The 1,153,433-nt window shown below is 37.3% G+C and overlaps 2 protein-coding genes, 1 non-coding gene and 1 pseudogene across 6 annotated transcripts; 1 reads left to right on the top strand and 3 right to left on the bottom strand.

Moving 5' to 3' along the window:
* Positions 1-7,384: 7,384 nt before the first annotated feature.
* LOC103017648 (60S ribosomal protein L35-like) lies at positions 7,385-7,746 on the bottom strand (annotated as a pseudogene).
* Positions 7,747-217,178: 209,432 nt separating this feature from the next.
* DIAPH2 (diaphanous related formin 2) lies at positions 217,179-1,085,372 on the bottom strand. 4 transcript variants are annotated; one of them, XM_057538261.1, is made up of 29 exons: positions 1,084,966-1,085,372; positions 1,027,778-1,027,810; positions 1,025,041-1,025,217; positions 1,006,494-1,006,598; positions 1,001,450-1,001,470; positions 882,471-882,610; positions 858,851-858,925; positions 858,703-858,772; positions 854,569-854,705; positions 851,801-851,909; positions 833,938-834,048; positions 828,696-828,814; positions 826,698-826,814; positions 823,865-823,983; positions 808,018-808,082; positions 804,644-804,748; positions 800,152-800,466; positions 798,455-798,569; positions 699,740-699,841; positions 697,799-697,893; positions 657,211-657,312; positions 643,686-643,925; positions 618,761-618,890; positions 526,235-526,359; positions 438,714-438,878; positions 407,054-407,189; positions 370,962-371,057; positions 265,613-265,689; positions 217,179-218,150 (listed from the first exon to the last, which is right to left on the bottom strand). In XM_057538261.1, exons 1-28 carry the CDS (start codon positions 1,085,098-1,085,100, stop codon positions 265,652-265,654), a joined length of 3,297 nt encoding a protein of 1,098 aa, XP_057394244.1. In that variant the 5' UTR covers positions 1,085,101-1,085,372; the 3' UTR covers positions 217,179-218,150; positions 265,613-265,651. The 4 variants fall into 4 exon arrangements, with proteins under 4 accessions (XP_057394244.1, XP_057394242.1, XP_057394243.1 ...); XM_057538259.1 differs by lacking the exon at positions 265,613-265,689; XM_057538260.1 differs by lacking the exons at positions 265,613-265,689; positions 1,001,450-1,001,470.
* Positions 880,090-880,869, bottom strand: RPA4 (replication protein A4). Its single transcript, XM_007180858.2, has one exon. The coding sequence runs from the start codon at positions 880,867-880,869 to the stop codon at positions 880,090-880,092; it is 780 nt and encodes a 259-aa protein (XP_007180920.2).
* On the top strand, positions 1,030,764-1,030,898 carry LOC114237811 (small nucleolar RNA SNORA70). Its single transcript, XR_003623299.1, has one exon. It is a non-coding gene; the product is annotated as a small nucleolar RNA SNORA70 (small nucleolar RNA).
* Positions 1,085,373-1,153,433: the final 68,061 nt, after the last annotated feature.

The raw sequence follows: 1,153,433 nt of genomic DNA, 5'->3' as shown, positions 1-1,153,433 counted from the left end.
AGCCATGTGGAATTTTCTAGAAGTTGCCTTCACTTTGTGACAAAGAATTGTTCTCTGTTTTAAACGCATTTAATATTTTTGAATGAGTGGTAGCCTTAGAAATTGAACAGACTATTCCCCAAAGGTTTTTTAAAGGAGAATGATAGTTCTCTGCCATACTCCAACAACAAATACATTTTAGTCATTCAATAGAGACCCTGCAATGCTCATGAAATTGCAAGGGAAAACAACAATCCTGCCAAGAACGAACATAAAGGTAAAATGCCAAGCCTCTCTGTAATTCTTTTTTTTTTTTTTCCCAAGTGCTAGAAGTGTTGGCAGATGTGTATGTAGGGTCCCAATAATAAGCAAATGAACACGTTTAACCTCTGGGCCAGATGAGCTGTATGGATGAGTCATGTCAGATTGTGTCATGTCTAGGGGAAGCCACATAAGATGTCAGTACAAACTAGGCTGGTATCCACCAAATATTAGATTCACCAGCTTCTAGGAAATGCATTCCCATCCAATTAAGTGACTTTCTAAAAGGAAAAAGAATAAGATAATTCTCCTTCAGTGAGCTATTGCTTTTGGAAAATGTATTTCATGGAAAGCAAAATTATCAAGTTAGAAAAGATTTATAGAGATAATTTAGACAAGGTTGTTTAGACCCAGGGAAGGGAAGTGATTTCCTCTAGGAAGCTGCATAGAAAAGCCAAGAACTACCTGACCAGTGCTGGATCTACATTTGCTGTTAACAAAATGTTCCCACCAGCTTTCCTGAATACCCTTCCAGATTTTCCTCCACTGGAGACTTCCTAATTCTTATTCAAAATACAAAATACTCTCTGACATTTTCACTCGGGGCATTTCATGAGGAAAGCAGAGTGGATATTGTAGGTAATAGTGATAAATACAAAAGAAGCTAAGGTCAGATCAGAGGTGATTCAAATTTACCTCTGACTTAAAGCCAAATTGAAGCCATGTGGACCAATATGTTCTTACAATTTGAGCATAGGACTGTGATTACCCCCCTTCTGTCTTGAATAAAGCATATTTTGCTCAGTAGAAATATTCCCCTTTAATAGCCCACATGATGAATTAACAGAGTGCTAAATTAAAGGAATTTCATCTGTAACACTACTAGTTATTTCTTCATCACAGAATATGGGTATTCATCACCTGTAGCCTTATTTTAAGCTATGTATTCCATTCTGCTTTCATACTCAAATGCTACTGCACTAAAGGTTGGAAGAGAAACAGCCTTTCTATGGCAAGAAACACCCTTTCTTGCCATAGAAAGAGTACCTCATTCTGCCACTCACTAGCCATACAACTTTGGACCAGATAACTTCTCTGAGTTTTAGTTTTTTCGTGTATAAAACACAGTTCACAGAAAGAGTTAAGATCAGTATGCAAAAGTGCTTGACATGTAGTAGGTGTTGAATACATATACAATAGTTGAATATGAGTGGGCAAGTATTATCTTCTGTTACCAACCTGGAATTGGTTCATGGAGAATGAAATAGAATTAAAATAGAAAATGTTCTTTTTCAGGCTCATAAGCAACTTTTAAACAATGGAGGAGCATAGCAGTAAAAACATGAAGAAAATAAGGTAAACTTGTCTTGTTCCATAGGCCTGGGTTTACCCCTAGATAATTCCTTCTTGCTGTATAAGATTATATGTGAATTAAGTCTCCTAAGCTGGAACAGCCCTGGGTGCTGCATAAATAGCATGAGTATTAGTGGATATTAAAGGCACACATACATACACATAAGTGCAACACACATATACACACACACATAGGGGCTTGCCATAAGAACCTAGCCTAATGCTATATTTGGTTTAAACTATGAAGAGTTTCTTGTTTGTGCCTTTTGATTCTCAACTTACACCCTCTCTATCAGAGGCTATCCTGTTTCTCAGTCAGTAATTGTTGGCTTCAAAGAACAGGAAGGTATTCAGGCAGCTTAAATAGAATGGAATTTAATAAAAGACTGCAACAAACAATCTCATGGAAATCCCAGGGCATCCAACAAAGCCCAGTCAGGAACCTAGGAACCGGAAATTTACCTGTTAAATCAGAAACCATTGTTCACACTGTCTCAGAAAGCCTCTCTCATCTCTGCCCTTCTGCCTCCTCTCTCTCTCTCAGCTCGTTTCCTCTGCTTTCATATGGCACAATTTAGCTAAAGCAGCCATTCAGGTCTATTATCTGCTCATTTTCTAAGTGACTGAAACAATCATTAAAATATGTTGTATCTCAAATATTTTATATGAAAAATATTTTATTGAAGTATAATTGAAAAAAAATGTATAATTACAATAATATATTAGTTCCAGGTGTACAACATAGTGATTTGATATTTTTATACATTACAAAATGACCATTGCAAAAGTCTAGTTACCATCTGTCACCATACAAAGTTACTGACGTATTATTGACCATATTCCCTATGCTGTATATTACATCCCCATGAATTATTTATTTTATTATTGGAAGTTTGTGTCTCAAGCTCCTTCGCCTACTTCACTCATCCTCCTACCACCCTCCCTTCTGGCAAACACCTATTTCTTCTCCATATCTATGACTCTGTTTCTGTTTTGTTATGTTTGTTCATTTGTTTTGTTTTTTATTTATTTATTTTATTTTTTAATGGAAGTATAGTTGCTGTACAATATTATATGAGTTACAGGTGTACAATATAGTGATTCACAATTTTTAAAGGTTATACTCCATTTATAGTAAATATAGATATTGGCGGGCTTCCCTGGTGGCGCAGTGGTTGAGAGTCTGCCTGCTAATGCAGGGGACACGGGTTCGAGCCCTGGTCTGGGAGGATCCCACATGCCGCGGAGCGGCTGGGCCCGTGAGCCACAGTTGCTGAGCCTGCGCGTCTGGAGCCTGTGCCCCGCGACGGGAGGGGCCGCGATGGAGAGAGGCCCGCGCACCGCGATGAAGAGCGGTCCCCGCACCGCGATGAAGAGTGGCCCCCGCTTGCCGCAACTGGAGAAGGCCCTCGCAGAACCGAAGACCCAACACAGCCAAAAATAAAATAAATAAATAAATAAAATCAAGTAAAACTTTAAAAAAAAAAAAAAAAAAAAAAGATATTGGCTGTATTCCTTGTGTTGTACAGTATATCCTTGTAGCTTATTTATTTTTGCTGAAAAGACAGTTGAGAGTTCCCTTGTACATAACTAGTTGCTTTTCTCTTTTTGCTTTTAAGATTCTCTCTTTAATTTTTGCCATTTTAATTATGTGTCTTGATGTGAACCTCTTTGGGCTCGTCTAGTTTGGAGCTCTGTGTTTCCTTGAACTGGATGTCTCTTTCCTTTCCCAGGTTAGGGAATTTTTTAGCTATTATCTCTTCAAATAAGTTCTCTGCCCTTACCTCTCTCTCTTGCCTTCTGATATCACTATAATGCGAATGTTAGTACACTTGATGTTGTCCCAGAAGTCTCTTACACTGTCTTCACTTTTTAAAATCCTTTTTTCTGTTCAGCTTGGGTGATTTCCACTACTGTGTCTTTCAGTTTGCTGATCTGTTCCTCTGTATCATCTAACCCAGGGGTCCCCAACCCCCAGGCCGCGGACCAGTACTGGTCCACGGCCTGTTAGGAACCCAGCCACACAGCAGGAGCTGAGCGGCGGGTGAGCAAGTGAAGCTTCATCTGCCACTCCCCATCGCTCCCCATTGCTCGCATTACCGCCTGAACCATCACCCCTATGTCCATGGAAAAATTGTGTTCCACAAAACTGGTCCCTGGTGCCAAAAATGTTGGGGACTGCTGATCTAACCTACTGTTGATCTCTTCTAGTATACTTTTTTACTTCAGTTATTGTATTGTTCAGCTTTACTTGGTTCTTCTTTATATTTCCGAACTCTTTGTTAAACTTCTCACTGTGTTCATCCATTCTTCTCCCAAATTCATTGAGCATCTTTATGATCATTACCTTGAACTCTTTATCAGGTAGATTGTTATTCACCATTTTGCTTAGTTCTTCTTCTGGGGTTTTGACTTATTCCTTCTTCTGGGGTTTTGTCTTATTCCTTCTTTTGGAACATATTCCTCTGTCTTCTCATTTTGCCTAATTCTCTGTGTTTATTTTAAAATATTAAGTAGGTCAGTTACATTTCCTGATTTTGGAGAAACAGCCTTATGTAGGAGACATTCTGTGGGGCCCAACAGCATACCGCCCCCTGGTCACCTGAGTTATATGCTCTAGCAGTTCCCTTTTGTGGGCTGCACAGGCCCTTCTGTTGCAGCAGGGCTGACTACTATGGATGCACTGGTAGGCATGGCTGGCCCCTGGCCCAGCTGGCTGCTAGGCCCTTCTTTATGTGATGGCTACCAACCTGCTGGTGGGGGGCTGGGTCCCAGCATGGCTGGCTGCAGGGGTTGGGGTGTCCTGGGGCTGGTGCTGGCCTGCTGGTGGGCAGAGCCAGGTCCCAGGGTGGCTTCTCATCCCAGGAGGTCCCAGGCTGGCTGCCCGGCCCAGAGGGTCCCAGGGCTGGTGCCAGCCTGCTGGTGGATGAGTAGGCCTTGGACACCAATAGGCTAAAATGATACTCCAAAATGGTATTTGCCAGCACTAGTGTCCTTGTAATAGAACAAGCTCCCAAAAAATGGCTTCCACCAGCATCTATGTCCTCAAGGAGAGTCCTAATTTCCTCCTGCCTCTCCAGGAGGCTCTCCAAGATCAGCAAGTGGGTCTGACCAGGCTCCTTTCAAGTTACTGCCTCTGTGCTGGGTCTTGGAATGTGTGAGATTTTGTGTGTGCACTTTAAGAGCAGAGTCTCTGTTTCCTATAGCCCTCCACCTCTCGCATACATAAGCCTCACTGGTCTTCAAAGCTACATGTTCTGCAAGCTCATCTTCCCAGTGCACGTCCCCTGGGCTTGGAAGATTGATGTGTGGCTCGAATCCCTCACTCCTCGGGGAGAACCTCTGCAATTGTGATTATCCTCCCATTTGTGGGTTGCCTCCTCCTGGGATGTGAGTCTTGACTATTCCCCATCTCTGGCCCTCCTACTCATCTTGCTGTGGTTCCTTCTTTTTATCTTTCATTTTATCTTTTCTACTAGTCTTCTCGTAAATAGTTGCTCTGTAAATAGTTGTAATTTTGGTGTGCCCTTGGGAGGAGTCGTGCTCAGGGTCTTCCTACTCCACCACCTTGGCCATACCTTCCAAATTTTTTTTTTTTTGATAACAGGATGATAAGTGGATAGCTTCTCCCTTCTAGGGCCCAGTACATGGATTCCACAATTTTATTCTACCCTCCAGCCTTTTTCTTAAGTATGGTTTGACTTTTGTACTTTTGCACTATCTTGCTTACTCAAGCCACATCCATAATTTCCAGTTTGGATTCCTTTAAAGTGGAATGAGAACTAAAAAAGACCTATGAGAGGAAGTGATCTGATATCTGTGATTTGCTTCAAAATAATTGTAGCGAAGGAGTGGGTGGGTATAGCTAAAACAAGATTGGACATGTATGGATAATTGTTGAAGCTGGGTGATGAGAATATCCTGTTTAATTATACTAGACTCTCTAATTTTAGATATGTTTGAAATTATCCATAAAATAAAGTAAAAAACAAAATATGTGAAGCAATATGAATGTAGAATCTTCTTAATTATTATAATTTCCCCCATCTTTTACTTTTTTCTTACCCGCGCCTAATTTGACAGATTTTTTTAGCACCCTGCATTTACTGAGACTTACAAAGGCATTCAGCCTAGATTTCATTGAAGCAACAACTCACTTTGCATTCATATTTCATCAGTTTACATAATATTTAATTAAATCACATAATTGCATTATTATGTACAACTGGCATAAATAGATTTGGAACAAACTCAACTAATTTTCAGTAAGCACACAACTCAAACTGTTGAAGCAGAAGTATCTGGGCAAACTAGACTCTTCTAGTCACATTACTTCTAACCACACTACTACCTATAAGCACTTAGTGTACCATGTTTATTGGTCCTGGGTCTCACTGTCAATTAATCCAGCAAGATGATTAAGCAGAAGTTCACCAAGAGAGAATCTACTGTATTTTGTTGTTGTTGTTGTTATGTATGTGTTCTCCTACATTTTTCAAACTTTAATTCTGACTTCAGTTAATCTTCTTTCATGATCTCAAACTCAAGACAGTTGAAGATTTTATGCTTGCCTCAAATGATCTTCTGGTGTGTAATGGAGCCAGTGGGACTAATTTTTTCAGTTACTTATATTTGGCAAGGATGGGGAGGTAGGGTGTTTCATTTCTATATTCTTATTATTGTATTTTTCTGTTTTCTCACAACTCTCTGATTTGCTCGCTTAAAAAGAAATAGAAGTTAGGTTGTTTTATGGACATTGGCTTTGGCAAGAAGCCTGATTATACTTGCTAAGCCTCCTAGTAGCAATATTGAGGAATTAGTTAAAATGCTGAGATGAGAGTACAGACCCAGAGAGACAAAGAATGAGTGTGCTAGTAGTCCCCAGCTCTAAGTTTCTGCAGTCATTTGTTGAAATACCTTGAGGAAGTAAGTCAGTTTTTATTTCTCTATGCAGGGTGGCAAAAGGTGATATGACGTACCAATCTTTTTATAATGATAAAACTGTAGGGACCAAAATTCCCTCTTTCTCCTCCTCCCTCCATGATACCTCAAAGCTGCTTCCAGAATGAACTAGTCATACTGCCCATTGAGTTTCTTTTATCAAACTCACAGCCGTGGATGTTGGAAGGGACTACTTCCCCTTCGCTTAACCACTTTAGTATGACTAACTCATGAACACACAGGAGCAAGGCAATTTGCTCCGCCATTTTTCATGTCGGGTATGCAGCAACAGCATGCATTCTGAGTCACGCAGAGTCCACTCTAAATAATGTGTGCTGTGAGCTCAGAGGGGCTAATAATCAAATTAGGCTGCTAACAAATGGCAATTTATAATGCTGAAACTAATGAGAGGTCAAAGAACAAAACTCTGCAAGGAGTTTTAATTATCCTGTCCTTTGTGACTCCACAAGAACATTTTTAAAGGAACACTGTCACCAGTATTCAACTGGTACTTTAAGTTCCATTAAGATTTACATAAGCTATTACATAAATGGGAAATACACACTTTCTTTCCAAGTAGAGTAAGTATCTAAATCCTTCTCTTCAGGGATGGAAAACAAGCACTGTCTTGCTTTGATGTTCAATTTATTGAATCCTTTCCTTCCCATAGCACTGATGGAGAAACATGAAGCCCCTCTTCAAGGGAATCTCTAGATTGGATAGCATATAGAAAGAAAAGAACTGTAACAACCAAAACAACTACAACAGTTTTTCTGTCCTTGTTTCCTGTGCCATTTCATTTTCACTTTTTTTTTTCTAGTTTGTTTGTGTTTTATTGACTCTGTGATGCTCAGGCCTTGACCACGAACTTTGGCAGTGGGTACAGCTGTTTCTTCTGCTGCTGCTTCTTGGTATTCAACTTCTCCTCATGCTTGTTGAACATGCAGCATGTGTTTCCTTGGGCTGCAGATCCAGAGGCTTGTACTTCTTGCCCTTGTAGAATTTCCTGAGGTTCTCTTTCTGAGTCTGATTAACAACAGTGAGAACTCGGGCAATGGATTTACAAACATCTAGGATCTTGGAGAGCTTGGATGCCACACTGCTTGTCACTTTGGTGATTTCCAGCTAAGACAGCTCCACCTTCAAGTCATCCAGCTGTTTCAGCAGCTCCATCTTTTTGCCAGGAAGATCTCAAGCTTTAATCTTGGCCATGACTGCACAAGCTGCGCCACTGCCTGCTCTTGAGGTAAAGAGTTTTTTTCACTTCTTATTTTCACTTTCCTCTGTCATATATATATCCACACGCACCACCACAACCACCACACCCAGCATTTCTGCAGGTCAAAGTGCCCTTCCTCTCTCAGAGCCTAACTTCTTTCTAGGAGGTATTTGAGATGGGTTTGTATATTTATCTGTTTGTTTGGAGAAGAGTGGCGTAATTGATGAACTGACGAAAGTGACAATATCAACTGAACGTGGAACCTCTCAGGCAAAAATAAAACCAAAAAGCTGCTACCCTTAAAAGCTAGAGAAAAGTGGAGATGTTAGCAGCAACATACTGTGAACACGGCTGGTCTGGAAAGGCTTTTGCTACCAGGAGGGTTAATTGTCCAAAGGTAATGTCTACCCATCAAGCCGATTTAAGGCCAAAGAATGCATCTTGGCAAGGAGTTTTCTTTATCAATAATTGCGTCAATAAAACAGCAAATGGAACACAAAAAAATCGAGCACATCCATATCATCAGGGCAGCAAGACAAGTAGCCCAGAGCACTGGAGGGTCTGGGTGTTGAACTAGTTGCCCTTATTACTGAAAAAAATGTTAAAGTATAAAAGCAATTCCAACAAGGAAATTGGGAACAATGCAAATAACAAAACTTTCTTCCTGAAAAGGAAGAAAAACTCTGCAAATTCTTCCGCTAAACTTGTCATCACCACACCCTGCCATGTGACATTTACATTGTTCTTTTAAATAGGTAGCCCATTGTTTTATGAGACAATGTAGCTTAAGGGCTAAGAGTGTGGGCTCTAGAGTCAAACTAAATCCAGTTCCATCACTTCTTAGTCACATAGTCTTGGGCAGGTTACTTTTTTCTTTCTAAGCCTCAGTATCCTCATGTGTAAAACTGGGATAATAGCAAGGCAGCAAGAGTCCAGGCTTTGGAGTCAAACTGCCTGGTCCCCAGTCCTCTACTCCACCACTTACTGGCAGTGTGACCTTGAGCAAATTGCATAACTTCTCTGTGGCTCAGTTTCCCCTTCAATAAAATGGGCCCGATTGATTGTCAGGACCTCACAGGATCATTTTGAAAATTATATGTATTACAGAACACATGTAAAGCACCTAGTAAGTGCTCCACAGATGTAAGTCATTAGTACCTACCTCAGAAGGTTGTAGTAAGGATGAAATGAGACAATGAATGAAAAGCTTTTAAGCCTGGTATAGTCAGTGCTCAATAAATGCTAGCTTTTGTTAACGTGCTTGTCTTTTGACTCTCCAACTGGCTTTTAAGCTTCTAGAGGATGAGTCTTAAATTTTTTTCTTCATACTATAATATCTAGCACTCTGTTATATGCAAATAAAAGTAACTCAACTATAGCCAAAGGAAAGAAAGGAACAAATCCTCATGCAGAAAAAGTAGAAATTCAAATATCAGAACCGTGGACTCACATGCCATGAAAAGATTGGGTTTATTAAAAATTAACGGTACAGGTCAAACAACATGTCTGATTTTTGGCAAATTATAAATATTATCAAGAGGAAACAATTTGGCATTTGATTTCTTACTTGTGTAGGGGAGTATAAATATTTTTCCCTCTACCCTTCTAGGTTCTTGGCTGAGACCCCCTGTAATAAAAGACAGATTAACAGGAGAAAAACAATTTTAATTATGTACATACTATGTAGTACCGGAGCCCCACAAAGATATGAGGCTCAAAAGGAAGCCAGACTATAGAGGCTTATATACCATCCCGAGGCAAGGAAAGGAATAGGGGTCTGGGACTTTAAAGCAGGGGAGACAAGTCATGGGACGATGAGAAGAGAAAAATGTATGGTAAACAAAAGTTGCACTGCCAGGTAGATAAATTTCTCAGGTGAAAAAATGATCTCTGATAAAAGCTTTCTTCCTGCTACCAGCCCCCTTTCTAATGTAAATTTCATTTATAAATGTAGATTTCCCTTACAAAAGGGCAACTTTGTTTTCAGAGCTTCTCCTATGTCTGTAGTTTCTCAAGATGATTCTTAGGCCAAAGAGGCATATTTTGGGGTGGCACTTCATTTGAAAATATTGATGACTACAATAGATGACTCAGTTAAAAAAAAAAAAAAATGGCCAAACTAATGATGTTACATAGATACAGCTTAGGAGGAAGTTCTCACACTTGAGACTTCTGTGAATCACCTTTACAAATTTCATTACTTCAGTATACCACCAAAAAAATTCCTTCACAATTTATGCTTTATACACATACCACATTTACTAATATTTTCTTAACAACTTTTTCTTTGAACTAACTTAAATTGTGTTAAAAACAAGACAACAGGGGGCTTCCCTGGTGGCACAGTGGTTGAGAATCTGCCTGCCAATGCAGGGGACACGGGTTCGAGCCCTGGTCCGGGAAGATCCCACATGCCCCGGAGCAACTAGGCCCGTGAGCCACAATTACTGAGCCTGCGCATCTGGAGCCTGTGTTCCACAACAAGAGAGGCCGCGATAGTGAGAGGCCCGCGCACCGTGATGAAGAGTGGCCCCCACTTGCCACAACTAGAGAAAGCCCTTGCACAGAAACGAAGACCCAACACAGCCATAAATAAATAAATAAATAAATAAATAATTTTTAAAAAAAAAGAAAATCAGAAGTCTGTTACTCACCTTTCTTAAAAAAAGAAAAAAAAAAACAAGACAACAGGCCCAAAATGGAGTCACTTATGCCAAGCCCCATGTCACCAAGACTTAATTATGGTTTTGGCCTCTCCCAGAAATGGAATCGAAAACCAGTCAATCAGGAATCACCTCGTTAGCGCTAGTGAGGTCATCTGCCTGATAGACATCTGCCATCCCCTGAAGGAAAGTGACCCTGCCATAAACAATCCACTTTTTGCCCAGTTAACTTTCTTATTCCCACTCCCTTCTACCTATAAAATTCTGTCATTTTGTACAGCTCCTCAGAGCTCCTTTCTATCTGCTAGAAGGGATGCTGTCCAATTCATGAACTATTGAATAAAGCCAATAAGATCTTTAAAATTTACTCAATTGTACCTAGACTTTTAACAATTGTTTTTACTTATCGATTTGAAAAGCTGAGTTTATATCATTACATAAAATGGAAACCAGTATCATTTATCATAAATAGAAGGTGAGAGTAAAAATAAGTATAATGAAAACAAAACAGTGTTCTTAAAATCTAGATAAATATTGTTGCCTGGCAGAGGCTTCTGAGTCTGTGGCTTTGAGACCTGCTTTTTCTTTGTTAAAAAGTTTGTTTAGAACACATCAGAAATGTTTAAGACTAACTTTCACCAAAGTGAGAACTGAAAAAGAATTTAAAAGGGAAAACTTCCCCACTCTATGACTCAGTATTATTTAATGTCTATATGCTCTGTGCACCACCTGAAATCATTTTGTGATTTCATGAAACACTGGTCTAGATGATCAATGAAGAATGGTTTCTGGCTCCCCAAATGCCTGTACAATAGTGTTCTCAGGGTGTAGCCCCTGAATTACCTGCATCCGAATCACCTATGGGTGCTTGTTTAAAAAGGGGGTGATAACTAATGAATCACTACTTAATCTGGAGACTGGGACCCGACATATTACATTATTAAGAAACACCCGCAGGTGATTTTGATGCACAATAACGTCTGAAAACCAGGGCTATATTATAGCAATTATTGAAGAAGATGGAACCATCCCTATAACAGCTCTGTAGATACAGAAAAGCTGAAAGGAAAAGTGAACGGAGAATTTAGCTAAAGGAGGTAATCTGCCCCAGACCTGAACTGTGAGGCTACAGCCTGCGAGATAAGCACTGCATTTAACTGGAGTATTTTAATACCAGAATGAGGTAGAAACGGAAAAAAAAAAAAAGAAGAAGAAAGGCATCCGACAATGAGAGAACAAAAAGATTCAATGAAGAAAGGGATTGATTTACAAGAAAAGATGAAAGGAATTTAAAATGTGGCTTTGCTAAGTGATCACTAAGCAGGGGTGTGATAACAGTTTACAAATGTTTGAATCATATACTAAAAAGAGGAGGAGGAATTTGTTAAGTAAGAACAAGAAGGGATAATTAGACATTAAGAGAATGTAATTGACCAAATTCTCATTCCATATAACTCAGCTTAAGCATTCCTGCTCTGCATGTTGTGTCCAACTTCTGCCCTAAGGGATGTGCTCTGATCTTCTTCTCCCCAGAAGAGGCTTGAACATCACTCTAGTATCTGTGCCTTTGTTCAAGCATACTCCTCTGAAGGGGAGCAGAATATGCCATCCCAAAATATGCCTCTTTGGCGTGAGGATTATTTTGAGCTGATTATTTTTGAGAAGCTGCAGATAGAAGATTCTCTGAAAATAGAGTAGAACTTGCCCTTTCCTCAGGGCAAATTACATTTATGAGGGAAACCTCCATTTGTAAGGGTGTCTCCCTCTCTCTACCAGGAAGAGAAAGTTGGCTCTAAATCACAAGAGAATTCTGTCAATGGAGAAGGCACTGACTGAAATCTGCATAACAAGACTTACCCTTGTTTACTGTGCTTTTCCTGGTCACCTCTCATAACTGGCTCCCCCACCTAACTTCCAGGCCACTGCGGCTGTCATGACCTCCACATCCTTTCCAAAATTACAGCCTAGACTCTCACTCTACTAGGGCAAAGCCTACAGGTCTAGTGGCCCTAACACCTTAAAAGCATTATAGGGGAGTCTGCACTAGAGCTTGAGAGACCTCCACTTTGAGGAGCTGAGAAATTGATTGGAAGTAGGGCCAGACTCTGGCAAAACTGACCAGTTGTAAAATTTGTCTTCAGCAGCTTTTTTGTGCCACCCCCAGTTCCAGATTCCCAGACATCTCAGAATATATAAGTAAATGTCCCTCTTGTAAGAGGAGAAAGGGATCAAATAAATACCACTCATATATGGAATGTCTTAATATGTATTGGGCTCCACCCCACAGGCCTGCAAGCCCTGTACTTGCCCGACATCAAGACCAAAGAAAGAGCCCAGCGTCAACAATAGAGACATCAGTGGTTTAATGGATGGGGGATCTTACATGGCTGAAGCAACACCGTGCGCAGTGGAAGGCAGGCAGGACACAGCAGCAGTCTTGCAGTCTTCACTCCTGGGGCAGAGGTTGCTGGGAAACCAGGTGGAAATGTTCTGACCTAGGATTAGGACAATCACGAGCTGGCTCTGGGGGCACGTATGTAGGAAGGTCGGTCATGTGAGTAGGATGTAGGTGAAGCAGGCGCTGGTCGAGCAGGGGATGTACAGAGAGCAAGAGAACAGCCATCTTGAGTGGTCTGACCATATAATATGCTACCTCTGGGAGCAGGAATGGTAATTACTTTAAAAGAGCACTGTGGGGGGACTTCCCTGGTGGCGCTGTGGTTAAGACTCCGCACTCCCAATGCAGGGGTTCAATCCTTAGTCAGGGAACTAGATCCCACATGTATGCCACAACTAAGAGTTCACATGCCACAGCTAAGGAGCCAGTGAGCCACAACTAAGGAGCCCGTGAGCTGCAACTAAGGAGCCGGCAAGCCTCAAATAAGACCCAGCATAACCAAATAAATAAATTAAATAAATAATTTTTTTTTTTTTTTAAAAAAGAGCACTGTGGAGAAAGGAAGATGCTTAAATCAAATGCAAAAATTCTAAAGTTAGAATTTTAGACACTGAGCATCTGAGTGCTGAGCTCTTTGGGGGAAGAGGAACACCATAAATAGACCTCAGTTTACCACATTAGTGATTCTGTAGGGGAGGAAAAATAATTTTCCATTTACCCTTTTGGTTCTTGATTGAGACTCCCTGGTAATCAAAGACAGATTACAAGAGAAAAACAAACGGAAGTCTAATAACATGTATACCTCCTGTATACATGGGACATACTCAAGAAAACTAACCCCCTGAGATGAGCTGGGCCAAGCCATCACCTTAAATACTATTTCCATCTAAAAACAAAAGAAGTTGGGGAAGGGAGATGCCAGTTATGGGAGGTGACCAGGAGAAGCACAGTAAACAAGGGTAAGGTTGTTATACAGATTTAAGTCATTGCCTTGTCCATTGATATTGTTGCTGGTGAATTTAAGGTTCTTTCTTCATCGCGAAAGAATTCGGAAACAAAGTGATAGGTAAGAAGTGGATTTAAAGAGGCAAACACACTCCACAGACAGAGTGTGGGCCATCTTGGAAGGCAAGAGGCAAGATGCCTCGAAATATGGCATGGTTAGCTTTTATGGGCTGGATAATTTCATAGGCAAATGAGTGGGAAGATTATTCCAACTATTTTGGGGAAGGGGTGGGAATTTCCAGGAATTGGGCCACCACCCACTTTTTGACCTTTCACGGTTGGCCGCAAAACTGTCATGGCGCTGGTGGGTGTGTCACTTAGCTTATGCTAGTGTATTACAATGAGCATATAATGAGGCTCAAGGTCTACTGGAAGTCGAATCTTCCACCATCTTGGACCTAGTTGGTTCTCACTAGTTTTCATCATGTACTATGGCTATGTCTTCCTTTCAAAGGTTGTGCCTTGCACCCTTCCCTCCTGTTCCAATATGAGTTTCTAGAAATTTACAGTCATCCTTCTCTTCCTGGTAGAGAGAGGGCGACACCCTTACAAATGGAGATCTCCCTTATAAATATAAATTTGCCTCAGGCAAGGGCAACTTCTACTCTGTTTTCAGAGATTATCCTGTGTCTGCAGCCTCTCAAAAATAATTAGCCCAAAATAATCCTCATGCCAAAAAGATATATTTTGGGGTGGCATATTCTGCTCCCCTTCACCACATTAGTGACGCTAAACTGCTGTCCCCAAATTTCAAACTGATCAGTGACACCTGAAAAAACCTGGATATTGAAGCTATGCCCTGTACTGCCCTCTTCTGTCCCCTGACAGTTCAGAGACATTGACCTACTGAGTGACTTTCAGAGCCCACTTACTGAAGGTCTGACATAGCCACATAGCAGTTTGTAACTTTAGATACACTACCAAATGTAAAATAGGTAGCTAGTGGGAAGAAGCCACAGAGCACAGGGAGATCAGCTCCGTGCTTTGTGACCACCTAGAGGGGTGGGATAGGGAGGGTGGGAGGGAGACGCAAGAGGGAGGAGATATGGGGATATATGTATATGTATAGCTGATTCACTTTGTTATAAAGCAGAAACTAACACACCATTGTAAAGCAATTATACTCCAATAAAGATGTTAAAAAAAAAAGTATTTTTCAGCTTTACATACCCCTTCACATATACCACCTGTATTTCCCCTCCCAGTCCTTTTATAGTTTCTCAATAGCTCACTTTACCGTGGACTCACATGAGCTTAGAATCCTGTTCAATCAACCAACAGTTTCCTGACTGAATGATTAAGTTAAGAAATGTGGCATAAGTGGCATAATTTGAGACTCATGCTAGACTAGACTGAGAAGCAGAAATGCAGAGGAAGGGCTTTAAAATACATCACTTGATGGATAGCCTGAATCATTGCTGGGTCTCTTCCATCTATGTATTTTATATAATAAAGTAGCACTGTACTTTCCAAGGAATTTCACATTACCATAGAAGATTCTCTTTCATTGTATTTTAATTTGGGTTTAATATAGAAAATATTTGAATGTCCTATTCATCAGCTGAATAGTGTTTCTATCAGAAGTAGATAAAGGCTGTGTTGCTTTTGTCTGTTCAGCACTTTTTCCTCCTTCACTTAGGAGTAGAGCTCTCCTTTCCTCTGGGGAAACACAGTTCATGTGGTTTTACTCCTGCCCTGGCCACTGGGGTGGTCTTATGACCCAGAAGTGTTCTCATGACCCAGATTTGGTCAATCAGAATACCCCATGTCTCTTGCCCCAGTTATTGGTCCAGGGATGATCACATGATTCAGGTCAGACTAGCCAAGGTGCTTTGGCTGAAATCACTGCATGCAAGTCTGGGGCATCCTGCCATGCCTGTGCCTCTGTGGAGGGGAGCTGTACGAGAATGAAGACAAGCAGAATTGATGGATGGAGAGAGAGAGAGTTGGAACTCCTAGATGTAGCTGTGCCTGGAGCTCACTGAAAACCCCCTTCGACTTCACAAGTACATAAGCCATTACATTCTCCTTTTTTGCTTATTTGGGTTCATACTGGGCTTCTGACACTCGCAACCAAAATATTTCCACATTACACATTTCCAGGTTTTACTTAGGAAAAATGAATTAAACATAGAGGAATACTTTTATGTAATTGGTATCTTTTTCAGAAGTTGAGGTTAAATAAATTTTTGTGAATCAAATCATACGAAGAGGGACAGAACATGCCATCCAAAATGTGCCCCTTTGGCATAAGGATTATTCTGAGCTATTTTGAAAAGCTGAAGACACAGGAGAAGCTCTGTAAACAGTGGAAATGATTCTTTTGTAAGGGACATTTACATTAGAAAGGGGGCCTGTAGCAGGAAGCTCACTTTTTCCCCTGAGAGATCTGCCTGGCAGGGCAAGCTTTGTTTACCAAACATTTTCTTTTCTCACCTTCCTGTGAATTGCCTTCCCTGCTTTGAAGCCCCAGACCCCTATCCCTTTCCTTAGCTCAGGATGATATATAAGACTCTATTGCCTGGCAGCTTTTTGAGTTATATCTTTGTGGGGATCCCATACATACTTATGTGCGATGTAATTTAATTTACTTTTCTTCTGTTCATCTGTCTTTTTGTTGCTGGGGGTGTGGGTGGGGAGGTTTCAACCAGGAACATAGAAGAGTAGAGGGAAAATTGTATTTCCTCCCATATACATACTACATAAAAAACAATACATTGTTAAAAGGAGACTTGTTGGGAATCTTTCATAGTACAGGTTTTTTGGGCGGCTTTCTGTTTGTTTGTTTTTAAGGAAAAGCATTACAAACGTAGAAATGTGCAAGTACCTGTTGGCGATTCTGGGAGAGCTACTTGACCGCTTTCATGATCCCAGAAAGAGAGCAATGACTTTATTGATTTCATTATTTCTCGGGTATTAATTCTCACTCTTGTAGGCTTAGAAATTTGATTTAGTTGGTACACTAAGATAGGATCTATCCCTCAGGGAAGGATTCCCAATGAGCAAGCTCACAGAGACTAAAATAGAAAACCAAAATGCCAATTGATTAATGGACAATTACAAAGACAGTCCTCCAATGGACAAGAATCCTTGCATCAGCAGATCATTGCATTTTGTTTTTGAGAGCATAAGTTTCATCCTGATAATCTTGATTCAGTTACATATGCTTTTCATAGACCTATAGTATAGTACAGGCATACTTCGGAGATACTGGGGGTTGAGTTCACTGCAATAAAGCAAATATCCCAATAAAGTGAGCCACATGATCTTTTTGGTTTCCCAGTGCATATAAGGGTAATGTTTATTAAGTGTACAATAGCAAAAGCAATATATATACCTTAATTTAAAAATACCTGACTGCTAAAAATGCCCAATTATAATAGTTACATCAAAGATCACTGGCACAAATCATCATAACAAATATAATAATGATGAAACAGTTCTAAATATTTTGAGAATTACCGAAATGTGATACATAGACATGAAGTGAGCAAATGCTGTTGGAAAAATGGCGCTGATAGACTTCCTCCTTGCAATGTTGTCACACACCTTCAATTTGTAAAAAATGCAGTAACTGTAAAGTGCAATAAAGTGCAATAAAATGAGTTATGCCTGTATATAAAAAAGTTTGGAATCAGATATCAATGTTAACAAATCATGGAACTTCACATAAAAATCTGGATTTACAACTTCTCTTGAAAAATCAAAATACCTACCAACACTAATTTCTCTGATCATGGCAACCATTGCATGGATCTGAGTAGGGCCTGAGCCCTTTATATGAGACATGGACTCTCCTATATACTAGAGTCCCCATCAGGCCCATTGTCTTCATTTATATTCCCTTCCTGGCCTATACAGGTATTTGAATTTCATAAATTTAGAAAGGAAAGCTACATGTGAAGTCAATAAGCTCTTTCCTTCCCCCTAGCCACAGAGTTTGATTCAAGAGTGGGAATGTGAGTGAAGCCAATGTAATTAGAGTGAATCTCAGGGGTTTTGCTGGGAATGTTGGGGCAAAGATGTTCACTGTTTTTTCTGCTGCAAATGAAAAAGGAGGCATGTATGTCTGGGTGTTACTGACAGCCATCCTGGGACTATAAGGGAAGCAAGTCTTATGATGACAAATTACATCAAAGAAGACAGCAGAAACACCAAAAGAAATAGGATCCTTTGGGACTTGAGTGAGCTGCAGGATCAAGCCTTACCTAAATCTACACTGGAATTTTCAGGTACATAGGTGTCATTATTTAAACCAGTTTGAGTTGAGTGTGAGGGGAGCAGAATATGCCACCCCAAAATATGTCTTTTTAGCGTAAAGATTATTTTGGGCTGATTATTTTTGAGAGCTTGCAGACACAAGAGAATATCTGGAAACAGTAAAAGTTGCCCCTCTTAGGGAAATTTATGCTTATAAGGGAAATCTCCACTTGAAAGTGTGGTTCCCTCTCTGTACCAGACTATTTAGCCGACTAAATCTCTAGGAACTTATGAATGGAAAAGGCAACCACTCAAATCTGCATAACAACCATACCCTTGTCTACTGTGCTTTTCCTAATAGCCTTCCATAACTGGCCCCCACAACCCTCAACATCTTCTTTGTCTTTAGCTGGATATGGTATTTAAGGTGATGATTTGGGCCATTTCCAGAAGTTACTCAGTTTTTGTGGGTCTCTCCAATATATATAGGAGGTATACATGGTATTAAACTTGTTTGTTTTTCTCCTGTTAATCTGTCTTTTATTACAGGGTGTCTCAGCCAAGAACCTAGAAGGGTAAAGGGAAAATAATTTTTCTTCCTTTACAGGTGATTTGCCACAAAAAGTATTCTGATATGGGAAAGGTATATTTTTTCTCCAATAGAATGTCTAGCAAAACTATTGTTACTCATGAGAGCGTGGCAAATCCCTTAGAAATCCCAAAGCAAAAACAGATTAAGAATTACTACTCTCAACTACAAGATATAATAAAATTAGGGTTCACTTACTGAATTCCAGTTTTAGTCTCACTTTCAGGAGGTTGTACTTAATTCACCTGGATTAGACTTTTGGATCTTCCCAGACCCTTTAGTCCTCACAGGCAACTTCTTGCTTTACCCACACATGGCTAGTCACATATCTTTTTATAAAGATTTAACATTTGAGGTCAATTATATTAACCCAATCTCCAAGGTTTGTGTGAGATAATTTATAGACTTACTCATGTACTGTAAATAAGAGGAACATATATGACTGCACAGCATATAATCTACTTATACAGGATATTTTAAAATCCAGGAATATATCTCTTATCGAAAGAATCATTATTTGGCAACTCTAACAATCTGAAATATTGATAAATATCAGGAAAAAACTAAAAGATCTTTCTATGAAGCCTATTACATATAATGAAATTCTCACAAAACTGAACATTGCTTCAGTCAGAGGACTTCCCCCACCACCACCACCACCACCCCACACACACACACCCTCAGGACCTTAGAGCCATTTAGTCTTATTTTGTATAGAATTCAAACTAAACTGATTTCTCAAGTCATAAAAGTTTAGAAGTAATAAATCAGAAGTATGTGTGGAGGTGGCATTGTTGAAGTAGGCACTGGAAGGAAGGGAGGGGGATGGAAGAGAGACAGAGAGACAAAGAGAGAGACTTGAAAACCACAGCATTATTATTAAGCCAGAGAAGCTGAAATACAAGAATTGGTTCTGAAAGCAACACAGTATCATGTACAGGGTAGTGTAATTGCTGGTATTTAATTTGATGAACCTGATTAGCCTGAAAGTTAAATTATGTCCAATAACTTTTATTTAAGAAGAAATATAACTATGTTATATATTTTACAAGTATTTCGTCCCAAAGAATTAAGCTGTAGCTTTTAAAGAAATATACTTCAGTTATAACAAATAACACAGTTCTTGGCATATGGTAGGAGATATATATATATATATATATATATATATATATACATATATATATATATATATATATATATATATATATATATATCAGGTACTTGTAAATCCATTTTGCTTTCTTGTGGATACCATGTCTACTAATTGACAATTTGAGTGTGTGTGTGTGTTTGTAATTGTTGGGGGAAAAAGAAATCATTTATGTGGAATATTACTTACTTATAAAAAAAGCTGTGTTAAGCTGACCATATTTTTCAACTATAAATTAGGCCATATAGTGGGAAAATAAAATATTTTTTTCCAATTTGTGAATGTATGTGCAAGTCTTACAAAAGCATAGAAACAAAATAATTCCACTTTATTTCAAAGAATAAAATGAGATGAAATTAGGGCTGTCCACAAAAAAATTTTAAATTTGTATGGAAACACAAAAGACCCAAAATAGCCAAAATAATCTTGAGAAAGAAGAACAGAGCTGGAGGCACCGTGCTCCCTGACTTCAGACTATACTACAAAGCTACAGTAATCAAAACAGTATGTTACTGGCACAAAAATGGATACAGAAATCAATGGACCAGGATAGAAAGTCCAGACATAAACCCACACACCAATGGTCATTTAATCTATCACAAAGGAGGCAAGAATATACAGTGGAGAAAAGACAGTCTCTTCAATAACTGGTGCTTGGAAAACTGGACAGCTACATGTAAAAGAATGAAATTAGAACATTCTCTAACTCCATTACAAAAATAAACTCAAAATGGATTAAAGACCTAAATATAAGACTGGACACTATAAAACTCCTAGAGGAAAACATAGGCAGAACACGCTTTAACATAAATCGCAACAATATTTTTTGGATCCGTCTCCCAGAGTAATGGAAATAAAAACAAAAATGAAGAAATGGGACCTAATTAAACTGAAAAGCTTTTGCACAGCAAAGGAAGCCATAAACAAGACGAAAAGACAACCTACAGACTGGGAGAAAATATTTGCAAACGATGCTACCAACAAGGGGTCAATTTCCAAAATATACAAACAGCTCATACAGCTTAATATTAAAAAAACAGCCGAAACAAAAAATGGGCAGAAAACCTAAATAAACATTTCTCCAAAGGAGACATACAGACGACCAACAGGCACATGAAAAGATGCTCAATATCGCTAATTATTAGAGAAATGCAAATTAAAAGTACAATGATGTATCACCTCACACTAGTCAGAATGGCCATCATCAAAAAGTCTACAAATAATAAATGCTGGAGAGGGTGTGGATTAAAAGGAACCCTCCTACACTCTTGGTGGGAATGTAAATTGGTGCAGCCACTATGGAGAACAGTAAGGAGGTTCCTTAAAAAACTAAAAATAGAGCTACCATATGGTCTTGCAATCCCACTTCTGAGCATATATCTGGAGAAAACTCTAATTTGAAAAGATACATGCACCCCAATGTTCATAGCAGTACTGTTACAATAGCCAAGACATGGAAGCAACATAAATGTCCATAAACAGATGAATGGATAAAGATGTGGTATATATATCCAATGAAATATTACTCAGCCATAAAAAATAATGAAATAATGCTGTTTGGCAGCAACATGGATGGAACTAGAGATTATCATGTTAAGTGAAGTCAGACAGAGAAATACAAATATCATATGATATCACTTATATGTGGAATCTAAAAAAAAAATGATACAAATGAACTTATTTACAAAACAGAAGTAGACTCACAGACATAGAAAACAAATTTATAGTTACCAAAGGGGAAAGGGGAGGGGGAGGGATAAACTAGGAGTATGGGATTAACAGATACACACTACTATATATAAAATAGGTAATCAACAAAGACCTACTGTATAGCACAGGGAACTATATTCAATATCTTTTTTTTTTTTTTTTTTTTTTTTTTTTTTTTTTTTTTTTTTTTTTTATTTATTTATTTTTGGCTGTGTTGGGTCTTCGTTTCTGTGCGAGGGCTTTCTCTAGTTGCAGCGAGCGGAGGCCACTCTTCATCGCGGTGCGCGGGCCTCTCACTGTCGCGGCCTCTCTTGTTGCGGAGCACAGGCTCCAGACGCGCAGGCTCAGTTGTTGTGGCTCACGGGCCTAGTTGCTCCGTGGCATGTGGGATCTTCCCAGACCAGGGCTCGAACCCGTGTCCCCTGCATTGGCAGGCAGATTCTCAACCACTGCGCCACCAGGGAAGCCTCAATATCTTTTAATAACCTATAATGGAACAGAATCTGAAAAAGAATGTATATAAATGAATCACTTTGCTGTACACCTGAAACACAACATTGTAAATTAATTATACTTCAATTAAAAAAAAAAAAAGAAGCCTCATGTAGGTATAAAAACTCACCTTACTATTACATCAAAAAAAAAATTTGAAGAAGATGTAATATTTATAAATCAGTTTCAATTTAAAAAAACAACAGAAAGTTAAAAACTAAACACATTCTCTTTGACTACTGATCATTTTCAGTATTAAATGTCATTTCAACCTTGGGTATTCTAACTTTGGAGAACTTACCTAGATGGTTTAATGAGAACAAAAATCCCTCTCATTTCTCTTATCAAATATGTATAACATGATTTTCCAGTCAATTATTAATTTTTGAGGGGCATTTAAAAATAGACCTGGAAATATTAACTAAAATCATGTGGTTAACTGTACAACTCATTATAAAGAAACTGAGAAAGTTGTTAAATATGCCTTAAGCATCTTCATCATGAGCATAAGCAAAAAATCTTGGTAACTTCATTTGATTATGGTTTATAAAAGCAAGCCAATGTTCAAAAGATTTGAAATAAAGTTGTGATTTTGGAAAAAAAAAGAATTAGGGCTGTCCAAAAAATATATCTGGGATGTGTTCTATATGGAGTATAATCCTTACCCACCACAAAATTTCCTTAAGTGAAAGTGCATCCTTCAAGAATTTACTTTGGCATAACTTCTACAGCAACAAGGATTTGGTTCTGTTGAGGATAATTTAAAAGAAGGGAATAACCACGTGAATGAACACATTGCTATGGCCCCTTCCAGGATCTGGAAGTTGCTCCTGCAAGTGAGGGTCTTGGAGCGTAAGCTTCATTGGTTTCATGGTAAATTTACCTCTGAGGGAGGTAATCCTTCATATGTCCAGAAAGTAAGTAATGATAGATTTAAATTAACTGTACAGAATCATTTATTATTAAGTGTATATATCCAGAATTAGCCAAACTCTGAGGATTGAGCGCACAGTCCTTCAGACTGCCTAGTCTCACCAAGACTTATGACACCAACTGCAAGGAGTTAGTCTAACTACTGTTGAAAAGAAACAGACCCCAAATGGAGTCACTTGTAAGACCCACCTAAATACTTAACCTAATTGCAGTTTCAGCCTCTCCCAGGAGTGGAATTTTAAACCAATCAGTATGGAACCTCCTGATTAGCATAATAAAACCCCTGCCATTCCCTTCCCCCCAAAAGAAGATGAAATGGCCTGAAACAATTATTTTTTTTTGCTAATAGCCTTCTCATCCTGCCCAGTTTCTGCCTATAAATACCTTACATTTTGTACTTCTCAGAGTGCCCTCCTGCTTGCTAGGTGAGCTGCTGCATAAAGCCAATTAGAGTTTCAAATTTACTTGGTTGAATTTTGTTTTTTTAACACTACAAATTTGGAGAACACCGTCCCCAAGACTGCCCTCACTTTTGACACCAATTGCAAGTTCAGGGGACTTCCCAAAACCTTCCTCATGTTTGAAAATTCACTACAAAGAATCACAGTACTCCCTGAAGGCTATTATACTCACAGTTACGGTTTATTATGGAAAAGAGGCACAGATCCAAAGGAAGAGACTCATAGGGCAGGGTATGGAGGATTCCAAATGCAAGGCCTCCGTTGTCTCCAGGATGTATTACCTTCCCAGTGTACGTGAGCTTTGGGTCTGGAGATTTTATTGGGGCTTCATTGCATAGGCATGATTGACCGATTGATTGCCCATGTGGTTGAACTCAATTTCCAGCAACCTCCTCCTGTCCCCAGAGATCAGGCTGATACCACATGGTCTGAGAGGCTCATTATAAGTCACCTCATTAGCATGAACTCTCAGATGTAGTTGAGGGGCCCACCATGAATAACAAAGACACTCCTATTACTCAGGAAGTTTCAAGGGCTTAGACATTACCTCCCAGGAACCAGAGACAAAGGTCAGTCCTCTCTTTGGAGCAGGACAAATTCTTTACTACACAGTGTAAAATACCACTGATGTACTCTTTAGTATACTTCTAATTTTATTTTTATGAATCTAAAACTATTCATGTTTCTATAGGACACCATGGTTCCCCACCTTTGCTTTTTTCTTGCAGGCCTATAAATTCCTCATCTTCTTCATAGTTGCCAGGTAGTTTGAGGGGAGATTATTTTGTCAATATGATTTAGGTCATCTCTGTAAAATGTGACAATTTACAACTGTGACAAATGTCAAAACTGGTTAAATTGATTTTATTTTTGTATTAACTATTACAAATGACAGCAACACATTTAAAAATAAATTTAAGGTAAGAAATGAATTGATTGGCTAGAGTATCTAGAGTAACTAGAGTATCTTGCAAGGAGTATCTTGCCTTAAGAATAGCTGGAATCAGACTTTTAGAAAGTACTATCATGAGTTTTTGAATTTCCATTTTATGTATATATATATATATATATATATACATATATATATATATTTGCTGTTGTTGTTGGGATTCTAACTCTGATCACTCATTAATGCAATTTCTCTTTTAATTCTTTGAATACATTTGCAATGACACCTTTGAAGCCTTGTCCATTATAGTCAGTGTGTAGACCCATTCTGAAGTATTTTCTATTGACTGCATTTTTTTCCTGAATGTGAGTTACACTTTCCTGTCTCTTCGCATATCTATAATTTTTTAAATTGGACATTGCAGATAATGCATTATGATGATTCTGGATTATGTTTTATTCTGAGGATTTTATTGCTATAATAGGAAGTTAATTTGCAAGAATTGAAACTGTAAACTCTGTCTCCTCCACGGAATGTAGCCCTGATATATTTGCTCAGTTCTTAAGGTTTCCTGCTACTGCTATTTTTACCTCAGCTTTCCAGGAGTTTCACCTGCACCTGCATATCTTGGTGGTCAGTCAAAGATTTGGGCACAGATAGTGGGGTTCTGTCCTCTGATACCTCAAGCCAGTAACACTTCAGTTTTCTGCCCACCTGAGCAGATTGGGGAACACAGTCAGATTTTAACAAAAGAGAAGCAGCAAATTCACAAACCTCTTAGTGCACCTAGTGCAGCTGTTTTTCAAGAGTGGAAAAACCTCATTGTTTTCTCACCAGATGCCCTGGTATCTCTCTTACACATGTGTAGTTTAGCAGTAAACCAGCATTAGCACAGAGTTTATGTTCAGATTTTGTGTCTCACCCATTTTGCAATTCTCTTGCTTCCAGAACTTTCCCCTTAAATTTACAGTTGCTTTTCCAGTTTTGAACTCTTCCCTGCTATCATAATGCTGATTTTTTTTTTTTTTTTGGCTGTCATAGACATGGTAGTAGGGAGAAACCCCAGGAAAGAAAGCCACAAACTTGTAATTCTGCCTCCTTGAACTGCAGTTTTTCAAGAGTAAATTTTTCTCCTTCTTCTGTCTGCTTCTGGACACCTAATATTTTACACTGTTGGGAATATATATATTCTAGATTTTATAATTATGAACTGCAAAAGGTTTCGCCTAACCACTTCACTTTGCTGTCATTAATGGAAGTACTTCAATAAAACATTATTTTGAAAAGAATCTAAAAGGAATTTGTGGGCTCAATGTAGTCATTAGGAATTTTGATAGCAAATTGACAATTGGACTTTTTTCTTCATTTTCACTTGTTGGCATCACATGAACAGAATGTCAAGCCTATGTTTGTTTGTTTTTTTCCACATCCACAGAAATAGCCAATTGCTAAACCTTTGATTAGATTATCCCAGACACAATCTCGTGGATATTAAGAAGGGAGAAATCCCCCATCTCATGAAAAAGAGTTGATCGTATAAAATCAATTAAAATATGATTTGGTAAAGTGTGTATACCAAAAAGCAATTACATGATTCAGCATCTTATTAGCATTTTTGAAAAATATTAACTTGACTGAATTCTTTGGTTAAGATTATAAAGAAATTCTACCAATTTTTGATCTATACATAAAGAAGATTACATACAAATGTAATATCTTATTTTAGAAAATTGGGTTAAAAAGATAATTCTCTTAGAAGTTGAGAGTGGTATTTTATATTTTCTTTTCTTGTAAAAATTTGTATTAATTTAGAATGCTAGTTGAGAAAAGATTTTAATTTAGAAAAACAAATTCCCTGAACTGATCCAGATGTATGTATCAAAGTGAAGTTACTCTTAGAACAGACATTAATTTTAATGTTCATATTTTCCAAAACACATACACATGCACGTGCACACACCACACACAGGGCATCTCTTGATGTTCAACAACTCTGATTTTCAAAAGTCATTGATTCTGGGACTTCCCTGGTGGCGCAGTGGTTAAGAATCCACCTGCCAATGCAGGGGACAGGGGTTCGAGCCCTGGTCCGGGAAGATCCCACATGCCGTGGAGCAACAAAGCCCATGTGCCGCAACTACTGAGCCTGTGCTCTAGAGCCTGCGAGCCACAACTACTGAGCCCATGTGCCACAACTACTGAAGCCCACATGCCTAGAGCCCATGCTCCACAACAAGAGAAGCCACTGCAATGAGAACCCCACACACCACAACGAAGAGTAGCCCCTGCTCGCCTCAACTAGAGGAAGCCCGCACACAGCAATGAAGACCCAACATAGCCAAAAATAAATTAATAAATAAATAAATTTATATTTTAAAAAAAGTCATTGATTCCACTTGTGTCTAAGAGTACTATGAGCTAAATAAATAAGCAAGTGCAACCTCTCCAGGTGGGTAGCAATTCAAAGATCACTCTTTAACATTTCAGAAACATAATACTGAGCACCTCTTTACAAAGAATGTCTCCCCACTATTGAAATTTAAGTGCAAATTACAAATAGACCAACAGTGAAAAAGCACATAGTTCAATGCCTCAACTACTAATAAGAAAGGCAGCTAGTATGACAAAATCAACTTTGTGTAAGGACCAGAATTGTCATTTGTGACCAGACTCTGGGCAGTTAAAAGATCAGACCATATAACCTTCCCCCATCCTAGTGTTTCCTTGGGATTTCTACAAAAAGCACTTTCCCTTTGTGTTGCTTCCTTTTTCAGACATTTTTCTCCACACAGCCAAAGAATTTTGATAAGAAAGCGATGTAAGGAAAAGTTAGAAGGGAAAACAGTAATAGCTAATATTTTTAAATAGAAAAATAATCTAGATTCTATTTTGTTTTATTTTTCAATAAAGCTCAATTCAATAAAGTAAAATACTTTCTCAAGATTTCCTGCAGTTTATATAGAAATAACAAGACCATGTCCATGTGGAGTAATTTTTAAGTAAACACAAATCATAAGTCACAATTCCATGATATTTTACAAAGTGAACTTTTGTGCATACCACCTATATACATAAATAGAAAATGCCCAGCTTCACAGAAGCCCCTCATAGCCCCTCCCAATTCCTTCTTCCCTAAAGGTAACTACTGTTATGAGTTCTATCACTATAGGTAAGTTTTGCTTGTTTTTACTTTTATACAAATGAAGTAATAAAATATGTATTTTTGTCTGCCATCTCTTGCTCAATATTTGGTCATGCTGTTGCATGTATAAGTAATATGTTCATTGTCATTGCTGTATAGTATTCCATTTTATGACTATGTCAGAATTTATTGATTTTACTGTTGAATATTTTAGATGCACCGAGTTTTGTCTTTTATGACTGGGTGTTGCTGTCAACATTCTTATACATGTCTCCTGGTGAATATATGTACTAATCTGTAGGATACATACCTGGGAATAAAAGTGCTGAGTCATAGTGTAGTCTCATGTTTGTCTTTAGTAGATATTGCCATTTGGGGCAATTTTGAATGGTTCTTGATAGGTTTTTAGGGAATGATTTGGATCTGATAAATACCATAAAAGTCTTTCAGCAAGACAGCTACAAACATTCTCTGAGATTCAGGGAGCATGAACAGAGTAGTGAATGTGATTCACATTCATTCACTCATTCAACAAGCATTTGGTAAGCAATTTAATATGTCAAACACTGTGTTAGGCATTGGCATTACAGCATTAAGCAAATCAGTCTCTGTTCTCACCAAGTAACTTTACAATTCCGTCTATTAAAATCATTTGTATTTAGCAGAAAACATAGAAGAAAATCTTTGTGACTTTGTGTTACGAAATAAATTATCCTTCCACCCATCTCCCCCATTCATATGTCAAAGCCCTAATCCCCAGCCTCTCAGAATGTGACTATATTTGGAGATAGGGCCTTTAAAGATGTAATTAAGGTAAAATGCGGTCATACGAGTGGGTGCTAATCTAATATGACTAATGTCCTTATAAGAGTAAGAAGAGGAGATTAGGATATAGACATGTGTATGCACAGAGGAAAGACCATGTGAGGACACACTGAGAAGTTACCATTTGTAAGTCAAGCAGAGAGGCCTCAGAAGAAACCCAGACTGCTGACACTTTGATCTTGGATCTCTAGCCTCCAGAGCTGTGAGAAAATAAATTTCTGTTCTTTAAGCCACACAGTCTGTGATATTTTGTTATGGTAGGCCTAGCAAACTGACACACCTTAGGTTAGGCAAATAATTTTTAGATATGACAGTAAAAGTGTGATGCATAAAAGAAATTCATAAACTAAACTTAATAAAACTTTAAAAATTTGCTCTGCAAAACATTGTTAGAAGAATGGAAAGCAAGCCACATAATGGGAGAAAATATTTGCAAATTGTATCTCTGATGAAGGAATTATATTAAGTATATATAAAGAATTCTTATAACTTAATAATGAGAAAACTGAATCCCAATAATGAAATAGGCAAATCCTTTGAAGGGACACTTCAGCAAAGAAGGTATACAGATAACATAAAACCATATGTAAAGATGCCTGACATAATTAGTCATTATGGAAATTCAAATTAAAACCACACCTATTAGAATGGCTAACATTCAAATGCCTGAGCATACCAAATGTTGGTGAGGATGTGGAGGAACTGAAACCCTCATATGCTGCTGGTGGGAATGCAAAACAGTAGAGCCATGTTGGAAAACAGTTTGGCGGTTTTCTTATAAACATGCACTTACCGTACAACTGAGCAATTCCACTCCTGGGCTTCTGTCCAAGTGAAATGAAAACCTATGTCCACATAAAAAAATGTATTAGAATGCTCATAGCAGCTTTATTCATAATTACCCATAACTGGGAACAACCCAAATGTCCCTCACCCAGGGAGAGGATAACAGACTGTGGTATATCCATACAATGGAACACTACTCAACAATAAAAAGGAATGAACTTCTGATACCTGCAATGACATAGGTGTGTCTCAAATTCATTATGCTGAGTGATACATATATACTGTGTGATTCCATTTACATGTTATTCTAGAAAAGACAAAACTATAAGAATGTAGAACAGATCAGTGGTTGACAGGCAATAAGGGTTTGACTACAAAGATGACAAGAGATTTTCGAGGGAGCAGGGGAGAAGGCAGTGATGGAACTGTTCTGTATCTTGATTGTAGTGGTAGTGGTTACATGACTCATAGAATAGTCAACAAACAGAATGAATTTTACTGTATATAAATAAAATATAAATGACAAAAAGTTGATGGACTCAGATATCCACATACAAACACCATCCTTCCTCCTGAAAAAAATCATTTGCCAAGTTTTCTAAAAGTAGAGATAAGTTCAAGGATGGATAAGAGTGAGGCAAAAGATACCATAGTGTGTATGGAGAAATAGAAACAATGTATTATTGTAAAGGAGTGATGCTGAAGAAGTTGACAGGAATGAATTTATGGAGGGCCTTGTATGTACTGCAAAAGGATTTTGACCTTGTATGGTAGGGATTGGGAGCCATTGAATGATTTTGAGAAAGAGCATGGTATGGTCAACTTTTACATAAATCAGTCTGGCTGTGATAAAGAGATAGGATTTGACTTGTAGAAAGACTGAAAGCACGGAGATCAGTTGGAAGGTGTTTGCTGTAGTCCAAGTGAGATATGAAAAAATCATGCACTCAGGCAGCTGCAATAGGAATATAAAGTAAGGAGAGGTTTCTGAGCCTCATGGAGTGTGGATACATAAGTTCAAGAGAGCTAGAAGGGAAGTAATGACCTAAGAAAAGGATCTCTTAACTTTGGAAGGCTTCAGAGTACCTTCTTCTTACTATCTTGTTTCAGTCATAAGGGAGAGAATCACTACTGCTTGATCCTATCTAATTTCTGTGAAACGAACCCACATGAATCCCAGACAATTTTTTCAATTACATGGTCTCACATGTTTTTTAGATGTTTCAGTGAAATCCAGATGGCAACCGAATAACAGTGATTAAATGACCTACAGTTAGGATGACCATATATCCAATTTTGCTAAGAGATAGTCCCTGTTTATTCCTGATCTCCTAGAATAATTATTATAGTGTATTAATAATAGCACCTCCTTTCATTCTCAGAAGCACCCTGGTTTGGATGGCAAAATTTATGGTCACCCTAGCCGATAGTAGCTTCCCCATTTGACTATTCTTCAAGGGGAAAAAGGAGGGAACATAAAAATGCCAATACATTCATCTTTGTTTTTATTTTTGGCTGCACTGCGCGGCATGTGGGATCTTAGTTCCCCAATCAGGGATCGAACCCACGTCCTCTGCATCAGAAGAGCAGAGTCTTAACCACTGGACAGCCAGGGAAGTGCCAATACATTCATCTTTTGAATATAAACCAAGAGAGATTTTTTTCGTCTTCAAAGGCCTATAGAGCAGTAAAACAGAATGGAAAGCTATATAATCTGAACCCAAAGGTAATCATTTAACTATATATGTATATATACACCCAATTAACAGACTTGATCCTCAAATAATTATTGAGTTCTTCCCATTTACTTTTTCTTCCTGTGTACTAAATTTTGTGTAAAATTGAAAACCTTACTATCCCTTGGTACTTAAAAATTTCAACAGAGTGCCCCAAGGCCTTGAAGGGAATTAGGAGGTGAGGTCGTGACTGATTGTGATACCCCTGACTGTTCTCCTTTCAAAGATTCATCCTTCATTCTGTCTTCTATAATCCTGTGAGAAGCCAAAGCAAGCTTGCTCAGAAGGGTTCCTTGTGAAATATCAAGAATTCTACACTAAATCATCACCTCACTCGTGCTAGGTCCACATAGGGCAGACAGAAGAGAAAAGAAGCATAACAACTTTGCTTCGTGGCACACTGTTCTGTCACATCAAGACTGGTTTTTGACACACCCCAAACCCTGTTTTCACACTCTGACCATAATGGTAAAATATAATTCTGGCCTGTGTAAACCAATATGAAAGTGACAAACAAATAGAGTACTGAGGCAGAGAAGATCGGATTTCTTCCAGAGAAGATTTTAAAATACAAAAAACTGTATTTTATTATTTCTACCCATCCTACTTCCATAAAGGACTTAAAGCAATAAAAACAAATAAGTTGTAATGAATTATAATTATGTTAGCAATAATCAAACGAGGAGTAGCCATTATATTGCCTTTTTTTTTTTTTTTTACTTCTTTTGCTTGATCTTTAGTTTTAAAATAAGACTCCTGCAAAAACTCTTCACAGGTTCAACAGCTTGAATAAGATACTAACTCAAAAGATTAATACTTGGCTCTTTTATCTTTGTAACAGTCTGATGCCTTCAAGCTTTCTAAAATGAAATTGAATTTGAATAAGGATAGCACCCCTGAGGTCTGTAAATTGTCAGTTCTCAAAAGGTTCCTTGTCTGTATTCCATATTCTCTTTCTAAAGCCTATAGGACAGATAATACAGACTCAATTCTAAGTAGAAGATGTTACATGCATGTCAAATTTTTTTCTTTTTAAAGAAACTGATGTGCTCTTCAAGTCTATTAAATCTGAAAGATATCTGCATAAAATTTATCCACAGAAGATGTTTTGACATGGTCAGCATGGGCTTTTGCAAAGAGGTAAAGAAAAAGGCTCCCTTCATCTTCTTGTACCCCCAGTAGGGCCCAAAATAGGTACTAAATCAGTTACCACCACCATCTGTTCTATTATTTATTATGTTACACTGTAATTTATCTGTTTCTCTGTCTATCTCCCCCACTAGACTCCATGAACTGCTTGAGGGTAAGGGTTGTTTCCCATGCATCTTTATTTCTCTAGCACCTAGCATGAAAGGAATTCAGTAACTTGCTGAATAAATGAATAGGGTTTCATTTTAATTTTGTTAGAGGCCATATACTTAACACTGTGCCTGTTGCATAGTAAGTGTTCAATAAATGTTAACTGTTATTTGCTATAATGGGGTCAAATGGAACTGGGAGCTGTACTGGAGCAGATTCTTACTGGCTGTTAAATTTTCAGGAATTTTGCAAGCTGGTTGTTAAATTATTGGTAGAAATAGCCCATGGAGGGAGAATTCATACCCTGGAAATTAGCAAATGCCACAGTTCCACACACAGACACCCCCTCCCCCCAAGTCGGCAGTTAAACATTTACCAGCACACCACTGAAGTCAGATAACATTACTACATACTGGAGCTTGAATCCCTCTAAATGTTATTAATGTTCATATGATAAAGTGTGCATGTGATATGTGTTGAATGTAGGAGAGAGAGGAAAGTGGAACATTGGGGACAGAGAGGTAGTCTGCCAGCAACTGAGTGAAGTTCCAAATCCAACCTCCCATAACGCTTCACCTCTCTCAGACAATAGCCTCTGCAACAATTTACGATGCAGGGTCTCCTGGTGGGCTTAATTTAGGCCAACAAGAAAGAAACGGCTGATGGTCTTAATTCAATATCAATCATTATCGTGCTTCAGAAAAACTTCAAATGTTGCGACACCAACAATATAAAGGTTTACTAACCATTGAAGTTCTCCACGATGAAGTAGTTTGCTTTAAAATGTGAGTTTTTTGTGTAAATTAGGAGTGTTCACAGGGAAGCTAGATGAAAATCTGCAGAGAAACTGCAGAATGAATTCTCACTAGGTGATTCTCTCACACCGTGCTTCTCAAAGTCTGATCTGCAGACTTCTTGGGACCCACCCAAGACCTACTGAATGAGGACCTGCATTTTAATAAGCACCTCAGGTTATTCATATGGAAATTAAAGTTTGAGAAAGCTTTGCCCTAGATCACCTCTAAGGTCACAGCTAACTCTGGGATTCTATGCCTCTACCGTGACTTGATGAAGACATACAAATCACGCTTATAATATTTGGAAGGAAATAAAATGACAGAATGAAACAATTCGACACTAAACTCCAGATACAAGTTCCAAAATAAACTCGACATACTTAATGATAGGCGAAAATCAGCAAGATGAAATTCAAAAGGCAAAGTATGAAATCTACATTTAGAGAAATTCCTAAAACAAGGGAATCAGGCACATCCACAGGCCTAAGTCTTGTCAAAGCATCCGGATGAGTGACATACAGGCAAGTCCTTCTGTCCTAGATTCTGAGCTCTATTCATGTGCTCTCATGGGTTTATATTACTTTGTGAATTTTCTGAAGTCACTGCAGGAATATGCAATGACCTTCTGAACTAGACCATTTAGTAAGACCCTTAGTTACAACATCTGCTTCTTTTGGGCTCTCCCCATCTCCCACTGGACCTGGAGCAGAGCTCTTTACCAAGTGAGTGCCCAAACAATGCTGCTGACTGATAATAATTATTAGTAGCATTTTAGATAGTACCCTTGTTTCTATTCCCTTCCAGTGACTACAAAATCTTCATAACACAACAAAATATCTCCATGATAGAAATTATTTATATTGTAAGCAGTAAATACAATATAAATTTTAACAAATCAATTAACAAGTGACAGACTGCTACAATTTCTAAATAATATCCTGCAACTAATATTTTCAGTTTAAACTTTATACTCTAAACTTTAAATGTTTCCCCAAAGTGATCAAATCCATTGACCACTTCTCTGAACCACTGCATTTCTTCCTGATCTCTGTTGGGTAGAACAGAGTTGGCAAATGTGCTGAGAAGCCAGAGCTGTTGTATTGAATGAAGAATATGCAGATTGTGACCTGCTGAATGAGGAGACACAAGCCACCACGCAGGGATGGCAGGGAGCTCCCTCAGCATCTTACCTCCCACTTTGGGAACCTGAAACCCATGGGGTCGTTTTGATTGAAGGTGCAGTTTCAATCAATACACCCGCACAAAGGAAATCGAATCACAAGATTTATTATTGCTTACGGGGTTGGGGGTTGCTGGCAGCGCAGTGAGCCAGGGGAAGGGTAGTCCTTCATCCCAGGTGACAAGCCAGTAGGAGATAGAGAGCAGGGCAGCAAGTACTTATTACCTATAAGGTGGTTGGGACGAGGTCACTAACTTCGCGGGCTTAGCTTTAACTGTGGTTATTTTAAAAGGTGTCCCAGGGAAAAGCAAAGCAGGAACTTATGGCGGGCATCCTAAACTCAAGTCCTTATCTAAATGTCCAGACTCTGGATGTGAGTAGGGTTATCATACTCTAAAATGCCTAGGCAGCAACTCAGAAAAACAAAGTTGTTTTCCTCAAAAGTTGTTTTTCCCATCACAGCAAACTTTTTGTAAAGGGCCAGACAGTAAATACTTTGGCTTTGTGAGTCAGATAGTCTCTGTTGCAACTACTTAAAAGCAGCCATAAACAATAGGTAAACAAAAGAGAGAATGAGTGCTGCTGTGTTCTATTAAAACTTGACCACAGCAGGCAGGCCACAGTTGGCTGAGCCTGAGTTGGAAGATTCTGTATCACAAGAAGCCAAGGTCCCCTCTTGCACTTACTCCAGGGAAAGACTGCTCCAATTCACATGGATTTGCCCTTCTCAACCCAGGAACCCATATGGATCTTGTTTTTTCAGTAGAAACCAATGAGTATGATCCAGATTCATGTCAACCAAATATTGCACAAATGTCTTTTTTCCCCATTTCTCCTTCTTTCTTCTGTCCTTGTGTCAATACAAGGCTCTATTTTATTCTGCTTCTCTTTTGCAAAGTCGTTCTGGAGAAGAATTCACACACAGAAAATTTTTCTTTCGGTTCTAATAATAGAGATGGGCAGGCCCACGAGCCAAGGCTGAGCTAAGTTGCCTAGAGAAATCTAGGCTGAGAGGGCTGGAGACATTTTGCTCTTCCTCCCCTCTACCAGTCATGCCAGAGGAGTGACCAGTCAGAGAAAACAGCCCTGCCCTCTGGGGCGTGGGGGGTAGGGGGGTAGGGGAGGGTGTCATAACTAATTCCCCCTAAATCTGTTTAGTTCCAAGTCCATGATACTCCTTCCCATGACACTACTTCCCACACTGACTTATTTAACCAATTTGAAGAGGATTAAGGGCTCAGTTGACACTTACAAACGAGTTTCATGTGGTTGAATGAAAAACATGTTCTGGCAGCTTTGAGCTGTATGTAGCACAATGAGTTGGAATGTCAGAAAAAGGAATCTGGAAATTGGATCCCATTTTGAATTCAAGCCGATATCAGAAAGACCTTAAAGTTTCCGTTTTAATTTGCAAATTGAGATTTACCAGAAGCCAAGAAAGACAAACAGTCTTCATCAAGGCAGCATTTTTGCAAGTTTAATCCACCAGTTCACAGTTTCTTTGACCCTTGTGGTACTCAGAGATTATTTTGCTCCTCCCAGAACACTGTGCAATAAAAGGGAGCTGATCAATGGAGAGAGACCTACGCTGCCTGTGAGAAGATAGCCATGGGGGATGATAAAACTGTTTTATTTCATGCTTGAGTATATCTAATATTTTTTTCAATATTTTCAATTCAGAATTTTTACCCTGCTTAAAACAAAACAAGGAGAAAAAAAAAACCAAAACCTTATTTTAACTTTTGAAGTGCGTTAAAAACACTGACTTTGGCTTGGCTCCTGAAGAGATTTGGGGGGTTAATTTATTTCTTTGAGAAGAGAGACAGTACAGAATCAGATAATCCAGCTGTTATAATTTTGAAGAAAGCATAAATGTGATTTAGAAGCATATTCACCTTGCTATGTGCCTGCTAGTAAAAGATAGTAGTGAAATCCTCAGTAGAGGCACCAATTGCAGTAATCTTAACGAACTGGAGCTTGAAAACCATCAAGAAATAGCCACAACATCTGCAATACAGAGAACAAGCAATGGAGAAAACAATGATAAACAAGGAAAATGTTAATATTCCACTTATTCTTTGCAAGACGTGCATCAAATATCCCCCAGCATCTCTCTTTAAACATGGAAATGAATGTAGGCTACTTCCCCTTTCACCAAAATGAATGTTGAAGAGAAGCTTCAATCTCATTGACTAATCCAGCTGTTCCTTTAAATTGAATTTTTAAACATATGGGCACACAAGCCAATCTATATGCAGAACAATTCTTTGAACAGCATGCAAACGGTTTGGGATTACATGCTATGTATCACACAACTGAGTTTTCACAGGACAAAAGAATGAATTCCTTATTGTGACACTTGAGATAACAATACTAAAGAATTTCAGCTCAACTTTAAATTGCTCCACAACTGCTGTAGTTTTCTTAGTGGGAGTCTAACAGCCTCCTCAGCTTCTGGTTTCTCCTACCAAATAATAACTGCTCAACTCTACTAAAGAATGGGTCATTGATCTTCTCATTCATTCAGTCATTCAACAAACATTTCTTGAGCAACTCATGTCTGGTACTCTCTCTTTTTGTTTAATATTTTATTTATTTATTTATTTCCTGGTCACACTTAATTAATTTAAATAAATTAATTAATTTAGTTAGTTATTTTTGGCTGCGTTGGGTCTTCATTGCTGCACGCGGACTTTCTCTAGTTGCGCGAGCAGGGGCTACTCTTCATTGCGGTGTGTGGGCTTCTCGTTGTCGTGGCTTCTCTTGTTGCAGAGCACGGGCTCTAGGCGTGCGGGCTTCAGTAGTTGCGGCACGTGGGCTCAGTTGTGGTGGCTCACAGGCTCTAGAGCACAGGCTCAGTAGTTGTGGCGCACGGGCTTAGTTGCTCCGCGGCATGTGGGATCTTCCTGGACTAGGGCTTGAACCCGTGTCCCCTGCATTGGTAGGCGGATTCTTAACCACTGTGCCACCAGGGAAGTCCCTAGTACTATCTTTTTTTTAATGTGTATTTTTTTTTATTGACGTGTAGTTGATTTACAATGCGTGAATTTCTGCTATACAGCAAAGTGATTCAGTTATAACTATATATACATTCTTTTTTTATATTCTTTTCCATTATGGTTTATCTCAGAATATTGAATATGGTTCCCTGTGCTATACAGTAGGACCTTGTTGTTTATCCTGGTACTATCTTAAACATTGAGAATAGAGAGATAAATATGGAATAAAACCTCTGAAAACTACATTCCTAATAGGTAGGACAGACTTATATAGAGATGAATTATATGAAAAGGAAGAGAAAGGGAAACACATCCTTAATTTGAGATTTTTATTCCAATTCAACAAATCTCCTTTTCATCACCGGATAACATATTGACCTTATGTTTTAATTTATGTGTGTCCCTGGGAAATTCCTCTTGTCAGTCATCTTTCTTGGAAAAGAAATGATTACTTAAACCAGCACCTACTATTGTATATAGGGCACTGACAACCAGGACAGAGCAGGCTGGAATGTGGAGGGGGCCTGATGGAACCTGTTACCAACGACGTATGAGGATGGAAACAATTCAGCCCTGAGATTTCCACTGACATAGTATTGGTACACAGTGAGGATTTCAGCTGCTGATTCTGCCCCAGATCAGTTGCCCATAGTTTTGCTGATAAGGGGAGCCGATGAAGGGAAGAGGAGACAGGAAAGGAAAAAATGTCTTTAAATATTAAGGTATTTTTGTGGTCTAAGCAGGGTTGGTATACAACCTGTATGCACTGGTTAGGCATCTGTTCTTATTGCTCACTATTTTAATATCACCCTGAGTGTAGGTACCAAATTTACTGTATAAAGTGCACAGAGAATTGAAAGAAAATGTGGTGTATATATACAACGGAATACATTTAGCCTTTAAAAAGAAGGAAATCCTGCCATATGTGGCAACACAGATGAACCTGGAGGACATTATGCTAAGTGAAATAAGCCAGTCACAAAAAGACAAGTACTATATCATTCCACTTCCACGAGGTACCTAAGATAGTCAAACTCATAGAAACTGAGAGTAGAATGGTGGTTTCCAGGAGTTGGGGAGAGGGGGAAATGAGGAGATACTGTTCAACAGGTGTAAAGTTTGTTACACAAGATGAATGAGTTCTAGAGCTCTATGGTACATCATGCCTATAGTTAACAATACTGTATTGTGCACTTAAAAGTTTGTCAGAAGGGTAGATCTCATGTTAAGTGTTCATACCACAATAAAAAATGGAAATATAATCTTGAAGAACTTTACTAGAGTTCTGAGTCTTTGAAGTCTCAGAAGTCTCTGAGAGAGACTTTGAAGTCTCTCTTTGAGTCTTTGAAGCCATGTCACCTTTAAGACTAAATTTGGGAGGAGGTGCCACCTGGGATGAGTCTTTAAAGGATAAATAGGAGTTAGGCTTGCAAGGAGAGGGCTGGGGACATCCGAGGCAGAGGGAACACTCATAAATGGGAAACATCATGATGAGTGTAGGTGAAAGTATAAGGATTTTAGCATGGATGAAGAGGAGAGATAGCAGAGCAGAAATGTACACAGGGTGCAAATTATAACTAGTCTTATATGGCAGGTTATGGAGTTTGGACTTTATCCTAAGAATCATGGGGAGCCATTTGAAGGCTTAAGTAAAGCAAGTTGGGGAGGGGAGTCCACCATATGATCAAATTTGCGTTTGAAAAGGTTACTCAGGCTGCAGTGTGGAGAATAAATGGGATTGGGCAAAGGAAAGGAGTGAGAATAATTTTGAATACCTGAGGGTTGCATTTTGCTGGGCTGATACAGCAGAAGGGACAGGTTATGTGACTTTGGAGAGGCCAGTAAGGGGCAAATAGACTAGAGGAAATTGGAGTACAGTAGTCAAGGTAGTGAATGTCTCACTTATAGGAGAGAGCAGCTGTAATGGGTTTGGGGAACAAATGAGTTGGAAAACTTGGAGGTTATAACCAGAGAATGGATTCTTGGAGTGTAAGATTTCTTACGTGGTGTGGTTTAAAGTAATTGTGATATTGTGATGTATAATAAATATTTTGGTCTTTAGTTCACGATTCCTGGCTTACAGCTTCCCCAAACCCTTGGAATTTCCTGAGCAATAAGAGCGATGGGAGCATCTTCTGTCATAATATTTGGCCTCTTGTCCTCAGTTCCTGAAATCCCTTCAGAGCCATAAAGCCGAAATGGGTGTCTTTGAAGCCGAATATGGCCTCTGTACCCTGACACCGAATTAAATCTTGGAGACAGAGTTTGGGGTGAAGTAGAAAAGAATAGCTTTATTGCTTTGCCAGGTAAAAGGGGTCACAGCAGGCTAATGCCCTCAAAACTGTGTGTCCCAACCTGGAGGTGGTAGGTAGTGAGAAGTTTTATAGTCATGGTTCAAAGAGGGCGTGATCAGCTTCTGGACATTCTTCTGATTGGTTGGTGGTGAGGTAAGCGGTCGTCAGCATCATCAACCTTCCGGTTCCAACCTGTCTGGGGTCTATGTGCTTGTGGGCAGCACGCAGTTAACTTCTCCCACCTGGTGGAGGTCTCAGTGTCTGCAAAACAGCTCAAAGATATTGTTATGTGTATCCCTTGAGGGGAAACCAGGCCCCTGCCCCAAGGCTGTACTATTGTGTTTTTTTTTTTTTTTTTTTTGACTGTTCCTCCCTTGTCTCTGCATCCCCTCCCTTCCCTAATTAGCAACTGTTTGAACCCGCTTGCTGGAACTCAGGGAAGGTCATAGAGGCTGAATGAAGACTGTTTCCTGTAATCAAGAAATGGGGGACACAGGAAGGCTTTTGTGCCCAGGAACCCCACAGGGTCCTGCTCAGAATCATCGTGTTATTCATAACAAACCCCTTTGTCAACTGAGTTGATATTAATGAGCTGACTTTGGAAATCCTCTAAAGATGAGGGGCTGATTGCCAGGGGAACCAACCAGAATGTAAGGGTTGAAACTTTCAGTCCCATCCCCTGATTTCCAGGGAGGGGAGAGGGGCTGCAGGTAGAATCAATCACCAATGGTCCATGATTTAATCAATCATGTCTCTGTAATGAAGCCTCCATAAAAGCACAAAAGGATGAGGTTCAGAGAGCTTCCAGGTTGGTGAACCAGAATGCATCTACATGCTGGCCCCAAACTCCACAGGGGCAGAAGCTCCTGTATTCAGGACCTTGCCCTATGTATCTCTTCATGTGGCTGTTGATTTGTATTCTTTAATATCTTTTGTAGTAAACCAGTAATCTAGTGAGTCAACTGGTTTTGTGAGTCCTGTGAGCCACTCTAGCAAATTAATTGAACCCACGGAGGGGGTTGTGGGAACCTCAGATTGATAGCCAGTCAGTCAGTAGCACAGGTAACAACTTGGACTTTAGATGGGCATCTGAAGTGAGGGGCAGTCTTGTGGGACTGACCCCTTAATTTGTGGAATCTGATGCTATCTTTGAGTAGATAGTGTCAGAATTGAGTTGAATTGTAGGACACCCAGCTGGTGTCAGAGAATTGCTTGTGTGGGAAAAAGCCACACATTGGAACTGGGTACAGAATTGTAGTGTAATGAAAATGTCTACAGTGTAGCCATGATGTTGAACGCAGAGGTAGGAGTAGAAGCAGACAAAACCCAAGGCTGCAAGACAGCTGCAATTCTGATGGTATATCAGGATCATCTGTGGTGGTTTTACAGGTTACAGAATGTAGGGCCCCCATCCTGAGAGATTCTGATATGGTAGGTGGAACTCAGGCATATGCACTTTTAAAAAACTTTTACAGATATTTCTAATGTGCAAGCCAACTTGGGAACCCCTGAACTGAAGTTGGATGGATTGTCCATACAAATCCTAAATCTCCAAATGACAGCAAATTCGGTCAGCATAGAAAGCAAAGTCTTCACCGAGTGTGAGATAATGAGCCAGTAGTCAGTATGTAAGGAAGAGGAAGAGGAACTGATTGTGGCATAGCCAGAGGGTAAAAACTTGAAACGAGCAGGGATTTTTACTGGAGGGTGAAGGATTTAACTCAGCATCACAGAGCAAAGGATGAAGGTGTAAACCTCACCTCCCAACAGTGACTTCCTTTAAACTAGATCATACAGCACAAAACTGTTTGTTCATCCCCAGTTCACAACTGGCATTTCCAAATTTCTACTTCACTATTCTGAGAAAAGTGACTTTGGAGATGTTCTCATATTCTGAAGTTCTACTTTCTACTTTTCAAAGCTCATTGCCCTCTTTTAGATATTTCCTTCACTTTTAGATAACCACTATGCTTGGAAGGAAGAAATTTTCTTCTACCCTTCTAAGTTCCTCGGACTGCCTAAGAATTAAATTAGCATGAGACAGGTTAACAGGAGAAAATCAAACAAATTTGGATAACATGTATACATGGGAGAGACCCAGGAAAACTGAATAACTCTCCCAAGTGGCCAAAATCCTCACCTTAAATACCATCTTCAGCTAAAGACAAAAGAAGATGTTGGGGGTAGTGATTTGGGACTTCAAATGGGAGGAAGGCAATTCACATGGAGATGGAAAAGCAAATGTCTGGTAAACAAATATTGGCTGGGCCATGCAGAAAGGATGGGACACAGAGTGGATTCTGATCTCTAGGTTTTGCTGAGTTTTTCTCTCCACACCTAGCCTATATTCTTTGCAGATATCTGGTGATAGCTCTATTCCAGGAACAGGCCCTTTATCTAAATTCCTGTAGGCAGTTAAGGGGGAGGTAACAAGAAAAAATTCCTGAGTCTTTTGTTTCTTAAAAACAATCAGCCTAAATTAATCTTCATGCCAAACAGATACATCTTGGGGTGGCAAATTTTGCTCCCTGACAGTAGCCTCTTGGGGGAATGAAGTGAATCCTGTGGACTTGAATCCAGGTATTTTTAAATGAATTATTTTCTACAAGATTCAGGAGCCCACTTCACTTACTTGGTTTTCAAGATATTTGTGTGAAAGAGGATCAGGATAGAGTGTGATTAGATAATGTAAATTAGATCATTTTTAGAAAAATGGAATTCTATAGAATACATTATGGAGTATTTAGATTGAAGGAAATTCCAAATGCCTATCTCTAGTAACAGTAGTAGTAGTAAGAGTAGTAGTAGTAGTAATTCAGCATTACAAAGAAATGAAGAGCATCAAGTCTTGTTTACCTAGTATATTTTATTCTTTATCTTTTAAAATGCTTTCATTATAAAAGTAATGCAAGCTCCATATAAAAGTACTGAATAATTCACAGGTATCTAGAGTAAAAGTGAATGTCTTCTTTCCACAACACCACTCCCAACTCCCCTGTCCTAGTGCTTATCCTTTTCCAGAACCTTCCCTATGCATTTATAAAATATATACATATATATACATATATAAATGTATTATGCATTTTCTGCAACTTCTCTTTCTGTTAGCAATATATCACAAATATCCTTCTATACTAATACATATGGATGAACCTCATTCCTTTATCATCTGTATAGCATTTCATGGTATGGGTGCACAATAATGTTTTTAAACATACTCTCCTTTTTTGGGTGTTTGTTTCAAATTTCTTTCTTTTATAAAAATAATTCTCTTCAAAAAATTCTTGTACACATATTTTTGTGTGCATGTGCTAATATTTCTGTAGCATATATTCCTAAAAGGAGAATTTCTAGATCAAAAGATATGCATATTTAAATTGTTGCTAAGTTATTGTCCAAGTGTCCTTCAAAAACAACTTACATTTCCACATATATCAAGTGCCCATTTCCCCCACCCTCTTGCCAATTGTGTATATTATAAATCTTTTTCATTTTACAAGTTAGCTTATTGTTTTTATTTATATTTCTTTGATTTCAAGTAAGGTTTCTTTGATTTCAAATAAAGCTGAGAGCATCTTTTCCTATTTTATTGGCAACATCTCTTTTCCTTGAATTTCTTCATATACATTAGCCTTTTCGGCGGGGGGGGTGCCTTCTTAATGATTTGTAGGAGTTCTTTATATATTGTGGATATAAATGCTTTGTCTATTATGTACATTAAAAATATTTTCTGCCAAATCCAATGCCTGTCTTTTAATTTTGTTTAGGATGCTTTTCATAATACAGAAAGAAAATTTTAATTTTCACATACATCATATCTTTATATAAAGCCATCCTTTATGGCTTCTAGCTTTTATGTTATGTTTAAGAAAGACTTTCCCACACAAATTTATTTTCAAGATAGACTTTCCCACACAAAATTATTTTCAAGATAAATATTCTTTTACATTTTCTTAGAATGTATTGTTACAAGTTGAGTTCCACAGTATGCAGAATCTGAAACAGAGTTTAGCCTTTTGGATGTTTCTTAGGGAATGATCTTGGGACCAACACCTGTGGAAAATGGAGGGCAAGGAAGCAGAAATGGTCAGAGGAAGAAGCTGAGCCAATGACCACCTCAACCCACCTCATGGGTACCTCTGGTGCTCAAATGGTGCTTCAAAATTTTTTTGAGTTGGGCTGTGATGGCCAGGCCTATATATTCCTGCTCTTTCATCAGTCACGGGATGTGGGCTGCCCTGGGAAGGGGTGTGACCCTGTGTGAGGCAGCTCTTTACAACTGAAGCAATTACTGAAGAGGCCGGCATCTGAAGACTGTCTCCTGACAGCACTCTCAGCAAATGGAGCAGTAAGTCCTTCACTGAAGAGACGTCTGGGCAGTACTTCACGGTGTCTACCACGCATGTGTATGGTTTAGAGTCTTTAACCCATCTGGAATTTATTTTTGTGTATAATACGAGGTAGACAGAGGTTCTGATTTTCCTATTCCAGTAGACAGCCAATTCTTCCAACATTTGCTTGATAGTTCATAATTTCCCATTAATCTTTTTACTCATTTTTTTAAAAATTCAGTCAAAACATTTATTAATTTGTAATCTACTTGATTGGTATTTATGATAACTCAGATACAATGTGGGTGTTTTCTATTACGTTAGAGAAAAATAATTGTCTTAGTTCGGGCTGCTATAACAAAGTACCATAAGCGGTTTATAACAACGGAACTTTTAGTTTTTACAGCTCTGGAGGCTGGAAGTCTGAGATCAGGGTGCCAGCATAGTCAGGTTCTGGTGAGAACCCTCTTCCGTGCTTCAGACTATCCCTGACTTCTTGCTGTGCCTTCACATGGCCAAAAGTAAAAGGGCTTGCTCTCTTCCTCCTCTTATAAGGACACTAATCCCAGCCTGAGGCTTCCACCCTCATGACTTAATTACTTCCCAAAGGCCCCACCTCCTAATAACATCCTACTGGGGCTTAGGGTTTCAACATGAATTTTGGGGGGAGACACAAATATGCCGTCCATAACACTAATCAAAAAACAGAAGAATGTGTGAAACCATAGGGCTACAGAAAAGAATTTTCTATCATTGAAGATTTTTTATCATTAGAGTCATAAATCATCAAAACCAGAAGGGAACATAGTACATATTTTCCAGTCTCATTTCCCAGATGAGAAAACTGAGACCTGAAGAGTGGTAGGGGTAGATTAAAAACCAGATCATAAGACCTGATTTCCAGACCAGTGTTACTTCCTCTGTATTGGCAGCTTCTAATATATCATTTTACAATGTAGGCCTTTGAGGCTTTTTAATGCTTTCATTAAAATATTTATCTGTTTACAGTGATTTATACTTTCTAATATGTCCTCTAGTTGAAAATAAGAAAACAGCATTTCATTAAATAATCTTCTCTACTGTAGACTCTTCACAAAGCTCAACTGGCCTCTCCTCTCATCCTCTAATTATTTAGAATTAGTGTAAAAATTTTTGTGCTGGCCGCACTCTCCTAGAAACCATGGAGTAATTAGCAAGTAGAAGGCACAACAAAGGCAGATGATACTATATTGGCTTGTAAGGATAATTGTAAGTTTACTGATAAAAATCCATTTTTATTGGCTCACTTATACTTCATAATAAGGCCACCGTGGCACTTCCTGCTCAAGGCACATAAGTGAGAGCTAGTGTGTATTTGATTTTAATAAATACTGTCTGTGGGAAGCCTGGACAGGAATGAACAGATGTTGGAACCATATGATAATAATGTGACAGAGTAAAAAAACCTGTGCATTTATATGGCACACCTGGTGTTTATGATACTTTTGCAACTTTTATAACTACAGCATCTGGCCCTTTGCTGCTGTTCTTTAATTTTCAAATACCCAGGATCTTATGTCTCTTGCAGTGTAGACATGTCCATCAGAAGAAAAAGAAAGGCCATACACATGTCACGATTCATGCAGAAAGAGACTACTGCCTCCCCACAAGGAACTTATATTAAAATTGTTAGTGAAATTTAAAAATATGAGAAAACATTTGGATCGGCTTTTCCCAGTTCTTAAGGGGCAAGAAAGATTCACTCAAGGATTGCCACATCACCCATCTGCACTGCAAACTTTCCAATATTTTTAATTTGCAATATAGATAATTTAGGGGAAATATCTAAAATAAGTATAGCACTATAGGCTCTAGGTTATGCCACTTGTATTCTATTTGATCCAAGTGATGTAGGTTGAGTTGGACAAAGAGAGTATAATTTGATGTAACTCAAGTTTGATTGAATTTCATGATTTTTCCTCTGAGCTTTAGGGGGTGTTCCATGTGTTAAAGGATACCAAATGTATATACCTGAACCTAACAGAATATTGTAAATCAACTGTACTTCAATAAAACTTTTAAAAATAACTTAAAAAGGATATCATATGTAAAATAGTTCTTCTAAATTTTCAGTTGTTCTAATGAGTAAATCAGATTAATAGTATAACTCACTCAAGAGATCGTTTTTAAAAACACCACTAGACACACACACATAGCTTTATACTAAAGTTCATTTAGTAACTCTCTAACTCTTCTGGGGTTTTCTGGACTAGAACTTGGAGGAACCTTCAGAGTAGTGAATATGATCTGAGTTCTATAGCAAAACATGCTCCCTGAAGATGACCCAAATTTCGACAAGACAGATTATTCAAAAAACACATCCTACTTGGGTTTTTGTGATGATGAACCTGCTAGGGTTTGTCAGTTATCAAACTTATATTAATATTTTCATGAATTGATAGATTTCAGTGAGAAAGAAGTCCCTCAGATGGCAACCTGAAACCCCTAAATCAGGGATGGAAAACACTCAGTGGTGTAATGGATCATAGATTCTTTCTCATTAAGTACCAGAAACCTTCAACACATGGCCCCAGGAGCCCACTCCCAAGCATTCAGGGTTGGTTTATGGGATAAACCAGGAATGAAAGACAGAGGGCATGAAACAGGGAAAGAAAAGAGAACCAATTCAAGGATGCATTATCAGGTGGCCCACCACTGAGCGTTCAGTCATGTAGGACCATCTAAGTTGCCTCATGAAATGCAACCCAAGACCATCCATGTAAAAGAAAGGGAAAAATGTTTAACCATCAGCTCTGTTTCCCCTTGGCTAAAAGTTGCCCTACAGGGTATTAACTTTCCCCACCTCACTTCCAGGTTGCCCCTGCTTGAATGCCAAATGCCTTCTTGGAGCACCCCTGGGCAAGGAATCAGAGAAGCCCTGTTCCCAGAAGTGAGAGTCATTTGTGGCTGGCCAGAGACAAAGGACTGTCAGTGGCATTGAAGCTGGTCAAGGCCTACTAGGTTGTCCAGGTATGGCTGGGTGGGAAATGAAACCAGAGGATTTGAAGTGTTGCACAAGCAATGTTCAATATACCTTACACAGGGCCTGCCAGTGAGAAATTATTGGACTATTCCATACAGTAGTGACAAGCAGAAGAGCAGTTTGTTTTTTACAGCTGTTATTTTTAAACTCTCCCCCATAATTTAAGCCTAAACTGTAAAGTTTGTTCCCCTTTCTATTAGTATTAATGAAATAATGCTACTGAGATTGGTTACTATGATTAGCACCATGGAACTGATGAAAAATGGATTTTTTTATTAGTATTTTGTCCTTATTAGTAAGGAAGTTCCACAATCATGCCATTACACATAATTTTGAATAAACAGCTTCTCATAATTATGAAATATAGAGTTATGTAACCTAATTTAAATAATTCCACTTATTCTCTGAGGTTTTTAATCACATATTGTGATTTTTTTGTTTTCGAGATCAAAGATGACAGGTTTACCTTTTGTGAAAGAAGACAATTTACTTATCAACAAAATCTTATTGTATCATAGTTACTAACATGTCTATTTCTCTTTCTGGCATTGATTTAAAATATTTTGAAATAATGAAATTGCTGTAACTTAACTTTGTGGATATGCTTCACAATATTCCTACTTAGCCCGTTTACTAAAATTACCCAAGCGTATATCCACGAGTATGGAGAATGGGGTGGAGAGTTGAAGGGGGAGTGGAGGAAGTTCATTTTGGAAGGCAGTATTATTAATACCTGCCATTTATTGAACTCTTGAAATGTGCTGTTCACTGTGCTAAGCAAATGCTATTTCTATATCATGTCATTTAATACCCATCAATAGGTGTTTTTATCTGCATTTCATAGATAAGGAACATGAGGGTCAGGTGGGCTGAGTAATATGTCCATGGTCACATAGTAGTAACCGATTTAGCCAGGATTCAAACGAGTGTCTTTTATTTCAGCATTCAGGCTGTTATTCAGCACAGCTAGCTGCCTATAATTTAGATGTCTGGAATGACCAGGAGAAGACGTATAATTCTTTGTATACTGAGCCCATTAGAAATTGGGTCTCTTGCTAAATGTCTGTAGCCAAGTGTCTGGAAGTATCTGTCACTGCTCACTCCTTTTGCAGCTTAGAGCCACGGATGTCCTGTCCAGCTTGGCTGCCATGTACTGCCCTTTCTCTGTCAGCTGCAGTCAGACCATATTGCTTGGCTTTCTTTTGGTATATTCTCAAAGCAGTCCAAGCAGCACATTATTCCCAAGAAAAGTAATGCATAAAAAACAATCACATCTCTATTCATCAATTTTTCATCAAACTTACAGATGTCCATTTGAGAGTTTTTAATAAAGTCTCTAAATATTACAGCTTCAATTGCACAATTTGAAAGCTTTGATGCTGTTTGAGCCTCTCTCACAGGAAAAGTCCACATGGCCTCCCTATTTACTTTAAGTCCATATCACTCCCATTCGTATTCTCAAATGTTGAATTAAACAGTATTCATTAAATTCATTAAACTCACCCATTTTTTTTTTAACATGTCCAAATGGGGACATGGGTACTTAATGAAATTGTTATTCTTCATTTCTCATCCAGCAGAAATGACCCAGCCTAGGCAAAGTGGGTTAGAGGCAATATTTTGGGTTCTTTATTTCTAGAACATGTGTGACTCAACTTGGAGGAAACCACATTATCTCTGCCCCAGTCTCAGCAAATGTTTCTTTATAATTGGTAATGCTTGACCAAATTAGCCTGTATGTCATGAACCAAGACTACTGAAAACCATGAGCTTAATTAATTGGCAGGTAGAATGTCTTTCTACACATCCTAGTTCCTGTTGGAGCAGTGTGTGTTCAAATGGGTCATCACACCAAGACAGAGGTTAAATCTTTCATCTTGTTTTGCTACAAGTTTCCAATTGACATATACCATTTAGTGGTTATAAGAATGATTAAGGCACTACAAAAAGGGTCTATAGCAATAATTAGCTAACTGTACATCAGAAGATCAAAAGACACTTAGAAAGTTTGCTTACCTAACTACTAAGCTTTGCTTGCTCTGGGAGAGGTCAGAGTTCTTTTGCTTTGGCAGATTAATGTCACTTCCTTGATAGAGTAATGGATATATGATAAGGAGAGTTAAATTACCTACAGAGCAATTCCTGAATTGTGGGATCAAGATTCTCTGTGACAGCTCCCAAGAGGGAATAAATGCTTTTCTGAGATAGTCAACACTGTCTCAAATCCTTACATTGATCCGGGCCCATAAGGGGCTGCAATCACCCTATAAGTCAAGGCAGTCTAGCTGTTGTAACAAAGAATTCCAGTATCTCAGTGATTACAAAGAATGAAGGTTTAGTTCTCATTCTCCACATAGTCCAATTAGGTGATGAGTGGGAAGCATTCTATAAAGTCATTCAGGACCCCAGCCTCCTTCCATGGTGTGGTCTGCCATCCCTAGTGCCTCAGAGCCCTCCACTGGATCCTCTGCTTCTGGCTGGGTGACAAGGGGAGGGAGAGAATATGGAAAAGGTTCACCTGTTTTTAACAGCCTTAACCAAGCCATGACACCCATGGCCTCCCCTCACATTCCATTGGCAAGAACTAGTCACATGGCCCCACCTAGATGCAGCAGGACTGGGAGATATTGTCTGGTGATATGCCCAAGAAAAGGAAGGAAATGGGTTGCACCTGACACAACCACAACAATAAACACATTCCAAAAGGATGCACTTTCATAGCACCTTGTTTGTTTACTTTGTAACACATCATGCAATGCCATTACTTTATTTGTTGATTAATTTGAGGTTTACCCATTGTTTTATTTGTCTGTCTCCACAACAAGAATGTACTCAGGACAGTGACCATGTCTGTATTTTCCACTATTGTATTCCCAGCATCTGGCATAATGTCTGGTACTTTATAGGCACTTAAAGATTTGTTAAATGAATGAATGCCAGTGCTACGGTAACAAAGATGAGGGAATAACTGTAATAGTTCCTTAATTCTAAGATGTACTATCTAACAAGTAACAGATTTTCAGTGGAGTGGGTAAACACCACCATAATAAATATCCATGTTGATGATAAGACACATTCAGATTCCAGAAATATTAATCAGAAAAACATATGAAAATGAATCATAATTCTGCCTGATGGGCTCTGGAAAGTTTCACTGAGGACATGTTATTTGAGCTAATGGAAAGATGGCATTGTCAGGTTTTAAAAAGTTGGGAAAAGACATTCTGGACATGGAGGAGAGCATGCACAAAGGCAGTGCAGCTTCCTCCCTTTGGGAAGTCAGTAATTCGGTATAGTTAACTGGAAGAGTGCTTAAGGGGAGAACTGAAGATGAGTCTGGGAAAGCAGGCTCCAGCAATGGGGTGTCATTGACAACTCTGAAGCAAAGAACTGTCATTGTCAGGCTTGTGTTTTACCAACTTCATTCTGGCAGCAGTAGGAAGGGTATAATTAAGGGGGTCTAGAATGGAGCCAAGGAAGCCAGTTATGAGGCTATTGGAAGTGTGGAAGGTACATGGAAGGGTTAGTGTTTGTTCTATACGTCAGCTCCACAAAATGCAGTATGAAAACACACAATATAATCCCTTCTTTACAAAAGATAATTAATATAAATTTAAGGAGTAGAAACAGCATTTGTTGTATGGGATTATTTATTGCAGACAATTCTTTATTACCACAGCAAATTAGCTTGAACTGCCCAAGATAAATAGACATGATTTTGTTAATACAGAACTCTTCTTTATAATGATATTCTTTGTAATGTCCTGTATTGAAACCCAGTTTTCCCTTCTGTCTGTTTTAGCAATTAAGAACATTCCATCTCCATCATCTATTAAATTACTGTGTGTGGGGGGATGGGATATTTTGCCTTCTTTATTCCCATTTCCAGGTCTATCCTTTCTCCTATGTAAATAAGAACTTATTAGTTACATTTCAATGTTTTATTTACAGATTTGAGGCTCTCCTAAAGTACCTCTTGTTCTTAATAGCATTGTGATTGTGGAGCTGAGAAATGTAAACCTTCTGCGGACTACACGTTCTACTAAATATATTGCAAGGATGATCTTGTGCTTTCTAGATATATCCCAGTTTAATGGAAAGGACACAGGCTTTACAGTCAGAACAACCTGGACTGAGTTCCAGCCACTTACTAGCTGTGTGACCTTGGGCAGGTCACTTCATCACTGCCCCATGGGTTAGTTGTGAAAAGGAAGAGGAAGTACCTCCCTACTGTATGTAAAGGGCCTAGGACATTGCCCCAGGGCTTGGCTAACAATAATCTGATCCAGCCTCCAGGGCACTAGCCAGCCATCTCCCCACAGCCCAGATTCACCCTTTTTCTTTTCACATCAGCACTACATTTTGGCTGGCATTCAAACAGTATTTTTTTTCCTTTTGTTATATTATTTATAGAAAATGTTTTTGCATAGCATTCCTTGTCTCTTGTGTTGCATGTAAAGTTGTTTTCTTCCCTAAGTGGCATGGCAGGCAATTCTGCCCATTTCTCCCCATCGGCTTTTATAGAATTTTCTCCTACAAGATTTTGTTTCTTTAAAGTTTGTTTCCTGGGACTTTCCTGGTGGTCCAGTGGTTAAAACTCTGAGCTTCCAATGCAGGGCATGTGGGTTCAACCCCTGGTGGAGGAAATAAGATCCCACATGTCGCACAGCCATAAATAAATAAATAAATAAATAAATAAATGAGCTTAAACTATAAAAATATATATATATAATAAAGTTTGTTTCCCTATCAGCAGTAGGATTTGTTATAAAAATTAAATCAACAGCAATTATTCCTTAACTGTTCCCTTTAACATATGCTTTGCCTTGTATGTGTCTCCCAATTAAGTAGTAGGCTCGTGGAGTGTCCATATGATCCCCCTTTTATCTTAAAAAATTTTTGTTGTTGTTGTTTTCTGAAAGTTGGAAATACCACTTCTCTTCCAATCTGCAGACGGTTTCAATGAAATCTCGATTTTCTAATTTCCAGTTGAGTGCACACAACTTTATCTTTTTTAGTAGTTTATATTTTGGATCCAGTCTTCTTGCCCTGAACTTTTACTGAGGCGTCAGCACTGTAAAGTCTTTCTCCCACTCCCACACATCTAGTTATTCTTTGTCCTTAATCATTCCATTTGGGGTCTGGCTCTATTAGTTTTTACTTAACCTGTGCAAACAACCTTGCTTATTCCTCCTACTCAATTGCTTTGGCTATGTAAACTTGATTACACTAAAACAGATTTTATGCAACTTACGACTTTCTTTCTTGGTGGTGGTGATTGTAGGGAATTCCTTTAACGGTTATTTGTTTTAAGAGACTTTTATTTTGTTTATTATACAAGGTGGGCAGGAATCACTGCTTCTGTGCAGTTTTTCCTCTATACATTAAAAGCAACTTAAGACATGTCAGTCTTGAAATCACTTGGAAAGTGGAAAATGTCTCAGTATCCCTATCAGTGATCTGGAGAATCCATATTTTCTGCTGACAGAGTTGAAAGGGACATTACAAATAACACCCTCTGCTTCTAGCCTTTAGCAAAGGACCACCTCCCAAACTACTGAATATACTCAGAGCATTGTTGGGGAGGAGGACATTTTCATCTACCCTTCTAAGTTCTTTTGGCTGGTCTAAGAATTAAATTGACATGAGACAGATTTACAGGAGAAAATCAAACAAAAGTTTAATAGCATGTATACATGGGAGAGACCGAGGAGAACTGAGTAACTCTCCAAAATGGCCAAAATCCTCACCTTGAATATCATCTTCAGATAAAGACAAAAGAAGATGTTGGGGAGAGTGGTTTGGGACTTCAAAGGGGAGGAAGGCTATTCACATGGAGATGAAAAAGCAAATGTTTGGTAAAAAAATGTTTGCTGGGCCATACAGAGACAATGGGACACAAAGAGCAATTTTAACAAGCAGACTTTGCTATGTTCCTCCCACACCTAGCTCATACTATAGTTATCTATGGTGATAGCCCCCTTTCTGGAATAGGTCCTCTATCTACATTCTTTTAGAAGTGACCAGAGCAGAAAGCTTTTATACCTTTTAGACAAAGAAATAATACATTTGTGAAGAATTGACAAGACAAACGGGTTTGGGCTTGGGATAGCAAATGGGGAAGAAGTAACTATGTTTGTTTATACAGCCTTCTAGGCCCTAAATTCCCTGTCTCCAGTGGTAAGGGTGTCTATCTTCCTGGTACAGGGAGGGTATCTTTCACATGGGAGATTTTTCCTTTTTTTAAACTTATTTTTATTCTAATATTTATTTACTTATCCGGCTGCTTTGTTTCTTAGTTGTGGCATGCGGGATCTTCATTGCAGCATGTGGGATCTTTAGTTGCGGCATGCAAACTCTTAGTTGCGGCATGCATGTGGGATCTAGTTCCCTGACCAGGGATTGAACCCAGGCCCCCTGCATTGGGGGTGCGGAGTCTTACCCACTGGACCGCCAGGGAAGTCTCCTCACATGGGAGATTTATCTCTTGCTTTCAGGAGGAACAAAGAAGACCAGAGTGTCCTTCTTGTGCCAGCTGTTCCCTAAGTATGTTTAATTCAAAATAATCTGTATGCTGAAGGGGCATATTTTGGGGTGGCATATTCTGCTACCCTTCACCAAAATGCAGGGAATGGTTTCCAGTCACATATGCTGGAGCTTTTGTTTTGCAACTACATGAGGAAAGAAGAAGGTTTGCTTGGGAGAAGGTACTGAGGGAGACTAGAGTGAAGGCTCAAGGGGATGGAATGAGATCTATCTACATTGGGTCTTTGGCCTGGATTTGGCACTGTTACGAAGATAGTAGGTCAGAGGGAGAAGCTGAGGAACAAAACACAATCTTGCTACCCAGAGACAAGATCCTTGATGTATACAATGGCCTTATCTTTGTAGAGAAAGAAAAATAATTTTTTATATTTTTTCATGTTTGGGGTGTTATATTTTGCTACCCTTCATCATTACGGTCTATAATAGTGGTGAGGTCCCACCAGGATATTTTAAGGGCAGTGGATACAAACAAATGGGAGTTGGAGGGGAAGAATACAGAAGATCCTACTCATGAAAGTAGCTGACGAGCTGGTTTTTAGGCTCAGGTGAAGCATTCCTCTGGGGACTCTCAGAAATAACTGGGTAACATTTGCAGGTTGTAACGCTGAGACCCTGTTTCTACGCAGTTGGAAGTTAGCAAGTCAATGAACATCTGGGTTACAGTTGGTAATGCTTTCCCATACTAGCATACAAAGCACAAAGCAGAGAGAGCTACAACTCAACATTGTCATGTTCTGGCCTCAAAAAGAATTTAGGGTACTCACTAACCACATCTCCAGAAATGGAAAACTCTCCAGCTTCTCTGTAAGAAACCCTGATCCACCCCGACACTCACCTCAACATATATGCACACATATCTAACCTTGTTTAATTTAAAAGCAGCTCGCAAGGCTGTATAGTCAGTTTGCCACCCCTTCATACACACCCACCCCCAATCTGCTCTCCCACCTGAGCACAAAGCACAGTTGCTCTTTTGAAACATCTGGTTTCTGCTACAAAGTTCGACCTTTTCTTCATGGTCTCCTGCTGCCTGCAGGGAGAAAAATCTTTCACCATCCAATTTCTCAGTTTGTTTTTAGCATCCTCCAAAGCCCCAATTTCATCCCTTTCCATTACCACCCCCTCTTCATTTGTTGTCCTTCCATCTTCTTTCTTTTTTTTTTTAATTAAAGATTTTTTTTGAAGTATGGTTGATTTACAATGTTTCAGGTGTATGGCAAAGTGATTCAGTTATACATATATGTGTGTGTGTATATATATATATATATATATATATATATATATATATATATATATATTCTTTTTCAGATTCTTTCCCCTTATAGGTTATTACAAGATACTGAATATAGTTCCCTGTGCTGTACAGTAGGTCCTTGTTGCTTACCTGTTTTATACATAGTAGTGTATATCTGTAACCCCAAACTCCTAATTTATCCCTCCCACTTCCTTTCCCCTTTGGTAACCGTAAATTTGTTTTCTATGTCTGTGAGTCTATTTCTGTTTTGTAAATAAGTTCATTTGTATCATTTTTTTAGGTTTCACATATAAGTGATATCATATGATATTTGTCTTTCTCTGTCTGACTTACCATCTTCTTTCTACACTCCACCCATCTCCCTGCAGGGAAGTGCCTAGTAACCTACTTTCCCTAAGAACAAAAGTGTTCTTTGCGCTCAATCCCCCAGGGGATTGACATTTGAATAAGGGACAATCCTCCAACCAAATGAAATTAATTACACCTGAGGAAATTGGAGACTTCAGCAAAAGGTACTGAAAAGTTTGTATGGAAAGTGGGGACTTGCCGCAAATCCTACCACTTAACAATTGCATGCTTTAGGGTAGAGTAGGGTCCTTTATTTTGGTATAGCCTTGGGACTTTACCACACACCCCATTCTTCCCCTGCATCTTTTCTTTTTTTTTTTTTTAATTAATTGATTTACTTATTTATTTATTTTTGGCTGTATTAGGTTTTCATTGCGGTGCGCAGGCTTCTCATTGCAGTGGCTTCTCTTGTTGCAGAGCACGGGCTCTAGGCACGCAGGCTTCAGTAGCTGTGGCTCGTGGGCTCTAAAGCACAGGCTCAGTAGTTGTGGTGCACGGACTTAGTTGCTCCACGGCATGTGGGACCTTCCCAGACCAGGGATCGAACCTGTGTCCCCTGCATTGGCAGGCAGATTCTTAACCACTGAGCCACCAGGGAAACCCCCTCTGCATCTTTTCTTGAATTTCATTTCCTTACACATCTTTCTCAAGTTTTTCAGGGAGGGAAGCATTTTCTGACGACAACAATAAAATCTAGATTCTGCTGATCCTAGTTGTTTTCTAGCCAAAGGGAGTAAAAACATAGGTCATGTAAGATAGAGAGACAACTGATCTTCTTAGCTAGGGAATTTTCCTTGTCACCTTTATGTAGTTACTAATTTATATCTTCGATAGCTATATATTCTAGGGTTCCTTTCCTTTGAAGAGTTTGATATGCCCTTATTGGTCTAAAATTCAAAATAACAATAAAGGTTCTTTTGTTAATTAGTGAAAAACTGTCTTAATATGGTCCTGAAATGAGACTAAAATGGCCGCGAAAAGGCCATCAGTGGGAAAGGGATTGTTCGTGGTCTAGTTTGCAGTAATGAGGACAGGACCTTAGTGGGTGAGCCTAAATTATGCTGTTTTGTTATTCAGAAGCAGTGGGATGGAGACAGAGCCACAGGAATTGTACATTCGTAAATAGAAGTAGGTTAAAGTAATTAATCCTATGTCTTGCAGCTCCAACATTCTTTCCCTTAAGAGAAATAACCCAGGGTCCAAGGCAGCTAACAGCAAGGTGCAATGATAAAGTGGTCGAGTTCTCTCTGATTTGGGACCTGTTATTTGTTTCAATGTATGTTGTGTGCAAAGCACATGTTTTAGGCGAAAGAGCAAGTATAAATTTGGTGTAACCTCAGATCCTTCCCAGTCACAGATATGGAAAATGCTTTTAGAAACATAAAGTCACATTTTTAAAAGCAACTCACTGGAACTCTTCAAGAAGCAATTAGATGCCATCCTGAGGGGAAGAAAGCTTCAATAAAATGAGTGGGTGATTTCTCTTAGCATTTCTTATATTTCTAATTTCATGCTTAATGAAATGGAAGCATGAGAAAGAAGCTCTGCCCATTACTGTTGTTTCTTTTTTTTTTTTTTTCCTGGGGCAACTTTGAAGTCATTTTTGAAAATTTCACCATTATTTAGGCTCCCAGAAAAATAACTGCATTTAGGAGTCTTACTCCTGCCATGTTAATCCTGGAACTAAGTGTTTCATCCATTGATACAATAGAAAACACCAAAACAACCTTCAGAAATTCCTTTACAGAACCCCCGCAAAAAAGATGGATCTGCAATCTTAAAGCTTTGCCAGCACAGTAGTATGCATATTCCTTTAGAGCAAACATAGAGTGCCTATTATGTGCCAGGCATGGTTTAAGTGTCATACCTAAGTCAACTCACTAAATACACAAAATCCTCAGACAGAGGAACTGAAACATTCCCACTGTAAATATGAGGCAACTAAGGCTCAAAGAGGTTAAGTGGTTTGCCCCATTAAGTGGTGGAGCTGCTCCAAAGTGGGTCCAAAGCCCATGAATCTCCACATATTCATCCCGGTATACAGCTTCCCCTGTACACAGCATGCTTCTAAGGCACATAAGTAAAGACATATGCTAGTCTGCGGGCATTAGTGTTAAAACTCCTGGTCTGACACTGATTAGAAAGAGCCCCAGGCAGGTGTGGAAGAGCAGAGTTGAAATATACTGTGCCTGGAAAACAGAGTCTCTTGCTGGCTCAGCAACAGATCGGAAACCCAGGGGCTGTTAGTTCTCCTCAAAGCTTTGTCTGAGCACAGATGTGACCTTGATCTCACTAATGAGCCAGGCTGGCCTCAGTTTTCTCATCCGTGACTTAGAAATGGAGACTTAGAATACTTCAAAACATACCCAGGTGACAGGAAATTTCAAGAACCTAGACTCTCATACGTGAGGTACAATACATAGTTCTGTATGGAGTTAAGTATATGCTCAATGCAGAAACGTGGACAAAAGACCTATTCCCATTTAGGAAAGAAAAAAAGCCATTTACCAAGTTTTCCCTCTGCTAATAAATGTCACCTTGATAGATATGACTAAATAGAACATTGAAGGAATGGAAAGGTCTGCCATTTTCAGGAATAAACTTTTTGAATATTCTTTGTTTCTACACTTAGTCAAAGTAATATGGTTTTAATAAACATGGAGTTAATAAAATAGTATTATTTTGAGCTTATGAATTGTTAAGCCTATTTTTTATAATGATTAATGATGAATCATTTTATAAAGCTTGGGTGATTCATCAACAGAGCAGCATGCCTTTAAAACAGGTGTTCTGAGAATTTAGAACCTCTGTAACATAAAGGTTTTTTTTATTCTCTAATTTGGGAATTTCCAAATTACCTGCAAATAGGAATAGAAACCAGGAAAGTAGGAGATATATACTCTTAGCTCTTCATATTACTTCCATCTTCATGGAATCTTAATAAATTCAGCTATAACAAAATGTAAACTACAAGTAGAGTCCAATTTCAAAGGAGATCTAGCTGCATTATCTAAAAAAGACTGTGTAGCTTTTGTACGAGCATTTTTCTTTGAAATATTTTGTCCCTGCTGTAATCTTAAAGGATTTAAAAAAAAAAAAAAAGAAAAAAGGGAAGAATAGCAAAGCTATGTCTGCTCCAGAGCTCAGATGTTTTGAAAAATGTGGACAGCTTCCCTGGAATTATTTTTCAGAAGGAAGCGTATAAACTTTATTTTAGATAGAAGATATAAGGTGATGTGACAAAGATCACGGAGGAAAAAAAGAAGCTAATAACTGCCCACTGAATTCCGCTCCTCTGAACTCATAAAATCATCATTTGATGGAAAGATAATGATCATAACTATACTTTTGTCTCATGATATTTTTAACTTATCTGAAAAGAACGTCAATATAAATGATCAACAATAAAGAAATGCTTAAATTATGATATACCTATCAGATAGAATATGCTGCAGCCATTATAACAAATGTTTTAAAAGAATGTTTAATAACAGATTGTTTAGAACATAAATGAATAAAAATGCCAGAATACAAAACTATAAGAAGAGTATGAACACAATTTAAAATATATAACTAGAAAAAAAGAAACAATAATGTTAACGAGTATTTCTGGTGGTGGTTTTATTTGATCCTTTATACTTTTCTGTATTTCTCAAGTATCCTACAATTAACATATATTTGTTTTGCTACTAAAAAACAAATATGCATTTTTAGTCTTAAAGTTTAAAACTTGCACTTCTTTTCAGACGAGTAACATATGTTGACTTATTTTTATCATTTATTATTATTTTTCTAGAAACAAAACAAAAGTTACTGACATAAGGTCAAGAGTGATAGAATTTTACTTTTTAGACTCTCTCTCTCTCTGTCAAGGTATATGACCCTCATTCTTGAGATTTCTGTAAACTCAAGCTTGAGAGCTCTCATTTTACATTATGTTTCACTTTCCTCTGTAAAGAAATCCATTGTCTTTATAATTGTCAAGTGTTAATGTTTGTATAATCATTTGTCCATTCATTTATTCACTCAACATTCTCTTATTGAGGAACATAGGCATAATAATACCTCAATGTGGGGGGATAGCTTAGAGAAGGAAAACTAAAGATGGTAGACCAGTTAGACAAGGAAAGATGCATGCCTAAAACAGGCTAGTTAGTATGAGAATGTGAAGGAAGAAAGTCAAAAGATATCCTGAGACAGAGAAAGACAAATATCATGTGATATCACTTATATGTGGAATCTAAACAAAATGATACAAATGAACTTGTTTACAAAACAGAAATAGACTCACAGACATAGAAAACAAACTTATGGTTACCAAAAGGGAAAGGAAGGAGAGGGATAAAGTAAGAGTTGGAGATTAACAGATACAAACTACTATATATATAATAGATAAACAACAAGGACCTACGGTATAGCACAGGGAACTATATTCAATATTTTGTAATAACTTAAAATGGAAAAGAATCTGAAAAAGAATATACATATGTACACCTGAAACATTGTAAATCAACTATACTTCAAAAAAAAAAAAGATATCTTGAGAGTATAAAGAGAATGTGATGACTTTTTATGTGTAGTTATGCCTAACATGTACTAGATAGTGTGGTAATGTAGACTGTATGACAGTAAACAAAACACCTTCTCCTCATTCCTCAAACCTCCAACCCAACATCACTCACTCCCTTTCATTCTCAACTGATGTTCTGGGAAAACAGAGCAATCAGAAGAGAACTTAATTACATTTCCACCTCTAAATCTACAATTCTCTACACCCTATGCCATATAGTCTTCCTTTTCTCCTGCTAAAATGGAAGACTTGTTCACCCCTTGATGTATGTCCTGAGTTGCACCCCCTGTCACCTCCACAAGGACATCACTCTTATAATTGCCCAGCTATTCTACATCCTCAAAATTTCCCCCATTAGAGGGGAAATTTCCACAACACGTGGATGTCCAGTAAATCAGACTAAAAGTCTTGACTTCTCTCATTGTCTCAGACCACACAGATGGTCTATTAGTACATCCTGTTAGGTCTACCTTCAAAGTATATCCCTAATTCAGTTACATATCACAACCTCCACTGTTACCAAGCTTCCTGAAATGATAATCATGGCTCACTGAGATTTACTACAGTAGTCTTTTCTTTGGTCTTCCTGCTTCTTTGTCCTCCTCTCATCTATTGCCAACATGGAAAAGTGATTATTTAAAATAATAGCCATGTCATGTTACCACTTTTCTCAAATCCTCCAATGACTTACTATCTTACCCCAAGCAAAAGCCAACCTCCTTATATGTTCTATAAGACCTTACGTGCCCTGGACCCTGTCTACCTCTCTGGCAGCATAACCACCTCTCCCCTCCTGCTCACTGTGCTCCAACTGGCTTCCATGCTGCTCCTACCTCAAAAACTTTATATTTTCTGTTCTTCTGCCTGAATGCTCTTTCCCCAAATACACCTCTTTTTTATACTTTTTTGTATATAAACATATTACACACTTTACACTCTAAAAAGGATTTTGTACTGCCTCTTATCCTCCACTAAAATATAAGCTCTCTGAGGACCAGAGCTTTGTTTTGTACATGGTAATATTCCTAACACATAGAACAAGGCCTAACACATGATAGATATTCAATCAATATTTATTGAATGAATGAATAGATGAAGGAATCAATGAATAATTGAATATTTGGAGAGATCACATTAGAGCTAGAACTGTGCAGTGTTAATATGGTCAAGAGGAAAACGGATACAGAAAAACAATGATATGATTGTCTCTGTTAAATGCTGTAGAAAGGTAAATGAGACTGGAAATAAGAGAAGGGGGAAAAAAAGGTCAAATTTAGAAGATTAGAAGATTATTTGATAGAATAGTTGTAATGCAGTTGTGGAAGCAGAAGTCATTGCCAGAAGTTAATGAGTGAGGTAGGGAAACATAGATGCTATGAATATCCTTTTGAGAAAGAGGATAATGAAAAATGGAAAGGAGGGAGAGAAGAAAGGAAGGAGGAGGAAAGGGAGGGAGGAGAGAAGGAGGAAGGGAGGGATATAGAGAGAGGGAGAGATGGAGAGAGAAAGGGGGAATGAGAAAAAGAGTACCCAGTGCAATGGTTAAGATCTTAGGCTTTGGAGTCAGACAGTTACACTTTCAAGTCCCAGCTCCACCACTAAATACTTGCATGATTTTGGGCAAGTTGCTTAAACTCAGGAGCCTCAGTTTTCTCTGTCAATTGAGCATAATATTACCTACCTCATAAGGCAGGTGTGAGGATTAAATGAAATAACTCATGCAAAAGTTGAGCTTGATCCACTTTCTCAAACACAGTAAGAGCTTAGTAAGTGCTAGCTTAAGAATACGTACCTTTTAAAAAGTCACAGGGTTGAGAAAGGGAGTTTTGGTGTGTTTTTTTTTTTGAGATATGGGAAGATTTGATTCTGCTTAAAAGCCAAGGGGAATAAGTTAGTGGAGGGAACAGATTGAAGATGTAAGAAATGTTCCAGTGAAACGGAAGTGGACAAGTACTGATAGTCCTGAAAAGAGTGGGACTGAATGAGAAAAGCTTTCTTCTGACATTGAAGTAGGGAAGGACAATTGAGTGGGTGACATGGAGAAATTTAAGAAAAGAGGGAGAGCTGACTTGTATTTAATAAAACAGAAGAAAGCAAGCCATCTGCTGAGAGGATGAAGATATTGGGTTTAAAGCTGTACAATGGGGGCTTCCCTGGTGGCGCAGTGGCTGAGAGTCCACCAGCCAATGCAGGGGACGCGGGTTCGAGCCCTGGTCTGGGAAGATCCCACATGCCGCGGAGCAACTAGGCCCGTGAGCCGCAATTACTGAGCCTGCGCGTCTGGAGCCTGTGCTCCGCAACGAGAGAGGCCGCGATGGTGAGAGGCCCGCGCACCGTGATGAAGAGTGGCCCCCGCTTGCCACAACTAGAGAAGGCCCTCGCACAGAAATGAAGACCCAACACAGCCATAAATAAATAAATAAATAAATAAATAAAAGCTGTACAATGCACTGCCTCGTTCTTCCAAATTTGCCTTCGCTTTTTAAAGGCTCAGACATTATTTATACTCAAATATATTCACCTTTCCACTTTCTCCAGCACAATCAGATACTGTCTTATGCCTGCCTCTGTAAGAGAAAGAACATTGGAAGTTCCTTTTTAAAAGAAGATGTTCACGACCTGGTAGATAATATATATATATATCTACAATTTACACTCTGTGTGTGTATATATATATATATATATATATATATACAGGGTATAAATTGCGCAGGATGCATCTCAAAAACCATTTTAAGAGGTTTTTGTCTCTCTCCTACTAGGTTGTTGATAAATATATCAAAAACAGGTAGGTAAATCACTGGGCATTGTACTGCATCAATCAATACGGTGATTGTATGACAAACATTTTCTATTTTTCTGTTTGCTAAAGCTAGCCAATCTAGTGTGTGTTGGTGATGTTTGTCTGTTTGCTGTAAAGGAAAGGGGTTTCTTCTGGAATGAGATTGGAAGAGGATCAAGAGAAGAGGGGACCCGGTGGGCTGCTCAAATCTTCTACAGTAGGGTAGTCACACTAAAATAATCCCATTGAGTACAGCTGCTAGTCTACCACTGTGGCAGTGAAGGCTGTTATTTGAAAACAAAGCAAAACTTAACAGCACTTAGTGCTTCCTGGTGACCTCTCCCCAATGTTTACTAGCTCTGCTTGCAGCTCTGAATAAACTGAGGGAGGTAGGAGAGGATGAAGGGGAGAAATGGTGGGTCAGCCCTTAGATTTGAAAATATTTTTTGATCCGAAAATACCACCATCATCAAGAATAACAAACATTTGATGAATATTTAGTACTTGAGAGCAGTTCTAGGGTCAGATGAACGATTTCTTTTTTTTAACATCTTTACTGGAGTATAATTGCTTTACAATGGTGTGTTAGTTTCTGCTTTATAACAAAGTGGATCAGCTATACATATACATACCCCCATATCTCCTCCCTCTTGCGTTTCCCTCCCTCCCACCCTCCCTATCCCACCCCACTAGGTGGTCACAAAGCACCGAGATGATCTCCCTGTGCTATGCGGCTGCTTCCCACTAGCTACCGGTTTTACATTTGGTAGTGTATATATGTCCATGCCACTCTCTCACTTTGTCCCAGCTTACCATTCCCCTCCCTGTGTCCTCAAGTCCATTCTCTACGTCTGCATCTTTATTCCCATCCTGCCCCTAGGTTCTTCATGACCTTTTTTTTTTTTTTTTAGATTCCATATATATGTGTTAGCATATGGTATTTGTTTTTCTCTTTCTGACTTACTTCACTCTGTATGACAGTCTCTAGGTCCATCCACCTCACTACAAATAACTCAATTTCGTTTCTTTTTATGGCTGAGTAATATTGTATTGTATATATGTGCCACATCTTCTTTATCCATTCATCTGTCGATGGACACTTAGATTGCTTCCATGTCCTGGCTATTGTAAATAGAAATGCAATGAACATTTTGGTACATGACAATATTTGAATTATGGTTTTCTCAGGGTATATGCCCAGTAGTGGGATTTCTGGGCCGTATGGTAGTCCTATTTTTAGTTTTTTAAGGAACCTCCATACTGTTCTCCATAGTGGCTGTATCATTTACATTCCCATCAACAGTGCAAGAGGGTTCCCTTTTCTCCACACCCTCTCCAGCATTTTTTGTTTGTAGATTTTTTGATGATGGCCATTCTGACTGGTGTGAGATGATATCTCATTGTACTTTTGATTTGCATTTCTCTAATGATTAGTGATGTTGAGCAAACTTTCATGTGTTTGTTGGCAATCTGTATATCTTCTTTGGAGAAATGTCTATTTAGGTCTTCTGCCCATTTTTGGATTGGGTTGTTTGTTTTTTTGATATTGAGTTGCATGAGCTGCTTGTAAATTTTGGAGATTAACCCTTAGTTGCTTCATTTGCAAATATTTTCTCCCATTCTGAGGGTTGGCTTTTCGTCTCGTTTATGGTTTCCTTTGCTGTAAAAAGCTTTTAAGTTTCATTAGGTCCAATTTGTTTATTTTTGTTTTTATTTCCATTTCTCTAGGAGGTGGGGCAAAAAGGATCTTGCTGTGTTTTATGGCATGGAGTGTTTATCAATTTTTTTTATCTTCTCAAAGAACTAGCTTTTAGTTTTACTGATCTTTGTAATTGTTTCCTTCATTTCTTTTTCATTTATTTCTGATCTGATCTTCATGATTTCTTTCCTCCTGTTAACTTTGGGGTTTTTTTGTTCTTCTTTCTCTAATTGCTTTAGGTGTAAGGTTAGGTTGTTTATTTGAGATGTTTCTTGTTTCTTAAGGTAGGATTGTATTGCTATAATTTTCGCTGCTATAATTAGAACTGCTTTTGCTGCATCCCATAGGTTTTGGTTCGTCATGTTTTCATTATCATTTGTTTCTAGGTATTTCTTGATTTCCCCTTTGATTTCTTCAGTGATCTCTTGGTTATTTAGTAGTGTATTGTTTAGCCTCCATGTGTTTGTATTTTTTACAAATTTTTTCCTGTAATTGATATCTAGTCTCATAGCATTGTGGTCGGAAAAGATACTTGATATGATTTCAATTTTCTTAAATTTACCAAGGCTTGATTTGTGACCGAAGATATGATCTATCCTGGAGAATGCTCCATGAGCACTTGAGAAGAAAGTGTATTCTGTTGTTTTTGGATGGAATGTCCTATAAATATCAATTAAGTCCCTGTTGTTTAATGTGTCATTTAAAGCTTGTGTTTCCTTATTTATTTCATTTTGGATGATCTGTCCATTGGTGAAAGTGGGGTGTTAAAGTCCCCTACTATGATTGTGTTCCTGTCGATTTCCCCTTTTATGACTGTTAGCATTTGCTTTATGTATTGTGGTGCTCCTGTGTTGGGTGCATAAATATTTACAATTGTTATATCTTCTTCTTGGATTGACCCCTTGATCATTATGTAGTGTCCTTTTTTGTCTCTTGTAATAGTCTTTGTATTAAAGTCTATTTTGTGTGATATGAGAATTGCTACTCTAGCTTTCTTTTGATTTCCATTTGCATGGAATATCTTTTTCCATCCCCTCTCTTTCAGTCTGTATGTGTCCCTAGAGCTGAAGTGGTTCTCTTCTAGACAGCATATATATGGGCCTTGTTTTTGTATCCATTCAGCTAGTCTATGTCTCTTGGTTGAAGCATTTAATCTGTTTACATTTAAGGTAATTATCGATATGTATGTTCCTATTACCATTTTCTTAATTGTTTTGGGCTTATTATTGTAGGTCTTTTCCTTTTCTTGTGTTTCCTGCCTAGAGAAGTTCCTTTAGCATTTGTTGTAAAGCTGTTTTGGTGATGCTTAATTCTCTTAGCTTTTGCTTGTCTGTAAAAGTTTTAATTTCTCTGTCGAATATGAATGAGATCCTTGCTGGGTAGAGTAATCTTGGTTGTAGGTTTTTCCATTTCATCACTTTAAAAATGTCCTGCCACTCCCTTCTGGCTTGCAGAGTTTCTGCTGAAAGATCAGCTGTTAACCTTATGGGGATTCCCTTTTATGTTATTTGTTATTTTTCCTTTGCTGCTTTTAATATTTGTTCTTTGTATTTAATTTTTGATAGTTTGATTAATATGTGTCTTGGCGTTTTTCTCCTTGGATTTATCCTGTATGGGACTCCCTGTGCTTCCTGGACTTGATTAACTCTTTCCTTTCCCTTATTAGGGAAGTTTTCAACTACAATCACTTCAAATATTTGCTCAGTCCCTTTCTTTTTCTCTTCTTCTTCTGGGACCCCTATAATTCGAATGTTGGTGTGTTTAATGTTGTCCCAGAGGTCTCTGAGACTGTCTGCAATACTTTTCATTCTTTTTTCTTTATTCTGCTCTGCAGTAGTTATTTCCACTATTTTATCTTCCAGGTCACTTATCCGTTCTTCTACCTCAGTTATTCTGCTATTGATTCCTTCTAGAGAATTTTTAATTTCATTTATTGTGTTGTTCATCATTGTCTGTTTGCTCTTCAGTTCTTCTAGGTCCTTGTTACACGTTTCTTCTATTTTCTCCTTTCTATTTCCAAGATGTTGGATCATCTTTACTATCATTACTCTGAATTCTTTTCATGTAGACTGCCTATTTCCTCTTCATTTGTTTGGTCTGGTGGGTTTTTACCTTGCTCCTTCAACTACTGTGTGTTTCTCTGTCTTCTCATTTTGCTTAACATACTGTGTTTGGGGTCTCCTTTTTGCAGGCTGCTGGTTCGTATTTCCTGTTGTTTTTGGTGTCTGCCCACAGTGGCTAAGATTGGTTCAGTGGGTTGTGTAGGCTTTGTGGTGGAGAGGACTAGTGCCTGTGTTCTGGTGGATGAGGCTGGATCTTGTCTTTCTGGTGGGCATATCCACATCTGGTGATGTGTTTTGGGGTGCCTGTGACCGTGTTGTGATTTTAGGAAGCCTCTCTGCTAATGGGTGGGGTTGTGTTCCTGCCTTGCTAGTTGTTTGGCATAGGATATCTAGCACTGTAGCTTGCTTGTTGTTGAGTGGAGCTGGGTCTTGGCGTTGAGATGGAGATTTCTGGGCGATTTTCGCCATTTGATATTATGTGGAGCTCGGAGGTGTCTGGTGTACCAATGTCCTGAACTCGGCTCTCCCACCTCAGAGGCACAGGCCTGATGCCTGGCTGGAGCACCAAGGCCCTGTCAGCCACACGGCTCAGAAGAAAAGGGAGAAAAAAAGAAAGAAAGAAAGAAAAAATATATATATATAAGTAAAGTTATTAAAATAAAAAATAATTATTAAAAATTCAAAGAACTTTTAAAAAGTAATAAAAAAAAGAAAAAGAAGAAAGCAACCAAACCAATAACAAATTCACCAATTATAACAAGTGCTAAAAAGTATACTAAAAAAAAAAAAACCAACAGACAGAACCCTAGGACAAATGGTAAAAGCAAAGCTATACAGACAAAAATCACACAGAAGCATACACATACACTCTCACAAAAAGAGAAAAAGGGAAATATATATATATATATATATATATATATATATATATATATATATATATATATATATATATATATATCATTGCTCCCAAGGTCCACCGCCTCAATTTGGGATGATTTTTCATCTATTCAGGTATTCCACAGATGCAGGGTATATCAAGTTGATTGTGGAGATTTAATCTGCTGCTCCTGAGGCTGCTGGGAGAGATTTCCCTTTCTCTTCTTTGTTCACACAGCTCCTGGGGTTCAGCTTTGGATTTGGCCCTACATTTGCGTGTAGGTTGCCTGAGGGCATCTGTTCCCCACTCAGACAGGATGGGGTTAAACTAGCAGCTGATTCGGGGGCTCTGGCTCACTCAGGCCGGGGGGAGGGAGGGGTACGGAATGTGGGGCGAGCCTGCGGCGGCAGAGGCCAGCATGACGTTGCAACAGCCTGAGGAGTGCTGTGTGTTTTCCCGGGGTAGTTGTCCCTGGATCACGGGACCCTGGCAGTGGCGGGCTGCACAGGCTCCCGGGAGGGGAGGTGTGGATAGTGACCTGTGCTTGCACACAGGCTTCTTGGTGGCGGCAGCAGCAGCCTTAGCGTCTCATGCCCGTCTCTGGGGTCTGCGCTGATAGCCACGGCTCACGCCCATCTCTGGAGTTCCTTTAAGCAGCACTCTTAATCCCCTCTCCTCGCGTACCAGGAAACAAAGAGGGCAGAAAAAGTCTCTTGCCTCTTTGGCAGCTGCAGACTTTTTCCCGGACTCCCTCCCAGCTGGCTGTGGTGCACTAGCCCCTTTTAGGCTGTGTTCACGCAGCCAACCCCAGTGCTCTCCCTGGGATCCGACCTCCGAAGCCCGAGCCTCAGCTCCCAGCCCCCGCCCGCCCCGGCGGGTGAGCAGACAAGCCTCTTGGGCTGGTGAGTGCTGGTCGGCACCGAGCCTCTGTGCAGGAATCTCTCTGCTTTGCCCTCTGCACCCCTGTTGCTGCGCTCTCCTCCGTGGCTCCGATGCTTCCCCCCTCCACCACCCACAGTCTCCACCAGTGAAGGGGCTTCCTAGTTTGTGGAAACCTTTCCTTCTTCACCGCTCCCTCCCACTGGTGCAGGTCCCATCCCTATTCTTTTGTCTCTGTTTTTTCTTTTTTCTTTTGCCCTACCCAGGTATGTGGGTAGTTTCTTGTCTTTTGGGAAGTCTGAGGTCTTCTGCCAGCATTCAGTAGGTGTTCTGTAGGAGCAGTTCCACGTGTAGATGTATTTCTACTGTATCTGTGGGAAGGAAGGTGATCTCCGCGTCTTACTCTTCCGCCATCTTGAAGCTCCTCAGATGAATGATTTTTAAATGTCACAGCTTAGTGTTGGGAGATTTATCAAAAGAAAAAAACACATCAGTTGTAAATTACTTGGATGGCTTTTTAAAAGACAGATGGGTTACCTAAACCATTCCCCCCATGTGTCTTCTAAATTCTAAGAAGCCAAGAAAATATTATTAATTTAATGTGGCATATGTACTGTGTTTTTTCACACCTTGGATTTAGATAGGATTGTGATAGCTGCATTTTTTTTACATGATAGTACCTGCTTAATTCATTTTTTAATAGTTTTTAGAAACATACAGTGCAGCAAGTGATAAGGATCACATGCATTTTTTTCCATTTCAAAATTTGTCTGTCCCTTGAATCCATACCTTAATGTTGCTTACCAGTCTGAGTATCTTTTTTTTTAGATTCATTGAAATGTTATTTCTTTTAAATTTTTTTAAAAATTGAAGTATAGTTGATTTACAATGTTGTGTTAATTTCTACTGTACAGCAAAGTGATTCATTTATACATAGATATACTTTTTTTTATATTCTTTTTCCATTATAGCCTGAGTGTCTTGATTGGAATCAGCTGAAAAATCATGCCATTCCCCGCCCCCATAGGCAGAAAAGATTCAAGTGCTAGAGAAGTACCGGCTTAAAAGCTCAGGTACTTACTTAGAGATTTGCTTTTGAAACCTGTTGCAGAGAGAATCTCAGGGAGAGAAGCGTGATGCAGGAAAGAAAGAAAAAAGGCTAGAAGAGAGGTTATGTTCCAAATAAATGGCTTTTTAAAAGGAATGGCACTTCAAGATGTTCCAGGAAGAGACTGTTCTGAAACTTTGAAGAAGCTGCTGGCCCTTCTGAATTTCAACAGAGTGGTGAGAAACTAAGTACTAATATTAAACTGGAGTCGTAAGAGAACCTTGAGTGGCTTAGAAGCACCCCTGAGCATGCTCTGTATGGTGAAGTGGCCCCAAGGATGTATGTTACAAGATAACATGAAAATAGAGTATCTGCCTTGTATTTCAGTTTTGCTTCCTTTTTCTTGGCTCTGTATTTTACTGTTGTTTTATTTATTTACTTCGGATGCATGAAGTGAATGATAGAGAACTAGCATAACCAATTCACCAAAAGTTTTAGCAAAGAGAAATATTAGATAGGAGTAGAAATTGGTACAACCTTTTTAAGGGGGATTCACATTGAATTTCAAAATATTTGTAGCCTTAAAACTATTTGTAGCCTTTGACTCAGTAATACCACTTCAAGAAAGCTTAAGGAAATAATCAAATGTGCATAAGGGTTTTGTTTATTTGTTTGTTTTTTCAAATTTAAGTGTTATTTATTTGAATCAAGTTAGTCTTTTTTAATAAGGTTTTACACAAAAGATTAGAAGACTAACAATCTTCTCTCTCCTCTCCTCCCTTCCATTATAGATGATTTAGCAACTACAGAAAAACATCATAATAAAAATCACCTGTAATTCCAGTACCCAGAGACAATCACTCTAATTACACTTTTCTTGGTGTTATTTTCTTCCAAACTGTGTTGTTAGGTTTCTCTTTGAGGCCACCATAACAAATTATCAAAAACATAGTGGCTTGAAACAACACAAATTTATTATCTTACAATTCTGTTAAGTCACGAGTCAGATGCAGGTCTTACTGGGCTAAAAATCAAGGTGTCTGCAGGGCGGCATTCCTTTCTGGAAGCTCTAGGTGAAAATTCATTTTCTTTCCTTTTCAAGCTTCTGGAGGCCACCCACATTCCTTGGCTAATGGCATCCTTTGTCCATCTTCAAAGCCAGCAATGTTATCTCTCTGTGCCTTTCTTCCATAGACATAGCTCTCTCTGACCACAGCAGGGAAAGATTCTCTGCTTTGAAAGACCCATGTTATTAGATTGAGCCCGTTAAAATAATTCAGGATAATCTCCCCATTTCAAGGCCCTTAAACAGAATCACATGTGCAAAGTTCTTTTTGCCATGTAAGGGAGCATACTCACAGGTTTTGGAAATTAGGGCATGTATAGGCATCTTTGGTGAGGAGAGGGGCATTATTATGTCTACCACACAAATGTTTTCATGTATCTTCAAAAATATATATTTTCTAAAATTGGAAACATGAATAATTTTGTATCATGCTTTCCTTCTACTTACAGATGGGTAATCAGCTTCCAGATGAAGAAACAGACAATTACCAGCATTCCAGAAGCCCCCCTCATGACTCTTTCTAGTCACTACCACCAAAGTAAGCACTATTTTGACTTATAACAGCACAGATTAGTTTTGAATGTTTTTGTAGTTATACAGAATGTATGCATTTGTATCTGGTTTCTTTCATGTGACATTATATTTATAAGATTCATTTGTATTGTTTTATATAGTTGTAGGTTGTTGTTTCCCCTACTCTATAATATTCAGTTGTGTGAGCATACCACAACTCATGTACCCATTCTACACTGGGAAGTTTCTGTTTGGGGGCTGGTAAGCGTATGGACACAGTTTTTTTGTTATTAACCTAGGAGAGGAATTGCTGTGTCACAGAGTATGCATATAAGTTAGCATAAGTAGATACTGCCAAACAATTTTCTGAGGTGATTGTATCTATTTCATTCCCATTAGCAATGAGTGAGAGTTCCACTTGCTGTATACTTTGTCAACACTTGTTATTTTCTATCTTTCTCATTGTAGACATTTTGGTGGGTGGACTCATACATCTTTATATTTATTATCCTCAGTGTAGTTCTATAGTTGCAGCTATGGCTTTTCTTAGTTGATTAAATACAGATCTTCCTCAACTTACCATGGGGTTACATCTCACTAAGCCCATCATAAGTTGAAAATATCATTAAGTCAAAAATGAATTTAAGACACCTAATTTACTGAACATCATAGCTTAACCTAGCCTACCTTCAATGTGCTCAGAACACTTATGTTAGCCTACAGTTGTTCAAAATAATCTAACACAAAGCCTATTTTATAATGAAGTGTTGAATATCTCTGGTAATTTATTCAATACTGTACTGAAAGTGAAAAACAGAACGGTTGTATGGGTTGTAAGTGTATCAGTTGTTTACCCTCATGATCACATGGCTGACTGGGAACTGGGGCTGGCTGCTGCTGCCCAACATCAGGAGAACATATAATACCATATATCACTAGCCCGGGAGAAGATCAAAATATAAAATTTGAAGTACGGTTTCTACTGAATGTGTATTGCTTTTGCACCACTGTAAAGTCAAAAAATCATAAGTCCAACCATTATAAGTTAGGGATGGTCTGTAGTTATTTAGGAAAGTTTTTTTGGTTTTTTTGTTTGTTTGTTTTAAATTATAGCTAGTTGTGTCCTTTAAATTGTTGTTAAATTTTAGTTTTAGCACATTGTGATCAAATAATGTGGTCTTTACTACCTCGGCTTTTTGGAATTTGTTTTCTTTTAGAATCTAATGTGTGATCAGTTTTGTAATTGTAAAAAGGATGGTTTAAAGTAATATATATTCTCTGTAGTCTTTTAAGTTTGTTATGACAGCCTGATTAATGTTTAAATCATTTATTGTTCTTTCTACTTAATCTGTCTAAGACAGAAAGGGCGGATTAAAGATTTCCACTTCAGTTATGTTTCTCTCATTTTCTAGGAGGCAGCACATGTAGTGCAGTGGCTCTCAAATTTTAGCATGCATAAGAATCAATTGGAGTACTTGTTAAAATGCAAATTTCAGAGCTCTAGAATATATCTGAGGTGACGCCTGGAGTTTGTGTTTTTAGTAACCATTCTAATGCAGGTAATGCAAGGACTAAACTTTCAGATACAGTAAAGTAGTGTCTTAGTGCTTCTCAAGTCATAAAGACCTGAGTCCAAATCCCAGTTGTGCCCTTAACAGTGAAAACCTTGAACAAGTCTTTGAACCTCTCTGTGCTCAGTTTTTTCATCTGTAAAATGAGAATAATTACCATGTCTACCACATAGTGTTGTTCTGAACATTAAATTAGCTAATCCATGTGCAAATGGTAGTGCAGTATCTGGCCACATGGTTCATTACTGTATAAGGCCATTCATTGACCATATACTATTTTATGTAAAGTGACTCTGTCCCACTTATTAAATTCTACTTTGATTATTATTCATCACCACCTCTGCATTTTATTACATTTTTCTGTTATATCTTTGCTCATTTAAAAAATATTTTTAACTTCTAAGGCACTTTAGATATCTCTCATATGTTACAAATAGTTTTGTTTTTCTTTTGTAAGTTCAGTCTGAAACACTTTTTATTACAGGAGTTAACTCATTTACATTTGCTTTATCTTCAACAAGCTCCCTTTGCGTTCATATTCTCATATTTTTATGCTGTTTGTTTTCTTTTATATACTATATTTTTCTTTGCTTTTTTGTTTAGATATTTGGAAGAAATTAACCATCTTTTAAATTTACCTTTGTGTTTAAAACTGTACCTATATTTCTCTTGTCAATGTCAGGTATGAAATGGTATTTCTTTCTTTTTTGGGGGGGGGGATTTTTTTTTTTTATTCAAACAGAAAGTCACAAAAATTATAATCATCTTCATCAGTTCACTCAGTCCCATGTAATTAATTTTTTTTCATCTTGATCTTTTGTTAGCACTTTTATAAATTCATCAGTTTTCCATTAGAGTTCTGAAAATGCTTATTCATTCACTTCAGCAGTATAGTCAGTTACCAGAAACCTGTACTTGTCAGAGTCTTTTCCATGAATTCCTTGAAGATGAAACCCTTTTATAGGAACATTTTTGCAAACGCATCAGAGTACACCCAGAACTGTCTGTAAATGACAAAAGACTTAAAAATGACCACGGTTAAAGATTTGATGAAAGTTCATAATAATGCAATTGACAAGGAAATTTAGTTATTTCTGAGATATACATTTTAAAGATATAACTAAAATTATGACATAACATTATACCAGAACATATAAGATTTCTAGAAATTTCATGTAATGTCTGAAACATTTATATTAACAGATTTCCATACAAATAACCCAAAGAAAGTTTAGTATTGGTTGGTTTTTTTGTTTGTTTGGTTGCTTTTTATACTGCAGGTTCTAATTAGTCATCAATTTTATACACATCAGTGTATACTTGTCAATCCCAATTGCCCAATTCAGCACACCACCATCCCCACCCCACCGTGGTTTTCCCCCCTTGGTATCCATATGTTTGTTCTCTACATCTGTATCTCAACTTCTGCCCTGCAAACTGGTTCATCTGTACTATTTTTCTAGGTTCGACATACATGTGTTAATATACGATATTTGTTTTTCTCTTTCTGACATACTTCACTCTGTATGAAAGTCTCTAGATCCATCCACGTCTCAACAAATGACTCAATTTCGTTCCTTTTTATGGCTGAGTAATATTCCATTGTATATATGTACCACATCTTCTTTATCCATTTGTCTGTCGATGGGCATTTAGGTTGCTTCCATGACCTGGCTATTGTAAATAGTGCTGCAATGAACATTAGGGTGCATGTGTCTTTTTGAATTATGGTTTTCTCTGGGTATATGCCCAGTAGTGGGATTGCGAGGTCATATGGTAGTTCTATTTTTAGCTTTTTAAGGAAACTCCATACTGTTCTCCATAGTGGCTGTATCAATTTACATTCCCACCAACAGTGCAAGAGGGTTCCCTTTTCTCCACACCCTCTCCAACATTTTTTCTTTGTAGATTTTCTGATGATGCCCATTCTAACAGGAGTGAGGTGATACCTCATTGTAGTTTTGATTTGCATTTCTCTAATAATTAGCGATGTTGAGCAGCTTTTCATGTGCTTCTTGGCCATCTGTGTGTCTTCTTTGGAGAAATGTCTATTTAGGTCTTCTGCCCATTTTTGGATTGGGTTGTTTGTTTCTTTAATATTGAGCTGCATGAGCTGTTTATATATTTTGGAGATTAATCCTCTGTCCGTTGATTCGTTTGAAAATATTTTCTCCCATTCTGAGGGGTGTCTTTTCGTCTTGTTTATGGTTTCCTTTTGCTTTTCCTGTGCAAAAGCTTTGAAGTTTCATTAGGTCCCATTTGTTTATTTTTGTTTTTATTTCCATTACTCTAGGAGGTGGATCAAAAAAGATCTTGCGTGATTTATGTCAGAGTGTTCTTTCTATGTTTTCCTCTAAGAGTTTTATAGTGTCTGGTCTTACATTTAGGTCTCGAATCCATTTTGAGTTTATTTTTGTGTATGGTGTTAGGGAGGGTTCTAATTTCACTCTTTTACATGTAGCTGTCCAGTTTTCCCAACACCACTTATTGAAAAGACTGTGTTTTCTCCATTGTATATCCATGCCTCCTTTGTCATAGATTAGTTGACCATAGGTGCATGGGTTTATCTCTGGGCTTTCTATCTTGTTCCATTGATCTATGTTTCTGTTTTTATGCCAGTACCATATTGTCTTGATTACTGTAGCTTTGTAGTATAGTCTGAAGTCAGGGAGTCTGATTTTTCCAGCTCCGTTTTTTTCCCTCAAGACTGCTTTGGCTATTCGGGGTCTTTTGTGTCTCCATACAAATTTTAAGCTGATTTGTTCTAGTTCCGTAAAAAATGCCATTGGTAATTTGATAGGGATTGCATTGAATCTGTAGATTGCTTTGTGTAGTATAGTCATTTTCACATTATTGATCCTTCCAATCCAAGAACATGGTATATCTCTCCACCTGTTGGTATCATCTTTAATTCCTTTCATCAGTGTCTTATAGTTTTCTGCATACAGGTCTTGTCTCCCTAGGTAGGTTTATTCCTAGATATTTTATTCTTTTTGTTGCAGTGGTAAATGGGAGTGTTTCCATAATTTCTCTTTCAGATTTTGCATCATTAGTGTATAGGAATGCAAGATATATCTGTGCATTAATTTTGTATCCTGCAACTTTACCAAATTAATTGATTAGCTCTAGTAGTTTTCTGGTGGCATTTTTAGGATTCTCTATGTATAGTATCATGTCATCTGCAAACAGCGACAGTTTTACTTCTTTTCCAATTTGTATTCCTTTTATTTCTTTTTCTTCTCTGATTGCCGTGGCTAGAACTTCCAAAACTATGTTGAATAATAGTGGTGAGAGTGGACCTCCTTGTCTCGTTCCTGATCTTAAAGGAAATGCTTTCAGTTTTTCACCGTTGAGAATGATGTTTGCTATGGGTTTGTCGTATATGGCCTTGATTATGTTGAGGTACGTTCCCTCTATGTACACTTTCTGAAGAGTTTTTATCATAAATAGGTGTTGAATCTTGTCAAAAGCTTTTCCTGCATCTATTGAGATGATCATATGGTTTTTATTCTTCAATTTGTTAATATGGTATATCACATTTATTGATTGGCGTATATTGAAGAATCCTTGCATCCCTGGGATAAATCCCACTTGATCATGGTGTATTATCCTTTTAATGTGGTGTTGGATTCTGTTTGCTATCATTTTGTTGAGGATTTTTGCATCTATATTCGTCAGTGATATTGGACAGGAATTTTCTTTTTTTGTAGTATCTTTGTCTGGTTTTCGTATCAGGGTGATGGTGGCTTCATAGAATGAGTTTGGGAGTCTTCCTTCCTCTGCAATTTTTTGGAAGAGTTTGAGAAGGATGGGTGTTAGCTCTTCTCTAAATGTTTGATAGAATTCACCTGTGAAGCCATCTGGTCCTGGACTTTTGTTTGTTGGAAGATTTTTAATCACAGTTTCAATTCCATTACTTGTAATTGGTCTGTTCATATTTTCTGTTTCTTCCTGGTTCAGTCTTGGAAGGTTATACCTTTCTAAGAATTTGTCCATTTCTTCCAGGTTGTCCATTTTATTGGCATAGAGTTGCTTGTAGTAGTCTCTTAGGATGCTTTGTATTTCTGTGGTGTCTGTTGTAACTTCTCCTTTTTCATTTCTAATTTTATTGATTTGAGTCCTCTCCCTCTTTTTCTTGAGTCTGGCTAATGGTTTATCAATTTTGTTTATCTTCTCAAAGAACCAGCTTTTAGTTTTATTGATCTTTGCTATTGTTGTCTTTGATTTCTATTTCATTTACTTATGCTCTGATCTTTATGATTTCTTTCCTTCTGCTGACTTTGGGTTTTGTTTGTTCTTCTTTCTCTAGTTCCTTTAGGTGTAAGGTTAGATTCTTTATACGAGATATTTCTTGTTTCTTGAGGTAGGCTTGTATAGCTATATACTTCCCTCTTAGAACTGCTTTTGCTGCATCCCATAGGTTTTGGGTCGTCGTGTGTTCACTGTCATTTGTCTCTAGGTATTTTTTGATTTCTTCTTTGATTTCTTCTGTGATCTCTTGGTTATTTAGTAACGTATTGTTTAGCCTCCATGTGATTGTGTTTTTTACGTTTTTTCCCCTGTAATTGATTTCTAATCTCATAGCGTTGTGGTCAGAAAAGATGCTTGATATGATTTCGATTTTCTTAAATTTACTGAGGCTTGATTTGTGACCCAAGATTTGATCTATCCTGGAGAAAGTTCCATGCGCACTTGAGAAGAAAGTGTAATCTGCTGTTTTTGGATGGAATGTCCTATAAATATCAATTAAATCTATCTGGTCTTTTGTGTCATTTAAAGCTTGTGTTTCCTTATTTATTTTCATTTTGGATGATCTGTCCATTGGTGTAAGTGAGGTGTTAAAGTCCCCCACTATTTTTGTGTTACTGTCGATTTCCTCTTTTATAGCTGTTAGCAGTTGCCTTATGTATTGAGGTGCTCCTATGTTGGGTGCATATATATCTATAATTGTTCTATCTTCTTCTTGGATTGATCCCCTGATCATTATGTAGTGTCCTTCCTTGTGTCCTGTAACATTCTTTATTTTAAAGTCTATTTTATCTGATATGAGTATAGCTACTCCAGCTTTCTCTTGATTTCCATTTGCATGGAATATCTTTTTCCATCCCCTCACTTTCAGTCTGTATGTGTCCCTAGGTCTGAAGTGGGTCTCTTGTAGACAGCATATATATGGGTCTTGTCTTTGTATCCATTTAGCAAGCCTGTGTCTTTTGGTTGGAGCATTTAATCCATTCACGTTTAAGGTAATTATCAATATGTATGTTCCTATGACAATTTTCTTAATTGTTTTGGGTTTGTTTTTATAGGTCCTTTTCTTCTCTTGTGTTTCCCACTTAGAGAAGTTCCTTTAGCATTTGTTGTAGAGCCGGTTTGGTGGTGGTGAATTCTCTTAGCTTTTGCTTGTCTGTAAAGCTTTTGATTTCTCCATCAAATCTGAATGAGATCCTTGCCAGGTAGAGTAATCTTGGTTGTAGGTTCTTCCCTTTCATCTCTTTAAGTATATCATGCCACTCCCTTCTGGCTTGTAGAGTTTCTGCTGAGAAATCAGCTGTTAACCTTATGGGAGTTCCCTTGTATGTTATTTGTCGTTTTTCCCTTGCTGCTTCCAATAATTTTTGTTTGTCTTTAATTTTTGTCAATTTGATTACTATGTGTCTTGGCGTGTTTCTACTTGGGTTTATCCTGTATGGGACTCGCTATGCTTCCTGGACTTGGGTGGCTATTTCCTTTCCCATGTTAGGGAAGTTTTTGACTCTAATCTCTTCAAATATTTTCTCTGGTACTTTCTCTCTCTCTTCTCCTTCTGGGACCCCTATAATGGGAATGTTGTTGCATTTAACGTTGTCCCAGAGGTCTCTTAGGCTGTCTTCATTTCTTTTCATTCTTTTTCTTTAGTCTGTTCCGCAGCAGTGAATTCCACCATTCTGTCTTCCAGGTCACTTTTCCGTTCTTCTGCCTCAGTTATTCTGCTATTGATTCCTTCTAGTGTAGTTTTCATTTCAGTTATTGTATTGTTCATCTCTGTTTGTTTGTTCTTTAATTCTTCTAGGTCTGTGTTAAACATTTCTTTCATCTTCTCGATCTTTGCCTCCATTCTTTTTCCGAGGTCCTGGATCATCTTCACTAGCATTATTCTGAATTCTTTTTCTGGAAGGTTACCTATCTCCACTTCATTTAGTTGTTTTTCTGGGGTTTTATGTTGTTCCTTCATTTGGTATATAGCCCTCTGCCTTTTCATCTTGTCTATCTTTCTGTGAATGTGGTTTTTGGTCCACAGGCTGCAGGATTGTAGTTCTTCTTGCTTCTGCTGTCTGCCCTCTGGTGGATGAGGCTATCTAAGAGGCTTGATGGGAGGGACTGGTTATGGGTAGAGTTGCCTGTTGCTCTGGTGGGCAGAGCTCAGTAAAACTTTAATCCACTTGACTGTTGATGGGTGGGGCTGGGTTCCCTCCCTGTTGGTTGTTTGGCCTGAGGCAACCCAACACTGCAGCCTACCTGGGCTCTTTGGTGGGGCTAATGACAGACTCTGGGAGGGCTCATGCCAAGGAGTACTTCCCAGAACTTCTGCTGCCAGTGTCCTTGTCCCCTCAGTGAGACACAACCACCCCCTGCCTCTGCAGGAGACCCTCCAACACTAGCAGTTAGGTCTGATTCAGTCTCCCCTGGGGTCACTGCTCCTTTCCCTGGGTCCCGATGCACACACTACTTTGTGTGTGCCCTCCAAGAGTGGAGTCTCTGTTTCCCCCAGTCCTGTCGAAGTCCTGCAATCAATTCCCACTAGGCTTCAAAGTCTGATTCTCTAGGAATTCCTCCTCCCATTGCCGGACCCCCAGGTTGGGAAGCCTGACGTGAGGCTCAGAACCTGCACTCCAGTGGGTGGATTTCTGTGTTATAAGTGTTCGCCAGTCTGAGTCACCTACCCACCAGTTATGGGATTTGATTTTACCATGATTTCGCCCCCCTACCGTTTCATTGTGGCTTCTCCTTTGTCTTTGGATGTGGGGTATCTTTTTTGGTGAGTTCCAGTGTCTTGCTGTCGATGATTGTCCTGCAGCTAGTTGTGATTCTGGTGTTCTCACAAGAGGGAGTGAAATGGTATTTCTTGATTCTTTCCCTTCTCCTGACACTATCACTAGTGTAAATACAGTAATGTTTTACATAGCTATTCATAAGTCTTTTTGTTAAACTGTGAATTTATCAATAAAAAAATTCAATCAGGAAGTGTCTGATCTTGCTTGCCTCATTTATTTTGTATTATATTGACCCTTTTCAGCTCTAAGTTTTCTTCTAAACTTTGGTTTTTCATTTTATTTAATCTGTTCTTCATGTAATTGGAATGTTTGGATCTCCTAGATCAGTTCTCCCTATCTTATTACATTTTTTTTCATTCTGGACTAAGTTTTGTAAAGGTCTTTTAGGGTTTGACTCTGACCACTAAACAGCATCAACCCATCCAGTATTATTTCCATATCCCCTACTGTACTCAGAAGGCATTTGCTCAACCCTCACAAACTATATAACTTATCTCTAATGTGGAAAAAATAAAATAAAATGGAGCTAATTAAACCACAAAAAAGTGACTGAACTATGGTGTTTATAAGAATGAAGTTCTAAATGTCATAAGCCTGCTTTATCTTTCTATCCCTCATTGACTGCCTATTTGGTAGAAGAACTCTTTCTATTTGGACTCCCTGAGCTTAGTTTGTGTTGCCAGCAGAGATAAGACCCCCAAGACTTTGCCTCTGCCTACTTCTCCTGCTTTATCTTCTTCCATTCCATAGTCTTGTTATGCTGAATTTCTTTCACCCTGTCAAATACTCTCAGTCAGGATACTTTTGACTTTAGGTAGAAAACACTGACTCAAACTAGCTCAAGTAATGAGAATATTAACTCAAAACTAGAGGTCCAAAGAATGGCATGCTCTAGATATGATAAAAATCAATTGTTACTCAATTATTATTATGAAATATTTGAATTTATTTCTGTTTTGTGCTAAGCTCTCCACAGTTTGGTTTCACGTTAAGGCTGGTGTAGCAAGAGGATTGCCAATGGAAATAAGGGTTACAAGCTTTTTTTGATCACATCCAGCAGGAAAGAGAGAGGAAAATCTCTCCTTGAAGCATGGATTAGGTCTCTCCCTTTAAATTTTATTGGGCTGAACAAATAATAGTCACCAAGGAAATGCCACACACTAATTAGCTTAAACTAATCAAATTCTCCTGAGTATCCAGAGATGGATTCGGATATCTGAACAAAATTGAAATCATATTCAGAGTAAGAAAAGGCTAAATGGATGTTGATGAGGCAATAAGTAGTGTCTACAATGGATGCTACGTTCTTTCTCAAATCCTGATCTTTGCACACAGCATTTCCTCTGCCTATGATACTTATTGCCTCCCTCTTTACCTAGCTTACTTTTACTAAGTAAAAAGCTCTCATCTTTTTTCCCCATTTTTATTGAGATATAATTGAGATACAGCACTGCATAAGTTTAAGGTATACTGCATCATGATTTGACTTACATATATTGTAAAATGATTACCACAATGTTTAGTTAACATCCATCATCTCATATAGATACAAAATTTTTAAAAAGAAAAAAAAAGATTTTTTCTTCTTGTGATGAGAACTCTTAGGATTTACTGTCTTAAAAACTTTTATATATACCATATAGCAGTGTTAACTATAGTCACCATGCTGTACATTGCATTGCCAGGACTTATTTATCTTATAACTGGAAGTTTGTACCTTTTGACTGCCTTCATCCAATTCCCCTACCCTCCTACCACCCCCATTTCTGATAACCCACAAGTCTGGTCTCTTTTTCTATGAGTTTCCTTTTTTCTTCCTCTTTTTTTTTTTTTTTTTTAAAGATTCCACATATGAGATCATACAGTATTTGTCATTCTATGACTTATTTCACTTAGCATAACACCCTCAAGTTCCATCCATGTTGTCACAAATGACAAGATTTCTTCATTTTTAATGGCTGAACAATATTGCATTTACCATTCACCCATTGATGAACACTTAGGTTGTTTCTATGTCTTGGATATTGTAAATAATACTGTGAGTATGGTGGTGCAGATATCTTTCCACATAGTGTTTTTGTTTCCTTCAGACATATTCCCTGAAGTGGAATTGCTGGATCATACAATAGTTCTATTTTTAATTTTTTGAGGAACCTCCATACTGTTTTCCATAGGGGCTGAACCAATTTATTGGGTTGACCAAAAAGTTCATTCAGGTTTTTCCGTAAGATGTTATGGAAAGCCCAAACTTTTTGGCCAACCCAATACAATCACACCAACAGTGCACAAGAGTTCCTTTTTCTCTACATCTTTGCCAACACTTGTTATTTCTTGTCTTTTTGATAATAGCCATTCTGACAGATGTGAGATAATATCTCATTGTGGTTTTTATTTGCATTTCCCTGATGAGTAGTGATGTTGATCATCTTTTCATGTGCCTGTGGCCAACTGTATGTCTTACTTGAAGAAACGTTATTCAGGTCCTCTGTGCACTTTTTAATCAGGTTATTTTTTCTGGAAATTGAGTTGTGTGAGTTCTTTATATATTTTGGATATCAACCCCTTAATGGATATATCATTTGCAAATATCTCCTTCCATTCAGTTGGTTGCCTTTTCATTGTGTTGGTCATTTCTTTTGCTGTATAGAAGATTTTTAGTTTGATAGTCTCACTTGTTTATTTTCTATTTTGTTGCTTGTGCTTATAGGTATCATGTCCAAAAAATCATTGCCAAGACCTATGTCAAGGAGCTTTTTTCTTATCTTTTTTTTTAGGAGTTTTGTGTTTTTCAGTCTTATATTTCAGCTTTAATCTATTTGGAGTTAATTTTTGTGAGTGGTGTAAGGTAGGGGTTTTATTCTTTTACATGTGAATATCCAGTTTTCCCAGCACCATTTATTGAAGAGACTATTTTTTTTCCTCCATTAAGTATTCTTGACTCCCTTGTCAAATATTAGTTGACTCAGCTCTCATCTTAAACCGAATTCCGTGACCCATGCAAACTGCATTATAGAATTTGGGGCCTATGTAGATTTTTGTAGATTAAATGCAATTTTGCAGAGAGAGTGAGGATAACTTAACAGTTTCAGAAATTGTTGTTCCTACAACATTTCCCAGGGTAGAGGAGGACTGTACTGTATGTTCTCACAGGCTGTGTGCTGCAATTGAATGACACCCCCCTGACTAATTCCAGGGGGTCCTCAAACTATGGCCAATGGACTAAATCCAGCCGTCACCTCCTTTTGCAAATAAAGTTTTATTCAAGCACAACCACATTTATTGATGTGTGGCCTAAAAGATAAAAATATTTACTATGGGTCCCTTTATAGGAAAAAAATTTAAAAAGCCATCCTCTGACTTGGACAACATAGAGGCCTTGTCTTTAGGCCTTGTCTTGCTGAGAGTTGCTACACATTGGGAACTGACTTGAGATTGACTACCCTCACTCTAAACAATAGGAATGCAACAGGGTTCTTTTGCCCCTTTTACTTGCACTTGGTGAGGATGCAGACCAGTGACCACAGTTTCTATAACAATTGAGGGAAGAGAGTGTGGGTGGGACAGGAGTTCAGAGAAACACCCATGAGATTGACAAAGATGAGTGGCTCACACTTGTTAGATTCCTCATACCATGCTGGCATCAGCAGTTGTAAGTCACTGTGGAAAACTGGGATAAATGGCTAGTCTATACATCCATCCAGGTTCTTGCTGCTTTATCTTCTGTTTTATGGTGTAGTCTCTGAACAGATGGGTTTCTATATCTGTTGGCCTTAAACAGACAACATTTTTAAATTATACATGTGCATCCATCAATCACTGGACTCTAGTGTAAGAGCAGATTGTCAATCTATATTGATGGCTGAGGGACTTATGAGGATGTAAGGTATGAAAGTATTTACTGAGAAAGTTGCACCTGATTACTTTTTCCAAGTGGTGAACTTGTTGAAGACAAGGACCATGTCTTATGCTATTTTCACCTAGAAGAGGATTAAGTGCTAGGCTGCTCAATAAATGCTATGAATGTGGAATAAAAATAACACAGTCTAGCTTGGCAATCAACAAGATTGAAAGTTTTGGTTGATTCACTGTTTTAAGGAGGGAAAAATTCAGAACACTTTCTATTACCTGTATTTTTATGTATTCTCTTATATAAAAGATGTAAGTGAAATAGTAATAAACCCAAAATAAGTGCAACTAGAATGGTGTATTTGCTGTTAAAAGCACGCATAAGGACTATTATGGTAGACTATATCCCTGATCTGTAGTCATAGCCATATTCATAAAAACTCAGGGACTTAAGCATGCTTGAGCTGCCCCAGACTAACAAGGCAACTCTGCTCTATTTCTCGGAAGTGGCATGTAAAAAAAAAAACCAAAAAACAGGAGACCTTCAAGATGGCGGAAGAGTAAGGCGTGCAAATCACCTTCCTCCCCACAAATAAATAAGAAATACATCTATATGTGGAACAACTCCTACAGAACACCTAATGAATGCGAGTAGAAGACCTCAGACTACCCAAAAGGCAAGAAACTCCCCACGTACCTGGGTAGGGCAAAAGAAAAAAGAAAAAACAGAGACAAAAGAATAGGGATGGGACCTGCACCACTGGGAGGGAGCTGTGAAGGAGGAACAGTTTCCACACACTAGGAAGCCCCTTCACTGGCAGAGACAGGGGGTGGCAGGGGGGAAGCTTTGGAGCCATGGGAGAGGGCACAGCAATAGGAGTGCAGAGGGCAAAGTGGAGAGATTCCCACACAGAGGATCGGTGCTGACCAGCTCTCACCAACCTGAGAGGCTTGTCTGCTCACCCACCTGCTGGGATGGGTGGGGGCTGGGACCTGAGGCTCCCGCTTCTTCAGAGGTCAGATCCAAGGGAGAGGACTGGGGTTGGCTGCGTGAACACAGCCTGAAGGGGGTTAGTGCACCACAGCTAGCCGGGAGGGAGTCTGGGAAAAAGTCTGAACCTGCCTAAGAGGCAAGAGGCCATTGTTTTGGAGTGAGCAAGGAGAGGGGATTCAGAGCACTGCTTAAACAAGCTCCAGAGACGGGCGTGAACTGGGGCTATCAGTGTGAACACCAGAGACGGGCATGAAATGCTAAGGCTGCTGCTGCAGCCACCAAGAAGCCTGTGTGCAAGCACAGGTCACTATCCACACCTCCCCTCCCAGGAGTCTGTGCAGCCCGCCACTGCCAGGGTCCCGTGATCCAGGGACAACTTCCCTGGGAGAACACACGGCGCGCCTCAGGCTGGTGCAACGTCACGCCAGCCTCTGCTGCCACAGGCTCACCACAGATTCCGTAACCCTCCCCCTGCCCCGGCCTGAGTGAGCCAGAGCCCCCTAATCAGCTGCTACTTTAACCCCGTCATCTCTCAGCAAAGAACAGATGCCCTCAGGTGACCTACACACAGAGGCGGGGCCAAATCCAAAGCTGAACCCCAGGACATTTGTGAACAAAGAAGAGAAAGGGAAATCTCTTCCAGCAGCCTCAGGAGCAGCAGATCAAATCTCCACACTCAACTTGATGTACCCTGCATCTCTGGAATACCTGAATAGACAAGGAATCATCCCAAAATTGAGGCAGTGGACTTTGGGAGCAACAATATTTTTTTTTTTCTCCTTTTGTGAATGTGTATGTGTATGTTTCTTTGTGTAATTTTGTCTGTATAGCTTTGCTTTTACCATTTGTCCTAGGGTTCTGTCTGTCGGCTTTTTTTTTATCTCTTTGTTTGTTTTTTTAGTATAGTTTTTAGCACTTACCATTGGTGGATTTGTTTTTTGGTTTGGTTGCTCTCTTCTTCCTTTTTTTCAATTGCTTAAAAAAATTTTTTTAATAATTATTTTGTATTTTAATAACTTTATTTTATTTTATTCTTTCTTTCTTTCTTTTTCTCTCCCTTTTCCTCTGAGCCGTGCAGCTGACAGGGTCTTGGTGCTCCAGCCAGGTGTCAGGCCTGTGCCTCTGAGATAGGAGAGCCGAGTTCAGGACATCGGTCCATGAGAGACCCCCCAGCTCCACGTAATATCAAATGGCGAAAGCTCTCCTGAAGATCTCCATCTCAATGCTAAGACCCAGCTCCATTCAACAACCAGCAAACTACAGTGCTGGACACTCTATGCCAAACAACTAGCAAGACAGGAACACAACCCCACCCACTAGCAGAATCGCTGCCTAAAATCATAATAAGGTCACAGACATCCCAAAACACACCACCAGATGCATTCCTGCCCACCAGAAAGACAAGATCCAGCCTCATCCACCAGAACACAGGCACCAGTCCCCTCCACCAGGAAACCTACACAACCCACTGAACCAACCTTACCCACTGGGGGCAGACACCAAAAACAATGGGAACTACGAACCAGCAGCCTGTGAAAAGGAGACCCCAAACACAGTAATTTAAGCAAAATGAGAAGACAGAGAAACACACAGCAGATGAAGGAGCAAGGTAAAAACCTACCAGACCAAACAAATGAAGAGGAAATAGGCAGTCTACATGAAACAGAATTCAGGTAATTATGGTAAAGATGATCCAAAATCTTGGAAATAGAATGGAGAAAATACAAGAAAGGTTTAACAAGGACCTAGAAGAGCTAAAGACCAAACAAACAATGATGAACAACACAATAAATGAAATTAAAAATTCTCTAGACGGGATCAATAACAGAATAACTGAGATAGAAGAACAGATAAGTGACCTGGAAGATAAAATAGTGGAAATAACTACCGCAGAGCAGAATAAAGAAAAAGGAATGGAAAGGATTCAAGACAGTCTCAGAGATGTCTGGGACAACATTAAATGCACCAACATTCGAATTATAGGGGTCCCAGGAAAAAAGAGAAAAAGAAAGGGATTGAGAAAATATTTGAAGAGATTATAGTTGAAAACTTACCTAATATGGGAAAGGAAATAGTTAATCAAGTCCAGGAGGTTCAGGGAGTCCCATATAGGATAAATCCAAGGAGAAACAGGTCAAGACACATATTAATCAAACTATCAAAAATTAAATACAAAGAAAAAATATTAAAAGCAGCAAGGGGAAAACAACAAATAACATACAAAGGAATCCCCATAAGGTTTACAGCTGATCTTTCAGCAGAAACTCTGCAAGCCAGAAAGGAGTGGCAGGACATATTTAAAGTGATGAAAGGGAAAAACCTACAAGAATGATTACTCTACCCAGCAAGGATCTCATTTAGATTCCATGGAGAAATTAAAACCTTTACAGATAAGCAAAAGCTAAGAGAATTCAGCACCACCAAACGAGCTTTACAACAAATGCTAAAGGAACTTCTCTAGGCAGGAAACAAGAGAAGAAAAAGACCTACAATAACAAACACAAAACAATTAAGAAAATGGTAATACGAATATACAATAACAAACACAAAACAATTAAGAAAATGGTAATAGGAATATACATATCGATAATTACCTTAAATGTAAACAGATTAAATGCTCCAACCAAAAGACATAGACTAGCTGCATGGATACAAAAACAAGACCCATATATATGCTGTCTACAAGAGACCCACTTCAGACCTAGGGACACATACAGACTGAAAGTGAGGGGATGGAAAAAGATATTCCATGCAAATGGAAACCAAAAGAAGGCTGGAGTAGCAGTACTCATATCAGACATAATAGACTTTAAAATAAAGACTATTACAAGAGACAAAGAAGGACTCTACATAATGATCAAGGGATCAATCCAAGAAGAAGATATAACAATTGTAAATATTTATGCACCCAACATAGGAGCACCTCAATATATAAAGCAAATGCTAACAGCCATAAAAGGGGAAATCAATAGTAACACAATCATAGTAGGGGACTTTAACACCCCACTTTCACCAATGGACAGATCATCCAAAATGAAAATATATAAGAAAACACAAGCTTTAAATGACACATTAATCAAGATGGACTTAACTGATATTTAAAGGACATTCCATCCAAAAACAGCAGAATACACTTTCTTCTCAAGTGCTCATGGAACATTTTCCAGAATCTATCATATCTTGGGTCACAAATCAAGCCTTGGTAAATTTAAGTAAATTGAAATGGTATTGAGTATCTTTTCCGACCACAGCGCTATGAGACTAGATATCAATTACAGGAAAAAATCTGTAAAAAATACAAACACATGGAGGCTAAACAATAAACTACTAAATAGCCAAGAGATCACTGAAGAAATCAAAGAGGAAATCAAAAAATACCTAGAAACAAATAACAATGAAAACATGACGACCCAAAACCTATGGGATACAGCAAAAGCAGTTCTAAGGGGGAAGTTTATAGCAATACAGTCCTACCTCAAGAAACAAGAAACATCTCAAATAAGCAACCTAACCTTACACCTAAAGCAATTAGAGAAAGAGGAACAAAAAAACCCCAAAGTTAGCAGAAGGAAAGAAATCATAAAGATCAGATCAGAAATAAATGAAAAACAAATGAAGGAAATGACAACAAATATCAATAAAACTAAAAGCTGGTTCTTTGAGAAGATAAACAAAACTGATAAACCATTAGCCAGCCTCATCAAGAAAAAAAGGGATAAGGCTCAAATCAATAGAATTAGAAATGTAAAAGGAGAAGTAGCAACTGACACTGCAGAAATACAAAGGAGCATGAGAGAATACTAAAAGCAACTATATGCCAATAAAATGGACAACCTGGAAGAAATGGACAAATTCTTAGAAAAGCACAACCTTCTGAGACTGAACCAGGAAGAAATAGAAAATATAAACACAAGCACTGACATTGAGACTGTGATTTAAAATCTTCCAACAAACAAAAGCCGAGGACCAGATGCCTTCACAGGTGAACACTACCAAACATTTAGAGAAAAGTTAACACCTATCCTTCTCAAACTCTTTCAAAATATAGTAGAGGAAGGAACACTCCCAAACTCATTCTATGAGGCCACCATCACTCTGATACCAAAACCAGACAAAGATTTCACAAAGAAAGAAAACTACAGGCCAATATCACTGATGAACATAGATGCAAAAATCCTCAACAAAATACTAGCAAACAGAATCCAGCAACACATTAAAAGGATCATACACCATGATCAAGTGGGGTTTATCCCAGGAATGCAAGGATTCTTCAATATATGCAAATCAATCAATGTGATACACCATATTAACAAATTGAAGGACAAAAACCATATGATGATCTCAATAGATGCAGAAAAAGCTTTTGACAAAATTCAACACCCATTTATGATAAAAATCCTCCAGAAAGTAGGCATAGAGGGAACTTACCTCGACATAATAAAGGCCATATATGACAAAACCATAGCCAATATCGTCCTCAATGGTGAAAAACTGAAATCATTTCCTCTAAGATCAGGAACAAGGCAAGGTTGCCCACTCTCACCACTATTATTCAACATAGTTTTGGAAGTTTTAGCCATGGCAATCAGAGAAGGAAAAGAAATAAAATGAATCCAAATTGGAAAAGAAGAAGTAAAACTGTCACTGTTTGCAGATGACGATACTATACATAGAGAATCCTAAAGATGTTACCAGAAAACTACTAGAGCTAATCAATGAATTTGGTAAAGTAGCAGGATACAAAATTAATGCACAGAAATCTCTGGCATTCCTATACACTAATGATGAAAAATCTGAAAGAAAATTTAAGGAAACACTCCCATTTACCTTTGCAACAAACAGAATAAAATACCTCGGAATAAACCTACCTAAGGAGACAAAAGACCTGTATGCAGAAAACTATAAGACACTGATGAAAGAAATTAAAGATGATACAAACAGATGTAGAGGTACACCATGATCTTGGATTGGAAGAATCAACATTGTGAAACTGAGTATACTACCCAAAGCAATCTACAGATTCAATGCAATCCCTATCAAACTATCAATGGCATTTTTCACAGAACTAGAACAAAAAGTTTCACAATTTTTATGGAAACACAAAAGACCCCGAATAGCCAAGCAATCTTGAGAAAGAAAAACGGAGCTGCAGGAGTCAGGCTCCCTGACTTCAGACTATACTACAAAGCTACAGTAATCAAGACAGTATGGTACTGGCACTAAAACAGAAATAATGGAACAGGATAGAAAACCCAGAGATAAACCCACGCACGTATGGTCACCTTATCTTTGATAAAGGAGGCAAGCATATACAGTGGAGAAAAGACAGCCTCTTCAATAAGTGGTGCTGGGAAAACTGGACAGCTACATGTAAAGGAATGAAATTAGAACACTCCCTAACACCATACACAAAAATAACCTCAAAATGGATTAAAGACCTAAATGTAAGGCCAGACACTATCAAACTCTTAGAGGAAAACATAGGCAGAACACTCCATGACATAAATCACAGCAAGATTCTTTTTGACCTATCTCCTAGAGAAATGGAAATAAAAACAAAAATAAACAAATGGGACCTAATGAAACTTAAAAGCTTTTGCACAGCAAAGGAAACCATAAACAAGACGAAAAGGCAACCCTCAGAATGGGAGAACATATTTGCAAATGAAGCAACTGACAAAGGATTAATCTCCAATATTTACAAGCAGCTCCTACAGCTCAATATCAAGAAAACAAGCAACCCAATCGAAAAATGGGCAGAAAACCTAAGTAGACATTTCTCCAAAGAAGATATACAGATTGCCAACAAACACATGAAAGGATGCTCAACATCACTAATCATCAGAGAAATGCAAATCAAAACTACAATGAGGGGCTTCCCTGGTGGCGCAGTGGTTGAGAGTCTGCCTGCTAATGCAGGGGACACGGGTTCGAGCCCTGGCCTGGGAAGATCCCACATGCCGCGGAGCGGCTGGGCCCGTGAGCCACAACTGCTGAGCCTGCGTGTCTGGAGCCTGTGCTCCGCGGCGAGAGAGGCCGCGGCGGTGAGAGGCCCGCGCATCGCGATGAAGAGTGGCCCCCGCTTGCCACAACTGGAGAAAGCCCTCGCACAGAAACGAAGACCCAACACAGCCAAAATCAATCAATCAATCAATCAAAAAAAGAAAAAAACATACGCATCTGATTCAAGATCCTCATTAAAAAAAAAAAAAAAAAAAAAAAAAAGAATAGTAATTAATATTAAAAAAAAAAAAAAAAAAAAACTACAATGAGGTATCACCTCACAGCAGTCAGAATAGCCATCATCAAGAAATCTACAAACAATAAATGCTGGAGAGGGTGTGGAGAAAAGGGAACCCTCTTACACTGTTGGTGGGAATGTAAATTGATACAGCCACTATGGAGAACATTATGGAAGTTCCTTAAAAAACTAAAAATAGAACTACCATACGACCCAGCAATCCCACTGCTGAGCATATACCCTGAGAAAACCATAATTCAAAAAGAGTCATGTACCACAATGTTCACTGCAGTTCTATTTACAATAGCCAGGACATGGAAGCAACCTAAGTGTCTATCAACAGATGAATGGATAAAGAAGATGTGGCACATATACACAATGCAATATTACTCAGCCATAAAAAGAAACGAAATTGAGTTATTTGTAGTGAGGTGGATGGACCTAGAGTCTGTCATACAGAGTGTAGTAAGTCAGAAAGAGAAAAACAAATACTGTATGCTAACACATATATATGGAATCTAAAAAAAAAAAAGGTTCTGAAGAACCTAGGGGCAGGTCAGGAATAAAGACGCAGACGTAGAGAATGGACTTGAGGACACGCAGAGGGTGAATGGTAAGCTGGGACGAAGTGAGAGAGTGGCATGGACTTATATATACTACCAAATGTGAAATAGATAGCTAGTGGGAAGCAGCCGCATAGCACAGGGAGATAAGCTCGGTGCCTTGTGACCACCCAATGGGGTGAGATAGGGAGCATGGGAGGGAGACACAAGAGGGAGGAGTTATGGGGATGTATGTATATGTATAGCTGATTTACTTTGTTATGCAGAGAAACTAACACACCATTGTAAAGCAATTATACTACAATAAAGATGTTAAGACAAACAAACAAAAAAAGAGCCTGTCAATATCAGAAAGCTCAAAGTCCAATTACTCACAAAGATGAGGCCTTTTGACAGACTCAGAAATGCTTAGATCCAAAGAAGAATTGTGACTCCAGTCTACAAAGTTGATTCATGAAAGGTAGTAAAGCTAGCATAATGCCAACTATATACTGAAACTGAGCCCTAGCTCTGCCTTGGCTCCTGACTCATTTGCAAAAGACATAAGGCCAATAGATTAATTCAGTAATTCTTTCTACCATGTGCCAGACACTGTTCAAAGCAATATAAGTACAATGTTGGATAATACAAGCAAGGTCTATGCCCTCAGGGAGTTTGTATTCTACTGGGAAAAGACATATTAAGTAATTAGATTCATTGCAATATAATGATCATATAATAAGTGATGAAGTACTGGGTGTTATGAGTGCACAGGTGAAGAATATTGAAATGACAGTGAGGGATCAAGCAAGAGCTCTCTGAGAAATTACACTAATATCTAATAGATGGGTTGAAGTTGAGTCAGTAGGCAGGGAAGTGGGGAGTTGGTGAAAGTAGTGGTGAAGAATATCCCAAGGAAAGGGAACAACAAATGCAAAAGTATCAGGATTGAAGCAGTTGGGGGGGAAATTAAAATTTTAGACAGAATAGATGATTTTTTAGAAAATGTGTATTTACAGAAAATAAGTCAAGAAATAGCCTGACTGACATAAAATTCGGCTTAAGAGTTAGGTAGAGGTGATGCCATAAACAGTTTTGTTGATTGTGCTAAATATTTTGAACCACATTAATAATTTTAGAGCAACAAGATGTCACAAAAGAATTTTGAAAAGGATAATAGCATGATCAGATATATGTTTTCTTAAAGAATATCACCAATCCCAGGAGTAGAGATAGCATGAAGGCAGGTTGCCCAGTTGGGATACAATCCACTTTTCTTCACCATGCTTTCATTTGTAGGGAGCATTGTGCAGTGTAATAACTACTACTGATGATAAGTCAGTTAGTGATTTATTTGACCCTTTGTATCAGTCAGGCAAGGCTGTTATGCTTCAGTGACAAAAAACCCCCAAACCTCCATGACTTAAAACAACTGAAGTTTGTTTTTTGCTTATGATACACGTTCATTTGGAGTCAACTGGTACACTCTGCTCAATGTCATCCTCATTCCAGGACTCAAGCTGACAGAGAAGTCATGATCTAGAGTGTTACTCATTGCTGGGGCATTCACTTGGGGTTCCATAAGTCAGCACACTAGCTCCTAGACCTACCTGCTAGAAGTGATGCATATCACTTCTTCTCACATCAAGGAGTTATGGAGAAGTATAGTCCTATAATATTGAAAAGAGGAGAACAAAAGTATTATGATCAAAAGACAATCTATAGAGTGAGAAAAAATATTTGCAAATCACGTATCTGATGAATCTAGTATCTAGAGTATATAAACAACTCTTAAAACTCAACAATAAAAAGACAACCCAGTTCAAAAATGGGCTAAGGACTTCAATAGACATGTTTCTAAAGAAGATACCCAAATGGCTAACAAAAACATGAAAAGATACTCAATATCATTAGTCACTAATGCAAATCAAAACACAATGAGTTACTACTTCACACCCACTAAAATGGCTAAAATTTTTTTAAATAGAAAATAACTAGTGTTGGCAAAAATGTGGAGGAATTGGAACCTTCATACATTGCAGGTGGGAATGTAAAATGGTTCAAGCTACTGTTGTTCCTCAAGAAGTTAAATATAGAATTACCACATCACTGAGCAATTCCACTCTTACATTTTATACTCCAAAGAATTGAAAACAGGTATTCAAATACTGTACACATGTATTCATAGGAGCACAATTCACAGTAGCCAAAACATCCATCAACTGATGGATAAACAAATTCTGGTAAATACATATAATGAAATATTATTTAGCCATAAAAAGGAATGAAGTCCTGATACATGCTGCAATGTGGATGAATCTTGAAAACATGCTAAGTGAAATAAGCCAGACACAAAAGGTCACGTGTTGTATTATTCCATTTATATGTATTATTCCATTTATATGAAATATCCAGGACAAGTAAATCCATAAGAGATAGAAAGCAGATCGGTTGTTGTCTGGAGCTGGGGGATAGGTTGGATGGAGAATAATGACTTAATTGGTACAGGATTCCTTTTGAGGTGATTAAAATGTTTTCAAACTAGATAGAGGTCATGGTTGCACAACACCAGAATGTACTAAATGCCGCTGAATTATTCACTTTAAAATGATTAATTTTGTGTTACATGAATTTTCCCTCAATAAAAAAATGTATTTATGACAAGAACTAATGATTACCACACCTCTCTAAAAATCTGTCATGAGGGAACTTGTAGGATATTTTGAAATATTTATTTAAGGTACAAAAATACATTTTAGAATATAATGTGATTCTTTGGGAATTGTTTTTTTTTTTAACCATAATCCCCACCTTCCTTTGTAGTTCTATGACAATATAAGATATTTTCCTACACACTTACATATTTTAACTTTCTCTCCATGAAGGTCATAATCAGCAAGAAACTTTGACAAAATATCCACTCCCTGAAGATCATTAGGTTTTCCCTTGTCCCTTTGTATAGAGATCAGGCGTGGTTGCCACCTGAATATTTAAGAGTCAAAATTAGCGGAGTATTTGTTATAATTGTTCAAGAGGAACCAGCTTTTAGTAGGGGTCAAAATGATCAGAATCCTCAGATCTGGCTCAAAGCGCTTGTTCTGTGTTTTTTAATGATATATTGGCCAGCCCTGAAAAGAATCCATCAAAGTGGCTAAGAAACAAAGAAGGTTAGGTATGCTTGCTAAGGAAAGGAGAACAGGCACGATTACCATTTCAAGCTGCAGAGTTCATGCTATTCAGACCTTAATATGCTTGCCGATTAAGAGCATACTGGTAAAACTCTGATCACTCAAGGTCACTCGGGATTGCACTTTCCGCCCAGAGATGGTTTCGTGGTGTGGGCAAGTCATGAAATTCAAATGTTTTTTACTTGCAAATTAAAATGAAAGGTATTTAAATTGTTAGAGCAGGTCAAAATAATTTGTCTAATGGTTCCCCAAACAGTCACTGCCCTTTGTAATCTAAGTTGACACTGCTGACAATGGTGTTTTCTATATCAGACTTCTCTACCTCAGCAAGCAATACACAGAGAATCACTCCAGTGGTATGGCCGGTGCAACACCTGCCCTTTCATCTCTGACCAGCCTCATGCACAGCATTATGTATGTTCAAGACCAAGTGGGTCCAAAAGGGTATAGATAAAGCAATAGGTGGTGATTTCTTTTTGGTGCAGAACACTAAAGGCATGAGGATAGCTGGGAACAGGCTATGATATCAGAAAAGGAGAGGAAGTGAAAAGAGACAGAAAGGCTAGTCCCAAGAAATTTTTGAAATTTTGAAAATTTTAAAAATGGGGTTAAAAATCTTGTTTCCTTTTCTTACTGGCTGTATGACCTTGGTCACTTACTTACCCTTTAGTGCCTCAGATTCTTCATCTATAAAATAGAGATAATAATAGTATCTACCTCATTGGGTTGTCATGAGGAATAAATGAAGTCAATTCACGTGAAATGCTTAGAACAATGATTCTCAGTCTTTTGTGGGCATCTCAATCACCTGGAAGGGCTTGCTAAAACAGAGTGCTGGCTCTCACCCCCTGACTTCCTGATTCATTAGCTCTGGGATGGGGCTGGAGACGTGCCCTTCTAACAAGTTTCCAGATAATTCTGATGCCACTGGTCTGGGGAACCACACTTTGCAAATCATTGTATTAGAATGATACTTGGCATGTGGTAAGTTAGGAATTACTCTTTTATAAAATTACAACTACAATTTATTAAGCATTTACTGTTTGCCAGGCACTGTGGAGATTATTTTATGCGTATTGCCTCACTTAAGCATCACCATAGCTCTCTGGGAAGGTGCTGTTACCAGTAAGTGGTAAGAGAGGAAGAATGAACACCCAAAGCGGTTGGGGAAATTGACCAAGGCCCCATAGCTTATAAAGGCAGAGAAGCAAATTAGACTGTCTGACTCCAGAGATTATGCAGGTGACTGCTCGAATCTGGTAGTGCCTTCCAACTCAGTAGTACCTTGACCCTGCCCCAGGTACTTTTGTGTTGTTCTCTTTGGTGGCACCGAGGAACCACTCTCCTTGCCAGGCTGTACTAGACCTTTCAAAATGGGGTTTATTCTTCTCCATCACCTCCACCCTTATCTTCTGCACCTGTTAACCGCAATCAAGGAACACTTGCCCAGTGATCACAGCTTATATCTGGAATGCCCCCCATCACAAATGTTTCCTATTTTCTATTTTTCACCAATACCTAGCTCAGATGTCATCTTTAGAAACCCTTCCCTGATCACCTCTCTCCCCGCTCCCCCTCTCTCCCCTCCCCCTCTCTCTTTCTCCTCCTCCCCCTTGCTCTTTCTCTCTCTCTCTCCACCCCTCTTTCTCAACCCAAAAGAGTTGATCGCACTCTTTTCTGAGAATGTAGTATAGTGGATAAGAGCACAGGACTGGATTTGAATTCTAAACCTACCTCTGCTCCTTACTATCTGTCTGACCTTGAGCAAGTTACTTAACCTCTCTGGGCTCAGTCTCTTCATCTCTAAAATGGTCATAATAATAGTGCCTACCTTAGGATTGTTGAGGGCTGAATGAGCTTATCCGTATAAAATACTTAACGCAGTTTAGATGATATACACTGCAATATACAAAAAAAAAAAAACTCAATAGTAGCTATGATTTTTTCATGCTAACTTTATAATATAGCCCATACCTAAAGTCTATACCCAATGTTATCTCCTTATCACACTGTATTATAAACCGTCTGTTTCCATACTCATGCCCTTTGCTCGGCTAGGAGCTACTGAAGAGATTTTTGCCTCTGCAGTCTCTATACCAGTTGTTCTCAAACTGTGGTCCCTGCTTGTAATCCACTGCTTGGGTTTGTGGTCTAGGTCATGAACCTGGGTTCACTGCTCACTGAGGGCACATTCCTTTGACTCTAGGCCCTATACTTTCATCAGCTCTCTCAGAACAGTGTGATTCTCTACGTATGCTGTAAAGGGGAAGTTTTGGGTTCGGGTTTTTTTTGCTTTTTTTAACTAGTGATTCTCACAGTGTGGTCCTTGGACCGGCAGCATCAGCATCACCTGGGAACTTGCTAGATCAGAAACTCTAGGAGAGGGACTTCCCTGGTGGCGCAGTGGTTAAGAATCTGCCTGCCAAGGCAGGGGACACGGGTTCGAGCCCTGGTCCGGGAAAATCCCACATGCTGCGGAGCAACAAAGCCCATGCGCCACAACTACTGAGCCTGCGCTCTAGAGCCCGCGAGCCACAACTACTGAAGCCCGCGCACCTAGAGCCCGTGCTCCACAACAAGAGAAGCCACCGCAATGAGAAGCCCGCAACGAAGAGTAGCCCCCGCTCACCGCAACTAGAGGAAGCCCGTGCACAACAACGAAGACCCAATGCAGCCAAAAATAAAAGAAACTCTAGGAGAGGAGCCCAGCAATCTGTGTTTTCACAAGCCCTGGCCTGAAGTTTGAGAACTGTTCTCCCATGCCCGGCTTAAGAAATGTGTGATTTCCTAAAGGTCTACTCTCTATTTGCTTTCTTTTTTATTCACAAGGCATAGTGTCTTTGCGATTTTTCCAGGGACATACACTAGTAACATCCCAGCGAACTAGACTTTACTGGACTTGGAATTCGTATCAAGGTTATGAGGAGAAAAAAAATATGGATCTCAATTTTGTATGTAATATTCTTAAACTCACTGAGCATTGGGCAAGGTGAAATATTCTAAATCTATGCCATTCCTAGGAGGAAAATATCATTTTTAACCATCCTTATAGCAATTAATAAAGCATCAAAAGACTTAAGGAAAACAAGCCTCTCTCGACAACAACAAAAAACACCCTTCTTTATGCTAAGCTAAGACAATTTCCCATTGATTTCAAGATATCTCTTAATCACATATTTAACTCCTCTATTGAATTGTACTGCTTATTTATGCATACACACAATTACTGACAACTGTAGAGAATTTTAACTCCTTGAGAGGGTTCCAGAGGCAAATCCTTAGTGAAAAAACAAAAGTGGCAACTTTATCAAAATACTGTAGACTTCATTTCCACACTGCAGTGTATTCAGGACTCTCAATAGCTCCTCAAAATCATTACAACATGCTTTGTTTGCATAGATCTAAGCAAGAGTCTGGGTTGGTGAGGCAACAAAATCTCACTTTCTGGGGTACTTCAGAGAACACTGAATGGGGAGTTAGGGCACCTGGATTGTAGCCCAGGCCCTTCTGTACACTAGCTATGTGACCTTGAGCAAATCACTCCCCCTCTCAGTTGTATTTCCCCGTCTATAAAATACAGAGGTTTGGACCGCGTGATGTTTAAAACATATTGCTTCTCTGAAGTTTCCAGGTGGCCTGAAGGTCAAGATTTAAAGTGATAGTAAAAAACTGAGCTCACCTTCTTGTAAATGGAACTGTAGGAACACAACTCTAAAGGGGTCTTGCTAGGGACTGTGTAGAAGCCACTGGAGACCAGCATAGACTGATGAAGGTGGATGCTTCCCAAGCTTAGCCTACCTCCTGAGTGCAGGTTGAATAAACAGCAGACCCAGGAACTCCTAGATTCACCCTTTCTGTTAAGGACCATCCAGGCTCATGCTGTTTAATTTCTAACCCCCTTCCAATAAATTCTGATCCCCTCTAGGTGTCTAATACTCTTGGACATCTCTTTTTGGTGTTAGTGACTGTGTCACCAGAGGTTCTGAAAGTAGAATGACCCCCGGGGGGTCCATCTGGTTTTATGTAGGGCTTCCTAAGGAGGCTCTAGGCTTGGCGTACCAACTCTCTCTTCACTCTTCAGGCCATTCTGCTTTAGAGCCTGCTGCCATCTTAAAGGCTTATGCGGTGTGGGGATTCAGCTGTGTGTGACATTGAAGCAGGTGCCAGGATGATGTGCTCTTTTTGTTCATATGTTTTGGTGAACTGCAAAACATTCTTTAGAACCTCTTAGGTGTCTAAGAGTGATCCAGGAAATATCTTTGAATGTGGAAAACTTTTATATCATTGAGTATTTAAAGTGAAGCCTTATATTTTTAAATATATTTTATATATTTGTCTTCCTTGTAACATCCATTCTTAACAAGTTTTTCAGAAACAGTGACCAAAGTAAGAGAGAGCTTTTGATTCACTCCCAAGAAAGGAAGTAGTGATACATTAACCCATTCTCCACAAAACTCAGCATTTAAAATCTTTGTATTGATAGTACTGATAAAGCTATGCTAGAGACATGTCAAAATGTACCATGTGCTGCAACCTTAATTGGCTCATTATGTAGAATTTTCTATTTCTACCTTAACTTCTAAATGTTTGTTTGGGTCCACATTTATAAGTTTGATGCCTCCTGATTTTGCCTGCCTGATTTTGGATCATTACCCTTGTTTTACCATTGGTTTTCATCTTTCAATTCCAAGGATTTTTTTTAAGCGAGTAAATACTAAAACAGCTTCAAGACGAATATAAGCATCTGAGTGCCCCGGGATCTGGCAGTTAGACAAACAAATACAGTCTAAGCAGATGATTGAACAGCCAGGGGAGGCCTTAGGCAGAACAGAATACTCAGTACTCTGGGCTGACAGAGCCCAGAGACCATCATTTCCTAGCTTGTAAACAGCCTAATCCCCCAACATTACGCCTCCACCTTGGGGAGTTTTATTTCAGGCCTCAAAGTACATTCCAGTAGCTTTCCTTCACTTCTCCCAAACCTCTGCCTGAAATGCCCCATCCCCCAGAGACTTAGGCCAAGAAAACCAAATGGGGAAGCACAAACTCGAAGCAACAGAGATGAAATCCCCAAAGTTCTAAAAACACTTCCTTGAATTTTAAAATAGAGTTAACATTTGTAGAGCACTTCTGATTTACCAGCCACCACACCAAGCGCTTTACGGGGATTATCTAATTTAATCTCCCACAACAGTCGAGGAAGGGAGACACTATTATTTCCCCCTATGATAGCAACAAGGAAAAACTTGGGCTGAGGAAAGTTAAGGGAGTTGCCCAAGGTCCCAGAGGTAATAAGGGATGGAACTAGAATTTGGAGTCTACAGATCGTTTGCCAAATACACCTAGCAAAAGTCTCATTAAAAAAAAAAAAAAAATCCAGCCAACACACCAAGCAGGTGAATAAGTGGTTGCTAGCAGGTGCACAAAACCATAAAAAAAAAAAAAATCCTGCTTTTCCTGCACGTTCCCATCCCTGATGGCTGTTCTTGCTGATTCTAGCCTGGCATGCCAAGATTGCTTCAGCGCCTGCTTTTTGAAACACAATTATCCTCCTCAGAGGAGTCTAGAGACTCTGGGTCAGGGAGACTTCTGCAGGTCACCAAGCTATTCTTCTGGCCAAGGAAGTGATGCAAACAGGAGAGCCTTCCAGAGGCTTGAAGAAAATGCACCAGGAGGCAGGAGTGGGTCAAATGGGAAAAGAATGCTGCAGAGAACCCAAGGTGATAGTGGCTCCCTAAGAAGGCCCCATGTCTTTTCCTCATGTTCCATATAACACGTTGAACTTTGTCCCACGAGCATTAAAATCTAGTTTACTTTAGTCATGAGCACATGCATTAGTAGTCAGTGGCAAGATGCATATGCATTTTCATCATCCAAGTTGATCCTGTTGTGGCCTCCTGGAGTATTTCCCCGCCATCCCTCTGCCCCACACCCCTCAGTTTTTACATCTGGAGAACTTAGGTACCAAAGCTCAAGTCTCTCTCCTGGATTATCCTGGCTCCCTGCCTTGGATGCTAGCTCCATTCATTCACTCGTTGAGTGCCCACTCCAAGCCAGGCTCTGTAGGAAAGCACCACTAAGGCTTAGACACGGCCCCGGCCTCAAAGAGGAGAGAGAGCTATAAAGAAATGTTTCCCAAATTTGAATTTTCCCCAGCCTCAGGAACTACAAGTACAGATGAGGCCACTTAATGGCAATGACTTGGTTCTCTGCAGCTTACTCCCACGTGCTGATGTAGGAACTACGGGCTCTGTGCCAATAATGTTAACGTTTTCAGCAAAAAGGCGCTTGCAAGTTTTTACTTATAGCCCAGGCCCTGCTCTCCGTAGAGCTTAGACAGGAGCTAAATGGGGAGCTGAACCGGGCACTTACTCCAAGCGACACACAGTAGATGTGGGACACGAGCTCGGGTCTATTTGGTTTCAGGACCTGAAATCAGAATTACTATACTGTTACTGTCTCTATACACTTAGAGTTTTGCTTGTTTGGGAATGTGAACCTTCCAGTGGAAATTCTTCTGTCCTTCCATTTACACATTCCCAACCTGAGTTTGGAGTGTGGGCATAAGGGACACTGAGAAGGCAATAATAAAAGATGAAAGCCCCATGCCCCTATAAAGCCAAGTTTACAATCTCTCTCAGCTGTGGAAACTAAGAATTGGGCTTTTTACAAAGCATTTCCCCATTCTGAGGGTAGAGAGTTCCCAGAATTTGCCAGCAGAAACACTAGACTGACAAGCCAAGCTATAAGCTGCTGAGTACAAAGTAGTCTACAGCCTGTTCTCCACCTTTATTTTTAGATTCTTTTCTGTGTAATTGTGGTAGCTGAGGCTGTCTGCAATCCCTTCTTGGAATATGTTCTGCCCTATTTTTCTCCCCTAAGACTATGGTTTCAAATTCACCTAATTACTTCTCTGTGCAGCATTAAATCATGGTAGCTTCAAAATGGAGATGACCCAGTGAGTTTAATTATTCTCTAATGTGCCTCACTGTGGCAAAGGTGTGTTTACTACATAAATAACAATTCTAGAGGGCAGCAAGCGTTTTTGTTTGGTTTTTGTGTTTTGTTTTATAAAGACAGAGTATGAGATTTATCTGGATTTTAAACCTTGAGTGCCATCATTTTCAAGTAATGGTACACTACGACAAAACTGTTCATATTAACTCAGAATCTTTCTCCTTGTCTTTTTGAAAGAAAGAGACCAAGTCCGATTTTTAGGGAAGTTGCATCAGCTATCACCCCAATGATTCTTTTTTTCCGTGGAAATCACTGATGTAGTAATAAACATTGGTGCTACTTTTCTGGGAGTTAAACAGGAACACAGCAATGCATGTGTTAAAATGACAGCAAGACAAATGAAAGTGTAGGAAAAGAAAGTTTGTTGGCCTTTTATCCTTTGACTCATGTCTATTGGGAACTTGAAATTTTATTTCTCTTTGGGTCCTTCTCAGTTTCCCTTTAATTTTTTCCTGCTAAAGCAGAATGCAGTATGGCTTTAAAGAGAACATTCTCAATTCTCTCTAAAATTGAGAACATTCTCAATTCTCTCTATCAGTTAACACCTGATAACTAAGATGGCCATCTCTTGGTTATCAGGTGTTATTTCTACCCCACATTTGGAAATGAATCCACAGATAAAAAGATTTTTTGTTTTTGTTAACAAATAGACTTTCTGGAAGGGCTTTGTATACCTGTTTCATGAGGAAGTGGAACCAGTTGCTCTGAGATTTCTTTGAGTCATGATGTAGCACCAGACTTTAGTACCCATTTTAGTTACACCCCACTTAACTTTACACTACAAAGAGCATGACGAAGAGACTCTAGGGGTCCCCGGAAGGAGGGAGTCAACATTCAAGAAGAATTTGGCTCATTTCATTTTTCATTTATCTAACCGTTCATCCTTGGGAAAACCTATAATCTACTTATACCAAAATTGAGCAGAGCAAAGGAGTTATGTTGACTTGAGTCCATTTAAGATCATGGGCCTCCACTGAGACCAAAGAGAACTGGACTCAGGAGAAGGAAGGGCAGTATACAGTAGACCACGTTCATTTGTGCTGCCCTCTCTGATTCACACATTGCAGGGCCTGGCTACCTCTGCCATTTCATGCCTCTTTCACTAAGATGCCAGAATTTCCCATCTCTGACAAAGACAACACAGGGGACACTATGAGACTGGGGGTTCCTACATAGATTAAGAATTTTTACCAGATCAGTTAGAGCCATGGAAGAGCATTGTCCTACAAATGGAGATCTGAGTTCTAGGTCAAGATTTGTTCATCTCTAACCTGGGGATTTCTGAGCCTCAGATTCCTCATCCTTAAAATGAGAACGTTGGATAAAAGATTGTCGCTGTGGTAGCTTTCAGCTCTAGCATTCTGTGATATTTCCCTTCTCCTCCTCCTCTTCCTCTTTTGGTTTAAAGCAAACCACTGAGCCCAGAGACTGTCTGGTTCAGTGCCCTTGCCAAAGGACATCTGGGATACATGAGGCATTGGGGCTCTGCACACATGACTAGAGCATACTCATGGCCAGATCCATCTTCATTTCCTAGGCAATAAACCACTATCCTCATCAAAACTCTATGTAAATGTATCTATCCTCTGGTATCCAGGGCTATAAGTCATGTTAGGGCATTCTACCATTTTCCTTTATAATCTCTTCTACTTTTTATTTTTTTTCACTAGGTAATGGTGGTGGTTACACTTCTTTTTTTCATACACCTTCAATTCTATAAATATTAATTAAATACCTGCCTAGTTCCCACTACTGGACTGGAGGTCATGCTGGGTTAAGCATATATATATTATATATAATATGTATATGTGTTTTACATTTATATTTTTATACACACACACATACACACATTTGGGAGAGATGAGATTACATAAGAAATAGTTGTATAGGGGCCACCATTTGCAAGTGGGATGTGAAATAGTTGTATAGGGGCCACCATTTGTAAGTGGGATGTTTTGGACTACATCTAAGACAATTAAATGTCATATTATGTAATGGGGCCTGTATGAGCCATGGGCCATCAACAAGGAGAGGGGGCTATAATGATTTAAGGAAGACTTCATCAAGGAAATAGGGTTATAATTGACTCTTGAATGATGGGTAGGATCTGAATAGGTGGAAAAGTGGGAAGGCCTTACAGGATGGGGTTGCAACCTGAGAAAAGATACTATATTTTAAAAGGTTCTTTTGGTTTCAAGCAACAGAAACCATGTGGAGCTTTGCTACTCAAATGTCACCCCTAAAGTAGTAGCATCGACATCATCTGGGAAATTATTGGAAACGAAGCATCTTGGGCCCCACCATAGACCTACTGAATGAGAATGTGCAGTTTAACGGGATCTTCAGGTGAGTCATGTGCACGTTAAACCTAACCTAACATTGGAATAAGGTAACTATTCTCAGCTTTGAATGCCTACTGGTGACCAAAATCCAGAAATAGCTAAATTAAAACTACCAAATCAAAAAATAGTATTTAGTAAGAATTTATTATACATATAAGAATAGTTTATGAACTGGGAGCCTTCAAATTCAAAGGCTGGTATGAAGCTCAGGGGCATGAAGTCACGGGATGGCTCATAAAGTAAAAATGAGGAAGTTGTTTATCCTTTACAATGATTGGTTATTACACTGGAGGTTTCTAGACAGCAGGGGATTGGTTAAAAGTGATTATCTCTTACCATTTTTAAGATGACTTAAGTTTCTTTTATGATTGTCAGAGGCATTTACAATAAATAACCTAAGTTTCACTTATGTTCATGAAATAAGAGAGGTTTAGTTTTGCTTAAGTGGCTTAGATGGTTTGTCAGCTCAGGGAATTCTCAAGTCCGGTCTCCATTTTGTATTTAATTTTAATATTGGGATCACGTGGGGAACTTTAAAAACAAACAATACTGGGTCTCACTCCCATTGACCTGAAGCTAGCTTAAACAGTGGGCAGTGAAAGGGTGAGTTTATTGAAATGTCACTAGAATGTTTCTTGGAATTAGTGAAGAACAAACTCAAGGTGGCCAGGAGCTAAGGTAGCTACAGGGAAATATGAGGTGTATTTCGTGAATTTTCCTTCTGGAGCAGTGCTTCTCAATTTTAGTATCTACCACTAAACCAGTCAGCTTTGGGCAGAAGAAGACAGAATGACTACTTTGTATCCAAGGTTATTTTCAGAGAAGGGAAAATTCTGAATGAGGCATCTGCCCTACAAAGTGTCTGCTATAACCACAAGGGCAAAAATGAGCATGGAACAAGCACTCAGACAAAAACACAGAGAAGGAGTTTGTACCTCCTTTCAGTTGAAAGCTTCTTGGCTTAGATACCATGATCATATTGATATGTAATTTTATTGCTTCTTTGTTTTGAAGGTGTGGAAAAAATTTTCCTTCTCTTCTAGGTTCTTTGGCTGGTCTAATGATTAAATTGATATAAGACCAATTAACAGAAAAACAAACACATTTTGTATGTATAGGAGCCCCATAAACATGAGACCCAAAGAGCAGCCAGGCAATTGAGGCTTATATAACATCCCGAGCTAAGGACAGGGGCTGGGGTCTGGGGATACAAAGGGGACGAAAGCCATTCACAGGAAGACAGAGAAGATGTTCGGGAAACAAAGATTTCCCTGTTATGCAGATAAGTTTCTTAGGTAAAAAGAGAACTCTGGTATATGCTCTCTTCCTGGTACAGGCCCCTTTTCCAATGTAAATTTAGGCAGTTGAGGGGGAGGTAAAGAAGCTTTTCCTGAATCTGCTGCATTTTGCTTGCCTTTAGCTCCAAGTAATCCTCAAGCCAAAGAGACATATTTTGGGATAGCAAAATCTGCTCCCCTTCAGTTTCATTTGTTTCCTTTTAGATATTTTGTAAATGGTTAATTTTTAAAAAATCTCTAACAGTACAAAACAGTGTACAATGAAAAGTCTGCCTTCCACCCTAGATTACCTATCCCACAGTCTCTTCAGGTTCCGTACACAGAGACCACCACAGTTAAGCCTCTCACACTTGTACTTTGCAAAGACCGCAGTTTCTAGCTCTGAGCTTGATGAAGTAAGCCAATGCCGTTGGGAGAGTCTCCATAATCATATTATTACAGAAAGACTTTCCAGGAAATAAATTGTATGTTAGCCATTTGAAATGGAAACAAGTAGATCAAATTAACATCCTAATACCACCTTACCCTTGTATCGCAAGACTTTAAATTTTACAAAGCACTTTTGTATGCATTATCTCATTTGATCTTTATATTGATTCTGTGAACTTCTGCAGGGCAGGTATTTTCCCCTGATCTAATTAAATGGTTTCTGAGGTTCATAAAGGTTATGATTTATCCTATAATTACGTTTTTCACCAAAATAAACGGACTTCTGAGTGTGCTTTGCATATTTCACGGGTAAAATTGAAGTATAGTCAAATATTTATTTTCAACACTTCTCTTAGGAGGCCTCTTGCCCCTGCCTGCAAAATTCTACCCACTAGGGTAGGGTATCTGACCCCTTTCTCCAATTAAAACATTCTCTAGGTTTTTCCCAGGCCCAGCTATTATGGTTAACTAACCAAACTCAGGTAATGAAGACAATACCTTGCCATTAACTAGAATTTTCCAGTTTACCACACAGCTTCCTATTCAGGCAAGCATCAATCCATTCAACAAATATTCCATCCTACTCTGTGTCAGGCACTATTATAGACACTGGGGACACCAGACAGGTAAGCCCCCCTCCTGGAGATTCCATTGGGGGAAAAGAGACAAAGAAGAAAACAGATGAATACAAATTTTAGACAGTCCTGGGTGCTATAAAGAGAAGAAAACAAAATGATGGTGATAATACAGAGAATGACTCATGGAGGGTGCTCACTATTTTAGATCAGAGGAGTCAAGAAGACTGAGGAGGTAACCTTTGAGCTGAGATTTGAATTCTAGCCCTGGAGCTGTGGCATTTGCTAGCTCTGTGAACCTCAGGCATGTTAGTTAACTTCTTTAAGTATTACAGTTGACCCTTGAACAACACAGAGGGTTAATCTGCCTATAACTTAGAGTTGGCCATCCGTATCTACCCCTCCTTCACATCTGCAGATTCAACCAACCACAGATCTTGTCGTACTGTAGTGTTTACTGTTGAAAATTATCCGAGTATGAGTGGACCCATACAGTTCAAATCCACCTTGTACAAGGGTCAACTGTACTGTATTTCTTTGTAGAAAATGGGTTATATATAGTAGTATAATAATGATATCTACTTCAGGGTATCATTTTGAGGATTTAATTGAAGTAATGTATGCAGCAAATTACTCACAAAGTTCACTACATAGGTAAGTGCCCAACAAAGATTAGTGTGTGGTTATCCATGATTTCACTTTGTCCATGTTAAGAGCCCAATAAATTGTGTTAAGGAAATTGAGATTTAGAAAGGTGAAGTGATAATGGATCACTCAATGTGACGATAGCTCGCCCAGGTTGTTTACTTGCAGTTAAACAGAGAGTTCTACCAGCAATGTTATCTTTGAGATACTTTGACAGGTTGAAGACCAGGGAGATTTGGAGACAGCCAACCATTTTATGCTGTTCAAATCAGAACAGGGCTTGCTATCCCATTCTCAGACTTCTAGAGGGGTATGAAGCAATCACTTTAATGGTCTCTAGAAAGAAAGCATTAGGGGATCAGTAATACTAAATACAGTAGGTATAAAGCATCTTCACTAAATTAGTTGAATGTGTACACCATCACTTGCTCCTGAATAATAAGCAATACTCATTCATTAAAATGAATACTCACCTGTAAAACTCTAACCTATTTTTTGCTTAGCCCAGTGCATTTTTAATCTAACGGAGTTAGAAAAAAATAATTTGCATGTGCTCAAATCATTACATTTTTATATTCAACAGTGTCTGATATACAGAATCTATAAAACTTGTGTTATTACAAACTGATAGGTTGTGATGGTGCGTGATAAAGTTAAACCAACGTTCACAGGAACGATTCACAACCCTAGGATAAAAAGAGCAAACTTCTTAGTGAAATAATCTGTTCTAAAAGGGAATGCTAAACATGACTTCCTAAGCCCACCAGAGAGTCAATCACAACATTCCTATTAGGATCCCTAGAATCTTGAATCCCCTTCAGGGCAGAATCTGGGGTCTATTTTCATCCAGGTCTTTAGCAAAATGAACAGGAGGAGGACTGACTCCTGTCCCAAGTAAGGTCAGAGGCCAATGGGCAGGTGGCTTTGAATTACACTCAGCAACAAAGATAATCCCCTTTTGTTGTTCCACTTAGTAGTTAACATACAGTTGTGCTGAGAAGCCAGAGCTGTTGTATTGAATGAAGAATATGCAGATTGTGACCTGCTGAATGAGGAGACACAAGCCACCACGCGGGGATGGCAGGGAGCTCCCTCAGCATCTTACCTCCCACTTTGGGAACCTGAAACCCATGGGGTCGTTTTGATTGAAGGTGCAGTTTCAATCAATACACCCACACAAAGGAAATCGAATCACAAGATTTATTATTGCTTACGGGGTTGGGGGTTGCTGTCAGCGCAGTGAGCCAGGGGAAGGGTAGTCCTTCATCCCAGGTGACAAGCCAGTAGGAGATAGAGAGCAGGGCAGCAAGTACTTATTACCTACAAGGTGGTTGGGACAAGGTCACTAACTTCGCGGGCTTAGCTTTAACTGTGGTTATTTTAAAAAGTGTCCCAGGGAAAAGCAAAGCAGGAATTTATGGCGGGCATCCTAAACTCAAGTCCTTATCTAAATGTCCAGACTCTGGGTGTGTACAGGGTTATCATACTGTAAAACGCCTGGGCAGCAAGTCAGAAAAACAAAAGTTGGTTTTTCTCAAAAGTTCTTTTTCTCATCACAACAGTGTTAACTATGTGCCAGCCTTCATTTGGGGCATTCTACATGGATTAACTAATTTAATTCTCACAGCACTCTTACAAGGATAAGTACTACGTATTAGTTTGTTAGGGCTGCCATGACAAAATACCACAGAGTGGGTGGCTTAAACAACAGAAATTAATTTTCTTGAAGTTCTGGAGACTGGAAGTCCATGTTCAAGGTACTGGCAGTGTTGGTTTCCTCTGAGGCCTCTCTCCTAGGCTTATAGATGGCCCCCCTCTTGCTGCCTCTCCTCTGTGCATGTGCATCCCTGGTGATTGCTCTTCTTCTTACAAGGACAACAGTCCTACTGGATTAGGGCCCTACCCTAATGGCCTCATTTTAACTTAATCACCTCTTTAAATATCTTATCTCCAAATATGGTTACATTCTGATGTACTGGGGGTTAGGACCTCAGCTTATGAATTTTGAGGGAAGGGAGAGACAATTCAGCCCAAAACGTAATATTATTATCTTTGCTCTAAAAATGAGGAAACTGAGGCACTAGGAGATGCCATATCTTGTCCCAGGCAGCACACTTATAAGTGGCAACGCTGAAAATTGAAACCAAGCAATTTGGCTCCTGAGCTAACAAGTTTTTACTCACTCCCCGAGAGTACCTTGTGTGACAGGAGGGTGGAGTTCCCTGCCCCCTCCTTTAATACCCCTCAGTAGACTGGTTTCTTTGCACAATTTCTCACTATATGTAGGATGGAGGCAAACCTATGACTGTTAGTACTAACTGAATTATTGTTTTGAATTTGGGAGAAGGGGAGGGCAGGATAGCATTTGTTCACCCAAAGAACAGCCTATACTGAGTGAGCATTCCCTAAAGGAGTATCTCCCTGAAGGACAGTCCCACATTTCTTATATCATTATCCTTCCATCTGGGATGCAACACATTCTGTGAAGAATAGAACCAGGGAACCTTGGTTTCACTCCCAGGTTCCCAATGTCAGGTTTCCCAAGACCTCTCCGTGACTGGTTATGCTCTGCGTTGGTCTCACTTCCTGTTCTCAATGAGGGAGATGAAGGAAAAAGGTGAGAACCAGCCTTAACAGAGCAGACAGTAAAGGTGGCCCGAATGGCCCAAAAACTCTGCTCTCGAGACAACATCATGGAGATCTGTCTGACTTCTGAACAGGTCACATCCCGCCTTGCTTGTTTCGAGTTACTTGAGATGTTGTTGTCAACCATGTCTGCTTTCCTCCTTTCTGAAGAACTGTTTTCAATGAAATCTTTTTCTTTTCGGAAGCAGGAGTGTGAAGAGCAATATAGTTCCCAGGAAGAAATTTGCATGTGCTGTAACTGTAGAAGCCTGCTTTACGCAGGTACTATTCCAGTGCTGTCAAGGTGGTTTTGAGGAATATTTGTCAGTGACTTCTAAGAGTCATGTACTTCCAGGCTTGTGGGATAAATCCATGATCATTAAGAGCTTTGAAAAACAAAATCCCTTTAGCTTTCTAAATGTCACACCTGAAAAGATTTTAAAATGGCCAAGTTTCTAAACATTGACTTTTTTTGGACAAAGTCAAGAAATTAAGAAATTACCGTTAATAAGCTCTACCTGTTGGTTAGCTTCAAAACTGGCTCTTTCTGGATTATGCTTCTCCCTCTGCCATTGACAAGAAACGATCTTGTCAGTCTATTCTTGAATTTTCAAGCTGAAAGAATATCAGAGATTACTTAGCCCAGCTCCTTCATAAAACATGGTAGAATCATTTAATAAGCTTCAGGGGTATGGAGATGGTTTTTCTTTTTCATTGCTCTCTCCAGAGCCTAGCACGATGTTTGGCCTATGATAGGTATGCAAAAAGTAGTTTAAAGTGGGGAAATGATTAGGGACTTCTGTGCCTGAAAAAGACCTTAAGAAAGGCCATATGATTAATTTCCCTAACTTTCTAAAAGCCGTGTTAAATCCTCTATAAAATGCACATTTATCCTGTTGCTGAAGGCTAACAAAGAAAGAAATTTCACAACCTCTGTGGTAAAATATTCCATACGCTAATGACCTTCGCTGATCAGTAAATCTCTCTCTGATAGATTCTCTGTTCCTCATTTGCACTATTCCCAAGTTGATTGTTTCTTTGAAGACCAACGTTCAGTTGCCCCTCTGTCATCTCTTTCTCTAGCCTGAATAATCTTTACCATTTTGACTTTTTAGTCATTTCCTTAGTTCTCATTTAGGACCTCTAAGTTTTTCTTGTCCCTCTTAAGAACTAAAAGTACTCTGAATGTACAGAGGTCAAATACGAAAGTGATTACAAAAATGTAAATGAGATTTAGATAAAATCTATTTCAAATGCAAATACACACAAAAATGATAAGGATAAGCCTTTTCTCTTTATTTTAATGATACTTTCCAATGGGAGCTAAGTTTGGCAAGTAGGGAAGAGTCAAGAAGAGAGTTTTTTTTTTTAATGTTTTCCTCCATTGTCCCACATGAATTTTTTTCAGTCCCCCTTCCAGTCTGTGCTTGATAATTCTCTAGAGGACTGCTATTTCAAATGTATTGTCGTGCCTGTTAGCTGAGTTGCAAATTGTCACCTATCTCTCTTGGGAGTTCTACCGCCTAGTAAGACTGAAGAAAAAATCAAGAAAATCATTTCTAATTACTGCAGTACTGAAGCTGACCAGAAACAACGCAGATCCAACCTTATTTTTCACTGGAGCTGCAGAGTCTCAAAGTTCCTGGCTGCTTTCCTGTTTAGCAACAGTAGTTGATTTTTAAGAATATGCTATGGTTTCCCAGAACGGGATTGTAGATTGTGGGTACGTTAGAGGAGATTATAAAGGGAGTTTCAGACCTTAATGATAAATTGTCATGGGGTTTTGTTTATTTATACAGCTTGAATGCTTCAGAAAATTGAATTTTTATTATGTTTTTATACCTTTAGTTCCTAAGCCTCATCTCATTCCTATGGGGGAAAAAATATTGCATAAAGCACAGCTTGCTAGCTGATGCACACACTGAGAAGGCAGAGTGGACACATAGCCTGTTAGTACCGGGTAGTTTCTTGGCATCCTGCTTCTTTTGAAAACATTATTTCCGATGTTTCCCTAGCTCCAGAGAATAACATCAAGTGCAAATGAAAATAGGTGTAGTCCTGTGAAGCTGCAAAAATATTGAGAAATTGGTTTTCCACTCTTGTTTTTTTCTTTGTCAACATTATACATGCATAAAGATTAAAGAGTCAAATAATGCAACAGAGTTCTGTAATAATAAAATAATTTTATAATATAATATAATTCTATAATATATGAAAAACAGTGGTCCCTTGACCTTCCCTATATCCTATATCTTGCTCCCTGGAGATAACTTTCATTTATTTTAGTGGGTTTTTGTTTGTTTCGCTATTTAACGCCGTTAATCTAAATCAGCATTGTCCAGTAGAAATATTAGAACCACATATGTCAATTGTAAATGTTCTAGTAGAAACATTTAAAAAGTAAAAAAAAAAAAAAAAAGTTAAAAATATTTCATTTAACTTAATATGTCCAAAATATTATCTTTGAAGATGTATTCTATATAAAAAGATTAATTAGATATTTTACATTTTTTTTCCATACTAGGCTTCTGAAATCCAGTATATAGTTTACATTTACAGCACATCTCTATTTGGATGTTAAATTTTCATTAGAAATGTTTGATCTGTGTTTAGATTCCCTATACGTTGAAAAAGGAAATTCACATACCCAAGTTGTTCCAGACACACTTAAAAGCTTTCCAATAACTGAATTGAGTTTAAGATCTTTAAATTTTAATTGTTTAAAATTAAATCAGCTTAAAAATTTAGTTCCTCAATTGGTCTAGCCACACTTCAGGTGCTCCATATCCACATGTGGATGGTGCCTATTTTATTGGACATTGCAGGTCTAAATGATATGATTATATTGTTTCTTTGTTAGTTTTTAGTTTTTGATGTAATCTACTAGTATCCCACTGTTGAAAATTAGACCTAACTCTTTTATCATCCCCAACCTCACACAGACATAGAAGCATATTCTCTTCCTATCTTCCCATCCTTCCCTAATTACATCATTTGATTAAATCAAAATTTATAGTTAGTAGTTGTCTTTGTTTTTTTCCCTTAGCTTTCTATATATGTATTCTTTCCCATGTAAAAATATCCTTTAATACATTTGGATACATCAAGTATTCTACTAATTTCATCTTCTTGGCAAAAATATCTCCTATAGCCTTTAGAGTGGAGTGCACTGAGTCTGCCTGTCACCATCATTCTGGGAATTGCCTTTGCCTCTCTTCTAAGTTGGAACCCATGTGACTTTTATTACCAGCCTTCCTCTTTCTTGGTTTACTCCTCCATTTTGGTAGAAGATATGTCCTAGTTACTTTCCGGAAAAGTTTACATGGGAAAGAGGGGTATTTTTTTGAGATTTTTCAAGTTTGAAAATGTATTTATTCTACCCTCACACTTGATTAATGGTTTTGTTGTGTATAGCATTCCAGGTTGAAAATATTTTCCTCATAACGTATTGAAAGTTTGTTCTATTGCCGTCTAGTTTCTAATATTGCAACTGAGAAAATGTTTGCCATTCTGAATCCAGTACATTCTCTCTGAAAGCATGTAGGATCTTCTCTTTGTCCCAAGTATCCTGAAATTTCATAGTGATGTGCTTTGGTAATGGACCCCTACAATCTGTGGATTGATGTCTTTTAGAAATGGGAATTTTTCTTGAATTATTGCTTTGATTTTCTTCACTACATTTTCTCTGTTACTTTTCTGGAACTCCTTAATATTCTAATGTTGGACTTCTTATAATGATCCTCTAATTCCATTAACCCTTTCTCTCCCTTTCCTATCATTGTCTTTTTACTCTACATTCTAAAGATTTCCAATGATGTTGTCTTTAAAACAGTCTACTCTTTAGAGTGTTTTTATTTCTGCTATATTTTTTAATTTCTGAGATATCTTTCCTATTCCCTGAATGGGATATGTGTGTGCAAAACATGTTATTGTTTCGTGGATCTTTTTTTATATCATATATCTCAACTGCATAGTCTGTTTCTCCCCAGTTTCTTTTGTTCAACTTTTATATATGTGTTTGTTTGTTGTTTTGGTCTCTGTCATTCATATGAGACTTTCCTCATATCCCTAGTCATCCTTTGTTCTCTGTTCATGTTGAAGGATGAGAAATCGAAAAGCCAGTTATAAAGCTTGCGTGTTTCACTGTAGGGTATTCTGGTTGAGTCATTTCTTTAGAGAATCTCTCATTTCAGTATTTTTAGGTCTTTCCTGTTGTGTTGGTTAGATTCACCAAAAAACACTTCAGATTTGCTGCCTCAATAATGACATCATGAGAGATGAGTGGCAAGAGAGCACTGGGGATCTCAATATTCAACTAATGCTTCTGTTTTCAATACAGTACCCAACCCTCAACTATAACTGTTGACCCCTGCCCAGAGTCTCTATTTTACCCTCTACAGAGTATAAATTCCTAATCTTCTGTCAAGGTATGGGAAGGCTGGTTCTCCAGTGTGTGGAGAAGAAAAGGGGATTTATTAAATCTAATTGTTTCTTAATATAAAGTTTGACAATGTGAATTGAATTGTTTCTCTTTCCCCATTGTCAGTTTAGGATTAGGCTTTCTTGGGGTTTCTAGATCAGGTACTACTTACCCATATGCTTTCCAGCTTCCAAAAATTTACTGCTCTGGACACCTTTCATGTTTACTTTTGATTGTAGGTTTATGCCTTTTAAAATATCCCTTTAGTTTTTGGGAGAAATCAAAGGCTAGTATTTTTTTAAATCTGCCATCTTTAATTTGAAATCCTACTTGCCATTCTTTTGTGTTTTTTGGAACATCATTGATTTTTCTGGTACAAATAGTGTATGAAACCCCTCCTTCCCTGAATCGCTAACCCATTGTTCTCTTTTGTGAAAAACTTCTGCAAATCCCAAGCTGCCATTGTAACATCTGCCATCCCATCCCTGTAGTGGTGGTGCACAGTGAGGCAATAATTCCTGGATAAGAAAAGGTGGCCAAACCCTCTGTGCAATAAATGATACTAGACAGAATTAAGTGATTCTCATATAGCATTGAGTTTTTCTCTCTCTGAAAAAAAAAAAAACACTTTAGTTTGGGAGAGGGGAAGCAATGAAAAATGCTAATGTTACTCTAATTGCATTCTTTTGAAGTTACTTCAATTTTAATTTATTTTTATCTTAAATAATTTTCAAAATGTCACCAACAAGCTGTACCTTAACAACTCTCAAGTACTGCACCAGCACTTAGGTACTATGATGGTGTATCAGATCTTTCCTCTTTTGCTTGCCTACTTTAGACTGTGAAAGGAATAAATCTGTTAAGAGCCCTATATGTCTTTGCTTCTTCACCCATTTGTCTTCTATAATTCCAAATCTTTTTGTTTCTAAAGCAGTAGAATTTTTATTTTCTCATTCTACAGTGGTCTATTTGATGCCTTACCCATAAACTCTGCTTGCTAGATCTCCAACCTAGACTATAATACATTAAAATGAGTCCAGTGTATTATTTGCCACTATACCTTGATATTGTGGATGTTAGGCTGATTGCTTCAGTAAAGAGTGTAATGAAACACCATGCTGAGCCCCATCTTCTTACATACAACCTAAAATTCAAGGTGAAAAAGATGAACTAGTACTGTCACTATTTGCCTAAAATTATTGGAGTTGTCAAATAGTATCTAGGAGAGGGTGTGGTGCTCATCAAGAGCTCCAGAAATCAACCATATAATGTCCAACAGGTCTTACAACGAGTAGGTGAAGCTTTAACCTCAGGTAGAAGTAAACTATTTTCATGGAATGTCTAAAAATCATCTGCAGTATTGGTGGTCTATTTTGAAAGAAATCATGAATGCTATGCTAACCACAGGGGTATAATAATGTACTTGTTTCAAAAGAGTTGTTAGTCCGTGTAAGACTTGGAGAATTCACAACAATATTTCCAACACAATTCATTGTGCACTTGGTACCCATCGGCTATTCTATTTAGCTCTTTATGTCAGCGTCAACAGTAGGTGTGACTTGAGTGTCATATTCACAGATCTACTAAAGGTGTTGGTTGCCATAAGTGAGCTGATATGTAGGAAATCTTTCAAAAGTTTAGTCTTATATGCTATTTTATCCCCACCTCTAGGTAGTCATACGAAGAGTTGGAGGTTGGGAGGTTGGTAGTGCTGGGGGTTGGTGAGGGGTGCATTTGCTGGAAATAATTCCAACTAGATTCTTGAATTCTATTGCTTATCTTCTTTTCAGCAATAGCCTATGCTGACATTCAAAGATGGCAATTCATGAGATTGGGACAGGTGGGAATATGTTCTATCTATGATCATTTTTTTTAAATAGTTTTTAAAAATTGAATATAACATATCACACAATAATACTTTCTGGTAAAAAAAACAAAAGAACTAAGGTTTCCAAAGGTTGATGACTGAAAAACTGTGGTTCAGGCAGGGGGTTCTGCAGCAATTGCTCAGTTGGATTTCCCAAGGTTCACTTTGCTTTGGTCTGATCACCAGAACCCCAGAGACAGAGAACAATGCCCAGATAACACCTGTCATCCTGCTAAGTGACTTCCTCTGAAACTTATGGATATATTTTCTTTATCACCATAGTATCATATCTTGCAGAACTACCCATGAAGAACAGATAAATGTCTGGATGGCAAAAGCCATTGCTTTGGGATAAACTCTCTGTGAAAGGTCCACAGTGTTCAGATCAGTACCAAAAGAGATGCACATCACACCATCATGCTGGTCACTATGCTGTGCCACAGTGAGAAATGGTCTTTATAACAAATGCCACATCAGGAAAGAGGGACATTTTACATCAATTGCCTGTACAAGATACACAAAAAATGGCCAAAAAAAGAGGGTCAAGAAGTCAAGGCTCCAGAAACGTTCGATTCACCCCAACAGAACTTCCTATGGCCAAATCTAGTGTCCTGAATATGCTACTATATTATACAGTAAAGACTCTGATTCTTCTGACTCACCTTTGGGGAATCTTTATAATAACATCTGCTCTCTGTCATGGAAAGCTGTAGTGAAAGTACACTGCATGAGGTTTGAAACATGAAGAAGGTTGTGCCTGAGAGGGCATTGTGAACAACAGGAAACCTTTGGCTGAGTTCTGTTGTAACAAAGTAGGCAGCACCTAGCATGGAGCCTGGTGGGTACTAATTGCTCAAGAAATAATGGAGAATTGTGGATGGTGATGATGATGATAATGACATTGATGATGGTGATGGTGATGATGATGATTTTAGTTTCACATAAGCCAACCATAAGACTTGGACATATCATGATATGATCAATATAATTTTTTCTACCAATCTATTTTTTCATTCAGAATGCTCTGTTTTATGTATGAAATAGTGACCTTTTAAAAATTCAGTTTTAGAAACATCATTCTGGCCACTCTCCTAACTAAACAGCTAAAAGCAAAATCAGAGAACTGTTGTGTAAATCAAGAGACCTGTAGTTTTAATCAAAGCAGTTAAATAATCTATTAAAGAGATGGAAATACTATCTTATTTTATAAATTCTAACTAATATGTGTGTGTGTATATATATATATATATATTTCTCCGTTCTTTTCCCATCAGGAGAGAGAGAGAGAATAAATGTTACTGAGGAAATATGGCAAATAGCATTGTGGAGAACACAAGCTGTTGCTCCAAATAACAAGGTGCCTTTCTCTTCTTATTCTTTGGGTAGGTTTAGGGGAAAGAAGCAGGGTCTTTATAAGGTGGAGAGACAAAAGGAACTTATTTCAGACTAGACAGGCAAGGTGGATTGGCTGCCCACTAAAAGGCAAAGTACCTGAGAGAGAAGTACCCTGGTCATTTTGACTTCCATTTTTTGGCCTCCTGGAAGTTGGGGCCAAATGCATAGGATGGCTTTTTGACTATAATTCAGAATGATATCATAAAATTCAAGGTTAGTAAAACTGACACCAAATTGTACATAGGCATATATTTCTTTGAAAAGAAAAAACTAAAACAAAAGAAAATCTTAAAAGCCAAATTATGTCTTTATGGGTTTAAGCAAAGCTTTTTTTTTCTTTTTAACTTCTTTTTTTCAATAGGTGATGGGAATAGTGTGCTAATCTTTTCCCTAAAACACATGTTTATAGTTTGTGCCTTATCACTTGGACTATATGGTTGTGCCATACTATCACCACCTGGTGGCAGCATACCTAAATTGAGACTTTGCAAGAGTTTTTTCTTTTTCATTTTAACAATGTGAATATTCCCTTGAAGGGCAACACCACAAAACTAGAAATATGAAGGACAGAAAATATCACCCATACTCATCCAGGTACTTAGAGCCCATTTGTGGGCACTTATTAGTCCACCTCCTTATAGAAATAGACTATTGTGATCCCATTTCTGCCATTTACTTGTACATTTATTTTCTTGGTTGCTAATTTGAGATAATTTAGCCTTGGCACGGGTATTGAATCCTATTTTTTTCAAGTACTATACAAATTGCCAAGTGTTGGAGATGAGCTTCTGGGCCTTGTGCGTGTGGCTCATGAACGCTTTGATTAACTTGTTAATGAGACAGGTGGAGTCTCATTATGTGAAAGTTTGTCCTGATGAAAAAATTTTAAGTGTATGATAAAGAGGTTGCACAAACAGGATTTGTCGGGAGCAAAATGATGAGATATGTGAAACTTTTCTTCAGTACCCTGCCTTCTTCCCCCTTTGTCAGTACGTCAGATCTTTTGCAGCAGCCTTCTCTCTCCAGGGACCTGTTCTAGTTCTCTCCTCCCTGTCCAAAATACAGTTGCTCACCCGCCCCTCACCCAGAGCCTGCCCGCTTTCCTGGCCACATTTCCCTAAGCTCTGCAATCAAATGGACATTGATCTCTCCTGGATCATCTCTCAAGCTTTTCAGGATTCTTAACGCAGGGGTTTCCAACCTTCTCTCCACTGCAATGCGTGTGTCTGATGACATTCCCATACATACACTGCTCCCATCACATACCAGGATTTCTGCAATTCCTTGTGTCCAATCTGTAATTCTTGCCCACTCAAGAAAACATACCCAAATGGGAAGAAGTAGAAGTGGTGATGTTATAGGGCTATCCTTAAAAGTGCTCTATTTTTATTTTAGTTTTTAAATAAATCTTTTAGTAAACAACAAGGACCTACTGTATAGGACAGAGAGCTATACTCAATATCTTGTAATAACCTATAATGGAAAAGAATCTGAAAAAATATATGTATGTATATATATATGTATAACTGAATCACTTTGTTGTACACTTCCACACAAAACTTTAAATTAACTATACTTCGATTTTAAAAAATCTTTTAAACTTCAGAAATTTTTATTCCCCCACATTACTTATGATATCTCACAACTGACTGTGAGACACCAATATGTCAAGACACTTCAATACACTATTCTGGTCATGGTCTGATACAGTATGTCAATCATTTTTTCTGGGGATCAAATATTTACTTGAAAATGTCAAGCTGGCTTCCCTCTATACTTCAAAATAAATATGGTAACATGAGAAGGAAGAGAGTAACATTTTGATAGATTATTGGGAGAGAGATTTGCACCTGATAAGGCCTTTTACTAGCTTTTATTTATTTATTTATTTATTTTGAATTTTATTTTATTTTTATACAGAAGGTTCTTATTAGTTTTCTAATTTATACATATTAGTGTATACATGTCAATCCCAATCTCCCAATTCATCCCACCACCACCCCACCACTCCCGCGTTCCCACCTTGGTGTCCATACATGCGTTAATATACGATATTTGTTTTTCTCTTTCTGACTTACTTCACTCTGTATGACAGTCTCTAGGTCCATCCACGTCTCTACAAATGACCCAATTTCTTTCCTTTTTATGGCTAAGTAATATTCCATTGTATATATGTACCACATCTTCTTTATCCGTTTGTCTGTCGATGGGCATTTAGGTTGTTTCCATGACCTGGCTATTGTAAATAATGCTGCAATGAACATTGGGGTGCGTCTTTTTGAATTATGGTTTTCTCTGGGTATATGCCCAGTAGTGGGATTGCTGGGTCATATGGTAATTCTATTTTTAGTTTTTTAAGGAATCTCCATACTATTCTCCATAGTGGCTGTATCAATTTACATTCCCACCAGCAGTGAAAGAGGATTACCTTTTCTCCACACCCTCTGCAGCATTCGTTGTTTATACATTTTCTGATGATGCCCATTCTAACAGGTATGAGGTGATACCTCATTGTAGTTTTGATTTGCATTTCTCTAATAATTAGTGCTGTTGAGCAGTTTTTCATGTGCCTCTTGGCCATCTGTATGTCTTCTTTGGAGAAATGTCTATTTAGGTCTTCTGCCCATTTTTGGATTGGGTTGTTTGTTTTTTTTAATATTGAGCTGCATGAGCTGTTTATATATTTTGGAGATTAATCCTTTGTCTGTTGATTTGTTTGCAAATATTTTCTCCCATTCTGAGGGTTGTCTTTTCATGTTATTTATAGTTTCCTTTGCTGTGCAAAAGCTTTTAAGTTTCCTTAGGTCTCATTTTTTAATTTTTGTTTTTATTTCCATTACTCTAGGAGGTGGGTCAAAAAAGATCTTGCTGTGATTTATGTCAAAGAGTGTTCTTCCTATGTTTTCCTCTAAGAGTTTTAGAGTGTCTGGTCTTATATTTAGGTCTTTAATCTATTTTGAGTCTATTTTTGTGTATGGTGTTAGGGAGTGTTCTACTTTCATTCTTTTACATGTAGCTGTCCTGTTTTGCCAGCACCACTTATTGAAGAGACTGTCTTTTCTCCACCGTATATCCTTGCCTCCTTTTTCATAGATTAGTTGACCATAGGTGCATGGGTTTATCTCTGGGCTTTCTATCCTGTTGCATTGATCTATATTTCTACTTTTGTGCCAATACCATATTGTCTTGATTACTATAGCTTTGTGGTATAGTCTGAAGTCAGAGAGTCTGATTCCCCCAACTCCATTTTTTTCCCTGAAGATTGATTTGGCTATTCAGGGTCTTTTCTGTCTCCATACAAATTTTAAGATTTGTTTGTTCTAGCTCTGTAAAACTGCCATTGGAAATTTGATAGGGATTGCAATGAATCTGTAGATTGCTTTGGGTAGTATAGTCATTTTCACAATATTGATTCTTCCAATACAAGAACATGGTATATCTCTCCATCTGTTTGTGTTATCTTTAATTTCTTTCATCAGTGTCTTATAGTTTTCTGAGTACAGGTCTTTTACCTCCTTAGGTAGGTTTATTCCTAGGTATTTTATTCTTTTTGTCACAATGGTGAATGGGATTGTTTCCTTAATTTCTCTTTCAGATCTTTTGTTGTTAGTGTATAGGAATGCAAGGGATTTCTGTGCATTAATTTTGTATCCTGCAACCTTACCAAATTCATTGATTAGTTCTAGTAGTTTTCTGGTGGCATCTTTAGGATTCTCTATGTATAGTATCATGTCATCTGCAAACAGTGACAGCTTTACTTCTTCTTTTCGAATTTGTATTCCTTTTATTTCTTTTTCTTCTCTGATTGCTGTGGCTAGGACTTCCAAAACTATGTTGAGTTATAGTGGCGAGAGTGGACATCCTTGTCTTGTTCCTGATTTTAGAGGAAATGCTTTCAGCTTTTCACCATTGAGAATGATGTTTGCTGTGTGTTTGTCTTATATGGTCTTTATTATGTTGTGGTAGGTTCCCTCTATGCCCACTTTCTGGAGAGTTTTTATCATAAATAGGTGTTGAATTTTGTCAAAAGCTTTTTCTGCATCTATTGAGATGATAATATGGTTTTTCTTCTTCAGTTTGTTAATATGGTGTATCACATTGATTGATTTGCGTATATTGAAGAATCCTTGCATCCCTGGGACAAATCCCACTTGATCATGGTGTATGATCCTTCTAATGTGTTGTTGGATTCTGTTTGCTAGTATTTTGTTGAGGATTTTTGCATCTATATTCAGCAATGATATTGGTCTGTAATTTTCTTTTTTTGTAGTATCTTTGTCTGGTTTTGGTATCAGGGTGATGCTGGCTTCATAGAATGAGTTTGGGAGTGTTCCTTCCTCTGCAATTTTTTGGAAGAGTTTGAGAAGGATGGGTGTTAGCTCTTCTCTAAATGTTTGCTAGAATTCACCTGTGAAGCCATCTGGTCCTGGACTTTTGTTTATTGGAAGGTTTTTAATCACAGTTTCAATTCCATTACTTGTGATTGGTCTGTTCATATTTTCTGTTTCTTCCTGGTTCAGTCTTGGAAGGTTATACCTTTCTAAGAATTTGTCCATTTCTTCCAGGTTGTCCATTTTATTGGCATAGAGTTGCTTGTAGTAGTCTCTTAGGATGCTTTGTATTTCTGTGGTGTCTCTTGTAACTTTTCCTTTTTCATTTCTAATTTTATTGATTTGAGTCCTCTCCCTCTTTTTCTTGATGAGTCTAGCTAAAGGTTTATCAATTTTGTTTATCTTCTCAAGGAACCAGCCTTTAGTTTTATTGATCTTTGCTATTGTTTTCTTTGTTTCTGTTTCATTTACTTCTGTTCTGATCTTTACGATTTCTTTCCTTCTACTAACTTTGAGTTTTGTTTGTTCTTATTTCTCTAGTTCCTTTAGGTGTAAGGTTAGATTGTTTATTTGAGATTTTTCTTGTTTCTCGAGGTAAGATAGTATTGCTATAAACTTCCCTCTTACAACTGCTTTTGCTGCATCCCATAGGTTTTGGTTCGTCGTGTTTTTGTTGTCATTTATCTCTAGGTATTTTTTTATTTCTTCTTTGATTTCTTCAGTGATCTCTTGGTTATTTAGTAAGGTATTGTTTAGCCTCCATGTGTTTTTGTTTTTTATGTTTTTTTCCCTGTACTTGATATCTAGTCTCATAGCACTGTGGTCAGAAAAGGTGCTTGATATGATTTCAATTTTCTTAAATTTATCATGGCTTGATTTGTGACCCAAGATATGATCTGTCCTGGAGAATGTTCCATGAGCACTTGAGAAGAAAGTGTAATCTGCTGTTTTCGGATGGAATGTCCTATAACTATCAGTTAAATCTACCTGGTCTATTGTGTCATTTAAAGCTTGTGTTCCCTTATTAATTTTCTGTTTGGATGATCTGTCCATTGGTGTAAGTGAGGTGTTAAAGTCTCCCACTATTATTGTGTTACTGTCGATTTCCCCTTTTATGGCTGTTAGCAGTTGCCTTTTGTATTGAGGTGCTCCTATGTTGGGTGCATATATATTTATAATTGTTATATCTTCTTGGATTGATATTTTTATCATTATGTAGTGTCCTTCCTTGTCTCTTGTAACATTCTTTATTCTAAAGTCTATTTTATCTAATATGAGTATTGGTACTCCAAGTTTCTTTTGATTTCCATTTGAATGGAATATCTTTTTCCATCCCCTCACTTTCAGTCTGTATGTGTCCCTAAGTCTGAAGTGGGTCTCTTTTAGACAGCGTACATATGGGTCTTGTTTTTGTATCCATTCAGCAAGCCTGTGTCTTTTGGTTGGAGCCTTTAATCCATTCAAATTTAAGCTAATTATCGATATGTATGTTCCTATTACCATTTTCTTAATTGTTTTGGGTTTGTTTTTGTAGGTCCTTTTCTTCTCTTGTGTTTCCCACTTAGAGAAGTTCCTTAGCATTTTGCTGTAGAGCTGGTTTGGTGGTGCTGAATTCTCTTAGCTTTAGCTTGTCTGTAAAGCTTTTGATTTCTCCATCAAATCTGAATGAGATCCTTGCTGGATAGAGTAATCTTGGTGGTAGGTTTTTCCCTTTTATCACTTTAAATATATCGTGCCACTCCCTTCTGGCTTGTAGAGTTTCTGCTGAGAAATCAGCTGTTAACCTTATGAGAGTTCCCTTATATGTTATTTGTCGTTTTTTCCTTGTTGCTTTTAATAATTTTTGTTTGTCTTTAATTTTTGTCAATTTGATTACTATGTGTCTTGGCGTGTTTCTCCTTGGGTTTATCCTGCCTGGGACTCTCTGTATTTCCTGGGCTTGGGTGGCTATTTCTTTTCCCATGTTGGGGAAGTTTTTGACTATAACCTCTTCAAATATTTTCTCGGTCCTTTCTCTCTCTCTTCTCCTTCTGGGACCCCTATAATGCGAATGTTGTTGCGCTTAATGTTGTCCCAGAGGTCTCTCATGCTGTCTTCATTTCTTTTCATTCTTTTTTCTTTATTTTGTTCTGCAGCAGTGAATTCCACCATTCTGTCTTCCAGGTCACTTATCCATTCTTCTGCCTCAGTTATTCTGCTCTTGATTCCTTCTAGTGTATTTTTCATTTCAGTTATTGTATTGTTCATCTCTGTTTGTTTGTTCTTTAATTCTTCTAGGTGTTTGTTCTTTAATTCTTCTAGGTCTTTGTTAAACATTTCTTTCATCTTCTCTATCTTTGCCTCTATTCTTTTTCTGAGGTCCTAGATCCTCTTTGCTATCATTATTCTGAATTCTTTTTCTGGAAGGTGGCCTATCTCCACTTCATTTAATTGTTTTTCTGGGGTTTATCTTGTTCCTTCATCTGGTACATAGTCTTCTGCCTTTTCATTTTTGTCTATCTTTCTGTGAATGTGGTTTTCATTCCACCGGCTGCAGGATTGTAGTTCTCCTTGCTACTGCTGTCTGCCCTCTGGTGGATGAGGCTATTTAAGAGGCTTGTGCAAGCTTCCTGATGTGAGGGACTGGTGGTGGGTAGAGCTGGCTGTTGCTCTGGTGGGCAGAACTCAGTAAAATTTTAATCTGCTTGTCTGCTGAGGGTAGGCCTGAATTCTCTCCCTGTTGGTTGTTTGGCCTGAGGCAACCCAGCACTGGAGGTCACAGGCTTTTTGGTGGGGCTACTGGCAGACTCTGGGAGGGCTCATGCCAAGGAGTACTTCCCAGAACTTCTGCTGCCAGTGTCCTTGTCCCTGTGGTGAGCCACAGCCACCCCCCACCTCTGCAGGAGACCCTTAAACACTAGCAGGTAGGTCTGATTCAGTCTCCTATGGGGTCACTGCTCCTTCCCCCTGCGTCCTGATGCACACTCTACTTTGTGTGTGCCCTCCAAGAGTGGAGTCTCTGTTTCCCCCAGTCCTGTCGAAGTCCTGCAATCAAATCCCACTAGCCTTCAAAGTCTGATTCTCTAGAAATTCCTCCTCCCATTGCCAGACCCCGAGGTTGGGAAGTGTGATGTGGGGCTCAGAACCCTGCACTCCAGTGGGTGGACTTCTGTGATATAAGTGTTCTCCAGTTTGTGAGTCACCCACCCAGCCATTATGGGATTTGATTTTGTTGTGATTGCGCCCCTCCTACCATCTCATTGTGGCTTCTCCTTTGTCTTTGGATGTGGGGTATCTTTTTTGGTGAGTTCCAGTGTCTTCCTCTCAATGATTGCTCAGCAGTTAGTTGTGATTCTGGTGCTCTCGGAAGAGGGAGTGAGCGCACGTCCTTCTACTCCACCATCTTGAACCAATCTCTTACTAAATAGCTTTTAAATAGTATCAGGTAGTCAATTTCTTATGCTACCTATGCACAACATCAACCCTTTGTACTTTCCTCCATCTTGGCTTAGTAGGCATCTATTAGATTATTTCCCCAGCACAACTTTTTGAAGGATTGAAGCTGTTTGATCTACATGATTGTAGCTGAAGCTGTCAGAGTTAGACATTGCAACCTCAGCTCCTAGCCAGGCTTGTTATTTACCAAGGATGAGCTGAACCAATTTAGATATGGAGATGACAAGGAAACCAGTTTGTTTCTGGGTGGCTGGACAAGAACATGGAATCCTGATCACTGAGGTTGCATTGTTTTCTATGATGTGGATAAAAGCAGCAGCAAAGCCTGGACTGCAGAGCAAAATAGAGAAATCTCACATGACATTTAATTTCTCACTTCAGCTTCTTCTTGAAACTCGGTTACATTTCTGTCCATGCATTCTCTGAATCACTCCTTTATCCTCATTATAATCTCTCTTTTTTTTTTCTTAAGCTACATTGAGTTGGTATTCCATTACTTTCAAGCAAAGAATTCCTAAGCAAAATATCTAGTAACATAGTATTTCATTAAATAAATTTATAGTCTCTTTCTTCAAAGGGAAGGGTCTTTGGGATGTGATTTTAAGAATGTGATAAGTTCTTTTACTGCTCTTTCTCATTTCTTTTTTTTCTTTACTTGACAAAAGGGAAATTAAAAGTATATTACTTATCTGTTTATATTACATTTAAATATAATCTCTTAGAAGGGAAGGACCATGATTTTTTTTGTATCAAGCCTAAAGTGTCTGGCATGGCATCATATACATGACAGAGCCTAATAAATACTTCATCGTGATGTTGCATTTGATTACAAAAAGGAAAAACCTCAATTGACCATGGACTTAGAGAAGAAGAAGATAGAGGAAAAGTTGTGATCAAAGGAGGTATGGGAGACTGTGTTTTCCAAAGATGACTGCGATGCGAGCTCCCATCCCTCATGCTCTCTAGAACGTTGCCACTCCTCCATCAAGATGTACAGTCTAGTTCCTCTCCCTCTTAAATCTGGCTAGGTTTGTGACTTGCTTGTAACCAGTAATGAGGCAGAAATAGTGCAGTGGGATTTCTGAAGCTAGGTCTTGGAAGGTTTCTGCCTTGTTTTCTGGAACAATCACTTTTTAAGAATTTTTTATTTTATTTTTTTAATTGAATGAAAGAGTTTTTAAATTCTGTGGTGCTTTACAATTTTCAAAAGTTTCACACACAATTTCATATAATCTCATAATAATGCTTTTATTTTTCTCCTACCCCTATATTGCCCCTCCACACTTCCCTCTCCCCACTGGTAAACACTAGTTCTTTTTATCTATGAGTCTGCTTCTTTTTGTTACATTCACTACTTTGTTGTATTTTTTGGATTTCATATATAAGTGACATCATATAGCATTTGTCTTTCTCTGTCTGACTTACTTCACTTAGCGTAATGCCCTCCAAGTCCATCCATGTTGCTGCAAATGGCAAAATTTCCTTCTTATTTTATGGCTGAGTAGTATTCCATTGTATACATATACCACATCTTCTTTATCCAGTCATCTGTTGATGGACACTTGGGTTGCTTTCATATCTTGGCCATTGTGAATAGTGCTGCTATGAACATTGGGGTGCATGTATCTTTTTGAATTAACATTTCTGGGTTTTTTTGGATATATACCCAGGAGTGGAATGCTGAGTCATTAGACACCCTGTAAGCAGTCTAACAGCCCCAAGACTGCCACACTGTGAAGAAGCCCAAATTAGCCTAGGCTAGTTCTCCATATGGAGAAACACTGAAAGTGCAGGAAGAGAGAGAGATGCCTGGCCAGCCTCCTCTGCTCCAGCCCACCACTATCTGGCTCCAGCCACTGTCTGGCTACAATTACATGGGAGACTCCAAGCCAGAACCTCCCAGATGAACCCTTTCTGACTTCCTGACCCATGGAAGCCATGAGAGGTGATAACATAATTGTTGACATTTTCAGCCTTGACATTGTGAAGTGATTTGTTATGAAACAATAGTAACTAGAACAGGAAGAGTAACTTCAAAATCTGCAGAATGGGAGTTCAAATATAAACTGCACAAGTAATCCTGATGAATAGCAGACGTCTAGAGGAATTCTATTTATCCATCTCTCCAATAAGATAGCGAGTTAGGAAAGCATACTTAATAGATTATAGATGGGAAGCACAGTAGCAAATCCATTCTAACTAGTAGTGGTACTCACAGCCTTCTACAGTCATGTAAGAGTCATTAACAAACAAGGAAAGAAACCACAAAAACATTTGTGGGTCAGAACCTCAAAGCAGAGGGGATGAGAAAATGCATTATTCTTAGCTGTATTTTTTTCTCTTAAAAATAAATCTAGCCTCTCTTAAAAATAAATAAATCTGGCCTTTCTTTAGAACAACACCATTTTATTTAGTGCTTTCTATATCCATTGCTCCCATATGTGAAATGTGGTGGTAATGTGCCAGATGATGGATTTGGTGGTGAAATTGTTTTGGTTACTCCATGATTGTCAGTCTGTAGTGATGTATAGTCACAAAAAATATGCTTATAGACAATTGAAGGGAAGGAAAAGGAAGAAGAGAAAAATCAGTTTAGGTATAATGGCTTATCCTGCTAATTTACTAACTAAATTAATAGTTACTGTAAGTTCTGATACGTATATGCCCCTTACAAAATAATTGACTCAGATAGCAAATTGCCCATACAGGTCATTGCCATCCCTCATTGTAGGATACCATGTAACATGCTCTATATAACCAGGGGAAGGTGATGGGCTGGAGAAACATTGACAATGGAATCTGTGGATGAAACTGTGGCTTTGCTGTAAGTGATGTTGAGCAATACTTAAAAGAATTCCCATGCAACCTTCCAACTTTAGGATGAAAAAAAATTTCTTCCTGATACTTTAGCAATTTAAATGCAGTTACCTACCCTAACCTTAGCACTCAGAGAAAGCTATTTCATCTATGAATTTCCAGGACAACAATCTAATTTTACCTGTTTGACTCAGCATATCCAAATAGTACATATAAGTTTTACTCAGTATTTTAATTGCTTTTCCCAACTACATATGAGAAGAACTTTGACAGTCTAGGAAAGTGTATTAATTTTCTCTAGGGTCCCAGAACATGGAAGCTGTAATTTGCCAAATGGCACCCTTGTGGTCTGTAAGTTGATGCAGCTTCTCCAAGTGTCTAACTTTCCCCCGGGGAGGAGTGGAAGCCCTTGGAGAATTTGGCTTTTTAACAATGGAAAGATGTGTGGTTTACTCAACGAATGTGGAGCAGAAGTAAAATATGGCTCTTTTGGGGCAGTTCGAGATTTTGTCACTGACAATCCCTTTTCACAACTCTCTGATAGACTGTTGAATCCGGGGAGAAAACACCTTGTGAGTGAAAGTATGTATGGCAAATATTAATGAATACTAAGTTAGTCCTGCAGTGCATGGAAATTTAAAATGCAGTGGTTCTAGTTAAACTAATTTCTTCCAGAAAATAAGGATTGGTTCCATCCAAAATAGTACGTGATGGAGAAATGCCCTGATTTAACAACTATGTATTTAAGTGATAAATATACTCATCTGCAAAGCCTGATGTTTGTGACCATTTAATTATAACTGTCGTTATTTTACTGAATTAGCATAGTTTTAAGAAAAATCTGGCTAGAAAACAGATACCCTGACTCTGATAATGTAGAGTTACCATATCCTAAGCTAGCATGATTTCTTCTTGGGTTCATTTATTTCTTTAGAACATCTTTTGAAACAAGTAGCTTAGCCCTGAATGACAGAAATAGGGAAAAACACTGCGTTTGCCCTCCCTACCATCCTCTCACCTGCCAGAGAGCTCCAGGTAATTGTGTTTATTGAGGTGACATTCACATAGCATAAAACTGACCATTTTAAAGTGTAAAATTAAGTTGCATTTAGTACATGCACAATGTTGTATGACTATCACTTCTATTTAGTTCCAAAACATTTTCATCACTCTAAAAGGAGACTCCGTATCCATTAAGCAGTAATTCTCCATTCCCCTCTCCCTCTAGCCCATAGCAACCACTAACCTGTGTTCTGACTCTGTGGATTTACCTATTCTGGATATTTCATATAAATGGAATCATACAACATTTGGTCTTGTATGTCTGGCTTCTTTCACTTAGCATAATGTTTTCAAGGTTCATACACATTGTAGCATGTGTCAATACTTCATTCTTTTTTATGGCTGTATAATCCTCCATTGTATCTTTCTTTCTCCATTCATCTGTTGATGAGCATTTGGATTGTTTCCACCTTTTGACTATTGACAACAGTCATGCTATGAACATTTGTGTACAAGTTTTTGTTTTCAGTTCCTTTGGGTATATAGGAGTGTAATTGCTGGGTGATATGGTATTTCCATGTTTAACGTTTTGAGCAACCACCAAACTGTTTTCCAGCATGGCTGAACCATTTTACATTCCTACCAGCAATGTATGAGGATTCCAATTTCTCCACATCCTCACCAACACTTTTTAATTTTTTTTATTCTAGCCATCCTGCTGAGTGTGAAATGTTATCTCACTGTGGTTTGGGTTTGCAGTTTCCTAACCACTAATGATGTTGAGCATCTTTTCATGTGTTTATTAGCCACATGCATATCTTCTTTGGAGAAATATCTATTCAAGTCCTTTGTCCATTTTTTAATGAGTTGTTTGTCTTTTTGTTGCTGAGTTGTAAGAGCTCGTTATATCTTCTGGATACTAGCCCTTTATCGGATATATGAGCTCTAGGTAATTTTGAAATGTACTGCACTAGCTGTAATATTACATATTCCTAGTGACAGATAGTTGGTAGCAATCTTTCATGGAAACTCCTGACCCTTCCTCAAAAGAAGAATGGGATCTAGACCAATGGCTTGGCCTTATGTAGAGAAAGACCCAAGTGGAAAAGATAATTTAGCACTTATGTCTCAGAACGTAATAAATATCTGCAGTGGAAGGCAGATTGAATTCCTTGTTTGCCGTTTCAGTTCAAAAGCAAATGTCTAACTCTCCTTTTGCCCTGGATACAATGGAATATGTTTGGGTCATGAATTGAATCCTTCTTACCTTGGAAGATTAGTGCAGTGTAACAAGCTAGAGGGAAGGCATTTTCTCATTCATAAGAGAAATGTTTGATGGAACTAGAATTGTCTAGCCTAGAGAGCAAAAAACTCAGGGGATATGATAGCTGTCTACAAATATTCTAAGGGCTGTCATATGGAAGAGCAATTAGAATTGTTTTACACATCCCCAAAGGGTAAAACCAAGACCAATGGGTGGAAAAACTTCAGGGAGACAGATTTTCAATTCTATTAAAGGATAAAACATTCTAATAGTCAAGGCAGTCCAAGGCTGGAATGGGCTGCCATGACAGGAAGTGGGCTTCACATCCCTGGATGCAGGAATGCATAGCTCTTGAGTCAGACAGACAGGTTAGAACCTCAGCTCTGCATACACACTAGGTGTGTGACCTGGGGCGTGACTTAGTCTCTTCAAGCCTCAATTTTCTCATATATAAAATGGGGCTAATAGTGGCTACCTTATAGTAATGCTATGATGACTAACTGTTCAGTCCAAGGCATATTCCCACTGAGTGCAAAGGTAAGTAAAATCAACAGAACTGTTTTCATGGTGTTTTTCTCTCTTTCTCCCTCTCCTTCTCTCTTCTTTTCCCTCACTCTCGCTCTCCCTCCTCACCTCTTTTTTTCATCCCTCCATTCTGATCTATGTGCTTATAGTTAAATTTGCCTGTGTTAAATATGCATATAGTATAGCTCTTTTCTAATATGATAGTTATGAAGTGTTCAGGCAGTAGTTAAATAACTCCTTGTCAGAGATGCTACCTAAGGAACTCAATATTGGGTAGTAAATGAGACTAAATAGTCCCATCCCCACATTCAATGTAGGTTGTGTCGAGTCATATTTAAAAACCAGATCATCTTAACTGCTCAGTTTGTTTGCCTTGGGAAAACAAACAAACAAACCATTCCCCTTCCACTTCTCTTCCCTTTCCTTCCTGAACTATTTAGTCCTAAAGTCATTTGAAGGGTCCAAGCAAGGTAGGCATCCATACTGTGAGGGACAGGGACAGCTAATGGGCCTAGAGAAGGGTGTCAAAGGCAAAACAGGGTCAGGGAAGCATCCACACATATGGGTGACCAAGTAAGGGGTGCCAGAGCAAAACAAAGAGTGAAGAGGGTGCCCAGTGGAGGGACAGCCCAGAAAGAGGTAGCCTAGGGAGGACTGTCAGAGCCTGAACCCACATGGGGGATGGCCTGGTAAGGTCTGTGGGAGCACAAGCAGGATTAGGAGGAATCCACATTGGGGACAGTGACAGCTGTGTAGCATGGAGTTCAGAGCCTAAGTAGGACAAAAATATTTGCTCAGAGGAGGACATGGCATCAACAATGGAAAGTTAGTACATGTAAGAGGATTTATCAAATAATCAATGCATTAAGAATAATGGGAGCAAGGTTTCTCACTATCTGAGAAAAGTTAAAGTATGGGAAAGGAAAAAACTAGAATGAACCCTGTGGTGCTGGATTGGAATTAGAGTTATTGGTGTCAACTCATAGTTATCAATATACATAATTAGATAAAATTAATAGATGTTAACTTGTGTGTATGTATGTACAGTATGTAATACACCTGTCCCCTAGTTCTGTTCATGGAGAGGGCCTGGGAACAGTGACAACAATCACATCTACAATTCAGATCTTGATTCATCAATACTCTTCTCCACAAAAAGGAACAATGACTCTTTGTAGAAATGGATGATTTGGGAGCTAGGGCAGGGAAAATACAAAATGATCATAGAATAGCATGTGATAGAAAGTAAGAGGGTACTCAAAGAATAATGAGGACATATCTAAAGGATAGAGAAGCCAGTTTGAATGAGTCTCCCACTAGCCAAATCTGGGACAATGTTAAAAGTAAATACTAAATTTATGGATGACATGATCCTATATGTAAAAAATGCCAATGAACCCAATTAAAAAAACTTCTAGGGCTAATAAAAGAATTCAACAATATTGCCAAATACAAGATCAACACACCAAAGACAATTGTTTTTCTATACAATAGCAATCAATAATCCAAAAAGGAATTTCAGAAAACAATTATATTTACAATAATATCCAAAAGAATAAGCTACCTAGGAATAAATTTAACCAAATAGGAGCAAAAATTGTATATGGCAAACTATACAACATAGTTGAAAAAGATTAAAGAAGACATGAATAAATGGAAATATATTTTGTGTCCATGGATTGGAAAACTTAATATTGTTAAGAAGGCAATACTCCTCAAAGCAATCTATAGATTGAATGTGTTCCCTATCAAATTTCCAAAGGCCTTTCTTCTTCAGAAATGGAAAAGCCTATCTTAAATCTATATGGAATTGCAATAGCCAAAGACACACAAACAAAAATGTAAAAGGAGATCAAAATGAGAGGACTCATATTTCCCAATTTCAAAACTTACTACAAACCTACAGTTATGAAAATACTGTGGTGCTGGCATTGTGATAGGCATATAGACCAATAGAGTAGAATTGAGAGTCCAGCAATAAAACCATACCTTTATGGCCAATTGATTTTCAACAAGGGCACCAAGACCATTCAGTGGGGGAAAGTATAGTCTTTTCAAGAGATGATGCTGGGACAATTGGATATCCAAATGCAAAGGAATGAAGTTGAACCCCTACCTCACACCACATACAAACATTAACCCAAAATGGATCAACACTCTAAATAAAGAACTAAAACTAGAAAACTCTTTGAAGTAAACATAGGTTTAAATCTTCATGACTTTGTGTTTGATAATGGATTCTTAGATATAAAGAATCCATTAGAATTGGATTGGAATTCACCAAAATTAAAAATTCATCAAACTGAATTTTTAGGTTGGAATTCATCAAAATTAAAAATATTTTTGCATCAAAGAACATTATCAAGAAAGTGAAAAGACAACCTACAGAAAAGGGAAAAGTATTTGCAAATCATAATACCTGTTAAGGGTCTATTATCCAGAATATATAAAGAACTCACACAGAGTTATCTTATAGAAAATATAAAGAACTCAACCTCAGAAAAGACAATCCAATTTGAAAACAGGTAAAAGACGTTAATAGACATTTCTGTAAATAAGATATTCAAATAGTAAACAAGCATAGGCAAACATGCTCAATATCATTAGACACTAGGGAAACACACATCAAACTCTCAATGAGATATCACTTTATACCCACTAGGGTAGCTAGAATCAAATAACAGAAAATAATCAGTGTTGGTGAGGATGTGGAGAAATCAGAACCCTTATACATTGCTAGTGGGAGTGGAAAATGGTTCAGCTACTGTAGAAAACAGTACAGGGAGACCTTCAAGATGGCTGAGGATTAAGACGTGGAGATCACCTTCCTCCCCACAAATACATCAGAAATACATCTACATGTGGAACAACTCCTACAGAACACCTACTGAACGCTGGCAGAAGACCTCAGACTTAGCAAAAGGCAAGAAACTCCCCATGTACCTGGGTAGGGCAAAAAGAAGAAAAAAACAGAGACAAAAGAATAGCGACAGGACCTGCACCTCTGGGAGGGAGCTGTGAAGGAGGAAAAGTTTCCACACACTAGGAAACCCCTTCACTGGTGGAGACAGGGGGTGGCGGGGGGGAAGCTTTGGAGCCTTGGAGGAGAATGCAGCAACAAGGGTGCAGAGGGCAAAGCGGAGAGATTCCCACACAGAGGATCGGTGCCAACCAGCACTCACCAGCCTGAGAGGCTTGTCGGCTCACCTGCTGGAGCGGGTGGGGGCTGGGAGCTGAGGCTCGGACTTCGGAGTTAAGATCCCAGGGAGAGGACAGGGGTTGGCTGCGTGAACACAGCCTGAAGTGGGGTAGTGTGCCACAGCTAGCCAGGAGGGAGTCCGGGAAAAAGTCTAGACCTGCCTAAGAGGCAAGAGGCCATTGTTTCAGGGTGCGCGAGGAGAGGGGATTCAGAGCACTGCCTAAACAAGCTCCAGAGACAGGCATGAGCCGTGGCTATCAGCGTGGACACCAGAGACGGGCATGAAATGCTAAGGCTGCTGCTGCAGCCACCAAGAAGCCTGTGTCAAGCACAGGTCACTATCCACACCTCCCCTCCTGGGAGCCTGTGCAGCCCACCATTGCCAGGGTCCTGTGATCCAGGGACAACTACCCCAGGAGAACACACGGCGCGCCTCAGGCTGTTGCAACATCACGCCAGCCTCTGCCGCCACAGGTTCACACCGCATTCCGTACCCCTCCCTCCCCCCAGCCTGAGCGGGCCAGAGCCACCTAATCAGCTGTTACTTTAACCCCGTCCTGTCTGAGTGAAGAACAGACGCCCTCAGGCGACCTACAGGCAGAGGCAAGGCCAAATACAAAGCTGAACACCAGTAGCTGTGCAAACAAAAAAGAGAAAGGGAACTCTCTCCCAGCAGCCTCAGGAGCAGCAGATTAAATCTCCACAATCAACTTGATGTACCCTGCATCTCTGGAATACCAAAATAGGCAACGAATCATCCCAAAATTGAGGCGGTGGACTTTTGGAGCAACTGTAGAGTTGGGGTTTGCTTTCTGCATCTAATTTGTTTCTGGTTTTATGTTTATCTTAGTTTAGTATTTAGAGTTTATTATCATTGGTAGATTTGTTTATTGATTTTGTTGCTCTCTTCCATTTTTTCTTTATATATAGATATATATTTTTTTCCTTTTTCTCTTTTTGTGAGTGTTTATGTGTATGCTTCTTTGTATGATTTTGTCTGTATAGGCTTGCCTTTACCATTTGTCCTAGGGCTCTGTCTGTCCGTTGTTTTTTTTTTTTTTTAGTATACTTTTTAGCGCTTGTTATCATTGGTGGATTTGTTTTTTGGCTTGGTTGCTCTCTTCTTTCTTTCATTTTTTTTATTACTTTTCATTTTTTTAATTTTTAATAATTTTTTAATTTTAATTATTTTTTTCTTTCTTTCTTTCTTGTTTTCCTCCCTTTTCTTCTGAGCCGTGTGGGTGACAGGGTCTTGGTGCTCTGGCCGGGTGTCAGGCCTGTGCCTCTGAGGTGGGAGAGCTGAGTTCAGGACATTGGCCCACCAGAGACCTCCTGGCTCCAAGTAATATCAAATGGCAAAAGCTCTCCTAGAGATCTCCATCTCAATGCTAAGACGCAGCTCCACTAAATGACCAGCAAGCTACAGGGCTGGACACACTATGCCAAACCACTAGCAAGACAGGAACACAACCCCACCCATTAGCAGAGAGGCTGCCTAAAATCATAATAAGGTCACAGACACCCCAAAACACATCACTGGACACGGTCCTGCCCACCACAAAAAGAAGATGCAGACTTATCCACCAGAACACAGGCATGAGTCCCCTCCACCAGCAAGCCTACACAACCCACTGAACCAACCTTAGCCACTGGGGGCAGACACCAAAAACAATGGGAACTACGAACCTACAACCTGTGAAAAGGAGACCACAAACACAGTAAGTTAAGCAAAAGGAGAAGACAGAGAAACACACAGCAGATGAAGGAGCAAAGTAAAAAACCACCAGACTAAACAAATGAAGAGGAAATAGGCAGTCTACCTGAAAAAGAATTCAGAGTAATGATAGTAAAGATGATCCAAAATCTTGGAAATCGAATGGAGAAAATACAAGAAACGTTTAACAAGGACCTAGAAGAACTAAAGAGCAAACAAACAATAATGAACAACACAATAAATGGAATTAAAAATTCTCTAGAAGGAATCAATAGCAGAATAACTGAGACAGAAGAATGGAAAAGTGACGTGGAAGATAAAATAGTGGAAATAACTACCACAGAACAGAATAAAGAAAAAAGAATGAAAAGAATTGAGGACAGTCTCAGAGACCTCTGGGACAACATTAAACACACCAACATTCGAATTATAGGGGTGCCAGAAGAAGAAGAGGAAAAAAAAACGGGACTGAGAAAATACTTGAAGAGATTATAGTTGAAAACCTCCCTAATATGGGAAAGGAAATAATCAAGTCCAGGAAGCGCAGAGAGTCCCATACAGGATAAATCCAAGGAGAAACACGTCAGGACACATATTAAGCAAACTATCAAAAATTAAATACAAAGAAAAAATATTAAAAGCATCAAGGGGAAAACAAAAAATAACATAAAAGGGAAACCCCATAGGGTTAACAGCTGATCTTTCAGCAGAAACTCTGCAAGCCAGAAGGAAGTAGCAGGACATATTTAAAGTGATGAAAGGAAAAAACATACAACCAACATTACTCTACACAGCAAGGATCTCATTCAGATTTCATGGAGAAATTAAAACCTTTACAGACAAGCAAAAGCTAAGAGAATTCAGCACCACCAAACCAGATTTACAACAAATGCTAAAGGAACTTCTCCAGGCAGGAAACACAAGAGAAGGAAAAGACCTACAATAACAAACCCAAAACAATTAAGAAAATGGTAATAGGAACATACATATCGATAACAACCTTAAATGTAAATGGATTAAATGCTCCAACCAAAAAATAAACACTGGCTGAATGGATACAAAAACAAGACCCATATATATGCTGTCTACAAGAGACCCACTTCAGACCTAGGGACACATACAGACTGAAAGTGAGGGGTTGGAAAAAGATATTCCATGCAAATGGAAATCAAAAGAAAGCTGCAGTAGCAATTCTTATATCAGAGAAAATAGACTTTAAAGACTATTACAAGAGACAAAGAAAGACACTACATAATGATCAAGGAATCAACCCAAGAAGAAGAAATAACAACTGTAAATATTTATGAACCCAACATAGGAGCACCTCAATACATAAGGCAAATTCTAACAGCCATAAAAGGGGAAATAGACAGTAACACAATCATAGTAGGGGACTTTAACACCCCACTTTCACCAATGGACAGATCATCCAAAATGAAAATAAATAAGGAAACACAAGCTTTAAATGATACATTAAACATGATGGACTTAATTGATATTTCTAGGACATTCCATCCCAAAACAACAGAATACACTTTCTTCTCAAGTGCTCATGGAACATTCTCCAGGATAGATTATGTCTTGGGTCACAGATCAAGCCTTAGTAAATTTAAGAAAATTGAAATCGTATCAGGTATCTTTTCCGACCACAACACTATGAGACTAGATATGAATTGCAGGGAAAAATCTGTAAAAAATACAAACACATGGAGGCTAAACAATACATTACTCAATAACCAAGAGATCACTGAAGAAATCAAAAAGGAAATCAAAAAGTACCTAGAAACAAATGACAATGAAAACATGACAACCCAAAACCTATGGGATGCAGCAAAAGCAGTTCTAAGAGGGAAGTCTATAGCAATAAAATCCTACCTCAAGAAACAAGAAACATCTCAAATAAACAACCTAACCTTACACCTAAAACAATTAGGGAAAGAAGAACAAAAACACGCTAAGTTAGCAGAAGGGAAGAAATCATAAAGATCAGATCAGAAATACATGAAAAAGAAATGAAGGAAACAGTAGCAATAATCAATAAAACTAAAATCTGGTTCCTTGAGAATATAAAGCAATTAGAGAAAGAACAAAAACACTCCAAGTTAGCAGAAGGGAAGAAATCATAAAGATCAGGTCAGAAATAGATGAAAAAGAAATGAAGGAAACAGTAGCAATGATCAATAAAACTAAAAGGTGGTTCTTTGAGAAGATTAAAAAAATTGATAAACCATTAGCCAGACTCATCAAGAAAAAAAGGGAGAGGACTCAAATCAATAGAATTAGAAATGTAAAAGTAAAAGTAGCAACTGACACTGCAGAAATACAGAGGATCATGATAGATTACTACAAACATCTATATGCCAATAAATTGGACAACCTGGAAGAAATGGACAAATTCTTAGAAAAGCACAACCTTCTGAGACTGAACCAGGAAGAAATAGAAAATATAAACAGACCAATCCCAAGCACTAAAATTGAGACTGTGATTAAAAATCTTCCAATAAACAGAAGCAAAGGCCCAGAAGGCTTCACAGGCGAATTCTATCAAACATTTAGAGAAGAGCTAACACCTATCCTTCTCAAACTCTTCCAAAATATAGCAGAGGGACGAACACTCCCAAACTCATTCTATGAGGCTACCATCACCCTGATACCCAAACCAGACAAAGATGTCACAAAGAAAGAAAACTACAGGCCAATATCACTGATGAGCATAAATGCAAAAATCCTCAACAAAATACTAACAAACAGAATCCAACAGAACATTAAAAGGATCATACACCATGATCAAGTGGGGTTTATTCCAGGAATGTAAGGATTCTGCAATATATGCAAATCAATCAATGTGATAAACAATATTAACAAACTGAAGGATAAAAACCATATGATCATCTCGATAGATGCAGAAAAATCTTTTGACAAAATTCAACACCGATATGATAAAAACCCTCCAAAAAGTAGACATAGAGGGAACTTACCTCAACATAATAAAGGCCGTATATGAAAAACCCACAGCCAGCTTTGTCCTCAATGGTGAAATTCCTCTAAGATCAGGAACAAGACAAGGTTGTCCACTCTCACCACTAATATTCAACATAGATTTGGAAGTTTTAGCCACAACAATCAGAGAAGAAAAAGAAATAAAAGGAATCCAAATCGGAAAAGAAGAAGTAAAGCTGTTACTGTTTGCAGATGACATGATACTATACATAGAGAATCCTAAAGATGCTACCAGAAAACTACTAGAGCTAATCAATGAATTTGGTAAAGTAGTAGGATACAAAATTAATGCACAGAAATCTCTGGCATTCCCATACACTAATGATGAAAAATCTGAAAGAGAAATTAAGGAAACACTCCCATTTACCACTGCAACAAAAAGAATAAAATACCTAGGAATAAACCTACCTAAGGAGAAAAAAGACCTGTATGCACAAAACTATAAGACACTGACAAAAGAAATTAAAGATGATCCCAACAGATGGAGAGATATACCATGTTCTTGGATTGGAAGAATCAACCTTGTGAAAATGACTATACTACCCTAAGCAATCTACAGATTCAATGCAATCCCTATCAAACTACCACTGGCATTTTTCACAGAACTAGAACCAAAACTTTCACAATTTGTATGGAAACACAAAAGATCCCAAATAGCCAAAGCAATCTTGAGAACGAAAAATGGAGCTGCAGGAATCAGGCTCCCCGTCTTCAGACTATACTACAAAGCTACAGTAATCAAGACAGTATGGTACTGGCACAAAAACAAAATATAGATCAATGGAGCAGGATAGAAAGCCCAGAGATAAACCCATGCACATTTGGTCACCTTATCTTTGATAAAGGAGGCAAGCATATAGAGTGGAGAAAAGAGAGCCTCTTCAATAAGTGGTGCTGGGAAAACTGGACAGCTACATGTAAAAGTATGAAAGTAGAACACTCCCTAACACCATACACAAAAATAAACTCAAAATGGATTAAAGACCTAAATGTAAGGCCAGACACTATCAATCTCTTAGAGGAAAACATAGGCAGAACACTCCATGACATAAATCACAGCAAGATCCTTTTTGACCCAGCTCCTAGAGAAATGGAAATAAAAACAAAAATAAACAAATGGGACCTAATGAAACTTAAAAGCTTTTGCACAGCAAAGGAAACCATAAACAAGACCAAAAGACAACCCTCAGAATGGGAGAAAATATTTGCAAATGAAGCAACTGACAAAGGATTAATCTCCAAAATTTACAAGCAGCTCATGCAGCTCAATAACAAAAAAACAAACAACCCAATCCAAAAATGGGCAGAAGACCTAGATAGACATTTCTCCAAAGAAGATATACAGATTGCCAACAAACACATGAAAAAATGCTCAACATCATTAATCATTAGAGAAATGCAAATCAAAACTACAATGAGATATCACCTCACACCGGTCAGAATGGCCATCATCAAAAAATCTAGAAACAATAAATGCTGGAAAGGGTGTGGAGAAAAGGGAACACTCTTGCACTGTTGGTGGGAAGGTAAATTGATACAGCTACTATGGAGAACAGTATGGAGGTTCCTTTAAAAACTAAAACTAGAACTACCCAGCAATCCCACTACTGGGCATATACCCTGAGAAAACCATAATTCAAAAAGAGTCATGTAGCACAATGTTCATTGCAGCTCTATTTACAATAGCCAGGACATGGAAGCAACCTAAGTGTCCATCATCAGATGAATGGATAAAGAAGATGTGGCACATATATACAGTAGAATATTACTCAGCCATAAAAAGAAACGAAATTGAGTTATTTGTAGTGAGGTGGATGGAGTTATAGTCTGTCATACAGAGTGAAGTAAGTCAGAAGGAGAAAAACAAATACAGTATGCTAACACATATATACGGAATCTAAGGAAAAAAAAAAAAAGTCATGAAGAACCTAATGGTAAGACGGGAATACAGACAGACCTACTAGAGAATGGACTTGAGGATATGGGGAGGGGGAAGGGTAAGCTGTGACAAAGCGAGAGAGTGGCATGGACATATATACACTACCAAACCTAAAACAGATAGCTAGTGGGAAGCAGCCGCATAGCACAGGGAGATCAGCTCGGTGCTTTGTGACCACCTAGAGGGGTGGGAGAGGGAGGGTGGGAGGGAGGGAGATGCAAGAGGGAAGAGATATGGGAACATATGTATATGTATAACTGATTCACTTTGTTATAAAGCAGAAACTAACACACCATTGTAAAGCAATTATACTCCAATAAAGATGTTAAAAATAATTTAAAAATAAAAAAAATAATAAACTCAAAATGGATTAAAGACCTAAATATAAGGCCAGACACTATCAAACTCTTAGAGGAAAACATAGGTTGAACACTCTATGACATAAATTACAGCAAGATCCTTTTTGACCCACCTCCTAGAGAAATGGAAATAAAAACAAAAATAAACAAATGGGACCTAATGAAACTTAAAAGCTTTTGCACAACAAAGGAAAGCATAAACAAGATGAGAAGACAACCTTCAGAATGGGAGTATATATTTGCAAAGGAAGCAACAGACAAAGGAGTAATCTCCAAAATTTACAAGCAGCTCATGCAGCATAATATCAAAAAAACAAACAACCCAATCCAAAAATGGGCAGAAGACCTAAATAGACATTTCTCCAAAGAAGATATACAGATTGCCAACAAACACATGAAAGAATGCTCAACAGCACTAATCCTTAGAGAAACGCAAATCAAAACTACAATGAGATATCACCTCACACCAGTCAGAATGGCCATCATCAAAAAATCTAGAAACAATAAATGCTGGAGAGGGTGTGGAGAAAAGGGAACCCTCTTGCACTGTTGGTGGGAATGTAAATTGATATAGCCACTATGGAGGACAGTATGGAGGTTCCTTAAAAAACTAAAAATAGGAGTACCATACGACCCAGCAATCCCACTATTGGGCATATACCCTGAGAAAACCATAATTCAAAAAGAGTCATGTACCACAAGTTCATCTCAGCATTATTTACAGTAGCCAGGACATGGAAGCAACCTAAGTGTCCATCGACAGTTGAATGGATAAGGAAGATGTGGCACATATATACAATGGAATATTACTCAGCCATAAAAGAAACGAAATTGAGTTATTTGTAGTGAGGTGGATGGACCTAGAGTCTGTCATACAGAGTGAAGTAAGTCAGAAAGTGAAAAACAAATACCGTATGCTAACACATATATATGGAACCTAAAAAAAGAAAAAGAAGATGGTTCTGAAGAACTTAGGGGCAGGACAGGAATAAAGATGCAGACGTAGAGAATGGACTTGAGGACACGGGGAGGGGGAAGGGGAAGCTGGGATGAAGTGAGAGAGTGGCATGCACACATATACACTACCAAATGTAAAATAGATAGCTAGTGGGAAGCAGCTGCATAGCACAGGGAGGTCAGCTTGGTGCTTTGTGACCACCTAGAGGGGTGGGATAGGGAGGGTGGGAGGGAGACACAAGAGGGAGGGGATATGGGGATATATGTATATGTATAGCTGATTTGCTTTGTTATACAGTAGAAACTAACACAATATTGTAAAGCAATTATACTCTAATAAAGATGTTAAAAAAATAAAAAAGGAGGATCTATGCCTGATCTATGAAAATGAAAGGAACACATTTCAAGGTATTCCTTAAGAAATTAATTGATATTCAGAAGAAATCAAGGATGATCCCCAATTTTCCCTTTACATCTTCTTTATGACATTTCTTCCATTGGGAATCCCTTGCTTATCTCTAAATAAGTATTTGATAAGCACTGAATTATTATAGCAAACACAATTCTTTTTCTAGATTATTGTTTTCATTTTTGTAGCCTTAGCATTATTATATTTTATTATAATTTTAATGTAGTCTAAAATTTCCTTTTAACAATGTCCATTATCCTCTATATTTTACATCTATTTGGGGAGAAATGGTATATTAAAATCTGTTGCTATATGAATAAAAAACCAGTACAGTATTTTATCTGGGGATTATGGAAATGTTTTGGAAGTACATAAAGATAGTGATTACACAACACTGTGAATGTACTAATTGCCACTGAATAGTTGACTTTAAAATAGTCAAATTTATGTTATATGGATTTCACCTCAATAAAAATCAATAAATAGTAATTGATAGTAATAGATTATTCTCCATTCAGTAAAATAGGAAGTCCTGAGCCTGTGATGATATAAATTTTAAAATTGAATAAATTGAAAGCTTAATGAGGAATGAATACCTACATGGCTTCAATGTACCCACTCATAAAATATTAACATGGTCATTCAAGATGCTTACATTAGGGGAAAGTGGGTGATGGATACATGAGATTTGCCATAATATATATTTGCTATAAATCTAAAATAATTTAAACTAAAAAAAATTTCAAAATATGCTAAAGGAAAAAAGATAAAATTTATAGCAGAGAGACCTGGCAGACATTAAGTTAATCTAGTTATCAAAGTGAACACCACTAATAGAACAAATAGAAATTACATGGCACATGATAAGATGTAGTGAGAAGAATGCAGCATCACTTCTGTAATATTCCTGCCAAATGTCTATAACCTGATTCTCATTAGAATATAACAGAAGACAACCCAGATTGAGGGAGAAATGACAAAGTAACTTGACCTATAATCTTTGATAGTGTCAAGGTCTAGCAAGTCAAAGTCAAACTAAGGTAACTTCCCAGGATGAAGATGGAGAAAGAGTCATGAAAACTAAATGCAACTCCTTATTTTGAACTGGATCCTCTTACTCTAGAAGACATTATTGGGACAACTGGCAAAACTTGAATGGGCTTTTAGGAAGATGTCAGGGAGAAAGAAATTTTCCTCTACCCTTCTATGTTCTTCTTGCTTGTCTAAGAATTAAATGGACATGAGACAGATTAACAGGAGAAAATCAAAGTGTAATAGCATGCATACATGGGAAAGACCTAGAAAAACTGAGTAACTTCCATGTCCGCTGTTTCTTAGAAAATACGCAGCTTAAAACATTATGCCAAAAAGACATATTTTAGGGTGGGAAACTATGCTCCCCTACAAAGTGATGGTAGTAATGAATGTCCTGGTTTGGGTGGTAATATTGTGGTTATGTGGGAGAATGTACCTGCTTGTAGGAAATATGCACTAAACTAGTATTATGGGGTGATGGGGCATCAACTTACTCTTAAATGGTTCAAGGCAAAAACATTCTTTGTACTGTAATTACAACTTTTCTGTAAGTTTGAGGTTACCAGAAACAAAGAGCAAGAAATCTTAAGCCAGTTTACTAAGGGTGCTCTTCTTTGAGCATATGAAATGTCATTCTACACCATCTAACATGTGAGAATCAGATTGCAGTGACTGTTTTGGCTGTGGCTTGAAAAGACCAGTTCTACCATTTATCCTAATCTTTCTTTTCTTGGGATAAGTTACCGATGACATAGCTCATTACCAACGTGGTGGAGGGTGATTGAAAGGAGAAGCCGGGAAAGCATGACACTGCCTAAGGAATTGTTACTGAACCAAACTCGGGTCTGCTCACCCACACTTTGTAAAGCCAATCTACTGACACCGGGTTGTGGTGAAGGAAAGTGCAGTGTTTACTGTAAGGTGCCAAGCAAGGAGTCTGGGACAGCTAGTGTTCAAAAAGCCTGAATTCCCCCTGGGTTTCAACAAAGTATCAATCTATCTATCTATCATCTATCTATCTATCCATCTATCTATCTATTTATTTTTGCAAATAGCCAAAGAGCCTCTTTTATATCATCTCTGTGTGGTAGCAGGAGAGAGACAAAGAAGACCTAAACAGGTGGGAGAGGGGGTGAAAGGGGTAAAAGATACACGTGTGCTCTTGATCTCAGGTGGCCTTGGCCCACAGCGGCTTGAAGCAGGATTTCAGTTCCCCAGCCAGAGATTGAAGTCAGGCCGCAGCAATGAGAGTGCTGAATCTTAGCCACTAGACCACCAGGGACCAGTAGCCAGTGACAAGGCCCTGGCCCGTCGGCTTTGTAGAAATGAATTTCCACAAAGAGATGGAAGGTAGTGAAGCAAGTAGAGTGTTTATTAGCAGGAGAAGAGGACGTGTGAATAGACTCACATGGGCAGACTCAGAGAAAGAGTTGAACTTTTGTGGTAGTTTGAATCACTTATATGGGGCATTTCTTCTGGGTTTTGTTTGCCAATCATCTCGTTTGCCTGGCTCTGAGTCCATATTTGGTTTATCTCAGGGTCCTCCCCTGTGTGCACGTGTATCTCTTAGCCAAGATGGATTCTAGAGCAGAGGCCTATGGGTAGGTTGACATCACCTACTATGGCGCCCCCTCCCTTTTTGGCCCCTGAGGAGCCTTTCTGTGCATGTGTAGTAGGGAAGGTCTCCTTGACCTCGAGAATGAGAAATATGTGGTCTCTTTATCTCTAATCTGGACAGGGCTCAGCTCCTCCTCGCTCCTGCTATTATCTTCATCTTGGAGTATCTGTCCACAGGGGGCAAGCTCAAGCTGCTCAGCCCGAGGCCCATCTATCTCCTGCCTCGCTCTGATGAGGTATATATCACATCAGCTGGATGTCCCCACTGCCCAGTTCCATTGAAACCCAGCTGATATGTTTTCCTGCCGTCTCAGGAAAAGAATGGATTGGCTGATACGCAACAATCTACTACCACTTCTGCTTGAAGGCACTGGGCACTGAGGCAGCAAAAAATACTCTGGACCCCTTGCAGCGCTGGTGGATGCTTCACTGGCCATCACACACCCAAGAGTAGAGGAGTAGTGAGTAGGTTCTTCCTCTGAGTGTTTATGGTTCATCTTTTAGTGTGAGCAGGATCTGCTGGTGTTGGAGGGTCTCCCAGGGAGGTGGGGGGGTGGTCGCCACTGTGGTTCACCCCGGGGTCCTAAAAGCTGATGGCGGATGTATCGGGAGGTATGCCCATCCATGCGAACTCTGGCTGGAGGCAGACATCTTGCTTGGGTCCCCGGCACTGAGACCTGGCCCAGCAAAGCATTTTTAAAGGCCAGGTGAGGGAAGGGAGTCTCAGGGTATGTGATCAGCTCGTGCACAATTCTCTGATTGGTTGATGGTGAGCTAACATGGCCAGGTCACAGGGGTTAACATTATCAATCCTCAGGCTCCAGGAGGTCTGGGAGCTATGTGCTCATGGTCATCAAGTAGTTAATGACTTCCTTTTGCTGGGGGTTTTAGCATCTGTAAAACAACTCAGGAAATGTGCATCAGATTCTGTTAGCTAGGTACTTCAGAGAGGAGCTAAAGCAGAGGATATGGCGATGGGTCTGTCCCGGGAAGGCCCCATAGGGTCCTGCTTGGTTACTGAAGTAGTTATGTGGAAGAAGGTACATTAACTCTCCAATCCTGGTTTTGAAGAGGGGGATGATTAGGAACTGGTGCTTAACCACAGCTACCCTCATTGCCTTCTCCTCCCCCCGCCCCCCCCCCCGCCAGTGGCTGGATGATCGTCCCACACTTTGAGGACAGCTCTGTTTAACAGCCCTTAATTAATGTGTTGACTCGACTGGAACCTGGCTATCTTATTAGCAAATCCATCCATTTTCAGGGCCCCAAAGCCTGTTCAGAGTGGACTCATTCTCTTTTTAGTTGAGAAAGAGGGAGCTTAGCTTTATAGTTAACACTGTCAGAATCTTTTATTAGGACAGACGGTAAGAGCAGGGGACTTTAACTCAGAAATATAAGTGAGCCTCATTTCTTAGCATAATGACCAGGGAGCATAAAACAGTCCGGGAGCCACAACATAAAAGTAATGTCTATCAAGTGTGCAGTTCAGCATTACCTAAATATAATAAACTGCAGGCAACAGCATCCACCCAGCCACACACGGTCAGATTACTCCCTTATCCTTTTATATTACAGTATGACAAAACCACTTTCAGAGAGAAATTGGGGCTTCTTCACAGCACTTGTGAAGTTATTACAAGCTTAACCCAAGCCACATGGGCTGCATCGACAACCACAGACTCTTTAAAATAAAACTACATTTAAAACTCTCTGCCTTTCTACTTGACAAACAATCCGTGCAGTTGATGGTGGCACACATTGGTTCAAGTTCCCCTCATTTTTTGGACCCATATTTTCTTTCTCATACTATATTAAGAAGCTTTGGGAAAGGTATCTTGTAAAAAAGAGAGAACACAGCACCCACTAAAATCTTTCCCAGTTAAGATGCTGGTCCAGGGTTGTTTCTATGAAAATGGCCCTTTAAGCTTAGACAATTACACCATCCTAGCACAATCACTCACTGTCATTTAAGCCACTCATATGAGTATGACTTGGTACTCAAAGCACCCTTCTTGTAGTAGAGCAAAGCACTTGCTTCTTAACAGGAGGTTTTGCATCTTAACAACTAGGCCATTGCAAATCATTGATTGCTTAAAAAAAAAAAAAAATCAGTTAAAAACAAGATGTCATTGGTCCAGAGAACCAGAAGCCAGGTTGATGGGAATATGGACAATTGACATATTTCCTAGTGAGAACTTTGTCCAAGAAGAAGGGTCTTCAAGCTACAGCCCTCAGGCCAAGGCCAGCTTGCTGCTTATTTTTGTATTTTATATTATATTGGAACACCAGCACACCCGTTCTTTTAGTTACTTTCTATGGCTTCTTGTTCACTATAATCATAGAGTTAAATAGTTGCCAGAACAGGCTGTCTGGCCCTGAAAGACTAAAATATTTACCATCTGGCACTTTACAGAAAAAGTGGGCTGACCTCTGCCCTAGACACCTCTGGCATATAGCACAGCTCTTCTAATGCCACTCTGCATCTCTGGCTCCCCACCTAGTCTAGAGATGTCAGTCATATCCTCCTTGCTTATAAAACTTCTTTAGGGAATCTGATCCAGACACTGGTCGGAAGGGGTAGCTCACGTGGCTCTATCTTTTGATGACAGCTAATAGGGCCCAGGCTGGAAACCTGGCCCAACTGCCCATGAAAATTGGCAAAAGAAACTGTCTTACCTGGTATCTATGAAGTTGAATCCAGAGTTATTATTATGGTCAACCAAACTAATGTGCAAGCTTATGAGAAGAGGGAAAAGGGGCTGTAAACTTTGCAATGAAGCTTCCGTCTGCAGAAAGGAAATTGGGAGCAGACAGGCAGCACATATGAGAAACCCCCAAGGCTGCAAAGAGACAGACAGAAACAGACCATCTGTCTCAGCACTTTCTAAGACCCATGTGATCTGGCTGTATTTCCTGTCATTGGAGGCCTGTGGGACTTCCTGTATTTCTTAACCTAAATTCCTTTTGCCTAACCTAGTCTGAGTGTATCTGTGGTTCTTGTTTTAAAATAAATAATTGACCTTAGACAAAAATACAGGTAGGTATAATATTTATTGAGTGACTTATATTACAAACATTGTTCTAGGTGCTCCAAATTCAGTTGTGAAAGATACAAACTAAAATTTCTGCCCTCATAGAGTTCATATTTTAGTGGGGGGTGTATATTTGGCTCAATTTTCTTGCCTTTCTTTTGTCATTATTCCCATTTGGAAAAAGGAGATAAAATAGTACCCATCTCACTCAGGTTATCAAATGATAAAACGAAAACACTTTAGTAACTGGTTTGATGTCCTTTAATTCAAGGGTAAACAATCCATGGATTTGGGGAATATGGTGCCTCATAAGCAGAGGAGCACTCCTTCCCAAGGAATGTGGGGCAAGAGTGAGTTTTCTAGAGTATTAGAAGAGGCCTCCCAGAAACAGGGTATGATTGGCTAGGAGGTAGAAGATTTCCTTACAAGGCTGACAGGTCCTATTTTCTAGGGTAAGGTAATCCAGCTAAAGCTGAGTTGAAGGATTGTGATTGGTGTTAAGTTTCCTTGACAGTGAGGGGTTTCCTGTAAGTACAGGCTGACCTAGGTTTAGATTTGTGACATGGGCCGGGCAACTGGGGTGGCCTCCATTTTGTGGGTCCCGATACACAAATTAACTTTATCAGGGTTCGTTTTATGATTAAGTGGAATATGTACATGTAGAGTCCCTAGTTATATATGGCGGTGGTGGTCGTTGAAAAGAGAAGCTGAAAAGAAACAAAGGCCACAGCCAGAAGAAGGCTTGTGAAGGAGGGCAAATATAGACAGGTGTTGGTGCAGGGATTGCAGAAGGAGAGAATCCTTTGTATCTTTGACTTTTGTAATCCAGAAAGTAATTGTCATTCATCACTATCAGTGTCCCCAGCAACAATCTGCCTTTGGACCCTTCTGATTCATTTATAAGTTTTTGCTCTTTCTTACTCTCCCCAACAGAAAGGCATGGGGAGAGGAAGAGGGAGCTAGGGTCAATAACTTTCCTCAGTTTCTTTCTGACTATGACAGTGGGTAGTTGTTGCGTTTGGGGCCCCAAATATCCCTGGATGATTTCTACCTGCCCAATAGTACAAACGTTATTATAGCCAACCTCATAACTATTTACAGCAAGAAATGCCAAACAGATGGACCAGAACTGGTTCTAAATAAAATAAGCTTATTTTGAAAAAACCTAAAAAAAGTCTTCCTTTTAAGAATTTTCTTTAAAGTATTAATATTTTGCAGAACGGACCAAAGGTGTAGGCAACCACCTAGACCAAAGTGGTCTGTGGATCAGCTGCATTGGAATCACGTGAGTGTCCATTTAGAAAGTAGATGGCTGGGGTCTCCCCAAGTAGATCCATTGAATCAGATTCTCTGTTGATGGGACTTAGGAATCTGTAATGATAGCAAGCTTCCCTGGTGATTGTTAAGCTGGCTAAGCTTGAGAATCACCGACCTGAAATGTCACCATCAAAGATTCTTTGGTTTTATGCTTTGGCCTAAATTGTGACTGTTTCTAGAAAAGACAATACATTAAGATGTGAATGTAATGAATGTGAGTTAATTTGTATCCAGCTATCTAACATCACAGTTCACAGAAAGCATGACTGGAATGGGGAGAGAATGAGGGATCAGCGAGGTACTGGCTCCTGGTGGACGTACCACAAGGGGAAGAAGGGGTAGAGAGAGTTTTTCACAAGTCTGTTCTGCCTCCACGTAGTAGATACGCCATATGTGAAAGCTCTTGGATATAAGGTGTCCTTCCATCAGAAGTTGCTCTTGAGCTTGGGTCACACCTACCTGACAGGCAGCCCTGCTACTGAGGATGATTGTAATCTTTGTGGTGTGTATTGTCGGGGAGGAAGAAAATTTTCCTCTCCCCTTCTAGGTTCTTCTGGGTAGTTAAGAATTCAATTGACATGAGACAGATTAACAGGAGAAAATCAAATTTATTTTCATACGTACAGGAACCCCACATATATGAGACGGTCAAAGACATAAAGGGAAAATGAGGTATACAGGCCATCCTGAGCTGAGGAAGGGGATAGGGGTCTGGGGCTTCCAAGAACAGGAGGGTTATTTACAGGACGATGAGCAGAAGAGTAGATGTTTGGTAATTAGATGTTTGCCCTGCTGTATAGATGGGGCCACTTAAATGAACTTTATCTCTGGTAATAACTCTTTTTCTCCAATTTCAATTCTTCTAGAAGTTTCTCTTGAGCCCACAAGGTCTCTATTGTCTTTAGCACAAAAGAATCCATGTGCCAGAGTGGCACATCTTGGGGAGGCCTGTTGTGAACCCCTACAGCATGTAAAAGGGGACCTTTCTCGGTAGGGCTGGTCCGGCTTGCTCTTGGCTGTATGAATGGGGAGTGGGCTTGGGGACCTTCCTGCTCTCTTTTGCAGGCATTTCTTGGGAGATGGAAGCAGGGATCCACCATGCACAACTCAGAGCTATTCCTTCCCTAGACTGAATGGTGACCGTTACGGAAAAATCCCTAACCCTATTATTGTCCCTGTCTTTCCTATGGCTGAATTAAAAGAAAAAAATCATTAGGTGTGTGGGGAGCAAGCTTCCTTTCCTGTTATATGCTATAAAGCCAAGCCTTGTGGGCAGCTCTGACTGATTATCAGGATTTTCAAATTGACTCTTCTACTGTGTAGAAGGAACTTAATTCCGTATCTAATTTTAATCTGCATCCCACGGTCAGAAGTGTTGTGTTAAAGCATTTGTTAACATTTAGAGAGGGGGAGCTGATGATATTGATCCTTCTTGTGTAAATTGGCCAAGGTGATCAATTTTGGGTTGTAAACTTTTGATGTTTAAATGCATTACCTTAATACCATTTAAGCACAGTCAATTGTCAACCCCATTAACTCATACTGTACAGTCTGAACTTGGAATTCAACATTTCCAGAATGGTGACATGACGAGGGGAGTTTAGCAATTTGCACACAGAGTAGATCAGCTGTTCCCTTACAGGCCATTTCCTGTGTGTGCTGCTGAAATAGGCAATCATGGGGTCGTTGGCATAGTCAGAGTATGTTGCCGAGAATCCACTCTTCCTCCCTTATCCCATCCTGACTGCAATCATGAGAGAATGAGCAGATTTGTATTAAGTTAGCATTCAGGCAGTTAGCATATAGGTAGGGAAGGATTATTAGTGGCATCTGTTGTTGCAAACCAACAAGAGATAAACACAGAGACAAAATATTGTCAGCGTGAAGCTGCTGACTGACACCCAGAAGCTAAGGGCACAATGATTTCCACGGCCCAGGAGATGGTTCTTGGACACAGGGCTGCTTTGACCTGGTGACCAGAAAATTGCCAACAAATAATCCCCTTCCAAAGGGCTTTCTCTGCCCTTTGCCCATGCAATACATTTCCTTCTATAAGGAAAGAACTTGATTAAATGCTGTATCAGTTAGGATTAGGTACAGTTGTGAGTGACAGAAACCACAAATTAACAGTAGTTTAAACACACAAGATTTAATCCTCTCACTTGAGAAATCTAAAGTTTGACAATCCAGGGCGTGGTTGGCAGTTCCATGAAGTTACCAGGACATGGTCTTCTCCCAGCTTTTAGCTCCATCATCTCTAGGCTGTGTCTCTCATGCTTGTAACCCAAGGTGATTGCTTAAACTCTGGCTATTGTGTCACTTTTCCAGACAGCAGAAGGGAAAAAGAGGGCAAAGGACAGTGCACCATTTTCCCTTAAGGACACGCTTCAGAAGCCACACATGAAATTTTCATTTACACACCAATGGTCAGAACTTAGCCACGTGACCATACTGAGGTACAAGGGAGGCTGGGGAATATAGTATTAAGCATGTGTCCTGCTAAAACTCAAAATTCTCTTACAAATGGAGAGAATAGATATTGAAGGTCAACCAGCTGTCTCTGTCCCAAGTGTTGTGTATGTTGCAGATGGGGACAGAAAAACTAAATCAAGCTTTTTGATTTTCCCCCTGCCATCATGGATCAACAACTCTCCATTTCCCTTTATCTCGACCAATCTAAAATGTTTACAGCCTCCTAAACAAAATGGAAAAGCATCCAGAAAGATCCAAGAGAAGGGGGAGGGGCATATGTAACATCAGTATTTCTCCCCCAAGTGATTTCAAAGCATTTGGTTTCACTTGATCATTGTATATGGCACAGTCTGGCCATCAGCTCTGTCTCATTTTTACTCTGATAAACTAGGAATGTGATGGGGGTGTGGGGCAGTGTGTTTGCCACTCTCATTAAAGCACACCAGTGGAACCATTAATCTTTTTGAATAAAGGTAACTCACGTGTGATTTTGGATACTCCAGAAGGCACCTACCTACCTACCTATCTACTTATCACACCTACCACGTCAGATGTCCCGGTTGCCTGTGAGAAGTCTCATGAAAACTTAAAGCCTCAAGGTGTCCCTAAACCATATGCCCAGTGTCCAAGACCCAGTTCTGGGGTCACTAGGTTCTCCTGGGGTGAAACATAGTCCTCTTCTTAGGAATCCTTTCTTAGGAACTAAGAATTCTTATTTGTTTGGGGAGGTTTGTTGCACACATTTTCAAAAATGAAGAAATCTCTAATAAGGATGATTCTCAACTTGTGGATGAACAATGCTTAATGATTCATCCCAGACAGGCTTTGCACAACTATTACATGCTTCTCGACCGTCTCTGTGACTGCCCATTTACGTGTGCTGACACAATGCAAATTTAAGTTTAACAGAAGCCTAAGCAAAATATAATTGAGAAGGTAACTTTCCCCGAAATGATATACAAGGTAAAATAGAAATGATTTCAAAATTATCATTGTCACATTCATTGATGTGGATAATCAAGAAATGACTATACAGAAAAGTATCATTATTTTGGGCCCCAGTAGTTCAGAATTTGTGATTAAATTTCTACCCACTTCCTGTTCAAAATACCATTGCGCTATCTCTGAACGAATAGTTAGTTCAGCAACGTAACAGTGTAAAGAAGATTGCAAAAGGGCATGTTTCACCTAGGAGGGATTGATCTCTTTTTAAGGGCTTTGACACATTAATTATTTGCATGCAAATGAGTGCTATTTATTCCAAATTAGTCTTATCTTGTCATTAAAACTCTTATAACATGACCTCATTTGGAAACATTTGGTTACCAGTTAGTTTGTTATTAGGTGTTATTGCAAATAATAAAACTACATCAAATCTTTTAAATATGTAACTTAGACCCTTCACAAATTGAGATTAACCTTCTCTGTATTTGGCCTGTATCACTGAGGTTTCCCTGTATGCATGAAGATATATTTAGCTATCCATAGGCTGAACCTAACCCATTTATAGATCAGCAACTATTTCTGCAAATGGGCCAACTAGCCCTGCTGTGTGCAGAAAACATTCAGGATAATTGAAAACTACCTGAAATATTTATAAGCTTTGAACGAGTTCAATGAAGGCACTGGTCAGACATTCAGACTTTGATTCTAGTCCAATTACATCAAGTCACAGCCAATGATCTCAAATGATTAGTATGGCACTGAAAGTTTTTCTTTGTTTTTGTAGATCTAACCAGCTCAGTCACAAATCTGAGTAATTAGATATGTTTAATACAACTAAAACCAACAAAATATCATTTATCATACATTTAATATCTATGGCTTTTTGGTAAAGTAGATCATGTAATCCAGCTAGTTGCTTTATTATTAAGTCCCAAGACTTAGTCCCTTGGCTTAGCAAATATGCTCACTGGGGAAGCAGTGTTTCATTTAATTAAGAGCATAAGACAACAGAGTTCAGGCTCCAGTTTCTCTACTTCTACCTTAAGCATTCTATTAGTCAGTCTCCTCACTTATAAAATGGGGACTCCAGTCCCTACCTCAAGAATAAGGGCTTAGCATAGTGCCTGGAAAATATCATTATTATAGCTGTCATTAGGATTAGTGATAATATTTACTGAATTGACCTGGAAAGGTAACAGAACTGAAGAACTTTAAAGGGGACAGACAGTGCCATTGGTGGCTAGTTGCAACAAGCTTAACCAATGAAGTTCCCAGTCGTCAGCCATTGGCCATTGCACAGTGTTTAGACCTCAGTTAACCTTTTTATACATTGATACTACTTGAAAACCCATTATGAACTGTGTGTGAGTGTAACTGAAAAGGTCACTGTGGGATCAATAGTACCTTCCAAACTAAGCACATGTGAAGTCTGTCCTCTGATTAGTGAGCATGGCCACTATCCAAATTGCCTGCCACCTAGATTCTTCATATGCCACAACATATTGTATACATGTAAGAAATTCCCAGACTCACGGCATTTCAATGATTTTGAAGGCATGTTCATAGATCACGATTGCCCAACAGAAAACCTCCATACAGCATCCCTTGAATAGAACAAAATAACAAAATGAATGAAAGTCTGTCTAGAGTCAGTCAGCTAAGCATGTTGTTTGTGGTCTTTTACTGAATGGCACACCTTTCAAAAAGCAGTGTTTATTCCTCCTCAACATCTTAATCTAAGAACACTGTATAAACTATTCGCCAATCTCTAACCCTTGAAAAGTATTTATCAGTACATTACCCACAGGAGCACCCCTAGGTGCATGTGAGGAATTCAAAGAAAGAGATCAGTCCTTGCTCAGACTCTAGCCATACAAATTAAGAGGTGCAATTTGTCAGAGGAGAAAGAGGGGAACTGGAAGCTTCACTAGCTGGTGTGTATGTCTGTGAGTTGTTTGGTGTGTCGCAAGGGATTTGATAAAAATCGTATTTAAACTACTGATGTTTGGTATGATTTAATTATTTCAAAGAGAGTGAAATCAAAGTGATCCTTCTAATGACATCACTTTCATTTATTTACATTCCATTCATGCTGTCTTGAGTAGCAGCTAAATGGGCAGGGTTACACACAGAAAACGGTAATGCATATAACTCTGGGCATATTCAAAGGGAGGTGACTAGACAGCAACAGTCTCTATCCTGTATGTTGCAACTGGGAAAAGAAAGGTGGTTAAACCCCAGCTCAGAGTACCGTCTAAGGCACCTGCTGCCACCAGGCTTTGTCTTGCTCAGAGCTCCTCATTCCATGGTGTTTTCCACCCTCCCTCCTATCACCATCCCAACTCTTTCCTGTCTAGAAACCCGACATCTGGACATTACTCTTAGGTTTTATTTATTACTAATCAGAGCATAAAAAATATCATTTAAAAAAATTCTTCTTTTCTGTCTAAGGCCATGTGTTTTTGGAATGCTCGTGGACCCACAATGAGATGTGGAGATGAATTCACATTTGCCTGACAGCTTATATCATGTTGAGGTGAGGAAAGTTTGGGACACAAAATATAAAAGTTTATCTTAGGTAAATGGGGAAACTCAATCACAGACATATAGGGTGACATCGCCACCTATCCCCCAAGGTCACATTATCACCGTGTAATAATGGGGAAGTCTGGCTATAGGAGTCTAACTTTCTCCACTTTTGAGATGGGTTAGGTAACAGTGACCTCCTTTTTTATTGATGGATTCTGAGGGCTATTAAATTAGCACTTCTTAAAGGGGGTTAATTAAATACTAAGCAGTAGTGTAAACAAATTTCACTTAAAACTATGAATAATGGAATCTGTGCTTCATTTATCATTTCTGGCAATGCAAATATATCAGAGGAAGCCAGTCATTTTTTCAGCTTTCATGGAAAATTTGCAATTCAGAAATCATTCTTTGGGTTCTTTATGCCTTCCTGCTCAATCTGTCATTGACTGTTGAGATTAGTGCCTGCTTGGTGGTTCTGTTTCTGTTCCCCAGCAATCTGTTAGGAACTAATGGTAAATAAAAGGGTACTCTGATGAAACAGTGTGGGCCTGAGGTTGAGAATGCAAGTTAGGCTGGAAAAGGTGAAGGACGGTATGCTGTGAGTTCAGGCTGGAAATGCAATCAGTAGACAGACCCACAATGGGAACTTCTAGGTCTAAATAAATCCCACTTTAATATTATTCCATTTTTCAGAATATACACTTAATCTTCCATCTGTGTGTGCCTGTCTAAGGCTCTGATACCCATGCACTAATCACAAACCCAACTTACAGCTTTTCCCGTTGGGGGATGCTCTCTTCCTCATGCTTGAATATTATGGCTGGATGGCTGCATTGCAGGATGAGAAAGCACTCTTAAATGAAGGAGTAGACCAGCATCACAAATTCCTTTTCAAAATACTTTGGCCCACACAGTTTGGGTTGGATCATCCCACGTTATGGATGTTACATCCACGTGCCCTCTCTAGGTGGCTGGCTTGGGCTTCTTCACAGAATGACAGTCTCAGAGTAGTCAAACTTTTTACGTGTAGGCTAGCTTCCCCCAGGGCAAGTGTTCCAAGAGACAGGAAGTGGAGACTGCCATTTTTTAAAGGCCAAGCCTAGAAAGTGACACATCTTCTTTTGTTCTTTTATATCCTATTATTCAGAAAAGTCACACAGGCCACTCAATTTCAGCGGAAGGAGAAATAGACCCCACCTCTTGATGAAAGGAGTTTCCAAGAATTTGAGACTGTTTATGATTGGCCACAGGATCCAAACTTATTTCTTTCCATATGGATAACCAATTGACCCACTAAAACCTGCATGGGCTCACTACCAACAAAAGACCACTTTAAACTTAATTTTCAGGGGAGATTTTTGCCCCACCATCCAACACCAAGTTTCGAGACAGGCGATTTTCTTTAGAATCCCTTGGTGTGTGAGGAGAAGTATGTTTATTTCCAGTTTACCTTTGTACTGGGCAAATAGCTTTTTGGAATCCTAATTTTATAAGAGAGTGGGTGTCTAACAGTAGATGTCCCAGCTGGTTGACTCTGGTCTTTTTTTTTTTTTTTTTGTCTTTCAAATTATTTATGTCAAGTAGAAACTGGGAAGACAACCACATGTAAGACAGTTAAGTAAAAAAAAACCTTGACAAATACACTCATTCGGTCATCAAAATATAAAGAGCTGAAAATAACATTGCATTAGATACTTTGATTGAAAACAGTGTTATTCTATGTGTATATGTATAACTGATTCACTTCGCTGTACAGCAAAAACCAACACGTTTTAATTTATTTATTTAAGTTATTTATTTATTTATTTTTGGCTGTGTTGGGTCTTCGTTTCTGTGCGAGGGCTTTCTCTAGTTGCGGCGAGCGGGGGCCACTCTTCATCGCGGTGCGTGGGCCTCTCACTGTCGCGGCCTCTCTTGTTGCAGAGCACAGGCTCCACACGTGCAGGCTCAGTAGTTGTGGCTCACGGGCCCAGTTGCTCCACGGCATGTGGGATCTTCCCAGACCAGGGCTCGAACCCGTGTCCCCTGCATTGGCAGGCAGATTCTCAACCACTGCGCCACCAGGGAAGCCCAAAAAAACCAACACATTTTAAATCAACTGTACTGCACTAAAATTTTAAGTGTTATTCTATTCAAGTAATAAGCCCAAAGCAGTCCCAAACTAAGAGTTAAAGCTCTTCTATTCACACAGACAGACCTTAGACAAGAATCATATACATTTTTATCCAGAACGGTCCCCCCCAAATCCTTATCTTTTTATTTTTGTTACTCTTATGAAAATTATTCAGTGTTTTGTGTTTTTCATAAATAAATTTTTTCAGAATGCCACTAAACAACCACATCAACCTTGGACAATATCTAAAATCACTTTTACGAAAGTGGAAATAGCTAAAGAAGAATTCTTAGGTTAAGTGAGAGGCGTGGGTGTGGGTGGGTTATTAATCGACATGGAATAATTTGTCCTTTGATCAGCACAGTGACATTGCTGAACGAACGTGCTTTGAAAGTTGGCCCACCTGATAACAACCCATGTGGACTCAAACCTTTTCTTGGTCCTAGAATCCTTTCTCAAAGGTATAAATGAGGCTCAAAAAATCACCAGGAGAAGGACGAGTAAAAGCTGAGTCCTTGCCAAGAGTGGGGTGCTGGCCAGAGACAGTCAAGTTCTTGTACACCCAGAGGAAACGCAAAGTGTCCTGGCACGGCTGTCCCCAAGGGCTGTCCCCCAGGGCACATGTGAGGTGGGTCTGGTGAGGGAGAGACAGGCTTATTTGGATGAGGGTCACGCACCACCCCCGGAGAGTCAGGGCCGGGGAGCAGACCCTTACCAAAGAGGCCGCCATGGTCTCCGGGTTGCCGTTGTCACCTGGGTTTGTCAGCCTCTCTGCCCTTTCCTCCTGGGCCGCCTCCAGCCTTCTGGCACTGAAGGGTTTCTTCCTCTTGCTCCTCATCTGAATCTGACTCATCGCTGCAGAAGTGAATGGTGGCTTGCACAGGGAAACTAGCCAGCACCTTCTCGCACGAACTCTGCAGATACTCTTGATGCTTAGAAATGGGTAAAAAGTCTTAACAGGATGCTGAAACCCAGAGGCCCCCTTCGATCCAAACGTTTGTTGGTCACTCCCAAGCTCAAGCTCGCCTCCAGTTCTGGTGGGCTCAGCATCCTGGGGGGGTCCGGATCCAAGGTCTCCGTGGTGTTTGGCTCTTGGGCCGGAGCGGAAGCAGTGGTACCCGGGGACCATCCGGCGGCAGTGACCGACGCATCCCTGCGCCTCCCGGGCTCCGGCCGCCGGCTCGGGTCTCATAGTGCCTTTGGAGCTCGCGCCCCTCCAGCGGCGCCAGCTATCCGCCACGCCTTTAACTGCTCAGGCGAGGGAGCTCTGACTCTGGTCTTTATCTCTAATCCCCTACACCCCACAAGGTCATAAAAAGCTGAAAGCTCAAATTCACGGTTTTGTTAATGTTCTCTGAGCAAAAGCAAGCTTACTTCTCTGGGTTCCTGTTTTTGTTTTTGTTTTGCCTCCTCTGCATATTCCTTACTTTCTTGACAACTCATTTACGCATTTAATACACACGCACACACAAATAACACTGTTGAAAAAAATCAGAAATTAATGAATGCTAGCTTTATGGAAATGGAAAGGGTTGGAGGAGATGAGAGAACAGCCTTGGAAAATCTGTGCTCCAGGAGTGTAGAATTCAGTGGAAGCTGTCGTTGCTTCCTTAATCAGTGCAAGACGTTGATTTGTTTTGTTTTGTTTTGCATTGATAGTGAGATTTCTATAGCTCACCCCAGGGGGACAGGAGATAGATAGAACGTACTCGTCCCATCTGGGTAAATAGTGAACCGTAAATAAGTCACTACTCTTTTGTTGAATTTATAAATAGTATTCTCCTAACAAGGAGATACTTTGAGTAACATTTCTTAAACTACATTTGTTTTCCAATCATCATTACCAGGTAGATGTGAAGATTTGAACCTTGAGAAAGAAGGAAACTGATGAGAATTCATGGCAATTTGAAATGGTGGTATTCCATATTTTTCATTGTTGTTGTTGTTGTTCTGTGTTTGTTTTACTTGGGGACATTGTTATGTGTCCTAAAAAGAAAATCATTAAATTATGTGCTTTAAAGAAAGTTTTATTAGCAAGTAAGCTTTTAAAACAAAACTCTGGGGACTTCCCTGGTGGCGCAGTGGTTATGAATCCGCCTGCCAATGCAGGGGACACAGGTTTCATCCCTGGTCCAGGAAGATCCCACAGGCTGCGGAACAACTAAGCCTGTGCGCCACAGCTACTGAGCCTGCGCTCTAGAGCCTGCGAGCCACAACTACGTAGCCTACGCACTGCAACTACTGAAGCCCACGCACCTAGAGCCCATGCTCCGCAACAAGAGAAGCCACTGCAATGAGAAGCCTGTGCACTGCAACAAAGAGTAGCCCCTGCTCTCCATGACTAGAGAAAGCCTGCATGCAGCAATGAAGACCCAACACAGCCAAAAAATAAATTAAAAAAAAAAAAAACACTCTGGATCTTCTACCATGCCTAAACCTGGGATGAGGTGATATAGTATAGCAGGTGCTATGATCTGAATGTGTCACCTCAAAATTCATACATTGAAACCCTAACACCCGAGGGGGCATAGTATTAGGTTGTGAGGCCTTTGGGAGATGGTTGAGTCATGAGGGTCTCATGACATTTTATATGGACATGAGATTAATGCCCCAGAGGCCCCAGAGAGCTCATTTGCCTCTTCCACCATGTGAGGACACAGAGAGAAGGTACTATCTGTGAAAAGGCAGGCCCTCACCAAGCACAGATCTGCTAGCGCCTTGATCTTGGACTTCCCAGCCTCTAGAACTGTGAGAATACATTTCTGATGTTTATAAGCTACCCAGTCTCTGTTATTTTGTTATAGAAGCCCAAACAAAGTAAGTAGTCAAGAACAAGCTCTCCAATGTTACTTTCTAGCTCCGCCATTTCCTAGATAGATCATTTTTGTCAAGTCACTTCATCCCTCAACCTTAGTTACCACATCTGCAAATGTGGACAAATGAATGTTAAATGAGATAACATGTGCCAAGTATAAGATCAGTCATGACACTTATTTGCCTGGCACTTAAGCACATAAATGTTAGCTGTAGTTGTTGTTGCTCTTAAAATAATTATTAATATGAAATGAGCCCCAGGAATGATAGTATATGATCAGGGTATTTGTTATAGGTACTACTTGATGGTTAATAGGAAGACAATTAAATTTTTTTACATATTGGGATGACTATTTGACCTCAGTTAATTTGTTTTGTTTTGTTTTTTTAATTGGAGTATAGTTGCTTTACAATGTTGGGTTAGTTTCTGCTGTACAGCAAAGTGAAACAGTTATACATGTACATATATCCTCTCTTTTTTAGATTCCCTTCCCATTTAGGTCACCACAGAGCATTGAGTAGTGTTCCCTGTGCTATACAGTAGGTTCTCATTAGTTATCTAATATTTTATACATAGTATATATGTCAATCCTAATCTCCCAATTCATCCCACCCTCCCCCTTCCCCCCTTGGTAACTGTAAGTTTGTTTTCTACACCTATGACTCTGACCTAAGTTAGTTTAAAACAATTACACCATCAACTATACTCCAATAAAAATTTAAAAAAATAAAACAATTGCACCAAAATGGCTGTGGCAGATTTCCTGCATCTTTCAATAAGGACCGTAAAAAGTCCTTTACCTCTCAAGAGGAAATAGCCTAGTCTTCTATGAATAGTGTGTGTCAACAGGGAAAGTTTTAGTTAACCAAGCTCTTCTTACAACCATTACTGTATTTCACCTAAGATTGAACAGCAGTGTTCACTATTGCAGGGCAAGGCAATAGGAATTAAAGAGAATCTAATATGTTTAAGATTGTTGTATTTTTACTTGATCAAGAAAGTGTTGACTGAGCTGGTTTCTTCAGTGTGCAGTTGTACTTACAGTTTTATTTATTAATGATCACCAGTGGTCTCCATAATTTAGGTGTAATGGTTAAACAATTACCTTTTGCCTTTGAACTGAAAAAAGAAGAAAGTCATTTAATTGCTAGTAATTTTTCCTCATTATACAAAAGCCCTGCCTTACTTCTTGGTAACATAATAATAATAGCCAGGTAAAACAGTGATTCGGCAAACAATAACTTGTTTTGCTCCTTAAAAGCCAAACTATAAATCCCAAATGGCCGCATATAGCATATAAGCCATAGGGCTGAAAAGAGTATATTTTCAAAAAGGGATCTTGGTATGAGTTGAGGATAAGGGAGCTCTTTCTCCTATCCCATTGTGTCTTTGTAATAATGTGGTCAACCACAGCAACAGAATTCTATGCACTGATTTAGTCCTTTTGTTTTATCATCACCCCCCTTTCCAGACTTGTACGTTCATCCCCCCCACCTCATACAGGATCTCCTTACCGTATTCTTGGAAGTGACTTGTTGTGATGACAGATTTAGGTGAATAATTCTGTCTTTCTGCATGAAGGAGAAAAACATATATACGATATGCATTAGTCTTGTTCTGTCGTTTGACTCCCAGCTGCTCCCAAGCAGCTCACAGAGGACTAACACGGGTTTGATTAGAGAAATCTGGGGTATCGGGAAGGTCACACAATTTCTGGCAGCTTCCTTGTAAATTAAATCCAAGTAATTTATTCATGATGGTATCTATTTCAATTGTGGAGAGAGAGAGCGAAAGAAAACATAGTCTGAACAGTGACTTGGAAAACAGAAACTCTTGGGCTTTGCTCCCACCCTTAATGTCAACTACCTCTGTAGCCTGGGTGCGCCCCCCAGAAGGGTACTCCAAGGATTAATTAGCTTCTTAAATGCTTTGAATGTGGAAATGTCCTGAATAAACATATGACAGATTGAATTCACCAGAGGAAAAGAGAGACCTGAATTGGAGGGGGTGGGGGTGGGAGGAGTGGAGAACAGTTATAGAGTGAGAGATTATTGAATGTTTGTTCATTCTTACTTTGGCACAGTAAGAAGAAAATATCCTTAAGGAGTATTTTGCTTTATGTAAGCTGAAGGAGGGGGAGAAGAAGGCTAAAAAGTCATCAGAAACTAATAGAATACTGTGATCCGTAAGCAGTGACTAGAGATGGGAGGCTGAGTGAGGACGAGAGTGAACCATATAATAATGTGGAGCAAGGCTCTGTGGCTAGAAAAAAAAAAAAAAGAAAGAAAGCTAATCTTTCAAGAAAGGAAATAGGACACTGATCTTAGGAAGCAGGGAGCATTGTGGTACAGAAAGCAAGAGACAAGACTGGATAATTAGATGGACTTGTCCCAGAGGAAATAAGTCAGGAGGAAGAGGAGGTGAGTAATATTAATGTTGTAGGTAGAAGGACACTATAATATACCAAATCAAGCCTGCTGATCTAAAACACAGGAGTGGAGACATGATGTAGTCAAAACGGCAGGGAATGATTGAAAATGAGATCGAAAATTTCAGCTGTAAGATAATAAGCTCATCATAAAATGCTGCTTATCAGGTCGAAAAAGAAAACCACTGTGAAATGCTGAGGAGGTGGACAGTGAGACAACATAATGTGATCCAAGATGCAGTTTCGGTCAAGTATTAGAACATGAAAGAAGAGAGAAATGGAACGATAACACAAAGAAAGAGAGAGGTACTGAAAATTAGATGATACTGAGGGTGAGGGGCAGAACATTATAGGAAAAGATTTGTAGTGTAATAAGACTGAGTGTGGGTCTTAGACATGCGTGCTCTCTAGGATTTCAATAAAGGAGGAGTTCAGAAGCAGGAATAGAACTATTCATATATGTGATTGGCTCATTGAACCCAGTATCTCTTCCCCATAATTACTTAGATGTCCAGTTTGCATTTGCTTCTGCAGAATAAATGTGTACACCTGGCCAAATCACTCTGCTATCATATTAGCCCGTCATCCAAGAAAATAATCATACCTTGCATTCCAATTAAGACATTCAAATGCCATCATTCCCCATTATTTCCTTTCAGGGCAATAATCCCATCCAGCAAGGTTTGCTAGTACTGTTACCTGTCCAGACATTTGGGAAATCCACTTCATTGACACCCATCATTTAACTCAAGCTTTAAATTTTTGACTGGAATTTTAAAGTTAAAACCTTGTTATGAGCTTTTCTTTGCTTATCTTTATTTTATACAAAGTTGGCCCCTAAAATGCTTACAGAGCATATCTTAAAACCCAGGTTACAAAATTAGTGGTGATTTAGCTAGTTACCCCTTCTGAATTGGCTAGATAAAAGCCATAAACCTTAATTACATAATAAAGTTCCCTTCTAAATATCAAAATCCCTAAGAGAACAATCATTTGCAGTATCCAGATCAAGATTTTGTATGCAAGATCACCAAGCATCCCACACGGGTTTTGGGCACAGGCTGTTACTGCTTCATGGCTGCATTGCCAGCTCAGCTTGACTTGCTTAACCCTCTGCCTGCCCTGCTTTATGTCACCCGAGCTAATTGATCCACAAAAGATAGAGGGGCCTTGGTTTGGAATAAAGTTGCCTCTTTAAGTGTTCTTCAAGTGTTTAATCCTAAACAAGGGCCCCACCCATAGGTTACCTCAATTAGCCAGTCAAGAGTGGCCCATCTACTTATTGCAACAACTTGCTTGATACAGTTTGTTAAATTATTATTACTATTATTCCCAATAACACCTTCAATATAAAAGTTAATAAGTGCTCACTGCAAAAAAAATTAAATATATGGAAAACCACAAAGAGAAAAACAGAGGCAAAGACCTTGACTAGATAGTTCTCCAAAGAAGGTAGACAAATAGCCAACAAATACATGAAAATATGCTCAACATCACCGATCATCAGGAAAACATGAATAAAAACTGTAATGAGATATCACCTCATATCTATTAGGATAACCACTATAAAAAAAAAACAGGAAATAATAAGTGTTGGTGAGGATGTGGAGAAATTGGAACCCTTGTGCAGTATTGGTGGGAATGTGAAATGGTGCAGTGTTATGGAAAATAGTATGAAGTTTCCTCAAAAATTAAAAATGGAATTACCATATGATCTAGCAGTACTATTTCTTGGTATTTATCCAAAAGAATTGAAAGCAGGATCTCAAAGAGATTTTTACACACACATGTTCATTGCAGCATTATTCACAATAGCCAAGAGGCAGAAGCAACCCAAATGTCCATCAGTGTATGAACAAATAAAGGAAATGTGGTATATACATACAACAAACTACTATTCGGCTTTAAAAAAGGAAATCCTGTCCCGTGCTACAACATGGATGAACCTTGAGAGCATTATACTAAGTAAAATAATTCAGTGACAAAAAGACAAATACTGTATGATTTCACTTATATGAAATATCTAAAGTAGTCAAACTCATGGAAACAGAAAAGGGTGGTTACCTGGGGCTGGAAGGAGGGGAAAATGGGGAGTTGTTGTTCAATGGATATAGAGGTTTAGTTTTGTAAAATGAAAAAGTTCTAGAGGTCTCTTGCACAAAAAGTTCCAGAGATCTGTGAATGTAGTTGACACTACTGAGCTGTACACATAAAAATGGTTAAGATCATAAATTTTATGGGTTTTTTTAAATCACAATTTAAAATATTTAAAGAAAAAAAGAAGCAGCAGCAGCAATAGCTTGAAAAGCACCTGTGCATTAGTACTTATGGACTTGTCAAGCCTGGAACGTTACCAGGATGTGAATGAGCCTGGGCTAGACTACTGGAGGTTACAAGACCACATCTCAGCAGACAGTCAATCAGCCACCAGACAGCTAACCAGTCACCAGCCAACCCAGCAGCCAATCACAGACACATGCATGGGCCACAGCAAAGATCTGCTGAGCCTGACTCAGATCTGCAGAAGCCAGATGAAAACAGCCCAAATTGTTGGCCTGTATATTCTTGAGCTAAGTAAATCATTGTTATTTGGGGGAAATTTTTAAATAAAACAGAAATCACTCAAAATTCTTCCACTTAGAGGGAACCCTTGTGAACTAATACAAGTTTTGTGTATGTGTTTATGCATGTAACAGTACTCTATCAGGTGTTTACACCTTTATTACTTTAATCCCAATGCATTTAGCTTGTTTTAAAATCTTGTGATATTGAAAATAACACTGAGATGAGCACTTTGTGGATATATTTTGTGTACAACCATGATTATTTTCTTAGGATGAATTCTTAGACATTGGATATCTGGGTGAAAGTTATATAAATTACTCAGGTATCTTAAAAGTATTCACTAAATCCTTTTTAAATGGGGGAGGCAGAGTTTCTTTTCACATCTGGTCACTAAGTTACACTTTAAAAAAAAAATCTAGCATTGTTTAACTGTAAAAATAATTTGATTAACTACTTTGGGTTAGCAGACCAAGAAAGAAATCTATAGGCAATGAAAACAGATATTAGTGGGTAAATTCTTATGACAGTTAAGAGACACACAAATGCAACCCAAATAGAAAAAAAAACTTATTGCTGCTGTTCTGATGTCTGCCTGGTCTGTAAAACATAGCAGATTTTTCAGTGCCTGTGGTGAAATGCAGCACATATTTGAGTGAGAAACCAGGCACTAAGAGCTTTATATGTTAATAATGCTGTGAGATCCACTAAATTTTTTGTGTATAAATGTGCCCAAAACACTTAGTTTTATTCACACCCTGGAAGAAATAATATAAAGGTCTATTTATTGTTCATCTTCATCTATTTTAAATGCCAGCCAATGCGTGAATGGTTCATATCAGAAGGCTATTCAGCTGAAGACTATCATTAAAATGGCATAAATCAACATTCTTTTTATTAAGTAAGCCTTCAGCCTAGCTAAATGTTTTGGACCTCAAGCAAGGGAAACCCTTGTCCTTTTCAACTAGGAAGTAAATAGATGTCTAGTCCCTCTTATTCCCTGTAATGCAAGTATGACCTGGTTCTTATATACGCACGTTGTTGGGGAAAAAGAGCAGTATTTCCTTAGGCAGACAAGAGTGTTTAGCTTATACCCAACATGGTAAGTATAGACTAGGACATTCAGATAATGTTCAACAACTGGTGATTTTCTGGGTGATGTGGATGAGGAATGTCAAAAATGCCTCCTAAACATTGATCAAGTCTATGAGGCACTGTGGACAAAGAATGCCACCTGCCATATCAGTAAACAAAGGATGTTGCAGCCATCAAGCCCTCAGACACTGCAGTCACCCCTAACTGTGCACCCAGAGGGGATTCAGGATGGAGAAAAGCAGGACACTGGCCTTAGATAGTTAAAGTGCATATGAAAGGATTGATTTCAATGAGCACAGGCTCTTGCATCTTCCCATACATAGAAAAGCGCTAAATTCATTAACTTGAGATGTCTGGTTTTCTTTAATTAATAGTAATCATTTGATGTTCTGACTGCCTGGTTTTTGTTGCAAAAACTCCTATGTATCCTTTCTTCTCCCTTAGCTCTTTGGAGCAGTCCCTCAGAGCTACCTGAGGGGCTGTCTCCCAGGCTTAAATCCTTATAAAGCCCGCCAGAAAAAACATAATTCTCAACTTTCAGGTTGTGCATTTTTTTCCAGTCAACACTGACTAATATTTGGGGTGCATTCTTATAAGCATAGAAGGTTTAGTTGCCACTAATAATGCATTTAATGGAGTTTTGACGTTTCTTGTCAATTCTCTGCACATATTCCTTTGAGAATTAGCAGAACTTTGAATCAGTATGTAGGCAACTAATAATTAGCCCACTTGGTTGATCTCTGGGCCTCAAATCTTACAGGAGCTGCTCAGGAAGTAACCATTTCTATAAAGTTAGGGAAGCTTGGTAGTAAATGACACCATTCTCACACATAATCCTTCTCTTTCTAATTCCCAGAGTGTGTATGTGTGTCGGAGGAGGGTCAGTGTGTGTGACTGGTGAGAATCTCCAATATTCTAACAGTTGGGGTCAACAGTCCCACTGAACCCCAAGAAAATTGTCTTCACTGCTGCTCCATGAACTTCGTTCACAAAGCAAATGGTGAGAATGAATCGTACAAAGTTCTAGCAGTGGAGCGAAGTCAGTGTGAAACTGAGCATTGAGAACAAATTTAAGAAGATGCAGTATTTTGGTAATTGTTAAAATAATTTTATTTCTTTTGGTGGTGGCCATTGGGATGGGGAACCTACTCCCTTCCCCCACCTCCCACCTTGAAATGCAAACAAAGGCTTGTTAAAGTAGTGCTATGAGGAGTGGTTTGATTCTTGAAGAGCAGGAGTGTTTATTTGTTCTCTTTCATTTGCAAAGCATCATATGAGTTTTGCAGATGGCACTTATGAAAGAAATGGTTCAGATACCTATTTGATCTGCCCCTGACACACACACTTACATGCACATACAAGTTCAAGTCAACCTGATTTCCTCCCACTTTAGAAAAATAATTTATAAGAGACATTTATGGTTTTAGCATTTATACCTAAAATATGGTATTTAGCAAGACACATAAACCTCTCTTGCTAGCGCCTTCTCTGTCTCTCTTTCTCTCTCTCTCTCTCTCTCTCTCTCACACACACACACACACACACACACACACACACACACACACACACCTTTTGGAAAGAAGAGAAACTTAAGAAGCATAAAAGTTTACCTGGTATGTAACCTAGAAATGGTACATTTAGGGTATTTTAAATCTAAGATCTATTATTGAATTCTATCTCCCCCACCTCAAAAATATGAATTAGGTGTTTTCTTTTTAACCAAAGACTCTCTTATCTTTGAATTTCTCACTTGAGGAATATAGGGCCTGAATATCCCTGAGATATTTGTAGATACAGAAAATAGAGTGAGATTGTGGACAAGCAAAGCAAATCTTTCAAGTATATAAATGGAAAGTGGAAATAAGATAGCATGGTAATTAACACAGATAAAAATAGTTCATATGCTTCCCTATATTTCTTATGGGTGATAAACTGCCTTAGCTGGAAACTATATTTTCAAGCTGTAAATCTTCATATGACTAATAACTTCCCTATATCTTGCAATGAAATTAGAGAACAAATATTAAGATGTAGTTTTTATTTATCTGTAAAATTATAATACCAGAGCAACAGCATGAACCTGTACATGAAATTATGGCCACAAATTATTACTTGATGGCCATTTTCTCCCATTAAATTATATGGGTAGCAGTAGGTAGATAGAAATGCAAGATAAATAAAGTTCATGGCCTGCATCTTGTCAAGTGGTTAAAAGGTTTCCACTGAAAGGACCAATTCATGTTGGAAATATTTATTTTAATTTGAATCTCTTTCGTGTATTACAAACTCAGTTGGCTGAAAAGGAAGATCAGAGCTATCTTGCAAACATCTTTGAAGAGTGCATTTGCCACACCTTAATTGGTATGTCTATTGTAGAATGTCTTTATAAGTGGATATCTCTGGCTTCCCACATATCACAAGTGCTTCAGCCTATTGTTAAACCGGAGAAAGGTACATCAGAAAAATAATGCTTCTGTTGCCTTCCCTGGGCATCCAGTGTGAGTTGCTTCCTCAGTCTAAAGATTACATGGAAGGTGGTTAAGAATCCACCTTCCAGGGCTTCCCTGGTGGTGCAGTGGTTGAGAATCTGCCTGCCAATGCAGGGGACACGGGCTCAAGCCCTGGTCTGGGAAGATCCCACATGCCGCGGAGCAACTAGGCCTGTGAGCCACAACTACTGAGCCTGCGCGTCTGGAGCCTGTGCTCCGCAACAAGAGAGGCCACGATAGTGAGAGGCCCGCGCACCGCAATGAAGAGTGGCCCCCGCTTGCCGCAGCTAGAGAAAGCCCTCGCACAGGGGCGAAGACCCAACACAGCCAAAAATACATAAATAAATAAAATTAAAAAAAAAAAAAAAAAGAATCCACCTTCCAATGCAGGGGATGTGGGTCCGATCCCTGGTCAGGGAACTAACATCCTACGTGGGACAACTAAGCCCACGTGCTGCAACTACTGAGCCCACGTGACACAACTAGAGAGCCCGCACGCCACAACTACAGATCCCACATGCTCTGGAGCCCCCACGTCACAACTAGAGAGCCCGTGTGCTGCAACTACTGCGCCTGTGCACTCTGGAGCACACGCACCACAACTAGAGAGCAAGTGTGCTGCAACTACTGAGCCCGCACGCTCTGGAGCCCACGCACCACAACTAGAGAGAAGCCCACGCGCCGCAATAAAAGATCCTGATGCTGCAACTAAGACCCGATGCAGCCAAAAACATAAATAAATAAATAATTTTTTTTTAATTTAAAAAAGTAAAGGTTACCTGGAGGGATTTAGCTAGGAACTTAGAACAGCCCTCAAACATGTACCTGAATTTCTGGGCACCATTCACTTTTTCTTTAAGCTGTCTCCATAGTCCATGGGTGAGAACTAACCTAATTCCAACAGAGGTGGGAAAAGACTGGCTTTGATTCACAAGTCAGCAGTTGTTAAATCTCGAGTCTAATTACATAAGCCGCCTCGTAATGTGGAAGAAGTATTTGGAATCAAAGGGCATTAATATATTATAGAAAATATAAAAAGTGTAATGCTTTTAATTCTTGGAGTTTAATCAGAGTCTGAATGCCCACCTATCTGGGATGTTGTGAGGTAGATTTCTATATTGGGTGTATCTTCTGAGGTCCATTCCAACTTTCTGATTCTATGACTTGGAGGTAGAATTACTAAATATGAATATTTGGGGCATAGCCTTATCCTGATGATTTTAATAGTTTTAGTACATAGACACTTGTGCAAATTAGAAGATGCTCCCTTTGGTAAGGTGAGAAGGTGTAGCCCAGAATCTATAATAAAACACCTGGGTAAACAAACTGAGTGTTAAGTGTTAATGTCCATCAATTTGCCCATTTGATCATTGCTTTATTATAATTCATATGCTATTAAACATGAGTCTGGAGAGTTCTGGTGATGGAAGAGTGGCTTATATCAACTAAAACTCCCATACATAACAATTATAAACTCTGGAAAAGAAAACATAAAAATAACTGCTATTTGAAGGAACTGGAGGGTAAGCAAAGCCTTCAGAAATTGTAGGGTTTTTTGACCCTTGAAGAAAGGAAATCATACCGTTTGAGGACCACCTTCATACATCTTTTCCCCTGAGACCAATTCCCAGCCTGAGCATCATGGAGGTAGAGGGGAGTTGATAAGCAGATTTGCAAGCTCCACCCATGTATGGTTTCCTCTTTTCAAGATTGCCTCCCTCAAATTCCAATCACTATAGCAACCACAAACTCCATCCTTAACACAGGAGACAGGAATGTTTTTGTGTACAGGACCAGATAGTGCAATAAATAATTAAGACTTTACAATACAGTCTCTGTTGCACAGTCCTCTTTGTTTTCCTTTTTGCTTTTTATAAACTTTTACAAATACAAAAACCATCCTTAGTTCCCATTTTTAGCTAGAGGGCCCTATAAAAACAGGCTAGATTTGTCCAGGAGGCAATAGTTTGCCTATTCCTGATCTAATACCTCAAGCAAATAAAACTGCACCATCTAACATACATGTATTTGGATTCCCAGAAGGAGAGGAGAGAGAGAATGGAGCAAAATAAGCATTTGAAGTCAAAATCCTGAAAATTTTCCAAATCTGATGAAAAGCATCAATATACTAATCTAAGACGCTTAAGAAGCTTAGTGAACCCCCAAGAAGTATAAATACATAAAACAAAAAAACCCAAGGCTCTTCATAATCAAATTTCCCAAAAACAAAGTACATAGAACATCTTGAAAATTACTCTTTTTATATTATTAACTCTAAGTAGACTTTGAAATATTAAGGATACATATTGTAATTCCTAAAGCACACACTAAAAATAATACAAAAAGTCAAAGTTAAAAGCTATAAGAGGAACTTAAATGGAAAACTTAAAAAAATTAATTAACCCAAAAGAAGACAGGAAAGGAGAAATAGAGAAACAAAAAACTCAAATGGGAATGGTAGAAAACAAATTGAAAAGCAAAATAGTAGACTTAAACCCAACCATATCAATAAACTATTTTACATGTAAGTAGGCTAATCTCTCCAACTGAAAGGCCAAGATTTACAGACTGTTTTTTTTAAGTGACTTTATCTATGCTATTACAGGCATTGTGTTTTGATATTATGACACAGAGAGGTTGAAAATAAAAGTATAGAAAAAGTTATATGGTACAAACAATAAACATAAGAAAGCTTGTGTCTTTGTTATTATTAGACTAACAAGTATAACTTGAGATAAAGAGGGAAATTTCATACTATAAAAGTGTTACTATATAGGAAAGACATGACAACTAAATTTGTTTTTGTAGCTAAAAATATTGCTTCAGCTAAAGCTGACATAACTAAAGGGAGAAATAAACAAATCCACAAAGGGCTGTGTATATGCTCATAAAAGACCTGAGAAAGCCCTCAGCTCTCCCCTCTGTCTGACTTTCAGGCTCTGTACAAACAGGAAGTGAAAGATAAGGCAGAGTTGTAAATTGCCTGGCTGAGTGTTGAGGGCGTATTCTGAAATATACACACACACACTGCCCATCTGCAAAGACTAGGAGATTTTTTTTTACTTCCAGCCTTTAAAGAAATTTCTGTACAATCACTGGTTGACCACTAACCTGAAGGAACAGAGACTTCAGTGGCCATGTACAACAAAGAATACACACTTTACAAAATTAGTTCAGAAAAGTCTCTAACAAACAAACAAACAATTACTACTACGACAAGCAGCACCAACAATCCCTGGGGAGGGAGGAATCTAATTTCTGGAGTTGCCACATTATAATTTTCAAAATTTCCAGTTTTCAACAACAAAAAATTATGAGGCATGCAAAGAAATAAGAAAGTATAGCCAATACATAGGGGAAAGGGCAATCAATAGAAATTGTCCTTGAGGAAGCCTAGGTATAGGACTTACTACACAAAGACTTTAACTATTTTAAATATGTTTATAGAGCTAAAGGAAATCACATACAAAAAATCTGAAGGAAACTCTGAGAACAATATCTCATGAAATAGAGAATCTCAGTCAAGAGATAGAAGTTATAAAGAGAAACATATAGAAATTCTGGAGTTAAATTGTACAATAACAGAAATGAAAAATTCACTAGAGGCACTCACTAGAAAATGTAACCTGACATATGAGTTCAATTGAGGTTATCTAGTCCGAGTAACCAAAAGAAAAAAAAATGAAGAAAAATGAAATAAAAAGAGCCTAAGACAACTGTAGGACAACACCAACCATACCAACATATGAACATATGCATAATGGGAGGCCCAGAAGGAGAGAAAGAAAGGGGCAGAAAGAATATTTGAAGAAATAATGGCTGAAAACTTCCCCAATTTGATGAAAAACATCAATCTACACATCCAAAAAGGTCAATGAACTCCAAGTAGGACAAGCTTAACAATATCCACAGTAAAACACATTATAATAAAACTGTCAAAAGCCAAAACCTAAGAGAGAATTTTGAAAGCAGCAAGAAAAAAACAACTCATCATGTACAAGGGTTCCTGAATGAGATTAACAGGTAAATTCTCATCAGAAACTATTAAGGCCAGAAACAGTGGGATGACATATTCAAAGTGCTGAAAGAAAAAAACACAATTGTTAACTAAGCATTCTCATCCAGTAAAACTATCTTCGTAAAGATAAACTAGAAAACCTAAGTGAGTTTGTGACTAATAGACATACCCTCAAAGACATCCTAAAGGGACTCATTCAGTCTACAATAAAAGGACACTAGAGAGTAACTTGAATCTACATGAAGAAATAAAGAACACTGGTAAAGCTAACTACACAGGTTAATATAAAAGTCAGTATTAATAATTTTTAAAATTTTTTATTCCTCCTTTTTCTTATTTAAAAGACAACCATGTAAAACAGTCATTATAAATCTACACTGATGCACACAGAAGTTAAAAAATGTAATTTGTAATAACAATAAAGGGGAAGAGAGAGCTATATAGGAGCAAAGTTTTTGTATCCTATTGAAATCAAGTTGGTAGTAATCCTAACTAGATTATTATAAATCGTTCACTGTAATTCTCAGAGAAATCACTAAGAAAATAATATTCATAATAGTCAAATGTGGAATCAATCCAAATGGCCATCAGTGGATGAATGAATGAACAAATTGTGGAGTAATCATACAGTGGAATACTGCTCAGCAATAAAAAAGAATAATTAAAGCATGGAACAACTTAGTGAATCTCACAAACACTGTGTTGACCAAAAGAAGCCAGACACAAAAGACTAAATACTATATGACTCACTTTATGAAGTTCTAGAACTGACAAAACTAATCTATGCTGATAGAAGTCAAAACAGCTGTTTTCAAAGTGGGGTAGAAATATGACTAGAAGGAGGCACAAGAGCACTTTCTGAGATGATGGAAATGTTCTCTCTCTTGATTAGGGTGGTAGTCACCTGAGTGCATAAATTTATCAAGCATCATTGACTTGTCCGCTTAAGATTTGTTCATTTTGCTGAATACAAATTTTGTGCCAATTAAAAGTATGGTATATCTTGTGGTTCATGAAATCAGTCTTTTTAGTACAACACCCAAATCTGTAATGTAGTACTGGGGAGAATATTCTTCATCATTTTGTCAGCGAAGAAACAAAATTTTAAAATACTTTAATCTTGAATTTTTAAAAATGGTTCCGGTCGTTGATTCTAGGAGCAAATACTGTTTCTCCTTGCAAACACCACTTCCTCCAATGTGCTAAAAAGCAAAATTTGCCATGTGTATAAATTTCTTTGTAAAGATATATTGTCTTCTTGCAAAGTCCACTCTTCCCTCCCCCCCCAAATAAAACCATGTATTTTGTGTTTTGTAAAATTTTAGATAATTTTTATGTGGGCACATTCAACCAGGTCTCTGCTAGGTTCACAAAGGGTTCATGTTCTTCATGGAAGTAGTGCTACTTAGTAGATTTTTTTTTTTTAAGATAGAAATACCAGTCAAGATACCTTTGCTTCAGTAGCTGCTAAAAGTTTATTTCAGAAGCCTCTGACAGTGTGAACTTCTATCCAAGGGATAGGGGAGGAATTTTGGCTGCTGTGTGTGCTTCCTTGTCTCTAGTTTATACAGAGTTGGATTATTTGTGTGGTAAAGCATGCAATTTGCTCAGCAGGGAACACCTCTTTGCTTTCTCCAGCAGGGTTTTCATTATATTACCTAAAAGTGGTAAGTGCATATTTTGTTGACATTTTTCATAAAATCTTTTTTAAAATCTTTCCAATGAAGGGGTTCCCAAAAGGGTCAAGGGTTGTCAAACACCCTCACTCAAATTCCATTCACCAACATCTCCTTAAGTGAAAGGTCTTATTTTAATTTGAGACATCTTAATAAGTAGACATCATTCATTCTATAAATACTCACTGAGCACCAACTGTATGCAGGATCTGAGGTGGGGAGAAGAATAGCCATTCCTGACCTCAAAATCTCACACTCCAGTAATGAGATTTCTTAAAAAAATGAGAATCAGTTTGGACCATACGATATTGCCATTTTTGTAGGTCAAAAATAGTAGATTAACAGTGATTTCATAGGATCAATTTAGTGTAATCTGGGGGGAAAAGTGTTCAGTCCAATGCAGTCCAGAAGAAAGGAGTGATCACTTTCAGAAGGGTTTTAAGGGGGTGGGAAAGAAGAGAAACAAGAGAAGTCGCTGCCTTTTTGTGACTCATTTCTTTGTTCCTTTTGTGGTCATCACGAAAATTCATTGGCTGCCAATCCAGATTAGATAAATACTTCATTTGTGCTTCAAGGGGGAAGAAATGTAAAAATAAGAGGGATGATATATAAAGAGAATGTTGGTATAGAGCCACTCACAATCTGAGCCTGTGAGTAAGGCATTGTGTGACCCTGAAATGTCTCTAATTAGAGCGCTTATTACCTGGGGCAGGGTGTGGGGTGCTCTGCATCTGAAAACTGGGGAATCTTTGTGGGGGGGGGGGTGCGGGGATGCATAGAGCTCTTAGAATTGTAAACAAAAGTATTTGTGTGTTTGGATTGGGATATTACATGCATTTTTCTGGGGGGGTGGCAGGTGACATGGGAAGAGAGTTTATAATGTTCATCAGATTCTCAAAAGGTCTGTAACTCAAAATAGGTTAAGTACCGTATAGGTATGTACACACAGATTTTGAACATGAATTGGTATACTTGGAGGGAGACTGCGATCAGCTTCATGATGTCCAGAGGAGGAAAAGCTCACTTTCAGTGAGAGGGATCAGTGAGAGGTTTGGGAGGGAAGTTTGGCATCCAAGGTTAGTAGATTTTTCTACAGTGGATTTGGTGAGACATAATGAAATGTAGAACAATCGCAGTGTCAGGGAGGATGGAGAGGTGAGAGGCAGTGCAAGAGCTACAGAGATAGAATTAGCGAGATTTGGCAGCTGATTAACTGAGGGGCCAAGAGAGATGGAGGATTTGAAGTTGATGCTAAACTTTTAAGCCTGGGTGAATGGGAAGATCAATTTCCCACTCAAAGAAGTCTAGAGGTGTCAAATATTTCTTTGTAAAAATCATGCTTCTGTTTTCTTCTCTTTTAAAAAAAAAGCTGGACTGACACTTTAGCTCTTTAACTCTTTATAATGGAAAATTTCAAACATATACAAAGTAGAGATAATAGTATACTGAACTCCCTTGTCCCCATCACCCAACTTCAATAATTATGAATATCCAAAGCCAGGTTTCTGGTTTAGCAACAACATAGCCTAAAATTAAATTCTCCAATAGCTCAGTTCTCCATGGGTAGAGATCCCCTATGATCCCCTAAAAGTGTATATAAAATTGTGTGTGTCTGTGTGTGTTTGAAGATCCACACAGAGAAAGGATCCATAGCTTCTGATAGGTTCTATGACACGGCCCCATCCCATGCCTTCCCACCACCCTCCATTTCATAGGAAGTCCTGCTCATATAAAAAGAGAATTTATTTAAGACATGATCTCTGGAAGCTTGGATACAGGTTAAGCATTACTCTTGAAGAGTTACTCTGATTCTTCAAGACTAGAATATTAAGGAAATAGGACACCAAATGAGTACATTCTCATTTGAGGCCAGGGAGGTCTGGAAGATGGAATTATGCCCACAGAGGATCTGTCCAGATGGGTGTGGACTATGGACCTCCCTGCAAGCACTGGTTGCTTAGGTATGTGCTGAAGCTGTAGCAAGTTGGAGGAGAAAGATTAACAAGGAAATGGGTGTTGATTATATACAGAATCTTCATTTGTTCACTTAGCAAGTATTTATGGACTGTATATTAGGTACCAGGCACTGTGCTAGGTCCCAGAGGTACAGAAACAGTCTTGACATGTGTGAAACTTACATTCTAGTTGGGAATACAAATGTCATCCAAATTATCATAAAAATAAGCACATAACAGTACAATATGGTAACTACTAAAAATGAAAGACACAAGGAATAACACGTGCAAATGCCCAGTGTTGGGAATGATCATGAAACTGTATCTACACCCTAAATCATGGCCACAATTAGCAGGAACTAAAATCTTAAAAGTAGCTGATGCTCAGGTTGTTAGGAAAATCAGGATGCAGGAGGAAATTTGAGGGAGAGGTAGGCACAGGAACCCTTCTGGGTATTGAAGGCCATAGTAAGGAGTTTTGTCTTTGAAAACTATGGGAAGCTTTTAAAGCACAGGATCTGGAAGGAGGGAAAGTAAGTTGACATGATCAGCTCTGCATTTAGAAAAGATGACTCTGCCTGGTATATGACTATCAGATTTTGAGAGGGGACACAAGTGCATAGTGAGTGACCAGTTTAATGGTTATTGTAGTTTAGATGAGAGATGGTGAGAGATGATGGCTTATGTTAGGGTGGTGGTGATGAAGATGAAGTGAATTGGATGGTGTGAGGTATGTTAGTCCACCAAACAATTTTGACAACCCATTACCATGGAAAGTATGAGCCCTCACTCTGAATATAAGTAAAATAGAGTTTCATGGTAGTTCAGGTGTTCAACTAGAGTTAAAGCTCTGGGACATACCAAAAGACACATAGTAAGTGGTCAAGTCAGGCTTTGAGCACAGATACAGGCTCAGGTTGTGTATAGCACAAGATAATAACCACTGATTAATTCTTAAAAAACAGTTGATCAAGTGGCCCTGTGTAGTCTTAGCTTCAATCAACACAAGATACCGACTATGCGCTATGTAGAAAACAGAACTATCCCACAAAAGTAGCCTCTAGTGTACAAAGAAATAAGCACCACCTCAATATGTACGATCCATTCAATGAATACATTCTAAATATTGAATAGATACTATTGAACCTAGCACTTGGCTCTGCAAAATTGCCAAGGGCAATTCACAGTGTGGATATGCGGAGAAGTCTGTTTGATAGGGTGATTTCTAAGGATGCGGATAGGGGGAAAGTCAGTTGTCTGAGGTGTAAGTAAAAGAAGCTTAATGATTCCTTCTCCTAAACCAAAAAAGTAGCAAGTCTGTTGATTTCTCTCTTGTCTCATCTTCTGCAATGGTGTGGTTTTTTCCCCCCTCTCTTTTGGGGCCTATATATGACTGTCATTAATAAAGGGATAGAGGCCCTTTAAGACTAAGCTAGCTGAGTAAGAGAATCCAAAAATGCCATCCTCTAAAGGCCTTTAGTTTCTGGAGGAAGTTTGTGCACAATTGATCTCATGAGCCTCAGTTTGCAATAACCCTCTGATTGGTCTGGCTGATCCTGCTCTGCCAACTCTCCAGAATCGCTGGCACCTTGAATGGGCTAGCTGACAGATGGTGCTTACTTCTCAGATCACCACCCAGCTACCTGTCTTCCATCTCCATCCTTTCCTGAACCTTGCCAGCCTCCCATTCACTGTCTGCCATCTTTACCACTGTCCATTTCTGGGTTTACATCGTTTCTTAACATGGCCTATTGTCCTTCATGTGGCATCATTGGCAATCCTTAGAAGAACATTCTCAACCAGTGGTTTTCAGTCCTTAGTCGTGTGTCAGAATCACTTAGCAGATCTTTGAAATGGAGATTCCTTGGTCTGCTTTTGTGTTAGACTCTCTCGACAGTGATTCCCAGGTGTACGCATTTTTAGAAAGCTGTTTTGGAAGCAACGGACCAGTTTTTGGAATCCCTGCAAACTCTTTGACTTCTGTTCTACTTAGAGGTTTCAGATTCCCAGAGGAGGAAAGATGGGTCAGCGTGTTGCCCTTTATGAGCCTCTTAAGAAAGAATTTACAATTTCCTCAAGCATGATACTGAATTAGAATAATAGTACTAACCCCAGTTGATACAGAAAATATATTATTTTCATTCATGATAACAAATCCCATTTATTGAGTTCCTGGTGTGTGTGTGACACCATGCTAAGTGTTTTTCACAGTTTCTAAAACTTAATCTTTTCTTTAAAATCCCATGAGGATTTACATTAATCAGATGAGAAAAATGGCACTCGGAGGTAAGCAACTTGCCCAGGAGGAAGTGGCCAAGTTAGGATTTGAACCCAGGACTCTCTGACGGCAACATTCATGCTCTTAGCCACATGGCCATCAACTCATAATAAGCAGGTGGCAGAACTGAGAACCAAATGAAGGTCTCCGTCCTCTTCTGGGTGCTCTGGTGCTCACTATAATGTGTTCCACAATGTGGACCAGATATCCCCTCTGTGGTTGCTGGGGGAGTTAGGGCAGCTAAGACCCGTAAAGAAGGATTTGATCTTATTGGTGAGTCTCATGAAATGGTTGTGATAACAAACCTGAGGCAAAATCATAAGTGTTTTGTACATCCTGGCTGGTTTTAGATGATTTCAGCCGTACAATTCCAGTTAAAGTCTCAGCCACTTCCTCTATTTTGCCGCAATGCTGTTTACTCACTGTGAAACCCCCAGGTGACTCGAGATTGCCAATACTGCAGGTGAATCTCCGGGCAGCAGCAGTGGTCCCTTGATGCCACTGTCTTCCTGACCACTATAACTCCCGCGGTCTCTTCCCCCTTGGTAGGCAGGACTCTGTGTTCACTAGCACAGCCGGCTGCTTTTGTTCAGACCTAGAAAGAGTGGAAAAAACACAAAAAGGTACCCTCGCCTTCATCGCTGTTAAACTACTGTAATCAAAGCAGAGTGCTCTGTTAGTGACAAGAAGTTGATGGATCTGTGGCAGAGTTCTAAGAAGTGGACAAGAAAGCAAAAGGATTTTGTAACAGATGGGATTCCTGTTGAGTTATTAACATTTGTATCACAGGTTCTATTTCTGCTACATTCACCAGGGACAAATAACACAGTAGCTCTGATCCTGCTATTCAAAAGGAAGTTATAAGGTGATGTAGTACAAAGGCTACCCATTATAAAAGTCCCATTGAAATGCAGTATACTCTTAATTGTTCTAAAATTCCTCATAATGAAAATAAACTTATTTTTAAATGCAAAACTGTGTTTTAAAAATAACTTGTATATAACGTTGGCACCAAATACTTATAGTAAAATTTGTTTTTTTGCATTTCCTTTCCCATTGTGCATATACTATTGATACATTTCATCTTAAATTGTGTTACACAGTATTATCATCCCAATAAAGCATATAACGAACACTTACCAGTCAATAGAAAGGACTTACCCATTTCTGATTATCTATGGAAATCAGATTATAGTATGGTGCTTCCTGAACAATCATATCTTAATGTAAGGGGTAAAAGGTACAACACATACAGACAATGGAGACGGTGCAGTCGGATGGACCATTCAGCCATAGAATGGCCCCATGCAAGGATTAGAGACCTCTCCTTTGCCACCTTCTAAGATGCCTCCTTGATCCAGTTTGTACAAGTAGAGAGATACTGAAATAATTTGACACTGGCAAAGTGTCTGTCAACTGTCTGAGGTGACAAATGAGGCGTGAGTGAGTTTTCTTTGTCACATCTCGAGACACAAAAGTGGGAAGGGCAATTTCGGGTTAATCTTTCAGGAGAGTCCAGATACAGAGGCTGATACATTCCAAGCTGCTTCTGTTCACAGGGTGGCAGCTGGGAAAGATGGGACTTTATATCTAGTTGCCCCTCTCAAGAAACACAGGTTTCTGATTTCCCGCTTCCCGCCATCTGAGTACATAGATGGACGTTACTTCTCAAACCGAGTCTGACTAAAAAAAAAAAGTCCTAGAAAGGCAACACCCTGAAAGCTTGCCTTTTATTTTCTCCAACATCTGAGCAACAGTTGTCTCAAAAATTTTTCTCGTTGTCTTCGGAGTTAACCATGATTCTTCTCATGACCATATCAGGAAAGCTTCTGGAAATGCTACCTAACCTACCAGAAGTTTCTTCCCTGAGCTCAATTGTATACCCACAAGAAAATAGGCATTTGGGATTTAGGTGGAGGGATCCACTCACTAAACTTGACTGCAGGCTAAATCCAGACTTCTGACAACTTCCGTTAAGGAAGGCATGAGTTCTCAGCACATTATTCAGTTTGAAAAATCTGTATTTTGACTCCTTAGGTTTTTTGGTTTTGCTTTTGTTTTTGTTTTTTTTTTTGGACTCAGAATCATCCCAGGATACCAGGGCTTCAGAGGTAGAAATGATCTCAGTGTAATGACCACAGAGTAACTTTTCAAGGCCACTTTTTATCCTAAGTAGAAGCTATCAACAGGCATGCCAGCCTCCTGGAGAAGGGTAGATTCTCTACATGCACTTTGGTGTGTATTGAAAACAGTCCTCCTGAAGCGAGTTAGTGTTTTCTAGAAGGATTTGCCTAATTAGCTCTTTTAACTTATTCTTCACTGAAGAGAACACCGGATACTTGACAAAACTTATGTTCTGTCGAGTGTTAGCATAGGTACCATTCGCAGAATTCTATGACAATTAGTTTCTATTGTTGGTTGTCCAACTGTCTGATCAAACACCAATTCTTCCACCATCTGTTTGGAAATTTCTGACAGGAGAAATTGAACCTGGCAAGGCAAACATTTCCAGCCTGTCTTTGGACAAAAGCATGTCTCTTGTGGGGTGGTTTCCTCCTCCTTTTCTCCCCAAGTTTGCACATAGCACAGTGCTGGTTTGGAGGGTGAAATCCACCAGAAAATCAGCGACTGGGCTAAAGAAGTAGTATTTAGGACACTGCACACATTCCACAAGACAGAGCTTTAATCGAAGCTAAATGTTACATTATCAGTGGCAATGAAATTTGCTCACAAAGTTGGCCTCATCAGTGTTTCCACTCCCAACTATCTTTTTCCTCCCCGCTCCCTTATTTTTTTCCCTTCTCTTGGCTCCTTAGAGCTGCAGTAAATCCTGTTGTGAAATAAGATGAGTCTGAATAGCGAAAGCATTGAGATTTCACATTCTGCAGCATAACAATGAACTGCCTTATGTTAGAATTCAAGCTTGTTAGTAAGGCTCACAAATATTATCATCTCCTGTGGTGGCAATTTCCTATCTATCCAGGGAAGTGGTTTTGCTACCAGAGCCAACATCAGCCATGCCTTGTGAGCTGCAGATGGGATCTCTTTGCCACAGTTCCACATTCTGCACTGCACGACACGACGCCCATTCATACTGGTACGCACGGGTGTCATCATCTGTGATGGATTGTACGGTGGTGTCATATTGATCACATGACGGGAAAGGTAGTTCAAAAGTGCCTTTCTTTTTTTTTCCGAGAGGCAAAGCCTGTTCCAGAGAAGAGGGCCACAAGCCTACCAGGCCTGTGGGCTGTGTGGAAAGCAGCAATGCTATGTCCAGGTCTGAAAGCGAGGTGGGCAGACAGGCGGGAGGCCTTTCCAGCTAATCGTGACTCTTTTCAACAGCCTGCCTATTCAGTAGCCTTGGAGATGCCACTTATCTCTAGTAGCTGTGCTCCAGCTTAGCCCTGGGAGTCTGGGGAGAGTGGAGTTGGAGCGTGCATGGTCAATTTCATGGGTAGGAAACACTTGAAAGATGACAGAAAATTCATTCTGAGACTACCAAACAAAGGGATTGCTGTCTTGGAGTGCCATCAATCTCTCCCTCCCTCATCTCCCCTCCTCTCTACCTAGAGGGGCTTAGAGTCTTTGAAAAAGCCAGAGAAGAAATATATTATCCCACTTCCTAACGAATAGGGAGGAACGGGCCAGAAGAGGAATTTTTTGTGGGGTAAACTGTCCGTGCTTGGAGTGAAATGGGAAACCATTTTTGTTCCTTTTTTTATTTTTTATTTTTTTTATTTTTTTTTTTAAGTTTTTAATTATTTATTTATTTATTATTTTTGGCTGTGTTGGGTCTTCGTTTCTGTGCGAGGGCTTTCTCTAGTTGCGGCGAGCGGGGGCCACTCTTCATCGCGGTGCACGGGCCTCTCACTGTCGCGGCCTCTCTTGTTGCGGAGCACAGGCTCCAGACGTGCAGGCTCAGTAGTTGTGGCTCACGGGCCTAGTTGCTCCGTGGCATGTGGGATCTTCCCAGACCAGGGCCTGAACCCGTGTCCCCTGCATTGGCAGGCAGATTCTCAACCACTGCGCCACCAAGGAAGCCCTGTTCCTTTTTTTTAATATTAAAGTTCCTAAGACAAAAATGGGTCAGCAATTCAAATACATAGAGAAGGTTAACCCTAAGCAAGGAGATTTTTTTCAGTTGATTATCAGAATTAAACTCTAAACCTTGGAAAGCCTGGAATTTGGCACTTTTCAAATCTTTATTGAGGGCTAATTGCTATGCCTAGTTAGGATATAGATGAAGAAAGGTGTCAAAATTGACAGAGAGATCGGAGAAGAGATTAATATGCTGATGAGAAACATGTTTGCATTCTCCTAACTCAAAAATAGTTTTCTAATTGGGGTTATGAAAGGGACACTTAACCTCTGCGGGGCTCTGGAATGGAGGTAGATATTTTGCTTTCTAATCATCAAGTCTGGCCTTGAATGTAGGCTGACCATAAATTCCTGCTCTTGGAGGAATGAAACCTAAGGTAATACAGGAATGTAAGGAAAAATGTGTTTTCATCTTTCCAAAAAACTTGAATACTAACAGCAAGAACAATGCTTTTGAATAGTTTATCCTCTCAGAAGGAGAAAGGAGATGGCTAGGAATAGCTCAGTAGCAGCAAGAGTCCTGTCGGGGGGCTCATCTATTCCCTCACCACAGGACCTCTGAGAAGGCAAGGAGTATCACCAAAATTGCATCCCTTGGTCCCATGGGAGAGATGACAAAGGCATCAGTTTCAGGACTGAGTGGCTTCTGGGAAATTAAGGACAAAGACTCGTGAATTTGAAAATGGCTCCAGTCTCTTTTCTTCCTGTGTTGCCCTAGGATTCCTTTCCCCAAGAGAAAGAGTTTGCAGTCAATATAAATTCCATGCCATAGTCAATGAGTAAAGAATCCAAATATTGACTTCGACTCCAGGGGCACTCAGCTGCAGCAACAGCAAAAGCTTTCTCTGACGTCTGTCTACTCCTCTTGATCGCTATCCTACTGTTCTCCCTTCTCAGCCAAATTCCTCACAAGAGTGGTCTAGTCGAGATTTACTGTTTCCATTGGCCTGTCTCCCACTTACTTCTCAACCCACTGCATTCTGGTTTTCCTCCCAATCCCCAAAATCCCACCCCCCCCCCAACACAGCCACCCAACTACCATGACTCCCTTGAGGATGTCCTGAGCATGGTAGCCAGTGGCCTGCATGTAATAAAATCCCAAGTGCTCTTTTTAGCCTTGTTCTATCTTGTTTGACCTCCCACGTGCAGTTGACGTTTGACCTTCCTCCTTCAAATTCCCCCTTCTATTGGTTTCTGTTACACTGCCCTCTACTTGTTTTATTTCTATTTATCTGATCACTCCTTCTCAGACTTTTTCTAAGCTTCTCTTCTTCTGCCAAGTCCTTAAGACAGGTGTTCCTAAAAGCTATCTTCTAGGTCTTATGCTTTTTTACTCTACATGCTCCCCGTGGCCTAGCTCGTATATTCACAAATATAACTTCATTCCTGACCTCTCTTTTGTGCTTCAGTTCCCTATATCTATCTAATTGGCATCTCCACTTGCATGTCTTAAAGATACCTCAGGCTCCAAACTCTTAACACCGAAATCATCTTCCTCCCCAAACCAGCTACTTGTCTTGTATTTTCTACCCTGATAAGTGACACTACCACTGACCCCAGTAAGCTACCCAATCCAGAAATCAGGTGCTATCCTTGATTCTTTCTTTTCCCTGTTTTCCCATATCTAATTTGAATATATTCTCTCTCTCAAATCTACCCAGTCAGCTCTATCCCCATGCCAGGACTTCAGCTCAGGTCACCAACACCTGTAGCCTGTCCATTACAACAGTAGCCTCTTAACTCTTTTCCCCTCACCCCTCCTTGCCCTGTTCCAATTAGTTCTGCCACAATATAGTCAGAGTGGTCTTTCCGAAGTGCAACCCTGTTTCTATCCCATACATGGCTTCCTGTTACTGCATGATAAAGTCTAAAGTTTTTATTTTTTTAAAATTTTTTATATGATACATTTTTATATGTAATAAAGACTTAAGATACACACACGTGATTCTTTTTATTTTTATTTATTTTTTATAAATTTATTTATTTATTTATTGTATTTTTGGCTGCATTGGGTCTTCGTTGCTGCGTGCGGGCTTTCTCTATTTGCGGCGAGCACGGGCTACTCTTCGTTGCGGTGCGTGGGCTTCTCATCGCGGTGGCTTCTCTTTGTTGCAGAGCATGGGCTCTGGGCATGCGGGCTTCAGTAGTTGTGGCTCATGGGCTCTAGAGAGCAGGTTCAATAGTTGTGGCGCACGGGCTTAGTTGCTCCACGGCATGTGGAATCCTCCAGGACCAGGGCTCGAACCCCGGTCCCCTGCATTGGCAGGCGGATTTTTAACCGCTGCGCCACCAGGGAAGTCCCTAAAGTTTTCAGAATGTGCTACAAGGTTCCCCATCATATAGACTTTTCCTGTCTACCCAGTCCTATCTCTTACCTCACTTCCCTTTGTGTTCTACATTCCAGTTATGCTTAAGTTTTTTTCAGTTTTTTGTTTTGTTTTGTTTTGTTTTTCAAAACTGCCAGGTTCTTTCTTTCCTCTGGTCTTTCATACTTGCCATCTTCTGAGAACAGTCTCTGCCCCTACCTCACCTCTTTTCCTCCTAGCAAATGCCTTCCTGATTCATCTGAAGTGCCATTTCCCCAGAGAGGTTTGTTAGGTTCTAGTGCAAAATCTGCTTTCCCCTGCATAACACTTATTGCACTTTTATGCAATTACTTGCTTGTTCTCCTGCTAAACTGTAATCTCTGTGAGGGTAAGAACCTTATATGTCTCATTCATCACTTTATCCCTAGTGCTTAGCACAAGTGCTCAACACACATTTGTTGAATGATTGATTGGTATTGTGTGAGAGAGTTATGGGAAAGGACGTGGGGGAGGACTACTTACCTGTGCATTATCTTGGGAGAGTGGTTAATGGTCAATGAGAAATGCCAAGAGTTACTCAAGTACTTCGTGATACTTTCTGGAGGAAATTGCTCTTAATACTTCAAGAATTATAAACCTGAAGGAGTAAGTCTACTTTGGATTGGGGATACAAAAATCATTGTAATGATCATTCAGGACATTTGAAAGTGCTATGTCCACGTAGTAGAAAGACTCTCCTCCAGAATCAAGGGTAGCAGAACAAGGGTGCAGGCGGTAGAAGTAGGTCCTGAGTCGGGGAATAAGGGCCCTGGTGAGTGCCTCTGTAACAGGGGGAGGACACCAGCTGTAACAGTGGCAGAGAAATCAATGATGAGCTCAGTTACCATCTAAACAGGAATTGCAGCTGCTAGTGTCATTGCAGTAAGCCACTAGGAGCCTTTGGAAAAGGGCTGCTAATTTGGGGGACTCTTTGCATTTCCCTGGAATGAAAATTTTGTTTTTTGTGTCAGGGACATAGTAGGAGACTCTTTGCAGTTAGGATTCTTAATTCCATTCGCCAAACAGAAATAGTGACCACTTCCTCTGAGGAACATGGGCAAGCCCTCCTTGCTTGCCTATTCTCTTTTTTTCATTGAGCTATCATGTATATGCCAGCTATCACCCACTCCTTTCCCATCCTGTGTTTCCATCTAGAGCTAATACAAGCTTTTCAAAGAGAAATTGCCCAGTCCCTTTCCCCAGACACAGTGATTCCTCAACTGCTGCTTACTTTCTAAACTCCAAATGGAAAAGAAAACAGGAAAAAAAAAAAAAAAAAAACCCTCCAGGTTGCAAAATAGATGCTGAAAATGCTAAAGATTCAGAAGAGAAATCAAACTTGGCACCTACACATTTCTGACTGAGCAACATACTTTCCCTTTATCTGAAGATATTTGATTTTGGAGCAACAAAGTTCTAGAGAATTCAAAACAGCATATTGAGCATGTGTAATGCCACATTGTCTTCTGTACCTTTACAAAGACATGCTGAGATGTGTTCCTTTGAATGTTCACACATGTGGTTATTTGAATGTATGATTCAAAAGGAAGAGGAAAAAGAAACAGAAGGGAAAAGACCTTGAGGTGATATTAAGCACCATGAAGCCAAATCACCTACACTTAATGGTTGGGCTCATCAGCTGCAAAGGGTTTTGCAAAAGTTTCATAAAAAGAAGAAAATGAATTCAAATAATAAAAAAAAATTGGGAGGGGGACACATTGTAGTCCTGGAGAATTGTGGTAGCAGCCATTTGAGATTCTACTTTTAGATCCAGTTCAGGAAAAAAGGCTGCCTTACTTTTCAATACTGTATTATGATTCCACCCTTAATTATTAAATATATTAATGATGTATCTGCCTACTTTTAGAATGATAATCAATATCTTCTCTGAAAAGAGCCATTAATGCATAGCAAAGGTCATAAAGAATGAGCAAATGAGGTGGGTCATGTTCGTTTCCTACACATTCAGATCCACCATGGCCATGAACTAGGCTTCTGAGAAAGTATATATATATATATGTGTATATATATATATATATATATATATATATATATATATATATACTTAGAAGTATATATATATGTGTATATATATATACTTATATGTACGTATATATATTTTCTCAGAAGTATATATATATATGTATATATATATACATATATATACTTATATGTACGTATATATATTTTCTCAGAAGTATATATATGTATATATATACATATATATGGTATATATACCACATATATACTTATATATATGGTGTTTTCTTTCACCATGATGCCATGTCAAAACAGCACTGAAAATCCTACAGTATGGGTGATTGTAACTATTTTTGTAATCTGGATTTCCATCTCCTTCTCTGTGTCTTTTCTGCTTTCGCTGTCTTCTCAGGATCTCTCTCTGTTAGTGTAAATGTGTGTGTGTGTGTGTGTGTTTCTTTCTCCTCCTTATAGCTGTCTATTTCTGTCTTATTCTAAAAGTTTCTCTTGGACTATGTAACTGTTTGTCTTAGCCTTTCTCTGCCTCTGTTAGTCTCTCATTTGCTAGCCTTGCTAGCCTCTGTGCATTTCTACTCACCCTTTGAAGACTGAAGGATAACTCACCTTCTCTGTAAAGCTTTCCATGACCCATCTATATGTAAATACAAATGCCTAGATCCTACCCCAGAATCAAACTTGGGGCGGGGGATGCTGGGTATTTGTATTTTTAACAAGCTCCCCAGGGCATTCTGATGCTCAGTCAAGGTTGAAAATCAATCATTGAGAAGAATTTCTGTAGGTTAAACATTAACCTCTCCCTGGCCCTCATTTAAAGTAAGACTACTTCTTGCAGAGCAACACAGTAAGAAACCAATGCCTTGGTATGAATGAGTTTACTGTGAGGGTCTTCGAGGCATGAAGGAAAGCAATAACATGTGTTCCATACCATATGGCGGCCAGGAGGACCCTCCATTCCTATGGCCTTATGGGTAATGCTTCTTCTACTAGAGCAACACACTCCTAAATTTTCTTCCCACGCTTACGTACTTTCATCCCATGGGTAGGGTTGCCAGATAAAATACAGGATGCCCCATTAAATTTGAATTTCAGATAAACAAATTTGAATTTCAGACAATGTTGGAGGAGTAACTATGCCCTAAACACTGTATGGGTCATACTTATACTAAAAGTTATTCATTGTGTATCTGAAATTCAAATTTAACTCTGTGTTCTGTGTTTTCACATGCTAAATCTGACAATCCTACCCATGGGAGGAGGATTGAATTATCTGAGCAGATCCATTGGCCTATGTTTTGCAGGTGGGTAGAACTAGGAGGACATTCTGTGTAAGTCTGTCTGCTCTGCAGACCCAAATTCTCCTTTAGGTGAACCATCTCAAAGATTAGAGGTGGAGAGGAGAGAACTACTAAGACCATTTGGCTGCATGTCAAAGTAATATCCTTGAGTTCAGCATTGTCAATAATAAAGCTGATATTTTTATCTTCATTTGCCCTAAGCCTGTGTTTTATTTCTCATTTGGCTTTGAAATCAGAGATTAATTATTTGCTCCCATGACAACCACAATGGTTATATTATTTAATCTTTTTTTTTTTTTTTGATGTGAACCATTTTTAAAGTCTTTATTGAATTTGTTGCAATATTGCTCCTTTTTTTTATGTTTTGGGTTTTTTTTTTGGCCGCAAGGCATGTGGGATCTTAGCTCCCTGACCAGGGATCGAACCCGCAACCCCCTGCATTAGAAGGCAAGGTCTTAACCACTGGACCACAAGGGAAGTCCCTTATTTACTTTAATCTTAACAGTCTCTCTGTGAGGTAGGTGCTGTAATCCCCATTTTACAGTTAAAAAATGATGGGACACTGAACTAGGCAATGGAAGAAGCAAAATTCAGATTTCCCAGCACATGATTTAGCCTCAGGCATTTGACTGAGGTAGATATTTTCATCCCATTAAAGTGAAACTGACATCTGAATCTGTGTTCGATTTGGCTATTTATAATATACTAGCCTTAAACCATGAGAAAAGAAAAAACCCTTCAGTGCTAATAGTGCCTTTATCCAGTTTGACAAAAGGAAAAGTGAAGTATTGTCCTTTAACTCCCATCCTATGCTTTATGAATGCACAAAGAATTTTTTTTTTAATAAACAACAAGGCCACTGACCCCGATAAAAAGCAGCATGCCTAAGGGAAAAAATTCCCCTCCTCAAACATCAATTAGAAACGTTTATTAGTGGTATTCGATTGACAGTTCACATTTATTTCCAAGAAAAGAGAATGAATCCTCTTTAGGCCAGAATGCTTAAAAGACTGCAGGTAGGATGCAGCGCTTCAGAGTAATTGCTGAAGACAAGTGACCTTTGGAATCTAGCATCAGTCAGTTTCGGGAAGAGAAAGAGAATGTAGGCAAAAGACCTGCTCAAAACTCATCTTTAGATTTATTCAATGGCCCTTTATTTTAAGCCATGAATATATGCATGAGTATTAGCTTTCTAAATAAATTAAGGGTAGGTAGGAATAAGTAGTCACTTGAAAAATGATTGCATGTTGACTCTTGAATGTGGATCTGAATAGGAGTCTGTAGATCTACATCTGGATCTTTGAGTAAGAATACTGTTGTGTGGGTTTGGATGTTTCTACATGTACCTGCTATGCTTGACCTTGTAGCTTGTGAGCTCTCTCTCTCCCCTCAACAATTATGGTACAAATAAAACAAAGACGTCTGATGTCAGGCCTCCCCAGCTGGAGTCACTAATGCAAGGGGTCTGCAGGTTCAGCCTGGCCAAGTTATTAAGGTAGCCCTGACCAGGGCAGAACATATAGAACATTAGAAAATATTAGAAAGTGTTAGCCATACTCTTTGGTGAGGGCTAAAGTTAGTGTTGTTGCCCTAGAACCGTTATCTCTTATACCAGCCACAACTCTTAGACATCTGGGTGCTGCTTCCCTACCCCACCCTTCAGGTCAGACCACTGTGTTATCAATTCCTGCTGAACCAAGCCCAAGGTCATTATTCCTCCCTGGATATTCTACATTGGAATTTCAGTTATTGTCTTCAGATGTAAGCTCTATGCCCTCCTCTTCCATATCATTTATTTCTTTATCATCTTGTAGCTATTCTTCATTTTCTGTGTATTGAATTATATTCTAGTTCTTACCGGATGATCAATTCTCAATACCAGGCCTGTTGATGCTCATAGCAGAAAGTTCTCACCCTCTCTGCCCACAATTGTACAAACGTTAGTCCGTGAAGTATATGAGATTTTTGCCTCAGATACAGAAAGCTCACTCATCACACTTCTGTTGCACTAGCTATTATACAAATCCATGTGATGTAGACATTCTGGCTTGCATGGACACTGACATAGTCTTTGCTGCTGTAACAGGGCTTCTTTTGGTCTGCTGTGGTTTTAAGCAGAAATAAGAATATCTTCTTGGCTAGGGAAATTTTTTCTCCATTCTTCAAATAGCCTTTTGTGTGTTGCTTTTAGCCTTTCCATAAGCTTGCGGGACCCAAGCCATAGTTTTTCTTTACCACTGCGTATACAATGTATACAACATGAGTCTTGGGCAAATTGTGGAATATCTTTCTGTGGTGCCATCCACCGCTTATGCTCAAAAAACCCTGAACTCCTAGAAGGGTTTCAGCAAAGCATTTTTATTTTTTTAAATGTTTTAAAAAATATTTACTTATTTATTTGGCTGCGTTGGGTCTTAGTTGCAGCACGCGAGATCTTCGTTGCGTCATGTGGGATCTTTCATTGTGGCATGCGCGCTCTGCACTGCAGCGCGTGGGCTTCTCTAGTAGCAGTGCGCGGGTTTCTCTCTAGTTGTGGCGCACAGGCTCTCTAGTTGTGGTGTGCGGGCTCAGGGGTTGAGGTGCGTGGGCTCAGTAGTTGTGGCGTGCAGCCTCTTTAGTTGTGGTGCGCAGGCTCTAGAGTGCACCATCTCAGTAGTTGCAGCGCACAGGCTTAGTTGCCCCGCGGCATGTGGGATCTTAGTTCCCCGACCAGGGATTGAACCTGTGTCCCCTGCATTGGAAGGCAGATTCTTAGCCACTGGACCACCAGGGAAGTCCCCAGCAAAGCATTTTTAAAGGCCAGGCGAAGGAAGAGCATCACATGGTACATGGTCAGCTTGTGCACGATTCTCTGATTGGTTGATTTTGAGGTAATAGGATGGTTAACATGATCGATCCATAGGTGCTCATGATCATCAAGTAGTTAATTTCTTCCATTTGGTGGTGGGTTTTAGCATCTGAAAAACTCAGGAAATATGCATGAAATACAACTATCTATGTACTTCAGAGAGGAGCTAAAGCAGAGGATATGGGGGAGGGGTCTATCCCAGGAAGGCCCCATAGGATCCTGCTCGGCTACATCCCCAGGGCCAGCACAGAGCCTAGCATATAGAAGGTCCCGTAAATTTGTTGAATGAACGAATAAAGTAGGTTCTATTATAAACCTCCTGTTTTACAAATGAAGGAAATGAGGCGCAGGGAAGTTAAGTGGCTATTCCAATGTCACACAACCAGTAAATGGTAGAGCCAGGACTGTGATAGACCCATCTCACTCCAAAACCTGCATTCTTAGCAACTATTTCATACTGTGTCCCTTTTCAGCAAAGCTGTTCCCACCCATTGGGTCCTCAACAGCCCCACGACCTCCACTAGAGAATCCCAATTGGGCTATCCACCCGAAGCAATGCCCATGCTCCCTTTATGACACCAAAAGGATCTGCATCGTGAATGCCATCATCCCTGTCACCTCACTTATGCTAAGGAGCTCGTGGATTAACATTCCCGTTTGAACTTTAGGGTTTCGATCTAGTCATTTAAAGAGGTAAATAGGAGTGGCAATTCCAGTCAATATGGCAAGCCACTGAAGAAATATTTCTAGCCCAGGACATTTCAATAGGACATTGAATCACAACTCATGGGTGTCCTGGTATTTAGGGACATTGTGAGGCACAATCACTCTTTCACTACATTTAGCACATTAGTATAAAAATGTGGTGAATGAATCCCTTAGTGGTGTGAGTAAGGTAAGAGGTGATGCACTATAGTAAATTATCACATGTGACAGGACACCATGCAGGGTTCTGTCAGGGGGTGCGGAGTGATCATGGTACAAAGCTGGATCAGGCAAGGTCCCTACCCTTCATAAGCTTACAGTTTAGTTTTAGAGCTAAGGCAATTTAAGAGTGAAATCAATTCCGTGATACATGAGCTGTCACAAGGCTGTCTGTGATTAACTTCCAAATGAGTAGTCCAGTCAATGAAGGCTGAGCTCAAAGGCATAAGACTTCAGTGTGGACTGGGAAGGCTTAGTTGCCTCCTGGTATCAGGCCCATTATTTTCAAAGGACTTACCATTCAAGTGTTATCTTTTCCAAATGGGCTTCAGAATATTTCTCTATTAAAAAAAAAAAAAAAGACTATTTCTTTATTCAAAACATTGCTGTGTCTCTGTGACAGAGCAATGGAGTACCCTTCTGCTAATGACTTCCCCGTCTACATTCTATGTCTCTCTATATTAAAATGAGAGTCAAATGCAGCTGTTGCCATACTTGTGGATCAGTTTCACCTACTACAAATACAGATTCCTGGGCCCAGTTCCAAACCCACTGAATCAGAATCCCAGTAATTAGTATCTGAAAGAAAGATCTGTTTTCATTTTGAAATATTTATGGATGAAATGTGCTTCAAAATAATCCAGGGGTTGGTTGGATGAGATATAAATGAAATTAGATTGACTATGGGTGGTTAATTGTGGAAGCTTAGTGATGATCATCTGGGAGGTTGTTTTTTTTTATATTCTCTCTTTTTTATGTGGTTGAAGTTTTCATAATAAAAAGCTTAATAAAACTAAAAGCAAAAAAGTCTATATTTATCACGGGCCTCCTTCCATTTAGATGGAACCATCAAAGGTAGAGGCAGGGCTTCCCTGGTGGCGCAGTGGTTGAGAATCTGCCTGCTAATGCAGGGGACGCGGGTTCGAGCCCTGGTCTGGGAAGATCCCACATGCCACGGAGCAGCTGGGCCCGTGAGCCACAATTGCTGAGCCTGCGCGTCTGGAGCCTGTGCCCCGCGACGGGAGGGGCCGCGATAGAGAAAGGCCTGCGCACCGCGATGAAGAGTGGCCCCCGCTTGCCGCAACTGGAGAAAGCCCTCGCACAGAAACGAAGACCCAACACAGCCAAAAATAAATAAATAAATAAATAAATAAATAAAATCAAGTAAAACTTTAAAAAAAAAAAAAAAAAAAAAAAAAGGTAGAGGCAGACACATGAAAAAAATATACTGGCTATTATTCTGCATAGAGCTAAAGTCCAGGACAGAAAGGTTTTTGGTTTTGTTTTGTTTTGTTTTGAGGGGGGGGGGGCAGTGAAAAATAGAAGTCTTTCCAATGAAGGTAACTAATAAGTAAACAGTCAAGAGGCTCCTTTTGAACAGTTAGTAATGGCATCATTCAAATAAGAAACGAAGAGTGATGATGTTAATAGCTTGGAGCATCTTTCTAAATGCATCTACACTGGCCATTTGAAGCTCAGACTTCACTCATGAGGTAAAGGGGGAGGCTGGATGAGTTGATTTGGGGGAGGCATTTCCAACATTCACATTCTAGGATTCAGGGGGTTATGTTGGCATGGCAGGTTTTATCATTCTCGTTTTATAAATGTGGCTACAGAGGTTCAAAGAAGTTGAGTCGAACTTTCTTTTAAGCTGCTTTGTTTCTTTAGATTAGTTGAACCTACCAGTGTTTTCAAAGCCTTAGAACAGGTTTCACCAGTCTGGACACTTCACAGTATACAAAAACTTTGCTGGGATAGAGGGTTTAGAGTTTGAAAAATCAGCATCAGACTTTAGATTTCTTTGATTAATATAGGTACAGCTTCTTTGTCCTGGAGTAATAAGTGCTAGAAGGTTGAGTATTGGGTTCTATCCCAAGAAGTAAGGGAAATGTTGGCAGTGTCCCCAAGCTTTGGACAGATCTAGCAGAGAGGCAGATTCATCTAGAAAAGGTACATTTGATAAGGTATGAACATACAATTGATGGTTAAAGGCTTCTTTTGAAACATTTGAGCAGAAATGTTTCCTGTTTTGAAGGATTATGAGTTAAGTGTTATCTTGAGTGTGGGTTTTCCTCACCAGGGCTTTAGATGACAGCATGGAGCTATTCTTCAACTAATTCCTGGGAGTGTCATTTTGTCTATCAAATACTTTATACATATCAATCTGGAAATTTACCCATCATCTCACAGAATCATTACCAGCCTTTTCTACACACAAGCCAACATCATAGTGTTGATGCAGTTGATAGCAGCAAGTCTGAAGAAGTACATTATCTCAACTGTGACTTATCTTTTCAATTAATTGAGGGGTAAAGCTCTTCTGATAAGGAAGTAAAGTTGATCTTGCAAATACCATTACACAGGGAATGAGGAGACCTGTGTTCTTATTTCAGCCTCTGTTTGATCCGCATTGACAGCTGGACTTCAAAAAATTTTAAAAGTTGAGCCATGTGTTAGACACAGTCAAGTTACAAAGAATAGTGACGTCCTCAACATATCTCAGTTAATGAATGTTTACTGTAAATAAATGAGCCACACATACCTTCTAAAGAACTTGACCATCGTTCCTCATACAACAGCAAGCTCTCCTCTCACAAGGAGTATTCTATTACTCCAACTTCTACTGCTCTGCTGTGAGGTTAGCTCAGCTATTGTGTCTCTGCTGCTGCTTATCCCACTACTGACCAATGGACTGAGTTTGAGTCTCAAATTGAGACTCCCCATGAGTAAGGATCTGGTTAGGATTCTTAGGCCAGTCCACCTTGGAGGCCGCTGGTCAGCCCATAAATACTGCCTTTGGGTCTAGCATTGCTCCACAGTCCAGTTATCTACAGTAAAGTAGCTAGGTCATGCAGTAACTCATCATCTGATCTCAGTTATCACCTCATTTTTGGAAATTTTTCATGCATGCTTTCGGTGGAGACTGGGAAAAAAGAGTAGGCAGAGAATAATTATATCTAGTGGACACTTTCCAAACTTTTCACAAATGAATTTTTAGCAAACAGATTATTTTGTACAGCAGATGGTTTTATTGAAAAACTTAAAATTACATATAGAACAAAAACTTTGAGTATCACGAAGGAAGGAAATTTTCCAATAGGCTTCCTAATCATAGAGACTAATGGAAACATGTATAGAGGATGGGCTAAGATTACCTGAAAACCAAAGCACTTTGACAGAATATTTCCTTTTTAAATTTTCAAGTTAACTTTACTTTTGGTTGGCTTTTATTTCATTTACCCATTTGCCGGTTGGACTAAAAAGGAAAAGTCATAACACACACACACACACACACACACACACACACACACACACACATACACACACACACTCATTTGAAATATCATTGTATTAAAAATGGCTTTGCAAACCCTGCAGAAAGCTACCCAAATTACTCGGAATCCACAGGTCCTGCCAACAGCATCTCAGATGTTGAAGAATGTCCCTTATTGCATCAGTTGAAAGAACAGTTAAAATAGCCACAATTGCAAACAAACAAACAAACAGCAGAATATTTGAGCAGATAGAGGAATTGTGAGGCCAATCAGTTTTATGCTCTTTCTGCGGCATGCCTTTTCTCAGATGGACTACAGGGACAGCATGTGATATTAGAATGCTTGGAGAATTATGACCAATTAGAAAATCACTCAAATTGTCCAGCTGCTCTGTAGTTAAGGTTCTCACAGACAGAAGCATTAGCATGTCATGCCTCCAGCCAGAGTCATAGGATTCCATGTAAAGTTTCCCTATGCTGGGTGCTAAGGCAATCTACTAACTCAACCTGAGTTTTAAAAAATCTAGGTCTTCAATTATCCTCTAGCCCAAAGGTTCTGAATCTTTTTGTGTCTATGATTTTACTGGTTGATTCATAAGCTTACAGACAAGGAGTTAATATATTTCAACTCTTGGACCTATTTGAGCTGAAGCTTTCCAAGTTGTTAAGGTAGCTCTTCTGACCAATGCTGGCTCCACTCTTGTGTGAAATTCGGAACGGCATCTGGTGCTAAGAAATGACACATAACACACTACACTAGCCATCCATTCTCCATCACCATCATCAGCAATTTCATGTTACTGCTCCCCCTTAATTTCACTTCAAGAATTATAGTTACATGCATACCAGAAAGAGTGGGGTAGATAACTTAATTGAAGTACCATTGTTAAGTGTTTAGTGTAGAGGGCATTTGTTGGCTAAGGTGATTGATAACTAACAGGATTGAAACATGCTGAACTGCAACTGAACAACTTGAACAGGGATTCCATCATTACCTTCCAATGCCTAGGCGGCTTCTAGGACCGTGCTATTTAGTGCAGAAGCCAATAGGCAGGGATATTCAGTGCCATGCTTGTTTGGCTCCCTGGCTGAGGGAGCAGGTCTAAAGCTTAAGGATTAAGTGGGTAGGTTTGGAATCCTATTACCTTGATTGGGGTCTTTCCTCTAGGGGAAATTTGAACTCATGTCACTCACACACTCCTACACACGGAGTCGGGATAGTGTTAGATTTGGGAGGAAAGTAGAGAAGCTTGGATTGTTGTGGTCTGCTCTGGAAGAAACAGAAGGGATTCATCCTGTCCATTGACTTAAATATTTATTAAGTGCTTCCTCTATCTGCTAGTCACTATGCTAGATACTGAGGATAGAGTGATAGGCTTTGGGCCCTCAGGGAGCTTACTGTCTAAAAGATGAGTTGGGCTTTAATCAAACAATTACACAAATGGTAATGATTGTATAATCACAACGTGAGACAAGTATTCTGAGGAAAAGATACATGATCCTCTGAAAGGATCTAGCAAAGGAAACTGATGCACAGTAGGGAGCTCAGGAGGTTTTCCCTGTGGTAGAGACATTTGAGCCAAGATCCAAAAGATGAGTAGGGGTTAACTAAGCATGTGTTTGTGTGGGTGTGTGGGGCGGGGAAGGTACAACGGGAAGAGCATTCCATATCCATGGATGAGCATATGCACAGGCTCGGTAGCAGGAGGAGATGGGGTCTGGTCATAGAACTGAAAGAAAGCTAACATGTCTGAAGCACAGAGAGCCAGGGGAGAGGGCAGCAAGATGAGGCTGAAGAAGTAGGCAGGGCCAGACTATGCAGAGCCTTGTAGACTCTGATAAAGAGTTTGGTGTCTATCCTAAGAGCAACAGGAAACCATTGAAAGGTTTTATTTAGGCAGGCGATACAACCAGAATTTTATTTTTTAAAGATCATGCAGGTATCTATGTGGAGAATGGACTACTGGGCAGCAAGAGCGCAAGTAGGGAGACCAGGTAAGAGGCTAGGGCAGTAATCCAAGTGAGAGAAAATGGTAGATGAGGTCCTGAATAGCCTAATCGAGGAACTTGCAGTCAATGAATAAATCAGCAAGGAATTACTCGGCACCTATCTAAATATGCATGGCTAGCTCTACTCATCATCTTGAAGGGAGATTCATCTTCAGCCTCCCACCTCTCTTTTTGGCAGCCCGGCTTCTATCCAATGATCAAGAATTCCAATTTAATGGAGCTGAGTTAATAAGGTGTTACTTTATTAAAATTATTAGCATTTAAGGAAATCTGGAGAAAGAATTGATTCAAGTGCCATTAACTAGTGTTTTCACATAGAACACTATTTCTCAATCTGTGATCCAAGAGAAGTTAATGCCACAGAGTCTCCTGGAGGAGTGGGAAAGGGGAGGCTTTATGAAAAATCAAATTCCTGGGCCCTACCCCAGACCCACAAAATCAGAATTTCGTTGTGGGGCTCAGGAAAGGACATCCTTAATGGGCTCCCCAAGTACCTCTATGAACATTAAAGTTTGAGAACCACTGCATATGGAGGCTAATTTGGAGATTGAGTTTGAACAAGGCAAATACCTGTGACAGAAGAAAGGAGGGGGCATTCCAGGTTGAAGGTGGTCCTGAGAAAATGTCAAGAAGTAGAATCAGCCAGTTGAGCGCAAGGAAAGAAAGTAGTGAGTAGACTGACTTCGCTGGGATGTGGAAGCTTTGATGGGAGCAATGAGAAATCATCTGTAGTAGGAGAAGGGAGAAGAGGAGGGACAGCATGCCTAAGAGAGCCAAGCCTGAGAGGCACTAAATGAAGGGATTTCTGTAATCCCAGAGTCACCAGATGAGGGGCCTGTGGGACTGCAAACTTGGAATTTCCCTCTCCCATGAAATGGAGGGAATGTTAACACCACTTACTGGTCACATAGCAACAATAGCCAACCTTACTGAGCTTGTACTGTGTGCCAGGCATTTGGCAAATTATTTTAAATACATTGCATCATTTAATACTCACAGCATCCCTATGAGGTAGATACTATAATTATCCCCATTCTACAGATGAAGAGACTGAAGCACAGAGAGGGAAAATAACTTGCTTAAGGTCACACATCTGGTAAGTGGCTAAACCAGAATTCTAATCCAAGTCTATCTCTTGAGACTGCATCTTTTTTTTTTTTTAAGTTTTTATTTATTATTTATTTATTATGTTTATTTTTGGCTGTGTCGGGTCTTCGTTTCTGTGTGAGGGCTTTCTCCAGTTGCGGCGAGTGGGGGCCACTCTTCATCGCGGTGCGCGGGCCTCTCACTATCGCGGCCTCTCTTGTTGCGGAGCAGAGGCTCCAGACGCTCAGGCTCAGTAGTTGTGGCTCACGGGCCCAGTTGCTCCGCGGCATGAGGGATCCTCCCAGACCAGGGCTCGAACCCGTGTCCCCTGCATTGGCAGGCAGATTCTCAACCACTGCGCCACCAGGGAAGCCCATGAGACTGCATCTTTAGTTACAATGCTGGGTTACTCACATCACTTCTAACTTATGCCCACAAGTGTTCATAGTCCTCTAAATAAGGGTGCCTTCGTTCTTTGGGACATGATAATGATTATGCATGATGGAGGCTTGGCCCTGCAGGTCCAAAGACAATTCAGGCCATAAGCAGTCCTGGCTAAGGCCTGGATAAGCACACAGTCTCATGCAGAACTCCTTTGCAGGTTGATGATGGTCCACAATCAGGTAAGTGTAGCTGTTGAGAGTGAGCATTTGGAAACCTTACAGCAATTTTACAGAGTACTTTTATGTCTGTTTATGCTCACCAAAAAATGGGGGTTTTATTTTGCATGTCTTTTTTTTTATTATATTTTTTCTAGAAATTTTTATTATATTTTATAAAAGTATCTACAGATTGAAAATTTAAAACAAATCAAGACCAAAATCATGGTTCTTCATTCCAGATGGTTTGTGACGTATGGGTCTAGTGGATATAAGAAAACTGTAAACAACTAACAATACTAAGGTATTTTCAAGCTCAGATATGGGTGGTAAGCTGACCAGTGGAGCTGATCTGAACCTTTATTTTGACATGGCAGCCTCTTCTACTTTACAGAATCAACCCCTTGAGAATGATTATGACAGATTACAATGTGAAACCAGCCCTTTTTTTAGTAGACATATTCTTAGAGGTCATGCATTCAATTCTGGGCAATTACTGTCAGTTTAAACATTCAAGATGAAAGAAGGAAGTGTATAATTAATCAAGCAGAGGCACATAGATCCTGAGCAGTAAAGATTCGATGGGATCGTAGACAGAATAGAGGGAATAGGGAAGGGAACTCCTGTCGTTTTTCATTGACACTATCCCCAGAGTCGTATGTTAAAGAATCTTAAAGACTTCCAATTTGTACTTTTGCTAAAAACAGAGCAAGATGGGAGGGAAATGATACAGTAGCACTGAAGAAGTCCTCTTCTGGCACTGTTTATTTCTTCATTCATTCAACAAATATTTAATGTGTACCTATTACCTCCCTGTCTCTCTGCTTGGCACTTGTGGATACAAAGATACAAAGATTACATAGCTGTCCTCAAGGAGGTCACAGTCTAGTAGAACAACATGGAGACAGTTATAAAAAACTTGATAAGTAATAAAAGAAAAATGATTCTCAAGGGGCTGTATGTTTCAGAATCAAGGTGAGAGAGAAATAGTTTGAAAGGTCATATCAATACTCTATCAATCACCTTAAACATAGCAGAGAAAAAAATAAGCGTATTGGTTTCTTAAGACCGAAAATAAAGATCAGTGAAAGTCTGGCTGCTGGGAGGGATAAGATGATGGTTGTCCAAATTAGGAGTCTGGACTCTCACTTGGGTGTGAGTGTGTATACCAGTGTCTTTGCAGGGAACAGGGGAGAGGGGAGAAGTGGCAGGACATGCAAGATATTTATCCAAAAGGGGCATAGTTTTAAAAACTCAAGAAATGCTTTTGAATTTAGGTATAAAGAGAGACTATGAGAACTATGGAGGCTAATATACTACCTGGGGTTGGAGGGAAGGAGACATATAGAAACGATGCATTTTGAGTCATAAACGTTCAGTAAGGAGTCAGAGTGTAAGAAATAAGAAGTGAGTGAGGCAGGGGAAGGCCTCCTTCTGAAGCACATGGCTAGCCCCCTAACCTCCTTGGCAGTTAAAGAACAGCATATGCAACCTACAGCAACAGTGGTGCTGAAAGCTGCTGCCTTTGGGGCATCTGGGATGTAGTGCCATTGGCGCTAGAAGCTCTGGCTTTCAAATGCTACTCTTTCACAAACAGGGCATCATAACCTCCACAGACCTCACAGACCTGTTGTTAGACTCAAAGAAGATGCTAGATGTTAAAGCATTTTGTGAACTCTTAGGGAGTATGTGCTTATGTGTTGACTTCCCTGGTCCCCCCCAAGCCCCCAAGGGTAAGTGAGATCGTTGATGTAGAAGGCACTAAGCCCCTCAGAAGGAAGTTAGTATATGGAAACATGAACAATAATGATCTACATCTGCTTCTTTCTGATAATTCCTTTCTTTTAAGCCTTGACACCAAGAAAGCCCACACACCATGCCCTCTGTTGTTGAAAGTGGGCTGCATTGCCATGTGGTTAGCTGCCAAGCATTCTGTTTCCAATTCAAAAGCAGTGGTTGTTTTTTTCTTGTTTTGTTTTGTTACTTCAATGCTTCTTGCCAAAATCTGGAGACAGAGACTTACATAAATGTCATGTGCATACAATGCTCATCATCTCCTATTGTTTGAGGCCATATATCCAATATCAGATCATGATGAGCTATTGGTCACATCTGGCAGAGCCCTTTAGGAAACTTTGAGATTGGGATCGCTGGTGGAGCAGAGCTGACTGAAGGCAAAAGATGAAGAGTGTAGTTTTTCTAAAAGCGAAATAATGGGCTGATAACTCTCAGCCAAATGTCTGGGAATGTTCGTGGTCCCTTAAAATGCAATTCCATTCTTCTGACTTGAAAAGGCTGTACCTGTCACTAGGGTCTCCTCTTGATCAATGGGCACAGACCTGAACCCGATAAAAAGCAAAACCAGGCCTGACCCAGCCATTCCCATCAAGGAGAGAAGTGGGCAACCCCAAGGCAGGGAGGGGTGGACAGTGGTACCAAGGGGCAAGAAGAAGTGTTAACACATCACCTTAAATACCACTGCTCTTCCTACTCCCTGTACTTCCTGGAGTGGTGTAGGGGTGAGTCCACAGCAATTGTTAGCAATGGCAGCCAGCAGGATTGTTCTGAACCATAACCACGAAGTAAGCAAAGTTGACCTCTGTGTAACTCATCTACCCTCTCCCCATCCTGAGCCCTGTCCTGGCCTTCCCAGCTGCCCAGGCTTCAACCCATTCCCCCCTCTACTTCCTATTCCCTTGTCCTGTGTCCTGTTCCTGAGTGCCTTCCCCAATTAAGTTCTGGTCTGGTCAATTTATTAGAGCTAAAAAACGAATAGTTGCTAATGGCTTTGCTTCTGAACATGGGCTTTCTATCTTCAAGCAAAGAAGTAAGTAGAACAGCAATTAGGTGTTGGGGGTAGACACAGGATCTGCTTTTAGCTGTCCAGTTTTCCCAGCACCACTTATTGAAGAGGCTGTCTTTTCTCTGTTGTATATTCTTGCCTCCTTTATCAAAAATAAGGTGACCATCTGTGCGTGGTTTTATCTCTGGGCTTTCTATCCTGTTCCATTGATCTATATTTCTGTTTTTGTGCCAGTACCATACTGTCTTGATTACTGTAGCTTTGTAGTATAGTCTGAAGTCAGGGAGCCTGATTCCTCCAGCTCTGTTTTTCTTTCTCAAGATTGCTTTGGCTATTCAGGGTCTTTTGTGTTTCCATAGAAATTGTGAAATTTTTTGTTCTAGTTCTGTGAAAAATGCCAGTGGTAGTTTGATAGGGATTGCATTGAATCTGTAGATTGCTTTGGGTAGTAGAGACATTTTCACAATGTTGATTCTTCCAATCCAGGAACATGGTATATCTCTCCATCCATCTGTATCGTCTTTAATTTCTTTCATCAGTGTCTTATAGTTTTGTGCATACAGGTCTTTTGTCTCCTTAGGTAGGTTTATTCCGAGGTATTGCATTCTTTTTGTCTCCTTGTCTATTGATGGAAAATGTGGGTGATAGGCTGGCATATAGGGCCGAATTTCCACTCTGATTCGGAGGTACAACATAGAGCATGGTGGTATATTTTGCCTCTACCTCAGACCAAGAGAACTGAGAGAGTTAGACTCTACAATTCAATATACCAAGATTAAAGCAATTATTGTAAATTAGCTTAATCATTCCTCCATATGCCTTCAGAGGCAGGGTTTCTTTTTCTTTTTGTATCCTATTGTCACGACCACATAAATGGAGGCTTGCAAATACAGATAAACTTAACTTTTAAAGGGTTATCTGTGCTCAAATGTTCTGATGCTTTTCATTAAAAATTTCCTCATTATATATAGGAAAGTGTCTGTGTTGAGGCAGTGTGAGACACCAGGAAAGCATGAATGAAATATGGGAAGGAAATGATGGCGAACACGCAGCTGTCTTTTCATTTCACCCACATATATTTTATTCTAAAGACAGCAAGATCTACCCTTAGCATGGCCTCTGACTGACTCTGGAGCTCCTCAAGGCCAGAGAACAGGGAGCAGCTTAAATGATTCCCTCCCTTTCAAGCCATAGGTTTTAGACTTGCGTTTCTGGAACACTCTGCAAGAAATTACCAAGGGAGTACTCCAAAAGATGGAGAGCAGTGCCTTTCAAGCTTTAATGTGCACACGAATCACCTGAGAATGTGTTAAAATGCAGATTCTGATTCAGTAGTCTGGAGTGATGTCTGGGATGCTTCATTTCTAACAAGTTCCCGTGTGATGCTGATGCTGCTTGTCAATGAAGCATATTTTGAATAGCAGGAACATTCTAGATGTAGAGTCTAGATAACTGAGTCCTCTTTGGCTAGCAGCAGTGCAAGGATGAAGAGGCTTGGTGGAAAAGTAGCACAGTTCTATCTGGATCAAGTGAAGGGCAGAGGAAACAAAAGGGAGGCAGATATGAGACTGATGGCACTCATGCTCCCCAGGGGTTCAAATAGATGGGTTTCAAGAAATACATACCAGAAAGGCAGTTGCTGTCTCAAGCTAAAACAAGAAATATGCCTCGTGGTGAAGAACATATGTTCTGAAGTTATATTCTCTGGGTTTAAGTACCACCTCTGTCACTTCCTAATGGAGATCTTGATCGTGCCACCTTACCTCCCTGAGCCTGAGTTTACTCTTCTGTAAAATTTGAATAATAGAACCCATCTCAGGGTGGGTGTGAGGATTAAATGAAATGAGAGAGTGGCATGGACATATATACACTACCAAATGTAAAATAGATAGCTAGTGGGAAGCAGCCGCATAGCACAGGGAGATCAGCTCGGTGCTTTGTGACTACCTAGAGGGGTGGGATAGGGAGGGTGGGAGGGAGACGCAAGAGGGAGAGGATATGGGGATATATGTACATGTATAGCTGATTCACTTTGTTATAAAGCAGAAACTAACACACCATTGTAAAGCAATTGCACTCCAATAAAGATGTTAAAAAAAATTAAATAAAAAAAGAACATAAAGCCTGAGAATGGCACCTGCTATAGAGTGCTTAATAAGTGGTGGCTATTGTCACGCTTTCCATCTTTGAGCTGATCGCATTTAAGTACCACTGGGCTTTATTGAAATGTTAGCCAGCCATGGTAGTGCCATATCTGCTTTTGATGTGACTCTCAAAGCAGCTTTAATTGTTTGAAACTTAAGAAAAGTTGGTGATTTTGGATTTAAATAAATGGGATTCTAGACAAAAGCATGAAAACGGGAAGAAAAACTCCCTGGCAGGAACTATGCTTATTTTGTGCTTTGACCCTTGTCACTGCTTCTGCCTACAACTTCTCTGGCTTGAGAATCACTTGAATAAAGAAAGAATGATTTAAAAATAAAATGGATTAGAGAAACAAACTGTCTTCTGTTTCTGCAAAAAAGGGAATGCAGAATCTGGCTAGCTATCATCCAGCCTGGGGCAGGCCAGGCCCAAGGGAAGGGAAGGGAGGAAAGAAGGCTTGAAGAAAGAGCTTTCCAAGTCCATCAACTATACACAGAGCATCACTGAGTTGTAGGTACTGTCCTGGGGGTAAATAAGGGCATTAGACAGAACCCCTGGGTTATGGTCTAGTTGGGAAGATTTTGGAGTAAAATACACACATGCATGCATGCACACACAGATGGATAAACATACATGTCAACCTGTAGCAAAGCTCCAGTGAGGACACCTGTTGGTTAATACAAAGGATGCATCTCTGGGGAGTAAAGATTAGTCTTGGGGGAAGAGTGGGTCTGACTGTGAAGGTCCTTGAATATGAAAGGTATCCTGTGGGCAATTAGAAGTCAATGGTGTTTTGATGTGGGTGGGGTACCATATGCAAAAGAGCATTTTAGAAAGAGTAATCTGGTAACAGTTTGAGCAATTCATTTTAACAAACATTTACTGAGTATTATGTATAGCACCAGAGTCCAAAATGCAGAGCTGTGCAACGATACAGGAAAAAAAAAACTATATCTTCTGAGAATTAAAAGCCTTGTCAGGGAGACAGATATACTTTGTGTACTAGTGTGGAACGATTTCTAAGACAGAGTATTACGTACAAAGAGGTAAGGTACAGAACAGTATGTTTAAAACATGCTGCCATTTGTTAGGAAAGAATGCAGGGAAGACATGTATGTTTACATATGTATTTGTATACATATAAGATTTATACGAGATGTATACGTATACGATTTGTGCAAGGATACACAAAAGTCTAATGACGTTGCTTGCCTCCAGGGGAAGAAATCAGGGTGACGAGTTGGTGGAGGTGTCAATTGTATGCATATCCTTTGGCACCCTCTGAGTTTTGAAACAAATGAATATATTACCTACTTGCATTAAAATATATACAATAAAATAATGTGTATGGGAGTATGAGAGGGAAAAGATGAATTCCATTTGGAAAATCTGGGGAGACTTCTGAGAGCATGTGGGCTATGAAGCTGGGTCTTTGGAAGGTAGCATTTCTACAGGTGATGTTTTGAGTGGGAGGTGTTTCAAGCAGAGGATAGAGCTTGCCTTGAGCCACAGGGTAGGGGCTAGATCTGCACTGGTCAGTATGGTAGCCATTAGCCACATGTGACTATTGAACACTTGAAATATGGCTAGTGTGTGCAAATTGAGATGTGCTGTAAGTGTAAAATACTCATGGGTTTTTGAAGACGTAGTAAGAAGAAAGAATGTAAAGTTTTTCATTAATAATTTTTATGTTGATTACATATTAAAAGGATAATATTTTGGATATATTGGGTTAAGTTAAATATATTAAGATTAATGTCACTTGTTTCTATTTACTTTTTTAAGTGTATCTACTAGATCATGTAAAATTACATCTGTGACTTGCATTAGATGTCTGCTGAACAGGGCTGATGTAGGTAATGGAGATTTTCAGGGAGTGTTGAGTTAGGTTGGTATGGCTGCAGCAGGGCGTATATGGATAAAAGTGGGAGGGAAGTTTGGAAAAAGTGGGCCAGGTCAAATTGTGGAGGGCATTGGCTACTCAGCTAAAGAGTTTGGACTTTAATTTTGTATTCACTAGTGAGCCCCTGCAGGGCTTGGAGTGTAGGAATCAGATGATCAAATGGCTGCTTTGGACAGGGGTGAAAGTATGGGCAGGAAGAGCAGTTATGACAGTAACAAGGAGTGAGGTACTAGGGTCTGGGCTTGGGTGGTAGCTTTGAAATCAGAAAGAGATCAATGTAAACTATATTATGAAGGAAGAATTGATAGAACTGAGTGGAGGTATAGATGTCAGAGACAACATGAAGTTTTACATCCCTGGTGATTAGAAGCATGTCAGTGCCAGTAATAAACATAATGAAGCCTGGAGAGGGAGGTGGATGGGAGCTGCCTGGGAGAGAAGATGATTTTGATTTTTGATGTGGTGAGCTTGAGCTTGAGGTGGCTGGCTGAAGTGAGGGTATGAGAGAAACAGATTTTTGGGTCTTAGTAGAGGTAATCAAATCGGTCAGATAATTATAATAATGATTAGTACTTGTATGGCATTAAAATACACACAATGCTCTCACATGATTATTTTACACAATCCCTACAATAGTCCGAGGCTCAAAGAGTTTAAGTTTCTTGGCCAAGATCACACAGCTAGTTAGTGGTCACGGTAGCAGGCCCAAGCTTGCTTTCTATCACTGCACCTGAAATAAAATGCTATGGGAAAATGTAGGGAAAATCTTAGACTCTAGATTATACAATTTCACTTCCCCCAAGCTGCTGCCTAAATTGAGGGGTGGACCCAACCCTGAGACAACTATCTTAGCTTCCCCTCAGTTGTTTTAAACATCCTTTTCAGAGATGAGGAATCTGTGGCCCTGGAAGTTAAGTAAAATGTCAGAAATGTCTATTAATGAGAGGGGTAGGTGGAACTCAGACAAGTGCTGTGGTACATTGCATGGTTGTTTCCCGGTATTAATATTTCCTCCCTGTTAGAGAGAGTGTCTCTGCCTCCTGCCATGAGCCCTACCAAACTGATGTGGGCTTGGTCATAGAACTTGCTTTGGCCCATGGAACGTGGGATAAAATGACCTCCGCCACCTAGAATCAGAAGCTTTAACAGCCATGACATGGTTCAGCCTCTTTTGCTCCCTTCCCTCTGTGGTAAGAATGGCATGTCCCAAAGAAGGGCTCCTCCTTCAGCTGAGATCCTGGAACAAGGAAGACATACGAAGCAGAGCCACAGATGACCTGTAGCTACTGCAGGGCCTTTTGCTGTGGTGATTGAGTTTGAGGGATTGTTTGTAATTTAGTGCAACCTAGCCTAAGCTGACTGACACACTACCCCATTATATGTGCTTTGTTTCCATTACACTGACTGTTCACAAATGCTCACTTTTCACCTGGTTAACTTCTCATCCTTTCAGTCTCCAATTAAATGTCACTTTTTCAGAGAGGCTTTTCTTGACCACAGAGTCTAATTTAGGTCCGCCTCCCCACCATACACTCATACACCATTATTTTCTTTTATAGTATCTGCATTCTTTCCTTCTTAGGCACTTAATGCAGTTGTCATCATATAGACAACGTAGGCTTGTTTATCATTGGCATGTTCCACTTGACTGTAAGCTCCTGAAGACCTGGATCACATCTATTTTTGCTTGCTATTATATACCGCCTCTTACACAGTAGTTGCGCTGTGGATATGTGTGGAATAAGTGATGAACAAATGAATAGCTTATTGTTAACCTGGTTGTTGGATCATAAACTGAGAAGGTGGGGGGATGCAGCAATTAGGGGAGATGATAAAGCTCCTAAAGAAGTTCCTGAGTGCAAGGATCAACTACTTTTTTTGTTTTTTGTCCTTCTCTTTCAAGGAAACTTTGAAAGCAGTGGCACTTTTCAAAACCCTTAAAAACAGATTCACTTGCCAACAGGCCTGCGGCCTGGCAGGTTTCCTGCCTAATACCAGGGAGGCCTGCGGAAGACCACAGATAGACTAGAAGGGCTCCTTTGAAAGAAAAGAGAACCGTTGCCATAGAATGCTTATTTATATAGAGTAAAAGAGTCACCTGCCCTTCCCCTTCTGAGTGGTTGTTGCAATTTAGTGAAAAGTGGAAAGGAGGGGGAGAGAAAGAGACAACTGGGAAATAGAAATTATGGGCTGGGTGTAGTGGGTCCTTTTCCGGTCCAAACCAAACAAAAAATCAGGTCTACTCCCCCTCACTTTCACCTGCCAAGAGACCACTTAAGAGGTGGCTCTGGAGTGTATCACACCAAGCTGGCAATCAAGAATTTGAAGGCTTTGTGCAATACTGCCAGCCTCTTCATGACAGGGACATACACACATGCTCAGGTGGCAGGAGGGAGGAGGAAGCAACAGTTGTGTATTTTATATCATCATGAAATCTCTTGTATTGAGAAACCCACTAGGTCCCACAGCTTGAGTTATGGAAAGCTGCAGTGAAGCCTGAGGTCGAGGCTACGTGTCAGTGGGTGGAGTCAATGACCCTTTCCTCCAGGGGAGCTCATTAATCCTGTGACCCTCCAGAACACACAGCCAGGGCAGGTTCCTTAGGCAGGGCAGGAGAGGGGAAGCTTATGGGGATATACTGCACTTTTAAAAAGTAAAATAAACGTAATAAAAAGCAGGCAGCATAATTGCCGTGACTTATATCCCATGACATTTGATAATAACAAGGTTGGTACGTTACAAATAAGTTCCACATTTACAACTCTGCCTTGATATTTACACTTATTAAATTGTTTAGGGAGGCGGTTCCTGGATGCTGGAGGCCCATACATAAAACATATTAGCATAATTGGAGTACAGCCAAATCCCTCAGTGTACACTGCAGATACTTGTTAAAAGCTTGACCTTGGAGGAAAAAGCCTTCCTCCTTGTCTTCAATCAGTCATCAGCTCCTGAAGTGCTCCTCTGAAATCAACTTCCAGTCATCCACAGTTCGGGAGGCTTGTCCTCAACGCTGACCTTAGGCAGGCCCTCAGATCCCAGGACAATGATGAAGGCTGAGTTCTCACCTGGATGAGGAAATTAGCTATGATTTTCCATTACCTGTACCAAACATTCCTTTTCATTTGTTTAATTCACTGAGACTTGACACTACACATTAATTCATTGAGCAATTGCTTTGTGTAAAGGCCCAGAGATGAATGAGACAGTCATGGCCATCAAGAAACTTACACTTTCGTCAAGGACACAGACAACTAACTCTAGTAGAAGGCAGAATGAAATAAGGGCCATAATAGGAGTATGAACAAATTGCTACGGGAGCCTAGATTACACAATTTATTTTAATGAGGAAAGGAGAATTAAGGAAGGCTTCAGAAAGGCAGCACCGGTCCTTGAAGGATTAATAGGAGAAAAAGGGTGAAGTTGGGCAGTGAGGTCATACCAGTCAGAGTAAAGTGCATGTACATAAAATGGCATGAATGTATATACGTGTTTGGGGATGTAATCATATGTTTGTTTATCACTGGCAGGCTCCAATGATAAATCCAGCGCAGCATGGCTGGAGGGATGGCAAAGGGGCTTGGAAGTTATGTTCGAGTCTGCTCCTGGAAACTTTGACGCCTGTACTAGTTTTGTTAATTAAAGGGAACAATCAAAATTTTTGAAGTGGATCAAGAATGGCATTTTAGGAAGCAATCTCTAGCAGTGCGAAGGACGGGTTGAAGAGCTAAAACACCGAAAACAGGGAGACCAACTTCTGTGCCTGACTGGATATTAGGGAAGAAGGAATAATACAAAGATGCTTCTGGTGTTTCTAGCCTTAGAGACTGGGAGAAGTGTAGTGCCCGTAATGACACGGGCAACCTGGAGAGAAGGATCAGCTTGCTGGAGAAGAACATATTTGGTTGGGAGTATACTGAGTTTAGCGTGTGAGCTATCTTTTACAGAGGGAGGGTGGTTCTGGGGTTCTGGAAAGATCTCAGTTACCTGCTCATGGGAAATTGTCAAAGCCATGGATATGGCTACCACGACCCTGATGGTGGGGACAATACAAACGAACACTGGAGATACTGCCTGTATTTAGGAGTCATGTGACCCCTAAATATGTGAATATTTACATATTAGTAAATATGTGAAGACAACCACTAATAAATGGGAGTGAAGAATTTTCTGAGTGGTGGGAGAAAACAAGGCTAGGTGTATGTTGTGCCAAACTGGCAAAAAGTAAGCAGGATGAGGATAAAGGGGAATTCGTAGGATTTGGCAATTAGGTGATCAGTGGTAGCCTTGAAGGAGAGAAGATTCACAGGAAGGTTGCTGTTGTTTAATCAGATAGAGGAGACCTGAGGATGCTTGTGGACTGAGAGGAAATGAGCTGATGGAATAATGGATGTGAAAAGTGAAAGTCCTTTCGAAAGTACAAAGCACCACACAATACAAGGTCACAGCAAGTCAGATTTTTATCCCAGATGCTCTAGAATTGAAAGGTCATTGACAACTAACAGATGCTTTGATTTTTATCATTATACTGAGTTCTGCTAAGGAGTCCTTATTCCTGACCTCTTTCATCTCCCTTCCCTCCCTCCTCCAAGCACCACCATAAGCGTTACCAGTCGTTCAGCTGTTCAGCCGGGTAAAATACTCATTACTTGATTTTTGTAAGCAAGTCTAGGTCACTCTGCCATTATATACCACAGGTTTCCAAAAACTGTTGAAAGAGAAAGTTCTTAGGATTTGGTTATTTTCAATGTAATTCCCATTGTGATATGCAGGTTTTTGTAGGAAAACAAAGGGACAATAACACAAGGTATTTGTGGGGTGGGGGGGAGATGGAGCAGATTCAGAAACCAGGTCCCCTTCCAAAACAAAAAAAATTAGCTAAAATAAAGCCATTCAGTGTCACATGTACCCAGCAGTTGAACGTGCTGAGGAGGGAAGCCTTATGGTTGTTAGAGTAGAAAGGTATTTAGCATAAAGGGAATAGACCTGAGTAGAGTTTGAAAGTCTGAGAGATTCCTGAGAAAACAGTAAAACAGGAGAATTTGCTGTTATTTTAGAGAGTAATGGTTGTTCAAAAACCTCTTAAATGTATGACTTAAAATATTAACCAGACACTTAAGAAGTCCTAGCTATGAACTAATTAAAGCTTTTCCCATGAATTATGCTTCATCTAAATGCCTTTCTTTCCTGTCAGTATGGGACCAAAACTGAATCAGTACATTTTAAGGTCCACTCAATCTTTGTCAGTTTTTCCTTTCTTTGAACAGCCATTCAGTGTTTTGACTTTCAGTATTATTGAGAAGAAAACAAAAGAGAAGGGACTGGAAAGGGAAAGAGAAAGGGGAAAAGAAGAAAAGGAAAGAAAAAGAACACAGCCTAGAGAGGTTACCCTGGTCCTTATTACCATAATCACTACAGTATCACTAAATACGCTCTTGTGTGGAATCGTTTTTTCCTGCCTGCCCTATGTCTTCATGACTTGATGCTACTTGTACACGAGGTTTGTTTGAGCCATTCAACAACACAGACAGTAGGATCGTATCAAGTGTCAGAGCTGCAGCTGTACACATCCATGGTATCACTGCAATGATGAGCTCTTCTTCTTGTGTTCAATTTTTTCTGTTGAAAGTAGCCCATCAGTCACTCAGGCCTGAAACCTTGGTGTCAGATTTGAATCTTTCCTCTCCTCACACTCTCAACACCTAATTGATTTGTCAGTTATTTATTTATTTATTTATTTATTTATTTATTTATTTATTTTTAAACATCTTTATTGGAGTATAACTGCTTTACAATGGTGTGTTAGTTTCTGCTTTATAACAAAGTGAATCAGTTATACATATACATATGTTCCCATATGTCAGTTATTTAGATGCTACTTGGATCTGTCCCACTGATGATATCCTAGTTCGGGCCTTCATTAATTATCAAAAGTATTATAGCAAAAAAAAAAATTATTGCAATTGCCTCCAACAAAGTTGGCTTTCTGTGACCTCTCCCATCTGTCTTACACAGAGCTTCCATCACCATCTTCCTTAAGTGCTCCATGTCATTTCTTTCCTCAAAATCCCTCAGTATTCCCCAACATTTATAAAATCAAGCCCAAACCACACAACCACTGCTGCCTTTCATGGAACCTTAAGTTTTAGTCCAACCGAATTGCTCCATATTCCTTGCATATGCACATCAAAGCTTGTACTTCTGCTCATGCCTTCCCTCCCTCCTCAAAAAGCGTTAAGTTCCATGAGAATAGGGACCACATCTGTCCAGTTCACTGTTGTGGTCTCAGAGCCTAGCATTGTGGTTGGCACACAGTAGGTGCTCATTAAATTTTGACTGAATAAAAACTTGACATGTCCAAACCTACTTACCCTTTAAATTTCATTTCAAATGCCACCAGTGCCAAAAAATCTATACTGATACCTGCTTTCCACCTCAATACCCACCTCACCTCACCTCTCTAAAACTAAGTCAACTGTTTTTTCTGAACTCCCCTAGGCCTTATCTGTACCACTCTTATGACACTGATCACATGCTTTCCACTTTGAATTACAGTTCTTTTTGTACATGTGCCATCTCCCATTAGACTGTGAGATCCCTGAAGGCAGGAGCTGTGTTTAATTCATAATGGTGTCCTGAAAAGTAATGTCCACTGAACGGGCACTCGGTGATTAGAATAGCCACACTGGAACCTTTAGCGAAGTAGAGAAGTTGAAGGTTTTTTATTAATATTTCTAATAATATGATAAGAGCCCTTGTGCTTTGCTCATACACATCAAAAGGTGAAAATATTGTCTGCACCTTCTTAGCCAAAATATAGGTAAAAATACTGGCTGAACTATTAGCCAAGATATAAGGTCATCATGGCTAAAGTCTGAACGCTGGCTAATCTCCAAGAACTAGGAACAAAGTTGTGATTTGTACAATTCATGAATTTGCAAGTTGTTTTTCCCTGCAGTGGATACTAACTATAATAATATTTTATTTGTGGCTATTGGGACTCCAGACATCTAAATAAATTCAGTCTGTAAATGGGATCTTTGGCTATAGCTTTCTTTTTATTATAAATCAAAACTATACACCATGTTACATGCATTGCATATATATCAATTTCCAGATTTCCATTTTCCTTTGAGCTCTTGGCATTAAGCTCAAATTCCCCTAGTTGTGGATACTAAGGTTTTCAGACTCCCTACAAAGGAGTTTGCCTACTTGGGTCTCTGGGGGAGAAAAAGCCAATTTTTTTTGATTCCTGGAGCAAACCATTCCAAGGGAAACAATGGTCTTGCCAGGTACTTTGGACCATATCATTTATAGACCTGGTTATTACCTTGTCCAACCCTCCATCTTCAAGTCAGCCCACCTATGATGAGAGATTCTTTTGAAAGCCCTCCAGAGAATAAGTATCTAAAATCCTTTATGACTAATTCCAGATTTTTACCCCTCTGAGCATTTGAAGCCCATTTACTTTCATTCTATAATCACGGTAAAAAACCCTTTTCTGTAGAAACAGTTTCTCTGGAGGATGTAAATCACCCTTCTGACTTTTCTGGACTTTTAAGTAAGTTGTGCAAACATCTCTCCACTACTCTGGCAAGAAGTGCTGAAGACTACTTAAAGAAAATCTTATGATTCCCACAGGTGGGCGTGTCTTTGAATATATCCCATGATTTCCACCTGACCAGGTCCTTATAGAAATACTTTTGTACTTCTGTTAAGTTGAAGCTTCTCCTTCCAGAATGTTCTTACATTCCATCTTTATACTTCTTCAGTTTGTGCCTTTTCACCCATCCTTAGTATTAATTATCATAGGCAGCACAACATTTAATGTAACCTTAACTTTATTGAATAAGTAAGTATGCATTACAGATAGATTGCAAGTCATTCTTGGTCCTGCAGAGACAGGTGTTTATGCCGAGGCAAAATGAGAACATGAATCCACAGTTCTACTGCTACTGAAATACTTCTTCTGAGTGTCTTGGTATGGGCACAATCTCCCTCAATATCCATTCAAACAGGTTTTGCTGTCACCTCTCCTTTCAGCTGAGGGATTCACAATAGCTAAAATAAACTTGTAAAGAAAGCTTCTGTATCAGAGGTAGTTTTATACCTACATTATTAATCATAGAAAACATTTGGTCAAAGACTCCATAAAAGGGGCAGAGAAGATACACCAGAGCTCAAAGTTGGAACCAATTATTTTTTCAAGCTAATTGGCCACAGTAACAAAAGTATCAACTGAATTTTAGAATAGCCTGTTCAGCCATTTAACATCAAAGCATGCAGTAGCCTGTGCATACAATAGCTCTTAGTGACAACCGTGAATTTGGCTTGAGCACCAAGGATGCATTTCAAAATGTGAAAAGTACATTTATGTGCAATGACTAGTGTCGTGAGCTGAAAGGTGGCTCCCCAAAGATACGTCCATGTCCTAATTCTCAGAACCCGTGACGTTAACTTAGTTGGGAAAAGGGTCTTCACAGATGTAATTAAGTTAAGGATCTTGAAATGAGGAGATTATCACGGATAAACCGGTGGGCCTTAAATGCCTTCACAAGTGTCTTTATAAGCGGGAGGCAGAGGTAGACTAGACATACAGAGGGAAAGGTGATATGAAGACAGAGCAGACAGAGATTTGGCCACAAGCCGAGGAATGATGACAGTCACAAGAAACTGGGAGAGGCAAGGAACAGGTTTTCTCCTAGAGCCTCCAGAGGGAGTACAGCCCTGCTAATACCTCAATTTACCACTTCTGGCCTCCGAAACAGTAAGGGAATGAATGCCTGTTGTTTTAAGTGAACATGTTTGGAGTACTCTGTTACAGCAACCACAGCAACAAACTACAGATTTTGGTACCAGGAAGTCAGGGACTGCTGTAACAAATACCTAAAAATGTAGAAGTGGCTTTGGAATTAGATCATGTGTAGAGGCTGGAAGAATTTTGACGTATGTGATATAGAAAAAGCATGGACTGCCTTAAACAAACTGTCGGGAAGAATAGGAATGTTAAAGGCGCGTCTCAAGAGGGCTCAGAAGGAACTGAGGAACATTTTATTGAAAACTAGAGGAAAGGTGATCCTTGCTATATAGCGGCAAAAAGCTTATCCAAATTGTCTCCAACTGTTGTGTGGAAAGTAGATCTGTAAGTGATGAATTCGGATATTTAGCTGAGGAAATTTGAGAGCAAAGCATTGGAGGTATGGCCTAGTTTTTTCTTGAGCTTAGAGTAAAATATAAGAGGAAAGGGATAAATTGAAGAAAGAACTGTTAAGCAGAAGGGACCCAGCACTTGATGATTCAGGAAATTCTGAGCCTATTCAGATTGCAAAAGATGCTAAAATGAAGATTCACTGTTAGGATAGTGTGCGCTGGAGATAAAGCCAAGGCTGGATAACCTTTGGCTAGTGCTGTAGAGATTAGGCATTGACTCACTGATCCGCTCAATCATCTCAGTAGAAGCCAGGAACAGAGGTGGTGTTATCTGGCAAAAAGATCTGTGAGGACTCTCTTGTCTCACTAGTAAATCAATATGATATACATGGGGAGCCCACGAAGTTTTTGAGAAAGTTACACCAGCAGAAACAGTTCCAGCTTGGCCTGAAAGGGACAGAGACAGGACAAAATGAGAGAAGGTGGTCAGACTACCAAAACTTTACAGGCAGGAAGTAGGCTGATAAAGCTGCAAAGAGGTGATACCCTTCGATAGAAAAGATCAACCCTAGGGCAGAGCTGCAGGTTTAGAGGCAGAAGTACAAGCCGTGGGCACAGAGGCAGAGACTTGATCCATGGGCCAAGAGGCCAGAGCTGCAGGCCTAAAGGGTGTAGCCCTGAGACAAGGAGGATTATTGTCAAGCCTTGAAACCTAAGGGGATTCTGCCTGGCCAAATTCTGAAAATCATCAGGACAGGTGACTCCTTTCTATGTTTGTTCCATTTTCTCCCTTTTGGAATAGGAATGTCTATAACTATTATCATATGCCTGTCCCACCACTGTATTCTGGAAGCAGGGGCCCTGTTGATGTCTTGTTTCACTGATTCACAGACGCAAAGGAATTTTGTCCCAGGGTTTTCACCTATAGCTGATTTAGATGATCTAGGTGAGATTTGGGACTTTTGAACTGAAGATGTTTGGATGAGATTTTAGACTTAGGGTTGAGACTTTTGGGAATGTTGGGATAGGGTGAATATACTTTGCACATGGGACAGACATAAATTTGGGTGTCCAGAGGGCAGACTGTCATGGGCTAAAGGTCACCTCCAAAAAGATATGTCCACATCCTAATCCCCAGAACCTATGAATGTTACGTTTTTGGAAAAAGGGTCTTACAGATGTAATTAAGTTTAGGGTCTTCACATGAAATTATCCTGGATTATCTAGGTGGGCCCTAAATTCCAACAAAAGTGTCCTTGTAAGAGAGAGGCATAGGGAGATTAAATGCACAGAGGAGAAGGTGATGTGAAGACAGAGCAGAGAGAGATGTGGCCATAACCCAAAGAATGCCAATAGCTACCCGAAACTGGAAGAGGCAAGGGAAGAGTTTCTTCTAGAGCCTCTGGAGGGAGCATGGCCCTTGATTTTGGACATCTGGCCACCACAACCATGAAAGAATAAATTTCTGATATGTTAGGTCACCAAGTTTGTAGTAATTTGTTATAGCAGCCAAAGGAAACTAATACAACTAGTAAACATTTTAAAGGGTTTTGCACTTCTTATAAAAAACATTCTGAAGAAAATCTGCATAAATTGGTGCTTCTCACGTGTGGCAGTAATAAACCCAACAAAAGACTTTAGTATAATTTGGTTCTATACTAAAAATGTCACTATGTTCTTTTTTCTGGTGATAATTTTCAATCTAAGACAAAACTGCAAATGGCTAGAGCAGGACCATTATAAATCTGGGAAGCAAACCCTTTAATTGAGTTATCAGAACTTCGTGAAAGACCCTGAACGGTCTCATAATGTTTGTGAAACGCATGTGGAATTATTCTAAATACAAATATATAATTTATCAATAATAGTACTTTTTTTTCCCACAAACTAAAAAATAAGGCAAGTTCACATCTGGAAAAGGTGATGATATGCATCAGTATGTCCACCTTGACCAGCCTGATAATATGGCAAATGCCCCTAAATATTAGTCAGGGTGAATATTTCAAAATATCATTTTCCTACAGTCTGAAAAGCTATCAAAAGACTCAAAGAAACCATACCATGAAGATTTCAGAAAAGACTTTGTGAAGTTAAAAATACGTACATTAAGTATTTACATAAATTAGTAGAACCTAAATCTTTGTTGTTGTTGTTATTGTTAAAAAAACAGTGTGTGAAATTGATATGTCCCTTAAACTTGTTTGTGTGTGTGCATATGTGTGTGTCTTAAGATAGATAGATAGGATAAAATTGTAAAATCTCAGATCCTGTTACTGCTTTTGATTTCTCTATTGTAGCAGCTTCAGAGCTTTGTAAAGGATAAGACCCAAGTAAGAATGTACTGGAGGAAAAGGCAGCAGTTTGAATCACTGTACATCTATAAAAAGGAAACTGTGAGCTATTGGTCACTTGGTTATATTATCTCAGGGAGTGACTTGCCAAGCCAGTCACTTGTTCTTTCTGAATGTCTATAATGTGCTTTGGAGGAAGTAGAAATAGGATTTTCTTTATAAGAAATATACATATAAGAAATCTTTTACAATAATCACAATCATCTGCATGGATTAGTCCAGAGAAGTTGTACCACATTATTACAATGCATTTTAAAAAATAATAGACAGTTAGTTAAGTATAACTTTTTCTCCCTCATCTATTTAAGAAAAATGTAGAGCCTGTTTTTTCCTCCTAGAGTTGTTTTGGCAGCATCATTTGAATTTGTTACTATAAGGTAAATAAGTATGATGATGATTGAGAAGTTCACTTAGTCACTGGGATGTGGAATTATTGTAGCAGGAGATATAAATATATACACATATATACAGATACATACATATAATTTCTTTTTCTTCTTCAGATCACCATGGTGGAACTGGAAAGGGGAGTAGAAAGGCAGATAAAACAACTGACCTTTCGGACAGTTTTCTGCTGCCTCCTGCGGAGGGGAATCTTTTTCCCCTCAGGTCTCCTAGAACTCTATTCCCTGCCTTCAAGGGGGTTGTGGGAGAAAGAAGCAATAGAGAGAAGAAATAAACCATGGAGAATAGAGAGCAGTATTTACCTTTAAAAATCTGAATAAAGGTAACAGAATTTGCAGGTTCAGCCCTAGCATAAACATTACAATGTGAGGTTTTTCTCAAAAACAGCCATATAAAGTATATGTATAAAGTAGATATATGTGCATAATTAGAAAATACCTCTTTAAATAAAGTTTAAATCACTTTCTCTAACTGCTTCTGTTAAACTTTTTGGCTTATTTTTAGCAATGATAAGTGCCTGCAATATCATGCTGAAACTCTAGATTAATGATAAGTTTAATTTCAGCCGAAGCAGATGAATCCATCAACTTTCACTTGAGATAAGATTCTAAGTAACTTGACGGGGGGGTGAAGCAGTACTTTTTCTGAGTTTCCAAAAAAATGGCTTCTTTTATAGAGTGTGCAATATCAGTGCCTTTCCAAACCATTAACACGCACATTTTCACTGGCCTTTTCCTTTTCTATATAACAGGAATCAGAAGTAGACACTGACTACTTCTATTCTTTTTCTTCTCTTTTCTTTTTTTTTTGGGGGGGGTGACTTCAAATTTGAGTAATATTATACATTTTTGACAGACTGAATGAATGGTTTTGAAAGTCTTTGGAACTCTTCAATTTCTTACACTTTTCATCATCACGGTCAGGCCACACACAGTAACAAATAATACACATCTTTACACTAAAAGGGAACGCATGTTTTATAATTCTGGTAATTAATTGTGTTCATATTAGTATAATTGTGGGAGGAGTCTTGCAATAGCTTTACATATGCACGCTATTGCATCCAGCTTAGCTTGATCTTTGCAGAAATGTACTTATTTCCTCTCCATCCCTTGAGTGCATGTTTTGTTCTTCCCAAAATGTATGATTTTGTTTACTTAAGAAGTATTTTCATATTCTTTGGCATCAGGAATCACTTAGATGAGATAGCTCCATTGTGGCGAGAGCGTGACCTTTCCAAAGGTACTCGTCTGTTATCTGTAAGACAAAGAGAAAAAGAACCAAAAACATGGTGAGCTTTAGATCCCAGCTGTTACGTGATGTCAGGTTGAGAGAGGTTTTCAAACAGTCCTGAAAAATCACTTCAAATGAATATGTAAATAAGTAACAAGGAGCCAAGATCTGAGGAGTTCATGCTGCAGCTCCCAGGCTGAGTTCAAGAGTTTGCAATCAGCATTAAATGACTTTTCTTGGTAAGTGAAGTCAGAGTGATAAAAGAAATGGAAGAATTCGCTCAAGCACAGTCCCCTTGGAAATAGCAGGCGACAACAAAATTCCTTGGTAAAGATGTTAAATTGAAAGGCTCTATGTACAGTGCCTTTTGTTGGAAAGCACTTCAATTCCCCATGAGTTTTCAATCTGTATGTTGGCTATCTCTAGAGCACACCAGCGTGGGCAGAGCAAAAAAGAGTTTTTATTTTTTACAATGATTGCAATATATGGCAATCAAATCAACTACCAAGTCTTTGCCTGATTATGTGATGTAAACAAATTCAATACATTATATAGTCATTATGGGACTGAATAATGAATAGGTCCCATTCCCCTCACCCGTCACAGGAAAAATAATCACTGTAGAGAGAACTGTTGGCACAAAGCTTGGAAAGCAAAGTTTAAAAGCATTGAAAGTTGCTGAAAATAGTTTTAGCTTTAATAGGAAAAAGGTTTACAACTCTGCATTGTGATGATCACTACTATGTTATTATCACCTCTGTTTTATGCTCAGCTTAAATGCAACTGATGTCGGTGAAAATCCCTTTCTGACAAAAGCATAATGCACTTAGATTCTCTATTTAGAATGAGACTAGGTCCCTAGAAATAATGACAACTACCAGCACTTACTTACACTCGTTAATTTGCTAATTCACACAACATCCCCGGGAGGTAAGCGCATTTCATTCTATCCTATTATCTCTGCTTTAGTGATGAAGGTTACACAGCAAATCAATGGTATGACAGGGGATTATAATGCAAAGTTAACGCCTAAATGTCAGGCCTGCTTTGTTCAGAGGTAGATGTTGGGGCCTCCCAGGCTCCTACTCATTTCCTCCCTAAGATCATACCCAAGGAACACGTTCTGCCTGTCCCATGGGGAGGATGGACCGTGAGAAATGTTGAGGTTTTGCCATGGGATCTTTCTCATCTGTGCTAGTGTTTCTTGAGTGATTCCGGGTAGTCTATGGTCAGTACACAGAGTAAAAGCTAACTGGCCTCCATAACCTTGGCCTCATTAACACCACAGAATGAGTGCACTGAACCAACCAGCCATAAGCTCAAAGTGCCTTATAATGCAATAATATCACTGAGAGGTGAGAAAGAAAGAGATATTTTCTCTATTCAGAGATATATCTGAGTGATGGATTATTTGGGCATCCTTTTAAAGATACCATTAAAAAATCCATTATTTAGTTTGTGATATGGATCACAATTCAGCTAAAAATGTAAAGATAACATTCCTAGATAAAGGGCTTATTACTTAGATGTCACTGGTTTGCATACAGATTGGTTTGGGACTTCTTAGAAGACATTTACAAATTAGATTATAATATGATGGCTACCATTGCATCGCTAGCATTTAAGTATTCAGTGTTAAAGCTATCAGATGTGAGAATGATGGTACCATTCACAGAGGATTGTCCCAGCTCAGAAAAAAAGGCTTGTGCCTTGGTGGTCCTACACACTAAGGTCAGCTGGCATTACCACTCACTCCAGGAATGCTATTGGTACCCCATACCACCACTACTGCCCACTGGATTCAAGCGACATACCACATACAAAAACCTAGCCTTGCAGCAGTAAATGAAGTGATGACAGGATTCACATCAACCTGCAACTTTCTTGGTAGCATCTGGTGTGAGAAAATAAACTTTCAAGTCAAAAATGAACTGGGGAACGGACACTGAAACTTTTGGAAGGCAGGATAAACACTGGTTGACGGCCCAAATCCAGCTCTTGGCATACACAAAAGAGAATTATTCTATATTTCGTCCCTTCCTCTCTCCCTCTCCCTCTCTCCCTCCCTTCCTTCTCTTTGTCTCTCTCTCTTTAAATTTTTTTGGTACCTAATTGGTACCTATGTATATGAGATAATTATAAGTAGAAGCAATCCTGAAAGGCCAACACTTGTATTTTCGAAATGTCAACCTCCAACATTGTTTATGAGAAAATGACACTAGAAACAATGGCAGTGGGGGACCTTCAAGATGGCGTAGGAGTAAGACGTGGAGATCACCTTCCTCCCCACAAATACATCAAAAATACATCTACAATGTGGAACAACTCCTACAGAACACCTACTGAACGCTGGCAGAAGACCTCAGACTTCCCCAAAGGCAAGAAACTCCCCACGTACCTGGGTAGGGCAAAAGAAAAAAGAAAAAACAGAGACAAAAGAATAGGGACGGGACCTGCACATCTGGGAGGGAGCTGTGAAGGAGGAACAGTTTCCACACACTAGGAAGACCCTTCACTGGCGAGGACGGGGGGTGGGTGGGGAGGAAGCTTCGGAGCCATGGAGGAGAGCGCAGCAACAGGGGTGCAGAGGGCAAAGCGGAGAGACTCCCGCACAGAGGATCACTGCCAATGATCACTCACCGGCCTGAGAGACTTGTCTGCTCACCCACCAGGGAGGGTGGGGTCTGGGAGCTGAGGCTTGGGCTTCGGAGGTGAGACCCCCAGGGAGAGGACTGGGGCTGGCTGCGTGAACACAGCCTGAAGGAGGCTAGTGCACCACATCTAACTGGGAGGGAATCTGGGAAAAAGTATGGAACTGCCTAAGAGGCAAGAAATCATTGTTTTGCGGTACGCGAGGAGAGGAGATTCAGAACACCACCTAAATGAGCTTCAAAGACAGGCGCGAGCCATGGCCGTGCGGCTATCAGCGCGGACACCAGAGACGGGCATGAAACGCTAAGGCTCCTGCTGCTGCCACCAAGAAGCCTGTGTCAAGCACAAGTCACTATCCACACACCCCCACCCCAGGAGCCTGTGCAGCCCGCCAATGTCAGGGTTCCGTGATCCAGGGACAACTTCCCTGGAAGAACACACGGCACGCCTCAGGCTTTTACAAAGTCACGGCAGCCTCTGTCGCTGCAGGCTCGCCCCACATTCCAATTATGACTACCGTACCCCTCCCTCTCCCTGGTCTGAATGAGCAAGAGCACCCTCATCAGCTGCTGCTTTAACCCCCTCCTGTCTGGGCAGGGAACAGATGCCTGAGGGCAATGTACATGCAGAGATGGGGCCAAAACCAAAGCTGAACCCCAGGAGCTGTGTGAACAAAGAACAGAAAGGGAAATTTCTCCAGGCAGTCTCAGAGGCAGCAGATTAAATCCCCATAATCAACGTGATGTACTTGCATATGTGGAATACCTGAATAGACAATGAATTGTCCCAAAATTGAGGCAGTGGACTTCGGGAGCAACTGTAGACTTGGGGTTTGCAGTCTGTGACTGATTTGTTTCTGCTTTTTAATGTTTATCTTAGTTTAGTTTTTAGTGCTTGTTATCATTGGTGGATTTGTTTATTGGTTTGGTTGCTCTTTTCTTTTTTTATTTTAATAATTAAAAGAATTTTAAAATTATTTTTAATGTTTCTTTCTTTTTCTTTCTTTTTTTTTCCCTTTTTCTTCCAAGCTGTGTGGCTGACAGGGTCTCGGTGCTCTGGCCTGGTGTCAGGCCTGAGCCTCTGAGGTGGCAGAGCCGAGTTCAGGACATTGGACACCAGAAACCTCCTGGCCTCCCATAATATCAATCAGCGAGAGCACTCCCAGAGAACTCCGCCTCAATGCTAAGACCCACCTCCACCCAATGGCCAGCAAGCTCCAGTGCTGGATGCCCCATGCCAAAGAACTAGCAAGACAGGAACACAACCCCACCCATTAGCAGAGAGGCTGCCTAAAGTCATACTAAGTTCACAAACACCCCAAAACACACCATGGGATGCGGCCCTGCTCGCCAGAAACACAAGATCCAGCCCCACCCACCAGAACACAGGTACCAGTCCCCTCCACCAGGAAGCCTACACAACCCACTGAACCAACCTCACCCACTGAGGGCAGACACCAAAAACAATGGGAACTACAAACCTGCAGCCTGCACAAAGGAGACCCCAAACACAGTAAGCTAAACAAAATGAGAAGACAGAGAAACACACAGCAGATGAAGGAGCAAGGTAAAAACCCACCAGAGCAAACAAATGAAGATGAAATAGGCAGTCTGCCTGAAAAAGAATTCATAGCAAGGGTAGTAAAGATGATCCAAAACCTTGGAAATAGAATGGAGAAAATAAAAGAAGCGTTTAACAAGGACCTAGAAGAACTAAAGACCAAACAAACAATGATGAACAACACAATAAATGAAATTAAAAATTCTCTAGAAGGAATCAATAGCAGAATGACTGACGCAGAAGAACGGATAAGTGACCTGGAAGATAAAATAGTGGAAATACCACAGAGCATAATAAAGAAAAAAGAATGAAAAGATTGAGGACGGGTCTCAGAGACCTCTGGGACAACATTAAACGCACCAACATTCAACTTAAAGGGGTCTCAGAAGAAGAGAGAAAAAGAAAGGGACTGAGAAAATATTTGAAGAGATTATAGTTGAAAACTTCCCTAACATGGGAAAGGAAATAGTCAATCAAGTCCAGGAAGCACAGAGAGTCCCATACAGGATAAATCCAAGTAGAAACAGGTCAAGACACATATTAATCAAACTATCAAAAATTAAATACAAAGAAAAAATATTAAAAGCAGCAGGGGAAAAGCAACAAATAACATAAAAGAGAATCCCCACAAGGTTAAGAGCTGATCTTTCAGCTCAAACTCTGCAAGCCAGAAGGAAGTGGCAGGACATATTTAAAGTGAAGAAAGGGAAAAAAACTACAACCAAGATTACTCTATTCAGCAAGGATCTCATTCAGGTTTGATGGAGAAATTAAAAACCTTACAGACAAGCAAAAGTTAAGAGAATACAGCACCACCAAACCAGATTTACAACAAATGCTAAAGGAACTTTTCTAAGCAGGAAACACAAGAGGAGGAAAAGGCCTACAAAAACAAACCCAAAACAATTAAGAAAATGGTAATAGGAACATACATATCGATAATTACCTTAAATGAAAATGGATTAAATGCTCCAACCAAAAGACATAGACTGGCAGAATGGATACAAAAACAAGACCCGTATATACGCTGTCTACAAGAGACCCACTTCAGACCTAGGGACACATACAGACTGAAAGTGAGGGGACGGAAAAAGATATTCCATGCAAATGGAAATCAGAGAAAGCTGGAGTAGCAATTCTCATACCAGAGAAAATAGACTTTAAAATAAAGACTATTACAAGAGACAAAGAAGGACACTACATAATGATCAAGGGATCAATCCAAGAAGAAGATACAACAATTGTAAATATTTATGCACCCAACACAGGAGCACCACAATACATAAGGCAAATGTTAACAGTCATAAAAGGGGAAATTGACAGTAACACAATCATAGTAGGGGACTTTAACACCCCACTTTCACCAATGGACAGATCATCCAAAATGAAATAAATAAGGAAAGACAAGCTTTAAATGACACATTAAACAAGAGGGACTTCATTGATATTTATAGGACATTCCATCCAAAAACAACAGAATGCACTTTCTTCTCAAGTACTCATGGAGCATTCTTCAGGATAGATCATATCTTGGGTCACAAATCAAGCCTTGGTAAATTTAAGAAAACTGAAATCGTATCAAGTACCTTTACCAACCACAACGCTATGAGACTAGATATCAGTTACAGGAAAAAATTTGTAAAAAATACAAACACATGGAGGCTAAACAATACGCTACTAAATAACCAAGAGATCACTGAAGAAATCAAAGAGGAAATCAAAAAATACCTAGAGACAAATGCCAATGAAAACACGATGACCCAAAACCTACGGGATGCAGCAAAAGCAGTTCTAAGAGGAAAGTTTATAGCAATACAATCCTACCTCAAGAAAGAAGAAACATCTCAAATAAACAACCTAACCTTACACCTGAAGCAATTAGAGAAAGAAGAACAAAAAAACCCCCAAAGTTAGCAGATGGAAAGAAATCATAAAGATCACATCAGAAATACATGAAAAAGAAACGATAGAAACAAAGGCAAAGACCAATAAAACTAATAGCTGGTTCTGTGAGAAGATAAACAAAATTGATAAACCATTAGCCAGACTCATCAAGAAAAAAAGGGAGAAGACTCAAATCAACAGAATTTGAAATGAAAAAGGAGAAGTAACAACTGACACTGCAGAAATACAAAGGATTATGAGAGATTACTACAAGCAACTCTATGCCAATAAAATGGACAACCTGGAAGAAATGGACAAATTTTGAAAAAAGCACAACCTTCCGAGACTGAACCAGGAAGAAACAGAAAATATAAACAGACCAATCACAAGCACTGAAATTGAAACTGTGATTAAAAATCTTCCAACAAACAAAAGCCCAGGATCAGATGGCTTCACAGGCGAATTCTATCCAACATTTAGAGAAGAGCTAACACCTATCCTTCTCAAACTCTTCCAAAATATAGCAGATGGAGGAACACTCCCAAACTCATTCTACGAGGCCACCATCACCCTGATACCAAAACCAGACAAAGATGTCACAAAGAAAGAAAACTACAGGCCAATATCATTGATGAACATAGATGCAAAAATCGCCAACAAAATCCTAGCAAACAGAATCCAACAGCACATTAAAAGGATCATACACCATGATCAAGTGGGGTTTATCCCAGGAATGAAAGGATTCTTCAATATGCGAAAATCAATCAATGTGATACACCATATTAACAAACTGAAGGATGAAAACCATATGATCATCTCAGTAGATACAGAAAAAGCTTCGACAATATTCAACACCCTTTTATGATAAAAACTCTCCAGATAGTAGGCATAGAGGGAAACTTCCTCAACATAATAAAGGCCATATACGACAAACCCACAGCCAACATCATTCTCAATGGTGAAAAACTGAAACCATTTTCTCTAAGATCAGGAACAAGGCAAGGTTGCCCACTCTCACCACTATTATTCAACATAGTTTTGGAAGTTTTAGCCATGGCAATCAGAGAAGAAAAAGAAATAAAATGAATCCAAATTGGAAAAGAAGACGTAAAACTGCCACTGTTTGCAGATGACGATACTATACATAGAGAATCCTAAAGATGTTACCAGAAAACTACCAGAGCTAATCAATGAATTTGGTAAAGTAGCAGGATACAAAATTAATGCACAGAAATCTCTGGCATTCCTATACACTAACGACGAAAAATCTGAAAGAGAAATTAAGGAAACACTCCCATTTACCATTGCAACAAAAAGAATGCAATACCTCGGAATAAACCTACCTAAGGAGACAAAAGACCTGTATGCAGAAAACTATAAGACACTGATGAAAGAAATTAAAGATACAAATGGAGGAAGAGATATACCATGTTCTTGGATTGGAAGAATCAACATTGTGAAAATATACTACCGAAAGCAATGTACAGATTCAATGAAATCTCTATCAAACTACCAATGGCATTTTTCACAGAACTAGAACAAAAAATTTCACAATCTGTATGGAAACACAAAAGACCCCAAATAGTAAAAGCAGTGTTGAGAAAGAAAAATGGAGCTGGAGGAATCAGGCTCCCTGACTTCAGACTATACTACAAAGCTACAGTAATCAAGACAGTATGGTATTGGCACAAAAACAGAAATATAGATCAATGGAACAGGATAGAAAGCCCAGAGATAAAACCATGCACATATGGTCACCTTATTTTTGATAAAGGAGGCAAGAATATACAATGCAGAAAAGACAGCCTCTTCAATAAGTGGTGCTGGGAAAACTGGACAGCTACATGTAAAAGAATGAAATTAGAACACTCTTGAGCACCATACATAAAAATAAACTCAAAATGGATTAAAGACCTAAATGTAAGGCCAGACACTATCAAACTCTTAGAGGAAAACATAGGCAGAACACTGTATGACATAAATCACAGCAAGATCCTTTTTGACCCAACTCCTAGAGTAATGAAAATAAAGACAAAAATAAACAAATGGGACCTAATGAAACTTAAAAGCTTTTGCGCAGCCAAGGAGACCATAAACAAGACCAAAAGACAACCCTCAGAATGGGAGAAAATATTTGCAAATGAAGCAACTGACAAAGGATTAATCTCCAAAATATACAAGCAGCTCATGCAGCTCAATATCAAAAAAACAAACAACCCAATCCAAAAATGGGCAGAAGAGCAAATAGACATTTCTCCTAAGAAGACATACAGGTTGCCAACAAACACATGAAAGGATGCTCAACATCACTAATCATTAGAGAAATGCAAATCAAAACCACAATGAGGTATCACCTCACACCAGTCAGAATGGCCATCATCAAAAAATCTACAAACAATAAATGCTGGAGAGGATGTGGATGAGATGGAACCCTCTTGCACTGTTGGTGGGAATGTAAATGATACAGCCACTATGGAGAACAGTATGGAGGTTCCTTAAAAAACTAAAAATAGGACTACCATACGACCCAGCAATCCCACTACTGGGCATATACCCTGAGAAAACCATAGTTCAAAAAGAGTCATGTACCACAATGTTCATTGCAGCTCTACAATAGCCAGGACATGGAAGCAACCTAAGTGTCCATCAACAGATGAATGGATAAAGAATATGTGGCATATATATACAATGGAATATTACTCAGCCATAAAAAGGAATGAAATTGAGTTATTTGTAGTGAGGTGGATGGACCTAGAGTCTGTCATACAGAGTGAAGTAAGTCAGAAGCAAATACCGTATGCTAACACATATATATGGAATCTAAAAAAAAGGGTTCTAATGAACCTAGGGGCAGGACAGGAATAAAGACGCAGACGTAAAGAATGGACTTGAGGACACGGGGAGGGGGAAGGGTAAGCTGGGACGAAGTGAGAGAGTAGCACTGACATATATACACTACTAAATGTAAAATAGATAGCTAGTGGGAAGCAGCTACATCACACGGGGAGATGAGCTTGGTGCTTTGTGACCACCTAGAGGGGTGGGATAGGGAGGGTGGGGGGGAGATGCAAGAGGGAGGGGATATGGGGATATATGTATATATATAGCTGATTCACTTTGTTATACCGCAGAAATTAACACACCATTGTAAAGCAATTATACTCCAATAAAGATGTTAAAAAGAAGAGAAAAGAAACAATGCCAGCAATGAATGCTCTGGGTTTTTGTGATTTATTTACGATTCTCTGTATGTATTTTAAAAGTATTTTAGGTACAAAATATATTTATACTCTAGAGCTGTATGGATCAGGTAGAAGTGCAATTTGGATGATAATATGTTATATGTATATATAATATGGATATATATGAATATAAATATTCATCTCTTCTCACAGTCTAATAGCTCGCAATCTAATGATAGCAATTTTCATACTTGGATTCATGCCTTCTTGGAGGCAGAGATTGAGAATCATTGAATATTTAAAAATACAACTTCTATATTTATAGCATTAAATACTAATGGGTAAAAGATCAGTGGTTTGACCCTCATAAGGTCAGGACACATGGTTGGCATCAAATTTATGAGAAAAGAGCAAATGCTAGTTATTATTGCTGTTGGGGTGATGGAGTAATTTGGGTGGTTGTGAGAGTGATTGCACTTCCTATTTGGAAACATAGGTTAAGGAGGCAGGTGCCCATGTGATATGATTTGAGAGCTCCAGGAGCCCCAGACTGAACCAAATCCACTTTTCTACCCAGTCTTATTCTCCCAACACTGCTGATACTAGAGTAGCTTAGATGGAAAAACATAGGAGTCTCTCCTCCAAAAAGTCAATAGTTTAAAAAATATGTATTTACCTGAGGTGATGTGGAGTGCTTTGTTAATAAGTAGTGGCTTCCCTTTCCAATTTGCCTTGTTGTGTTTTTGGAAATGAAAGAGAGGAAGATGGGGGGAGGCATCAGGCTATGTGTGTATACTTGTTGGGGATATTGTGCAATGAGATACAGGAAAATACATTTCATCAGAGGTTGGGGGAACATGATTTGTCATAATGTTCCTCTGTTTCCATTTTCTGAATGCATGAGGTAACACAGTGAATAAGAAATCCTAGAGAGTCCAATGTATCCTCATGGTCTAAGAATTCATTAAGGGATTCTGTTGTTTGTAAACACAAGGATTAATGCAACAGTAGAGCCTGAGATGTCCATCCCAAGATGTACCCTCTAAATCCACCATAGTTGGGCATACATACCCTATCAGATTCTTTTTGGTCACCGAAGGCTTGATGCCCTATGTGAAGGTGAAAAGATTCTGACATTACAGACAGTAACCTGGTCATAGTGTGAAATTGAAGAGAGGGGAATAGTTACATGAAAATGTGCAGTCCATGGAGGAGGGGTGACCAAACCTAAAACAATATGCCAATCTGTCACAAAAAGAGAATATAAATACATGGTCCAGCTTTGACATGATTCTGCACATTGTGAATATCAGGTTAACCAGCTCAAACCACTTTCAAGCCTTTCTCCACTGTCATAAGAGCAAGAAGCTTTATGCTTTTTCTGAGCATAAATTGATTTGGCATTCATCTCAAAACCTTCCCAATGGAGTCCTGAGTGAATAGATTAAACCTGTTATTGTATTGCTCTAAAATTCATTCATGCAATCATTTATTCAACAACTATGTACAAAGCACATCATCCATAAAATACCTGAATGTCACAAAATTTCAGATCATACCTAAATCTAAACTGCTAATTTCCTTCCTACTGAAAACTTTGTCAAAGTGAGATAACTGAGGAATAAGCATATCATAGATAAAGCTTAAACAAAACGTGGTGTGAGATAGACCAAAGGACTCAAGCCTGTGGAATGTAACCTGGGAATGTTTAATTACTCCTCTAATAAAGTGAGTGTATGCCAAAGGTACAGAGCTGTGTGTTGTATATTGCATGAGTAGGTCAAGTTGAGATTGAAAACATGTGATAAAAAGACCATGTCCATTATTCATTTCCCCCCAGGCTAGGCATCCATCTGTTGTCTATGGAAGAACTGTTTCCTTCCTGGTGCTTCATAGGCACGTTAGATGTATCAACGTTGACCTAACACAATGCAACTATACCCTCCCAATAGGGTAACATAAAATAAGTGTGCCTGGCATATACTGCACATTGTGCTACAAAACATCCCGTTTTAATAATTAGTTGGCTAGAAAACAAAGGAAAAGAAAGCCTCTGCAATTTACTGTGAGCTTTCTTTTCTCCAAAACTCTTCAAAAATGATGGTGTGGCAGATTGACCATCAATGGACAGGCATTGTTTCCAGCAAAAAGAGCAAACAGAGGATGGGGTTTGCACAGCTCAGGCTAAGAAAACCAAGAAAACTTTAGGTTGCTTTGGGAAATGTCTATTGAGTAGCTATTTGTATGCCAAACACTGATGAAAGATAATTATTTTAGACTGTTATAGTGAAATCATATCATATGAACTTACATCTTTTTTCCCTTCTGTCCCATGATTCCAAAACGGTTTATGTTTTTTTCTGTGCTTTGGGGGATCCTGACTTGATACAGTTTCTCACTCACTAGAAACGACTGGAAGGAAAGTGGCAACAGAATTAGGCTTGGGCCTAACCTCTTGGTGGAGGACAGCCAGTTTGTTGGCTAGATTCGTTCTCTTCACTTACCAGAATAATGTCTTTAAAAAAAAAAAAAAAAAACAGGTGAGCTCGAACTATATATTCAAATTGGTGTTCTACTTTTTCATTTAACATTTTATTGTAGAAATTTTCCATGTCATTAAACTTCTGAAACATGATATTGAAAACATGATTTTTAATGGCCACATACTCTTCTTTTTATAAAAATATGTCACAATTTGGTTAACCATTTCTCTACTGTTGGACATGTAGGTTGCTTCCAAGTTTTTGCTATTATACAAAGCCTTGCAATGAATATCCTTGTAGTTTATATCTTATTATATACATCATGTGTAGAAGTGGCATTGTTAAGTATGCAAAATTAAGTCCCAATTGTATTCCACAATACTTGTATTAATTTAAATCCAATTGGCAGTAAGTAAATGAATTTGTCTGTCTTATTGTTGGGTATTAATTTTTTAAAAATGTGCTAATATGAAAAGTGACTAATGGCATCTGATTCTTTTGGCCCTTCTTCAAATCTTAGTAAAGTGGAAATTTTCATATGTTATTATCCATTTATATTTCTTCCTTTAAATGCTGGTCATATCCCTTGCCCAATAAATTGATCGATCTTTTACACTGTGATCCATTCCTTTATTGTTAACCTTAGGAAGTCTTTCTCTAGCCAGAGACATTTGATAAACATTCAACTATATCTCTTCTTCTTTTTTTAAAATGTATCTATTTATTTATTTATTTATTTTTGGCTGCGTTGGGTCTTCATTGCTGCGTACGCGGGCTTTCTCTAGTTGTGGTGAGCGGGGGTTACTCTTCATTGTGGTGTGCGGGCTTCTCATTGCGGTGGCTTCTCTTTGCTGCGGAGCACGGGATCTAGGCACGTGGGCTTCAGTAGTTGTGGCACGCGGGCTCAGTAGTTGTGGCTTGCAGGCTCTAGAGCGCAGGCTCAGTAGTTGTGGCGCACGGGCTTAGTTGCTCCGCGGCATGTGGGATCCTCCAGGACCAGGGCTCGAACCCGTGTCCCCTGCATTGGCAGGCAGATTCTTAACCACTGCGCCACCAGGGGAGTCCCAATATCTCTTCTCCTTTAAGGTTTGATTTTTTCTAACACTTATTTAAATGATCTAGAATTTATTTTGTTGTACAATGTCAGGTAAGTTTCCCCATTGCTTGCTTGCTTGCTTTTTTCCTTGCAAAGAGGAAATGGGTTGTTCCAGCATCATCTGTTGAATAATCGTGAATTTCTACATTGATTCATGATATTTCTTTTTTTGTTGTTTTTTTTAAAGATTTGTGTGTGTGTGTGTGTGTGTGTGTGTTAATATACATTTATTTATTTAATTTATTTATTTTTGGCTGTGCTGAGTCTTTGTTGCTGAACGCGGGCTTTCTCTAGTTGTGGCAAGTGGGGGGCTACTCCTCATTGTGGCGCACGGGCTTCTCATTGCGGTGGCTTCTCTTGTTGCGGAGCACAGGCTCTAGGCGCGTGGGCTCGGTAGTTGTGGCACACGGGCTTAGTTGCTCCACGGCATGTGGGATCTTCCCAGACCAGGGCTTGAACCTGTGTCCCCTGCGTTGGCAGGCAGATTCTTAACCACTGTGCCACCAGGGAAACACTATGATATTTCTTTTTTATATATTAAATTATCTATGCTAGGGTACATTTCTGTTCCATTGACTTAAGTATTTTTCCAACTATTTTTGTGCCAATGACTTCTGATTTCATTATTTGTCTCATAATATGTTTTAATACCTAGTGGAGATAATCCTCTATAATTTATATTTTCATTTCAAACATGTATTTTTAGGGCACATTTTAGAACTCTACATCATGCTATAATCACAAAACAACTTGAAAACAATACAGTTTGACAAACAAACCCAATAGGTACTAACTAGGCTATCCTAGTAAGGCTAGGCAGATGTCTATTTCCTGAGTGCCAATGAGTCAAGTGACTCTAAAGTCCCTAACGATGTTTTTAAGAGTTCTCCTCAGTTCTTCATTTTCTTAAAGACTTAATAAGCCTCTTTCCCTGTCTTCTGACACTTTTTTTTTTTTTTCCTGCTGGCTAACCACTTTTCTTCTGAAAATACAGCACAGGCCAGCACTAAGGAAAAGAGCATCACCAATTCTACTTAGAGATTTTATAATACACTTATTCTCATTATTTTTGCTTCGTCAAAATTTTGAATAATTGGAGTTAAATGTATAGTTTTGTTGTTGATAAAGTGTAGTGCCTCTAGCTTGTAAACCTTATTTTCTCATATATTTTATATGTTTTACAAATTTGGTTTCCACTAGATACCACAGGTGATAAAATATATTAAATTCTTTTATTCCAACAGAATTGTATACACAGGGTGCTAGTGCAAAAATGCATGCCTAGAAGCCAACCAATTACCTCTACTTAAATAGTTCTAACCCTATTCTAATCTCAGTGACATCGTAATGTTTTCAAAACTAGAAACAGGCCATGTTATGTAATCTATATCCTTCACTACATGCAAATAAATCCACGCAAAGAAAACAGAAACCCAGATTACCATGGTAGTTCAGGTCAGCAGAAGAGATGAAAGTTATTTTAACGAGGATGGTAATGGAAAGCAATAATGTTAAAGTAGTTCAGAGGCTACTGTGACTATAGACACACAACTCCCATTAACTGTAATTGGAGTTAAGCACATGTAATGATAACAAAATAGACCCCTAAATATCTTTCCAATTGGAAAATAAGCAAATGTGTTCCAGGAAACAGCATGCCTTTGTGTAGAAAATACAGTATTCTAATTGAGATGCACAAATTATTTTCACATTGATATTGCTCAGGGTATGATGGCATTTTTCCTATGCTTGGGGATGTAGATCTGCTCTAGGTAACATCTGTACAAAGAATGCCTTTCTTTTTCTTAATGCTCAGCATTCGTTATGTTATTAAAGGAAAAGTCTCAATAGTTGCAATGGATTTATTATTATTAATTCAGTAGCTTGTTATCAGCATGAAACTCTGCTGTGCTGGGGAAAAACAAATTATATTTTACAAAACCGCAGTAGTGAGATTAAATCACTTTTCTATATTTCACTTTCTTCTTATCCTCCCTGCCTGGTAGTAACTTGACTATCTCTATTATGAACCTCATATTTTGCAAACTATCAAGTCTCGTAGTAATATAAAGGTACATTATCAAACAAACTCAATTATAGCAACTTTAAGAAGACTGAAATACGTGATAAAAGTAAAACCACATAGTACAATAATATTACTTCAAGGCATTAAAAACTTAATCCATGTTAAGCTACAAATGTAGAAAATATGCAATGCTTACTTTTATCTGTCATAAACATGATATCTTCATAACATGTACAACCAACCTCTTGGGATTTTAAATGACTAGTATTTACCTAATTGATAACTTGAGTATTTCAAGGGATTTTGGAAAAGTATGGCACAGAAAAAATAAAATCAGTATATTCAGTATCTCAACTGCCACAGACCTTGCCATCGATTATCTTTGGACTCAATGTCAAAGCTAATGAACAGGATTTTTTAAAATGTCCTTGGTTTTATTTATTGGCCATGCATTATGTTCGCTTCTTCACTAGGAAATGCAATCGGGCCCTAAGACAAATTTTCTACGAGGTTGAAAGTCTGATGACAATGCCGGCCTATCTGGAAAATACGGGAAAGGGCGACAAATAAAAATGTGAATAATGTTAGAAAATAGTTGGAAAAGCTCCCAAGTATATTAGATATGTGAAACTTGCGTTAAAGAGCAAACCAGCAGAAACTACACAAACTGTAACAGAACCGCTCAGGTGTCTATCACAGTGGGTTACACACAGTGGTTTCTCAAAAACTGTCTGTTGATTAAGTAATAATCCAATCATTAGCAATGAATCAGGAACTGGTCCTGCAAATTCACCTTCCACTATACTGCTTACACACAGGGCATTAATTTGCCATTAATATAGGCAAAGGTAAGAAAATGCTCCCTTCCTCCCTTTCATCCACCCACAAATTTTTACTGAATAAAATATCTGCAGAGTACCATAATAAGCACCCTTATAAGTTATTAGGAAGGAAAGGATAAATGTACAAACAACTATAACATGAAACTAACTACATGTCTCTTATAGCACCTCTTACAGTCTACGTACAATGGAGGTTAAGAGAAGAGAAAAATCATATCCTCTGAGTGTAGAAGTTGGGGGGTCAGGGAAAACTTCATCCCAGTTAGCCCTTAACAGATAGGTGGGACTTCAACAAGAGGAAATAGAAGTGTAGCTGTTAATTTTTGATTAGAAAAAGTGAGTTCTGGTTCCTTATACTGCTGACTATTTTAATTACCAAATTTTTCCTATTTGGGGGGCATGAAAAGCAATGGATGTATAAAGGGAGAATCAGAATTTCTATACATTTCTATACATTTTTTTCTAGGACATGGAGGAAAATAATGATAGGGAATGCACCAAACTGGTCAGATTTGTAGTGTTTCCGTAAACACGTGATTTTAGTTTTAATGGTATTTAAAAAAACAATCCTGAATGATTTACAGAGAAGACAGCAGTTTTGTTTCAAAACAAACAAATAAACAAACAACCCAGAAAAAGCCCACAACAAAACCACCCAGCAGAAATGAGGTCCTCTGGCGTCATCTGGTTAGGTTCTGTTGTTGAAGCCTAGCTAGCACTATTAAGAGTGGCAGCAGAAGAGCTGATCAAGGCAAACAGATTGCAGTGACCTGGGCCAAGAGTACTTGGCAAGATGAGAGCTTGAGCAACCATTTGGGTTGATGCAGATAAACTAACTGTTAAATGACAATGCGGATACAGGGTCATTCATTCCTACCACCTGTCATCTCTGTGTCTTTCTATTCCACGTGTGACAGAGATCCCTATGACTAAGAACGTTAGGCATCAGCCATTTCTCTAACTTTGATCATATGATGGACAATCCTCTGTCATTTTCTGTGGCAGTTGTTTGTGATCTACCTGAGCTTTGTTGCTGATATGCTGACCTAGAATATATTTACCTGTCATCTGCTTCTGTTTCTAAATCATTCTAAGACTATATATCTACTCTTTTAGTTTTTAACGTGTGCAACCTATCTCTTGGGTCTGGGCTACCTGATTCTTGCTGATGATGGAAGTTTGAAAGTAATCAGCCCAACTCCCCAGCTTCAGTAGCCCTGGGTACTCTGGGGCTATGTAAGCTCGCTGGCTTCTACAGCAAGGCAGAAATGGCAGGCTTTCCCCTGCATACTTCCATTTCCCAAAGGACAGGATCACAGAACTATCCCACTAACTATGATTTTGAGGAGAGAAGATATTAAGCTACAACTTACAATCCGTGAGACTATAAACAGGTGCTTCCTATTTGTAGTGTTCCCCATGCTAGCCTGTGCTTAATTACTTAACCAGTTGTATGGACAAAGGCAACCTGTATGGGTAATATCACAGACACTTTAGCAGCTGCCAGTGCCATTGTTTTAAAATATAAACTGTCCCTTAAGGTAGAAGCCAGTCAGCAGTTGTTTTAAATATGAGCAATTAGGACAGAGTTAAAACACAGCTTCTCAATGCCATATTCATAACTGACAGAAGTGCCTTTGTAATTGTAGTTTCTAAGGCAATCTATCTATTCACAACCCAAGTGCTGGCTGAGCCTTTAGATGATAAAAAATGGTTACTGACTAGCAACTTATCCCTCACACAAGAAGTCTCAAAGAACCCTTCCTGATGTTTAAGTCTACTGGAATAAAGCCAGTCCTCACATTATCAGACAAATATATAAATATGGATGGCTGTACATCAATGTTCTTTGCAACATTGTTTATACTAGCGAAAATCATAAAAAGTCTATCTGTCCATCATGGGATTCGATAAATAAAGGATGGGACCCACATACACTAGGATACAATGCAGCCATTTCTAAATTATCATATAGATCTACATGTACTTGACAGAAAGAGGCCCACATTATAAACTGAAAAGGCAAGTTACAAAAGAGTATATCATATTCTTAGTCTGAAAAAAATATAATTTTTAGAAGTTGGAAGGCTATCTACCAATAAAAACAGTGGTTATCTCTGAATGGTGAGATCATGTTTTCTTTTTTATATTTTTCCATGTCTGAATTTTTGGCATTGAGCATGATTAACTTGGTAAATTAGGGAAGCAACCTAGGTAGGACGTAAAATTTTTAGCCTTCAGAGCAAAAGCACATACTGTTCTCAACTTAAAGGGCAGTTTAGGATTCAATAATCTGCATGAATTCTCTGTTGATAACACCATCACTAAGTACACTATAATGGGGGGGAAAAAAAAGACCAGTCAGGTACTATTTTCTGCTTTGTTTAAAAAAGGGCCACAGGATGTTCCCCAGTCAGAAAGTAATGACTTACAAGTAGGCTGGTTTTAGGGCACAAATAAATTTGTCTTCATATACTGTTGTCATTTATAAAAGGATATTATGAATCTTAGATTCTAAATTCTAAAAGTTGGAGTCTTAAGAAGTGAGTGTAGACATTGCCTATCCAAAAAGATAGGTATAAATTCAGAAGGATGAGGAGGTATGTCATGGCATCATCTGGAGAGTTTTACTCCAATGGTAAAATCAAATGAGACTTAAAAATTCCTTTCAGCAACATGTTACCAGTAAATGACAAATTAAAAATAAAGTCTGTCCTTTGATGGGGGACAATACTGACCCATTTTCAATAAGACATACATACTGGGTTATTCTTCCTGGTTAATGCAGGCGGTGTGAGGTTGGAGAGGGGAGTCTTGGCACAAAGCATCATTATACCCTTTCTTACTACATTTGTACTAGAGCAACAAATGAGGATGGGATAAAGTAAAGCTAACTGGTATATGTAGTCTTTGAACGTATTAATGTAGATTACTAGACTCAGTTTTCTAATGAAATGGGCTACCCTCATATTTATGCATCTGCAAAAATGATTCTTCCTAAACATGTCTCCTAATCTGCAAATAATAATGGTACATACATTGTAGGGTGTTAACAGAATGAGATAATCTAGTACTTGGCCCATATTAACCTTTTGATAGATGTAAAACACACACACACACACACACACACACACACACACACATCAGTCAACAATCCTCAAGCAAAAAGTGGTTTCTACCTTTAATGGTTATTTATAATTTTGTATTACAAAGTCCTCAGTGTATGACCATATGGGTTCAAATCTTTGTTCCACTGCTTAATAGCAATGTTTTCCTAAACTTATTTTCCCATTTGTGAACATGAAAATAATATTTAAATACCTACCTAAGAGGATAGTTACAAGAACAAAATGAGGCAATAACGTAAAAGGACCAGAATGGTACCTGACAGAGTAAAAGCTTAACATTTTCATATTTGATATTGTAAGAGTCACATTCTACAGATTTCAGCATCAAGATCTTATTATACTTTTGAAAGTCTAGACAGCCTCATTATGGAGACTATGACATGTTTTAGCCAGTTTGGGGACAATGGATAAGATGCAAACATATGTTTATAAAAGTCTTTTTCAGATTAGCATATAAAAACAAAGACTAATAAAGATCAGTTAGGAAATCAGAATTTATCAAGGTTCTGACTTTTTATTTATTTCACAAGTGGTCATGAGCGAGGGTATTTCTTATGCTCTTGGGAAGCAATGAAAATCTTTTATAGCAATTTATTTATTTTTCTTATTGTCATCCCATGAGTAGAGAAATGTTGCCAGGCTTTCTACTACATCTCTGCTTTAGGATTCTAGTTGTCTGGACAGATTTGTCCCCTAGGGTAGGAAGAGATTATTTCTAGAGATTCTACGCTGGCTTGAACGATGCATCTAGTAAAACCAATCACTCATTTTTTTTCCCCCCTAGGACAGCAGATTTTTTTTTTTTAACATCTTTATTGGAGTATAATTGCTTTACAATGTTGTGTTAGTTTCTGCTGTACAACAAAGTGAATCAGTTATACATATACATATATCCCCATATCTCCTCCCTCTTGCATCTCCCTCCCACCCTCCCTATCCCACCCCTCTAGGTGGTCACAAAGGACCGAGCTGATCTCCCTGTGCTATGCGGCTGCTTCCCACTAGCTATCTATTTTACGTTTGGTAGTGTATATATGTCCATGCCACTCTCTCACTTTGTCACAGCTTACCCTTCCCCCTCCCCATATCCTGAAGTCCATTCTCTAGTAGGTCTGTGTCTTTATTCCCGTCTTACCCCTAGGTTCTTCATGACGTTTTTTTTTTTTTCCCTTAGATTCCATATAATATGTGTTAGCATACGGTATTTGTTTTTCTATTTCTGACTTACTTCACTCTGTATGACAGACTCTAGGTCCATCCACCTCACTACAAATAACTCAATTTCGTTTCTTTTTATGGCTGAGTAATATTCCATTTTATATATATGCCACATATTCTTTATCCATTCATCTGTCGATGGACACTTAGGTTGCTTCCATGTCCTGGCTATTGTAAATAGAGCTGCAATGAACATTGTGGTACATGACTCTTTTTGAATTATGGTTTTCTCAGGGTATACGCCCAGTAGTGGGATTGCTGGGTCGTATGGTAGTTCTATTTTTAGTTTTTTAAGAAACCTCCATACTGTTCTCCATAGTGGCTGTATCAATTTACATTCTCACCAACAGTGCAAGAGGGTTCCCTTTTCTCCACACCCTCTCCAGCATTTATTGTTTCTAGATTTTTTGATGATGGTCATTCTGACTGGTGTGAGATGATATCTCATTGTAGTTTTGATTTGCATTTCTCTAATGATTAATGATGTTGAGCATTCTTTCATGTGTTTGTTGGCAATCTGTATATCTTCTTTGGAGAAATGTCTATTTAGGTCTTCCGCCCATTTTTGGATTGGGTTGTTTGTTTTTTTGTTATTGAGCTGCATGAGCTGCTTGTATATTTTGGAGATTCATCCTTTGTCAGTTGCTTCATTTGCAAATATTTTCTCCCATTCTGAGGGTTGTCTTTTGGTCTTGTTTATGGTCTCCTTGGCTGTGCAAAAGCTTTTAAGTTTCCTTAGGTCCCATTTGTTTATTTTTGTTTTTATTTCCATTCCTCTAGGAGCTGGGTCAAAAAGGATCTTGCTGTGATTTATGTCATAGAGTGTTCTGCCTATGTTTTCCTCTAAGAGTTTGATAGTGTCTGGCCTTACATTTAGGTCTTTAATCCATTTTGAGTTTATTTTTGTGTATGGTGCTCAGGAGTGTTCTAATTTCATTCTTTTACATGTAGCTCTCCAGTTTTCCCAGCACCACTTATTGAAGAGGCTGTCTTTTCTCCACTGTATATGCTTGTCTCCTTTATCTAAGATAAGGTGACCATATGTGCGTGAGTTTATCTCTGGGCTTTCTATCCTGTTCCATTGATCTATATTTCTGTTTTTGGGCCAGTACCATACTGCCTTGATTACTGTAGCTTTGTAGTATAGTCTGAAGTCAGGGAGCCTGATTCCTCCAGCTCCATTTTTCTTTCTCAAGATTGCTTTTACTATTCGGGGTCTTTTGTGTCTCCATACAAATTGTGAAATTTTTTGTTCTAGTTCTGTGAAAAATGCCAGTGGTAGTTTGATAGGGATTGCATTGAATCTGTAGACTGCTTTGGGTAGTAGAGTCATTTTCACAATGTTGATTCTTCCAATCCAAGAACATGGTATATCTCTCCATCTATTTGTATCATCTTTAATTGCTTTCATCAGTGTCTATAATTTTCTGCATACAGGTCTTTTGTCTCCTTAGGTAGGTTTATTCCTAGATATTTTATTCTTTTTGTTGCAGTGGTAAATGGGAGTGTTTTCTTAATTTCACTTTCAGATTTTTCATCATTAGTGTATAGGAATGCAAGAGATTTCTGTGCATTCATTTTGTATCCTGCTACTTTACCAAATTCATTGATTAGCTCTAGTAGTTTTCTGGTAGCCTCTTTAGGATTCTCTATGTATAGTATCATGTCATCTGCAGACAGTGGCAGCTTTACTTCTTCTTTTCCAATTTGTATTCATTTTATTTCTTCTTCTTCTATGATTGCTGTGGCTAAGACTTCGAAAACTATGTTGAATAATAGTGGTGAGAGTGGGCAACCTTGTCTTCTTCCTGATCTTAGAGGAAATGGTTTCAGTTTTTCACCATTGAGGACAATGTTGGCTGTGGGTTTGTCATATATGGCCTTTATTATGTTGAGGAAAGTTCCCTCTATGCCTACTTTCTGCAGGGCTTTTATCATAAATGGGTGTTGAATTTTGTCGAAAGATGATCATATGGTTTTTATCCTTCAATTTGTTAATATGGTGTATCACGTTGATTGATTTGCGTATATTGAAGAATCCTTGCATTCCTGGAATAAACCCCACTTGATCATGGTGTATGATCCTTTTAATGTGCTGTTGGATTCTGTTTGCTAGTATTTTGTTGAGGATTTTTGCATCTATGTTCATCAGTGATACTGGCCTGTAGTTTTCTTTCTTTGTGACATCTTTGTCTGGTTTGGGTATCAGGGTGATGGTGGCCTCGTAGAATGAGGTTGGGAGTGTTCCTACCTCTGCTATATTTTGGAAGAGTTTGAGAAGAATGGTGTTAGCTCTTCTCTAAATGTTGGATAGAATTCACCTGTGAAGCCATCTGGTCCTGGTTTTTTGTTTGTTGGAAGATTTTTAATCACAGCTTCAATTTCAGTGCTTGTGATTGGTCTGTTCATATTTTCTATTTCTTCCTGGCTCAGTCTCGGAAGGTTGTGCTTTTCTAAGAATTTGTCCATTTCTTCCAGGTTGTCCATTTTATTGGCATAGAGTTGCTTGTAGTAATCTCTCATGATCCTTTGTATTTCTGCAGTGTCAGTTGTTACTTCTCCTTTTTCATTTCTAATTCTATTGATTTGAGTCTTCTCCCTTTTTTTCTTGATGAGTCTGGCTAATGGTTTATCAATTTTGTTTATCCTCTTAAAGAACCAGCTTTTAGTTTTATTTATCTTTGCTATCGTTTCCTTCATTTCTTTTTCATTTATTTCTGATCTGATCTTTATGATTTCTTTCCTTCTGCTAACTTTGGGGTTTTTTTGTTCTTCTTTCTCTAATTGCTTTAGGTGCAAGGTTAGGTTGTTTATTTGAGATGTTTTCTGTTTCTTAAGGTAGGATTGTATTGCTATAAACTTCCCCCTTAGAACTGCTTTTGCTGCATCCCATAGGTTTTGGGTCGTCGTGTTTTCATTGTCATTTGTTTCTAGGTATTTTTTTTTAATTTAATTATTTACTTATTTATGGCTGTGTTGGGTCTTCATTTCTGTGCGAGGGCTTTCTCTAGTTGTGGCAAGTGGGGGCCACTCTTCATCGCGGTGTGCGGGCCTCTCATTATCGCAGCCTCTCTTGTTGTGGAGCACAGGCTCCAGATGCGCAGGCTCAGTAATTGTGGCTCACGGGCCTAGTTGCTCCACGGCATGTGGGATCTTCCCAGACCAGGGCTCGAACCCATGTCCCCTTCATTGGCAGGCAGATTCTCAACCACTGCGCCACCAGAGAAGCCCCCTGTTTCTAGGTATTTTTTGATTTCCTCTTTGATTTCTTCAGTGATCTCTTGGTTATTAAGTAGTGTATTGTTTAGCCTCCATGTGTTTGTATTTTTTACAGATCTTTTCCTGTAATTGATATCTAGTCTCATAGTGTTGTGGTCGGAAAAGATACTTGATACGATTTCAATTTTCTTAAATTTACCAAGGCTTGATTTGTGACCCAAGATATGATCGATCCTGGAGAATGTTCCATGAGCACTTGAGAAAAATATGTATTCTGTTGTTTTTGGATGGAATGTCCTATAAATATCAATTAAGTCCATCTTGTTTAATGTATCATTTAAAGCTTGTGTTTCCTTATTTATTTTCATTTTGGATGATCTGTAGGACAGCAGATTTACCAGGCAACCTGCTGACCTTTAATTTGATTTCCTGAGTAGACCCATTCACTAGAAAGAGGGAGTCTTGCCGTCATAACCAGGGTCTCTTCCCAAGTCAGGTATATTTCCTTATGGCCAAAACCTGGCCTGCGATTTATTTCAGCATTCCTTTCTTGAACACTGACCACGTGCCTGTCATAGTGTCAGAGAGAAATGAGCCAGCCTCTTCTTTCCAGGCAGGTACTAGGTAGTGATTGGGGCCTTTGGTTTAAAAATTAGTCTAATGAGATGTGTTAGGGCTTCTGTAATCTGCTACACAGTTCTCAGTGAGTAAATTTTAGAGCCTGAATTACATTATATCCCCTGATACAAAACAAAAAGTCTCAGAGCTTTCCATCAAGACATTCTCACTGAAGTGAGGGTAGAATATAAAGATAATGAGAATACAGTTACACGGAGTATTATGATTAGGGGTATACTCTTCAGGAGCACAGAAAAGGAACACTTAGCCAAGCCTTAGAGGGAAGCATCTCTGGGAAGGCTTTCTAGAGACGGCAATGTTCTAGCTGATTCTTAAAAGATGAGGATGAATTAGCTTGGAGGAAAAATATATTCCAGGTAAAGGAGACACTGTGAGAAAAGGGAGAAAAGACATGAGAAAAAAATGTGTCTGTGTGACTACAAGTAAATCTGTGTTGATTAAAAGAAGGGGGGGCTTCCCTGGTGGCACAGTGGTTGAGAATCCGCCTGCCAATGCAGGGGATATGGGTTCGAGCCCTGGTCTGGGAAGATCCCACATGCCACGGAGCAACTGGGCCCGTGAGCCACAACTACTGAGCCTGCGCGTCTGGAGCCTGTGCTCCGCAACAAGAGAGGTCGCGACAGTGAGAGGCCCGCGCACCGCGATGAAGAGTGGCCCCTGCTCGCTGCAACTGGAGAAAGCCCTCGCACAGAAACGAAGACCCAACACAGCCAAAAATAAATAAATAAAAATTAAAAAAAACAAAAACAAAAAAGAAGGGGACTATGGGCTCTGAGTCTAGAGAAGTAACATCCAGATTAAAGGCTCTCGGACTTTAGATGTGCAATGGGGAGTGAAATTGTTAAGATCGATCCATTTCGTGATCGTGTAGTGGAGAGGCTTAAAGGGGACAAGACAAGAATTAGGGAGTAACTGGACGTGGAGGATAGAGAAAGAGTTAAAGATAACTCTAAAATTTCTAGCTTATACATTTGGAAAAAATGGTGGTTCCATTGACTAAGACAGGTATATGAGGAGAAGTTGCATTCAAGAAGATTATGAGTTTAGTTTGGGATTTTTCAAGTTGGAGATGTCTTTAAGACATCCAGATGGAGCTGTCCAGCAGGCAGTTAAATATTACAAGACTGAGGTTCAGGGGAGAGGTCGGGAAAGGGTGTGAGAGACTTGGGATACTTATCATAGATGGTAGTTGAAGCCATCACTCAGGAAAGTATGTAGAGTGAGAAAAACAGTTGGCTGATGATCAACTGCTGGGAAACACTGATATTTAAGAGATGGGCATAGGAAGAGGAGTCCTTGAAGAAAAGTCCTTGAAGACAGCAAATAATCAGAGCGGTACAGAATGGAACACTGGAGCACATATTATGGAATCCAAGGGAGTAGATATTTTGAAAAATGGAATAAGTAATAATATCAAATGTTGTAGAAAGATGCAGTAAAATAAAGACAGAAAACTATCAGCCTTAGAAATATGAATGTCATTAGACACCTTAATGAGAACAATTTCAGTAAAATAAGGGGAACAGAAGCCATATTGCAGAAGGCTGAGGAGTAAGTGGAGGCAATGAATATAACTTATACTTGCATTTCCCACGATCCTGAATGCGGTGTGTTCATAGAGCAAAACAGTTATCTCAGGTCACTGTGCCTGACATGCCCAGCACCACTTCTAGCTGAAACTGTCCTGCTCATAGTTTTTTACTTAGGGGAGCAGCGCTGAATAGGCTTCCCCCCCACCAACAAAGGCCAATGAATGGACCACGATGGACACTTGGCCCCCTCAAGGGCAGCCAATTCATAGGCTGGCTAGTAACACATGGCATACCTTGTGATGAAGGGTACTACTCAGTAGGGTAATAAATCAGTCAAAAGAGAAATAAAACAGAATGAACAGACACACAGAAGGAAGTGAAACCCATTTTGTTTCGTAAGATGTCCTGAGTAAGTTTCTGTTCTAAAAGAGCCTAATACAACAGAAATGGATTACATGATGCAATTCCTAATATTGGGGTCAACTGCATTTAAAAAATAGTCAGCGAAGCTCACTAGGCCATTGTTTCTTAAAGCAAGGTATATTGAATGTTTTGTTTTGTTTTTTCATTTTTATGTAAAAAATATTGACATATGCATATTCGGTATCACCTTATAAGAAACTAGTGTATTGCTCATGGATATATATATTTGTTTATTTGTGTATTATATTAAAAGCCAAGGAACATCATGATGTACCGAATTAAGGAAACTTTCACAATAATATGACTAAAGAAAATTTTTCAGAGTCGATTCATCCCAGAGGGTGATACTATTAAACACCATAGCGTAGGTAAGTTGGACATATAAGGTCCTGTGACAAAGAAGTCAGTACCATCTTCAGGGTGTAAGCAGATGTACTTTGAGAATGTAGTCTTTGTGAACCAACTTGCAACTGTTAATTAGCAATAAACAGGGGGTAAATGTGGACTGAATAATTTCTTCTGTTCCTGGTTCCAGCAATAAATGGATTAGATAGCCATATTATGAAGATTTCACTCCCAACCTTACCTTCCTGTAAGCAAGACAACTTTACAAAATTATCGAGTTGACACCCTATTAAAACTGGAATTTGAGAGTTGCTCAATACCAGAGTTTTCACTCAGTGTGGAGTCCAATGATCCTGAGTTAGATGACAAAGCCTTGATTAATACCATTTTGTTCAGTCTACTTATACAACAGAGATTTTCTGCATTCGTATCAATGAGGTCAAAATATATAACTGGGTTCAAAGCTAAATCTTTCAACTATTAAATCTAGAATCAGTAGACATATTAATGTTAATTATTTTTATCTGCTTTATAGTTTTATTCAAATTGTTAAAGCATAAGGACTTTATTACGCCTATTTTTATATTTGTCAATATTTAAGTAACAACATATTAAAAATAGTTTTAGGTCAATTACCAGAGACCCAAAAGAATTAGATTTCCATTAAAATGAATCTACAGATACCTTTTACTATGACTAAAATTTGAGAAACAAGGTACTAGCTAAACTAATCACTACACCCAGATTGTCATCCATTCAAGTCATCCTCCATCCCCCCTTTCTGAGCCGTCTTCCCAAAGACACCTTACTCCCCAGCTCAAAAGGCTGCTGTGGATTTAAAACAAGACTAACCTGGCTCAACTCTAATTTGAAGTGGTGAAAAAAAGACAAAACAGCAATAAAAATTATAACAGGTTAACTTCCAAAAGAACTTTGGAGGGCTGATGGATTGAAATTCACTGCAAGATAAGGCATCTGAAGATAAACGTGAACAGTAGCTCAGGGAGATTAGACTATATGTGTAATAAATTTGGCTCTAAAATTTGTGGCAGCTAAAAAGGAGAAATTTATGGATTATATACTTGGTTTTCATGTTCTTTTTTTTTTTTTTTTTTACACAGACCCCACTCTATCCAATCAGATTTTCCCTTATTCTCTGTTACGTACCCTTAAATCTAATTCAGTTGGCTTCTAACTATTCTGTGAACACACCTATACATAGTCCAAATTTTTGCTTGGGTGCCCACCTTCACCTTCTCCCTCCCCTCTTTGAAAGCCTACCTATCCTTCAGAGCCCAATTCAAATCCCACCTCCCTAACCTCTCTAGCCTTCCTCGGTCTTTCTCTCCTCTGGACTCTAAGAGCACGGACTTTGTACCACACAATTCAGCTTTTAATTTTAGTCAGTCTCACGGTTTTCACTATCATTTCATGTATTGCCTTTCCAAGATGATAGTTCCATGATAGCCGAGAATGCGTCTCTTCAATCTCTTTATTAGTCTTCTCAATACTACATGGCCATTTAATATATTCCTGTTCTTTCTCAGAACAAAACTTTTATAAGGATTTATAGATACAAATATGCCATTTGTTCCCACATACACACATTTGTAGGGATGAGAAATAGTTTACAAACTCTACCTTTTCTATACTTTCTTTTACTATGGGTCTAATTGTGAATGTTTGAAATTGGTTCTGAAGAGGGCTTTGTGTTTTTAGGGGAACTGAGGGAAAAGGATAGTATGTATGGTTAGATTGTGAAGTAGTACATAAAATGGCACTAACAGCTCTGAGAGCTCCAATGTTGACCACATACAAACAGGCAACGACTTGAAGGGAAGGATATTTCCTTAAAAGACTTTCTTATAACCAACTGCATTACAATCTCATTCTGAGAGGCTCTATTTTATCCTCTTCTGAGCACTAGTCACAAAATACAATAACCATAAATATCAGAATTTCAAGACCAAGGCAGAATTGCTTGTATTGCTTCTAAAAGAGTCTGATCTGTCAGGATTAACTACCTTTTGAAAGATACTCCAATAGTGAAAACTTTCTTATATATTAACTAGATCATGTAGAAAAATACAATTTCTATAAGTATAAAATGTTACACTGTATAAATAAATTCATTCTTTTCTCTAGCAATACAAATAGAGTGAAATTCTATTGAAAATACAGGGCATGTACCATGATGACCATATTTATGAATAGGCCTATTCTGAATCATTATCATATTCCTGCCTTAAGGCTTAGAAATTTTCTTTCAATTTTTATTTTCCTTGACCTCTCTGTAGCACTTGATACTGTTGACAATTATTCCTTCCATGAAAATCTCTCCTTTCTTGGCTTTTATATTACCACTCTTTCTTAATTTTCAAATTACCTCTTTGCCTGATGCTTCCCTGTATCTTTTATAAGCTACCATTCTTTTCCTTGTCCCTTATATGTTAGTAATTTTCAGGGTTTTATTCTTTGCCCTTTCCCATACTACTCTATATATGTTCCATGAGCTACCCTCCATGGGTATATTCATCCACTTGCAAAACTTCAACTACTCTATTCTATCTCTTTTAGGCTAATGGATCTCAATTCTACATTTCCTAGGCTCCAGTTTCAGTCACCTTCTAAGCATTTCTCCTGATTGTTTCGAAGCTACCCCACACTCAGTATCCAAACTGAACTGATTTCCTTTCCTTTGATCCTATTCTCTCCTTTCATGTTTCTTTATTTTGGTGAATGGGGCCATAATATGTGTTGAATTGGGTCCCCCCTCCGAATTCTTATGTTGAAGCCCTAACCCCCATTACCTCAGAATGTGGCCTTATTTGGAGATAGGGTCTTTACAGAGGTAATTAACTTAAAATGAAGTCATTAGAATGGGTTCTAATCCAATACTAGTGTCCTTATTAAAAAGGAGAAATTTAGAGACAGACACAAATTTAGAGACAGAAAATGCCATGTGAAGATGAAGGTAGAGATCAGAGTGATGCTTCTACAAGCCAAAGAATGCCAAAGATTGCCAGCAAACCACCAGGAGCTAAGAGAGAGGCCAGGAACAGTTCCTTCCCTAGCACCTTCAGAGGGAGCATGGCCCTGCTGACACCCTGACTTTGGACTTCCAGCCTCCATAACTATGAGACAATAAATTTCTTTGTTTAAGCCACTCAGTCTATGGTTCTTGGTTATAGCAGGCCTGGAAAACTAATATAGCCACCATACATTAAGTCATAAAAACGAAAACAAAAACACAAAAAACCAACAATTGCCCTAGGCTCCTTCCCTTTTTCCACCTTCATATCCCATTGCTCAACAAATTCAGTCACTTCTAACTCCTGAATCACCCTTCGATCTACTTCTTTCTCTTCATCATCTCCACTGCCACTGCTCTAGTGTAGGCCTTCTTCCATTGCCTAGGCTCTTATAATAGACTCCCATTGAATCTCTCCTGCCTCTAGCCTCACCCCGACTCAATCAACCCTCCACATTGCTAGGAGATTCTGGAAAAGAAGCTAGAAATGACTCCTCATCACCCATGCAATGAAAAATCAAGTTCCTTCAGTATCCAAGGCCTCTCATGACAGCTCATTTTCCTAGCTTCTCATACCTATACTTTAGCAACGTTGAACTACTTGCTCTTCCTTGAGTATATCGTGCTCTCCTATTGCCTCTGTAAATGCTGTTCCTTTTCCTGAGACATGCTTCTCTTCCTTTTTCTTCTCCTGCCTGAGAAACTCCTACACAGTTGTTAAGATTCAGCTCAAGCTTTCTATTTTTAAAAAATAATTTTATTTATTTATGTTTAAAAATATTTATTTATTTATTTGGTTGCGCCAGCTCTTACTTGCAGCTCGCTGGCTCCCTTGGTTGTGGCGCGTGGGCTCCTTAGTTGTGGCATGCAAACTCTTAGTTGTGGCATGCACGTGGGATCTAGTTCCCTGACCAGGGATCAAACCAGGGCCCCCTGCATTGGGAGCGTGGAGTCTTAACCACTGCGCCACCAGGGAAGTCCTCCTCAGCACAAGTTTTCTACTGTGACTGTCCCTGTGTCAACTATCTGTCTCCCTCACTTCACTGGGAGCTCTGGAAAGGCAGGAACTGCCATTTGCATCTGTTTCCTTGGCACCTGAAAAATAACAGGCACTTAAGAAGTGATTTTTTTGAATAAATACACAGGTGAGTATGTTCTTTTGTTTATCCGCAAAGAACGTGAAAATATTAGAGCATAATGTTCATGAGTAACTTTTTGTGTGTGTATATTAAAACTATTCTTTAGGCAAGTTAATTCAGCTTTGATGGCCTTTTTTGGTAAAGAGGACTGGCCGTATCTTTTTCATAGTTGTTCAGGATATACTGCAAATCTTTTAATTTTCCCGTATGCTCTGAAGCCTCCAATGAGAGAGTTCTATTGAAGATCTGTTAGTCCAACGGTCATTATAGGACACAATTAAATTCATCTTTCCACCCTTTAGATCTTAAATTTTTTTTTTAGGTCTGTCAGCTCTCCTTAGATATCTTGTAGGAGAATCAAAAGCAGTCAATTTGCTGCTACAGTCATATAGTGACTTAGGAGAAATGAAAGAGTGCAAAACTAAAAAATGCCTAATTGCTCCTTTCTACTTCAATAACCAAAATCATGCTTGACAGCACTTTACTTTATGAAGGGAAAGAGTTAAGTGATCCTCATTTCTACCAGGTTACATGGGTTATTTAACAAAACTCTCCCCACTCCACCCCATCCAGTGAGTTCAATCATCTCATATTCTTGCCTCCAGGTGGCAAATGCTTGAGGGCACTTTTATTGTCTTTCGCTGCTAAGAAAACCATTCCCGGTTATACATATCTCCCTCTTCTCCCTCCCTAAGTAGGGATAGGGCAGCGACATACACACAAAGAGCTTCGTTAACACATAACAAAAAACGTATTGCCAAAAAATATTCAGCGCTTTCTTGTGAAAACAGTAGCAAGTCCCTTTGGACCACAGCATGGAAAGTGTTCCACTAAGCCTTTAATGTGAATTTGCTCAATGGGACTGTGCGTACAGGTGTAGAACAATTATTAGATTTGATATCTGAATGAGCCCAGGTTCCCATTAGAGCCTGACTGCTTCAGTGACCCCATTATTTTGCTTCCACTGCTCCCAGAACTGATCAACTTAATTATTCTGACTAACGAAACATTTAGGACATGAATTTCTGATTTGTTTTAAACCATATGGGACATCTAAAAGTGCTTCACTTAAAAAAATCACAATACAGAAGAAATGACTATGAGGATGTGTAAGATGCCTGGAAGTAGGGCAGGGCCAGGTTCTATGCTGGGACACAGACACTGTCTTTCCTGGAATGGGCCCCTCTGTCTAGATTACTCCTTGGGACCAGTTACATTTTAGCAATTTCGCTCTTCCCTGGAATTTCACTCAAAACAGAAAGCATGAATTTGGCAATGGGGGTAGGGGCATGGGAGTGGCTGAGGTTAAACCTTGCACTTCCTGCTGTAAAACATTCAGTTCCTTAAAACAATTAATGTTCAGAAGTGCAAACAACAACAACAAAAACAAACAAACAAAAAACCCCCCACTTTGCAGAGCAAGCCAATTACAGTGATTCTTTGGCAAGGAGAATAAAGAACAATAAATGTCAGAAAACGGGACTAACTTTAGAGTTGATGTGTAAGGAATACGACCTTGTATATATGGAAAGTTAAGGTCAAATTATATTTGTTAATAAAAAACGTATCACCTTTGATATACTGGATTTTGACATTAACTTTAGCCACAGTGGTACATTACTAGTAGTATGTACCTAGGAAAGAAAAGGATATACTGTTTTGGTACAGAAATATACTGATTCTGATAAGTCATAGCTGCTTCATAATTGGCATCTTTAAAAGCAAGTCCAACATCACCCATTCTTTCAGTTTATATTAATGACTATTAAAAAGTTATATGTTTACTTACAGGAAAGGGGGGCATAAAAGTATTACCAGTCTCTAAAATTTTACAGATGCCGGTTTATTTCCCATCAGTGAGTGCATCTGTCCTTAAAAAGAATGAAAGTGACATCAAAATGGTTCCCTTTGCCCCTTGCCTCCTTTCACTAATGATATGTAACGGCTGCTGAGCCTGCAATAAATGTGTTTGTGTCCAGTCATATTCCCATCATTTTACAGTCCAATCTGATTACTTAAAAAAAAAAAAAAAAAAAAAAAAAAAGGAAAGAATAAAAGCAAAGAAAGCAAGTCACAGGAGATGAGCCCAAGTTCCTGCTTCAAGGCACTGCCTGATATCAGCCTTCACTTCGTACTTCTGCTCGAAGTGCCTGATTTGACAAAGCACACAAAGTCAGCAGACAAGTCGCTTCACCTCCTCTCCAAAACTGTCTGACAGGAGTCAATAATGATTCTTTCACACAGCTACAATCTAACAATTTTAGATGAAAGTCTGAGGGGAAACTTTCTAGCTATTCCTTACAATATTTTATTAAAGAGGGGTGTAGAAATGCATTTGCCTCAGTGGGGCCATTCTCCTCTTCTGGTTCAACTCAATCCATTTTAACAGTTGGCAGTTTCAATAACAGAAGTTACAGGCTGCCATGCACAGACGCTTTGCATGCGACATGAAAGGAAAGGATTCAGAGATGGAAGCAAAAACGGAAAGAAAAAAAAAAGCAGCCTCTCTTCTATAAAAGAATTTCTTTAATAACAGCAGCTGGGAAAAATTTCTCTGAGCTTGTGTCCTTCTCCTACTGCTTTATATAAAGCGGCTACCATACTTTTCTTCCTAGGCTACATCTACTGACAGACTGTCAAAAGCAAACAACTTTCCCCCTTATATTGCAATAATCATCTTCTGTATTTTTAATGCAGTCAAAACAAATTTTCTTATTATAACATCACAGTGACAATCCCCCCTGTATTCCCAATGTAAAATGATATATTTTAAACATGATAATCATAAAAGCAGCCTATCCATACTTACTATTTTTAGGTTAAATAAAATATCAACGTTTTTAATTCATGTTTAGGTTAACATTTGCAATTCAGCTTTTTGCAATATTTAAATGGAATTGAATAACTTATGGGAAAAATTTTTTTTAAAAGAACAAAAATTAAAACTGCTTCTTTCTTGACTGGCTTGTCATCCTCACTGCCCACCCACGACCTTCATCATATAATGTTAAAGAAGACCTTGAAGTTCACCAGATGAGCCCATTATTAACTGTTAGCTATGTCTCTGTGCCCACCAACTGTGGCTTACTCAATTTTGAACTTGTACTTAATGATTATTTAGAAAGAAAGTATGTCTATTTTTTATACAATGTGCTGTGATTACTAGGATTAATAGATACAACATAATTTACAAGCTTCTGACACACTGAGATTGTAAATTGGTTAGTGTGGAGGAAAGGGAGGGATCAGGTTCTGTCACTGCATCTTGATACATATAAACTAACTACATATAAACTTGTGCATACAAACTAACTTTGGGTGCAATGATGATGTCTATATCTTTAAATGCCAATTTCCTATAGGCTAGGTCTGAGGGTTTTCTCTTAGGAGAAACAGCTCAGAAAAATAAGTAATTACCAAATATATAAGTAAATACATAAAATGCCTGCATGTGGAATTAGGAGAAACAGCTCCAATCTTGTTTTGCACCCTCCTCCTCCTTTTAAAACTCCCTGGCTTTAAATTGCCCTAGAGGGGAGGTTAGCTGATATTTTGGAATAAATGGTTACCTTCCCTAAGCATCTCCAGCTTCTACAACATGTTGTGAAGCACCATTACGTTATCCACTCCGGGATTTGGTACAGTTCGCTCCTTCTTAGTCTATCCTTTACCAAGAGAGTGAAAACTGGTCACTCTTTAATCATAAACCTGAAGACTGATTATCCCTGTGCCTTCTCTTAGGCTAAACATTTCCAAACACATGTATGAATCCCTCATCACAGATTCAAGGAAAGGGGAGTTGTTGATATCACATCAGTTCTCAATTCATGTGGGTCAATAAAGTGTTTTTAAAAAGATAGCTATTTTTCAAAGAGCCTCATGAATTTGTATAATAGTTTGGAGATAATGGAACATAGAATTTTAGAACTGGAAGGGAATTTATTGATTATTTCAGTTCAGTCTAACCCTTCATTTTAGAGATAATGATACTGACCTCCAGAGAAGAGAATCAACTTGTCATAAATACCCTGCAATAAAGATACGAAACCGAGAGGCTTAAAGCAGGGAATGGGATGTAAGGTAATGAACCATGTAATCATAATTGTTCTTTCATTTATTGGATAATAGATGATTATGCTTTTAGAAAATAGATATTCATGAAGAAAGATAGCAATAAAATGATAGAACATGATCTTCTGATGGCCCTGTATAATAAACACTCGAAAGAAGTAATTAGGGAGTAACAGTAAGTTTAAAGTTCTTGTAATATTATAATACAACATTCAGTGATCCAGCTCTTTGGTAAGAAAAAGTTCGTTGGATCCTATATATAAATCCTATAATATATGTATATATTATATATATATATATATATAAATACAGATTATAGGAGATATATATACACATATATATACATATATATGTTTGTGTGTGTGTATATATGTACATATGTATATATGAGGCATTAGACTTCTACATAGTTAAGACCGAAAAGTTAAAAGCTCTTCAAGCTGTGAATGTAAGTTAGAAAAGTCACTGCATCGCTCTCTCTGGTGATTCCGTCATGTTCCCCATTGTTGATGCAACAGGCTCAAAGCTGCTGGTATCCCGTCAATGTTCAGTGTCATTGCTTTTGTTAATCTTTGTCCTGACCTCCATGTTACTGACGTACAGTATGTGCTTTAGTATTCAAGACACTGTTTTCAGGGTTTTGCTATGAGTTGGGTATTTTAATTTAGGTTGACTGGTAATAAAATATAATTCAAAGCCAACTGTCAGGTGAACAAGTTAAACGAGTGCTCGGTTTCCTAAAGTCTCTGTTCCCAATTAGTCTCTGGAATCTGAATGAGCTGTACGCCGTCAACAGAAGTATTTAGAACTTGATTAGAAAGCAATACCTTTTTTGCATGCATTCTGTATGCTACTCTCTATTGGGTATCTGTTTTAAATGCTAGAAAATGCTGTTCCTTTCACTGACTTCAACTCAAATTCTTTTTCTGAACAATGACCTCCTCATCTTACTCCTGTGAGCCACAAACATGGTGTGACTAGAGCAAAAGGAGATGAATTTTTGTGTATACATGGTTTATGTATATGGATCTCATTACATTAAAGCCACATATCCTATTTCTAAAATATTTACTTTTCCTCCCAAACTCTCCTTTTCTTCTGTTAAACAAGATAGTTTTTCAATTCATCTTTCTGCATGATTCATACCAGCAGCCCCTCCTGCCCCCACCTTAAAATACTGGTGATCATCTGGTATACATTTCCAATCTCAGTAATATTCCAGCAGTCACATAGAAGCTAGCATTGTAATCATCCCAATGCAGTCTTAATAATGTTATATGATGAGTGAGAAAACGTTCTTATAGTTAATATACTTTATTGTACCAATCACCCCTTGATGCTTCCATTTAGTCCTTCTGGTTTGTTTATGATTTTCCATGGCTTACTTCAAAACTTTCCTTGTTTGCATTATGTGTTGTATTATGTAATGCTACGTTAATTTCCTGTTGTAATGGGTCAGCATGCCAACATCATGCAACTCTTTAAATAAAGCTTCAAAATTTTTTATCAGCTCGTAAGTTTTATTTAATTGAAATCATTAAAGTAGTAGAGAATCTTGCTGCATGCTTGGATTCCACTTAAATTGCTGGTATAATTTTGAATTGCTTTGTATCAAGTTTTGAAATGCCCTTATAAAGAAATTTTATAGCAACTATATACATTTTTTTTAAGTGAGGAAAAGCAGCACACTTCTTTTTTTCTTCGTTTTTAGGAAGATCTTTCTTAAAAATATGCTGCTTTCTAAAAATCTATGTGATATATTTAAAACTATACTATGAGCCATAACACACAGTGTACCTTCTTTTTGTTGGAAGCTAGCCACTTCAAAGGTACCATGGCAGAAAAGAAAGAGCACTGTCCTAGGCTCTGAAAAGAACTGCGTACTGAACTGATGCCTAGAATAGGGATAATGTTTCAGACCTCAGATGGTTACTATCAAGATCAAGTGAGATCTCACAGATATAGAGAACAAACTAGTGGTTACCAATGGGGATGGGGGGGAGGGGCACTATAGGGGTGGGCAGGGGTAGGAGGTACAAACCATTGGGTGTAAGATAGACTCAAGGATGCATTGCACAACATGGGGAATATAGCCAATATTTTGAAATAACTGTAAATGGATTGTAACCTTGAAAAATTGTATAAAAAATAAAATAAATTAAAAAAAAAAAGATCAAGTGAGATCTTCTCTGTAGACTACCAGGCAACAACGTTTGGCACATAGTAGGCATTCAGTTCATTCAGTGTGTTAGTTGCATATAAATCTGAACCTTAGCTATGTGTGCTTAATAAACACATCTCAAATGTATCAACCTTGTGGGGGGGAAACACAACTATCAACTAACAGGTAGAGTTCAAGAATGAGCTACTGGGGACTTCCCTGGCGGCGCAGTGGTTAAGCATCCGTATGCCAATGCAGTGGACACGGGTTCGATCCCTGGTCTGGGGAGATCCCACTTGCTGCAGAGCAACTAAGCTCGTGTGCCACAACTACTGAGCCTGTGCTTTAGAGCCCACGAGCCACAACTACTGAGCCCACGTGCTACAACTATTGAAGCCCATACACCCTAGAGCCCGCGTGCTGCAACTTCTGAGCCCACGCGCTGCAACTTCTGAGCCCATGCGCTGCAACTACTGAAGCCCACGCGCCTAGAGCCCGTGCTCCACAAGAGAAGCCAACGCAATAAGAAGCCTGCGCACCGCAATGAAGAGTAGCCCCCTCTCGCTGCAACTAGAGAAAGTCCGCAGCAACGGAGACCCAACACAGCCAAAAAAAAAAAAAAAATGAGCTACTGAGTATTGAGAGGATGGTAGCGAGAATCAGCAATAGCAAGCTCATACTTTCTGTATTTATTTTGGGGGAAAGAACTCATGGTGAGGGAGAATTTAAAACGCAGATTGTCAGGATTTATGCGGAGAAGATCTCCTCTTTCCTCATTACTATAATAAACAGTGATCAAAAAATGCCTCATCAGACTTATGGCAGATAAGGAAGGGAAGTACAACTTTAATTACGTCCTTAATTTATAGATAATGTTGCAACATCTCAAACAATGAACATCAAATTTTACCACAATCTATTTGCAAAGATTTGTGTATGTGTATGTGTTTTAGGGGTGTGATGGGAAATCATTTTTCATTCCATTCTTTTTAAATTAGAATGCACTTAAATAACTGTTCCAGAAAGAAAATGCAAATGAACATTAAACTACTTACATTCCTTTAAATTCTTTTCCAGTATGTGTCAACATACACACATTATTATAGATATAATCAGTGTTTATATACTCTCTTGGGATCTAATTCTTTCACTTAACATTGTTTCATGTACACATTTCTATGAGTTGTCGTGCAATGGCACCACCATCAGACTGTACCTGTTTCCCTACAGTTCCTCCCTCACCTCACTTGGTGCTTAGACATTCTAATAGATACATGTTGCTACCTTACTGTTATTTTAATTAGAATTTCTTGCTGGTGAAAATTGTATTTTTCCATGTGATGATTTATCGTGTATTTTTTTTTACATGTAAACTTTCTCTCTCCACCTTTTATTTTCCTGTATGAACTGCCTTGGGAACCACGTCTAGAGGACCCTTACGCATTTATTCCAATGTCAACGTAACCAAATTTGTCGATTACTCCACTAAACCTATACAACTAAATGGGATAGCTATATACTTAATCATCGCCCATCTTCCTATGCTTCGAAACTCAATATCCAAATGGTCTCCAAATCCTCTAATAAATCTCTAAATTATTTCCCAATCTATTGTTCTCTCTCTGAGACTACTTGCATCTCCTCACAATTATTTTTAGAAATCGACTTAGAAGGGTAACTAAAATACAAACCCGATTGCATAACTCAGTCTCCAGTTAATAAATCTTTTATTGCTTACAGGATAAAAATAAACTTTTTGAGCATAGCCTAGAAGGCCTTTGCAATGTAGCCTAATTTCATTTACAGCCCAGCCTCATTTCCCCATTGTTCACATAAATTCTACATTACATCTAACTGTTATATCTAAATGTGCTACTCATTGTTCCTGAATATCCTTCTTGCTTTTCTTCAACCATCCCTTTGCTCATGTCATTTTGCCCCCCCTATTAGGCTCAGGTCCCCTTACTCCCTATTCTACTCCAAATGCCTATGAATATCTTACACATCCTTTAAGTTTCATCTCAAATATGACTGACCTCCTGAAGGCTTTTCTGATATTTCTCAACTGGATATGGCTTCTCCTGTCTGTGAATCCTCAGAGCAGTTTATAGCTTATTTTCCCAGGTAAGAATTATTTGTATATTTGTTTTATCCCCTGGAATAGCTTATAAGCTGTTAAGAACAGGGGCTCAACTCACATCTTTCTCCCTGCAAATGCTCTGCACATAGTAGGTGTTCTATACATTTTTCTTGAATTGAATATTCTCCAAGGTCTGAAAATCCCTATAACAGCAAGAACTTTGCCACCTACATGGTTGGATCATCCCAACACTCAACATAAATATGGAATGAATAAAAATTAAAAACATGAATGCTTTCAGTCATATAATTGGGTAAAAATTAAGAACATGTATATTCTTACCCTCCAAAATCCAAGGCACGCCTCCCCCCTCCCAGTTATGTCTCAGAAAAAAGGAAGCTGTCTTATGTTCAAGTCCTTATACATTCTTTAATTATAAGGAGCTTTATCTAAATTACTGTATTTTTTAATATTAAAGTACTCTTTGGAGAACACACATTAGTCTGGGACAAACTCGATTTGAGCTTTAGGTGATTATGGAGGTAAATTTACAGAATTGGGGGGAGGGGTTGGAAACCACAAAATGTAACAAGACCTAAGAATTATTTACAGGGTAGTTCTCAGAGTAAAGTGTTGGATATGATGGTTAAAAAACAAAAAACAATAGCCTTTGAAAGATCACCTAAAATTGCAATTCAGTAAATACCTAAAGATGATAAAAAAAAAGATACATATTTAGAATGAATGGAATAATCAACTGACCTAGTGTTACGCAAAGGGATGTGTGGCTTGGGATAAAAGTGACAGGGATGCTATCATACACCGATTAAAGTGCTGTATCTCTATCTAACAACTTAGACGGACATGAATGTGATGTGTTCCAGAAAACCGCTAGGTGACTCAAAAATTGGCTCCCGTGCTTATAGAAACACTGATGTCAGAGATATGTGTGAAGAATTTGAACAACACTGTTTTACAAGATGGGATAGTGGGGGGGAAAAGCAATTTTTCTACATGAAGATACTATATTACACCATATGCAAGTTGAATACACCTGTACAATTAAATGAATTTCATATCATAATTAGATATTTTACTATTTCATCTACATTTTTGAGAGGCTATCTATATTCAAAATGGTCAAAAACTTAAAAAAAAAATTCTATTAGGAAAATGGGGGCACACCTTAGCCATCATATTTGTTACGTGCTTTTGAATCCAGGGCGGTACACATGGCTCATTTCGGCCACGATAATAGTAAGAGCTGCCACTTAGCATTTGCTGGGTGTCATGGACTTTGTTAAGTGACTTGTACATGCTATATGTCAATGATTCTTCAAACAATCCTACAGGGTAGGTATTAGGAAGCCATTTTACAAATGAGGAGAGTATGCCTCCAGGAAATTAAAACGCTTGCTCAAGATCATGCAGTGAATAACTAGTGGATAAACATGGAGTTTCAAAGTCCATAACCTGAAGTGCCACATCGTACGGCCCCCATAAGCACTGAGCCTGAATTTCTAGGTCCATGACTTTGACAGGATGGTGCTTTATATGAACAATGGTGAAGTCAAAAGTAGGACAAGAACAAGAAATTTTGCAATCCATAAATGCATTACCATCTTCAATACTAACCCTTTTAATACAGTTTTTATTTTGAATACATTTTTCAACTAGAAACCTGAAGAATACCACACTCATGATCTGTTTTGCCTCATGATTCTATTTCTGGTGAGCTTCACCAAGGGCTGCTCTATAGAAAGAAATGGTTTGTCCTCCTTTGCTTCCCACCTTCTCTCTGCTAACCATGTGCCTACACAATTCATGGATGAATTGACCCGAATCACTTTACTTTTCAAAATATGCTAGTTCTCTACACTCAATATTTTGTAATAACCTATAAGGGAAAAGAATCTGAAAAAGAATAGATATATATATGTATAACTGAATCACTTTGCTGTACACCTGAAACTAACACAACATTGTAAATCAACTATACTTCAATAAAATAAATAAATACGCTAGTTCTTCACAACTTCTGGGGTAACTTGTTCCACGAGTCACGTATAGTACCACCCCTTCCCCATTGTTTACTTCCGTAATGTTTCAAGGATATTCCTTAGTTCCAATTATTCTCAGCTTTGGTAAACAGGTTTGCACATATCCTATCCAAAGCTTTTATGATTTCATTTGATGGACTCTGAGCATAGCCTCACGGAACCACTATACTTTCCAACAGAAGAGCCCTAATTTTTTTTAGCCTTTCATAACAGGGAATTCTCACTATTTGCCAGTTCATTACAAATGCCTTCTCTGGCCCGATGCAGCAGCAGCAGTATTTTTTTTAAAAAAAGGAGCAGCCATCAGAATTACCTACAATATTTCATCAAGTCTGGAGGACCTTCATCGTGTACAAAGGAAGCAGAATGTCTTCTGTTTGGATGCCAATCTTTTTCCAGATGCAGACCAGCAGAAATGTTGACCTTTGTGGCCATGGCAACTTCCTGAGCTCATTTTTTCAGGGGACAGCTACCAGTCACTCCTAGATCTCTTTGCAAGATGGGAACGGAGAAGCCGGAAGCCTGCCAGCCTGTGAATGCAGCCTGGCTTATTTTACTTTCGATTTTTTTTTTTTGCTAAATACATTTACCCACACAGAAACTCATCTGCCACTTCTCGGCCCACTCGTGAACCTCAGGAGAGCTTCCTGCAGTTTACCCCTGGCAGCTTGGCATTTCACTTTCAGTGAACTCAGAACAGCTGAGTGTCAACTGCAAACTCTCTTTCTTCAGTTTCCTTAACTTTTTGACAGAATCAACTACTTCCTTGAAGTAATTAAAGTGATAATGTTTGAAATTGAAGGAGAAATACTAAGTGTAAAATTATCCTCCAATTAAACAAAAATGCCCCACACAGTGATAGTTTTTTTTTTTAATTTCACCGTTCTTCACAGTGATGATGAAAAGTAGATTGTAACAGAAGCCTAGATTTAAGACATGCTACTGGCCTCATATCTCTGAGGGCATAAAAGCGAAGGATTAATCTGCCAAATATCCTAAAATGCATTTACTTTCATTGTCATCAATCCTTCCAATTGGTCCCCCCCAGGTTGCTTTGTAATTCTATATGCCTCTTACATATTTAAAGAGCTTACTGTTTATCATTACTTCATTTTTAAAACTTTTATTTCCTTCTCTAGGAAGCCTTATTAATTTTTATAATACTCCTTTTTCAGATTGTAAAATAAATAAAATAGATTTTAGTCTTCTCAGATATGCCTCAATGGTATGAAGGCTTACTATGAATTTTAAAAAATCAATTAGCAGAATTCTAATTTTCCCAGAGACATTTTAACAGAAAATAATGAAGACAAGATTTTAAAATTCTGTTGTAGCTAATTTAGTATGTGAAGAAATAGATTGTGTAATTGCCTTAATATCTACCTTAGTTTTAAGTTCTGACCTGAGCATGGGTTCCTGTGTCATTTAAAGTTCCTGAATGATCCACACAAATCTCACGTTAGAAGTAGACTCAGCAGGATATAATGGAAGGCACACCGAATCTGGACTCAGAGGTCCTAGGCTTACATTTTGCTCAGCCTCATTCAAGCCAGGAAACCAGTAATGAGTCAATCTTTCTAATCCTCAGTCTCTTCACCTGCAAAGTGAGGAGGTCATTTTTTTTTTTTTTTTTAGAGAATTCTACCTTTCTTTTTTTTTTTAATGAATTCAATCCAGTTTTGTTTTTTTTATTTATTTTTATTTATTTATTTATTTATTTATTTATTTATTTATTTATGGCTGTGTTGGGTCTTTGTTTCTGTGTGAGGGCTTTCTCTAGTTGCGGCAAGCGGGGGCCACTCTCCATCATGGTGTGCGGGCCTCTCACTATCGCGGCCTCTCGTTGTGGGGCGCAGGCTCAGTAATTGTGGCTCACGGGCCTAGTTGCTCTGCGGCATGTGGGATCTTCCCAGACCAGGGCTCGAACCCGTGTCCCCTGCATTGGCAGGCAGATTCTCAACCACTGCACCACCAGGGAAGCCCCAGGAGGTCAATTTATCTTACTATGTTCACATGTTTCTTGTGAGGCTCAAATAAGGTATTGTAAAAATCTTTTCAAGTAGTTAATAAACAATAAAGTTTTATTAAAATTGGCTTTATTAACTGCAAGGCTTATCTAAAAATAAACCCTCTTGCAAACGGGCTACTTTGTATCTTTTCTACTGTTGGCTCTCTATTTTATACTATGATCCCTTGAAAAATAGTCATGGCTTTATGGCTGTGCTCATAATTAAAAAAAAAAAAAATCTAAGTATTTTTCCATGCCATCTGAACAAGCACAGAAGAAAGAGCCTTGTTGTTTTCATTTTACCACTTTCTTTTTAGTCCAGGTTCTTCAGCACAAGCCACTCTGATGATGTTTAAAACCAAGATATCAAATGACACTGTCATGATCTGGAAATGTCTGCAAAGTCCAATGGGAAGTCTTAGCAAATGTCAGAGTACCTCTAAGGCAAGGCAGATCCTCAGGATGGATAATGATTCAAGAGTTTAGTACTAAAGATACAGCAGGGTTCCAGGGAAAGGCCTGCTTGAGGCTCAAAGGTCAAGCAGCACAAGTTTAATGCCGAGTAAAGTAAAAGGTCACTTAGCATTGTGATTAGTGATGCTGAATGGGTACAGGGTGATGTAACAGATACAGTCAACTAACACTTCCATTTCGGGAGGTGTCAGAATGGATATTTTCATCCATTCCCCTTCCTTTCTGACAAGTAATTACTTAGAAAAGCCAACGACTGAAAACACATCCTAGGCAGCAGTCAACTGTTTGGTAGTTAGTAGTCTACTGTGGTTGAGTTGCAGTTAAAAGGCATTATAGAGGATGATAACTTACAGACTTTAAGGGAAGAGAAATTATCTCTACACATCTGTTAAGAATGATCCTGGTGTGTCTGTCACTGGCAATTCAATTGTTGATTTTCTTTTAAAGCAAAACAAACACACGCATCAAGACAAACAGAAACCTGGAAGGGGAACTGATCCAAGTGGATGATACTAAAACAAAGGATACACATCATCAAATATGGCAGATGCATAGCGATAAGCACTAAAGGAAGGTGACAAAAATCCCCCCAACAACAATATCCCAATATCACCACCACCACCACCACCAAAATATTCCAATTAAAAAAATAAAGGTTCCCCACCATCTGCTTTAAATAAGTATAAGGAATGCTGAGATATATGGTAATGTGTGAAAGTGAACCCTACACATTCATAATACAAAGGACTTGTTGCCATGGTTAACATAATAAAATCCTTGTAGGGTGATGGCCTATCCTAGGATATGAAGTATGGATATAATTGGAGTGGAACCTAAGGGTGTTTCATGTGGCATCCACAGGGTCCCAAGAAGAAAGTGAAATCAAAATGACACATTTGAAAAGGAGAATATATATTTTAATCTCATTTTTGATCTAGTCAGAGCATTGAAGGATTTATCCTCACAGCTAACTGGCTACGCATATGTATACTGTAGTAGCCCTCTAGGGTTTATACAGGTTAGAACTGTAAGCTACTCAAGGATTTTTTTCTACATCTTTGTATCTTTAACACCTAACATGGGACATGCCACAAAGCTTGTGGCAAATAAAAGTATGTTGAATTAAACTTACAGAAACTTTGCTCTTACGGGCCTTAGAGTCTTGTATATAGATGGGAAAAATAATTAAAAAACAAGCAAGTGAAAACGGATGCTAGGAATTATAATGAGAGCTACTCTTTTTCATGTCTGTATCTCTGGCATCTAGTGCTGTTCCTGGCATGTGGGCGACCCTTAGGAAATACTGAGCTATCAGTGTGTCACATAGAGAAGGTGAAATGTGATGTGGATCTTGAGAGGTGGGTAGGATTCGAAGATGTTTATTCCCAACCCTTCTTAGCAGCAGTTTCTAATGGAACTGGAGAGGGACATCTCTTCTCTAACCCCATACAAATTTACATGAGTCTCTTCTTTCTTAAAGCATGACCTCTTTTTGATCTTCTTGGGATAGATATGACGTGATATCTATCCCAATTTTCTGGTAGGTCAGGATTGTATAAATCAGAGTTGGAAGTTGGACCAGAGGACAAATACCAGTGAATATCTGTCTTGCTGTAGAAGAGAGCTACTTTTTTTTTTTTAACATCTTTATTGGAGTATAATTGCTTTACAATGTTGTGTTAGTTTCTGCTGTATAACAAAGTGAACCTGCTATATGCATACGTATATCCCCATATCCCCTCTCTCCCTTGCGAGAGAGCTACTTTTGATTTTAAATCCTTGTGGTTTCATGCTATTTAAGTATGTATTTTGTTGGTGAAATTTTTACTTTGTTCTTGGTGATATTAATTCAGCAGACATTTACTGTGTCTACCATGCACATGGAAACAAAAAGTGAATTCATAAAATAGAGATGTAATACTATAGGTTGAATTGAATTTTTTAAATTTTATTTTATTTTTTAATTTAATTTTTACTGAAGTATAGTTGATTTACAATGTTGTGTTTTATATATATATATATATATATATATATATATATATATATATATATATATTCTTTTTCAGATTCTTTTCCCTTATAGGTTATTACAAAACACTGAGCATAGTTCCCTGTGCTATACAGTAGGTCCTTGTTGGTTATCTATTTTATATATAGTAGTGTATATATGTTAATCCCAAACTCATTTATCCCCCAACATGATTTTTACATTTTTAAAAAGTTTTGAATGTCTCTATTTATGGTAAATTATTTGAGCCATTGTGACTGTTTTTAGGGTTTCTTTTCCCCCCAGTATCTGTCCTTTTTTTATATTTCTAGATCAGTTCAACTGAAGAATACCCTGACATGGCAAGGAGAGTTGTTTAAAACATTATTTACAACAACTTATTACTGCAAATCAGAGTTGTCTCAATATGGTACAGTAATAAATCAGATGTAATTTTGATGCTGAATCTGATGTAACACAGGAGCTGTAACGTATAATCCCCAATTTTACACTTTTTAGTTTGAAGCCGTCTGTTTTCACCACCTCCTAGTAAATAAATGTTCTACCTTTGAACACACACGTTTATTCTAATAAAATACCACTCTTATCCTGGTTAGCTAGAAGATTTTATTTGGAAAAGTTTTCTCTGCATAAAAGAAAAAGTGTTTGAAAACCACTGCTCTAGTCTCTTACTCCAAATGGCTCCCAGAGGTCACTTTCTAAAACCCCAAATTTGATCATGGCCCTCTTCTGCTTAAAACCTGTCAGTGGATCCTACACCATATAAAAGTTCAAACTCCTTTGTGTCAGAACCCTTCTCGGCTGCTGTCCAACTCCCCAGCCTCATCTCTCACCTTGCCTCTTCACATCTGTACCTCAAGCCATATACTTTTTTTTCCCCAAACCATACACTTTTCATTTTTTGCAGTTCTAGGACCGTGGCAAAGCCTCCATTTCTCTCAGCTTTTTAAAGAGCTGTGCCCCAAACCTCAGATACTGACTACCCACTCTGGCCTCCTTGTCTACTAGGAAAACCACTTTTTATCCTTCAAAGTTCAACCTAAATATAAAGCCTTCCCTGATCGCCTGCTTCCCTTCTCCCACTAAGAGTTGAGTCTTTCTTCCATTGCATTCACCCAGCAACCGGTATACACCATTATCCAACTCAAAAGATTTTAACGTGATTATTTGTTTCCACCTTAGTCTCTCCCACTAGACTGTCAGTTATATGAGGATAGTGATGTGTCCTGTCATATCTTTGAATCCTTGCTACTTAGGACAGAATCTGGTTCACAGATGTTACATAATACAATACTTACTTAAATAAATAAAAAGTGACTAACTCAGAATTCTTCAGTTTCCCAGGGACTAGGGTTGATGTTTACTTTTGTTAAGCAAACTCCTTCCCCATAGATAATCTAAAATTAATAGTATAAATAAGATTATAAGGAGAATATTTAAAATGCTTAAGAGAACAAACTTTTCAAATCCCCTCAAGTACTTTATAAGCATCAATTCACATACAATTGATATGCTAATTACAATTTAGCCCTATTTGTTCATTAAAACTGGGTCCTTAAGGACCTCTACTAATGTTTGAATGACTGAATCTTGTTAACTTAGCTGAAGCTCCTGAACATACTAGACATAAATAAACATGCATTTCCTTAAAATTATTCCATAATTCCAATAATTTTCCCTAAATCAAAATGGCCTTTCTCATTTTGCAAGACGCTTTATTAACTACTGTTTCACTTCATTTTATGATACTACTTAAGTCCATTCATTGTTACTTTAAGGATTAAAAAAATATCCACAATGGTATTGGTAGAGGCTTTCTATTATATATTATAAAGCCAAATTCTTTGGCATGAAATAGAAGCCCTTTACCATCTACCACCTATTCATTCTCTCCTATGTAGCCCAACCGTGTATCCTACCATTCCCTACAACTAGCCCTACAGTCCAGTTACAACTCCTTGACTTTCTTGAAGGATGCTGGGTCTTTTCATGACATCATCTTTTTATACATATTGTTGCTTTTTTCTGTAATGCCCTCTGCATACTCATGACCATGAATTCACTTATTAACTCCAATATCCATTTTCCCATGCCTCAAAAGACAGCTCCATAAGAAAGCTTTTTGGTCACCTAAGACAATGTTAGTAGTCCATTTCTCTGTGTTCCCAGAGCATTTTGTTGAGACGTATATTATTTATGACAATATGTTATATATTTATGTCTACCTCCATTTGAATGAGGTCTTTGAGTGCAGAGACTGCATGCTATTCATCTTTCCATTCCCCAGCATCCAGCATTGTATCTGGCAAAAAGAAGGCACTGTAGTGAGTTGAATTGTGTCCTCCAAAAAGATACGTTGTAGTCCTAACCTGCATTACCTGCGAATGTGACCTTACTTGGAAATAAGTTCTTTGCAGATGGAATCAAATTAAGATGAGGTCATACTGGATTAGGGCAGGCTTTACATCCAATGACTGGCATCCTTATTAGGAGAAAGAGATTTGGAACACAAAGCCTCAGAGGACACACAGAGGGAAGAAGTCCATGTGACAACAAAGGCAGAAATTGGAGTGATGCAGCTGCAAGCCAAGGAATGCCAAGGATTGCTGGCAACCACCAGATGCTAGCAGTGAGATATGCAGCAGATTCTTCCCTCACAGCCCCCCAAAGGAACCAGCCCTGCTGATACCTTGATTTTGTATTTCTAGCCTCTAGAACTGTGAGAGAATAAACCTCTAGTTTTGCCACCCAGTTTGTGGCAATACATTATGGCAGCCCTGGGAAACTAATATAGCACCCAATATATTTTTATTGAATAAATAAGTGGATGATGAATGACTTAACAGAGGCGATCCTTTTACTCGGTAGAGGATCTATGTCCAATGAATTCTCCAAAGAGAATTCTATTCTTCTCTGTCAGCTATGAGTCTCAGTAAGCATATGGAGAGTCCCTTTACAACTTCCATACATGTTTAATTCCAAGATGATTCTGGCTGGAAGGAAGAGAACAGACATAAAACCCATGGAAAATTGACGGCTTCTCTCTACCATCATATCCACTGGGAATAGAGCAGAGATCTCGAAGCCACAGCTGAAATATTTAGGATCATGATTCACCCAATGCAACTGCTTCTCTGTTGTGGGATATTCCCTTTGAAGTTTTGGTTGGTGTTCTGTGCTCTAAAATGGGATATATAGTGCTGGAATGCTCATGTGAAAGTTCCTGAGTCCACAGTAGAATGGTAGAGTCATGAGGATGGTTGCTATTACTGCTGTTGCCCACAAAACCTATTTTAGGGGAAGTTTACAACAAAAATGACAGTAATGCACACAGTAGATCTACATATAAAACCGGGTAAAATGTTACTTCTCTAGCCATTTCATTAACACGGCCTTTGCTATACAAGCATAACCATCTTCTACAGTCACAGAAAGCTTTATCATTTATGAAACGCTTTGACACAGTCTTATTTAAAATAAAAATAAAATCACCTTTTATTCGTTTTTTTTCATTAAAAAATTCCTTTTCTACCTTACAGTCTTTTTCCTACACTAACACTGATTTCCAGGTTTTTTACCTGAAGTCCTTTTCTTCATCGCTGTTTCTCATTTTCTTAATAAGGTTTTCTCCCACTCACCCTACTTACAACTATAGTCAATCACATTGACTATAATGATGTCTCTGTAAAAATATTTCAACTTCCACCTTGTAGCTAGCTCTCTCTTCTTACCTCCCTCACTTAAAAACCATACAGTGAAATAAAACACGGAATTGAAGGTAAAGGAAGATTGCATTTCATAAAGGTTGCCATATAACTGCTTTTCTGAAGATCTGGTTTGCAGCCAACGGACATGCAACTGTTTCTTTGTTGGTGCTAGAGCTATCATCATACAGAAGTATTAGAACTCAATGAGATCCAAATTCTTCCTCTCTTCCAGGGACCAGTTTAAGTCAAAACAGACACAGATGAGTAATGACAGAGTGTAAGCCCAGAAAAGAGACACACGCTAATGATGCAGACACTAGAAACATAGACTGTAAAGCATCAAAGAAACACATGCCAAGTGTCCCACCAGCCTGTTTTTTTTAAGCCTCCTCAGGAAGGCCTTGGCTGGGAACAACTTATGCTCTTCTGTCTGACGAACCCCAACACAAATGCTGAGAGATATACAGCTGCCTTGTTGGGAGAGCTCTACTAGATTTATAGTGGCTCTTGGTATGGAAGACCTGTGTGGAACAGACTAGTTTTGGGGCCACTGTTTTAAGTAGCTAGGAGGTGTCAGCCATTATTTGACTTTACTTACATCGCACACACTTAGGGTAAGTGCTGTCACTTACTTTGTGCCAGGAACTATTTTAAGCATGTTACAAATATACATTTACTTAACTTCAGAACTCTATAAAGTAGATAATCTGATTATCTCCAGACTATAGAGGAGGAAAATGTGGCACGGAGAAGTCAAACAACTCACTCAAGTCGTACAACTATTGAGCTGCAGGGCTAGGATTCGAATCCAGGGAGCCTTTTCTCTGTAGTCCAAGCAGTAACCACTATCCATCCTGCCGTTCACTAATATCTTGAGCCTTCTAGACTACTGTGGTTCCAGAGGAGGGCACCTCTTTAGCCTTTCTCAGTTTCTTGGATTATGGGTTAGCTTCAGGATCCCACTGGACTTCATGATTTACTCAGTGTTTAAGGTGTGAGAAAGCTTCTAGCAGGTACCTCTGGAATGTATGAGAGAGGGGTGTAGTCTTTGTCTTCCGAGAGCTCGAAAATGAGTTAATCATAAAGGCCACATGTAGACCAAAGAAAAACTTAAGGACCTTTACAAAGCTTTCTATGCATCAAGAGGTTGCTCAGGGACTGAGAGGCATGGAAGCAAGGGATTTGGATTCTGCGCCACAATTCTCCTCTAGGCTAGACATAGTGTCTGAGGCAATCACTAGGCGTCCTGCTATGGATCCTATATGTCTGATTACAGAAAGATGTACCATTTGAGACTGATTTCGTCAGCTGACTATGTCTCTGCTAGCTTCCACCGTGAGAGGAGGAGCTCTATAATTGTAATTGAGCCTGTAATTGAGCTACATACACCCTAGTAGTATACCAAAGGGAGGGTGGCAAATGTGAAGATGCATTCTAACATTTATGTATTCACATACATAATATATGTGTGTGTATATATATATACAAGTATACATATACATAGGCACATATACATATATACACATACACCAATATATAAGTAGAAATTGCTGAGATTTACTCTATGCCAGGCTCTGTACTGAATGCTTCATGTGAATTATTCTGTTCATCATCACATCAAGCCTGTAATATAGGTATCATTATTTATCCCCTTTGACAGATGAGAAAACGGAGGTACAAAGAAGTAAAGTCAGTTAGTAAGTGGGAATTGTCAGGATACAAATCCAGGCTGCTGGCACCACAGCCATATAATCTATTGCATATAATTTGAGTTAGGCCTTATGCTTTATCATACTTTCTTAAAACTCTTTTACTTTTACATCTTCCCAACCATTTTTTTGACCTACTCATTACATAAAGTCTTTTAAAGTCAGCCAGAGAATAGAGTTGCAGATTCAGTAAAATGTCAAAAGTTGCAATATAGTGTTTCAGCACTGGGCCACACTGGACTTGAATATTTTCCCTCTTAATTTTTCTATTTCAGGTTTAAACAACTGCTGCATATATAATATTCCTTGTAAAAAGTCCATTGTGTTTGTAATTAAGGGAGTCTTAGAAGTTGAAGGCAACAAAATTTATTGTTGCCATGGGAAAAAAAAATCCTTATCAACACAGAGTATGGTAAAAATGCCTGGTTTACTGGCTGATCTGTGATATGTGAACAACATCCAATTCTCTGTTATGTTTAACAAGGAAAAAAAATCAAATGCTATAAAAATGTTGTGAATATATAATTATCTTAATTAGGATGTATTTTGAAGCAGTAAATTTCACATCCTTGGCACATGGTGATAAGCTGATACATGTGCAAGGCAATTATATAACCAAAATTAAAATATATTCAGTGCACAAAACAGTAGTAAGAATAACATAAATCCAGGTCCATTATTTTGGAAAGAAACATAGTATTATGAGCTGAATTGTGTCCCTCCAAATTCCTGTGTTGAAGCCCTAACCCCTAGTACCCCAGAATGTGACTGTATTTGGAGAGTGGGCCTTTAAAGAAGTAATTAAATTAAAATGGGGCTGTTAGGGTGGGCCCTAACCCAGTATGACTGGTGTCCTTATAAGAAAAGGAAATTAGGACAGAGGCAACACAAAGTAATGACCATGTGAGGACACAGCAAGATGGCAGCCATCTGCAAGCCAAGGAGAGAGGCCACAGAAGAAACCAAACCTGCCAACACCTTGATCTTGGACTTCTAACCTCCAGAACTGTGAGGAAGTAAATTTCCGTTGTTTAAGCTGTGGTATTTGTTACAGAAACCCTAGTAAATGAATACACATAGTAATGATTAAGAAGTCAACAACTATTACTAGTTCTTCGAAATTCTATGATTTAGAAGTTCTAATTTTGGGGGGGTTCTTCAGATAGGAACACATATATTGCTTTTCCATATGGAGTTGTATTATCATTAAAAGAAAAAACTCTAGCCATCTTGAGATTTTCTTTTTACTTTATCTTATGGGAAAGAAATTTATACTTTCAAAAAGAAAACTGTGAAGAGTGAAATGGATTAGATGCTATATTTTGAGGTGGTGGTGCAGAGCATAAAAACCTATTCCTTAAGAGTAGGTATTCTCAAATATAATTTAGCCCCGAATGTTATGATTCCATCCTCTGGAAGTCCACTATTTAACTGAGGCTGTATTAATTGCTGATTCTATTTATTATCTATTTATTTACAATGTTGACTTCCTGATTTTTCATGTAAACTTTTCACATTCTCTTCTCTAGATATGTACAAACAAAATAACTTAGTAAGGTTAAGATGTCTAGCTTTTTCATTCCCATGGAATGCCGTATATAGTAGGAGCTCAATAAATTTGCATCCATAAATGAATGAAATTTTTCCCCCTTAAGTTATTTTGTAAGTTCCTACACTCAAAATTATTGAGTTCATAGCTTGGGAGAAAATGCAAAGATCATCTAGTCCAACAACCTCATTTCATGCAAGGGGAGACTGCTGATGCCTAGACAGCCTTAGTGACCAGATCAAGGTCACACAGTTATGGACTAAAATTAGACTTCTGTAAGTCTTAGTAAGTCTAAGTCTATACACTTGCCATGATCACTAGCTGAGTCAGTGCTACTTTCACAAATCATAAGTCGGAAATGTTTCATACATAACTGTGGACCATATGCCTCACTTTCCAGACTTCATGCCATAATTTTTTGGCTTTTACCTTCACAACGCCATTTCTAGAGAATGGGGAGATGGAAAATAGGGATTAAAAAAATGTTTTAGGAAGGAAGTTATATGTAGAATAGGCAGTATGGGAGACTCTATGCTTTGGGAATAACCAGAGTTGAGAAATCCACCTTGGGACTTCTGAAAATAGCCACTGGATTAAACAAATTAAAAAAAAAAAACAATTAAAAAAAAAAACAACTTACCATGACACACATGTTTTACTGAATCATAACAATGCAAATATTAGTTTCAAAATGCATACAATCAGACAATAACCAGGAAGTGTTACTGATCTAGTTTATTATCATTTGCGGATGTGACAAACTCGAAACCAGGCTTCGGCTGCCCAGATTGGTGTTACCAGGCAAAATTGCAAAGTAGGTTGCCTTCTACCTATTTTTAGGCACTCCTTCCCTGCCTTTTAGTGGATGTACACTAGAAGTAGTGTAGTGGAGGGCCCTCTTGCTACTTATAATTCCCTAGTATAGGGGCCCAAAGAGCCACTCTCACCTCTAACCCTAACCCTTTCACCAAATAACCCTTGCTCTACATTACTTCTCCCTTTCTCCCTGCTCCACAACAAAATATTCTATTCACTTACAAACCAGAAAGTAGTCAGAGTGGAGTAATTAATATGGAGGTGTAAAATATTGATAGCGATACTCTTACTTGTGTTTTATAGGAAGATCTTATTTAACTAAATGCAGCCTGAATTGGTAGAGGACCTGTGGGAGGTCTTTTTGGGGAGATGAATCTTCCCAATTGCCCTTACCTATCCCTCCTTAGAGGAAAGATTCGTAAGAACTTCACATGCCATTAAGAACTCTTTTCTAGACTTTTGGGCTCACAGTTAGGTGGTGGTGTCATATGCATGGTAGTGGGAGATGGCTATGAGGCAGAATGTAAGAAACAAAAGTACTCAACAAGCAGCAAAATGTTCTTAGTTTAAAATCCCATGGAAGAAATATTGCTCAACTCAGAATGAACAAGCAATTGTCTGAAATCTGTATATGAAAGATAGATTTTCCTTAACTTATTATATAATACTTCTTTTTGAAATGGCCATTCTATGTTTAAATTAAAATTTGAGAGTTTGAGTGTTTTTCTTTGACATTCAAAAATAGGTCTTTATTTGAAAACATACTTAGGTATTATTTTGAGTTTTTCTTTTCCTTAGAGGAAATTAAAAAGGAAAATATGCATGTGTACTCTACTGGAGATATGCCATAACTTAAAAAAGTATAATATTTCTGAAGAGTACAGGTAAATTAGTTTGTAGAATGTGGATTTGTTTGATGTTTCCTCACGGTTAGAGCCAGGTTATGCATTTGGGGCATGGGAACTGTTCTAGATTAAAGGGGATTAAAAAGACATTATAACTAAATGCAATGTGTGATCTTGCATTTTTTTTATTTTGCTATAAAATATATTAGTGAGAGAATTGATGAAATTTGAATAAAGTCTATCAATTAGATAGGATTTTATCAATTTGAACTTACTGATGCTGATAAATTTACTGTTACATAAAAGAATGTCTTAATTTTATACTTAAGTACATTTAAATACTTAGAGATAAAGGAGCATCATGTTACAATTTACTCCCAAACATTCAGAAAAAATAATGCATGTGTGTATGTCTGTATCTAAAAAGAGAAAGAATGATAAAGCAGATGTGATGAAATATTAATATTTGGGAATCTGGGTAAAGAGCATATCAACATCTTTGGACTATTTTTGTATTTTTTTGTGACTTTCCTGTAAGCCTAAAATTATTTCAAAATTAAAAACATTTTTTAAGAGCTATAGAATATTTTGAATGTGTTTATGCATGTTAGGTTATTTCCATATTTCCATATACACTTAGGCAAGAAGACCTGAAAGACAAGTTTTAACCTGAAACTTTAATTTCTAAGATCCACTTTACAGTAAATTAAACCCAAATACTGAAGCCATTTAGCAAGTCAGCCTATCTACAAATTGGATCATAGGTGAATAAAATCAAACAAATCGAATAAAAAGCAAGTTAAAATCACAAAAAATGTTAAAGTGTTTTCAAATTAGTTTCTTTTCTTCTTCATTTAAAATTTAGATAAAATATTTTCCCAGCACTTGGGAAAATCTCTACCTGTCATTTTATAAATGGGCAGATTTCTCGATGTGGGCTTTCATGTACAAATAACTCAGCAAAATTCCAAAATAGATTCCTTTTAATAACAAACATATGAATTCACTTATTTCAGTTGCAGGTAAATTAGTGAGCTGCTTGGACATTTTTCAAGTTCTTACTGTGACAAGAAAAAACTTTCAAAGCAACATAAAGGTTTAGAGTCAACTTGGTCAATTAATTAAATCAAACCATGAGCCAGAAGACCAAGTTACATTAATCTTTTTATAGATATTTTTTCTTTCCAAGGTGTCATCTTGCACAGAGCATACAAGAAAAATTATGTATGGCATATGAAAAAACCAGTAACAAGAAATGAGCAAAATACTACACATTGCTTTAAAGGCATTGTCAGCTTTGGATAGAAGTGGGCTTGTATTTAATCCCCAATACCTGTATCATTGTACATTCGATTAGATTAGAAAACTAGGGCATATCATTGAATAGTGGTGCCTTTTCATGATTAAGAAAAGCAACATGGCTTACAGAGCCATCTTGACATGCCATTCTTTCCCGCCAAAGGCCACCCCTGCTCTTTAGAGCATGTTCAAAAAGGAGGCACAGAAATGAGAACTCATAACAAGGGCCCTCAAGGAGAGTCACAGAGAGTGAGTCATACTGTTGTGGGCAGGTTGTAGGGCCAAGTAATCAGAAAAGAAGAGAGGAACAAATTCTCCAGATTAAAAATGATGTAAAATTGTGTGTGTGTGTTTTGGGGGGGGTGGCTAGTGATAGAGAGAATATGAATGAATGAATGACTGGGGAGTTTGGCTTTGGATTGCAGAAAGCGTTCTGGCATCCTCAGTTCTGCTCCTTTCCCTAGAAGAGAGTGGTTTCTGTTGTCAGACGTTGGAGCATGGGTTTGAACTTAGATCTATCACAGTGGTCACTGGAGAATTTCCATCAGCAATGTCGAACCCAGACCAGCTCACAAGAACTGACGCTAAACTTACTGCAACTTAGTTCCAATAGGATAGATATACGTGAAGGGCAAATATAGATAAGATTCCTAGCAGCCACATAGCACAGGGAGATCAGCTCGGTGCTTTGTGACCACCTAGAGGAGTGGGATAGGGAGAGTGGGAGGGAGACGCAAGAGGGAGGAGATATGGGGATATATGGATATGTATAGCTGTTTCGCTTTGTTATACAGCAGAAACTAACACACCATTGTAAGGCAACTATACTCCAATAAAGATGTTACAAAAAAAATATATCTATATCTATCTATATCTATATCTATATTTATATATATCTATATCTATATATATATCTGTATATATATAGATATGTAAATAAGATTCCTAAATAGGGAGGCAACACGGAACAATGTGAAGACCAAAGGATTCCGAATCAGGCAGATCTGGGATCAATTCTAACTATCATTTAGCCATTGTATGACCTTCGGCAGCTTCCTTAACTTCTCTGGGCCTCAAGTGCTTCATCTATAAAATGAGGATAATGATATCTATCCTGTAAAGGTTCTTTGAGGATTAGATGAGTGATAGTTCTTGCCCCAGATTGGTACCAAAAATGTTAGTTGTGTGGGAGCAAAGGTTGGAATGCTGGAAACTGAAATGAGGCACGGAAAACCTGAAGCCACCTCAAAGGAGATTCTGGAGTTAGAGTGACTTGTAAGAAGAAGGGTTATCAAGCATCTAATGTGAGGCTGATTTTAAAAGCACAGGCTTGGATAGAAATTCAAAGAACAGCACGTATGCAAAGTAAGAGGCATGCTGGTCATGTTTCAACGTCTTTTGAAGCAAAAGCTTAGGGATTTGCTGATAATGCTCAATTATCCACAGGTGATTAAGTAGATTTTGGCCTTCATCCCCTGGCTTCTTTCTACTTCTGGTTATACTCATCTTGTTCTGCTTGTTGACGTTTATACTCTTCTCGCTCTAGGACTGCAAAAGCTAGAAGAGTAGTCTGGTCAACTTAACCAGAGAAAACCTTCCATGCCCCAAGCGGAGTTTGAGTTAGAAAAGTAATGTATCTGAGCGAGACAGAAGATGATTTCTTGTAAAGTTTTACCATCGGTCTGATAGGTGATACCATTGATCCCTAGCAAGAGTCGGGGAGGCAGGGAGAAAGGATGAGGTGTCCACGGGCATTCAGCTCTTTCTGATTGGGGTCCCCACAGTTTGACCTCATTCTTTCATGTAAAGTATAATGACTGTCATGAACGTGAACCACATCTATATTCAAATGCTCAGTATAGGATTGGAGCTGCAAACAGAAATAATTTGGAGTTGTGTCTGCTAACATTTCCTCTTAATTATATGAAAAAAGTTAACTTCGAGCAAACTGCTGCCTGGTTGAAAAAAAAGTGGAAGTGAGTGACACACATGAGGTCATACTACACAGATAGAAATACACTCTCCACCTTATTGCTTCGCTGAGAAAGTGATTGTAATTCTGCACTGCCTAGCAGATGGACATCTTCCATCAGCAGCCTTATGACAGCTAAATGTACTGCTGGATGGTACATGATGCAACTTGGGTTAGAAAAAAAGAGCGATTGGACGCGGAAAAAACCCCCGCAACGTTTTAAGCCTATTTATCAATGTCTCTCAACCTTTTGTAATTTTAATGAACTTTTAATCTGAGGTCATGTACAGATGTGTAGCTGAAACTAAAAATTAAGAGCTATATTTTATTAGCTTGATGTAAGTTAACATCTCTGGATATATAGGGCAGCTTGGTTTTAGAAACTGAGTGGTGATTTCAATGTGTTAGTATCAGTATGTGACAACAAAATTCGTTTGCAGGGAGGGAGGAGAGGAATGCTTTTGCTTGTAGAATAAACACTATTTAAATCTCATGCAAATCAATTTCTGTGTTATTGTACTGAATTTTCCTTTGATTTCCAGAGGATCACCTTACAGAGTCAGCTATATGGATTGTCCATATATTAAGGCTCACTGGAATTTGAGAAACCTCTCAAAGTGAATGAAAATAGACTCCTCCCTCCCCACACTGAGAAAGAACTATACCCTTCCATTCTAACTCACTTAAAAAGGGGAGAAAATATTAAAAAGGAAAAAGCAGGTGCTGAATTCAATTGATTCTTTTTTTCCCATTAAGGCTAAGTTGAAAATTGGATATCCAATTTACCACGGAGACGGTATTCAAATATTTCTGCTCAATCCCTCATTGCTTCTAAATTCACTCAAAGGCAAGATTATTAATTCCTCCTGACAGAAAATCAAGATTTAAAGAGCAGCTGACAGCCCTTAGGAATTACTGGGGAAATTTAACACGATAGTTCTGACTAAATAATGTGCTTTTACATATATGAGAAACACATTATGCAGAGTAATGAACATACAGTAATGTTAGTTTAGCGGTTAAATTTTGGCCAAGTGATTCATTTTACAGGAGTATATATTTTTTATCAAACTTCCAAGAAAAAAAGCTACCTCGTCTCCTACACTGTCACAGGGACTATACATTTTGGCAGATGGTCACAAAATTTTCTTGCGTTCACTTTTAATTCAACTAAATAGCTATTTTGCCTCTAAGTGCTAGGTACTGGAGGAGATAGAGCTAAACAGTGTCTCTGCTTCCAGTACTCCACATCTAATGGGTGGTGGAGATAGGATAAAGAGACAACTATAACACAAAGAATTAAGTGCAATGACAGAGGGACAAGGGGAAACAGCAATGGATTTGGGGGCGAGTGGGTGGGAGTGATGTGTATGTTTTCAGGCAGCAAGTTTTCATGAAGGAATTTGTATTTGAAATGGGCCTTGAAGAGTGGATATGGGGAAAATGGTGTGGAAAGCCATAGAGGTAGGAAAGGTAAGGTATAGTCAGAGAAAAGGGAATCATTCAGTTAGGCTGGAGTAGAGGGTAGGTGACGGGGGAAGTAGTGAAAAAACATAGGCAGAAAAGGTTTCTTGAAGACTATACCATGGAAAGTCTTGAATACCAAGTTGAGTCCATAATTAAGTGTTCAGTTTGTCTCGCCAACTGGATTCTAAGTACCTCAAGCACAGATACTGTTTGAATTTGTCTCCGCTATTTCCATAGCAGCCAGGGACAGCAAGCTTGGATGCAGAGTAGGTCTGCAATATATACTCAAGAAACTGAATGGGTTGTAAAATTATTTTTCAGTGGATCTTTTTCTTTTACTATTTCTTAAGCCTTCTTTTTTAAACCTCCTTTAAAAGTAGAGTTTAACTTGCCTTTCTAAGATGAAAATATGAATAGAATGTTAGCCCAATGATTCAGACAAGCATTAGAGTCCCACCTAAAAGAATGTGCCACTGCTGGAGCTCAGGTGCCCCTTGAACCAAAACTGTTAAAGTAATATCTTGTGGTATATTTTATAGGAAAGCTGACGTCTAGTCAGTAAAAATGACATGGCCTAAGTGATTTTTATATACGATTTTAGCTTTCAGATAGCCTCCACAGGGAAATAACATCAAAACTAAAATTGAGGTGGAAAATGGAGATGCAGAAACACCGCGTCTCGTGCATTGATTTTATTTCTGGTTCCCTCTCTCCTCAGAGGAACACTCTACAACAAACTGAAAAGAAGCTAGTGACAATCCATTTATAAATTTCACTTTGTTGCTGTAATGACAACTGAATCACTTTGGTTTTAGACACTCTACATAATGGTTAACTATCACATTAAATAATATTCATTTAAGTATGTATATTATTGATTTAATATTCTACTAGCTTTCATTTCTTGGGAAGATGATGTCTTATATGCTTGGAATTCAATTTAAATAAACCTTACTAGTTTTCCCCTTCCCTTCCAACTACAATTTCATGTGATGTGATACTATTTGAATCTCTGGGACAGTAGAAGGGTGACAATTGAAGGAGTTTGATAGGGAAGGGTACTTCTTGTGTTTTTGATGAATAAATATATGAATTAATCTTTTTTCTATCAAAGGTCAGTAATGCACTTACAAAGAAAGTTCAACAATTATTATAATAAAGCAGCAAAGAATCAATTTACATCTCAGGCTGCTGATAGATTTGAGAGTGACAGATCAATCACAGTGCCTGACACCAACTGGCATTCAATGCTTTTTGAGTGAATAAGATGTAAATATTTCTCAGTACTACTATCTTTCAACGGATTCAAGAATAATATATGTTGAGACATTTAAAACATGTTAAACGGAGGCTCTTCAAGGAGTACTTTAAAATGGTGGATATTAAAAATGATTCCACTTAAGAATACGCTAGACTTGGCCATGATTATTTTTCACAGTCCTTTAAATTCTATCATAGATTAAATATGAACACATATTATGTGCAGCTTCTCCCATCTAGAGGTAGAATCTATTTCCCCCACCCCTTCACTCTGGACTGGCTTTGTGACTTGCTTTGGCTAATAGAATGCAGCATAAGTGACACTGTGTGACTTCCGACCCAGGCCTCCTGAGACTGTGTAGATTCCGTTCTTGACCTCTTGAAACACTGCACAGGCCGTATAAGAAGTCTGCACTTCCTTCTGGAGAGGCCATGAGATTGGAAATGCTGGGCTGACATTTCCAACTGACCACCAGGCATGTGAGCGAGTCCACCCTGGACCATCCAGACCCAGCAGAGCCTCCATATAACTGTAGCTGTATGAGTGACCCTAGGTGAGCCTAGCAGGGCAACTGCCCAGTTGAGGCCTGCTCAAATTGCAGCATCATGAATTATTGGTTTAAGCCATTAAATCTGGGGTGGTTTGTTATACAGCAATTGATAATGGATATACCTTCTGATATTAATACTTATCCTTTCTTGAGGCCCTTATTCTTTCTACTCTTGCTTGCTTTTTTAACTTTTCACCTTTATCTCAGACTATTTATTCAGTATATTTCTTGGCTTTTAAAAAATGTCTCAAAACCACCAGAAAACTGATCAGCCACTGTCTTTTCAACGCATTCTAGGAGATCTCACTATCTCCCTTTGCAACACTCTTTTACAATCCTTACAGAACAAAACAATGCTTTTAAAGTCCATGATCCTAGTTGGTAATTTAAACATACGTTTTATTTCTCCTAAGAGGAAAAGAAAAACACCTCCTCTTTAGAATTCTAGAACCACATTTATTTTTGTGATTTTTATTTTTGTGATTATGCTGCCCATCTGCCCACTTGTCCAGGGCATATAATGGAAAGGAAATTCTAGAATGCAATCAGTGAAGCCAAATTTGTTTTGGCATGTGCACTCAGGTGCGTGTGCGCGCACGCACGCACTCACACACACACACACACAGGCATGTATGAACACCGGAAAAAAGAATCGTCACTCTGAGTTTGTCGTTCCCTTGCCAGCTCAAGTGTATCATGGCATAGCAATGTAGAAATATTTGCATTCCCTCCGGATATGGCAGGAATGGATAGAGTCACAAAAGACTTATTTTAGGTCATGATATCTTCCTGTTGAGTACTTCAATAATTGCCCCCCTTTTCATTGCATGTGATACACAGGCAATATTGACCAGAAAGATGACTTGAGAGAAGGAAAGTTTGCTTTCCTCTGTGAGATGAACTTACCTACCCTCCTCCCTGCTTTGGTTACCATATTCAGTACTTCTTGGCAACCTCATAATGATTCCTCCAGTACCTATAAAAATCATTTCATCCCAATTTAAAAAATGCTAAATGCAAATGCCACAGTGAAAAAATGCTGAGTACCCTAGTAAGGATCTAAGTGGATTGGGACCCTCGCGAAATATAATTAACTCTCTTCTCTTCTCCTTATCCTCTTGACTTGAATTTTCTTTAATTTCCTTTGCTTCAGAAACAATTCTAGTTTGGCTTTTAATATCTGGGAGGAAATGTCAGGGTGAATGGGGGAGTTAGGTTACCCATGAGGAATGGGCAATTTTTACCACACCTATAAGTAGTAAGTAGTAGGTAGTTTACTTTTCTTATCTCCCTGCTCATGCCCTCTCTTTCTCACTTTCCCTCTCTTTCCTTCTCTCTCCTTCCTGAGAGCTCAAGAGAGATATATGCATATATCCTGTCTAGAAAATTCAATGTCACTGTATGAACAATTACTAGAAAGTTATAGAATTATTATAAATATAAAATTTTAAGTGTCTGTAACTGATGATTAGCAAAGGAACTGAAGGTCACGCATCTTCCCTTCTAAAGAAAGTGTCCAACAAGGATGCTAAACCACTGTTTGGCTTCTAGACTATCTTTACAGGTAATTGTTATTTGTCAAGCACTTGCCTTCACAGCTTAAAATTCTGCAGCACCTACCATTTTATACATGATGGATTCGTATATTTATATCTTCTAATCAGTTGCATATTGATGATCAATTCTCTAATAATAACTTGGTGATATTAAGTTATTTAAGACTTTCTTTGTATTTTTAATTTACAACCTTATTTTTAAAAACATGCAAAACAATGCCATATGACTTGAAGTCCATTAAACCATTCTAAAGTTAAGTATTACTTCACTTAGTCTCAGCAAGATGCTAATTACCAGAAAATTCTACTGTAGATTTTGCAAATCAATGAAAAAAAAATCTGGTTTGCATTTTGTGCACAGGGGTAAATTATATAATATTTTATATTTATCTCCACTCCTGTGAAAGTGTCCATTTCTAGTTGGCATTTCCCACTTGCAGAACTCTTCTTTTTCTCATTAAACACACACACGCCCTTGGGGAGGGAGTGTGAAACAAGACAAAGATAAACAAAACAATAGAAAGCTGTGTCCATTCATCTAAGCCTTTAAAAAAATGTAAAGATTTTTCACTCAGATCTTATCAATGACTCATTGCAGTTCATATATTTCTCTCTTCTGGATCCTGAATTGAGCCATTTTGGGCAAATATTTGCTAATGCCAACAGCATACTGAGTATGAAAAGGATAGAAGACAAGCACTGTCTTTAGGGATCTTTCACTGCTAAAGCAGATGGATAATCATAGGCCAATCGCTTAAATTAATGCCTTTGGAAAGGAAAATACTTTGTATACAGTAGCATTTCTTTGCTCATATTTCTCATCAGTAAATTCAACATAATCTTAGATAATCTATAATGGAGTAAACATGTAATCTGCTTCCTAATGAATGGGTATTACATGCTTACGGTATGGTGGGGATAGTATATGAGGTATAAATTTATATATATCTTTCTCTGTTTTTTTTTCTCATTCTCTATGGTACTACCCAGTAGGATAGGGTCTCAAGATAGAATTAAGTTCAATTACAAAAAATAAAGTTACATTTCTTACGTACCCAAATTTGTGGATTTCAGACTTATGCCCATTATATATATGTGTATATCAAAAGTCTAATATTTCTGAGCTCTTTTAAAATTGAGTACTAAAATTAAAGGAATAGATCAATAAAAAGATATATCAAAATAAGTTATCATATACATCTGTCCATACCAAGAGAGTCTTTTGGTTTTTTTTTTTTTAAAGATTTTTTTTTTTGATATGGACCATTTTTAAAGTCTTTATTGAATTTGTTACAATATGGCTTCTGTTTTGGTTTTTTGGCCGCAAGGCATGTGGGATCTTAGCTGCCGGACCAGGGATGGAACCCGCACCCCCTGTATTGGAAGGCGAAGTCTTAACCACTGGACCTCCAGGGAAGTCCCCCAAGGGAGTCTTAAATGCAATTGCCAGGTCATCTGTTTCTCCTTCATAGGCTACTGCTTTGAATCTAAATTATTTTGCTTTCAGAAAATGACACATGCTGGTGTCTGGCTCAAACCTAATGAAACTCAAGTGAGTTCCAATTCTGAAGCTGCAAATTCTTATAGGATTTGGCTTTTAAAAACACCAATACATTTGAAGGTCAGTATCAAGAGAGGAGAGGAAGGATTATATTGTTTTAAGTTAGATTTTAGTCATCCCTTTTACCCTTTAGAGAACCTTAGACCTTGTGAAGAGCCCTCTCTGGAAGATTTACTCTAATTATAATTGAAAATCTATGTTTTTTCAGGCTACAATGCCTCACTGCCATGATTATAGCTAAGGCACCATAGAGAGTGGGAAGGACCAGATTCATTCTAACTGCTGACAAATATTTTTGTCCATGGGCAGAATTTTGGGTAACCTTTTAGTATCCAGCTATTTAATCCTTTTGATTGGGTTACAAAACCATTGTTGTAATGCAGTGAGCAAGGTGTTATTAGTTTTTACCTCTTCTTTCTAAGTATATTTAGCATTCAGAAAATGAAAATGGTCAACAGGTTATAAATGCAAACAAAACCAAAAGCAAAAACTAAAGACAGACTGATTAAATATAGTTCAAAGTAATCTTGTAGAACTAAGGCATAGTGCAGAGTCTTAGTGGAAGCTTGAATCTATGCATAGGTGCAAGTTTCTTCATTCAGTGTTTTAGAGACAGATCTCCTTAGATAGAAATCAACCACAAAGGAAAGTCAATTTAGTTTATCTTCCTTCTTGACTTTATTTGAGAGGGAGTTTCTGGCTAACACAGCACCGTTTCCAATTTGTTTCTGTATAATGTGCAGCAGATACACTTGACTAATGAACTGATTAGCAACTTCTTTAATTATTTTCCAGTAGGTTTTTATTCCCCCCATTATCAAAGTGGCAACAAATCCTCAAAGTTACTGTTCTCTAACTATGGTACTCCAAAAACTTTAAAAACAAATTTGTTTTCCTAAAAAGAATAAACAGAAAATACGAGAAGTGTCTAATTTCAAAATAGGTTCCTAGGGGCTTCCCTGGTGGTGCAGTGGTTGAGAATCTGCCTGTCAACGCAGGGGCCACGGGTTCAGGTCCTGGTCCGGGAAGATCCCCCATGCCACGGAGCAACTAAGCCCGTGCGCCACAACTACTGAGCCTGTGCTCTAGAGCCTGTGAGCCACAACTACTGAGCCCGCGTGCCACAGCTACTGAAGCCCATGCGCCTAGAGCCCGTGCTCCACAACGAGAGAAGCCACCGCAATGAGAAGCCTGCACACTACAACGAAGAGTAGCCCCCGCTAGCCACAACTAGAGAAAGCCCACGCGCAGCAACGAAGACCCAACGTAGCCAAAAATAAATAAATAAAATAAATAAATTTATTTAAAAAACAATGACAACAACAACAAAAAACACAAAATAGGTTCCTAAGACCTCTCTTACATATAAATCCTGTATCTTTCATTTCTCTAAAAGCTTTATTTTTTTTAAAGATTTTTTTGATGTGGACCACTTTTAAAGTCTTTATTGAATTTGTTACAATACTGCTTCCGGTCTTTCATGTTTTGGTTTTTTGGCCACGAGGCATGTGGGATCTTAGCTCCCCGACCGGGGATCGAACCCGCACCCCCTGCACTGGAAGGCGAAGGCTTAACCACTGGACCGCCAGGGAAGTCCCTCCAACAGCTTTAAATGTCAAGGGATCACAAAGATATTTTTGAATGAGCACTTTACACACAGCGCAAACAACTAGAAGTATTACCAGGGGGGAAATACTTCTACAACAAATATAATAGTGAAGATTATACAAAGAAATATGGAGAATATTCTGGATGTTATTAATAATCCAGTAATTTTCAAGCCATATTATGTACAGAAATGACAAAGATGAAATATTTGATAATTTAGCACAAAGACAAGACAGGCTAGATATTGAATTTGACCTACTATATACATTAGTTACCTACTGCTGCCTAACAAATTACCCCCAAATTCAGTGGCGAAAAAATAAACAGTTACGATCTCACAGTTTCTATATGTTAAGAATCTGGGTTTAGTTTGGGTGGTGCCAGCGGCACAAGGTCTTTTATGTGGTTGCAGTCAAGCCATTGGCCAGGGCTTCAATTTTATCTGAAGGCTCAACCAGGGCAGGATAGTCTCCCAAGCTCACTCACATGGTTGCTGGTAGCCATTGACTCCTGAACATGTGAGCCTCTCCTCAGACTGCCTAAGTGTCCTCACAACATGGCAGCTGGTGATCCATGAGAGGGACAGAGAGACAGCACACAAAATGGAAGCTAGGTCTTTTTGTAACCTAATCTCAGAAATGACATCCCATCAGTTTTTCCATATTCTATTATTAGAAGCAAGTCACTAGGCCCAGTTCACACTAGAAGGACATGACTACCTGGAGGTTGGGATCACGAGGGACCATCTCAGAGGCCGTTTACCACTCATTCTAAGCTGTTAAAATTAAGCTAACGAATTGACTTCCATAAACTTGAGCTTATCATTGCATCACCTAAATGATCTCTGTCCCTTCCATCTATCCTTCATGTGACTGTCCAATAGATCATTCAAATGTCAGGTGTGATTTTGAAATTCTATTGCCCAAGAACCTTTAACGGTTTCCCCATTGCATGCAGAATGCTGTTCAAACTCCCGTGTCATCTATTTGACCTCCTGTGATCTGACTTCTTACTCTAGTCACACTGGACTACTTGTAAACACTGTACCCATTTCCACCTTCAGCCTCCCTCTGTCTGAAATGCTTCCATCCCACACTTACTTCCCCTTCTCCTATTCCATTTTTACCTGTCAAAGTTTAACCCATTAATTTAGGACCTGGTTCAAATACTTTTACTGCCATGAATGCTTCCAAGAGGTCCCTAGTAAAAGCTAATCCTTCCTTCCTCCATATTTCCATATAGTTTAGTTTTTACCTCTATTATAGAATTATGTACATATACCATATTAAAATTATTTCCCTCTATATTTGTGTCCTCCAATGAACTGTACGCTCCTTGAAGATAGGGATTATGGTTTATTCAGCTTTAATTTTTAGACTTGACAGCACCTAGCACTGTGCCTTGCTTATAATTCAGCAGTAAGTAAATATATTTTAGACTCAATCACTTGTGTATAATTTTATGTAATTTTTGTATAATGCAGGTCTCTATTAGATCTCAATCTGATGACATATTCTTTGGCAAAAGTATTTTATGAGGTCGCAGGATATATGCTTCTCAATCCAATATTTAAACATACTTGAAAAGAGTGCAACTGGGCTGCTGGATTTATGGAGGCAGAAGGTGTGAAGCCAAAATGCCATTGAAAGAAGAGGTAAATGATCCAGTGTACCTATTCTACAAATAGGTATTTCTAGTGTGGGGTATTTGAAGGCCTTGGTAATTTAATATACTCTGGTATAAATACGAAATGGCTATTTGTCTTTTAGGATATTCGTCATACCTCCAAAATATTCTGTTTAAAAATAGCTGATCCAAATGTTGAGGATAATTTTCATGTAGCTATAATGTGTTAAGATCAGACCAATAGAAATTCTTTGAAAATTCAAAAGCTGACTCATACAATATTTTCATTCTAAAGAGCCAGAAGTGCTCACGTGACTTCATACGCTCAATAATACAGCCGAGTAATTTGCTAACTGGGGTTCCTGTTCACGGCAAAATTTACATTGAGTATTCAAGGTCAAAAATGGTATTAAGTTTTCAAAGGGATTTATTTTGTCTTAGTCCATAAAATGCCACATATTGTAAGAGCTGAGCCTGAGTTTCCACTGATACATTTTAAAACTTATACTCTTTATGATTCACTCATCTGTATTTTCCTCTAACTCTTCATTTAGTAAAGTCCTTGAAATTCTTAGAATTCCTTGGTATTACAAGTGTTTTAGTTGTATGGCATCTCCATGAAATGTAAAGCAATTATCTCATTTAGATAGTGCTTTCCCTAAGGATGCATAAAAGATTGGAATCAACACTCTATTCTCTGTTGTTGTATAAATCATGTTCACCTATATTACCATGTACAGGGATGACACTCTTTTAATCATTTTCTACTATTTTCATGTTTTCTGTAACATATAGTACTTGAAATACTGATTAATAATAATCAGTATATCAGTAAATATCAAATTATATTTGAATACTTTGTTCTTAAAGAAAAAGCTAGATGATAGTGATCTTGGGCATTATCTATTCTTTATCAAGTATAAAAAAATTTTATGGTATTTTTTATTTTCAGGAACTTCCTGATTTTAGAATTTCTAATTTTACATCTCATATCAAATATAATATTCCTAAGGCACCTAATTTTTTAATAAATTATTTTAAAATAATTTTAGACTTATAGAAAAATTATAAAGATAGTACAGAGTTCTCATATACCTCATGCCCACTTTCCTCTATTATTATTATCATACATTAGTGTGGTACATTTGTCACAACTAATGAACCAACACTGATACATTATCATTAGGTAAAGTTCATACTTTACTCTGATTTCCTTATTTTTTACTTAATGTCCTTTTTCTGTCCCAGGATCTCATCCAGGATATCACATCACGTTTAGTTATCAAATCTCTTTGGGCTCCTCTAGGCTGTGACAGTTTCTCAGACTTTCCTTGTTTTTTTTGTTTTGTTTTGTTTTTGTTTTTTTTTTTTTTTTTTTTGGCTGTTCTGGGTCTTCGGTTCGTGCGAGGGCTTTCTCCAGTTGCGGCAAGTGGGGGCCACTCTTCATCGCGGTGCGGGGACCGCTCTTCATCGCGGTGCGCGGGCCTTTCTCTATCGCGGCCCCTCCCGTCGCGGGGCACAGGCTCCAGACGCGCATGCTCAGTAATTGTGACTCACGGGCCCAGCTGCTCCGTGGCATGTGGGATCCTCCCAGACCAGGGCTCGAACCCGTGTCCCCTGCATTAGCAGGCAGATTCTCAACCACTGCGCCACCAGGGAAGCCCCCTTTCCTTGTTTTTGATGTCCTTGACAGTTTTTAGGAGTAATGGTCAAATATTTTGCAGGATGTCCCTCAATTTGGGTTTGCCTGGTATTTTCCTCTTGATTAGACTGAGGTTATATGTTTCGGGGAGGAAGACCACAAAGGTAAAATGCCATGTTTATCACATGAAGGGAACATATTATCTACATGTCTTATCACTAATGATGTTAACCTTCATCATCTGGCTGAGGTAGCCAATGAACCTAATTTCCATAATTTTTGTTTATCCAAAATGTATCAGAGACTTAAGGAAGTGACTAGAAAGTTGTCAGGTAAATGATTTTTTCCACTTATTTCAATTTTCTTATATGTATACACTAAGCAGTTAGGGTTCATGAGGATGTTGAATTTTTTTTTTCATTGAAACACTAAAATTGTTGGCTATTTATGGGGAATGCTAAATAGAAAAGATGAAATTTTTTAATTAAAAAATTTAAATTAAAAGATTAAAATTAGGGTTGTTATACAAGATAGAAGTTGACTTTTGTACAGTTAACTAAATATATAAAACATTAGTTAGCAACTCTGATACAAACATTTTATAATATTGATATAATGCAACTTTAATCTCTTTCATCGTGATGCCTGAAAAGTCTCATCTCCAATTTTAGAAAATGGCTGAGAAAACCAAATTGAAAAATTTAAGTACTCCCAACCACAAAGGATTTAGGTAATGTGGAAGGGCAGAAGGAAGGAAGAATAGAAATATATAAATTAGATGAAACATGAATAAATGGATGAGTTGATAATTTGTTAAAGACACAGAAAAGCAAAGGCTGAAAAGTTTGAAAGTACATAAACAAATTCTAAAAAAATAAGGTAGTTGGAAACTACAGAATTCTGCCATTAAATCAATTTAAAATACTTTCATTTTTTCAAGAAGCACTGAAATCATGTTTATATGTACCTGGTGTATTGTTTTAGCAGAGTTTACTGTATAACTTGTTGGAGAGCATTTATACATTTATCTTGATTCTAGAGCAAAAATCATTTGATTTTAATTACTGCTCATTTTGAGTTACATTGAATAGACTACTCTGATTCCACAGAGAACAATTTCCTTTATTAGAACATTGTGGAAGGAAATCAACTGGATTCTTCTGAAAATTACCAGAATAAATTATTGGGTTTTTTCCCCCTGCTCCCAAAGAAATTAACACAAGATGACTCGCAACCATTGTGGTAAAGATTGGTTCAGGCAAGAATCATCAATAGTTGTTAAATCTATGGGGGAAGTTTGATGCAGAACAATATATTTACACAGTCTTGAAGTGTCTCCCCACAGATTGCTTATTATTTAGAACAGGAAAAATAATACCTATTAAGTGGAGACACCAGGCAACACACCGACCAGGTGATCAAAATGACAATCACCAACGAGGGACAGAAAGACATGGTGCGCCTCTAGATGCGAAATCCTAAGGAGGACATACTTGGCTCATGTAATATTCCAAATGGAAGTGCATAACTTGAATCTAATCATCAGAAAAATCGAAACTGAGGAATGTTCTATAAAATAACCGACGAGCATTCTTCATATTTAACAAGGTGATGCAATGTCACGAGGGGCTACGGTAAAGGAGACTAAAAGGACAAGACAACTAAATGCAGTATAGGCCCCTGAAGTGGATCCTATATTGGAGGGGAAAATGCTATAAAAGAAATCATCAGGACAATTGACACAACTGGAATACAGACTATGGACTGTTGATTAGATGAAAGTATTATATTATGATAAATTTCCTGAATTTGATAATTATACTATGGTTCCCTAAGAAAATAATCTTCTTCTTAGGAAAGAGTCACTGAAATATTAAGGAGTAAAGGGGTATAACAAAACAAAGGTGGCCAAGTGTTTAAAATGGTGAATCTGAGTAAAGGGCATACAGGAAATTTTCAATGGTATTCTTGCAACTTTTCTGTGAATTTGAAATTATTGCAAATAAAAATTAGAAAAAAAAAGGATGACTTTGGGGACCCAAGCCAAATGGCTTGTCCACTAAGATAAAAATTGACTAATTAACCCTACATATTAAATACAGCAGACGAAACCAAACTTTTCCATGTCACTCGCAAGTCACTGGGCTAGCTAGCTCACTCTGCTGTTAGTCAAATACCATGTCCTCAGGACAATTACACAGTCTATGGAGAGGTTCTTCCTCCTGATGAGAGGGAACGAATGTCTTAAGATGGATTTTTAAAGAAACTTTATTGAAGTATAGTTGATTTACAACGTTGTGTTAATTTCTTCTGTACAGCAGAGTGATTTAGATATACATAGATATTCTTTTTTATATTCTTTTCCATAATGTTTTATCATATGATATGGAATATAGTTCCCTGTGCTATACAGTAGGACCTTGCTGTTTATCCATCCAATATATAATAGTTTGCCTCTGCTAATCCCTAACTCCCATTCCTTCCCTCCCCTAACCAACCCCCCCTCCGGCAACCACAAGTCTGTTCTCTATATTAAGATAGATTTTAATTTTATGTTAAGTGAGGGGAAGGAATGTTTAGCAGTCTTTTTCTATAGTATGCTAGTGAAAATCAACTGATACATTTCTTCAAACAGGATCACAAGAGAAAAAGAATGCAGAGTTAAAGCTGCCTGTACTTTTGGATTTGGGATTTACTTTCTGGATTTTGTTAACCTATTTCTGACTCTTAGCCATTCTTAATATTTACCTGCTGACAGAGCTATGTCCTTTGTTTCAAACTGCCCACTTGCCCAGTGTGGGGGAAAAAGCCTCTTTCTGGCGATGATACTGGGCAGCAATTCAAGAAGGAATCAGATTTAGTGACACTTAAGATTTAGCCTAGACTAGAATGCAAAATGAAATGCAGAAGTTTTACAGCTCACCAAACTGCCTCTGCATTCACCCAGAAAAAAATGTTCCAAAGTATTCAAGCTAGCTTTTCAGAAATATTACAGTTGTAAAATCTGTGACACCAGTAATAGTTGTGCCAAGCATGGGTTTTATTTTCTTAAGTTGTTTACCTATGCCAATGTTTAAGTGTACTTCTGTGCAAAAAGATGTGGATAATAGTTCTCTTTATAGAAAAATCAATGCACCCAAATAGCCGTAAAATATAACAGTGTGTACATGTACATGCATTATGCAAGTACAAATAGATCTACATTGGGCCAGATGTGATTTAATCATTCTGAAAGTTCTGTTTAGGTACATGATATTAAAAAATGCTGAAAGGGCTTTTTTCCTCAGAGGGAAGCCATACATTTCACGTTACTCCTAGCAAATGATATTTGACATGTAATTTTAAAATGAAGTTACTCTAATCTAAAGTAATAGTGTAACAACAGGGATAAGCACCGAAGCTTTTCATAAGACAAAATGGATTTTAAAATTCTAGAAAGTTTTAGTTATAAGTAATTAGAAATGCAATTTAGAATACTTAAAATGTATTTCTTTCAATGGTTAATTACATTAGAACAGCTATTGCTCCAAATGGTGGTGTTCCAAATGATGGACTAATAAATTGTAATAATCATCTCTCTAAAAATTGGATTGCAATGTTTTAAAAAGTAGTCTGTATGACTAGAGAAGCCTATTTTTCCAACTCTGGAAATTTACTTCAGTAAATTACATATATGGATGCATATAGATATGTGCACATGACAGATAAATATTATGTGTATATATGAATATACACATTTAATTATAGTCTTGTAAAACATATGGGACTCTAAAAAGCATTTTAATTGTAATGTATGCTATGTCTGTAAAAATTCAGATAGTAGAGTAGATTGTACTAGAATACACATCACTTTTAAAAATCATCTCAAATTTATGATGGCATGGCTTGGGTCTAAGTAGGTCTCTTTGTATACAGGCTCCATCCTCTTAATCTACAAAAGTTACCACTCTTTCCATTATTAGAAACAAAGAAAGGAAACAGAAAGAAAGAAATGGAAAGGAGGAGAAAGGAGAGGAAAGCGAAAGAAAAGCGTACAAGACAGAAGTGGAAAAGGAAGCAGAAATGGAAACGTGCAGGGGGTGCCAGGGGGCAAGGAGGGAAATCGCCATGTTCTTGAACGTGTAAAAACTCACTTCCACCAGTACACTGATCACAGGAAGGACAATCATTAGGAAAAGTCACAACCTAAGGTTTTGGCCACACCCAATTTTGCCACCCTACAAATAATGTGAATTATTTTATGTCAAAAGCAAATAGATGATGATGAGAACATGATCATGAATTTGTTAGGACTTTTAATGAAATCTTAATGAACATTTATTATATATTTTTAGAGATTATTTTTCTACTCATACGGTCAGTACTGCATACCCCCTCCATGGGGCACTTTTTATTCCCCGTGCCCCGCACAACACACCACACACACATACACAGATGTTTCAATCATTGACTCCATACATCTCATTTAAGACAGTAATTAAAACTAATTCAACTAACTCCACCCCAGAAATGATAATAACTTCATGCATCCTTTTCTCTGATGGCAAACTCCTATGTTTCCAGCTCTTTCACATAGTGATTCCTACTATACCCTTTCCTCCATTTAAAAGGCATTCCTTATTTCTGGACCCCTCTACTTTGTTTTTAGCTGTATGTCCCTTCCTGTCCTAACTTCCTTCCATCTTCAGCTTAGAGCCCATAGTATATCTGTTGTTTTGTTGCAGATAACAGCGGTTAGCTAACCCAACAACTACTGCCAATTACACTGTCCCTCACCTTGATAGGTAAGTAAACTAAATAGCCACTTTACCAGCATCTTTTGCAGTGACAAATGTAACAGAGTTCTGGCCAGTGAAATGATAGTGAAAGTTTTCCTGATAAAAGAAAATGACAGAATTGGCATTTCCCCCTTTCCCCATTCTTCCTGCCTTGAATGCAGATAGAATGCTTGAAGTTGTGAGATTTATCTTGTGACCATGAAGGAAAGGTGAAAAGAATGAGATTCTAGCTCTAACACACTCGAGCCACTGAACCAACGGGAGGAGCCACCTACTTCCACACTTGTTAGTGAGAAGAATAAGTGCATACTTGTTTAAACCACTCTAAGTTGGGTTAGCTGTTAGTACTTCCAACCAAAAGCATTCTTATCTCCTCTCTCACTAATTCCTCAATTCCCCTGGCCCGCTGTACTTCTCTCAAACTTTGCTGACGAAACTCCAACTCTGAATCAACCTAATGGTCCAACTGATCCCTAGATTTCTACCCAAGTTGATGAGTATTACTAGAGAAAATTACAGAGCCATATAGATTGATGTCACTATAAACTCATGGACCACAACTTTAACTAAGTCCATCATGCCGTCTATGTTTGCACAGTCACCTTCCCTACTCTCTTCAAATCTATGACCTTATCACCACCATGGCTTCTATACCCATCACTCCACTGAAACTGTTTGCATACAAGGTCACCAACAAGCTACTTATAAAATCCAAAGGACTTCTCAATACTTACCCTCCTTGTTACAACATCCAAAGGACGTCTCGGCAGCGTCAGTCACTATCAACTATTCCCTCCTTCCTGAAACAGTCTTCACTAATGTTAATGACACTTTCTTACCTCTTTGACTATTCTTTAATTGTTTAAAGTGGATTCCAGTTCCCTGGTGAAATTCTCCACAATGTCATCTATTTTCTTGAACATGTTAACATAGTAACTTTTTTAATCAGAGTGATTTAAAAGTCTATGAGAATGCCAATATCTAGATCATTTGTAGGTCTATATCTATTGTCCGATTTTTCCCTTGGTCCAGTTTCTTCCTGTGACTATTAATGTTTGATTGAATGCAGGCATTTTGTATGAAAAAATCCATAGAGGCTCTGAATGGTATCTTCCTTCAGAGAGGATTCACCCTATCATTTGTAGGCAGCTAGAGTAGAGGCAGATCACCTTAATCTAATCAAGGAGTGAAATAACTAGAAGTTGAGTTGCAGGTTCAGTCTACCTCTAGTTCACCCCCATTCCTAGAGGGCAGGTTCTTCAGGGGTCCCAACTGACATCCTGAGGTGTTTCTTGGGGTCACTCCTCCTTGGACGGTCATGAACATTAATTGCTATTTCTTCAGTAGCTGTGAGACTGGGAAAAACTCTGTTTTACAGCCATTTTCCGCTCAACTAGTAAGGCTCTCGCGCCATGCATAGCTTACGAATTTGGCACATGCCTAGAGGGAAAAACTACTGAGTGCCAAGCTCACTTCTCTGCTCATCCCTTCTTTTCAAGATTTTGGCCTCTCAAGAGCTGACTGATTGACAGCCCCCCAGCTTTCTTCTCTCCCCAGCCCTCTAAGATAGCTGAGACCTCTGGTGACTACTTCGTATCACGCAACCAAGAATTGGCAAATGCCCCGAGGGGAAATCCATATGGCTAACTTCTCTATAGTTTTCCTTACTTAAGATTTTAACTTAAGTCCTGGCTGCCTTGACAGCTTTCCCATGCCTTCAAATAGAATTTTTGTTTTTTACCTGGCATTTATAGAGGTTCTTAGTAGAGCCCAATTGAGGCTCATGTTACTACACCATTGTCAGAAGTGGAAATCCTTCTTTGGCAATTTTTTTTTCAGTCCCCCCCCCAGGTCCTCGCCATGTGATTCAGTCTTGAATATGATTTCTTCTGCTAGGAACATTTGCCACTCATCTTTTCTTTTCCTGTTTCACTCCTATACATCTTTTAGGTATCAGCTTAGAATGCTCTAGGAAGTGTTTGGTAATTGCCAAAGTCTGAGTTAGATGACCTTTCTATATATGCCCTTAATACTCCATAGTACTTCCACATTAGCACTTAACACAATTCATTACGATTTCCTATTTAATTCCTACTTCTCTCTACCTGCTCTGTGTGTGAGGGCAGAGACAATATCATGCTTACCATTATATCCCCAGTACTTTTATCCACTGCATCTCCAAGCACTTAGCACAGTAAATATTTGTTGAATGAATATCTGGTAATCACCTGGTGAGCAGCATAGAGAACTATGTGGCTAAAGGTCCTTCCTCGATCACCTTTCTTCTCTTTCTTCAGGGTAATCATGCTATGAGTAGTTCCTCATCTCCTCGTCCTTACTGACAGCTCACTTCATGCCATTTTGGGGAATTATCACACCTGTATAACTTGAGCAAAGCCAAGCTACCCCACGGTTCCCTACTGGCATGGAGCTGTACGCAAGTAAAAATCAATCTGAAGAAAACATGATTGAAAAACAATGTAAATAGTTACTGAATTCTCTCCAAGGACACCGAAGGAGGATTCCATTTGTAATGTGCAACAAAACTGAAAAAAAAATTTTTTTCTATACCTTTCTCTGACTCAACCTTTCACAACTCAAAGCACCACATTCCCAATTCTTCCTGTTCCATCCTAAGATCTATCCTACACAACTGAAAAAAAAAGCCAATAAATAGTTTTCTCCCTACCTCAGCTCATGCAACCTCTGCAGTTCACTCTTCCCTCCCTGTATATTATGGCTCAACTTAGGCTCTCTAACATATTTCAACTTTTCTGTCTATTTACATATATATAAAAAATGGCCTGAGAATTGACTAAATAAGCAAGAATTCCTTTTCCTTTGGATGGTAGTGCTTGTGGATGGCTAAAGCATACACGTTATTTATTTTTTTTAATCCTTCATATTTGTATATGTCTCCTCTTTCCAAAATTTTCCTCTGGCACCATATTTTCACCCTCCCCCCTTTAACTGATGTCCACTGTAGTATAGTAGTCCCACTATAAAAACCCCTAAAACCAAAAAAAAAAAAAAAAAGCAAGAGTTCACAAGTTTTAAAATCCAATTAGGCTTGATAAAGAACATGCGGTGTCATTTAAAGTCTTTAAAAATGCTCATGAATCCTATTCTGAGATTTTACACAGTTTCGATCTACTTCTTCATCCTCTTATAATTAGACCTGTTTTTTCTCAAGTACCACCATTCCAGCTAAAAATATAAAATTCTCATATTCAGTGGTAGTGCTTTTGTTTAAGACTGTATCACAAAAGTGTTTGCTACTGTTCACTGAAAATGTATAGCATTTTGTTGACATTATTGGTATCCTGGGGGGGGGGGCCCAACCACCATTTATAACATTGCTTCTGTGGGAAAATGCTTTCTGGATTCCAAACAACTGACATCCAAGCAAAGTTTTCCCACCTGAGTAATCAGGATTCAAACAATTATATGCCTTACATCTGTCTACAAGCCATTTGTAAGTAGGGGACTGCCTTTATTTGAAAAACACATGTTGGTATGTTGCTCTTAATCAGGGAAAAAGAAATATTAGGATGATGAGGTTTCATGCCTGAATTTTTCTTCCCAGTTTTCAATTACATTCCTCCCTTCTATCAGATTAGACTCATGTAAATCCTAAAGAAAATTCTATCAGGACAACAGATGCTCTATTTTTAATCTTTTGAGAATAATTTTCAACACACAAAACACCAGTTAAGCATGCAGGTTACAGAAACCTCTCAATAATTACAGAAATCAGTTTTTCAGAACCAAGGAGATATATTGGCACAGATGTTTTGCTTTCAAATTTTTATCTAACGAATTGAAAAATTTTCTTTCACTAACAATGAACCCAGTCAACATACTACTGTTGAATGGCATTGCCTACCAGCATGAATCAGCCTGGGGGCAACAGAGGAGGAACCGGGTCAATGGCTATTTCTGGGGTTAGGGGTTGTAAAGCCAAAAGCAACTGAAGAATTGGGTAATGAGTAAATTAGGAGTATTCTTGAGTACAGTGCTAAAATGGCTGTTGGTTCATGGTTGGGTAGGGACAAAAATGAGACCAAGAGGGAATGAGACAATGGCTTGTAGAACACCAAATGGAAAAGTACAAGTACAGTGGGTGTGATGGACCAGGAAAGATGGAAGGAGAAGTGGCTGTGTTCAAATAAGAGAATTTTAGAGTACCTAAGGTACAACAGTTTCAAGTGATAGAATCTCTATTGGTGATCACTGAATCTAGGGAATCAATGAGAGGCTTGAGTCAAAGTTGACTCCAAGGGTTTGAACCTAGGTGCCTGGGCAAAGGTAGAAAGAGTAACATGCTTTGGAGGGAAAAGAAACTCAGCACTGTGCTGGGATAGATACTAACTAAAGATGGTACAAAATTCACTGCCTGTTCTTAGCTTTTTGTTAACAAGTGACAAATGGATACGATGGCACTGGTTTTTATTTTGCATTCCTTCTTCTCAAGTGGCCTGATCACAAAACTTTCCATTCCTATGGATTCAATAAGAGGAAATTCTATTTTAAGACCTCAAAAGCAGTGGCATTTTACCCTTCTGTTTGATGGGTCACTTTAGGACAGCCATTCAAATCCCTCATGTTCAGTGTCACAATCATCTGTATAAAGCAACCTCTGCATGACTGCTTCAAAGACATTTGTGGAGGCTACGATCTGCTCAGGGTAAGAAAAGCTTTCTCAGAGAAAACTACACACTCCTGCTTGAGGTCATTTTTGTTAGGAAACAGGTCTGAGAAGGCTCCCCTGATACTAACTCAACCTGCCATGCCAGGGTACAGTTATCTAAAGATGACAAGGAATTTCTCTGGACAGTCAAAATTGTGAAGTGATTGCCAGAGGCCTGGTTTGCTGACATTGATCAAGGTCAGATTTATGTATTTGAAGTAGGAACAAAGAAGCATTTTTCATTTGTAGCAGTCATGCAAATTAGGTCTACAGTCAAGGGGCTTACGTGGAACCAAGCCATGGGCAAAAGACTTTCTGTCAAAAACAACCGCATAGCACAGGGAGATCAGCTCGGTGCTTTGTGACCACCTAGAGGGGTGGGATAGGGAGGGTGGGAGGGAAGGAGATGCAAGAGGGAAGAGATATGGGAAGATATGTATATGTATAACTGATTCACTTTGTTATAAAGCAGAAACTAACACACCATTGTAAAGCAATTATACTCCAATAAAGATGTTAAAAAAAAAACAAAAAACATTCCAAAGCTCTAGCAGTTTATCGAGGCCCAGATACTTTCTGTAACATCAGTGTCAAAAAGGCCAAGTTGGATGAAATGGCAGTGGAACATAGGACTGCATGTGGGCTGGTAGATTACAGCCCTTTCATGTTTTTATTTTTCCTTTCCTTTTTTTTTTTTTTAAATTGAAGTACAGTTGATTTACAATGTTGTGCTAGTTTCAGGTGTACAGCAAAGCGATTCAGTTATACATATACATATATCCACTCTTTTTTAGATTCTTTCCCATATAGGTCATTACAGAGTATTGAGTAGAGTTCCCTGTGCTATAACAGTAGTTATCTATTTCATATAGATATCTATTTAAATAGATTATTAGTTCTCTATTTATATATAGTTATCTTATTAGTTATCTATTTTATGTACAGTAGTGTGTATATGTTAATCCCAAACTTCTAATTATTTTTCCTAATCAATTTATAAGATTGATAGCTAAAGGAGAAAGAATATAATTTTATATTCTTTGATACCCTAACATTATACCTCAAAGCCACCCTCTGCTGGCTTGTTTGTTCTTTTGTTCATTCATCTATTCATTTATTCAAACATTTCAGAAGGGCCAATTAAGTTGCAAGTGACATGCTTAATGCTGGATCTACACACATGAATAAGACATCATGCCCCCAGGGAGCTCACAGTCTAATAGGAGAGACAGGCAGGCAAAGAAACCAGCACAGAGTGGTATGGGAGTTTGGCGAGGGCAACGTGCTGAAAGCATCAGGGGAGGGCTGAGGAGATATAGGCAGCCCTCCTGGTTGTAGGGCCAAACTGAGTTCGAAAGGATGAGAGCAATAATAAATCCGGTGAAAAGAATAAGGGAGGATGGTCGAGGCAGAGGGACACAGTGAGCAAAGTTACAAAAGGATGGGTGGGCAAGATGGTGTACAAGACCAGAAGCTGGAATGCCATTTCGAAGATTGCTGCACTAAGTCTCGGCAAAGTGTGGTGAGAGATGGAAACTGGGCAGTGGAAGTTAGGATGGCACAGGGGTGACACATTCCAGAAATATACAGGAGTGAAAATAGGCAGGATGTGGAGATCGTGAGATGTGGAGACTTATCATAGAAAAGAAGGAGTCAAGGGTCACGCCCAGTCCCTAGCCAGAGCGACAGGCTGGGTGGTGGGGCTCCCTACGAAGAATCAAAAAAACGAAGAGATTTTAGAGGAAAAGGCAGAGTGAAGATTCTGACATGTTGAATTGAGGGTGCCTGTGGGGCATCCAGGTAGAACTGTTCAGTAGGTATTTGGCTATGTAAGTCTGGGAACCATCTGTATGACAGATACATAAAAACATGAGGGTGGGAAAAGTCACACTGACAGAGTCTCATTTAGAGCAAGTGCTGAGGGTGGAACCTTGGTCAACAAGAGCATTTAATGTGCAGGGAGAAAAGGAAACATCAACCGAAGGAGAAATAGAAAGGTGTCAGAAGAGTGGCGTCACAGACACAACACTGAAATACAGTTTTGTGGAGAAATTCACAAACAGCTATGGAGATGGCAGAGATTCTAAATTTTTTTCTGCAGTTGTGTTCTAACAGTTACAGCAAGGGTGTGGTATCTGAATTATCTTTGTGTCTCTCTTTCGGGGCTAGTGTCTGGCTCGCTGTTTTTAATGAGTAGTTATTGAATGACTGAATGAATGACTGTTAATGTGCAGACTGTATATGTTGTTTGTTTGTTTTTGTAAGACTGTATATTTTTAAGTAAAGTATAAAGGTAAGGTATATAGACGTGGAAAATATACGTCTATAAATATTTGCCAGACACTGTTCTAGGTACTGTGGAGTCTTTGCATAACTAGAAGACTCAAAACTTTTTTCTCTCATGGAGTTTACATGTTGGTAGGGGAGGAAGACGGAGACAATGAACAAATAACTAGATGGTGGGTGGTGATATACACGGAACCAAGCCATGAGCAAAAGAGTTTCTGTCAAAACATTCCAGAGCTCTGGAGAAGTAGTAGGGTAAGGGGAGCTAAGAGAGGGTTACTGGTTTTACATTAAAGTCTAGTCATTTCTTATTTCTAACATGAGGGTGATTAGAAACTTTATGGGAAACAATATGGAAAATAAATGTAAGAACCAAATAATTTGGGGGAAATTCTACTACAAGCCATAGTTTAAAATCTTTTTAAGTAACTTAGAAAATAGAAATGAAATAGGTCATAAAAAGCTGCAAAAAAGAAGCAACAGCTGCTATCTATTTCAAGTAATATTTTTAATGGGCAAATCTGGTTTTGAAACTGCTCCAAATTTTCTTAAATGAGTTCTCCCCCCAGATCTTTTTTTTTTTCCTCCCAAATATTGCCCAAAAGGGGAGGGCGGGGGTGGACAAGAGAAATTATGTCAAGACACAGCTTCTACAAAGTGAACCCTGGGACCTGTAGAAGCAGAAGAAATAATTTCCCTTGGCAGGCTGTATTATTATTATCAGCACTGGCATCCGGTGGCTACTTGGAATTCCAAAGGACAAGGATAACCACTTAAATAAAATAGGATTATGAACTGGAATTGATATGAATGAGATGTTCAGTCCTTTTAATCGTGGTTATTATCTCAGGCTTGTATCTGAGGTTAGTTTGAATTCTTTCGAATGAATTTCTATACATATTAGGAAGGGAGAGCATTCTAGATAGAACTTAGGGACAAAGGAATCCCCCATCAAACTTTTGGCCTCTATTTGGTCTCAAAAATATGGGGGGGGGGGGAGGGTATGGAGGTGCAGAAGGACACAGAGAGGAAAACATTCAAATTTTCCACTAATTTGCTTTGAAAGTTTAGAGGCAATAAGAACAAAAGTCTTATGACATCCTCTTTGCCTCTGGGCTGAAATAAATTGCCATTGTTTGTGAAAGTCCTGTGAGACTGAGGTTTTACTCAACTAGCTGCCCTTTTGCTGGGATCTCCCAAGGCATGAAAGGGGATGGCCGTAAATAACAAAGCAAAACAAGCCCTGCCTGAATCAGTTATGTAAAGGGTTAAAAATGCCTTCCATTCTCTGCTGGTGATCACCAGCTTCACTTTCCTGCACTGCACACTCAGCTCAGGACTGCTGCAGGGGAACAGACAGGCGTCGAGGAAGGCCCTCAAGGAGTGAACATCAAAATCTTCATCTAGATCCTTAAAAAGAGAAAGGTGTAATCATGGGCAGGAGGCAAACAGATTTACTGTTTGTGGTAATGCGGTGATGAAGCTCCTTTTCCTAGTAAAAACAAGAGCACACAGAATATAGATAATGAACATAAGGACAAAAAGTCAGGGTTCCATCTGCCTAAAAGGCACCTTGTACCTCAATTATCAGTTAAACCCAGTTCCCAGTTTTGCCTCTCTGAAATACAGAATTAGGCTAATTAAAGTGCTAATGAGAGCAGTCATGACCTTTAACCAAATGGACCTCAAATTAAAAACTACATAGTTCAGAAGGATTTGTTGACGGAATGTATGGATCAAAGACTCATTAATCTGTTAGATAAACAATTTCATTATGAAAGTTAAAAACTGAGAGTCTACATGAAAATCAGGAATATACGTTCTATATAGAGAGGGAAAAGATTCTATGAGGCTCGGGTTTGTCACATGTGGGGATGCCACAGCAATTTGAATGCATACCTAATCCTGTGATTCTATGTTGAAAAGTCATCAGAGGGTGTGAGTTCTAGTGTCCACTCTTCTACTCATGAGGTATGTGAGCCTGCTGCACAAGTCCTTAAACTTTATGTAAAAGGAATGAGTTGGTAAATGTACTTTAAGATCCTGTCCATCTTTAAATTTCTATGATTCTAGGACATAGATGCAAATAACTTCCACTGGCAGACAGGTAAATAGTTATTAATCAAAAACTCCTTCTGGGCTTCCCTGGTGGCGCAGTGGTTGAGAATCTGCCTGCTAATGCAGGGGACACGGGTTCGAGCCCTGGTCTGGGAAGATCCCACATGCCACGGAGCAGCTGGGCCCGTGAGCCACAATTGCTGAGCCTGCGCGTCTGGAGCCTGTGCCCCGCGACGGGAGGGGCCGCGATAGAGAAAGGCCCGCGCACCGCGATGAAGAGCGGTCCCCGCACCGCGATGAAGAGTGGCCCCCGCTTGCCGCAACTGGAGAAAGCCCTCGCACGAACCGAAGACCCAACACAGCCAAAAATAAATAAATAAATAAATAAATAAATAAATAAATAAATAAGAAAATCCTTAAAAAAAAAAAAAAAAAAACTCCTTCTATAAGGTCTGTTTGGTTAAATATTTCTAGGGTTAACATTTCCTGTCCATTTGAAATTGTTTATAATTTGAAAAGAGGGAGAGGCACAAAGTTGGTACTTGATACATGCTTGCAGGTAAAATTAAGATTTCATAACTTAGAAATAAATGATTTTTTTTCTGGTCCCAGAACTATCACCAGTCACATACTTTTGGGGGTGAGGAAAGGCAAGGAATGGATGTATATGGGGAAAGGGGAATGAGGAGTGGGAAGAGGACTTATTTCAGAATAAATGTTGTTTCCTATAACATCTTGCAAAGGTATTCCACAAATGCAATGATATTTAATTGTGCTTCATAAGTGAACACAATCAAAGGAAATAAGGAAGTGGCTTGTTGATGAAGCAAATGACCACGAAGAATATTTTGGTACCATCTCTATTTTCGAGGAGATTTTGTATCATCTCTCTCTCTAGTTGGTATCTCAAAGTGCTACTGAAGACAATGTTGTTCTTTGTCTATCATTTTAAACTGTCTTTGTTTTCATAATGAGAGCTATAAAATACATCAGGTTTTTCTTTCTGGCTTGGCTTCTAGGAAGCTCGAAGCTAAATTTAATGCTCAATAATAATAACCATTCTTAATTTAGGTATCTGTAGTAACTGTCTAAAATTTTCCCTCTAATTTTTAGTCTTACTTTAATGGCCTTTTGTTGTGAACTATCTGAAATCATTCTGGGAAGTAGATGAGGGATAAATACATGAATGCATACAGAAAAGAAAGGAAAGAGGGAGGAAGGAAGGAAGGCCTGCCGGCCAATTTAGATGGAAAGAGGAAGGCTGAATAACTAGCCCTTCCGTATTTAAATCCGGGATAATAACTTGGCAAAATGGACCAAAGATACCTATCTGGTTAGGATGCAATCAACATGTATCCATGTTCTATCTAGAGGGGGAAAACATTTCTATACCTGGAAAATAGAGTCTATTTTAAAATCATGGTCTGAAAAAAATTCATTAGAAATAAATCAGCTCTGAGTAATTGATTCCATGAAAGCACTGCTATTTGTGGGAAAAGGTATAACTGTTAACTAGATGTGGAACCCTGCCACCAATCTAGAATGTAAAATTCAGTGCCTTCAGCCACCACTGGGACTACACAGAGCAACAGGAAGTTTAAGGAAAAACAAGATGAAACAATTTTGAAAAGGCAACATTTGGAAATCCTTTGAAGTTGTACAATTTTAACAGTTTCCCTACAAAAATAGAGTCTCTACATACATCAAAAATCCTTTTTATTTCAGTTGGAAAAGACTAAGAAGAAAAGAAGGTCTAAGGATAGCTAAGATTAAAGTAAAAACTAAATAACATTCTTGTTATCCAGACTGAGGAGGTGAATTTCTTGATTCACTTTTAGAATGGAACATTGGGGAAAGGGGGAGGACAGATGTGGGGAAAGAAGAAAAACAATCTAAGGGGCTGCAGAAAAATGAATAACAAATAAGCTATCTGACAAAGATTGACAGATGGATATCTGGGCCACCATTGAAATAGTAACCTCTGTTGAAAATTACAGGCAACCTTATCAATCACACTCACAAGTATACTTCATCTTCTTAGGTTCATGGAGGGCTGGCTATGCACGGACTACTATTCCTTTAAACATTTACAAACCGTTGTAAAGGCATCTAAGCATTTTTAAAGAAAAGACAGAACATCTAGCTGGTGAGTGATATGTGGCAATAACTATCTTCTAACCTGTTCTTGCAGATGCAGGTGACTTATGATGTATTTGTGGCAGGAAAGTTATTCATAAATTTGATTTTTTTCTTTAAAACAGAGATGTTTTAAATGCCATCAGGGAAATGACTAACTAAAGTAACCCTACAGTGAATCTCTTTCTAAGTTAAGAGATCCCTGAAGGGGAAAAAAAAAATCACCTTAGCTTATCATTTTTGTAAAATAATATTTTTTCATTTATTGAGTGTGCTTAAATAGAGGCACATCTGTATACCACTGTGGGCAAAAATGAAGTAGCCCAGCCTGGCTTTGTGCATCTGAAATTGCAGCCATTAAAATGTACTGTTCAGAATGTTCAATTCTTTTTATAGGTATCAGGTAATATACAGCCAACTCTCAATTATCTAGGCTAATGGAGAGGAACAGTGGCATGGCTAATTTAAACTAGCAAATAATCCAGAAATTATTTATGTAGATTTGGAAAGCCATTTTCAATCCAAAATTACCTTTGAGGGATGAGTCACTATTCAGGAAGATTAGAAACCAAGCTGGCATCGGGAATCCTGAGGGGGCTGAGCAAACTTTCTTTATGGATTCTCGAGGCTTTATCATTCCAGCTTCTAGAAGTGGAGGCAATAGAAAGTCTGCATCTATTATGTTCAGCTAGAGAGAAAGGTTTAAGAATAGGAAGGGCAGGGAGGGTCCTGGAGGATGACAGCCAAAAAGTTCCTTGGAAAATCCCGTATTTTCTCATTTGGGAGTGTCCTAGTTCATTTAAGGACTGCAGCTGCACTCACTGATGCCCTAATACACAGATTCTAATTCATGGCTTGAGAAACCACCCAGATTAAGTGGACACTACTGAGAGAAAACTAGAAAAAAAAGACATACATATTTTTAATATATCCTTATATATAAGGACTTAAAAATAATTGGAAGGAATTTTTTAAAAAGCTTGCAACATGTTTTCCAGCAGGGATTAATAAAATGTCAAGCTGTTCTGGGAAGTCTTCCCCATTCTGACTTTTCAAACATAGTCCTATGCTCTTCCATTATCTCCTCAAGTGTTAGAACTACATGTAAAGAAACTACTGACTTTAGAGCTCTAGGAGAGATAAATATCAACATCGAGAACTCACTGTTTATGTAGGTTTACCGCATACTGCCAGTTCTCGCTACCCCAAATAAGGTAGAATAGAATGAAACGAAATAAAATTGCCTCCTGGGCACTTAGAACCCATGCCAGGTTCCATGGCAGTGAGCAGTCTTCACGTCCATTTAAAGTTTAGGAAGAGCTTCATAGCTTTCTGGCCCCAAGACTTCTGCTCATTTGATTTGCCATGAAAGATTACATTCCCAGTGCCAGGGCCAGCAGGAATTGGCCCAAGAGTAGAGTGTCATTCATTTTCAGAGCAACCTGATTTTGCAGGTGAGCTATTCTACCTCCACAGAGTTCTACCTCTGTGGCTAACAGACACCTATTCTGGGGTCTGATGAGTACCAGCATTGGGTGTCTTAACTCAGCATTTGGCTCTACATAACATTATTTTGTTTGTTCTGACATCCGCCATATGTCCAACCTTAGAAAAATTACATTTTTGCCTGTAGGGTTTCCTTTAATAAAAACAGGGCTAGAGAAATGTGGAGATGATGTATGTAAATAGATTTTTTAAAAATCATAAAAGCTATAGGTTTCTGAAAAGCTAAGAATATGTCTGACCAAAGCTTCAGCTGCTCACATTTTTATTAGCAATATATTTTAAAAGCAACTTATAAAAAATGCTATTGTTTCCCCCCCCAAAATATATCCTTGCATATAATTTTTGTTTAGAAAAGCTGGGGAAAACTATCATCACTTTATGTAGAAAGATGTCTTTTCCCCCCTCCCTTTTTGTCCTGTCAATGAATCTCAGCCTTACAGATGAAAGATACATAAATTATACATCATTGCCCTGCTTTGTGAGAATTGTGAGAGAGATGGTTTGAATTGCTCATTTTTATTGTTTCATTGATAAGAAGAAAACAAGAATCAAGACAGACTGTTGAGGGCTTTTAAGTAATTTTTTTTCTTCAAACCATGGAACAAATGTTTATAAAATGAGAACAGAATTAGACTTGCTGCCTGACCACAATGAATGGGTTCAAATGCTGAGTTTACTGAGTTCAAATGCTCTGTAATTATTTATTCCATGTTACTGTGAACTAGCACAGTGAAATGTGCTTGAATGGGGACTCTGGTAGAAGCAGGGTTGAAACAACCTAAAAATTAATTCAAAAGATGTAGAATTGCTTCCAATTCTGGGTTATTATGAACGAGTGGAAAGGAAGAAAAAAGAAAAAAAAATCAAGTAGTAAAAAATTCAAAGGGAAACAGCATAATTTTCATTAGAAAAAATTATCTGAAAAGAGATAATGCAATATTTCTAAGATTAACAAACTGCCCTGCCTCCTCTGTGAAGCCTTCTTGGAATATTTCAAACTGCAGTAATCTTGTCCCTCCCTGAGGTCCTATTACCACAGATGCATTTGTTTTTTTTGCACTAACAATGTGAACACATGATGTGATACTGAATTGAGACTATTTTGGAAAATCTAGGATATACCAGAACCTATAGAACAACATTTTAGTACATGTTTATTGTTGTGCATAATTGTTTGATTTTGGTAAGTCTGATTCCCCAAGGAAAGGGACCATGCTTTCTACTTTTATACTTCCCACAAATACTAAGCTCATGATATTTCTTCAATAAATACTATTGGTTGAATATCTTCATGGCCTGATGGGTTATTTTATATGCTTGAGTATGATCCTTCAGAAGTAGAGTTCAACGATCTAGTATCTTTCCAGAATGAGAAGTCCCTTCTCTGTTTTGCTACATAAGGGCAACAGTTAGATTTGATACCAACGGGTATCATGAAAGACTGCTTTGCCCAGAGACAAGTCCTGTGTCAAAACTGGATTTAACAGATGTTGCTTTTCTATCATTACCCAGTATTCTAGCCCCCTTCAAAGGGCAGTTTAAGCTCTGTAAATTATAAACTCTGCTGGGTAGGAGCTATCTGCATTTAGAGAGCAAATCCATGGTTTCCTATGTTTGTTACTTCATAATGTAATGACTTCAGATGTATTAACCATAGATATGAGAGGACGACTGGGTGGGCTGGCGGTGGGGAGCAGTAGGTGTAATTAAAGAGACAGCACACGCAGGTTTGCCGGCATAACTCTCCGCTTTACAGAATTCCTAACAATGCTAATTAGGCAGGTCTATTAAAAATTTTATCCATTCTCTATGCTAGATATGTAATCTCATTAGTCTTGACAAAGGTCAAGAAACTGAAAGTAAATCAGTACATACAATAGTATGCTTCAATTTCCTTCATTTATAATTAAGGGTCTCCATTACTGCATTTTAAACTCTCACTTTGTCAGCTATAAATCTATGGAAGGAATGAGGAATAAGCAGTTCCTTAAAAAAGCAAAGTATTTAGATTCACAGTAGTGCAGTATCTAAGGGAAAGTGTGCAGGATACTGGGAGTAAGGGCTGTGCAGATGAAAGGGCCAATGGAAATAAAGATTTAAAGAAAAGGTCATGTGATTTTTCTTTTTAGATCAGTACCTCGTCTACTTCTAATTTTGAATGTTAAAAGACAAAGGAGAGTATAGGAAATTACTTGGTGGTAGTGATGGTTTGGGTGGGGATAGGAGGGTGTTACCGCAGGTAACTGATTAGGTGGGACACTTCGCCATTTAGGGGTTGGAAAAGGCAATTACATACATAGTCCTCTTTACCACCACCATAATCTGCCGGCTCTACCCTTACCATAATCCCACCCTTTCCATTTCCTGCGCCCTTTCACTGGCCCCTTCCTCCTTCCACTCTCCCCTCAGCACCCTTCAACTCATCCTCAGCATCCAATCATCCGTTTCTAAGGGCTGTACGCTCTGTTGGAGAATCACTGGCATCTATGGCCCGACTCTGTAAAAAGCTGCCATAATATTAGTCAACTCTGAGTCTCAAGCAAAAGGTTGTCTTTTGTTATGGAGTAAAATGTTATGTTACGGAGTAAAATGCTTTCATCTGAATTCCCATTCTCCAACACTATGAACTTGGAGAATTCAAGGATGGAGACCCCCTGGAAGACAAACTCATTGTTTTAACTGTCACGTATACAAAATGATCTCTTGTGAAACATCTACCGTTTTCGAAAGCTTTCGGAATCAAATATAATTATGATTATCTCCCATAAGGAGGCTCCATAATCAGGACCTCATCAGGAATAAAAGTTACACTAAGATAGGAGACCATTTTATTAAGTACCAGAATAAAAAGTCTTTGACAAGTAAGTAGTGTTTCAGTTTTTTAATCTAAAAACTCCAGGAAAAGAGTCTTAATATAAAGATTAAAAAAAATGCATTTAATCACATTATATAGAATGTTTGTCTATATTATGCGATATTGGAGGACAGATTCCATGTATGCCTCAGTCATTCACTTCACAAATATTCATTGAGTATGTACTATATGTAAGTAGTGTGAAGATAACAAAGATGGGTTCCTATTCCGTGTAAAATAGATCCATAAATAGAATTTAGTTTCCTTGAAAGTAGGGATTTTTGGTCTGCTTTGTTCATTGTTGTGTCCCTAACATCTAGAACAAGGGCTAGCAATCTTTTCCTTCTAAAGGGTCAGAAAGTAAATATTTAAGGTTTTGCTGGTCACATATGGTCTCTATTGCTTATTCTTCTTTGTTTGTTTTTACGACCCTTTGAAAATGGAAGATTGTATAAGCAATGGAGAAATAACAAAGATAGCATGGTTGATCCCCTCTAAGAGCTAATGGATAAGGAAAGGAGACAACTGGACAGAAGTATATATAGAACTAATGATAGGGTATGACGATTCAGAGAAGGAAACTTGGAATGAACAAGGAATATGACATTTGGGCTGATCTTGTACAGGATTTTTAGTGAAAAAGAGTTCAAATAAGTTTAGTTCCGAAGACTTGAATTAGGGGAGCAATTTTGCAACTCATGGATGAATCTATGTAATTATTTCTGCACCTCTCACTCAGAATGGATAAACCAAAATTACGGCACATGTTCCTAGTTTAGCATATGCAAAAAAATGCCAGTGGATATCCAGAAACATTATGCTGAAATCTTTTCTTTGGATGAGGATGATGAATTCAATGGTCTACTTTTGGTAACATACAAATGTCATTGCTATGAGGTGAACCAAGCATCATAGGCAAGACAAATCTTGCCAAGCTGGCTGTTAACTATAATCAAAGCAGTATATTCTATGAAAAGAGAGACGATTAGCAGATATACAGAGCCACACCAACTCAACAATCCATTTAGACTCTGATAAATAAGAAGAACAGGGACAATCCAGAGACCTTGTTAGTGAAACTGCACATCGGTATTTATATACAAATCATTTGACATTTTCAATTTGTTAGTACAGGTGTGGAGTTGGCTTTAAACTGCTGTTCATTTAGGTTATAACAGATGCCTGAGATTTTTTTTAAAGCCCACAACTTCCTGAAAAGATAAGTTTGAATGTTCTAGGATTGATGAGTTAAAAACAAAACAAAAAAAGCCCTACCTCATTTGCTGCATTATGCTTCAGTGATCACTACAGCAGAATTGACCTTTCTTTATTAAGTACTGCATATGTTCATTCTTTACATGGCATCCAAATGATTCAAAAGGCAGTGAGGCTATTGGCTCCGTTCTGCACACTCCAGGATGCTCATTTACACAAAGGAGGTCGTTCAATTCTTATTTTCCTTCAATCCAGGGCTAATCTATACAATCTAGGATGTTTGTAATCCTACTCAAATGGTTCCTTGCATCCAGCTGTCTTTGCTAACGTTGCTTCTGAATCTTGGGTTTTTCTCCTTAAATTACATGATGATGGATGCCCTTTCCCTGGGATGTTACAGGGATGTTACTTCTCCCTGTTGAAAATCACCGTTGTCAGCAGCATGGCCTAACATGACTAGTGTCATACCCCATAATGATGATGATTCCAAAGCAGACATGACACAGAAAAGAAAAAGCAGCATCAGCCACAGAAGAGGAAGCCTGCTCTGCAATGTAGGCATCACAACCTCCTTAATTGCAAAACATGATAAGGACTTTTAAAGACATAATTGTACATCGATGTTTGCACTGAGAATGTTGACCATTTTGTACCTGATCCTCTAGATTTCCCATTAGGAAAGACAATATATGAAAATAGTTTCCTGGCTTTTGATTAAGTGAATCACAATTCTGACCTGTGTTTATTACAGCCATGTGATATGTTTTATACTATGTCAGTGTGTCTATTAGTGATTCACTCTTAGAGACCCACACAACAATCTGGTTTAGGTTGTAAGAAAGACTGTGGCAATCTCAAAATCATCCTTTGGGAACACTAATCCTTGAAAAACTTCAAATTAATGTATTTTTTCTCTTACTAAATCTTTCTGGCTTTCAACAGAAATGCAATGAATTTGGATTTCTCCTCTCTATCTTACCTGGCATCACTTCCGACACAGAAACTGACCAAGTAATAGTCAATTAGGTTGACTGTTGTCATTGCGCACGTGAAAGAAACAGTAAGTGCAGGACCTGCTTCACAAAGGCAGCTCCAGTGAGCAAAGACTTATTTATCACAGATATTCATATGGATGCTAGAAAAGGGATCCAGGATGCTTGTCTGGCAGCTGACTTACATGAAAAGGACATCTGAGAGCCAATGAAAACAGTATAACCTTCCTTTACTACAATACCAAAAGACTTGTAAGGTAGCAGAAGGTAAAATAATCTATTTACCCGACATGTACTTTCAAAACATCATTGGGATGAGATGGGCAACAATTGGGCAGGGCAGGCTTAACATTGTGACAGGCTATGTATTCCACTTTTCATCAGATCAGGAGCAAGGAAAATAAGAAATTTAAAAAAAAAGAAAAAAAAACCTAAGGAAACATCTGGAAAGACAAGTAGGACAACACAGGGTCGTTCTCATTCCAGTAAAATATCTACTCTGTGGCTTAGCTATGTTATGAAGTGCTGTGGTGAACTTAAGACGATTTCATAGATAATTACCAGAGATATTATCATAAATATATTCCCCATTTTCTAAGAATTTGAATATAAAATACGGTTAACAATGAAAGTAGGCTGAACATAATAGAAAATTTTTTTGATGGTTCAAAAGGTACTTTGGGGCATTACACTGCCTCAGGGTCATCATTATGCATATCAGTCATCACTACTCAGCAGCTGTACAAATGTTCCGGGTAACAGAGCTCTGCAGTTTAATGCGTGGGTACCTAACAGAGCTGACTCTATTTATTTTGAAAAAGAAAAATGTTGAAGCAAACTGAATGCATAAAACTAGACCCATGGCATTTTAGCCTGTTTTTCCATAAAAATAAGTGCTAATGGATAATTATTTCAGTCCTCTTTTCTTTGTGTATGTGGTTTTTTTTTTCATTCTTGCCATTGGGTGTCTGAATTTTCTCTCTGGTCTTTATTTGCTCCCTCCTTCCTTTTAACCATTTTTTCACCTTGTCTTCCAATTTCTTTGCTGACCTCATGAGCATTCTATCCAGGGCTTTTTTTCCTCATTTGGGGAATTTCCTTTTTCCAGAGACTTCTTGTGTCACTGTCTTTATCATTAAAGTAAAGGGGAGGATGGGGAGAGAGCTTAAAGAAAAAGGTTTGTCAGTATGGAGGTTCCTTAAAAAACTAAAAATAGAGTTATCATATGATCCAGCAATCCCACTCCTGGGAATATATCTGGAAAAGATGAAAACTCTAATTCGAAAAAAACACATGAACCCCAATATTCATAGCAGCACTCTTTACAATAGCCAAGACGTGGAAGCAACCTAAATGTCCATCGACAGATGAATGGATAAAGATGTGGTACATATGTATACAATGGAATATTACTGAGCCATAAAAAAGAATGAGATAATGTCATCTGCAGCAACATGGATGGACCTAGAGATTATCATACTAAGTGAAGTAAGACAGAGAAAGACAAATATCATATGATATCACTTATATGTGGAATCTTAAAAAATGATTCAAACGAGCTTATTTAAAAAACAGAAACAGACTCACAGACATAGGAAACAAACTTACGGTTACCACAGGGGAAATGGGTGGGGGTAATTATGAGTTTGGGATTAAAAGATACACACTACTGTATATAAAATAGATAAACAAGGTCCTACTGTATAGCACATGTAGCCATATTCAATATCTTGTAATAACATATAATGGCAAAGAATCTGAAAAAGAATATATATATATATATTTATCTACTGAATCACTTTGTTGTACACCTGAAACACTGTAAATCAACTATACTTCAATAAAAAAAAAGAAAGAAAGAAAAAAGAAAAAGATTTGTGCTTGTCTCCTCCAGAAAGACTGGACTGAGAATTAAGAGACCTGAGTCCTAGTCCCCACTGTCATGAATTCACTGTGTGACCTGGATTAAATTACTTCACCCTCTCTGGGCCTAGTTTTCCTCTTCTGGGAAATGAAAGATTTGGACTAGGTGGTCTCTAAGAGTACCTCCAGCTCTATAATTCCCCATCTACAATTTTGTCAGCAATCACAGAGGATGACAGTTACGCAGGGCAGTTCAAATACATGTAGACTTTGCCTGGATACTGCAATCTTTGAGTAGATCTGTCTGTAATATGTCAATTCACTGTGAATTCCTTCAACTGTTGGTCGTTTGGAGTGTTTCTACTCAGTGTTTATACACTGTTCTTATATCAAGAAATTATTTTCTTGAGGAAAGGAACCATCCTTTCAGTGTCCCCAGCACTTAGAACAGTGCAGGGTACTTAGTAGCAGTTAATAAAATGGTCCTTCTACTTTGTGTTTCCTCACATCACAGCATTTTTTGTCCATAAACGTTTATGTTATAAAAGTTTATCACATTTAACTTAAACTATTCAATGTCTATGGTTTCTGCCTACTTAGTTACCAATAATATCCTGGTTTTGGAATAGAATATTCTCCTATAAAATGGCAGCACTAATGGGAACAACACTATTTTCAGAAAGAGACCAGAAATGGATTGACTCATAAGGGAATCAATGTTTCACCTCCTAAATAACTCACTAAAACTTACTGCTAGGACTCTGCACTGGTGTATACTACTTGTGTTACTAGAATTTCAGTTCCCACGTGAAACTGTGACTTTCACAGTAAAAGGCTTAAATTGAAAAGCCATGACTTTTGGAAACACATTTGAAAAGGCAGCTACAGAAAAAATAAAAAAATTTTAATAACATGTTTCTGTTTCTCAGATTCCAGAAGTAAGCCTACAGTGGTATAATAAAAATTACTGTCACGACTTACACTTAACATCAATAATGGATTTTAGAGAGGGAACGCTATTAGAAGTTCTCAGATTCATACACTGATCTTGTAAAAACAGGAAAAGAAAATCTGTAGACCAGTCATAGTTCTCAAATTAAAATAGTGGTATCTGTTTGGACCACTTTGTATAAAAAGTATGCTTTCTTTGCATCTTAAATTTTACATTTATAACATTTAACGATGATTAATCGTAAAGGACACATGTAAGACTGTAATGCAGCTAAATGATGCATTTGTAATTCATGTGAAACAACATAATTAGTTCTCCAAGGATTCATCAATATATTATTCTACTAAACAGAATACTTGAAAGTCCCACTTGAGTTTTAAATGCAATATGAAGCCTTTATTTTAAGCATGGCTTCCTCTGTGTAATATTCTCATAATTATTTTCCAGCAACAAGAAATATTAGGTTGATTATTTTTATTCTAGCTGTTAGCCCCTCATGCTGCGAAGAAAGCAACTTCATGAATTCATTTATTTCAATACAAGACTGACATATTTGGGCAGCTATGTTTAAAAGAAGAAAAAGAAGAAAAGATCTAAGTTCAAAAATCTTAAAAGAGGCGAGAAGTTGAACTGAAATAATTCTTTTAAAAGCCATATTTATTAAAAGCCAGAAAATATTTCTATCACCCGCCCCCCCCCCAAAAAAAACCTTTCTATCACAACCATATATAAACAAGTAGAGGTCAGCTTTAATTATAAAATTTAATTTATGGAAATAAATTATCATCTTGCAATACATAGTAACATTTTCATACATATTAAGAAGAAAAACAAAAAGCCATCTTCTTCATTTTGATACATGTCTCTATGTACAAGACAGACTCCTTAACACAAACTTTTCTTTTAAGAATAATATCAGTCTATGTTGGCTAAACTTTTAGGTATGGGTTAATGCTAGTCATACAGCTTACACATCTCATGAAAGTTCTTTTTCTTGCAACTACTGTCTGCTAATTGTCTCCAGAAACTCTAAAACTTGAAAAATACATAGTGCTTTTGAAAGGAAGCTGGATGAGGTCATTCAATGCCTTTTCCTTCTAAACTTCCAGGTAATCTGGTTTTCAGCCACTGTTCTCAGTTTATTTAGAAAATCTGCAGCCCCAAAGAAGAGTATTCGTCTTTGTACAGTGGCCTGTCAATGTGCCTTGCTCTATAGAAGGAGAACACAAATTAGCAGGCATGAAGCCATGGGGAAGCATTCGCTTAAGTACTGCCAAAAGGACTAATGAGACTTTTATTCCTGATGCTAGATTTGGGGAGGGGGCTCAGTGGGGAGTGTGTGCTAAATTAGTTTCAGACAAGAGCAGCCTGCTGCATTTCCTGCGAGTTAGCTGCTTTCTTTATCGAGGGGTGGAAAATAGAAGACTGGAATAAAAACCAAAGGAAAGGAAGAAATAGAAGAATAGATGCAAGAAGACCCAGCACATGTGCAGGAGTGGAAGGGGAAGATTGAAGAACACATGTTCCAGGCTCCCTAGAAGGCACCTATAAAGATGAAGACTTACCTCCATCACCAAAGGACCAATGCTGGTCATTTAAGTCACTTGGAGTGTATTATGCTACGTGAAATAAGTCAGACAGAAAAAGACAAAGTGGATGATATCACTTATATGTGGAATCAAAACAAATACAACAAACTAGTGAATATAACAAATATAGAGGACAAACTAGTGGTTACCAGTGGGGAGAGGGAAGGGGGAGGGGCAATATAGGGGTAGGGGAGTAAGAGGTACAAACTATTAGGTATAAGATAAGCTACACGGATATATTGTACAACATGGGGAATATAGCCAATATTGTATAATAACTATAAATGGAGTATAACCTTTAAAAATTGTGAATCACTATATTATATACTGATATACCTGTAACATATAATATTGTATATCAATTATACTTCAATTTAAAAAAAAAGGAGCATTTACTGGTTTGGAAGTGGAGTTGGAAATTGGGCAGAGATGAAAACAGGTATGAGAGGGAGACTTTTTACTTTATACAGTTTTTTCAAATTTATTTTATTGAAGTACAGTTGATTTACAAGTTATATTAGTTTATGGTATACAGCAAAGTGATTCAGTTATACATATATATAAGAGTTTGCATTTGCTAATCCCAAACTCCCAATCCGTCCCCCACTCCGCCTTGGCAGCCATAAGTCTGTTCTCTATGTCTGTGAGTCTGTTAATGTTTTGTAGATAAGTTCATTTGTGTCATATTTTAGATCCCACATATAAGTGATATCATATGGTATTTGTCTTTTTCTGTCTTACTTCACTTAGTATGATAATCTCTAGGTCCATCCATGTTGCTGCAAGTGGCATTATTTCATTCTTTTTAATAGCTGAGTAATATTCCATTGTATATATGTACCACATCTTCTTTATCCATTCCTCTGTCGATGGACATTTAGGTTGCTTCCATGCCTTGGCTATTGTAAATTCACTTTATACATTTTTTTTTTTTTTTTTTTTTTTAATTTATTTATTTTTATTTTTGGCTGTGCTGGGTCTTCGGTTCGTGCGAGGGCTTTCTCCAGTTGCGGCAAGTGGGGGCCACTCTTCATCGCGGTGCGGGGACCGCTCTTCATCGCGGTGCGCGGGCCTTTCACTATCGCGGCCCCTCCCGTTGCGGGGCACAGGCTCCAGACGCGCAGGCTCAGCAGCTGTGGCTCACGGGCCCAGCCGCTCCGTGGCATGTGGGATCTTCCCAGACCAGGGCTCGAACCCGTGTCTCCTGCATTAGCAGGCAGATTCTCAACCACTGCGCCACCAGGGAAGCCCACTTTATACATTTTTATACTTAATTTTTCCCTCATGTGAGTGATTATTTTCAAAAATGTTCAATAAACAATTTTGTGATTGTTTAAAATAGTCACTTGGAAATTGTTCAATACAGTTAACCCTTGAACAACATGTGGAGGTTAATCCGAATATAACTTACTGTCAGCCCGCAGATTCAACCAGCCATGGACTGTATAGTACTAAAGTTTTTACTATTGAAAAGTACCTGCTTATAAGTGGACCTGCACAGTTCAAACCTGCCTTGTTCAACAGTCAACTGTACTTCATCCTATTCTGCCCCCCAAAATATCACTGAGTGGCCGCTGTAGAATCCAAGTGTATTCACAGACATTGTTACCCTAGTCTCCAATATGTATAACAAATGGTACCGAAATAATAGATACAAAGGTACTGTGTATGAGAGAGCTTTTTATCATTAAAGCTAAGCTCTTTCTTAGGATATATAAAGTTCAGCCTATCAGGCTAGCCCTTCAAGTGTGCTCTAAGGACAATATGAACACTTGAATGCCTTCTTCCAGAGCATAACTGAGAGTCTAGTTTAGGCTCAGAAACCAAAATGCTCCCCTTACTGAAATTCTCCTTATGAAGTGTCTAGGGCAGTGACACACATAACTAGGTACTTTGCTATCATCCTGAGCCATCTTGCTCTGGTTCATGGTTTCAAAGGAGTCCCCTTGGGGTTGGGCTGGGACCACAGTAGTCTTGAAGTGTGTAGGAAAAGATTAGTTATCTTAGGCGTTGAGGTCTCAGAAGGTGAAAGGGCTCCAAGAGACCAACCTGAAAATCAAAGTAGCTGTGAAAATAATCCTATGATAGCTGTGGAACCTACAACTAGTACCCAGAGGTTCAGCAAGAGAGAGTTCTCAGAGCCTTTTATTTTACCCAACTTTATTTTATCCAGCATTTTTACCCAACCCTTTTTTGCACAAGACATATAGCAATGTCTGATAAAACAAATGTTGAGTAGAAACACATTGGGAAATGTGGTCCTAACCAACAGCTGTCTTACATCTCATAGCTACAGACCTGGAGTAAACCTATCCCTGAATGCTGGGACCATCGCCTGGGAGCTCTCTCCTCAGATAACTGCCCAGTTGGCATGAGAGCCAAGGGGAGTCTGGTAAGGATTTTATTCCATGCCAATCACATTAATGTGGGACTTTGCTCTACTAACTCAGTAGAGACTCAAAGAGAGCCATGTTGATTCATAATTATGATTAAAGCTATGCTACCTTCCTAATAACAAAAAAGGTGTCAACAGCTAGAGATTATTCATTAACGTATCACAATTGTAAGCTTAACTCTCCCTGGCCATGCTATTTTAGGCACCTTATAGACAAAATACAGCATTGTTTTATTAAATGACCCTACTTCCAGAGATGTAGTTAATGTACAAGTAATAAACAAAGAGGTGTTTTAGAAGACAAAAGAAATAACTGAATTGAGTATAAGTGGAGATTTAACAGAAACAGACCTCCCTGATCTATCCATGTCATTTAAAACAATATGGGGGGCTTCCTTGGTGGTGCAGTGGTTAAGAATCTGCCTGCCAATGCAGGGGACACGGGTTCCAGCCCTGGTCCGGGAAGATCCCACATAACGTGGAGCAACGAAGCCCGTGTGCCACAACTACTGAGCCTGTGCTCTAGAGCCCCTCGAGCCACAACTACTGAAGCCCGTGCGCCTAGAGCCTGTGCTCCGCAACAAGAGAAGCCACCGCAATGAGAAACTCACACACCGCAACAAAGAGTACCCCTGCTCGCCACAGCTAGAGAAAGCCCGTGCGCAGCAACTAAGACCCAACGCAGCCAAAAATAAATAAATAAATTTAAAAAAACAAAACAAAACAAAAAACAATATGGGAACGTGTTCCTCTCTCCCCTTGGATCCACCTTCTAATATTTGTCAGATCCCTGACCCAAACCACACTCTGGACCAGTGACTGGCCTCCTCCTTACTTGCAGACAGATACCAGCTATCTATCCTCCAGACACTACCTTCTAGTCTCCCAGACTTGTGACCTGACCCCCAGCCTTTAGCATTTACCCTACTCTATGCGTCAGGGGGCTCACTCAACCCACTTTGATCCCATGACGATCTCAGATACACGACAGACACCATGTTTCACCATAACGTCTTTGAGACTGGGATACATCTAATAACCAATGGTGTGCTGTGGTTTAATTGGCACCATTTCTTTCTTTCTTAATGGTATACATAAAGTAATGTATATCTTACAATTGATATCATCTTAGATTCAATGATATACGGTAACAGTAAACATTAGTACCTCAAGTCCCTTGATGTGATGGCTCAATACACAAAATATTCTGGGCATGATGCTTCTAGGTTGCACTGCCCTCTTCTGAGATAACTTAGAGTGTTCTTCTAAAGAGGTACCTTCTATATAGGCCACAATGCTTGGTATCAATATGATCCCCATCACAGTAGATTAGATAATGAGTAAGTGCCCAAGAAAAATATCCATAGGCTACCAGGAGAGCTCTTTCCTGCAGGGACCCTCTGCTCTGAACCAAACCAACCAAACCTTTCTGGGGGGAATTTAATGAGACATATGCAGAGAGGGATACAAATGGTAGGCAGCAGCAGAAGCTAAGAGAGATGTTAAGCAAAAGCAACATGGTGGTAGAAGCCATGAATAGGCAGACCCCTTGATGTAAAAGGAGAATAGAGAGTTACCTTCATTGTTAGGGAGTACAAAGAAGAATTAGATAGACAGAAAAAAACCAAATGGAGTAGCTGAGTGAGTCACCACAACAGCAAAGCTTGAGAGTGGACAGATTAGTAAGCACAAGTGGAAGGAAGACTCCCAGCAGAGTGGTCACTGTGTCACCAGAGCTGCTGTCAGCCTGCCAGAGCTGCTGTTGTAATTGAGGCATTCTAGTTTTGATGAGGCATGGCTGGGCAACCACTGTTATTTTTTCCCCAGGTTTCCTTAACACTCTGCCAGGCCTCTGTTCCCCACAATTGAAAAACCCCTTGATATTCTATTACACAATTACAAGAGAGCAAAAGATAAAGTACAGAGAGCATGTGGTAAGGAATGTGGTAAGAGTTACAAAGTGGTTGAGCCAGAGAAAGGAAGAGGAGGTTAGCAGAGAGGAGCTCAAACACTTGAGGTGGGGGAGGGGCAGGACAGAGGTAGAGATGGGGGAGGGGCAGGACAGAGGTAGAGGGCCAACTCCATTCTCTGTCTTCTTTTTATCTTCTGAAGGAGCATTAGCATATATCCCAGTTTCTTCTCAGTGATAGTATTATATTGGGTCCTGGCCAAATCCTAAAATTTGTCTTTCATTCTGCACCCCCAGCAATAATAGCTCACCTCCTTTCCTCAAATCACCTTGGACTAATCAAACTCGGACTTCTTTCCAGCCAACAGATCTAACAATATTCCCACGATGATTTGAATGAATTTGGTTAGGCCAAAATTTATTAGGGCCTTGTTTTCCTGTCCAACAGTCCTTCGAGGGGCCCGAGTTCTTCAGACTGAGGACTGAAAGAAACTCCCAACTCAGAGGAGTATCCTTTATTTTGGAATTTTTTAATTGGAAAAAGTACTGGTTTTAAAATTTAATTTAGGGAATATAAACTTATGAGAATTATTTTTCTCTCTAAGAGAAAACTATCAATTAAAAGCTTCTCCTAATTCAGGGTCACAAGGGACTACTTACCCACGGAATGTACCAATCTGTCTGAGGGTGTTTAAGAGAACTATTTTCATTCATTGTATTACCTCCTGTGAAGATTGCAAACTAAAACGTGGTTATGCTCTCTTTTCTTTTCTTTTTAACATTTGCACGAATTTAAGACTCGAAATGGTAGTAATTCAAATCCAATTTGTTAATCTTAATCTTTGTAAAGGTGCAATTCTATTACAGTCTTTAGTATCTGAATTCTAGCAATAACCTTCTGGGATAGTTTCTGCCCCTTAATAAGTTCAATGCTTTTCTTGCACTTCTTTGGCTTTGAAAAGACCAGAGCTTGTTTCATTTGGATATCTTTGTTGCTTTTTCTAAGGTTTGACAATACGGAGTGAGCTGTTAATTCTCTTCCATTTTGGCTACCGAATAGGCAATGATTTCCTAACATAACAGAATGACACTCTCCAGGACTGGTCATCACTATGGATTTTACTGTGTAAGGGAAGGGATAAAATGAAACAGAACAGTCATCTGGCTCTGATATACATTTATCACCAGGACAAGAAACAGTTCAAACTGTATATTTAATACGTGACAGCATTCCTTTGAAAACATGCTTTCAAAGACTTTTATCACCTTTCTTTCTTTCCCTTTCATCATCTTGAATACATTTTTAGTCACCTTCTAAGATCTCATTTTCCATCAAATTCATGAATAAAACTTAATTGTGGGAATTCCTGTCTCTTATCCTTTAGACTGGTGGCCTGTGGGGAGTGTTTGGTTTTATATTAGGTCCCAAACAGCCTGCAGGGACCCTGTCAGTTACCTGAGTACCACACTTAAACCCTTTTTTGCTTTAACAGTGCCAGAGTGGAGGGGGGATTCCAGATGGCCTTTTGTAATTTAGTCATTCAAGGGGAAATGCGCACATCAACCTGCATTAAATTGTATTACTCACCTAAGTAAAGGAAACTGCCCATTTAAACAACAGTCTGTTGTTTCTGAGGGGAAAAAAAGTGACTGCCACCTGACACCGGGCTAGGCACAGACGTAGTATCTGAGTAGGCCAGGCTACAAGGTATGTGGATATATATCACTAGAACTGTAAACTCAAGCTCTGCAATTTCCAGGCAATGCTTAGAATGGCCACAAGTAATGTCTCACAAAAAGGCTGGGAAGTTTTCCCCTGGCCTGATTAATTTTATAAGTCAGTTGCAACATATATACTGTTTAGGTAAGCTGTAGGTTGAGTTTGGCTTCATTTTTTATAGCTCTCTCATTTTTTCTAGCTCTAGAGTACAAAAAGGACCCAGAGAACACTGGTGCAAGGAAGGACATATTCAAACCACATGCTACTTTCTTGGTCTTGAGCTACCTCAGAGGATACAGTTTTAGGCAACTAAAACTAAAGCTGTACTGTAAGTTCTATAATTGGTCTCAAAAACTATTTTTCAATAGTCAAAACTACTTATTTCCTTAAGTTAAAGGGTATATGTCATTGCAGCAAAATAATTGTCAAAGACATAGCCATTTCCATCAACCTTTTATTTTAAATTACTCAGACTATCTCGTGTATATCTTTTCTTAGAAAAGAAGCACAAATTAGATGCAGTTTATTTTTCTTGAGAAGGAATGCTGACCTCTATTCAGAGCCTGCTAATAGCATTATTTCTCCTCCTCTGTCTGTACATGCAGAGGAAGGGAGGGGAGGGGTATTGGGGGAAGGGAGTGTTATAAAGACCTTTCTGTAGAAGTGGTTTTTTGCACCTTCAATTACCTCATGGCAGGTGCAATGACCACTTTGTGTTCTCTTGAGGACAAAAGTGGCAATTTGTACTTACAAATACATAACCATATCAGTAAAAATGAGGTCATGCTGAAAATCTGCCCCGAGATGTTTAAAGGACACTGAGTTTTGACTCAAATTTACACATAAGTCAATGCCAAATGACAAATTTCAAGCTTCACAAGTTCAGACATTGATCAGGGAATTGGAGCTTCAAAGCCATAAAGCTGAAAGCTTTTGGACCAAGGAATATTCAACAAAAGCTGTATAAAAATGCATCAATGAAATCTGGTCACCTCAAGCAAAAATCAGCAAGGCACAACAAGGATTTGATGAATGAAGAATTCTAATTTCATCAATTCTTTGGACTTCCCTGGAAAATGAGAATGCAATCACTGTCAGAAGTTGATAACTACATTTTCCAAATGGACTTTCAGTCCATTTGAAAAGGCATTAAGTAATACCTTACACTGATATAGAACTTAACAGTTTACAAATGGTTCCTACATATATTACCATATTTCCTTCTCACTTCAAGGCTCTGAGGTAGGGCAAATATGATTTGTCCTCATTTTATACAAGGAGGCGTTGGGGGTAAGAGGTTCGTCTGAGGTAACAGAGTATTATGGACTGTATGCTTGTGTCCCCCCATAAATTCATATGTTGAAGCCTAATCCCCAATGGGATGGTTTTTGGAGGTGGGGCCTTTGGGAGGTAACTAGGTAATAAGGGTAGAGCCCTCATGAAAGGGATTAATGTCCTTATAAGAAGAAACATGAGAGAGATGATCTCTCTCCTTGTCTCTCTGTCTCTGTCTCTCTTTGTCAGTCATGTGAGAACATGGCGAGAAGGCTGGCTGTCTACAAACCAGGAAGTGAGCCCTTACCAGACACGGGATCTTGGGCACCTTGATCTTGGACTTCCCAGCCCCCAGAATTGTGAGAAATAAATGTTTGTTGTTTAAGCTACCAAGTCTATGTTATTTATTTATTTATTTATTCATTTTTATAGCAGCCTGAACTAAGATACAGAGCTAGGAAGCACTGGCATTAGATATGAAAAAAAATCCAGTGATCTTTTCTCCATTCCATGCTATGAAGATAAAGACTCTCCCTGTTTAGACATGATAATATTTGACTATCTTCGGGTGTGAGATGGGTGGTGCTGCTGGTGCCTACAGTATCACATTGACATCCTAGGCGTTTTTTCCCCCCCTCACTCAATAAATTCAGTACCTTAATGCTCTTTAATTATACATTCATAATGAATAAGATGTATAACCAGTTGCCTACATACAGTTAATATTAATAAGGATATTCTACTCTGAGAGTAAGCATGTACCATTATTGTAGTCTGAGATGGTTTTGTTTCCCTATTGGGTAACATGAACTGATGGGTATGACTAATCTTATTAACTCTTTGAGACATGAAAAAGGTACAGTAATATAACCTAAATGGGAAAAGAATTTGAAAAAGAACAGATACATATACATGTATAACTGAATCACTTTGCTGTACACCTGAAACTAACACAGCATTGTTAATCAACTATGCACCAATATAAAATAAAAATTGAAAAAAAAAGAAACTTGGTCAGATAAAGGAACTCTTTAAAAATAAAAGAGAAGTTTATTCTTTCATTTAGGACATAATGTGAATCCAATGTCATTTATTTAAAAACATGTTAATTTGGTTAAGAAAAATGCCTTCTACACTGAACAGAATCCATGAATGAGTATAATTGGAGAGAATTAAAATCAGTGATTGTGGCAGAATACTGATTTAGAACACAGCTACTGGATCAAGTGGGATCAAGGGGCCGGCCACACAGTCCCTTAGACCCACAGGAGCCCTCTGAAACCTGCTGCTGTTTCCCACATAATAAACTTGAGTGATTATAAAGGGAAGGCACTGGTTACTGGAGGATCCTATAGCTTAAAGGAGAACCAGTCCTGACTCCTTCAGGATGATTTATGTGCTTTTTTGTTTCTTTGGTTGGTTCATTGATTTTAATCTATAGCAAAAGAATCATTTTGTTTGTGGATAAATATCATATCAAGCAACATGAGGTCAGCCATACCACAACGAATGAGCTTAAATACTAATTTAATATAATAAACTAGATCTGAAGCAGACACATGGTTGAAAATTGTCACCTTTGTTATTTTTCCCAAATGCTTTAGTAAATTGCCAAAATCCCATGAAAAGTAAATGAATAATAAACTCATGATCTGAACGTAGATCTTCTGGAACCTAATCTAGACCTCTAAGTAAGTAAAACTTGCAAAACATTGTTACAACTGCTTTGTTAAAACATTTATGGTATAGATTTTGATGACGAACAATATTTAACACTTGCAAAGAATAATAAAATTAATATAAAAAGTAAAGTTTTGAAATAGTTGAGTAGGTTACTTGACCTAACCAAGTCTCAGTTGCCCTCTTACTAAAATGGGGTGGAAAGAAATGGAGTTATGTGTGTTACAGCATCTGTTACGATAGCTGGCACAGAGCAGATCACCAATAAAGCCATATTCCCCTCCCTGCCTTTTCCTGTTCTCTCTTCCTTGATCTTTGTATTTCATTCTCATTTCCCCTTTCTTCCTTTTCTTTCATTTCCTTTACCAACCTTTATGTTTCTTGCTCTCCTTTTCATGAATTATTGTTTACTTTCAAAGACAATGTGTAGTTTAATACTGTAGAAAAAAAAGGTACTGTACGGGTTAATATAATATTGAAGTAGAACCTTATATTTACTTCAAAGGCAAAATGAACAACTCATAGGAAAGAATCTATTTCTAAATCATAAAAGATAAACAATATCAACAATATGGACTATATATTGGTATTGTAATCACCAGCTACCATGTTAAGTGTTTTATAGTAATTATCATATTTGATCCTCAGAACAACCCTATTAGGTAATAAGCATTGTTATGTACATATGATGGGTGAGGAAACTGGGTTTTAGAGAGACCAGCGAATTTACCAAGGTTCACACAACTAGTTATGGTGAAAAATGGATCAGAATCCAGTTTATCTGATTAAACACTGCTCTTTAACCATTATGTCTCTAGTGTTCAAACTTCAGTAGTACACACAAGAATGATCTGGGGCACTTGTTAAAATGTGATTCCTGGGCACCATATACTGGGATTCAGTAGATCTGGGGTGGGGTCCGAGAATCTAAATTTTAATAAGCTCCCCAGGTAACTCTCATGCTGATTTTTTTTTTTTTTTTACGGACTTTGAGAAATATCACCATCCATTATATTGACATAGCTAACATTGCTTTCTCCGTATTAATTTCATATGAGTCTTTTTAAAACAAGTCATATATTTGAGATTGTTTTCCCTTTTCTAAAACTTATGATGCTCGCTGTCTCACTGTAATTGAGAAACTTACCAGGAGAACAGAAATTGTGATGTGATGTGAAGTGAGTGTATTGATATTTGCATAATGACTGCATATGTATGAAACAGGGTTAGTCTGATTCAATGAGGCCAGACAACAACAAGCTTTCTCTGTAGGTTTAAGTAAAGGCAGGTAGATAGGGAATTCGGAGAAGAGGGAAAGGAGAAAGGAAGGTAGAAGGAAAGAGAGGGCAGAAAAGAGAGAACGGGAACACAGTAAAGGAGTGAGCTACTTTTGAACATAAATAACTACATTTCTCTCAAAAGACAAACAGGTTCTGATTAAAATTTGTGTTTTGACAGCTGTGTCTTTTATTTGGTTTTGTTTAGGTCCTTAAATTGATGACAGGGCACACAATCCAATTGACAGTTGTGATTAAGAGGTCAGGCAGTGAATTCAGTACTTAAAAAAAAAAATCTCGCTCTCTTTCTAGTCTCCCCTTCAACTGGCACTTTAGTCTCCTAACTTATTCATATCAGCAGGAAGCAGTGGCCGAATACCGCCCTCCACACACAAATCTAAGGACGGGCTTCATTATTGCCTTTTGCTTCATGGAAATAAATTCAGTGACGTTTAGATAATCCAGGCACATATATAGCTTTTCAGTCTCAATTATTGTTTTCTTTTTCTCCTTCTGAACTATTAATCTAGTATGAAAAGCTTAAAAAATTAAAAGGCTTTTTAGAAAAGGAATCACTTTTGTCCCCATACAAAAGAACAGCAAAAAAGGCACTCCCAAGGACAGAGTCTGTTAAAAATCAGATTATTTCCACCACGCTCCCCTATTATTCACCTGTCAGTAAAATATTTCCCCTCATTGTCTTGGTTTGAATGCCTATTTTTATCTGACTGGAGCTATATGGTCATTTTTTGTATTTATTACTAAGTTCTTTAGGTTTCCTCCCCATTCTACTCTCCCCACCCCAAAGCATGTTTTTCTGTTCTTAAAAACTGGGCCACATGCCTCTGAGGAGAAAGTAGTGCATTATTTCATTCCCACCTTTTCTTCTTTTTTGGCATCTCTGAGGCCTGCTATGCCCAGAAGTGCTTCCACTCAAGCTGGACCATCAAATCAATTATCACAGCAGTCTGCTTTCTAAATATGAATGGCAGTGAATGACAACAGGCCAGGCAAACTTTCAGCTTTGATTTGTCATTGGTAATGTAAATCTTTTTTTTTTTTTTCCTTGCACCCTCCCCTCCTCCTTTTCCATCTCTCTCAATTTCTCCCAGTCAGTCTCTCCCTTTCTATCTCTCCCTCTCTCACAGATGTTTGAGATGGTCCAGCCTTTTGGCCAAATTCTTCCCGCTGCTGTCTGCAGCTGCACTGCATCAAATCTTCAAATAAAAGCTTCACCTTTGTGAGTCAAAGTCACAAGAGAAAAATGGTACTGGGAGCCATTATTGCTATAAAATCTCTTCCTGCTAACCTCTAAGCCTGATTATGACTACACCTGAAGAAACATGACAATGTTGCATCCTTATTCATTTGGGCTGTTTAAAATTCTTGCCTGCTCCAGTGTTTGAAGCTTCAATTGTTTTGTGCTTAATGTTGCTCATTTCATATCAAGTTTTTGGTTATGGGAAATACTTTAATTTTTAAAGTGTTATTATATCCTAGCTGTTTAAAAACATTGAGGATGCCATAAAGAGAGAGACTGGTTTAAGCAAACTATAACTAGCTTTCCTAGTGCTCTATGAGATCATGAATCCATCACTTTGGTGGGGAGGCCTGCAATTTCTAGTAGACTACAGTGCTTTAGTTTCTTTTCTGAAACTAGAAGCAATTCTGTTCATTGGCCAATGATGCCATACTTTTACCAATTATATTATAAATATTGCTTTTAAAAATGACTTCAGAGCAATAACATAACTTGAAAATAACAGGCAAGAGAATTAATCATGCCAACCACTATTAACCAGAAATTCTGTACCAGAGTCTTAGAAGACAGATTGTCTTGATTTAGTCAAATAATGATGAGTTGTGTAAGGCTATGCCTCGAATCAGTTAGTTGCTGAATTAAGTTGTTGATTCTGTCATAATTAGCCTACCATAATTGAAAAATACTTATCACAACTTATTTTATGACATGCATATACTGCTCTTTGTGTACTGCAGGTGCAGGATAGGGATACAAGAGTATGAATTATAATCCCTATCCTCTAGAACAATCTAATTGAAGAGATAAGTCACACAGATATTAAAAAAAAAAACTATAACAAAGGATACTATTTGCTAAGTGCCAAGGGAATTACACAGAAAGCATAAATTATGTAATTGTGGGAGGCAGATTATTTCAAAATAGGGTGGTTGATGATGCCTTCAGATGAGATCTGAGCTATACAGAGTGGAAGCATGGATGAGGTTTTCATAGGTAGAGAGTAGGAGAGAGGTTATTCCACATGGGCAAGTAAATAGCTTAAATTGATTTATTCATTGTTCATTCTTTGAAAAAGTATTTTTGAGCTCAAAGATCCTTAGTATCTAACTGTATAAATGGTTAACTAAAAATGGACAAAGAAAACCTGCATAAAGTAGAAAAAGGTATATCAATAAATGGATGAGAACTCTACGGCAAAGTCTTTCTGCTTCTTACCCTTAGGCTTGTGGGTATGAAATCCTGGGTCAAAGGTGGCTTTCAAGGGACCAGTAATAGCTATAACAAATAGGATTCTAGTTCAGGCTGATTAGAGCTTTTAGATGATAGTTCCTGATCTTCTAAGGAATTCTGAGTTGCCCCCAAAGATATCTTAATGGTCAATTTCCATCTAGATTTATAATGACGTCCTAGGCTGAGGGTGGATGTCCTACAGTGGTCTGGAGCTGTATCCCTTGGGGACTCTTCCTAGACTAGTGTCCAAACCTTCTATATTAGTTTCCTAGGGCTGTTGCAATGAATTACCACAAACCGAGTGGCTTAAAACAACAGAAATGTTTTCTCTCCTGGCTCTGGAGGGTAGAAGTATGAAATAAGGTGCTGGCAAGGTTGGTTCTTTCTGGGGGCTCTGAGGGAGAATCTAGTCCAGAGCTCTCTCCTAGCTTCTGCTGGTTGCCATCAATCCTTGGCATCCCTTAGCTTGTAGCTGCATCCTTCCAATCTCTGCTTCCATCATCACATGGCATTCTCCCTGTGGGTCTCTGTGTGCACACATGGCCTTCTTATGAGGACAGCAGTCATTGGATTTAGGCTCACACTAATTCAGTACAACCTCATCTTAACTTTATTACATCTACAATGACCCTATTTTCAAATAAGATCATGTTTACAGGTACCGGGGAGGTTAGGTCATCAACATATCTTTTTGGGGGGATGCAATTCAATCAACAACCCTTTCAGAGCCAGTTATTAAAGTATTATTCCTCTAAATAGGATTACATGATCCCATCCCAATGATTCATTTACCACAATTCTTTTTCTTTTGAAACATGCAAGTTCGTATGACATCTACACCTAATAAATAACCTGACTTTCAAATAAAATGGAATGTCTAATTTCTAAACTAGTTTAGTACTTACTAGAGCTGTCTTTAAAATCTATTCTCTACTTCACATAGTGGGAGCAAGGTAGTGAACTCAAAGCTACATTAGGCCCTGTGGGGAGATAAAAAATGATAAAAAAAAAAAATTGGCTCGTACTCTCATATAGTTTACAGCCTTGAGGTTTCACTGCATAGAATGTTCGCAATGTAAGGGATCATAAAGATCATCTATTCTACACCACTCATTTGAAAGATGAGGCCTTTGAGGCCCAGAGAGGTTAACTAACTTGCCCAGGGCTCACAAAGTTAATTGGGGAAATAGAACATGCAAAAGAAACAAATGAAGGGCACAATTTTAAAGAAACCCCACAACGGCTAGTATTCGGCTTTCATATACGAGGTATACACTGAATGTTGACCATGTGCCACAGAAAGATTTGATCGAAGTTTAGCAGTTGCATGCAATTCTGAAGCAGATGCCAAGGCTCTTCCTCCTCTCCTTTGTGCTGACCTCTGAAGCCTCCCAGAAAGCAAAGTGACTCCATGACCTTTCTTTTCCTGGGGCACAGGTGTAGGTCAAGTTTCAGTTGTCTGGGGAAGCAACACCTTTACGGTAGAAAGGTAAGACAGGCTTTCATGACCGTGTTATTCTGCCTGGTGTAATTCTCTGATGACCACAAACGAATCGGGGAGAAGTAGCCCCCAAGGAGGGTGGAGGCTGGGAGGAAGGACTTAGGAATTATAGATCTGTCGCAGATAAGAGAACTGTCATACGGGGTTCACTCTTTCCTGTTTCCAAAAGGAAATATGCAGTATTATTAACTGATTCTAAAGGGGAAAAAAAAAGGTGCATTGCCTACTTCAACTGCCAGAATGCTTGCAAGGCACTGTCAGTCACAGCTCTTCTTTTCCTTTCTCCTTTTACAGAAAAAGTTTGATATTTAAAAAGTGACTACCAAGAACGGAATTAAAAATAACCAATCACTAGCGTTAAAGAACAGTGAGGTCCCATGGCATTCTTATCACAACCTAACTGAAGATTTAACAAACCAAGAAAAAAACTGGAAAAAAATAAGAAAAAATTATAGGAAGGAAGCAAGAATTTACTTATCTTGTTATTTTTTAACCAGCATTAAATCATCATCAAATGAGCCTAGTTTCTCTGAATTAATGAAACTAGCATTTCATCTGACTTGCCTAATATAGGCACAAGCTTGTTTCTTGCCCATAAAATGTACAGGACTAAAATTAAAGTAGAACAGCACCACTTTCCAAGCTTACTATTTTGGGATGTATTGAAAAATTAACTATGTTTCCACTAGTTTATTCAATATTTCATTCAAAATATCCTTTACATAATTACATCTCTTAGAGCTAACTCTAAGAACTGCAATTTCAAATTAGGTGATTTCCATTACACCTATATGCCTAGATGGGAATTAACACAAATTTTAGCATCATCAGCTTGAAAACAGAGCTGCAGAGAAACCAAATAATGTGTTATAGATTAACATAAATGAATTTACATACTCAGAGATTCGGAGACATAGTAGAATGTCACATTTTCTTTGGGATTTTGAAAAAAGAATAAAATTTGACAATTACCACCTCCATGAGCATATAACTGTGGAATAGAATTTTTGACTTTACTAGCAACAAGACTCACGAACTGAATACTGTAAGTGTATGCACGTCATGATTCTTTGGGGACAGTTACAGACTTGTGACAATACCAAAAGATGAATTCTCATGAAATGTTTTCTCCTGATAAGAAAGTTACGATGCACGCTAACTCTGGAAAACTCCACAAATGATTGACTAACTAGAAGAGTCACTCTTCCACTTATCAGTGACTTATGCCTGGAGAGCTGAGTTTTTGGTCATTTATGATGTAGCTGAGATGACGAGCTTTTTAGTATTTTTTTCATTAGAAACCTCATGAAGATCTGTAATTGGAAAAAGTACCAATTACCTTGGCATTAAATCTAAATTCTATAATAGTCCCTACACTTTACTTCAGTGGTCAAACACACACACAGAAATCAATGCGAGATTTCAATAAGACATTGATAGGAAAATATAATGTCACATGACAGTTGAAATCGAAATGTACCTAAATTTGTAATTATTTAATTCACCTTCTGAACACTATAGAGATGATTCACTTGCATAACTTTTTCTTTCTAACACAATGGATTACTTAAACTGAAAAGGATATATATATATATATGTTTTAACATCTTTATTGGATTATAATTGCTTTACAATGGTGTGTTAGTCTCTGCTGTAAAACAAAGTGAATCAGCTATACGTACACATATATCCCCATATCCCCTGCCTCTTGCGTCTCCCTCCCACCCTCCCTATCCCACCCCTCTAGGTGGTCACAAAGCACTGAGCTGATCTCCCTGTTCGATGCAGCTGCTTCCCACTAGCTATCTATTTTACATTTGGTAGTGTATATATGTCCATGTCACTCTCTCATTTCATCCCAGCTTACCCCACCCCCTCCCCATATCCTCAAGTCCATTCTCTAGTAGGTCTGTGTCTTTATTCCCATCTTGCCACTAGGTTCCTCATGACCTTTTTTTTTTTCTTAGATTCCATATATATGTGTTAGCATACTGTATTTGTTTTTCTCTTTCTGACTTACTTCACTCTGTATGACAGACTCTAACTCCATCCACCTCACTACAAATAACTCAATTTCATTTCTATTTATGGCTGAGTAATATTCCATTGTATATATGTGCCACATCTTCTTTATCCATTCATCTGTCAATGGACACTTAGGCTGCTTCCATGTCCTGGCTATTGTAAATAGAGCTGCAATGAACATTGTGGTACATGACTCTTTTTGAATTATGGTTTTCTCAGGGTATATGCCCAGTAGTGGGATTGCTGGGTCATATTGTAGTTCTATTTTTAGTTTTTTATAAAGTACTACTCATTCAATCAAAATAAATTAATTCTACAGCCCAGGTTTTTTTGAAGTCATATCTCATAGTACAAGTTCTGTACAAAAGCACTTTTTAAGCTCTTAAATATTGGTTGAATTTCCGAATTTCAGTCCTCAGACCCAGGAGACATACAATTTAATTAAGATTAGGCAAGATGCAGGCATCGGCTGTACACAATGGTGACAGAGAGGAACTTTAGCTTAGAGTGTTTACGCGCTCACTATTACATTTCTATCACAAGCCCAAGCTGAACTTTGCCAGTTTACGCAAATCTTTAACTCAGGGGAGTGGCTGATGTGTAAACTTACACTTCTACAACACTAACGTGTTAAACCACTACTCCTCTTGACTCCGTGTGAAAAGTACAGCTATAGTTTTTAACCAAATCAAAACATCATAGTAAATTCTGGGTATTTATATAGTTCATGACTTAACCCAAAATTCGAACATGACTTTCTCTGTCTTTATGTTAATGTGTTGTGACTTATCTCCAGGTAGACTGAAATCAATGAGAAAATATGAACATTTCACTTAGAATGAAAGACTTAGGGACTTCCCTGGTGGCGCAATAGTTAGGAATCCGCCTGCCAATGCAGGGGACACGGGTTCGAGCCCTGGTCTGGGAAGATCCCACATGCCATAGAGCAACTAAGCCCGTGCGCCACAACTAATGAGCCTGCGCTCTAGAGCCCACGTGCCACAACTACTGAAGCCCGTGCTCCACAACTACTGAAGCCCGTGCGCCTAGAGCCCGTGCTCCACAACAAGAGTAGCCACTGCAACGAGAAGGCTGCACACCACAGTGAGGAGTAGCCCCCACTCGCCACAACTAGAGAAAGCCCGTGCGCAGCAACAAAGACCCAACGCGGCCAAAAATAAATAAATAAAATTTAAAAAAAAGAAAAAGACTTAGATGACAGGAAATTTCTTAAGTATTAATGTACTGGGTTCTAACAACACAAAGTAAAGCTGCAATTGAGCTGAATTTTACATGGAATATGGTGCACGTAGGTGGATTTCTAACGTCTTCCTGATGACTCATGTACAGTGCTTTATTGTTTTAAATGGGTCATGTTGTTCACTCCGGAATATTAATGCTATTTTGTGATCAATTCAGGAAGCCCTACAACCTTTCCCTAAATTACTGAGAGATGCAGCTTGACAACTGTATTTACTTAGCTAGCACAATAATTAGAATCTAAAACTTTCATTTCAAGATGGCATATCACCTACCTATATAGCTCTGCCAATAAGCCATTTTCTTGGCAAAGAACTGATTGATGGTTCATTCTTAACATGCTTGGAGAAACACATTAATAAGATAACCCATGCCTTTTTTCACTCTTTAATATCTACAGATAATCTCTAGTTCAGATGACTCTAAGTAGCTAAACACGAATAAAAAAGAACACCTTTCTGGCTCATTAAGGCAGGTGCTCAAGCTGTTATTAGCATTACTTCTCTGCAAATGCAGTATGGGATATGCAGTAGGCCTTGTCTGCTACAGAAACTAATGGCACAAAGCTACCTTTTGACAGCAGGACTAAATTTACATACTTTACATATTCAGTGAGTAAAGAATAATTTACATTATTAAATGTAAATTATGTTTTGGGGATTTCCCCCTCCCCCATTTGAAATATACCTATGCACATCGCAGGCCTAGTCACCCACGACTGCATACTGAACGAATTAATTGTGCCAAAGCCAAAGGGGGCCTTTTCTCCTTATTTAATCCTACTCATTTTCTAGAGCGCAACTGTAAACTATGCCTCCAAAGCAAGTCAGGCCTGAAAAGATGAGATGCTCTGGTTTTCATCCTCAGACCTGCTAGGCTGACTACCCGTCAGATAAGGTTGAAGGCAGGATTATGCCTTGAAATGCTGACAAACCACAGATTTTTATCACTAAATCAAACCTGCTGGGTTTAAACTCTGTGAACTTTAATGATTTCATATTTAATTAAAAGAACGAGATTAAACCCAAAGTGGAGGGGTGAGGGTTCGGGCAAAAGAGAATCAGGGAGTTGTTGGGGATGAGGCTTCATTTTCACAAATCAAATTTCTCATTTGTAGTAAAGCAAGGTTTCCATATAGAGGAGATTCCAGGAATCACTGGGCTGTACAATACTGGAGGTTATTTAGTCTATCCCAGAATGATAATCATCTACCCTGTTCTTAAAAATCTCCACAGGAAGAGGTTCTGCATGTGTTGAGAAGGTTTCCAGCTGCGAAGGGCACAATGTCAGTTTACTGGAGATGGAGAAAATAAAAAATTGTACTTCAGCAAGTAAAAGGCAAGAATGATCTGTGCTCCAAAGGTTGCTTTTATTGTTTTTTTTTTTAATGTAAGGTAAGACAACATAATTACCAATCCTTTCAGAGTATCTTGTTTCATAATGGAAGAGTTATAAGATATTGAATTATTTAACCAGTAAGTACTCACTGATGGTCTACTCCAGCACTTGGCACAGTTTCTCTGTAAAGGGCCAGGTAGGAAGTACTTTAGGCTTTGTGGGCTATAGGGTCTCTGTCACAACTGTTCATCTCTACTGTTGTAGCCCCAAAGCATCCATAGACAATAGATAAATGAATGAACATGGCTATAGCTCAGAAAACTTTATTCTTCTTCTTGCTATTGTTTTCAACCATTTACAAATGTAAAACTCATCCTTAGATTTGGGGCCAGATTTGCCCTGTAGGCCAAAGTCTGTCAACTCCTGGTCTAGTCTATATTTAAATCATTATGTAGGGGAGAGAAAATAGTGTCAAACATGGCCACTTTTCATAATGGTTGGAGAAACAAGGATAAAAATATTAAAAGACTGGCTAATAATACAGTAAAGGGCTAAAGCATGTAGGACAGCCCATGCGGGCTAAAAGAACAGGGGTGAGGGGGACATGACCCTGTGACAGCTAGAACAGTCAGAACGGGACTCATGTATCGACTAATTGTACCAGAAAGAACTAGCTGGATTAATACAGATGGAGAAGAGAAGAAAAGATAACTCCAGGTGAGAGAAATAATATGAACCAAGATAGAGGAACATGAATTAGCAGGATTCATTTATGGAGAAGTAGAAGAAAGGCCTAACGAAGTAGTATCGATTGGAGAAATTCATTCGCTCATTCAATAGATAATTTTTGATCACTTCTGTGCCAAGCATTTTGCTAATACTAGAGATACTGCGATGAGGAAGACACAATTCCTGCCTTCCAACTGCTCGCAGTCTCGTTAAATGGACGAATAAGAAGTTACAATACAGGATAGGATATGAGATAGAACACTTAAACTGAAGAGGAAAGCTATCTGAAAACAACTGTGACAATTTTAAAACTTATGTCAATCCTCAACATCTCATTCATTTACACTTAAGGTAGAGATCTGTGATTTAAACCATAAAGGGAATCCAAATGCAAAATAAAAATCTCTTTGTGACCCACCCAAGGCCTGATCAGTTAAGTGTTCACACCTTACTTCCTCTCCTAGAGAAATGGCAAAATCACGGAAACTTCCTATGAGTAATTTCCAGGGACTCTTCGAAGATTATAATTTTCAAAGGGATTATTATTTTATTGGCTTAATTCACTGGAACTGGACATTGTGTCATTAGCCCTAACAATGGAAGCCTTTTCAGCAGTGAAGTAAATTACTATGGAAAAGCCTGAAGTGTTTTTCACCAGAGATCTTTAAGAAAAGGATTTATATCCACCTGCATGAGATGACTCAGGATCACTAATGCCTAGAGCACAGCATGAATTTTCAACTCTATGATTTGAAAACTCTTAAAAGTATTCCAATGACTATTTCCACAAATTAATCACTCAATTCTTTAAAAATGTAGTGGTGTTACTAGCCTTATTCGAGGCCAGAACTAAAAATTCAGCTACAAGTGTTCCTAGGAGTATGACTGAAGAAAATCTGAGCGATCTCATAAAGCTTTTGCATGAGCCCTCAAGTGAAAGGCAATGTTGCAAGGAAACAGCAGAGCGTGTGGTTTGGAATTAGACAAACCAGACAAACTAGACAAATTAGAACTGGTGCTTAGATTCTGATTCAACTGCTCACTAGCTGTGACCTTGGCCAAGCTACTTCTCTAATCCTCTATTCCTTCTCCTGTAAACTTGAGAAAATAAAACCTAACATTCCAGAATGTTGTGAAGATGTAGTGAGATGGTTACTAATACAGTGCCTTTGCAGAAAGAAAAGGGGACTGGGTAGAATGAACAGCTTGTTTTGCCATTTGATTATCTTGAAAAGTCACGTTGTACAATCATCCCATCTTGTTTAAAACAACTCTTAGGCCAGTAGCCGATCTTGGATTAGCCCTTGTTGTGCAAGGATGATTTACCATTGTAGAAAAGAAGAAATAAAAAGTCTTTGAAATATGCAAAAAAAAAGAAAAAAGATAAGTGTTATACTGTTCCTGGAACACTGAATAAGACAAAATGATGAACAGTACATTTATAATACTGGCTCAGGATAAAAATGAGATTATAGATTAGACACAAATCACATTTTTATTTCATTGGTTATTATGCAGTTCATGATGAATGTGTTACACAATAAAGGAACAAACTGGTTATTGCCAGCATTCCATCCCAAGCTGCATTCTTGCTTCTTTCTTTGGAAAGTAGTAAGTTAATGAATAGATGCTATTTTCTATGATACGGATGTCCTTCACTATTAGAATCTATTGAATTCAGCAATGAATGCATATTCATGAATGTGCACTCTTCTCAAAACAGGGATTTAGACAGTCTACTCCATTAAACATAAGTTTATTTTTCTTCCAGGTGTCAGCCAGGGAATCAACATTTTGGTCAGTGGCCTTTTCTTGATGTTTGTCCTAATGGATGCCACCTGGAAATAAAATCAACTTATGTTTAATGGAATAGATTTTCTAACTCTCCGTTCTGAGAAGGCCATTGTTTCAGGAAGAAGTAATTAATCCTAAATATCAGAATTAAAACATAGATTCATAAACATAACTAGCTTAATTTGGTGTTGATTAAAACAAGAGTTAAACAAAAACTACATAATTTGCATTTTATTGTTTATTCACATTATATTGATGATGTTAATAATTAGAGCCTGCATGCCATCATCCACTTGTCTTTTTCTTAGGTGAACTGTTTATTTTGCTAATCCTACTGGGGTTTCTTGCATATTTGATGAGGCCAACTGTGTCACCCATCAGTCTGTTCGAGTTACAACAGGTATACACAACAGATTACCTTTGTGTTGATCTAGCGATCAAAACTCCCTATCACCTAAATGGTTAATAAATATTAGCTAATGTGTTAGTGTTAAATAAAATGTGTACATAAAACCTAACAAACTGCATATTCAAACTGCATATTCTTGGTTTCCTTTACAAGTAATGATTCATTTTTAAAAAGCCCTTTGGGGTTTCCCTGGTGGCGCAGTGGTTGAGAATCTGCCTGCCAATGCAGGGGACACGGGTTTGAGCCCTGGTCTGGGAAGATCCCACATGCTGCGGAGCAACTAGGCCCGTGAGCCACAACTACTGAGCCTGCGCTCTGGAGCCTGTGCTCCGCAACAAGAGAGGCCGCAATAGTGAGAGGCCCGCACACGGCGATGAAGAGTGGCCCCCGCTTGCCGCAACTGGAGAAAGCCCTCGCACAGAAACGAAGACCCAACACAGCCAAAAATAAATAAATAAATTAATTAAAAGGGGCGGGGGGGAAAGAACAATTACTAAAAAAACTTAAAAAAAAAAAAAAAGCCCTTTGAAGTATTCTATTCATGCTCAAGCAATAGATATACCAAAGTCAAACTTAAATAATATAGGCTTGCTAAACAGAAAACAATACACCTTGAGGATATGGATGAAACACAAGAAATAATTTTGCTAAATTTTGTTAGACCAAAAGGAATGGGGAATGGGGTGGTGAAGACCATATATATGCTAGATTCACACAGTAGTTTCTGTTTTGGGTGTTCAGTTAAGACCAACCAACATCTGAGCACCTTCTGTGTTTCCATCGCTGTGGTAAGATACTGGGGCTAACGGATATGGCATAAGTTCCTATCTCCTTACAGTCTTGTGTACTTTGAGAACCATCCTACTCTATTCACTCTAGGTGACGATGATGATTACAAAGAGGACAGTGGCAGCCATGCTCATAAGTGACTGTGGCCAGAGGCTGACATTTGGAACATTATAATGGCCTAAAAAAAAAAGTCTACTCCTTGGTGTGGACAATGTGACGGCCGTAGGGATACAATGTGGAAAAATCCTAAGTGGGAAATTTTTGCTTCTATTTATTTTTTTTTAAAAAGTATTCTCCTGCCAGCTTGATCTGACTGACAGCTCTTACAGACTGACCTAATGAACCTTCAGCCTGGGAGCCTTTGCACATTCCCTGATAAGCAGTGAACTCAGGTTTTACTGTAGGCATCATCTCCTAAGCCCCACTGATCTGACTAAAGTGGCATGGCCTCCAAATACCACCACAAATAGTTAGTGAAGGCCAATCCCAGCAGAAGTGTTGTCCAACTGATTTTTCAGCTTTTCTAGTCCCTCTGCAAATCAGTTCAAATCACATTGTTCCAGGTTTAGATGAAGCATCTAATTGTATATCCCCATAGAAAATACATGTTCTCTGCTAGAATTTTCCAAAGGGGTAAATTATGACATATGAAAAGACCAGAGAGACACAAGGATATATGTAAATTATCTGCTTATTCCCCTGTAGACTGTGAAATATATTTTAAAGTTTAAAAAACTCTACCATTTATCTTATAGTTATTTTATTTTTCTGTTTCTTCCTTAGCTATTAGAGCCAGCTTATAAATGTACAACAGGGAAGATGAGGCATAAGGCCAGGACAGGTATGAGTCAGGACTGCGATTAACACCAAAAATGTGTCCTGTGCAAAGGCAGTCCCTGGGTCACCTTTAGAAGGAGTCTTCTACACTGCATATCTTAGGTATTAAAGTCTAATTCCACCAGTAAAGTGTGCAAACCAGTATACTACTCTATTAGACAGAAGGAAGACAGTGCATTGGTTTCAGATCTTTGTGCAACAACAACAAAAAGGAATTAGTCTAACTATTAGTAGTTTCCTAGAAATAACGAGTGACTTACCTTGGAATTAAATGAGGATCGTGGGACTTTAGGGTATGGAAGCTGTGATTAACATTTCAAACTTCGGAAACCACTTTTATGTTGGACTTTTCCTATGAGTTATTCTTAAATTAAGTAAATTGATTGTTCTAAATCTTAGATAAAGGGTGTGTTCATGGGATTATATTTAGATAGAATTCTAATTGTAGCTTTAAAATGGTCTTTCATTCCTCTTAGAAATTAGAATGACTAATCTAGACACTCATTTAAAAAAGAGGGAACTGGGCTTCCCTGGTGGCGCAGTGGTTGAGAGTCTGCCTGCTAATGCAGGGGACACGGGTTCGAGCCCTGGTCTGGGAAGATCCCACATGCCGCGGAGCGGCTGGGCCCGTGAGCCACAACTACGGAGCCTGCGCGTCTGGAGCCTGTGCTCTGCAACAAGAGAGGCCGCGATAGTGAGAGGCCCGCGCACCGCGATGAAGAGCGGTCCCTGCACCGCGATGAAGAGTGGCCCCCACTTGCCGTAACTAGAGAAAGCCCTCGCACGAACCGAAGACCCAACAGAGCCAAAAATAAAGAAATAAATAAAGTAGCTATAAAATTAAAAAAAAAAAAAAAAAAAAAAGAGGGAAATGAAGACATTTTAATCTATAGGAAAAGAGAAAAAATATATACAACGCTTTTCTCAAATCACTTTTCACATACAGCATATTTAACCCAATGATTTTGAATTTGTCTGCAGAAATACATACAAACGTATCTAACACACACACACGCGCACACACACATTTAAGCTACACAGCTGTCATGAAAAGACAGTGTCTAAGCACCAAAATGAAACCAGGTACATCTGTTTTGCTGAATTTCAACTACCCCATCTGGAGCTTCTGCCTGTATTTGCAGCACTGATTGTGTTTAACTATGGCAAAACAACAACAAAAATAACAACAACACACAAGAATTAGTTAAACTGTCTGGTTCAGGAGATCCATGGCAAGGTGTTCTTTTCCTTCTTCTCAAAGCTCTAAATTCATCTACTTAGTTTCCTGTGTGTACAAAGCACTTCAATCTATATTTTTTCTACGTGGGCATAAGAAAAAGTATACTGATCACGGGTCAGAGTAGCTGACCAAATTATTTTAAGTCTCATAACTGGCTAACTACGGATTGAACTGGGCATTTGTACTTTGTATACTTTCTTATAATTTTGATACTATAAGTCATGTGAATGATTTTTTAAATAACCTCCATGTGTTGGTAAATGAGATCTATCCTCATTAACGTTGTTGCTTTGGGAATTACAGAATCAAGTAATGATGGTGTGAAACATTTGTGAAGTGCCTCTTTGGGATATATTTAGAGTCAGCCTCACATTCTTCTGAATAGTCTCAATGACAGCAAATCTTTGATCTTTTGTAGTAGGTTTGAGTTTTGGAAAACAGATGAGTATTTCAGAGCCAAATAGAATAAATAAGCTGGGTAATTAAGCTGTGTAATACTGATGTTTGGTTAAAAGCTAGGTGCGACTATAAAGAAATGATACTGAATTTCTTCTTTAGCTCAAATCATGGCACTTTGAAGAACATTTATTGGGATAAATCAATTCTTGTTGGTTTGGTAATAAAAGCAATATCTTCATTAAGATATAATAAATGCATAAATATATAGGTACATGTGCGTGTGCATGTGAGTGGCAGAATTCTAAAGCTAGACAGGATCATTTATCTTATAGATAAGGAAATGGCGGCCCAGCATTTTCTATTCTCCTAGTGAAGTAGCCAGCATATAGTAAAGTGCTTATTAAATGGTAAAATATTATCTATGCAGCCAAAACAATGATCTATGGAGAAATACACAGTATGTTTGAAAACAGCATTAGTGCTAGGATGATGGGTATAGCAAACAGACCATTTGCTTGTCCTTCCTATACTTCTTTTTTTTTGGTTAACTAAATTAACTTTTTTTAAAAAAATTAATTAATTTATTTATTTATGGCTGTGTTGGGTCTTCGTTTCTGTGCGAGGGCTTTCTCCAGTTGCAGCAAGTGGGGGCCACTCTTCATCGCGGTGCGCGGGCCTCTCACTATCGCGGCCTCTCTTGTTGCAGAGCACAGGCTCCAGACGCGCAGGCTCAGTAATTGTGGCTCACGGGCCTAGTTGCTCCACGGCATGTGGGATTTTCCCAGACCAGGGCTCGAACCCGTGTCCCCTGCATTGGCAGGCAGATTCTCAACCACTGCGCCACCAGGGAAGCCCCGCTTCCTATACTTCTTGAAGAATCTGCTCTTCCAAACAGTCCCTGCAAGAGGCAGCCATCCTATGGACCCTGTGATCTTATCCCTTCCTGGTTGATTGTACACAGGTTGGACACCTGACTCAAGGGGAATAAATCCATAGGCTAGGCTGGGCCAGTTAGATTCTGTCACAAGAATCTGCACTCAAAGGGACCAATGTCACATAAAGATAGGCACTTGAAGAAAGGGTCACGCTGTATCACAGCTGTGGCAGTCATGTTCAAACAAAGGAAACCAATGAAGAAAACGAGGAGACAGAGATGAGCGAGACGATGGAAAGCCAGAGAAAGCAACTTATATTTCTAACTTGCCAGTTTTGGTTCCAGCCCAAGGCACACTGTGGTCTAACTGTTGTTTCCTGTCCTTGGATGTCCAAAAGGTCACCTATCATATCCTTGGAGAAATCCCCCTTCACTCAAGCTAGCTTGACTAGATTTCTCTTCCTTTTAACTAAGCAAGCCCGGAGACAATGTGTTATTGGGCTACTATTCCCTCTTTTAGCTTTTTAATAAAAAAATTAAAAAAGCAATTTTTAAACTGTTCAAGGAATGGCTGAATGCCCGGAAAGATTAAAGTGATTCCCTCCAAGTCATTCATATAGTGGCAAGTTAGAAACCAGATCTCCAAACTCACCACACAGTACCTATCAGTAGAGTATGCCATTTAAGAGCATAGACCCTGGAGCTACATGACCTTGGGAATCTTACTTAACCTCTCCTTGCCTCAGTTTCCCCCTCTTTAAAAGGGGGTATAAGAATAGTACTTAATAAATAGGGTTGATGTGAGAAATTAGTTATCATATGACACAAGTAGTAATAGCTGATTGAACCTGGGTAGGAACCTGACCTAAAGGGCAGCCATCCTAGGCTCTTGTACAGAAAATATAGGAGGGGCTAGGTGCACCAAATAACATTCCTCACACAGGAATGTGGAATTGGGACCCAATAGTCTTTGTCAGGGGGTAGAAGGGGCAGTTAGACTGGGGTAAGTAAAGTCTCCCTCCAAGCGCAGGATAAGCAAAGTACTCCACTCCCCCCCGTCCCCCCAAAAAAGCCCATGAACTCATGCTGTGGAGGACCTGAGAAACACATTGAATATAAAACAAAGATCCCACTTCTGGGGACCTAGCTCTAGGTGTACAACATTTTCTGTCCTCAATTCCCTTGAGCCTCTCTGTATCTCTTCAATAAATACTCAGTTTAAATAGTTTTTTGTTCCTTGAAATCAAGAGACAAAATTAAGTAAAATACTTATTAATATTAGCTTACCTTTTAGTATGAACATTAAAAGTAATGACATACACAGGGCATAGGCGGTCAGGGATGGCCCATATGCTTTCCATCTCAAACATGTTTTTCCGGTGTTCTCGCACTGTTTTCCAGCATCGTCAACACAATACCCGCATTTCTCTCTTTCTGGGTAAAAGTGCTTTATCACCATCTTATCACCAGGAACTAAATGGCACAGGTCTTAAGAATGAGTAATTAATTATTCTATATCCATTTAGAGTCATTGGATTCATTTTGTTTAACATGATAGAGAATAGTTTAAGCCTACATTCTTCCAATTAAAATGTGAAAATGTTCCTTACTGAGACCAAACTCTAGCGTATGTTCTATAATTAGCACCCTGAAAATAATTTTTAAAACAGCAAACCAGCAACCTGAGCACAAACCAGAAGAAAAACAAGACGACTGCAAATTGTAAACAACTTCAGATGATTTATAGGGAGAGAATTCTACAAAGCTTCCTTAATGTCAGGATATAAACAGTTTTTAGTGCTATTTAGTTAAATGATAATTATAAAACTCATTGAACTGAATGTGAATTAGGATTGTCAGACAAATGCTTGTAAGGGGTTAATTAATTCATATGAACCGCACAGCTCAGCTGAAAATGGGCTCATTATTCTAAACCACCAACTTTGTTTCTTAGTACTGTCCATTCTCTATCAGATTCACCCTGTTACACCCCCATCCCCAGTAGCAAATGTCAGGAGACAGAAATATTTAAAAGGAAATGTGAGCTAAAGGCATTTTACAAGGGTACATCGGGGGGTACCAAGATGTCTGCTGGAACACTGAAATGGAAAGATCATTTATTAGTACACCATGGTTCATAACATCCCAAAGGGTTCAATATTTTCATTACACACACAAACAGACCCCCCTCCTCCCTTTCAAACGCCTCATTACAGCTAAGCCTGGAGCTCTTTTCTTAAAAAGCTTTCCTCTGAAATTATTAATAATTTGAAGTTCCCTACAGGCCAAGAGTATTATTACAGTCAAAATGCATCAATATGTATATATACTTATATATTCTCTTTTATGCTATTTTAAATAACAAAGTATTTAGTGGGAACAGTAAAGAATTTATAAGCTATATACAGAAAAGCCTAGAGGAAGATGGCAATATCCCAGGCTCTAAGGCAATGGCTCTTGAAGCTTATTAGGTGGCTATAGGAGACTGTAATAGGATTATGAGTTTTGGTTTAGCCTGTCCATCATTTCAAAATCCCCGTAACTAAAGGGAATATCTTCATAGGGGTCTCAGTTTAATATTGAAGCTGCCTTTTTTAATTCTTCCTATTTTATAATGCTGAGTGCTAATTAGTTCCATCCACTTTCTTCAGGCTTGTCAATAAGGCAACTTGGAAGCCAAGAACCTGCTGAATTATGGATTAACCAGTTCTGTAACAGCGTGTTCAAGCAACCTAGTTAGCTACTCCAAAGCATAATGTTATCATGGGTACAGGAGAGCACAAAACACTCTTTTGTTATTCTCTGCTTAAAAGCAGAAAAATAACTCCCTAGAAGTAAACTGCTTATTCCGGATGTGTTAATGAACATTTTGGATATGTAAACTAAAATAAATAACATTTATTTTCATGTGCGTCTGACATCGCCTATCACATTCACAACATCTACAATGTCTGCTACAGAAAATGACAAAGTAGTCTTAAAATTTTTTTTTGCACATACCAGGCAAGCAAATTTTAAAGGCAGCAAAGATTGGGAGATTGAATCTGACTAGCATGAGTTCTCTTGTCTACCCTCACTTTTATTGAACCTTCATCCTAACCTCCCTGAGCCTTCCCATCACTTTCCTACTTTTGGCATTTCAATCGACTCCTTTCTTCTGCAGCTAGACCCTAGAATCAGTCCCTTAGTATCATAAATTCTAGAGTGAGAAGGAATGTTAGAGATAAACTGATACAGTTCTCTCATTTCACAAGGGAATTAACTGAGATCCAAAGGTCAAGTGACCTATTCGAGGGTCATACAAGCTAGGTGATTGTAGAGGTGAAAAATGAACCAAAGTCTCCTGATTCCCTGTTCAATGCTCCTTCACTTCTACATCATAACCATCCCACTCTGGCCTCACCAGGCTACTGAGCTACTCCTCCAATAACCTGGTATTCCCCTCCCCAGACATTCCTTTCCTTAGGCTCCAGGAATCAAGCTATGATAGAGTAAGGACAAAACTCAACTTGGCTGTATCTACTCTGTGTTCCCTGGCTTACTCCCCAAGTGTGTCCAAACTCCCCTTGTGTCCACAGGCTTCCAACTCTACCTTCCTTTCCTCATTCCTAAAGGATGATCTTGATTTCTACCTTGTTGTCTGAATGAGTCTGTCTCCCAAAAGCTTCACCATCTGCTTTTGCCTAGACATCATTATCTTCTCTGCTGTCCATCTTCGTGGTAGAAACAGCTCTCCTTTTCTTGCCTCCTAAAGGTTAATGCTCCTACATTTATTTCCTTCCTCCTGAGCACCTTCCATCTCTCCTTCTTAACTGCTGCCATTTCTTTAAACCCAAACTAATAAAAATAATTGATAATAACGAATAATGCAGTAATAACAGCTAGCTAGTATATACCAAGTGCTTATTATGTACTAGGCATCATTTTAGGTACTTTGCAAGTATTAATTCATTTAGTCCTCATAATAACCTATGAGGTAGGTATTACTATCATGCTCATTTTATAGATAACGAAACTGAAATACAGAGTGCTTAAGTAACTTGCCCAAGATACACAACTAGGAAGCAGCAATGCTAGGATCTGAACCCAGACAGCTCAGCTCCAGATTCTGTGCTCCGAATCATCACACTGCCTCTATAGTATGTATCTCATCTATACCATCACTTATTACCTCCATTACTTTGGGCAACTTACTGAACTTCTTGGAGACTCAGTTTCCTTATATGTAAAATGAGAATAATATTGCTAATCTTGTAGGGTTGATATGAGCATTAAGTGAACCAGAGAATATATGTAATCCACCATGCCTGGCATATACGAAGTATTCAGTAAATAACAGTTAATTTAATAGTGATGACATTAATAGTAATAAGAACCAAGGCTCGATTTTACTAAAAAAAAATTCAGATATTTCTCCCAGAGGGAGACAAGCTTTATTATGTGTTTAAGAACTGCTTACCAAGGACTATTCTAAGCACTTGACCAGTGTTAACTCATTTAGTCCTCAAAACAACCATCAGGTGAATCCTACTATCATTTCCGTTTTATATATGAGAAAACTGAGACACAGAAGCAATTAACTTCTCCAAGGTCACAAAGCTAGAAAGGGGCAGAACCAAGATTTGGACCCAAGCAGTCTAACTCCAGAGTCTATGATAGGCAGATTTCAATGTAACAGTTTGTTGCAGGAGGGCAAACTTGAGATACCCATGTCCTGGTAGAATAGCATAGACAATACAGCCACGGTAAGTATGTAAAGGTACCATCTAGTGTAGTTAGCCAAACTTGTCAACTCAAGAGAATTACCTGGAGATTAAAAAAAAACCAGAATCATGGACCCCATTCCATACCTACTAAGTCAGACTCTGGGAATGGTGACCAGGAGAAGTTAATAGAGGAGCAAATCAGAATCACTTAGGAAGCTTTTTCAAAATCCCCATGCCTAGGACCTGCCCCTGGAGATTCTGCTTCAGCATTTTCATGGTGGTTCCCAGACCTCACTTGTTACCTTTGGGGGATGTTAGGGAGCCAACAAACCATTTTGAAAACAAACCATTTGTAAATAAAGGGAAAAACAAGCATTTATCCTGCCTTCTCTGTACAAAATATACTTCGATGTAACCAAATGGCTGATGAGGGGACACTGCTCTTTACAGAAGTATTCCAAATAATAAAAAAGGAGGGAAAGATAGAATATCACTCTTTTGAATTCATGGATCTAGGCAATGATTGTCAATAGCTGCCAATATAAGAGCCAACCAGCCATCATGTGCTCCATTATAAAATGACACACCTATAACTACAAGGAGGTCTTGCCCAAAATATGGAACCTGAATCTGATCAAGCTTTTATATCTAAGTTTATAGGAAATGTATGGAGTGGGTGGGGTGGGGGGCAGGCAAGGATATATGTAAATGACACCACTGGGATGCAATAAGCAAACTACAAACTCTATCAGATAAATGACCTGGTTGCTTCAGCAAAAACAATTTTGAGAATTATAGTTAAAAAACTTATAATTAAAGTATAATTATAAAACTTATAATTAAAGTATAATTATAAAAATTATAATTAAATTAAAATTATAATTTTAAAAAAGAGAGAGAAAGAGAGATGTAGTAGCCAGCCTCCAAGATGACTGCCCAATTATCCTCACCCTTTGGTGTTCACGTTCTAGTGTATTTCTCTCCCACATTGTTTCTGGGTTGGTCTGTATGACTAATTGAATATGCCAGAAGTGCTGTTATGTCATTTCCAAGGTTAGGATATAGAAAGTACTGCGGCTTCCTCTTTGTTCTCTCTTAGATCAGTCACTCTTGGGGAAGCCAGCTGCCATGTTGTGAAGAGACTCAAGATGCCCTACAGAGAGGCCCACACGGTGAAGATGTGAGCTTGAAAGCCCATTCTCCAGCCTCAGTCAAGCCCACAGACTATTGCAGCCCTGGCGAACATCCTGACTGTCACTGCATGAGAGACGATGAGATAGACTCACTCAGCTAAGCTGCTCTCAAGTTCCTGACACAGAAACTTTGAGATAATATATATTTGTTATTTTAAGCTGCTAAGTTTTGAGGATAATTTATGTAGCAACTGATAACTAATACAAGAGGGATCTCACAGTTTTTTTAAAAAAATTTAATTTAATTAATTTTTGTATACAGCAGGTTCTTATTAGTTATCTATTTTATACATATTAGTGTATATGGGATGAATTGGGGGGATCTCACAGTTTAAAAGAACAATAATAATCAATAGAACTTATTTAGTTCCTGATTCAAACAGGAAAGGGGGGGAGTAGTAGACAATCAACAAAATGTGAAAACTAGATATTTGTTACTAAGGACCCTTTTTTTTTTTGGATACATGCACCCCAATGTTCATAGCAGCACTATTTACAATAGCCAAGACATGGAAGCAACCTAAGTGTCCATCGACAGATGAATGGATAAAGATGTAGTGTATATGTGTGTGTGTGCATACACACACACACACACACACACACACACACACACACACAATGGAATATTACTCAGTCATAAAAAAAGAATGAAATAATGACATTTGCAGCAACATGGATGGACCTAGACATGATCATACGAAGTGAAGTAAGTCAGACAGAGAAAGACAAATACCATAGGATATCACTTATATGTGGAAACTTAAAAAATGGTACAAATGAACTTATTTACAAAACAGAAACAGACTCAGACATAGACAACAAACTTATGGTTACCAAAGGGGAAAGGGAGGGGGGAGAGATAAAACAGGGGTTTGGGATTAGCAGATATGACTACTATATATAAAATAGATAAACAACAAAGATATACTGTATAGCACAGGGAATTATATTAAACATCTTTTAATAAACCATAACAGAAAAGAATCTGAAAAGAATATATATATGTATATGTATATATATATGTATTTCTCTCTCTATATATATATACATACATATATATATACACACACATCTATATATATATATATCTGAATCACTTTGCTGTACACCAGAAATTAACACATTGTAAATCAACTATACTTCAATTAAAAAAAAAATTAAAGAACCCTTTTTTTGGGGGATAAGGCATGATAATATTATTTGGTTATGTTAAAAATAATCCTTATATTTTGTGGATAGATATGGAAATGTTTACAGATAAAAATTAAAAAGTAATGTCTAGGATTTGCTTGAGAATATCCAAGAGTGGGAGTATAGATGGAACAAGATTCAAGAGGAGCTGATCATTGTTGAAGCTGGGTGCTGAGTTCATTATATTATTCTATTTGGTACGTATTTGAAAATTTCAAAATAAAGAGTAAGGGGGAAAAAAAAGGACTGGCTGGCTACCAAGGCGCCATATCAGATGAAGCAATTCCAGCTAAACCACCCAATATGGAGAGGCAATTTCCCAATCCATACCTTGTACATACATACAGATATATATATATATATATATATATATATATATATATATATATATATATATATACACATATATGTGGAGGAGGAAAGAGCAGTGAGATGAGGAGCATAATGTGGGCCCCGGGAAGGGGGACTGAGGGAAAATGAGGGAACTTGGAAGATTAGGTCATTTACTAAGATTGACGGGTGTGAGTTTCAGTTTGCAGGATTGGGGAGAGTATAGCAAATCTGAGTATAGCAAATCCAATGCATGTGACTCAGTGAATAACGAATAAGGAGACTGCTAAGCAGTAATGAAGACTCAATTAATGCTACAAGCATACTGCATACATAAAAAATGAAGATAATATTTGAGATTCTTCCACGGGGGCCATGAATTCATTTTTAGTATTTATTTTGTTTTGTTGTTGTTGTTTGATTTGTATCTTTAGGAGGAGAGGATTGAGTAGCAACTGTGCTTCAATTGTAACACGACTAGCAGAGAGATATGATTCTAAATACTATATTCTGTATGTTGTATATGTTTTTCCCAGGAAACTTTCCAAATAGCTTGAATAATTTATGGTTTGATTTGAATACTCTGCAATAGTTTGGAAATATGTAAATATTTCGTCTCTTACTTTGTGAAAGTCTGAAAAAGCAAGGGTCAATCAGCAAAGGCAAAATCAAACAGTAAAAACCTCATATTTGAGAAAAGAAGATATGTTTTAACATCTAACTGGGCCATTTACAAAAGAATAAAGACAATCACTGAAACATTTGTTCCCATGGCCATCTGAGAATAATCCCTCAATAAATAACTATGGACACTTAGGAAAAGAAGCTTAGATATAATAATACTGCATAATTTAATAGGACAAATAGCTGTAGAGCAATTTCATTTTAAAATAGAAAAAAACTAAAATGATATCTCAGCTATCCAGAAACTTCAGAAAATGCGTTGGTCTGGATAGCTGAGGGTTTATAAATTTTAAATAGCAACTTTTTTTAGCTTAGCTCTTTTGTATAGAAATGTTTTGAAGATGTATTATACACTTTGCTGCCTTCATAAAGGGAATCTACTAAAAATACATCTTTGCTGATTCACATAATTACCATGAACATCAAAGACTGTGCTGCGCTCTAAATCCACCAAGGTCCTCAGGGCATACTTGAGGTATGTCTATTTGTTTCTTTAAATACACCAGAACTACTCTGTGCTTAAAGTTCTTTTTCATCTTAAAAATTTCATGTTTAAATTATTATTTTATTAAATCCAATGATATAATCAGCACATGGTCACGACAGAACATTTTGAAAAGTAGAAAGTAAAAATCACCCATAATACCATGACATAGCCACAAAGCCTGTTAATATTTTGACATATTTCATTCTGATTTCTTTTTAGAAACTATATACATATATTTTACTTAGCCGAGATCAATTATAAACAGTTTTGTATCCTGTGCTTTTGCTTTGTAAGATGTTACCTGCTTTGCGAATTAGTTCATCTCCTCTACTGGAGTCAGCATGTTAGCTATCATTTCTTATTGCTGCCAGTGGGTCTTAACATAACCATCCCTCTCCCAATCCTACTACGCTGTTTCCCAATTGCTGGGGGATGAAAAACCAGAAAACCCAATTTCACAGAACTGTGTCTAACAGAAGAATAAATAGATTTGAGCGAGGGACTGGGAAAGCTGTCTTCAGATCAAAGTCCATGTGCTATTGTTTAGGGACTTGATCACATTCCTTTTGCCTACTCAGAGATCTTTTTGTTTTTGATTACTTTCAGGCTTATGGCCATGTTTTGAAGAGACAGACGCCATTTCCAGGTAGGCATGATTGCTGGAATAGCTGAATTTCAGAGAAGTGAAGTGTTACTGTACTGCAATGCCAATTAATACCATAAATTGAATGCATGAGTCTGATCTACCATCTTTCTGGTACACAGACAAGAAAGGACCCACTCCAATTCATTCTTGCTGAATAAGCAGCAACAATCTACATCATCTCTCTTCAGAAGAATGAATTGCTTACACATCTGTGTTCCTACACCACCATGTATTCACTTCAATATTAAATCATATTGTATTACACTAGGTGGAAGCAAGTAAAATGAACATTGTTTTGTAGATCAAAAATTGACAATTCATATGGCTCAAACTAATGGTTAATTTCATGTGTCTCTCTTGTCCACACTAGATAATAAGTACCCTTGGGGGAAGGTCCATCTTGCTCCCTAAACGTCTGGCTATAATGAATATTGAAAATATTTCTTTAAAGAATGTGAAAAATAGGTAGATTGATCTAGATTTGGATATCTAGATCGATCGATCTATCTATCTATCGAAAAACCAGCAATTACAGGTGTTATGCTCTGATTTGATCCAGGTAAATGATGCTTTGTACTTGGTAAGTAATAAAGAATTCTCATTTCACTTCGTTTATTTTTTTTTTAAGCTAATGCAGTGGATCAACTTTATTCCCCCTTCTAATTGCTTTTTTAATTTTTTCTCTATTGCTTGGAGATGTTCTTCTCATAAGCCTTCTTTTTTCCCCCCCAGCTTTACTGAGATATTATCAACCTATAACATAACGTATGCTTCAGGTGTACAACACGATGATTTGATATACATATATATTGTGAAATGATCCATCACCTCACGTAGTTACCATTTTGTTGACGTTGTTGATATTTAGGATTTACTCCTTTAGCAACTCTCAAGTATACAATCCAGTATTGTTAACTGTAGTCACCATGCTGCACATTAGATCCCCAGAACTTATTTCATCTTCTAACTGAAAGTTTATACTCTTTGACCAACATCTCATTTCCCACACTCCCCGGCCCCTGGCAACCACTAATCTACACTTTTTTTCTTTGAGTTCGCCTTTTTAATATTCCACATGCAAGTGAGATCATACAGTATTTGTCATTCTCTGCCTGACTTATTTCACTTAGCATAATGTCCTCCATTTGGTCTGTAGTGTTATTCAAGTTCACTATTTCCTTATTGATTTTCTGTCTAGATGATCTATCCAATGTTGGAAGTGGGTATTGAAGTTCCCTAACATTACTGCATTGCTGTCTACTTCTCCCTTTAGTTGTTAATATTTGCTTTAAATATTTAGGTGCTCCAACGTTGGGTGCATATATGTTCATAATTGTTATATTCCCTTGATGAATTGACACCTTTGTCACTATATAGTGACCTTCTTTGTTGCTTGTGACTGATTTGTTTACTTGTTTATCTGTATTCTCTTGAATTTCATTAAGTTTCTTTAAAATAATTATTCTGAATTTTTTGTCAGGCAATACATGGATCTCCATTTCTTTGAGGTCAGTTACTGGAGCTTTAATTAGTTTCCTCTGGTGATGTCATATTTGCCTGATTCTTCATGATCCATGTAGCCTTGCATTGGTGTCTGTACATTTGAAGGAGCAAACATTCCTTCTAGTTTTTACAGACGGGTTTCAGGAGGTAAGTACCTTTTCCTGTTGGTTCTCCAGGCTAAGTGGATTGTCACTGGAATTGCAGTCCTGACGTGTTGGAGCTGGATCACAAGGCTATCGCTGCGTCTGCAGTTGGCAGGTGGGTGTGGATCCTGTGTGATCCCTGGGTGGATGGGATGGCCTCTAGGACCTTGCTCGGTAGGATGGTGCTGGGACAAGGGTCTGCTTCAGAATCCACACTTGGGTCCTCAGACAGTGTGTCTGTCACCAGGTGTATGGATGGGTATGACTCCCACTAGGTCCCTGAGAGGGTTCCTGCCGGGTCACTGGGTGGGTCCCTAGGCAGGCAGGACTGGCTATGGACTAGGGTTGAGAAGTGTTAAAACCAAGTCCCAGGGCAGCTTAAGGGCCCACTGCCGGGACTGAGGTTTGTAGAACTGGCTCTGGAGGCTTGGATGGGTATGTCTTCTGCCAGGTGCCTGGGTCAGCTGGACGGCTCCCTGACCCCAGCAGGGAGGGGCTGGAGCCAGGTACAGGGTGATTTCAGGATCTCAAGAGGTGCAGATGGGAGTGTCTCTAACTGGGTTCCTGGACTGGCAGGACCGCTCACAAACTGCAGCTATGAGGGGTTGGAGCCCAGTTACAGGGCTGTTTCACAATTTCTAGTTGGACCGAGTTTGGCAGCCTTACCTCCAGGGGCTTCAGGACCACAGCTGAGAGAGGCTGGAGCTGGTTCACTGGCCACTTCCAGATAAAATAGATAATACATTTATTTAGATAACTTATTCATTCCACAGACCTTTACTGAGGACATATAATGTGCCAAGAACATAAACAAGCTTGGCCATTATTTATTATATGGGTGACAGAATACTTCAGAAGTCCATTTCCATTGTGTTTTGCATTTTATCTTTTTGAAAAAGAAACCAAACCATATTATTTTAGTCAGATGGTTCTAGAATACTAGCAAGGGGGCACTGACCAATTTGTAATTCTATAAGTGATGTCCTTCTTCATGTGGTATGGTTCCTTTTCATGGTCACATTATTTACCATCAAAATCAAATATAATAAGAGCACAAGAACCTCTAGAGAATAAGAGTTTTAAATAAGAATTATATTTGAGGGGACTTCCCTGGTGGCACAGAGGTTGAGAATCTGCCTGCCAATGCAGGGGACACGGGTTCCATCCCTGGTCCGGGAAGATCCCACATGATGCGGAGCAACTAAGCCCACGTGCCACAACTACTGAACCTGCATTCTAGAGCCGGCAAACCACAACTACTGAGCCTGCGCACCTAGAGCCCATGCTCCACAACAAGAGAAGTCACTGCAATGAGAAGCCCGCGTACCTCAACGAAGAGCAGCCCCCGCTTGCTGCAAATAGAGAAAGCTGCACACAGCAACGAAGACCCAATGCAGCCAAAAATAAAATTAAAAATTAAAAAAAAAAGAATTATATTTGAGAATAAGAATGCACCCACAGTCATTTCTCAGGATGGCCAAATTCTGGATGACCTCAGCGGGAAATCCTAGTATCACTTTTTACAGCATGCTGAATTTGTCATTTGAAGCCAACCTCTAGACACTGATAGCTTCTGTTCATAGGTTTCATGAAAGCAAGTGGAAAGCTAAAATATTAATATCAATAGTACGTTTCTGCTTCTGACAGAGCTGTGATGGCTATGGCTCCTCTGATCATAAGACTTAAATATACATTTGTCTCCAGGAAGGGACACTTAGAATAACAATATGAAAATCTTTATGGTGATATTATTATGTATAAACAAGTTGTATCTCTTAGATGCATATTTGACTATATTGGCTTCTTTTTTTTTAGAAAGATATATTACTTTTGCAGTCCAGTTATAACTAAAATGTTTGAATATTCAGTGTATCAAAGCAAAATATTTAAAAAATTTTTTTCTAGATTGAAAAATAATCAGGGGAAAAAATGACTATTTTAACTCCTGGAGTTGCTTGTCCTTGATCCAAAATAATTTCTCTTTTCAAAATTTTACTGCACTAGAATAGGTTAGCCAGGAAAATAGAACACTTTCTATATTATAGACGTAGCCACAGAAGAATAAGTCTAAGGTTGAACTGTGAAGGCCAGGGTACAGGCAATATTTCCATTGCTTTGTAAAGTTATAATAGCAGAAACATTAGATATCATTATAATTATTTAGAACCTGGAGTATGGAGAGATGGATTCTTTAAAATAAGGTTTGTTCTAATTGTTCCATTTAGAAAATATCAGACTTACCCTATATTGAAAGTCTGACAAGCAATGTAACTGGAAGTTCAATATACTATATTTACTGCGATTAATTAAATACCTCATAAATTCCGGCTTACATTTTATTTGTTCGTTACCCTAATCAATTAAAGATATAAATGAAACCAATAACATTTTACCTATTTTCATAATAATGACCAAACAATCATAATAATCTGGCATCACATCTTCTTAACCATCAAATTACTACTCAAATATTACCAAAAGCTCCAGTTTCAGGGATGAATACTGGAAGATCTCTTCACCCAAAACAATGCTCCTCTTTTTAATATGATAACAGTTTTGTAGCTGAGTGCTATATGTCCTCACAGCCTTGAACTATTCAAGAAGAGGCAGGTAATGTAGGTACAAGTCGGATCATACAGAGCCTTTCCAGCCACTGTAAAAATTTTGAATTTTCCTAACAGTAATGAGAAGCCACTGACATAAATGGTATTGATTTAATATAGTAATGATAGTAACCTTTGGACACTGTAAAGCTTTGTTCAAGCTTTAAATAAATATACTTTAAAAGTTTCAAAACATTTCACATCTACCATCTCACTTTATCTTTTTATTAATTTCTATTTGCTTAACTATTTTTAAAAATTTAAGTATAGTTGATTTACAATGTTGTGTTAGTTTCAGGTATACAGCAAAGTGATTCAGTTATATATATATATAACTGAATAAATAAATATATATATATGTATTCTTTTTCAGATTCTTTTCCCTTATAGGTTATTATAAAACACTGAGTATAGTTCTCTGTGCTATACAGTAGGTCCTTGTTGGTTATCTATTTTATATATAGTAGTGTGTACCTGTTAATCCCAACCCCCTAGTTTATCCCCCCCTTCCCCTTTGGTAACCATAAGTTTGTTTTGTACATCTGCTCGTCACTTTATCTTCATAGTCACTGTAGGAAATAAGCAAGGTATCCTCACTTGTGATTAACTTATGGATTAATTTATTAAAGTATGGAAAATGTGCTATCATTATGAAGATTCCCCAAGTTTCAATGTCGAAACTTCCTCTTTTTTTGAGGGAGAGGGTGTTGAGTGGATTAGCCATGGTAGATTTTCTGAGAGGTTTTAACTTTTTTTTTTTAATTACAAATTTTCCCTTCCTTCAAAAAAAAAAAAGTAGACCATTTTAAAGGAGGCTTATCCTGTGACTTAAGGCTGTCACTCGAATGGGCAGTACATCTTAATGAATGGTGCTAATCGCATTAATATTCTATACTACCACATAAAAGCATAGCACAGAGATATGTTAATAAGAGATACAGGCTGTAGTTATAGCACTTCAGTAAACTGCGGGACATAAGAGTTCCCAGATGGAAAGAGAAGAAAGGAGACAATGTGGTTGAGGGATCAAGGCAGAAGCTGGAGGCAGGGGCTGCAGAATGAGAAAGTCTCAGACACCAAAGGCGTTACATATGTACATGCAGACATACAACATAGCTTGTTTTACCAAGTATGATTTTCAAAGAGGCTTTTATAATTAAAACCCATCCTCCCCAGACCCACATACTTTAAAAGAAACTAACCAAGCTGCTTATCATTCTAAAGCTATTTTTTCAAGGGTCTTATAGGTTAAAAAATTGCACACATATTAATTCATGGTATGCACAGACACCCCTTAGTTTTGAACCATTGTAAAAACTGAACTATATAACATGATTTTATAATATCTTTGAGGATTTTTACCTTTTGATACCCATGTGCAAATTCCACTAACATTAAGGTGCAGATGTATATGTGCTCACCAATGGATGTATATATCTAAGTTTTATTGAAATAAAAGGGTCCTATAGCCACTATTTATTTCCAGGCAATGTAGAATTTGAAGAATAGCATAAAAGTCTTTTTTTTTTTTAAAGCCTAATGTTTATTTACTACCCTTCATCTAGATGCCACAGCACTCAAGAAACTTGAACTGATGTTCACACAATACATAATAATCACTTGATCCACCAAAAAAAAAAAAAAAAAAAAAGCAGCTGCTTTGTAGGCTTAACCATGCTACATAATGCTGAGGACAGAACATGATAAATACCATAGCCAATTGAATTGTATAAGCAATTTTAGTAAGTAGAATGTAAGACATACAGCACCATTCAATGCCGAGTATTTTCACAAGCAATGGTGAGAGGTTCTAACCCAGGGCATAATGGGTCCCTCTAAAGGGCACCATGGGGGGAGGAGGGGCTCATTCAGATATTGGTCCCCTTATCCTTTGTTCCTCTGACTACAGCTCTCACTCCTTGCTTGTCATCTGAGTGGGGATTTAGGCAGATGAAATTCTCTAGGATTATAATAGGAATTGTTTTGTTAAAAGCCTGGTAACCAATTGAAAATCCTACCTTCTCCCACCCCTCCCCAACAATCTTGCTTTGGAATGACCATCAGTTGTTTCACAACATAAAATACATTTATATTGTGTCAAGTTGTTTACCTGCTAGTTAGCCAGGAAATATTATTTAGTTTTATTACTTTAATTACAAAATCATAAAATAAAATACATACGCAATAAAAACAGATTATGCCACAAATACCTGTTTTCAGATTGCCTTGGGACTGCTTATGGAGCGGTTTGGCCCAACGCAATGACTAAGACCAGATTTGAATGCTATTATAAACAGGCATAGGCTTTCCTTACATAACCCATATTTATATTTATCAATAAAAGCTGAGACTTAAGGCTTGCTGTAATAACTTTGTGGAGAAGGCAGGGCAAATTTATTATCTGTGATCCCTTCTTTATCTCCCCCTCTTTACATCTGGGACAACTCTGTAGTACTTAGGTGATATGACTAAATCTTATTAGTGGAGGGCTTTTCTATTTTAAGCACAAATCTGGCATTTAAAAATCCCAATGTAAAAAATTTACATAGAAAATGTCAGGAAATTAAGCAAATTAAAAGATACTGTCAATAGCATGCAGTACTGTCAAAGGACTAATAACCCCAGTTAAATAGTATCAGGAATGGGTAGTAGATTTTTGAAAAGTAGATACCAAGGCAAGAGAGACATTTAATGTCAAAGCATAAAAGATAGCTAGAGGGCTTCCCTGGTGGCGCAGTGGTTGAGAGTCTGCCTGCCAATGCAGGGGACGCGGGTTTGGGCCCTGGCCTGGGAAGATCCCGCATGCCACCGAGCGGCTGGGCCCGTGAGCCACAGTTGCTGAGCCTGCGCGTCTGGAGCCTGTGCTCCGCGGCAGGGGAGGCGGCGATGGTGGGAGGCCCGTGCACCGCGATGAAGAGTGGCCCCCGCTTGCCGCAACTAGAGAGAGCCCTTGAACAGAAGCGAAGACCCAACACAGCCATAAATAAAATAAATAAATAAATAAAAAGAATGTGTATTTAAAAAAAAAAAAAAAGATAGCTAGAGCACAATAGCTATTATACTGACCATCAGTCCTTTGATTATTATTTTATCATTTGTACAGTTGACACATAGGGGTACAAAGAGTAGTAAAAATCTATGAGGTTTGTAAATTACCAGCTTGTACCAGTGCTAATCATGAATCATAACCAGTGCTAGAATAAGGAAGATTCATTTCCAGCTTCACATATTTACATGTTTCAAGACTACCTTATTTACGAAAATATAAACTACCAAAATTGTTAATATCATCTTTTCAAAGCAGGCTTATTTCTTTTTATTCCACAACTTGATTTTTCCTTCCATGAATGTTTAAGCGCCAGGCAGTCAGTAATATAAATTACTCATGTGAATTCTGTTTCAATTAGCCTAAGAAGAATCATAAATGTGAGAAAAAAGAATTTTTAAGTTTGTTAGTTAAGAAAGAAAAAAACATTTTAACCATAACAAAATATTAATTCCCTTGCTCTTCTGATGCAGAATCTTGACATTATTAAAGGAGTTAGAAGAGTAGAACACTTTAGAGTACTTATTGAATTTCTCACTTTAATAATGAAGATATGGTTCCATGTAATCTACAATTAATTTAAAGGTAGTGAAAAAGAAGTAATATTCTACTATCTCTGTTTTGTTCTCTCCCACTCAAATTTAACAAGTGGTAGGAGCTTTCAGAACAGCATGCACAAAAGATTCAAATTAGATGTCAAAGTTGAATGTCAAGTTTGCCTCCTTCTATTATTTGAATGGGATTTAACTAATTTGTTTGGTAACCTATTTTTTTTATTTTTTTTAGAAAATTATCTTCTTCTCAATAAAACTTAAAGCTCTGGAAAGTGAACTTCAAAAGCAGTGACCATGTCATAGACAGTATGATATTCACATTGAAAACAAAATGACAAGTGGGTGGGAAAGTGGCGGAATCACATAAAAGAAATGCTTTGGAGGAAGGGGAATAAACAAGGCAACCTTAGCAAAGTTCTCTCATTCTCTGCCCCAAATGCAAGTCAAATGGGACCTTTTCACTTGGCAGCAATGTTGTCCTATGACTGAAGCACCGTGAAAATGTACCAGGGGTTTGTTTTCATTTTAGCTGCATTTCTGACGTTTTATGGGCTGTGGAGATGTTCCCCGTATCACATACATAGGTAATGCACTGTGCGTCATCTCTAAAAATCACGTTATTGTGACTGTGTTTAGAGAGCTCTTGCTTTGGGTTATTTCTCTAATAGAAAAGATGGATTTGTAAGTATTCATTTAGACCCTCTTACCCAGTCCCCATAATTCCTACAAGCTGCATGGTCAACTGATGTGAAATAAGTTGACAAAGAAACAATGTGCTTTAAAAACGCGACTGAAGCTTTCACATCATTTAGAACAGGAAAATTCCAGGAATAAAAGAGCGTGGGTCTACCTTAAAGCAGGAATTTCCCTGCAGAGAGAAACAGAAAGAAACGAAGGCACGTAATGCCACTGCAGCTGCAATATTTCTGAAGTAGGACACTCAGAAAAGGGCACAAGCTCTTCACGTGTCCAGAAACATTACGTTTAATTCCTCTGCGAAAGATTTAGCAGCTTAGTGGAAAGAAGCAGCACACGGGGGGCGGGGACCGCCCTGAAAAAGAGTCAGCACTGCAAGGAAATTTGCTTAAACTACTATTAGAAAGAAAATATTTCAGAAATGGTTGCCTCTAATAATCTCATACCTTAAGGCTAGAATAAAAGGTCATAGCTAATTGGTACAAAAGCAGCTTTGGATACACAGTTAGCAAGTGAAATTCTGTGATGAATTCTACCCAATCACTACCCTTTTTACCTTCAATTATGCCAGGACATGTACCACATGTTATAGAGCTCAGAAAAGCCAAAAGAAGGCATACTTCAAAATGGAGCTTCTTTTCCATTAAAAAAAAATTGCCACATTTAACTTCTATAGCCAAATCAACGAGGGTAACAAAACCTATTTGATGGTCAAGAATAGAAGTTAAGTAGTAGTTGGATAAATTATGCATAATGCATAACAAAAATGTTTTTGCATGATTTGATGAAAACAATCACGATTGATAAGAGGTGCTACTTTCCAAGGGCCTCACTTGGGTTTAGGTAAACAGATAAGCACACACACTGTACAGTCTTTCTTTTACTGGAGTTAGTCTTCAAGTTAAGAAAAAAAGTAAATGAACGGAGGCGTACGTTTTCAAGATATTAGAGAAAATATTTAACATATTAGCTTATAAGAAAAGTGCTTTTTAAAGAAAGTTTTGTTTTATGTGCCTTAATAATAAAGAAATCTCCTTAGAGTAGAACTTAATTATGACCTGTTCCAGTAAAATCTAATATTTTATTTGAATGAATGTAGAGAGACAAAAATAAAAAAATACTAAACCTGCTAAACTACTCATTGAAATCCCGACCATCTTCCTTTTCATTGAAGACATTCATACCTGTCAAGCTGTAAATAACAGTGCATTGTGATTTGAGGAATTTTTATGAAAAGGTATTTTCGGTTTTCTTTTTAAGAGTGTATACTTTTTGAGAGCAAAAAATCATGTAGTCATTTTACAATTTTCTATACTAATTGGTGAAATAATTTATGTATTATGTAATTTATTAAGGTTTATCGTCTACTTGATGCTTTCCTCACTATCAGGAGTACTTATAAATTTCAGCAGCAATGACATCATAATTCCAAAAAGGTTGGGAGCCAAGAGTCCATCCAGGAACGTTTCCCTGTCCCTTTGAAATGTCCTTCGTTGCCCCCCTCCCTGCCACCAAGATCAGGAACAATTTGGCATAAAGTAAGAGAGGGTTTATTTGGAACAGTAAGTATTGCCAGTGGTCTTTGTTTTCATAAAAGAGACAATGCTGAGATTTAAGAGAAATAAAATAGACTTCAAACCATGCTGATATAATTATATTCCCCCATTTCCGCCCCCTAGTTTTTCTTTTCCACGGCTAGCGTGTGGAAAATCAGATTGGGATAATGGAGGTGGGAAACAGTGTTGTGAGGGAGATAAATTGATAAAACAGGATTCTTCTGAAGCAGCAGAAGGGAAGTGAGGAAAGTGGTGTACAAAAGGCCCCAGGACCGCAAAGCATGGTAAGTGGGAAAAAGTTAAGAAACTGGAAGCATAAGGATAATTTATAATGCAAAGAATCTGTGTGGACACCATTCAACTTGACCATAATCCTTTTTCAGTGCTTTGCATCTTCCTCTGCCAGGAAGTTTCAGTTCTAAATGAGCCATGCAAACTGATCGATACTATTTATGGCAACTGAAAAAAAATATTTAAATTGCTAGATGTGATACTTTTCTTCCCATTTGCCCTTCCCAATCTGCCTCCACCCTGAATTCAACATTTAAAATATCCTCTAATAATTTCCTAGAAGTTCATTATGTTGGAACTTCATTTCTAAATTTATTTTCTATCTTGGACCATTACCCCAGTCACTAAGGAAGGCACTTGGTGCCTTCATGTTGTGGGTTTTTAGGACTATTAACTGAACTTGTTTTAATGTTCTCTACATGTGCATGAGAGTTCAATTTGGACCTTAAAATGAAATCTACGTACTAGAAAAGTTTTTTAAAGAGTCCTTTTTCCTTTCAATTCAAAAATGTTTATGTTTGATTCCAATTATCTGTTGATATGATAATAAAATAAAATCTACACATATTATGCACAAAGCACAGTCATCTCTCATGATCTCTGTCACATAAAATAGTACTGATATAGATGACTGAGATGAAGTCACAAACATAACTAAAATAAACACTGGACTATCCACACAAAGCCATACTGCTTATCCCTCCTGGTATAAATTTCCCTTCACAGGTTAACTCCAAATATTTGAAGATAATCTATCAGTTTATTAGGAAACACAATAAACATGTACACTTTTGATTAATAGCTATAAGGCTGCTAAAAGTCTAACAGGAATTCTAACTGTGCAAGAAAAAATGAAATCCATGCACAACAGTATTAACTTTCCAAACAACAATATGAAAATCATATCCTTGTTTTTTGTGTTTTTTTGTTTCTTTGTGTCCAGGATATGCACTGGCTTTCTGAAACCACTGCAGAGTGGTGAATAATGTATATGACATGAAAAAAAAAAAATCCCTGTTCATTGTCCAGAGAGTACTGTACTGCTTGCTGTATACTACATCTATGCAAGACAAACAATAGAACAGACCAGTAACCCCAGAAATCTCAAGCTAAAACCTTCCCAAGTGGAAAGGGAAAATGTCATCCTGGATTCTAGAAAGTCTCTGAAACAAACAGTTCAAATCCCTAGAATACCCCTACGCACTAGATAAAACCCCCTAAATTTCAGAAAGGTTGGTCCTCCTGAGTAAATCTGTGAGAAAACTGGAAAAACAATTACTATTTAATGTTATTCTAAAGAGATTCACTAACTCCCGTCCACCTCCCCTGTCTTATAGGACATATTTGCAAAGACAGATGAGAAGATATGTAAAACTTAAAAGGCTGTTGTCAATCTACTTTTCCTGTATTTTCTCTAGTAGTACTTAGGAATTTTGCCCTCTAAGTCATAGGAATAGAACAAACCATGATTTGAGTTGAGAATGACAAAGAGGCAGCAGTCAAATGCAAGTACAATGGATGTAAGAATAAGAGTAATGGCATATAGTTATATTTCGTTTTTTATAAAAACTCAGCATTTTTCTTCTCTTGTCAAGCCTAAACATTACTGAGTAGAAAAGGTCATGTGAAGGTAACATATATAGGACATTCGAGCTTGCCCATAAAATAAACTCAGATTTAATGGAATTCCATTTACAATGATGTAGAATGGAATTTCTATTTCCTTCATCCTCCAAATTTCAAACTTGAGAGATAGCTTTAGGTACAATATATTGAAAAGGCTTTCATGTAGATTCAATTTTTTTTTTTTTTTGGATAATTGTGAGGTGTTCAACAAGCAGTTATCAAGAGTATACACTATACTGAGTTATGTGCTAGGTACTAAAAATATATCACAATCTTTTAATAGTGAAATATAGTTATAAACCTTGCCGTATTTTAACACTTTGTATCATCAATATCTTTAAGAGAGTTGACATTGAGCATAACCTTAAAAGGTTTCCTGGAATAGATGAAGCACAATATTAGTTTCAAGGTATCTGGGCTCATCCTTTTGCAAATGCAAAAAATACCAATGAATAATGGAAGAACTTGAATCTCAGAAGGGTATTATAGAGCCTTAGGTACCCACTGCCCTCTTCCTTCCTTCTCCTTCGGCTCCTCTCATTTTAATGGACACAAGGAAAGAAACTACCAGGAGTAAGGTTCAAATCATAATACACAGGAGGGGTATTTCCAAAGGTTTCATTAAAACTGGGAGATGGGTAGGGAGTACATTCATTTGCAGGTGAATCTAGCTGCCTTTGGCCATTGGGGCAGCAGATGGAATTCAGCTGGATAGGAAGCAGAGTTTATCATTTCTTATCCCCGTTTAGGAAAATTTTCAATAATATACTACCGAGTCCATATGAGAGAAATAAGCCTATCATTACAACCACCAATTAGAACAATTATTTCCCTTTAGTTTTGAAAGCAATTAGTTTTCTAGAAAATTTAAGATACTTATGACAGTCTGAAAAATACCTTGTCATTTAATATAGTTATAGATGCACAGAGTGTCTGCTCATGTTACAGTGGTATCACGCACCTGACATATAGGGTCCCAACGATGTATTCCAGAACTGAAGGTTTGTAAATAAGCAGGTGGTTATGGGAGCTTAGCTACCAACATTAGCATGTCTGTGAATTTTTGACATGGAATTAAAACTACCAAGAGAAATTTACTGTTGCATAATAATTGTTTGTCCTAACTTATCCCATATTCCAATATCTAAAGGAAGCCTGTTAAATTCATATTCTCATAAAAATCAACTGAAATTGACCTTATCTCCTACTAGCTTGCAGAGATCACCAATGAAGAAATCTGCAGCAGAGCTGATTATATTGTGTAGGAGAACAGACAAGCAAAGTGATTGAAATTTCTATAGAGAACATCATCAGTGCTTGCTTAGAACAATTTTGCATATAAATAGGGCATAAATGGTCTGCGTTCAATTTGTTCTCTAGTTGTCAAAGAATACTCAAGGATAGACTACATAGCAATCTTCTGTTTCTAGCCTCCCTAATGCAAACCTAGGTCTTATTAATCAATACATGTATGTGTCTGTCCTGAAAGTAAAATTTAATTTCCGTAAAGAAAAAGAAAAAAACAAACAAAAATTAAGTAACTAATACAGGTACACACTTCATCATAAGATTTACATGAAGCGATGAAAAAAAAAGACACTAAATTAAGTGGCCTTAAAAACGAATAGCATTTTAGAACTCAAGGCATCTGCCTCACTCTCACCCCCGTCCAAACACACTCTCCTAAAACTGTTTTTGCTAAGGTCACCAATGAATTCCTAACAGTTAAATCCACTGGATCCTTTCCAATCCTTATTTTATTGGTCCTCCTGGCTACATCTGATGCCATTCAGCACTTACTCTTTGAAAAGCTCTATTCCTTTGGCCTCAGCGATACCACACTAGCTTTTTTCTCCCCACTCCTCCAGAACAAACTCCTTCATGCTATCTTTTAGGTGCTTCGGTTTCCAAGCTAGTCCCATAAATTGGTGGTGGTCAACTTTTGTGACACGTTAAAATCGCCCAAGTAACTTTTTTTTTAAATTGAAGTACAGTTGATTACAATGTTGTGTTGGTTTGAGATGTACAGCAAAGTGATTCAGTTACACACATATTTCTTCTTTTTCAGATTATTTTCCATCATAGGCTATTATGAGATATTGAATACGGGTGCCCTGTGCTATACAGTAGGTGTTTGTTGTTTATCTATTTAATATATAGTAGTGTATATCTGAATTACTTTTAAAATATACTATTGCTCAGACTCTGACTCCACAGATTTGGATTTGATTGCTTCAGAGAGGAACTGAACATGGGTATTTTTTAGAAGTACCTCAAAGTGATTCCAGTGTGTAGCCAGGGCTGAGAACCAGTGTCACAAATGTTTGTTTTCTCCAGGGTTTTCCCTTTGCCCGCTGCTCTACTCATTTTCCCCAGATTATTTTACCTGCTCTCGTATTTTTAACTGTCACCTAAATGTTGATCGATTTCACCAAGATCCTAGAATTCACCCTCTAGTTATTGCTAAGAGGTAACCGAGCTAATGTTCCTGAGAACACTGAGTGGCTGGCCTGAGGATTATTTGATCCTTTTTGTCTCCTTCCCCACCTCCACCCCCACCAGCTAAACTCTCTGTATGAGCCACAAATGTCCTTCATTTTAACTTATGCAAACAGAACTTTGCATTATTAGATGGCTATGAATCACATACACACAACAGATAAGAAAGTGCTTTGTTAACTGTAAAACTCCAAGCATGCTAAAGTATTTTAAGTACATCGCATAGTATATGCTCAATGAATACAGTTGAATTAAGAGGGAAAAGTGTCCTATATTTGGAAGTAAAACCAGGCATAATTTATGATTGGCAACACCATTCAAGACCCTTGAAAGCATCTAGAGTTTCCTGTCAGAATCTCTAGAAGAGATACAATTTATTTTCATTCTCTAACTCCCTTTCTTTCCTTCAAGTGCCAGCACTTAAGGAACAAAAGATATTCTTCATTCTTTAATCCATTAAATCCTCCCTCTTGGCCCTCACCTTTCTACTGAAACTGCTCGGGGAAAAGGACAGCTGTTACCTGCTAGTTGACAAACCCACTGGTCTATTTTCAGTCATCATTCTACTTACTTAACTTTCTGCAGGATGTGACCTTGCTGACTTTCTCCATTCTGAAATTCTCTCTAACCTCGGTCTTCCAGGCATCATTTTTTGCTGTTTCTCTTCTTCCCTTTCTGACTTTTTTTTTCTCAGTGCCCTTTGTTGATTCCTCTATTTTCCTCCTAAATACTGTAATTCCCAAAGGCACTAGTCTTGGCCTTTACCTCTCATTGGACATACTCTTCCTGGGTGATCTCAAGGTTTCTATAATCATATACATGCAGATGTTCCCCAAATTATTGGTTATCTCCAGTCTCAACCCCGCTTGCTTTCATGTGTGTGTGTGTGTGTGTGTGTGTGTGTGTGTGTGTGTGTGTTGGCTTTTTGTTGCAACAAACTTTTCATCATTACCACTGTTCCTTTCCATGTCTCCATTGCATGTATTTGCCACCATTCCCCCTGTTCTCCAGACAAACTACTATTCATCCTTCAAAACAGTTCAAATGCCATTTTCATCATGAAAACCTTCTTGAATTCTCCAGGCAGTTTATTCCTCTTTTAGCACTTTGTACATACTTATATCATAGCATTTACATTATGTATAATTCTGTCTTTCCCATGAGCCGCTGAGTTCTTGAGGGCAAGACCCATGCTTTATCCATCTTTGCCCTCCAGGGTCCTAGCACTGTTGCCTGGCCCCTACTATTTGATCAATAAATAGTTGGATGAATGTTGTGTTTTTATTTGTTTATTTGTTTGCATAATGTCATTTTTTACTAAATTTGAACTGCACATTCCAATCTAATAACTGTACTATAGACAAAATGCGGTTTAGTTGGCTAATCTAAGATTCTAACACTTAGAAACAGAGACTGAGGAGGCTCAAGGGAAAGAACTCTTCCACAGGGAGAAAGAAGTAAACAGCTTAGAATGAATGACCAGCTTGACCTAGTAAAAATAATAAAAGAAAAACACAAAACCCCAACAGACCCTGGTCATCAAAAAAGGAGGAGGATACTGAGTACTACATGGGCTTGTCTTTGGGCCTTGCTGTATGGGGCCAAATCCTACGGAGATCAAGAGGGCTGTAACTTAAACCTGAAAGCTGTTTTTCTAAAAATGTCTGTAAGACCTTCATGCTTAAGTAGTATATTATCTTGGTACATTGGTGGAGTGTCACACTAAAGGCAGAGAGAGGCATTTCTTCCCACTTTGCCACTGACCGCTCCCAGGCTCTGGCATCGTGAAGGCAGGAGAGTGCCGGTTGCTACAGCAAACAGCAGGCAGGGAAATGCATGGTATTATAGGTGAAAGCGAAGGAACAGTGGTTACTATGAGGTAGAGAGGCCCAAGAAAATGTGGGTTTGGTTTTGCTACGAAAATACTTTTCCTAATACTTAGAGTCTGGTTTTTTTCCTCTGTTGAATATCATCGTTTCCTGTCTCCTCTCTGTTCTCAAATGGTAAATTATACCTTCTCATTCAGACTTCTATCTCGCTGATCCATAAAAGTAGGATCATGTGTCTCCAGAGTTTCTTCTGTTTTTTTTCAAATTTCGTTTTCTTGGTTGCCCTGAGTGGTTCTAAAACCAAAGTACATTTATTTTGTTTCCTGCTTTCATTTCTTCATAATGCTTTTCTTGTGTGTGTGTTTTTAATGTCTAGAACTATATATCAAAATCTAGTCAGAGCCAAAATAGCTAAGTTAGATATCTATCTATTGCCGAGAAGCCTGTTTATACTTACAGTGGGCAAAGAAGGAAGAGGTGGAGTTGGTTCAAAGAGAAGAAGCATGTTGGGCTTCCCTGGTGGCGCAGTGGTTGAGAGTCTGCCTGCCAATGCAGGGGACACGGGTTCGAGCCCTGGTCTGGGAAGATCCCACGTGCCGCGGAGCGACTAGGCCCGTGAGCCACAACTACTGAGCCTGCGCGTCTGAAGCCCGTGCTCCGCAACAAGAGAGGCCGCGATAGTGAGAGGCCCGCGCACCGCGATGAAGAGTGGCCCCCACTTGCCGCAGCTACAGAAAGCCCTCACACAGAAAGGAAGACCCAACACAGCCATAAATAAATAAATAAAATTAAAAAAAAAAAAGCATGTTGTAAGTATCTATAGCTATTCAGAAAGAAAACAGATGTGGCATTGTGTATTAACATTTTAAGTGTGGTTTTTACTCCTGCAAGGTTTTTCGTCATGTGCTTCTTTTTCCTCCAAAGCTTACCTTTGATCTTATAATGAGAAAGTCGGGAATACTGATGGGCAATTCTTTACAAAGTAGATTGTAAACATATGGGACTTATTACCTTAAGGGCCAACAAAGGCTGTAACAAAGAGGGTCCAGAAAGATTTGGCCAAATTTATAGATGATAAATCCATCCTAGATAATTAAGGAAAACTGAGATGCTCCTTTCGCAAACCAAACTTCTAGAAAGTGTAGTCCATATTCTAGGGAATATAAAGACGAGAGGGGAGGGGATGTGGGGAGTTACTCTATGTCCTGTGCTGCACAAGCACACGATTCCTATCTCATTATGGCACATATAAGATTGCATTGCATTTTTTAATTAAAAAAATTATTTTTAATTGAAGTATAGTTGATTTGAAATGTTATGTTACTTTCTTGCACTACACTTGTATCACGTGGATTATATTCATGTTTTCCCAAATGGTATGTGAGCTCCTTGAGGCAAGAGTCCTGTTTGGTGTTGCATCCTCAGTACCTAATCCAGCACGTAATGCCCAGGGGGCATCCAATAGAATTGTTCCATTGTTGAATGAATACTATCTACCCCTAGAGCCTCACCATCTACTCACTGCTGAGTCCCTGCATTCTGGCTCCCAATTCCATTCCAATATTGAAAAGATGCTCTTAAAATGTCACTAGAAAGCTCCCAAATGGCAAATCATTGGTCTTTATCCTTTTTGATTCCACTGTAGCATATGTCATTATTGAAAATGCCCACCTTTTCTGCCTTCCTTTGCTTCTAGAATAATAATGTCTTGATTGGCCTCCTACATACCCAACTGCTCCTGGTCTATCTTCTCTGCTAGTTCTACTTTTAGCCCCAAAGGGGAGGCATTTTCAAGGTTCTGGTTTTGGATCTCTTTTTGCTTAATAATCTCTCTAATAATCTCTTCCATTTCCAAAGTATAACCAGAAATCTCACAAACTCAACCTCTTGTGATGAAATCTACACTCATATTTCCAAGAAACTTCTGGACATCTTGACCTCAATGCTCTGCCACCACTTTCAGTTTCACTTGCCCAAAACTGAATTTGTCTTCTATCACTATTCCTTTTTCCTGATCTTAATAGTTTTCTCTCGTAACCCAACTGTCCTCCCAGCTAATCAAAGTCAAAACCCTAGGATTATCCTTGACTCCTGGCTACTCCTCTTCCCCTAAATTATCTCCTTTTGACTAAGAATTATTCATATGACTAAGAATATGACTAATTCATCACCTACATTCCTATAGATTAAATGTCCTAATATAGAGCTTTGATCATATTCTTCCGCTGCTAAAAACAATATACCTCCATTGCCTAAAGAATGATATGCGAACACCTTAGTCTCTTATTCCAGCACTGTATGATAGGCTAACAACCCACTTTTCCAGAATTATCTCTATACTTTTACACTTTATATAACCTATTTTCTTACTAGATGTACCATTTGCCATTCTCCCAAAATGCTTTGCACTTTCTAAACTCTTTTAATGTTTCATTCGACTCAAATGCCCACTATCCCCACCTCCAACTCCTACTGCTGAAATCCATACTCATCCTTCAAAGCCTTTTTCTCCATGATTTTTTTTCTGATATATCAATATGGTACAATATTTCCCTCCTCAGAACTCACACAGTATGTTATTAACACCTGGTGTATAATGCCCCTTATCATCTGCCTTATCCTGTAGTCTTTCTGTCTTTTTTTATCTTTCCTATAAGACACAAGGGTCTTACAACAAAGGAAATCTTATCTTAATTATTTCTGCATCTGCCATCATGTCCAGCATAGTACCTTACACAGAACAGAGGTCCAATGCATGAATAAATGTTTAGGGGCTCATTTCCTAAGCTCCAAGTTTGACACCAGCACAGCCGTAATCTGGGTAATTCAGCCAGTAGCAGCCATAGTGGCTACTTATTGCCTGTGCACGTTCTGATTGGCTGGGGCCCACGCTATACCAGTTATTAATATTTTCAATATCACTGCTGATACGATCGTCTCCCTTAAAAAGGTTTTGGTGCCCTTAACTGAAACAACACACTCAGCTGAATGGGCTGGAGGCAATATTTGGGAGCTCCTTCTGAGTTAACTAATATGAGTTCTTCTTGGGGAGGGAAACATCGGCTCACTGTGGAAGATTTGCAATGTCGGCAACTAATCATACCATTTATTAACATTTTGATTTTCTAATGAAGAATAGAGACTCTCACCTGATTTTGTTTAAATATGCAATTGAAAACACTGCAATTAGAAGCACAATTGTAGGGCTCTGTATTTTACATGCCGGGGTGTCCCTCTGTAAGCAATGATAATGGGGTTGGCAAGTGGAGCAGTACCTCTTTGCTGTCTGTGGTTGACTCTGATTTCAGATTTTTTGGCTATTTCCTCTGATACGACTTTACTTGGAGAAAACAGCCTTCTTTATAATTTGATTTTTCTGCTTTTATCTCATCATGGTGAAGTAGAGGTTTCTGGACAGGAGCAAGGATGCTGGGGTTAAACAGGGAAAGTGTAGCAATAGAAAGTCAATGGGATCTTGGAAAGGAACCGAATAAGGTGCCTAGGAACGTGAAAACAAAAGGAGGCCAGCAGGAAAAGATGATCTTAGCTAAGAGAGGCAGAAACAGCGAGGAAATCTGGAAAAGCCCCCCCAGTTCTATCTCTTTTAGAAAGAGGGAAGCAGACGGGAGAGTTTTTGGCAGACTTGCTAACTCTGTGCCTGCCTTCCCCTCCCCATCCCTTCAAGCACTTCTACTGATGTCCAAGATGCTTTACCAATCACTGCCACTGTCTGCCTTCTAGTTTCTTCTTACCGCTAGACATTTGCATTGGCTGCTGCCACTTGGAATGACTGCCAGGGCTAACTGGGCTGATATTTTTGACCCTACGTGTTCATGGAGGCCCTCCAACTACAAAGCAAAAGAGGTCCCAATTTAGATTACTTGGAATCAGTACTAAAAAATTATGCAGTTTGTGAATATATTCTCGGTGTTTCACAGTTGACAACACTATATTCCCTTGAGTACCAAACTCACAGAAACCCCATGGAATGATCTCTTTCTCTCAGTACAGTCTTTCTAGAGTCAGTATGAGGTGTGAGACTAGTCAGACAGGGGCCTTAGCAAATGTATTTTAAAAATAAATAGCCTAGAAAGATGATGGCAGTTCTTTTATGGCACAGAATAACATGCTTTTACTTATCAGCTGCTTAACGGAGAACAGAATTGATAGAAAAATTATTTCAGTTTGCTTCCACTGCCTATTAATGCTCTGATTGTTCAAGAAAGAGCAGGGAAGGGGCTTCCCTGGTGGCGCAGTGGTTGGGAATCCGCCTGCCAATGCAGGGGACACGGGTTCGTGCCCCGGTTCGGGAAGATCCCACACGCCGCGGAGCGGCTAGGCCCGTGAGCCACAACTGCTGAGCCTGCGCGTCTGGAGCCTGTGCTCCGCAACGGGAGAGGCCGCGACGGTGAGAGGCCCGCGCACCGCGATGAAGAGTGGCCCCCACTTGCCGCAACTAGAGAAAGCCCTCGCACAGAAACGAGGACCCAACACAGCCATAAATAAATAAATAAATAAATTTATAAAAAAAAAAAAAAGAAAGAGCAGGGAAGGTTTCTATTTTTCTTAAAAGGTGGCAGGGGCCTCTGGTAGCATGATAGAATATTCTCATTTTACAGGTAAAGATTGAGGACAGATTAGTAGTGCCCCTAACTTTCTGCCATGCAGCATTACCGTAAAAAATACGGACATATAAATATAGATGTTAAGTTTCTTTCCTGCAGTCTTCCACTCTTTCTGTAGGCCATCTGCAATGTCTTCAGCCACATAAAGCGGTCTTACACTCCAACCAAAACACTCTTGTCCTCTCAACCAAATCTAACCTTCAAGCTAATGTACTCATCGGGATTCACTCAAATGTGAAAAAGATGAAATATAACTTATATTGTCTTCCACCATGAATTTCACCATTGCCAAAAGCTTTTCTGGACCATTCTGCTCTGGGCTCCATTACTTTCACTGGTTTCTTGGAGTACAATGGTTTTGAGAGGTACCAATTTCCATTTTAATAAAATGTGATCGTTTCTATTCTAAACAGAATATTTTTGAATTGTAGGCTATTCACGGCAAATCTTACTAATCTAAATTACATAGAGTTTCCATGTTTACTATTAATTTTCCTTTTTTCATTTATGTCTCCGTATAGCTCTACAGCCCATGAAGAGAGCTTTTACAGTCAACACACCTAGTTTCTCCCTCTACTTCAAGAAAGATAGGAACTAAAAATATAAAAATTTCCTTAGAGGAGATGGATAGCTCAGCCTACTTGGATTATTCTGAGAGGAGCTATTATTTACTTCAGTCATAGGGTATGAAGAGGAAAGACAGACGACTTTCTGGGTCCACTTGAGTGAGGGAGGTTGTTCTGCTTCTTTTATGTTTTTTTCTTCCTCTGAGATCAATTTTCATAGTGCGGCTTTGTTACTAATCAAACAAACACAAAAAGGGGGTTCCAACATTTTGGGACTTTTGGGGATCTTGGATCATCTGTGCCTGTCCTCTCTTTAGTAACATGGAGAATGGAGAATGGACTGCAAAGCCAAAATGGCCTCTGGAAAGGAGCATTATCTCAGTTTCCTTACCTGTAAATAGCTAACGTGACATCATTAGGGCTAATTACTTGGAATGATTTAATTACATTTATGGTTTTAAACCATCTTCTACTCAAACCACATGTTCATAAAATCACAATTAAAAATATTTAATATGAAACACAGCAGGAATCCTTGCTTCTAAATTTTTTTTGCAAAGCCTACAGTTATTTGAAGATGCTTTTACCAAGTTGAAACTTGTGATCACGTAGATATAGAAGCCTGCGGAGATTTCACACATGAACTGAGATCAACTGTTTAAAAACATTTTTTTCATGAGAAAGGTTGTTTTTGTCTTTTGGGTTTTTTTTTGGTACTTGGCTCTGAGCACTTACATTCTATAATACCATGTGAGCTGGAATGGCTCTTACCTGGATTCCTTGGAATCCTCTTTCTGCGGTCTCGGAATGCTGCACCTGATTGCAGGGCTTCTAGAAGATTATCCATCACGCCCGTCTCATCACCCTCTGGAGGAAGGGAGAAATTGGAATTAATCTTGGAGCAATTAAAGTTAAACTACAAGAAAATAAAGGGAAAAAACTCCTGTCAGATTTACATAATACCCCTAAATTAAAGACATATATCTGTCTTAACATAATGGATCCTGTCAGTTTCTGGCACCACAGACTACTTTGCTTATTACGCACCATTAAGCAAAATTCATGCCAATCCCACCGTTCTTTCAACTTAAAGACCTTGTCTTTTGTATTATTGATGACATGCTCAGTATGCAAATAAACAGTAGCTGATCAGCTACTGCTGCCTTCCTGTTCAGATTCTTATAAGATATTCCTAAGCAAGAAACCACTGACCCGGCTTAATGCAATCAACGTGCAGGGCGTGATTTGATGAAGCGGAGTTACACAAGGTTAAATACTGATTGTATTAATACCTTAAGCATTCAACCATCATCTGTGATTATCTTAAAAGACACTATTTGCAAAACACACCTGCATTCAGTTCCTATCTAATCCGTATCCTTTACCCATTTTCAAATGCTGACATTGCAGAAGGCAAAGGTGACCACATCATCTGAAAGGCCACATTTTACATTTGAGAGACATTAGCCAGAGTCTCATCACCCCTTTTAGAATGCTGTTGTGTTTCTAAACTTCTCCTATGAGCGGAGTACTCAGAGATGTTCATGGAAATTCCTAACGGAAACATATATAAAACATTTCACCCTACTCTTATCTTTGACAATTCTGGCTGTCAAAAATACTTTTAAGATTTGCTAGAGCAAGGTGTCCATTGCCAGAAACTCTCTGCGAAGCTGTGGCTCATCCACAGTGAGCTGAGGACCCTCTTCTCAACAGGCCTCACTGATGAAAAGGACCCTTGCCAGGTGGTTAATTTGAGTGGTAGCTAAGTGTGTGGGTCTGGGGTAGAGGACACTTGTAGGCAGGAGGGTTAAGAGAAGAAAAGGGGGGCAGTGAGGGAGAAGAAATTATTTCTGATGTTATTCCAAAGTGAAATTTAAATCCTACTTTGTTTAAAGAATTGACTGTGGGGTGTCAGATCACAGGAAAAAAAATATTTTCTTATGGGGCAAGAATAAGCTAAAATCTTTTTTGATTATGCTCTTCATTTGACTTGAGATTTCCTCAATGTTACAATCATTTATTCTTTTTAAAATGAATTCTCTAGGACAGGATATTGAGTGAAAAAATAAAAGGAAACACAGAGGTTCTCAGGTATAATATTTGGTGAAAACAGGAAAAATAAAGGGAAAGTAGAACCCCAGTGACTAAACAGGGAAAGAGGGTTGTACACTTTTAGGAATATTAAGGCTGCAGACACATCTGAACCATGACCTGCTCTTTACAATGGAAAGAAAAGAGGAAATGAAGGAAGTCTGGCGTGGCTGGAATGTATCTGGGAGAATTAAATTTTATGCAGTACGCACTTCACACTGGTTATATCTTTTTTTTTTTTTTTTTTTTGGCCGCACCACGTGGCTTGTGGGACCTTAGTTCCTCGACCAGGGATCGTACCCGGGCCTACAGCAGTGAAAGCGCTGAGTCTTAACCACTGGACTGCCAGGGAATTCCCATATTGGTTATATCTTATAATCCTCCCAACAACATATTGAAGCAGGAAATATCTCTGTTTTTCAGCTGGGTATACTGAAACTTAGAGAGTTTAAGCTTCTTGCTCCAGATCGCACAGCTGGCATGTGGAGGGGCCCAGGTATGAACCCAGATCAATCTTTGCATGACAGCTGGAAGAAGATGAAATGAACTAGGCAAGTGATGGCCAGATGATGAAACATCATAATTCTGTTGTTAAAAAAGAGACAACAGGCCCAAAATGGAGTCACTAGTGCTAAGACTCATATCACCAACCGGAGACTTAATACTTAACCTAACTGCAGTTTCAGTCTTTCCCAGGAATGTAATCTTAACCACTCAGTCTGGAATTTCCTGGTCAACACTAGTAAGGAAATCTACCTGATAGACCCCCCACTGTCCCACAAAGGAAGGTAACCTTGTCTGAACAATCCACTCTTTGCTAGAAGAACTTCCTTGTCTTGCTTCCTTCTGCCTATAAAAGTCTTCCATTTTGTACAGCTCTTTGGAGCTCCTTTCTAGAGATGCTGCCCAATTTATGATTCATTGAATAAATCCAATTAGCTCTTTAAAATTTACTCAGTTGAATTTGATTTTTTAACACCATGATACGGGTTTGAGCACTATCTTATAAGCCAGCACTCTCCAACAGATATATAATGCAGGCCACAAATGTTAGCCACCTAAATAATTTTAAGTTTTCTAGTAGCCATATTTAAAAAATAAAATGAAAGTGGTGAAATGCATTTTAATATATTAATATTTAACTCAATATATACAAAAATTATATTTTACATTCCTTTTATTAGAGCAAGTTTCAGAGACCTAACATGTTTTTATTTCAACATCCTTCACTTCAGATTAGCTACATTTCAAGCGCTCAACAGCTATATGTGGCTCGTGGCTGCTGTATTGGGCAATGCCACCATAAGCAATATAGGAAGTGACTTGATCAGATTTATACTTTAGAAAGACTTGTCAGACAGCACTGTGGAGGACGACTCTGGGGACGGCATGACAGAAGGCAGGGAGATGTTTAGAAGTATAGTGTAATTGTCTAAGTAAGAGATAAAGAACTGAACTAAAGGGCTAGCAGAGTGAACAGAGAGCAGGGATATTTTAAAGGTATTAGTACATTCATTAGGACCTGGCTGGAAGGGTGAGATCAACGGGGAGAAAAAGCGTCTAGAGGACAAGGGATAAACAGGTTTGAAAAAAAAATTTTTTTTTGAGGAATATCTAAGTAGAGAAATCCAGTAGGAAGTTGGAAATATGGGGAATTCCCTGGAGGTCCAGTGGTTAGGACTCTGTGCTTCCACTGCCAGGGGCACGGGTTCGATCCCTGGTCCAGGAACTAAGATGGAAATATGAATCTGGAACCCAGGAGTGAAGTCTGGGCTGGAGCTAAAGATGAGAGTACTGTTGGAAGATGGGTGAGATGACCCTGAGATGTATGAGAAGGAGGGGCATAGGATGCAATTCCTGAGGATCTCAGTTTTTAATAGGCAGTCAGGAGAAGCAGAACTGCAAAGAAGACATGGAAGGAATTTTTAGACACAGAAGTACAACCGGAAGAGAACAGTGGTACAAATGAATCTCAAGTATCCTCATAAAAACAGTCATTATAAAGACTATGTAGAAAGATGAATATTTGTATACGAGTGATGAGAACAGAATACCAAAGAGTATTTATGATTTTACATAAATAATATGCAAACATGAAAAAAATCTACAACAACATTATGGATGTCATTTCATTAAAATTCTTTAAAGCTATTATATTGTTTACGGACTAAAGAGATGAAAAGAACAAATATGACATAAAGTAGAGAGGAATTACAAATAAATCCTTTTGCTTAATTTAGTGGTTGCCATCTGAAAACACTTAAAAAAATGTTATGCCAGATCAGTTTCTCAACTTTTTTCTTCCATTATCATTCCCTCCTCCCTTAACAGAGCCTTGTTAGATATCTTTTTCCTAATCCCCTCCACATTAGTATTTACAGATATAACTATATATCTGCTTATGTATTGTGGTCCTTTGGAAGGTCACAAACCATTGTAATATCTAAGATTTTTCTCCTCCCACCTCTCCAAGAACCAATATTGATTCCCTTGGGGGTGATATTGCTCCTGCTGAGAAGGCATATGCTAGATGGTTCTGTTAAAAAAAAAAAATCCAGGTCTTTGTAAACATCAGTAACGCCTTTAAGGAAAGAAATATAAGTTTTAGTCCACCATTACTTTTTCATTTGCTTCATGATAACTTTCAAAGGAACTGAGAAATTTTCATGAAATGTTTAACCTTAAGGAATAAAGCTTTTATGAATATATTATAGATTTATATTTCAGTTAGTCTTCCTAAAACAAAATGAAAGCAAACATGATCATTTGAAACTTATCCTTCATTTCAAATAAGTTTCAGTGCAATTTGGTCAGTGATTGAATTGTGTGAGGTTGACAGTTCACTTAGAATTTCCAAGTTCACAGAACCATTAATTCTTACTTAGATGTGATTAGCAGTGAGTAGCTGTTTGGATTTTTTTTTTTTTTTTTTTTGGTCTATGAGATCAAACTCAGGAAAAAAAATCTTTTAAGTGCTTTATTTTTCATTGAAAAAGAGAATAACCTTATTGAATTACATAGAAAAATGCGTTTTCTTAAAACTTACAATACCTATTTTACTGAGTGAAAGAATATCAAGGAGAAGTCGGTAATGCTTTTTAGCCACTAAAACAGTAACATATGGGCATGTCTGAGAAATAACAATTCAGAGGCAACTTTCTAAGCTTTCATCCTGAAATTAGATCACAGACAGTATTAAGGAGCTAGAAGGGTTGCATGCAGTCCAGTGGGCTCTGTGTGAGCTACTTATCTTTGGGTAAAATGAAAGGCATGGCTTATATCTTCTATTTCATATTTCCAACAGTGTTGGTCATTCAGTGGATCCTGAATGCCCACTGATTTCACCTTTCAGCATCAATGCATACCTGGGTTGTGTCGACTTAATTTCTCCAGAAGAGTTTGGAGATGCCACAGATTAAAATTAGCACTAGGTAAATTAACGATCTCTGCTACACTTTTATGCAAGACTATTCCCCGATGGCTAGCACAAACTTATTTAGAGGGAATTCCCTATGAGTTTCTCACATTTCTGCACATTTTGTGGGCACAGGCATTGATGACCTTTGTTCTGGACTATCTTTTCAAGAATTTTTTATAGTCAACGGCCTTGAAGGCACAGTGTCTCCCTCCAGAGCAGAGGGTAGGTTTACTTTGAAGACAGATTATATCTCCCTCTCGGGCAGATGTCAGACAGGTTTGCTTTCAGTCTATTATAAAAGATTTGGGTTCTTTAAGCGTGGGTTCCTCAGACATAACACAAACCCACTGTGTGCCTAGCATCCACCTGGGCCCACCTTGGCATCACCCTGTGGGAGTTGGAGGGCAAGGGAAAGCAATTCGAACATGAAGCTCACACTGCTTGCTGTGCTGTGGATAACAGTTCTTTGTCTCTGACCCAGGAATCTTGTGTCTTCTGCCAGCATCCCTGAGACTGTGGCAGCTGACTTGCTGGCATGCAAGAAGAGTAAAATCTCTGACCCTTTACAATTTTTGAAAACACTCTGAGCTCTTCTTCCTTTTTAATCAAACATTATTAATTAAATACCCCTTATTCCTCTAGGAACCTAAACATCTAGTGCCTTGGACTTTTCCATTAACTAACACCCAACTCTAGCTCATTATTCCTCAAAAATGACTAAAGTAAAACCAATACCATAAAAATCATTCCCTAAGATCCTTACAACCTGGTCATAATGGCTTCATTATTCACTACAATTGCCTCCTTGAATTCTCAATTATATAATTAAGGCTTTCTGGAAAAGTTGAGCCACTCAAAGTTGAAGAAGTTGCCATCAACCAATAAAAATGGCCCAAAAGTAAATAAAGGGAACCAAAAGAAGCAAAAGGCTTCTTAATCAGGGCAGGACCCTACCGCACAAAATAATACTTAGGTAGATTAAATAATTTAAAAAATAAAACTATGTTCTCCATGGGTTCAGACAGTAGGGGAGGGACTTCCCTGGTGGTGCAGTGGTTAAGAATCCGCCTGCCAATGCAGAGGACATGGGTTTGATCCCCGGTCGGGGAAGATCCCACATGCTGCGGAGCAACTAAGCCCGGGCACCACAACTACTGAGCCTGCGCTCTAGAGCCCACGAGCCACAACTACTGAGCCTGCGCACCACAACTACTGAAGCCTGCGCACCCTAGAGCCTGTGCGCCCCAACTACTGAAGCCTGCGCACTCTAGGGCCCGCATGCCGCAACTACTGAGCCCGCGTTCTGCAACTACTGAAGCCTGTGCACCTATAGCCCGTGCTCCGCAACAAGAGAAGTCACCTCAGTGAGAAGCCCATACACCACAACAAAGACCCAACGCAGCCAAAAAATAAATAAAAACAAATAATAAAAAAAGCATAGCCAAAAAAAAGAGTAGGGAAGGCTCATGGAAGAATTAGGGTTTAACTTAAGCCCCTAAAAAAAATTAACATTTAAAACGTTGAATAGTGACCAGTTTAAAGAGAGTAAAATCTAGATTTTTATAAAAAATTAAAAAACAATTTAATTTATTTAACCATAAGTTTGTTTTCTATGTCTGTGAGTCTACTTCTGTTTTGTAAATAAGTTCATTTGTATCACTTTTTTTTTTTAGAATCCACATATAATCGATATCATATGATATTTGTCTTTCTCTGTCTGGCTTACTTCACTTAGTATGATAATCGCTAGGTCCATCCATGTTGTTGCAAATGGCATTATTTCATTCTTTTTTATGGCTGACTCTTGGCTATTGTAAATAGTACTGCAACGAACACTGGGGTGCATGTATCTTTTAGAGTTTTCTCCAGATATATGCCCAGTAGTGGGATTGCTGGGTCATATAGTAATTCTATTTTTAGTTTTTTAAGGAACCTCCATACTGTTCTCTATAATGGCTGCACCAATTTACATTCCCACCAACAGTGTAGGAGGGTCCCTTTTTCTCCACACCCTCTCCAGCATTTATTATCCGTAGACTTTTTGATGATGGCCATTCTGACCGGTGTGAGGTGGTACCTCATTGCAGTTTCGTAAAGTCTAGATTTATTAACTCCTCGTGTACATGCATATGCTTACTTGCTCACTTTCTCTGTGTGTGTGCATGTGTCTGTGTACAAATTTACAAATATTGTAATGCACAGATCTTGCGTGCAGCTTGATGAATTCTGACAAGTACCTAAACCCATGTAACCACCACCACAATGAAGATACTGAATGTTTCCATCATCCTCAGAAAGTTCCCTCTTGCCTCTACCACTCAAAGGCAACCTCTGCTCTAATTTCTATCACCATATATTAGTTTTGCCTGTTCATATCATGTAATGTTAAGAGGGTAAAATGTGTTGAGGTGGTTTTGAATCAGCGTGGCTACCTGAAATCAAATATGCATGGATAAACCATGAGGAGAGCATCAGAGCAAAATTCTAAAGGGCCTCGGGTATCAAAGTAAGAAGTCTGAATGTGACGAAAGGGCCTCTAAAGAGCCATTGGTAGATCTTCAGCAAGGTAATGACATGATAAAGGTGACATTTCAGATCAGCCTCACAGTATTATGCAAAATAGACCAGAGTGGGTGAGAAATTCTGCAAAGAATACAATTGAATTTGCAGTGACAAATATTCTTCTGTATATAACCCTGGGCAAAGTACGATAGTCAATTTTGGCATTATTGGTAAAAGACTGAATAGAACAATAAAACTGGTTTTGTGAGCAAGGTCATAAGCAGTGGTAAATGGAAGCTGACAGCATAAGAAGGCAGTGATAAGTGGAGGGCAAGAAAAATCAGTGTTAGATTCAATCTTTTTCACACTATCTATTACGGGCCAGATTAAGACCCTGCTGCAAGATGTATGGATTTGTAGATGACACAAAATTAGAAGACCGCTCACTTATCAAAAAAGAGGGAAACAAAATTCCTTCTCTGGGATCTGAAAAAAATGAAGGCCTGGGGCTGACAAATAGCTCTTATAATTCAACACAATAAGAGGTAAGACATGACAAAAACCTGAACAACTTCTACTGCAGTCCACAAGCATCTAGAAAGCCTCTACCTGATGGGAGGTTTTTGTCAGTTTGCAGTTTAATTGGAAGTGAGTGAAGAATGGAGATAATGGTGACTTGAAAAACCAACAGATGGTAACTAAGATGAAGTAATTTAGGGCCATGAAAAGTGTTTAAAAAAATCAAGATATTATTCCATAGAGATTAAAAGAGGGCATAAATAGAATGTATAAAGTTCTAAGAGAAATAATGAAGGCAGATGCTCCTGTTCAAAAGAAAAAAACTTTCAAGAGGGAAAAGAGGACAGAGGAGCTTAGAAGAAATTACCAGAAACCACAGGATGAGCTAGGGACAGACTAGTAATTCCATTATGCAGCAGTTGAAGATTTGCAAAACAAAACAGAAAAACATCATGCTCCCAGGTTGAGGCCTTGCACAGTGGTATGCACCAAAAAGCAAAATTAATCTCAGAGCAATTAAAGTTAAAACTATAGGGGAAAATGTTGGTTAGAGAGTTCATTCATTCTGTTATCTCATCTCCTTGCCAGAACAGATAATGAACAGTTCCCTATAGTGAAGGGAATTATCAGATTCAGATAAACTTCATAGTGAATACTACTCTTCCTTACCACTTTTAATTGAAGGTTAATGTTATAGGTACATTTTGTCATGAAATAAATATTGTACTAGAGGGTCACAAGCTAATGGATATTCCACTCCAGAGTGATGAATGGTAAAGGATAAAGTGATTTCTCCCCAAATATGTACATGGTAGGTGTCACCTCAAAGTTTGTCGCAGTAGCTAAATTGGTGAGTTAACTTTCCCTAATGTATTTGCATTTTAAAGAGTTGCCTGTTAACACACTTGAATGGATTTCTACTGGTGGTCTCAGTGAAGGAACTTTTATGGCCAGAGGCACCTTTTGGGCAGTCCACCTGCAGTAAGACAGCTTGATAGTAAATGGTAGTTAAAAAGTAATGTTTATGCATATTCATTTTTTCCCCAGTTACCTATATGCTAGAAGATTGGGAGAAGAAAATTACACTCTATAAATAAGCAAATACCCAATAAACCTGAATGTTAACGCTTACCAGAACCACTGTTGATGCCTCTGGTAAAATATCTCACGTTCGATATTTTAAATAATTAATATTTCAAAGATACCTTTGAAATACTGTGTGTCTTATCAGAATCAATCATTTACTAAGGGCACGGAACACTTGTGAAGGGAGAACTAAGCAAAAACAAACTTGGAAAAAGAATAAATTCAAAACCATCCACCAAAGTAAATCTCAGTGACTTTCTGAAAAGATAAAACACAGATGTTTTTGGACATAGGAATAGTAATAATTGTCTGCCATTTATTGAGAGCTTACTATATGTCAGGCCCTGTTCTAAGGGACGTTGGATCCCTACGCCAACCTATTTTGCAGGTAACGAAACTGAGGCATATTTGGGTAAAGTAACTCACTCAAGGTCGCAAGGTTGGGAGGTGACAGAACCAGCCTTAGACCCTCAGGAGCATGTCTCTAGAGCAGGGGTTGGCAAATTATAGCCCCAGTGGTCAAATCCAGCCTAACACCTGTGTTTGTACAGCCCACATCATAAGAATGGTTTTCACATATTAAATGCTTTTTTTTTTTTAAACTAAAAGAAGAATAATCTTTCGTGCCTCATGAAAATTTCCCAAAATTCAAATTTCAGTCCCTAACTTTTATTGGAACATAGCCATACTCATTCATGATGTATTGGTCTATGGCTGCTTTCAAGCTACAACAGCAGAGTTGAGTAGTTGTAACGGAGATTTTTGGTCTTCGAGGCCTAAAATATTTACTATCTGGCCCTTTATAGAAAAAGTTTGCTGACCCCTGCTCTAGAGCACACACTGTCAACATCAACATCATGCTACATACAGACACCTGTGTAACTCACAATCTGTCTCTGAGGTGCCGAAGGAGCTTGGCAACCTCTGTGTCAGTGAAACAGGGGCTCACCATGGGTGGAAGGTGGGAAAGAACGTGCGAAGTCGATGTCGGCCTACTTGAAATTGAGATGCTTCCTTTTAGAGGGCCAAAGCCAAGAATGAGACAGAATCATTCACGAAGCAACAATTATACATACACTTCTATGTGGATTTACATTTAAGAATCCTTGAAGTTAGTTCCAAAAGAACAGTTACAAAAAGAGAAGAGAGGTTGTTTTTTCAAAGGCCAGCGGGACTTGCTTTCCAAGTTTTGATTTGCTGTCTGAGAACCAGCCTCCGACTGACGTGGAGTAAATTCAGCTCCGTTACAGGAGACCTAGCTCCTTACCTCTGGACTTCAACTGGATGGTCATATCAGAACATGATACCATGCAATGAACCTAACCATCTTCATAAGAAATATGAACACAACCCTAGTGGTGGAGAGAAGAAAATGGATAGTTTGAGCTTCCAGAGCACCATCATGAGGTCAAATGTATACTTTTATCTTCCTTGGTGCCTAGCATAGGCACCAGGTAAGGGAGGGATAGAAGTAACTTTTGAAGAACGGCTGTCATGAGAGTCCTATCAGGTAGTTTTAACAAATGTCACACACCACAGCTACAGTGGCAGCCTACCACCAGGTATAAAAATGTACAAGAGGGAATTGGTACTCTTAGTTGCTGATGGTTGGAGTACAGGAAACAAGTGGACAATTCATCTGTTGCTAGGCCATCTTTTGAATTCTTCTTCCTCTCCAGTCAGAAAGGCAATGACAACTTCACTCCACTTTTGCACAGAAACTTAACTGTTGGTTATATATTTTTAAAGTGCAAGGAGTCTTGTGTGTGTGTGTGTGTGTGTGTGTGTGTGTGTCTTTCTGATCATGTCATTTTTTTGAATGCCCCGAGAGTGAATATTGCTACAAACTGATTTGTTCTTATTACAACTACCACTTTCAAATTGAGGAGCATATATCTTGTTTTAACATGATATTATACATTTTTGCTTTTTTCAAAAAGCAAAAAGCAGTATGAAAAAAGGCATGTATAACCAACTAGTTTATTGAACAGTCTCAACTCAGTAAAGGAACAAACATAAAATTGGTTTTCATTTTTTTCAGCATTGTTCTTAGACATACAATGTCAAGTTTCGCTTTCATGTCCCTTAATGACATCTTGGGAAGATTCTACAATTTTCTGGTTGTAATTTAAATACTGATCGTATGTTTGCTTCAAGGTGTTTCCTTCCCCCGTTGTTGGTTAGTCTTTTGGACCCAGGGGCCCGAAGGGGAGAATGGGTGGCATAACCTGTCTGCCCACTCACTCCCCCAGCCTCTCTCATGGAAAAATTTGACCCCCAGTGGGCTGGGGCAGGGAGGAAGAAAAAGGAAGACAGGGAATGTTATAATCCTCTTGATGAATGTGTTAGGTGGGCTTACAAGAGACAAAGGTGGGGATTTAGTGTAAGGATGTATGCAGAAGTAGAAGGAATAGGAAACAGGCTTCAGCAGCTACATGGTCAGGTGTGACTCACAAAGAAGTGAAACACCATTCAAGATACAACCTTAAAGGGAAGGGGTGTGGGGGAGGGAAGGATTGGGAGTTTGGGATTAGCAGATGCAAACTATTATATACAGGATGAATAAATAACAAGGTCCTACTGTATAGCACAGGGAACTATAGTCAATATCTTGTAAAAACCTATATTGGAAAAGAATCTGAAAAAGAAAATATATATATTTATAACTGAGTCACTTTGCTGTACAGCAGAAATTAACACATTGTAAGTCAACTATACTTCAATTAAAAAATTAAAAAAAATATATAACTCTAAGCCTCCAGCTACAATAGCCCTAGTCATCCATTAATGTTATTACTTCAGTACTTTGATGTCCATTCTCACCTACCATGTGAACCTACTCTTAGTATTTGTTATTATTTTCTCTTCTGCTATTTCTGAACTATTTCTCCAGCTTTGTGTCTTTGAGTCCAAACTCCCCAAGAAAAAGAATCAAACTGATTCAACCAGGACAGACCAGCCTTTGGGGGAAGAGTGTTCATGACAGGCTATTTCTTACGAAATAGAAAAGCCTACAGATGGCTGTCCTTGGGTCAAGAATCAATCTCTGGCCCATTTTGAAGGTAGGGGAGGAATGCGTGGCACAAAGCATGGTCAGCATTGCTTAAGAAGCTGCCGATTGCCACATGCCTCAGAAAAGGAGCTGAAGGTATGCACTCCTGATATGCATTATCATAACTCAATAGTGTAATTTACATTGATGTTTCAAAATGGGAGCGGGAAGGATTTACCTTTAAGCCTTGATCTAAATCCCTCAATAATTCCTTAAGAGGAGTTCAATAATCTGCTCCAGGAGAGAGCCAGTCTGACTCTGAGCATGGCTGGCTTCCTTCTCGATCAACTAGAACGTGTTTGTACTTCTAGCAATCTCACTCGTGTCTCCTGATGGCATTGAAACAAGTTGCTGAAAAATAATTATTTAGAAAGCAGAATGAAGTGTCACTGGACAGTCTGTGGCCTTTCTTTCTTGGGCTCTGGGAAGTGATCTGTTTCAAGGCTTCTAGTTCTCTTCTATAATGGAGATGCCTTAATTCACAACCTCACTATTTACCTGCATTCCCATTTCAAGGACGAACCATTAGCTACGCCCAAACAATGTTATTTATAAAATTTCCTATCATCTCAGACTCAGTGTGTCTCAGATGGATGGAATCACCCACAGATTTCCCCACCTAATCACATCCCTAATGACTTCTTATCCCAATTTTCTCATTTTTGATTATCCTCCAGGCTTAGAACCTTTGAATGGTCTCTAGTATTTTTTCTTCATTTCCAAAGTCAAATAGTGACTAAGCTATAGCACATCTTCACAGGCAATACAGAGTCTCCTCCCCTAGTGTAACACTTATCCCTTAACCTGGATTACCTATATGAATCAACTTGCTGAATTTTGTTTCTAGTCTCTCCTATCACTAAACTATAACTTTAATGACATTATCCTCTTTTCCAAGATTCAATGCTCATCTGATCCAATCCAAATTCCAAAGGTCTCACTAATTACTTCCAGACTTTTCTTTGGCTCCTCCAACCACACCAGCCAAGCTACCTCTCCTTATCATCTTCTACAGATCCTAAGTGTTCACACCTATATGTCTTCCCCCATGTTCCTAATTTAAGAAATAAAAGATTAATGTAAATTCTAAAGAAAAAAGCAAACAACAACAAAAAAAGATAGATACTTTTTTTTTTTTTTTTTTTTATTTATTTATTTATTTATTTATTTATTTTTGGCTGTGCTGGGTCTTCGGTTCGTGCGAGGGCTTTCTCTAGTTGCGGCAAGTGGGGGCCACTCTTCATCGCGGTGCGGGGACCGCTCTTCATCGCGGTGCGCGGGCCTTTCACTATCGCGGCCCCTCCCGTTGCGGGGCACAGGCTCCAGACGCGCAGGCTCAGCAGCTGTGGCTCACGGGCCCAGCTGCTCCGTGGCATGTGGGATCTTCCCAGACCAGGGCTCGAACCCGTGTCCCCTGCATTAGCAGGCAGATTCTCAACCACTGCGCCACCAGGGAAGCCCGATAGATACTTTATACTTTCAAGTTTAAATGGATATAGCTTTTAGGAAGATTATTAAAGTGAATACACTTCAGCTCACCAGATCTATTCCAGGGGTCAAATTCCTGGAGTGAGTGCTTTGGAAACATAAATGGCCTAAATTCAGGTAATTTAGGCAATTTATACAGATACACATTAACAATATCCTGTTCTATTAAATAATTAAAATTTAGATAGACCTTAATTATATGCTTTACTAAATAAAAGGAAGTTGGTCTCCAATAGAAAAAATTTAATTTCAAAATAAATAAATAAATAACTCCCTAAGGCAGATACTCATAGTAAATTTAACATACTGCTACTACCATTTAATTGAATTCAACCTTTAAATTAAAAAAGAAGACATATTAAAAGTAATATGGTAATTGTATATTAGGTGGTATTGCCTTTGGGTGTTTCAAACAATCAAGGCAACAGTGATTAACCTCTTCATTACTTTATAATGTTCATCAGGGAAAAAAATTCCCCTCCAAGTTCAAATTTTCTAAAATTGAAACCCACAGAGCTCCTAAGAACACAGGGCAATAAAGCATAGGGTGCTTCATTAGAGGAAGTCTGTAATTACAGATTACTGAGCAAATAATATGGATGCCATTGAATTACACGGGGGTCGATCAGTTAGTAGAAAATGGCATAAAATTACAAAATTAGGCACCAATACCTCAGAGATATAATTATGTCAGTTTCTGAACATTATGTAGTTCTTTCAAAATAAAGTCATAAGGACTTCCCCTGGTGGCGCAGTGGTTAAGAATCCGCCTGCCAATGCAGAGGACACGGGTTCCAGCCCTGGTCTGGGAAGATCCCACATGCCGCAGAGCAACTAAGCCTACGCACCACAACTACTGAGCCTGCGCTCTAGAGCCCGCGAGACACAACTACTGAGCCTGCGTGCCACAGCTACTGAAGCCCATGCGCCTAGAGCCCGTTCTCCACAACAAGAGAAGCCACCTTAATGAGAAGCCTGCGCACCTCATGGAAGAGTAGCCCCCGCTTGCCGCAACTAGAGAAAGCCCACGTGCAGCAACGAAGACCCAACGCAGCCAAAAATAAATAAATTTATTTAAAAAAAAGGCATAGATGATAATTATGCTTAACTTAAATAACCCACTGCAAGCTGGTAAAACCAGAGAAGACACTGGCATTTAAACATTGTCATTCTTTGGAGCTTAACTTCATAAGCGCTTTATTTTGACATGTCTACTTGATTTTTACTTCTACATTCAAAAACTTCCATGGTTTGTATCATATACTATTTTATGAAGTAACTATATCACTATCTAGCTACTGTTGGGTAACTACTGTTTGTAAATATTGTTATTTTTTTATTAAAATGTATAGAGCTCTGTTCAGAGACAAGACTTGCAAACAGGCACTAAATTTCTTACTTGGGATTAAGTAGAAAAGGTTTACAATTTCATTGTTTCAACCATCTCTCTTCTTGGGACAGTAGGCTCCCAAGAAGAAAGCAGGGAGGACTTAGACACAGTATGCTTCAGTCATACCCCCAGCACATTCCTTATTTAGCATTTAATTCACTCTTTCAAGCTATCAACACATGACCACTGGGCACTTAGTAGTGGATAGCGCTGTACAAAACAGGGAACTGTAATGCATCCTCCTAAGACGCATTTCCGCAAAGAGGTCAATTATGTATTTCTTCTACTATGTAGTCTAATTTGGAAATTAAGAGAATTTTTGGCTAATAAAGAGCCTTGCCGATCAAACTGAATACAAATGAAATATTCTGAAAATCTCTACTTGTTTAACGTATATCTGAAGAACAGAAAGAAAAACACTGTAGATTTTTTGGCTCTTAGAACATTAATTTAATAGAACACCCTAATTTTTACATTATAATTTGGGCATGGCTCAAGTGTTTGCAGAAGCCAAGATTCTACCATTTAGAAAAGCAAGTTATTTCTGTATAGTCCGTGTATTGATAAATTACCTCAGATAAATACGCTATAAAGGGAAGAACTGCTGATTTTATTAAATAAAGGATATTAAAACGACTGTTTATTTTGCCTGTCCACTGAACAGTAATAATTTTTAATATTCTTAATTATTTTCCCTCTTTTAGATAAGTAAAAAAAATTCAAAACCAAATATCTGTTACTCTTCAAAAATGGGGTTACAAAGTGGTATCTGCCCAAAGGGTAGACAGTGAGGAAGTCACTAAACACTCCTTGGCAAAGATTTAGGACCAGGTACTATTTTGTTCTTTTTATGATTTGCTCACCTCAACTTATCAGTGAAATCTTTGCATACTATCTGATTTCATTCGACTCTTTATTTCCTATTTATAGCCTATATCAAGGGGGAAAATTGCAGTCCACAAAGAAATGATACGGACTATTTTTTACTCAGCACTTCCGTGGCAGCTGGTGATTTTTAGTATAAGGGAAATTTATCCTCATCCTTTAGAAGGAATATACAACGTATGCTCTTATGACGTATGGAATCCTGGGTCTTAGAGAAGACTAGGATTTTCCACTTCAGGAAAAGGAAGGAAAAAAATGCACCATCATTTCTTTAAAGCAATTACCTGCCTCGTGAGGCTTTAAAAATGCCGTTATATTTGTTTTAGTAACTAAGCATTCACATTAGCACTGTCTTGAACAAAGAAGTATACTTAGAGAATCTATTCAGTGCTGAAATCTTACTTCTACCCAGTCTAGAGGAAGCTATTTTAAGGTACATCCTGAACTGGGGAGTAAAGTGAGGAAGAGGTCACTTCCACCTCAGAGGCAAATTGGGAGAAGTCAACATGTGCTGGGTGGATTAATCATCCTCATGTAAGAGGTGATTTGGAAATAGGTGGCTAAGGAAACCTTGTCAACACCCAGCTCCATCCAAGAAATGACAATGTCTCTTAATCTCATTAGAATGACAGAGTTTGAGTTTCACACAAAACAAAAAGTGGCTAAGTCACCATTGTAAAGCAATTATACTCCAATAAAGATGTTAAAAAAAAAAAAGAGTCGTTAAGTAATAGGAGAATATTACCTTTCTGTTTGGGGAATTATGTGTTTTTCATTAGTTTGAACCATGTGAGGCTGCCATTTTTATAGGCCAAAAAGTAGTTAAAGAGTAACAGTTTCATATGGTTCAAACTGCTATTTAGGGATACAGTGAAGTCATTTGAATTATTACCAACTCTCTGAAAAAAATATTTCTAAACAGAAGAGGGAAGATTGTACAATGCAGAAGGCTATGACAATGATGATATGCATTTTAAAATATTTTCTAAAACGCAGAACTTGAAAAGCACAGTCTTTCCAATAGTCCCTATTTTCCACAACTCCAACTTCCATGTTCTAACTCTGTATGAGTCATCAATACAAAATCAAGAAAAGCCCGTGCTCGGCACACAGTCAACACGTCCTCTGAGCTATTATGTTCATGATGGTGACGTTGCTGACTTTTCACTGAGGTCAATCATTTGCGCTTCTTTCCCTAAAGCTTAGGATGGTTTTGCAAAATCTCCCAGAACTCTGTCCCTTGCCCCTACTCCAGCATTGGGATGCAAGGCAGCTTATCTTGTCATTTTCATGAAACATCTTTGAGGTATGATTTCACTGGGGAGAGATTTAGAAATCAAAGCTTAAGTGGGGCTGTGAAAGTAAGTTATCCAGTACTGAGCAAAACACAATCTCTAGAACTCATTTTTTTTCCCGTGGCAAGCATTAATGAATGTCAAGCCTTTATAGATTAGTTAATATACTTAGAGATACAGAATGCATGTTTGTTTTGCCAAAACCTTGATACAGCCAGTACCCCACTGAGAATTGAATAAATAAATCCACTCGTTATAGTATTTTTCAAGGAAAAATTCACCAGTATTTGCAAAAAAAGTCAAATTTATTTTTTTTCTATTGTAATCACATGAAATAATGACAACTGCCTCAATATTATGTAGAATACCAATATGTCTGCTACATTTGCAATTTCTTATTAATTGTAATTTTATTTTTGTGTATTAGAATTTGTCAGATAGGAAAACCAACCAACCAACGCAGTTCAACCAACATCTAATTACATTTTTCATGCTCTTTGCCATTTTAGTGAGTTTCTTGTAAGAGAACGCCAGCATGACTTTTATTAATGTCAGAAAATGCATTTTTTCCTTTTGATAAAAGAAGAAAGGACGTTTCACATTCAAAATTCAATTTTTTCTCCTAACATTTCCAATATGACATAAACATATGGTAAATAAAATTATTCTAATAAATATTAGAGCCAGTGGACCAGTAAGAGAAACTCTGAGCATGCTGTGAATATATTGAATACTAAAGAGCATTTGAAATACAAAAATCATTGAACTTTTAAGAAAAACTGAATAATTCAATAGTTTTTCATTAAAAAAGAAAGAAACGCACATAACAATAATTATTAACCAGAATATGTCTACATATCAGAAAGGGCTGACAAATGGACAAATGTGATGACAAAGTTTTCAAGAGTTTTACATGCTGGAATATACTGGTTAGAAGAGTCTGCTTTCCTCCACGAGAATATAATTAAGGTTAGTTTTCGAAATAAAGCACTTTGTCTAAAGTAAGGGAATAAGACACATCAAATAATTTCAATAAAAAGAAAAGAATAATGATTGCATTCAAGAACAATAGAACTTGTGGGGAATATAAGTGCATTGGTGTTCCCCAGACATCCCTCACTATATAAGGATTATTGGTGCTACTACAGTTTCCTTCTCCTGGGACATTTAGAAACATGCTGTCTAACCATTTGTCTTACAGAGTTACATACGGATATACCTTGAGGCAGGGAACTGGCCTGGATAATCTAGAGAGCATCTTCATGTTTTATGAAAACCAAATCACAGAAAACAAATTCAAAGGATGGATATTACTCTAAATGAACTCAGCATCAAGTGCAAACAGACCCAAAGACAATGCTGCAGAATGAAATCCTATGCCTTACTACGCTACTTATACAGAAATGTGGTATAAACTATCTGTAGATATGATACCTTAAGCCACTGGGGATTTAAAAAAAGAAATAGGAATCTCTTCAGAAAAATATGTGAGAAATCTGAAGCTGTTTACTCAGAGTATATAAAGTATTCATCAGAGGAAAATGTTCAAACCTACTTTAAGACAGATGAGAACTATTCCTTAATATATCAGAAGAGGGCCGAAGAAGATTGTTTCTTGACAGAAGTTCTCATGGGAAAAGCTCCCTTTTTTATTTGCTACAGAGATCATGCTGGAATTGATGGGAAAAGAAGAGACATTTTGAAATAAATAAAAGAGGTCACTTGCAGGAAAAGACTTTTTTTAAAAAGTGGATTCTTGTTAAGAGATTCCCACTTTTATTCAAGTTAAAATGTTCATTTTGTTCCATGAACAAAGGCATGTGGATTTTACTTCTTACATTCACTGTACACTTAGGCAAAACACAGGGGCTTCCTGGGTATGTGACCCGTGCAGTCGCACAGGGTCTTGGGCTCAGAAGGGCCCCATACTTGCTTTAATGCTCTGCTGCTGCCGTCTTGAAATTCTGAATAATCTTTGAACAAGAGGCACAGATTTTCATCTTGCAGTTGGCCCCACAAATTATGTACCCAGTGCTGGTAAAAATAAAACCCATCTGTAATGTAATAAACTATTTTGATTGTACATTTTTCATAAATTTCTTATTAGTATTTGAAAAAGATTACAAGGTCTTCAGAATGATGTAGTACTGACTACTCCTGATAATTTCTTCATGCTATTTTCTTTTTATTTATGTATTTGTTTATCTATATATTTATTTTTTTTCTTTTTAAAAATTTATTTATTTATTTATTTATTTATTTATTTATTTATTTATTGTCTGTGTTGGGTCTTCGTTGCTGTGCGCAGGCTTTCTCTAGTTGTGGCGAGCGGGGGCTACTCTTCACTGCGGTGCATGGGCTTCTCCTTGCGGTGGCTTCTCTTGTTGAGGAGCAGGGGCTCTAGGTGCATGGGCTTCACTGGTTGCAGCACTTCGGCTCAGTAGCTGTGGCTCACGGGCTTAGTTGCTACGCGGCATGTGGGTTCTTCCCGGGCCAGGGCTTGAACCTGTGTCCCCTGCATTGGCAGGCGGACTCTTAACCACTGCGCCACCAGGGAAGTCCCCATGCTATCTTCTTTAACATTCATAAAATCATATCAAAGAAAAATTTCCCAGTGGTTAAGTCACTTCCTTTAGAGGCTACACTAACTTTTTCAATCCACTCAAGTGTGATTTAGTAAGTAAATAGTCTCAATGCTCTAATTATCATTGAAAAGAAATGTTTGGCTGTTGAAAATAAAATCTAAAGCAGAAAAGACTGAAACAGTAGCTTTGTATTTCCTTTCCTCTAAGTTCATATCCATGAGGGTATATGGGGCAAAGATGTCAAGCCAAGACAAATGGAAACTCACACATGTTTATTTGCTATCTGAATCCATCCATCAAGAGCAAACAAAAGGCTTTAAATTATGTACAAATAATGATAATTATAGAACAAGTATACTAATACTCAACTAATAACTAATATAAAGTAAACTTGCTTTTCAATAGATGTGCTCCTAGTTATGTAATTCATTATCTACCTCCTCCCCATGACCAAGAAATTCTATTTTAACATATCAGGGACATTGCTACTTAAGAAATTCTTTGGTAGGGGCTTCCCTGGTGGCGCAGTGGTTGAGAATCTGCCTGCCAATGCAGGGGACACGGGTTCGAGCCCTGGTCTGGGAAGATCCCACATGCCGCGGAGCAACTGGGCCCGTGAGCCACAACTACTGAGCCTGCGCGTCTGGAGCCTGTGCTCCGCAACAAGAGAGGCCGCGATAGTGAGAGGCCCGCGCGCCGCGATGAAGAGTCACCCCCACTTGCCGCAACTGGAGAAAGCCCTCGCACAGAAACGAAGACCCAACACAGCCAAAAATAAAAAAATAATAAATAATAAATTTAAAAAAAAAAAAAAGAAATTCTTTGGTAATTCACTTTACAAATCAAGTACACACATACATATATGCATACATATATATATGTATATACATATACATATATACACACACAATGTAAATGATCATTCCTTAGTAAATCAGTTGCTTGAGTTCATTTTGGAATGTTATAGTTGGAAAAACATGGTACTAGCCATCCATCAAAGCCATATTGGACAACACAAATACTCTGCTGAGTTCCCTGTAAACTTCCAATGCCAGGGATATCCTCCCACCTTGTCACTGAAAACTACTTGGTTCTGACTGATCCTGTCACTTGGCAAAAGGTTCAAAAATGATAGGAATGTAAAGCTTGAAGGACAAGTCTCTCATTTTCACATGTACAATGATCAATCATGACTAAATTTAAACAATTTAAAACAATTGAAAGGACTAGCACTGTGGAGTAGTACAGCAGAAGGAGCAGTGGATGAGGCAGGCTCTACTCCTGGCTCTCCTATTTAGCACTAAACTAGCTTTATGACCTTGAGTGGTGTGCTGAGTGAGGGACCACACTTTGAGAACCATTGGCCTAGGAGAATGCCAAGAATCTGAAGGGCAAGATCTGAACCCACCCTCTGTGGGAGAGTTCCTGAGGCACCTGCCAAAGTGTCACAAGATATCAACAGATGATGGCAGTGTTCTTTCGAAGGAAGAAACTCAAGCTGAAAGATGGCACTGCATTAGCCTGCCGATTTGCAACAGGAGCAGGGTTGGGGGGAAGGGGGTGGGTGAGCCAGGAGGAAATCAGGAGAATTTAGAATTTAGAATTTATTAGTCTCTGAAACTGAGACTAATAAGACTACACAAAGCCCTAAATCAGGAAATAAAGCCAGCTTGAGCCCAAAGCTGGATGAAATATTTTGGCTTGTTGTAAACTAAGGGATGGGAGAAAATGACTGAAACCAATGAGTCAGGACACAGGAGGAGCACTTTTGGTGAGACAGGACTATAGGAAGGAAAACTCCTGTGAGATTAATAAGAAGGCCAAAGGTCCCAAGCTTTGGGGGTAGGGTGGGACAAGGGTTGGGTCTCTCTTGGCCCAGAAAGTTCCTAAAGAGGTTTGGCCCAAATAGTTTGCCATCTTCACTCAAAGGAAATTCTAAAAGATGTATTGCAGGCAGAAAGAGTAATTCCAGGTGTATGGTCTGAAATATAAAAAGGAATGAAGAGCAATATGTGGGTAGTATAAATGAACACTAACTGTTTGAAAATAATTATCATACCGTCTTGCTCTAAGGTGGGTAATGCAAGACCCTGACATCAATACCATATGCCTTTCTGTTTCTTAAAAAAAAAAAATTCTTTTTTTGAAGTCTAGTTGATTTACAATGATGTGTTAGTTTCAGGTGTACAGCAAAGTGATTCAGTTATATATATAGTCTTTTTCAGATTCTTTTCCAATATAGGTTATTACAAGATAATGAATATAGTTCTCTGTGCTATACAGTAGGACCTTGTTGTTTATCTATTTTATATACATTAGTGTATATCTGTTAATCCCAAACTCCTAATTTATCCCTCCCCCCCTTCCCCTTTGGTAACCATAGTCTGTTTTCTGCCTGTGCATCTGTTTCTGTTTTGTAAATCAGTTCATTTGTCTCATTGTTTTAGATTCCACGTATAAGTGATATCATATGATATTTGTCTTTCTCTTTCTGACTTCACTTAGTATGATAATCTCTAGGTCCATCCATGTTGCTGCAACTGTATGCCCTTCTAATCAGCTTTAAATACTTCAGTGGAACTTGAAAAATAAGTTGTGATAGTCAATTCTATTATTACATAGACACATACAAATAGCCACTTATTTGTGGGAGTCCATGTAATAATGTGCATGTATGTATATATGTATGTATGTATGTATACACACATTATATATACTGTAACCTTTGTTATACTTAAAAGGCATCTTTGCTAAGGAGTTCATCCAGTAAAACCACATCCATATTCACTTTTGAACATGTTAAAGTTTTATTGATCTCACACATATTTTCATGCTTACCAAAGCCCACAAAACACCTATGTACATGTAATGTCTACACAGTCAAGAAGGTCGAAGTTTGATAATTCGCTCTTATCACTCTTTCTAGATAAACACTCCTTTAATATCAGCAAAAATAAAAACATACTGATTGAAGAAGCATCTGTAGTTCCTGAGATGCTCCTAGAAAATTAGTAGTTATTAGCTATTGCTGAATGAAACATTCTAGCGTGATAAAAATGTATATGGTAGGAGAGGTCTATTATAACACATGGGGTAGTACATTTCCAAGAAGATTTTGAGTCAACCAAATGTTTTTTGAAATGGAGTGAAAGTGAAAAGAGGCCCTCCTATATTGCCTAATATAATTGTGAAAACACGATGTAGGGGGAAATGTAGGAAAACAGAAAGAGACTGCTTAATTCCTTTAAAACAGAAACTGAATTGCTGAGGCAGTTCTTACCACCTTATTTATATATTGGATTGCTCACAAATCATGATGTCACCCACCAGGAAGCAATGCATCAGGAAGAGTGTGACAGTGTCACAATCCCCCAGAAGGGGAGAGAGGTGCAGCCGAATGACAAAAAGGCACCATCAACTCAGAAAAATGCAAAAGGTTTTATGGATAAATATCATATAAAAGCATCACATGGGAGTCAGAAACTAGTTTCAGAAACTGCCTAGAGGCCCCCCCACCAAAAAAAAAGATGCTTATAACAAAGGACTCACATTTTGTGAACTGAAACTTGGTATTTCTTGAATACCAGAGATTTAGAGATGGCCAACTACCATAGTTGTGAGATAATCAACTAGCTTCTCATCCTCCTCGCCCCCCAAGAAGCAAGCAGAACGAAACAAAACCTGGCCCTGTTTTCTATTTAAAGAATACATTTTTTTCTTTAACACATACTACTGTCCGTGGAAATGTCTGTGAGGGAATACAGACTTCCAGTTTTATTTTGGAATGTAACTTCCAATCAGTCCTTAGTTAACTGTTGTCTTTAAAGAGCCTTCTCCTGCAGAAGAAGCATTAACTACTGAAGTCCAAAGCACACAGTAGCTTTTTCTAAGGTTATAATTATCTATGATTTTAAAAGAAAGAACTTGTATATTTCTTTTTTTTAATTTAATCAATATTTTTTTATTGAAGTATAGTTGATTTACAATATACATTTCTTTATAAAAATGCTTACTTTGGGGCTTCCCTGGTGGCGCAGTGGTTGAGAATCTGCCTGCCAATGCAGGGGACACGGGTTCGAGCCCTGGTCTGGGAGGATCCCACATGCCACGGAGCAACTGGGCCCGTGAGCCACAATTACTGAGCCTGCACGTCTGGAGCCTGTGCTCCGCACCAAGAGAGGCCACGATAGTGAGATGCCCGCGCACCGCGATGAAGAGTGGCCCCCACTTGCCACAACTAGAGAAAGCCCTCGCACAGAAACGAAGACCCAACACAGCCATAAATAAATAAATTTAAAAAAAATGCTTACTTTGTTCTTCTGGGGTCTTAAAATGGGAGAGGGGCCAGGAAGGAGAGGCTGGGAACTGTACTGCAAACCCCTCACCGCCACCTCCTTTTCCACCCTTGAGGAGAGAGGTACCTTTAGGGGGTTTCATTTACTGTCATGGTTACTCAAGTGAAAAGGGCCAGTTTTCAACATGCCTGGGTCACAGGAGCTTACATGAGATTACTGAAAAGTCCAGGCTGTACGTACTGTGGGGATGGAGCGTGGGTACACTTAAAGCTTAATGTAGCCATAGTTCACCTCTATAGCTCAATCTCCATTTCCCCTCAAAATATGATCAGATAGCCCTTCGAACAAAGCTGCATTCACTCTTTGAGATGCAAAGAACAGTATAACGAGGCCTAACAGCATAATGGATTCCGCTTATGCCAGAAAGAGCTCTGACTCAGAACCAGTTGCCTCAAACAAGTAAAGCATCTTTTTAAAACACTGGGGAAAGACACAGGGGAGTCAGTTTCATATACCATACTGAAGTGCAGTAGAACAAGGTCGGTTAAGCACTCTATCCTGAGACACACACCTTTCATTTTCAATTGTTTTCAAATAAAAAGAGAGAAATCCCCTTTTCAAGTTGGATTGTTTAAATGCACCTACAGCTACTCTTGTCTAGCAAAGGCTAGGCAAGCTCTCCCTACTGATGCATTTCAAAAAAGGTTCAATTGGCAAAAGAAAGGAAGTGCAAAGAGTTTTTGACAAAAGAGGACTAGTGGGAACACATTTTCCTTTCACAGAAATACTGTTCTAGAAAATCAGATGAGGTAGCAACTCAAACCAGGAATGTGCACATATTGGTGAGACAAACAGGGAATTTGGAGAACTTCAACTTCAGACATTCAACTACATAAAATGATTAGCTTAAAAATTGGGGTGGGGGGGATAAATTTGGAGTTTGGGATTAACAGATACACACTACTATATATGAAATAGATAAACAAGGACCTACTGTATAGCACAGGGAACTACATAGTCAATATCTTGTAATAACCTATAATGGAAAAGAATCTGAAAAAGAACACGTATATATGTGTAACTGAATCGCTCTGCTGTACACCTGAAACTAACACAACATTGTACATCAACTATACTTCAATTAAAAAATTAAAAAATAAATTGGGGTGGGAGTTACGTTATAAAAATGGGAGACTAAACGCTTAAACAAAACAAGGTATTCTGATTTTCAGATTACAGCACAGCCTAACCCAGTATGCGGTTCTTCTACCACAGAACCATACAGGTCTGTAAAGAACCCCTGGGACCCTGTCCCACCCTCAGCAGGGCTGTGCCTGCAACTCCCTAGACCTATAGCCATACATCCTGTTTAGCGATGCTCTAAGTAATTCCTAGGCAGCCCTCTCCAGGGCTCAGCAAATGTAAAAGACTAAATCAAAATCAGGACCTCTAAAATATCTCCTCTGATGAAGAGATAATTTTTTTTTTATATATAATGTACATTTAGAGTAGATTCCAATACTGGTTCAAACAAATAAAAGCATTATGGCATCCATAGTTAATTGCACATTTAAAAGGATAATTATTTTTTTCCTTCCCAAATGAATCATACCATCATCTTCTGAGCTACTATGAAATAGTATATAAAGCCAATTGTTGATTTAGATGACAATCAGGTATTCTAAGTTTAGGTTATAATGTGTTTCTAATACTATTATAACAAAGGCATAACTGCTTTCTTAAACTAAGATCTTTTTTTCCCATTTTTTTCTAACTAGTCAAGATATCATATACTTTATAGATTGTTCATGTGTGAAGGGAGTGACTGAGGACTGAGGCTTGACTAGACATAATGAAGAAAAATAGAATTTTTCATATATTAAAATATGTGAAAAAATGAAATATACATGCTATATGCCGCACATGGTCCTGTGTGAGTGGATACACACACACACACACATACATACATATGCAGCAAGAGCCATTATTTCTTACAGAAAAGACACACACAGAGGCAGAGGGGCTGACAGTTAGTAACCCCTTAAGTAGGCTAATGGTGCTGAGTGAACAGACAACAATACTATGATTAGGGTGTGTCACCCTGCTCAGCACACGGTGGGCACTCAATAAACACTTGCAGAATTAAATTAAAAATCACTGAAAGGTTTTCATCCATAATAAGCCTTTCACACGTTTAGCGTAACAATAGATTTTGCCCTGATTCTGAAGCAGCCCGGGGGCTCAGGGATTCAATGTGGGTGGAACAAATATAATATTCAAAGAAAAAAAAGTCATTAGAGACTCAGCTGGGTCCAGTGCAGCTTATTGGTTCTATGAAGCTGTTAGGTGTAATTACCGATGTGAATCTAAATGCATTTGACTGAGAACACAGCCAAATTAATTGCAATGTTGGTATATAACAGCTGTTATTCATTTGACACTTTTGTAATAAGAATTAGAATACTGAAATATGGAACCGAAGCATGTTTCTAATAAATGATTAGGCCATCTACAATGTGTTTTGGTCATTTCTTATGTAGTCAATTTGATTGTTTTCACCCACCTGCTCCAATATTTTCATGGTTTTCTGGCTCGTGAAGTTACATAAGGCATACATGGCAACAAGCACATACTGTAGAGAACAGCCAAATTTGTAACTGCCAGCATTACTCATCTTCTACATAAGAACTGATGAAATCTTGTTAAATGCTCAACACACTGAAGACAGTTCTTAGAGTTTTTGCAAATCGGAGTTTCTGCATTTAGAATGTAAGAACTCTTAATGAGATCTAAAGTGTATTACCTATCGTGTTTCGCATATTTATTTTTGTCTCCTATTTAAAAGAATATTTTTAGTTGGTGTAGAAATTTGTTTTACTGCTAAGGCAGACAGAATCAGAGTTTAGCACTTATTTCCAGTGAACTGATGCCAGAAATGTAATTATTCTAGTATGAGGTCAGAAAAAAATTACTAGTGATAAGTGGCTCAAATAGACTACTGGAAAAATAACTAGTACCTTCGATTAATCTAGAGTGTATTCTGGAATTAGAACAGATGAAGCCACTCTCCAACACTTGTTTGCAATGATCACTCATGCTCTGAATACAGGTCCAGAGACAATAACAAAGTTCTATTGATTTACCAATGATCTATATATCGTGGGCTGACTGTATGTACAAACCTATATTTAAACACTATATGCGGCACATTTTCACCTGTGTAAAATGTGAAGCCAAAAATACTGGGGGTTGGGGGAAGGTATTTGGGTGAGTCAGAGGAGGGTTGTGCACTGAATTCAGAAAGATTATGAATGATAAAGACTGATGCCCAAATGGCTTTCTTATAATTGCAAAATCAGATTAATCAAAACACCTCTTCCCCTAGGCATTCTAGTCAACTAAGATTTTATTGTAGTGATTATTGCTATTAATCGTTTTCCATGATATGTTCACTGAAATAACTATTATTATTAAGGGGATAACAACATTGAACACTTATTAAGTGCTAACCGTGTACCAAGCAACTGTTAAGAGATTTGTAGTATTGTCTCATTTCATTCTTATGAAAACCCTGGGAGGTGGATGCCATTCTTTCCTCTGTTTTATAGGCAAGGAAGCTGAGGATCAGAGGGGTTAGGTGAATTGCTCAACACACACACACACACACCACATATTTCCATTGAAAAAAACAAACCTAGAGAGCAAAGAGAAAAAGTTCTGATTTTGAATAAACAGATTTCTTGAAATGTTTGCTGATATAGGGAGCAAGGCAATTTAAATAAATGGAATATCAACCAGATATTCTTTTTTTCCTTCATAAATAAGGCTTATTAGGTCAATATTTAGTTTTGCATTAGCATCTATGAGCTGCTCACTATCATTTGTAAAATATGCCAGAATGGTGGTACCCATTTTGTCTCAGGAATTTACATAGGGGTAGACAAAAAGTTCGGTCAGGTTTTTCCATAACATCTTACGGAAAAACCTGACCGAACTTTTTGGCCAACCCAATATTATCGGGGGCCCTTTAATACTACTTGGGATCAATTCTGTTATTTATGGGTATTCTAATCTATACTACTGGTTACTGTAATTTAATGCCTGGGGTATGACATTAGGAAACATAATTTTGATCTATTCAGATTAAAATAATGTAATGTGAAATGAATTAATTCACTTATAAGATGTAATTATTTTAAAACTTGGAAAACAGAAAAATCAAATTGCTATTCACCACTAATGATAGAGCTTAAATGTTTAGGTTTATTGGTTAAAATTTGCTTATTCACTCTCAGAAGCCAGATTTATCATCAAATCTGACTCAGGTAGCTATCTTTATCATCATACTAGAAGTAAATAGGCAATTCTAATTTCCATATAATCTTATATAAGGAGGAGCAAAGCTGTTCCTGATTAAATAATATTTGCATAAGAATCACATTTGGAGTTTCCAATTTCAAAACACCCTTTTTTAAATGCACTTCTTTTTATTGCTTCCTCCAAGTCCTTGCAATTAATTTGCTGACTTCCAGAAACATGAAAAGAGATTTATTCACCAATATTACAAATATTCAGTAAGCTTTCTTACTTTACCTACAGAATTAATTAATTTATTTTTTGTGATCCCTAAGTTAATTATCATCTATATTAATATAATCAAAGGTTGGAGAACATAGATTATGCCAAGTACTTTGCACAGTTTACATACTATTGCACACATTTTAGAGTACATTTATTGATTTAGCATATTTTTGCTGCATTTAAATTAGCTTTCTCAATTTTACATTTAAATAAATGGTGTAATACTGTGCATGCTTTAATTATAATTATTTGGGAAATGGTGCAATAAATGTTGGTTGGATGAATGAAATAACCTAATACATCACAAAACATTAATACATAGTTATATATTGATGAAACCTTGCTGTTCTTAAAAAAAAGTCTAGGCCATCAGTAAATCCACTGCTTCCAACTCCCACTGCCTTTTTTTCCATCTCTTTTATGAAATTTTTCTTTCCTGTTACCACCTTCTTAAACTGCCACAGGTTGAAACTCCTTTGAAGAGAGCATCAGATATGAGCTAACTCCTTTTTTTTTTTCTTTTTTCACCTTTCACTGTTCTTTTCCAGCTACATCCACCTTGTGTTCACCTCTCCTTTCTTGTATTCTGGCTCACTACCTGGGTGAACCCTGAACAAATTCCTATAATCAGTTCGGCTCTCCTACCTCATTGCATCACAACCTCCCATCTGACTTGGAAAGCTCTTCACAGTCTTTCCAACAGCCTTCCTACTTTTCCAACAGTTTCCCAATTCAAACCCTCCTCTGCCAACGACGACAACGAGGACAATGACAACATGAGAAAATATTTACTGAACGTTGAACTATTCATCAGAGACCAATGACATCAACATGTAATGGATAGACTAGAGTATCAGTAACACCAGTCTCTGTGGGTTACCTCACTTAACCCTCACAATAACAAGGGAACGTTTTACTATTCCATTTTTTAGAGCAGGAACTTACGGCACAGAGAGATGAAATACCTTGTCAGAGATTATATGGCTACTCAGTTGTAGACCTGAGACCTGAACTTAGGACCTGTCCTTGTCATCATTTTGATGTACTTCCCTGTGGGCCACTGAACAGATCCTCTGTGAGGCCTGTTGCCTTCCGTGCTGACGTGCACCACTGCTGACGTTAGTCCCATTTACTTGAATAGTCTCGCCCCTGCTTTAGCTAAATATTACCCATCCTTCAGCATCTAGTTCAACGGATACATTTAGAGACCATATTTAGCCTTCTCCACGAAGCCTTACATCATTTTACCAGATCTCATTGATCTCCCCTTTTAGATAGTTCGAAATGATCTCTATTATTTATCGGTACACTGTTTGCTGGTTCAGCTTTATTACATCAGAAGAGTAGCAGAATATGTCACCCAAAGATACGCCACTTTGGCATAAGGATTATTTCGAGCTGAAGGTAAGTGAGAAGAAGCAGATACCAGAAAAGCTCTCGGCCCTCTAGCTATTTCCTGAAAAGCAGGATATAAATTTGTAAAGGTGTCCGTCTATTACTCTTTACCAGGAATAACAGAAGATATTCGCCAGAGACTACTCTAGATAGACTCTTATCCGCCCAGAAATGGCACCAGAGGAACCTACATAACAATTTACTAACTAGCCCTTATCTTCCATTAGTTCCCCCATATATTTACCTTCCCACAATTTGCCACACTAGAAACTCAAAGTCCTCTTCCTTTGTCTCATCTAAAAACTTCTCCAAATGTATTATTCTTTTGCTAAGATGCTCTATAAGCCCACGTTCTAACCACCTCTCTGAGTTACTCATCACCGAATGCTGCCAGGTATATGCACGATGCATGTATTAATAAATCTGTTCGTTTATCTCCTGCTAACCTGTCTTTTGTCAGTGTAGTTCACAGGGTCCCAGCCAATGAACAGTTTCTCCTCCCCTACACATCTCTATGACAAAATTGTAAACTAGAAAGGATGGGGACTACGTCTTGAACTTTTTTCTAATTCTCCAACGAGCACAAAATGACTCTTTCATCATCATCAGCAGCAAGAATATTCTAGGCCCTTTGTTATATACTGTACTTAATTATCTCATTTAATCTTCACTAAAATGATAGGAGGTAAATGTCATTATCCTCCATTACAGATGAGGTAACTGAGGCATGAAGAGATGAAGGAACAGAACAAGGTCATAAAGCGAGTAGGTGGCAGAGCTAGGACTGATCTCCACTTTTTTAATGTACAGACTTTAATAACTTTTTAGGTATGCCACTTAATGTTTGCAAATGATGGTCTCTTTAATATATAACCATGTCTTTTTTCTCTTTTACAATTAAAAAAATACTATTTCTTATCATGGTCTTTGCTTTTGGATCTCTAATTCTTTCAAAATGGAGCCTTGAAACATGGCTTTTTTTGGAAACATGGCATTTTTTAATGGATTTAACTGAAAAGGTATAATTCTCTGGCTGCTCGGTTTCCATGATGTCTTTACTTAATTCTGAGCTCAGCTGATCACATCTAGATTATAGAAATAATCTTTTGTGGTTGCTTTATCCTATTATTCTTCTGAATAATTAGATTCCAGAATATTTCCTCATGATGAATGCATATAATTTTGCATGCCAGATAAATATATATTGTTGTTGTTACTTATTAGCTATATGAGATCACAGGAGATTTTTTAAAAGGGAGGGGTTGGCAATTTTGCTAAGTTGATATGAAATAGAAACTTTACAGAAAGAGTATTTGTGCTTTTAAAGTTGTTTGTCATTTTCAAGTGGCTTTCTTTACCCAAGAGACTCTTTACTTGACTACTTTTGTTATAGGTCCGATCCCCAGCTTCCAATGGGATGTATCGCTAGTCACATGTGCATGAACTATCTCTACAGTTTAAATTATATGTATCTCACAATGGCAATCAAATGTTCTATATCAGTTCTCTTTCAGTGGAAAGTGGATAACACCATTCTAGTTGGACACATTTAAAAGTTCTCTATGGCGCCTCATTCTCATTTCTAACATGGATTCACCTTTTACGTAGCTCCATCATGCCTCCTCCCAGGCTCTCAGAATATCTGCAGCTGACTTCCACCTAGTTAACAACACCATCTTTTACAAGATACTAAGAAACTCACTGACACTGAGCTCCATCTTGACACCCAATTACCCAACTCTGTTCTTATTCTTTCTTTTCTGCATCTTTTTGTCTTCTTAAGACTATACAATTTCAATGGAAGGATCTCTTTTTAAAACATATTTATAAGTACTAACAAACATATACTCTTAAGTGTAAAATAATATTACAATAAATAATAATAATAATAAGTACTTGCCACATACGGGCCACAAATCAAGAACCTAATGGTGAAGTTTATTATTTAATTGATCTGTAAATAGAGATACGGTAAGAATATACAAAAGATTAATCCTATTTTAAAGTGTGTTTTTCATGTTCAGATCACTCAGCTAAGCATTTGCATAAAAAACTTATTTGGATCTATATACTATGCCTTCAATGATGTTTAAAGAGGTCATCAATCAAATCTTGGCAAATGAAAATATATACATATTATAGACACAAGCAAAATAGGTTCTTTCTTTTTTTCTTTCTATTGTAGGTATGTTTTTAAGGAAATAGTGAAAGCTTGATACATACTTGGGGTGGAGGTCGGGGAGGGGGGCAGTGTGATGTGGGAACAAGATTATGTTCTCGGCACAAAACTGGACAGACTCTGTCTTGACTCCTTCCTCTTTTCACTATTCACCCCGGAGAATCTCAAAAGTGTAATCTGGGAACTTGTGGAGACCTGAGATCATTTCAGATCTGCAAGGTCGAAACTATCTTTATAAGAATACTGACACATTTTTGCCTTTTTCTCTCTCATTCTTTCATGAGTGTATAGTGCTTTCTAGAAGCTACATGATGAACGATATCACATTAGACCGAATGTAGAATCAGGTATGAGAATCAATCTGTCTTTCATTAAGCCAGATTTTGAAGAGATTTACAACACTATTTTTTTCTCTTCTTACTAAGTTTTTTGAAGGGGAGATTTTGGAAGATAGAGCTACATTTCATAAAAAAATGTTATTTAACACATAATAGTTTATTTTAATAGAATTAATAAATAATTACTTTTAAAATTATTTCTTAAATAATTTTATTTACTATGTCTCCGCTTAAATTCTAATATAATAAATGTCAATACATATAACCCAAATAAGCAAAAGGTATTGGAGGTCCTCAATAATTTTTAAGAGTGTAAATGGGTTCTGAGACCAAACACTTTCAGAACTTCTGATTTATACTTTACCCTGTGATCTCATTCAAACTCATATAAGATAAATTGTGTAATTAATTAAGGTGAATTTAAACTAGACTAGGTTGGACCCCTAATCCAACATGACTGGTGTCCTAATAAAAAGAACACCATGTGAAGAGACAGACGTGCACACAGGGAGAATGCCATGTGACCATCGAAGTTATGCTGCCACAAGCCAAGGAACTAAAAGAAGCTAGGAGAGAGGCCTGGAATGGGTCCTTCCCTAGTGTCTTCAGAAAGAGCAGGATACTGCCTACACCTGGATTTCAGGCGTCTGTCCTCCAGAACTGTGAGACAATAAATTTCTGTTGTCCTAAACCATCCAGTTTGTGGTACTTTGTTACAGGAGCCCTAGCAAACTAATATACCCTAACTTTAATCATCAAAAATCAATGATCCCCATGTCTGTCTGTCTAGTCCAAACCTCCTTCCTGAGTTTCATACGCACACACACAATGGCTTCTTAGACATTTCCCATCTTTACAAGGTTTCTGAAAATGAAACAGGTTCAAAATGTCACTAATCATTGTAACCCTCCTGATGAAGTCTGCTCTATTCTTGAACTGTTTTTTCTTTATGAAGAGTACCACCTTCTTTAATGCTTCCTTCCCTTAATTCCCACATCTAAAATCATCAGGGTCAGTCAGTTCTACCTTTTAACAACCCTCTGGTGATGGTTAATTTTATGTGTCAGCTTGGCTGGGCCATGGTGTCCAGATATTTGTTTAAACATTACTCCGGATGTTTTTCTGAGGGTGTTTTTGGATGAGATAAACATTTAAATCAGTGGATTTTGAGTAAAGCAGATTGCCCTCTGTAATGTAGGTGGGCCTCATCTAATCAGTTGAAGACCTGAATAGATCAAAAAACTGATCTTCCCTGAGCAAGAGGGAATTCTACCAGCAGACTGCCTTTGGACTTGAACTGCAACACTGGTTCTTCCCTGGGTCTCCAGGCTGCCATCCTACCCTGCAGATTTTGGACTTGCCAGCTTCCATAATCACACAAGCCAATTCCTTAAAATAGATCTGTCTCTGCATATCCACAACCTACAGAATCTAATACACCTCTTACTGGTGACTCCTGTAACCTCACTACCACTGCATTAGTTCAGGCCACCATCATCTCTTGTCAGGACAATGATAACCTCTTAACCTCTGTTGTCTCAGGCTGTTCCCTTTCCAGTCCATTCTCTATGCTTCTGTCAAAAGGATCTTTCTAAGAAAAAAGCATATCACTTTCCCATTTAGAAACATTCATAGGTTTCCCACAGCTCTCAGGGTAAGACCCTTAGCATAGCCAAGTGAATGCACAGTCTTGTCCCGTACCTCTTCCAGCCTCTTCTCTCAGTGCTCCTTCATGCACGTAAGGGAACTAACATTCAGCACAGTTCTACTGACTCCATCACCTATTAAGTGAGAACTTCCTACAAATACTGTGCTCTAGTACTTTTCCTAATTGAGTGAGACATGTCCCACCCAATCCAAGGAGACAGAAAATAATTAGGTTCGGGGAAAGACCTCGCCTTTAACACGGATTTTATGGAGTGGGCATGAATCAGCAAAGAAACACTGGAGTGAAAAACACCTCAATCTCCACACCTTCATTATTACAGGTGGGTACCTTGAAGTGTGTGTGTATGTGAGTGTATGTGTGAGTGTGTGTGTGTTTGTATTCGCAAGACCCAAATGTTGCACTGAGATTCTGCCTCACTTATAAAATTGGGGATGTCTGCACGTCTGTGTAGTGGCTTACAAGTACTGTCGTGCTCCATTTTCCCCTGAGTAAATCATAGCCATTTATTAAAAAAAATATATATATATATATATTCTTTTTCATATTCTTTTCCATTATGGTTTTTAATAGGCTATTGAATATAGCTCCCTGTGCTATACAGTAGGACCTTGTTGTATCCCTTCTATATACTTTTCTCGTCTTTTAAAATTATGTTATATTTATTTCCTGGGTAAAAAGATAAACTGCAGTCAATTCCTGAAAAATTGTATGTATTTTAGAGATATGAAGAAGAATGGTATAGATATTATTTCAGAAGATTCCCCATTAACAGACATTACTACAGAGTAACTGACAATGATTAAAAATACGTAATAATAATTAACAATTAACTTTGGCCACAGACTGCCTCGGCTCAGATCTTGGTTCTACCTCTTACTATCTTTGTCAACTTGGGCAACTCACTTAACTTCTCTGTGCCTGTTTCCTCATCTAAAAATGAGATAGTAGCACCCTCCTACCAGGGTTTTATGAGGATTAAATATGTTCAAATGCATAAAATTCCTAGAACAGTTCTTGGTACATAGTGAGTCCTATATATTAGCTGTTGCTGTTGTTATTTTTATTTGACAATGGTATTTATAAGTGCAAAGATTCTATCGCCAGACTACTTAGATTCTAATCTTGCTGCTAATACTTCCATTTGTGTGACCTTGGCAAGTTCCTTAATTTCTATGAGCTGCAGTTTCCTCATCTGTAAAATGAGATAATAATAGTACCTACCTCACAGAGATGTTACGAAGATTAACTTACTTAAAATATGGCACACAGTCAACATTATACAGTGCTTGCAATTTTTAATATCATTATACTTAGAAATAGGTGGTCCATATTAATCATATTATCTTGCATCTTGTTCAGATTTTGTCTTGTTTTTCAATTCTCTAACCCTCAGTGGCAAAGGCTATGCTTTTGCATTCTTAAGTTGCAGCTACCTGGTGCTGATCACTTTCTTTCCTTACCCTCTCTTCTTTAAAAAGAAAACCAAACCAAACGAAACCAAAAAAATCCACCTTTAATATACAGTCATTCTTGCTAACCAAGAAAACAACTTACTTTATACTATGTGGATATATCAGTATTTTGTTTGTAGGCTCACAGCTGGACAAGGTGCTTCTCCCTATTTTTTTGCAACTTATAACAGTGCTGTCAATATCCATTATGACTTGAAATGTTCAAGTCCCCAAGGGAGGGTGTTAATTATTACTGTACTGTCAACAGACATGTGTCAACAAAATAAAATTAGAGCCATAAGGCTCATCTCTCCAGACCAGTGTTTCTCTTTTCATCTCACTCTCTTCTTCTCTTACCACTGCCTCATCCAGAACATAATATGATTTGGTAAAATAAATGAAGAAAAAAAGAGTGTTGCAACAACACATTACCTTGCATTGGTTATCTAAAAGCCTGTGTTCAGTGCAGGATGAAAAGAAATACAGATAATAACATGAAAGACATTTGATACAAATAACTAATAATATTGTGAATTTTCTACCAAAACCATTATTCACTTTATAATTCAAAATTATCAATAATTAAGTGCAATTATTTTGCACTTCATACCTCTTTCTTAAAAAATGGAAGCACTTCATACCTTTGTTTATATCAATGAGTTGTTTCTTTTTCTTCTGGCGTTCTAACTTTTCTTGTTCAGCTTTCTCTTTTGCAAGCTTTGCCCTCCTAGTCTTCTCTTCCATTTCTTTTCTCTTGTTGTTTTCTTTCACTGCTTCCTGTACAAATAAAGTTAAACAAAAATTCTTCCATTACGTATATATTGGAGGAGTTGTGCAATATTAAAATTCTATACATACAAGTGTGGGTGCTCAGAGATGGAAAAGTATTATAGCAGCTTTGAGGTACATTCATATACTTTTGAGAGAAAGAAATAATCGTAAGATATTTCTTCTCGAAAAAAAATTATATGTAACTCAGGCTTTAACTGCTATTACCTGGGGTGCCAGAAAATTAGAAACATGAATGTTCACAGATTTTTTTTTTTTTTTTTTTTAATTTTCTCCCCACCCTTTATAGCTACTTTATTTATTTATTTATTTATTTTTGGCTGTGTTGGGTCTTCGGTTCGTGCGAGGGCTTTTCTCTAGTTGCGGCAAGTGGGGGCCACTCTTCATCGCGGTGTGGGGACCGCTCTTCATCGCGGTGCGCGGGCCTCTCACTATTGCGGCCCCTCCCGTTGCGGGGCACAGGCTCCAGACGCGCAGGCTCAGTAGTTGTGGCTCACGGGCCCAGCCGCTCCGCGGCATGTGGGATCCTCCCAGACCAGGGCCCGAACCCGTGTCCCCTGCATTAGCAGGCAGATTCTCAACCACTGCGCCACCAGGGAAGCCCCACAGATTTTTTAACAATAAACATACTGTCTCTGTGGTTGAAATATGAAATAGTTTTGATACATAAGAAAAAGTTTAATAGGGAAATATGGCTTAGCAGGTACTGTACAACTCTATTTTACATTTTCCCCTTACCTGAAAAATGTTTTTTTTAAACTACGTGATAAGATTTTTGTAAGAAAAATGAGATACATTTATAAAATACGTAGAACACTTTGTCTACGACAATGATAGTGGTGGGTGGGTGTGGCGGAGGTGGTCACCATTCCATCTAATGGTGCAGGGCATGAAACAATCAGCCATATTATTACAGGAAAGAAATACCTGCACATTTAATAGCTTTTTACATGCCAAGATCTTTGCGTGCTGAAGCATATTTCAAGCTATTGTCTGTTTTATTTTGGATAGATTATCTGTGGAACTCAAGGTAATCAGTACATTCCAGTAGACCGTATGGGAGAACGCTGGAGTAAATTGTTCTGCTGGACTAATAGTATTTTAGAGAATAGTCATTTTAGAGAAATCACTAATGCAGAGACACACCGACTGCAAGTTCCTTCCATCAAGTTGTTCTGGGGTTTTTTCCTCTTATGATTCATCAAACATACTTCACAGCATGTACCAACTATCTCACAAAAGCTATTTTGTTCCAGAAACCCTAAAGAAAAGGACTCAATAACAAGAATACATCTACAAGCCTTGGCCTGGAGGTGTCTATATTGAAATATTTTTTCTTCATATTAAAAGGTAATAATAGTTTTTAAAAGCCTTGAAAACACTTTCAAAAAAATTCTCTTGACTTGCAAGAATTATTGGTACCTCCCCCTTCTCCTGCCCCTGTAACACTAGTACATCTAACATTAGGCTAAGAGCACAAAATAATCTGGCTCCTGCAGACAAACTCAAAGACTACCACTTAAAATAAATTTGAATAATAGAGTCATAATTTTAGAACAGGGTTTCTCAGCTTCAGCACTATTGTCATTTGGGGCAAGACAATTCTTTGTTGTGGGAGCACCCTGTGTCTTGTAAGGTATTTAGCAGCACTCCTGACCTTTACTGACTAGATGCCAGTAGCACCCCTCCCCGGTTCTGACAACCAAAATTGTCTCCAGAGATTGCCAAATGTTACCCAGGTTGAGAACCACTAACATAGGGGGTTTCATAGAGATTAATTTATTCACCCAAAATTGCACATCGTCTGCTCTGCTGAATCCAGCTTCTTTTTGCAGATGTGGAAACTGGGTTCTGAATGAGTTTAAATACTTGCCTAAGGTCACACATTTATGTAATTGCAAAGTTGGGAAAATAACTCATGTCTCTCTTCTCAGGGTTTAGTGTTTGTTTTATTCTTCATGGAAGAAAGACAATGTGGATGACACCAAAAGCACAAACAACCAAAGGGAAAAAATAGATAAATAAGACTTCGTCAAAACCAAAAACTTTTATCCATCAAAGGACACTGTCAAGGGAATTCCCTGGGGGTCCAGTGGTTAGGACTCGGCACTCTCACTGCCGGAGCCCAGATTCGATCCCTGGTTGGGGAACTAAGGTCGGGCAAGCTGTGTGGGGCGGCCAAAAGGGAGAAAAAAAAAAAGAACACTGTCAAGAGAGCGAAGAGATAACCCACAGAATGGGAGAAAATATCTGCAAATCATATGTCTGATAAGAATATATAAAAACTCTTACTACTCAACAATAAAATGACAAATAACCCAACTAAAAATGGGCAAAGGATTTAAATAGATATTTCTACAAAGAAGATAAAGTGCCAATAAGTATTTGAAAAGATGTTCAACATCATTAATCACTAGGGAACTGCAAATCAAAACCACAATGAGGTACCACTTCATGAACACTAGGATGGCTATAATAAAAAACAACAAAACAGATAATAATAAATGAAGAATTGGAGAAATTGGAATGCTTTATATTGCTGGTGTGAATGTAAAATAATGAGTCATCCTGGAAAGCTGTCTGAGTTCCTCAAAATGCTAAACATAAGAGTTATAATATGACACAACAGTTCCACTCCTAGGTATATATCCAAGACAAAAGAAAACACGTGTTCACACAAAAACTTGTACAAGAATGTTCATTAGCAGCATCATTTCTAATAGCCAATAAGTGGAAACAACCCAAATGTCCACCAACTGATAAATGGATAAACAAAATGTGGTACATATATATCCATATGATGGAATATTATTCAAGCATAAAAAGAATAAAGTACTGATACATGCCACAACATGGATGAACCTTAAAATATTACGCCCAGTGAAAGAAGACACAAAAGGCCACATATGGTTATGATTCCATTTATATATAATGTCCAGAATAGGTAAATCCATGGAGACAAAGTAGATTAGTGGTTGCCAGGGGAAGGAGGAGGGGGGAATGCAGAGTAACTGCTAATGAGAATGGGGTTTCTTTCTGGGCATGATGAAAATGTTCTGGAATTATGTAGTGGTGATGGTTGCAGAACCTTGTGAACATATTAAAAACCACTGAATTGTATACTGCAAAATGGTGAATTTTATGATATGTAAATTATATCTCAATAAAAATTAATACAATTTTAAAAAGTAGATGTTTGAAAAAGGCAGGATTGAAATAAAATTGTAACTTAGAATAAAAAGACAATGTGCAAAAGCAACATACATTCAGGCTCTGATATTAACAAGTTGCATGATCTTTGGTAAGTAGCATGAGAGGAGGTGAGTAGCAGAGGAGAGAAGGGAGGTTAATGCTTGTGTACATTTTATTATCAGTCAAATCTCTGATCTGGTAAACAATCAACCAATATCTGGATGTGAGGCAGGAGGTAGATGGGCCACCCCCTGCAACCCAGGGAAAGCAATTGGAGATTCGTTCTCTGTGGACCGATACTCCAAGATGAGAATAGCAGGACAATTGAGAGAGGCGGCTGGGCCCTGCCCAGCTAGAAGATAGGAGACCACATTTTTCTCATTCTCAAAGTCAAGGAAACCTTCCCAACTAGAAAGCTCCTTGGAGGTCAAAAAGGGAGGGGGCGCCACCCCATAGTAAGTGGTGCCAACTACCCACAGGCCTCTTCGGTAGAATCCATCTTGGCTGAGAGACGCGTGCGCACACAGGGGAGGATCCTGAGCCAAATAGGGACTCTGAACCAGGCAAATCAAAAGGATTGGCCAAAGGAAACCCGACCTTAATCTCTGGCCGGGAACCGAAAGCCTGCTTCAAGCCGCTGCAGGCCGAGGCCACCTGAGATCAGGTGGACTCTTCCATTATCAATCCAATGGGCTATTTAGCTGCTGAGTGCTGTCATTTATTATGAAGATGGAAAAAACTGGTAACTTGCGTTTGTATTTCTTCCTTGTTCTGATAATAACAGCTAGTGTTTAATGGAAATTTATTATGTGCCAGGTGTTTTAAGTAAGTAACTTCAAATATTTATGGAAAACCTAGTATTTGTTCTCATTTTACAGATGCTGAAACTTAGGTTGAGGTAGGTTAAGTGAGATGCCCAAGGCTACACAGCTACTTAAGTACCAGAAGCACATATGTTCACTCACATTACCATGATGCCTTCCAAGCAGAGTTGTCAGATAAAAAACAGGACACTCAGTTAAACTTGAATTTAGATAAACCGTGAATCATTTTTTTTAGTGTAAGTATATCCTATTCAATAATTGGCATATACTTATACTAAAAAATTTCATGCGATATGTGGGACACATTGATACTAAAAATTATTCATTATCCATATAATACTTGGGATATATTTATGTTAAAAAAATCATGTAATATTTGGGATACATTGCTAACAAAAGATTTTTTCATGGTTTATCTAAATTCAAATTTCACTGGGCATTCAGTATTTTTATGTGATAAATTTGGCAATCCTATTCCCAAGACTGTTGATTTTTTATAAGCATCCTTTTATAGACTAAGATTATGTAATGAAGACAGTAGAATAATTATAAAAACACAAAAAAGCCCAAATCTAAACTATATTTTGAGAACAGAAATGTTGATATAGATCACTGATAGGCATTATGTGATTCATGGACTTGAATCATACTATTTCTGTAGCATTCTTCACATTTCATTCCTTTTTCTTTCTTAAAAATAGAGTAAAACTAAAAAAATAGTTTATATAAAAATCTAAACTAATGCAATTTGGGATAGAAGAAAATCAGTCAACAATATCACTGAATCGCTAGTAGAGAAATTTGGCATATGTGAATAGGTTAAATTTCTATATGAAAGGTAGACTTGCAACTGGCACTACTAAAACACCATGAATGTAAAACTATAAACAATGAAACAGACCAAGTAATAGGTTCATCAGTTCACACCTTAAATGTTTTAGGAATAAATTTAACTACAGAACAATCACACAATTTGAAATGGCATGTGCAATCCCGAAGAGACCAAAACGGAAGAGGAAAATAATTTCTGTGGTTTGGCATTAATAGAAATGAATGAACGCATCTACAAAGGCATATATTTTTCAAGCAACACAGACTGTGGAGTAAGATTTAGTTCTGATATCACCAATTCTGTCTTCATGAAGAGGCCTCATGAAGGCCTAAAAAGAACATCCTATTCCTCTTGGTGGTTTCACTCTTTGACTCTGGCTTTAGGAAATTAGGGATGGGAAACACATGCCTGTTTACTTTTCTCTCCTTAAGAAATAAATTTAAAAAGAGAAAGGGAAATCTTAACTATGGTTTCATATCGACAACCTTTAGTTTTACCAGAGAGCAAGATAGGAAATTTCAAGACTTTGTTTAACTCTCCAAAAAATGTGAAAGCTGATGGGGAGAGAACCCTTTTGAGGGATGGGATGTATTCTTTTCACCCTAATTCCTATAAAACAAAACCCAAATGATTAAAAGAATAAAAGCAACAGGAGCAAATTTGAGCTCAGAATTTTTTTAAAAAAAACCTTTAAATAACTGACTGTGGTTAACAACACTGTATATTTGTTGAGCCTCACTAAACATTTTAAAATGCTAACTCCTCTACTTCAACATGATTCTCAAGTAAGCATCAGTCATTATTTCCTAGCGTTGGGAATGCCAGCTGATTAGATTCTGTCAATGTATAGAACTGTGTTCTCCTAAAAGGATGCTGCTAATTGAGAAAGTTTTTTGGTAGTAACCTCATACAAGATTAGAAACGTTTACAGAAAAAGAAGTCTCAGTTTTACTGGCGTATCTGTTTTTCAAGAGTCAGGAAAAAGCACAGAAGGAGCAAAATGTAACAAAAATTGTCTCTAGGATTTACTGCAAAATGTATTCACTAACCTCATTTTAAGTCTCTCACTAACTGTAAGACTCTATTGCCTTACTGAAAAATATGAATAAATTACAAATCTTATTTCCCTTGTTGTGCATAATTAACAAATGAGACCTATGGACTAAAAATGTCATATGCAAAAAAAAAAAAAAAAAGTTCATGTAAATGCTAAGACCTCTCATATATTCCAACTAAGCTTTCCGAAATGGATGAAACTGGTTTCAAAAATTCCAAGGGGCTCAGATGCCAGCTTCTTTCACGTCAGGTCTACACAAACCCAGCATCTTCCAACCTCGTGATATTTAAAAACAAAAACCACCTCCCACCAAGACCCTTTCCTTACTCCCATTGCCTTCAATGGCTTTTTATCCCAGTGCTGACTTCAGAAGCACTTTGCGAGCACTGTGATCTCACTGGAAGCCGAAGTATATTTGAGGGATGGAGAAGTGGAGCAATTAGGAAGAAAAATGGATCTTGGAGTCACCTTAACCTGGTTTCATATCCAAACTCCCATCACTTATCCTAAAAGCTGTGTGACCTTGAACAAGTTAGTTACTTCATTTCTCTGAGCTTTAGTTTCCACATCTGTAGAATGGAGACACTACTACTGAAATCGCTTGGTTGTTAAATAGATTAAGGGAAATAATGTTTATATAAAACACTGAAGACGATGCCTGGTACAGAGGAATGCTCAGTACATGATGGCAGTGATTATTATGTGTAAAAGAAACATCTGAACGTTTAAACAGTAAGCACACATGACCTCATGTGTTTTCAATAGTTTATTCCGCAAAACCCCCTCCCTCTTTTTTGGAAGACATGAGGATGCGACCCAGGACTAGAAATGTAGCATCTTGACACCATCTACCCTCATAAGCATACTGAACATAATTTATAACTGTACCATATTATTGGTACCTAAGGTAATTTTAAAAATCCATATATATCACCATCACTTGGCACTCATGAAAAAAAAACCTAGAAATTTATTCTTTTCTCTTTTGAGTTTTGGATCATCCTGGGTACCTGTGTGAATACACTTGTCAAGATTGTGATTCATTTCAGTATCGGAAGCTGTGTTAGAAGAGAGTCACATAACCTTAAAAGAATGTATTGGAAATATCCTGGTGAACAAATTGGCATCATTGGTGCCAGAGGCACACTGTGATCATGCCCCTGAGTGTTTCTTCATACATCAGGGATATTAGAAGGATTCGCAGATGATACTGAGTCAAATCATTTGGCAACAATATAAAGAAACCTGATACATATTATATTGAAAATCTTTTTACACACTAAATGTCAGTCACCGAGAGATTATTCTTTAATGAAAACTCAATGAAAAAGGTGAAATTCTCTCCACACCTTTTATCTTGAACTGTCCTAGGACCTGATCTTCTTTTAGCTTTAATTCAAACAGTGCTTTTGGAACTTTCTTTTCTTTTACCTTCTTTCTGTTTTATGCTAACCTTTTTAGAATTTGAAATTGTTTCTCTTAATCACCTCTTTTAAAGTAACATAGAACACTTAAAATTTAAATCAAAGAAGTGCTGACCTGGATACTGTACATTTCTATCTTTCTTAGATAGGTATGATGATTCTAAGGCTCCATTTTTTAATGCATCTTGTTGATAAGATTTCTAAAGTTTCCTGACCCAGGAATTTTATGCCCAGAGTAAAAATAATGGGAAAGAGGCCTATTTATTTTGTTCCTCTCAAATCAGGACCCATAATCCAAACATTCTGAGTAGAGCAGCATACCCTTGTGAACACAGGATGGCCTTTAGGAGCTGAGAGATCCGGTTTAAATCTTAGCTGCCTAGCGACCATCATGCTTTATCACTTTGGGTCACTTACTTAACTGCGTTAAGCCTGCTCTGCTGATCTACAAAATAACTGTACTTCACAGTGTTGGCTTGTGATTTAATGTGATATTGCATCGAAAGCAATTAAGCACAGTGCCTGGCACATAGAAGAAGTATGCAGTAAATGGGCTGGTTATTATTACTATATAATTCCACAGTTGGGCAGTACCAATTCAGGATCTGCACTCCATTTCCTCTAGCCCAGGAGCAGGCTCACATATGCTCATGTGCACTGGGGAGAAGGAAGACTCCTTTTTGATATGGAAATCTTACAATATCAGTTAAAACTATGAAGAAATGAAACACACAATCTCTCTCAGACCCCAAACCTTTGAACAGGTGACAGAAGTTGCCTTCTTGAGCCATGAAAAAAAAGATATAGATAGAATGAACGATAAGTTTTGGGGGAAAATTCTGGGGTTTATATACTACATTTGACAAATCTAAGAAACAAAAACATCATAGAACATTTTGCTATGTAGACTAATAATGAAACGCACGCATCGTCTTACTTAAGGTTCAACACACCTTATGAGATTGTGGCAAAAACAGAGGGATGAAGTTTCCTGGGGGAAGGCAGTGGATTTTTTTTTTTTTTTTTTTTTTTTGCTGTTATTGTTTGTTGTTTAACATCTGGAGTTAGTTCTGTCATCTCCCTGAGAAAATGAAGCACATACTCTCATGCCATTTGATGTGGAAATAAGAAGTTTGCTTTTCTTTCTTTTGTGAGTATTTATCTCAGAATGCCACATTCACTTGGTCTGCTTAAAGGAGAATTAGTCTACACTCAGTCTTCTACCCCAGGCCTCGCGAAACTTTCTTAAACTTTCCCCACCTGACCCATAGGAGGCTGCTGGTTCTGCTGGAAAACCATCTACTGGAGGATTTCAAAGAGAAGAGAAGATGAACATTATAACCTTTTTGCTGGTTGGGGTTCTCATTTAATTCCAGGCATAACAGGAGGCAAAAAAGGTAGAGATGGAAAGGTGGTCCAGACCAGTGAACTAGGGCTAGAGCAGCAATGTCCTTTCCTTGTCCCAGAGATGTGCTGAGCATGACGATGAAAAGGAAAGGCAATTCTATGTATGATGCCTTTTCATCATTTTCCAAAAAAATTTTCTTTAGCAAAATTCTCCTTCCTTCCCATTTACTCTGCTTCATATAGGTAGATACCTATCACATTCTTTGCTTGAATTGTTCTGGCTGCTAGACATTTCTGCAATTTGCTGCACTTGCCTGTAACCAAGGGTAAGGGTTACTGGGAAACACAGATCCCAATATATGTTACCACTACTGATGTGTAACTTGGGCCGAGGTCCCTATTTGTTAGTACAAGTGGGTGAAAATCCTAAAGAATACCAAAGGTCATAGTAAATCTGGACTCATCTACTCTTCCAGGTCTTTGTCAGTCCCATTTGAGAATGATCATGGCAGGTTACAAATGGGAAGAGACAATGTCAGCCGAGATGAATTTTTCAGCATTTGAACAAAGAACTGAACTACCAGATGATTAGAGAAAAACCTACATAAGATGGTAGCAGTGATTTGGGCACAAATTTTATGGCTTTCCATTAAAAAAAAGGAAAGAATCCTACTCTTTAATTAACATCAAACAACTTTAGATGTTCCTTTTCTCTAGTTTCACTGTGTTTAGAGGGCATGTTGGATTGAAGGAGTCATGACAAATGCTCAGGGCAAAGAATTTTCAGCTGCAGCAACCACACTGAGAGTCAGTACCTTTGAAGACTCTATCAGCACCGTAATACTGCTAAACTTTTTTTCTTTCCCAGATATTTCCACTTATTACGGTGCAAGCGACCTATAAAATTCCTCTTATGCAAGATCTCATGAATACTTCATCAACCAGTCAACTGTGACTGTAACTGAGAAGTCTAACTTTCTCACTGGGGTAATTGAAACCTTGATTAGCTTGCTCGAGTGCTTAGGTGTCTCAGTAATAGACACCGAACATATGTACTGATACTGTAGTTAGATGGAGATTTAAGTTGTGCTCACTAACCTAAGTAACTATGGTATGAATCACAGAGATATAGGCTGCATAACCAAATCAAACAAAATAGATATTTTCTGCCCTCTTAGATTCCAGAGATGCTATGTTCCTCCCTTCCTCGACTACACTGCCCTCTCCCACCCTTAATTTTTACCTTCCCCTAAAGCTCTGTCCTCAGCTCATTCCCCCTCCTTTCTTCCTCCTCCTTTCTCTCAGTCTGTCAGAGAATCCATCTATTCCTACTCAGAGTTGAAGAAAAAAAGCCCTTCCAACAGCCTACAAGGCCTGACATGATCTGATCCCCCCCGCTACTTGTCCTGGGTCATTCTGTTCTATCCCCGCTGGTCAACTTCCCTCAGAGACTTTCCACTTGTGTTCTCTCTGCTCTCAGACAGGGCTACTGAGTCTCTGCTTCAATGTCTCCTAATCAGTGAGGACTTCCCTGACGACCTTACATAGAATAATCCCTAATGAACTTCCTAGCTCCATTCTTCCCTACTGTAGTCTTCCTAACATAAAAGGTCAAAACCTAGTTAAACTTCAGATACGCTTCTCATTTTCTAAGAACTGGAAGCTGGAGTTCGTCGATTTACATAATAATAGTTTTCAGCCTGGGAATTCTCAAAACATGAAATTACCCAGAACCTCTCTACACATAATTCCCTACACATCTCATATTTCTTTATTGTGGAAAATCTGAGTGGCCTTGAAATAAGCATGATCCACCTTCGAATGGTGGGTTTCTTTCCTAATCATCCAAAGGTTGTGGTTCACTGACCTCTACATTTATTTTCTTAAAAATGCCAATGCTTAGTGTTTCTGAGGGCTGAAATCCATGACATTTGTCACAGGGACATAGCGCCACACTCTGCAGCGAAAGTTCACTTGTGTAGAGATGAGTGTTTACATAGAGCCTCCAAGGTTAAAAGAAAAGATGTTTTCTAACTTTGAAAAGGAGATCTTTGTTTTGAATGAGATATTTGCATGATCCACACACATTCATAACACACAGCTTTGCCAGTGATCTTTTGGTTTAAGACCAAACCGTCTCAGGTTCGGGAGGAAAGTTTAGATGAAAAGTTCCTTGAGTTTATTTGCATAAATGACTCCCTCTTGGCAGAGGGGAGACTCATAGAAGAAACTGATCTGCTGCAGGAGAGGAAGCCAGTTAAGTGAATTCCAGTATATGTTCACTAAAGCAGCCCTCTCTTGTATTCAGCACAACCAGCTTACTGTTCAGCCTCCTTAGGAAACAAATAAAAAATTAATGCATCTTTCACATGCTGTACATATCAGGAGGTTTGACAGACAAACAGATCTTTGCACACTAGTGTGGTCGTGAAGAGAATCTCAAAGGTAAATTATTCAAAATGAGAAGAAGGAAGAAAAGAAGACTGTTATGTGCAAATCTCCTTGTATATTAAACTTGCAGTTGGTTACAAAGCGGTCATGCACCGATAATGAAGGCTGGATGTAATCCCCAAGGCCTTCTTTTAAAATTTGCCTTACAACTGCAAAAACATGGGATCTGAAGTTGGAGGAAAAATTGCCTCTCCCGTCACAGTCCATTAGAATGCTGAACTCTGATTAGCTAGAAGTTAATCGACAATCTGGAGCATGGAAGAGGTTTTCAAATGCTGCAAGTTTCTGCAGACGTATTTTTCTTAGTAGGTATTGGAGTATCCCTCTTTCCATCTGGGAAAGAAAAACAGTTGAGTTTGACATACCTCTATGGACCTCGACTTGATTAAAATCTACGAAGCGCTTTGGGCGCCTATAGGAAGTTAATCTATAACTTAAAAAAAAATTCTATTTTGAACCAAAGGAACAAAATAAAATTCTGAAGTGACTGATAAGATATTTTAATGGGAAAGCATCTTGGGGAGGGGTGGGTAGGGGGAAAGGGCAAAACAAGTGGTATGTTACAGCTCCGAGAGCTGAGTTTACTGCCTTATTACTGTCACCATCTTAGAAGATGCAAGAGGCAGCACAATCAATTAGGTTTTTGATGAGACCAATTTGGGTGGGTTGAAAAGCACCTTGGAGACTTGGAAAAGAATATCAGATTACCTTGACAAGTAGAAATATACACTCAGAACAGGAAAGACCCTCAAGAAATGTGCTCCAGTCCTCTGCCTGTGAATAGGGTTCAATGACCTCCTGCAGGAACCTATGCTGATACTTAATCACTTCTAAAGGGAAATACTTCCTGATGTCTAATTAAAAGCTGTCAGTTTCTTAAGCCCATATCTTGTCTATTGGCTGCTGAGAAATAGAAACCTGGTCAATATCTTCCTTAAAAAATTCGTCAGGGAGGTATAACGTGTCCCTAGGAAGCACTGTGGTGCCTGAGTCCCACAAAAGTAAAGCTGATCCTCAAATGCAATGTGGGGCAATTTCTGACTTTGTAGGGTAAATGCTGGGAGGAGGGATGGGGTAAGAGAGGCCCTTAGGAAAATTAGTCTGGACTCCAAATTAAGCCGCTCAACATCATTTTCTAAAATAACAAGTCTCTCATACAGAGTCCTCTCTATAAATTTAATAATGTTTAGGTTTTCCCCTGGGTCTTCTCTCCTTGTTGGACATTATTTTTTAAATTATAGGTTTCTCCATCCTCATATGTATGTCTCTCCCACCCCCAAAAATGAACCAAGCTGGGAAAAAAATACCCTAAAAGATGGGCTAACCAATATCTAGAGTAAGGCTATTCCCAGTTTTCCACGCTCTAATTCTCGCAACACATCATAGCATTTGTTTTGTAACATTTTAAGGTGCAACTGTAAACTTGTAAGATTGGTTCCAATATATCTGTTGAAACCAGGAATCCCATCCTTCAAATGACCACCTTGGGAAGCCATAAACTTATTTTGGTGAGGACCATTACTCTGTGATTGAAACTCCTCTTTCAGAATTGAGCTCTGAATCAAATAAAATCACTCTCATTATTTTAGATCCGCAATATTTTTGACCAGAGATTTTGTTACCCAGTTCGACCATACATCTTATTCATAAAACTTGGCTCGATATCACTTTTGGCTGATTTCAAAAATCAAATCTACCCTCAAATTGCAAAGATTTAGTACCCCTGAAAAGATCTAAAGCACAGGCCACATAACCCTTAGGACAAATCTAAAACAGGCATTTTCAAAATATTTTGGGAAACGTCATTATCTTTCTTTCTTTTTTTTTTATAAATTTATTTATTTATTTGTTTTTATTTTTGGCTGTGTTGGGTCCTCATTGCTGTGCGCGGGCTTTCTCTAGTTGCGGCGAGCAGGGTCTACTCTTCATTGCGGTGCGCGGGCTTCTCATTGTCGTGGCTTCTCTTGTTGCGGAGCGTGGGTTCTAGGCACGCGGGCTTCAGTAGTTGTGGCACGTGGGCTCAGCAGTTGTGGCTCGCAGGCTCTAGAGTGCAGGTTCAGTAGTTGTGGCACATGGGCTTAGTTGCTCCGTGGCATGTGGGATCTTCCCAGTCCAGGGATGGAACCCGTGTCCCCTGCACTGGCAGGCGGATTCTTAAGCACTGCGCCACCAGGGAAGCCCTGTCATTTTCTTTCAATTAAGATAACAATGTGGGTAAAATTCCTTTGACTCTACACATTTCTGGTTTGTCTTTAAAAAATAGTCATACCTCGTATACTGCTGATTCACGATTAGTACTCTAACACTAAGAATCAAAAACCTTTTTCTAGTGAATTTATGCATGTTCTTGTGTCTATGCTGTCTGCTTGATGCCCTTAATTATTTTCTATTTGACTAATTCCTAACTGAACTTATTTCTGAGGGAAGATACACATCAAAAAAATGTTCATATATATATATTAAATTTGCATATACATATTAAAATTTATATATATATATATAAATTTTAATGAAGTGTTAGAAATTCCTCTGGGCTTATTGCCATTGATAATTTTTCTGTCCTTTTGGTGATGGGAAAGACAGGGAAAGGAAGAAAAGGCCCAGGAAGCAAAAAAGCTAAGGCAAATGGAGCCTTATTTGCACCCAGTGACTTGTACCTTCTCTGAGAAGTAGGAAACTTTCATTGAGTAACTACCATGTAGGCGGATCAGCGAAAGTATCACAGACAAGGCTCTTGTGCTTCTGGCACTTCGGGGTCATCCAAAGAAGCACTAGAGTGTTAGTCCTCTTTCAGTCAATCTCCTAGACTGTCAGTTGAAATAGTATTCTAGAGTCTAGAGTCTAGATCCTCTTTTTTTTTTCAGTCATCGTTGAGAATAAATGTCACATGGGAGGGAATCAAATTCTTTGCGAATAAAGACTCTGTCTTGGACTAACAAGGCACCAATTCTTTCACAGAAGTAAACGAAAATGGTTTTGCTCAATTTACTTTTCACAAAGCCATCTTGATTGCCAGTCAGAACTCTGTGCTCTTCTAAGAAGAAAGTGATTGTTTGATGAGTTGTTGTCCCACTTTCCAGGATATTGACAGTAAGATGTCCTTCCAGTACTTATGGGGTAGCACCTTTCCCTTTATTGATGTCTGAACAATCAGGGTAATTTTCATACATAGAGAAACATATATAACACTAAACAATGACTGGAAGCCAAGCAACACAAATAAAAAAAGGAAAGCTGATGAGGCACAGAAAAGCATGGCAAGACGGCCCCTAGAGGTCACAGCGGTCCTGCAGTGAACCTGACACTTCCATGCTGTATTGTTGGTAAGGGAAATGTCATTTTCATTAAGTAGAAGAGAGAGAGCATACCTCTAAACCTCTCTTCCCTCAGATTAAATTGGAGACCCCAAGGACTGCTTCCCTAACCATCACGTCAAGATACACTCATCCTTTTTCATATATGTTAATATATGTTAAATATGTAACATGGATTCAGATAACCAAAGATTTCCTTTATGTACATTTGCTTCAGTCTTGGCTTAGTTTAACAGCATCTGAAAGGGCAGGCGCTGTGTTGGTTTAGTTTGCTTCACGTATGATATATTCAGATAAGCACTCAAGTATAAGCTGAACAGAGCATCTAATACAAAGGCGGCATGTAATAAGTATTTCTTAATTAATGAAGACAGTGATGATTAATTTAGTGTAAATACTAGCTTAGCACGTGTGATAACAACATTCTGACTTAGGTTTATCTCTTTTGACAGTTTGGCCTTTTTTAAAGAGCTGTGCTTAATTTATGGGAGGAACAACTCTAAGGGCAGAGGCAGATTCACCATGAAGCTAAATGAAGCAAGGGCATCAGTACCCCTCACTTGCATGGGGTGGGGGAGGGGCGCTGGCAACGTGTTCACCTGCCCATGTGTTTTTGTGAAGTTTGCAAAAGAAAAATATTTTCATATTCTTTTTCCTAAATGGATCATCCCAATTTATATAAACTCAGACCTCACAAATCTGGATCTTCCTTTGTTTAAGGGATATATAAAAACCTGAGGAGAACTCTAATGAAGAATAAGGGAAATGCTGAAAGTTTGGGAAATGCCAAACCACGAACCAAAAAAAGATGGATAACTAAGCTCAGGGAAGACAGGATTAAGGGATATAACTCTATCCGTGGACACGGATATAATTCTATCCATGGAAGTGGATATTTATTTAAAGGACAAAGCTTATCTGATATCTTCCAGATTTCCAGAAGCAGAATAACAGTGCCTGCGTTTGAACTCTAAGAAGAGAAACTCTGTTTGAGAATTAAAAAGAATTTTATAGTAAGAATGGCAAAGCAGTGGAACCAAGTCAAGTTATGAACCTGCTTTCTCTAAAAACCTATTTGAAGAATAGCTATTTAGCTGCTAAAAGGCTCTGGAAAACATGCCAGGAGCCTGAGTTACGAGATAAACCCACGGGGAATTCCTCACTTTCTATTCTAGGATATTTCGGCTCTAGAAGTATGTATGTCTGAGTCAGTAGTTCATAAAACAGGAAAAATAACATGAATATCTTGTTATTCAACCCCTTGAATCTGGGGTTGCTATAGCCAGAAAGAGTTGATCTGTGAAAATACCTGAAAATTAAATTAGAGTGTGGATCACTTCACAATTGGGTTTGGATAGGATAGAGGGCAGGACCAGGGTAGCCTGCTTTAAGATTCTCTTTTCAAAACTAGAAATAATAAGGACATTGTTACATGGTGGTGATTGTATTCTGGGAAGCAAGCCATTCCATCTGTATACGCACATTGCAGCTACATTCCACAATGTAAAACCCATCCCACTTGTGATTATATCCTTGATCATGACCTAGATTTGGCCAAATATCACTGCTTCCTTACTGATGGAAATATCCTTGTCTTACTATGCTAATGATCTACTGCCCTCTCCTTTACCTCCTTCCTCCCTGGATACTATGCCATTATTTATAGAGGAGTTTTCTGGCTTCATCATGAATCTTCTGCTTAAGTTGCCTTATTTATTGGTATAGAGGGATTTTGCCATTAGGTCTGACATGTTGGACAAATAACTTACTAGGGGATTTAGGGAGTTTACAGACACACTGGATTTTATTTCCTGTACAAAGCTTTGCAATAATAAACGTTGTATTTTAGATTTGACTTCTTTCAGTGTGAACTTCTGTATAATGCCTTTCTGACTCACAGATAACTCTACTACAACGAAATCTCAATGTTACTTTCTACATACTGTGCATGTTTATGCTTAAGTACTATAAAGGTAAAATACAACACTATGATATACTTAAGAAATTTAATATGACTAAATTTTATCCTGTAAAACTTAACGACTATTTTTCTTCTTTTAAAATGCAGCAACTCCCCTAAATAAAAGTTTTATTCCCTTCAAAGGGTTTTTGAAGATGGCAAGACTTAGAGAAGGTAGAAAGATCAGGTGTATGTTTGAAAAATAGTCCTTCTATAATGAGTTTTACCATAAACAGAAAAACATCCTAGAGACATAAGCAGGGGAGTAGCTGGCCATGGATAAATAATGTAGATTTAAGGGGTCATAGTCAGTCATAAGGGAACAGTAAATCACAAAGTAATGCTGACAAATGAGAGGCTGGATACTAGAATGTACAAATAAAACAGTAAACATGAGGTACTTCCTGTGCCTTTGGATAGCTCACTCAAGAGTTATATGTACGTGGAAAATATAGGTCACTTTGGGATTTCACAATGATGAGTGATGGGGTGAATGTAGATAAGTTTAAGTACTTCAGTCAAATATTTGCTGTATCAATGTTGATGAAGAGTCAAAAGAATCATTAAAATAATGAAAGGTTTTGGAAAAACTGGCCAAGGAAGGCCAGGGGAAGGGGAAGGAGACAGCTAGAGGGCTTTGAAGCATTTAATACAAAAGACATTTATTATTAGATGTCTAGCACACAAGGAGCACGATCGCCAGTTACAAATATGGTTACGGATCAATAAATATCTGCTGGTGACTATGTGCCACACACTCTGCTGTGTGACAAAAATCACAGACAGGTGAGATACATTTATTCCAGAGGAACTCACAGCATAAAGGAGAAAGCAGGTCTGCACACCACCAATTATAATGAACGCAGTGTGACATCACACTAACCACGTGATGGAAGCATACAAACTAGGGAGTGATGAATTCTCCTTGGAGTTGAGGAGGAGAGATTAGGAAAGATGTAATGGAGAAAGTCACCACTGAACGGAGTCTTGAAGGAAGAAAACGATTTCACCAGGTGAAAGGACGATGGTGCACATGATGGCATTCTAAGCAGAGGAAAAGAAGAGTGGTTGGGGGCGAATTCGACTGTCAAAGGTTTCCAAGTGATAGTTTAGACTTTACTGTCACCCGTGGGCGGCCACTAAAGGTCTGAGAAGATGGGTCTCCCAGTGAGACCTAGGTTTTATTATTATTTTTTAAATTTTAAAAGTTGAAGTATAGTTGATTTACAGTGTTGTGTTAATTACTGCTGTACAGCAAAGTGACTCAGTTAAACATATATATACATTCTTTTTCATATTCTTTTCCATTATGGTTTATACAGGACATTGAATATAGTTTCCTGTGCTATACAGTAGGACCTTGTTGTTTATCCATTCTATATATACCAGTTTGCATCTGCTAATCCCAAACTCCCACTCCATCCCTCTCCCACCCGCCTCCCCCTTGGCAACCACCAGTCTTTTCTCTATGTCCCTGATTGTGTTTCTGTTTCATAGACAGGTTCATTTGTGTCATATTTTAGATTCCACATATAAGTGATATCATATGGCATTTGTCTTTCTCCTTCTGACTTACTTCACTTAGTATAATAATCTCTAATTGCATCCATGTCGCTGCAAATGGGAGACCTAGGTCTTAGAAAGAAATATCTTGCAGTGGTATAAAGATGGTTTGGAGGGTACTAAGTCTGAAGTCAGGATGACTGAAAAGATTACTGCAGGGGAGAGACAACAAATACCAAAACTAGGGCAGTTGAAGTGACTGTGATTCAGACAGAATCAACATGAACTGGGGGTTGAATAGATGTGAATGGTGGCAGAGAAGAAGATATCAAGTCGTATAATTAACCAAAACAGAGAATATGTTTATTTAATTAACAGAAGCAGAGAATATGTTTATTTAATTAACCAAAACAGAGAATATGTTCATTAATTAGTTATATAATTAACCAAAACAGGAAATTGGGAATAGATGTAATGAGTTCCATTCTGAATATGCTGAGTTTGAGACAGTTGTGGGAAATCTAGTTAGAGACACCCAACAGACAATAAACTTGAGGCTAGAGCTGAAGAATAAGATCACAACTCAAGAAAGAGTAGAAACCGTGAGAATAGATATGAACTTCTCAGGAAAAATTATGTAGGACAAAGGGTAGACCCTTGGTAATGCTCACATTTAAGATTGAAGGACGGGGATCCAAAGGAATAGACTGTGGAGATATTCCTACTGAAAGTCAAAACCAAGAAATCCTGCCCACGTTATGACAAAGGATTGTTCTACTGATCGGGATACGTGTGTATCATAGTATAAGGCAGAGTAGGGGGAAAATCAGGAGTATAAAGCATATATTGTATATCTAATATACTATAGGCACTAAAAAGACACAGAAGTACAGTATCTTTTGCCTCCAGGGATACAGAAGTAAGTTCAGGACTATTGGCTAAGCAAGACTTGGGTCTCACTAAGGCTTGGGTCACTCCCAGCAGTACCCTGCTGAGCATGCAAGATGAGGGCAGCAGTTCTGTCTCAGGGGCAATATATAAAGACATGAATGTCACCTGGAAAGGAAAGGGGAAATCAACAGTCCAGTTGATACCACATCTCTTCTAGTGAAACTCCTAATTCCCATCTTCTCTAAAACCCCTCTTAAGGAGGGACTGCCTTTCAAAGTTAAAACACAAGAGACTGTATCTGTTTTCCGTGATTTCCCTAGCAGAATCTCACCTCCACCCCCTTGTTTGCATGTGCTATATTAAGGGTCAGCAAGCTTCTTCTGTAAAGGGCCAGATGGTAAATATTTTCAGCCTTGTGGGTCACATCTGGCAGAGGGCAGGCTGGGTTTGGCCCCTGGGTCATAGACTCCTGATCCCTGATCTATAGCACGGGGGAAGCCAATACCAGAGGATGCCAATCTGAAAAACACAGATCATAGAGCTGGATTATGAGACCAAAACAGACAAGTTGAGTTGTGCAATGTCCTTGATGGGGAGAAAAAAATCCTAGACCTAGAAAGATTAGGCAGCCATTTACATGATGTTCTTTCAGAGGTACAAGAAAGGCTGCCTTTCTCCCCAACATTTCCTCTATCAGCTAGCCATGCTGCAAGAAGTTCTTGACAGCAGAATTGCTCTGCCAGATTAAGGCACTGTCCTGAATTTAAAGGGCATGCATGTAGTGGAGAATTGAGTGACACAGTGCTGCATTAGTTTATCAGATCAATTAGCTGACAGCTGGCAGAGAACAAGGACCAGGGCAAAAAGAATCCAAGATGAACTCAATGTCTTTGTAAGTTCCTTAGAATTTTTCACTTTTTTGGCACTAAAAGTATGCTTTTACTGTACTACATGCTTTGCTATACATCCCATCTTTTGTCAGAGCTCCTGTCTGCTTCTAGGTAAAGATCTCTGTTTGCATAGCCTCCATAGTTCAGATGACAAGGTTATAATTATTTAATTGAAATGATAAAGCCCTTGGGAAGACTCTTTCTCTCAAGGGGGGCAGAATTCATTTTTATTTCTCCTATACCACATAAGGATACACAACTTATGAAATAGTTAGGGTTTGTATAAAAAAAATCATCTAATTGTGACTAGTGAAGTCTTCTAAACAAGAAAACTCAGTGATTCCTATACTTACAGAAAAAGTTATAGTGCTAAAATCTAAGTCTTAATTTAAAATACTGATTGTACAAGGACCTTTAATGCTGAAACCTGTCAGCCATTGCCATGTGGCTTTCCCATTTGGCACATTTTTTTTTCTTTCCATTGCGTTTATTATGTTGTAACACATAATTTTCCTAATAATAATGTTTATAGTTTATTATCTCGCTTTCCCCACTACAAGTCAAATTTCATGAGGGCAGAAATTTTAGTAAACTAAAAAGTGCCAGTAGCTAGAACAGTATCTTTAATTCAGTGGGAACTCAGTAAATATTTGCTGAATGAATGAATGAGAAAAAGCAAGCAAGCAAGCTGGAAAAGCAGAGCTGTCTTGTATCAGCATATTCCAGCTAAAGACAGAAAACAAACAAAGAAGGGTACCTTGGAAATAAACAAATAATCTTTTCTATTTAAAGTTCTATTCCCCAAGATTCTTTTTTAAACTATTTAAATGAACCCAAGTGTGCATTTCACAAAAACATCTCCTTCATTTGTATTTTGCGAATTTGCAACTTTTGGCAATTCAAACAATGCTGAGCAGCAATGTACTTTTGGGTTGTCTATTTTATAGATACTTTCCAGGCACTTACAAAAATATTCGAGCAGCAATATCTACATACATAAGCAGTTATAGTTGCAGTAATAGTTATAAATTAATTTGCCCTATGCATTAAAGCCTGTTGCCTAAAGGATTATCTAAAACTTATTTGGCCTAAATAATGCTCAAATGTAATAAAAATGTATTTCTATGAAAATATTATATGCTTTAGACTTTTAATATAGTATGAAAGAACAACTACATAATTATGATGTATTAAAGAAGCTTAATCTGAAATTGATTTTTTATTTATAAATCTTGTATTTTAAACTAAGGAGCAAGTACTTGGGCAAATACTTTCTTAGAGATGTCATCTGATGAAGGAGAATGGCTTGTAACACTAAAAATAATTAATCTTCAAAATAAAGTTTCCAGGTTGTAAGGGACATCAACCCATATCTCCCATCTGGAGATTACAATTGGTCATGACAGTTATATTTATTATTTCATCCACATTTTAGCTGATCATCTGTCTTGCTCTTCCGAATCACTGTTGCTTTATTTGTCTCTAATGTACATGAAGCTTGTTTCTTTTTCTTCTAGACCAAAGACAACTGAGCAAAAACAAATTCTACACTATTTCAAACTATACTGTCTCCATATAAACAAGTTTGGCTCTTTTACACACTATTAGTGAAATCTGAAAAAAATAAATGACTTCAACTAAACCATCATAGTGAGTAATCCACTAATTTGAACACAGAATTTATAAGATCTTGAAGAATAATAGACTTTTAACATCTTCCAATTCAAAATGCCAGGATTTAAACGAATGACTGGTCTATTCCCTGGCTTTTCGGGAATACCATACAATCTCTGATTTGCCTAAAAGTCCTATCAAGAAAATCAGGACATTCTGATTATTGTGAGACCAAACACTTGCAGAAAATGAAATCAAAACAGTTACATGAGCAAAAATAGAAACTGTTTCATCATCAGGATTATAACATGTTTTAGCTCTAAAAAAAAAAAAAGGGCTTCAAAGACTGTATTCTATGACTTTGAAATTTGATTCAAGGAGAGAATGAGAGGAAACAAAAGGAAAACATATATATATATATTTAATATATAAATATATTTATATAAATGTATTTATATAAATATAGATAGATATATTTAGAAGGATATTTGGTCTGACTTCAAATCATACTATTACTTTTGTGAAAGGTTTTTGTGATTAAATCACAACCCATTATAAAATTAACAGTTTGCATTTGTTAACTAAAAGACAGCCTAGCTGAGGTAAATAATGGTTCTTAAATCAAAATGTACAGCAGAGACAAGTAGCAGAAGGCTTATGAAGCACTAGTGTGAATGGGCCCAACTGGCAATTCACCAATTACCAATTGCCACAGGCAAGTTTAATGAGGGTATTATGTAAAAACAAAAAGAGAAAGCAAGATTACACCGGTCTATTTACAGGTAACTTCCAATAGTCAATGATGGTTAGCATGGCACCAAAGACCAGGTATTTTGAAAAAGGCATCATGAAATGAGCTAATTAATATGTTAAATCACAACTGAAGGGATAACCAATGGCACTATACACTAAATGCTGATGATCATATACATACAGGCATAAGCTGCTAGGAAGTACAAGTAAGTATACACTTAGGGCTTAAACTTTCACAAGACTTTTTATTATTATTATTTTAAGAAAAATATATTCACAATTTAAATACATATGTACTTGCACAGACAAATGTCTGGAAGAATATATGGCAAGCTATTAATATTATCTCTGGGTAGTAGGATTTCAGTTAATTTTCTTTTTTCTTTTTTGCCTATGGTTTCTAATTTTCCTACAATTAACATGCATGATTTAAAAATTTTACAAGTCATATGAACCAGAACATCTTTCAATGATACAGAAAATATTAGTAATTAAAACAATACAGTGATCAAGTCAATAATTGAAATTATTGCTAATATATTAAATTGATGTGACAAATAGATGCATTATTAATTTATCTAGTACAAATTCTGCTTATTAATTTGAGTCACCTTGCATGGTCTTCCAAATGAAAATTAAAAAAAAAAAAATCTTTAGCAGATAACCCTAAAGCTGGGTTTCTCAATCTTGCCAAGGATTATTTCTTTGTTGTGAGGGACCGTCCTGTACATTGTAGGACATTTAGCGGCATCCCAGGCTTCATCCACTAGATGCTAGCAGCACTTCCTCCTTGTTTGTGACAACCAAAAATGTCTCTAGACCTTGCCAAATGTCTCCTGGGAGGCAAGATCATCCCTGGATAAGACCCACTGCCCCAAACACCAGACAAGTCAGTCTTTAAGTAACTGATTTTGCCCTAGATAATCTGCATCAATTAGCCTATTGCTCAGGACGGCTGTCAGTCATAAGAAGTAATTGAAGCTTGGTTACTGCTTGTCCAACCATATGATAGATAACCTTTAGATCATAATAACTACCTGAAAGCTGCTTCCCTGGAAATGAAATAGCTGTCTTTCCACTTTGAACTCAGCATGGAAATATACTAGGAAATATACATGTTTACCACTATACATAAACACCAACTCAGTTGGGGAATAACAAAAAAAGGAAGGACTTCTTTAAATGTGAAAGCCTGCAGTACACATGTCTCTTCTTTGAAGCCTTCCTTAAATCAGACAGAACAAATGCCTCTCTCCTCTGCTTTCTCACAAGCCCTTTGTATATATGTATCATTTTATTATTAGAATTTGTTCCTTTGACGGCCTTTTCCACTAGAATGTGAGCTCTGGACAGCCAAAAATTTGATTTTCTTCATCTTTGATTGTTTGGTTCATTCATTGTTATATTAATTCATTGAGTTAATATAACTCAATGAGTATATATGTGTGTGTGTGTGTGTGTGTGTGTGTATATATGTGTGTGTGTGGGTGTATACACCCACAACCACACACACACACACACACACATATCCTTAGTGATTAGCCTACCCATGGTAGGCTAATTATAGTGCTGGTCACTGAGGATATGGAGATGAACACATTACAGGGTAAAATATGCTAGGATGGAGGTACGAAAGTACCCAGAAGGGATATCTAGGCTAAAGTTGGAGCAGTAGGGAGGGCTTCTTAGATGAAGTGACTTGAACAAGTTGTTAAAGCAACTGGAGAGGAAGTGGGGGGAGGAGAAGAAGAGGGAGGAGACATATTGGGCAAAAGGAGCTCCATGGGCAGGGTTCCAGGGAGAGTCCTGCCTCCTACTGCCTCGTACAGGGACTAGGGCATGTTTTCTGATAAACAAATGAGGATGAAGCAGCATGAAGAAAAACAGCAAGCTGAGAGGGTGATACCAGTAGCATTAACCTCTGGAATCTTCCTGCTCAGGTTTTAACAGGCAGGCTTTGATAACAATCAATAGCTTTGGCCAATCTCAGGGCCACTGGAAAAGGTCAGCTCATATATTTTCCCGCTTATCTTATAACTTTCCTGCTAGTGAAACCGAGCAGGACCCTGTGGGGCTCCTGGGCAGGAAAGCCTTTCTGTGTCCCCTGTTTCTTGTTTGTAGAGAATAGACTCCAGCCTCTGTGACCTTCCCTGAGTTCCAAAGGGCAGATTCAAACAGTTACTAATCAGGGAAGGGAGGGGATGCAGAGACAAGGGAGGGGCAGCCGAGAAACAATAGTGCAGCCTTGGGGCACGGTCCTGGTTCCGCCTCAAGGATACACATAACAATATCTTTGAGCTCTTCCTCAGTACTAAAACTCCCAACAAATGGAAGATGAACTGCTTGATGAAGCATTCTTCATTCCAGAGAGAAGGTCATAGTTTGATAACCTCAAGAACCGCAGCTCATCAGGAGACCACGGGAGGCCAGATTAAAGGAATGCAGACCCTGCACATACCCTGATACTTACTAGCAACCCTGCCCTTGAACCATTGCTATTAAACTCACCAAACTCCCCTGGGTTGGGACACACAGTTTTGAGGGGCATGAGCCTGCTGTGTCCCCCTTTGCCTGGCAAAGCAATAAAGCTATTCTTCTCTACTTCACCCAAAACTGTCTCCAAAATTCGATCCAGCACCACTGCACAGAGGCCGAGTTTCAGCATCACTTCCAGGTGTTTGGATATAATTCAATAATAACTTATTTATGGGGAACACTTCCTTGAAAAATTCTATGTGAGGTGTTATTGCTAGAACTAAAGATATTGCATTTTGTTTCCTGGTTCTAGTTATTACTAGACTTTAATGAGAAAAGTAGGCATTGAACTGATTTTGTTAATATTTTCAGTGTTAGCTATTATGTTGTCTTAGATTTCTAAAGGGCAATATCCAGCTTGCCATAAACAATTCTGACAACTTTGAGAAATATCTTTAGAAACATTTATGATATCCTAAATTTTTATAATATTAATCTAAAATGTATACCCATTTAAAAACCATTTATACCAGTAGGCATTTTTCTCATGTTGGGGAATGTGGGTTTTCTTTAAACCATGGATGCCATTATTACATATTCCTTTAGTTCCTTATGATATAATATTTAGCTTTTTTATACAAGGAACAATCATATCAGAAAAATAGGGCATCTACTTCTGGCCCAAAGTAAACAGTCAAACAGAATACAACAGTTGATAGGTGACATCATTTTCTAAAGAAGAATTCAATGACGTCTGCATAATACAGTAAAGTCTGCTCTCCGGCACAGCTGGGGAATGAAGTATTCTGGTCAAATATTCTGCTTAATAGAGTTACCATGTATTTTACATGGATTGCCTATTTTCAAAGAGTTGCAATAGCTCAAAATAAACCTAAGGTTATATAGCCAGGGTGGTCCCATCTGAGCTCAAAGGGAATTATCTGGGTGTGTGTGATTAAATAGGGGGAGCTGGTGGGCCCTTAGGGCTCTATCTGCATGAAAGGATTTATGCTGGTACTTTATTTATCCTTGCCTTCTAGGAAAAGGAAGATACCTGCCTAGGTGCCTGAACAAAAGGGAGGAAGAAGGGCAATGGAGGGGATTATGGTTTTAGGATCCCCTTTAGGTCTCTAGGACTTCAAAAAAAAAACTTTTAAGCCTCCAAGGAGAAAGGGATCAGAAGAGACGAGAAATAAACTTTTTAAGAAGGGTCTCAGGAAGCGTGGCTACGTCTGCACTGAGCATAACCCCACACTCAAGTACTGCAAGGATTGATGGCAAAATTGGAGCAGCAGGAGACTGCAACCTTGGCCCGGATGTGGCCATTATCATTGAGGGCAACTCAAGCAGCTTTGCCAGCAAAAGGCATTCAGCAGAGTGAGAGCTGCAGGAGGACAGAAAGGGCAGGACTTTGTCTGTTTTGTTTAATGCTATATCCTCATCACCCTAGAACAGGAGGCACTCAAATATGTGTGGGCAAATGTCAAGCGGTGACTATAGATGACACATGTTTGAGCCCATATGAGATGACTCCAGATGTACTTGTGGGAGTGGAGACTTTGCAGAGAGCTTGAGTCCTGCCAGTGGGGGTAAAGAAGAGATAATCTGGGATATCTGGATTATTGTTACTAGTGTAAACATCTGAATTCACAGGTGATGAGACAGTTAGCTTACAAATAAAACTATATTATTTCAAGAGGCACATCAGGGTCTTTGCTGTTTCTCAAGGGCATCTTCATAATATTAATTACCATTTTATTGGCAAAGCAAATATGCTTTTGCTTTCAACTTTGCAATCAACTTTTGAGGCATCTAGTAGAGATTTTGGATGATGGAATTCTAGATAATAGAGTTTATATTACTGATTAAGACTTCTTTGTTCAAGAACATATTTGGTTTCTAACATAAGTCTACCATTTTTACAATACTGTACTACAGTTTCCTTTAAATGTCAAGTGCTTTGTGAATTGAAGGCTTAAAAATGTTTCAAAATAACTTAGTGTTCTTGGATCAGGGATTATATACACAGTCTTTTTATGCAAAAATTCATTCTCATTTCTTTAAAGGCAAATTGCCTTTAATGAATGAATAAAATGTTCTATATATTATCAATTTAGCCTTTGAGTGCAGATGCAGATGCTCACCTTGCTTTCCAATTATAGTTTAGATTTAGACATGATTGAGTCCTTGTAAAGAGGAAGATGGCTTGAGGAAAATGAGAGCTTCTCAAAATTAAGTATCTCCATAAGCCAAAATGGCTACAAGGAGCTTTCAGATAAGGTTAGATTTTAAAAGAACAATTACTTAAGACAGAAGGAAGAACATCCCTAACTGAGAATTAAGATAAGAGCGACCTTGGTTGTCATAACTCCCGATGCCGCACTAGCTAGGGAGCAATTAACACAAGATGACAATCACACATTTGCCTCCGAGCCTTCATTTACTGAGCCTTCGATACTGTGCTCCCAAAGTGTCTCTCTGTTGTAAGAGGTTCAGGTCCTCTTAGGCACTTCCTGCTGTTTTGTTCTGCTGCCTCCACTGTCAATACTTGACTTTTCCCAGTCTGCAAGGAGAGTTCAAGTGATTATGGCTTATTCAGCCAACCTTAGGATGGTCTGGGCTTTAAGTAATCTTAGTTCTTTTGATTTTGTAAACCACATTAATTTTCAACAGTTTAGATTTTATCCTGAGGACACAAGTCATTAAAGAATCATAAGCCAGGAAAGTAACATTATTTTGTTTGTTTGGTTTTTTAAGTTTTACTCTGACTATAATGTGGGGAATGGATTCGAAGTTAGAAATGGTAAGAGAAGTAGGCAGAGAGACCAGTCAGGACATCATTGTAATTAATAGTCCAGCTGAGAGATGGCAGGGGCCCAGAACTAAAGTAGCGTCAGTGGGCTTGGAGAGAAATGGGTGAAGTCCAAAAATATTTAGGAGGTAGAAGCAACAAGACTGAACAATGGCATAAAACGCCATGATTTATAGATATCACTTAGCCTCCTAACACTTAGCCATTTTAATGCTCATCTAAGAGCAGCTGAAAAATTGTTAAAGTCTTGATTTTTAAAAAAATTCTCTAAGTTTAGTTATCAAATGAACAGTAGCAAACACTTATTTTGTTGAGGGGAAATCTGCTAGCCTGATTAATAGTAATGGTAACATTTTCTTCTTAAGTTAGGCCAATGGATCTAATAATCCTATAAAGCCTTGTTCCTCTATTTCTAGTATATAAGATATAGAATGAGGACGCTCACACAACAAATATTTATTGAGTGCCTGGGTAACAGATTGTTCTTTAAAAAACAAATCAAAAACACACAGAAGCAGCAGGAAACTGACAGATTTAAAAGAGGAAAGAAATATTTTCTATAATTTATTTGGAGCTATGAAAGTTATTGAAGTATAATACTTGCCTCAAACACTTTCCCAACAGCTGAAATTAATTTTTATGCCTAAGGAAGATGCTGCATGGTGGTGAAACACACAAGGTTCACTGATTTTGAACATTCTATTCCAAATATCTCGAAAGAAAAAAGACTGTGCAGTCAACTATTTGAGCTAGTCGAATGACTGAAGCATAAAGGAGGATAAGCAAAAGAGATGTTTTGATATTATGTAAATCTGGAATTTTTCTTCTACAAAATATTCAACTTAAATTTAGGGATTATTAATTAACCTTGCCTATATTATAAGCATTTTTTAAAACTCTCCTGCTCTCAGAGAAGCTAACTAGAAAGAGAGTCTTAATTCTGAATTTAGAAATGTTTCCAATTACATATATCTTCATGACAATATATAGGACATTCAACTGAACATCTTCAATATCCTTATTAGTTGAGTAATATGTAATATGAATGATATGAATAATTTATAGAGCAGCATCTCATAGAGATTGCCCAATTTTGCTTTCATTCATTTGAATGTGATTATTTTGAAAAAGGTCTTAATCCATAATGTCAACCCTTTTTGTTTATTTCCATTTGCCCCATCTTTTAGAGGTTATCTCTTTTAGGAAGATATTTTTGGTATCTGTATTTTGTTTATGCTACACATGCCAAATAGATCTCCCAAGATGAAACTCTGAGTTCATTTGGAAGTAATTTTTGGTAGCACATGAATCAGAACTCTTATTTTCTTCTCAGCACTACTGGTATTTTATTGCTTCCATCTATAGTCCAATATGCTTTTAAGCGCCAAGAACCCTGAGGCCAAACACACAAAGCACTAAGAAAATGGGAACTTGTGGCGATGACAACTTTTGTCTCTTTCAAGGTTCTTCCCTCCCCTGGGAGAGTGAAATCACCTTAAGCTCACTATGAAACAGGGACATGGTGAGCATAGATGATTGACTGAAGTTGGTGATGTTGATTTAGGAGTCTTTGGCTTATAGGTCAGGTGTAAAACTCTTAAACTTACTTGTCAAAGTCAGCTTGTCAAAGTCCTATGGATTTTTCCAGACTGCCTAAATGTCACTTTCCCTATGAAGGCTTCTCTGGCCAGCTCAGGCAGGGTTAGGCAGTCTCTCTTGTATTACTATAGCACCCTGACATATTCCTACGGCAGCACTTATCAAACTATATTGCATTTGTCCGTCGCCCTCCACTCATGGATAGAAACCATTCTCTTCCTTTTGTCTCTGGACTAAAGCATTACCAAAATCAAGTTGGTTCTCAATAAGTAGTAATTGAATGGACAGGCAGAGAATGGCTAATAATACCCTCCATCTGCACAGCATAGGTTATGAGGTGTTTTCACATCATGGTGAGGAAGCCATGGCAGGAATTATCACTCATATTTTAAAAATGAGGAAACTGATGCCCAGAGAGGTTATGTGACCAACTCAAGTTCAAAAGAGCTAAAAAGTTGCACACTACTTCTCATGACAGCAAGTCTAAAAGGATTGGTAAATAGAAGTGGTAGCAGTAGTATTCTGTAGGACAGGTGGCAATGGCTGGCCAAGACACAGTGTAGGAGCTGGTCACCTGTTTTGAAAGCTCCCAAACGCTCAGCAGGTTCTCAAGAAGTTAACTTAAATGCACACACAACCGGGCTTCAGAATGTCAACTTATTTACAATGAGAATGATTTGTGACAAATAATTTCCCCGTACTCAAGCTACACCCACAGTGAAGCCAGTAGACAAAAAGATATATCCTGTTTATGTATGGAATACAAATGACTCTCTGAAATTCCCACCATGACTCATAGACTCTAAAGAGAAAGAAGTTCTTTGAGATCAGTAGTGTAATGCCACCATTTCCTAACTAACTAACTAGCTAACTAGCTAGAAAGATAAATGACTTACCTAATCACATAGCTTGTTTGTGAGAGCACCAGGACATAGAATCAGTTCTTCTTAACAATAATATCCTTACCTTTTTAAAACTAAGCTATGACTGAGAAATAATACAAGTATAGTTCTTGGCAAGCGTTCTAAGCATCTGGCTAATAGGACTAAACATAGGCTGTCACACAGGAATTATAATTAAACAAATGCTGCAACATGAGAGAAGTACAGCAAATTCTACTCTATGTCCACGTATTGGGGAGGTAGGGGGCACATAATATGACAGGCAGTGTTTTAGGATCCCATTTATGTTAAAAACAAGGTCCTTTTTCATAGAGATTGACAATATTAATTATATTTATTCATCTCTATTAACCCATAGACATTGATGTTACCAAAAAAGAAAATTATTGGACTTATCTTTTCCGTGTCAACTGAAGTGTATTTTCTAGTCCCCGTCCCTTTTCAACATACATTTTTTTTTTCTTTTTGAAAATTATCCAAGTAAGTATAACCTGGGTGTGTTCCTAATGTCTAAGTTTTGAAAAAGCCACTCATCGCCAGTAGAATATATTTTGCTACTTATTGACCAGCTAAAAAGTTAAATATGTGTGTCTATTAAGAGGCAAAGACCTAAGACAAAAATCAGCTAATATTCTCAGCAAAAAATAAGACAAATGATCATATTTATGAAAGTTTCTGGTTTAGCTTCTATTATCAAAGCCGGGGTGTACTCTCGGTTGTCTGTCCTAAATCAGTAGATGAAAGCAAGTGCTTTCCACAAGTATATTTGTATTTCATAGACTGTGCAAATCACACCAAAATCAAATGATTTCATGGAGCAACACCATCAATTAAGAGAGAGAGTCTTATTTAGCAAAGGATTGCTTTGGGGATAGAAACATACCTCTAACTACAATGAATTAGTTTGTTGATTGATCTTCCTGCTGGGGATAATTGCTAGAATTTCTTCTTTAACATAAAGGGACTTTTACCTGTTTGATATCAACTACTGTGCATATCTTTCTGTTACTATCATAATCGGATACTGTGCTCTTCTATGCCTTCACTGGATGCAGAGAAATATTCCCACAGCATTTATACAACAAAGCTTTTGCTTCCCTCTAGCATCATAACTGGCACCCTGATAATCGACCTCCAATTAATGCTAACGTTTACCATTATCCCCAATAGTTACAGTTTGAAAAAGGAGAGCTCACATTCTGAAAAAAACTTTAGGTATTCCAGGTCATTTATTGATACAGAGTCCAATTTAGAATCAGTTTCTCATCTAGACTATGAAAGAAACTTATTCATCAGTCACAGCATTTTAATGTATTGAGTAAAAGATGATTTTAGATGTTAATTTTTAAGCTAGGTCAAATTATAATATTATGCTGTATAAAAAATCAGGGTCATTTGAATACCAATTCATTCATTTTCTATAATATTTCAACAGTAAAATTCCCATGTGTACCTAAAGTTGAAGATAATTCATTTAGGTTCCCATTATACATTAAGCCAGCCAACAATTTTTAATCCATGTCACAGGTATAAAATATCTGTCAATTCCTGTTAAAGGGCTATAACATGAAATCAATATGGTCAGTAGGTACGTAAAATAAAATGCCTATGGAAGAAATTATTTAAGAACAAAAGCAACAGGCCTTGCAAGGCTTTAAGACGTATTACTTACCAGGAACAAAGTTTGGAAGTTGCTGAGATCACCGAAAAATTCTTCTATGCTCACTGTCTTAGAGTCAAAAATAAAGTATTCTCCAAGATTCTCATAGAGCTTTATCATGTTGTTGTGCATGGTGAGTAGTTTTTCATACTGTTCTCTGGCACCCTTTGTAAAGCTGTAGCTTTCTGTTAAGGAACATGATCCAATAGTACCTCCAAGGCAATCACTAGATGTTAAGACTGAATTATAACATTATTTCTGTAAACACTTCTGCATTACTTTGCTCGGGTTGCCATGACAAAATACCACAGACCAGGTAACTTAAATAACGGAAACTTATTTTCTCACAATTTTGCAGGCTAGCAATACAATATCGAGGTGTCAGCAAATTTGCTGTCTTCTGTGGCCTCTTTCCTTGGCTTGAAGATGGCTGCCTTCTCCCTGTGTCCTTACCTGGTGGTCCCTCTGTCCGTGTTGTCTGTGTCCTAATCTCTGCTTCTTATGAGGACACTGGTTATATTGGATTAGGGCCCACCCTAAGGACCTCATTTTAACTTAATTACCTCTCTAAATGTCCTATCTCCAAATACAGTCACATTTTGGAAGTTTTGAGGGTTAGGGCTTCAAAACATGAATGGGGGGGGGCACAATTCAGCCCATAACAACTTGCTGGAGTCATTATATTGGTTAGTGAGCTCTGAAAATCTATAAATGAGGCAGAACTATTTAAGGTATAACCATGAAGAACATGTTTGCTAAATGAAAACACAGAAGTATAAACACCAGAAAACTGCCTCATATCTTTTTAGGAGCGAGGTAGGGTAGAAACAAACAGCAATGAAAAACTCAGGGAAATAAGTATATATTTTCTTTTTTTAATACATATTCTATATAGATGGAGAGGTTACAGTGAATTCTATATATAGGTTATATATCTGTATGTGTGTATATATACATATACACATATATCCCATATGAGGAGGGGAAAAAGAGGGAGAGAGAAAAAGAAGGGAGGAGAGGAAGAGCTTTGGAGAGGGAAGGACGGAGAGGGGAGAGAGAGGGAGAGAGAGATTCTGCTGTAGCTCTAGAACCTTAATCACCCAAAGGGCTTGTTCAAACCCGAATGCGGTTTGCTGAGCCTGAGCCCAGGGGCCTGAGGATTATAATTTCTAACAAGTTCCCAGATGATACTGAGGCTGCCAGTCCAGTGTAACCCAGCAGGACCCAATGAGGCCTTCCCATGACAGACCCCTCCTCCATATCCTCTCCTTTAGCTCCTTTCTAAGTGCTTAGATAACAGTGTCTGATGCACATTTCCTCAGTTGTTTTACAGATGCTAAAACCCCCACCAAATGGAAGAGGTTAACTACTTGGTGACCTTGAGCACATAGCCCCCCAGGCCTACTGGAGCCTGAGGATTGACAGTGTTAACCCCTGTGACACCGCCCTGTTTTCTCACCATCAACCAATCAGAGAACTATGCACAAGCTGATCACATACCCTGCAACCCCCCTCCCTCACCTGGTCTTTAAAAATGCTTCCCTGGGCTTCCCAGGTGGCGCAGTGGTTGAGAATCTGCCTGCTAATGCAGGGGACACGGGTTCGAGCCCTGGCCTGGGAAGATCCCACATGCCGCAGAGCGGCTGGACCCGTGAGCCACAACTGCTGAGCCTGCGCGTCTGGAGCCTGTGCTCCGCAACGAGAGAGGCCGCGACGGTGAGAGGCCCACGCATCGCGATGAAGAGTGGCCCCCGCTTGCCACAACTGGAGAAAGCCCTCGCACAGAAACGAAGACCCAACACAGCCAAAATCAATCAATCAATCAATCAATCAAACATACACATCTGATTCAAGATCCTCATTAAAAAAAAAAAAAAAAAAAAAAGAAAATTGTGGTGAAGATTTTCAAAAAAAAAAAAAAAAAAATGCTTCCCTGAAACCCTCTGGGAGTTTGGAGCTTTTGAGCACAAGCCACCCACATCCACTCTCCTTGTCTGACGCCTATAATAAATGCTGCCCTTTCTTTCACAACCTGGTGCCAGTAGATTGGCTTTACTGTGTGTGGCCAGAGGACCCAAGTTTGGTTCGGTAACACCAGGACTACACTTTCAGCAGTATACTCCAGAAAAGTATTTATCCCAAAATTAATTACATCACTGTTTTAAAATTTTTATCAAAAAAGTGATAACAACTACCACTACTACCAAACATAAAATGAACCAGGTATGTAAATGTGTCCAACTAAATGTATCTCATTATGTGTAAATTTATAGAAAGAAATTATCGACTTTATTCCTGATTATAGAAGATACAGATACAGAAAATTATCTCTTTAGGTGACTTAGAAATATAAAAACGTTAGTAAACTAAAATTTCCAACAACTCAGTGTTGTGAACTTTTTGGGACATTTCCTTCTCGTCTTTCTTCTATGGCTGAAAGCTTTTGAATGTTAATTGATAAGAATGCTTCAGAAAAAGGTAAGTAGACTAACCATGAAGAATATAAAGGAAAGCAAATCTACCTTTTACAATTAAGTCTATTAAAAATCAATAATGATCACAGAAGTAAAATGTCTTTAAATGTAAAGGTACTAGACTTGGACTTGTTAAAAAAAAGTATAATAGCACAGTTTCGGGTGTGCTATTTTAAGATCTACTACAGTGTATTCACACTTTGTGATAGTATTATTTTATCAGGTACTGCTAACTGTGTCTTGAAATGCTGGATTTTATAAAATTTTCTGAATTCTTCAGTGTGTTTTATCATAACCTGGGGCCAAATTTATTTTCCATGGGAACACAGCTCTAGTTTCACAATGGAAGTCAGTGGGGAAATCAGACCATTTCTGGAAAATTACTTTGCAGCTGACACTTACAGGATACAGCAGGATTTTAAAAGTGAGATGCTCCCCTTCCCAGGCTCCTTCTTATGCTACTTAAGTATTAGCATTCACATTAGCCACACAACAACCTCTTCCTTGCTAAGGAGTGACATTAAATCTTTCAACCCTCAAGTCCATTTTGCTGTCAATAGACCTGAAAGAATTAATGCATTTCTGACTTACTCTACTTGCTTTTTACAAACAAAAGGGTTGTATGTAATGCTACCTACATATTCTGACTTTACGTCTGAGAATATCATATTTGTTTGATTTTTAAAAATTAATTAATTAATTTATTTTTGGCTGCGTTGGGTCTTTGTTGCTGTGCGTGGGCTTTCTCTAGTTGCGGCTAGCGGGGGCTACTCTTCGTTGCACTGCGCGGGGTTCTCATTGCGGTGGCTTCTCTTGTTGCGGAGCATGGGCTCTACGCACATGGGCTTCAGTAGGTGAGGCTCGCGGGCTCTAGAGCGCAGGCTCAGTAGTTGTGGCGCACGGGCTTAGTTGCTCTGTGGCACGCGGGATCTTCCCGGACCAGGGCTCGAACCCGTGTCCCCTGCATTGGAAGGCGGATTCTTAACCACTGTGCCACCAGGGAAGTCCCTATTTGTTTGATTTTTAAGAGAGTGTTGAACATCCTGTTTGAGAGCTGCAGAAATAAGACAATTCTCTTTATTTCTCAGCACAGAATGAAAGTTAGATTTTTGTTTTCTAGTCTCTCTTGCCTAAATAAAACAGACTCATGCCAGACTTGCTAAGAATACACGCTTTGCAAAGGTCACTTACTTATATTCTATTTGTAGCAAGGTACTAAACTGTGTATATTTCAGAAGGCTCAACACCTGTACAACACACAGAAAAAGCCAAAGATAAAAAAAAAGGCAAAAAAACTGGACATTTACCATTTATCATAACACAATTTTTCACCAGCTAAAATATGCCCATGTGGTGATACACAATTTCATAAATTTGCTCTCCTAGAAGAAAAACTGATTTCAGAAATTCTGTCTGTATACCAAAGTGAGAAAATCTGAAAAATTCTGGGAATGGTTTCGCTTAGAAATAACAAATGGAAAGCAGCCCAATCTCCAAGTCCCTTACTTCTCTTCACAGTGATTACTTTGTAAAAGGGATGGAGGGCATGACTCAGCACTGAAATCTTTCACAAGAGCAACCCTGTCACCAAATCCTACTTGGGATTCTGCAGGTGAAAAAGAACTAGACACCATCATTCCTTTCCACCTCTTTATTTCATTTAAGACATTTTTTATTTTCTTTTTTTGAGCAACCACTAACCGCAAGATACTGGTTAGTATTATGCTAAGCATTGTGCTTGATACAATGATCATTAAAGCCTAATCCAGACCCTGAAGCAGTTTATAATCTAATATTACAAATAATTCTCCTTATTAATTTGCATTTGTACAGGACTTTATGATATACTTTTCCTTCCACTATGTTCCATATCCTTCATGACAACCTTGTCAAAAAGGCAGAAAAATACCACTATTCCAATTTTTAGAGCTGTGGAAACTAGATAAGAGGCACTCATTTTATCAATAAAACTGTAAACATAATAAATTACATTCCCCCTCCCCCCAAAAAACAAAGGCACTCATCCATCTAAGGTGAGAATGTAGTGAAGGTGAGCTGATTGAAAAACAGCAGACACAGGAAGAGCTCTGAAAAGAGTAAAAGTTACCCATTTGAAAGGGAAATTTCCATTTATAAAGGAAATCTCCATTTGTAAGGGTGTCTTCCTCTCTGTACCAGGAAGAGAAGGAGGACACCAGAGAATCAAGGGTATCAGGAGTATCACGGGTGAAGTTGCAGATTTAAACCTGCAGAACAAACCTTATCCTTGTTTATGGTGCTTTTCCTTGTAACCCTCGTCCCCATTATGGGTGTCCTCACATCTTTCACTTGTCTTTAGCTGAAGATGGCATTTAAGCGGTGACTTAGGCTACTTTGGGGAGTTACTCATTTTTCTCCGAGTATCTCCCAGGTACACATGAGGTATTCAAGTTTATTAACTTCTCTCTGGTTTTCTCTTGTTATTCTGTCTTGTATTACGGGGAAGCGGTGGTGGTGGGGGGGTTGGTCCTCAGCCAATTACTCAGTAGGGTAGAGAAACAATTATTTTTCCTCCCCTATAGTAGACATCATGATAGACCCCTGCATGATACTAATCTAACATTCTTTTCACATGGTAGAAGTGTACTATTTATAATGACAATGACCTTCACGTTGCCAAATCCAACATTCACCCCTCTGTCCTCCTTTTGATGTCTCAGCCACATCTGACACATTTAGCCACTCTTCTTAGTTCCTATGACACACACCCTCATGCTTAAAATGTTTTTCCTCTTACCTCCTCTCCTTCTCTGGCAACTTCTGTAAAATGTTAGAGTACCCTGAGGGCTTGGTCCTGAATCCTCTGTCTACAGTCTAACTGACCAGAGCGATTCACATGACTTTAAATACCATCTATATTGATGGCTCCCAAATTACTTGTAGCTCCAGTCTCTCCCCTGAGATACTTTTATAATCAACTGCCTGCTTGTCATCTCTACTTAATTTTTTTTTTTTGTTCATGGCATCTATTGGTATCTCAAATGTAAATCCTCTCCTGCAAACCCTCTGATAGTTTCCCACAACACTTGGAATAAAATCCAATTTTCTTCTCAGCGTTTATGAGGCTCTACATGATCTGGCCTTTACCCACCACTGCAACCTAATCTCACCCAGTTCTCCCTCTTAAGCACTATGCCGAGACTCATTAACCTTCTTTCTCTTCCTTATGCCTAGCAAGCTCTCATACCCAATTCAGGGCCCTTGCACTTGCTCTTCTTTCTGCCTAGAATGTTTCTTTTTCACCAGGTCGTTCAACCTCAGCTCAACTGCCACCTCCTCAGAGAGGCTTTTCCCCAACCATCCAATCTAAAATGTCCACTCCCATCACTATTACTCTGGCTTATTTTATTTCATTCTGAGAACGTATCACTATCTGACATTATCTCTTTTATTTATTTACCTGTTCATTGCCTATCTTTCCTCACTTAAAAATATAGCCCAGGAGAATAGACCTTGCCTGTCTTGTTGACCACTGACTCACTGAAAGCAGCTCTTTTGCCCCTTTCCTGTTTGCCCATTTCTGTTCCCCTCTAACCTTAAAAGAACCTAATCATAAGAATGAGATCACTAGGTAATTTAACCTAACTCCTAACTTATGCTCTCCTGAATGCACACCACACCTTGCCTAACCTGTTGGTTCTTTTCCTAGATAAAAAGCAGTAAGATTGAAGAATTAAGTAGTTAAAGAATGACTAGCTAGCTCTCTACCCCCAACGGCCCCCTTAGCAATTCTGCAGGCAGATCACACAGGCAAGATACCATTTGAAGAGAGAGTCAGCCCCTCTGCACACAATGGAGAATGATGCAGAATCCAACCTCCTGCCTTGATGATTCACTGAGATTCTTCCTCCTTTTCCCCTTTAAAAACTGTCATGGCTGAGCAGAATCTTGGGAGTTGGTCATGGGACATGAGTCCACCTTTTCCCCAGATTGCCAGCTTTTCTGATTAAAGCACCTTTCCTTTCTACTGACACTTGCCTCTTGATCATTGACTTTAGAGTGGTGAGCAGCCGAACCTGAGTTCGGTAACATCATCAGCCCCTAAAACACGTAGCAGAAATAGTAGCAGTGGAAAAATAACTAAAATCAACAATGATAAAAATGATCATTATACCTAATCTTTTATTTTATTTTATTTTTGGTTTAATTTACTCTGTGGGAGTCATTGTGAATGCTTCCCAAGGATTAATGCAATTAATCCTCACAACTGTTTCCTGAGGTAAGAATTTACCCAAGGTCAGACAGCTGGTAAGTCACAGTAATGGGAACAAACTGAGAATGGGTCCAGAACTCATATTCTTAACAACTATGCTATAGCTTCTCAAGAAATATTTGGTGAAAGAGAAAAGTCTCATTATAACATCACATTGGAAGATGAGCCATGGGTTTGACTTGGGTACTTGGGAAACTAAAACCCTTCTTATATATCTTAAGATAAACCAATTTCACAACAAACCTTATTAGTAGAGAATATTTTAATGGTGATTTTCTGAATACTTGAGAAAAAATTTTAATCCCCTCATATTTTCATCAATCTGGACATTTTAAATTCATTTTTCAAGGTAGACTTCAATCATACTGATTTTATTTTAAACCTATATATGCAATAGAATATATTTGTCAGTAGAATGATGGTCTGTTTAAGTTGTTTGTGTAATTAGACCTAGATGTGGCCCTAGTAGACACTTTAGTAGGTAACATTTTAAATTGGGCATTTTATTTATCTCCCATATTAGAGACCAGAAATTGAGAATACATTTTAAAGGAAATAAGTCTTAAAGCTATCTTCTGGGATGCCTGGTAAAGAAATAATTTATTAGAAAATATATTTTATGAAAGGGTATTTGGTGGCTCATGGGTAGTTTTCATCCTAGAGGCCGAAAGCCACTTTCTTGTCATAGAGATACAAGGCATCCTTACAGCTACCTATAGAATTCTGTTCTATTTATAATGTAAAGTGCGTATAACGGGATTGTGCCTACAGAGAAGAGGGAGAAAGTAGAGATTTGAACTGAGCTGCTGCTTCCTATTTGGGAATATTTAAAGCTTCATTATAAGAGAGACTTTAGAAAATATGTTGTAGACTCTTGTGATGGACTTCTCTGGGCCAGGCAGCCTGCCCTTAACTGGGTTGTGAGAGCACGGAATGAGAAGCCAGTGGCCATGTTTAGGGTGAAATAGGAAGGACAGTTATGGGCACACCGTGTAACTAATGCTAGAAGCTCTTCTGATGCCTTTCCCTGAAGAGCTATTGAAGAGAATGGTGAGATCAGCAGGAAAAGGCCATTTGCTCCTGGATGCCCAGATTTCTTGGCCTTTGATGCCACAGGAGATGGTGACAACGGCTGTATTGGTATCAAAGAATAAGGTATTTTGTGGAAGATGATTAGACTATTCTGGGACCAAAATGTAGACTGACCTCTTTCCACCTGCTTAAGCAACCTTGGGAGTCCTTGAAATATTGAGAGAGAAGAACCCTGGAAAAACAATGATCTTTCCAAGATCAAGTTCAGAGATAGGGGTAATTCATAGTAATTTATATACTAAAAGAAATAGAACCTTAAGGTGGTAAAGTGGGCATATCAAATGCATATAAAGTTATCAATTTTAAGGGGAAAAAAGCAACTGAGAGCAATTTTCCTTTTACTAGTTGACTTTCAAATTCCTTGTTCTACAAAGACAAGCATTTCTGATTTTTCCAGCTTATAAGTTTTTGAAGATAACTGTGAACTATTGTAAAATTACATCATCTTCTCTCCAAGAGAAGTGTTTGTTGCAGGGTTTATAAGCTAAAATGTGGTCAGCATTTTAAAAAGCTAGGAGGTAAAATGTTAACCTTTAAAAAGTATTATTAATTTTAAACCATTTGATCTCAATCATGAATCTGGAAACAATTTATAAAACATACATCATAAGTCCCACAAAGCATTTTCATATGAACTCATTTGAAAATCTGACATAGGGAAGCAGTCTTCACACAATTACTTTGGTATTTAACACACTACACAGAATTGTCTAAAGCTTTTATCATCTATGCTTTTGTGTGGCTATATACAGATTTATAGATTATATTCCTTACTAATATAATAATAGTATGGACTTAAAATTCAACCTGAAATAGCTATAATTCACCCATAGGCATATATTCAAATAGGAAATATTTTTAATACTTTTATATTATTTTATACTTTTATAGTGTATATTTATATACATTATATATAGTTTTAAACTACTTTCAGTAGCTATAATTAGCTGTCTATAAATTGATTGAAGGTAGGTATTGTAACCCTTGCCCTCTAACTGGCACAATAGCTGATGGGGTTCAGAACACATTACCCCAAAATATGGCACGGTGGCATACTGAATACTTTAAGCTGAAGGAATTTGAGAAAATGGAAGAAGTAGGAAGATCAGTGCTCTTCTCCCCTGAAACAAGTCAGAAAACGCCGACGTGAGAGGTAGCTTCCCTATACCTCAAAGAAAGGAACAACCTTATCTCCAAGATGGAGGAGGGACACCAAGAAGTATCTGAATGAACAAGCCTTTCTTAGTTCCCCCCAGTTTACTATACTTCATACTATTTGCCCATTCATATCTTTCCATGACTTTCCACTATTTATCAAACCTAGCATAAAACCACTCAGGTTTAACCATTTCTTTGGGTCTTCATTTCCTAATGAAGGCTTCCACGCCACATAAGACTTATATTCAATAAATGTGTATGCTTTTCTCCCATTAATCTGTCTTTGTCAATCTTAATTTTCAGATGCAGCCAGGGACCTAATGAGGACCGGGGAAAACTTTTCCCTGCCCTACAATAGCATTGCTGCATCAAATACTAGGCAGAGTACTACCAACACTACTGTTTGTCATTTTACTTAATTTTGATGTGGAGAGTAATTGTTAATACAGAAAACTTGTTCCACTAGAACTGGAATAAGCATTAGCAGAGCACTGGGGATGAAGGAGTTTATGTACCTCACAGCTAATTGAGTCAAATCCGTTCTTACAATTTCTCATCTTCATAGGCAGTACATTAGTTATGATTTTAATAAAAAACTTGAAATTCGAAATATCATTACTGCTGGATTGTTGAGAACATGGAAAAATCAGCTTGAGATCCACTTAACCTTCACACAAGATTTAGTTAGCAACATGGCATAATTATCCATTTAAATAAAAGGAAGTCACAAATATAAAATCTATTAAAGAATACAGACAGTATTTCCTCTTTCCATAACCTGTCAGAAAAGATGTCTCTAAATGCTAAAAACCAAATATTAATTTTTTTCATTTAATTTGAATATATCATTTTTAGTCAAAAATGATTACTATTTTAAAGAAATTTATCTTTAAAAAATAATACTAAGGCATATTAAAGTAGCTGGAATTTACTTAGAGACCACACATTATGTGATAAATACACACTGATGAATATTTTAGAATGTGAAACATTAATAAGAACAATATAGAATATATATAATAACTTGCAATTGGGTTCAACATAATAGTTTAAAATGGTTCAGGATTTAGACTACAAAATTCTTTTAACAATCAGATTATAAAACTTAGGCATAGGACATTTAAATGACATAACAAAGATAGCATAGTCAATGACAGGAATTCTGAACCAGTCTCCAGTTTTTAACATATAGGAGGCAATTATGTTTCCAGAGACATGAACTAATTTTATAATGAGCCCACTTTTTCACAGATGGCCTGAGTCGGCTGGGTATAAAGAAAATGCTTTTAAATCAGTTTCCAGTTAAAGCCACAAATGTGATGATCATTATAGAGGTAAGAGGTACACTCAAGCCCTCCTACTTTTCTCTACCCCATTTCATTATTCACTCACTGTGCCTTTTGTGTACATTTCTTTTTACTCTTCCTTTGAAGACAGACTCTAGCTTTGCATTCTGAGACACCTAACAGAGTGATTTTTCATTTAGTCAAAGATACTTATTAAGTGCCTACTCTGTGCCAGGTATCTTCTAGGTTCTGAAGATATAGTAGTTAATATTGATACAAGGTCACTCGTCACTGCTTTCATGGAGATTACAGATTCATGGGAAAGCATACATTAAACAAATAGAAAAAATTTTAAATTACAAATTGAAAACTGTGATTGCAAAGCATAGGTTGTTAAAGAGTGTATATTTGGGAGACCTAACTTAGACTCGTGGGAGTACGGATGGGCCAGGAGTCTGGTAATGCCACTTGAAGGGTGAAATATTAAAACTCAGACCTGAAGGGGCAGAGCCAGGAGGAGCACTGGAGTAGGGTGAGTGAAGGTTCTGAAGGATATTAAATACTGTAGGAACATAAAGGAGAGAGAAAAGTCCTGGAGTACTAGAGCCTATGGAGGAAGTGGGAGATAGGAGGGAGATGGTTCCTGTCGTCCATAGGGGCCAGATTCTACAGGTCTCTTAAGCATTTTGAAGTTTTTCCTGAGACAGATGTAAGTCACTGAAGGGTTTTAAACAGGGAACTGATACCATCCGATTTTTTTTGCTCAAAGGCATAAAAAATGCTAGCTAAATTAACACATACACGTACACTAACAACAATAAGAAAAAACCCTAGGACTAATGCAACATAGAATACTGTCCAAATGATAGTAAGTCTACTTGCTAGTTCCTAACTACTGATAAGAAGAGTATATATTATGTAAACATCCAATTAAAGTGTATCTGATAAATTATTGAGAATTTACATAGTATCAAAGGCAGTTAAAAAATAGCAGGTGTTAGGCAACGCATAACTATTGAGACTGGCATATAAATAGTTGCGTTTAGAGTAACATAAGAGTTATGATTAGAAAATTTTGAGATTGATGTGTATATTTTGGAATGTCAGTATTACTATTGAATATTCATAGTCTGCACACACAGATGTTAATTAGATCAAGTACTACCTCCAGCCCTACCTCACGTTCAGCTCTCAGCATCATTTATCATGTGGCAACAATGTATAAGAAACTGGGAGATTAAGTAGAGAAAAAGTGTTGTCTTATTTAATACTCCCAACGGCCCTCTGATGCATATATGCTATCAGTAACTCCATTTTACACATGATGAAATTTGCCTCAGGGAGGCCTACTGACTTTCTCAGTGCCATCTCCGCAGTAAGTGGTGGTTTCAGGATTTGAACCTGGGTACCCTTACCCCCATAGCTCCCCCATAACATAAAAGTATGAATTTAACCAGCATACAATACTGCTTCTCTTGTTTAAAATAAATAAGTAAGTAAATAAAAGTGCATGGCAAAATAAACTAAGCTCCACAAAGGAATTCCAGAGGAATATAGAAACACATAGAAAGAAGTGATTCTGAGATTATTAGGTAAGGTTTCAGAAGGAAGTAACTTTCGACTTCCATCTTGAGGTATGGAAAAGATTTTTCTATCCAAAGAGAAGACACCACAGGCAAGGAGAATAGCATGAGCAGAGGTATAACTGTATCTGGAGTTATCAAGAAACTTGGACTATTCCAAGATAACATAGATTGGGAACGCAGGGAGCTGTAGAGGAGGACAGCCTGTGATGGGTGGCAGAATAGGCCACCCTAAAATATGCCCATTTGGCATAAGAATTATTTTGAGTTGAAGGCACTTGGGAAAACAGCAAATGCAGGGAGAGGCTTTCTCTGAACTCCCCTTATCTGCATAAAGACAGATCCTCCAAAAGGAACTCAACTGTCATCAACCTCTTCCCTGGGAGTTTCATCAACCAGAGAAGAATGACTCTTATCAAAGGAGAGGAGACTAGAAGTTGACACCACACCCAGACAAACTTTGCCTCATACTATCGTATCTTCCATCTATCCTCCTGAGGTTCCACTCATCTTTCCTAAAAATCCTTTACTCTCCTCTAAGTGGCCTACGTCCCTTCTCCCCTTCCCCTATTAAGATGTTGTATAAGCTCTCAAATCTCACTGCTTGTTGGGTGTTCACTTTTTTTTCTCCCAGTTATGTCATAATATTAAATCTTAATAAATTTGTATACCTTATCTTCAGGCTAACCTGTCTAGTGTCAGTTTGTTTCATAGACTCAGCTGTTGAACCCAGGAACATGGAGGACAAATCTTTCCTTCCCTACACCTGGAAAGGTATTGAATGCATGTTAAGGTTTTCAAGTTTTCTTTGGAGGTAATGGCTAATCAATGGTTTTTATACAGAGGAGCAATATGATCTTACGGTTTGTAGGAATCTCACTCTGGCAACCATGGAAAGGATGGTTTGGAGAGATGAGACATTGAACCCTGGGACATGGTGACTAGACTAGATGTTAGTGGTTAGAGAGAGGGAAGTATTGAGGATACCTGAGTTTTCTTGCCCTAGTAACTCAAAGTGTGTTTTCTGTATACTTGTTTTTTAATACAACTTGGGAGAAAAGAAAGGGAACATTATTTAGCGTAGGTGGAGCAGGGAGAGAGGGAGAATAATAAATAGTTTTGAACACACTGAGTTTGAGATAGCTAGGAAACACTGGGATGGTAATATCTAACAGGCAGGTGGAAATAGTGGCCTCCTTGATAACTTGGAGATCAGCTTATATGGCGACAGTGAGAACTGCAAAGCCAAGGCAAATGGAGCAAAGATTTCCCCTTATCCATTCAGATCTAGATCAGGACAGTACCTCAAGACTGTTCCCCAACACTCTTGTGGGTTCAATGAACATGCCCTTAGTCTGAATATGTTTGGCCCTGATATGTTCTCCCTAAATAGAAACTATCCTGGGATTATAACTTCAGCTAAAAGAGCAAAATATCAGATCCCGCAGTCTCTGCTAAGAGTTTCCAATGATCTTAAAAGATCATTTTACTACAAATGTCAATGAAGCAAAATATGTAGTCAGTGTGAATTTTGCCAAAGGGTATGTCCCTGGGGAATTGAGTTTTATTGTTTTGGGTAGTGACAGAGTCAGGGTGTAAAGGACTTTGAGACATGTTACTACAGACGCAAGAATAACTGTACACAGTTACGAAATTAGTTATAAGTGGTGATGCCGAGTATCTGAGAATTCCTATGTTTCTCATCATTACTGTGCACCCTTTTGTTTTTTATTTTTTAATTTTTACTATACCAGGTAATTCTGTCATGTCTGCTGCTCTGAAATGAATGTCTAGATGCTTGGGATTGATCATTTACTGTAAAATAATTCTGTGACTTCTTTGAGCATTTAATTTTTCTATTTTTCCTACATTTGTTTTCAAGGGCCCCCATTTCAAGTTTGGGGATTAGTATACTGAATTGTAGATAGCTTTCAACCATGCATTTTCAATTCAAGTGGTAGTTTCAAATTCAGCAGATAATGCTTTGTCATTTTTTGCTTATCTTTCCTTAATTAAAATCACCAACGAGGTAAAGAAGTGGTAACGAAAAGGAAAAAGTCTTCCTAAGCAAGTTTACTCATAAAGATAAAAGGCAACTCTGTGCTTTTGAAAGACCTATGAACTGAGGCAAGAGATTTAATCCCTTTTTTGCATGGACAGGGTCATCTGTAGGATTTACTTCCCTCAACTGCAAAATAGAGCAACAGGAATAGAAATTCTGTAAAGTTCTTTCCAGCTGTAAAATGCTTGATTCCATAAATATTCAGTAAAAATGGAAGCACTTGAGAAAAAGTGAATACTTTGATTTCTTTAATGGAAATACTTGAATATATTATTTAAGCTAGTTGCTTAATTTTATATTAAGTCTTCCGATTCTAGATTGAAGGCAGTTGGTGGTAAAAATATATTTTGCACATCTTTTGTATGTCCTATAATCTCTAAAACAGGGTAAGAACCTTGTAAGTGCAGAGCAATCTCATCCTGAATTTAATCCACAATAAACTATCTCAAAGACTGACATGTTACTCTAAAATAAAATAATGGCCTTTAAACACAACTTTATATTTCTAACCGAATTGCTTATTGACGGCTCTTGTTTCTTTTCAATCTGGGATGTTTGTCATCCCTGACATTAAACTTCCAACTCCTAGTTCTCTAAGCTTTGAAGATCTATGTTCACTTACCAGAATCTATTCACACCATCATCTTATATAAATTTTTTTTAGATGATCATGTAACCCTAACCCTAAGCCTAATCTCTTCCTCACTTACTAAAATTTTTTGCAGGGTTGAAAACAAGTTCATTTCAGGATATAAAGCCCATTAATGTAATACCTCCGTCATGGCACCTAAACATTTCAGAATGTTTCCCTGCATTTATTCAATATGGTCGGTTATTCTGGACCAACCCTGGGCCAGACATTCCACTAGGAAAATGTTATTCTTGCTACAATAGAATTTTCTCAGACAAAGCTGTGTTTTTTGCACCACATTTCTTATGCTTTTCAGCAACCCTTCATCTACTTTTTTAAGGTTCCCTAAATATGTATGTATGTGTATGCGCATGTATGGACCTATGTATGTACGTATATATACATATATAACAATTGATTAATTTTACTGCATCACTAATGGATGCTGTGTTTTCTCTAGTATCAATGTAATGTATGTCTTAAATATGAAATTGTATTATTTAATTCTGAAAGACATTTTTAGACGCTTTCTGTGGAAGAAGCTATTCAAATACAGTGGCATTACTTCCAAACAACACATCCCTTCTCTTTTCTCTCCTTTGTTGGAAAGATAAAAATGTGCCTGTGAAAGTTTTCTGCTTTAGGAAAACAATAACAAAATAGCTTCAGTAGCGTTGCATTTGTGACATGGATATAAACTAGGACTATGAATCTATCTTTCACGTGTTTGCTGTGTCTAGGTGTCTCTGACATCTCAAAAAATTACATGATCTTAGGAATCATATATATTTCAATGTCAATGTGTTATTCAAAGTCAGCACTTGAACTAAAAAAAAGAAAAAAGGAAGCATTTCAAAGAGATATTTGCATTCCCATGTTCGTTACAGCATCACTCACAATAGCCAAGAGGTGGAAACAATCTAAATGTCTTAGGGCAGATGAATGAATAAAGAAAATGTGGTATATACATACAATGGAATATTAGTCAACCATAGAAGAGAAGGAAGTCTGTCACATGCTACAACGTGGATGTACCTGGAGGATATTATGCTAAGTGAAATAAGCCAGACACAGAAGGACAAATACTGCATGATACCATTTATATGAGGTGTCTAATAAAGTAATCAAACTCATAGAAACAGAAAGTATACGGTGGTTGCCAGCGGCTGAGGGGAGGGGAAAACGGGGAGTTGCCATACAATGGGCATAGAATTTCAGCCCTGCAAGATGAAAAATTTCGAGAGATTGTAAGCAGCTCTTTGAAGGAAACAGCCCTCAGTGGGAAGCCCCTTTCCTTGTCATTTCAGCAAAGCTATATGGTAACTAACTTTTAACCGGAACCACCCATGCTCTACTCATCTCCAGCCCAAGCACACCTTTCAGATCTTTTAATCACACAATACCTTGCCTAACTCGGTTCTTTTCGTAGATCAAAGAAGTAGGAATAAAAAATAAATAGATGACCAGATCTCTTCCCTATCTTCCCGTTCGGTAATCTCGCGAACAAACTGTGTGAACAAGATAAAGTCTAGAGGAAGATCACGAGGAGTCAACAAGGCTGCACACAAGCCTGCACACAGTGGGGGATGGCGATGACTCGGACCTCCTATCTAAATGATTCACTGAGATTACTTCCTATCTAAATGATTCACTGAGATTACTTCCCTATCTAAATGATTCACTGAGATTACTTCCCCCCTTTCCTCTAAAACTTTCATGGCTGAGCAGAATCTTTGGAGGTGGTTCTCTGGGGACACTGAGTCCACCATCTCCCCAGATTGCCGGCATTCTGATTAAAGACAACTTTCGCCTCTACCAAAGCTTTATGAGTTTGATTTTGTAAGTGGCGAGCAGCAGGGCCTAATTCAACTGGTAACAAGATGTACCACACAACGTTGTACTTAGAGTTAAGAATACTGTATTGTACACTTAAAATGTTGTTAAGAGGGCAGGTCTCATTTTATGTATTTTTTACCACAATTTTAAAAAGGGCAAACTTCTACTGAGGTCAGTAACTGTACACACACATGCGCGCACACACACACACAACACACCCAAACATATACATGCACATAAAATGAATCTGAAATTTTACTTGTACGTCTGAGTAGTCTCACGGTTCTGTGCAAGCTCAAGGTAGAGGGGCCGGTGGCTTTCTCCTCCCCTCCACCCCCGGCCCCGTCAATTTAGTATACAGACTTTGCTTAGGAGCCCAGAGGATATGTGTGTGTGTGTGTGTGTGTGTGTGTGCGCGCGCGTGTGTCTTGGAATGAAGGGAGGGCAGAAAGAATGCCAGCGGATGTGCCTAGATAAATTTTGAGACTCACATTTTAGAGCTACTTTGTGACAATGCCAAGAGAAGCCTTCTAAGTATTAGGCAGAGTTACCCAGGGAACAGCAAAGACAATAGAAACATTCTGTCATTCTATGATTAAGCTGACTCTAAAAGCAGAGAACCCGGCTGGCTCCCTCTGGTGTGCCCTCCCCTTTATAACACCTGGGTGCCCTGGAAGACCTGTTGCTGCCTGAAAATATTGGAAGTAGTCATTGGCTGGTCTAAGGAAATTCAGATACTTCTACAAAAGCTCTACATAAGCTCTAAACAAGTGATAGAATAGGTTATATATACCAGTGCCCAGTTTAGTGAAAGTCTCGAAAACAAAACAAAAATACTGATTGTTCACGTATGCTTCTTTTGTATATTAATACTTAAATCACTCTCATACATAATATTTCGTGTTTGTTTGTTTTAAAGTGGGTACTTTCCTTTTAGCATCTCAGTGTATTCTCATTTTAGTGAGGGGAGTAGCTGGGAGTGATTTTCACTCATCTCTATGTACAAACAAAAATATATCTCTTTTATCCACAAATGCCCAGGCTTTGTCAAGACATAAGAGCGAAGTGTGCCAAAATGTTAGGCTGTTAGTATTTTGCATAAAACACACATTTAAACACATATTAACTGAACAGCAGATGGTAGAGAAAAGAAAATCAGATAGATTGCAGTGTGGGTGAAACAGACCCAGCAAGTTCTGTAAAGATGGAAACCTGGGCATAAAAGACACCATATTGACTAAGCAAATGGAATGTCTAATCTGATTCTTTCATCTTTACTGCTTTTGATTTATCCCGTCTCTATAAATACATTATCATTTTTATCATAATGCCTTAAAGCTACTTTTTGATGGAAAAGGGGGAGCTGGAAAGAATATATTCATATAGTAACACATCTTGGGAAATACTTAGTCTAGGAATAAAGACTTTTAATGATGTACAATGCTTCCTAATATTCATTAGTGGATGAAAATTAATTTAGATAAAAATACTCATGTACTAGCAAAAAAAAATGATGAATATGGCTATATAGTCTAACACAGTGGGTCCCCAACCTTTTTGGCGCCAGGGACCGGTTTTGTGGAAGACAATTTTTCCACAGATGGGGCGGGGGGGAAGGGGTGATGGTGCAGGCGGTAATGCGAGCAACAGGGATCGGGGATTGATGGGGAGCGGCAGATGAGGCTTCGCTTGCTCGTCCCACCGCTCACCTCCTGCTGTGCAGCTCAGTTCCTGACAGGCCGCGGACTAGTACCAATCCGTGGCCCGGGCGTTGGGGACCCCTGGTCTAACATATACGAGAAGCGCCTTGAGCTCATTTTATGAATCAAATTAATAGAATATTTATATATTTTAATATTATTCAGCTTATAAATTACTTTTTTCCCAGTCAAAATAAAATAAAAGTAGAAAATGAGGATAAATATCTAAAAAGAACACATAGAAAAGAAAGAAAATATTTACACATTCACTGCTGATTTAGAACTTTCAGCTAATAAAAATGACATTTTGTTAAAACTGGATTGAAACTTAGATGCATATAAGCTAAACAAGAGCAATGACAGATTCTAGATCTAGGAAAAAAACAATAAGATAACCTAATACTTAAGGAGCTAATAATATATATTTTAGACCAAAATAATTATGTGATGAAACTAGACTCCCCAATACTATATACCTATATGTTTTGATATTACAAAACAAAAAAACACATGCCCCAAGCTAACAGCAACAGGGAAGAAAAGTGATTGCTTCTGGAGGAGCAATTAATTAATTAAGAAGGAATTAATTAAATGGATTGTAGGGAAGGGTATGAAAAATGCTATTTAAAAAGGCAACGCAGGGACTTCCCTGGCAGTCCAGTGGTTAAGACTTTGCCTTCCAATGCAGGGCATGTGGGTTCAATCCCTGGTCAGGGAGCTAAGATCCCACGTGCCTCAGGGCCAAGAAAACAAAACATAAAACAGAAGCAATACTGTAACAAATTCAATAAAGACTTTTTAAAAAAATTAAAAGGCAATGTAAGTTTTAGGGAAATGTCAACTTTGAAAAAGGGTTAAATGCATAACAAAGAAATTTCCTAAGCCTGCAGAGACTTGTCCATAAAAATAAAACCTGGTGAACATTCTTATATTTCAGAATGCAAGCATAGAAATTATACTATAACTGTTCCATTTGTAAGTGGCGGGGATTCTTTCTCAACAAGATTTCAAACTGTCTAATTAAACAACCTCCTCCTGTTTACTTTGTTACTGTTTCCCTCTTCTAGAAATGACCGAGTGAAAATAGCACAGAGACCCCTTCTATGAAAACACAAAAGCACTACATACATTGCTCCCCCAGGACAGGTGGGCATCAATTACCACGGCAGGCCGTCAGTGAGTCTTTGCTATTGTGATGCTGAGCTTAATATATGCACATTTGCCAAGCAGGAGGATATTAATCAATCACGGAGAGTCACTGAGTGCAGCTCAGCACAATTGTGGACCCCATCTTGCTTTCCTTTGATGCCACTTGGCTGAAACCTTAACTCAAGCAGCAATGTGTCCTTCTGAGACTAGGTTTTGTACCATTCTGGACAAGCTGAAAATGGTATTGTCACAGCCCATTATAATTTTCATAGCAGCCATCTCACAGCCCTAGGAAGCAAGTCTGTTTTGTATGCATAAAAGAAAGTCCCAAGTCTCAGGCAGGTGGGTAGGTGGTTATTTCTGGCTGCAATTTTGTTAAGTTTCTAGATCAGTCCTGCTTTAATTAGGAGCTTTTCTTCTGAGTTATTTTGATGTTAATAATATATGGCTGTCGCATTCCTTGTACATGTTCCCAAACAGTGATACAAACATTATTAAATCTAGTCAGTGTTTATGGAGTATTCCATATGCTACCCACTGTGAATCTTTTAAAATGTCATTTTATTGGATAATGCATAAAGAAAGGTTGGTATATACAATGACATGCTTTTGTTCCTGCAGACAGTGATTTTTATGAAAAATTTTCTACAGATGGTAGTTGCTTTCAATTTGTATTTGACCATCTTTAAAAAAAGAATCTTTTATTAGACTTCCATATAATGTATATTTAAATTCACAGACTTTCAACTCCAAAGAGTACAATCATTAACTTTCCTTTCACTAAATTAAAGAACAGAAACAATGCTGCAAATGATGTAGATCAAATAAAGAAGATCCTGTTAAAATGAGGCTCCTTAGAAGTATGCAATAAGAAATATTTAGCAAGAATTGAAAACCAGGCACCATGCCTAAAATACCTAAAGTAACATTAGGAAGAAAACCTAAGCAATGCAAAACTTCCTTATGCCTAGGACATCTAAGTGACTGCCCAGACTGGACTGCTGCTGTGCATTCCAATATAACGTTCTTCCTGCTCACGGTATCAACGATGAACGACTGATATTCAATGTGTCCACTAAAAGTAATTCTAACCAGATGGTCCTATATTTCTGAAGATGTCTATATGTAGTTTCTCTCCTTGAGCAATGCTATCAAATACATTATGTCTCTAAGAAGCAGGGCTGCAGATGCAGACTCTGTACTAAAAAGACACATTGTCAACCACAGAAGAGCCAGCTCACCACTCACATGCGTGAAGTGGATGCTGTAGCTTGTTCACCTATCTCTTCTATAGCCATGTACACAAATAGCAATCGTCACTGTCTTTAAACTCTAAGATGAGCGATATACGTTTAAGAAAAACAATTTGCTTCTATAGCTTTCTAGCAGTCTTGGTATAGACGGTTTAAGTCATTACTGCCTGAAGAGAGAGCATTGAAAGAGCTGATCAGTGGTGTTTTCCTCTGGACATCAATACATTCTTAAGTCTTAAGCTGCACAGGGCTTTTATACTGCACTATTTGTAGGTTCCTCTTGATCTCTCAAACCTTCGTGTTTTGAGTATAGACTATCAAAATACGTCTGTTAGGTTAGACAGAAAAACAGGAACAAAAATGGAGATGCCATCATTAGAAAACACAAGAGATGAAAAGCAAAAAAAAAATTGTAAAAGACAGATTTTAAAAATTTATTATTTGACTAGTTGATTATATCCACTGTGAATGTGGGGTTGATTGTTTTGTCATTTTACTGATCTTATCATGCTTTCCTACCACTATGGCATTCTTTTCTAAGATGTTATTTAATGCTAGTAAACTATAAAGGAGTTTTTCCTTTTTTTTCTCTCTTTTTGCAAATCTATTCTAAAAAGCACTAGAAGTATGTGATTTCTCTACTGTTTACTTTCATAAAGAAGGGCATTCAAAGCCTGGCAGGCAGGTACAGTTTTTTATAGTTAGTGAAAGGGATTTTACATGAAATGACAGTGCAGTTGGCACCTGAAAATATTAAGTGGTATATCTGACTTTTAGAACATGAGGTATTTATTTGCTCCTTTGATTACAGCTTTCTATATAGTGGTAAACAATGCACGCCTTTTCATAAGCCCTCACCAACCCCTGCTGGAGACTTGCCAGAACCATTAGAGAAAGCGGCTTCCCAAGTGGGAATATCATGGAAGTCTTTGAATTACCAGCAAAACACTCGTTTTCTTGAAATATGTTTTATTAAATGCAGAATCATCTTTAGGCACCAAAGAGTAATTGTTTACCTTAAAGTTGGTTATCAGTAGAGTCAAATTATAGCACTGAGATATTGAATACACAAATGAGGGACGAATTTTAGAATTAGGTCCAATAAATTATTTGAAAAAGCATTTCTTTTCTGTGCTTGCTTTTTAAGGAATGGGAAAAAAATTAAGAGTAAATGTTAAAAGATTTCTATTTGCAAAGGTATATCATAGTTTACAGCAAATCCTAGAGTTGTAAATGACCTTTTGCTATTAACAACCTATTTTTTAGTCAGGAAGAAAATCTCAAAGTGCCGTCTCTAACAAATTTTGAGGGATAGGTTTTCAATTGAAAAAGTGTTTTCTTCTTCTTCTTCTTGAAAAACTAATCAAAATCAGTAGATTCAGCTGGACTCCCAAACCTCTCCAAAACCGTACATATTAAACCAGTGGCTAAGAGTCAGCAATAGTTTCTGGTGTGTTTTCTTTCCATATGCCTTCAGGCATACACATGTAATTTTGTGCTTCAAGGAGTTAGCACTTCATAAAAACAGAGATGAACAGTTATAAAACATATACCAGCACCCTTTGGAAGTAATTAAAAATATGGCCTTTCCCTGTGCTCATTTCCTTTCCTTTTGACATTGCCCCTTCTATAACCTATGTGCAGCTTCCCCTCTAACTCACAAAATACGTTTTATTTCTTTTTTGCTCTCTCCAAAGAATCGTATGCTTAAACTTACAGAAATGTGCCATGAATAATATTATTAGGCTTCTAAATACATTTTTAATTGCATTAAAACTAATAAGAATAAACTCAGGGGAACACTGGCTCCAATCCACAAACTATGTAGACTACTCTCTGTCTTGAAAGTACACTTTTACTATCTTCAAAGGGGCCTCCAAAGTGAGAAATATAAACAATGTATTTTCATTAAATACAGTGGGACATATATTTGATGCATACATTAAAATTTACTTGTCATTAAATGCTCAACTCTACTGCTGTGGGTTTTTGCATTTGGCACTACCATTCGTTAATCCAAATAGTTTAATAAAATTGTCTTTCTAAAGTATACCACATGCAAATATCTTTCTAAAGGTATAAATTAGCATGTCATTTGTTTGAACATGAATAAAATCAAAGCAATTTCCAGTCTGATTTTCAACCAAGATTTGAAGGCAACTTTAAAGATCTGGCAAGTGCCCATTTAAAACACACGTACATATCGGTATATGTGACTAGGACTATAATTATACGTAAGTTCATTTAAGTTGTATTACTTATTATGCAATGACAATATTCTAAAAGGAAACAAAACTTAGGAGAAGAAACAGTATACTAATGACAGTTAAACACATTTTGTTGCGTGCTCAGGGCTATGATAATGTCTAGATATCATATGCTATGTGCATTATTTCAGATTTTAACTACACAGTAATGCTATCTTTCACATGACATACTTTGATCTCTGACATATATGAGACAGGTTATGAAGTTCCACTAGATGCTTTATCCTTAAATTTGTTTCCAAACCACTGCAAATGTAACCCTAATTTCCTAGTAAATAACAGGATTCAGAGGTTAATTCTCTACCTAGCCCTCTCTCTTCCAATCTCCAGCTATTGAAGAATTGCTTAATACTATTCTAAATAGTTCAGCTTAGAAAATGTGCTCCTATTCAGTCATCTTATAAATGATGTCATAAAGGATAAGTGAAAATCATAGTGGACTCATAAATATTAAATGAATTAGTAATAAAATCTCTACTAATACCACTTGAAATTAAAGATCTAGCCTTTAATGAAAATAATTTTTATACTCTTCTTTTTACTCTTTCTATGATGAATATAATGTTATATATTTCAAGTAAAAGGGAGGATCCTTTGTTGGACTCTCAGGTTTTAAGGTAAAAAATTATCCAAAAGCTCAGATTGACCTACATACAATGTAACCTCAACCTGAGAAATAATTTTGAGGGTGGCCAATTTGTTCCAGTTTTCCTGGGACTTGCCCAGTTTTAGCACCAAGAGTAACACTCAAACATATGGTCCCTTAGGCTGTTTAAATATTTATGGTCTGAATATTCCACAAAAACAAATAAATAGGCTTTGTTGTTGTTGTTGCTAGAAAGTAATGCATCGCTTAGCAGAAACAATAACTTTTAAAGAATATATTTAAATGTGTATCGTCAGGAACACTGATGATGTCTTGAATGCCTACTAAGTCCCAAATGCTATACTAGGCACTAATTCTTTTTTTTTTTTTTTTTTTTTTTTTAAAACACTCCTTTTTTTTTTATTTTTATTTTTTTTTATTTTTTTTTTTATTTTTTTAAAGTTTTTACTTGATTTTTATTTATTTATTTATTTATTTTTGGCTGTGTTGGGTCTTCGGTTCGTGCGAGGGCTTTCTCCAGTTGCGGCAAGCGGGGGCCACTCTTCATCGCGGTGCGGGGACCGCTCTTCATCGCGGTGCGCGGGCCTTTCTCTATCGCGGCCCCTCCCGTCGCGGGGCACAGGCTCCAGACGCGCAGGCTCAGCAATTGTGGCTCACGGGCCCAGCTGCTCCGTGGCATGTGGGATCTTCCCAGACCAGGGCTCGAACCCGTGTCCCCTGCATTAGCAGGCAGATTCTCAACCACTGCGCCACCAGGGAAGCCCCCACTAATTCTTTTTTGAAACCATTTTATGAAAATTTTATGTTAGAGATACTTGAAGGTTCTGATGACCTATAAAAGAGCTAAATCTTTCCAATTAGAGTAGGAAAAATGATGTTTTACCAACCTTGATTTATTACTGCCTTTTGTGTGAATACACCCTAAAATCTCTACATTGCCATGGAGGGGGCAAGGAACATAGATTAAAACTTATTTATTGAAGAAGCGGGATAGGAAACATCCAGGATAGCTGGAGAGACAAGCAAATTCCTTATCAAGTTCTGTACAACTTTTTTTTTTCTTACTGTAAAACCTGTTTACTCATCAATTTTAGAAAATTCTCAAGATTATGAATGGAAAACAGTCATGCTCAACATTCTAGATTGAAAGAATTATGAAAAAAAAAGAGTGCTTTGAGGAGTGTATCAAAAGGCAAGATTTTTAATCTGATCTTTTCCACAGAAGGGAAAAAAATACAGCTACTGTTTTGTGTGTGTTTTTTTTAAAAATAATTGTTTTCCTGTCCTTTTCCTGGAGTGTCTATTAGTTTTCTTTTCTTTTTTTAAAATTTATTTATTTTATTTATTTATTTTTGGCTGCATTGGGTATTTGTTGCTGCACTCAGGCTTTCTCTAGTTGCAGCGAATGGAGGCTACTCTTCATTGTGGTGCGCGGGCTTCTCATTGTGGTGGCTTCTCTTTGTCGTAGAGCACGGGCTCTAGGTGTGTGGGCTCAGTAGTTGTGGCTCACGGGCTCTAGAGCGCAGGCTCAGTAGTTGTGGTGCACGGGCTTAGTTGCTCCGTGGCATGTGGGATCTTCCCGGACCAGGGCTCAAACATGCATCCCCTGCATTGGCAGGCAGATTCTAAACCACTGTGCCACCAGGGAAGCCCACAGCTACTGTTGCTTCTTGAAGATCCTTTTGTGTTTGAGTCCTTATGAGAAAGCATTCTATATTTCTGACTCTTAATAATACAACTGAGAAGCCTTATCTGAGTTGAATGTTCCTGTAGTTTTACCACTATCCTTTCTCCAATGATGGGTGATGTTTAAGACATTGGTGATGATTTGACATGTTAAAAACTGTAATCAGTTACAGTGGAATGATTACAATCACTGACAAGGTCAGGATGCATTGGTTCTTAAAGTGGAAAGGGGTGCAGGTAATTACCATTGCCTTCAGTCACATTTATGCAGATGAACAGTAGTACCAGAATCTCATTCTTTTGCAAATGCAAAGTGTAATATTCCTCAGTTCTACTAATTTACCTCTGGTATTACTAGGCAAAAATATATGTTTACAAAGGTTCAACGTGGTTTGGTGTTAATACCGATATTTCTCCCATCAAATCGATGTACGCGTTTTAACATCTGGCTGATTTAACTTGAATTATCATCAGGTAATAGGAAGTACAAGAGCAACGTCTGTTTATAAACAACTAAAAAATGAACAATCATCCCTAAGAGAGGAAAATGATATTCAAGTCTGAATCTTGCCTTGCGTTCCCTAGGCAAGTGAAGGTGAGGCACTAAAAAAATGCCCTTGAACCTCTTATTTTAAAGCATTCTTAATACGTTATTTGAGTTTAAAGAAGTTAATCGTAAGAACTACTGACAAACAATGGACACGACTGAAGAACTCACTTTGCAATCAGAAAACTGGTGGTTGGGCTGTAAAACAAATGATGACATTTTAACATTTTCAGTGTTCACCTGTTTTAGTTCATTTCTTACAGATCACAACCAGAATGGACACGGAATCCTTCTGGTTCAAGCTCAACATAAAGCCATCCTGAATTTTCAAAAAATAATAGGAACATTACAAGAGTCATCATGCAATTCATATTCAAGGCAATTTGCTTTCTCATCTTGCCTAGACACCCTGCAATGGTTTCTATTACCTTTCTGTTTCAATTCGTGCTGTTTCCATTATGGAAGCTAGTGCACATCTAACTTTTTCATTTGGCATGGACCCCAATACGTGAACACATTTGCCCCACGTACACACAACTGTTGCAGATTTTGCTTGAGGCAAATGGAAACCCAGAGGGAAACTAGTTAACTTGTCAAAACATATTTTTTCCTCTTAATGTGTAAATAAAGTTTATCTAAATAGGGCTTGCGGTCCAGAAAAAAAGAATTGGACTCTCTTGCCTTCATCAAATTGCCTATGCTCCCTACCCCTAGTCTCCTTGTTTTTTTGGTTTTTATAAATCAGGGGGTTTAAGGCAAGAAAGTGAGAAAAGAAGGAACAGAGGGGAAGGGGAAAAAGAGGAAAGGAAACAGGAGAAGGACCATCTATGCTTCTCTATGCATCTATATACAATTTATATATTGTGTTATATTTAAGAAATGATAATATTTGCCTGGCACTCCGGGGGAAATGGACGAGGCTCCTCATGTACTGAGGCAACAGGCTACCCCAAGAGCTAAGGGGTCTCATATCTCATCATAGTGAGGCTAAAATTTGGCGACTCTCTGCTCCAGAGCTCCAAATTCCCTGGTGGCGCAGTGGTTGAGAGTCTGCCTGCCAATGCAGGGGACACGGGTTCGAGCCCTGGTCTGGGAGGATCCCACATGCCGCGGAGCAACTGGGCCCGTGAGCCACGATTGCTGAGCCTGCGCGTCTGGAGCCTGTGCTCCGCAACAAGAGAGGCAGCGATAGTGAGAGGCCCGTGCACCGCGATGAAGAGTGGCCCCCACTTGCCACAACTAGAGAAAGCCCTCACACAGAAACGAAGACCCAACACAGCCAAAACTAAATAAATAAAATAAATTAAAAAAAAAAAAGACAAAAGATAAACACAACAGAATCAAATGTAATCAAAATGCTTATCTGTTCTGTGGGGATCAGAAACAAATACAAGTAGATAGTTAAATGGATGCCAGCTATGGTTATTTAGGCAAAACCACATGAAGAAACTTAGAATAGACATGAAACCAACAACCATCAGCATAAGAAATATGTGAAGCTGCTTTTCCCAAGTTTTTAAAATAAGACCCATGATATCAAAAGAGTTGAATAGAATCCACATTCTCCTAATTCAATAGGAATGTTTGGTCAGCCACTGCAACAGGCGCTGTCTACGAGTCACTCATTTGATCTTGACAATTGAGAGACTTCTGTAGAGGGCTTATGGTGATGGATGATGTAAGCATCATCTAAGGGCAGAACTGAGATTTTAACCTAGAATTCTCTTATATCAAACCAAATATCATGTTCTTTCTACTAAAGTTGTGGTTTAAAAAAAAATTGTTTTAATCAAAAGAATGCTTTCATTTCACAAAGCCTTACTTATACAAAAAGATGAAGGAGATAAAAATGGAGCTGTTCTGTGTGAGCGTGTGTGTAGGGGGATGGGGGTGGAGGGCGGTAAGGTTCCCATCTCATCAACAATCTCTGATGCATCTTGAGGGAAATCCCTAGGACACCTTGGTGCACACTTTGAGAAACAATTGCATTAAATCATGAAATCACATACATATATGTGATGTATAATTCACATCTACTCACATGCTAATTTCCAGTAAAAACAGAATTTAACATATAAAAGTATCTGTTACAACCACATCATGTCATGTTTCTTGTTTTATTTGTGTACTTGTTTTATCTCCCTTACTGGGTCTTGAAGGGCAGAGGAAAGAAGGATAAGAGTTTAATAAAAAGAAGGAGAATGATAAATAAAACTAGTTAACAGCCATATATTAAATGTAGGTTTCTATACTAAGGGTAGAATATTGTTTCTCATCATCCTTTTCTAAGGGAGGAAAATGTTAAAAATGTGGACCAATTTGCTGCTAAGGATTCTTCAACTGAAACATTTCCCAGTGACAAAACCAAGCCTGCCTTCCAACGACTTGGGGCACCACTTATGTTAATACACAACATGTTATCTTGAAAATAGTAGCTTGAACAAACAGCTTTTATGGTTTCTAAATTTGGACACACTGAATGATGCATATAAGTATTCCTCTAAATTCTCTAACACTTTTTCAGTCCAATTCTATTTTTTCCCTTATAAATTCAAATGCAGAAGAAGAAATCAGCCCCCATAATAGACAAAGATATGTATCACAGAGACTGCTAGTCAGGCAAAAAGATAACGTCAGGCCACCTGATAGACCCTTACCTTTAACTCGTCCTAGACAAATACAGGGACCCCTTTAAAAAGTATATTATCAGCACTCTTGACAAATAGCTATCAATGTTTGCTAATTTCTGACTTAAACGTAACTCGGCAGTACACATTTTCCACAAAGTTGTATTTTGCTGTGATGAACTTGCCTCATATCTTTAATGTACCTAAAGAAAATACATGGTCAAATATTTTACTTTCACTTTTATGGATGTATACAGTACTGCTGGCAAGGCCATTCAAGTCAGGATGCAAAGTTTGTTCAACTTGGGCTTGTGTGTATCTACCTTCATTGCTTCCTGAAAGCAGACTTAGAAAATGGTAAAACCTTACTCTAGCCTGATTCCACAGTCCTATTTTCCACACTTGATCACAGAACATAAAGACAATCTTTCCAAATTGTATGTACCAACATACACTTAGCCTAGCTGAATCTTAACTGATTTAGAGTAACAGGAAGTCGTGAAAGAATATAATAAAACAGGAAGAAAATGAGCTGGGACAATGAAAGTTGAAAGAGGTGGTATGAGTGTAAGCAAATATTGAAATCACATATTTTAAACCACATTATATAAAAGATACAAGTAACGCTCTATCCTTCTAACATGAAGATGGCCATGCTGATCCAATATCAATCAGTATAACAGGAAATCATGATCACTTTTGCCATCAGTGGGCACAGATCTACAACAAATCATGCACCTTATTATCTAGTGTCCACTTGTGACCACTGGTATACAGCAACAAAATATTTGGTGGAAATTAAACTAATTCAGTGTCTGGGAACAGAAAGCTAACTAGCTCCAGCAGGTATCAAACTAACAGCCTTGGGCTCCCCATCATCTCAATTAATGGCAACTCTATTCTTACCAATTACTTAGGTCAAAAGCCTTGGCATTTTTCCTTGACTCCTCTCCTATCTCATATGTTCATTCTGTCATTCTAGTAAAATTCTATCCATGCTACCTTCAAGATTAGAAAGAACTATATTAGAAGTCATAGATTTTATTGATCAAAAATGGTTACATATTGGCAATTTCATATGGTTCAGACTGATATATCCAGGTATTTGACCACTTTTCACGACCTCTACTAATACTACCCTGGTCAAAGCCACCATTATCTCCAGCCTGGATTACTGCAATAACGTCCTATCTTGTCTCCCTACTTCCAACCTGCCACACTGATCAGTCTGTTCTTAACACAGTAGTCAGAGTGATTTTTATCAATATCTAAGTGGCAGCGCATCTTTTTTTCTGTTCAAAACCTTTCAGTGGCTTCTCATCTTTCTTTTAATAAAAGCTCAGGTCCTTATTAATGACACATGAGGCCCTACCTCACTTGGGTGTACAACTCCCTCCCCTCCTCAGGACTTATCTTCTATTCCTCTTCCCCTCATTTAGTTTGCTCCAGGCACACTGAACGCACTACTTTTCCTGGATCACACCAGGATTTCCCAGTATACTTTTGCCTTAGGGCCTTTGCACTTGCACTTGCTCTTGCCTCATGCCTGGAATGCTCTTTCTCCATATGCCTGCATGACTTACTTCATTTAGATCCTTATTTAGAACTCACCACATCAAGGAAGCTTTCCTTGGCTACCCTATCTCAAATACCAACATACCCTCAACTCCTTTCTTGCTTTCTTTTTCCTATGGCACTTATCATCTTCTGACATACTCTCTGTAATTTAAAAAAAAAAATTGTTTGTTTCTCCTTACTAGTATATCAGTTCTAGAAAGACAGAAGTTTAGCAGGTACTCAATAACTTTTTGCTGAATGAATGAATGGGTCTTAAAAATTAAGCTCATCAGTCAGTTAATTTACCTTTTACTCTATTCTATTCTTCAAAACCCATTCATACTGATTCTTTGCAGGCAATTTTGTCCCTTTGCAAATTCAGAGTAAGGAAATCTCATTTGACTCATGAATCATTGTGTTATTCTAGGAGGGGACCAGGTAAAGCCGTATAGGGAGGATTTCTCTAAAGTTCTCTCTGGCATTCTTTAGGAACAGAATACCAGTCAAGCTTTTTCTTTTCTTTTCCTTTCCTTTCCCTTTTTCACTCCAGGAAGGTCACAATCGCTTGTCCAGCAACTTTGGTTATTACGTCAAGATGAGAACTGGCAGGGAAGAAATAGGTTTGTGAGTTCACCATGCCTTGGGCCCTAAAACTGTTTCCTGCTTTTCTTCACCCAAATGGCTCTATCTCTCAAGGACTCAAAGAGATCCTTCAGAAGAGGACATGAAATCTTAGACAGCTTAGCCACAGTCTTGTATAATTGATACTTAAAGCTGTCATCTATGAAAATGGTTGAAAACTGACCAGGATCTACACATAGCATTCTTGGGAGACATAAGAAAAGTTGCCGAGAAACATTCTGGCAGCTATAATGAGATTCACAGAAATATTGTTCTCAAAATGTTATTTATAAGGCATTTTCTATAGCAACACTAGTAAAACAAACCATTTAAAAAGTGTGACTACAGTTCCTTCAGGTTCTTCTATGACAAAGTTACCTTATTGCTAAAGCCCATGTAGCATTAGAAAACATTACCTGTGGCAGGCACTTCATTATTATTTTAGTCTTGAGAATGCATCAGTGAAAACTGGGGCTAAAAAAAGTAAAATTGAGCAAGCCACTGATAAAATGTTGAATCAAAATCTGCTAGCAGGGGCTTTTTAACACATAAAACCTGTAGGTGGTACAGAAGTGAGGGCAAAGTGGAGGACAGCAAGCAAAGCAAAGGGGCAGGGTCTGCAAGATTAGAGCAGCCCTGCCACTTCAGATATGAGGGGCCTTAATAAACATAGTGTGAGAAGACTTCTGACCCAGAAGTGAGTCAAGGTCCGTCTGTAAGATCAGAGTCAGTTAAGCAGTAATGAAATCCTGTTTCATTTAATTAGGAAGGTACGTGATTTAGGCCTAGGTCATTCTATTTCTTTTCAACCTTGCCTCAGTCTGTTTTTTTTTTTTTTTTTTTATCATTGCTAATATGCATGTCTAACTAACTAGTGTTTAGACAGTAGTGACACTGTTTGAAAATGATTCCTTTTAATATCAAAAACTTATTGAAAAGTAAATGATACTATTATCTCTGAGACTCACAAGGCTAAGTTTGGAGAATCTATATGATCTGCCTTTTAAGCCACCTGGTTCACAAATACTACCCTAGTGCAGGTCGCTGAGTGGCAGGTATAAAATTACTAGGTAGAAACAGCCAATCTCTAACTGAGATTTAGTCATGCCAATCTAGTCTTTGGTAATACTTTCTTACAGCTAATAGCCCTATGTGCTAATAAAATTTATACAGCTAATGCTTTTTCTATTCTCTGTTCAGACTGAATCTGAAATCTATAAAAGCTTAGTAAATATTAAGAAAAAATAAAAAGAAAACCTTTACATGGCTTCATAATCTTTTCAGGCAAAATCCATTGCTTATAAATCACATTTAATTATAGTCTTCTTCCAATGAACTGATCATTCAATTCTCATAAAAGATTACTATCATTCTTTCACCAAAAGGATTTCCTTCCTGACAAAGGGCAAGGCTGTTTCTGACTAGGGCCAAAGATGGTTTGCCAAATAAGACAGAAGGATTAAACCTGAAAGGCAGGCAAATACTACTAGCTTTTGCACAAATGTTCTTTTTACTTTCTTTTCTCTCTATAGTCAGCTATGACTATTTCTTTTTTTTTTTTAAATTGAAGTATAGTTGATTAACAATGTTGTGTTAGTTTCAGGTGTACAGCAAAGTGATTCAGTTATACATACGTATATACATATTCTTTTTCAGATTCTTTCCCATTATAGGCTATTACAAAATATTGTATATAGTTCTCTGTGCTATACAGTAGGTCCTTGTTGGTTATCTATTTTATATATAGTAGTTTGTACCTGTTAATCTCAAACTGCTAATTTATCCCTCGCCCCTTTCCCCTTTGTAACCATGAGTTTGTTTTCTATGTCTGTGGGTCTATTTCTGTTTTGTATATAAGTTCCTTTGAATCATTTATTTTTTTTTTTTTTAGATTCCACATATAAGTGATAGCATATGATATTTGTCTTTCTCTGTCTGGCTTACTTCACTTAGATTTCTATCTTATAGGAATAAACTTCTAGCTTCCCAATGCAAGGAGTCTGTAACTGGCAAGATCATTTTGATGATTCAGTACTGGCCTTTTCTTCATGTCTGCCTCCTCACAGTAGGCTCTACTCAAAAATCTGACTTACACATTTAATAAAAGCTTCTTCCTTAGGCGCCCAAGACTCTGAGGGGGCTAGACTCAATGGACATTTCCAACCTTATTTTGTACTATATCTCATGCACAATTCATTATCTATCCAATCATCCAATTAAATATAACAGTCCACTGTTCCTTAACTGTTAGATTTTCCCACTTCTCAGCCTTTGTTAACTGTCCCTTTGGTAGGACAAGTCTTTCTTATCCTCATTCCTACTTCAGATACATGCTGAAAGTCAATCTCATTGTGTTAGAGGATAAAGTTCCAAAGCAAGTGTTGATGTATCAGAAGTTCTTCCAGGAAGCTATGTTGATAAACACAAAAGTACCATTGGGGAAACAGATTTGTGACTAAGGTCCTCCAAAAAACAAGGCAGCATCCTAACCCTCCAGATGAAAGGACATTAGAGCGTGTACGCGCATGCGGAGCGGGGCCGGGAGTGGTAAACTGACTGCAGGGAAGTGGAGAAAGATACTGTTCCAGGATACCTGGTCTTGACTCTTTTTTCCTCCCTTCAGATAGAGCCCACGGCCTTGGTAATTCTGAATTTGGCTCAGGGATGAGGAAAGCCCAGTGGTTGTACACATTCCTTTAAATGAGAATGTAGACATTCTAGAAATACTATACGAATGGTGATGATAGGTGTGTATGAAAAAGAGCAGGGGTACAGCAAAAGTTGAACTTTCCTGATCTGGCGACAGCTGACAGTAAGGGGACAAGTAAGCCTATCACTCCCGACAACTACCTCCCCCCACCGCCAATGGCGCCATCCCCTCATGCAACTCAGAACCAAAAGAGCTATGCTGAATTCTGCTGTCTGTACTTCTGCCCTCACTTCCTATAGCATGGTGCATCCTTGGCTAACTAAATCGTGAACTTTTTCTAACCTGAGAAAGAAAGAGAGAGGGAAAGAGAGAGAAGGAGACGGAAGCAGAGGAGGAGCTGGTCTGTACCTGATCAGAGACGCTTTCAATGGACTAGCACACTGTAAATTAATTACACCAGGTTTCTTGAAGCTTCTTTTTTATATACGTTCTATTCAACCTTGTTCAATTTATTTTACAGACAGACCTTTCTGGGGCCAGACATCAATTTAAAAATGCCACTGGGCATGAGGTTGTTAAAAGCATCTCCAGGTGAGAAAAACACTACCCAGCACAACCGGCTGACCTGCCCTAGTGACAGCTCCCTGCCTCCTTGCCTCCCATTCTTTGACTATTTTCTCAGCCTGGGATCTCTCAGCTCCGAGTCTTGACTATGGCATTAGACACTGCCTCAGCTCAGCTTAGGAGAAATGATGCTTATTGACTTTGGACATTCTCCTCCTGGGACTCTTGGATTGTGGTCAATCTGATGTGCTCTCCCTTATTGCATGCTCATTTTCCCTGGTCTTCGAGTTGTTCTTCTATCAAAGTACATTCAGCCACACAGTACTGCCTACTTTGCTATTTCTCCTTAAAAGTGTACACTATTTTAAAACAAATACAAAATAAAAATAACGCTAGGTCCTTTCTTATAACGTAACAACAAAACACACTAATCAATCCATTAAAAAAATATAATCCTGCTCCGTTGGTAGCAAAATACTCACTTTACAACGTTGCAATGACTAGTGCAGCACACAGAATGTAATTTCTGAAAGACAGCTTCCTGTCAGTGTTTATATGCAACAGAATCCTTTATTAAGAAGGAAACAGCTATAATAAACACAAATCATAGTGACAGCAGGAATCATGCTAGCAACAAACCCATCAAAATGGAATCAAACATCATGAGACGAATGCCATCAGAGAGATATGTACAAGTGCTTTTCCCATATGGGAGTCTCTGCAACTTCAATCTGAAACTACAGAACTAGGGCAACTGTTTCTGGCAATATATCTATGTGGGTTTTTCTCAGTGTTACTCTGTTCTCAGTAATGGTTCACAGAGGGTTTTATTCTGTAACAGGAGCGTTTTTCATGATCACAGCTTCACTGCAGTCCCATGTTTTTCATATTGCTGTTATAAGTATTCAAGTTCAGCCACTGTGACTTATTTTCAGATCAACTAAAGATATTGTTAAACACCTGGAGAATGTTTTAAGTAACTCACACAGGAAATAATATGTTTACAAACTGATAATCCTTGGACGGGGTTATGGCATGTTGGTGTAAATGGATCACATGTTCTGAAAGCAACATCTTTCTAATTACTGATAATCGGGCTTGCATTCACGTGTAGCTTTATAACGTTCTAAAGTCCTAGATATAATATAATCCATATTGTTTATATAGTAGCTAAAAGTATTCTATGCTTTCTTATATCCAACAACAGGGGTATTGCCAATGCATTTTTAAAAGTAATCCTATTTGATATTTTTCTCCCTCCTCCTGAACATTTCAATGGGAATTTCCTATAATCAGGAAGCTTTGCCAGTAAGGTCTGCAGCCATTTAAGGTATGATGTATAATGAAATTTTAACAATTTTCTCCTGGTCCATTTCACTTACATTTTAGGCATACAAGAATAAATAGCTAGACCACCTTTTCCCAAACCGTGTACCATGCTTGAGATGTTAAAAGGTATTACACACACACACACACAGATGCACACATGGCTAAATAAGTTGGGAAACATTTCATATCATAGCCCCTCTTAGAAATTTACAACAAAAGTAGCATATTAAGTCAGGAGCAATTCTGCAGTAAATAGACTTGTTGATCTTTGTTTAACCTAGCATATCCACAACTTATTGGCCACAGACAATTTCCCTGACTACCCTCAACCAACCTTTTCTTTTTCTTTCTAAATTTTATTTTCACATCCTATGGAACAAAATTCTGTAGAACAGTTTGGGAACACTAAATTCAATAAATAAGTAATATCCCCCATGTATTTTCAATATCTCGAAATAACAACGTATCACAACCTTCTTTCTTGAGAATGCTAGTTTATCAAGACTGTACCATTTTCTGAATGGTATGGGACTAAGAAACAGAGGACAACATGGGGAATTTGCAACCTTCTCTATATCTTACAATATATGTAAGCTACAGTTGGGTGTCTCCTGTTGGTAACAAAAACAAGACCTAGCCTTCCGGTGTCCATATGGATTTGAAAAGCAAAAGCAATGGCAAAACAGACTATAATCCATTAGAGGCTAAAGCAAATTACTTCTCGTTACTGATCAAAGACACTAAGTAACAAAAATTCAAACCAATAAGGGCATAAACCTTTTATCTATACCAAAGTTAAAAAAAAAAGGGACATGCAAATCTGAAAAGCAAAAAGTTAGGTCAAGTACTAAGAGTGTCAAGAGCAGCAAAACAAAACGGAACCGAGATCTTAATCAAGCAAGTCTTCCTCACATCATTGGGATAGGCAAGGTATAGGGGACAGCTAGTTGTATGAGCCAACGTGCAACTCCCCAGGATCATGTTCATTGCAGCTCTATTTACAATAGCCAGGACATGGAAGCAGCCTAAGTGTCCATCGACAGATGAATAGATAAAGAAGATGTGGCTCATATATACAATGGAATATTACTCAGCCATAAAAAGAAACAAAATTGAGTTATCTGTAGTGAGGTGGATGGACCTAGAGTCTGTCATACAGAGCGAAGTAAGTCAGAAAGAGAGAAACAAATACCGTATGCTAACACATATATATGGTATCTAAGGAAAAAAAAAAAAAGGTCATGAAGAACCTAGGGGCAGGACAGGAATAAAGACGCAGATGTAGAGAATGGACGTGAGGACATGGGGAGGGGGAAGGGTAAGCTGGGACGAAGTGAGAGAGTGGCATGGACTTATATACACTACCAAATGTAAAATAGATAGCTAGTGGGAAGCAGCCGCATAGCACAGGGAGATCAGCTCGGTGCTTTGTGACCACCTAGAGGGGTGGGATAGGGAGGGTGAGAAGGAGATGCAAGAGGGAGGAGATATGGGGATATATGTATATGTAGAGCTGATTCACTTTGTTATACAGCAGAAACTAACACACCACTGTAAAGCAATTACACTTCAATAAAGATGTTAAAAAGAAAAAATAGCGGGTTTCAAGGTAAGCGTATGCCTTAGAAATCAGAGCTGCACGTAAGGGAAATTCTGCCATTTTTAAAAGTCTTTTGGGTATCAGAAAACCTCCAAAACCAACTCATCTGCAAGTTCCTATGAATAGCAAAATATGATATCTCTGCAAACAGCACAGAATTGTAAATTACCTATTCAATATTAATCCAATGTTTGTCAGTCTTACAACACACAATTGGGAATAGAATTCTTGTTAATCACTTATATCTATAGTTATGCTTTTCTGTTCTATTACCAAGCATAGTTCTCAAGCTTCTATTGTTCTAAAAGAGGTGCAATAAACAAATCTCAACTAGTATTTGAACATAAAGAAAACTGACATGGCTTTTTCAGTTGGAGCATAATTTGGTCTTGATATTTGATTTTGAATGTATTATAAATGTATGACATAGAGAATAAAGTAACTATAAATGGCATTTATTATGCAGCTTTGATGAAAGTGCCTTAATTTAAATTTTAAAAGTCTGTTTACTTGGTCACTATGGTTACCTCATCTCCAATGTATATGCATAATTCTTGATTCTCTAACTGAAATTAAAAATATAAAAATAGGGCTTCCCTGGTGGCGCAGTGGTTGAGAGTCTGCCTGCCAATGCAGGGGACACGGGTTCGAGCCCTGGTCTGGGAAGATCCCACGTGCCGCGGAGCAACCAGGCCCGTGAGCCACAACGACTGAGCCTGCGCGTCTGGAGCCTGTGCTCCACAACAAGAGAGGCCGCGATAGTGAGAGGCCCGCGCACCGCGATGAAGAGTGGCCCCCACTCGCCGCAACTAGAGGAAGCCCTCGCACAGAAACGAAGACCCAACACACCCAAAAATCAATCAATCAATAAATAAATTTATAAAAAAAAAATATATATAAAAATATTTTGCTTTAGAGTGACATTTGGCAATCCTTTTATAATATCCATTCTGGACACTGTTTACATGAAAAGAGTACTAGGCTATCTTCATGTCAGGTATCTGAGGTGCAAGAGCTTGTTTTGCCACCAACAAATGGTGTGTTCTTGGGCAAATCACCCAAACCTCGCAACATTTCAAAAATGGTAGGGGTTGCACTCAGCGATGTTTAAAGCTTCTGAAATTCAAATCTATGATATAGATCTTCCTAAAGTATTTTTCCATCAGTGCATTTTTATAAGGTAAAGTTCAAGCTATATAGTCTGTAACTCAGGATCCTCTGACTTTTCCTTCTAGCCTTTTCTACCAGCACTCTCCAAAATGTAACAGTTTATCCAGATGGGTTGATGGTAGTCCTCACTGGGAACTTCATCATATTTAAGCCTGAATTGTTATGTTTTCATGTGTATCTCTTGTCACCTCAAAATATAACAGTATTAATAATACTAATATCAATGTTACTATTATTAATGCTAATGATAATTTAAGGCCCCCAGCGTTATTAGGTCAAGGCCTTATCAATAATAATAACAACTGTTATTACTATTAATTATAGGACACTATATGCCACATCTATGCTAGGCCCTTTTTATCTGTCCCATTTAGTCTTCACAGCTAGCTCTGGTTACTTTCCCTTTTTATACCTCTTTTTCTATTCTACCTCAAAAATGTGGCAAACCTCTCAAGAGAGGCAGGCCAACAAATTAACATTCTTTGTAGTCTGTGTGACAGGTACAAACCCAGAAAGAGGGGAGAAAAGAACTGAGAGTTCCTTAATAGTAAATGTGAAAATAACATACATCAGACCTATAATTTCATAGATTGTTTAACAACAAATTCTACATCCTGGGCTGTCTAATGATGAATTTCTACATTTCTGATTTATTCAAATGAGTTTTGCAAACATGATTTCTTAAATCTTATCATTTCATTTTCATTTTCTTTTAAATGTAACTAAAGTTAAACTATGTTATATTTATCATATAATAGATTTATTTCCATATTGAAAAAAATAAGGAAACCATAATAAAACTCTGCTGACTCTTCCTTGTTATCAACAATGTCAGGTATCACGTTCAATCCATGTGTCTATTTTATCAGTTAAGTAAAATTCATTTATATCATCTTCATTATTTTTTTTTTTTATAAATGTTAGCCACTATTGATTAGCTTTTTCCTCCTAACGACATTTATTCTTTTTTAATTTATTTTATTTTATTTATGGCTGTGTTGGGTCTTCGTTTCTGTGCGAGGGCTTTCTCTAGTTGTGGCAAGCGGGGGCCACTCTTCATCGCGGTGCGCTGGCCTCTCACTATCGCGGCCTCTCGTTGCGGAGCACAGGCTCCAGACGCGCAGGCTCAGCAGTTGTGGCTCACGGGCCTAGTTGCTCCATGGCATGTGGGATCTTCCCAGACCAGGGCTCGAACCCGTGTCCCCTGCATTGGCAGGCAGACTCTCAACCACTGCGCCACCAGGGAAGCCCTCATCTTCATTATTTATTCAAATTTCAACTACCTACTAAGTTCCAAATGCCTAGCATCAGGGTATGAGGATAAAATTAATTCAGTTATGATAACAACCAGAAAGAGTCAAGAAATACAGCATTAGTTATTTTCTTTTTAGTTTATAATGTATAGCATAAAGTCAAATATTATATTATTGTGTTAATATTTAATACAAATCATATTAGGAAATATACCATATTGAAATTAGAAGCATCTTGATGCAAACATTACAATAACATATGCAGTTATCATGATGGGATGATATTGTAAACCATGAGGCAGTTGCTAAGAAAGCTCTCCAATGAAATTCTGACTTTATATAAATGCATGCTCATTTAAAGGTCTCCTCTTTGTCTATAAGCAATGTGAGAAATTAACTTTTAAATTTGTTAGAGGTACATAAAATTTTATCAAGTCATAGGAATATACTTTCTGATATAGCAAATAAACAAAAAAGAAAAGTAATGAAACGGGTAATTTAGAATCTACAGCTAAAAATATCAATTCTTTTTTTTTTTAACATCTTTATTGGAATATAATTGCTTTACAGTGGTGTGTTAGTTTTACAGCATTAGTTATAATAAGAAACATGTCTTATGTGCTCAAAACCATAAACAGAATTATATACTGCTTATGATTTTGGATTTAACACTTGCTCTTGACCCCTGAGACAACTATGGCTGTGCAAATGTGTTCTATTTTTGTTTGCCCAGAAGATTCACTGACAAACGTGTTAATTCTCACATCTAACTCAATACCTTGGTGTCCCTATATTAAGGGGCAGAGGGGAACTGTGGTGTACAAATAAAGAATTTTCCCAAAGTCATGAAATTCACAAGAGAATCAGAAACAGCCCTCAGTTTTCACAATAAAAACTTGATCAAATTCCACCCCATATTTTGTAAGGTGGAAACAAAATAGTAGTAACAGTAATAGCAATGATTATCTTTAGGGGAAAAAGTCACTCCAATGGTAATACTTGGTACCTGTCCATTTATCAAAACCACTACAACCATAGCCATTTTCACTCATACTCTGCTTTGGTCCAACACCACCGAAAAAAAACCAAAAAAAACCGGGGCACTATAAATCACTGAAATAAATTGGCAGAGTAGTTTAGGGAATTGTGCAGGATACTTTGACTCACTAGCTCATGTTTGCCACTAGTGCTATTTTCATGAATAAAAATCTACAGGAAAATTGACAAAAACATATTACTGACAGGTGGTTAGAGCCCCTGTTTCTATATAAATCTATATTACACAGGAAAGAAAATAGTAAGTCAGGACAACTTGCTTGCTTTCAATCTCTACTGCTATTTCTATATTGTTTTTCACTCTTAAAACAAGCAACTCTGTGGGATCAAGAATTTCATATAAGCTGATAAATGCAGGTCTCAATTTGGATATGCTCTTTAAGAAAATTATTTCCCCAAAGGCCATCTTTTAGTTCTGTTTTCTCTTATGATTTGTCGCTTGTGTAATTTCTACATGTCAGAGTTGGTTAGCTCATGGTGCTAATGAGGCCAAGGTCATGAGTCTGATTCCTATAGGAGCCAGTTAGCTTTCTAAAAGGAAAAAAAAAAAAAAGGCTCTGTAGCCAGTACCTATAACTGCAGCCAGCCAGGATGCAAATTCACATCTTTGGTAAAAACAAGAACCAGAGAAGGTATAGATGAGCACATGTCCTAATGGCAGTGAGTCAAGGGTTTCTTCTTCATATTCAAATCCTGTAAGGTTCACATAAACATTGGGGAATTAATGTTGTAAAACCACCATCATGCCATTTACACATTGGAAACATTTTCAAAGGAATCAACACCACGTGTTTACATGTGAGAGCATTTTAAAGGTCTCAGAGGGAAAACAAGTAATACAAATGATGGCTATTATATGATCTAGAGGTATACATACATAGGATGATGTATAATATGGATAATTACAAAATCCCATATATAATAAAGAAACTACATGTGAGAACATTTTAAAGTGAAAGGAAATTATAAAGATGAAGTTTCTCATATCCAAAGGCAAGATTCACTATGTTAATGGCATAAAATAAAATATAAATGTAATGTCATATACTTAGATCTCCATAAACATTAGCTGAAATTTTCTTAACTTATAAATATCTACCCTCAATTTTATAATCGAGTGCTATGACCTACACATTTTCTAGAGAAATATAATGATGATAGTGTATAACAAATCGTTTCAAGGTTCAATAGAGCATGATATATCTAAATTGTTATGTTAATTACTATTGATTTTTTTCTTGTGGTTGCTCTACATTACTATAATTATCTACACAAAATAAAATAAGAAAAACTAGTGTCCCTTATGTAACTATTATACACATAACACAACTCAAATAACTCAAAGGAAAATATAATTTCTTTAAAAACTCTACAAAACTCTATAGAAATTGTCTCTATCTTCAGATTCCAATAAAAAGGTTACAAAATGTTATTCAATGCAGCCATAAGTCACCTCTTCTAAGTCTCAGTTTACTCATCCATAAATTAAGACCAATAGACTAGAATATTTCTAAATTACTTTCCATTCCTAATAAGTAAAGATATAATCTTTATAAAAACCTTGCTTGGATAGTCTGGCACTGGGTAGTGAAAGTAAACAAGAGGCTGGCCAGGTGACCATCAGATAATCTATGAGTGACAGTCAGGGACTGTCTGGGACTCGAGAGGTGAACTCCAGGGTAGACAGCAAGGGCTGGTTCGTGACTATGAGTCTACCCAGGATAAGAAGGCAAAGAATCCATTTAGGTATAGTGGTGACTAGTGGACTACAGATCGTATCCAGCCAATAAATTCTTCTAAATAGCTTCCTTCAAGCTATTTTTATAGAATCTCTTTTGTACACAGAAGCTTGCTTTCCATTTGGTCTCCGATGCTAAAATTTTACCTTAGATACTTTTAACATACTATTATCATAAAAGGAATAAGGTAGTTTTTGAAATTCAAGTATTATCTCTTACAGTAGCCACTCTGAACTGGAATCATTATTTGTGTACAAATTAGGAACAAACTAAAAAAGACAAGAGAATCAAGAAAATGTGAAACCAAAGTTATTAAAAGAATGTTGTTTTTCCCTGGAATGTAATTAAATCCGACTGCTTAAATTACGACAAAGAAACAAACACCTAAAACAATCCAAACATAGAGTCTATAAAAATAATCAAATATTTATAAAACGTACATTTCAAAACTTTAGTTGTTATATCTACTGTGAAAGACTAGACCTTCCAACATCTAAATCTCTAGCCATGATACATACAAAATAATTAACAATTAAGAAATGTCAAAGAAAGAGAGAGTAAAAATAAAAATTATAAGGCCTGAGCATGAAAGACTATAAAAAATTGAGAGATGATGGGTAGGACACAGAAGTACTGGAATTTATAGTGATATTATACAATCTCTAGAGTAGAAGATTGGTTGGCCTAAGTCATTTGCAGGTTCACACATGCTTTTTAACTTGCCTGTTATCACTCAATCTTATCTTTTATTTAATTAGGGGATGCTTATCTGACTTGTCAGCTACTTCCTGCTTTAACCAGCTTGAATGGGTAAGTCCCTCATACTATTGCTCAGCCACTTAAACATTCCTTTGTGCTTCTTCTTATTCTTTTGCACAAACTTCCAAATGGTTATTATTTCATTTCTAAGGTAAGGATTTATATCCTGAATGCTTCCAAATGTATTTGAAGTAACATAAAATGTAATATAAGAAAATTGAATATAATGTGAAAATAGCATTGTCAAGGATAGAAATACTAGACACCGTCTAGAGGGAGTTGAGGGATTGGATGAGCTAATTTTGAAAACTGGGTGCTGAATTTGAATATAAGTTCCCTGACAGCCAGGTTAAAGAGTGGTGCATGGAACATTTTTTAATGTCTGAGTAAAAGAAAACAGACATCTTGGTACAAAAAAATCTTGCTGGCATTCAACTAAAAAATCCATCATGTGGATATTTGTATGTACAAGGAGTTTTGAAAACACTGTGGACAATGTCTTTAACTACAATTTAGTGCAATTCACCAAAAAGTGCAAATGGATAAAAAGATGCTTTAAAAATTGCTTTCATTAAATAGTTCTTAATAATAAAACTAGCAATACAAGTAGAAATATCAGTAGTGCAATGTCAAAAGGGCTGCTTCAAATCCCTTATACATCATCCACTAGTCACATAATTGTTGGCAAGTCACTTAACTATTTCTTTATCTATAAACCAAGGATAACAATATATACCTTGCCTGACAATCAGATGGTTGAAGGATCAAATGACAATACTGTATATGAAAGTGTTTAAGTGCTATACTAATGGAAGCTATTACTAGTACCATCACTACTATTACCATCATAAGAGTTAAAAATCACAGAAAAAATATGGAGATAGACACATCAGTTTTCATAAAAGCCATTGGTAGTACCTGGTGTCTCAGCTCAACAATCCATTTTTCTGCCTAGCGATCAGAGCAATCTTTACAATGAGCCTTAAGTCACTCCCTTGCCTAAACCTTTCCTGTCTCCCACTATCTTCAGAATTTAACTAAAGTCAGGGCCAGCTCTGTGGGAAGGGACCTGGGCAGTAACGCAGGGGCCCATGTTTAGAAGGGTTCTGTGCTTGGTTTAATGCTCTTCTGCCGCCATCTTAAAACTCTTAATGATTTATGAACAGGGGCTCCACATTGTCACTTTGCACTGACCCCACAAATTATGTATTTGGTCCTAATCAAACCCCTTGAAATGAGATACAAAGTCCTTCAGAATACAGCTCATTCTTACCTCTCCAGCTATTCTGAGGCTCCGTCACACTAAACAACCATTAGCTCCCCCAGTGTCTCATCCTCTTTCAAACTCCTTTGTCTCTGCTCAGAGTCTCCTGGCCCTTCTCCCTTTGTATCACAATAACGTGAGTGTAGAGCAAATGGATCTCCTTTAAAATCTTCAAATGCAATCTTACTTCTGGAATCCTGTTGCATTTTGCAATAGTAAATTTGAGGCAGGTGGAGAAATAGTAAGCTCTGATAACCCATGAATGTGATGGTTTTTAATCACATTAAAAAAAAAAATACTACTGCCAAATGAAGAAAAATAAAAGTGTAAGGGATGAGGTAAAGAACTGGACTGTTGCTGTTTTAACTGCCTCAACCTCACACCAAGCAGAGTGTTCTGAGTGGCACGGGTCAAAGAATAGGAATTATCACCATGGTTCTCGGAGCTACAACTCTCAGAGATTCTGATTTAATTAGTTTGGGATGGTGCCCAGGCATCAGTATTTTTTAAGACTTCCCTAGATGATTCTAATGTGTATTCAGGGCTAAGAACCACTGAGTTACAAGAACTTTAAAGAGCAATAAGTTAAATGAGATGTAGCAGCTCAAGGTGTTGAGGTATAAATAAGCCAAATAATTACCAGAGCCGGACTGCTGGGGAAGCCTATTACAGGGACAATGTAAATGAAGACATACCAGACCACTGTTTAAAGCAAATCAAATCGAAAAGATTAGACATTACCGCATATGTTGTACTTGTGATTTATCCTGAATATTTCTGAGTTCCTGAACGAATTAACAATGTCCATATATGTTGAAAGGCAAGTGGTATGAAACTACCATTTCAACACCTGATAAGATTATAGACAAATATCACATAATTATGGACATGTCACATTTTAGCATCAACTTAGAAAGCAAGATTTTACATCGTGCTAAACGCTCATATTTTTCTCTCAACAATCCTGTATTTGGCTGACAGAGTCCACAATTCATTTGAGCGAAAAGTAGTATGTTTACCTACAAAATAACCATGACAGCAGCAGTACCCTGGACAAAAAAATTGGTATGCTCAGAAAATATCTGGGAAGAATTCTCCAATATAAAAACATTAGTTAACCAAAAAGATGCAATGATAAAGTTGTTACAAGAGAAGGAATACTGCTCCCAATTGACCTGGAACAAAGAAGAGGAGATGAACCAGTTTCAACTGGTTGGCTTTCCAATGCTACAGAGAAGTGCTCCTAGAGTGAAAGATGTTTTTAAAAAGAGACAATATTGGTTTATACGGAAAGAGTATGGTGTAGTGGAAAGAACATAGGCTTTGAAGTCACACAGATCTGGGTTCAAGTTCTGGCTTAGACACTTGTGAAATAGCCATGGAATCTTGGGCAAAGTGCTTAAACTGTATGAATCTCAGTTTTTTTCACCTGAAAAAGGGATTAATTGGTAAAATAGTAATAATTGTTGAAGCTGAATGACAGGTACACCGGGGTTCATCATGTCATTTTCTCTATTTTATATATACTTATAATTTTCCATAATAAACAAGATAAAAATAATACGTATCTTGATGAGTTAGGGTACAAATTAGTAATAAATGTGAAGAGCTCAATCCACTGTAGACACAAAATAAAGGAAGTGGTTTTCTTTTCCTAATATAGCTTTCATTTTCCTACCTTTCCACTCTAATCCTTGTTCCTTACAGGCATGCTGTTCAACTATACCACCACCCCACTACCGTTCCATTGATAAAATTTACAAAAAATTCAACCATGCTTATGAGGTCTTTGGTGCCTGGCTCACAGACTCGTCCTCTACAGTAAATCCTACCAAAAACATTGTGCATCACTTCACTAGCTCTCCTCTCTCACTGCCACGTATTGGTACTCTGTCATCGCATGGAGGACAAATGAATGCTTATTCCACCTCTGAAATCTTAAACTCAAAATCCCCCTCTATGACAACAGTCTCAAGGCCTTCTACCCTCACATACTCTCACTCTCTACAACACCCGTTCTTTCACAGAGAAGTTTTCTTATTCACTTCATGTATGTGATGTGACCACCCAGAAGTGCACTGCTCTTGAAATCTCCAAGTAAAACATCCCATTTTGTGATCCATTGTGATCACAGCCTTTAAGTCCTCTCATTCCCTGCTCTTCACGTGCAGAAATCCTTTCACGTAAGCCATCTATTAGTTGACTCCTGGCCTCCTTCCTTCACCACCCAGTATGGCTCCATGGCTTATCACTTAAACTGTAATCCCTAGCCCTGTCAATTTCCTTCTACCATTTTGCTCCGTCATCTGCCAAGGAAAGCTCTGACTCTGGACCAATATTACAAGTACTATCTCTAGTCTTATACTGGAGTGACTGCGTGATACTGAAGAAAATCACGTAACTACAAAATACCAACAATAAAAATCCATAAATCCAACCGCAACCAAGCCCTCAGCATCATCTATGAGCCGTTTTTGTTTGAATGTGGTTAGTGTTTCCTGCCACTCTGCACAGCTAATATCCCAGATCCACCACGTTTCTAACGTCCCACAACTAGATTCTCTCAGTCACACAGAAAATTTAGATCTTTAAGTCTTCCTCTCCAAAGACAAGAAGATGTGCATCTTTCTGAAGGTATAATTGGCTTTCTTAAACTTCTTTTTACAGAAGTCAGATATCAACTTCAAAACAGAGGAGAGCTTATTCTGCAGTCTAAGTATTGTGTCATCTACACCCTGATTGTGGTAATCTGCATGTTTCTGGTGGCAAATAAAAGCACCAGACACCACAAAGTATAGAAATGCCTTTTACGGTCTCATAGAGCCTACTGAAGCATCCCAGGTGCGAAAATAACAACAAAAACACACTTAATGTGTAACTAGATATTAAAATTGGACTCTTCTCATACTTGACTGACGTGCCAATGTCACATAAATATTCGATAGAAAAATGTCTGTAGGCAGACTCCCATATGCAGAATTTTCAGAACTATAAAAGGTTAGCAGAGTGGAGGAGGACAGGATTTATAAAGAGACTCTTTGGAGAAAGCTGTTGTCATGACATGAGACATCTGCCAAGGGTGTGTATGTATATGGAGATACTACATCCTTTGATTCAAGCTTAGAGAAGGGGGCTTCCATCAGACTATTCAGAGCATGAATGTGTTCTATGACTTTGGGGGACACAGAAGAGGGGTACCTGACTTATTCCTGAAGAAGCTAAAGTGGCCTGGTCCAGGGGCATAGACACAGCTGGGCTTCGATCCCTACAGAGTTTTTCAGGACAAAGACCTGCATGAGTGTTTTCCATGGAATAGAAGTGAGCCTGGTGGGGAAGAGAGATGATCTGGAGCCTTAATTTAAGTCCTATACAAGACGAACATCTGAGAGGGGGCGGGTACACTGACAGAGAATCCGTGTTATAACGCATGTGGCATGGAGCCCTGAGAAAAGTGGGACAAGGGGGAAGTGGCAAGCTGGAGGAAATGCCATCAGTCCACATCAAGGGAGTGGCAAGGGAGGCTCCCCAAGCAGGGGAAGCACCTTGCTCCCTGCACTATTGCAATAGCCTAGCTTGGGAAGCAGAAATGATTTTACTTTCAACTTGAAATCTGTGAGTTTAGATTGCTAGTATTACTAGCACGCTAGAGGCCAGCACTCTGATTTCTGGATTGAGACTGTGTTTGCAATTTAAAGAGACTTCAGAGATCTGAAAGCCATGGGGGACTGCCTGTGTTTCCCTCTACGTACAGGGCAAGATAATCCCCATGGAATTAAATAGGTAGCAGGAGACACACAATTGCTTTCTGACTATTTCCTATGGGATTTGCTTGCTCAACATATGGGTTACGAGTACAAGTTGTAAGATGATAACAATAACCAAGTTTGTAGGATCTATCCCTGACATCTTGATGTAGTATTAAAAATGGTGCAACACAGCCTTTGAAGAGACCATATGGAATATCAGCCTGACCATGAGTGAATCTTACAAGCCTTCAGGGAAGCATAATTTGAAAGGTTCATGTCATGATGCACGAAATACAAGAAAGGGGGAAGGGGGAATCATTAATTTAAATAACTGAGGTTGCTTTCAGGGTTTTTTCACTGTCAATCTGACTGTTATAAACACTTGGCCAGTTGGCTTCACACTTGGTGCATTGAGGACATTGTACTTTTTTTGTTTTATAGACGAAGAAGTAATCTTACAGCTAGGTTAATGACCCTGGCAAGATTAGGGAGCTTATTTCTTTCACTTATGCCTCTTGATTACCAATAGAGTGGTATTTTATTAGTGGGGCTCAATGCTTTTATTTGTTCAGTAACTCTTGAGCCCCTGCTCTGTGCCAAGTACTGTACTAGGCAGTAGAAACAGAGATGAGTAAGATACATCCCTTGGGGGCTTCCCTGGTGGCGCAGTGGTTGAGAATCTGCCTGCCAATGCAGGGGACACGGGTTCGAGCCCCGGTCTGGGAAGATCCCACATGCCACGGAGCAACTGGGCCCGTGAGCCACAATTACTGAGCCTGCGCGTCTGGAGCCTGTGCTCCGCAACAAGAGAGGCCGCGACAGTGAGAGGCCCGCGCACCGCGATGAAGAGTGGTCCCCACTCGCCGCAACTGGAGAAAGCCCTCGTACAGAAACGAAGACTCAACACAGTCATAAATAAATAAATAAAATAACGTGAATTTCTTTAAAAAAAGCAAACTGGGCTATTCATTTCAGTAACAGTCAAGGGGTCTTAGTTTGCATTCAATTTCCAATCAGTTTCTCAATCTATTTCATCTGAAGTCTCCACATTATCCACTATAAAAAAAAAAAAAAAAAAAAGACCTAAAAAAAAAAAAAAAAAAAAGATACATCCCTTGCCCTCTCTGTAGCCATAGTCTATGGAGACAAGAGAAAGATACACAAGTAAGATATGGCTCAGTGGACACATACTCTCTCTCTTTCCATTGCTGTAACTCCAAATAGTCACAGTTTGAGGATTTCCTGGGGGCTGGTGAGAGGAAGAATGGGGCTGGTGCATGCAGTCGGCCTTACTACAAAGGGTCACAGCACGTTCATTCACCTGTCAGGAATCGTGTCACTCTTATGTGTTGAACACAGAAACACCAGTAAGAGATATCCTTATGAATGTGACAACCACCACTGTCAATTAGCTTGTCCTGTTGAACACCGTACTGGGCCGATATTCAGCCATTATACATTGGAATGCCCATGCTGGTTATTAAAATGTTTAAAATACTACCATGTGACCCAGCAATTCCATTCCTGGGTATATATCTGAAAAACAAACAAAAACACTAATTCAAAAAGATATATGCATCCCAATGTTCATAGCAGCATTTTTTACAATAGCTAAGATATGGAAACAACCTAAGTGTCCATCAACAGATGAATGGATAAAGAAGATGTGATACACACACACACACACACACACACACACACACACATGCTGGAATACTACTCAGCCATAAAAAAAGAACAAAATTTTGCCATTTCCAGCAACATGGATAGACATGGAGGGCATTATGCTAAGGGAAATAAGTCAGACAGAGAAAGACAAATACTGCATGAAATCACTTATATGTGGAATCTAAAAAATACAACAAACTAGTGAATAAAACAAAAAAGAAGCAGACTCAGATATACAGAACAAACTAGTGGTTACCAGTGGGAGAGGGAGGGACAATACAGGTGTGGGAGAGTGAGGGGTACAAACTGTTGGGTGTAAGATAGCCTCAAGGATGTACAGGTGTATCATACAGCAGGGGCAATATGCTATATAAATAGTGACACAAGTCATGATTTTTTTGTTCTATAATACTGAAAAGAACATTTTTGGTAAGGTAGAAAAAAAACAACAAGCATAAATTAATTCAGAGAGCCACTACTATCATGTTAGAACTGTTTCTCACCTCATTTTAGTTACACCATGCCTCTGGTTGAAATTGTTAAAAAGCAAAAATACAAAGTGTATCTATTGAGAGGACAATAAAAGGAAAGGATTAAGGATGAATTCAGTTAAAGAATGTGCTTTTCTTAATTCAATTGGTCTGTTATTTGGATACATTCTTTTTAAAATGCACTGAAAATGGCTACTGGGAATTGCAATTTAGCACTTCTGGGTGTGATTCAGTTGCAGCTGTGATGGCAAAGGCACATTAAGACAAAATACAGGTGCCTTTTTCTATATAAAAGCCCACGAGACTTCATCTAGTTTATTGTTGAACTCCAAGGGCCTAATTTGACAAATTAGTTTTCCCACTCCCCAAACTTCACAACGGACACAACTGAGTTCTTAATCAGTAAGTAAAAATTTCATTTTTTTTTTCCTTAAAAGCAACTACTCATGTGGGTTTTCAATTAAAAAACTCCCCCTTTTCTCAGACTTAACATTAGAAAAGGCTAGTCTTTTCAATAAGTGTTTACTGGGTGTCAAAATTGCTTAGTATATTTAATATTAATGCAATCTTTACATTTTATGGTCTTCTGTATCAAGCTAATGAGCCTTCCATTATACATTTTTTTCCAAAGACTTCAATGAACTTTGTTGCAAATGTATATGCAATGAATTGCTTTACCTTAACCTTTCTCATAGGTCTTCTATGTAATATATAAAAGGTATCAGGAGCTTTAAATGATCTCCCCATGAATTTTGGTAAGTTTCAAGAAATCTTTGCAAAGGGACCAGAGAGATCTGTTCAATCATAAATAGCTACAAATATAGTAAATAGTAAGGATGTTAATCTATTAAAATCAAATTCTGAAGAAGAACTTGTTCCACATGGATTATGCTATTCCAGTGATGTGTTTATACATAAATATATATCACTTTTCTAAGAAATACTTTATCTGCATGTTTTGTCCCTTGAGAGTCTCAACAGCACTATTAAATATAAAACAATCCTCAAGGAGCATAGAGTTTTACTCTCGTATTTGAGTTTAAAGAAAACGTATCATGATACAGAAAGTAGAAAATCTTTCAATGTAAGAGCAACTTAAACACATTTTTACATTTCACTTCCTTTACTTTGGAAACTACTGAAGGTATACCTGTAAAACAGTCATTTCTCGGTTGAAATTAGTGATAGCTGAAAGCTACACAAAAAGAACTGGTGGTTTTAATTTTATTCATCACATCTCCACCTCAGGGACCTGGGGAAATGCAGAGAAGTGTACTGCATATTGATAAGGCCTCTGGGACCCTAACAGGCTTCCAAATGCCTTGTTTGTTGCAATCTGCTTGTCAAACTATTAAAGAAGTAAAATCCACACTTTATCCCCTATTGTATATGCAGAACTTTCTCTGTTAATTAAATAAAACTCTATGATTCCAAGAATGAGAACTGATGTAACATCTAGCTTATCAACACCTTTTCTAGGTAACCTGAAGACGTTAACACTTCTAGCAACCAGACTTTCATTTAGAAAAAAATTTCATCAACTATCATGTTCAACAAATATTTTAACCCTGATTACTCAAAATGTTCACTGAAACTTCAGATTTCACAGATCTGTTATTAAAAAGGTCTCAAAAAAAAAAAAAAAAAAAAAAAAAAAGGTCTCTATTCTAGCCCTTAATTATGGCTACTGTAATATAATTCTAATCTGGTATAGATCTATTTACCCCTCAGTTCAAAGAGGCTAAACACTAAAAAGGACCGAGACTAAGAAAGCTTGTGATGATTAAGAAAAAAGAAAACTCCAGGATTTTAAAAGATTAGAAAAGGAGGGAGAAAAAACTCCATATCTATCTATCTACATCTACCTTTCTCTCAATGTATTTATGATGTAGAAAATGGGCAATTTTGGTACCCACTTGAACTGCAACCAAGTCAGCGGAAAGGCTAACTCATTCACCTACCTACTTGATAATGAACTTGGTCACAGGTGGTTACAGTGTTACAAGGTTACAAGTGTCATGGCCTGACTGGGAACAGTGAAGAGACACCCCAGGAAGCATATTCTTTCACTTATTTTCACCCGTTACATTTTGCAATGCTATTATGGATATAAATAAATATTCACTGTCCTTTTAAATCTGCTATGATAAGTGGGAACAACCTATCAGTGGTGAAAATGTTATAAAAAGCATTCACCTCCGGGACATTATAGAATTACATGTTTTAGAAATAGAAGCCTGGATGCACATTTTCAATGCAGTCAAAGCTCAGATAAAGAGAAAAGATTCTGTTCCTTTCCATCTCTATTTCTTATTTTTTCCCCCGATTTATGTAATAAGTGGCTGTTAAAAAAGAAAGATAGGTTCCTACATGAAAAAATCAGGAAGCACAGGGTGAAATGAGAGGGAAAAAATGCTAGACCAACTGTAGAGACTAAATTTCTAGTCCAAGAAGTACCAATAATTTGCTGTATTAGCTCATTGAGACTAGTTAGTTTCCTTGTGCTTTGTTTTCTCACCTTTAAAAAACTAGAGGATGAGACCAGATTATCACATTTCAGAATTTAAAGGACGCTTAGAGTTCATCTTGCACCTACCTTATTTTCCACATCAGGAAACCAAAGTCCAGAGAGGAGAACTGCACCGTTTAAGGCATTCAATAAGCTACAGAACACAGCCGTGAGCTGCAGATACCTGAAAACCTGTCTTGCATCTTTCTCCTACACACGTTGTTATGTCCAGCAAAGCAGTGCTGCAGTTCCCTTCCTTATCTCAGTGGCTGGGATTCTATGGTTGTGACAACAGAATATGCTGCACTGATAAACTGCAACTTGTGCCAGGGGCAAAGCCGAATACGGACATGCCTTGGAACTATTTTTAAAACCCGTGGCTATTTTTAAGCATCCAGACAATGGAATATTATTTAGCAATAAAAAGAAATGAGTCATCAAGCCTTGAAAAGCCATGGACAAACCTTAAATGCATATTACTAAGTGTAGGAAGCCAGTGTGAAAAATCTACATACTGCATACAAGTCATTATACATTTTTCAGAAACCACAGATGTGCAACACAAAGAATGAACCCTAATGTAAACTGTGGACTTTAGTTAATAACAGTATGTCAAAACTTGTTCATCAATTGCAACAAAAGTACTGCACTGATACAAGATGTTAATTACAGAGGAAACTGTGAGGGGTGAAGAGGGTATATGAGAACTCTGTACTATCTGCTTAGTTTTTCTATAAACCTAAAACTGCTCTAAAACATATATTAATTAAAAAAAAAAAAAGCAAGCTTAAAAAAGTTCTTCTTTTCAAGGATTTAGAATGAGGGGTGCTAACAATAGAGCAGCATGGCCCTAAATCCATATTTTTGGAGTGGAGTTGTTCAATGCACTAGTCATTTCTACAAATTGTTCTCAATTGGGGTAATAGCACGGATTTGATCAAAGTCCCCTGACAAGGAACACTCAAACCGGGGAGTAGGGTTGGGAGTAAGGAAGGGAGGGGTAGAGGTAGCTCCAAAATCTAGTGGGAGGGGTGTTAGGAGAGGACACTGGTGGACTTGTGCTTGTAACTCAGCTGGGGTCTTTGGGGCATACATATGGAGCTTCCTTATCCTGGCTAAAGCCGCTCTATCCACTCAAACTTTTCCTGATACTCCCTTCCAAAGGTGATCTTTCTCACCTCTGACAGATTCTTCCAGCATTTCACCTAATATTGGAAAGGCACCCATTTGGCCATGCAGTGTCATCCTTTTATATAAAGCACTTAGCTTCTCTTCTGTGCTATAGGCCACTTTGGGCTTGGATTTTATAGTATGTGATATATATAGCAGGTGCTCAATAGGTATTTCTTGGCTGAACGGATTTTCTTTACTATGTTGAACATGCTAAAGGTTTTTGGTTGGATGACAAACAAGTATCTCAATGAAGACACTACCCTCATGTTTAACTGCATAATTTATTCATTTCTGTGAATGGCTTTGTTTTACTTTACAAGTTTTCTTTAATGGCCTTTAATTCGTGCAAGATTCATGGGAATTTCCAAACTGAAAGAGGAAACAATGTTTAGATCCCCTGTGCAACAGTGGGGGCAGACTCAACCTTCAGAGCTAGAAAGAACTATAAAAATCATCTAGTTCAACTTCTTCACTTGCACGGATGAGGAAACTGATAACCAGAGGGATGAACTGATTTTCAAACAAATTCACAGCTGTTTTTTTTTTTTTTTTTTGCAGGATCAGGATTTGAATCCATATCTGCTAATTCAGTACTCTAATATCCCATGTGCCTTTTTAGTTGTAGCAGTTTTTTCCCTAGAATATTTTTAATTAATCACATAGGACATCTAACATTGACCAGCAGAAATAGTCAATGGTCAATCATAGATTATGTCATTTAGACATTTCAGTTTCACTTCAATTGTTTTTGTTTTTTTAACTTCAACACCTTAAACATCTAGCCACCTAAATTGCTCTTCTTCTATGGAGTGAACAGAGTACAACTGCATACATTTCAGGCACAATTCTCATATAAATGCTATTTACTATATCTCAATTAATATATTTATGGCCAAACTACTTAATGTCACACTGAGTCATGACTATAGACGTTCCCCATTCATAAGAAGACATTAAATGGTAAACTCTAGAGGTGATAACACTGTATATTTCAGCTTACATGACAACTCAAAGCAATTGGTAAAGGCTGCCTAGGGTGCTGCACTTGAGAAGGAGTCTGAGGTCATTTCTGATAGTGGAAAGAATGCTGATCTAGAAGGGCTAGAAATCTGGATTGTTTTGCTGGCTCTGCCTGGGGAAGGAAGCTCATTTGAAGTACTCCATCTCTCAGAAGTAAAAAATGAGATGAGGCTGGAATTTTGTAGCTAATGAACAGGTGCCTGGCTTAGTTACGGTAGGAACTCACTGAAGTGGATTAGCAAGGGAAGGCCTGACTTTGTCTTCAACTTTCCCACCACATATAGTCTTAGGATTAAAGACCAAGAAAAGATAACCCTTTGCAAAATGATAAAATCTTTTAAAAACTTGGGCTGAAAAGATGACAGAAGGAAAATACTGCCCTTTATATACTGACATGATTCTACTTATCTTTACCAACAAGATACATGACTTTGTTATATTTCTTGTAGCCAAAATGGGTTCTAATTATCCAGAGTCTTCTTGGTTCTTAGAAATGTGTTCCTGATGAGCTAATGAACTCAAAGATGTGTGTTCAGTACCTGTTTAGTTCATGTAGTTTAGATATAGAGAAAATCAAAATTGTTTCCAGGTTCTCTCTCTAAACACACACACATACACACTGATCACTAGTTTTATTTGCTGCCAAAGTTTCAAGTCATTAGAAGGAGGCTGATGATGGCCACTTCTACTTCTTGCTGGTAATGATGTCAAGGCCAAGAGTAAATATGTGGAATTATTGGCATAGCGGAAAAGTTTCCTAAGGCCCAAGTATTCATTAAAATGACCAATGTCAAATTACATGTGAAACAGGGTATTGACTCAGTGGAAACCTAAAATAACTATTATCCTGGCCCCCAGGTGGCCTAATTAGTCAAACAGACTTCTGGGGCCATTTTTTTTTTTTTTAATTTATTTATTATTTATTTATGGCTGTGTTGGGTCTTCGTTTCTGTGCGAGGGCTTTCTCTAGTTGCAGCAAGCGGGGGCCACTCTTCATTGCGGTGCGCGGGCCTCTCACTATTGCGGCCTCTCTTGTTGCGGAGCACAGGCTCCAGACGCGCAGGCTCAGTAGTTGTGGCTCACGGGCCTAGTTGCTCCGCGGCATGTGGGATCCTCCCAGACCAGGGCTCGAACCCGTGTCCCCTGCATTGGCAGGCGGATTCTCAACCACTGCACCACCAGGGAAGCCCCTGGGGCCATTTTAAATGTAATAATTCCCCCCTGAACATAAGCTTAATGGAAAATACCTGAGCATCACTAAACAGTATGTCATCTAGCTGATGGTAAATGTTTCCAAACCTGTTTTACACACACACACACACACACACACACACACACACACACATTTATGCAATCTTTCATATTATTATAGGAAGCAGCATAGACAGATCTGAGTTCAAATCCAGCTCTACCATTAAATGGGTATGAGATCTTGGGAATTTTCATAATGTCTCTGAGCCTATAAAGTGTGACAAGCTGAAGAAAACTAATAATGTACTTAAAGTGTCTAAATACAGTGATTGGCTAATAGTTTATATTCAATAAATGTTAGCTTCTTTACAAGTTTTGCCATTCAGATGATATAATTATTTTGATCGTTTCTAAAATGCACAAAGCTAAATTACTTATATGTAGAAATATATTCAGAGCCCCAATCACAAACAATAGCTGTTGCTTCCTTGTTGACAACGATATTTATTTATTTTGTTCGCTTATCTATTTTGTATACCCCTTGAATGCAGTGAATATTGCCTTTTATTTGCTGGCGTAAGGGATGACATGTGGCCAATGGAATTCCTGTTATATTCCTGTATCTTATAAATTCTCTGGTCTATTTGAATTATTTCCCTGTCTTCATTGGTATTTTCTGCATCTATTAATTTATTACCCATGAACTTAAAGTGTTGTTTACTCGTACTCCTTACAGATCACTAATGAAAATGTTAATTAATTACAGGCCTAGCACTATCAGAATCTTTAACAATAATAAAAGAACCTCTCCCATTCTATTATATCTTAGGTCTTATCCTAGGGTTATTCCACAGAGGTCCTGTACAATAAATGTTGACTTAGTCTTAAAACGATTTTTAAAAATTATGCTACATTAAATTTCTCGATCAGTTAATTATCAGTACGGTAACACTAATAAAGGCATGATATTAAGGTTATGCCAAGTGAGACAGAAGAAAGGATAATTTGTTCACAAATAGGCGCCTGAAGTTTTTAACATGGGCATGCATCATTGTATTATTTACAGTACCCTGCCACTCATACAACTTTTCACAGACTACAGAATGGAAAAAAAAAAAAAAAAGATATCTCTATCTCTATCTCTATCTCCACAGACAGCCCGTCCTCCTAAAAAAGCAGAGCAAACAATAATGTACTGGGGTTAAAATCTCACCTGAACTTGACTGCTTGACTGTATGACACACTATACAAATGCCAACTAAATGGTCAGAGTACAGATTCCATGTTTTTGCTGCATTTTCCACTATGATAACAATATTAGCCAGGAAAATAGGCTCCAAAGGAACACCCCACAGTGGTAACCTAGAAAATGACTCTACTGGGCTTACATGGTGGCAGAGAACTTCTCAGATGATAACAGTGAATCTTTTCAAAGAGAGTTGAGCACTAATCAATACTATTAAAGTCCTATACTTCTGGCTGCTGAATCACCTTGTTGTCTTTCAAACATTTTACTCAGACATTTCTCCTGGGGAAATTTGTTTCTTTAGTGCTATTATTTAACTTGGCAAAATAACAATTTTAAAGAAGTCCAAACAGCAAAGTAAAACTGGCTTCCTTATTGTTATTACCACATGTGAATTTCATAAGAATAATTATCTGAAGCACAGCATTAATAAATACTGTATTTCTCTCACTCATTCACTCACTCATTCATTCAAAAACATTTATTGTTCGTTTGCTCCGCACAAGGCTTGGTGCTAGGAGCTGTGGGGAATACAAGGCTGGATGAGTGGTCTCTGCCCACAGGTTTGTAATCCAGTGGGGTGATTAAGGCATGCATACAAGTGCACCTAGCAAGCCACCGCTTATTTCAAACCTTACTTCAATTAGTGCAGACAATAATAGGTCTATTCCTCAGTTTGTATCTTATATGATAATTACAACATCTTGGGTAGGAACGGAATAGCTCAGTGCAGAGAACTTACTTTGCTATTCAGTCTCTCTCCAGTTGGTAGCACCTGGTACAACATTTTGCACATAGTAAAAACTCTATAAATAAGTGCTCAGTTAAATAATGGAATCTGCGAATTACTCCCAAATACCATTTTCTTTTTAGATTCTGTTGCCCAGCAAATGGAAAAGAAAATGCAGAATTCAAGCAGGAGGCATGGGACATGTTTACTGATACTTCAACAGTCATCATGTGGAAAGAGGTGTAGAATTAATCTGTGTGATGTCAGAATGTAGACACAGAATCAGTCAGTGGAGCTTACAGGAATAGCAGAATTTGGCTCAAATTCAGAACTCTTTAGTAATAACAGCTGTCAAGAAATGTAGCTAGCTATTTCAAGAGGTAGTTATTAGCACCTTGTCATTTCTCTAGGTCCTCAAATAGAGATCAAAATGGCCACGTCAGGATGCCATAGAAGGGATTCTAGCACTGGATTCAAGCATAGATGTCAACTTCTGTGTCAGTGGGTGATGGGGAAGCACTATAGCAAACCTAGTTAAGGGTGCCACCTCTAGAGCCTGACTCTCAGGTTCAAAATCAGCTCCGCCAGTAAGTAGCTCTGTAACCTAGGGCAACTTAGCCCCTCTGTACCAATTTTCTCATAATGTAAAATGAAGTTAATAGCATCTACCTCACTGTGGTTATCAATAGGATCAAACGAGTTACCATTGTAAAACATTTAGAACAGTGTCTTGCATATAGCAAATACTACACAAATGTCTGTTAAAACAAATCAATGACATTGACGGTAAGATTGTGCCTTAGTATCTACAAAGAGTTTTTGAAGGAATTTTCCACACCTATCTTGTTTTATCCTCATTTTTCACCTATTCCCCAGTCCCCTGGTCAGAGGTCACTGCTTCCACTTCCTGCCAGCTATGACACTTTTGTATATATCACTTGTGCCACCGATTCCATCAGGAATTTATCACACTTGCTGTGTGCTTGGCTTTTCCCCCACCATACTGTGGACTCTTTAATATAGGGACCCTGCCTTGCCATCTCTCTCCCCTGTTTGTCTGAACAATGCCTGAGTACACGGGAGGAGGTGCTTGATCATTTCAATTCAACTGACAGTTACTCTACCTGGTGTTAACAATGGGAGAAACATAGGACTTAAACACTTCATCTGCAATTGGTATTTACTGCATTGATTATTCTAACCTTGTAAGGTTTGGAGAGAGATGCAAAAAACACTACTTTTAAAACTGAGTAGGGACTTCCCTGGTGGTCCAGTGGTAAAGAATCCGCCTTCCAATGCAGGGGACACGGGCTCGATCCCTGGTCAGGGGACTAAGATCCCACATGCCGTGGGGCAACTAAGCCCGTGCGCCACAACTACTGAGCTCATGCGCCTCAACGAGAGAGCCTGTGTGCTGCAAATTACAGAGCCCATGCGCCCTGGAGCCCACGCACCACAACTAGAGAGAAGTCCATGAGCCACAACTGGAGAGAAGTCCATGAGCCACAACTGGAGAGAAGTCCATGCGCCACAACTGGAGAGAAGTCCATGCGCCACAACTAGAGAGAAGCCTGCACACCACAACAAAAGATCCCGCATGCCGCAACTAAGACCCAACGCAGCCAAAAAAAAAAAAAAAGAAAATTAATAAATTAAACAAAAATTGAGTAAATTCGAGCAAGAATTGGCAAGTGACTTTCCCAAGGTCACATATTTGGAAGAACTAGGCACATAACTCTAACCTAAGTTTTATATTCTTTCCCAATAGGCCATACCACCTCAAAAGAAGTGATAGTGGGGGGACCTGGAGAAGATGGCGGAAGAGTAAGACGCGGAGATCACATTCCTTCCCACAGATACAGTAGAAATACATCTACACGTGGAACTGCTCCTACAAAACACCCACTGAACGCTGGCAGAAAACGTCCGACCTCCAAAAAGGCAAGAAACTCCCCCCGTACTTGGGTAGGGCAAAAGAAAAAAGAAATAACAGAGACAAAAGAATAGGGACGGCACCTGCACCAGTGGGAGGGAGCCGTGAAGGAGGAAAGGTTTCCACGCACTAGGAAGCCCCTTCGCGGGCAGAGACTGCGGGTGGCGGAGGGGGGAAGCTTCGGAGCCACGGAGGAGAGCGCAGCCACAGAGGTGCGGAGGGCAAAGCGGAGAGGTTCCCGCACAGAGGCTCGGCGCCGAGCAGCACTCACCAGCCCGAGAGGCTTGTCTGCTCACCCGCCGGGGCGGGCGGGGCTGGGAGCTGAGGCTAGGCTTCAGTCGGATCGCAGGGAGAGGACTGAGGCTGGCGGCGTGAACACAGCCTGAAGGGGTTGGCGCACCACAGCTAGCCGGGAGGGAGACCGGGAAAAGGTCTGCAGCTCCCGAATAGGCAAGAGACATTTTCTTCCCTCTTTGTTTCGCTGCGCGCAAGGAGAGGGGATTCAGAGCGCCGCCTAAACGAACTCCAGAGAAGGGCGCGAGCCGCGGCGATCAGCGCGGACCCCAGAGACGGGCGTGAGACGCTGGGGCTGCTGCTGCCGCCTCCAAAAAGCCTGTGTGTGAGCACAGGTCACTCTCCACACCTCCCCTCCCGGGAGCCTGTGCAGCCCGCCACTGCCGGGGTCCCGGGATCCGGGGACAACATCCCCGGGAGAACGCACTGCGCGCCTCGAGCTGGTGCAACGTCACGCTGGCCTCGGCCGCCGCAGGCTCGCCCCGCCTCCTCCGTACCCCTCCCTCCCCGCGGCCTGGGTGAGCCAGAGCCCCCGAAACAGCTGCTCCTTTAAACCCGTCCTGTCTGGGCGGGGAACAGACGCCCTCAGGCGACCTACACGCAGAGGCGGGTCCAAACCCAAAGCTGAACCCCGGGAGCTGTGCGAACAGGGAAGAGAAGGGGAAATCTCCCCCAGCAGCCTCAGGAGCAGCGGATTAAAGCTCCACAAACAACTTGATGTGCCTGCATCTGCTGAATACCTGAACAGACAACGAATCAGCCCAAATTCAGGAGGGGGACTCTGGGAGCAGGAGACATTAATTTTTCCCCTTTTCCTTTTTTTTGTGAGTGTATATGTATATGCTTCTGGGTGAGATTTTGTCTGTATAGCTTTGCTTTACAATAGCTTTATTTTACTTCACTATATTATAGCCTCTTTCTTTCTTTCTTTCTATTTTTTCTCCCTCTTACTCTGAGCCGTGTGGACGAAAGGCTCTTGGTGCTCCAGCCAGGCATCAGGGCCGTGCCTCTGAGGTGGGAGAGCCAACTTCAGAACACTGGTCCACAAGAGACCTCCCAGCTCCACGTAATACCAAACGGCAAAAATCTCCCAGAGATCTCCATCTCAACATCAAGACCCAGCTTCACTCAACGACCAGCAAGCTACAGTGCTGGACACCCTATGCCAAACAACTAGCTAGACAGGAACACAACCCCTTCCATTAGCAGAGAGGCTGCCTAAAATCATAATAAGGCCACAGACACCCCAAAATACACCACCAGACGTGGACGTGCCCACCAGAAAGACAAGATCCAGCCTCATCCACCAGAACTCAGGCACTAGTTCCCTCCACCAGGAAGCCTACACAACCCACTGAACCAACCTTAGCCACTGGGGACAGATACCAAAAACAATGGGAACTACGAACCTGCAGCCTGTGAAAAGGAGACCCCAAACACAGTAAGATAGGCAAAATGAGACGACAGAAAAACACACATCAGATGAAGGAGCAGGCTCAAAACACACTGGACTTAACAAATGAAGAGGAAATAGGTAGTCTACCTGAAAAAGAATTCAGAATAATGATAGTAAGGATGATCCAAAATCTTGGAAATAGAATAGACAAAATGCAAGAAACATTTAACAAGGATGTAGAAGAACTAAAGAGGAACCAAGCAATGATGAAAAACACAATAAATGAAATTAAAAATACTCTAGATGGGATCAATAGTAGAATAACTGAGGCAGAAGAAAGGATAAGTGACCTGGAAGATAAAATGGTGGAAATAACTACTACAGAGCAGGATAAAGAAAAAAGAATGAAAAGAACTGAGGACAGTCTCAGGGACCTCTGGGACAACATTAAACGTGCCAACATTCGAATTATAGGGGTACCAGAAGAAGAAGAGAAAAAGAAAGGGACTGAGAAAATTTTTGAAGAGATTATAGTTGAAAACGTCCCTAATATGGGAAAGGAAATAGTTAATCAAGTCCTGGAAGCACAGAGAGTCCCATACAGGATAAACCCAAGGAGGAACACGCCAAGACACATATTAATCAAACTGTCAAAAATTAAATATAAGGAAAACATATTAAAGGCAGCAAGGGAAAAAAAACAAATAACACACAAGGGAATCCCCATAAGGTTAACATCTGATCTCTCAGCAGAAACTCTGCAAGCCAGAAGGGAGTGGCAGGATATACTTAAAGTCATGAAGGAGAAAAACCTACAACCAAGATTACTCTACCCAGCAAGGATCTCATTCAGATTCGATGGAGAAATTAAAACCTTTACAGACAAGCAAAAGCTGAGAGAGTTCAGCACCACCAAACCAGCTTTACAACAAATGCTAAAGGAAATTCTCTAGGCAAGAAACACAAGAGAAGGAAAACACCTACAATAACAAACCCAATACATTTAAGAAAATGGGAATAGGAACATACATATCGATAATTACCTTGAATGTAAATGGATTAAATGCTCCCACCAAAAGACACAGGCTGGCTGAATGGATACAAAAACAAGACCCATATATATGCTGTCTACAAGAGACCCACTTCAGACCTAGGGACACATACAGACTGAAAGTGAGGGGATGGAAAAAGATATTCCATGCAAATGGAAATCAAAAGAAAGCTGGAGTAGCAATTCTCATATCAGACAAAATAGACTTTAAAATAAAGACTATTACAAGAGACAAAGAAGGACACTATATAATGATCAAGGGATCGATCCAAGAGGAAGGTATAACAATTGTAAATATTTATGCACCCAACATAGGAGCACCTCAATACATAAGGCAAATACTAACAGCCATAAAAGGGGAAATTGACAGCAACACAATCATAGTAGGGGACTTTAACACCCCACTTTCACCAATGGACAGATCATCCAAAATGAAAATAAATAAGGAAACACAAGCTTTAAATGATACATTAAACAATATGGACTTAATTGATATTTATAGGACATTCCACCCAAAAACAACAGAATACACATTTTTCTCAAGCGCTCATGGAACATTCTCCAGGATAGATCATATCTTGGGTCACAAATCAAGCCTTGGTAAATTTAAGAAAATTGAAATCGTATCAAGTATCTTTTCCGACCACAACGCTATGAGACTAGATATCAATTACAGGAAAAGATCTGTAAAAAATACAAACACATGGAGGCTACACAATACATTACTTAATAACGAAGTGATTACTGAAGAAATCAAAGGGGAAATCAAAAAATACCTAGAAACAAATGACAACGGAGACACGACGACCCAAAACCTATGGGACACAGCAAAAGCAGTGCTAAGAGGGAAGTTTATAGCAATACAAGCCTACCTCAAGAAACAGGCAACATCTCGAATAAACAACCTAACCTTGCACCTAAAGCAATTAGAGAAAGAAGAACAAAAAAACCCCAAAGCCAGCAGAAGGAACGAAATTATAAAGATCAGGTCAGAAATAAATGAAAAAGAAATGAAGGAAACAATAGCAAAAATCAATGAAACTAAAAGCTGGTTCTTTGAGAAGATAAACAAAATTGATAAACCATTAGCCAGACTCATCAAGAGAAAAAGGGAGAAGACTCAGATCAATAGAATTAGAAATGAAAAAGGAGAAGTAACCACTGACAGTGCAGAAATACAAAAGATCATGAGAGATTACTACAAGCAACTATATGCCAATAAAATGGACAACCTGGAAGAAATGGACAGATTCTTAGAAATGCACAAACTGCCGAGACTGAACCAGGAAGAAATAGAAAATATGAACAGACCAATCACAAGCACTGAAATTGAAACTGTGATTAAAAACCTTCCAACAAACAAAAGCCCAGGACCAGATGGCTTCACAGGCGAATTCTATCAAACATTTAGAGAAGAGCTAACACCTATCCTTCTCAAACTCTTCCAAAATATTGCAGAGGGAGGAACACTCCCAAACTCATTCTACGAGGCCACCATCACCCTGATACCAAAACCAGACAAAGATGTCACAAAGAAAGAAAACTACAGGCCAATATCACTGATGAACATAGATGCAAAAATCCTCAACAAAATACTAGCAAACAGAATCCAACAGCACATTAAAAGGATCATACACCATGATCAAGTGGGGTTTATCCCAGGAATGCAAGGATTCTTCAATATACGCAAATCAATCAGTGTGATACACCATATTAACAAACTGAAGGAGAAAAACCATATGATCATCTCAATAGATGCAGAGAAAGCTTTCGACAAAATTCAACACCCATTTATGATAAAAGCCCTGCAGAAAGTAGGCATAGAGGGAACTTTCCTCAACATAATAAAGGCCATATATGACAAACCCACAGCCAACATTGTCCTCAATGGTGAAAAACTGAAACCATTTCCACTAAGATCAGGAACAAGACAAGGTTGCCCACTCTCACCACTATTATTCAACATAGTTTTGGAAGTGTTAGCCACAGCAATCAGAGAAGACAAAGAAATAAAAGGAATCCAAATCGGAAAAGAAGAAGTAAAGCTGTCACTATTTGCAGATGACATGATAGTATACATAGAGAATCCTAAAGATGCTACCAGAAAACTCCTAGAGCTAATCAATGAATTTGGTAAAGTAGCAGGATACAAAATTAATGCACAGAAATCTCTTGCATTTCTATACACTAATGACGAAAAATCTGAAAGTGAAATTAAGAAAACACTCCCATTTACCATTGCAACAAAAAGAATAAAATATCTAGGAATAAACCTACCTAAGGAGACAAAAGACCTGTATGCAGAAAATTATAAGACACTGATGAAAGAAATTAAAGATGATACAAATAGATGGAGAGATATACCATGTTCCTGGATTGGAAGAATCAACATTGTGAAAATGTCTCTACTACCCAAAGCAATCTACAGATTCAATGCAATCCCTATCAAACTACCACTGGCATTTTTCACAGAACTAGAACAAAAAATTTCACAATTTGTATGGAAACACAAAAGACCCCGAATAGCCAAAGCAATCTTGAGAACGAAAAATGGAGCTGGGGGAATCAGGCTCCCTGACTTCAGACTATATTACAAAGCTTCAGTAATCAAGACAGTTTGGTATTGGCACAAAAACAGAAATATAGATCAATGGAACAGGATAGAAAGCCCAGAGACAAACCCACACACATATGGTCAACTTATCTTTGATAAAGGAGGCAAGCATATACAGTGGAGAAAAGACAGCCTCTTCAATAAGTGGTGCTGGGAAAATTGGACAGGAACATGTAAAAGTATGAAATTAGAACACTCCCTGACACCATGCACAAAAATAAACTCAAAATGGATTAAAGACCTAAGTGTAAGGGCAGACACTATCAAACTCTTAGAGGAAAACATAGGCAGAACACTCTATGACATACATCACAGCAAGATTCTTTTTGACCCAGCTCCCAGAGAAATGGAAATAAGAACACAAATAAACAAATGGGACCTAATGAAACTTAAAAGCTTTTGCACAGCAAAGGAAACCATAAACAAGACCAAAAGACAACCCTCAGAATGGGAGAAAATATTTGCAAATGAAGCAACTGACAAAGGATTAATCTCCAAGATTTACAAGCAGCTCATGCAGCTCAATAACAAAAAAACGAACAACCCAATCCAAAAATGGGCAGAAGATCTAAATAGACATTTCTCCAAAGAAGATATACAGATGGCCTACAGACACATGAAAGAATGCTCAACATCATTAATCATTAGAGAAATGCAAATCAAAACTACAATGAGATATCATCTCACACCGGTCAGAATGGCCATCATCAAAAAATCTAGAAACAATAAATGCTGGAGAGGGTGTGGAGGAAAGGGAACACTCTTGCACTGTTGGTGGGAATGTAAATTGATACAGCCACTATGGAGAACAGTATGGAGGTTCCTTAAAAAACTACAAATAGAAGTACCATACGACCCAGCAATCCCACTACTGGGCATATACCCTGAGAAAACCATAGGTCAAAAAGAGTCATGTACCAAAATGTTCATTGCAGCTCTATTTACAATAGCCAGGACATGGAAGCAACCTAAATGTCCATCGACAGATGAATGGATAAAGAAGATGTGGCACATATATACAATGGAATATTACTCAGCCATAAAAAGAAATGAAATGGAGGTATTTGTAATGAGGTGGATGGAGTTAGAATCTATCATACAGAGTGAAGTAAGTCAGAAAGAGAAAAACAAATACAGTATGCTAACACATATATATGGAATCTAAGGGAAAAAAAAAAAAAGGCCATGAAGAACCTAGTGGCAAGACGGGAAGAAAGACACAGACCTACTAGAGAATGGACTTGAGGATATGGGGAGGGGGTGGGGTGAGATGTGACAGGGTAAGAGAGTGTCATGGACATATATACACTACCAAATGTAAAATAGATAGCTAGTGGGAAGCAGCCACGTAGCACAGGGAGATCAGCTCGGTGCTTTGTGACCACCTAGAGGGGTGGGATGGGGAGGGTGGGAGGGAGGGAGATGCAAGAGGGAAGAGAAATGGGAACATATTGTATATGTATAACTGATTCACTTTGTTATAAAGCGGATGCTAACGCACTATTGTAAGGCAATTATACTTCAATAAAGATGTTTAAAAAAAAAAAAAAAAAGAAGTGATAGTAAACCCTAGGCAAGACATTTCGTTAATACAGTCATTTATAGGTGACCAGAGAAATGCTATAATAATCAACATATCACAGTAGCCCAGTAAATGTGAAATACCGTTGGATGACATATCTTCTTCAGGATAGGCCTTGGAAAAATACGCAGTTGACTGGAATTAGAAAGATTTAAAAATAAGCCAGTACACATTGTTCTGGAAGTAGGTAGAGTGTAAATAATAAATAAATGAAGTTCTTTGTAAATGAAATGAAATTACTCAAGCATGTATAATAGCACAATTCAAGGGTCAGTCATTTGTTTCATTTTACAAATTAATAACAAGAGGAAGACTAGAAGAGCAGGCGACTCAAAATAACCCAGGGAGCTGCCAAGAGCAACGCTGCACAAACACAGATTGGCTAGAAATCAGAAGCAGCATATTTTCTGCTGGAACTCTTTGATTATGGTAAATTGCCAGACTTAACAGTGCTTAACTTTTTCAGGCCACGATGGTTCATCTGGTAAATGGCTCTAAATGACTTGCAAGTTCCTTTCATTTAGTGGCCTGAGAGCAGCAAGGCAAGGGGGTGCAAAGAGCTCCCTTTCTCATTAGAGGGAGGAGACCCCGTTGAACCAGACCCTCCCAGGTGAGTGAACTATTTGGGGGGGTCAAAGTTGGACAGTGTAGCTGTACGTTAAGTCTTTTAAGTCACATGGGTACTATTTCACACACTGAGGTCACAAGGAAATCAATGGGGTCTAGGTGCCCTAAAAGAGTTATGTATGTAAACTGCTTAATTTATACCCCAGGGAGTATCTTATTCACTAAGCAGGAACTGACATGCTGTGACATGAGTTTTCCATTCCACTTAGTGAAAGCAAGTCCTAAGTTCATTCAATCATGGCTCCTGAGAACAAGCAGTTTCAGAAGCAATATCTCATGGCCAAATGTAGTTCTTGTCTGAGGAGTTAAGAAGTTAATGGGACTTACTACTTGTTAGCAGTGCACCTGGGAGCTTGGCATGTTCTATTTCTAGGGATTGTCATTCTTCATCTTAATGAGGGCACCAAGACAAAAAAAAGTTAAAAAAAAAAAACCAAAAAAAACTTAGGACACTGGAAAGGTCAGTGGTCAGAGACTACCTCAAAGGTTTTTTTTTGTTTTTGTTTTTGCTATAACCGAAGTAGGTTAATTTTTTAAAAGAAAAAAAGATACATTTTAATGGATTAAAATATTATACAAAAAGAATAGGTGACAGATGGTAATGCTGAGCAACATTTACTACAATATCTCACTCAGATCCAGCTGACACACCCCATTACATTTCATACACAGCATTCTTATTATTGATAACTCGGAACCTCTTTGCAGAGCTTTAATGTGTCCAAGTCAGATGGAACAATCGATAATTGGAGAGTTAATTTATATTACAAATCAACCCTATGCACAGTCCAAGTGGCAGCATCCTGTGTAAGAAAATCATTTCTTTTATACGTGCATGTTTCTGGCGCAACACATCATTTCTAGGTTTGATAGCAGATATTAGAAAGCTTATTCTTGTAGATTAGCTATACTTTGCAACCTCAAAATAAGCAATTTGTTCTATGCCATGGGAATCTTAACCACAGCAAAGGAGGTTTCGAAAAACAAGTTGTGCTACACTTCAGAAAAGCAACAAAAATCACATTTCACGTACACTGTTTTGACTCAAAGAATTAGCCTGTCAGTTTTGACAAATACAGCAAAATGCAGTGATTTTTCTTTAAAGGTAAAGCCAAAATAGATTTGGCAATTAAAAGCATGCATGGATCAAAAAAATTCCTACCAAGGGTAAAAAAGTAAAAACTATAATCATATTTTTTTTTGTTTGATACTTTACTGAAACAACACAGATTAAGATGTGACATGCTTTACCAGGATAAAGGCTTGATGTGCTATGTTTTTTTCTAAATTTTCACTTTTTCTCCCACTCCATTTTACAAATTAGATTATGGCAGAGAATTACATAAGTGGAGAAGTTATAAGATATCCAACCACCAGTGAATCATTTGTTTGGCGGTAGAAGGCATAACTGCTTTATATTCAACATGGTGCCAGATGCCCTGGCAGTGTTCCAGTAAGGGTGATGATAGTCATTGCACTAATCCTAAGGCACTGCACATAAAGATAATACTGCCCAAACTTAGAGTGAATGAAACTCACAATGTCAAGTCCATCATCAAAATAAATGCTTATGGGACAAAATAATTTGTTTAAAGCAAAAAAGAAATTAGCCAATATTGGTTCTTCCAAAGTTGTGGGCACAATTCAAAAGAATCTTATTTTTTTTTTTTAAAGTTTTAATTTATTGATTGATTGATTGCTTGATTGCTATGTTGGGTCTTCGTTTCTGTGCGAGGGCTTTCTCTAGTTGTGGCAAGCGGGGGCCACTCTTCATCGCGGTGCGCGGGCCTCTCACTATCGTGGCCTCTCTTGTTGCGGAGCACAGGCTCCAGACGCACAGGCTCAGTAGTTGTGGCTCACGGGTCTAGTTGCTCCGCGGCATGTGGGACCTTCCCAGACCAGGGCGCGAACCCGTGTCCCCTGCATTAGCAGGCAGAGAATCTTATTTTTTTAAATCAAAAGAATATATTATTTATACTGTAAACTCCTTTGGCAGCAAGTACTATGACATTCTCCATGAGCTCCCTAGCACTGAGCTAGGAGTCATCCTAAACACTAGCTCATTTGGAGAACTGGCTAGTTAAAACTCAACTCAATAGCGATAATAATATTACCCAACACCTAGATTGGTTCAGTTATGTTCAAACTCCTCATCCTGGTGAACAAGGACTGACATGATCTATTTCCTACCTGTTTCTCAGCTTTCATCTTACATTAATTCCCCCTGCGTTAACCACACACCAACCAAATCGACCTTCTTTCTATTCCTTGAATATACTAAACTCATTTCCATTTTCATAATTTTGAACAAGTTCTTCTCCCAACCCCAAATGCTTTTACCCAGATTTTTGTCTTGGTTCAAATGTCACCATGACGAAAAGGCCCTTTCTGCCCTCCCAATCTAAAGTAGCACCCCAGCCACTATCACATAACTATTTCATTTCATAGCACTGCATCCCCAACGCAACCCAACTAAAATTTAAGCTCATGAGAACAGGGACCTTGTCCGTCTCATTAAGCCCTCTACCTGAAAGGCCCAGAATAGTGCCTGGCACATAGGAAATATTTGATTTTCTTAACTCATACTGTTTTCAGTCTCAACCATTTCTTTGTCATTGTGCATGCCATCGGCAGATGGAGATTATTAAATACCACTCCTCTCTAGGCCCCAGCTTTCTACCAAGAGAGAAGAGCAAGTTTTGAGTGTCTCTCATCTCCACTACTGTCAGTGGCCTCCAGCTTTGATATTCTTACTCTCTACTGATCTGGACTGCTGAGGTACTGGAACAAAAATAATGGTAGAATAACTCTTGCAGAAATGAAGAGCCGTAACACAGGTAGTACACACTGATGACAGAGAGTAAAGTCAGTTCTAAAGAGACAGAAGATAGACCATCCCTGAATTCCTAGAGGGTAGAAGGTGAAGAGGACCAACAGAAATATAGCCCTGGAAGCCATGGAACTTCTCTAAAATGTATGTGTGCATTTTGACTGAACAGATTGCCCTGATGGCATCAAAGGCATGGGCATATGTGTGTGCACGTATGCATGTGCACAGGCGGGAAATGAAGAGCCCATTTTGCTTCAACACACTGCCCTTAAACGATGCATGGCATGTTCTCTGTGTGTATACGAGTGTGTCTGTGCATAAGTATTTCTGTGAGAAACACATGCATGTAGAGAGACTGAGAAAGATGAGAAAGATACAGACATATATTCACACATTCACGCATGTATTCACACACAAGGGGGCAATCTTCTGGGCCTCAAGAACACAAAGGTGATATTTTTAAAGCAAGAAATGAAATAGAATTTCAGACCTAAGGTAGGATGGACAGATATAATACTGCATCACCAGGACAAATATTTCTAGAGCACTTCACAGGAATTGAGACTCCAAGATCATATGAATAAGGTTAAGTTATAGTTGGAACACTGTTTAGGAAGGCAGATAAGAGTACAGTTACTGTGCCTAATGAGATGCCTAGTGCTCTATATAATAATGAACTTCAGAGGCTATTCCCTAAAAACCAAAAACCAAAAACCAACCAAAACAACAATAACAAACCCCAAAACAAACAAACCAAAAGGTATAATTCTAGCATTTTACAAAGGGATATATGCTACTGAAATTACAAAATAATTGAGGTTTCACTGAAAACTTGTTCAAAGCATTTGATAGCCTTTAATGCAGAGGATTCTAAAAACATGAAATGAATGGCTTATGGCAATTATTTGTGACTTAACTGACAACTTAATGGGGACATTTTGATTTGTCTGGAAATATAGAGTCAGGTACAATAGAAGAAAAAAAAATCTAACATAACTCTCTGTGTGTGCTATCTGAACAAATAGAGAAGTAAAAGAAGAAATGCATGATATGAGTCTACATTTTGTCAATAAAATACTGAGAGGGTTCTGAAGTCACTAGCTCCTCTCTGCTGTCTGAGTTCAATGCCTTACACGTATTACTGGTCGAGAGTTTAGCTAAACTACTGCGTGATGTTGCTGCCTCAGCATCCATTAAATATGGCCAAGAGGCCTGCAGGGTCCTTGAACTGACACTAGTGAAACCGAGTCCCCCTAAAACCTAGTTTTCCTGTTGAGTTTATGATTAACCTCTCTATCCAAAACTTTATTCTCTTTCTTGTCCTGCCGCCTGGTCCCCTCAGGATAGAGGAGTATCAAATAAAAGGGGGAACTGAAACCAAGCAGGACCCGCTGGAACCCTCCCAGGTAAAAAGCCCCTCTGTGTCCCTGGTTTCTTGTTTGTAGAAAAAGACTTTGGTGTCCTAGACTTTCCCTGAGTTCCAAAGAGCAGACTCAAACAGTTACTAATTAGGGAAGTGAGGGATGCAGAAGCAAAGGAAAAGCAATCAAGAAATAACAGTTCAGTGGTAAAACAGAGTCCTAGTTCCTCCTCAAGGGATATATGCAACTATCTGACACATATCTTTGCCTTGTTCTGCAGGAACTAAGACCCCCAGCCAGGTGGAGGATGGTGACTACATGCTGACCATAAGCACACAGACCCCAGACTTGTTGGAACGAGAAGGTTGATGATTAAGATTCCTGAAACACTACCCTGTTACCTCACCACCAACCAATCAGAAGAAAGTCATGCCCCTGGCAACCCTACCCCAAATGTTGCCTTTAAATACGCTTCCCTGAAAACCATCTGGCAATTTGCGTTTTCTGAGCAAGAGCCACTTGTACTCCTTGCTTGCTGCCTGCAATAAACACTGTACTTTCCTTCACCACAACCCTATGTCAGTAAATTGGCTTTGCTGCATGGTGGACGAGCAGACACAAATGTGGTTTGGTAACACTAGTCCTTCCTGAATAACAGCCCGCAGAGTCACAAGCAAATATAAGTTCCTGATGTGATGTCTCCAGCAGCCCACGTGAGCAAGTCTCCCCCACCTCCCAGGGACTTCCCCTAGTGTATCAGTAGATAATACACCTGAAGAGCTTGACAACCTCCCCCCCACATGCTCTTTTTGGTTTGAATTGACCAATCTGGCCTTAGCCCAGGAACCCCAAAGCAATCCACCCATGGACCCTAACAAAGGCATGTGCCCCAGGTCTTGCCCTCTCCCTCTGCCTGCACCCAGCCTTAACCTCCCCCTGGGGCCCCCGGAAGGCTGCTTTGTACTTCCTCCAGATCCTGAGAGTAAGAAACTTCCCTTTTGCTGAACTGGCCTGGGGCTCTACTTAACAAATGTTAATTTAACGAAGCCACAGCAATACCTTTTAAGTCAATGCATAGAATAAATGGGTCCAGTCAAACGGATCCTTCTTCAAACATTTTTGTTACTTGGCTTCCAGGCCAATACAGTTTTCTGGTTTCCTCCTACCACACTAGCTGTATCTTTTATTTCTACAGTTCTTTTGTTAAAATTCTTCTCATCTTCCTAAATTCTCAATGGTGGAGTAGCCCAGACCTTGGTCCTTGGACCTCTCTTCTCTGTCTGTACTCTCTAGGTAATCTTATATAGTCTAATGGCTTTAAATACCATCTATGTACTGATGGTTCCTAAATTTTTATCTCCAGTCTGTATCTTTCCCTATAGTCTAGGCTCAATTATTCAAACATTCTAGGCTTTGCATCTCCACTTGGATGCCTAATAGTGTCTCAAACTGAACATCTTGAAGCCAAACTCTTGATTCACCACTGCTACAACCTCCCTTCTACCTCATCCAGTCTTCCTCATCTCTGTAACCATCATTCTCCTCTTTCAATCTTCAAATGGCTTTCCATCATACATCAAGGTCTTCCACAATTTTACCTTCACTATCCTTTCTCCTTCTTCCTTTCTCCCTCCCTCACTGCAAAACAGCCACACTAGCCTTCTTGCTATTCCTTGTGGAGGGAAGAAAGTTTTGTCACCCCAAAATATCTCTCTGGCATCCGGATTATTTTGAGCTGAAAACAATCAAGACCCAAAAGACTCAGGAAGAACCTTTGACCTTCCCCCTAACTGTCTTTAGAATGTAGATAGAGGATGTGTTCCAAGCAGGGAGCTATCACCATAGATAACTATAGTATGAAGTAGGGAGGAACCTAGCAGAGTCTGCTTGTTAAAATTCCTCTCTGTGTCCCACTGTCTCTGCATAGACCAGCAAAGATTTGTTTACCAAACATTTGCTTTTCCATCTCTATGTCAATTGCCTTGCTCCCCTTTGAAGTCCTAAACCACTACCCCCAACATCCTCTTTTGTCTTTAGCTGAAGACGGTATTGAAGACGGTATTTAAGGGTGAGGGTCTTGGCCATTTTGGAGAGTTACTCAGTTTTCCTGGGTCTCTCCCATGAATACACGTTACTAGACTTTTGATTGGTTTTCTCCTGTTAATCTGTCTCATGTTAATTTAATTCTTAGGCCAGCCAGAATAAACTAGAAGGGTAGAAGAAAATATCCTCAGCCTGACACTTACATGCTTCAAGCACACTCATGTTCGCACTTTAGAGCCTTAGAACACTAGTTGTCCCCTCTGCATGGAAAGCTCTTCCCTCAGTTATTCACACAAATCATCTCCTCACTTGATTCAAATCTCTGTTTAAATGTCACTCCCTCAAGAGGGGTCCCTCCCTGACGAACTTATCTTTTAAAAAAAACAACACTATCATTCTTAATCCTTTTGCCCATCTTATTTTTCTTATCACTTACTACTCTCTGGTATTATACTATGAATTTGTTTTTTGACCATCTACTGTACCAGATTATATGCTCAAAGATGGATATATATATATTTTTAAGTTTCTCATCACTGAAAAAAACAGAGCTTGGCATATAGTAGGTATTTGATACATATTTGCTGAATGAACAGATGAATTTGTTATCAGTAAAAACAATGTTATAGCATTATACAATGTTATATACATTATACATTATACAGTATATTATATCAATACTGGTAAAATGAATCAGGGAGCAAATTAATTCAACATTTATGCATTTAATGTTTGAGTGGAACAAGGATGGATATACTACACTGGATTGAGAATATAAGAACATTTTAGAGCTGAAAGGGACATTCAAGATTACCTAATACAATCCCTTTGTACTTAAAATGTATTTAATTGCATAACTTGGAATTATCATTTCATTTCCCTGATTTTCTGGGTTCAGGCTAGTTTATTGAAAGCTGATACTTTTATTTCCTCTAAAGAAAATGAGGATTAAAACACTTTATTTTTAATAATATTAAGATTTAAGTGCAAAGCAATGATTTACAGAAGAGGAAAATAGGTAAAAATCATTCGTAAGTCCAAAGAGTTTTGGATCAATATTAGTATTATTAACCTAAGCACATCTTGGCATTTTATGTTATGAAAAAGATAAATAACAACATATAAAATATGTGCAGAAAAACAAATAGTGAGGCAATATGTCCCATTTGTAGTGTGACAATGTGTATTTGAGTTAACATAATCTTCTTTTAATTAACATATCAATAATGTTAATCTCATTACTCGTTTGGTATTTCACACACAGGCGCATGCACACACATATTCATGCACGTGCGCACACACCAGACACAAATCAAAAGAATTCCCAGGTTTTTATAAACTTGTAATTAAAAGATATGACTTTACAATCCAAACTAGATCTTTTGGTATTTAAAAAAACATCATTTTAACACCTAAACTTCCTGTAGGCAGCAGGGTTTCTTCTGTACGACTAACCCATGGCAGCTGCATTTCATTTTTATTTGAAAAGACTGATCCAGTGTTTTTATAGCTCTCAATTAAGCTGTTTAAATAAAAAAAGCAAATGTTGAAAATGGAAACCACTGTAGTTAAGCTCTATGTACACGAGTAATGGGCAAATCTCTGGTGGTCTAAAAGTTCGGTTTGGATAAATATCTAAATGTATTGGAACCTCTTTAGCTAAAAAATTTCAGCTCCCACAAGGTTAGTAGAGCTTTAGGTTTTCCACTGAATCTGACATAGCTTTTCAAAAATACCCACATTCAATCCTTAACCAATAGTAAAAGCAACTTTGGGGGAAAAAAGTTAAAAGATCTTAAAACATAAAATGTCTTCAGTATTTGGTTCCATTTGAGAGATTTCTAACTCTCCAACTTTAAAACTCCACTAGAAGTGTAAATCCAGTAAGACCATGGACAAGAAAATAGATGAATTAGAATTTCCATGAACCAAATCATCATCAAGCTATCAAACTGTCAAATATTTTTAACACCTGTAGATAAACAGGCAGAAGTAAACATTCATCTTCAGCTCTTCCCTGACTTCTTACCCATCCTTTCCATCTCAGCTCAAGCATCACCTTCTCAAGAGAGATCTCCCTAACTAGGTTGCTGACTGGTATGGCATTCTAAATCCCTTCCATGTCACCTGCCATGGTTGCTTGTGGAGTTGTTTAATGTCCATCTCTTCCATCAGACTAAAACCTCCCTGAGGCTATGTTATGTCTTTTTTGCTCATCACTGTATTCCAAGTATCTAACACAATGCCTGGCACATAGCGAGAATCACTAGGTAAATATTTCTGGAATGAATAACTCCTCAAAAACATTGACTAGGTGCAAGACTTAATATAACAGCTTTCATTATGGAACATTTCAAAGGAGACAGGGGAAGATGAAAGAGCTTTTTAAACTGTAAAATACTATACAAATATAAGTTGTTATTGCTGTATTACGAATCCAAGCTACAGGACAGTTAAATTGAAGGTAAAAAAAAAATCCATCTGCCCCATCAGACACACACAAACACAATCTTTCTAATACTGGAAACAATTCTGATTTTAGTCCTTACTTGGATCAGTAGTTGGCAGGTAGCAAGTATCACCTCATTCAAGCAAATGCCATGTGGTGGTTGGAAACAGGGAAAGGAGAAGTAAAGTTATTTGCCTTTCAGCCCATTACAACCCACCAAATACTATTCAACCTCTTCAGACCACTATTCTTGATCTTTTGGGAATTGATTTTTTATTCGTTTTCCTAGTTGTAACTCTCACTACTTTAAGCCAATCATGTGTATTTGATATTCTTTCAACACACTTTTGATCTTTACAGATTGAGTCTTTGCTTGTGTCTGGTCTGTAACTCTCCATAAAACCTTTCCCTAAGTTTTCAGTCAGAAGTGATCTGAAATCAGAAGTGGTCTGAATTACTAAGATGATGTATGTGAACACTCTACACAGACTGGAAACCTCTATGAATGTACTAGGATTTATTATTTTATAGAGCGATTTCCCCATTTTATATTGCATTTATCATACCCACATTGTCTTACAACTGCTTGGGTATATTGTTGATTCTGTTTATAAACTTATATGTTCTGAAATGAAAGGTCCACGTTTTACTCATTCTTATATACCTCACAGACCTAATGCATTGTTCACAAGGCATATTCAGGCATTAAAGGAATGACAATACACGTGTGGGGAAAAGGGAGATACAATCTTTTGTGTACAAAAGGGAGAGTAGAAGGCAAACTCTCTGGGTCAATTTTGTATTGATACCTGAATTTTTAGACAGATATGTTAAATAACCTAACACATATGCTCATCATATGGTATCTCAATTCCTATAACTAATTATTTTTAACATGAAATATGAATTTAAGCTATTTAATTCTATAATATAGGAATCACTGAACAAAATAAAGTTTAGTAATAAAAAATCCTGTTTGTAAATACAATAAGACCTATAATGTTTAGTTGATCACTTGAAATCTTAAATTCTGACTCTCCTTCCATCCAATCCTAGAATATCTGCATACAGTCCAGTATGGGTGAGTTCTTGAAATGCAAAATCATTTTCATATTTATCGAATCAGACATAATTAATGAGGGGCTTTTGGGGGGTTTGTTTGAATAGACATTAAATGAATTTCAAAGTCAAACAGAATTACATCTTGGATGACCTATGAGAGGATCTAACAAAATATTTTTAACTACTATCTCTACAAAATACTCCAACATCCTTGAAATGTCAGCAGAGAGTAAATCATGCATTCACTCATTCACCAGACATGTATTGAGCCCTACTATGTGCCAGGCACTGGGAGTACAAAAGATGATCAACACAAAACCAACACAGTAAACTTCCTGCACACGGAGAGCTTATGTTGTAGCAGGAGTTGAGTCTTATCTCCTCTATGAAGCTGCTCCAAACCCCACAACCTTCCCTACTTGGTGAATTTTTAATGCATTTAAAACCAATGTTGTGACCAAGCAGGACCCTATGGGGCCTTCCTGGGACAGGACCCCCCCACCCCCCCACTGGCAATGTCCTCTGCCTGCCTCTTGTTTCTAGAAAAGCTATAAGTTTCCCAGGCCTCCCCTGAGTCACAAAAGCCTGGCTCAAGAATGAATGATTGGGGTGGGGGGCACGGTGGTGGTGTGATGAATTGGGAGATTGGGTTTGACATATATACGCAAATATGTATAAAATAGATAACTAATAAGAACTTGCTGTATAAAAAATAAATTAAATTAAATTAAAAGAAAAAAAAAGAATGAATGATTGAAAGGATGTGACCATGCAGCAACAAAAACAGCAATTGAGCCAGGAGAACTGGTAAGAATTTAAACAGTCAATCAGTCATATGGCAGTCACAGACTCTTTAGTTCCTCCCTGAAATATATAGATAACAGTATCTGATGTACATTTCCTGAGTTGTTTTACAGATGTTAAAACCGTCATCAAATGGAAGTGGTTAACTACTTGATGACCATGAGCACACAGCCCCCAGACCTACTGGAGCCTGAGGATTGATAATGTTAACCCCTGTGACACCACCCTGTTACCTCACCACCAACCAATCAGAGAATTGTGCACGAGCTGATCACAAACCCTGCAACTCCCCTCCCTCATCTTGCCTTTAAAAATGCTTTCCTGAAACCCATTGGGGAATTCCGGTTTTTTGAGCATTAGCTGCCCCGACTCCTTGTCTGTTCCTTTACCACAACCCAGGGTCAGTAGATTGGCTTTATTGCATGTGGGCAAGAGGATCCAAGTTGGGTTCAGTAACAATGTCACACAATTAAACTTTATGAAACACCATCATTTGAGTGCCTTATTTCTCATACACATGCTCTTAAGTAAATGTTAAGCTTCTTTAGAGCAGAGAATATTTTGTACTTCATTTTTATGCTTCAGTCCCATGGTACTTAGTATGGTGCTAGGTTCTGCAGTAGCTGCTTAATGAGTAGATGTTGATTGACTGATAAATACATGGAAAGAAACTTATTTTTGAACCTAGAGAAATTGTTGGTACAGTCAGTTCTTAATTATCTGCGTTGAGGGAGATAGTTGATGCAAAACAAAGACTAATATACAAGTCATTTCCATTTGGCTTTGGAATGCATTTCCATAATTAACTTTTCATTTGGGTCTATTGCTTGGCTAGAGAATACATTTCCAACAAAATAATAAAGTTGCCACGTTAATTTCCAACTGTGGTCAAAGCTGGAATGCTGTCTCACTATAGACAAAAGAGGGGAAAAAATATTGAAAAGGCCTATTGCATTTTTAGTCTGCACTACACTCATTTACTATGAAATGAGCTTGGATTGTTTGTTGCTATCTTCTCTCTGTCACTTTTATCTCCCTGACTACATGCCTTCTTGAAAGCAGGAAACATACCTGCATCTTACTTTATAGGTGTCCTAACATTTAGAATATCACCTTTCATGGAGTATACAAGTATCTAAAAATTCTATTAGTTGCTTCTTTCTCTCTTATACCTAAGTGAAAAACGTAGGGATTTGTTTAATCCCAAACATCTGGATACTCCTAGAATAATGAAGTACAAGCCTCCTGCTTCTTCCATAGGCACTTACTACATGAATGTATCTTTTTTCTTTCAGTCTTAAAAAAAAAAAAAAAAAAAAAGAAAACAACAACAAAAAAACAACTTAGATAAAATGAAGTTGGACAAAAGCAGACTGTGGTTGTTTACAAAGAATATTTTCCTTGGGGGAAATAATTTATCTCCCATTTGTGAGGTTTAGAGCAGAATGACCAATGACACCTTGTATGTGATTTCTTCATTTTACAAAGCATGTTCAAAGTCATTACTATACCAAGTCCTAATAAAAACATATGTGAGGTGGGCAAGGCAAGTATTTTTGTTTCAGTTTTACAAATGAGGAAACAGTGTCTTTCCTACATTTGCAAAGACCAAGGCTAACACTTAGGTCTACTGATACTCATCCACATGTCTTTTCATTCAAATGGATTAATAAAAATGCTTTGCATTTGTACAGAACATTAAAGTTCAAAAGTACTTTTATATATATGGGGCAAATAAAGTGGACAGAGTACTTCTCAACAGTGTGCAAAATGAAATTGAATCTCTTTAGGTTTTGAGTCAGGACCATAATACAAAAATCTGGAGATGAGTAATCAAACAGTGTTGCCATGCACAAAGTTGATAATGCCTTAGCTGATATAAAAAAGCCACTTACTAAATGTTTGCTTTTGATAAGGTAAAGAAGAGTTGGTACCTTCACCTCTTGGAACCATTTTCAACTCAGTTACTCATGACTTTTCTTACCCAGACAACATCAATTGGTGACTAGGTCATATTCTCCTTTTCACTAATGATCTTGGGAAAGCTTTTCTATAGTTTTTTTAAATTTTTCATTCATTTTCAATTCTCACCACTGGTGAGTGCCTTAGCTTTAAATGAGTAGATGAGATGTAATCCTCTCAAGTTGATTATAATTTTAAATGCTTGTCTTATGAGGTATGTGTGTATATGTATGTGTATGTGTATGGATATATATATCCATCATTAAGATTCAAGTGAAAAATTTCAGTGATGTTTGTTATGTATTTCTTTCCATTTCTAACTTCAGTAATGAATTGGGACAAGGTAGTAGGTAATTATCCTATTTTCCCTTTGCAACACAAAGGACAGTATCATTACATGTTTATTAAACATATTGACTTGCTTTCTTGCATTTTTTTGTTTTCACTTCCCATACCTCAAAGTTTAAAACCAGAAGGAAGGAACAGGGAACGTTCAATGAAAAGCTAAGTTTACTTGCTATAATTTTCAAAAGTTATATCTCAGAGAGCCTAACTAGAAATAACTGAACAGGCATCTAATATAGAAAAAGACAGTGATGTATTTACCCACATTTCTCAAATAATACCTGATTGAGATTTTGCTGCAAGAGCATATTTACTGACTAGTTATACTAACGTCACCATCATTGCCTATAAACTGTGTGTATTTAACATACTATGCGTGCCTTCAATAATTGAAAATAAAAGTTTTAGTAAATTTGAAATCAAAGCAAAAGGAAACAAACTCATATTCAATTGCTACGATATTTAAGCTCTTTTGAATACCAAAATGGCTTTAAATCATATCTCTATCTATGTATAGATACATGTATATGCTACATGTTTTCTAGTATACATGCATACACAAAACCATAACCACATTGGGTCATTTAGTTTTTCAAACTTCTTTTTTTACATCATTTCTACTCAGTATGAATAAATCCCATAGAAAGGTTTTTAGTCTCTTAAAACTTAGCTTCTGGTAGGAATGAGAATTTGTAAGGTTGAGGGTATATTAACTCTTTCAGATGACTTATGTCCCATTTTATGTTCTGAAAAAGATGATTTCTCAGATGAATCTCTAATGGCCTGAAAGCGTTTATGTACCCTTTAACCAAGCAGTATGTTCTTTTCTCACCATTAGCATCATGCATCAAATGTCCGTCAATTCCCTAAACAAAGTTTGAAAAATGGAGCTCATGGTAATTTCAGGCTGAAGTTCAAACAAGCAAGACTCTTCAAATAAAAAATTTTTGAACTGACTGATCTGAAAAAACATATGCTCCATTGAGACACTTTCTTAGAATGTGATTTCTAAGAGCTAAAGAGATAATTCTTAATACTACCTGCATTTAAAATCAAAACATATAAAGGAATAACAGTGGAAACATGTTATACCCCTTTCTTTTGTCAAATTGAAGTTATGCCAGGATCACAAGCTAATATTTTCTATTTACTTGCCAGAATGTTGTTTAACATTAATCATTATGCCATGACCTCTAACATATTAAATAAACATTTATTAAGACAGCTTTCGGGCTTCCCTGGTGACGCAGTGGTTGAGAATCTGCCTGCCAATGCAGGGGACACGGGTTCGAGCCCTGGTCTGGGAAGATCCCACATGCCGCGGAGCAACTAGGCCCGTGAGCCACAACTACTGAGCCTGCGCGTCTGGAGCCTGTGCTCCGCAACAAGAGAGGCCGCGATAGTGAGAGGCCCACGCACCGCGATGAAGAGTGGCCCCTGCTTGCCACAACTAGAGAAAGCCCTCGCACAGAAACGAAGACCCAACACAGCCATAAATAAATAAATAAATAAATAAATAGATAAAATTAAAAAAAAAAAAAGACAACTTTCTATAAAGCATTGTGCTAGGCTTGTTGTACTCAAAGATGAATAAGGATCTCTATCTCAAAAGATTTTATAATCCAGTGTTCAAAACACACATGCACATAAGCAGAGTACAGGCAAGTCAGCCAGTACAATAATCAAAATATGAAAATGTTATGAGAACACAGGGGACAAGGAAATTAATTTTGATTGCTATGATTAAGGAAGACTTTGTGGAAGATATGAGCAGCTAATTTTTAAATTAGTTTACAAACCTTTCAAAAAGAAATTTTTTTCCTTCTGAAGCAACACATAATTTCACAGTGAACAACTGTGGAATTCATCTCAGATTTACAAAGCTTTCTGACCCTAGAGGCAGCACGATACCATGGTTACAAGCACAAGGCTTGGAGTCTGAAGGACCAAGACTTACTTGAATCCTGGCCCTCATTAACCAGACTTGTAACATACATGATCTTACACACGTGTTTGAACCTTTGAACCTCTATAGCCTCAATTCTCACATATTTGAAATGGGGTTAATCATAATACTTCCCCTATAGTATTGCATTGGAGATCACTTGAGATTATACAGACACCTATATATTCTTAGCACTGTGACGGGCACATGACATTCACTAAACAGTTGCTATTATTACTATTTTATTATCATTTTTATTTTTATTATTATAGATGATCATACCTTCTATTGCAAATCAATGCACAAATAATGGAAGTTAAAAAAAAATAAAACTTGCTTTCACTGCAGAGGGCCTGGGTTCAATCCCTGGTCGGGGAACTAAGATCCTACAAAGCATGCACAGCGGCCAAAAAAAAAAACTTCCAATACCATTATGAAGAGTGTATATTTCAAAGAATGCTAACAATCTTCCTTTTTTAAAAAAGCAATATTTTCCCCCATGTGATTTTCTAAAACAATTTGCTTTTCAATGTATGCATTTTCTCTATTACTGCTCCCATGCTCACTGTCTCTTTTCTTCCTTCCTTCCTTCCCTTTCCTTCCCTTTCCATTCCTTTCCTTTCCTTCTTTCTTCTCCTTCCCTCCCTTCCTTCCTTCTTTCCCTTTCCTCCTTTCCTTTCCTTCCTTCCTTCTTTCCCTTTCCTTTCCTTTCCTTCTTTCTCCTCCCTCCCTCCCTTCCTTCCTCCCTCCCTTCCTTCCTTCAATCCTGGACCCTCTCTCCCTGAGCAGTCTCATTTAAAAATGTTTTGCTTTGAACTTCCTAATTTTCTGAGTTTGAGACCAGCAGGCAATTAAAGGTAATGAGAGGGAGTCCAAGCCACTAAACTTCCCTCCAGTCTAACCTAAACCTCTCGATTTTTCAGGAGCTAGAAAACAGCCTGGATTAGTACATTCATACCAGAGAGAAAAAAAACCCAAAAAACAAAAAACCTTGCTCTTGAGGTTTCTGTTTTGTTTTTGTTTTGTCTATTTTTTATATGGCATGTTCTCAAAGGTGATTAATATTACTGAGGTTGAACACTAACCCTGTGAGTTTTTCGTCTTTTCAAAAATTATTCACTTAATAAAGAACAGTGGGAGAAAAATCAACGTAATTGCAGTGCAGTAGAGACCCCGAATCTGTTCTGAATTGTCTGGTCAGGGCAATGTGCTTCCTCCGGAACTTGATTTTTAACCACTTCAAATGACTCTCCCTCCCACTATGAGAAACTCCCAGGTGTTGACAGTTAGCTACAGGGTGTTAATGTCATTAACTTTCTGTCAGCTCCTTTTGTCAATGTGTTCATGGTGCCCCTGATGCTCAGTCCTCCCTGCCCTCCAGTTGGTGAAATGATTTAGCTAGCAGTCAATCAAAAAGCTAAGCTGATTTGGGGCAACAGACAGCTCTGCCATTGACAAAATCTATGTAAGTAAATGTAAGAAATTTGTCAACAGGATATAAGCAGTAAGGTCAACACTGTGGATAACGTGTTTTTTAGACAGTTTAAGATGTTAAGAATGGACCACAACGCATATTCTAAAGTCTAAGAAGCCCTCTTTTAAGAATGGTTTTTCCTGTTGGAAAAAGCAAGGAGCAGTAAGTAAAAGTGATGCTTAGATTTAAAAGAAAGAAAGAAAAACTGTTTCATAGCCACATGATTGGTCAAAAGACAAAAGCTGAAAATATCAGAATCCACATATAATGTCAAGTCCATGAGAACAAGCCTCAGGGAATTCCCTGGTGGTCCAGTGGTTAGGACTCCTCATTTTCACTGCCTAGGGCCCAGGTTCAATTCCTGGTCAAGGAACTAGGATCCCACAAGCCGCGTGGTGTGGCCAAAACAAAACAAAACAAAACAAAAAACAAGAATGAGCCTCAGGATTGGCAGGCAGACCACTCACAGTGCTACCTCTCACCCTTCCTTAGCACGGGTTATTTTTCAAAACTTTGAAACCGGATGTGGTTCTGAACCTCACCCTACCAATTTTTGCAATAGGTGCCAAACACAGACAGAGACTACAGAATTCCTGGTAACCTTAAAAGATAAAAAGAGATGACCCCTTGAAATTAATGAATTTAAAACAATGGGGCTATGACAAGTAACTTTATGGGTTGTCATCCTGAGACAATTTGAGCTCACTACAATGACAAAGGGACAACTGTGATCAATTTCATCACCAGATATGGAAAATACTCTTCATTTAATGAATAGGACCATTTTTTTAAAAGCTCAAGTATGTAAAATTAGGCAGTGTCTGATACATAGTAAACATTCAATTAATGAGTGAATATTATCATCATTTTTATAACTTACCAAAAAAGGAATATAGGTTCTATTTGAATTCACTGTACAAACAATTGAACTTAAAACTTCTCCAATATTATTATGATGAGCATATGGGCATGAAGAATACAAAGAATTTTGCTTTTTAAAAAAATCAGAATAATAGCAAATTCCCACACATGGTATCCAGATTTTTGAACCATGTATGTTTCAATACATATGGTGCTACTGTATCCATTATAGACCATCCCCTTTCATCCTAGAACCTCTCTACTATGATTTATGAGAGAATTTTCTCCATTTCTCCCTGTTTTGTAGTCTTACAAAATTAATCTTGCTTATTTTACTCTTTCCATTTTTTTTTTTTTTTTGAGTTGGAACAAGCAACCAATTTGGGGTAGAGAAAGGGAAGCAGAGGTGACAAGCTTCATTCAAAAGCCACTGACTCTTGCTTAGGAGGCAGGAAATAGCCTGGGCCACTCCATTCATAGGAGAGGTATCATTCTCTTTTTTTTTGGTTAATTTTTTTGACATTTACTTTTAAAAGGTGTGGATTATCTTTTCTAAAACTGATTACACTTTACATGCTCTGAAAAGGTGATTCAATGTGACTCAAGTTCCTGTGAAGATTTATATGAAGAAAAGTTTTATAACTACAAGCACAGCCTACTACTCTTTCAACAATATCCCCTTTGATGTGTTAAGTCAAAGTAGGATCTTGGACCAGATGATCTCCATTGTCTCTATAGCTATAATATTCTGTGATTCAATATACACTTACTGAGTGCCTTCATGTTGCTAGGTGCTGTGCATTGGGATGGGCATATAGAAATTAACACACTAGACCTGATCTTGGCCACTGGGCCAGCAAGACAGAGAAGCAGGTAAATGCCAGACTGTCAGCAACTTGTGGTCAAATTTTCTATCTCGTGCACTGTTGTATTTCCATGGCCTGTCAATGCCGAGCATACTGTGAGTTCAATCAATACTGTGAAAGAGTAAGGGTGAACACAGGATGCTATGGGACTTAGCCCAACCTGGAGATTTGGTGAAGATTCAACCTGCATATTCACTTGCCCTTGGCCATCATGCCACTACTGCTAACTATAGCACTGATGCCCTTCTGAAAGCCCAGAGGAGTGGCGCTGCTATTCAGTTTTTGAACTCACAGTCCTTATAGAGAGATTACTGTTTAAGTAGGTAAGGTTACTTTCAAGGGGAAACTACCCCCATACTTGTGCCCATAGTTATTCAATTTAAAAGGCCAGTGCCTGAAGCAAAAGAATTTATTGGCAGGGGACAGAAACATTGGAAAGATCATCCAGTACAAAGAATCCTATACTAGAAATAGGATCAGGGCTCTAATTTTAAAACAGAATCAAGTATCCCACAAGAAAATATCCCTCTCTTTTGGAATTGCCAGAAGAGTAGAAAAAATATTAAGAAGGCACCAGAATTCATATAACATATATACATATGATGATTAAACATTTTGTTTGCCATTTTCTAGAAGATACAAACTCTCAGTGGGTGTCCAAAGAGTCTCCCGAAGCAAGAATAACTTGAGCTACAGTTCTATCATTGTAACTTATTAATTTGGAGTTTTTAGCCAACTCAACACAATAGTCTAACTTTTTCTCTAAAATAAATTGCTGTGTATTTTATTTTGCTTTTTTAAATATGATATGCAAAGTAACAGCCCCATATATTTTAATACAGTTTTCAATCCCCTTGTGGACAAACAGTCACACTTTAGTGTCACTTAAATGAAGAATAACCATTCATCTGTAACTTACAGATACAGAAGGCTCTGGATTTTCATTTTAAAGCGCTTAATTACCTGCATAAAGAGAGAAATAAAATAGAGTCCAGGCCAAGTTCATGAGGTTTGAAATTACTTTTCTTTTTCTAAATGAGCAACAAAGACCCCTCAATGTTGTATGCTGTCGTGTGGCCACAAGCCAACTGTAGAAGAAAATGTTAAAAAGAACAAGGGAATCAGGAATTAAATTCAAATATGTGAGGCAAGAATCAAAATCAAAAGTTGAAAGAGGTAGGTGGTGCTTCCAGCCACAGGACAATATAACAAATTTGAAAGAAAAATCTAATCAGCAACAAAGTTAAATCTTCACATTAAATATCCTGATGTGGACAGTTATGTAATCCAAGGTTATTTCTGAGGATTTCCTGCCTCCAGTCACCCACAAACTTATGTTCCCAATATTCCTATTTATATAACTACTCACCATCACTAAAGGACCACACAAAATACAGTATTAATTCATGAACCAAAAGAGTGAAAATTAAAAAAAAATTTTTTTTTCACATAAACCTAAATTGCCATTCTCAAGTGATTCAAGTTCAGGACCATAACTTCCAAGTTGGGCAGGAAAGAAAGCATATCAGAGAAGAAAAAGGCAATAGATTTAACCTTGAAACAAGGTGACTGCCATATAGTTGTTGAAGGAATTTACTTATTATCAGATAAAGAATTTACAGTATTTATTCCCTCTTGAGATATAAAATGGTGAATAAGTCTGCAGTTCAAGATATTTATTTAAACCCAGAAGAGTAGGATATGGCTTTAACTTTTGAAAACCAAAATAGAAAAAAAAAAAAAATCAGCTCTAATGTAGTTTATCTTTAGACACCAGATTTAACATTAAACAATTCAAGCTAAATATCATTTCTCAAGTTTTCCTTTCATATATTTCTGTAAGTTATATGAATATACTATATGTAAAATAGGGATTTAAAAACATTTAGGTAGCAGGCAATGCCTAACGTTATACAGATAGCTATTACAATTTACTTAAATACATAATCTACTGATCAATTAATCTATCCGTCCATGCATGCATCCATTTTATTCTTCATAACCTTTCAGTCTACTGATACCAGTTATCCTCTGATTGCCCTTGAAAATGCACATATCGCCTCAGAAAATACCTGCACACACACACAAAAAGAAAAAAAGAAAAAAAACCTCTGAGCAAAAAAATTCTTCTGTTGGTCATTTCCTTTAAACAATAAGGAGACTCTTTGTTTTGTTTTAGGTCACATCAAGCCTCAAAAGACTTACCTTGCATATCTTGTAGGCCTTCAAATGAAATTCATCTTTGAGAAATGGCATTTTTTCTTATATAATTGTTCCCTTGCCTACTCTACGATTCAAAACGTCATGAACTAAAATTTATGCTGGTAATATAAAAACAGCCTATATACAAATTCATCCAAACTGTGACTAGAATGGTAAGTTTAGAACTAACCACAAGGTAAATACGTATACGGACAGACAGACAGACAGACAGACACACACACAGAAACTAACAAATAAACAAAGTGCTTAAATAAATAAAGGATATCGTCAGCTTTTCCACAAACTTATCACGTTGATTTTCTATTTTGGGGAATTGCTTGATGTCACGTTCCAGGTGAACAATTTGTTGTTCCATTGCTGCAAGGTTGCTCTTGAGAATCTGAGCTGAAACTAAAGAACAACGTGCAAAGTGTTTAGAACATTTCTTTTACAACTAAAAGAAAACAGTATCAGTTCAAGTATTTTTCTAATGTGGAGAATAGTTCCATGAAATCAACTCACATTTTTCTGAATTACTACTCATAAAAATTCTACTCTCCATGAAATAAGTGAAAATGTGTAATATAATATACCAAATCATCATGTTTAATATGGCAACGTCATCATTTTATTCAGCCATTGGCTCAAATGAATCCATTTCTATTTAAATTTATTGATGGAATTCCTAATATTTCATTCTTTAAAATCTAATTTGAAGATTAAAGAGAAACTAAGGTTCAAAGAGATCCTATCTTATTAATGCATGTTCTTGGCTATATAAATGATTTAAAGTTAAATTACATAAAAGGATCAAATATTTTTCTCTTGTTGAAAGATCTTGATTTTTATAAACCAATATCTATGGTAAAAGTTCCTGACTTTAGTACTTTTCATACTCATAGAGAAATGATAAATAACTGTTCATACAGAGAATTTAGAGCAAACCAGAGTGAACATGTGTGTGCATACACACCCACAAAGCTTCAGTGAGCCCTCAAACACTATCGTTAGTTGCTTTAATTACCCCTAACATTCTCTGCATTTTTCTTTTTCTCTCCTCATTGACAACCAATAATTTTAAGTATTGTATTCAAACTACTCTTAAATACGTGTACACTTTCCAGATCTCTCACGATGCTTTCTTTTCACAGAGGTACTTTTTTTTTAAGCTTACACTATTTTATAGATACTCTATTACTTTATGACTGCCAATTATGTATGAGGACACTTCTATCAATATCAATGGCATTTGGCAGGGTTCTAGTTGAAAAGGCAAGGTAACTATTAGAATTTGATAGGTAGCCCGTGACATTGATTTTTAAATCCAGGTCTCTGAAACACAGTTCTTTTCATTAAAGGACCATGAAACAGAAATAGAATAATATTACAATCCTTTTTTTTTAAAGTAAATTTCAGTCTCATTCAGAGGCATATCAGAATTACAATGAAAAATTCAAGAGACTGACAAAAATCAACCCCCTGGCAAATTTCAGCCGAAGTCTTCTGATACAAATTCATCACGCTGACACGTACACCTTTATAACTCAATGAGGAGAAATTGCTTAAATATACCTGGAAGTTCAAGAGACTGAAAATCAAACACCAACACTAAAGACAAATTATTATTTTTTCCTATTACTCTGTCAGTTCAAATAGCTATGTCCAATTTAGTTCCATTTGTTTAGATCTGACAAGCTTGGAAATTATTCTTTATTGGAGAAGTCGAAGAGAGTTTTGTCCTGCCAAAAATGTGCTAATGGCTCAGCAATCATTGCTTGCTTTATTTAAAGGATGAGTTTGCTGTGGAGGTAACCATTCTCTCTGACTTTAAAGCTGAACTTTTTCACTTGGGTTTTTCCAGAAGATTCTTGCTAATTATTCAAAGGGTTTCTCCTTTCCCACTTGCTTGACTGAAAAACTGAAGATATGAAGTTGACAAGTTGTTTATGTCATATAGGCTACACAGAAGAAATAAACTCATGACAACTTTCTGCAATAAACAAAATGTGCCCATAGGCAAGGTTTAAGTCACAATAGTAATCCTCCTGCTAAAAGCAACAGTAATTCCAGTAGTAAAAAAGGGGGTGATCATGAAGATTCTTCTGATTGTTCAACAGAGTAACAGCCTAATCAAGTTGCTATGCACACAAAAGTCTAGATAACTCAAATAACGAGACATTCTTTTTAATCCACTAAAATTGCTTTTACCCTAAAGTTGAATTTTGAATAAAACAATGTTTTCTAGACATCTATCCTCCTCAATTTCACCTGTCAAATCCTTAGTCCTCTGTAAATCCCTCTAGAGCTCTAGCCCAAATTCTCTACCATTTATAGACACTTCTATTTGTTTAAGGGATCTTCCACATACCACCTTCTGCTTTAAGTGAGAATTTTTTTTCGTTTTTTGTATATAGAGTCTCCGCTATAAAACCTCACGCTACTTAATGGTAAGATCCCTACCTAGTACTTGGCTTTTCCCTCAGTACTTATCACACATGATACTCAATAAATGTTTGTTGAATAAATATGTATATTTCAAGAAATTTTGATTCAGATTTAAATGTTTGCCCACTTCTGCAACTGGATGTGCATGTAGAAGTTAGATACAACTGAAGTGATTGGAAGTTAGCATATCAATTATTATGTGAGTATGAAAAGGAAGCAGGAAGTTGAAGGAGATGCTTAAACAAAGGGGAAAGTGAGAAACAGAGATAAGGAAGAGAAGTAAGGGACACCTTTTCTTTTTTTCAGCTTCTCTATTCTCCCTCTCTAATAATTTATTAACATTATGAATGAACGAAAGAAAATAAAGTACTGGAGATGTAAGAATCCAAGGATGTTAGCCCACATGCAAACTTATGGCTGCATTAAAAGTGCCCTGCACTTTGTTTAACACTTTGTTGTCACCATTTTGAAAGTCTTAGTAATTTTTTAAATGGGGCTCTGCAATTTCATTTTGCGCTAGGTCCCCCTAAACATGTAGTCAGTCCTGGTCTCCATGTAAGACAAATAAAGTAACTCCAACTTGGAAGAGTTGGTTAAAGGGGCTGGAAATTTCACCTGCTGGCTCCTTCTCATTTCTTATTCTCTCATTGGTGGAATTCTATTTCAAGGGGTGTTAATCTACGGTGTTGCATAAACTAGACCCACAACAGGGGTTTCACTCTATCCCTAAGTGTCTTACTTCGTTTTTGACAGTTGATATAATTAGAAAAATTTTATTTGCTTATAATCGAAACCAGCCTACCTGAACTCTTCTTACCCATTAGTCCTCATTTTGCCTTAAATCAACACTGCTCAAGTCTACTCCCTATTTTACAGGAAAGGTGTCACTTGCATCTTCCTAATCTGCCCAGCTTACAAACACCCGGTTCCTTCAACTAGTCCTCCTAAGGTATAAGGGTTAGTCATTACTTATGCTCCTAAGTAATAACTAACATTTACTGAGTACTTACTATGTGCTAGATATTATTTTAAGTAGTTTTATGTATTAACTCATTTAACTCTCACAAAAACTCTATGAGGTATATACTACTCTCAAGAAGGGGTATAGTATGAGCTAAATGATGTCTTGTCAGGAAATTGTAAATGTAAAGCGGTGTCTCTAGTTCTGGAAGGCCAACAACTTGAAATAAAATCTGGGAAAGGGGGTGGGGGGATGGATAAATTAGAAGGTTGGGATTAACATATACACACTACTATATATAAAATAGATCACCAACAAGGACCTACTGTATAGCACAGGGAACTATACTCAGTATCTTGTAATAACCTATAAGGGAAAAGAACCTGAAAAAGTATATATATATATATATATATATATATATATATATATATATATATATATGTGTGTGTGTGTGTGTGTGTGTAACTGAATCACTGTGCTCTACACCTGAAACTAACACGATATTGTAAATCAACTATACTTCAATTAAAAAAATTTTTTTTAAATCTGTACCCATTGGCACAAGGGTATGTCACCTATACTTGGGGACAGGAGTCAGGGTCGACCTAGATTCTAACCTCTACCATATCCACTAATAGTTGGGTTACTTTGAGCCAGTCGCTTAGCCTCTCTGGGTCTTCATTTCCCAATTTGCAAAATAAAGATAATAATACCTTCCTTAAATGGTAGCCATTCAAGTTAAATAATTTGATTAATATAAAGTTTCTATTGTTATAACAAGTACATAATAGGTAATCTATAAATATTCGTTTCATATTCTACTATCCTTCCCACTATATTCTACCTTCCAACAGACAAATTCCTACTGTAAACGTGCCACCAAAAACTAAACAACAATTTAGATGTAATCTGAACAAAAAAAGCAGTCATTCCCTACCTGCTACCTCACTGCGGCCTAATTTAATATCGGTCTTCTTTCTAATCAAGGGAACTAAACTTAGATTGGGTTCTCTGTTTGTAGGTTTTACAGGGTACATGGAACTTAACGCCTGGGAGGCAGTGACAGTTATACTAATGAACAGCCAATTTGTTAGAGATACTAGCAAGTTCCAAATTTAAAGAATATTTCTGGAAATTAAAATCTGCGCAGTAGTATTTCTCTGGAGACATTTACAAGTTAGTTACTTTGCTTCTCTAGACATGTCTAAATCATAAGAGATTTTTTGTAAGTGTTATAAAGAATTAACATATGTTTACCTGCCTGATTATTTGCCTTGAATACACTTGTTTCAATCTTAAGAGTTAGGAGACAATTTGATTATGTAACTAGTTAGATCCTAGCCTACATTTCTTCTAATATGTCTTCAGGGTGTGTGTGTGCGTGCATGCGTGTGTGTGTGTGTGTGTGTGTGTGTGTGTGTGTGTGAAAGAGGGAGAGAAAGAAAGACAGAAATATATATATAATATATATATATTATATATATATATATATATATATATATTTTTTTTTTTTTTACTGGAGGTGGTAGGGAGATGTAGGGCAGCTGGATTTCTAAGAACATTTAAATCCCAGAGTGGGTTAGAAATGCTTGTCTACTGCATAGCCCCCACCTCAGGGTTTATTTTTGTGCCTGTCATTATATTAGTTCACTAATATAAATTAAGGAGTCTTTAGTGATAGGGCAAACATTTTCTATCTGAGTGAATTTCCACTACAAGCATTTTCAATGACTGATTAGTCAGTCTGGTGGCACTTTAACTTTTTTCACTAATTTCATTTTTTACATCTGCTACTGAATTACTGAATCTGAATTATAACACTAAAAAATTAAATTATAGCTATCAGGTTCTTTATTATAGCTTTCTTCCTTATACTCCATAAATAACCTTTTAAGCTCAGTACACTCTCTCGAGTTATACGTAGGGAGAAACCTTCCCCACGAATCTTATTTATCTGCTTACTTCAGTTGAAAAATATACATATAGTACTTCTTTGCTGGCTTCAAGCAAATATATGAGAGTGGCCTGATCGTCATTCAAAACATTTGAAATGACAGACTTGCTCCAATTCATAATTTGAAGAAAAGTAAAGTGTAAGAAAAATATTTTAAGTGAGATTTTTATATGGAAAGACTCTTCAATTACATAGTACCTAAGAGAACTGATATGCATTTAAGGAAAAAAAAAATCACAATACTCTGGTGACATTCTCTAGACCATGTGCAGGATGTGTAATTTTATGTAAATATAAAAGCTTTTCCAGCAACTTGAGGAATTTTTTTTCTCTGAATTAAATATTTCTATTAATTTTACCCATTGACAAAGTAACCCAGCACTTCTTAACATCTTTGCTCTAAGAAAGGCCAGGTAAAAAAAAAAAAAGAAAAAGAAAGGCCAGGTAACAATTTACTCTTGCAAGTCTGCATGTGAATAGGCCCCAACCTGATTATAAGCACCCTGTAATTTTCTTTAACTGAATATATTTAGTTGAAGAATTACTATCAGCCGAGTGGCATAACATTAAAGTGACTCATACAGAAAGCACATGTAAAAAAGAAAAGGACATTACAAGCAGCCCAAACAATAGGCACAGTTGTATTCTTTCTCAAGTACATTTATAAGTTAATATTTTCATTTTATATGAATGCTATACATGGAAATGAAGCAAATATGTTTATACAATAAAAATAGCAAAGGCTCATCCAGCACTGTTGGCTTCTCAGGCCTTTAAAGAAAATAAGTGATAAATGGCACCCAAATAAGAAATTCCTCTAATTAAAAAAAAAATCTGTTAGAGAATGACTCATTCTTAGGAGAAAAAAAAATTGTTAAAAAGTCACCTTAACAGAAAACACAACTTAACTAGAGTCCTTACTAAATGAAATTTTAAAACGTATGTCCTCAATGTGTGTTCACAAGAGCCATCCATCACTTGCCCCTGGAACATGTGCCTTTGGGTATAAGGTGCAGTTTTTCTCAATTGGATCCATAATACGGCCTGAACTGATGCTGAGAGCAGAGGAACATCCATAACAAAACATGAAAACTACTTTATAAACCATATACATGTTTAACTCGAAAAACTTCACTAAGTATATTTCACTGTCTGGGTTCATACATTTGTACGAGATCTCAGCCTGTAAACCTCAGTCTGAATGCATTTTTTTAAAAGAAAGAAGTGGAGCCTTCTAACAAAAAGAAAAGACAAAACAAACAAACAACCTTGCTAATAACTATGGAAGTTACGGTGAAAGGATAGCCGGGGTAAAGGAGGAGAGAAGAAAAGTTTAAAACCCTCTGAATCATGATTTGCAACCCAAAATTCTGTAGCCTGACTACCGACCCACTAGCACTGGACAGCCAAGCTGCCAGTGAATCATCGAGTTCTTTCACCTGCTGTCTCTTCTCCAACTGTTATTCTGCCTGCAGCAAATAGTATGTGTGAATTTTTAAATCAAAGACTAAAAAACAAACTAAAATCTCTTACTCTTGTTGACAGTCTTAGCTCAAGGCCAGGATTGGGAAGTACAAGTGCAAGCCGAAGCTTCTATAAAGCAATGCTAGATGTAGTCTTGTTGGAATAGTTTGTTCTCATTATGAAGAATCTTTTTTAAAGCTCATTTGTTTTTCTTATAGTAAAAGATCTCTCACTCACCCACATCTCAAACTGGAATAATTTTAATGGGTCAAGTCATGTCTTTATTGAGTTGAGGCTGGGCTATACTGACTTGTCCTCTCTTGGAGATTTTATGTAAGTGGCTGGAATGGTATTCTCCTTAGCAAAAAAGCTTGCCAGAACCTTCAGATATTGATAAATCCTTTATGGCAATCCTATATTAAAGTCTTCACTTGTCAAGTCTATGTAATGCATTCTTCTTTTGCTTGTAATCAGAACACAAGTGGTAAAAAGGACCCTTATGAAAGGAGGCTACTTAATATTACCTATAACAGGAGGCCTTAAAACTAAATTAGTGAAATTATGGAAAAATATGTAAAATGTAGACTTGTTGACTAAAGACTAGAAAGGAAAACAATCTTACAAAATCTGAAATTACATCTTTGTAAAATTTGGAATTTTGAGTCTATGTTTATGTATGCATTTAGTTTTGAGCTATAATAATTACTGAAAAAAATCACAAAGAAAAAACATGTGAAAAACAACTATATTCAATGTTGCCAAAGTTCTGATAAACCAGCTGTGAGAAATGAGCACTGTTTTTTTTTTTTTTTTTCACGTCAAAACAACTACCAGCTTCTTGAAAAGGCATTCACAAATGTTCTCATCTGAGGAACCATTTAATGGCAACTTTACTAACCCCCTTACTCCTGGTATATTATATCCTTAATAAGGTACGAAAAGATTATATTGATTGATAAACCATTTGAATACTTTCTTCCATGTGTTATTTGGCAAGAATTAAATACATGTAGGTAGTGTCATCATAAAGCTATAATGTGGGACTTCCCTGGTGGTCCAGTGGGTACAACTCCATGCTCCCAATGCAGGGGGCCCGGGTTCGATCCCTGGTCGGGGAACTAGATCTCACATGCATACCGCAACTAAGAAGTCCGCATTCTGGGCTTCCCTGGTGGCGCAGGGGTTAAGAATCCGCCTGCCAATGCAGGGGACACGGGTTCGAGCCCTGGGCCGGGAAGATCCCACATGCCGTGGAGCAACTAAGCCCATGCACTGCAACTACTGAGCCTGTGCTCTAGAGCCCACAAGCCACAACTACTGAGCCCATTCGCCACAGCTACTGAAGCCTGCGCGCCTAGAGCCCGTGCTCTGCAACAAGAGAAGCCACTGCAATGAGAAGCCCGCACACCACAACAAAGAGTAGCCCCCGCTTACCGCAGCTAGAGAAAGCCTGTGCGCAGCAACGAAGACCCAATGCAGCCAAAAATAAATAAAAATAGATTAAAAATAAAGCTATAATGCTATATTAAAAGACTGTTAGCCTTCTTGAGTGTAATTTTTGTGACTATGGCCAAATTATCCAAGAAATGTATTTCTGAACTCATCAGGGAAATCACTGGGACTGTACGATTTGGCAAAGTTATTCTTCCACTTGCCTGGGTTCTCCCGGAACAAGTCTAATGAGTGAAGTCCACAGATATGTACTTATACAAAGCCATCGACTTTCACCCAAACTGAATGCAGGTTGTCATGAGGTCAGTGTCAGTGCTGAGGTCATAATGCTGGAGTCATCAGAGTCCCTTCCACATTAGTGCTGCTCGAATTGGCAGTTCTGCTTGGTAGTAGGGCTACAGGTCAGATAAAAGAGGCTTGGGAAGGGTATAGTAAGGTTTGAGTTACGTTTTCCTTCTTCATTAACTGACTGTGGATACTAATAGGATTACTATATGCCCCCAGATAAGAGATTGGCAATGCAAACTAAACAAATTAGAGGATATAACTGTAATGATTTTCTAAGTTCCTCGCCACTGAAATCAGTCCATAAATAAAGTGGGGCTTTATTTGGGTGTTATCATCTCATAAATCTACTATAGCTTAAGTGTTTTTGCCTAATAACCTAACAATGGATTAAAAGAGGAAATGAGGTTTGAGGGGTAGGTGGGGCCTTTTAGCCCATGATAAGGACTTCAGGTTTCACCCTAAGAGTAATGGGAATGCACTGAAGGGCTTTAAGCAGGGGAGGCTGATGAAAATTACACTTTAAAAAAGATTAAACTCTGGCAGCTATGTGGAAAATGGAGGGAGGGGGTCAAGAATAGAAAAGGGGAGAAGAGTTAAGAAACAATGATTATGGTCTAGACAGGAGGTGATGGTGGCTTGGATTAGGGTGACCAAAGATGGTTGTGGTATGTAATTTAGACACAGAGCTGACTGGGCTTGGGGTGAATAAAATGTGAGCGGTAAGGAAGAAGGGATTGTTAAGAATGATTCCTGGGTTTCTGGCATGAACAAAGGAAACGGAGACATCAGGAGGGAGATTTGGGGGGAATATTCACGGGTTTATTTAGCTTTGGACCAACCAAGTTTCAATTGTATGAAGCATCCAAGTTGAGATTGCAAATAGGAGGTTGGATATATAGATCTGGAGGTCAGAAGAGAGGTCTGAGCTGGATACAGGAAATAGGGAGGCATTTGTATACAGATCCAACTTCAGTTACATTGTTTCATTATATAATTTAATACAGTTAGTTTTGTGGCTATATAAGTCTAGGTAATAATTCCTCATCCTTGACTCATTCCAAGTACAAACATTTCTAGATGTTGGGTAAGGTCATTTTCCTCTAGGCTATGCTTGTAATTTATTCCTATTTTCCCTCTTTCCTCTACTTTGCTGTGAGTTACTCTGAACTTTCATAGGTACCACGGATATTCCTATTGTCTTCCCCGCCCTAAAGTCTTGCTGTTATACTTCTCTTGAAACAAATGTTGCTAATAACAACCACACAGCTAATTGCATTTGGAGGTGGGGGGGAGTACACAAAATCTAAAAGCTGCAGGCCTTTAAAGCACAGAGTCAAGAAAATATCTGCCCAAATTTCCTTAAAAGAAGAAGGAGAAATCTGAAAGACTCGATTGTTTTTCCTTCATAGTGTACATAATTGATACATTAACCCTGGTACAAGTGGAAGGGTTAAGGGTGGTTTAGCCAATACAAGACAAAGTAGGTTTCATCCTTCTTTGGTCCCTCTTTCCCACCAGCTCCACTTGAGGTATTCACCGCAAGCATGTCTTCTTCCTGTTTGTACCTCTACAAACTTCATTTAGGGCATACACATTTCTAGCTTTCACTGTTGCTTGTTTTTCTTTGAATAGTCATTGCAATTAATTGCAGTTTCTTATCAGTGAACTTTTTTTTTTAAAGGTCAACAGCAGTGATTACCTGTATTTTAATCAGAGTGGAACAATATAATTACCACTCCTGAGTGTACTGAGTAGAAAGGGATACTGCACACATCTGCTTTAGTTCCCAAGTCAGTAACTCTGTTGCTGCCCTGGACGTGATAAAGTCCTTCTCTCCTTTATTTTTTTTAAAGGATCTATTTATTTATCCCTTTATTTTTATTTCTAAATTTTTAAAATGAATTTCACCTTCCATCAATTTCAAAAGGTCCATCACTGTCCCTCCAGTTAGTCAGCGAGTTACATTTGCCACTGTAATCTCTATCCTTCAGTATTTGAAAATAAATGTTTAACAATTATGGTCCTTTTACCGAAATTATTTTGCCGACTTATAAAGGATTTGGAGGTCTTCTATGGAGCCAGTAATGGATAAGAAAACTCAAATAAGAATTCCACCCAAATGGTCATTACTTTCAACCTCAGACAACTAGAAATTAACATTCATTATGTAGGTCTATCAATTTCCCACCAAAATCAAAGCTACTATTTCAGTATTAAATATGGTTGGCTGCTAAAAGTTGCAGAATAACATTTTTTAAGCTGTGATCACAGGAAATTCTAACCATGACACACAACCAGATGTCATGCTGGTAATACTTGCTGACAAAAGAGATTTAGCCCTGAACATCATATATGTTCTTCCACAACAGTTTTTCTAGTAGCTCAAACTAGCCAAACGTTATAAAACATGTTTCAGTATTAAAATACTGTATTCAACCACAATTAACATTAATTTACAGAATGTGGTAAAACACACGTAGCGGAGTGCCCAGCACTTAGGAGGTGCTGACTAGTGTCAGTAGAATTGGGATTGGAATCCGAATGAACCATACATCCTACTAAATAGTCCTCCTAGAAACACACTTCCAAATTAGTCAACAATGGCGTCATAAAATCTGGTTCCACACTATGCCAGACTTATTCTTTAAAAACTAAAACCTGATTTTGCCACCACAATGCTTAAAATCTTTCAGTAATCCAATGGTGTGCTATGCTATGGTGGAGAAAAAAAGCATGGCCTTTGGAGTCAGACACACCTATTTCAAATTCTTTATCCACTACTTACTATGCGATTCTGGGCAAGTTACTTCACCTTTATGAACCTTAGTTTCTTCATCAGTGAAATGGGGAAAACAATTCTAACCTCATAAGGTTGTCATAGTGATAAAGTGAAATGATGTAGACCGAGCTCTTATCATATAAACTAGCACCTAACAGAATTAGAAAGATGTTATTTCTTTTTGTGCTCCCCGTCACATACAGGATCAATATGTATAAGGCCTTTAAATAGATGACTTCCATCTCCTTATCTCTCATTTTCACTTAAGGCCATTCTCCCACACTTAATGCTCCTGAACTGCCATCCTCAACTTCTCTTTCACGTCTCCCTCCCTTGGTTCACATTTCTCTGCCTGGGATATCTTTCTGTTACCCTGGACTAATGAACTCCCATTCTTCTTCTTCTTTTTAAAGAATATAAGCAACTTTTAATTATTTTTTTGTGGAAGTTTTAAGCATAGTTTTTGTTTTTACGAAAGTTATAAATGTACATAATTTATAGAGTCAAATCATTCTATAAAACTGGTTACGAAAATAGCACCTGCTGTCTCCTGCCCCCTATTTCCCACTCCCCAGAGGCACTTGCTTCCTTTTACTTGATTAAAAAAAAAATTTTGCCCTCCATAATGGGGGAATAAAAGCAAATGTTACTACTTCTTATTTTATTGTTTTTGTTTTTCCTTCCCAGCTTTATTGAAATATAATTGACCCATAGCATTGTGTAAGTTTAAGTATACTGATGTGTTGATTTGACACATTTATATACTGCAAAATTATCACCACCATAGCTTTAGTTAACACCTCCATCCCGTCACATAACTATCATTTCTTTTTTGTGGTGAGAACATTTAAAATCTACTCTCTTAGCAACATTCAAGTATCTGATACAATATTATTAGTTATAGTCACTATGCTGTATAATAGATCCCCAGAACTTCTTAATCTAATAACTAGAAGTTTGTACCCTTTGACTAATATCTCCCAATTTATCCCACGCCACCCTGGTAACCACCACTCTACTCTCTTTCTCTGGAATTCCCATTCTGCTCAAGGTCAACTCGTCTATGGAGTTTTTCATGACATCTCTAGATGTAGTAACCCCATTCTCAGTGCTCCCATAGTATTTTTGATTCTTTTAAGGTTTTTTCATTGCATTCTAATAGTTTATACAGCTACTTCTCTCAAGAGAATTTTAGTTCCTTTAAAGCACAGTGAGGCTATCAAAAATATTTTCCTATTCTCAGCTTTTAACACTGTACCTGCCATACTGTGAGTGCTTAATAAATTTTGTCTGAACTGAGACACCATGTTTCTCATTTACCCAATTAGCAAACACGATTTTTAAAGTGTACACTACTTTGTACTGCTGAGGGTACAGTTACAGAAACTCTCGTACAATGTAAACCGAAAAAAAAATCATAACTTTCCAAGAAAAGAATTAGAGTTAAGTGGCTTATAAATATTCTAACGTTTGACACAGTAATACTAGTTGTTGTTAACTGTCTTCAAAAAAAAAAAAAAAAAAAAAAGCCTGAAAGAGAAGCCAGGCTTTTGGCCAAAGAAAATCATATGGTCTTATTTAAACTGGCACAAAAATGACAATCTAGATGACCAGAGATAAGGGAATCATTAAGTAAAAACTTTAGTACAATGATATGAATGATAATTATATAGCCAATAATGTGAAATTCACAAAAACTTTGGAATACATGTGATTTCTTTCATATCAATTGAAAAAAATCATCTTATGAAAGTTTATGTACAGTAGGATCTTAACTGTTTAATGCATTTTGTTTTAATAACCTCTTTGTAAAAGAAAAGACACTCCCTAAGTTTGAATGGTACCCCCATATCACTCATGTTCATTCTGCATTTTATAGGGGATACAATATTGGGACATAGGGTGAATCTAATAGTTAACAAAGAAGGGAAAGAACCTTTTTAAGTGTATAGGGAGATTCTATGAAGCAACACCTACCCGCCAAAAATCATTGGCTATGTCTCGGGTCCTGAAGAAATGAACTACCTTAGAGGCACAAAGGATGTTTTAAATCTGTCATCTTCCATAAGACCCCCCCTCCAAAACATCTGAACTTTGTCATGAAGAATTTTCAATCTATTCAAATATGTTCCTGAAAAGTCCCTCCACCCCTGCAAAAAGAGACTCATCAAATATCCAAGGAAGTGCTACAGACACTTTTGGGTAATTTAAATAGCAACTAGTTTTGAAAGTCATGCAAAGAAAAGCTGTCGAAAACCTTCATTCATCTACACGGGTGGGAAAACATTCGGCAAAGGAAAGGTGAATAAAGAGCTCAGAGACTGAAATATTCTGGCAAAAATATCTACAAGCACATACACACACAATCTGGTCAAAGGCCCTTCGGATTTTTCAAATGCCTCATGATCATTTATGAAATCAGGGAAAGGAAAAGTGAAAATAATCATGAATACAAGCACCGCAAGGTAATACCTTGCGTATTGTATGTCCTCAAATATATAAATACATGTATAAATTGTTATTCCAGATCAAGAGTTGGCAAACTACTTGCACATAGGCCAGATCTGGCTCACTGCCTGTTTTTATATGGCCTGCAAGCTAAGAATGCTTTTTACATTTATAAGTGGTTGCAAAAAAATGAAAGAATAAAATTTGTGACACATGAAAATTGTATGAAATTCAAATTTAAGTGTCTATAAGTAAAGTTTTATAGGAACACGGCCATTGACACATTGCCTATGGCTGCAGAGCTGAGTCCTTGTGACACGGACGCTGTGTGGTCAGCAAAGCCCGAAATATTTAACGACTGACTCCTGATGGGAAAAGTCTGCTGACCTGTGTTCTATTTTTTTTAATTGAGATATAATTGACATATATCTTTGTATTAGTTTTAGGTGTACAATGCACCGACTGGCTATATGTATATATTGTGAAATGATGACCACAATAAGTTTAGTCAACATCCATCACCTCACATAGTTACAAAATTTTTGTGTGTGTGATGAGAAATTTTAAGATCTAGTCTCTTAGCAACTCTCAAATATATAATACAGCATCCTAACTACAGTCACTTGCTATCCATTACATACCTCCCTAGAACTTGATTATCTTATAACTGGAAGTCTGTACCTTTTAACCACCTTCACCCATTTTGCTCACCCCTCACCTCTAGCAAACACCGTGAGCTCTAGATGAATAAAAATACACTCTTGGGAGGGGCAACAGCAATTTCCTAGCCCAGATCGTTCATGAGGATATGGAGAAAGAGAGAAATCAAAAGTGATTGTCCATGTATATACAGCCAGGTCTCTGGATTTCTGGTTCCTCTTCCAATCACAATGCACTTGAGTCTGTTTACAACAACTATTTCCATCCTTCTGAGGATAAATGCATACTGTGAATCCCACAAGGTGCAGCTGATTATATAAGCTTATTCTGCCAAATGCATCAACAGAATAATTATTTAACAGCTAAAAAAAGCATTTTTTATACAGCTAGCATAATACCACAGACAGATAGGATTAAGGCACCTCTGGCAAAATTTGAAAAATCTTCAAATTAAGTAAAATATAACAGCAATAGGTGCATGCAGAAACTCAAAGCCAGGTCCTGTAAGCCAGCCAATATAAGAGGAAAAATCAGCCATTATAAAGTAATATGAAATGTAATCTCAATGGCCAAATAATCACTTGTCAAAGTAACACAGAGGGGATGCAAATCAAATTCTCCAGTATTATATCTCTACCTTATACTTCCTTTCAGACTTTCCTAAAGATCTAATAAATAATTGACCAAGAAGTATACTATATAACTGATCTATTTGTAGTTAACTTGGGCTTTAAAATGATAATCCAATACATTTTAGGAAGTTGCCAAGTTACACATCCCAGTGTTACACACACATGCGCGCACACACACACACAGACACACGCACTCATTTTATTCTCATAACCACTCTGTGAGATATATCCTGTTATTATCCCTATTTACATACGAGAAATCTGAGGCAAAGAGAGACTACATAATTTCCTCAAGGTTATATACGTAGTAAGTGGCAGAACTAGTATGTGAAGTTATGTAGTCTAGTCTGTGCTTTTAACCAATATGCTCTACTGGCTCTTAGGAATAAGGAAAGGCAAGTTTTAGTTAAGCAGCATTCCCAAGTATGAGAAGTACAAGCGGAACCTGGTACGTGAAGTTCTTTTATGTCCCTAATTTAACACATGGTTATTTAGTGTCTGCTAATGGCACAACATTGCAATAGCAAAGGACAAGGACCTGAGAGAGGAGTAAAGCACAGTCCTGCTATGCTCAGAGCTTTTAATTTTGTAAGGAGGTTAAAACAAGTACATACAAGGATGGATACATTGATGAGAGGTACCAGTCAGATTATAAGCATTAAAGAGTGAGTAGGCAAAGACATAGCAAACAAACTTATGGTTACCAAAGGGGAAAGAGGGGAAGGGATAAGTTGGGAGTTTGGGATTAACAGATACACACTACTATAGATGAAACAGATAAACAACAAGGACCTATTGTATAGCACAGGGAACTATACTAAATATCTTGTAATAACCTATAATGGGAAACAATCTGAAAAATAATATATATATATATATATATATATATATATACACACATATGTATAAATGAATCACTTTGCTGTACACTTGAAACTAACACAACATTGTAAATTAATTATACTTCAATAAAAAAAAGTGAGCAGGAAGTAAGAAACTTTGGAAAGAGATGGAGGATGATGTATTCCTTGAGACATGTGACTGTAAATGAAAGAGGTAGTTTCCATCTCCTAAGTCAAGAAGGAGAAAAGGTGATCTTCTAGGCATACAGAGGATGGACTTGGGGGCTTGAGGAGAACAAACACAGTTTGGAATTGCTGTTGTGGGAGAACAAGAGAGGATCTGAGTTAAACGGAAATCGGTCGCTACTCCATTAGGAGCCCAAGGTTAGAAATCATGAGATAGAAGATCCCATCAGGTGGACTGTATGACTTTTGTTATCTACGCAGGACTTGGAATTGGAACAGAGCAATAGGAATAGCCGGGTATGAATGACAGAAGACAAAAGGAGGGGGGCTTGAGGAAAAATGTGAGATTCCACAGTGCTGGCAGTGTGTGCTAGAAATGTACAGGTCAGGTGATGTGTTGAGTGCAGCTAGAGGGGAACTGATAGATTGGAAGAAAAGGGAGAGGGTAAGGAAGGGTAAAGGTGAAGTCATAATGAGGCCAACAGACAGGCTCGAGGGGCGAAGGCTGTGTGAGGATCGCTGTGGGAATGAAAGGCACATTTCAAAGTGTGGAATCCTGGAGGCAGCCATATTCTACGACAAAGGCTATTGTTTCCATGCTTTTGGGGGAGCTGAAGTGGAGAGAAAAATTCATGGGGATGGAATCCAGGCCAAGGAACTTTGAGGCCAAGGGGTAGAATGGGACTCATTTTCAATGGCAGAGTCCTCAACGTTCATCTCTTATTTTCTACTGAAGAGACATATTCATTTTCTTGGTTTTTGTACTGCTTTGGTAGTTCTGTAATTTTCTTTCTTGGAAGATGTTTTTGTTTTGTTTCTTGTTTTGATGGAGTGTTATAGTTAGAAGGGAGTAGGACAAGAAGTCTGAGGAAGAGGGTATGATTAGCATAAGGTGAAAATCAGATTTTAGCAGAGCAATATTTTATTATCTCTCCAGGGGAATGCAGATGAACAAAAACTGTGTTTTGGTTCATGGAATGACATGCACACAAACATCTTGAACAATCTTGTTTCCCATATTTTCAAAGCAGATAATATAAAAATAATTGGTAATTCTCTCAAAATGAGAATGGAGTGTTGCTGTAAAAATGTTTTTTAGTTATTTAAATTACACTGAATTCATAGTTACATAGATACACTGGGATATTTTTAACATGGTACTATAAACTGGAAGGCTTTTTCTTTTTTTAAACGTTTTTATAATGTGTATAGAGCTACAGTGAATTATTCTTAATTATATACATACTGTTTACTTGCCATTTTTTTTAAATGGCCACAGTTTTCAGACATGAATACATAATAGTAAAAAAAAATAAAACAGTACATCCAGATGTTAAGAGATGAGTGAACTATTCCCTGAGTGCAATCCACATATGTTTTGTAAGCCAATTAACTCATCTGGGCCTCTGGAGGGTACCAATAAGAACCCTTTCAAGAGTAATTTACTCAAGAAACCTGAAGGAATTAATATGCCTCAAAATGTGTCCCCAAAAGCCCAGTAAACAGTCACTTTTGACCTCTGATCTAATGTATGGAATATTGCCTAAATGGATTTTTACTCAGTAAAACAGAGAGCAAATTCATAATGTACCTTTAGGATCTGCTTTGATGAAATTCTAGTCTCACTTACAGGAGTCTTCAGGGAAGGTATAATAAATGTGGGGCAGCAGGATAACAACAAAAAGAAAGCTGGTCTTAGAAGACCCGAGTCCCACTTACATTCCATATGACTGCACAAGACACATAAACCTCTTTGAGTCTTTGTTTTCTCACCTGTAAAACACGAATGATACCACCTGCCTTGCTGGCCTCATAGAGTGGTTATAAAGTTACAAATGAGTTGTGAAAACTCTTTGTAAACTGTGCTTGTGTCATAAAAAACTTGATTGGATGGCGTTAGAGATGTTGATATAGGGAAATTGTAGTTGGCAGAAGGATGGGGACAAAACAGCCCCCTAACTCTCTTTTCTATGTATAAAGGTAATATTTAGAAAGCAAGGTACAGTACATGAGATATATTTTTCATAGGAAACATTTCAGGAATATCTCTATTCTATGCCACAGATACTTGTATTCATTAGAATTCCATCAACTCATAAAATGGTTACTTTTAGGCCCAAAGTGTATGATATGAAATTTCTAGGTACCTGGAAAAATTATTTGAGGCCAATATTATCATGCTGATTCAACTCCAAATACAAAATTCTCTTTCATTCTATAGAGCAATATGACTCTTCTTTCTAACTGTTTCATTTGCTGCCTTCTATGCGTCTTCCTACCATGTAAATGGAAGCATTCCCAAGACCCTCTGCTCTTTTCTCTAAAAACTCTTCATCATAAGGCATTGCTCTCACATCACGACTTTCATTATTGTATATAAGCTGAGGATTCCCAAATCTCTATATCCAAGCTCCTACCTCTTATTTGAAGAACAGTCTTTTCTTCTCACTTACCAACTAAACACATCCCATTGGGTGGTCCATGTCCTGGTAAGCAACATATCCAAACCTGGGCAACCACTTTCCGCCAGAAACCAAAATCTATTTCCAATTATTCTGTTTGCCACAATGGTACCACCATTCTTTCAGCTGTCATTTATTAAAACCAGGGAGTTAGATTTTACACTTTATCCTTTTTATTAACCACACCTAGCCAATTCTCGTCAATCGTTATTTTTTCAAAATGCCTTTTAGCATCCATCTTTGCCTTTCCATGGCAACTGCCACTTTTCTGAGACTCACATCACCCAAAGGTTAGACTACTGCAACTGGTCTCCACACTTTCAATCCATCTCACAAATGCCTCTGGGGGAGAATGTGTTCTTAGAACACATTTAGTGTTAGTGATGTCACCATCACTCCTTGATTCTGTGAGTTAAAATGAAAACCTTCAATTACATTTGAAGTCTCAAAAGCTACCAGAGGTTACCAAATGCAATTAGAAACTAATGAATATGACTAATATCCTGAACACAAATCAAGAGGTTTTTAGGATAGAAGGCATTAAAGTAACACAAATTAATAGAAGATTACCGTGCTATCTCAGAGATAAACAATAGTCACAATATCCATGGTGGACATAAAATGAAATAGCTTCTGTAAACTTCATACACCAGCCTTATTGTCTCTGAGAATTAAAAATGCACTAGTGTCCATCTGACAAACACATGGATTCTGCTACACATAGATGGACAATGGTGCATCCATGTTATGTTGCTTTTCTCTCTATAAAGTATAAAGTATAAAAGCAACACATACTCAAAGAATTTCTCTCTGTGGCGTGGGTTACAAGCTATGGTTTAAATCAATTCTTTAAATATGCAAATCACATTTCATGCAGAGATCCCTCACTGATCTTGCAAAGTCCAGCTCTCAGCTGCATTTTTAGCATGACGTACAGAGAGAAATCTCAATTTTGCCAGGATAATCTTGTTTTATTGCATTTCTACAGTTTGCTCTTTGCAAATTGTTACTAGCGTCACTCTAATGAGTAGCGAGGTACAGGGATTCTAATTTTATTTGAGACTTTATTCATTTAGGGGGCAAAAGTTCTATTACTTTTCAGAAATAGAAAAACTATGCCTTATTTACATAATTGTAAACCGCTCATTTTCTTTTCTCCATTAGCAGAATATTGCTGCCTAATAAAGGGTATGATCTTAGAAAGAAAATAGTGATCATACACTAATGAGTAGTACTAGAACAACAAGCAAAGTTGGAAAACTCTTTTTTTCGCTTGTAAGACACTTCTTTTTGTCTTACTATACATCAACAGACTTCATTTTCTACATGAATTCTTTCCTCGTAAAAAATACTATTTTCAAATTTTCCACCATAAACACAGAATCCAGCATATGACCCCAATCATTTTAGGACTCATGACCTCATATTATTTGCAGTCAAAAGTTTAAAATATTAGGCAGGAAAACTATCATTTTCCCCCTAAGATTTGCTTCAGGTACTTGCTGAATTTTCTAATATAAATTCGGGGGAGGGCAAGATTTAAGAATATAAATAGTTTAAGGTTTTAAACATTTGCCTAGGAATAACTTGGATGTTAAAAAACTGGATCTCAATTTTGCAGTCAGTTTTATTTAACTATGCCTTATATTCACTAACATGAACGTAGCAAATGGGTTTGACTTTTTGATTATTGCCTCTTCTTATGGGATCTAAAGAAGACTCCTGGTTTCCTTCAGTATTCACTATTGCATGTAAGTTTGACTTTGCAAGAGTTGGAATAAACTAAGAACTGTTTGGAATGTCTTTTAAAAATTTCTCTTAATCAACCTGATTAAATTCTTTGCAATCATTTTATCAGGGAAATTATATTCCGGTCACGTTCTTGAAGGTCAGAGGTACTTTTTGCTCTTCTCACTGGGCCTAACGCAGTGCATCACACATAGTATGACTGAATAAATATTGGTTGAAATGAAAAAAACATGTTATTATCCAATAGTCTAATCATTAATCAACTAAGAACAAGCTACATCAAGTCCTAAATAATAAACGGGCAGAATGGGGAAATACCCTTATGTTATTTATGTATCATGTTGACCCACACTGCTTCAATGATTTTGTAAGTCTTATACTGTGCCCAGAACACTTCAGTGTCATGAATAGCTCAGGTATTTTGTTAATGCTGATCAAATTAAGTGAATGAATAAATGTGATATATATTTTAATATTAATATATTTTCTATATTGCTATATAGCATTCTTATACATATTAAATGTGACTATTAGAAATATATATGCATATATATATAGATATATGCATTTCTACTGATTAATGTCCCCATGGGAATTTTGAACATAAATGTAATGGTTGAACCAGATGAAACTGCCATTTGTAGGCCAGTATCTCCATGCCAAGGTTTAGATGATGCAATAAGTTCTAATTCCATCCTAAGAAGCAGAATTCTTTTGACTTCATTGACCACCTGAACATCTGCATTACATGCTTTTAAACAAATATTCATTTTTCTCCCTTCAGAAACAAGTCTTGTCATGTTTTAAATTATATTAGGTAATTCCTAATATAGTATTTTTTTTTTTGTAGTCTTACGTTTTATCAATTATTCTCCAATTTACAATGGAAAGGATGTTCCATTGATAACACCTAGACTTCCAAGTCTTCCTGAGCCATTCTTTGATTCAATCATTAGAGATGGGTAAACATTCTAGGATTGGTAACATAATTATACTTTTTAATCATCTTTCTCTTAGCTCCTAGAAAATGTATAATCTGCCCTTTACCATCTAGGCATCTGAGTATCTTATAAGCTCTCTAAGTATTTCTTATCTGTAAATCTTATCTCTTCAAAAAGATTGTAAGTTCCTCTAGAGCAGAGGCAGCACATTTTTCTCACAGGATGTACCATGGTCAGGCCCCACAAGAAGCCCTCCCTATTTATCTCTGATGTTAGCATTAAGATTGCCGACAAAATTATTCTCAGGCCACCATGAGACTCTCCTCCTCAGATGGTCTGTATGCTATTGGTAACATATTCACACTGGTAATAATATTCACAAGAGGGAGAAAAAAGACAGATGCCTTCAGCTTGTTTGTATGATTTTTAATACCTTAACTGGGTAAAATGACAAAAGCCTATAGAAATTGAGTTTGTCTTGGGGGAAGAAATAAAATCTTCAAGGTATAAACACACATGGCCCATTTTTACACTGCAGAAAGGAGAGAAAATGATGGACTTAGAATATAAAGTTAACACTTCTAGTGGATATGAGTAAGCAGCAATACAGTTTTTAATACACTAGACATGACTAGAAAGACAATTAGAAAATCAGGCAGGGTCAGTTAATCAAAGAGTTCAGTTAAAGTAGGTGTTCATAAAACATGGTATACATCTTAAATATTTTAACAGAAAAAGTATAAATAATATTCATTTGCCAATCTTTTTGATGTAGAGCTAAGGTATTCTATTTGAGTTAGGATCCTCTGATTGGCTCTGTGCCGAGGCTTGCTTGCATATAAACCACACACAAAATATACCCTCTCAGCCAGTTTCTAGATTGGTTTCTAGATTTAAGTTGCTAGAACTTAAATACATTCATGGAGCAATCTGAGTACAGAAGGCTTTTGGAATTGGTTCCTATCTTTTAAGTTTTCTTACCCACCCTGATTAGACAGCAAACTTAAAATGACTTTATCAAGCATAAAGCATTTTGCAAAGCATTCGACATAGTTTTCATAAAAATGACATTTTTTAAGCACTATTTCTTGGTTCACATAATATTTAATTGAAAGACATAACTGAGGTGGCGGGATGAATTGGGAGATTAGGATTGACATATATACACTAATATGTATAAAACAGATAACTAATAAGAACCTGCTGTATAAAAAATAAATAAATAAGAAAAAAAAAAAAGAACCTTCTGTATAGTGCAGGGAACTCTACTCAATACTCTGTAATGACCTATATGGGAATAGAATCTAAAAAAGAGTGGATATATGTGTATGTATAACTGATTCACTTTGTTGTACAGCAGAAATTAACACAATATTGTAAATCAACTATACTCCAATAAAAATTAATTTAAAAAATAAAAAAAAAAAGAAAGACATAATTGAACTAACAAGTACAACTGACATATACGGGAGGTTTGGAGAATAAGCACAACAGACTCATGGCATGCCATGATCTCAAACGCTAAGAGCAGAAGTGCCAGGATGTCCTTGAGAACAGCCTACTAGCTGCAAGGGCATCAGTCAACACCCTACATCCAGCAAAGTGTGAGCATTGATTTCTCAGGCAACTTGGTTACGAGGAGGTGGGTTAAGAGAATTTCTACCATAATGGTGAGAGAATGACAGAGAGCCCAATAAGAGACACCTCCTTTATGAACCCCTCGCTGAGATCATTTTCAATTCTTAGAACATTCAAGTATTTTGAATCGGAAATTGTATAAGACAGATATCTTTCTAAAATGAATGACTCGTGTAAAGATTAAGATGCCACTGATCTTGGAGCTTATCTAATCTTAGAAAATCTATTCCTCTGTCAAATCTATGCTGAAAACCTGAGAAAGAACACAGCACATTTCCCTTAAAAGACATAACAGTTCACCTAGAAATAATTTATTGTTTTCATAAACAGGTACCAAAAGTCAGGGAAGTATAAAAGCAACACATACTCAAAGAATTTCTGTTAAGCCATCGTCCCCTCAAGAATGAAAGAAGATAATGAGTTTGTTGTTAGATTTGCACACAATTAGAAGTAGGATCATTAGAGGCAGAAAGTAGTTTATTGATGGGACTCATTGTTCTCAGTCCATAAATGAGACCATTTTACTCCTAATGACCATAATCCCCTCCTTAATCTTGACAGTGCTAAATTACAGTTGGATATCTAATGATCTCAATCTTTCCCTAAGTTTATTAAAGCGTAAAAAGATTAAGCAGATACTAAGTGACCTGACGATAGCTAAAGAAAGACCATATCATAATTTTACTGACTAAACTCTAGCGATTAGCAAGACTGGCGTTTGTCACTACAGTCTAATTGAAAATCTTGAAATGTTGAAAACTGCTATTTTCAGAAACTGACAACTAACCACTGAGGTAACACTACAACCCAAATAAATTAAGCACCATCATGTTTTTATAGTTAATAAAAGTCTAATTTGGTCCGGAAATGGTGGCTTTTCATGAGTACATGCAATTCCACTTGATAGTCAAGACTAATCTAGTCTTGTGTTTTTCATTTGATTTTAAACTAAAAAGGATAACAGTTATAATTAATAATTTACTTTAAAGCTAGACCCACCATCTGTTTTTTGAACAATGACCAAAAAAACAACAAAAACCCCCTAAATTTCAGAAATATATAACCATTGCTTCCTGAATTCCTAACGTTGAAATTCTCCCATCCACGCATCTTTGACCCTACAGATCAAATTCCTAAACTACAAGGAGTTGAGTGCTGGCTTAAAGTTGTTGCTCATAAATACTAGGACACTACTAATTTAAAAAAAAATTTTTTTTATTGAAGTATAATTGATTTACAATATCATGTAAGTTTCAGGTATACAGCACAGTGATTATATAATTTTTCAGATTCTTTTACCTTATAGGTTATTACAAAATACTGAGTATAGTTTTCTGTGCTATACAGTAGGCCCTTGTTGGTAGGACACTACTAACTTATTTCAGTAGAAATATTGGTTTTACTACATATTAGGGAAAGTTTATTAAATGTCAATTACCCTACATGTTTTAGTAATCAGAAAATACACAGTAAAAAATGGAGAAAGGCAGTACAAAAGTTATCAAAGATGACATTTGTAACTTGACCTATATAAAATATTTGTAGAAATGTACAAATAAATGAAAACATCTCAGAAAATAAATGAGGAATTAACAGTGTTTGAACTTAAAATAATCAAGCCATGGTGACTATAATGATATGGTACAATCTACCATTTTCTGCCCCAAAGGCAGTGGGGTAAACATTTACAAAAAAGCAAAAACAAACAAACAAAAAAACACACAAACTCATATAAGTCAACTGGAATCACTCCTATTTGAGAAAATAAGAAAAACACTATTCGTGGGCTAAAATTTAGGGAAGGAGAGTTGGAAACCATCTATAACCAGTAAGAGCACACTAAACTAAACTATCTGAAAATTAGAGTAAAAAACTGAACCATATGTATAATAAGAAAATTTCTTCACTTAAAATAGTAAACATTACATGAGAAGAAAAAATCACTTTTGGACTGAGAAATAAGAAAAACTCAAGGACAAGAGCAAAACCAAGATACTTTTTCCACTTTTAACAAAACTAAAACCACAAAACAAAGCATAATCTCTAGACAATTCTCTCTCAGAATTCAGGGGTCACATTATACTAGCACTGTGCTTTAATTGAAGCTTGTGAATGAATGAAGTCTAATATTACGACCTTCAGACCTTCCTTTAAATTTTTTCCACAATATCACGTCACAGTGAATTTAAGAGAAATCCAAGAGATGATTCATTTTTAACATGCATTCTTACCATTAAAATCTATTTTAATTTCTGTACATGGGTTAACCTACTTTGGTTGGAAATATTTTGTCATTCACGAACACTTGTTTTTCCTATTTGATAAACTAGACTTTCCCTTTTTTCTTCAAATACCAAAATAAACAACAAAATGAAGGAACAAGCCTGGATGTGACTGAGACACTTCTCAAAAATGATATATGCTACAGTGTAATTAATACTATGAGGTTTGCTACAGACATGTAATTAACAGTTCGATACTGTAATAACTTCATCCGAATACAAAACCCAGTTCAACTTTCATCCCAGTTCAAAAAACTAAGCACTATGGAGGTATTTGTTAATGAGGTGGATGGAGTTAGAGTCTGTCATACAGAGTGAAGTAAGTCAGAAAGAGAAAAACAAATACAGTATGCTAACACATATATATGGAATCTAAGGAAAAAAAAAAAAGGTCATGAAGAACCTAGTGGCAAGACGGGAATAAAGACACAGACCTACTAGAGAATGGACTTGAGGATGTGGGGAGGGGGAGGGGTGAGATGTGACAGGGTGAGAGAGTGTCATAGACGTATATACACTACCAAACGTAAAATAGATAGCTAGTGGGAAGCAGCAGCATAGCACAGGGAGATCAGCTCGGTGCTTTGTGACCACCTAGAGGGGTGGGATAGGGAGGGTGGGAGGGAGGGAGATGCAAGAGGGAAGAGATATGGGAACATATGTATATGTATAACTGATTCACTTTGTTATAAAGCAGAAACGAACACACCATTGTAAAGCAATTATACTTCAATAAAGATGTTAAAAAAACAAAAACAAAAACAAAAAACTAAGCACCTTCAGACTAAAGAGACAGATATTTAATACTAATCATCTGTGCACTTTATAGTTCATTCTAATCTACAAACTGTCTCCGAAAGAAAAAAATAGGGAGCAAAATCATTTTGTTAAATTGTGGGAGAAGTTTAACGCTATTATTTTGGACACAATTTTGAACAAGAAATTCCAGTGACCACCATAAGAATTAATTCATTTATTTTTAAACACATTATTTAGCTGCCTCTCTGTTGCATCAAATATATTTATATATAACAGAGTTACCTCTGAGTAGATGTATTAGCAAAAGAAGCTTTGGTTAATAAAATACATTATCAACCAACCTTCTCAGAGCACTTTTATGAAGACAAATCTCAACACCTGGGCAAACTATTTTTAATTGAGCTAGACACTCTGAAGGTTTGTAAAATTATATATCACCTTTATTTAGCTGCAAGATGAAACATACATATACATGGTCTATAATTTATTTATTTTACTCAAACTCAACATAAAGAATTAAAAAAATGTACAGATCAGGATGAACCATACCAAATTGCTATTTATAGTTCAAAAATGGTTAAATATCAGTAATTACATGTGGTTTGACCTAATACAATATGTTTTTTCTTCAACTGTGCCATATGGGTGAAAACTTCAAATTAATGCACTATGTATATCCTCTAAGGGCATTTTAGGCACTGGAAATGGCGCTAACATTTGCAATGAATGCATTTTTGCAGAAATATGAGACTGTAGTCAAGGACCTATTTCAACTTAAATTAGGCCATTTCCTTTTATTTTCTGAACGGAAACCAGAATCTCAACTAAAGATGAGACAAGCAAATGCTCACAAGTCCTACAACTGAAGGGAAAAAGAGGAAAAAAAAATCCACCGAACTGTTTTTAACAATATTTGCTCCTGCTATACAAATAGATTGTACGGCAAAGCTATTTATAATCACACACACACACACACACATACGCACACTCTCTCTCTATATATATATATACATAGAGTGTGCGTGTGTGTGTGTGTGTGTGTGTGTGATTGTTAGGAGACCAAGCACAGTGAACACTTTTTTCCTACATATCAGTAGATTAATTATAACACATATAAGGGTTATTACGGGCTTATATGAAATCATCTGTGTGAAACTTTTGAAAATTGTAAAGCACTATAGAATTTAAAGAATATTTCAGTTAAAAAAATAGCATTTAGACAGTGTATGGAAAATAATGCTTTTATAGGAACAGTTTGCAAAAGGGGAAGCTATATGGTGACAGCAAATGAGTACAGTTTGAGGCCACAAGCCACAAAGTGGAATTCTTGAAACATCCAGTGATGGACACAGCTTGTCAGCACACTTACCTCTTCCCAGCTACCATCTGCTCGGCACCACCTTCCCCATTCTAACCTCATCCCCATTGCACCACGCCCCCTCCCGCTCCTCTCTGTTTGCCATTCCACTGTCAGTCTGCTACTAGATGGAGGAACAGAAATGTTTACCAGTAAACCTACATCTTCAGGCTGCTGCTCTGTTTGCTCTCCTCAAGACCCAAGTTAAATAATGACATTAAAGGTCATCTTAGATTTCTTTTTTTTTTTTCTTCCTGCTAAAACTTGTAATCGCTGATAAGGTCATCCTGAAAAAGAGGTCTTGTCAGAATGAAACTTGTGTACATTCAGGTTTTTAAAAACAGAACTTTCACTTCTCTAGCTGGGGAGTACAAAAGTGGCAGAATCCAGGGAATAAGGTTTGAGAGGAACTACTTTCAACAAAAGATAGCAAAAGAAATAACGTTTTGATAGAAGGTGAGGAACATCTGGGGAGGAGGAAAATGCATTATATAACAAATGTGGATCGACAATAAATACAGGTGTAATTTTCTACTCGCAGCATTTATTCTGCCAAAAATCGCAAATTATAAACTGTCCCCCTTTCCTACCATGAAAGGAAAATATCCCTGAGAATTTACTGAATCACTGCTATGATTCTGCATGCCTGTTGAGAGACCTAGTTTCAGTTTTAACTTGTCCTTGCCAATCTTCTAACTGGTCTATAATTCTCAACAATGAGTATCTTGCAGACGGTAAATCTAATCATTCTGACATCTATAAAAGATATTCACTTGGTGAGTGAGATGAAAAATGATGGTGCAGAAATATGAAAAGTCTATCTTGGGATAACAATAGGCTACAACTTTGGGTAAGCATATACCTTCACCAAGGTAGTTTCTCTTTAGAGCTCTATTTCCATTTCGGTATTATTGATATTCCTGAAAAACAATCACACATAAAGCCTGTATAGATATGTTTGGTCATACTTATTTAGTGGATTTCATTATACAGCTGTGAATCCCTAAGAATAAAAATGTGGCTCTAAAATGTGATTTTAAAAAAATAATAACAACAACAGCACTTATAAGACCTATTGGATTATGGGTACATTTTTCCTTTTTTCATCTTTACATTTCAAACTCTGTGAAGTATCATGGAAGAAAATCTGTTTGCCTTCTTTTACTTATGTTTTTCCCCAGACTTAATGACAATAAAAAAAATCCCAAATTTTATTTCAAAGAATCAATAAGCAAACTATTTACATGTAATATTCCCATTTGGTATCCTATAAGACAAGATAGTTAAATAACATATTATTATTATTGCCTATAATAATTGCCTATCATGGAAAACACTAAAATATTAAAAACCATAGTATAGAGTTTTAAATTTTACTATTGAAATAATTATATACCTTTCTCCATGACTTGCTTTCAGAAGAACCTGCTAAACATAGGAAACAATATTTTTCATGTACAGCCTAACCTACACCAGACTGCTAATTCCATATGTGCAGAACATATTCATTGTATACTCATTATATGAAAGTTTAATAATTTCTCTGAAGACTGCCTACCAGAAGTCTATTCGAAAGAAGCAGAAGATATCCTATTCTGACTTTAATAAATAACATTGTTTTAAGTATGAGTTACAGTAACCCATAGATAAGAAAATTTATTAGAATATATATTGGGCGTGATTTTTTTTTCTTGTACTGGAAGGCAGTATTTAATTTGTCCTCCTTGGTCACAAAGCTAAAGTTGATAAAGCCAGTGGAATAAAATACATATACACGTGAGATATTTCAATAACTGAGATCATTAGTCTAATTTATTACATGTGCTTTTCATATCATTATGAAAAGCTCAAATGTCAAACTCACATGAAAAGCTTGTCTTAACTTCTCAAAACATAAATTAAGAGTGCTAGCCTTTGTATTCCTAGAGCATGCCTCAGCTCTAATTTTTTGGAAATCCTAAACTTCTTTTTGCAAAAGTCAAGTATGCACCATTGAATTAACAACAACAAAGAAGTATGAATTAACACCCACGTCAAATTATGAGCAAATACTTGATTAGTTAAGGGAAAGCATGAAATGATGGGAAAACATCTCCTTCACTCTGGGTGGGGAGAGAACAGTGGCTTTCAGGAAAGTGGGTGGGGGGTGAGTGTGGTGACAGTGGTGCCTGAGTCAGCAGACACAGAGCAGAACATGGCAGCTGCAAACAGAACACTTTTGGGGTGTGACCATGAGGGTGGCAGCGTAAGTACCCATGAGAAACCCAGGAACAGAGGTGTATTTCCTGCCTTCCAAAGCAGGGGGCCAAAGGAATTAAGTAGGAGCTAGAGTTTGTATGATAGTGACTTAAACTATTTATCTCTTCTGTGTGGCTTGAGGAAACAAGAATTTGAAGTGAGATGACACAACACCATAGTTTTTAATGTGGTCTTGATCCTCTGTACTGATAAGTGTGAGTGGTATAGAGAAGGAGATGGGCACAGCTCTGGTGCTTTTTATGGGAGCTTGGAAGGCCTGCATCAAATACATTTCTTTCTATTTGATTTTTGTCCTCAGCCTCTTGGACTTTAACCCATGCTATAGTCTACATTTTCTTGTGTTAAACTGATTAATATTAAACTCAATTCCACACATTCTCATTAAGTGTTTATTATGTGAGGGAAATATTGTGTTAGGTATGGCAGCAGTCTTTGTCTCACGTGTTCCCACTCCCCGCTTTCTGATTTTAGATTCTAATAGTTGAGAGCAGGTAATCAAAATACGCTTCAAGGCAGAAAATCATGAGTTCTATAAAAGAATTACAAGAAAAGTGTTTGTTCAAAGGAAGACACCATTGCCTCCAGAGCAGGTACTGCCACTGATGAGAAAGCATTTGAGATGAAGCTCAAAGGATAGTATATTTTATTTGTAACATGGAATTCTTCTCTCAGGGTCATACAGACATCACAACCTGATTCTTCTTTCTTACCTACCCCACTTGTTCTCTTAATCAACATTTGTCGCTTTCTTGAGAAATGTGTTGCATGAGCTAACAATTTTATCTCTAACCCACATGACAGGCCTCTATATAATTACAAAATATCTTTAACATAGTCAACATCATTTTGAAAGGTGTTTGCTAGAGAGTAGAAAGGTGGTTACCAGGGGCAAGGGGGCGGGGGAATTGGGGAGATGTTGGGCAAAGAGTACAAATACCCACATAGAGAAGATGAATAAGTTCTGGGGATTTAATGCACAGCCTTGTGATTATAAGTAACAATACTGTGTTGTATGCTTGAAAATTGCTAAAAGACTAGATATTAAATGTTCTCACCACACACAAACATAAAAAGGTAATTATGTGATGTGTTGGAGGTGTTAGCTAACATCTATGGTGGTAATCATATTGCAGTATATAAGTGGATCAAATCAACACATTGTATACCTTAAACTAACACAAATATTATATGTTAATTATATCTCAATAAAGCTGGAAAAACTAAAAAGTAAAAAAAAAAAAAAAATAGAGGTTTCCCACAGAAGAGTCATTAATTGAGGCCTTATAGTATCTGCATTGGTATAATGACATTCCTGGCTAAGAAACACCAAATATAACGTTTCACAAGTAAATCCACCAGTTCTTGGGCTGATCTAAATGTTAGTTAAAAATTCCTTCAACAGATGAGTCCAGTGAGTAAGTCTCTAATATTATGAGAAAGGGGTTAATCATTACACAATAATAGAAAATAGGATAACTTTGGTCTCAAGATTTGATTGTTGAACCTATTAGATCAATTTCATACTTGTATCTTTAGGAACAAAATATTTTAAGCATGTGAACTACAAATGAAAATAAACTACAATTTTTCCTCACTGTCAATAAGATATACGTGTTCTATATAAATGTATGAGCCATATGTACATATGCATGTGTGTCTATATAGGTAAATATTTTTTTTTCCCATTATGGATATCTAACTTAGTCAGCAGAAGATAGCAGCTGTTTAATAGCACAAACAAGCAGATAAACCCACATTATATATCTAACAGACTTTAGTATAAAATATGGGGTTTCACACATCACCTTGCAGTCCCTTAATGTATAATCTCATGGCTAAAAAGGCACATGAAGGCCTACTGGATGAATGACAGAACACCCAGTGGAGGATTTCTCTCTTTAGCCTTCTTCATCTTCAATGATTATGGCTGATGGTGAGCTAAGAACTTGATTCCCTTTTCTCTTTTCCACAGGCAGTGATATGATTCATTTCACAGAGCTACCCACAGTTAGAACTAGAAATTAACAGTTTTTTTAACAACTGGAACCTATTTCCCTCTTAGTATACATGAATGACTCATATCACTGTTAATAACAGTTGAATTCTTGCATGACTGGAAAGAAAAATCTCCTCAAGATGGAATGTTGACCCAAATCAGTTAAAGGCTTTTAAAGCAATCAACTGCTGAGATTCAATGAAACAAAACCACCCAATATCCAAGAAAACTATATTACAAGAATCCTGAGAGGAAGACCAGTAGGCCCCTGTCTCTCAGCAGGCAGATTTAATGAGATCATTAAATTTCCTTTAGGCAAGTTGTTATTAAAAACAAAACCTAGGGACTTCCCTGGGGGTGCAGTGGTTAAGAATCTGCCTGCCAATGCAGGGGACACGGGTTCGAGCCCTGGTCCAGGAAGATCCCATATGCCCCGGAGCAACTAAGCCCATGCGCCACAACTACTGAGCCCGCGTGCCACAACTACTGACGCCCGCGTGCCTAGAGCCCGTGCTCCGCAACAAGAGAAGCCACCGCAATGAGAAGCCCGCGCACCGCCACGAAGAATAGCCCCCGCTCATCGCAACTAGAGAAAGCCCGCGTGCAGTAACGAAGACCCAACACAGCCAAAAATAAACAAATAAATAAATAAAAAGTAAAAAAACAAAAAAACAAAACCTAAACCTATTCATCTAGAATTGCATGCTATATGGAAGTTGAATATCAGAGATTTGTTTTTAAGCAGATTATAATAGACTAAACCAACTCTCATTTTCATGACCAAAAATTTGACCAAGTTAATGTCTTATCTAAATTGTCCTTGTTATTATAGAAAGAAACTTGAATAACTCAAGAAAAATAGAAACCCAATACCCAAGTTTATAATAGGCATAAAAATTTAGGATTTAAGAAAGCCGTTTCTAGGAAAATCATAAATATGAAGACATTACAATTTTTAATACCGTGCACACACAATAAATACTTTTTGTTCTCACTTTTCAGTGAAAACATGCTATATTCAAATTCTACGATTAATATGGTGTGGCCTGTGGAATGTCAGAATAGAAGATTGGCCTTTTAGTTATCAAGTATTGAATAGCATACATTTCATTCTATGCTTCTACAATTAGCTACTCCTTAGTCTACGGCTATTAGATCCTTTCATGACCCCATTTCTCTGCACGTGCAATTCTATGCTCTTATACTCCTTCCTTTTTGCGGAGCAATCTCGTACTTGTCCTCTGAGATCAAGATCAAAAGCCAGTTGCTCAGTAAAGCTTTCCTGGACTCCAACAGACAGTTGCTTGTTATGTCTACTGTACTCCAAAGCACTGAGGTTGATATTGGTACAATATATGTTAACAGGCTGTACTGTAATTTACATGCTTAGATTACCTGTTTCTCTTTTTACAGTGTGGGACTCTGGATGGCAGATGCTACACTGTATTTATCTTTGTATCCTCACAGTTTCTGATATATAGATATTTAATAACTGTTTATTAAATGAATTAGTGAAAATGAAAATATAACCACTTTAACAAAATGCTTCTCTACAGTAAATCAAGAGTGCATTTGCATATTGCCCAAGTAGTACATTCAGCCCTTCACTAATATTTAATATAGTTAAGAGTTACTGGAAACATTTTTAAAGATAGAAACCAATATTTGCTGCATCCTAGCACCTGATAATGCAAAGCAAAATTCTAAAACATATCATGTAGTAGTATTTAGATGGCTTTGGTAACTGACAGCAATTTGATAGGAAATGAGAGAACTGACTTAGAGGTTAGTCTTGATGATATTAAAACCATAATGCACACAGTGTGCATATTTTAACATTTCAATGAAAATGCTTTTCTTAATCTTGAGAACAAGTGAAAACAGAAGCAGTCTTAAGAGAATATGATGAGTAGCAATAGAAAGGGGGGAGAAAACAGAAGAAAAAACAATCTTTTCTCCTTTGGTTTGGAGAAATCAAGATGTGATCTGTTTTCAACTGAAGTTAGAGCCTGATATATGTCTATTATTTCATTATTTTAACACATTTTCATCTCATATCTTAGTAAATAGTCTCAGGTTGCCGTCTTAAAGTTCATACACTCCAACGAGAAAAACATGTGCAATCCCTTTCTTGATAATGAAGGTAATTTCTATAGAGAAAATAACATTGACCTATTATCAAAATTTCATGTGAATTCCAATTTTTTAAAATTTCTTAACATCAGCAACACAAACTGCATTTGCTACACATTTCAACCATTCCTTTACAGCATACAGACAAACTTAACCATAATAATGGTTGTATGATGATGAAAATACCCAAGCCTACCTTTCAACTATTTAACCAATGACTTTTTACAAATTTGAAAAGCTATAAAAGGTAATAAATCACAGATGCTCCTGTGTATGCAGTGAACAAAGCACTTTTTATGTAGGTTATCTCACTTAATTTTAGCAACACCCTCAAAGAAGCAAATATGACAATTATGCTTATTTTACTAGGGAAACCTAGTGATCGGAGAAGTTACAAGCACGCCTAATACCACACAACTAGTCACTTGCAGAGCAAGGACTCTAACTCAGGTTCCATGACTCTAAATCCCGTGGATTCACCCACCTACCAAATACTGCTTTCCTCTTTAATAACCCCAATTAAAAACAAAGGGACTTCCCTGGTGGTCTAGTGGTTTAAGACTCCACGCTCCCAATGCAGGGGACCCAGGTTCCATCTCTGGTCAGGGAACTAGATCCCGCATGCCGCAACTAAAAGATCCCACATGCTGCAACTAAAGATCCTGCACACCGCAATGAAGATCCCACACGCCACAACGAAGATCCCGCGTGCTGCAACTAAGACCCGGCACAGCCAAATAAATGAATAAATATTTAAAAACCAAAACCAAAACAGAATTCCTATTACTTAATACCACACAGTTTATTTTATTTTGAGAAAGAGGAAAATAGGATCTTGATTGAGGCTACCTTAAAATTAATACAATTTTAAAAACCTAGACTATTTAAATAAGACAATACCAAAACTAGGCCTCCTTAGCCATGCATCTGATGATTTAAGTAAAAACCCAAACCAAAGGTTCTAACATACTTTTTCTTGAATAACCTACAAAATAGTGAGTCAAGATCATTATCTTTAAATGCCCTAAAATGCAGACTGATGACTTTCATTAAATATTTGTCATACTCTCCACTCATCCTCTGACAATTTTACCTACTCCTAACTAGAGTTCACAATGTTAATTCAAGTGGCATTTTTGAGGCTAATAAGGGATATTTTTTTACTCAGTAGAAGACAGAATAAATATGCATATACCAGATTATTTCAGGTCACATGAATAATGCTTATGGATTTTAGAACTAAAATTCATCATTCCATGGAATGGTAGAATCCCAAGACACTATTAAAATATGTATTGAAATGGTCCCAGATTTTCTTTTCTTGCCCTTTTACCAAACATGGAGGTTGACTGATAATCCTTTAGGCCAGTTGTTCTATGTATTTATGGGTCTCTGGTTTGCTATTTTTTCAAGTTAAAGTTATTGTTTTATACTAAAAGACCGCTGCTATCCCTATACACAAGGGCAAGTTTTCCAAATTTCAAATTGATTAGGCAGCAAACTGACACGGTTTACAAAGTGAAAAGCTTCAAACCCAAGACACTTTAGGCAACAGTGCACAATATGCTAGATGACACTACTTATTTACAAAATGTTAGATGGCAGAGCAGCTCTCTAATAGGCTGCGTAAAGACTCAGAGGAAAGCCAGAAGAGCAGAGTTCTACAAATTCTGGCGTTGGGTCAGGGAAACGGTACACAGGGGTGGAATTTCTGTTATGAGCGTGCCGTATGGCAGTGGCTGGGTGGTGGGATGCAAGAATCAGGAAAGAAAAATCAGCTGCTAGATGGTGATCCCAACCCTAAGGAAGCATTCGCAACTTGTCCTCCAATGGCCAGCATGATCCAGGGCTGGCCAACATCTTCATTCCTTGCTCACAAAGTGTTTTCAATTTAGTCTACGGAAGGATTCACCTCCTTTCTCCGCCTCTCATTCATACCAACCAATGACCCTGCCCCTGACTCTACAATGGAATATAAGGGGGAAATATAATTGTTACAAAGTTGCTTTGTTTTGTCTTATCTGTTCCTAAGATAAGAAAAACAACCATTGAGATAGCCCTTTTACTGAAAATGGATAGAATAAAACCCTTACCCTCAACTCACCTTGTGTAACTCAAGAAATGAGAACATTACTTTTTTTTTTTTTAAAGGTTTTTTTTTTTTATTTTTTTAAAGGATTTTTTTTTCTTTTTTATTTATTTATTTATTTATTTATTTATTTATTTATTTATCTATTTTTGGCTGTGTTGGGTCTTCGGTTCGTGCGAGGGCTTTCTCCAGTTGCGGCAAGTGGGGGCCACTCTTCATCGCGGTGCGGGGACCGCTCTTCATCGCGGTGCGCGGGCCTTTCTCTATCGCGGCCCCTCCCGTCGCGGGGCACAGGCTCCAGACGCGCAGGCTCAGCAATTGTGGCTCACGGGCCCAGCTGCTCCGTGGCATGTGGGATCTTCCCAGACCAGGGCTCGAACCCGTGTCCCCTGCATTAGCAGGCAGATTCTCAACCACTGCGCCACCAGGGAAGCCCGAGAACATTACTTTTTAAATGAGGCTGGGGAAGAGGAGGACTGTCAGTACGTTGTTTAATTAAGTAGATATGTTCTGTTTGTTCAAATAAGGCAAAATGGGATTGAAGCAAAACAGAATAATGCCCAATAATACATAAATTTGTAGTCACTCTTTATGCTGATCTACTTTATGTGTGATTTTAGTCTCTCTATCCCATGGGCCTATTTTAGCAAAACAATATTTCAGTTTGTCAAAGATAAAGTGCACTGTGCATTGATTTCACTGTCTTGTCCATTTCCTTTGCCAAGAGGGACAGAACAAAATTTTAAGATAAGAGTGCTTCCTAACAAGTGCAGCCCAAAGTAGCTCCTGGCCTCATCAGAGTTTAATGAGACATTCAATCTAAGAAATAAATTAAATGACATTTTGGGATCATGCTTAATGAAGCGGGTACCTACAGAAGCTCTAGACCGCAATAGTGTTCTTATAATCTGTGGAGAATAGGGCAGGAAAATGTCATCAATCATTTGGGACAAAATGGCACTCTGTGGAATAGAAACTCTTGAACCTCAGTAGCTCCTGGTCTCAATCATGGCCCGGAACTGGTTTCTTGTTATGTCAGTACCATAAAATAGTTTGCATGTGTCTATGTTAATTCCATAAGTCAGTGTCTCATCATTGTCACAACCACATAAAGCAGACAGTGTCTGTGAAACTCCAAAATGAACAAAGCCAGGACAAATACAATGCTGGAAAGGTAAAGTAGAAAATAGTACAATTTTCCTATAACAGAAATGAAAGTGAGTTAGGTGTAGCATGTCTAAATGAAATACTAAAGAGCTGTCCTAGTTAAGAAGAGATTTTTGTCCAAATCATATCAAAAGGAAGATAATAAGTGGTCCTAACAAAAGGATGCACTTAGCCTATAATAGCAGTTGTGATAGACCTACAAACTCATTTGGCATCTATGATTCCAAATCAACAAGATATTTCACTTAAAAATTCAGTGAAAATAATTTTAAAGTATCCTGATATTTGCAAATACAAATATACTAAGTCACAGTTACAATTCTTGATAAGATTTTTGAAAATTATAATCATATAATGATAATTAGAGAATGAGGAAACATTTAGAGCGAATACATGTTATGTAAAGAATTCATAGAAAATAAAGAGCAAAATATTTGACCTCAGTCAATAAATGGACAAAGCAGAAAAGAAGTGATAAAGTTAATTTTAAAGATGGGAAAATACTCTCTTTCATTCACAGCCATAGGAATTTAAATTACAACAAGAGATTATGACTGTATATTTATTGGCACAATTCTTAAAAAGTTTCGTTTTTATTTTTACACTTTTATTGAATTTATTTCTTTTCACAGCTGTCTCAATCTCTCTTTGAAAATAGGAGTAATATAAACAAAATAGATAAAAATTACTGTTTTTGAGGTTGTGGTGAAACTCATATTTATTTATTCCTGATGGTTGATATAATCTTCCTAGAAGATAATTTTTCCAGACCAGAAAAATGTTTACAGATCTTGGTCCATTTAAAGGAAATAATCAAATTAAGGAAAGGCATATATAGTTAAAGAGAGAAATTATACAGCTATTTTTAATAGTGAAAACTTAGAAGTCTTTGTGTCTCATAGCATGATACTGATTTAATGAAGTTAAGCACATCAATTTGAGTCAAGATTACACAATAAAAATAATTATAAGGAAAATGTAGCAACAGAGAAAGAATATTGTGCTTTAAAAATATTAAGTATAATAAATGCAAATAAAGACCATATAATTCTATAAACATTGTCTATGAACAAAGACTTGGGGGGGGTGGGACTTAAAAATAGAGACAACAAGAACTGATCAATGTCTTAGATTCTTGAGAGAGGGGATATTAAAAACATCCTTTCGTTTCCTTAATGCTGTTTAAAAAATAAATAAGATAGAAATTAAAATAATGCAAAGGCTTACATAATATTCCACTTAATTCTGGGCCAACAGAATGAGAATCCTACTCAAAGATATTTTTTGTAAGAACATTTGTTAGAATATTTTATTATCTTTAAACACTCAGATGCCACACATTCCTCTCTAAATATATATTTCCACAGAAAATAGACTATTCTGCACATTAAATTGATATAGAATTGTGTTAAACAGTCCTCTTTGGCTAAAGTAGCTAACAGAGAAAAGCAAACCTTATCTAATAGTAACTAATGCATTAATTAGACCCAAACTAATCTGAAAACAGACTGAAACAAATTAAGCAAATTAAATTCAATTTTGAAGCAAAATTTATTCTTACAATCTGAATCACAGAACTGGTTGACTCCTTGAAAGTTAATCTGCCTTCAGGAAGGTGAATATATAATCATCAAAGATAAATGGGTTTCTATTCTCTTCTTGAGTTCGATTAAGTTTTTTGAAAACAAGACCCATGTCTTGTTTACTATTATTTTCCTATCACCTATGACAGTGTTGGTCGCACAATAAGCTCTGGATGGATGGATGGATAGAAAGAATATTTCTAGCGAAAGACACCAGAATTCTTTTTATTTCCATGATGATTCACGCTGGTGGCAGAGTTCTTCCTTTCAAAAAGTAAAACAAGAATTTCAGTAGGGAGCAATCACAGCTGCATATGGTTTTGCCTACTAAATATATGGGTAGTGACTGGTAAGCAACACTTACTGAAAGTATTATCTTTGTGTAGTTCCTTGAAGTTTATTAATCAGATACTAAGCAGAAAGTAAGACAACTCTTACTATCTCAATTTGATGAATGAAAAAAATAGGGGTCAAGTTCTGGCTCTTACACTTCCTAGCTTTATAACTTTGGGCATGTTACTGCTCAGTTTTCTCACCCATAAAATGGGACTGTAATGGTTCTAACTTCATAAGGTTGGTGTAAGGATTAAATAAATTCATGTAAAATACTTAGAACAGCTCTGACATATGCTAGAAACTCAATAAATGTGAGCTGTTACCACCATCATCGTTATTACATTGTATCATTATCATTGTTACAAGCTTGTCCTAGACAATCTTAAAAGATGTCCATAAGTGCTTGCGGAAAGAGTAGCTTTCACCCTAACTTGGGTTTATATTCTGTTCACAGTGTTAAAGAATTTCAAATGAACCCCGTAGACATTTGTTATATGGCATCTATACTATACAACTGGTAACATTTTTTTTACTATATGGATATTTTCTTTATGTGATTAAACATGCAAATATCCGGTTCACCTATTAATTTGATAAGAAACAGCAATAGAGATACTGCCAGCATGATAAAGGATTGGTTAGGAGCAGTGCCAAAACTCAATAAAATGACAGTAGGTTTGATTCATGCTCCAAGAGATTGGCAGTGGCAAATATCAGGAGGCAATGAGGAGATAATTGGAGGTCGCTATGAGACACTGAGAATAGAATGAGGGAGATGCCAAAATCCAAAATCCAGAGCAAATTTATAAAACATAGTCAAGGTAATTGGTAACAAAGACATAGAAACAGGGTCACAGGCCATTAAAATAACTCTGCCAAATGATATCATTCCTGCCAAGGATGCTTTTAGCGTGTCACGAGTATACATCACACTGAGTGTGCCCGATCCATAGCACCTTAAAAACACTGCCTGACCCTTGACAGGAATGACTGTCTTGACTTTTTTTTGGTCAAACATAACCACTTTAAACTCGCCAATTTTTGAAAATTGATTTTAGTATAAGCTCACCTGAGCTTAAAATGAGTCAAATACTAAATATTTATGTTTAATTATTGCTCAGTATCACAGGAGATATAATGACATACGAATATCATAAATTGACCGTTTGAATACATGCATTGTACATGCCTTTATATGTTTTTTAATGTATGATGCAAGTCTTTCAATGTGCCTGTTTGGGAAAGATTTTATGACACAAGTATTCATTTTCCCTATTAAACTCCACAGTGAGTATGAAACAGCATTTTAGGACCCCATGGTAAGCACATTCATAATCACTCCACCATTTAAATAGGTTGGTCTTTTTATAACGTGTCATTTCCAGAAGTAGTCCAGATGAGGCAGAGTTGAAGAATGCTGTTAAATAGGTATATATTTTATTATACTTGGTCTAGCTCTTTTAAAAGTAGGTAACCTTTAAAAAGTACTTAAGTCCAGAAAAGAAATATAAGAGACCATATATTCAGATTTCTTTATGGCCAAAAAAGTTTCAAATAATTCAATTCCATAGAAATAGGAGTAAAAGCCAAAGCATTAAGTTGCTATCGATAACAACTTGGTGTAAGGAAGCCTCCTTTCTTTACCACCCTCCCCCCAGTCCTGGTTCAAATCAGACCTGAAAACAGCTGTTGGTATGTAAAGGTCCCAGCTTCAATGCTGAGAAGACTAACATTTCAGAAGAACTACAACATTCTGGGAAATAAAAAATAAAAAAGAAGAAGAAGAAGAAAAAAAGGCACTGCTTCAAAAAAGGGGCAAGGAGCGTGATGTGAAGGAAAAAATGTCCCTAGAGTAACCTTTCCATAAATGTTTGCTTGGGAGTCTGGAATGCATAATTATGCCACTCCATATCTTAGTATATAATATAAATACACATCTATATACATAGACACATGAGTATGTATATATACATATATACATATATTCCATGTGCATATATGGAATAAAAGCAATTTAAATATATCATGAAAAAGCAAGTTATTCTTATAACCCTCATATTATCAGTTTTTGTGCTGTGATTATATATATATATATAAAATACCTGTATCTATAGATATAAAATCAGCAAAAAACAACCCTATGGGGTGATTGTTGGGATCTAGTGTGGCTGATTATTGAAAGGGGAGATTGCAAAAATGGGAGAAAAAACTCAGTGAGCACCGCCTTCCCATGGAAAGGTGTTGACGGCTAGGCTCCCTTCCTCCCACCAGCTACCAACCGGACTCCCCCTTCCCAAGCCACCTTATTCTCTGCTTGTTAATTCTTCTTTCTACATTTACTTCCCCTCACCTTTAATAAAGTTTGACCACAGCTCACATGCCAACCTAATATATTTGAAATACAAAGTATATCTCCTGCTTTCCTTTCTTTTTTTTTTCTTTTCTTTTTTTTTTAAATTAATTAATTAATTTATTTATTTTTGGCTGTGTTGGGTCTTCGTTTCTGTGCGAGGGCTTTCTCTAGTTGTGGCAAGCGGGGGCCACTCTTCATCGCGGTGCGCGGGCCTCTCACCATCGCGGCCTCTCTTGTTGCAGAGCACAGGCTCCAGACGCGCAGGCTCAGCAATTGTGGCTCACGGGCCCAGTCGCTCCGCGGCATGTGGGATCATCCCAGACCAGGGCTCGAACCCGTGTACCCTGCACTGGCAGGCAGACTCTCAACCACTGCGCCACCAGGGAAGCCCCCTGCTTTCCTTTCTTAACAGAGTATAACGCTGTCAAAGTGTGAGAGAGATTTGTGAGCTGTCAGGGATGGAAATACCAAAGGAATGTGTTGGGAAATCACTGCAACTTTACGATAAAGAAAGGCCACATTGCTTAAACTATGTAGGTGAAGGTCAATATATGTGATTCAACCTATCAAGTGCTTACTTGCCAATACTCAGCATTGCACTAACAGATAGAAATGTGGTAGCTGGTATGGACTGTTCGCCTGAAGTTTCATGGAATAAAAGATCAAAAGAAACAATATACTTAGGGTACTGTTGATGGTTGCATAAGCTTGTAATAACATGCACATAAGGATATTATATAATTGCATAATTACATAAAGATATTGATTATAAATGCAAATATATTAAATATAAAGTCAAATACATTTGTGCCTATATATATGCATAACATACATATTCAAATTAAATACGTTCTAGTTTCATACCCTTAACTTTCTATGGGAAACACTTTTGTGACCTTATACAATATTGGACAATTTTAGCTTAAAAGAGATAGTAAAATATTATATTTCATATATATAGATTACATTCCTTATATATATTCATTATATTATATTCCATATATATATGTATGTGTGTGTATGTATATATAATACATTTTTTTTTCTTTTCTCCCCTCACTGATCTGACCAGCATGTTTTAGGTAGAGCATAGCATCCTTAGGTTTCTTATATAGCTCTCTAGAGCCATCCAATGAATTTTTTTTTTCTTTAACATGAGATGAGCTTCTCAACATTCATGACACATGCACCAGAATCATTCATTCCCATTGCCTTTAGAAAGAAACAAATGGTATTCAGCTGACTGTCATGAATCTGCCAGTCTCTCTGCTTGAGTCCTATAAAGCCCTCTGAGTGATGCACACATAACCGGCTTGCTTTGGAATACTGAATAGTCGTTTCTTTTCTATTTATTTTTATTCAACTAGAAACACACAAGGCATGGGAAATACAAAAAAGAATTAAAATAACTGGTTTTGAAAGAACAATCTGGTGAAATGGCATTAGCAAATATCTAAGCCCTTGACAGTCAACTTGGCTGTGGTCAAGATCATAAAATGACCTGAACACCTCAAACGTAACCCAGGGGAAAGGCCGAGCAGTAGCCATCATTAAGGGGAAGGTACTAATTCTGTAACATGTATATAAATATCACCCTCCCCTCCCTCTGGTAAACAAAAGAACTGGAACAAATGTCACCAATAGTAGGTGAGGTACCTTAAATGCATTTTTAAAATGCAGATGTAGCTCATTTTCTACTGTAGAATTCTCTTCCCCAAAAGTAAGCTCATTCAATTTCTTATGTATTGAATCATCTGTTAGATACCTGAAGGAAGTTTATAAGTATAACTTACACTGTGACCTTATAAGAGATGAGTAAACACCCAAATGTTTCCCCTTTTTATGGACCTAGACTGTTCTAATTAGAAGTATTCTTAAAGTTAGGCATATATACAAATTGAAACACATAACATTTGATGACTACTTTGAGGGAAGCTTTGAGGAAATATATTAAAAAAAAAACAATAATGTGTAATTGGAGAAGGAAAATGAAACGGAAGGAAAAGAGGAGGTGACTTCCTGTGCTGCCGCTACTTGGCTGTTTTACTTACCATACGCACCTGCTACTTCTATTTCCACTCATGTGTCAGAAGAAAAATTGCTTTCTACCTAATTCATAAGTGTGTAGTGAGGAGAAATTATATTCCACATGTGATGTGTTCTGAGTTAACAGAAGGTTACCTGCATACATATAATAGGCCTATACACATATAGACCAAATCATAAATTAGAGAGTATACTTGATAACTGTTATGTGTAACGCACACCCTAGAATGTTTCACAGATCCTGATAAATCCATCCACCTGCCTCAGAAATGAAAAATGGAAATAATGGAGTTAATTCACTACATTCAATGGCATGGGTCAAATCTTTTATTACAAACCTTTTCTCATTTGCATTTTCTGAATGAAAATCATATGTGCACCAGCTTCAAAAACATATTCTCAACATAGAAATCTCCTTTTAAATAACTATACAGTGGTATCTGGCCTATTATCTATATTTTTATCTTGAAAGAAGTTGTTAGTAAAGGGAATAGTGAACATTTTTCCTCTTTCTGTAAGAAACTTCCAGTACTAGCTCATAACTGAAGCATTTCATGTTCTTTCTTTCTTGGTATCTCTACCACTTCTATGTTTATTAACATTTGATGAAAAATCCCTCGTTAGTTTTGTGAATTTCATACCACTAGAACCATATTCTCTTTTAACAAATTTCTGTTAGCATTTGATGATTTCCTAATGCCTACAATCTTCTGTTATATCCGGCTTAGCTTCGAAACAGATAAGAAGGCAGTAACATGGAACTGAATGAAAGAAGGTAAAATATAATACTGAAAATCCCCTTTTTTTTATTGTTCTTTCTCCATGCACTGCAATATAACAAAACTACACCCACACACGTGTGTGTGCAGATTTTTCCATGCCTGCGACTGTAACTCCAATTCTGAGTTCCAGATCCAGTGATAAGCTACCAACATCTGCTATCCTGTGCTATTGTCACTGTATGTTTCAGGTGACTGATGGTTTCCTAAGAGATCAGGGGTATGCTCTTTCATATGTTTTTAATTACAAATAATCAAATCCTGCCAGGATTGCTTTATTTTATTCTGAAAAACAATGACACCATGTCATTGTGTTTTATTTGCATGTGCCGTTTTTATTTGCCTATAAGTTAACTATCCAGTTACAGATATAAGCTCTTCTGCTTATAAATGTACAATATCACTTCCCCATGGATGCCTAGTCCCTTTTTTTAAAAAAATAATATAGTGTATTAGCTTCCCTTCTGTTTCATTAACACGTAGAACATAATATTTCAACACCACGAATTTGCAAAATGGTAGGCTGGTGTGAGCTATCCTAGGGTTTGTACTACTTTCTATTTACCAACAACCTATACGCTTTTAATCATTTCCAGTTTTGCCAATGGCAATTTCATATAACACACTACAAGGGACTTTGCTGCATTTAAGTTACATTTTAAAAGTAAAGTACAAATTTATCCTGATACCTGTAACTTCTAAACTGTTATACAATATATCTGGGTGTTACATATGTTTCAACTATTTCTCAGAGTATATCATTTGCCTTTTAATTTTGTTCATACCTTTTTTTTTGCATTACAGAGTTTACTCTTTGATATGTATCTAGTAAACTGTACCTGTGTTTTTTCCCCAAGCTTTCATGCTTAGCAAGCCCTACTCTATCCTAAGATCAGACAATAGTCACCTACATTTTGTTTTCTTTCTTCTATTGATTTATTTTATTAACTTTTGCTTTTTAAATCTAGATGGAAGAAATTTATTTTAGGATATAGTGTGAGGTTAGGACCTATACCCCACATCCAGATAGTTTAACCATTTATCACAGAACTACTGATTAAGTAATCCATCCTTGAGGAAGACAGTTATAGAATTTGAGATGTGATCTTGATGGATCTACAATAAAAATGGACCTTTAGAACCTGAATGTGGACTCTTTCACTTGCTAACATAATTAATATGCTTCTGTATAGTGTTAGGCTATAAAATGGTTCATTTAATCAAGTTTATGATTTTATACTTAATTCAGGTTTAAACTCTAGAACAATACTATTTATTCTCTTCCCTCCCTTCTCATCATGGTGTTTGAAGTAAGTTACCCCAGAAGGCAGAACCACTAAAACAAATTAAACAATTTGAAAACATTTCCAGGATATTAAAATGAGAATGGGATGTTTGATTAAGAATGGTATCACTCTCAGAGAGGGAAGGGGGAAGACATAATTTAAGAACAATATGCCAAGAGAAGCACTAGCATGGATCTGAAATACAGAACAAATGCAAGACTTGCAGTCATGTGACCTGAGGTTCCAGTCCTGACTCTGCCATTTACTAGCTAGTTGTGTAGTTTGGGGCACATTGCTTAGATATTTGAGCTTCAGTTTTGTCATCTATAAAATGGGAATAACAGCACCGATGTCCTCCCAGCGTTATTGAGAAAAAGTCTGACAATGTATGTAAAAAATGCACTGAAAACCAAAAGAAATAAATATGTTTATATTATATAAAGTTTTGTACAAATATAAATTATTATGATCATAACAAACTTATTTATAGGCCTGGAATTAGACCCCATCATATATGGATTTAAATTTTCCACCTGTCTTCATATCCTAATTCCAGTAGAGAAAACAAACTGACTAGGCATTTTCTTGGGACAGATAATAATTTGTAAGGATGCTAAAATCCTGCTTGATAAACAGCAAAATAAAATAAATGAATGTAACATGTTATTAAATGCATCATACCAGTACCCATTCCATTCAACTCATCAGCATAAACTTCACCAGAAAATGAAATAGCTTTTCCAGCACCAGGAGGCAGCCAAGTAAAACACTATCAATGCCTTTCTCAAATGATACCAATGGGGAGACAGCTTACTCCTAGTACAAGGACAATGAAAGGCCTTGAATTTTTGACAAATGTACCTTTAATTCACTTTGATAAAATAAGAAGCAAGTCAATAATTAAAAAGTGCTTGACAAACTAACAACTGCATAATGAAGGTAACCAAATGCAGCACTGGCATATCAAAATATAGGAGACATGAATCTGGGAAAAGAAGAAAAATAAAAGGGACAAAGTTTAGGTTAATTTAAACATATAAATGTGTTATTCAGGAAAGAGAACAGGTAATTGATTGCTTGATTCAGAGCTCTGGACTAAGAATATGGATGCTTGGATTCTAGTTTCAATTCCATGATTTCCTGGCAATGAATTATGGGAAACTCTCTTGACTTCTCTAGGCCTTACTTTTCTCAACTGTGGAATAAGGAGATTAAACTAGATCAGCTGTTCCCAGGTGTAAGGATTTCAGAGAGCATGCCCCCAAAAGGGGGGAGACTACCTTTCTATATTGCCAAATTAGGCCATTATTTTTAAAGGAAAACTACCATTTATCACCACTACTATCTCATAAAAGTAAGACATTGATCATGAAAAGTAGTGGAAAGAAAATAATCTCAGAACAAAGAAGTTCTTTATATTGAATACGTTTAGCTTAACTTCCTGAGTGTATGTATGTATGTGTGTGTGTTTATGCGTGTGTATGTTTGCATGTGCATTTAAATTATCATTTAACTACAGGCTAGTGAAACGTTACAGACTGACACTGGTCCGTGGACCAGTGTTTTATGACCAATGAAGACTAAGGGTACCACCTCGAGCTTTTATATTCCGTGGCTCTACTCTCCTTTTCCCATACTTTTTAGTTTATAAAATCGGTATGTGTATGTACATGTATAAAAAACATGTATTAGGCGTCCTTCTAGTTGCTGGATGGGATGCTGGCCCATTCATGAATCACTGAATAAAGCCAACTGCATCTTTTAAAAAAAAAGAACAAAAACATGTTATTAGTGTTGGGTGTTAGGGGTGGGGATGGAGAGGACTTCTATTTTTTTTTTTTAAAGTACTCATTTTTCATTGTGCCAAGGCAACATGTCTGGTCAGGGATACATTCTTTTCTGCATGTGGCCATTCTCATATTAGATTCATTGAACATACTAATTATTAGTGTTTCATTCCTTCTTTTGAGATGTCTAAAGTAGACTCATATTGATCTTTTTAGCACTGATTTGGAGGGCAACAAAGATTTTCCTCTTCTTTACCTTGATCAACCTAAGATTTAACTATAAATTGATAATATTATGGAATCGAAAGTTGAAAGGCCTCAAATATGAAAAGCGTCCTCTTTGTTTTACACTTGGAATCGTAAGCATAGAATACTAATGAATGAATAGTAGGTTTCTTAAGGGGTATTCTCCATACTTAGCAAGGTAATTGAACTATTGTGCTAATTCAAATATAGAAATAGAGTTACACTTTGAGCAGCCCATAGCATACACCCTTTTTAAAAATTTTACTTTACTGTAGTAAGAACACAACATGAGATCTACCCTCTTGACAAAACGTTTAACTGTATATAATACATTGTTGTTGACTATAGATACAAAGTTGCACAGTAGATCTCTAGAGCTTACTCATCTTGCTTAACCAAAACTCTATGCCCATTTATTAGTAACTCCTCATATTCCCCCACCCCAGCAACCACGATCCCACATTTTGATTCTATGACTATTATGGTATATCAAATAAGTGAAATCATGCAGTATTTGGCTTTCTGTGACTATATGATCCAGCAATCCAACTTCTGAGTATTTATTCAAAGTAACTGAAATCAGAATCTCAAAGAGATATCTATACTTCCATACTCACTGAAGTTCTAGACACAATAGTCAAGTTATGGAAACAACCTTTGACTGTCTCTCTTGCTACGGAGCAAGATGGGACAGCATCCCCAGTGAGGCTCACCCCCATGTCACTCATCTGAAGCTGCTTAGATATGTACTTTGAAGAGTTTCTAAAAGTTACACAAGATGAAGTTTAAACACTACTGGTAGTATTGAGGGTGCTTGGATTTGAATTCCCACCATTCTCTCGAAACAAAAGTAGGCCCACAGAAAAACCTTTAAGCCTTTAAAACCTTCTTCCAATCAGCACTAGCACAACATTCGAGAATCCCAAATCTCCCCATTTACCCTTGTGATGACCGACGCAGCTATAACTGAAAACCTGTATCCCTTGAGATATGAGTGGTCTGATGACCAGGACATTAGACTGACACAAAGAACAGGCTACAAATACAGATGCACACGGAATTTGGTTGAAAACCAGAGCACACCACTGGTAGCTAAGCAAGTGACTAGAAACCAAGATTAAACTCGAAATCTGTTTCTGCTACTTCTTCGTTATTTAAGATTGGTAAAGCCATTTTTATACTGCCTATGTGAAACAGGCGTTTTCCAACAGCACTGGAGTTTTTGTCCTGAGCCAAAACACCCATACACATAGCACACAACTAAACAAGCCAACGAAAAGTGCCCAGAGTTGCAGTAGGCAGCCTTTACTGCCCACGTGGTGACAATCTCCGCCTCTGCTTTTACCCTAAGAACTCTGCGATCATCATACCTGCATAGTTAAGCACCTCTCAAGGGCCCTGCCCTACAGAGGCAGGCAACACACACTGCCTGCTAGCTTTAAAGGTTACATTTTCTAACAATAAATCCTACTCACTTTTTGTTTTCTTTTTCTGTTTGGCTAGGCAAAGGGCAGGATTTTTTTTTTTTTTTTCTTTTAGTTGAGACTTTACTTTTGTACTTTGGGCCATTTGAGGTTGATAATTTTTAATGAACCAAATGATTTTCTTTGGTAATAGGTGGTTTTAAGTATCATTTATAATTCACTATCTGTATTCCTGAGATACAACTGGGGATGTAGCGTCTAGCCATTCCTTAGCATTGAAGGAAGGAAAGAATGTAGGAAAGAAGGGAGAGAGGGAGGGAGGGAGAGAGGAAGGAATCCTGAGGACAGTAAGGCAAATTTTCAGAGCCCAATCTCGTGTCTTTTCTCAGAGCCTTCTCTCTGGTTAATATGACCCGTGGGACCACATTTTTCTTCTATTCTTCCAAATACTACTGCTGCTAGACCTCTAGTCAACCCTAGTTATTGATTATTCTGGGTTCACATATGGCTTTTTGTTAGTCAACCTTTCTCCTGACTTTCTTTCCTCAATGGCCAGAATAATGTTTTCATTCATCTCTTGAACTTGCTTATATACCTGAATTATTTGCCCAGCTTTTCTCTTTCTATATCTACCTAATTTTAAATTACTGCGCACCCTTTCCCTCTTTTTTTCAGCTACAATAGCTATCTTGGCACAGGGAAGAAAAGGTAATTTTGCCAACTTCTCTGGCTGTTATTTACCTTTTTCGTTTCTTAGCTTTTTACTGGCACCCTGGCTGGCACGTGCTCATATATACCTATGGAATTCAAAACTGGATCACTAGGGAATGTAAATGATGGTGGCAGTTTCAAAGCAAGAACCACGGAAACGCAAAAGTTACAATCATTTTGCACCAGTCTACAGACAGAAGGCTTTCTATGTTACATGATGTGGCATAAATGTGCTTCTATTACCATAAAAAAAGTTTTAAAATTATTTTTTTAAAGTACGCACATATGAATGTAATTAAGATGCTCTATAGCATTATAAATCCAAAGTAATTTAGAGAACAACCTTTGTTGCTTTTACTGAAAAACTAACATCTGTCTGTTATTGCAGTTATGCAGAGTAAAGAACTCAATTTCATTCCTGTGGTGGTTAAACTATGTACTCATTATTGAACAGCCTGAAGTTAAAATCAATTAAAACAGTAGAGCAAACTTCCAGTAATTTTTCAACAAATAAGTTAAACTTCCCTTTCCCTTTCATTCACAAAACTACTGGATAAACAGGAAGAAGTAACAGTAAAGCCATTTTCTGACTGTTACAGCCATTTGTATTTATAATGGATATATTGCTCGTGCTTCCTTCACTCCTGGTCATATTACATAAGGCCTTCCAATCCGCCCTTAACATTCTCCTGAACCTACTCTGTGGAAGGTCTCCGATAACTATGTCATCACCAAATATGAACGCCTGGCATTACCTTACACTTTTCGACTTCTTTGGGGAAGTTGATGATGCTGTTTTACTCCCTAATGTTCTTAAGCAAACAAACACACAAACACACAAAAAATGCTTTCTCTCTTTGGCTCCTGAGATGCAGCATCAGTTTTGTTTATCTTCCCTCTTTCTTAACACTCTCTTGGCAAATTCTTTCCAACCCCCATCCTAAATGCAGGCATTATTCTCCACGATTTTATCTGTAAGCCCTTCCTCTTCTGCTCCAAAGACTCTTCTTTGAATTCACCTATTATCTTTTTGGCAACAATCCCCAAGTATCTCTCTAGGTAGGAACTTCTAACTGTATGCTTAAAATCACCCAGAGTATGCTAGCACCATTAAAAATCCATCATGATTTTCTTCCTGCTCTCTTCCTCCAGTAGATATCATTCCCAACTGCCTTGTTCCCCAAAAGAGTATCCCTTTTATTCAACCATCTTGGCTCAAAGGCTTCACTTACTATCTGATTCTTTTTCTCCCTTGTCTCATATTTTATCTATTTCCCAATTCTACTGCTGGACTGTCTATCCATTCCCACTGCTACAAAGTAGTTAAGGTACTTATCATATCTCACATAGAAGACAATAATAGCTACTTAACTGGTCTTTAATCCCTCGTCCTTCCTAATTTTCCACATTTCTGCCTGATTAGGTGGCAGTTTATGACCATACTCCCTGGTATTGCAGGATGGTAATCTCCACCATATGAATGCCAAGGTCATCATGTTACTACTATATAAGTTACTATTTTATTGAATGTATATGGGAAAACATCATAAAAATGTAGGTAGAGTGGAATCTCACAGACAGGATGAGGTCATTCCTGGTAAAAATCACGTAGAGATAAAGCATCCCTTTCGTTCTAGAAACAGGAATTGAGAGAGTGGGCAGATGTGGATGCAGACCAAATTAAGGGGTCAAAGTAAAGCCTCTCTTTTCCATAGGTCTGCATGTGGAATGGGTCAGGCCCTGTAGGTCACATTAGCTACAGGGGGATTCAAATTCTATACGTTGCAAACCAGTTTTTTAAGATTTCTTATACCTTCCCTGCTTCTCCCTTAGCAAAAGTCTTGGTTAAAGTATCAGTGTTTCTCAGTTGTGTTAAAGAAAATAAAGCAGCCCCAACCCTGCTCCATGTGGGTTTACCAAACAAAAGGTTTTCATGAGCTTATAGAACATGTTGAAAATCAAGAAGTAGCATGGATTATGTAAAATAACTGATGCCAAGTTACTGACAAGTCTTTCTTAGAGAGAAAAAGCAACCGAAAGGCAAAAACAGAGAATATTTTTATTTCATGATGACTCTGGGCAAATTCTCTCCATACCATTGTTACAAAGGCATATAAATACCTACAGGATAACAGTACGGGGGGTAGATTTTAATTTGGTTGAAAAATTAAATTCAAAGCCTATTAATTATTAGATTGATGTCAACCCAGTAGGAGGTTTCTGATAGTTAGTTCCAGGCATTTCTTCTTATTCCTGTCTTTTTCAATATATCAATGGCATAGAAGATATTTGAAGGTATACTTGTTAAATTTGCAAATGACACAACGCCTGAAGAGATTCTAATAAGATAGACGATAGAATCAGGATTCAAAGTTTTTGTAAAAGGAAACAGTGCTGAACTAAAACTGAACAAAATTAAATCTAACAAGGATAAACACAAATCTTACAGATTGTTAAAAAAACAAACAAAAAAATCAATGGCATAGGTCCAGGATTTGGGATAATCTAATTTGACTGTGGTTTGTATTTTTTTAAGAAATGAGGATTTCAGTTGCCCACAGAGTCAACATGTGTCCACTGCAAGATGCAATTACTATAAAAGCTAAATATCTTGGTCTGTCATTGATAATCTAAGATGGGAACCTATACTCTACGGATTTGATCTTTAAACGTATAATGTATAAGACATCGTTCAATAGTATTCTGCAAAGATCAGGCTCTATTTAGAGTGCTGGGTTAAATAATCTATGACATTTTAGGAGGGGCATTGACAAATTATAATAAATGAGAAGGGGAGCAACCAACATTCTGGAGAGGTCAATGATCAAGGGAAGGGTGATAAAACTACGCATATAGACCATAGAAAAGTACTTTGGAAAAGTGAACAAAATGGAAAAGAACTTCAAATACTTGAATAGCTATTATGAGGAAGAGGTAAGTCTTGGATCCTATATTGTCCCTCAGGGCAGAACTAAGTGAGAGCTTACAGGAAGACAGATCACAATTCAGTACGAAGAATATATTTTTAGTGGAAAAGGAGCCGACAGAGTAAGGTATTCCATGTCATTAGACATTTCTCTCTCAGGTGTGTTAAGAGAAACTACTGCTGTGCTGGAAAAAGAGAACAAATTAGGTGATCCTCTAAGGTTCCTTCCAACAAACCAGATTTCATTATTCTATGAAACAAGTGTTACTCCAAATCACAGGAGAATCACAACCTCAAAGTTTTCTACCATTTTTCAATCTGTTATTCAGAGTATTACACTTTGGATGCTGTGCAAACAGAATTCCCGACTGCCCTAACATTACTGAGATGGTGTTTTGAGTTCATTTGCCAATCATAATGATTGGTCTCACTGAGCCATATATGCTTTAACCCAGTCTCCCAAGTTCTAGAGGCATATTTGTAAAATAGCTAGCTGGATTTTGAATTTCAGTTTGTGACTGTGGAGTAGAGATTTTTCTCATGCGAAGCTAAGGAATAAAACCTGCCTCATTAGACTATGAGCTAAACAGTTAAACTTTCTGCCTTACAACCTGTCTCTCACTACTCTGTAACATGAATTTATACATGTATTTATATATGCATGGGTATACGTATGTTGTGCATGCCTGTACGTGTATATATATATATATCAATGTATGTACGTGTAAATGACATGGCACAGTAATAATAGAAAAAAGGTGAAGGAAAAGAAGAGAAAAGTGACAACAAAGCCATATGAGATTAAAACACTGTTTGCAACTAAGACGAGCTACTAGCAGGTTTCCAAATTGAAAACTAGAGGAAAGCCCCTGTTTGCCAATGGTGGGGAAAAGGCAAGAAGAGCTGAAGGGGAAAGAGGAAAATAAAAGCTCATGTCCCTGGTGGCAGACAACTCAATCAAGAAATTATAATTGGATATTCACGAAAGTACGATTTGCTCCAACATAATATACTTTCATGATAATCATATCTCATTATTTGGCCACAATTAGAAATATTGGTCAAATAAAAATCTCTCAAAATGGGTAGTTTCACCTGGTATGGGGTTATAGTGCTACAAATCAACAGAAGATAGTCAGAAGTGAATTGTGCATCGTCAAATTACATTTTGCTGCTCATTAGCATTTGAAGAATAGCGCATTCAGTTCCATATCAGAGAACCTACAAAATACAAATAATGTCCATTTTCTTTCTCATTTTTTGTTGCTCATGCAGCACGTATTTATCTTAGTGAGTACATGGCTTTTTAAATGATAGCTGTAAAACAAAATAGCACTATTTGCATTTCAGAGTATTCAGTAATATCCAGCTTGAATTTTATCCAGAACTAAAATGGTGCTAAAGAGAATCTGTCTCATGCTGATCGGTTCAAAATCTGAAATTAGAGCTTTAAAAATCTGCTACAAAATGATAAAAATGCTTCTTGCATGTAACATTAAAATGTATAATAGACCCAGCTTAACGCTATGAAAGCAAAAATAAGCAATGTTCACCTTCTGAAAAGACTGCAATCTACACAAACTTGACTTCACTTCATTAATACCCAGGACCTGCGTAACCCCTTCCATCTGATCCCTGTCCTTTCCACTCCTGAAATTGTCCTGACAGCATCAGCACTCTGACCAAGGCCAACAAATCCAACAACTTTTTCATCCTCAACCCACGTATTTTCTCTTGATAATTCTGGATTGTTGATTAACCCTTTCTTCCTGAAATTTTCTCCTCCACAGGCTTTCTAACACTGCTTTTGCATGATTCTCCCACCCAGCTCCTCTAACTTTTCCTTCTCTAGCAACTCTCATTTCTTTACTCAAATGAGGTGTTCGCCAAAGTCCTCTCCTTGGCCTTCTTCCTTTCTTACACTCTTCCCTAGCGACCTCTTTTAATTTCATAATTGCAATCATTTCCTTTGTAGGCATGCCTGCAAAAATAGGTAATTATTTATACCCCTGCAAACACCATATGTACATCTCCCTATTAGGCAACTCTAGCTATATACTCAATCTATACCTCAAATCAGAGAAGTTCAAAAACCATTTGTCCCCAAACAGGATCCTTTCTCTGAAATTATAACTCTCTCACTTAAAAAAATGGCATCCCTCTTCAGCAGGTTATTCCGGCTCAGAATTGTCTTTGATTTCTAACCTGTCCACATAAAAAATTCAAGTACTGTTGAGTTATTCTTCCAAATGTCGGTTGCATCAATTCTGGTTTGGGCTCTTCTTGCTCGGACTATTGCGCTTATCTAATAGTAGTTCCTCCTTCTTCAGTTTTTCCTCCTCCATTTTATTCATATCTCTCAGATCAATCTTTTCAAAACCACCTCTGATAATATTCCTCTGCTACTTAAAATTCTTCAACGGTTCCCCTACTGCCTTATAAATAAAATCTAAATTCCTTAAAAATGGCATTCAAGGCTATTCTTGATAGGGTCTCAAACTTCCTTTTCAGTGGAATTTCTCTCAATACCATACACATATCTTATGATTCAGCAAGATGGAGCACTCATTGCTTCTCAAATTTACTCGGTACTTCCTTCACCTTTTATCTTGGTATAATTTGTTCTTTCTACCTTAAATTCCAACCTCTTCTCTTCCCCCTACCTTGCCTAGCCCGCACAGGCTATACCAAGATCTCAACCTACGGGAATCCCAACAAGGAATTCCACCACTTCTATGAAGCCAGGCCCCTAGTCAGAAGTTGCCCGTACCTTCTCTGAAGTCCCAAAGTATTTTATGTAGCGTATTTCAGGGTCCATTTTTATCGTTAAGGATACTGACAAATGATAGCAAAGAGTGAGAGGCAAAGTAAATGGTTAATCGATGGCTCACGTCCTTAAAAGAGTGTTTATAAACTTTTCACAATCCTACAGTTTATTACATATTAACATACCATGATCTTTTTATAAAAGCTAAATGTATAGCACATTATTGGTAGCAATTTATATATTACATAAAATGATAAAATAGTTACTTACTTATAAATCTTGTAATCTCATAAAAGACTACCATTGTCACGTTAATTAAAACTAGGATTGGGATAAGGATATGGCACGGAAGGCCTTTGTTAGAAAGACAGACTCAGAGCTTGGGATCACCACAAAATTAGAACCTCCCATTCAACCAACACACATTTAACACATACACATAAGTAACCCCACCTCCACCACTAACACCACTTGACTAGATGTTTGGTAGAGGTTGGGTTAATTTAAAGCATAGGGTAGTATAATAACTGCAAAGAGAAATATAACGCTGTCACAGGGTTTTTAAATTGTCCTGAAAAGCTATGGATATACTAGTTTTTAAAAATTAATAAAATAACCACCAATACCAAAACAATCACCTTTCTTTTCCGTATCTTAAAACATAGTAATGCCATCATATATTTTCTGTGCACCATTCTCAGAGAAAGCCCTAAACATATCCAGATCTTTACATTAAATTTGGTTGACAACTCTGCAGCACAGAGAAAAACCACTTTATGGGTAGAAAACTGGAGTACAGAGCATTTATGCCATTGGCCAAGGTAAGAAAAAGCATCAAGGTTTTCTTATTCCCAATCTAGTGTCTTATTCAGTAGACCAGGAAGAAAAGCCAGTTAGCAGGGTGATGTGTGTGTGTGTGTGTGTGTTTCTTTAAGTAAGCTTTTCAGAGGTTTAATGAAAAAGTGATGCAGAAAAAAGAAACAAACAAGAAATTTCAAAGGAAGATTATAGATACTTCTATGGTTTCTGAAATGCAGTAATGAAGGAGAAAGGAAGATTTTATAGGGTGGGAGGATGGAAAGGGAGGGAAAAAGGAAACAGAAATGGGGCACAACTGAAAACTTTCATATCAGTGTTCTGCTCTGAGTATGAATTCTGAAGTCAGGTAAGTCACAAAGTTTGGTGAGGAACCTGAAGCCAGCGAAGTATAAAGATATTCAGATGTATACAGTCAAGCCAGTTGGGAGGGAATATTACCAAGTGAACAGAACACTGGAATGCCATGAGATCTAGGTTCTAACCCTACCCGAGCCACTTAATCGCTAGGTGATATCTGACAAGTTGTTGAAACCCTAAGGCCTCAGGTTTCTCATTTGGAAAATAAGGTTGGACAGAACAGCATCTCAAGCCTGTTCCGAACTAACATCAGAAGACACAGGATTCCAAAAGGCAGTATCACACCCAGCTTTGAGAAGGAGGACAGGAAATTGGTCAAAGCCTACAAAGATAGCTGGATTTGGCAGGCTCTCAGATATCAAGGAATAGATGGAATCTGGAATCTAAATTCACTTGTATTCAACTAATCAAATTTAACACAATAATCACTAAGAAGAGACATTTCTAGAGTATACTGTATGCTAAGAAAAAGGAGGGTGGAAGAGAAAGACTGAAGATAAAGGAGGGGAAAGAATGAGAAAAGGAACATTAAAAAGAAAAAAAAGACAATAAAGTAGTTATCATGGGTCCATGTTATCTGGAGCTAAGGCACTTGACAGCCATTCTTAAGAACAACGTGTTTGGAGTAAGAAAAGAGCTTCTTTGTTGATGCTGAATGGTAGTAGTAGCTAGAGAAAGAACCCCTCATTTTTATGGTCACTTTCTAATCCAGATCTTCCCAGTTTTACCCTGAAACTCCCTAAGTCTTGGGGCACAGGAAATTCACAGAGCCACATAACAACATACAGAAAGTTGTGAGCACTCCATTTGGTGACATCTTCTGAAAACACCTGCGAAAGATAACTCCACCAATTGTTCTATAAAGTAGACAAATGAGTCACAAATAAACACCAAAGAAGATAGGTTGTCAGTTAATTTACATAGTCATCATATACCTGGAAAGTAACTGAGTTTTTATACATCTTTTGTCTTGTAAAAATATTTTTGTTAAGCTGGCACTCATCTTTGCAGTCTTGTCAAATGCTTAAAATGAATTTACCAGAGCAAGTAGCATCTGGCTAAACTAATCATAGGCAGTTGTCAGCTATTTTGCTGAAAATCAGCAGTAGAAATGGCCAAACTGGGGGTGGGGGGAGTTAAAAAAGGCAGCGATTCCAACCCAACCAGTACTTTAATACAAATATCTTAATCTCCATACAGGCTGACGTCAGTGCTACAAATAATACTGCTTGCCATTCAGGCCCCAGCGTATTGCTGTTCTGGCTGCCAGAAGAATCAAGAAGGCAGTCAAGGTATTTTACTAACAGAGAATGAAAGAATGTGGTCCTTTGAAAAATTTTTAGTTACTCGTGAACTTCCTAAAAGCAGGGCTCCGAAGACCTTTTAATATTTTTTCTCCCCTTTGGATTCCACTGGTCAAATGACACTTCATAGTTTCCTATAATGCCCATCAATACAGAGCTATGGCACCACCTACTGTGACATTACTTAAATGCTGATATCAAGTGACAGCCTATTAAATACTGGAAGACTAGAACAAGACTTTTAGTATTCAAGGAAATGTAAATGATTATTTTCTCCAATAGTTCCTTCTGAGACCATAATGATATAAAAGGCGGCTGTGAAATAGATGCCTCAAACCTGTTATAACTTGTTTTTAATCTAGTAGAAATAGGCTCATAATGCAGTGTGTGCACACGACTATCTTGAGTAGCAGTAGGACTGTAGGTATTAACAACATTCTTTCATCCAAGTGGCCAAAAGCTGGGATAATGGTTACTATAATCTCCTGGCTAGATATCTCCTTCAGAGTATTCAAAATGAATTCCTTTCCTCCCTCCCTCTCTCCTTCCCTTCCTTCCGGAAATACATGCTAGTATAACCGTGTATCCTCACTGACAGAGTCCCCTCTAAGTCACTATTCTCTAAGGAAAGTGTGTGGCTGGGGGCAGCCCTAAGTTAGTGTATGCACGTGTCAGGCCAAAGTGGTTCAGGTACCTCTCCTTAAAAAATGCTTTGTTCTAATTGTTCTAATTTGTTGTTCTAATTTGGAATCTAGAAAGCAGGATTAGTCAAAAATAATCAAAATGACAACGAAATCAAGTATGTATAGTTTTACTGACAGCTCTTTTAAACAGACACATACTCTTAGAAACTTAACTCCAGGAATTAGGTTTCTAAAGAATCCCACTTTGGGGTAATTCAGTATTTAAAATGTTAATGTTTCATAGGAAAACAGCTTTAAAGGCATAAAGGGATCAAATTAGTGTATGAAAGCTTTTATAAATACTTGTATTCCCCATTAATATTTAAGACCACTAGAGATATATTAATTTAACCTTTTTCCATTGCTTAGGAGCCCTTTTCCATTACAAAGTCATAATGCATACGCATCAATATTTCTTACTCACAGTAGTGACCTCCTTCCTAACATACATGGGATGACAATCTTAAAACCCAGGTAAAACTTCTCTTGTTTTCCTTTCTGGGTCCTAAGACTCCATTTCAAAACTTTATACTCTGTCTGTGACTATATGTGGGAACTTAAGCAGGTCTCCCCAAGTTCCACTTTCTTCATTAGTAAAATAGGGAAAATAATAGCATCTTACCTCATGGAGTGTGTGTAACATATAAAGGAGATAATGCATATGAACAACTTATAATGTGCCATATAATAAATACTTAATAAATGCTACTCTCATTCTACTCCTCAACACTGCTATTTAAGCTACTATTCTATTAAGCTCCTTTTCTCACTTCTTAAAAATACTCGTAAGAGGAATACTGAGGATTTGCGAATACTCAATCCAAAACTCTTATGGTTGCCCAAAAGGTACATAAATATAAATCTACATATGCTAGAGATTTTCAAAAGGAAAACTTACACTTGTGGATTATCTATTGTATACGTCACACATTATAATAGTGTAACAGAGCAAATCAAGATCCCACACAGTCACAACTATGTTCCAGCACAAGGGTAGCCTCTGGGGATACAGAAATAAAGTTCAATGGAAGAGCCTGTACTTTTAGTTGTGGTATTCAGGGAGGCCTACTTGGAGGAGGTGGCAGCTTAACTGAACCTAAAATGATGGATAAGATTAGATTTTCAAAGTCCTGGATATAGGAAATCTAGGTAGAGAGAATATCATACAGACAAGAGTAAACAAGTGCAATTGTGAGTGGTGAATAGAAAGTAAATTCAGTTCACTTGGACTACACAGTCCTGAGTGGGAAGTTTTAGGAGACAATTTGAACGAGGGGGCTTGATCTTCAAATCACAGTGCTTAGATTTTGACTGTTAAATGGCAGTAATGGTAAGTTCTATGCATATGTAATAAAAAAGAGTCCCCATCAGGTACATCTCTTCAACTCTTCATTTGAACCCTCTTTTCATCATCTAAAATAATAATTTTTAAAAAGCTTTATTTTCCCCCTGATTTTTCGGACAATGCCTTCTTACTGGGAGATAGTCAGAGGCTATATAAAAATGAAAAGAATATTTTATCTTACTTACTAATGCTTTAGTAAATACAATGTTTGAAAAGGAAGGCAAGAGATACAGATGTTTCTGTGAGCAGTAATAATATCCAAGCTATTTGGCCTTTTGAAAATCTAAACTGAGAAACTATTCCTGTCAACTGAGTTACTAAGCAACATCAACATCGGGTAAAACACCATCTCCATGGTCCCTTTTGCTGGAAATCACAGCAGAAGCTTCAAGAAAATAATTTCTTGATTGACTTACACATTCCTCAAGATAGTAAACAAACTGGAAAACTATAGAGTTCAAGTAGTTCAAGGTCAAGAAAGAGAAAATACGTAAGTTTTGTCTTCAGAAAATTGAATCCTCTCCAAATTGATTTAAAAATATTTTTAAATTCTAGAAATCTATTTCGAACCACGTATTCTGTAAACTATCAGTATAACGAGAATGAAAGTTCCTCACCTACAACACAGGCATATATATATATATACATACCCAAATGGGGCTGTGTTAGATTCTGGAATGCATAGAAAGTTTATATTTGCACCTATAAAATAATGTGGTATAACAAACATCATGTGACTTATAATTCAGTGAAACATGGCAAATTTCTGATTTAAAAATTGCTATAAATATAAACAACTGTTGCAGATCCCATCCAGATCTTTTCTATGGATGGGACCACTTCTTGCCCCCCCTCTCTACTACCCTCTGCTGCAATTCTTCCTATATCCTCTCTTTGTATGACATGGTTTCCAGACCTACCAGCATCAGAGTATTTCACTTTTGGACATGTTCCAGTGGACTAATTGTCTAAACCGTTAAGAATGTGTCAGTGAAAGCCCATTTTTACATATTCATATGTTCATTGCAGCATTCTTCTAAAAGATAATGTTGAAAACTGGAAATAACCTAAATGTCTTAAGATAAAAAGAGTTTCTTTAACAAAACACAAAGAGGTTAAGCCATAAAGGGAATAAATGATAAAAATGATTATATTAAATATTTTAAAAATTCTGTTCATTAAAAGGCATGGTTTTAAAAAGTAAAAATAAAAGTCTTAACTGTGATAAGATATTTGCATCACATATAACTGACAATGGATTAGTATCTGCAATATTTAAAGAACTCGTTAATGGAATTAGGAAGAAGATAGCCCAAAAGAAAATGGGAAAAAGACCTAACAGTTTTTTGAATAGCCAGTAAAAATCTTGAGCCTCATTAGTGATCACAGAAATGCAATTTAAAACCACAGCAAGACACCATTTTACACTCACTAGGTTGACTAAAATTAAAAAGCTTGACAATACTTAAAGTTGGCCAGAAGGTGTAGCAAAGCAAATACTAATATCCTTCTATTGAAAGTATAAATTGGTACAACTGCTTTGGAAAAAATATTTGGTATTATCTAGTGAATTTAAAGAGACATATGCCATCACTTGATAATTCAAATCCTAGATTTATACTGGAGCAGTAGTTCTCAATGTGTGGTCCAGGGACACCACGGGTCTCTGAGGCCTCTTCAGTAAGTCTCTGAGGTGAAAACTACTTTCATAATAATACTAAGACATTATTTGCCTTTTCACTCTCATTTCACAAGAGTGTGCAGTGGAGTTTTCTAGAGTCTATATGATGTATAACATCATCATTGCTTTGATAGTTAATGCAGTGTGAGCTTGTGTATTCTTCTGTTGTAAAACTATCTCACTTTTAATTTCTAATATAACAAATATTGATACATTTAACCCACATAAGCAAAAGTTCTTGGGGTCCTCAATTCTTAAGAATGTAAAAGGGTTCTGAGATTTAGAAGTTTGAGAATAGTTGCCCTAGAGGAAAATCACTGCACACTTGCATCATTGTTCACATGTACACTGACAGTAGAATAGATAAGTAAATTGTGTAGTATTCATCCAATGGGATGCTATATGACAGGGGAACTGAAATTCAAGTATATATACCAACATTGGTAAATGTCAGAAACATTATGTTTAGTGAAAAAAATAATTGCATTAGAATAAAGCAAATTTTATGATTCCATTTATAGAATGGCTTAAAACTGAGCAAAAGTAGATGCCATATTGTTTAGGGATATCTCATGGCAAAACTATAGGGAAAAACAAAGGGATGATAGACACGTAACTGAGGACAGTGGTTACCTTTGGAGTGGAAGAAAGAGGATGGGACCTAAGAGGAGCACACAGGAGGCACTACAAGGGTGTCAACAAAGTTGCGATTGGTAAGTTGGATGGTAAGTTCATGAAATTAAAATTTTTTTTTCTTCTTTATATTTTACATGGTATGTGAATGTGTGTGTTTTTCTATAACCATAAAATATTCTGTAATGGTTTTGAAAATGTCTTTACTAACATTTAAAAAATATGAAAGACAACTGTTTGCATAGATGTTGTTTTCTAGTCTTTTAGAAGGAAGGGAGTGGGTCAGACACTATTCAATAGCCCATGTAGCCTGTATGTGTTTATGCTTTTATTTTCATTTGTTCATTTCTGTACTATATTCTAACTTAATTTCAAAAAGTAGATATACTCATCTCTCAGTCTTTCTTAAACATTTATTTATTGCATCATCTTTAATGCATCAGAATGTTGTCAATCATAATTGACCATTTTATTGACATTACTGTATAAAACAGAATGATATTCAAGGCATTAATAAGCAGTAGGATACATTACAGCAAAGGCTCTTTTTTTTCCCATAAAACAACATTTGGCATTGATGTCTTAACTTTTTCCCATATTATATAATTACTCAGTATACAATACCTAAGGCTATAGTCAATTAATACAAATTAAATAGGAATTTTGATAACCGCATAGTTTTATAAGAAAAAAACCAAATAAAATATTTAGAATTCAGTGAAGAATACTGTTAACATATATTTGGTTATCCTTAAATAACTCATAGTATTAACATCTCTCTTAAAATGTAAGGAGTGACAGTCAAGCAATATGCAAACAGATTTAATATTCCTAAAGACAGGACAGAGAGAGAGGGGAGAGGTAGGAGGGAAGGAGAAGGGGAGTGGGAGGGGGGGAGGGGGGAGGAGGGAGGAGGGGAGGAGGGAGGAGGGAGGTTTTATGAGGAGCTGAAGTTTTAATCATGCAGAATACCTTGTACCTGCTGCCTATACTTGTTTGTTCTGAAATTGTATCACTGTATGAAGAATGGATATAAATTGAAATATTCACAAACTAGCACAATCCACAGGTTAAGATGTAAAGAATCTTATTCTGATGATGCTTCTTTGGAAACAATTTTACGCCTCCCACGAAGCACTAACCCTGCCAACAGAAAAGACTGCAACCTCTTTCTAAGCCTTTAGATCCCCATCTAAGTGGCCACTCTTCAGAGAAGCCATCTCTAAGCATACTATCAAAAGTAGCCCTCCTGCTGCACCCACCCCACAGTATTACGTCCATTTTTGCAGCCGGTATGTTTCTTTCCTAACATATATCAAAGTCAAATAGTTAGGTAATTGTTATTGTCTGTCTCTCCTATGAGACTCTAAGCACCAAGAAGACAGTGACCACATCTGGCTTGATCACCAGTGTATCACCAGTGCCTAGTATAATCCCTGGTATATATTCAGCATTCAATAAATGTTTGTTGAAAGAACAAATGTTCTTCCATGTGTCCTCCTCCTGCTTTATTATTTATCTGGAATATTTCTCTCTTGGTCCTCTGCTGCAGTTTCCATTTTGTTTTTATGATGCCCTGAGGTATCATGAGAACAGATAATATGATGGGGGACCATATAACAAACTCCATGATGTACAAATACATATCTTTTATATCAATCATTGTAGAAAATCATAACCCATCATTCATATTCAGAGAACCTGTAAAACACTATTAGATGAAGGGATAAAGAAGAGAATTTAAATTTATTCTTAAATACCAAAAAGAGTAACAAAATAACAAAGACTTCTAAGACGTAATTGCCAAGAATGCAAAACAATTATTTAGCACAAGAAAGCTGGTAACAGGCACACATCTAAGAAGTTAAAAGTCACATGTGTTAAAATAGTAAAGCCAATGTGTATGAAGACATACTTTTCTAAATTTGACACACTGCTCAGAGTTGAACATTTCACTGTATCTATGGCAACTGAGTCTCTCCTTTTTGATTAAAAAAAAAAAAGAGTAGTGCTCACTCAGAACCATAAGCTTGCCTCACTTTTGCTGACAGACAATAAAGGTTGGGGGGAGGGGCATTTTATATAATTTCTTCTTGGAAAGTAGGAAGGATAGGCATGCCTTGGGCATGTATAAGTACAGTTGTGTAACCTGCCAGTTTAAGGTACTCCCGCCCAGATGACTCTGACCTAGAGGAATATGGAACGGTTGCTTTGCACTTTTACTTAGTCCTTTTCATTATACTTTATTTCTTTCTTTCTTACCTCCAACCAGACTATAAGTACCTTAAAGATTCAGAACATCTTTGAAATGGAACTAATATAGTAATGACCTTAAAAATGTATTAAAGTAGATTCTCAATAAACTCTTGATTTTAGTGAATCCTGCTTACTTATCTGAAATCAGAGATCTTAGATATCACGACACACACAAAAAAGGTAATTATGTGAGGGGATGGAGGTGTTAAATACCCTTATTGTTGTAATTATTTTGTAACATATATGTGTATCAAATCATCCCACTGTATACCTTAAACTTACATATGTTATATATCAATAATACCTCAATAAAGCTGGAAAAGGGGGCTTATGAATCAGTTAATGCATACATTGAGCTACTTTACTCATTAAAGAAATATAACTTTGGTAAATTTACATTGTCATTCTTGACAATATTCCACCAAACAAAATGGTAGCATAAGCTAATATGAAAGGCTACTACTGCTATTCAAGTTATTCTATATAATATTTAAGGAAAAACCCAGGCTCAAAATTACGATTGTCAAATTCCCAGGGGCTAGAAACAAAAAAGAAAAAATTCAAAGCCAGAGCTCCGATAAGAAAGCTAAAGGATAGACCAAGAGGAAAATGGAACTAAATATAAGCATAAAGACTAGGGATTTAATATCTGCATACAGAAGCAAATTTATGTCACAAGCTTCTTGTACATGAGGTGCTGGAACTGAGCTCTCTGAGTAAGAATAGGAGCCTGAAAAGGTGGTCCTCTCTGGAAAACCAGGTCTAGAAAACCTTCAACCGCTTGCTGAGGAGTGTGACAGGAAAACAAACTAACCATGTCAAGCTATGGGTAGAAAAGTGGGATACTGTGCCTTACCAACCTGTGTGGGAACCCTGTACTAAAAATTGATATAAAAACTGGTAAAACTTTGCAGAGGCAGAAAAACAGAAACCGTTCCATATGGTACCTCCACAACCCAGAGTATCTGGAACTTTCGAAGAAAACAATTTCTGCTGAAGGTGAGCTCCCAAGTAAAGAAATTACAAATCTTATGAATAAACCAACCACTAGGAGATAGCCAGCAGAAATTACAAAATGTGAAATTCATACCTTAAGAACTACAGATATCAGAATAATCAGAAGGAAATTTTAAAATAACTATGGTCAATAATCCAAGATATGAAGAAAAGAATGGACAACATAAAACAAGGAGAAAAAAGGATGGATAGATTAGAAAAAAGAAACAAGCTGTATATGTAGCTAACTCCCATACTAGATTGTCTTTGGAGGGCAGGGACCCAATCTCACTCATCTTTTTGTCACCTTGCAGTATCTAGCACGGAGTATTATACACAGTAGACAAGGTTTATTTAACTGAACTGTGTTCTGTGCCCATATTTTAATGTTTCCAATCTTAAGAAGAAATAAATGTTCATCAGGAAACCATTTTTCTTAAACCTCCAGCTAGACTGATTAGGAAATAATAAACACAAATTAAGAATGAGAGAGGGGGCCTCACTAGATTCTATAAATATTAAAAGGATAATAAGGGGATATTATAAACAACTTTATGTCAATAAATTCCATAACTTAGATGATATGGACAATTTCCTTGAAAGATTCAAACTACTAAAGCTCAGTCAAGAAGAAATAGATAACTTGAATAGCCCTATATTTACTAAAGAAATTAAATTTGTATAGCTAAAAAATCTTCTCACAAAGAAAACTCCAGGAAACCATTCTTAATGGCAGTCTATTGTATTAAAACATGATCAATGATGTTAAAGATATGGAGGATTTAGTCAAAATAAAACAATGATTTGTGTGCATTGTAAGAATGAATGCTTTTTCTTGCCCACCTCCATAATATTGGACAAGAGTATACATGACAGTGAAGGGTAGCAGAATATGTCACCCCAGAATATGCCACTTTGACATAAGGATTATTTTGAGCTGAAGGCAATTAAAAAGGAGACATGAGAAAAACTCTCTGCTCCCCACCCTCCCCTCCCCCCTCCAACACACATACACACAAGGAAAGGCAGGGTGACTTTTAATCACTGGAGACAACTCTAGACTCTCATCAGCCCATAAACAGCAACTGAAGAATCAACATAGCAAACCTCACTAACTCACTTTTACCTTCCATTAATTTTCCCCATTCATTTATTTACCTTCTCACAATCTGCTGTGCCTAGAAGCTCAAAGTCCCTTTCCTTTGTCATGTCACTTCTCTACAAAAGGTATTGTTCTTTTGTTAGCACTCTATTAAATTAAACCTCAAGTTCTAACCACCCTTTTGAATTACTCATCACTGAATACTCCCCTGTGTATGCCATTTGCACATGTTTATAAACTTGTTTCTTTTCCTCTTGTTAATCTGTCTTTTGTCAGTCTACTTCACAGGGCCCCAGCCAGAGAACTTAGGAGGGTGGAGAAAATAAAGTTCTTCCTCCCCTACAACAGGTACATTTAATAAAACGAATTTGGCAGGGAGACTCTGAAATGCCAAATGTTATTAACCAATTTGTAAAAGATTCTTCATACTAGAAAAAATAAATCCACTAGAGCAGTATTTAAAGAAAACTTTAACAAATATCAGAAAAATATGTACTCATTATTTTTTAAATATAAATAATGGCTGCATATTAAACAAAAGGTACTGAGAATAATGTTTGGAAATAATACTTAAAACTTGTGAAGCAACTATTTAAGTAAAGTCAAACAAAGTTGATACATTAGGATTAATTACTGCTAGTAGTAAAAGCATTCATATCTACACACACAGAACGTACGCCCAAAATATGTGCTTGAACTACAGGCCCATGAACTTCTTGTCTGTGCTTCTGTTATAAGAAACACAGGAAGTTGTTAGTCTGTGACTCAACTTTTCACTAACACCAGTGCTATTTCTGTTATAATCTTGTTAAATTTTTGCCCCTTTCTCTCCCTTAACACCAAGACATCTGAGGCATGAATTCTGCTGGTTACTTTAATAGACCTATTTTTACTGGCATAAGTCTGTACAAGGTTTATTTATTAGTTCCATGGAGACTAGGTAACCTTTCGGGTAGAAAGATTTAGTTTTAAAGATTCACCGTCTTGAGAAATTTTTACGTGTGAGTCTCACTGTTTTATTGACCTCTCAGTGATTTGCAGTATTCGTATTACAAATTCTAATCACGAGCTACAGATGAATCAGAAAAAGAAGAAAAGGTGAATCCTGGTAGAGGAAAATACCCATGATGGGCTGCTGAGAGGGAAGCATGGCAGAATGAAAAAGCCAAGAAAAACTGAGCAGCACAAATAGGCAGATTATCTATATGCCTGTGGGTAAATGAGATGGTAAGGAGGGGAGAGGTAAGAAGGAAAGGGGTTAAAGAAAAGAAAAAGAGGCACCTAACAAAAATCAGAAGTGAGGCTGACCTCACTGAAAGATCATGATGATGATAATCCAAATTGGAGAGGAAACGTGTATATAACTAAAAAAAGCCAACATCACTTGACCACAAAAAGCCCTTGGCTGAGACCTCTTCATCTCTAAAGGCCAAAAGAAAGGAAATATGCATATTCATCGAGCACCTCCTCTCTGCCAGGCATGCTGCTGGGCACTCAGTTCTACTCTGACCTAGCCCTTGTGTACCTTTCCAGCCTCATCTTATGCCACTCTCCCCTTTAAACACTATTTTCTAGCCACACTTGCTTATCAGGTCCTAGAACATGTTAAACTCTTTCTGCCTTGGGCTCACTATCCTTGTTATTTCCTCTACCTGGAAATCCTAAATGCCACATCTTCAGAGAACATTCATCAAGTCATCTGACCTAAAATAGGAGCACCTGTCATTTCTTTTCCTAGCACTTACCACAATTCATAAGTATATATTTATGTATCTGTTTGTTTGTCCTCTGTATCTCCCACTAGACTTTAAGTTCCATGAGGGCAGGGATTATATCTGTCTAGTTCACTATCACATCCCTAAGCATATAACCTGAAGTATATAGTAAATGCCCAATAAATATTAGTTGAATATTAGTTGAATGCTACCAGAAATCTACTAGAGCTAATCAATGAATTTGGTAAAGTTGCAGGATACAAAGTTAATGCACAGAAATCTCTTGCATTCCTATACACTAATGATGAAAAATCTGAAAGAGAATTTAAGGAAACACTCCCATTTACCGTTGCAACAAAAAGAATAAAATACCTAGGAATAAACCTACCTAGGGAGACAAAAAGACCTGTATGCAGAAAACTATAAGGCACTGATGAAAGAAATTAAAGATGATACCAACAGATGGAGAGATACACCATGTTCTTGGAATGGAAGAATCAATATTGTGAAAATGACTATACTACCCAAAGCAATGTATAGATTCAACACAATCCCTATCAAATTACCAATGGCATTTTTTACAGAACTAGAAGAAAAACTCTTAAAATTTGTATGGAGACACAAAAGACCCCGAATAGCCAAAGCAGTGTTGAGGGAAAAAAATGGAGCTGGAGGAATCAGACTCCCTGACTTCAGACTATACTACAAAGCTACAGTAATCAAGAGATTATGGTACTGGCACAAAAACAGAAATACAGATCAATGGAACAGGATAGAAAGCCCAGAGATAAACCCACGCACCTATGGTCAACTAATCTATGACAAAGGAGGCAAGGATATACAATGCAGAAAAGACAGTCTCTTCAATGACGGGTGCTGGGAAAACTGGACAACTACATGTAAAAGAATGAAATTAGAACACTCCCTAACACCACACACAAAAATACACTCAAAATGGATTCGAGACCTAAATGTAAAACTGGACACTATAAAACTCTTAGAGGAAAACATACGAAGAACACTCTTTGACATAAATCACAGCAACATCTTTTTTGATCCACCTCCTAGAGTAATGGAAATAAAAACAAAAATAAACAAATGGGACCTAATGAAACTTCAAAGCTTTTGCACAGCAAAGGAAACCATAAACAAGACGAAAGCACAACGCTCAGAATGGGAGAAAATATTTGCAAACGAATCAACGGACAAAGGATTAATCTCCAAAATATATAAACAGCTCATGCAGCTCAATATTAAAGAAACAAACAAGCCAATCCAAAAATGGGCAGAAGACCTAAATAGACATTTCTCCAAAGAAGACATACAGATGGTCAAGAAGCACATGAAAAGCTGCTCAACATCACTCATTATTAGAGAAATGCAAATCAAAACTACAATGAGGTATCACCTCACACCAGTTAGAATGGGCATCATCAGAAAATCTACAAACAACAAATGCTGGAGAGGGTGCGGAGAAAAGGGAACCCTCTTGCACTGTTGGTGGGAATGTAAATTGATACAGCCACTATGGAGAACAATATGGAGGTTCCTTAAAAAACTAAAAATAGAATTACCATATGATCCAGCAACCCCACTAGTGGGCATATACCCAGAGAAAACCATAATTCAAAAAGACACATGTACCCCAATGTTCATTGCAGCACTATTTACAATAGCCAGGTCATGGAAGCAACCTAAATGCCCATCGAAAGACGAATGGATAAAGAAGGTGTGGCACATATATACAATGGAATATTACTCAGCCATAAAAAGGAACGAAATTGAGTCATTTGTTGAGACGTGGATGGATCTAGGGTCTGTCATACAGAGTGAAGTAAATCGGAAAGAGAAAAACAAATATCGTATATTGACGCATGTATGTGGAACCTAGAAAAATGGTACAGATGAACCAGTTTGCAGGGCAGAAGTTGAGACACAGATGTAGAGAACAAACGTATGGACACCAAAGGGGGAAAACAGCGGTGGGGTGGGGATGGTGGTGTGCTGAATTGGGCGATTGGGATTGACATGTATACACTGATGTGTATAAAATTATGACTAATAAGAACCTGCAGTATAAAAGAACAAACAAGCAAACAAACAAAACAACTAATACTAAACTTTCTTTGGGTTATTTGTATGGAAGTATGTTAATATAAATGTTTCAGACATTACATGAAATTTCTAAAAATCTTATATGTTCTGGTATAGTGTTATAAGTCATAATTCTAGTTATTACTTTAAAATGCATATCTCAGAAATAACTAAATTTCCTTGTCAATTGCATTATTATGAACTCTCATCAAATCTTTAACCGTGGTCATTTTTAAGTCTTTTGTCATTTACAGACAGTTCTGGGTATACTCTGATGCTTTTGTAAATATGTTCCTATAAAAGGGTTTCATCTTCAAGGAATTCTTGGAAAAGACTCTGACACGTACAGGTTTCTGGTAACTGACTATACTGCTGAACTGAATGAATAAGCATTTTCAGAATTCTAATTGAAAAGTGATGAACTCATAAAAGTGCTAACAAAAGATCAAGATGAAAACAAAATTAATTACATGGGACTGAGTGAACTGATGAGGATGATTATAATTTTTGTGACTTTCTGTTTGAATTAAAAAAAAAAATCCCACAAGGACTCAGAGGCAAAAAATATACAAATCAATTTTCACTGCAAAGTAAAGCAATTGTTACAGTGGAGGATTACTGGACTGAATGTCAATATTATGACATAGTATGAGTGTGTTTCGTGTTTGGTAATTGCAATCATTGTTGCTTTTGTTGTGGTCATCCATTTACAATGCTTGGTGTCAGTCTATTTATCTCTTGTAAAAATAAAATACAGTGTGTGTGTGTGGAAAAAAAAATTTTGCATAATAATCCATTTAATGTTTATAACAACTCAGCAAGGTAAGTATGATCTACATCTTAAGGAAGAGAAAATAAGGCTCACAAAAGTGGCATACCTTACTTAAAATCACATACATAACTAGAAAGCAGACTTGAGATTCAAACTCAGGTCTTTCTGATCACAGAACTCTTTATATTAAATAATATCCTATTCTTATGGCCGATGCCTGCCCCCTCAAAAAACAAACAAACAAACAAAACCCTTAAAGGGAGAAATGTTATCTGTAACAAAATTTCCTCCTTAACCCACTCCTCAAGTTAATAAGAATTCAAAGGAAATGATCATTCCACTGGTTGCAAATTTATTAATTTTTCAAATTCTTTTCCATTTATACTATAATCATCAATAGCAACCATACCAATAGAATTTAAGTATTTGGTAAGCGTCTCTATGCAATCAATAAATAACAAATTCTTTATTTTAAATACATTTTCCAATCAACAATTATGAATTGTTAGCATTTGAGGATGCAGTAACTAGGGTACTATGAAAATATCTAAAAGTGTACAAGAACAAGATTCTGACCAAACTCTAGTTGTTAAAAGGTTTCAACAGATTTTAATTCTAAAGTAAGATTAAATCATTAAACAGATTTCAAAATCTGCAACTATAGGTGCTAAGTTAAATGTCACTCACCCATATAGTGGAATACTGTGCAGCTAGGAAAATTATGCATTAGAAAAATTTTTAATGACAAGTTTGTGTTCTCCTACATAGGAAAAAAAAATCATACTGTGATTCAGCTTATGATACCAATTTTCAATATATGTACCTGTGTGTATACATAATATAAAGATTTGAAGGATGTGCACCAACATGTAATCAGTGGTTATCCCTGGTGTGAGGGATTAAGGGTGCTTATTCTTTCTTCTTTTTATGTCTTTAATTTTTTCTATATTTACTAACTCTTCTGTAATATTTTAGTTTTCCTAAGCAGTGAATTTTATAGCCAGAAACATGAGATTAATTCAAAAGAAATACATTTTCATTTTCTATAAATCTGTTCAGTGTCTGCATATGTGGCTATGGATATATACAAAATCTCAAACTGTCAGTTTAACGTTTCAATCCCCATGCTTCTCACTGATCTTTGAACAGAATTAACCAGTTGCTTGGCTGTAGTGTTGATACATTATGGAGTGCTTTTAGAAGCCATTACTCAATTGGTAACAGGAAGTATTTTGGCTCATGGCTCCGAGACAAGTTCAGAGTTTCTTGGCTACAAGGACTAAATTAGATTGAGGAAAGTTTTCTTTAACTCTGTTAATCAGTTATATTTGTCAGACAGTTTCTATAATTAAGGAACCACAATATATGATTCCATTAAATATTTCATAGCATAAAAAGTAGTATATGTTCATTTGAATGTTTACTACATATTTAATCACACTCATACCCATCACTACCACTACAAGTTAGAAATGCATATGCCAACCTTCCGCCCAGGGTGACTTCTAAAGCTGAGTTATGAACCCCAACTGGAAGTGCTGACAACCTTAACTATAGTGGCATGAACAACGCTGACTATAATAAAATCCTTGTTCAGATATAACTCACATAAAAAGTAAAAGCCAAGGGCTGTGAGTAGCTCAGTACATTTAAGCCATTTTTCAACACATTCGAAATCCATATAATTCTGCATTCCTTTCAAAGCAATACCTGATGGCTTTTCAGACTTCTGTGTTTTGTTTCTAAAAATCTGTATACAGTAATATCTCATACGACTCCCGATGAAACATTCTTCCCCTTTATCTTCGGCTAGTGAGAGTGCTAATGAAACTTTTATGAAATAAATGTTATTTCTGTCTTGTCTTGCTTTGCATGTTCAATATCGCAGGGAATGGACCTGTTCGGTGAATTCAGAGAGATTAAAAAGCCCCCAACAAATTCTGATTTGCACAGCCTGTTAAAGTGACGCTGCACTAAAATTGTCAGTGTAAAGCTGAAGAGGATAATATTGTTCCACAACAGTTTAATTAGCACTTCGCTTTTTTCCCCCCTGAATGTAAAAGGAGGGACTTCTTTTTTCTTTCATGCAAATAATAATAATGATAATAATAATTACAATAATAATAGCAGAGGAAATCAAGTACATGAGTCCAAACCTCTGGCAAAAGCAGCAGTGACAGTCACTGTTTATTTTTTATTTATTTTTTTTATTGGGGTATAGTTGTTTTACAATGTTGTGTTAGTTTCTACTGTACAGCGAAGTGGAGTTCCCTGTGCTATACAGCAGGTTCTCATTAGTTATCTATTTTATACATATTAGTGTATATATGTCAATCCCAGTCTCCCAGTTCATCCCACCCTCCCCTTTCCCCTCTTGGTGTCGATACGTTTGTTCTCTACATCTGTGTCTCTATTTCTGCCTTGCAAACCAGTTCATCTGTACCATTTTTCTAGATTCCACATATATGTGTTAATATACGATATTTGTTTTTCTCTTTCTGACTTAATTCACTCTGTATGACAGTCTCCAGGTGCTGCAGTGCTCTGAACACTCACAGCCGCAAATACCCCGCACATGTGGATAGCTGGCTGTGAGCACTGTTGAAAGGAACAACGCTGATTAGCCACAGAGTTTCTGTAGATACCCCCTCAAGTCCAGTTGGCACAAACTCAGAATTTAACGATCTGGAGAATGATGTAGAATTGATTTAGTGTATATTAACTATTTCTAGCAGAATCTGAAAATTCCTTATGGGAGATAGAGCTCTTTGTTTCCTCTAATCTCAGATATTTGCTTATAATTTAAACACTACAGCATTTCAACATGAATATGGTCCTAAACATCATCTTGCAAGTAGCCTTATTAATTACAATCGTTTCCCATTGTAACGCTATGGAAGACCAGGGTAAGGCACAGAATGAAGATGATCAAATGATTATGGTTGGTAGAGAGGCAAGAAAAAAGCCTGTTTATAGCTATACATTTCTTTTCATATATAATAAATCATGAATGTGATTGACTTCATACAAGATTGTATTTAGAGGCAATTCTGCCATGATTAATATCCATGGAAAATTAAATTTTATTTTGCAAACTATTTGAACTTCACAAGCCTTTAACATCACTGTAAGGCTCAGCATATACTTTTATGTGCTAACTACTTTAAATGACAGTAACTCTTAGAGAAATAATTAGTTTTGAGAATGGAAATACAGCTAAAACACAAAATACAAATATGCTAATTGTTTGACCCTGCTATACACTTGTTTTGGAATTTGATCAGACAGACTAAATACTTCTTTTCTTTATACTTCCTTCCAAAGTTAATTGATGATACTAAATCATCAATTCTAGAACTTTTATTTAACTTTGAAGTGTTAGGGATACGACACTGCTGATGCTAGAAGTAAAATCCATTCAGGGAATTGTGTGTTTTAAAAACCAGATACAGGTGATTTCAAATTCTTACATATATTGTTTGGGTACAATATCTGCACACAAATATTATTTCCACTGTTTTTGCAAACTGTCTCCCCATTGGTGGTTTCCTCACATCGTATCCCAAATCCAATAGATTTTTAAGTCCTGCATTTTTTCCAAAATCTCTCCTTTCCTTTCTAGTCTCACTGCTATGACTCCTCAGCTACTAAAAAGTAAGATTCCAGATCATGGAGGACTTGATATTATAATAAAATAAGATTTGACTACATAATGAAAGAGTTCAAATTGTGTTTGTAAATCATTTAAAAAAATCCTCAAGTCTAAGAAATATGTTTCTTTCTGGGTGTTAATTCCATGTCTATTAGTTTACTTATTAAAGATTTGACAATGTGGAAAATTCTGTAGCCTATATTGCTGCTTTTGTAAAACACTCATTAAGACAGAAAAACTGAAATGTCAGTGATCACTTTTGTACAATCTTCTCTAGGAGAAGACAAAATAAACAGGATAATAACTTCTAGTGCTAGACCAAATTCAAGATTAGGTGGTTATCTATCACGCAGATGGAGTTTACTAGGTGCATACCTGAATTTCATTTTTCTAGGCTTTATTTTGGTAAATACTATTTCTCAAGTAAAGCAATTAGTTGGGCTGATGTTGGCTTACTGTTTTCAGGAACAACAGTTGCCTAACTTCATTATTAGCAATGCAAAACCTTTGAAAAAGTGTTGCTCAGTGCCGCATGGCAATGGTGTCAGGCCTTGGAAGACACTACTCTAATCATTACCACAAAACCCTTGCTTACTGTCTACTTGTCTACATATGTTTAAACTGCATCCTCCTGTGATAAACCATAATGGAAAAGAATATGAAAAAGGATATGTATATATATATATATGTATAACTGAATCACTTTGCTGTATAGTAGAAATTAACACAACATTGTAAATCAAATATACTTCAATAAAATAAATTAAAAATAAAAAATAAGCTGCATGCATTTCCTGAAATTACCTGCCTGTCAATTCCCCAAACGATTATACTTCAGTGCATGAAAATATAATAAATATACAGACACACACATCAGTCTTCTCTTTAATAAAACGTTGCTGGTGGGACTTCCCTGGTGGTCCAGTGGTTAAGAATCCGCCTTCCAATGAAGGGGACGCGGGTTCGATCCCTGGTTGGGGAACTAAGATTCACAACAACTAAGCCCGCACTCTGCAACTACTGAGCCCGCGCGCTCTGGAGCCTGTGCACCACAACTAGAGAAGCCCGCACGCCACAACGAAGGTCCCACGTGCCTCAACTAAGACCCAATGCAGCCAAATCAATCAATCAATCAATCAATATTAAAAAAAAAAAAGTTGCTGGCTACAAGTAGGTATTTTGAGTAGGTGTTGAAGGGATTTTTAATGTTTAAAAATATGGTGAGTAGTTGAAACCATAAAACTCTTAGAAGAAAAGATGGGGGAGAGCTCCTTGACATTTGGTCTTGGTGAAGAATTTTTGGATTTGATACCAAAAGCACAAGCAAAAAAATAAAAAATAAACAAACAGAATTACATCAAACTAAAATGCTTCTGTGCAGGAGAGGAAACAATCAACAAAATGAAAAGACAACTTACAAAATAGGAAAAAATATTTGGAAATATATTTGATAAGGCCTTAGTATCTAAAATATATAAGGAACACATGCATATAAATCAATAGCAAAAAACCAAACAACCCAATTAGAAAATGGGCAAAGGGCATGAAAATGTATTTTTCCAAAGAAGACATACAAATGACCAACAGGTATATGAAAAGGTGATCAACAGCACTAATCATCAGGGAAATACAAATCAAAACCACAATGAGATTATCACTGTACACCTGTTAGGATGACTATTATAAAAAAGTCAAAAGATAGGAGGCGTTGGTGAGGATGTGACGAAAAGGAAACCCCTATACACTGTAGGTGGGAACATAAATTGGTACAGCTACTATGGAAAAACAGTATGGAGGTTCCTCAAAAAATTAAAAATAGAACTACTATACGATCCAGTAATCCCACTTCTGGGTATATATCCAAATGACAAGAAATCAATATTTTATAGAGATATCTGCGCCCCCATATTCATTACAGCATTATTCATAGTAGGCAAGACATGGAAAGAACCTAAGTGTCCATTGACAGATGAATGTATAAGGAAAATTTTATATATAAATTACACACACACACACACACACACACACACACACACACAAAGACACATACACACTCCCTGGTGCCATGAGTTCAATTTTTTTTTTTTTTCATTTCACACATAATTGAGATCATGCAATATTTATCTTTCTGTGTCTGGCTTTTTCATTGAGCGTAATGTCCTCCAGGTTCATCTATGTTGTTACAAATGGCAGGATTTCCTTCTCTTTTAAGGCTTAATAATATTCTATTTCACTTATATGTGAAATGAAAAAAAAAATTGAACTCATAGTACCAGAGAGTAGACTGCTGGTTACCAGAGGCTGGGGGGTGAGTAGTGGGTGGAGGAAAAGGGGAGATTTTGATCAAAGGGTACAAACTTTCAGTTATAAGATGAATAAGCTCTGGAAACCTAATATACAGCATGGTGACTACAGTTAATAATAATGTATTGTATACTCAAAATTGCTAAGAGAGCAATCTCAAATATTCTCACCACACATACATGTGCGTGCGTGCGTGCGCGCACACACACACACACACACACAGAGGGTAACTCTGTGAGATGAAGAATTGTTAATTAGCTTGTTTTTGGTATTCATTTCACAATACATAAATTTATGAAAACATCACATTGTACAACATAAATATACACCTTTTTAACTTGTCAATCATACCTCAATAAAAAAATACAGTGAGGAATACATATGGTAGAGTCTTAATGCCACCAAAATGGTGTCCATTTTCCTCAATGCTTCTTTCGTAAGAATTTCAATATGCTCAGAGTTCTGATTAGAAGATTCTGGAACCAAAGATTTATAAAATAAATAAAAGCTGTCATACATATTAAAAAATACAAGACTTTCTTGGTGATAAATCTTTGTGCACTTGCAGATCCTCTCAACCCCAGAACGCTGCATACTATTTCATGTGTGTTAACCTCTAAATAACTATCTACAGTCCTCCCTTGGTATACACGGGATTGGTTCCAGGATCCTCCATGGTTACCAAAATCCGTGGATGCTCTTATATAAAATGGCATGGTACAGTCAGTTTTCCATATCCATGGGCTCTGCATCTGTGGATTCAACCAACGGCGGATTGAAATTTGTTGAATCTGTGGATGCAGAACCCGTGGATTTGGAGGGCCAATTGCATGGAGTTTTGTGATGATCAAGAGTTTATCAGGGCTCATACATATCTACGTGTGTTTGCGCGCATGTGTGTGTGTGTGTGTGTGTGCGCGCACGCGCGTGTGATTTTCTGCATGTATGTGTTCATGACTACATTAGTATTTTTTTATTTAAAACAAAGGCTCCTTCATAGGTAATACAAATGATACATTATGCACAGAACAGAACAACATCTGGTGCACTGGTTTAACAGAGCATATCTAAACATTGTACTTATCATTATTCTTTACAGTTTCAATCAAATTAAATTCTTCTCCATGCTGGAAGTTGCGGAGGCACTTTTATGCCCTCTCAAATGGGTGTCCTCCTAATTCACTCAAAAGTACCCTATTGGTTACCTGGATCCCTGGTCCCAGGGTTTGGTATTTTAGCCACTTCTCTTGACTATCCACTCTCACTCTCTTGGTGATTGAATCCACTCACACAGATTTAACTACTATCTATGTCCTCGTCACTTTCAAATGTCTATCTATCTCTAGCCCCAATATCTCCATGAACTCCAGACTCCCATATCCAACTGCCTACCTGATGTCTCCATTTTGATATCTAATAGGTATCAAAACCTTACCATGACCAAAACTGAACTCCAGATATTCCCAACTCCCAAACCCAGTCCTTCCACAGTCTTCTCCACTTCGAGTGATGGCAAATCCATCTTATTTCAGTTGCTCTATTCACAGCCTTTGGAGTCATTGTTGAAGAATCATACTGTCATACTCCTCTTCCTATTTATAAGCAAATTCAGGTGGCTTAATCTTTAGAAAAATAGTAAGTCTACATTTCTCATAAGCTCCACCACTGTTACCCTAATTGACGTTAACATCTTTCCTCACTTGATCAACTTCAGTGGTCTCCTGATCTCCCACTACTCTTGCCATATTGCAATCCATTTCTCCACTTGGCAGTCTGAATGATTCTTTTAAATATAAGTCAGATCTCATTACTCCCATACTCTCAACCTGCTAATAGTTTCCCATCAGACTCTGAATAAAAGTCAAAGTCCATTCCAGGGCCTACAAAGTCATACATGCTCTTGCCCGTGGCTACACCTCCAACCTCTTTTCCTATCACTCTCCCCGACCACTCACTGGTTCCCTTACTCTCCTTCAACTACAATATGTACTTAGAAGACTCAGCGAATTTTGCATTTGCTGTTTCCATTGCTTGAAGTATCCTTGACTGAGATATGAACATGTCATGTTACTTCAGTTTAATCAAGTTTCTGGACAAAGGTCACCTCCACAAAGAGGCCTCCCTGACCACTATATGTAGTACTACAGTACCCTCTGTCATTCTCTATTCTCTTATCTTGCTTTATTTTTCTTCATAATACTCATGACTGAAGGGAATTATATTGTTGTCTGTTTTTCCCATGAAAATGAGAACTTTGTTTTATTCATAACTATAGCGCAAGGGTCCAGAATGGTGCTAGGCATATGATCGGTGCTCAATAATTACTTGTTCAGGAAATGAGTGAATCAATGAATGAACTGTATGATGAGTTATTTCTTAAAATTATTTCATGATTATAAATATAAATACACAGTCGATCCTCATTATTCATGGATTCCATATTTGTGAATTTGCCTACTTGCTGAAATCTATCTGTAACCCCAATCAATACTTGCAGTGATTTTGTGGTCATTCAGAGACATACACACGTGCAGAGTGGTGAAAAAATTTGAGTTGTCTTGGGTGCATGTTTCCAACTGAGGTTGAACAAGGGGACACTGTGCCTTCTTGTTTCAGCTCTCACACTGTAAACAAGTGTCCTTTTGCAACCTATTTAGTACCACATTTTTCTCATTTTTGTGTTTTGGGTGGTTTTGCTTTTTAAAATGACCCCCAAGCACAGTGCTGAAGTGCTGTCTGGTGTTCCTAAGTGCAGGAAGGCTGTAATGTGCCTTACAGAGAATATACTTATGTTAAATAGGTTTCATTCGGGCGTGAGTTATAGTGCTGTTGGCTGTGAGTTCAATGTTAATGAATCAATCATATATATTAAATATAGTATCTTTAAACAGAAAAACACATAAACAAGGTTATGTATTGATTGCTTGATGAAAATTGTGTGACCAGAGGCTCGCAGGAACCTAACTCTGTATTTCCCGTAGAAGCAATGATTCAATATTCCCTAATTCAATGTTTACGATGACTTTATAGAACATAACTACTACAGGTAACAAGAATCAATTGTATATACCACACAGAAGACACAGAAAACACAAAAATACTACTGACAACAAATATTACTGTTACGTATATTATGATTAATAAAATTTGGATCTTATTGTCTATTATTTTATTTGAATTTACTATATTATTTGTATTCACCATGTCATTAGAGTTCATTGAAGGCTTCATTTTATTCAAAATGTATTACATTATATGTATGTTCTATGATTCATTTTATTATTTCTCTTAATTCTTAGCTCTTCTGGATATTTCCAATTATTCACTGTTACAAATAATGTTACAAATGAAATTTTTGTGAATAAATCTTGGTACCCATTTCTGATCATCTTCTTAGGACAAATTAAATGTTTGCAGTTAGTTTGAGGCTCTTGATACATTTTCCTTTCCGAAAAATTGAGGTCATCTTGAACTTGGACCATTAATGCATATGTATCTCCCCTATACCACCTGTGTCAGTACTGAGTATGTGACAGTTTGTTTTTAAACTTTGTCACTTCAATAGCTGAAAAACTGTATATTATTGTTTTGTGTGTATTTCTTCCATTACTGATGAGGTTGAATATTTTTGGTATGTTTGTCTTCTGAGAACATTCTGTCCATGTGCCATTTGTCCACATGGATGGCACATGTATTAGAATTGTTTCTAATGAATTTCTAAGTTGGGATATCAACTGAAATAATTAATAGAAGTGTAAGATATAACTCATTTTCCTTTGAAGAACTCCTATTCAGTGTGATTTCTAATAGTAAAAGATATATGAATAAATGCCCAAATTAATTTACAGCATGCCCCACACTCCCATGGAATATATAGCTGAAGAAAAAGTGATATATTTAAAACAAGGGATACAAATGTGCAACTCAGGGACTGTAAGTCCTTATACTATTAGAATTAAATAAACAACTGTTTAGTTGGTGACCATATCCCTCAAGAAGGGTGAGCAATAGAGATATTCTTTGTTCATCACCACAGGGTGTGTTACTACTCTCTGTGAAAATGTAGAAGGAAAAATGAATTGAATGAAACCCTAAATCCTGACAATACCATTTTATATATTTATCAGTTTACTGTAGTTTTAAAGTAAGACAATAAGTGTTTGTATTTATACGATTTCATTGGGTGTTTCTAATGGTAATAATTAATTTCCCATTAAAATCCAGAATTTATCAAGGTTTATAACTGCCTTCTCAGTTTATCTTAAATTTATGAGTAAAAATTTCATTTTTCATATCTTTTTCAACTATGTTTTTGATATTACTCTCAGTGTTGTTATAATGAAAAGAAAAAGTGATATAGAAGTAGCCAAAATCTTAGCTCTTATTAATTGTGTGACCTTGAGCACTTTATTTAATGTTTCTGAGACTCAGTCTCCTTTTCTCTAAAACCAGGCATACTGCAGTGCCAGTCACTTAGCAAGCCCTTTATAAATGGTAGTGGTTAATATTATCACTAGTATTAGAAAAAAATGCATAATTAAGTGAAGAAGCAATAGCTGGCATAAACATTAGCCTTGGGTTTTGTGCTACAAATGCAAGCAGAATCCATTTCTTAAAAATGCATGTAAAAGAAATGTTTTATTATCATTTGTATTAGTTATTATAATAATATTTTAAATTCACACCTTTTTTATGTTCCCCTAAACATTTACTATTAATTATTTAGAACATTCAATTAAAACTCTATGTTTTTTCTTTTCTTCCATGTTTACACATACTAAAGACAAAGATATCCTATCAGAATAGGATATTGGAAATTTTATGATCAACTCTTAAATGTAGAATAATAATTCTTCCATCAGAGCTTGGAGATGTCATTCAAAATGAGATGAGCCTATGTGATCACGTCTTTAGAGTCTAATTTCAAAAAGACTACGAGATGGAAAAAAGTAAAAACATGTAAAGAAAAGAAAATTAATGATATCATATGTTATTTCAGAGTGCTTCATGATTTAACAAGTGAATTTTGACCTTCATTTTTTAAATGGGACCAAACAAACATAAAAAACCTGATCAAAATCATCTGGAATTAATATGTTTATGCTAGCTTGAATAATAAATCGTTATTTATATATAACACTTTTAAGGCATATCCACACTGATATCTAATTTTATTATCATAATCACCTGAGGGATAAATATGACCATCTATATTTTTCAAATTAAGAAATGTTATGATACAATGAGGAAACAGGCACTGAGAGGTTAAGTGGCAAAACTATGATCCAACAAGTAGGTAGTAACAAAGTTGAAACTAGAATATATATGTTATGATTCTCATCCTTGGCCATATTATTTCTAGCATGCGTCTCTTTCAGATATGACTGTACCAGAATTCTTTGCCACAGAGCTATTAGCTTCCAATAGGAGTCAGGGTTTTTTTCCCTCATTATTTCAATGACTCTTCTAATAGAAATGCCAGCTCCATTCTGACTGTTTAACGTGGAAATACTCTAAAGGAGTTTGGGTCATATAAAATTAGCATAAGTCAATATTATATTTGCTATTTACTATAATTTACCTCAACAACTTGTAGAATCCCAATTCCAGAAAAAGACCCAGTTAAATTCAAGAAATCACCGCAGCCACGTAGTCTCCTGTGTTCAAGCCACGTTTGAAACGTGTAAAAAATGGAGAATGGGGGCAGCTTTTTAGGTAGATCTGATACTGTTCTTTCCTCTTCCAAAATCCCCAACCCTAATATCCCTAAACCAGATTCATCCTTATTGATGAATCCATCAAAAGAACTGGTAGTGGTAAAAACTGCAGTGACAGTAACCAAGTTGATTACCAGATTCTACCAATTTCCCCTGGTGGTACAAGGGAACCTCCACTAAGGACAGGAGCCACCTCTTCCTATGATTCTGCCGTGGCGGCAGAGAGCTGGTTTTTTCTTCATTTCTTTCACTCTTCCCTCTTCCCTTACTCTCCCCTCTCTACCTTGACATTACTACTTAACATCAGTCCCTAAACCTCTTGCATCAAATAAGTCCCTGTGTTTTACTTCAGGAGTCAATCACATTTTAACATTTGCTGTATGAAGATTCATTTTTCACCTAACAAGACTGTATCCACAAGGAGATTAAACGAGCAATATTCCCACATATCCTCTTTCCTGACATTGAAGCAAAGACACAATGATAACAATGACAGCAGTGACAGGTTCTTGGTGAAAATTTTACCTCAGGATGTGCTCGGGACATGTTAGGACTCAATAATATACAAGACAGCATAATACTGACAACAGCTATGGAAAGGAAACATTCACCTGAATGTTTACATGGCATATAATGTGCTTGGTGATTTTTTTTTCCTTTTTAACACTAGAGTGTACCCATCCACTCTCAGACTAAAAGACACTTTGACAAAATCCTTAAGTGACATACAACTTGCTGAAAAACAGTAATTATTTACAATAACATCAGATCAACTCTGACAGCAGTTATTTATACAATGCATGTGATCATTATAACTAAGCACAGGTAAAAACACAAGGACCTTTTGAATTAAAATGTAATACCTTTCTCACTTTTCATCATTCATTACACATTTTAAAAATACAAATGACTGCCTATTAAAAAATGCTTTGTTGAAGCATATATCCCTCGTGCACACAGGTGACCAGCTGAATGAATTTTCACAAACTGAACACACCCATGTCACCAGGATCCAGATCAAGAAACAGAATGTGACCAGCACCCCAGAGGCCTTCACATGTTCCCTTCCAGCCATTAACCCACCCCAAAACTAACCATTTATAATGATTTCTTACATCCTATTGACAGATTAGTTTTGCCTTAAACAGCTACTTTTAAAGAAGACATTTTGAAGACCTGGGCTCAGTGTGTAAGAAGTTGAAATTAAGTATCTGCAGATATATTTTAGCTATTTTAAGTACCCAGAAAGTTTCACTGGGGTTAAATAAAGGTGGCAGCTAAGATCAGGTGGAGGTTTCAAAATCATTCAGAGCTGAATTTACTATGCCAATACTGTGTTAGATTCTCCCTTGAAAAAGCAAACTAATGATAACATACGTTATTTCAGAAAGCATCATGCCAGGATTCAGCCATGATGCAAAAGAGTATAGGATATTGTAATGCAAAAGAGTATAAGATCAAGCACCAAACTAAGAAGCTCAAGTAAGTACTATGGTAGAAGAGGGGAAGTGAGAGACGCCTGAAAGCCAAAGCAGCTGGGGAAGGCTTCATAGAGGGCCATCAAAAGATACATACATTAGGCTCAAAAGGGCTGAGTGAAGAGGGGGGAATTTCAGTTTAGAAAAACACAGAAGCCTAGGCTCTGAGACAGGCTGGGCCATGGAGTTGGTGTGAGACAGATGAGCTATGCATACAGTTCTCTAGCAGAAAGAGATTCTGGGTTGCAAAAGCTAAGGTACCCTAACAAATGCCTGTAAGTCTATAAAAAATAGCTGACTTATATTGAAGCATTTTACTCAAGTCCAAATGGCCATGGTCTCTGCTTCCTTTCACTGTTCCCTGAAGATATGAATGTTTTCAATAGTTTCCTGTAGAAATGAAAATTAATTACAGGGTTTATATGTTATGAATTAAAAACACTGGTTGGTAATGACTAGATTACTGACCAGTAAGAAAACATGACTCTCTTTCCTAAGTCCTTTTGACATTTCAGGTTGAAAATATATTTTTTACGCATGTGTTGGACCTCTTGTGGTTTGTAGTATTTTAAAGAAATTCACTTTGTTTAAAAAAAAAAAAAATTGGACCTAAGTGTCCATTGACAGATGAACGGATAAAGAAGATGTGGCACATATATACATGGAATATTACTCAGCCATAAAAAGAAATGAAATGGAGGTATTTGTAATGAGGTGGATGGACCTAGAGTCTGTCATACAGAGTGAAGTAAGCCAGAAAGAGAAAAACAAATACCGTATGCTAACACATACATATGGAATCTAAAAACAAACAAACAAACAAAAAATGGTTCTGAAGAACCTAGGGGCAGGACAGGAATAAAGACACAGATGTAGAGAATGGACTTGAGGACACGGGGAGGGGGAAGGGTAAGCTGGGACGAAGTGAGAGAGTGGCACGGACATATATACACTACCAAATGTAAAATAGATATTTAGTGGGAAGCAGCCACATAGCACAGGGAGATCAGCTCGGTGCTTTGTGACCACCTGGAGGGGTGGGTTAGGGAGGGTGGGATGGAGACGCAAGAGGAAGAGGATATGGGGATATATGTATACATATAGCTGATTCACTTTGTTATACAGCAGAAAACAATACAACATTGTAAAGCAATTATACTCCAATAAAGATGTTTAAAAAAAGGAATAATAATAGTATCTGATGAAAATATAGCAAATATTTGAAAAACCATACTGAAAAAGAAACATTTTCATTACTGGAAATGGCTATATCACCAACCCATTACTTTAAAAACTGACAAATAAAGGGAACAAATTGAGCATTTAGCCTAACTTTCCTGTATGAGCTATATTTCAGCAAAGCCAATAGTTGCTGAGGAGAGTCTTTTACAGAATATTTCTAGCCAATAAATGCAGAAAGTATAGTAAAATTAGAAAGTCACCATTCTGCAACCTCTAATAAAATAATGGATCAGGGCAATAATCATCGTAGGTGCTAAGACCACTAGGTGAAATTTGATAAGGAACTTTATAAGGAAGAAATCAGGCTGACACCATCTGAAAGTGGAACATCCAATATTATGTCTCCTCATGTGATGCAACAAAAAGTACAAAGCACTTGCTTCAAAAAAAAAAAAAAAAAGAAAAGAAGAATAAAACAAAGAAACCTGGCTCTAATCAAGCCTCCAGTTCTAATTTCTCATGTACAAGAAATAAGGAGGCTAGCAAAAAAGTTAAACACCAGAAGAAACCATTCAGCCACATTCAGAATCCAGCACATTCTTCACGATAATTAACTTGGCTTATTCAATAAACAATAGCATTTTTTAACAAAAAAAGGAGAGACCATTATAAATTAAAAGAGTTAAAAATATAAAAACCAAATGCGATGTGCACATTTTGTTTGCACCCTGATTCAAATAAACTAACTCTAAAAAACACTTTTGAAATAATCAAGGAAACTTGGTCTGGGTATTAGATAATGTTAAGAAATTGTTCATTATGTTAGGTATGGTAATCGCATTGATTTGTGTTTAAAAAAAATATGCCCTTATATGTCAGACATATATTATGCATATAACGTGCATAATAAACTAGTAACTCTAGTTAGATGATAGGATAGTTGGGATTTTCTTTAAAGGCTGAAATATACCTGCAAAAACACTATCACCGTCACCAGTAGTAGTAGTAGTAGTAGTAGTAGTAGTAGTAGTAGTAGTAGTAGTAGTAGTAGTAGGGATGGGAAATAAGGCTAACAAAATGTTTTATAATATGGAAACTGAATAATAGGTATACTAGGGTTCATTATATTTTTCTCTGTAATTCTGTATATGTTTGAAAATTTCCATAATAAAAATAATTTAAGCCTCAAAAAAAAAATTGGGGTGACCTGGTGAGAGTAAGGAAGAAAGTATATCAAACTGGAAAATGTATGAATTAGACTCCCTAAAACTTAATATTCTTCTCAATTTTTATAAGATTTTTATGGTGTCAGTATGATAGAATGCAATTCATTCAGCAAAATTATTTATTTGAAATAGTGCAGGAAAGGTCCAAAAAAAGCTAAACAATTTAACTTTGTTATTAAAATGATATAGTGGTACAATGTATACTCAGTTTTATTCAGACTGCTAACATCTAAGTAAGGTCAATTCTACTGACATTCTGTTAACATTGGTTTATTATCATTCTGTGCTTCTAAAAAGTTAGACCAAAACACAAAGTTTTTTTTTTTTTTTAATTTTTATTGAAGTATAGTTGCTTTACAATGCTGTGTTAGTTTGTACTGTACAGCAAGGTGAATCAGCTATACGTATACATATATCCCCTCTTTTTTGGATTTCCTTCCCCTTTAGGTCACCACAGAGCACTGCGTAGAGTTCCCTGTACTTTACAGTAGGTTCTCAAAAGTTATCTATTTTATACATAGTATCAATAGTGTATATATGTCAATCCCCATCTCCCAATTCATCCCATCCCCCCCTTCCACCTTGGTATCCATACATTTGTTCTCTATGTCTGTATCTCTATTTCTGCTTTGCAAATAAGATCATCTATACCATTTTTTTAGATTCCACATAATATGCATTAATATACGATATTTGTTTTTCTCTTTCTGACTTACTTCACTCTGTACGACAGTCTTTAGGTCCGTCCACGTCTCTACAAATGACCCAATTTCGTTCCTTTTTATGGCTGAGTAATATTCCATTGTGTATATATGTACCACATCTTCTTTGTCCATTCCTCTGTTGATGGACATTTAGGTTGTTCCATGTCCTGGCTATCGTAAATAGTGCTGCAATGAACATTGGGGTGCATGTATCTTTTTGAATTATGGTTTTCTCTGGGTATATGCCCAGTAGTGGGATTGCTGGGTCATATGGTAGTTCTATTTTTAGTTTTTTAAGGAACCTCCATATTGTTCTCCATAGTGGCTGTACCAATTTACATTCCCACCAACAGTGCAAGAGGGTTCCCTTTTCTCTAAACCCTCTCCAGCATTTATTGTTCCAAAACACAAAGTTGAAATCTGCTAGGAAATCCTATGGTTTCATACTTTCTCACACCTTGGGTCCTATGAGTTACTGTACATTGAATGCTCTAAAAACAGTAGGATTTTGTCCCATAATTCAAAAGATTTTTCAATAAAACAGTAGACAGTATAAAGGTAATTTTTTTTGTTCAGTCATTAGAATAAAAGATGTTTCAGCAGTTAGATATTACGTTAAGACAGTTGGCTGCCATTAGTTCCTATGAGACTTTTAATCCTTACTGTTCACCATAAATCTTTATGGTTTGGTAGTCTCCATAAGTTTAGATACTCTCCATTAAGAGCTCGATTGTTTCCAATTTTAACTTTCTCCATGAAAGAAGTAAAACATGGACCAGGAAATATTGTTAAGTCATGGTGTCTTCTTTATTCTAACTTATCTTGTTTCTCCTCTTATATTTACAGTAAACAGTAATTTTCAGGTTGCTATTCTCAACTTGTCAACTTCCCATAATGCCTTATTTTGAAACACGCCTGCTGTACTAAAAGGATATGCAATGATTCAATGTAGTAAACATTTATTGAGCATTTATTTCTCTCTGAGATGCTGGGCTAGCACTGAGTCTGTTGGGACAAATGGGGCATTTTCCTTGCCACTGAGATACTCAACCTAGGAGGTACAGAGAGAAGCATACAATGAAATAAAAAAATGCAAATGTGGCAAGTGCTGTATTACTAATAAAGCTGAAGTACTGCTGTGACTCAGAGAAAGGAAAGGGCATTTCTGTCAAAATGGGGATAGAGAGATTGGAGTACTATATAGAGGAAGTGGCATTCATACTCCAGTAAATCTTTTATTTGGTCAGCGTTGATTTTCTATGTTTTCCAATATGTGAGCATGAATCTCTGTTGTATATTTTAGACCACTAAGGAAGGAAAAGTGGAGCTGAAATGTATGTAATAAAACAATAGACAAAGGTCTGCAAACCTTCATTGACTGTGTGATCGTGGGCAATTCCTTTGTCATTCTGGGCCTCAGTTTCTTCAACTGTAAAATGATGAATTTGGACTAAATGCCATCTTGGGTCTCTTTTAGCAGGGTCGAGATGATCTCTAAAGCTTCTGCCAGCTCTGGAGTTTCAGAAAATGTTGTTTTGTTTTTTTGCATTCCCCCAGCTTTTTTTTAACTCTGCTATGATTTTACTTTTTTCTTTTCCTTTATCTCATAGATTTTTCCCTACAACCTCTAATCTAAACTTTCATCATGATTAATCCTGTGAAGAAGTCAGAGTGGGTAAATAGCTAATCAGAGTTACTAATATAGCATGGAAAGATGGCAGATTATCAAAAGGTATGGTTGGCCATTAAAATTTATAATAGTTGATTTAAATCATAAGAAATTAACACTATTTATAGAAAACTTAACCAACTTTTATTTTGTAGGATGGCAGTAATTTAACTGAAGTGAAACCCATTTCGGAGGTATGCAAAACCTTAGGATTAATAGTACCTTCAAATACATTAATATAATTTTCTCCTGTTGAATGGAATAGTTTTAATTAAACTTTACTAACCCTTTTGTTTTAATCCCTGGAGCTGACCTATAAAACACTACAGGTTTTACATCAAACTGTAAAAATCCTCAAAGCCGAAAGTTAAAGTGATAGCCACAGGGTGGGGAAAAACAATGAAGGATTTACAAACTAGGTCTAGTAAACCAGCAATACTTTATACAATACAGATCTAGATATCTATTATATATAATTATATATACATATATAATATTTAAAATTATTCATTGGGGAAAAGGTAATGGTGGTTTATCAAATATATTTTCAGTATTTTAAAGGCATTAGATTCTCTATAGCAACCACTTTTTTTCTCTCTAAAGACTCATTGGTATGTCAAACAGGAATGAGAGGACCTGCAGATTTATAATTTAACCTGGAAGAAAATGACCAGAGAAATATTATTTTATGAATTCCACTGGTAATAAAATTCCATTGTACTGTTTGAGTCTGAACTTCATAAGGGCGGCCTGCCTCCCTCACTCCCTGCAATAATAACTAAATAGATAAATAAATAAGTGAAACCAAAGCAAAACCAAACCACTCTCCAATTCTTTAGGCAATGCTTCATAAACGTTTCCCACCCAAGAGCCCCTAATGGAAGAGAAGATTGAACGCGCTCCCCAAGGGATCTGCGGCAAGTGTGAAATTTCTTTGAAGTCATCTGTTTTATTTTAAAAATTCATGCGAATTTTGCATTCCACTCCATAATATATCTCTGTGTTAATGCAAAATGATGTGTTTCTCCCAATATCTTTGAGTTACTGAGCTCTAGGAAAATATGCTAAGTTTATACCATAGCTTTGCATCGTCCAAGACGCACACAATTTTAGGTTAGCTTAACAAGGAATGAAGGCAATTTATAAAATACATTTTTCCATGAATCCCACATATTTCTTACTTTCAGTTTTCTTTTCACTTCAAGGTAATTTTTTTTTCTTTGTCAGTTAATTTGAGGTCTATAACTTTAGTACTGAGCTGAAATACATTTATTTGCTATAGCAGACAGAAAAGATCCTTATTCTATCAAAATAGGTACTTGGGTCTTAATAATCAAAAAACACAGAAGAGGGGAGGGATACATTAGGATTATGGGATTAATAGATACACACTACTATATATACAATAGATAGGCAACAAGGATTTACTATATAGCACAGGGAACTATAGTCAATAGCTTGTAATAACCTATAATGGAAAAGAATCTGAAAAAAGATATAGGTATATATAACTGAATCACTTTGCTGTACACCTGAAACTAACACAATATTGTTAATCAACTATACTTCAAAAAAATAAAATAAAAAATAGAGAGAATTTTCAAAGGTATAAGAAAAAAACAAAAACAAAAAAATAGAAGATATTAGTAATCATACAATTATTCTTGAAATATGAGTTATATAACTCAATTATTAACTGAATTAGTTTCATCTTATCTATATCACTCCAGTTTAAAAAGACAGGTACTTTTTTCTTTTTGTAGGCAATCATTTCACAAGGAGATAGTCCAAAATCATGGAAAATGAATTAATATATAGTGTTGATCTACTTTTATTTTTGCTGGTTGGTTGTGAATATAGATATGCTTGCTATATACACAGTACTGGAGGTGACAGAATGTGATTCAAACAGGATTGAAATCTGTATTAAGCAAAAAAGACAAGTTAGACTTAGACACCAAGGAAAAGTATTTAACTATAAATAAGAAGTTAAGTGGCTTGACCTTTCACACCACATTCTGTTTTTTTCTTGCAAACTAAATTCACAAGTATTTTGTTCTAAGGCTTTAGTAGCAAAACGTTAAAAAAAATTAAGGAAATGGATTCTGAACAGTGATTTGTCAAACAATAGTCAGTTGTCTTAGAGGACAGGGCAGGTGAGATTTCCAGGCATATGATGCAGCATGAAATCATACACAGAGACAGGATTATTAGAAAGGAATAAAAACGGCTCAAGAGAAAATATTTCTGGACACATGAGAACTAGAAGGAAATGAAAGGGGGATGCAAGCAGGCAGAATGTACTTAAGAACTTGTTGAGTTGCAAACTCTGAGTCTGAATTTCATAGGGAAAGAAAAAGAACTAGTCAAAATAACTTGAGAATGGGGATTGCTGCAGCCCAAACAGAAAGATAGGAAGAGGATTTCTGGCAAGTCTTTCAAATACAATGATAGGAAGACTACACGAAAGCAGAAATAAGCAAAATACAACAGAGAGGTTTTGCTCTTGAAATGGATAGGAAGAAAGAAGTTGGTGATACTGTAAAAGAAAAATATGAAAGGATTTACCAAAAGCCCAGACGCAGGAAACAAACAAATAGAACTGAGTATAATACATACTTGGCTGAGACTAGAGGAACTATAGGTACCCTTATGATTATTCTCTTCCAACAAGACAACAGCAACAACTATAATATTCATTAAATTAAAAGAATTAAAGAAATTTCATTAACTTCATTAAATTCAAGAAATATGTTGAGGATGTGATCAACAATCAACCAGACCGGCAGAGATGACCACTGAACAATATTACACAAACGACTTTCTGGGTTTTATAGACACACTTTTTTTCTCCTTCAAAGGACACTAACAGGTTTATATGGTTTGTAATAAACTCGGGAAACGTATATGCTTTTGAGTCCTTACTGAAAGTCCTCGGAGTTATAGAGAAGCAGAATTACTATAGTGCAGTTTCAAATATAAGATTTATGGCCTACTCTTCTTATCCAAGAGGAAAAATGTACTTCTCCACATACGTCATCTTACTTTCAAAAAATGTTTCCTTGACCCTTCCTCCTTTCTTTCACTTTTCAACCTCTTCTAAAAGTAGACAATACTTACTAACCAACAAAGCTAATGCATTCGAATTAAAGTCTTGGAGACATTTTTGTTCCTCCTCTCCTGTTCTTCACTGGTGCCAGGTTCTGCCCATTCTGGTCCTTCAATGATGCCCTGCCACCTACCTCATCAAGATCAGACTGCTTAGCATGACACTGAAGTCTCTGAAATGGCTACCTTACTGCTTCAGCCTGACAGTCAATGACTCTTTCACCATCCTAACACATTCCGCCACTGTGCCTTCTCATATTGTCTGCTCTCTGGACAGCGTACCCCTTTTCCATGTCAGTAAAAATCCTATTCTCGTGCTTCACCCTGTTGGCCTCCTCTTATCTATCCATTCAAAGGTTCTTTCTCTCTCATCTAAACCACAGCCCATTATCTTTTCCTGTAGCACTTCTCAAATTCATCTTTGTTTTATAAAGTATTTGTGTATATGTCTTTTCTTCCCTTCTAGATTTTAAACACATTCAAGCAAGAACTATCTCACGATCATTTTGATATCACCAACAGCCCCAGAGTATGGTTCCTTTGCAAATAATATACACTTAAGTATTTATGAAATGAACAAATATACTATTTGATCAGAGATATGAAAGCTTCAATAACCTAGAAGCACTAAAAAATAAAGTCGGTCAAAAGCAGGTCATTAAAACACACTATGCTGTCAAATATAAGCTAATGGAAACTATCTTCCTGCTTTTCTTATATCAGTAACCAAATAAAAATCACGATTAATGCTTATAGATTATTTAATCCTACCGTTTAAAATATTTACTTAGACAAGATGTAGTCTCAAAGCAGTTACAAATCAATTACCTTTGCTTGCACTTTCTACATGTTCCAGTTCTTCAGGAAATTTCAGGATATCCCGGTATTTTTCCTCACAAATTTCAGCAATAAAATGCAAGAGGGTTGTCTTTTGATCTGCTGATTTAGTATCTCGGATCTGGAATGGAATAACGACAATATTTTTAGTATTTTTTAATAATATATATAGAGAGACTTTTTCTTTTTTTAAAATTATTATTACTTATTTATTTATTTTTGGCTGAGTTGGGTCTCTTCGTTGCTGCACGCGGGCTTTCTCTAGTTCTGGCGAGCGGGGGCCACTCTTCCCTTCAGTGCGCGGGCCCCTCATTGCGGTGGACTCTCCCATTGGGGAGCACGGGCTCTGGGCGCACGGGCCTCAGCAGCCGTGGCCCACGGGCTACAGAGCGCAGGCTCAGTAGTTGTGGCGCATGGGACCAGTTGCTCCACGGGCATGTGGGATCCTCCCGGACCAGGGATGGAACCCGTGTCCCCTGCATTGGCAGGCGGATTCCTAACCACTGCGCCACCAGGGAAGCCCGAGAGACTTTTTCTTAAACAAGAGAAATAAATGAATAAATGAACTCAATTCATTGTAACTAATTAAAAATTTTTTAAAATGTCTGGGGTAGTTCCTACTGGGGTCTAGTGACAGTGCTCTGGATTTTAAAATGAACTCCGCATTTTAAAAGACAGAAAGATGACCGAAAAAAGTAAAAAATTAAACATTAATCCGTATTTCTTAAAATGTCTAGATTATTATGGCAAAATGAACTATCCTTTTCATGAGAAAAGAACATTCACTTAAGTATTGATAATAATAGTCCAAGTGAATGTGTGTTTATGTTATCAGCATTCTGTTCTTTGCTTTATCACAGAAATATATTCTTGAAAGCTGGATTCGTCTGTGAGGTTATATTTATTTCTGGCCATTGTTGATGCAAATTAATGTAAAAGAGCAAGCACATTTTACCCTCGTTTACTTGCATGGGCCATCAGAAAAGAATAACTGAAGGCTTTTTATGCTGATTTATAAACAGAATCTGACCACACAATCGTGATAATATGTCAAATTTTATTTGTCTGCCTACACATTGTATCTTCTTTTCAGAGACACTAGAAAAGGGATGCTGTGGTTAGAATGATAAAAGTCTTGAAAGTATAGGACCAAAAAAAATCTATGATGAGAATCCAAGTGTTTTCTTTAATATAACTCTCATACTAGACTAAGCTGCAAATGAAATCAAGGATTTACTTAAAAACAAAGGATAAATACAGTATAAAGTATCAACTTTTCTCATTCTATTGGATGTTATAAGTCTATAATCCTTAGATGATGGGTTTGTCCACTGATGTTCATACTGATTTGGGGTTTTCAGCTTTAAGGATTACTGTTTAGAATAAATGAATATTCTTTGCAAATAGTTTTATGAAAAGGCTGTGGAGGATATTTAGGTAATTACAGAGTAATTTAATCCTTATTGTTTTAGTGTCTAAGGAAAAAAAATCGTATTTAATCAATCAGTCCCATACTTTTTGTGCTACAGCTTTCTAACAACTGTTAGGTTCCAATGATATGAACAACTTAAAAGAAATGTTAGTCTTCAGGCTCAAAACAAACAGCCACAGGAAGCATGATGCTGATAACTGAAGTGGCCACAATGATTTCTTTTAGAATTTCTGGGATTACTATTTATCCCATGTAGGTAAAATATTTAAAATTTTGCATTAGTGTGCTGATCCACCAAACACTTTGAAGTACTACAAGGTTGAAATGACACAATTCAAGAACGAGCTATAAGAACAAAAAGCAACAAAAACCTCAAGGGCAACTTGTCTTAAGTAAGGCTTGCAGCTGTAGAAGAATCAATGGGAGGTTCACTTTCCTAAAGAGAGGTCTTTACCCGAAATTGCAGTGTTATATGTTCACAAAGTGCATCCCCTTCAGAGTATGCTGAATATTCCAAGTCATAAGGAAATAAACATTTTCTTTTTTTCTTACAAATTAATTGAATTCCTAAATCCTAAAATCCTAAAAACATTAGGAGCTTAGGGAAACTGAAGGCATATCTTCCTAAAGGAAAGGAAATTGATCTATATTTTGTGAATTCTATGGAAACAAATTATTCACACATACACACACACACCCCAACAACAAAAACCCACCCAATTTTTTAGGACACTAAATTGTACAAGTATATCATAATTTTTTTTAAATGCACATGGCGAATACAAGAAAGGAAAACACAAAAATAGAAAAATAGCACTGTGCTCATATGGCAATCTTCTGGGTGATTTAAAAATTTCCTTTTTGACATGCATGCTTATAAGTGCTTAATTTTCAGAAACTGTATTTGATAAATATTTATCCAGAAGGAGGGCCATAACTTTAATTCCTGTTAAAAAGTTTAGTAGAGTCAATGGTTACATTTTTAAAAGATAAACACTGCATAACATTTATACCATTAACTATTAAATATCTTTGTCAAAATCAGAAAGAGTGGTAGACAGAGTATGCATGTATTTTTTTAGAATTGTAACATTCCCTTCAAAGCGGGGACAAAGATGGCCAAGTGCCTATCCTGTCAAGCTGAGAAATATCTTGGTATGGTAGACAAACTGCTAAATTTGTACTGCAATATTTATTTTTTACATAACCTCACATCAGGAGTCCATCTTAAGGTTTCAAACTGGCAGGGAATATGTGGTCTTCTAAATTTTTCTTTATGTGCATGACACTTAGACCAATCATTTAAAAATGAATATATATTATATATATATATATTTAATATATATATAAAGGAATTCCCTGGCAGTCCAGTGGTTAGGACTCGGCACTTTCACTGTTGTGGGCCCGGGTTTGATCCCTGGTCGGGGAACTAAGGTTCTGCAAGCCATGCGGCGTGGTCAAAAACAAATGAATATATAATATTAAAATATAAAGGCAAAGCATTTCTACTTATTAAAGTATATTTACTTTGTATTATCATGTCTTCAGTCTCTCTTACCACATCTACACGGTTCACACGTTAGCCATCATCTCTCTCAGGACCTATTGTGTGGTTCGATGTCAAGTACAGAAGGCAATTAAGAACATTCACCTTCATCACTTCTAATGGCTAATGGCATTTATGCAATAATTTGCCCTTCCAAGTGTACTAGCTGGATATAGACATCTCTTGGGTTAGTACAAAGGTAATCTAATCTGAGTATGTTCAAAATCACTTCCAAAGTGTTTGGGTTAGTTTATTAAGAAATAAAATTGTTTTCCCTTTGATATCTGGTTAACTCAAAATTATGTTATTTTTACATTAACATCAAATATTCCAATAATACTTGTCCAGATTGCCAGAGTCTCACTGGTAGCTATTCCGTAAGCATTTCAAGGTTCACTCCAGCCAGCAGCCAAGTGCCATTTTGCATCCTAGACTGTGCTTTCCCTCTCACCAGCAACAGTTAGGCAGGGGTATGAGATAGATATAGGACTTCTCTTTATAGCATGCAAGAGGATGAACAAAATGGTCACCCTATAATCCTCTGTCTTGTCTATATTTTCAAACAATAAAAACACAAACAGTAGTTCCAGAAATTGGAATTATTTGAAAAAACTAACATTTTATAATATCTTAATAAGGTGAGTTATCAACGAATGATAACAAAAAAAGAGTAATTCACTATATTCACTGATAAAGTGCCATCAGTTAATAAACCATATAGCGATTTTAATTATAATCCTCTGACCAATAAATGTTACACATAAAGATTAATAACTGAATTTATACTAACTGTATCTACCTAATCTTTAATAACTTTCTGAAATGGTACATGAATACAAAATACCTTTAACAAATTAACACCTATTTCTCTAGCAAATTATGATCATTTCTTTTTTTCTAATAAACAGGAGTGCTATATTATGAAAGATAATATTTATATGTGATGTGTTCAAATACATTTCCAAAACTTCAGTTAGGCAGATAGCAAAATATCTGAATAACTAATTGCCTTGTAAAAGATTTTTTTATTTTGAATACTCTCATTCAAGCCTGAAAACCTGCAGTCTCTGCCCTGTTTTTGAAATCAGGCGGTTTGAACACACAGAAGCCAGCACACAGCCAGAGAGCCTGAGCAAACAACATTTTAATCATCTACGTCAGTCACACACAATCTTTCTGCGAAGGACCCCTTCTGTAGGTAATTTTCTCTTCTACTGAGATCTTAAGCCTATTTCTTCTTGCTCTGTCGTCAGTGGAAACTGAAAATAACTGGTTGCTATCCTCTGTATAACCACCTCAGAGAGTGAAAGCTCCCTTCTCAGGTGTCCTGTTCTCTTAAACCAAACAATTTCAGTTCATTTAACCTTACCACACAGATGTTAGTTTTCAAATGTTTAATTTTGTTAGGATGATTAGAACCCATTCAAAGTTTCCATTGCAAAGTCTCCCTTCAGCTACTAGAAAAGCACACAAACTTCTTGGTTTTACATTTAAGGCCCTTTTAGAGCTGGCCCTTGCCTACCTTTCTAATGTGTCCCCTGCTGCTTCCTGGTGCCTACCCTTCACTTCAGTCTGATTACAACTGCTTGCACATACCATGCAATGTCATAACACTGTGCTTTTGCACATCTTGTTCTCTCTCTAGACCCTCCTCTTTTTTTTTTTTTTTTTTTTTCTATCTGCCAAGTGAATACCTACTCAAATTTCAAGACTTCTCAACTACCCCCTCCTTTCTGAAGACTCCTCTAAGGAGTAATTGATGCCTTCCTTTGCCATATTCCTTCACTATAAACATTTCAACACAGTAGTTTCTTCCAGTCAGTATGAGCTCTTTCAAGGGAAGAGACCCTGTTTTACTAATTTTTATTATCCACGGTACCTAGGAGCATGCTAGGACATGCTAGGGAGGCAATCAATGTTTTCTGAATGAAGATTTCTCTCCACTTGCGTGGGCTATAGAGCAATACTTCTAAATTCAACTCTACTCTTGTTAAGTTTGTGTGTGTACATATATATATATATATATATATATATATATACACACATACACACAGAGAGACTGACCCCAAAGCCCAGACTCTTCCAGGACACCATATCTGTTGAGAGTTATGTGAGAGTGAATGCCAGAATAAAGTTACAACGTGCCCCTTGGGAAATGAAGCACTATACATTTATAAGGGGAGACAGGAGCAAAGCAATTATGAATGTAGAAGTACATTCGATGATCCACTGTGGGCTGGACACTAGGGATCAGAGATAAACAATGCATGGTACTTTCAAAGCCTCAGGGAACCCAGAATTTAGGAGACAACACAAAATTATACAGAAAGGAGATGACGTAGGAGAGTAATTTGGTGGTAAATGTCAAGGACTGATATAGTTAAAATGATAACTATGGTACATGTAAACAAAGGCAGAGAAAGGACAAATTCAAGACACATTGTGAAGACAAACAGGATTAAGTCACTGAAAAGAAATACCTGGGATGAGGGAAAGGGAAAAATCAAAGACTCCAAAAGTTTTTAGTTCCGGTGATTAAAAGAATGGTTGTATTGTGTCAATGATAAGGAAAGTGATAACTCTAGAGTAAGCTGGCTTTGGGAAGGAGGTGGCAGTTCATTTTTTAAACATAAGTGGTAGGTAGCTATGTGGAGCTAATCTATGAGAAGGTGGTCATGGCCATTCCACCCTCTCTGCTTCATTTTATCCTATATGATTTCACCTAATAATGCTTCTTAAACATCCGTATGATCACGTCACTCTCTTCCTTCAAAAAATCCAATGGTTCTCTACAACTCATATAATAAAGTTCACATTTCTAAACAGAACAGTTATGGAGCACAGACTTTGGATTCAGACAGAACTGGGTTTGAACCTTGACTCTACCATTCACTAGTTGTGTGACCTTGGGCAAGTGACCTAAACACTCTATGTCTCAGCTTTCTCATCCATAAAATGGGCATTAGATAATACTTGTAGAATTGAATAAGATAACGTATTATCATGACCATGATCATCATCCAGATTAGAAGTGACGAGAGGCTACTTTAGCTTCCCATCTTCACACAGAGTAAGTCATTACCATAACCTAAAAGTCCCTCTGTGGTCTGGTCCCCCATTACCACTGAGATCTTATCTCTAGCTATTATCCCTCAGCAGCCCCCTTCAACAATGCTGGCCTTCATTCTGCTGCTCCTTGAATTCACCAGGCATGTGTCTTACTCAGAGTCTGTGCGTGTGCTTTTTCTCTGCCTGGAAGGTTTCGCTTTTACTCACCTGCATGCCTAGTTCCTTCCCATCTTTCAAGATCTATACTCAAAAGTCACTTTCTCATTATGGTCTTTCCTAGCTACTCTATCTAAAATTGCAGTCCACTCTCAAAACACCTCTTACCTCTTTCCCTCTTTTATTTTTCTCCATAGCAATTATCACAAATATACTATGTACCCTATTTATTTATTTATTGTCTGTCTCTCTCTGCTACAATGTCAGCTACACAAGCACAGGGTATTTTTTTCTTTTGTCTGCTTTGTTCACTTTCATACACTCAGCAACTAGAACAATGGCTGGCACATAACAGGCACTTAATACATATTTACTGAATGCACGGATGGATGAAGGTTTCCACCCATTTTCTTATGCTCTTCCTGACCTTAAATGCCTTCTTCCTTCATCAGGTGGTAGTAGCCTGTACCTCCTTTAAGGCGGAGGAGAACGAATATTTTTAACCCATCTGTCATGTGCTTATGGGCCAGACACTTTGATAAGTGTTTTATATGGGTCACCTTTTTAAAAAAATCCTCAAAAGAATTCAGTTACTTAGTTATTAACAAGCCCATTTTATAGGTAAGGGACCAGGTTTAGAGTGCTTAAGTAACTTGACCTAGGTAAACAGATAATAAGAGCTGGTGCCAGAACACAACATGGTAACTTATGTACACTGGGTGTCTAATGCATAGTGGAATGAATTAAGTGTCATGGATGATGAAGGTGATGCGAGTTGGGGGGCCAGGTCATTCAGGGAGAGCGGTGCTAATGATCCTCTCTTAACTTTCCTGAACAGAATTAATAAATTCTGTTTTTGTTTTCCCATAGTGCCTTATATATACTCTAGTTACAGGGTTTATTCCACAATATATAATTTTGTTTACACAAGGAGTCTCACCTACCAAATTGTGAACTCCTTAAGAAAGAGGAATACATCAATTTTGTTCAGGAAATGTTTGTTGAATGAATAAATGCTACAGAGAGGCCAAAGATAATGAGGACTGACTTGATGAAATCTTCGGTGACCTTCAAGCACAGTTTCAATACAGTGCCAGGGGTGCAGACTTAAAAACAATGGACAGCCAGAAAGAGGAGGTAACATGTAAGGTAATTTATTCAAAATATTGATTATGGATAACAAATAACTAGATAATAAAGGGGGCAGCAGAGCTGGCAGCTGGAAAATGGGGAGGCTAGTAAGGAAGGTTATTATGATTATTTGTACCGAATACGTTCAGCATAATTAGGCCTGTGGGGATCAGGCAATGGAAGAAATAAGAATTAAAAATCATGAGAAAGGAAAATGGACAGACATTGACTATTTCACTGGTTCTCAAACCGTGGTCCCTGAACCAGCAGTATCAGCATCACCTGTGAACTTGACAGAAACGCAAATTTGGGGGCCACACACCAAATTGACCGAATAAGAAACTCTGAGGGCAGAGTCCATCAATATGTGATTTAATATACTGGCCAAAAAATTCTGATAGCACCTCCAGGTGATTCTGAGGCATGCTGAAGTTTGAGAACCACTAGACTTCTTTGAAGGAAATTTCCAGGCAAGAAGATGCTTGGCAATTGTCCACAGCTTGCTTGGGCCTCTCATAATTACTTTCACATATAAAAAGTTGAAGTGCCGATATGATTTCAAAGCTTAGTGTCAATTCAAAACTAGAGAGCAGCAGACTAGCAATCTGTGGCATCTGAAGGACAGAATCACTCTGAATGTTCTTAATTTACATTAAAAATGAGACTGATTTGTATCAATAATTTACCATCTACTTATCTAAGAGTAGGTGACCCGAACAGTATGTCCCATGCTGTGAAGATTCTAAATACATTGTTCATAAGTCTTTTAAACCGTCCCTCATCCTTCACCTAAAACTGTATTGAAAATACACTCACATGATGTTGCAGTGTGTCTTGTCTACTCTGTATTAGCAGAGTGATGGACTAGATAACCCAGGAGATCGTTTACGCCTTCCAACTCTAACTCAAGCTGCAAACTCACTTCTTACTGGCAAATCTGAATTAGTGTTTAAATATTTACTCAAGAATTTTTGAATCAGGATAACAAATGTCAGTTGCAGACATCAGGGTTCAATGCTTTCCCTAAAAAGTCCTGCCTTGCAAATGTATTTCACCAGTCCTAATTTCCGGGCTAATGTGTACTGGCTCTAAGTAGACAAACACCGTGACCCATACGTGAAACAGAGTTTCTTCGTATGAACCTACAGAGATCAGACAACAGCGGGTGAATGTAAAGAGAAAGAGGGCAAAGGGGGGGACGCATCATCCCTGTCCATGACACAGGCACATTCTGATGCTGCATTTCCAATGTCGGCAACAGCATTTGCGGTGGAAGGCCAAGAGTGAGAATGTGTTCCTGCGTTACCGCACATTATGCAGGAACAAAGCTGTGTAGCGTATGCCCCCAGCTAAAGAAATCTTACACCCAACTTGCAGAGTGGCCCAGAGAATTCTCAGAATGACTAAACAAGCAAATATTCAGCCAGCTGCCAGAAAATATTCTCTTCCAGAAGAAGCAAGAATGTGCAGGATAAACACCAGGTTTTCTTGCATGAATTGCTGTAGAATGAATATTTATCAGAGATGAAACTGATTTTCATGTAAAGATTGTAAGAAATGCCGTGGTAAGGCAGAGTGGACGTTACTTAAGGAAAATTTTCAGGACACGTTTAAGCAGGTCTAAGAGTATTAAAAATTCAATGTGATATAATCTAAAATATACAACAAAGTAGTGAATATAACAAAAAAGAAGTGGACTCAGATTTAGAGAATAAACTAGTGGTTATCAGTGGGGAGAGGGAAGGGGGAGGAGGGGCAAGATAGGAGTAGGGGATTAAGAGGTACAAATTGTTATGCATCAAATAAGCTACAAGGATATATTGTACAGCACAGGGAATATAGCCAATATTTTATAATAACTATAATGGAGTATGGCCATTAAAATTTTTTTTAAATTGTGACTCACTATATTGTACACCTGTAACTTACATAATATTGTACAGCAACTATACTTCAATAAAAATAGAAAAAACTTCAATGTGAGATGAAAGTCCATGTCTCTAGACTGTATCAGAAGGAAGGCCTTTCTAGACACATCCCCTCCTTTTTCCCCTGGTGTTTATACAAATGGCCACATGAAATTCAGCAAACTTATCAACAGGTCCTTTACTCAGGAAAACCCAGAATTGCCTAATCCCTCTGTGTCAAGAAAAGGGTTCTGACAGATAGCAATGCCACATGATCCACATTTACATCGAATTGTCCTTAGAAGGAAAGGAGATAGTGAAATGCAGTGAAGGAATCTGGTTGAATCATTGGAATAAACCCACCTAGATTATCAATACGATCAGATCATTCAACTTCAGTTCCTTTAGCAAAAATTTTCCCTAATCATGGCTCCTTTTTTCCCTATTATATTTGTATATTCATGGAACAGTTAATATTTAAGCAATCAGGAATGCTCCAGTGCATATACCAAAACAACTACTACTGCATGCCAGTCTTGGTACAGCACATGAATTCTAATGTTTGTCTCCTTTATTTAAACAAAATTAAGTTCTGTGCTCTCTGCCAAGGGTTGTTTACAAATTATTGCTTTCTTCAACACCACCACACGCTGCAATAACATTGAGAAAGATAATGTATTTTTAAGGATTGCAATTACCATAAAGACATTAGCTTTGTAGCGGAGACCAGACAGGTTTCATACATGCTTTCCTGGCTTTATTTCTAACTCTCACCCAAAATGCTTTTCTGGGTACTACATGACCAGGGCTGACGCTAATTCAGCCAAATGTAATCTATAGTAGAAAGATGTCTTAATTCTTTATGTAGGCCTGACTGTCCCTTTTTTATGCTCTTGATTTGGGTATTAAGTGGTATTTCCAATAAAAAGGGAACAGATGATATCAACTGTGTAAAAATCAAGCAATTTAAGAGTTTTACACTTGTTAGCTTAATTTATGGCAGCAATCTGTGAAAGGAGAGCTTAAACTTGAAACCATGACAATATTAAAATGGCATAAGGATTCATCTCAATTGCCACCTCCAGGCCCAGCAGGAGAGTGGTGATGTGAGTTTCCCAGAGAAGACACATTTTGCTTTCCTGTTCTTCCTGCTCCACCTCTCATCATTTCCCCTTCTAGCCCTACTTATGCATTCAAGGAGAATACCCTGCATATGCATTAGCCTGAAGTAGCCAGCACCAGTGGCAAATCAACAACCATTTTGTCCTTATTTGAGGAAAGGCCAGAAAGAATTAATGAATAATGTCTATACTTTAAAAAGAAAAGCTGGTCTGGCACTTTCAACTGCTCTTAGTTAATCAACCTGCCTATAGGAGGCTTACCAAATAGAAGTTCTTCTGAGAATGGTTTTAACAAAATCAAGTTATTCTAAATTGGTATAGAAATAGTTTACAAGCATGACTATCCCTAAGGTCTTCAGTGGTTTCTCTCAGAAATGGTTTAAGCATTTAACTAAAACTTGTGACTTTTATTGTCATGAGGATTTTACTTAACAAAACTGTTTTATATGCATGAGGTTTAAGAGTGGGTGGAAGAGTTTTGGGTTTTTTTTTCTGTACATAGCTTTAAAGATTATCACCACCACCAAATGGGTGTATAGAATTGATCTTGCTATCTATATACAGTGTAAATAAATGACATTTGGAGGTGCAACACTAGTGGTTTTAGCTATTTAAGAACAACCTTTAAGGCCCAAGATATGTAATATTGCTAAAGTATAATTAGAATCTGGCATAATTAGAATCCGAGGAGCAGCTATTTAGGGGTGAGTTACATAATTAGCTATGTCCATTCACTTGTTTTCATGACTGTATATTATTCCACCACATGAAAATAATTAATTTTAGTTACAGTCCCATGTTGACCATTTCCATTATCTAGTTTCCTTTTTTTGGGGGGTGAGGGAGTCATTATTACTGATATTCTTATAGATAATGCTGCCGTGAACATTCTTTTATTATAGTAAAATACACATAAAATAAAATTTACCATTTTAAGCATCTTTAAGTATACAGTAAAGTGGTGTTAAGTACATTCAACACTGCTGTGCAACCATCACCACTGTCCATCTCCAGAACTTTTTCCCATACTGAAACTCTGTACCCATTAAACAGTAATTCCCCATCCCCCTTTCCCCTCCCCACCCCCTAGCAACCACTACTCTACTTTCTGTCTCTATTAATTTGTCTATTCTAGGTACCTCAATTAAGTGGAATTATCAATATTTTTCCTAATGTGTCTGGCTTATTACACTTAGCATAATGTCTTCAAGGTTCATCCATGCTGTAGGATATACCAGAATTTCCTTCTTTTTAAAGGCTGAATAATATCCCTTTGTATGTATATACCACATTTTGCTTATCCATTCATCTGTCAGTGGACACAGGTTGCTCACACCTTTGGCTATTGTGAATATAATGCTGCCATGAATACTGGTATAAAAATATGTGTTCAAGTCTCTGCTTTCAATTCTTTTATGTGTACATCCAGAAGTGGAATGCTGCATCATACGGTAATTCCATGTTTAAGTTTTTGAGTAACTACCATACTATTTTCCACAGGGGCTGGACCATTTAACATTCACACAAGCCAATCCACAAGGGTTCCAATTTTTCCATTTCCTCTCTAACACTTTTGTTTTCTGTTTTTTTAGATAGTAGCCATCCTAATGGATATGAAGTGGTATCTCATTGTGGTTTTGATTCACACTTCCCTAATGATTAGTGATGTTGAGCATATTTTCATGTGCTCATTGGCCATCTTCTTTAGAAAAATGTCTATTAAAATCTTTTGCTCATTTTTGAATTAGGTTGCTTGTGTTTTGTTGTTGTTGTTGTTCAGTCGTAGGAGTTCTTTATGTATTTTGGATATTAATCCTTTATCAGATATGTGATTTACAAATACTTTCTCCCATTCTGTGGGTTGTCTTTTTACTCTATTGATAGTGATTATTTCTTTACATGTCTACAGAGTGATTATTCTTGTACATGTCTCCAGAGTCCTTATGTAAGTGCTTATCTAGAGAATACACTAGGAGTTGCATTTCTGGTTATTGTATCTTCAGCATTTCTAAATCTTACCAAATTGTTTTCCAAAATAGAGGTACCAAGTTACATTCTCACCAGTAGTTCCCCTTGACACATATTCTCAGCCATACTTGATATTATCAGAATTTTTAAAATTGTGCCCATCTCACAGGTATGAAATGATATCTCATTGTGGTTTAATTGTAGGTGTGAATACAAAATGGCACAGGCATTTTGGAAAACAGTATCTTTTAAAAGTAAACCTTACTTTCCATAAGACACAGCACTCCCAGTCCTAGGTATTTACCCAAGATAAAAGAAATTTATGTCTTGTACATGAATATTAAGAGCAGCATTATTTGTAATAGACACAAAGTAGAAACAACCCAAATGTCCATCAACTGATGAATAAAAATGTGGTATATGCATACAGTGGAATATTATTCAGTAATAAAAATGAACTACTGATATATGCCACAATATTATGCTGAGTGAAAGCCACACCAAATACAAAGTAACACAAAAGACTACATTATTGGATGATCTCATTCATATGAAATTCTAGAAGAAGGTAAAACTATAGTGACCGAAAGCAAATAAGAGGTTGCCTGGAGCTGGGAGTGGGGATTGACTGCAAAGGGGCATGAAGAAACTACAGGTTGATAGAACTGTTTCGTGCCTTGATTGCAGTATATACAAATAACAAATTTCATCAGACTGTATACTTAAAAATGAGTCAATTTGATTGTATGTCAATTATATTTTACTTAAGTTACTTTAAAAAATTACAGGTTAAGTTCAAATCTCTCTTGATTGTGAACATATTTTACTTCTGAAATAATTAACACAACAAACCAACAAAAGTCCTACGGAGATGCTTTCAGAAACTGACAAGTACCCAGGCCTTTCTCTATATTTCTCGTATATTTCATGAAAGCTGAAACTTGTAAACAGAAAAAGATTTGAATGAACCAGGCTGTGGCTGATGAAAAATCCTTGGAATCGTACATCAGCATCTCTCCCCAAATCTCTGAATAGCTTACAATGCTTTTCAACTTCCTTCAGCACAGGTTTCCAAAGTAAAATATTCTGTTTTAATATAAGTATCTAATAAGGAGTTTGGGATTAACATATACACACTACTATATATAAAATAGACAACCGACAAGGACCTACTGTATAGCAGGGGTCCCCAACCCCTGGGCCACAAACTGGTACCGGTCTTTGGCCTGTTAGGAACGGGGCCACACAGCAGGAGATGAGCAGCGGGCCGGCCAGCGAGCAAAGCTTCATCTGCCACTCCCCAGGGCTCCCTGTCGCTTGCATTACCGCCTGAACCATCGCCATCACCACGCCCCCGGTCCGTGGAAAAACTGTCTTCCACGAAACCGGTCCCTGGTGCCAGAAAGTTTGGGGACTGGTGCTGTATAGCAAAGGGAACTATACTCAATATTCTGTAATAATATATATGGGAAAAGGATCTGAAAAAGAATATATAAACATATACGTATAACTGAATCACTCTTCTGTACACCTGAAACTAATACAACATTGTAAATCAACTACATTTCAATAAAATTTTTTTAAAAAATAATATAAGTATCTAGTCATTTGCTTGTATTTTAAGATTCAGTTCCTTTTTCTAAATAGTCAACTTCTGAATAGCTTATATTTCCTCATACTAAGTCGCTTGGATTCCAAAGAGTGATTCCTCACACAGAGCATTAAACAGTGACACTCTTCATTCTTATTTAATTTATCTGAAAAATCTCAGGACATTCTCTTGTTGAAAGAAATATTACTTGATTTTTTTTTGTCCAATTAGCGAATAAGGAAGGGTACAGACACATAACAGTCATACAGTGGTACCATTATATTACTGTTTTTGAACAGGTACTGATTAATTTTGTCCAAAATTTTAAAAATAATAAGACCTAATTATAGAAAGCAGGTAGAAACTTATGAAAAGCAGTTTTAAAGATACTCTTACTGTACCATAAAAGGCAAGAGAGTATTCTGAGAATGCAGATTTAAAAAAAAAAAAAAAGATGAAATAAAATGAATGGCAAGTCTGTATGCTCGTCCCCATGACAGAAGTCAGGAAAAGCAAAATCTAAGCTTTGGTTTGTGGGAGAGAAGTAAAGCACATGTTGTAAATAAGGCTGGTATTGTGCTTTTCCTTTCTAAAGAAGAGGGGGGCAGCTTTATAGTATGGGCTATCATATAAATAACAGAGTGCTTTGTTATTTTGTAGTTAGTTAACCAGTATTTATAGCAACATAGATTATTTTTCATGTATGCTATTATATAAAAGCCATCTCCCCCCTGCCCTCCACCCCATTTCTCCCTATTTTCCTCCCTGCCTCTTGTTTTAGTATTACAATGTTCTGTATTTGGCAACTGGCCCACCAGGCCCTCAAGGACTAGAGACAAATGTTTTATTTCTCTTCATCCCTGCAAAGCATCTAGCACAGGGCTCCGCAGAAAATAATCAATAAATGTGGCCAACTTGCTGCCCAAATACTAGCTAAAATGTATTTATATGTATATAAATACTTAGATTCCCTAAAATTATCATAGGGATAATTGGATGTTCAGAGTTTTATTTGAATATTAACTGCTTATAAACCCCCTTCCATGGTCATCAGCCCTCCTTCTTAAAGTTCTGCCATGCCTTCATTAGTATGGTTTCATTGGACAGGAAAATCAGTTTGTAAGATAATCACTCACATTCAGTCACAGTAGCCACATTTTTTTGAACAACAGTCTCATACAGGGTCGAAATCCCCTTTGAGCAAAGCTTTTATAGAGTAAAAAGGCATTTGTCTTCAAGCTTCCTAATTATATTCACTAAATGCTGTTCATGTAGTCAACTTTCCCCCACTGTGAGAATTACAAAATCAGTCATAAGATTAAACTCAGAAAATGACTACAGCAATTCACAGAATACTAAGCCAGCTGGGTTCATTTAAATCCTCTATGGAAACAGTCTTTGTGGTGAACCTAGCAAGACCTACAGCTAGTCCCATAAATCAACATTTTTCTGGTCTGCTCCAGTGTTGAAATTATTTATTGCCACTCCTGATATATGGGAGACTCATCAAGAACCAAAAAAAAAAGCTTTTTTATAAACTAGAGAATTATTCATCTCTGCCAGCCATACTACCCAATAGAACAGTTAACTATATCCATTATTGTTTAGTCACAATGACTTCAATGAGCATCTTTATGGCACAGTATTAAGTTGACTGTGTTTTTCATATCAATGTAAGAAGATAAAATTTTAAAAATGAAAGAAAATACAGATATATTCGTTGTTTTTATTTCCTTGAAATGAGTCTGTATTTAATGAGTCATAAACAAAGCCATACATGAGTCCCCTACTGGAAACAAATTATACCCCTCACTATAGTTCTCTATACAAATATATATTGTTGGCTTTTTAAATAATTATTATTGGCAGAAGATAAGGAGCATAATATGGCAACTCATACTTTGCATTTTTAAAAGCTCTTTACAAGTTTGTCAATTTACATGTAAGAAGTATTTAACTCCATCTTATTTCTCTCTGATCATCCAATTCCGAAAACCATTGCTGAAACTTTCTCACTCCTTCATTCTCTCTCTCTTATTTTGTCTCTCAATCTCTCTCTCTCACTCTCATTCTCTCTACACACACACACACACACACACACACACACACACTTTTTGATTGGGCCTGGCTTTCTCAGTCCTTCCCCTAACATAAAACTTTCAAAAATTGGAATCGCTTCCATATCAAAAAGATCATGTGTTTGCGTAGGGGAGTGCAGTAACTAGGCATAACTAGTCCACAAGGCAAGTGTGTACGTATGTACAATATATATTCATGTTACCCCCTATATCAAGTTATCTAGACTAATGGAAGGCAGATTTAACTGTAACACAGAGAAGTTAAAACCAGGGCTAGCAGCATAGGCATTACAATATTAAGAATTACAGTTAAGAGTCTTGGAGGGGTGTGTGTGTGTGTGTGTGTGTGTGTGTATGTGTTTAGAGGACAGAACATTTTCACATATATAAGTAAAACAGAAAAAAATATTGAGAGGGAAAAAAAATGTTTCCAAAGCAGCCTGTATTGACAAGGAATACTAATCAAGTCTGCATCAGACAAATTACATTTATAAACTACTGTTCTCCAGAGAATTTAATAAACTGAAAATTGGGGGAATATAATGAAGTTTTCACTCAACCTATAGTGTTGTAAATGTGATAATATCTAAACAGATGCAATCAAATTATGAGAAAACAAACAAGTGTTACATTTAAAGTATTAGCTGACTAATTTGCAGCAATGAAGGTAAATTAATGAATATTTCAACTTAGAGAAAAATCTTTAAATAAGCTCATGGAAACTCTGTATTTTTAGAGGGAAGTAGGAAAATAAAGGTGTGAGTCTGTTTCTTTTCATCAGAGCTCAAGATTTCAAAAAAGGTATTCTCATAGACATAACTCTTTCATAACTATACCAATTTGAAGTACATCTACAAAATAGGTTAATCCCTGTGCCTAACATGATCATATAGTTTTACCCCTGCTGATACAGCAGTCTTTTCTCCCAGCTCAATTCTGTAACGTAGGCTACAGAGAATAAGAAAGATACAATGCATCTCCACATTAACATAAATCTGGAAAATGTTGTGACCATTTGGAATAATTGAGATATCTATCTTAGAAGAAAGCACCTCTAAAGACAGAAACACACACTACCTTCATCAAGTTTTCTTTCTACTTAAGGAGTCAATCTGTATGTGCAGACCCCTATAGTATAGGGATATAAAGAGACTAGGTACCTTACATCTTAGAAGTGGAAAAAAAGCTGATTTTCAAACTGAAGGACAATCTTCAAAGCATATGGTAGCGTATTCACGGGATTACAAAATTAGGGAGACGGGTTCATATGTTCCCAACTCTTCGAGGGATGTATTTTTAAAAAGAGAACCTCAGAAGTAGCCTGTGTTTTCCTCCGATTTTTAAATGGCATGAAGGACATTGGAGATGAGGACTCTGGATTGGATTTCTGAGCTGGTATCCACACATCTTGATTACTGGAGAAATGAGAAGACTGAAGCAATCTTTCAGTATTACCATTTGCCCATGTGCACAAGTCCACATGCACTGATTAATAATATGTGCTTGAGGACATATAATGAATAACATATGGAAATTAAAAGAACTTATGGAGAATTGTTTCTTTAAACAAATAAATTTAGAGTTCTTTAAATTTAAACATTTCTGCATTTACTGACTTAAGTAATATTAATGCTTGCTCTTTGAAAATCACAAATTTGCATATATTGATTTTTGTGAAGAACTACGGGAAACAAAACCCTTGACACAGTTATAAAAACTGAATCTAAAATGTCACCACTGACATAGTCACACAAGAGTTGAACATTCATCTTTTCAACACTGAATGGTTCTCAATGATGAGAACCCATTAAGCACAATACAATACAACACAAAGGATTTAAATAAAGGTCGACCATCAAATAAGCTGAACAAAGAAAACCATTTAACATTAAGAATGATATCCTGTCCTTATGTCATTCTATGGTGCTTAGTTATTTCAGAGGTCAACAATGGTGAATGTTCTTGCTTCAGTGTAATATAATGAGGCACAGACAAACCCTTAACTTGAGATGTTTGTGTCTATTGGTCATGAATTATGAACGAATGATATGGTGTATCACTATTTTATGGGGTGACATTTTAAAATGCAAAGTAACATGAGTGAGCGCCTCTGTATTTTGCTGTAGCTTTGGATCTTATATCACTGATTATAACCAGTGAATCATAGAGATCACCAGCTGAAAACTCTGCTGCAAAGAGCCCACAGGAAGGAAGGCTAAAAGGACCCACAGGGAAAAAAAGGAAAGCTTGGTAAGAGGACCTAACATTCCATCCAACCCTGTTCTTGACAGAGAATCTAACCTTCCCTTACACAGAATTGTTCCAGGACAAATTATCTCCCTCAAAGCAATTTTCTTCTCAGCAAATTATCAATCACATCTCCCCCAAATCCAAATAATGCCATACACTGTCTTATAGGAAAAAGCATATTTGAGTGAAGCAAAAGAGATCATCAAATTCTAAAAACTACCTTGAGCCACTGAAATAATTTGAGTCCCAGGAAAAGTGGGATTCTAACTTTGCCTCCAATACTGAGTGATCCTGGGTAAGCCATCTCTCTGGAGAACAGATGTTCATTTGTAGAAAATATGTATTGAGAAGAGCAGCCAACCCTACCTACACAAAACTGATATGGTCTGAGAGCTTGTACATACAAAGCAAGTGATTGCTCTATAATTATGCAGATTATTAGGTGCTATTTTATTACAAATATATAGGTTCCACTACCTGGATACATTAAAATCTATTAGAGGAAGACAAACTTTCTATTAATATTCCTCCAATGACTTCTATTTCAATTTGAATAATAAAAAAGAGAGATTCCTCATTTTACAAGCTACTGGAGAGTCAAGAAAATCCACCTGTGATTTTCCCCATTTTCAGTACTCTGTAAGGGGCAGAGCTGGTTCTGTAATGGTTCCTTGAAATGAGCTACATATGACTAAACCTTCTGTTACAATTTAGCGAGAGGCAGTGTGTTGCAAGGTTTTGGACACAGAAAACCTAGATTTAGGCCCAAACTTGGACATTTTTACTAGCTTTCTGATCTTGAAAAAAATTTCGTAACCTCACTGGGTTTTAGTTTTCTAATTTGCAAAATGGGGTTAATAATAATAAACCTCTCTGAATCACAAAGGATACATCTGAACTGTAAAAGCATAGCAACCAAGTGTGTAGACTAGTGACCAGGATTTACTGACCTTTGCTAAGGTGCCTTTCAGTATATTCTACAGTGGTGATTTTCAACAATATCTTTGGTTTTAAATTAATAGTCCCATATTTATTTATTAACCCATATTTGAGGGTGAATTTTTGGTTTACATTGATAGCAAACAATACATTTTTATGTTTTTACAAATAAACCACAGCATAGTGTTACATTTACATATTTAATAGTTTCGCTGGTAAAAATACACTCTTTATATCTGTGAGACACTAAATTCTCTCACTTAAAAAAATGCTAATACTTATGTTGAACACTCACAACAAATCCTGTTATTTAATCAAATTGCCTACCTTTCATTCAATAGTAATCTATTGAGGGCTTCCTATACAATAGACACTGGGAATAAAATGTAGAATAAAATAATAACCACCCTCCATGAGTTCTGAGTCTTTAGAGAGAAAGAGAGGTAAAATAATTATAGTACAGTGTGAACAGTCCTATAATAATTATACTCACAGTCTGCAGTGGTAACCAGAGAAGAAGAGCTAAGGGGTAAAAACCAGATGAAGAAGAGTAGCAAAGGACATTATAAAAATGCGAAAGGCAAGCTGTTCCAGTTACATGTTTTTAATAAAAGGGTGAGAGAGAGAAAGAGAGAAAGCATAATCAGGAGGCCAAGACTCTACCTCTAGTTTCATAACTAAAGTGACCAACTGTCCCAGTTTGCCTAGGACTGTCCCAATTTTAGTAGTGAAAGTCCTGAATCCCAGGAAAGCTCTTAGTCCTGGGCAAACCAAAACAGTTGGTCGCTATATCCAGCTTTATGAACCTGACTGTCACCTAGCAAGAAGGTGTCTGTCTGCAATTCAGAAAGAGAGCCCTCACCATATACCAATCAGGCTAGCATCTTGATCTTGAACTTCCAATCTCCATAACTGTGAGAAAATAAATTTCTGTTGTTTAAGCCACCCAGCCTACAGTATTCTTTTATGGCAGCACAAGCTGACCAACACACCAACCAAAGTATTTCACTTCTCTAATGGTCAGTTTTCTCATCTGCAGGCTGAAGGGGCTAGATTAGATACTTTCTAATGTTAAGGTTCTAAGTTTAGATAGAGATAATCCACATCATTTCAGCTAAAAATGATTAGATACTGTAAAATTTTTAGAATACTTAGATGTAACTTTTTGCTTAGATCTTTAATAGATTTTCTCTTGAATTACAAATTTCTAAATTGTGCTTCCATAGACAGCAGTCATTTTCCTTACAAATCACATTTTCCGGTACATTATATTTTGCACTGAAACTGAACCTAATTCACTGTCCATCTTACAACTTCTCTAGGGGAGATAGATGCCTTCTTTTGTATACTTGGGGAGATATCTGTAATACTCTGTCACTAATACCATGTGATGACCTCTAGGAAATAAGGCCTTTATGTTACATACACTTTATATAAATGATGAATCTTAGAAAAAAGTAGCATAATTACATTATTCTATTAACCCTACTAAATTAAAGTTAGATATCTAAAATGTTCTCCACAGTAAAACTAAATGTTTTCTTCAGGTTCTTTGTAGGACATATTTCACATCTGTACAAAAACACTTCATTATACCATATCATAATTTGTTATGTCTCTCTGTCCAACTAGAATGACTGGAAAGTCACAGTATGGGTGAAGGAGATATTAACTCAAGGCAGAAAAACAAAGGTTTTTGGCCTTCATAAGTTATAAAATGGGCTGTGAGTGATTTTCAAAAAAAAAAAAAAAGTTACGGAGGCAAGATACTGAAGCTAGTATACAAATTACTCAAAATCTTCTCACAACCTGCCTACCAATGTTATTTGTTTCCAACATACACCCAATATTCCAGGCAGTGTAGTTTTCTAATTCATCTTCAAACACATCATGATTATTCCTAGTCATATACCATCATTAAAAAGAACTACTACCGTTTTTTAACATTATAATTCTTCAAAGTACTGTGACAAAGATCGTTTTATTTAACCCTGAATACAACCCTATGAAAATAAACCAGGGTCACTGTATATTTCCTCATGTATAGATGAGGAAACAGGTTTGGAGAGAGTAAGTGACTTGGCCATGAAAATTTAGCTAGTGATGGGCAAAATGGAAGCTAAAATGTAAGTTCTAAGGCCAGTGTTCTCCCATCTTGTAAGGTTATGGCTTCTTCCCTTCATATAACTTAATTATACCTATCCTTCAAGATCCTTCTGTTCTAATTTATGAGTACCACTCACCACCACGCCCATCACCAAAAATTCCTCCCTCTTGAAGTCCTGCTAATCTGAAAGTAATCTCAATGGCCATTAATTTTTATATTCATTGCTAGAAGTATATTGTGACATTACGTAATATTCTGTATGTATATTTCCTGGCTACTCAACTGTATCACAAGCTCCTTAAGCTTTCTATGTGTCTTCTGTAATGTTTGTATCCCCTGGTATACCAACCATCTGTTTTGTTTTGCCTTTGTTTGTTCAGGCCTGGCTTTTATCCCTTCATCTGCCCCTAACCTTTGGTATCCTCATCCTTGGTAACAGCCTCCTTTAGGGCATGACCAATCATCCATCACAGTAGTCTTGGTAGCACTGTCAATCAAGGTTCTTTGCCCTCCCTTGGACAAGGGGTATTCTGATAATCTACACCAGGCCAATTGGTCTCTCTTTCTAATTAGAATTTGAATCAAATACAAGGAAAGGAGGAAGAAAATGGAATATACCCCAGAGGCAACTTCCTGGAAAGACTTTCCATTCATTCCTGCTCTCTGCATTCTCAAAGCTGCCATAATTGCTGCTCTTTTAAAGGCCAAGTTCTTCAGCCTTTCCTCAGTTTCTGGCTGAGCTCCTCCTTATAAATTCTATTTTTTGCTTAAATCAGGCAGAGTCACTTTCTGTTGCCTGCAAACAAAGATCCTTATCTGATATACCCACAAAGCTTAGTGCCTAGGGAGTGCTAAGTATTTTTAAATGTTTCATTCTTATGTAGATTATATGTTATTACACACTGAAAACATAAACAACAAATGGCCCTGAAGTACAACACTGCTATTGGTTAGAATTTTAATAACCAACAGGCAAGCAGGGGCCAAGCTAACATTGGAAACTCATCTGCATAGAAATGATTTTTATTACAGTTCAGCACCCTGGATTGGTGACTCACAAAGTGATAATACACTGCTGCAAATTAACAAAGTATTTTGTGGTGAGGGTAGTACTTACAGTAATGGTACCCTTTAGTGATATTTGACATTTAAGTTAACCCGTCTGTATTCCTTTTCTTCCCAAATATTATAGGAGCTAATTGTGACCATCTGAATTTTTAATATTACTTTACTACAAGAAACATCTGATAAGTTTAACTGCTTATGTTGTGGTTCCTTTTTAACTAGGTGAATATTTTAACATAATCTATAGCTTCATGTGAAAAGCGGTAGATTACAGTTTTAAATTCACCGGGAAAAGAAATTATCATTAGAATATTAATTAGGTAAATGGTATCATTTTAAAAGCATAATCTGTGCCCTGCAAAGAAAGTTCCCTCTGCTATTTTTTTAACAAAAAAAAAAAAACAAAAAAATACAACACTGAGAGAAATCAACCAAGTAATCTTTTACAATATAACTGGAATCTAACACCAATTCTAGCTAACCATACATCAGTAGTTAACTCAGTTTCGAACAGTTTATAAACCTAAACTAACTAACTATTTCTATGTACTTCAGTAAATTTCTGTCATTTTAGACATTTACATCCACTCAGAATCCTTTGTATTCCAGGAGCATCCTTTTAATCCTAGATATTGTGGGAATATCATACATGCATATGATATTTCTTTCTTAATGACAGGTATTTCCCTGAAGATAAAAATCCTACTGAAAAGTGGGAGAGGGCAGAAGATTTTTAAACATTCACTTCTTTCTCTTTTAGAACATCTATTATTACACGCTAGTATTTCCCATAAGATTATTTTTTATTTTATTTGAAGTTGGCAAAAATCTTTGTGCTGAATCCTTTGAGCATACCTCTAGTGATAGATGTCAGACCAGCGCTGTGTGGAAGAACTTTTATTTGACAGGTAGATGACAGGAAGAAGCCTCTCTCCAAAATACAAGATGCAACTGTACAATCCTTCTGTGAGATTAATATAATCTTTTGTTCCTATGTATAAATGACTTATTCATTCTTGCCTCAAAAATATCAGTTCATGCAATTAATTTGAATAGTGTGAAATTAAGACACTTAAAGAGGTACATATTTGTTCAAATTAGGATAGTTTGTTTTAAATGTCTTTTTTATATGAATTAAATGTGAAACAGGTAACAATACAAATTTCCAATGATATTTTCTTTAAATGTATAATATTTTTGTAATCACCAACCAAGAACACTTTAAGATTAACTCACTGTGCCTATAGTGTATACTCTAAACAAGTAGCATCTTGATAAAAGACGCTTTTACTAGTGTTGAATACATGATGTGCAATAAAATGAAAAAGTCTTAAATATTTAGTTTATCCTACAAATCGGGGTGTGAGTTATTCTAATTTATTACAAGCATAGCCTTATTCTTGTTGGTATTATCAAATAATTGCACATGTCCCTTAATATCATAAGAAGAGGGACCAAAAATATTTTTTTGACAAAAATCTAGCATGCCAGACCATCTTCCCTATCTTCCTTGCTTTCTTTCCTTACACCCCTTAAAAATAAATCAGGAGTAAACAGATATAATTTCATTATGCATCCTACTATCTACAAATGTTATTCTTTATGTCTATCCGGGTGAGAACTACCAGGAGCAAATCATTTTTGATACATATTAAAATACTAGTCCATGTATACGTAATGCACATCTATTTAATGCATGAATAGAAAAGAAATTTATATCCATTCCTAGATTGGGGATTCTTGTAATAATATATTTCAAGAACTAACCAAAGTTCTGTAATGTTTTCAGATGTGAAAGAAAAAAAAAAGTGAAACAATGGTGAGATGTCAAAGATACATCGCTTGTTTTCAGACTTATTTTTGTCTCCAGCTTTCTTACAGGCCTTCCCCTCAGAGTCTGTTCAGTTTTCTTTGTGTAACAGACAGATCTTTTCCTTTAATAAGGTGGTTTGCGCTAACCTAGAAATGGACATATACCATCACTTTTGCACTTGTCTGTTTCTTTGTTTACTTTTCACAAGAATTAAAGCATAATCAAAACAATAAAACGATTACCACTTGATTTTTTAAAAACTTTTAGTTAATGCACTAGATACCTAGTATAAGTTTAATAACACAACACTATAAAATAAAGAGTATTATTTTCTTGGAGGAGAAAAAGCAAAGCATATTCAGAAGGCAATTTCTGGCTATCGCCTCATTGAATTTAGCTCCACAAATACTTTTTGGAGAGACATAAAATAAGTTTGAAGGGATTGAAATACAAGATTGCATCTACTTTATAAAAGCAATTTTTTTGGACCTAAAAACTCCAGAAAGATTTGATCAGCAAGAGCTGAGTACTGTACTACAAAAGAATTTGCAGTCTTTGAGATTTTACTACAGTAAGGTTTTTAAAAATCATTTATCTGTTTTAATTTAGATACAATTCACATGCCATAAAATTCATCCTTTTAAAGGATACTTTTTTCGGCTTACGTACTATTGCTATTTAAAGTGACCCCTCTCGTAGATGAGATTATTGCTGTAAATTGGCATTATAAAGTGTTATCTTACCTTACAGAGAAAGTTGATCTTAAAACCCAAAGACTGGGCATTTCTTGAGCCTGAGTTCATGTAGTTTCCAACCAAAAGAACTAACTCTAAAAGTCTGTTAAAGCTTTCACTTTTCTTCAGTTCTTCACAGGCCAGAGTTACTGCTATGATGCTTGGTTTGATGTTGTTTACGTGTTCTTCAAACGTGAGCTTGAAAAGAATGCTATTGAGACGAGGACGCAACATTTTCACTGAGCTCATCTGTAAGATAAGGAATGCTGTATAAGAATATACATATAAAGCCCGTTATTCTTCTCTCTAGTGGGGATCATTTTATAGACAATACTGTAAAACTTCCGAATAAAATGAATTCTCTCTGGGTTTTAACAAATATTATTCTACTTTGTTTTAGACATTTCAAAGGAATTTTTTTTCAAAGTTTAAAGAAATAGCTGTTCAGTTTTAAAGGAATAAATGAAATCATCCTTACTGCATTAAGAAAATATTATTGAAGCTAAACAGTTGCTGTATGTTAACTGCATAATCATTAGTCATCAATAGCATTTAAACTGCCAAAAATCTGTCCCTGAGGCAAACTACAAAAATGTACAAACATGACATTGAGTTGAGCGAATAGTTGGGCCACATATAAAAAATGTACACGATGACAGAAAATGTAAGTGCAACCACATTGCCTAAAAAAAAATTACATATCACACTATGCTGTCTGAAACCAGAAGACTAGCTCTGATTGAGCATTTAATAATTTTAAACCTACGATTTCTATTAATAAACTGTATTAAATATTTATATATGCTCTAAAGAATTTCACCTACTTGACAGAATGTTGATGTTAAATAATTAAGTTATGGTAAAATCACATGAACTTACTTTTAAGTACGTTATTCAAGAATTCTATATTGGTTTTCTTCAAAACAGTTAAACTTAGGTTTTAATTAATTGTTTCATAGTATCAGTGCACATTCTCTATTCCCTTTGGTACAGCTCCTACGATAATAATTTCTTTTAGTCTTTAATTCCCCAAAACTCCAAGTCATTTCACTAGTTTTTATTCACCAAAGGAATTCTGGGAGAGAGGTGGGGGGAGGGTAGACACATAAGAACATAAGCACACACACAATGAAATTATTAACAATCCTAGTTACATTTATTCTTTTTACACGTATAGCTTAGTTTTCTTTTTAAATACAAATGCCAGGCACAGTGTAGGCATGAAATATCTGTAGACAACATGAAAAGAATTTGATAGCATAAACAAGAGTCCTTAAGCCACAAAGAACACTTCAAAAGCAGCAAAATGAGCTGTTGAATAGACCCTATCTGCTCTAATACAAAAGCAAAGCATAATTTATCATTTTAACTCTTTGAAATGAATTTTCACATTAACCATGGGTGTCTGCCTGTCCAAAAATTAACCTTTGCTGTCTGCTAATCTCCCATATGCTTTCATGCTTTTTATAGGCAGATTATAAAAGTATGCTGGGAATATCCGCCTGTTACCATACCTACATAAGTCAGATCACTTATCAATAGCTTTTTTTTAATACGATCAGGGTAGTATTCAAAGAATCCTACTGGGACTTCCCTGGCAGCACAGTGGATGAGACTCCGCACTCCCAATGCAGGGGCCCAGGTTCAATCCCTGGTTAGGCAACTAGATCCCACACGCATGTTGCAACTAAGAGTTCGCATACCACAACTAAGGAGCTCTGGAGCCGCGACTAAGGAGTCCGCCTGCTGCAACTAAGACCTGGTGCAACCAAATAAATAAATAAATAAAATCTTTAAAAAAAAAAAAGCATCCTCCTGTTTCTTCAGTACTCGCATGGTAAGTATGAGACACACCATCTACTCACAGAAAGTGTCTAATATACCTCAAAACTCATAACACAATCACTTGAAAACTATAGTTAGCGATAGAACCAGCCCATGATTCTAAATGGGTAAACAGAAATTAAGTGCTGGAGATGTTCACTGAAAGAAGAGAAAACTTTAAACTCTATGACTACAATGTTTAATGAAGGCTACACAGTAGAGGGGATACAAATGGATAAATAGATAAAAATCTAAACAAGTAGAGAGAGAGAGAGAAAGCGAGCAAGCAAACACAAACGGGGACCAAAAGGAAGATGTGAGAAAAGGTTTATAGGTTAGGAATATATGAGGTATATACCTAGGGGCAGAATTTAGATCAAAGTACCTTAAGGTTCCATGTAAAGGCCAGAAAATTGGAAGCTAACCACACCAAAGTCTATGTCTCCATGAATGTGCAAATCTCCATGTGTATGTTTGTGTGGGAATCTAAGTTTCTATGTCATTTTCTGCCTTCATTTATGCCTCTACCACTGTCTCCAAATCCTTTCCCACTTAATTTTTCCTTTTTTTTCACTGTTAACTGGCTATCATTAGCACAGAAGCATGTTTCCTATCATTTTATATGTTTCGGAAGTAGTAGTTTTTCAGTCTCCCTGATGGTTAAAAAAGCCATAGAACTATTTTGACCAGGTGCTAGTCACCAAATACCTGTCCTTCTGCCCATGCTCTGTAGGATTTGTAGGAACCCTGATCACCAGGGTGGCCTTGGTCTGAGATCCACAAGGAATTTAAACCCTAGGCTTATATAGATTTTCTTTTAGTCTTGCTTCAGTTCTAATACCACTTGTTTTCATTCATATTTGTATCCTTTCTGGGCTTTGTATTTCAATCCTTGGCCTACAAATCCAAAGAGCAGGGATTTGATCTTTTTTTTTTTTTTTTTTCTTCAATACCAGCTCCAACCAAAATAATGTGACCAAAAGTGTACTTTAGTAATTATAATAACAATAATAACGGCGAATGACATTTATTGAGTACTCTGTTCCAGACATTTTTCTACACATGTGTTATATACATATATGCAGATTTGATTCTCAAAACAACCCTAGGAAAAGGTTATTAGCCTTAGTCTCCTTCTAAAGATGAGGAAAGTGAGACACAGAAATACTAAGGAACTAGCACAGAGTCAAATTGTATGTTGAAGATCTGGAGATTTGAACTCAGGCATTCTGGCTACAGAATCCAGACTCTCAACCACTATACCACGCCGTCTCTTGAGTCACACTGAGAGCAGTTTGTATGAGTGGCTGAAGGAGAGATTAAGGGCAGGGATACCATTAGTTAAGTCTTCAAATGGTCTTAGAAACAGGTAATGACCTAGGATGTTGACAGTAGGAAGGGAAAGGAAGCAATAGATACAAGAGGCAGAATTAAGGAAGAAGCAATGGGACTTAGTAAATGACCAGTTATGGGAGGAGAAAGTCAAAGATGGCTCCAAGGTGTAAAGTCCTTTGTGAGGTAAAATGTTGTTGGCATTAATGAATGCTGAAGGAGATGCTGATTTGATGCAGTTTACTGTTTGTTTTTTTTGTTTCAGAGAATGAGGATAGATGAATTTGCTTCCCCTGATCTGCTGCCTACACTTCAGTAAGCTAATCAGGGACTAAGGCAGTGGGGGCCAATAGGGTACAGCTTAGTAGCAAATTCAACCAAAGGACTGAATCTAGAAACTTTTGCATAGTCAGACTGTGTGAAACTAATCCACCTAATTTTTCTGCTTCAGTTTCCTCATTTGTAAAGTAGGGGAAAGTCCTGTCAAGCAGTCTTGTTTTGATAATTAGGTAGGAGCCAAATAAATGATCCATATATATTCTTTCTTTCTTTTTTAGTCTCTGCCTCTAGAGTTATGGAAAGGTGAGGTAAACAGTGCGAGATTCACAAGTGAAAAATATTACTTGGATGTTACCAAGACATTTCTATTAGCATTTAAGTGAACTTGGTTCACCATCCTCTCAGACACCAGTGTATTTTATTATTAACAAAGACACTATTAGATCCCCACTATGAAGACTCTAAATCTTGAAGTCATATTCAAATCCTGGTAAAGACAATGTAATTTAATACCATTCCTTGCCTATATTTTAACCTGAAGAATTTCTTAGAATTGGTTCTTATTTTCAATTCTCACCATTCAAGCTTAAAATTTATGTACTTCAAGGTTGAATTACTAAAATAGACTATTTAAATATGTTCCCTGATCCCTCCAGCCTTCCCCCCTCCAAATCCTCACATGAATAGTAAAATGACACCTCTATAATAGGGAGATAATATTGCTTTCTTGGCATTTTGAGTTTTAGGTATTGTTATGATATCTGGCAGCATTTGGAAATTCAGTCCTTGAGTTTAGGAGGAGATAAGTATTAGAGTTGGCAGATTTGGGAGTGATTGGAATAGATGTTGTGAAAGGCAGGTTGTTGATGAGGAGAGTGTATAGAGAGAAGAATCAAAGACTGCACCTTGTGTAGCACCTAGCACGGGTCCTTGCATTTATTAGACATTCAAATACTTGCTGACTGATTTTAAAAGCACTCCTTAGCTGACTAACCATTTTCCGGATCTCCTCCCAAAGAGGACAGACAGGTTGTCTATTGAACAAAATTAACAGCCGACGGTAATGTTTTACTGTCCCCAAAATAATGTCTTCAGCTAAGAGGTCAAACCAGAAATGCTAGGGAATTAACTTTGTTGAACTGCTGTTACTGGATATAATCTATCATCAGTCAACCTGATTTGGGGAAGAGGTTGTGCGTCATAAGAGGATCAGAGTTGACCACTGACTTGGCAAAATTTCTTCCTTCATTTACCCACTAGAATAAAGTTTAGTGCAGAGCAGGTGATAAACATCATAGGTGATTTGAAAAAAAAAAAATCCTGTAAAACAAATGGATGGGTGGATGTATTCATTCATACAAACAGAAACTCCAATATCAGCAAAGTGCAGGATTGGGAAGCAGATGCATAGTGTGAAGAGGTGTCACAGTAGGCTGATGTGAGGCAGGAGGAGGGTACCCCACTCCTTATGTAAAGTCATTAGCTACCAAATGTGTCATCCCAACGATATTGCCCAGGCTCAATCTTAGCCCGAATTCAGAGCCCCGTATAACTATTTTGAAGGGTAGGTTGAGAGAATTTTCCCCTTAATCCTCAGAGAGGGAGAGAAACCATTCTCTGCATTCTCTAGACCCGTAAGGTACATTGTAGTGGAAGAGACAGGGACTTTTGAGTTATACAGACCTGGACTTGAACTACATTTCTGTTACTTTATAGCTATGATCTAATCCAAGTTACTGAATGTTTCTGAGACTTTATGTCCCCATCAGTAAAATGTATTCCTTAAGTCATTCACGCAAGTTGCAGTAAGACTTAAATGAGATCCTATGTGTAACATTACTGTCATGGTAGCTGACACAATGGAAGCACTCTAAAACAATAGCTATTGTTGTTATTACCCTCTTTACTCATCCTCAGAAACTCCTAAGAAGGTACCATGGTCCCTGACTGTTCTCCCAAACCTGAGATAAAGTTTCTCTCATCCACAATTAAGGAATGTGTGTTACCAGGGCTTGGTGAAGAATGGCCCTCATTATCTATTTCACACTTTGTAAATATCACGCAGAGGTCCCTTCAGTCCATTTCAATGCATAATATACATTTATTGTTAGAAATGTTAGCACTGAAAATGTGTTACTGTAAAAATCAAGAGGAGGTGAAACTATATGGATGCATCTCTTTACAGGAGCCACAAAACAGTATGCTTTGATCATACTAATAGAATTTGCTGCAATCAGAAGTGTGAATTTTCATGATCAGACCAGGGTAGACTGATAGACAATAGTTGAATCTCCATGAGAGGATTTGAGTGTGTAAGGGAATGTCTTGGATAACTAAGCTTAGAAATCATAGGAAGCACTGAGCGACATCCCCAGCCACAGATACAATTATTAAAAGGTGCATGTCTTGTAAAGGCATTTGAATGCACCTAAGTGATATAAGGAAATCTAACAAAAACTTGGCTGAAATGCATGTTTGTTTTTCCTTGTGGTTCCTCGCAGCATTTTAGATGACTGGCATCCTTTGTTTTATAATTCATTCCTTGAAGTGCTGTGGGCTGGTGACCAAGGTATTGTATTATGTAGGGGATTTTTTTGTGTTACAAGATACTTGTCTGTCAAATCACATCAAGCAGCTATCATTTCTTTAGCTGATCTGCACTATATTAAAAAGAAAAAAATGTACCCTGACGGCTTTAGTGAGAGCAGCTACAAGTGGGTTATTTCCCCAAAGAGTTAGACACAGTTTTGTTTATATAATTTGCATTGTATACACTTCACTACCTATGCAGCTGGTGAATATTGATGTTCTGCCATACTACCATAAGAATCCGTAGAGAAAGAGAAAAGACCCAAGTGCAACAATCATGTGTGAAGGAGGAGGAGGTAGCCACATGCCACTCCTGCAGTCACGTGTCGCTCACCTTTAAGGGGATTTCTGTTATCTTTCATTTTGCATTGCTAAGAAACACACCTTCAACTGCCATCATATGTGAATATAACTGATCTTCTAGTGTCTTCAAAATATAATGTTAAAAATTCATTGGAATTAACAGATATATTTGTAAGAAATATACATCTGTTACAAGGTGTCCCCTCCATACCTAAATACTATTGGGATCCAATGTATGGATACATTGAATATACAGAATAATTTTGTATCAGTGACTATAAGGTGATGATAACGAAGTGACAATAAAGAAGAGTGGATTTAACTTAGAAAGCAGGCAGAACTGCCTATAAAAGTTGTGAGATCCAGACTCCATGACTGAGCAAAAGTCTGCCTGGAAGTATGGAAATAAAGCAAGGACATCTGTGATTCTCTGTTAAATAAATCATTTTACTATCCTATTTAGACATAACCCCCTCCAGACTAGGCTCTCTACTGCTCACTGCTGTACTTTCTGCAGTACACCTAGTACTTGGACTGCACAAAATCATCAATACAGGTACATCTGCTGTATGGAGCCAATGGCAAATGTTTGTGTATTAGATATCAGGAGAGATAAGAGCCATGGTTGATCTGTAATATGAGGCTTTGGAAAAACGGAGTGTTGAAAACTGACTGTACCCCAGAAAAGCAATGATACGCTGATAGAGAATATTTTCCCCAAATAGAATGATATGTAGAAATTATGCATCAACAAACATTTACTCATCTACAGTCTGGAACAGAAAATGGTAACAATGTCGGCCCCAAGAGACACTGGAAACTCAGAAGAATTACACTAAGAATTGGAGCAAGAATTTCAAAACATCCTTCTGAAAACAACTGTCTGAAGCCAAGAACGGCCATCAGAGCATCTGTAATGGTAATGTTATGCTGCTATCTTATGGATTACTGATATATGGAGAAGGAAAAGGGGTTAATTTTTTATTTTTAAAAAATTTAATGAAAAGCAATCAATAGCAAAATTGATTGACATCCCCAGACTTAATCTGAATATTCAGTTTTCAGGTGGTTTTATTTTACCTCATTTTATTGCAAAAGCTGATGGAAATAAGCAATCTTGTCACAAAATGGACTATTATGAGAAGTTAATGAAATGAACAAGAATCTGAATACATGGATTTGAGAACGAGTCATGGCGAGTTTTCTTTTACTTGATCTCACAATTATTAAACCAGCTTTTTTTCAGATAAAATGAATGCACATCTGGAAGTAAGAGCTAGCATTCATATTTACAGAAGGAATGAAAATAGAAACAATCAAGGCATTACATATCAAAACACTGAACACTTTGAATGAAAGCAGATAAAGAAAAATGCAATTTTCCCAATGAATATGCAAACCTGAATAATTTAATATTAATGGCACAGAAGAGCTACAATTGTCCATCCAAACTAATTGCCTTTGATGATACGTAGGAGAAAAAAAAAAAGCTTTTAAGAATTTCCTTTTCACCTGGTTAAGCTATCTTGAATAGAGCTCATAAGCTCTTAGGGGACTTTAAAAAAATTAAAAAGCACACTGACTTTATAGTTGTACTTCCAACAATAGGCATAAATCCACTCCTCCTGCCTTCACATATTTATGTAGAGAAAGAAAAAAATTAAATGTGCTGTCAGCAGTATCACATAATCTTTGCTTTTCATTATAAATGTTTTTATGCACAAGGCTATCTCAACATCTTTTTCTTAGATTATAGCTTTAGAATGTTTTTAATTGAAAAATATGGGTAATTTTTGAGGTCAGAAAAACAAAGTTATGGATTACCAAGAGAACTAATTATTGCCTTCTTTTTCTCAGAAGATGTGTTAGTTTAATAGATACACATAGTATGGGTCTCCATCCTCAGTGCAAGACAAGTGGGAGTTTCCGTCGCTCTGAGGTTTAAGAACAGCTGAGCTGCAAACACACTCAGAAGAATCTAAAAGCTCCTGCTGGGGGTTCTAACTGGCAGAGCTTTCAAAGATCTGTGCTTTATTCCCAGTAAAGGTACAGCACATAATTACAACAATGTACCAAATTCAATTCTGTGTGAGGCAGGTTGGAGGACAAGTCAGTGGGAAGCTATGCAGCCAATATACCCCCCTAAAGAAAAGGATTATTGATCATAGAAGGTGTGGGAACTAGCATACCCCTCTTCCCAGGAGGTCTGCTTGGGAAGACCTCCTGGGAAGAGGGATATGCTAGCTTTTTTATTTGTTTCTTTTCTCTCTCTCTCTCTCTCTCTTGCTCTCGCTCTTTTTTTTTTTTTTTTTTTTTTGGTTTCTTTTTAACTCATTACATGTGAATATAAGCAAACCCAATGATACGGCTGCTTTAAAAAAAAAAAAAGAAAGAAAACAAAACACCCAAAAAGTTTAGAGAAAGCTTAGCAGCCCAGTCACTGTCTCAGGGAAGTTTATTTCTTTCAAAAAATCAAAGCCAGATTTTTCCCTAGTCTTGTCAATTTTATTGTTTTTTGTTTGATGATGATTTTAATGAATCTTGCAGGAGTAATCACACTTCTGGCATATGTCTATCCCTAACTGATAAGATTTTGTTTTTATCATCCAGGAAGTTATATAATAATGGAAACTCTACAGGACACTGGCAAGGGTGATAGGTGTAAAATTAGGAAAGAGTATTTATCTCTAGAGAAGGCAAAGAAAGAAAAGGACTCAGTAAGGAATCTAAATTCTTCAATGTTATTAAGTGCCATATGGATACAGAATTAGGACTGAAAAGAGCCCACTTGATTTGGCATTCAAGCTAATACAGTCAACAAACATTTGGTAAGTATATGTCATGTGAATTAAATCAATACGATACATATACTTAAAGAAGTTGCAATCTAGCAGGGGTTATAGATAGTCAATAAATAATCTCGCAATTAAATATTTAATTAAAAACCATGAGAAAGGAAAAGAAAAAAGGTGCTCTGAGAGAGTTTAATAGGGAGACCTAATTTTGATTGATAGGTAAGTGAAGGCATCACGGAGAGAATGAAATTTAAGCGGAAACTCGAATAAGCAGGAGAGAGGCAGGCAGCGAGTGGGAGTAAGAGGGAGCAATGTGTGTAACGGTCCAAAGGCAGGAAAGAGCATGGTAAATTCAAAAAACAACACACTGATGCTTTAAGCAGATAAATAATGATGCAACACAAATGTACTCTAGAAATGTCACATCGAGGGCTGTGCCGAGACTGATTTGGAAAACGGCAAAAGTATAAGGGGAAAAAACAGGCTAAAAGTATATTATAATGGTTAAGGGAAAGATGATGCTGGTTTGGGTTAAAGTGGTGACGGCACAGAAAAAGAGAAGTGAGTAGAACCGATGTATATTTTAGATACAATTAGGAGGTAATTAATGATCTCTTCTAGATCGGTTTCAATGCATTGTTTAAGGCAGAATTCTGATTGCTGTTTGCTAAATAGTAACTAGAGGTAAGGAAGTAGAGAACAAATACACTAATCTTTGAAAAAACTGATGCTAGGTAATAAAGAGAGGGCAGTAGCTATCATGAACCTCAGGGCCAGTGAAGGATTTTTATTCATCCATCCATCCACCCATCCAGCTATCCATTCATACATTTTTAGGCAGCGAATGACTTAAGAAGATGTTTTTCTTCTGAAGAGAAGGGCAGAGTGGAGACTGACGAATTGAAGAGGCAATAGAATAACAGAATAAGAGTAGGCAGGGGATAATAATGCCTTAAACAGAGATAAGTAAATTAGTATGTAGTAGACTATCTCACACACACGTGGACCTGTACACACGTGCACACACCAGTTCAGTACAGTGGTTAAAATCACAATCCATGATGTCAGATTGCCTGGGATTGAATTCTGTACCTACTACTTACTATGTAACCTTGGACAAGGTCCCCAGCCTTCCTTGGCCTCAGTTTCTTCATCTGTAACATGAAGCTAATAATAGTGCCAATCTCATAGGCCCGTGAGGAATTCATGAGATGGTAAATGTAAAAACACTTAGCATAGAATCAGACACAGTAACACCTCAATACATTCTTGTTTCTATCACTAATCATGACAACAATAGTATTAGTGATAATAAAGTATCCCTTTTTTTAAGGTTTGACAGAGAGGAAGCTAATAAAAGATATGGGTAGAGATAACTGTAGGTAGGAGAGATGTTGGAAGTTCTGAAGCCTAGGTGCTTTCCCTTTTCCCTGGTAAGAGATTAGGTTGTTTGTAGTAAGTGAAAAGAATGGGGAGGGGAGGGAGTGAAGACTTGTGGAAAGCAGGTAAGATACGGTATAGGGTATAGCCGCTATGGAAAAACGAAAGACCACTGAATAGGAACAAGTAAAATAACTGCTGAAATGGCAAAGAAAGTCCCGCCGAGGTAAAAGCTAAAATGTCATAAAGACACCAATTCACTCAGTTCACCAAAGAGAACAGGGAGGCATAAAGCTAGAGAGTTAGAGGCAGAATGAGAATGCAAAGGAGCTCAGGTTTTATTCTGTAAACGCTGGGAGACACTGAAGGGTTTTAATACAGAAATCATAAGATTAATATAGATTTTAAGATGACTACACTAATACTTTTGATGGGGGAAGAAAGCAGAAGTAAGACAACCAGTTTGGAGCCTTTCTCATTAGGGCAGATGATTCTATGCATTTCCAAAGTTGTCCTAAATGTAGGCTGTCAATATATTTTGAGGATTAAAAAGTATTTGGGCGTTTCCAGACAGAAGTGAATTTAATTTCAGCATAGACCTGGAGAAATATATTTGAACATAATTTTTACTTTTAGAGATCTAAACTATGCTATTGTTAATCTCAGGCTCATACTTGGTTTGAATAATTTTCCTATAATTCAATTCAAAAAACACTTATCTACTATCTATTATATACAAGATATACATGCTTACATATATAGTTAAAAGACTGAGTCATATCATTACTTCAAGAATCTTTATTTGGCGCATCCTGATTGATACTGCCTTAGGTAATTTACATAGCATAAACTACTTTGTAATGTCCTTGACTATTTCCCCTACAGACATGTAGCTAAGGATGGGGAGAGTAAATAAGAGGACCAGGTGACTTCATGTTCACAGCCCCAGAATTATTTATGGTTATGCGCACAAACAAGAAATCTCTTCCATTTTCTACTTTGCTTTGAGTTTAGAAGCTATATTGCTTTTTATGTCCCCAAACTTCATTTCCTCAGTGTGGTACCAAGGATATTCCTCTTGAAGGATTTGCTTGGCAAACTAATACATCTTCCAAGATAAACTGCATTCAGAAAAAAAATGGCTTCAGAGAAATTGTGTAGTGTACCTACTGTAAAACTCATAACCACCATGGCACAGCTGAATTCTCAGATGGTATATAGCCTTGCTTCAATTATAATATGAATTCAAGTAGCTTAAGTTTCAAGTGTGGACTTTGGTCTAGAAAATTTTACTATTTAATATTGTGTTAAAGTGCTGCTACTTAGTAAATAATATCTGGCCAGTTTAGTTGATTAATTTGCCTAATTCAAAAACGAGAGATATCTCTTCCTCAGGTACCTTTACATGCTCTATCTCACCCTAAATATACATTCCTGATTTGCTTTTCAAGGATTTGACAGAATCCTCCTACATCAGCATATGCAATGCCATATCTGAAAATTAATAAACTCTAAATATGATCAAGCAGTTATTGCATATGTTCAAAAGGAACATACTCTGTTCCATCTATCACATTTTGATTTTAAACACGATTTTTAAATTGCAAAGTACCAAATCAGATCAATTCAAATACATTACTATTAAAGAGGTTAAACCCGAACGAACTTTTTGGCCAACCCAATATTTCAGATGAAGCAGACAGTGTTTGACTATTGGGTCCGGCGGTAATTTTAAGTAGTCTTAGTATGCAGATGGAAAATGGTCAGAGAGCCAGGGTAAAACTGAAAGCTGTAATAGAACTGTTTGTTCACATGGCAAACAAACTTGTATGGAACACCTAAGTCAAAAATAGCTTTTTTCTAAGAAAGTAAATAAATCATCATGCCCTCTTTCCCACCATCTTTTTTTATTTTTCCCTATTATTTGAATAGAGGTTTTGGGGAAAGCTAAAAACATATATATATGCATATGTATATATAGGTATATGTATATATATACACATGTATATAAAACTATATATATATATATATTTTTTTTTTAAGGATATATGTTGGTCACTCTGGAGGATGCCTCTTGTCAAAGGGCCTCTGCTTATAGCTACTTTATTTATTTATTTATTATTTATTTTTGGCTGTGTTGGTTCTTCGGTTCGTGCTAGGGCTTTCTCTAGTTGCGGCAAGCGGGGGCCACTCTTCATCGCGGTGCGCGGGCCTCTCACTATCGCGGCCCCTCCCGTTGCGGGGCACAGGCTCCAGACGCGCAGGCTCAGTAGTTGTGGCTCACGGGCCCAGCTGCTCCGTGGCATGTGGGATCTTCCCAGACCAGGGCTCGAACCCGTGTCCCCTGCATTAGCAGGCAGATTCTCAACCACTGCGCCACCAGGGAAGCCCAAAACTATATTTTTTAATATATATTTATACCTAGTCATCTTTTGTACCCCTTAAAATGAAGAGGAGATAAGAAAACATAATTCATTCCAATAATTATTTAACCATGGTAAAGCATGATGTGTATTTATGAAATTTTCTTTCCAGCTGAAACAGTGTATGTAAAGCTTTCAGTCAATTATTGACACTCTATGGGATATCTGAAAATTCTTGTGCTTTTTCTAATACAATATATACCACAGAAAACAGTCTCCAGAACATTACTAATTATCTAGTTTCCACCCTTATTCTTAGCCTAACTCTTTTAGGGCTAAATTCTAGCATCAAGATCTAAATAGAAGAAAAAACAGTCAATACAATAATATGTATTATTTTTCATATATTAATATCAGCACTGATATAGAGGAAGGCCCACGAGATGTCTAGAGGTATTTCATAATGTAAATCTTAATTTCTTTAGTTTTCAATAATATTATAAACAATAAACAAGGATTTTTTTCCCTGACAGCTAATGTTATATTAATTTATGTAGTTATTATACAGTAGAAAAAAATATCAGCAATTGAAATGTCTTTTTTTTTTCACTGTTTTTGATAAGTGTTACCTCCAAGCTGAGTTTGTGGGCCCTTAGGCTAGATACATACCACAACTCCAAACTGTTCAGGCTCACAAAGGTCATCATATTCATTCTTCAGCTGTGCTAATTCATTGAGTACCTTCTGCTCAGGAAGATGTTTTATAAGGTTCTAAAAAGAAATAAAAGCATAAAAGTTTAGTATTTCATGATTAGGATTATTAAACATGCATTAACAACTCTAAAAGTGATTAACTAGAAGAGTGGATAAATTTCTGATTGTGGTTCTGCCATAGTACCAGTGTATCTTCCCCTTCTTCCCAAAAACTTAACCAAAAAATGAATGACAATTTAATGTGAATAAATACATAAACATGTTTGGTGTCTATGCACTACAGCACATAAATGTTAAATTAAAAAACCATATGACAATAAATAACAATCCAAAACTGACTAACTTTCTGGGCCTTAAACACATAGCGTAATTTTTAAGTTTTATTTCCTGTCCTGGTAATTAGTCAATCTATATAAAAAACAGAAAAATACTATGTAGAATTAACTCATGGGCAATAATAATAATAATAATAATCAACTCTACTCTTCATAATTGGCAAAACTGGGAATCATCTTCAATCTTATAAACCGCACCAAGCCTGTAAAAAGTAATCTCCCATTATTTACAATATCTGTATTTTTTTCTTTTTTTCTATTCTGTTCTTCTATGTGATTCCTAATTTCCAATACAGTTATCAAGAAACAAGCCTAGCCTTGGCCCCTAAAGTCCATACATCATTTTCCCAGCTATTTAAGCTTTACCACCTCACAGCTGGCCACATAAGAGTCCAACACTGAGTCTGAGGGACAAGTGTGCAGCCCAACTAAAATATTCAAGCACATTAAAACTACCTTTCAGAACAACTTGAATATATATACAATATCTGTATTTAAGTACATAATACATTCCAACTTTAATGCAGAACCAAGAAAAAGTGATGAAGTCTGATGCATGTTCAAGTTTGATGCCTAAGAGAATCAAAATTAATGAATTCTTCTCAACCTAGCTTATCTTGGACTTTGGTACAGTTCTAACTATCATCACATTAACTTGCAACTAACGTTTTGGGGATCTGTATGGAATTTAAAAAGGCATATGAAAGGGAAGAAAGCAGGAAACAAAGATTTAAGAAAGTAGAGTTGATGAAAAATGGCAGAGACGGAAGCTCCAGAGATTGATCCCTCCATCAAAGCAGCCACTGAGCTGGAAAGAGTGATTTAATAAACTATTTCAGAACTGTGGAACCTGACTGGATAATTACAACAAGGGAAGTGTTTGATAAAGAGAGACTCTGGTAAGAGAATGACATGCATAAAACAGATACCATATACTATTCCTCAGCACCACTGTGAAGATAGTGCCTGAGTTGCCAAAGGGGATGGCTGATGCCAGGGTGAGCAGTGGGGACGTTGTTCTCCGAAATTTGGAGATTTGAGTTTTGGTTGGTTTGGCAGATGCTTGCCTTGGTTTCAACATTCTCTGGTTGCAGCAGCTTTCCCTGATAGCATCTATTGGAAGATTTAAACAGATAGAAACACCTCTCCTGCTTTTTGGAACCAGATATTTAAGGAAATCTTTCTCAGGTCACTGGCTGACAGAAGAGATAATGAAACCCAAACTACAATGACCACACACAAGGAATACACACTACCACTTTCAGCAAACAAAAATCAGCAGTCTGTAAGGAGTGGCAGAATCAGATTCCCAGAGTTATAGTATATTCAAATGTCCAGTTCTCAAAAAAAAATTACGAAGCACGTGAAGAAACAGGAAACAGGGCCTGTGAAGGGGAAAATAAAAAGAATTTGACAGAAACTATCCCTAAAGAAGCTCAGACTTTAAAGTTATTAGTCAAAAATATTAAATCAACTGTCTTAAACATGCTTAATGAGCTAAAGGAGACTATGGACAAATAACTAAAGGAAATCAGGAGGATGATATTATGAACAGAATGAGAATATCAATAAAGACACAGAAATTACAAAAAGGAATCCAAAAGAAATTCTGGAAGTGAAAAGTACAATAACTGAAATGAAAAATTTACTAGAGGGGTTCCACAGCAGATTTGAGCAGGCAGAAGAAAGGATTGATGAACTTGAAGATAAGGAAATTGAAATGATTCAGTGTGAGGAACAGAAAGATAAAAGAATGAAGAAAAATAAACAGAGCCTGAGGGATCTGTGGGACACCAAGCACACCAATATGTACATCACAGGATTCCCAGAAGAGAAAGGGGCAGAAAAAATATATGAAGAAATAATGGTTGAAAACTTCCTAACTCTGATGAAATACATAAATATTCACATCCAAAGAGCTCATTAACTCCAAGCAGGACATCAAAGAGGTCCACTCTGAGACACTTCCTAATCAAACTGTCAAAATGTAGAAAAAGAATTTTTAAAGCAGCAATAGGGAAGTGAATTGTCACATTTAATAGAGCCTCACTAGGATTAATATATGATTTCTACCATAGGAGTCAAAAGGTAGTGAGATAACATATTTAAAGTGCTGAAATAAATGACTATCAATAAGAATTTTATATCCACCAAACCATCTTCCTCCAAGAATGAAAAACTAAGACATTCCCAAATTAACAACAACAACAAAAGAGATAATTTATTGCTAGCAAACCTGTCCTGACAGAAATACTAAAGGAGGTCCTACAAGCAGAAATGAAATGACACCAAAAAGTAACTCAAAGACATAAGAAGAAATAAAGAGCAAGGTAACTACATAGATAAATATAAAAGTCAATGTTATTGTACTTTGGTTTGTAACTCCTCTTCTTTTTTCCTACATGATTTAAAAGGAAAGTGCATAAAACAATAATTATAAATCTTTGTTAATGGGCATATAATGTATAAACATGTAATCTATGACAACAGCAATATAAAGGGAGAAAAATGTACAGGAACACAGTGTTTATATATTATTAAAATTAAGTTTTTATTATTAAGACTAGGTTGTAATAAGTTTAAGATGTTAATTTTAATCCCTAAGGTAATTACTAAGAAAATAACTAAAAATTACACAGAATAAAGAGAAGAATCAAAATAGTAGGCTACCAAAAAAAAAAACCACAACTAACTACAAAAATAGATAATAATAGAGAAATTAAGGAACAAAAACATGTAAAACATACAGAAAACAGCTAAATGGCAGAAAAAAGCCCTTCCTTATGAATAATTAATTTAAATGTAAATGAATTAAACTCTCCAATTAAAAGAAAGAGTTTTGCAGAATAGATTTAAAAACAAACAAATATTATGTACTGTTGGTGGGAATGTAAATTTGTACAGGCACTATGGAAAACAGTAAGGAGGTTCCTCAAAAAATTTAAAAAAGAACTATCATATAATCCAGCAATTCCACTTCTGGGTATATATCTGAAGAAAATGAAGTGACTATATCAAAGAGATATCAGTATGCCCATGTTCAATGCACTATTAGTTACAATTGCCAAGGTATGAAAACAACCTGTGTCCATTAATGGATGAATGAATAAAGAAGATGATACAACACACACACACACACACACACGCATGCATGCGTGCGTGCACGCATGCCACAATGGAATACTATTCAGCCCTAAAAAAAGAATGAAACCTTGCCATTTGCAACAACACAGACGGACCTTGAGGGCATTATACTAAGTGAAATAAGTCAGACAGAGAAAGACAACTACCATATGATCTGACTTACGTGTGGACTCTAAAAAAACAAAAACAAAACAACAACCAAAAACCAAGTTGATAGATGCAGAGAACAGACTGGTGGTTGCTGGAGTGGGGGAGTGGGGAGCAAAATAGGTGAAGCAGGGTCAAAAGGGACAAACTTCCAGCTATGAAACAAGACATGGGGATGTAACATACAGCATGGTGACTGTAGTTATTAATACTGTATTGCATATTTGAGAGTTCTAAGACAGTAGATCTTAAAAGTCCTCATCACAAGAAAAAAAAAAAGAAGAAAATTTCTATATGTATGGTGACATATTGTGGTGATCATGTTACAATTATACAAATACTGAATCATTATGTTGTACACCTGAAATTGATATGCTATGTGTCAATTATACCCCAATAAAACAAGTAAATAAATAAACACATATATCTTCTATAAGTCTACATGAGACTCACTTTCAATAAAAAGACAAAAGGTGGTTGAAAAGGATGGAAAAAGATATTGCATATAAACAGTAACCAAAAAAAAAAAAAGCTGAGGTGTCTATATTACAGTAACCAAAAAAAAAAAAGCTGAGGTGTCTATATTATTGTCAAACTAAACAGACTTTAAATCACAAAATGATAACAAACAAGATATTATATATTAATAAAAGTTTCAACCCATCAAGAAGATATAATTATAAACATACTCACATCTAAGAACAGAGCTCCAAAATATATGAAGTAAAAATTGACAGAATTGAAGAAACAGACAGTTGTAAAACAATAGTTGGAATGCAGGGGTGATTCAACATACAAAAACCAATCAATATAATATACCACATTAATAGAATGAAGGGAAAAAAACCCTCACATGATCATTTCAACTAGTGCATGAAAAGCGTTTGACAAAATCCAACACACATTTGTGAGAAAAAAATACTCTTTAAACTAGGAGTAAAAGGAAGCTTTCTCAATATGATAAAGGTCATATATGAAAAAGTCACAGTTAACATCATACTCAGTGGTGAAAGACTGAAAGCATACCTGTTAAGAACAAGAACAAGGCAAGGATGCCTGCTTGCACCATGTCTATCCATCATAGTACTGGAAGTTCTAACCAGAGAAATTAGGCAAGAAAGAGAAATAAAAGGCATCCAAATTGGAAAAAAAAAAAAAAAAAAAACTGTCTCTGTTTACAGATGGCATGATTTTATATGCAGAAAACACTAAATAATCCACCAAAAATACTATTAGAGCTAATAAATGAATTCAGCAAAGTTTCAAGATACATAATCAGCACACAAAAATCAGTTGTATTTCTATGTACCATCAATGAACAATCTGGAAGGAAATTAAGAAAACAATTCCATTTATAATAGCATTTTTTGGGCTTCCCTGGTGGCGCAGTGGTTGAGAATCTGCCTGCTAATGCAGGAGACACGGGTTCGAGCCCTGGTCTGGGAGGATCCCACATGCCGCGGAGCGGCTGGGCCCGTGAGCCACGGCTGCTGAGCCTGCGCTTCTGGAGCCTGTGCCCCGCGACGGGAGGGGCCGCGATAGTGAAAGGCCCGCGCACCGCGATGAAGAGCGGTCCCCGCACCGCGATGAAGAGTGGCCCCCATTTGCCGCAACTGGAGAAAGCCCTCGCACGAACCAAAGACCCAGCACAGCCAAAAATAATAAATAAATAAATAAATAAATAAATAAATATAATAGCATTTTTTAAAGCACCCACAATGAGACACCATTTCATGCATACTAGAATAGCTATTGCCAAAAAAATGGGAAATGACAAGTGTTGGTGAGGATGTGTTAAAATAGGAACCCTCATGCATTGCTGGTTGGAATGTAAAATGGCACCAGCACTGTGGAAGACAGTTTGGTGGTTTCTTAGAAATTAAACATAGAACTACTGTATGACCCCACAATTCCACTCCTAGGTATGTATCAAAAAGAACTGAAAACAGCGTCTCAAACAGATACTTGTACACAAATGTCCATAGCATCATTATTCAATAGCCAGCAGGTAGAAACAACCTACTTGTCCATCAACAGATGCATTGATAAATGTGGTATGTACATACAACAGAATATTACTCAGCCAAAAAAGGAAGTTTTGATCCATGCTAAAACATGGATGAATCTTGAAAATATTTTGCTTAGTGAAATAAGATAGACAAAAAAGGACAAATAATGTATGAACCCACTTATGTGTGGTATCTAGAACAGACAAATTCTTAGAGATAGTAGAACAGAGGTTACCAGGGGCTAGGGGCAGAAGGGAATGGGGAGTTACTGCTTAAAAGGTATAGAGTTTCTTTTAGGATGATGAAAAAGTTCTGAAAATAGTGGTGATGTTTGAACAACACTGTAAATATACTTAACACCACTTAAATTGTACAATTAAAATAGGTTAAATGGTACACTGTATATTATTGATGTTTCCAGATCAAAAAAAAAAAAAGAGTAGGCAACATATAGCCTTATAAGTCCCACAGGAAACAAGTGTATCATGTCTACTTTAAGTCCTCTTTTGTTCTCTCCATTTATCTTTTCTCTTCTCCCACTAATTCTGCGTTTCCACTAAGCTCTACACCTTCAATGGCACCCATTGTGTAACTGATGAGACCAAAGATTTAAAATATCACGTCCTTTGACTTAAAAGAAATATCAATGTTGACATAACAATATAAACATATAATCAAATGAAATTAAGAACATCTACTATTTTGCTTCATTAATATCATTTTCTTTTACAGAATGAAAAGGTAAGTAAATACCAAGGTGTTATTTCTATTTTTCTAGAATATTTCTGATGTATATAAATTGTTTTTAAAAATTTTTCTCTGTTAATGGGACTTTTTGTGAAGTATGTTATTAAGAAAAACAAAGAATCAGATTGGTAAGTTGTATAATCTTCTCGACAGGGAAACTCGATTAGAAAGATTAAGAACATTAATATAATTATTAAAAATATCAATTCTGCATATTTCAAACTCTCCATCTCAATTTTAAGTTTTAACTGTGAAAATAACTATTACAGAATGAATCAAGCCTAAAACAGAATTTTAGCTCTGAATGTGAAACTTGTTGTTATTTTGCTTCTCTTCCAGCTGTAGATAACCTGTTAAGTCATCTTTATAACACAGGCTCCACCGTAGGTGACATATCTTTTTTTTCTCTGTTTAGCTATATGAAATATTGAACACATTCGGGCTTAGATGTATTCTGATTCTGGATATGGTCTTCTGCCTGAGTTACAAGCTTATATAACTGCCAGTGCTTAGTGGGTTCTATTTGCAAATAAGGCTTAGAGTAACACTCTCTCAACGTGTGGCAGATGCAGACTACTTTATAGGACTTATTGCTCAATGAGCTCACTACCTCTAGAATCCCATGTTGCAAGTGGCCATCATAGCCAATACATAAAGATACCTGATTTTTTTTCCCATACATACTAGACTTTATAGAAAAATGGAGTATAAAATCAGACATTAATAATGTTTTCATGCCCATCAATTCCTGAATAGAAAAGAAAGGAGGATTAGAAGACAGAGGAGAGAGACATAGTGGTACTCATTTGCCTCTATCCCCTTTACCTGCTCAATAGCATGTCAAGAGAGAAAACAGATGTTCAAGGCACAGTTTGAGACTAATGTGGACAGTCCTTGGAGTTAGTTGGAAGTGTATTTGTAAGGCCTCCTGGAAGAGAAATGTCCCACCTAACAGAAGGGAAGTGTGTATCACGTAGTCAGGCTGGGCCCAGTAAGAAAGCCTACATTTTGGAAAGGATCAGGGTGATTCTGAGCACAGTACATTTGTTTCTTGAATGTGTCTCCAGGCCTGGCCTACCCAGCCCCAACAGAGTCATATGTCTGAGTGCTGTGGAAAGGGGAGCTGTGTGATGAGCACGGCTTGGGTATCCCCCAAATCAAGGATGTTAAAAAAGGAGACAAGGGAAGAAACACATGTTTCTGTATTTTGCCACAGGATACTCCACACCCTTGGCATCGAGAGGGCTTCAGCGCATACCAGCTGTGCCCCGTGAGAAGCTCCTCCCCTCTCCCCACATACAGTGGTCCTTAGAAAAGGGTTCAAAACAGGAAATGAAGAAAATCACCCACAGCAGCTACATGGAAGCTGACAAAATTAGTTCATGAGATGTGGAAGATATTCCCTGAGAGCCATAGAAACATCTAATGTAGGTAGTTTTTAAAAAGAATTAAGGTCCTGCAACAGCAGCTGGGAACAAGAGGAAGCAAAACACAGGTGAACAGATGTGGACTGAGCTAGTGTTTAAAAGTCACATTGCCCAAGGACTCTGTACTTAAACAATTGTAAATAGCTTTTGACTTTAGCTGCCCTATTGATACTATCGCTACTTATGATCGGTAAATAAATTGCAAAGGTGAGTTCAGACACCCTCTATACTGTAAGGGAAAAGCTGTTCATAATAGCAGAAGCTAGAAATTATAATTTTTAAGTACAACTTAGATTCTGGCAAACTGTGAGTTAATAGGCAAATATCCTGTAAAGTTTCAACCCGTCTATTTTTCCCTCCTGCTGCTCCTGCTTACTACCGAGCATCTTCTTTCAAATATTGTACGATTTGTTGTTTAAAAGATCCATTCTAGGTCAGTATGAAAATTTCATCCTAGAAAATGTCAATGAGCTGAAGTTCACAAAGAAAACAACAAAGGGGAAAGCAGTAATCATGTCACCAAATGAGCAGATTTTTCTTCTTCTTTTACGCAGCACAAATTCACTTTCTGACGACTGTCACAGCTATCTGAAGGGATTTCTCCTAACAGACCATAGGCTTTTAACTACTTTTTACATTTCTGCAATTACTCTATAATACTTTCAAAACTTTATTTCCTTTAAATGTTAATTGCATACTTAAAGGTTAGTTAAGTGAAGGTATTGAACCATAATGCCCTTTCCTTCTTGCCAAAACATAACCTTTCTTTTTTATCTTATATCTCATTAAGTCTTTTTAGTAGTAGGAAAGCCGAGTTAGGTTCACTGTGATTAAGTCTGCCATTCCCCACGTAAATGGACTGGGGCCAAAATTTCTTTTTAAAAATCTGTTATTTATTCCTTTTAAAATTAGACTATTACAGAGCATATATAAATATATGTTTATTTATATCTATACACAGGATTCTATTTATATATAGGAGATATATATACATATATATGTGTTATTTTAACTTACGTCATCAAATACTTTATTTTGTAGAAAAATCCAGATAAGAAACGTTTTTCCGAAGTCTTGGATAAATCTCTGTGATCTTAACGTAACCCTCTTCCTATCTTGCCTGGTCAAAAAACTCAATCCCTTAACTACTGTAATTTATTACATGTTTTTCAACACTTTCTCATGGCATGTCTTAAATTGTGTGTGTATTTTCATGTTCTGAAATCACATTCATGTGTTCTGTTCTTTGCTTTGAGTTAAATGGCACACACTTTGATGCCGGGCCTAGTTCTGTATTTATTTTGTGTTTCATCCATCGTTCAGCTAATATATACTGGCTGCCGACTATGTGCTTACCACCACGTTAACCACTAGAGATTCTGCCCTGACGAAGATTACAGGTCCAGAAGGACTGTGTATACTCCTCCCTACACAGTGAAACCATAATCAACATATGACTGACAGTAATTTGTTGCATTTGATCCAAAATACATTTCTTGTCAGGTGGTCATGCTACAATCGTCTCCTTTTGATTTGAAATTCTTAACATTTCTGTAACCCCTAAAACAGACTCTAAGAGTCTGCTAAAGTATGCTAAAATGCTGATTAAATGGCCTCAAGCATTCAGTGGGAGATTTTCTAGCCGTTTTCAGGGAGCCACTCCTTTAAAAAAGTATTAGTTGATTAAAGAAAATACAAGCATTGAAAACATGATGAGAAAATTCATGACCTTGGAGTATGACATTTATATCTTACAAAGAGGCAGCCTTTTACAGGTTTCCTACCTATTTGATCTTCAACTTGGCCCAGGTAGGAAAACTTTTCAGTAACACCTCAGCGCTAATAACACCAAATGAACAGCTCCAGCCCTCACTACTCCTGCCCATCTCGAAGTTACACGTTTCTAACTGACAGTCCGTCCCATCCAGACGTCCCATCGTTAACTCAAATTCAACAAATCTAAAGGAGAATCCATCCTCACTCTGACCCCTCATCCTTACCTCTTATCAGCTTCTCCTAAAGGCCCCATTCTGCCAACAGGACTGGCATCCTCTCCACCTTCTAAGCTTTCAAACTGGCATTTGTCACTCAGTCGCAAGTTCTGATGGTTCTTTCTGTCAAAATCTCTTTTTGGTTCAACCCTTCTTTTACATTGTACAGCCAAAAATCTGGGCTATGGAAATCATATGTATCTAAACTTTCCTAATTTAACTTCAATTAAATTCCTCAAAGTGTTCTCATTTTGTATTAGATTAATGGAGATCGCAGATATATTTATAACTTCTATAATTATAAAAAGAAAAATTGTGACTACTTTGTATATAAAAATTTCAACTCCCACTAATGTCATGATCCTACTTGCAGAAGAAATGTATTGCCTTCTAAAATAATTAATATGATTTACAATTAATCTGAAAGATTATTACTGAAAGCATTCATTCTTTTGATGCTAATTATCTTCTTTTTTGTTTATGTCCCACTCTGTACTCAAAAATAAAACTTCAAAATCATATTAAACCTAAAAGGTGATTTTAAGAATTAAACAAAATATAGAACATACAGAATGAATGACCATGAATACTGAATAGCATATGAGGTGGGTATGGCTGTGTCTACATGTAATATATTCTGCCTAAGTATAATACAAACAGTATCCACATTAGTAACATTCCTTTATAAATTATATAGTCCTCATATATTTTAAATTAACATATTTCAAATTAAACATAAAATATCTTCTCATTATAAGAAGACAAACTGATATTCTCAGATATTTAATAGAAGATTTGTATTAGCTAAAATAGGTGACAGGTATACAATATCCTGTTTACGCTACATTCTGCTTTCATTAGATATCCCCTTATCATGGCCATGACAAACAAATGCAAGGATGCATTACTATAAAATATTATATATAGATGTTAACCAAAGCTGAATCCTACCATAACAGTCAAGACACCTATCTACGATAACTATAGAGTTTGAAGGGTGCTAACATTTCACAGGTCTTGAAATGAGAATAGTGCAATGTACTTTATGTGAAATATCCCGAAGGACAACCTGGAAATTTCATTCAAATATACAGGTGTATGCTAATGCAATATTCAATCATTTCACATTAAGAACTCAGTGTTTCTCCTCCACAATTTTTGTTTGGGCATATGGAACAATGCAAGCCTATGCAGACTATGAAAACTAGCACACTAACAGAATGGCCATATCATTAAATGAAACATGAAACATCAGAATGCCACCACTCCTATGCAAATCCAAAGGTAGAAACACTTCACTGTCTAGGAAGACAATCCACACACAAACACAAGGTTGCTTCTATTTCCAAGATCATCATAATACCAGTAAATCATTCCAATTAGTTCAAAAAGAGTTGTAATAGAAACATACATGACAAGCTATTGTTAAGTATTTATTTCCCAGTTTTCATATAAGTACTGGTTAGAGACACCTGCATCCAAAACAAATGTAGAAGTATATAGTTATGCCTTAGATTAAAGAACCAGACAGTCAATGTGAAGCATCTAATACTCTGGACATTTTTTGACACATCAAGCATCCATGTCAAGCTGAAAAAATGTTTTGTTTTGTTTTTTAATTTATTGATTGAATTATTTATTTTTGGCTGCATTGGGTCTTCATTGCTATGTGCGGGCTTTCCCTAGTTGCGGTGAGCGGGGGCTACTCTTCGTGGCAGTGCGCAGGCTTCTCATTGCGGTGGCTTCTCTTGTTGTGGAGCAGGGGCTCTAGGCGTGCAGGCTTCAGTAGTTGTGGCATGCAGGCTCAGTAGTTGTGGCTCACGGGCTCTAAAGCGCAGGCTCAGTAGTTGTGGTGCACAGGCTTAGCTGGTCCGCGGTACATGGGCTCTTCCTGGACCAGGGATCGAACCTGCATTCCCTGCATTGGCAGGCGGATTCTTAACGACTGTGCCACCAGGGAAGTACATGTTTTTTAACTAAGCAGAAACAACATTTGGCATCTGTGGAACTTAAAACACACTGACCTGAACATAGTGGCAGATTAGCACTATCTAATATGTTTCTCCAAACTTCCCAGTAAAAGAGTTGTCTAGATATTTTAGAAAAGACTTCTGTTTCTAGTCGGTTAGTTACCCTAGTCAATTGGGTAGTTAAATTGCCTAGGGACTGTCAATTTACAGAACGCCTAAAATTCTTTAAAATACCTTTAGATGAAAAGCTAAGCTATGCAAGAAATTAAGAAATACCTCCCTCCACCTCCCCTCAAAGAAAGAAAACTAAAGGAAAGCATTAATGCAGAGACATAACCAAACACTGAAGGCCAAGACTGCCCTAGGAACATCTACCAGTTTCCAGTGCTCTAGAATTTTTAGCTTTAATGGGCCTCAAACATAAGATGGTACACAAAGCCTAGACCTTTCACAAGATATAGGCAAACTCAGTTCATGATGCAAATCTAAAACCCCAAAAGATAATCTCCCCAGTGAAGGGCTTACTGTAAAGAAAAAAAAAAAACAAAAACAAAAACAAAGCCCACCCATAGAGAAAAATAGTACAGGATCTTGTCTGTTTTTGCCTTGACTGTGGGTTTAGGAGTAAGACGTTACTCCCTGTAAACCTCTAACCACAAGACAGCGCCCAGGCAGGTTTTTGGTCAGAATTTAAAATACCTAGTTGTCAAAAAAAAGTATGCTGAGAATTTAAATTTAACGTGATTACATTTTGGCAGTGCTCCCAAATAACTGGCAGTCATTCATGCAAATTTCCAAGGAGCAAAGTACCTTTAAACTTCAGTTTCAAAATATTTCCACAGATAAAGGCTCAGCAGTCATTAGTTCACAATAAAAATACAGATGATACAGAAAGAAGTAAACATTAGTAAGAGTCAGCAAAAACAAACAACAGAATTAGACCTATAAAGACATAAGACAGAATATTTGATAAACAAAGAATCTCTAGATATAAGAAATATAATAAGTGACATTAGAAACTCATTGGATAGGTAAAACAGGTGATTAGGCACAAATCACAAAAGAATTAGTAAACTGGAAGATAGGCCTGAAAGAAATACTCTGGAGTACAGTATGTAAAGACAAAATACGAAAGAGATGTAAAAATAAGCAATCAAAAAAACCCCAAACAGAGTGAGAATGTTCAAAATGTGCTTAATTGGAGTTACAGAAGGCAAAAATAGAGAGCATGGGAGAAGGATAATATTCTAAATGAAAATGGCTAATAATTTTCCAGAATTGATGGAGTAGAACAATTTTTAAATTCAAGAAGCCCAATGAATCAAGATAAACAGAAGGATGAAAAAAAGAAATCCACACCAAGACACATCTTAAAACTACAGAATACTAAAAACAAAAAGAAGATCAAAAAATAGAATAGAGAGGTTACCTCCAAGGAGTGTCAATTTAGACTACAGCTTGCTTAACAATAATCAAAGCCAGAATATGGTGCAATAATTTGTTCATACTGCTGAGGAAAAAAAAATTGCAAGCTAGAATTACATACCCACTGAATATATCTTTTAATAACAAAGGTGAAATAAATACAATATCAAACAAATAAAAACTGTTTACTATGTCTAGAATCTCACTTAAGGTACTTTAAAAAGATATGCTTCAGTAAGAAAGTGATCCTAGAAGGAAGTTATGTCACACGAAAAGGAAGGTAATTCATGTAAGTTAAATATGTGAGTAAATCTAAGCAAACCTGCAAGAGTCAGCAAAAATAATGTCTAACCTGTTAAATTTTACACATAACCAAAATATGAAACAACAACAGATAAATTAGGAGGGTGTGAAAAAAGGTTTCTGAAAGTCATGAATAAGTAAATAAATAGACACACATGCCATGTTCCAGAATAGGAAGAATCATATGTCATATGGGTCTCAATATACCCAAATTTGACCAGAGAGTTTATGTAATTCCAGTAAAATACCCAGAGTTTGTGTTGTTGCTGGAGCTTGACAAGCTGATTATAAAATTTATGTGGCAGAATGAAGAGAGAATAATCAATACATTCTTGGAAAACAACAAGAACATGGGTTGACTTCCCCCAGCACATATCAAATGTTACTACAATTATATAATTAAAGAGTGTGTGATATTAGTACAGGGACAGATGTATGGGTCAATGGATCAGAACTCCAAAACTGAAACCCCAGAAACAGAGCCATACATACTGGGAAACATATATAACAGAAGCAACATTACAAAAATTAGGGGAAAAATGGATTATTTAATAAATTATGCTGGCACAAGAGTTATTCTTATGTAAAAAAACGAAATTAAATCTGTTCCTTACAGTATACACAAAAATCAATTCCAGGTAGATTAAAGATTTAAGGTAAATGACAATCTTCTTAAAAATTTTAGAAGAAAATAGAAGGAGGATACCTACATGACCTTAGATAAGTAAGGAATTTCTTAAATAAGACACAAAAACTAAAAGAAAAGTCTGATGAATTAAACTACATTGAAATTAGCAACAAATGTTCATGAAAAGATACCGTGAAGAAAATGGAAAGAGAAGAAAATGGGAAAATATTTGCAATACGGAAGCAACAAAAAAATTACTATTCCAAATATATCAAGAACTCAGATGAAACAAATAAAAAAAGATAAGCAATACAATAGGATTTTAAAAATGGACAAAAGACTGAATCAAGCATTTTAAAGAAGAAGAAACACAAATGGTCCATAAGTGGTCCACAAATGGCCCCAAAGGGGCTCAACTTCATTCATACTCAAGAAAAAAAAAATTGAATGCAAGAAATGAGATTCTTTTTCACATCTGCCAGGCTGGCAAAAGTACAAAATTCCTACAATATCAAGTGTTCTCCAGGGTGTACAACATTGGTTTTCAATACCATCTTCACATAAAAATAAACCTGGAAGCTTTAAAAGATGGTGTGTGCAGAATGGCCAAAGCAACATGGGGAAAAATGAATAAAGGTGGAATCATCTCACTTCTTGATTTCAAAATATATTACAAAGCTATAGTAAAAGCAGCATGGTACCGACATAAAGACAGACATATGGAAAAAAATTGAGAGCCCATAAATAAATCCATGCAACTGATCTTTGGCAAGGGTTCAAGAATACATGATGGGGAAATTATAGTCTATTCAACAACTAGTGCTGAGAAAACTGGGTATCTACATAACAACAACAACAAGAAAAAAGAAATTGGAATTCTATTTTACACTTTACAGAAAAATCAATTCAAAGTAGATTAAACACTTAAACATAAGACCTGAAAACATAGAGGAATCGTTGCATCATTTTGGTCTTGGCAATGATTTTATGAATATGACACCAAAAGCAGGGGCAAAAAAAGCAAACAGAAACAAACTGGACTACATCAAACTAAAGAGCTTCTCTGAAGAGCAAAGAAAATAATCAACAGAAAAGGCAACCAAGGGGGAGAAAATATTTGCAAACCGTAGATCTGATAAAGAGTTAATTTCTAAAATATACAAGGAATTTCTACAATATAATAGCAAGAAACTAAATAACCCTGTTTAAAAAAAATGGACAATGGACTTAAACAGACATTTCTCCAAAGACATACAAATCAGGGAAACACAACTCAAAATTACAGTTAGATATCACCTCACACCTGTTAGAATAGCGATTACAAAAAACAAAAGATAACAAGCGTTGGTAAGGGTTGGGGAAAACTGCACACTTTGTACCCTGTTGGTAGAAATACAAAACAGTGCAGCCACTATGGGAAAAAGTATGGAAGTGCCTCAAAATACTAAAAATAAAATTTCCATATGATCCAGCAATCTCACTTCTGGGTATATATCCAAAAGAATTGAAATAAGGATCTTGAGGAGATATCTGCACACCCATGTTAATTGCAGCATTACTCACAGTAGCCAAGATATGGAAAAAACTCAACTGTCCACTGACAGATAAATGGATAAAAAGTGATGTGTGTGTGTGTGTGTGTGTGTGTGTGTGCATACATACATAAATACACACACTGGAATATTATGCAGCCTTAAAAAAGGAAACCCTACCATTTGAGACAACATGGATGGAGCTACAAGACATTATGCTAAGTGAAATAAGTTAGTCACAGAAGGACAAACACTGCATTGCTCCATTTAAATGAAGTATGTAAAACAGGCAAACTTATAGACACATAAAACAGAATCATGATTGTCAGGGATGAGAGGAGGGTGAAATGAGGCACTGTTAAATGGTTATAAAGTTACAGTTATACACGATGAGCAAGTTCTAGGGATCTACTGTACCACACTGTGCCTATAACTAACAACATGGTATCATGCACTTAAAAATTTGTTAAGAAGGTAGATCTCATGTTATGTGTTCATACCGCAAAAACAAAAACAAAAAATTAAATGGACACAGGAAAACTTTTGTAGGTAAAGGACATGTTTATTACTTTGATGTGGTGATGGTATCATGGGTATGCATATGTCTAAACTCATCAAATTGTATACACTAAATAAGTACAGTTTTTGGAATATCAATTATATCTAAATAAAGCTGAGGGGAAAATGATACCTGGGTCCCATCCCCCCACATTATGATTGAATTGATCTGGTCAAGGCAATGGTATTTTTCTAAGTTTCCCTAATGATACTAATGCACAGCTGAGGTTGAGAATTATTCATTTAAAGCAATGGAAATTCTCATACAGTGTTAGTAGGATAAATTAATACAAGCACTCCAGAAATTAATTTGGCACTACTTGGTAAAGCTGAAGAAGCATACATGCCATAACCCAGTAATTATAAGACTAGAATCAAGGCTTCCCTGGTGGCACAGTGGTTAAGAATCCGCCTGCCAATGCAGGGGACATGGGTTCAATCCCTGGTCCGTGAAGACCCCACATGCCGTGGAGCAATTAGGCCCGTGCGCCACAACTACTAAGCCTGCGCTCTAGAGCCTGCGAGTCACAACTACTGAGCCCGCACGCCACAACTACTGAAGCCCAAGCGCCTAGAGCCCATGCTCCGCAACAAGAGAAGCCACCGCAATGAGAAGCCCGCGCACCACAACAAAGAGTAGCCCCCGCTCACTGCAACTAGAGAAAGCCCGTGCGCAACAACGAAGACCCAACGCAGCCAAAAATACAATAAATAAATAAAAATAAATAAAAGTAAAAAAAAGACTAGAATCAGTCTCAAACTATAGTGTGCTATGGAATCACATGGAGGGCTAGTTAAAGATTTCTGGGCCCCACACCTTTTGGTTTGATTCAGCAGGTCTGGGTTATGGGTGGAGATTATCCTTTCCTAACCTGTATGCAGATGATGTTGAAGCAATCACACTTTGAGGACTACTGATCTGGAGGAGCTCTTCAAGATTTGCACCGAGAGACATGTATAAGAATATTCATGGCAATGTTATTTGTACAGGCAGTCTTAATGATAATGATAACAATAACAACAACACTAATAAAACAAAAACGTAGGAACAATCCAAATGTTCACTGACAGGATAATGGGGAAATGAATCATGGCGTATTCATACTATGGAACACTATAGCATGGCAAAAATAAAAAAAAATAAAAGCTACATACATCAAAATGGATGAATCTCAAAAAAAAAAAGTGAAAAATCTAACAATAGAACATGTACGCAGAATGAGTCTACTCATACAAAGTTTTAAAAAAGGCAAAAACTAAGCACATATTTTAGGGATATATATCCATATGTAATAAAAGCATAAAGAAAAGCATGAGATGATGAGCCCAAGATTCAGAATAGTTGCTTCTTTGGGAGTGAAGGGATAAATAATGGGCTTCACAGATATTGGTGATGTGGGCACATATGGTTACATTTTATTAATGCTATGCTTTGAAGTGCATACATACAGCCAAATATTAGAGAAGTAATCCCAAATGATTTTTTGTAAAACTTAATTCAATCTTCTGTCCTCAGGTATTCTTGATCATTCTGGGAGAGTTCACATTATTGCCTTAAAACTTTACAGGGGGCTTCCCTGGTGGCGCAGTGGTTGAGAGTCTGCCTGCCAATGCAGGGGACATGGGTTCAAGCCCTGGTCTGGAAGGATCCCGCATGCCACGGAGCAACTAGGCCCGTGAGTCACAACTACTGAGCCTGTGCATCTGGAGCCTGTGCTCCGCAACAAGAGAGGCCGCGATAATGAGAGGCCCGTGCACCGTGATGAAGAGTGGCCCCCACTTGCCGCAACTAGAGAAACCCCTCTCACAGAAACGAAGACCCAACAGAGCCATAAATAAATAAATAAATAAAAATTAAAAATAAACTTTACAGTTTGGGACTTAGGCTTCTATTCATCTGATTCAATTCAATATTGATTTCTTCTGTTGAGCCAGTCAGGGACACTTTTCAGCCGCTCATCATTATCTAGATAATGACTCTTCACATTTGCAAAGTCTAGGCTTACTCCTCAGTTTACTTTTCCTCTATGGGCTAAGTAATGATTCCCAAGGATTTAACTCATCTTGTTCAAACTTTTTATTTTTTTTTTAAGGAAAAATAATTGTTGGCTTTTGGCTGACTCTTTTCAAATATCCCATACATTTTCACATGGAGAACTGTCAATTGAGTTTAAAAAGAATGAGATAAGAGACAATGAGATGATCCTGAACAACTCTTATCCTTAGGCATTCATTTGTACCATAAACTGAGGGGAGCTAATTAAAAAAAATTGAAGAAATCCTACAACAAATCACAAATCTAGTTTTGTTTGAAATATTTCCCCCTTGAAGCAGTATTCAAATTATCTATTGAAAATAACCCATACAGTACTTTTTGCCTGCAGCACTGAGTTTCTAAACCAATAACAGTCTTCACTGTGATCCTCAAAAATTGATTGTTTTCCCAACTAGTGACGTGTTAAACGTTTATTTATAAACATTCATTGAACCAAGTTTACCCCTACTCTGCCATCAAATGTAAAGCAATGGATTAGACTATACGTAGAGAGGATCTGGAATATATGCCAATGCCAAATTCCACAAAAATAAAATGATTACTCATCATAAATAAGACAATATATCAATATAGGGTGACCAAACATGTTTGTTATCCCATGTCTGGCTTTTTGCTGGTGAGGCAGAGTTTATCACTTAGGGGAATCTTGGCTTCACTTCAGATGCAGTCCTACTCTAAGCAGTCACTCCTATGTGGCTGCTCACTCCATCATCAACTAATTACCCATCCTCTGAAGGTCTGCCCTCTTTATGACACATAACCTATTAGAATCAACATTGTGAAAATGACTATACTACCCAAAGCAATCTACAGATTCAATGCAATCCCTATCAAATTACCAATGGCATTTCTTACTGAACTAGAACAAAAGATCTTAAAATTTGTATGGAGACACAAAAGACCCCGAATAGCCAAAGCAGTCTTGAGGGAAAAAAATGGAGCTGGAGGAATCAGACTCCCTGACTTCAGACTATACTACAAAGCTACAGTAATCAAGACAGTATGGTACTGGCACAAAAACAGAAACATAGATTAATGGAACAAGATAGAAAGCCCAGAGATAAACCCACACACCTATGGTCAACTAATCTATGACAAAGGAGGCAAGGATATACAATGGAGAAAAGACAGTCTCTTCAATAAGTGGTGCTGGGAAAACTGGACAGCTACATGTAAAAGAATGAAATTAGAACACTCCCTAATACCATACACAAAAATAAACTCAAAATGGATTAGAGACCTAAATGTAAGACTGGACACTATAAAACTCTTAGAGGAAAACATACGAAGAACACTCTTTGACATAAATCACAGCAACATCTTTTTTGATCCACCTCCTAGAGTAATGGAAATAAAAACAAAAATAAACAAATGGGACCTAATGAAACTTCAAAGCTTTTGCACAGCAAAGGAAACCATAAACAAGACAAAAGCACAACGCTCAGAATGGGAGAAAATATTTGCGAATGAAGCAACTGACAAAGGATTAATCTCCAAAATTTACAAGCAGCTCATGCACCTCAATATTAAAAAAACAAACAACCCAATCCAAAAATGGGCAGAAGACCTAAATAGACATTTCTCCAAAGAAGACATACAGATGGCCAAGAAGCACATCAAAAGCTGCTCAACATCACTAATTATTAGAGAAATGCAAAACAAAACTACAATGAGGTATCACCTCACACCAGTCAGAATGGGCATCATCAGAAAATCTACAAACAACAAATGCTGGGGAGGGTGTGGAGGAAAGGGAACCCTCTTGCACTGTTGGTGGGAATGTAAATTGATACAGCCACTATGGAGAACAGTATGGAGGCTCCTTAAAAAACTAAAAATAGAGCTACCATATGATCCAGCAATCCCACTACTGGGCATATACACAGAGAAAACCATAATTCAGTAAGACACATGCACCCCAATGTTCATTGCAGCACTATTTACAATAGCCTGGTCATGGAAGCAACCTAAGTGCCCATCGACAGACGAATGGATAAAGAAGATATGGTACATATATACAATGGAATGTTACTCAGCCATAAAAAGGAACGAGATTGGGTCATTTGTTGAGACGTCGATGGATCTAGAGACTGTCATACAGGGTGAAGTAAGTCAGAAAGACAAAAACAGATATTGTATATTAACACATATATGTGGAACCTAGAAAAATGGTACAGATGAACCAGTTTGCAGGGCAGAAATTGAGACACAGATGTAGAGAACAAACGTACGGACACCAAGGGGGGTAAGCGGTGGGGGGGTGGTGGTGGTGGTGCGATGAATTGGGCGATTGGGATTGACATGTATACACTGATGTGTATAAAACTGATGACTAATAAGAACCCGCTGTATAAAAAAATAAATAAAACAAAATTCAAACAAACAAACAAAAATTATATACATCATGGAACTTACATAAACTGAACCTAGTGGTTGCTCCCTTTGGATCTAATGTGCCAAAAACACTGTTTGCAGTGTTTAGATTAATGGAGACCACCAATATCCCTTTGGCTGAATGACACTCCCTCCAAATAGCCAGTTGGGGCCCAGGGAAACTGCATAGACTAGGATAGTTTTCACCGCTCAGTGCAAAAGAACTTTCAGAGCAGAGTCATCTATGACAGAAATGTGTAGTAACACCTACAACTAATCATGACTCTGTATAAGTATTGCTTGACACTGTATGGAATCCTTATGCTTATTTTCATAAGGACCTTTGGTTCAACAAAGGAGGTTGGGATGGTTCTTATAATTCTCGTAAACACTTGAGAGACAACACAGACCTAAACAGTCAAGAAGGGGAAATCTGTAAATCTGACACCAATCTTAGCATGGACTGCTCACCCCCTCAATATGGCCCTGCACAGAGGGTCAGTCTAACATTTTGACAATCTCTAATTTAAAATGCCACCAAATGACATGATAACAGAATGTTTATCATATAAACAGAACACAATATCATGTATCTGACTGGTTCTAAAAGAACTAAAGAAAATTACTAAAACGGAGAATGCTTATGACATAGTTCAGAATGTCAGCATCACATGCAAAGATCATTTTCAAAGACCACTACAAAAAACTATGAATACCATAGTACAAATGTGCAGACGAAGAATAAAGACAATGTTCAGTTTGGTATAGAAAGTAGGGAGTATTTCTAGGAGAAGGTGAGTTTTAAGTCATGTTTTGAAAGATATGAAAGATACTTAAAGGATGCAAAGGCATGGAGAAAAGCAAAGACAAGTCATGTACAGATTATTCAAAATCAAGACTGAGAAATTCAACAAATCTTTGAAATTAACTAGAGATCCCTTACAGTATTTAAAACAAGCAACCAACCAAAAACAGATGGCAATCACTGCTATTGCTTCTTAAGGAAGAAAATGAATTGGTGGAGGATAAAGAAAATCGAGTTGAATCAAGTTAAGATGCACTGGATTGAAGGCAGCCTAGAGACAAAAAGATTAGCTAGGAAACAAAAGCAATAAAATGACTGAAGTGATGAGAGATAAGCCTAGTCCTGTGGGAATGGGAGGTAAGAGTGGCTCTAATGAATCTTCAGTCAAAGGATCAGTAAGAATGCATGATGAGCTGGGATGAGTCTCAGGCAGAGTCAAAGAAGAGAGAAGGGATGAAAAGAATTCCAGGAGATAAGGAAAGGAGGTCTTTAGTTGGGGTATAGAACAAGAAGATGAGTTCTTTTGGGGAATGCTCTTTCAAGGGATGGTTGAACGTTTAAGTCAAGAGTTAATTATCTTTACTAAATGGCTAGAAAAGGTGAAAGACTAGGGCTAAGTAGACATCCAAGGGACTTGTCCGTATTTGTGTTCTATTTGTTTAGTGTTTTACCAGTTTGCACATATGCTCATATTGAATTGTTATAATAACCCAGTTTTGGAAGTACACATATCCCCCCTTGTATATGCAAGAAATTTAAGGTTAAAAGAAGATAAGTGACTTCTCCAGGGTTGCAAAGGGTTTAAGTGACTAAAACCCAACATAATGCTTTTTTCCCCCACTATACTGAGAGTGGTATTTTAAGAATAAACCACTGAAGAGTAGAAAGTCCGAGGAGATGATGTAGCAATTAGTCACAGCACTCAAGGGAAATAAGGAGACACTTTATTTACTTTTCCTGAGAAGCAAGTAATTTTTCAACTCTATTCAACTATATACATTTAAGAAAAATTATAAAATGAAGGCCAAAATATTTACTCTTATTTATCTCAGAGAGCTGAAAGACTTCATTTCATTAAAAGGGGCCATCGCTTTGAATCCTTCATATGGGATAAAATAAATGATGGTCTTATTAGTATTTGAACTACACTTTCATTTTACTAAAATGCTGCTTATTAATGCGGAAATGAAATCCTATGCCCCTTATATTGCATTAACTAAAATTAAGTCTTTATTTCTTGGCACCTAATTATACATTTCACAACACAAACAATAATGAATGTCAATGAAGACATTTCAATCCTGGAAGAAAATATTTTAAACAATAATTTAATTTCTACTCTGACTTCCGATGATAGATATTGCATGAACTCTTTAATTAGTAAACTTTTTGTGGCTACTTTTTATTGCTGTCCAACAGTAAGCTTCCAACCTCCTCACTCATCTGCATATCACAACAGGGAAAAACACAGACCAAACAACAGGAGAAAAAAAAAAGAAATCAATGAACTGGGCATCACATGAACTGAGTTGTGATCCCAGATTGGCTGTGTGATATAAACTTCTTTGAGCCTCAGTTTCTCCTTCCATGAAATAAGGGAAATGAATAAGAGAATTTATAAAGTTAATTTTAGCCTTAACTTTTGATGGTCTCTAATTCCATGATCGAGATACAAAGGCAAAATTAAATTTGAGTACAATGTGTACAGTCTGGAAGACAATGAGGTATTCTAGCAAATACCTCATAGAAGACAGGTTCCACAATTGGAAGAGAAGGAAAATTAAGATCTTTTAAACATTCCATCATGTAGAATTCTCTGTATCACATCTGCTCTCACTCATATGCTTTCTTACCATTCCTAGGAGGTTATCTTGCTTGCAAACTTTCACATAAAGCCAGAACTCAGCAGGTTACACCCATCTAACAAGTCTCCCCTTTCCTTGCTGTCATAAAGCAATCCCACCTTCCTATTTCTGGCCAACCCAAAACACTCTTGAGGCCATGCACTGTCATTAGCACTGTCTGTTACCACTGTCATCTAAGCTTATTTAGCCCCTAAACTTTTAATGTCTTTTGTGATTCTTTATTAGAACAAATACTCAAAGTAGCTACTAAATTATAACTAATTATTTGGAATGCATCACAACATTTCTGATTAACTCTGTAATATGACAAATTCTTCTACCACCAAAACTTTAGAACAAGGTCATGTTCTCAATTTCAGGTACTTTGATTTTTATAAAATATTGTTTACTAATACTCAAACTAAAATATACAATTTCATTCACAATAGATATTGGTAATTTCATAAAGTCATGATTTAATATATGTTGGCATATATTTTAAATGATTCTAAGTATAAAATATATGATTCTAATACTACCCAACATACTAAAATAAAATACTCCTAAACAAATAAAACACAAATATAAAAATGCCAGGCATTTATCTAAAACATTTTCAGATCATTTGCCCTAAGGACCTCAAATTATGATAGCCTTATCTCATGCTTAATGATAGTACAAACATTGAAAGTTAAATTTTACGACATGAAGACATGAATAACTTATAATAATATAAATTCAACAACAGTAAAAACTGTGGGAAACAATTGGTGGATAAAATTTTGTTACATTAATTCAAGTGGAATATTAAAGATCTACAAAACACTTTTAAAATGTTAAAAGGTTTTGATAACATCTGAGAGTCCCCAGTCTCACATCTGCGAGTCCCCCAGTCGGCTCCATCAACCAATTCTATCTTAATTCAAGTATATTTGTCTACTTGAAAGTCTACATTTACCTTTGCAGCATGCAAATGAGCAGAACTACAGAATAAGGAATGTGATATAAAGGATCAAAGAGGTTGAAGTGAGGCTTCTGAATTATCCTCTCAAAAATGGTAGACTATTCCTGGAGATTTCCTTTGTCCCTATTTGATGTCTCTGTTTCTGAGATTCCAGACAGTGCATAGTAAGCAAGACGCCCTAGGAGAATTATCACCCTGCTGAGATTCTTTCCATTAACATAGAAAACTGAGCACTGACTATTCAACTAAACGTTTTGCAGGAGGATGTTTGGAAAAAAAAGCAAACCTAACTGAACTGATCCCATTCACCTCAAAAGTCATTTGTTGTATCCTTACCTTGTAACCAGCACTGTGCTAAGGGGACTTTCATGTATGTTTAACTTAATCCTCATAAGAGACTCATCACCTCTTTAGAGGATAAAGACAACGTGCCCGGAGAGGCTAGGTAACTTTCTCAGGCTCACATGGCTGGCAAGTGGCAGAGTTGGGATTCGGACCCAGCTTTTTGACTCCAAACTGAAGGTTGTTATCACTATACTATTTGCCTTACCTAAATGACATATTTTTAAAAAAATAAACATAAGGTTTTTTAAATGGTGTAAAGTGAACTGTTCAACACTATTGAGTTGTTAATGTAAAACAACAACAACAAAACCCATCTAGTACATGATAAAGGAAAAAAAATCAAATCACACTCATAGAATTGTCTGTATTCACCACTGAAAAATAATTAAGGCCTATATTTTAAACAATGCTTGATATTTGCAATTTAATGAGAATGCATTCTATCAGAATTTGAACTTAACATGAACACTTTACATTCCTGGGAAAGAGATTTTTTTAAACACATGGAATCAAGTTTTGGTTTTGCCTATAATAATCAAATGTCCAAAACCTCTGTCATGAGGGTTTCCAATGAACATAGAAAATAAAAGCAAATGATTGGAAGCTTATTATCTGAAACCTTACTACCTGTATTTCAGAAATGAAAATAATTCTTCAGACAGTTCTAACCAGGGACAATTTTGCCCACTCGGGGACATGGGTCAATGTCTGAGGCATTTTTGGTTGTCACAACTGGTGGGCTGCAACTAGTAGGCAGAGGTTAAGGGTACTGCTCAACATCCTACAATTTACAGAACAGCACTCCATAAAAAAGAATTAGGTCCCGCCTTAAGCATACGCTTTCAGCACTTGTCAAATAATTTAAAATTTATTTATTGTGTAAAATTTAAGACATACAAAAATATATATATAATATAATGACTCTATGTGCCTACCACTGAGCTTAAGAAATAAAGAGCATTCAGTCTCTCTTGTGTATTCCTTCCTGACTGCCTCTCAAAAATATTTTGTAAAGAGATTAAAATACCCATCATGTTATATCTATATTACACTGTGTTAAAGTATGTCATAGCATGTTAACTACACTCTATTATGTTAAATTATACTGTAACTATCATATGACTTTACTAGAATTGAAGACTAGGTACCGTTCTTCTTTACATAGGAGATCTAGAATTATAATAGAGCATTGAAAAAAACAATATGGTAAGTAAATATTTATTCCTTGTATACAGAAAAGAATGTTTTGATTACCTACTGAATGCACAAAAGAGGAAGTGGTTTTTATAGATATAATCAATTACAAAGGTGTTATACTTCATTAAATATATGACTGGCCAACAATCTTTGGATTCAAAGAAAATTAATATAGTAAAAAAAGAGTAGGAAGATAGTACGAAAAAACAGTGTAATTGTTCTCCATCTCTGTTAGTTTAATTGAGGGCATTGGCACCTGGACACTCTGCCCTCCATTTCTCTTGGGCTGAGAGACTTCGGCTTTTTGTCCAGAGGGAGTCTTATAGCTACAAGTTAGAGTAGGGGGTGTTGGGTCTAACCTTGCTTCTCATTTCCTAATTCAGGGTTCTGGAAGTCTAAGGAAAATAAGGGCACTTTCCAAGTTCTACAATTGCAAGGGAATTCCTAGTCAACCCCAAACATCATCTCACATCAATAGACTCAGTGGACCTGTAGTATGGAAGGGCCAGAATTTTAATGAAGTTCTACCATGGCTTAAAGTCTACAAGGCCGCATAAAATATGATCTCTGAGGCCACATCTTGCTCAACTATTAATAGGACCTATGCTTTGTTCAAAGTATAAATAGGCTAAACTTTTTTTTTTGCATTTTAAAAATATGGTTTACAGTATGACTAGTACAAGAAAAATTAATGAATTGTTTAAAGCTACCTCTTCTTTCTTTGTGAAACAGTCTGGTATCAATTGTAGAAAACAGCACAACCAGTAATGGTGACAATTGAAATACCGGTATTAATCAACAGTAGACATAGAGGGGATGAAAATAAATAGTCATCACATTTGCTTGGAATAGGTGTGATTTTACCAACAGACTGAAAGTAGCAAACAAGGGCCAAAGAAAACTTCAGTGAAGGAAGGGTAAAGAAAAGAAAAAAAAAAAATTACTCAACTAACCAGTTAGAAGCAAAAGATGAAAAAGAACAGCAGCTCACAGATACAAGTATTTTGAGATTACAATAGCATGACATAAAGTAACTATTTATTCCTCCATGATGAGAAATGGGAAAGAAATGTTTTGTGATCGTTGCCATCATTGTTAATGTTTCATTTTCCCTAAAGAACTATGAAAATGAACGTGGTAAATACAAGTTGTTATTTCAGACAAAAATGTTTTCAAATTCTACAATACTAATGCCATTATAGCCTTAATTGATATACTTGTAGTCTTCTAAAATCATCAACCCTTGTAAAGTGCATGTACACATGCAGAATCACAAGCCTGCATAAAATACAGATGGTCGATAACCACGTAAATAGATCAATGATTACAAAGATGGATTGAGGAGACAAAAACGAGCTCTACTATTACACATGCATGAATTTCCTGACTATAAGAATAATTATGCTCTAGAACTGGTTAATTTAGGGAAGTTGAAGAATCTTTTTTCCCCGCAGAATCGATAGATACCCATCTATCTTTGATGACTTAGGAGGAGCATTGCCTGGAATCAGGGGAATGGATTGTATGACCTTTGCTCCACTCTCATCATTTTGTCAGGACCCAACAATAAGTTCTATAAATCATAAAATCTGTTTTGAGACATAACATTTGAAAACATAATCATGTGGTTACCTGTAGACCCCTACACATTGGGTTCAGAGTTGGATACTTGAATGGGTTTCAGAAAAGTAACAGAGCCAGCATAAATGGAAACTATCTGGGGAAGAAAAAGCCAGCTGGAATATTCCCGTGCATGTGAATGCAGCTCTTTTTCCCCTTTCCTGTTTGTCCATTTCTGTTCCCCTCTAACCTTAAAAGAACCTAGTTATAGGAATGAGATCACTAAACTATTGAAACTAACTCCTGACTTACGCTCTCCTGAATGCACACCATGCCTTGTCTAACCTGTTGATTCCTTTCCTAAAGAGGAGTAAGAATGTAGAATTAAGCAGATAAAAATGGCTAGCTCTCTACCCCCTACAGCCCCCTTAGCAATCCTGCAGGCAGATCATGCAGGCAAAATAACATCTGAAGAGTCAGCCAGTCTGCATGCAATGGAGAATGATGCAGAACCCAACCTCCTGCCTCGATAATTCACTGAGATTCTCCCCCACTGCCATTTCTCCCTTTAAAAACTGTCATGGCTTAGCAGAATCTTCGGAGTTGGTCTCTGGATACAAGTCCACCTCTCCCCAGATTGCCAGCTTTTCTGATCAAAGCACCTTTCCTTTCTACCAACACTTGCCTCTCGAATTATTGGCTTATGAGTGGCGAGCAGCTAAACCTGAGCTCAGTAACACATGTATCACAGAAAGACATCTGTGGAGGTATTTCTGTAGTTTCCAGGTAAGAAGGAGATACCCTAGAGCTCTATTTCACCAAGGGAGAATTATTTAGAACGATTAGGAACCTTTACACAAAAAAGAATTTATTTAAATGAAAGAAAAGAAGAAAGGAAAGGATGGGGGGAAGAAGGAAAGAAAGAAGGAGGGAAGTGAGACAGAGTAGGAAAAAGGGCGGGAGGAAGGGAGGAAAGGAAGGAAAATTCAGAGAAAACAAAGCGGGTGGAAGGGGAGCAGAAAATATTATACTGGACAGTTGCATGCCCAACAGGAATGCATCTGTCCCTTAAAAATAAGGGCAACAGAGACCAAAAGACAATAAATAGAACATTTGCTTAAGGAATACAGGTGTCTAGTAAATAGTGTGGATTGTTTGAAGAAAAACTGCAAGAAAATAACTACTTTAAGTACGACACTACAACTGAGGATATCAAGAGAGGTCTCTTTTCCCCTGATATCATTCTCTTATTCATCACTCCTCAAAACTCTCTCCTGTGCTAGCTTGTGTGATGCACCAAAGAACCTGGCACTCCCTCTGATATGCTGGCTCCCTTTGTTCTGATTTCTCTAACAACATCCATCCCCTCAACCTGTGTGGTCTCCAGAAATGTGGACCTTAACGTTCCAATGGTCACTTTTTTCACTATCAACCTCAAGAATTTCTCTGGTCTTTAAACTAGAACAATCATTTCTTTGCAAATGACTCCCCAAATCCTTAATTTCAGTCATCATCTCTATTCTGACTTCCAACACATATTCTAATGCAATGTATCCGTAAAATTTTCTCCTCTACCCTGGAAGTATTTTCTCTCCCACATGATTTGCCTCTTTTTATTAGTAGTACAACCATTCTCTCTATCACCAAGATTTTTCGATGAATCTTTTCTTTGTAACTTCTTATTTATCCACCTTTCCTCTTTTTTCTCTACCCACAATGTATTGCAGGGCTTCATTGTACCTTATACTTGTTTTTCTGTTTTTGTTTTTGTTTTTTTTCAGCCATGCCACGTGGCTTTGCGGGATCTTAGTTCCCTGACCAGGGATTGCACCCAGGCCCTCAGTAGTGAAAGCATGGAGTCCTAACCACTGGACTGCCAGGGAATTCCCCTATACCTTATACTTGAAATTACAATTATCTCCCCATCTCTAATCTCTTTTCACAAAGCCATTTGGCATACTGCAGCTACAGAAATCTTCCTAAACACACATGTAAACATGTCCAAATCCAATAGCTTGGCATTCAAGTTATCTACCAGGGGTCAAAAAGCCTGATGCTTATAGGGACTAGGAATAACTCAGAGTGGGTAAAATGTAGTGGGGGGTGGTAGGGCCTGTGGCAAATGGGACAGTATGTAACACTCAAATTCTACCATTTAAGCACTACAAAGGCCAAAGAAAACATATTGTAGGTCACTAATTTGTGATCTCTATGCCTCAAGAGTATGACCCCAACAAATATTTTACATGCTCTTTCTCATTGCCACCCTACATGACTTCTGAGGCATATCAGAATATAAATATTTTCCTTTAGATGCTCAAGCCTTTGCCCACTATTCCCTTTTCCTAGCCTTCTCTAACTGAGCCCTAATAATGTTGCAAAGTCCAGTTTAAGTTACACTTCTCCCAAAAAAACACTGTAACCACAGGCCACCCAAACCTACAGCTCCCCTTCTGTGAGCCTCTGTACTAGTTTCTTTCTATTTTTATTAGATTTTATTTTTTAGAGCAGTTTTAGTTTTACAGCAAAACTGAGCAGCAAAATACAGAGAATTCCCATGTATTTCCTGCCCTTATACATGTATAGCCTCACCAACTATCAACACCCTCCCCACTAAAATGCTACATTTGTAACAACTGTTGAACCTACACTGACACATCAATATTGCCTAAAGTCCACAGTTTACATTAGGGTTCACTCTTCCTTTTGTACATTCTATGGGATTTTAACAAATGTATGACATGTATCCACAATTATATTACCACACAGAATAGTTAGTTTCACTGCTCTAAAAGGAGCAGTGGTTGAGAATCTGCCTGCCAATGCAGGGGACACGGGTTTGAGCCCTGGTCTGGGAAGATACCACATGCCGCGGAGCAACTAGGTCCGTGAGCCACAATTGCTGAGCCTGCGCGTCTGGAGCCTGTGCTCCACAACAAGAGAGGCCGCGATAGTGAGAGGCCCACGCACCGCGATGAAGAGTGGCCCCCACTTGCCGCAACTAGAGAAAGCCCTCACACAGAAACGAAGACCCAACACAGCCATAAATAAATAAATAAATAAATAAATAAATAAATAAATAAATAAAAATTTTAAAAAAAAATCCTCTGTGCTCTGCATATTCATCCCTCCCTCTCCACTAATGCCTGGTAACCACTGATCATTTTACTGTCTTGCGATATTTTTAAGGGAAACTTCTAAGTCATGTAACTGGGAAACTTTTTCTTTTTAAAATGTTTTTTCCAGTTTTATTAAGATATATAACACTGTGAAAGTTTAAGATGTAAAATGTGATTATTTGATATATGCATATACTACAAAATGATTATCAGAATAAGGTTCCTTTAAACACCCATCACATATACAATGGAATATTACTCAGCCATAAAAAGAAATGAAATTGGGTTATTTGTAGTGAGGTGGATGGAACTAGAGTCTGTCATACAGAGTGAAGTAAGTCAGAAAGAGAAAAATAAATACCATATGCTAACACATATATATGCAATCTAAATAAAAATAAATGGTTATGAAGAACCTAGGGGCAGGACGGGAATAAAGACGCAGACCTACTAGAGAATGGACTTGAGGACACGGGGAGGGGGAAGGGTAAGCTGGGATGAAGTGAGAGAGTGGCATGCACATATATACACTATCAAATGTAAAATCGATAGCTAGTGGGAAGCAGCTGCATAGCACAGGGAGATCAGCTCGGTGCTCTGTGACCACCTAGAGGGGTGGGATAGGGAGGGTGGGAGACACAAGAGGGAAGAGATATGGGGATATATGTATATGTATAGCTGATTCACTTTGTTATAAAGCAGAAACTAACATACCATTGTAAAGCAATTATACTCCAATAAAGATGTTAAAAAAAAAAAAACACCCATCACAACATATAGTCATAATTTTTCTTTATTCTGGCAAGGACTTTTAAGACTTACTCTCTTAGCAACTTTCAAACATACAGTACAGTACTATTAACTATAGTCACCATGGTGTACATTACATCCCCAGAACTTATTCATTTTATAGCTGGGATTTTGTACCCTTGAGCCAGTTTCATCCATTCTCACCTTCCCTCCACCCCTGGCAAACAAACAACAATCTACTCTGTTCCTATGAGTCTGGTTTGTCTTAATTCCACATATAAGTGATACCCCACAGTATTTGTCTTTGCCTGACATATTTCACTTAGCATAATGTCCTCAAAGTCCATCCATGTTGTCACATATCACAGGATTTCCTTTTTAAAATCTGAATAATATTCCTGTGTGTGTGTGTGTGTGTGTGTATACATACATACATACATCACAACTTTATCCACACATCCGTCAATGGACACCAAGGTTGTTTGCATGCCTTAGCTATAGTAAAAAAAAAAAAAAAAATGCTGCAATGAACATGGACATTTGGATCTCTCTTTGATATGGTGATTTTATTTCCTTCAAATATATACACAGAAGTGAGATTTCTGGATCATATAGTAGTTCTATTTTAATTTTTTAAGGAATCTCTGTACCTTTTTCCATAGTGGCTGTACCAACTTACATTCCCTCCAACAGTGCACAAGAGTTCCCTTTTTTTCATATCCTCACCAGCATTATCTGTCTTTTTGATAACAGCCATTCTAACAGGTGTGAGGTGATATCTCACTGTAGTTTTGATTTGCATTTCCCTGATGATTAGTGATACTGAGCACCTTTTCATGTACAGGTTGGCCATTGGAATATCTTCTTTGGAAAATGTCTACTCAAGTCCTTTGCCCAATTTTTATTGTAGTGTCTTTATCTGGCTTTAGTATCAGGGTAACGCTGGCCTCAAAAAATGAGCTTGTGAGTGTTCCTTCCTCTTCAATTTTTTGGAAGTGTTTCAAAAGGATTGATGTTAATTCTTTTTTAAAGGTTTGGTAGAATTCACCAGTGAAACAGTCTTATCCCAGACTTCTCCTTGAGAGGTTTTAAAATACTGTTTCAATATCCTTAGTCATTACTGATGTGTTCATATTTTCTATTTCTTCAGGATTCATTCTTGGTAAGTTGTATGTCACTAGGAATTTATTCATTTCTTCAATTAGTTGGTATCTGTTTATAGTAGTCTCTTAAGATCCACTGTATTTCTTTGATATGGGTTGCAATGTCTCCTCTTTCATTATGATTGTATTTATCTGAGTCTTCTCTCTTTTTTTCTTAGCCTAGCTAATGGTTTGTCAAATTTACCTTTTCAAAAAATTACCTCTTAGTTTCATTGATCTTTTCTATGGCCTTTTACTCTCATTTATTTCTGCTCTAGCCTTTATTATTTCCTCCCTTCTACTAACTTTGGGATTAGTTTTTGCTTATTTTTCTATTTCCTTGAGGAGTAAAGTTAGGTTGTTTGAGATCTTTCTTTCTTCTTGATGTGTTTATCCCTATAAACTTGCCAGTTAGAATTGCTTATTTATCCCCATCCAATAAGTTCTGGTATGTTGTGTTTCCATTTTGATTTGTCTCAAGGTATTTCTTTATTTCTTCTTTTTTCCTTCTTTGATCCATTAGTTGTTCAGGAGTGTTATGTTTAATTTTCATGTTTCTATGCATTTTCCACCTTTCCTCCTGTTATTGATTTCTAGTTCTATGTCACTGTGGTCAGAAAAGATATGTGATACAATTTCAATCTTCTTAAATTTGCTATCTATTAACTATCGTATGATCTATCTTGGAGAATATTTCATGTGTACTTGAAAAGAATATGTAGTCTGCCTCTGTCGGATGAAATGTTCTGTATATGTCTGTTAGGTTCATTAAGTCGTAGTGTTGTTCAAATCCACTGTTTACTTATTGATTCTCTGTATGGATGGTGTATCCATTGTTTAAAGTGGGGTACTGAAGTCCCCATCTATTACTTTATTGTTGTTTATTTCTCCTTTTAGCCCTTGTTTTAGTTCTATTAGTATTTACTTTATATATTTAGATGTTCCAATGTTGGATGCATAAATATTTACAATTGTTACATCTTCTTGATGAACTGACCACTCTGTCATTACATAATGACTGTCTTTGTCTGTTTTGACCATTTTTTTGCTTAATGTCTATTTTGTCTGTTGTAAGTATCACAACCCTTGCTTTCTTTTGGTTACTATTTGCTTGAAGTATCTTTTTCCATCCCTTCAATCTCAAGCTATGTGTGTACTTAAAGCTAAAGTGAGTCTCTTATAGACAGAGTATCTTTTAATCTTGTTTTTTACATTCAGGCTATTCTATGTCTTCTGATTGGAGATTTTAATACTTTTATCTTTAAAGTAATTGATGATAGGTAGGAACTTGCTTTTGCCTTTTGTTAATTGTTTTCTGAATGTTTTGTTCCTTGCTTCTTCTAATGTTCTCATCCTTTGAGATTTGAGTACTTTTTGTGGCAGTATGCTTTGACTCCTTTATCAAAATCTTTTCTGTATCTACTATAGGCTTTTCCTTTGTGGTTACCATGAGGCTTACATAAAATATATTTATAACATCCTAATTTAAACTGATAACAACTTAATTTCAATAGCATACTAAACTTTATAATTTGACTTCTTGCCCCCCTCACAGTTTACATTATTTTAGGTTACAATTTACACTTTTTATAATGTGTACCTAATGACAGATTATTGAAGTTATGATTATTTTTAATACATTTGTTTTTTTAACTTTTAAACTAGAGTTGTAAGTGAATTATGCAACACCATTATAATATTAGAGAATCTGACTTTGGCTACATATTTACCATCACCAGTGAGTTTTACACATTCATATGTTTTTACAGTTTAAATTAGCATCTTTTCATGTTAGCATGAAAAACACCCTTTAGTATTTCTAGTGATGATGAACTCCTTCAGCTTTGTTTGTCTGAGAAAATATTTATCTTTTCTTCATTTCTAAAGGACAGCTTTTCTGGGTGGACTGGTCTTGGTTGACAGGTGTTTTTCGTTTTTGTTTTTTTTTTCTTTCAATATTTTGAATATATCATTCTACATTTTCCTGGCCTGTAATATTTCTTTTGAGAAATTCACTGATAGTCCTGTAGGCTTTCTTCACTCTTTTTCATTCTTTTTCCTTTTTACTCCTATGACTGGATAATTTCAAATGGCCTACCTTCCAGGTCACTTGTCTCTCTTCTGCTTGATCAAGTGTGATATTGAATCTCTCTATTGAATTTTTCAGTTCAGCCATTGTATTACTCAGCTCTAGGATTTCTGTTTGTTTGTGTGTTTTTTTGATGGTCACTTTTCCTTTGTTCAACTTCTCATTTTGTTTATGCATTGTTTTCCCAATTTTGTTTAGTTGTCTTTCTGTGTACTGCTATAGTTCACTGAACTTCTTTAAGAGGATTATTCTTAATTATTTTTCAGAAAGTTCATAGATCTCCATTTCTTTAGGGTCAGTTATTGGAGTCCTATTAGTTTCCTTTGGTGGTGTCATTTTTACCTGATTCTTTGTGATTCTTGACTCCTTGCATTAGTATCTGCACATTTGAATAAGTGGTCTTCTTTCCCAGAATTTATGTTTGCTATCACAGGGTAAGATCTTCACTCATCAGCCCAACCTGGGGTACTAGATGAGTCAGCTGGTAGCATTTTTTGGCAAGTGGGGCTTGCTATTGGAGTCCCTAGTTGGATGACGCTATTGCCCAGTATCTGAGGTCAGAGGGGGTGCCACTGGTTGAGCTCCACTGTTGGGTGTAACTGCTGGCTGAGCTCCACATTCAAGCAGGGCTACTGCGTGGATACCCAGATTGAGTGGGGCTACTGACTGTGCTCTGTGGTCAGGTGGGGCCACTAACTGGGTTCTGTAATCACCTCTGGTCAGGCGAGGTGAGAGGCTGTGTTCCCGGGTAGGGTGGTGCTACTGGTTGGCAAGTGGGCAGGGCTATGAATGGGCGTTGCAATTGCTCCTGGTCAGCTGAGGTCTCAGGCTGTGCTCCTTGAGTGAATGGCACTGCTGGCTGGACTATGTTCAGTTGGAGCTGCAGGCTGTGCTCTGTCATCAAGTAGGGCTTCAGGCTGTGCCCTAATGTTGCACAGGGCTGCAGGCTGGGCCTCACGACCTGTTAGGCTACTGGCTATGCCCTGACCGGGCTCTCTGGTGGTGAGGGACTTCCAACTGTATCCTGCAGTTGGGTGGGGCTAGGGACTGTGCTCTGTGGTCAGGCACGGTCACTGTCTAGGGTCCCTTATCAGGTGAAGCAACAGGCTATGCTCCACAATTGGGCAGGGTAACTGGCTGGGTTCCCTGCTTGGAGGAGGCTGCAGGTCTGGACAAGGCTAGATGTTCAGCAATCGGGCAGGGTCTTAGATTGTACTCTGCTGTTGGGTGGGGTTATAGTCTGGACTCCGTGGCTCAGTGTTACTGCAGATTGGGCTCTGAGACTATCCAGGGTCACTGTTCAAGCTCCCTGGTTATGTGGAGCCAAAGAGTATGCTTAACAGTTGGGCAAGGCTGCTTGCTTGGCTCTCCGACCAAGCAGGGCTATAGCATGGGCTCCACAGTGGCCTGGGTTCTCAGGCTAGGCTACTTGGACAGGTAAGACTAGAGGCTATGCTCAGCAGTTACACAGGGCTGCAAATCTGCTTTCCAGCCCAGGCAGGACAGCAGAACAAGCTCCATGGCTGGCACAGCCCATTGACCAGGCACCCAAATCAGGCAGAACTGTCCACCGAACTCTCTAGCCAGATGGGGCCACCAGTTTGGCTCTGAAGATGAGCAGAGCCACTGGCTGGGATCTCTGCTTGGGCACTGCTACAAGCAGAAATGCAGTCTGCCAAGATCTAAGTGCTGTTGCTCTAAGCCCCACCTCAACTTCTCCACCTCTAGTGGTTGAGCCCCACAGATTCCCCCAGTTATCTCTATGAAGTGTGGCCCAAATGGTCCTTCTGGGAAGCGTCCCACAGTGCTGGGGTGCTAGACGTCCACCTAGGGTTCTCTTTTTCCATTGGAGAAACTATAGGCCCAGGGGGCCCTCTCAGTGCAGTGCTGTGCCAGTCTGGGGAGGGGCAATGTGGTCAGAATGTAGCTGATCCTCTCACCCTTCTAATGTGGTACTTTTTAGTCTGCCATCTCGATTGGCAAACTTTTCTGTACTAGTTTCTATCCTTTTCGTTTTTGCCATGAACTCTTTAACACCAGCTTACAGATCCCTTCTCAGAGTAAAGTAAAATACATAAAAATACAAAAGAAACCAATTATATTGAAATAGTTATCAAGATATTTAAGAAAATAAATTGTGATATAATAATAGATGTGCTTCTTGATTAAAGCATTAAAAAATAAGATCTAGTGGCAGCTTTAATAACTAGTGTAATTTTGAAGTAGTAATGACTGTAAATAATATTTCAAGATATCTGCCACAAATTTAATGTGATAGGAAAACATTTATTATTTCTATTAGTGACAAAGTTAGAGGTACTGTTAATACCACTTTGGTCTGTTGCCTATATTGTTAATCAGATGAAATACTAAATATTAGTTAGCAGGTAAAGAAAATAAAGAGGCAGTATTTTTCACATCTAAGTTCAGGAGCCCCTGAATTCTCTCCATGGGTCTCCCAGGGGCCTTTGGACCCCTGGTTAAAAACCCCTGCTTTATACATATCTTTGTAATTATTCTGCAGCAATTTTATACTGCCTTCTATGTTAATCATCTTTTTTCTGCTTAGGCTTTGTGAATATGACCATAATCTCCCTACCAACGTGAATTTCCTCAGCATTTAAGAATCATTTGCATGCACTGATGTTCTAAAATAGAATATACTGTTATTTTTCCTTCAACGCTTGAATCACTTTTTTAAAACTGCTAATTTCTTTTTTTTTTGGTCAATGTTCTATATGTAAATGTGCCTACAAATATTTCATTTTTACCACTGATGTCCTAAAAATACTGGTCTTAGAGTTTTCTCTCAATAGATCAAATTAAATTACACTAAAGTAGATTTTCAAAGCTGAAATAATAACTCCAAGAATCACCTAAATTTAGTACACATTATTTGGAACTAACTCATAATTGCATATATTAGAAGCTCCTCAACAATCTCAGGATATGGTGTACTTTTTAAGTGTTTCTATGTGTTCTTGTAAGTATTTTAGGACTTTTCAACTTCTTCCGTATAGTGAACTTGGTTTCTAGCTTCAATTTAGATATTTTGAAATAAAGGAGACATTAATATTTTTATTAATAACCTTAAATTTGGGGCTCTCTTTTGCTGATTAAATTAACATCTGGGGGTTTGTTTTTGTTTTGTTTTGTTTTGTTAGTAAAGGATTTATCCTGCCAAATAACTAAAATCTATTAGTTGTCTGGCAGGAAAGAGCCTATTGACCCATACTAGGAGAGATAATACTGGTGTTAATTCAAGTCTCTGGGAAGCAATGTGTCCTTAATTGTTTTTTGTTGTTTTTGTTGTTATGAGGAGACAACCATGCCACATGAGCAACAAACTATGATTATGCATGGATGGAGTTTAGCACTGTAATCAAATAGAACTTACAACAAAGTTAATCTGATGATACATATTTAATGCTATGCATTATCAATGTGCTACATGGTAATTAGTCATAAATGGTAAAGAGCTCCTTCGAATGGCAAATTGATGTTACTTTTGCATCACTGAAGCAAACCTTTTCTAGGATGGGAGGGAGAAAGGCAGTGGTGATCTAGTCTTTTCTCTGGCCTGAGGGAAGCAGTCTCCCTTGGGTACTTGAAAATCAAATGACGGTTTCTACCCAGGACCTTCCTCCTTACTAGAAGATACTCAGACATTGGATTTGTCTGCATAAACGCAATATTAACTTTCATAACTTAGATGAGTTATTCACAATTTGTGCCTCGTACCCAAGCAGCACAATTCCAGTCATGCATACTATTAAATTACATGTTAAATTGTTTTCTCCTACAAGCAGAAGAAAATGAGTTTTGATTGAGCAGGGTAAGGAATGAGAAGAAATTTTAGAGTATCTGGCATCGAGGAGGAAGGCAATCCAGCTTGGAAAAAAGTCTTCAGTGGCCTGCTTTAAACGAAAGGAAAGCACAAAATTGTTGGGGCAAAGGATGCAAGTGATAAAACACACAGAGATGTGAAAAAGAGAAAGATACAGGCTTAGAAAAGGGAATGGATGTCTAGAAAAGAGGAAGAGATGAGACAGAAAAAGGTTAACCCATCCCCAGCAAACAGGAAATGCACGGAAGCAAGGGGTATAACACTCGCAGAAGGAGCCTGGCAGGATCTACACTTCGTGGTTCTCCTTCACTCACCTTCCGAGATTTAGCATGATAATGTGATTTCACAAGCAGTCCTTTTGACTGCATAGTGGATAAGATTAAACCAGCTGAATTCAATAATTTAGACATAATTTACTGCCTTCTCCAAATTGAAAGCAATTCCTTCCTCCCGACTGGACCAGGCAATTTAAAGAGAGAAACAAATATGTATCGTTTATGCTACAAAATCAAGTGAAACAGAAAAAAAAAAAAATCCCACGTAATACATTTCTATATATACATTTTTAAAGCTTGTTGCATATTAGAGGGCCATTCATAAGTGGGACCCCTTCTGTTTCTTACATTCCCTAAAGAGCTGAAAACATGACTTAAAAAATAATAAATGTTTTTAATGTTACTGGTAAATAAATATCACAGTAGCATTCTGCATATTTACATTCTTTTTTATTTACTAAGGCATGTGAAGGAAAAGCTACAGTTTTAATGGGCAAAATAAATGCCTACATTGATTAATTCTTCAAACTATGGTTCTCTTTTACTAAAATCTGATCATACAGAAAAGACTAGAAAGCTTCAACTACTGAATAGGAGTCAGATGTTTGTTTGCCTCTTTGTACTTTAAAATGAAACTGTCCAACTGGATAAAAAGAGGGAGAACTAAGTCACATTTAGGCTTTTTAACTTGCTCATTCTGACTACTGTGCAAAGAATCACGGGAATAAGGCGGGCAGGACAAATGTGATCAGCTCTCCATTTCAACTCAGAGAACTCTGGACTTGGCTAGCTGGACAAAGAAAACACATTTTTCAAAAAACTTTTCCACAAGGGAATTTCTTAGCACAGTGTAACTTTCGTTGAGGTTTAATAAAGTTGTGTCATGATAATAAAGAGCCTACATAAACTCATTAACCCTTAGTCCTACAGGATAAACTGTAATGCAAGCCTACACTATGCAATGGAGAAACTTCTATATAGACACAGCCTGCTCAAATGACAGACACTGGTGCTCTGAGATTTAGAGACAGTCTAAGGGGAGGTATAACAAAATTGTTACAGCATAAACTACTCAATCTTCTTAAAATCAAAGCAAGCCACGTGGCTCAAAAACAAACAACAACAAAAAACCTGCAATGACTATGCCCATCCATGAAATACCTTGCAGTTCTTCCTTCCAAAAATTAAACCAGACAGGGTCAAACATATGAAGAATTCTAAGAATTAGATCTAATAGAGTGCTTTATTCTACCAAGCAGTTTATTTGGTGTAATCCTCACAGTGACCTAGTAATGTCAGATGAGAAGATAGGGCTTTAGCAAACTGACATAGTTTGCCCATAGGAGGCAGAACAATAGAATAAAAAGAGCAATGGCTTTAGAGTCTTGATAGGCTTTGTTCTGAGTCTCAGCTCTACTACTCTGCCACTTACCAGCTAGGTGACAGTGGGCAATCTCTCTAAGCCTCAGTTTCCTAATGTGTAAATGAGGATAATAGTACTTATCTCATAGGACTGTTGCAGGATTCAATGAGATAAAATATATAAAGCACACAATCCCCAGCATGTTAAGTGCTTAACAAGGGATAACTTTACCATTCACCCACTGATCCTGAGGAAGCTATTTTAACCTCTTGGCCTATACACTTTTACGTCCATACAATGGTAATAACAATATCTACTTAAGAGTGTCATTGCGATGATGAAATAGATGCAATTTTATGTACAGAGGATGATGCGTCTACATGTGCACACACTTAAATTTAAAAGGACACATATCTAATAAATGGCAGACACATACCTAGAACCTAGATCGTCTGAGTCCTCTTACCGTCCACACAGCTAGATATTCCTAATTCTACTATCCAAACATAGAAGAACATTTTCACACAACTCCATTGAAAGGACAGCAATCTAGAAATACCTGTGAAAATGAAATTTAAAAGCAAAATATGCAAGTTACCTGAATTAAGGCCTCACTCAACATGTCTTCATTAACCTCCAGAATGATGTTTTTTATATCTTCATATGGCATACGATATGATCCTAGGAAGATAGCTAAAATAAAAATTGATTTTATTGAAAAGAGAGCAGCATCACAATTTTAAAGTCCTAATAAATACCTGATTCCCATTTCATACACTCAAAATATGAAATTCCTGTCACTAATATTACTCTACAGAATTATGAACAAACAAAAGTAGCTTCCATTTGATGGACTATACTACTCATCTAGGCAAAATGGCCTATTAGCTCAGGGTCTAACGTTTACAGCTCATGCGTATTTATATACAAGATAAAACTACTAACAGCACTGATGACTACATGCTTATGCATTTTAGATGAAGCTAATACAAAATAACCCATGAAAGGTTAGAAATTTTATCTCAAGTAGGCCTTTTAATTCAACGTAGAATTTACCGTGGAGATTGTCAGATGCATCCAATACAGCCCTTCTCGAGAATGACAGTAAAGTAACCCGATACTAAGAAAACCATATCAATCTACTTTGCAGGTCTCCCACATAAGAAGAAATTAAAGTGTCTGAATCTTCGATGTTCTCTGCATCCCTGATGACGTTCATGAGGTATGCTATTAGTTGCTTTTATGTTGAATCAACGATTTCCCTTGTCAACTTTTTCTTAAATGGATATGTATTATGTCATATGGGAATAATTCAACAAATTATACCTAGAAAAGCTTACACTGACTCAGAAAGCGTTGTTCAACAATACATTCCACTTTAACCTCCATTGAACATACTTTTTAAAGAACATACATGTGTTCTTATCACCAGAACATAAATATATTCCTAAGAAGTTTTTTTTTTTTCATGGAGAGGTCTATATGCCTTCACTGGTACCTAAAGAAAAAGCATCCTCCCCTGTCCAGGCAAATGATTACCTAGACATAAACACCAAATGAGACCTCCATAATCCAAATAAATAATGTTGACAGATATCAACTAGCAATTAAGATCATACTACTTTTTTTTTTTTTTTTAAAGTACAGAACATCCACTTTATTAAAAAAAAAGGACTGTCGGGTAAGCAATGTACACAGGCAAAACAGCTATTAGGAGACTGCTTTTCTGACAGCAACATTCCTACTGACATAAGAATGAGAATGACGAGTTGTTTATTTTAATCTGATTCTCTATAGCACACTCCTTCACAAAATAAACTCCCAAGGTATTTCTCTGCATACTTAGAAATGCTTGATGTGCTGAAATTTCTCATACATAGTGTTTTAGTATCCTCAGAATATAAACACAGCATACTGTGGTGACACACACACACACACACACACAAAAAAGCTAAATTTAATACAGAGTGGAGACTATGTCAAAAAAAACTTAGGACCTGTGTAAATGAAGATGGGTTTAACTGTCCAGCTACTTTAGGAAAAGCGTATTTAATGGTTGACTGCTTTGTTAAAGGCTTTAAGGTTCACTAACCAGTTTTAAAGTACAGTGGTTAACAACTAGCTCACATCACAATTCCTTCAAATATAAAGTAAATAGTAGTAAAAGGATTTGCCCAATGTGACTAGTGAATATTCTAAAACTATCACTCCCAGGCCTAGGCAGAAGGAAAAAAAATATAACACTCTTTTCAACTCTGCCTTTCCTATCACTGTGGCCTCTAACAATGCTGAATGATCAGTACTTTCCAAAGCTTTATTATTCATAAATTTCACCTGGCCTAGCCGAGGCTAAATTATGGTAGTCTCTATTATGGCTGAATGACAAAAAGGCAGCCTAAATCATGTTTACACAGAATTTTGTTCCTAGTAGGTGCTAAATATACCTGTTCAAAGAAGTTACAACTTTGTTTTAAATACATCCAACAACCCCTCACCACCACCATCACCACCACTCCCTACTGAGAAAATAATCACATACAAAGATTCTGGGCTGTTTTGGGATCCAAAATTCTCAACTCTTTCACTTTCTTCTTTGTAGGCAGGGTCTTCTTTTCTTCAAAAGCTTCTGCATTCTTTTGAACTGAAAGAAAAATGTGGATTCATAAATAATAACAGTGCTAATCCAAATACACAGAATCACATTAGTAAGGCATATTAACTACATTAATAAAGCTCATGCCCAAATCAATAAATGGGTTTATTTCATTAGTTCAAGGAAGAGGATAAACATAAAAATATAGACCTGTTTAGAGGTTTCCCTACAAATTAAATATCAGCACTTAAGCGAAAAGATAAGACAAATAGAACCAAAAATCAATTGCTGCTTCTTACCTAATGTGCAGCATTAATTACTCCTTAACCAGGTTCCTACAGCAGTACTGGAATTAAATATATAGTAAAATCTCTCTAATTTGGACTAATTGAGGAAAAAGGCAGATGTGCATTTATCCTAAAATATGCTAAAATTTAGGCAGGTCTTTAATTCAGTGAAATTGCTTTAAAGATATCTAAGGTAACTTTAACTGCTAAACAGGTTGCCATATAAAAACTCCTGCTGAGACCGCTTTGAAGAATAGACATGAAACATTTGCAAGTTAGACAACAGTTAGCACCTATTTGCATACTCATAATTAATAAACCTCAAAGACATGGTCTTTTCAGTAAGTTCCCTTTGTCTCCCTCACCATTTTTTAGTGCTCTTTGCTTTCTTTGAATGAAAGATTTATTTATGCTATATTCAGAAGGTAACCCTTGAGTTCCAAGCAGTTAAAATGTCCTGAAACCATGAGGAGTGACAGTGCCAAGGAGGGGCTTTAGACCCCCATCACTTCCACCAGCCCTCTCTCCAAACAAGCCATCCCCCAAACCAAAGTGAAAAACAACATCCTGTCTGCTAAGAAAATGAAGATTTATGTCAAATCCCTAAACCCCTCCTACATAGAAATTCTACAGCTACCACTATATTCCTGTGTTGGCAGTTTACCTCTTCTAATATAAAAACAGGGTTGTAGGTAATGGGAAAAAATATGAGAAAAGTAAAGCCAACATTTGTCAGTCAAGTAGAATGATATGCTCTTGGCCCTAAACTCTTGCTGCTAAATTTCATCACTAAATCACATGGCCATCATCATGCTGTTTCTTTATTACTTTTAAAAAATATAATGTCATTTTGAGGCAATCAGTATTTATCTGATCTTTGTTAAGGAGATCACAAATGACTTACTGATTTTCTTGAGAGGAAAAGTAACCCACGACCACAGTAGATTTTTTGCTAAGCTATGTGTTCACAGATGTGAGCATCTGGAAAACTTTCTAGAAGGCATCAAAATATTGTGGGTCCATTAAGACACCCCCCTTTGTTTTACTGGTGCAAAATATATGAAAGTTAAATGAACTTACTACAAAAATAACAGAAAAAAATAACTACCTGAATAACTAAATTCCTAACAGTTAGTGCTAAGCTCTCTACAAGTACGACCAACCTAAAGTGATGGAGAGTGTAATCCGGCTAGGTAATTACACTTGACAATCATGATCTTATAGGAGTGCCAAGTAGTTTGCCATGTTTATGCAAGATAAGAGAGTTATTGGTCAACTGGAAGAAAAATGACTTTTAAGATATTCTTTTAAAACCATCACAAGTGTTCCCCCAAAGGATCTAAGACTACGGTGTCTCTCCTATAAAATAATCAGCATTTTAATTTATCCTAATTTTCAAGCCACTCCCAGCTTAAGACAACTCTATATAAAGAAATAACAGTCCAAGAGTCAGTCCTTTTGTCAATAAAAAAATTATCTGAATTGTATTGAAATTACTTCTAGTATCATTCAGAAATGCGTCCTAGTCAAACAGATTAGTCAAGAAAACTGTCCTAATCTTTCAATATGCCTTAAATCCCACTATGGGAGACTAATTAACAAAGTACATATACAATGAAAATGCTATAGTATGAAAGACATATTAAGGTTATCCTGCAAACTAACAGACTCCTGACTAACCCAGGCATATATAATGCTCATTTTGTACGACTTCATATTTTTGCTTTTTTAAAAAAGTATATTTCAACCTCTCCCCTTTTCACATGAACAGACTGTTTAAAATTAAGATTAGATCTCTTAAATATCTTGAGTTCACAGTTTTGTTTTCTGAATCCTAGTATATTTTCCTTGTATTATACAATTTGGTTTTATCTTGGGTTCAAGAAATGGTAAGAATTCCATGAGTGGGCACTGCTGTTCTGAGAATCATTAGAGCAAAGCTAGTTTAAAATAACTCCTTAACTAGACAGGCTTTCAGAAACAATAATGTTTTCACCAGGATCAGTAGATATTGACCAGTGGCTATTATCACCTTTGGCTTTCTTGTCTTTAAAAGCATTCCTTAGCAATCACAACCACAGGCTTAGATAAATATAGAATTTGAAGAGAGGCAATGATGTATGAAACTTATCTATATAGTATTGAAGCTTTCCTATATTAAAAAGTTCCTGCTTTCATAATGACTAGAAAATGCCACTTGTCCTAAGATGCTTTTATTTCATATATGTTTCTAATACTTACAAAACTTAAATATTCCATAACTTAATTTAAAAAATGGATAATCCCATAACTCGATTAAAACTCAAATAGATATCTCTCCAAGGAAGACATACGGAATGGCCAACAGGCTTATGAAAAGATGTTCAACATTGCTAATCATAAAGGAAATGCAAATCAAAACCACAATGAGATATCACCTCACACCTGTTAAGATGGCTATTATTTAAAAAAAAAAAAGATAAGTGTTAGTGAGGATATAGAGAAATTGGAACTCTTGTACACTATTGGTGGGAATGTAAAATGGTACAGCCACTAGCGCCACTAGGAAAAACAGTATGGAGATTCCTCAAATAATTAAAATAGAACTACCATACAATCCAGCAATCCCACTTCTGGGTATATATCCAAAAGAATTGAAATTCAAATCTTGAAGAGTTATCTGCACGCCTATGTTTACTGCAGCATTATTCACAATAGCCAAGATATGGAAACAATCTAAATGTCCATCAAAGGATGAATGAATAAAGAAAGTGTGGCATATACATATAATGGAATATTATTTAGCTTTCAAAAAGAAGGAAATCCTCTGAAAAGCCAAAGCAATCTTGAGAAAGAAAAACGGAGCTGGAGGAATCAGGCTCCCAGACTTCAGATTATACTTACAAAGCTACAGTAATCAAGACTGTATGGTACTGCCACAAAAACAGAAATATAGACGAATGGAACAGGATAGAAAGCCCAGAGATAAACCCATGTACCTATGGTCACCTAATCTATGACAAAGGAGGCAAGAATATACAATGGAGAAAAGACAGCCTCTTCAATAAGTGGTGTTGGGAACACTGGATAGCTACATGTAAAAGAATGAAATTAGAACACTCCTTAACACTATACACAAAAATAAACTCAAAATGGATTAAAGAGCTAAATGTAAGGCCAGACACCATCAAACTCTTAGAGGAAAACATAGGCAGAACACTCTTTGACATAAATCGCAGCAAGATCTTTTTTGACCCACCTCCTAGAGTAATGAAAATAAAAACAAAAATAAACAAATGGGACCTAATGAAGCTTAAAAGCTTTTGCCCAGCAAAGGAAACCATAAACAAGACAAAAAGACAACCCTCAGAATGGGAGAAAATATTTGCAAACGAAGTAACGGACAAAGGATTAATCTCCAAAATATCCAAGCAGCTCATGCAACTCAATATAATAAAAACAAACAGCCTAATCAAAAAATTTGTGGAAGACCTAAATAGACATTTCTCCAAAGAAGACATACAGATGGCCAGCAAACACATGAAAAGATGCTCAACATCACGAATTATTAGAGAAATACAAATCAAAACTACGAGGTATCACTTCACGCTGGTCAGAATGGCTGTCATAAAAAAAAATCTACAAACAGTAGATGCTGGAGAAGGTGTGGAGAAAAGAGAACCATCTTGCACTGTTGGTGGGAAGGTAAATTGATACAGCCACTGTGGAGAACAGTATGGAGGTTCCTTGAAAACCTGAAAATAGAACTACCATATGACCCAGCAACCCCACTGCTGGGCATATACCCAGAGAAAACCATAATTCAAAAAGATACATGCACCCCAATGTTCACTGCAGCACTATTTACAATAGCCAAGACATGGAAGCAACTTAAATGTCCATCAACAGAGGAATAGATAAAGAAGATGTGGCACATATATACAATGGAATATAACTCAGCTATAAAAAGGAACGAAATTGAGTCATTTGTAGAGATGTGGATGGACCTGGAGACTGTCATACAGAGTGAAGTAAGTCAGAAAGAGAAAACCAAATATCGTATATTAATGCATATATGTGCAATCTAGAAAAATGGTATAGATGATCTTATTTGAAAAGAAAAAATAGAGACACAGATGTAGAGAACAAACGTAGAGAACAAATGTATGGATACCAAGGGGGAAGGAGAGTGGGACTGACATATATACACTATTTTTTTTTTTGGCTGCATTGGGTCTTAGTTGTGGCACACGGGATCTTTCGTTTTAGTATGTGGGCTCTTCATTGTAGTGTGCGGGCTCCAGAGCATGCAGGGTCAGTAGTTGTGGCGCATGGGCTCTCCAGTTGTGGGGCATGGGCTCCAGAGTGTGTGGGCTCTGTAGTTGTGGCGCGCAGGCTCCAGAGCGTGTGGGCTCTGTAGCTGTGGCACGAGGGCTCTCTAGTTGTGGCGCATAGGCTCAGTAGTTGCGGCATGCGGGCTTAGTTGCCCCACAGCATGTGGGATCCTAGTTCCCCTACCAGGGATCGAACCCTCATCCCCTACATTGGGAGGTGGATTCTTAATCACTGGACCACCAGGAAAGTCCCTGACATATATACACTATTGATACTATGTATAAAACAGATAACTAATGAGAACCTACTATATAGCTCAGGGAACTCTACTCAATGCTCTGTGGTGACCTAAATGGGAAGGAAATCCAAAAAAGAGGGGATATATGTATACGTATAGCTGATTCACTTTGCTGTACAGTAGAAACTAACACAACATTGTAAAGCAACTATACGCCAATAAAAATTAATTTAAAAAAAAAGAAAGAAAATCACTATCCTAGAGTACACAGAAAAATAAATAAATAAATAAAGAAGGAAATCCTGCCATATGCAACAACATGGATGAACCTGGAGGACGTTATGCTAAGTGAAATAAGCAATTCACAAAAGGGCAAATACTGCAATGCTTACACTTATATGAGGCATCTAAAATGTCACACTCATAGAAACAGTGTAGAATGGTGGCTGCCAGGAGCTGGAGGGAGAGGGACATGGGGCATTACTGTTCAGTGTGTTATACAAGTTAAATAAGTTCTACAGATCTGTGGTACAACACTGAGCCTTACAGTTAGCAATACTGTATTGTGCACTTAAAAATTTGTTAAGGGGGTAGCTCTCACGTTAAATGTGTTTATAACAACAAAAAAATAAAACTTAAATTTATTTTAAAACAAAGTAAATTATAGTGATTCTATAATTATTTCAAATTACTTGAATGAGTCTAGAGATGTTTTTTAATTCTCAATACAAAAACTTCAAAAATTGATTTTATCATCAATGGCCCTATGATCCTCAGGTTCACAATGAGGCCTCCAGTCATATGTGATCTCTCCCTGTACAAATGAAAACCCATATAGCCACTGGGCTTAAAACCGATGGATTAAATTAATTTGCGTGCTTAAATTGGCAATGCTAATCGACCGAATAATGATGAAACATTATAAAATACTGTCTGTAGGAAGATAATGGTGTAATAATAAAGACATTTGTATTATTATTAAAGATATGTTAACATCAAGATACTAATTATCTAAGATAAAATGCCCACTGAGTATTCTTATATTTCCTGTAATACATGGATTTTTACATGCAGTTGTACTATAAATTTATCCCTTTACAGCTGAGGGATGATCATCAGCATAAGTAAAGTAAACATGGTTACATTCTTTCCCCAATCTAATTTAGGCAATGTTCAGGAATCCCCTATTAATTTCCACTATCCCAGTGGATACACAGAACATGTGTCAAGATGTTCATAATTTGTAGCAAATATTAAGATAATATAAATGGGTAACACTGAATGATTTACATGGTGATAACTGCCATAAATCATAATAAAATTTTTATAACTAATTTATCGCAAAATTCCTGTGAGAAAGATTGATTCCTAAAGTCGGCATCAATACTATTCATTCATTCACTCATTCATCCAGCAAATACTTGTTTAACACCTACTATGCATTAGCCTAGCATGAGCATACAATGGTACACAAGACTTAAATGTCTACTCACATGTCTTTAGTAAGTGGTCATAGAAAAATTACTAATTGTGGAAGTATCTCCAAAAGGTATATAACAATTATAATTTCCTTATCCATAATAATATAGCTTGAACAAATACCTGCATAGCACTCAGCAAATCTTCTTTTTGTTATTGGAAGCCATAGTTCCATATTAGATAATATTGTTATCTTCAAATCAGCATCAACTGATGTGTTACATCATAGAATAAGGAATATATGAGAACTTCCCTGGTGGTCCAGTGGTAAAGAATCCACCTTCCAATGAAGGGGACACAGGTTCAATCCCTGGTCGGGGAACTAAGATCCCACATGCCACGGGGCAACTAAGCCCATGTGCCGCAACTACTGAGCTCGAGTGCCTCAACCAGAGAGGCTGCATGCCTCAAACTACAGAGCCCACACACCCTGGAGCCCGTGCGCCACAACTAGAGAGAGAAAACCTGCACGCTACAACTAGAGAGAAGCCCGCATGCCGGAACGAAAAAAAAAAGATCCTGCATGCCTCAACGAAGATCCCATGTGCTGCAACTAAGACCCAATGCAGCCAAAAAAATAAAGAAAATAAAATAAAGAAAATAAATATTTTTTAAAAGAAGGAATATATGGAAAAGTAAAATATAACACTTCCTATTAAGTGTACTGTATACAAAGCCAGTGTAAATAAAGCTAATAATAGTAGTGTTCCAAGCCACACTGAAAATTTATATAGCTTCATGCATACATATATGCACGTATATTCAACAAGTAATGCCCAACTGTCATTTTAGATATATCATACAAATAAAATAATTGTGATCTCCTGACATGTGTACATATTTTGTTCACATGCATACAATTCCAGAAGTGATTCTAACTGTATGGAAATAACTTTTCATGTATTAGTTGAAACAGCTGTTATTTTAGCTTCAATTAACAATTGTTAAAATGAGTGCAACTATGACAATGGCAGGCAGGGAAAATCTACTATGACTTCTGTATGATAGCTGCAACGATTTTTTCATTTAATTGTTATCTTCCACTCTCTTCAAATCATCTTTATCTTTGCATTTCTGGAAATATTAAACAAACACAACTGAAAAATGCACAAAGGCTTATACACGTATATATACACACACGTATATATACATGTATATGTATCTGCATACACACAAAAGAGGTAAGTGTACTAATGGTAATAACTAAAACAATAATAATAGTGGTAGTAGTACTAGAAGTAGTAGTAACTACAACCACAAACATCACAACCCCCACCAAAATCAACTTTTATTAAATATCTGCTCTGTGCCTGGAGCTAACTAATTTAATTTTTATATCACCTTATATGATAGGTATTACCATTGTCATTTCACAAAGGAGGAAACTAAGGAAGAGAAAAATTGAGTCATTTGCCCAAGGTCGTATAGCAAGTAATAAAAGGATGCTCAACCTCACCAGTAAATCAGGGAAATGCAAATGAAAACAAACAAGGAAACACCATTTCACACTCATCAAATCGGAAATCACAAAAAAAGTCTCACAATATCAAGTATGGATAACAAGGTGGAGAAATAAGGATTTGATTGTGCCAACAGTAGCAATAAAAATCAGGACAACCTTAAAATAAGCATTTATTAATGCCAAATATATTTAAGGTCTGCTTACCCTGAGTATACCCCAATCCTTCCACTTACAGGTCAAACGATCAAGGAGACAAGGATGTTCATTGTAGACATGTTTATAACATACAAAAACTGGAAATAACCCACATGCCAGGGGTTATGAAATGGGTAAATAAATTGTGGTATATTAATATAATGGAATACAACCCAGCATTTACAGTGACAGTGATACAACTAAATATTTCAACAAGAACAGATCCCAAATACAATGCTGAATGGAAAAATAAAAGTGCTGGAAAATGGTGAATGCAGTATATTAGCATTCATCTAAATTAAAAATAAAACACAGATTAATCTTCTGTATTACTTGTAGATGAGTATATATATACATACACACATACACACACACACATATATATATACAGAAAAATTATAAAAACATAGAATAGATACTCAGCAGATTAATGATGGTGTTTGTCTTGGAGGAGGAAAGTGATAACTAGAATAAGTAGAACCCTTAAAATCTCAACTTTATCTCTAATGTTTTATTTCTTTCAAAGCAAAGACCTGTAGTAAATAAGACTAAATGTTATTAGCATTTGTTCATTCTGGGAGGCTGCTGCATGGATTCTGCTATATCGGCCTGTGCAAAGTACCTTTTTTTTTAACATAAAAATAAAAGTATGGCTAGATTGATACTTAAATGTGTCCATCCTTTTTTACAGTTTACAGACTGTTAGTTAGCCTCAGCAATCCCAAGGACCAAGTGTAAGCAGGAATCAGAAACAATAGAGAAGCGAATGATAAAAAAAAAACAAAAAAATACTGGTCAAGATTAGTCAGTTTGGAAAGCAAGCACAATTTTGTTTTCAATTGTCTGTGAATCCATTTTGTGAGGAATAACACATTTGTTTACCAAACCTTGGGAGGAAAGGCTGATGCAATATGCACTGGGAAATTGCTTCTCTGTCTCCTCTTACAAGAGCCGCATATTGCAGCTGTGAAGCTTCCCCTCTCCGCATTGCCTACATCTGTGCACTAACTACAGCATGCCACAGAAAGGTAGATTTCATCCTGACACCTGCACAGTACCTGAAGCCATAGGAATGGCATTACCAGGAGTGTTGCCGAAGTTTAGAGCACATTGCACAAGCCTAATGTTTCTAATGGTGGGAATCACACACACATACTTTGTAATCATTTCCTAATTAAGGAGCAAATCTTACTGGTTGTATTTTAGACAAGAACCCCCCAAATCAGGCAGCACATGTTACTGCAAATTAACATCTGCATAACTAATATACTTGTACACCTGTTCATTAAACCAATTCCTGAACACTGCTAAATGTCACCAGAACACTATGATTAACAACGTGCATAGCTAATGTTGTATATCTTCAATTGGGCCTCAATAGCTAAGCAGGTAATGGATATTTTAGGAAGGACAAATACAGTTAGCTTAGAGGTTTTAGGGAGAGTTTTCCTCATTTGAAATGATCATTTAAATGCCAAAACTCAAGTATGGTTTTTACCTCAACCTCGTACTTGACAAATGAGGTGGTGGGAGTTCTTCCTGTTAACCTTTAATCTCTGTGAGTACCTGACTCAAGCTCTAGTTAATCCCTTTACCCGCAGCTTGGCTCTGGCTTTGCTACGTAGGGACTGATGTTTCTCTGGCCATCCCATACACTCAGAGGACCTCCTGTTCTGTCAAATTTCCTAATTTCTTGTCACAAATCAATAAGTCCAGCAAGAAACCCCAAGAGCTAAGTGTGTCAAACAAACAGGAGTATTAAGAAAACATCACAGTAGGAATTACGATGCTAAAACCCAGTGCCACTGGGCTAATAGGGCATTTCTTGTTGAGAATACAGTTTGGGCATTCATCATATCCAGGTTTTTCTTTCTTAATGTGGTCCATCTCAGACTGGTACAAGTCCTGCACACAATTCAGTTTAATGCAGAAGGCAATTAACCTTGTTGAGCAAGAGTGAGCAAAATAACACCCTGAGAGAGTTGGAGCCAGAGTCTCAACTTGACAATGTAGGATTTTTCAGTCTGGGTTTCAGGTATACCTGAGCATGTCTAGAAGAATGTCAGTGTTCTAGATCCCACCAGGGCTTATTCAAACGACAGAAACTGGGAGACTATGTATCCTAAAAAGAAACTTCTAATCTGCTGTATATTTCCATTTGATTGTCCAATAATTGTCTCTAATTTAGCACATCCCAAACCAAACTCCTTGTCTGACTCCCAAAACTGCTTTAGTCTTTTTCTCAACAAATGGCAACTTAATTCCAATTGTTCAAGCAAAAAAAAGGTGGAATCATCACTGACTCTTTTCTTTCACAGGCCACATCCCACTCTTCGGCAAATCCAGCATTTGATCACTTCTGATCACCTCCACTTCCTACCCAAGGGCTTCAAGCCACCGTTACTTCTAGTCTAGGTTATTGCAGTAAACTAATTAGCCGTCTCCATTCTATCTTTGCCCTTCTTCACTATACTCTGTCAATTCATTTTATTCCACTTTTCAGAAGCCCCCCTATGGTTTTCTGTCTCATTCAGAGTAAAAACCGAAGTCTTTACAGTAGCCTAGAATGCCTTGCTTTGTTTATTAAATTTAATTTTTTTATTTTATATTGGAATATAGTTGATTTACAATGTTGTGTTAGTATCAGATGTACAGCAAAGTGATTCAGTTAAACATATACATAGATCCATTCTTTTTCAGATTCTTCTCCCACATAATTTATTACAGAATATTGAGTAGAGTTCCCTGTGCTATACAGTAGGTCTTGTTGATTATCTATTTTATATATAGTAGTGTCTATATGTTAATCCCAAACTCTTACTTTATCCCCCGCCCCACATTTCCCCTTTGGTAACCATAAGTTAGAATGCCTTACTTTATATTCCATGTCCTCTCCTTAGCTACTGTGACCTCAGCTCCTACTACTTTCCTCTCATTCCTTCTCCTCCAGCCACACTAGCTTCCTTGCTGTTCTTCAAATATACCAGACCAACTCCCACAGCAGAGCCTTTGCACTCGAGGTTATATCATCCCCAGATCTTCCCCCACTTCTTTCAGATCTTTGGTCAATGTCACTTTCTCATAGAGATCTTTCCTGATGATGTGCTTCAAAATCATAACTCCTCCCTCTTGGCACTCCTTTCCCCCTTTGCCTGCTTCATTTTTCTCCATAGCAGTTATCACCATCTGACATAATACATGTCTTCTTTATTTATTGTCTGCTCCTTCCACTTTGATGTCAGCTCCATTTAAAAAAGGTATTTGTGACTGTTTTGTGCACTGTTACATGCTAGCACCTAAATCTGTGCCTGGAAAAGAACAGGCCCTCCAATTATTTCAGAATTTATCCATATATATATATTTTGGAATAATCCATATATATTCACATTTGTGCACAACGATTTACGTCTAAGGTTATGTATTCCAGTATTGCTACTAGCAAAAGATTACAAATGTTCATCAACTGGAGACAGATTCAATAAACTATGGTACACTGGGGCATTGTTTGGGTTTTTTTTTTTTGGTTTTTTTTTGGCCGCACCACGCAGCATGTGGGATCCTAGTTCCTGGACCAGGGATCGAACCTATGCCCCCTGCAGTGGAAGCACGGAGTCTTAACCACTGGACCACCAGGGAAATCACTGGGCATTGTTTTTAATAGCAAAAGGTTTGAAATGACCCAAAAGCTCATCAATAGAAGACTGCCTGATTAAACCATCGTGTGTCCCACTCAACGGACTACTCTGCTGCTATATCCATGACCAAGGAAGCTCTTTATGGAATGATATGGAATGATCTTCACAAGTATCCTTAAATGAAACAAACAAGGTATACAAGACTGTACAGCACATGCTACCATTTATGGGGAAAACAGAGGAAAGAATATTGATATGTATTTGCCAGTATATACATAAATGTTTCCTGGAAAATTTACAAGACATTTATTACATTAGTTACTTCTAGGGAAGCAACTAGGTAGCTGGAGGAACTGATTTCTGTGTAACTTATGAAGAACTAGAGTGAGAAGCTTAGAGGTTATATCAGGGACCCAAGGACTCAGAGAAGTCACCAGATTTTTTAAAAATGGTTGTGCGGACTGGAGCAATATACTCATAAGAGGCATAGGCTTGATGAGGAAGCCCAAACCAAAGAACATTAGCTGACGAAGTGTGATCACCGCCACCCCCACAGACTCCTGGAATGAACCAAGAGAACCTTTGAAAAGCAGTTGAGGCAAATTCTAGGAATTGTGTAAGTGGCAGTCCCGGATAGGGCTAGATAGTCAATACTTCAGGCTTTGCAGGTCATACAGTCTCTGTTGCAATTCTATTCAACTCTCTAATTGTCTCCCGAAGGCAGCCATAGACAATGCGTAACAAACAAGCATGGCGGCTTTCAAATAACACCTATGTATTTACAAAACTAGGTGGCAGTCCGGATTTGCCTTCTGTAGTTTACCAACCCTTGACATAATAAGTGCTCAGTAAGTATCTAGTCATCCCTTCCTTTTGTAACTGAGGTCAACTTATTCTTGCTTCAACTTTTGAAAATGTGAGTAAATATTCAACCTCTTCCCTGCAAAATAGCACCTAGAAGTGCCTTACTGTAACTGTTGATTGATAATTCTGTTTTTCAAATAGCGTTCATGTAATCAAACACATTTATACTCCTGATGTTTTTTTAAATGTGTCAACCCTACGGGGATCAACGATTTAATCCCAGACCATAACTGTCTCTTATTTATTCTCTGTATATTCTCATATGATTTCATCATATGTCTACATGTAAAATGACCATAAAAACAAATCACCCTTAATAAAATTATGAAATTAGCTTCTACCATCCCATCAATATCTGGGTAGAATGAGAGCTCATAAGGAGCTAAAATGTTTGGTAATGTTTCACTTGGGATACACTGGTTTATGAAAAGATGAAAATCCGAGTTCTATAAAAAACACACATAAATCAGAACTTTGAATTTCATATAATACAGTTCTCTTACTTTATGTACATAAAAATATTACTGAGTATCTCAATTTGGTTTGTTACTGGCTGAGCTCAATGGGAAACAACCACAGTTACATCGTCTCTGTTTTCCCCTTTCGGATTCCAACTGGTTTCAATTTTATCTTTCAGCAGTAATTTTCTTTAGTTCAGAAACCACATCAGTGTATTTTGTTGAAGGCAATCGAAGCATTAGAAAAATTCTGAGAGGGTAGGAGAGGGGGTATCTGAACTTTTCATTTCTTTCTTTTTTTTAAGTCAAATTTGGTTTGTTGGTGACTTTCTATTTCAAAGTAGTAAGCAATATGTGAGATTACTCTGGAAATGTTGGAAAGACATGTTCAGAACAAAATTTGAATAAGCTTAGAGTTATCCTGTTCTTAAGACAAACAGATTCATAACCCTCTTCTATCCCTACCTATCATCCTGTTATACTACCAAGAATGTCAAATGCTTGACCCTACTCTCTCATCTATTTATAATCTGGATTGGAACACACCCATAACTACAGAATCAAAATGTCAAGAGCTCTATACGTAGGGCCTCAGGACCTGTATCTCTTAACAACTCCCCAGATAATTCTGGATATCAACAAGGTTTGGAACAACTGCTCTCTGGCATATAATACAACACTATGTAATAGCTCAATAATCCCCAAATTGAAAACTGCAAATATCATCAACAGTAACCTATGGAAGTCCTGTTTGTAATTTCTTCTACAGCTCAGAATCTAACACTGAAGGCAACACTTGCTCAACAGCTGGGTACACAGTAGTGACAACTGATGAGATTTTAAAAGAAAGCGAATGATCCTCATGGCACACTCTTTACTTTTATTTATTTATTTTTTAAATTAATTTATTTATTTTTGACTGCGTTGGGTCCTCGCTTTCTGTGCGAGGGCCCTCTCCAGTTGCGGCAAGCGGGGGCCACTCCTCATCGCGGCGCGCGGGCCCCTCACTATCGCGGCCCCCCGCTGTGGAGCACAGGCTCCAGACGCGCAGGCTCAGCAGTTGTGGCCCACGGGCCCAGTTGCTCCGCGGCATGTGGGATCCTCCCAGACCAGGGCTCGAACCCGCGTCCCCCGCACCGGCAGGCAGACTCTCAACCACTGCGCCACCAGGGAAGCCCCTATTTTTATTTTTTTCAGCCATGCCATGCGGCATGTGGGATCTTAGTTCCCCGACCAGGGATCGAACCCGCACCCCCTGTACTGGAAGCATGGAGTCTTAACCACTGGACTGCCAGGGAAGTCCCTATTTTTAAATCAATTATCAACTAGATATACTCCCTGAGAGCAAGAATCTTGCCATATGTTGCTTGCTATAATCTATCACTCTAAGTACATAGAAGTACATAGAAGTTTTAAGAGTAAATAAGAATGCATTTTGTACATTAATTAAAAATATGTATATACATAATACATTAATAGATAATACTAAAATTAATATTAGATACCAGGGCCTCTCTCCCCTTTTATAGATGCAGTTATCACCATGCTAGAAGAGAAAGGAAAAAACAATGATTTGTTGTTGAAAGGAAAGTGGAAGATAGTTGAAGACAGATCCATCGCTGTTTGATGTAAACATGCTCCTTTTTTATCATGTCACCGAAAACAACCAGAGCAGGTAAGGCTTGGAATATGCAAAATAGGGAGAGTTAAAATATCTTATTCCATGAAAACTAGAGTTTTCAAAAAAGGGAAAATTCAGTCTAACCAAAATCCACAGTTGAGCTCAACAAAATGATACCTAAGCAAGCACACCGGAGCTTGGTTTCATTGCTTTTGCACACCAGGTAGCCATTTTAAAGATTGTATGCCTCAGACCAATAGATCTCAAGAACCAAACTCTAGTGGAAGTACATAATCCCTAAAGAAAATACTCTATTTTATGCCAAGGTCAACTTCAGTTATGTTCCTAGCTAGTAGCATGATGATATCACCTACAAACAATGAGAATAATGATAACCTGAGTTCAGCATGTAAGCTATTCATCAAAATAAATTAAATCAACTTCTATGAAATCTAGTCCACAGATGCACTTAGTTTAATATTGAGGCATTGATAGCCATAACTGGCGTCTATGTGTGAGTGTGCACATCACTAAATAGATCATAGTTAGGTGGCTTCTGTTTAACAATGAGCTTCCATGAGGTACTTTATTCTACTAAATGCCAGAAACAGTTTGGGTTGTAAGCTTTTAAGAACTTAAAAAAAAGTTGTTGGATGAAGGTCCAGCTATAAGAAACTCTGTCTCCTGTGAGAGCTATCTTTTAATAATACTATATTCAGTGCTGTAGAGCATTTTTAACATAACTACAAAAGATACAGTATAAAACAGGAACATAAGCCTAATAGCTTATTGTAGAATAATTGGTAATTGCCTTCTGTGTACCTTTTATTAGTTTTTGAGCCTAAGAGGTAGATAATAGAGGTCCCTGTATTGTTTATAGAGGCATATATAAGATAAAAGCAATGTTTAAGATTAAATACTAAATCTCAGAGCAAAGCAAAACTCAATGTATCAATACATTGCATCCTCATTGCATTGCTTCCCAAATTCTCTGTAATCTGTAGAATTCAGATACAGCTATCACCATATAAAGTCAAACACATCTCATAAAGATTAGAATGAAATCTACATTATGTGTTAAAAAAAAAAAAAAAAAACCTCAGAAATCCCTTGAATTGAAGGTTTTACCTGAAACGTAAAAGAGAAAGTAATAACCCAGGTAAGAAGCAGCTGCTAATAGTCACAGACAGCAGATAAATTTGACTGGATGAGGACAGCAACCTGCTGACACTTTTTCCTAGCAAACTATTTCAAACCTGCTGTGCTCGCCATTAGGCTGGCCTTTACTTCACCCCAGCCACTTCAGTCCCATCACTGCGGGGGCTCATTGTGGCCTTACTCATGGCTGCCACCAAAGTGTGCCTCTGCTTTCAGCCTGGAATACTTTGAATGTGAACTTAAGCACTGGTCATAACTACAGAGAGGGAGCAGGAAGTCAATATATAAAATTTGGAACACAGGTGTCATAAAGAAATATAATCAGGGACTTCCCTGGTGGTGCAGTGGTTAAGAATCCGCCTGCCGATGTAAGGGACACGGGTTCGAGCCATGGTCCGGGAAGATCCCACATGCCGCGGAGCAACTAAGCCCGTGCGCCACAGCTACTGAGCCTGTGCTCTAGAGCTTGCAAGCCACAACTACTGAGCCTGCATGCTGCAACTACTGAGCCCACATGCCACAACTACTGAAGCCCGCACGCCTAGAGCCTGGGCTCTGCAACAAGAGAAGCCACTGCAATGAGAAGCCTGTGCATGGCAAGGAGGAGTAGCCCCCGCTCACCGCAACTAGAGAAAGCCCACAGCAATGAAGACCCAATGCAGCCAAAAATAAATAAAATTAATTAACTTAAAAAAAAATTTTTAAAAAGAAATATAATCAAATTAAAAGCTTCAAATTGGCTAGTAAGAAATGATAAGACTCCTATTTCTTCCTGGAAAATGGTGCTAAAATATCAGGTGAAAAAAACATGAACTCCAAAGTTGGGTGTAACAATCCATGAAGAGGAATGAAAGAAGCGCTAATATATCTAGCTTTCCACTCAGAGCTCATGGAGATAAATCTGAAAAGACACTTAAAACGTCAGAGATTACATCTGATATCTGGTGTAGTATATTTAAAAGCCAAGGTATACAAGATACAATAGGAGTAAGTAAATATAGAAAGCTAAACAGTTATACTTCTTTAAAATTACCCTTAAAGTTCTGCCTCTAATACATATGTATTTTAAATATATTAGGGGTATGACATGAGTTACTGTGCATACTGTTACTCTGGGTGTCTCATATAGATGAAAAGATTACAGGTTCCAATTTTAAGCAATTTTTTGCCTATTGTCTACCTAGGACAAGTCTACCTAAAGTCAGAAGAATATGACAGGACTCCCAAAGGATTGCAAAATAATTTGAGCTCACCTCCCTTCACATCTGTGCTGTCAAACCTATATCTATCCATTAAGACCCAAATAAAGTGTCACTTTCTCTATGAAACCTCCAATTACCACTACATGGTTTGCCTCCTACATCACTGATAAGGTACTTCCACATGTTGTCCTACTTAACTAAGGCTCATGTATGCATCTTTTTGCCTTCCCTAAGTTACAAACTCACAACTTTGTGAGGGAAGACAACAGGTTTGGTACAAATTTGTCTCCCACATCCATTCCACCTCCCATGGTATCTAGAAAATGATACTCAAGAAATATTATGTGAAATATGAGAGTGGAAAATGATGAGGGTGCAGGAAGAGAAATGCGAATTTGACGATCTTCTGTCTTCAAGATGTAACTGAAGCCTAAGCGGAGATTGAACAGTCAGTGAGAAAGAATCCAAGACAGAAGATTAGACCCTGGGGATGATGCCTGAAGTCGTGGACACAGAGAAGAACAGCCAATTAAGAGGACAAAAAGAACAACCAAAAAGGTGTGAGAAACAGGAGACAACATTGCCCCCACAGTGAGAAAGGAAAATGTTTCAATAAGAAAAAGTAATCAACAGTGTCTAACATAGCAAGAAGGTCAAGCATAGACTAAGTCCCGAAAAAAAGACCAGAAGAAAATTGGCCATTTCAGACCATATAGAGCAATTTCAAGAGAGCAATGACAACAGAAGCCGTATTACAGGATGCAGGGAAGAAGTGAAGGGAAACGGCGTAAAGACCACTCACTTGAGAAGGTAGGAAAAATAACCATCTATAGTATGAAGGAGACAGAAACAAAATGACTGAATCCCAGCTTGGCATAAGTTTGCCTATTACAAGAAGGCACCTGATTGTCAAACTCAAGAATAGCTTTTATGCCCAAAATGATTTCAGAACAAACCCAGCATACAATGATTTACTGGACAAGATCAATAGAAACTGTGCAAAAGAGATTATACTGTTTAGCGATCCATGTTGCATCAATATCTATAATGGAATGAAACAAAGTGATACAATGGCCCAAAGCTTCCTGGAATTGCTCGGTAATGAAATCAAGCAGGAAAAGAAAGTCCACATAGACAGTAAGCAAGTACCCCACCCTCTTTTTACTGATGATGAAAGAGCATTTTCCAGGGTCATAGTAAGAGAAAAGTAGTATTTAGCAGTACCACCAGAACTAGATTGGAAATTATTGTTTAGAGAACTAAATGTTTATACGGCAAAGGCCCATAAGGTCCTGTCAACATCTACGGCAAAGAAATACAACAACTCCATCTATCTGAGTCAACAAATGAACAAAATTGGTATATTCAAATGGTAAATTCTCCAGAAGCTGCAGCCTCTGACATTTTTATTGAAATACAAAGTTTCTGGATCACAAAGTGCTGATGAAGATTAGAACACTGTAATTCTGTCATATCAGGGCTAAACTAAAATATGAAGTGTTTATCTACAACATTAGCTGAAGGAAATAAACTGGCTATCACCCAGTTACCCACGGTGTCCTGAAGGTGTGAAATCTGACAATATGCAGACCTAATGGTAGTTCTTAAAGCTGCCCTCTACACCGAGTCCAGATGGACCAGCTAGGTAGCCTACCAACAAGACAGCAGGTGGCTTTCTCAACTTACTGACTGCATGTATAGTCATATTAACAGAAAATATTCAAATGAAAGAATAAAATTTGCTGGGCCAGTTTAGTTACAAAATCATGCTACCTCAAACAATTTGAGTGTGATACAATTAAAGAAATAGTTAAGTTCCTAGTAGGGGGCAAGATGTTACCCTAGGAAGGGAAAGAGTTCCATGAAACAGTCACTGACCTTAACAAACCTACGATATGCAACATGCTTGCCAAATTAACATTTTAAAGTTTTATTTAAAAAGTGATTGACTATACCTTCCCATGTCTCTGTATGCCATGCATGAATTATTTAATTCATGATAGAATTAAAATCAAACATTTAATTTCCTTTCTAATATCCACTATTATTAATGATACTGATTATTCTATTATTTCCTATCTAATGAGTGCCTTAGGTTATATATCTCCATCCCTTAAATCATAATAACTCTTCAAGGTAAATATTCTGTTTTTACTATAAAAAAACCTAGGCTCAGAGCAGTGAAGTAACTTTGTCCATCCAACAAGTAATAAATCTGGATTTCAAACCCACATCAGTAGAGCTTTCCAGTTCATATTCCTTCCACCACAGCAAGGTGCCTCCCGTACCGTGTTTGCCTATCATTTCATTAAGTGAACTAACATATGTAAAACATGAAGCAGAGTGACTGGCTCTTAATAGGAACCTTCTTAAATGCTAATTCCCATTCAATGGCCTCCACCAATCACTCTCAAATACTGCACTACATGCTACCTAACCCAGTGAGCTACAGAAAGAAAAGGGGTTCTGTAAAGTTACAAGTAAGCATACCAGGCATCCCAAATTCCATCTCTAAAGATGATAAAGGAAAAACCTGGTTTAACAAAAAGAACAGAAATGAATTCATGAGTCTATCCACTGATATATTTAATGGTAATTGAAGCATGACGCAATGACTTAACTGTTTCCTAAAGACAAGGGTGATTATTTGCTGGCAGTTTTCTGGGCTTGCCTTCCAGTGCATATGGTCATTATCAGTTTGAAAATACAGAACCTCGGTATGAATTTTGCTTAAGTAATTCCAGTAATTTATAATCCACAGTAAAAATGCACACTCAAAAGATAATATAAAACCTAGACTTCTATACAAAGTGGAATGAAATTTCCCTGGCATAAAATACCTTTGGGAATGAGTTACCTCTTGGCAAAATAAAGAGTATCAAAATAATAACAAAAACCTGTCAAATACAATAAGAGAGAAGACACTGCATTTTCAGCAGTTATTAAATGCTGGAGTTTACCACCACATAAAGACTCTTACAGCTACATCCTCAATACTTGGCCACATTAAAACCTTTTAAAGTGTGTAATCAATGAAACTGAAATGCATAAACACACATAATAAAAAAAAAAAAACTACTTCAAGCTGATCACTTGAAAAATGAGAGAACCATTCTATTAAATGAGACATAAACCAAGAAGTGTCTGGCCTTTTTTTTCTTCACTCCTTCCTAGAAATTGTCTTATTGCTTTAAGGTATGAAATTACATAACACCAGATATGGGTGATCTCACTATCCTCCAAGTCTATATTAATATATGTGTGTTGCATATATATCTATAATATCATATGCATCAATACAGGAAGCTACTGAATTACTCCTTATTACTAAAACAGTTCTGGAAACTTTCTCTTCAATGACTTCGAAGACCAAAGACTTCCCTGATAATCAAACCTATGCTTCTGACCAGCCTTTGGTTTTCCACATTGTATTCTCTACCTACTTCTTAAATATCAGTGACCCATGCTCCCAGCTTTTTATTTTATATTTTCACCCTGTGTGATCTGCTCCCCTGACTTTGATCATTAATCTATGTGTTTATGTTTCTTGAATCTTTATCTCCAGCCCAGGCTTTTCCCCTGAGCTACAGACTCATAAATCCAATTTCTTACTTCTTCCACAGGACATACAGATAAAGATGCTCCAACATGAACTCAAATCCAGTATAGTGAAAAGTGGTTTGTCTGTTCCCTACATGCGTTAAAGGCATCATAACCCAATTATCATACAAGTAAGAAACTATCAAGTCATCTTTGACCTTTCTCTCCCTAAGCCTACGCCACACCCTGTAAAATTCTGCTTCCCTTTCTACTGTCTTGTTTACAGCCTTCCACATTTATTGCTTAGATCGTTCATTCATTAATCTATTTATTCTACAGCTATGCACTATGGTAGGCAATATGAATGCAAAAACGATTAAAGGACAGCCTCTGTCTTAGGAAAGAACAAATGAGTAACTCCAAAAATGTAAGGTGTATGAAAGAGCTATGAATTTAAAGTAGTCTCCTGGATTTTCGTTTTGAATTTTTTTCACTCTACTCTGGTTTTTTCTACACATTCATTACTGTGGTTACCTTTGAAAAATATTATGATCCTACTACTTATACATGATTTTTTTCACTACCTTATAGGATAAAGCTTAAGCAATAAGCATGGCATTCAGGGCCTTTCAAAACCTGACTGGTAAGTAAAGTAATAGCCCCCAGATAGCCCAATGATCCAGCGATACCAGAGTGCTCACCATTCCTGGAAAAAGTCAGTAAATTCCAAGCCTATATGTCTTAGCTGAAAGCTCTTTATGTCCCACTCCTTCTGAGCCTGAAAACATTTGGCTGGGCTAAAATATCATCTCCTCTGGGATGTCTTCCTGAACTCTTCCAAGAAGAATTAATTACTCCCTCCTCTGGACCTCTACAGCTTTTTGTTCCTAGCATGGATATAGCATTTAATATACTGCCTTATCATTAGTTTAGATATCCAGCTCCCTAATTAAGTGTGAGCTTCTTAAAGCCATCAGCCATATCTTGACCATATTTGTATCACTGGAAACTAGTACCAACTTGGTACATAACAGGCATTTTTAAAACATGCTTGCAGAATTGGATGAAAGTACTACATGGCCAAACCATAAAATTCCTTAAAATTCTATGCATTAGAAATGAAAACATATTCTAATTTAACAAATTAAAAGCCAGCCTTTCCATAGTTATTGGACATCAACCCTTATATTCATAATTAAATCACTTTTAATAGGACACAGCTATTCATTGCTGCATATTGCATTTAATAATGGTGATTCGATGATTGATTTGTTTTCTATTTCCATCACTAGCATGAAACTTAACAGCTGGCATATGTGTTTCCCTGGTAAAACCCATTATTGGTGGCAGATAACAACTAAGACAGATTTTCCCATGGCAAAATCCTAGTGTCAAGTCACTCTACCTGATAAGCAGAGCCTCTGTGAGTGCTTCTAGAGCCTGAAGCAACTGCATGCAGGCAGCTTTCACTGAATGCCCTCCAATCCTGAGCTGAAAATTCAGAAACCACACACATATACACAGAAGCACACATGCATTCATTAAGGGCCCGTTAGTACCATACTGTTCTATGTAGACTGAATTGATTTTTTTCTTGGTCTTCTCCCCACCTTTTTAAAAAATTTCTTTAGTGAAAGAGGAGGGGGATAATTAGTGAAATTAATAATTAGTGAAATAGGAGGGGGATAATTAGTGAAAGTGGGACTAGAAACTATACCTGTTGACAAAACATAGTCCTTGGAATCACCTCTTAAATCACTGTGATTCTTCAATAGCTCATTACAATTTTTTTCCTGTTCTAAAAATGAGCATTAATATGTAACTAAGTTGGATCAGAAAAAGACTGGACACCACAATTTCTGTATTCAAGTATGAATGGCTCATGTTTAGGAAACTACAAGATAAGAATAAAGTCATTTTGAGGCGTCACGTGTCCACAAAAAATGGGTCACCTGAACTTCTGTTTCTGAAAGTATGGCAGAATATATACCCTGACTTACGCCCCACTGAAAGAACTAAATGTGATGAATCTTTTAAAAATAATCTTAAAAGCATAATCTGGCCAAAAAGTAAGGAATACCTGGAGGCCAAAAACTGAGTGAAAGAACTCAGAGAGGTAAACATCAGTAGAGCCAGCTTTAGACCTTGAGTGAATTTGCTAAAGCCAGATGAACTTGAGCTTGTTTCCAAGGCATCAAGTATGGGGGAATGGAAACCAAGCCCAGGGCCTGATCAAAGTGGAAAGAGTAATAGAACATGGCCCTAAAAGCCCCAGAAGACTACAACTCAGTTTAACAGTAAATTAGAAATGAACTTGCTCATATCCCAAGGGGCCTAAGAAGAAAACTGCCCACATCAAACCCTGGTGCTAAACGGAGAAGGTAAAAATCTTCTCTGAGAATTCCTAGTCAAAAACCAGTCCTCATACAGCCTGAATTCACACTTCCTTGAGTCTTAAAAAACTTAAGCCAAAATTTTAACATGATTCTAGGTTGGCAGCAACCTGGCAAAAGCAAATATGAATCTCCTCTGAAGGATATTAACTCTCACAGGAGGCCTTAAAATATTCCCACAGATAAATGTACAAGAAATAACATATTTAATATGCTTAAAGAAATAAGAGGGATTGAAATTATTAATAAAGAGCAAGATGCTATTAAAATACTAATACCAATACTCAGCAGATCTGCAAAAGATCCAAATGAAATTTCTTAAAACTAAAAAAAAAAAAAAATTAACAATTAAAATTTTAAAACTCAAGAGGTTGGTTTACCAGCAGATGAAACAGAGATTAAGAGAGATTCATGAAGTGGAAGATACAGCTGAAGGAATGTTCTAGAATGTATCACTTAAGCAATAAATACATAGAAAATTTGAGAGGTTAAGAGAAATGTAGCATAGAGTGACAAGGTATAATTTTTATAATTCAATTTCCAGAAGGTCAGAAAAGGGTGAATGGAACAGAGGCAATATTTGAGGAGATAATGGTTGATAATTTCCCAATATTCCAGAAAGACACAAATACACAGATTCAGGAAGCTCAAAAAACTCCCAAGTAGGATAAATAAAAAGAAATCAACACCTAAGAATAGTGATGTAAACTCTAATACCAAAGATAAACAGATGATCTTAAGATCAAATACACAGAAAAGACATTACCTTAAAGGTAACAAACATAGAATGAGAGCTAACCTATCAACAACAACAGAAGCCAAAATTGGGGGACTGATCTCTTCAATGTGCTGAGAGAAAATAATAACCCAGAATATCTAGACAAAATATTTTTCAAAATAAGATATTAAAAAGGCATTTTCAAAAAAGCAAAACCTAGAACTCTGCCACCAATAGACCCTCACTAAAAGAAATTATAAAGGACATACTTTAAGGAAGGAAAATGACTCTGGAAGGAAGGTGGAAAATATATGAAGCCATGTGGAGCAAAGAAAGGGGTAAACATGTGGGCAAATCTAAACAAATAATGATGTCATAAAACAACTGCAACAACAATACCAGTTTTGTAGATGATGGTGTGCATATCCCACGACCCAGCAATTTCACTCCCAGGAATATACTTTAAAAGAATTTTCACCCAAGGCTAGACTGGCATTTCTAAGCCTACTGGGTAGTTCCTCCTGGATGCTGAGAACTAGCAACCCAATCTCATGGTTTCCAAGACCCATTGATCATCTTCCTCTGAGCCTGTTCTTCCTCTCTCTTTCCCTCCCCTAGTTATGTTAAAAGTATTGCCATTTTCCCAGTCACATAGTCTTAAAATTCCAGACTCACCTTTAACTCTTACCTATACCCTATTACACAACAATAATTAAGTTCTCTAGTCCTAGAGATTCTAACTTAAAGGGACAATTCTTATTCAGGCCCTCAGGCCCTTTCATCTTAGCAACTCCACTAAATGTCTTTAAAAACAGCTTTGCTCAGGTCAGTCTTCTAAGATCCCTCAATGCTTCCAAATTTCTTATCAGTTAAAGTCGGGATTTCTTAGTCTAGCAATTAAAGGCCCTCATAATCCAGTTCAAACATATCTTTCTAACACCATTTTCTGCCATTTCCTCTACAGTGCCCCCCTCCTTCCATCTCTAACATGAACTCTACAGTCTAGCCACATGTTAACACACCTGCTGTTGCCTGGGGAAAAGGACATTATAAGCTCCAGGTTTTTCAACATAAAATTTGTTCTGCTGAAAAAAATTTTTTTTCCTTCTCAGCCACATTACTTAAATACCTGAATCTCACTCATCCTTAAAGGCCCAGCTAGCTTACCTCCACTTTCATGACATTTTCCACTATCTCCCCTTCCCCCATTCCCTTAAAACCAGCACCACTTCATCTCAATCTCACCTACACAACTTTGGTACGTTTGGTATATTCTTATTAGCTGGGTGAATGTCTCATTCGTGAAAATTAAGCTCCTAGATGTAAGGGTCCAAGTATAACTTAATCATCTTGGTAGATCTCACAATGCTTATTAGCAAAGTAGCTTTCATGTAGCTCAATAAATATTGTTTGAATTGATCAATAAATTGGCCTTAAAAGCACATATTCAGTAATCACTATATTGATGCCTATAAACTGAATCATGAGTATCCCAAATCCCTGTTGTTTGTCAGTGTTTATTTTTAACCAAAGCAGCTAATGAGGTAAATGATAAAAAATCAGGTTGGCCCAAGTTCTTCACAGGCTATCTCATCTCAGATGAAATGGGGAGAATGGTTCTTCTTTAGCCTAGGTAGGTGATTTTACTATAGAAATGAGCCATGGAAATGAAGCTGGCTGCGGTTTTCATTTTCTTTCTTGTAGGTAAATTTTTGAGCTAATTATAGAAATCCCACATTATTCTTGAAAATATATATTCAACTACTTAACAGAAATGTCCATCTAATTCAAAGGTTATGGTAGATATATCCCCTAAGCTATTAAAATTCCTTTGGGGGGCAGGGGCCAAAAAAAACCAGGGAACAAAGCAAGACAGTTTTACACCAGCAAGATCACAAAGAAATAGATATTATGAAATGTTAAACTAGAGAACAGATATCTGTGTCTCTTTCTATATATTTGAGAATACTTCAAACTCCACATCCTGCAAACATCTGCTAAACATACACCCCAAACCCACCAAGCCAGCAGCTGTGTGATCTATTCATATTCCCACTACCACCTGGAAAAATGCAAATTGTATAGCCTTGTTCATAAAAGAAAATAAATAAATGTCTCTGCTGAATTTCTACACTCCCTGTATCATTAAAGTTAACAGCCCTGCCAAGGGAGATTATACAATTAAGAATTAAAATCTTAATGACTTAAATATTCTAATCAGTCTTTGATATCACCTTAATTATATGATAAAAGCCAGAAAGGGAGAAATGTGATGTCCTGTAGAAATTTAAAGTCTCTTTAAATCAATAATAAAAATGAGAGTGAAAGTATATTTAACATTTATATTATTCTAGATATACCATAGGACCAGACATTAAATATAGTGTTTTAAGAATTTATATAAACTGATACTTTAAAAAATCACTCTGTAAACCTACAAACCATGTTACCTCCTTCCTGCCATACGACTGTTTATTCAAGACACAATATTCCACATAATTTGCTTTAAATTCAGCAAGTAACATTACTGAGAGTAATGAATGCATAGATAATCATTGAGACAGTATGAAAAATAAAACAGAAGTAAATGCCAAGTTTTCCAAAGACGAGACAAATCAAAGGAGAAAGGACTACAGAAAAATCATAAATCAGATGGACATATTAAATAGGATCCTGAGGCAATGATCTAGTTTAATGTAACACTCAAAGAGCATAACAAAGTTCTTCTGTTCCCTTAAGCTAAGCGAACATCTTTGTATGGTTTCACAAAATTGACACATTTGAATAAAGTCCAAAGATGACTCCAGTTTCAATGTTAGTATTCCCTTTCCAGAGAGGGAAAAAAACAAACATGGCTCAATTATTTGTAAGTTGTTGATGTCTCATATAGATTGGGTCAATCTAAAAGAAATTCTTTAAATATACTCTCATAATTATGCTACTACTACTTAATGAACCAAGTGAGAATACATAATTATTCATAAAGCAAGAGGCAATAAAAGGAAAAGATGAATCAAAAAGAAGCACTGGTTAAAGAAAAAATACCTCATTTGTACATGTCAGGAAAATGTTTCAAAAAGCAAGCACTTGAATTGTCACTGTCATGTTAAAGGGGGAAACGGTACACCAATTCCAAGATATGTTTTAGAGAAAACTTAATAGCTAAAAATATAAGATTTTAGGGCTTCCCTGGTGGCGCAGTGGTTGATAATCTGCCTGCTAATGCAGGGGACACGGGTTCGAGCCCTGGTCTGGGAAGATCCCACATGCCGCGGAGCAGCTGGGCCCGTGAGCCACAATACTGAGCCTGCGCGTCTGGAGCCTGTGCCCCGCAACGGGAGGGGCCGTGATAGTGAAAGGCCCGCGCACCGCGATGAAGAGTGGCCCCCGCTTGCCGCAACTAGAGAAAGCCCTCGCACGAACCGAAGACCCAACACAGCCAAAAATAAATAAATAAATAAATAAAGTAGCTATAAAATTAAAAAAAAAAATCAGTAGATTCAAGTGACTATGAAATTCTATATATAGATTTTAAAAATATATATATATAAGATTTTAGGAAGAAATATATTTGGAGAGAAGAGAGATAAAAAGTATTACCTGTTTTCACTACCAGATATGGCACTGGTAATGAACAGAGAGGAAAAACTTCAAATGTCATTATGTTATAAACTTCAAGCTCTGACCTTATGCCTTAGCAACCTAACGAGTAATGTATCTTACAAGGTGGTCTAATGCGGTTTGGTAGGGAGGGACCGTACTCTATTATCAGCTTCACTGGAAACACCAGTAATTCAAACAACTTTTAAAGAAATAGAGCTCCTTGCACAATGCCTTGAATACAGTAAGTGCTCACTTAATGTCTTGAGCATAAAAGAACATATCTGGGCTTCCCTGGTGGCGCAGTGGTTGAGAATCTGCCTGCTAATGCGGGGGACACGGGTTCGAGCCCTGGTCTGGGAGGATCCCACATGCCGCGGAGCAGCTGGGCCCGTGAGCCACAATTGCTGAGCCTGCGCGTCTGGAGCCTGTGCCCCGTGACGGGAGGGGCCGCGATAGAGAAAGGCCCGCGCACCGCGATGAAGAGCGGTCCCCGCACCGCGATGAAGAGTGGCCCCCGCTTGCCGCAACTGGAGAAAGCCCTCGCACGAACCGAAGACCCAACACAGCCAAAAATAAATAAATAAATAAATAAATAAATAAGAAAATCCTTTAAAAAAAAAAAAAAAAGAACATATCTAAGTGTGTTAACTAGGTTTCTGTTGCTGTAGCTCCGTGTATGCTGATTTCTAGAAAGGTCAATTATCAAGCGATGCAAGAGTGAAGAGAAAAATGTAAATGCTTAGGAAGAGGAAAGGAATTCAAATAAACAGGGTGATTTCAGAAAATAAAGTAGAACACGGAATGCAGGAGTTTTGAATTGAATTTTGAATTTAATTATTCAATTTATTGAATAGGTAGGAGTTTGTTTCATCAACTGTTATTTCCCAACTACCATAAAGATATGTTCAGAAAAATCAAAGAACTATTTATACACAGAACAAACTCTATGAAACTCCATAACCTGAGAGATGTTTTATGTTGAAAATATAAATTCAAGAAGAGTTTTGTTCCTCTGTAGTACTCCATAGTGGATTATTAAAGTTATTGTTTAACTGAAACTTTCTGAGGTGGAAACAGATTCTGTTTTCTCACTAAAATCCCTTGTCTAATTCTGTTTGATATTTCAATTTCTCATTTTATTAACTATGTTACCAAAGCAACTCAAATAGAGTACTAATATATGGCTATTACACAAGTTAGCAGTATTTTCTTTATGTTAGGGCAGGTAAGTACTTGCTACTTCCTCATCTTACACACTAATTATTATTTTTTTAAATTAAACTTATTAATTATAATTAGGCTACCACATATGGGTTTGAGGTTTCATACCTCTGTCACACCAATGGGACATTCGAAAAGTGAAACCCAATGATTTGGGTAAAAATGTCATATCCTAACTACATTTTTAATGCTTTGCCCTCTGTTGATTTAAATTGTTTTTATTTTCCTTCATTCCAGTAACAATGACCACACACCTAGCATCTCGGTATTGCTCTGTCATACGATTCCCCACTAAAAGGAATCAGATTCCTCAGAGAAATAGCTATCCCAGGGCTATGGAAGAGTAGGTACAAGATGAAACTAAAATATCTTTATATCAGCAAGTAAGGTAGTGCTAAAAGTGTAGGGAGGGGGTAGGTATGTCACAAGGATAGCTTAAGGGGGCTCCCTCTGACCAAATCTGGGGAAAGCTGAGCACCAAAATCATTCAGTAATGCATTATGAACCACTGCAAAAGAGGAATTTATAAGTCCGCAGTGATAACAAATCAATCATTAAGTAGATACATCAATATACTGATCGATTGATAGATGAGAAAGGAGAGGTCTTGCTTACAACAGAATGTTGATTACCAACTGTGTGGAGGGAGGTTGGAAAATCATCATTTTACAACCATTATGGAAAATATCAGATAACCGAAGGGAACATTTTGATGAGAAGCAGATCTGCATGGTCTTCAAATGTCTCCCTACAGACTGCTTATTAGTTTCGAAGGAAAAATAGTAATTACACACTGGAGAAATCATATAATACCTCGACCAAGTGATCAAAATGAACGCCATCTATGAGGGACAGACAGAGATTGTGTGCCTCTAGATGTGATACTTGATACAGCATGACCTCTGTATAATTCTGACCAAGAATGCATATCCTAAATCTAATCATGAGGAAATATTAGATATATTCAAGATGAAAAAACATCCTATTAAAGAAAAGGAGATACATATTGCTCAAAAATATCAATGTTTTAAAAGACAAAGAATGGCTGTGGAAATGTTCCCAGATTCGAGGAGGCTGAAGAAGAAATGGAGCCAGAGATGGAGATGGGGTTGAAGGGAGAGGAGTGAGACAGAAAGAGATGGGGGTCGGGGGAATGGGGTCAACAGTATGTGAATCTGGGTAAAAGATATATACGAGTGTTCTTTGCAATAGTCTCACAATTTCTGTCAGTTTGAAATGATTTCCAAATAAAAACTTAAAATATAACTCATCTTTTCTTAGTGTTTCTTAGTTTACTATGTTATGCTATTTTCCTGGTCTTATTTTAAAGATATGCCTATTTAATGATATTTATGATGATTTATATTTAATGATGCCATTTAAATGATATTACAGAATAAGAGGAAAACCTGAAGCATTAAATCACACCATCATTAACAGCTTGGAATCCTGTATCAAGGGGGTACAAATATACATAGCATATATTTATATTTGTCTATACTAAAAGCTAAGATACAATTTTCATAGAAATGTCTCAAATTTATTTTTGTAGAATCATAAAACAGAATCAGAGGATCCCTTAAAAATATCTTAACACAACCTCTCCATGTTTCTGTGTATGGAACTGAGGTCCCACAGTCACAGAGAACCAAGACTAAAACACTAGGACTCCTCTTGAGCCTTGTTACCTCCCAAAATATAATTTTGGCTAACTTGACCAATCTGAACTGTTTCAAGTAAGTCCCTTATACACCATTCCTATGAAACAGAGTAGAAAGCACATTTCATCTCTGAAATCATGACTGTCATATGTTATTTTAAAATCATTTGTAATTATATATTTTTCTTTACAACATGCTTTTTTTTAGATAAAGAGGAGTATGTAAACCTAACTGATCAATCTAAGCTTGACAAATTGATTATAATCATAGCTAGCCATCATTAATGTCACTCCACTTAAACTGTCCTCATTAAATGTACCATCCGAACTAGATAAACACAATGGAATCCATTTTCATTGGGCTACCTCTAACAATGCATGAAGTGATCTTCATTCAGTCATCAGTTTATAAGGTAATTCGTTTGCCAATATTTAATTTTCATATTACCCTTGTGAGGTTAATAGGTACTAGCTAGCATAATCCAGCTACACCATTTTTTCCATTATCTTCAGATCCCTTAGTCACTCCCCTTCATTTACTGAGGACTTGACCAACTGAGTTCGTCTTTTTGTCCACTCTAAATTCTGTTGTTTTCACTGACTTTATCAGCCACATCCCAAACCTAACTAGTCTCTCAATTTCCTGTGCTTCTTTACATCTATGTTGTACTGAATTCAACCAAAGCCATTCAATCCCATGGCTATACCATGGTCACCAAAAATAACTCAACCTCCTAAATCCCAATTCAATCACAATATCTGATGATCTTTTCTCCCATAGTTCCTGCTTAATTGATCAAGTAACCCTGCTGAATCAATCTCTAAGTGTCATTGAAACCACCAGTCCTTTGACCCACCATCCATCATTCCTCTCCTGTCCTCACTTCTCTCCCCCTCTAGTTTAAATTCCAAGGCCAAATAAGTATTACTAGGCATTAGTAATCATTTTCTAACATACCATACTCAACACACTTTCTATTAACGCTTCTACTCTATTTCCTGGGCCTGCATTTGCACAGCTGAGTATTTCTGGAAAAAAAAAATGACATAACTGGGAAGAGTCATATCACTCTAAAGTAATAATCATGAATTTCAAATGAATACTCAATATTGCCCAGCAATGGTGGCAACTCTTTACCAACAATTACTTCAATTTTTTTCAAATGATCTACTCCTCATCAAATCACACTGTTGCTAAACTGTTAGGTGATAACCCTGATGACTAACTCATGAGAAAATAGAAATCACTAGTCAAATGGAAACATTCTAATCATGCCACTAGCAAATAAACCTGCATTTACACCACCTCCTTCTTTCCTATTATAAAGGAGAAAAGGATCCTCCTATCAAAGGTAAGTTCTTCCACATATGGATCTAGTACTCCTCTCTTTTCAGTTTTTTTTTAATCACTCTTCTACATCTTCAACCTTTCTTTCTCAACTCTATTATTCCCAACAGCATTCAAAGATGCTTTAGCATTTCCCATCTGAACAAAAAACTTAAATCCCCTAATAACATACACCCTGCAGATACCACCCTCTCTGTGCTCTTCCAGAACCAAGCCTCTCAAGAGTTATCTAGCCACAGTGCATACACCCCCTCACCTCCTATTTCACTCTTCAACTCACTCCAACATGGCATCTAGGTCAAACTCTATTCTGAAACTTCCTAAGGGCATCAATGACCTCAATGTTGCCAGCTCAATGGATATTTCACAGTCCTTCTCCCTAATCTGTCAGATCGTATCTTCCTTCTTGGAACATTTTCTTATCTTGGTTCTCTGACACCATATTATTCCTCTTTTTTCTGGCCATACTCTCCTCTATTTCCTTTGCTGAATCTTCCTCCTTTCTCCAATTTCTAACTGATAGAATACACCAGGGCTTGGTCCCATACTTCCTTTCCTTCTCCACATACACACTATCAAAAAGTGATTTCATGCAGACACATTATTTTAATATGATCTGTGTGACAATGATCTTAAATTGATATCTTTAGCTATAATTAATCTTTGGAATTCCAGACTCAAATCCAACTACTTACCTGACATCTTCACTATGATCTCTGCCTAGAAGGTATCTCAAACATAACGTGGCCAAAGCAAAATTCTTCATCCCTAACCCTGACCCTACCACTAGCCAAGTCTTCCCTTTCTCAATAAATGGCACCATCATCCAGTTGCTTGGGCCAAACAATTAGGAGTCTTTCTTGATTCCTTTTTGTCTTTTATCCCACACATCCAATTCATCATCAAGTCTTGTTGACTCCAGCCCCAAGACATATCTCAAAAGCAACTAAAACAGTGAACAATACAAACTGAGAAAGAGTGGGCTGGAGAAGAAGGAAACCCAGAGAGTAAGGAGTCATGTATAAATGTCCTCTATGTGTGATGGAGTGATCAGCTGTATCAAATGGTGCTGAGAGGTTAAAACAATAATTACAAAGCAAACATTGAAGGTCACTGGTGATCTTGACAAGAGTAGACTCTGTGGAATGATGGGGGGGTGAAAGTTTAGTTGGAGGGGACTGAAGAAAGAGAGTGAGATGAGAATGCAAAGTCAGCAACTAACAGAGAAATCTTTCAAGGGGTTTTGCTCTCTGGAAAGCATAGAGATTAGTAACAGCTGGAGAGGGCGATGAGGTCAAAAGTGGTTCTTTTTTTTTCAAGAGAGGAGATACTAGGGCATGTTAGTATGCTGCTGAAAATGATCCATTTGCAATGAAAAAATAAATACAGCATGGGGAAAGGAGATAAATCACTGAAGAGTGGGAACCACTACCCAAGTGGACAGGCTATTTTTCCACAGGTGGAGGGATTCTTTTGATCCACAGTCATAGGAAATGGTACACTTATAGATGCAGGGCAATTTGGTAGATTTCACAGGGGGAGATGAAGGAACTCTTAATTGAGTGCTTCTAGATTTGTCAAAGAATTGTGAGGCGGGTAATCAGAGTGTGTGTGTATATCTGTTTGTCTGTATGTGTCTGTGTGGTGTCTGCTTTGGGGATTGAGAACTTGGTCATGAAAGAGGTTAAAGAAGAGAAAAGGTATAAATTAGCTATGTTAAAGAGAACATACTAGGCAATTTATTAATACAAGGCAGAACTGAATGTCTATTTGGTCATGTATAAGGTTTTCTAAAATGTTTTTTTAATTGAAGTATAGTTGACTTACAATGTTGTGCTAATTTCTGCTGTACAGCAAAGTGACTCAGTTATACACATATATACATTCTTTTTTATATTCTTTTCCATTATGGTTTATCCCAGGAGACTGGATATAGTTCCTTGTGCTATACAGTAGGACCTTGTTGATTATCCATTCTATATGTAATAGTTTGCATCTACTAATCCCAAACTCCCAGTCTATCCCTTTCCCTCCCCACTGCCCCTTGGCAACCACATGTCTGTTCTCTATGTGTGTCAGTCTGTTTCTGTTTTGTAGACAGGTTCATTTGTGCCATATTTTAGATCCCACATATAAGTGGTATCATATGGTATTTGTCTTGTGTAAGATTTAACAAAAAATTTTATATAAATATAAAATATATGTCTATTTAGTGGATTTTCTTTTACTGCCAAATTAGAATTTCTTATTATACAGCAAAGTATTTTTGGAAGATAAAACAACATTACATATTGCCATTGTTGTATGCCCAGACAGAAACTCTGTTATAATGGTTCACAAATGAAATGACATTCTTGTAGACAAAAAAGTTATTCATTTTCCTTTATACAAGTCTATCTCTGTATAGAGATGTCACGAATTAATTTGAAGATATAGAAGCATACAATTAATATTGCACTGTGGTAAAACTATGCCCATTTCAAACATGTTTCTATTATTCTGTGGTTTACCATTATATGATCAGAAAGCATTATGTCTTAATGTCGAGAGTATTTATTTAAAATTATATCAAGTAAGCAAGTTGTATTTACAATACCAGCAGCACTGGCTGAAACTGTTTGCCTTCCTTTTAGCATTTTAATTTAGAGCTTTCTAAATGCAAATTAGGGAAAGAAAGTCTCTGCTCACTAGATGGTAAGTAGTTTTTTTTTTTAATATCTCACCTGTATTAGTGGTGTTATTTTATTGGGAATATACGTAGAGACAGCCTTCATACATGGCCCTCAAAATAATTTATAAATATTAAAAGCACACCTACAATTCCCTCCTCCAAAATCTCTGCAATGTACCATTAAAATTATCTTCCAGAAAAGGCAAAATATCACTATTTTTACCTAAAGAAGTAAGCTGTTGATTACTTTTTCTTATTGAAACATTCTCCTTTCTCACTGGGGGGACAATGTGGTTTCCTGTTTCTCACTCCTTTTTGATTGTTCTTTTCGTCCTCTTAATTGGCTGTTCTTCTCTGTGTCCCTGACTTTGGCCTTTCAATTCTCTGCTCCATTTTTATTACAGGGAACTAAAACACTATGGGGCTAAGCAGCAGAGGGAGTTTTCAAAAAGTCATCAAATCCTCTCCCTCTGTCAAGCAAAGAGAGCAAAGAATTCAAGAGATAAAGCCTTTTGTGAAAAATGACTCATCTTAAGTTCTCCAAAATTGAAATGCTAAAATTGGTGAAGCTTGTCCACATTCACAAAAAGGAATTCACTCATTTGAAAAAATACCAACACGGAAAACAGTCTAATCCCAGTAACATTTGCAGCCATAAATATATGAACTTCATTATCAAAAAACAATGTCCACTTGATTTTGCCAGCTTTCACTCTGGAGAACACAAAAGAAATCTCATTTTAAACATCTAAATAAGTAAATTTGAACTATCAAAACTAATGTCCACGCATTTTAATCTATAGATACTGCCAGACAAGTGTGATTTAAAAATCCAAACTTTAAGGTTGTTTAAAAACTAAAAGCATTTTCATGTGGAACATATATACAATGGAATATTACTCAGCCATAAAAAGAAACGAAATTGAGCTATTTGTAGTGAGGTGGATGGACCTAGAATCTGTCATACAGAGTGAGGTAAGTCAGAAAGAGAAAAACAAATACTGTATGCTAACATGTATATATGGAATCTAAAAAAAAAAAAAAAAAATGGTTCTGAAGAACCTAGGGGCAGGACGGGAATAAAGACGCAGACGTAGAGAATGGACTTGAGGACACGGCAGGGGGGGGAGGAGGGTAAGCTGGGACGAAGTGAGAGAGTGGCATGGACATATATACACTACCAATGTAAAATAGATAGTTAGTGGGAAGCAACCACATAGCACAGGGAGATCAGCTAGGTGCTTTGTGACCACCTAGAGGGGTGGGATAGGGAGGGTGGGAGGGAGACACAAGAGGGAGGAGATATGGGGATATATGTATATGTATAGCTGATTCACTTTGTTATACAGCAGCAACCAACACAACACTGTAAAGCAATTATACTCCAATAAAGATCTTAAAAAAATTTAAGAAATAAAAGCATCTTCAATCGAATTTATAGCTACTTAAAAACAGCCGGTTGAAAAACTGATTTATTTTGACCAATTACGGTGAGTTTCAAATTTTAGCAGTGGTTTTCAGCATAAACTCACTTAAATTTTTCCTCAGTGCCAAGTTAAGTAGCAAACAAAATAAACAAGATGATAATAAGCAATAGTTTCTCCAGTTTAGTGATAATTGTTTCATTTCTTTTATTCTTATGGGACTGTCAAAGTTGAACTGACCTCACAAAACAAAAATAAGCACAAATAGGATTTCAGTCCTTTAGGTTAACACACACAGACAAAAAAGGCTGATATTATGATAGTAAAACTCAAAGGCCAAGCATTCTTATTTTAAAATGTAATACAGTTAAAAGAATTTTGACTAGACTTTATTTTCAATTACTGACTCATCTGTTTTCTGGATTTTATCTTATGACATTAGAAATGGTCCGATACTCACTCAATGAAAACATAAATCAGAAGCCTGAGAGGGAGAAAATAAAGTACTAGCTTCCCAATTTACATAGAAAGAGGACTGTAGTTCTACATTGAATAGGAAATTTTTCCAAAGCACAGCTATTAGCTATGAAAAGAAAGCTCTCCCATGTTCAATAAACTTGTGTAAGAAACATTATAAATGTATTCATGGATCAAGAAGAAGTTCAATTTGGTCTATTACAATATAACAGTCATTATTGTAACAACAAATTACTAGTGACTAATGGCAATGTTTTCCATGTACATTATTCTATTTAATCACACTAACAACCATATGAGAAAGGTATTATTATCATGACTCAGAAGAAACTGAGATTTAGAGAAGGTAAAATATTTGCTCTTGGTTGCATAGCAGCTAAGATTTAAACTCAGATTTCCTGACTTCAAATCATATGCTCTCAATTAAACTCTTGCTAGAACAATAACAACTAACCTCTGCAAGGGCAATAGTCTGTAGATTATTTAAGAATTTACCAAGAAATTATGCTAACGCCTAGCCTGGAGGCATCATGGCCGGCTAGTCAATGTATAATCTTACAACTAAAAAGAAAAAGAATGATAGAACTAGAAAAGAAAATAAATTAACTCAAATAAGTCTACATTTATACTCCTCATTTCTGCTGATATTTACTTACTTATTATTTATTTATTTATTTATTTGGAATGCTTTGTTCCACTAAAAAAAAATGATCCACCCATTCATTTTTGACCCATTCAGGGAATGTAAATATTAGAATTCTTTCTCACTAACTGATAGACTTATTGCAGAAAATTTACAAGGGGAAATTCATTAAGTGAAGTCAAAATTTCCCATTAACTTACACTTTCCCAGAAGCAAGGAATAATTAGTTCCAAGGAAAAATACTGCTTTTTCTAATGCCTCCACTAACTTCTAATAAGGAAGACATGAAGAAATGTCCATCACAAACAGGAAAATGCCCAGAACGGCCACCAATTAAAACAGCCCCCATACACCATTTCCTTGCAAATAAATGTCTGAAATATAATTGGAACATGCCACCCCTGTTGAACTTAGGGAAACACTTCACAAGCAGAAATCTAAAATCAGTAGTCAGTTATTATACCATTTGGTCAGCAAAGGGTTTTCCCTTTTAAAGCCTTTTCTCACACATTACCTCATTTCATCACTGGGGTGCATAGGTTGGTGACTTCATGCAGAGTCTCTCGGAGTGTCTTAACACTCAATAAACAAATTTTATTTATTGAGCACTCAATAAATAGTTACTGGAGAAAGGTACAGTCTACATGAATGAATGAATGAGTAAGCCAAAGAAGTGACTACACCATCATCAAAGGATGAGCCAAATATCAGTACACGTATACAGGACATTATGTATTTGTCAAAACCTATAGAATGTACAACACAAAGAGTGAACTCTGATGTAAACTATGAACTTTAGTTAATAATAATGTATCAAAACTGGTTCACCAATTGTGACCAATGTACCACATTAATGATAAGGGAAATTCTGTGGGGGGAGGGAAGAGGCATATGAGAACTCTGAACTTTCTGCTTAAATTTCCTGTAAGCCTAAAACTGCTCCAAAAAGAAAGTCTATTAAAAAAAAAAATGAACAGTATATTTTCAAATTAAGAAATGCCAGACCTGTCTGAAAAGCTAACTTATTATTATTATTTTGAAAACAGAAAAAAGAACAAAAAGCAAGAAGAATAAAAGAAAAGACCTGTTACTAACACTTCCCATGAAAGGTTACAGTCATCAAAAGAAAGACAACCAAAAGAAAAACAATGAACACCATATGTATTATTTATTATTTTGATTTCTAAAATGTAGCACTGCAAAAGCGCCTCCAGCAACATGTATAAAAATGTGTCAACCTACATATTAAAATGAAAACCCTCAAAACAACCCAAATACAGACTAATAAAGCTGAGAGATACATGAAATTCAAAGTACATTCAATGCAACCACAAGTCTCAAATCGCTGGGAAAGATAAACCACCCAGAGGCAGGCTTCCTCAAAGCCCTGACATCTGATGATGTGAGCTACAGTCCTGTCAGGTCAGGAGGGAATCATATATTTCATCTGAGGCCCCAACATATTTCCAGCCTACAACATTCCAAGCTGGGAAATGATGGCTATCCCAAACTGCTGTGAGACCTGTGAGTTAAGTAGCACACACTGACTGAGATATGTTTGTTAAGTTATGTAAACTGTGAAAAACAGTTACTTTTTGTCTCCCTCTGTTAACAAACACATAAGTGTGTTTAATGAATGCTTTTCATAATAGCGCCATAGACAGAACACCACCACAGACACCACATTCTGGAAAAACCCTCAAATGGCTAGGTTATTTGCCAAGTCTCATAGAGTTTTTGACAAGAAAGAATCATGCACTATAGTAGCCTAGCTTCTATTAGATCAAGAAAATATTATACTCCCATATATTATGAGTACAAAGTAAAAGTGTAATGGGATCAATACCAACAAAGTCTCTACAACATAGTGTGGCTGTCCAGGACTCAAGCAAGTTCACCATTTTCCAGTGAAGTCTGCATGCCTGAGAAAGAAAACAAAAGCAGTGTCTCTGGGTTTGACTCATCTGCACAGTGAGATTTTCAGACTTAAGGTCGCTTTCAGATTGAATATGCTTTGGTTTGATGACATAGCTATGACCCACTTGAGTCTTAGGAAACTTGAATGTTCTACACATATGCATATATTGTTCTGCCAATACAAGAGCTCCAGGCCAATATGTGTACAGTGACAGGGAACTCCTCCCAGAGAGCAGGAGAAGCTGGATCAGCTCCAACCACAAATAGAAACGATAGAAGTGGATTGAAACCCTGCCAAGAGACTGTCACAGATGGAGACTCAGGAAGGGGAATATGAAAATAACAAAGCTTAGCTCCCTCTGAATGGAAGCCAGGGATAATGAATAGCACTACTTGTATAATTTCTCTTGAGTCTATATTACAATTATTATACTCTCCCCTGTGTCCCTGGAGTAACTAAAGTAAAATTTTTCTACCTATATGGGAAATTCTGGTTTAAATGGTTCCATCAGCTTTCCACGAAAACAAACAAACAAAAACACTTTACTTCTTGCTAAAAAAGTTCAACACAAAATTAAAATGCAAATGAAAACTCTGGGGAAAAAACTGCAAACTGCGACAAAGGTGACAAAGGGTTACTATAAACATACAACAAGATCTTTAAAGAAATAAGAAAAATACTATCCCTGTAATATAAAGTTGAGTAAAAAATATGAACAAATAACGGACAAAGAAACACAAGTGGTCAATATGTATTAAACCTGTTTAACATAATTAGTAAGCAAATAAAACAAATGAAAACAATGAGATACAGTCTTTCAGTCATCAATGACAAATTATTTTTTAATTATGATACTCTGTTGGTGATGGTTCTAAATGATTGCCACTCATTTACGGCTGGTAGGAATCTAAATTTGAGCAGGTTTTTAGAAACAATTTAGCAATACATAACAAGAGTTGAAGATAACTCATACCTTTCCGTTAGTAATTTCAATAAGAGATTTACAAAAAGATTAATATATACAAGACTAGTCCATGTGGCATAAGACCAAATAATTGGAAATAATCTAAATATTGAACAACAGGGGAATTATTAAATAAATCAGGGTATATCCTTACGAGGGAGTTTTTTTTTTTTTTTTTTAAAGAATTGTCACAGAAATGTCACAAGATGTAACTAATCCCAGTTTCTTTGTTCTTCCCTTTTTTTTTTTTTAGACTTTTTTTTTTTTTTTAATAGCTACTTTATTTATTTATTTATTTATTTTTGGCTGTGTTGGGTCTTCGGTTCGTGCGAGGGCTTTCTCTGGTTACGGCAAGTGGGGGCCACTCTTCATCGCGGTGCGGGGACCGCTCTTCATCGCGGTGCGCGGGCCTTTCACTATCGCGGCCCCTCCCGTTGCGGGGCACAGGCTCCAGACGCGCAGGCTCAGTAGTTGTGGCTCACGGGCCCAGCTGCTCCGTGGCATGTGGGATCTTCCCAGACCAGGGCTCGAACCCGTGTCCCCTGCATTAGCAGGCAGATTCTCAACCACTGCGCCACCAGGGAAGCCCACGAGGGAGTTTTATACAGCCATTAAAATCACATATTTGCAAAATATTATTGTTTATGTCCCAAGAAGATATTAGGCTCAAAAAGCAGAATATGGTATATACCATATATACAGTAAGATACTATTTTATTAAAAAAAAAAAAGGATACAAACACAGATTGAAAAAAAAGAACACAGAGAAACTATCACTGAAATAATTCATAACCAAATGGTAAGAGTGGCTATCACAATTAGGTGATATAAATTCAAGAGATCTTTTTAAAAAATCTCTCTTCTATGCTTTCTAAATGGTATAAATGAACATACATACTAGAAATGGACATGAAAGGGAACAAGAAAACAGCCCCCAAGGTAACCCTTAAGGGAAAGAGACACTATGTGTAGCAACTACAGTGTCAAGACAAAGAGGCCAAATTACAAGCATTTGCAAGAACAAAAGGTATGTGGAAGAAGTAGAAGGGAATACATACATGCCTGAGATCTCAGCAGCAGAAAGCTTAGGATGATTTTCTAACAGCAATATTTCAGTACAGTACACAAAAGATGGAATGAGGTCATCTATTGGCCAGCTAAATCAAAAAGTTGATTCAAGACAAATTTTCATTCATCTCAATGTTTAATTATATAATTCAATTGTATTGAAGTGGATTCGACGATTGAATTCTGGATCTACATTTAAAAGTTGTATGACTTCAAGCAAAATGCTTATCTTTATAAATTTCTGTTTCTTCAACTGCAATTTTGAGATTAAAAAATAGTTCCTTTAACTCACAAGGGATCTGCTAGCGTTAAATGAAGAGTCTTAGGTAAACTCATCTAGTACATCATGTAGCACAATCTAAATGCTCAACACTCAGCAAGTATCCTCTGCTATTTTGATGACTGTCATATATCTACTGCACATCCCTAAGTTAACATCCCTAAAGTTAAGTATGTTCGCATAAACTAAAGAGCAGTTTAGTCTGACTCATGACCCACTTTTTGCCAGTCAACTCTCTCCTCAAAAGTGTCCTGACAGTGAAATGAAAAACACCATGTGCTTTTTGACTTGTTCAAAGCTGGGACAGATAGAATGGTAATTATTTCTAAATTTATTACTATTCCTATTCTATTTTCATCACCAACCCTACTGACCCCCTGTTCCAGTTATACCCAGTGAGTGCATATAAAGGTATGAGTTAGTATTGTGGGCAACCATGAGAGCACTGGACACGGTAAGCGCCATACAGAGCCTGCTTTTCTGCTAAATGGCACATAGCACTATGATCCTACATGCAAATAATCTGTTTCTTAGAAGGATTCTATAAAATAAATATATGGATTATTTTAGCTGTTTTTGTTCTAATTTCACATCGCAAAACACTGACTTTTCTTCAAGAATATCGTCTTTGTAGTAGTTTCTAAGATGTTTGCAAACAGAAAGCACATGAAAAATGTTACTGAGGTCAGATATAAAATTTTAAAAATTAACATTAATTGTGTATTTTACATAAAATCTAGCCATACATTTAAATGAGGAATCTAATGCCGAACTGTTTTGAAGGGGGTGGGAGTGGTGAAAATAATTCCTCAAATTTAGAGTCTTTAACAGTTATCAAAAGTAGTTTTAAATTCTAGGTGTTCTTATGCTAAATTATAAACCTTAAATTAAGAATAAAATATTGTTTAAATTGAATGAAATGTCTAATTTTCAGATGGATCTTATACTCCTAGATTTTTTTCAACTGGCGTTAAATCTGTTTTTGAATATTATTCCTCCTACCACTTATTTGGTTCCCCTTCCCATAAGCCTTAAACTTAAAACAAATTAATTCCATTCTCTCTCTAAATCTTTCCTCAAAATTGATGATTTCTTTGGTAAAGACATCTTATAGCCCCCAAAGAACTGAATCCAAGATTTTCAACACTCTGGCTAGAGGCATATATTCTGGAATATAATGTGCCCAGATCACCTTATTTAAAATATCAAAGTGATAATATCTAGTGCATCTCTATCAAACTACTCATTAATCAACTTAATTGGTTCTATGAAGAATAGCTACTGTTCCCCACCTTGTGTATTTGAGACTTTGAAGAAAATAGGTCCATTTCATTTGATCATACTATTTCATGATATGCAATTTCTTTTTTTTGTGTGTGCTCCAGAAATTGAGACTATGCAGAATCAAAAAGTTAAAATACTATTTTAAAATTCTTTATACAGCATAATGCCTGAATTTCTCTTCATTAACTTGGCACAAAAATCATTCCCAATAATGAAGGAGTCCCATAGATCAAGACTACTTATATGAATGTATTCATATTTCATGATAATTAGTCCCTGTACACGTAATTTCTTCCCCTGGTGTGTCCAGTACATGTGTCTCTGTCCTAGATTGCTCATTAAATCTGCTATAGTTCATTTGAGCACTGCATCACTGTGACTGGGTTAGACATTGCAGAATCCAAGACCTATGATTCCTTTCTCCTGTGCATTTCTTACAAAATCTTACAAGCAATGCTCTGGTAGTGTTGTAGAAATGATGCATACAGTAGTCGATATGTTCTGTAAGTCTATAAACAAGGTTATCACAAAGGTAGACTGCTACCCTCAATGCCTCCATTGTGAATGCAGGTAATATGCCCAGTATCTGACAAGGTTTGAGAAGTAGCAATCCTTATTCTTTTTAATGGGGACCTCTGAGACCAACGATGTCTAGAAAAATACCAGGCTCACTGTTACACAGAGACTTTTCCTAGATTACTGGATATCCAGGCCACACACACACACACACACACGCCCTTTTTAAAAATTAGGTAGCAGAGAGTGTTCAGTAGTTACAATGGTAATATATTCCTGCCTGAACTATAATGTTCTGAATCCAGTTCTTTATAAGTGACAGAAGGAAGTTATGCTAAAATAACACAGTGGTGCAGGGGTCTCAGGTATGGATTAATTTTTAAATTGTTACATGGCGGTAGTTTGATTTCTATCTTTTTTGCAGTCCTATGTTATGAAAGAACATTGCTGGAGGATGAAGTTTCTGACTTTTCTTTCAGAACCAGTTCTGTACAATTCCAAGGTAAGATATTTTGCAGACTTGACAATTCCAGATTGATTTTCACTTTCCTATTTTTTGGAACCTTAGGCTAACAACACTGAAAAAAAAAAATCTGTCCTGTATATACCATACAGATTGTTTTAAAGACCAATTTATATCATGTATGTGTTTCTACTCAGAATATATTTGAAACTGTTAATTATCTACATGTCAAAAATACAAGTAGACTGCAATGCTTATTGAAATAACTATTTTTCGTTGACTTTTTAAAATCTAATTTCTATATACAAACGATTCTGACCAAATGTTATCTGGCAATACCTGTACCCTTTTATTTTTCATTTCTAGCAGTAATAAAAGTATTTGCCATTAAGATTAATTCACAAAACAGTATCACGGTCTCAGAAACATATCCACTAAAAATGCCTACTCTACAAAAAGTAACAAAATTAATAACTTCAGATTTGTGTAATTTAAATTTGAAATCCCTGTTAAATTATCAATAACCTTCAATAGAAAGTTTAAGAAATTGACTTAATAAGTCAGAAAGAGAAAAACAAATACCGTATGCTAAGGCACATATATGGAATCTAAAAAAAAATGGTTCTGAAGAACCTAGGGGCAGGACAAGAATAAAGATGCAGACATAGAGAATGGACTTGAGGACATGGGGAGGGGGAAGGGTAAGCTGGGACGAAGTGAGAGAGTGGCATGGACTTATATATACACTACCAAATGTAAAATGCATGGCTAGTGGGAAGCTGCTGCATAGCACAGGGAGATCAGCTCGATGCACTGTGATGACCTAGAGGGGTGGGATAAGGAGGGTGGGAGGGAGGCTCAAGAGGGAGGGGATATGGGGATATATGTACACATATAGCTGATTCACTTTGTTATACAGCAGAAACTAACACAACATTGTAAAGCAATTATATTCCAATAAAGATATATTTAAAAAAAGAAAGAAATTGACTTAAGACATTCCTAGCTGAAAAACAGCTCCAGCTGGTAGACCAGTTGCCTTCATGCTAATTACAACTTATATATAAATATAAAGAGTTGTCATCAAAAGAGCAAGTTAGGTTCTGAAGAACCTAGGGGCAGGACAGGAATAAAGACACAGACGAAGAGAATGGACTTCAGGACACAGGGAGGGGGAAGGGTAAGGTGGGACGAAGTGAGAGAGTGGCATGGACATATATACACTACCAAATGTAAAATAGCTAGTGGGAAGCAGCCACATAGCACAGGGAGATCAGCTAGGTGCTTTGTGACCACCTAGAGGCGTGGGATAGGGAGGGTGGGAGGGAGACGCAGAGGGAGGAGATATGGGGATATATGTGTATGTATAGCTGATTCACTTTGTTATAAAGCAGAAACTAACACACCATTGTAAAGCAATTATACCCCAATAAAGATGTTTAAAAAAAAAAAAAAGAGCAAGTTAAATCACTTTTACCCTTTACATCTATGTATATTTTCTTTTGGGGGCCCTTGTGTTTAATACCTACTTGTAACGTCATAATCATCAAAATATGGATTTACACAATATTTATAGTTTATTTTTAAGAGTTTGAAAAGTTACCTTGGTCCACTGACTTTTTAAATGTATTTTTTTTAAACGCATTGTTTACTTTGTTTATTTATTTATTTATTTATTTTTGGCTGTGTTGGGTCTTCGTTTCTGTGCAAGGGCTTTCTCTAGTTGTGGCAAGCGGGGGCCACTCTTCATCGCGGTGCGCGGGCCTCTCACTATCGCGGCCTCTCTTGTTGTGGAGCACAGGCTCCAGACGCGCAGGCTCAGTAACTGGCTCACGGGCCCAGTTGCTCCATGGCATGTGGGATCTTCCCAGACCAGGGCTCGAACCCGTGTCCCCTGCATTGGCAGGCAGATTCTCAACCACTGCGCCACCAGGGAAGCCCCCACTGACTTTTTAAAAAATTATTCTTATGTATCACAAAATATCTGACCCTGAGTGAATTTGCTAATCCCTGTGATAGTGACTTTTGTTTTCCAGCTCTTCTCTTTGAAGAAAATATGCATTTACTTATGTTGTTATACTACTTAGACATTCTCTATTACTTTATTTTGCTTAAATATAGAGGCTTTAAATAATTCATAAAGTTCTCTATTTAGTTAAAAGTAAGTTATGGTACACCAGCGATCATTTTAAAAAGAAAAGAAGAGAGAGAAAGAAAGGAAAAAACCCTCAAGGACAGCAACAGAGGAACTAATGGAGATGACCTTTCAAAATGACATTTACTAGCACTCTAACGCAACTGACTCAGTTTATTAGATCTGGAATCTTTCTGCTCTCCAGTGCTATTATCTTACTTCGGAAAATAAGCACATTTCAAATGTGAGGATTCTAAATATTTAACATTCCTAACTGGTTTTAACTGTTTTCTGATCTTACTCCTAAAAATCTGACATTTTCATTTCTTGACATAGAATGGATATCTGATCTGGAGGCATCTAGGCATACCTATCTATATCTGAAGATCAAATATTCTCAACAAAATTTTTAATAGCCTACTAGGAATTGTTTTTTTATAGTGAAAAAGAAGAAAAGTTGTTGTGGATGGGTGCAATGGACTTGAGACTTTCAGAATACAGAATCCAGAACCTTTGGGGAGGATACCATACAATGGTTTACATGTGTTCCCTAAGAGCACCATGGTATCTTATTACATGGGTGTTACAGCCCTTCAAATAGAGCAGCCCTTCAGCAAATGACTGTGTGAGATAAACAATTAATCATCCCAACAGAGATGCTAGCAATGGAAATTAAATTATTTTGACCAAAAATAGGTTTACTGCATTATTTGAGAAAAACATAAAACCGCCAACGTACTTATACAAATCAGACTCTCTTAAATAAAGGGGCTCCATCCCTTTAGGCAAAACTTAAAGGGTACAAATAAAGTTTTTATAATATATTCTTAATAAAATGTTCTAGGAAACATTATACAAGTCTTCAGGTAATTGGGGTAATCTCTTCCAAATTCTTTTTTTTACCCTAAAATTTGTGGACTTGATTGCTTTTTAAAGTGAATATGCCAGTAATAGGAGATATAAAGGGGGACAAGAGTGAGAGAGATGCTACACCAGCCCCCAAGAGCTTAAAAGTTAGAGAAATAAAACTGGTAAAAATCCTACACATAATAGCTACTGTTAGCTATATAGTGGCATAAAACTGAGATTAGTTCAAAGATTTGGGCACTAAATTGCCCAGTCACCACTCGAAATCCCAATAAAGATGGCAGGGATAACCTCAGGAAACAGAACTATAATTTAGTAAATTGAGTAATGTAATATAATAGCCCTTATCATGTTCTAGGAATTAAATTTTATACTTTCTACATCTACAGAATTTGTACCAGCCTTTATTCCCACTACTTTCGTTTGCACGTGTGCAATGTCTTGCTTAGATTTCTACTGCAATAAGCTCTAGACAGGTCTCTCTTCCTCAAGTCCAAATGTCCCCTCCATACCTGCAACCATGCCCCAGTCACCTCTCCTACCATAATCAGAGTGATCTAATGTTTTAATGTGAAAATGTCAATTCTGTGCTTAAAATTCATATTCCATGTTGCATTTAGGAAAAAAATCCAAATTCCTAAATACTGCAGAATAGGCCATTAATGAGTTGACCCCTACTTGCTTCTATACACTTATTTCTTACCACTTTCCCTATAATTATACTACCCATTCGCTATACCAAACAACTTAAGAGTTTTCTGAATACACCCTGATTCCTCATACCATAACACAGGCCTCGATTTGTACTTCCACTCTGTCTAGAATTCCTTGCTACCACGATCTCCTTTTTCCATTGACTAATCCTTATTAAGATTTTGAAACTCACACCTGGCATCAACATCCACTCTGAATTCTTGCTTACTTCCCTTCAACTGAATTCAGTGGTCCTCCAGTACCCTACTTAACCTCTCTTCTGGTGTTTATCACATGTTATGATAATAATCTATTTGCCTATCTTCCCCACTATACTTGAATTGCCTGTGGACATAGAGTCTTATTTCTGTCTCCCCAGCATTCAGCACAGTGCCTAGAAAAAAGTGGGCACTTAATAAATGTGTATTGACTGAAGAAAACAGAAAGGCGCAACTACCATTTGCAGTTAAACTGCTATTAACAAGATTGGATACAGGTAGGCAACTCCTATAAGCAAAGATGCTGGGACAAAAATATGGGAATACATTATGTCATAAGGTTTATTGAATTATGGGTTTTTTCCATTATTTCTCTAACTTTCTGTATAGTGTTATCAGAGTTTTGGCTTTCTTCTCTCCCTTAGGTTCTAATGAAAACATCATAAGGTTATTCCTCAAAATTTTATCATAGAGCATTCTGGTGAAAACTAGTTATGGAGACCTCTTGTGGGGCTCCAGAATCCAGTAGCCTCCATAACTAAATGGCTCCCCTGAGGTAACCTGTAGACATCAGCTTCAGCAAATACTTAATGTCTCCCTACATAGCCTGATTCCAACTCACGCACTAGAGCTGAGAAATAACTGCAAACGATGGTTAATCAGTGGGCCTTGGGAAGCCAGAACAAGTCAAGATGGATGTATAAAGAGGGTAGAAGAAGTAACACCACTGAGCTGAACAAATATCTTAAAGTCTTGAATAAAGCAATTAGTTAAACTAAATAGGAAATAAAATCAGTGCTCAAAAATATGGCATAAAAGGCAAGAGGTCTATAAAAGACTTTCTTATATTAAAATTATGTCTCTACTCACTAAAATTTAAGCCATGAGTTACTTTAGAATCAGTAGCTATACCATCATGGTACAAATGACACTACTATATTTTCACAGTGCCATGAAGAAACACTTCACTAAAATTCTAAAGGGGTTAATATAATTTTATCTTCAAAAATGAAATCAGTGATATTATTTATATACTACGTTATATCTGATTCAGGTGCAGCAAAATTGAATAAGGTGGAAACACATATAGAAAACATGAGGGGAAACACTAAAGTCATTCTGAAATAAGAGTGTGAAAATATGAGTTCTTTATTCCTGTGATTTGTATATTTCCCCTTGTTGCCAGATAGAGTTTATACCTTATGAGTATGCAAGGTACATATAGGTATAACATTGTAATATTAAATTATCAATACTAAGAAGTATAACAAACCATCAAAAATATTTGCCTCATGCTTTAGCACTTTCAACTAAAACGAGATTTTATCATCTTGCTCTCAGATATAATTATCTGATTGGTGGAAGAAAAAGGGGGAAATGGTGGCGATTATGATTTTTGCTAATATATAGCAAAATGACTTGTTTTTTGGTTCTCTCTCAAGTGTTCAATTATTTCTCTAACAGTAATAATCTTGTTCACTCTACCTTTAAAGGATTTCTCAAAAACTTCTCTCCATCCCTGCTACCTCCTCTCTGATTCGCTTCAGGCCTGAGATATATTAATTGGTCAATTTAAATTATTGAATTTAATTTTAAATTCAATTAAATTATTAAATTATTGAATTATTTGTCTTACTTCTCCATCTTCCACTCCTCAGCCCACAGAACATTATTAAGTAGGCAGGATTTGGGAATATTTTTCTAAGTAAAGAAAATAGGATTATATAAAACCATCAAAGGATGTGATAATGGTAGGTATTTGGTATGATGGGGGCCAGTGAAGAATGTTAAAGAAAAGCCGAAGAAAACAGTGGTCACACACTGGTGGGAAGAAAACCTGATCATCATAAGAAAGCAGAAGGATAAGACAGTATGTATCAAAAAAAAAGAAAAAAAGGAGGACTTATAATTGCCAATTAAAAACCTACTACTAAGCTATAGTAATCAAGAGAGTATGGTACTGACACAAAGATCTAGATCAATGGAATAGAACTGGGAGTCCAGAAATAACTCCTTCTATTTATGGTCAATGGATTTTAGACAAGGGTGCCAAGAAAATTATGGGAAAGAAAAGCCCCGACAAATTGTGTTGGGACAACTGGATATCTATGTGCAAAAGAATGCAGTTATCTAAAATAATAAAACTCTTAGAAGGAAACATAAGTGCATATCTTTGTGACCCTGGATCAAGCAATGGTTTCTTAAATATGAAATCAAAAGCACAATCAACAAAAGAAAAAGTAAATAAATGAGGCTTAATCAAAGTTAAAAACTTTTGTTTCAAAAGACAACTATCAAGAAAATGAAAAGACAGTCCACAGAAGATATTTATAAAAATTCAACCATAAAAAGACAAATAATCCAACTAAAAATGGGCAAAGGATCTGAATAAATACCTGTAAAGAAGATATACAGATAGCTAATAAATACATGAAAAGCTGCCCAACATCAGTAGCCACTGGGGAAATGCAAATCAAAACCACAATCGTATACCACCTCATACCCTTTATGATGGCTACTATCAAAAGACAAATAGTAACAAACGTTAGAGAGGATACGGAGAAACTGGAACTCTCCTACATTACTGGTTGGAATGTGAAATGGTACAACCACTTTGGAATAGAGTTTGGCAGCTCCTCAAAATATTAAACACAGAATCACCATATGGCTCAGTAATTCCCATTCTGAGATAAAGAGGCCCCAAAATTGAAAGCAGGCATTCAAACAAATACTTGTACATGAATATCAATAGAAGAACTATTCACAATAGCCAAAAGGTGGAAACAACCTTTGTTTATCTAATGTCTATCACCTGAGGAATAAATACACAATCTGTGGTAAATCATACAATAGAATATTATTCAGCCATTAAAAGGAATGAATTACTGATATATACTACGACATGGATGGATCTTGAAAACATATACTAAGTGAAAGAAGTCAGAAGACACAACAGGCCAAAAATGATATAATTCAATTTTTATGAAATGTCCAGAATAGCAAAGTTCAAAGAAAGTATCAATAGATTAGTGCTTATAAGTGGCAGAGGATTAAGGATAGGAAATGAGGAAAGACTTCTAAGGGGCTGGGGTTTCTTGTTCGATGATGAAAACGTTCTAAAATCAGATTGTGGCGATGGCTGCACAACTCTATAAATATACTAAAACCACTGATTTGTTTAAAAAAGCAAAAGCAAGAGAGAGAGTATGTATCGAGAAGATCCTGTGAAGCATAATATAAAGATGCAGAATGATAAGAAATAGCTAACAGAAAAGGTTGGGAGGTAGTAGCTAGAAGCCAGAGAGAAGGTAGTTTTAATAGAATAGCAAACATGGGCATCATACTGCCAGGAGTCAATGAAATTGCAGGGAAGCAGGAGAGGCACCGAATGTGGACATCATTACTGAAGATGATTAGCCATAAAAGGAATACAAAAAATATCATTTAGATGCTAGAACAATAAGCACATTGAAAACAGTTCCATGAACATTTTTCAAAGATATTCTATAGAATATTTTGGCATCATTGTTTCTATAATGCAATTAATTTTCCAATACCTTAAGAAGATTAAAGTAATATTTATGCAAATGACCAAGCTTATATATGACATTGCCACAGCTTTTGACATAATACAGCTTTTGAAATTCAAAATTACAGTTAAAACTTTTTCCATTCTTGTTCTGCATCAATTATTTTTTTCCCCTCAAAATAAAGACCTGGATGTAATTCCATGAAAAGTAAAAAGGAAACATAGGCAGACTCAGCGTTGACAAGCGCCCCTGCTTCGGGGAAGCACTGATGTCTTTTGGCGTCACTGGAATGCTCCTCTTTATGTAGGTCCATTGTGCAGTGATGAATGAAATGGCTACTGATGCTCTCTAAATAAAAGACTCACTCTCCCTCAACAGAAGCAGGTGCTATCGAACAGCTACTGTTTGCACAGTGACTTTCCAGACAAAAACTTTACACAAAAGGAACATACAAATAATTCCTGGGAGGCCTCCTCTGTGAATCTCCTAGACAATAGCCCAGCTGCAGTAATGCCACATGTGTCATTCTTAAGGTCAGTTTGGTATGGGTGCCTTTTTTTTTTATAGCACTACTACAAGCATATTTATAAGGCATTCTCATCACATAGAACTCGACATTGGGGGTTATATTTCATTACTTAATGAATGTCTTAGTATAAGACCTTTATTGCAAACAATCTTTTGGCTGTTGATGCTTGCAGCGTTAACACAATTAAGTATTGGCAAGAAATATCTTTATAGCACTTTCTCTATCAGCCATCATAGTTTAGACTAATCTATTATTACCTTAAAAAGTAACAGTTGCATATACTTGACTTACTTGACAAAAGGAAGAATTAGATTTGCAGCTTGTAAAAATGTAAAGTGATATTATGATTCATGATAATTCAACAATCCACACTAAGGGCTATGTTATTTCTAATCTACTCTGCACATAATTTGCATAAATGTTTGTATCTCCACACCTTCACGGTCCCAGGCAATTTCGTTAAAATAAACATTTGAATGAATAAAGGGACAGATGAGACTTAGGTTTCCACCTGGAGTTGTACCAATAGGTTTTCATATCCAGTTATTTGGGTACTTCTAAAAACCCTTAGTACCAGATGAGTCCAAAATAAATTATGGGATAAAATAGCAACGCTACTCTGAAAATGAGAAGAAATATGAATAGAATCATCTTTTTTAAAAATAATGCTAGAATACTGGTATACTTTCCAGAAGCATTATCAATACTATAATTGGTATTTAGAAAATCTTCATACAAGACATGCAAAGGAAGACCAGAAGCATTCTAAAGAAAGGCTAAGCAATATGTTTTTAAAAATCAATCTTCTACACGTGAGAAAACAAAGCTATGTTGCTTAAGATCCAATAATAAGACAATTATCAGAAGTTTCAAGAGGAGGTCTGATAATCTCAGTGAAAATGTTTTTCCAAGCAGTTAGGGGACAGGAAGAAGGTAGAGCAACAGTTCTTAACCTAAACGTAGGACTGAAAGATCAAGAGAGCCACCTGCAGTTTAAAGTCCAGAAATATGAAAACTCCCCTGACCTCCCATTTAAAAGCATTGTTTCTGGGGATGATACTCCCAGAGTTCCTAATTAAGTTAGACTTGCTGAGGAAAGCACATCATGATATAATCCAGATATACTATAAAAGTAAATTCATGTTTTAAGTTCCATGATGCTTTCAATATGAATCCTTTTTTAAAAACAATTTGATATTAATACATTAAAACAATCACTTGAAACATATTTATTGAGCACCTACTACACTGTTTACTTCTTATTTCCTAACCAAATGGCAGCTGGACAAGTATTATAAATGATATTTTCCTATCTATGTTAACATATTAGTCCTCATAAGAAGAATCGTCAACTTTTGGGGACATTATCAAAAATATAACATTATCCTGTTTTTAAAGTGAAGTTTCCATTTTCAAGTTTGGATTATAATAATTCTCAAATGCTTTTATTCCCTCTACCCCTAGTTGGGTATCATAATGTCCTCATGGCCTGTATCAAATATGCCCTTAATAAATAAATGTACCCCAGTTAACATATAAAATTGTCAGGCAAGAGCTCAGTCTATTATGAACCATGAATCTGTTGGAGTACTAAAAGATAATACTGTACTTAATGTTGGCACCTAAGTCTCTGCTGGATCCTATTAACATTCAACCCCGGGGAATAGGCTATTTCCCATCTTCAGTTTTCACAATGGAGGAGAAACTCCTTCACCTGAGATTTAGGAGAAAGTTGACTGAAATGGTTTATAAGTCTGTTTACTACTTATAAAAATTACCACATGACTTCTAGACTGTTGAAGATGGAACATTGGTTTAGAGATTACTGCATTCTTAATTGACCTCTGGGTAAGTAACTCCTAAGTCTAGAGCTGAATCTATCAGTAGCACATAAAACCTAACATGATAGAACTGTTGCCACCACAAGCAAATGTCCCCCAGATAGCCAGATGCCAGCTTTCTCAGAAGGAACACCACCCCCAATCTAGGATATTAGAAAAATATAGGGAATCAGGTCTAATCAACAGGAGCCTATTGGCTTTTTAAAGAAGGAGTGGTCAGAGTTGATGAGCTAGCCCATCTTTAGTAGATTAGGTCATTCCCAACTTGAGAAATAATTCAGCTGTTTTGAGCCAGAAATCAAGAAAAATCAGCTCTTATCCAGAGAGTGATAAACCAGCTTTCATCCTGCCCTGGCTAGTTGCTTTGTTTCCTTAACTCTTCTCATCAGATCAGATTCAGGAAAAATAAGTGGAAATATAAGTGAAACTGTTCAAGCCTGCTACTAGAACAAAGCTCTGGTAAATTTACATTTGAACATAACCCCCCCCCCCCCCCCCGCCCCAAGCACTAACAGGGTTAAGGGAGAGGAGACAAGGCCTTCATTTGGGTGGAGGAGTGAAAATGGCTGACACACTAAGAGAGCTATTCTTGCCTCTCTAGCCTACACAGACCAAAGCATGCCTTTCTCTGGTGTGGGAACAACCTGAACATGCATCTCTTTCAGAGATACTAGCTCTGGTAATATGCGTAGATATGAATACTACTCCTGGGTGTTCATTTGAAGGTATCGCCAAAGGTTTCACAGACACCCAGGGTTCTTACAAACCTCTCCATTTCAAAGAGTTTGACAACATTAACTGAAAACATTAAAGGCAATATCATATTTTTAGCAAAATCTATGCACAAAATAGAAATATTTTTTTTTCTGGGTACAACAGCCTAAATGTAAGAGTGTAAAGATCTCTAATCCACTTTGATTAGTCCCTAAGATCTAAAGAAACAATGTCTATCTTCTCATGTGAGTTGATACATAAGAAAACTCCCAGTATCTCATTGTATTGTAGATGGCTACTATTTCTTCCTAGACTAGTACTAATAAATTTTTAGACAGACTATAACTTGCAAGAATGACTAGTGTATATGTATGTGTCTTTGTGTGCTTGTGTGTATAAATTTTGTTTTCAAATGCCTGCTTATTGATTGGTATTCATTCCAACTGAAATCTGACTTTGGTAACACTGGAGTAGATTTGTCATCTTTAGCTATGTTTTCGTGGAAAATCTTTTATGTGTAGTGTCGCTGCCAAGATAATGAGTTTAATCTGTTCATTTACATGGGTAAAAGGTAAATTGCAAATAAAATACTGAATCTAAAAATCTTACCTATACCAACACAGTATAACCTTTTTTCTCTTAATGATTACATTCTTAATTCTATAGGCATGAATCCAAATCTGCTTCCAATATGTCACCCTCAAAAATATTTAATATTATAAAGGTTAAAATGCATAGATGTTTGTCATGTAATAGCAATAGAAAATAGAAAGTGAAATGCCTGCTTTGGTAAATCTTTTCACTTGATAAAATGTCCTAGAAGGCAAGAGGAGCACTATAATGAAGGAATTAAGAATATGAGCCATGGAGCCAGACTGCCTGGGTTCAGACTCCATCTCTCTCACTTACTAGCTGTGTGACCTTGATTAATTAATCTGTGCTTCACTTTTCCCATTTATAAAATGAGGATATTATCAGCTTTCATTGGGTTATTGTGAGAATTAAATGAGTCAATATGTGTAAAACACCTAGAACAACGCCAGGCACATAAGGAAGCACTAGATATTTGTTGGTTGTTAGAGCCTTTAGAATAATCTGAATCAATTAACAGGTACACAGAAAGATACAACAACTATGAAATTTTCAATAAAATTCAACGGAAGGGAACTATTAGAAATAAGGAAAGAATAAGAAAAATAGCAAGTCTTATAGCACAGGGAACTATATTGAATATCCTGTGATAAACCATAATGGAAAAGACTATGAAAAAGAATATATATAACTAAGTCACTTTGCTGTACAGAAGAAATTAACACAACATTGTAAATTAACTATACTTCAATAAATTTTTTTTAAAAAAAGAAAAATAGCAAGTCTAATATCTAACATAAAGCAATTAAAATTGGAAAATAAAATCTGCATCATTTCCAATGGCAATACAGTATCATGGATGATTTCAAACTACTAATAAGTGTGAAATCAGAAACTCAAATTATATAATAATAAAAAATCAAATATTGTAATATGCTGAATAGGAATGAAATTTGTGATTGCCAAAAAGCTAACACATCCATATATCATACATATATATATGTAACATTTTAAGGAACATGTATCCATCTGAAAAGATGGATTTTGAGAATATTATATAAAAGTTAAAAATCATTACGTTGAGCTGCCAGAATTCCAGACGACAGTAATTTTTTATTTATATACTATTGTTTCCAAATTTGCCAATGATTTCTCCAGATTTTCCATAACAAACATTAATTTTAGCATAAAATCACTTTACTAGAAATGAATTGCACTTCCACAGTCTTAAGAACATTATTTTCTGAGAAAAAGCTAACAATGTAAACAATTTTGCATTAAAACAAAATTCACATATCTGTACAAACATCTACCTAGAGAACAGAGGTTTTCTTCTGCCAAAACTCACTAAAGTCACCTTATTGAACCTTTCCTATTCTACTTCAGAAGGAAAATAATATCACACCGTGCTCCAAACAAAGGTGTTCAGGATGGACATCACACACTGTCAACAGTAGAAACAATGTATGTGAACACGTATACAGCATTTTATAGGAGAACCATTTTCCCAGTTTCTCATCACCTTAAAAATAATCCTAAAACTAGTTTCAGTTACTTTTAATACTAAAACCTAGTACTGTTATTGTACTTTACACTGGAGGAAACGGGTTCAGAGAAGTAAGTTGACTCACTTGAGGTCAGGGCTAGAAAGTTACAGAGCTGGGACTTGAAGCTAGATCCTCTCATTCCCAGACCAGTAATAGATCCTATTCTTTATTACATTCCATGTAATCACTGGCCTTTAATAATCTAATTGCAAACCCTGACTTCTAGTCAGGCCAACTTAAGTTTTCTTTTCCAGTTTTTCCCATTGCTCTTACTCTTAGTGCATGCTTTCATTAGAACAACTATCTTACTGTACCATAACTGTTTCTTTACAAGCCGCTCTCCCCACTACATGATAAGCTCCCTGATAACAGTACTCCGCACAAAGGAAATACTCGGTCAACATTTTCTGAATGACTATTCTGTACTTTAAATGCATACAATATAGTCTACTTGCCCAGCCTCAGAGTATGTTGCTTTATCAAATGTACTGATACAGTAACAACTAATTACTAGTAATGATTTCCTTAATTCAGAATCTACTTATTCCTTATATTTCAATATCACTGACCATCATTAATTTCTAGACTTTAACACTGTTTGAATTATATTCTTTGCTCTTTGGGAGATTCCTATGTAACATTTACTCTAAATAAATTGCTCACGGCTCTCAATATCCATTCATATAACAATAATTTTAAAGACTTTCTCTGCACAAGTCCCTAAGGACACTAAGAGGAATAGAAGACGGCCCCCACCCATGAAGATCTCACCTTCTGGGATGAAGAAAGACTATTTGCTTGTCAAAGAGTTAAGGACAGCATGGGAAAGCAAGAGTTATATTCATCTTACCTGCAACTTCCCTTTTGATGGCTCAAATAATCTTCATTGTGTGTAATAACATTTTTTAGGGAGTGATAATGAGTACAACCACAGAATCACTTTGCTACTACAAATACATGTCTAAAAGTTGCCTGTTGTTAATTAGAAGGAAGCCCCATAAGATATAGTTACACACATACATACATGTTTAGAGAGCTCTAAGTAAATTAGGAATTGTGTTCCGGAGTCAGCTCACACAAAGGTTTATTTAAAGTATGCTTCAGGTTGATTCTCACTAGAAAGTGTTTCAGATAATAATATTAACCATCCCTTGTTAAAATGTATTGATACCGAAGCTCGTATTAACTTGATTACCTGAACAGAGAAGTGAATGGGTCAACCACAGCACCACATGGCTGAGAGCTTCCCTTTCCCTTGTTCTTTAGGATTTCCTTTAATCCAGTTGATGTTTCAGTTGAACTGGCATTATTCCCATTAGCTTTAGGGTGCAGGTAGATTTAAAATACAGGAGTCTTGGCATTAACAATTTGACGTATTCCCCCAAGGATCTGCTTCCCATAATGATGTGACAATCCTACTCTTTCCTGATTTTTATAACTTCACTAACAGCCTTAGTTCTTTAGCAGAAAACTCTTTCTTTTTATGTCGCCAGCGGAAAATATATCATAAATACTTAGAACAGCGTTGAAATGGATAAAATTCATAACAGTTCAAGTAAAAATCTATTAAGGCCTATTGTATATTCGGAGGGTGAAAACTGTTCAAAATCATTTGGGTGATTATTCTTGAGAAGTATGGCCTAAATAACTGATTAACTTTTAAAGAATAAAAACACATAGTGAACTATTTTTAAATCTAAACTTAAAGAGTACTGGCCTTGGTTTGGGGGAAGCATAGGACGGACTGGTAAAGAGAGGCATGGAGTTAAGCAAAAGGTTATTGTCAAGGTCCTAGATTTTGTTTTGGGTGATGAAGTCAGAGGAACTGAGTATATTATCAAAAATAGCTAATTAAACAACTTAATAAATAAATAGTGAGTCACCCACAAATCAATTATAACAGTGGGTTATGAACTAAGGGGCTGTGATTAGTCCAATTCTGTGCACCTGAAGTCCAAAAAAAAAAAAAAAAAAAGGAAGGATAAAATAGCACCAGCCATACAAAATACAAAACTAAATATATGATCTAGCAATCAGGCTCCTTGGTATTACACAAATGAGTTGAAAACTTACATCGGCACACAAATGTTTATAGCACATTTACCCATAATTGCTAAAACATGGAAGCAACCAAGATGCCCTTCAGTAGGTGAATAGGTAAACTACAAGGGAATATTATTCAGTGATAAGAAGAAATGAGCTATCAGGCCATGAAAAGACATGGAACAACCTTAAAAACGTATTGCTCGGTGAAAAAAGTCAATCTGAAAAGGTTAGGCAAAACTATGGAGACAGTAAAATGATCAATGGGTGTCAGGGGTTTTGGGCGGGGGTCAAGGAGGGAAGAATGAATAGACAGAGAACAGAGGATTTTTAGGGTAGTGAAACTATTCTGTATGATACTATAATGGCAGATACATGTCACTAAACATTTGTCAAAACCCATAGACTGTACAACACAGAGTGAACCCTAATGAAAGTAAGGATTTTAGCTAATAATAATGTATCAATATTGGTTCACCAATTGTAACAAATGTACCACAATAAGGCAAGATGTTAGTAATAGGAGAAACTGGGAGCAGGATGAGGGCGTACATGGGAACTCTGTACTTTCCACTCAAATTTCTGTAAATGTGAAGCTGCTCTAAAAATAGTCTGTTAATTAAAACAACAAAAACTAAAATAGCATCAGCCATTTACAATTGCCTAATTAACCACATGGGTTTATAGTATATTATAAACTAATTTCTTTCTATTAAAGCCGATGTATGGTAAGCATGATGCAAAAGTATAATATATAAGATATGTTGGTATTTTGGTACTGTTATCATGATAGCAGCAACGTTATTATAGTACTTCTCATAAAAATAAAACCTAAAAACCAATAATAACAAAATCATGTTTTACCACCTTACTTTGTAATGACAGAAGGATATTTTTTTAAAAATCACCCCAAAGCTTCATAAACTAAACATACGTACATACAAACTTTCATACTAAATTTCTATGATGCTAGCCTCTCCTGTTTCACATATGAATAGGCAAACAAAATTAGAGGCTTGTTAACATGACAAGACAGCTATACTTATTTTATTTTATTATTTTTAATTGAAGCATAGATGATTTACAATGTTGTGTTAGTTTTAGGTATACAGCAAAGTGATTCAGTTATATATACATATAAATCCTATTTCAGATTCTTTTCCATTATAGGTTATTACAAGATATTGAATATAGTTCCCTGTGCTATACAGTAGGTCCTTGTTGTTTATCTATTTTATATATAGTAGTACATATCTGTTAATCCTAAACTCCTAATTTACCCCCCCTTCCACTTTGGTAACCATAAGTTCATTTTCTATGTGAGTCTATTTCTGTTTTGTAAAGAAGTTCATTTGTATCATTTTTTTTTTAGATTCCACATATAAGTGATATGATACTTGTCTTTCTATGTCTGACTTACTTCACTTAGTATGATAATCTCTAGGTCCAGCCATGTTGCTGCAAATGGTATTATTTCATCCTTTTTTATGGCCGAGTAGTATTCCATTGCATATAAATACCACATCTTCTTTATCCATTCATCTGTTGATGGACATTTAGGTGGCTTCCATGTCTTGGCTACTGTAAATAGTGCTGCTATGAATACTGGGGTGCATGTAACTTCTCCAATTAGAGTTTTCTCGTCTTTTCCATATATATGCCCAGGAGTGGGATTGCTGGATCATATGGTAGCTCTATTTTTAGTTTTTTAAGGAACCTCTATACTGTTCCCCATAGTGGCTGTACCAATTTACAACTATATTTTAAATGATCAATCAATCAACTAAAAATATATGAACATATGATGTTGATGGTAAGGGAAACTTCTTCTAGATCTGGTTTTCTGTTTAAAACACAGAAATATATCATAAATGCATTAAGGCAGATTAATAAATGCAAATGCTAAAACATCTTATGCTAATAGCTTCAAACAGGTTTTGCACACAGTAATTTCCTTGCTCACCTAGGCAACTAAGATTCTGCTACATTCATGTGCTTCTCCCAGGTCCTGGCTCTCCACCATGCTATCTTGGCATAATGTACTAAGGTACAATTAATTTACAGCAGGACAGTTCCACTCACATAGCTTTTCCTCCTTCTATTATTTGGGTTTCATGAAGACTGTACCAGTAATCTAGAGAAGAGGCAATCCTGTAATTTTTTTTTTTTTGAGTCACACCACTGTAACATTTTTAATCTCACCATCACTGAAACATTTGAAAAGTGCTAAAGAAACTCATTACTAGGAACTACTTGCACCTCCAGCTACCATTAACTGCACCATAAGCTCACAGGTGGGGTTAAAAAAATTAAATTACATAAAATTGGAGGGTCATGTTATCAAATTAATTAAAAACCAAAACACTAATTTGAAAAGATACATGCACCCCAATGTTCATAGTAGCATTATTTACAGTTGCGAAGATATGGAAGCAACCTAAGTGTCTATCAACAGATGAATGGATAAAGAAGATACACACACACACACACACACACACACACACACAATGGAATAACACTCAGACATAAAAAAGAATGAAATTTTGCCATTTGCACCAACATGGATAGACTTGAAGGGCATTATGCTAAGTGAAATAAGTCAGACGGAGAAATACAAATACTGTATGATATCACTTATATGTGGAATCTAAAAAATACAAAAAACTAGTAAATATAACAAGAAAGAAGCAGACTCACAAATATAGAGAACAAACTAGTGGTTACAGTGGGGTGCAATATAGAGGTGGGAGGTACAAACTCCTTGATGTAAGATAGGCACAAGGGTGTATTGTACAACACAGGGAATACAGCCAATATTTTGTAATAACTATAAATGGAAAGTAACCCCTTTAAGAATTGTATGAATTTTTTTTAATTTTAAAAAAATAATTTTTTAATAAAACCATATATTTCAATCCATCTGTGCTTTCTCAAAAAAACACAAAAACAAATCTCCAGTGAAACTTACCTTGAACATATATGACTATATAATGAACTAAGAAGATCCCAAATTACCCTGAGGGAGACACTTCCTATTCCTTCTTACCCCATTTGACTTATATCCAAATTTGTGTTATTACACAGTGCTTTATCAAAGTTTTACTGTATTTATTACCTTTGACTTAATATGCAATTTATAATCTTTGAAAAATGAGCTTTCTCCCCTCACCACCATCGACCAAAGGAAAAAAAAGGGTAAAAACTCTAAAATACTGATGTCCAATAAGTAAAATTCATATAGGGAAATGAAAAGACTAGTGGTAACTATTTATAATCCTTTCCTCAAAGGGCCATATTAGAAAGATTCAGTGATTATCAAGTTAGTATTAAGAGACACACCTTAAGGTTAAAGTTTTCTGGTAGTTATGTTTGGCAAATACTAAATTAAGCATGTTGCAATAAATGTACCTAAAAAGTTCCTGCAATTGACCTCAGGCAGCTCCAAGAAAAGTGTTCAAAGCAGAAGTGGTACGCAACTCCATCCCAGCTTCATGATGGGAACTCGTGACTCCCAGTTTTGCCAAGGACAAAAATCAGTCATATTTAACATTAACCAGTAAAAGTAGATCACCAACAGGTTTCTGCTATAATCTGATATATTATCTCCTGCTCACTACACAACCCTGAAGAGCTGTAGTGTGAGCTAAGGCAACTACAGACAAAGTAGATGGACACAATGATTGAAGGAATGCTACAGTTTAGGAGAGTAAAACAAATTACATTGTGGACAGCTTGGAAACTATAGAAGCAGTGACAACAGATAAATATGCAGCACCTAAGAATTGGGTGGCACCTTTTGAACAACTTTTTTGGGAAAAGACGGAAGCTACTTGTCAAAGGTATCCATAGCACCCATTCTATAAGTAGTGGCTCTAGCCTCGAACTATTAAGAAAAAAGGACTTCTATATCCTGATCTTTAAGAATAAACTAGCTTAGAGACAGCATAAACTCCATCAGTACGACCAATTCCTTACACAAAAAAAGTAACCCACAATACACAGCACATCTGTGGTTAAAAAGAAAGCGGATTATCTATGTCTCTTCATTTTATCTGATTTTTTCTTTTTCTTTTTTTTTGATTTTTTCATAAAGACATTCTGATGACACTAAAATTACCATTCCAAAATAAAAGGTCAAGAATGAGTTAATTTTAATACTTCAAAATATGTTTTCACTTTTTGCCAAATTTTATAAACTCATAGGCTAAGTGAAATGTTCTCTACGACAAATGAGAACAACTTAACCTTAAGAAAAGCCAAGCATCAATTTTTCATGAATTAGCCACTGGTGGGTTTACATTTCATGAAAAGAAAGATTAAATGTCGATTTCACACTTGGTGAACTGCCCCACCTACTGATTCAAATGAAAATAGAAGAAATTCATCACAACATATTGACAGCTTGTGATTTGTTTCAAGACATGCCTTTTTACCAGTATTCTATTCTGAGGATAATAGATTCCTACGATATGAAGTTAATAGTAGTTCCCGACATAATCATTTTACGTACTTCTAACAAAAAGGTCGAGTAGCTTTTTAAAACATTCCTAGCAACAGAACCATTTAAACATAATTTGCTCAGAAATAAAGCATACAGGAATTGATCAATATATAGTTTCAGTGTATAAATATGAAGTTAGATCACTCCAGGTGCAGTTATTAATTTTCTCTTACACAGATCATCTGTTGCCTGCTAGATGAAGAAGCTTTTTTAAAAGAGATTTTTGAGGTACTGTTTGCTTTAACTGAGGAAGGTATGTTACAAAGCCACTCTGCATAAAAAATACCACGTTAACATGTACATAGATACATATTTGCGTGTGAGTCGTGAAGCACAGATTAACAAATTTTTAAATAGAAAGAAAAAAGTAAACTGGACATAAGGTCAGCAGATTGGATGATACTTGTTACTATATGAAGCTTGGAAGCATTGCCAGAAGCCGGGTCACTTCAAGAACAAAGAGTGAATGCACGTAGGCAAGACAGTATGGTAGTTATTGAATTCAGTCATTGTTTTATTGTGGATTCATGAAAATCAAAATGAGACCTTCCCTAAAATGAAACACTAGAGGATTTAGGAGGGCAGAGCATTTACACAATAAAAAATAGCATTATCATCAGAGTGCCATTTAAAAAATAATGTTCATTAAAAATACTTATTGGTTCACTTATAAAAGTTGGTATTAAAGAATATTTGAAGCTAAATATGGTAAATTTTGGTGTCTCAAAGACACTATACATAGCCGAATTTCTTTTCTGTATAACTGTCATGTTATTTTTATTTTTTAGATAAATAAAAGTGCTACTTTTCCCCATTCTTCCTGAAATACGTTTTTAAATGTGAACACTATCCCATTGTTAAAGAGACTGAATTAAACATCTTATTTTAAAAATAAAATCAATTACTTTCAGGATAAATTTCTCCAATATACAAAAAATCAAATCAAGTATAAAAGTGGGATATATTACTTCAAGTCTGTATAACAATAAATCAAAATAACAACAAGAAGAAAATATTGACACCCAACACTCATAACATTTACTATGGATCAGACCACTATTCTAAACCTCGTAATCCTTTGAACCCTCATGAAAACCCTACGAGGTAATATCATCCCTCCTATTTTACAGATGAGGAAGTTGAGATGTAAGAGGTTAGGTAACCTGCTGAAGGTCACTCAGGTAGTAAGTGGCACTCTGCCTTCAGAGTTCATTCCCTGTAAGCACTCACTATGCTGGAGTTGCAGAATCTCCACGCACTGTGAGAAAGCTGATGGTATCTCGGAAGTAGTTTTGAACTGGCAAATGTCCGTAACTAGTTCTCAGAGGAGTAGAAGCTGTGGAATTGATCCGGTTCAAGTTGTTAAAAATGTGGATGCTCAGGACTTATGACAAGATTAGAAAAAAAAAAGTTAAAATGACGATGTTTCAGGAGGGATGGTAGGAAATAAGTGTGGGGAGAAATAGAGGCAAAGAAAAGTACACAACAAAAGTGATAAGTCTGGGAATCTGAAACAAAAAGAGAAGGGAATTTTATCAAAAGAAAATAAAATTAAGAAGGAAAGCCAAGAAACAGATCATACTCCATCTTTAAACCCTAACAACCTGGTTTGCAGATACACCAGTTGACTGAAACTGCTAGTTTTGCCCATAAATTTCCCCTGAATTCTTTTTCATTCTTTTTCTTCCTGAATGATTATCTAACCTTAACTGCTAGCACCATCCCTACTTTTCTACCTCTTTTTCTTCCTTTACCATTAACCATGGCTACTTCCCCTGGTTCAATGCTAAATTTCTAGTTCCTCTCCTGAGTGGCAATCTTAAAAAGCTCACCTTTCAACATCTGTATTTTTGGTTGCCGAAAACTCACCTCTAATTATGCATCCCACTGCCTCATGAAAGTAAACACAGTAAAAACGTGAATAGTATACCACATTATAAAAAGGCTCTTTCCTATTTCTCCATCATCAGGGCCATTCTCTATTTCCTTAGGCTTATCAGCCAATTGATCCTTGCTCCATAGTCAATGCTCGCAGATCCTTTAAGGCGTGCCTCTTTCTTGCTATATCCACTCCTATTAGCACAGTTTCTCAGCTTTCACAATCTTCCCCCCTCGGTTGCTAAAACAGTCCCATATCTCATGCCTCTGCCCAAACCTTCTCCTCCTCCAGTGTCCACGTCCAGTTGCCAGATCACTTCGTCTCAAACATCACCCTGCAGGATCCACCAAGGCTCCCTAATACCAGTTGGATACAACCTAACCTCCAAAATTTCTTTTTGAAAAATGATTTAAACAGTTCTCCCATCCTCATTTCACTTGCCACCTCTTTAAATGCACTTCTCCCTATTCCTCAACGTGCTAATCCAGTCAAACCGACTAAGTTGTACAATCTCATCCAATATAATTTTTGCAAACTCCCTATCCTGTGCTTTCAAAGGTAAACATCTTAAAATATCAAGACCTTGGGTATTTTGAATAACTAACTGCACCTATTTCTTTATGGAGATGTGGGACTGTAGAAAACTTCACATTCCTTGAATGCCTACCCTAGCGAAGGAACAGTGCTAGGTTAGTCTTCATCACAATAGTGCAAAGTAGGTATTATTAAACAATTTTCTACCTAAGAACACGCGGTGATGTTAAACCACTTGTCCAAGTTCACACAGCAGAATCGAAGTCCAAAGTTGATGCTGATGACCCTTCCTATTCTTTTCCTCTGCACCTTCTATCTTGGAACCCAACTGGAAGCCACAGGTACTCTTGCTGCCCCTCTGAACTTAGCCAAGTCTCTTCCTTGCTGGTGCCACTGTTTCCCTGCTGATATTGGAGGCTGCCGACAGCCAGGCTAATTTCGTGACATATTATAGAAAAAAAGGTGTTGCAGCCTTTAATTTCTTTAATGCCAGCACTCGGGCCCTGACTACAGAGGTATGGCAGGCACACTGACAGTTGCACAAAGTGACAGCTGACAGTGAAAGAGAAAAAAAATACCTATAAAAAGCAGATACGAAAACTATTAAATGACAGCAGGCTGGGACCATGAGCCTCTCCTGGTATTCGCTCTGTGCATTCCTCTCCCACTGAAAACTGACAAGCAATAACAGAACAGCTGTCCACCCCCTTTTCTCCATGACTATTTTCTGTTCAATGAACACATGAAGAAAAAGGAGGGTATCTCTCCAGTCCCTTCAGTTTTCTCTGTGTTTATTCCACAACTGCCTCCTTTTCCTCGTAATGATGCCCACATATCAGACCAAGGCAATGCTCAGCTCTCAGCAGGTCTGCTAACAAATTTCACGTGCTTTCCTAAGGAGGCTTCTCAAGGCATCATCCTGTTCTTTCAAACTACTTTTCTGCGGTGAACTCTGAACTCATTCTTCAAGGCCCAGTGCTACTTCTTCTCTGATGCTTTCCCTAACACCCCGGGAATGTGTATAAGGAAATGCATGGCCACCCCCGTGAAGCTGGTGGTCTTATCCCTGTTTTATGGCTGAAGCAACAATGATACCACGTTTCCAAGGTCCCAGATGTAGTAGGTTTTGTGTAACTTCAAAGGCCACGTGCTCTGCATTGCCGTGTAAGTGCCTGGCAATTAGCTTTTTTGACTGTCACGTAAGTGCCTGACATTAAGGTTTTGATTGCTGAGGCATCCACTTCAAAGACACCCATCTCCAATACACACATTGCCAACTACCAGACTAGATAAAGAGCCAGGCCGCCCCTCTCATGAAGTTCCCTCTTCTTAGAGAGATCTGGTTGACTTAGATAACTGATCATTTGACCTCTTGCCTTTCCCTCCCAGAGCTTTAATTCCCACTCTTGTGTTTTAAATTCACCAGTAAAGAATGAACCTGTGAAACCCTATCTATCTATGACCTCCCTGTGTGGCCCCAGGCATCCCATGTACCCTCCAGGGCCTATGAGTCATAAACCTTGTTTTTTTTCAAAGTTCCCTGATGCTTGTTGCTGAGGTGCATCTTACAATCATAGTAAGAATCACAAGGGTCAGTCCGGCAACAGCACTGGCTCCACAGGGGAAATGTCCTCGGGGGGCTCATCTTGGGCCCAGGGGAGTGTCCCCAGGCATTTCTAGCCAATAACATCACTATCCATAGGTGGAGACCGGCACCAACGACACAAAGTTTTCTCAAAGGAATTCTATTTGTTATTATTTGAAGATGGTAGATTCAAAAGTCACATAGTGCTTTCTACAGCCTTATTGGTTTATCTTATTAATTATTCGTAATAGCCCTATAAGGCAGTTATTGAGTTTAAACTCAACTTAGAATCCTGAACATCAAAAAAGCTAGACAATTTGTTTAAAGATATATAGGTAGTAAGAAAAATAGGGATTGAACCTATATCTTTTGCACTAAATCTGGTGGTTTCCTCACAATTAGAGAGCTGCTTCCAGAACCTTAAAAATATCTCCAGCATAGGATATATCATTTTACTCTATAACTCTTTATGAGTTGAACTGCACGACTCCTCGAGTATGAAATTCTCAAGGAGAGAGGATGTGTCGTATTTAATATTTATATTTTTCATTTCCACGGTAATATATGAGATGGCTCATTGCATGGAATGTATGTGTTAAAAAAGGATCTAGAGTCAGATTGACTGGGCTTAAACCCCAGTTCTGCCATTTCCATGAGACTCATTTAGGGGACTTATTTAACCACTTGGAGCTTCACCTTTAAAAAAAAAAAATTCGGCTTCAATAATATTCAATAGTATAAACTTCAGAGGGTTGTGAGGGTTAAATGACAGAACACATGTGATGTACTTGGCACAGTGGCTAGCACAGAGCAACCTTTTGATAAATGTTGGTGGATATTATTCTTGTTATTGTTGAGGTCATTTGCCTCAGGAACTACTTCTTTCAGCACTAGAGCTGTCTGCCCTATAAAGCTTTCCCAGAAGAGGCAGTTAGGAATATGTTCCCATGCTCCTGCTGCATCTTAACCCATACTATTACTAAACAAAATGGCTGGTGGTTATCTGGTTTAATGTCTATCTCCCACTCTGTAAGAAGCATTCCTTCTGGGCAGGAACCATCTTATTCAATCTTGTAACATCATCATCTACAGTGCCTTACATGCAAGCAAAAATCTCTTTGCCTGGTAATATCCTTTACTATCTTCTCTACCTGGAAAATCCCTACTTATTCTTTGGAAACAATTCTTACTTTGAATGTGAGTCCTTCTCAACTGTCTCAGGACAAATTCCAATTCCCAGACCAGTTTTTTCACACCTTGATTATAGTACTTAGCACACTATAGTATAATTTATTTATTCATCTACACGCCCGTCTCTCTAACTAGACTGTGAACTCTTCCATGTCAAGAATCCCATTTTATTCCTTGGCTAGGCCCAGCCCAAGCAGAATATAACATTTGACAGATAATAACTAGTTATTTTGATGAATAACTGATAAACATATGAAGCAAGCAGGAATAAACAATACCTAATACAACTTGTTAAACGGAATTTGAAGTATTATGAAGTAACTAGGCCCCAGATCACCATATATGAACTGTCGCAACAGCTACAATTATTGTAGAGAAGGGTATTTTGAGAGGGATTCACATCTTCACGGGTTATTTCACTTTGAAGGAATTACAGGAAAGTATATGTGTAGGTAGAGACTTGGAGTTAAAGGCAAGTAAGATTTTGCTTCTTGTCTTGAGTTGTTTAGAAAGCAGAACCATTTGACAATTTCAGCATAATCATAAATAATACTCCATGGGGTAGATTTTTTAAGAGATAAAGAGTTAGATCATTTCATCCTTGAGTACAGGTTGTAGTATACGTTTGTGCAGGAAAGAGCAGAGAAAAGAGAGAAGATAGGGAGAAGGCTGGAAATGGGGAAAGGAAAATGCAGAAACAGAGGTAAACACAGAAAGGGGTGCGGTTTGCAACCGAAAACTAGAATTGGAAAGATCTATAGGTCATCTTAAATTTGGACTACAAAGTTGCCTGGCTTTAATCTGAGACTGCTCAGCCTGACCATTTTCACAAGTACTAGATGTATTTTATAACAATGAAAATAACATCTTATAATATCTTTCTTTGAGAAAAATCACTCTCTGCTATTTCCCATTTCCATTTCTTGGTGATTTGGCAGCAAATAAAATGAGAATTAGAAATGTTAAGAAAACTTATAATTTATTTTTATCCCATCTCATAATTAATTATATATTAAAAAGTGATCAGTTCGATACAGTGAGTTAAAACAATAAGGAAAAGGGGAGGATATTGAGATCTTGAACTAACAATTAACGGTCAAAATCTTCTATGGAATCAATGCAGTCATGCTTTAGGAAAATATCAATGTTATCTGTTGGCTTTATTCACATTAAGAGTTACAAAAAGTTTAAATGAACTTGCAGCTTTGCATTCAGATATTTTGATCATCCTTGCTGCAGTCTGCACAGGGATGGGCCACAGGATACTGAAGTACATGTACATATATGCAATACAAGTTATCACTTTTTCCATTGGAAAGTAAAGATAATAGGTAAAACTTTTAATAATGTACTCAAGCTTAGATATATAAAAACATGTAATGCTTAAATACACAAGAGTTAAGCCAATGTGCAAATGAGCAGTTAAGACTATAGATACATGGATTAGATTTGACCTACTGAGTGACAACAGACTCTCAGCCAGTGAGACTAATACACATTCATGGATTAACGACTTGAATTATCAAGACAGTATCTGTTCATCAGCCTTTCTTTTTACAGAAAAGCTCATTATACCTACGATTTTTTTTTCTCTCTCTGATCTTGGAATGTTCATTCTGATTTCAAGAAAAAAACTAGTTACATAAAATCTTGTACCAAATTTAGAAAATCAACATTCTTCCAAATGTGGAGCTACTTAAACACATGGCCAAATAGGACTACCTTTGCCAAGCAAACTGGAAAAAAAAAAAATCGAGGCTACAGGTACAATCTTCAGTGTCTAACATTTCTAGGGCTTGCTCCCATCTTCAGGGTTAAAAAATAAAGAATAGGCAAAAAAGAAAAAGACAGTTCAACATTGATAATGCTCCATACTAATAAGGAATACATTTGGCTTGGGGTTTTAAAGAGATCATAAATCTCCCCAACTCCTGCATTTGCCTACTTTTCTATTATGTAAGCGAATTTAAAATAAATCTGTATACCCTGAGCATTTCCCCACTGAGGTAGTCAGGAAAGAGCTTGAACTAAACACCCAATGGTGTTGTGAAGGGAACGAAACAAATAGATGACCTGTTTCCTACCCTCAGGAAGCTAGAAACAGGTTGAGGACACCAAAGAGAACATTTAAAAGTAGCTCAAGAACATTTAGAAAGCAAAATGCGCACCTTAATAGAATGCATATTAAGAAAATGAAAAGCTCCACGCAGGCATGCTTAGCTCCCCTCAGTATTCTCAAAGCTGGTATCAGGAATAATTAGAAGAAGTAAACAAGATTGGGAAGGAGGTAAGTGCTGTGATTAGTTGAGTCAGAGGCATCGGGCATTTCATTTCGGGAAGTGTCTGTGACAGGGACATGAGCAGACTGTGTCACTCATATGCACAAGTGAGCACAACCAGATTGGCCTGAATGAAGCAAGAGTATGGTTCAAACACACCGAACACTGAGTTTGAAAGCAGTGAGGGTTGGACAAGGAACTGGTAGATAATAATGGCAGATGACAACAGGAACACAGGCGGGATTATTCATTTTTACTGTATTAATCAGTAGTGCTATAGGTATTTTTCATTTAAAACAGATATTATAATGTACAAAATTCATAAAATAGGCATATATTTTAAATGTTTTCTAGAAACTCATGTTTATGGAAACCTGAACCTCTAAACTAAGAAGTGAGAAAGAAGAATCAATACCATTCAGCTAAAAGCTGCAAGATTGAATGAATCTTTAAACTTTCAGCAATCTCTGTTTACTGAAGATGGAGAAATTTTCCATTCCTCGGTTGTCAGACCTTTACTTTAAAAGTGAACAATTTGGAAATATTACATCCTACCTTTATTTTGAAAGTGGGCAATTTGGAAATATTATACTCCTATCACTGATTTTTTTTCAAGCCTATGTCTTCTACTCATAATAGTCAAAGCCAATCTCTGAGTCTTATTTGTCTTTTATTTGTCACTAATCATATTGCCCTCCATTCTCAAGTCTAAACTTTTATCACATGTTAGGTACACTTATACACAGTTTCATGATAGGCATCAACAGAAAGATAATTCCATAAATTGCATTTCAGAGTTCACTTTTTTTCCCTGGTTAAAGCCAAAACAACCACACCTATACTAACAGTTCATACATTTCACACATGGTGCTTAGACTGAAGGAATTCATTATTCAAAAATGAAGAAAAAGACATGGCCGAACTTAAGCCATAAAAAACTAGCATCAAAGAAGCCATCAGAAGAGCTACATTCAAAAATCAGACTCTTGGGAATTCCCCGGTGGTGCAGTGGTTAAGAATCCACCTGCCAAGACAGGGGACATGGGTTCGATCCCTGGTCTGGGAAGATCGCACATGCTGCAGAGCAACTAAGCCCGTGTGCCACAACTACTGAGCCCACGTGCCACAACTACTGAAGCCTGAGCACTCTAGGACCCATGTGCCCCAACTACTGAGCCCACATGCTGCAACTACTGAAGCCCACACGCCTAGAGCCCGTGCTCCGCAACAAGAGAAGCCACCGCAATGAGAAGACTGCGCACTGCAACAAAGAGTAGCCCCCGCTCGCCACAACTAGAGAAAGCCTGCATGTAGCAAAGAAGACCCAACGCAGCCAAAAAATAAAGAAACCAAAATCATACACTTCTGGCCCACAGTTTCTTTTTCTACAAAAGAAGATTGCTATCTGTACCAAGTGCTAGCCAGATCACAGACTCTCCAAGGAAGTTGAACAGGTAGTAGTGGTGTCAAAGGTCTTGACCATATTCTCTGCAAACAGACGACAAAGAATTGACTACACCCCTGGACCAAAAAATACATGCTGCTATAATAAGCGAACATTACTGGTAGAGGTAAAAATGATCACAAGAACTACCTCATCTAGTACGTGATGAGCACTATTTCAAACGTACATTGACTCAATTGTCACAATAAACCTAAGGGGTAGATACTACTATTATCTCCATTTTATAGATGAAGAGACTGAGATATTAAGTATTACCCAAGATCACACCAATTACAAAGTGGTACGAGTGAGTTTTGAAGCTGGCTCTAAAGCCTGCTTTCCTAATTCTGCTTCTGTGACCGACTGTTAGTGGGCCTTTGTTTCTCTTTTTACCATGACCCCCCACTGATGAGCATAAAGTACAAATAAAGCATGTGAAGTTCACTAATTTTTATTCTATCATAAAGGACTACCTTTAACAGAAAAATGAATATAAATCAATGTTTCATTTTTATCATCAAAGACAATTAGAAAATTAATATGTGAGTTTGGCTTCACTTAACAACAATAAAAACTATTACTAATATTAAAGGAATCCAGTTTTTCAAACTCAAAATGATGAATGTATCCCCCATAAACTGAGCATTTGCATTTCTTCCCTCATTTGGGGAGGGGGGGTAAAATCATTAAAATGAGATGATTTTTTCTAATACAACTGTCATTTTTCCCCCAATCAAAAATCTACTCAGTAAGTTATGGCAAAAAACATGTGCGTAAAATAGATTTTAGGGTTTTTTTTTTTCTCCTTGTTTTGTGATAAATGACAGAGTATATTCACATATTCTAAACAGAAACGTCACAGAGGTTAAAGGCTAATATATATTAATTACTATATTGAGGTACAGTATAAAAATTTCTTCAGAGTATAACTATCTTTACTGACTGGCAAAATACCCAACTTAACTCACAGGAATTAAAAGCTAAGGATGTCCTTTAAGGAAAAAGCATTTGCTTCCTCTGTAAAATGCTGTCATTTAACTATGAATACAGCCTCCCACAATTTAATCTGATAAAAACTAAGCCAGTCTTAGTGGACAATGATGTTTTATAATAAAAGCATGAATTACAGAAATGATAGTTGGTTGCCTACCTTAGACAATTTAGCACAAATTCACCATTTTACCTTTAATGTTTATGCTATCTATTGAAATATCTTTTCAAAGTAGGAATATTAAAAGCATGACATTTAATATAATCAAAATGATCGCAACCATCAGATGAAATGAGAAAATCCAATGAAGTACATTAGACATTGAAGATTGTTAAAAAAATAGAGATGATATCAGGATGGGGGTAGGAATACAGCCGTGCCTAGAGAAAGGGCAATGATGGCTCAAGGTCATCTGAAGACCCATGAAACTCACAAACTCTCAGAAAATGAAGAATAACTATGTTCAGAGCTTTGAGATTCTTAGACACATCTATAATCATTAGTAACCAAAAGAGTGTCATGATCCCTATATGCCATACAAAGTTGAATAGGATTGAATACTGCAATGAAGACCTTGAAGGGGAAAAAAAAAAAAACCCAAAAACCCAAGGTACTAGAGAGCCATAGAGTGTACATCCATTTGCTAAATGTGATTCAAAAATCCAAGTTAAAAGGTCATTTATAACAACAAGGTCCTACTGTATAGCACAGGGAACTATATTCAATATCCTGTGATAAACCATAATGGAAAAGAATATGAAAAAGAATGTATACATATGTGTAACTGAATCACTTTACTGTGCAGCAGTAATTAACACATTTACTTCAATAAAATTAAAAAAGAATCCTCAAGTCTCTCATTTAGAATCCCTTCACCAAAGAGGACATGTATCAAGTCAATTAACAAGTGAGAAGGTACCTTCATCCTCAGTTTGTTTGCATTAAACACTGACATTTCCTTGAAAAAAAAAAAAAAAGTCATCTGTATCATGGGACAGCAGGTATGGGGGAATATGAGGCCGTATATACCATCCAAGCCTCTCTCACACACTGAGGCCAAAGAATTCTGAGGGATAATTTCACAATATTTACATAATTTCCCAGCTACCACAACCATAGCATCTCCAAGGATGCATGAGTTTAAAATATTTGTCCACATACAGATGGTCCCAAGTTACCATGGTTTAACTTACAATCTTTTGACTTTACGATGCAAAAGCAATACATGTTCAGAAAAACTGTACTTCAAATTGTGAATTTTGATCTTTCCCTGAGCTAGTGGTATGCAGTACAATACTCTCTCGTGATGCTGGGCAGCGGCGGTGACTCACAGCTCCCAGTTAGCCCCAGTCATGAGGGGAAATAACCGATATACACTTACAACCATTCTGTACCCATACAACCATTCTGCTTTCCACTTTCAGTACACTATTCAATAGATTACATGACTTTATTATAAAATAGGCTTTGTGTTAGTTGATTCTACTCAACTGTAGGCTAATGTAAGTGTTCTGAGCCAGTTTAAGATAGGCTAGGCTAAGCAATCATGTTGTGTAGGGTAGGTGTATTAAATGCATTTTTGGTTTATAATATTTTCAACTTATGACAGGTTTATCAGGATGTAACCTCAACGTAAGAGGAAGAAGATCTGTACTACATCAATAGGACATATATGTGAATACACCTAAGTATGGATAAACACACATCCACAGAGAGAGAGAAAGGGATCTTACTATACAAGTACTCACTGACCTCATTAAAAGAGGTAATCCTGAGATTTGTTGACATTATGCTTATATATCCATAGAAGGGTAGCAGAATATGCCACCCCAGAATATGCCTCGTTGACATAAAGATTATTTTCAATTGATTATTTTTGAGAAGCAGCAGATACAAGAGAAGCTCTGAAACCAGAGTAGAAGTTACCCTTGCATAAGAGAAATTTACCTTTATAAAGCAAATCTCTATTTATAAGGGCATCTCCCTCTCTGTACCAGGAAGAGAAGGGTGACTAAATCACAGGAGGATCTTGTCAATGGAGAAGGCACTGACTGAAATCTGCATAAAAAGCCTTACTCTTGTTTATTGTGCTTTTCCTGGTCACCTCCCATAACTGGCCTCTCCCCCACCCAACATCTTTCTTTTTGTCTTTAGCTGAAGATGGTATTTAAGATGGTGGCTTGGACCATGGTTGGGGGTGGTAATCTCCCCAGGTAGATATGAGGTATATATGTTAATAAACTTCTGTTTGTTTTTCTCTTGTTAATCTGTCCTTTATTACAGGAGGTCTCAATCAAGGACCTAGAAATGGTAAAGGGAAAATTATTTTCCCTCACCTATACCATATACTCATTATATTTCAATATTAGGCCTTCAGAACTATTGTGTTTATTATAACCATCTCCTTAAAGAGGACCAGGGTGGGGGGAAAAAAACATAGCTATGTAAAAACAGAAACTCTTGTTTAGGAGGTAGGTAACAAATTGGTTCACAAAATACACACTGCACTGACTAGGTGATGGGCAAGTTTTGAATAAGAAAATAAGACAATATTCCAGCTTTTCCTTATTGTTTTTGTTCTGTGACTTGACTAGTTTAGAGTGTGACTTTGCAGATCAAATTGCGGATGTCTAAATTCAATATTGATATCAAAAATACATTAAGGTCAGCACAATTACCAATGCGCTTGGAATATCCACACAATTACATCTCATCCAAATGCACGCCATATACACATAGTCACTGAGAATGACACAACTATAACATTTAAACTAAATGTATATTAAATGAGAATTGAGACTGTGACCACTAAGTTTTGACACTTAACACACACTCTAACTAAGGCAATATTTAATGAATTAGTGGTTGTTACTAAGAAAAATAATGAGCAAAATCTGGCCTTATCATTAGACAATTTCTTTAAAAATGTGACAGTATTGTCAGTGAGAATTCAACCACCTAGTTAATTTCTGTCAATATTTTACTGACAAAAATGCCCTAATAGAATCCTTGACCTTCAATAAAGAGTTTAAATGTATTAAGCACAAATCAACTATTTTTCAAAAGCATACATCAGCAATTTTGACATTTTACAAGATCATTTTTCAGAAGCATAAATGGATAAAGGTTTCATTCTGTAAAATCACTAACATAACTTTTATTAAATTGTATAAAGCTAAAATTAATAAGGTCAATCATATTCCATGTTTTCTTTACTAGTATCAAAAACTATGTGACAAAAATAATTTAAGTCAAAAATCATCATTTCCACATTTCTGACTGTACCACTCCATTGTGAATGAAATAGTCTGCGGGGGGGACTTTTACTAGAGAATTTACTTCCAAAATAACTATCTGAATTTCAGAGATTCTCAGCTATTTGCCTGACAGTATTTTTATCTCTAAGTGAACAGTAGAGATAAATAAGCAGATAACTTAGGATGGTACTTCATAAAAATCTAGAGTATAAGTATAGTAGAAACAAATCAGTGATCTATATTCTTAAGTCTTTCTCTTTTTTCAAGGCTAGCTACTTAAATGGGACTATCTGCTTTGATTAGGTTCGGGTTTTAAAAGGATGCCTGATTTTAACAAATTTTTTCATTAACTAAGATCCTAGACTCAGAAAATATACTCTTTAGGTATTAACTGCCTTGACCAATATAAGAGTGTATTCAAATAATTAGTCTTTAGGGAAGGCTAAGCTAACCCATTTCATTTGTCAATTGTCTCCTTTGCAAACTGCGATGTACATGTGTATAACTGTGATGAATTCTACATTAATAAAAAATGCCAATTTTCCATAATAAATTGGTCCCAATTTTATGTCAAATGTGGCTGGGAGTATCCAGTGAGGCTTCAACTACTGAATAACCTCCCCAATCCTTATCTCCAGGCCAGATTGCTCTTGTGAGTTCCAGATCATATACTTTTCTAGCTACTGAACATCTCCAGATGAGTATCATACTTAACAGGATCCACAGTTCATTCTGTCTTTCTCCTACCAAAGCTCATACTCCTTCTGTACTATCGCAATGACTCGCACCCCAAATACCTCCAATGGTCCTAAACTCCAAAGAATTCCAACCTGGCTTTCACTCATACCAACCCTTAGAAAATATTTATGTTAAGATCACTAATGTTCTCCGTACTGCCATAGCTAAATGTTTTTTGCTGCCCTCATCTGACTTAACTTCTCAGCAATATTCTACCTGATTAAACCAGCCCTTTCTTGCTTCCTGAAACATTTTCCTCTCTTGGCTTTTATGATGACACATTTTCTTCATTTTGCTACGTCTTTTGTTGGCATTTCATTTGCCGGCTCTCCTCTTCCACTGGCCCTTGAAATGTTGGTGTTCCTCAGGGATTCATGTTGGGCCCTCTTTTTTCTGTCTCTATAATACTTCTTTAGGTAATCTCATCCATTCTCCTAATATTAAATTCCATATACATGTAGATAAACTCCCAATCTCTCTCTCAAACCCAAATATTCTTCTGAGCTCCAATATTCTACATATAACTGCCTATAGGACACGGCCACTAAACTATCTTATATCTCAAACTTAAAATGTCAGACACCTAACTTTTGTTTTTCCCACTCTTCCTCATCTCGTTAAGTAGCACCGTCACCCACCACATGGGAATCATATTAGAGGTCTCTTTCCTCCTTCTTCCCTGTCTCTCACCTCCCCAAGTTTAATGCCATTAATAACTGTTAATTTCACTTTCTAACATTTAGTTCCCTCTTTATATCCCCACTTCCACTGCCTCAGATCAAGTCATTAAAATCTCTCAATTAGATTATTAAAAAGCCTGCTAAATGCCTTCCCATCAATCTTTCACTTTCCTACTGAAAGTGATCATTCTAAAATGCAATCTGATCATACATCGCTAACCCCTAATTAAAAATGCATTAAAGGTTAACCATAGGTCATATTAAAAAGGTCCTTTACTAGCTGACTTCAACCTTCAATCTCCCTCCTGTCCTTCACACCACATTCTCTAACCAAACATTTTATGTCTCACTCCCAACGTGTGATGCTTTATCGTATCTGCCCTTGTTCATGTAGTTTCATCTGGCCTGAATACCCTTCTCTTTTATTTGGGAAAAACAAAAAACAAAAAAAAAAACTACATAAACTTCAAGTCCCAATTCAAATGGTTTTTTTCTCTGAAAACCTCTGAATTCATCTTTAATTATTCTTCAATAATAAGGATATTATTCTTTCATGGTTCTGTATAGCAGTTATCACATTTTAGTATAGCAATTACTTTATGTATAACAGATACTTTATGTATCTCCCTCTCTTTTGAAGAATAATGAGCTCTTTGAGGAGCCAAACCCTTTCTTTTTCATCTTGGTATACCTTAACTGCCAAGACCATGGTGGCCTGAAATGTAATATTCTCTCCCAAAGAGCCAAGATATTGGTCTATTGCCCTTCTTTACCAATAAACCCATACTAGGAGGTGCTTCTCCCACTGGATTAGCACGAAACGCCCTCTAGCGGACAACAATAACAGTGTCTTGTCACACTGGTGTGATATCATCAATTCCGAGGTAAAACGCAGAGGGGTTTTTTTTTGCCCCAGAGTTTTTATTTTCATAAATACTTTACGAAAGTGTGAATCAGTCATGTTAAAAAAAAATAGATTCTGTGTTTTCTCTGTAATAAAGTCATTCTAACTTGCTCTCATTCCAACATGTCTTTTGAGAGAGAAAGAATACAGTAAAGTTGCTGCTAGCACAGGAATAACTGCACAACACCTTGTATACGACCTTGGAAGCAGTCATGATAGGAACATCGTTCATTACCTGAATTTTGTCAGGCAATGTTCTGCTCGAGATCTTCTTCCCAACATCTTTTCAACTAGGAGTAAATTTCTTGACCTCTTTTCTGATTCCCCACTTAGAGACAGTCCCAGTGTTCTTCCTTTGTACTACCTTCCACATAAATCTTCCTCATTAATTCTGCTTGTAGGCATTGGTCATATCACACTACGCAATCCCATTCCCTGAGCTATAACCATGTGTGGGCATCACACGTGGATTACTACGGCTATACAAAATGCAAAGCAAAATCAGACTGCCTAATAACACAAAAATACTAATAAAACCTTAAATAAAAGGAACAAGAAAACTACTATTTGGGGAAGTGGCAGGAAAAAGATGGGCAGGTCATTCTGTACCCTGCCTGTGGCGTAAAAGAGAAAGAAACATGGTGGTCTGAGATATAATATGTTTACTGCTATAAAATGTCATCCAGTAGCAGAATTTCATCAGGAAACTTCTGCTCTAGATCTCCTTCCCCAAATACTTTCAGTTTGGAGCAAGTACCAAAGTATCAAAAGGAATATGGTAGACAACATAGCTTGTATTAAAAAGAGAAAGAATAAATCCTTATCTACTATATGCTTTTATTATCTTGGTTATCACTGCTCTTTATCCAGTCACCTTTTGACAGTTCGATTGAGGTTTAATGCCAACTAACCAGTTGAAATACCATCATAAATAATCTTCTTGTTTAATAGGCCCAAATGGATCCAATCTCCCTATACTCATCATATTAACATTTCAGGCTAAACAGTGGCCTAGCAGCATGCACATCAAGGACATCCCCCTATAGTTGTGAAACATATATCTATGAACTTTCAATTATTATCACAAACCTCAGGCATTACAAAAATTTAGTTAGGGTGTAGGTCTTCATGTGCTTGACCACCTGGAGAGGCAAATATATATATTCCAGGGGAAAAAGATGATGAGGGCAACTCTTTGAAAAGATGTTACAGACCAATATTTTCATTACTTCTTTGCTATACTGTAGGTATTTTGGAGTATTTCTTCTTTCTAAAGAAACGTTGATAAGTTGAGGCACAGTAACCGCACTTAAGGCACACTGAAGTTTATACCACTAGCTTAGAGACAGAGAAAACAAACTGTTGGTTATATATGTGTTCACATATATACAATAAGCTGTTTCTTCCGATCATCCATTATGGAAATGGTGCTTTTATAATATACTAACTTCTCAAAACACTACACTGATTAAACAGAAAACCTCTGATAGCTACTGATACGATGCTACTATATCCCCAGTGAATAGCAAGAAAAAATAAGTGATGATTTATTGCAGAGCATTTTGCATTGCATTTTATTGATGAAATGTTAAAGGGAAAACGATATCAAGGCAATTAGCAAATTCATAAATTATAGCATTAAAAACATGCCATGAAACAGAATGCCTAGGTTTGAATCATCATCCCCTCATTTATTAGTATCTGTGTTATCTTGGGCAAGTTATGTAACTTTTCTGTTCCTTAGTTTCTTCATATATAAAATGGGACTAATAATAGTAAAGTCAAGGAGTTTATTGAGAAGATGTAATAAGTTAATGCATGTAAGACAATTATAACAATGCTCAGCACAGAGGAAAAGCTATGGAAGTGTGAGCCGTTATTATTATCATTTCCTTCCCAGCCTCCATTTGTGAGTTTATTTAAATTGGATTTTCTTTTTAATGCACAAGACTTCAATCATTCACCCAGAGGTCAGGAAGTATGAAAATTGCAATTAAGGATGCTGCATTTTGAAGTAAGAGGGTGCTGAGAAAAGAGAGAAAATGCTGAGATACATTCCAGATGCCAGTGATATTGACATAACAATTATAGCAAATATAACTCTCCAGGTCAATATTTGCCTTACTCCCAACAAAGACAAATAATTAAGCACCTTTAGTGGAATTAGCTTCCTGCTAGCAAAGGAAAAGTAAAGAAGAGGAGAGAATGAAGCAGCACAGGGCAGGAAGCACGGCAGGAAACACTCCAAGGGGAGCATGAGGAATGAAGGCCAGTAGTCATGCTCAGTGCTGCCTGGCATATGAGCAGCATGGGCTGGGCTGCCTCTGGAGGGCTACAACACTACTGCGCAAATGAAAGAAGCTGGATGCAGACCTGCGGACACACAGCTTGGCAAGTAGAGCTTGCGCCAAACTGCAGCCCTCGTCAGACCTGCAGTAGGGCATCCCTGTGCAATAAACAACCATAACAGAAGTCCTGGCCCTACGGTACCATGCCCCTAGAAAGAGCCTCTCTGGAATATCGAAATGGAAAGACTGGGGTTTTCCAAGGCTGGCACAAGTTGCTTTTTCTACTGCTTAGCTTTCTACTGTCTCTAGGTTGAAGCTGGCCTTTTCCCTTTGTTAAAGTCCCAGTATGAGGGAAGAATTCCTGAGCAGGCCAGAATCCACTTTAGTCTAGGGCATGCACAAATGACTGAGATTTTATGTAGAAATGTAGACAAGTTATATAAATTTAAATATAGGCTTATGTGTGCAACTTATATAAGACACTATAATATGTTGGTTACCCTTCTACATATCTATGCACATGCATGACTACAAATGTTTTAAAATCCCCATTCTGATAACATTTTTAGAAGACAAAAAACCGATGACTAGAATTGTGTGATCCCTTTTATACATTACTATTTCAAAATGTCAAGTGATAAACAAACACTGCAAACAGAAGAGAGACCAATAACCTAAAAGAGTTGCTTTGAAACTTTCTTATATACCTTCCAGAGGCCTTCCAAAAAAATTTCTCTGGAGTTCACTAATCAAATAAACTAAGCTATATTAGATGCAGGTTAGCATATCTCAATTGCAATATGCTTTCCATATGTGCTAGAATGCTGTTTGAAAAGATTATCATACAGAGAATTTGCATTATCTTCCTGAGTACAATTCTCCCATGCTTTCACAAACGTAACTGTCATACCGGTGCTAAAACACCTCTCTGCTTACATGAAATGAAGTGAAATATCACAAATGATATATACCAATGGTCATGAATAAAGTTGGAAAGCTCAACCAACCCACTGAAGATACAGATTTGGTGCTAAGTTTTCTGGGTTATAAAGACAAGGAAATAATTAACAATCACAGTTGCTTTACTAATTCCGCTCATTCTGTAGGACTAAGTTATCAGAGAGAGAGCTGCTTAAGCGCGAAGCACCAAGAAATGAGTGAGAAGGCCCTTTAGTATCTATCATAAATAATACAACCACAGGAAGAACACTTTAAAAGTTAACATGAACATTTTTGTCACATATGTATAATCCATTTTGGCAATTTCCCAATAATTAATAAACGCTATATTTACTCGCAACTCGTAGAACAAGATGATGCAAAACCTTTTAAAATTTCCTAGATAGAGGGTGTTATTTCTATCTGGAAAGAGGACTTTGGAATCTGGTGCTTCAGGCCATTTAGTAAAAGATCCGAAAGAAATGACCTATGTTTCTTTCTGAACTCGACGATAGGATTTTTATCAGTACACTTTCGGTGCCTCTCAGGCACACAAAGAAGGTAAAGATCTTCCTTAGATCACAGATTTAGTTGGAATGAGAAAAAAATTCTCTTCTCACCAGAGCAAAACTGTTCATTTCGTAATTAATTCATACTTAGTGCACAATGTGACCTCAGCCTAGCGTAAATCAAAAGAAACACTTAAAAGTGCAATGTTCATTTGACCAAATAGTTAAACACAGAGGAAAAAGTAAAGCTTGTCTTTACAGTCAAATCAAAAGAGGCACAAACCCCTAGAGTTGAAGCAAAGGTTAATGCCAAAGAGATACATCTTATTTCCATGCATCAGCACTGAACTAATTCAAACTGCACTGTATTTCCTACCTTTGGAAATACTAGTGTAGTATATCCAAAGATGGTTTTCTCTTGCTTATTATTACATTGTTTTAATCCTCTGACCACTTTTTCTGTCAACACCACCCCCTCAGCCTTTTCTGATTCTAGTGTGGCTAGAATAGGATATTTATTGTACAGTACTTTATTTGACTCAAGCCCCAAACCTCTGAGTAATCAGATTCCTTGTGTTTTCCTTACCCCCTGGTACCCAACCCATCAACAAATCTTGTTGGCTTCTGCATCTGAAGATATGTGTTTTAAATTCCCCAATTTATATGCTTTTAAAATGACTTCCCTTAATTAACCGCCACACATAATTGTCCACCTAAGGAATTCTCTATCACATCACTATATTATATCATCTTTAGGATACCTAACACCAACTGAAATTCATATTAATTTAATGACATGTTTATTATTATATTGTTTCTGTTAGACTGTAAGTTCTAAGACAATCAAGATCACATCTACTTTAATTACAGCTATATCCCCTCCCCCCCACCCAAGGATAGCATTTGGTACAGAGTAGGTGCTCAATACTTTTATTTGTTAATATAAGACCGTATAGAAAAATAAACTTACTGATAACTATTAAGGGACTCAGAATTTCTAGGAAGATTGTTTACTATATACTTCTTGAAAATAAAAAATACATTTCTGAGAAAATATAAGCAGTTCCCTCAAAAAAAGAAAATCATATTACTGTATTAATTCTGTAAAACAAATGCCATAGTGAGGTGACAAGCATATCATACCACCCCTAACAGTCTTTATCATGAATTTAGTTTTCCTTTTATTGCATATTCTAACTGCTGTCATTTTCACTCCCATTTCCAAACCTCAAAATACAGGTTGACCCCAAAGCCCACTGGAACTTTTTGGTCAAATTGTGTTTTAGGAAGCAATGAGAGGACTCAGATAAAAATAGGGCAATGAGAATAACTAAGCAGAAACTTTCTGGAAAATACTGTCTGTCATTGAATACAGTGGTTCAATTAACATGTAACAGGTTAAGCATGTCTAACCAACAACAGTGAAATAATTTAGATCCTAGGAAATTCTTGAAGGTAGTAGAAATAATTATCTTGACTTTAAGTAAGCAAGCAAGGCCGCAAGTACAGAAATACAGGGATTCTGTCATGATGAAACAAGATAAACAAAATCCTTTTTCACCACTGGGAATTTAGTTACTCATTCTGTGGGTCACAGGCCTAATGGAGCAATAAACATTCTGAGAAAACTAGTAGTGTATAGCATATGATAGAAATTCAATACATATTTGTTGAATGCGCAAATAAGACAAGGAGGACGCAGCCTCAATGGCAGCTTGGAGGAATTGCTAGAATAATGCTGTTATCTCATTTCTACAGTAAATTAGTCTCCATGTAGGCCATCATAACTTATTAATACCTACACACGGAAATATAGCTCCCAAGCGTCAGGGGATCAGTGGATTCAAGATTTGTGAAACGTAAATTTGTCACTATGTTGATTATGCAGGTATCTGGGTCCACTGGGAGAGGGGAGATGTGCACGTCTGAGGGAAATAGGTGAAAAGAGGACTATTTTACAAAGTTTAGTTATACTGAATTTAGACACGTTATTATATGCACGGTTTATAAAAAACTATTTCATCTTTCACTAAAATTTAGTCTCAAAAAAAATCTTCAAACACTGCTCAGTAATGGAGATTAGCAGAGAATATCTCTTGGGAAATGTATTGTCCACAGCCAGCAAATTCTGTACAGTGGTTAGCATATTAAGTCTATTAGATGGTATATTTAACTCATAGCTGGTGCCTTCACTAAAAGTTATTAGTACATCAAAATATTGTCCATTCTGACTGGCAAAGAGCTGTCTAATATTACATGTGCCCCAGTTGCCCTCCTCTATATGGTAAAGGAAACAGGTTGCTTTAATTCTATAGACTTCAGGGCACACATCCTAAAGAGTGAAGGCATTATTAAAATATTAATTGCTTAGGTAGAAATAGAGACACAGATGTAGAGAACAAGCGTATGGACACCAAGGGGGGAAAGCGGTGGGGGTGGGGTGGGGTGGGGTGGGGGGGTGGGTGTGGGATAAATTGGGAGATTGGGATTGACATATATACAAATATACAAATATGTGTAAAATAGATAACTAATAAGAACCTGCTGTATAAAAAATTAAATTAAATTAAATTAAAAAAACATTAATTGCTTAAGTTTTGTATTTCTATTATTCAGATATACATAATATAAATAATAAAGTAGGGCATACTTTCATTTCCTCTCCAAAGATCACAATGATGAATTTTAATATGATAAGTAAAATACTGATGTTCTATAAGCAGCCATTCCACAGACTCCAATGTCCTGGCAACTCTGTTAGTTTCTGCCTGGAAAGTTGCTTGGTTCCAAGGTGAACTTCCTTAATGGCAGTGTTCAGGCTAAAATTTGTTCAGAAATACTCAAAGCAACCTTATTCTAGGTAAACTGATAGGTTTCATTATTCATAATGTGCAACTATTGATATGTTACAAATGCACATATTAATATCACTAACATATCAAATCCCATTTATATAACCTCTTTTGCTGATTCAAATTTCAAATATTTTCTGTAAACCCTCTAATCCGACCTTAATTCAAAATTGGAAAGTGCAGAAAATTTGAAGGGAATGCCCATTGGACACCAAACATTTTAGCAAACCAGTACTGATGTGCATTCAATAGATGATTCTTATAAATGATCAGGTGCTTTTCATACAAAAAATAAAAATGACATAGCATGATTTCAATTTAATAACTAATTTGACAAAAACTGTTATAAAATTAAACTTTCCACAATCTTTCAAATGGTTTACACATTTTCAGTAACTTGGCTAAAGCAATCTATTTGAAACAGTATAAAAAATGTTTGTTGATAAGTTGAAATATTGATTCCTTACGGTCAAAGAAACATGTCATGCCTGCAACTGCTACACACAGTCACCTCCTAGGAGACATTTGGAAATGACCTTGAAACTCAAAACCCCAAACTTCAAAAGACTATTAGGAAAGCATTAATATTTACATTATACATGTGAAATGTAATTTAGGTACCTATATTACAGTATTTCTAGGAGTCAGATGAACTGGAGGCCTCCAGGAGGAGAGAACATTACTGACAGACTCTAACCCCCTCCTTTTTAGTAAGGGTAGATAGTAGGGGATAATGATCAATATATAAATACTATATCAAATATAAGACATAGCGATATCTGTTAAGAATTCTCACTTTTAACAGAACAGTGAAATAAACTTGCAAAACATTTTGCAGTAATTCCTAATAAAGGAATTCTGAAACCCTTCCTACAGAGCAGTTACAGTAGGAAAGACTTTTTGCTAAGAATTAATACACAGTTGGAGGGCTTAAAACAACAGCAGCAACTGCTGTTAAGAGTTTTTCATGTCCTTCTCAAGTTGCAAATGGCACTTCAAGATTTGATTCTAAAACAAGGACACTTAGATGCCAAGAATGAATAATATTGTTCAGACACAGAAGCAACTCAGAAATGTGGATAGTCTGGAAATTCTCCCACAGCTAGCGTCTATCACTGAACCAGACTAACTCTCCTCCCGGCTGTCACACCCATTCTGGCTTCCAGATAAACCCCAGACCTGCATAGGCATGTATCGGGCCAGTGGAAGTGGAATGTGGTTTCTATGATATATACTTCATAAATGAATAAAAGGAACCTAGGTTACCGGTTATATGACTGACTGAACCACTTACATAAACGAACTGGAACCTGGCAGTTTGTAGCATAAATAAGGGCACTGGGTTCAAGCTCAACTTTGCTATCTTCTACCCTTGTCACCTTTGGGCAAGTCACTTAATCTTCCTGTGACTCAGTTATTTCATCTATAGAACTGAGATAAGAACATCATCTCATAGCTTTTCTTTCCTGAGGATTAATGAAATGATTTCATATATATAAAAAGTTCAGAAGAATGTATGGTATGTAACAAACACTTTTTGAATCAACTCTTCTCTGTCACTATATCCATATTCTCCCATTAGATAAACACTGAAGTTCTAGTTCATATGTATGTTCCTGGTTGTCAACTGCTGAGTGGCAAAGAAATGCAGAGTACCCTTGGTAACCAGCCAACAGAACACTCACAGACCAGACTGAATCTACCACAGTTCATGAATGAATTCGTTTTACATGTATTTATTGCAATTCTAACCATATCAATCCTGAGGTGTTTGTTGGACCCTTACCAACAATATCGCTGTTGCTACAAGAGACAAAAAATGGAGATGGGGGAATTAAGACAATCTACAGAAAGAGAGTCTTACAACTTAAAATAGCACCCCAAACAGGATAAACCCATTGTAATCCTTATGACCATAAAGAAATTCAATAGTAGATACACAGTTTTCTGTAATGTGCACTCCAGAAGAAACTTAAGGTATGAGACAGGACCAATATGGGTTTTCCAAAGGCCAAGAGCACATTTTTCTCTCTGCTAACAAGGGTTTAAAAATTATCTTTGAAAAGCCTTTAAAAAAGCCCTAGTCGATCTTGCCAAAGGAGAGTTGTTTTCACAGCTTCTTTTGTTTCTTACTCCTAATCCAAAAAACCACAAATAGGCCTGAGCTAAAGATACTGAAATGTAAGAAAAAGACCACTATAAAAACATTTAATTGCCTTTACCTTCCAATTATACCCCCAACGGTTCCATACATTCATTCTACTTTATTAAAGCAGATAACTGAGAGCTGTCACATACATCTCATAAATACTAAATTATAAAAAAAAAGATTAGCCACTTGTAGTCACTTGTAATATTCATAAAAATCAGAGCAAACTCTTAAGACTACTACTTTATGAGATCCTAACTAAGGTCTAGTCTAAAACTTATTTATTGGTAATAACTCCCAAGCAAATATTATGCAATACATAAACGTCAAGGCACAAATATAATCTGCCCACCAAGGAAACTGATAATGGTATTTTGAAAAAATTATTAAATTTAAGAGAGATGATAATAATAGCTGATAACAATAAACAATTGCCTCGATGTCTCTGAAGGTATGAAGAAATGTAGACTATCACTGAAACAAAGTGAAAATGATACCATAATATTAGGATAATGATGAAAAGGCTTTGTACAAGTTACTATCTCTCTCAAAAAAAGCTTAGTTAAAATATATTCAGTTATGTCCCTGAAAATACCAAAATTAAGAATTAATTGGCTTGCCTTTTTTTTCTGCAAGATTAATAATATATGGTTATATCCTGATCTGGTAAGGTACTAAATTTAAAAAGCACTTTAAAAAAAAAAAAATTATTTATTTATTTATTTTTGGCTGTGTTGGGTCTTCGTTTCTGTGCGAGGGCTTTCTCTAGTTGCGGCGAGCGGGGACCACTCTTCATCGCGGTGCGCGGGCCCCTCACTGTCACGGCCTCTCTTGTTGCGGAGCACAGGCTCCAGACGCGCAGGCTCAGTAATTGTGGCTCGCGGGCCTAGTCGCTCCGCGGCATGTGGGATCCTCCCAGACCAGGGCTCGAACCCGTGTCCCCTGCATTAGCAGGCAGATTCTCAACCACTGCGCCACCAGGGAAGTCCTAAAAAGCACTTTTGTAAGTCTTCAATATTAAACAATTCAAGAACCCTACAGTATGAAGCTGTTGTCAGGCATTGCTACTGCAGAAAGCAGACGCTATCAAGTTCATATCTACTATAGAAAAAGCTGTTTAAAATTGTTGACAGTTATCTTTGTCATCATATTGTTTAAATTGGTTATAACACCACACCAAGATCATGAGTTCAAGGCTTACTGAGTCAGTGACCTTGTTTGTGCACCATGGGCACAAACTCTACCCGTAACCCACTGTCATCATAAATGAGTATCACTGGTCATAAGAAACATTAGGCAAAAATAGGTGAAATGATCAGTTTAAAAACATTCATACCGCTGGAAATCAAAATAGTTTCATGCCCTATTAATTATGGTAGTTAGCATCATCTTTTTATACGGATGACAGACAACATTAGTAAACCAAACAACAAGCAGAAAATAATATGAAAAATCTCACTGCTTTCATAGGTTATATATAAGTGAACCTAACAAACACTATGGCTAATTAGAAGTCATCTCAGGAAAGGATAAAAAATTTTAAATTTGTAAGGAATTTTAAATTCTAAAGGAATCCCTTAGCTAAACTATATCTCAGTTGGAAATAATTTTAAAAGGGCTAGATGTGTCCCCAAATCCTGCTTCAAATCTATGAAATTAATTTCCTATGATTTTACCTTTATATGTGTTCAGTTTATGCCCTAAAGTGGATTAAGAAGCTGTGTAATACCAAATGATAATATTATTTATACAATGAATGTCTATAAAACTATGATACAAGGATTTTAGAACCATATTCTGATCCATCATACAGATATATTAACATTTGATAATACAATAAATTATTAAAATACTTAAATTGTCAGCATTGAGAAAACGAAAGCATGTGAAATAGAATAGAAATGCCAATAATTAACAAGAATGTGATCTGATTGGTACTGAAAGAGCAAATAGTAAGTAAAACCTAGGAGAGGAGTGATAGCATCTTTATTATTGCTGTTAATAGAACAAAAGGTACCTAATCACACTAGTTTCTCTTTTCAAAGACAACTACAAATATCCTAATAGCATCACATGTCAAAGAGTAGTTACTTTTGCTGCCTTCTATTAAAAGCAATTACATGCTAGGAAACATCACATTGCTCACACACTGCCAGGAGCATGTTATCAGTCTATTCTTATCACGTGAAGCCAGACACAGTCAACTCTCAGTAAGCCATTAACATGGAGGGAACATTGATAATTCACAAGAGTTATATCTGCCATTTGAATGCATCACATAGTTTGTTTAGGCTCGTATAAAATTAATTTAAATTAAAAATATGATCCTTAAGCCAGTGTTAACACATGACAAAGAGCATGAGGTAATGGTGCTGGGGAGGCAGGGAAACATCAGACTAGTATTAGTACTGGGTCACTGGATAAACTAAAGGCACACCACACATATGTGGAGAACCTAGCCAAGAGTGGCTAGGAACTTCAATATATTGTCACTCTTTCTAGATTGGTTTTATATTGGGAGCTATGTTTTTCAACACACCATATGTACATTTTGTTTGTTTGTTTGTTTAGTGGGCAAACTGATTCATTCAGTTCTGTCACTTGATGAGTATAATTTTACTGGGTCCTATTAATAGAAATACATTAATACTCTACATAAGCTAGGTAGCATTGAGTGCACAAGAATAAAGTACTTAAAAGGGCAAGATCACATAAATAGCCTATCCTTGTCCTGTGGGACAGACAAGCAGATCTTGAATCGAGGTTTTTGATAATAGAGCTTTAATTGGCACAATCATACTACAGAGAGATGCAGTGGTGTTGAAAAGCACAGGCTGTGGATTCAGTCTCGCTCTAATGCACCCTATCTCCATGACTTTGCCCACAGAGTAAACAAAGCAAAGTGGTGAAGCACATGGGCTGCGGAATCATCCTGCTTGAGCTTGATTTCTACCTCCACTTTGTTCATCTGTAAAATGGCTACAATCATATAGTACCTACAGCATAGGATAGATGAAAAAATTAAATGAAATAATCCACGGAAAACACTTAACAAAGAATCTGGCATATAATAAGTGCACCACAGATATTAACATTTGTAATTGTTAAAATTGTCAGTTTTGTTGAGTCTGTGATATGTATTTATCTTCATTCTCACAAGTTTTCGATTGATGGTTTTTCTATTTTACTGATCATTATTCTACTTTATAGTTGTTTAGAGACAATAAGAAACTAAGTAGTTTCCTTAGAATCAAACAACAAATCATGAAATAGACATTCACTTTAGCACACTAAACTTCTGTTTATTTAAGTGGGCCAACCATAAATTTTAAAAATTTATTGACTAAATAACCACAGGCCACTATGAAAAAAATCTGGCTTTCACTTTTGAAAATTTCAACAAAAATTTTTGGTAGTATACGCACACACACCTAAATGAAGTGAAATACTAAATCATAGGAACTTAAATGGCAAAATAACTTTAACAAACTACCACAGCCAGATTCAATTATGTAGATCTCTGGTATTTAATCAGTTACAAGAAGGATTTTCAAAAAACAGGTTCTATTATATATATTACCGAATGAATCATTAAATACACACACACTTCTTACTATGTGCCTAAATTTTGGGTTAGCACCCATACTTTATTTTATTTGCTTGGTACTATGAAACTAAGTACACATAACTGTAATTCTCTTGTGTGTTCATCAAACACACTTATACTTGTCAGAAGCTATACTACATACTGGGAAAAAACAGTAAACAAAATGGAAACACTTCTTCCTGCCTGCAAGAAGTTCAGTGTCTGATGGGGAGTCAAATGGATGAAGACAATTATATTATGAAGACTGCATTCTGACAGAAGTGTCATATAAACAGAAGCTAAATGAAGAATTGGTGAAGGTTCAGAGAGAAGTTGCAAAGCCTTGTAAGTGTCTCTGTTCCAGGAACAAAAGAGTCCAGCCTGAGGATGTTTTAGGGGGAGTGAAGAGGCAAATGACCTTGAAATGCATGAGTTTAGATGTTCCCTAGGAGACAATGGGTGGTCAGTGAAATGTTCCAAGCATAGGAGTGCCATGATAATTTATACTTTAGAAAGACAATTCTGATTAGGTTGTAGAAAACTGATCACAAGGAAAGAGGACTGAAGGCAGAGAGACCACTTAGGATTCTGTTGAAGTCATCAAGAAGAGAGATGCCATAGCATTTGTAATTACTGAGAAATCAAATTGTATATATCCATATGGCAGGCAGCTTCTGAAATGGCTCCCAAATGCTCCCTGCCTCCTGGTATTCATGCCCTTGAGTAAATTTCCTCCCCGTGTGTGAAGCCTGGACCTAGTTAATTGCTTCCAATGATGAAATCAGGCTACAAAAGACTGTGACTTCCCTTTTGCTTCTATTCTCTATTCACTTCTTCTGGGTGTGCACAATTTGATGAAGCAAACTGCCTTTTGTCAGCTGCATTACTGAGAGGCCCATGAGGCAAGGAACTGAGGGCAGCCTCTGGATAAAAGCCAGCAAAGACAAATGGCGGCCCTCAGTCCAATAGCCCTAGAGGAACAGAATGCTGTCAAAAATCATATGGGTGAACATAAATCATCCTCCACTCAAGCCTTCAGATTAGATCACAACCCTGACAACACCTCACATGCAGCCTTGTGACAGACCTTGAGGCAGAGGACTCAGCTAAGCTCTGCCACGATTCCAGAAACTGTGAGAAAATAAATGTGTGTTCATTTAAGTTGCTAAATTTGGGGATAATTCGTTATGTATCAATAGCTATAGGCAACTAACATTATCCACAACAATAAAATAAAAAGTTAAAATTCTTCCAACTTCCACAAAAATGTGAAGCCATTTTCAAGTGTAACTGTATTCCTAGGAACATGTGTTAAAATGGAACTGATATTTTTAAGTTATAATTTTTAATTTCTTGAGTCATCTCCTGTACAGTATCTGGAGGGCAATAAATAACAAAATTTAGCTCACTCAATCAACACACCTACAAGATGTTAAACATTATTTTAAAATAATGATATGCTCATAGAAACAGAGATGAGAATTGTGGCTGTCAGAGGCAGGGGATAGGGGGTAGGGGAATTGGGTGAAGATGGACAAAAGGTACAAATTTCCAGTTATAAAATAAATAAGTTTTGGTGATGTAATGTACAGCATGGTGACTATAGTGAACGATATACTGTATTGTATATTTGAGAGTTGCTAAGAGTAAATCTTAAAAGTTCCCATCACAAGGAAAAAAAGTTTCTAACTATGTGAGTTGAGGGATGTTAACTAAATTTAATGTGGTAATCATTTTGCAATATATACATATATCAAATCATTATGTGGTACACCCTAAACTTACCCAATGTTATATGTCAATTATATTGCAATAAAACTGGAAAAAATAAAAACATAAGCAAATCAAAAACCAAAAAACAATGATATGAATGAAAATTATAATAATGATCCCAAAACACATAGTTTAAAATTAGTGAAAACAAGATAACACCCAGATATTACTGAATAACCTATTAAAAATAAAGAATTAAATTTACTCTTACCAACAAGGACTAATTGACCAAAGAATTACTTATATATAATGCCTCAGAAAAGCTACCAAATTTGCACGTCCCTAAATTAAATATATTTCTCTTAAACAAATTAGGGAAACCTCTTGCCCTTACTTCTTATATCACGTAAAATATATAGTCTGGAACTGGTATAACTGCCATCGATATACAGTTGGACCAAAACACACCCCATTATAGTTTTATATAGCTGTGTGAAAAAATTCCATGGGATTTCAATGTAAATAATTTCTATTTGCCAAAATAAAACTAATTTAGCTAGAACAATAATTCTAAATGAGAATGGTTATCTGTGTGAATTGTAAATGCTATCAACTGAACACCTGTTATTGTGCCTAATCCATACAATGTATATAAGCAAAAATTACTGAAATGGGGAGAGACAGTCTCACTAACTCATAGCTAAAAAGTGTCATATTAAAATAACACAAGGTGTCTATAATGTTATAAAGCCTAACCTCAAAGGAGCCCCATGAAAAACTGATTTCATTACTTTATGTTCCCCATGTATATTAATATATCCTTACCAAATGCCTAATGACATGAATGTGGATTCCTTCATTCATTATTAGAAGAGACAGACCTTAAGTCATAGCAATGCTTTACAACTGATAGATTCCATTCAAAAAATGCCTTAAAAATTTTAGTCATAGAAAAAAATAACCTTATTCCCTTCCAAATATACAACTTCCTAGCTTTGGTTTAAGTTCTAAAGAACTGTCTTCAGTGCCAGAATAATAGGATTACACATTTCACAAGATAATACATGTGAAACTATAGCTTTAAAAAGGGATCAGTTAACTATGCAACAAAACGCACAAATTACTAAGGGCATAAAAGCCATTGTTACAACATGGGGAAGTGATTAAGAACAAACCTGGGTTCAAACCTCAGCTTTGCCACTTACTAGCTATGTAAACAAGACATAATTCTTAATTCCCATAGCCTCAGTTTCCTCACCTATAAAACAATAATATAGGTTATATAGGGCTGGTGTGAGGACTAAATGAGATATGTATTTAAAATGTTTATCACAGCTCTTGGGACATAGTAAATGCTTAATATATGTGCTATTACTGCTATTATTATTATTATGATTGCTATTATTATTGTTATTAGTAGTGATGGTGTAGGTAGTAGTACAGTCACCATACTATCACCAATATGTAAAGAAAGAGCTATTTTGAAGCCTACTCATTCAGAAGGCTGAAGATACACTGCCTCAATTTCTCTTTACTATTAGTGACTCTTATAATTAAGTAATGGCATGGACCTCTGGCTCATGAATTCCTTGTTTCCTCTTCCACAAGCCAACTGGAAATGAAAACATGAGTCATCATTAAGTTAAAACACTTAAAATGTTCATAATGAAAAAATCTTTGATAAGGTGATAATATATATATCCAAAGAATTTAGATATAATAAAAATGATGAAATTATATACAGGTATATATGGTTTTTAGCTGGCTGCCTGAAAAAATTAAAGCCTTCTCGGTTTGTTCCCCTACATATTAATGCTTACACTAAGAAGCATGTATATTATGTCATTAAGATGACAAATTATTTGTTAAGACACCAGGTCTCTCAGGACACTTTAGCACCATTTATAAGGAGTGTGTGCTGAGACTGACATCTCATTATTTTCAAGTCAATTCCAAGACTTCCTATATTATAAAGACAGAGATAAATTTGATTTTAACACTTTTTTGTTTTTTTTCATTGATTTACTAAATATATGACTGTGTTAAGCAACCAAACAAGGGTGGGTATCTTCAAAAGCAACCAGCTGATTCTAAGACTAAGAAACACAATTTAAAATATGATCCTAGAGGAAAAGTGCTTTTACATAAATATATTTTCAGACTCAGTTCCACCATAATTTTGAAGCTAGCCCAATATTTCAAGCATTGCAAAATGATCTTTATATGCATTTGAAATATTTATAACACCTCAATTTTCTGTTATTAAAGCTAAATTGCACTACAGAAATATATTATTGAAGAAGCTAAACTTTATTAGCCTTCTATGTTTATTTCTTAAATTTCCTCCAAGCAACATTAAAACCAAAGAAATTGCTTACAACTTCCACACACGCTATCTTTGTTCTTCCTGAAGCCTCTAGAGAACCCTAGAAATTCTAATTAGAATTAGCAGTTATAACCTACATATTTTATTATTTATTTGAAGTTTAGTTAATATTAACCATCATTACTTTAATTCTTATATAATATCACTATTATCTATAATTACTATAGATTTTTAAGGAAAATGACATTATTATTATAGTCTTGTTGTTCATATGTCCCCAAATATCATCAATTTGAATAATAAATAAAACTAGAACACATATGCAAATTCCAACAGTTACATGTATGATGTACAGTCCAAAGTATTGGGTGTGTTTGGGTTTTCGGTAAGATCTTACAGACAACAAACTTTTTGGCCAACCCAATACTAAGTCTTTTCCAACTGCCTCTAATAGATACACTTTTTGTCATTAATCCAGAGAGCATTTTGAGATCTAGTTTGTCATACAGCATCATTATGGCTTGTAAGAAGACCCTAAATATTATAAGCATGAGGACACGGGATTTGGGAACTACAAGAAACTGTAGAGATTAAGAATTCATACTGATCAGGATATCATCACATCTCGTCTAGCCTACTGGTATTGACTCACAATCAAAGGTCCATCATCTATCTGTGAATTCCCATTACCTATCTGTCCTCCAAAGGCCCGCTCAATGGCTAATCATCAAATTATTGGGCACCTAGGCTTAAAGAACAAAACCCCATTTCCTCAGTGTGAAATTCACCTCACCACCTTCACTCCAAGTCCCAGCCCAACAGGCTGTGCTTTCAACACAGCGTGCACTTCACCCTCTCCATATTTTGCTAATGGTGTTCTCTGCCTAGAATGCCTTCTTTCCTTCTCTCCCTATTGAAATTTTGCTTAAATTTCAAGGCCCAGAACAAATTATACCGCCTCTGGGATCTCCATTTGCCCTAGTCAAAATTAACTGTTTCCCTTTTGCGCTCCTTTGGCTTCTTAAAAATATCTAGGTTAACATTTAATAAAAATTGACTAAGTGGAGTATATCTCTTTCTCTCTCCCTGACTAGATGAGTTCCCTGGTGCAAAGACAAGACCTTATTCATTTATCTCCCTCCTATTTAGTATAAGACCTTGCACATAGTGTGTACCCAACAAATACAAATTAAATGAAATGAGAGATCCATTCTCTCCTAAGACGGAAATATTTTGGATTATAATAGGAAATTTAGAATAATTTTCTCTACAACTCTAAGAATAAGTGATTCAAATAGAAAGTATAATTTGATGGTACTTTCCCATATTAAACATTTACACATTTAAATATTATAGGTATCAGAACTAGCCTATTTTAAAACTTCTTTCTATTTAGCAATCTGAAGCAACTATAAACTCCTAAGAGAAACATTTTCTTGAAACACAGACCAGTAATGCTTTACAATGCATTTAGGGAGAACAGAGACACGAGCTTTCCAAACTCCTTGCAGGAGGAGGAAATTCTCAGAGGTTTTGGAACACTGGGTCTAAGAGTTTTGGAAATAGGTCTTAGAAACAACGAGTATGTTGCTCCTTCCAGAACACAGCTGCATGAGTGGCAAACAGCAGCAGAATAGGGGAAAAAGTGGTGCCCTGAAGCTAGGAAAGCCAGGGCAGTGTGGTTTGAGTTGCCTGGAGCCAGAGCCTCCAGCTGATTTCTTACTGATCCTGCCACCTATTGACCAAATTATGAATCAAGGCACTGCAAGTGACAAGGAACTTCAGCTGTTAGAGTTAAGATCAATCAATACTTATCAAAACAAATGGAAGTTTGTATCATTCAAATTTGTTTTGGCTATGTTATGGAATATGCTATGATGCTTAACTGTTCCTTTAAATGTCCCTTCAGAAATAAATCTTAGTAAAAGTAATGGTACTGAAAGGTGCTCCTGACCTAATTTGGACTCATATTCAAAATTAGGAAAGTAGAAGTAGTAGTAGTATCACAGAAAATTCAGAGAATCAGAGTTAAGAGGAATGGAAATGCAGAATTCTCAGTAGTGAGTATGTGAGAGCCTTTACATGACTTTGGTTTTACTTTGCTTTGATTATGTTTTAGCAGCCAGAGTAAGAATGGTTTCTACTCTAACTGACTAGCTTTGCCAAGTGCTGCTCAGAAGAGCATGGAAGTCTCTTGCTGAATTAACAGTTGTAATAAGTGTCAATAACTAAAACAAAACATACACAAACACACACACAGCATCATGTTAAATGAAAGGGAAAGGGGAATTGATAATTTATTGAGTGCCTGCTATATCAAGCACCATGCTGGGTGCTTTAAATATATAACCTTATTTAACTCTCATACTTCTAGTTAAACATTAGTCTTTCTCATTTTATAGATGAGAAAATTCAGTCGCAGAGGTTACTAGTATCACAGCTGAAATACAAGAATGTATGACTCCATTTCCTCTGGGCTTTTCCCACTATACCACACTACCTTGAGAAACTCTCTAATGGATTTTATACTAACTTCCATGTCTCAAACTCCACTTTCTTCATTTGTAAAATAGAGTTTGGCTTAATCACTTCTAAGGTCCAGACAGACTCTGAAATTTTATGAAACCTATAATTCTTATAGGACTCAATACAAATATATCAATAAGTAAAAGAACAAATGCTCAACACGAAATGTGCAAATAACTGGAGGAAGTTGTTCACAGAAAAAGAGGTTAAAATTGCCTTTGAATAGAAGGAAAGCTACTCAACTTCACTCCTAATTTAAGGAGTAAAAATTATAACATGGATGATTTACCATTTCACCTCTGAGATAGGCAAAGTTTGTAGGGAAACAGATACTCATATGTATTTTAGATGTAACACTATAAATGGACACAAACTCTTTGGAAGGAAATTTGGTAATATCTATCAAAATTATAAATGCAGACAGCATTTTATCCAGGAATTTTACTTCTAAAATTTATCCTACAGATAGATCCTATGTGCACAAACGTATATGTAGATACACTTTCGCCGAAGCATTGCTTGAAATAGCAAAAGGCTGGAAATAATCTAAATATCCATCAATAGGGGACAGGTTAAATAAATTCAGATAGGCCCATACCAAAGAATTCCATGCAATGTGTAAAAAGAACAAAGTAGATAAACATAAACTACTATGGAATAATATCCAAGTATATAAAGTGAAAACAGAAAGAAGTAAAAAACAAAAAATGATATATACACATATGCTTCTAGAGGCATAGACTATTTCTAGGAGGCAATGTGGGAAATCAGTAAGAATGGTTTCTCTAGGGAAGAAGCTGTAAGTCTGCGACTGAAGGGATATGCTTACCACGCATCTTTTTATTATTATTATTATTAATACCTTGATGTAAGCATGTTTTACTTTTTCAATTTAAAAAAAAGTGATTATAATAAATAGTAATCTCTGGAGTCCTTGAAGAATCCTTTAAATGTGAAGTCTAGTAGAGCAAATAAGGGAAAAAAAAGACTTCAATGGCAGGAATTTTCTTAAATGTCAAAATTCTTCAGAGTACTCTAATCACCCCAGATTTCAGTATGGGTGTGAGCTTCAATCTACATGGAACAACAAATACAGTACAAGTACCTCCAGTGCGCAAGATAAGCTAGAAGGGCTGAAAAGGGATAATTTTCACCTCTCTCTCTCTCTCTCTCTGAATCTTCCAAAATTCACATTCTCACATTCTAAGGCATGCTGTGACAAATCAGACAAATGAATGGTAAAGGTGCTAATTCCAAGGGCATGGGCATGTGGAATGTATCAATTTCTTAGTTGTAAAGACTCACTCAGGCTGAAAAAACTCCTATGCTTAAGTAAGCTATCAATTCTGTGATAGTTAGTAAAATAGTAATGTTAAAATGAAATACCAAAAATTCACAAACCACAATGATTAATTATGAGATTGAGAAGTTACCTATGTAGTACCAAAATTATGTGTGAAATTCAAAAGTGGTTAAGGATCTAACCATAAAGAAGGCATTCAATTATCAAATCAGTAAAATATACTTATTAGGTACCAGATTTTGATATTATTCCAGACAATCTGCTTATAGAAAAAAACTATCAAATTTCCAAAAAAAACCCAAATGGATTAGTACAAATGATGGCACCAATCTCACTCCAATTACCTTATTTTCTCTTATATGGTGAATCAACAGATTCATCCCCTCTGCTTCTCAGTAAAAATGACAACTTTACAATAGAGGAGTATAAGTTACATATTAAACAATAAAAATAAAACCCATATTTTCAGGTGAATAATAACATTTATGCAAAATAAATTTAACAGGAAAAAAGCTATCCTTCTTTCGTTGCTAGGTAAAATACAGTTAATATGTCAATCTAATTATGTTTGACTCTGCCCAAAAAATTATACATGTACACATTACTAGAAATTTTTAGCAAAGCACTGAATTCAATATATCAGAACAAGAACTCTATATTAAAAAATAAAATATACCTTTTATCTGGGTAGCGAAATTCAGTGCCAATTTTGCAAAGAGATCTGGATTTTCAAACTTCTCCTCCTTAACTTTCAACCAGAAACAGTTCTCAGACAATTCTTTGGGTTCAATCTGAAACAAAAGTAACAAAGATAAGTTTCTAAATTATTACTTCATATTTAATTTTTCAAAGAATTCACTTTCACCAAGGTTGAATGATATTACCTTTATTCATCTACCTACTAAATCAATTTTAGGATCTATCAAAACAACACTTTTTAATAAACATTCATTGGGAAAGTCACAGACTTCTACTGGTGTACAGAAAAATACACAACAGCAATAGGCCATGTAGCAAATTACATTTTAAAAAATCTTCTACTGGAAGGAATCTTATAAATAATTTAGTAAATCCCTCCCCCCCAACTTACATACCTTCTTCTTGCTCCTGGATTTTTAACAATGGGGAAACTGAGATTCAGAAAAGTAAATTTCCCATGGTTGCAGAAAATAACCATAATAACTGACACTTACATACCTCCTAAAATGTGTCAGGTACTCTTTTAAGTGATTTCACACATTAACTCATCTCATCTAATCCTCACAATAATCCTTTGAAGTAGGACCTGTTATTATCTCCATGTTAAAGATGAGGAAACCGAGCCCCAGGAAGTCTGAGTGGCTGCCCAAGCTAGTAAATGGTGAAGATGGCTTTCAAATCCAGGCAGTGTAGCTCCACAGAATTCTGCTCTCAGCCACTACACTGAAACCCAATATTAGAACTGTGCATTTTCCAGTACATATCATGATGCTTTGTGATATGTAAGTGCCATTACACTATATGCTTAATTGCTAAATTAACATATCATTACATTTACACACACAGATAACTGGGCCAGCAGCTTCTGGGTCCTATAGTTGGGTTGATTGTGCCTAACAAAAAATAACTACATTCCAAAACCATTTATACCTCATTTACTCTTATGAGCAAAGCATAAGTATATGCTTAATTTTAAAACTGATTTAACCATTATTCTGGTCAAACCAATTTAATATGTAGATACTGTCAGATATCACTGTAACTATGTTCTTGGAATAGACATTTACCCAAATGGTGGCCTGGGTAATTGTATTTTCATTAGATTAGTTCCCAGTGAATGTGGACTGTGTCAATCTTGATAATAAGCTTTTTATAAGACATGTTATTTGATAATAATAAAGCAAAATAACATTCAAAAGAAAAATCTTTCACACATCATATAAAAAAACAATTAGTTTATGTCTCTACTGAATACTGTCAGCGATTCCACACTATCTGAAAGTTTAAAACTAAAGAAAAACTAATAATTTTCTAAGAAAAAATAACTAAGATAAAAAGGCCCATTAATACAAAGATTATATTTAAGAATGTTATAGCAATTAAAATTAACATTGGTAAAAGAATCAAAATTATTTTTCATATACTATTCTCTAAAACCACTTTCACTTTGATTTTCCTTTTGTCTTCTGTGTTAATTTCAAGTTGTCTGTGGAGTTTCCAATTCTCCAGCTATGAAAGATCAACATAAGATGGTGAACTCACAAGTGAAAGCAAAACAATCAGTGGTCATGTTCTCAATTATTGTATCATACTTATAAGTAGCAATACCGTCATTCACACATTAATGAGCAACTATGACTAGACAAAGCCATAAAGCTATAGTCATAGTATTACCTTTGACCAATTGATCCTCTTCATGGACACCTCAGGTTTATATATTTTTTTATGCTTCATTCCATATGGCAGATCAAGTGTTCCCGGAGGAGGAGGAGGAACTCCTCCAAGGGGAGGTGGTGGAGGAGGTCCCCCAAACAAAGGCAGTGGTGATGCTATTCCATGTACCCCAGGTAAAGGAGGTGGAGGAGGAGGGGGACCTCCTCTGGGTAGAGGTGGCGCTGGTGGAGGTGGGGGCGGGGGTGGCCCAGCACCTGGCAATGGAGGTGGTAGAGGAGGGCCTGGAATTCCTGTTGAACCTGAGAGTCCATGTCCCTGAAATATAAAATAACCCAATGCTTATTTATATGCTTACAGTAAAGTATAGTAGCAAAGAAAACTTATCAGTAGACATTTGTGGTTGGGTTGTTTAAGATTTATCTAATTCAGCAACATCTAAGGGCTTAAGAATACATGAAAAAGACTTGCATAGATTTTTGATAAGCATTCTAAACCCTGGATAATGACTAACTCTGCTCATATACTAAGGCTAGGAAAGTTGGCATGCTCAAAGATTTTGTGAAACACTCCTCCAAAATAATGAAAACTTACCTTTCATTATAAATATATGCAAAGAAGGAGTACTGTATATGGCTTGGGCCTGTTAAGACTAGTTGGTATGAATACCAGATGATTAATACAAAATAACTGATTTAATTTCCTTGGGGCCGATTAGCTTTATACGAAGAGTCTGTCTCATAGCACCAGTAACTTAGCTATCTTCTAATACCAAGAATTAATGCTAAGTAACATCCATTGCATAATAATACAGGTTTATCAATGTTTTTACATCTATTATTTCTTTTCATCCTTATTATAACCCTATAATGTAGGTTGGGTATTTTTATCTCACCGCTTATAGATGAGGAAACTGTAACTGCAAAGAGGTTCAATGACTAACCAAAGGTTGCACAGTCTGAAATATGATTAAGATTTACCTGTGGTTCTTCTCATATCTAAGGCAGTCCTCTTTCCACTACAACAGACTAGCTCCTAACGAATGGGTGTCAGTTGCCTTGAGTGGAATTAATAACAGCTTGCAGTATGAGCAGATTATAACTTATTTCTCCCACCAGAAAGGAACTTCAAGCTCATTCTCTAATAATGATGGATGACAGCTGACGGAGATCACTGCATTCCATATTGCCCACTTTTTGATTATTAATCTGGACCTGTTTCTTTAAACCATTACTGATGACAATGGTTTACTTTCCGAAATGAAAATGAATATGAAAGTGAGTTTGTTAATTATAAACATTCCTAAGAAAGTCCTACAAATGAACACGTATCTTCTGTAATTGAGATACGACATTAGACTAACTGAATGAGAAGTTTAAAACTATTAACATGTCTTGGTATAGTGTTATTTTTATTTGGTGAGAAACTCTTCTAATCTTTACTAATACGAATTTCCTCCACGGACTACTTAATTGAACTAAACAAACTTAGAATTATCTTTACATAATAAATAAGTGGAGGCCTATTTTTGAAACAATCAATTTAAAGGATTGACCCATTTACAAGAATGTTAAAAATTAACAATCACAGGTAAACAGCATCACAGAAATGTTTCTCCTAATATTCAATGCACATTGTCCACAAATATTTTATTCACACATATGAATGTTTATGCGTGTATACACATATATACAACTAAAGTGTTTATACACTTAAATGACAATCCTCTCCTGGAATGCAATCCCCTCCTGAGGTTAGGAAGAAGGATAGGATTAAAATATGCAAATTCTTTCTATTTTATTTTTAATGCAGCAGAACTATAGAAAACAGTCTGATTTTTCCAATCTTTATTGAGATAGCAAAGAAATTCTGAGGAAAATTAAAATAATTTTTCTGAAAAGTTCAGTAAATTAGTAATTTACCCTACAAGTTTTGTATATAAATGGATTTGTTTAATAATTTGAAAGGTAAAATGTGTATCCCATTTTTTGTATTAATTGACAGCAAAATGAAAGTAATACTTGCTTGTAAACATAAAATTTTGCCTCTATGAGATCATGTTTATGATATAAAACTTGTGTAACCACAAAAATGCTATTACTTTAAAATAGGACTTTTTACTCAAGTTAAATAGATATTTTACAAATTGAATAAAAATCTCAAATGCCACCAGCCTTAAAATCAAATCATATCAGCCCTTTTCTTCCCTCCTATGAACAATTAGGAATGGAACAATTAAATGAGACCACAATAGAGTACTGAGAATTGAATACGGCAAATGGACCATTTACTATTTGACACAATTTGGGGTGCACTAGAAAGTACTGTGTGACTCTGCACTTCTCCAGATCCGTTGATAATAAATAAGCAACTACGCAATTAAATGGTAAGGCCCTGTGCTAGGTGCAGTAGGGACTTTAATAAGAGTAAGCACAGGAAGCAAAGACATTATCCTCAAAGTGTTTATGCTGCAGGGGAAGGATAAAGCAGGCACACAACCAAATATGATAGGAGTGGTCTACAAAAGTGACATAAAAGTTCAAAGAAATTCCCAGAGTTTTGGGGGACGCTTTCCAAAGGATGTTATACTGAGCTGATACTTAAAGGAGATGTTTCATTGGCACAGAGGAGCAAGGGAGGGCGTTTCTGAGAGAGAATAACCTAAGTCAGCATTTCTCAACTAAGTTCCATGAACAAAGTCTTCTGCAGGAGATGTTAATAGGTGGTCTGAGATAAAGGGTTCTGTGGCTAAATGAGTTTGAGAAAGCTGTAGGAAAAAGAGTTCCACAGGTTTCTTTAATGTAGGCCATCTCAGACCCTTTAGTATGCTAATGAGAATGATGAATCTCCAAGAGGAGAATTTCGAGCGTACCAAATTTATTGGACTATGGAATGCTTTCCTCATGAAAAACCTATTAGCATCTCTGTAACTAATGTCTGGGAAATGCTGGCTGAAGGAAAAGTGTGGAGACAGTAAATTCTACATGTGAAGGGAGGAGGAAAGGTGACTTAGCTGCAACAGAGGCTGGAGTTAGGGGAGCAGAGACGAGGCTGCAAAGGGGAGATAAGGGAGCCCGGGATAGAAGGCCTTCAAATTCCCGGTAAGGAGATTTTTTCTTTAATCCTGAATGCAACAGGCAACCATTGAACATATTAAAGCCTGGAGTGACAATAATCAGGGCAGTGTTTTAAGAAGATTAATTTGCAACTGACATAAAGCATGAATCTGAAGAGGAAGAGACTATAGGCATGGCGGAAAGTTCGGAAACTACTGTAATATTCCAGGCAGGATGGAATGAGAGAGTGGCCCTGGGGGGTTCAGGGTTTTGATACAAAGGGAAAAAAAGAGGAAGAACTGACATAAAACAGTGACCAACTTAATAATCTATCAGGAGGCAGGGCGGGGAAAAGGCCAGGACAACTCCAGCTTCACAATAAAAAATTGGTGGTAAAATTTAAACAAATAAGAATGGAGACCAAGCTGGTTTGAGGACAGAGAAGTGACCACAAATAATGGGTTTGATTTCAACATGCAGCAGGACCTGCCCATGCGGAGATCTAATCAAGAGCTGGAAATAGATGACAAACCCAGGGGACTTGACACCTACTAAAAGGTAATATTTGAATTTATGATACTGGATGGGATATTAGTGCACGGACATACAGAGAAAAAAGAGCAGAGGACAGAACACTGGGGAATGTCATCATTTGGAGGATGAAAACAAAGAGAAACTGAGTTCTGAGACATGTAGAAAACGAAGTCAGATGACACAAAAAAGAGAGATTGAGTGAAAAGAAATTATCAAATATTACAGATAAGTGAAAGAGACTAAGGGTAGGAAAAGGCCACTGCATTGGGTAACGTGGAGTTCACTGTTGACTTCTGAAGTCACTTTTCAGTAGATTGACAGAAACAGACCTAGTCAATCAACAAACACCCTACTGGGCATCTGTGAGGCTAAGAACTAATCTTATGTTTCTTTATATTCATTTAAAAAATATGTTGTGTTGAGAGTATGTAATCAGCTCTAAAATTTAGACACCATAATTAAGATTTTAAGTGTATATGGGGGGTTTTCATCATAGGGAATGTAGGTGGAAATATAAAGTTTATAGATTTTGAAATTATGGTAGTCGAGATTTAAAGAGATCTCAAAAAGCTTTAAAGAGCATTTCCACATTCCCTTTGAAAGAAAATACTATGCATCCAATTTTTCAAATCATCATGAAAATTTCACCTCAAGAAAGAGTTTTGCTTGTGTAATACATTCCATTAAAAATATTCAGGGCAGTTTATGCAACGAATGCCGTATTTTTATCCAAACATTAAAATGATTTATTGTCCTGGAAAATCAAATCTGTAGTTATTTCAAGTAAACTGGCAAACTACCAGAAAGTCTGCTTCTGGTCACATTTTTCCCTCCATCTAACAAGATAGTTTTCTACCTTTGAACTCAATGTGACATGACACAAAGTCTGTATCTTGTTTCATTACCTGGGTTCGAAGTTGTTGGATTTCTGTTTCAAGCTCTTTGATTTTTTCTTCTCTTTTTTGAAGCTCAGCTTGAGCTTCCTGTCGAGCTGTGAATTCTTCATCGAACTGCAATGATCACCACCATAAATGTACACTTAATAATACAGTTTTGAGAAAGCTTTAAACAGCAATATGTATTAAATAAGTGGAGTGTCTTTTGCTTCTTAAATTTCCCGGGCCACTTAGAAAATCAGAGCTCTTGATTATTTTATGGCAATTGAGCACCTCTGTGGGAATGGGGTAGTAGTAAAGAAGAACTATGTCCCCAGCCCAAGGTAAAAAAACCCATTTTCACTTCTGAAAAAAAAATACTAAACAAAATTTTAAAAGGGTGGACTAAGAAGGATCTCTTCATATATAATGGACATTTTTGTTGTTTTGTTATTGAAAGTTATGTTTTAGAATTAATCATGGTTTTTTTTTAAGGTTTCATCCCATACTTTTAAGTTTATTTAATTAGAAAATGAAACCTAAAAATTAGGAATCAAGCAGTTCAACTCTTTAAAACTATATTTAATCTTGAAAAGAGACTGTACTTTTAGAACGCTCAAATGGATGTACATTAATACAAATCAGACTATTTTTATTATAATCTTGATTGTCTAGCATTCAAAAAGTGATGCTCCACAAAATCTGACAGTAGAATGATATATGCTCTAATGGCATTCTCATTCAGATGGTTAACCAAAACACTTGTATAAAACGTCATAAGAGGGAAAATGAGAGGTTAAATTACAGCGTGCTAAGCCAAAGAGACCATCAGAATGGTGACTATCCATTTACTGCATCCTGCCCAGCACTTTACCTCAGTCAGGTGAATACCGCTCATGTCCAGCTATAGAACATTTGCCCTTTATTGTCACTGTCACTTCAAGTTATTTTAGAAGTCTATACATTATTCCAACAATGTTATTTATGTTTTTAAAAGTGATATATCTTACTGCCAAAAACTGCCTTTAGAGTTTGTGGAACAAGGAAAAAGTGTGTTTACTGTTAATAAATATTCCTTCTTATAGTAGACTTGACCTTTGGAAATTATAAAATGCCATTCAGATCCAGTCTGAAGAAAGAGTGGGTGAGCAAAGTGGGTAATAGTGTTTGAGTCAAACCTGCAATACTTAACTCTTTTATTCATCTCTACTTGAGTCCTGGGAAAATGTCCCACAGAGGTTGGTCCAAATCGTTTCTAATCTCTTTACATTTCAAACTTACCCTGATCCTTCAGTATCAGCAAATGACCTTGTTTCCTAGGTCACTGAGAAGATGGAGCTTTTTTGACTTCACTAGTATCCATGTTAAGATTGATCTGATTCTGGGACTTCCCTGGTGGCGCAGTGGTTAAGACCCTGTCTCCCAATGGAGGGGGCCTGGGTTCAATCCCTGGTCAGGTAACTAGATCCCACATGCATGTCTCAACTAAGAGTTCGCATGCCACAAATAAGGAGGCCATGAGCCACAATTAAGGAGCCTGCCTGCCGCAACAAAGAAGCCCCCCTGCCACAACTAAGGAGCCCACCTACCGCAACTAAGACCCAGAGCAACCAAATAAATAAATAAATATTTTAAAAAAATTGATCTGATTCTATACTCCCAGCCTCCTTGCCAGAGTTATCTTCTCCTGTGTGCTTCTCAAGCATGCTGTCCACACAAGCACACTACAATTTTGCTCTACAAATGGTTTATTAGTACACTTGCAGAGAGGCACACAAGGCTTCTGCTTGTAATTTAAAACGATCTTAATCTGTAAACCCATAGAGTAGGAATCAGAGAAGCCTGAGATATGTGAGCTGGAAGACTTCTTACAAGTCCACTAACGTTATTCTCTCCTTTTAAGGATGAAAAAATTAAGATCCAAGGAGAGTAAGTGGCTTAAAGTCACAGCTAATTAGCAGAAACACTGAGATCACATCTTACAACTACCGCTTCTCATTCTAGCTGCCCCCCTTCATTTTTCTTTTTCTTTTTTTTTTTTTTTTTACTACTTTTTTCTGCCTCTTAAAATCACCCAGAATAAGAGAAGGCACACAGATAACCACTGGGAGACCACACATGTTTTCATTCTAAATGTTGGCGAGGAGAATAAAGCATCAAACACTGAAATTTCTTTTTTATTATTTCAGGACTCCTTTTCCAATAATAGATGCTTACAGAAATTTTTACCAGATAGATCATCACAATTTGCTCCAGTCTTGTGGTATCTAATCACAGTGCCAGAGAAAAAGAGATCCTAAGATTTTCAAAGGGAATTTCAAATGTGCTACTTAAAACAAGAACATTAGAAATATAAAGGTCTACTAATCGAAAAGTGTACAGTTTCCTTCACCAATAAAAATGACGGCTTCACACAAACATTTTATGCTCAAGCTCTTAAAATCTATTCTAGTAACAGAAAGAGCAAAAACATTTCTTCAGATGCCCTGAAGTAACTTCAGTAATACTCTGTAATTTCTAGAGTGATAGCAAAAGTGATTATCTAATCTCCAAGGTAAGTCATAACTTTGAAGAGACAGCAATATGTAAGCACTTTATCTTGCTGTCAAAAAACTCAAAACTGTAGAGCTTTTAGACTTGAGCTTCAATCCTTCTCCTTCCACCAACAGGAGAGAAATACTATACTAATGCTTTATAGGGTCTAAAACCAAACAATGCCACTTGCAGTAGAAGCTCATAAAATTGTAGCTATGCTTTCATGAAACAAGGAAAAGACCATCTGAGATCTAAATAAAATTCAGATATTCATAAAGTTGGCACTTACATAAGGCATTACACAAAGAAAGGGGAACCTCAAATTCCACCAAGACTACATACATGGAGTAGCAGCATCACTTTAAAAATGGTAATCACAAAATTCAAAGAAGGTAAGTCTAAGCAGAGAGAGACAAAGAGAAAGAAAATATTGCATCATTCTGTTTCTATCAATAGCACTGATTTAAAGAACATAACAGATAAGACTAGCTAAACATCTCCACAGTTCTCCAAGGAGCTACCTACTGTTAAGTGAGAGCTGCAGGAAAGCAATGGGGGAATGTGTTTTGGTTGACCATTTCAAACTATATGCTTCCAGCAACCTAATTTTATTTCATTTATCACTTTAGTAGAATATGGTTAGTGTTCTTCTTCCATAATGGATTAAAGGTGATGAGCAGGGAACAGTAGCAACCTTATCTTATCGGGAAAGAAATCAATAGTCTGTGGTGGTGCCTGAATCCAGAAACATAAAGAACTATATAACTGAAATAACATTTATAAGCCCTCGTATAAGGAAACAAGGTAGAATATGTATTGTGATTAAATTTTACATTTCATAATTACGGCCAGTATTTGATAAGTCTTACCTTCTTCGAAAATTCTGCTGCTTTTTGTTCACTTTCTTCAACTTTTGCCTTGTTCACACAAGAATCTATTAAGATTGAGGAAAAATGATTCGAAATTATTGCATTGGATCACTAGGCAAATGACGGCTGCCAGCCTATAATTCTACTATGTAAACTATCATTTTTATGTCAATTGCTGTTAGAGGGAAATTGACCTATACTGCACGTAAAACATAAACTACCAGGTTTCTTTTCTATACTAACTGAATTCAATGATAGTATTATTGAGGCACAAAACCAAGCATCCAAGAATATATTTGACTCAATCATCATCATTTTAAAGGTATTCCATTATTTACCAACTTTAACAATTATAGAACTCTTTAAAAATTTTTTGTAGTTTATTATGGGTGGAGAAGTGCCAAAGAATCTATGCTATGCTTAAGATTATTAAAGATCAGGGACTTCCCTGGTGGTCCAGTGGTAAAGAATCCCCCTTACAAAGCAGGGGACTTGGGTCCGATCCCTCGTCAGGGAACTAAGATCCCACATGCTGCAGGGCAACTAAGCCCGCACACCACAACTACTGAGCTCCTGCACCTCAGCTAGAGCCCGCATGCCGCAAACGACAGAGCCCACGTGCTCTGGAACCCACGCGCCACAACGAGAGAAAAGAAAACCTGCATGCCACAACTCGAGAGAAGCCCACGCGATGCAACGAAGAGCCCGTGCCACAACGAAGAGCCTGTGCCACAACGAAAGATCCCGCATGCCTCAACGAAGATCCCGCATGCCTCAACGAAGATCCCGCGTGCCACAACTAAGACCCGATGCAGCCAAAAATTTTTAAAAATAAAATAATTTTTTAAAAAAATCAACAAGCTCATCTTAAAATATCATATTAAAAAAAAAAGATTATTAAGGCTCAAAATGGCCCTTAAAATAAGGCTACAGGGGAAGATACAATAACATTCATTAATTCAGGCTTCCTAAAGAAAGATTTCACTTGAACCACTTCTAAACAGGGGCAGAATATAGTATTACGTAAATAAGAAAACAAACATCAAACTTCCCAGGTCTAATCAAACACTCCAAAATATAAATAAGTGAAGAACCTCTTTTGGGAAAGATTCTCAATACTGTATATACAGTCTATTCTGTATACCTATACCTAGCCATCCTATACCTATTTATTTACCTAAAAGAAATGAAAGCATATGTCGATAACCAGAATTGTATGTGAATGCTCATAGCAGCTTTATTTATAATAGCTAAAACCAAGAAATAATCTAAATGTCCATCAACAAGTAAATGTATAAACAGATCGTGCTATATCGATATACCGTAAAAGTACTCACTTATGAAAACAAATGATACATGCCAATACCACAACACAAATGAACCTCAAAATAATTATGCTGAATGAAAAAAGCCAGCAAAGAAAGTACATGCTGTATGTTTCCATTTACATAAAATTTTAGAAAATAAAACTAGTCTATACCAAGAGAAAGCAGATCAGTGATTGTCTCACGATGGGGAAAAGGGGGAGGCATGGGAAGAAGACTACAAATGAGAATGCAGAAATTTTAGGGGGTGACAGAGATGCTTATTATCTTTTTTAAAAATTTTATTTATTTTCTTATACAGCAGGTGCTGATCAGTTATCCATTTTATACATATTAGTGTATATATGTCAATCCCAATCTCCCAATTCATCACACCACCACCACCACAACCCCGGCACTTTCCCCACCTGGTGTCCATACGTTTGTTCTCTACATCTGTGTCTCAATTTCTGCCCTACAAACCGGTTCGTCTGTACCATTTTTCTAGGTTCCACATATATGCGTTAATATATATTTGTTTTTCTCTTTCTGACTTACTTCACTTTGTATGACAGTCTCTAGATCCATCCACATCTCTACAAATGACCCAATTTCATTCCTTTTTATGGCCGAGTAATATTTCATTGTATATATACACATACCACATTTCTTTATGCATTCGTCTGTCAATGGGCATTTACGTTGCTTCCATGACCTGGCTATCGTAAATAGTGCTTCAGTGAACATTGGGGTGCATGTGTCTTTTTAAATTATGGTTTTCTCTGGGTATATGCCCAGTAGTGGGATTGCCGGGTCATATGGTAATTCTATTTTTAGTTTTTTAAGGAACCTCCATACTGTTCTCCATAGTGGCTGTATCAATTTACATTCCCACCAACAGTGCAAGGGAGTTTGCTTTTCTGCACACACTCTCCAGCATTTGTTGTTTGTAGATTTTCTGATGATGCCCATTCTAACTGGTGTGAGGTGATACCTCATTGTAGTTTTGATTTGCATTTCTCTAATAATTAGTGATGTTGACCAGCTTTTCATGTGCTTCTTGGTCATTTGTATGTCTTCTTTGGAGAAATGTGTATTTAAGTCTTCTGCCCATTTTTTGATTGGGTTGTTTGTTTTTTTAATATTGAGCTGCATGTGCTGTATATATATCTTGGACAATACTCCATTGTCCATTGATTTGTTTGCAAATATTTCCTCTCATTCTGAGGGTTGACTTTTCATCTTGTTTATACTTTGCTTTGCAAAAGCTTTTAAGTTTCATTAGGTCCCATTTGTTTATTTTTGTTTTTATTTCCATTACTCTAGGAGGTGGATCAAAAAAGATCTTGCTGTGATATACGTCAAAGAATGTTCTTCCTATGTTTTCCTCTAAGAGTTGGATCAAAAAAGATCTTGCTGTGATATACGTCAAAGAATGTTCTTCCTATGTTTTCCTCTAAGAGTTTTATAGTGTCCACTCTTACACTTAGGTCTCTAATCAATTTTGAGTTTATTTCTGTGTATGGTGTAAAAGACTGTTCTAATTTCATTCTTTTACATGTAGCTGTACAGTTTTCCCAGCACTACTTATTGAAGACACTGTGTTTTCTCCATTGAATATCCTTGCCTCCTTTGTCATAGATTACTTGACCATAGGTGTGTGGGTTTTTCTCTGGGCTTTATATCCTGTTCCATTGATCTATATTTCTCTTTTTGTGCCAGTACCATAACCTCTTGATTACTGTAGCTTTGTAGTATAGTCTGAAGTCAGGGAGTCTGAATCCTCCAGTTCCTTTTTTTTCCCTCAACATTGCTTTGGCTATTCGGGGTCTTTTGTGTCTCCATACAAATTTTAAGATTTTTTTCTTCTAGTTCTGTAAAAAATGCCATTGGTAATTTGATAGGGATTGCATTCAATCTGTAGATTGCTTTGGGTAGTATACTCATTTTCACAATATTGATTCTTCCAATCCAAGAACATGGTATATCTCTCCATCTGCTGATATCATCTTTAATTTCTTTCATCAGTGCCTTATAGTTTTCTGCATACAGGTCTTTTGTCTCCCTAAGTAGGTTTATTCCTAGGTATTTTATTCTTTTTCTTACAATGGTAAATTGGAATGTATCCTTAAATTCTTTCAGATTTTTCATCATTAGTGTATAGGAATGCAAGAGATTTCTGTGCATTAATTTTGTATCCCGCTACTTTACCAAATTCATTGATTAGCTCTACTAGTTTTCTGGTGGCATCTTTAGGATTCTCTATGTACAGTATCAGGTCATCTGCAAACACTGACTGTTTTACTTCTTCTTTTCCAGTTTGTTTTCCTTTTACTTCTTTTTTTCTCTGATTACCATGGCTAAGACTTCCAAAACTATCTCGAATAATAGTGGCAAGAGTGGACATCCTTGTCTTGTTCCTGATCTTACAGGAAATGCTTTCAGTTTTTCACCACTGAGAATGATGTTAGCTGTGGGTTTCTCATATATGGCCTTTATTATTTTGAGGTAGGTTTCCTCTACACCCACTTTCTGGAGAGTTTTTATCAAAAATGGGTGTTGAATTTTGTCAAAAGCTTTTTCTGCATCTATTGAGATGATCATATGGTTTTTATTCTTCAATTTGTTAATATGGTGTATCACATTGATTGATTTGCATGTATTGAAGAATCCTTGCATCCCTGGGATAAATCCCACTTGATCATGCTGTATGATCCTTTTAGTGTGGTGTTGGATTCTGTTTGCTAGTATTTTGCTGAGGATTTTTGCATCTATATTCATCAGTGATATTGGTCTGTAATTTTCTTTTTTGTAGTATTTTTGTCTGGTTTTGGTATCAGGGTGATGCTGGCCTCATAGAATGAGTTTGGAAGTGTTCCTTCCTCTGCATATTTCTGGAGGAGTTTGAGAAGGATGGGTGTTAGCTCTTCTCTAAATGTTTGATAGAATTCACCTGTGAAGCCATCTGGTCCTGGACTTTTGTTTGTTGAAAGATTTTTAATCACAGTTTCAATTTCATTACTTGTGATTGGTCTGTTCATATTTTCTATTTCTTCCTGGTTCACTCTTGGCAGGTTATACGTTTCTAAGGATTTGTGCATTTCTTCCAGGTTGTCCATTTTATTGGCATAGAGTTGCTTGTAGTAGTCTCTTAGGATGCTTTGTATTTCTGCCGTGTCTGTTGTAACTTCTCCTTTTTCATTTCTAATTTTATTGATTTGAGTCCTCTCCCTCTTTTTCTTGATGAGTTTGGATAATGGTTTATCAATTTTGTTTGTCTTCTCAAAGAACCAGCTTTTAGTTTTATTGATCTTTGCTATTGTTTTCTTTGTTTCTATTTCATTTATTTCTGCTCTGATCTTTATGATTTCTTTCCTTCTGCTAACTTTCGGTTTCATTTGTTCTTCTTTCTCTAGTTCCTTTAGGTGTAAGGTTAGATTGTTTACTTGAGATTTTTCCTGTTTCTTGAGGTAGGCTTGTATAGCTATAAACTTCCCTCTTAGAACTGCTTTTGCTGCATCCCATAGGTTTCGGACCATCGTGTTTTGGTTGTTATTTGTCTCTAGGTATTTTTTGATTTCCTCTTTGATTTCTTCAGTGATCTCTTCGTTATTTAGTAACGTATTGTTTAACCTCCATGTGTTTGTGTTTTTTACGTTTTTTTCCCTGTAACTGATTTCTAATCTTATAGCATTGTAGTCAGAAAAGATGCTTGATATGATTTCAATTTTCTTAAATTTACTGAGGCTTGATTTGTGACCCAAGATGTGATCTATCCTGGAAAATGTTCTGTGCACACTTGAGAAGAAATTGTAATCTGCTGTTTTTGGTTGGAATTTCTTATAAATATCAATTAAATCTACCTGGTCTACCGTGTCATTTAAAACTTGTGTTTCCTTATTAATTTTCTGTTTGGATGATCTGTCCATTGGTGTAAGTGAGGTGTTAAAGTCCCCCACTATTGTTGTGTTACTGTTGATTTCCTCTTTTATAGCTGTTAGCAGTTGCCTTATGCATTGAGGTGCTCCTATGTTGGGTGCATATATATTTATAATTGTTATATCTTCTTCTTGGATTGATCCCTTGACCATTATGTAGTGTCCTTCCTTGTTTCTTGTAACATTCTTTATTTTAAAGTCTATTTTATCTGATATGAATATTGCTACTCCAGCATTCTTTTGATTTCCATTTGCATGGAATATCTTTTTCCATCCCCTCAACTTCAGTCTGTATGTGTCCCTAGGTCGGAAGTGGGTCTCCTATAGACAGCATACGTATGGGTCTTGTTTTTGTATCCATTCAGTGAGCCTGGGTCATTTGGTTGGAGCATTTAATCCATTAACATTTAAGGTAATTATTGATATGTATGTTCCTATTACCATTTTCTTAATTGTTTCAGGCTTGCTTTTGTAGGTCCTTTTCTTCTCTTGTGTTTACCACTTAGAGAAGTTCCTTTAGCATTTGTTGTAGAGATGGTTTGGTGGTGCTGAATTCTCTTAGCTTTTGCTTATCTGTAAAGCTTTTGATTTCTCCGTCGAATCTGAATGAGATCCTTGCCGGTTAGAGTAATCTTGGTTGTAGGTCTTCCCTTTCATCACTTTAAATATGTCATGCCATTCCCTTCTGGCTTGAAGAGTTTCTGCTGAGAAATCAGCTGTTAACCTTATGGGAGTTCCCTTGTATGTTATTTGTTGTTTTTCCCTTTTTGCTTTCAATAATTTTTGCTTGTCTTTATTTTTGTCAATTTGATTACTATGTGTCTCGGCATGTTTCTCCTTGGATTTATCCTGCCCTGGACTCTCTACACTTTCTGGGTTTGGGTGGCTATTTCCTTTCCTTGTTAGGGAAGTTTTCAACTATAATCTCTTCAAATATTTTCTTGGGTCCTTTCTCTCTCTCTTCTCCTTCTGGGACCCCTATAATGCGAATGTTGCTGCGTTTAATGTTGTCCCAGACGCCTCTTAGGCTGTCTTCATTTCTTTTCATTCTTTTTCTTTATTCTGTTCCATGGCAGTGAATTCCACCATTCTGTCTTCCAGGTCACTTATCCGTTCTTCTGCCTCAGTTATTCTGCTACTGATTCCTTCTAGTGTAGTTTTCATTTCAGTTATTGTATTGTTCATCTCTGTTTGTTCTTTAATTCTTCTAGGTGTTTGTTCTTTAATTCTTCTAGGTCTTTGTTAAACATTTCTTGCATCTTCTCGATTTTTGCCTCCATTTTTTTTCTGAGGTCCTGAATCATCTTCACTATCATTATTTTAAATTATATTTCTGGAAGGTTGCCTATCTCAACTTCATCTAGTTGTTTTCTGGGGTTTTATCTTGTTCCTTCATTTGGTACATAGCCCTCTGCCTTTTCATCTTGTCTATCTTTCTGTGTATGTGCTTCTTTTTCCACAGGCTGCAGGATTGTAGATTTTCTTGCTCCTGCTTTCTGCCCTCTGGTGGATGAGGCTATCTAAAGGGCTGGTGCAAGTTCCCTGATGGTAGGGACTGGTGGTGGGTAGAGCTGACTGTTGCTCTGGTGGGCAGAGCTCAGTAAAACGGTAATCCGCTTGTCTGCTGATGGGTGGGGCTGGGTTTCCTCCCTGTTGGTTGTTTGGCCTGAGGCGGCCCAACACTGGAGCATACCTGGGCTCTTTGGTGGGGCTAACGGCAGACTCTGGGAAGGGTCACGCCAAGGAGTACTTCCTAGAACTTCTGCTGCCAGTGTCCTTGTCCTCATGGTGAGACACAGCCACCCCCCACCTCTGCAGGAGAGCCTCCAACACTAGCAGGTAGGTCTGGTTTTGTTTCCTATGGGGTCACTGCTCCTTCCCCTGGCTCCCAATGCGCACACTACTTTGTGTGTGCCCTCCAAGAGTGGAGTCTCTGTTTCCCCCAATCCTGTTGAAGTCCTGCAATCAAATCCTGCTAGCCTTCAAAGTCTGATTCTCTAGGAATTCTTCCTCCTGTTGCTGGACCCCCAGGTTGGGAAGCCTAACGTAGGCCTCAGAACCTTCACTCCAGTGGGTGGACTTCTGCGATATAAGTGTTCTCCAGTTTGTGAGTCACCCACCAAGCAGTTATAGGATTTGATTTTAATGTGGTTGCACCCCTCCTACTGTCTCACTGTGGCCTCTCCTTTGTCTTTGGATGTGGGGTATCTTTTTGGTGAGTTCCAGTGTCTTGCTGTCAATGATTGTTCAGCAGTTAGTTGTGATTCCGGTAGTCTCGCAAGAGGGAGTGAGGGCACGTCCTTCTACTCTGCCATCTTGAGATGCTTATTATCTTGACTGTGATGATGGTTTTAAAGGTAGACACCAATATCAAAATTTATCAAATTTTATACTTTAAATGTAGGTCACTTTTCTTATATCACGTATACCGCAATAAAGTTTTTTCTTTGCTGTAAAGAACTGTGTGGCTGGAATAAGGTAACTAAGGAAGAAATTGGGAAATGATGAGATCAAAGGGGGGCCAGATCTGTGCAGTACTGGCACTGGTAGGTAATCATTTTGATTAAAATTTCATTGGGAGAGGGACCTTGAAGATGGCTGAGGAGTAAGATGTGGAGATCACCTTCCTCCCGACAAATACATCAAAAGTACATCTACATGTGGAACAACGCCTACAGAACACCTACTGAACGTTGGCAGAAGACCTCAGACTTCCCAAAAAGCAAGAAAATCCCCATGCATCTGGATAGGGCAAAAGAAAAAAGAAAAAAACACAGACAATAGGGACAGAACATGCACCTCTGGGAGGAAGCTGTGAATGAGAAAAAGTTCCCACCCACTACGAAGCCCCTTCACTGGCAGAGATGGGGGGTGGTGGGGGGAAGTTTCAGAGTCACAGAGGAAAGTGCAGCAACAGGGGTGCAGAGGGCAAAGTGGAGAGATTCCTGCACAGAGGATCAGTGCCAACCAACACTCACCAGCCTGAGAGGCTTGTCTGATCACCCGCCAGGGCAGGTGGGGGCTGGGAGCTGAGGCTCTGGCTTCAGAGGTCAGATCCCAGGGAGAGGACTCGGGTTGGCTTCGTGAACACAGCTTGAAGGGGGCTAGTGCACCACAGCGAGCTAGGAGGGAGTCCGGATAAAAGTCTGGACCTCCCTAAGAGACAAGAGACCACTGTTTCACAAGGAGAGGGGATTCCTTCCCTGTCTGCCCACAGAAAGCAGAGCACCGCCTAAACAAGCTCCAGAGACAGGCGTGATCCACAGCTATCAGATCAGACACCAGAGATGCGCATGAAACACTAACACTGCTGCTGCAGCCACCAAGAATCCTGTGTGCAAGCACAGGTCATTATCCATAGCCCCCCAGGAGCCTGTGCAGCACACCACTGCCAGGGTCCCGTGATCCAGGACAAGTTCACCAGGAGAATACAAGGTGTGCCTCAGGCTCCTGCAATGTCACACTGGCTTCTGCCGCCACAGGCTCGCCCCACATTCCAATTATAACTACCATACCCCTCCCTCCCCCCTGGCCTGAATGAGCAAGAGCCCCCTAATCACGCGATGCTTTAGCCCTGTCCTGTCTGGGCGGAAACAGATGCCTGAGGGCGACCTACACACACAAGTAGGGCCAAAACCAAAGCTGAACTCGAGGAACTCTGAGAATAAAGAAGAGAAAGGGAAATTTCTCAGTGCAGCCTCAGGAGCAGCGGATTAAATCCCCACCAACAACTTGATATACCCTGCATCTGTGGAATACCTGAATAGACAACGAACCTTCCCAAAATTGAGGCGGTGGACTTTGCGAGCAATAGGAGCTTCGGGTTTGCTGTTGTGACCGATTTGTTTCTGATTTTTATGTTTATCTTAGTTTAGCTGTTAGCACTTTTTATCATTGGCGGATTTGTTTATTGGTTTGGCTGCTCTCTTCTTTTTTTTTTAGTATTATTATTATTTTTTCTTTCTTTTTTTCTTCCTTTTCTTCTGAGCCATGTTGCTGACAGGGTCTTGGTGCTCTGGCCTGGGGTCAGGCCGGAGACTCTGAGGTAGGAGAGCAGAGTTCAGGACACTGGACCATCAGAGACCTCCCGGCCCAATGTAGTATCAACTAGCGAGAGCTCTCCCAAATATCTCCATCTCAGTGCTAAGACCCAGCTCCACCCAATGGCCAGCAAGCTCCAGTGCTGAAGCCCCATGCCAAATAACTAGCAAGACAGGAACACAACCCCAGCCATTAGCAGAGAGACTCCCTAAAATCATAATAAGTTCATAGACACCCCCAAAACACACCACGAGATGCGGCCCTGCCCCCAGAAAGACAAAATCCAGCCCCAACCACCAAAACACAGGCAACCGTCCCCTCCACCAGAAAACCTACACAAACCACTGAACCAACCTCACTCACTGGGGTCAGGCACCAAGAACAACGGGAACTACAAACCTGCAGCCTGCGAAAAGGAGACCCCAAACACAGTAAGTTAAACAAAATGAGAAGACAAAGAGATACGCAGCAGATGAAGGAGCAAGGTAAAAACCCACCAGACCAAACAAATGAAGGGGACATAGGCAGTCTACCTGAAAAAGAATTCATAGCAAGGATAGTAAAGATGATACAAAATCTTGGAAATAGAATGGAGAAAATAAAAGAAACGTTTAACAAGGACATAGAAGAACCAAAGACCAAACAAACAATGATGAACACAATAAATAAAATTAAAAATTCTCTAGAAGGAATCAATAGCAGAATACCTGAGGCAGAAGAACGGATAAATGACCTGGATGATAAAACAGTGGAAATAACTACTGCAAAGCAGAATAAGGAAAAAAGAATGACAAGAATTGAGGACAGTCTCAGAGACTTCTGGGACAACATTAAGCACACCAACATTCAAATTACAGGGGTCCCAGAAGAAGAAGAGAAAAAGAAAGGGACTGAGAAGATATTTGAAGAGATTATAGTTGAAAACTTCCCTAATATGGGAAAGGAAATAGTCAATCAAGCCCAGGAAGCACAGAGAGTCCCATACAGGATAAATCCAAAGAGAAACATGCCAAGACACATATTGATCAAACTATCAAAAATTAAATACAAAGAAAAAATATTAAAAGCAGCAAGGGAAAAGCAACAAATAACATACAAGGGAATCCCCATAAGGTTAAGAGCTGACCTTTCAAAAGAAACTCTGCAAGCCAGAAGGGAGTGGCAGGACATATTTAAAGTGATGAAAGGGAAAAATCTACAAGAAAGATTACTCTACTCAGCAAGGATCTCATTCAGATTTAATGGAGAAAGTAAAACCTTTACAGACAAGCCAAAGTTAAGAGAATTCAACACCACGAAACCAACTTTACAACAAATGCTAAAGGAACTTCTCTAAGTGGTAAACACAGGAGAAGAAAAAGACCTACGATAACAAAGGCAAAACAATTAAGAAAATGGTAATAGTAACATACACATCCAATAATTACCTTAAATGTTAATGGATTAAATGCTCCAACCAAAAGACACAGACTGTCTGAATGGATACAAAAATAAGACCCGTATGTATGCTGTCTACAAGAGACCCACTTCAGACCTAGAGACACATACAGACTGAAAGTGAGGGGATGGAAAAAGATATTCCATGCAAATGGAAATCAAAACAAAGCTGGATAGCCATTCTCATATCAGACAAAATAGACTTTAAAATAAAGACTGTTACAAAAGACAAGCAAGACACTACATAATGATCAAGGGATCAATCCAAGAAGATGATATAACAGTTGTAAATATTTATGCACCCAACATAGGAGCACCTCAATACATAAGGCAAATGCTAACAGCCATAAAAGGGGAAATCGAAAGTAACACAGTCATAGTAGGGGACTTTACACTCCACTTTCACTGATGGACAGATCATCCAAAATGAAAATAAATAAGGAAACACAAACTTTAAATGACACATTAAACAACATCGACTTAACTGATATTTATAGGACATTCCACCCAAAAACAACAGAATACACTTTCTTCTCAAGTGCTCGTGGAACATTCCCCAAGATACATCATACCTTGGGTCACAGATCAAGCATTGGTAAATTTAAGAAAATTGAAATCATATCAATTATCTTTTCTGACTACAATATTATGAGACTAAATATCAATTACAGGAAAAAAACTGTAAAAAATACAAACACATGGAGGCTAAACAATACACTACTAAATAACCAAGAGATCACTGAAGAAATCAAAGAGGAAATCAGAAAATACCTTGAAACAAATGACAATTAAAACATGATGACCCCAAACCTATGGGATGCAGCAAAAGCTATTCTAAGAGGGAAGTTTATAGCAATAGAAGCCTACCTCAAGAAAAGAGAAAAATCTTAAATAAACAACCTAACCTTACACCTAAAGCAGTTAGAGAAGGAAGAACAAAAAAACTCTAAAGTTAGCAGAAGGAAAGAAATCATAAAGATCAGATCAGAAATAAATGAAAAAGAAACGAAGGAAACAATAGCAAAGATCAATAAAACTAAAAGCTGGTTCTTTGAGAAGATAAACAAAAGTGAAAAACCATTAGCCAGACTCATCAAGAAAAAAAGAGAGAAGACTCAAATCAACAGAACTAGAAATGAAAAAGGAGAAGTAACAACTGACACTGCAGAAGTACAAAGGATCATGAGAGATTACTACAAACAACTATATGCCAATAAAATGGACAACCTGGAAGAAATGGACAAATTCTTAGAACAGCACAACCTTCCAATACTTAACCAGGAAGAAATAGAAATTATAAACAGACCAATCACAAGCACTGAAATTGAAACTCTGATTAAAAATCTTCCAAAAAACAAAAGCCCAGGACCAGATGGCTTCACAGGCAAATTATATTAAACATTTAGAGAAGAGCTAACACCTATCCTTCTCAAACTCTTCCAAAACATAGCAGAGGGAGGAGCACTCCCAAACTCATTCTACGAGGCCACCATCACCCTGATACCAAAACCAGTAAAAGATGTCACAAAGAAAGAAAACTGCAGACCAGTATCACTGATGAACATAGATGCAATAATCCTCAACAAAGTACTAGCAAACAGAATCCAACGGCACGTTAAAAGGATCATACACCATGATCAAGTGGGGTTTATCCCAGGAATGCAAGGATTCTTCAATATACACAAATCATTCAACGTGATACACCATATTAACAAACTGGATAAAAAGCATATGATAATCTCAACAGATGAAGAAAAAGCTTTTGAGAAGATTCAACACCCATTTATGATAAAAACTCTCCTGAAAGTAGGCATAAAGGGAACCTACTTCAACATAATAAAGGCCATATATGACAAACTCACAGCTAACATCATTCTCAATGGTGAAAAACTGAAACCATTTCCTCTAAGATCAGGAACAAGACAAGGTTGCCCACACTCACCGCTATTATTCAACATAGTTTTGGAAGTTTTAGCCACAGCAACCAGAGAAGAAAAAGAAGTAAAAGGAATCCAAATTGGAAAAGAAGAAGTAAAACTGTCACTGTTTGCAAGTGACATGATACTATACATAGAGAATCCAAAAGATGCTACCAGAAAACTACTAGAGGTAATCAATGAATTTGGTACAGTAGCAGGATACAAAATTAATGCATAGAAATCTCTTGCTTTCCTATACACTAATGATGAAAAATCTGAGAGAAAAATTAAGCTAACACTCCCATTTACCACTGCAAAAAAAAGAATAACATACTTAGGAATAAACCTACCTAAGGAGACAAAAGACCTGTACACAGAAAACTATAAGACACTGATGAAAGAAATTAAAGAGAATACAAACAGATGGAGAGATACACCATGATCTTGGACTGGAAGAGTCAACATTGTGAAAATGACTATACTACCCAAAGCATTCCAGCGATTCAATGCAATCCCTATCAAACTACCAATGGCATTTTTCACAGAACTAGAACAAAAAATTTCACAATTTTTATGGAAACACAAAAGACCCTGAATAGCCTAAGGAATCTTGAGAAATAAAAATGGAGCTGGAGAAATTCGGCTCCCTGACTTCAGACTATACTCCAAAGCTACAGTAATCAAGGCAGTATGATATTGGCACAAAAAGAGAAATATAGCTCAATGGAACAGGATAGAAAGCCCAGAGATAAACCCACGCACATATGATCACCTTATCGTTGATAAAGGAGGCAAGAACATACAATGGAGAAAAGACAGCCTCTTCAATAAGTGGTGCTGGGAAAACTGGACAGCTACATGTAAAAGAATGATACTAGAACACTCCCTAACACCATACACAAAAATAAACTCAAAATGGATTAAAGACCTAAATGTAAGGCCAGACACTATAAGACTCTTAGAGGAAAACATAGGCAGAACACTCTATGACATAAATCACAGTAAGACCCTTTTTGACCCACCTCCTAGAGAAATGGAAATAAAAACAAATGAGACCTAATCAAACTTAAAAGCTTTTGCACAGCAAAGGAAACCATAAAGACCACAAGACAATCCTCAGAATGGGAGAAAATATTTGCAAACGAAGCAACTGACAAAGGATTAATCTCCAAAATATATAAGCAGCTCATGCAGCTCAATATCAAAAAAACAAACAACGAAATCCAAAAATGGGCAGAAGACCTAAATCGACATTTCTCCAAAGAAGATATACAGATTGCCAACAAACACATGAAAGGATGCTCAACATCAATAATCATTAGAGAAATGCAAATCAAAACTACAATGAGGTATCACCTCACACCAGTCAGAATGGCCATCATCAAGAAATCTACAAACAATAAACGCTGGAGAGGGTGTGGAGAAAAGGGAACCCTCTTGCACTGTTGGTGGGAATGTAAATTGATCCAGCCACTATGGAGAACAGTATGGAGGTTCCTTAAAAAACTAAAAATAAAACTACCACATGACCTAGTAATCCCACTACTGGGCATATGCCCTGAGAAAACCATAATTCAAAAAGAGTCATGTACCAAAATGTTCATTGCAGCTCTATTTACAATAGCCAGGACATGGAAGCAACCTAAGTGTCCATCGACACTACGGTCCACAATAGATTTTAAGCCAATACAAGTATTTGGAAACAGTCCCTTATAACTCTCTCAACAAATATGAAATAAGCTACTGAGTTTATTAAGCTCAGGGAAAAATATGCAGTGAGGCCAACATTCACATTAATTGCAGGGGCAGGGTACATTGGCACAAGCTTTCTGAAAAGCATTTGGCCTTTCAAAGTTCACACCCTCAGAGGAATCAATCCTAAGGAAATACTGAGAAGAAGCCAAATATTTATATAAAGAATGTTCAGAGTAAATTCATTTATAATTATAAAAACCTGAAAACAATCTGTATGTCCAATAAGAAAGGACTGGTCAAGATGATTATGACATTCTATAAAATGGAATATTATATAGACATTCAAAGTCACATTTTGAAGGTTAATATTGAAAAATTCTAATAATATAATGCTCCATGAAAAATCAGCATATAGATATATAGAAGAGGAATAGAGGAGGGTGGGAGATAGAGTGAGAGCAAGAGAGAGAGAGAGAGAGAGAGAGAGAGAGAGAGAGAGAGATGAAGATGGAGATGAAGATGGAGATCACAAGACGTACTGAGCTGAACAGTGAGTAATGGTGAAATGTACTGAGCTTGAAAAGTGTAATTGGTGCTTTATTTTGTCACTTACATAAGTCTCCAGATTGCCTATGATAAGTGAGCATTAGTTTCACAATCAGATGAGAATAATACATGATAAATAACAAGGAATTCATCTTTGAATATTACTGTGAGTCTTCCCTGGGCTATGGAGTGAAGAATAACATATAACTGGTATTCAACAGCTGTTGTTTCCTACCTTTAAAGACAAAGACAAATGAGTTCATGCTTGAATCGTAGCAATAGTGATTTCAATTAGGTATAAATAAAACTGCTTAACTATAAGGTCATATGGCATAGTATATTTCACAAGAGAGGTTTCACATCATCCATCAGAGATTGTTCCAGAAAGTGTAACTAGCTACCAGTCTCAGATAATATAAGGTCATTTCCACAACAATCCAAGTAGATGAACATGATCACCTCAAATTCTTTCCCAGCTCTAAGCTCTATGAAAATATAAAGCGATCTACTTTAATAGAATTAAAAGGTCTTAAGTTACTGAAACCAACCTGTATTTCCTTTCTCAGACCTGAACACTAATAACATAGCATTACTAATTAGACCCTGTTGTTCACGTGATTTCTACAAAACCACAAATGTACCAGCATAAATTGAATCAATGGATTTCAGAGTCATGTTTCTGAAAAGCAAGGCATTCACCCCTAATGTAATGTTTTTGGTGCGGCATTGACTTTAAACTGAATTCAAGAGTGTTGAAACTTAACAAATAGATTAGTATTTCCAATCACAGAGGCAGAACTCTCGTGATCATCATAACTAATAATTATAGCAAATGAGTACCCACAGACACAATGACTTACCAGATATTAATAGAGGAAGTTTAGTGAGAGAGCTACACTTAAAAAGTGTCTATTAGACAGAAGAGAGTAAAACACAATCAAATGACATTGAGGGTTATATCACATACCTATCAGATGAGTGAAATCAATGTCTAATCTTTGTCTGTACTTGAAATCTGGGTCCATACCACTGCAGTGCAGCACTATCTGTGAAACACATTCCTCAACTATTTTGTAATACTGTGGCCTGCAAAAGAGAAGAAGTAATCTTGAATACCTTTTCTACTTATACAAATCAATTTTCTTAAGAAGTGATTCTGCATGATAAAGAAAACGAGGTCATTTTCTAGCAGGCTAAAAAACCCTTTTCTAGCCATTACACTCACTCAGGAGTAATATGCCTAAGCTTAAAGATGGGCTGGATGTTATAGTGCAAAACCCATTGTAATATAATCAACTGTGAACACTTAGTGACTTAATACTCTAGTTTGCAGGGATTCGTGCTTGTGTTCAAAGATACTTATCAACCTTATCTACTTACTTAAGCTATTGTTCCTGAAGTTAATAAAAACAAATGACTCTTTAGTTCTACATCTATGGATACAGAAATGGTTCTAGGCCTCTCCAAGTTCTAAATTTCAATAAGGAATGAGTACCTTGGCATTACATGGCAAACAATGTATTGAATTTACTGCCACACTTTTACTCAAGATAGCTATAACAGCTTTTACAAAACTGGACTCAGCCACTTATGTTACAGACTACTCCAAAGATCTATTTATACACATATTTTAAAAGATCCATTTTATAGACGCATACACACTAAATATGCATGGCGATAGCTTCAATTTGTTCAAAGTGTCAAAGGTTTTGAAACATTTCCTAATTCTGTAATCTATCAAGGTAATTCCGGCCTTAAAAATGACCACTTACATACTTCAAAAAATTTAAAAAGGCATTTTTTGCATTAAAATTCGGGGAAAATTTAGTATTTATCAGCAGCTAATAAATTCAACAGAGAAAAATCAGAAAGAAATACTACTATGGACAAACTATGACATAAACATCCCTAAAATTAGTGTGCTGATAACTAGCCAACCTACTAAAAGTTTGCAAATAAAGCCAAACATATTCTAATTGCTCTTATATGTCTTTTGTCATGGGGCTGATCTCAAGGATAAGAATAAATAGTAATATGTATTACACATCTGAGGCTTTTTCAAGTCATCATCAGGTCTAGGGTAAACAATATTGGATTATAATCAATCTAGTCAATGACTCTGGGTAAACAGGGAAAACACAATGGTTCTCTTTCAGGACAAATTAATTATCCATAAGTAGAATAAAAGTGCTAGTCGCACATCTACCTCACATGGATGTTCTCAGGATGAAAAGGATGTCATGTTAGAACTTCTTGTTTATTCAAAGTTACTGAGAAATGGATGGTTTCACACAAATTATTTCCCCAGGTAACTATGTACCCATGGGCACAGTACCCCTTTAGTTGCCAGCACTTATTTGAGAAAACAACAATCATTTTGGTTGGATTACTATATTTCCTGCTTAAAAAAAAACAGCATATTTTAAACATTTTTCTATGTCTCTGTAACATCATGATGCCCATCAGTTATTGCAACTGGCCTGAACTATAAGAGAACTATAATAGTTCTCTATGGACTTTAGAATTGTCATTTTTGTTGTGACTGTACCCGACCCCATGGTAGCCTTCCTTTGCCCTTTAATCAAGCAAGGTTTGAGAAATCAGAGAACCTAGGTTGCTAGAATTTCATGCATATTAGAGTACGAAGAACAACTAAGAGTCTCTTAAACAGTTAAATATAAGATCATGGTCACCAACTTATGGATAATTTCAGTCATTCAGAAACCCTTCTCTAATTTTCTGGTTTTCAGATATATTACCAGAACTACACTCTGAAATTTCTGACTTTACGGATTATTATTATATTCGTTTATTTAGAAGAATTACATTGCTGTGTATAAAGCTGAAATATTAGTATTATTATTTTCTTAGATAAGATCACACCTATTTCTAGATAAATACTATACAAGAGGAATAACAATAGTCTTATTAAAATATACAAGGACTTAAAATGCTTACTAAATAGCAAATGTTATCATTGCTGTTTTTATTATTATTAAACTTCTGAAGGAGGGCTTCCTTCAGCTACCAGGTTCAAAAAAATATCCATATCCACACACCCTGTGCACACTAAAATTAAAGCACTTTTACCACATTACAATATAGTGATACTATCTCTATATTCTATTGTTCCTACCACCACATTATATAAATTCATGGGAAGTGTGGCAGATACTGCTAGATGTCCTATGATGCCCACTCTTCTCTTTTTCCTTTACTATTTGAACTTTATGTTTACCTGTGTATATTGCTTGCCAGAATAATATTTCCCATTTCCTTTCACTTATTGCTTCATAAAATCATCTCAGAACTTAGTGGTTCAAAACAATAACATAATCTTATTATCCCTCACATTTTTGTGGGTAAGAAATTCAGGAGGAGCCAATCAAGTCTGTTGGCTCAGATCTTACACATGGCTTCAGCCAGCTAGAGAGAGACCTAGAAGAATAGGTGGACTGAACAAAAAAAAAAAAAAAAAAAGTACGAGGACTTAAAAGTTCTACCATAGACTCTTCAGAGCTTACTCTGTGCCACAAAAAAAATTCATCATAGGGTCAGTAAAATCTGTTGGGTTCATTGCTACTGAAATGGCATACCTCATTTTTATAAGTATATTCTTCTGTCCCAATTAAAAATAGATTTTGACACCTTTTTAAAAATGTTATCTAGAGTCGTCAAACTCTTATACTCCATGAATATATATATATATGCATATACTGTCTAGACCCCACTACATTGTTAATTTTCCTTTAATATCCAATTCAAATTATACAAATTGTACTCTCATAACAGCCTCTTACCTGATATAATAATCATTTCTGATGAGCAAAAAATGTTGTAGAATGGATAATAAGTAATTTTCAGCAGCAGTGTCCTTCAACATATTATACAGAAGATGGTACACTTCATTCATATCAGTGGAAAGTAAGTAAAGGAAAAAAATCAAAGATTCTTGATAACAGTTTCATTCATAACAAAAGCAGCTTCAGTTTTGAAAACACTGATATATCATTTTGTTTGCATTACTGTTTCTAAACCTTCAACTCCATGTTCCAGTATTTAAAACATTTCCAAAACGAAATTTAATCTATGGATCACTTTAACCTTTTAACAAGTGAAAGAGACTTAGAGTATTTCCAAGACCATTTAACCATTAAACGCTTAAATGATCAGCTGTTCATTATATTTTAAAATTCCAGCTTATAGTTGGTACCATTGGAACAGCAATGCCATTAATGAAAGTGTTTTTTTCTTGACCTTCCTGTGGTTGTGATGGGAACCTATATTATGCATGCAAGCCAATACTCCTGTCTTTTCACTGCCCACATAAGATAGTAAGGCAAATAAGCATTGTGTGGGCTGCTAAAAGTTCATAAAAACCAGTTTTATTTTATACATATGAAATACTTACTACATATGAAATCATTACTGTTTGCATTCATTTATATGTCATTATTTGATAAGGAACTTGAAACATATTTTTCTTAGGATATAAAAAGAGTGGTAGAAGTTTAAATGCTTTTAGTAAACTAGAAAACAGATTTAAAAAATGGATTCACTTTTATAAGAAAAGCGAGGACCTAGAAAAATCAATGTAAAAGAAAAGGAGAAGAGGAGATGTAATTCAGCATCTTAAAAATAACCTGAAATGTCAACGTTTTCTCTCAAATAGAATTAAGTATATGATGGATTACTTCTTAGACCCCATGTAAGAGTGTTGTGTTAAAGTCTCATAAGGTCCTTTCGATGGCTACGGAATAGATCCAAAAATAGCTTTCTGATGAAGAGAAATTTATATAAAGCAAGATATTTATTAATTGATATAAAAAGCATTTAATATTATGGAGACCACTGTAGACTAGAGTCACTGATGAAGGATAAGAAATTACTAGAAATTATCTCTCATAATAAAAAAAGTGTTATTCATTGCACTTATCCAGTACCCATGTGTAAGACGCTTTGATAGGAACATTGGAGGAAAAAGTTGAAACACTTGTGCCCTCCATCTCATAGGCACAAAGAAGTGTATATAAATAAGGCAGATGCAAGCAAAGTACTGTAGAGTGAGAAGGAAGATGGAAGAAGACGTTATAGAGAAAAACTCCAGCTCAAAGGTCATTTTGGTTCCGAAGTATTTCCCAATTTCCCCAGAACCCATAAGTAAGAAATTTAATGGGTGTGAAACAAATGGCCAGCAATGCTATGACAACCATCTTTTAGATCTAAAATCATTTTGTATAAAATCATTGCCATAGGAAGATTATATGCTAGTTGTATTTGACTCAAATGCTTCTACCCTAGCATCCTTGTTATAGTCAGACCCTATCACATCTAAACTTTTTTTCCCCCCGCTAAGGAACCAAAATATTTGGATTGAGAATAAGACATCTATTTGAATTGAATGATATCTCTAAATCACTGGAGTACCATTTAATAAACTGAAGAAGTATATTACCTATAGTCACATATGAACTCACTGAACTTTTCCCCCAAAAAATCCTTATCCATGAGGAATACTGCCCTAGGCTCTTGTCTATTCAAGACCACTGAGCAGAGTATACCTATAATGCAGCAAGCCATTGTGTGGATTTCAATACAGTCTATGTAAATCATCAGGACAGTCTGACAATTCTTCAACATGAATCTCAAGGACAGCATCATCGTGAAGTTCTAATATAAATAAATGGATATAAATTGGGCTAGCAGACAAGAATTCTAATAATGGTTCACAAAATCACCCACAAATCCCTTTTTCACAGTACATGCAAAATGATTTCTGTGGTTTGTCAAAAGGATATTCCATTTCTGCTCGAATGTCATTGAGACGGTGTGATAATTCAGTTAGGTCGTCCTCTTTGTTTTCATCAAATACTTTCAACTGAATATCAAGCTCGTCATTCTCTTTTTCTTTCAGATCCTAATATATAAACAGAAAACTTAACAGACGAATAACAGTTTGACAACACCATACTTTGGCAATAAAGGCCTGACACTATTATTCATCTACATACACAGAAGCAATTTCAAATATTGACCCAGGCACTTGGTTTCCTGAAAGAAAGTAAATGTACTCTGTTTTTCTATTTTAAAATGAAAGAACCTCATTGCATTCACCGCATTTCTTTTCATGCTCCAGATTTTGACGATTCACATTAAAAAATTAACAATCACTTTCGCAACGGAAAAAAACTAATTGCTACAAACCCAAATTAAATGCTGTCGCTTTGACTAAACACACTAATCAAAGATCGCAAAAGAACTCATGCAGTTAGAACATTCACATATGCCTCTGGCAAAAAATGCGAATATAGATCAATTGTATTAATGAAGAACAAATGCAAGGATATATTCAAGCACAACAGTCCCAAGTATGGCGTGGAAAGTTGTAAAACAAATTTATTTTAAATGACATTTTGTGATTTTAAAGCAAAAAGGCGTCAGGACTTTTTAATCAAGATGCACAACTAGCCTCCTCCCCCACCTTTTATTTTTGCTTAGCCGAATCACAAAATACCAACTTGGGCATCAAAGACCTGTTTTTGTAATACATTATAAGCACATGCATTACAAACCTCTGATAATTTTCAAAATCATAGTATAAACAAAATCTTTGGAAGCATGCCACACTAGAGATTGTTGGGCTTAATATATATCACCTGGAATATCTTTTAATATGTGTCCATTAAGTTGCCGCTTTCAAAACCCAAATCGATAATCACAACTGTGGATGCTCAAGGGTGATACCGAAAGAGGGACTAGGATGTTCAGAGCTGAGCTTGAACTCTAAAAGGAAATGCAAGCACGGTGTACTTCAAATTAGGTCGATAAAACAAACTTGGATCCATTTTTTTGTTTCTATTTTTATTCAATAGGACGATTTTAAATGGAGATGCAACGGCTATTACTGAAGCCAAACACAAATTTATGCAATTTCTAGGTGTTCTTTTTCTAACGTTCACATACATAATAATTTACCTACAGAGCATATGAAAATATTAATGTGTTTCTATATAATTGCATATAAAATACATAACAAATACATGTATTTAAACTTAGTTTCCTCTTGAGTAATAATTTGTTTTAGGTTTAACTTTCCACTTTGAAGGGGAATGAAGAAATTTATTGGAATGTAAAGTTATCTAACATTGGTGAATTATATTATCAGGTGATTTCTGAACTCTATTCAGAAAAGAGCAGGAGCCAGACACACCCAATATGCTGGTCATTGCAGAAAAAACCTTTAATACATTTTACAATATGGAATTTTTCCTTATTCTTATGTCACAAGATATTCTTTCTTAGATGTTCACTATCAGACTTTAACACATTCAAATATGTTTGAAAAATCGAAAAAACAAGTTAATTAAATACTGTCATCTAATCAGCATCAGAACTTTACAAAACATGGACTCAACCTTCATGATTAAAATATTTTCAGTGAAAATAACTGGTTAAATGTTTATTTCAGTTTTTAATTAGGACAACACATTATTTATATAATATATATAGTATGTGAACATGTACAGCACAATATAAAAATATAGATATGTATAAATGAAATATCTCATAGTGTTCACTAATAATGCTCCGTTAAAATATATATGCATATCTACATACACACACACATATAAAAAACTTCCTTTCATTCAAATGTCAAACCTTGAAAGGTATATTCAAAAATTCTTGATAAAATAAACATTTAATAAATTAATAAAAGTTTCATATAGCACAAATGTGACAGATACCCCATTGCAAAAAGGGAAATGCATCACTGAAGTTTATATTTTAAATGAAGAATGGCATAAAATTACTGAATTACACACTAATAATTACGTGAAATACTGTAAATATGTTTCAGTTATTTTTTAAACAGATTTGCTGTACAGATACGGAATATTTTCAGCAGATTCTCTAAAACATATAATTAAGTCTCTATAATATGGTGTACTTCAAAGGAAATCAAAGTCCATTACCAGTACATGACTGATTACCAGTCAAGCAATCAAAATTGAGTCTTCAAAAGAGTAAGAGAAGGGTTTGTCGGTCTTTTAAAAGAGGTTAAGAAGGCCTGCTGCCTACCGACACAATTTCTTACTATCTTGTTCCTTCACATATCTGACTTATCTAATATTTTCTTAATTTATTTAACTAACTAAAAGGCAGATGGAGAAAACTTCACAAGAAATCATTGTAAGTTAACTACAGAGAAAATACTATTTTAAAAATCACTATATAGTGTTTAATAACTCATTTGTCCCAAATTACTAAAGCAAATTTATGAAAAGTAAATTTTCCATGTAAGTGAAATATAAACTCTCTTTAAACATCGTAATTTATCTATAGAGACAGGGCAAATTTTGAAAATAAATTTCTACAGAATGTAATTAAAATAACTGTCCTTGTCTTGAGGATTCTAATAATTATATGAAACAAAAGTTTCACTCTACTACAATGATGGTCTCAGGGATTACTGAAATACTAAGAACTATTAAGAACTATTCTTCCCCAACACCTAACGATTTCAGATAGGTATAATTTTTGATCCATGTACCAACAATTTATACTAGCCCTAGCCACGTCTAATTTGCTGCTTTGAATATGATATATTCCAGAAAATTAGGAAGCTCCTCCTGTTAGAACAGTGTATAAAATAAGAGTAAATAGGATAAAAGCCAGGATATTAAAGACTCATCTATGAATATATTATTAGGCTTCCATGCATGTGTAAAAGATGTTTGATATTACTATAAATTCTAGTGGTTGAAATGTAAATATTTAGTAAATTAGATAGCTAGACAGCAGTTGACATGTTAGGTACATCTACTATACATTAAAGCATGACCATTCTGACTTTTGCTCCAAATTGTGATAATAAAACTACAAGGACAACAGCAACAGTAGTGAAATGTATGGTATTAAGGGAAGGACCTCTAATCTCAGGGTCTATCTGCCTAGATTCTGATTCTCATATTGTATATCAGAAATACCTGGGGAGGATTATTTTCTTTCAAACCAAACATCTCTGCCCTACCCCCAATAAGATTTTGATAGACTCTCTTTAGGGGGACATGCCCAACTTCTTGAGAACCAGAGCCCTATTTAGCCATATTTCACTCCATTGTCACAGGAAGAAAAAGAAATTGAGAATCCTTGTAGGTTCTATTCCAAAACTTTAAGAGGCAGAAACATGACACTTCTCACTTTCCTCTTGCTGAAGGATCCCTGAGATCTAAGAATCAGGGCATACTGAAGAGATGTGATAGTTAAAGAAAAATCTAACTGGAAGCATAAGTTAAGAGGTACAGAGTACCGCAAGAGGCTTTATATACAGCTATAGGGCCAATGCGAAAGTGTAGCTAAGAAACAGTGATGCAAAATCTTAGCTGTCAATGTAACCAAAGGAAAAATACCATGAGACCACTAAACCCAGCAGAAATGAGCACACCCTGGCAAACGTGCAAAAGGTAAGGACAAGAGCTACTGTGCATACCCTTTCTGAAAAGATGAGGACTTAAATAAATTGAGAGTCACAGTTTTCTTGACCAGCCATTCAGTAGCATAAGGTAGAAAATGAATGTTTAATTATAAATAGACACAGGGAAATGAAAGCTGGAAGAGACAGCAACAACTAAGGCAGAAAAACATGGCATATTAGTAAATGAGTAGAGGATCTTCAGGAGCCCCTGAGGCCAACAAGTGTCCAAAGACATGAGTACTCTCCCAGAAACAGAGGACCAGCTCCGAGAGGACAAGGATGGAAACACTGAGTAGGCAACTCAAAAGCACACTAGAATGAGGACTGTAATATTACCTCTAGCTACATAAGACCACATACTTTTCATGAGGAGAGATTTGTGACAAAACAAGAATAAGTGTGTTACATACACTATAACTAGTGAATGTGCCTAAGTTAACTGCATATTGAACCTCTATTCGGGTCACTTACGATGATGCTTTGATTCACTGCAACCAATTCCTTACTTTTTAAAGTCATGGGTGAAAGAACCATTCAAAGTGGAATTGACATAGAAATTTCTAAAACTGCACAGACCCAATCATATATCTTATTAAAATGGGTTTCAATAGACCCAATTGTATATTTTATGATGATGAGTTTCAACCACTTTCAGTTAAGACTATCAGAAGACAAGTTACAGATGCATGCTACACACTAGTCCCTCACCAGGAAATATCCCTGATTTTGGTATTTCTAATACCCTAGGAATACCTTATATACACGCTCATTGACATTTGTTTTATTTTGTTTTTCCTTTCCTCAGTCCTTTTATTCCCCACCCCTACATTTACTTCTTGTTTATCAGGTATGGTCTAAGTAGCTTAAATAAAGAAACTAGTGAGATTTTACTTGTCTCCTTTAAAAATGCCATGGTCTTGAACAAAATCCTTCTTTAGTTAACATACTAAGTAAAGTATAAAGTCATGGTAGTTGTATTTCTATTTATAGAATAAGTGTGCTCATTTATCTTAGAACAAGCCTATAAAGTTATTTCAAAAATGTTTTTAACAGTATCACAATTAGCGCAGATATCCACACTCAATTTAAGAAATAAAATTGTTTTTCTTTAGAAAAGTTGCTACGAAATTATAACAAGAATACCATCCTTATGTTATGTGTCTAGAATATACTAATCAAAATTTTATGCATACTTATGCTGAATATAAAGGAAATCAATCTAAGTTATCAAAGAGGAAAGCAAAAAAATTTTAATGAAAATTTGAAATGGCAAAAAAATAGCAGTCTTTTATGTTCTCAGTATTCAAAGTCAAAGAAAAGTTCCCTTTCGACTTCAAGAAGACCAAAAAAGCCATCACTTCTGGACATATCATTAGCTGAATTCCGAATCATCAGTTGTATGTAGAGACTAACACTACTGCAATATCAAAAAGCTTACAAAATGTCCAGTGCTTTACAAAAGGAAACGGCAAGGCACATTTATTTACTTTGCTGAAAGTACTTTTGTCTAAAGAGAGAAAAACATTAAAGTTCATAAGCATAATAAATATGCACATTCCACTTACTGGTAACATTGTTTTTAGTCCTGAACGAAGGAATTCATTCCTTAAATGTATTCGAAAATCAAGCTCATAAGGAGATGTGACAAGGGCATTTATAAACTGCATGCAGGCCACCTGAAATTAGAAAGTAAACTTTGTTAAAAAAAAAAAAAAGTTTTTTTAAATTAAAGAAATACTTAATGCATTCAGATAATTTTTTTCCATTTACTAAAGGAATACATACATATATTATGAAATATATCAAGAAATGCAAATGTTTATATAAGTATAATGATTATGACTTTACAGTAGAAACAAAAAAATTAACAGTAGAGTTTCTAATGTCCAGAGAAATTCTAACGAAGATATGATGGTTGGTCAAGTACTGCTATGCTTTGCTAAACAATATGAAGGAATATTAAACTTTCTCTGAGAAACTCCAAGTTCCAACAGTGTGGATATAGAGCCCTTTAAGAAGATCATGAAATGTATCTTTCATATCCAGCTGTCCTCAGAGGGCGCTTGGCCTCAATTCTATATGGTCATAAACACTTTTCTAAAATAAATCAAACAAAGCTATAAAAGTACCCTGATGTTAAACAGGGAACAGTGATAAATTAGAGATATTATTACACTGAGTTACACTCTCTCCATTCTATTATTGGATAGATGTGCACAAAATATAGAGTATTAAACTATATGAATAAGATGAATTAATTTACTATATAAAAAAATGAATGCAAGTGAATTAAGATCAACTAGAAGGTACTATGACACAAATACTAATGTGCATTGCATGATAAAATAAATATAAGAGCTTGTTTCCAAGTAAAGGTGATTCATTACTTAGACCGACGCTGGAAAATGGGTTTTGGTTTTCTTCTGTTATTGAGGTTCCCTATTATAAAAGAGGAGGGAGTTATTTTCTGGTAATTGCAAGCTAGGAGAGTGTCAACCAAATGCTAACTGCCAAGTGTTCCAAAGATTACTCCTCATTTTTGGAAAATGCTGCTCACGTCTAAGGCAATTGGCTAATAGTTTAAGTGAAGAGCTGCACGTTGAAATTGATTATTTTTAAAGTATGCAATGAGTGTAGTGTTCAAAGAGCTGACTGCAAGGGGACCACTGGAAAATACCAGATTTAGTAAATATGTTAAGTATATATAGAAAGGGGCACAAATATATCAATAGTTAGTATGGAAAAACACATCAGCAAAAGAAAAATATTTCAAATGTGTTTTGACTTGACCTTATCCAGACCTGTTATTATGATAGTGATTTTTTTCAAGTAGAGACAAATATTAAAAGCTATATTGCTTTTATTGTTATATCTTTATCTTATGCATTTAAGCTGTTTTGGGGGAGATTAGCCTATCTAGCTCACATCCAGGTTCAAAAATCAAAAGTTGCATGCATTAAAAGGGATTATCGAGGTTGTCTCTAACATTACTAGCTATCTAAATGATAATTGAACAATGTAGTCCAATTCTTATGAATGCTCAAACGTCAAGCTAAATCACTTAGACATCTGACTAAATATTTGCCATTGACTTGGCATTACCTCAAAAGTCATATCAGATAAGTTATTATGATGCTTATGCCTTAATGGGTTACTTAACCTTCTTGTTTACAGTAAGAAAATGTTTAAGTCTTCATATAGTTTCAGTAGGCTGGAATATAAGTTTGCACAGCGTATGAGTCCATAGGTATATTATGACTGTATTTGCATGAATGATTCTTGTTATGTTATAACTCTGACCTGACCGAACAAGCCAAAATACATGTCCAATCCAAAATTAATAGAGAGAAAAGTTGCCATCTGCTAGGATTGTTTTTGCCAGAAGAAATTCTAGCTTAATGGCTTGTATTAATACCCTACAAGCAAAGAGAACATTTCCATAAGAAACAAGTTAATGAGTCTTGGAATTGTACCTTTATACAATAAAAGTATTTGGATCAGGAAATTATAAAAATAGGAAAAGCCAAAAAAATTAATGAATGTAACATCAAAATAATTTTACATTTAATAATATAAATGTTGCAATGCTTTTAAATACTCACATAACACACAGTGTATGAATATATAACTAAATGCTAAAAAAAGAAGTTACATCCATTGACTATAGTAAAAAATAGCACACACTTTGAAGTCAGTAGTTTAAACAGGTAACAGCACTGGTTTATCAATGTACTATTTATTGTTTATCAAATTCTAATAGATATTTAATTACTTACAAATAGCATAAGATGAATATTCATACTATCATGTCATTTTCCAACATAATCTGCTAAAGCAATGCTCTTTAATAGGAATATTTACATTGTATGAATGTGGAGAACAAAAAAAATCATCTTAATTATCTCCATTCCTTTATACTACTACACAATTACTGCCCTTTTCAGAAGATAGGAACAAAATCAATCCAATTGTCACTATTTACAAAGTTAAATTTTTAAAATGTAATTAGTTTAAAGGGCAGAATATATTATTATTTAATTATAAATATGAAATACCCATTGTGTGGATTCTGAATTCATAGCTAAATACAAACCCCCAAACTATTATCATCATTAATATGCTGGTTTTTGTTACCAGACAATTTAGGAGCTTTACATAATTCACCACCTAATCTCATCCTCACAAAAACCATGAGATAAGTGTTACTATTATCCTTATTTCACAGATGATGAAGCTGAGGCTCAAAGCAGATAAATAACTTATACAAGGTGACACAGCAAGGAGGAAATTCATGATTCTAAACATATCACTTTACTCCAAATATAGTATAATTTCCAGCACATTCCAGATGCCTTATAAACTCCATTCCTAGATTAACACAACAAAATATTTTAAGGATGGGTAAGATAATAAAATTTAATTAGTGCATCATGTTTAAAATATTGGGAATACCTAACTTTGAAACTACAGGTTAATGAGAAAAACATATAATTATTTTAATATGCTGTCTAGTATATAAAATGGTTATGTTATGGTTATCAAGTATACCTCAATAAAAATAAAGTGGTTATCATAATACATAATGGAATGTGAAAGGAAGGAAGAAAGAAAGAAAGAAAGAAAGAAAGAAAGAAAGAAAGAAAGGAAGGAAGGAAGGAAGGAAGGAAGAAAGAAAGGAAGAAAGAAAAGGAAGAGAGAGGAAGAGAGAGAGGGAGAGAGGGAGGGGGGAAGGGAGGAAGGGAGATAGAAAATGGTTTCTGGAATGTGTTACATTCCACTTTATATATATCCTGAACAGTGACCTATGGACAGCATCCCATCATCCAAAACAATGGCCTCTCCTTTACTTCCTGCCACCCTACTCCCTCCACTCCCTATTCAGCATAGATGTGCATGCAAATACACACATCACATACACACACACACACACACACACACACACACACGAGCATGCTGTTCAATACAGAGCCACTGACTACAATTTAAATTTAGCTTAATTATAATTAAATAAAATTTAAAATGCTGTTGCTCAGTTTCATTAGTTACAGTTCAAGTGTTCAACAGCCACATGTGGCTAGTGGCTCCCATATTGGACAGCACAGATATAGGAGACTGCAAAAAGTTTGACTGAATAGCACTGCACTGGACACTTTAAAAAGGATTCTGGCCTAATATCTAAAACCTAAGATCTAAAGCAGTATAAAATTCATTTCTGAATAATGGAACTTTCAAAATTGGCATGTTCGACTTCCAAGTATATAAATCTTTAAGAGCATGATTGAATGATATTGTCCTCTTACAATGAAAAATCAATCTACTTTCAAAAAACAAAAATCCAACTCCAGAGATAGAAAATAAAGAATTACGGGATTTGAAAGCTAGAAAGAACATAAAATACTCTGGTCCAATATCCTTATTTAAAGATAAGGAAACTGAAAACCTAGGAAGATTAGATGATTTGCCCAAGACTGTATAGCTAATAATAAAACACAAAGATTGGATTTGAACTCAGGCCTCATGACTTTTAGTCTTGGAATCTTTCTACCACACTATAATGCACAAATCAGGCATTGCTGAATAGCATTCTTCCCTGTACTGGAAAGAAAACAAGTGCCTTTAAATAGAAATCACAGAGTCCACTAGCCAGATTTCATCTGTTGCTTAGTTTCTTTATAATGTATCTAAGGTTCAAAATGGTCTGCCACATTTATTTGATTTAAATTCAGCTTCCTTGAGAATTAAAATTCAAAAATAATAGGAAGTCTGAATTTTCTCCATTATTGATAAACATACTAGGCTAGAACCACGATTCTGATTTTTAACCAGTAAAAAAAGTTTCTGTATTTGCAATGCTATTAAATGATCTCCCTATATTATATGGAGAATTTTACATGATATCTATATAACCCATTTAACAAACGCATAAACATGTACATAAAAACCACCAACTTTGCACATGTGAGAAAGCATCCAATAATTTCTGCCATGCATAATTATACTAAACTGAATTACTATCAATTTTTCTATAACATTATGATCCTTTCTTTACCATAATAGTATACATTCTTTGTATAATAATCACCTACATTCTTTAGTCACAGGGTGCTATTGTCTTCATCCTGGGGTGTGGGGTGTGGTATAGAGAGTGAAACATCACAAAATAAATTTCAAGCTTCCTAAAGATATGGTTCTGTATTTGTTTAGGGTTTTCTTTGTAACCCCTAACTGCCGCCAATAAAATGTCTAAAATATAATGGGTGAAGAGTCATTAAATGTTTCAAATTTTATTGACATGAGATATATTACTACAAAAAGAAATTGCATTCAGTTTCTTAAGTGATAGAGAGGGAAAATATTTAAACATAAAATATCTTCACAAAATTCCTGGGAAAATGCTAGAACCTTTTATTTACTGTAACTCACCAGCTTTGAAAACTATACAAACATCTGTCTGTTTGATCACAATTCATAGAGCTATGTAGTACAATAATTGCCAACTCTAGGACATTCTCAGACAGATTATCCATATTGCCATTAGCTGTGACAAATTGTGCTTTTAAAATGTTATTGACACTGTCACACATTGATCTTATTAAGTACTTTCTTGACACTAACAAGGTCTTTCTTTATCCCAGCCCAGTGGGAGTTAGGAAAAAAGATGGTTTGAGTCAAAGTAAGTACCAATGAAGAAAGATACAAACGTACAGAGAAAGTTATTAAGTCATAAAATGGAGGATTCCAGGCACGGCATTGCCATGTACAAAGGTATGGAGGCAGAGAGATGAAATAGCATAAAATGTTCAGGAAACTGGGTACAGTATGACTGGATCAAAAACTATATGTAGAAGAGTGATGGAATATGAGGTTAGAGACAAAGCGACAGTTAGATGATGAAGTATTGATATTTTGTGTGGACTAGCATTAGACTTCACTCCTAGTGGCTACGGGAAGATGTTACAGGATTTTAAGCAGTGATATAACAAGAATGGCATTTCAGAAGTATAACTCTGTGGAAAATGATTTAAAAGGGGCTGGAATGAAGGGTAGAAGATATTTAAGAGTCCAGGGAAATTATAAAACATTGAGATGTGACAACGCCCTGAAACAAAGAAGTGGCGGGGGCAGTGGGTAGATACTATTACACTAAGGAAGGAAAGTACAGCACTAAGGCAGTAGAATTGGTAGGATTTGGTGACTGAGGGAATGGTGGATGGAGAAAGAGTATATTTGAAAATGACTGTTATGTTTCTCGATTATGCCACTTGGTGGACAATGCTAAGGTTAACCAGGAATGGGCAAACAAGAGAAAGGCAGGCCTGGAAGACCATCAGGATGGCGGAGGAGTAAGACGTGGAGATCACCTTCCTCCCCACAAATACATCAGAAATACATCTACATGTGGAACAACTCCTACAGAACACCTACTGAACGCTGGCAGAAGACCTCAGACTTTCCAAAAGGAAAGAAAATCCCCAAGTACCTGGGTAGAGCAAAAGAAAAAAGAAAAAACAGAGACAAAAGAATAGGGACGGGACCTGCACCTCTGGGAGGGTGCTGTGAAGGAGGAAAGGTTTCCACACACTAGGAAGACCCTTCACGGGTGGAGACTGCGGGTGGTGGAGGGGGGAGCTTCGGAGCCAAAGAGGAGAGCGCAGCAACAGGGGTGCAGAGGGCAAAGCGGAGCGATTCCTGCACAGAGGATTGGTGCCGACCAGCACTCACCAGCCCAAAAGGCTTGTCTGCTCATCCGCCGGGACAGGTGGGGGCTGGGAGCTGAGGCTCCGGCTTCGGAGGTCAGATGCCAGGGAGAGGACTGGGGTTGGCTGTGTGAACACAGCCTGAAGGGGGCTAGTGCGCCACAGCTAGCCGGGAGGGAGTCCGGGAAAAAGTCTGGACCCGCCGAACAGGCAAGAGACCACTGTTTCGGGGTGCGCAAGGAGAGGGGATTCAGAGCAGCGCCTAAACGACCTCCAGAGATGGGTGTGAGCCGCGGCTATCAGCGCAGACCCCACAGACGGGCATGAAGCGCTAAGGCTGCTGCTGTAGCCACCAAGAAGCCTGTGTGCGAGCACAGGTCACTCTCCACACCTCCGCTCCCAGGAGCCTGTGCAGCCCACCACTGCCAGGGTCCCGTGATCCAGGGACAACTTCCCCAGGGAGAACACACGGCACGCCTCAGGCTGTTACAACATCACACTGACCTCTGCCACCACAGGCTTGCCCCACATTCTCTACCCCTCCCTCCCACTGGCCTGAGTGAGCCAGATATCCCTAATCGGCTGCTACTTTAACCCTGTCCTCACTGGGCAGGGAACAGATGCCCTCAGGTGACCTACACACAGAGGCGGGGCCAAATCCAAAGCTGAACCCCAGGAGCTGTGAGAACAAAGAAGAGAAAGGGAAATCTCTCCATGCAGCCTCAGGAGCAGCGGATTAAGTCCCCACAATCAACTTCATATACGCAGCATCTCTGGAATACCTGAATAGACAATGAATCATCCCAAAATTGAGGCGGTGGACTTTGGGAGCAACTGTAGACTTGGGGCTTGCTTCCTGCATCTAATTTATTCCTGGCTTTATGTTTATCTTAGTTTAGTATTTAGAGCTTCTTATTATTGGTAGATTTCTTTATTGATTTTTTTACTCTATTCCTTTTTCGTTTTTTTATATATAGACTTTTTTTTTTCCTTTTTCTCTTTTTGTGACTGTGTATGTGTATGCTTCTTTCTGTAATTTTGTCTGTAAAGCTGTGCTTTTACCATTTGTGCTAGGGTTCTGCCTGTCGGTTTCTTTTTTTTTTTTGTATAGTTTTTAGTGCTTGATATCATTGGTGGATTTGTTTGTTGGTTTGGTTGCTCTCTTCTTTCTTTTTTTTTTCACTTTTTAATTTTTATATTTTTAATAATTTTTTTTATTTTTTAAGTTTATTTTATTTAATTAATTTATTTATTTCATGCTTCTTTTGTCCCTTTTCTCTGAGTCGTGTGGCTGACAGGGTCTTTGTGCCAGGTGTCAGGACTGTGCCTCTGAGGTGGGAGAGCCGAGTTCAGACATTGGTCCACCAGAGACCTCGTGGCTCCATGTAATATCAAATGGCAAAAGCCCTCCCAGAGATCTCCATCTCAACACTACAACCCAGCTCCACTCAATGACCAGCAAGCTACATTTCTGGACACCCTATGCCAAACAACTAGCAAGACAGGAACACAACCCCACCCATAAGCAGAGAGGCTGCCTAAAATCATTATAAGGTCACAGACACCACAAAACACACCACTGGACACAGTCCTGCCCAGCAGAAAGACAAGATCCAGCCTCATCCACCAGAATACAGGCACCACTCCCCTCCACCAGGAAGCTTACACAATCCACTGAACCAACCTTACCCCCTGAGGACAGAAACCAAAAACAACGGGAACTACGAACCTGCAGCCTGTGAAAAGGACACCCCAAACACAGTAAGTTAAGCAAAAGGAGAAGACAGAGAAACACACAGCAGAGGAAGGAGCAAGGTAAAAACCCACCAGACCAAACAAATGAAGAGGACATAGGCAGTCCACCTAAAAAGAATTCAGAGTAATGATAGTAAAGATAATCCAAAATTTTGGAAATAGAAACAAGAAAATACAAGAAACATTTAACAAAGACCTAGAAGAACTGAAGAGCAAACAAACAATGATGAACAACAAAATAAATGAAATTTAAAATTCTCTAAAAGGAATCAATAGCAGAATAACTGAGGCAGAAGAACGGATAAGTGACCTGGAACATAAAATAGTGGAAATAACTACTTCAGAGCAGAATAAAGAAAAAAGAATGAAAAGATTGAAGACAGTCTCAGAGACCTCTGGGACAACATTAAATGCACCAACATTCGAATTACAGGGGTCCCAGAAGAAAAACAGAAAAAGAAGAGGACTGAGAAAATACTTGAAGAGATTATAGTTGAAAACTTCCCTAATATGGGAAAGGAAATAGTCAATCAAGTCCAGGAAGCACAGAGAGTCCCATACAGGATAAATCCGAGGAGAAACAGGCCAAGACATATATTAATCAAACTATCAAAAATTAAATACAAAGAAAAAATATTAAAAGCAGCAAGGGAAAATCAACAAATAACATACAAGGGAATCCCCATAAGGTTAACAGTTGGTCTTTCAGCAGAAACTCTGCAAGCCAGAAGGGAGTGGCAGGACATATTTAAAGTGATGAAAGGAAAAAACCTACAACCAAGATTACTCTACACAGCAAGGATCTCATTCACATTCAATGGAGAAAGTAAAACCTTGACAGACAAGCAAAAGCTAAGAGAATTCAGTACCACCAAACCAGCTTTACAACAAATGCAACTTCTCTAGGCAGGAAACACAAAAGAAGGAAAAGACCTACAATAACAAACCCAAAACAGTTAAGAAAATGGTAATAGGAACATACATATCGATAATTACCTTAAATGTGAATGGATTAAATGCTCCAACCAAAGGACACAGACTGGCTGAATGGATACAAAAACAAGACCCATATATATGCTGTCTACAAGAGACCCACTTCAGATCTAGGGACACATACAGACTGAAAGTGAGGGGATGGAAAAAGATATTCCATGCAAATGGAAATCAAAAGAAAGCTGGAGTAGCAATTCTCATATCAGACAAAATAGACTTTAAAATAAAGACTGTTACAAGAGACAAAGAAGGACACTATATAATGATCAAGGGATCGATCCAAGAAGAAGATATAACAATTGTAAATATTTATGCACCCAACATAGGAGCACCTCAATACATAAGGCAAATGTTAACAGTCATAAAAGGGGAAATCGAAAGTAACACAGTCATAGTAGGGGACTTTACACTCCACTTTCACCGATGGACAGATCATCCAAAATGAAAATAAATAAGGAAACACAAACTTTAAATGACACATTAAACAACATGGACTTAATTCATATTTATAGGACATTCCATCCAAAAACAACAGAATACTCTTCTTTCTCAAGTGCTCATGGAACATTCTCCAGGATAGATCATATCTTGGGTCACAAATCAAGCCTTGGTAAATGTAAGAAAACTGAAATCGTATCAAGTATCTTTCCCGACAACAACACTATGAGACCAGATATCAATTACAGGAAAAAAACTGTAAAAAATACAAACACATAAAGGCTAAACAATACGTTACTAAATAACCAAGAGGTCACTGAAGAAACCCAAGCAGAAATCAAAAAATACCTAGAAACAAAATGACAGTGAAAACACAATGACCCAAAACCTATGGGATGCAGCAAAAGCAGTTCTAAGAGGGAAATTTATAACAATACAATCCTACCTCAAGAAAAAAGAAACATCTCAAATAAACAACCTAACCTTACACATAAAGCAATTAGAGAAAGAAGAACAAAAAAATCCCCAAAGTTAGCAGAAGGAAAGAAATCATAAAGATCAGATCAGAAATAAATGAAAAAGAAATGAAGGAAACGATAGCAAAGATCAATAAAACTAAAAGCTGGTTCTTTGAGAAGACAAACAAAAGTGATAAATCATTAGCCAGACTCATCAAGAAAAAAAGGGAGAAGACTCAAATCAACAGAACTAGAAATGAAAAAGGAGAAGTAACAACTGACACTGCAGAAATAAAAAGGATCATGAAAGATTACTACAAACAACTATATGCCAATAAAATGGAAAACCTGGAAGAAATGGACAAATTCTTAGAAAACCACAACCCTCTGAGACTGAACCAGGAAGAAATAGAAATTATAAACAGACCAATCACAAGCACTGAAATTGAAACTCTGATTAAAAATCTTCCCACAAACAGAAGCCCAGGACCAGATGGCTTCACAGGCAAATTCTATCAAACATTTAGAGAAGAGCTAACACCTATCCTTCTCAAACTCTTCCAAAATATAGCAGAGGGAGGAACACTCCCAAACTCATTCTATGAGACCACCATCACCCTGATACCAAAACCAGACAAAGATGTCACAAAAAAAGAAAACTGCAGACCAGTATCACTGATGAACATAGATGCAAAAATCTTCAACAAAATACTAGCAAACAGAATCCAACAGCACATTAAAAGGATCATACACCATGATCAAGTGGGGTTTATCCCAGGAATGCAAGGATTCTTCAATATACGCAAATCAATCAATATGACACACCATATTAACAAATTAAAGGAGAAAACCCATATGATCATCTCAACAGATGCAGAAAAAGCTTTCAACAAAATTCAACACCCATTTATGATAAAAACCCTCCAGAAAGTAGGCATAGAGGGAACTTACCTCAACATAATAAAGGCCATATATGACAAACCCACAGCCAACATCATTCTCAATGGTGAAAAACTGAAACCATTTCCACTAAGATTAGGAACACGACAGGGTTTTCTACTCTCATCACTATTATTGAACATAGTTTTGGAAGTTTTAGCCACAGCAATCAAGGAAGAAAAAGAAATAAAAGGAATCCAAATTGGAAAAGAAGAAGTAAAACTTTCACTGTTTACAGATGGCATGATACTATATATACATAGAGAATCCTAAAGATGCCACCAGAAAACTACTAGAACTAATCAATGAATTTAGTAAAGTACCAGGATACAAAATTAATGCACAGAAACCTGTTGCATTCCTATACACCAACAACGAAAGAATATGTCTTTGAAAAAAAATGGTTCTGAAGAACCTAGGGGTGGGACAGGAATAAAGATGCAGCTGTAGAGAATGGACTTGAGGACACAGGGAGGGAGAAGTGTAAGCTGGGAGGAAGTGAGAGAGTGGCATGGACATATATACACTACCAAATGTAAAATAGATAGCTAGTGGGAAGCAGCCACATAGCACAGGGAGATCAGCTGGGTGCTTTGTGACCACCTAGAGGGGTGGGATAGGGAGGGTGGGAGGCAGACACAAGAGGAAGGAGATATGGGGATATATGTATATGTATAGCTGTTTCACTTTGTTATAAAGCAGAAACTAACACACCATTGTAAAGCAATTATACTCCAATAAAGATGTTAAAGAGAGAAAGGCAGGTCAAGGTTGGAGAGTGATTGGAGTAGGTAGGAGAGGATGAAGATAAGGAAGAAAAGTACAGTTAAGGACAATACTGAATTTGAAATCCAGTCAGAAGGTACCTGAATATATGGAATCTGTGAGTCAGGATGTATTTGGAATAGAAGAGTTCAGAGAGATTCATCACATAGAAGTGCTGGTGGAAGTCATAAGGATGGATAATGCTGCCAAGGACAATGTACAGAATGAGCAAAGGACCAGAGCAAAGGATCAAACGACTATGGATCAACCTCTAGGAATAAGTATATTTTAAGGCCAAGCATAGAGACAGGAGATTTTAAATGTAACAAAGAGGTAAAAGAAAAATGAGGAGAGTTTAGTATCATAGAAGTTGAGGGAGGAGAGAGCTTTGTTCAAGAGTGACCAATAGCGTTGAATGGTGCTGTAGAAACCAATATGATGACTTCCAAAGTGTCTGTTGCTTTTTATATTACAGAGGTCACTAGTGATTCCCCATTACCAAAAATGATCGATTTGGCAATTATTCAACTTTGAAACAGGTTTAAAATAAAAGACATCCTTCTTTAATTCCGAAGTTATTTTTTGTACTTGAAACATGACTACATGGTATAAATATTTCTATACAACCCCCCATTGTACTAATTCTAGTTTTAAAATGGTAGTAGTATAAAATTGTCAATAAAGTTATTTAGCTTCCTAAGTAGTATCAGACATTCCTTCAACACAATATTTAACACACTCATTTACTTTTCCACAAATTTCCTCCTTATTCATAGCTGCAGTGCCTTGTTTTATTATAAATGTACCTCTACTGACAAATAATAAATGATTTATCCAAAGCTACTTTCTCATATGTGATGGTACGAGTGTACTAATAGCTAATTTGTAATATGCTTAGAGTAAAATCTCAACACTTGAGAACCACTGTGGAAAGAATCAAGCTACAAAGAATCAGTCCATATGCCTGAGGGTTTGTCTATTTAAGCATGAACATCTGTTTTTGCATGGAACTCATTCTGAAGAGAATCCCAGAATTCCCACATTCTTAAAATATCCTAGGTATAATTTGTTATTTTATTTTTTTGCTGACTCAGGGGCATGATTAAATATGTGAGTTAGTGAAAGATGATGGAGCACATAGATGCCCTCAGGAGCTATTGAGAGATACAGTGCTATTTGCTCTGACGCCAAATGAAACCAAATGTTATAATTTTTGAATTCCAGTTCCACTCTTTTATTATGTTTCTATCTCCTTCTCCCTTGCTTTCATTGTGTCAGTTGTTGCTTCTTCATCATCTCAGTGCACAAGTCTGGAATAAATCATCTTCCAACCTCCCAACTCGTGCTTCTAGCCTGCTATGGATGGAAGAAAATCAGGCCCATTAAGATAACACAGGAAGACAGAGTTAATAGGCTCTGATTAAAGGCCAAAAGGTCTTTGTCGTCATGAGGCTTACTTGATGGATTTGGTGACATTTTGTAGGCTACTCAGATTATTTTCTTTTTTTCTTTTTTTTTTGTTTTGGTTCTGAGTTATATTCCAAAATGATAAATCTCTCAAATAGGTGAGGTCTGGATAAGTGAACCAACTGTATATTTACTTCTATGTTTTTGTGTACCATATCTAATTATAACATGCACAATTTTTTTTATTATTTTCAGCATGTTAGACAACATTTTTTAGATGTATTAAATCATGCTAAAATAAAAACACTTCTGCACATAGCTCCTGAAATACTTTAAGACATTGCACCTTTCAGACTAATAGCAGCCTGTGAAGACTGGGGCTGGTTTTTATAATACATCATTGGAGGTTAACTCTATGACTTTCTCTTTCCATAAACAACTATTATTGGGAGGGACAACTTAGGAGTTTGGGATTAACATATACATACTACTATATATAAAACAGATCACCAACAAAGACCTACTGTTATAGCACAGGGAACTACACTCAATATCTTGTAATAACCTATAATGGAAGAGAATATTAAATATATATATATACACACATTCATAGGTATACAGTCATACATATATATGTATATGTATAGCTGAATCGCTTTGCTGTACACCTGAAACTAACACAACACTGTAAATCAACCATACTTCAATTAAAAAAATTTTTTTAAATAATAAAAATAAAAGTTAAAGGGGGAAAAAAACAACTATTACTAATGCTCAGTGTACCCTAGCTTTTCCTGCCGGGCTACGTAGAAATCAGTTTCAACTATATGTTGGTATTACCTCTGTCTTTTGTGAAGGGACTGGCAGACTACTCTGGCCTCTATTTTTACCTACTGGAAGCCATTCTCCTGCCTCCCACCCTACCATAGTACTGGTTTTCTATCAGTAAAGATAATTTTCTGGAAAATTCCTATTGATCCTTCAAGACCCAGTTAAAGCATCACCTCATCACTGAAGCCTTCCTTGACTTATGCAGGACATACCTAAATTGGCCTTCCTTTGTGTCCTCATTAAACCTTACCAAGAGGAAAGGAACATGGCTGGGGAAGCATTGCTATTCCAGGCAAAGTGTTCTGCATGATAAAATGTTTGAGGGCATTTAAAAGTCTACAGCATATTTGGGAAACACCAGGTTTAGTATGGCTAAAACATATGGTACATTTGGGAGTGTGACGGGCTGTAAGGCCAGAATGTTAGGTTGGGACCACATTGAGAAAGGTCATTCATCATGCTTAGGCTTTTCACTTTTATCAAGCAATGGGTCATGAGGATAGATAGGTTTCTAGGAATGCTATTATGTTAGAATCAGATTTATTTTTTAAGGATAACCGACAATAGTACAAAACATTTGTCTGTTTTGGGGAAGAATGTATCAGTTTGGGGTACTAATTAGGAAATTGTTGGAATTATACTGCTGCGAGAAGATAAAGACAGTGGAGATAGAGAGACTGGGATAGATTCATAGTCTTTTGTAAGACTTGATGATTAATTGGATGCAGGGAACAAAGAAGAATGAAGTCTTGAGGAAAACCAAAGATCAGGAAGAAACTGATACCTCTCTATTATCTAAAATGAGAAAGGCAGGAAGAAGAGTAGATGTCTTTTAGGGGGGAAATCATGCTAAGGGAAAGAGAAAATGAGCTCATTTTACTAAGAGGAGGTACCATATAGTGGTTAAGAGCAAGTACTCTGAAGCCAGATACTCTAGGGTCTAAACTGAGCTTTACTTCCTATTTACTATGTGACCCTAGAAAAGTTATCTAACCTCTATAAGCCTCAGCTTACTCATCTATAAAATGGGGATACTACTACTATCTCTCTCAGAGAATTGCTGTGAGGTTTAAAATGAGGTAACATATTAAAGTATTTAGAACACTGGCACATGGCTTATAAATGCTATTTTTAATTTTGAATTTTTATGATGCTTCTAAAACATGCAGTTAGCTATTTGGACAGGTAGGATTGAATACCGATATGAGCCAGACTTAAAACCTGGGGAATCACTAGAACATAGTTGGATGTTAAAGCTAGAGAAGCAATTGAGAGCATTCACATATGTGTGTTATCAATACATATAGATGTATATGTATATGAGCTTATATACGTGCGTATATGTGTGTCCATATGTATGTATAAACAAAAATGATGACAGAATAGGACCAAGAAAAGAACATAAAGAATAAAATAGCAAAGAAGTAAGAAGAAACGCATGAAGAAGACAGAGAAAGAACAGTTAGAGGTAGTCAGCGAGCAAGGAGAGGATGGTGCCTAGAAAGCCAAAGGCAGGAAAATTTTCAAGGAGGGAGTGACCAGTAGAGCCAAGCAATCAGGATTGGAAAGAAGCCGCTGGACTTTGAAATTCAAAGATCATTGTCAACCTTTTGAAGAACTGTGAAAAAGTTGAGTTGTGAAAGGTAATTTAGGAAACAGAGAAAACAAGTATGGATGATTCTTTTAGAGACTTAGACTATGAAATGAAAAAGAAAGATGAGAAGCTACTTCGAAGGATAAGTAGGATCAAAAGAAGGCACTGTAGTATGGGGGAGACTTGAGAAGGCTACTCAGCTGAAGGAAAGTCAATGAACAGAGAACATATGAAGATATATGATTTATTGTCTATTTCTTGAACTACTGAAGATAATAAAACTCCTATCACAGGTATAAAATTTCACTTTAAATATGAGCTAGAAAACCTCTGTGAGAACTTAATAACCTCTTTTGGAATCCAAAAAGCAGGGGGGTGGGGGGGGGAGGTATGTACTTATTATTTAAAAATATAATTAGTCCTGTATTTTAACAGAATTACTTCCTGAGACTGTAATAACATTTTGAGAAGTCTCAGGACACTACAGAAATAGAAAAGTAATTCTGTTAAAAGACGGCACTCATTTTATTCTTTAAACAACAGATTTTAAACTTTTGTTTTTCATTCTGTATTCTGAGTATATTTTTGAACTTTTAGATATTTTTTTCATCCACGTGAAATAATCCAAATAAACAAACCCACTTCACAATTCTTCTGAGAGTACCAGGCTCTGTATATAACAAATCACTAACTTTTGTACCTCATTAAAATAGGAAATTTCAAATTGTGATTTGCATATGTTTGCATCTATAATCAGTATTCAACAATTTCTTGAATACCTAGCAAGACATCTATGGTACTTCCATGTTACTTGTTAAAAACTTGCCACTTTATCATTCCATTCAGTCCAGCTTCGTGAAGGCTAGCAAATGTTATTCCCACCTCATTGTGTGGGCTGAACTATTCTATGGCAGGGGTGTCATTTAAAGGTCAGATAATACAGTATACAAATGTTGGCATCACATAGACCTGGCTTCAAATCATAGCTCTACCTCTCAACAGCTATGTGATTTTGAGTGAGTGAGTGATCTGAGTGAGTAACGAAAACTTTGAATATAGATAAAGCACTTAATTCCTCCTAAGCAAACTTTGCAAGACAAGTACAAACGCCTACATACAACTGAAAGTCAATGAGATTTAGTTAGGTAAGCCCAAGCACAGGAACAAGAACAAAGATTTCAAGAAGTCATCTTAAAAAAGACAGTTTCCAAACCTTTCAGTAGAGATGTTAAATTTTATTGAGATAAACTGTATAATAAGAAGTATATTTAAAAAAGGAAAGCACTGAAAGGAAATCCCCCAAGCATTAAAAAATGTAATACACTGGCCATAAAAGTCTATCCGAAATGCTCATCATAGTTGGAGTAGAAGTAACAATTAACAAATTTCTTCAAGTATTTGGAAAGGGATTATAGTTTTGTAACACTACAGTATTTTCTTTGGCCAAGCCAAATTATCTATCTGCTGTAGTTTTAAACTCTGGTGAAAACAGGTAACGACACTTAACAATAAAATTAAAAAGGAGAAAAGAAACTCTTTGTTTTTGTATCAGATAAGAAATTTTAATATTTAAACACTCACTACTAAATAATTTCATAAAATAAACATGGACCCATGTTCTCTTTGTTGAATGACACTACAAGAGTTTAAAAAATATTTCAGAAAGCGTTTCCCATGGTACATTAAATGCTAAACACTGTCTAAACGAAAGAGATGGGCATCACAGACTAACAAACCTGGCATCAAATTTGACTGTTCCACTTACAAGCTGTGGCACCTTAGACAAGTTATTTAATCTCAGCCTATTTGTCTCATAAGCAAAATGGAGAAAATAATAGTACCTACATAGCCGAGTTGTGAGAATTAAACTAGATAGTATATGTAAATTCAAATGTTTAGTCCAGGATCTCACACAATAAGTATGGTCAATAAATAAGAGTTCTCATTACTAAAGAACAAAGTTATCTTTCATAAAATGGCTCATTTCCTGAAACCATCTAAGAAAAGATAGCAAATTTTGTCATTTTCTAAAGAAGACATGTAGGCTGGGTCTACACAGGGCTATGAGACAGACCATGACCTAAGAGTTGCAATTCAATCCTCCCTATTCTGGGCAGTGAAACTTCTGAATGCTGTGTGAATGGCACAAAAAAAGAGATGTGTTTAGTTTTCTTAAATTTCTACAACAAGCCCGCACAGACTTCATTAACCCTCAGGATAATGGCACTGGCTGAACTGTTTGCCCTCTTGCCCTGATTATTGCTAAGGCTTTACTTTCCATAGCTTATTACAATAATTACTAAATTTCAACCCAAATATTTATGATAATCATGATCATCATATTTATAATAATTCAAAGTACTTTTCCTAATTTTAAACAAATTGCCATTTCACAGACAAAACTTTAGCTTCTATGAATGACCAAGCAACAGGAAGAATTTCATTTTTATGTTCCCTTCTATTTAAATGCTACCTAAAATGGAGTTGGTGTCATACAAAAAGAGTACTCTAAATATAACCCCGGAAGCAATTTAAGACAAAACTAACTCACCTGTAATTGCAAAGCTTCATGGTTTTCTAATCCTTCCACAATTGGTGAAAATCGTTCTCTGTTATTTCGTTCTGCTGCTGTAGTTATAGCCCCTAAAAGTTTATCTAGACTATAGAAAAAAAAAAAAAAAATAGAAATGAGAAATACATCTTACACATACTATATGAATATGGGTTATCCCTTATACAGTCTTCCCTGTTTTCTTTCTGGTGCTTGATGTTTTTACATAGACCACTACAATTTAAGAATTGTGTTCTTGTCTACATATTTCTACAAGTCAAATGTTGATAGAGTTAAATAACTTTAGGGCACCAAAATGAAAATTCGATTTGAAAGTCTTGAGGAAAATAATTTTTCTGGGTGACATTTAAAAAAAAAACTTAATTGATAAACATTAAAATTTTAAATTTCAGGTTTTGATATTTCATGTGTTAACATAGATATTAATGTCACTTAAACATGACATGGCATTTAAAATTATTCAAAGTTTATTCAAGTGTAAACGGACTATAATTTTATAATAAAGTGCTGAAAAGCATAAATATTTTTTAAAGAACTTAAAAAAAACTCCAGGATTCTTTGAAAATGGAACAAGGAAAAAAACCTAAAAGAGAAAGCCCAGTAAATTAGGGAAGCATCTATAATCACCAAGCACAAGAAACTTATTCACCTGAACAAAAATATTGGAAACTATCTCTGTACAGTGTCTGAATCAAATTAACCTCTATGTAGTATACTACTATTATCAAACTATATCTGAAATTATAATTAAGTCATAAAATATACCAGGGTAGGGTGCATTATATGAATTAAGTACTGAAAACCTAACAGACTAGAAAAATATTTCTTACTTGTGTATAAACTGATTTTTCTATAAAACATAAGGAAGGAAGCCTATCTGCATAAGCTATCTCATGCTCAGTTTGTTCTCACTGAGAACTGAGACTTAATGTTGTGTGATAATATTTTTGTTCAGTGTTTGTCTTTCGGTTTCGAAGGACGAACCAGCACTAAGCAACATCTCATTTTATTCCAAGAGGTATGAGAAAGTCAACATATTAGAAGAATCTTAAATCTTTGCCTGCCCCATTCTAATTCAAACTGAAATGATTACTGCCACACAGAGTGTTCAGAAGAAATATTTTAGTTCATGTCCGTAGCAGGTATTACATTATTTATCACAATGGTTTCTTACCAACTGGATATCAAATCTGTAATTTTGCTTCTAACTCAATATTATTTCCATAAGAAGAAATGATCTAATGCATAGTCAGCAACAACTTGCTGAAATTGGCACTTATGTGCACTCTGAGTAGTTACCAACAGCCTTTTGTTCTTTCCAACCAGTTAATTTCATTCCATTAATATTGCTTCATCTTTTCACTTACCATAGGCAGAAAGGATGCTCAACATCACTAATCATTAGAGAAATGCAAATCAAAACTACAGTGAGGTATCACCTCACACCAGTCAGAATGGCCATCATCAAGAAATCTACAAACAATAAACGCTGGAGAGGGTGTGGAGAAAAGGGAACCCTCTTGCACTGTTGGTGGGAATGTAAATTGATACAGCCACTATGGAGAACAGTATGGAGATTCCTTAAAAAACTAAAAATAGAACTACCATATGAACCAGCAATCCCACTACTGGGCATATACCCTGAGAAAACCATAATTCAAAGAGAGTCATGTATCACAATGTTCATTGCAGCACTATTTACAATAGCCAGGACATGGAAGCAACCTAAGTGTCCATCGACAGATGAATGAATAAAGAAGATGTGTCACATATATACAATGGGATATTACTCAGCCATAAAAAGAAACGAAATTGAGTTATTTGTACTGAGGTGGATGGACCTAGAGTCTGTCATACAGAGTGAAGTAAGTTAGAAAGAGAAAAACAAATACTGTATGCTAACACATACATATGGAATCTAAAAAAAAAAAAAATTGGTTCTGAAGAACCTAGGGGCAGGACAGGAATAAAGATGCAGACATAGAGAATGGACTTGAGGACAGGGGGAGGGAGAAGGGTAAGCTGGGACGAAGTGAGAGAGTGGCATGGACGTATACACACTACCAAATGTAAAATAGATAGCTAGTGGGAACCAGCCGCATAGCACAGGGAGATCAGCTCGGTGCTTTGTGACCACCTAGAGGGGTGGGATAGGGAGGGTGGGAGGGAGACGCAAGAGGGAGGAGATATGGGGACATATGTATATGTATAGCTGATTCACTTTGTTATAAAGCAGAAACTAACACACCATTGTAAAGCAGTTATACTCCAATAAAGATGTTAAAAAAAATAAAATAAAATTATAGTACAAAATAAAGCATCTAGTTAATTCAGTTAAGGAAGTCAAATTTTGTGATGTGCATGTGTGAGGGTGTATGTTGTGTAGGGTGTGTATATGTGTGTGCCTGTGTATGTGTTTAGCCAAAATTACTCCCTAACTGACCTTTTCCCACTTCTCTAATAATTGCTTTACCTTCAGCTAGACAAAATTCTATTCATTCACTTTGAATATCCAACTTTGAAGAACTCCCCATTAGGATTCTATCTTTTTAAACCTATTTTTCAAAGAATCAAAAAAAAAAAAAAGCTAATATCTAAATAGATAAGGTAAAAATACCAATATTTTTTTCTAAAATTTAATACTATTTTCATGCAAGTTATCAGAAGAAACAGCACAAAAGTAGGACTTGTTAATTTCTCAAGTGTCATTTTCTATGCAGTTAATATAATAATAGAGCAATACGTACATGTTCTCTTCTCCAACAATACAAATAGCAGAAAGTATTTTTACTATTTCAGTCATCATGTTGGGTTGTTTGGGGTCAACTGCTCTTGCCAACAGTAAAAGGCTTCTTTCATCCCCTAGAATCCTTTGCAATCCAAACTGAAAAAAATTTTTAAAAATGAACTTTCATTCAAAATGTTTTTGGAACACATCTTTAATTTTAAAAAGCAACTTAACAATGGTTTTCTAAAAACCAATACCTCCACAGTGAGGTTCTACTTAATTAGATGAATGTTCTTCAAATGCAGTTGTTTGGTTTTTATTTGAAATGACTGCATCTTGGAGTTTTGGTCCTTTGGTCAGATATGATCTCCATTAGCCTGCCTAAAACTTCCATTAAAAATTTGGAAGAAATATGGGAACAATCAATATTTTCTCAACAAAGAAGAATATGTAAAGCACATACTGATATGATTTTCTAAAGCAGTTCTACTTATGTCACTGGGTCTCCCTGGAGATGTCGGGAACTCATGGTTAAATTCTCCAATATGTTTGTATGGAAAACTAAGTTGAACAAAAAGGGTAAAACGTTGAAAAGCTCTTTTGTATACTACATGCCAGTTAAAGAAGCAGTAGACCTCTGTATGGATTTTCCCGTACCTTCTCTCTCTTAGCCTCCCTCTTTCAAGCAGTTGTGCTGCATTACAAAAGTTATGAACAGAAAGAAATGGAGCCTGGGTTTTACTAAGTGTCACAGTCAACTAGGCAGAGAAGCCAGACACCATTTTCATTTATTTTCTAGGCTTGAATATATGCATGCAAGTGTGCGTCATAAGAATGAATAGGTAAAAAAATGTTGAAGAAAGCCCAAAACTCAGGTTTTCACTACATGAAGAAGGTAATATTTTCTTTAATCTTTGTCCCACAAAGTATTTCTCAGCTCTCTTATGAAATATGTTTGCTTCTTTTTACAGTTTAACAGTGAAATCTGACATTTCATTGGAGCAAAATTGCCATTTCAAGCTATCCTTTAGTTAAACACCACACATTTGAATATTTTCATGGTTCCTAATTTATCTTCTAAAAGAATTCAGGACTAAAAAAAACATAGCTAAAGCTCTTAAATATGACTTTACTCGAGGTCATAATAAATAAGGAAATTTACAGAGACAAGACCAAAAAAAGGAAATGGAAGAGACGAGATTAAAAAGAAGCAAAGAAAAACAGAAGGACTATGTAAGTATAAAGGTAGCTGGTAAATAATAAATAGTAAGGAAAATAAGTGATGTGTAAAACTGAGAGAGATGGTTACCATGCAATTACCAAACTTAAAATAACTTTAAAAGCCAGTTAGACTGAGAGTGAAATCATTTAATTTTTCAAATTTCCATTTTATTACTTAAAAGTAGTTTGTAATGTGTAGGGACATACTCAAAATAAAAATGAAGATATGAGAAATGATGGAAAACCATCAATCTAAACATCAGAGCAATATTACAGCAATGGAAGTTGAGGGACAATGGGCTGCTTTTTATGATCCTATTATTACATGCATTGTATAAGCAAAAAGAGTTTTTGAAGTAGGTAATCAAAACTCCTCAGGGCCAGCAAATTTGATGTATGAGTCATTTCAGATGAAAGTTTCATTCTTTGATTATGACAATTCATTCCAACACGAAATGGATATATTACTGTATATTTTTGTATTTTGAATGTGTGCTTTATGCCCATTGTTTCACACGCCTATAATTTAAAAGACCTACCATTTACTCATGCTCCTAGCACCTATGTGCAAGACATTAACATGCTCTAACTAAAGCCTAATCTTAGTATAGAATAATCTAAGTTAAACTATCATGTTTTACACTGTTATTGGGAATGTAAATTGGTACAACCACTATGGAGAACAGTATGGAGGTTCCTTAAAAAACTAAAAATATAACTACCACATGCCCCAGCAATCCCACTCCTAGGCATATATCCAGCGAAAACCATAACCCGAAAGGATACATGCACCCCAATGTTCATTGCAGCACTATTTACAACAGCCAAGACATGGAAGCAGCCTAAATGTCCATCGACAGAGGGACAGATAAAGAAGATGTGGTCCATACATAAAATGGAATATTACTCAGCCATTAAAAAAATGAAATAATGCCATGTGCAGCAACACGGATGGACCTAGATATTGTCATACTGAGTGAAGTACGTCAGACAAAGACAAATATCATATATCACTCATATGTGGAATCTAATTTAAAGAAAAGAAACAAATGAACTTATTTACAAAACAGAAACAGACTTACAGGTATGGAAAACAAACTTATGGTTACCAAAGGGGAAACGTGGGAGAGGAGGGATAAATCAGAAGCTTGGGATGAACACACACAGAAGACTACTATTACATATAAGATAGATAACCAACAAGGACCTCCTGCATAGCATAGGGAATGCTACACTGAATTCTTTTAGAAGATAAATTAGGAACCATGAAAATATTCAAATGTGTGGTGTTTAACTATAGGTTAGCTTGAAATGGCAATTTTGTTCCAATGAAATGTTGTCAGATTTCACTGTTAATACAGAGTAGTACTAACCTATATGAGAAAAGAATCTAAAAAAGGATACATGTATACGTATAACTGAATCACTTTGCTGTACACCTAAAACTAACACTACACTGTAAATCAACTATACTCTAATTAAAAAAAAAAACCATCATGTTCTTCAAAACTGCCAAACTCTTAAGTAATAAATAATTAAGTATGGACATATCAACTTCTGTCTCGTGGGAAAGGGCTCTACAGGAAATGTCACTTTCTCTAGTAACTATACTGATTACAGTTATATCCTGGAAAGCTGTAAGAGTTGACTACTCAAGTCAGTAAGAATTTAGATCAGAGTCCTAATTTTACAGGTGAGGGGACTGATTGGCAGAGAGGTCAAATGATTTTCTAAAGGCCACACAACTTAGTGGCAAATCATGGACTATATTTCCTGATTTCTAGTACTGTGTTGTCTTTCCTTTATTTCTTTGTTCCCCTCAATTGAAAAAAGAGATCCATCTTGTGCTGTGGAGAAGCAATGTTCATTAACTGCTTTCTTGTTAGGTATCAGATTCTGCATAACTTTGTCACCAAAGACTAAGAGCTCAGAAGTTGAGAAATTCTGTACTAGTACTGATGGAAATCTTTCTGGAAGAAACTTCCAAGAACAGCACAATTAGTATATTCTACACGGGAGACTCATGTCAATTGGCAAGCATCCATCTGTTCCACATGCCAAAAAATTCTTTGCTGATACACGTGTGTATAATATACACATACTTATATATAATCCCACACACTTAAGAAAGACTGCAGATTACTTAAGTAGATAATCTTACTGCATTGGCTATTAATAGCTATATTTCACTTCTGGCAAGTTTTGGGTTATTGTTATAATTAGTTATCTATAATAAATATTTTGAGATTATTAAAACACCATCTAAAGGAAATTATTCAATTAGTGAATTAGTCAGTGGTATTTTACCTATAGGAATATAGCACAAATCATGTATAAGAGAGTAACAAAACAAGTTTATAGAAAAAATGACTTTAACTTCATAACCTGAGCAAAGACTACTTTTAGAAGAAAAACCCTTGTCTGGCATTCCTAGAGTCCCTCATTATGCAACTGGTATCACACAGGTACAAAAAAAAAACCTGGTATGTGCCAGAAATGTCTTTTATGTATGTTAACTCACTGACATTAATTGAACATAAAAAGAAAAATCTTAACCTTATAATGTTCTCAGCAAAAAAAAAAAAAAATCAAATCATAGCTTTGAATTGTCCTTTACATTAGAATAAAAACCCTCTGTAAGGAAATGGTATTCAACCTATTCCATTTAAATTTTCCTACTACCATGGAAAAAAAAGAGTATTATCTGATTTGGGAACAAGACTTGTACATTTGCGTGATTGCAAAAACCTGCCAATAAATATTTTGTGAAGCAAAGTATATTTTAAATAATATTTAAATGAAACTCATGATGATTTGCATTATAAAGACCCTTTTGAAAACTGAGTAAGCATCCACTATTTTGCCTGTTTCATAGTGTCTGTCGGGCAAGTTCTCACCTTTTGCGACAGAGGCAGAAATAAATACTACTTACCTTATTGTTCATAAATGCTTTGAGGCACTGAATAAGTTTATACTGATTCTTCTTGTCAATATTTTCTTGCCTGAATAAAAGGAAAAAACATATTATGTTGTGCTTAAAAATGTCCCCTGTGGTGATTTTTTTTCATGTTTATTCTTACTGTTTCTTGTCCAGAAGCTTTTCCAGCACATCCAACAGGAGTCCAAGACCTTCATGGCCAAAGTTGTTAACCCAGCTATTAAATAAACAAGAAAAAAAAGTATAAATAAGTTTATATAATTAAAACATTAAATATCCCAAATTAAATTTTGATTTTCAGATCTGTTAATCCTGTCTTTATATTGCTTGTCCTTCTTTTTTCCACTCCCATTGCTTTGAGTATTGACTCTATGGGGATGACTCAGAGATCTTTACCTCAATCCCAGACTTCTCTTCACATTTTAGATTGCCCATTCTACAGCACTGCCTTGGTTGTTTCACCAGCGTCGAATACTTAAGCCTGAATTTACAAAGCCAAATTTCTCTTCTCCTATGGCTCTGTTCTCCTAAATCAACTCCTCTTCCCCTCTTCCACATTCTGATAATAATACTACTATCCCTTGCATCCTTCAGACTTGAAATACTGGCATAATTTCTTGATCCGCCACCTCTTTCACCTTTGCATTTATTCTGTTCATTCATTTAACAAATATTTATTGAGTTCCCACTAAGTACCAGGTATGTTCTAGGTGACAGAGATATAACTGGCAACAAACTAAGCCCCTACCCTCATGTAGCTTACCATCTACTAAAAGGGAGACAGAGGATAAATAAATAACTATATAATAAAATGTCAATGCTTTGGTGCTATGAAGAGAAATAAACCTTGGCAAATGGAATAAGGAGAGCCAGGATGTTATTTTTTAATGTGTAGTCAGAGAAAGATTATTTGATAAGGTGATATTTGAGCAGAGCCTTGAAGGAAATAAGGACTTTCCTAATAGAGGGAATAAAAGCAAACAGGGTGCTGAGGTGGTAGCTAGTGTGCTTGGAATGTTCCAGGATCTATGAGGAGACCTGTGTGGTCACAGCTGAGCAAGCAGGCTTGGAAGCAAGAATGGCAGGAGATGAAGTCCCATGTGTGACAAAAGACTTGAAGACTGATCACGGAGAACTTGATTTGACTTATTGTCAAGACCCTACTCTACTACTACTCTACTTCTAGAATGACCCCCTTTCATTGTCTACCATTCTAATTTAGCCCTAGTTACCTTTCCTTTAATATGGCAGAAGCCTCCCAACTAGGGTCTCTGCAGCATCATTCTTTTCTTTTATTCATTTTATAAAATGCCAGATTACCACAGTCTTCTGTCCAAAAATTTTCTCTGGACTATTTAACACATTTCAAGTCCTGATTCTGATCAAGCCTCAACCTACCTTTCCAGCCTCAGGCCTTAGACCACATGTTCCAATAAAAATCAGACATATTCTCTTTCCTGGAGTCTTCCCTACATTTCCCTGCTTGACCTCATTTTTCATTCTTTCTTCCCAGAAGGTAACTCCAACTCCATCTCTCCCAACCCATCAAGACTCAACTTGACTGTCAATTCCTCCATTAATGTTTTTTTCCTGTAAGTCCTCCATCCAAATGCGTTATTTTCCCTTTGAATGCCCATGTTTGTGCATCTCTTACTACTTGACATTATGATTCATACCACAAGTGTCTTTACCCACCTTTCTGGATTATAAATTCTCTGAAGACTGTTATATGATCTCACTCATCTTTCTGTCTCCCATAATGCTTAGCAGAATGGATTACATATAGTCAACACTAACTATTTGCTAATTAAAATTTAATTAAATTTCCTGATTTGTATGGTTAAAAGAATCAGCAGAATCATATTGCCCAAGAACTTTACAAACGTAAATTAATATACAGCAGGATGCCTGTGAAGCAATAATTAAAATCTATACTCTACATATTTAAACCATGACTATAGTTCAATTCCACAGTTTTTAAATCACATTTCATATCTACCTAAGGTAAAGCTTATCAACAAAGAAGAGACCTAAATTTCTAAGAGACTATCAGTAAGAAATAACAGATCACGGAAGAAAATACATTTTATAAATAGCTCAAATATTCGGAACCAAGCACATCCACAATATATATGGAAACTCATTTTAAACAAATTCTGCTTTAATTTTCACAGCGGAAATGAGAAAAAATCAATATGGCATTGTAATGATAATTGGCAGCAAGCTACTATTCAATTGAGGCATGTAATCAACCAGTACAATGAGCTATTTTCTCTAAAGACTCGGTAATCAGTGGGGTGGTGGGAGAAGGAGAAAAGGACATCAGCTCTCTAAACATAAAATACTGTATATAATCTATCACAGAGAGAAATCAGCAGATATCCTAACAGCAGAAAATACCCTAAAGCAACCTTAAAATAATAGAAATTCTGAACAAATTTATATATACAGCCCTCAGTATCTGCTTTGGCATCTGGAAAGATGAAATAATCTATGATTTCCTTAAATTTAACACTCACAAATTCTTTAAAGATTCTAAATTTTACCCGTTTCTTTTTATACCTAGTGCTATTAAAGTTATTAGGATTATTTGTTTCTTGGTCTAGGGAAGTGTTTGATACAAGACCATGATTTCTATTTGTTCACTTGAAATCAGTCACCCACACATCCCAGACTGTTTCAATTTGGGCAGTTGATGGTACTTTGATTTCATTCAGTGAAAATTATTATCGGTCTGAAAAAAAAAACAAAACATTGGATACAATCATGAAACCTAAGTGTGAGGAGGATGGGCCTATTTATTACAAAGTAGGCAGCGAAAAGTCTTAACTGAGAATATGTTAGGGCAGTGCGCAGAGGAGGACTGGTAAGAGTCCTCAGAGCTTTTAAAGTAGAGAGAATGGGAGTACAAAAGGAGCCTGTAGCTACGGGAATAAAATAATTATGATATAGTAGGATGACACTCAAGAGGTGAAGAGGAAGGGGTACAGCTAGCCATACCTTTTTTTCCTTTGTCTTGCCATTTCTGTCTTTAAGCATCAAATACTTTGTAGCCTCTAGCCAAATGCTTACTGTCTGTCTGTCTCTCTATATATACATATACATGTGTGTGTGTGTGTGTATATATATATATATATATATATATATATATATAGTCTATATATAAATATACATATATTTAGGTTTTACCAAATACAAAAGTGGCCATGAAATGATTAAGTGGTTTATAAACAAAATGTTGGCTACTGTATGTAGGCAAGAATTTTGATACTGCAACACCAGAGTAAGTATAAATCGGTGGTTCTCAAGGTGTGTGCCCCAAACCAGGGGCATCAACAGCATTTGGAAATTTGTTAGAAATACAAAATTCTTGGTTCCACCCCAGGTCTACTGACTCAGTAACTCTGTGGGTGGAGCCCAGAAATGTGTGTTTTAATTACTCCTCCAGGTGATTCTGATGTTCACTCAAGTTTGAGAACCCCTGGCATAGAACAGTGGTTTGCTGAGAGGTGGAGGAAGCCTTTCTCAAGCAGGACTCCAGGCTCAAAATTCAAGATTGCTCTAAATACCCTCCCAACCATACTGTACACTCCCACTGCCACAGAACAGAGATGAGGAATCCAGTCAAAGCAAGTATATTTGGTATATTTTACAGAGTCTGCCAATTCCAGCTCTGAGTTATGCAGTACTAACTGGAATATCTAGAAGTATAAAAATACAGTTGATCACTCCGTTTAAAATCTGACTCAGATTGCAGAAAAAGACAGATAAAGACATCAATTTTCTGTAGTATCTCAGCCTTGAAATAAGAAATTGCAATTTATCATGGACCCCAAAGTTATAAAGAGACACAGAAGCAACAGAGGATAATGAAGAACCAAGCAGGAGAAAAAATGGGGGAGGAGGATGATCTCTTATAATTTCCATAACCACTCTGAACACAAGGCTTTTTCCCTTTCTTTTTATTGGGATATGACTTACATACAGTAAAATTCATCATTTTGACAAAATATAGTCATGCAACCTCTAACACAAACAAGATATAGAACATTTCCACCACACCAAAATATTCCCTCATTCCCCTTTTGTAGTCAATCCCTTTTCCTTACTCCCAGTTGCCTGGCAACCACTTACCTGGTTTGTGTCCCTATAGTTTTGTTTTTTCCAGAATGTCATTAGAAATGGAATCATACTGTATACAGCTTTCAGTGTCTGGTTCCTTTAATTTAGCATAAATATTATGATATTCAACTATGTTATTGCATGTATCAGTAGTCCATTCCTTTTTATCATATAGATATACCACAATTTGTTTATCCATTCATCAGTTGATGAATATCTGGGTTGTTTCCAGGTTTTGATGATTATGAATAGAGCTGCTATACACATTCACATGTAAGTATTTGTGTAAGTATATATTTTCATTTCTCTTGGGAAAATAACTAGGGGTAGAATTGCTGGGTCTTATGATAAGTGCATGTTTAAATTTTTAAAAACTGCTTTCCAAAGTGGCTATACCATTTGGGACTCCTTCAGCAAAGTGTAACAGCTCTAATTGCTCCAAATCCTTCAAACACTTCATATTGTCAATCTTTTTGACTTTAGCCATTCCCAAAAGTGTTTTCACATAAAGAAACTGAGAAGCAAAGTAGCTAAGTAACTTGCAAAACATCATTCAACAAGTATCAGTTCTAGGACTCACACCCACACACCTAGGTCTGACTCCAAAGCCCATGTTTATTTCAATCATACCATTAGAAATTACTAACAGGACCAGTACATGGTTTCCTGTAACATCTGGCTCGTGGCTCCAGCAATAACTCATTAAAGAAGAATTAGTGGTTGTTCCAGAACTGTATTGGGTTTAAACCTACATATCTATGTCTAGACACAGAATTACATGTTTTGTATTATTTAACAGCTTACTTCATTCATTTAGGTGTGATAGGTACTTTTCAACCCACGTTTTTCTTGTCTTTCAAAGTCCTAAGCTTCATAAGAAATCTACCAAATACTGTTAAAGAAAGGTATCTGGCGACTCCAACTAAAACTTCCAATCAAATTTAGGTACGGCAGCTTATTGGAAAGAACAGAGCCAGATGTAGCTTATACTTTTTTTTTTTTTAAGATGGTCTATAGCCCGTAATCTCATTTCTTGGTATTAACATACTGGTGATTCCATAATCTCATTTCTTGGTATTAACATATTGGTGATTTCATGTTATCAAGTTACCTACGTTAAAGAGTTGCCTTCACGTGCTACATACATGGTGATATTTGTAACCATGACTTGACAGGGAACCAGGTGGAACAAATGAACCACCCAAACAAAAACAATAGAAAGATCAGTGAGGACAGTTAACATACGAGTGAGCAAGAGTCTAAGATTAGATCTGAACACTGAAAAAGAAGCCAGGAAAATTTTCTAGGGAAGAAGAGGACTGACCCACAATGAGACAGTATTTTCTGACCTTAGGTATAAAAGGTGTGGCTATATCTATAAGGCAGTCCAACATCCCTATATTGCTCAAGAAGTTAAAAATTAGAGATCTTTTCCCAAGTTTACTCAAAGGTCAGAAAAATAACCCTCCATTCATCAATGGAATATCTCTGTGAGATGGCAGAGTGACATGGTTAAGTGCATAAGCTTTAGAAGAAGATAGATCTAGGTTCCAATCCCATCTCTGTCATATTCTAGCTGTGTTATTTTTGATCAGTTACTTAAAACCTCTAAGCTTTAAAACAGGGATGAGAATAGTACCTGTACCCCAGAAGGCCTTTGTGACTATTAAATGAAATCGTGCATAGTGAACTTGTATTAAGATATTTCTGAAAATATTAAAAATCAAAAACTTGAATGCTCTTTAAATCTTCTTGTCCAAAATACGGTATGATTTTAGGCATAAATTAAAGACTCCTTTTCAAAAATATTAACACTTAATAACATTTCATCCATTCATTTATTGAAAAGTATTTTAATTGTATGAAATATGCAGAAGAATCTAAATAGACACTAAACTTCTTCTATTGATTGATTTTTTGGGAAAGATTTCATAATTTAAATATTTGGCACTCATCACATCATGTGCTTTCTTTAACTTATTGCTATTATTCAACTTTGTGTATATTCATTACTATATTAATGCTGGCCAATTCACATTGAAATAGACATAGAAATTACAATGGTGGGGGAAAGGGGATATGGAGAGAGAGAGAGGTCTATTTATAGTTCATGCATAATTCTGACAGAAAGATATCAAAATATATCAAGGTTTTAAAACAGAAATCTACCCCAGGCTTTCAGAACTTCTGAGGTCATTATTTTTAAAGGGCCCACTTACATTGATTGGCATGATCAAAGGAAAGAAAATCTTACATTTAATGAAAGTATCAGAGGATTCATTGAACCCTAAGTCCATGAGAAAGCAAGATTCTCCCCTCTCTAGCTCTCCAGGGCAAAACAAAGTGAGGAAAATTATAAATGTGCCTATTTTACGAGGAAATGATGTTCTGCTCCCTCACACATTAATGTAAAGGAAAATCCTTCACAGATTCCAAAAACTTCAACCTTTTATCCGTAAGTTGGATATCAGACTCTGAATTATTTAATTACAGTTCATGTAAATATAACTTAAAATCAGATTAGTGGACGGATGAGTTCAGTATACTATACGCAATACAGACATAACAGGAAGTAGTGACTGCAAGCACATTTATAATTAGACTGTCCAGATTCACGTCTTTCTTTCAAAAGGCTTAAAGCTAAATTTAGGAAGTTCTATCCTGAGTCCCATAAGCAGTAAAGGCAATTGGTCTCATGTGCCGAAGTCCAATATTAGTCATGTCATCACTGTTTGTACAGTGCTAAAGGCTAGTATAGAGGGTTATGTGTTCTGTACAAAGAATTTTATTTCTCTCTAATGGTGTTCTATTCCCATGTGTAATCTCATACTACAACCCAAATCACTGGAACATCAAATAAAATGAAGACTAGTCCAGAGTTTCTTGGGGGAATTGAGAAAATTGGTAAAATTATAAGACACGAAACAACTAATTCAAAGGGCTGAGGAGACTTTAAAGATGATTGCAAATGGTGTTTACATATTTTAATACCAGGGAAACATCTCATTTTAATACCAATGTTGCCAATGTAATGTTTTCAGTGAAATTAAAACCAAACCTTAGTTATAGGTCCTTATGGAAAGAAAAAGGGTGCTGGGTGATTAAAACCAATGCACAGCCCAATGCAAACAGTATCATACCTTCAGTCCACAGATCAGTATCTCCAAACAGTAGCCAAGAAAAACCTAGTATTTTCAGCCTTTTTAAAGGATAATTTGTTCAGCCAAATCAACTTCATAGATAATTCCACTATCAATAACATACATCCGTGAAAAAGTTAAATGTTAACAACAAAAACAACATGGATTTGTATATGCTATGACTGCCTTGGTCTTAACCAGATAAAAAAATATATATCCACTCAGGTTTGTCTACAGGAAAGTAAATACAATACCCTTGGGCATTTCAATGTCCTCCGAAACTATTCATCATGGTAGATTAGTACATGAACTATTTCTGACCAACTTAGAATATCTATTATTTGTAACACTGCCATTTCTAGACATCTGTACAAATCCCTTTGAAGCATGATATTCACTGACCACTTATTTCACCTGATTCACAAAAAGGTTGAATATGTCAATTTTCCAGCTCTCAGTGGTTTTGACTTCAGTATTGAAACAGATTACAATTTCCTTAGAAAACACCAAAGAAGACATTCCATCTTTCCCTATATCCTCTGTTTTTTGCTTAAGAGGGTTTTACCTGGCTGCATTTATTCTCCCCATCAGGTCTCACTGGAAAAATCCTGCTCTGTTTCATGCTACTCACACATTTTTTTAAGAGTTGCTCACAACAAATTGTAAATGCCTGAGTTACATATAAAAATCTCCTGAGGGCAATAGTTTAAGTAAAATTCTCCCTCAAAGGATAAAAGTTCCTTATTTATTAAAATCAATTTCTTAAGCTCTCAAAATTATCAATACTTTGGAGATAGTCGTAATGGCTTAAGTCCAAATCTGTTAAAATGCCCAAAAGGCTACCGAACAAAGAATATTTTCCTCCCCACCCTCCTTTAAAAAGTATTCTTAGAAAAATATAAGAGGTGGTCTTAGCCTAATGTAATGATGAAAACAAAATGTACCAAAAATGTGAATGAAATTAAAAATAGAGTCTTTATAGTAAATAGAGGGGAAGCAGGGAGAAAGAGCATTCCAAATATTCAAGCAAAAGCCAGTCATATTTTAAATTTTCTCCATATGTTTGAAATTGTGAATATAATTATGTTACCATACTTAAGTCATCTTCTTAGTGATATAACCAGTCAAACTTATAATAAAATGTTAACTTCCACAAGAAAAATGTATTGGTTTATTTTCCTAAGCTAAGTAATAAAGTTAAAATTCTATCACGCACTCCACAGGACGTCCAATTTCTTTTAGTAGTGGAATTTTGTTAAAATGAACTTACTCCAGGAAATCACATTCCTAATTTATAAACCCTGGAAATGAAAGAGAGCTGACACCAAGTTTATCTGTTGTGAATAAGGTAAGAAGTTCTTTGAATGCAAGGAGGAAAACAGAGAGGTATCAGCACGTACCGCCACACATTTCCTTTTTTCCTACACCAATCTGCATGTTATACTAACTGGTTCTGGTGGGCAGCAGAGAAGGTCAATGAATGCTCTTTCATGGTAACAGGGGCAAGGAGAGTTGAAAGATAATTGCTATTTGATGACTGAACAACAGAAATGCAACAGTCCTTCTCACCTAACAGGTGCAGTTCCAAAAACATATAATTAAAGACTCATTATAGAGTGTGATAGCTATGTAGACAAAGATCAAAGAAATTTAATATTCCTGAATATTTTTAGCACAGGCTAACTGCAACCAAACCACAAAGAACCATTTCTTTGGGTCCTCATGGTGGATGTCAAAAAATCTCAGCAAGTTCAAATGTTTTATTGTCTCAGAATGTGATCTGTAATGGTAAATTTCTGGTCTTTTCTAGTTTATCTTTATATAATATTTTAAAACCCCCTTCCCCTAAAACTGAGAAAGATACTATGGAAATTATGTGTGTACCTGTATGTACATACGTGCACTCTTAAATATAGTTAAACCTCTTAATACATCCAACTTTAATAAATTTTTTCAAAACATAATCATTGAACAATGAACAGTCAAAATCTTTAATAACCCCACATTAAACAACGTGAGAATTGTTAAGGCTTATCTAACACAAATTAAACCAAAAAACTCACATTTTTCTCTTCCACAGTGATATAAATCATCTAAAGCAATGACAACAAAACAATAATAATAAACTGTATATGACATACAGATAAAACCTTTATAGGATTACAATGCAGTATAAAGTCCCTAAGAAAGAAATATTAGCCTTCTACTATATTCAACCTGCCTTGCACTCACTTTCAGAAAAATCTAGAAACATAGCTACTCCTAAAGTTACATATTTGATAAGTCTTTCAAAACATACGAATGCTTTTTAAAGAAAGCATAATGCTTCAACTGCTTAAGTAACTTTGACCTCCTTCAAAAATGCGAGGACTTTCTTTTCAATTGGAACAGTTAAAAACCGAAACAAACACAACTTAAATTAACAACAAGGTTTTATCTTCATTTATAAACAAACCTCTACGAAAGGACATGCACTCACAAGAGTAGCTTTACTGGTTGTGAAATTGAAGTAAGTTACTCCATATTGGCTCCTTCATTTTACAGATGAAGAAAATAAAGAATTTTATCGACTTGTTTTAGATCACAGAGCTTGTTAATGGCAATGGCAAAACCATGATTGGAATCAATCATTCCTCAGTCCTTACATACCTCCCATTCAACTATATTATCAACAACTAACAAATATATCACCAATTAGTGGTTACAAGTTTTTTGGTTATTTTCCTTTCATGAAGGAATATTGGATGAAAGTTAAAATATATTCAAATATCATCAATGTGTATACTTAGATGTGAAAGCAATACCAGTGAGAGTTTTTTTTTTTAATTATTTATTACGGATTCTATCAAGAAGCAAAGGAAACTTTAGATAATAAACACATCGGGGATATCCAAAAATATACTTTCTTTCTTCTTCCCATATACCAATAAATAAAATACTTAACTTGCTCAGCACAGATGCAGACCCCTGCCATATTGCAATTCCTTATTATAGATTGTAGACATACCAGTGAAGTACAGATCGGTAAACATCCACTTCAAAAAATGTAGCAATTGTTAGTTGATATTTGGTCTGACACAATAATCAAGTATTAGGAAGCATCTGGAAAAAATGGAGCCATTCAACTTTAATTTGGGAATAATAGTTCTTGGTTAGCCTTACTTGCTTCCTTACCCAGCACTAATGAAGTGGTCAGCCATCTTAAGATGGCTTCCGATGGAGTTCAGAACACAATACCCCAAAATATGGCACCCTGGCATAATGAATATCTTAAGCTGAAGGAGTCTGAGAAAAGGACAGAACCAAGAAGGTCACTCTGACCTCATTGCTCCCAAACCCAGCCCCTTCTTCAATGAAATCAGGAGATAAATCTCCCACGTAAAAGTCACCCATCCTGCCTGTATGTACCACAGGAAGGAAACGCATTCTTATCATCCGAGGCAGGGAATTGAGGGTGCAGAAGGCTGTATAAATAAAACTTTGTTAAACTAACCCTTATCGTCCCAGTTACTTCTTCACCATTTACTACCCCTAGTCCAAATCCCTTTGTCTTGTCAATTTCTCACAAATTTGTTGTTTCTTTGTCTAAAAGGTATAAAAGCTTCTGGCTTTGTTCAGTTCTTTGGGTCTTCATCCTCTTGGGAAGGCTCCTATGTATATGTAAAAATTCAGTAAAATTTGTATGCTTTTCTCCTATTAATCTTTGTCAGTTTAATTTTCAGACCCAGCCAAGGACCCTAAGAGGGTCGAGTAAAACTTTTTCCTCCCCTACACTTCCCGTTAACTTTCTTAACTTCTCTATCCCTCTGTGCTTTGCCTTGCTCACTTTGGCTATAACAAACAAACCCAGTGAACAGTGAACTCTTTGCTGGACAATCAGTTCCTCTGTCAATTCCTGTCTGCAAATGGAATGAGGCCTGAACTAGAGTATTGACAATGGAAATGTAAAAACTATGCAAGAGATATTGCAAATAAGAAAATGGGCAAGTGTGATGAACAAGGAGTCTCAAAGATGACCCCAAATCATACACACAGGGCTCAGAGCCAAATCCCTGAATAGATGGACGAGTGCTCTAAGTCCAGAATCGCGCTTACCTAAGCTCCACAGTATGTGTTCAGCATTGTGCCTGTATCTCCACAGTACTATCTGATAATTCATATTTATCTAGCATCCCTCCTATCAATATGTTTCAGAAATTTCCAGCCACATATTTGAAAAATCCATATACATGTATAATTTGTTCTTGCCCCTTGAAATTAACTCCTCTATAGCTGTCTCTTAACTTTTATTACTCCAATTTTCCAAGATCATTTGAAAGAGTTGAGAAATGCATGAAGGTGAATGCTTGCATCAAACTACTGTCATCAGCAAACACATGATTCCAACGTGTAAAATCAGTACTGTCATTTATAAACAATACTAAATAATAGCAGAAACCAAAATTAATGAAAAGCTCACATGATAACACAGCACAGCGTATCCTGCATTCTATTCCTGGGAGAAAGTAATGATGAGGAAATAAACTGACAGAAGTTTTTTTCAAGATACAAAACATGTCATAAGGTCAGAGAATATCCCTAGGGCAATGTCCCATACCACTTACAATTAAAATATTTTGCCATTTTAATTGATGCTTATAATGTTGACCTCAACAACACTACAAAATTCTTAAGCATTTTCTATATCAAAGAAAAATGCTTAATATAGTTTTTACTGCTGGATTCATTTCAGGGTATTCTTATTCTTTGACAAATGCTAATTCACATATGGAAATTTATGATAACTCAATTTTTTAAAATCCATTTAACACTCCAGTTTAGCACTTAGTCTTTAATACTTTTTGATGAATGAATGTTGAATGCACCAATTTAAGAAACGATATCCAGGTAACTCTCTTGGAAGCTGGTATCAAGGGTCGTATGGTACTATAGCCTTGCCCTAAAAAAACCTATAGCAATACTCAGTACTCAGGCAGCATCCTCCAAAATAGAATTAGACCAAATCTGCGTATTTTCAGTAATGCTGGGTGCTGCAGAACAGACCTAACAAATAGGAGTGGGTTGATTCTGAGCGTACGAAGGTTTGAGATTCACATTCATATGGCAGACTACTAAGCTAGCTATCTCACTTGAAGCTGATTTACTTTTTCAAAGTACACTACAATGTTATACTGCCTTCTATGTTCTCCCTTCATGGATTCCATCTCAACAAAAGATTTTCAGGTTTAAACTGCCCGATGTGAGAGGCCATACACCTACAGCTTTACTGACCAGGTGGGAAATCTCCCCAAATTAGCTGCCCATTATCTAACACCAATCAAACAGCTGGGGTCATAGAGCAAACACTGTTATCTAGTGCACACGGATCTTCTTTCAATCGACTACACAGAATACCTGCGCTGCAGGTGCTAGCTGGCATCTTAATTGTGAATTGTCAGCTATCCAGCTCCTATCAAAAGTCCAGCAGAGATGATAGATATTCCAGAGGGAGAGCCTCAGGGACATTACTCAAGTACACCTTGGTAGCAGCTTGGATTACGGGGAAGCTGTATACCAGTACTATTACTCTGGGTCTTTGTAGAAATATCATGACTTTGTGGGTTGTTTTTTTTTTTTTTTTTAAACTCAAGGCCCCATGGAGGAAATGGACATTCACAGAAATCCTCTGTACTTTATGGAAAACTATCAAAGACTCACTCTACTGTGTTGTTCAATACCCCTCGTTTAAAGAAACACAAAATAAAATTCTCTGAGTTTAGAATCAGAAAGAATGTCCTTCCCTGAAAAATAAATGCACTGTCATTCATCAGGTAACAGCTATGTCTGTCAATACTCTGCCTTTTTTTCCCCTTGGCTATGGGGAAAATTGGAACTATTTTATACTCAAATCACTACCTGACATTGTCCTAGACTTTTTGAAAACTACCACGTTCCCACCTTACTTGGAGCATGTATTTTTACCCTCATCTTAATGGTATTGGGATATCTGCATCTCTTATTGAAAGCTGCAATTGCTTTAGTAATAGTCCCATAATAATAAGTATATAAAACTCTAGTATGTGTCCAAGACCTTTAGTTAAATTAATTCATATAAACCAAAATAAAAATATCTCAAACGACACATATTTATAAGCTTTTTCTTCCCAAGGCTAGTTTTGAATATACAGAAAATACAATAAAACGCATATAAGATATTTCTAAATGGAAAGAAGTTCACCTTCTATTTAGAAATCCATTTAATTATTGTACCTAGACTCTGCTGCTAGATTTTATATACCTTTATAATTACATGTCCAGTTACAAGTTTCTAATTATTTTAGACAATTATTATATATACATATTGGTTTTCAAATTTAAAGCACATCATTTAAATGAGAAAATGCATTGCCTTGGCGGAGCTTCCTATATCATATAATAATAAAATAAATACCAACACAGGAGCCATCATTTATTCTACTTTAATGTCTCTAACATTTTCTCCAACTGAAACAATACTTCAGAAACCCGAGTCAGTATTTGCTGTTCCTATGTTTTTCTTTTTGAAAATAATATAGGACACGTAGATCTAGTTTGGTTCTATTATGAGATATAATATTGGATCTGCCTTAAGTTAAAATTCTGTTTTGAAGCTAATATTATATAATTAAAATTCAATGTCACTGAATATTTATGGGACCAACTTAGCTAAATGAGCCAACATGGTTGTTGTTAATACAAATTGTTGGCCAAGATTTTAAAAGAAAGCATACAATTTGACATAACTACTCTGAATTTACTATTTTCTAGTCTATGTAAAACTGTACTAGGGTCTTCTAAAACGATTTATGCATTTGAAAGTTAAAGTGAACAAATTTAAAATACAACCCTGCTTTCGCAATACTGCACATAATGCTGCCTTTTGAGATGTGCTCACAATTTTAAGTCCTCTTCCCATTTCTGCACCATAAAAAATTGTCCTCATTATTCTGCTTTTCATAAGTAGTCCAGTGCAGAATGTTCTTAGAGTACTGATCTGCATCTAACGTTATATTAACTTTCTAAGTAGTGTCAGCTGCTTTGCCAAGCTTTTAATGCATTTAATATAGGCTGTTCAAATAGTTATTAACACCCATAATTCAGAAAGTACTTTCTATTCCTAATTTGTATTACTGTAAGAGTCAGCTATTTTCATTACGATGATTATGTTAAAATGCATATTAATGTGCTAGAAAAATGTTTAAATCTAAAGGGACGTTCGAAAATATCAAGTAAAAACAAATATGCCAGAGGTAATGCAAATAACTACACCTACAGAAACTCTAAAAGATATTTTATCTGTTTTCACCTGCTTGAAAAGATTGGCTGAGGAAGCTATCGTCACAGAAAGGGAATATACACACTACGCCATGAGTTTGGCAGGTAACTAAGATTCCAAGCAAACAGAAAAAAACAGTTTCCTAGTGGGGTAATATACCCTTCAAGCTATAAGGCAATTTCAGCAACAACTCTGAAAGAATTCTACACCATCACAACTCTCATACTATTCTTCAAACCAGTATTTCTTGTTTTTGTCATGTGTTGAGAAAGCTTAGTGACAATGATTTATTGCTACACATTTCTTTGGATCTTCATAAAATGTATTGCCAAATACCTATGCATCCTGTAATGGGTTGGCTGGGAATAAAATTGTCCAAACTCATTGGTCATTTCTCAGCAGGCACTGCTTCCTTTCATAACTTTAGTAGAGGAATATAAACAAAAATCTGTAAATAACATAGTTCTCATCCTGAAACACACAGACCATGGTATATGCAAAGTCTAATACGATTTGTGGTCCAGACTGGGATTTACTTTATAGCCAAAACTCATGGATTTTTAGGGTGTTAAATAGAGTTGTAAACATTCAATTTCATTAATTCACCATGCAACCATAAAAAGACCATCGTGGAAAGAATGCTACGTTGTCTGTAGCTGATGAATATGGTTCAAATCAAACCAATAGGTTTCACTCTTGTGTGGAGGAAGTTTGCTTCATTCTTTTTCTCCAATTACATCTTAAAATGCATGGCCACAAAATAGAGCCCGATTAATGCAAATTCATTCTCATGGCTGGAGGAGCATAGATTTTTACTGATGGTGGGTCAACATCTACATCAAATCACACATTATTGTATATAAATTACACCGTACCTGCCATCATGAAACAAATAAGAGGGCAAGAGGTTCCCTTCCCCAGAGGAGTCTAAAATCGAAGTGAGAAAAGCAGACATACATGCATGAAACTATTACACAGCATAAGCAGGTGCAGGTGAATGTGTACAGTACAAAATAAATGTTGAAGGAATGTATAGTAATGGAGTGATTTGGGATATGGCCAGTTAATGATGGCTTATAAAAGGAATTTTTAAATATTTGCCATTAGCAGAAAATAATATAAAAAAATTACTTTCTTAGAGCCTTTATCATCTAAGTGATTAAATACTATATGAATTTGAAAATCATGACTGTTTAATGTTCTGAAATGACTGTGCTTTGAAAATGTTTAGCAAAGCTATTAGTGTGTGTATGAGTGTCTATATATTTATTATTTTACTAGGGGCTGAACAAAAAGAAATCAGTTAAAACTGTGGTACAGAAGCAAATCAGCCATGAAGAGGGCAAATGCCCAGATTCCAATGAATATCAGCTTTGGAAAATAGTTATGTAACAGAGACACAGAAACTGCTTCCTTCAATATTTTAAAGGAAACTAAATACCTTTAAAAAAAAATAAAATAAAACTAAATACCTGTCCAGAGTTGGTTAAATATATTTACAAATACAAGAAAATAATAGAATGCTAGGAAATCTTTTAGTCTTAATAGAGGAACATTTTTCTCACTCTTCAAAATCATTTCTTAACAATAATCTAGTTCTTATAGCAAAAGTAAGAGGATTGGAACTAAGCAAAAGAGAACACAGAACATAGAAATTTAGAGCTGGAAGGCTCCAATCTCATTTACATATGGAAAAACTGAGGCCCAAAGAGTTCACTGACTGGACTAAGGTCATAGAGGGTGAGAAATCAAGGCCTGGAAATCAGATATCATGACTGGCATTCTAGTGGTACTCTATCATATAACATGCTCTCTCTCATAATTTAGTATCCAGAAAAATTTTATTTATAAAGAGAACAAGGTTAACAAAATTTAATTTCATTAATGATAGTTCTACATAAGGAAGAATAATATTAAATGATTACTGCTGAATTTCAAGGATTCTTTTACTGTTATATAACAAATAAGACATGATGCATTCAAGGTGATTTTTCCCTCTACACGCTATTTTTTCTTTGTTTTCTGTATAATTTACTTATTATTATACAAATTATTCTCTTTCTTGGGTTTATTCTTACATTGATTTCCTCCTTTTCTTAGGGCAACACTCTCCAGAGACACTTTCTGAGATGGACAAATTCTGGACATCACCTTGCCTCCCTTTCCCTTCCCAAGGACACGACTGACTCGATTAGGGACAGTCACCTAACCAGAGGTGTGGCCAGCATGTAGATGGGCCTGTAGGCTGAGGTGGCCTGGCATGAAAAGCTTTGCCAGAGCAGAAACAAGTGGGGACCAGCATCTCCCCATTAAGAATTCTAAATGAGGAATACAGCGAAGGCCAGGCAGTTAATATCAGGAAAAGAAGCAGACTCATATAGAGTCCATGTTCACAATGAACAAATCAGGGAGAGGCACCATGAATTTCTGCTGCTGAGTTGAAGACTCATGACAAAAATAATCAGGCTCTAGGACTACCTTGGGATGTCAAGTGACCTTCCATATCGGCCTCCACGAAGCACAGCTACACGGCTGTCTCTAGAATTGCTGTGAAATTTCTAGCTCCTTCACTGCAACATGTTACATGGTCTCCCTGCTTCTACCCAGAGTTATCCTTTAAAAACCTAGGTCAGGTCAGGCCATTACTCTCCTCAAAACCCTCTTACAGCTTCCCAGCTCACTCAGAGTAAAAGCCAAAGTCCTACCAATGGCTCACAATTCTCTGCCTCCAGCCACACTGGCCTCTTTGACATTCCTGGAACAGGCCAAGCATTTGCTGCTGCTGCTGCTGCTGCTTCCTGTTTCTAACAATGTTCTTCCTCCAGTGGACAACACAGCTCACTCCCACACTTCCTTTAGATCTCTGCTCACATGTCACTAAAGTCAGGGAGGCCTTCACTGACAATGTGATATGAAATAGCAACATTCCCTCCCCAGGACAGATCACAACCTGACATTTTATGTACATATGTGTGTGTGTGTGTGTGTGTGTGTGTGTGTGTGTGTGTATGTATATATATATATATATATACACATACACATATATATATATATGTATATAAATATATATATTTTTTAATTGTCTGACTTCTCTTACTAGAATGTAAGCTCCATATGCAAGCCCCATATGGACAAGGGGAATTTGTTATTCCTTTCTGGGATATCCATCTGCTATATAAAAACAAACTACATAATATTAAGTGCTATTCATTGAACTGCTCCAACCTAAGGTATTACCCAAAAAAAAAAAAAAAAAAATAGTAACTCTCAATAGTAAAATTAAAAAGCTTTCTTGATTTATCATATAATGGTAAATAGGAATAATATCATATGGATGGCATTTGAATTACTAGAGGTATCATCCATAATGTATAGAGCAAAGGAGTCCCAAATTTCACTACAAAGAGCCACGAGGCCATAAGAAGAAGACTTTTCAATGCAATGATACATATTCTTAAGATAGTACACTTCAAAAAATAAATGCATTGGTTTATAGAAGATGTAGACTTTCAGATGATTTTTTAATCAGTGAAAATGCAGGCTCAAAGGATGTTATAGTGTCATTAAACATTAATGAGTTATATGGCTAAGTTCTCTACAACTATAATAAAAATAAATTTTGTTTCTTAAACTGGTAATGAATACAGAGGTGTTTTTATATTCTCCTCTATACTTGTTGCTGAAATACTTCATAGCGTTTTTTTAAAAATTCAAGTCAGGCAAATTTTAATGAAAGAAATAAAGTCAAAATATTTAGTATGTGACAAGAATGAAAGGAGGATATTTTAAAAGACTTTCCTTATTGTGAGGTAATACAAAGAAGTGGATAAGGACCCAGGATTGGAACCTTAGCTCTGACACTTACTAGCCATGTAACATTAAAATGGAGCAAATTACTTAACCTTTCTGAGCCTCAAGTTCTTCATCTATAAAATGAGAACAATATTAATACTAATCATAATGATTCCCTGGTTGTATGTGTGTATTTCAAGTTCTTAGAACATTTCCTGGGGGATAAAAAATGGTATATATGTTAAGTGTTCCTTGTTATTATTTTTTTAATGTTTTAAAGATGCCTGTAGGGCATCTGGGAAGACATTTGGAGATGGGGTCTGAACTTCAAGAGAAAGGTCTGAGCTGGAAATATAAATCGAGGCACAGGGACCTCGATTATAAATCACAGGGACACACACACATACACATTCTCTCTCTCTCTTAGAACAGTGCCTAGCAGATAATAAGTACTATATAAATGTTAAAATATTAACTATTATTATTTTAATAAGCATTTCAGAAGTCAATTAAATTTAAGCTTATTAAAATGAAAGTTAACTCCTATTGCATATAGTAGGTGCTCACTAACGGTTTAATGACTTTAAAGAATTCTCAGTGGTTACCTTTTTTCATTCATCATTATAAGTGAATGGAAATTGTAAAAATACAATTTAAAATTTACTCAAAATATAAATCTAAATTTAGTAGGTAAAATAAAACAAGTACTAACAATTGTGATGACAGTATTAGATTTGACTTGAAAAATTTTCAAATTTATTTATCCCGTTCATTTAGAATCAACTCCAATATAAATGCATACATTTCTTATGCCTATGAGCCATAGAAAAACAACCCCCAGTGCTTATAATTATCAATTATCAGGTTCCTCAGAGTTAAATGTCCCTGCTGAAAATAGTCAATAGCATTTCCACAGGGTTTCTATCTTATCCTCAAAGATTTGGCTCACATACAGGGCAGAACTGGAGAGGAAGGGGAGTACTGGCCAAGTTTATTCACCGTCTAAACAAAATTGAAAAAGACGTCTGCGTACCAAGTGGATGGTTTAAAATGAATTTGAAAAATCTGCTACCCCTAACATGCACTAAATATGCATGTACGGCAATCTAGCAATTGTTTCTGCCTCAAAATGTTTGATTTTCATTCACATTATAGCTAGACCTACTTAGTATTCTTCCATTGCAGTTCCTTACCTGCAGCAGAAACCCAGTAAAACACAAGAAGAATGGGGGGGGGGGGGTGCTAGGGTAATTAACAAAGCTAAAAAGTACCCCAAGGCACAAAGATAGAGGACAGTCCCCCTCAAAGGATGGGGCAGGAAGTGGGGGTGGTCCCTGGCCTTAAATTCGGGTATACATATAGGCATCAGTTCCCAGGCACAAAGGCAGCCAAAAAAAGCTTTTTTGGCTCTAGGAATATTCCTAGAGTGAGGGGAAAGGTGACTACCCAGCCAACCGCCAATTGAATCAACTTGACAATTAGGAAAGTGACCTACGAAGTCATAAATATCAGATTTTAATCTCAGGCTTCCAGCATTTGTATAAGTGATACCACAAAAGATTATTCTGTCTCTTAGACTATTTCTTTCCGCACTGACATCTTGAGGAAGAAATATGACCCTCGTCTGTCTCTCCTTCAGTATGATTTTCCCCAGGGCAGGCAACCTTTTCGACAAAGGGTAGTTCATAATTTCTTATGTTTATGAAGACTAGAATTTGGAAAGATGTCTGATAATTTAAATAACAAACACGTTTATAGTATGTTAACCATCTGTGGTTTTCAAAAGAGTGTCATTTATGACTTCCTTGCTTTTGAAGGGAAGAAAAGTTAAATTTATGCCTCAGGAAGCTTAAGCAAGAACTGTTGATAAGTTTTCCTAGGAACTGGCAAAAAGAGGCCACATTCTAACAGTATGGATTGTTGGCTTTTAAGAGATTTTCTGTTTTTGCACCTTCTTTTTGTGATTGAGACAAGTAATGCTTTTCTATCTGAATGTATGTATTTTTTCTTTCCACTAATGTAACAAAGCTAGTAACTTGAAAGATACCATCTTCAGTGTATGTACAACTGAGTGCTTAGTGTGTTCAATTATTTAAAAGCCTCACATAAGTCATATAACCTATACTAAAATGTTTTACTACAAATAGGATGTATGTTATTGATATCATATAGAGAAGAGAAAAAATTATTCTGGATAATTACAATATTAATATTCAAAAACAAACTATAGGCTTTTCAAATGAATTTAGAAAAAAATCACACATAAAACAGAGCATTTAGTACTATAATACATCAGAACATGAAACTTACATAAAGTCTGGTATCTGTGTACTATGCAACTACAAGAGATTGTAATTTAATCCAAATATCTCCACATTGTATTTGAAACAATCATTAATCATATTTTAAGAAAAAAAGTCAAAGCTGACCCTCCTATTTAAACATAGTATAATCTTATCTTTTAAAAAACATAAACCTACAGTGTAAGAGCAAATCACTAAATGAACATTTGAACTGAGTGCCTGAATTCATAAACTGCTATCTTTAGCACATCTGAATTAATCAACTACTATATTTAGCAAGAGATACTAATATAATATGCTAAATCCAAACATAGAAAATAAGTCTAATGTAAAAACAACAGAATTTTTTTTGTCTCTTACCTGGCTCCTTGACTGCATCTACTTTCTCCTAATATGTAGGTATTTCAGAAGAAGAAGCTCCCATGCAACTAATAATTTTCAACTTTTTCTATACCTTTTCTCCCCCAAAATCATCCGTCCAAGAGTGTTTTCATTTGCTTGCTGGTAAACTCTACAAAAAGGCCAATTTATCCATCACCATCTCCCTCTGAGCTTCAAATATAGTTAGAAAAATAGAAAAGTTCAAAGCAGTTGGAAAAGCAGTGAAGTTCCAAAAGGATGCCAGTCCCAATCTTTTGTTTAAAGAAATCTACTTCCTAAAAGTCAAACAGTCAAACTTAGTCACAACTGGAGGCAGGGTCTTCAGGAAATGAAAAAAGTTTTCGCTGCTTCAATCAGCAGATTTAAAATGCTCCCCATCCACAGTGGGGTAGATGTGGCCCTCGACGGTGAGATACTCAACGGCTTGATTGATGGTCCCGATGCTCAGGTTGCTAAGCTCGGTCTGGAGCTCACGAACGCTCTTGCCTTCCTGTCGAGGACACTCGTGAATCAAACGCAGCACCTCCTTCCGGATGAAGTCGGGGTGGTACTCGCTGTGCCTCTGGGCCTCATCCATTTCTGAGGGAACAACAGGAACACTTTGCCCAGAGGCCGCTTTATCCAGCATAATGTGCGCGTTAACCGTTTCTAGAATATGTGTGGTGAACTCGTTCATGTCTTCCAGGACACGGATTTTCAACACCTCAAGGCTCTTCACCTCCGCAGAACATTTGAGGATACCTAACACTTTGGCGTATACTCCCACTGGAAGGAGAGTTATCCCCTGCTTTGCTCTATCTCTGCCGACCCACTGGCGGACCTTGATAGGCTTGGTGGTCATATCATCAATCTTGTAAAGAACGTAATTTGCAGCCATCTCTGCCTGCCTGATTATCCCCACGATAGAGACTTGGGAAACCTCGATTCCCCTAATCGTGAAGACATTATCAATCACAGTGGAGGTGAGCAGCTGGTTTACACAGCAAGGTATAATATCCTGGATTCGGGACCTGTATCGTATGGACTTAAAAGCAGGAGCTACCCTGCCCTGAGACGGTGGGTCATTGCTTCCGACGGCTCCGCCTGCAGCACAGATGCCGCCACAGCTCCTAAACCCATTCTTACTCATTTTAAGGGCAGCTCCGGCAGACAAGGAGGTGGGGTTTGGCTCCTGTCAGCAAGTTCCACGAGTTCCACAGGCAGGCTACAACGGCTATAACGGCTACAACGGAATGCTGGGATTGTGACGACACAAGCAGCCCCACGCAACTGTGGAGCCAATCACCTGCCAGGATGCAGCTGTCTCTAACCAATCAAGACCTGCCAGCTTCTCACTTCGCCCCACAATTCTTTGGAGTTGTCAGGTAGCTGCTCCCCTACATCTTAAAGGACCCACGTGTAATTTCAAACCTTTCCCGCTATCTTTATAAAAATGCATTTTTACTAGGTTCCCCCCACCCCTGCTTCATTCCTAAATGTAACGACTTCTGTAGTCACTTCTAAAAGACTCATTTATTCAACTCACTCAACCACTCAACAGCAATTTTCAGAGCAATAAGTTCAGTATAGTTTGTGTGTGGAGGCGGCAGAGGCGGCAGCGGGGGAGGGGGGGACGGGGGACGACCCACCGCGTTTACTGTCCACCAAGAACTCACTTCCTTTTTCAAATCATTAAAACCAGAAGCATTCTGGAAAAAATGGCAAGACAGCCACCTCTGAATAATTATCGTATTCAAACGCAAGTCATATCTTACCATTACTTTTTTAAATTTTTTATTGTAGAATTACGCTTTTCCAGTTATTCTGCCAAATGCATTATCGGTAAAAATAAATAGTATAATATATTTCAATTTATACATAAATTCAAATGAAACAACTGAGCTCTAAATTATTTTCAAGGCTCTGTGGATAGGTCAGGGAAGTACAAATCCCATCATATATTAGGAAAAACAAGAATAAAATCAAAATATGGTTTCTATATACTCTTATCCAGTAATTTCTGAACTTAATATTTTAGTAATTGTGTAAGTAGATCCCAGAATATTTTCATATTACACTGAAAATCTGTTTTTCCCTATAAAAACATTTTATTTGGGGTGTAATTAACTGAAAGGCTTTTTATAGTTAATAAAAGAACATCAGTTATTAGAATCCACCATTGGCAAGAACTTCTTCCTTAAAAATCCTTTGTACCTAGGTAATAGCCTAAATGTGTAGATTTTTGAGGAGTTTATTAATATTTTCTTATTTACTTTATTGGTTAAAATAAACTAATTTTGCTATCCCAAATTATAGAAATGTGTGAATGACATATCTAAAACTTGTAGAATACAAAACTATATTTACTTCTCAAGTTAAAAAGGAAAAATATCATAGAGCCAATGTACTTAATTTATTTTATAAATAAATATATAATAATTGTTATCCGAGTACAGATTTTCATATAAATGTGGATGTTTAACTTCTGGACCCATATTTTACATAATCAAAGAGGACTTAACCATCTGACTAATATTTGTATTCTTAAAATTGCATGTTATTAGAGATCAGATTAGCTACACATTTTTAAATGTTTACAAACTCGTAATTAGACATTGTTGTTTTATTAACTAACATCAGACTTCTGGTCAGGAAAACTTGAGGTTAAAATGACGTAAGTGATTATATTCCCAACAATGATATACAGTACAAATTGTATGAATCATACCAAAACAGTAAAAAAGCACCTACCTGACAGGATTGCTGGTTAAAGAAACCCTCAGAGATTCTAGGCAATTAAGAAGTTTCTCATCTGAAATACCAGATCGTAATTCATGAACATATTCTTGTGAAGACAGAGTGCATTCATGTTTGCTGTTTTTCAGCCCTCCCTATTAAAAAAAAAAAAAAAAGATATTATTTTAGACAAACAACAGGTTTTTTTTTTAACTTTTAAAATACAATAATGCATAGAATATGTAAATATTTTACCGTATAAAAATGTGTACAGAGTGCCAGGCGCTTAAAAACTTTTGGTCATAAAACTCACATGGTGGGGCTTCCCTGGTGGCTCAGTGGTTGAGAATCTGCCTGCCAATGCAGGGGACACGGGTTCGTGCCCCAGTCTGGGAAGGTCCCACATGCCGCGGAGCAACTGGGCCCGTGAGCCACAATTGCTGAGCCTGCGCATCTGGAGCCTGTGCTCCGCAACAAGAGAGGCCGCGATAGTGAGAGGCCCGTGCACCGCGATGAAGAGTGGCCCCCGCTTGCCACAACTGGAGAAAGCCCTCGCACAGAAACGAAGACCCAACACAGCCATAAATCAGTCAATCAATCAATCAATCAATCTCTGGGGCTAAAAAAAAAAAAAACTCACATGGTAAAAAATAAAAATTAAAAATTAAAAAAAAACTCACATGGTAAAATCATGTTGTATATATCTCAACACTCTCCTCAGCCTCATTTAAAGGAAAATTACACTGATGGCACTCATAACCTGAACAGAATATGGACTTCAGTGGCATAAAGTATCACTGACAGGGATGCTTAAATTTACAATCCAGGCATTAGGATTAACATTAAGTGGTCCTCCTTAACCCACAGGATGAACATTTAGAAGTCATCTTATTAATTCTCCTAGTTATTTATATTCTATTCTACAAAATACAGTGAACAAAATTTAATGCAAAACATCATACATAACCCAAATCTACTTAAATATGTCAGAATATCACCCTATCTGAAAACCAAGTGAAAATGTTTATTAAAATGCAAAACAATATAGTCTCCAATTAGCATGTTAGTTAACAAATTAGTGTAAAGCATTCACCAATTCCTAACTATTCCTTCGTAACTATGTTAATCCCATGCTGTAGTAATCTTAAAAAGCCATTAAATGCATTTATCTGATAGCGACTAGTTTTTAGCTTAATTTCCAGGATTCATGGGGTTATTTCTAGAACTCATTATCTCATCACAGCTCCTTAGCTTCTTCACCTTGCCATAACTATGTAAGTAGTTTGGGAAAAGGCTGGGAGGAAAACATCATCAACACATTCATTGTACTAATAACTCAGTTTCACATTCCAGATCTACATAATCATAACTGCCCCCTTCCTGTATTACAAATGTATCCCCCTGAATTAAAACCCTAGCTTGAGTCCCATTTTGTAAGTTCATATGAATTACACTCAGTTTCTGCTAAGTATCTAAGCTAGAAGAAGGAAAGCAATGTTTTTCCAATTTGATAGAAGTTATATCATTAGAGGATATAGAGTTTAAGAAAAAAAAAACAAAATGTTAATAATGAGAAATAGATTCCCTAGGGTTTCATACTATTTGGCTTTTTATTGAGAATGCCTCCTGATATAGAAACTGTCAATCATTCTTAATGTCTGAATTTTAAAAAATTCCATTAAACAGTAAATGTTTAAAGTCTGATAAAGTCTTCTGTACAGGAACTCTATTCCCTTATACCACTGTGACACTATCACTACTACAGCACTTAAGACATTGGGGCAGAGGTCATTAAGTGTGTCTCTTTCTCTTCCAGACTGGGAACTCCATGTATGCCAAGTATCTAACACAGTGATGGGGTTTAGTGAGCCTCAACAAAAGTGTGCTGTTATTGAATCTGTCCATAACAATTACAGAATAAGGAATACAACTTCATACTATTCGCTCCCATATATTGTATAATGGCCACGGACTTGATTTTTCTTGCTTTAGTAGGATATACAGTAGATGTTCAGGAAGTCTACTGAATGAATCACCACACAGATGGCACAGTAAGTAATACCATCATCGTGAAATCATTTCCACATTTCTATAACTTATTTACCCATCTCTTAAGGCTACAGATCCACAAGGAATAAAAAGTAAACATTTATAGTATAAAATTTTGCAGATCTGCTGTCACTTTCACTTTCATATGATCCTCAAACTTATTTTCTTAATTAATGGATGACAAGGCCATACTGACTCCCCTAGAGGCTTATATATAGGCTTATTCCTGTAGAATGACCTTTGTATTTGCTGTTTTCTCTGCCTGGAAGACTCTTACCTCTGACCTCTCCATTGCTGGTTCTCATCATTTAAGTCTCAGCCCAACAGTCTTATATAAGTTTATCACGTTTATTTGTTTACTGTGTCCTCCTCATTAAAACATAGGTTCCACAAATCAGGAAACTTGCCTATCTTGTTCACTACTGTATCTCCAGATCTTAACACAGTGCCTGGCACACAGTTAAGTACTCAGTATATATTTCTTGAATGAATGATGGATCTATGAATGGTGAATAACCAAACGGGTGAATGACTGATGAGCTTCAACATGCCAAAGCTTCCAAATTCAGTTTAGTTTCACTTCAGAATATTACAGTCCTGAGACATTCCATTATAATATATTCAGATATGCTTGTATAGAACAGGTAAACTTACACAGTATATGGTATGCTGGGGATGGCTCAAACTGCCACTGGGTATGAATCATGGCCCTTAACCTACCTTCTAGGTAATCTTTGATCAGACGACTGAATGGATCTCTATAAACCTGTTTGCTCATCCGTGACACAGGGGTAATAAACACTGACCCTTCATATTTGTTATGAGGCTTAAGTAAAACAATGCATACCAAGTGCCAAAAACAGGCATTTCATATGTGTTGTCTCATAGACAGAGTGAGGTGCTCAGAAAATGTTAGATCCTTTCTTCTACATGGTTGTGTGTGAGATATTCTTTATGGAACAATTGGGCCAGCCTATCACCTTGGGACTCACCCCTCCTCCAAGCCTTAAAAACTAGTTTAAATTATATAATTGAGGATACTCTACAGTTATAAGGAATGGAAGAAAACAATGTAATGGAGCAAGACAGAAGATATATAACTTTAGAGAACAAATGCCTTTTATCAAGCTTAGAAGGACTTTGGGGTTTTAACATAACTTCATATTTGAAAATTATGAAAACATGATAGCATGGGAAGGCTGGACTGGCCCTAAAAGACCAGCTGTTGTAATGCTCTCATTACATAAATAGAGAATCAAGTTGATTTCCCAAGTTCACGTAATTAGTGAGGTTACAAGAATAAAACACTAACATTCTGGTCCTTGGGTTACTTCTTTTTTTTTTACTATATGTCACCTTTCCTCAATATTGAGTTAAAAATTAAAGCAACAAGTATTTAATTTTGAAATCTCTATTACAAAATGTCAAAGTATCTTCAGCAAAATCAATATGGTACAAAATAATATTAAAGAAATCACCTAAAAACAAAAGTGCAATAGATTAAACTAATTCTCACTATATTTAATAGGGCTGTAATACAAGAATGGCTTATTATTAACATCCTGTTCTGATACTGAACAAAGGAAACAACTAGATAATGGATGGATAATAATGGAAATTTTAATTAGCTGCTCTGTATGAGATTAATGAAAATTACCACTGTGCCCATTTGATCTTTAAAAAATAATGCAGACAAAGTTAGCAATTAGCATACATCATGCTACTCCAAAGCTAGGTGAACAAAGAGCTTTCATAATTTGAAACGATTCCTTCATTTGAAAATCATTAGAATGGAGATACTTGCCAGCGTGACTGTCTTTGTACTATTCTAAAACACTACACAAAGAACCAAAAGAAACTTCGGTCAGTTTAATAATCACAACCACCCTACTCTGATATGAAATGTTAGTATCAAAACCAAACATGCTCGAGATTGGTTCAAGATGGCAGAGTAGAAGGACGTGCTCTCATTCCCTCTTGTGAGAGAACCAGAATCACAAATAACAGCTGAACAATCATCAACAGGAAGACACTGGAACTCACCAAAAAACATACCCCACATCCAAACACAAAGGAGAAGCCACAATGAGACGGTAGAAGGGGAGCAATCACAATAAAATCAAATCCGATAACTGCTTGGTGGGTGCCTCACAAACTGGAGAACACTTATATCGCAGAAGTCCACCCACTGGAGTGAAGGTTCTGAGGCCCACATCAGGCTTCCCAACCTGGGGGTCCAGCAACGGGAGGACGAATTCCTAGAGAATCAGACTTTGAAGGCTAGAGGGATTTGATTGCAGGACATCAACAGGACTGGGGGAAACAGAGACTCCACTCTTGGAGGGCACACACAAAGTAGTGTACGCGTTGCAACCCAGGGGAAGAAGCAGTGACCCCATAGCAGACTGAACCAGACCTACCTGCTAGTGTTGGAGAGCCTCCTGCAGAGGCTGGGGGTGTCTGTGTCTCACCGTGAGGACAAGGACACTGGCAGCAGAAATTCTGGAAAGTACTCCTTGGCATGAGCCCTCCCAGAGTCTGCCATTAGCCCCACCAAAAGAGCCCGGGTAGGCTCCAGTGTTGGGTCACCTCAGGCCAAACAACCAACAGGGAGGGAACCCAGCCCCACCCATCAGCAGACAAGTGGATTAAAGTTTTACTGAGCTCTGCCCACCAGAGCAACAGCCAGCTCTACCCAGCACCAGTCCCTCCCATCAGTAAACTTGTTCAAGACTCTTAGATAGCTTCATCCACCAGAGAGAAGACAGCAGAAGCAAGAAGAACTACAATCTTGCAGCCTGTGGAACAAAAACCACATTCACAGAAAGATAGACAAGATGAAAAGGCAAAGGGCTATGTACCAAATGAAGAAACAAGATAAAACCCCGGAAAAACAACTAAATGAAATGGAGATAGGCAACCTTCCAGAAAAAGAATTCAGAATAATGATAGTGAAGATGATCCAGGACGGCGGAAAAGAATGGAGGCAAAGATCGAGAAGATGCAAGAAATGTTTAACAAAGACCTAGAAGAATTAAAGAACAAACAAACAGAGATGAACAATACAATAACTGAAATGAAAACTACACTAGAAGGAATCAAGAGCAGAATAACTGAGAAAGAATAACAGATAAGTGACCTGGAAGACAGAATGGTGGAATTCACTGCTGTGGAACAGAATAAAGAAAAAAGACTGAAAAGAAATGAATACAGCCTAGGAGACCTCTGGGACAACACTAAACATAACAACATTCGCATTATAGGGGTCCCAGAAGGAGAAGAGAGAGAGAAACGACCCGAGAAAATATTTGAAGAGATTATAGTCAAAAACTTCCCTAACATGGGAAAGGAAATAGCCACCCAAGTCCAGGAAGCACAAAGAGTCCCATAGAGGATAAACCCAAGGAGAAACACACCAAGACACATAGCAATCAAATTGGCAAAAATTAAAGACAAAGAAAAATTATTGAAAGCAGCAAGGGAAAAACGACAAATAACATACAAGGGAATTCCCAGAAGGTAAACAGCTGATTTCTCAGCAGAAACTCTAAAAGCCAGAAGGGAGTGGCATGCCATATTTAAAGTGATGAAAGGGAAGAACCTACAACTAAGATTACTCTACCCGGCAAGGATCTCATTCAGATTCAATGGAGAAATCAAAAGCTTTACAGACAAGCAAAAGCTAAGAGAATTCAGCACCACCAAACCAGCTTTACAACAAATGCTAAAGGAACTTCTCTAAGTGGGAAACACAAGAGAAGAAAAGGACCTAAAAAAAACAAACCCAAAACAATTAAGAAAATGGTAACAGGAACATACATATCAATAATTACCTTAAACGTGAATGGATTAAATGCTCCAACCAAAAGACACAGGTTTGCTGAATGGATACAAAAACAAGACCCATATATATGCTGTCTACAAGAGACCCACTTTAGACCTAGGGACACATACAGACTGAAAGTGAGGGGATGGAAAAAGATATGACACGCAAATGGAAATCAAAAGAAAGCTGGAGTAGCAATACTCATATCAGATTAAATAGACTTTAAAATAAAGAATGTTACAAGAGACAAGGAAGAACACTATATATTAATCAAGGGATCAATCCAAGAAGAAGATATAACAATTATAAATATATATCCTCCCAACATAGGAGCACCTCAATACATAAGGCAACTGTTAATGGCTATAAAAGAGGAAATTGACAGTAACACAACAATAGTGGGGGACTTTAACACCTCACTTACACCAATGGACAGATCATCCAAACAGAAAATTAATAAGGAAACACAAGCTATAAATGACACAATAGACCAGAGAGATTTAATTGATATTTATAGGACATTCCATCCAAAAACAGCAGATTACACTTTCTTCTCAAGTGCGCATGGAACATTTCCCAGGATAGATCACATCTTGGGTCACAAATCAAGCCTCAGTAAATTTAAGAAAATTGAAATCATATCAAGCATCTTTTCTGACCACAACGCTATGAGATTAGAAATCAATTACAGGGGAAAAAAAGGAAAAAACACAACACATGGAGGCTAAACGATATGTTACTAAATAGCCAAGAGATCACTGAAGAAATCAAAGAGGAAATCAAAAAATACCTAGAAACAAATGACAATGAAAACACAATGACCAAAAACCTGTGGGATCCAGCAAAAGCAGTTCTAAGAGGGAAGTTTATAGCAATACAAGCCTACCGCAAGAAACAAGAAAAATCTCAAATAAACAATCTAACTCTACATCTAAAGGAACTAGAGAAAGAAGAACAAACAAAACCCAAAGTTAGTAGAAGGAAAGAAATCATAAAGATCAGAGCAGAAATAAATGAAATAGAAACAAAGAAAACAATAGCAAAGATCAATAAAACTAAAAGCTGGTTCTTTGAGAAGATAAACAAAATTGATAAACCATTAGCCAGACTCATCAAGAAAAAGAGGGAGAGGACTCAAATCAACAGAATTAGAAATGAAAAAGGAGAAGTTACATCAGGCACTGCAGAAATACAAATCATCCTAAGAGACTACTACAAGCAACTCTAGGCCAATAAAATGGACAACCTGGAAGAAATGGACAAATTCTTAGAAAGGTATAACCTTCCAAGACTGAACCATTAAGAAATAGAAAATATGAACAGACCAATCACGAGTAATGAAATTGAAACTGTCATTAAAAATTGTCCAACAAACAAATGTCCAGGACCAGATGGCTTCACAGGTGAATTCTATCAAACATTTAGAGAAGAGCTAACACCCAACCTTCTCAAACTCTTTCAAAAAATTGCAGAGGAAGGAACACTCCCAAACTCATCCTATGAGGCCACCATCACCCTGATACCAAAACCAGACAAAGATACCACAAAAAAAGAAAATTACAGGCCAATATCACTGATGAATATAGATGCAAAAATCCTCAACAAAATACTAGCAAACAGAATCCAACAACACATTAAAAGGATCATACACCATGAGCAAGTGGGATTTATCCCAGGGATGCAAGGATTCTTCAATATATGCAAATCAATCAATGTGATACACCATATTAACAAATTGAAGAAGGAAAACCATATGATCATCTCAATAGATGCAGAAAAAGCTTCTGACAAAATTCAACACCCATTTATGATAAAAACTCTCCAGAAAGTGGGCACAGAGGGAACCTACGTCAACATAATAAAGGCCATATATGACAAACCCACAGCAAACATCATTCTCAATGGTGAAAAACTGAAAGCATTTCCTCTAAGATCAGGAACAAGACAAGGATGTCCACTCTCACCACTATTATTCAACATAGTTCTGGAAGTCCTAGCCATGGCAATCAGAGAAGAAAAAGAAATAAAAGGAATACAAATTGGAAAAGAAGAAGTAAAACTGTCACTGTTTGCAGATGACATGATATTATACATAGAGTATCCTAAAAATGCTACCAGAAAACTACTAGAGCTAATCAAAGAATCTGGTAAAGTTGCAGGATACAAAATTAATGCACAGAAATCTCTTGCATTCCTATACACTAATGATGAAACATCTGAAAGAGAAATTAAGGAAATACTCCCATTTACCACTGCAACATAAAGAATAAAATACCTAGAAATAAACCTGCCTAGGGAGACAAAAGACCTGTATGCAGAAAACTATAAGACACTGATGAAAGAAATTAAAGATGATACAAACAGATGGAGAGATATACCATGTTCTTGGATTGGAAGACTCAATATTGTGAAAATGACTCTACTACCCAAAGCAATCTACAGATTCAATGCAATCCCTATCAAATTACCAATGGCATTTTTTACAGAATTAGAAGAAAAAATCTTAAAATTTGAATGGAGACACAAAAGACCCCGAAAAGCCAAAGCAGTCTTGAGGGAAAAAAACGGAGCTGGAGGAATCAGTCTCCCTGACTTCAGACTATACTACAAAGCTACAGTAATCAAGACAATAAGGAACTGGCACAAAAACAGAAACACAGATCAATGGAACAGGATATAAAGCCCAGAGAAAAACCCACGCACCTATGGTCAAGTAATCTATGACAAAGGAGGCAAGGATATTCAATGGAGATAAGACAGTCTCTTCAATAAGTGGTGCTGGGAAAACTGGACAGCTACATGTAAAAGAATGAAATTAGAACACTCCCTAACACCATACACAAAAATAAACTCAAAATCGATTCGAGACCTAAATGTAAGAATGGGCACTATAAAACTCTTAGACGAAAACAGGAAGAACACTCTTTGACATAAATCACAGCAAGATCTTTTTTGATCCACCTCCTAGAGTAATGGAAATAAAAACAAAAATAAACAAATGGGACCTAATGAAATTTAAAAGCTTTTGCAAAGCAAAGGACACTACAAACAAGACGAACAGATAACCCTCAGAATGGGAGAAGATATTTGCAAATGAATCATCAGACAAAGGATTAATCTCCAAAATACATAAACAGCTCATGCAGCTCAACATCTGAAAAACAAACAACCCAATACAAAAATGGGCAGGAGACCTAAATAGACATTTCTCCAAAGAAGACATACAGATGGCCAAGAAGCACATGAAAAGCTGCTCAACATCATTAATTATTAGAGAAATGCAAATCAAAACTACAATGAGGTATCACCTCACACCAGTTAGAATGGGCATCATCAGAAAATCTGCAAACAACAAATGCTGGAGAGAGTGTGGAGAAAAGGGAACCCTCTTGTGCTGTTGGTGGGAATGTAAATTGATACAACCACTATGGAGAACAGTATGGAGGTTCCTTAAAAAACTAAAAATAGAATTACCATATGACCCAGCAATCCCACTACTGGGCATATACCTAGAGAAAGCCATAATCCAAAAAGATACATGCACCCCAGTGTTCACTGCAACACTGTTTACAATAAACAGGCCATGGAAGCAACCTAAATGCCCATAGACAGACGAATGGATAAGGAAGTTGTGGTACATATCGACAATGGAATATTACTCAGCAATAAAAAGGAACGAAATTGGGTCATTTGTAGAGACGTGGATGAATCTAGAGACTGTCATACAGAGTGAATTAAGTCAGAAAGAGAAAAACAAATATCGTATATTAATGCATATATGAGGAACCTAGAAAAATGGTACAGATGAACCAGTTTGCAGGGCAGAAATTGAGACACAGATGTAGAGAACAGACGTATGGACACCAAGAAGTGAAAGCGGCGGAGGGGGGTGGTAGTGCTGTGATGAACTGCGAGATTGGGATTGACATATACACACTAATATGTATAGAATGGATAACTAATAAAACCTGCTGTATAAAAAAATAAATAAAATGAAATTCAAAAAAAAATATTAGTGTCAATAAAAAATTGTTAGTATGGTAAAGGGAAAAGAACAAAGATCTCAAATCAACAACCTAAATTTACAACTAAGGAACTAGAAAAAAATATAGAAAGTTAAGCCTACAGCAAGCAGAATAAAGTAATAAAGATTAGAAAGGAGAGAATCAAAACAGAAAATAGAATTATCTATTCTTTTCATAGAGATTATCAATGAAATCAAAAGTTGGTTCTTAGAAAAGATCAAAATTTACAAACTTTTAGCTAGAATTACTAAGGAAAAAAAGAAGACTTAAACAACTAAAATCAGAAATAGAAGTGGGGACATAAAGACTGACCTTACATGAGTAAAAAAGATTGTAAGAGAATACTGTGAATAACTGCATGCCAACAAATGGGATAACCTAGATGAAATGGAAAACTCCTAGAAACATACAAATTACCAAAACTGGCTTAAGAGGAAATAGAAAATCTCAGCAGACCAACAACAAGTAAAAAGATTGCATCAGTAATTTTAAAAAATTCCCAATAAAGAAAAGTCCTGAACAAGATGGTTTCAATAGTGAATTCTATGAAACTCTAAAGAAGAATTAATACCAATTCTTCTCAAACTCTTCCAAGAAATAGAAGACGAAGGAACACTTCCTCACTCATTCTACAGAGCCAGCATTACCTTGATGCCAAATCCAGACAAAGACATCACAGGAAAGAAAACTATAGACCAGTATATAAGTATAGATATAAAAACTCTCAACAAGAGAGTAGCAAACTGAATTCAACAGCATATTTAATAAGGACTCTACACCATGACCAAGTGGGGATTGGCTTTTTTCACTCAGCATAGTTCCTTGGAGATTCATCCCAGTTGACAAATCAATGACTCTTTCCTTTTTATTCCTGAGTAGTATTCTGTGGCATCGATGTACCACAGTTTGTTTAACCATTTATCCACCGAATGACAGTTGTTTCTAATTTTTTTAGTTATTATGAACAAAGTTGTTATGAATATTCATGTTCAGTTTTTGTGTCTTCAAGTCTCTTGGATAAGTGCCCAAGATTGCAATTCCAGAGTCAAAAAAAAAAAAAAAAACCAAACATGCAATATTCTAAAAAAATATTTTAAGTTTGTGGTGGAGATACCACTTCTGATTTTAAATTGACTTGGTCTGTGTATGACCTGGTCTGAGTATGACCTGTCATTCTTTAATGTAAATACAGATTTATTTATAAATTGAGGAAAGGCTTCACAGTTCTAGGCTGTAAAGGTGTCTTGCTGCAGACACTGGGAAAAACTATTGATTGTACACAGGTCTTTTCAACTACAGTGTGCACAAAATAATGATTACTATCAGTGGTATGATCTTCAAATAGGAAGGACAATATTATTGTCATGAAAACAGTAATGCCATTACTGTTATCGACAATGATTTATAAACTCTAATGTAGTCAGGTTTCTTTGGCTACTTTAATCAAGTGAGTGTGTTATTGTTCACTACAGTTTTCTGAAAAAGCAATGCTATGTAAATGGAATCTAAAAAATGGTACTGATGAACCTAGTGGCAGGGCAGGAGTAAAGAGGCAGACGTAGAGAACGGACTTGAGGACACGGTGGGTAAGGGGAAGCTGGGACGAAGTGAGAGAGTAGCACTGACATATATACACTACCAAATGTAAAATGGATGGCTAGTGGGAAGCAGCCGCATAGCACAGGGAGATCAGCTCCATGCTTTGTGATGACCTAGAGGAGTGGGATAGGGAGGGTGGGAGGGAGACGCAAGAGGGAGGGGATATGGGGATATATGTATACGTATATCTGATTCACTTTGTTATAAAGCAGAAACTAACACAACATTGTAAAGCAATTATACTCCAATAAAGATATTTTTTAAAAAAAAGCAATGTTATAGATTAACAAATTTGGAATTATATCTACAAAGGTTCACAGTGTGCTTTTGAGAGGCTCCTATAAGTTTAAAAGCATAAGAAACCGAAAAGCCCATTTCTCATCATAAGTCCCATGAATTCCAGTAGAAAAAGGAAACAAAAAATAAGTGCCTGACAGAAGTTGATCTACCCATTTTTTCTAAGAATGATGTATTTGGTGGGTTATACAAAGCTGAATATATTGCTAAACTTTTAGATGGTTTCTCTCCTACTATATAAGGAAAAACATCTTGTAAAGGGAAGTTATTAAAGGTAAGTAATTAATTTCCCCAAAATATAAAAGGTACTTTAAAATAAATATATTAATTACAACAACGTTTCAAATAATTTTATATCAATTTGCACTGAAAATTAATTTAATTGCATGAAAAATATAGTATAAACTATATTAATATTATCAACTCAAGGTCTGTAAGATAAAAACCTATACAGAACAGTAGTATCATGAGATAAATTTATATACTGTCATTTCCCATTGCAGGACACACAGTTTATAATTAAGACCTTTTTCAGGGGCCAAAAGTAATACTCAGAATAAGAGAACATATCCTAACATCAAGTGGAATAACATTCATATTACAGAGGTCCCAGAAGGAGAAGAAACAAGGGGCCAGAAAAATTATTTGAGGAAATAATGGCTGAAAACTTCCTGAATCTGTGGAAGGAAACAGATATCCAGGTCCAGGAAGCCCAGAGAATTCCAAATAATACGAACGCAAAGAGAAACCACACTGAGATGCATTATAATTAAAGTGGTAAAAGTAAAGGATAAAGAGAGAATCTTAAAAGGAGAAAAAGAAAAGCAATTTATTACATACAAAGGAAACTCCTTAACGCTATCAGCAGATTTTTTGCAGAAACTTACAGGCCAAAAGGGAGTGGTAAGATATATTAATAATGCTGAAAGAAAAAAACTGCCAACCAAGAATTCTCTACACAACAAGGTAATCATTCACAATTGAAGGAGAAGTTAAGAGGTTTCCAGATAAGCAAATGCAAAAGGAATTCATCACCACTAAACCAGCCTTACAAGAAATGTTAAAGGGACTTTGGTAAGCTAAAAAGGAAAGGAACTAATTAATAATCAGAAAACATAAACAGGTAAAAATCTCACTGGAAAACATGAATAAATAATAAGGGTAGTGGAGCAATCACTTATAAAGCAAGTATGAAGGGTAAAAGACAAAAGAAGTAAAACTATTTTAAAAACCAGTAATTAGTTAAGGGATGTATGAAATAAAAAGATGTAAATTGTGTCAGTAAAAACATAAAATATGAGGGGGTAAAAATATAAAGTTTTGGAATGTGTTCCAAATTAAGTTACTATTAACTTAAAAGAGTATGTTATACACTTAGGATGTCATATGTGAACTTCACAGTAACCACACACACACACAAAAAAATTATAGTAAATACAAAAAAGGAAAATGAGAAAGGAATCTAAACATAACAGTCAAACCACAAGGGAAGAGAGAGAGAAGAAGAAACAGAGAACTACAAAAACTTCCAGAAAACAACTAACAAAATTACAATAATTATATAGCTATCAATAATTACTCTAAATGGAATAAATGCTCTAATCAAAAGACATAGTGTAGCTGAATAGATTTTTTTTAAAAAGACCTTTCTATATGCTGCCTACAAGAGACTCACATCAAACCTAAAGAAACTCACAGGCTGAAAATGAGGGGATGTAAAAAGATATACAATGCAAATGGAAATAAAAAGATAGCTTGGGTAGCAATACTTATATCAGACAAAATAGAGTTTAAAACAAAGACTGTAACAAAAGTCAAAGAAGGCATTTCATAATAATAAAAGAGTCAATCCAACAAGAAGATATAACATTTATAAACATTTATGCACCAGACAAAGAAGCACCTAAATATACAAAGCAAATATTAACAGAGATAAGGGAAGAAAGAGACAACAACACAATAAGAGTGCAGGACTTTAATACCCCTACCCTCCTTACATCAATGGATAGATCATCCAGATAGAAAATCAGTAAGGAAACATTAGCCTTAAATAACACATGAGACAAGATGAACTTAATATATATACAGAACACTGCATCTAAAAACAGCAGAATACACATTGTTTTCAAGTGCACATGGAACATTCTCCAGTTTAGATCATATGTAAGGTAACAAAACAAGTCTCAATAAATTTAAGAAGACTGAAATCATATCAAGCATCTTTTGTGACCACAAGTGTATAAAATTAGAAATCAATCGCAAGCAAAAAAACTGGAAAAAAACCACAAATGTGTGGAGACTAAACAACGTGCTATTAAACAACCAATGGGTCAATGAAGAAATCAAAGAAGAAAGCAAAAAATAACTTGAAACAAATAAAAATGCAAACAGAACATTCCAAAATCTTTGGGACACAGGAAAAGCAGTTCTAAGAGTAAAACTTATAGAAATACAGGCCTATCCCAAGAAACAAACAAACAAATCTAACTTTACATTTAAAGGAGCTAGAAAAATAAGAAGAAAATAAACCCAAAGTTGGTAGAAGGAAGGAAATACTAAAGATCAAAGAGGAAATAAATAAAATAGAAACTAAAATTTTAAAAAGATCAATAAAACAAAGAGCTGGTTCCCTGAAAACATAAACAAAAGTGATAAACCTTTAGTCAGACTCATCAAGAAAAAAACAGAGGGGGCCCAAATAAATAAAATCAGAAATGAAAGAGAAGGTACAAGCAACACCACAAAAATACAAAGGATCATAAGAGATTACTACGAACAATTATATGCCAACAAATTAAATAAAATAAATGGATAAATTCCTAGAAACACACAACCTTCCCAGACTCAATCATTTAGAAATAGAAAATCTGAATAGATGGATTACTAGTATAAATGGAATATTACTCAGCTGTAAAAAGAATGAACTCTTGCCACTGCCACAAAATGGTTGGTCCTACAGGATATTATGGTAAGTGAAACAAGTCAGACAGAGAAAGAAAAATACTGTATGATTTCACTTGTAAGTGGAATCTAAAAAACAAAACAAACAAACATACAAACAAAATAGAAATAGACTCATGGATACAAAAAGCAAAGTGGTGGTTGTCATGTGGGGGCGGGTAGGAGACGGGCAAAATAGGTGAAGGGGATTAAGAGGTACAATGTAAAAGCATCATCATTCTTCAGATTATACATACCATTTGTCTCAAAAGAATTTGACTAAGTTTATTTCAGTATAATTAGCTAGAATGTTTTAAGTGTAAGGTTTTCTATGAGAAAACATTTATTGTTTACTTATTGAAGCTTCTATATATTAAATACCAGATTAAGCATTTCACCCCCAAATTATAGAATCTAAAACCACCACAGAATGAATACTTAAATCATTCTTTCAGCACATGTACTATTAGAAATGTCAAGTACAGAAGGAAACCCAAAACACATATTTAAGTTCTGTGGCCCTATTGTTATTTCTTTTGTTGTGAAACACGTAATTTATGTAGTATGGAAGAAAATACTTCATAATAACACCAAATAATTACTCAGTTAAACACACAATAAATTTTAATTTTTATCATTGACTGAAACAAACGGGTGATATTTTAATAAGTAGAATGTTGATCCCCAAACACTAAACTTCATTTCTTGTAAAACAACAGCCTTATCTGATCTAGACACTCTTAGAGACATTAACAATGAGAAGCTAAACCACCATTAAATGATTTCTTAGAGAAAGCTAATTAAAATAGTTAATGATATTCAAAATTAGTCAATCTGTATAATTAGCAATCAGTCCGACATGTTTCTTTTTCATATCAAACACAATAAACATGTGGTCTACTCCATACTTAAAATCTATCCAGGGACTTCCCTGGTGGCGCTGCGGTCAAGAATCCACCTGCCAAGGCAGGCGACACGGGTTCGATCCCTGGTCTGGCAAGATCCCACATGCCGCGGAGCAACTAAGCCCGTGCGCCACAACTACTGAGCCTGTGCTCTAGAGCCCACAAGCCACAACTACTGAGCCTGTGTGCCACAACTACTGAAGCCCACGCTCCACAACAAGAGAAGCCACTGCACTGAGAAGCCCATGCACCGCAACAAAGAGTAGCCCCTGCTCTCCACAACTAGAGAAAGCCCGCACACAGCAACGAAGACCCAACACAGCCAAAAGAAAAAAATTAAAAATCTATCCATACTTGCCTTTTAAAACTAGTATTTAGCAATTACAATGAACAACGTGCATGTGAGTGAATGGACACCCAGTAAATCTTTAAAACTGTAAAGTGTGTGCCTACTAGCATTTTTTATGAGACCTTATCACCACCCACTGTACTTAAGAGAGCTTAAGCATTATGTTTATCTTTTATTTGACAGAGGCCCTAGAGATATATCAGATAATGAAATGTAAACAGATAGAAAGTAACCCAGGGGCTTCTTAACCCTGGGTCCCAATTCAGGGAGTATGCAAACTTGGAAGGGGAAAAATGACATCTTTATTTTCAGTAACTGCTGACTTGAATTTAGCATCTCTTTCAGTTAGGAATGTAGGCAACAGACCACAGTGTATAAGCAGCACCTACCACTTGGTCACTGTGACTAACAGAAGTCACAGATATTTTCCTATCACACCACACACCACATTTGTGGTGGTATATTAAAACCTCAGGGGCTTCCCTGGTGGAGCAGTTGTTAAGAATCCACTTGCCAATGCAGGGGACACGGGTTCAAGCCCTGATCCGGGAAGATCCCACATGCCGCGCGGAGCAACTAAGCCCGTGCGCCGCAACTACTGAGCCTGCGCTCTAGAGCCCTTGAGCCACAACTACTAAGCCTGCGTGCCACAACTACTGAAGCCCACGCACCTAGAGCCTGTGCTCCACAACAAGAGAAGCCACCACAATGAGCAGTCCTCACACCGCAACGAAGAGTAGCCCCCGCTCGCCGCAGCTAGAGAAAGCCCGTGCACAGCAACAAAGATCCAATGCAGCCAAAAATAAATTAATTAATTATTTTTTAAAAAAGTAAAATATCATCATTTCTTAAAAATTCCACTAGTTACACGAGCTGCCACTTTTGTCTTGTTATTTAACAAATCTTGTAAAGAAGCCCATTACTGTCTCGATTTTTTAATTAAACTTTCTATTTTGAGATAATTGTAAATGTGCACCCAGTTATAAGAGAAATGCAGAGAAACCCTTGTTTTCACCCAGTGGTAATGTCTTGCAAAACTATATTGCAATATCACAACTGGGATACTGACATTGAGAAAACCCACCTATCCTAATGAGAGTTCCTTAGTTTTACTTGCACTTATTTGCGTGTGTGTGTGTGTGTGTGTGCATTTAAGTTCTTTGCAATTTGATCACCTGTAGATTCTTGTATCCAACCACCAAAATCAAGATACAGAACACTCCCACCGCCACAAGGATGCTTCATGTTACCTTTCACAACCACACTCAAATCCCTCCCACAACCCTCCACCCCTGGCAACCACTAATCTATTCTCCATTTCTATAATTTTGTCAATGTCATATAAAGGCAATCATGCAGTAGTAACCTTTTGGCATGGGCTTTTTCACTCAGCATAATGCCCTGGAGATTCATACAAATAATTGCACATATCAATAGTTTGCTCCTGTTTATTGCCGAGTAGTAGCCCATGGTATGGATATACTACAATTATTTAGCCATTCACCCGTTGAGGACATTTGGGTTGATTCCAGTTTTTGTCAGTTATGAACAAAACTGCTATAAACATCCATCCTCAGGTTTTTGTGCAAACATAAGTTTCTATTTCTCTGGAATGTGTCATAAATTTAAAAAATAGTTAGATAAGTATATTTTAATATAATTAGTTTCCTTGTTAATCCTATGTAGTTTGTGCTTTACGTTTAAAAACATGATTCTGAGAAGGTGCCCATAGGTTCACCAGACTGCCAAAGGGGCTCACGGTACAAAACAACCTAAGAACCCTTACAGGCGCCTGTTTTCTCTATTTTGTACTGGCACTATATTCACTCTATCCTCTGCCCTATGAAGGGAGAAAAAGCACGCTACCCTTTCAAATAGAGAAAGCTCACCTATGCAAAAGACAACAAGAAAATGGACAGAATTTGACCAATGATAATGTCCAATAGGATAACCAGTCTATTTGGCACAGCCAGTTTCTTCATGTACCATTTAAATATAAGAACAATAGGGAAAGCTTCATCAGCATTTGTTATGTTGGGCAAAGACTATAAGGATATTTAAGAATAAGATATTTAGATATTTAAGATATTCAGAAAACAAATTTATGGTTACCAAAGAGGAAGGGGGGAAGGGATAAATTGGCAATTTGGGATTAACAGATACACATTACTATATATAAAACAGACAAACAACAAGGACCTACTACTGTATAGCACAGGGAACTATATTTGATATCTTATAACATAATGGAAAAGAATCTGAAAAAGGAGATAGATAGATAGACAAATAGAACTGAATCACTTTGCTATATACCTGAAACGCTGTAAATCAACTACACTTCAATTAAAACTTTTTTAATTTAAAAAAAGATATTTAAGTATAATGCTTTCCCTCCCTGCTTTACCATTTTTAGACCTAATTCTAAGAGTAACTTTAGACACTGTAACAAAGCCAGTTTAATAATACTTTTGCAGATTATAAATGTTTCCTATAGCCCAGAAAGAAACTACATCTTAAGGAGGTAATGAAGCTATAAATCGTAAATGAAATAAAGAAAAATTCCTTCCACAAAACAAAAAATTTCCCTATAAAAAAAAAAAAAATTCCCTATTATTTTTAGACCCCTAGCCTTGTAAACATTTTACTAAGTGCTATCAGCCAAAATGAACACACTGAATTTCATTCAGTTCCTTGCCTACCTTTATCAATGGTGCATCAATAGTAAAATATCCAAAGCATAGAAAAACAAAGTAAAAGATCTATGGCTGATTGACATGTAAATAAATGGATGTGTGTCATTGGCACTGAATGAGATTCATAGATTCAGACATCAAAAAGGGCTTACATTTCTATAGCACAAACAGCTTTCAGAACTTTTCCTATATACTCTTGCATCTGAATCTAACACCAGGGGAAGATACTGCTAAAACCATTTTTCTTTTCTGCAGCCGTGAAAATTGAGCCATGGAGAAGTCACGACTTGCCTGAGACTGTCTAACTAGCAAATAATTGTCAGAAACCGGCTAGAATCTAAAATAGAGAGTTCCTTTCGGAAGACAGGGCAGAAGTATTTTCAAGGGAGTACAATTTGCTTTCGATGTCGGATTACAACAAAATGAGGAAAGGTGGGCAAAAGGTTCAGAAATATTCCTTACCCTCAAAAGCTGTGTAAATTTAGTCAAGTTATTACTTGATCTCCTGGGCCTCAGGTTCCTTATCTGCAAAATGGGAATAATATTGTATCTACCCTCAGAGTTGTTATAAGGATGAAATAAGAATCCATGTAAAATACAATAATGTCTGGTATATAATAAGTACTCAATTAATGTTTGCTGCCATTATATATTATCATTAATCTAATGAGAAATGTCTTTTAAAATTGCCTAATGAAAGAAATACTGGTAGTATGAAATTAGTAGTTTCTGGTCACCTTGTTCAGGTGATGCTGAGTTGGGCTGCTTATCTTTCTGAAATGCTCAGGAAAGGATTTCTACCTTAGGCAGATAAGGTGATTATTTTCAAACTGTATTCTGAGGGCCCACAGAATTCCTTAAGTTGTTTTCGGGGCTGCTTTGGGGGCTGAAGAGGGGATGCATACAGAGGAAGGCTCATCGGGGGAGTGTCCATATCTTCTCTCCCCCAAGAATAAGGACATTTGCACGTTTATCTGCTTTATGTATTCCTATTCCACATGTGATTTCCTGCTTTGATGTTAAATAAAGTTTAAACCCTGAGCTGGATGATCTTGAAGGTCCTGCCCTTTTGAATCTATGACTCAGAATATGCCTGCATTTGTGTACTAAAGCACAAGCTTTTCTTTTTTAAATATAAAATTTTAATTGACTGTCATATTCTCTGCACACACACGATTAGTCAGGTTTTCAGTTTCTTCACAAAATAATCTATCTCTTTCGCATATGGTGTCTTTTTCATATTAGAATAGTCCCACTCAACATTTATTGAGTTCCCATGAGGTTCCAGGAACTGGGAGTACAGATACAAGCCAAGACATACCCTTGCCATCAAAGAGCTTACACTTTGGGTGAGGGTGAGGGGCAATAAGCAGACTTATTAAACAATGTGATAAGTGCCATGACAGAAGTAGATATGGGGAGGTACGGGAATTTGAAGGATAGATGGTCTGATTTTATTTGGGGGAAGATGGTCAGGCAAGCTGTAAAAGGTGAGCACATGTTCACCCAAGGCAGATAAAGTTATTTTAGTAAGAAGTTAGAATAAACACTGAGGCACAATGTTTGCCAACTTGCTAGTAGATCAATAAAACTGGAGCTCAGGGGTAATGTTTCTCAAACTGGGATCCTCAAACATATTCCTAATGGCCTCTGACTTGTGTAAGATGACTTAAAATTCTGCAGTTTCATTTCGTCAGATAATGTGATAAAACTCTGCATTAACTGGATTATCGGGATAACCATGTTACCCCCAAGTCCTGCCACCTAATCTCAGCATCCACATTTGCATTTAGGATCACACCGTTACTGGGAAGGATGACTTTCATTATCTCAGACTAATGAGAACAGAGATGGCCTCAGTATGAAAACAATGTATTTGTACCAAATAAAAAGCAAATGACATTGCAGTTTGCTAGACTAATCAAAATTTAACCACAGATGGAGTAAACGGATGGTACAATTGGGTCATCCTATGGCACTCTAGGCACAGGGAATGAAAAAAATGCCTTTCTGTACTGTAGTATCTTCACATTGTAAATAGCAATTTAGGTTCAGAACATCATTTATCACTTAAAATAATGTTAATTTAAATTTTATTGGTTTTTGTATTTTTCTTTAACATGTATATTTGTTTTATAAAGTGTGTAAGACTTATTGGCAGAGTATAAATCTTATTCTGTGTTGGCACACATTTAAACAGTTTAATTAAAATATTTTAAGTCAACACTGGGGTCTTTGAGAAGGCTTTTCCTTTAAAAGGGGGCTATATCTTGGTCAAATCCGAGAAATTGCCATAGGTGAGAGAAAAGCACTGGAAGGATTTAGGCTGTGGAATGACAAATATGTCTGTATTGTAAATGATGGCTTGAGCTGGGCAGTGTGTAGAAAAGCAGTTGGGGGAGAGAATGGAGCAGTAGATTTGTTTAGGGAAGAATATGATGAAGCGATAGCTATAAACATTGCAGTTAAAAAGACAAGACTGGATTAGAGGGTTGTTTAGGACCTAGACTTACTTCACCTAGTTAAGTGAATGGGGATGCCGGGCCAGGTAAGATGGACGAATTAACATGCTTCCCAGATTTAGGCAGCCCCTCTGAGCTAAGTGATGTTATCTGCATTTTTACAGATCAAGAAACTTAGGTTTCAGGAACTTGGACAAGGTCACATTACTAGTAAGAACCTGAATTTGATCCCAAATCCTGACTCTGAAGCCTGTGTGCTTAAACATGGAACAACACTGCATCCATATTAGTAGTGATAAAGTTTGGTTCAAGATTCCCACAGAAAATATAGAAAGTGAGAAAACAAGGTCAAGTAAGAAAATCTGATTAGTGCTTACATTTAGAAACAGACAGCAAGAAGTACAGAATAGAATCTTTTATAAATCAACAAGAACATGTGAAAGGGAGGGGACATTTTAATTTGCACATATGCAATTGAATACTCAATTTTCCCTTTTTGTGATCTGGCCTCTAAAAAAACGATTGCAACATTAAAAATGACAATTTATTTACAATAAAATCAGCTACTCCATAAATGTTCAGTTTAATTAAAGAAACTGATGTCTTTGGGATCAAATAGTATTTTAGGAGGACAGTCTTCTGGTTAGTGTTTAAAAGAGGAATGATTTGTTTAGGTTTGTATATGTAAACTCTAAGAATACCTGGAAGCTGATCTTTATTGGTTTCATTTCAGAAGACTGATTTTACCTAACAAAGTTAAATATTTGTTTGTATTTTCTACAGTAGTGATGGATTTACAAGTTATTCAAGACATTTGGTGATAAATAATTCATCTCTGCAGCATGAGAACCAATTCTAGTTCTCAAATCATAGACAATGAATATCACAAAACACTGTTTGTTCAAAGCCCTAGCCTAACTTGAAAGAACACCCTGATAAGAATACCGAGCTAGTACTAGAGCATGTAGTCTTCGTAGAGTTTTTTATAAAAGCACAAACAATGTTCTGGCTCATAAGCGCTACATAATATATCATGTTACAGTTTGAGGTTATGCCAATAGAAGCAGCAGGATCATATTACCCAATATGATGGCATTACTTTCATAGATTACCAACCATCTGTTTCAGCTGGTAGCATTCTTACCTCTAAAGACCTAAGTTGAGAATTTGATTATAAGAGAACCCACATTCCTGTTTCATCAAAATAATTATTCTAAAAATAACATTTCTTCATGGTCCACCTATAATGGTTTATTATTCTAGTGTGTCATTTACTTCTCAGAGAGAAAATGAATATAATCTAACAACCCAACATATACACACATCTCGAAAAGCCTTCATTTCCTTCTTCTCCTACCCAAAGTAAAACATTGATGTTAAATCTCTTCAATAGTTTAGACAATCAGTAATGTCTTTCTAAACTTCTTCACAAAATGAATGAGCCTTTCAACTTCTCAAATATATTCAGTGAGGGTTTTGTACATCAAAGAATAAAAAGTACACTTGGTGATTTTTTAAAGTGCATGTTTACTCTCCAAACACAGCAATTTACACTACCCAAATCTGACACCAGTCTGAGGGCTCTGCTGCCAATTCTGCATTCCTTTAAACAAAACAAGAGGAGGCAAAACAACCCAAAAAAGTCAGCCATATGGAGCTCAGTAGGTTAATGCACTATTCTGACACTTCCAACTAGTACAACTGAGGGCAAAACATTTTCAAAAGAAGAGGCTGCTATATGATGTATGTCTTTGAGAAAAAATAAGAAATCTTGCAAAAACAAAAAACCTGAAGATTCCTTAGGTTTCTTCAAAAGTTGTGGCATGTTGTTGGCAAGTATTCATATTGTTATGCAGATCCACTTAGTTAAAAAACACAGTGAGAGTATTTCTAGAAGGAACAAGACATTATCCTAAGCACTGAGAGGAATGTCAACGGGTATTAAAATTCCTGCGGGGCAAGAGATATTCATGTAACATCAGAGATTAATCTCATCTCTAAAAGCATGTATATAGTCACAAAGTGCATTTACACGCAAAACCAACCAACACATAATTGCTTTACTCCCTTAATAGAGTGGGAGGAAACTGACTTTGGAATCATGGAGATTTGATTTTGAATCCAATATCTGCTACTTAGGAATGTTTAACTGTGTGTAACCATTTTTCTGAGTGTCATTATATATTACAGAATTGCTTTGAAATTTTAAATATAAATAAATGTAAGGTATCCAGCACTATGCCTAACACATAGTTAGGTATGCAATGGATATTTATTGCTTAGCATTATCATCAACATCCAACGTCTTGAGTGTACTATGCTCCAGTCACTGTACTAACTCACTTAACATTTATTATCCTAACCCTTGTAAACAATCCTGAAGAGGAATAATTATCCCCAATTCACAAATGAGAAAACTGAAGCTCACAGAAGTTACGAAACTTATCTGAAGTCACACACACAGTTCGTAAGTAGTAGAGATACAAACTCTGGTCCATTTGAACTCCTTGCTGAGGTCCACAAAGCCCTGTGTAATTTTGCCCATACCTGTCTCTACAACTTCATCTGATTCCATCCCATCCCTATCCACTACTTCCCAACCACAGTGGTGTGTTATCTGGCACTCAAACACCTCAAGCCCATTCCCACGCTAGAGCCTCTACACATGTTCTTCCCTCCGCTTGGAAAGTCCTTTTCCTGAATATGTGCATGGTTATCTTCTTCCCATTATTCAAATACCACCTCCTCACACAGGCTTTCTCTGGCCATCCTACATGACGTAGCCCACCATCAAAGTAGCAACCTAAAAAACTCACATCACTCTTTCAGGGGCTCTTATTACTACTTGGTATATCCTTTGTTTATTACTATTTGGCATATTCTTTGTTTATTCATCTGTTGATTACCTGTCCGCCTTCACTGAAATATAAATCCCATGGCAGCAAGGGCTTTGTTTCTCTTCTTTTGGGCTGTATCCCCAGTCCATAGCATAGTGCTCAGAACACAGGAGATAATGGATGGATGGATACACAACAAGAGCTTTCAACTACGCTGCTTAAATACACAAAAATATACATACACGTAAACACAGATGTACACCGGATCTGGAAAGTAGATGAGTTACAGGTGATTTTTCATGAGACACAAATTTGATAGAATTTGTGGCATGTTTTCCTAAAATACTGCCTAATATATATATATCCGATACACTCATTAACCTGCAATGAGAACAAATTTCTCACCTTCAGTCAGACTCCCTTACTTTTAGAAAGCTATATCTTCTATGACTCCTGGAAACAAATCTCTAGATTCCTGATCTTACGCAAACCTCCTTTGTGTAAGGATCACAAAGATCAACTCTCCTTTTTCATCACACTGGGATCTATAAATCAGTCCATTTGATCTGACCAGTTGACAACCCACATGTGTCATTTTAGATGAGCAGAATGTGGTGCGAGAGACTGTGCTAGTCTAAGTTGCCAATTAAAACACAACACCAGTAATACTAAGGAGGCAGAATGCTAAACAGGGCAACTTACTGGAGTGGAAGTCATGACACTTAGATTTTAAGCCTGGCTCGGCCATCGTTTGCTTTGTGCCATGAGACATACACAGATTCTCCAGGCCAATCTGTTTCTTCCTCTTATGAAAATGAGGGGCTAGAAGATGATCTCTAATGTCATGTGCAGCTTGAACATTCCACAGTTCTGGGACAAAATAAGGATTAAAGATATTGCCTGGGGCCTGTGAGAGAGAGTGGCCACTATCAAGACCAAGCATGGGGTAGAAGCACACACACCCCTGAGAGCATAAGTCTCTCCCCAAAAGTGATATTCCATCGAGATCCTGAGTCCCATATGACTTGCCAAATGTTTAATTTATTCTGTCCAGAGGTAAACATATTACTTACTCCCGAGTTTACGTACTGCCCCATTATTATTCTCAATAATTCTTTCCTTCATCCACCAGCCACTATAAGTTTTACTTATTCAGCAGACTTCCCCAAGGGCAGTGACTTTTTTGTAATGGTTTACGTAATTCTTCAGGAATATATCTATCATTCAATGTGTGATATATATTTTACATTACTAGAACTTTACAAAATCTTAGGGTTGAGCAAGGAGGCTTCTTTCCTCCACTATATTTTTTCATTTATTGAAGCACACAAATCTGCATGCAGGGTGGAGGGAAGCATTTTTGTGAGAAATATCATATACACTAATAAATGTATTGATATAGATATCACAACTAATTTGTGACAATTCAAAAAAATGGTACGTGCCATTATCACTAAATATGGCCCCCCAAATTAAAACCAGTTTGAAACATTACCGACATTCCAAAGCATTCAAAAACAGAGTTTCCCTTGGAATACTGAAAATTGCTACAGACTCACTATCAAACTGGCTAAGTCCCTGAAAGCAAAACTAAAACAAGTATTAAAGAGCAAAAGTGCTACTCTTCTCCCAGATAATAATAACTTGTATGGCTTTATACAAAGTATGAGCTCTTGGTGGTCAAAATAGAACCAATCTGAAATATCCTCACCCAGCATAGTTTTCACATTAGAAATGTGAATTTTAAAGAGTGGTAAATGCTTTGAATTCTAGAAGTGTGGTACATGTGTGGAATGTTAATTTTATCTAAGATATTATTTCAAAGAACGTTTTAGCTCCTACTGCATATTATTTCTCTTGGAAGCAGATGACCTTTATGCATTACTTTTATATCTTATCTCAACCCGCAGATTAATTTCCTCATTAAACATTTACTAAGTACCACTATGTGCTAGGCACAGGCTATACAAAGATGTCTAAGGCAACATCCCCTGTCCTCAAGGAGCTCAAAGTCAGGTTGAATAGCATTTTCTTTACCAGGCGAGTTTTAATGAAAATTTCTAAATGAGGCTTATGGATTATTCAAATTTGTCACCTAACTCTTCTACTCATCCCAAGATTTCTACTATTTTTAGAAAATACTTATTCTAGATTAGAAAAAGGGAGATCAATTTATAGACAGAACTTTGCCAAATTCAGAAACAAACATTGACTCAAGCAATGAGGATAAAGAAATTCTTTTTCATGCCACTGTTTCATAGACCATTTCTTAAATGAAAATATCATAAACTAGTAAAGCAGAATACTTGTATACTATTGTTAGACTCACCATATTAACTCATGGTGGGTTTTTTAAAGAATTGATTCTCCTTCTTTCATTTTAATGTAATATATGATAAATACAGAAGAACATATGTAAAATGATGTAAGTTTTAAAGTAGAAACTAATTGTTCATAAACCCAGTATCACTTTTTGCCACATTTGGGGAAATACTGCAGTCAATCTATACTTTGTATAAGTAACCAATAAAGGCTTTAAGTTAACAAACTAAACTAGGGATATAAAAGTTTGAAAGTATAAAAATTAACTTCTACTTTCAAATTTTACATTGACATTAGTTTTTGATCTCTAATGTTAGAATTCTCTTTGAAGAACACAAATGTATTAGAAAAAAAATATTGCATTAATCCCTCTAGCATCCCTGTAAGGTGAGACGTATTATCCCTGTTTTACAGATTGGGCAAGTTCTTTCATCAAATTTGGCCATGATACACAATGAAAAAAGGAACTGGGAATAGAACCTAGGGCGTCTGATTTCTAGTCCAGTGTTCTATCCATTAGTCTTTCTCTCTTATGCCTTTGGCACTTCTCATTGTCCTAAAATACTGTCCAGGATCACTGACTCTTCAAAGTCCTGGCTCAACTGTCAAAGCCACAAAGATACTGAACTTAGAAAAAAATTAATTGCTTTAGTTTGGGATTTAACAGAGTAGTGCAATATCACAGAGTAATAACCCAGCACAAAAAAAGATTCCAACTGTAGAAAAAATATAACAGGTGACTACTGCCTTCAAAATACATTGTGTAAGATTCAAATGTGTTCGTAAAATAACATACTTTGTTTAATGGATTCACTTGATAATTCAGTACACACAGCTATACAGAAATTATGCACTTATTGACACAGAATACAATTAAAGCAACTAAAAAGCCCTGTCCATTCCCCCTCCCCAAAAAAAGCCCTACCCATGAGGTGAGATAGAAATTCTTTCACAATGCTGATAGCAAGATGAAGGCTTGGCATAATCTTCCTAGAAAGTCATCTGGTAAGAAGAACCAAGAGCCTCAAAAAAAAGTATGCATTCTCTTTGACCTAGTAATGCTGCTTCTAGGAATCTATCATCGGAAATAATCTGAATTGTAGACCAAGCTTTATGCTCTAAGATACTCAAGACATCATTTTTTTGAAAAGGAAACTTGTAAACACTTTAAGAGATCAAATGTAGGGAAATGAAGAGGTAAACTACGGCATCTACTTAAAATGGAATATTATGCAGCCATTAAAATGTTTTCATGATGGGGAAATATATCTTTGAGTCACTGTTATGTGAAATGAGAAACAAAACTCTTTATACAGTATGATTTCAATTATGTAAAAATGTTTCTATCATTCAAATGGTAATCTATGGTAATGTTAATGGTAATTATCCCCAAGTAATAGAATTTTAGATGTATATTTTCCTCTTCAAAACTTGTTGCACTTCCAGATTTTCTAAATTTAAGATGATTACTTTTGTAATTAAAATATATTAAATATTTTTAAAAGAAAGCTCTACCATCTGCTTTGGTTGAATTTACTCATATACATAGGTATAAGGCTTGAATAAACAAAAGGTGAGAGTAAAAGAAATAAGGGATGAAAGAATTAAAAAAATAATAATAAAGGAGAGACACAAAACAATACAGAAAAAAAAAAGAAAGGAATAAAGAAACTTGAGGACACAAAAGAAAACCCTTCCCTCATAACAAAGCAGGAACAATCTCTCTTGCTTCAACCAAAAAGATTTGTACCCTTTCAACTTCAATCACTAAGAGGATGTTTATTCAAATATGTATCACCTTCTGTTTGTTAAAATAGGCCTCAAGACACATCTCTATAGGCAGACATTTATAAGTAAAACACATTGATGAGGGGAGGAAGAGGTGAAGGAATATGGATTACATGTCACCCGAAGTTCTATGATCAAGGAAAAAAGAAAGAAAAAAGAACCTTCCCCATAAAGGGTTTCCCACACATATTTCCTTCAGTTAAAAATTCTTTCTCAAATCCTAATACGCTCTCATTGATTATACAGTGAATGATTAGGACAAGCCCTGGACTTTGCCTTAAAAGTTACAGAGCAACCCAGGATTCCTTGCAAGATCAACACAAAAACAGCCACAGTAAAACAAATCAACAACCTAACAACGAGAAGAGAATTTTGACTATTTGTAGGGTGAGGGCATCATTTTAATGGTCACAAAGTAGTATAAATGAATATGAAACCAGTCTTCTACCTTTAAATACTGTATGTTGACATGACATGCATACAGGCACACATACATAAATATACAGAAAAATCTAGCTAAAGTTCAAACTCCAGACATGGTCAAGATCAACTAATTAACACTAGCATTAGTTGGAACTTTCTAGCTAGTGTTCAATCTTGGGAACTCAAGGTAATTATCCACTGAGTGTCTACCATGTATAAGTCACTATGTTAGGTACCATAGGTAAAACAGAGACAAATGAGACAGTCTTTGCCTTCAAGGAACTTAAAGAGGGGAAGAATGCTTATTAACCTCAGTGAGGTGTCACCATTACACAATGATTCATTCATTCAAATGCTGAGTTATTCATTCATTTCAAACCATTATTGAAGATGTACTGTGTATGGCATTTGTGCTCGGTGTTAACAAACTGATGATTAAGAAGACGGTGCTCAAATTGGAAGTTGAAAATACAAATTTTAAGGAGTTTACAATATTCACTGTGGGTCAAAACCAGAGAGACTCATTCAATGGATACATATTGAGCAGCTCCTATGGGCCCAATCTGCTGAAACTGAGGATCTGGGAGTAAACCAAGTAGACAATGAGCTCTACACGGGTGGTCCTTACTTTCTAGTAATATGAGTAGAAAGGGGGTAGCATAGGGTTGTATGAGAACACAGAAGGACTGGATCCAGATGTCCAGAAAGACTTCATGGAGGAAAGAATGCCTAAGATGAAACCTGAAGGATAAGCAGGAATTGGAGAACATAGGAAAAAGCTTGAGTGAGGTTTGACAGGTGAGGGAGAGACTATAAGACTCAGTGATGGGAAAAGATAAAATGTGTTTTACAGAGAGAATGAATTTATTTGCTGGGGAGCAGATGCTGGTGAAGTAATTATAGACTAAGGCCTGAAGTCCCTTGAAAGCCCCTTTAAAGGGTTTAGACTTTATTTAGCAAACTGAAATCACTGAGGAGTTTTAAGCTGCAATGTGACATGTTTAGATCTGTGTGGAAAATGGAAGAAAAAGAGACAAGGACGGAAGAAAAGAGATCAGTTAGGAGGCTGGTGGTGAAAGCTAGGTGAATAGGATGGTGACCTAAACTGGGAAACTGACACTGCGAGTGGGAAGGAAAGGATGAGCTTAGGAAATATCTGAGCAGTTAAAATCAAGAGAATGTGATATCGGAATGGAAGTTGAGAATGAGGAAGTGCGAGGAATCAAGGATGAGGAAGGCCAAGTTTCTGGCTCAGGCATCCAGATGTACGGCGATGCCCATTTCCAGAGGTGGGGAAAACAGAAAGAGGAACACGTGTATGTCTGTTGCTGTTTTGTTTTGTTACCATTAAGTCAAGTTCTGTTTCCTTATCATTTTTACATTGTTGATAATAGTTGTTTTTGCTTTGTATTACCGCAATGGAATAAAAGATGACTATTCTAATTGTGCTTTCCTGTCACAGCCCTTCAATAATTTGGAGACAAGTATACCCCGCCAAAACCTTCTCTCTTTCAGCTTTCTCTCATTTCAGAATGAGAGAATGCATGCAAAACACTTAAAGTGGTTCCTGGTCCGCAGAACATGATCAATACAAGTTGTCGAGCAGCACACTTTAGCATTCCCAATGTTATTCTTAGAATCTGTGCCATTTTTATTTTCTCTACACCCCCTTAAAAATAAGTTTGGCAAGGAGAATGTAAAACAAAAAAAATCATTAAAAATCCCACCATACCAGACACTAGTTTTTACACTGTCATCTAATCTTTCATCATAGGCTTACTAAAATGTAATAGCTGAAAGCATACATCACACCACTCACGTAATTTCTTTTAACCATTGTATCAGATGAATGCTTTCATTTTTCTACACAGCCTATATAAGTCATTTTAGTACCTAGATAATATTCTCCTAAGGGTCTGGCCCATAATTTAGGCATTCCCTTCTTCTTGGAATTAAGGTTTCCACCCACCTTGATTTTCCATTAGTATGAACAATCCTGCAAGGAATCTCTTTTTCCTTCTTTTGGATAATTTCCTCAGGATAAATTCTCTGAAGTACTATATAACAGGGGTCAAAGGGTATAAGCATTTTGTATATCCTGTCCAATTGCTTTTCAAACAGATTTAATTCTACCAGCACAATACAGTAAGGTACAAATTTCACCATATTAGGTAATGTCAATCTTATTGCTCCAATTGAATAGATGGAAAATGATACCTCATTTTCAAAATTTGCATTTCTCAGTTGGTATGTTAAAATTTTCCCCATTTTCCTGATTTTATTTCCACTTATATGAGTTATCTATTTCTTTTACAGATTTATCTATCCAAAACTAAATGTCTCCATCATGCTCTATGCAGTACTTAGATACTAACAACATTGATCCCTTGTGTGATAAACTTGTAAATATTTCTTCAGTGTTTTATTTTTTATATTTTCCATACAGTTTAGCTTTTAATTATTCAAAGGAGTAAACCTTTTCTTTTGCAACTTCAATTACTTCAAAGCTTACAAAGTTTTCACTTTGCTGTTTACTTTTAATCTCTCTCTGATTTTGGTATACAATATGACTTATGGACCTATTTTTCCCCCGAGATTTATAGGCAGGTTAATGAACGGTGTTGGGATGCCTATCTCCTCTCTTATATTATACCCTTACAAAACCCTTTCTCTTCCTTTCTCTCTCTCTCTCTCTCTTTCTTCTCCCCTACCACCAAAATATTGTCCCTGGTTCTCAAAATGGTATTTTACATTCTTGCCGGTTTCCTTTTCCATATATATAACAATCTTGACATATTCAATTCAGTTAAAATGTCTGTTTTTATTTCATTATAATTATGTTAAATGTATAAATTTAAAAAGAGAAATTTTTATCTTTATGGTCTTTATTCATCCCGTCTAGAACTGTATTGTCTTTACATGTATTCTCATCTTTTTCTATAGCTCTCCAAGTGATGTAGATTTATTAATGTAGATTATATACATCTATTAAGTTCATTCAAGTCATCTTATACTTTATTACTATTTTGAATGAGATATTTTTCATTGTGTTCTTTTTTTAAAATTGTGGTTAAATACACATAACAAAAAATTTACCATCTTAACCATTTCATTGTGTTCTTTAACTGGTTATTATTGTCATAAAGAAATGCTATTGAAGCAAATCACTTTACTAAAATATCAAACTGAGAATTTAATATTTAATTTAGGTACGTAGTCACCAAATTACTCTCTTGCTCCTCCTGACTCTCAAAATTCTAGCCTTCAGCTGGAAGATGAGACAAAAACAATCCCTGTGACTCTAGCCTCTTTGATTTCTAGTCCAGGGTTCTATTGTCTTTAGGGGTATTTTTCAAGTTTTTCTTGGTTATATCAATCAATACCCTTATCACTCAACAAAAGCAGAGAGAAGTAAACATATCTGTAATGTTGCAGATGCATGTTTCATGGTGCTAGTGTGTTCTATCAGGTTTATATTGGCTACTTCCAGGCACTGACTCCTTCAATCTGCAGGCTCGGTTATGACCAAGGAAATTCGAAATATTTAGGATCCTCATCACTGCCTATAAGTGGTGTCGAGATTTACCTTTGCTGTCCTGAATCTAAAGCCCAATATACTTAGGGTAAACATCCCCTGCTGGGATAGGAACTTGCCCTGAACCCTAGTTAACTTGGCATCATGCTAACCTTTTCCCCTAGGAATCGAAGACAGCACCCTACATTATGAACCCCAAAATTTGGCAAGTGTTTTTCCTCCGAACCACTGATCACCTGGAACCACAATGCTGCCAAAGGTCTGTCTAGAAGATCAAGTAGCTGCATCTTAACTACCACATCAGAAGACTCCTTGGATATTGTCAATGCACCAGATCAAATGCTACTTTTCCACATCTCTTTGAACCTTGATTTCATTTATAGCCACCCCACATGAAATTCAACCAAGTTCCAAAACTTTGACTCATGGCTGTCAATTTACTCCCTTTTCACCATGGGCCATTACATCGGTGGTCACAGTAGCCTCAAGGCTGAAATGGGCCAATACATAGCAGAAATAACTTGTATACACTGTGAATCACTTTCTCTAGTAGCCTGGAACACAAAATTAAAGCTATCTATATATGTGCTTCAAAAGAATCAAATGAACATTGTCATTTTACTTCACATACTACTAAATACCTTTGTATCCATCAAAGATTTTATCATTGGTATATCAGCAAAAACGAATTCTTATAGGTATATACTTTGCTTCAAACAGTTACTGTGACATAATAATAAATCATTTTAACAGGAAGAGAAATTCAGATTTGTTTTTTTATAGCACGCATAGGGTTAACTTCCTCTACTGGATAAAAACACTTATAGCTTAGCTTCCTTATAGTAAGTGTACTTGACATTACATAGCAAGTTATAACTTACAAACATTTTCACATATATTATGCCATTTAATCCTCATAACAACCACGTGTGATATTCAGGGCAGATAAGAAGAGAACAAAGAAAACAATGTCCAAGCAAGCTGAGTGTGATGCTGAACTCACACAACTTATCCCTGGAAACAACAGATCCCAACTGTTGCAGCTACTCTTGGTCAGTGTTTTCTTCTACATCATGTAGAAAAGCCTTTTTAAAGAAAAATTGGGATGTCTGAATGGGAAGAAACGTCTAACTACAAAATAAAATCAGCATAAGTTTCAATAACTATGTGAAACACACAAGATTACTTGGTGTGGTACCTTTAAAAGATGGATTTTTCTATGGGCATTTAACATACATTGCAGGAAAATTTTTAAAAATCTGTATTTAAGTGGATTTTAAGTGTTTCCTTGAGATATGGATGGTAGCTTTAGAAATAGGAGTTTGGAACTTTCACTGCTATGATAAATCTTTTTGTTAAAGTAATAATTTGCAATTTCTGAACATGTTTTAAAATAGGTAACTATTATTCTTGAGTGTATTTTTCACTCTTTCCTATACAAATGGAAAGAATGCACACCTACGGATGATGTAAATAAACTTGCAGAAAGTTCCAACAAGTGCTGTAACGTGTATACTCAAAGAGCATTCACATTATATTCATGTAAAATACATCAGAAATGAAATACTAAGGTATTTTCAATCTCTCCCTAATATAAAAACAAAACAAAACAAAACCAACCCTGAATTCAGAAGGATACTTGTTTCCATCTCATGGTCTGATGAGAATGTGTATATCTTCCATTTCACTGGTTATATTGAAAACTCCTCAAGGGCAAAGACCGTGTTTTTTCTTTCTTAAGGCTATACCTTCAACACCATACACCAGAAACATTCAATAAATACTTGCTGAAAGAGTGAATGAGTTGGTACAGGTAGCTTTGAATTATCAGAAAGTTTCTTGTGTTTTCCCCTCTCTGCTTCTGAACAAGTTTTTTTTTCGCCTTTTTAAAAAAATCTTAGAACAAATAAACATTCAACTCTTCTGAAGTATACAAATCTAACTAATTAGGACGTGCTACTGAAAAACAACACAAACTTGAAAGACAGTGTCACCACAGTAAGAGTGCATCACACACACACACAAACTTGAATTCTGTTTTTAAATCTTCTCTTAACTGACTTGGCAGCCATACAACTTACTTAACTTTGTGAGAACTGGGGCGTCTGAAGGCAGCTAATAAGACACCTTTTATCACCCAGGGGGCCCAAGCATACAGTTACCTAAAACAGACACACTGAAATTTGTTGTTGGATGAAACTTATCTAGCAAACACTTCAATTATGAGTTACTTGGGTCAAAAGGTCGACACCCAGTCGTGGCTAGTCTGCTTGTTAAATGACTTGGAGAATTCGATATCACACTGGCTTCTTATAAGCGTCTTTCATGTTTGAATCTATCCTCCCCCTCCATTCCACACACACATATGTTAATGGATTAGTTTTTGTTAAGTGTTTGTTTTTCCACATTTTGTTCTTTTTTTTTTAAACATCTTTATTAGAGTATAATTGCTTTACAGTGGTGTGTCAGTTTCTGCTCTGAAGCTCTCCCACTCCGCCACCCGCAGTCTCTGACCGCGAAGGGGCTTCTAGTGTGTGGAAACCTTTCCTCCTTCACGGCTCCCTCCCAGAGGTGCAGGTCCCGTCCCTATTCTTTTGTCTCTGTTTTTTCTTTTTTCTTTTGCCCTACCCAGGTATGTGGGGAGTTTCTTGCCTTTTGGGAGGTCTGAGGTCTTCTGCCAGCATTCAGTAGGTGTTCTGTAGGAGCTGTTCCACAAGAAGATGTTATTCCTGATGTATTTGTAGGAAGGAAGGTGAGCTCCGCGTCTTACTCTTCCGCCATCTTGAAGCTCCTCCCCATGTTTTGTTCTTAAAGTAGCCACTGAGGGACTTCCCTGGTGGTCCGGTGGTTAAGAATCCGGCTTCCAATGCAGGGGAGGCGGGCTCGATCCCGGGTCGGGGAACTAAGATCCTACACGCCGCGGGGCGACTAACCCCACGTGCTATAACTACTGAGCAGGCACGCCACAACTACTGAGCCCGCCCGCTCTGGAGCCTGCACGGCACACCTAGAGAAGCCCCCACGCCGCAACAAAGAAGAACCTACGCGCCACAATGAAGACCCAGCGCAGCCAAAAAAAAGAAAAAAAGAAATAAAAGTAGCCATTGACATTTGGCTGGCTGCTATATTTCCTTCCTAATACTCCGGTTACAGGCAATTGAACCAAAGTGTGGCCTAGAGCTTCATTCAAAATAAAATCTAGATTCAGTAAGATTAATCGTCAGCAAGGTTCTAACATTAGCATATTTTGTTATTTCCATGCTGTTCTAGAGCTCACAATGTTTAAACAGCTTAAATTTTTAGCTTTAATTATCCTCCATCTCTGATTCTATTTATATAATTTTTTAAATATTAGACTTTAACTTGCCCACGTTGAAAAATGTTCTTACCTTCTTTGATTGTCTAATCCTTATTCATCATTAAAGATTCAGCTTAAATATCAATTCCTCAGGGAAGCTTTCCCTGTGTTCCCAAACTAGGTTCCTTTAATCTCCTGGATATCTCCTTTGAGCACTTAGGATAATTAAAATGAATACTGGTTTTATATCTGTCTCCCCTGTCTTCATGAGGGTAGGGACTATGCTGTACTTTTCTACTGCTGCATCTGCTTGCACAGTATTCAATGGAAAAATGTATATTCAATAAATGAATATATAACAAAACATTCCTTTCTCAATATGGATCATATTTATTTAGAAACCAGAAGGCTACATAAACCTTGCTTTCATAAGCTACATACATAATAAACCCAGTCCTAATTTGAAGGGTATCACAGTAAGGGTTAGAAATGTTTGGGGTTTTAATGCCAAAGCTAGAACCTCAGCTCTCAGTTCTAATTTGGGTAAAATACGTTTAAACATGAATTTAATCATACTATAGTGTCTCTAATTGATTAAATGAAGAAAAACCATCTGACTGTACCAACAGTTCAGAGAAATTCTGAGTAGATATAAATTTCTAATTACCTTAGAGAGATATTCTAGACAACAGAAAGAGGGACTAATCATAAAATATAAAATTTAAATTTAAGAAATTTAAAGTGTAGAACGTAGCACAAATCAGATTATGAATCTTAAGAGTTAAGAAGGAAGCCTAGATTTAAAAAAAAGATAGCTGCTATAAAATATTCACTCAATACCTCAATTTTCAATTCAGAGGCCTCTGAGACATACCTAAAATACAAAGATGATGTTTTGAGCCTGCCACTTGGTTAGTACTTCTGATTTTTTGTTTTTTAACTAATGCATTTCATTTCAAAGTATGTTCATATAAAACCCATAACAGAACAAGCTATGCTCGGCAAGGAAAATAAGGTTTGCATGTTTTTTATCCTGCATGTCACTACTCTGCATTTTCGTTTGTCTCCTTTAACTGCTGCAAAGATAAATGAGGCCATTTGTGTTTTTGTTAGTTTTGATATAAATTTTTGTACACTATTATTAGACTCTCTCATTGTGATGTAAAGGACATATCTAGTACCAGTAGAAAGACTTAGCTTTGGATTAAATCGAGTAAGATATACGGGGGGAAAAAAAATTTCACCAATACCATAGTACCTAATATTTTCATACATCATATAAGGTGACACCAGTAATGTATTAAGTGCTGGTACACTATGATACAAACTGAAGCTACCCACAATAATTTTAAAAGCACGATTCTTCAATTTCAAAAATAAATCTAGAGCTAGTATATAGATCTTCTTTACCTAGTTGTCAAAAGCAAGCACTAAACATTTAAATCTAGTATATGCACAACATCACATGTGACTGACTTATCCTCCATTAAACTAGGAAACATAAAGCAGCTTTCAAAAAATAAAACCAATAAAATGCTATAGTCTTGAAGTGCAATTAACCCATTTTAGAAGCTATAACTAATGACAGATATAGTAAATAGTAAATGTTTTAAGATGGGTTCAGAAATATTTTCATAATGCTTAAGAAAGTTTTACAGCTATTTCTGAAAAGTAAAGTCCTAAAATAGGGAACAGTAAGACACAGTGGCGAATCTATTTAGCAGTATAGGTATCTTTGAAGTGAATGTATTTGAATATATTAATGGGAAATGGGAATTTCTCTTTAATGTGAGAACCAACAGAACCTCTTTTTGTCTTAAGATAAATAGGAGTCTTAAACAGGAAAACGCTGTGTGATCCTGCCAAGTCTGAAAACTTGAAAAGGGCATCTAGAATAGGGCTGTGAGCTAGTAAAATCCAAGGATTAGCACTTAGTATTATCTAATGCTGTCATATACAAAAATAACATTCTACTAATATTGTTTACAATAATAGTATTCAAGTTAATTTGTGTCTATAAAAATAAATGTTTAAAACTTCTTGGAATAATTCCTTATAAGACAGATTTACTAAGCACAAGAAAAGTATACAGAAATGTGTCATCAATTAAGCAAACTGTAGTACTCTTTCACCCCTCATCCTCCATTCTCCCAACCCCCAGCCTCAGAAACCTAAAATTAAAATTATCTATACAAAGTGTGTGTCTGCAGAATGGCTTAATGGAAAAAGACTAACTGGCCTTATAAGCCACAACACCAGAATCAAGTCCTGATGCCTCCATTTTCATTGCCTTTTGAGGGCAAATCACTCAGCCTCTCTGAACCTTCAAGTATTAAGTAGGGATATTAAACAGGGATAATAATCCCTGCACTCCTCAGTGGGTTGTTTTGAGATTCAGATTTATTTAAGGCAATTTTTGACCTGAAACTTCCTATAGGTAATATCATTATCTTCCATTTGCATTTGGGATCCCTTTGACAGCAGGGGCTCTAGATAAATCACAGAAAAGCTTATTTGCCAAATGTCAATTCCCGGAAAGATCAATTAGCAGAATTTACAAGGTGTACTGGAAATGTTTTCCTCAATTATTTTTAAAGTTTCAAATGAGTCACATTGGATTGGCAGAACAAAAGAAAACTGGGGAGTCAGAGCTCTAGGTTTTGGAGACCTCCCTCAGACTCTTTAACTCTTCCACCTGAGACAGAAGGGGAAGGGACAGGACACAAACACTAGATAATGAAGAAGGGGCTCAGCTATTGGGATGCCATAAAGACTGGCTAGAACCAGCTGAAACCAAGGTGGCTTTGAGAATAGTCCAGTTACTGGCCTTTAGTTCATTACACCTTCACTGTAATACTAAAAATCACTACCCCTTACGCCATGACAATTTCCAGGAGGACCATAAAAGGCCAAAAAGTGGGCAGCGGCCCAATTCCTGGGAAATCCCACCCTGCCCCGAAATAGCAAGAATATTCCTCCCACTCGTTAGCCTATGAAATTACTTAGCCCATAAAAACCATCGACCCCACGACCTGGCGCTGCTCTCGCCTTCTGAGAAGGACAGCATTCTGCCTGTGGAATGTGTATCTCTAAATAAACTTGCTTTCCCTTTACTCTGGCTCGCTCTTGAATTCTTTTCTGTGAGGAGCCAAGGACTCTCACTTGGTGCTCCGTCCTAAGGACTCCTGCGGGTCCCAGGACAAGACATCTCCCTCTCTTGCAACACACCCCATCTCCTCCCTCACTCGGGTCCTCAGACTCCAAGTTCTTAAGGATTACCAATCCAGGCCCATATGTCAACTTGCCCTCTAGTTCTAGTAGCAAGGAGCTGGGTAGAAACAAATATTCCCCAAAATGCTGTTACAAAGACAACATGAAAATGAGACAAGTAAAATCTCTGAGAACTATGAACACCTACCAAAAAGCACTGCATTCACTTTAAGGGCTGTTAAACCGGCCATGAATAGATTCAAAATAAGAACACAGTCATTTAATAATTTTAAGAAGAATGTTCCTTAAAACTAAGTTTTGATAAATTGGATCAATTTGACCAACAAGATACTTGAAAAAGCTTACAAGCACGGGAACCATTTCCTAATGGTCTTTGAAATGTTCAGGGCCTAGCACATTCAAAAGATGTTTGGCTGAATTGGAATGAAATAAAAGAGAAATCTTATGTCTATTTTATTTCAACCTGTTAAATTTTAATTAAAATCAATTACCACTTCAGGTTTAAAATATGAAATGGACTAAGATAGCTGACATTCTAAAATAAGAAGAGGTTTTACAGATAGGTAATATATATTTGGAATTCCTACTTACTTTGAACTAAGTAGGAATCTGAATTAAAAAGCTTTAACTACCATACCAAACAAAATATCATCATCAATCTGCCCTGTGACTCAACTACAGTGGAATTCGTACAGCACATGTACAATTACTTCTCTTTCAAAATCTAAATCTTGATTAACCGGAATGACTGTTTGACATGAATGATGGTATGTTGTAGTAAATTTAACTTTCACTTTAAACTTTTCATGACTGCACTACCTTTTCTGGTTATTGTTGTTTAAACCCATGCTGATTAAAATACTTCTGAAAAAGGTGCATCCACATTCCTGCTTCGAAAAGTACATTCTAGGGAACAAAGATCTTGATGCCTTCTCAGGGTTATCATTATGAATAGTAATTATCACTGTACCTCACCGCAGAATGGAGGTGGGGAGGTAAGATCTAGGCAAAATCTTTGCTCATCTTATTACCTAATCTCAGAATTGAGATACCATGCAAACCAAACATTATTTGCTTTATTAATTTCTATTTCAATTGCTATTTAAACCAGCATTTATAAATGTAGAAAATCAATATGTTTGAAAATAACTTCAAGTGCTGCTGCATGCCTCAGAGAATGAAGCAATTACCATGATTAAAATCATAAGACATGGGCTTCCCTGGTGGCGCAGTGGTTGAGAACCTGCCTGCTAATGCAGGAGACGCGGGTTCGGGCCCTGGCCTGGGAGGATCCCACGTGCCGCGGAGCGGCTGGGCCCGTGAGCCACAGTTGCTGAGCCTGCGCGTCTGGAGCCTGTGCTCCGCAGCGGGAGAGGCCGCGATGGTGAGAGGCCTGCGCAGCGCGATGAAGAGTGGCCCCCACTTGCCACAACTAGAGAAAGCCCTCGCACAGAAACGAAGACCCAGCACAGCCAAAAATAAATAAATAAATTAATTAATTAATAAAAAAAAAAAAAAAAAAAAGAAAGAAACTACCACTTGTCAAGTTTCAGAGAAGAATATCTACAATTATTTGAAAAGGCTATTAAAATATGCCTTCCTTTTAAAAAAAAAAAAAAAAAATCATAAGACATAATGATAGTTTTTACTGACTTCAGACAGTTCATACAGAGGCAGACACTAGGGGATGGAATAAACAGGTGAAAATGAAGAGCTTCTACTTTTCCCCTTTCTATGCTTTCTCCATGAATGAAGGCCAATTGAAAATGAAATAGGGAAAAAGCAGGAAGCATGGTAGCCTCTTAAAGTATCTACCAGCTGCATAACATAATAGTTAAGAGAATAGATCCTTGAGTCAAATTACCTGGGTGGATTCACTTAACTAGCTACGTATTCTTGGGGAAGTTACTTAACCTCTCCGTGCCTCAGCTTAGGCCTCTATAAAATGGAATCAAAATATTACTTACTTCATTGGGATGTGGTGATAAAACTAAGCAGGACCCTGTGGGGCCCTCCCGGGCACAAATCCTTTCCATGTCCCCCATGTTCCCCGTTTCTTGTTTGTAGGAAATAGGCTTCATTCAGCCTCCTAGATTCAAACAGTTGCTAATCTAGGAATGGAGGGGATGCAGAGACAAGGGGGGAGCAGTCAAGAAACAGTAGTGCAGCGAAGGGGCAGGGTCCCGGTTCCTCCACAAGGAATATACATAACAAAATACCTTTGAGTTCTTCTGCAGGAACTAAGGCCCCCTGGCCCCCGCCCAGGTGGAGGAGGTAACTTCAGGCTGAGCATAAGATTCCTGGAGCACCGCCCTGTTATCTCACCACCAACCAATCAGAAGAAAGCCACACCCCCTGCAGCCCTCACCCCCAATTTTGCCTATAAAAACTCCTCCCCCAAAACCATCAAGCAGTTCAGGGTTTTTGAGCATGAACCACACATTCTCCTTGCATGGCCCTGCAATAAACCTTTCTCTGCACCAAACTCTGACCTTTTGGTTTGGCCTCTTTGTGGGTGGGGCACACAACAATGTTTGGCACACAGTAAGGATTACATATTGTTATTATTATTATCTCACCAGGCAATCTCTCTCTGGATTGTGTCTATACTTAATAAGAAATACTTTTTTCTAGATATGAGCTCAATTTGATGCAAATTCACCACGTTATATTATGACAGTTAACACTATAAGGGTCTGATCCAATGGAGTTTAGTATTTACTGTATCAGGAGGACCTTGTTGAAATAACTGAACCCTAAGGACAGAAATATCACAAGGTGTCAAGGAATAATTTTTCTGATTATTCTGCCACACTTTAAGGAAGTATTCTGCATTTGTAGAGGCACTAAAAGGTTATTGAGCTATTAAGCAATATAAAGGTTACTGCATTCTTCTGAACAACTGTTTTACATATGTGCTAAGTGAATAGAAAATGTATTGGTTCATTATTCATTCACAGATAGTTTTTGCAATATTTTACCGTGTAATTATTTTCAATTCAAAAGTATTCCAAATTTCTGGTAACTTCATCATTCATGAGCAAAGATTTTTATCAGGTATCACCGCCTGACAAATGACAGTTGAGAAAAAGGAGCCAATGTTTAAATCAGATTAGGTAACAAAAAATATCTTTAATAGAAATCAGGAAAAAACAGTATCATTAATTCTTGGCCCCATGCAAACAATGGGCATCCCTGGGGAGAGAAGCACCTCAAAGTGAGGCAAACTTTGAAAACAATGTTCATGCTTTACATACTAGATTCAAAGAAATTAAAAAAAAAAAAAAAAAGCCTGAAAAGTATATAACATAAAATCAGAAACCCATTATCCCAATGCTACTGTCATAAATGGATAATGTTCTAGATAATAATTATGATGACCAAAGAAAAGACAAGTGACAGTTTTGTTGGCATTTAATGAAGTTAAGGTTTAGGATATAATTCTCTTACCTTGATCCCCAAAACTCTTATGGAAAAAATCATCACCACTCCTGTCACTACCATTTATCACTTAAGAACCTCCCAGCGAAGAGGCTTGTACCTTTTAAGATTCTCTTCAAAAAGGCAGACTAAAAGTGAATGCATTTTACCATGATCCTCCTCAATTTCCTACTTTTTCCCAAAAATATTATCAGCAATGCAGACATGAAAATTACTTTAAGAACTTAATGTTGACTGATTTTGAGCAAACGGTCAATTTACTTACAACAGGCTGAAATGCATGAAATTGCCCAAAAGCTCAACCCCTGTATCCACGTATTCAACAAAAACATTGACCATTGCTTGCTGTGGAACACGCACATTGTTAGGCACAGCAGAAATAAAGACTTGGGGGGAATTCCCTGGCGGTCCAGAGGTTAGGACTCCATGCTTCCATTACAGGGGACACAGGTTCGATCCCTGGTCAGGCAACTAATATCCCACATGCTGTGACACAGGCAAAAATAAATAAATTTAAATTTTAATTTTAAAAAAAAAGAAAGAAAGACTTGGAATATGCTCTGAAGATCTACATGAACTATAGCTCCAGATTAGATTAGTGGGGGAAGAAAAAAAAAAAAAGAGTAGTGGTTGACATAGCCATAAAAAAACATCATCATAATAATAAAATGTTCCTGCCTGACAACATATATTTTCACTTAAAATGCTGGGGGGAGTGGGGCAGGTCTGGAGAGCAAGGCATAATCCTGTTTTCTCTCCATTAACTAGTAACCTAGTTACTATACCATAGAGAGAGAAGGGCAATGCTCAGTACCAGGCAACCACATATCTTTAAAAGTGATATAGGACCATATCAGCAAGGTAGATGGGACAACACAAATGATCAAATTTATTTCACTACCTTGTGCAATTCTTCAACATCATTTTTAAAGAGTAACCTTGGATCACTCATAAAATGAATAAAACAGTAACAACAGCAACTACCATTCATTGAGTACCTATTACATGCCAGGCACAATGCTAAGGAGCTTTACACACACCATCTCTTAACCTTTATATCAACCTGCAAGGTAAGCCCTATCTCCCACATTAGAGATAAAGAAACTAAGGTTCTGTCACTCAGTGACTTGCTTATGGCCACACAGCTGTTAAGATGTAGAGCCAAAATTGGAATACAGATCTGTCTGATTCCAAAGCTCACACATTCTTTCCATTATCCTTCACTGCCTTGTCAACAGTGCATTTAGTATCCCTTAAGGCAGACATTCCATATCTGGGCATCTTGAGTTATCAATCACTTAGTTCTTTTATTAATGTGAAACATGCCTCACAGTAACGTATTCCTTGGTTCTACTTATTCCTTTTGGGCCTACAGAGATCAAGTCTGCTGCTGCTTCTACACCACGCTTCTTTAGACACTGGAAATTGCTATAAGGCCCTGCTACAAGTTTCTTCTTAGATTTTGTCTTTTTACCCACAGAGGCAGCAGCAAAGGATGAGGGCCATAGGGGTGGGAATGGGGACAAAGGAGTGGTAGCAACTAAAACGACAAGTCAGTAATAAAAGGCAATGCATATATAAGGAATGTATCTAAGCCAGGATATCCTCTCTCAAGAAACACTTATTAACATAGTTATTGATTCCACTAGGCCTGAATGGTCCAGCAGTTGCAGTGGCTATACCATTAAAATAGGTACAATGTAGAGCTCAAGTTAGGCATTCCAAAAGCAATTGAGATTTCTGACAGAATTCCTACTGTACTTTGAAACATGGGACCAAAATCTCTGCCAGATTCTCTTAAAAAAAAAAAAAACAAACAAACCTATCTTTTACATAACACTTTAGACTTTACAAAAATACTATTAAAGAACACTAAATATATAATTAGAAAAATATTTGCACTATTGATTCATTCAGCCAGAAGATTCTGCAGAGTTTCAAATGCAAATTATAATATTCAAAGTATAATACGCAAATTATAATACTCAAATTATAATACTCAAGATATGCATATTTTAACTTTCCTTGCTTTGTTAAATGTGTAAAATTAGAAACTGGACTCAATGAATATGAATATAATTGGATACATTTATACGTTTGCTTTAGTTCAAAGTTTAACTCTGTTAAATTGCAGGTTTCACAATTGAGGGAACTCAAATAAACATATATAAAATATAGTGCTATCATGGAGATCCAAAGAAATGCACTGCTTGAAGTAAATCCTTTTTCTTTCTACCACTGCCAGGACTTTTCACACTCAACTATAAATGGTGCTTTTGCTTTAACTTATACTTTATATTAGGTGAAATTAGAAAAACTAAAGGTGAAATACAAAAATATTCTTGCTATATGCAAATCTGTGTCAAGAGCTTCACTGAATAAAATTCATCCCAAATAATAATTGTAAATGCAGTTTCCCTGCTTCCCTTCATGGAATAATTATTTGTTAATCTGGCTTAACAGAAACAGAAACAGGGAAAATTATTAATCATCTCATTAAAGAAAAGAGTAACACATCCTTGTCTTTTGAACATGGAAATGGTGCCTCATCAATAAATCGACTTCTACATACTTAAAGGGAGAGCCCACCAAGATGGTAATGTTCTTTAATTTATTGATGGCTTGTTCTTTTCCCTAGCAGTTAGCCTTGGTTTTGGCTAATAGGATTAATGTCATTTTAATCAGGTAGTCACCCTAGTGTCTGTGTGAAAAGTAGTCAGTTGAAAGGGAGCAGAATCTCCACCCCAAAATATGTCACTTTGGCATGAGGATCATTTTGAGATAAAGGCAATCAAACCCCAGAAGATTCAGGAAAAGCTCTTTACCTCTCCCCCTCCCCCTCAACTGCCTAAATTTACATTGGAAGGAAGGCCTGTACCTAGAAGAGAGCTTTGACCAGAGATACCTTTTTACCTAAGAAGCTTATCTGCATAGCAAGACAACCTTTAGTTTTCCAAACATCTCCTCTCTTCTTCCTGTGAATGGCCTTCCTCTCCTTTGTATCCCCCAGACCCCTATCCCTTTCCTTAGCTCAGGATGTTATATAGGTCTCAATTACCTGACTGCCTTTGGGTCTCACATTTATGGGACTCCCGTACATCCAAAATTAAATTTGTTTTTCGCTTGTTCATCTGTCTTATGTCCATTTGATTATTAGACCAACCGAAGAACCTAGAAGGGTAGAAGGAAATTTTCCCCTCCCCTACACAGTGTATATTTGCAAAGAGTTGAATATCTATCTCTGAATAACTATCTCTGAAGAGACCAGCCATCAACTAGTAAACAACATGCCACTTACAAACAAGAACAGGCGATATTAGACAGCTACCATTTTAATTTGGCAGAAAAATTGCAATGCTTCCTTAAGATATTTACAGCATTTTCTAACTTAGAAATCCGGGAAGAAAAATGAGAAATTTATGACACGAAGACAAAAATCTTTTTATAAGGAGAGGTTTTTGCCACTAAAAATGTTTAATGATTAACTGCCTCCAGGATAAGTGGGACCAGCCCATACGTAAAGTCAGGATTAATGATGGGGTAAGAAGAAATGTGTTTTCCTTACCAAAGTGTCTTTAAATAAATCTTAAAATATTATTTTTCATATTTCATAACCACAACTGAATTATAAGGAGACTGTTAAAGCTTGCTAGATTTTAAGAGTTCTGGCTTGAGTAATGAATGGTGTGATCAGTGTTTTCAATGAATGGGGGTTCAGAGAGGGTTAGTATATTGATGTGAAATAGCACTTCCTTTGCAATATGTTAAATATCCCTGAAAAATCTGTGTGTCCACATAAATCTCCTAGACTCACTGGGGTTACTGTTATCCACAAAACCATATGACACAGAGCTATCACCATGTACTATGGTGGGTTAGGAAATTTGATTACCAAAAACAATTTAGCATTTAGATCTTCAGAGTTTACATATAAATCAATGACAATTTTACTATTGACATTAAAAGGATGGGATTTATTTTATGTTATCTTCTTTCGGCTGAAGCCGAAAGAAAAAAATTTGACTTTCCAAAAAGTAAAGGAAAAGTGAAATAAGTGACTTAGTGAAAAATATTAATATCATTTAAAAGGTGTGACAGAGTGACTATTACCTTCAAATTGTGCGTTTAAGCAAGTATGTTTAATGAAAAATAAGCCACTTCACCTATGTAAAGCTTATGCATAACTGAAAAGAAGGAATTGATTGATGGCAGTTTAAATGGTTACAATATGTTTTCATTTAGCATATGTAGTCAAGAATTATGAATGTGGATTTTAGATGCCTATTGATAGAGCAATTTTGAAATTCATCTTTGTACTACTTATGAAATATGTTTGCTAATAAAATTAATGGAGTAACAGAGTACAGAAAGAATACTGAAATTAGTTATTGGCATATTTGAAAGGGCATGTGCTTGGGGGGAGCTGGAAAAATATATATTTGAATGCTAATCCACCACTTACACACTTTGTAATTTAAGCAAGTGCTTTAACCTCTTCAAACCTCAATTTACAAATCTCAGGTTACCTACCTCATAGGGCTATGTGAGGACTGCATAAATTATGCCACTCGACTAATGCTACTTTTCTACCTCTTCCCAAAATACTTCTAAAGCCCCTACTTATTGACAAATAATTGGTATGCTAATTACTAAAAGCTTTTATACATTCAGTAAATCAGGTTTCCTAAGGTCCTCTACTGGACAATGCTGTTAACCTACTCCCAATCATCATATTTCTTTCAAAGAAAAATTCTGTAATTCAAACTTTTTACTAATTTATAAGTCTTTCCTTCTACAGCCATCTTTTACTAACTTACATTTCACGTAAGTACATTACCAATAATAACCCTTCCAAAGTTTAGTATACATCAACATAGGGAAACAGGAACATAAGCAACTTAATTAAACTAGTGCACCTTGGGTAAGAGTTATCAGGTCGAAATGCCTGCACCATAATACTCATCATGCTTGACTCAGTTGATCTAGTTAGCCAAGATTGTTACCTCCTACCACCTCCAAAGTTTCTTTCTTTACCCTAAGTCTGTACTTTCAAATCTAAGGAGGCAGCCTTCAGTCACACCTGGATTCAGAGCCTAGCTCTGCCATTTACTGGGTGCATGATTTGGGTAATTAGTTGACTTCATTTAGCTTCAGTTTCCTCATCTTTAAAATGGGGAAACTCTACCAACCGCACAGGGTTATTGCCAATACTAAATGAAATTATATGTATAAAGCACCTACTAGGCATTTAATACATGTCAGTTTCCTCCCCATATGGAACTGCTCAGTTAGGACTCCAAAAGGAGTTCTAATGGATTTTAAAAGCTGTAAACAACATAAAACTCCACAAATATTTACTACATCACTACTATATTCTACGTTGGTGCTGGGATTGCAGATATAAATTAAAAATACCTAGCATAGGGCCTGGAACCTAGATGCTCAATAAATGCCAGTTGTGTTTCTTTCCAGCCCAAGGAGTTTACTATGAAACAAAAGAGACATAAAACTCCCATACAATATTAAAAGCAAGAAACCTGCGAATAGAAATGTGTTATGAGAATGCCAAAAAAAAGAATAATTCCAATGGATGGGAGGGACATTATGTAAAACAGTGACCTTTACAGTGGCTTGAGGGAGGAGGGCATTCTGTGAATGAGGAACATCACGAACTGAGGCAAGAATGTTTGCAATGCACTGGGAAATATAAACAGAGTTAGGCCAGAGTGCTGAATGTTCAGGTTTGTGGGGGATGGAGAGTGGGGAGGAAGGGAATGACAGGCAGTGTGGATGGAAAGCCAGGCAGCTAAGGAGACTGCCTGTCACACTGAGCTGGACCATTGCTAGACAACAAGGAACAACATGATTCGATTTATTTTTTGAATAATAATTCTGGAGGCACTTTCAAGGGGTAAGAGCGTACAACCTGGGAGGCTCTCCTAAAACTCCTGGCCTAAAAACATGGAAGTGGAGAGGGAATAAAAAGAAGAAGGCAATTATTTCAAGAGACAGTTCATTGGAGAGAGTGTGAAACACGGATGAATGGAACACAGTGAGCCAGCTTCATCTACTTCCTGAGTTCTTCTTGTGTTTGTCCTCCTTTTCTCAATTCTAAATTTCTCGATTCCCAATAAGCCATCACATGATGGGCTTTGCATGACCTTATTTGGTAAGAGGGTACCACCAGCATGAAGGTGAAGGGAAGAGGAGACCCTACAAATGCTTAGAAGAGCCCAAAGAACCATGCAAACAGGTAACTCGTTTCCCTCTGATAAAGAAGAAAGTATGGAGAGTGCAAGCCCATCTACACACATAGGACAATCCTACCAGATGGCACACAAAGCAGGGAAAAGAATAAAGAAAAAGGGGTTGCACAAAGAATAATGATTAAGTATCAGTCTGGAGTCTGATTCCCTGAATGTGACCCACCAGCCTCACCACTCAGTGGTCATATGAATTTGAGCAAGTCATTTCAACTCTCTGAGTTTCAATTTCTTCACTTCAAAAAAGAGAGAACAAGAGAAGCTACCTTCTTTGGTTGTTATAAAGATTATGTGAAAAAAAAATTAAAAGTTTAAAAAATTTTTTAAAAAAGGATTATGTGAGATGATTCAGGCAAAGGGCTTAGAAGAACACTAAGCACAGGATCAGTAACTGTTATCTTGGTGGTAGTGGTGTAGTAGAAATACTTTCAAAAGGAACAAAAAGACACTACCAATTAATAACGGGGAGGAGAGATGTTTTTCAAAGCAGAGAATAGATTGGCAATTTATTTTCAAGATGCTAAGCAATTAGTTCTGATTTGTTGAATCTACAACAGGGTGTGACTTAAATAACAGGTAGAGAGGTTCAAAGAGAATAGAGGCAATGGACATTTACAAAGAAAAATAGCATGCAGAGAACCATCATTAGTGAAATGAGATGTCTCCATTCCATTAGATATCCAGATTGGAGCAGAAGGAAAACAGATTTATGCCAAAAGGTGAACAAACAAACATGGGGAAAGGCAACCGCAGGATAGAAAGAAATCTGAGACTGCCAAACTTATCCCAGGACATAGGCCCTGGAATGAATCTGGACCTTATTTCCTCATGGGTAAGACAAGGAGATCAAGTAAGATCAATGATTCTCAGCGGAGAAGGCGGCTCCGCTACTTCAGGTGGGATACTCATCAGATCATGTGAAATGCACTGCCCCATCCCCCCCCCCCCAAAAATACAGAAAACAGCTCCTGTCACCTGGATTTTCTTACAATGCCTTAACAGGGAGGTATGTCCTACTTGGTAAGCCATTAGCACTACTCTCATATGCCATATCATCAGGGACATTTGGATGGAAAAAAATTGAGACTCCAGATCTGCACTGTCCAATACAGTAGCCACAAGTCATGTGTGGAAACCGATCACTTGAAATGTGGTTAGGTGGAATTGAAATGTGCTTTACATGTAAAATACACACCAGAGTTTGAAGAGTTTGTACCTCCAAAATGTAATATATGTCATTAATAACTTTTTATTGATTACATATTAAAATGATAATGTTCTGAATATGTTGGATCAAATAAAATATATTATTAAAATGAATTTCACCTGTTTCTTTTACTTTTTAAATGTGGCTACTAGAATATTTTAAATTACATGTGTGTCTCACATTATATTTCTTCGAGACAGCTCTGCTCTAGTTGAAATTTTTACATGCCTTCTGGTGCAATAATTCTATGCTATCATGACTCCACTGTTAAAAGGGTAAAATAAAGTATAACTACTTCTTGCATCTTTGTGGGGAATAACACAAAAATGTTTTAAAAGTTCCAAACATAAAAGACTGACACTAAATACCACTATGTACAAAAGAACATTATAAGCACCAACATTAATTTTAAGAAAATGAAATTTAAGTTTATTACTTAAAAGCATTCGTACACTGACAGTAGAAAAAGAAAAGTTCATGCCCAAGGTAAAATATTCTTTTGTTTCAATTAAACTCTTAAAGTAATGTTGAACATAATTTGACAAAAATTAGATATTTAATTGTTTTAGGAACATAATTGTTTTAGAAGCCGCTCATTGGTGTAGGAAAAACATTAAGTCTCTTAAAATTAAAAATGATGCTGTACCATTTTTCTAAGAAGTAATTAAATCATGGTTGGCAATTTAACATAGTCAAAAATATTCTCTACAATATTTTATTTCCTGAATACAGGCAGGACCTTTGAGTTGTAGAAGGTAGGAGCATTAAACTTTATTATACATGATGACGGAAAGATGAGTACTATAGAGAAAAAAGACATGGGCAAAAAAGGATCTATGCAACGAGGGGAGCAGTGTAAGCACTTAGGGGAATGACACTTTTAAACTTCTCTGACTATGAATAAAACCTTTAGTTTGGGAGTCAGAAAGACTTGGCTTAAATCTACTCTACCTAACTCCAAATTCCAATGTCTTAAGCATTTCATGTATCTTCGTGTATATATATATATATATGATATATATATATATATGATATATATATGATTATGATTCTGAATTTGTATATAAACACAGACACCTGCTCTTCACCCCTTGGCCAAACTTCTTGAATAAATAATTGACAACTGCTTCCTTATGAAATACTCCTCAGCACATATTTGCCAAGATGTATTTATCCACAACATTTTGGCCTGCTAACATTTTTTCCTTATAAATCCTTTCATTATAATTTCTCTAAAATACTTCTCCTAGCTGCATACATCCTATAAAATCTGACACTCTATGTGATGTAGATGTGGTATTGGATTTCAGTTTTTCCCCTGTAATTAACAAATGAGAATTATATACAGCTATGAAGATTCAAATATATGACTCAAAATTTGATGATAAACATTAGAATCCAAATTTTCTGGCAGGAGAACTACCTTCTCTGGTAGCACATTTAAATACTGACTTAGGGAAATTCATTACAATTCTGTATAGGCTTAGTTCCAATATTAGAAACATGCCTCTAGGCTCATTTGTACAAGAATTTCTTATTCAGCATCTCAGCTGCACAGGTTTCCACACAGAAATGAGCAGGTAAAAATGGTTGGAGCTTCATAATGAGTCAACATTAACATAATTACTTTCCATTTCATCTATTATGGTACACTGTTTGACTCTCTCATTTCTTTTCATTTCAATCATTCCTTTAAAACACCCACAAGGCCCTGTTAAAGAAATGAGACTTTAGAGGCTCTGCTATAGAAACTGAGGTGAACTAAACACTTTTGAAATTTTCCCTTAGAAATGATCAAATGTTCCACACTACCATAAACGATGTAATTTTGTACTCTAATATAATATTTCTTTACATCTCCTAAAACAATGTATACAATTAGATAATGGCATGAAAATGATTTACTTTGGCATCACAAAGCGTGACTATAAAATACCTATCCTGTTTCGTTTTTTAACAAACAGAACTTAATCTTCCAAATGTGAACTGCCTATCACAGTTATGTCAGGGGCTAGATACGCACTATAATTATGCTGCCACTGCTGAAAACATCTCTGAACATCCTTTTTGGATGAAGGAATTACCTTCAGGGACAGTTTACCCCCCAAACAATAAAACATGTCTCATTGCTTTATATTTTAAGGCTAGGATTTGATTAACTTAGTCACCCATCTTATTCATCAAATTTAAGGCATAAAATGTTCGACGTTTCTAAAGATTACTTCCACTCTCAGAAGAAGAAGATTTACTACCAGCAAGGATGGATACTCAAGAGAAAAAGCATTTGAGTTCAAATAAAAGCCCCGGTGCTTACTATCAAGCAAATGATTGGGCAGCTTGCTGAAATTCTGAGTCAGAATATCTGGTAAATAAGATGACATCTGTAAAAGTACCAGCATGGTGCCTAATAAGAAGTAAGGGATCAATAGATGAACACACTGTATTTACACTGTGGGAAATAAATTCTAGAAGCCACACATGAAAAACCTTAGTAAAATAGTTCTGATGTGTTGCTTGCTCCATTTTAATTACAGAATTATCCTATTTGATACCATACACACGTCCCTGAAGGTAGCATAAATATTTTTTATAACCAAAATCCAAGTCTCCTTTTTACTTACAAAAATACAATCAAAACTTTTGACCACCTACTATTTCTAGGCACTATTCCAGGCACCAAGGGAGAAAAAGAAAACACAATGCCCTTAAAAAGTAAAATTGACTAGTTACTTTACTTTGACTTGATCAATCGGGGAGGCTACACTACCTCACCTTGATGTTCATTGGCTGCTCCCACTGCTACACATACACACACACACACACTCTTACACAGTAAGCTGCTAGTAAGATGTAAACATGTTCATCCATGAAGCTATTTATACAGTTCCTTTGGGAACTGGTCATTACCTAATGTGACATATAGTTCAGATTTTTATATCCATACTTCACAAAACACCCTTACCTAATATATAATAACTGATATCTAAAATACAAGTGCTTGGCTTCCCAGTGACATCATTTTTCTTTAAAGCACAAAAGAAAAGGAATACATTGCATGTGAATTTTATTTTACCACTCTTTAGGCTAGAATGTCTCTATTCCTTATATTAAGTATACCTGTACTGCTGTAAAATGAAATTAATCAAGTGCCTTAAGATTGGAAGTTGAGAAAAATAGAGCCATCATGCAAAATAATATTTTGCAGCTACTTTTTTTTTTCTATTCTGTAATGAGTATAAATAATTGGTCTAGGTCAGCCTGATTACTTAGCCTATCAGAGGAAAGAAGAATAGTTAGTCATTAATTATATCATTAAATTATGCAAAATCCAAGACTGTTTTGCTAATAAACTAGAGTATAACTAGCTATATAATTATATGGAAATCAATATGCCTTTGAGAACAGTCATTTATCATGAGAAAAGTTCATTCCATAACCAAACAGCCTTTTATGAGTACCTTAAACTCTGGACAACAAAAGTTCTCTAAATCATTTAGATTATATAATCCTATAAGGCAAGGACTCTGGGTACAAATTCTTGTCTAGCTTTCAAGGCCCTGAACACCACTGTAGTTAAGACTCCATGCTTAACCACAGTGGTGCAACTCTAAAAACTAGGCCAATGTCAAATGTGACACTCAGACACTACCTTCCCAGTAGAGGAGAAAGAACTTACGGTATTAGAGTTAAGTAGATAACTGTATTTATAACTAAATAACATCCTTTTGGATAAAAGCAAGTACCTTAAATTTTTTAAATCTTTTAAACATAAAATCTAAAACAAAACCTGATAAGACAATATACTTCCAAAGCAACGAGTATTTAAAATTTTAATAAAATTAATTTTAATTTAGTAATTAAATAAAATATATTTAATAAAATATAGAAATATCTTCCTTCTATTCTGGCATTAGCCCCGGTGGGGTAGGAGAGGGTGAAAGGTGATTAGAAAAGTCTTTGGCCCCCTTCTCTTTTAGAAAAGTCTTTAAAATCACCAAACATGGGTGGTGATTGGGTTTTCCGTGTAACCCAAGAATCTTTAGGCAGTTTTACTGCCCCTCTGGGGTCAGCCCAGGTGGCCATGGGGGAAGGGAGAGATCTCTTTCACCTCTATTTGGCAGGGGGCAGGTAGAGGATAGAAGGTAGGGCCCATGCTCTGGCTACACAGTAACAGTAGAAACTGAGGAACCTTGCTAGAGCTTGCCCTTGCCCTTCCTCTCTCTCAATTCTCAGAGGCTTTTAACATTCAGTGGATTCACCACACTGGCTACATTGGCTTGGTTTTACCACTCCGTACTAATTTACACAGAGGCAGCACAGCATAAAGATTAGATAGAGTATGATCTCCAAAGCGAGACTACCGTAGGCTTCAAACACTGGTTCCACCACTTACTACATGTGGAACTCTGAGCAAGCAAGCTACTTAACCTCTCTGGACCTCAGTTTCCCCACTTGTAAAATGGGAATAATAACTGTACCTACCTCATGTTGTTGTGATGGTGAAATTATTTCATGCAGTAAAAGCACTCAGAACAATGCTCAACACATAGTAATTGTCCAATTAATATTAGCTATTTTTATTGCTGCTATTGTCATTATTATTATATTATTTCCTTACTTCCTAGCACATGCCTTCTTTTGAGATTGAACCAGCTTCCTCCTTACCATTTTTAAAATTCCATTTTTGTTATTCCTCTCCCAGTAACATCCTTTAAAATCCAATTCAACTGTCATCTACTCCACGAAGTCTTTCCTGCTATGGAAGAGGCAATTTAACATAGTAATAAAAATGCCTCTGGAATCACAAGGCTCTCTCTCAGTTCTGCCCTGACCAGCTATAATTCCTTTGACAAATTATTTAACCTCTCAGAAGATCAAACAAGAAAATTTTAAATTCCTTGAAATCAAGGTATTTTATACTTTTTTCCTATATTCTCCACACCTAATTATAGTTTTGAGTAAATAACAGGAACTCAATAAACAACAGTTAATAGAACAGTAGACCTGTCTTCTCTGTTTCTTTCCAGCATGCTCTACAATAGAGTATGGAAGAAAAGTCGACTATTTATGACCTAACATGTTTTCGTTTCCATTAAGAATTATTTTTTTGAAAATGTGATTAAAAGATAAAAGTAATATTTACCAAACATGCTTTGTTTTCCTAATGTAGCATACTACTAAAATTTAAACGAGGGCTTCCATCTGTATCAGATATAGAATCTGCAAGCTTGTATATTACATGTTCCTGTTTTTCATCATATTGCTTTCAATATCCATTTTGAATATCATATCTGGTCATTTTCTTAAATGTATTAATTATGCATGCATAACTACTAAAGGGAAAAGCTTAGAGTTACTAGAAATTTAAGGAAAGGAAGCACATGACACCTACTTCAAAATACTTCTTCAAGATGTATCTCAAACTGTTGAGCAGAATACTAGTCTCACTAGTTGATACAGATCACCAGCCAAGAAGTACATGGTGAATGGTGCAATCTAAATGCAGCAGATTTAAAGAAACAATATTTACATTGAAACATTCCTTGACAGACTAGATGCTCAGTAATGTTGAGGAAATCCTGTTGTATTCAATATGATCATGTAAGAGTATAAAGCACATAAAGTACTGCTTTCATGCATATCGCTGGATGGTAATAAACCCCTTTGAAAAGTCAACAGGTTGAGTAAGTGAAAGACCTACAGACACATCTGAGTTTTCTGGACTCACTCTTATATAGTGAGAGAGATATATATATATATATATATATATATATATATATATATATATATATTTATTTATTTTAATACCTGAATCTAACCCTTTAAATTTTTTGACCAGTCTTGGAGAGGACTGCGTTTGCCTTCCTATGTAAAATGTAAGTACTACACTACTCATTTTAACACAAGGCTATGAAAACAGAACCAAAATACATATTTAAAATATACTAAATCATAATTTTTGACCTTAACTATAGCTTTAAATACTAATTAAAATAAAAATATAACACCAGTTTTACAAATACATTACAAAGAGCAATTAAGGATAATAGAAAATCTTCCTTCAAATTCCCTCACAGTGTTTTCTGTATATAAATCTCTTATGCCACTCTGCAAATTATTCATTAATTTTTTAATTTCAAAAGTCCTTCAATTTACCACTATATATACTTTACAAGCTAAATCCATGCCTCCATACAGAACTTCCATGATTTGTGTCTCCCCCTCAAAAAGTATGCATTTCCAAAAAAATGTCCCAAAAAAGGTAAACAACAAGGGAAATAATTAGGCATATAATCTACCCAAGTCGTTACAAATTACAAAAATCTAAACAGAAGTGATTTTTACCTGAAATCAATGCTTCCTCGATTGTTTGCAAATCATACACAAGTGTATCTTCTCATGTCTTACTTTTTAAGAAGTAGGAAAGTTAGGAATTTTCAAGCTGGGAAAAGCCCTGGAATGATTGCCAACAGCAATTTTAAGAGATCAGAAATATATCACCTCCCTGTGTCATGTTTCTAACCAAGTGCAAAGTGATATAAAAATCTTTTTGTGGTCTGCCCCTGCTTCCCTGGCTCATACCTACCCAGAAGACTAGTAAGCTTGGAAATTTTACCATGCAAACTCCCTCCACCAGATAGTTTATAGAACTTTAGTACTGCCACTGGTCCTTAAAGAACCCATTCTATACTTCTCTATGCAGAAAATCATCTATTTATTCCTTTTTTTTCCTTGTTGCTAAATCAGTTTCCTTCTCCGTGAGATGTACAATATGGCATCCCATATTGACTCAATTTTAATAACATTTGCCATGGCACATTGTCAAAGTATAGATGAGGGGAAGCTGAGAGACAATTTTTTTAGTCATGAAAGTAACACACGTGCACATTGAAAAATATATCAAACAGTACATAAAGGTGTGATGTGAAAAGTAAATATCCCACTTCCCAGAGCAGACCACTGTTTAGAGTTTTTTGTGGATTATTCCACACATTTTTATAATATAAATCCAAGAACTTTACACACAGATACACACACACACATCTTTGAAAAGATAGGCTCTTACCATACCTGCTCTTTTGTCCCTTTTTTCTCAATTATATTCCCATTACTAATGACTGCTCACAGATATTTCAAGTTCTCCTCTTTAGAGTAAAATAATAGGATTGTACTTTCCTATGCCTTGAAGTTAGATGTGACTATCTGACTTATTTTGGCTGATGCAATGTAAGTAGAGTGAAGGATGGTACATCTTCTACTTCCTTTTGTAATATGGCAGAGCCAGAATACTGAGTAAGAATAACATGGGACAGAGACCCTCACTGACACATGACGGACGTGGAGCATGAGTAAGAAATAAGCCTTTGCTGTTTAAAGACTGAGGTTAAATTCTGAAGTTAACATCTCAGTGTAACTAGCCTATCCTCACTAACATCACATCTTGAAATCCATTCGTATGTAAACACACAGATCTACCTCATTCACTGAAATGGTTTCATAATATTCTTTTTTTATGATTCTTTTCTAAAATCCTTTTAAAATTGAAGTATTATTAATTTACAATGTTTCAGGTATATTATAATATTCTTTTGCATGAATGAATGATAACTTAATTCACTTGATCAACAAGTATTTTGTGAGTATCTGCCATGTCTTAAATACTGCTTGAAATGTTAAAGTTCATTGAATTCTCACAGCAAGTCTATGAGGTAGATTCTATCCTCACCCACAGTTTTGCAGGTGACTAAAGTGAAATACATAAAGATTAAGTTAAAATGGTCCTCAAGTGCCCACAGATAGTAAATAGTAGAGCCAGAATAAGGAGACAGATAAGACAGAAATATGCAAGAAAATATCAAATACTAATAGCTACTATGATGAAAATAAAACATAGTAAGAGGATGAGAAGTAGGAGTGACTTTATGGTAGGTAGTTAGGAAAGGCTTCTTTGAGGAGTGATACTTAAACTGAGATCTAATTGACAAGAAAGAGTAGGTCATGTAAAAAATCTGGGGAAAAAGCTTTCAAAGTGGAGGGACTAGCTAATGCAGAGGCCCTGAAGTGGAAATGACTGCCTGTATTCAAGAAACAGCAAGGCTAGTGTGGTTGGAGTACACCGAGCCAGGGAAAGAGTGATGGCAGATTATTTTACCAATCCTCCCGGTAGACATGTTGCCTTCAGTATTCTTGTACATGCATCTCTTTATGTCTATATAGGATTAAGTGTAGGATAAATCCCAACTGGAATTGCTGGGACAAATTTTGATAGACATCATGAAATTTCACTTCTAAAAGATGATAGGGAAAACACTGGTGCCAAGAGTAGAAGAAAGTGCTTGTTTACCATACAAGCTCTTACACTACTGTCATATTATCAGACGTTTTAACCCTTGCTCATTTAATTTGCTAGATTTTTTAAATGTTATGCCACTGCTAGTTTAATCTACATTTATTTAATTCTCTTTAAAGTACCTTTTATATATTTACTGGTTATTTATATTTCTTTAGCTGTAAACTGCCCACTTAAGGGTTTTGCCATTTTTTTAAATTATTTATTTATTTATTTGGCTACATGGGGTCTTAGTTGTGGCACGCAGGATCTTTAGTTGTGGCATGCGGGCTCTTAGTTGCGGCATGTGGGATCTAGTTCCCTGACCAGGAATCAAACCCGGGCCCCCTGCACTGGGAGCGTGGAGTCTTAATCACTGGACCACCAGGGAAGTCCTAGGTTTTGCCATTTTTAAATTGGGATTTTAGTTTGCTTGTACTTATTTTGTAAAGTCTTTGCATATTAAGAGCATGAGGCCTTTGTCACACGTGTTGCAAATATATTTTTTCACATTTTAATGTGAAAGAGCAGAGGAGGGGAAGCTAACATGGGTAATAAGGAAAACTGACAGAATCTATATTAGATATATTAAGTATAAGGTGCCAGTGGAACACTGAAGTATAGCATAAAGTAATCATCATTACGGGCTAGCTAATACAACATGTTCTCTTGTAACAAGAAAAGAAAACTGATAAGAGAAATTTGATCTAAGAGAATAGTATAGTTATCTAGATTTCTAGTAGACCTGCTTACATAGCAAGAAATAGCTTTTTTTTTTTTAGAAATTTCACGTAACGTCTGAAACATTTATATTAACATATTTCCATACAAATAACCCAATGAAAGTTTAGTATTAGTTGTTTTGTTTGTTTAAGAAATAGCTCTTGTTTCTAGTTTTGTGATTTAGCATAATTTTCTACCCACATAAACACAGCCAATAAAAAAACTCCACTTAAAAACCTCCATGAAGATATAACTGACTATATTCTTTTTTTCCCTCTCCATTCATATTGTTTTATTTTTTATTTATTGCTTTTTTCTTTTCCACCATGGTTTATTACAGGATATTGAATATAGTTCCCTGTGCTATACAGTAGGACCTTGTTGTTTATCCATCCTATATATACTAGTTTGCATGTGCTAGCCCCAAACTCCCAATCCAACCCTCCCCCCTCCCCCTCCCCCTTGGCGGCCACAAGTCTGTTCTCTATATAACTGACAATATTCTTTAGCAAAATAGTTTTTTTTTTAAATGAAAGAAAGAAAATAAATGTAGTAATCCAACAATTTACATCAGAATTTTGAACTTTTTCAAAACGAAAGCTTTATCTGATTAGAAAAGTATTTAATACTTGTGATGGAGAGAAAAGCTTATTTAGTTACATATAAACAACCACTTACCAAAGGATTAAATGTCTCACTTTAAGAGATATGCCTAAGCAAAGCGATTGTCTTTGCTAATATGCATTTGCTAATATGCAGCATAGGTTTGTAATATGTGGTATATGTTCAATTTAAACCTTTACATAAATAATCAGGGGATAAAATCATATGGTCCATGGACCCAATTGTTTGCATATGCAAATTAACTGACATTTTCTTAAATAGCTCATGAGATTGGTCTTTCGAGAACATCAAAAACACTTTGAGGGAAAAGCATCCTGATGAACATCTGTAGGCAAATTAAACTAGTATATTTGTCCCTTACAGTAATGCACAATGTTATCATCTCTTTCTGAATACCTATCTAAAACTGAAATTGCGAAGCATTTATTTGTTTGCTTTTCAAGAGCTTATTGCCATGAGTGTGGACCGTGGGACTTTTACTTGTAATACAGACAGCACATGGGAAGATGTTACCAACTATCAGACTTGGTTTTATTTTACTCTTCACATCTGTACCAGAGCATTTCAGTCCCAATAAGTTGATAATTTAAGGACATACGATTTCCCCCATGTGTGCTCTTCAACTCTGGATGTCTGGTGCTCAGTTAAATTTCATCTGTTTGCAATTTTTTCCCTTACAAGGCGTTATTTTTAGCTTCCCAGTCTATTAACAAAACAAAAAACTTGGCTACAAATCTATTTCTAAAAGTTAACTCCCATTAAATCCATTGTCATTATAGTCTCACCAAATATAAAACCCCCTAAATGTGGTCAAAATAAATTACTAATATGATGCCTTGTCTAAAGGTAAAATCCAGATATGATCAGAAGGTCAGGGTTTGGAAGGAAAGGTGGAGATATTTACATATCTGTTTTCTTGTTTTCCCTTAGTCAGATCAACAGGGCATATGACGTATTTGCCTTTTTTAATATCTAAAAGAAATGGTAGGTAAAAGAATTCCTGTGGGTTCCTTCATCCTCTGCCCTCACATCATGAAAAAAATCAGAAAATATATTTTCATCCTTTATAAATAAAATGGAATTTAAATAATATTTCCTCTTGCTAAACTCTGAGTTGATAAACAAGGCAGATACAAAGAGTTTATTAATTCTATCAATGAATGTTACACTGTGAACACTGAGAATAAAAATAATGTAATCCAACTTCTTCTTCTTGATCATTTTTTCCTTTTTTCTCATTCCAAAACTAACACAGACTCATTGTTGGAAATTTGGAAAGTAAAGTTAACATAAAAGAAGAAAATAAAAATCACCACCATTTCTCATTTAGTGAGAACTGCTATTAACATTTTAGCACATAGTTTTGGGTTTTTTTTCCTGTGTACAATATAGTGCTAAACAAAACTGAGGTCATACTATATGTTGTATATACATTTCATATCCTGCTTTTACCACTTAATATATCATGAATATCTTTTCATATAATTAAATATATAGAAGATTAGTTTTAATTACCATGTAATAATTACTTAACAAACTCTTATTACTGGGCATCTATGCTCTAAATTTTCACTATTAGAAATAATGCTGAAGTGAACATCCATGTACAGATATCTTCTTTATACATCTGCTTCATTAGGACATTCCATCCAGAATTAGAACTGCTGGATGTCATTATAAACATTTTTATTACTTACGTTTCATTCTGCTAAACTGCCTTCCAGGAGGGCTGTACTATTTTATAAATCAACCATCAAGAAATGAGAGTACATGCTTCTCAGCACCCTCACTGATCAGATAATTATTTTCTATCTTTTTTTAATTAAATTGCACCATTCTTTTAATAGGCATTTCTTTTACCACTAGTAAGGCTGAACATATACACACCCAATGCACACCCATACATGCCCATACACACAAACATTAAGCCCACCCGTACATACCATACATACCACGTACATTATATACGTAACTTATGCTATGTCAATATCATGTTCATTACCTTTGCTCATTTTTCTATTAAGATATTTATTTTTCTTTTTGCTGAGTAAGAACACATATAGAAAAGTATTAATCCATCATCAAAATTTTATAAAGTTGTTCTAAATTCATTATTTGCATTTTAATAATGCATACTGTGTTCTTGACTTACAAAAGTTCCTAATTTGTGTACAGTCAAAAATATTTTTTCTTTTATGTCTTCTATATCATTACACCTAATTCTTTAGGTGTTCTGAATTTTATTTTGATGTATGGTGTGAGGTAGGGGATCAATTTATATTTTCCCTTCAATAATTTGTCAGTTGCTCCAGCAACACTTTCCCCTACTGATTTGGAGTCTCTAACGTAACTTCTCAAATTAGAAAAGGCTTCTTGCCATAACTCTTCCTCTATCTGTCACATTTCATTCTTAGAAATATACCAGTAGCAACAATTGTGAATACTAGCTACCTAACTATCTGATTAAAAATTTAAATAATATGTGCTCAAGGGTATCAAAACCACCCTTGATTTAACACTATCCCTTTCATTCAAACAATACTAGGGGACCATTCATGTATTCAAGCTCCCTTAAATTTCATGCACAATCCAACAGCAAGCCAGTGGGTACTGGGAAGGTAGGGAAGAGAGGAACACAATATTCAGGAAACCAAACACAATATTCCTTTGTTTTAAAGTTGTATCATTATATAATAATTTTTTTGATATTCATGAAATAAATTGACAATACAAGGAAGTAGAGTTTAATGTGAATTTGACAGTTTCTTATACTCAGAAGGTCTAAAAGACCATTGTTCATGAGATTTAACTGCACTTTATAATCTATATGTAACCTAGGAAAGAGTAGCATAGAAATTTTCAAAAAGTCAAGACAAAAAAAAACACAACCTAGCAAGAATGACTTTTGATGTTTTAAAAGCAGCCAAAACAATGTATTCTACAGGAAAATCTAAAGCAGACATATAGAATTTTGCCTGTTGTGAGCCTGTAAGTGGGAGACTTGTGTTACTATGTCTTATGTAAATGGATTATACAGCTTTAGAAAAAAAGCTCAATGCATCTTTAAAGTGTTTCCAAAGTGAAAATAACTTTCTTAAGAGCTAAAAGTAAGACTCAGTACCTGTATTAGTGACAGCAAACTATCAGAGTTACATTCAGTCTCTTACTTTCAAAGGCAATAAAAGCTATATAATAGAGCCAAATAAAAACCCCAGTCTTAAAATTATGGGAGGGTGATTGACACTAGATTTAAGATTGAAAACTTGCACTTTGGCCAAAAGGTAACTTAAAAGAACAAAAAATACTATTTTAATAGCTATCGATATATTCTTTAGAGAATTGACTTTAATTCCAATTTTTTTCACAGGTTCAAAATTGTTAAATGTTTGATGCAATCACCTGGGAGATGTAGACATGACCATCATTGATCACCTACCCATCCAGCAATTCAAAAGCTCTCTTCTCCTGCCTTCACTGCCCCGGCTCAGGGGCTATCACAGCTCCCTCTGTGTGCACATATGCAAGGAAGTCAATGATTGAAATCTAGAGTAAAGCAAAAAGTCAATGGGTTCTTCTGTTTAGCCAAAAGGAAAAAAGAGCCAAGGAGAATATAAAACAAATAAGTTAAAATGAAAGACTGGAACATGAGTTTGCCTGTGTTGACTAAGTGAAACCTAAATTATTATGACTTCCTTCTGGCTTATAAGCAGCTGGAAAGTTCTCAGGGCTACTCAGGAAGTGGTTTTATTTTAAAGATAGAAAGCTGTTTCACTCAGTTGGTATACATAAACAACTATACTTGATCTGGCCCCTGCCTCACTGTGTGCTCTCTTCCCATATCCCTTGGCCCTCACACTACTTCACAGCCAAACTGACTTTCTTCCTGTTTTTCCACCATGCCGAGTTTTCCAACATTAAGGCTTTTGTATTAGCTGCTCCCTTAGCCTGGAAGGGCATTTGGCTTGATGGTCCCATGACTGGTTTCTTCATATCATTCAGGATTCAGAATACAAATCACTACTTTAGAAAAGCCTTCTTTCAAAATGAGAACTATAGCCCAAGAGACAGCATTTCAGATAGCTCTGAGAAAGTGCTCCAAAGAGGTGGAGGCGGGGGAGGTCAGTATATATGAGATTTTGGTGAAGGGGGAGTACATGTAATCAAGCACACATTTTTTGCAGAAGGTCTTGTGAGGGTTACGAGTCACAAGGAGCAGACATCACCATGAAGAAATTTAGTGCTTTTCTAGATATGAGGAGACGCAAGAATTGGGCTCATAAAAAAAAGAAAGAAAGAAAGAAAGAAAAGCCTTCCTTGAATATCAAGTTAAAAGATTCACTCTGGGAGTTCAGGGGTTTTTGAGCACAAGCCACCCATTCTCCTTTTTTGGCCCTGCAATAAACCTTTCTCTGCTCCAAAAAAAAAAAAAAAAAGAGTCACTCTGTCACTATCATACCTCTCCACTTTGTCTCCATATCATTTATGATTGTCTTGTTTTCTTAATCAATTATTTGTTCACTTGGTCACTAATCTTCACTGCAAGGTCCATGAGGGCAGGGATTTTTGTTTCTTTTATTCAATGCTCTATCCCCAGCACCTAGAACACTGTTATATGCTATGTGTCCAATGGATATTTTTTCAGCAAATACATTTAACTGGTTTGCATTTTTATTTTTAAAACCAATCACCTATGAATGATCCTGATTACCTCTAAGAATAGATTAGATCTCAAAGAGTATGTCTTCAACTATGTCTTAGTTGAAACATAAACCCCCGCCCAGAATATTTTAGGATCAAATAACTATATTTCTAATCAGCTCTCTCTTGCCCATATTCCTCAATACAATGAGGTTGAACAAGAGTCCGTGCCTCTGCCTCCAGTTGGATCTGGCCTATTTGTCTCTTTTATTGCCACAGCAAACAAGGCCATGGTTCTCAACCAGAAAATGAAGCAACTTTGGTGTATGTGAGGAGAAGGCACAAAGAGACAATCTTTCCCATTAATCATCTCAATAATTAAGAGTTTACTGAACTGGCATTGAAGTTTACTCTCAATAAAGTGTAAGTTCTTTGAGGGAAGGAACTTTTTGTCTCTTTGGTTCACTGCTGTTTCTCCAGCACCTAGAAGAGAGCTCAGTGCATACATAGCAGGCATCCACTAAATGTTTCTTGAATGAATCAATGAATGAAAGAGTAAATGAATGATTATACAGTAAGTTCCAAATACTGACTTAGAAACAAAGATACTTAACTGCACAGGTTTGTTCTGCTTCTGAAGCCATATGGAGAAACACAGACTACAGTTAGATTTTATATTCCTACTTCTAAGGAATTCTATACCATGTGCTATTGATCATAAGGTAATTGAGCAAGACAGAGCTTACAGACAGTTTAGAAAACTTATCATTGATACTAGAAATGCCTCTAATGGTAAAATGACTCAAATATCAAATGCCCTAGAAAAATGGGCAGCCTAGAATATTGATCACTTACATGAATTTTGTAAAAAAATTTGAACAGTTATAAATCACTAATGTTTACTTATACTTTGTTCTTACAGAATTTGAAGTGTCTTGCAAGGTTATGAAAACAGCTAACAACAGAAAACAGGAATAGGAAAAAATGTAAATCAGAACAGGTCGAGATTAAGAAAAATGTTACAACAAAGATTTAACTGTATTTTCTGGTGGCCAAATCAAAACAAAAAAAGAAAGAAAGAGAGAAAGAAAATACAGTTAGTTACTTTTCAAGGAAGCAAAGGTTTTTCTAGCATTTAGACTTGAAAAAATGGTTCATGTGTGTTTTCATAAAATGGACCCAATGATATAGTGAACCATATCCACAATAGCATTGCTATATTAAAAGTAGTAACAGATTTTTAGACGAGTAGTTCTTGTAACATTCCTCAGGGTAATCTAAAAACAAACAACAAATCAGTAAAAAACAATTCTTCTGGGACACAGGGGATAAGCAAGAAAATGGATCCAAGTACATAACTCATTTATGCGTATGGATTGCTCCACAGTTATACATAGGATATGGAAAATTGATTTCATCTTGCATACCAAATTGGGTTGATTTGTAGTCAATATCTTTCATGGTAAATTGCCTGTAGTACTGTGTTAAAAATAATTAATACTCATAATCATAAATATTTTAGGCTTTACAGTCTCTGTAGCAACTACTCTGTCACTGTAGCATGAAAACCGTCATAGAAAATATGTAAAGAAACAGACATAGTTAGGGTCAAATAAAATTTTATTTAGAAAAGCAGGTGGCAGGCCAGATTTGGCCCACAGTCCACAACTTGCTGATCCTTGATTTAGAAGTATTCCTTCAAATAGGCTCCCAGAAAGATAGTATTTCTTGATAGGGCTTTTGATAAAATTTGGATACTTGGCAGATTAAAATTACATCCTCTTTCCAGAGCCCATAGTTCATATGTTCTAGACTGTTCATTAAGGGCAAATACATTTTTGAAAGGATAAACAAGCAAATAGCAAGACTGACATTTTAAATTACTAATAAGTATCAAAACTCAGTAAGTGGGGCTTCCCTGGTGGCGCAGTGGTTGAGAATCTGCCTGCCAATTCAGGGGACACGGGTTCGAACCCTGGTCTGGGAAGATCCCACATGCCGCGGAGCAACTGGGCCCGTGAGCCACAACTACTGAGCTTGCGCGTCCGAAGCCTGTGCTCCGCAACAAGAGAGGCCGCGATAGTGAGAGGCCTGAGCACAGCGATGAAGAGTGGCCCCCGCTCGCCACAGATAGAGGAAGCCCTTGCACAGAAACGAAGACCCAACACAGCCAAAAATAAATAAATAAATAAATAAATAATTTAAAAAACAAAAAACAAAAAACTGAGTAAGTTTAATTTATACTAGCACTATACACTAGAAATTTCTATGATGATAAAAAAAAGTTTTATTCTATATGCTTCCTGTCTGATAACAGTAGTCTCTAGCCACTTGTGGCTACCAGTACTTGAAATGTGGCTAATGTGACTGAGGAGCTAAATATCTAACTTTATTTAATTTAAATTAATTTAAATCTAAATAGCCATATGTGAATCAGGGCTATTTTATACTTAAACATACCATTCAGCATTTACCTAGCTGTAGACAATAAAAAAGAAGTGCCTTGATTCAAAATGTTAGTGGTTATTATTCCCTTTATCCCAAAAGGAGTTCCTTGATAACACAGGTTTGAGAAATATTGGTTTTTTTAAAAAGTTAAACAAGACTTTTTACAGCTTTTGATATACTAGCACACTTCACTAATTTTCAAGAAGGGAAAACGGTATTCAACTTTCCTTTGTTACAAAAATAGTCCCCAATATGTCAAAAGCTAATGTCGTTGTTTGCATTTAAATATGGTATATTTATCTGATGATTTGGAAATTCACAAAAATAAATCATAAAAGCACCATTATTCTCCATCTTCAATTAATTTCCTATCACTTCACACACTGATAAAAAAGACAGCCATATAAGGGAACAATGCCAGCAAGATGGTAAACTATGAAGCCTCAGACTCCTCTTCCTCCCACAGAGACACTGATTCAACAACAATATCTAGACCAGTTTTCTTTGTCAGAAATGCAGAAACCAGTTAAGAGGCTTCGCACTCCAGGTGAGTACAAAACGAGCTGCATCAAAGCCAGTAGGAAAATATGTGGCACCCTCTTGCCATAGACACACACACACCCCCATCCCCCACACAGAGCCATGCAGTTTGGAGGAAATGCCCAGCTCCTGGCTTCTCCCTGGGGAGGGTAAGAGAAGACTGGACCATATATTCAATGTTCTGACTTTTTCGGTGAGGCTGCCCAAGAGAGTGGGGCCTGACTTGGAGAACTGATGAGACGTGGCATACTCTAGGTAGCTGGGGGCCATTGAGAACAAAAAAAGAGCTGAGCGACATGCTGCTGCTTCACAGGACCCACAGAACAGCAGACAGATATCAGAGGGAGCAAGAGATTACAAGTTCCTGAAAAAAAAAAAACAAAAAAAAACCCGGAAAAGTCCCTCAATTAAAAATCTACACACACAGGTCCAGAAAATACATGTCTAGAAAAAAGGTTTGAGAGGCCCCAGAATCTCTAGCAAGGCTGATTGGTGAAGGCCTTTCCCAGTTTCTAAAGACTTGGAGACTTGGTTCTTTTTTCAAATGCACAGATAACAACACAAAGTTCAATGAACACACACACATACACACAAACCAAGGAAAAATGGCCCAAAGGAACAAAAATCTACAGAAACTGATTCTAAAAAGAAAGTGCTATATGAATTTACTGACAAAGAATTCAAAATAGCTATCAAAAATATGCTCAACGAGCTCAGAAAAATGACCAAATTGAGAATTTCAACAAAGAAACAGAAAATATAAAAAAGAACCAAACAGAAATTTGGGACTGAAGAATGCAATAGTTGAACTAAAAATTCATTACAGGTGTTTAACAACAGAGTTGATGAAGCAAAAGAAAGAATAGCATATTCGAAGACAAGTCATTTGAAATTACCCAATCAAAGGAACAAAAAGAAAAAAGAATAAAAAAGGGTGAAGAAAGCCTAAGGGACCTAAGGGCTATAAATGGAAGACTAATAAATGTATTAAAGCAGTCCCAAGGGGTAAGAGAGAGAAAAAAGGGCAGAAACTTACTTAAAGAAATAATGGGCCCTTCCCATCAGCACACTTCCCTCTCGTCACCCAAGTATTTGCAAATGATATGTCCAATAAGGGGTTAATATCCAAAATACATAAACAGCTCATACAACTCAACACCAAAAAAGCAAAAAACCTGATTTAAAAATGGGCAGAACTGAATAGACATTTGTCCAAAGAAGAAATGCAAATGGCCAACAGGCACATGAAAAGATGCTCAACATCACTAATCATCTGGACAATGCAAATCAAAACCACAATGAGGGAGAGACAGAGACAGAGAGAGAGAGATGGAGATCTTGTTTACATCAAATACCCAATGGACACCACGGAATATCAGGAAACATCATTTGTGTCTGGGTGTCCAAAAACTTAATAATTTACTCTTTTATTTGATATAACAATCAATGAAATATGCATAAGCAATTAATAACATCTTTACCAAGCATATCTTTAAATACTTTTAAAACACATAAATACATGATACTGTTCAAGGTAGTGTAAGAAACCACTTTTAAGTGACGAAAGAGGATAAAGTGAAGATCCCTGGCATTGTGTAATTTAAAACAATCATCAATAGAAGAAAATTTAAGAGAAAATGGTAAGATACCTTTAAATGGTGATATCGTTAAAAAGTCACAAAATCAAACTGTAGACTAATCTTATAGTCCAATGGTAACGATCATTTTTTGGTGTTATTTGGATTTCCGTTAAAGAATTTTTTCCTCAATGTGGTATTTCAAATGTATTTCTATGGACATTCCTGACACAGTAGTAGTTGAAAAACATCTACACTAATGCTTGCTGTACCAGCCCTCCTCTGTTGAATAAATGGCTTAATAAAAATGTTTAGAGTAGGAAACCATTCATGTTGAAAATGTGAAATGTCTTCTTTAATGGACAATTAGGCATTACCATGTCTATGTGAAGCGCATACATTTTTTTACTGTAAACTTTTAAGCAAGATTTAAACCAGCCTTGCACATACATTCAAAATAGGAGGTGTAGGGGCTTCCCTGGTGGCACAGTGGTTAAGAGGCCGCCTGCCAATGCAGGGGACATGGGTTTGAGCCCTGGTCCGGGAAGATCCCACATGCCGCAGAGCAACTAAGCAGGTGAGCCACAACTACTGAGCCTGCGCTCTAGAGCCCGCAAGCCACAACTACTGAGCCTGCGTGCCACAACTACTGAAGCCTGTGCACCTAGAGCCCATGCTCCGCAGCAAGAGCAGCCACCGCAACGAAGAGTAGCCCCTGCTCGCCGCAACTAGAGAAAGCCCGTGCATAGCAACGAAGACCCAATGCAGCCAAAGAGAAAGAAAGCAAGAAAGCAAGCAAGAAAGAAAATATTTTAAAAAAGTAGGAGGTGGGATGAGGAAAGAATGCACATTCATTTTTTTTTCTTTTGCCTAATAGAAAATCTTTTGTCACTATAAATGCAGAACAATGATTAGTCTTTAGAGTAATACAGGTACTGGCGCAATTGATGGCATTTTGTAAATTTTATAATTCTATTCTTTATTCCATATCTACACCTCCTTTGAGTTACCAATCAATGCTGGTGGGATTTTTGCCTATCTATTCAGTATTTGTTAAATCAGCCCCATTGTGAAGACAGGAGAGAGTGGGAAGGATGGCATCTTTATTAAAGTATCTAGGAATGAGAGTGATATGTAATACAAAAGGTCAAGAAACTAAATCTTCCCAATTAAGAGTGGGCAAAAAAATATACAATTTTTAAACCGATTGTGCTTTGAGATACATTATTTTTAATTTATATGAAACATGGACCTCATAAAGGGCTCACATATTTTTTAAGGTCCACAAGGAGATTTTGTTGTTTTTCTGCAACACCAAATCTCATCTGTGGTGGACAGTAGATGTAGGAGCGGCCTCCTTCCCAATCTGAGCTTCGTGGACCAGAGTCCCTCTAAGTGTCCTTTCTGCGCTGATATGCTTCTCAGCAGAAAAGCTCATTGTCTATAAAACCTTTAGCTCCATATCAAGTTTTATGAATTCCTGGTATCCTCTTTCCTTTGCTGAGCATCTCTGACATCTATGTAGGACTTTTTTCTTAGCCCAGATGCTGTTTCTGGGTCCCAGACTCTGGTTAGCAATTTCCTAGACTATCAATGATTCCTCTTCAACACTGAAACCTAGGTGCCTAAACCAATGACATTTACCTATACTCCCTGCCTTACTTAAAGTTGTCCACTGGCCCAGCTGGATTATTATTGACCTGGTTCCTTCACTAATGAGTTCAGGATGTCTATACCTCTCCTTCCTTGTTGCGAGAGTTAAATATATACAATCAGCTAAACAAACATATGACATTTAACATTTAATGTTAAAGTGGCAATTCCAGTTTAACAGAAACCAGAAGCCAGGAAACTAAGCAAAGGTACATTGGATCATACATAGTTAGAACCTATAAAATATAATAGCCAATCCTTAATTTTTCAAATTACAAGCCCTGTGTGTTCTCACTTTAATATGAGTGATACGTTGCCATATTGGAAAACTGAAGATTTATCTATAAAACTACATAAAAGTAGAAGGAAAATTCCCCAAACAGATTCTAGAATTCTGAATACTGAGTTGGAAAGTCAGGATACAACTATTAGGTTTCTGTGTAGAATAATCACCAAACATCCTGGAAAACAACACCTGTATTTATTCCAGTGATACTTAGCAGTAACATAACAAACTAAGAGCCATCTATTCAGAGTTCACTTTCTAGATATTCCAGGTTTCTCAATTACAGTGATGGTGAATAATGGGGAAAGTCAGCAACCAGAGCAGATGCTACATAACTGGAATAGGTAATTTCCTATACTGTGTGATTTGAGGACTACTTTTAGGTCTTATCTGCCTTCACCCTTACCAGAAATTCAGCATTATTTCACTCAGCAGATAATAACATCGGAAGAATTATTTCCAAACAATCACTGCTACAATGGCTTCACATTACGTAGGCGTTTCCAGTAAACTTTCTGGCATTCCTTCTCATTGGATATTTAGATTAGAAAATCTGCACTCCAAAAGAACCAGGTTCAGGGTCTGAGGTGATGTTCCAATCTAAGTCAATTTCATCAGGTGAGGAAACATTACAGTGACATACCTACCCTCAGTGACGACTGTGGGCAGCATGGAACCCCAGAGAGCACACTGACAGTAAAACAAAAGTCCAGGCAGACCACTTCCCCAGAGTAAACTACGTTTTCCCTAGCATGGTTCCCTTATGTTATCAAAGGCAGAAAATGTCACTGTATCATGTTTTACTTCAGTTTTGATCTACTAACTAATTTAGGCACCGAATCCTTTCAGGAATGAAGTGAGAAGTAAATTAAAAACCTACTAAATAAACACAGTATCAGGTGTTTGTTTGGCTCACTCCCTTACCTTGTTCCCATCTTCACTCAAATATCACAACAATGCCTATCCTGACCATCCTACTTCAAACTGTAAACCTCACCCCTGGTGTTCTCTACCCTGGTCTATTTCCGTTCTTTTCACCATAGCATTTACACCTGGGATTTTATCTATCTATCTATCTATCTGTCTATCTAGCTATCTATATGTGTGTGTACATATATGCATGTGTATGTACATGAACATACATGTGTGTATTTTTTTTCTCTTTGTCCTTACAAGCTGCTACAATAATGCCTGCATCATAGTAGGCACCCAAATATATGTTATTTTACCTATGTTAGTTTACCAGCAAATTCACCTAAGTACCCTACATGTTGGCAGTATATCAAGGATATTAAAGAATTTCAGTGACTCTCCCCATTCCCTATAAGATTAAGGGCTTCTACATTTGGAAATGACACTCTGATGAATTATATGCTTTTCTCAAAAGTTTAAACTAACTCCATTTAGATTCAGAGAATATTAGTGCCTCACTGGAAAGACATGCTTTTTCTTAACCACCCAGAAGCAATCCCTTTTTTAAAGATGATAGTTATCACTTATTTATGCTGAATAAATTATTTTTAAATTTTAGCATATATTTATAACTTTATTTTTGGAACACTAGAGAGAACTGAACTATGATCATTGTTCAATTAGAATGATCTAGCACTACTCTTATACTATTTTCCAAAATTAACATGCCTAACTACCCCAAACTATGGCTGTAAAATGAGGTATATTTGGTGAACAAATATTCAAGTTAACAGTACTTCATATCATTTTGAATACAGTTATAAATGTCTTTCCTAATACGAGTTTTATAAAATGTGCCATTCCTTCCCTTTCCTTTCATTTAACCAAATAAGAAATTATTCTATTCCTTCCTATTTATCAAAGCTTAATAAAACACTTCTATCTACTCTGTGTTTGTTAAATGGAGTAAAGGGGAGGTTGGGACTTTGGGGGGAAGGAGAAAAGAGAAAATAAATGTGAATATTAAGAGTTTCACTTTAGATATTTAAATTTGAGAAGATGAGATGAAATAATCATACCTTCTAGGTATCTGGAAATATAAGACCAGAAGGCAGATGAGAAGTCTAGATCAAAGACGTAAATTTAAGGGCATACACATAGGGCTTCCCTAGTGGCGCAGTGGTTAAGAATCCACCTGACGATGCAGGGGACACGGGTTCGAGCCCTGGTCTGGGAAGATCCCACGTGCCGCGGAGCAACTAAGCCCGTGCGCCACAACTACTGAGCCTGTGCTCTAGAGCCCACGCGCCACAACTACTGAAGCCTGCACGCCTAGAGCCCGTGCTCCGCAACAAGAGAAGACACCGCAATGAGAAGCCCACGCACCGCAACGAAGAGTAGCCCCTCCTCGCCGCAACTAGAGAAAGCCCACGCACAGCAACAAACACCCAACGCAGCCAAAAATAAATAAATAAAATAAATAAATTTAAAAAAAAGAGCATACACATAAGGATGATAATATGAACTCATCACAGCAGGCAAATTTCAGCAGGAGAATAAAGGCCTTGAACAAAAACTCAGGAACTAGGCAAAATTATTGAGGCAGGAAAATGGGAAGCTAGGAAATAGAAACAGGGTATAGATCGGTAGAAAGCACCAGAGGGTCAAGAAAGAATGGATAGTAGTTGATACCAAATGCCAAAAAAGAATTTCAAGAAGATGACATTTGAGAAAAGGACTTTGGATTTGGACTCTAAGTTAAAGGTCATAGATAACCTTGGAAAAGGCTATTAATAGAGTACATGTGCAGAAATTATGTTATCTAGGATTGAAGTATTCTCCTTTGTTCTGCATGGCCACACTAATGCTACCATGAGATATTTGTTGAGAATAAAAGTCAGTTCAGGGCTTCCCTGGTGGCGCAGTGGTTGAGAATCTGCCTGCTAATGCAGGGGACATGGGTTCGAGCCCTGGTCTGGGAAGATCCCACATGCCGCGGAGCAACTAGGCCCGTGAGCCACAGCTACTGAGCCTGCGCGTCTGGAGCCTGTGCCCCGCAACGGGAGGGGCCGCGATAGTGAGAGGCCCACGCACTGCGATGAACAGTGGCCCCCGCTTGCCGCAACTAGAGGAAGCCCTCGCGCGAAACGAAGACCCAACACAGCTAAAAATAAATAAATAAATAAAAATTTAAAAAAAATTTAAAAAAAAAATTAAAAAAAAAAAGTCAGTTCAATCAGTTCAATACGTAATTTACACAATGTATGCTGTGTCGCTCCTTTAGCATATGAGGATTAACGAAAATAAGTGGTTAAATGAGAGGCTAACACATTATACCAAATTTTCTATATGGAGTTTTGTGATTAGATAATATAAGTTGATATATGGAGTCTTTAATGTTTTAATTTTTTTAATGAAAATATCATCATGTATTATGTATAACTTAATTTAGTAAAGAAAATATCTCTTAAAAAGACTGACAATAACAACTGATGATGAGTGTAACTACCGGTAGGACTGTAAATTAATCCACCACTTTGGAAAACCATTTGGCATTACTACTGATGTTGAACCTAGGTATGTAACCTTTGAGGAGGCAACTCTATATACCAAACAGAAATGCATGCACATGTATACAAAAACACATGTATGACAGTATTCATTGCCAAAACACAAAGGTCTGTCAATATTTGAATGGGTAAGTTAATTTTGATATACTTATATAATGGAATACTGTACAGCAGGGGTTAGCAAACTATGGCCCATGGGCCAAATCTGGCCTGCAGCTTATTTTTGTAAATAAAGTTTTATTGGAATACAACCACATTCATTTGTATATTGTCTATGGCTACTTTTGTATTACAACAGTCAGACTGAGCAGTTGTGACAGGGACTACAATGATACACAAAATCTAAAATATTTACCGTCTGGCCCTTTACAGAAAATGTTTGCCAACCTGGGCCATAGAACAAAAAAATGACAAACCACAGTTACACTCAAGACTGTGAATGATTCTCACAAACAAGGGGTTGAGTGAAAGAACCCAGAATCAGAAAAGGAGATACTCTATGATTCAATTCATATAAAGTTCAAAAATAGGCAGTACTAGGGACTTCCCTGGTGGTCCAGTGGTTAAGACTCCGCGCTTCCACCACAGGGATTGTGGGTTCGATCCCTGGTCGGGGAACTAAGATCCCACAGGCCATGCAGCGGCCAAAAAACAAAAGAGGCAGTACTAAACTATAATGCTTCCAGTCAAATTAGTAGTTATCTTTGGGGAGGAGGAAAGCAACAGGAATTGGGAAGAACTGGCAATGTTCTACTTCTTGAATTGGGTGTTGGTTATGTGGGTGAATTGACTTTGAGATAATTCATTGAACTGCTTGCTTATAATTTGTGTACTTTTACGTGTATTCCTTCAATAAATGAGTTTTTTTAAAGATATGCAGAAGGATTATATACCAAATTATTAACGGTAGTTACCCCTAGAGAATAGGATGGGAAGAATGAGAGATTTTACTTTTAATGGGTATAATTCCATATTTTTTAACTTTTTAAAAAAGCCTATTGTTTTAGAAAAATGAAAATGAAGTAATAAAATGATATATATTATTACATATCTTCATCATGACGTGGTTTTATATTTTTATCGACAAGACTTAATACATTGTGGGCACTCACAAGTGACAACAGGAGGTCAGAAACTAAATGTTTAAAACACTCAACATCTCTAAGTCTTGTGAACCAACAATAGAAAATACATCTTAAACCTGCCACTCTTTATGTTTTATCTAAAAGTTTCATAATCTTATGAAACCTTCTCACATGTTTCTAAAATACTACCTTAATTATCTTTGTCAGATTATAGCTGTTATACATCCCCTATCTTTAGTAATACTGTGCATTAACATGATGGTCTTAACCATCCCCATAAGCTAACTCTGTTCCTTTTCAGAGATAAAAGACTTCAGGAATTGAAAGTGACATTAAAAAAATGGTGCTGGCAACTACCAATTGTTGCTTAAAGTAAAGATTTAAGAAAGAAATATTTCTGCATGATTTAATGATTGCTTGCTGTAGCAAAGTTCTTTTGTCTGGTCTCTAATACAACTCCCTAGAGTGTCTTGTTCAATATGCAACAAAACAATGATGTAGAGATTTTGACAAAGAGCCCATCTCCCTATTGAGGTGGCATTACAGGATAATAGCTGCCTAAGCTATATAATTCAATGAGATATATTTTAGTATTAAAATATCTGTTAATCAGTTTTTAAAGCTGTGATGTTCAAAACTCAGAACAATATGTAAAACACTCTTTTACCAAAGGGAATGACTAATCTTCTGTACAGCTTTGATAAGTTACAAGAAATAGGTTTATCTCAGAAGACTGGTTATGATTAATATGCAGTTCGTAAAGCTCCTTAGCTCTGTATGGTCTCTCTCTAACTGAATCTAATAAAGATAGGTCACGCATTTTTCATATTCCTTTTTCACCCATGACAGATCTCTAATAGGATTTATATGCATTTGATATTAATTGTATCGGAGACTGCACCAACTGCAATAATCCTTCATTTCTTTGCCTTTTTAAAGCTATACATAAATTACAAAGTTTCCATTTTTGTTTGACTGCGGCTCTCACTGACGATCAACCACGTTAATGATACAGAGGTAGAAAAAGATTAAGAACCACCTCACCTAGTTCACTGAAATACCAAATGATACCGAAGGCTATAAACCCAGGTTTGAGAGCTGTTTTCGCTCCCCTCTCCCTTGTGTCAGAAGAACTCAAGCATATAACCTCAGTGAAAATCTTGCACTCTGAATTGGAGAGGAAAGGACATGCTTTTAATAACCATCTCACAGAGGGGTGCTGGCAGGAACCCATCGTTTTGATGAAGTATTGCTTTTCTAACCATCTACAGAGACAACACAGGAAATGTAAAAATGAGATAGTGCTACCTGGAATGAAAAACCGAGTGTCCTGGGGACTCAATCGAAAATAGTCCTTAATTTTAGCTCTGAACTCAAAAGAGGCTTCACTTATGTCTGGGGAAAAAGAAATGTATCTTGTGAGACTATTCAAATTGTAATTGCAGTTAAGAAAAGTGGACAATTATATTTTCATATTCCATATTCTGTACTATGACATAAATAGTGAAAAATTTCATTCTGCAAGAGAACATAGCAAGGGATTTGAGAAACTAGTAAAATGTTGCTTTACACTCTATCAAAACACTTGGCTATTAGTGAATAAAATACAATGGAAAAAAAGTAGGTCACAATTGTAATAACTTTCTTTAGTTGAAACAGACTACATACAAATTCAGCATATAAATGTCTCTCATACATACAGGAATTCTAAAAACAACCCACAAACAAGTCTGTATGACTAATTAAACTTAGACAGCTACCTCATGGTTTTATATAGATATTTATGTATATAAAATTTTGCCCTTGAATTAAGAAAGGTTACTTTTTAAATGCAACACCCAAGAAAAAAATGAACACAAATTCAAAAGTCTATTAACTAAAGAAAGGCAACCAAATACCCCTCATCCATCTATATTAGGGACTTCTTTTGCTTCTGGCCATAAAGGAGTAACTGGTACTAGACTAGCCCTCCATCTGTAAACAACTAGGGAACTACACAAAATATATGAAACAACTGTTTTCAGACATTGGGCAACAGACAGCACAGGGCTGTGATCCCTGAGACAAAGAAACAAAAGTGAGCCCTATAGTCATCCCAGTTTTGTGTGTGGAGGCACATTCCCCATTAAAGTTCAGGGAGGGGGAAATTATGCAGAGTACTGTAGTCTTACAGAGCTGAAGAGAGAGAGATGCAAGATCAGGGAGGCTGAGGCAGTTTGGATTTATGGGGTACAGTATCAGAGAAGAGAAAGCCCCACAGAAAAATAGTTCCAGACATCCACAGTGGAGTCTCCTTGAGTTTCTGGCTGAATACTAATCTGCACAAGGGTAAGGGAGACTTGATGGGGAGGGCAGAGAACACTACTGTACTAGAGAAGGAATGGCTACCAAAAAAGAATAAACTTAACACCTGCTGGAGATCACACAGGGCTGGGAGACATTCTGATCAGCCAGAGTGGAAAGACTTCATTGAGTATTCAGAGACCAGAAAAAGTCCACACTTTAGAAGTAGAGCCAAACTAGCCCTATAGGAAATGCTACTTTAGATACATACAAAGTTTAAAAACAAGTCTTGAAATGATCAAGCTGATCTACATATAAATTAACAGCCAGAACAAAGCCTAACATGCTTTAAGACAACCAAATTACGATATTCAACAATGTCACATTCTAATATCTAGAATCCAGTCAAAAATTCTCAGATAATCAAAGAAGCAGGGAAATATGACTCAATGACACAAGGAAAATCACCCAATAGAAACAAATATATTAGTGACAGAGATGGCAGAAATATCTGGCAAAGATTTTAAAACAGATATTATTAGTATATTCAAGATTTAAAGAAAACATAAACACAATGAGAATAGAAATGGAACTATAAAAAAAGAACCAAATAGGACTCTAGAGCTGAAAACTACAATATCTGAAATGAAAAATTCACTGTATGGGCTAATAGCAGATTAGACACTGCAATAAAAAAAAAAGGTGAGTGAAATAGAAATAATGTCAATAAGAACTACCAATCTGAAGCACAGAAAGGAAAAATAAATGGTTAAAAAATTATCAGAGAGCTTCAATGACATATGGGACAATATAATGTGGTATAATACAGAGGAAACTCCCAAAATGGTGAAGGGATAAATCAAAAGAAATATTTGAATGAATGAAGACCCACAATTTTCCAAATTTGATGAAAAATATCAATTTACAAATATAAGAATCTCAATGAACCCCAAACAAAATAAACATAAAATAACCCCAAGGTACATTATAATCATATTGTTGAAAACCAATGATAAAGGAAAAAACCTTAATAGTAGCCAGAGAGAAAAACATGTTACATAGAGGGGATCAGAGTTTAAAATGACTGCTGACTTCTCATCAGAAACAGTTCAAGCCGTATGAGAAGAGATGACATCTTTAAAGTGCTAAAAAAAAAAAAAAAAGAAAACCAAAGGGGGGGGGGCAGTGTGGACCTATCATCTTAGAATTCTGTATCCCATGAAAATATCCTTCAAAAATGAAGGTAAGATAAAGATGTTACTAGACAAACATAATCTGAAAGAATCAAGTTGAAGAGAACCTGAACTACAAGAAATATTTAAAGGAAGTTCTTTAGGCTAAAGGAAATCAAAACCAGATAGAAACTCAGATCTACATAAAGAAATGAAGAGTGCCAGAACTGTCTGTGAAATAGAGAATGAGAATAGATAAGACATTGTTTCTAGTTTATTTTCCTTAAAATATAATTATTTGAAGAAAAAAATAATACAATGTAAGGTCAGATCTATAACATATGTAGAAGTAAAATGTATGACAACAATAGCACAAAAGATGAGAGGGAAGAATGTAAGTATGCTATTGTAAGGTTCTTACATTATACAGGAATATATACAATATCATTTTAAGCTAGACTGTCACAACTTAAAGATGCATACTGTAAACCCTACAGCAACCACTGAAAACTAAAATAAAGAAGTTTATCTAATAAGCTAATACATGAGATAAAATGGAATCGTAAAAAAAAAAAAATACTTAATCCAAAGGAAGGCAGGAAAAGAGATTAAAGGAACAAAGGACAGATGAAACAGAAAACAAATAAGACTACAGACATAAACACAGCTATATTAATAATTATATTAAATGTAAATGGATTGACCATACAGATTAATAGGCAGAGATTGTCAGACAGCATTAAAAATATATACACCCCACTACCAAACGTAAAATAGATAGCTAGTGGGAAGCAGCCACATAGCACAGGGAGATCAGCTAGGTGGTTTGTGACCACCTAGAGGGGTGGGATAGGGAGGATGGGAGGGAGGGAGACGCAAGAGGGAAGAGATATGGGGACATATGTATATGTATAACTGATTCACTTTGTTATAAAGCAGAAACTAACACACCATTGTAAAGCAATTATACTCCAATAAAGATGTTTAAAAAAAAAAAAAATATATATATATATATATATATATATATATATATATATATATATACACCCAAATATATGCTTTCTACCAGGAACACACTTTAAATATAAAGATACAGATGGGTTAAATGTAAAAGGATAGAAAATGATATATAATGCAAATAGTAATCATACGAAAGCTGGAGTAGCTAAATAAATATCACACAAGGTAGACTTCAGGACAAGGAATATCAACAAAGATAAAGAATGATATTCCATTATTATGAAATGGTCAATTAATAGAGAAGACAATCCTAAATGTGTATATAATTAATAATAGAGTTCCAAAATACATGAAGCAAAAACTGACATAACTAAAGAAGAAATGGACAAATCCATAATTAGAGTTGGTGATTTCAGCATGCCTCTTTCAGTAACTGATAAAATAAGTCGACAGAAAATCATTAAGAATATAGAAGACTCGAACAACACTATTAACTGACTTGATCTAAATGATGTTTATAGAACACTTTAACCAACCTCAGAATATATCTTCTTTTTCAAGTGCACCAGGAACATTCAATAAAATAGACTATATGCCAGATCATAAAACTAGCCTTAATAAATTTAAAAGTAATGCAATAAAGCCATAATCACTCTTCTCTCTAGTTTTCAATTATTGACGTGGTAATGAAATAACCTGCCATGTATCAGGAACTACTAGAAGACCAGAACAAACAGCATGGAAGTTAGGCTTAGTTTCAGTACAAATACTACTGCTCTAAACCTCTGTTGAAATGGTAAGTTGAATGGTGGTCCCAAAAAAGATATGTCCACATTCTAACCTTAAGAACCTGTGAATGTGACCTTATTTGGAAAAAGCATTCTTATAAATTTAACTAAGTTAAGGATCTTGATATGAGATCATTCTGGATTATCCAGGTGGTTACTCAATCCAATGAAAAGTATCCTTATAAAAGACACACAGAGGAGAGTCACACTGGGGAAAGGAGAAGACTATGTGAAGTCAGAAGAAGAGACTGGAGGAATGCAGCCACAAGCCAAAGAATATATGGAGCTATCTGAAGCAGAAGAGGCAAGGAAGAAATCTCCCCTAGAGCTTTCGTAAAGAGTATGGCCCTGTCAACACCTTGATTTCACATTTCTGGCCTCCAGAACTGTGAGACAGTAAGTTTCTGTTGTTTTAAGCCACCAAAGTTGTGGTAATTTGTTATGGAAGCCCTAGGAAATTGACACAATCACATAGGTGAGAGTTTCTCTAGAGTCTCTATATTAAAGGAGATTTTTTTATGTCATAGGATATATAATACTTATCTTCAACTTGAATTGATGCTGCCAATTTACACGCTAACATGACTGTACCTATTTACAACACCTATGAGCAGAAAATGAGAGTTACCAGTACCTGATATTATCACACTATTGGTGGTGGGGGGTGGCAATTTAATGAGTGTGAAATGGTATTTGGTTATTTTAACGTTCCAAGTAGATTTGAACTGGTTTGGGCAACTCGACCACCTGACTTCTAAAGTCCCTGCCCACTGAAAAGTCTATTTCCATGATTTTTCATTTATCCATTGATAAATGAGCATTATTTATTGAGTACCTACTTTGTGTCAGCCAGGCACTGTGATCAGCACTAAGGAGACACATATGAACAACATATTGTCTCTGTCTTTCTACCTCAACAGCTCTCCTCTACTCTATATCCCCACGACACTTAAATATTGACCGTGTACTATACTATTTTTTACATATTGTCTTACATTATTTAAGTTCTTATGAAAATAACACATACACACACACATATATATATCTCTACGCATGTATATTTTTTCTCTGAACTAGACTGTAAGTTTGATGTGAATGAGATTCCATTTCTATCATACTACTCTTGCAGTGGCTAGTCCAGTGTTTTGCACATGAAAGTTCAATACGACCTTTCTGAAATTAGCCAAATGCACAAAATGACCCCACAAATTTTTTTTTTTTTTTTACCTCAAGCCATATTCTCCTAATCAGGTGATAGGATGGTTTTTTATGCTCTGCATTATCTCCTTTCTTATATATTTATCTTTCTGACAAAGAAGATAACTTATGGTATGACTGGCAAAGACTGATGTTTCTGGCCAAAGAACAGTGATGATCTCAATAAGATATTAAATGGTTCATGTCAGGAACAGGGTGGAGGTAGAGAAAAATAAAATCCAGGGACATTCATTTCAATTACTATCATGTCCTCAGTCCCAATAACCCATTCTTTAGCAAAGCTCAGCTTGATGATTAGAGAAATGTGAAAGAAGCATAAAAAAGATGCATCTTGACACAGTGGAAAGACCAGGAACTCTGGTATCAGACCTGGATTTGACTCCTGATTCTATTCCACAAATTTCGTGACTTTAGGCAAGTTACTTTATCACTCTAAGCTTCAGTTTCTTCATCTCTAAGAGAACAAGAATTCCATCTACCTCAGAGAATTGTGAGGATTAAATGAGATAGAAGTAAATGCCTAGTGCACAGTAAGTACTCAAATACTAAAGTTCTTTCCTAACCTCCCTAATAAAAATGGAACATAAAAGATATAAGTGAGGGTTGGCAATTTAGTAACAACTATCAAAAGTCTTCAAATAGGAGTATTCCCTGACCCAGAAATTCTACTTCTTGTATCTAAAGACAAAAAAATTAAATAATTCTTCAAGGTTGCATAAATAAGGATGCTCACTTTAGAATTATCACGGTTAAAAATTGAAAATAATCCAAATATCTTTCAATAGTGGAATGGTATGAGATATGTTTCCAAAGAGGGGAGGAGACTTTCACTCTGCTCTCTGGAAGGGAACAGTATTGGGAAGAAGACTTAGAATACTCCTGTCCAAGCCCTCGCTTCCTTCTTCCCCTGGAAGGACAGATTTATCTAATTAATGCAATTGCTGGGACTCTGTCACTCATTAAGCTTCCATTCTCCATGGGCAGAGATATTCAGTTAGAGTTCACTGCTTATGCACTGACCCATACCTTATTTCTTTCTCCTCTTGACTTGGACCTACATGCCCTCTGTAACTCTATGTTTCCACCTCTGCTTTATTTCCCCCAGGTAAGCCCAAGAGCATCTCCCTCCACCCCAAATGGCCTGCTGTTTGTTGGAGGATGGGGAATCCACCAAATCTCCGACATAAAAGAATACTATGGAGCCATTCAAAATTATGTAGCTTTATATATTCTGACATGGAAAGATAACCATGCTATCTTGTTGAGTAAAACTAAAAAATAAAACAAACACTAACACTGCTTTGCTCAAGATAGTAAAATTAAGACGCATTGTGGGTGGGGAGGGGAGTCTGGTTTCTTGACTAACTTTTCTACAAGATAGTTGTACTATTTGTATAAAATTATTTTTTTTAAGTGTGGAAATAGAATACAAAGAAAAGAGTAAGATAAGAAAGATCAGTAATAAAGTACACAATAGGGAGTGAAATCAAAATAGATAAGCTAGAATGATCTCTTTCATCATTCTCCAGTGGTTATACAAGATTCTGGAACCAGGTTCCAAGTATGCGTTCTTCAAACAAAAGTTCTAATATGGTAGAACCTATACTCCAATATCCCAAAATAGCAGACCTTTTAATATGTTAAAGTCCTACTGCTCCTGAAACTATCACTCTATATAGTAAAATCATGATATAGCAAAATTAGTCCTCATTAACAGGTAGTGTACCCTGTAACGGCAGCATTACAAAGAGAGTTTACTGCAGTTTCATTATGTGTATTCGTTGACAAGTATAGTTTTTTCCAAAGCATCCAAACTCATTACTAATAATTTAACTAACACCTCCTTGGAGCCAACTTTAAAGTAACTTTCATTTCCAAATGTAATGATATTGAAATAAAAAAAACATTACCAGGCCTACACAAACAAACCTATTTTAAAATATCTAAAATTTAAATAAATTAACATTGAAATGAACAAAGCAACTCTGTCTCCAAAGTTACATTAAATTTACATACTATTGAAATTATGCTTTTATAGCAACTGAAGTGTTAAACTAACTGCAGCATACACAATTTCCTATATATCACAGGATTCAAACTAGAATATTCAATCTAATCTGATAGAAAAACTATCCCCAACCCTATCTGTGTTATACAAGCAGTCCCAATTTACAAGTGGGTTGTATTCTAAAGACAGTGTGCAAATCATTTGGCAAAAAATGCTGGGACATATTTAAAAAGAAAAACAAGTTTAAATAAAATGCTCAAGTTCCAAGGCTATCCAGAAAAACACAGTCAACCCATAAAATAATGTGTTATTGTAATAACAGAAGTTCTAAGCCCGGAACTCCCTTGCAACGAGGGATGGGGTCCAGAGGAAGCCCTGAAAACTGGCGGGGAGGAGAAGAGCACTGCCTTAATTTAGTCTTCTCTGAATCAGCCTCTTCCTAAACTGGAGATAAAAATAATGACCACCCCATAGGGTTATAGAGGATTAAATGAGGTTATCCATGCAAACCATTTATCACAGTGCCTGGTCCACATTGCAAGTGGTCAGTAAATGTTACTATATAGAAAGTTACCTAGCAGAGATGCTGGGACTGGGGTGGACCTTTATATAACCAACTGGCATAAGTCCTCTCCCAGCTGATAAGTAAAACTGCCAGCCTGCCAAAGAACTGCATTCCTGAAGTCTGAATAGTGGGAGGATTTTTCCTCCCCATGAGATGGCACGAGGGTTCAAGTATCTTTTATCCTATTTCTAGGCCTAATGTCTTCCCTCTCCCCACCAAGTTTAAGACTTCTTTGCCTCATCGAGAACAGGAAACATCTTTGAAAAACAATATATTTTATTTGTGACCAATTGTTTTCTTTGAATATCAATCTCAGAAATATTAATGTGAGGCAAGGAGGAAAACATGCAAAATGCATTCCACATTTTACCAGGTATTTCTGGATACTTCCCTCTTGCACTTGGTGTGTCACTTCTGTAGTTATACCCATAACCTTTTTAATTATATTATTGAATAAGGCACAGATATGCATTTGTCCCATGAGCTTTTCATAAGAAGAACAAAATACGAGTCCTTTATCCAGTACAATCAGTGATCTATGAATGTGTGCTGTATAGGTACTTGAAAGATATCTCTTTAAGTATAACAACTAAAGGGGGGGAGGGGAGGAAGCTAACCATTCCTGATGGAAACTTGCTGAAAATATATTATGCCTAGACTGCACTGATGAAGAGTACATTCAATCTCCCCTTGATGACTCCTCATCAAGATCAATTTCTATTCTGTGCAATAATACAGAGATGCCCTCTGAAACCACTGAAGAGCAGCGGGCTGTTTTTCCCTCTGTGAAATAACCAAAGACTGCTACATTTTTATAGTTCCTCTTTCTGCTGTTAGCCGTCACATCTCACTGTCAATAGCACCTTTCATTTTTTTTCTTTTCAAAACACAAGATTAACTGGGTGAGAGCCTGAGTTGACACCACAATTCTCTAAGACACACAAGAGTCTTTTTTTCCCCTCTTAATTTGCAGAAATGCAGGCCATACTGCAAATAGTTGAGATCAGCCAGAATACTGAGTTTCTGATTAGGCTACCTCTGCTGAATACAAAACTGCCATAATTGTATTCCAAAAAGCAGGAAGGTAAAGCCCAATTGATGGAAACCTTTAAAACCAGAAAACATGTTATCACAGAAAACTACGTAAAGCAGTAATCAAAGGTGATTTTCTATCAATCACCATGGAGATGCCATCTATCAGGGATTCTTCTAAGCAGCTCAGAAATTAAGCTTTGAACATTTTAGGACGTGATACTACAACCATATGCCCAGATTTTCTGGAATCCTCACTTTTTCCTTTGTTTTTTGCTTTCTTAGCTCCTATCCTATGAATACCCCAACCCACCAACCAAAATAAAGAAAATTAAACACTCAGAATAGAAGCTGTTATAATATCATGTGGGTTTATAACAACTATCTTTAACCAGGAATCAACAGAGAGCATGGCCTAGTTGACTGTATTTGCAAGAGGACATAGAGTATAAGCAATTGTACTTGTAGCAAGCTCTGCTGTGGGGATGGGGAAGACAGGTATGTCTGGTACATTCCTAAAGCTCCAGAAGGGAATTTAGCAACAACCCAAGCTGAGGAACAGGCAGTTAAACCACCAAGGTATTAAAGGCACCCCTAATAAAGAACAGAAACCTTAATCTCCCTAACGAATTAAGCATAAGACTATTATGAAGTAATAAAAAGAAATGCCATCCAGGTTCCTTCTCCTACCCAAAGTGGTATTCATATAAATCCACGCCATGTAGAAAAGCATTAACATAGCAGGTCTAAGATCAAGGCTTGCTAGCAAGGTTTACCTTTGGCTGGTGTCTGGGAACTTGGTTTTGTGGTGAGTTCCCACTGCTCCTTAACTGATAAGGATGGTTTACTGTGCCTGCTTGTACAAATAATGTGGATTATACTGAGTGCTTGCTTTACTTTAGGGCGTCTGGAATTTTGGTACATGCTAAACATAGCGCCTGCATGACTAGCTCCCAGTAAAAATCTTGGGCTCTGACTCCCTAATGGGCTTCCCTGGGCAGAAATGTTGCAGATATATTGCTTCATTTTCACTGTTGAGGGAAGAGAACACTGTATGTGACCCCTTATGAGAGAGAGAGAGAGAGAGCATAAGGAAGCCTGCCCATGGATTCCTCCAGAATTCACCTGTACTTCTCCCCTTATGATCTGGTGGTGTTTCCTCACTGTGTCACTGTGACAAATCTTAGCTGTTAGTAGTACTATATTCTGAGTCCTGTGAGTCCTTCTAGTGTATCTCTGAATGTGGGAGCAGCCTTGGGAACCTCCAACTATACATGTGGAACTGTTTTGAATGTGGGACACAGGAGAATTTAAAAATGACTAATACTTGGGTCCCACCCTCAAACTGCTTATCATCTAGTGGGAGAGTTGGGAGGGTATGCTGGCAGTAAACCAGGAAACCCTGATCATTCATTCAAAATTTTAATGAGCATCATCAATTGCATCACTGGCAGTGTTAGGTAATATAGGCTTAATAGGAATACAAAAATTAAACACAGCCTTTGTGTAAAGGACACAGTCACAAACAGTCCTCTTGAAAATGACACTGCCTGAAATATTAGAAACAAAAAGATGTTAACTATTTCATTGTAGGCATTCCAATTTTCTCTGACCCATAATTTGACTTGCACAAGTTATATGCTTCCTTGGGTAATACTAGGGCCATTAGTTAATTTTCCTCAAAATATTTTGAAAAGGCAGGGTCGTGGGCCCCTAAGTTTCGCCAGACCCTTTAAATGTTAGTTGTCAGCACCTTCCTAGAGTTTATCAGCTATCAACTAAGTATCAAGCACTATGCAAGATTTGTTGCAATAGAAACATAAACATGTCCCAACCCTCCAGGATCCCATAATCTCCTGAAAGAGAGAAGGAAACAAATTATTAGAATTCCAGGTTAGAGGTCCAGGAAGTTTGCAGGAAGTGATGTAGCAGTGTCAACGAAGAGCAAACTTATGATCTCTACCATTACACACCATTATTGTTAGAAAACAAATGTGTGAAAAGGAGCTAACAATTATAACACCTGAGTGGCAGAGTCTGAAAATTAACTGAGTCTTACTACTAACTACACTTTAAAATAGTTCTAAATTTTCCTTCAAGTTCTAAAATTAGAAAAACATTTTATCAAGATATCGTTTTGCCTGATAACAAAATTTAGTATAAAATATCCCTTAAGAGTGATCACACCATCCTCATCAACAATGGTATTGGTGAATAAATGACATCAGGCCCTGTGCCGCTCCTCACCAACAAACAATTTTGCCTTCCTCCCACTAAAAAAAGTTCCCAGTGTTGAAAGGTATGTTCCAACCTATTTGGCATTATGTTGAAAAGGAACCTAATTTTTTAACCAATTTCCTTTAAGCCACGAAAAACAATTTTTATAAAGGGCAAATAAATCTTGAAATTACTTTTAATCACTTAGCTAAATTTAAACCTCTTGGGACTTTCCTGGTGGCACAGTGGTTGGGAATCCCCCTGCCAGTGCAGGGGACACAGGTGTGAGCCCTGGTCTGGGAAGATCCCACATGCCACAGAGCAACTATGCCCGTGCACCACAACTACTGAGCCCGTGTGCCTAGAGCCCGTGCTCCGCAACAAGAGAAGCCACCGCAATGAGGAGCCCGTGCACCACAACGAAGAGTAGCCCCCGCTCGCCGCAACTAGAGAAAGGCCACGCGCAGCAATGAAGACCCAATGCAGCCAAAAATAAATAAATTAAATACTTTAAAAAAAATTTTAAACCTCTTTACCTTAAAAAAATCACCAACTTTTTTTTCTTTACACAGAATATTACGATCTCCTATCTTTGAAGACTTCAAAAATATATTAGTTCAAAATCCATTTCTTGGTTCCCACTGAGATTTAAATTACCTGAAACTAATAGCCTCACTGCAAGAGTTCTATTCCATGGCTTGTAAGTTGAATTCACCAGCATGACATCTATGTTTTATATATGTAAATTCCACAGGTTTACTGTAAATTCATGACATCAACAACACTGGTTGCCGAAAAGATTGGTACTGTGACTGAAACAAATATATAAAATGAGACAGGAAGTAGCCATAATTTTTCCTGCTCACCTATTTTATTACTGTAACCGTAGGAAAAAATGGAGATAGTCTAGAACACAAAAACTAAGATAGCAGCTGAAAGCAATGTAAACTATAAGAATAAGAAATATTTGCATATAAATCAAAGCAAGCAATAAGGTTTACATCACAGTACATAATATACAATTATTTTATTACAGAAGCTACTGCTTGCATACTAGGTTCAATTATTACATTTTCTAAAATTTGGAACACGCTATACTAAAAGAAAATTTACTAGCAATACCATACACGGTATTGACCAGGACTATCCTTTACCTTCTGAATTCTTCCTAATACTGTAGTGAGTCTAGTCCACAAAACAAAACATTAAATTGTTACTGAAGTGAAGTAAAAGGATGAGTGTTGTCATCACTGGAAGTCAAGCAGGGTGAGATGCTTCAGTTTGAGGCTCTCTCCTTTATTTCCTCTAACTATTTCTTCCCTCTGTTAAATAGCTATGCAAGTAACATTGTCAGTGCTCATCAAACTGGAATCAATAGTTTGTACTTCTTTTTTTAAACACAAACAGAAACTGATCTAAATACATCTGTTATCTTTTCTGTAATAGGAATTACATTTTGAATAACTAAATTGTAGAGTGGCCCTCTGTATCTGCAGGTTCCATATCCGCAGATTCAACCAACAGTAGAGCCAAAATATTCAGGGAAAAGAAGAATTCCAGAAACTTCCAAAAAAGCAAAACTTGAATTTGCCAGGCACCAGCAACTATTTACATAGCATTTACATTGTAGTAGGTATTTTAAGTAATTTAGAGATGATTTAAAGTATACAGGAGGTTGTGCATAGGTTATACACAAATATTACACCAATTTATATAAGGGACTTGAGCATTCTCTGGATTTTGGTACCCACAGCCGGAGTGGGGTGGGGGGGAGGGGGAGGGAGAGCAGGTTGTCCCAGAACCAATCCCCAGTGGACATGAAGGGATGACGATATTTGTTACCATACTTAATACTCCCCCCAAACCTGCTTACAATCCCAGCTACTCACAACAGACCGGACTAATTCCAAGTTCTAATTACCTGAAACCCCATTCTCCACAGCACCTTAATTACTCCCTGGTAATCAGGTGAGCGCTCACAGTAGGATACTAACTTCTTCAGAGGTTATCAAGGGGCTGTTTAGTTCATTTCAGCTGCGAAATTCTTGATTACTACTGCACGAAATAACTTTTACACTACACAACGGTGTAAAGTTTCACCAACGGTGACAGGGGACTTATAGTACCTTTCTGGGGAAAAGGGCCTGTGGGTAGGATCATATTTTGGATTAACTCCCTTGGTTCCTTCAAACATAAACAGGTTTCCTCCACCTTGTGAAAGTCTCACTTGACTTCGCTCACCTCCCTGCTCACGTCTATTCCTCAAGGACATCCTCCTCTGCTCTTGTATTTGCGCCATTAGCTCCAGCTCATTCTTTTGCTCAGTAAACATAAGCACTTCCCTGCATACACTTTTTTTTTAAATAAATAAATTTATTTATTTATTTATTTATTTATTTATGGCTGTGTTGGGTCTTCGTTTCTGTGCGAGGGCTTTCTCTAGTTGCGGTGAGCGGGGGCCACTCTTCATTGCGGTGCGCGGGCCTCTCACTGTCGCGGCCTCTCTTGTTGCGGAGCACAGGCTCCAGACGTGCAGGCTCAGTAGTTGTGGCTCACGGGCCCAGTTGCTCCGCGCCTGCATACACTTTTTGTCCCCCAACTCTTCTCTGTCCACTCTCTCCCCCTCAGGGAGCCCATGTTTTCTAAGGTTTGGACTATGGCTCCTATATGAAGACCCACAGAGTAACAACTCTTGCTCTCCCCCTCTACCTAATTTCTATTCAGCTTCTCCAGCAGCTAATCAGATATTTCCACTTATATCTGACTACTTCTACAAGCCGAACTCATTTTTTCTGTCCAAAACCATATCCATTTCACTCCCCAGTAATGACAACCATCACAGTGGCTAACATCTAATTCTCACAACATAGCTTGGAAGTAGATGCTATTTTTTGTCATCACCATTTCACGGATGAGAAAACCAAGATTACACAGCCTGCCAGGATTCAAACCTAGGCAGACTGACTCCAGTGGCTGCCTTCGTAACCACTGTTGCTCACCATATCTGTGATTATCTGACTCTGATTTAGCCAACCTTCCAGAAATGGCTGTTTTCCAAATTGCATTCAAAGTCCAGCCAATATTTCTAAGGTCACCATTCTGTACTGATGATTTCCTCCACAATAATCCAATATCTAGACAGTTCAAATAGACTCCACTGAAGTCCAGCTTTATCATCCGGGCCCTGATGCTACTCACTGCCCTCTAAACTCATGGACCACATACCATCACATCTTCCTGTCTCCAATTAAGCAAGTCCTCTACATAGTGCAGGGATATGAGGAAGGAGAGAAATATTTATTTGGCTATGTAACCACCTCCACACTAATTTTTTCAAACTGCACACCTTTTATAAACCCTGATAGTCAAACTGATGAATTTAATTACACTCATTTAATTGTGGATGCTTACATTTACACTACTGTTTTTACATATACTTGAGATGGGTTTTAATGTATGGAGGATCCTCCTCTTAATATACCAAAGTTAGAAGGACTGGATTATATTTCAATCAATATTGCCAATCCCATACATCTATAACTACAAGAAATCAAAAGCCAGAATACGTTTCTTGATTCAAACCAATGGACAATGAAAAAAATCAGTTAAATGAAGGCTGAATATGGATCTTAATGTTTTAATAAAAATAAATGGCTTATTCGTTAAGATGATACACACACTCATTCTATTCCAGTATTATTTTTAGCAATATGAGAGGATTCTGTATCTGTAATTATGTAATCTGGCTGTGTCATTATTCACAAAGAAAACCAGTACACCTATGTGGAATATTAAAATCCCAAATAGCTGGAAAGCAGATCAATAAAGCAAAATGCCTCCTGACCTACAATTAGTAGGGAATGAGACATTCTAGGAAAAAATATTCCAGGGAAATGAAAGTTTCCATTCCAATGCATCTATTTTAAGTTTTTTGGTTGAAATTTGTCTCTATTGACATTGACTATGATACTTCCCAGTGATCCGAACACATTACAATATACTACCGATAAAACTGGGATATTCAGATGCAGATGGATGGTACCTTGGGCCAAAAGACTGATCAGTGTGTGTCATGGGTTCCACATTCACACAATACCTTTCAGAGTTATTAAGGTACCAGCAGATTTTTTTTGGACAGACATAAAACACACAGAATAGAGGAGTGATTCCCACAGGGGAAAGGGAGGGAACTTTTTCTAGTTGCAAGTGTCCGTTCTCAGAATCAAGGGTAGGAGGAGGGAGAGTAGTTCTCAAACTGCTGACATTCCTCATCTATAGTTGAGAACTACCACAGAGGCCATGCCTTGTGACTTAGTCTAAAAGCTTCTTTGCTCCTTGACCTGCTGATATACAGAGCTCTTCTACACGTGTCTTTATTACGTCTCTCACCAGCCAGCTACCTCAATCACTCCTTCTAAAGTCCACTGGAAAACTGTTACCACCATCTCTAGTTTGCATCTGTCTCAGTGACTTGCGGATGTTAACATCCACAAGCCACTAAATGCTGATGCTATTGCTGATCGCCCCCACTCTCTCTCACTTTTTAGTTTCTCTTTTTAGCTTCTGTGCAAGAAGGCTAGGCTTTTCTAGTCAGTTACCAGGCAAACAGAACATGCCTTTTTCTCTTGCCATCAAACCAAGGACTTAATGTGTAAAATGTAATCCCTAAGTCTTCTTTGGCTGTAGCTCTGGCCCTGCCTGGTGCACTCTTGTGTTTCTCTCTTTCTCTCTGTCTCTTTCTCTCTCCCCGCCGCCTCCCATTTTAGTCATAACTCAGATATTCCGGGCTTTTCTCCCCTCCACGGTAGATCCCCACCCCACCCCTTACTTGTAGAGTGTTATTTGTTCTGATTGTTTCACGAGTATCAAAAGATCTAGCCTTCGCTTACTACTAAGATTTCAGTGTGGTCTGATTTAATGCACTCGATGGCTAATGCTAAATAAGCCCTTGTGGGGAAAGAAAATACTTTATGAGAGGCTAATAGTAACTGTGTTTTATAAAATAAAATGATCAATTTACACACTAGAAAATGTGATCTCTGCTCCCCTTAGAGTGAAGACATTGAGACTTACCAAAGAAACATACTGTTTCAGTGATCTACTCTAACACTAGCCCAACTAGACTTTAAGTTCTAAGGAACTTTCTTCCTGTACTGTTTTTCTTCCCTCAGTACCTAGAAAAATACCTGGTACATTCAATAAATATTCAATAAATATTTTATAAATAAATAAGAAATATTGAGGATAAAGAGTAGGGCTTATATAACATTAAATAGCAGGATAAAAATCATAATATAGATTTCACACCTTTGAATTTAAAAGCACTATAGGATCATTTTTACACCTCTGTTTTCAATAGTATGAATTTTATTTCTTATAATTGACATCTGTAAGTAAGATAAGGTATTTAAATTTATAAATATATGTGTTTTAACATATTTTAGCGTTAGCTCATTCTCTCACTATTTACACATAACACTTATCTGGGTATAACGTTTTACCTAAGCTATTCTCCAGGCATTATAAAGTTATATAAACAGGATTTTAAAGAATTAATTTATTAACAGCTGTTCCTTACATAAGGAAATTACCCCATGTTCTACCTTCATCCATAAAATGCTTATGTATATTTATGTAGTCTCTTCTTATTTATAGGACATAATATTTCTAGGAAAATAGTTTTGAGTGTAGAACCGAAGGATAATTTTGGCAATTAGGAATATGCTTTTTTCCAGACAGCAAGTAATGCTTATATAATGAAATTTCACAAATCTCTTATCCTGTTACCAAAGGAGAAAGGGGGTGGGGGAGGGATAAATTAGGAGTTTGGGAGTAGTATATAAAACAGAGAAACAACAAGCTCCTACTGTATAACACATGTAACTATATTCGATATCCTGTAGTAAACCATAATGGAAAAGAATATGAAAAAGAATATATATACAAAAAACTGAAACAGTTTGCTGTACACCAGAAATTAACACAACATTGTAAATCAACTCTACTTCAATAAAATAATAAAATTTTTTAAAAAAGAAGTCACTTATCCTAATTACTCAAAGAGACTAATTTGAAGGGCAGAAATCAAGATACAGATATAAACTGGACAGTAGAATATGGTAGAGGTAATAAGAAGAACCTGGAAATAGATTATGAAGGGCCACAAAACTTTTGGCTAAACTTTACCTTGATCTTATGGACAATACAAACTCCAGTGTCAGCTCTGAAATACAGTAATGCCATGAGATTGCTGCCCCCCTCATAGTTCCTTGACCATTTTGCCACAGTCGGTATTTCAGCCACACAGATTTACAGGTAAGTGTGACTGCTGTTTTTTGCAGCCCCTCGATCCAGACCGCTAAAAGGATTCTTGTTTTTACTTAAGAGCAGCACGAATTCCTAATTTCCACCCTTTATCTTATTTTAATAGGATCAAGGAGAGCTAATTTTAAAGTCCTGATTCAATGTTCCATGAAAGGAAATACACTTAAAATTCATACAAACACATATACTTTAAATAATGGGTCTCCTAAATTTGCATATTGAAATGGATATTTTCTCTAAGACTGGTACTTTACAAACTTTTTTGCAAAGACTAACCTTTTTTCCATGTATATTAAAATAGTATTCCATTAGTGGGAATTGATAGGTCAATCAAGAAGAACAATGAGACTATTTGGATAAACAGAAACATCTAACATGAGGCATTTTATAAAAGAGCTATAGTTCTATTAAGCAAAGCATATAGATGATTTACACATTTCGTTTTAGTTGTATTATATGAAGAAAACCCACATTTTCACAAATAAATATCTGTACATGTTAAGAGTTTTAAAATAGCATCTCTTGCAATCTTAGAATACATTATCATTGAAGATCCCAAGAGATGGGACTTCCCTGGTGGTGCAGTGGTTAAGAATCCACCTGCCAATAAAAGGGACATGGGTTCGAGCCCTGGTCTGGGAAGACCCCACATGCCGCAGAGCAACTAAGCCCGTGTGCCACAACTACTGAGCCTGTGCTCTAGAGCCCATGAGCCACAACTGCTGAGCCCACGTGCCACAACTACTGAAGCCCGCGTGCCTAGAGCCTATGCTCTGCAACAAGAGAAGCCACCACGATAAAAAGCCCGTGCACAGCAGCGAAGACCCAACGCAGCCAAAAGGAAATAAATAAATAAACAAATTAAAGATGCTAAGAGAAGCTACATTCTGAAGTGTACACAAAAATGAATGCATCTGGCCTTACAAATTACTTATCTCGATATCTTTGAACATGGGTATTATTTTTGTAACCTTTTAAAATGCGTAAACCTCTCTTTTTAAACGGAACTGGGGAAAAAGCCTGCAGAAATCATGAAGCACCTCTACCAAAGCCTCGGGTGAAGAGCATGCAAGGGAGACAGTTTGAAAAGCATTGCTCTGGATGATCAAACACTATGGCAACCCATATTCCTATATGCAAATGCCTATTTTTTTTTCCAGAAAACACATTTGTGGGTGTTTATAGATTCATGCTTGATAACAGCTAAAGGTAAACTGTCATGACTTTGTAAAGACACTGGAACTCTGAAAATAAAAATGTCTAAAGGCATTCTGATTCAAATAGCAATCTGATATAAGCTTTCTTATGTCTGATAAGATACAAAAGTAGATTTTAATGTTTAGAATATTCAGAAGGAATATGCAGCAATGAAACTAAGTAAGGCCCAAATATAGCAATTGCAGTGAATAAACGGATCATGTTAGACATTTCATTACTTCAGATTCCACTTTACCTGTCTAATGTTTTCTTCTGGAATGCTGGGGTGAGGGGAACAGAACTGCTCCTGGATGAGAGTTAATAAACTAGTATGTGTATAATTACCTCATAAAGTTCAAACAAAACAGATAGTAACTGCTTAATTTTATTTGTTATTTTCAGTAAGTAATTAAAAGGTTTTAACAGAGTTTCTACCAATAAGCTAAGGCAGTGAACAGAATTTAAATAACGAATCCATTATTCCATAATAATATTTCTTTAAAAATTAAAAGAGGAAGGGGAAATAAGGGAAAGTTCTACTTTAAAGAAGAATGCTAAAAGAAAAAACAGGGTACAAATGAACTTATTTACAAAACAGAAGTAGAATCACGAATGTAGAAAACAAACTTATGGTCACCAGGGGATAGTGGGGGAGGGAGGGATAAGTTGGGAGGTTGGGACAGACATATACACACTACTATATATAAAACAGATAACTAATAAGAACCTGCTGTATAGCACAGGGAACTCTACTCAATACTCTGTAATGGCCTATATGGGGAAAGAAGCTAAAAAAAAAAGAAGAGTGGATATATGTATATGTATAACTGATTCACTTTGCTGTACCCCTGAAACTAACACAACATTGTAAATCAACTATACTCCAATAAAAATTTTTTTAAAAATAGAAGAATGCTAGATGATAAATGTAGAAGGAATGATAAAATTAGAAATCACCGTTTTGTAAAATCCCCAGTTATAATTTGATTCAGACAAGAATCATCAGCCGATGTTAAAACTATGTGAAATGATCCTGGGGAACAGGTTATTTAAGTGATCTCAAAGTATAACCCCACATATCATTTGTTAATTGCAAAGAAAAATATGGAAGATACCTTCTGGACCAAACTACAACCCTTAACATCACCAATAATGGGGCAAATTGATATCCACGTGCCCTAGGAAGTGATACACTGAGGACAAACATCACCCACGTAGCATCCTTGAAAAAAACGTTTACCCTGAATCTAATTATAAGGAAACAGTTGGACAAATGCAAATTGAGAAACATAATGTAAAACAACTGGTTTGCCCTCATCAAAACACTAAGGAAATGGAAAAAAATTTTAAAGTCTAGGAACTGTTCTAGATTAAAGAAGACTAGAAAGATATGACAAATAAATGTAACATGTGATCTCTGATTGGATTCTAGAGAAAAGAAGTTATAAAAGACATTGCCAAAGGGATAGTTGGGGAAACTTGAATATGGGCTGTATATTAGATAACAGTATTGTATCAGTGATAAATTCTCTGCATTTTAAAATTATACTGTGCTTATACAGGAGAAAGTCCTTGATCTTAAGAAATACACGCAGAAGAGGACCTTCAAGATGGTGGAGGAGTAAGACGTGGAGATCACCTTCCTCCCCACAAATACATCAGAAATACGTCTACATGTGGAACAACTCCTACAGAACACCTACTGAATGCTGGCAGAAGACCTCAGACCTCCCAAAAGGCAAGAAACTCCCCACGTACCTGGGTAAGGCAAAAGAAAAAAGAAAAAACAGAGACAAAAGAATAGGGACGGGACCTGCACCAGTGGGAGGGAGCTGTGAAGGAGGAAAGGTTTCCACACACTAGGAAGACCCTTCGTGGGGGGAGACTGCGGGTGGTGGGGGGGAAGCTTCAGAGCCACAGAGGAGAGCCAGCAACAGGGGTACGGAAGGCAAAGCAGAGAGACTCCCACACAGAGGATCGGTGCCGACCAGCACTCACCAGCCTGAGAGGCTTGTCTGCTCACCCGCCGGGGCGGGCGGGGACTGGGAGCTGAGGCTCGGGCTTCGGTCGGATCCCAGGGAGAGGACTGGGGTTGGCTGCGTGAACACAGCCTGAAGGGAGCTAGTGTGCCACGGCTAGCTGGGAGGGAGTCCGGGAAAAAGTCTGGACCTGCTTAAGGGGCAAGAGACCATTGTTTTGGGGTACGCAAGGAGAGGAGATTCAGAGCACCGCCTAAACAAGCTCAAAAGACGGGTGTGAGCCACAGCTATCAGCACGGACACGAGAGATGGGCATGAAAAACTAACGCTGCTGCTGCAGTGACCAAGAATGCTGTGTGCAAGCACAGGTCACTATCCACACCTCCCCTCCCGGAAGCCTGTGCAGCCCTCCACTGCCAGGGTCCTGTGATCCAGGGACAACTTCCCCAGGAGAACACACGGTGCACCCCAGGCTGTTGCAACATCACACTGGGCTCTGCCGCCACAGGCTTGCCCAACATGCCACACCCCTCCCTCCCCCTGGCCTGAGTGAGCCAGAACCCCCTAATCAGCCGCTCCTTTAACCCCCTCCTGTCTGGGTGAAGAACAGATGCCAGAGGGCAACCTACATGCAGAGGCAGGACCAAATCCAAAGCTGAACCCCAGGAGCTGTGGGAACAAAGAAGAGAAAGGGAAATTTCTGTGTGCAGCCTCAGGAGCAGCAGATTAAATCTCCACAATCAACCTGATGTACCCTGCATCTGTGGAATACATGAATAGACAACAAATCATCCCAAAATTGACATGGTGTACTTTAGGAGCAACTGTAGACTTGGGGTTTGCTGTATGTGACTGACTAGTTTCTGACTTATATATTTATCTTAGGTTAGTTTTTAGCACTTCTTACCATTGGTGGATTTGTTTATTGGTTTCGTTACGCTCTTCTTTTTCTTTTTATTACTTTTTTTACTTTTTATTTTAATAATATTTTTTTTAATTTTTTATTTTAGTTATTTTATTTTATTTTATTTTTGCCTTTCTTTCTTTTATTTCTCCCTTTTTTTCTAAGCCATGTGACAGACAGGGTCTTGGTGCTCCGACCAGTGTTAGGCCTGAGCCTCAGAGGTGGTAGAGCTGAGTTCAGGACACTGGAACACCAGACACCTCCCAGCCCCAGGTGATATCAATCAGTGAGAGATCTCCCAGAGACCTCCATCTGAATGCTAAGACCCAGCTCCACTAAACGACTAGCAAGCTCCAAAGCTGGACACCCCATGCCAAACAACTAGCAAGACAGGAACACAACCCCACCCATTAGCAGATAGGCTGCCTAAAATCATAATAAGTTCAAAGAAATACCAAAACACACCACTGGACATGGTCGTGCCCACCAGAAAGACAAGATCCAGCCTCACCCACCAAAACACAGGCACCAGTCCCCTCCACCAGGAAGCCTACACAACCCACTGAACCAACCATACCCACTGTGGGCAGACAGCAAAAACAATGGGAACTACGAACCTGCAGCCTGCAAAAAGGAGACCCCAAACACAGTAAGTTAAGCAAAATGAAAGACAGAGAAATACGCAGCAAATGATGGAGCAAGGTAAAAACCCACCACACCAAACAAATGAAGAGGAAATAGGCAGTCGACCTGAAAAACAATTCAGAGTAATGATAGTAAAGATGATCCAAAATCCTGGAAATAGAATGGAGAAAATAAAAGAAACGTTTAACAAGGACCTAGAAGAACTAAAGAGCAAACAAACAATGATGACCAACACAATAAATGAATTTAAAAATTTTCTAGAAGGAATCAACAGCAGAATAACTGAGGAAGAAGAACAGATAAGTGAGCTGGAAGATAAAATAGGGGAAATAACTACCACAGAGCAGAATTTTAAAAAAAGAATGAAAAGAATTGATGACAGGCTCAGAGAACTCTGGGATGACATTAAACGCACCAACATTTGAATTATAGGGGTCCCAGAAGAAGAAGAGAAAAAGAAAGGGACTGAGAAACTATTTGAAGAGATCATAGTTGAAAACTTGCCTAATATGGGAAAGGGAATAGTCAGTCAAGTCCAGGAAGTGCAGAGTCCCATACACGATAAATCCAAGGAGAAACACGCCAAGACACATATTAATCAAACTATCAAAAATTAAGTACAAAGAAAAAATATTAAAAGCAGCAAGGGAAAAGCAACAAATAGCACACAAGGGAATCCCCCTAAGGTTAACAGCTGATCTTTCACCAGGAACTCTGCAAGCCAGAAGGAACTGGCAGGAGATATTTAAAGTGATAAAAGGGAAAAACGTACAACCAAGATTACTCTACCCAGCAAGGATCTCATTCAAATTCGACGGGGAAATTACAAGCTTTACAGACAACCAAAAGCTAAGAGAATTCAGCACCACCAAACCAGCTTTACAACAAGTGCTAACATGAACTTCTCTAGGCAGGAAACACAAGAGAAGGAAACGACCTACAATAACAAACCCAAAATAATTAAGAAAATGGTAATAGGAACATACATATCGATAACTACCTTAAATGTAAATGGATTAAATGCTCCAACCAAAAGACATAGACTGGCTGAATGGATACAAAAACAAGACCTGTACATATGCTGTCTACAAGAGACCCACTTCAGACATAGGGACACATACAGACTGAAAGTGAGGGGATCAAAAAAGATATTCCATGCAAATGGAAATCAAAAGAAAGCTGGAATAGCAATTCTCATATCAGACAAAATAGACTTTAAAGACTATTACAAGAGACAAAGAAGCAGAAGCACACTACAAAATAATCAAGGGATCAATGCAAAAATAAGATATAAGAATTGGAATTTATGCACCCAAAATAGAAGCATCTCAATACATAAGGCAACTGCTAACAGCCATAAAAGGGGAACTCGATAGTAACACAGTAATAGTAGGGGACTTTAACATCGCACTTACACCAATGGACAGATCAACCAAAATGAAAATAAATAAGGAATCACAAGCTTTAAATGACACATTAAACAAGATGGACTTAATTGATATTTATAGGACAGTCCACCCAAAAACAACAGAATACACTTTCTCAAGTGCTCATGGAACATTCTCCAGGATAGATAATATCTTGGGTCACAAATCAAGCCTTGGTAAATTTAAGAAAATTGAAATCGTATCAAGTATCTTTTCTGACCACAACTCTATGAGACTAGATATCAATTACAGGAAAAAAACTGTAAAAAATACAAACACTTGGAGGCTAAACAATATACGACTAAATAACCAAGAGATCACTGAAGAAATCAAAGAAGAAATCAAAAAATACCTAGAAACAAATGACAATGAAAACACGATGGCCCAAAACTTATGGGATGCAGCAAAAGCAATTCTAAGAGGGAAGTTTACAGCAATACAATCCTACCTCAAGAAACAAGAAAAATCTCAAATAAACAACCTAACCTTACACCTAAAGCAATTAGAGAAAGAAAAACAAAAAAAACCCTAAAGTTAGCAGAAGGAAAGAAATCATAAAGATAGGATCAGAAATACATGAAAAAGAAATGAAGGAACCAATAGCAAACATCAGTAAAACTAAAAGCTGGTTCTTTGAGAAGGTAAACAAAATTGATAAACCATTAGCCAGACACATCAAGAAAAAAAGGGAGAAGACTCAAATCAACAGAATTAGAAATGAATAAGGAGAAGTAACAACTGACACTGCAGAAATACAAAGGATCATGAGAAATTACTACAAGCAGCCATATGTCAATAAATTGGACAACCTGGAAGAAATGGACAAATTCTTAGAAAAGCACAACCTTCTGAGACTGAACCAGGAAGAAATAGAAAATATAAACAGGCCAATCACAAGCTCTGACACTGACATTGCGATTAAAAATCTTCCAACAAACAAAAGCCCAGGACCAGATGGCTTCACAGGTGAATTCTATCAAACATTTAGAGAAGAGCTAACACCATTCTTCTCAAACTCTTCCAAAATATAGCAGAGGGAGGAACACTCCCAAACTCATTCTACGAGGCCACCATCACCCTGACACCAAAACCAGACAAAGATGTCACAAAGAAAGAAAACTATAGGCCAATATCAATGATGAACATAGATGCAATAATCCTCAACAAAATACTAGCAAACAGAATCCAGCAGCACAATAAAAGGATCACACACCATGATCAAGTGGGGTTTATCCCAGGAATGCAAGGATTCTTCAGTATACGCAAATCAAACAATGTGATACACCATATTAAAAAACTGAAGGATAAAAACCATATGATCATCTCAATAGATGGAGAAAAAGCTTTTGACAAAATTCAAAACCCATTTATGATAAAAACTCTCCAGAAAGTAGGCATAGAGGGAACTTACCTCAATATAATAAAGGCCATATATGACAAACCCACAACCAACATCATTCTCAATGGTGAAATACTGAAACCATTTCTACTAAGATCAGGAACAAGACAAGGTTGCCCACTCTCACCACTATTAATCAACATTGTTTTGGAAGTTTTAGCCACAGCAATCAGAGATGAAAAATAAATAAAAGGAACCCAAATCGGAAAAGAAGAAGTAAAACTGTCACTGTCTGCAGAAGACATGATATTATACATAGAGAATCCTACAGATGCTACCAGAAAACTACTGGAGCTAATCAGTGAATTTGGTAAAGTAGCAGGATACAAAACTAATACACAGAAATCTCTTGCATTCCTGTATACGAATGATGAAAAATCTGAAAGAGAAATTAAGGAAACACTCCCATTTACCACTGCAACAAAATTAAAATACCTAGGAATAAACCTACCTCAGGAGACAAAACACCTGTATGCAGAAAAATATAAGACACTGATGAAAGAAATTAAAGATGATACAAACAGATGGAGAGATATACCATGTTCTTGGACTGGAAAAATCAACATTGTGAAAATGACTCTACTACCCAAAGCAATCTACAGATTCAATGCAATCCCTATCAAACTACCAATGGCATTTTTCACAGAAGTAGAACCAAAAATTTCACAATTTGTATGGATACACAAAAGACCCCGAATAGCCTAAGGAATCTTCAGAAAGAAAAACGGAGCTGAAGGAATCAGGCTCCCTGACTTCACAGTACACTACAAAGCTACAGTAATCAAGACAGTATGGTACTGGCACAAAAACAGAAATATAGGTCAATAGAACAGGATAGAAAGCCCAGAGACAAACCCACACACATATGGTCACCGTATCTTTGATAGAGGAGGCAAGAATACACAATGGAGAAAAGACAGCCTGTTCAATAAGTGGTGCTGGGAAAACTGGACAGCTACATGTAAAAGAATGAAATTAGAACACTCCCTAACACCATACACAAAAATAAACTCAAAATGGATTAAAGACCTAAATGTAAGACTGGACACTATAAAACTCTTAGAGGAAAACATAGCAGAACACTCTATGACATAAATCACAGCAAGATCCTTTTGACCCACCTCCTAGAGAAATGGAAATAAAAACAAAAATAAACAAATGGGACCTAATGAAACTTAAAACCTTTTGCACAGCAAAGGAAACCATAAACAAGATGAAAAGACAACCCTCAGAATGGGAGATAATATTTGCAAATGAGGCAACGGACAAAGGCTTAATCTCCAAAATATATAAGCAGCTCATGCAGCTCAATATTAAAAAAACAAACAATCCAATCCAAAAATGGGCAGAAGACCTAAATAGACATTTCTCCAAAGAAGACATACAGATGGCCAAGAAGCACATGAAAAGCTGCTCAACATCACTAATTATTAGAGAAATGCAAATCAAAACTACAATGAGGTATCACCTCACACCAGTTAGAATGGGCATCATCAGAAAATCTACAAACAACAAATGCTGGAGAGGGTGTGGAGGAAAGGGAACCTTCTTGCACTGTTGGTGGGAATGTAAATTGATACAGCCACTATGGAGAACAGTATGGAGGTTCCTTAAAAATCTAAAAGTAGAGCTACCATACGACCCAGCAATCCCACTACTGGGCATATACCCTGAGAAAACCATAATTCAAAAAGAGTCACGTACCACAATGTTCACTGAAGCTCTATTTACAATAGCCAGGACATGGAAGCAACCTAAGTGTCCATCGACAGATGAATGGATAAAGATGTGGCACATATATACCATGGAATATTTCTCAGCCATAAAAAGAAACAAAATTGAGTTATTTGTAGTGAGGTGGATGGACCTAGAGTCTGTCATACAGAGTGAAGTAAGTCAGAAAGAGAAAAACAAATACCATATGCTAATACATACATATGGAATCTAAAAAAAAAAATGTTTCTGAAGAACCTAGGGGCAGGACAGGAATAAAGACGCAGTCATAGAGAATGGACTTGAGGACATGGGGATGGTAAGGGTAAGCTGGGAAGAAGTGAGAGTGGCATGGACATACATACACTACCAAATGTAAAATAGATAGCTAGTGGGAAGCAGCCGCATAGCACAGGGAGATCAGCTCGGTGTTTTGTGACCACCTAGAGGGGTGGGATAGGGAGGGTGGGAGGGAGACACAAGAAGGAGGGTATATGGGGATATATGTATACGTATAGCTGATTGGCTTTGTTATACAGAAGAAACTAACACAACAATGTAAAGCAATTATACTCCAATAAAGATGTTAAAAAAAAAAGAGAGATACACGCTGAAGTATTTAGGGGTAGAGTTATATATCAGCAACTAAGACTCAGAAAAGAATAAAAAGGAGAAATAGAAAAAGAAAAAGAGAATGTAGCAAATATGACAATGTGAAAAAATTAGAGAATCATGGTGACGGGTGTGAATATTCATTGTAATATTCTTTAATGATTCTGCAGATTTGAAACTTTTCAAATAAGAAATTAAAGCAAATAATAAAATGTGGTAGTGAATTCCTTGCTACAAGGGACAAAATAGGTAACTATAAGATAATTGATCTGTTCCTTTAATAAAGGTACTGACTGCCAAACTTTCAATCTTGCTTTAACTCAGTGGCAATGGTTAATTTGTTATATAGAAAAAGCCTATCAAATATTTTGGGTGATTTTAATCAATTTCTTAAAATATGATAACTCAGAAATAAAATTAAAATTATGCACTTGTATACTCACACACAATCTGATGTGACATTGTATAACTGGACTACATTAAAAACAAAAGCATGAAATCATTTTAGCAGCTACTTCAGCCTAGTCATCTGTTTAATACAAGTAATCTTTCCAAATGGTCTTGCTTCATTTGCAACAGTAATTCAACCGCGCCCCCCAAAAGTAATGAATATAGAGGTTTACACAATTTCATGAGACTCACTGATACACTTTTCTGCTACTTAATATCCATTCAACACCTCTAGATTCTTCTCCAAATTATTCATATCTCATAAATAAGAAAAATATAAATAGTTACCTGAGAAAATTGAGATTTAGTGTTGTTTCATATCTTGATGGCAAACTGTATACTATGTTCATCCAATAATGGAATAGATAGATCATGGACATTTTTCATTAGGTTTTTTTAAGCTACCCAGGAAAACACGTAAAAATGGCCTATTACTGTCCACATACTCAAACATTACTAAATATAAAATCATGCCATAACTATACAAGGCATCAAATGCCTCTAGATACTGTGTTTACAGTAATCAAAATGTAATTAAATGAAGTGAGAGTGCCAGGATTGGTTAAAATACGACTTTGCTATCAGAAGGTACAATTTACCAAAAATCATCTGTATCAATTTACCTCATCATAAAATAGAGATGCATTTCTGAAGAAGTATAGCTACAAAGAGTGATAGAAATCATGTTAAAAATAAAACTACACAGCAGAGAAATGACTGGCTATCAGTACCAAATTACTAACAGTGGTTTATGTTAGGGTTATGAGGGTATGGGGTTTTTTTTGTTTTTTTTTTTTAATTCCCTCTCCTTAACTCCATTATCCAATTTTCTGAAACATATTGTATTACTCTTAGAATGAGAATAACAAACTTGAAAAGCATTTGCTTTCAGTCATATATTTGGTTTAAAACATATTTAAAGGAAACATGGCCTTTTGTATGTAAACATTTGGCATTACTTTAAAAAAAAAAAAAAGCCCAAATTCTTAAGTACTACTACAATATCAAAATACTACTCCAGAAGCTTTCCCACCTTTGAGTTCATGTGACTTTAGTTTAGAAGTTGCTGAATCCCTAATTTGTAGAGTATATACAATATTCAGCTGAGGAAAAGAGTTCAAATGAAATGAGAAAATGAGACCATGGCCGTGCAGTTTCAAATGCAGACATTTTAATATTTAGATGGAAGACTGGGGATAATTCTCATGGTTGCTTGTGCCTTTTCATTAAAAGGGTGACTTTTAAATGTAGTCTGTGGTCCAGGGAGCCTTCTTAGAAGACCTGAGTTTTTACAACAATTATAACTACAACTGGTTTCAAAACTGACCCTGAGGAATGAAGGAATGAATGCCTGCGTGCATGTGTCACTGTAAGCGGTAGTTGTGCTTTAGCGCTTTCTTCCAAAAAATGTGTATTAGGAACTACCGTGAGAATCATTTCTTTCATGATTACCATAATAATGATTTCTATGTGCAGTGTGTTTTGCAGTTTACCAAGTACTTCATAATTCTATTAGGATGGCAGGAGAGCTACAGATAAAGAGACCTGGGCTCAGAAAAGGTTGAGTGCTTCACCCCAAATCACTTAGCCGTTAAGAGACAGAGCCATGAACCAAACTTCAGGTCTTCTGAGTCCAAATGCAGTAATTCCTACTATGCTATAATTTACGCTCTAAGCATCCATTTTGTGTGGTGGCTTACGGATGGGTATGATTTACTTTGTACACCAAGCTGTGAGCAAACAATTCGAGAAAGACTCCAGGTGAAACATCCAGGATGTTTCTAGTTCATGTGATGAGGAGCTATTTTTGGAGTTTCCTACATAATGAGAAAAGAATGGCTGGCGGGGGGGGTGGGGTGGGGAACGGTTTTTGGCCTTTAATTTTAGTCACATCTGTACATAAAAATCACAATCGCTATCAATAGTGTCACCACTAAAACTAAGAAACTACACACACTGAGTAAAATGAGAATGAGAGCATTTAAACTGGGTGTATTATCAAGTGACACTTACAGTTTTGAAGCCCTAAACTGTACAGTCCAAAAGCAATTAAAAAGAAGGCAGCACGATATGGAAAAGTTAAAGCAAGTGGGAGAAGAGGAAACTGAGGGGCCACTTAAATCTACAAGGTCCTAAGAGAGGTTGTGTGGGTGACGATGAACAACTGTCCTCAGTGGAAGTAGGAAATGTATCAAGAGGAAAGGGGCCTGAACTGCAATAGGAGAAATTTAGTTTATTCTTGAAAAAAATAAGATTTTAAGATGCTGGACTGCATTTCCAATGGAAGAGGACTTCTGTTCTTGAAAAGCATTATGAAAGCACCTTTCTGATTTCAGTTTTTATACAGTTCAGTGTCAGAGGCATTGTGAATATGCAGAGATTGAACAAAAGGATGTTTAATTATTTTATTGCTGTTATAGCCTAGTGTATTTTAAAATGTCTAAGGGGTATTAAGACACAGCCCTTGCCCTTTGGGAGCTCATAAGCGTTTTAATTACACAATCTTAATTAAACAAAACTAATGTTTAATTGAAATTAATTACAAAAGGCAATAATGCATAAGAAAGGTGAACACTGATGATATAAAACTTGAAGAAGCACAATGTCTAATCTAATTTAGACACAGGGAAAAGGGCTTTAAGAAATTAAAGGCAATACCTAATAATGGGATTATTTCTAATATTTATGTTTGGTTTACAAAGCAGCAGTATCTCTTTCCTCACATTTATGTTGCTCAGTACATTCTGTTCATCTGAGGTAATGTTACCTGTTTTTTAATATCTGCTATGAAAGCACAAAGACCATGTCTACTCAGTCATTTTTGGCCCATAGAGCAACATTTGCATAGAGGCACTTAATTCTCTGTGATAGGCAGGGCTCTCTCTGTGTTGTTGGTGTGATGAGAAGCATTCTCCAGCTGGTGGAAGATAATCCCCTATTAGCAATCCGTGAAGGACTAAATAATAATGTTAGAAATAAAAAATACTGGAGAGGGTGTGGAGAAAAGGGAAACCTCCTACACTGTTGGTGGGAATGTAAATTGGTACAGCCACTATGGAGAACAGTATGGAGGTTCCTTAAAAAACTAAAAATAGAACTACCACATGACCCAGCAATCCCACTCCTGGGCATATATCCAGACAAAACTATAACTCGAAAAGATACATTCACCCCAATGTTCATAGCACCACTATTTACAATAGCCAAGAGGTGGAAACAACCTAAATGCACATCAACAGAAGAATGGATAAAGAAGATGTGAGATAGATAGATATAGATATAGATATACACACAATAGAATACTACTCAGCCACAAAAAAGAATGAAATTTTGCCATTTGCGACAACATGGACAGACTTGGAGCACATTATGCTAGGTGATATAAGTCAGACAGAGAGAAACAAGTACTATATTATAGCATTTATATGGGGCATCTAAAAAATACAACAAACTAGTTCTTTTCTTGACCTAAATGGTGATTAAGAGTGTTTGTCCTACTTCAAAAAATTAAAAATAGAACTACTATATGATCCAGCAATTCCACTTCTGGATATTTATCTGAAGGAAACAAACAAACAAACAAAAAACTAACAGTAAAAGGTCTATGCACCTTGATGTTCACTGCAGCATTATTTGCAATAGCTGAGACAATGGAAGCAACCTAAGTGTTCATCAATGGATGAATGGATAAAGAAAATGTGGTATATATGCATAGTGTAAAATATTATTCAGCCATATAAAAGAAGGAAATCCTGCTATTTGTGACAACATGGATGGACTTTGAGGGCATTATGCTAAGTGAGATAAGACAGACAGAGAAAGACAAATACTGAAATATCTCACTTATACGTGGGATTTAAAAAACAAAAACAAAAAGCCAAACTCAGAGATACAGAGAACACAGTGGTTGCCAGAAGCAGGCCGGGGCAGGGAGGGGTGGGTGAAGGGGGTCAAAAGGGACAAACTTCCAGTTAAAAAATAAATAAGTCCTGGGGATGTAATATACAGCATGGTGACTATAGTTAATAACACTGTATTGTATATTTGAAAGTTGTTTAGAGTAGATGAAAAATTTGTAACTATGTGGGGTGATGGATGTTAACTAGACTTACTGTGGTGATCATTTTACAATATATACATAAATCGAATCATTATGTTGTATACCTGAAACTAATAGAATGTTATATGTCAATTATATCTCAATAAAAATATTTGTTGAGTATTTTTAAAAAAAGTGTTTGTCTTAAACTATAAATCAAAAAGATACATGTGGGCTTCCCTGGTGGTGCAGTGGTTGAGAATCTGCCTGCCAATGCAGGGGACATGGGTTCGAGCCCTGGCCTGGGAAGATCCCACATGCTGCGGAGCAACTGGGCCCATGAGCCACAACTACTGAGCCTGCGCGTCTGGAGCCTGTGCTCCGCAACAAGAGAGGCCGCGGTAGTGAGAGGCCCGCGCACCGCGATGAGGAGTGGCCCCCGCTTGCCGCAACTAGAGAAAGCCCTCGCACAGAAACGAAGACCCAACACAGCCAAAAATAAATTAATTAATTAATTAATTAATTTAAAAAAAAATATACATGTGCCCCTATGTTCATAGCAGCACTATTTATAATAACCAAGACATGGAAGCAACCTAAATGTCCATCAACAGATGAAGGGATCAAGAAGATGTGGTATACATACACAATGGAATACTACTCAACCATAAAAAAAATGAAATAATGCCATTTGCAGCAACATGGATGGACCTAGAGATTATCATACTAAGTGAAGTAAGTCAGACAAAGACAAATATATGATATCACTTATATGTGGAATCTAAAATATGACACAAATGAACATATTTATGAAACAGAAACAGACTCACAGACATAGAGAACAGACTTGTGGTTGCCAAGGGGGAGAGGGATGAGGGAGGGATAGACTGGGAGTTTGGGATTAGCAGATACAAACTATTATATATAGAATGGATAAACAACAAAGTCCTACTGTATAGCACAGAGAACTATATTCAGTATCCTGTGATAAACCATAATAGAAAAGAATATGAAAAGGAATATATATGTATAACTGACTCGCTTTGCTGTGCAGCAGAAATTAACACAACATTGTAAATCAACTATACTTCAATAAAATAAATTTTTAAAATAATAATAATGTTAGAGAAAGTAAGCACCCATGGTGATGACCATTATCCATAACTGCCTGGAATCCACAAAATTCTTACTCAGGTTTTGGTTAAGAGGCCAAGCTCTGGACTCAGTCTGACTGGATTCAAGTCCTGATTCTCCTACCTACTTGCTGTGCAACCCCAGATAATGTGCTTGCTTTCCTAAGCTTCACTTTCCTCATCTATACAATGGGGGTGATAATTGTTATGAGGATTAAATTGGTTTTTACATGGAACTTACTTAGCGTAGTTCCTGGCACTCAGTGCCCTCTAAAGGTTAGCTATTATTACGTGTTGAATAAAACAGAATGAATATTATATACTGTATTAGTTTGCTAGGGCTGTCATAACAAAAAAAAAAAAAAAGAAGAAGAAGAAGAAGATGAGAAAAGCAAAACTACAGAGCAGGTGGCTTAAACAACCAAAATTTATTTCCTCACAGTCTGTTGGCTAGAATTCCAAGATCAGGGTGTCAGCAGGGTTGGTTTCCTCTGAGGCCTCTCTCCTTGGCTGACATACGGCCACCTTCTCTCTGTGTCCTCACATGGTGTTTCCCCTGTGCATACCTCTGGTGTTTCTTTGTCCAAATTTCCTCTTATAAGGACACCAGTTAGATTGGATTGGGGTATACCCTAACAGCCTCATTTTAATTTAATAAACACTTTAAAGGCCCTATCTCCAAATAGTCACATTCTCAGGTACTGGGGGTTAGGGCTTCAACACAGGACTTTTGGGAGACACAATTCAGCCCATAACATATACTTACCTCACTCTACGCAAAAACATTCCACACCATAAGAAAATCTGAAATAATTCTGAGGAAAAGTCCCAGTTCTTACAACTTCTCAGCTTTTGAACATAGAGAGAACCTATGTAACCTCATTTAACTCTGAGAGGATAGACAGATAGATGGATATACAGATACACAGACACATACGCACACACACACTCCATCTACCTAGTATACAGGTGCCAATCACACTTTGTAAAACAGCTCTCTGGATGCAAACCACTCTGCCAAAAAAGCATCATCATCAATGAAAATAAATGATTCACCTAAAGTATACAAAGTAGTTACTACACTCAAAGCACAAGAATTACACTGCATGAGCAATTATGTTCTCCTTAGATCACAAATTCATTGAAGAAAGGAACCATGACAGGTTAGTAAAAATTTACAAACAGATCAGCATAAAAAATGAACTTGGAAAGTTTTTTGTACCTTTGATTGACGCTTTTAAAATTCATTTTGGTTTTCGATATTGTTTTGATAGGCGATTGTGGTCGCAACTAAAATAGCACATGCAATGAATGCAGTAATCCAGTATCTGAATTATGGTGACCACAGTAAAAAAAAAATTACCTTAAATGTTACTAGTCACGTGACCATTATTTAGCGATGCAGGCCCACAAAGCATTAGGCTCAAAAAGCATTTCATACAAGCATATAAACTGGATACTAATTCACGTTACGAATATCTGTTGACCACCGACAAAATACCCTGGACAGTATATACCACTCAAAAAAACTCCATGGAAAATGGCCAGACCCCAGGAATCTGGGGATGGAGGCAATGTCTTCCTGAAAATATGATGCACAGACCTACAGAAATACATATAGTATGTAGCTCAAATGAGAAAATGTGTGAAAGGGCTTTAAAAACTCTAAAGCACTTTATAAGTCTAAGGTGGCATTTTTAAGATGATCTTATTCTGCCCTTACCCCACTCAAAGGAGCTAATTATGATTCAACCAAACAGTCTTTTCCCAACAGATAAGCAAGAACAAGAAATCTGATTGGGCTTCCCTGGTGGTGCAGTGGTTGAGAGCCCGCCTGCCAGTGCAGGAGACACGGGTTCGAGCCCTGATCCGGGAGGATCCCACATGCCGCGGAGCGGCTGGGCCCGTGCGCCACGGCTGCTGAGCCTGTGCTCTAGAGCCCGTGCTTCGCAACAAGAGAAGCCACCGCAATGAGAAGCCCGCGCACCACAATGAAGAGCAGCCCCCGCTCGCCGCAACTAGAGAAAAGCCCGCGCACAGCAACAAAGACCCAATGTAGCCGTACATACATACATACATACATAAATAAATAAATTTGAAAAAAAAAAAAGAAAAAAAGAAATCTGATTAACTGAAATGGGAAATAAAATCAAACATGTGAGAAAAAGGCCAAAATTTGATATACAGTAAGTTAAGGTAACTCTTTAATATTGATCATCATCTTAGAGTGTCTAATTTTTCCCCTGCTGACAACACTACCTGGATCAAGAAAGCATTGTCTCGTAAGAAATATCCCTGTGTCATGCCACTTGTTTTATAATGGTAACAGTAAATTTTACACAGAGCTTTTAAAGGATATGTGCTATAGAGACCATACTGTTTAACAACCAAAACAAACATTAAAAAACACTTCTCATGTAATTATCTCATGCTCTATGGCTGATCAAAATGGTTGCCATAATTGAAAAATTAAAAAAAAAATCAATGCGATATGAAATAATAACTACACAAGTGTTAAATGTCTTATACCAAGCATCAGATTTTAAATGTATTCTTTTTACCTGATGATATACACAGAGAAAGAAGCTCAATCGAAATTTTTAACATGATCACAAGCAAAATACACAGAAAATAAACTTGCAGTGCAGAATCCTACATGAAAAGGATATCTTTTTGTTTCTAATATCAGGATATACTATAAAACATAACTACTCCATACTCATAAATATTAATGCATCAATTTACAAAATATATGTCTAAACGAAAGTCAATATTCATACTGTCTTTTCGATGTTTCCAAATGCCCAAGGTAAGATGACTTGCTAATATTTTATAATCGACATTATCTTAGCATTCCTTAAACAATGAATTTAATCTGGCATGATGAAATAATGTAATTTATGACAATGCACTGGAAGGGAAGGGACTGATAAGAAACTGTTCTAAAAATGAATGGAGGTTTAAATAACAAAACCTTTCAAAACATATGCAGATATTCCTATCCAAAACAAGTATAATACACAAGCCAGCTTGCAGTATCCACACATAAGGAAATGGGAAGGAAGCTACTCATTGCACATAATGAATGTGAAATTAGAAAAGACCAAAGGTGGAATTTTAATATTGCTTGTGCTATTTTTAAAAGATCACTTATAAAATATACCCTCATTAAACAGTCTTAGGTCTTATTTTCACCTGATTACCAAATGAGCTTTTCTACTTTATATATACTAGTTAAAAATAATTGCACTGATTATTTTTATTCTGATTGAATTTAGATTTTTAACAAAATTGTCACCACCATAAAACTAAATATTTTACAGTAGCAACTATCCTACAATTTCTAAACTTATAACAAGAGAAAGAGGAATAAAAAAACAATCAAATTGGCGTACAAAAAAGCCATGTTTTATCAGGAAGCAGCTACTTCAAACTCCAATAATCAATGTTTTGTCTCCCCCTTCTGGACCATACAATTATTTTTTAAAAAAAGAAACAGCACAGTAAGATTTGATCTTTTTTTCACAGGATATATTCAAATAATTGGTCTGACACAAGTGTAACATTACATGAAGTAATCATGATGATACTATTCAATCAGTAAACTAATAAAACTTCAATTTAATAATGCAATAGCAGCTTAACAGCCCACAAATACATACTGCCACGCTTAGTGGTATTTTATGGCTATTATAATTAGTAGGTAGCTTGTAGTGAGAAACACATCAATAGCATTTTGAATTTATTACTTTGAGCCTGGCTATAAGTTTACCGTTAACAGGAACTTTCTTTCAGCATGAAGTTCTTCACCAGCCTAGGGAAACAAATTCATTTGGCTCTATTTTGAGAAAAAGGTCCTATAATATTCACTCAATCGTGCCCCAAATTGCCATGCCCCAATTAGGGCAAAGAAACATACATGTGTACCTACCCTTCACCTATGATGGGGCTGCCCTTTTGACTCAGATTATTTAGAAACACTGCAAAACGTACAAATGTGACATCCTAATTACATAAAATGGCTTATCTAGTAAGCAATACTACAGGCCACCAAAATGATTAGCTCTTTTCTATCTGGGTCCACTGAGTCAACAAGAAACACACATGACCTTCATTGCCTAGTACAGGTAATGAGGCTGTGGTTTATAAACAGGTAAGTGTTATTAGAATGATAAACAACATATGTTCAGCAGCATGTGCAGAGAATATATTTAAAATAGTTAAAGTAGGTGTTTGAAACAGAAAACCTAATTATAAAATTCTACTCTATGCTACGAGTGCCAAAGAAATGGTCTTGCGTGGCGATAACTTTATTCTTGTTTCTATGATTTTACTAATTTCTCCTTGATTAACATGTCTAAACTGAACTCATCCTGTTTTACTCCAAATGTAGTCTTGCTCCTGACTTCTCCATGAAGGCTCAAGTCACCATCACTTCAGTCACCCATGCTTGCAAATTCACTCATTATTGATTCACACGTCTCCTCTGCCCTTTTTCATCATTTGCTGAGGCTGATATATTCTACTTCTGCAATCTCTCTCTCGCATCTATCACCTCCATTTAGTTCTTACTAATAACCACTCTCCATTTCAGGGTCTTATTACTTCAAGTACAGCAACAACCCCCAGCTTGATCTCCCTGCCCCAGTTTCTAACCTCTCCAATTTCCACTGCTCCATTAATCTTCCCCAAATGCAACTCAGATTTTGTCATTCCATTGCTCAAAACCTTCCAGGATTCCTCACTGGCTATTAAAGTACCATCTCCTTGGCATATCCCTCCTAAAATGACCTTAACCTACCTTTCTACATTTACAACCCCCTGATATACTTAACCTATGTTTTTAGTCACCTTAACAAAAACACCCCCGTACTTCCCCTTGGTTCATTCCACTCCATCCACAGTGGCCTCTTTGCAATTCTTCAAGTACTCAAGGCACACTCCTGCCTCAAAGCCAGGGCACTTGATGCTCTCTCTGCCTGTAAAGCTCTTCCCTAGATATTTGCATTGGCTCTCCCCAGTTTCACTCATGTCTCTGTTCAAAAGTCATTTGCTCAGAGAGCTCACCTATCTAAAATAGCACATCCCTGATCACACCCGGCTTTCTCATCTTGCTTTTTTTCCTTCATAGCTCTTACCACTACCTGCTGTTATATTTGATATGTGTCTTATTGTCTGCCTGCCCAAGTAGAAATATAAGCTCCATGAGGAATTTATCTGTAATGGTTCATCACCCAAGCACCTAGAATAGTGTCTGGCACATAATAGGTGGGCAGTAACTTTTTATCCAAAAAAGAAAAGAGTCTGTGGCTAGAGAGATTAACCATACCTAGAGAAAGAATGAGTGCTGAATCAGGATTTAAATTCAGGTCTTTATGATGCCAAAATAAACACTATCCCAAAAGACACCCTACTGCTTGCCCTAGGCACTCAACTATTTCTGTCATTAAGTTACTTTATATTTAACATTGTTAGGTCTGGTCATTATAATTCTATTTTCCAATTATCATATGTAATCATGTCAATTTTTACCCTTTTTTCCCACAGAAGAATGGTTCTTTTTCCTCCTGTGGATACATTATTCCTGGTTTGCAGTGAAATCAAATTAGTCATTTTAGCTGATTCCCAAATCTGTTTCATGCAATGTGTTACTAAATAATAAAAACAATTTATTTTCTTTCAAAAAGTTTACAACACTTACCTATAACTAGAAGCCATTGAAAAAGTCACTCAGTTCTTTCTATCTCTATCCTACTCTAAGTTCTCTTTTGCTATTTTAAGATATTGATAAGAAGATATTCTACCCTTTCTTAGATAGCATCTATAACAAATCTTCAACTATCTTATTAAATCTTTAAAATAACCTTGTCAATATTATCTTGAGACCACATATAAATTTTTAATTTTTTTCAAAGCCCAGCAATAATCTATACCACATAACACATAGCTTCCAATAAACAGGCAAAACATTCTCTTTCTTCCATCCAGCCAAATCTTTCCCACCATTCTTGACCCAGAATAAATCACTCTATTAAATAGCACACATCTTGAATACTTAGCAAAAAAAAAAAAGAGGCAGCTCAAAGTCTCATCTTGTTTTACCATGTTATCTTCACATTTTATGTCTGTCATACCAAGCATTTCATAAAATTTAATACATTTAACCAAAAAATGTAATTTAGACCTGCTATTTGCAAGGTTCTTAATATGTTAAATATATTAAATATAAACAAACAATAAACTTCAAAACCGTCCTGAATTGAGTATTATTATCCTCATTGTGTTAATAGGGAGACTGAGGTTCAGAGACATTAAATAAGTTACTTAAGGTCACACAGTTAGTATGTAGCAGAGTTGGAATCTGAGCTCAGGTCTATTTGCCTCTGAATCCATGACCTCTACTAAAATTTGTATCCCTTCATAGGGTCTATATTGTGGACATAAAAAGACAGACCTGCACGGTATCAGAAAGTATTATTCAAGGACATACATTATTATAAACTAAAGTAATATAGGAGTATTATAAAAGAGGCCCTTAAAGAACATATAATGTAATAGAAACTATAAAATAGAGTAGAAAGTGATTCCAAAAGAGAGTTAAAAATAAAGTGCTATAGAAGTTCAGATAAATTACTAGGAGGAAATCAGGAGGTGGGGAAATGGGGGGGAAGGTCATCGGGATAGACTTCATGGAAGAGCTGAGGATGGGGACAATGTTGACACAGGAAGGAAAATATTCGAAACAAAAAACAAAATAAAAAGATCTAATGAGCCAAGTCAGAAGCAAGACTGCTTGAGGCTGAGTGGGCAGTTATGTTCAGATAACAGCCTGATTTGTAAAGTAAATTTCTAAAAGAGAATAGTGAAAACTAAGGCTAATGGTAGTCTGAGATCAGGAGGACCTCAAATGCCTCCAATTCTGCTTCTAATCAACACTGGAGCGATAAAAGGAAGACAGGGTCGTGAAGACCTGGTTCATTACATATTCCATCTTTCCAGTTTCAGTCTGACTTCCACATCACTCATTTTTTGACCAACATATGTAGTCTTTAGGCAACCAGAATACTTAAAGTGGTTATTCTAGGATTTCTTCTCTGTTGAACATTTCTTATGAAATTCTTATCTGTCCATTTTATCAACAAACACTTCCCATCTTTTGTAGATTAGTGAGACCACGAAAAATAAGTCCTTTTGTACCTGACTTTCACCTGGTGATTTTAAATATTTTTCTTCACTCCTCTCTCTAGTCTCAACAAACAACAAAAAACCTTCCTCCTGAAGGCACCCTTCCCACCTAAACTCTAGAATTAATTCCCTCATCACTTCTTCTAGAAGCTGGTCGATCCCTAGAGTATCCTCCCTTTATTGCAGGATTTGCAAACTCCAACGTAAGAAGCAGCTCACAGATAAAACAATGGGTATGAAATCATTTCTACTGTAGATCAATCATAACATCTTTCTCATTACAGTGTCTTTCAAAACACTCTGAGACAAGATGAAACTGTTCACTAAACCATAAGCAGCCACTTGGCAACCTTTCCTATATTACATCTTCAGGCCCTATCTTTATTCTGTTTTCCTGTCTATCTTCCCCATTAGACCTAGTATTTTGAGGGCACCAGCTATGTTCATTGGGGAGGAAAAACATATAATTTATCATAATAAAATGTGCTAAATATTATAATTGAGCTATATACACGGTGCTATGGAAAGGAAGGTGTTAATCTAAGACGGCTTCTCCTTCAAAGACTGACATGACGCTTAATTTTGATGGATATTTAGGAGCTTGCTGGGCACACTCAAGAAGAAAAGGGCATTCTGGCTCCAAGAAACAGAATGTGCTTGATTTAGGGGGATTAAAGAATAGGATGTTAAGGAATTGCCAAGTGTTCCTGTACAGACAGAGGACAGGCGCATGTAAGAATGCAGCTGGAGGTGAAATTAGAAAAGGAAGTGGGGATAAGATCACAAAAGGAATGGTGAGCCATTTGAAAGTTTTGATGGGATAGCAGCCGCATCTCTTGTAACCATGTAGAGCATGCGTGGGTGGGGTGTGAGAGCCAAGACTAGGAGAGTGAGGAGGCTGGGGCAGTCACAGGTGTGTTAAATGATGGGTCTGAGATTAGGGGAGAGAGCTGAGAGTTATTTAGGAGAAAGAACTTGGTAACTGGATGTGGAGAAATCAGTAATCTTTCAGTAGCTTCTGGCATAGGCCATTGGATTGCTTATGGTACCAAGACCAGAAATATAGGCTGGCTCTGGCCCACATTAAAATGAGCTCCAGATTCCTTCATTGCCCCAAACTCTGTTATTTAACCCCACCCTTATACACCTAAGCCTCCAGTTTAATGCAGGTCCTCACTGACTCACACATGTCTCCTAGGTAGCACCCCAAACAAATCTCTCTCTATCCTAATCCAGTATTTCTCAAAGTCAGCTCTTGAGCCTACCTTATCAGAATCTCCTGTGGTGCTTGATAAAAAGGCACAGTTCTTGGCCCTATCCCAGACCCCATGAAGGACAAAATTTGCATTTTGATACTTTCAACTTTGGGAACCACTAGCCTGATACAGCCTACCTACTACTATCAAATTTATTTTTCTTAAACCCTGCTTCCCTCATGTCACTTGCTTGCTCCAACTAATTTCTAATCTTCTACCTGGACTTCAAGATCCTCTTCCAACTTGATTTTTGAATCTTTCCAATTTACATTTTTGTTCTTTGTTCCAACAAAGTCAACCTCATCTCTCATTTCCCTCTTCTCCCTCCACCCCCTCCCAAACACAGTTTGGTTCTTTCTCCAAGCCTTTGCATTCAATATTACTTCCACAATCTGCGAGCTTCTCCATCATCTCTCCTCCCCAGTCAAATCCCAGCCACCAGATCCTGAAAGTCTAGAAATTTGCATGGAGTTTTCTCTAATTACTCTAACCCTACTTCTCTCTCCTGCTCATGTATTCCTATTACACTTACAATCAGCAGGCACAATTTAAGGTTTGATTATTTCAGCATATATTATTGAAACTATAAGGTCTTATCTCATTCTTATTTGCCAGTCATCAGTGTGCCTAGCACAGTTCTTGGCACATAATAAGCACTGAAGAAATATTTGTTGATTTTTGAAATCATCCCAAAAGATGGATGGCTTTGTTTTCCCCTAAATGTTACGTGAATTCAAAAAGAAAAAAAAAAGAGGACTTCAATTTTTAAAAGCAAAACAAATGTAAATATATTTACTTTTCTAGATACCACGGTACATGATGATGCTAAAGATAATGTTTCCTGGACTGTTTTCGAAATGCAGACTGCTTAATCATGAAGGCAGGGTAATTACAAATAGCTCTTAATTACAATACAGGCCACTTTTGGTGTACTGATATAATAGTGTATCATGTATTGTGGCACTGAAATGCAGTGTCTGGAGTAAAAGAACCTTTAGAAGACAGCAACAGAAAGAACCTTAAAAGATAATGCAAGCCAATCACTTCAATTTATCCACTTAATAACTGAACCTCAGAGAAACTACATGACTTGCCCAAAGTCACAGAGCTGATGAGTAGCACCCAACAAAGACAAGCACGCGGGTCTCCTGACTGAACATCAAAGGTTGCTTTCATTACACTATGTGCTTAGGGATACTAAAGTCAAAGTCAGATACGTCAATAAGAATTCCTGTTAGCATAAACCAACCTTTTAGGAGTCTCTGCCTGCCATCCTGAAAAACTGAGGTAAAACACACAGTTTTATCAGAATCATAAAGACTGACACGGGCACAATTACAAAAAAAAAAAAAGAAAAAAATTTTAAAAAGAAGTAAAGCTTTCTAAGACAAAATATACAAGCATATTCTACTTCTAAAGCATTTCCCAAAGCCACAGGAAAAATACTTACCATAGCTAAATTCTATTCACCTGATCTTAATATTCACCTCACTGCTTCGGTAAAATATACACCAAAAGAAGAACCCAACATATAAAATACTATAAGCAAAAATCACTCAATCCCCAAAAGCACAAATTCACTTCTAAGGGTAAAACACATCTTTTGTACTCACCATAACTTTACTTCCAACTATCTGCATGCAGTGGTCAACGGAGAGTGGTTATGGTGTAAAAAAAAACAAACAGCAACAGTATTAGTAATCAGAAGCTTTTCACAGAAGTTAAGTGTTTAGTAAATTAGTAAATAGCTACCCCCTATGTATACTTTTAATACTTTAGATCTAGAGGCTAACACAAATATATCAGTATTGATTTCTACCACATTTCAAAAATGTGTAAAGTCTGCAGAATAAAGATTCCCACATAAAAGATTATTACAACTTGAGGATTTTTTTTTTTTTAATTTTCTGTAATGGGCTTCTCAGCTAGTGCAGTGTAAACATCAAGTAATGCAAGATTAAGTGTAATCAGGCATCAGATATTTTATCAGCCCACAACCCCTCAAAAAAATTATCACAAGAAAATCGAATTTTTTCCAAATGTTGCTTTTTTTTCTCTTTCCTTATTTTAACAGGTATACTATTAAGGTTGAAATTATGTATTTTAGAATATAAATGTTGCATTTAAAGTCATGCATTGTTAATAAATAAACTTTAGGTTGAAAACTGGAATATTTTATATTGTTATGAATTTAAGGTTTAAAATATTGTTTTATATTATACTTGAAAATTACAAAGCAGATAGATTGCTTATGATTCTAGTTTTCTAGGTCATCCTAGAATTTCTATTATAAGAGCACAGTTTTGTATATAATGCGAAGACAAAGAAGTAGTTTGTATTTAAACATAGTTATTCATAAGGAGGAAACAGTTCAAAAATTACAGCCTCGACTGAGCTTTTCTAATGGTTAAGAGAAAAGAGAATTTCTGAGAATTTGTGTTTAAGAAAGCAAGAAGTAAAATCATAGTCCTAAAACATAATTTTATACTAAAATCCAATCTAAATCATTGTTATCAGTTTCCTACACTTGAATATCAAGCAATGTTCAAAAAAGACCTAATCCACAATCGAAAACCATTAATCTGATAGCAGTTATTATCACTATGTGCTCTGTTTTTCAGCTAGTACTTTAAAAATAAAAATCAAATATAATTGAAATCCCAATAAGAATTCTAAGTTTAACAGGATACTGCAAGATACAAAAAGATAATGACAGTTTCCCAGTAAATTATTTCAGAGGAATCCATGGATCTCCAAATAGAGAAGTAGCTTTCTTAAACATTCATTCAACAGACTATTTACAGGCAGTGATTATTTAGTTGAATAAAAGCTTCTGTGGTGCCATTAACCGCCTTCTGAATTGAAAGATATGCTATTGACCTAAATTATTTCCTCCCACCAAAAAGACAGAGATCTTACTTGTCCCTTGTTTATTTAGCACAGACATGAAACTAAAAAAATAAATGCAAGCCTCTTAACAATTAAGGCAGGTCTATATTCGGTGAAACCACCAGAATACGGCCCATTTAATGCTTCATTCCATTGCAAAATGATTGCATTTAGCTAAAGCACATACAACAAAGAGATTAGATGAGACAAGGAAAGCTGAAAGAAACTGGTCTGGCCATGTTTGGGTTCAATTGTTTCACCATATCTAGGTGATGCCTCGAAAAGACCTGAGAAAGAAAATATCTGATAATGGCAAAGGCAAAACCATTAATATATGTATACACACATACAAATAGATATACTACAGCTCTCAAATGTTTATTATATGGGTCAATCTAAAAAAATTTAGAGATATATTTGGTATCACTATTTTGAATTATTTCCTATTAAGAGTTTTTTAAATCAATGATACCTTTCAAGGTATCTTCATGAAATATAATTTTACATATTTTTAAATCTCAACTTCAAAGATTGCGATTTAAGTTAGAAATACACTAGTTTCTTAATATTCTCATAAGGACATTGACATCTGACAAACTAATGTTAGGATTTCAGTGACTAATTTTTCCTCATAAATGTCTATATAGGCTGTTAAAAAATAACATGCAACATTCCCTCTAAATCACTGATGTCTTATGCCTCTCAGGATTATGAATTGATATGACAATGTTGCAATATTAAAAAAGCTTGGTTTTCCATTTCTGAAAACATATGTTGGTGTTTTGAAAACAAAGCCTCTTCCAGATTACCTGTGGCCAAATTATCTACACATACTAACTACCCTAGATCAGGTCCATAACCGCACTTGCTACAGTGAGCAAATGAGTACAGCTCCAGCAGAGAAGAGGCTCTTTTCCGCTCCCTTAAAGTCCATTCATCACTGACAGAGTTACTCAAGCTACTTTTTCCTTCGCATTCACACAACTTAACATTCTCTACTAAGGAACTTGAAAAGGAAAAAAAAACTAAGCAATAGTTTTCATCACTATCTTTCAATTTCCTTTATATTCTCTTATTCCAGGCTAATTTTGGCATAGTCAATTACATAATAAAAGACTCTCCTTTGCTTTAGAAACAGGTTTTGAGCCCAAAGCTGTGTATTAGTTTCATGTTGCTTTACTGTCCTTACCCACAAACCCAGGAGAATGACCGACGTCTCTTATTGAGCTCATATTTTATTTGTTTTTCAATTCCATACAAAATGACTAATGCAGGTGTTAAAGGTGGAAATGTACAATTTATGTTTAAATTTAACTATAATTTTCACACGTTTTACATATGACTATAAGACATTTTTCCACCACGGACTCTAGTCCTTAACTTGGCTTTTACTTCAAGATGAAAGTTTTGGCTACTTGTAAAGCATTTCCATAAAGAAGTGGTTACAATCATATCTACTTTAAATGTGGAAACATTTTTAATCAGTGTATCAATATAATGAAAAAGTAAGCATAAAAAAGTATGACAAGCAAAGCATATCTAAAGCCTAATAAAAGACAGCAGGATGGAAACCTTGGTTACACATAGGTAAATGGGCATAGGTTAGGTTATAATTTATGCAAATTTTATTGTCATGATCACGAAGAGGTCAAAAGATAAGAGGACGGTTTGTCACTGAATGGCATCCCTATCACCTTCAAAAGGAAATCACATATGCAATTTCCTTTGTTTTCGCCACAGAAAACACAGCACTAATGAATGTCTCCCCAAAGTGAGAAAGCTTTAAAGCATGCTTATCAAGAGGCTTTCTTGCATCATAATATTTGGTCCATGAAAAATATTTGCAAATAAAATGTATAACCTTAGAGCTCTAATGAAAGTTCTGTACACACATCAGGTGCTCCTATGTGTGCTAAAGGAAGCAAATAAGGATCACATACTAAATAGTTATAGCACTGATTTTGAGCCTAACACCTTAAATATAGTATTTTCATGTCTTTTGAGAAACATTCAATTTCCATGTTTCAAATAAAGCAATTCTAGAGAGCTCATCCAATGTTTACCCAAAGTTTAGCATTTCAGTCTTAAAAATGAGTCTATAAATTAAAAGTGTGCATCTCTCTGGTCAGTTGAAGAAGAAACAATAGGATAAGTGAAAACAAGCTCTACATAGAGATAGAGTCGATATCAAAAGGTTAAGGAGTAAGAGCGTCATACAATCTTGATTATATTCAGTCCCACTTACACAAACAAAAACAACAACAAATGAGCCAGAAACACTAACAAAATCTTATCATTAAAAACACCATATAATTATTCATGTATTATTATCTGTACTTTGCACTCAGATTTAGCTATATAGATTTACTAGTGTATTTGCCTTTAGGTATTTGAAAAATAACATTGAATGTACACCCCGCACTTCCTAAAGCATTTTACTGTGAACAATAAGCTGAGTACAAAAATGAGGAGATTCATCAGAATTTCAAAGCAAAACCCTATGCCTCACCTAATTCTATTGAAAACGATGCTCATGGCAAATTTCACTTATCACTCGAAACATATTTCTGCCCTTGGATACCAGAAGCAAATTAAAAAACATGCTGTTGCTCTGCTCTGGCAGAGCTGCAATGCGTTATGTTTAAATAGTTCAGCATTCAGATTTAGCTTGCTTGAAGTACAATATGGAATCAATACAATTGTAGAATTCAGGGCAAAATGCATCAGTAATTGCCACTGCAATTACTGTACTGAAATAGCATTAATAGGATAGCCAAATAACTTTAGAACATATTTTTCCACTGAAGAGCTATTTTATTCACTGGTCAGGTTTTTAAATTTAAAATATGTATGTCTTAAATGTAAATGTGTGTGTGTGTGATATACATATTACACAAACATAAAATCACTGTGTGTGATACATATATATACACATACACACATGTATATAATATATACAAACATAGTGATGTTATGAACTCTAAATGTGAAAAGCTTCTTCTTTACAGAAATGTAAAAGATATATTTCACCATTTCAAAAAATACATTTTTTCTTACAAAAATAAATCAAACCTGAAGACTATTTTTGGAAGCACCTTAGGAAATGAACAAAGCAACACATTCCATTAAAACACGAAGATCTTCCTGCTGAAGACAAGTCTTTTCAATGAATCCTACTTTCAAGTCTTTTGAGACTCGCACAGATTTCATTAAAGCTCCTATTAAACATCCTTCTTTATGTTAAATTTAGCTGTACAATAACAATTGTGAGGTAGTTTACATAGTTAGCATCACAGAAAACAATGAAAAAAACCAAAACTGCTTATTAAAAACATTGCTAAAAATTTCATGCAAGCAGATACTGGACATATAGCTTTAATGTAAACTTAGTTAAATCTTGTGACTAGGCTATGTTTGTATCTTCTCCCTCAAAATCTGAAATGTTCATGTAACAAACTGTGTATTAAGTGGAATACCTGCAAATTGCTGTCATTTGTTAGTAAGGGCACAAAAACTCAGCCCCAAAACTTACTGGATTAACTCAGAGCCCTCTATCCTTAGTCTGTCTTGTTTATAAGAATGGAAGTCTCTCTAATTAAGAACAGTTTTGAAATACATACAAAATGTATTAAAGTACATGTATATGCTTCTTTTACGAAGTCTATATAAGTACATTGAGGCAAGAACTTGGAGAGCCAAGATTTGTTTCTTTTTAAGCAGATAACGCTAAGCTCATTATGTGGGTGCCGGGAGAGTCTCACTACTTACAGATTTGGCAGTAGCAGAAATATACTGGACGACCATCTCACGCTTGGTGGTAAAATCTTTGTTTCGTAAAGGAGCTTTTCGCTCTTCATTAAGGTTCATGTCCTCCTGTTAAAAAGAACATTTATTGTGAGCATTAGCAAATTTCTGCTTATGAGTTTCAAAAGTGATTAATAAATATTAAACAACAAGGTCCTACTGTATAGCACAGGGAACTATACTCAATATCCTATAATAAACCATAAAGGAAAAGAATATGAAAAAGAATATATATATATCTGTGTATGACTGAATCACTTTGTTGTACAGCACGAATTAACACACCATTATAAATCAACTATACCTCAATAAAATAAATTTTAAAAAAAGAAAAAGAAAAAAATTAATAATTTTTGTCTTAAAATAGTAAGTCATGCTATGACTAACAACAACCATCATTCTTCTGGCTCCTTCACTATTATTTTTCACTCTACATACCATAATCTTGCATAAACTTTACCATATAATCATGGTTCATATCACTACCTACTCAATAAATGAGCAGAAAGAAAAAAAAAATTTTAACTATTCCATAGAATAAACTGGCAGTTTATAGCACAGATATACATCATACCTTAGCAAAGCTATTTATTTACACTGATAGCAAAAATAAACAGATAAACAAACACTTTACTATTTGGCATATGTTCTCGTAGGATCATTATTATCTAGAAGAGCAAATATGATTTGTAAATTAACAGGAAATATATAGCTACAATATGTCACTGAAGAAAGATTCATGAGAAGTTGCTGAATTTGGAAAAAAAAAAAATCAGAAACATAGTTACCTGTATAGGGATAACAAAAACTACTCACTGTAGAGAAAAATATTGTTACAACAACACATTGTTTTGAGGTTCAATAAGCTTTAATTTGGTTGGAAATCTTCCTTTATATTGTGATACACACACATGTATAACATTTTCACTAGACAAATTATTTTTCTTCATTTTGAAACTCATGTTAACCCCTGCAACACATTAAGACAGGGGCCCCCAAACCCCCAGGCCACGGCCTGTTAGGAACCGGGCCGCACAGTAGGAGGTGAGCGGCAGGCGAGCAAAGCTTCATCTGCCGCTCCCCATCGCTCCCCATCGCTCGCATTACCGCCTGAACAATCCCCCACTTCCCTGTCCTTGGAAAAATTGTCTTTCACGAAACCAGTCCCTGGTGCCAAAAAGGTTGGGGACCGCTATATTAAGACACTCTTGAAGGGTCACAAAATCAAGTTGGAAAGGACTATGCTTCAAAAAGCAACATCAAATGAAAAGACAACCTACAGAATGGGTGAAAATGTTTACAAGTCATATGTCTGATAAGCGGCTTGTATACAAATTATAAAAAGAAGCCTTATAAGTCAACAATAAAAAGACAAATAACCCAAATACAAGTGGGCAAAGGATTTGAATAGATATTTCTCTAAAGAAGATATACAAATGGCCAATAAGCACATGATGTTCAACATCATTATTCATCAGGGAAATGCAAATCAAAATCACGGTGAGATAACATTTCACTCCCACCAGGATGGCTATGACAAAAAAGATAATAACAATTGTTGGTGAGGATGTGGAGAAACTGGAACCCTCACACACTGCTGGTGAGAATGTGAAATGATGCAGCCACTTTAGAAAATAGTCTAGCAGTTCCTCAAAAAGTTATACTTAGAGTTACCACATGACTCAGCTTATACCCAAGAGAAATGAAAACATCTGTTCACACAAAAACTTGTACATGGGGACTTCCCAGGCGGTCCAGCGGTTACGACTTTGCCTTCCAATGCAGGGACTGCAGGTTTGATCCCTGGTCAGGGAGCTAAGATCCCACATGCCTCGGGGCCAGAAAAACAAAAAACATAAAACAGAAGCAATATTGTAACAAATTCAATAAAGACTTTAAAAATGGTCCACATCAAAAAATCTTTAAAAAAAAAACAAAACAAAACTTGTACATGAATGTTCATAGCAGCAGCAGCAACAGTGGAAACAATCCAAATGTCCATCAAGTGACGAATGGATAAACAAATGTCATATGTCCATGCAACTGAATATTATTCAGCTACAAAGAGGAATGAAGTACTGATACAGGCTGTAGCATGGATGAACCTTGAAATCACATTATGCTAAATGAAAGAAGCCAGTCACAAAAGGCCATATATTATAAGATCCCATTTATATTAAATATCCAGAACAGACAAATCTATAGAGACAGAAAGTGGATTAGAGGTCGTCAGGGGCAGGGTAAGGGGGGATGGGAGAATTGGGGTGTGACTGCCGACAGATATGGTGTTTCTTTTGGGGGTGATAAAAATGTTCTAAAAGTGATTGTTGTGATGGTTGCACAGCTCTTTGAATATATGAAAAAAACACATTGAACTGTATAATTTAATAGGATGAATTTTATGGCATCTGAATGGTATCTCAATTTTTTAAAAACAGAAAAAGAAATCAATATTTTTATCCCTTTACTTGCTTAGTAATTCTAACCATTATTATTTTTTAATCAAGTAAACTAATAGGCAAACAAAGAAAAATACTAAAATTATTTCAAAGATTCATATGTGAGAATGTGGGGGAAAAAACAAGGGATACATAAAAAGTAATCAAACGGCATCAATTGAATAGTAACTTCAATGACAGCAAGAATCTCATGATCTATAGTTGCACCCACTGCAGTGACTCCTATGATGATTAATTCACAATCAATACTTATAAATGTCGTGTATATATACCTATCTCCCTTCCCAATCACCTCCATCGCTGTCTCTACCTATCTACCTTTCCTGTCTTATCTCCTTATTTCTCATTTGTATATCCCACTTGTTAATGACTTACTTGAAGGCAGGCTCTCTTTCTCTGACTAGATCTAGCATTGTTGAATCAAAGTAGAATCACAGAAACGAGGCTGGATAGCACTTTATAAAGTCCACAGACACTCATCTATGTTCTGTGTCAACTTCAGCTAACAGGGTACTCACTACCTCTACAGGCAGCCCAGCCCGTTATAGGGCAGTTTATTTTTGCCAAGTTTTTCTTTGGAGGACTGGATCTGAAATACATACAACAAAATATTAATATCATATTAAGGTGGAAAGACTGTGTCGTTAGTTTTTCTCCTCTACTTTCTAAATTTTGGATCACTTATTTCCTGAACACATACCATGCACCATGCACTATGCTAGACTGGGTAGGGAATGCAAATTTGAAAGAGTGCTTGAGCCCACAAATAAAATGAGTTATTATTTGTGAAGTACTTAGAACAATGCCTGATACTTAGTAAATGCTGTATTTGTCTCTTAAATAAATAAAAATAAATGATTCATGGTCTAGTAGGGAAGACAGACATGCAAACAAATCATTATAACAGAGGCATGTAGAGGACATTTGGGGAACACAGAGGATAGATGGGAAGGTCAGCAAAGAAGTCTTCATCAGGATTTGGGTCTTGAGAAAAATCTGAGTGAAGGCCAAGAGACTAGCTACCAGACCACAGTGGGCTTCTGTCATGGTTGGCTGCCCAATAGCACTTGAACATGCCCTCTACATTTTAAACACTCTCCTAGTGTCAGCCCCATCAAGGAAGAATCCATAAAAACCACATTTGTCAGTCTCCCCTATAACTAGAGTACAGGTAAGGTGGCTTAGTTTCCACCCATGAAATTCATGCATAGGAGATGTAGATTCAGAACTATGTAAGGGAGCAAGCCACGAGTAAGCCACCTGTTTCACTGGTACGGGTGGCAACAGAGATGACGTGGTTATGGAATTGATGGCAGCAGACGTGTCTTCTTCATCACAACAGTTTGACAAAATGGTTCTGGGGTGGCAACAGTTCCTTCATCAGATATTTCAGTTGTGTGGTTCTGGAAGTTATTCCTATAATAATGTTACCTGGAGCCTGTTTTGCAACCCTCCTGATTCGTACCTCGTGTGTGTGTGTGTGTGTGTGTGTGTGTGTGTGTGTGTGTAGATATATATATATATAAATATATATTCTATTTAAAGTAGCCAGAATGAATTCTCTTATGTTTAATAATTTGGGCTATTGAAGTAATTCAAGTAACTAGTGATAAGAGTCCGAACTAAGAGAGATGATAGATTGGACAGGGGAATAAACTAAAGGAACATGTAAATGTTACATGAAGGCAACATTCTCTCCTTCAGGCTAAAGTATACCTACCAGTTTCAACCTATCTTCGTGTGACATGGCTCAGCGTCTCTCTCAAATACTCTGTGGTTTGATAAATCCAAGGAAGGAAAGGACTTCCACGTCCTTCATCTTGAAATACTATACCTCTATTAATTCAGCTTCAGATTTTAAGGCTTTATTGGCAAGTACATCATTCTGCTGACTCATATTGTGTTTGTTTCCATCAAAACCCCCTAAATACTGCTCATGTATGCTGGACTATGTCCCTACCATCTCATAACATTCTGGTTAAATTATAGTCTCCTGCAAATGTAGTTAGCATGAATCTGCATCGCAAGTAGAATCGACTCTGGAACGGTGACAAGATTGTATTTGTACACGTCACAGCCAGGCTTAAGAGTGTGGTAATGTCACCTTTGGCAGTCTCTAGGTAGAGAGTTTGCTCTCCTTCCAGTGACATTTCTCTGTTACCATGTACCTCTAATCCAATTTTTAATGGCATACATTGCTAAGATCATGCTATCAGACTAGAATCATGGAGGCAGGCAGGACATTAAGGGGAATATGGAGAATACAGACCTCAGAGGAATGTCAAGATTAATTGTGATCATGAACCCAAGCCTCGTGTATATTAACTAGCCATCAAAGAATGCTAGCTATTAGTATTATTATCACTTCCCTGGTCTCATTTCTTTTTTTTTTTTTCCTGTAAATGGCCTAGACCTTTTTTTTGTTTGTTTTATTTTTGTTGGAGTATAGTTGATTTACAATATTGTATTAGCCTCAGGTTTACAGCAAAGTGAATCAGTTACACATATACATATATGCACTTTTTTTTTTTTAGATTCTTTTCCCATATAGGCCATTAGAGTATTGAGTAGAGTTCCCAGTGCTATACAGCAGGTTCTTATTAGTTATCTATTTTATATATAGTAGTGTGTATGTGTCAATCCCAATCTCCCAATTTATCCCTCCCCCACCCATATTCCCTGGTAACCATAAGCCTGTCTTCCACATCCACGACTCTACTTATGTTTTGTAAATAAGTTCATTTGTACCCTTTTTTTCTTTTTTACCACTTTTCATCTTACCCCTTAGGTTTGAATGATGCAAGCTTGCTTGCAGTTTTTCTACATACACTATGCTGTTACACACTTCCATTACTTTGTTCATGATGCTGTTCTCTCTGCCTAGAATGCTGTCAACTTCAGCACCCTCTTCATCTATTAACCCCCATCTTATCCCACCTCACCGCACCCCACCACACCCAAATCCATAGCAGGCTAACTCATGTACTTCTGCTAATTCTTCAGATTTCCCCCAAAGCACCTCATTTAGAAATGACTATCTTCATTCTATTCTTCCATATTAATTTCCTATATTGTATCAATATAAGTTAACTGAGGGCAGAAACTGGGTTCTTTTTCTCTTTGTATTTCCAAGCAAAGAGTATGCATGCCTGGAATGTGCCAGGCATTTAATAAATATCTGTTGAACCAATGTGATATTTAGGAGCTTTTCTCTAAATATTTTAATTTGCTTTACAGCCACAAACATTTTTTATACCTATAAATCTGCTGCATAGGTTGATTGGGACTAGGTACCATTCACATGAACAGAGGAGACCATAATGACTCATCTTATTTTTACAGAAAGAAGCAGCATACTACTAATTAGGCAGCTAATACTTCCAAATCATTAACTCCAGCTTTATAATACAATCATAAAACTAAATAGAGCAATACTCATAATTCAATATTAATTCTAAAAAATGTAATTGAGTATGAAACTACCTCTAAACACACTGAGTTTTTTTTTTTAATTGAAATATAGTTGATTTACAATGTTAAGTTTCAGGTGTACAGTAAAGTGATTCAGTTATATATATATATACACACACACACATAAATATTCTTTTTCAGATTCTTTTCCATTATAGGTTATTATAAGATATTGAGTAGAGTTCCCTGTGCTATACAGTAGGTCCTTGTTAATCATCTATTTTATATATAGTAGTGTTAAACACACTGAGTTCTTATAGTACTCAAAACACAAAAGCAAGCTTTTAGTGTATTTAACATTTAGTTAGTACTTCCACAGTACATGAGAAGAATGTGGTATTTTGTAATTTAAAAAATGCTGAAGTAAATAACTGACCACTTATATTTGTATTATATTTGTATCAAGCCATATCTGTAAACACTAAACCATTTTTTCTCCTACCACTTATGCCATGATGCAATTTTCCCATTATAGACAAACTCCTTCACTTCTTCAGCAAATACACATTGTATTCGTAAAGTTATAACTGAGGAGCCGTATAAGAATAGAGTCAAATGAGAAGGTTAAAAGTTGAACCAGCTGCCTATTCATTCATTTGTACTCTCTTTCATTCATTCACATTCTCTCTCTCTTTCTCCCTCTCACCCCCCAATAAATCTTTAAACAGGTGACAGTACAATTTTTTAAACTTTCTCGTGTCCTGACATCATTTTCTATTTTCCTAACCCTTCCACTGTTTTCCTCACTTGTTTTATGAAAGGTAAATGTCAACCGTTTGTTTTTACATCTTTTCCTCCTCTATAAGAAGTAATACTTGCTCCTTCTTTCTATAAAGTTGTTAAAAATGTCTATATATTTTCTATAAAGTAACTGTTTCTGTTTCTGCAACATGCATTGATCCCAGTTTAAGGCTGGATTTTCCACTCACTGTTTTCAAATCTGAACTTGACTTCACCATCAAATGCTTGCCCTCTTCCTTCTGCTTCTCAATAGTAATTATTCAAGTATTCTTTAACTTCTATCTCGAGGGGACCTGTACCCCTGAAGAGAATAAACTAATGATACCCTAGTACCTAAAAATATACCCTAGCATGAACAGCAATTATAGTTATCTTTGATTATTTTAAGATTATAAATTAATGGATTTTTACATTTATTTCTTTATTCTTTTCTAAAGAAACGTTCATATAAAGATATGCTCTATAGATAATTCCTCTACTAGAACTAGAAAGGACAGAACATTTCTTTTTAAAATTCCAATAAAAGCATCAGGAATTTTCTACATAAGTAAATAAATGGCCAATTGTACCTGGTATTAATTAACTACCTCATGTCTTCAAATGATCCAGTTAAGTTTACCTATATAGACTGTAGCGGCATAACATATAGAAGTTTATATGGAAAACAAAGTTAAAGGGGAAAAAAAATTGTCCAAATACATTATCTCTACAAATGGTATGGAGCCAAAAGCCAGGGCAAGCAAGCATGAAATTAAGTGAATGTTACTGAGTACTGCACAAAAAGTCTTCAGCTATTTCTACTTTCAGGGCCTATTGGAGGAAACTACAACTATGAACACCTACAGGTATACTCTTCACCATCAAGAAGGTAAATTCAGAACATCTATTTAGCTATTAGGAACCCCAAATATTATTTTCACTCTCCCATAATCCTTAATCCTGAGCTCAACATGGAACCAGTGTCCAGAGTCCAAAGATTACATAAAGGATCCACTGTGGTTTGTGAAATATTGATGTTTACTCAAAATACAAGAAAATAAGCTTCAATATTTAACATGAGAATAACACTGAAGCCCTTACTGGATCCACAGGTCCAAATGGTACATGAGGTATCTCAAGGGAAGAGTGGGGTATTCACAATGCATATTTTTTCACTGTCAGTGTACTGCAACGTACTGCAGTTTACAAGTACCTGGTTAAGTGGACTTACAGGCTATTTTACCTAGTTTTAACTAAGTCAACCCTCAAAACAACAACAACAAAATAGAAAAGTAGCTTTAAAAGATTCTTGCAAAGACAACAGATTGAGGATAATAAGATAATACCAATAATGCAAGTACAGGGGAACAAGAAAATACTAGACTGTTATATCTCCTACTCATAAGTCTGAGCCTTTCATCAGTCATATCATATGATAAAAGTAATAAAAATATAAGGCTGATAAGAAGCTGGTCCCACAAGATTAAAAATTAGTAAGGTAACTATCTGAAATATGCATGTATATCAATTATCACTGATGACTCTCATTTTATGTGCATATTGCACCTTAAAAATATTAGCTAATGATGGTATAAAGCTACCTCAAACTTGCAGACCATTTAAAATCCAAACATCTAGACCATGAGGAAAGCTTTTTCGATTTTCTCAGCAATAATTAGAATCATGTGATACGCAATCCAGTACTTAGTGAAATTTTGTAAACTTAATGACACACGTTTAGAAGACTCTTTTGAATGTTTTCTTTCTTTAATAGCAAAAGACAAAAGGTCCCATGACACTGGGGGAACACTTGGTAGAAGCAGCTGAAATAATACATGCAAAACAACATGGCAATAAACTAAAACACATTCCTTTGTCAGCAAATACTGTCAGAAGACACATAGAAATCATTGCTGAAAATTTGCTAAAACAAGTATTAGAAAAATTACTCAGTGCGGGAGGTTTATCATACAGCTGAATGAAAATACAGCTGTTTTTTCTTTTAAACAACTCAGCTTATATTATTTGCTAGATTGTTCCAATAATGAAATATAAAAACTACTTTTCTTTGAGTTGCTAATGGAACAATCTAACAGAGAAAACATATTGCCAAAATAAATGATTTATTTAATAAAAGGATGTTTTATGAAAAAACTGTAAGTGGGAAGCATTCCTGAGTAAGGAAGGTTAGCCCACATATAAAATTCAAACCATTGCAAGAAAGAAGTTGAAATCAAAATACACACAGTGGTATGCAGAGTCAAGAATGTAGGTGTTTTTTGTCGTTTTTTATAAAAGCAAGATATTTCAAATACTGTAGGATATTTACAATATTTTAAAATGAGACAGGAAGTGAGCATGAAAACATGTATCTTACAGAGAGATCTCCAGCTATCTCATGACAAAGTATTTTAAAACTTCTGAAATTTCACATGACTTGGGCATTTTTCATTCACAAAAGGACAAGTAATCCCTTAAGAGTTAACAACTGATGAGAAAGTAACTGCTTTTCAAATGAACTTCATTGAAAAAGCCACACACTGGCAGACCCAACTGCCAGGTGGGTCTCCTTCACCCTTGCATGACTCACCTCTTCTTTCTTCTTCCGGGTATTAGGTATAATGTCTGCAGCGGACATGAGTAGACAAACATGGGGGCGGGGGTCTACATATTAAGTATGTGGAAGGAAAAGAGCCCATGTCCCTGATGACATCTAGTGAAGCCCGTTTTTTAAAGCCCGTTTTGAACCAATTTATTCACAAATATAAAAATGCAACACTTCAGATTAGTTCCAAGAACAACTGACCGTCATCAAGGGAGATGGAAATTTACTAGCCGTGGTTCAGCAGGAAACTTTTGCGTGATTCATGGATTGGACTGAGCAAAGTTAATACTATGATTTAATAAGTGTTGCTAATGATGTTCTCGTTCCACTTGGACCTATGCATCGTTGTCAGATTTATGTTTCAACTATAACAGACATTAAACCAAATATCAAAATAAAATGGACTCGGAACTAAACCTTCTAATTAGTCTCTTTTTTAAAACAAGACATAAAAAATAATGACACATTGACATTGCTCTCACTACAAAGTTATTAATCGCGACAGCAAAGGCTTTTGTAACATTAATAAATAAAATAAACTCATTTTAAATCATTTTAAAATCTTGTTCATTTCATGCTTTTCTCATTCTTTTCTATGTCTGTATTTTATACATAGTACATACATATATGTATATATTTTATAAATAAAATATATTGGGGTTACTTGCTCAAATATATATATATATATTTTCTAACGGGATAGGAAATCAGAAAGTTTAGAGACTACTACACTAGTCCAGAGGTTGACACTTTTACTGTAAAGGGCCAGACAGTAAATGTTTTAGGCTTCGCGGGTCACAGGGTCTTTGTCACAACTACCCAGCTCTGCAGTTACAGTGTAAAAGGAGCCATCAACAATATGTAAACAAATGGCTGCGGCTGCATTCAACAAAATTGCATTTATGAACACTGAATTTCAGATTTTCATGTGCCCTGAAACAGTCTTCTTTTGATTTTCTGCAACCATTTAAAAATATAAAAGCTATTCTTACCTTGGGAGTCATACAAAATAAAAACCTAGAGGCAGGGATAGTGTCTTTGTCATCTTTATGCTCCCCTGCACCTAACAAAGTATCTGGCATTCAGTAGAGAGTTGTCAAATAAACTTCTCCATGACACAGAAATATGTCTTTGCTTTTTCTTTTTTGTTTTCCAACAATTACACCTTACGTTCTGCTATATCACCTCTATCCTTGACAGCAGGGATTTTCCTTGAGTTGCTCTCTGCTCTCTCTCTCTCTCTCCCCTCAGAACTTAGAACAGCACCTGGCATATAGAAGGCATTGGACTTTGATGAACTAAGTCATTCAAACTTTGCGAACACTTTAATGTCAAAAAATAAAGACTAAAAATTCAGAAGTGACACTGGGTTTCGTAGTATATTCAGATCTTCTCTGTTTCCTCCCTGAGCCCCTGTGCTGGCTTAAGTACTCACAGCAGCCTATTCACAGCTGTCCTACTACCATGGAAATCCTGTGTTTACTTGCTTGCCTCCCTGACTAAATTCTGAGCTCTCTGGGGGCAAGGGAGGAACTGGATTTATCTGTGTACCTGCAGCATGTAGCACACGACCTGGCACACTGCACATATCAATACACAGTCGTGAAAATGCCTTCATGGCAAAAAACACTAGTGGAACTTTTCAAACAGAAAAAATACCTTAGGAAACATGTCTATGTACAAATCAAGAACAGAATCAGTGAATTGTGAAGTTTATCAGCTACAATCAGAGTAAATTTCCAAACCTAGTTCCCTTAATTCCTCTTCCTGGGACTTCTATCCTACTACTCCCTCATTTGTGAACTTTTGGTGAGAATTATATTTGGGAAGGAAATTTAAAAGTGACCCAGATTTAGTTAACTTTGAGACCTGTTTACAGGGTAAGTTTTGCTCCTCCTTTATATGCTTTACTTGGGAGTGTGTGTAAGAAAATAAAATGACTAGAAATGATGCTGGTGTTCTCTCAGTCCAATGATACAGAGTAAGGATATTGGAAATATAAATGTAAAAAATGGAAAGTAGGCTATCTAGATAATTTCTAAGGATCTAGCCATTCCTGAAAATTATTTCCATGCCTTATTATAGATTTTAAGACCTATGTTACCAATAACTTATTTTACAGTAACTTAACCTTTAATTAAAATTACTTATGCTGAGAGCACTAAAAGGTTCTCATCCAAGCTAACCAACTCCTAAAAGACTGATGTTGGGTGAGAAAGAAACCCATGACAGCAGTCAGGGGAAAACAAGGACAGCACCTGGGGTCCAAAGTCAAACAGGCTCTCAAAACTGATGAAAGGCAAAAGTGTGAGAACAAAATGAAAAGCTTTGGGATTATTTATGAGTTCTACCAGATGGAATATGGGGCAGATAATTTAATATTTACTGCATATGACTGTACAATCATTACATTATGCCCAAAATGCGAAATATATTAATGTAAATTGCTGAACAGAAAAAAAGTATAAAACATCACATTTGCATGTGGAATCATATATTAAACATTGCCTTTAATAACGGAAGTTGAAATGAAGTGTGCCTAGAAATTAATCATAAATCATAAATCATTAATCGTCACTAGCCTCATCTTTTGTATACAATTAAACTATTTAATTACCTATATTAAAACACAGTCCTTACTGACATATCTGTAGGACTCTAATGTGACCAACGCCAGCTGGACTTCCACTCAATAGATCCTGTACTAGGTAAAAGAAATTAAATTCCAACTTGAACTTCCAAGACATCTCTGTATGTTTATTTTTTTAAGCTTAAAATGGAAATCCCCTAACCCCTAAGCAAAAAAAAAAAACAACACAGTTTTAGAACAGTTGCCTACAAAAGGGAAATAATATTCAAAAGGAAATGGACAGTGTCCAGACACATTTCTCCCCTTGCTCTAATTGCATTATTCAAAAATGAGCTATCGCTATTAAACATTTAATAGTCCTTAAGCAGTATTCTCAATGTACAAAGACCAGTTCAGTTATTCTCAGTAAGCTCAAAGGCTATGATACCTTAACATGTTGAATAGTTATTCAATTACAGCATTATTAATTTCCTTATATTTAAAGTGTAAGGGAGAAGATATTTCACCAGTCCTAATTAGAGACAATACAAAATGTCTCTGATTAACATGAAAAAGATGATAAATACGAACCTCATTCAAATTTGAATTTGGGGTTAAAGGTGATATGTAATATTACGATAGTTCAGTCATCTTTTAAAGTTACCCTCCCCAAAATGTGGAAGCAGTATTGTTGTCTTGGTCCTACTACCTTTACCCACTTGTGGAAGATTTGAAAACACGACTGGGCAGAAAAGGGGAACAGGAATCTTAAAGAGCCAAGTATAGTTTACCCCATGCAGGTAATTATAAAAATCATATAAAAACGAGTGAGGGTTTTTTTTCCAATCCTGAAAGTTTTAATAAAAGAACCACTTTCTAATTTTCAATTAATAGGCAATGACCACACTCCAAGTACGAAATCCAGTTTTACAAACTACTGAAGACACGCTGATAATAAATAGCGTGCGCTCCATGAAAAAAGCAATCATCTAAAAGTTTCAGATTTGGAGCTTTACATCTGCCAGCAATAGCCATGGATACCCTTACTCAGAAGATCTGTCTATACTTGTTTCCTTGAGCAGCCACAATATGAAAAGTGGCATATCAATGCGTAGAACAGATGTCAGTGTCAATGGAACGTTAGTAATCTACTACCTCACTAGAAAAGTAAAACCTAACCATTCAGATCTTTCAGTTAACTGGACTCGTTCCAGGATTTTACTTGGCTATAATGTGTCAAGTGATGTTTAAAATGAGCTATTAGTAGTTAAATACAAGTTACAGTAATCAAATAAAAGAATTAATACTTTTTAAAAAATCTGTAGTAATTTCAGATTGAGCCCAACATTCCCCTATTATCTACATTACAAACCTGTACAGAGAGAACTTCTGTTGACAAATATGATCCTCGGACATAACAAGAGTTTCAATTATCAGAGTAATAGAGGATTTATTTGAATATTGCCTTTCATTACTTAAGCCTTTCACCAAAAGTTTCACCAAAATATATCATCCCCCAGAAATTCCAAATAATAAATTATATTAGCAATTTTAACGTAATATATTTCTTGTCAAGCGTCTCATACTCTGTTACTGTCTATAATGTTGTGCTATTTTATGTAATTATTTTAAATGTTTCACTCCTCAAGGTATGCTATCCTAAAACACATACAAGGTGTTTAGGCCCAATGGTCTAAACATTTGTAGTACTCTAAAGTGTAAAAAGTCTGAAAACAGGAATAGCACAATGAAGGATGAGAATCAAGAGAGACAAGATTGTCACAATAGCCATCAAGTAGGACAAGTACATCTATTACATTATTTGTACATGGAAGGATGCCTACAAAGATTGAAATAAAAAAGGGAAATTTCATATCTGGAAATCTACTTCTGACGACTTAAGTGTCTTCTCCCAATCAACTTTGAAGATGGCATTTGAACAGTTTTCCAAAACTAAATTGTGGGCCTCTTTCTTTTCAATCGATGCTCTGTAAAAAGCAATAACTTGGAAAAAGACAACCTTCTGTCATCAATAGGAAACAATCCATCCATCTCGCTTTACCTGCGAGGCAATGTACCTCTGAGTTGCCTTCTACTTCCACTCAGTATGCGTGCAAAGAAAGTGTATTAATTTTACATTTAGCTTAAATGAAATATTATTAAAGATAGAGATTACCAAAATGCCAATTTTTTAGATTTTTATGTACCTAAATTTAAGCTCGAGCTCAGCCCCTTATTAGCTAAGGCAAGTTACAGAAACAATTTCTTTAGCCTCTCTCTAAGCTTTAATTTCCTTATCTGAAAAATGGAGTATAAGTATGTTGCCTACTTTGCAGCACTGTCACAAAGATCAGCTTAAATAATACATGTAAACTGTTCAGTTACATGCTGGGCCCAAGGGTGCGCAGTAAATGAAAGCTGTGAAAATTCGTAAAATAACTTGTTCACTTAACCTGATTACAGACAAACTAAAGATAAGAAAGAAAATGCAAAATGTTCAATGTACAAGTAGACTTCTCTCAAAGAAGAGATACAACCCACAAAAAGTTTTTTATTGATCTTTTGTTGTTACTTTTAAGCAAATCATAATTGTCTGATTTCCTTTTCCAACATTCCCATGGAAGGAAAAATTCTCATTAGGGAAAATGTGGCACCAAGTTGCACCTTTCTTTAAGTCACATTTATGAATCCACAAGCAAATCTTTTTAAAAACATAACACATTTAAAGAGGAAAGGGGTAATTTGTTGATGAAACATAAGAATTAAAATTCAAACCACAAAACGGAAACATTGTAAGAGGTTTGAAAACGGTAAATGCTGTACACAAATTGAAAAACTTTATAAGTGCCAGGAATCATTTTTGCTTACAGCTATCATCATGTAAAAGGCATGTGTGTGTCACTGAAGCAAATGAAGAGGGTAGTAGAAGAAGATATCGAGGAGGTAAAGTGGGGATCAGATCATACGGAGCCTTACAGGCTCTTATAAGGATACTGGCTTTTGTACCCTGAGGGAAATAAGAAGCCATAGTAGAGATTTGAGAACCCAAGTGACATGACATTGTTCAGGTTTTAAAAGGGTAATGTTTCTGTGTTGAGAATATACTGCAGAGAGTCATGGTGGAAGCAGGGAGACCAATGAGGAACTGTGTTAGTCCTAATAGTTCTACCACTATTGTAGCAGCCTAGGTGAGGCTTCAACCAGTATGGGACCAGTGAAGGCGGTAAGAAATGGTCAGCTCTTGTAAGTACCGTACTTTGAAGAAAGAGTGCATGGGTTTCCTAGTCAATTGAATGTGGAATGTGAGAAAGAGAGAGCAGACAAAGACAATTCCAAAGTTTTAGGCCTGAGTAACTGAACAGATGTATATACCATCAACTGAGAAGGGGGAAACATTGGGAGGAGCAGGTTTGGAGGGGAATATCAACAGTTTGGTTTTGGATATGTTACTTTTGAGAAGTCTACTGACCAATCAGAGAGAGATGTCGATTATGAAGTTTGATTATGAGAGTCTGGAGTTCAGACACGAGGACTAAGCTGTAGATAAATTTGAGAATTGTGAGCATACCAATGGAATGTAAAGCCATAGTACTGGTTGCAATCACAAAAGAAGATAGTGTAGATAGAGAAGAGAACATGTCCAAGGACTGATCCTTGGGCCTCTCCAACATTTAAAGGTTGAGGACATAAAAAGGAATCAGCAAAGAAGACTAAAAAGCAGCAGCCAAAGAGACAGGAGGAAAACCAAATAAAGGGGGAGCAGGGGGCGATTTATGACCAAATGCATCACCTGCTGCTGATAGGTCAGTTAAGATGAGAACTGAAAACTGAACATGGGACTCAGCAGCATAAAGAGCTCTGGTGACACTGATAAGAGCCATTTTGATGGAATGGTGGGATGGAAGCCTGGCTAGAGTGACTTTAAGACAGAAAGTAAGAAGAGAGAAATCAGAAGAAGTGAATATAAACAAAATTATTAGGAGGTGTCTTCCTTCAAAGGAGAGTAAAAATACAGCGGTAGCAGGCAAGGGAGATAAGGTCATGAAAAAGTTGTAAAGTGAGATAGCACATTTGTATGCTGTTGGGAAGGGCAGAAGAGAGAGGAGAAAATGATTGGAGCAATGTCCTTGAGTAAGTAGTTCTAAAGGAATGGAATCTTGTACACAAATGGAAGGACTGGAAGATGAAAACTTCATCTATGGTGGTGACAGGTAGCAAGACTGCAGATACTCAAACTTAGGTAGATGTGGTGGTGAGAGTCTGTGGAAGTTCCCTTCTGATCACTTCAGTTTACTCAGTAAATTACGCAGTAAGCTCATCAGCAGAGCATAAAGATGGGTAAGAGTTCTGAGGACTGAGCAGCAAAGTAAAGGTGTGAAATGCCTTTATCGAGAAGCATCGAGAAGCACAGTGGAGGGAATGAAGTAGGGACATATAAGATGACTGTGTGAAAACAGAAGGGCCTACTTGGGGCTTTGGAAAAGGAATCTGTTTCAGAATCATGAATAGAGCACCACTGGATTAGAACAGGCAAAACCTGGAGGACAGGAGGAAGACCAGATAGGAGGCTACTTTCGTAGCCCACGAGAAAAAGCCAGAGAGGGATACTGCCTAAAGTAGGGCAAGAGCATCTGGAGGACAACTGAGGAAACAGACGTAAAAGTCATTGCAAAAGAAGAACCAATGGGACTTGGAAAGCAATTCGAAGTGACTGAGAAAATGAATGGCGTGGAAGAAGGCCCGTAAGTGTTGCGCTAAAGTGAACCGGAGGGTGGCAATGCCACTGATAAACTAAAAGAACTATTTCACTACTGCAAAAATTAGTAACCGATTGGTCAGCTGATTAAAGGAGTAAGTATCATTTGAATGAAGTTTGAGTAAAGAGAAGAAGAGTTTAAAAAACGATTTAAAAGTTTGATTAATGTCAAAGAATGTTTGTTTCTGTCGTTGTTGGTTTGGGGTGATTAAGATAAGACAACTGAGTTGCAAATTGAGGGGCAACTGCAGAAAGAACAGAGCTTTATTTGCTAAAGGAAGGAAATGCAACAAACATTTATAAAATTATTTTTACAGAAAGTTTTATGCCAGGCACTATTCTAGGAATATCATCTCCTTTAATCCTAAAAATAACCATATGAAGTAGACCCTCTTATACCTTTGTTACAGTTATGGAAAATAAAGTGTAGAGAGGAGGTATCACCTTCACAGGGTAATGTAATTAATGGCAGAGCCAGAACTCAGCCTCAAGGCTGAATGACCCCAAAGTCCAAGCTCTTAACCACTACACAAACATGCCCTGTAAAATTAAGGGCCTGGAAAAGGTAATATAGGTTGTTTAGCTTCCGAGAAGAGTTTCAGAGCTAAAGATCTCAGAGGTGGAATCATTCCAAAGAGTGACACAGTCCAAGGTGTAGTCATGCCTATGATTAGCTAAATACATGGACGCAAAGGTCAGAGTTCAGGAAACCAAGGAACTAAGGGCAACAATGCGATGCCAAGGTTATCAATGTAATAGCTGAAATCACCAAAACAAATAGCAAGGGAAGGGTCAAAAGGATAGCCAGATGCTATCATCATCATGGCTGGTCAGCAGATAATAGATTTTACAAGAGAAAGGGTTGTTGAAAGATGGTTCAAAGAATTTGACATAGAAGGAGCAGCAGGAAAGAGGGTATACCATAGTACTAGGAGGAAGGGCTGAAGAGAGCGGGAATGTTAGGACTTGTGACAAGGGAAAAGCTGGATGCCAGCTCTGGCTAGACAGAGGGAACATTAAAGGAAAAGTTTAAAGATAAAGGGAATTTGTACTCATTCAACAACTTTCAATGACTAGTGGGGTTGGGGGCAGGGTGGTAACAAGATGTTCCATTATGGGCAGAGTAGAAGGGTCTAGATTTCCAGTATTCTTAACCTCTTCTTTTGGTATGGGTAAGGAGACCTTTGAAACTCTTGTGGACCTTAACTCAAAATGAATAGAGATTCACAAAAAAAAACCTGCCATGATAAGTGGGACAGAATTAGAAATTAATGAATCATGAATCAGGATCTCCACTCCTCTGATCAAGCAAACCAATCCAAGATGGCCCGATGCCTCATCTCTCCCCTCTCTTGGTATAAACTGCTGAATAATCAAAATATTATATTTATTATCTAATATAAGAAATAATCTAGATCACAAGCTATAAAATATAAGAAGTGTGCTAGAAACTATAGATGGTATGACTGTTGATAATAGAACAAACTTGGAGGAATTTCTTCTGTCCCCTCTACTGTTTTGTTTTGTTTTGTTTTTTTACACTCTGTCCTCCCAACTCTATTTCATATACCTAACAAGATACTTTATATTGTTTTCAGAAAAGTGGACTTAGGCCTGTTTTGCTTTATAGAAACAGAAACACAAATTAGGTAGTTAAAAAATTGATTCAGTGTGCCACAGACTACTGAATACTAGAGAACAAAAATAAGTAAGACAGCCCCTGCTTTTAGGAGCTCATAGTGGAAGAGACAGACATATTATAGCTCAAAAAGACAGATGCTTTCGAAAACAGTTCTGTTGTATCAACAAGTTTCTGGTCTCTCCTTTATGTGATATAAACACAGTCCATACAAACAGCCCTACTTAAAACCCAGTGCTATTCTGGGCACATGCATTTTAAAATTACAACAAAATCAGGGGATCTAACTTACCATCATTTTTTCAAAGAGATCCAGTACTTCCTTTTCGGACAAATTCAAAGATCGTTCATCATATAATGGCTGAGCCGCTGGAAACTCACTCATCGCAACTTGAGAATCAATAGGATGTTGGATAAGAGGTTTTTCTTTTTTGACAGTAGATTTTCTAAAACTTGTAATTCGGTCACGCTGCAAACAGAAAAAAACAAGAAGCCCTAAGGAGGAGATCAAGAATCACGAACGAACATGAAGAACTGAAACATCAAAATAGCACTTAGGATAATATATATCATTATTGTCTTTTGACAAAATGTTATTTTAAGCAGCAAGCTCCAGTTAGAGATTGTACTATTTTGAAACCTTGAAGTAGCTCTGCAGCCGCAGAAATCTAGGGAGTGAAAAGTATTCCTCAAAAGTAAAACTTAGTCCCTTGTCTTTTCTGTTCTGCACAGTAACTAGGTCAGAAAAGTCCGGCCTCAAAGTCGTGTGGTGGTTTGAGAGAGAACGTGTCTTTGGCGGCAACTTTCAAACTATGAGAAAAAAAAAGAAAGAAAAGAAAAGAATATCCAATTCTAAGGGGGAAATTATAGTAACGTTTCTCTTCTTCAAAGCGCCAAAATAATTGTGACAAGTATCTATGAATACTTTGGCAGTGTAGTAGTAGAATATAATGGTTAAGAGCATGGACTCTGGAGCCAGACTACCTAGATTTGAATCTGCAATTTACTAGGTCAGTTACCCTGTGCAAATTACTTGGTCTCTCTATGACTGTTTCCTCATCTCTAAAATAGGGATAACAAATTAATGTATGCAGGAGGAAGGAAGGAGGGAAGGAAGGAAGGGAGGGAGGGAGGAAGGGGAGACAGAGAAAGCAAGAAAGAAACAGTTATTGTGAGATTTAAATAAGTTATATGTTTAGTGTACTTAGCTACTATTTATTACTATTGTTGTTGTTGTTACTATTACTATTATTATTATTACACACACCTTTTTCTTCCCTAAAAAGTGGAACAAACAAGGAAGCACAACACAATTAAAAACATTACCTTTTTGTCCTGGAAATATAACATAAACAGAAATATCTTATTCCTACAAATACTACTATGAAGAACTTGCTATTTTATGGATATTGACTTGGAACCATTGATTCCACGTACAATCTCTAATGATTAGCTTGCGATTTCACATAAAGTGAGTTAACGACTCCACTTGCATGTAAACAGGCCATTCTGTTTTAAACCACAGAACATTGGACATCAAAAATTAGTAACGACCATAAAACTGAACACAACTCAGTTTTATTCTGGTTTCTGTTAGGAAGCACATGCATACTGTCAGCTCACGTTAAACAAGCAGATATGTTAGATATCAGGACAGTGCCTCGTCACTGCCACGTTACCAAGTCCTTATAAATCACTTCAACAGTACAAAAAGCATCACAGAAGTTCTTACCACAATTATGTCGACTTCTGTTGACCCCCCATTAAAAGAACATACTTTTTATTTCGATTCAAAGAACACTTTTTTTCTAAAAGGTGTACTTTGAAAGAAATATGAGCAGTTTTAAGTAGCTTATTTAGGATTCCAAAAATGATCTTAGTACATGGTTGCTTACAAAGAGATTATGTAAATCATAATATTTTAGAGCTGGGAAGAAACTTGAAAAATCATCTAGGCCGACTCTCTCATTTCGCAGAAAAAGTGACTCGCTAAATTCACGAGTCCCTGGTAGCCCAGTGTTCACATAAAGATTCATTTCTTCGAATCACCTTCTATATTTTCATATTTTCTTTTAAATTTGAATGTCTTTGAGGAAAATTAAGTTAGATTAGATATGTAATATAACTCAAACAACTCAAGAAAAAACATTAAGCAATCCCAAATAAGCTGAGTACATAACCAAGAGTCAAATTTCACTAAAAGATATGGTGGACACAAAAGCATTTAAATATGCAATCGACCATTAAATCAACATATCTCTGTTCCCTTCCCTTCATATCACTTAATATTTACTTTTGCAGTGCTGGCTTTTTTACTGAGTAGCATTATTTACATATATATTTGATCTTCCACTATGCCCTTCACTTCAATCTAGAAAATTGGCTTTTGCTTTCAGCTATATCTTGATAAGAAAATAAAGTTAAGCCACATACTTTCACTTCCTTAAATCATGAACGATATTCTACATTATTTGTAGACAGGTAATTTCACAAAGAAAAAATACTTAAAATACCATATTTTAAAAGTTTAGCTATAAAAGGGCACATTTAAATTTTAAGCCCATAACTTTTAATAAGTTTTACTATGATAGACTCAGATCAAAAATATTTGAGGATTTTAAATGTAATACCACATTTCTAACATAATGAACTTAACTTCCTTTCCATTTTAAATTAATTTCCTTTACTGTTAATATTAATGCTTAACATATTCAGAGTCAATTTACATGGTTATTGAGAAAGGAAATATTTGTGTTTTCCAGAGTTAGATTTATACAGATTTTTTTTAATTGGCTAAGGTATATATCAGGATGGTAATATCAAAATTATTTTGAGAACACATACAATTGCTTATGTGTATATCAAAAAAAAGAAAAGCCACTCTATTGACAATTCTTCCATCTACTGTACTTTGTAAACATCTAGACTTTTTATAACTTTACATATATCAATGCTTTAATGTCCACCCACTTTAATAAAAAGGCAACATGCATAAGTAAGGTAATAACATGCTACTAAGTCCACCTTACCACATCATCTGCCAAAGTTTTTATTTGAATGTTCTATTAAAACCAAAAAGGAAAAAAAAAAAGAAATACCTGTCAGATAAGAGAAATTCATAGATCAAACAAGAAAATAATTGAATGATTCTCATTTTTTATTTTATCAACTATAACTCTTCAAAGAGAATTAGAAACTTTAAATCTATAAACACATTCTTTACAAAAGAAAAAAACAACTTATTAAGGATTAAAAATGAAGGTTTGGTGAAGGGGGTGTCTCTTCGTTTTTGAAGATGACTCCCAAGTTCCCAAAGTCAGATTTGGATCAGACATCACTACCACAGTGCTCAAACGTGAGAACAGATATAAAAAAGTCATAAGCCCTTTCAAGACTTTTCAAAGTTTTAGAATGAATAATCATATTTTTGAGATACATAAAACTTTTAAAAACATGAACAACAGGAAAAATGTCACATTTAATAGTAATGACATATAATGAAACAGCTCAGTCTAGAACTCAGTTGCATCTGATAGATAATTTAATGAACACCTTATAAATATTCTAGATAACATTGAACTTACTGATTCTGTTAATATATGCCCATTTCTCAAAAACCCCAACACTTCCTTTTTTTTTGCATGTGGTTTTCTACTTCTAATGTTGAGAATCATTGGAAATGGTATACTCTAGTTAATAAAATACAGTGGTTAATAAAAACTACCACGTAGAGTACAAACAATACTGGAGTAATAAAGCAATATTAAAGTAAGCAAAGTAACAGTTAACAATTTAGTAATCTTCCAGGATTCAGAAGATCTTACAATAACATACAATCAGCATGAAAGCAGTTATTATTATATTATAAATATGTTGAAATATGTTGTAGTGCTAGTTAAGAGATGTGATTAGGAAAGAACCATATTTTTTTAAATCGCCTGTTAGGAACTGAAATTAACCCTTCTGCCACAACCTGTATGTTTATTTCCTACAACAGAAGCTGAATGATGTACATCATGCATGCTCACATCCCTTTTAACTAAGAAAAATATGGTCGTATCACTGGTGGGGAGAATTCCATTAAGAGTTTTAAGTGAGAATTATTTCGTCACAGGATCTCATAAAACTGTCTTCAAATATCACCAACTAAATGCTGTTAAAGATCATCCTCCCCTCCATCAGTTGGGACAAATATACTATTATATGTGTAGTTCTTTTTCTACTTTTAATCCATCTATTCCCTCAGGGATCTACACTTCTACATCTTTGTACTATGTCTTCATCACATCCTGCTGACACAAACCCCAATCAATCTTTACTGCCTAGAAAAAAGAAAAGAAGGGGGATTACTTATATCAGAACTGAAGCCTTTTTAAGAGAGATCAGTTCACCCTAGGACTATCTCTACCTGGTATTTTCTCTTTAATTTTCCCAGTGGGATACAGAAAACTGTTCTATGCACAGTGACAAGCTTCATGATTTCCTGTCACGTAAAATCAGAGTGAGAAATGTCAAAGTCTCAAAAGTGCCTCAACTACCCTGCTACCATCCAGATATGTACTTGTCCACCTGTGTTATTTATTAGACAGATTATACAGTTCTTCAAGCAACCCCTGCTTTTCTTTTCTTCCCATCCTTTGGGGTTATAAACTCAAGATTGGAAACATATAAATCTTCAAAGTGAATATGTAAATTTGGGGAAAATAAGATTTTAGTCAAATTCTCTAAGTTAAGGTACACATATGTCTCGCATGCCTTAAGTCTGTATCTCAATTGAATATATGTTGATAGCTTAATCATGGGGGACAGAAAAAACAACAACAAAAAAGCACTGCTAGCAATAGTTCCACCTTGTCTTATGGGAAGAGACTTGAGTTTTCTCCTCTTCTCCCACCTCCACTCTCTCTTTTTTTTTTTGAAATTAACATATTTTTTTCCATATTAAATCCCACAGTATGGAGTTAGACACTATTAAATTGGATGAAATTTGAGATAATCTGGTCAAAACCTCTCAATTTACAAATGGTGAAACTGAAGCTTGAAGAGGCTAAGTGACTCGCCCACGGACCACAGATCTGGTTGTCACTAGATACTAACTCTTAGTCAACATATGACCTCTTCAGGTGGTATAATTAAGCTGTAGGAAATTAGGGTTGAACTACTGAATTGAAACAGTTCATGGTAACCTCAAATTCACAGATATGCCCCAAGCCCCATCAGTTTCATTTTCCTTTGGGTAACTGCCTTTTGCCATCATTACCAGGGGGTCAAGCATCATCCCGAAGAGCATTCCCCCGGCAACCAAAGTCCTTCCCTAACACGTCTTATGTGTCACCTACTAAATTCATTTTGACCAATATACACTAATGTTCTTCCAGCGGCTGGTTATTCTTCATATACAAACTATATACAAATTTAGATTCTTTGGTCTTTCATAATTCTTCATTCCTAATTATATCTTACTACTGCCACAATTGTAAGAATCAGAGCTGTTCTCTCAGCTCTCTAGGTGGGTAATAGGAGGGAAAATAGAGTAGGAAAAAGCGGGTATATAATTAATAACCCAGTGGAAACACTACATGAGCACCAAGGGTTGTCACAGAGGGTTAGGACAGACTTTCAAAAAAAGGGTCATGTTTATGGTAATGGTACCATCCAATTTTAAGACTTCCGTGTCACCTTGGTCTCCTCCCTCTCCTCATTCCCTACAGCCAAAACAGTTGTCAAGTTCCATGGTGATCTTTCTGCAGTTTCTTCTTCATTCCCACACAAACCATCCCAGTTTAGAGTCTAATCACTGGCAGTAGCCTCCTAATAATTACCTCTGCCACCATTCTCTCCTCATTGCCAAAGTCATCTTCTTCAAGCAAAGATCTGGTTCAAGTCACCATCACATCACCTCTTCCCTAGATTTCTGTAAGAACCTCCTAACCTATCTCCCTTTTTCCACCTTTACCCTGCTATAGTTCATTCTGAACACATTGAGGAAGTGACAGTATTAAAACCCAAGTCAGTTTGCAGCCAATTAAACCAACCCTGCTCTTTTCCCCGTGGGGGCCAGGTGTGCAATGGCTGCAAGCAGCAGCCTCCTCAGTAATGTATGCAGCCTGTTGCCTGTATGCGTTGCCCTAAGGGACCCTGGAGACAGCCCTTTCCAGTGGGCATTCGTGACCGGCATGCTGCCCCCAATCTAGGCTCCAGACAGGTATACGCGGTGCCTTTGGAAAGCCCCAGGGCACAGTGGCCAGGGTCCACATTGGCCAAGTCATAATGTCCATCCGCACCAAGCTGCAGAGCGAGGAGCACGTGTTTGAGGCCCTGTGCGGGGCCAAGTTCAAGTTCCCTGGCTGCCAGAAGATCCACATCTCCAAGAAGTGGCGATTTACTAAGTTTAATGCAGATGAATTTGAAAACATGGTGGCAGATAAGCGGCTCCTCCCGGATGGCTGTGGGGTCAAATACATCCCTAATCGTGGCCCCCTGGACACATGGCGGGCCCTGCACTCATGAGAGCCTTGAGGTTGTCCCCTCCTTACTCACGTGCACCAATAAATCCTACTTTTCTGTCAAAAAAAAAGAAAAGAAAAGAAAAAGCTAAAGAAATCTGAATAAACCATGGACTTTAGTCAGAAAAAAAAAAAAAAAACCCAAGTCAGATCATGTCACTCCTCTGCTCAAAACTTTCCAGTGGCGCCCTATTTTCACTCCCAGTGAAAGTCAAAGTCGTTACAATAGCCTGCAAGGCCCTATGGAGCTGCATACTCTTCATATTCCTCTGCCCTCATCTCCTACTACAGCTCCTTTCACTCACTCAGCTCTAGTCACAGCAACCACCTCACCGTTCCCCAATAAGGCGATAAGCCCCATATACTGTCTCTTCCCTCTGCCTGGAATGCTCTTTTCCGTTATCCATATGCTTTCCTCCATCACTCCTCCCCCTTTCAAGTTCTTGCTCAGGGAGACCTACTCCGTCCATCCTATTTGAATGGAAACACCCACCTCCTCCACACTCTCCTGACCTGCTTTAGCATGCTCTGCTTTCCTTTTTTCAATAAAACTTACCACATTCTCACATACTCTGTAATTTATTTTTGTCTGTTTCTCCCACTAAAGATGTGAGCTCCATGAGAACCAAAGTTTTCATCTGTTTGTTTCAGGGATGTACCCTTAATGCCTAGATCAGTGTTTGGCACACAGAACTCAATAAAAAACTATAAATGACTATTACTTGCCCATCTGTACTCAGTGGCTCCTGATGACCTACAGAATAAAGACTAATACCCTTAATATGGCATTCAAAGCCCTGTATTATTCAGCCCTAGGCTACCTTCTACGTCTTCCCTCAATGATCTGTGTGCTACGGAAAAATGGAAATCCTTTTCCCACCGCATGCCTCATTATGTCCTGTTTGTGCACCCACTCTTCCCTCTACTGGAATGTCAATCCGGCTAGGTACCTTTCTATTTCTAGAGTTTCCCTTGAGTTTAAAGTTTGGTTATTAATAAACCAAATGTGAACCCATGGTCAAAAATGGAGGAGAACTATGCTTTGTTTAGTGTCTTCTTAAAGACTATTTTTTCCTAAAAGGTATCTTTAAGAATGATAGAGCACCTTAAGACAAAGAGGAAATTATATTCATGTAAAAAATTATCCCAATTACTTGTAATAGAGAACCATAAAGAAAAACACTGTGCTTATGATTTCCTGATTTACAAGTTTCATTCAACTACAGACTGGATATCCTATAAAACCATGCACATTTGACTGATATGGATATTTTTCTCATAGATTTCCCTCATGGAAAACTCTGCTGTCATAACTATCTTCTTGAGACCATTACTTATAACTCTACAACTTTTCAGAAAAGAGAGACAAATGTAGTCTATTGAAAAGAAAAATCTTTAAGGACATTTGAAGAGTTTGAGTTTAGGAGGGGGCCATTTTGGGCCACTGCACATTAAAATTACATTGAAATTATTGTATAAATTACACTTAAATTATCTGCAATAGAAAATAAATTATTTCTGGCACACAACTGTTATTATACATTAGTCAAAAAAAGAGAAAGTTACAAAAGGAGAACAATAACAAAAACACCACCAACATGAAAAAAGTTCAGAGAGCTGTAAAGAGCTATCTATTTGACAAGATTCAATCGCAGTCATTTTTATGTGAATTGACCTGTAAAACATTTTTAAATGGTTGTATTAAGGTACAGTCTCATTTATAATGATGTTCTACAGGGACAAGCTCTCAAATTTTATCTGAATGTAATTTATATAGGTGCATGCACCTCTCTCTCTCACACCACTTGCAAGCAGACAATATGGATTTTACTCCTGTGTACAAACTATAGAGCTACTATGGAGTTAAAACAACAACAAAAAATGACCAAAAAAATGTTTATTAGAGTCACACCCCTGAATTAAAAGCACTGACTAAAGTCATTTTAGTAAGTTTTTATTGCAAATCTAATGATAATGGTCATTAGGATGAGGGCATATTACACCAACGAGTATAGTGACCGTATATTTTCATTAAAATCAACTCTAGAAAAGCAATACGCTTGTGAATTAGTCAAGCAATTAGAGTTTATTAAACTTCATTTATGATCAGTTATATTAAGTATAACTTACCACAGTACTCTATGAGTACTGCATAATTATAAAAGTTTCACTCCAGAGTCTCAACCCCTTATGAATAAGAGAAATGGATGATTTACTTATAAACTCTAATGCTGAATTTCTGATTGAAATGCAGGAGCCATTATTGCAAGAAAATTAAGTTTTAATTTTCTCGATCAGGCAGAAATTAACAAAAAAAGCAAGATGTAAAGATTCGACTCTCTTATGGCTAATGTTACATGGTAATACAATGTTTTATAAACATCTTGCAATTACTCCAGTACCACAGAAATTGGACAACTGAATTGCATACAATTCAAAAGTCTCACCACCAACTCAAAAACTTGGCCACACTTCTTTGACTTTGACTATTTTCTTCTCTTTTAGAGAAAGTAAGTTGGCCATCACAATAAAGATGAAGGGTCAATTATTTACCCAGCTTAAGTTTCTTAATCTCTAAGTAGGGCAGGGCAATATAATATAGAAAAGCATGTTCAATTCAATTGAACAAATATTTGAGCATCTACTATGCACCTGTTCAGTGCTGGACACTAGGAATACAATCATAAACAAGATAAGCATGCACCTTACAGAAGTTGTAGTCTAGTCAAAGATCAGATGAATGTAAGAACAATCACAACAGAGAAATTCTGAGAGCACTGTTCGGGTGGTACTCTATCATAACCTCCATATACTTTCCAAGTAAGAAGGACCTTTAAGAAAGGCCATCCATCTCAACCACTGATCCAGGGTTTGAAATCTCTAGATGACATCCCTGACCAATACTTATTCAGATCAGCAGCAGTCACAGAAGGAAGTAATTATTCTTCAAAGTGCTGCCTTTCAACTTTTCAGATCCTGGATTCACCCTGAACTTTACAAATCAGTAAGACCAATCAAGACAATTCAAGGCTATTTAACCATCTGGCAACCAAGCTGAACATTCTGTCCAGCCATTCAAATCCCTTTACTATGAAGATTGTTTTAGTTGAGTACCTACCTCTCCGTTGTGTTTGTTTCACCAAAAAAGGTATATATAATCTGATTTTTAGAACTGAGATCAATGTAGATAGAGGTTTGATTATAAGAAGACAGGAGGAAAAAAAAAATCGGCTTTCAAAACCATTGAACTATTACTGCCTGTATTTAAAATTACTCTAAAACATTCTTTCATCTCCTTTCTAACAGTAAGGGGCATTTTCAGACACCCACATGTCCTCTTAGGCACTGCATTCTTCCATCAGCATTAGCACTTCCGAATATATGATAGATCAGCTGGCAGTGTGCAAGGCACTGGGATTTAAAGAGACATGGCCCTGACCTCAAAGGGCAAAAGCCTAGTAGTTGAGAAGATGAAGTTACAGGCATTAAGCTCCAATTCTCCACCTTACTTTGCTACTGTGAGCATCTCAAACTGTCCATTTCATCATTTTAATAGAGCAATACTTTTCTATACTTTTCTATATTTGTAACCAAAAGGACACCATCTCAGAAGCACTGTCAAATCAAAAGCCTCAAATCTGAACCCACCTGAGCTCTTGGCTATTACAAATCATAATTCTTTCCACCATTTTTACAACAAGAAAAAAATTCCTTTTGGGATTTGCTTTTCAAGATGCTCTTTCAATATAAAGAACAAAATGTGCATCTACCAGAAATCAAATATGACATCACAGTATAGGGATTCAGTTTTCTTCATGAAGCAAAAGACCATGTTAGTTCACTGGATAAGTTTCAGAAATCTATCACAACAAGTTCTTCTCAAGCTTAAATTAATTGTCTTGCCACGAACTTCAATATTTAACTGCCAAGAGGGGTGTCTATGATATGGAAATCCAGCAGTCTCTTCTGTGTAACAAGAATGTTCAGTAAGGACTAGGGGTGAAGCGCTCAAGAAACATATGTTTTAGAAAACAAATTTATGGTTACCAAAGGGGAAAGGTACGGGGTGGGGGAGATAAATTAGGAGTTTGGGATTAACAAATACAGACTACTATACATAAAATAGATAAGCAACAAGGACCTACTGTACAGCAGAGGGAACTATATTCACTATCTTGTAATAATCTATGCAGGAAAAGAATCTGGAAATGAATACATATATGTATGTATGTATAACTGAATCAGCACAACATTGTAAAGCAACTATACTCCAATAAAAATTAATTAAAAGGAGAGAAAAAAAAATGGAATCACTTTGCTCTATACCAGAAACTAATGCAACACTGTAAATCAACTATACCTCAATCAAAAGAAATTAATAGAGAAATAAAAATAAAATGTTTAAAGAAACGTACGTTTGCCACTTAGGTCTTAAAAACCGTTCATGCTAATGAATTAGAGGAAGTCACTTAGTACCTGAATTAATCAGAAACAATTGCACGAATAATCCAGGTTTTTCAAGTAGTAACTTCTTCTGTAGGTACTAAACCATTTCAAATGGGAAAACTGTTGGGACGTGGAAGTTCTTTATAATTCTACGAATAAAAAGCAACAGAAATGAAAAGAAAGCCAGCTTTGCCCAGCACAGTACTTTGTACATAATAGATACTCTTAGATCAATGAGTTAGCCAAGTGGGGCTGTATATTTAATAAATAAATTTTTACCTTCTCTGTTTTAAAAAAAAACAGATGTCTCCACCAAACATTAATGTTTCAGAACCCATCATAGGCTCAGCACTTTGTGGCAAAGATAAGTTTAAGATGCGATTCTACCCTTAAGGCATTTACAATCTAACCAGGGAGTGAAAACTAACCACAGAGGAGATTCTGAGGTATGTTCCTGCTCCTCCTCCCTGGGCACTATCACATGTCCTGTCTTACTATTTTCATAGCAGAACCACTACCTGAAATTATCTGTTCACTTACCTATTTACTTACTTATGTTCTAGCTTCTAGAAAACAAGTTCCCTGCTCAAATATTTGGTGAATAAATTAAGTACAATAGGAATTCAGAGAAGAAATAAATATAGCTTCATTAAGAAACTATAAAGAATTGTGCCCTAATTGCTGGGTAGGATTTGAATAGCCAGAAAGAGAGGAAGAAAAGGAAGTGAGACAGGGAGCAGTGTTAACATTTTACTTTAGGGAAGCAGCCTTAGGAAACAAAGGGTTCAAGTTAGAGGGTATTAAATTTCGAACATGTAGGGTGGTGGGGATGAAAAATGTCGCCTGCCATATCAGTAAACAAAGGATGTTGCAGCCATCAAGCCCTCAGCCATTGCAGCTGTCCCAGCTGTGCACCCTGACGGGATTCAGGATGGAGAAAAGCAGGTACTGGCCCTAGATTGTTAAGGTGCATACCAAAGGAATGATTTCAATGAGCCCAGACTCTTGCATCTTCCCATACCTAGAGGAGCGCCAAATTCATTAACTTGAGATATCAGGTTTTCTTTAATTCACAGTAATCTTTTGATGTTCCGACTACCTGTTTTTGTTGCAAAAACTCCTATATATCCTGGCTCCTCCCATACCTCTTTGGAGCACTCCCTCAGAGCGATCTGAGAGGCTGTCTTCCGGCCTTAAGTCCTTAGAAAATCTGCCCAATAGAACATAATTCTCAACTTTTAGGTTGTACATTTTTTTCAGTTGACAGTGGGGACAGATTAGAGACAGTCTTGAAAACCACAAGGAGTAGTCTAGACTATGTCTGACAACCATCGAGGGTCCTTACGAGCTCCTGATTCAGAGACAGACATGGAGAAGGTGGAATTTTAGAAAGATGACTTCGGGTGGTACAGGTCCACAATCTCTTATCTGAAATTCTCAAAGCCAGATGTGTTTTGGAATTCATAGTGCTTCACATTTTAGAAAGGAATATGGTATGTGTACCATATATTACAAAACACACCCAGCGCGATCTGGGCTGGCACCCTAAATCAAATGCATTCAAGGTTAGCAGGGAAACATGAATACTCCACAAGACAGGATAAGTAAAGATTATATACAGCCTCAAGCCAGGCTGATAAATGATAAAATTCTGTTTTCAGAGCTTTCAGATTTTAGCATTTCAGAGAAGGGTTGTAGGCTGTAATATTCAGGATAGACTGAGGAAGGAATCAAAGGCTAAAAAGGCAGCTTGCAGAGATCAGCACGTTGGATCTATTCTACCTAAACACTAGCCACCATTTACTGAGCATTTATTATATGCCAGGCACTATGCTAAGAGCTTTACATGCACTGCCTCATTTAAATACTCACAGCAATCCTATGATATAGGAATTTATTGTCCTATTTGGCAGATCAGGAAATCAAGGTTTGCAGTCATTAAGTTACTTGCCTAAATGCACAAAGATAATAAATTACTCAGTTGGAATTAGCATTTAGGTCTGAGTAGAACCCAAGCTCTAAAACCTCTATCTATATTCTGAAATCTGTCTTCATCATATAATAACAATACTGGTTAGAGTGCAAGTTATTTTTCAATCTTGGCCTTTCCATGTAGACTTTGCTCTGCTTCGGGCGCTCACCCCTCACCTCCTCCTTCTTCATCTGCCCATCTCCTACTCACCCTTTCTGGTCTCAGTTGAGCTGAAGTTGTTCCTGTTATCGTCTCCCATGGTTCCTGACTTCTCCTTTTAGAACACACCCCAATTATCAAATTATAATTCCCTATCAATGAGGGTCTTCCCGGCTATACTGTAAACTCAGTGTAGTAAGGACTAGGTCTCTCTCGGTCCCCACTGTGTCCTCAGTTTTTTGCACTGTTTCTAGCACAGAGCTGCGCTCAAACCTGTCATGATTTACTGAATTGGAGATGCAAACAGAGAAGAGAGAGAGAGAGAGAGAGATCCAGTTGTGAGGTGATAAGAGCTTAGACTATGATAGTAGCAATAGGAATAGAGAGAAGGCAGTTACTATATATAATTTTGTTTAAAATTATGCATGTTATTGAGGCAACTATACCCAGACATATGATTGCTGCTTGTATTAAATGGAGTAATTTAATATCTGTTGTTGTGATTACTATCTTTCTAATACACAGATAACCTCTAAATGGCTATGATTATCACTCTGGAGATATTTCACCTCACAATGACTTGCCATTTATCTACTTCAAGTAGCTTTTATAAATAACCACATCATTTAGTTTTCTGATGTAGCTGCAAAATTAATCTGACAAAACAAAATAATTCACTCCTATAAAGATTCAAGAGTATGAATTGCCTAAAACTGAAAATTATACCTGAGTTGTGAATAAGGTATTATTACAACATACTTTTTGTATGTTGTAATAATACATATAATAACATAATATCTTAACATAACATCATCATCATCATAATAACATAATAATAACATACATATCTTTAGGAAAAGATAACTGAAGTCAACCAATGATTTAATTTCACAATTAGTACTTTTAACTAATATTCTTGAATTTGCAAACAATTCCCAATTCAGGAACAGGTTGTGGTCTAAAAGTTCAATTGTGTGGCAGTTGTTTAGCTCCTGGAACACAGGTTTCCAAAGGTGCAACTAGTAAAAATGGCTTCCAAAGTGAAAGTGGACAACCTTCTCCCCACAGAAAACAAAAACAGTTTATTTGGACTCATACAGGAAGGATGTTTAAAATAACTAATTATAACAAATATTGAACACTTAAAAACTTAACCAAAACATAATTATATGATAGACAAAAATGATTTAAAATTTCAGAAAACTTAAAAAGGATCTTTTGAAGAATTTAGGATTAGCAAAAACTTATCAAATTTGGTAACCTTCAATTTTTTCCCTATTGGCTTAAGATACTATGCTGATTACTGATAACTCCCTTTAAAATTTCTGTCCTATAGTGTTCCTTAAATGGTTTTTTACCTAGTTTCCATTTAGATGAGGAATTCCATCTGAAGATAGTGACAGAAATTCTGTCAAAATAACATATTGCAGAAAAATTTCATTTATGTCACTGTTTTACAAATAGTATCATAACAAACTAACAGGTAGTTTTAAATTCTTGACTGTTTTTGTGATTTTAGGCAAAGCATCTATTGTATTAATGTTTATTCTGATAAACCTCAAATTTCTTCTACTCTAACAGTGTTTTTCACAATGGACTCTTCACATTTTGAATTAACTGAGGTGGAGTTAGGAACTACAACTATTAAACAACAAGGTCCCACTGTATAGCACAAGGAACTATATTCAATATCCTGTGATAAACCATAATAGAAAAGAATATATATATATGTATGTATGTATGTATATAGTAAGTCCCCTACATACAAACCTTCAAGTTGCGAACTTTCAAAGATGAGAACATGCGTTTGCATGTCCAATCACATGTTAGACCATGTGTCTGACATACACTGTCACATGTGTGCATCCTCTACAAGTGGTTGTGCTTTTGTGCACTTTACTGTACAGCACTGTATAGATACAGTAGTATGGTATCTTTATTTCAAGCCCAGGATGTCTGGAAGCAAGTGTAAAAGCAGCGGTATATGGCCAATTGTGTTAGTTGGGTATGTAGGCTAACTTTGTTGGACTTACAAACAAATTGGACTTACAAATGGTCTCCTAGAACGGAGCTCATTTGTATGTAGGGGACTTATATAAATTTAGTTTTATAGTTGTAGGTTTTTTTTTAAATTTTATTGAGGTATAGTTGATTTACAATGTTCTGTTAACTTCTGCTGTACAGCAAAGTGACTCAGATATATATATATTTAAAAAAAAAAAACTACAACTATAAAACTAAACTAAACCAGCAAATATACTGAGCCTCTGAAGCCTTGCATGTAACGTGTAACCAATTTACCAATTACAACATAAAAAAATGATTAGCTGTATGTACCTTTGCCTGAAAAACTATAGGCAACTCAAGAACTACCATAATGGCCCTTACACATGTACAGGTCAAAGAAGATGATTCAAACTTTCCTTTTTTTTTTTTTTTTTTTCATTTGGATTTTTTTTTTAATTTTTGAATTTCATTTTATTTATTTTTTTATACAGCAGGTTCTTATTAGTCATCAATTTTATACACATCAGTGTAAACATGTCAATCCCAATTGCCCAATTCATCACACCACCATCCCCCCCCCCCCGCAGCTTTCCCCCCTTGGTGGCCATACATTTGATCTCTACGTCTGTGTCTCAACTTCTGCCCTGCAAACCGGTTCATCTGTACCATTTTTCTAGGTACCACATACATGTGTTACTATACGATATTTGTTTCTCTCTTTCTGACTTACTTCACTCTGTATGACAGTCTCTAGATCCATCCACGTCTCAAAGAATCACCCAATTTCGTTCCTTTTTATGGCTAAGTAATATTCCACTGTATATATGTACCACATCTTCTTTATCCATTTGTCTGTCGATGGGCATTTAGGTTGCCTCCATGACCTGGCTATTGTAAATAGTGCTGCAATGAACATTGGGGTGCATGTGTCTTTTTAAATTATGGTTTTCTCTGGGTATATGCCCAGTAGTGGGATTGCTGGATCATACGGTAATTCTATTTTTAGTTTTCTAAGGAACCTCCATACTGTTTTCCACAGTGGCTGCATCAATTTACATTCCCACCAACAGGGCAAGAGGGTTCCCTTTGCTCCACACCCTCTCCAGCATTTGTTGTTTGTAGATTTTCTGATGATGCCCATTCTAACTGGTGTGAGGTGATACCTCATTGTAGTTTTGACTTGCATTTCTCTAATAATGAGTGATATTGAGCAGCTTTTCATGTGCTTCTTGGCCATCTGTATGTCTTCTTTGGAGAAATGTCTATTTAGGTCCTCTGCCCATTTTTGGATTGGCTTGTTTGTTTCTTTAATATTGAGCTGCATGAGCTGTTTATATATTTTGGAGATTGAACCTTTGTCAGTTGATTCATTTGCAAATATTTTCTCCCATTCTGAGGGTGGTCTTTTCGTCTTGTTTATGGTTTCCTTTGCTTGGCAAAAGCTTTGAAGTTTCATTAGGTCCCATTTGTTTATTTTTGTTTTTATTTCCATTACTCTAGGAGGTGGATCAAAAAAGATCTTGCTGTGATTGATGTCAAAGAGTGTTCTTCCTATGTTTTCCTCTAAGAGTTTTATAGTGTCCAGTCTTACATTTAGGTCTCGAATCCATTTTGAGTTTTTGTGTATGGTGTTAGGGAGTGTTCTAATTTCATTCTTTTACATGTAGCTGTCCAGTTTTCCCAGCACCACTTATTGAAGAGACTGTCTTTTCTCCATTGTCTATCCTTGCCTCCTTTGTCATAGATTAGTTGACCATAGGTACGTGGGTTTATCTCTGGGCTTTCTATCTTGTTCCATTGATCTATGTTTCTATTTTTGGGCCACTACCATATTGTCTTGATTACTGTAGCTTTGTAGTATAGTCTGAAGTCAGGGAGTCTGATTCCTCCACCTCCGTTTTTTTCCCTCAAGACTGCTTTGGCTATTCGGGGTCTTTTGTGTCTCCATACAAATTTTAAGATGATTTGTACTAGCTCCGTAAAAAATGCCATTGGTAATTTGATAGGGATTGCATTGAATCTGTAGATTGCTTTGCGTAGTATACTCATTTTCACAATGTTGATTCTTCCAATCCAAGAACATGGTATATCTCTCCATCTATTTGTATCATCTTTAATTTCTTTCACCAGTGTCATATAGTTTTCTGCATACAGGTCTTTTGTCTCCCTAGGAAGGTTTATTCCTAGGTATTTTATTCTTTTTGTTGCAATGGTAAATGAGAGTGTTTCCTTAATTTCTCTTTCAGATGTTTCATCATTAGTGTATAGGAATGCAAGAGATTTCTGTGCATTAATTTTGTATCCTGCTACTTCAGCAAATTCATTGATTAAATCTAGTAGTTTTCTAGTGGCATTTTTAGGATTCTCTATGTATAGTATCATGTCATCTGCAAACAGTGACAGTTTTACTTCTTCTTTTCCAATTTGTATTAATTTATTTCTTTTTCTTCTCTGATTGCCGTGGCTAGGACTTCCAAAACTATGTTGAATAATAGTGGTGAGAGTGGACATCCTTCTCTTGTTCCTGATCTTAGAGGAAATGCTTTCACTTTTTCACCATTGAGAACGATGTTTGCTGTGGGTTTGTCATATATGGCCTTTACTATGTTGAGGTAGGTTCCCTCTATGCCCTCTTTCTGGAGAGATTTTATCATAAATGGGTGTTGAATTTTGTCAAAAGCTTTTTCTGCATCTATTGAGATGATCATATGGTTTTTCTTCTTCAATTTGTGAATATGGTGTATCACATTGATTGATTTGCATATATTGAAGAATCCTTGCAATCCCTGGGATAAATCCCACTTGATCATGGTGTATGATCCTTTTAACGTGTTGTTGGATTCTGTTTGCTAGTATTTTGCTGAGGATTTTTGCATCTATATTCATCACTGATATTGACCTGTAATTTTCTTTTTTTGCAGTATTTTTGTCTGGTTTTGGTATCAGGGTGATTCTGGCCTCATAGAATGAGTTATGGAGTGTTCCTTCCTCTGCAATTTTTTGAAAGAGTTTGAGAAGGATGGGTGTTAGCTCTTCTTTAAATGTTTGATAGAATTCACCTGTGAAGCCATCTGGTCCTGGACTTTTGTTTGTTGTAAGATTTTCAATCACAGTTTCAATTTCATTACTTGTGATTGGTCTGTTCATATTTTCTGTTTCTTCCTGGTTCAGTCTTGGAAGGTTATACTTTTCTGAGAATTTGTCCATTTCTTCCAGGTTGTCCATTTTATTGGCATAGAGTTGCTTGTAGCAGTCTCTTAGGATGCTTTGTATTTCTGCGGTGTCTATTGTAACTTCTCCTTTTTTGTTTCTGATTTTATTGATTTGAGTCCTCCCCCTCTTTTTCTTGATGAGTCTGGCTAATGCTTTATCATTTTTGTTTATCTTCTCAAAGAACCGGCTTTTAGTTTTACTGATCTCTGCTATTGTTTTCTTTGTTTCTATTTCATTTATTTCCGCTCTGATCTTTATGATTTCTTTCCTTCTGCTAACTTTGGATTTTGTTGGTTCTTCTTTCTCTAGTTCCTTTAGGTGTAAGGTTAGATTGTTTATTTGAGATTTTTTCTTGTTTCTTGAGGTAGGCTTGGATAGCTATAAACTTCCCTCTTAGAACTGCTTTTGCTGCATCCCATACGTTTTGGATCGTCGTGTTTTCATTGTCATTTGTCTCTAGGTATTTTTTGATTTCCTCTTTGATTTCTTCAGTGATCTCTTGGTTATTTAGTAACGTACTGTTTAGCCTCCATGTGTTTGTGTTCTTTACATTTTTTTCCCTGTAATTGATTTCTAATCTCATAGCATTGTGGTCAGAAAAGATGCTTGATATGATTTCAATTTTCTTAAATTTACTGAGGCTTGATTTGTGACCCAAGATGTGATCTATCCTGGAGAATGTTCCGCGCGCACTTGAGAACGTGTAATCTGCTGTTTTTGGATGGAATGTCCTATATATATCAATTAAATCTATCTGGTCTATTGTGTCATTTAAAGCTTCTGTTTCCTTATTTATTTTCATTTTGGATGATCTGGCCATTGGTGTAAGTGAGGTGTTAAAGTCCCCCAATATTATTGTGTTACTGTCAATTTCCTCTTTTCTAGCTGTTAGTAGTTGCCTTATTTATCGAGGTGCTCCTATGTTGGGTGCATATATATTTATAATTGTTATATCTTCTTCTTGGATTGTTCCCTTGAACATTATGTAGTGTCCTTACCTGTCTCTTGTAACATTCTTTATTTTAAAGTCTATTTTATTGGATATGAGAATGTCTACTCCAGCTTTCCTTTGATTTCCATTTGCATGGAATATCTTTTTCCATCCCCTGACTTTCAGTCTGTATGTGTCCCCAGGTCTGAGGTGGGTCTCCTATAGACAGCATATATATGGGTCTTGTTTTTGTATCCATTCAGCAAGCCTGTGTCTTTTGGTTGGAGCATTTAATCCATTCACGTTTAAGGTAATTATCAATATGTATGTTCCTATGATCATTTTCTTAATTGTTTTGGGTTTGTTTTTGTAGGTCCTTTTCTTCTCTTGTGTTTCCCACTTAGAGAAGTTCCCTTAGCATTTGTTGTAGAGCTGGTTTTGTGGTGCTGAATTCTCTTAGCTTTTGCTTGTCTGTAAAGCTTTTGATTTCTCCATCAAATCTAAATGAGATCCTTGCCGGGTAGAGTAATCTTGGTTGTAGGTTCTTCCCTTTCATCACTTTAAGAATATCATGCCACTCCCTTCTGGCTTGCAGAGTTTCTGCTGAGAAATCAGCTGTTAACCTTATGGGAGTTCCCTTGTATGTTATTTGTCCCTTGCTGCTTTCAATAATTTTTCTTTGTCTTTAATTTTTGCCAGTTTGATTACTATGTGTCTCGGCGTGTTTCTCCTTGGGTTTATCCTGTATGGGACTCTCTACGCTTCCTGGACTTGGGTGGTTATTTCCTTCCCCATGTTAGGGAAGTTTTCGACTATAATCTCTTCAAATATTTTCTCTGGTCCTTTCTCTCTCTCTTCTCCTTCTGGGACCCCTATAATGCGAATATTGTTGTGTTTAATGTTGTCCCAGATGTCTCTTAGGCTGTCTTCATTTCTTTTCATTCTTTTTTCTTTATTCTGTTCCACAGCAGTGAATTCCACCATTCTGTCTTCCAGGTCACTTATCCGTTCTTCTGCCTCAGTTATTCTGCTATTGATTCCTTCTAGTGTAGTTTTCATTTCAGTTATTGTATTGTTCATCTCTGTTTGGTCTTTAATTCTTCTAGGTCTTTGTTAAACATTTCTTGCATCGTCTCGATCTTTGCCTCCATTCTTTTTCCGAGGTCCTGGATCATCTTCACTATCATTATTCTGAATTCTTTTTCTGGAAGGTTACCTATCTCCACTTCATCTAGTTGTTTTTCTGGGGTTTTATCTTGTTCCTTCATCTGGTTCATAGCCCTCTGCCTTTTTATCTTGTCTATCTTTCTGTGAATGTGGTTTTTGATCCACAGGCTGCAGGATTGTAGTTCTTCTTGCTTCTGCTGTCTCCCCTCTGGTGGATGAGGCTATCTAAGAGGCTTGTGTAGGTTTCCTGATGGGAGGGACTGGTGGTGGGTAGAGCTGACTGTTGCTCTGGTGGGCAGAGCTCAGTAAAACTTTAATCTGCTTGACTGCTGATGGGTGGGGCTGGCTTCCCTCCCTCTTGGTTGTTTGGCCTGAGGCAATCCAACACTGGAGCCTACCTGGGCTCTTTGGTGGGGCTAATGACACACTCTAGGAGGGCTCACGCCAAGGAGTACTTCCCAGAACTTCTGCTGCCAGTGTCCTCGTCCTCACGGTGAGCCACTGCCACCCCCCGCCTCTGCAGGAGACCCTCCAACACTAGCAGGTAGGTCTGGTTCAGTCTCCCCTGGGGTCACTGCTCCTTCCCCTGGGTTCTGATGCACACACTACTTTGTGTATGCCCTCCAACAGTGGAGAGTCTCTGTTTCCCCCAAGTCCTGTTGAAGTCCTGCAATCAAATCCCTCTAGCCTTCAAAGTCTGATTCTCTAGGAATTCCTCCCCCAGGTTGGGAAGCCTGATGTGGGGCTCAGAACCTTCACTCCAGTGGGTGGACTTCTGTGGTATAAGTGTTCTCCAGTCTGTGAGTCACACACCCAGCAGTTATGGGATTTGATTTTACTGTGATTGCGCCCCTCCTACCATCTCATTGTTGCTTCTCCTTTGTCTTTGGATGTGGGGTATCTTTTTTGGTGAGTTCCAGGGTCTTCCTGTCGATGATTGTCCAGCAGCTAGTTGTGATTCTGGTGTTCTCACAAGAGGGAGTCTCTTTTTTTTTTTATATTGCAAAATCACAGACACTTTTCAGTCAAACAATTTTGATGTTAAAAACCGTTCTTGGGGCCTCCCTGGTGTCGCAGTGGTTAAGAATCCACCTGCCAATGCAGGGGACACGGGTTCGAGCCCTGGTCCAGGAAGATCCCACATGCCGCGGAGCAACTAAGCCCGTGAGCCACAACTACTGAAGCCTGTGCGCCTAGAGCCCATGCTCTGCAACAAGAGAAGCCACTGCAATGAGAAGCCCACGCACCGCAACGAAGAGTAGCGCCCGCTCGCCGCAACTAGAGAAAGCCCGCGCACAGCAACGAAGACTCAACGTAGCCAAAAATAAATAAATAAAATAAATAAATTTATTAAAAAAAAATTATTTTTTTCCCTTTTCACCTAGACTTTAAGACAACAGTGGTGTCTCCTATCCATCAATATATAGATCACATGTTACACAAAGCTGGAAAATATGTTGGGGCTATTAACCTCTTCTGCAATTGTCTGACCAACAAAGGCTGCTGATCAGCAGAATCAAGTTCTTTCCTGGGGGTGCCTAAAAACCAGTAAGAGATACATATACATCTCTGCACATAATACTCCAGCCATGTTAAACTTGCCAATAACACTCAGATATCAATAAGAGGTGCTCTTTGATAAAAGGGAGAAAGTCTAAGTTATAAAGGGTAATTTGAGAAGTTCTGAACTTATTTTAATAACATTTGATCAGATTTCTATTTTCCTCACTGCTGAGTAATTTGGCTTTATAACAGGTTAGTCAATTAGAGATTGGGAAGGTTGAAAAACGTTGCTATGCAACTGACGGAAAGATTTATAATCACTAGATCAATGAAGTACAAATATAGGTGTGCTTTAAGATTTATAAAATTTCTCTTACTGTATTGTCATGAGTTCTAGCCCCAAATTAATGAGCCAGCATCAAAACCATAGCCAGGTTTTTTACAAAATTCCTTGAGTTCTCTTCAAGTATCATTCTATTTGCTAACAATGTTATACTTATTTTTAACAAAATTACTTATTTAACCGCCATGTCATCAATAATATTGAAGTTTTGGACACACATGGGCCCTTTATAGCCCTGAAGCAACATATAGACTCGGTTCTGCTACTATATTTTGCGACAGAGACAAAGTTCTCAATGATGGTTGAATTCCCAACTCAGTTTACAAACTCTTATTTCATCTATAATACACTTTCAGATTAGCACTAGTAGTAGTATTCCAACTGCATCCTCCTTTGAAACACTTTCTGTAGAAAATATACATTCTAACCCAGGATGTGAAAAACTTGGTTTTCCCTTTCTGCAGGCAGGGCTAGCTACCCTAGCAATGGTACTTAAGGGGATAGAAGAGAGACAACTGGCCACTTACTTCAGTATAAGGGTTTAGAGAGTAACACAGGAGGGGTTCAAGCTCCTGGGGTATCTTAACTGGGAAACCGAGGGCAATATACACCCCTTCCATTACAAAAAAAAAAAATTGTCCTGGGATCTAACTCTCTTCATAAAGGCTGCCTCTAGAGTACTTACAGTGAATCTGTTCAAGTACAAACTTGATCTACCAAGTTGAAAAGTCTCTCCATTTTCAGATATCCACTGAGTTCTTAATAGCTCAAATTTCACAAACTATGCACAAGTGCCTTCCTAGGTGAGTTTTTAAACAGTAACCATTTATTTTAGGAAGGTACTAGGATGACCTCCTCCCTTTCTGGTAATAACATAATATAATGTGCTAAGAGAGGCATTTTCTTTTACGTGAAATGCAGAAATGAAACTTTATGTAGGCCCAAAGCTACAGTGACTAAACATGAACATGTAAGCCATAGACATTAAAAGGGAGGCAAAGTTGTAAAACTCAAAAGTCAGTGAAGCATGGTGTCTGCCAACGATGTTGAGTGCTTGCCTCGGTGAGAGTATGCTTTAAAGAACCTGGAGACATCACAAAAGTGGTATTTTTTTTTTTTTTTTAATTCCTAGAGGGTATCTTTCTTGATGTCACTCCCAAGGTCTTAGTTCAAACCTTGATTATAGCATTTTATCAAAGTATGTCATTTCCCACTAGAGAGTATGAATTTCCTAAGGTAGGGACTGGCTCTTAAATAGTGTGGGGTATGTGATATAAATGGGTAAAAGATGGCCTCTGTATATTGGCCCTATGTTGTCTACCTCTTTACAGCAGCTAAGACCCATTAAAAGTCCACAGGTACCAAATGCAAATTTCTACACATCCAATTGCTTTAAATATCACCCCAATAAGATTTTTCAGCCATTAGAACCTGCCTGGTTTGCATACACTGTGAAACTACACCCAACATCTGCTGGCCAAAGATAAAATAATCCCTGTAGCTATAAAAAACTGCAATCACTGCTGTCCTCTGGAGCTCTCTGACCCAAAGATTCCCCATTGTGCTGCTGAGGGACATCATCTAGACACATATGCTCCCTCTCTGATCCTCCTCACCCCAAGGTGTTCCCTTGCCCTCCTCCCCTTCTGGGTAGTGAGTGACCCCCTGCTGTTGTCTCTGGAAGGTCTCAGGCTATGAGGGGGCTTCCCCCACTGCAAATCTGCCAAAGCATCACCCAAATAAAGCTCACTGTGTACTACTGTCATCTTGTGGTCATATTTATTTTCCTTGATCAGCCCCCAAATCCCTCAAATTCACTATACAATACCTAGCTAATGGCCCTTGGAGCAGCTACACATTTCTTAAATGAATTACTGGAAGCTGGTAATTTCTCTATTTAAATAGGATCTCTCTCAGGTTTGATAATAGCCCTTCCCACCACTGGAACCGTCCATCACATAAAGAACCTCTGAGACAGAACACTGGTTGTCACAAAGCTGAAATGGTAAGAGAGGAGAAGGGATAGGAAGCCATCATATGGATGCCAACAACAAAAGCATAATTATAATTATCATTTATTGAGGGGTAACTATGTTCCAGGTACCATACTAAGCATTTTTACATATATTTGAAGATTTAATTTATGCAACAACCCTTAACGTACATTCCATTATTTATCCCCACTTTACAAATGGGGAACCCAAGGCTTATAGATATAATTTAACTTAATCATGGCTCGCAGATGTTAAAAGATGGAAGCAAGATAATCCAGATTTGTGATTCTCCAAAGTCAATGCTCTTAAACAATATATAGATCACATATCACAGAAATAAGAGCACCTAAGAACTCAATGACAGCTAAAGAAATATCAGTAGCCAAAGAAAAAACTGGGCTGATCTTAGAAAAGAGAGCATATAATAGGCATTTAGGGCCACCACAGCCAACTCAGCTAGAGGGCAAGAGGGTGGGGGGTTAGGAAGTTAGTAATCAAAGAGAACAATATAGAAGAATTTTAAAACCAAGAAAATAAATCTACAGAGAAAAATCCAATGAGCAAAGAAGTACCATCACCCTAAAAAACGTGAAATTAACAGTTAACCTTCAAATCACAGTCATAACATTTACTGAAACATATCCTAAGAAATATCTGTAATCTCTATGGTTTCCACTGACCAACCAGACTAGCTGATTAAGTTTACCCACATCCTTAACTATGAGGCCAACAAAAAGTGTGTGTGTGTTGATGGGCGACGGGATCATTCAGGAAGGAGTTATATATACACACCTCTGGAAGTTACATATTCAGAAACCCTGTGGGGGGTTGTTGGAAAGTGACCTCCCCCCTCTCCCTAGTTACCTGGTTGCTTGTTAGGTGGGGGAATAAAATAACAAGAAACAAATAGGAAGTTTATTTTAAAAATCAGTGTTTAAATACATTGCAAAATTTAATCTGAATTTTATAAAAACATAAATTAGAAACCAAAGAAAGGGACATCTGGGTCTCTTTTCCTCTTCTGGATATATGGCTTCAAATTCTATCTTCTAATCAAACTGCTACAGTTCAAAGTGCAATATTTACATCCTGAGTCTATTACTACTGCTTCAGCTAGACAGCAACAAGTCCAAGAAATGCAATGGAGGGAAGCAGGGAGGGAGGGAAAGTGGGAAGGAGGGGGAAGAAATGAGCGGGAGAGGGAGGGGCAGGGAGAGGGAGGAACGGATAGAAATGAATGAGACTCTCTTTAACTGCCAAATTGTAGAGGTGACCATTTAACAAGGAATGGTGTTCATTAATCATGTGTATACAAAAAGAAAGAAGAGCTAGACCTAAAGAGAGACCATCACTACTCTTAGTGCTACTAATTAAGATTCACTGAGAACCTACTATGTGCCAGGCACTATTCTTAGTGCTTTGGTTTAATTAATTAATCCCCATAACAAACCTGTAATGTAGATATTAGTATTATCCCCATTTTACTGATTAGAAACCCGAGGGACACAGAACTTAAACAAAACCATTTTATAATATTCTCTGACCTGTGTGCAGTATTGCCACGCCAGCCAACAATATACCTTCACAAAGTAATTAGCAAACATAGAACTAGGGATGGTGTGATCCATCACAGTACAGATGGCAGCATCTTACCATCTTCGATAGTTGAAAACCAAGGGAAGTTTTTAAACTGACATCTTAGGTCATTTACATAGCTTACTTTCAGAATTCAAGCAGAGAGCTATGGAGCACAAAGGTCACATGCCTCCCTGATCACTCACATGAACTCAGCCGGTATGACTCAGCTTGTGTATAAAAGCTATTGAATTTATTTTCTGACACCAATAACACACAGACCTTTTCAGGTGTTCATTAGTCAGCACTTGACTAACCAAGTGTAAAATACAAAATAGTCAGTATGTGACAAAAATGCACTGATGAGCACATATGAGAAGATCTTTCCACAGTGTTTGCATTTAAAAAATACAGAAGGAAAACTTCATGAAATAAATGTTAATGATCTCTATAAAATGAATTCTCAGTTTGGATTTGCATTAAAAATGTTTATTCTCTTTATTTAAATTATGTAGAAAAAGAATTAGGTACTCCCATCTAACATAATAAGTCCTACAACAGAGACTAAAAACCTTCCCAGTTTCTGCTTTCATCCCCCTAAATTTAGTTTCAGCAACATACAAGATGAGTATTTTAACTTAATCCCTCAAGGACTTGACAATTGGAATATAAATTTAGGAGATGGTCAACAATGAAGAATTCATTCCCTTTGACCTAGTTTTGTCAAACAGAAGCTTCCCTTGAATTCCAGAAAGAAGGTAGAACCACAAACTTAACAGTCTTACTAAATGGAAACAGGAGGGGGAAAACCAGTACAAAATGAGATCATGTATTAAATATGCTACTAGTCTCTACATCCAATATGTTTTAAATAAATCATTATAGGGTACAGTTTCAAGGGAGGGGGTAAAACCTGGAACTGAAAATGAATTAGAAAGGATTACTTCAGAAATACCCATTTATAACTGAGTGGTTTGTTGCAAGCCCTCTAGAAGTATATTTATCACGAATAAAATCTGTCAAATTGATGGGAAATTTTCTGCTAAAATCCATGTTGATGTGACCACACAGGACAAATGTAACATTTGTTCTTAGTGAACAGTGACTTGGATTTTCTTCCGCCTTCTCTTCTCCCTGTCAACAGGACCAATGAGAATGTTCCAGCTTAAAGAATATGTGAGGTTATACTAATAAAATAATCCCTAAATTATATTATGTATTTAAAACATTCTAAAAAGGTTATATCTGAATGTTTACAATAATCAAGGATGGTGACTTCCCTGGTGGTCAAGTGGCTAAGACTCCACACTCCCAATGCAGGGGGCCCAGGTTTGATCCCTGGTCAGGGAACTAGATCCCACATGCCGCAACTAAGACCCGACGCAGCCAAATAAATAAATAAATAAATATTTTTTTAAAAAATCAAGGATGAAAATAAATATCTTAAATATTGTGTGACAAGGCAAAACATCAACGGCAGCTTACTAGAAAGACTGAGAAGTACACTCTCAATCTCCTTACGTATAAGTGATAAACTGCAAGGTTCTCCTTAGCACTAAAATTTTGTTTCTGTTTTAAGTTTCTAGTAAAAATATGATACATGCTTCAGCTGGAGACTTTGATATGTGAACCCAGAAGGATAAAATTTTGACCAAGGCTGGAAAGGTTGTTGTAATAAACAACCAGAAAGGAATAGATGTATCACATGACCAAGAAGAGAACAGTTAGGAGGAAAAAATTTGGAAACTGGGACAAGCTTTATGTATGCAATTTCTCTGAACTAACCCAGCTCAGTAAAGGAAGGAATTGCCAAACAACTATTGACCATAATAAAAGGAGACTGCCAGATTGAGGTAAAGTAATTGTTGGGTAGGCAGTTTTGACCTAAATCCAAGAGATTACACCTGGACACTAAGTAAAAAAGTTGCAAGGGGTTGGCTAACATTCAGCCAAGACTGACCAGGTGCTGGGGTGGGGCAAGAGGTAGCGAAAAAGAGAACCATAAAAATCTCGATCACTTTAATTAGCTATGTCAAACCGGTTTGGTTTTTTTCAATGTGTCTAGGACTTCCAGTTCTGCCTAGACTTACCATCTTGCCTGAAACAACAACAACAAAAAAAGAGACATAAATATTTCAAACAATGGTTTTCAAGACACTAGACATCAAGCAAGAAGGTCCAGTGATCCCCCAAAGACAGTAAGAAAAAATGAGGCGAGCCCTACAATTGCCCCCACATACTGCCTTGAGAGAGTGGGCAGGTCGTGGCTCAGGGAAGGGACCCAGGCAAAGCTCTACAGACCAACCACCTGAGTTGAGGAATTGAGAATCCAGGGATACTAGACTGCTGGAGTTCACAAGGCAGTGTGTCAGAAAGGAGAAAGCTACACAGAGACAAAACTTAGCCGACCTGTGGAGGTCCACCCCACGTGTTCAGCAGAGTGCTGAATGGTGCATGTATGTAAGAAAACCACCTGAGGATGGGAAAAGAAAGAACCATCCAAGAAGCTCAGAGAGAGGACATTGCCTGGCACTCACACAGAGCCAGGAAGAAAACCTGTTTCTACCAGCCAGACTGGAAAAACCTCATAATTAATGAGGCATTGCATAGAGCTCTCAGAAGGCTCTTGTTCAGTAGTAAGAGAATAATTAGCCCTACACTAAACCTTGCTCTGGTCTTGCCAAACAAATCTTAAAAGCAGGACCCAAACAGATCAACCTGTTTCCAAGTAACTTAACCGCATCCCAGAACAACACTCTAGAATAATTACAGCAATACAAAAATATCCACAATCCAACAAGGTAAAATTCACAAAATCTGGCATCCAATCAAATACTGCCAGGCAGGCAAAAAAGCGGGAATATATGACCTATAATGAAGAAAAAAAGAAAACTGACCCAGAACTGACACAGCTGTTAAAATTAACATATAAGGGCACTAAAAGTTATTTTTTAACTTGTATTCCATATGTTTTAAAAGTTAAGTAGAGATATGGCAGATATAAAAAAGACCCAGGGCTTCCCTGGTGGCGCAGTGGTTGAGAGTCTGCCTGCTAATGCAGGGGACACGAGTTCGAGCCCTGGTCTGGGAAGATCCCACATGCCACAGAGCAGCTGGGCCCGTGAGCCACAACTACTGAGCCTGCGCGTCTGGAGCCTGTGCTCCGCAACAAGAGAGGCCGCGACAGTGAGAGGCCCGCGCACCGCGATGAAGAGTGGCCCCCGCTTGCCACAACTGGAGAAAGCCCTCGCACAGAAACGAAGACCCAACACAGCCATAAATAAATAAATTAATTAATAAAAAAAAAAAAAAGACCCAAATTGAACTTCTAGAGATGAAGATTGCAATGTCTGAGCAGAAAAATTCACTGGATAGGATTAATGGCAAATTAGACACTGCAGTAGGAAAGATCGGTGCACCTGAAGACATATGCTGTAGAAATGAAACATATGCTATCCAAAATGAAAAATGGAGAAAAAAGAAACAAACAAATAAAAATGAAAAGAGCATCAGTAACATGAGGGACAATTTCAAGTAACCAAATATATGTGTAATTGAAATCCCAAAGGAAAAGAGGGTGGGTGAATAACAAATATTTAAAGATATAATGGCTAAAAATGTTACAGATGTGTTTTTAAAAAAACTATAAACCCACTGATCCAAAGAGCCCAATGAACCCCAGCACAAGAAACATGAAGAAAACTACACCAAGGCACATCTTAATCAAATTACTGAAAACTAGTGATAAAGAGAAAATATTAAAAGCAGCTAGGGGGGAGGAAGGAAAGACATGTTACATAAAAGGATGGAAGAAGATAAACCATGCTAACACAAGTCAAAAGAAGGCTAGAGTAGCTATATTTTAGTATCAAAGTGGAATTCACAGCAAAAAATATAAAAAGGTCATTTCATAATGATAAAGGGGTCAATGAATCAGAAGGATATAACAATTCAAATGTTTATTCCTGTAATAACGGAACTTCAAAATACATGAAGTAGAAACTGATAGAACTGCAAGGAGAAACAGACAAATCTATAATTATAGTCAGAGATTTCAATATCCCTCTCTCAATAATTGGTAGAACAAGTTGACAGAAAATCAGCAAGAATATGGAGGAGTTGAACAACACTATCAATCAACATGATCAGATTGACATTTTTAGAACATTCCACCCAACAACAGAATACACATTCTTCTCAAGTACACATGGTACATTTACCACAAAGTCTCAATAAACTTGAAAGTATTCAAGTCATACAAAGTATATTCTCTGACCACAGTACAATTACATTAGAAATCAAAACCAAAGATTTCTGGAAATTCTCCAAATATTTGGAATGAAATACACTTCTAAATAACAGATAAGTCAAAGAAGAAAGCAAAAGAGAAATTAGAAAGTATTTTGAACTAAAGGAAAAGAAAATCACAACATATCAGAATTTGTGGGATACAACAAAAGCAAGAACTAGAGGGAAATCTATAACAAAAAAAATATTTATATTAGAAAATAAGAGAGTTCTCAAATCAATGACCTTAGCTGCTGCTTTAAACGAATAGAAAAAGAAGAGCAACTGAAACCCAAAGCAAGCAGAAGAAAGGAAATCATAAAAGTCAAAATGGAAATCAATAAAATAGAAAAACAATATAGAAAAATCAATAAAACCAAAAGTTGTTTAAGAAGATCCATAAAACTGATTTTTTTTAAAAAAAGAGAAGACTCACCGCACTATGGCTTCACTGGTGTATTCTACCAAAATCAATTGTACAGAAATGCTTTCAGAAAACTGAAAGAAAATGCAAACCAATTCTTGGTTTGGGACGAAAGGGAAAGGGAGGGACTCACCAAGGGCATAACCCCTTTGTGGGAAGGGGTGGATACATGTTCACTATCTTTTTTTTTTTGAAAGGTTGAGATTCTTTTTATTATTATTATTATTATATTTTATTTTTGGCTGCGTTGGGTCTTTGTTGCTGCACACAGGCTTTCTCTAGTTGCAGAGAGTGGGGTCTACTCTTCTCATTGCAGTAGCTTCTCTTTTTGGGGAGCACGGGCTCTAGGCGCGCGGGCTTCAGTAGTTGTGGCTCGTGGGCTCTAGAGCGCACGCTCAGTAGTTGTGGCGCACAGGCTTAGCTGCTCCGCGGCATGTGGGATCTTCCCAGACCAGGGATCGAACCCATGTCCCCTGTGTTGGCAGGCAGATTCTTAACCACTGCGCCACCAGGGAAGTCCCACATGTTCACTATCTTGATTGAGGTGATGGCTTCACAGTGTGCACATATGCAAAACTTGGCAAGCTGTACACTTTAAATATGTCTGGTTTGTTGTATGTCAATTACACTTCAATAAAGCTATTTAAATAGATTGATAGACAGAATAGACAGATAGATAAATGACTATAAGTAACCAACTTACCTCCATTTACAAGGTATGAAAAAAATAACAGGACTGAATTTATTCTTTAATATACTAGAATGTACATATTCAAATCACCTGTTCCCTTTCAAATATCGTAAAATCTGATTACCAATGCAGGCACTCAAATATATGCCAGACTCAAAGCAAAATGTGACCTTGAATGTGGCTTTCTATGTCTCTTATAAACTGGTTCTGAATATAGTTCCCAAACATTCCAAAGGGCATTCTGAGAAAATGGTAGCAGCATCATTACAAAATAAAAACAAAACCCCTATCACCCAGGGTGACCATACTGAGGGACAACAATTGAACGTATTTACAAGGATTTGTGGACTTTAATCTATTATAGCCTTAGTTTATCATCTGTCATCTGAGATTTTTTTTAACACTTTGACAGAACAGGTTTTACACCCTAACCAGATGACTGAAAGAGTTTTATGGTTGACCCAGTTCAAAAGAAAGGTACCCAAAATACATAAAAGGGTCTAGGTTGTGCCTTTTGTTTTGGAGCCATGTCAGAAGACATTTAAAAAAAAAAGAAAAAAGATAGTCCAAAAGTAAAGGAGACAATAGAGGAATGTTATGTTTATGAAGTAATTTCTGTGATAAGATTCCTACTTTTGGCTATGTTTAAATATACACTGAGTAGCAGTCACTCCCTCAAACCCTCATCTTTTCTCATCAATAATCAAACATGAAGACACTCATTTTAATTATGTATCAAACTTCTCGAAAAATACTCTGGCTTAGGTCATGGAAGCTTAAAATAGAAATAAACATGAGGCAAAGCATCACATTACATCTTACACATGTCCCACTTCCTCTTAACTATGACTGCTTAATTCCAATGATGACACAGAATCAATATTCACTGTTTAATCGATATTGCCATGGGGAAGCATATATAATCCAGCCAAAACGAGTGAAGTTTTGCAATCAGTGTCCCTAGAGTGTGACTTCCAATGAGATTTGGCTCCATTAATAGCTTGCATCATTATTCAATAATTGTTGCCCTGAACTGAAAATCTTTGTTCTGAAATTCACTTTCAACTGCAAGGATACTGTGGTGCACAAAAGTGAATGATTCAAATGGATGCTTTGCTCCACAGATTTTTTTTTCAGGTTAAAATATAATCAAATGATTATCAAAAATAAACTACATACAAGTCTTAAGATTTAAATTATATGTATTTTTTATTGTGCAGTATACATTTATCCTATAAGAATGCAAGCTAAGTTTTATTTTTTTAATATGTATTTATTTATTTATTTATTTGGGCTGCACCAGGTCTTAGTCGTGGCACGCAGGACCTTCGTTGCGGCATGTTTACTTGTGGCCTGTGGACTTCTTAGTTGCAGCATGTGCACTCTTAGTTGCGGCATGCGAACTCTTAGTTGCGGCATGCATGTGGAATCTAGTTCCCTGACCAGGGATCGAACCCGGGGCCCCTGCATTGGGAGCGCGGAGTCTTACCCACTGGACCACCAGGGAAGTCCCAAGAATGCAAGCAAAGTTTTAATATAGTGATTTTTACAAAACACACAGAACTTTCCACTTCATGATTTAACCATTCATGGCACTTAAGAGAAGTCAGGAATTCTCTCTTGTTTAATAACGACACACTTCTCCAAAAGAATTACCTAATAATTTTCTTTGCTTGGTCAACCGCCATCACAAATTGATTAATTCGCTTGAAAACATGCTATTTTTAGTGCTTAAAAATACACATACACAAGTATGTGTACCTATGTGTGGATAAACACAGAGACACAGACTTTGGGGTTTAGAGAACTTTTGTGGCTCATCTCTTCTGACCTGAAGTTTCAAATGGTTTTGCCTATTTTTTCTGCAGTCTTCTAGGTTAAATTCTTCAAGCAAAATAAACTTGCCAAATCAAAACATAATTATCAATCATCATGGAAAAAGAACACTGATGCAATTTATTTATTTACTCATTCATTCATTCATTCATTCATTCAATATATACTTAAGAAATACTTGCTAAAATGCCAGACACTGTGCTAGGTGCTAAAGATAAATTGGTGAGCAAATAATCAAACAGGATCCATGTTTCCATACAGCTTACAAACTTGTGGGAAAGACAGACATTAAAGAATCACATGCACAAACTTCTAATAACGATAAGTGCTATAAAGGAGAGATACATGTGCTATGACAGCATGCAATGGGAAGAAATTACTGAGTCAATGAGGTGATGAGAGAGAACTGAGCTGAGGTCTTAAGGAAGAGTAGAGGTTAACTAGAAAATAAGTGGGGGCTGTAGGAACGGCCCATGCAAAATTCTTGATATAGCCACTTTAGAAGACAGTTTGGCAGTTTCTTATAAAACTAAACATAACTAAACATACTCTTACCACTCCTTGGTATTTACCCAAAGGAGTTGACACTTACATCCATACAAAAACCCACACACAGATGTTTTTAGTAGCTTTATTCATAATTGCCAAAACTTGGAAGCAACCACAACATCCCTAAGTAAGTGAATGGATAAATAAACTCTGGTACATCCAGACAATGGAATATTATTTAGCATTAAAAAGAAATGAGCTATTAAGCCATGAGAAGACATGGAAGAAATGTAAATGCACATTACTGAGTGAAAGAAGCCAATCTGAAAAGGCGGCATGCTGTATGATTCCAACTATATGACATTGTGGAAAAGGCAAAACTATGGAGACCGTAAAAAGATCAGTGGTTGCCGGGTGTTAGGGTGGAGGGAGGGATGAATGGGCAGAGCACAGAGAATTTTTAGGGCGGTGAAACTATTCTGTATGACTCTATAATGGTAGATACATGTCATTATACATTTGTCAAAACCCATGGAATGTACACCAAGAGTGAAGCTAATGTAAACTATGGACTTTGGGTGATAAAGATGTGTCAATATAGGTTTCTCATTTGTAATAAATATACCACCCTGGTGCAGGAGGTTGATAGAAGGGGAGGCTGTACATGTGTGGAGGTAGAGGGTATATGGGAACTCTCCATACTTTCTGCTCAATTTTGCTGTGAATCTAAATCTGCTTTTAAAAAAAAATAATAAAGTCTATTTTAAAATCAAATAAACATGCACAATCCTTGAGGCAGGAATGAGCCTGGCACTGCTGCCAAGACCACTGATTGCAAAAACTAAGAAGGACATGCTCTCAGAGTAAAGGAAATAAAAACAAAATTAGGAGAGAATGTGTGCACTGAAACAAACTCAAGTTCAGGCTGTGAATTACTCCAGCTCGTCTTTATTATCTCTTCTCACATGCATGAACTTTGAAATATGTACTGGGGTGTGCACGTGCACACACACAAGCATGTGAACAGGAACACACACACACACCCATACCACTCTTCATGGTAAGTAGCCAGACCAATTCAAAGATAAATGATCAGAAAGGGACCAAAAGAGAATCTATGCATAAAATTTGCAAAAAATCTAGATGGACTTCAAATGTTGTTCTTCATGGTCTCAAATAAATCACATGTGATCATGTAAAAAGAGATCAAAGAAGGTATACTCTTAAACCAGAAGAACTAAAAACAGTGGTAGCAGTATTGTGATGATAAGCATGGAATGGTGAGGGGTGGCATGAGCTCAATCCTCTGCTGTCATAGCAAGAAGTCAATAGATAGTATCTAAGATAGATAAGGTAAGACACAGCAGTATAAGCATACTACTTGGAGATAAGGAGCAAACTACCAGACAAAACAGTTAAAAGGGGCTGCCACTGGTGAACAACACTAGGGATGGGAAGAGATGGGGCATGAGAGGTTACTATTTATTACAAGCCTTTACTGTACCACTGACCTTAATTATATACATATACTGTTTTGATAAAACTAAAATCCTTTTAAGAAAAAAAATTTTTAAGAAAATAAAATCCGTTTAAGATCCTTTTAAGAAATAAAAAAAAATGATGAAAGAGAAGGAGGAAGTAAAAACCATGCTGGGAGAGTTCTAGAAAGAAAAGATGAAAAATCATAAATAAAATCCACAAAGGAGGCAACAACGATAAAGAGAATGAAACATTTGAAACACAAAGTTAGGAACAAGGTGGATAGGCTTAAGGAAGTCAAATAAAACAAAATTGCAACAAACAATATATCATGATTACAGAGAAGATGACAGATATGGAAAACAAAGGAGAGCCAGAATAGTGAAGTGATGTGGCCGAAGTCGCAGAAGAGTCAAGGTTGTTACCCTCACAGCAGCTTTGTAATAAACCCGCTTATTTAGCAGAGTTCAAAATTCTAAGAATTCAATACCTAGCCAGATAATCACTTCTGTTTGTGAAGAATGCTGTCCATTTAGAAGTTTGGGGGTTTTAATTTTGTTTTTAGTGTAGACTTGTTTTCTATAAAAAGCCCACCTTGATTATATGCAAGAACAGAAAATGCTAGCAAATATTATGACATTTGAGTAGACTGCTGCATCTAAAACTGACTTAGATAAACACAGCAGTAGTAAACTAAAAGAAAAAGTTCTTTCTGAAAAGGAAAAAAATGAGAATTTTTTAAAAACTGAGACCCATTCTTCTCTACTTCATATAATTTCTCTGATATTTCACCCATTTAAGTATCCAGCTAGCACGGTAACACATAAGCGTTCAATCATTTTGAGTCAACAAAATATTTACCATATACACAAACTATAAAACTACTTTCCTAACAAGTGGCTAATTTTCTCTTATCCTACAACGGGGAAGTTGAGGAGAGGAATCATGGGGGTGTTATATGTTATCCAAAGATTCACTAGCACTAGTCCTTCAAATCCAGGGCACTAATCCACACAAAGGAACAAGAGAAAAATGGAAATTTCTATTTTTCTCATCAAAAGCAATCAACTCAAATTTTTAAATATCAGGAAGAACATGGCAGACAGGATGGTGAAGGAGCAATTTGCAGTAAAAATTGTGATATGGTATACTCCTCTGCATATGAATTCTAACCACTTGACTATTATACATTCTAACATTAAAAAGACATAAAGGATCCTTGGTTAAGTATGTTATTTTTTCAATACAGTAGGGACAAAAGTCAACCCAGCAAACTCCTTGGGACAAATTGCTTTATTCATCCTACCTTGAAGGCTGAGTCAGATCAGAGTAAGCCTAGGTAGTTGAATGACTGAAAAGAACCGTTAGGATATGGGAAAGGTTCCAGAGTCCCCCTATCAGACCTCACTCATAAATGACACTTAGCAACCTCCCTACTAAAAATCCTACCAAAAATGCAGAATACTGTGATAAATGTCAATGTACAAATATACAGAATCCCTTAAGACTACCTAAGAAGACCACAAAAGTTCCAGGAAGTCTACCCCTGGATAAATTCTTGAAAAAATTCTGTAATTAGATAAGAACTCAATCACTATATATTAAAATCACTGCCTACTTTTTCATTTCCACATTCAATAAATGCCTTCATCTCTCATGGAAAGGAAGGTATAATAAATTAATTTGTGATCAATTTTGAAAAATGAGAATACAATCTGCTTGACTACCATGGTCATTCAATAAGCAACTTGAAGGCATGCTGGTCCCTCACTATGCCCAGAAATGACAAAGAAGTGACATGCTAACTAGAATTTCATTTCAGAGCATGGAAAATGAGCCTTTACTGTATAGTATTGTACAGACATGATAAGGTCCAGTGGGTGGTTACTTTTTAAGTTGATTAAAGTGAGGAATCATTAAAAGTAAAGATTATCTTCAACATTTTATTGTAACTTACAACATGAAATATACCTCATTCATTAATCTTCTGACGTAGAACAAAGGCCTTTTCTTTTAATATAGGCTCCTTGGCGAGAGTTCAGAGTAGTTTTCCTTTCATAAACCACACCCTCAATGCATTCCCTAGTATTTGCATTTTCTTTAGAAGAGACAACTTAAAGATACCTGCAAAGCCATAGGAATCCTTTTAGATTTTTGTTATTTTTCCCTAGACTTTCAGTTGCCTCTGAAAGTAGACTTTCTGTGCTTAATACAACGGGCAATCTTTTCAGCTGCTTTATTAACTCATGCAAAACACTTCTACTTAATTTTCATAGGAGTATCTCTTTTTTCTCACACAGTTCATCAATTTCATGATGTTTAAGTAAATCATATAATTACAATAGAAATTACAGCTGGCAGTATAGGTTTGCGAACAAACAAAGCAACTCTTTGGTAAGCATACAACTCAACAGATAAGAACAGAAGGTAGTTTATAAATTATTAGAAACCAATGCTTTTAATACTATCCATCATTTGCCTCAATAATCAAATTGTCTGAGCTTAGAAATTGCATTTCACCATTTGTGGGTAAGAAATATGAAATGATTTTTTATTAGTTAATTGCTGCTTATATTAAGCCATCTTGGAATATACCCTTCACTCAAAAGGTCATATAAGCAGTCTCAAACTTAGAAGAGTCACTCTTCTGGCCCTGTTTACCTACCCTCGACTCCATAAGGCTCTCTGCTGCTCTCATGGAAGCAGTCATGAATACAGAGAAGCTCTGAGAGAGACTGGCTCATAAGTGAAGAGGCATGACTTCCTCTTTCTCAAAAGGAGAAAGAGCTTAGAGGCGATTATTCCCAAGTGAAAATATTAAATCAGGGCTGCTGATATAATGACCCACTCCCCTAAAACATTCTTTCATTATCTAACTTTATTCACTTTCCTGTGCTACCTGCTGGATATTTTACCGAGCAATTAATTTTTCTTAACAACTGTCTTTTAAAAATAACAATAACATTGCACCAGCAGAAATGATTTTAGCATAACTTAGTTCGTTCTGATACTTAGGAGAGAGAAGCCATACGACAGAAATGAGGAGTTTAGGAAGAAGGGGTAGGGAATTTTGGAATACTGAGGAACATGGAAGATCTGGGAGGGGGGGATCACGGAAGGAGGGGTGTCATCTGAAGGGAGGGGCACCATTGTATAGAAAAGGGATACACAAAGGGATTTGGGGAATCCCAAAGATAAAATTCACTAATTTCAAAATATTGCCGAGGGTCAGCCTTGTACCTAGAAAAGAGACAGGAAGGATCATTGTTCCTACACTATATGGTACATGATTGCTCCCAGAGTCCAGACTCATACTATTAATAAAACAGGTCATGTGAAATGTACATTCAGTCAGATTTGAAAAGGGGGAGCTACCCTGGGAACCTAACCTCCCTACATAACATGTTCCCAAAGAAACAATGTTTTCAGAGATATAAAAAAAGAAAAATGTCTTACAAACACTTTTTGGAATACAGAGTGTTCCTAGTGTCCACAGTACTAAAGAATACTCACAAAGCAAAACTGAAAATGTAGAAGAGATCAAGGAAAGTTACCATCTGCAAGAAAGCAGTGGTTGTCATTAAATCACTGTGTCATCATGATATGCTACAGCAATGTGTCAACCTTTGCTAACCTTTGATGCTTTGGATAAAAATCTCTCACACTCAAGGGATTTGGATACACCTCTGCCAAGGGATTCTTTGTTCAGTGCCTCCTCCGGGGTTAGGTTAAGGTGACGATATGCTATTTTCTGTCTATTCCTGCTAGTCACAATTTTGTAGATTTTTTTTTTCAGCTTGCATTAGGAAAGCAGGCAGGTTTTTTAATATGCTTTTTCAATCAAAACACATAGATCCAGGACATTTTTATATGCTCCTCTCGGAGTCATCCTCTCCTCTAACACAGTAGGGAGGGTCTCTGCTCCCTAACAAGCTATACCTCAGTACCTAGCAACGATGTCCCGCAATCACCTAAAGTTACTGTGTCCAAAACCAAACTCATCTTCCCACCTACTTCCCTCTCTCCCTACTCCACCATGCCTGTTCTTCCTTCTCCCTTCCAGATCCTACCACAATTCAGTCAGTCACCAAGGTTGGCAGCTTCTACATAACTAAACTTCCTCCTTTTCTCCACCAGTCTTACCACTGTCCTAGTTCAGCAGTTCATTTCTTATCTCTACTACTGTAATAAATTCTCTGGTCTCCCAGCCTCCAATCTCACCTCTTGCCAATCATTTTTCCTCACTATTTTTTAACTTTTGGATTCAGAGTCAAAAACTCAAATGCATACGGATTCTAAGCAGGGGATATAACTGGGTGATGCAGCTCAACCGTAGGAAAGTAAATGTCACCTAACACTAGACCCCAGGATGAAATGCGGTAAGGGTGGGCTGTGGTAAATCCAGGAATACCTGGCCCATTCAAATGGGTACAGTGGACTGCTGACACTCACGTGGGAACATGGGTTCAGTATTACAAAATTACACTGATGTCTCAAGGGAAGCCAGAAATTTGGATTTAAATGTGTAAAATCCCAATTTTTAAGAGCTGGCAAACAAATCAAATTTTCAAAACCATACTGCCAAGACTGCAAGCCAAACTAAACAAATCTGTGGGCCGGATGTGACTTGCAGGGCTGCCATTTTGCAAACTGTGCATGAGATTATTGGTTCTCCAACTTTAGGGTACAGAATCATCTGGGCAGCTTATCAGTGCAGATTCGCAGGGCCCACACCAAAGGGATTCTCATTCGGTTGGTTCACTGGGCCTCCAGAATCTATGTTTTTTAGCAAGCTTTTCTGGTGGCCTTCAGGCAAGTGGTCCTAAAATCACTTTTTTCACAAATCTGTATGAAAGGGAATCTAGACGATTAGAGGGAATGAGAAGAATAGAAGAATGGAAACTGTATTTCTAATGCATTTAAAAGACTTTAAATATTCCCATTTGCTGTCCCAGGGAAATACAACTTAGCATCATACTTGTTTCAGCTTTGAACAATAGTGCTCATTCATAAACACATTTTCAAGTAACATATGAAGCCAGTTAGACTTATCAAGAAATTACTTTTTTCAATGTACTGGGCATCTCTCATTAATAGTATGGCAATGGTTATAATTAGCATTAAAATATAAAGTGGTCTTCTAAAAAAATCAGGAACATTTTGTGTACTAAAAAAAATCAACTTTAAAAGTTTTATTATAACTTTTTTTTTTTTTTTGGCTGTACTGCACGGCATGTGGGATCTGTTTTGAATTCTGAATGCATTTTCCCCATGAGGAATGTGGGGGGAGGGAGGAAGAAGCACCTAGTGAGTCAGTTCCTAGTGTATTTCAACCCAAATTATTAATCTTTCCTGTCTCTAAATCCCAGTCATTCATATGGCACTAATCAAATACTGACATGTATACAAGTCATACTCTCCTCATAATATTGTAAAACCCTTGATAACAAGCACCTATATTTCACAACTCTATGTCCTTCAGCATTAAATAGAATATTAGGAAACTGAACTACACTACAATATTTATCAAATAAGGGAATAATGTCTAAGGGAAAATGCATCCCCCACTATTAGGCAAGGAGTGGGGAGGGGCAAGTAGCAAAGGAAAAAGTTCAGGCCTCTCATCAGCCGCTACATTTGGGCAATAAAGTCACATGGTAGGGCGAGTGGGAGAGAGACTTGAGAAGTAAATTGTTTCCAGCGCCACCACATTTATGGAGGTCACTGAGAAAGAAAGAAAACAGAGACTTAATCCTACTCAGGATTGGGTCACCAAGTCCCAAGGCAACATCACTGGGAAGGGGAGGCAAAAAGCCAGGCAATATTTTTGGCTCTCACGTACCAGGGGAGCCCCTGCTCAAGCGCCTTTCATTATGGCCATGTATTTATAACTCAGAGAATTCTTGTCCTCAGCTTTGGTAGTAATACTCTTCGCACTTCGAGGCTCAAAAGGGATTTTGCAAGAACCACAAATCTATCATGAAAAAGATGTCTAGCCAAGGATGATTCATGTCCTACAGACCGATGTCTTTTTAGAATAATTTTGTAATGCAACAAGGAGCTTGAAAAATTTCCCATCCTACACCTTGCAAAATAATGTCCTGTTTCTATAGCTACAAACCACTGCACAAAAAAATAATCATTTGCTTTCAGTAAAACAAATGCTAGGTAACATCTCTAAACTCAAGAAAGAGAAAATAACCACAAAACATTCCATTTTGGCCTAAGTATCGATAGCTTTACCCTCAACTAAATGAAAATACTGAATAACAGTTATGTATATAACAGAAAGAGAGTTTACTTTTACTTTTAAGGGAGCAGCTAAACCTCAAAACCTTATATATATTTTTAAAATTTTATGTTCAAATCAACATAATAATTAATAAAAACAACGATAATAGATACTATTTCAGTCACATGTTACAAAACCAGTTTTGTGCAAAAACTAGATTTGAACACAGATTAACACATACTTTGATATCCTGGGTATGTGAAATCCTTTGCATATAGACAAATTTTCATTCCTCTGGCTCTTAAATTCATTTGGGCCTCTGTAGTAATAAAAGCTCTAAAAGCTGTAGTAATAAAACTAAGTTGACAGTGTCTCTTAATACAAAGCTCATTTGTTTAAGTGAATTATCCTAAGTAGGGGACTTGAGTTCAAATTATAGCCCTTAGACGACTTTGCCATAGTTGGGAGCAATGCATCTCTTCTTACACTGTCCTAGGAGATGCATATGTGAAAATGGAAATAAACAACCAAATGATGACAACACTTCAGTGAGGGTAATTTTACCAAGTTTTGTGTATCATAAATCTTGCAGCTTCTCTGGGATTATTCTGGGGACTGTAATTCAGCCCAGAACAGAACACATCAGTCTGACAGCAGCAGCGTTGTATGTTAAGCTACCTGACCTTTACAGCAGTATCAATTTGCAAAAAACAAAACAAAACAAAAACAAAAGAGCAAACAAAAAACAAAAAACTGTACACTTAGATGCACTGACCTACAGAAGAAGGTGGGAGCGAGGGCCAATTAGGTCGCTACAAAACTGTAAGTTATCAAAGTGCCCTGTTTATGGTACATGCTTAATTTCACTAGTTCAAAGCTGTCAAATAAAAGCATGCCAAAAGGTATCAGAATTAATAGATGCCTTTCTATTTACACTACAAACAGGCCAATTACCGCGGAATCTTGACAAAAGATTTTAGACTTCGTGATACTTTGAATTATAGAAAGTCTAAAGGAAGGTCTGATTGTAAGGCCTATCACCTCACTCCCCTGCTTAGATACTCTTCCAGGGTTACAGAATGGGGTCCAAACTGTTTAAAGAAGCATCTGGCCTCACCGTGATGGAGCGGCTCTCTCCCTGCCCACCACTCTCACTTGAACAACTGGGTCTCCCTGGCCTAAAACTCTTAAGGCCTCAAACCTGCCCGAACTCCTTAGTCTCCTGGCAGTGGTGCGTACTGTTCTCACTGCAGGGAATGCCCCCTCTCCACTCTCCACCATTGTTTGCTTAAGAAGGACTCCCTGGGGTTTCCCCGGTGGCGCAGTGGTTGAGAATCTGCCTGCCAATGCAGGGGACACGGGTTCGAGCCCTGGTCTGGGAAGATCCCACATGCCGTGGAGCAACTAGGCCCGTGAGCCACAATTACTGAGCCTGTGCGTCTGGAGCCTGTGCTCCACAACAAGAGAGGCCACGACAGTGAGAGGCCCGCGCACCGCGATGAAGAGTGGCCCCCACTTGCCGCAACTAGAGAAAGCCCTCGCACAGAAACGAAGACCCAACACAGCCATAAATAAATAAATAAATAAATAAAATTTTTAAAAAAAGAAGGACTCCCTGTACTTTAAGACTCTCTTCTATTGTCAATCTTTCCATGAAGTCGGCCCTACATTCGCAGCACGTTTTGCCTGTGCAGTAGCAGTTACCACATTCCTCCCCCAACCTCGCCACCCTATGTCCGTGTTCCTAGCAGGCCAGGACTATTGATTTTAGTACCCTGATAACGCTTAGCACAGTCCTGGGGTGGGTTTCTCCGAAACACTTATTAAATTAGATTAAGCCTTGAACAAGAATTTCAGAGCTAGAACTTTTCCAACTGAGTAGCCTGCCCAAATCCTCAGTGGTAAAACGAACCGTATTCAGCTCTAAATTAGACGTCTGTGGACAATTCCCAGCCAGCTCCTCAAGCTCTATTCTTTCTCAGCTAACTTAGTCTAACAATGAGGAAATGCGTTAAGATACGTTTATTAGACTCTTAATAAGGTTTGTGACAGGAGGAAAAATAAAATATAAAATTACAAAATATGAAGTTGATTTTCATAAAGTAGAAAAATATTATAGTTCATTTCTAAATTTTAAATATAATCTGTTACTTCTGAGAAGGCAGCATGCTCTCATAAAAGAGCGTGTATTTTGGAGTCAGAATTAACTTCTCTGAGACTCATTTCCTTTCTTTGTAAAATGTGGGAAATAACTATACTTCCCATATATGTTTAGATAAAAATTAAGTCAGGTGGTAATGTAAAGCTCCCAAAACAATGCCTGGAACACTGTAGGTGCTCAGTGAATGTGAGTTCCCTCTCTCCACCTCACTTCCGAGTTGGTGAAAAAATGCTTCATATGATCATCCATACTGGGTTACAAAGCAAGTTGCCACAGCCTTCGTTCCCTCCCAGATCTTAACATTTTCAAATCAACGACTCTTAGAAAAGAAATACCTGCTTTTCCATAACTCTAAACATCTGTACATGATGATCCCTCTATTGAGAATGTCCTCCCTTTGAAACTTACCAAACCCTTCTTCATTCTCCAGGACCCAGATTCCATATGGCCTCTGCAAAGTCTCTCCCCTCCCTGCCAGGCTCAGTATGTGACATTCCCAAGAGCACTATGCCCACACCTGTGTATCACAGGACTTACTACTTTAGACTCACCTGTCCCTCTTTTCTCGCTAGGCCACAAGCTCCTCAAGAGTAAGACCTATGTGTAGTTGTGTTTACCCCCTCGGTATGGTGCCTCGTACATAATGAGGATTTGATGTGTGGAATGATCATACACCATAACATCCATTTATAATGAGCACAACCGTGAACACGGCCACGCGTGTTGCAGAAACAACTGGTTCTCTATGGGAAATTGCAAGTTGAAGGGGAAGAAGCTGACCATAACACTTTCATTCAGGCAATTTAGATTTTAAGAATTTATGAAAAAAATGGAAGGAAAGTACGCAGATTCACTGTGAAGAGAAAAAAAGGATAAGAGGTCATTTCAGGCAGATGGACCAACACAGCTAATGGCTTCACTTAAATAACTGTGCAAACATAAAAAGGAAGATAAGAAGATAAAACTAGGTAACTTAACAGTAATCCTAAATATGAACATAAGCCTGGTCCTGATGAGTTGGGTGAGAAGTAGTCACTGACTTTCACTGGTGAAACAGGGAAGTTAACCTTGATCCCAACTGGAACAGAAACCATAAAGGTCAGTCAGTGACTAATATTATAGTAATACAGCCTGGTGATAAGTGAGGCAAGAGTAAACTTCATTGTGAATAAGTAAGCTTGATAAATACCGCGTGTGTGTGTGTGTGTGTGTGTGTGTGTGTGTGTGTGTGTCTGTCTGTCTGTTAAGGGGGTAGGGGTGTCAAGTTAATTTTTATTTTCCCTGCAAAGAGGAAGAATATTAAAACCACTGCCATAAAGTATTTCAGGTTTCAGATGGGTCTCAGATAAATGAATCAACAACTATATGCTGTTTTTAGTAGCAGTGCACCATAGTTAGGAGATGTCTTCCAGCACACAATGACCTAGTATTGAACTGAGAGTCAGAGTAGCTAGAAAGGGTTGGCATCAACTGCGTTCAGGTAGCACTGGAAGAGGCATATGATTGCCTGCAACTGGACATGGAAAAGAGCAGAAAAATTTTTGAGGTGGGAGGCAAGGAAAGCTGTTACTTTTGGCAGTCAACCGATTCAGAGGCAGAAGCTGCCAGAGAAGACTGGACCGTGGAATCTAAAATCCGTATAGATGATGACTTAAAAGTGACCAGTGTCAAAAGCTGTTGAGGTATCAAGGAATCAGCAGATGGAAAAACAGCCTTTTAAATGCATTAGGATGAGAATGAGTATTTTTCTTAGAGGTCAGACATGAGATAAACGATAAGAGGCATCGTTTACAGCTACGAAGTTATAAACACTCCAGCCCAGCAGATATCCAGTAATGGAAAGGAAAGAAATAAAAATAAAATTGGTGGGAGTCAATCAAATAAACGATGACTTGAAGACATCTTCCTTGAAGATCTGGCCCTGTCTCAATACAGAGGAAAGGACAGAATGAAGAGTAAAGAATGGCTAAGGAGCCACAAGCATTTTTCAGGCTAAGTAAACAAAAAGTCATAGGTTCCACAGCAGGGTTTCTCAACCTTGGCACTATTGACATTTTGGGTGGGATAATTCTTTGTCACGGGGGGCTGTCTTGCACACTCTAGAATGTTCAGCAGCATCCCTGGCCTCTATTCACTAGATACCAGTAGCATCCTCCCCTACTTGTGACAATCAAAAATGTCTGGACATTTGACAATCAAAAATTACCAAGTGTCCCCTGGGAGGTAAAATTGTACCTCACTGAGAACCACCGGTGTAAAGAAAAAGAACCTACTTTGGGGGACAGAGGAATGCTACATCCCTCCTTAAATATGTGTCCAAAACACAAAGCTCTTTGTGTTAGATGAGGTCAAAAACCAAAGAAGGGGCTTCCCTGGTGGCGCAGTGGTTGAGAATCTGCCTGCCAATGCAGGGGACACGGGTTCGAGCCCTGGTCTGGGAAGATCCCACATGCCGCGGAGCAACTAGGCCCGTGAGCCACAATTACTGAGCCTGCGCGTCTGGAGCCTGTGCCCCGCAACAAGAGAGGCCGCGACAGTGAAAGGCCCACGCACCGCGATGGAGAGTGGCCCCCGCTTGCTGCAACTAGAGAAGGCCCTCGCACAGAAACGAAGACCCAACACAGTCAAAAATTAATTAATTAATTAATTAATTTTTAAAAAAAGAACATATATTTAAAAAACAAACAAACAAAAAAACCAAAGAAGGACATCAGCAACCACTACCATATTTGGAGGAAGCATGAATTTGTAAGAAGAGATAGGAGGGATATTTGAAAAACAAAAATTTTTTAAATACTCAGTCTGCTTAATTATCTGCTGTCCCAGTTATGTTTATATCATCATGTGAGCTTAAGACAGCCTTTACCTCCTAGCTCGTACACAGTTGTATGAAAAGAATGGTACATAGTTCTATGGTACATACTGATGGTACACAGTTCCATGAAAAGAACGAACCTAGAAATTTCAGCTCATTAAGATTAGTGATCATAAGTGTGAAATAGCCTGATTCCAGGCATGTACTGGTGTATTCATGATCTATTTTACTCATCACATTTTGTTTGAAGGTTCCCTTTTCCTTTGGGGAGGAATGATGGTTAAGGCTGAGGAACTAGACCACAAATCACATTATGAACTTCCATATCACTTGGCACCTAAGCCCATAGTTTAGGGCTCTATTACTTGTCAACATGTTAACGCAAAAATAGTTTGTCACAACACTTTCAGCAGCCTAATTAAAAAAGATAGCACTTGGCTGAATATGCCACACTTTTTTAGCAGCCAATCTTTAGGCAAAGCAGGAAGGAGAAGGAAGCAGCAGGAGAAGGTAGGTGGTTCTTGGCACTCCCCTCAACAAGAAACAATGCATGTCGTGTACTTGTATAATAGGAGATAGCATTAGCTTTTCCAAAGCAGTTTTACTTCACACAGAATTTCACAAACAGAAGGAGAGTGGGGAGGGGAGGAGAGATAGAAACTACAAGATGAAGCAGGCAGGATGGCTTGCAAAGCAACCAGTTCAGAAGCTACTCTCTTCATGGCTAACAAAAAAAAGACCAAAAAAAAAAAAAAATACAGGAGGCCTTATGGTGAACATGACATTATTTGATAGAAGCCAGACTGGTATTTTTAAGAATTACATTCATGCATCCTTAAAATCCACGGCCTCATCACTTTCATCCTCATGGCTCTTTTCTAATAAGTAAGTGGTCACATATCTGACCCACTATTTCATGGCAGTGATTCAAAGAATCTTAACTTCTGATTATCAGTGGCACTAAAATGAATGGTCCCTGAACTCTCCCTTCTAAATTAGACATAAGCATAGTGCAAATCTAGAGCAGGTCCAACCATCACCAGTCTAGAGAACCATTAGGTCTTCAGGTCAATTTAGAGCTACTCTGAAGTTTACGGTCTTAGGCAATATATGCAAAATCGTGGTTAAAAACATGGATTTTTATAGGCACACTGGTCTTGAATCCCAAATTCACCACTACATATCCTCGGGCAAGTTACTGATTGGCTCTGAGCCTTTTCTCCACACCTACAAAATAACTGTTGTGAGGATCAAATGAATTACTATTGATGGGGGGAGGATATCCGCCATCAATACCCAAGCATCCCTGCACATTCTTGCTGGGTTTGACAAGGCTGAAAGGCCCGACAACCCTTCAGCCAGGCCATTTCCCAAGGTTGTGTTCGTAGCAAGCGACCGAGATGATGAGGTACTAAAATCACCCCCTCCCCAGACAAAGAGCAGGCTTGCTTCTGCTTACCATAAAAGTGGGAAGTCCACCAAGCTCAGTGTTCCTCTCCTGTAATGCAACTGACTGCCTGGGTAGGCATCTGTCCTGGGCTACCTCATGGGACTTAGGACTGTAGTGAACCAGCATGTCATGCTGACATTCTGGCTGCTGGTTCTGTAATGAATAAAAAACCATCTTTTGTCGCTGACCCAGGAGTCTTGAGTCCTCTGTAATCATCCGGGAAACAGCAACAGATGGGTAAGCAGGATAAAACCCCAGACCCTGCACGGTTCTTGACGATTATTGGGTTGGCCAAAAGGTTCATTCGGTTTTTCCTGTAAGATGGCTCTAGTAGCACTTAGTTGTCTTTAACTTCATTCAAAATAATTCTGTTAGATGGTACGTGACAGCTGTCATATCAGCATGCATTTAAAAAAAGACTTATTAAAATTGGTGAATTTTTGTGTAGCCACTTTAGTATTAAAGACGGAAGAAAAAAAGCAACATTTTCAGCATATTATGCTTTATTTTTTCAAGAAAGATAAAAACACAACCGAAATGCAAAAAACGATTTATGCAGTGTATGGAGAAGGTGCTGTGAATGATCGAACATGTCAAAAGCGGTTTGTGAAGTTTCGTTCTGGAGATTTCTCATTGGACAATGTTCCACGGTCAGGTAGACCAGTTGAAGTTGATAGCGATCAAATCGAGACATTAATTGAGAACAATCAACGTTATACCACGCGGGAGATAGCCATCATACTCAAAATATCCAAATCAGGTGATGAAAATCATTTGCACCAGCTTGGTTATGTGAATAGCTTTGATGTTTGGGTTCCACAGAAGTTAAGCAAAAAAAACCTCCTTGACTGTACTTCCTCATGCAATTCTCTACTTAAACGTAATGAAAACGTTCTGTTTTTAAAACAAATTGTGACAGGCAATGAAAAGTGGGTACTGTACAATAACGTGGAATGGAAGAGATCGTGGGACAAGCGAAATGAACCACCACCAACCACACCAAAGGCCAGTCTTCATCCAAAGAAGGTGACGTGTATACGGTGGGATTGGAAGGGAGTCCTCTATTATGAGCTCCTTCCGGAAAACCAAACGATTAATTCCAACAAGTACTGCTCCCAATTAGACCAACTGAAAGCAGCACTAGACAAAAAGCGTCCAGAATTAGTCAACAGAAAACGCATGATCTTCCATCAGGGTAACGCCAGACCACATGTTTCTTTGATGACCAGGCAAAAACTGTTACAGCTTGGCTGGGAAGTTCTGATTCATCCGCCGTATTCACCAGACATTGCATCTTCGGATTTCCATTTATTCCATTCTTTACAAAATTCTCTTAAGGGAAAAAATTTCAATTCCCTGGAAGACTGTAAAAGGCGCCTGGAACAGTTCTTTGCTCAAAAAGATAAAAAGTTTTGGGAAGGTGGAATTATGAAGTTGCCTGAAAAATGGCAGAAAGTAGTGGGACAAAAGCGTGAATACGTTGTTCAATAAAGTTCTTGGTAAAAATGAAAAATGTGTCTTTTATTTTTACTTAAAAACCGAAGGCACTTTTTAGCCAACCCAATACATGCAAGGTACTTAGGGTAACAACTGGCACGTATGATCTTACTGGTTACTGAGAATCAGCTCTGGGCAGGCTTGAGCACTGCACTTGGTCAGTGAACCAAGGCTACCACCCAAGTATGAGGATGACCCAGAGGAGAGCCAGCAGGGCCCTGCACACAATGCATGGTTAAAACCATGTTGACGTTACCTTCACTGAACTAGACTTACACTCCAGAAACAGGACAGTAAAGTTAACTTGTATTTTCACCCTTAGCATTCAGCCTTAAACAGTCATCTTTCATGACTGCCAACTTTTCTTCTAACTAGAACCCAGATGTCATGTGTTTATGTTAGGGCAGATTCATTACAGCTCTCAATAACCTTTGACTCCCAGAATGTCAGAGCTGAATGGAACCTTGAAGACTTTATTTCAACTCCCTTATTTTACAGAATAAACTGACACCCAGAGAGGAAAGAGATAAATGACTTGCCCAGCGCTACATTTTAAGAAGTAGTTAGCTTACTCTCTATATAACCTTTTTAAATTGCCAGAAACTCTTAAAAAAATACAACTTAATAGGATCAGTTAGATATCCTATTCAGCTTATTTCAACTCTGTATAGCATGATTCTATAAAATAAGATGCACCTTGAAAACATGAAGCGGTGGTATTAAGATCAAAATGAAGTTTCTACTAGTTTATGGCAATATGGTTGATGACAGGTGTAGATAGGAAATGCTTTTAAATAAATCTTTCACATTCAGTCACTGATTTCCTATCCATTGGCCACCCTTCTGCATGTTACTTCTGTGCCCAGGCCATAGGATACACCATTAATAATATTTGCAGAAACAAGTAAAAACGATGGTGATGATCTTCAGGGCCGGAAACATGCAAGTGATAATCGATTATTTAAAGGGAGGGTTGAAAGCAGGGGTTTGTAATGTAACATTTTGATCCACAATTAGCTACAGCAGAGCGGGTAGAAAGAGCATGGAGCCCTGCACAATTCCTACTTTAAGGTATAGCTAATGCCTCAATTCCATTTTATACAGAGATATGGCCACTTAAAGCTTCATATTTGGTCTCAGACCTACTCGGCTTATGTAAAAATGGAGGATTTGGATCTCTCAGAAATTCACAAGACCATCTGAAAACGGTTTGATGAAGCAAGCATAGGATACACGGAGCAAGCCTGAGAATTTAGAGATCAGAGAACATGAGTTAGCCCTGCTTTAGTAAAACAAATACATGAAAAGCCAAACCACCAGCTTGGATAAAATCCAGGCCACTTTTATTTTTTTGCATTGTAAAATTATTCTTCCCTTTAATAGCTTGTTTAAAGACCATTAGCTACTTAACCAAAGGGGGGGGGAAATGCAAGCTAATGCACTGCCAATGAAAAACAAGCTGTGAGGTCAGCCCAAGAAAAGATTATTTCTACTCACAAACGTTCTGTGTACACACTGACTCTTCTGGAACACATTGATTTTGTAATGCAAGGTATTAGACTGCAGAGCATATTATTAGAGGAAATGCTTCTGCCAAATTTATTTTAAGCCATCTTAACTTTCCATAAGTTCTTGCCTTGAATCGTGGGCAATGTAAGTGAAGAGAAATCGGAGTTATGACACAAACTTCAAAAAAATGCAGTCTTACCTGTACAATCTGTAACCATGTGAAGTACTGCGGGACAAGAAAGTCAAGAAAATGACTAGGAGGAGGGCAGAAAGGGAGGAGCCTTAGGTCAGAGAAAGTAATCAACGTATTGAACCTGTAGCCTAGATCTTCAAAGACACAGCCCTCTACACTTGAGGGCTGCAATCATTCACAAGCAGGTTTAGGACAACATAGTACATACATGGACACCTTATACTGTTTTTTCCGAATCAATGACAAATGGAAAACACCTATGGTAAATGAGACATTAAACTAAGTTCTGTGCTTTGCTGAATTTCTCATCTGGTGTGAGAATAAAATCCAACTGGTCTTAAGTTCAGTAGCTAGCCCGATGGCACCTCTGTGTGAACTAGGAAAAGTGGTCCCCGGAAGTCACATTCCTGGGACTAGGCAAATGATTTGGTAAGCGATGTGACCTCTGTGGTCTCACACCCGTGAGCAGGGCCCAACCACACACAGCGGCCCTGGTCTCGATTACACATTTAAGTTCAAAATGTCAGTGTGCAGTCTACACAAGGTCTTGCTTTCTCCACATAGAATCTTCCTTAAGCAGCTTCAGCCAGCATAATATGCTATTAAGCCTTTGAGATTTTATCAGTGATTGATCTCGAAGCACATAAAACACCACCTCCAGAGCTGTCCCTCCCTCGACCGAACCAAAACGTGAAAAACGCCACCTGCCCAGCCCCAACAATTATCACTCATCTCCTGTTTTGAGGAAAAATCACCCACCTGATTGGGTCAGTAAATGGTTAGCTTAGAAGTTGCAGGGTGGAGATGGGTTGCCAGCCTAAAGCTACCTGAGTCCGCAAAGCTCAAGAAATTATATGCTTATTGCCGCGCAGCACAATAACAGCACTAAATTGCTGTCTGGAAAGTAGTGGTTACACAATTTCTTTGGTAAATCTGTGTGGAGTGTAGGCCTTTTGCCCAAGTCGATTTCTCATACTTACCCACTCCACCCATCCCCAGCTCTATCACCTCATTAGTGTAGCCTGTTTTTTCAATTTTAACCCCACAAATGTCTAAATAAGGAAACTTAATAGTTCAGACTTCTTTGTAAAGCTTTGCTCACCCAATTATCCACGTGAGGCAACTTAGAGTGTATTAAAAAGGCTAAAAAACACAGACACTTCAAGTACCAAATTGGCCTGTGTATGGAAATTGAAACTAGAGCTAGTAACATAAACTTAGTTGTATGCGTGTGTGTACCAAAGAGTTACATGAACCCTTTATCGACAGAACTCAAGAAGACGGTCCTTTGCCCAACTGTCTACAATTTCCCTGGGAGGGAAATTCTTGCACATAACCCCACTCCACAAATTGCAAAATGAAGAATGAGTGATTACCCAATTAGTGAGTGGAGCTAGAAGTCTTAATTTGGTCTCTTTTCTCAGCACATAGTAGCTGTTCTAAGGAGCCTCTCCACACTTGTACAGTCAAACTTTCCAGATAGTTCTACAGAATTAAAGACACAAGTGAACTTAACTGGAGCTGATACTTTATGATAGCACTTTATGTGGAGCAACTTTGAACGACATTTTACCATTAATATAAAGCTGTATTTGTTTAAAGAGCTCGATGACATGTACATTAATTAGGCACACATGAGATTAAAAATCTGTTTTTTGAGGCAATTGGGGGTATTTGATTATGAGTTGAGTGTTAGATGATACCAAGGAATATGTTAATTTTTAAAGATGTGACAAAGTCAGTAATTTTTATAGACATGCACACTGAAGTATGCAGGAGTAAAATGACGATATCTGGGATTTGCATTAAAGTACTTTAGCAAGGAAAAAAATAAAGAATGGATGAAGCAAATGTTGAAAATCAAAATAACTACTCTACATAGTTAATGGTATAATACCCAATGGTGGTTCATTATACTATCCTGTCTACTTTTTAGTATGTTAAAATTTTTCATACCTTTTATTAAAAAAGCCTTATTAACTAGCCCATATTATAACTAAAGTGAAAACTCTATTTTAGCTCTTTTATTGATACTTTTAGCTAGGGGAAAGACCAACAAATTAAACGTGGATAAAAGTTCCTCATAATTTTGAGCAGATCTTTACAAAAAAGCATGTGGATATCTATCACAGAAGAACAAATAGACTTTTTTTTTTTAAAGGATTTTACCCAACATCTTTTCTCTCTTGGATGAACACCAGGATTGCGAGGTGATTGAATCAATAGCGTTTGCGAAATCATTCATTCCTAATGAAGTCGTAGATTCCTACCTAGGCCTGCCTGAATAGCCAGCTGAGAAACTCCTCACTTGCACTAGGCACCACGACATAGAGCCCTAGCAGACGGAGAGACTGGAGGCTGATTTGCTGTTCTGTATCTGGTAGCAATGTAGCTGACTCTCTCGCTAAAGCAATACAGCAAAACCTTCATTAAACCAAAGCCTGTGTAAGTGGTGATTAGTAAGATTTTGCTTTCTACATTCTTTCATGAGAAAGGCACCAATGCCCTTTTCCCCAGGCCACCTCACATAAAGCAAGCAAGGATCAGGATTCAGCTGAATGTCTGTTCAAGCTACAGCCCAAGTAAATCATTTAGACTGAAACGGATTCAGCCTGATCAGGTAGATAAGTTTTAAATTAGTGTGAATTGATTTCTTTCTACTACATTCATAATAAATAGCTATGTGAAAATGTATCTCAGCCTCCCTTCACATGCATCATTTTTGAGCTGTCTTCCACTTGAGTATCTTCTACAAGATGCCCACTTGGATATCAAGTATATAACTGTATTTTAAGTCATCTGTCCATCATCTTAGTTTCTTCAGTCATGAGACAAAAGAAAATATCAAACAGCCAAAATCTGACAGAAGGAATTGGTCTCTTCTGCATGGCAGACGGAATATAGGACCAGGAGAAAGTTGGGTCTTCAATAATCATCCTTACGGTGCTACTGATATCCAGAGCTAGTTAGTCAAATGTGCTGATTCATGTAAATTAGCATATATTATGTATGTACTATTTTCAGAGCATCCTGTTATTTACAGTGTTCTTTGAGACCAGGTTGGAAAAGAATATGATTTTACTTCAATGACATGTTGCTACTGCCAGAGCTCTTGACACTCAGAGTGAAATCTAGGTGGATTACAATGATAATTGTTCCAAAAAGGAACAAAAAAAGAGATTGAATAATTTTTCACTTTCAGAGTGCCTGAAGCATAATGATTCAGTGCTATAGTTAACTTTGACAAGAGAACTGAGAGCTTTTAAACTTATCTCTAGGTCAGACTCCTTAACACATCAGTGACTCAGTTTTCTTATTTGTACAACAGCAGTAAGCTGCCTGACAAGACAGAATTGTCATAGGTATGTAGTGAAGCTTTCTTAACAGAAATTTTAAATGCCTCAAAATTGATACATGGAAAGAAAAGGATAGCCTGATTCTTTTTTAAAAAATTTACAGTGAAAAAAAAGTTAAACTCACATCTTGTATTCATTAAACACAAAGAATTATTAGCAGAAGGACAGAATGTATAATCTTTCAAATGGACAAATGGAATTGGAGAGAGAATAAGCAATCAATCAGCACACAGCCATATTATGGCACTTTGTACAATAATAATCTTAGAACTATCAAATTGCAAGAAAGCCATTAAACTATCCAACCACAATACATTTGATTCAGGTAATGCAAGGGGTTAACAATAATGCTCTATATTTGCATAGCAATATAGAATTTCCTATATGCTTTCTCATTCATCACTGTGTTTTATCTAAACCACCTTGTAAAGCAAATCAGGAAAGCATTTATCGCTGACTGGCAGATGTTAATCAAGGGCTCAAACCTCTGGTATTAAACGGCTCATCAGAGATCACAAGCAACTAAAAGATAGAATAAATACTGGAACCCAGGTCCTTTGGTCCTCCATTCAGTATTCTTTAGCCAATAATCTGATATCTCCTATTAATACCAATAAAATGTTACTTGGGTCATCATCAGTTGTTGTTTTTTTTTTTTTAATTTTTATGGGAGTATAGCTGATTTACAAGGTTGTATTAGTTTCTGCTGTACAGCAAAGTGATTCAGTTATACATATACATATATCCACTCTTCTTTAGATTCTTGTCCCATATAGGTCATTACAGAGTACTGAGAAGAGTTCCCTGTGCTATACAGTAGGTTATTAGTTATCTATTTTATATATAATACTGTGTATGTCAATCTCTATCTCCCAATTTATCCCGCCTTCCCCCACTTCCCCCTTTCTCCCATGGTAACCATAAGTTTGTTTTCTACATCTCTGACTCTATTTCTGTTTTGTAAATAAGTTCATTTGTACCATTTTTTTTTTTTTTTGATACTGGTTCCCCACATGGAAGTTCAGGCTGTGACATCACAAGAACCCAACCAAACAAATGAGGCAGTAAGGGATGAGATCGTCCAGCCAAGAAGTTTCTCGACTTTCAAAATTAGAGAAAGGACACAGAAGAATGTACAGACAGGTTCATTTGATGGAGCATATATTCTAGGAGAAAAAATGGCACATTTCTTGTTCAAAAAGCCTCTTTTCAACAATTTACACTCTCAAAATGTCTGGCCTATAGGGAAAGACTTCCCAGCTAATAATCATTTGTTGAGTAGCTCTGCACGCCAGCACCGGTCTGCAAGGTTTTCAAGAATAGGCATAAAGGTTTTCAAGAATAGGCATAAAGCAGGACCCAAGCACTTTAAAATCTCTTGGAGGTATGAGATCAGCATATAACATTTAGACCCACGATAGGAATTCAGAATAAGGAAGAGCCTTCAGTAAGCTGAAGTTTAATGGAAGAATGAGAGAATTATGAGGCACCAGCTGGACTGTGAGAGGCGGGTTAGATTTATAAAGGAGAAATATGGCGGACATTTCCAATTTGGTGAAGATGTTCAGGGTGGGTAGCAGGAAGGAGAGGCAATGGATCGGCAGGAGGAAACTGAGATGTAGAGAAATATGCCGAGTAAATGGATGAGCTAGGAAATGGATGAGTGGATGCACTGCAATTGGAATCCAGGTCTCTAACCCTAAACATCGAACTCTTATGCCATTCTGCTCCTCCTAACTGGTCTTCCTGCCGCCATTCTGGCATCCCTGTCCAAGAAATTCTCCACCGTTTTAAGTTTCTTTCTGAAATACAATTCAGCTCAGTCTCCTCCTTACATTTCTTCAATGACTTAGTATGGCTTTCAGAAAGAAGCTGAAACTCTAACATGGCATACAAATACCCATCATGACCTGGACTCAGTCTCTTTTCTAACAGGTCTACCATATGGAACCTTTGTTTCAGCCACTGCCATCTATCCGCAGCTTCTTTACTGGACATGCTACCACGTCTCTCTACCTTTGTATTCATTGTTCTTTCACCCTTAAATGCCTTTCCCTCCCCTTCTTCAATTAATGCCTTATTCTTCAAGCCTTGGTGCAAACATCACCTACTATGGTAAGCCTTTCCTTACCACACTCAAGCATCCAATTAGACTCAGATGCCTCTCCACGTTTCTATTATCACCCTGCTAATACATATTCCCATTGTTCCTTATCACACCACTCTGTAGTCATTAATTAACTTCCCTGTCTCCCTCACTAGACAATGGCACCTTTGTATCACCAATCTTCGGAATAATGCCTAGAACGTAGTACGTGCTCAGTAAGTGTTTGTGTCATACAGGAACACACTGTGCTCAGCCTTTATCAATTAAAATCAAAACATGATTTATCCAACTAAAAACAAATAACCAAATACTCAGGAAGTTATGTAAGAACCAGAACATTAACTTCCGTTATTTCAAGTTACTAATGTGACTCTACTATCTAAACAACCAGAGGTTTCAGGAATTATACAGAAACACAAAGTCAAAATGCAAAAACATCAAAGAATGTTAAGCCACTCTACACCATGGTATGTGTGTGAGGACTGCTGGTTCTACCTTAACACCAGCCTCTCTTAATGGTTAAGTCACTGCCTTAAATACGTGGGATTTAGGATGTCCCCTTCATGACACTTCTAGAGCTCTCTGTACTACTTGACTTGACAAAATACATTCCACGGTTGACATCAAATTACTAATTAAGATTCATGCTGTTTGATGACATGCTACAATCTGGGCCTAACCAGATAGTTACATAAAATACAAAGCTCTACTACTAAGGCATTATCCAAACTGTGATGAGTCCAAAACAAGGTTGCCTTCATTAAAAAGAACCAAAATAAAAGGGTCATTATGAGGATGCACAGATGAAGAAAATGGAAGTAAGCTTTGTCAAACTGATTTAATTAATCTCAAGCAGAAGTTGTTAAGGGTCCTGAAATGTCGCTCTGAAAAAATTCTAATACCCATCAAAAGGTTGAGGATATAAATGAAAGTAGTTCCTCTCTATAGAAAACATGCCTTCCTTCTCCAGTTTCCCAGAACAATGAGAAACTAAATGAAAACAACTGAATCACAAGCCTTGTACTGTACGCATCCACTATACCATAGCTATCACTTTAAATTTTCTATGCAGTAAAAACTTTCATTTTAGCTAATACTATATAGATGTGTGTAATTAACCGCTTACTCCCAGACGCACTATCTTCAGTATCTACCACTCATGTGGTCAGTGTTATTTCCCTTCTCCCTTGTCGGTGACCTCCTCCTCTCCCCAGTCTCTTCAAGTGGAATCAACTGGCATTTCCTTTACTCTCTCTCTGGTAACCCAAAAGTTCTTATTCTTCTGTAGGAGACATATGCCTTTGAGAAACTGATGAAAACTATGGGGCCCAGAAAACTGAATGTACCTACATACACTCAAATTTTTTCATATGATTTCAGTTTAAGAACCCTTATCCCCCATAATCACCTACACAAATAATTTCTACTACCATATGGCTCTCTTTTACAATCCCCCACAACTCCTTTACACACACACACACAAACACAATTAAGGACTACTACAGTGGTTAACAACATAATACTCAAAATAATAAAATTTAGTCTAGGTAAAGCTTTATTTTACCAGCAATATTTTAAGAATCCCAGATGAACTCCTCTCTACATGGCCTTAGAACATGTTGAGCACTTCAATAAGACAACTCAAAATAAGAAGTAAGGCATTTATTTTAAAAGTTTACCAAGTCTTATTATTTGGTCAACTTTCTTGCCTTAAAATGTGCTGAAATGTCTTCCTAAATTTATGTTTATAAACTCTGACATATCTGCTTGTAAAATCATGTAAGGCTCAAAAATTATTTTGAGTACAAAAGCAAGTTCCCATTGATATTCACGAACTCTTGGATTCAAATACTTGTTCTACTATATCAAGCTATACTCAACACCAAATAGTGTTAGCTAGGAACTGAAAGTGATACCATCTCATAACTATCTAGTTACCTTGTCAAAGCATAAAAGATGCAACAGGACAAATGACCAAAAGGATGGGAAGAATAGAATCAAGGTGTTATTACTAACAGACAGAAATAAGTGCTTTCTCTTGAGCTCACACATCCTAAAAGTGGAAGGCTCTTGCTAGATGTACCAAACTCTTTGTGGAAACTATCAGTTCGCTTTTACTTTTGCTTAAACTTTTAATCACTGTTTAAACCAGTTTTGTACTGGATCCAAAAAGAAAAAAGAAAGAAACATGATCACTCTTTTACCGCAAACATAAAATTTCAACATCAGGATTTTTAAATACATTAAACTTTGGTAACACACTCACAAAACTTTTCTAAGTATTATAATAGGGGCACCCATTAACCCCCTGCCAGTATAGACAATTCACAAAGAGCTTGTGACTCAGTTCCTTCACTTGTAAATACCTGGGGGGAGGGGAGATAAGAGGACACATCAAGTAATTCTTAATTTGCCTCAAGTTAGGGTGGAATTGATGAGACTTTAGACTGGTTGTTTTATTCTACCCCACTAGGTCCCTTTCCACAGAATGGAAGGCTACATATTTCCTGTAACGATAACACTTCGGTCACTGTTTTCCAATCTGGACAGTTCATAATTGAAAGGCAAACAGCAGGCAAGGGAGAGAAGCACAACAGGTACATACTAAATGGCCAGATACCCTAAGAAAAGGCTTTAGTTATATGTCACTGCCTCCTTCCTTATTATAATCAAGTTGCTGGTTAAAACAGAAAACTAGATATGCAACATGGGGCTTGTGCTCCAGACCTAAACGAAGAACCTTCAGACAGAAGGAGTATTTGCTGAATTTGTGCTGGAAAACCATATCCCCTCTGCCACCCAAATTAGAAAGTTTATTGATAAATGTCTGCCTAATATTTGCCAGGGTTGGCAAAAATAGTCTTTGGCCAATATACTGTAAGAATTTGACCAGTTTTTAAGTTTCACTATTATTAAACCATTTTCCTATAAGCTGAAGGGGAAAAAAAAAAAAAAGAGGAACCGTTTTAACTGATGAGTTGAAGACACTCCAGTATTTCTCAATCTAATACCAGGCCCCATAGATTTCATTCCTCTGCACATGAAGTCAGTGGCAGGAAATGGACTGCTCCCACTGGTGCACACACTCTCAGGACGGGGAGATTTGTGCCGTCTGCCTACTGCTTTTGAGCGTTCTTAATCAACTAACTGCAAGTACTGGACGTCTCTGACGATTACACACACGACAGTTGGTGGTACCTCACCCAGCCTCTAACTCCCACGCTCCCCCCACTCTTCCAAAGAAATGTTTCTCGGAAGAGCACATGGAGAGGCAAGGGGGAAAAAAAAGCATGTAGGCGCCTCTTCCTTAGATATCTGGTCAAGTAGAAAGACTGGGGGCCTACGTTGTGTGTTTTCTGTTGTTGTTTGGGGGATTTTTTGTTTGGTTGGTTAATTGGTTGTTTTGGGGTTTTTTTGTAAGTCTGTGGGTGGGCTCCCAAGTAGTGGGACTGAAAAAAAAGAGCTAGGTTCCCCTGCCCGAACCCTAAGCTTTAAGAAGCAAAAACCCAGCAACTGACAAGGGTGGGAGGGGAATGGAATCGCGCAAAGAAGGTTCGCGCCCACAAGTTAGACAAACAACAGCCCCTACCCGGTACTCGGGGTCTCCCCAAGTTGGGGTGGGGCCTTTCTCCTTCCCGCACCGCCTCCCGGGCTGCCAAGAGGGAGAAAGGGGTTAAGTGGAGAAGGGGGTGCTCTTCCGCCCCCACGCCGTCTCCGCGCCTCGGCGTGGCCGCTGCTTTAGCGGCTCCCGGAGTTGCACAGCGAGGTCGCGGTCACCCTTGGGAGGGGGCCCCGGGTCCCCCCGTGTTCAACGGCAGGAGGACCCCGGGGCTCTCGCTGTCCCCAAGGCCGGCGGGGGCTGCGGGAGCACTCACCAATTTAGGTTTGTTTTTCGTTTCCTCTTCGTTGGCGGCCCGGTTCCCCGCGCTCCGCTTGTTGCTTCGGCCCCCACCGGGTTCCTCGCCGCAGCCTCCGGCGCCCGACGCCGCCGCCGCCCCGGGCTGCTCCATCTTTCTCCGGCCCTGTCACCTGTGCCCTGGAACCCCACCTCTCCTCCACTGAGGAAGCCCCTCGGGGCGGTCCCGCTGCCCCGCGTGGATTCGGCAGCACCTCCTCCTGGGAGGGGGAGAGAGTAGGTCTGCCGAGTTCACGTCCCCGGGGCTCCCGAAGCGACAAGCCGTTGCCACTACTCTGCGCTGGGGCAAGCCCTGCCCCCGAGCGGCTGCAATTACCACGGTCGCCGCCGCCGCCGCCCTCAGGGGTGGTGTTCAGGGTGGAGGGAAAGTAGGTGCCTATCTCTTTAAGAGGGCCTCCGCACACGTGATTCATCAAAGTGCCCGCAGTCCGCCGCCCGGGCGCGGAAAGCTGCTTCCTACTCCCGCTGCCGAGCCGGCCGGGCTACTGAGCATGCCCGGCGCGGCGACAGCTGCCAAACGAGAGGACTTTAAGCTGCGGTTTAGCACTGATTTCCCTTCCTAGGGGCCTAGCGTGAAATGGGAGGGAACTAGCCAAGAGAGAGGAGGTGTAGCCCATTTTAGAGATGGGGACACTGAGGCCCGGCAGGATTCACGTGTGAGTTTCACCTGAGTCTCCGCTTCCACTCGTGTAGGCCAGAGCACCTTCCCCGGCTGGCCGAGGCCTCGCCGGGGGTGTGGTTGTGTTCCACTCCTTGGGAGGGGTTGATTGGCAAGGCAACTAGCATCCTGTAGGAAAACCGCCACGGGGAGCGCTGATTAATTGCCTAGACAGACTGTACGGGTGAAAGTAGAAGGAGTGGGTGCTTTCTGTTGCCATGATTGCGTTGCGACCAAAGAAATACAGTCGTTCCTTTATTCCCAGGCTGCCAGGTAGTAGAAGCAGCAGGCGCCCACTGCTTAATCCCGAGGGGGTGTAAGGCTCTTTAGCCAAAGCACCTATGGAGAGCTAACAATTGGATTGAGTGCTATTTTCAGTTTACTGAGCTACTTTAGGTTTACAGTTGTTGTGGGGAGCGAATAAGATCTTGTGTGTCAAAGCTTTGTTAAAAATGTAAATCTCTAGACAAATGCTAGGTGATTTGGTGCAGCAGCAGCAACAGGGCACCGCTGGTATTCGTAATCTTTCGTCCTGCAGTTGTCAGGAAGAGGCCCACGCCGCTTTAAAAATAAAGTTCACATTGAGAACATTAGCGGGGCCGGGCAGAACTTGAATGAACCACCATCATACAATCTAGAGAAGCTACCTGAAATGTAAATTTAGATCCCAGGTCTATAAACATGCTCATGTGCCTGTTATTCAGATATCTTCAGGCTATGACCCTTTTGCCCTTCTCCCCTTCAACCTAAATTCTGCTATGCTGAAGCTAATATGTTTATGAACATATTTTTTGAGTGCATTAGGATAAATTTGACCATGCTGTAGGTGTGATGAGGCAATTAACTTGGAAAGTAGAATAAAAAGTATGTTAGACATCTGAAAGCGGTCTTAATCCTGGCTTTGCCATTGTCATTAACTTTCTTTTTAATCATGCAGGTGGTAAACTACCCAAGGACAGCAGAGAAGAGGGAATACATGCTCCCAGACAGTGTGGGCAAGGAGCCCTAAGGTAAATTTGCTTTGTTGAAGTTCCTGTTTGACTTAAAATTTGATGTATATTCTGAATTTAACTCACTACACACACACACACACACACACACACACACAACACACACACACACACACACACACACACACACACACACACACACACACTCACACATGATTTGAATTACTTAAATGCCCCCCCCTCCTGAAAAATGGCATAGAAGTGGATGCTGCAGTAAGATGTGACCTGGTGATCCACTGCTTTCAGGTAATTCCTGTTTGAGAGGTGTGGGTGTGAGCCATAGCTGAGTATCCCCCAAGCTCAAATGTTGCTTAATAATCTGCCCAGTAGATCTTTATTGAGCTCCTTAGAGTATCCCAGGTGATATCCAGAGTGCTGTGGGTTAGGAGGATGAAGCTCACAGTCCTGCCCTTTAGAACCTCCTAGTCTACTGGGAGAGATCAGTTGTCAATGACTGCACTTCATTGCAACACATAGGAACAGGGAGCCCGCGGAGCACATGACGGGGGTCACCACCGGAGTGCCAGAGGCTCTGGGACACCTTACCAAAGAGGATGATGTTTGAGCTGAGTCTTAAGGGTCAAACTGAAGACACTAAGTATTTGTTGACAGCCTACTAAGTGTTAGATACCCTGCTAGGCATTGAGGGTCCAGTGGTGAACAAGACGGATGTGGCTTGCTCTTGTGGAACTTTCTGGCTATCGGGAAGGATATTAAACAAAAAAGTATTGAGCAATTACAAGGCAAAAAAGGAGAGTGAAGAGCATCCCAGGCAAAGGAAATGACCATAGCATGTGCAGAGACTCTGTGGTTAAGAAATTGGAGGGCTTTCCCTGGTGGTGCAGTGGTTGAGAATCTGCCTGCCAATGCAGGGGACACGGCTTCGAGCCCTGGTCTGGGAAGATCCCACATGCCGTGGAGCAACTAGGCCCGTGAGCCACAATTACTGAGCCTGTGCGTCTGGAGCCTGTGCTCCGCAACAAGAGAGGCCGTGATAGTGAGAGGCCCGCGCACCGCGATGAAGAGTGGACCCCGCTTGCCGCAACTAGAGAAAGCCCTCGCACAGAAACGAAGACGCAACACAAATAAATAAATAAATAAATAATTTAAAAAAGAAATTGGATGTGACGGATAGAGGCTGCTCTTGGCAAGAGAAGAAGCAGAACAGATGAGCAGCTTCCGGATCATGAAGGTCCCAACTTGTAGATCTCATTGGTCTGGTTTTAAAAGCAGTGAAGGTGTTGTAATACAAGTGACTTCTGTTTTGAGTGTGTGAATATTTGAAAATGGATCAACATTATTTTGAGTGTAAGGCTGGGTTTCACCATCCTCAGGCCAGGTGAAGCTACATTTGAAGTCAAATGAGAAGTACATGTAAAAGATGCATAATCTGTACTGCAAAAAGTGAGAAAGTTTGTCCCTGAGATGGCTTACATTTGACTTTATTGTGGTTATCTCAGCCCCATCTTAATTCTGGCTGTTTTCTTTTCAGTTTTCTTCCAGTTAATGTAAACAGTCATTACAAACAAACAAACCCCCTTCCTTCAAATATTAGGGCCTCTCTTGGAAGCTAACACACAAAAGGAGCCACTGGTCCCCTGCACTTGTCCACTGATTATGAACCAGGCACCTCACCAAGTGCAGTCCTGGGGCTGATCCCACTACATTTCCTTTATTTTTACCTTCCTGGGACACACAAATAGGCCGGTGAATGGAGAGACATCTTTTCTCTGATGCTGCAGAAAGAAGAAGGCTACTACCATCAGTTGGGACTTCAAAAGTGTGTGTTAGACCCGCTGACCTTGTAGTCTCTCCCTCTGGCCTCTCATGAGTTTAGCACCCGGTTAACATTAAAAGCCAGCCCTGGGAAAAAAGAAAGATAAAAGGCTGCTAGGCTCTTTCTTCAAACTGATCTTAGAGCCATCCATTACCCCAGAGGTTTCTTTTTATTTTTTCTATTGGGGTATAGTTGTTTTACTATGTTGTGCTAGTTTCTATTGTACAGCTAAGTGAAGCAGAGGTCCCTGTGCTATACAGCAGGTTCTCATTAGTTATCTATTTTATACATATTAGTGTGTATATGTTAGTCGCAATCTCCCAATTCATCCTGATGATCCTTACTAGTATCACTCTGGCTTTCTGTGTCTCCCTTCTGCTACGTGTTCTCATCTAAACAATCTGGGCCATTAATAGAGAAATTAAAGCCAACATGGATTAGACAAAAGTAAGAAATAACCACCTCCAAGGTTATGGAAAAATATTTATGAATTAAAGGTTGCCTGAGAATAAACAAGTATTTATTAAGCACGTACTACATGGGCAACACCAAACTAGATGTCGTGCGAATAAAGAAGTACCAGATGTTCTGCTCTAAAGGCATATATGTCTTCCTGAAGAATCTCCTGTTCTGCAAAATTGCACACTAAAAATAACAGGGCTTCTGGGGAAAACGTGGTTAGGGAAGGTCACTTAAACCCAATGCAAATTTGTAATCAGAGCACTAATGTAAACAATAACCATCCTGATAAAAACACTCAGGAGGTTGAATCTCCACTGGCATCTGCACCCAGCATCACAGCCATCAATGCTTGGTAGCCCTTCACACTTCCTCTTTCCCCAATGTGAATCCTCAAGGGCATTTACTTTTAATAGATGTCATTTTCATCAGAATTAAAAGTCTAATTGAGGAGTAACCAACTTTTTAAAATCACACGGTGAAAGGTCTTCACAGCTTCATTATCAGGACTCACAGCTTCACCAGCTAGTTTAATGTGATGGGAAATGTAGAGGTTGTTGAAATCACTAAGCCAGTCACAAAAAAAGGGGCAGTTTTGTGCAGGATTCTTCTTTTTTTCTGAAAGTCTTCATATTGTGAAGGCTTCTCTTTAATTGTGAGAAAGCTGGCTCTTGATCACATCAAAACTTAAAGTGCTAAAACACTTCACATGTGAACCAGCTGGCCTTCCACCTAATTTTAATTGCACCATTCTCCTATTTACCAATCACTAATGTGCTATTTGTGGTACACCAAACCCTTGTAATGGAACAGAGCGTAAAATATAAATTCTTTGCCATCAAAGGTATAAAATCTGCTTGAGAAAACAAACAAGGAAACGAATGTGTGGAACAGTAAGAGCAAATTGGCTGCCTAATTCGGAGGTCCTGACTCGAAATTCCGGATAATGTGGTGAAGGGGTGAGATTTGTCAGGCCTAGAATAGATGAAGAAGTTTTCGAGGAGAACTTGAACTGCCAAGGGCTGAAGCAGAAATCATACTTGAATAGCCAAAGCAAAGAAAGGAAGTAAGGAAAAGACAACATATGGAATGGCCTGGAAACAATACTGACCAATAATGTAGAGGGGCCAGTGGGGCTTGAGTAGAATGGTGAGAACATAGATGTTGAATAATAGTAGGAAACATGGTTCTCCCCATAGCGTTTGCCCAGTATGTAAACAGATTTAAATATAAGACATAATAGTAGTGACTGATAAGGATATTTAGCAGGAATGTTATAAAATAAAGGAATATTTTAAGGAGCTGGTCTGGCAGTGGTATGCAGAATAACTGGACACTGATTCTCAATCGTATTTTTCTCTCAGTGCAGAATTCCTTTTCCCCCAAACAAAACCTTTACAGAAGCTCAGTATGTACGACAGATACAAATCTAGCTGACCTGTTTGAAGTTACTGTGGGAATGGAGATTGCAGTCCTCATGACCGCTTGGCTTCTCTCTTATCCTCTGAGGTGACCCTTTGAGGCACCAGTGCTGAACTCTAGCTAAAACTAGATAGAGTCCTTTTGGATAAAGTCATGAGGATCAGAACTAGAGTAGCCCCAGAGGAAATAAAGAGAAAGGAACGAATCCAAGAGATGTTTAAAGGAACACACTGTTCCTCTCCACAGATTACATACAGGAAACAAAGGGAATGAAAAAGTAAACAAGAATTACTAAAACGTTGGCCCAAGGCAATAAAAACCTAGTAGTAAACTGGGAGATAGTATCTTAACAGGTACTTGTTGGCAGGCAGAGCCAGACCAGGGAGCCTGATACCCAGACACTAAAGAGACTCGTTAGGGCAGGACAGGAAAGCTAACAAGGTTCCTGTAGTCACCAACAGAAAGAGTCTGGAAACGCTGGTAAAGCAGAAGGGTTGTGTAACAGTAGGCAAGAAGGCAGACAGCTAAACTCTGGAAGTCTAACGATGGATGTCCTGTCAGGCAGGCAGAGAATGAAGCAAGCAGTACGTAGTAGGAATCCAGTCAGGGGGTTTGGGATTAAGAAACAAACGCACAATCCCTTAAGAGGTCTGGCAAAACAGTGCTAAACAAGGCAGTGCACGAAGCCTAAATGAATCGCCATGCCAGGTGAAGTCCACGAGAAAAGGCAGAGACAGGCGAAGAAAAATGGTACCCAAGAGACCCAGTTACTTCAGCTGGTCTGTGAGATCTAAGTAGGACCGGAAGCAATAGGCCCACTGGATGCTAAGCCACCAAACTACTGAAATACTGCTCCTTAAATCCTCTCTGACTAGGAGCAGGATTGGTCCCAGTAGAAGAAAAGTGGACAGCAAGAAAAGGCCTGGAAACACTAATGACCAATAATGGTCACTTACCTGGAGGTAAAGGTTAATGTGTTGAGTTGTGATGATTACAAGGTTTGGTGCAGCTAAGACATAGCCCCACAAAAATTAGTCCAAGAGATAATAGTGCCAATGTCTCCTTTTGGGGAAAATGTTGAGACTGCTAGAGACTGAGAATTCCCAGATTCGTGCTATCTATGGTTTTATACAGTATGCTGAAAAGCAACCCTTTGAATTTTATCTGGAAAATATGCTTCTAACAAAGAACAGACTTCCTGTTCTACATGAACCAAAGCCCCCAGAGTGCTTTTCAAGAGTGGCTTAACAGATCATAAATGGCAATTGTCCAATCTATAAGTTACTAGGACATAAATGTAGTAATAAACAGTGAGAGAAAAACGTTCGGTTTGCTTGCTAAATTATGTGGATCACAGAAGCACACATTGATGGTTATAGGGATGCTATCTATTTAATGAAATTGAGTTTCTTTTTTTAAATCAGTATAAACAGTCTCTTGAAGATGAGTATAGTTCAAAATTGAGACTACAATTATGCAATTAAAATTGATTGTCTCTTTTACTTTGTGGTTTGTGTTTATTTTCTGACCTTTTCAAAATATAATTAACTACATGAAAATTAAGGAATACCTGTTTGACATCTGTAAACAATAAAAACATTTTCATATCTGGGCATCAGTGGTTAGGTAAGTCTTAGAAATAGGTTTATTTTTCTTTTACATATTCTCCCATATAAATTTTAACAGCTTTATTGAGATATAATTCACATAACATACAATTCACCTTTTTAAATGTACAATTCAGTGGTTTTTAGTATATTCCCAGAATTGTACAACCATCACTGCAATCAATTTTAGAATTTTTTCATTCATTGCACCGAAAAGGATCCCTTCCTTAGCCATCTTCCCTCCCCAGTCCTCCCAAACCACTCCTCGGACCCACCCCCTCAACCCCCAGCCCAAGGCAACCACTAATTTACTTTATGTCTCTGTAGATTTGCCTATTCTGGACATTTCACATAAATAGAGTCATACAATATATGGCGTTTTGTGACTGGCTTCTTTCTCTGAGAATAATACTTTCAAGGTTCAAGCATCCCACATCAGTTTTTATTTGTTCATTATTACCTTTTTTTTTCTTGGATGCAAATACAGATCAGTTGTTTAAGCCACCTCACCTGTTATACACACAGTGACATATACCTACTTAAAATTCCAAAGAGTTGACATTTTCACACAAACACCAACCTTGCCCCTCCTTTCCTGGCAAAACCAGGAGATCTGGGGTTTGATTTTCCTATACAGTGATAAAACAGAAGAATTTATTTCTGAGCCAGGGCCTAATGTTTTATGGAAATGACCACAAGCACCATACTTAATCAAGTATACATTATGTACCAGAATAACTCTTAGAAGTTTACATAAATGAATTCAACAGAGAAACCCAGAAACCAATTACATTAAATTGTGTTTTACCTAATACAGTAGCAGAGAATATATAGGTCTTTACTTTCAAGTGTTCCATTGTAACATTTTAGAAGCTAAAATGTACATCAGATTCATTCAGGAGGTCTTCTTTGAGATTTGCACATGAACTTTTAAGAAAATTTTTGGGAAAGACTTTTCATCATTGGATGATTAATTGAAAACTAGATTCTAGGATATCTATTTTGCTGCTACTTTTATTGTATTTATTTATCTTCTCTAGTAGCCCTGTGTCATTGGCTTCTGCTGCCTTCAAAACAGAAAGGCTAATGTGAGCTGCCGTCTCATCAGTACTAGCAGCTTCGCCTCACACCCTGACATTATACAAGGGCAGACCTGCCTCTAAACTCTATGAACCAACCCTGATTTGCATCAAAATTTCCATCCTTTAATCCCTCACCATGTTGTTGCTTTACACCATCAAAATGCCTCAAAGCCTTGGCTTCGATAGTGGCCAAATTCAAAGACACACAGGGCCAAGCTTGATCCTAAATCTACAGAATAAATCTTTTCCATCACAGGCACAGCCCTGTGATAATATATAACTGTTATTAAAAGATTGCTTTCTTCCCTTTTACACTATTTTCGATTATTAAAACTGTAAAGTAATTAGATTTTATTTTAGCTAGTATATTAGAACTTATACATATAATTTTAATTAAATAATACATTAACACATATTGAGTAATAACTATATCTAGGGCATGGTGCTAAGGATAAGTGACATACACTATGAATGATCTCAATGGGCTTAGGATGTAGTCAAGGCAACTGACAAGTAAGTATACATTTAACTGCAAAAGAATGTTACAGAAGCATATAGGAGGAAGAGAATAGGGGAGGTTTCTTGGAAAAGCTGGACCTTTAAGTAGTATCCCAAAAGTTGAAAATTAGAGAAAAGGGCATTTGAGAAAGAGGGAACAGCATGACCTACAGCATAGAGAAAGGAAAATGTGGGCTGAGTTTGGAAACTGACTAGTCATCTAATGGGGCTGGAGGGTAGGTTTTGTAATTGTATAGTGGGGGATAAAGCTGGGAAAGCACAATGAGACCAAGGCAGGAAGTCTTGGAATGCCATCCTGAACTCTGAATTTATTATTTAAGCTGTGGAGAGTCATGAGAGATATATGAACAGGAAAAACACATGATTAGCCCTATGTTTTAGGGAAATGCTCTGGCATTGGTATGTAGGATGGTTGTAAGATGAGAAACTAGAGGTGGGGGATATATTAGGATACCACTTTCAAAAGCCATTCTCTCACTGGGGAATAAGTATGTTAGCTCAACCTGAGTGCCAGCAATAGGAACCTGACATCATGTAGGTATCCAAGATAGTCCAGAGAAGGAGGAGCTAGAAGGATGAGCCAAGGCAAAATCTGCTAAGAATAACCAATGAGTCAAAAATAAATAGGGAATTCCTTGGTGGCCTAGTGGTTAGGATTCCGGGCTTTCACTGCTGTGGCCCAGGTTCTATCCCTGGTTGGGGAACTGAGATCTCACAAGCCAGGCGGTGCGGCAATCAATCAGTCAATTAATTAATGTAAAAATGCACAGGACTGGGACTTCCCTGGTGGCACAGTGGTTAAGAATCCACCTGCCAATGCAGGGGACACTGGTTCAATCCCTGGTCCGGGAAGATCCCACATGCCGCAGAGCAACTAAGCCCGTGCCCCACAACTACTGAGCCTGCACTCTAGAGCCCGCGAGCCACAACTACTGAGCCTGTGTGCCACAACTACTGAAGCCTGTGCACCCTAGAGCCTGCGAGCCACAACTACTGAGCCTGTGTGCCACAACTACTGAAGCCTGTGCACCCTAGAGCCCGCACACCACAACTACTGAGCCCACGTGCCACAACGACTGAAGCCCGTGCGCCTAGAGCCCGTACTTCGCAACAAGAGAAGCCAATGCAATGAGAAGCCTGTGCACTACAATGAAGAGTAGCCCCCCACTCACCACAACTAGAGAAAGCCTGCACGCAGCAACGAAGACCCAACACAACCAAAAATAAAAAATATAATAAAATAAATTTTTAAAAATTAAAAAAATGCACAGGACTGAAGTCTCCATTGGACTTGGCTTGTAGACCCAAGAGTTTGTAAGGTAGAGTCAGGATCGTAGGGAGAAGGTGTCTTAAGAAACAAAGGAGAATCAGTAGTAAACAGCCTGGAGGCATCCATAGCTTAACTTTATTGCTTGGTGGATATGAGATGCATGGATGTGTTGGGCTGGTTCAAGGGACCAGGGGCAGTTAGTTAGATATTTCGATGATAGTCTCACGATAATAAGACCATGAATTGGGGCAGTAGAAAAGAGAATGGAAAGATGGGAACAGATTTCACAGGTAATAGTCCCAGGATTTGATGACCTGTTATAGGCAATGGGGGAATGGGAAAAGTAGAAGATAATTCTGAGGTTTCAATACTGAATAACAGGGAGAGTGATAATATTGCAATGCAGATTAGGAATCTAGGAGGAGAAGTACACTTGGAAAATATAATACTGAGTTATATATGAAAGAAACCACATTTCAGGTGCCTGCAGAAGGAAATGGCATTACACATTAGGTCTGGTGTTTTTGAGAAGGTTTGGAGACAGACATGAAGATTTAGAGTCATTTACATAACTATTAGGTGAAGATGTGGCAGTAGGTAAGATAACCAGGGAAGAGAGTATAGAGGGTTATGGGAAGCAAAGAAAGAAGTTTGTTAAAAGCTCATTTTTAAGTGTGGACAGAGGGAAAGAAGTCATCCAAGGATATCACTTAACAAAGTTTACTACTCCTGGCGGGTTCTTTGATTTCAGTACTGAGTGACAGGGAGGGTCGTGATAGCAGGATACTAGAATGCAGATTGGGAATCTGGGAAAAGAAACATTTTTGATATTGGATGGTGGGATGCTAAAAAAACATTCGGACAGGTAGGATGGGATCCAGGAAAGTACAATAACACAGAGGCCAGACATTAAAGAGATGGTAGCCAGCAGAAAAGTCAGAAAGGATGAAGCCTTTGGTGATAATAAGTACAGAAATTGGGAAACTGATGAGCAGATTTCTTCTTGGAAACAATACCCACTTGGAAGACTATACTCACGTTAAAATCAAGCTAATGTTGCTCAGAACTCCACTCTTGAGATGGCTTTCAGAGACAGTTCATCAACCAAACAATAAAAACAGTCTAGTTTCTTCAGAGAATACTCACTCTTGACATACACATGTGTCTCTGTTGGCTTCTTTCTCTCTTTAATTCCTCCCTTTTCTCTCTTCCCTCCTTTCTCTCCTTTATTCAGCTTAGTTCATTATCTTCCCCCTCCTGCCAGATGTAGTAGTTCTAACCCCCTCACTGCTCCATGAAAGTCTCTGCTGGAGTTGGCTTGTGACCAGACACAGGGTAGAGGGGCTATGTAAGGTGGAGGCTAGGTCCAAGGAGTCAAGTTGAAGCTAATAGCCAGGGGGAGCAGTACTCAGAAAGTATCAGAAAGGAGACTGCCTGCCATATTTTATTTGTGTGCTGGAAGCCTGCTCTCAGTTCTAGAGGTTTATATCATGTAAATTACATTAAGTTAAAAAATGCCTAGATGTATCTTTATATATTAAAAAACATACACAAAGCACACAGATAGATAGACACATAGGTAATCCTTAATTTGTCCTGTTAATGTATACACATACAAACATATCCAAATTAATAATGACAGAATGAATATGAATATGAGAGACCACATTCATTTTGGTTATTGAGGAGTAGGTTGCACCTCATTTTCTAAATTTATTCTTCCTCTCAGTTACTTCTAGAAAGCTGAACTAGCTTAATTTGGACAGCAAGCTACATTTTAGAAATACGTTTCAGAAGCTTTAGCACATAAATCTTACATCTTCATTCTGAGTTCTTACCTCTAGAGAGCACAGTGAGTTTCTACCTTTAGAGTAACCCAAGATCATGGGCTCTGATTTAAAGACTTGCCTCTGGGTGATAGTGGCATATCCAGAGAGTTTACCACGTGGGCCTCAGAGGTCAGGATTCTTAGCCACACCTGCCAGCTTTGCACATCAAGGCAGTTCACAAGAAAGGGCCTAGTGGACAAGCCATAGAGATAGAACGGTGATCTGTATGAACAGTGTTGATCTAGAACAGTGGTTCTCAAAGTATAGTCCCCAGAGCAACAGCATCAGCATCAGCTGGAAGCTTGTTAGAACTAAAAATTCTCGAGCACCGGGCTTCCCTGGTGGCGCAGTGGTTGAGAATCTGCCTGCCGATGCAGGGGACACGGGTTCGTGCCCTGGTCTGGGAAGATCCCACATGCCGCGGAGCAACTGGGCCCGTGAGCCGCAACTACTGAGCCTGAGCGTCTGGAGCCTGTGCTCTGCAACAAGAGAGGCCGCGATAGTGAGAGGCCCGCGCACCGCGATGAAGAGTGGCCCCCGCTTGCCACAACTAGAGAAAGCCCTCGCACAGAAACGAAGACCCAACACAGCCATAAATAAATAAAAATAAAAATAATTAAAAAAATTCTCGAGCACCAACCCAGACCTACTGGATTAGCAGCTGTATGGTGTAATCCAGCAATCCGTGTTTAACGAGCCCTCCAGGTGATTCTGATGCATGCTCAAGTTTGAGAACCACTGCGGTAAAAGAAAACAAATCATGAGCAGGAGGGTTATAGGACAGAGGAGAGAGGACAACAAGGTACCAGCAAGGGAGATGGAATTGAATGAAGGAGGTGGAATCCTGAATTGTACCTCTCCGACTGCCATCCCAAGAACAACACTTCCATTCAGATGTTTTCAAAGTGCTAAACTGCATGTTTAAAATATAGCAATAAATGGAATGGAATGAGAGACCAAATGTTGAACGAAGGGTGAGAACAGAGTCAGGAGTAAATGGTAGAAGAAAAGGATCAAATCCAAACCAGCAGGAGCTGTCAGGAGTAGAGCAAAGCACAGCAGTGGTAGATGAGCAAAAGAGGCAAATTGGTTGCTTCTGATAGTTTAGGAAAACTCTGATGCCCCTGACACTCAATATTGTACTACCAGAGAGAACAAGCAGCTCCAGGGGTGGCGATGGGATCAAGGAGATGGGATATATTTATATTCAAAAATTATCTGAGTTCACACATGAAGGAAACAAGACATTACTGTAATCCAGGCCCTTGATATTTCAGCAGGGAATATGGCTTATGAAACCACCTTATTCCACATTAACAGCTCTCAGCTGTGCATGGAATTTCTAATGTGAACAGAAATCAATGGATCTCTAAGAAAGGAGATACATTTAAATCTGAGTAAGATGGGTTTGTGACCTAGTCTTTGTCATAACTTGGATATACTCTGCTAGGAGGCTTTATGGTTATCAGTAACACAAGTCTGTAAGGAGAGGAAACTAACTAGGAGTGGTAGAGACCCAGGTATTTAAGGTCAAGGATCTGGGAGAACCAATTTATCTGTACAGTGTGGCTTGGGGGTGGTGGGGAAGGGCAAGGAGGCAGTCAGTCAGGTAGTAAGGCTTGGCAAGCTCCACTGTAATGCAAGCTGTAGTCAGTACCTGAGTATCTAGTCAGACAGGTGGACCAAAACAGTGAGGGATCCACGCAACAAACGACTGTGTTCAGCATCAGGCAAAGAGTGACCTGTCTGATCAGGCAAGTATCAGATCCATCTGCATGTTGGTCCACAGGTCCAACTTCTTAACAGAATAGTTCTCAACCTATTTTATCCTGGGACTCACCTGATGGATGAAGATCCTTCGTTCAAATCTCCACTCCTCCACTACTTACTATATAATTTGGAGCATGTTGCTTCATTCCACTGTGCCAGTTTCCTCCTCTGTAAATCAGTACCTACTTCATAGTGCTGATGAGGCTGAAATGAGATAGTGCATGTCAAATGATTGACTCAGGGTCTGCTACATAAAGTGCTGAATACATTTCAGCTATCATCATGAGAGGAAGTACACATTATGGTTTACTCCACCTTTTATGAGACATTATGACCTTGGCCAAGTAATTTAACTTTACTATGCCTTAGTTTCCTCATAAATAAAATGGGGTTAAGAATAATACTTCCAAAAAAAAAAAAAAAAAGAATAATACTTCCATCATAGGGTGCTTTCAGAATGAGATTAATTAATGCATAGAAAATGCTTAGTGCAGTACTTGGCACATAGTAAGTACTCATTAACCGTTAACTACAATTATTACTTCTCGCAGTTATGTGCAATTCCCTGAACTCTTTATTGAGGTGTAATTGACAGATAACAAACTACACAAATTAAAGTGTATGAGTTGATAAAATTTGTATCCAAAATAGTCAAATTCATAGACGTGAAGAATAGAATGGTGGTTGCCAGGGGTTAGGGCAGGGAGGGAAAGGGGAATTGCTAATCAACAGATATAATTCAGTTATGCAAGATGAATAGGCTCTAGAGATCTGCTGTACAACGTCATGCCTATAGATAATACTGTATTGTACACTTGAAAATCTGTTAAGAGGGTAGATCTCCTGTTAAATGTTCTTACCACAATTAAATACTTTAAAAACGACATATGTATATAACCTTGTGCAACTATCAGCTCAGTCAAGAACATGAACATATCCATCAGCCCAAAAGAGTTTCCTCCTGCCCCTGTGTAGCTCCTTCTTCACACTCCAAGCTTGTCCCCAGGCAAACGATGATCTGCTTTCTGTCACTGTAGATTAGTGACAAAAAAAACTGCATTTTTATACAGTTTCATATAAATGCAATCATTATAGTATATACTCATTTTTCCTCTGGCTTATTTCACTCGGCATCTTTATTTTGAGATTCAACCAAGCTGTTGAATTCTTATTGCTGAGTAGTATTCCATTGTATGGATATACCACAGTTTGTGTATTCAAGTATGTCTTCATGTATACATAGGCTTTCATTTCTTTCAAGAAAATACCTAAGCGTGGGATTGGCTGGGTCATATGGTAGCTGTATATCTAACTTGTTAAAAAACTGCCATGATTAGGGTGCATCCATACAGTAGAATGACTCAGCAATAAGAGGATGAACAATTGATATGGAAAAAAATAGATGTCTCAAAATAATTATACCAAGTGAAAAAAAATAGTGCATAGTATATGATTCCATTTTCATTATATAGTATTCTTGGGAATGCAAAATAATCTATAATGACAGAAAGGAATCAATGGTTGCCTGGGCATCAGGGGAGGGAGACTGTAGGGGCAAGAGGGACGGATTAGAGAGGGACTTAGGAATCTTCTGGGACTGAGGTGTGTGTTAATAATCTTGATCATGGTGATGATTTCATGAGGATATGAATATGTCAGAGGTATCAAATTGTACATTTAGATATAGACAATTTATTTTATATCAATGATGCCTCAGTAGAGCTGTTAAAAATGTGTCACAAATAAAAATATTTTTTTAGATATCCAAAAAAAGATGTACAACATGATTAATATAATTAACACTGCTGTATGTTATATACGAAAGTTGTTAAGAGAATAAATCTTAAGAGTTTGCATCACAAGGAAAAGATACTTTTTTCTTTTTATTTTATATCTGTACAAGATGATGGATGATCATTAAACTTATAGTGGTAATGATTTCATGATGTATGTAAGTCAAGTCATTATGCTATATACCATGAATTTATACAGCGCTGTATGTCAATTATATCTCAATAAAACTGGATTTAAAAAAAGAAAAAAGAAACTGCCAAAGTGTTTTCCAAGGAAATTGTATAATTTTACATTCCCAACAGCAATGAATAAGAGTTCCAGTTGTCCTGTGTCCTTGGCATTACTTGTTAATGCCACTGTCTTTTAATTTAGCCATTCTGATAGATGCATGGTGGTATCTCGTGGTTTTAATTTGTATTTCTCTCATGACTAGTAATATTGAGCATCCTTTCACTGTTTATTTCCTATCTAAATGTCTGAAGTATCTGCTCCAATATTTATTTTTAATTGGGTTGACGGTTTTCTCAGTATTGAGTTTTGACATTCTTCTTGTTTTCTCAATGAAAGTCTTATAACAGATATATGCTTTGCAAATATTTTCTCCCAAATCTGTGGCTTGTTTTCTCATTCTATTAACAGTGTCTTTTGAAAAGCAGAGGTTTTAATTTTGATGAAATCACAATTTACTGATTTTTATTTTATTGACTGCACACTGGGTATGATATCTAAAAAATCTTTGCATAACCCAAGTTCACGAAATTTTTCTCCTATGTTTTCTTATAGAAAGTTTACAGTTTTAGGTGTTACATTTAGGTCTATGATCCCTCCTCTGAGTTAAATTTTGTAATGGTGCAAGGGATTGAAATTCTGGTTTTATTTTTGTTTTTGTACATGGACATCCAATTGGTCCACTACCATTTGTTGAAAAACCATCTTCTATCCACCTTGCACTTTTCTCACACCTTTGTAAAAGATCAGTTGTCTGTATATGTGTGGGTTTATTTCTGGACCGTTTATATTCTATTCATCTATTTGTCTATCTTAGATAAATACCACACTGTTTTTATTGCTGTAGTTCTATAATATGTATTGAAATTAGATAGTATTAACCCTCTAACTTTGCTCTTCTCTTTCAAAGTTGCTTATATTTCTATATGAATTTTACAATCAGCTTGTAAATTTCTTTTTAAAAAAAGCCTTCTGGGTCTTTGTAGGAATGCATTGATTCTACAGATATATTTGGGAAGAATTGACATCCTTACAAAATTTAGTCCTTCAATCCATGAAAAAGGTATCTTTCGCCATTTATTTAGGTCTTTTCTAATTTCTCTCAGTAATGGTTTCTGTTTTCAGTTTAAAGGTTTCACTTCTTTTGTCAGATCTGTTCCTAAATGTTTTATAGTTTTTGGTCTACTATAAATGGTACTTTTAAATATTTTAGCTTCCTATAGGTCATTGCAAGTATATAAAAATACAATTGATTTTTATATACTGGTCATATCTTGTAACTTGGCTAAACTCACTTATGAATTCTAGTAGCTTTTTTGTAAATTCTATTGAATTTTCAATATAAACAATCATGTCTTCTGCATATAAAGACAGTTTTACTTAATCCTTTGCAATCTGGATGTATTTAATTTCTCTTTCACGCTGGGTAGCACAAGCTAAAACCACTAGTGATAATGTTGAATAGAAGTGTTTAGAGAGGGAATTCCCTGGCAGTCCAGTGGTTAAGACTCTGCATTTTCATTGCCGAGGGTGCGGGTTCAATCCCTGGTAGAGGAACTAAAATCCCACAAGCCCCACGGTTCAGCCAAAAAAAAAAAAAAAAAAAAAGTGGCTAGAGAGTGTTGGATTTTGTCAACTTCCTGATTTCAAACTTTAGTAGAAAGCTATAGTAATCAAGACTGTGTAGTACTCCTATAAAAATAAATCAGAAATAAACCAATCACTTATGGCTAACTGATTTTTTTTTGTTTTTGGCCATGCTGCATGGCTTGCAGGATCTTAGTTCCCTGACCAGGGATCAAACCTGGTCCCCCCAGCAGTGAAAGCACTGACTCCCAACCACTGGACTGCCAGGGAATTCCCTGGTCAATTGATTTTTTTTTTTTTAATTTTATTTATTTATTTATTTATGGCTGTGTTGGGTCTTCGTTTCTGTGCGAGGGCTTCTCTAGCTGTGGCAAGCGGGGGCCACTCTTCATCGCGGTGCGCAGGCCTCTCACTGTCGCGGCCTCTCTTGTTGCGGAGCACAGGCTCCAGACGCGCAGGCTCAGCAATTGTGATCACGGGCCCAGTTGCTCTGCGGCATGTGGGATCTTCCCAGACCAGGGCTCGAACCCGTGTGCCCTGCATTAGCAGGCAGATTCTCAACCACTACGCCACCAGGGAAGCCCTGGTCAATTGATTTTTGACAAGAGAACTTTTCAATGGAAAATAGTAGTTTTTTCAACAAATAGCACTGAGTCAACTGGGTATACACATGAAAAAGAAAGAAGTTGGATCCCCACTTCACATCATATACAACAATTAATTCAAAATGGACCAAAGACATAAGTGGAGAAACTAAATCTATAAAACTCTTAGAAGAAAACATAGGTGTAAATATTTCTGACTTTGGTTCCTTATGTATAATAAAACAAAACAAAACAAAAAACGGAACTTCATTAAAAATTAAACACTTCCGTGCTTCAGAGGACACCATCAAGAAAGTATTTGCAAATCATATATCTGATAAGGATCTAGTATCTAGAATATGTAAAAACCTCTTACAACTCAACAATAAAAAGACAAACAATCCAATGTAAAAAAGGGCAAAGTGTTCGAATAAACATTTCTCAGAAGAAGATATGAAAATGGCCAATAAGCACATGAAAAGATGCTCAATATCATTAGCCATTAAGGAGATGCAAATAATAACCACAATGAGATACCACTTCACACTCACTATGATGGCTATAATCAAGAAGACAGAAAATAACAAGTGTTGGCAAGGATGTGGAGAAATTGGAACCCTCATACATAGCTGGTAGGAATATAATATGGTACAGCTGCTTTGGAAAACAGTTTGGCAGTTTCTAAAAGAGTTGAACATAGAGTTGCCATGTGACACTACAATTTCACTCTTAGTTGTATACTCAAGAAAGTTAAAAATATATGTCCTCACAAAAACTGGTACATGAATATTTGTGCCACTATTATTCATAATAGTCAAAAGATGGAAACAACCCAAATACCCATCAGCTTACGAGTGGATAAACAAAATGTGTTATATCCATACAATAGATATTATTTAGCCATAAAAAATGAAGAGCTGTTTCATGTTATAACATGTATAAACCTTGAAGACATTATGCTAAGTGAAAGAAGCCTGTCACAAAAAGGTTACATATTGTATGATTCCATTTATATGAAATGTCCAGAATAGGCAAATCCAGAGACGAAAGTACATTGGTGGTTGGGGGAGGGGGATGGGGAGTGACTGGTTGTACAACTTTGTGAATATACTCATAATCACTGAACTGTACACTTTGAAGGGTTATGGTATGTGAATTATATCTCAATTTTTTTAAAAAGAATTTTTGTAGCGTGAATAGCCATGGAAAAGAGATAGGATTTTCCTCCTGAGATGACTACCCATTCTAAGGTGACAAATTCAGGATTCCTCTCTTAAGATGTACCCTATTGCATGGGCAGGTATCTTTCCAGCCCTCTCTGCATCACCCTGTGGGAAATGGTGCTCAGGGACCTGGTACAAGTGCAGATACTCTAGCAAATGCTATTGTTGGTGTTAATAAACTGTCCTTTGTCTCTGACCCCAGCGTCTTTTGCCAGCATCTATGAAACTGTGCCAAACTTGTTAACTTGTACATAGGGTAAAATCTCAGACTCTTCAAAGTTCTTGACAAGGACCGTAAAATTAATTTAGTTCAACTTTCTCATTTTACATATTTCAAAGCTAAATCACATAGCTATGTATTTTATTTCAAGAAAGCCAAGGAAGAAGAAATCAATAGGAAGAAAAAATTGGTTTCTTTATTGAATGGGTTTATCAGCCCTTGACAACTTCATCCTTAATTTGTTAGCATTTGTCATGCCATATTTCTTTTTATTTGTTAGACTCCTATTAAAGTACCATTTTAAATACATGACTCCAAAGAGGATTCTCTGACCTTTTCTTAGTGGTATTTGCTGACCTAAAACCTTCTTCTTCCACTTGTAATAGCATCTTTGAAGGACTAAAGAGAAAATAGATCTATAATGAAGATTCACTGGTATATGTAGGGATCTGTGATCAATTTATCCTTGGTTATCAGGAAAATGGTGGTATTATGAAAAATAATTTAGACAGCATTGGATGTTTCTTGAAGTGTATCATAACTTCAGGATAACTTTTATAAAATAGGTATCTGCTAAGTGATACAGTGCTTGATAATAAGTCGAGTTATTTCACTACTTCTGTACCCTGGTTCTTTTTTTTTTTATAACTATTTTATTTTTATTTTTGGCTGTGTTGGGTCTTCGTTGCTGCGCAGGCTTTCTCTAGTTGCGGCGAGCGGGGGCTACTCTTCATTGCGGTGCATGGGCTTCTCATTGCCGTGGCTTCTCTTATTGTGGAGCACGGGCTCTAGGTACGTGGGCTTCAGTAGTTGTGGCACTCGGGCTCAGTAGTTGTGGCTTGTGGGCTTAGTTTCTCTGCAGTATGTGGGATCTTCCCAGACCAGGGCTCGAACCCGTGTCCCCTGCATTGGCAGGCGGATTCTTAACCACTGCGCCACCAGGGAAGCCCCTGTACCCTGGTTCTTATACATCATTAGGGATTGTTCTAGTTCTTGGCAAACAATTCATGTATAGTTTATTTATTTTTTAAAAACTGTCCTTGAATTTCAGAGTTCTTACATATATCCTTGTGTTCAGTGGTGGCTTAGCTTATAATATCTTATCAAAATAGATTTTTAATTTGTGTAACACACTCTGCAAGGTCATGACCATCATATTATGACAAAAAATGAACATATTTCTGCTGAGTTTTTGCTACAAATATAAACAGCACTTTACAAAGTTTTTATTAAAAAATATCTATATGGAATGGGTCTTAAGACTTTAGGCAAAAATTAAATAGATGAATAAATTGTCTTGAAAATAATAAGCTCTAATACTTTATGCAATAGTATTAATTAGGCAGTATTCTAGAGCTTAATATATTCCTTTATCTTGGTTGGGTCACCATGGGTCTAGCTGAATTTGCTCCTCAACATTGCATCTCCTCTGTAATAATATTTAGCACATTTTATTGTACTTGCTTGTTTATATTGATTCCCCTCCTCCAGACTGCAAACTCCTCAAGAACAAGAAATGTGTTTGTCTTTCCAGCTCTAGGACCTATGCCAGTGCCTGGAACAGAGTAGGCATCCAGAAATGAACATCGATCCCCCAGGCAGCTCATACCTTTAGAAAGGTAACTCACAGTCAACTAGATTTTGCCAAAAAACCAATTTTTAAATTTATATTAGATGATATATATTTACAGGGACCTTTCTTTGTATTAATATGTGTGGAAACCTGAAATAATAACTGTTAATGGGCTGAATTGCTTATCCTCCCAAAATTCATATATTGAAGTCTTTTTTTTTAATTGAAGTATAGTTGATTTATAATGGTGTGTTAGTTTCTGGTGTACAGCAAAGTGATTCAGTTATACATATATATACATATTCTTTTTCATATTATTTTCCATTATGGTTTATTATAGGATATTGAATATAGTTCCCTGTGCTATACAGTAGGACCTTGTTGTTTATCTATTTTATATATAGTAGTTTGTATCTGCTAATCCCAACCTTCTAATTTATCCCTCTCCCACTCCCTTTCCCCTTTGGAAACCGTAAGTTTGTTTTCTATGTCTGTGAGTCTGTTTCTGTTTCGTAAGTAAGTTCATTTGTGTCATCATATATTGAAGTCTTAACCCCTGGTATCTCAGACTATAACTGTATTTGAAGATAGGTCTTTAAAAAGGTAGATAAAATGAAATGAAGTCATTAGGGTGGGCCCTAATCCAATATGACCCATGCTTTTATAAAAAGAGATTAGGACAGAGAGACACACAGAGGGAAGACCATGTGAACACAGAGAGAAGATGGCTATATTCCAGCTGAGGAGAGAGGCCTGAGAAGAAACCGACCTTACCGATGCTTTGATCTCAGATTTCTAGCCTCCAGAATGGTGAGAAAATAAATTTCCTTTTAATCCACCAGTCAGTGGCACTTGGTTAAGGCAGCCCTAGCAACTAATACAATAGCTAGCAAACTAATGCAGTAACTAAAAGATTGGTTTGGTAAGTATGGAATTTAAAAAAAGAAGGAAATCTCATGGTTCTGTGGGAATATTTTATATACACTACATTAGAGCTTCTTCTCCTCTACAGAACATATACCTTTATAGTAACCCAGTATTTATTTATTTTCTCTAGTATCTTTCCTTTATATAAATTTGCACACACACACTGACAATTCCTTGTTCTCTCTCTAGGTTTCATGGTTCTTTTTTTTAACAACATAATCCCTCAGTTCCTGGGTGGAATCACAGTAGAAGTAACAGTTTATTTCCCCATCACACATCTTATATTCTCTAAAGCATCTTCTAACTTCTGTGTAACCAGGGGCTATCATCTGCTACTCCTGCCTTACTGACTTACTAGCACAGTATGTGAGCCAGGAAATGTATCTTAGAAAACTATGAGTGATAAATGGAATTAGTGGATCAACAAAGAGAAAAGTTAGTTCTCTTATGAAATCTTATTATTCTTCAGGTTTAATTTCAGAACCAGAATTGACTTAATTTTATCACAGGAAAGGGCCTTGTATAGTAGTCTTTTCAAAGGAGGCAATTGTTTTATGATGTGATTTGCTTTCTAGAAAAATTACAAGGAATGAATAGAAATAGTCACAGCTTTCCAAAAAACAAAGTAATATGTTACAATCTTTTGAAGTTAAAGTGTATTTCCAGCAAGATACACCCAACTCTGGAGACCCATGTAGATAGCTGCTTTGACAAAATAACAAAACCTATTAGCCAATTTCTCAGAAGAATAATATTTCTAGCCATAGCAGAATATTCATAGGCCATCAAATTTAGTTTGCGAGTACACCCCTGGGATTTCATAAGGACACAAATTAATTCTCAAGAGTAATCTATTTCACAATGAACTTCAAATTGTGTGTTTCCAAACATATAGTTACCTTTTTTATGGAGACATAGATAGAAATATTTTCTGATTGAACAGTAGACAACGGCTCGACTTGAGATTTCCTCTTTTCAGGACAAAAATTATGGGAAACATGGAAATTTTTATCCCTGGAATTACTGATCAAATGAAAAACTAAACATTTAGTGACTTCAGGTAAGATGAATTCACTAGGAAGAGCTGAGTATAAAGTGCCAGGTAACCAGTAAAATGTGAAAACAAAATCAGGGGAATTCATGAGTGTGTTGTTTTTGTTGGCTGTTGTTATTGTGTTGAGGACCACATTCAATCAACCAAATCAATTGTTGATTTCTTTTTCATCAGGGTGCCTGTATTTGACTTAGGACCAGCTCAGAGGAAAACTGCTTTCCTCTTAGTCTTATCTGGCTCATTTTTCCTTTCTAATGACGGAAAACAGATGGTGTCATTATACTTTTGCAAAATCTCCCTATTCCCCATTTTCCCACTAGGCCTTCCTGCTAAAACTGGCAAGAAGAGAGTAGCAACTTGAAGATCGCAATTCTTAGATTTCATCAACCCCAAAGCCTTTTCTCTCCATTCCACTTTAGCCAAATGTTCCCATGGTCACACCCTAGTTTGTACAAAATTTAGCACGCAAACCATCTACTTCAGAATCACTTATAGAGAACTTGTTTAAAATGCGGATTCCTCATGCACCCCACCCCAATGATTCTGATTCAGTAGGTCTAAGGTGGAACCCAATAATATTCAATTCGATAAAGCCCCTCTGTGATTCTTATGCAAGTGAATTGTTGCCCACACTTAGAGGAACACAACTCTAGACAGGTGTGTATCATAGTGGGAGATAGTTGAGAGAACTCTCATTTGAAGTCCTCTGTTTTCCTTGTAAAATAGGTGAGTTTGTCTTCTTTCCTGACCCTCATCCCATTAGCACACTTCTATACATCCATCAATATCCAAACCAAAGTAAAACCTTTTTAACTTCTCCCTACCCAGTTGATCAATCTTATTTTGAGTCACTAGGGTATCTCATGCATATGTTTATTATGGTACTTATCATACATGGTAACAACTGCTTCTGTCTCCTTAAATCTTAATGTTCCTTAGGGTTTTGTTGTTTGTCTTCCTCTTTCCTTACTCTTCACACATTCCTTGGGCAATATCATCTGTGCCCATGGATTCAACTATCACCCCTTAAACTAATGACTTTCAAATCAGTAACTCTAGCTCATGTATCACTCTGAATCTCCAGATCCATACTTCCATTGGTCTACTGGGCATCTTGATTGTTTATAGATATCCCATGTCTCAGTATCAGAAACTGAATTAGTTTTCTTCTTGTGTCCCCACCCTCTTCCCCAAACCTGTTCCTCCTCTTCTGTTCTTCTGAATGGCACCACCATGTACTCAGTTGTTGAAGGCAGAAATTAAGCAATCATTCGCATTCCTTCCCCCTGCCTTCCCTCATTTAATACTGTCAGACCTTTTTCTGAGATATTTCTCGAATCTCTATTCTCCACTCCCTCACTGCTACTACATTGGATAAAAGATAGTTTATTATAGTATATGGTAGTTTACGGTAGAGCCAAGAGTAAATAAAGATATTACTTGGTAAAAAGCAAGTAAGTATATATATATTGATTCTTCAAAAAAAAATCTTCCATGTTTATTCCATTCCTAAAGATGTTGAAAAGATAATTAGAAAGAGGGAAGTACAGAGTAATATGTTAGCCAAATCCTCATCTTTCATAGCATGGAGTAGATAAATAGTGTCTAAGATCGATAAATTAGGAAATGGCAGAGCAATATGTTAAAAATAGCACAAGGATACAATGAGCCAAGTCCAGAATGTGGGAGATTCCTTAGCACAAGTGACCTGGATTATTAAGAAAAAATAAATGGCATGGGAAAATGTGATAAGGGAACTATTATAGATTATTAGAGACTTAAGAAACATGCCAACATAATGCAATATGCTGATTTTGTTTAGATACTAATTTAAATAAACAAAAAGATATTTGGGGGATAGTTGGGAAAATTTGAACACAGATTGGGTACTGGATGTTATTAAGTAATTATGATAAAGGTATTGGGATTATGTTTTTAAAAATTCTCCTCAATCTTGTAGAGATACATACCAAAGTATTTATGGGTGAAAAGATACAATGTCAAATATTTGCTTTAAAATACTCCAGGTCAAACCATATACAAAAATTAACTCAAAATGGATCATAGACCTAAGTGTAAAAGTCTAAAACTATAAAAATGCTAGAAGAAAACATAGGAAAAATATTTTAAATCTTGGCTTTGGCAAAGATTTCTTAGCTATGATACCCAAAACACAATACATAAAACAACAAACTGATAAATTGGACTTCATCAACATTAAAAATTCATGCTATTCAAATGATACTGTTAGGAGGATAAAAGGACAAACCAAGCACTGGGAGAAAATCTTTGCAAAGCATATATTTGATAAACGAATGTATACAGAATATATAAAGAACTCTTAAAATTAAAGAATAAGTAAACAACCTGATAATAAAATGGGTGTGAGAAAAGAGTTAATATAGCAGGTCTTATTACTCACTCCTCACACATCTCCAGGAGAACTTGGAGCCGTTACTGAATATTGGACACCCTTTGCGAATGTGGTATCTGGATGGTTCTTTATGTTAACGATTAAGGATTTTATTGTGTATACCTGAAACAGTGGACCATGTTATACTATCTTGTCCGGATTGCTTTGCACAAACATCAAGTTGATTATGTACACCTGACTTCATTGTTGGGGTCCTGAGTTCTGGTTGCCATAGCTGGTTGCGTAGCAGGATGTGTCCATGTGCCCAGCCGTCGATAAAAGCCTTGGACTCTGAGACTTCAATGGGCTTCCCTGCACAGAGAGTCTTCACAGATGTCCCTATAGTTCACAGCCAGAGAAAAAGTATGTCCTCTGGGACTCCAGATGGGAAAGAACTTGGAAAGCCTGTGCCTAACCACTGTGGACTCCACCCAGTAGATATCTTGTTCCTGTTGCTCATGCTCTATAAACTTGTTCTGTAACAGATGTTAGCCACGAGTAAAACCTGTTGCTGAGTCTTGTGAGTCCTTCTAGTAAATTAGCAAATGTGAGGGTGGTCTTGAGACACTTGAGACGATGGGAAAATAATTTGAACAGAAGCTTCACCAAAGAAGATATGAGTGGCTAAGTACATTCAGAGCTGCATAATAATATTAGTCATCTGGAAAATGCAAAATAAACCACAATGAGATATTGCTTTGTACCTTTTGGAATGATTAAAACTAAAAAGATTGATAACAACAAGTGCAAGGAGGTAGAGGAATTGAAACTCTCATACACTGAATGTATAAATATGAAATGGTACAGCCATTTTGGGAAAACAGTTTGGCAGTTTCTTGAAGTTCTGCACATGCCTACCGCACAATTCAGCCGTCCCACTCCCATATATTTACCCAAGAGAAAAGAAAGCATGTGTTTGTACAAAGACTTATACATGTTCATAACAGCTTTATTTGTAATATGTCAAAACTGCAAACAATCCAAATGTCCTTCTAGAAGTGAATGGATAAACTAATTGTTGTATATTCATCTATCAATGGATAACTACTCAGCAACCAAAATAAAAGAACTATGGATCCACACAATGTGGATAAATCTCAAAATAATTATACTTAGTGAAAGAAGCCAGACAAAAAGAGTACATATAGTATGATTCCATTTATTTAGAACTCTAGAAAATGTGAACTATAGTGTCAAAAGCAGATCAGTGGTTTCCAGATTGAGGAAGGGGTGTGGGGAGAGGCAGAGGATATGAGAAAACATTTTGGGGTAAGGGATGTGTTCCTTACTTTGTGGCGGTGGTTTCATGGCTGTATACATATTTAGGAAGTTGCGAAATTGTACACTTTTTTTTTTCAGGATCATGGTGGGTGTAATGTAGGTTTATTTATTTATTCATTTGGCTACATTGGGTCTTAGTTGAGGCATGGGGGATCTTCGTTGCAGCATGCAGGATCTTTTTGTTGCGGTGCACGGGCTCTTCATTGCGGTGCACGGGCTTCTCTCTAGTTGTGGCACGTGGGCTCCGGAGTGTGCGGGCTCAGTAGTTGCAGAGCGCAGGCTTAGTTGCCCCATGGCATGTGGGATCTTAGTTCCCCGACCAGGGATCGAACCCGAGTCCGTTGCATTGGTAGGCGGATTCTTAACCACTGGACCACCAGGGAAGTCCCTGTACATGTTTAAATATGTGCAATTCATTGTATGTCAATTATATAAAAAACATAAAACTAACAAATGCCATTTAGGAAAAAGGTAGCCCAGTGTTACAAATTCCACCTTATCTCCTGTGTTCCCAGCAACCTAAATTGTTTCCTTTGCAAACAACAGAACAAAGGCATAGAGTTTCCAGGCATTGAGCAAGGAAGAGAGGAGCTGAATATTGGAGCTAAAAGTTACACTTGACCCCTGCCCCAAGGACTGGTTAGCTAAGGAGATAAAACCTGAAACTATAAGAAGCTCTAGGAAAAAAAAGAGAAAGAAGGGTCTAGATGAAGCAATATTGGCAAAATGTTCGTAGTTTGTGTAGCTGAATGATGGGTATATGGGATTTTTAAAATAGAAAATGTGTTACTAGCTTTAGCATATGAGTTAACAGAAAAACTGGAACCCAGAACATTCAAAAATGGTTGCCTATCGGTAATGGAACTGTGGGAAAAGGGGCAGCCATTCTTTACTGATTAAATTTATACCTACCTTGTATGTTGCTTTGTTAAAAATAAAAACAGTTTTGCAAGAAGTCAACATCAGACCTGTGTAAAAAAAGTGTTCTTCTTCCCTTATGCAAGTCACTAATTTGTTTAACTCAGTTAATGATTCATGCAGTAAATTTAGCCATTTTGATGATCACCTGATTTTTGAAAGCTGAAGTTTTTTAAAAGTTCTGATTTATTCTTATTTGTACAGTTTTGGTAGAATAAAAGGATTCTAAAATTGGAGGTTATAAGTACTCAGATATTTGAAAGCCGTTAGGTTTTATTTAAGAATATATAATTTTGGTAAGGCTTTATGAGATGAAAAGAATTATTGACATGCTGCTTATACATATATATCAAATATCTTGTACTTCCAGTTGAGAGGTATTTTTATTATATTCTACATCACTATTATCCTTCTTTGCATAATGGAGAGAAAAATTTCAGGAACAGGGGAGAATTCAAGAAAGGAAAAAGAATATCTTTATGCTTCCTCCCTCATCACTTTGGAGGAATCTTTGACCACCATAAAGGAAAATTTTGAAAAATATGTATTTTTTACATATTTTATAATATGTTAAAAAGTCTATAAATTTGAGAAATTTGAGGTTCTGAGGATTCAGAAAAAGGGTTCTGAACTCATAGTGAATTTGAAACAATTGCTCCTAATGGTATCCTAACTGACTAAAGGAATTAGTTGCTGGTAAACCTAAGAAGGTAAGAACACAGGCAATGCCTTATTGTATCAAATCAGTGACTCTCTCCAAGATACCAAGGGATATTTTGGTGGAAGTACCCTGTGCTTTCATTACAAAGCAATGACCTCAAAATGTTTTTCAAAACACCCTGAATATCCTAAAATGTCCTTTCATATCTCATTAGGGATCTACAATCAGTCAATTTCCTAAACCTTCCTTAGACCTATTTGTAGTAGAGTCTGTGCAGCCGAGTTAAGGGTACAAACTGCAGTCAAACAAACCTGGGTTGGAATCTTAGATCTTGGACAAGTAATTTCTCTGAGCCTCATTCTCCTCTGTAAAATGCGGATAACTAAAGCAGCTACTTGACAAGCTTTTTGGGAGTATTCAATGAGAAAATCATGTAAATCATTGAGCATAGGGCCTGACAATTAGTACATAGTAAGTCCTTGTTATTTTGTATTTTCAGCCTGTACATTTTCTTGGTGTTAGTTATCAGGTCCATTTACTAATTAAAAGTGAAAACCTTTTTTATAATAAAGGTTGGGCTTTAAAAAGGTGAAATAGTCAATCATCTACATGGTTTGATTTTAAGAGTATCAGGAAGATTCCAACCCCTTCATTTCCCCTCCCCCCACATAAATACAGCATACTCTACTACTCACTTTCATTCCATCAATAAAGCTCCATTTCCTTATTGACTTTGATCAAAATTCAAGTCAAAATTCAGATGTCACCAGGGTGGGTACTTCTGACTCAAGCCATAGATTGAAGACAGGTGAAATTTTAAAAAGTTAAAAAAAAAAAAGATGTCCACTAAAAAAAAAAAAAGATTGAATGAAGAATCTAAGTGTTCTTTGAATTCTCTGGGGAGAGACTAGGACAGGCACTGAATGGAGGAGAGTGGGGCAAGGGGTGCTAGGAGCTACCAAGGAAATGGAACTCTCCTGACCGTATGGCTAGGGAAGCTATTTAGTGGAGTGCACTTTTTCCCAAAATAAGAATCACCTGGGTCATTCGTTAGACAAACGGACTCACAGGCCCTTGCCCTGCAATTTGGTAAATGTAGGGTGGGGTTAAGGAATCTGAAGGGTTAATAACCACTCAGGGGATTCTTAAAACCTGACAAGTTTGAAAAAAACTAGAGAGCTTAAGAGCCCAGGCTTTGGAATCAGACAACACCTGGGTTCAAATCCTAGCTCTCCTCCTTAAGGATGACTGATCATGAAGTTAATTAACCACCCTCAACCTCAGTTTCCATCTCCATAAAATGTTTGGGGATTAAATAAATTAATGTGTACAAGACATTTGTCTCACATTAGACACTGAAAAAAAGAATTGGCATTATTATTATCAAGTGTCTTTTGTTTCAATTCATTCATACTTATATATGAATCCTTAGAGTCTCCTGGGCAAGGTGCCAAAGTGGTCAATGATTTTCTAGAACTTTTTGTTTGCTTTCTGACATGTCCTTATCTTTGAAGCCAGAATTAGAGAAATTAGCACTGTTATTGTGATTAGCTGTTGTGGGCCACCTTTTATATCTTAATGCCTTATCATGTAAATTAGGCATTCAGAATGTCTGAGGATTTCTATTTAGACCCTTTTCCATAGGCCCTGATATCACCTGTCCCTGAAAAGTTGATTTGCCTCGGAGTTACAGGGTTTTCAGACTTTAGTCTTCCGTCTGAGTTCCAACTTGAAAAGACCCAATAACACTCAACTTTGAGTTACAGTTTAAGCGAGGCTTTGAAAGCGCTTCAGAGATTGACTTCCAGGTTAGAAGGGGGCAGGGTGTCAGAGAAACAAATGAACAGACAGAGGAAGACAATGCAGGGAAAACGTTAAAGACACATCAACAGTAAAAAGGAAATGACCATGAAAAAGAGACAGAAAGGCAGGTTGACAGTGCCAGATAGAGGAAGGGGAAGGGTGGGGAGACACAGAGAGAGACAACGATAGAGAACGCAGCAGAGATGGAGCTAGACCTGAGGACAGAGACAGACAAGCACAGACAGAGAAAGAGATCAAGGCATGGGCTGGAAGGAAAGCTTCTCTATTATTAATAAAAGTAGGTTTCTACGGAAATCTTCCTAGAAGTTGAAAAAGGGGAAATTCATTCATTTAATACAATTTTAAAGTGATTACTATGGGAAAGGCACTGCTCGGAATTGTGGTGGAAATACAAGCATTTCAGCCCCTAGGTGGAGGAAGGGTGTGTAAGGCAGAAGGTGATGAGCAGCATTAAGAAATAAAGTGCTTCTTAGTTCAGAGAAGGGAAGAATGCATTCAATTGGAGGCCGGAGGAGGTAGCCTTGGAGCTGGACCCTGAAGGATGAATAAGGGTTTTAACAGATGGAGGGGGGAAGAAATTTTCAAACAATGGGAAGGGCACTGGTAAACAAGATATGTGTTCAGGAAAAGAGGAATGGTATGATTTGGCTAAAGTTCAAACTACAAGTAGAGGAGTAGTGGGAGAAAGCTAAAAAATCATTTTCTATGCAGGAAGAGGGGTTGAAGGTAAGACTGGGGAGCAACTGAGGGTTTGTGGACAGGGGAGTAACAAGTCTGTGAGTGGGAAGCATTAGGAGGACAGAAACCGGAAGCCGGAAGCCGGGTAGTGAAGATGTGAAGGATACTGTTGCTATTGTGCGTTCCAAGAGGTGAGTCCTATCAGCTATCTCCTAAACATCCCTTCCTCTCTGTTTTGCAGTGTCCTAGTCATTACTACTTGGATCAGTAACGGTCCAAAGTCTTGATTGAAGGTAGAGGATAAAGTCAAGGGAGAAACTGAAGACAACCTGTAGGTTTCTAATTGGAAGAATGGTAATGTCATTACCAGAAATTGGTTTGGAGGAGATAGGTTTAGTTTTGGATATGCAGTGTTAGTGTGGATGAAAAATGTCACCTGCCATATCAGTAAACAAAGGATGTTGCAGCCATCAAGCCCTCAGCCACTGTGGCTGTCCCAGCTGTACACCCAGAGGGTATTAGGATGAAGAAAAGCAGGATACTGGCCCTAGACAGTTAAGGTACATATCGAAGGAATGATTTCAATGAGCCCAGGCTCTTGCATCTTCCCATACATACATAGAAAAGTGCTAAATTCATTAACCTGAGATGTCTGTTTTTCTTTAATTCACAGTAATCTTTTGATGTTCCAACTACCTCTTTTTGTTGCAAAACTCCTATGTATCCTGGCTCCTCCCTTACCTCTCTGGAGCACTTCCTCAGAGCGATCTGAGAGGCTGTCTTCTGGGCTTAAGTCCTCAGAAAATCTGCCGAATAAAACATAATTCTCAACTTTTAGGTTCTGCATTTTTTTTTCAGTCGACATTAGAGATGCTAGTGCAACATTTAGATGATATCCAGGAGGTGATTGGATTATGGATCTAGACATTTGGAAAGAGTTTGGTGCTCTAAAGCCTGGAGGTAGACTATGATGTGTTCCAGGAGATGGACTGAAATAGGCTCTGTGGGAAGAGTTCTTATATGCTTCCTTTTAACCCTGAGTTCCTTTTCAGTTAGACTCTGGAACCCTGTGTTAAGGGATCATGACTCTCGGTAGTAGATTTAAATCAGTTTCGCCCTTCTACTTGATTGTCACCTCTACTCCTAAGACGTCCTTGCAGACCCAGAGGAAAAAGACAGAGGGAATTAATAGACAGTCATAAGCTATAGGCAGTGGGATGGGATGAAGTGTTCTCTTTTTCCAGCTGAGCACGGCACCTACCAGCCTAGATGGGTTACTCCAGCTGATGAGCACAGAGTAACAGCAGATGGTATGAGAATACAGGTGGCAAAATGAGATGGCTCTGTGTCTATTCATGCTGTCCTACTTTGCTCCTCCAGCTAGGGAGAGGGTATTCTGCTGATTTTTACAGAACTGATAGGACTAGCTCAAATGGCTGAGGACAGAACCCTACTATCTCCATGTGGGTGCTTGCGTCTTCCTTAAGGACTCAGCCCTCAGCCCTTCATGATGCAGGGTGGGAGGGTGATTTGCTGTGAATAAAAAGGGAGTGAGGCCAGATGAAGAAACACTTGGCTATCTCAGAACCTGTCATCACCTACCTCTCACTGTACCACTTTTAATTCCCTCCTTTCTTCCATAGTATTGCAAACCTTTGCTTCCCTCCATCCCCAAAACCTGCAGTGCTTACTCCAACCACATTTAGTGTAAAGTATCCCTTAAGCACTTAAATGTGTGTAGCTTTGTCCTTTAAAACAGGTATATTCCAATAATGAGGAACGGGTGCCTGGCCCTTCTGTAGGTAACCTCTTTCACTCTTCCAGCTGCTGGATACCTTGAAGCAATTGATCTAGTGCAGTGGATCTCAACTGATAAAATACATCTGAATAACCTAGGGGATCCCTTTAAACATACAGATGTCCAAGCCCATCTTGTGATTATAACTCCTTTGGTTTTGGAGGTAGGACCCAGAAATATGTATATTTAACAAGCTTCCTGAGTGATCCTCATTCACATGAAATGTGTTATCAGCAAACTGAATTATTTCCATCTTGGCCATTGACTACACTAGTTGGGTCTTACAGGCCTTAGGTCCTATTCCCTAGTTGTATTAGCATTCTCAATTTAGTGAGCATGAGTTTCACAAAGGGGAACATGTGAAAAAGCGTATGCTCAGTCCCCATTCCATAGCTACTTGATCAGAATCTCTGAGAAGAGGGTGCTGGAATCGGCATTTTTACAAACACCATAGTTAGTTATAGTGCACTAGTCTGCAAACCACACTTTGAAAAATACTGAACTAAGTCTGAGAAGTGAAAGTTGGCAGGAGCGATGCAGTTTGGGGCACAGTAGAAGGAAGAGGTAGATCAGATGAGCTGTTGAGTCACTGCAGCTCAGTAGACCAAAAAGGTCATGGTTGGGGTCTCCGCCTCAGTAATGTACTGGCCTGTGGTTACAGCCTAGGTAAATGAGGCCAGATGACAGCTAGAGAAGACCACTAATTAATTAAACTTGGTCTAAGGTCAGACCACCAATTGGCAGACACAGCTTCTTTTTTAAGTTGGAGAATATGGATGAGAAGTATAGGAGAGATCTGAAATATAAGAATTTTTCCTTTGACTTCTCAAACCCATTTTCTTGTTTATTTCTCTCAGGGCTTAACTAGTTTCCTCTGTAACAGTATCAGCGTTGACTCATAAATTATTATTCATTGTTAAATTATGTTAGGAATGCATTCGAAATGCAAGAACAAGGTGTACAATGTAGACACTATTTGACAAGGCACTTAGACTTTTTTTCTTAAGTGAGGGAGGAATATTTTTTCTGTGATATTTGAAAAATGAAGGAAATGTTTGTATTTGTCATGCAGTATATTTTGCGAAATCATCTGATTTCCTATTAAGTGTCCTTCTTCTATGAAAAGCCATGTAAGGTAGGGCTGGTTGCTTTTCTGTTAGTGGGGGGCACAGAGGGTATAACTCCTACTGGCAGTTAAACTGAGTTTGAGATTTCACATATACTGTGATTTTCTGTTGTGATTTAAGCTTTTGACTGTTAACATATTACTCAGACGTCTGTCTCCTCTTCCAGTCAACTAGATGGTAAGCTTCCTGAAGGCAGGCATCTTGTCTCAGACTTCTTTATAGTCCTCTATCTAGCACAAGACCATGCTCGTAGCAGTTTCTCAATAAAGACTGAACATTTTTAATGGCTAAGTAGTATTCTAGTGTGTGTGTGTGTGTGTGTGTGTGTGTGTGTGTGTGTGTGTGTGTATCACATCTTCTTTATCCATTCATCTGTTGATGGACATTTAGGCTGTTGCTGACATTTGCAGCAACATGGATGGACTTGGAGGACATTATGCTAAATGAAATTATTCAGAGAGAGAAAGACAAATACTATATGATATCACTTACATGTGGAATCTAAAAAATACAGCAAACTAGTGAATATAACAAAAAAAGAAGCAGACTCACAGATATAGAGAACAAACTAGTTTTTACCAGTGGGGGGCGTGGTGAAGGGGCAATATAGGGGTAGGGGATTAAGAGTATTATATATTAGGTATAAAATAAGTTATAAGGATATATTGTACAACATGGGGAATATAGCCAATATTTTTATAATAACTATAAATGGAGTATAACCTCTAAAAATTGTGAATCACATTATTGTATACCTGTAACTTATATAATATTGCCCATCAACTATACTTCAATAAAAAACAATTGAACTTACATGAGAGTACTGAGATGGGAATGACAGGATTGTGCACGTCCACTCCACTTGTGCTAAGTTGTAGTTCTAAGACACAGAGCAGCATGAGATAAGGGATGGTACGATTTTGGCAAATCTGCCCCAGCACTTGCTGTTTATATTATGCACCCTTAAGCTGTGATATTTAGAGTTGATGATAGCTGAACCACTTTTAGCAAAATGGGTAGAAGACTAAGAAAATTAGCAGGTCTCATTCACAAGAGTTGAAGAGAAGGACTCGTCCTTCTGCTTTGTAATAATGAAACTAGTGACTATAGGCCCTAATGTATGAGTCATAGAAACTTGAATGAATCTGCCCACTTCCACAATATTTGTGCAGACATGAATTATCTGCTACTTACCTCTATACATGTTATTTCAGGTGAATCTGTGTGTAAGTATACTAGGAGTAAGGAGGAATTGTCCCCTATGTAGACAACTGGGCATAGAGGTAGAACCATTCTTTGTAAAGGAGAGGATTTAACTTTACATATAGTGATATTTCATAAAAAGCAGATATGCTAGGTTTTTTTTGCCTTCTTCCTGACACCTCCACTTAACTAATAATTGCCATGAGAGAACAAGATAACTCTGTTTTGAAAAACACTAAACTTACAGTGTCCTGCAGCTACAACCATAAATCTGAAATAGAAAGGTTGATGGTAACCACCACTTATATGAAAAAGAAAAATGCAGTTGTTGACTTCCTAAGACTTTTTTTAAAAATTTTTATTGGAGTATAGTTGCTTTACAATGTCGTGTTAGTTTCTGCTGTACAGCAAAGTGAATCAGTTATACGTATACATATATCCACTCTTTTTTAGATTCTTTTCCCGTACAGGTCATTACAGAGTATTGAGTAGAGTTCCCTGTGCTATACAGTAGGTCCTTATTAGTTATTTATTTTATATATAGTAGTGTATATATGTCAATCCCAATCTCCCAGTTCATCCCACCCCCCTCCCCCCCTTGGAAACCATGTTTATTTTCTACATCTGTGACTCTATTTCTGCTTTGCAAATAAGTTCATCTGTACCATGTTTCTAGATTCCACATATAAGCAATATTCCTAAGACTTTTAAGAAACAGAAAACATTATGCGAATTAGTTGAGACAATTAGGTATTTAATAAAGAGTTTGGTTTCATTCAACTATGTGAATATTTCTCAGAATTCTTATCAAATATCTGCTTCCCTTTTTGATTCCAGGTCTTCTCTGATAAAGTGCTTCTTAGGTGAATCCAGCCCCACTTCAAGTGTCAGAACCAGCCTTTGGTTGAACTGACAGAATGGGCCAGAGAGGGGAAGGATGGGGCTGAGAACCTAGATAGACTTACAGGTGTCAAGCAGCCAGAGAGGCAGGCAATCTGGAAAGTTCCAAGCAGCAGTCGTTAGGAAAAGGTCCAGACAGTTAAACAGAGCCCAGATGATATGTTGAGATCCAGACAGGCCAACAATTGGTATAAGAGAGGTCTTGTAACAGATGGCAAGGAACAAGTCATGAAGATAAGGTTTAATGCAGACAGAACCTAATCACAAAGACAAATTTTGGAGATGAATTCTAGGTTAGGAATGAAGCTAAGATTGGTTATGATAAGGCAGGAGGTCAGAATGAGATCTAAAATGAAGGTGGCAGTACTGATCATTGAGATTATGGTTCCAGAATTGGAGATGAAGTTGAACCCATGGGCAGAAATAGAATGGCTTCAGCTACTGGGATTAGTTAGCTGTTGGGGTTCTAAGCTAGATACTAAGATTAGTATATTCCTGTGATAACTTTATTTAGATAGATGCCTGCTGCCATTTCCCAACACAGAGGAAAACTTAATCTTTATATCGTTCTGAATAGTGCAACTTACTTATAAAATCTCATCTTAAAATGTCTTCTGTTACATATTCATTCCACAAACATTTATTAACTTACTGTATTTCAGATACTGTGGAATACTGAGGTGAATAAAACACAGCCATTGGTCTTAGAAAATGTATAGGTTCATGAAGGAGCAAGCATCTAAAGTAATGATTACAATATGGCATGCCAAAAGCACAAGGAATAGACGTAACTTTCATGAAGTCATTCCATCAACCAAATGTATGGAGTGCCTTCTATTTTACAGGCACTAGTCTGGGAACACAGGATAACACTGAGTCCAAACTTGTGGTGTCATAAAAACCTTCCAAGAGAAGGTGAAACTTGATCCGAATTTTGTAAGAGGTAGCCAGGTAAAAGGATGTGGCAGACATTATCCATTCTCCCCTTCCCGCATACAAATAGAACCCTGATTTTTTGAGGCAGCATTGTGTCTAGTTAAAAACTGCCTACCCATTCATACCCCATTCTAGGTATGAGTGACCATGTAAGTGAAAGCCTCTTGGATGGGGCTTTGTTGAAAATCATTTTTTCCCAATGAAAATGAACTTAACTGACAGGTTCTTCACTCTTCCTTTTCTTCATGCTTGGAATGCAGATATGAAACCTAGAGATGGAATCATCATCTCACAGCCATGAGTACAAGAGCCTCCTTATAATAATGGTAAAATAAAAAGATAATAGGAGTCTTGGTCCCTGATGATACCATACAACTTCTATTTCCTTTGGGTTTTTGTTTAAGCCATTGTAGCCACTTCTCTATTATGTACTGTTAAACACAATTCTAAGTAATAAAAAGAGCACTGGAGCTTGGTAGTAGAGAGTTCAAGAGAAATTTGCCAGGCATAGGAAATAATGGCACATACAAAGGTGTGGAGTGAGAAGCTTTCAAGATGAAGAGACTGTAAGGAAACCAAACTAGTTGGAGTTACGAAGGGAAGGGGACCAGAGATGAAGTTGGAGAGGTAAAGACCAGTTCCTTGTAACCCATATTAAGGAGTGTGGGCTTCGTTGTAAAGGCAATAGAGAATCTCTTATGGATTTTTTAATGACTTAACATTTGCATTTTAGAGAGAACATTTTATTAGAATATTTAGGAACATTTGGGAGAGGAGAGACTGATGGCAGGCAGACTAGATAGGAGATTTATAATCATCCAGTGATTAAAAACCAAAGCTAAGGTAGTAGAAATGGAAATTGATAGACCAGATTGGAGTTATTAATTATAGGTTTCTAGAAGAGACTTGAAATATATCAAGGAGGTAGAATCAATATAGATTGGATGTATGAATTTGAAATGGAGAACATCTCACAAGGATGATTCTCAGGTTTCTGTCTTGGGTGACCAGATGGTTCACCAAGATTGGCACTACAGGAGGAGATGGTTAAGTAATGATCCAAACTCTGATATCTCTGATAACCAGAGAGAATTTAAGTATGTTTTTCCAATTGTAAAAGTATCTCTCAGGAGCAGTGATAATACAGCCTCAACTCTTAAAGATGACATTTATATAAACTTAGTGTTTTCAGAAAATTCCTAAGTAGATTGAGATAGAGGTAATGGTATTTTACCTTCATACAATACAATGTTTAGGCTGTTCTTTAACATTTCTTACACTGTTAGAAACAGAAACAAAATATGAAAACAAAGATAACAACACCGAAACAGCTATACTACAGGAACCATAGTAATGTTTTTTGTTTGTTTCTTTGTTTCCTATTTCAGCCCAGTTCAACTCGGTAAGGAGAAAATGATGAATGGAAAAGAATAAGAGGGAAAGAAATGTGCCATAAGAGACATTTAACAGATGTTATTTTAATGTGTCTGGCATAGCTCTGCATAGTTTTACACCTTTATGAGTTTATTGTGATAATGGTGGCAGGAAGATGCAGGCTCCAGGCACCGCTAAGTAATGAGACAATTTTGAGTTTTACTTGATACTTCCATTAAAATCTTTTCACAATGTCTGTGCTCTTTCAGTTTAGCCTAAGGAGTACTCACACTAAAAGCCCTAGCAGTGGCAAAGGGAATCAAAACTGCCTGCATTCTTTTCCATCTATATGTCTTCTCTTTGGTTTGGTCAAGCTGAAGGGCAGAGTAGGTTGGCACTTGTTATCAGCCCGTGTAGCCGTCTCACAGTGAAAATAGTGATGTCCAAAGTCTAGTAACCATGACTAGAAAGGGTTGGTTGTGCCTAAACTTCTGTACTTGTTTGCATAAACCAAGAGCCCATATTTGGACAAAAGTAACGAGAGAACTGTAATCATTCATTTCATCTTGGTAGGATTTGGTTTATTGCTACTGCCTTCTGAATTAAATGGATTTAAAGGGGCACTTAAAAGACTTAGAAGAACTACTGTTGCTACAGATGTTCTGCTGCTTTGTTTATTTGTTTGTATTTGGCCGCACCTCGAGGCTTGCGGGATCTCGGTTCCCCGACCAGGGATTGATCCCAGGCCATGGCAGTGAAAGTGCCAAGTCCTAACCACTGGACCACCAGGGAATTCCCCCTGCTGCTATTCTTAAACAGTGGAAGACTGCTTCTAATACAAGAGAGGATATTGGTGTGATGGGAGAAAACCAGATATTGTGGAATAACTAGGTTCTTACGAGCTAGAAATACGGATTAGGAAGTTGTTGACTATGGTCACTTGAGCTTTATTGGCATGTCAAAGGAAAAACTGAAAAAGAAAGGGTTGCTTTATAAAATGTATTTTTGGGGGGACCATGCTCGTAAGTAAGTTTGGAAAACACTCCTTGGAGTAGTCAGACGCTAGGATAGTATTTGCTAAATTATCATTTCAAGGCCTAGATACCTAGGCATCAAGTGTATTTTTAGTTATATGTTTAATTCACATCTTTCTGACAACAGTGCTCAATAATGAGGGGAAGTTTAAATCCCACACTCTGGGATTGGATAATAAAACACTCCAAGGGGAATTTTTTTCCTGATCCCACTTTACATTCATCTCATACTCAGAAGGACAAAGGCTCATTTCACTTTTAACTTTTCTTTTTCCCTACCACAACCTCATCACAGATGGTTTTCATACAAATGTGTGATCCTTTTTTTGATTTACCTCAATTACTGTTTCCACCGTTCATTTCCTAGAGTACTTTGCAGAATCCAAAACTATTTTAATTCCAAAGCAGATTAGTTATATATCAGTACAAAATCCAAGGCTCACCAATCAGAAAGCTAGGAATGAAATAGGTGTCTGTCTGTGAAGGCATTATAGTGATTTGGGGCCGGACCAGGTGGTGAGGTAGTGACAGAAGATCTTCACTGTTGCCACTTTGCTTGGAAGCAGGAAGTTACAGGAAGAGGCAATAATGCCTTAAGAGGAGTATAACAGAAAGGAAAAGAACAAGAAATAAAGCTGGATGCATAGAAATAGCTTCTACTTTACTTTTCATTATATCTAAAGGCTCTAGAGTGCCATCTGACATTTCTACCAGGAGAAACAGTCAATAAAAGGTATGAATAATTTTCATTTATATATACATTTTATACCCCAAATGTGGAAATCAGCCCATCTGAGAATGAGCATTCCTAACTGCACCATCAATGAGTTCAAAGTCAACTGGACTGCAACTGTCAAACCCCTTTGAAACAGTCTCTTTGTTTCAAAGTCATGTTATTTGCCTTTGTAAGAAGCAAAATAAACAGAGTAGTTTAAAAGAAAGTTGGGAGGTAGTTGGGCTTTAAGAATTTGACAAGTTCAAGAAGTAAAAAAGAGAGAACTCAACTTTTCTTTTATATGGTGGGGGGGTGTTTATCCTATTTAAAAAAAATCAGAATCAATGACTAATTTATTCAACAAACCATTATTGAACACCTTCTATGTGTCATTTGGTGATGAGCAACATACTAGATGTGTTTAAAATGAGGAGCAGGCAGGATACATTTCAATCCAGGAGAGGAAGAAGGTGATTCCATGACAGGATAGCAGGTGAGATTTTAGGTCAAATGTAGCCATTAAGCATCTCTCATATTCTACCAGGTAGGTGACTACCTACAGAAGGACCAGCCCTACCCCACTCAGTAGGAAATAAATAGAGGCCCTGAAATGTATTCCCATTTTTTCCTCCCATTCCTACATAATGAAGACAATAAAAACATCATTTTAATTGAGAAGTTGATGGGTATGAGTAAAAGCTTGCACGCTTTTAAAAATTTCTGCAGTTCTCAGCCTTTCTGTGTTCTTATGATAAAGCCCACAGTGGCCACTTCCTTAGTGTATCCCCCCAGGAACCATTAGCTTTTACTTTACTTTTTTTAATAGACTTTATTTTTTAGAGCAGTTTTAGGTTCACAGCAAAACTGAGGAGAAAGTATGGGGAGTTCCCATATACCCTCTACCTGCCCCCCGACACACAGCCTCCCCTTCTATCAACATCATCCACCAGGGTGGTATATTTATTACAAATGAGGAACCTACATCAACACATCATTTTCACCCAAAGCCCATAGTTTACATTAGCTTCACTCTTGGTGTTGTACATTCCATGGGTTTTGACAAATGTATAATGACATGTATCTACCATTATAGTGTCATACAGAATAGTTTCACCGCCCTAAAAATTCTCTGTACTCTGCCCATTCATCCCTCCCTCCACCCTAACACCCGGCAACCACTGATCTTTTTACAGTCTCCATAGTTTTGCCTTTTCCAGAATGTCAGAGTTGGAATCAAATGGTATGTAATCTTTTCAGATAGACTTCTTTTTACTTAGTAATATACATTTAAGAGTCATCCAGTCTTTTCATGGCTTAATAGCTCATTTCTTCTTAGCACTAAATAACATGCTTTAATAGCAAATGATGATACCCACCAGAATTACTAAAATTAAAAAAAGAAACAACTTTCAAAATTAAGTGTTGGCTGGGATGTGGAGCAGCAGGAATTCTTATACACTGCTGATAGAAGAGTACATTGGTACAACCACTTTGGAAAACTGCTTCTCTGTCTTCATTAAAGCTGAATATGCGCTTAACTTACGACTCAGGAATTCCACACTCAACATAAATACATAGATTCACCAGTTGCATGTACAAGAAATTTCACAGCAGCATCATATGACAGCCAGAAAATAAATGTTTATCAACAGGAGAATGGATACATAAACTAAGGTATATTCAGATAATTCAATGCTTCACAGCTATGAAAACGAACAAACAACTACCACAGGCAGCAATGTGGAGGAGTATCACAAAAAATGTTGAGTGAAAGCTGTCAGACACAAAAGACTACATACTCTTTGATTACAATCATATGAAGTTCAAAAACACAAACCTAATCTATGATAATAAATAGTGATTAGCTTTGGATAGGAGGGAGATAATGAGTGGGAAGGGGAATGAGGGAGACTGAGTTTGATAATGTTCTATTTGAGTTGGGTGATGGTTACACAGGTCTTTTTTTTTTTTCTGACCGCACTGCACGGCTTACAGGATCTCAGTTCCCCAACCAGGGATTAAACCCCGGCCACAGCAGTGAAAGTGCTGAACGCTAACCACTAGAGCACCAGGGAACTCCCACACAGGTCTTTTCATTATGTGAAAATTCATCCAGCTGTATGCTTGTGGTTTGTATACTTTTTGGAATGCATATTGTTATATTTCAGTAAAACCATTTATTAAAGAAATGTATAAGCAGTTCAGTTGGACCTACTGAGATCTAGAAAAGCTATCAGAATATCTATGACAGGAAGTCTACATTTTTTCAAACACTCACTTATTGGGAATTAGTAAACTACATAATGGGTTAATCTCATGTGCTAAGGATTGCCATTTTATAGATGCAGTGGGATTGGAACTTTGGTGTGTCTGATTTCAAAGCCTATGCTCACGGTCACTATCCCATACTACCTTCTATTATGATTACATACTCTCTTCCAGACATACTTAATGCTAAACATTTGTGGTTCTGTATATTTTCTTATTTTATTTTATGACACCAAGGGATAGCGAAATACTAAGTATATCCTTAATTATGTTTCATGATACCAAAATAAAATTGAAAGATATTTGTTTGCTCTAAACAAGGCCAAATAACTACTGCATGTACGTATGTATTATTTTGTGCGTATTGTGCTCACAAACCTTAGGTATATGTATGTGGTGTATCATTATATCTTTTGAATAATTCTTCACTTGTTTCAAAATGCTTTAATATTTTGCTTAGCATTTGACCACAGCTGAACACTGAGCAGACAATCTCACTGAATTGTCTGTGTTGGACATTTAAGGGTTTTCCACCCCTCTCAGGATGTATGAACTAATTCAGAATCTTTCAGGGTATGCAAGCAGTTTAATTTTTTCCAACGTGCATTGACTTGTATGCAGAGATATTAAATTGTATCTGTCACTGTTCATCTGTTGCCCAATGATAACATTTGCTTAGTTCCCCAGGACTGTTTTGTAATTCCGCCCCCCCCCATCTTGACTAACTCTAATATTCATCCTTCTCTGGTTCTTAATAAATTGGTGAAACTGCAACCCCACCAGTCATACATAGGACTGTAGCACCTCTCTATTAACCTTTTATACACACTGAAATTTGGTCATTCATTCTTACTCTTAGCCTTCCACGTCTTAAACCCTTTATAATCCATAGCTAAAGTAGCGCATGCTCACCCTTTATTTACTGAATTTAAAATGTAAGCACGAAAGGATGTGAGGATAGTACTGTTTTCATAGAAGCACTTTTTTTTCTAGAAGTTAGCCATTTAGTTTATCTATTGAATATCATAGATGATACTTCTCTGACTTTTTTCATTAATAATAGTTTGTCCAGTATTCTAGCTTTCGTCCTGTATTCATTATGGTTGCTTTAACTAAATGCAACTGATATCTTTGAAAGCATATATTCATAAGACACTTTACGGTATAAATTTTCAACTCATTTTTTTATGTAACAGTAGTTTCAAAAATGACATCAGAATTTAATGTACACATCTTTGTTTGTAATATAATCTATCAATTTCCTTCACTTAATTTTTCAGAGACTATACTACAGAATTCCTAAAAGGGCAAAAACAAATAAAGCATTACTTCCTAAAGTAAGGCTTGCAAAATTAATAATTAACATGACAAGGTAGTTAAATTTTTGACGTCCTTAACATTGTAATGCATAGAGCTAGTCCAGAAGACCATTAAGTAATCATTATCTAAATTATGGAGAACAGTAGATCCTCATTCCGTCAGGTAGATGCAACAAACTAAGAAATCTTTCTTTCTTTTTTTAAGATTTTATTGAAGTATAGTTGATTTACAATGTTGTGTTAATTTCTGCTGTACAGCAAAGTGATTCAGTTATACATATATATGTTCTTTTTCATATTCTTTTCCATTATGGGTTATCACAGGATATTGAATATACTTCCCTGTGCTATACAGTAAGACCTTGTTGTTTGTCAAACCTTTCTTTATTATAGAGTCTAGGTACTAATTATAGAACAGCTACCGAAATTTGAACTTGTTCAGAGTTAAAAACAATGATACACCCACATGCTCTTTCAGCCACCTTTCAGTAACCTGCCTGTTTCAAAACTTGGAAGCTTCAGCTCAGATTATTAGCTTTTACCATTTTTTTTCTTTTTTTTTTTTGCAAGATACATGGAAAGGTGAAATAGGATAGAAAGTCATTACAATTCAATGGTATTCCTGTATTGCCTGTAGACTTAATATTCTGACTTGTTTTTCTCATAGACACTTGGTTATAAATCCAAATGAATATTTTTTTTTAATCAGTCTTGGAAGAGAAATATCTCATCACAACCTGTTAAGCTTTATTTGTGAGAATGTAATGAAAAGTTTAAGAAAGGGGGAAGGGACTTACAATACCAAGATTTTCATGAAAATTAATCTAATCTATTGCTAAACTCAAATTCCAAGTCTGAGTTTTGAAACAAACTTTCCATGGCATTCTAACTAATCTGCGTTGACTGTTACATAAATAGCTTTTTTTGCTCTACACCAAATACAAAATGCTCTCATTTCCAAATCCCTGAAAAGCTGTTTGTGATGACATTGAATAAACAGGAATCCTTTTAAAAGAATAGGCCATTGCTACAATCAAGTCAATTTCAGCATTCCTTTCCCAGAGCTATTTTGCATATTGGGTCATACAACAGTTTTAGTCCTAGTAACTGTCTATTTTGGGAGCTCACCTACAATCTGGTGACATTATGGAAAAAGTATGAAATTAGAACTGCAGTATGAATAAAAAAAGGCAAACATCCAGAGTTTAAAAGATTGTATTAGTACTTAGCTACTTTTCATGTATAAAGGTGCTTTTCAAGCACTAATTAATCCTCTTAAAACCCCTGTAAGCATGGCTGGGCTAGAAGAAAATCAGAGTTTTGAAGAGAGAAAAGTGAAAAGTTTCTAGTGGAGCTATATTTTTCCATAACTCATCTCCAGGCAGAATCTCCTAAATAGGTGTCAATTAAATTCTGCCTATCTGAATAGTCAGGCTGTTCAGTAGATTAAGAAATTCAGTTTTGCCTGAAACCCTTAGGGATAACCCAAGCCTTATCCCATAGTCAAACAAAATCTCAGATTGAGAAATCAAGAAAGCCCAGAAGTATCCTGGATATTTGTACATATTCAGGGTCAGTGATGGACTAATATTAACCTAAATACACTGGTTCCAACTAGAATTGGACATATTGCTAGGAAAATAACCAGTTAACTCACCATGTCTAATTCCTTACAGGTCAATAATTCATTTCTGACTATGGCAGTTTCATTCAAACTTTTGGGGTGAAGGAATGCATTATGGGTGTCACTGACTGCCACTGGCAGGCCTGAGGCATAAACAAGAGAGAAGACCAAATAGAAGGGAAGAAGTGGTTGTGGTAGAAGATCACCAACAAATTCTTAAGATGTCAGCCATAATTTCTACCAATGGCCTGGAGGGCAGGGAGATAAATGCATTACCTGTTAAAGCAATGGAATGAGTAAAAGTAAATTCAAGGAACAGGTCATGCTGGAAAGTGCAGGAAGAGCACCACATATAATAGCCAATACATGTGAGAACCATGTCATAAGACAGGATATTGCACGTAGATAGAATCTATGACCTATCCAAAACACAACCCAAGAAACATGTCAAATTGAAATACGACATTGTGGCAAGGGGCAGCAGTACAACTACCCACACACACAGCACTTACACACACATGCGTTATCACTTCCTAACATAACTTCACAACTGACTTATCATGTTCCCCTCCCACCCTCCCCCTACAGAATGGAAACTACTAAGGTAGAAAGTTTTGTACGTTTTTTTACTGATGAATGCATATACAACAGTGTCTGGAATATAAAAGGCTCTCAATAACTATTTGCTGACTAAGTGAAGTTTAAGAAATGAGTATGGGATGTTACCGAGTGGATGAGTGAGGGGTACAAAGCACACTGAGCTCATTACAGTGGATTGGTTATCGACTACTATTTCTATAGACATGTGGACTCTATCTTAAAGTACAAGTTCTCTATGGCTGCTGCTTTTTAGACAAATAGAATGGAGACCATTGAAGTGAACTGAGAAAAGGAGAGAGCAACAGGAGAGGGGTCCAGAGAATACTGAAGGGTGAAGGGGTGATATATTCTGTAGGGTCCTGTTGTCCGTTGTAAGGGTTTTGGCTTTGACTCAAAGTGAGGTGGGATGCCATTGGAAAGTTTTGAGGAGAGGAGTGACTTGATCTGACATAGATTTTAAAAGAATCTCTTGGGATGCTGTGTGAAGAATAAACTGTAGGAGTAAAAAGGCCAAAGCAGGGAGACCAGGTAAGACACTACTACAGTAATCCAAAACACAGATGATGGTGGTTTGGACCTGAGTGATAGCAGTGGAGGCTTTGAGAACTGATCAGACTGAGGGTATGTTTTGAAGGTAGAGCCAATGGGATTTCTTGATGGATCGGACATGGCGTGTGAATCAAGGATGATGACAGTGTTTTTGCCCTGAGCAAATGGAAAGATGGAGATATTTACTGAGATGGAAAAGGCTTGGTAGTTGAAAGATTGGGGATGTTAGAAAAAAAAATAGGTTGGGGATTTCAGTACATTTTCAGATAATATGTTTCTTTCTTGGCAGGGGCAGGATGGCAGTGGTGGTGGATACTAATCATTTCATTGTTGCTTGTTTAAGTCAACAAAACTGTGAGTGGGGATTTGGGGGGTTGTTTTTTGGTTTTACTTCTGAGATTGAATATGATGCAGTACAAAGAATCTTCATAATATCTATCAAGGACAGAATAGATTTTATTATAGTAGATTAATGAGCACATTAAGATAAACTCATTTAGTGTTTTACTGTGATAATTCACCAAGAGAAATTAAGTATTTTGGGTGCCTATTGGTCCTCTTAAATTGATTGATACCAGTAAACTGTAAATTAAATATACATATGTGTACAAGGTGGAAACCACTAGCAAAAACAAGATCAGAGTGACAACCAGCCACACCATATTAAACTAAAAAGACTACACACACACACAACTCAGAAGTTACACTACTTTCTGAAAGTGAAATCTTAAGGAGTGTATTACTGATTTCATTCTTGTAAAAAATCTCTTGAGGTAATATTAAGGATGTGCACAAAGATTTACATCCCAGAGTGTTTCTCAGGGCTTTTGTTATAATAAAAATTGGAGACTGTTTAAATAGCCAAATATAGAGTATTTTAAAAATTTATGCACATTCACTCAGTGGAATACTATGCAGCCAATTCAGAGAATATTGTTGAAGTGTACATATTAGTACAGTAAAACCTGCCTGACATATGAGTGAAAAAAACAAGCTAGAAAATAATATTACATATGACCCCACTTGAAGAGCTGTGGGGTTAATCTATTTTTGATAAGAAAAGTTCTGCAAGTGTATACCACAAAATGGTAACTGGTTTCAATGGTGGGATTATGGACAGTTTCTATGGTTATCTCTATTTTCTAATATTTTCTAATACTACTTTTATAATAAAAACGTTCAAATGCATAGAACAACAAAGATTACAAGAGACTAAAGTATTTCATGCTTTAGAAAGATAAACAAGTCTTGTTTTCCCTGGAGACACACCCTTGTTCATGCATCATAGGATAAACCTTTAACAGCATATTATTACTGGCACTCCTTGGCTACAGTATTTCTGATTGAGATTAGTATGAGTTGCCAAGTTAAGTATTTAAAACACTCACAAAAAGCCCTTCCAATGTGAGAAATGTGGCTAAATACCTGCATGTTCATAAGATGACTTTCAGGGTTTTACCAATTACAGTAATAATTTAAACAAATAACAATTAGTATGCATTCTCGCAGAACCTTGTGTGCTTTTGCATTAGCTATACAAAAAAGGGACTAGGGAGAAAACTCTCAATAGAAATGAGAGAACAAATAGCCAGTATCTTTAATTTTCTCGTTAAAGATCCACTTTTTTCTCCATCTGGCCAGGCAAATAATGTAGAGATGGCCAACTCTAGATTATGCAGGGTCATGAGGGGCGGAAGCAACGTGGATAATTGAAATCCACTGATAATCTGGAAACCTAATTTTACCTAATATTTGCAACCACCTCCTGGACAGAACCCTCAGTAGAGCTGCTAATGAGAAGCATAATTGAGTGGTTTGAGTTCATCTGCTTTCAGTTATCCTTTGCAGGTGCTAAGGAACAGTGAAGTGGTCAAAAGGCTGTCAGCCAAAGGAAGTGGTAGGAGAAAAAGCAGGACATGGATAACCCCAGAAACTGGATAATCAGCCTCGAAATTGTTGAGTTGACTAGAGTGAGGATCAGCTATTAATTATCTGCTTAACTAAATTCCACGAGGATATATATCATGAAACCAGATCTTCATATTAAGGGTGTTCATGTATACACAGTCTATCTTGGTTAACATGAATTATGGTATAGTCTTAGAAATTCTCTATACTGCGGTGATTTTCCTGGGCAGCAATGATAGGATATTTATTGTCAGAGCACAGCTAATCAACTACAGGCTCCACGGCTAAATATGGCCAACAGGCTGCTTATGAGTCAGGACTCTGGCAGACAGCCCTTCTTTTAGACCAATGGGAATGTGATTGACTCACTTCCATGCCTTTCTGGGAGAGAATATAAGCATTGCTGGTATCCAAATCGTTTTTTTTTTTATTATTGCTCCAAATTCATGTTTTAGTAAACAGCTTTTTGAAAGTATTGTTATGGTGAACATTTTGTGGTTTATGTTAAGCATTTGGTTTTCAAGAATTGTTGAAAATAAATGCTTTTAGAGTGCAGTTATTTTCAAGTATTACACAATAAACTCTAACATTTGTAACTAAAACTGTATCTATGTTTGATTAGTAATTAAGCTCTCAAATGGTTATGAAAGTAATTTCCTTTTATAAGGCTGTACTTTAGGACGAATTGCTTGATACATTCACTAATATTCAGAGCTTCAGCTATTTCTACATATGATTATGAATGCAACTCTATAGTGGTAGTAAAACTGTTTTCCATTTATGGCAGTAGTTTAAAACAAAGTACACTGTAAACTATTTGATATTTGTAAATAAAACTGTATCTACACATGAATATTAATTATGTTTTCTATAGCAATTGTGAGAGTAATCTCTATTTATAGCACTCGTTTTGAGTAAATGAGAATTTTAATCATTTTAATATCAACTGTTATTTCTTGATCTTGTCCTATGATAGTGTGTCCCTTTGCCCATATTGTGAGCAAAAGGGCAAACAAACTAGTTTTATAAAAGGGGATTGTTTAAGCCACTTGAATATTCTAGATTACTCCTTAACTTTTGCTTAAAACTAAATAATTTTCATTTCAATTACAGATAACATTTACCAAATTCTACCTAACTGAAAAAACAAGTCCCCAAATTTCCACTTTAGTGAAAATTTGGGTAAACTCTAGCCCAATTTACTTCCATGAAAAACAATGGCATGAGTAGATGAATTGTAAAATTTATTCATGTTGCTTTATATGTATTGACTCATGTAATACTTGGGGGAGATGGTACTATGACATCTCTAATTTATTATAGATGAGAAATTAAGATTAAGTAATTTGTCAAAATTCACCTAGAGCTCCTAAGTGGCAGGGCTCAGATTTAAACCCAAGCAGTTGACCTCTGGAGTCAAGCTTTGTAATTCTCCATGCTGTATAGTTTCATTTAGATTTCTGTTGCCTGACATATGCAGCCTGCGTAAGACTACTTTTAGGTACTCCCGGACCATCTTCTAACTTTTATCTCTATTCATTTGGCAAGTGTCTACTACGTTCAAATAAGGCCACAGAAATTCTATTTATACATAGATTTTGAATTAATTTTCATGTGTTTGTCAATTTGATTTCTCCCACAGTTAATCAGTTCTGTCTTTTATTTTTTAAACCTTTGCTATTTGATGCCTTCACTTCCACCATGGACATGGATTTCTATTAAACAAATAAACAATAAGGAACTAATTATTATACACTGCATTTGCAAAGCACTTTCACAGGCTTGCTCTCATTTGGTTCTCACAAGTTCATTTATTATTTTTTAATTATAAAAACTACTCAAGTGTATCAGGAGTCTTCGAGTGAGAGGCTAGGTTGTAGAAGTACTCACTGTGGATGGAAACATGTCCAGGCATATCTAGATGCCCAGGAGGACAGACCCATCAGGGGTTTACTTAAATGAGGGTTTAAGGGCTCTGATATGAGTTACAATAAGTGGGTAAGTTGAAATTAACATCTGCCCCAAACAATAATACCCCTCCCTGAGTTTTGGGAGAATAAGAGCCCTCCTTTGAATAAGAATTCAGTTTAATAGATGGGAAAGAACCAACTTTGAGGGAAGTTATTATTGAGGTAAACTTCTTTGATTAGGAAAAAAATGGTCTGTGTTAGAGAGGAAAGGGTGGTTGAGTAGAACACGCGTGGGGCTGTGCTGTGCTGAAGGCTCAGTGTCGGGGGTGGCGCTGATAGATAACAGTTCAAATAAAAGAGCTCTAGCATTAGAGTCATCCTAAGAACTTGAAAGCACAAGGCAGTGCTATTTGTGGCTTAGTAATACACTGATGTACAAGTAAGGGCAGAAATGACTGTCGGAATGGAATGGAAAAGCAACTAAGGCTACAGCATCGTGGCTGACATCCAGAGGTATGAGAGAAGCAGTAGTTTCTGCTAGGGCACAGGTCTGGAGCAGCAGAGGCAGAGATGACAAATGCCATAAGGAGGAGAAAAACCATCACTAGCCATTCATAAACCATGTGAACCACATTCCTTGATTCTGCTCCACCCCCTTGAACTGGAAGGGAGAATGGATCCCAGAGATGCAACTATTGGAGGGTGAGAGATTGATTGGATTATACTATCATTGGACCCTCCCCTCCCTAGCTTCGTTAGAAGAGTCTAAAGAAACGATTAAGGTCACACACATATTATAGATATTTACAATTATTTTACTATCACTACCAAAACCAACCAATCTAGACAAATCCTGATTCAATTGATCACATCTCAATTTTATGTAAACACAATTCTTAAAGAGTCATCTTTTCCCCCTTTTTTGATTGTCTTTTTTCTCATAGTTTGTTTTATTATTTCCTTCTTTATTTTACATCATTGAGTGCCTGCACATGTAAAGTACTCTACTAGGCCAGGTGGGGATTACAAAAGTGGGTAAGACACAGGTGCTTTCAGCCTAGTGAAGGAGCCAGACATACCCACAAGATATAAAATAGCATCCAAAAGATGGAGAAGTTCAGGAATAGTACTGAGTAATAGCTGAAACTGAAATTTCTCATAGGTCCCAAGTTGGTGGAGGGGCCAGATATTTCATATAGAGAGCCAAGTCAAAGGAGCAGGGAAGAGAGGTAAGGAAGCAGGAGTTAAGCAGTGTGACTGCAATCAGAAGGCTGCCAAGGTAGAGCAAGCATGCTGAGAAGCAAGATGAGGAAAAGTCTCTAGGAAATATCACCTCTCTGTGTTAGCATTTAGAGGCAGTAACCTTTGTGGGGCATCTATGACCTTACCTGTGGGTGGGAAAGGAGTTACTAAAGCACCAAGCCTGATCAGATTCAATCTATGTTACTGCTATTTCCTGCAATTTGGCCAACTGACTTTTCAAAAATGTATTTTATTGAAGTATAGTTGATTTACAATGTTGTGTTAATTTCTGTTGTACAGCAAAGTGGTTCAGTTATATTCTTTTTCATATTCTTTTCCATTATGGTTATCACAGGATATTGACTGTAGTTCCCTGTGCTATACAGTAGGACCTTGTTGTTTATCCATTCTATATATAATAGTTTGCATTCGCCAATCCCAAGCTCCCAATCCATCCCTCCCCACCCCTTGGCAACCGCAAGACTGTTCTCTATGTCTGTGAGTCTGTTTCTGTTTTGTAGATAGGTTCATTTGTGTCATATTTTAGATTCCACATGTAAGTGATATCATATGGTATTTGTCTTCCTCTTTCTGACTTACTTCACTTAGTATGATAATCTCTAGGTTCATCCATGTTGCTGCAAATGACATTATTTCATTCCTTTTGATGGCTCAGTAATATGCCGTGGTATATATGTACCACATCTTCTTTATCCATTCATCTGTCGATGGACACTTAGGTTGTTTCCATGTCTTGGCTATTGTGAATAGTGCTGCTATGAACATAGGGGTGCATGTATCTTTTTGAATTATAGTTTTCTCTGGATATATGCCCAGGAGTGGGATTACTAGAGCCAACTGATTTTAAAACTTTTATTTTGGCTCATTTAAATAATAAGAGGTGGTATGTCTACTCCTTACAGCCTTCTTTTGAGAATGGGGCTGTTTTACTGATCTAACCCTTCCTTTCAACTTCAGGGAGACAGGTTCATGAAGGATGAGAATTCTGATACTGAATAAAGGGACAGCCCACTCAACCATGTGTTGTTTATGAGAGAGACTCCCAAAACTCAGCCATCTAGAAATGCCAAAAAGAAATGTGTGATTGAATGTATGTATGACAGTCACATCCAAAAAGAAAACTGCTGTCAATATTGGTATTGGATAAAATATAATTTAAGAAAAAGCATTTAGTGGGGTAAAATAAGTTTATATTCATTTAAGAAATCCAAAATGGGGACTTCCCTAGTGGTCCAGGGGCTAAGACTCCACGCTCCCAGTGCAGGGGGCCCGGGTTTGATCCCTGGTCGGGGAACTAGATCCCCCATGCTGCAACTAAGGGTTCATATGCCACAGCTAAAGATCCCGCACACGGCAACGAAGATTCCATGTGCCACAACAAAGACCCGGCACAGCCAAATAAATAAATATATAAAAATATCCAAAATGAAGGTATTTTAGTCCTGAATTTTGTGCACTAAAAAGTAATATCAAAATTCATTAAGCACTTGATGCTGATGTTAAAAATAAGTGGAGAAATGAACAGAAACAGGATTACAAAAGCTTAACATATCATCATTAGCCTCTAACTATCAAATAGATTAAAAATATGGGAATATGGGGTACAAGAATATTCATTGCATTATAATATGTAATAGCAAGAAATTGGAAACCTAAATATCCATCAAGAGACTACTGGCTAAGTACATTATGCTAATCCATACAATGGACCATCACAAAGCCCTTAAAAAATGTGGTGTCTCTCTATATAATGGTATGGAAATATGACCTGGTTATCGATATTATTAAGTAAAAAGAAATCAAGTAATATGTTTAGGATAACACTTTTTGTAAAGACAAAACTACATGTAATCTATGTATATACACATTCTCTATGGAAATGCATAGAGAAATGGCTGCCAGAAGTTGTTATCTCAGGGAGAAGAAAAGAGAAACTCACTTTTTTACTCTCTGTATTACCTAAATTGTTTGCATTTTACATGCATGTGCTTGTGTTTTATTTTTGTACATTTAAAAAATAATTTTAAAAAATTATATACAACTTGAGAAGAGCAATAACTGTAGATAAAACTAAAACATAACTGCAGGCATACCTTGTTTTATTGTGCTTTGCTTTATTACTCTTTGCAGATAAAGCACTTTTTTACAAGTTGAAGGTTTGTGGCAAACCCTGCATTGAGCGAGTCTATTGGCACCATTTTTCCAACAAGAGTTGCTCATTTCATGTCTCTGTGTGAGAATTTTGGTAATTCTCACAATATTTCAAACTTTTTTATCATTATTATATTCGTTATGGTGATCTATGATCAGTGATCTTTGATGTTACTATTGTAATTGTTTTGGGGCACCACTGACTGCACCCATATAAGATGGTGAACTTTAACTAATAAACATTGTGTGTGTTCTGACTGCTCTACCAACTGGCCGTTCCCCTGTCTCTCTCCATCTCCTTGGGTCTCCTATTCCCTAAGACACAACAATGTTGAAATTAGACCAATGAATAATCCTACAATGGCGTCTATAAGTGTCATGTGAAAGTAAGAGTCGAAAATCTCTCACTTTAAATCAAAAGCTAGAAATGATTAAGCTAAGTGAGGAAGGCATGTTGAAAGCCGAGGTAGACCAAAGGCTAGGTCTCTTGCACCCAAAAGTTAGCCAGGTTGTGAATGCAAAGGAAAAGTTCCTGAAGGAGATTAAAGCTATTTGTGCTTATCACATGAATGATAAGAAAGTGAAACAGCCTTATTGCTGAAATGGAGAAAATTTTAATGGTCTATACAGAAGATCAAGCCACAATATTCCCTTAAGGCAAAGCCTAATCCAGAGTAAGGCCTTAACTCCCTTCAATTCTATAAAGGCTGACAGAGGTGAGGAAGTTGCAGAAGAAAAGTTTGAGGCTAGCAGATGTTGGTTCATGAGGTTGAAGGAAAGAAGCTATCTCCCTAACATCAAAGTGCAAGGTGAAGCAGTAAGTGCTGATGTAGAAGCTGCAGCAAGTTATCCAGAAGATATATAAGATAATTCATGAAGGTGGCTACACTAAAAAACAGATTTTCAGTGTAGACAGAACATCCTTATATTGGAAGAAGATGCCATCTAGGACTTTCATAGCTAGAGAGGAGAAGTCAATGTCTGGCCTCAAAGCTTCAAAGGACAGGCTGACTCTCTTGTTAGGGGCTAATGCAGCTGGTGACTTTAGTTGAAGCCAGTGTTCATTTACCACTTTGAAAATCTTAGGGCCCTTAAGAAATGCTAAATCTACTCTGTCTGTGTTCTATAAATGGAACAACAAGGTCTGGATGACAGCACATCTGTTTACCACATTGTTTACTGAATATTTTAAGCCCACTGTTGAGACCTACTGCTCAGAAAAAAGATTCCTTTCAAAATATTACTGCTCATTGACAGTGCACCTCATCACCCAAGAGCTCTGGTGAAGATGTACAATGAGATCAATGTTTTTTTCATGCTTCGAACACAACATCCATTCTGCAGCCCATGGATCAAGAAGTAATTTCAACTTTCAAGTCTTATTGTTTACGAAGTACATTTCGTGGTACTCCCCTGGTGGCACAGTGGTTAAGAATCTGCCTGCCAATGCAGGGGACACGGGTTCGAGCCCTGGTCCAGGAAGATCCCACATACCGCAGAGCAACTAAACCTGTGCACCACAACTACTGAGCCTGCGCTCTAGAACACGTGAGCCACAACTACTGAAGCCTGCATGCCACAACTACTGAAGCCCGTGCGCCTAGAGCCCGTGCTCCACAAGAGAAGCCACCACAATGAGAAGCCCACGCACCGCAACGAAGAGTAGCCCCTGCTCGCCGCAACCATAGAAAAGCCCGTGGACAGCAACGAAGACCTGATGCAGCCAAAAATAAATAAATAGATAGGTAGATAGATATATTACAAAAAAAAAAAAAAAGAAATATATTTCATAAGGCTATAGCTGCCATAGATAGTGATTCCTCTGATGGATCTGGGCAAAGTAAATTGAAAACCTTCTGGAAAGGATTTACCATCCTAGATGCCATTAAGAACATTCATGATTCATGGGAAGAGGTCAAAATATCAGTGTTCACAGGAGTTTGGAAGAAGCTGATTCCAACCCTCATGGATGACTTTGAGGGGTTCAAGACTTCAGTGGAGGAAGTAACTATGGATGTGGAAATAGCAAGAGAACTAGAATAGAAGTGGAGCGTGAAGATGTGACTGAATTGCTGCAATCTCGCGATAAAACTAACAGGTTAGGAGTTGCTTCTTACGGATGAGCAAAGAAAGTGGTTTCTTGAGATGGAACCTACTCCTGGTGAGGATGCTGTGAATTTGGTTGAAATGACAACAAAGGATTTAGAATACAACATAAACTTAGTTGATAAAGCAGTAGGAGGGTTTGAGAGGATTGAAAGAAGTTCTACTGTGGGTAAAATGCTATAAAATATCACTGCATGTTACAGAGAATAATTCATGAAAGGAAGAATCAATCCATGTGGCAAACTTCATTGTTGTCTTATTTTAAGAAAATGTCCACGGCCACCCCAGCCTTCAGCAACCACCACCCTGATCAGTCAGCAGCCATCAACATCGAAGCAAGACCCTCCACCAGCAAAAAGACTATAGCTCACTGAAGGCTCAGATGATGTTTAGCATTTCTTAGCAATAAAGTATAACATCAACAGATTAAAATAAATTAGTATTTCCATATATGCCTTAGGTAAAATGTAATACCCACTCCATCAACTGAAGTATAATTAATAATTAAGTACCTACTAGGTATCAGATACTGACACAGGTGCTCTGTTATATAGATGAATAAGACATAATCACCTACCACATGGAGCCTATGGTCAAATTAAAAGAAAGACGAATGAATATAATTAAGACATAATGTTAAGTGCTTTGGTAGAGGTTTGCACACATTAGTGACTCAGCACAGTCAAAGATTCAAGAAAGGCTTCTTTTATTTTTAATTTAATTTAATTTTCCCTCAGTATATTTTATTTTATTTTATTTTTTTATTGAAGTATAGTTGATTTACAATGTGTTAATTTCTGCTGTACGGCAAAGTGATTCAGTTATACATATATACATTCTTTTTTATATTCTTTTCTGTTATGGTTTATCACAGGTTGTTGATTCTAGTTCCCTGTGCTATACAGTAGGACCTTGTTGTTTATCCAAGAAAGGCTTCTTGAATAAGTATTTTTTGCTGTATCTTGAGAGGTTGGTTTTACAAAAGAGATGAGGTACCTTGTTTCTTGACACTAGAAAGGATGAGTGAAAACTAGATGAAGATGTGTGTGGGGAGAGGGGATAGAAGAGCAAATTGGATTGCCTAAGAATTGCTCTTCTCACTTTATTTCCTCTCCATGGCTAACACTATAATCTAAACCACTATCATCTCTGGTCTAGACTTGTGCAATAGTTGCTTAACTATTCTTTCTCTTTGTACTTTTTCTCTTTGCCAGTTTATTCTCTGCATAGCTAAAACAAATGAGCTTTAAGAACATAAATCAAATCATGCCGTTCTATACCTAAAACTCTTCAGTGGCTCTCGCTCTTGTAATAAAATAAGATCTTGTCTCATTTGGCCTCTCCCCTCCTCTACAACCTCATTCATAACATTTTCCCTGTTCCTCACTAGGCTCAGTGATCATGCTTTTTTTTTTGTCCTTGAACACACTACACCCTTTCCTGCCTTTGGTGCTTTGGATTGCTGTCCCCCCCCCGCACCCCGACCCCAACTTTTCCCTAACCCCAAAGCTCCTCTCCACTGCCTATATGCTTTACCCATTTGTCTCATTTTCATCTTTCAGGTCTTACCTCAAATGTCATTTCCTTGGGAAGATCTCAGCTGACAATTTTCTCCCATATACTCTTTGTCAACCAGTTTATTTTCACTATCATACAGCTACAGTCTGTACATCTGTTGTTTACTTACTTTCCTGCTTCTTTATTAGAATGTAAGCACCCTGACTGCAAGGACCTTGTCTGTCTTTATCACCACTGATATAGTTTATCACTATAACTCAGACTAGTGGTTGGCGCATAGTAGGGGTTCAATAAATATTTGTTGAATGGATTAATCCCTGCATAGCAAGAAAACAAAACCCTTTGTAAATAATGCTAAAATACCAATATCAAACTAGAAAAAATATGTTCAATATATAGGTAATGTATAACATCTCAAGTGTTAATATCTGTACACATATAGAGCTACTACAAATCACTAAGTAAAAGAATAACAAATCAAATATGCACAAAGGATATAAACTGTGACAATTCATGGAAGAAGTACAAATAACTCCTACACATATGAAAATATCTTCAACATGTTAATCATAAGAATAGAATTTTTAAAAATTAGATTTTTAAATCTAATTTAGACCTATTAGATTGGCAAATATTGATATGATTGTTAATAACTAGTACTGACAATCTCATATACACTTATAAAAGTATAGATTGGTAAATCTTTCTGAAAGGCAGTTTGATATTATCTTTTAAATTTAAATAGTACATACCCTTTGATCCAGATTTTCTACTTTCAGGAATTTTCCTACAGAAATAAACAAATAAGTGCTGTTCAAAGCAGTGTTTTTCTTTAATTGTGTGCATCAATAAGAGACTGGTTTTAAAAAATTATATTTATCAAATAAAAATTTTCCTATATAAAAATGAAGAGACTGGTTCACTATATTATGGTAATTTACACAGTATAATAATATGTTAATATTATGAAGCATTTCTATATGTAGTGGCCTGTAAGGATGCAGAATATGACCTTGAACTTCATCCTTGTACTGTTTCTTCCTTTCTTTCACTTCCTGAACTTCCTGGCCCTTTCCCTTGTCATAGTCACTTGTATGGCTTGGAGGTAAATTAGCATAGTTATAGCAAGAATTAAAAGGGAAAAAGTTAATGTATACTCTTTGCTGTTTTATCTTATTTTGTTTTTAACTTCTAAACTGTCTGTAGAGAAACAAAAGGAAAGGCCCTCTGGAAAGCAGAACATAGAGTTGGTGATGGTACAAAGCTTACAAAGCAAATAGAAGAAGAAAGGACGCTGTCTACCCACTCCTCCCCAGTCCTGGGAGGAGATTAGATTAGAATAGGAGGGAGTGTGTTTGTGAGGGTAAAGAAAAAGTCCTTGGAAGTGATCATAATCTAGAGACAAAAACCGGGACCTTGGGGGACATGGATGATAGCAGGGACTGAGGGACACCAAGTATTCTGTTGGTAGTCACTGTCAGGGAGCCAAATAAAAGCTGAATCAGTACCAGCAAACATACATCACTAGTCAAGAGAGTATATAACTCTGCCAAGGAATCATGTCACCTCTTAAATGTGAGCTAGAACTTCCCTTTAAGATCTGCCTGTGGTCCTCACTGCTGCTCAGGCAACAGAAGTAGACCCTGGGCTTTTCTGGGTCCCATCCCAACTGTGTCTTGTGAATGCTTCTTTTTGACAATAGCCCAAGACTCTGGTAAGTCTTCCAAAACAGAGAGGTGATGGTGTTATGGCAGGAAAAGTCCTGTTCCTGGTTCTTCAGTGGGACTGGACAGTGATAGAGAAATCTACTTTTGTGATATGGAGATATAGATATATACACCAAACTGTTACCAGTGAATGAGGTAGAGTGGAGAGATTTTATTTTTACTCTGTTTTGTATATTTCTGAATTGCTTGGATTTTTAAATAATAAAGCATACATTACTCATATAATAAAAAGGCCACTCTTGAAAAGAATGGAGAAATCTACTAGATGATACAAATGCTGCATTTTATCTGACTTGTTGATAAGGAGAATAAACAAGTCATTCCTTCAGAAGCACTTGATGTTTACAGCAATTATTTATTAATGTCAGTGTGTATGGAATGCCCAACCACTTGGGGTCAGGACACCTTTAAAACCAACCAGGGTTCAGTGGGAAACAATCTACTCTAAAAGATGTTTACCAAATATATGTCAGCACAACTGTCTCATCTCCCCATCCTTAAGACCCTTTTGTCTGTGGCTATATTTTTCTTACGTTTTTACAGCGGGCATTTTGTGGACTTCTGCTTCCACCCATATCTCCTGTGGGACTTGCCTCCCTGCCATAAACAACTAGAAAGATGCACAAAATATGTGAAAGAACTGTTTTCAGACTTTGGACAGTAGGCTGTGCAGTATTTTAGTCCCTGAGAGGAGGGAAATAAATGAGGTGAGCCCTACAACCATCTTGACTTTCTGATGGAGACACTTTCCAGACAGTAGCACAAGGAAACAATTTCACTGAGTGGAGGACATCAGAATTTAGGGAGGCCAATGCAACTAGAATTTATGAGGTTGATTACTGGAGGGGGAGCTACAGAGAGAAATGGCTCCACAAATATACACAGGAGTCTCCTTAAGTCTTTGGCTAAACCAGTCTGTGCATATGTAGGGTGAAACTCCACCAGGTTGGGCAAAGAAAAATTGTTAGGAAAAGAAGAATTACCAGGAAGCTGTAAGCCAAACAGTTTCAAGAGTTCACACAGGGCTGGAAATCATTTTGGTTCCAACTGGCCAGAAAGGAAGGCATTGCTGAATACTCAGGGCATTTACTAGTGATCTCAGAAGATCATACCTTAGTAGTGGAGCTAAAAGAAGCTTAAAAACAAGCCTCAAAAGCATTAAAATGATCTTCATGTTACGTAACTGTCTGCTAGAATAAAGTTCTACACTCTTTAAAGGACTACTATAAAATCTAGTCCTCAACAACATAAAATTAACAATGCCTGGCATTCAGTAAAATAATTACTAGACATATGAAGAAACATGAAAATGTGACTGATAAGCAGAAGGAAAACACAGATGCTGAAATGAGAGATGATAGAATTTGCAAACTAGGATATGTAAACATGTTTAATATATAGGTTCCATATATTTAAGGAGGAAAACATAACTATAATGAGAAGAGAAATGGAAGAGGTAAAAAAGACCAAATGGAGCTTCTATGGATGAAAAATACAGTATCTGAAATGAAAATTTCATTGGATGGAATTAACAGCATTAGATATTGCAGAAGAAAAGATCAGTGAACTTGAAAACATAGTAATAGAAACTATGCAAACTGAAGCACAAAGAGAAAGAAAAAGACTAAAAAAAAGCCAAAGGGAGCTCAGTGACCATATCAAGCAGTGACAATGCCGAGCAGTCTAGCATACTTGTAATTGGAGTCCAAAGAGGGTGATGGGGGAGAAAAAAATGTTTGAAGAAATAATGGCCAAATGTTTTCCAAAATTGATGAAAGCTATAAATTTACACACCCAAGAAGCTTAAAAAACTCAAAGCAGGATAAATAAAGTGGCCATTTGTGTTTACTTGTTTTATGGTTTCCTGAATACTGGTTTATGAACTGGATTGTATTCTGATTTTTAGCTCTATTTTTCCTTATTTCTGGCTTCCTGATATGGTATCTTTCCTGATTTCTCAAAACTGATTGCCATTTGGACCAGGGAAATGATAATGTCCATGTTGACAAAGGGGAGGAGATGTTTATTACTACAATCTCTACAATCTCCCTCTGTACATGTTGAAACTCTTCACTCAGGTAGAAGGTCTCTGTAATCTCTACCTGTCACTATGAGTCCCTTGGGCCTTATCAAAGACTTTGTGTTCTTAGGTTTCTTTTATAGTTGCCTAAGATGACAATTCTAATTCTATTGGAATGTTTTAAATAATAAGTACTGTATCTTACAATTACTTCTATTCCTCAAGTGTCTATTTAGCACCTTGTACATAAGCCAATCAATAGATATAGGCTTATTGATTGATTAGTTCAGTGGTCTTCCAACTGTAGCATGCATCAGAATCACATGGAGAGTTGATAAATTACAGATTGCTGGGTCCTATCACTAGAGTTCACAATTCATTACATCTGGGGTGGGGCTTGATAATTTGTATTTCTAATAATTTCTAACAATTTTCTAACTGGATTAGACTATATTTCTGAAATTCAGCTGTTGAGAGATTACATATATTTCAAGTCTCTCTCTAAATCCTACCTCTTCCATTTGGCAAGTCCTTCTCCCTCAGAATAATAGCTCCTCTTTCTAACATGTATTTCATAACCTCTCTACATCTCTTAAAATATTTATCATAGTCTTTCTTCTTTATAAGTTGTTTATATAATGTGTTTATCTTGAATACTAAATTGGCTGCAGAACTAGATCTTCAAAAGCTAGACAGAATAATTAACAAACTGACATTTTTCCAAATATGTATCATTATGTGTATGTATTTCTATATCCAAAAAAATTATTTAATGATTTCATTAGAAACAACTAGGTGATGAAAATGAAGATAGAACTTAAAATTTTCAGTTCCTGCTTCTTTATATGTACCAGGTCAATGAAGTGTTAGATAGGATTTGTGTCCCTGAATTAAGAAGAGTAACTCCAACAAGAAGTGTCTAATTATTCTTCACTTTTAGTCCTAATTATTTTTAGTAGCACACTCTAACTGCTGGGAAAGATTGAATATTCCCCCCCACAACACCATCTTCTAGAAGGAACAACTCTAAAGAGGGTAAAGGACACATAATTTGAGTTTTGGGTGCTGGAAACAATGAAGTAAACCTGTCAGGTGTGCTCACACATGAAAGGTGTGGTAAGATGAGACACCTCCATGTCGGGAGCCCCCCCCCCCCAATTCCTTTTTATGTAAAGCCAAGTGAGCATAGGATTAGTGTCTGGAGCACAGAAGACTGTTTAAGCAAGCTCAACTCTAGGTTTTGGAGGAAGATTTTCTCTTTATCAGTCTTCTCACTATCAGAATGTAAGACCTGAGGATGGAGAAAAGGGAGGGGTCAAGACCAGTTACTCTTCTTTTTATTTATTTATTTATTTATGGCTGTTTTGGGTCTTCGTTTCTGTGCGAGGGCTTTCTCTAGTTGCGGTGAGTGGGGACCACTCTTCATCGCGGTGCGCGGGCCTCTCACTGTCGCGGCCTCTCTTGTTGCGGAGCACAGGCTCCAGACGCGCAGGCTCAGCAATTGTGGCTCACGGGCCCAGTTGCTCCGCCGCATGTGGGATCTTCCCAGACCAGGGATCGAACTCATGTCCCACCAGGGCTCAAACCCATGTCCCCTGCATTGGCAGGCAGATTCTCAACCACTGCGCCACCAGGGAAGCCCCCAATCACTCTTCTTAATTCTAGTCTGGGCCCTAGGCTAGGATGGAGGTCAGTTAGATAAGGAGTCATCTTCATTTACATATGGTCCAGCCCAGTTTAACCTGAGACCATATAAAGATTTGAGGCCATAGCTCTAGATAGAATGAAGTGTGTGTTTGTCCAGTGTCTCCTATGTGTTTTTATATACTCCTCAGGAAACTCACAGAGGAGCAGGCATCATGATGGAATCTGAAGATTTTTTTAAATTTAATTTTTTAAAATTTATTCAGTTTTTAAAAGTTGCTTTCCATTTACAGTTATCACAAACTATTGGTGATATTCCCCGAGTTGTACAATACATGCTTAAGCCTATCTTACACCCAATAGTTTGTACCTCCCACTTCCCACCCCTCTATTGCTCCTCCCCCACTCTCCCCACTGGTAACCACTAGTTTGTTCTCTATATCTGTGTCTGCTTCTCTTTTGTTATATTCACTAGTTTGTTGTATTTTTTAGATTCCACATATGAGTGATATCATACAGTATTTGTCTTTCTCTGTCTGATGTTTCACTTAGCATGATTTGGGACCGCAGCCATCTCTCTTTCCATCAGTGCTTATGACTAACATATGTGATCTATTATGTATCCAGTTATGTAGGGATGAAGCCTGTTTCATTCAAAGTATCTGATTATAACATCTCAGTAGATGAATTCTCTGTGAAAATGAAATAATATCATTATTTTAATTGAATCGGTAAGTTGTAGGATTCTTTTTATCTTTTAAAAGAAAATTTGACTGCATACTATTTCTGTAAAGCCTGAGTTTTGCAATAGATATAAATATCATCATAAAAAGCTAGATTGTTTTCACTAGAATAGGTTCCTCATTATTTTATTCTCCTGGAGGACACAGCTCTTCTTAAAGAGTCTTCTCTTCATTTCTGTAAGTTCTCTACTAGTCAACATATTGGTATTATGAAGAGTTAATTTATCATTGGCACCAGCCGATCAATAAAGCCATTTTCATGGTCAAGTCTAAATGATCCTATATTATTCCAAAAGAGCACAGTTGGAATAAATTATAATTACATTTCTTTTATGCTAAAATGAAAGGTCATTTCCTCAGGTCTTTACTCACACTGAACTATTAAACACGTATTCTAATAAGCCACATTCAACTTTTTTATACACCATCTTTATTGGTTTCTTTCTATCCTCCATTTCATTTACTGATCTGCATTTCTGTTTATGCCAGCATCCTCTAATAATGCCATGACTTGCTCAGCAAAATCCTACCACTTCTGGCGACTGACCAAGCTTATACAATGTGCTTTCACATAAAAGCTTCCTCACTGCAGACTGCTATGTGAACTATTTTGGTAGGGATTTTATAATGCTGCTTTGTAATTAAATGAATGAAACTTAAGGGTCCAATTTCAAATTAGCTTGTACAAAGTCATTATCTATCATTCTGACCAGAAAAGCAGGAAGCCTATAACATTTGAATAATATGCTAGTGGGAAAGGCATGTCACTTATCCTAAGTCTTAACATCATATTCAAATTTGGACACAGTCTAATTATATTTGATAAAATGTAGGCATATATAAAAAGCACAAATCACTTATCAAGATTTATGTCTTAAAGTATGATAGCATCTAAAAGTTGCCATGTAATTTACTAAATAAAAATGCTACAGTAATTTAACCTAAAGCATCTGGAATTAGCTCATCATCATGTGTTTTGAGGGAAAAATATTCCTAAAGATTTAAATATATTTAGTGATGAATTTGAAGTTTTTAAGTTGTGAAAATTCAAGTGTACTTATGTTTTATCATTCTTTCCAATAAAAATACTGAAAAGCGATTAATCTCTCATAGGTATAAATATAAAAGTGAATCATTTTCCTAAAATAGACAGCCACTGTGAACAGAGATCCATAACACATACTCCCCAATAACTTCCATGAAATAATATAGTACCTTCTTTTGTATAGTGTTTGCTAAGCATAAATTAAAAGTAGCTGAGTGACAAGCACAGTGTTAGAAAAATTTCCCAAATGTTGATTTTTAAAATCCGTGAAGATATGCAATAAATATTATACAGTATTTATTTTTTCCCTGCCCAAATAAGCAGGACCTGCATTAACATTGGGTCATAAATCCGGAAATGCATCTTTTTGCAATCATTGCATGTGCATGCACACACACATACACAAAGAGAGAGAACTTCTTGACAACTGAACGGAATTCACCAGTGATCAGTCTCTGGTGTCAGAGTAAGAAGTAGTTAAGGGAGTGCTGGTAAATCCCACCTCCTACGCACACTCTTCTGACAAGTGGAATGTGATCCCAGTAGAATGAAAAAGAAGCAAATGTGTCAACTGCAATGATAGTAAAATTCATGCTTAAGGAGTAGCTCAGCCTTTCTGTCACCTGGCTCTGCCGATCATGTCGTCGCTCCATTTCTATTGACAATTAGTATCTCTATCCACATTTCATATCTCAGAAGTTGAGTAAGAGTTCAAAAGTGGAGCAATTCCGGATGATGATCGGCTCCAAGATGTAGCCATGGGAGTGAGTGGTTAAAGGCAAACATTCAAGTCTCCTTAATTTCCTGTGTTAATGTACTTTTGTAATAAATATTATTGGGGTATGTGGTAGGCAGAATTCCAAGATGATCCCAACGACTCTTTTACAATCTCCTCCCCTTAAGTCTGTGTGGAACCTGTGAATGTGTGAGACATCACTCCTGTGATTATGTCATATTTGATAGCAAAAGCGATTTTGCAGATGTAATTGAATACTCACAGGAACCCTTAAAAGGAACTGGACTCTTCCTAGAAAAAGCGATTTGAAGCATGACAGGGATTTGATGCAAGAGACATTCATTCATCACTGGATTTAAAGATGGAGGGTTCCATGCAGCAAATGACATGAGCTCTAAATTAGAGCATCCCCGGATTTACAGCAGGCAAGGAAACTGGGACTTGGGCCATACAGTCACAGGGAGCCAAATGATGCCACAACCCTGTGAACTTAGAAGAGGATCCTGAGACCCACATGAGAACACAGCCCAGCTGACACCTTGATTTTAGCCTGAGGAGAATCTGTGCTGAGAACTCACTCAGTATGGTACCCAGATTTATGATCTACAGAATTGTGAGCTAATAAATGAGTGTTGTTTTAAGCCACTAGATTTGGGATAATGTTATGCAGTATTCGAGGACTAATACAAGATATACTTTACATACAATAAAATACATCCATTTTAAGTTTATAGTTTGATGAGTGTGAAAAATGAACACACCACCACAATTAAGATATAGGACATTAATGCCCCAAATTCGCTATGCTCCTTTGTCATCAATTCATCCCCTAGCAGCAGGCACCCACTTCTCTGATTTCTGTCACTTTGTCTGATTTCTGTGGCTCTATGTGTTGAATTGTGACTTGCTCCTTCTCCCTCTCTCTCTCTCTCATCATATGAGGGCAATTATCATTTTTATACTCTTCTATACAAACCAAAAATTTTTTAAATCACCATTCTGAGTACATAGAATAGCCTCTCTAAATACTTTTTAGTTTATTAATTCAAAAAATATTTGCTGCATACCGGCTCTGTGCCAGGCTCTGTTCCAGGCACTGAGATATACTAATAAGCGAAGTTACGTCTATCCCTTATGTAGCATATACTCCTAAGATTCTGGGAGGTTGGTTTTTTTTTATGATGTGATTGGCTCCCTGGCTGCGAGTCCTCTAAACTTCACTGCTGGGACCATATAACTCCTATTTACATTAGCCTCATCTCAGACATTAGGATAAAGCTAAGTAGACCAAGCCTCAAGGTCTCAGAATTAAGAATCAAGTTTGTCTTGCTGTATAGTTCCATGAATTTGTGTATGAGGTGAATTAAATCTGTACCTTCCAACTTTGTCTAGCATTCAGTTCTCCTGGGTCTGAGGTCCAGCTGTATCCTTCTAAGAACATGGTTCTCAAATCTGGCCAAACCCTAGAATCACTGGGGAAGATATGAAAAAGTACTGATGCCCATTCCTACTCCACTTGGCTTAGGCCTAGGCGATGATATTTATTAAAAGCTCCAATGTGTCTAATAATTCTAATTTGCAGCCAAGGTATGAAAACACTCCTCTAGTTTTTTCATGGAGTAGTGTCCTGCTCTTTGAACCTGTATCTATGGTGGGGTTCCTACTTTCTGTTGCCCAGCAGTGGTGCTATCTCTACCCTATCATTTCCCCTCTGTGGTAACCACTGAAGCCATGCACTGAAAATAACTTGTAAGATGGAAGGAGCCTAGGTCCTTGAGTCACTGAAGGCAAGGTCACCCACTGAATATTGCATTAGACTGTTGTAGAGACTGCTGGTTGCTGCCAAGGATGTCAATGTGTCAAGATAAAAAAGTATATCCTGTTCTTCTTTAAAGATGGGCTTGCTATAAGCAGATATATAAACAGAAGTAGTCAGGACTTCTTGAAAGTCTCCTTTAAAGAGTTTGCTGTGTCCTTCCCGACTTTGTCTTGTCTTCCTATATGAAGGCAGATGTAATGGCTGGAGTTTCAGCAGCCATTATGTAACCATGAGGATAAGGGTCACACATCCTAGGGATGACAAATGAAGACAGTAATGGAAACTGGTTCTCTGATGACATTGGAAGCTGCCATACAAGTCCTGGTATAAATATCTCCAGATTTTTAGTTACATGAAAGGAAAAAAACTCATGTAAACCAGTATTTTTTAGGTGTCTAGTACTAATAGCAGAATATAATTCCTAATTCGTACATTGCTGATGTCATACTTCCTGTGCTTTTAAGGATCTTATCTATTATCACCCACTGGCTCTTCCTGACACCACCTGTCCATCTCTCTGCACTACCTTCTGTGGCTTGCTGTTTGGATCTCTGTTATTTCCTCATGAATCAGTCTCGTTTCTTGATCTTTGGTCATCACCAGTTTGGTCTGTCTTTCCTTCAGTGGAAACCTGTCACATTCGATCAAGAATGAATATATAACAATCACTTAAGGAAATTCTAAAATGCTTCCCAGCTAATGTGACTGCAACAACTTGATTCTCTCAGTGTGTTTTCTATGTCCACTTTTCTCAATACCGAATTCAGATGGTCTTGCCAGCTCCATTTTCAGGTGAAAGTGAAAGAAATAGTAGTATCTAGATTATATGATGGACAACACCCTGTGAAATCCATCATTCAAGGAACAGAGGAGATTGGATTGTGTGACCTATGATTTATAGATGGGAAGACACCACTTATCATCTCTAGGAAGATCTGTTATTCCTACTGACTTTGTTCATGCTGTGTAGTATGTTGTTTTCCAGGTCAGCTAAATCTCACATCCTTATTAAAGTTGTTTATTTCCTTTGTTGATCCGTGAAAGTAAGAAAATAATAAAAGATGCACACAAGGTAACTCATGAACCAGTAACTTTTGTTCTCAATCTGGGAGACTGAAAGTGAAAATGTGAACTTGTGGTGCACAGCGTGGTCTGGTTGTTTGAAGAACATCACGTGATGAAAGCAGTGATGATGGGAGAAGATACACAGATGGTAGGAAAGCCACATCCATGGGTGGCTTTGTGGCTTACAATTTGCCCATTAGCACCTTGAGAAAACCAGTTGAAATGGGTAGCTTTGTGTATTTAATTCAAACCAGAAAAAGAAAATGGTAGCATCAGCTACCGAAATTCACATCAAGAAAAATGACTATGTTTTTTCTAAGGTAGACATGTTTCCTCCAGAGTTCTGAAGTTCCTGTGCCTGGAAGATCTTGCATTTTTGGTATGACTTCATAAAATCTAGTTCTTAAGGTTGAGTTGGTAAAAATGAACTAGTCTGTGCAATGAGGTCCATTTTTTTTTTTTTTTTTGGCCACATCACACACGTGGGATTGTAGTTCCCTGACCAGGGATCGAACCTAGGCCCTCGGCAGTGAAAGTGTGGAGTCCTAACCACCAGGACCACCAGGGAATTCCTGAGGTCCATGTGTTTAAAATCCAATTGATAATTAAATATTTTCACTTGACTCTTCTTTTTATTTCCTGTCAGTAGTCTTTTATGCTAACATGACTGCTAGTTCCCCAAAAGTCTTAAGTTAGAGTTACTCAAACTCTCTTAGAAAAATAGAATAGTTTATTTAGAGATAATTTGTAATCATTTGTGTTTACAAAAGAAAATAGTCATGGACAAATGAAAAACACAAACTTTGCCCTCAAACCATTTTAATCATTAGCTTGACCTCCTTAATCATCAAGTTGTTTGTTCTTTAAAAAACTGCCAATAAATAGCTAAACTGACTATTATTATATTCTTTAATCTGCACATCATTTCCCAACCATTTCTTGGAGCTTTGGGGGCAA

The sequence above is a fragment of the Balaenoptera acutorostrata genome, chromosome X, assembly GCF_949987535.1.
Source record: "Balaenoptera acutorostrata chromosome X, mBalAcu1.1, whole genome shotgun sequence".
Classification (NCBI taxonomy): domain Eukaryota; kingdom Metazoa; phylum Chordata; class Mammalia; order Artiodactyla; family Balaenopteridae; genus Balaenoptera; species Balaenoptera acutorostrata.
The sequence above is the reverse complement of the archived record's forward strand: the minus strand, read 5'-3'. Positions and strand labels throughout refer to the sequence as shown.

What these genes read in the sequence shown, in the direction of transcription:
- DIAPH2 (XM_057538259.1), bottom strand. Translation starts at nt 1,085,100, where the DNA reads ATGGAGCAGCCCGGGGCGGCGGCGGCGTCGGGCGCCGGAGGCTGCGGC. An exon ending in TGATTTCACTCATCTGATAG is followed by an intron (nt 808,083 to 823,864) that starts GTATGTGATATA and finishes CAATCTTAATAG; the next exon opens with ATTCTTGTGTGAACAAGGCA. An exon ending in AGATCAACTTTCTCTGTAAG is followed by an intron (nt 618,891 to 643,685) that starts GTAAGATAACAC and finishes ATTCCATTCCAG; the next exon opens with ATCCGAGATACTAAATCAGC.
- RPA4 (XM_007180858.2), bottom strand. Translation starts at nt 880,869, where the DNA reads ATGAGTAAGAATGGGTTTAGGAGCTGTGGCGGCATCTGTGCTGCAGGC.